This window comes from Balaenoptera ricei, chromosome 11 (assembly GCF_028023285.1).
Source record: "Balaenoptera ricei isolate mBalRic1 chromosome 11, mBalRic1.hap2, whole genome shotgun sequence".
Taxonomy (NCBI): domain Eukaryota; kingdom Metazoa; phylum Chordata; class Mammalia; order Artiodactyla; family Balaenopteridae; genus Balaenoptera; species Balaenoptera ricei.
The window spans coordinates 1,165,553-2,318,985 of record NC_082649.1 but is presented as its reverse complement, the minus strand read 5'-3'; the positions used below and the strand labels follow the sequence as shown (position 1 = coordinate 2,318,985).

Sequence of the window (1,153,433 nt, the reverse complement as noted above, 5' to 3'; positions counted from 1 at the left end):
TGGGGGGCACATCGGGGCTCTGGGAGGGTGTGTGCCCGGGGCGGGCACGGCGGCTCCACGCCTCACCCCCACCCCAACCCTTGTCCTGTGCAGCTCTTCCATTTGGCTGGCCCTGAGTTGCATCCTTGACAACAAACCAGCAGTAGTAAGCAGAGCGCCTTCCTGGGGTCTGTGGGCCGTCCTGGAGAATCATGGACGCTGAGGAGGGGGCGAGCCTGTAGCCCGTCGGCCGGGAGCACAGGTGGTCCCTGGGGCTTGCGGCTGGTGTCGCAGCGAGGGCACCTCGCAGGGCTGAGCCCCAGCCTGCGGGCCCGCGCTCACCCCGGGAGCTGGTGTCAGACGAGCCGAGCGCAGGACCCCCGCTTGGTGCTGGAAGCTAACAGGTGACAAGGTGCCTTCCCGGCCGAGGACGCTCCCCTCGCACAGATGAGCTGTGGGTTCGAGAAGCTTTGAAATGACATCTTCCCGGGCGCGATGGGAAGTAAGGCAATGAAAGAAGGGGTTCCTGCGAAGGAGCTGTCGGAAGGGGGTGGGGAGCGCTGGGGTTGGGTTCCAGCCCATGCCACCCCATCGGGCCCCCACCCAGGAGCCAGGGGCTCGCTGCTCCGGGGGGTGAGTGCCCGTCCTCACTTGCGCGGAATGGACGGGATCCGCGGTTGTGATTCCTGGGACGCGCGCTCTCACTAGGGTTACATTTTCTGTCGCCACACCCTAAACACGCCTGCTATTTGTCCTAAGTCTCAACGACAACATCCAGTTCTTGTGCTTGTATCGCACTATCTGTTGGGCACTGCTCCAGCCCTTCCGGGCCTTATCTATATTGATTCCAGCATTCAGGGACGTTTCATTGAATCCACCCCAGACCTTAGGAGGCTGCCGTTATCATCCTCAGTTTATAGCTGATGCAGCTGGGACCCTGAGGGTGTGCAACCTTTGCCTCAAGGACAAACAGGCAGCGCTGGGCTCAGACTCAGGTACCACGGGGGCTCCCTTACGAGCTGTCATACTGAGTCGCCTTCGTCGTCCTGATGGTTTCCTCCCTGCCCGTTTCGGAGTCTTACTCTCTTTGAATTAAGCCAGTCCTGTTCCTTCCAGCATCCCTTGCAGAGCACCACCCTCGTCCCCTCTGAGTATCTGTGGCACGCACAGCTAGATAGATGAGGCCAGAGCACGGGGCGGTGACGCTCCCCCTCGCCGAATGTGGACCGCCTGCTTCTATTAATACTAAGACCTTTGTAACCATCTTGGTGAATATTGAGTTCGTGGTCACTTAAAATTTCACGACTTTTTTTCATGTGGACTGCTACTCAAACAGGCCCCTCGCCTCTGGTGTCTGCAAAACTGATTTCTTAACATCTAAACTGAAAATGTCTATATTCTCTTCATGACATTCTTCATGTTGGTTTGAGATGACATCTCAGCCAGTGGAGCTCTTTTGAATCTCAGTTCTGTCACCCCCTGCAACAGAGTTGTGCTTTTTGCACATTTACTGTCCGTGTCCTTCTATGCCTCCATTGAAGTGGTTTGTGGCAGGGTGAAACAGGACCACGCCAAGGGCACAGCCCTGTGGCACAGCTCAAGTGAGCCACACGTTGGGTCATTTCTACAACCAGCTAACAATTCTTTACTATCATCCTGCCCTCTGAGTAATAATGAGAGGCTTTGGTAAATGCCTTTCTCGGTTCTGAGTTCCCAGGGCAGACTCTGTACCATGTTCTGTTGTGTATCATTTTCTCTCTTATGTTATGTGTGTACTGGGACTTGAACTTGTCCTCTTTGGGCTCCACTTCTATTTTGTAATTACTTCTTCGTTTTTTTTTTTTTTTGTAATTACTTCTTTTAAAATTTATTTATTTTTTAGTGAAGTATAGTTGACTTACAATGTTGTGTTAGTTTCAGGTGTATAGCAAAGTGATTCAGTTATATATATATATAAATTATTATATAAATTATAATTTATATTTATATAATTATAAATATAAATTATAATTATAAATTATAATTTATATTTATATATTTTATAATTATAATTATAATTTATATATATATAAATTTTCAGATTCTTTTCCCTTATAGGTTATTACAAAATATTGAGTATAGTTCCCTGTGCTATGCAGTAGGTCCTTGTTGTTTATCCATTTTATATATAGTAGTGTGTATATTTCAATCCCAAATTCCTAATTTATCCCACCCCGCCTTTCCCCTTTAGTAACCATAAGTTTGTTTTCTGTGTCTGTGACTCTATTTCTGTTTCATAAGAAACAGAAATAAGTTCATTTGTATCATTTTTTTAGATTCCACGTATAAGTGATATCATATGATATTTGTCTTTCTCTGTCTGACTTGGGTCACTTAGTATGATCATCTCTAGGTCCATGCATGTTGCTGCAAAGCCTCCCCTTCCACGTAAATTAGCGTCGGTCTATCCTTTCCATTTGGAAAGCCTTCTCTCCCACTTACCATTCATCGAGAAATTTTACCAATCAACATCCCATCATCTGTCCACACAGCTTGATTCGCCCTGGGCTACAACCTTCATTCACTTATTTGTGCATCTACCCAACGATATTTATGGAACATCTACTCTCTGTCAGGTGCTATTCTGGACCCTGGGGTCCAGCAGCCAACAACTGGGTCGAAGCCCTGTTCCCGTGATGTGACATTCTGCTCCTCAATAGGATAATTTCTGATGGCGACAGATGCTGGAAGCAAAAGAATGTAACTTGGGATGAGGGGAGAGGCCAGGGACCACCTCCGGAAGAGGTGGCGAGAAGAGACCAGAATTAGGATGCATTGGTCACTCCAGGAAGGGGCCATAGCAGGACGAAGAAGTGGAGAAAGAGGCCTTCTAACCTGAGACCAAGAAGGGAGGGAGGTCTACGAAATGAGGAGGTGAGGTCACAGGAAAACCCCGACTGAGTTACTTCACAGGTATGGAAATTTCAGCTACCCTAGTAGCAGGAACTGAGCTTGCTTGAACGAGAAAAACTATTTGTGTGATCCTGGTGTTTAGACATCTCAGCAAAGTCAGCGGTGCGTGTCATGATGAAATTACGCCCTCTAGAGGATAAAGCTATGTTACACAGCTGAAAGTTTACTGCTAGGTTTGCTTTGTTCCATTATTTGATAGAAAATAAAAAGACTACAAGAAACTCTGAGAGGTTATTTTATCTCTTTCTGTGGCCTCAGTCACTTAAGCTGATAAAGACATGAGAATGTAGCTGATTTAGAATTTCCTAGGAGGGTCCAGTCACCTGCAACTACAGCCCAGGGACCAAAGTTATTCATTGTCATGAAATTACTATGTCTCACCTAAAATTCTCAGACTATTTATAGGAAAACATTAGTATTTGTAAAGTGATTTTGACTCATTTTTCTTACTGTTTTAACAAATTAAAATTAAATTATTACAAACATGTCAAACAATTATTTAAGTACATGTCAAGTTATTTTCACATTTCTCTTTTTTTTTAACATCTTTATTGGAGTATAATTGCTTTACAATTTTGTGTTAGTTTCTGCTGTATAACAAACTGAATCAACTATATATATACATATATCCCCATATCTCCTCCCTCTTGCGTCTCCCTCCCACCCTCCCTATCCCACCCCTCTAGGTGGTCACAAAGCACAGAGCTGATCTCCCTGTGCTATGCAGCTGCTTACCATTAGCTATCTATTTTACGTTTGGTAGTGTACATATGTTCATGCCACTCTCTCACTTCGTCCCAGCTTACCCTTCCCCCTCCCTGTGTCCTCAAGTCCATTCTCTATGTCTGCATCTTTATTCCTGTCCTGCCCCTAGGTTCTTCATGACCATTTTTTTTTTTAAGATTCCATATATATGCGTTAGCATACGGCATTTGTTTTTCTCTTTCTGACTTACTTCACTCTGTATGACAGACTCTAGATCCATCCACCTCACTACAAATCACTCAATTTCGTTTCTTTTTATGGCTGAGTAATATTCCATTGTATTTATGTGCCACATCTTCTTTATCCATTCATCTGTCGATGGACACTTAGGTTGCTTCCATGTCCTGACTATGGTAAATAGAGCTGCAATGAACATTGTGGTACATGACTCTTTTTGAATTATAGTTTTCTCTGGGTATATGCCCAATAGTGGGATTGCTGGGTCGTATTGTAGTTCTATTTTTAGTTTTTTAAGGAAACTCCATACTGTTCTGCATAGTGGCTGTATCAATTTACATTCCCGCCAACAGTGCAAGAGGGTTCCCTTTTCTCCACACCTTCTCCAGCATTTATTGTTTGTAGATTTTTTGATGATGGCCATTCTGAGTGGTGTGAGGTGATACCTCATTGTAGTTTTGATTTGCATTTCTCTAATGAGTAGTGATGTTGAGCATCCTTTCATGTGTTTGTTGGCCATCTGTATACCTTCTTTGGAGAAATGTCTATTTAGGTCTTCTGCCCATTTTTAGATTGGGTTGTTTGTTTTTTTGATATTGAGCTGCATGAGCTGCTTGTATATTTTGGAGATTAATCCTTTGTCAGTTGCTTTGTTTGCAAATATTTTCTCCCATTCTGAGGGTTGTCTTTTCGTGTTGTTTAGCCATCTGGTCCTGGACTTTTGTTTGTTGGAAGATTTTTAAATACAGTCTCAATTTCAGTGCTTGTGATTGGTCTGTTTATATTTTCTATTTCTTCCTGGTCCAGTCTCGGAAGGTTGTGCTTTTTTAAGAATTTTTCCATTTCTTCCAGGTTGTCCATTTTATTGGCATAGAGTCACTTGTGGTAATCTCTCATGATCCTTTGTATTTCTGCAGTGTCAGTTGTTACTTCTCCTTTTTCATTTCTAATTCTGTTGATTTGAGTCTTCTCCCTTTTTTTCTTGATGAGTCTGGCTAATGGTTTATCTATTTTGTTTATCTTCTCAAAGAACCAGCTTGTAGTTTTATTGATCTTTGCTATTGTTTCCTTCATTTCTTTTTCATTTATTTCTGATCTGATCTTTATGATTTCTTTCCTTCTGCTAACTTTGGGTTTTTTTTGTTCTTCTTTCTCTAATTGCCTTAGGTGGAAGGTTAGGTTGTTTATTTGAGATGTTTCTTGTTTCTTGAGGTAGGATTGTATTGCTATAAACTTCCCTTTTAGAACTGCTTTTGCTGCATCTCACAGGTTTTGGGTTGTCGTGTTTTCATTGTCATTTGTTTCTAGGTATTTTGTGATTTCCTCTGATTTCTTCAGTGATCTCTTGGTTAGTTAGTAGCATATTGTGTAGCCTCCATGTGTTTGTATTTTTTACAGATTTTTTTCCTATAGTTGATATCTAGTCTCATAGCGCTATGGCCAGAAAAGATACTTGATACGATTTTAATTTTCTTAAATTTACCAAGGCTTGATTTGTGACCCAAGATATGGTCTATCCTGGAGAATGTTCCATGAGTACTTGAGAAGCAAGTGTAATCTGCTGTTTTTGGATGCAATGTCCTATAAATATCAGTTAACTCCATCTTGTTTAATGTATCATTTAAAGCTTGTGTTTCCTTATTTATTTTCATTTTGGATGAAAGTGGAGTGTTAAAGTCCACTGGTGAAAGTGGGGTGTTAAAGTCCCCTACTATTATTGTGTTACTGTTGATTTCCCCTTTTATGGCTGTTACCATTTGCCTTATGTATTGAGGTGCTCCTATGTTGGGTGCATAAACATTTACAATTGTTATATCTTCTTGGATTGATCCCTTGATCATTATGTAGTGTCCTTCTCTGTCTCTTGAAATAGTCTTTATTTTAAAGTCTGTTTTGTCTGATATGTGAATTGCTACTCCAGCTTTCTTTTGATTTCCATTTGCATGGAATATCTTTTTCCATCCCCTCACTTTCAGTCTGTATGTGTCCCTAGGCCTGAAGTGGGTCTCTTGTAGACAGCATATATGCAGGTCTTGTTTTTGTATCCATTCAGCCAGTCTATGTCTTTTGGTTGAAGCATTTAATCCGTTTACATTTAAGGTAGTTACCGATATGTATGTTCCTATTACCATTTTCTTAATTGTTTTGGGCTTGTTATTGTAAGTATTTTCTTTTGCTTGTGTTTCCTGCCTAGACAAGTTCCTTTAGCATTTGTTGTAAAGCTGGTTTGGTGGTGCTGAAGTCTCTTAGCTTTTGCTTGTCTGTCAAGGTTTTAATTTCTCCGTCACATCTGAATGAGATCCTTGCTGGGTAGAGTAATCTTGGTTGTAGGTTTTTCCCTTTCATCACTTTAAATATGTCCTGCCACTTCCTTCTGGCTTGCAGAGTTTCTGCTGAAAGATCAGCTGTTAACCTTATGGGGATTCCCTTGTATGTTAATTGTTGCTTTTCCCTTGCTGCTTTTAATATTTTTTCTTTGTATTAAAATTTTTTTTATAAATTTATTTATTTATTTTTGGCTGCATTGGGTCATTGTTGCTGTGTGCGGGCTTTCTCTAGTTGAGGTGAGCGGGGGCTACTCTTCGTTGTGGTGCGCGGGCTTCTCATTGTGGTGGCTTCTCTTGCTGCGGAGCACGTGCTCTAGGCACGCGGGCTCAGTAGTTGTTGCCCATGGGCATAGTTGCTCCGCGGCATGTGGGATCTTCCCAGACCAGGGCTTGAACCCGTGTCCCCTGAATTGGCAGGCGGATTCTTAACCACTGCACCACCAGGGAAGTGCCCACATTTCTCTTTTAACTATAGTAAATACAGCGCTTGGTATACAAAAATTACTTTTTAAGTTTAAAATGTTTCCATGCTCATGGACTATTATAAATTTTGTTTATGTTTAGAGATTGAATATCTAAAATAAAATAGCTTGTTATCTAGAGTGCACTCCAACATGGAGATAATGTGCTCATAATAATCCCATTTAACGTATTTACAAAACACCACTGTGAGACCTCTAACCCCGCCAAGCTTCAAGTTGATCAAAAGTATAATAATTCACTTATTTAATTTCTTAAACTGAATCGGAAAACAAGCGAATTCAAAATTACTTTTGAAGAGAGGAAAAAAAAAAATCAAGATTTTTGTGGATGTTCTGGATGTCCAGTAATCAGCGATTTGAAGGTGGGGACAAGTCTGAGAGGAGCTCATTTCCACTTTCAGGCTGTGTGAGCAGCAGGGATAATTCAGGCAGGAGGAAACCCTGTAGAGGACTGACAGTCCCCTTATTCTTGTAGGACAAGCCGGCCAGGAGGACTTGGAGGGAAGCAGTGTTGGTGGCATCCACACATTCCCCTGAGGGGCGGGGGTGAAGAGGTGGTGCCTCTAGGACCTCAGGTTGGAAGAAAGGGGCGCACACTGTGTGTTCACGGGGTGACGCTCTCCTTTTGGCCCAAGACTGGTCCGCTGATGAGGGACGGGATAGGAGTGCTCACTCTCTTGTGTGTCCTATTTAGAATCAGATTCACGTTCAATGACTATGTCCTTGTAACACCTTCTATCATTAATTCACCTTGTTTTGAGCGTCTGACTTTATAGAGGTTTTGCATATATTTTATTAGCTATATTTCCAGGTACTTGATTTTTTTGATGTTATTTTAAGTGGTATTTTTCTTTTAATTTCATTTTCTGTTTGTTGATAGAAATACTGGTATTTAGTCATTATCTTGCTAAACATGCGTAGTGAATCTAAGTACAGAGTTGGATAAAATGATTAGTGCACTCATCCTAATGGTCATATAGAGAACACTGCCCCTAATGGATTTAGGATGTATCTGAATACAAGGGGTATTTACAAAAATTGACCATATACTGGGTCATTAAGCAAGTGTCAAAACACTTCTCACGATTGAAGTAATATAGAGACCATGTTCCCTAACCACAGTACAATTAACCTTGAGGTCAGTAACATAAGGACGATTAGTTCTCAAACATCTATTGGTGCCTGTTTGGGATTTTTCTCCTTACCATGGATTTTACGAACCTAGCTGTGGATCTTGGAAAAATTTATACGGCACCTTTTTCATTTGGCACCTTGAACCAAGGACTGACATGTCCCCACATGAGAGTAGACAGGACACTTCTTACCTGGATTTGGGGATTTGTGTGTGGCTGGGTGTAGGAGAACAGGAAGGGCAGGGGGTCACTAGCTCCTCTGAGTCCCTCGGACACACCCAGCACAGTTAGGGGAGTGGAGATGCTGGGTGGCAAAGGGCCCCGACCAGCTTCAAGCTGACTAATCCTGGTCGGAGGGTAAGGGTGGGAGGGGGAGAGACAGGAAACAATTACCTATGTTCAGTGTGTTTTGTTGCTACTTTGTACTGATTTCTGTTAAAGTATAACATACATGCAGCAAAGCACACAATTTATGTGTACAACTCAGTGCATTATCACAAAATCAATACACCTGTGTAACCACCCATGTCAAGACATGGCAGGTAAGCAGCACCCCAGAAGCCCTCCCCTGCCCAAGCCGCTCCCACTCACAACCCTTGTGTTAAAAATGAACTGGGGATTTGCTCTAATCCGGCCTCCCAAGGCAGCTGACATGGATGTGAGTGTCACGAAGGAGGTTTATAGGCACAGATCCCCGGGGATAGGAGGCACACGATGATACGCCACATCGCGTGGGACCTGGGAAGCACCCAGGTGGGCCAGGAAGCAGAGGAGGAGAGAGCAGAGGTGGTGGGGCCTTTATTGGGGCCTTTATTTGGGCTCTTGCAGGAAGGAACAGGCAAGACACGGTCGGTGCACTGGGTAAGCTTGGGACTGGACTGGATCGTTTGGATCATTTTGGTGGGCTCGGGCTATGCGGGTGGGCTCTAGCTGCCTGGTGCTGGGGCGGTTCAGGGCCGGTGGGGCTTTTTTTTTTTTTTTTTTTTTTTAAATTTTTATTTATTTATTTATTTATTTTTGGCTGTGTTGGGTCTTCGTTTCTGTGCGAGGGCTTTCTCTAGTTGCGGCGAGCGGGGGCCACTCTTCATCGCGGTGCGCGGGCCTCTCACCATCGTGGCCTCTCTTGTTGCGGAGCACAGGCTCCAGACGCGCAGGCTCAGTAATTGTGGCGCACGGGCTTAGTTGCTCCGCGGCATGTGGGATCTTCCCAGACCAGGGCTCGAACCCGTGTCCCCTGCATTAGCAGGCAGATTCTCAACCACTGCGCCACCAGGGAAGCCCCGGTGGGGCTTTGATAAAGGAGAGAGTTGAGAGTGAGGTCACTGAGCTGGTTGGTCTGTATGTCAAGGTGCGCTTGCTGCGGAGTCGTTCCCCATCTCTGGGAACCCGCCTGCTCTGGGCTCGCAGTCTCTCCAGGATCAAGAGCATGATGCCAGAGCATCAAGGAAACAGAACATAGGAAAATGTAGTCAGTGCAATCTTCCTTCCTCCCCAAGGGTCCCCTTCTCTCCTGACCTCTAACCCCACGGGTTGGTTCTGCGTTTCTGAACTCTGTGTAACCAGAAGCACACAGCTCACACCGCTGCGTGCGCGTTCTCCTTTCGCGGTGCGCTTGGAGATGCAGCCGAGTCGCTGTGCGTTGCCGCGGTTTGTTCATTTCCGCTGCTGTACGCTGTTCTGCTGTATGATTTCTCCATTCTTCTGCTTGGACCTGACTCAAGTCCCGCTGTTATGAACATGCTTGCGCATGTCTCTGGGCGCCCGCCCTCACACGCATTCTGTTGGGTCTGTCCCAGGGGTCGAAATCGCTGATCTAGCCAGGGTACCACACCTTAGAGCTGAGCAGATAAGCCCAACACTGCACAGCACGGGACGTGCCATCCTGCGTGTCCGAGAATCTCTGTGTGACCTTGGTCAGGGGCCGTTTACACTCTGAAGCCGCAAGAGCGCACAGAGTGGTCACTCTTCCTCGACCTTGCACAGCACGCGGATTGATGGATGATTGGTGTATAAAGTCCCTTCTGTCCGAACCTTATACAGTAAATGTATTGATTTAGGAAGTGGTTTCATTTCATATTTGACTCAGATTACTAACTCCAGGTGAGTACAAATACAAAATGTTAGGAGAAAAAAAGAAAATTCAGAACCCGTTTTTCCTTGGTTTACGTGTCTGGGATTTTAATTTAACAGCTTTACAGCGTAGCCTCTTTCTCTCGGCTTCCTCACACCGACCTCTTGCTAGAAGCTGATGAGGCGTCTCTAGCTCTCTGAGAGATGGTGGAGACGTTACCGGTTTTATCAAACCACTCAGCTTAACTATGACTGGCTTTCAATAAATGTTGGTTTCTTTATTCCAATCAGCTGTAAAACACTCTACAATCTTAGTTATTAAAGTCTTACTACTTTTTAAAAAAAATATAGAGAGTATTTTTATCTCTCATTACTGGGTCTTCTCTGCCCCTTATAAACAAATTCTCAGAGTCAAAAAGATCTACAAACCTATTTACACTGTATTATCCATACTAATTTAAAAATAGGATTTTTCCTTTGTCCCCTTTTCATGTTGAGATTTGCAAAAAAGCACGGGAGAAGTTTCAAGAATGCAGAATTATTACATACCCTCAAGTACTATCAATTTTGGTGAAATTACATACCCAGGCATTTAAAGGGGGGGGGGGAAGACCTCACAGAAAGAGTTACTGCTTTTATTCTTCAACGATAGTCATTCTACTTTAACGTTACATATAGGGGAAAAACTGATCAGTTTACATTTTAGTATAATGGGTGAGAAATACTTTATTCACACGGATGGGCGTTCTCATGGTGTGCGTCGGGTATGTGAGTTGACCCAGCCTGGTGGGGTCATCACTTGCCAGGGGGGTCTTGGGGCTGAACTCATGGGTTCCTGAGGGACAGTGAATCAAGGATGCTGTTTGGAACTGATGCTGCTTTATCTCACCCTAGAGACCCCTCCTCACACTCCCCCCAGCCCCCAGCAACCCGGAGTTCAGAGTGTTTGGATAAGATTCCAAAGAGGCTGCTTTGCCCTCTAAGAGGTGGCACCTTGTCATCTCAGTCATTCACATCTTAGTAGGAAATAGTCCATCAGCTCCTTTACGGAGAGCTGAGTTTGCCTGGAACTCAGAGAGGTGCTGGGCCCCCGCGAGCGCGCCGCGTGGAGCCCCGCTCGCCCGCCCTGTGCCCCGCCCAGCCGCAGCCCCGACTCCTAGGAAGTAAATCATCCCGGGGCAGGGCCGCCCTGCCCACCCGCGCCGCCCCCGCCTGCCGGCGACACTCCCTTCCGCCGCTATAAGGGCCGCGCTCGGCGTTCTCCCCCGACCTCGCAGGCAGCCGAGCAGCGGGTAAGGCCGGGCAGGCATCTGGGCCGGGCGGGGGAGGCTCCGATCCGCGAGCACCCCGCGGGGTCCCGCGTCCGGTGGTCACCCCGCCCCGCCGTGCGCCCCGCGGGGTCCCCGTGTCTGGTGGTCATCCCGCCCCGCCGTGCGCCCCGCGGGGTCCCCGTGTCTGGTGGTCACCCCGCCCCGCCGTGCGCCCCGCGGGGTCCCCGAGTCCGGTGGTTACCGCCACCTGCCCTGCGCCCCACCCGGGGTCCCCGGCGCCGCGTCCCCGGAGCTAGGCCGGGCGGCCTGCGGCCGACAGAGGTCGCTCCCTGGGGCCTGAAGGCGGAAGCCGAAGCCGAAGCGAGTCCGGAATGTTTCTCTGTCTGTGACGGTTTCCAGGCAGCCCCGGCGGAGCGGCTTCTCCTTCCTGCGGCTGGAGGCAGGGAAGGGAGGCCAGTGCGATCCTGGAGATTATTTATCAGCAACAACAGTAATAATTCAACTTAGGACTTACACGCCGGGCAGCTAGCACGACTGTTCCTCTTCCCCGGCTGTATGTGCGCTGAGAGTCGAGGTCAGGTGGGGAGAGTGCTTGGCTGAGCTGAGCGAAAGGCCAGGCGCTTCACCTGCAGACCCTCCCTGCCCGCAGGAGTGACAGAGGATACTTGTCACCTTCTCCTTGTCCGGCTGCCCGGCCTGACCCCGGGGCCTGTGTTGGGTTCCCACTCTCATATCCTTCACCAGCTGTGAGACTGGGGACCTCTCTAAACACCAGCAAGTGAATCTCAAGAATGAGGATACTTCTGTCTCTTTTGCTGGAATTTGCTTTTTTTTTTTTTTTAAAGAGCTCCTGACTTTTATTTATTTATTTAATTTTTTGGGCTGTGTTGGGTCTTCGTTTCTATGCGAGGGCTTTCTCTAGTTGTGGCAAGCGGGGGCCACTCTTCATCGCGGTGCGCGGGCCTTTCACTGTCGCGGCCTCTCTTGTTGCGGAGCACAGGCTCCAGACGCTCAGGCTTCAGTAGTTGTGGCACACGGGCTTCAGTAGTTGTGGCTCGCGGGCTCTAGAGCGCAGGCTCAGTAGTTGTGGCTCACGGGCCTAGTTGCTCTGCAGCATATGGGATCTTCCCAGACCAGGGCTCGAACCCGTGTCCCCTGCGTTGGCAGGCAGATTCTCAACCACTGCGCCACCAGGGAAGCCCCTGGAATTTGCTTTAATGAGTAGCAGGTAGCTATGATTTTCTAATAGAAACATTCTTTTTCAGGTAAAAGTGGGCAGTGGATTCATGGCTCAAATGAATCAGAGACTTGAACCCTCCAGAGGGTGGGAAGTGTGCGCTCCCACGTGTGGTGGGGAAGGGCCCAGATGCACCTGTCTGCACGGCCAGGGCCCTTTAGGACATAGAGTCCTGATCCCCTGTCACTGCTGAATCCTTGGCCAGTCGCCCCAAGCTCCCACATTTGCGCACGTGGAGTGTTCTTGCCCTCCGCGAGAGAGAGACAGAGAGAGAGAGACAGAGAGGGAGAGAGAAAGTACAGGTTCGTTTCAGGGTATTTCAGAGTGGCTGGCCTGAGTTGAGGAGGAGATAGGGAAGTGGCATTGCTCGTTGGCTGGTGTGGCAGCGGGCAGCTCGGGGCTCTGCTCTGTGTTGCAGCCTCACCATGGAGCAGCTGAGCACAGCAAACACCCGCTTCGCCTTGGACCTGTTCCGCACCCTGAACAAGAGCGATCCTGCCGGCAACATCTTCATCTCCCCCTTCAGCATTTCATCAGCGCTGGCCATGACCTTTCTGGGCGCCAGAGGCAATACCGCAGCGCAGGTGTCCAAGGTCAGCAGAAACTAGCTTTCCCAGCTGGTGCCTACCACAGACCGTACCAGAAAGTTGTGCCTTTGAGCTCTTGCAGCGCATTTGTAGAAAACTGTATTTCGGTGTTCAGCATTGTGTGTTATATTATATATTATACTTCATGAAGTCAGACTTTCAGAAAAAGCCCCAGGAAAAATCCACTGGGATGCAGGCTGTCATTCATGATCCAGTCTTTACCGAGCACCTGTGATGTGCCAGGCTCTGTTTTTTGTGGGACTGAGGCCGGAGCAGGAAGAAAGCTGACAGCTCCTCCGCTGTGCGCTGCTTCTGTTCCAGCAACGCCACGTCCTCCCCCGCCCAGGCCTGTCCAGTTTCTGCTTTGCCTGTGGTGCTCAGCTACTCACATAATGTCGGCTGTGTCTTGATACTTTTGAGCATAATGACACCTAGTCGAGAAGTCAAGGGGACACGAGAGCCTGTGCCTCTGTGTTCCTACCCCTGGGCCTGGCACCAGGTGTGCCCTGGTGGGCTGTGACCCCCGTTCCTGTGTGAGCAGGAGGGCCCTGCAGGGAGAGGGGGCGGGGATGCTGAGGGCCCTGCCTCTCCTTGGTGGGTGTGGAGGGCACCTGTGTGCGGGGCGTGCTTTATGCTGAGCGGGGAACTCTGGCTTTCCTTGAAAAGAGGGGTGAAAGTGAAGGTCTTTCTAACACACGGGTCACAGATTACGCTGCACTTAGAGCCAGGGAAGGTCCAGCCCGGATTCACGTTCATGGGCCTGTTCCAGCTGCAAAGCTTCTATTTCTGTACTTTAGGAAAAACCAACCTTTTTCATCACTGCAGATACAAAAGCATTTGAAAGTTTTCAAAAATCCACTTTAAAAAAAAACCCCGGTACTAATCACTGTTAGTCGTCCCCTGCAAGGTAATCTGAGCTTCTGTTTTGAGGCTTTCCAGGAACTTTATAAGCTCAGTAAAGAACAGCCTTAAGTTTTTACCCCCATTTCCACTAAAGAGATCCGTCACAGCACCCCCACACACATTCCATATCTCAGTGAGTAACTGGACTTTGTACAGGGTGGAGGTTCGTTTCTTGTCCTTAAAAGCAAGGAACCAGCCCGGGCCTCATAAAACCATAAAGGGACTCTAGATGTAACTGATGTATGGGAATTAAACTTTGCGCCATGCTAAGTTTAAAGAAATTATTGTTAAGTAAGTGAGTTACTGATGCCAGTAGTGCAATTAAAAAAAATAAAAACCTCTCAATCTGTACTATCTTTGTGTACTTACATAGCTGATGATTCTTATTTTTACTGTTTATTTCTGAGAACTTTCAGTAAGATTATATTTGTATAGAATATACATATGAACATACCACTTATGATTTTTTGGGAAAAAAGCAGACTTGTATAAATATTTAGCTTGTTAACCACTCCTATTTGTGGAACTATAATTATAACAAAAAAGTGATGGGAAAACAGTTTCCAATATACTTATTATGTTTCACCAAGCTATACATTTTGGATTTTCTATTATTACTTGTTCTCCAACGAAAAGTGACTAATGATGTTCTCCAATAAAAAATGAAAAATGATGATGGCTGGGGATCATCAATAATTAGTAATATTAATTTAATTTGATGGCAGCAAATGCCAAGGTACCAGCTTATAATTTCAAAATAAATGGTTATAGAAATAATGTTTTCTTTCTTTTAGGCTCTCTATTTCAAAGGGGTTGAGGAGATTCATTCAAGATTTCAGAGTTTGAATGCTGATATCAACAAACATGGAGCTCCCTATATTCTGAAACTTGCTAATAGGTTATTTGGAGAGAAAAGCTATGATTTCCTCCCTGTAAGTACTTTGCTCTTCATGTTCCAAAACTGACTAGACAAGGCAGACTTTTTTCCAGCACAATCAAGTCACAGAAGTCAGCTTTAATTTTTATAAACATTCAGAAAAATGATCTAGAATGAAAACACGACAGACAGTATTCCCATAAATGGATGTGATTTCATTTTCTAGTCTCCACAGTGAAAAGATTGACCCTGGCTGTTTTGCTAAAGCAAGAGTGAATTCCATAATTCACTTTCAAGTACAATCAGTATTTGCTTGTTTATGAAAATGTTAGTCAAGGGGTAGAAAAGAATTGGTAAATTTTGTTTTATTTTATTTGGGCTGTGCCGCGTGGCATGTGGGATCTTAGTTCCCTGACCAGGGATTGAACCCCTGCCCCCCGCAGTGGAAGCACAGAGTCTTAACCACTGGAGCACCAGGGAAGTCCTCAGGAATGGGTAAATTTTATACAACACTGAAACTACTGAACTGTACACTTAAAAGTGCTTAAGATCGTCAATTGAAGGCTATGTGTTTTTCACTATACTAAAAAAAGTAGAAGGGTTAGAATTTTTTTTGTTACAATGAAGTATGCCTTTTGGGACAATTTCCGTTGCTTTTAAGGATTTTAGAAAATCATTTCTGTATGGAGTAGGAGTTACTCACATTTCCTTTTTTTTTTTTTCTTAAACAGGAGTTCTTAGCTTCAACTCAGAAAATGTACGGTGCTGAACTGGCCAGTGTGGATTTTCTGCAGGCCACCGAAGACGCAAGGAAGGCCATAAACGAGTGGGTCAAAGGGCAGACGGAAGGTGAGCGAGGGCAGCCCTGGTCGTACACACTGATGCTTCCTTCCTCCTCCCGCCTCCCCCCGCCTCCCCCTTGCAGGTGACCCCCTCTCCCCTTCCCTAGCCCCTCAGCCTGACCCTGGGGGGGGTCCACCTTGCACTGCCCAGGGCCAGACAGCTTGCCTTCTTTCTCTCTTTCTTTCTTTTTCTTTCTTTCTTTCCTTCCTTCCTTTTTAAATACATTTATTTATTTTATTTATTTATTTTTGGCTGTGTTGGGTCTTCATTGCTGCGCGCAGGCTTTCTCTAGTTGAGGCAAGCGGGGGCTACTCTTCGTTGCGGTGCGCGGGCTTCTCATTGCGGTGGCTTCTCTTGTTGCAGAGCACAGGCTCTAGGCGCACGGGCTTCAGTAGTTGTAGCACGCAGGCTCAGTAGTTGTGGCTCACAGGCTCTAGAGCGCAGGCTCAGTAGTTGTGGCGCACGGGCTTAGTTGCTCCGCGGCATGTGGGATCTTCCTGGACCAGGGCTCGAACCCTTAGTCTCCTGCATTGGCAGGCGGATTCTTAACCACTGCGCCACGGGGGGATGTCCGCAGACAGCTTTCAAATGTAGGAATTCCTCAAAGTGGAAATGTAAACATGATTCAACTGAAGACGCTAAATGTTTTCTACCCATAAGTTCCCCAAACTACATTTTAAAATGAAAACTAACATTGAATGTAGACTAAAAGAGATGAAAATCTTGTGAATCAATATTTACAAGCTGCTGTGGTCATAAATACTTTTTGCCAACATCTTGTCTAAGAAACCAGGGTCGGGAGGTGGGGCTGAGTCTCCTCAGGCCGTTTTTCTGGTTTGTGTTTCTGTCGTAGTCACGGAACGGTTGAAGCACCCACAGGACACCTGTGTTCCTTCCATAAGGGACTGTCACGGCCATGCCCCATCATGAGTGGGTCCTGTGTTTCAGGGTTAGGCATCTAACTTGGAAGATTTGAAGAAGGGATTTATTTATTAGTGACTAAAAACATTTTGGTTAAGAAATTTTTCTTTTCCTGAAAGAGAATGGCCAGTCACAAAATGAGGCCCACTGTTTATCACACATTCCAGAAAAGAAGAATTTTCCTGCTTTTAGTCTTTAAACAATTGACTTGTTTTGAAGCATCGGCCCTTTGGGGGCAGTTTGTGTCACCCTGATCTGCCCCTCGAGTTGGTTTATTTAAAGTAGAAGCACCCCAGGGGGCTTGGCTAACTTAGTACCATGTTAAAGGAAATTAAATAGAAGGAAGCATTTGAGTTGCATTTCATTGCTAATCAAAGGTCAGTTCAAATTTGGAATTCTGACAGGTGGATTTTTAAAAAGCTAACTTTGTCTTTTTAGGGAAAATTCCAGAGCTGTTGGCCTCAGGTACGGTTGATAGCATGACTAAGCTGGTGCTGGTGAATGCCATCTATTTCAAAGGAAACTGGCGGGAGAAATTCATGATGGAGGCCACAAAAGATGCACCTTTCAGACTGAATAAGGTGAGGGGAGGTGACCGTCTAGATGACTGTGTGCTCTAAAGCCACGCTGACAACAATGTTAGTGATCTGTGTTTTAAATGTTCAGAAAGACACAAAAACAGTGAAAATGATGTATCAGAAGAAGAAATTTCCGTTTGGCTACATCAAGGACCTTAAGTGCCGGGTGCTGGAACTGCCCTACCAGGGTGAGGACCTCAGCATGGTCATCCTGCTGCCGGATGACATCCAGGACGAGTCCACGGGTCTGAAGAAGGTGCGGCACCCCCCCCCCCTCCCCAAGTGATGCGCGGACCCTGTTTGTGTGTGTGTGTGTGTGTGTGTGTGTGTGTGTGTGTGTGTGTGTGTCGGGTATAGGTGCTTGTTCTTTGTTTTGTGAGGTGACCCGGTGTTCCTTCCCAGTTTCCTGTCACTCCTTTGTAAAGTAGCCCATCCGCATGTACCACTGCGAAGCTCCACATGTATTTATTTATTTATTTATGTTTATAGAGGCTGTTATTATTGAGGTATAATGACATGTAACATTATGTTAGTTTCAGGAGTACAACATAATGATTCTATAAATGCATATATTATGAAATGATTACCATAATAAGTCAACATCCATCACCGCACATAGTTATAATTTTTTTTCTTGTGATGAGAACTTTTTTTTTTCCTGCGCATATAATTTTATTTATTTTTTTATTGTACTTTAAAAAATATCTTTATTGGAGTATAATTGCTTCACATTGTTGTGTTAGTTGCTGCTGTATAACAAAGTGAATCAGCTATGCGTATACATATATCCCCATATCCCCTCCCTCTTCCGTCTCCCTCCCTCCCTCCCTATCCCACCCCTCTAGGTGGTCACAAAGCACCAAGCTGATCTCCCTGTGCTATGCGGCTGCTTCCCACTAGCTACCTATTTTACGTTTGGTAGTGTATATATGTCCATGCCACTCTCTCACTTCGTCCCAGTTTCCCCTTCCCCCTCCCTGTGTCCTCAAGTCCGTTCTCTATGTCTGCGTCTTTATTCCTGCCCTGCCCCTAGGTTCATCAGTACCGCTTTTTTAGATTCCATACATATGCCTTAGCATACTGTATTTGTTTTTGTCTCTCTGACTTACTTCACTCTGTATGACAGACTCTAGGTCCATCCACCTCACTACAGATAACTCAGTTTCGTTCATTTTCATGGAAGCCCCACATTTAAATGTTCACCTACTATCAGTGTACAACATGGTGGGAACATCTAAGGTACAGACCAAGTGTAACGCTGGCCAGTGGCAGCTCGTGGAGACTCCCTTAGATGAACTTTAGAGGAACGTGCCATAAATGAGGACTGTTTCATTAAAACACTTTTTAAAATTAAAAACCCTCAAACACTATAGTATATAGTTTCACCATGTGCTATAAAATCTGCTCATTCTCACCCCAATCCACGTAGATTGTGCATTAAATGCCCAATTGCTACATGACAGAAAAAGATCCATGTGACCTGTTAGTCTGAGAGATAAGCCCACTTCCTAACCTGAACTTTGCCTGCGGTTTCTGTTATTTGTCATTTAAAGGCAATGGTATCTCTTGCCAGGACCAGGAAGAGGCAAAACTGTGAAGAGTGAGGTTTTTCTTCAGTGTCTCTGGCCTGTTGTGTGCTTTTCCCCTCCCCATCCCTGACCAAACTTGCTACTGGAAGGCGTTTAATATTAGCCATTTGCAGCTCTAGAGCATAAGTTAAAACCAGTGTGTTCCTTCTTTCTATTGTATTTCCATATTTGTCCGTTCCTGAATATAAAAAAGGAAGTCTGGAATTACCAGCATCAGTAGAAAAGTGGAACGTGCTTCTGTTCCAGTGCAGTAGCAGCAATAATAGTAACGACAGTAGCTGACGTTACGCAGCGCTTGTATAGCGTGACTCATTCAGCACTTATGGTGCTCCAAGTACGTACTACTGTGATCCCATTTTAGATGAGGAACTAGGCCCATTTCTGTTTTTACCAATGAGCTAAATCTATTAGAGATAACTTCAGCTGTGTGAGGTTCACAGATCACCACAGTGATCACTGGGGTTCAGAATAAACAGAATAAAATAAATGGAAGAAAGCTTTAAAATATCCTCTTGCATCAGTCGACCAATTAGGGTAATTTTAGCCGGGATGGCCAGTGATCCAGCGTGGCAGGGGCTTGGTGAGTCCTGGGTGGATGGGCCCTTGGTGGCTTGGAACGCAGCTCGGTTCATTATCACCAATAGCCAGAAAGAAATGAAATCCTCCAAATGGAATCTGTTTTGGTACAAAACATGAAGGAAACTAGTGAGCAGCTGATATGATGGGCCCATTCATTCAAACAATGCTTCATTAACTTACTTACATCACATGATTTCAGCTCTTCTTTTTGCCCACTCTGAATCCAGATCGAGCAACAGCTGACTTTGGAAAAGCTGCGTGAGTGGACCAGACCCGAGAATCTGGATCTCCTTGAGGTCAACGTCCAGTTGCCCAGGTTTAGGCTGGAGGAGAGCTACGAGCTCAGCGCTCCGCTGGCCTGCCTGGGTGTGCAGGAGCTCTTCAGTAGCAAGGCTGACCTGTCCGGCATGTCGGGAGCCAGAGGCCTCTTCATATCGAAGGTGGTCCACCAGTCCTTCGTGGAAGTGAACGAGGAGGGCACGGAGGCGGCGGCTGCCACTGCGAACGTGGCCACCTTCGCCATGCTGATGCCAGAGGAGGATTTCACTGCCGACCATCCGTTCATTTTCTTCATTCGGCACAATCCCTCCGCTAACATCCTGTTCCTCGGCAGACTTTCTTCCCCATAGAGACTAGAAATACAAGGTCAAGCTTGGAGCGTTTTACCTGCCCTTTCAATGGTGACCATTTTCATAGATCTTTACCAGTAAAACTACTATCCAAAAATGAATCTTTAATCTCCTTTGTAAGCTCAGTTCTGTTGGCTGGTTACACCCATTAACTTGGCATGGGTATCTGTTCTTCTTTTTTTATGCTAAAAAAATCCAGTGATTTCTTTTGAATGCATCAAGTTAAAAAAAGAAAGAAAAAAATCAGACGATTCTTGACAACATAGAAATCTATGAAGTTGCTATACTTTCCTGAGAGCCGGGGGGAACACGGTCACTCTGTCATCTGTTTTACAGATAGACTTTTGGAAGCCGTAATATAGAGACACCCTGATTGTTGAAGGGAGGCTTAAAAACAGATATTCAATTGAAATACCGCAGAGCGCCCCAATTAAGGGTCTGCGTTATGAAGACAGACTTGCCTTGGCAATGTCTCTGACCCTGTGTTCTGCAGGATTTGTATCCCATTACAGCCCTCCAGGTTTCAAACTATCAAAGAGCCACCTGGTGATAACCTAACCCCTCCCATTTTTTGTTCTCCCTTTTCCCTCCTGATATGAGTTGGTGTGGGATCACAAGGAATCAAGCAGTAGGTGTCTTACCATGAAAGATGCCAAGGAATGACAAAAAGAAAAACGTCGTAGGAGATACTATTAAGCAAAGAAGTGGCGCAGAGATCTCACTGTTTACCGGCTTCTGCCGTGTTTTCTGATAAAGGCTCTTGACGTCCATAATACGGTACAGGTTTTTATGGTAATGGGATGGCTTTGTGCACCGCTGTGGTGGGAGATGGGGTGAGGATGTACTCTGATTAATATAACCCTTTGTCAATGCACTCCTTGGAAGGGGGCGTGAAATGCTGCATCTCTGTGCTCCCCAAAGCTGGTGGGCTGGTTAATAAAGTTTCCTAAGATTCTGCAAACCAGACTGACCTCAGTCCTCTTCTTGTTTCTCCCTGATCTCAGACAAGCCAAGACTGCAAAAGGGGGTCCTTGGCCTGACCAGTGATCATGTCTGTGCTGATAGGGAGTGACTCTACAGCACAAAACAACATTTCAGCAAATCTCACGTTGGCAGCGTTTCTTCCTTCTTGTTTTCTTAAGATACTTACTAGCACCTGCCATATCCCAGGTGCTTTTAGCTACGGGGACAACAAGAAAAGCCACGGTCACTGCCTTCTGCTACGCCTCCCTTTGCCTCCTCGCCCTAAAAGCTACTCAGTGATTTAGACTAAATCGTGTTAATCAAGTTACATGGGCTCCAAGCCAATCTGCTCAAATCCTCTGTTTTGTATTTGAGGGAACAGGCCCGCGGACTACCAGTCAGTTGTTGAAATCAGAAAAACTAGTAAATTCAAGAGCAGAGACTAGATCCAATTCTTTCTTTCTTTCTTTTTTTCTTTTGGCCTCCCTGCATGCGGCACGTGGAATCTTGGCTCCCCAGCCAGGGATTGAACCTGGGCCCTCAGCAGTGAAAGCGTGGAGGCCAAACCACTGGACCACCAGGGAAGTCCCCCAGTTCATATTTTATGTGGAAAACGTCTACTTCTCATAATGGTGAACTAGGTAACTCAAACCTCCTAAGACCAACTGAAAAACCAACCAAACAAAATAAGCATCAGCCCATAGGAGGAAGGTTGACATGATCATGACGAATTACTGGGCCAAGATCCAGGAGAAACTGGCGCAGTTGGAAATCACTTTTGCCCCATACGCATTTCCCAATCCAAAAGAGAGAAATGAGGTGTGAAGCGGGGATTTTGGCAATGTTCTAGGCTAGGTAGGCTGAGTTTGGACCTGTCAAGGGCGGGGGCCCCATTATACCTCCCGTGCTTTTGTTTGACACCCTACAGGTATGAGTGAACCGTCTCGGAATGCAGCCCTGCTATAAGTCGTCGGACAGCCTGGAAAATTCCAGCCCATAGAATTGGATTACATTCATCCTGGTTTGCTAAAACCCAGAGGCATATGGCAGAAGCAAACAAAAATCATCTCTGGGGAAAGATTACCCACAAACCTCAAATTATTTTTTTTAATCAGCTTTTCTTATACAACACCCAGCATACAATCAAAGATAACTGAATGGGTGAAGAGCCATGACAACGTATATTAAAACCAGCAAAAAAAACAGTCCCACCTCCCCAAAAAAACCCCCAGACAATAGAAACAGAAGTACTGGGGGCCCCAAATATTAGAATCATCACACACAAATTATAAAACAACACGGTTTTCTATGATCAAGATGACAAAAGACAAGGTTAAACATTTCAGCAGAAAACTGGAAACCTAAAAGAGACACTGCATCTTTGAATAAAAATGAAATAGAAATTCCAGAGCTCAAATATATAGTAATGAATGAAGAACTAAATAGATAAGATTTATTAGCAAATTAGATATAGCAAAAGAGAGAAACTGAATTGTCATGGTCAGGAGAAATCATAATTTCTTCCAGAAAGAAAAATGTAATAAATAAAATCCAGAAAGACGAAAGGATGGAAAAATACAAAAGGGAAGATAAAAAACTCAAATGAGTCAGTAAGAAGACACTCCACAGGAAAAGAGAAAAAAAGAGACAGCGTGGGGCAGAATAATGGTTAAAGAGCTAACAATCAACATGAGGGTTCCAAACTGATATGACATCAATTCACAGATTCTCCAAGTCCCGCTCAAGCCCCAAGCAGGATACTACAGAGAAACACATCTCTAGATGCATCCAGTGAAACAGCAGAAATCCAAAGACTAAGAGATGATCAGAAGACAGATAAAACAACCAAAGGAAAAGGACAAAGTACCATCACAGGAGCAGTGGTTAGAAAGATAACACATGTATCAACAGAAATGATGAAAGCCAGAAGATCACAGAATGATTCTTTTAATATGTTGGGGAAAATAGCAACAGAAAACCCTGCCAACCTAGAATTATTCCACACCCAGTAAAAATATCCCTCAAGATTTTTTCAGACAAACAAAAACTGAGAGTTCACCACCAGCAGACTCAAAAAAAATTCTAGAGGATATTCTTTATGGAGAAGGAATGTCAGAGTTATAGGAAAGAATAAAGAGGAAGAAAAAAACTGTAAATATGGTAAATTTAAACAAATATTGACAATATTAAACAACAGTAATAATGTCTATAGACCTTCAAATATATACAGAATTAAAATATATAGCATAGCAGTTGGGGAAGAAAATGGATGTAAAAGTTCAAATGTCCTTGCATAGTCTGGGAAGAGAATAAAAGTATAAGTACAATTACATTAGATTTTGATAAGTCAAGGATGCATGTTGTGCTGTCTAAGGTAACCACTAGAAGAAGAGCAAACAGGTTTATAATTTCCCAAATAAACCAGAGAGGAAAAAGGAATAACAATAAATACACAATCAATCCAGAAGGAGGAAAGAAAAAAGAGAAAGAGATACACAGAACAGGCATGACAAATAGCAAGATGGTATATTAAACTCCAAATAATTACTTAAAAATGTAAATTGACTAAATGTTCTAGTTAAAAGACAAAGATGGTTAGGCAGGGTTGAAAAATTACTAGATGGTGTCTGCAGGAAATATATCTATAACATAAAAATAGAGAGGATTTGAAAGGAAAAGAACGGAAAAGATATCATGCAAATGCTAACCATAAAAGTAGAGGTAGCTAAAAATATTAGGCAAAGTAGTTTCTCTTATTCCAGAGATAAAGACAGACATTTCATAATGGTAAAAAGATTCAGCTCATTAGGGGAACATAACAATTCTAAATTTGTATGCACCCAACACCACGCCCTCAAAATGAAACTAGCAAAAATAGAAAGAAATAAAGGAGAAACTGGCCTGCAATTTGAGAAGAATGTATGTTGCCACCATTTATACAATAATTTAATGAAGATCCTCGCTGATACAGTAACTCGAGAAAAATAAATAAAATATATAATGATTTGAAAGGAAGAAAAGAGTATTTTAGATTTTTTTTTTTAACATCTTTATTGGAGTATAATTGCTTTACAATGGTGTGTTAGTTTCTGCTTTATAACAAAGTGAATCAGCTATACATATACATATGTTCCCATATCTCTTCCCTCTTGCATCTCCCTCCCTCCCACCCTCCCTATCCCACCCCTCTAGGTGGTCACAAAGCACCGAGCTGATCTCCCTGTGCTATGCGGCTGCTTCCCACTAGCTATCTATTTTATGTTTGGTAGCGTATATCTGTCCATGCCACTCTCACTTTGTCACAGCTTACCCTTCCCCCTCCCCATGTCCTCAATAGATTTTTTTTTTAACTTATTATTTATTTATTTATTTTTTGGCCGCGCCTCGTGGTTTATGGGATTTTAGTTCCCCAAACAGGGATCGAACCTGCGCCCTTGGCAGTGAAAGTGCGGGGTCCTAACCACTGGACCGCTAGGGAATTCCCTATTTTAGATTATTATTTTCATAAAAAGTCTAAATTATTAGAATTTAAAAGTGAGTTAAGTAAGATGTTGCTGGTTACAAGTGCAATTTAAAGTTGATTTGTATTTCTATGTAACATCAACAGTTTAAAAAAATTTTTTTAACAGCATTTACAAAAATGTCAAAAAATGTTCAAGTGCCTGGTAATAAAACCAACAAAAGATGTTCAGGACCTCTATAGTACAGAAAGCTATCAACATTATTGAGAGAAAATAAAGAAGATCTAAATAAATGGAGAGCTATACCATGGTCATGATTCATTATTTCAAAAGTGTTGACTGATCTACAAAATCAATGCAAGCCCAATAAAAATCCCCAGCTTTTGTTTTGTTTTGCTTTTGGTGAAACATGACAGTTGGTTCTAATATTTACACAGCAATGTAAAGGGCCAAGAATAACAAAGACAATCTTGAAGAAGAACCAGAAAGGCAGACATACTTAATCGAATCAAGACTTAACCTAAAGCTGCAGAAATAACATAGGGCGGGTTTTGGTGCAAAGATGGTCAGAAATAGAACAGAACAGAGAGCCCAGAAACAGCTTCACTCAACATGAGCCCTGCTTTATGAGGTGTGACCCTCGTCCCAGCTCAAAACAGCGTGTGTCCGACTCTATTGGAACTATTAGCAATGCCCTTTTTACTCTCAAAATCGTGGCACAAATCCAGCACCCTGTCCCCCTCCAGGGTCACTGCCAAGAGCCGAGATCTTGGCACAAAACTGTACATCGGTTGGGGATAAGAAATATACTGGAGGATGAATCTGGCATTTAAAAAACCACTCAGGACTAAGGAAGGATCTGTTGTACTTCGACCTTGGAGAGGTCGACGGCTCGTAGACATGTACAGGTTACAAAGTGTAAAAGCATTTCTTGCAGGGTTCTAATCATATGTACAGAACTGCGACACCAGATCCTTTCTACCTGAATAAATAGTCAGTAGCTGGTGTGACAGGAGCCCAGCCTACAGGGTATGGACAGAGCGTGCGGAGTGAGTGAATCTGTCAAATTACTCTGCCAAAAAGGATAATTTGTAGTGTGAAATCCCACAAGTGTCATGGAACACAGGTGATTTTCTAGCACACAGGAGAGAGAATTTAAAAAACCAGCCTGCATAGCCAGAGGAAGTTACTGAAAGAGGTTTTTCCGGAAGTTCTGACGACAACCCTTCCTTTATTTTGTAAATCTGTTAACAATAAATTCTGGTAGTAAGATCTTTTGCTTCAGCAGATACCTAAGGGCTTCCTGTCAGTTAGAAATGTAAATGTTTTATTATTGCACAATATTTTAAAAAGTCATTTTTCAAAGAATAAATGCATCGCAAATTTTAGTCTTCTGTGAAAATCTGATACATTAGCTGAAATATTTAGGAAACTGCATAAAAATTTTCCCATTTTTTAGTAAACCCAGATGTTTTCTATAAAGGCAAAACAGTAGGTACTTAAAATTTTCGATTGCTTTCATATGACCTAAATATATTAAAAGGTAAGGACTTATGTGCCTTTTAAACTTATTAATTTCTTACTATATTTTATGTCCTATACTACTTGCTGTTGTTGTCTGCTGAATTAATTTTCAAAAATTGATGATTTTTTCATCATTGTGGGTTTTTTTTTAACATACATTAACTCCAGAAATACTGTTAATCTAGAACAAGATTCACAATCTTCCACTGAACCACAACAATAGCATGAAGCACCTCTTAAGATTGTTCAAATGAATTCTCTTTGTTCTGATTTCAAAGTCATTCACTGGTTTAATTTGCGTTCTCTTAGCGTATATTACGCGCTAAGCTCCGAACCAGGCCCTAAGGATGCAACAATGAACCAAACAAGATCCCCGCTCTAGGGTAGCTTACGTCCAGTTCATACCTCTGGTAAACTGACCCAGTGGTAGCTGCGGTACCAATCTTTTAATGTCACTATGGATTACTTTTGTTTGTTCTAGAATTTTATATACATGGAATCATAAAATATGTGCTTTTTTGTGTTTGACTCTTTTCACTTAGCATGCTTTTGAGGTTCATCCATGTGGTCCTATGATTCCACAGGACCCAACGGAAAGCGCACCCAACCATTCGTCAGGTGGAAAATGAGAACCCGGTGTGTGCCTCTCCTTGTCCTGATTGCTGAAGACAGAGGATAAACAAGGCGGAGTGATTCTCTTGGAGGTGGCCATCCACTTGGGGAGACAATTACCACAAGGAAGTCAGCACCACAAAGCATGAGAGCTGAGGACAGAGGCACAAAGCATGAGAGCTGAGGACAGAGGCACAAAGCATGAGAGCTGAGGACAGAGGCACAAAGCATGAGAGCTGAGGACAGAGGCAGAGGCACAGCATTGTCAGAGGGAGAGGTGATCAGTGATGCTCCCTGGGGTGGGGGTCAGGTAATCCTGGAACGGGGTGACTAGCCACACAGTATCATCCATTCTCTTCATTGCTTTTGGATAATGTTTGTTCTGTTTAATCATTGCAACCGTCTATTTTCCTAACTAGGGATCACCTTTATTTGACTTTAGAAAGCTTATTAAGCTTTTGAAAAATGTCTGTATTTTGATAAATGCCATTTGCTAGGAATTAACCAGTGTTTTATGTGGTACCTTCAATATCTTTAAGTAGGACAGCTCAAAAATGTTTCACGAAGTGAACTCACCCATGTATTCAGCACCCAGAACAAGAAGTAGAATTCTCCCAGCCCCCTGGATGTCACAGCCCTGCCAAGGTACCCTCTCCTCTACTTTCTAAAGACCTAGAGGAGTTCTGTCTGTATACTCTCTGAGTTTCCTTAATTTTACATTTTGTGGATATATAGGTATCGTGTGTGGAGCCTGTGATAAATCTGTTTTGAATGACAACTTGCCTTGTGGAGAAAGCACCACCCTTGAGGAATGAAGCTCTGTATTGGCTTTGTGTGCACGTGTGATGATAAAATATTCCCCAAATAAACAACAAGGTCCTAGCACAGGGAACTATATCCAATATCCTGTGATAAACCATACTGGAGAAGAATATGAAAAATAATATATATACGTATAACTGAGTCACTCTGCTGTACAGCAGAGATTAACACATTGTAAACCAACTATACTTCAATAAAATTTTAAAAATATATTCATCAAATAAAGTATTTGGCTTTTCTATCCCTAGCTGGCTCTTCTCTGTTGGGTGTTAAGAAAGCCTGTAATTTTGAGCAAGGCTGTGACCAGTTACACAGGAAACCGCTGTCTTTCTGAGCGGTTCCACCACAGTTCTGTTACAACAATGAATAAAACTCTTGGTAAGGCTTCTTTGCGTGCTGCTTTTTAGAAGAAATAAAAGTAAATCAAAATCAGCATTGACATGGAAAATCCCAGTGAGGGAAAGCCAAATGATGGCTTAATTTATTGCTAAGAACCACCAACCCAGCAATCAAGCGTTTCACGTGGGAAAACCCCAAAAAAGAGGGACGGGGCCTGTCTTCCTCCACCACGTCCCCACGCACCCACCCTGCCCACTGGCACAGTCCTGCCGAGTTCCGACCTGTAACCTGGGGAGATTCTGCTTTGATGTGATTCCCGCATAGGTCAAACTGTAAAAGGAAGGTAGTGTCTCACTTCACAGGGTCAGAGTGCTCATGGGACGGGAACTTCTCCAAACTTGCTATGAGTTTGTTTAATCTCCTAGACAATCTGCTGAGTTGGATATAACCGGTATCCTCATTTTACAGACGACAAAACCGAGAGACAGAGACATTAGGCAAGTCAAGGGTCACAAAGAGCCAGGGTTCAGCCTGGAGTCTGGCCTGCAGAGCCCTTAGCCCCTGTACCGCACTCAGGATAACGCAGGGATGGGATGAGCTGACTGTGACTTACTGCTTGTCTTGAAGGTCACTGGTCAGGCGGAGGTATTAGTGCTCCTGTGTAGCGACGTGTGAATGTACTGTGCCGGCGGCCGGGGACCAGGAAGGAGCATGGCAGAGTCCTTGCTGTCAAGGAGCCCTTTTACGGAGGAAAATGGGAGGACGAGGTCAGCTGCAGAGGACTCAGAGCCCAGAGGGCAGGTTCTACTAGGAAGGGCAGACCCAGAGAGCAAAAGGAGGTGGGCGCATCATGGGGGCCACATCCCTCACCTGGAAAAGTGATGAATGAGGCCCACGTTCCGTAAGTTTCCCCCAAACCCTAACATCCTGCCATCTTCACGCCTGGTCACCGTCCTGCTCAGGAATGGGCCCCACTGGCCACATGCTGGTGATCAAGTCAGCGAGACTGTGCCAGGCTTGCAAAGCAAGATACTGGGGACAATTGGGTGCGTCCTGTGACTGCAGTTCACTGTGCTGAGTAAAAATTTAATGTACAGCCAGGGCTATGACCATGAGAAAAACAAAAGCCACCAAATGTTCCAGGTAGCAGGGACACTACCCTCCTCAGATGTGCAGACCCCTGGGGCCTGTGTTTACGGCATGGTCCACATTTATGGAACGGAACGAGGGAGCCAGATGCTTTCGTTCTCTGGAAGAGTATTTGCTGTCACCCACTCCTGACGTCGACGCTTTCTAGCTCAGAGCTTTATGGGCTGTTATCCAAGATTGCTTGTGGGCTATTATTGAAGACCGCTCTGTCGCTCTGACAACCAAGCGTGTTGCCTGGCAACTATTTTCTTGTTGATTTCATATCGCCTCTTATCATGGTTTCTATATCTTCAGCAAATCTACCCCTCTTCTGCTCCCTCTTGCTCAGGATGAAGTCTCTTTACATTCCTGAATTACCAGGCACAGAAACAGAGTGACGGATTCACCAGGCTTAATCCTAAGAGGCTGAGTGAGTTTCACTGCTATGACTGCGTCTCAACTTTGAGTTTGAAGCATTGCGGGAAAAATCCCTGCTGACTTTTAAAATGTGACCTGTGAGGCTGGTGGCGGAGCGCACAGCTGTTCTGGGGGAGACATAGGTGAAGTTCGTTCGCGTTCGGGCTCAGGGTCACGCGCTGTAAGGAATTTGGTCAGAACTGGATTTTCTTGGGGAGCCGGAGGAATGTGGTGCTTTGAGTTTTCAACACAAAGCAACCAGGCATGTTTCCTTTTTCTAGTGGTAAAAACGTTGGCAGATTCTTAAGCAGTTGTCATTCAAACTTGGTGGGCGCTGAGCACTTACTGTACCTGAACGAGGGCCGGTCTGAGCCAAGGAGACGCGCTGAACATCTGCAGCTGTTCCTGGAGGGTTCCATGTCCTCTGCCCGCACAGACCCTCTGACTAATGCCTGAGATTCTACGGCTAAGCTATATCCTGTTGCCGTAAAGAATCAGGCGTGCTTTAACATAAAAATGCTTGCTACAGGAATAACTGTCTTCAGGCACCACTGATGTCCTAGTGAAGATCAGTCATCACATCTCTGTAGGGCTGAGGATCGGAGAACAAGCTTGATGGGCGCGAGACCATGAGAACACCGGGCTCTGGGGAAAATGACAAAATAATGGGCCCTGGTGGGCCTCTGTCTGCAAGGACTGTGACAGTCTGGGGGCGACATCGCCCTCCTCTGTCGTGGTTTGAGATCTCACTCAGAATCAGCCAGGGTCGTCAGCTGCTTCTCTCCTGCGTCTGTCCTCAGTGATGTAGACACACGTCCTCATATACCTGCCTCTCCGTGTCTGTATATGTTCTCCATCAGGGGTCTTGACCGAGGCGGTCTTGCCCCCAGCCCCAGGGGCGTGTGGCAACATCTGGAGACATCTTCTCGGGGGAGGTGCCAGGGCATCTGGCGGGGAGGTGGGAACGGCCTACAGTGCACAGGACGGCCCCTCGCAGAGAATGACCTGACCCCAAATGTCAACAGTGCCGCACGCGGTTGAGAAACCCTTCTCTACATGGAAGCAGAGCTGTCTGTGCCCTTTCCTCGTTCCAGAATGTTGGTTTCTACACCCGTAACTATGGAAATACTACTCAACCTTCAAGTCCCCTGTCAACACGCCTCCTCCTCCCGAATCTTCTCCTGATACACCGATGTTCTCACCCGCACCAGATACTTCTCTGAATTATCACTGGTGACCCTGGCTTAAAGCTGCTAGTAGATTGTAAGCTCCTTGAAGGTAAAGACCCATTTCTTTCTTATTTTTGTTCCTTCTTCAGATCCTAATAATACAACTACAATACAAACCAGACCATGAACAGTACTATAATACCGAAGATGCTGTATGAGCCCTGCTGGAGTGTGAAGGAGAGAAAGATGGATTCTGATGTAGGAGATGGCACCGAACCAAGCCTGCCTATTACTAGCAGATTTACTCTCTGACATAAAGTGCCAACTCTTTCCCAGTTACATGTAGAAGTATTTTAATTATGAGTACATTTGGCCTGCCATAAACTTAGCTTGGAAGTTCTCTCACTGATTTTGATATTCCCAGAACTTACACATTCAATCTTTTAATGAATAAATGAGTGAATACAACTAGGTAACCAGGTCCAGTGATCACAAGGGGTTTAAGTCGAGACGTGGTGCCGCGAGGTCTCTGAAGGGCAGGCTGGTCCCCACTTCTTCCTTCTCCACTCTGTTCAAAGGAGGCCTTTCTGGACCTTTCTCCAGCAAACTCGGAACGCCTGTAGAAACTCGGATGGAACTAACTGGTGTTGTAGGAATTTGATTCAGTGCACAGTCAGGAGAGGGGGTAACTTTGTTAATCACACACTTACTGAGCGGAGGCCGGTCTCAGGCTAAACTCTCCATGACCATAACCTACTGTTATTTATTTTAATGCGTTTTTTTGTTTGTTTGTTCCAGGCAGCAGTATTATCAGGATGACTGAATTAGGAAATGGTGTTTGTTAGGCGTATTGATGGAGACAGTTATGATAGAACAAATGATCTATCAGAATAACTGACTTTGCTCTGTTCTTTCCCCACCACAGTTGAGCCTCTGTCACGCAGGCAGAGTGACAGTTGGTGATGCACGATTACTGCAGGAAGTGGATTAAATAACTCAGAAGGACTTCCCTCGTGGCGCAATGGTTAAGGATCTGCCTGCCAGTGCAGGGGACACGGGTTTGAGCCCTAGTCTGGGAAGATCCCACATGCCATGGAGCAACTAAGCCCGTGCACCACAACTACTGAGCCCGCGAGCCACAGCTACTGAGCCCGCGCGCCTAGAGCCTGTGCTCCGCAACGAGAGGCCACCGCAATGAGAAGCCCGCGCACTGCAACGAAGAGTAGCCCCCACTCACTGCAACTAGAGAAAGCCCGTGCACATCAACAAAGACCCAATGCAGCCAAAAATAAATACATAAATAAATAAACTTATTAAAAAAACAAAAAACAAAAAAACTCAGAAATTCCTTTCCTGTCCTACGATGCCTGTGAGATAGCACTGATTATCTACAAGTGATCTGATCTTAGGGCTGAAATAGACTGTCACCCAGCTCTACGTATTTATTTATGTTTTAACCACACAAGGAAAAGGGTCCCCAGCACTAAGTCATAAGAAGGAATGTCTGGCACACCTGGCTTCCCAGGTGGAAGCAAAAATCGCACCTGGACTGGTCCCAGAAAACAAACGACACTGGCCACTTCTGAAAATAGGCAGGATCAGAAGGAAAAATCTTTACTTTCAGTAGAAAGGGGTATTACATAGGGATCTTTCGAGAGCTATAACAAAACACCTTCCATGTGCCAGGCGTTTTAGAGTCACTATTCTCACTCCTCTCTGCCCTCTAAGTGGGAGCCCCCAGCTCAGCTTTACTGGTGAAGAGACCAAGGTGCAGAGTGTACACCTAGGGCACCTGAGTCCACACCCCAAGCTCCCCTCACCGTCCCTCTGCACCTCTGGGTGAGCGATTGGGGTGTCAGGGCTCGGGGCAGGGTTGGGCGGACAGGCCCTGGGGGAACAGGGACCGAGGCCAGAGGGGTGCGTCAGCGAACCCTGGTTGCTTCTGACTGAGATCTCGAAAAATGCCAGAGAAAGGTGTTCCCAGCAGATGTTATAGTTCTTGGAGACAAAGACCCTCTTTCTGGCTCCCATTTCAAAATAAATTTGAGCTTTTTCAATAGGAAACTGGAAATCCCAAGTTACCAAGTGAAGGATGGGTGTGAGGTCTCGAGAGCCGCCATGTCCCCTGCCCTTTGCCCCCTGCACCCTGAAGGCTTGAGTCAGGCCCGAGCCTCCATCCTGCCCACATCCCACCCGCCCGGCTCCCGGCCCTCTTTAGCCCTCCTGGCCATCGTCAGAACTCTTGCTGCAGGTTGTTGAAACCCAGCTTCACCTGGTTAAGAGGAAAGAAGGGGGCTGTCTACTGGCAGCTTGAAGAGATGGCCGGGGTGTGTCCGGGGACGCAGCTGGACCAGGAAACACCTGCGCTGCGGCCCGGAACGCGCCCAGGCTGCTGTCCTCGGGGTCAGCCATTTCCTCACCCTGCTTTCCACACTGGCACACCTGGGCGTCACGACCAGAGGGGCGCCCAGGCCTGTTCTCTCTGGGCCCAGGAGGAGCCGGGCCTGGAGGAGGGGCACCCGGCAGGCCACCGGACGGAGTCTGGCTCCCAGAAACCCTGCCATCACACGCTTAGAGCTGAGGCAGCAGGACGTTCCCACAGGGAGGGGTGGTCGGGTCGAGCACACAGAATTCTAGGTGCCCACCCAGCGTCACGACACCAGAGCGTCCCCGAATAACTCAGAACGTCGTTTCTCCATACGCAATGGGTGCAGAAACCCCGAGAGACCTTGTTACAGCCCAGATTCCTGGGCGCAGCCCTCAGAGATGCTGCTTCACTGGGCTGGATCCTTTGCTTCCTGCGCGTCTCACGGGCCCCGGGGAGGCTGTGCTGGCCCGGAGGCTCACCTGAGCGGCCCTGACGTGGAAGGCAGAGCTGGGTCTGCAGAAGCCCGGATGATGCGCCGTCCACCCCGGGGTGAGACGCCGCCTCCGGGCAGGCCTGGCTTGGGAGAAGGGCTGCAGAGTCCTGAGCCCTGTGCTGGGACGGTCTCTCCCCGGCTCTGCCTTCGCGTGGCCGTGACAGTTACCTGGCAGAGGGGCTGGAGGAGGCCCCGGGTAGGAACCGGCCTCTGGCCTTCCGCGGTTTCAACACGCTCGCAGCGTCCTATCCCAGGAGTGGGGAGGTGTGGGCAGACGGGCGAGGAGAGATCTGGCTGTGGCTGCTAAGAGGGCAGGTGACAACCAACAGCAGACCCCCATCCAGCCTGTGCCCTCAGGGCTGTCCTCCCTCCAGAAGGAAGCAGCCCGGTCTGCAGGGAGAAAGAGGCTAAGAACCGGAGGACGGTTTACCAGCTGGGGTTCCGTCCATTCCTGTGTGAATGTCCAGCAAGCGAACGAAAAACGTCTGTCTTCCAATCGTCAGGCCTCTGAAAACCTGCCGATGCTCGCTGACCCTTTCCTATATAAATGGCAAGAAGGGCCATAGTCCCTCACTTTTAGACAGCACCTACGTCACCTTACCTGATTTTCATAAGAAACTTCCAAAGTAAAAGAGGGCCCAGCGGCCTCTCTTATCCTCACTTTCAAGCTGAGAGAATTGAGGCCCAAGGGAGTGAAGTGACCTGCCACCGGCTGGACAATGGCTTTGTCTCAAAGTCTAGTTTTCCCATCATGGACGGAGGCTGGAATTGAATGGCTCACCAGCAAAATGCGGAGTTTCCTTTAGGCGGCTTTGTGGTGTGAACACAAGCCACACATCCTCAAACTGCACGTGTTTTTAGAGGTTATTGTAACCCACCCTCCTGCAAGGGATGAGGAGCCTGAGGCTTGGAGAGACTAAATGATACGCTGAGATTCCAGAAGTCGTCCAACTCTGTCTCACGATTATGACCTTGAGCATGTTCATTATATCCTTTTTATTTCACTTCATTAGAACGTGGACGGGTAAGGAAACATTGACTTTGCAATCAGTTTATTGCTTCAATAAAGATACTGCAAAAGGGACCTGGGTGGTTCTGCTTTTAGTGCAGAAGTACAAAATTCGTACCATATCCTACACGGTCATTCCCAGCCGTTCCCCAGCTCAGCGAGGCGGCCGGGAGAACGCCCCCGACACGGTGCATCCACTCCCTGAACCAGGGACACTTCGCACCTGCCCGGCTGAGACAGAACCCCGTCTCCCAAATGTCACCGTCTTCTCCAGCAAGAAAATCAGTAAACAAGCGCTTGCTGAAAACCTCCAAGGAGCCAGGCGTCGTGAGGTTACCACGATCATTCCTATGGTTGCCCTCAGGAGGCTTATTATCATCCGAAGCTGAAAGGCCAGAATCACAGGCAGCACCAGCCGCCAGGCGCGATGTCAGCGCGGGGCGGGGGCACTCTGTTCTAACTGGATGGTTCAGTGAAGCCTTCACATTTTTGCTGGGTCTTGAGGCAGGATTTCAAAAAATTGATAATGGAAGAAATGTAGGACTCCAACTCAAATACTTTCTGCTCCAGGAAACGGTTGAACAGTTGCCGGTTATGTAACTTCCCTCAGCAACGAATTACCAGCCGGGACCCTGCAGCTGCTCAAGCAGAGGCTGCCCGGACCCGGGCGCCCCAGGCACAACCCCTGGGCAGCAGCCGGGCACCTCCCTCCACGCACTAGGACTCGGGCTTCCGATGCCCATGGGCAAGCGTGCAGTCTGCCAAGCCCTCGGCCCAAGAAGAGACTTCCTGTTTTCACAATACTGGTTTCCACGGGGTGTGACAGCGAGGAAGTGGCAGGGCAGGCAGGAACTGCGGGCTGCAGGCTCCTATTCCTCCGTGAGAAGCCAAGTGAATCAAACCCGTGTTCTACAACGGGAGTGAAAATTAATCAAAGTCGGCAAGAAGCACAGAAATCGAGTTGCTTGAAAATCTCTGTCTTCCCTCGGGCCCAGCTGGCCGCTGTGGAGCCTCCGAGAGCAGCAGAAAGACGCCCTTTCCTCTGGCGTCAGCCGACCCTCCCCTGCCTGGGGAGGCCTGGCCAGCACAACACACGCGAGACCATTTCAAGGTGGATGATTTAAACCAGCCCCGCTGGGGAAAACCAGCAACCGCGGTTTGAAGGGCCCGACAGAAGGGAGGTGGGCAGGCCCAGGTGACACGGGGACTTGTCCTCCCGAGTCACCGAACGTGGTTGGAACCAGAAAGGAAAGATAAATGAGTGTCCAGGTAGGAGGCAGGAGGGGGGCAAAGGCAACTGTGCAGTTCTACCCACATCTAGAGGAGCCCGCTGGCTACTGGAAACTTCTTCCTGGGCACTGATGGCGGGTGGCACGGGGGCTCTCCAAGTGTGGTCTGCACGCATCGGCAGCACCAGCCTCACGGGGAACCTACTAGAAACACGTCCTCAGCCCCACCGCAGACAGACTGAACCAGCATTCTGGGTTCTGATGCGCACGGGAGTCCGAGAACCAGGGGCAAGGTGGCTAAGCGCCCAGGCTGCCTGGGTTTCAAGCCCGCTCTGTGGCCCCGGGACAGTCACTCAGCCTCTCTGAGTCCCACGTCCTCTTCTAGATACAACATAGACGAGGCTCAGCTGGTCATTTGGGAAACTGCGATGATAAACGTAAAACACTTCCAACAGTGCCTGACGTACAGCAGGCAGCACACACGTCAAGTGTCCCTGGAAGACTGCAACCCTCCCTATCCCCGGGCTGGCCTGCTGGGCTCAGCCCGGCCCCTCAGGGAAGCAGACGAAAGGAGCTGCAGGCCGGGCGCTGGCCTCGTACCCTGCGCGGTCCAGAGGGAGAGCAGTCAACATCCACAAGGGCACCAGCGCCCCCTGAGCTCTGAGCACGAGGGCACAGGCTGTGCGAGCACATCCGGGTGGGTGAGCAACTGGGGTGGGGCCTGACCTGGCCTGAGGGGTCACAGGCCTCCCTAAGGAAGTGATGTTTGAGGTGAGATCAGGAGAACGAGAAACGCTCATAACTCACCCTTCCTGAGCAGTCACGACGCACAGCCATCGTGCATGGTCCTCAGCAGGTCATTCCCGCTGCGATTAGGTAATATTTTGATCCCCATCCTACAGATGAGGAGAGTGAAAACAAAGATGATGACCCTGACCGAGGTCACCCAGGGGAGACGTGGCACAGACAGGACTCGCACCCAAGGAGACAGATCTGAGCGCTGGCCCTTCACCACCTGGGGGCAGGGGCTGGGGGCAGGGGCTGAGGGCAGGGAGGGAGGGAGCGAGGTGGGAACGCTGCTGCACGGGTGGTGGGGCCGGATGGGTGGGAGCGGGTGGGCGGATGCGGTCTTGTGGACTAAAGCACGGACTCCGTCTTCATACTGAGGGTGTGGGGAGGTCAGGCGGGGGGGCGGGGAAGGGTTGGTGGCATGCGACCAGACCCCTCCCCGGGTGGGCTTGAGGGCAGGGGGAGGGGCCAGGTAAGGGACGAGGCGGTGCAGTCCAGGCGCTGGAGAAAGTGGCCCGAGGTCCAGACCACAGCTTCCTGGTTCTTAGGAGCCCGCCGTCACAGCCCGTGCTCTGCGTCACACAGAACGCGTGGCCCCTGGGGGCTCTGTACGCAGCCACTGAAAGTCACCCACTGAGGCCAATTCCAGGACGTGACAAATCACAGGGTGAGGCGAGAAAAAGTAAGCAGGCTAGGAAACGGGTGATGTTGCTTCCAATTCTCTCACACACATTGGAAAAAATACCCCAAAGACGTATACTAAAAAGCTAGCGGTGGTTACTGTTGAGAAGAAAAATTAAAGTTGACTTTTATTATTGTTTTTCTGTGTGGTTTCTTCTGTTTTTGGCTGCACCTCCTCTCGTACCTTTTTGGCAACGGTCACGTTACTTTTGTAACCTGACAGGTAAATAGTAAGCTTTTTAAAAACCTGGTGATTGGCCCATGAGGTTAGCTACAAACGCTGAACCAGTCTTGGCTGAGTGGGGTCACGGGCACCAGGCGGCCGCTGTGCTGAGACCGGCTGTCGCGGCGGAGCCCGCCTTCTGGTGGACACACACGTCGAGCGAGGGCAGGCCTCCCCTGTCAGACACCGACATAAATGTCTCAGTGACAGTTTATTCACTCATTTTGTCAGTCAACAAATACACACTGACCACCTTTTAAGGGCCAAGCATGGTGGGGATATAAAACCAAATTTAAATACTGTTTATACTAATGACGTTTATAATAAAATGTTGAGGAATACGGCTTCTGCCTGCTTTTGTTCGAGGTTTTTGTCTCCACCTTGGTCCTATTCCTCGGAGACTAGTACGTTTCCCTCCACGCTGTTACTGAGAAGGGCGGATTTTTCTTGGTACATTTCCTGATTACAATTATAGGCCAGAAGCTACTGATTTTCATATACTGTTTACATCTGACCATTTTCCTGGTCCTATTATTAGTTTTCTCAAGGTCCACAATCAGGCGGAACCTTGTTTCGTCTAAGATGTGGTCGCTACACGCCTGGGCTCAGAGATCCGTCCGCTCTAGGCGTGCCCGCCCCGCCGGCCCTCCGGACCCGCGCTCCACCCCTTCCGTCCTGCTCTTCAACCAGGGGGCACCTGGCAGGTGCTGCAACGGGGGCACCAGCGGGGCACGGGGTAGGAGCGGGGGTCAGGCACTCACCTCCTTCTCCCACCCTTCCCCCACTCCTGCCAGGACGTGCAGCGGAGGCTGAGTCCCCCCTGACCCCACGCCGTCTACATAAGGCCTCCCCACTCTGGTCAAAGGCCAGGCCTTGAGTCCCTACGGTTGTGAGCTGCAAACCTTAATTATCCTGAATCCTAGTCAAGGCGATGGACTGAACCCGTGTCTCACTGCATGTCTTCCCAAGCGCCCGCCAACCGTGCAGTGAAGGGATCGTACGCCGGAGACACAGCAGCACGGCGCTGAGCCGGGGGAGAGGATGGGCGCCTGGCAACGCACTTGGCAGGTCCCAGCGGAGACAGCAAGAACCCGCCTCGTTCATGCGGCAGGCGTCTCCAGGGCTCCAACGGCAGTGGTCATCCTCTCCCACTCCAGGAGGATCTCCGAACTGGACCCCAGATAGAGCTGGGGGCCTGGGTCCCACTTCACTCGCAGAGATCAAGGGGACATACACACACACACACACAACACACACACACACACACACTGCTCGCTGGGAGACGCCTGCCCACGTGGCACCTAGAACGCAGGGAGCAGACTTTTCTCCACTTGGCGAGAGAACAGAAGAGGTTCTCTGGGGCTCTAACCAGCCCAAGAGGAAAAGCCCTGAAGACCCTGGCTTCCAGGGTTTCCAACAAATGGCTCCTTGAGGATCAAAGTCACACCCCGTGCCCCGTCCCCGCCCCATGCTCTGAGCTTCCAATCTGCTCTTGAGCTGAACGGGAGCACCTAACCCGGGGTTGCTGGACATCTGAGGAAGAGGCCAAAACGAACAGAAAAAACAACCGTGGAAGGAAAGAGAACATACAGGGAGAAAATTAAAAACAAATTTAATATCCTCAGGGAGATAAGATAAGTAATCACCAAACACACACAGGCTACAACAAAAAAAAGGACATTACCAAAAAAGTGAGCTCTCGGAAATTTATAACATGATGATGGCAAACAGGAAAAATAAAGTTGAGGAACTCTCTCAGGGAGTAGAGCAAAAAGACAAAGGATGGAAAATAAGGAGGAAAGAAACATATACAACCTCCAGAGGGCCAAGCTCCAGAGGCTATTCCAGAAAGACGGACCAGAGAAAGTGCAGGTGAGAAGAATCCACAGGTGAGAGCGGGCCTCTGCATCCGAGGCCCCCCCTTTATGAGCTGGGTGGTCCAGGGCAAGTTACCCAACCTTTCTGTGCCCCAGCCTCCTTATCCCGAAAATGTGAATAATGGTACTTAGTTTACTGGGTTATTACGAGGATTCAAATAAGTAGTCCCTGCAAAGTGCTAAGAACCAAGCTGGTACATATCATGACCTCAGTAAGCGAAAGCCATGGCCACCTCCTCTTTCACACATACACGCCACACACGACCTGTCACCAAATTTTATTGGCTCGTCCTTCAAGCGCCCTCATGACCAGACCAGCCAGCCTTACCATCTCCGCCACCACCGCTCGCGCACCAGCACCTCCCAGGCTTCGCAGATGCCGCCTGGCCCTTGGCCGCCCCTCCTCCCTTCCGTCCTGTCTCCGGGCCACAGCACAGGTGACCCTCAAGACACCTAAGTCCCACCACGTCACTCCTTTGCTAGATACCCCGAGTAAAAGCCAAGTCTCCCACGACCAAGAAGGCTCCACACCATCATCTCCTGACGACGCTCACTACCTCTGCTCCTCCACGTGCCGGATGGCCTCACCGGACACACTCCCCCTCTCGTTCTCGCGGAGGTCTGCTTGGCCACCCGAACATCTGGACCACACCCCCTCTTGTCTACATCCATCCCGGGGCAGTACTTCTTCCTTAGCACTTATCCCGTTGCCATATTGAAATGCTCTTTTCCACGCCGTTTCACGAGCACAGGATTGTTGTCTGTTGTTGTTGTTGTTTGTTCACTTATGTTCCCAACGAGAGCCCAGTGTGAGGCAGGCACTCAGTGTTTATTGAATGAAAAGAATAGAAACTTTCCCAGAACTCAAAGACCTGAGCTTCCAGATTGAAAGACTCCACCAAATGCCCAGGAAAATCATCGCAAACTTTCCGACCCCGGGAACAGAGAGAGAAGATTCGCTCAGCCTGCAGAGGTCAAACTTCTCGACAGCAACGTGGGCAAGAGGAAGGCAACTGGCAAACGCTGCCCAACCTAGAACTTATTCCCAAACCATCAGGCAAGTCTGAAGGTAGAGTAAGAGCACTTCCAGGCTCTCAAGGTCTAAAATCATCTTGCCTTCCAGGCGTCCACGCTCCTTAAAGCGACTGCAGGATCTGCACCACCGGAGCAGGGAGAGCACAGGATCCCGAGGTCAGATGTGACACCCGGATGGAGCAAAGGTGCCCAGGAGGGGTCATATTGCGGGGTAGACCACCGACAGACGAGTAGATGGTAGTGTCCTCGGGGAAATGGGTGCCAAATGGCTAGGAAGAAGTTGGAGAAGAATCAGTGAAACGGGGCAGGACCCTAGGGTCCTTCCCCCCTTGTCCTCAGCCTGCCTTTTGTCTGTGGAAAAACTTTAGGCAAAGAATAAGTTTAATCAGAGAAGTGAGAAAACGCAGAAACAGAGAAAAGCGGTCAAACAGGACAAGACAATAGTTTAGTCATTAAGCATACTCAAGGCCCTTTAGTTCCTCAAGGGCCACAGATCGTATTCTGAGCCACATCCTGGGAGCCGTCTTGTAGATACTGAAACCCCACCAGGTGGAAGGAGTGAACTGCATGACGACCAGGCTGTAGCCATGACACAAGCTGCCACAGTTCTGAGAACCGGCCTCAAGGAAACGGGAACCAACCGACCCTGGAACTGAAGACTAACTGCACTTAATCAAGACGACGCTGGTCAGAGCACCGCATGGCCGACATCAGGATGCCTGTCAGAGCTGCCTGTGCTGTTTCTGCGTGTAGCCGCCTCCCTCCACCTATAGAAGCCCTTGCCCCCTGTCAGGGGTGCGTCGGCCTCTGGACACGAGTTCACCCTCCCCCCACCCCGGCTGCCGGCATCCAAAATAAAGCAAACTTTCCTTTCCACCAACCCGGCCTCTTTACTGGCTTTTGCACAGCAGGCAGCTGGACCCCACTTCTGGTTACATCAGCAGTAGATACAAAGGAAGCGAAGCTCTGGATGTGTGTGTGTGATGTGTGTGTGTGTGTGTGCGCATGCGGGGGCATATTCAGCTTTAGCAAACACAGAGGCAAAACCGGATGTATCATTTAGAAACACGGGGCTTCAAGAGTCTGGAGAAGTGGGGAGGCCCGGGACGGGAGCTGCTGATTCTTTCAGAAGCCATTTACAATCCTTCAAAATGGTTAAAAGTTAATTTTCGGAAGATACACGGACTTCCAAACTTTCCAACGTCACCTATGAAAATTTTTCTTTCACAGTGCTTACCTATCAAAATGTGATGGTGACAGATGTTGGTACCTTGGATCCCAGGTGGAAAAACAGGCAAGAATTGAAGTACTTTGAAATAGTTTTATTGGCTTATAAGACCTTTGCATATAAAAAAAATACCCAAAACACTATGCAGTATTAAATCACAATTACATTTTTTTACCAATTGAAACTACCCAGAATATCCATTTTTTAAAGGAAAAAAACCCTACAGAACTGAATTCTGAAATGACATTATGACTTAAATACTATGACAAAATAGGTCATCCCTCGTAACGTTAATTCATTGCACAAAGCTGCCAGACCGTTTCATGAGCATAACGTCGCACAGAGTGCAAACGAACACAATTTCGACGCCACACATTCGGCTGAAGGAACCGCGCCCCCCCGCAGGAACGCTTACACCGCTGGCACGGAAGGTCGGCCTGCTGTGACTCCCGCCAGGCCGCCCACCCGGCGATCCAGGGCCTCCCCCGGCCCGGCCCAGCCTCCGAGTCAGCACCGCCGCTGCTTAAAGAAATCCACGCCCCTCAGTTCTTCGGGCAGGTAGTCCTGGTCCACGGGCTCGCTGTGCACGGGGTTGTACTTGTAGCCCTGGCCGTAGCCTAGGTCCTTCATGAGCCTGGTGGGCGCGTTGCGCAGGTGCAGGGGGACGGGGGGCAGGGGCCCCTGGTGGCTCCGCAGGCAGGCCTTGACGTTGCTGTAGGCGCTGTACACCTCGACAGACTTCGGGGCTCGGGCCAAGTAGACGACGCACTGGGCCAGGAGCACCTGGGCGAGAGGGCACCACGGTCACGGAGGCGCCGCCTCTGGTTAGTTCTGAGAAGAGCCCCCCGCCCCCATCCCCGCCCCCAGGCTTTTACTCCCCCGCTTTGCCCACAGTCTGGATCACCTAGGACAGAAAGAAGACATTCCTGCTTGAGGCGAGAGGCTGAACCAGACCACTGGTTTTCTTTTCTTTTCTTTTTTTTTTAAACTGAAAGAACTTTTTATTATATGAAATTTTTCCTGAAACCCGAATATATAAAGCTAATAAGCAGGAGCTGCTCTGTTTGTGGGTGAACTTGCAGAGATTTCCTGTTTGGCTCCTCTGACACTTCCGTCCCCAGGAAACCCTGGGCACCTCCTCGGCACTCAGGACTCCCCCAGTTTGAACACATGACCCTGCTGACACCCGAGGTCCCCTCTCTAGAGTCTTAAGCTTCTAAGATGCGAGTGAGAAAGCCAAGCAGCTTCTTCATTGGCCCAGGCACCCATGGTGAGGGACCACAAAGGGACACAGCGTGAGAGCAAGGGACCGATTTGCAAAGAACGGAGCGGGTTCCCTTACCTCGCACTCGGGCATGCCTATAAAGTGACAGCCTTGGTAGGCAGCAACTGCTTGTGTTAATGCAGATGGGTCGGCCAGACCTGCCACACACACAGAGACAAAGGCACGTGTAAGTCATAACGCACACCCCCATCCTGACCCATCACTGCCTGCAGACTTTGACCAAAAAATCCACTCAGCAAAATCTGATCTCGTTACCTTACTGGAGATATCTACTGAGTGGTTACTGCGCAGTGTCAAGAACTGTCTCCTCATGGATAAAAACTCTGCATCTGGTAGGAAAAACAGGAGACTACGTACAACCCACGTAAGGAGCAGAGGCCACGGAGACAGTCACAAGGATGGACACGTTAAAAGCAGAACATCTACCAACACTATAAAGAAAGGTAAATCTTTCTGGTCGTTTTCTTTAAATAGTGTCCAGAATCTTCCATCTCTTTCTCAGGAGCTGCCTGATGGAACCAGAACACCTGACTGCAAAGCAAATTTAAAATGTTTCTTTTATTTCAACACAGGCACCTCAGAGATATTGTGGGTTTGGTTCTAGACCACTGCAATAAAGCGAATACGGCAATAAAGCAAGTCGCATGAAATCTTTGGTTTCCCAGTGCGTACAAAGGTTATGTTTACACTCTACCGTCACCAACAGCATTATGTCTAAAAATACTTTATTGCTAAAAAAATGCTAACCATCATCTGAGCCTTCAGTGAGCCAATCTTTCTGTAGTAGTGGCATCAAAGATGACTCATCACTATCTCCATAACAAAAATATAACGGAGACGAAGAAGTGTGAAATATCATGAGAATTACCGAAGTGCGACAGAGACACCATGGGAGCAGCTGCTGTGGGAAAAAGGGTGCTGCCAGACCCGCTTGACACAGGGTTGCCGCAAACCTTCGCTTCGTAAAAAACGCACTGTCTGTGACATGCAGCAAAGTGCAGATGATATGAGGGGGCCTGTCCTCCTGCGTGGTCCCCACCGCGGAGGAAGCAGGAAACGGTGACTCTGGGAGACCAACACCCCGAGCACACCCCCCCCCCCCCACCCCAGGAACAAGCGGCTGTGCTCACCCTGACCCTCTTCCTCCTCCTCACCTGCCCCGCACGGAGCCAGGAGGTTCCCAGGCCGGAAGGCAGCAGCACCCCTGGGCCCCGGCCCCCCCGTCACTCACCCACGTCCTCGCTGGCAAACCTCACGAGCCGCCGGGCCACGTACAGCGGGTCCTCGCCCCCCTCCAGCATGCGCCCCAGCCAGTAGAGGGAGGCGCTCGGGTCCGAGCCCCGCATGGACTTGTGCAGCGCGGAGATGCAGTTGTAATGCTCCTCTCCTGGACACCAAAGGGCACCGCTCAGCCTCGGCGGGACGCGGGACCCGCCGCTCACACGCCATCCGGGCCGCGCGCTGCTCTCCCCCGGCCGACTTCAAGGAAGCCTGCACTAGTGAGGGGCCCAGGAAGGCCTGAGGAGAGCGAGGTTTGACAGCCGCCCTCCAGCTGCCCGGCGACCGGTGTGGGCCGCCGAGCCTGGATGTGGGCAGGGGGGCCGGCAGCGCAGGCTCGGCCAACCCGCGGACACGGAGGGCGCAGGAGAGCTCCCCTCCGCTCGCCTCGTCAACTGTGAGCGACGAGACGGCCCTGAGCCTCCCCCGCTGCAAAGGTCCTTGGCTCTCACGCGTTTACTAGGTCCACGATGAAGGTAACACGGTCGAGGCCACGGGCTCTGGAGCCAGGCGGCCTGGGTTTAAATGCCAAGCGCACCGGCCACGTGACCGTGGGCAAGTCTGACCGCGTCTGTGTCTTGGTCCCTCATCTGTAAAATGGGTGCAAGACCAGCTAGCTCACGGGGCTGACTAATAACGTTCGCCAGGCACAGAGCAAGCCCTGTAGGAATGTGCATGGTTAGATATTCTATGCTAGCTTCTATTTTTGCTTTTATCATACACCACTTTATAGCCTAGAATTCCACACTATTTGTGTAGAACCTCCACCTCAATGCAGGGCAGAGAACTTTTCTCATTTGGAAACCTCCTCACTCTGACACAGAAATATCTGAGCTATCTACTAAATCCCACAGGTGGGTTACTATATGCTAGATGACATGAAAAGAAATAATTAAAATCCTGGGGGTGGCGGTCTTTGTCTCAGCAGAGTTATAAAAAAGGCCAAGAGTACCAGCGAGCAGGTTCCCAGGGCGAGGCCTCTATCCTCCGTATTTATGGAACAAAGCCTGTGAGAGGACGATTCTCTGGGATCTGAAGTGCATTTGTGTCCGCCGACCCACTGTGGGTGGGGATGTGACAGCGGGGGCGGCACAAAGGGGAAGGCTCCTAGAACGTGCGGGTTCTCAAGGCCTGGCCCAGGCGGGCAGCACACAGCTGCGGAGAACAGGGGTCCCCGTCATGTGTGGCTCCCCCTGATGGAACGTGACCCCGAGAGGCCGGAACCAGCATGTGTGTGTGTGTGTGTGTGCGTGTGTGTGCGCGCGCACACATACGTGCTGCAGGGATGAGGCTGGTGACCGCGGGGTGGGCTGGCGTGCAGGCAGCACCAACACGGGGGAAGGTCCTGTCCTCGGAATCCGTCAGACTTGGATTTGAGGATGAGTTTTAGCACTTGCTTTGTGAACTTAGGCTTTGCCATCTGTAAAGTGGGGTAACATTAATAGTTACCTACCGCCTAAGGTTGTTTTGAAAATTACAAAACAAACTTCCACGTTAGCTACCATTATGTTAGATGGCAGCTCTCTGATTTTTAGCTGACGGTCTGATGACACGTGAGAGCAGTTCCAGTGGGTCCCGTCAGAATGAAGCATCACCTTAGGACAACCACAAGGGAGAAACACCAGAGCCCCCCGAAACAACGGGAGTCCAGCACGTGGGCGTTATTTCTACCTCTGGAAATTTTACATTTCGTTCACATCTCCAATCCTTGCACTTGGCCAAAGCGAAGCAATGCTCTACACCCAGAATGTTTCACTGTTCAGATTTTCTGAGCATTCATACAACTTCGGGGCACAAAGTGCTGGGGGCTGAGATGCCTGGGCTGCGTCGGGACGTGGACAGGAGCGGCCGTGACGGGCTTCCAGCATGTCCTTAGTGCCCCCAGTCGGCTGAGGCGCTTCCCAGGGGTCACACGGCCCGCTCGGTGCCCTCATCAGGAGGCCATGCCCGGAACCAGTCATTGCCAAGCTTCCCCCACGCCCCGCCCCGGCCAGTAGGAGGAGCTTCCATCACCAAGAAGCATCTGGAAACACTGCAGACACGGCACGCAGAGTGACAGCTCGAGCCATCAGCTTCCTTTCAAAGGTGTAGAAATCTACTCCAGCTCCTGCCGTGTGACTGCCGAGAATCACACAGACCCAAGTCTACCCTACAGCCTCATCTGCAGCAGACTCTCTTCAGCACCCGCGTCTTTTATAAAAAGACACAAACGTGCTGTGCTTACAACATTTAATATCGCCAGGTCAGGAATTTAATAAAAGCTGGTATCATATTTGGTACCTGTAAATACGGTTCTATGAAAACAGATACATACACACGTCAACTTTAATTTTTTAAAAAACTACTATGAAATAAAAGCACCAAGTTCGATGTAAACTTAATTTTTCGCAGAGACTCTAAGAATTAAGGATTCTACCTCTCACTGAGCTACTGAAATCAGAGGCGCACCCAACTTCCCGCAGTCTCACACCCGCTCTCATCAGGGCCGTCCTGCTCTGCACCCGAGCAATCGGGAAGCAGGCCTGCGACACGGGGCTCTGGGCGGTCACTCACCTGCTCGGTCGTACAGGATGTGAGAGCGCTGGAGGCCTTCCTTCACGTCGCTCTCGGTGACCAGCACGCGGCTGGGAGGGTAGCTCTGCCCGCTCTTCTTCCCGAACGCCTTCCTGGCGCTCAGCCTGGCCAGCACCGCCAGCTGCAGCCCGTTCAGTCCGGCCCGCGCGTCCCCGTCGCTCAGGCGGGCCAGCGTGTCCACCGCCTTGTCCTCTATGAGCACGCAGGGCCTGCAACACCACCGGGAGCGCGTCACACTCGGGGGACACGCTCACCCCGCAGCGCTCTGTGACCTTCTGTCCCCGCAAGGCCACTAACGAGCCACCCGAGGTTCCAGCCTCTGCCCTGGATCCCAAACCACTGTGTTAAAGCGGGTCCACGGTGTCACGCGGGTTGGCATCAAGACTGGGAACTGCCTCGCCCTGGAGTCGCGAGGTGATTTCACTGGACGCTCTGCCCTCTGCATCTGTGGGTTCCGCATCCACGGATTCAACCGGCCTCGGATGGAAAACGTCAGGGGGAAAGATTCCAGATAGTTCCAAAAGGCACAGCTTGAATCTGCTGCACACCAACAACTATTTACAAAGCACTCACAACATATTTACAACGATCTACGTGTCATTTACATTGTGTTAGGTATTATAAGTCCTCTAGAGATGATCTGAAGTGTACGGATGTGCTCGGGTCCTATGCAAACACTGCGCCATTTTACGGAAGGGACCTGAGCGTCCACCACCCTCGGATTTTGGTATCTGTTGGGGCAGGGGCCCTGGAACCATTCCCCCGCAGATACTGAGTGACAACTGCATAAGCACACACATGTCCCTTATTTTACAAACAACCCACCAGGTCCCCAGTCCCTCTGGGCACAGCAGGACCCAGAAGCAGGGCTCTGGGGTTTAGGCCTGGGGCACGCTGCCACGGGGGTACTAAGCCCATGCGGACCTTCGTAAAGGAGGTCTAACTGTGACTTCTGTTCGAGTCTAACTGAACTACTTTTCCTATTCCCAGTCTAGTTACACGAGATATGTGACACGTTTAGTTACATAGAGGGGTCTTATTCCTTCCGGCTAGGTGCCAGCTGCACATGTGCAAAGCAAAAAATAATCGTCCAAAGTTACGGCTCACCCATGTCATCGTCAACCTTCATCAGCTGCTTGGGAAACAACTCCTAGGCATCCACTGGGCTGGGCCAAGGCGGGGAGTGGGAGGCGGCCACAAAAGGGGCCCAGCTTGTCTACGGAGGTCCACGCAGAGTTCCTGACCACACACCCACCCCCCACCTCGCTTTGGGGAACAGCCTGAACGACCCCAATCTGCACCTCACTCCCTGACGATCCCAAACCACTGCTCTCACTCACCTCCCTGCTCCCTCACCGAAGCCAGCCAAGCCTTCCGGGGACCGCCTCCCACCCCAGGGATTAGCTGCGCTGTGAACGACTCTTCCAGGACTCCTGACAGCCGCCTGGGCCCCAGAGCTGTGGGAAGAGCCTACAGGCCCACCCTCTTCCCTTCCTGATCAGACACCACACACACCGAGGCCGCCTCACTGGCTCTTCGTAAAGCTGACGGCCCGTTTCTGAAGCAGATTTTTGATGACTTGGAAAAAACTAGACAACCCACACTAAAGAGAACGTGTTGCACGGGCCCCCATCAGAGGGGGTGTGGCAGCCCAGGTATGCCTAAGAGGAGGGCAGTCGGGGCTCGGTGACGGCACATCATCTGCGTGTGCGCGCGTGTGTGTATGCGTGTGCGCGCGTGTGCATGCGTGAACACGCGTATGTGTGTACTTGTATACATGTATGTGTACGTGTGTGTGTACACGTGTGTGTGTATAGACGTGTGTGTGTGTTTGGGGGGGGGCAGAGAGACCCAAACGGCCTGAACATCTCATCTCAGAACTACTAAAAGCAACGCTTTCCATCCCCTTGGAAGGCTTCCTAGCAACAAAGAGCCCGCAGGGCCATCTGCAGGAGGAAAGCGATGGAGCCGGAACCCTGGGTGAGCGTCACCTGGAGCGGGCCATTTGGTGGTGACACGCCGTCTCTCCATCCCCCCGCCACTGCCGGGGCCGCGAGGATTGGAATTACGTTTCATTCTTCACGCCCAGTGCCTGGCGGACGTCAGGCACTCCACATCTGCACAACGAATGGACTAACTTCAATTTCCCCACAATCTCAGAGTGAAACATGTATTTTTAAACATGGTGACATATGGAAAGTACAAAAAAAACAAAAACATAAAAACCCCTTATCTGCACCACCTAGAGAACAACAGCTGCCAGGTCATGTGCTGAATTTCCTCTATGGGCCATCCACCCACGTCACTATCAACCTCACTGAACCTGGGTGGTGTGACCTGGGGTTCCGGACATACTGGGTGGCAGGTAGAACCTTCTGAACATCTCGTGAATTTCTATCCTATAAATATCCAGTCTAGTTTTTAAAACAAAATTGGGGTCATACCATATAGCGTTTGCAACCTTACTAACAAAAAATATAATTTTGAAATACAAGCAAGTTACTCAGAACTCTGAATATTACTTTTTCACCAAATGGGATTAGAAAAAATGCAAACACTAGCGACAAAGGGGTGACGTCACCTGTTGCTCTGCCACCTGCAGGTCAGGGCTCTGGTGCACGTACCTCCCTCCTGTGTGACGGTCCACCGGAGGCACCGAGAGGCGTGAAGTGCTTGGGGGCAGAGAACAGACAGGTGGGTGCTCTCCCAGCCCAGTCCTCCCGCGCTGCCACGCCTCCTCACGGGCCTCGCTCGTGATGAGAGAAGCCGACGAGCAGACTGTGATTAGCCTTTAAAACTGGGGATGGGTTCTGCGTGGTGGAAAAGGAAATCCTTCCTTCGCTGTTTAGACTCTTAACCAAAGTCCACCCCGTTCCACTGTCATCCCGTCCGTCAGGCCTGGAGTCGGGGGGACGGGAGGGCGCCCACCCCGGCCCCCAGTGCTCCACACCCCCTGCCATGCGAGCCACACTCCAATTTCAGCCCCGTCCAAAATGAATCTCTTTAAACACAAACAAATCTGTCAGCACCTGGGCTCCACTAGCCAAGGTGCCACTCGGGACGGTCACGCGCTAAGTCTCTGTTGGGAACTTGCCGCCAGGATTGCTGCACAGGACGCGGCCGGAGGTCCCGGCCCCCGCCAGCCCATCCCGACCCCCGCTGCCACCAGCCAGCTTCCGAAGAGGAATAAACTGCGCCAAAACACCTTGAGATCTCAGGAGAGGGAACGGAGGAGGGTCACGCGAGAACAGAGGCAGGGACGCGGGCACCGCCCCTGGCAAAACTCCGCAACAAACAGCCTCTGCTGCACAGATCACGTGGACAGTACTCCGGCTCCAGAGAGTTTAAGGCTATTGTAAAACGGAAGCGTCCACTTTTACAATGTTTCTCATTTGCAAGTAACTTTCCAAAGTCATCAAAGAATTAACTGAGGCGCAAGCTACCTTGGGGATAGAGTGCCTGAAATTGCACAGCATCCCACAGAGAAATAAGCAGTAGACAGTAAATTATATCGTTATACCGTGATTTAAAAAACTGTCCCATAATAAGGGAAAAAATGGTTTAAGTGCACTGGGAAAGATCACATTCCAAAGTAATGAGACCCAGAGAGGGAGGAAGTGACAGCCTCGTCCTCTAGCTGGAGAGCAGCATGTGGTCTGAGCCGGAACCTGGGCGCGTGCAGCAAGGCCAGCTCCCTCCTTCCCTCTTTCCTTCCAAGGCCTGCATCTTTCTGCACCTTGTTTTCCTGCTATCTAGAGGATTCTACGGCTGGATGTCTAAGCTGCAGGAGGAGTGAAGTAAGTGAAAACACGCCTGTTATTTCATGCAGAACAGAAGCACATACGTGGCTCGGTTAACCGCTCCCTGAATGACAAAACAACGCTCTGTGACTCTCTCTAAGGAAAAGGAACACTCCACGGTCAGGGTAACAAGAGCGACGTGTGTCACGTTACAGAGAACTTTCCCAAAATCCAGGTGTGTGGCTCTCAGCACAGATTTACCGACTCCACAGCCTCCAGGGCCTGACCCCGGGCACGTGCCTTTTCAAACTGTATCCCTGGTAAGTGTGACACGCAGATCTGGTCAAAAGACACAGCTGCTAAATTACGGATGGAAGCCTTTGGTTCCTAATCCTTTACAAATTAATACAGTCTGCCTGGACACGAAGAAGCACAGAGAAAGGTTAGAATGTTAGTACTCACCAGTAGCACCTTCACTCAGTACCAAGGAGGTACTAAGTAACTCCTTGAACTTCAGCCTCCTTCTTCCAACTGGGTTAGAAGCACGCTTTCAAAATCCAGCTCCATCATTCAAACTGTGTGATCTGGGGCACATGACTCGGCCTTTTTGTGTCTCAGCCTCCTGAGCAAATGACCTGTGACGTCTCCCAACTTAACTTCTCGTCAGAACTGCTAACAAGCAGACCCACGAATTAAGCCTGATACTCTTCCCTCTGCCTGCTGCTCTGGTCCTCATTCCACTTAAACTACGGCACGGCAGTGATGGGGCGAGGGAACAACCTGACAGTCATCCCACGAAATACTGATGTGAATAAAATAAATAAATTACCCTAGATAAACAAAAACGTGGGATAGAAAGTTGTAGACGTATAACGACAACCAGTACATGCACGAAAAACACACACGCAAAAGTCAGGATTTTTCTCCCTCTCAATTTCCCTTGATCACGCGCTTCCGTGAGTCCGCAGTGGACGTGCTGCTTGGCGGAAAGCCGGAGTGGGCGCGCAGAGAGGGCAGCAGCCCTGCAGACCCCGGCGCACGCCCCGCACGTGGAGGCCCCTCCTGGAGCTCCCACCGCGGGTGGCGGTCCCGCCTCAGCTCTACCCTAAAGCCACACGACCTGGGGCCGATAGGGTCCTCGGCCGTGTCCAGGGCTCTCACGAGGCACCACATAGCTCCTCCTGCGTCCAAGACAGGAGTGAGCGGCGGAGGCCGGACACACGGGGAGGGGCAGCTGAAACCTAAGCCCTGAGCCTAAAATTTGGTCTGTGCTTTAATCCTCACAGAAGAGCGGCTCCAGAGCAGTGGGGGTGAGGGTGGAGGCACCAGCCTCCCAGCGGATGGGCCTCGGCCTCCGGCGTTACGGCTGCTGATGCGGGACCCTGGGGCAGCTGAGGAATACGCCCTAATACAAATACGGGAAAACCTCTGACCCAAGTAACCCAGCCAATCATCCACGATACACAGCCCGTGCATCACGCAGCTCTCACGATACAGAAAGAGATCGCCAAGAGGAAAGGGATGGCCTTTAATGCATCATTTTCAGTTAAAATTTCTTTACTTTCACGGAACTGAGTTTGACTTCTAGAGTGCTCAAAAATCATCCTAAAAAGACTAAAGGAGTTCCATGGTAATGTTTATATTAATTCTTAGTGTCTTAAAAAGAAAAAAACCTGCAGGAACAGGAAATTAGAATCTGAGCATAAACTTCAAAAGATTCGTAAGGTAAGTCTATCCTGTGAAGAAAATAATCAATAAGCCTTCTCATGGTCGGTCTTCCACGCTTCGAAAAAGAAGTGTGCTAGGAAAAGACCCACATCTGTCAGCACAAAAGCAAACACCCAAGTACTAAAGTAAGGGGCTAAGCAGTTAAAGCTGGAAGAACTACAGATAAGCCCACGATGGGCTCTAACTCGCATGTGAAAAGCCAGGAACCGGCTGCAGAGACAGAGCCAGCCTGTCTGCCTGTCTGTAACCCAGCACTTCCCTCCTCCGTCCCCGTCTCTCCTAGAAGGACCCCGTCTCTCCTAGAAGGACGTTTCTCCATCCCGCCCCTCCAGCCCCAGCCGGGGATTCTCCGGGAGGTGCTGCCCCAGGGCCCTGCCAGAGTCGGAGTCACTTACTCAGAACCGCTGTTGCTGCCGTGGCTCAGAGGGTCGGCGGGGCGGCTGGAGTCCAGGACGTGGATCCCCAGGGAGTTGATCGCCCGCATCAAGACAGTCACCACAGCCTCCACTGGAAGCTTCTCGAGAACGATAACCCGGCAGCGGCTCAGAAGAGCAGCGTTGACCTGGAAGGAGGGGTTCTCCGTGGTCGCCCCAATCAGCGTGATGGTTCCACACTCCACGTGAGGAAGGAACGTGTCCTGATCGTGGAGGAAAACAAAAGAAATTGACCCCAGTCGACAACCTGCAGGATCCTGGGTAAGTCGGCTGTTCCTTCCTTCTCCTAATTCCGAGTTCAGGATTAGGTTAGGAACTTAGACTGCTCACTGTGAGTCCTGATGTTTAAACATTTATGAAAATTGGAAGCTTGACCCAAAGTGGTTTTTCTGATATGTATGGCTCAGAGATACAGCAACAATTTCATTTAGCAGATAGAGGAAGCATTTTCTGGTCAGCAAAAAAAAAACGCTAAGAAAAAGTGAGCACACAGGCATAAAGGAGAAGGGCTGAGGGTCTAGGTTTCTGCAGACGCAGAGCTATCATCATCCCCAGCCCCGGGCATTATGCAGCGACCTCACGGGCTTTACACTCACGTCAGCGTTCACAAGGACCAAAAGAAAGTAGAAAGAAGTGCACGTACCTGCTGAGACTTATTGAACCGATGAATCTCGTCAATAAAAAGGATGGTTTTCCTCTTGAAAAAGCGCTTCTCGTTCTGAGCTTGTTTGATGGCGTCGCGCACGTCGGTTGTCTTGGCGCTGGTGGCCGACAGCGTCACGAACCTCACGCTGTGTTTCTTGCTGTTGTTAGCTATGATGTGGGCCAGCGTGGTCTGCGACAGAGGGCAGAGCGTGGAAGCGGATGAGATGGAGAGACGCGCGCCCAGGCTGGCAGAGCAGCTGCGGCGGCGGCTCCGCGCAGCCTGAACGCAGAGGCGCGCTCGGCAGCAGACACGATCGGAGACGGCGCAGCGCGCTTCCAAACGTGCGGAAGAGTGTTACGAAGGAAACGGGAAAGCAGCTGAAAGTTCGGCCGATCCTGATCTCCTCTCCTTCGTGTCTAACCCCATCCGATGCCTTCCTGGGCACGCTAAGATCTCTAGAATCCCCGGAAAGAGCGGCCACCTTGCGGCAGCAGAGCCTGGCGACAGCCGTGACCTCTCCCAGCCAAGAAAACAGCACCACCGACGGGTGAGGCGCAGACCCACGGGGCTGGCTGGGCCACTTCTGGAAGCTCCGCAGGGCAGCTCGGAAGAGGAGAGCCAGCGCTTGAACTGAGAGACCAAGGACGACCCCCACCCCGTGGGACTGTCCACTGGGGACAGAGATGGAACAGCAGCACCGCGACCTGTCAGCGCTTCCCGGGAAGCGACGGAGAGACGCAGGGAAAGCGGTGCTCAGCGCCTGGCGCTTAACGGATGCTTGATAAACACACACACGCTATTATTAACTTTATTATTACTGCCAGCAGTGAAGTATAGCAGTTACGGATGGAGGTAAAGACAAACGGAAGACTGTGTCACGAGAGAGGCAAACCTGCTCCTGAATGAGTGGGCTGGGGGCGTTTGACTTTCTGAGAGTCACACAGCACCGTCAGGTACCGCGGCTGCCCCTCAGCGATCCCAGCCTACAGGCCACATCTGCTTGGCTCGTGGCCGCTGACCACCCACCACCCTGAGCAGCTCGGCCCACTGGCTCTCTTGCCAGGCATCTGCTGTGAGCTCCCCGCCACAGGGGCGTTTTTCTTGCCATCTGCCCCTACGTCCTCCACCTGATTAGCTGTCCTGACCGTCTTAAGAGCTCTAGGGAATCGCTAAGAACGCTACCGCGCGGTGCCATGCTTCCTGAGTCAACTCTGATTGTTCCTGGCTGAAGAAAAGCTCCAGTGCAAACAAGAAGGCACACCACGAGCAGGACACACGCTAGGAACTGGAATAAACGGAGATGCGATTAAGCTGTGGGAGACGAAGCTGGAAAGAAAAACTGGAGAAAAATCGTAAAAGCCCTTGTGCGCTGACGAGTCTGAACCCCACAGCTCTGAGCCCCTTCGCACCGCACCCTGGGCTTTGCTTTTCGCTCACTGGCGCTCCTTCTCCCCCCTTTCCCTGAAGATAAAAAAATATGTATTTCAGCACCTCCTCGCTTTCTCTTTTATCCGTCCTAGCTCCTGTCTCCTTAGGGCTCCTTCCCAGTCTCCCCAGCGCTCTTCCAGTGACGCCAACATCCTAAGTGCCCTCCTCTGGGCTTGTGCCAGCCCCTAAGAAAGCACTGGCCACCGAGATGCACCGATGTTGCTTCTTTAAAGGACAAGCCATCCTAAGGACAGTTATGGAAACGGTGGATGAAGGCGGCTCGCCGGGGGAAGGAGTTCTCCCGTCAGTCCTGTTAAGCGAGCGCAGTCTCAAGTTTTGAGGAAGACCCGTCTGTTGAAAAAACCACCGGCTACAAGGAGTCGGAAGCAGCACAACAGAAATTCTACAATTCCTGACTGCAGGCTGCACACCTGACTCCACCCGCCCCCGGAACAGGACGGACCACGGCCCTGGGCGGCCCGCCGCGGGGGTCCCCCGATTCCCGCGCACCCCCCGCATTCAGACACCTTCACCCTGGAAACGCCCGGAGAACGCGCCTGCGGCCCGGGGGGCGCTGCGGGGCGAGCGGACGCGCTCACCTTGCCGCAGCCCGGCGGCCCCCACAGGATGATCGAGGGCACCTCGTTGGCCTCGAGCAGCGAGCGCAGCAGCGTCTCGGGCCCCACGGCGCGGCCCTGCCCCACGAAGTCCTGCAGCGCGTCGGGCCGCATCGTGTCGGCCAGCGGCTTCCCCTCCAGCAGCTGCCGCACCTCCTCGGCCGCGGGGGCCCGGGCGTGCGGGCGGCCCCCCGGGGCCTCAAAGGCGGCGGCGGCGTCCGCGTCCCAGCGGCCCGCGTCGTCCTCGCCGTCCGCGTCGCCCGCCGCCTCCTCCTCCTCCGGCGCCTCCGCCTCGTCCCAGCTCCGCGGGGACGCGCTGCCCGCCGCCGCCGCCGGCCGCTGCCCCGCGCCCTTCCCGCCGGGGCTACCGGGCCGCGCCACCGGGAAGTCGGGGATGAGCCGCGCGCCGCTGGGTGTGGGCGGCGCGTCGTAGCTCTCTCGGCTCTCGGTCTCGCCGCCGTCGTCCGGCTCCTCGGCCTCGCCCTCGCTGCTCTCGGCCGCCGTCGGCGTGGCCGGCTGCTTGAGCGCCGAGCTCTCGGACGGCCGGCGCCGCTTGGGGCGGGGCGGCGCGGGCTCCGCGTGGCCCGCCGGGTGCAGCAGCAGACAGCGGTCCAGGTGCGAGTTGATGTGCGCGGCGGGCATGGTCTGCTGGCACACAGGGCACTGCACCCGGTGCAGCTGCGCCAGGAACGGGTCGTCCTCGGGCCCGCTCACCTCCATGGCGGCCGCCGCGCTAGGCCCCGCGCCGCGCGACCCTCGCTCGGGGAGGCGGCAGGACGCGAGCGGGCCGGCGGAGGGCGCCGCTCATGCCTCACGTCCGGGCTGCCCGCATCGGCCCGCCCTCGGCCGGCGGCCCCGGCGCCTCGCGCGGCGCGCCGGGAAGCGGAGTCCGCGGCCCCTCGCCCGGCAGCCGCTGGCAACGGCCCGCGCGGCCTGACGGGAAACGTAGTCCGCGGCCGCTCGCAACGGTTCGCGCGGCCTGTCGGGAAATGTAGTCCACGGAGGTTCGCCTGGCCGCCGTGGGCAACGGCTCGCGCGGCCTGTCGGGAAGTGTAGTCCGTGGACGTTCTCCCGGCTGCAGTGCGTTCCCTTCCGGCCGGGCTCGCGAGAGGCCAGCGGGTTGCGCGTGCGCAGGCCTATCCTCCGTGGACGGGGCGCCGGCGGAGCCGTGGAAACGCGCCGCGGCTGCGCGAGGGGAGTGGCTTTCCGCGCGTGGCGGAGGGCAGGGGGCGGAGGGCAGGGGGCGGAGGGCAGGGGGCGAAGGGCAGGGGGCGGAGAAATGGGAGAGACGCGGGACGCGCTGGCGGGGAGCTGGGTGGGGACGGAGCAAAGGGAAGACGAAGATCCTTCCGAGTGGGAGTGTTCGCCTGGGCGGCGGCGGCGGCGGCCAGAAATACGGAAAGAGAACCGCCCGTCCCAGATTGTTGGCCTTTTACCCCAAACGCGCGGTCACACACGTGGCGTCTCACGGCCGTTTTGTAGTTAAACGTTAGAAATGCGCGGGCATCTCGAGGCGGCGTTAGGCTCTGCCGCGCGCGCCGCCCCCGGGCCGAGGGACGTCGGGTTGAGACTCGCGAGGGGTCTGGCCTGGGGCGACGGGATGACCGTCTCTGGCACGCGTTCCTGCTTTTCTCTAAACTTCTTCAGAAATGTGACACAAACCTGCATTTTTGGTATTTAGAAGAAGAAAATAGAAGGGGAATGAAAACGAAAGTGAGACAATTTTAGAAAAGAAGGGACTTTCCTAAATGTTGACGAAACTGGGATGTTTATTTAATCTGCACAAGAACATCTCCTTGGAACTTACCCAAACGCAAACCCCTAAGGGTTAAATGAGCCTCTTCATATGAGATGATTTTACAAAAAGGAATGCCTCACAAAGAACTAGAATTAGGTAAAAGATGGTATAAAAGGAAAGGGCAAAGGAAGTGTTTTTGCAGTTGATACTGGTTGTGAAGCATGTGTCCCAACCTGCTGGCAAGTGTTGAGAGGACTGAAATCTGACTTTCTGATAGTTTTTCCAACTACGTATGTTAGGCTCAAAAGTAGCATTAGTAGAAAAGGTAAGTAAGAATGAGTTATGGAGTCTTTTATTGTTTGGCCATCATACAATTTGAAATGTAGGATCATGAGCTTTTATATAGCCTTTTACTTATCGCCCAGAGCATCCAGCCCCCGAACTTCACAAAAGCAAGTACTTTTGAGAAGAGGTTTGCGGGCGGGGAAAGAAATCTTCTCTCCTTGTCTTAGGGTTATTAGCTCGGGCCCTGTGAATTTACCTGACAAAAGACAGATTAAAAAGAAAAACAGACTGTTAACATTTGCAGCGCCCCTACACACGGAGTACCTGGTGATGGGCGGGGTTACGTAGCAATTTATCAAAAGAACAAAACATTTGTAGAGAAGCGACAAGACAAAGGAAAAGGACCTTGAGTTTTTAGGGCGGCAAATTGGGGGAAGGCAAATATATGGGAAACTGATGGGAGACAAGAACTAGTTAGTAAAGTTGGTTATGCAGATTCCTTCAGTGCCACCTCTGGGCTGATGAGGGTCTAGAGTTTTCTCCAGTGATTAACTTCTGCCCTTCCTGGTAGATGGGAGGGGGGGACACACCTTTGCAAATTTATGTCCTGCTCTTAGGAAGTAGGGAGAGAGCAGAGAGCTTTTCTTGTATCAGCTTAATTGCCTTCAGCTCAGTATAATCCTCAGGCCAAACTGGCACGGTTTGGTGCAGCGTATTCTGCTGCCCGTCAGGTTCTAGGGCCGTCCTCAAAATGAGTTGTGAAGGAAAGTACTAAATATGGAAATATAATACACTACGTTAATTTTAAACACGTATAGAAATAGATGGACATGTGGTCTCCTCTAACACAAGCAAAATATTTTAAAATAATGACAACAAACTGGGCAACAACTCTGAAGCTTCCTGAGTCTTTTAATAAATGTAAAGCTTAAAACTTATTTTTTTTTAAGAAATAATATATGCTTATTATGGAAAATCTACTCAGAGATTCTCATTGTTGATATTTCAGCACCCTATTCCAGTCTTTTAAAATGCATTTCAAAAAGAAAAATATATCTTAAGACTACACTGTGTATTTGCATATAAATGTAATTCTATATCTGTCTTTATTGTTACCTAATATATATTTTCAAAAGTTTTTACTGTAATGGGAAAATATTCATTGCGTAATATGGAGTAAAAGAAGATACAAAACTATATAGTATAGTCCCATTTTATTTTTATGCAAGTGTTCTGCTCGTATATATAATATATAAAAGAAAAAATAAGAAAAAGGAAACATCATACGAAAAGACAAAACTCTCCATATACGTATATGTACTTTACTCCTATGGTCTCATACATGAATAAAATCGCACCATTTGGATGGCCTGTGAGGTGAAAGTGCACTGGACCTGCCCTAGAATCTGGGCTTGAGTTGGACATGGTGTGGCCTTGGGTGAGCTCCTTCCCCTCCCAGACTCAGCTTCCAAATCTAAGAGGGGAACAGTAATGCCTCCCTCTCAATCTGTTGTAAGAATTAAGTGATCTTATGAATGTAAAGGTGTTTAGTACCGTGCTGAGCACAGAGTAAGCCCTCTATTACTCTGTTTTCCTGAACCCCAGCTCATTCTGCCTGAAGTTCAAAGTTTTCTCCGCTAGATGGTGATGGTAGAAAAATAAAATGAGTAAACCATACCAGCCTCTAACCAGATTTAAACTTTCTTTTTAAATCAGCATAAATACAAGTAAGTGTAAACTCTATCATAAGGTTGCAGTCAATGAGCTCAACGTAAAGCAGTAAAACCCTCGGCTTGAATGTCCTCCGTTAATCCCTCACTGCTTTCTTGTCTTCAGCCGGACTTGGCGTTCACTCTGAGCAGCGTAGCCGTCTCTGTCCTCCGCCCCAGAGTCACAGTGGGGATGACGGAGTCCGTGTGTGGCTCAGCTCTCAGATCAGCCATCTATTCAGTGGCCACAAGGCAAGTCTCAGCCTGGTGCAGGTCCCGAGTGCTGCCGCATAATAAGCCTCCTAGTATTATCGGACCTCAGGCGTCATCTTGCCCCTCGTAATCATACCCAAGGTATGTTGGACATTTTGAGTTCAGTTAATCCCACCATGACGCACATCCCTGCCATCTTTAGTCACCATCCCAAAAGTCAGCCCCACGGTCGTCTGTTCCCCTTCCTGCTTTGGGAGTCCTCTTGCCTAACCCAACCTCATATGCCTTTCTTTTCCTGACTTTCCCTTGTGTCCCCTGGAATCTATGCCACGTTTCTTATTAACTTTAGTAAATTGTATACATTTTCTTGCTACTGTAATAAGACCGCCGGATTGTTCTATTTTATTACTGGTCTTACTGGTATAAAAGAAGTGCTTTGACTTTTATAATTTATTTCATATTTGGCTTTTTTGGGGGAAACTCTTCTATTAGTTTTAAGTGATTTTCAATTGATACTTGTAGTACAAAAAGAATGCATCTGAACTTTGTCATCAGTTCTTGGCACCCAGCTTCAAAAATCCTTGGAATTTCCTGAGTGACAGGAGGGCCAATGAGGCGACTCCTGGTGGGTCCCCAGAGAGCTTCAGGATGGGAACTGGTCACCAGAAACACCAACCACACAATTAGAGGTTGGAACTTCAGGCCAGCCATCGCTGGGGAGGGGAGGGATGTTGGAGATTGCCTTCAAGCACACGACCGGTGATTTAATCAGTCGTGCCTACATAGTAGAACCCCAATAAAACCTCCGGACACCAGCGCTGGTGGAGCTTCCAGGTTGGTGAATATAGCGATGGGGGTGGGATGAGCCCTGTCGCCATGCAGAGGGCGTGGAAGCTGCGTCCGGGATCCTCCAGACCTCGTGTTATGTGCATCCTTTGTTAAAAAACTGAAATTTTTTTCAGTGAGTTCTGTGATTTGTTCCAGGGAATTATCAGACCTGAGGGCGGGGGTTGTGGGACCCCCATGTTTGTAGCTGGTTGGTAGGAGTGCTGGTCCCTGAGCCTTGAGGCTGGAGTCTGAAATGGGTCATTATTGTGAGGACTCTGCCCTGATCCATGGGTTCTGATACTAACTCTGGTGGGTGGGCGTCAGAGCAGAATTGAATTGCAGGACACCCAATTGGTGTCGGAGAGTTGGTATCAGAACAATACTTTTCCTCTTTCCAACACATTTATCTATTATTTTGTTTTCTTTCTGAATTGCATTGGCCAGTACTAGTTATCATTACATTGTTGGAGAAAGCAGGTCTCTTTACCTTATAAAGTGAACAGTGAAGTGACAGAGCCAAAATCCTACTTCAATCCCTGATTTTAAAAAACTTCTAGTAAAATAGAGAAAGATACCTCCTTAACATGATGGTTTTTGTTTTGTTTTGTTTTTCCTCAAACTGGCAGCCACCATTATGTTTAATGATGAAAACACTAAAGATATTCGTCGTTTCTTCCCACACTTCTCGCCCTGGAGACCTTTCCAGTCCTTTGCTGCGTCTGGGTTACTACTTACTCTTCGGTTTAGAGAAGTCCTGTTAATTGTCCCTGACCCTCCAGGCTGGTTTGGTCCCTTTGCTTATTCGACGCCTTGTCTGTCCCTTATGACAGATGCCTCAGTATTATAACTGCCCATTTGCATGTCTGTTTCCACTCCTGCCCAACTTCCATTATAGGACAGTGCAGGCCCCATGCCTGACACATAGGGAGCGCTGGGCTGTGCTTGAATGGGACCAGTAAGTGAAAGCCGTCAGGCAGGCGTCAAGTGCAGGCTTGGCCCTTTCCCCTGAGGTTCACAGCAGGAACATTCTGTTTCTTCCAGAAAGACCACCTGAGTGGGGCTTTTAGTTATGGAAAGATTAGATGAAGACTTTCTGCCGACATGGAGATATTCAGAGAACCCTTCCATAAAGAGAAAGGGCACTTTTTGGGAGGTGAGACTAAGATGGTCTCCTAGGAACAGTGCAGAATTGCCACTGGGAGGAAAGACTGGGTTGCTTTGGGGAGGGACGGATTTTTCACGGAAGGAAGAAGAGCAAGTGAAGGGTGAGCCATGACACCCGTTTCCTTCTTGTCCATCAAACTGAATTTGAAAGCCTACGGCGAGAGGGCTGAAGACCAGAAGACGAGCTGACGTCTGGGCAGGGATCTAGATCTGGAGGACCCAGCAGCGCTGCGCTGGAGGGGAGGCGACATCCCCTAGCTCTGCCCTGCCCCGCTCAGACCCTGGTGCTCACACCGAGGCCCCATCAGCAGGGCCGACGCCCAGGCTTCTTCCAGGAGGGTCTTGACCATGGTCTTCGCCTGGCAGGGCAGGAGGACCCTGCAGACACACGTGAGGACTGCAGCCCACAGAACAGCTTGCAGCACATTTCAGCAACTCTTCGAGGAGTTTCCAGCAATGAGTAGGGGATACACTGGGAGCTGCTAAGCGACTGGTTGGTAGAATGAGGCGAGGGTAAAGAGGATCTCAGAGATGTTGTTAAAGAAGCGTATTAAAAGTTAACGTGGAGTTCAACAGGTGATCCCGTCCGACCTGAGTAAGTGAAAGAGAAAAAGTGAACCTTGGTTTCTACCTTGCACCACAGGCAAAAATTAATTCAAGATGGCTCATAGGCCTTGATGTAAAAGCTAAAAGTATGAAGCTTCTACAGGGAAACGTGGAAGAATATCTTCACGGCTTTGGGGTACATGAAGATTTCTTAGTGAGGGCATAAACAGCACTGGTCATTAAAAATACACACATGAATATATATATATATATATATATATATATATATATATATATATATATATATATCAATTGAACTTAATTAAAGTTTAAAAAACATCTGCTCTTCAGGAGACATCTGTGGGAATGGAATATTACTCAGCCATAAAAAGAAACGAAACTGAGTTATTTGTAGTGAGGTGGATGGACCTAGGGTCTGTCATACAGAGTGAAGTAAGTCAGAAAGAGAAAAACAAGTACTGTATGCTTACACATATACATGGAATCTAAAAAAAAAAAAAGGTTATGAAGAACTTAGGGGCAGGACAGGAATAAGGATGCCGACGTAGAGAATAGACTTGAGGACACGGGGAGGGGGAAGGGTAAGCTGGGAGGAAGTGAGAGAGTGGCATGGACATATATACACTACCAAACGTAAAATAGATAGCTAGTGGGAAGCAGCTGCATAGCACAGGGAGATCAGCTTGGTGCTTTGTGTCCACCTAGAGGGGTGGGATAGGGAGGGTGGGATGGAGACGCCAGAGGGAAGAGATATGGGGATATATGTATGTGTATAACTGATACACTTTGTTATACAGCAGAAACTAACACAACATTGTAAAGCAATTATACTCCAATAAAGATGTTAAAAAAAAAAAAAAGACATCTGTGGGAAAATGAAAACACAAGCCATAGCCTGAGAGAAAATATTTGTAATACATATATCCTCACTGGACTTATTTCCAGAGTATATAAAGAATTATTGCAACTCAATAAGAAGACAAAATACCTCCATTTTAAATCTTTTTTTTTAAACATCTTTATTGGAGTATAATTGCTTTACAATGGTGTGTTTGTTTCTGCTTTATAACAAAGTGAATCAGCTATACATATACATATATCCCCATATCCCCTCCCTTTTGCGTCTCCCTCCCACCCTCCCTATCCCACCCCTCTAGGTGGACACAAAGCACCGAGCTGATCTCCCTGTGCTATGCAGCTGCTTCCCACTAGCTATCTATTTTACGTTTGGTAGTGTATATATGTCCATGCCACTCTCTCACTTCCTCCCAGCTTACCCTTCCCCCTCCCAACACCTCCATTTTTAAGTGGGCAAAAGGTATAAAAGAATACTTCACAAAAGAAGATACATGGATAGAAAAACACATGAAACAGGTACAGTGAAATGCACATTAAAACCACAGTGAGATGCCACTACGCTCCCTCTGGAATGACTGAAAATAAAAAGACTGACAACATTACATGTTGGCAAAGACAAGGCACAGTTGGAAGTCAAAGCATTGCTTGTGAGAACATAAAATGGTAAAATCATTTTGGAAAATCATTTGGCAGTTTTCTTAAAAAGGGAAACACACCCTTGCCATGTCATCCAGTAATTCTGTTCCCAGAGAATTTACCCAGGAGAGATGAAAACATGTTCAAAGTGTGTCCACAAAACGGGTTGTACGCAAATGGTTAGCGCAGCCTCATTCATAATAACCCCAGACTGGAAACACTGCAAACGCCCATCAACAGTGGAATGGAAAAACAAAGTTTGGTTTACTCATGCAATGGAATTCTACTTGGTAAAAAAATAAACTGCCAACACACAGCAATGATAAATCTTAGAAACACTGTGCTGAATAAAAGAAGTCAGACACAAAACAGTATATATATTGTATGATTCCAATTACGTGAAATTCTAGACCAGGCAAAACTAATCTGTAGTGTAGAAATTATATCAGTGGGTGAAGGGATGGGGATTATTGGTGGCCAGGGCATGAGGGATTTTTTGGCTAGTGATAGAAATATGGTATATATTAATTGAGATGGTTACACCATCATATGCATTTATCAAAACTCATCAAACTGTACCTTTAAAATGGGTGCAGTTTATTTACATAAGTTATATCTCAATAAGGTTGATTTTAAAAACCACAGCAAGATCCTATTTCCTGCCCATAAGGATGACCAAAATTCACATGACTGTCAATACCAAATGTTAACGAGGATACAGAGCGGCTGGAACGCTCACACATTGCTGGTGCGTTGCTGGTGCATTGCTGGTGCATTGCTGGTGCAAGCCTAAAATGGGCTCTTTGAAAAACTTGTTGATTTCTTATAAAATTAAACATACACCTGCCCTATGACCCATCAATTGTACTCTGAGGTATTTACCCGAAAGAGATGAGAACATATGTATAAAAAGTCTTGTAGAAGAATGTTTATAGAAGCTTTATTTGTAATAGCAAAACAAACAAACAAAAAAACCCCCTGGAAACAATGTAAATCTGCAGGTGATGTATAAACAGATTGTGGTGTGTGAAATGCTACGTTGAATTAGAAGAGGATGAACTGGTGATACATGCAAAACCGCACGTGATTCTCATAAATATTATGTTGAGTGAATGAAACCAGACACAAAGGGCACAGATGGTGAGTCCGTTGGAAGGAAGTTCAAGAACAGGCGCGTCTAAGGAAGCTGGAGTGTTAGAAATCGGTGTTGCTGAGACAAGGGCATTGACTGAAAGGGGGCAAAACGGAAATGTTCTGTATCCTGGTTGGGATATTGGTTAATTAGGAACACACATTTCTCAAAACCCATCGAACTGTAGATCCAAGCTCTGTGCATTTCACTGTTAGCAAATTTCACCTCAATTAAAGAAAAAAATTAATTCAAGGGGTTTCCATTTCCAATAATGGCAGCTAGGAACTTCAGATCAACACAAGTAACTGCTGAAAACAAGTAAAAATGCTGAATCAAATGGTTTAGAAATCTTCTTAAAAGTATCAAAAACCTGATAAAATAGGAACTACCTGGCAAAAATCCAAGGGAATCCAAATCCAAACAGACCAGAGGGACCTGAGCACAAGAGTTCCTTTTGCCCCGAGGGCTTTTGCTAATTCTGCCCACCGTGGGCCTGGCCTTGGGTGGCCTCTGCAGGCGAGGGTGACGGTCATGAGCCCAGGGTCTACCTGAGCCAGGGGTCTAACCTCAAGCGGAGGGGCCTAATAGACGTCCCTTCGTGAAGCTGGCCCCCGGAGGGCGGCGCCTCCTGGCAAGTCTACCCAGAAGTAAATCTACCCCAACAACTACTTCCCCGAACCGCCACACTCATTTTGTTCTGACATTGTTAAGTATTCTTCTGCACACGACTTAATGGAAGCATAATGTTCTTTCTTATGGGAGAACCACAACTATTCAGTCAACTTGTACTTAGGTTTTATTTCAATGTTTTAAATGTAGTAAATAATGTCATCGTGTATTGCTTCAAAGATAATATTTTACAATTCTATTTCTTTGGGGCAAAAATCTTACGAATGCAAATGGGGTCAAAGAGAATGGCCAAATTGCCCTCCCTAAAGATGAGGGCAGTTTACATTCCAACCAAAAGTGTTAGGAGCGTGCCACGCTGTGCCCTCCCAGGCTTCATTTATGCTGAAAGTGTTTCCCATGTAAGAGCTGGGACTTACAATGCCCTTTTACCATTTTACCAGCTGCCATGGTCCTTTTGCACCAAGAAACGTCAATACTTTTGAATATGTAGGATAAAACCTAAAAACCTATTATGAACCATTACATAATAGCCAAATTTATCTTCTACCTGAAGATACAACTTTTACCTTTAATAAGAAATAACCCAAACCTGAGAGTATGCGGAGTTTTCACCCACCTCCCCTTCAGCCACTATTACCCTCTCTGCTGTAGCATTTCCCCATGGAAAATTTCTCTACTGAACCTTACCAAGCTCTTGGGAAAAGCAGGCCAACATTTGGTCAGAAGAGCATGTCTTGGGCTTTGCACTTCTGTAATTTCATGCCTTGTTCCTGTCATAAGCTTCTTCCAGCTCCTAAAATTCACTTCCAGTTTAGAAGGTAGAAAAGCATTCTCAAGAATGGAAACATAAATATACCCTTCTTCAAATTCCAACTGGAAAAAAAAATGATGATTCATGCTGTAGAATGGAATTTTTAAAATTTGGGCATGAATACTCTCACTTTTCCCAATTGTTTAGAATAATCTCAACAGAAGCATGAATTTTACCTTACAGCAGGCATTTTATTTTGTTCTTTCATTTTCAGGCTTAATGAATTAATGGGAGGGAGGTACATTTGTGTAATGGGGGAAGGATCAGAGAGAATCCTGTGGTGCTGGGTTGGAATTAGAAAACTATAAGAATGAACTCAGGATTTAAAAAAAATTATATTTCCAGCTCTGTCCACTGAAAGGACTAGAAGCAATGACACCCCAGTAGCAAAGAGCACCCCCATTGCCCTGGTCTTGGTTTCTAAATACCCTTCTTCCCTGAAAGGAGCCAGGGCTTCTCTGGGAGATGGCAGATTCTAGAAACAGGGCAGGAAAATGACATGGTGAGCTTTGAACATCTCATTACGCCAGAAAGTAAGGAAGTGCCCCCCAAAACAGTAGTGATATGTCAGAAGTACAGAGGTGCTCCCATTGACCAAATCTGGGACAATTTGAGCATCAACATGACTAACACAGGGAATGTGTATCATGTTTAGAAATGACACTAAATAGGGACGGGGATCAGGCTGGGGATGGAGGACTCTTCTTAGTAGAAGAACAACCAAGTAATAAATGCAGAAAATCATAGAATTAGAAAATCACCGCTTAACAATCACTGTGGTAACAACTGATTCATGCAAGAATGGATACTAAAGTCATGGAGTGATAGATTGTTGTGGAAGAGGATACCCATAAAAATCTCATAAGTTACTTATTAATTACAAAAGAAATAAGGGTAACTTTACTGTGGAGAAATCTGGCAGACACCACCTGAATCAGGATACCAAATTATATGAATCATGACACAAGCTACATCACGTACCACCTATTGAGACATTCCTAGAAAGATGCACCATCACTGATGTGGTTTTCATGATCAGAGGTTTGCCTGGTTCCAAATGTGAAGAAACAATCAGGCAATTCAAATTGAGCGATATTTTCTGAAGAAATTGGTCTGAAGTCTTCAAAAATATCAATGTCATGAAAGGTTAAAGAAAAAAAGAAAGACTGGGTTATTGTTCCTTGAATAGATAAAAAGAGACTAAAAAGACATCTCAACTAAATGTGCTGTGTGATTTTTGGTTGGATCCTGTCTTTGTTCTCAAGGAGACATATGCCAATGTATTTAGGGATAGAGTTTCACAAGGTCTGTAACTTACTCTCAGAAAAGAGAGAGAGACAGCAAATACCGAAAACATAACCATTTGGTGAGTCCACGTGCAGGGTGTATCGATATTCACTCTACTGTTCATGCAAATTCTCTGCAGGTTTTAAGTTCTAAAAAAAATAATTCAGAGTAAAGGAAACATGTCTAACAAAAATTATGTAAAAGTCGTATGAGCTTTGGAAATGTATTTATGAATTTATGAATAGGATTGCACCGTGTACTCTGTTCCTGTTGAATATCACACATGTTTTCTAGGCAGTATATTAACTCAGTGACATGTATTTATATTTTACAAGAAAGTAAAAAAGGCTATAATTAGATGAACAAATTGTGCAACCATTATAGAAGTAATGAACAGAAAACACTGTTTAGTACTTCCGAGGAGACTAATTTTTAAATGGCCCCAGCTATATTTTTATCTAATTGTTTTCAATCCTCCCATCTTATTTTCATTTTTTATGACACAAAATTTAGCTACTTACTCACTGTCACTTGGACATTTTAAGGGTCTAATATCAACTGGGTTGTAAACAAGTCTGAATGTTCCATAACATGACTGTCCTCCTGCCTCGGAGTTTCCTGTCTCCAAGTAGAAAGTGAGATAGAAATGAGTTTTAAATTTCTGTTCATTTTCTACTAATTACAAAATCATACACTATGTGGTATTCCTACCCGGAGAAGAGAAGAGTGAGAGTCTTAACTCTTTCCCACTCACCGTTTCCTCTTCCTTTTCTCTGGCCCCAGGTGACCCGGCAAGCGTCGGGTATGATTTATGACTCCTTGGATCCAACCTGGGTCACCTGAAACAGCCAGCCACAAACTATTCACTGGTGCTTTTCTTTCTTCTTTTAACAAGTTTACCTTTCATTATTCATATTATTGGGTTTTCTGCTTTCTTAATTACTTTATTGAAGTGTAATTTACGTATCATAAAATTCACCCATTGTAAGTGTACGATTCAACTACGTGTTTGGAAACTTAATGAGTTGTTCAAAATGTTTTTGAACCTTTCCATCACCCCAATATGATTCTGTTTACAGTTAATCCCTGTTCCTGCTCTCAGCCTCAGGCAACCTAAATCTACTTCCTGTGTCTATAGATGTGCCTTTTCTGGACATTGCATGCAAATGGAACTTTACAGTATACAGTCTTTGTTTCTGGCTTTTTTCTCTTAGCACAATGTTTTTGTTTATCCAGCTTGTAGCAGGGATTAGTGCTTCATTCCTTTTCATTGTTGAGTAGTATTGCATTTGAATGGATGTATCAGTTACCTTCCTCCATTCACTGAATCCATCGCTGGACACTCGGGTTGTTTCCAGTTTTGGGCTGTTGTGAATAATGCGGCTGTGAACGTTTGCATGCGAGGCTTTGTGTGTTCAAATGTTTTCATTTCTCTTGGGAAGATACCTGGGAGAAGAATTGTTAGGTCATATGGGGAATAACCTTTTAAGGAACTAACTATTTCCCAAGGCACCTGCACCGTTTTACACTCCCTCCGACATGTGTGCTGAGGGTTCCCGTGACGCCACATCCTTACCAACATTTGCCTTCTTCTGTCTTTTTATTATAGCTCTTCCGGCGGGTGTGAAATGTTATTTCATTGTGATTTTAACTTTCATCTCTCTAATGACAGATTTCGGAGCATTTTTTATGTGCATATTAACTATTCTTTTATCTATCTTCTTTGGTAAGATAGCCTTCAAATCTCTTGTCCATTTTAAAAATTGGGTTGTCATCATATTGTTGATTTGTAAGAGTTTGTTTCAGGATATGAGTCGTTTATCAAATATCAAATATCAAAGTCGTTTATCAAAATGATTCCACAGTATTTTCTCTGAGTCTGTAGCTTGTCTTTCCATTTTCCTATGGTGTCTTGTGAAGAGCAGATTTTGAATTTTGGTGAAGTGCAGCGTATCAGTTTTTGCTCTTACCAATCATACTCAGTGGTGCTTGTTGAAAGGAAGAAAATTCAGTAGCTATGTGCATAACAGGGATGCCTTTCACCTGCATTTTGGTGTTTGTGAAGATTGCTCCACTTGTGTGTGTAGACGTTTAAGAGCCCTTGTTCTGAGACATTCCGAACGCTGTGCACACGCAGAAACCATTAGCATTGTCCAGGCTGCTTTGGACGCCGACCAGCACACAGAGTCACTGGCAGTGCCTGTCTCGCCCGCTCCTATGACAGCACGGTCTCTTGCTGGCCAATGTCCCTTGAAAGCAGCACAATTTCTATGGCTCTGTGGAATGCTGTTTTCCTAAGGTTAGTATTTTTAAAAAAGGTTTGCAACTCCAAAATATGAGGGCAATCCAGCAAAAGTACCACTGGGGCTGCTTCTAGCCTCACTGTGAATTTTTCCACGCCTTAGAGCAGGGGTCCCTGTTAGGAACGGGGCCGCACAGCAGGAGGTGAGCGGTGGGCAAGCGATTGAAGCTTCATCTGCCGCTCCCCATCGCTCCCCATTGCTCCCCATCGCTCGCATTTCTGCCTGAACCATCCCCCCCACCCCGTCCCTGGAAAAATTGTCTTCCACGAAACCCATCCCTGGTGCCAAAAAAGGTTGGGGACCGCTGCCTTAGAGCATCTTTAAAGACGTTCCAGTGATTTTATGGGTATGGACTTAGGGTGCTGAGGCTAGGTGGGTAGACCACAGTGGGTATGCATGCATTACCTGTTTTTCTTGGTGGTCAGTATTGTACCAGGCTGCTTGTCCTCTGTGCTGCCAGCAGCTAGAAATAGTGCGACACAGCAGAACTGCACTACTGTCGTTTAATTTTAGAAGACAAATAGCATGGGTTCTTTTAATTGACTTTTCCTTTAGGACAGATAGACATAATTAAAAACCTTCTCTCTAGTAATCAATTGACAGATGCTTATTGAATACATATTGTGCATGAAACTTATCTGCGTGTGACGACTTCCAAATTTATATCTCCAACCTGGACCTCTCCCCTGAAGCCTAGATTTCTATATCACAACCTGTTCAACTCAGATGTCTAATAGACCTGTCAAACACTGAGGGCCTGACTTTTTCCCCCAGAGTTACTCCTCCCATGACCTTCTCCATCCCAGTCAATGTCAACTCTCTCCTTCACGTGCTCAGGAAAAAATATAGAAAGTCATCCTTGCCTACCATCTTTCCTTCACTCCCTGTATCCAATCCATCATAAATCCTAGAGTTTCTAAATGGAATATGAAATCCTGGATGAGATTCCAACATAGAAAAGGGGCATTAGGGAAGAACTCATTAAGTCTGAATAAAGTATGGAGTTTAGTTCATAATAATGTATCAGCACTGATTCATTCATTGTGACAAGTGTACTATACCCATGTAAGCGGTTAAAAGTCCGGGAAATTGGGTGCAGAGCATAGGGGGACTCTCTGCTACCCTTTCACTTTTTACATTTTCTGTAGATCTTAAACTACTAATATGAAAAAAAAATATTAAGGAAATATGCAAAGGAGCAGTTTCTGCTGACCTCTGGCTGATTAGAGCCTGCGGCTGGTTTGCTGGAGCTGAGGGGACAGAAAGTCTGCTTCCACTGATTGGATGGTCTGGGTAGAGGGTACTGTCAAATTAGCCGAAGGCCATACACATGGTTTTCACTGGGTGTGGGGATTGGTCACCTTATCAGTACTTTTTCACAGTTTAATTACTCCAAGGAAAATTGATAACATCAAATCAGTTCAGTCTTTTCATAACAGTTGTGTCACATAATTTATCTTTCACAATACATAATATTGTTTGGGTATTCTTGCTGAAGAGCAAACTTCTCTAATCCTAGAAAAATACCCAACGTTTGGCTTTTTAAAGATCTTGCTATAATTCTTTATATGCTACTCAAAATGAAAACGTATTTTTATTTTATATGGAATACATTGATCTGAATTAAAAATAAGAAACTTTTTTTTGGAAAAGCAGGAGGGCACTAGAGACTGGTGTTGGGTTGGGGAGTGGAGGGGTTGGCAAAGGCTCTGAAGAGGCGAAAGTTAAAGAATTGCAGGATCGTCTGCATTATTAGTTTGATTTTCTGGGGAATCAAGGCTTTATGCAACTTCAGTAAATCTAGGCATCCACTGCTGTTGGGATCAGGCAGGTGGTTTGCCGGCACTGGATTCTCTTTTCTTGGCCTGTGATGGAAGGCAGGGGAAGGCAGAGTGTCGCTTGTAGGGAGAGTTTATTACTGTTCTTGTAACTCCCCTTCATGCCTGTGCCTTTGAACTTTCCCTGCAGCTGTAAACAGCTGGAGATGTTGCAAATAATTTTAAGGACTTGCGGAGTGCTTTGGCCATCAGAAGCTCACTCCTACTGTAGTTGGATGTGTTCAAAGTGTAAGGTGGGCAAAAAAGGTGGCTGTGTGGTTCCCACAGCTAAACCCTCTGGCTGGAAGCGTGCCCTAAATGCCGAGTCTGAAACGGGCAGGAGAGCGGAGCGTCTGATGGCAAAAGACAAACGCAGCGCTGTAGTCCTGAGAGTGTTGGCACCCTGACGGGACAAGAAGGTGAAGGTGATACTTCATCCACTGTTACGGTCTGTCCTCTCCTTACCTGACCTCTGAAATGGAGCCATCGGCTTTGAAAAGCCTAGTGTCTAAAATTAATATTCTTCCCTGTCTGACTAAGAAGGCAACAGCTGAGCAACATGAGATCAAGGACCATCTGAGTTTAAACAGGGGCTCAAAGTGGCATTTGAGAGAGCGGATACTTCCTCTCAGAGTGGACACTTGTCTTTTCAGAAGACTTGCTCTGACAGTGAGTCAAGACTTTTACCAGGGAATTGCGTAGTTGTTTTGAACTCTGCAAACTCCCTTTTATCTGCTGGAACTTATACTCTGCACTTGGAATGGTCTGGACCCCAGCATGTCCTCCTATAAATGGTAATTACTCTTATTTTCTGTCTTTCTACATCACCTTAAACAACAAGTTGTACCAAACTCCAGGTAGAGCTTAGCATTTATTATTTTCTCTGCAAAATTTTTATATCTTGGACCCAAGCTTTTGTTTTAATATGTTAATTTTTATGTGGCTTCCTGAGCCAACTTGAGTACCATCTACAATTACATATTAGATTTTAGTTGTAGTTTGTCTTAGACGTAGCCATGAAATCCTTATTTTAATAATAATTGTTTTCAGGGCAACTTGTAAGAACACTGATGTTGGTCTATAGTATATTTTACAGAGCTCTGGTTGATCCTGCTTACAGTTTAGTGTGTTTAAATGTAAGGTCTTTGTGTGGTTCAGTAGAATTTTGTAGAGCATTGGATTTTAAATAATTTGTAACTCAAGGTATTATTTTTACTAGTTGAGTGGAGAAAATGAAAGATGACATTTTGTGGAGCTAATTACAGATGATTTCAAACTGAGCAAAAGCTGGAAGAAGCAATTTCCAGAAAACCTCCAGCAGGGGGCCTCAGGAGGGAACCGGCCACAAGTTCTCATCAGTCTCCCCTAATGATCAGGAGATGCATAGGCACATACATACGCGTGGATCTTCAGTATCAGAGCAGTAGAACGTGTATTACTTACATTTGTAAGGGAAGTATTTCAAGGAAAGCACAAGGATGTGAAATCTTTGGTACTTAGCTGCTGCTGAGGATGCAAAAAGAAAGGTCTCTGGGAATCTTAATCTATGTGAGAGGATTGTTAGGAGACAAAGTTCTTTTTAAAGTAAACACCAAACCTTTTAAGACGTAGGCAGAGAGGGGCTCTGGAAATGGCTCCTCTGGTGGCGAGCACTCCTCCGAGGGTACAGAATTCCCATGGGGGAGCGCTAGAGAGCCCCTTCCTTACGCAGCAAGCCCTTCCCATCGGGGCCAGGAGGGGCAAAACCAGCAATCCACTTAAACCCAGAGAAACTGTGTCTCCCATACTTATACCAGCCACTTGACGTAAACTTAACGTAAACACTTATTTTAGGTAATGAGGGAAAATTTTAGTTGCCCAGTGACACTTAAGGTGGCTTCTGACTGTTTGCGTTTGTAGAAGAAAGTGGGGAAGAAACCTTCTTCCTTCCAGAGTTCCAGCGTTGGAAACTCAGTATTGATACTTGCATTTCTCTTCCTAATTGTGGGTCCCTTCTGTTCGAATAGAAGCGACTTCTAAATTCCCAGTGGTCATTTTCCCACAGAGTCCAATGTGCGAGTCGGTGATGAGGACTCTTGTTTCTCCTCCTCGCGGTCAAGAGGGGGGCAGACTCAGAAGCCACGCCTGCGCCCTGATTTACAAGTCAGAGACAGAGGGGGACGAAAACCACACACCAGACAGGAACTTAGTCGGACTCACCACCACGATGCTAAAAGTGAAGAGGCTGGAAGAAATCAACACGTGTTACCACGGTGACCAGCTGGAGAAAATGGCCTTTTTTCAGTGCATGGAAGAGGTGGAGGAAGTGAAGTGTATTCTGGAAGAAAGTTCTAGTGAGCAGGATTCGAGATCTGGGAAGAGTGAGGTAACTGTGCTAATTTAGTCTCCTGAAAAGTGTCAGTTCTACTTTATCTTTTCTCACACAAAGCAATACCTGTCGCCATTTATACGGCCGTTTTCCGAGTCTGTTTGGTCACTTGTGTAGAGTTAAGGAAACTTCATGAACAGGCAAACTTCCATTCTGTTTCACGGAGGTGTACATACAGGTGGGTGCAGTGTCATTAGGGAGCCTTTGAACGTGCACCTCTCCCCTGCAGGCAGCTCCTCAGCCTGGTGGCTGGTTTACAGGTTACGAGGGTGAACGTATGGAAACACACATTTCTTAGGAAGGATGGTTTAAAAGGATGGGTTTGGGCATGAAATCCAGAGAAGCACTGCGAGGGCCACAATTGCCCTGCAGAAGTTTCTAACTTCCTCAAGACCCTGAGGTCCTCGCTGTTGACAGTGGCGGTCAGAGTCAGGGACAAGCCCTTGCTGATGGCACACCTCGTGCAGAGCCCCATTCTGGCCACTAGCTCTTTGGCCGTTACTAAACCAACCCGGGGGCTGCCTGTCTGAATAGTGGGGCCGTAGCTGTTGGAACATTGAATGTATGTAAAGCACTCAGCACAGGCTCTGTCACCAGGGTAGGCGTTTAGTGGGTGTCGGCCAGCCGCACCCTGTCCCCTGTCTGAGCTCGCTGGGTCTCCCTCACCATCCACGGAGCTCCCTTCCTGCCCGCCCGGTGTGGGCCTCGCTCTAGCACCTGCAATTGTTTGGAACTTGTTTGTCACCCTTCTCTGGATGCCCTCCTGAACGTCAGGACTTCACATCACTCCACCTTGCATTCTTGGCTGCTTTCCTGGTCACGGCACTGAATAGGCACCAAGAATGTTTGCGGAACAAACAGGTCTATTTAAGTGAGTCCTGCATTCTGGTTGAGGGCTGGGGATCATTATTTTTAATAATCAGAGCAAGTGATTCTTAGGTAGGTTTGGGATACATCCCTCTTTGTCTGGCTACTGTTCTGAGAACCCCTGTCCAGGTAGGAAGGGCATTTCTAACGATGCAATAGACAATGAACTAAAGCTGTTAGATGTAAAGGGCGGAGGAGTCTTTTCATCGTGAGTGTGTAAAATGTACTGGATAGAAGAAACGAGTCAGGTTGAAACGTGGGTGTTTTGAGACCTCCACTTTCCTGATGAGCTAACGTCTTGTTCAGCAAACACCAAGAAGAAACTTCCACGGGCAAAATTTAAGTCAGATACGAGGGCTTCCTCATTAGAGCTGCTTTACAGTACAAATGAATGAACAGAAGAGTTTCCTCTTCTGTTCACTAATTTCTGTAGAACAGAGGAGACACAATATTCCTACAGGACGACTGTGAAATAACCAACTATTTGCAATAGTTTCTATGAATTTGATTATGTTTCCAGGACTGTTTTTCTCCAGGTTCTGTGATATAATTTTTGTAAGTAGGCCATATCTTTAAAGAGCGAAATGGTGCTAAGCAGAAACATGAACATTTTTAGGACGAATTGTTTTTGTGGTGAACCGTTCCAGAATATTAGAAATCAAATGACTGGGAAGTTAAATGTTTTAGGATATTTTTGAGGGAAGCACTGAGAATGTTGTTCCTGAGACCCTAGAAGAACGTCCTTTGCGATTGGTCTGATGTCCCCTGTGTCACCTGGGCCCTGGCGTGGGCCCTGTGGTCACTGCTGTGTGGAAGGTGGGGAGGAATGGCCATGTGTCCCATTCAGTTTCTTCTTGGTAAATGGCTCAGGGCCCAGAGATGTCAGCAGTCTCCCCGGCTCTCTGTCTCGCCTTGTGGAGGACGGACGGGCACACGGTCGGGAGGCGTGGAGCTCTTCTCTCTGTGTCTGCCAAGGCCCCGGCCCCGGGGGCCCTCGCTCACCCAGTGGGTGGGTGCACGGGCGGCCAGCAGGACTGGCAGGGGTGGGCGAGGAGGGCCTTCCAGCGGCTCGGATGTCCTCCGGAATGCAGACGGAGCTGGACTGACTTGGCTCAGCCTCCTGCCGGGCCACGGGAGATCCTCACCACCCCACACCCTCCTCTCCAGGAACCATAAAAATGCTCGCATCGTTTTCCCACCTGGCTCCCTCTCTCTTTACCCCTCCTCTCCTTGAGAAGCTTAGCTCAGCTAACCGTAGTCGAGACCCTCCCTGCAGTACACCAACAAGAGTTTACACTGAACTTCAGACACTCAAGTGACACGCAAACTGTTCTGAAGGCTTGAGGCTCAATTTCTTTCTAGAAGAGTCTTTCCTCTCCTAAGAGGAAAAAATTATCTATGCATTCAACAACTTATGTTTGTTAACATAGTTTGGTGAAGCTCAGATTCTTCTTCTTTTCCTGCTCTTAACCAGGTTTTTCTATTTCACTCATTTTTCCTCCTCTGGATTTATTTTGAACTCTCTTCCTTCTTTTCCTCCGCTTTATTTTTTGTTGAATTGATTAAATTCCACACACTCTACTTTTCTACTATGTTTTGTTCCTTTTGTTTTCCAACTTTCCTTTTAATTCTGTTTTCAGATGACTTTTCTCATTCTTTTATATTCCAAAGGCTGTTCAAAATCACCTAAATAGTATAGCATTTTAAAGGCTTTTAGCAGATACACTATAATAAACTAGATCTAAAGCCACATAATATGGTGTTGAATAAAGTAAAACTTAAATAACTAATGTGGCACATATGAGTGATGAGTTTAATAGCTACTGTATATGTACCATTAACTTGTAAATGATAACGGCTCTCATAACTGTAATTAGTATTACTTTTACACAATCAAATCCAGGTTTTCCTCTTTTGTTCATTCTCTATTACCTATCTAAATAAGCCCTGTGCTGCATTTCCCTCAGATCTAATTTGCTGTTTTGATACACACACACAAACACACACACACTTTCTGTTTGCTTAATGGAAGACCAAGGAGCTTCCGTTCTCAGACAACCGGAGGCCAAATCCCCGCGGTTGCGTCCGCCTTCCTCGGCCCGCCCCCATTTGCTGTATGCATCCCTGCTTTTTGTGCCCGGCTTTCGTTATCTGTGCTCATCTCCTGTCCTCTGGTTTCCCCCGCCTTCCTGAGACCCCTAGCCTCCTACCCTCCACCCCCAGGCGTGGTCCCCAGGGGAGGAAGGGAAGCTATCGGGCAGAAGTGAGGACGGCCCCAAGGGGGTGGGATCACAGCCCCTGGAATGTTTAACCGCTCCAAATGCTCCAGAGACCAAACAGGACAAGACAGTCAGTCATCAACAGGATGGGAACAGGCTAGAGTGGGTTGGGGCAAAGCGTGGTGGCAGTTGGCACATTGAATAGCAGGTGGCCTTTCCTGCCTAACCGCCATGAAATTGGACCATCAGCGGCAGTCACAGTGACTCTAACTTAGATCTCAAAATAGCGGAGCTGCGGGTGGAGGGGTTGTGATGTTTAGGGCTGCGTGTCCCCACCCCGTCTCTGTGCTCCTCGCCGGACCGCGCGGGCAGGAGGAAGCTCCCTGGCGGCGGCCCAGTTTCCGTGGTGCTAATTGTCCTTGAACTGGAGACGAGCGCATTCTCGGGGGTGTCACTTGTCGCCAGCCCGTCTCCCTCTGCCGCCGCACCTGTTTCAGATCTGTCACACGGGCCATCCTATTTTCTCCTTTTAAAGAGGCAGATTACTCGCTGATGGTGTAACTGGAAGCGTCTCCCTTGGGGTCCTGCAGAGCCCTGCGGGCTGGGCAACGCTCCTGCTCAGAGCAGAGTTTTGCTTGGGAAGGTGCTCGCGCTGGGCCAGGGGAGGGAAGGCGGGGATGGACTTGTCACTTAGAAGAAAAGGCGTCTGGATCGTAGGCAGCGTGTGCCTTTTCTCGTCTCCCATCCTCTGGCGTGTGCTCCGGTCCGTGATGACACGGGGAGGCCGCAGACAGGCGCCTGCCCTTGAGGACACGCAGGTAGTAACTTCGTCACTTTGAACTGTGGCGGATCTGTGTTACTGTCCTATTTGAGTGTTTCCAGCCAGGGAGTGGGCTTGCCCTGCAGAGGGGAGGCATGTCCCGTCTCAATCCTCGCCCAGGACGGCCGCCTTGGGGGTTGGGACCAGGAGAGGCAGGTGGCACACTTCATATGTCAACCTCTCCACCAACTTTCGGGGAATCTGGAGACAGCCATTCCTGACATGCACTATTTTTGTCGGTGAGAGCTAAGAATAATGTCAGCCTCTCTTCTTCTCTTACCTCTTACATGACTTAGGAAAACAAAATGGCACAAAAGCAAAGCATCCTTTCCACTTATAGAGAAGTCTCTGCAAAAGCAGTGTCTGAAGAGTGATCACCTCTTCTGACAAAGCTACCGAGCACGGCCTTCCGTGCTTTTTCCTTTGAACCGTTGCCCCATGATGCCTTTCCTGTGATGCCGTAGCTGTTCTAGGAGTGGAATTCTGTCAGGAAAACAGTGGAATTCTGTAAGAAGAGAAAGAATTCAGATTCTAAGGATTTTAGCTCTTCCCAACAGAGGGTATTCATATCTGGGAAATCAGTTCTTTCCACATTTTTAATTCTTTTATCAATTAGCATAGATGAATTATTTTTAAGACAATATAAGGCAGTTTAGCAAACACTACAGGGAGCGTTTTGGATCCTTGTTCCCACAGGAAGTGGATTGACAACGGTACTCCGCATCTTTCTCATCACCATCTCCCCATCCCAGGGACCCCTCCCATGAAACCTTAATACCACAGACGCACTGTATTCATGTTCATGTATTATAGGTGTATCTGTGCTTTGCACATAAAAAGAGTAAGATTTTTTCACCCCTCCTAAGGAGTTAATTTTTACCTCCTTGGATATTGCCTGTGTTGAAAATGCGTTAATTTGTGGTTAAAAAATTTCTGCAGGGGAGTTGGGTGATATATCCCTATACCTGCATATAAACGCCTGATTTGTATCTTATTCAACAAGAAACCACCATGGGGACTTCCCTGGCGGTCCAGTGGTTAAGCCTTCGTGCTTCCAACGCAGGGGGCCCAGGTTCGATCCCTGGTCAGGGAACTAGGATGCCACATGCCACGTGGCATGGCCAAAAACAAAACAAAACAAAACAAAAACAAACTACCAGCTGTTCGTCCTGGTGGTGCTCAGAGGACCCAGAACTCAAGGAGTTAGGCTTTCGTGGTAGCCCTGCTCCTGTCCATGCACCTGACACAATAACTGTCGCTGTTGCCCGAGCATCAATCATTTTTGGCTGTTGAGCACACCTCCAGTGGGAAACACTGTGCGCTTTCATCTTGCACAGGGAAAAGAATGGGTTACTCCCCTGGCTATGAGACATGGCCTCCAAGTGTTTCCCAGAGGAGAGGCTGACAGATAGCTGGGCTAATTAGGAGTGCTTTGGGTGTGTTTTTTTAAAAAAATAAATTTATTTATTTATTTATTTATTTTTGGCGGCATTGGGTCTTCGTTGCTCTGCGCAGGCTTTCTCTAGTTGCGGCGAGCGGGGGCTACTCTTCGTTGCGGTGCGCAGGCTTCTCATTGTGGTGGCTTCTCTTGTTGCGGAGCATGGACTCTAGGCGCGTGGGCTTCAGTAGTTGTGGCATGCGGGCTCAGTAGTTGTGGCACACGGGCTCAGTAGTTGTGGCTCACGGGCTCTAGAGCACAGGCTCAGTAGTTGTGGTGCACGGGCTTCGTTGCTCCGTGGCATGTGGGATCTTCGCAGACCAGGGCTCAAACCCGTGTCCCCTGCATTGGCAGGTGGATTCCCAACCACTGAACCACCAGGGAAGTCCCCTAAAAAAAGTTTTTGTAACTTTTTTTTTTTTTTTTTTTTAAAGAAATTCATGTTCTTTTATTTATTTATTTATTTATTTTTGGTTGTGTTGGGTCTTCGTTTCTGCGCGAGGGCTTTCTCTAGTTGTGGCAAGTGGGGACCACTCTTCATCGCGGTGCGCGGGCCTCTCACCATCGCGGCCTCTCTTGTTGCGGAGCACACGCTCCAGACACGCAGGCTCAGTAATTGTGGCTCACGGGCCCAGTTGCTCCGTGGCATGTGGGATCTTCCCAGACCAGGGCTCGAACCCGTGTCCCCTGCATTGGCAGGCAGATTCTCAACCACTGCGCCACCAGGGAAGCCCCTGTAACTTTTTAACTGTAAAGAAAATGTCTCTTAAATCAGGTTGTACAACACATCCTCTTGTTTTTTTCCATTGCTAATGATTATTTAGAAATGTGTGCAACCTCTTGTCTTAGAAGTTTCTACAAGTGCGTAGTTTTAGGAGCTGCCTTTTCAGGGCATCAGAGAATCCTATCTGGATGTCGGTCTCCATTCAGGACATAGAACAATTGAAAGGCTTCCCAATATCCTGGGGGCAGCTCCCTGCCCGTGTGAGATTCTGGGAGTCCCAGTTTATGTTTGTGTCATTTCAGGTTCTCAGAATAATTAAAGTTGTGATAGTTTCATATCATTTGGTGTACTATGAAAAAAATATCTTATTTTCTCTCTCTAAAAGTTAAAGCAGGGTAGCAAAATATATAAATATTGCAAATCAAGTCTGTGTTCCTAAGTAAGAAAATGATTAGCATATTGATAATGAAATTCCTAAATACAGTTGACCAAACTGTGTCCTGATCCACTTACCCAAGACATTATGGTTGTAAAAAGCACATTTATCTATCAGTGTTTCCCGGACTTCAGTTTTTCTCACACCCCTTTCATGATTTTTGCTACATCTACATACTACTTTTACTCTTATTAGTTAATATTTTCACAAACCAAGTCATTAAAAATTTTTAGCAAAAGCAAGAATAGAGTGGAATCATGTTTTTTTAAAAAATAAATTTATTTATTTATTTATTTATTTATTTTGGCTGCATTTGGGTCTTTGTTGCTGTGCGGGCTTTCTCTAGTTGCAGCGAGCGGGGGCTACTCTTCGTTGTGGTGCATGGGCTTTTCATTGTGGTGGCTTCTCTTGTTGCGGAGCACGGGCTCTAGGCATGCAGGCTTCAGTAGTTGCGGCACGTGGGCTCAGTAGTTGTGGCTCGCGGGCTCTAGAGCACAGGCTCAGTAGTTGTGGCTCACGGGCTTTGTTGCTCCGTGGCATGTGGGATCTTCCCGGCCCAGGGCTCAAACCCGTGTCCCCTGCATTGGCAGGAGGATTCTTAACCACTGCGCCACCAGGGAAGTCCCTGGAATCATGTTTTAGATGTGCTTATTCTAGATTTTCAAATACACAATAACACACATATAAATTTTAAAAATGGTTTATTAGTTCACAACCGAAAGTCACCCCAAACCCCTAGTAAGGAGGTGATGCCACGTCAGCCGCTGGACACTGGTCTCGGGGCGCTGTGTCCAGGGCTTTGTCCTGGGCCACTGGGCACTTTGGGCTTTATTTCTGACTTTCCGCCCCAAACATAGAGATGATAACAAAGATGGGCGGGGGTGATAAGCAGACAGCAGTGGAGAGAAGAGAGGCCCAAAGTCTCCGCTCTGGACACAGACACATAGAAAACCCCTAACAGGTCAAATTCAGCCAGTGCCCCTCGCATGCTGGCCCCGGTTCTCCCTGCCATCGCTCCTGAGGTCCCAGCAGAAAGCGGCGCCGAGTCGGGAGCTCGAGTGCAGATGCTGGGATTGTCCTGGGAATCGACTTCAGGGAGTGGGAGTGGGAGCGGGAGTGGGGTCCGGGGGTGTGAAACAAGGGAGCCCCGAAGGCCGCATCGCCCCCTGCCATTCCAAGGGCCGTCCGCAGGGTGACAAACCCCCAGCATTTTCAGTTGCGTGTGGGTGAACCGCACCCGTCATTTACAACTTTTGATCAGGGAAAGACGTCTGATTGGCTAGTCCATTGACTGTGTGCAAACGACAGGCTGGCAGCCCAGACCTGCGGTGTGAGAGTGGCTCCTGGCTTCGTGTACCCGGGATCCCAAGGAGCGCAGGCCACTGTGGCGTTTCCGCGATGGATGGGATGTTAAAGGAGGTCGGGGGCCTGGGAAGCATAGCTCCCGAGAGACCTTGGAGGTCAGCTGACCCAGGTCCTTCTCTGAGGGAACTCAAAGCCCAGGAGAGGTAAAGGGGGCCTGTCCCAGGGTCGCTGCATCGAGGGACTGTCCTTTCCCCATGTCCAGCCACGTCCAGATCAGAGGCCGCCTTCTTCACAGGGGGCTGGGCCACCCTAGGTGAGGCCGCTGTCACGTTCCTGCTGGCCGTTCCCACGCGGACCCGGCACGGCAGCCGTGGGGCAGCCCCTGGATCAGCGGGCACAGGCCCTGCGGGCCCCTCGCAGGGTGGCCGAGCGTCAGGCGGGCCTGGCCTCGGCCTTGGTGCCACCTCTTCCTGACTCCCCTGCTCGCCGGCTGCTGCCCTGGGAACAACACCCCAGGCCTCAAGCTGGGAGCTGGGCTCTGTGTGACAAGGAGCCCGTTAGAGGGCTCAGGTCGTGACGGGGCAGACTGATGCCCGGTCCGCGGTCAGGAGTCAGGAGGTTCTGAAAAGAGGCAGAGACCAGGCTGGAAGTGAGGGGGTGTGAGCCCAACCTGGTTTGTCTAGTGGACCTTCAGCTTGTAGGGTTTGCACTCCAAATGTGAGCAGTGAACACGGATGCCACCTTTCCTTTCCTGATGTTTTTTATACCGTTCAGGGCTTATCCAAACTAAATTAGGATAGGAGTAAGTGTAGAAATGAATTATAAAGACAAGATTTTAATTCATAAATGTTTTTTTTTCTGTGTCCCAAAGAAAGGTCTCTACCTTCTGTACAACGTAGACGCTTTATGATGGTGCATCCCCTTCCAGCCATACGATTCTGAGTTGAGTTGTGCTCTGTTTGGGGTATGGCAGGGCACAGGCGGAGCCCTGGGATATTGACTGCGGAGATCTGACAGGCAGACTGTCCACCCCTGGCAGGTGCTGCTCTACCCTGGGCCTGTCCCAGGGCACCTGTCAGTTCCGGGGCCCACGTCCAGCTTGGGTGTCTTGGAGTCCAGTGTATATATGGTTTGCAGGATGGCTCCCCAACCTGAAAGGGGTCTGAGCTCCCTCGGATGCCAGGGGGCAGGAGGGGAGGTGGCAGGACGTGAAGAGTTTACGTGGAGCTTCCAAGCCTCCCAGCATCTGCCGAAGGCCCTGGCCCTCCCCTGAATCTCTCAGGCCTCTACAGTTCTCGGGAGAGAGCTTCAGAAAGCACCACGGTGTGGCCTCAGAAGACGCTTATCACGCTGTCCAGCCTGAACCCTAAGGAGGGTCCCAACAGCCCCGGGGGTTTTCACAAATGGTCCAGAGAAGGAGAGGCTGGACCAGCCAAGGGGAACACGTGATGACTCTACGCTGTCCAGCTCTGTCTTTCCCTGGGACCAGCAGTTCTCAAAGTGAGGTCCCTGAACCCACCAGGGGACCCTAAGACTCTTTTAGAGGTCTGCACGGTCAAAACTCTTTTCTGTTCTATTCTAATATTTTTGCTTTTTTTCACTGCCTTGACATCTGCGCTAGTGACAAAAAGGCAGTGGTGGGTAAAACTGTTGACACCTCCACACAAAATCAGGCCGTGGCACCAGAGTGTACTAGTAACCACAGCACTTTTCACCGCCAGACACTCAAAGCTTTAGTTTTCGTTTTTTAAAGAGCCAGGTTTCCTTAAGAATGTACTCGGGGAAGCAGGAATATAAATGCATTTAATCAGCCTGTATCGGAGTCTAAGAATTCACGTAAATCTTTGTGCCTAGATTCTATATTAATTTACTCAGTGAAGAATCACTGAGCTCCCACTGAATGAAGAATTTCCAGTAATCGTTGCCGAATGCATCTCCATTTGGAGGGCAGACACTTGAGACCCAAGGACCAGAGCAGTTTCCCTTACTGGTGGTCACTGATGATCTGAAAAAGAGGCAGAATCTGATGAAACGAGATCATTTATTTAAAGGGTACACATGGTCTGCAGCTCAACACGCCTACACAGAGATGTTTATGTTAGGGTCTTCCTTTAGACTACTTGGCGATCTCTACTTATTTCGAAATTTAAAAATGGATGACGACGAGCGTAAGGTCTCATTTCTTCCTAACCTTCCGGAATGAGCATGCTTAATTGATAGGATAATATAGGTAAGTTTCTATATTCTTAAGGCTTTGTTTGCATTTTACCTACTTAGGATTTATGCTTCAAACTAGGGTCTATGTATTTACCTGTTTTATTTAACAAACATGTAAATGGCCCTCACTGTGTGCCAGATCCTGTTTTAGGCACTTTACGGATATGAACTCATGTAAACCTTGTGGGCACTACTTTGATCAGCTCTAAGGATGATAGTGAGGGTCACTAGCCCTTATGTTGTGTTTGTCACGCTCCCGGCGCTGCCCTGGGCACTTCTCATCCCCGTTAATCCTCACAATGATCCCATGAATTTGGTATAATTATCATCTCTGTTTTGCAGATGAGTAAACTGAGGTCAGGAACTTGCCCAAAGTTATGCAACTATATACCACGATACCTCTTTTTGAATGGATTAGTTAGCCCAACACATGAAGCAGAGAACTAGGGTTATTTGTAGACCATTTAACTGGAATTTATTTTTCAGAAATTAAACATTAAGTATTTGAAAACCACCTCTGATGAATTTTCTAAGGACAGTTTGTATTATCTTCACATTATCTGAAATACATTTCACCTTTGGTGATTGTTTTGTTTGGTTGTTCTGTTCCGTAAGGCAGGGGTCCCCAACCCCCGGGCCACGGCCCAGTACCAGTCAGTGGCCTGTTAGGAACCGGGCCGCACAGGAGGAGGTGGGGGGAGGGGCGGGCGAGCGAAGCTCCATCTGTATTTACAGCCGCTCCTCATCGCTCGCGTTGCCGCCTGAGCTCCACCTCCTGTCAGCATTATGGTGAGTTGTATAATTATTTCATTATATATTACAATGCAATAGCAATAGAAATAAAGTGCACAGTAAATGTAATGCGCTTGAATCATCCCAAAACCATCCCCCCTCCCCGCCCCCTCGTCTGTGGAAAAATTGTCTTCCACGAAACTGGTCCCTGGTGCCAAGGAGGTTGGAGACCACTGCCTTAATGCCAACGCAGCCAGACTGGGTAGATAGATAAACACGGGCTAGTTTCTTTTTCTCAGCAAATTGAGTCTCTTCTCTGGAACCAATGTAACAGTGACCTCCAGTGGGAAGAAGTTACAAAAGTTACTGCAGCCCTGCCATGAGGCCAGAGCAGCTCTGGGTAACCCAGTTGGTTTTTAAAAATTGTTTAAGTAATTATTTAATTGAAGTATAGTTTGATTTACAATATTAACTTCAGATGTACAACATAGTGATTCAATGTTTTTATAGACTATACTCCATTTAAAGTTATTACAAAATAGTGGCTATATTTCTCTGTGCTGTACAATATATCCTTGTTGCTTATCTGTTTTATCCATAGTAGTTTGTTAATTCCATACCCCTTATTTGCCCCTCCCCCTTCTCCCTCCCCTTTCATAACCACTAGTTTGTTTTCTATGTCTGAGAGTCTGTTTCTGTTTTGCATATCCATTCATTTGTATTATTTTTTTAGATTCCACATATAAGTGATATCATACAGCATTTGTCATTCTCTGACTTATTTCACTAAGCATAATACCCTCTAGGTCCATCCACGTTGTTTCAAATGGCATTATTTCATTCTTTTTTAAAGCTGAGTGATACTCCATTGCATATATATACTACATCCTCTTTACCCATTCATCTCTTAAGGGACACTTGGGTTGCTTCCATATCTTGGCTATTGTAAAAATAATGCAATTATGAACATTGGGGTGCATGTATCTTTTCGAATTAGTGTTTTTGTTTTCTTTGGCTATATACCCAGGAGTGGGATTACAGGATCATATGGTAGCTATATTTTTAGCTTTTTGAGGAATCTCCATACTGTTTCCCACAGTGACTGCACCAGTTTACATTCTCACCCTTCCAATTGTTGAAACCAATGTCTTGAGGCTGCCATCAGCCTGTTCTCAGCCTGTGATTCCTGGACAGAGGAGAAGCCAGGAAACAAAACATTGGAACTAATGATTTTCTCAAACATATAATAAGGCTGCAAAATTATAAACTAAATGCTGTTTGTCAGCATGCCATAAGATACTTAATTTGTTTGTTATACAATACACGACAGTTTCTATATTCTCTGTACTTTATTAATCATAGTTGAGTCCTGCCTATTGATTGGAATTGAGTTTCCACTAAAGATAGTGGACGATGGATCAGGAAGGTGGATAATCCAGGACTATCTTGTTCAGCTTTTACAGTAGAATTGATACGTGGTATTTTTGCAGGTGCTTGTACTTAATAGTGAGGAGCTACAAGGTGAGCCGTTTTTACTGTGCACATAGTTTAGTGTAAGACCACAAGCTTGGATTTCATTTCTGCCTTTTGCTGCCTTTATGACACCGAGCATATTATTCGGCCTCTCTCACCTACTTCCTCATCTGGGGTTAACCATACCGACCCCACAGGGTTGTTGTGTGAAGTAGTTAATGCGGTGCTTGGCATAGAGAGAGGGCACCACAGACAAAGCAGTAAACGTTTATTCTTAGCAGCAGCTGAGCCTTTACGCAGCAGTGGCGTCTCTTCTGTGGCCTGACCTCTTTTCTACTGAGAGCCCCGCACTCCAGTTCCCGAGGGACATTTCCCCTCTCCTGTCTTTCCACCCAGAATTTCCTTCCAGGTTTCCTGGTGACTGGGTTGGAAACCTCAGTGATCTTGACCTCACTGTCTTGTACTATTGACCCTTCCTTCCACTGTCACATCCTGTCAAACACCAAATTCTGGATGTGACTTCTTGAAAGGTTTCTGACATCTGGGATGATGGCAAAATGGGTTAGTATTTCTCTCACTGTCATCCAAGGATGTGTACAGATAAGATGCGTGATCTTCAGAGATCCCAAGGCAGAGAACAGCACTCCATCCAGGCCGCACGAATCCCCTCTCAAGAGGCCCAGCTATTCACAGGACCGTAATGGGAACATGACTTGGAAAATCACCAAATGCTTAATGGTGGGGTTGTGTTATTTGAAAAACACAGAAAGATTTAGCAACGTGGGCTTAATAGAACATGAGAGAAAGCAGGACTATTTATTTTATTGAACATGGTTTCCACCATGACATGGGAGCGGGGCAGTGCACAGTAGTTCAAGCCTGACGTAGTTAGAGTTTACAAAGATTTACAAACCCTCAGATTAGAACAGTTATGGTCACCGGTGTGATAAAAGGGCAGGAGGGGTTCCACTGGTGTCCCGTCAGGAACCTTCGTCTCTCTTTTTTTTTTTTTTTTAACAGTTTATTTAAGACGGAAGCAAGGCAGAAATACACGGAGAGAAAGGATATGGGTGTCCTCTCTAATGAGGAGTACCGTGAAAGGGTGATTTAAATCACATGTAGGACGGGTCTTCCGGGTCTTTGTTTACCTTTAGCCAATTATCTTGTTTCTTTTTTCACAGCTGACCAGTCCTAGACCCTCCCCAAGATGCGAGTGCAGCTTTTTTTTTTTTTTTTTTTAGAAATTCACGTTCTTTTATTTATTTATTTATTTATTTATGACTGTGTTCAGTCTTCATTTCTGTGTGAGGGCTTTCTCTAGTTGCGGCAAGTGGGGACCACTCTTCATCGCGGTGCGCGGGCCTCTCACCATCGCGGCCTCTCTTGTTGCGGAGCACAGGCTCCAGACGCGCAGGCTCAGTAATTGTGGCTCACGGGCCCAGTTGCTCCGTGGCATGTGGGATCTTCCCATACCAGGGCTCGAACCCGTGTCCCCTGCATTGGCAGGCAGATTCTCAACCACTGCGCCACCAGGGAAGCCCAACCTTCGTCTCTTGATATTTCAAATGGTGATTGACCAGACCCCACTGAGCCAGCTGTTGAACACCCTGCGGGAAGCTGCATTCTCCACCTCCCCACCCTCTGTCCCTGGTCCCAAGCTCAGTGGGCCACACAGAGTTTATTACAGAGCTGTGTATTCTGATGCAGTTATCTGGGGATTAAAGGGAAGAGGGGACAGTCACCTGTCATGATGTCTGAAGCGTCAGCTTGTCTCAGCAGATGATGACCTAAGCTGAAGCCCATCAGCCCATTTCCCGTTATTCTATTTTAATATTATGTGTTTGCACAATCAACATCATCTTACGTGGGATTATTAATATTATTCCCCAACACATAATATTGGAAATTCTCAATGCACGTTAGAACATTAAAGGCTCTGAGAGGTTCCGCTGCTAAAACAACAACAACAAAGCCGTTTTTAACCAGGCACATGGGAAGCATTCAATAAATGTTAACTCATATCTGAAATGTTATTAGTATTATTTATCCTAAGAGCTTTCAGAGTTTATTTGACCACTGAAGTCTCTGTTTCCTGACTCATATCCATATCGCAGGGTGCCGCCAGGTGCACCTGCGGGAAGGCTGGTTTAGAGAAAACCGATTATTGACTTGGGTATCAGAGACCCAGATTCAAGTTCCCGTGGGAGCCCTTACCAGCTGTGTGACCTGAGTCTCCATCCGTGGTTCACCAAAGTGGTGTAATGATGCCAACCTCGCAGGAGAAGTTTAGGATGAAATGAGCTAATCCACCTGTTAGCAAGTGGTTTGGTGCCTGGTGCAGAGATGTGACCCAAATGTAACTTCTGTTCCCACTTTTTTACATTTCACCACACCTTTCCTCATTCTCTCTCCTCTCCTGTGCCTTTTGGGATCCTTCTGTCCTTCAAGGTCAGATTCAAATCCCAGCACAGTTGATTCTAATCCGACTTCCCCAGTTTGCACTGACTACGTCATCCTTTAAGTACACTGTTTAAATACCCTGTGCCATGTGTGTGGGTAGTTTTGATGCCCTTTCTGGTAGTTACTCAGGTTTGGCCTCTGCTCCTAAAAAGCTGGGGCTCCTTCCCCATGGGGATCGTTCCCTGTATTTCTTTGTATCCTTCACAGCACCTATATTACGCGTGTCCATTTTCATTTGTGTTCTAGTTATTACCAGCACAGTTTAGGGACAGTTTCGTATTTTAAGCCTTTGAAGTGAGGATAATTATTAGTATACTTATTTCAAATATTCAAACAAAGTAATGAGTAGGGCGAAGCTCCAAATAGCAGAATATTTGGAATAATATTGGTGTTGGAATTTTCCCCACGAGTTCCAAGAGGATGTGCTTGAATGAAATTTTCATCATTTCTAGACTGTCGGAGTCGACTTTGAGAGGTCAGTGTGATCTGATATACCCGGGCTTTCTTCATTTACCCAGGGATCAGAGTGTCCGTAGTAACAGGACACCTGTAGCTCTGGCTGCCTTCTGCCTCTTTCTCTCAAGTCAAAATTTGTCTATCAGCTTGTTCTCTGAAATGGCTCTCATAAAATTGAGTGAAACGTGTTTACAATTATGGCCAAGAGGCATTGTATAGATTCTGCAGTCCATTCTGAGATTATCCAAGAAAGAGTAAGTTAATCTGAACATAGTTTTCATTTGTTTGTTTCTTTTATGTATTCTAATCTTTGACAGTTGCTGTTTTACGTGTGATGAAGATGGTCATTCACCACAAACTGGACTTTTTTTTTACTCAAAGAGTGGTCCATGGCTCTCCAGCATCACCTGGGAGCTGGTTAGAGATGCAGACTATCAGGTCCCACCCAGACCTGCTGGGTAGGAATCTGCATCTGAACAAGGTTCCTGCTTATGTGCGCATTAAAGCGTAAGAAACAGTAGAATGTTTGTTATCTTCTGCAATTGAAAAATGAAGGGTTAATTAAAGTTTAGTGTAAAAAAATGCTGAAAGAAAAACATTTACTACCACAGTTGTGAATAATGCTTACATATTATATACATACAAACATATCCAGAATGCCAGTGTACATGTGTGTATATATGTGTGTGTGTGTGTGTGTGTGTATAGTGTATATATTCTTCCAGGAGTCTGTCAGGCTGTTTCTTGGGAACCAGGCAAAATCCTTTCTTGAACATTTTAAGAGCATATTTTCCTTGATAAAATAAATATGTCTAATAATAGTTCTTTCCATTAGATTTCCCAGCAGACAAAATACAAAACTTGTACTGTGGCCAGTTAGATAAGCTGGGGTGAGGGACGTGTGAGGTGCTGGGCGTGGCCTGTCTCCCTGTGAAGGTCACTGGGCCTCTCAGATGGGTCTGGACCCCGAGCTCCTCGCCCATTTGAAAGGTGGGGGCCCGTGATGAGCCACTGCGTCATGGAAAGTCCTTGGTCTGCCCTTGTCTGTGAAGCAGCAGGTGGTCTAATTGAAAGTGTGCTGAGTAAAGGGGTAATCCGTGAGATTCATCTTGTGACTGAGTCCCTCTTGCAGGCTTTCTAGTGTGTAGACATGAGCACGTGTGTGCGGAGCGGCTGGATCCATTGCGTCTACTTAGGACGGCACTGCTTGCGAAGCTCCCGGGGTCAAGAGGAAAGGTCACTGTGTCTGGAGCTCGTGGGTCCATCCGGGCTGGGCTCCTCACTTTGGATGAGTGACCTTGACTTTGAGCGAGCTGGGTGGCCCTCTGATATTTGTTTATCCAGGACAGCATCTCTCAAACTCTCCTGCGGGTGAGCACCAGCTGGATGCTTGGCAAACGCAGATCCCAGGTCCCTAAAGCCACTGCAGTGGAGTCCCCATGAGGGAATGTGTGCTTCTAACGGCCGTCCCGGGGATTCTTGGGAGAAGTGCGGTCGGCTGGGCCCCTTCTAGGGACTCCATCTGACTCCTGCCCGGCTCACTCTCCTCTCTCGGAACTTGTTATAACTGGCAACTAAAAAGATGATAATGTGTCTTTGCTGGGGGTTGGTTAGGCCATAAAAAATATATTAAACTTGAAATATTTGATCTCTCTGTGCGATGAGTACTCATCACCCACCTCTTCTAACTAAGTTAGTCTTGTGACCACTCGGGTTTCCTCATCTGTGGAATAAGGCTGATCACAACACACGTGTTAGAAGGTTCTCGGTTCTGAGAGTTACATGAATGTTGGCTGATGTCACCGAGTTTCTTGCCCCTCCAGTGCTCGTTTGGTCTCTGGGGATTATGAATTCATGGGAAACTGTGGCAACGCTAGTTTAGGTATATATTTCCGTTCCCACCATAACTCTTTTATCTTTGCGTCAGTTGTATCAATAAATGTTTTGTGGGATTAGTTGGGGTAGCAAAAGAGGTTTCACGAGGGTAAAACCAACAGATTAAAAATCATCTTAACAGAAGGAAGATGTTACACAAGGTTTGAAGAAGAAATGACAGTCCTGTTGCCATGCGTCCCAGCAGGAAGGGCCCGTTTCTGTGAAGAATTGCAATAAAGTGGACCTTCCTTGAATCGACTTGAGAACCTGAATGAAATCCAACCCGAGAGTTCTTACTAAACGAGTCCACAAATAGATGGAGAGAGCACATGGGGACAGGGTTGGTCAAGGGAGGGTGTGAGTGAAGGAATGTTTGGGAGGAACAGCCAAGCGTAGATGGAGAGAAGGCCAAGCTTTCTGCAGCCCGAGGTCACTTTGAGCAGCAATGAAGCACCAGTGCAGTCCCTTTGGCCATTCTTGCAAAACCCGCTCAATTTCCAGTTTTAGGGCCTTAGCTAGCAGCAGAGTCAGTTCCCCTCCCAGAATGCTGGCCCACACCTGCCCTAGGTGCTGGTGGCCTAGGGGTTCCCTCAGCACGGCTGGCACAGAACAGCAGTCCTAGGGCGCTTTGGAGCTGGCAGCAAACTCTGTCAAGGCCAGGGCCCAGCTCAGATGGTTGCTCAGAATGTGGGACCCAGGTGGGAACATCTGTGACCAGAAATGCAAGGACTTGTACCGTGCTGCTCAGGCGAAGTGGAAGAATTTACTAAATGCCTCCCGAGTGCCCAGATACCCCCTAGGATCCACAGAGGAGGACAAAGAAACGCCCGTCATGTTAGCTGTCGGACCTACAGCGATTGCCGCGGCTTGCTGAGCGGGTGGCACGGGGGTTAGTGACGTGGCTCTCCTGAGGGCTGCTGGGCAGATACACCCAGACTGTGTAGAAAACGCTTAGCGCTGTGCCCGGTACACAGCGAGTGCTCAGCAAACGGCGATGTCACTCCTGTTCCTATCACTCTAGAAGCTCATCATCTAGTTGAGGGTGAAATGTTGGCTTGTATGAATCTGGAAGAAAACAAGATGGGCAGTTCAAGCGTGGTTCTTGCGGACAGTAATTCTCCAAGAATGGGAATTCTGGCTGACTTCCTGGGACAGTCCTGCAGATGGGCCCATTTAGGGCTTTCTCTGCTGTCACTTAGGTGAGCAGAGTGGGTCACTCCAGGCTGTCAGGTGGGTGCCTGCTGACCCCTCACTGCTGTAGGAGGGTCATATCACGGCCAGCTATCTCGATGGTCACCCTGTCTTTGCTGCCACTTTTCTTGGCCGATCCCCTTAAAAGGCTAACTTCAGAGCCGCATCTCCAGGTCCTTTTGGAATAAAAGATAAAATAGGTACATAGAACTGAACTCACAGAGTCTGGCATTCATCCATCTCACTGATATTCCCTGAGCACCCAGTGGGTGTGTGTGTGGGGGGGGCGGTGAGGCCGGACACCGTGGTGAGAAGCACGGGGCTCCCCTCTCCCCCGCAGTCTTACAGAGAAGCCAGGCAATGGAAGGGGTGCCGAGGGCTGAGAGCAGGGCAGATGCAGGGGGTTTCCCTAATCTGTGGGAGTAGGGAAGGCCTCTTAAGCTCACACCTGAAGCGTGGGCAGGAACAGAGCCAGGGCAGCATACAGGAGGAGCCCAATAAAGGCTCAGAGTGAAGGAGGGAGGAAGGCAGTGGGAGATGGAAAAGATGCCCTTGCAGACTGACCGGCCAGAGCCGAGACAGGGGTACCTCTGGGCTGGCTGCAGAGCCGATACCAAGGGGGGCCCGTTTCCACCCCTTGGTCAGGCCCACTTCCTGCTAATACCCCTGCCATTATTTTATCACCCCCGAAAGCTAATTCTGGTAGTTCTCGGCCTCGTTCCTAGGACTTCTTAGAAATGAGATTATACTTGGTGCCATTTCCCTTCCTTCTGAAGTTACTATTGCTATATTTTTAGCATGTTTTAGGGGAGTAAAAAGAATTACTTACCTCTAGTTTTCCATATAACCACTTCTGATGACTACCCCTTAAATACTCTTTTTCCAGGCTGTCCAGACTGAATTAGCTTTTCTGTGAGAAAAGGTCTTTCGTGGTTTATAAATTTTAATGCAGGACGCTAACTGCCAGGATATTTTTGGACCACGACCAGGGCTTTAACCAACCTCCCTTAACGATGAAACGAGTCAGGCCTGCGCGGCACCTGGACACAGTGGCTCTTTCATCATCCACGTTCAAAGTCATGACACCTCCTGGCTTAACCTCAGGATGTCAAGAATTTTCTTTTAAAACCTGTTTCCTGGAAATAGGTCTTTGCTGTGCCAATGGATAATTTTTCACTTCATATTTTTTTAAGGTGCATAAATTCTATTTTTTTCCCCTTGCAAAAAAAAAAAACCAAAACCAAAAAAAAAAGCAGCGTATGTGGGGGGCACAGTAAGAGTCTCCTTTGTATGAAATAGTACAGGCCATCCCTGTCCTGGATTTTTAAATATTTCATTAGCAGCTAGGGACTCTTACACTGCCCCATTCATTCCCTGCTCCTCCTCAGACACTGGACTGATTATTTTGATTAAAAGTGCTGAGTAAGAGAATGTGGCCTGAGAATTAGCCTCTTAAGTAAATGCCAGAGCCTTTAACCACGGAGGGACCTGCTTCTGTGGCTATTTAGAGTTCTTTAGTCGATGTGCAGTTAAGGAAAGCTGGGTGTTTGAGACTTGACCCCTTCCTCTGTTTTCTCGCCCTTTCTCCGCCTGTCCTCCTGGGCTAGAGGGTCACACCAGGCTGGCAAAGTCCTGTGGTACAAAGTTTTCCAAACTGCTCCCCCCAGGGCAGTAGATTTGTGGGGACATCCTTCCATGTGCCCGGTGGCCTGACATCCTGGCCAGCCGACGACGCTTACGGGAGAAGAAGTCCCTTTCGTGGGCTCAGCCCCGAGGTGGAGAGCTCAACCACAACTGGCTCTCAGCCCACCTTCCTCCTCCCCCAACCCCGGCAGCTTTGCTCAGCGTGTGAAGCACACACCGTGGATGTCTCGCTGGCACGACGAGCTTTGTTCTTAGCCAGCTGACCACTCATTCCTGTTGAACTGCTGAGAGTTTATTCCTAAGACTCCAAATAAAATAACGCATTTGCGAAAGACTGTGGTGGGTTTCCTGGGAAGGCGGTGCTCGAGAGGGGAGGAGAGGAGGCATCTGAAGGTTGCCGACCGTGTCCCCACCTGGACACCTGGACGAGGTAAAGCTGCTTGGCCCGGAGCTCCTGCTGGGAGCAGTTGCTCCAGTGACCCTTCTCGGTTACGTCAATGAAAAATCACAGAGACCACTGCCCCGGGGTAGGTTTTAATAGGCTCCTTTGTAGTTTGTCAAAAACTGCTTTCCCAGGGGTCTTGGTACTAAACGCTCAAAAATGCCCCGGAGGAGGGAACAAAATGAGGCCTTCAGCGTCTGCCCAGGAGGTTCAGAGTCACTAAGACACATCCGATGAACTGAGCCCACAGTCCAGACAGGGTCCCAAGAGGCCTAACGAGGGCGTCTGGCCCAGGGCTGCAGGCAGGGGCTCGGGCAGGGCTGCCAAATAAAGTTCAGGACCTCAGTGAAATTTGAATTTCAGAGAAATAATGCATCATTTTTAGCGTAAGTATGTCCATGTAATATTTGGGACATACTTATACTCAGAAGTTACTCGTTGCTTCTCTGAAATCCACATTTCACGGGCCTCCTGTCTTTTCAGTTACATTGTAGCAGTGCACAGCCTGTGAACAGGCTGCCCACGAGGTGCTTTGTGACGGTGGCCGTGAGCTGACCCTGGAACCCGGGAGCCGGGTGTGGGCCCAGCTGGTGGGCTGGAAACGGAGGGAGTGGAGGCGCCCGTGCCCACTGCTGGGGCACCGGTGTCCTTACAGATCTGGGTGCTGTCACAGCCCAGCAGAAGGCAGGGACAGAGGCGGAGCTCAGACACCGGGGGCCTGCGGGCACCATGGGTGGTCTCTCGCCTGGGTTGCGGGGTTGCAGAGAGTGGCTGACTGGGAGGCGGGGGCTTGACAGATTGATTTGAAAGTCAAGAAGAAGGAGATGTGACTGTCCTGGGTTTCCACGCTGGTGAAGAGAAGCCGGCCGTGTACAGAGGACTTTTGGTCACCGTGATAACCAGAATGGAAGAGAAATGCATTGGAGGGCCCCCCGCTTGGTTCTGGAGTCCCCCCCGCTTGGTTCTGGAGTCCCAGCCTAACCTGGTGGGAAAGTCACAGGTAGAAGAAGGGGCCCAGCAGGCTGGGTAAGACGGGAGGTGGCAGGAGGTGAGGATGGAAAGGCAGGCGGGCTCAAGGCCCCGAGGTCCTGATAAAGGGCTTAAATCTCCTCAAGGCTGCGATTGCCAAACTTTCTTATTTTTAAGCTCTTTCTTCAAACAATACAGGATGAGTTAAATTAAAGAGATACAAGTGGCCCCTCCAGACTGGTGGGGTGCAAACCTCCCTTCTGCAGAGAGCAGTAAGGTTTCACTGACTCCCCACGCCCTACGTACGAAGACCGCCTTCCCACAGCCTAGGACCACTGCCTGGTGTCCGATGCCCCTTGTGGGGACCTTGTTGTTCAAACTGCGGTACCTGGTTACCTTTAGAAGCAGAGATCTGGGCTCTGCTACTCACTACCCAAGTGACATTGGAGTCACCGCAGAACCTTTCTGAGCCTCAGTTTACCTGTGTAGAAGGGAGGGGACATGAGCACTTAGCGGACTAAACAAGGGCAGCCAGGCCGTGGTGAGTCCTCAGAAAGTGGTTGCTATTAATGATAATAACGATGAGATGCGACCCAATCACTCCAGACCTATGAAATCAAATTTCTAATAGTCCTGCTTAAGTGATTCTTAGGATTCTAACATTTTGGGAACACAGACTTTGTTTTCAGTGAAAGAATGCCTGACCTCTGGAGGTTTCCTGCCCACCGGTGCGGAGGGCTGTGCTCTGAGGCTCTGGGGGAGAAGGGGGAGCTCTCCAGTGGCCCCGCCCCCCGACCTTGGGCAGCCCCTTTCCTGGCATGTCCCCCTTCTTAGTTTCCATTTTTACCCCAAAATCCTTGTAGGGTTTCCAGTGTCTTGCTTCTTCCTTGGGGCCAGAATCGTAGGGAAACAGAATCCAAACGCCTGTGTTTGAGGTTGTGTTGGACCCATTTCGTTTTAAAGGGCAGCGGCCTTTGACTTTGAGTTAGTTAATGGAGCCAGTTCTTCAAGATTGATGAAGGTCGACCAGAAAGAGCAAATTCTCCAAGCTCTGGGGCTGCCACCCATCTGCCCACATCTATGTTCTCTGAAGCCCCACAGGGACTCTACAAGGACCCCATTTCAGAGGACAACAGCCTGTGACATGTTTACAACTCAAAGTATCATGAAAGTGGTCTCTCCTGCCACAAGGTAAAAATATCCAGTTTTAAGATGTGTACATAGAAGTCTGTTTTAGCCTGAATTACCATTTGGTTAATTACATAGTAATTACATGGTAAGGTCTGAGTCTCTTCTGAGCCTCTCCTGCATTTCACTGTGTCTCCTGTAGTCACCTAACAACCCCAGGCATGGCGTTTGTCTCCTCTGAGTTGGTGTGAACGGCCACAGGGAGAGCACATCAAGGATGGAATTTACTTAAGCGGAACCCCTAACTCTGAGACCTGGTTTCACACAAAGCACTTAAACCATTTCCTGGCAAATGGCTACGGCTTTGTGTGCCCGGACCCCCTTCCTCTTTCTCACCTACTACATCTGCTCTGCTTTTTATTACATCTGTCTGTAACCTGAAACATTTTACTTTTTTTTTTTGCAATTCTGCAGCTACAGTGTCTCAGTACCATTTTTGGACTTTCACAAGCGGTGTACGTTTCCTAAGTACATTGGAGATGCTGATTTCTTCCTAGCCTTTTCAGAAATGTCCCAGTGCCCTTAACTCCGGGTTAATGTGTGCAGCTGACAGTGAGAGAAGCCCTACTTGCTCCTGGGTGGATCCTTGAGGCCGGTGTCTTGAAGATAAGACACCAGGAGTTCTGACCTTGGTGGACAAGAAGGGCCTTCCAAATCCTGAGGTCCTGCCCTCCCAGAACAGGCTGGGGAAGTCGTGGGCTTGAAGCTGGAACCATGTGTCAGGATGTTGTAAAAGGAGCTTGGATGAGACACACTTAATGCCACTCCCAGCCGTAGGAGTCTTTTATTTTGTTTTAATACTGAATCCTGATGTATGTGGAGTTCTGATGTATATTCCCTCAGTACACATGAGGTTAGCAACTGACCATAGAGGTCTAAAGGATGAGTTTCTGTAGTGTGATTTTTTTTATACTTGCCACCCCCCCCGCCCCCCAAAACGCTATCTTCTTTCCTCCACGATTTCTCAGAAGGCTCTCACTGACCCTTTGCATTTTTGTTCCTCAGCCAGGGTCTCTAAATGCCGTTCTGCTTGAGGTAGGGATTTGTTTCTCCTCAGCTGGATCAAAGTCGAAGCACCTTTTTCAGAGCCCCTTTGGATGTGAATGCTCTGGGATTCCTGTTGTTTTTCCTTAATATGCCCCTGCCCAGAGCAAGCCCCTGCTGGACCCTGAGGAGCAGGAACGCCAGGATCCATGGCTTTGGTGGTGGTGACTAGGAAGTCGCCGCAATGGCCCTTGTGAGTCTAGCCCATTGGCACAGGTGCTGGGCGAGGAGTAGAAATGCCGTTCTTGGCTGCAGGGCACTGAAGGAGGGCAAGGCCGTCTTCAAAGTGATCCACCAGAGAGCCAGGGTGACGGGTATGGAAACAGACAAAATCCCTTTGTGGAGAAGAGCCCAGAAATAGCAAAGCTCCTACGAGTGCTAGCAGCCTCATGAAGGGCATCTGTCTAGCCCGGGATGGCTGGAGCCAGAGGCACCCACAGCCCGACCACTTCCACCTGAGCTCTTACTGAAGATGTGAAAAGCCAAAACCCTAACTTTATGAGGTGCTTTGGATGGGCCACGCTGAAGAGGAAATATGGAAAATTGATTCTAAATGAAAGAGCAAACGCAGCCCCTGGGGTGCCAGTGAGGGCAGGAGAACCTCAGGAGCGCCCAGGCCGAGGGCGCCCCCCAGCGTTTCTGAGCATCTTCTGTGCCCCCCAGCGTTTGCGTGTGGGATTGCTTGAGCACATCTGCTCCAACTTCAAGCTTTAAAATAGACTCTTTCCGATGCTCTGCAGGGGTGGGCCCTACCTGATCAGCTTGATAATTATCAGAGCTCGCATAACTTTCCTTTTTTTAAAAAAATTTATTTATTTATTTATTTATTTTTGGCTGTGTTGGGTCTTCGTTTCTGTGCGAGGGCTTTCTCTAGTTGCGGCGAGCGGGGGCCACTCTTCATCGCGGTGCGCGGGCCTCTCACCATCGCGGCCTCTCTTGTTGCGGAGCACAGGCTCCAGACGCGCAGGCTCAGTAGTTGTGGCTCACGGGCCCAGTTGCTCCACGGCATGTGGGATCTTCCCAGACCAGGGCTCGAACCCGTGTCCCCTGCATTGGCAGGCAGATTCTCAACCACTGCGCCACCAGGGAAGCCCCAACTTTCCGTTTTTTAATTAAAGAAGTGAAAATATGAGAGGTTGGTGTATCATTGAAAAAAATGTGAATTATTCAGTGTAAAAACAAATTATTAAGGTGATATAATAGGATTTCAATTGTCATGCTAAAAATTGGGACAGCCCACTCATAAGTAAACATTTTTTATATAAAATACATAAAAATATTTTTACATAAAAATCTTTAGATTTTTCATATAATTTTTTTGGTATTCATTATACATTCACTTACTCTAAAGATCCATAAAGTTCCTCAAAGCTGGGCTTCCCTGGTGGCGCAGTGGTTGAGAATCTGCCTGCTGATGTGCTCTGCAACAAGAGAGGCTGCGATAATGAGAGGCCCGCGCACCGCGATGAAGAGTGGCCCCCGCTTGCCACAACTAGAGAAAGCCCTCGCACAGAGACGAAGACCCAACACAGCCATAAATAAATAAATAAATAAACACAAAGTTTAAAAAAAAAAAAAAAAAGAAAGAGCAACCATTTGAGAAGATAACATACCCAGATTTAGGGGTTTGGAACACAAGATTTAAAAAAAAAAAAAAAAAAGTTCCTCAAAGCTTTTCATGAGACATAGTATTTCTACTACTTTTGTCCCTATGTTCCCCCTCACCAGAGGTAAATATTTTCATTTGTTTTAGCTAATTCTTTCAATTATCTCCATATATCTAAATAATGTGTATGTTCTTTTTCCTTTTCATATTTAAGCTTTTCAAATCAAATGGTATTGAGAGAAAGGTAAGGATTGGGTCTCTTTCATCTCTACCTTCACCCCCCTCACACACACCTTTTATGTTTTGCTCCTTTTCCCCATTCTCCCAACATAGTTATATTATAATTTTTGGTTAAATAAAAATTCAGTGTTTCAGTTATTGTGAGAGCAATGACTGAGAGCAATGTAGAGCATTATTATGAATTTTCATTTTTTGCTCAGCCCTTTCTTTTCCCTGGAGTTATTGGTCGCCTTGATTTTTAAAATTTGCTTAGCTTTTAAAAGTACGTATCATGAATTCAAAACCAAACCATCTATTAATTGTCCAAATCTTTTCTACATACCTTCAGATACATTAGGTATCCTATCAAATTTATCTTCTTGAAGAAATTCCTCCCAGAGACTTCTGACCAATCTGAATTTTATTCTACTGTACAGTGGTTGCCCTCTAAGCCTGAAGCACAGCTGATGTCCTAGCATTTCTACTGGAGAAACCCTGTCTCCTATCCTCTGTTGGATAGGGCATCCTCTGTTGTGTATCCTTTGCTTCTCTTTCTTGTTTTACTCCTTTGTTTAGATGGAATACACCTTCCAGTAGTTTCCTAATGTGATATTTTTGAGATCTTACACGTCTGAAAATGTCTTTAGTTTACACATGCACTTGGATAATAGTTTATCTGGCTGGGTTCAAAATAGTTTCTTTTCAGAATTTGGTAGGCATTGTACCGTCATTTTCTAGCTTCCATGTTGCTGTTGAGAAGTCCAAATGAGTTCAGAATCCTGACCCTTTGTAAGTGGCAGATATTCTTCTCTCTAGCAGCTTGTGACACCCTCTATTTGTCCCTGATATTGTGAAATTTCACAATGACAGACCTTGTATGGGTGTTTTGTCCACTGTGCAGGATGTTTACTGGGCTCTCACATCCTTCCATCTGGGAAACTCTTGGTCAATTTCATGTTCTCTTGTTTTTGTTCTGGAACTCCTAGTATTTGAGTGTTGGATCTCCTCACCTGGTCTCGAAATTTCTTATCCCTTCACTTCTATTTTCCTCCTCTGCTCTGCTTTAAGGGAGATTTCTTTATTGTGGAAGCTCCTTTAAGTTCTCTTGTCAACTATCAGAGTCAATTCCAGGAACTCTTTCCTATTCTCTGAGTGTTTCTTTTATGGGAATCCTGTTCTTGTAACAGAGATTTAATATGTTTTATGAGGATATTGATGAGTTTTTAAAAAAGTTTTTTTTTTTTCTGCATCACCTCTGCTTCCTCCAGCTTGCTTTGCTTCATTAGTTTTAGCCTCTGTTTTTCATATTAGGGCAGAAGTCCCAAAATTTGTCTGCATATTACAATCACGTAGGAAATCTTTAAAAATGCCAACATCCAGACCACATGGCAGACCAATTAAATTGTAATCTCAGGGACTAAGATAAAGGGATTAGTATTTTTTGAAGTTTCCAGTGTTTTGCGGGACAATTCAAGTTGCTTTTCAGTGTTCCTCCTCTGCTGTCTTAAGATTCAGCTTTCCTGGCTGTACCCAGTTGATGACCACTTACCCATCTGCCTCCAGTTTCCAAAATTCTATTACTGCCATGTCTTCTCTTGTTATTTTTTGACCTTGTGTGTGTGTGTGTGTGTGTGTGTGTGTGCGTGTGTGTGTGTTTGCCGTTTCACAGGTCCCTTTACTGCTATTTTAATAGGGTCTGAAGAAGGAGCAGAGCATAGAGTAAGATAGGGAGGAAAGGACACTTTGCGGAGGTCAGTTTTAAACCGGAGGGGGCCTTCTAGTTCAGTTCTAGTGTATATTGACATTTGTACAAATATATCAGCAGTAATTTTAATTTCACTTCATTTATTCAGAAGGGGCTACTACCTTAAAATCAACCCAAATTTTCTTTAAATATGAGAGCACTGGTACCACAGTCAGCTGTATAGTTAAAACCTCACGTGGTCAAACTTGACTAATTTATAATTAGTGATGATGGACTCGGCTGAAGTTTGCCTTTCTCCATTTTTTTTTAATTAAAAAAATTAGTGTAAACGACACTGCAGATTGGTAAACTGGTTAAGAGAAAAAATATTCAAGGATATTATTAGAACTTATATGCAGAAAGACAAAAAGTTCCTCTGATTACAAATGCTGCTACTGATGTGAATCTGATTTGCTATGCCCTGAACTGCACTTTATTAGCTATTAATCTGTATTACTGAATTAACAGAACTGAAATAAAATTCTTGCTTCTCTTTAAGCAAATTTCATAAATTTTTCTTTTTACAGACTTTTCATCTACCTGAACTTGGAATTGTGGAGGGTTTACTCTAATGAAAATAACAGAAAGGCAAACTGAACTGTAACATGTCATCTACAATTAATAAACCGCTAAACACAGGCAAGGAATTCAAGGGCTATAAAATGCCATGCATTTTCACAGTCAATGAATACAAAATTATTTGGCACATTCAATTCTGTCGCTAGATGGGAAGTTACTGTATTTAATGGCTTTCAAACTCACAAACGTACCTGTGAGACAGTGGCCCTCTCTTCGTGCTCTCAGGGGGAAATGGTGCCTCAGCCTTCCGGTCTCCGGAAATGCCATTGGTTTGTCTCTTTTTACTATGGCCCATTGCTCTGTCCTCCCTCCCACCCTCCCTCCCTCTTTCCTTCTTTCCTTCCATCCTTCCTTCCTTCCTTCCTCACTGATAAACATCCAATGTGCTGGTCTTTATGCCTGGAGCGGACTGGAGTGCTTTCTCCCATGCGTGGGTGGATGCGACTCAAGGATGTAAGCCCAGATTTAGCTGCACATCCTGCCCTTTGAAGAACGTGTGTGTGTGTGTGTGTGTGTGTGTAGAGTCCTGGCTTTCCCTTAGAAGCCCCGGGACTCTGCTCACGCCTTGCTGGCCTGTCTACAACAGCAGTCCTAAGTGATGTCAGTGGAGTAAAAGAGAATGCAGAGAACTGGCCTTCAAAAGTCACTTTAAGGCTCCAATGAGACTAGTGACATTCAGCCTTATGAATGTAAAATTTGAAAATTCACAGACTCCCTAATAATAGCAGCTATACCTCTGTTATTTTCTGTTGAGAAAATACATGACTAAAAGCTATTTTTATTCACTGATTCTTTCAAACAGGTTTGACTTTTACTAACCACACCAGTGTAAACAAACATTTGAACAATGGTAAGAGTTAGTACGTGCCCATGTTTAGTCAGTGTATCACTCAGGAATTGTATGTGACTTCTAGAAACAGAATTCTAATTCTGGTGAATTAAATACCTGAAGGTTTAGACCCTGACAGTCAAGAGGTCCAGGGGTGTTGGTTTACAGCCAAGGTCTCTGAAATCCTCTGGCCTTTTCTTCATGGTCTCAAGGAGGTTGCTGGAGCTCCTGCCACACACGACAAATGCTTTTGTTGCAACTTGAGGACTGAAGGGCAAAAAGTTTTCCTTTGAAAGCCTTTTGCTCTTTCATGCTTATGTCTCAGTGGTCACCCCCTCTGCAATGGAGGCTGAAGAATGTAGTTTTTCAGCCGAGCACATTATCCAGGGGTCTCTTAGAAGGGAAGATGGGAGAAGGACATTGGATAGGCCGCTAGCAACCTATGACATGGTCAGTCCAGACACAAGGCTGAGAGTGAGTCTGGAACCATGGGCAGCGAGGGGCTTCTCAGTGTGTGGACTGGAGACCACAGGTCAGACGTCCCTAACACTCTATTCTACGGGTATGGCATCTTGGTGTGCTGGGTTTAAGCATTTCTCAGAGGAGGCAACTCGTAGCAGTCAAAAGAGCACTGAATGTGGAGGCAGAAGAGGTGGACACAGTCCTGAGCTATGGGTCAGGAACTTGGACAAATGGCTTTACTTCTCAGAAGTGCAGCTTTCCCTCTACAAGGAGGAAATAGTAATATCTGCTTCTGGGAAGGGGATGGAGATGAGGTCTGTGAAAGCTTCTCGGCGTGGAGACTCCCACACAGAGGTACTTACTCAACGTGGCTTTAAACTGAGGAGCCCAGGGTCACAGGCCAGCCTCGGACTTGGGGACAAGCAGGCAGATGTGAGGTGCTGGACCTTCATCTGGAGTCCCACGTGGTGGATGCTGGGGTGAACGTTTCCAGTGCCAAACGGCATCTTGTAAACTGCTCGACCCCAGAAGCAGGTGCAAATTGGATTTCGAAAAGTACAAGTTCACTCCCCGCTGCACATCCGCTCTGGAGGTCTGCGTGCGTGTCTGCTTTGTATTTCAGGATTTTCATTTTTTATACTGGCTCATTTACAGATGTTTGATCAGGTGTGAACTTCTACCAAGAAAACTATAAAAAAGCAATTTAACAAGTGAGTCTGAAATGCCATACCAAGGGTGAGACTTTACACAAATTACGTACTGGACTTTAAAAATGAACAAAGTTGCTCTTTCTTTTTTATTTCCTTGAGAAGCTCCTGGAAGGAAAGTTCAGGAGTTCACTTTGCCTGTTTGGGGCGGCTGTCCAGACGCCCACATCGCCCTGCGTTTCCTCAGACTGTTCTCTTTCCCTGAGATGGCCTTTCCCTCCTATTCACCTGGCAAAAACCTATTTATCTTTTCAGGCCCGGCTCAAGCAGCAACTCTACTTCAAAGCCTTGATAACCCAGGACCCAGGCAGGAGGAATCCCTCTTTCCCCTGTGCTGGTGTAATTCCTGTCTGTATCTTCACTGTAATAGCATCAGGCGTTTGTTGAGAGCTTACTGTGTGCCAGGCACTGGTCTAAGTGCTTTATATATGTTCTCTTAATGCTCATGAAAACTCTGTAAGGTAAGAACTGTTATTATCCTCATTTTACAGATGAAGATTACAGATGAAAGGTTAAGTGGCTTGCCCAAGATCATACAGCTAGGAAACGGCCAAGTCAGGATGTGAATCCAGTTTCTTAAGCAACTATAACACATACATGATAATTATTTTAATAATGTACTTATCAGTTTTTCTCACTAGATTATAAGAATTTTCTGTCAGGGGCTCTGTCTTATTCCTCCGAGCATACCCAGCATTCTATCCTGAATGAATGAATGAATGAATGAATGAATATGTATACACACACCATGGGGTAACAAATTTGAACTGTACAGGAAACTCTAAAATGATGAGAAATTACTCTATGGCCCCAATTCAAGTTTCTTTTCACAGTGAACACTGTTAATCATTTCCTGTGATTTCTTTTAGAAATACCAGCATATATGTATGTGATTTAAAGAATTTATCCAAAAGGATCACTCTTAAACATTCTGCTCATTGCTTAGTACATACAGGGCTATTTTCAACTTATCAAAAATGAAAAGTGATTATGATATTTTGATTAACTGTGATACCTTGAAAATTCTGTCAATTTTGTGTCCATAAAAATTGTTGATCATTTAAAAGTATTGATCATAGCCCCAAGTCCAATTTTTAAAATGTTCTAACCACATAGTAGTAACCTCAACTACTTTGGGGAACAGAGGAAGAAATGAGATAATTATGTCTCTTAGCCAGTGTGCTCTCAGCAGTGCTCACTCAGCATCCTTTCATTTCTGTTATTCTTCTACATTTACAAAGAAGCATTCACTGGAGTGTTTTTCTAAAGGAGCAGAGGACGGGTGGTGATGGGAGGGCGTGGGGGGCTTCGAGCAGAGCACAAAGGCTCTAAAGCCCATGGCGGCCTCGGTCTTGGGAGCCTGGGAGGTGGGTGTAACAAACCATGGACCCCGGGCTAGCACAGAAGAGGGTCCATAAATCTTGGACTTTCCAAGGGACTTGAGTGTGCTGAGTTCTTCTACTGTGTGGACATTTCATCTCCTCCTCGGGCAGGGAAAATGCCTTTATTTTCTATATGGTACAAAGATGTACCTCTTTCCGAAGCAGAGTTGAACCTGAGCAGAACATGTTTGTTTGTGATTTCAATCCTACAGGCTGGACACTGGAAGCAGGCCTAGTTCACTCTTGGAAGTCAGCAGAAACCCTTGATTCAGATGCCTTTGAGGATATGCTCTTTCCCCTTGGTCAATACAAGCTCCTGTGCTCAGACCTTTGATGCTGCAGGAAAACCGTAACCCGGTACTTTTCTCAGCCCACAATTGTCTGGATCAGCCTACTTTCTCCTAAGAAAGTTCTCTAACAGTGAAACATATGAAATTAGCTTATATTACTTTTTTAAAAATCGCAGTAAAATATACATGACATAAAACATAAAAATATACATAACATAAAAAAAGAGGCTCCAGGTTTCAGCCTGTATCAGAATTTCCTTCCTTTCTAAGGCTGAACAATACTCCATTGTATGGATGGACCACATCAACAGACACTTGGGTTGCTTCCACATCTTGGCCATTGTGCATAATGCTGCTATGAACATGGGTGTGCAAATATCTCTTTGAATCCTTGCTTTTAATTCTTTTGGGTGTATACCCAGAAGAGGGATTGCTGGGTCATATGGCAACTCCACGTTAAAGTTTTGGAGAAACTGCCACACTATCTTCCCCAGTGGCTGCGCCATTTTACGTTTCCGCCAGCAGAGCGCAGGGTTCCAATTTCTCCACATCCTCACCGACACTTACTTGTTGTTTTTTTGCTAGGCTCCGTGGTGCGATGGGTGTGGGGTGGTGTCTCGCTGTGGTTTTGGCTTATGTTACTTTTCACTCAAGAAAAAGCATTCTTCATTCTGGGTTTGGTGGGAGTGTTTCGAGGAGGAACCATGAAAGCAAAGTTCTCCACCAAATGGTAGCTCAGGGTACATTCATCCACCTACGCCTGGGCCCAAATACGGGATCCGACCTTTAGAAGGAGCTGGCTGGGAAACCCTGCATCGCCCGCCTGTGGTGATCCCCAGAGACCTCTCCAGGGATTCTTGACCATTAAATCATGCCCTGACTCTGGGGTGGGAACGGCCCTCTCTAACGTAATACTGGTGACAGCTTTGTGCTAGCCCTTATGCAAATGGGAGAGTGCTCTTCCAAGTGTCAGGGTCAGGCACGGACACTCCTCCTATTTCAGCGTTGGAGGTGGACTTGACCGAGGCAGCGGAGGAGTCGGAGCAGACACCGTTTGTGCAGACAGCTGAACAGGCTTGTTCCAGGGAGACCACACCAACTTAGTGTCTGTGTTGCTTTTCATTTTCCAAAAACACTTGCACATTTGTCACTGTATCTTAGCCTCTCAATAATCTTTGGAACTAGCGGAGATAAGCCCATTTGACTGAGAGAACCATAGTCTTTGAGATATGAAGTGGCTTCTGCAGGGGACGCAGTTGGTTAACAGAAACGTTACTAGAACCCCGCATCCTGGCTGTGGACCAGTGGTCCATTTGACAGAGATGATCCCCGCTGAGAGTTAAGATTTCATGCATCTGAATAGCCTGCTTTCTTCAGGACTTTGTATGGCTTGAAGCAAAGTATTCTGTGGAGCAGCGGCAGAGGTGTAGCTTGCGTCCGGCCCCTTCTCCATCAATCCTGGTGGTAAAGCCCAGCTCCATGAAGACGGGCACGCCGCCCCTGCCCCCGGGCCTCCCTAACCTCGGTGGGTACCACCAGTGCTCCTCACGAGACTTTGAGACTCAGGCTGGTTAACTCTGCTTGGCTTAAGCTTAGGCACCACTGCCGATGGCTCTCATGATCATTAAAGCCAACTTCTCAAAACATGAACGTCGTAGACTAAAGAATTTCCTGGGTCTCTTGTTGTTGTCCTGCTTGGCTCAAGTCAGAGATCATGTGAAGTTCTATGTCACTGGCAATGGTCTTTGAGTGACTGGTGCTTTCCTGCTGGATTTTAAGTGGCCTGAAGTAGACACACAGGTCTGGGCAGCCCTCACCAGGCTATTTGCAAATATGCAAGCCCACGCATAAATGGTCCATCTTCTGGAATTACTAGCTGGAGACCTGAGTGGCCAAGAACACAGGGGCTCTCGGACACAGCATGTGGACGCCACTGATAGACAAAGGCAACCAGCTGACTTTTGTGGCTTCTCTCCACGGAGGTCATTCCTCAACTCAGGTGGCCTCTGCCGAGCATGTGCCCCAGAGCATGACGAAGCTGTTGTTACAGGGACAGCAGGATCAGCGCCTGAGGGTTTTAGGTTGCGGTGAGCATTAGTGGGAACATGGAGATGGTTTCCTTAAATAAACCAGTGAACAGCAGGCCCTTTTCTGCTTTAAAACAAAAGATGAGAAAAACCTACCTCACGTGCCAACTCTGATATGTATTCTATTGTATATTTACCTGCAAAATGTATAACTTTGATTTATTATTTATATCTTTACAGAAGCACCTTTTGTCAAGGATGCCATGACTGGAGGAAAGAGCTTTTGTTATCATGAAAAACAATCACCAGTCTTATGTTGCTCTTTGGAACGAAATCCTCAGAGCCTACTTTAAAATTATAGACCTTAAAAGTTGCCTATGTCTTTTAAACCAAAGATACCCAACGTTAGCATTACTTAAAAATAGTTTTTAACTAGTGGATAATGTTACGTGTGAGATGCCCTTCCAAAGCATCTTTGCACTTTACAGCTTCTCAGATGATACCACCCTGTTAAAGCTTGTTCGTGAACCAGGGCTGACACCCCACAGAAAAGCTCATGCAGGATAGCCAGAAATTTCCTTCCCGTGTCATACTCAAACAAAGTTTGAAAGTAAAAAGTCTTTCCCTCATTTCATTCCATCTCTACTGAGCCATAGGTAAGAGAATTTAATGAGAAAATTTGGAAGTAACTGGTGGCTAAGAGTATTTAGGATATGGACCATCTGGGGGTAAAGATAGGGGCTGCTATTGCCAAAAATTTTGTAACTTGCATTCATCAAGGAAATGTCGTGCTAAATTCATCTTATTCCTTTTTCTCCTGGGTTACTAAACTGGCTGATGTGAGAGTGCCATGATTTAGATTAATTTCTGCAATTAAGTTTCTTACCATGTCTTGTGGGAAATTCAGAGGCATGTAAACTGGATAACAGAAGAGCCGGGTGAAGTTGTGGTTAATTAGAGAACCATCCTCAATACACGTTAATTGTGGATTGATATGAACCTGGAGCCATGGTCCTCAGTTGCTTTCTGTTGTGGCACATGTGGAGGATGGCTGTTCCCCTCCTGGACTTGTGTCCACGGTTGTGTGCGGGGTACGTACAGTCCAGCAGACTGGCCACAGGTCCACGCTGTCCCTCCCACTCAAGAAAACGCACCTGGAAACTGGTCAGTGCAAGAGACATTATTCTGAGAATAAACTTACCACTCTGATCTGGAAAATGAAAGGCTGGCAGATTTCAGTACCTGGGACGTTATTAGTAACAAAGTATTTGTGCTACTATGAGATATTGTAAGACAGTCTGTGCTATGACTTGGCCCCTTGTCCCTTGCGTCATCCTGTTCAACATTTCAAACTCCATCTTTAAAGAACACTAAAAGGTGTGCTTCGAATCTCCTAAGGAACCCCAGGGCTTGGGAGCTTCCACCTCCACAGCTGAGAGCAGCCTGCAGGAGTGAGGCATCCTCCGAACCTGGAGGTGGCTTTCGGTGCCAGAAAACCTATAGACGGCAGAAGCTTTAAATCAGTATTTCAAAGTGGTTAATTTTTAAGAATGAAGTTTTGATATTCCATCTAAAAGGTTTTATTTCTGCAAGTCTTGCTCCAAATAGACTTCTCTCATAAACAGAGATGTCAACATGATCAGTTACTAATTGGGTAAATATTTTAAAGAAATTATTTCTTATTTTAATAGGAAATAATGTATTATTTTATTTCACCTCTGGACGGCTAGTCCCTGGAGGACAGCGACACTGTCTTGCTTACGTCCCTGCTGTCGACCCTGGCTGTCTCCTGCACACACCATTGAAGTCTGTTGAATTAAACCCTAGTTCATAAACCTCGCAGGAGAGTCTCGGCTGTGACAGAACTCACTTTCCACGTAAGACAAACTTTGCAAATTAGAGGGCTAAGACCTTGGCAGGCTAACCCCAGGGCAGCTGTCCCCAAGCCTTGACTGTACATTACTCACATGAGTTGCCCCAGAAAATATACAGGGCACCACTTAAAATGGAATTTCAGATAAACAATGAATGATTTTTTTAGTAAGGGACATAACGTATATTAAAAAATTATTTGTTGTTCATCTGAATTTGAATTTAACTGGGCATCCTATGTTTTCATTTGCTAAGTCTGACAAGTCTAAGCCTTTAGAAAATGTTGAAGTGAGGGTCCCACTCCAGAGACTTGGGTACAGTTGGCCTGGAATGGGACACCAGGGCTGGTATTTTTCAGAGGCTCTCCAGGTGATTCTATGGTGCAGCTGGGGTCGCAGGTCGCTGCCCTGTAATGTGCATTTCGACCTTGAACCTGTTCTCAGGACCTTCAGTTGTAAGCATCCGCCTCCTTTCCAAGGTGTCCTGGCCCTCAGCTCCCCACAGGCTGGCCTCAGGGATCAGTGGACCCACAGGCTTGGGGCGAGGCAGGAAACGCTAAGCAGCCTTGACCTCTCTGCCCTTCCTTAGACAGAGGAGCTTTAGTCTAGGAGATTCTCCCTAGCAGAATTCTTGGGAAATGAAGTGTCTCTGCCCAGCCCCTGGGCTCCTTTCTGTACATCAGGCCATTGCGTGAAGCTGATCCTGACCTCTCCATGGCTCTCAGATGTGTAGCTCCCCCGTGGGCACCCTGAGTTCTCATGTGAGCCTCCTAGACCCAAGTCCCCAGGCTAGAGCGCCCCGTCTCCCAAGGAGACCCCAGACATTAGGACCAGGCTTCGCTGGTCCCCATTTCAAGTTTTGCTGTGTGTGTCAGAGCCGAGTCTAGATCTTGACCTTGTTGGGCTCCTCCCTAGAGACTATTGCTGCACCCTGGGACCCAGGCTTAGCATCGGGGCCCTATTCACCACGAGCAGACCTTTCAGGGTTTGTTCTCCCATTTGGAACTCACAGCAGTGTTCCTCTGGATTCCCATTTGTTTTTCTGTGCTCACTTGTTGGAGTCCTGGTACTAGTCGCATGCCTACACGGTGGAGCTTGCCATGGCCTTGGGTCTAAGGTCGGTGAGCCTCCTCTGAGGGCTGTACCGGTGGGAGGATGGGGGACTTTAGTGCAAGGCTCAGGCCTGGCCCTGGCTTGTTTTCAGCCGGACCCTGGGGCTCCCTGGCAGATCTACACTTAAGATCGTCACAGCGCTGTTGACAGAGCCTGGAATCACCGAAGGCAAGCCGATGCAGGCATAAGATGTTGGGTTTTATTTTAGATTTGTACCGTTTGAAAGCCTTATAGCATGGCAAAATGTTGAGATCTAGCAATCATTGGGATTATGGGATTAAAGACAGAATTCTGAGATCATTTGTATAGAGTTTAGCTGAAAGTGTCGGTGAGTTCTCCAAGGAGAATAAACCAGGGCTCAATGCTCATAGATGTCAAATACACTAGTGGACGGAGAAGCCTGGTAGATGAAGGCCAAAGCAGGAAGAAATGCCAAACAGCTCTCAGTTCCTGATCACGCGTAAATCATGAGGACCACTAATGGGATGAGGTGAAAGCATCGTCTAAGAGAATGGGCATCATCTGAAACCTGAGAGGCACATGGCTTACAAAGGGAGGTTTTAGATTTTAACTTTTAGATATTTTTACAAGTGCCCTACCAGAGGTGCTCATTTAGAAAGAAACCAGATAGTGTTTTCAAGGATGTGAGCTGTGTAGGGAAAATACTGAGGTGTCGCAGCCAGAAGACAAACCCGGTCTTAATAAAGACTTCTGCACTGAGGGAGCCGGGTGGGGAGGAGACCAGAACTTTTCACTGGAGTTGGAGTACAAAGTAAGAAGCCAAAATATTAAGTGGAAGGAACATATAGTCCTGGATATAAACAAGACACAGCCCTGTGAGAAGCTGAGAGCTGGCAGAATCCCTGAGCATCTTAGTACCTAATTAACTCCTGGGCTACCTGAGGCTAATGAGACTGATGGCTTAGGTCACAGCACATCTGAGAGTGGACAACTCCTTCTGTGCTGTCACTGGAGGGAATGGGAAGGTGAGATGTGATTTTTTTTCCTTTTTTCACAGCCAAAAGTCATGGTGACAAAGGCTACATTGTATGGCAAATCTGTGATGTTAAACTTTGATTAAGAAAAGATCAACTCTTTGGTAACCTCTGAAAAAATGATTTGAAAAACTATTGAAAGAGAAGGTAACAAAATGTAATGCTTGAAGGCAAATTTAAAAAACAGAGTTGTCATCAAAGAATATCACTCCTAAGAACACATTTCTATTATTTCTAAGCACAAGTATGTTTATAGATTCAGTCAACTTTCCCAAGTTTTTTTTTAGTTTGGAGCTGGTGTTCTTTGATTAGTACTTGAATTTAGTAAGGAAACTTATTTTAACATTATTAATTATTAAAATAAAACATTGTTTAGAGGAAGTATATTTACATATAGGGTTAGGATAATTCTATCAAAATTCTTATTTTTAAATTTTAATAATGATATTAGATCATCTAGGGGGAAAAGGTTATGTACACTTTGCAGACGTAAATTTGGTTAAATCAGTATTGATGGGACCAAGATTTAATAAAAATATGGATGATTATGAAATGCATATAAATGGTATGCTATTCCATTAAAAATTATATATCCGTATTATAATATAAACTAGTCTTAGTTATTTAATCACTTGAAAAAACCCCTAGATTTTAGGATTTTGAGTTGAGGATTTTTTTGCAGCTGGAGTCCTCGTTTTATAGAATGTGGATTTTTATAGGAGTTGTAATCCTCATCTGGTTCATTTTCTTTAAAATTAAAAAGAAAAAAACCCTGCATTTGACTTTGACATTAATTGTCATAACTTTTAGTAGAGAAGAAATTTTGAGGTGATACTAACTAAGACTAGAAGTCATAAAAAGTACTTAATATTTTTTTATAACATCTACCTGGAAACTGAACTTATTTATTTTTAAATAATGCTACTTCTCTATTGAATAGGCAAAGTTGGTGCCAATATGAGTAATTCTGTGGGAGTGAATAGAAAATGAACAACAGCAAAGTAATAGCATGTAAAGAAACGAAACTTTCATGTTCAGATTTGACTGATGTTGCTATTGTAAGTTATATACTTGTGTAAATGTACTCCACCAATAATGAGGTCAGTTTGAAAAATATATTGCTTATAACTGAATTAAATCAAAATGAAAAATTTTACAGTGATTGTTAAATGCCAAATTGAACTGGTCTCGTTAAATGTGAAATTCAAGTATATTTAGACTATTGCCTAAATTCTAATACATGAAAATAATGAGATGTGACCAGAAGAGTTGGAAAAAGTTACTTCTATTTTTTTTTTTTTTCTTTTAGCAGCTTCTCATTTCACAGTTTAGATGTATTTTCTGGAATTTGACGAGATAGCCTAGCCTGTGAGCATGAAGCACGCCGTGCCTCTCAGTTAACAGAGGAAAAGAGCAAACAGGTATCGGCCCCCGTGGTTTTATATGAGCATTTTGCTCGTGACTTTTACCTAAGGGGGTTACCTTTGTGTGTCAGTCAGGATCACAGAGAAGAAAGAGTTCATTAGTCACGTTGAGGGGGGCACAGCTGAATGGAGGGAATGTAGATGGAGTACGGTTTTATACGAGGTCCGTAACTGAAAACGGACTGCAGTCCTGCTCTTGGAATACCCACGACTGCACCTTGCAGCCGTGATTGTGCAGTGCTGCGGCCGAGGCCGCCCGTCACCCCATCGGAGGCACTTAGTTATTGACTGCTGTTCTGGGCGTAGTCTAGCAAACGGTCTCCAGGAAGGTGGGCGAGCACGTGTGCGCCGTTTGTGCTTCCTATGGCAGTACACGACACAGGATTTTGCTCTCCTGAAACCCACAGGGAATTCCAGGCGGGGCCCCAACAAGCCAAGGAAAGCAGACCAGCCCCTCCTCGTCCTCAGGCCCTGTCCAGTGCAAGCCTAGAGACTCTCTTTAGATACCTCCTGCAGGTGCTAATCGAGTTTCCTTAATCCTGTCCATTATCGTGTCTTATTTGAGAGGCTTTTCCTCCAAACAAAAATAGGCACTTTAAAGTTTACTTGACCTATGCCCTTCTCACTCTGGCAAACCGATACCATAACACAGGTTAATGCTTATGCTTATACCAATTCCTAACATAAATTCATCTATAGTTGCCTATTCTTCTAAAAGTCACAGAAAACTACTGTGTAATAACAAATGGGATATTGAGAACTGTGTGTACATTTGGAATATGTACTGTGGTGGGTAGATGTTTAGTGAGAGAAAACGAGGACAGAGTCTGTACTCCATGAGGCCCTGTTAACACTTTTAAGGATGAAGGTGTTGTAGGAAGAACCACCAGTATTATCCAGAGCCACCCCTTTTAGCAGAAACGTTTCAAATATTATTAAAATCTCCTATAATTGGGTGGAATTGGGAAGAATCTCGTTTTTCTCATTTTCGGTTGAGCTGATTGGGCTACATGCCCTTGAAAGTCTCTTCAAATTCTAAATAGATTTTATGATTTAGTAAGTTTTCTATTTCTTTGTCTTATTTTGAACTGTTAAAATACTGGGTTCTTTTGTGGTAAATTGTGTGGTTGGGAATACAAAACAGTTATGTATCTAACCCACCTGACTGTGCAGAAAACTACTTCCATTATCTTAATTTCTTTTTAAAATCTAATTTAAACCTGTGATGTTTCGTCTAAGCTGATTTTTCCTATTTCTCCTGGTTCTGCCTTCAGCTATTGTAGAAGATAAAGAGCTGATTTCCATAATGAAAAATGCTACCTTTTCGCTTGTATTGGTTTTGTTCATTGACGCAGCAGTCTCTCACCTTGGCAAACAAGAGACTGTTATTCTTATTTGAATCAGTGAATGAAGCTCCCTGTTTAAAGAAGGAGGACAGGCTCATTGCCAAGGCTGCCCGAGACTACAAATTTGCAAAGGAGCTGACGTGCGCGTCATACAAGCCTATCCCCACGTCACTGCCTCTGAGCGATGCTGGGGAAGAAACAGGACTAACCCACCACACTCCCTTCCCCTCGGAGAGGGGGAAACGGGCCTCCGTTGATAAAGTTCCCAAGAGACCGCCCCCTCCCCGTGTCGACAGGGCCTAATGCAGTGGGGAGAAGCCAACACCATTGAAGCAACGCCCCGCCAGCTGAGAAATGGAAAATTAATATCACGCAGCCAAACAAACAAGCACACTACTTTCTACGATCTGCCCTAAAGACATTTCCACGCAGGCATCTGGTTACTACTAAACCATCATCGCAACAGGAGATAGATTCCAAGGGTGAAGGTACTTGAAAAAGCCCCCAAGAAGTGGTTTCGTGCCAGCAGACAAAGATTTGGAGTGTGCCCTTTAACTCTACCAAGTTGTAGTCTAGATCCTGTGGCATCGTAGACTTGGAGAGCTGAAGGAGCATTAGAATAACGTATAGGCTGGCTCCTTAATCCCAGGGCAAACACAGTGAAGGACTTCAGTGGCAAAGGCAAAGGCATTGACTTAGCACCTATTCCAGTGTTGAGCTAGGTGATGTACAAAGAACTTTAATCAGACATTTCAAAGGAAATAGCTGCTGCTCACTCTTGCCTTCAGGCAAAACTGTTTCATAATCCTAATGAAGTAAAACGTAGCAGTGCTGATACTCTAACCTCTTCTCCTTTCCATCATCGGAAGTGTTCATTAAGTGTCTCTGAAGCATGTTAAGGGAGTTACGGTCAATACAGAGGTATGAATAATAGATCTGAAATATATACATTAAGCAAATGATTTTTATTAGGTATGAGACATTTGTTGAGAAAGTGGTAAAATGATACATAACTGGTGACACAACGATCTGAGCAGAGCATGGGCTTTCTCTCAGAGTTACAGACCCACAAAGCCCACTATGTGAGCGTGGGGACTTCTAGGTGGCCCAGGAGCCTGGGAGCTGGACGTCTAGCCTCATACTGAGGAGGATGTAATAAAGGATATAATAAATAGGTCATCCCTCAAGATAACATTTTATACAGGTGACTGAGGTGCTCAGCAAATACCGTCTGGCATCAGCATCCCCCCGCTTACTAATCGATCGATTGATCAATTAATCAATTGATCAAGCACAGAGTTAGACGCTAAGGATACCGAGGTGTCTAGGCAGGGTCGCTATGATAAATGCATGATAGATGCACAGCCAACACACATGGAAGAAGGACTGATTCCTCTTTCAGTATAAGGCTAAGGGAAGGAGTGTTTCAAGGGAGAATTCACAACGGGAAACCTTCTTGGGTACGGTGTTGAATAACGAGTAGGAATCCCCTATGGTTCCTCAAAGTGTGGCCCCTGGACCACTTACATCAGAATCACAGAGTTCGTGAAAAGTGTTCTCGGGCTCCAACCCAGAGCTACTAGTTAAGGCTCTCTGGGGCAGGAGCTTAGTAAACTGCAGAACCACTGCCCCAAGGCCTAAGGCAGCAAAGGGGGTGCTGGCAGAAACACCCGCGTCCTCTTCACTCATGGCCCACGGCTCTCCCCTTGACTGTCAAGGCACACTTTCCAATTTCCCACTAATGATAACTCGTAGGGGTAGCAAAAATAAAATTACAAGCCTTTATTCAAATATTGAAAATTGTGTAGCCAGGAGTCTGCTCTTGTGGCCAGGAGCACTCATATTTTATCCCTGTTCCCTGTACAGGACTGAGTTGAAAAACTGGGAGTTCAGTCACTCGCCCATCGGAGCAGGGACTCAGAGGTTCCCGCCCCGCCAGGTACGGACTCCCGAGTTGTTGGGTCTTAGGAAGGTCCAGAGGCTGGCAGGGCAGCTGGGTCAGGAGCTGGGGGGGACCCCTGGAGGTCGCAAGACATCCACTATTTACCAACCAGTATTGAAGCATTTCCCTATTTTAATAACTGGTATAAGTGCCCGCTGAATAGTTTCCCATACGTCCACAATAAGACAAAAGACAGTGAGATAAAAACACCAAGAGTTCAGTAAGGTATTTATGTTCTCCGTAAATTGAGGGTTTAAGGCTACCTTAGGAGTAAAAGCACAGGCGGCTAGACCGTATCAGAGGCCATGTACTGTCTGTGTACTTCTAAACTTTTGTTTCATAAGAACTGGGCTAAATAAAATTACTTTTGTTCCTTTTAAAGTTGATAGCTTGCTATAACCAAGTTATAGCACTTGTGTTAATAATCCTAACCGTGTTCTTTGCAGGTTGGAGCTGATCAGAACATATCCCTAATTCTCTAGAGTTTCCACTGTGACAGTTTTCATTGTCCCTGTCTTAGCTGGGGTGGCTGTAACAAAATGCCGTGGCCTGGACGGCCTGAACAACTGACGTTTGTCTCTCACAGTTCTGGAAGCTGAAGGCCTGAGGTTGGGGGCCAGCACGGTCGGGCTCCGATGAGGGCCCTCTCTCGGGCTGCAGACGGCCGCCTTCTCCCTGTGTCCCCACGGGGCAGAGGGACAGAGGAAGACCCTGATACCTTCCTCTTCTTATAAAAACACTAATCTCATTGTCCGATCCCACCCGCAGGACCTCATCTAAACCTGATCACTTCCCAAAGCCCCTGCCTCCTAATACATTCATCCTGGGAGTTAGGGCTTCAGTATATGAATTTTGTAGGGACGCAGACGTTCAGTCTGTAGCAGGACCTTCACACCTCAATGCTGCTTTTCTCTGTGGCCAGAACTCCCGCCATCAGTGGAGACCCCAGAGGTGAGTGGACTGTTCTCGGCACGTGGTATCAAGGCTGGCATTCTCTTCTGAGTCCCTGTGAGGACCCCTGGGTCGGTGTCAAGATTCTGGACATTCTGCAAAGGTCACTAGTATTCAGCACGGTGCTGGATTCCCCCGCCTACGCCCCTCAAGGCCACTGGTTTCCAGACCAGCCGAGCTGTGTCTTGGCTCCGCCGCTTTCCCTCCTGCCCCCCTCTGAGCTTCCGCAAGTGTGACATTCGCTCTTCGTGGATGGAGGCAAGATTCAAATCAATGCAAGAGGCCGTGATGAATATTCTGTGAGAAGTCTCTCTACACCAGGTCGTTACGTGTGTTGCCTAGGCCATCTCTACACCAGGTCGTTACGTGTGTTGCCTAGGCCATCTCTACACCAGGTCGTTACGTGTGTTGCCTAGGCCATCTCTACACCAGGTCGTTACGTGTGTTGCCTAGGCCATCTCTACACCAGGTCGTTACGTGTGTTGCCTAGGCCATCTCTACACCAGGTCGTTACGTGTGTTGCCTAGGCCATCTCTACACCAGGTCGTTATGTGTGTTGCCTAGGCCATTGCTTGGCCAGCGCTTCTCAATGTTAGCATTCACGGGAGCCTTGCGGGCTTGGTGAAAGCACAGATTCTGAGCCGGTGGGTGTGGTGGGGCTGACAGTCTGCATTTCTAACAAGCTCCCTGGTGGTGCTGGCCACGGACCTACTTTGAGTAGAAGGGACCAGGCAACTAAATGTTTGGGGATAGTCATAACAGATGGGTTTATATCTACAGAGTTTGTATTACATTCCACATTCAGAGACTTTCTAAGAGCTTTGCAGCTTCTCACTGTTTTTCAGAGATAGCCTTTGAAAGCCACTTTGCTTTGTAACGTGCTTTCAAAATTTGCTGCCCTGGGGAAGCTGTGGAAAGGCGAAACGTGAGGTTAAATATTTCGTTTAGTGAATCTAAGTTCAGACCTCTGAACTTCCCTTACCACCAAGGGACCACACAGCCCCTCCCTTGGGGAACACTGGGCCCCCGGGAGGTGCCCGCCTCCAAGAAGGCCCATGCGGGGTGGGGGGCTTGGGCTGAACCGCCCACCGCTTACTCGGAGCAGGAGACAGGGGACGGAGTGATAAAAGCGAACCTAAAATAAAAATTAAAAAACAGACTGAGAACACCGTGTGAAACGAATCCTTACAAAACTGTCTGCAGCGGGGAGAAATCAAAGAGTTTTATTAGGTGATGATAAAACGTAGTAAACTTCATGTGAAAACATTCCAAGGTCGGGTCTTGTGTGGTATAAGAGAGGAATTTTACGAAGTAAGGCTCATTTTAATCAAATGCACCTCAAGGAGCTCTAATCCCATTTATACCTGCGTTTGAAACTGGTTACACACACACGCACACCCGCCGCCGTTCCTCAGTGACTTTGCCGCCCGGTCTGAAGTGCCAGGTTCTATTCTGGGGACAGAATCCCAAGAAGGCAGAGGCCTGCAATGATTCGGGGTGTCAGACACACTTCTGTGTGGAGTGTGTAAATACTTCTGTGCCCTGGAAGGTAGTGTTCTTCCACTTCAGCCTGAGTCTCCCCTCCTCTGCTCACCTCCATTTTGGTGGAGGAATTAAATCACTGGCCATGACTACATTTTGACCAGCAGGCCGGGCGGAGGGTCCCGGGCGGAGGGTCCAGGCGGAAGATCCGGGCGGAGGGTCCGGGCGGAGGTTCCAGGCGGAGGGTCCCGAGGGGTGCTTGGCAGCGCGGGCTTTTTCTTGGCTCCCCCCACCCCGATGCCCCCCGAGGTCAGCCCGGGGGCTGTGGTCTTCGGGGCTGTGCCCCAGACCCATTTCCACACGTGCCCCTGGGAGGCAGTGGTCTGCTGGGTAATCGTGCACCCTGGGGAGGGTCAGACCCTTGAAGGTGGGTGGGAGGCTGCAGGGATAAAGGGAAACACGAGAAACCGGCCTCCCCGGGGTCTTCCTGGCCTCCACACTCTGGTGGGGCCGCCCGGGCCGGGAGGGACCAAAGCGCCTCCAAAGCCAGAGGGGCGGGGCTGGCGAGCCGCGGCCCCCAAACCCGGCAGAGCCTGACGGTCCGTGCGGGCCCCACAGCCTCCGTGTCCAGGCTCCACCAGGGCAGGGTCGTGAGACTCCCCGGTGGGCCCCGGGCGCTGGTCGCTGCCGGCCGTCCCGCCACCCCGGGTGGCTGGGAAGCACCAGGTCAGAGCGCGGGGGAGTCTGGGCAGGTGGGGAAGGGGGGTGGCACGGGGCTGCCAGGCAGAGTCTCGTGGGCAGCTTGTGGGAAAAGAGCAGGTACGAGTCGGAGGGCTGAGCATTCCCTGTTCGGGGCAGACAGAAGAGATGGCGGTGGGTAGGAAATCAGAAAATACGAATCTGGTATGAGATGTCTCAGGTGAGCTCATCCATCAGCAGTGAGACGAGGGAAAATAAAACCCTTATGATCCAAGTACCCAACGTGACTGGATCTTTAGGAGAAGACTTTTCCTTTGCTCCAGGTTAAATCTAACCAGTCCTTTCGAATCGACAAAGCCAGGCTGGAGAGGAGAGCGGAGGAGGCCTATGTTGCCAGTAGCCTGCGGCTCTGGTCCACAGCCTGGCCCCCGAGGGGGCAGGGCAGACCAAGGGCCGGCCTCTCCCGTAACCCTGGGTCTGCACAGCCCCGCTCAGCACCCACCTATGGCCACGGGGCCTCGGCCGCAGCAGGGCTTGTGGAGATAAGAAGACTCAAAAGTGTGTTCACATTAAGTGAAATCTGTGGCCAGGGGGGAGTAACCTGCCAGGACCTCTGAGCGGTGCTGGTCCCCATCCATCTTCTCTGGCTGGAGGCGCTCCCCCCTGTGCAGTGTGCTGCCTTTTTATGGAACTGTCCACGCAGCTTATGATCCAATGAAAGCAAAACTGCCCGCGTCTCTTCCCTTGACAGAGCCTCCGATTAGACTTTCCTGAACCAATGCCTTTGAGTCCGGGCCCTTTCTTGACATACACCCGTGAGGAGTCCTATTTCCTTGGTTTCTGGATGAAGCCTGTCCCTGGAATTGTGGACACACCAAGAGGCTTTAGTCTTCCATCTGATTATCCCCGATGTTTTCCGCAGCCTGGGGAGGGTGCACCCGCTGGGCTCTGAGGTCAGGGTCAGCACTTGCCTTCCTGCCTCCGTCAGATCCTGTCCTACCAGGCCCTGCACATCACAAAGGGGGTTGTATCAGCCAGGGACTTTAGGGAGCTTTCTCCTTAATGCCCAGGGAATCTGAGTGTGCCCTGAGGATGAAGAGAAATAGATTTCTCTCACAAGTGATCTCTACAGTCATCTTCTATGCTCAGGCGAGGAAACACGGTTTTAATGTTTCTTCTGAAAATTCCTCTCTTTGTCTTCTTTTAGCCTCTGTTTTTCTCTCTTCCCCACGAGGATTCTAATCAGAGTTTAACAAGGTCATTACAGTTGTTATAATTTTGCTTTTGTATTTCTAAGGCATAATGTTAAAATTACCAAACGTGTTCATCTTGGCATCTCCATAAGCAGTAATATACCCTCAGCTCAGGATTTATGCGGTTAGTTTAGTCGTGTCCCATTGTGATGTTAAGAAAACAGTTTTCTGAAGCAACTGTAGTCCCCAAATGCAGGGCTGTGGATGTCACTTAACATCAGCTAAGTGACGCAAAGAATGTGAATTAGTGGCAGGGTGCGCGTCAGGTGGTGCCTGGGGCCGTCCGGCTTTTCAGAGATGCAGCCTGACACACGGATGTTCTCGCCATGAGACCACCAGTCCGGAAAGCACTTCTTCCTTCGTGCACACGGGTTCACCAGGCACTTCTAGAACCCTGACCCTTCGTGTGGTGCTGGGGAAGAAGAGGTGCAGGGAAAGGTCTGTACCCCTGGGCTGGGGACAGTGCCATAACCCAGGAAAGGACCGTCCAGAGAAGGTAGCAACCATCTCAGTCTTTCTGTTATTTCAAAGCCATTTCAGGCTTGCTTCTTAAAATAGATTTTTATTGAATGGGCATGAAAGAGGGATTGGGCAAAGTTGTTCAATCGAATTAATTTCGCTTTTGGTTATCTCACCACTCAGGAAAAGTAGGGTTTTAGTGTTGGGCTGGTGGTACACGGCACACACCTGTGCACCCGTGTTGCTTCCTCTAAGGGTCTCGATTCCACGGCAACAAGCGAAACTACAACAGAGACAGGAGTATGAAGTGCATGCAGTTGGTTTACTCTGTCACAAAGGTCATCTGAAGAACAAATCCTGACCTCTTAAAAGCAGTACTTTGTAGGAGGTGGGGAAGAGTTTGCAAGAATTGAGCTGACAGCTCTAATTAGGTACTTGCCCTTGAACCTGCTAATTAGAATGATTCTTCTCTAAAGCACATATTTCAGAAAAGCAGAATGTGAGAAATAGTGTTATCTAGAGGAATGGTCTCCGAAGTATTTTGATTGTTCACTGCTATTGGCAAAATATTTTAAAGCATATGGCAATATTTTACTGTATTTATAAATGATATAAATGGATAAGCAATACATGTATACATACTTTTATAAACATTTCATATATTACAGACATAAATTATATGTGCTCAATATTACTAATACATATTTTCAAACATAAGTAAAATATACATTTGAAAAGAACGGAGAAAGAATAGAAATTAGTTCTGACATTTCCTCCATGCCCCTCAGAGACTAGCTGGACAAGCTTGGGAGCACAGGCCCACTCAGGACACCAGCCCGGAAACGGGACAGAGTAGAGAGGGCAGAACTGTGTTTTGAATACTTGGGTATTTGGGCCAAATCCCCTTTCTTCCCCGAGTCATTCTAAATCCACTGATATTATAAAAGGAATGGGGAAATGGTTACAAAAGGAATCCATGTGCAAATATATGAGTAATGATTAAGTGAACAAATTAATGAGTGACTGTGAGTGAAATGTGGCCTTCGTGCTCGTCTGGTCCATCAGCGTGAATTCAGCAAAGGACACGGTGTCTGACCTGATTTTTTTATCCCTTAGCAGACCGTGATCATAATCCTTCCAGGAGCTTCATGCTTCCAGCACTGACCAGTCCTCTTTAATCAGTACAGAATACGTTTCTTTTTGGAAAACAAACAAGATGTGCTTACACACCTGTACTTCCTATTTTAGCAACTTCTACATATAACTTGGAAACACTAAGAACGAACTTCGTACTGAAGTCGCTGTCCAGAAACAGAAAAGGAGAAATACGTCTTCTGTTTTTCGGGAACTCTTCAGTTCAAAGTTCCTCTAGATGTCAGTATGACCTAGGGAAATGAAAATATGATAGCCTGTGGCAATGAATAAAGACCTTCTTACGTTATCTAAATGGTGAATCATATCTGATATATAATTAAAGGAAAAAATGGTCTGGTTTGGAAGCTTGTTTCTTACCTTCCTCAGAACTGATAGTTCTCCTGTTGGTCAAATCAGAACACTGCACCCAGAGAGCGTCAGCACATCCTGTGGGCACCCACCATGGACACTGAGACGTCCCTGGAGGCAAACGCCTGGAGGCTTACAGCCAAATTCTCAATTTTACATATTTTGATAGACTGAAATTAACTGACACACCAGTTTTTGTTACTAAGCCCACCTTTGCTTTTACCATCACATTCACGCCACCCAGAATAAACCCAGGAGAAAAATGCCTGTCCACCAGGGGTTTTCACTGCAAAAGAGAAGCATTGAAAGACAAAGTTATAAAATATCTTTAAAAATTTGTTAAATTATCTTATCTGACTCATTTTCAAAATTGGAGTGAAATTCTCTTCCTCTCCTCTCTTCCATGTTTATTCTAATCTTTTGACCAATAAATATTTATTTCTTTACTAATTTGTTTCTATTTTATGCCGTTCTCTTTTAATCTTTTTTCTTGTCTCCTGTGTTGCTGGCTGTATGGTAGATATCCAATCAATATTAAAGATATACCTTGCCTATAAGCTTCTATTTCTTTTTTCAGAGTGACAGTACAGCTGTAGTTCAGAGTTAGGATCCTGGTTGTACCATTTCTGAATTATATAACCCTGTGAAATTACCCAACTTTATTATAAAATGGGGCTAATAGTATCTATCCCAAAAGGTTGCTATAAGGAACAAGCAATTAATAATGTAATGTGCTTAGAAATGTGCCTGGTATGTAATCAGTACTTAGTATATATTAGCCATCATCATTGTCATCACCATCATCACCATCACCATCATCACCCCCATCACCATCACCGTCACCATCATCACCAACACCACCATCACCACCATCACCATCATCACCACCATCACCATCATCACCAACACCACCATCACCACCATCACCATTATCACCAACACCATCATCACCACCATCACCATCATCACCCCCCATCACCATCACCATCACCATCATCACCACCATCACCATCATCACCAACACCATCATCACCACCATCACCATCACTGTCACCATCATCACCACCATCACCGTCATCACCAACACCATCATCACCACCATCACCATCATCACTCCCATCACCATCACCGTCACCATCATCACCACCATCACCATCATCACCAACACCATCATCACCACCATCACCACCATCACCATCATCACCAACACCATCATCACCACCATCACCATCATCACCAACACCATCATCACCTCCACCATCATTATATCCCTGGGCTAAGTGCCAAGGATTCAAAGATGAATCAGTCTTTTTGCCCACTTGAGGCCTATAATCTAGTGGGAAATTGATGAGAAAAAATGTTTAAGAAAATGTTGCAGTCTATACTGGGGTGGGAGTATGTGCTGATTGCTGTGCAAGTATAGAGGAGGGAAACTAAAGGACATTTTCCTGCCCTTTCACTTAAAAGAGAAAGTTCCAAACTCCTGGGCTCTAATCTATAATTTTGCTTTTCTGCAGATTTACTAAACATGCCTCTGTGTTTGAAGGTCCTTATCTGAAAAATGGAAATGCTCTGAACCTATGGGACTGCCCTTTGGATTGTTTAAAAGCACATTTATAATTTGTCTTGATATCTATGACCTGCACTTACATGGTGTTTCATGCTTGCAAGTCACCCTCAGGCAAATTTTACTCTCTTTCCAAAGAAAAAAAGACTGATTCTTTGGACATCCAAACAATTTCATTAACTTATAACGTATAACTTCAGAACTTGTGATAATTTGGGTGGATTGGGCTAATGTTTACCTTTTATGTGGTATTTTAAAAGGGTTTGCTTAGCTAATTCAGAGAGACCAGGACTGTGAGAAGAACGTTTATCTCCTTAGAAAGGGGCCATCTGTTCTCAGCAATGTAGAAGCCCCTTTTATAAAAGCTTACTTTACTCTCCTACTTCCTGGTTTACAAAACCCACTCACATATAGCCTCTCATTTTTATTTGATTTATATGTGAACTATATCAAGACAATACAAACAGAGGTCAAGGGTGACAAACACGTTACAATATCCTTTATCTATCCATGAAGATGGGCCTTCTTCTACAAACAATGCCAGAGTTTTACAAAATTTCTTTTAAAATAGTGAGGTCATTTGCTTTCAAATACTATAGTCTGTACAGGCCTTCATTAATTCAGGCTGTTCTGCCCTCTAAATTACTATTTATTTTGGTATTTTTTTCTGTGTTTGAATTGTGTAATATAATGGTTCTCAATATGGGGTGAGTTTGCCCACCGGAGACATTTAGCAATTTCTGGAGGCTTTTTTTTTGGCTATTACACCTGGGTGGGGGAGAGTACTGTGGGCTTCGGGTGGGCAGAGGCCAGAGATGTTGCTAAACGTCTTATAATCCTCGTGACATTCCCCATAACAAAGAATTCTCCAGCCCCAAGTGTCAGAAGTGCTGAGGTCGAGAGAGCCTGATGTGATGTGTAAGTCACATTACTCATTACTCAATCGTGTGCCCACAGGCTAAGGAGCAGTTGTGCTCACACCCCGGCCAGAAGGAAACAGCACCAGCCAAAGGCAAAAGGACAGCGCCTCCCACAGGTAACCTTTTTATAAGACTAGATATTTGTGGGTCAAGCTCTGTTATACAAGTCGCGAGGTTGTTCTTGTTCAGAGGAAGTTACATGTTCGTGATGCCCTGTGTCGGGTGAAGTGCTGTTTGAATACCTTTGTTTGATTGGCTTTGGGTCCTACTAGTTACAAACTAGAAATTCTTTGGGGGCCCAGCTGTCAGTCCATTGGTCACTTTTTCTCCTACTTTGCTTCCCCAAAGCTTTTATCTGCCGATAAAGAGAAGCCTGTATAGAGATGCCATTCTGTGAAGCCAAAATTACACCGATCACATGCGTCCTCCGTTAAAACATTGTGTCCTATGGTGGCTTTTAGAGAGATCTTCCCAGAAGAACAATCTGAGAAAGAAACGTTTAATAAAGCTCAACATGAAACAGGCTTAGAAGACCCCTGCCTCTAGTTCAGAGAAGTTTCGCCGCATTTCATACAGAAAGACCACAGGATGAAATAGAAGATTTTGCTCTAAGAAATTCCACAGAGCCAAGAGAAAGCGAAGACGGGAGAGGCATTTCATGCCCAGAGAGACTGAGCCGACAAGAAAATAATAGCTCTGGGGATGATAAGCAAGGCTCTGCAGATAAAAATGAATGGCCAGTGTTCAAAGAAGAGAAAAATGGGCTTCATTCTCAGGAAAAGCCTGGTGACCGAGAAGCTAAGGAAAAAGGAGAATCTGAAATTCCAGATGAAACAGTGCTGGACAAGAGTTCAAATAAAGAGCAGTGTGTTTATAGAACTGACAGTGGTCAATCCTATGAAAGGTAGGGTTTAAAGCATGTGCTTCCACAGCTGACGTTTTCTGCAGATCTATGCGCCGTTGCAATTTAAGTCCATATCGGAGGGTAACTGAAGTGACTCTTTAAAGCAGTGGTGTAGAAGCCACTTTCCCAGCTGTGTGGATTTTTCTTGGCCACGTTTTCTTGCCGTTATTTTTTCTTCTTGCCTGTGACATTTTCAGGCATTTTATTGTTTTCTAAGTCTTCTACCAAATGGTAGATGGATATAATGATTAGTAGTAATCACATCCAGTATTTTTTAAATATCAAGTAAAAGTTTCTTATTTTTAGCAGTATAGAGCACATCCTTCCTAAGATCGATAACTGAAAACTGATCACATTGATCAGATGTATAAATTGGCTGCTTCCCAAATATTGTGAGGATTGAGTACACAGTAGGTTATTGAATGATTCTTCATCAACCGTGAAGTTTCACATATAAATTCAGGCAATTATATAGCCAGCTAAAATGAATTAATCTACGTTATGAAGAGCCACAGAATCTGTTTGGAACAAAGAGCATCCCAATTCAAACGTCTGTGGTATTTTTTAGGGATTTAAGACATAATTCTTCTTTCTTTTTTTTTTTTTTTTGGCCTCCCCGCGCAGCTTGTGGAATTTTAGTTCCCTGACCAGGGATTGAACCCAGGTCCTCAGCAGTGAGAGCGTGGAGTCCTAACCACTGGAGCGCCAGGGAATTCCCCTTATTTCATTCTTAACTAATGTATTTTGGAAACTAATTGTAGAGAAGTCTAATTTTCCAAGAATTAAATGTAAACACTAATGTTTACTAAGAAAGTCCATCACTGCAGAGATGTTTTTAGTAAGGTCTGGAGCTATTGGGAAACTTAAATTAGGTCAATTCTTTCACCAGTAAAGGCTGACTCTCACTGCTGTTATTATTCAGAGACCATTGCTCCTTTGATTTTGCTTTAACGTGGTCACTTCTATCTTCTTTAAGGAAAGGAAGTGAAAAATGAATTTCAAATTAGTTAGGGAGTCATAAAATGACTGCCTTTGTAAAGGGTCAGTGGACCTACTTGGGGTCACTGCGAGGCTGTTAGGGAGGGTCTCCGGGACGCTGGTCATCTCCGCCTGTAACCGTGCTGCTTGCGATGATGGGGACACATCCTGCTTCATCTCACCCCAAACACTGACATCGCCAACTCCCCATCACGAAGCCTACGTCCCTGCAGCAAAGCATCGTCTTGAGGAAGCTTTAGTGCTCAGAAATTTGGCCATCTGAAAGTTTTCTCCCGGAAACTTTGAGAGCTGTGGCTGGATTTTATTTTCCAGGTGTATCAGCAGCATAAAAGCTATTTTCACATCCCAAACCACAGGAAAGTCAGCGACAGGACCTGTTTTGCAGAACTCTGATCCAACAGAGCCCTTGGGTGTCAGTAAGCAGAGAGGGGCGGAGGTGAGCTTGGTCCAGGAGAACAAGAAGAGCAGAATAGATGCGGCAGGTGCAGGTGACAGATGCACATGGAGGACACAGGAAGCCGGAGGCGCCGGGGGGACCAACAAGACAAAGTCCTGGGGTTCCCTGGAGCAAAGACCCCCCAGGCAGCAAGATCTGGTGACCCCCCTGGGTAGGAAACGGCTTTTGTTCCAGCCGTTTAAAGCTCCCTAACCTTTCCAGCAAACATTTCCGACTAAATTTCACTTAGCCTAACAGCCTGAAGGAGACATCATGCCACATTGATGCCATTTGTGTTCATAACTCAATCACTTTTGGGGTTTTTTTTGGTCTGAAGAGACGAATGCCACCAAGAGAATTCTTTCCTACCTTCTTCACTTTTCAGCATGTTTATGGTGTGAAGGGAGAATGCCCCCATCAAATCAATTGCCCAGAGATTTATATTATCTGAATCTTAAAAAATATGAACACTTGGCAAAGTACCTAGCTCAAGATAAGTGCTCAAGAATTACATTTTGAATAAATGTAAATTTTTGAAAGCAAAGTTATTATCTACTCACTTCCCTTTGTACCCTTTGTACCCTTTGTACACATGTAAGAAGCTGCACGCAGTAGATGTTTAAGTAATGAATAAATGGGGAAATGAATAGGTTCACGGCAAGCAAATTTTAACAGCAGTAACCATGGAAAAGTAAAAAGGATACTGGAAGAATATTAGTGAGTAACTATGTATTTTAGAACTGAGCCGGACTGGAGGTTAGATGCTTAGGCTGGAAGGTGGAAAGCGGGAGAAATTTGAGAGCTGTACAATATATACTTCGCCAGTTTTACTGGGTGTTTTATTTCAGCCAGGAAAAATGCATCTGTGTGCCTTAAAGGTGTCTTGAATACTGGCTAAAATATTTTGGAAAGTCATATATAGTAATATCAAAACTGTCAATGACATGAAGAAATTTTTCATCTTTTTCTCTGTGCCTTAAAGAAAATAATGGAGTTTATCAGTGGTGCTTTTAAAAAAATGGGTCAAACAGTTTCTGGGGTTTGTGTTCAAATGTCTCCAGTTTGGAAGTATTACCTGTTTGGACTGTACAGGGCTTGGAGATTTTCAGTTGTTTGACGTTTCTGAAAGCTGCCCTGAGGGAGATAGATGCCACAGTTCAGAGGCCCTGACACCCTTTCTCAAAGGTGTTGCGCGTCACCTTCATGAGCCATAAATCCTAACATGAAATGAAAACTTACATTCCCTGGATCATTAGAAATAAAACAGGTGGCCCATTGTGTTTTATTATTAAATGAGCACATTTGCACTCAGGCCCAGGCTTGGCCCTCGGGCCGCTTCTCACGCGGCCCTTCTCTCACCTCCAGACGAGGCCTGGGCACCGCCTGCGCCGTTTGATCACCGCATCGTGACAGCCAAGCAGGCCACCGTCAACAGCTTCTACACCGTGAGCAGAACAGAAGTCTTGGGAGGGTGAGTAGTGCTCAGCTTCAATACTCTCTCGACGAAAGAAGAAAGAAGAGTGCTTTCTAAGAGACAGGTCTTTTTTTGTTGTTTCAATTCTTATAAGTGTTTTTATTTTTATTATTTTAGTTTTTGTACTGTTTTTTCATGTTTTAAATTTTTATTTTATATTGGAGTATAGTTAATTTATAATGTTGTGTTAGTTTCAGGTGTACAGCACAGTGATTCAGTTATACATATACATATATCTATTCTTTTTCAGATTCTTTTCCATTATAGGTTATTACAGAATATTGAGTAGAGTTCCCTGTACTATTCAGTGGGTTCTTGTTGCTTATCTATTTTATATATAGTAGTGTGTACATGTTAATCCCAAACTCCTAATTTATCCTCCCCCCACTGCCCCGCCTTTCCCCTTTGGTAACCATAAGTTTGTTTTCTATGTCTGTGGGTCTGTTTCTGTTTTGTAAATAAGTTCGTTTGTATCATTTTTTTAGATTCCACCTATAAATGATATCCTATGATAATTTGTCTTTGTCTGACTTACTGCACTTAGTACAACAATCTCTAGGTCCACCCATGTTGCCGCAAATGACATTATTTCATTCTTTTTTATGGCTGAGTAGTATTCCATTGTGTATATGTACCACATCTTCCTCATTCATCTGTCGATGGACACTTAGGTTGCTTCCATGTCTTGGCTATTGTAAATAGTGCCGCTATGAACAAAGAGACGGATCTTGAGAATTTCATAAGTGTTTGCCAGTCTCAACCAGAGAACCGGACACATCATAAGCAAACATTTTAAGAGATGTTAACCATTTCTGAAAATCGTCACTGATGCCGGAGAGGTTGATGTGGTGACTACCCTCCACATTTAACATCTACTTCACTTCCTGTGCTGTCGTGTCTGGAGTGAGTCCCCAGAAGGTTTAGAAGCTTGAAAACCGAGGAACAGAATGTAGAAATGAGCGAACACTGTATTTCTCATGGCACGTGTTTGTCATTGTTGGTTTCCGTTTGTGCTGTTACCGTATGAGTTACTATTATTACTGTATTTCAGTCGGTTACTTGCCTCTCAGAAGGACTTATTGGCAGGACATCCACATCTCCCTGAAGAAGGAAGAGTCAAGTCTATCGGGGGCAGGTCCATCACTGGGGGAAGTTCCTTCTTCAGTCACAATCACCCTGCGAGATCTTGGAACTTAAGGCTTAAATTATTCAGTTGACTCCCATCAGCATATCCATGTAAAATAGGAAGAGGAAAACAGAACATTTATACAAATATATAGATATTTACTTACCAACACAGGGAAAACCCGCGTGGCTACTACAGAGCGCGTTCCTGCCTGTGGTCCTTGGGGGTGAGGTTGATTTTGCAAAGCCCCTCCCCCCTCTTCCCATCCCATTTACCTTTTGCCCTTTGTCGCGCGGATGCACCTGAACTTCCTCCTCCTCGGCCGGCCGGCTGATCCATTGTGGCGAAGGCCCCTCAGCCTGTGAGGATGGGCTGAGGGGGAAAGGGATACTTGGGTGGCAAGCCAGCGACTGTTTCTCTAAAGGAGAGAAGTTATTTGCAGAAGCGGCTTTGAAACAACCGCCAGGGTTTGCGCGTGCTTCTGGTCGAGGTTTGTCAGTGACTCTTAGAGTTTCCTTCCTGCCCCTTTGGGCAGCGTTCGCTCTTCTTTGTCATCCTGCAGGCAGGACCAGCTGCCCATCACCCCCTGTTCTGGGCTCAGTAAGTAAGTTAGGGGAACACAGTCAGATGTGTACGTTTGCCTCAAAACGCAAAGAGGTCATCAGCAGGTGGACCTCCTTCTCAGTAGTAGGAGAGTCAAGATGCAGCAAATCATCCTGCACTTTGGGCAGAGCTATTGCACCATGGCAAGGATCCCTGGACCCTGCATGCGGTGTCAGGCCCCTGAATTTTCCTGGGGTTCATCTCCCCCTTGGCCTGTAGGGGGATTAGAGTCCCTGCTCACCCCGTTCAGTTAGCATGAGGTTATCAGCCTGGTGGACCAGCAGGGACCCTGTGAGGTCACCTCATCACTCAAGGCTTTGCAGAATAAACCAGGCCAGAGAGACGGACGGGGTAGTCCTAAAGCAAAACAGTGATGTGGCACCACTGCTGGGCCAGGCTGTCCTGGGGGCCGTTGCTAATTAAGAAACAAGCCCTTTCGTAATGAACAGCCACATCTGAAGCGCCTGGGGCTGTAGGTTCATGAGCTCCAGGAAAGAGACCACGCCTGGGCCGCTGGGTGGGATTGAAGTCACACTTGGCTGTGCTTACGGACCCATCTGCTTCTGTTCAGGGAGCGTGGCTGAGTCGGGTGGATGCGGTGCCCTCACCCCGACTCCCACCCCTTCACCGTTGCAGCAGCCCTCCCTCTGCTGTGGGCTTCTGGCCACGACGCTGGGGAGCTCTCCTTCCGCTCCTGCGTGCGGCCAGCGCGACACAGGCAAGCACGTGGGTTCCAGTTATTTCACTAAATCGGGCATCACAGCAAGCAAGTCAAATCTGAAGATTGTTCTTGAGTGTGCATTTCGGTATGTGAGGATATTTGAAAGAAGCTGTCTTAAGAAGTATATTTAGAACTTCCCTGGTGATGCAGTGGTTAAGAATCCACCTGCCAATGCAGGGGACACGGGTTCGAGCCCTGGTCTGGGAAGATCCCACATGCCGTGGAGCAACGAAGCCCGTGCGCCACAACTACCGAGCCTGCGCTCTAGAGCCCGCGAGCCACAACTACCGAGCCCAAGTGCCACAGCTACTGAAGCCCACGCGCCTAGATCCCGTGCTCCGCAACAAGAGAAGCCACCGCAGTGAGAAGCCTGCTCGCCACAACTAGAGAAAGCCCACACGCAGCAACGAAGACCCAACAGATCCAAAAATAAATAAAATAAAAATAAATAAATTTATTAAAAAAGAAGAAGTATATTTAAATTTATATCCACGCTAAACTGTCACAAAATCTCACAGGTGATTATGTAATACGTATTTTGATTAAATGTGTCTATATGCAATTTTGTTATTACTTCTTACTTATTTATATGCAGTTTCCAAAAGTAATCTGATATGCCTGACCTACAGCCTGTATCACTCATATGCTTACGAAGCCTAGCTTGTTACATTCATATGTATTCATAAAGACTCTATTTTTTCTATGACGGAAGTTCTCAAATTTTAGGGTGCATATGAACCACCCAAGGGGCGTAGTGAAAGTGCAGCTTCTGGGGCCTCCCCCGGCCTTCCTGCATCAGTAGGGCTGGAGTAGGGCTGGGACATTGCCCCCCAGGGAATTCTGATGCCAGTGGCCTGTATCAGAACTTGACGTGTTCTAGGAGATTTTTTTTTAATTAATTAATTAATTAATTAATTAATTTTTCGCTGTGTTGGGTCTTCGTTGCTGTGCACAGGCTTTCTCTAGTTGCAGTGAGCGGGGCTTCTCATTGCAGTGGCTTCACTTGTTGTGGAGCATGAGCTCTAGGTGCTCAGGCTTCAGTAGTTGTGGCTCGCGGCCTCTAGAGCGCAGGCTCAGTAGTCATGGCGCATGCGCTTATTGCTCCACGGCATGTGGGATCCTCCCGGACCAGGGCTCGAACCCGTGTCCGCTGCATTGGCAGGTGGATTCTTAACCACTGTGCGACCAGGGAAGTCCCTGTTCTAGGAGATATTGGCTACAGCACGTGCATAACAGGCTTGCTCATTCAAAGTCAAAAAGAGGGGTGCCGGCCAGCTGTATTGTCCACTGGGCAGTGACTGGAGCAGGGCCCTGGTGGGGACAGACCCTCATGCTGGGCCTCGTCCTCTTCTCCGGCAGGGGGCGCTTCGGCCAGGTTCACAAGTGTGAGGAGAAAGCCACAGGTCTGAAGCTGGCGGCCAAGATCATCAAGACCAGAGGCATGAAGGACAAGGTAAGGGCTGTGCAGTGTGGACCCCACCTGGATGTTGTCCTCACGGCGCTAAACCTGCCCTTCCCTCTTCCCAGGATGAAGTGAAGAATGAGATCAACGTCATGAACCAGCTGGACCACGTGAACCTCATCCAGCTCTACGACGCCTTCGAGTCTAAGAACGACATCGTCCTGGTCATGGAGTAGTATGTCCCCCGCCACTGCCCCAAACCTACACACACAACCAGGGCCCCTTTATACGCGGCTGCAGCTCTGTCCTGCCTCGGAGCTGCTGGACCATGCTGGGGCGCCCTGATTCTGACTTGCATGTGTCAGAATCTCATCCACTTCGGGAAGGAAATTACTCAGGAATTGACGTCTCCATGTGAGATTTTGTTGATAAGTAGCAGGACGACAACAGAGATTTAGCTTTATTTCCAAGCTGCACTGTCAAAACCCCAGCTTAACTCTTGTTCTGGGTAACCTGGAGGAAAGTGAATCTTGAACTGCATCTCACCTTTGACCTAATTGCTAATACAAAGTTCATGTCAAACTCTTATAAGTAGGGCTAAGAAGCTTCTGTTTCAAATTACTTTTATAAAAACGTAGTAAGTGTTTAGTTAGAAAGTGAGTCATTCTGACACTGAATTTGTGAATTTGTGATTCACATCATTTCCCCACCCCTAGCCCCCCTTTTGGGTTTTGTTTATCACTGTGCAATGGGGATTTTGGATGATAAAATATCCAGCATCAGCCACATAGAAGCATTTTACCACTGAAATCAGTCTAACCTTCCCATGGTATTTGGAATCCCTCTCCCTGCCTTCTTAGCACCCTCTTCATCCTCCATATGCGTTAGGAGACGGCAGAGATGGACCCATCCCAGAGCTGTAGCCACTGGATGAGAGGGCTTTGAGACTTTCCATCTGTGAAAGTGATGGTGGCTCAAATAAGGGCCTTCCAACGTAAGAGGCATCTAACTGAGAAGGTAGAGACATAGCTGCCCACACACCTGTTGGAAGGGTCAGAGAGGCTCAGACATGAGAAAGACGTGCTCATCAGGAGGTCGTGACTCAGGACGCCCCCCTCTTTCCCTGCAGTGTGGACGGAGGGGAGCTCTTCGACCGCATCATTGATGACAACTACAATCTGACCGAGCTTGATACCATCCTGTTCACCAGGCAGATATGTGAGGGGATAAGACACATGCATCAGATGTACATCCTACACTTAGACCTGAAGGTAGCGTGTGTTTTGCATCATCTGAAATGTAAACCCTTCCCAAACCCTCCCCTCAGTGAGTGGACTTGGATCAGGGGGTGCTGTTGGGTACTGTACACCAGCTCGGGAGATTGATCCTGTCACTAGGTACATATTCAGGAATTTGAAAATCTGGATTCTTAGCCTCATCTCCCCATTCTCAACTTCTCTCACCTCCTAATATGTGCATGTCTCCATCTGTAGGGAACAGCTATTCAGATTCTTGTAACTTGCCTTTGTTAAAGGAATTCACATGGGAGACGGTTTCCACCACCACCACCCCCATCATCGCCACCACCAACACCATCATCACCACCACCATTACCACCACCATCACCACCATCATGACCATCACCATCATGGCCACCATCACCACCACCACCACCATCACCATCATCGCCACCATCACCACCACCGTCACCATCATCACCATCATTGCCACCACCACCACCATCACCATCATTACCACCATCATGACCATCACCACCACCATCACCACCACTACCACCACCATCAACACCACCATCACCACCACTGCCACCATCATGACCATCACCACCACCATCACCATCATCACCACCACCATGACTACCATCGCCATCATCACCACCATCATGACCATCACCAGCACCACCACCATCACCATCATCACCACCACCATCACCACCATCATGATCATCACCATCATCGCCACCATCACCACCACCACCACCACCACCATCATCACCACCACCACGACCACCATCACCATCATCACCACCATCATGACCACCACCACCACCATCACCATCATCACCACCACCACCACCACCATCACCACCACCACCACCATCACCACCACCACCATCACCATCATCACCACCACCACCACCATCACCATCATCACCACCACTACCATCACCATCACCACCACCACCATCACCATCATCACCACCCCTACCACCATCACCACCATCACCACCACCACCACCACCATCACCATCATCACCACCACCATCATCACCACCACCACCACCACCATCACCACCACCACCATCACCATCATCACCACCACCACCATCACCATCATCACCACCACTACCATCACCACCACCACCACCGCCATCACCACCCCTATCACCATCACCACCATCACCACCACCACCACCACCATCACCATCATCACCACCACCATCATCACCACCACCACCACCACCATCACCACCACCACCATCACCATCATCACCAACACCACCACCACCACCATCACCACCACCACCACCATCACCACCACCACCATCACCATCATCACCACCACCACCATCACCATCACCACCACCACCACCACCACCACCATCACCATCATCACCACCACTACCATCACCACCACCACCACCGCCATCACCACCCCTATCACCATCACCACCATCACCACCACCACCACCACCATCACCATCATCACCACCACCATCATCACCACCACCACCACCACCATCACCACCACCACCATCACCATCATCACCAACACCACCACCACCACCATCACCATCATCACCACCACTACCATCACCACCACCACCACCGCCATCACCACCCCTATCACCATCACCACCATCACCACCACCACCACCACCATCACCATCATCACCACCACCATCATCACCACCACCACCACCACCATCACCACCACCACCATCACCATCATCACCAACACCACCACCACCACCATCACCACCACCACCACCATCACCACCACCACCATCACCATCATCACCACCACCATCACCATCACCACCACCATCACCACCACCACCACCACCACCACCATCACCATCGTCACCACCACCACACCACCATCAGCACCACCACCACCATCACCACCACCATCACCGCCACCACCACCACCACCACCATCATCACCATCATCACCACCACCATAATAACCACCACCATCACCATCACCACCACTACCACCACCATCATCATCATCACCACCACCACCACCACCACCATCACCACCATTATCACCATCAGCACCATCATCACCATCACCAACACCATCACAGCATCCGTGTTGCATCCTCTCATTATTAGGATGAGTAGGTGGGAGAATTTTAGATAACTCAGAATTTCCTGGTTGTAGCCAAACTTTCCAGCTCTCCAAGAATTCCCCACACTCTCCTAAAACCTTTTAGGAAACTGAGGACTTTAGGGATTGTTTTTCTACAGGCATACTAGAGCACAGAGGAGAAACCTATGGCAGAATGGGATACAGGGCAGCCAGAGGGAGGTGCTAAAAGGGCGAGGGGCAGAAGGGTGGCGGGGTGGGGCTGGGCAGCACCCTGGGAACAGTGGAAAGCCTGTGGCAACAGCGGGGAGCCAAGCCTTCTTTCTCCTCTTACTTAATGAGCCTTTCCTTTTGCTCTCTCTCCCATTATGAAGTCCCTAGAATTGGACTGTGCATAGTTACAACCAGTGAAAGACCAATAACTCCGACCAGCTCTAATTTCATAAAGTTCATCTTCTTGTGTGGCTCAGTCATTTTCTCATTTCCCTGTTTGCACAGCATGACAGTGAGATAAAATATATATTCTGTGTAACATACCATCTACTGCAAGTCATCAGGGATTGCAGAGCTGAATAAATTTAACTTCCTTAAATAGGTTTCCATGGGCCGCTGCTCCTCTAACTTGGCTTCCCTTACTCTCTTGATTTATGTCCTTTGCCTCTCCCACTCACAGGGCAGGAGGAAGCGATATATAAAATGACAAAGTCAGAGGTTAAAAATCATTTGCGAAGCCCGTGGCTATGAACTGGTTTGATAATGCATATTTTCACGGAGCATTTTCATTGAGTGTAGATATTCTACAAATATCCCTAAAGGGGTTTGATTGGCAATTGAAATGAGGACCTGACCTGTCATAAGTCAAACAACTCCATATGTGGCTTCATAATGTTGATTGAGGACTTGCAACGGGCAATTTTAGCTGTGGCTTGTATGTAAAGATCATAATAAAAGCAACAGCTGGATGAATCATTAAGGGTCAGGCATCCCTTTCAGAAAGCTCCTTGGAAGGAAAGGGGCCCAAAATATTGAATGCTTGTCACTATGTAGGGGAGATTATAGGTGGCTTAAGAATGGTCTCCTTTATATATATTTTGTGTTTTGCAAAACTTATTCAATGAATATGCTTTAATTTCATAATTAGGAAAAAAATTTAACTTTTTAAAGTGCCCCCAGAGCTGTTTCTTTACATTCTGCATGCAAATATTTTATGTCACGGTGCTCTTTGGCAATTGGACAGCTTTATACATGATCGATCAGTTATTTAAGCATGAGGCCAAATCTTCTTGTATAGCACCGACTTCTCCATAAGTCGCCTTTTCTTATAGACATCTGTTTTAGAGATATTTTAGAAAAAGGCTTCCAAAGACATTATGCCCAACCAAATGGACTGTTGCTTATCGGCAAGGTGACACTAGGTCATTTCGTAAAGTGTTTCTGAGTTTCTGATCTCATTCTAACCTCTTCTCTACCTAGACAGGCAGGGGAGGAGCAGCCATGATCCCACCTGAAGGACGGGACACGAATCCTGGGGATTTGGCAACTTGGCTAACCCCCCCTTCCCCCCAGCACTTAGGGAAGGGTTGGGGTTAATTAGAGCTTGGAAGTTTCAGGCAATTCTTTGAAAATTTTATTTCTCTTTTATGGATGACCTTGACTTTAAAACAAATCCCTTATTTTTCCCAGACCTCGGTTTTTCTGTCTTAACAAAGGTAGGCACACTTGTAAGACATTCTGTAAACACTGAGTTGTAGTGCTACCTACCTTTCTCCTCCTCACCCTGAGACTGTCCGGTTGGCGGGGCAAAGTCTTTCCAGACTCAAACTCCAAGGGAACACTTAGTCAAGGGTTTTAGGCACTGAGACCAAACTCAGCAAAACTCTGGAATTGCTGAGAAGGAAGAGCGAGCGGGGGTGAGGGAGCCCTCCTTTTACATGTGACTTTCCCACAGATTGAGCACAAGGGGAGTCTGGAGGTCAGGGCCGTTCTCATTACAGTGCATATTCAGTGTGGCTGGTGGAATGAATCAGGCCATTTCTCCTGGAACTCATAAATCCTCAGGAAAAATATTCCTCCAAGAAGGGGAAATTCATACTTAATAATTTTAGGGGGCAGATGTCAAGGCTGAGATGGCCCCCACCAGTCCGTTTGGAAAGTCCTGAGGCAGTAGGCCTCGGCCTGAACTCAGGCGTGATCGTCGGCGGCAGAGCTGGGGGAGGGATGGGCAGGGCCAGGCGAGCTAGGCAGGGGACCTCCAGCCTTGTCCACCACATAATTAAAGGAGAAAATACCCACGCAGACAAGCCAGCCCCAGAGGGAAAGGCCTGATATGTTTTTCCCGAGCATCGTTGTATTTTTAGTTGTGGTTCAGGGACAATTTGAGTGAAGGATGGTTGTTTTCATTGCTAATGTGTCTCTTTCTCCTGGCAGCCTGAGAACATCCTGTGTGTGAATCGGGATACTAAACAAATAAAAATTATTGACTTTGGATTGGCCAGAAGGTATGTCAATTTGGACATAGGTGTATGAACTGAGTTAGGGAGCATGATGGGTGCTCTTTCTTTGCAAAGAAAAATCTGATCTACCCCTTGGTTTCATATCCCCATTTAGAATTAACCAGAGTTATGTTTCAGCTTTACCTTGCTGGCTTCAGAATTTGAACGTTTAGGAGTTTCCACAGTGCACGCAAGAATAATACGGAATATTAAAACCTAATATAGTGCAGTTATTAAACTTGAAGACATTAATTCAGGATTTGTAAGAGTTTGTCTTAGTCTTTTATATTTGTTCCATGTGTAAAGAGAATATTTACTTAAAAAAATCAATAGTGTGAGCAAGATTGCAAAGGGTTCTGGCACAGATAAGCTTCTTAAGGGAGCAAAGACTTTGCATGGACCTCAGCGCATTAGTGAAAATATTAAATGGTGGTAAATTACCGCATCTTCTTTATTCATTAAAACAGGCTCGTTCAAGCCATCAACACGTCACAGTCTGTATCACTGCTCCTTTTGTCGTGTTCCATAATTTGTGCTCGAAATTATTCCAAGTGGCTTTTCTCACAATAATTTCAGATTATTAAGGCTTTCTAGTGGGAAGCTTCTTTACAAGTTTTGGACACCAGCTCTTCAATATGTGATTTCCTTTAGCGTCTCTTTATTTTAAATTTGCTGTGTGGCTGCAGTTCTTTTGCTTGTAGACTGCATCCTTTGCATTTCCGTGCTTTTTGACTTTTGATTGACCCTCTTCATTCCTCTGCATTGTCTCCTAAATTTCAGATACAAACCCAGAGAGAAGCTGAAGGTGAACTTCGGAACTCCAGAATTCCTCGCCCCTGAAGTTGTGAACTATGATTTTGTTTCCTTTTCCACGGACATGTGGAGCGTGGGAGTCATCACTTACATGCTGTAAGTGGACCCCCAGCCCCTCTGACGCTTGTTCTCAATCGCCCCGCATATTCTATTTGCTATTTTGAATAAAAACCCTAATTTAGGTCTTTCGAAAATAAATAACTCTGTTCCATAGTCAGATACTTCCTAGGTTCTGTTGACTCCCGTGGGTGAAAGGAGTCAACTCTTTCCCTGTACATCCCCTGGAAAAGTAAAAGGATGTCTTCTTCATTCATCACCCTAACCCTAGGACAACACCTAGTGCCCCCAAAGAAGTTAGAAAAAAACAACCGCCCCCAAACTTGTGTCCTGACCCCTGAAACGACTGAGTAGCCGTACTCTTCAGAAGTGGCGTTCCTGGCAGTTGCCGTCTGCAGATGTGACAGCACTTTGCTAGCTGTAAAGTGCTTTAAAAAGGCAGTTTTACTGTTCTCTGAGATTCATATCTGAGGGTAGCTGCCGCCTTCATTGTGACCTTGTTTAAGTTAGGAGTTGGGTGGGAGACATAGCATTTTCTCGATTGCAAAAACATATTATAAAATTATGCTTAATTCTTGGTGATTTGCCTTCTTTCAGTTTTAAAGGACAGAACCAAGAAGGCAACTTATCTGTACAAGGTTTGAAGGTGTTTAAAGACTACTCACCCCGGACGCCGTGTCTTACAGACTCAGCGGTTTGTCCCCCTTCCTGGGAGATAACGACGCCGAGACCCTGAACAACATCCTGGCCTGCAGGTGGGATCTGGAGGATGAAGGATTTCAGGACATCTCGGAGGAGGCCCGGGGGTTCATCTCCAAGCTTCTGATCAAGGAGAAGAGGTGATCACATCCACTCTGTGCTCAGGAAGAAGTAGGGGTAACAGAGAGGCACGCTCCACCAGGGTTGTGAGAACTCACGTCAGAGAACTACCACCCCCTCAGTGACATCTCTGATGCACCTGCAGAGTCGTAGTTAGAATGAGTTTGATGCTCTTGACCCAGTTTCCTGAGATCTGGGACTGCCATGGTCACGAGGCTTGAATGGGGCTGCAAAAACCCATCCTTCTGCCTTTTCCATCAAGGCAGTTAGGGTCTCTTGCTGGACCTCTGTGCACTCACCCTCAAAATGAAGGGTTTGGGACAAGTTATTCCCATGATCCCTTTCCCATCTACGAGGCACATGTGGCTCCATGTAGGTGAACACTTGACGATCATTTCATTTGAGAGCCTGCTATGGACAAGACTGTGCCAACTGCCTTACAGACATTATCTCTTTAACCCCACCCAGCTCCATGGGTGGAAGTTATCAATAATATTCTATGCATGAGACTCCAAGATCATACGGCTAGTTAAGTGGCAGAACCGATAATCAACGCAAGGCCGTGCACTTAACTGTTATGTATTACATGGACTTCTATTTTTCTGCCCTGCTAAACTCACATAATTCAAAATTCAGTGGATGAAGAGTAGTGATAATGAAATATAGGGGCTTGCATTTTAGAACCATGGGGGTGATGGGGGTCAGGGAACGGCAGGGGTAACGGGTCTGGTGCAGAGCCTGACATAGTCCTTCATGTGGCACTTCACTGACTATCTCCAAGCTGCCAGGAAATATGTCTGGGGCTTTGAGAACAGATGTATAAAGCCCAGTCCCTGCCTTTAATTAAGTCACGAGCTAATAGAAGACACGGGTATATTTTAAAAGAGGCAGTGAAATGTGGTTAACATTTATTAAAGATGGAGTGTATTGACACGGGCCAGAACTGAGCCTGAAAGGTGAGGAGGGCTTAGCTCGGCTGGAGTGTCAATCGGAGAGCTCTTTAGAGCCAAGAAAGATAAGGAAAGACAGCATCACTGTCTGTATATTGTACCAGCATCGCTGATGATGTAACCAGCATCGCTGTCTGTACATTGCTGAATGCCAGCAGAGAACAGATGCAAAATGTCATCTCCGTCAAATCTTTGGAGGCTGAGAAATCCACACTTACTGCGAACCTATGTTACACACGTGCTCTTATGTGTCAGCTGGTTTAATCCTCCAGCTGATCCTGTGGCATGTGGATGCTGTCACAGTTACTTTCCAGATGAGGGAGCTGAGGCTCAGAGCAGGGAAGCAGCTGCCCAGCTGGCTCAGGGGCTCCAGCACCCTGGCTCTGCCCACCCTCAGTCTGAGGGCTTCGTTCTTTACCTAAAGAGCAACAATTGCGTGTTTGGGCAGAAAAACAACTGGCTAAGCATTCAAGTCAGTGCATGAATGAAACCAAGGCCAATGCCAACCATGACTATCATAGAATAAATTTCTGGGCTACAAAAGTAAACTTGGAATTGTATTAAATATTTAATTATTAGTACAATGTTATAGTTAACTTTTTAATAGTCAACTCTTAAAAGTTTGACACTGGAGTGCAGGAATAAGTTTTTAGCACGGTCAGCTGTTGCAATGCTTCTGGGGTCCAACACGGAAAACTTATGGTAGTCAACAGAATAACTCTTCCAACTGAAGTTGATGGAGGTCCAGAGTTTTTTTTTTTTAATTATATCTATTCATTTAGGGTCCTACTGGTGATGTTGTCACCAAGTTATCCTTCATTGACTAAAGTAAAGACTTCTCATCTTCTTTTTAGTTGAAGTGTAGTTAATTTAAAATGCTGTGTTAGTTTCAAGTGTACAGAAAAGTGATTCAGTTATACATATATATTCTTTTTCAGATTCTTTTCCATTACATCCTCTTCTTATACTTAAATATTTGGTGTCTAATGAAGCAATTTTATTGAAGCAATTCTAGAGACTGAACTTCATGACTGCTTGAAACTACTTTCTTGATACTGTTTCAGAAGCAGACTTCAGATTATTGCACTCACTCATAATTTTTTACTTTGAAAGGTTATTTTGTTTAATGTGATAAACATTAGCACACAAGACAGGTTTACAAAGCTTAAAATTATGATATATAATCTTTATGATTCTTCCTCATATATTTTTTAATTGTATAAACCTTTGTTGGCTCAAGAATTTCTAATATACTCTCTCTCAATACTGACATTGACGTTCCATCTATTTCTTCATTTATTTGACTCTCAATACTTCTTAATTCAAACATTAGCAGTACATATTATTCAAAAGTTTTGACACATAAATTGCTTTTGCAATCATCAAGAATCATAGTAGAATTTTGTCTTATATTAATAAATATATGTTTATTCTTCAACTGACTGATAGAAGTTCAATTTATGAAGCTCAGACATTCCATCAAGAATGGTTACTTCTATTTGAAGATAAATGTTCAGTTATTAACAAGAATTCTGAATTATTTGCCTTGCTTGTCTTCGACATTCGGCCATCTGGTCTCCCAAAGGCAGTGGTCAGAGCCGAGGTCTCTTTTGCCGTGTTTGGAGCCTGGAACCAGGCCAGCCCTAGACTATTATGTGAGAGAGAGATACATTTCTATCTCGTTTAGAGCCTTGGGTGGAAGGGGAGGATCCAAATGCAGGGGATACAATAACCCCCTGCATTTCCCTTTAGTTGGAGAATAAGTGCAAGTGAAGCCCTCAAGCACCCTTGGCTGTCGGATCACAAGCTCCACTCCAGGCTCAGCGCACAGGTAACCGTGGCTTCTGGTTTTCCCTCTTTTCTAGTCGGCTTCAATCTTCTGATGATCAGATGCTAGAGGCACCTTAGCCTTGAGTGAAGTTCTTTCTAATTAATTTCTCTTGGGCTTCAAATCTTGTGCTAAAGTGTTAAATTGCTTCAAAAGCGTTTATTGAGCAATTTATGTTTTTAATGAATGCTAATTACATTGTCTAGTAGAGACTTATTTTCAGCGGAACTATTTATTACATTTATTATTTAACTACTGTATCCATTACAAAGTGAATTGTATCCCTGTAACTGTGCCCACGCACACATATAGCCTAGGGTATATAAACATGTAAAGCTTTGGAGAACACATGTTAATGTACATTCAAGGTAAATATTCTCCTTAAAACACAACTCAGAATTCTAACTTCTGTGCTTACCTGGTTTAGTCTGCTTTGGTGCCAAAATCCTATAATATTCAGCTTGGTCAAGAAATTAATACAAGTACGTGTGAAGGAGACTCTTACCAAAAACTAAATGAAGGTTCCTGGAGTGTACGTTCAGAGAAACTGAGCTGTGCCCTGTGGGCACTTCTTGAATGGAGACCCCGTTGGCTCTCTTTGCCTTAATTACTGTTGACACCCCAACTTCCTCGTCTGCCTCTTCAGCACAGATTCCCTTCCTAAGCTTCAGATCCCAACAGCCACCTGTGCGCGGGGCATTTCCACGTGGATGTTCTCAGCCCTAAACGGAACTCACCCTGCCCCACCCCGCCCCGACCTCACCTCATTCTCAACCATCCTCCCAGAGTGGCACCTACCCCGAATGGCCTCAGCTGGACCCCAGAGCATCTCTTTGCTTCCTTCCTCTCATTCAATCCCCTCATCTCATCTGTAGTTTATCTCCAAGTTTCTATACATGATTTTCCCCAATTATTTCTGGAATCTGTACAATCCTCTCCATCCGAGTGGTTATCTTGCCCGGGACGCCTGTCACCTGAATTACTAGCACAGCTCCCTTCAGGCCATCTCCATCCAAATACTGTGGAATACACCAATAACACAGAAGCAGATGTGTAACGTTTAAGTAACTTTGCTGAATATGCAGGGTGGTCAATGGGGCAAGAACACAGAGAGGCAATGAGCACCCTTTGCCGTCAGGCCTCTCTGGGGATGCAGGCCTGGCGCGAGTAGCAGTTGGGACGGCTGCTGTCGCGTCCTGGTGCCGGAGGTGTGTGATACGCTCTCCTTTCCTCCACCTCTGCTCCTGCACCTCCTGGCACTTTGGAATGGAGCTTTTCCACTGACCAAAACCTTGGGATGACTATACCCCTGGTACTCATTTTTTCCACATCCAGTTTTTATTGAAATTAACTTCACTTCTAAATTCAGCATCAGTAGTAAGTTTTATTTGTGTCTGAATATACCTTTCCTTGATAATTGGTACTGATGTCAAGTAAAAATAGGCTTATTCCCTAGTAGGTACCTCACCCAGACTGCATAAACTGCTTATTAGGGTTACCAACCTATTCTGGGCCAATTTTCCACCGATGTATTTTTATCCAAGCTTATTGGTGTCCAAATACACTTTGACGTGGTCGACAATATGGAAACCGCGACAGATAATTAATGACATTATACAGTTTAAAAGTGTTTAAAAATATTTTTTAAACCATATAATGACAACAACAACAAAAATCACCTTTTTGTTATTCTATCCAACTGCTGGTACCTAAGGTGAATAGATATTTCAAGAACAGTGAGGATTTTTAAAAAAATTCCATTGTATAAATCCAGTTAGTTTCCATGGAAGTTATAATTATACAGTGCTGTGCCAGGCACCGTTCTAACTGCTTTACGAAAATTAGCTCATTTGGCCCTCAGGCCAAGCCTCCGAAACGGGCGCTGTTGACATCCCCGCTATGTGGATGAGGCCGCTGAAGACCGGGTAATGGACCCATCCAGCATCCTGTGGCCGGCAGCAGGCTCAGGAGTCAGACGAGGGTCCCCACTCCGCCATCCTGCTGTGACGATTCCGGAACCATCCTTGTAGGACATCGTTGGTGTTACTGAAGGCCAACACTCAAGCTTAATATAGTTTATTTTTCAGTGAAATATTGAGACTAATTTTTCCCAGAAGATTCATTTCTGGAATAATCTTGGTTCTATGTTCTACAGAATCAGAATTCAACTCTAAGTTGAAAACTTAACTCTTACCCAAACTATTTAAATCTAAATTCTATTTTTAAAAGTTTTCTTAATAAACTTTTATCTCGTTTAATTACTTCGTGCTTAAAAGCACTTCCTGTTTCTGAACCGCTGAGTGTGACTGTGGTCAATGAATTTAGGAAGGATTTTCCTTCTTAGACGCTGAGGCCCTGAAGTTCTCTGCCTTCTCTGTTACGCTTACAAGGCTGAGGTTCTCACCTTTCCCCTGTGTCACCATCCACATGTGACCCATCTTCCATCAGAAACAGCTCTCACCTGGGAAGGAGCAGAGCCTCACTGCAAATCTGTGAGAACTTAGCAAGCACCTCCTGTATTCCATGCTTTGTGGCCAGAGGAAGGAAAACTGAACAAAGGCGACATGACTCTTTCCTCCCAGAGCTAATGACCTTCCACCTTTCCTTCCCGCCCCCGTGCACCTGCCTCAGCTCACGCCCTTCTTCCCATTTAGTGAGCTAATAAGATAATGTTCGAGCTGATATTCAACCTCCGCCCACTCTCTTCTCTAATTCACCAAATCATCATTTCATTAATTACAGTTCTGATTATATGATTCCCTGATCAAAAAAATCTTCCAGTCTTTCCCCTCGTGCACCATGAACACCCACACCCAGCAGTTAGGGCCCCAATGCATCCCGATGTCATGTTCCCAGCCCTATCCCCACGGCTCCTTCCAGATCAGCCCAAATCCCAGCCAGTTTCTGAGGCCCACTTTCACTGCCACCTCCTCCAGGAAGGCCTTCTCAAGCCCCAAACTGGGGACATTCTCTCCATCCTCTCGAGACTCTGCCCCGGCACTTAAATCTTTTCAGCTGGATTTGAGAACGTCTGGAAAAAGCAGTGTCTGTGTCTGACTCATGCTTTGGTCAGTCTGTCTTGACTCTTGTGCTTTGTCGAAGTGAGCAGTTGTTGACATGAGTTTTGACAAAACACACACGTGTAAAAGTCAAGTGTCATGTGGTACAAAGCTCTTTGTCCGTGACTCTGAGGGGAAGGGTGGTGATGATGGAGCTTTAGGGGAGAGTGGGGACGCCCTCGAGCTGGACTCTGGGGCCGGTTGGTGCGTCTGTAAGAGGCCGTCAGCTGTTCAGCCTCCAGGGACGTCTCTGCAAGGGCAGGACATGCCCGGTGACAAGTCACTGCCTCTTCAAGTGTTGTCAGATCTCAAGTCAGGAGCTGATGAAAGGTTCTAATCCTTCTCGAAACTCTCTTCTTGGTTTTCCTAGAAGAGGAAGAATTGCTGCTCTGATGCCCAGGACCTGGTGGCCAAATAGTCCCCGGAGGGCGCCCTCTTGAAAGGTTGGTCTCGGGCCTTTTCCTGAAGAGGCGTTTGAGCCTAGAGAGGGGAGGGGAGAGAAGGGCCATCTGACTGTGTGGGAAGCGGGGCAGCGTTTCCTCTGGGGGGGCCCTGAAACCGGGCTGCTGTGTTTGCACCCCGTCTGCCATTTTCTAGTGCAGAAACCTCCGGTTCCAGATTTGTGGTCCAGAAATAGTCTCACTTCCTATGCTTGTTGAGCGGCTCCAATGAGATCATCCAAGCAAAGCCCGGAGACCAGGGCCTGGCACACAGTAGGTGCTCAGGAAGTAACACCTGCACAGAAACGGTCCTTGGGAGTCTTTGCAACAGCTGTGTGAGATCAGGGGAAATAATACCTTCTTTGTAGAGATGGGAAAACCTAGGATTAACCCCCCAAGACCACGCCCCTAGTCAATGGTAGAGCGAGATCCTACCCTAAAGCTCACGCTTCTTTACCCCCATGAGCTGCCTCTGGGTCTGGACCCACTCTGGGACCCCAAGGAACGACCTATTCATACAAAGCCTCTGCCCTGCTTAGAATTTTGTCAGAATTATTCAGAGAGAGAGTTTTACATGTGCATATCTTCTGTTACATCAATAAATGGCCTGATTTATGGCCTATAGGAGAGGCCTAGGGAAGTGTACTTATTACAGAGGACTTTTAGAAATCCCAGCATTTGCATCCGGTGCGGGGGACATTCACCCCCCAGCCAGCCAGCTCCCTCGTCTCGGGCAGCAGGTCCACGGCCGGCTGTGCAGCTCGGCTTCACCACCTCTGCTGGACTCGTGGCTCGTGAGGCTGCCTTCTTGCTGCCCACTCACCTTAATCTCTTATTCTGATTCATATTTACTCTGGTCCTGAGGGGTTTTTTTGTCTGTTTGACTGTATATACTCTTGTAAGCTGCCTTGAATCTGTTGTAGAATAAGATCGGGTAGCACAGCAATAATTCAGTAAATCATCATCAAAGTCACGGACCAGCATTAGGCGAGCATTCAGCCTTTGGTACGAGGGTCACTTACTGAGGATTCTGTCACTTATTTGGAGATTGATGAGCAGTGAACAGGGAGGCTTTGCTTTCTACGTACAAAGGCCGTTCTTGTCTGTCCAAAATAGCAAGGACTCAGAGTTTGGGGACAGGAGGAAGTAGTTTTGTGTCTGGAGACAGTGTGGAGGGCGCTCCGTGCCCCGGGGCCTGGGACGTGGTACAGCCCGGCCTCGCCGGGAGCCGGGAGCCCTGGCGTCCGCAGACAGCTGGGCCTGGTCGGTCCTTCTCTCTCCCCCCACCCCATCCCTCCCAGAGGCAGCTTCGTCCCCAGTGACCACAAACCCCAAGGGTTGACCACAAACCAGCTTCCCACCATAAGCACTGGGGTGACTCTGGAGGCCTGGAGGGAAGGAATTCAGTGGGGGACAGCGAGGCAGGCCTGTTGCCAGGGTCTGGGGGGGCAGGATGAGGGGAAAAGGTGGCGGGAGATGGCTGAGTCCTTCCAAGGAGGTTGGCCCTTAAGCCCAAGGCGATGGAGGGTGGCAGTGGCCAGGCACTGCCAGGCATGCGGAGGACAAAGACAGAAGCATTGGTCTGGTCACCCTGGCACAGAGAGACGGCATCTTTGCTGGAGATGCTCAGGGAGACCTCGCCAAACTTGGCCGTGTCCGCCTGGCGCCAGCCGCTCGGGCTGGCCGCCTTCCTTTCCCGGGCCCCCCAATCCCTCCAGGGGCCACACAAGCCCACCCGTTACCACTGCATGTCCGCGCCACGTGGGTGCTTCCTGGCTGACTTTCTCACTGTTTTTTCTTTTTCAAATGAAAATGTAAGCTTCAGATATTTACTCTGGGAGCAGACTCCTTTGACAAGAGCGCTGTGCTAGAAAAGTAGATCATTCTCCACACTCCTTCCTGCCAGGCTAAGACAGGGCTTTCGGCAAGACACCATACGAGTAAAACCAATTCTGAGATAATATTGATTTCTAAAATCTAGTGGTTGAAGATGATTCCTGCGGAAAAAGAACGGCTCCCAGGCCTTATGGTAAGGCCTAATCTGCAATGTAAATTGAGGCATAGGAATCTCCTGCAGTTGGTTAGAGGTTTTTGGATGGGTTGAGGAAACGCTCTAAAAATCAACCAGGTGGCGTTTTCGTTTCTCATTTCCATGGCTCTTTGCCAGGCCGTGAGACATGCCCTGGGGACACGCCCTCAGATCTATAGGAATGACGTATCGATAGATGCGGCCCTGGGTCACATGTGGTCGTAAAGCACGTGGGAAGATTCCCACGCGCATCCCAGCCTCACTTTGAAGCGGGTCAAGCTGGCAGCAGCTTTGGAGCTGGCTGTGCTTCAGGTGAAACAAAGAGGTCTTGTCCTTCGACATGGCAAATAGTATTAAAATAGCTTGCATAAACTAAAACAACAACAACAGAGAAAAACCACCCAGCTCTGGTAAGCAGTGGGATCCTTCAAGGGGTTTCTTTTTTTCCTCACAGACACACACATTATAAAAAGTCATCTGTGGTTTTCCTAAGGGGCGCAACCAACTAATTACAATTTTAAAAGCCCTGCTGAATTAACAAGAGTCATATTTTGTTTGCTTTGCAGGAAAACTGCTGCGGTTGCTGCTGCTTGGAGAAGATTTTTGGAAAAATCAGCAGTTCTGATGCCTTGACCCCTAAGGAGACTGGTGGCTCTGGGGGAGGGGAAGCCGCCACACTCAGAGAACTCTGAGTACCTCTGCCAGGCTCGCGGGGCCGGGGGCACCCAGAGCTGCGGCCCAGGGGGCAGGCAAGCCTGCACCCCGCCTCACAGCCCACTCCCTGCAGCAGTGCACACCCCAGAAGACGTTTCCCTGCCATCCTGAGCTTTAGAACTTTCGATCTCAGTCACTGGGGCACGGGGTGCATTATTTCTGCAATTTCTCAGATCCCTAGAGCAATCATACTGGAGATTTAGTTGAGATTTTAAAACATGTTGGATGCAGAGGTTAACTATTATATATAGAATGAATAAACAGCAAGGTCCTACTGTAGAGCACAGGGAACTACATTCAATAACCTGTGATAAACCATAACAGAAAAGAATAAGAAAAAGAATGTATGTATATGTAAAAAAAAAACCACGTTGGATATATTTAGAGGGAGAATTGCCTTTCAAAGCGGTGAGTACGGTGCCAGAAAAAATTCTAAGTCTGGTGCGCCCTTGACCGCTTAGCTTCTCAGACTCTATTACTTGGCTTTGGTCTGAAATCAGGTGAATCCAACTGATAAGTAATTTGCCTTCTGGAACATAAGCTTCCTTTGAATTCTGAGGCAAGAAGCATCAGACATTCTATCTTCATTTATTCTGAAATCCCCCCCAGGAGCAGCAGTGTCTTCTAAGCAGCAGATCTACTTCCAAGCGAGGCACGTGTGTTGTCGCCCTGCACCCCGCGCTCTTCCGAGGGAAACTTCATCCACATGGAGCACACTGGCTTTGAGAGATGGTGTATGGTTAGTCTTTACAATCAGGACCTTTGGAATAATGTTAACAGTCCCGAGAGCGTCCCTCAACGTGCCTGCAACAAGAAGAGGTGGGTCTGGTGGGTCCTGAGGGGGACAGTGCCGTGTTTCCTGTCAAAGTGACCCAGATAAATGCCAGCCCGTGTGAGGACCAGTGACCTCACCCACGTGGCGTCTCTGTGGCTCAGCCCCGTGCAGGGAGCCTTGGACACTGAAGGCCAGGGGCACCTCCGCTCACTTTGGGGATGTGACAGTGATTTCCAGTTGGAAGCGTCTTCTTGTTCCCGAGCTCGTGTGCCATTTTGTCACAGACATTTAACAGGGGACGTGAGCCCTGCTGCAGGAATGGGCGTTGTTTCTTTACAAAGCAGAAGCGATGCAGAGGGATTACACGCCCAGCACCACGCCCGCCACTAGCATCTTAAGCCTCCCTCACATTTTCCACTTCCAAGTACCTGTTGTCTTGAGATCAGCTATAATAATGTCTTTATTTTTAGCTTAAATCGTTCTAGCCTGCAGTTGTCTCAACAGCGACAAAACAAAATAAGAGCAGCTCGGGGCTGCCTGGGCCAGGGCGGACCTGACGTGCATTGGCTTTTCCCAGCATCCCACCGGTGAATCCTCATCGCCTGCCCACGGATAACTACGCTTGCAACATCCTTTTTCTTGTGTTTCAGGTACGGGGGAAGCAGAGGCAGAAGACGAGGTGTCATTAGTTCAGGCCACACGCCAATTTATTGGTCGTGCTGGCTGTGGAAGGTCCTCCTTTCCGGCCTCTGCTCTTGCATTACGATGCATCTCTTTCTTTCTTCCTTGGGCCTATGCATTTATCCAAGGTTGGCTTCTCCTGTTCCTGTTCTGTGACTATGTTTCAAATGTTTAATTTAGTTTCCTTAAAATACACACACACACACACACACACACACACACACAGCCCTGTGATTGAAGTGTTATGTTACCGCGCTATCTTTAGCTGCTGGTATTCATCGAGTCTGGAAACATACAAGCTGGTGCAGGCTTAATACTCAGCCCGCAGAGAGCTGGCATCCACTCAAATGCTGAACAGGACACGGGGGTCTGGTGTGTTCCCCTCCGGCCCGAGCAGGGGGCCTTTGCAGGGCGTGCAGATCGCATCCACCCCGGCTCACTTTCCCCAGGCCCTGCTGCACACACAGGAAGGGGATGGCTTCGGCCAAATGAAGCAGTGATTTCTTTGCCAAATTCATCCACTGATGACCCCACGGTCAGTGGGTGTGATTTCTTTTTAGGGGTTTAGAAAGGAGACTCTACTTTGGAAATGGCTCTCCTTAGGATTTGTAGCTATATTTCCACCTCGGATGGGGAACGTGTCCCCATGCCAGCAGGGGGCCTTTTATATGGGAGCGGGGGAGAGTCTGCACTGCAGAGCTGATTATTACAGTCTGCGGTTACGGTGAAATGGGAGAGTTTCGGTCTCCTGCTCGGCCGGTCCCCTCCCTCCACGCCTTGCAGCACGTGGCCGCTCTGATGGGAAGCGGGCTTTGCACATCGGAAGAATCAAACCAGATGCGAGCGTGGACCCGAGGAGCGGAGTCTGGCTGCACTGGGGTTATTGTGATCAACTTTTCCAAGAAGTCACGAGGCCTGGAGGCCGCATTGCTTCTCCACCCTCTTAATGGACGTGACAATCTTGCTCACTCCCTTTAGGCCGCTGCCGTTTCTCCAGTAAGTGCAGGAAATTAAGCACCAGTGGGGCACTTCCTGCTGCCTGGAGAGAAGTAAACTTCACAAGCTATTAAGGAAAAAGCACATCACATTCGTAATTCGTCAGATACCAACGGTTACCCAGAATCTGTTGCTGTTTAAAAATCAGGGAGAAAAGAGCTCATGCCCAATTTGTGACATAAAACCCTCTGGAATGGATTCTCACCTGAATTAACTTGGGGAAACTCTTTCTGGGTTGAAGTTGGGTAACTCACATCTGTTGAGTACCGTAGGTTTGCTTGTAGTTGCTTTCTGTCTGACTTGATATTATTTTGCTTTCTTTCCTCAAAAATGTAAACTGGCCTGGTGCACTGTCACGCTGCCACAGACGCTGATGTGATGTGGTCTGAAGATGTGTGAACACCAACGTTTTCACCGTTTTTATGGAAATTAGTGCAGCAAAATTTTTTTCTTGTTTTAGAATCAAAGTATGGATTTTGTATTAGGGAAACGAGCAAGGCTCTCGTTTTATTCCTTTTTTGTCCTTCCGCTCCCACTACCCTGACCCGCCCCCCACCCCCCGGGTTGGGGTAGGGGGGCAGTATCAGACGTGAGCTTCTTCAGTCTGAAATGTAGGCCAGTCGAGGGGACCTCATTTGGAAACTGATTTGTGACCTGGTAACGAGGGCAGGGCGGGGACCTCAGCGGCCGAGGGCGGGGGCTCAGCTCAGCTCTGTCCCCTGGCGACTCCATAGTGGGTTCAGGGCGCTCCTCCATGGCCGCGCCCTTCTCAGCGGCCACGATGCCACCCACTTGGCTTCTGCTCCATCCTTTTATTTTTTTACTTCTTTCTCTTTTTCTTAAGTTAGAATCAGAGTGCATCTTCTTATCCACCACCGTGCTCCTCTAGAGCCTCTGTGAGATGAAAAGTATGTTTCCAAAAGTCAAGTTGCTTTCTGTCCTAAAGGAAACGTGATGCTGCACTTACTGGATGTGACTTCCCGGATTAGGGTGACTTCCGTGCGTTGCATGAAATCTACAGCTTCTCGCCTTAGAAGGTCTGAGTGTTTCTCCCAGCTTCTGACGCAGTCAGGTGTGTTTTCCCTAAGTGGTCTTTGTATGGGCAGTTTCACCTTCCGTGAAGGCTTCTAACTCACCCCCTACTGCCCACTCAAAGGGGCAGAAGATGCCCTACACCCGCCTGGGCCTATGTTGAGTCCTGTGTGCTCTGTAGTTGTTCTGGCTGATAGACGCCAGCGAGCCCTTTGGATGAGGTTTCTCAGTGGAGATAAGAAATAAAAACGGAGCCATAATGTGGTGGTTGCATATATTGTGTGTATTTTCTATTTCTGAACGTAGTTTCATTCAGCTGTACGCCTTTGCCTTATAAAGATGTGTAACAGTCATATATATGTATTATATTGAAGAATAAACTTGGACCTGCTTATCGTTTGGTAAATGAGCTAATTTATGCAATGACGTGGACATTGCAGATGCCATCCAAACGCTCTCCTTCGGACGAGGCTGACATATTATGTCCTGTGATATCAAGAACCCAAGCTACACTTGCAGGGGCCCCAGGACCATCCGCAGGAGCCCTGGGGAAAACCGCCCCCCACTTGAAAACATAGTGTGTACGATGAACCAACACAAGGCTCAGGGTTTTTCCCCTAATTTTAACACAAATATATTGACAGAGATATATATATGAAGTGTCTAGTGCCAGAACAGTGTGTGACAAATTATAGCGGCAATTAGCAGCAGCTCACTCTTTAAAGTGACTTGGGGCAGATTCTTCACACCCAGAAAGATGTCTGCCTCAGAAGACCTACCACTGAAAGACTCAGGACGAAACGGCCCCCCAGCAGGGGGCCGCCAGGTCGCCTTCTGGGCCAGCATCCCGGCTGGAACGCTGCCGTGACTGGTCAGCTCTGAGCCGTGTGTCTGAGGATGACCTGGGGCCTCGCCGGTGTCCCCACTTTATCCCAGCAGGGACGGGGCCCTCCACCCGCACCTGGCTGAGACGGACCTGCTGAGTTTTCTGGTGTCTCCATTGGAAGCAGAAGTGGGCCCTGTGTTCACACAAAGCCTTCCTTCCCTCTCGTTCGAGCCTCAGTCTTTCCTACCCAGCGTCCAGGCGAGGCCTTCTGACTTCCTCCCCAGGGAGAAAACCTCACGGGCCCTCTTAGATGATGTTGTGACATAAGCACAACTGTGTCTTTGCTTCTGGTCCCCAGTTCCTGGCACAGAGCTCCTAGAACCCTCAGAATTTCCTGAGCAAGCACACCTGAGCTACTGCCCCTCAGGTGACTCTCAGAGGATGAGGCCGGTGGTCAGTGACCCAACCACGTGATCAGAGAACCCCACCCCTGCTGCCCCCCACCTCCAGGGAGGGGAAAGAAGCCAGGGATTGAGCTAGTCACCAATGGCCCATGAGTCGATCCATCACGCCTGTGTATTGAAACCTCTATTAAAAACCCTAAATGAAGGGGTCTGCAGGGTGACGCACCCCAGCTCCATGGGGACAGAAGCTCCTGTGCCCCGGACCCTCCTAGACCTCGCCCTGCGCACCTCTACATCAGGCTGTTCATCTGTGTCCTTTACTGTATCCTTCCTAATAGACTGCGAATAGTAAGGAAGTTATTCCCTGGGTTCTGTTAACCAGTTATAATTCAAATTATTGAAGCTTAGGAGGGAGTCTTGGGAAGCCTTGGTGTGTAGTCCAGTCGGACAGAAGCGTGTCTGGGTTGGGGGGAGTCTGGGGGCCTGGAAGCCGGGGGTCTGCGCTGACTCCAAGCAGTGAGTGTCAGGACCGTTCCTGCGAGAAAAACCCTGCACGTTTGCTGTCAGAAATGCTCCGAGCAGAGAAGCACTTTTCCTTCAGCCTCTGGTATCGGCACAAGGCGGGTCCCGGAGTCCAGCTCCACCCTTGCCAGGAAGAGTCTCACGGCTGGGGCCTGGGGCTCGGGGGCAAGAACTGGTCACTGCCCTCCCGGCCCCTCTCCTCGCCTTCTCCCGGGGTGAGGGGACGGGGTGGTGTCCCTCACCTTCTCCCCAAGGGAGACACTAAACCCACGTCGTCACTTCGCCGACCCCTCCCTGCTCTGAATGGCGACCACCACCCACCGTGGGATCCGGACCCATCAGGGGGATGAGGGGCTCCTGAAGCCCCCCCTTCAGTAACTTACTTCTGCTGCCCCTAACACAGGGTTTCCCGGGAGCTTGTGATCTGTGTCCCCGGACATCGCTGTGGGTACAAATAGGTTCTCGGGAAAGATACCTGTGCTTAGGTGGCTCGTGGCCTCCCCTGCAGAGCTCAGCCCCCTCACAGCTCACGCAGCTGTTACTAGAGAATTCTAAAATACCCGTACACAAGCTTAGGCGCCAGCGTGCCAGGGAGAGGCGTTCACCTGCAGCTCTGGTCCACCCGACACCTGCTGCCCTGCCGAGGGCGCTGCCTCCTGGCAGCCCTCCAGGTACGTGATGTGGGGTTTCCCGGGGCCCCCGTCACTCTCAGGCTGCGCGCCCAGCCAGGCAGCCAGGGGGAAGCGTGGAGAAGGCTCACCGCCTGTCCGCCTCAGTCTTTGTGCTCAGACCTGAGCCACCACACCTGCTAGGCTCTCGGGAGCTACTACCAGCAGCCAGTAGGTAGAGCTGAGTGAACCTCCCCCAGAACCCGGCTGCTGGGTGGTATTTGGTCCAGTGACAGCAAGGTTCAGGCTGAATTCTGCCTTTCCTACGAATGATGGCAGCAGGAACAGCCAAAGTTATATAAACTGCTGTGTGAGCCCAGTGAAGCTTCAGCTCGCTGGCCTCTTAGGTCTCGTGACAGTGTCTTGTATGCAAGGGTCGCTCAAGACAGATGTGAAAAAATTCTAATCCCAAGATCCAAGTTACTATTTAGTGACATCAGATGACAGCATCCTTGATAAAGGTCTGACATCAGCCTCAACAAAATTCTAATGCCTGGGGGCCTCTCCCAAGCGTATAGGCTCCTGAGCTTGTTGGATTCTTATCACAAAAGGATTATGACATTATTATTATTATTCTAATATTATATTATATTCTTATTCTTCACTTAAGAGTGGAAGTGTCTGTACAACATTTCTAGCCAATCCATACTCTAAACACTACTTATTTCACCAATCAGAAAAAAATCATTTTCTAGTATCCATTATGTCAATTTCAAACTCCTCTGGTGTTGAATGGATATGAGGATAGAAGAAGAGATTGTACAAACCAGGCTTCTTATGTTGACTTTAAATGCTACTTACTAAGTCCTGGAGTGTAAATTCTTGATTAGGGTAACATCCTTCAAATGTTAACTAACTTCTATGTCACAGACTTTTCCAATAAATCACAGACAAAATCATACAGGTTGGCTATAGCATTTCACACAATTCTTCCTTAAAAAAGCCCTCCAGCTTCTGCGTTTGGCCCATCACTGAGCTGGTTGAGGAACGTACAGCCCCCTTCCTCTCCCTTCTTTCTCATGAAGATCTGTCCTGCTCCAAAATGCACCTCTCATAAAACCCCCTGGCTCCCTGTTTGTTACCTTTAGTGACATCTCTGCCATACAGAATCAGCTAATGCTTATGGATGATTACAGGACCATCAAACACAAGCGCTTTCTGTCCCTCTTAACAGTCTAACAATGCATGTCCCTAACGTAGATGTGAAGCCCAAGGAAGAATCCTGCTGCTCTAGGAGACTCGAGGGCCACACTCATCACAACCAGGGGGATGGCCCCTCTGAGCCCACGTTCCTCTTAAAACTAAGATCCTGCAATTTTCTGTGGAGAGTTGGACTTGTGATGAGCACCTGCCCCTCTCAGGTCACCTCCTGCTTCTTCCCTCTCCATCCCTCACCTGGCGGCACCTGCCAATACACACCCCGTACTTCATAGCCCTCCCGGATTTCACAGTTACTCTCCTGGACTCAAGTCTCTTGCTCCTCCAATCCTCCATGTTGTTAATTTTATTTCAAAAACACAAATCTAATTATTTATATCACTTTAAAGTTTAGAACTTTAGTCTAAAAAAAAAAAAAATTAAACTCCCTAATGTCAGCTTTGAGACCCTCACATGCTAGTGGGATCGACCTTACTTTTCAGCATCATTTGCTGCATTCCACCACTCCCACCCTAAAGACACAGGAATTATTTCCTAGGCTTTCAGCGGGGTCATAATATGGTGTCTCTGACCAGGTTAGGGCTTTAGATGTGGGTCTTTTGGGACACCACGGTTGCTAAAAGTTTGAAAGTAATGCCTTTAGACCATTCAGGCACCAATAAAGGGTTCACACTATGTGTGTGCTATTTCTCTCTATCACAGACAACTCGTGCTAGAAAAGACCACGACTAGAGGAGAATCTGTTTCCCAGGCGGCTGGATTGCAGAGTTCGCAAATTGATGCTGGTTTTTGGCAGGAGACCACAGCTCCTTGCCAGGTGAACCTCTCCATGGCGCAGCTCCTGTGACGCTGGCTTCTCAGAGCGAGGAATCAAAGAGAGAGAAAGATGGAAATCTCGATCTCTTTTATGACCTACTCCCTCATGTCCCCACATGGGGAGGGATGACACAAGGCAAGAATCATGAGGTGAGAATCATGAGGGGCCATTCTGAAGGCTAGTGACCATTGTCTCCCCTATGGCTCCTCAGTGACACACATCCCTCCCACATATGCAAAACACCTCACCCACCCCAAAGGCCCCTCAAGGTCTCATCCTGCTACGACAGCAGCTCAGAATCAGGAATCTCACCATCTACATTGAGTCTGGTTGTGAATGAGTCTTCCTTAGCGAAGCTCCTTAGTGAAGTTCCTTGGTCCAAAGACACGTGAACGAAAGAGAAAAGCCACCCCTCCCTCACCACACACACACCTAACCCGCAATGGTGCACAGGCATAGGACAGCCACTAATATTCCTATTCAAAATGAGGGCAAAGGGACAGCGTGCGAGAGTGACTGGTCCATAGCAGTTGTAAAATTCAGCGGGCTCATGTTGGGAGCTCCTTGTTCAGGACTCAGCCTCACTCCTCCCAGGAATGACTCACCGTTTACTCTCGGCTCTGCCCTCTGGGATCTCAGCTTCACCCTCTGAGTCCTCCTTCCTTGTCCCCGAAAGCTAGTCTGTGTGCAGCTGTGTAAATTTCTCGGCCTTCTTCCTGCCAGGAGAAGTTGGCGGATACAAAGGTCTCTTTCCTCTTTGTGTTCTCTCTGCCCATTTCACTCCAAGCGGGCAGTGCACCTGGCAATAGAAATCTTTTAAAAGCGTTAGAGGTCATCTGCGTGTTTTATTGGGGTTGACTCCGGTAGAAAAAGGCCACACCCACAGACCTCTGCCTCCTACAGGGCAACGCCCTCAAACTTCCCAGAAACCCTATTGTTTGGCTGAATGATTCTCTGATGTACTGCCTTGGATATTTCTGAGGTCTTAACAAAGATTTTAAATTCTTGGCTTCATGATCAGACCATGTTTTCTTCAGAGTGCCCTGGATTTGATCTTTACTTGGAAGCCATTTCTTAACTGTAGTATCGTTTGTTGTCTGGAGAGGCTGAGTTTTAAAATTTCTTTTTATTTAAAAGTCTTTCCTGTAGTGTAGCTGTCTTTTCTCACATTTTATTACAAGCAGCAATTACAAGAAGAAACCAAGAAGGACTTTCAACAGTCCCTGGAAGTCTCCTTAGCTAGACCACACAGCTCATTTGGTAAGTTTTCCACCTCCCCCATTTAAAAAAATTTTTTTTTAAGTCTTTATTGAATTTGTTACAATACTGCTTCTGTCTTATTTTTATGTTTCTTTTTGTTTTTGTTTTTTAGGCCATGAGGCACATGGGATCCTAGCTCCCTGATCAGGGAGGGATTGAACCCACACCCCCTGCATTGGAAGACGAAGTCTCAACCACTGGACCACTCAGGGAAGTCCCCTCCACCTCCCCCATTACTGCAGGTAACAGTGTTGCTAAACTCTCTGCCTCTCAATACCGAAGATCCTTTTCTTCCAGTTTCAAATAACATTTTCTTTGCTTTCCTTCAAGCCCTCACTCTCAGCCTCTTCCAAGGGCATCAGGACTTCATGAAACACTCTTCAAGCCTCTTCACGCTTCCAAGGTCACTCTCCCCAGAGTCTTTCCAGGTTCTTCCCACTGCCTGTTCCCAAAGCCTCTCCCATCCTTTGGGTTTTCGTTATGGTGATGCTCTACATGCTGACGGCGCCAGTACAAGACACCTGCTTATGATTCTGAAGCTTCATACGTCCTCATCTCTCTGTGTGAAATGTTTTCCACTGGTCTCTCTACCTGATAAGCCCCCAACTCCCACCGTGTCTCCCAATCCAGGGCAAAGCCCTTATGTCCTTGTCATACCCTCTATATATTTCTCGTAGCAGTTGTCACATTACTTTCTAGCTTCTGCTTTTTGGGTCTGGTTTCCCTCCTCCTGTAAGTTCCTTGAGTGTAGGATGTGGGGTCTTATTTGGGGCATAATTATCCTTTTCTCTCCACATTTCAAGAGAGCTAAGTTTTGAGTACATGAATCCTTATTTTGCTGGATTTGGAATGAGACCATTTCAACACTATTAGCCATACTTATTGAATGAATTTCCAAAAGTATTTAGAATCATATTTTTCTTTTGGTTTAAGACCCTTTTTTGTTTTCCTTCTACAGCCCATTAAGTGATCGATGGCAAAAGTACAGAATATTATGCATAAGTAAGATTTTATTTTCCATGTGTACTCATAATTCTAAAAATATTTCCTCTCTGCATATGCTTAAAAATATGTCAACTTGAGAGAGAACGACCTAACAAGGTTATTCATAATTCTTGCTCATTAATGTCTGAACTTCTTCTCCCCTCAATTACTTCACACACCTGTTCACTGTAAATTTCCTTAGCAATTTTCATACCATATTAATGTTGTCCAGAACTTGGACCCACACCTGAGTTTTTTCTGAATTTTAATTGTTTTCAAATTAATTTTAATATTCTGAGTAATTTCAAACTTACCCATATGTTTATAAAATTGAACTTTATATTTCAAAATATTATGAAGTTTTCCTAAGGTTTCAAAAGACAATGTATGGTCTGCTTTTATAAATGCTTTTAAAATCATTTTTAAAAACCTCTTTCACTGAAAATCTACCTATTTGTCCCAAATCTTATCATTCCATAATTCACTTAGCAGCTTTTCTTGTGTGCAGTAGCTCACAGCTCTCCAAGGGGATATATGGTTTTCACTACTCTCTCAAGCCTACCTTCTGTTAACTCCTAGTAAGTCGGATGCCACAGTTTTGGTCGGTTTTCCTGCAACAGCTTTCACTTTGCCTCTGTCTCACTCAGGAGTTCTTTTGGTCCCGGGTGTGCTAGCTTACAAATTCGGCTAACATCCAGCTGTTTCTTAAAACATAAACTGTTTGGTTAGGGTACTTTGCCACATAAGGACATTAGTAATAACACAAAAAGGAACAAACTGGATAATGATGGTCCCTGTTGTGACAATCTACTGGGACCTGTAATTTCAAAATAATGCTCTTTAAAGTAGAGGGTAAGAGAGACTTTGTCCATATCAGCAAAGTAAGGGCTCCATTTTGTCACAGTAAACAGGGTTTACTGTTTAGCCTTTAAACAGGAGTTTTACGGCATAGCAACTTAATAGCCACTTTTATTAGTTATTGGTAATTATTATGTGGTAACATTACAGAGGCAGCTGGGGACAAAAAATCAGGCTTAGATGGGTGTATGCGGCAATGGACTTTCTGACCTTAAAAACAGTCTTTTCTGAATGTTCACGTATGCACGTACACACACATCCCTAGACTTGTGAACAGACTATCTATTGTCAAGGCAATGGAAAGAAATTAAGAGTAAATAAAAACTCATTTAATCAATATATACTTGACCTAAAAGATCAAACTCCTAGGCCAATTCTATTCACCATTTCCAGTTTTCCTTTATTGCGACAGAGGCAGATATAATGATAACCACCTGGAAACAATGGAATACATAAAGTAATTAATGAGATGTTGAGGGTACTGACTTTAGAAATATACCTAAAACGTATACACTTGAATGACTGTTGTCCTCAAAATAGTCATCCTCTGTAGCTATTCATTTATTGCGATCACGTTTTCTTTACTTCGCGCGTGTTTAGAATTCCTATTCAGGAACAGCTCACTGCCCTGTTTTATAAAGTGTACACTTTAAGTTTTGACATGTGTACGTACCTGTGAAACTATCTTCACAATCAAGATGATGAACATAGCCATCGCCCTCCAAAATTTCTGTGTGCTTCTTGGTGAGACTTCTTCCTATCCCTCGAAGCTCACTCCTACCTTCCGATACAAACATTGATCTGTTTTCTAACTGATTAGATACTTATCAGTTTGCATTTTCTAGAATTTCATAGAAACAGACTCATATAGTGTGTACTTATTTTTCGTCTGGCTCTTCTCATGCAACCCACTTATCTTGAGATCCATCCATGTTATATCAGTAGATCCATCCATGTGATATCAATAGTTCCTTTACTTATATTGCTGAGTATTAACCCATTTTATGCATCCATCTGTTGATGGTCATTTGGGTTTTGTACAAATTTGGGCTATCGCAAGTAAAGCTGCTATGAACACGCACATACACATTTGTATGGACATATGTGTTTTTGTTTGTTTGTTTTCTTTAAATACCTGAGAGTGGAATGGCTGAATCATATGGTAGATGAATATTTTAACTTCTTAAGGAACTGCCAAACTGTTTTCCACATTAGCTGTGCCATTTGACATCCTCACCTGTTCTTCCACCTCTTTGCCAGCACTTGGTGTAGTCAGCACTTTTCATTTTAGCCATTCTAAGAAATGGGTAGTGGTATCTCATTGTGGTTTTAGTTTCAATTTCCTAATGGCCCTTTAATCTGAGTATCTTTTTGTGAATTTAAGTTCCATCTGTATATCTTCTTTGGTGAAGTAACTGTTCAGATTTTCCCCCCTTTTATTGGTTGTTTGTTTTCTTATTATTGAGTTTTGAGAGTTATCGATATATTTTGGAGGCAGGTCTTTTATTAGATATACAATTTGCAAATATTTTATCCCTGTCCATCCTGGCTTATCTTTTTATTCTCTTGACAATGTCTTTCAAATGGCAGATTCTTAACCACTGCGCCACCAGGGAAGCCCCAGAACCTTTTTTTTTTTTTTAGATTCCATATATATGTGTTAGCATACGGTATTTGTTTTTCTCTTTCTGACTTACTTCACTCTGTATGACAGATTCTAGGTCCATCCACCTCGCTACAAATAACTCAATTTCATTTCTTTTTATGGCTGAGTAATATTCCATTGTATATATGTGCCACATCTTCTTTATCCATTCATCTGTCGATGGACACTTAGGTTGCTTCCCTGTCCTGACTATTGTAAATAGTGCTGCAATGAACATTGTGGTACATGACTCTTTTTGAATTATGGTTTTCTCAGGGTGTATGCCCAGTAGTGGGGTTGCTGGGTCGTATGGTAGTTCTATTTTTAGTTTTTTAAGGAACCTCCATACTGTTCTCCATAGTGGCTGTATCAATTTACATTCCCACCAACAGTGCAAGAGGGTTCCCTTTTCTCCACACCCTCTCTAGCATTTATTGTATGTAGACCTTTTTGATGATAGCCATTCTGACTGGTGTGAGGTGATACCTCATTGTAGTTTTGATTTGCATTTCTCTAATGATTAGTGATGTTAAGCATCCTTTCATGTGTTTGTTGGCAATCTGTATATCTTCTTTGGAGAAATATCTATTTAGGTCTTCTGCCCATTTTTGGATCGGGTTGTTTATTTTTTTGATATTGAGCTGCATGAGCTGCTTGTAAATTTTGGAGATTAATCCTTTGTCAGTTGCTTCATTTGCAAGTATTTTCTCCCATTCTGAGGGTTGTCTTTTCGTCTTGTTTATGGTTTCCTTTGCTGTGCAAAAGGTTTTTAAGTTTCATTAGGTCCCATTTGTTTATTTTTGTTTTTATTTCTATTTCTCTAGGAGGTGGGTCAAAAGGATCTTGCTGTGATTTATGTCATAGAGTGTTCTGCCTATGTTTTCCTCTAAGAGTTTCATAGTGTCTGGCCTTACATTTAGGTCTATAATCCTCAAATGGCAGAAGTTTTTAATTTTGAAGTTCAATTCATCAACTTATTTTTTTATGGATCATGCTTTTGATGTCATATCTAAGATATCTTTGTTTAACCAAAAGTCACAAAAATTTTCTCTTCTGTTTTCCTCTGGAACTTTTCATTTAGATTCATAATACTTTTGGAGTTAATTTTTCTTGTGCTACAAGGTGTGGGTAAATGTTTGTTTATTTGCTTGCCTATGGATATCCAATTGTTTAAGTACTATTTGTTAAAAAAAATTCTTTTTGCATTGCACTGACTTTATGTCTTTATCTAAAATCAGTTGAACATATTTGTGCAGTGTGGACTCTGCTTAGTTTCATTGATCTATTTGTCTGTCTTGATGCTTAGACCACACTCTCTCGATTACTAGAGTTTTATAATGTCTAAAAATTATGTATTATTTGTCCTCTAACATTTTTATTATTCAAATTGTTTTGGCTATTCTATATTCTTTACATTTCCATATGAATTTTTGAATGAGTTTGTTAATTTCTTCAAAGGAAGTCTGCTTGAAGTTTGACTGGGATTTCATTGAACCTATAAATTAATGTGAGGAGAACTGACGTCTTAAAAATACTGAGTCTTCTGACACATAAACACAGTTTATTCATATATTTAATTAGACCTTCTTTAATTACTCTCATCAGTGTTTTATTGTTTTCAGTATTCAGGTCTCTCACTCTTTCTGTCAGATTTTATCACTGAGTATTTCATGTTCCTTGATGCTATGGTAAATGTATTTTTAAAGTTTTAGTTTTTGATTGTTTATTGGCTATTATAAAAATAAAGTTGATTTTTTTCAGATTGATCTTATATCCTTTGACTTTACTGAGCTCAATAATATTCATAGATTTTTGTGTATTCCATTGAATTTTCTGCATATATGTTTACGTCATCTGCAAATAAAGACAATTTTAATTTTTTCCTTTCCAATCTGGATGGCTTTTATTTCTTTTCTTATCTTATTGCACTGGCAATAAGTACAATATTGAAAGACATGGTGAGAGCAGACAACCTTGTCTTGCTCCTGATCTTAGGGAACAAAGCATTCAACCCTTCAACACTAAGTATAATGTTAGCTCTACGGTCTTCATAGATGGCTTTTATCAGGTTAAGGGACTTTCCTCCTATTCCTAGTTTTCTGAGAGTTTTCATCAGAAATGGATATTGGGTTTTCTTTTAAAAATACTTTAAAAGGGCTTCCCTGGTAGCGCAGCGGTTAAGAATCCACCTGCCAACGCAGGGGACACGTGTTCGAGACCTGGTCCAGGAAGATCCCGCATGCTGCGGAGCAACTAAGCCCATGCGCCACAACTACTGAGCCCGCATGCCACAACTACTGAAGCCCGCGTGCCTAGAGCCCGTGCTCTGCAACAAGAGAAGCCACCACAATGAGGAGCCCAGGCACCGCAACGAAGAGTAGCCCCCACTCGCCGCAACTAGAGAAAGCCCACCTCTTGGGAGCAGTTCCCCAGAGATCTCTGAGATGCTGCCTCCTGGGCTATAGTCCTCATTTTACCCCAAATAAAACTTAACTCACAACTCTCACATTGTGCATTTTTTTCAGTCGACATAAATGTTGGTGCTTATGTGCATGAAAAGCCATCTGGTGTACCATGTCCATAGTTATCACCATTAATTAAGCAGATAATTTGTGCGTGATACTGTGCTAAGAGATTTACCCTCATTCTCTAGCTTCCTCTCTGTAGGAATCTGGGCTGTAATGCCACTCTCCACACAAGGGAGCCGATTCTTCTACAGCGAGGTAACTGTGAGGTCACTTGCTTTGAATGTGGACAGGTCGGGGTTTACCCTAAGGCCCTTCTACATCCGAAAAGCCACAGTGAGACACGCTCCCCCTCTACTGTCTCCACTGTCTGTTTACAGGCTGCGCGCTGGTCCGGTGAGGATGGTCCCAGATCAAGGGGCAGGGGAGAAACAAGGCAAAAGAGCCCATTCAAGAGACTCTGAAATTCTCTCCATTGTGAAAAATGCATCTTCTCCTGAGGGTTTACCGAGGAGAAGCTCCTTTGACACACGTGATGGCCCAATGGCACCAATGGCACCGTAAAGAAACTCTCTTTATGCCCATGTTCACTGGTATTGTTTTCTATTCTGCGTGAAGCTACACACACACACACACGCACACACACACACACACACACACACACACAGGGTTTCACCTTCAAGGAAACCTTTAACAAAGGTTAAGCCAAACGATCATGAATTCATATGTCAAACATCAGAGTAAATTTAGGTTAAGGATGGAAAACTGTTTAAACACACACACACACACACACACAGACACACACACACAGACACAGGTGGGGTATGTGCTGCCTTGTAACACCTGCCCTGAAGGGCCACAAATCTAAGTTGAAGACATAGATGTTCCTGGGGGCTCACCTGATACCCCAGCCTTCTCCTCAGCCAGGTCAGTGTTTACCAGGTAATTGTTCACTGGAAACGTGCCTCTGAGCTTGACTTGTTAGGTGCACTTATCTGTCATCTCTGTGTTACGATCTATCTGTTCATTCAAAAGGAAAATGCTCTGTTACGTTTTCACTCTTCCTTCTACTATACAGCTTCTTTCATATTGGTCAGCCATTCTGGAACTGTTTAAACTAGTGCAGGTTTTTTTTGTTAAGTGTCAAATGTGCTCTGGGAATAGGCTGGCCTCGCAGTTACCCAGAGTGTGCAGCCAGGTCCTGGGAAGTCGTGATGCAGGGAAACACCACTGTTAATAAAACGTGTTTGTTACTAAGAGCTTATCTGGACTCTGCCTCTTGCCTCTGATTCCCCCTCTGTGAGTTGCTCGGGGGCTTTGGCTCTCCTCCTTCAAGAGGACAAGCGTTTTGTTCCAGGATGTGAGCTTCTTGGAGAATCAGAGACATTTCCTCAGAGCCCCAGGGTGGAGTGGCCTCCGCAGAGCAGGCCGGGTGCATTCAGCTGATATTTCAAAAATGGCAGAAACCTGCTGGTCATCCCCCGTCTCCAAAGAAAAGTTCAAAAAGCCCAGATGATACGTCAGGCCTTTGGCAAGCGTCTGGCCGCCCGGAGCTCTTATTACCCACGTGTACACTCCATCCACTGGCCCCAGGAGTGAGGCTGGGGTGTCAGATTCTCCCCAGTGCACCTTGTGTTCCATTTAGATGTGGGGCCTTCACTGCAGGTGCAGGGCCCAGGGCAGGAAGTGTGACCCCGGCTTCCTTGGGAGGAATTGGACACCAATAAAGTGAAACAGTTAAACCTCCTCCCTGTGTTTGTCTGTGCGATGGTTTAGCCTAAGTCTCGTCTGTGCGATGGTTTAGCCTAAGTCTTGTCTGTGCAATGGTTAGCCTAAGTCTTAGGATGAGAGGCACGTGACCACAATCTCACACCTCTGATTCTTCCGGAGTCAGGGAGACCCACACCGTGACAGGGACACAGGACCGGAGGGCCAGTGGTGACTTGGGAAGCCTTCCTGCCTTGGAGCAGCACGGAGGGACACCCAAAGTGCCCCACGGGATGAACCCTCCGCCCCTGTAGCGTCTCAGAGGGTGCTGGGTTTGGGTTCTCTTTGGCCAGAAAGATTGTTGCTGCCCGTGCCCTTCTTTGAACTCTGACCTGTAGCTGGTGCCACACGCCTGGGCTCGGGGCAGCTGCAGGGGCGGGTCCCAGGCCTCACCTGGCTTTCCAGGTGCAGGACCTCTTCCTGAGCCACAGAAAGTGACCTCGTCCGCAGCCCTGGAGGAAAACCCCAGGGGACCCCCAACCCATGGGAACTGGATCAGAGAGAAATGCCCAAAGCCCGCCAGGGAGAGGGGGGCTGAGGTACATCCTACCCCATCCTCAGAGTCCCCAGGGGAGCGCAGCCCGTTCCCAATGACACGGCCTCCACAGACCCCGCTGCCCCTAGGTCCTCCTCTCTCCTCCCCTCACTCCTTCGTGGGACGGCTTTCCCCGTAAACCACTGCGTCCAAAGTCACGTCTCAGGCTCTGCTTTCAAACTCACTCAAACTAAAACAGACACCCTCCCCACGTCCTGAGGCAAAACGACCACTGCCCAGGTCATTTCCGCCACTCCACCAAGTGCAAGCGAAGGTCAATTGATTTGAATCAACCATCCACCTGCCACGTGAATGAACAGGCGGCCTTGTGTTTATTTTTGAGGCAACGGGAGCACGACGGCTCCTTCCCGCGATGGTTTCCCCGCTGCACGTTCCCGCACTGGATTTGCGACCTGCCCCTTTGCTCAGCCCGCACCATCCCTCCCTGCAGGGCCCCGCCACCCCACGGAGGGCCCCCTGAGACAGCAAGGGGACCTGAGAGCCGCTCTGCCACCAGCCTCTGTCCCAAAGGAAAACAGTTATCACCTGAGAAACCACAGGGACTGAGCCCTAAACTCGCCACCTGTCCCGTGAGTGTGCGATGCGGGCCGTGAGTGGGAACCAGCAGGTACCCCGCCTAGCCCGCCCCCAGGATAACGTCGCAACGACGGTACTGGAAAGGATGTCGGTGGGGGATTTAATTTTTTCTAGCCTTATTGAGGCATTATTTACACATAATAAAATTCAGGTATCTGAAATGCACACACTGTGCACCTCACACACACTGCAGGGTACGGTGTGATGAATTCTGCTAGCTTTCTCCACAGCCATTGCCACGCTCACCCTAAACATGTCCCTGACCTCTCTGCAGTCCATGGCCTCTCCTGACCCTAACCCTGGCCACTACTGATTACCTTTATGTCATTATAGACCCGCCGTTTCTGGACTTTCATATAGATGGGATCAAGCAAGATGCAGTTTTCTGTGAAGGAAGTCAGTTTCCTTCGCTTAGCACAATGTTTCATTCTGCTGTTGCTTGTGCTAATCTTTTGTTCCTTTCTATCACTGAGTAGGATCATTCATCCCATGGGTATTCCAGACTCTGTTCATTCATTTAGCAGCCAAAGGGCATTCGAGGTGTTTCCAGTTCTGAGTGTCGGCGTTTGAGTCTCCTCGTGGACTTATGATTTCTTTCCCTTGGGTAAATACCCAAGCGTGGGATGCCGGGACGTAGGTAAGCACAAGTTTACCATCCGGCCACATGGTTTTCCAAAGTGGTTGTACCGTTGTGTGTTCCCCCCATAGGAGACGAATCCCAGCTGCTCCCCGTCCTCGGGATCGTGGGTCCAGCCAACCCTGATTACTTGAGGAGACTGGTGCTATCTGAGTGTGGCTTAAGTCTGCGTCTCTCTGACGAGTAACAATGTTGAGCACCTTTTCAGGTGTTGATTGTGCAGATATGATTGCTGGTGAGCAATGTCCTAAAATATTCTTAGGGGAAGCATTGACCTAGGTAGATGTTACCACCGCTAATTTACCCGTGAAGATCTGAAGCCCTAGCAGCTAAATCACTGAGTCGAGCTGCTTCTGGCAGAGCTGGGGCGAGCCTTCCAATCACTGAGTCGAGCTGCTTCTGGCAGAGCTGGGGCAAGCCTTCCAAGAACGTGGATGCTTCAGCAGGCCACGTGCTCCCGAGAGCTTGGAACACCTGCTCTGAAAGACACGTTAGCAACCTGAAATTTTCACAGGCTGGTGGCACGTTTTGACATTAGTGTTTTGTCGTATTTTGACATTACTCATCGGTTATTCAACATTGCCCCATATTTTGTTCTTTTAAGCTGATGAGCCTCTAACCATCTCTACCAGATTTAATAACTGGCTAAACTAGCAAGGGCTGGAAGTTACTGTGCGGTCAAGTTTCTCCCTCCACCAACTCGGCCCACTTGGAGTCTGCAGGAAGGAAGCCTTCCCTGTATCCCCCATGTTCAGGGAGCAGGCAGCAAAGACCCCACGTCACTCGATTCTCCCTCCCCCATTTGTCTCTGCCCTGGTAGGGTTGGTCTTTGAAGTTAAGGCTCAGAGCCCTCAGCAAGGTGCTGAGAAAGGGACCTTGTGACACTGGACTTACGGTGAGTGCCAGGGGCATTGCCAGAGGTGTGGGTTTCACCCTCAGGCATAAACAGCCCTGAGGCACTCTAGCTTCCTGGGAAACACAGCCAGAAGCCAGAGCCTGGAGACTGTTTCCAAATATCTTAGAAAAGGCAATTAGCAGTGTTGGAGCCATGGTTCCAGAATTTTCTATATTCTTATCTCCTGTGCTTGCTATTTCTATGACCTGGTCTATTTCTCTGTATTTTTTAAAAACGAGATTCTCTAAAATCAAAAGAACTTGTAGATTTATTTTTTAGAAGTGTCGAAGGGCCCTGGGAAATAGCGACTCCCAGGGAAAGAGGAGGAGGTTTTTGAAAGGCAAGAAGAAAGCTAATCTAAGGCTGGAAAGGGAGATGAAGATTCATACTGTGGCGATTAGCGCGTGTGTCTGTGAGAGTGCGTGCATGTGTCTGGGTACCTGTGTGCACACATGTATACACGTGTGTGCACTGCGTGGGTGCATGTGCATGTGCGTGCTGGGGTCACGGGGGGAGGGATCGAGGTCGAGAGCCCCAGGGCATCACTCCGGTTCTCTGTGGTCATTTACTCTGTGGAGCGAATTAGTGAAAGTCACACCTAGAGAGCATTTTTAGTGAGGCTGGAGGAGGAAAGTCTTTGGGTGAAAAGGGGTTCACAAGACTCCACTCTCAGTTTTGGTTTCGCACGTGTGTTGATGTGTTTTGTGCTTTGCTTTACTTTTGAATTGCCTAAAAAGCCACGCTTCTCTCCGAGGCCACCTGAGCCGACGAATCTTCGATGCATCCTTTCTTGGGAAGCATCCTGCTGCTGCGTTTCCCCCCGCAGCTCAGGTGTCGCGTGCGCTCCCTCTGCGTGCGGTGGTCTCCAGCCCGGCCTGCACCTGCCAGTGGGCTGGGGACCCTTCACACCTGCTGCCCGGCCCTACGCTGGCCACTGCCATCCCTCCCTCTGGGCAGCCTGGGCCCTGAGCTCGTCAAGACCTCCCCGGCGGTCCTCACGTGTATCAAGGTCAGGGACCACTCACTGCGGAAGGAACGGGGGTAAAAGCAGAAGCTGCAGGACCGTGAAACCCGGGGAATGACTCTAACGGTAGGAAAGATGGCAACTTGGGTTTTTTACTGAGTAACATGACTCTGTTTATTTCTCAGGTGTGTTTCCCTGAGTCCACTCTTGCGGTCTTCACTTGGGGAAGCTCTAACCGCATACAGAATTCCATTCCGTCCCTAAGAAGAAAGTCCCCATGACTGTGGGATGCTTGGTCCCCCAGTGCCGCCACTTACCGCCCTTTGAAATGGGTCCATAACTGAGGTTTGTCTATATTTGCGACAATTTGCAGAGTTAATGTAGACTTTTCAGTAGGAAACTGAGGAAGTAAAGGTGAGTGCTGAGAAGTGAAAAAAGAGATGATCCCTTCCAATTATTTTTATCTTGTTTTAAATATTCAAACACCAAAACAGGCAGATAGATTAAGCTTTCATGGGAAGCTGTGCATATCTCCTAACCACAGCAATAGTCTGGGGTTATAATTCTCTGCTCCCTACAATAAAATCAAGTGCAAATAAAAGGCCAGTGATAAAAATGGCCAGTTGAGAACAGCTGGGCCACAATCGCCACCTCACATACAAATGGTGCCTGAGGAGGCCAGCGCTGGCCGTAAACAGGCTCTTTGGGATGACTTTCCATCCCACTCACTCCCAGACCTGGTTGGGGCCACAGCAGCTTCCCAGGGGTCATTTCTGTCTATCAGGGTCTTGTTCCCTTATAATCTGGGGTCCCTCCTCATTCCCAGGTTCCCTTGGGACCCATATCAGCACAGGCCCCTGACCAGGTGGCCACTGGGCCCTGGACCTCGAGGCTGATACGTTTGGGGTGCTGGGGCTTTGTGAGGTGGTGGGAGGCCCAGCCTGGTGGCTGCTGCCCCCTGGGTGCCACCCAGGCACTGGGCCACATGGGCTCCAGGGTCCCCAAGTCCTGGAGGTCCTCCCTCCACCAGCTCCCAAGGTCCTTTGTGGGGGGAGGGCTGGAGAAGTTGGGGGGGTGGGGCAGAAGGAAGAGGGTCATCACAAGTCCATGGCTAGTAAGCTCGACTCACCACTTTCTCTCCTGAGATACTATGAAAAGAAATCACCTTCTGTAAAACCCCCGGGCAGGGGGTGTGAGCGTCTCACTAACCAGAGGGCGGCAGCTCTGTCACCTGAAACCCACCCGGAGCCTCCATCTAAGAAACAGAAAACCGGTGTATTGGAGCCCTCGTGCACTGTTGGTGGGAATGTAAAAGGTGTAGCTGTTATGGAAAACAGTACAGTTATTTCCTAAAAAATTAAACATAGAGTTACTATATGATCTAGCAATTTCATTCTTCTGAATATACACGCAAAAGAATTAAAAGCAAGGACTCAGAAATGTGCCATGTTCACAGCAGCAGTATCCACAGTAGCCAAAAGGTGGAAGCACCCTAACTGTTACTGGATGATGGATAAACAGGATGTGGTCCATCCACACAATGGAATATTATGTGGCCTTAAAAAGGAAGGAAATTCTGACACAGGCTACAACATGGATGAACCTTGAAAACATGCTTAGTGAAATTAGCCAGTCACAAAATGACAGATACTAGATGATTCCACTTGTACGAGGTCCCTGGAGTAGTCAAGTTCATAGAGACAGAAAGTAGGAGGGTGGTTTCCAGGGGCTGGCGGGACGGGGAGGGGGGTCAGCGTTTAATGGGGACGGAGTCTCAGTTTTGCAAGAAGAAAAGAGCTCCGGAGGTGGATGGTGGTGATGGCCTTGGCGCCCCTGACCTGTACACTTTAAGTGGTTAAGATGGTAGATTTTCCTTTGGTGCATTTTACCACAATTAAAAAAAGAAGAAAGCAGCACTGAAACCAGGGAAAGAAGAGCTCTCGACGGGGAGATGGTTTCCCACCTCACTGCAGGGGTGGCGCCCAGCTGCAGCCACAGTAGCTGCTCTTTCTCTGCACAAGGAGCCCTCCGGTCAGTTCCCCTCCCCCATCTGAGGAGGGAAAGCCCCCAGTTCACACACTTAGGGCCTTTGTATATTTCTCTGTGTTTGTTTGGGTTTTACTTTTTCTAACTGTGATACTTCTAGCTCCGTTGGAAAACATCACTTCTTCCAGACCAATATATCTATTCATCAGGTGTGTAAGCACCATAAAGTAAATGCACAACGCCACTTGCATGCTTCCCTGAGGTTGATAGCCGTTTCTTTTAAGGCAGATTTGATCCATAATGTTTAGAGCGCTTCTTCTTTGGGAGCACATACCTAAATATCGGTCGCGTTTCTCCTCCCTGACTGAAGTTACTTTCATGAAGCTGTTCCCTTGAAAGAAGCTCAAAGTGCTTTATAAAAATCCATCGTATTAATCTTTCTCACACAATAATGGGGTGGAACGGGAAACAGGATTCTTCCAGTTATGAAGAAATAGTCGAGAGAGTGGAAAATACCAGAAGGAGTATGCCTTCTTGGACTACGAAACTCCACCCCGATTTCCAGATATGCTTCAGCTTTTTCCTCAGTCTAGACTGGAGATGTTTACAGCCAGTGGTTGAAACTTTAATGAAATGCTCTGTTAGAGGGCAGACTTCTTCAAGCTTGGCTTACACATCCAATGTCACGCATGCCGTTCTCACGGGCGTGTGGATGGGAGCAGAGGCCAGGTTTCTGGCTAAGAACCTAAACTCAGAGTTTAGATGTGAAGTTCCCAGTCTGAATAATTAAACTTAAAACCCTGCATTTTTACGTAATGCAAAGGAAGCACAGACTTTCATTCCTTTTAGAGTTTCACAAGCATTTCTGGTCACTCTTATTAACAGAGATAGCAATGTCTTAAATATTTTGTTTATGAAAAGCAGCATTATAAAATGCCCTAAAAAGTCTAGGCTTCTTTAGTGAGCTCTGAACTACTCAGAAATTCGGCTCATTATTGGGGGACCAAAAAAAATTCAGAGTCTTAAAAAAATGGGAGTTTTCGCCTATGCTTCTTCCCAGCTTGAACGCTTCCTGGGGAATTCTTCTGATTGCTCCGCTTTGGTTTCTATGGGATTTTAGTGGTGACACGGGTCCGCGTGCACCCTCGGCGCTAGCTCGGCTTGGCCACCAGGGGGCAGTGTGGTCATTCGCTAGCGCCCCGCGGCTCCCGCGCCGGCGGGGATGCCAAGGCACGTCCAGCCTCCAGCGCGTAGCCTGCGCTCCGTTATTATTTTTTGATTTACAAAGCGCCATTCCTCCGCAGATTCCCCGCCCCCAGCTGCTTCAGAGAAAGCCCGCGGAAGCTTCACCCAGCGAGGGGAGCAACCCCGGCACCGCGTCAGGTGGTCTGATGGACGCACGCAGGTGGACGTCTGGAAAGAAATCTGCTGACACAAGGGCCCTGGCGGCCAAGGCAGCGGCCAGGGTGGGGAGGGGTCAGCAGCAGGGCCACCCGTGTGCCAGCCAGCAGGGAAAGCGGCTCTAGCCAGCGGGGCGCACGCATGACTGTTCCCACAGAAGACAGAGGCAGGACCAGCTCTGGACGTGAGCAGTCCGAACACTCCGGCGGGACCTGCTGGGCCCGGCTCAGCCCCGTCCTCAGTCCAGGGCTGGGACCGGCTCGGGAAGGCCCTGCTCGGCTCCGGGGAAGGTCGAACGCGCTCCTGGTGGTTTAGGGAACTGAGGCAAAGGGGGCCCTGAGCAGGGGCAGGGGGTGCCCGGGGCAGCGCTCTGAGCAGCGTGGAGGTTGCGGATGGAGCCTTTTGAACGGCAGCTGAAAAATTATAAATCCGGCTCCGGGACGTTGGAAAGGGGGCGAGCCCGAGGGCAGCGCGTGGATGGGATAAAAACAAAAATAAAACCACAGACTGGAGCAAGCGCCCACCTCCAGCTCAGCGGTGCCTGCGCCCACGTGCTCTGCGTCCCCCGTCCGGCCCATCAGACGTGCCTCATCTACCTACTTTATTCTAAGCGGTTCTCCCAGCGATCTAGCCAAGCAGCGTTGTCTTCACAGAGGAGGAAGCTGAAGGCCAGATGGTCAAGGTTACATGGCCAACGAGATACATCTGAGAGCTGGAACGAAGCCCCTGGGCTCTCAGACACCAGGTCCCTCAGCTGCACTTTGCTACTTCCTGAGAAAACTGGAGCCGTGGGCGTGCGTGTCTACACAGGGCATAAGGATGTCGCCTTTATCCCACAGGCCTTCCCACCGGCGGAGAGGAGAAGGCGTCCAGAGCTCGGCGGCCTGTCTGCCTTCCTTCCATTGCTCCAGTCTGGAGCGGGGCTGGCCCAGGGCTGCTGTGAAGACCGGGCCCAGAGGGTCTCCTGCAGCCCACCCTTCACCGGTGCGTAGGAGGGAGGGAGGGGACCCTGCTGGACGCACCTGGGAACCTGTCCGACAAGCCATGGAGGGAGGCCCAGGCAGCGTCACCGAGGCCACGGCCTGTGCACATTTGGTTAAGGAAAAGGGGCAAACTGTGCCCAGGAAAATCACTTCTCTCAGTGTGAGTGCCGTGGGCTGAACACCTTTAGAATACCTTATCCTTTTAGCCTACTGCTTGCTACCTTTAAAAACAAGACCATTGTTCTGCTTTAGGTAGGAAATCCCTCTCTGCTACAAAACTGCAAGCCCTGGGAAAGCCCCAAGAATGGCAATGTCACGGTAAAGCAACTGAGTGTTCCTGCAGTGATGAAATGGTCAGCGGAGGCGTAAAACAGGGAGGGAAAGCTTGGGGCCCCGGGAGGAGGGAGATGGGAAGACAGGGAGGCTGGAGCCCCGGGGCCGCCAGGTCGTAATCCAGTGAGGGGAGGAAGGAGGGGAGGAGGAGGACGTGGAAGGATTTGCTGATGACGTTATTGATGAGCCGAGTGTGGATTCCTGGCCCGCCCGAGAAATCTAAACTGAAGATGGGAAGACAGAGGAGCTGGCAGGGGGATTCACCTCCAGCTAACCTGCCAGCTTCTGGAAAGAGATGGATGGCAGCAAGCAGGAAACAGAGGACAAATATAGAGGGCGCCCGCGGTGAGACGCACGGCACCCCCGCCCCAAGTCTTCCCCCAACAAGGAGCCCCACAGAGAAGAGCCCGGACGCCAGTTTACAGTGGAGATGGGCTTGAGCCACTGCCCCTCTGGGTGAGGGCTTCGGGGTGGGACGGCCAGGGCTGGGGGTGGGGGGCGCATGGACGGGGGCTGCACAGTTGCTGTGGCTTCAGACACCTTCTCTGGGCTGAATGTCAGTTTGGCTGTGAGAGCCGCAATCTGATGGGAGATATGACATCATCCTTCGGCTTCCACAGCTGAGACTTCCCCGTCCCCTTCTCCCGCGAGCCCCCTACCCCAAGCCAGGGTTTTGGAGGCCTTGGGAGGCGAGGGAGAACATGGCCCTTCTCAGACTTTGCTGGGGGTGGTCCCATTGTCCCATAAAGTAAATACCTTCTGGTCCCCGGCAGGTTGTTTTGGAGTATTAAAATTTTTAAAAATCTGTACTGCTTTCCGAGCCCTATTCTAGCTGTTTTGTGTGCCATAAGTTATGCAGTTTAAGCTTCAGATAACCTAGGAGGTAAATACTATTATCTCCATTCTGAGATGTGGAAATGAGGCCCTCAGAGAGGATGGGACTCTCTCAGGGTCACAGCTGGTGGTGGCAGAGCCGGGATTTGAAGTCAGGTCTCTGACTCAGAACTTGGGGTACTTCCTCCTTATTTCCATTGTTTTTTCTTATTTTTCTTATGAAAATGACTTTATTGCTTTTGTAAAATAAAGTATGAAAAATCACCTGAAATACCGTCATGCAGGGATAACCAGGAACATTGTAATGAATAGCCTTCAGGACTTCTCTCTTCTGCATTAATTTCAAGACGAACTTGTCAGTACCCAGGTTTTTCCTGCTTGAAAATTGGTCATAACACATCTGATCGAGCTGAAGCGGGTGGCTGTTTGGTCTTCAGATTTGCCCAACAGAGTGGGCCTGGAATTTCCATGAAGGGAATTGCCTTCCTGGCTGCAGGGTGTCCTCACCCGGCCCCGTGTCTGCTCCCCTCCTCGGGCAGGGCTGCTGCTAACATCTGCTCTTCCCAACCTGGTCTCCCATCAGCTTCCAAGATATTTCAGCTTCTGCCCCTGGGAGGCAGGATTCTACAGACGTGGTCGCGGAGATGCCAACCACATCCATCCTCTTTCTTTTTTGATTTGTGGGCAATAGACCTTCGGGGATTTCTGTCCGGCCATTCGACTACGATAAGAGCTCAAGACTAGCCAGGCCCTCTGTGAAGCACTTTCAGTACTCATGACAAATACCACGAGGCGACACGATTGCCCATCTTCCATTCGAGGAAATGGAATCACTCAGGAGATAACACAAGCACACGCAGCCGAGAGGGGCCGGGCTTGGAACCCAGGTCCCTCCAACTTCAAGGCTGTGCCCTGCGTCACCTCGCTGCTTCCCTAAAAGCCATGTCTCCATCACACGGGAGCTGCTTTGTGTGAGAGAAGTCTACAGAAAAGGGCAGTTTGGGGCCAGGAGGGATCAGACTCCACAGAGACACACACGTGCGCACACACCTTGCACCAGCACCGGGCTGACCCCCGCTTTCTGAAGAGTGCATGCATAAGCAGACCTGTGCTGGTCCAACCACGTTTGGGATCCAGCACCAGCTGTGAACGCGGCTTTGTTTTCATTATGGTGCAGATGGTGTTCTAAGTACAATATGCTTTTCTGAGTTAGATGAGAGAGGTGAACTGTTGGCTACAAAACGGTATCTGTGAAATCCAAGTGGCAGAGACTATAAATGGATTTTAATGCGTGTTTGCTAATGGCTGAATAATCCTAAGGAGAACGGACTGAACCGAGTCATTCGGAGAATTTCGATGGCAGGTCTGTGGATGCTGACGCTCCGGGGGGCCAGAGGAGTAAAGAATGAGACAACTGCTGCAGGGCCTGTATTAGTCAGGAAAAACGGGCCATGCTGCAGAAACAAAGAAGCCCCTGGGTCTCGTAACGCAACGAAAGTTGACCTCTGTTATCCAAGGGCAGGCCGGCCACCTTGCAGGGCGGCTCTTCTCTCAAAGGTGAGCAGGAGTCCGGACCATTTCCCCCGTGGCTCTGCCAGGGAGCATGTGTCCTCCACGGCTGCCACGGCAAGGAAGAGAGGACCGAGGGCAGGCGGGATGCTTTTAAGACCATATTCTGATGCCAAAACCAGAGGTCTGGAACCACCTCAAGAAGGACAAGATCTAACCTTCACGTTTTTGCATGGTGCCTTCATTCTTTCTCCAGTGTATGAACATATTTGAAGCAGAATTGAAGTCCATGATGGGAAGGGCTTGTCTTTGGATTTGGGACCGACTTGAATCCAAGGTGATCTCACCCCAAACCCCCCACTCAATTACATCTGCACAGACTCTCTTTTCAAATAACATCACCTTCTCAGGTTCCTTTTGGATGGATTTTGAGAGGGACCAGAATTCAACCCATGACAACCACCATCTACAAAGAGCAAACGCTGACATCTTGTCCTTCATGCCTCAGGCATTTTTTATGAAACAACCACATATTACTCAGGACACTGAGGTCCTTCTTTGGGCTCCTTCTTGGCCCCATTTCTTCTCCTCATCCATCCCCTCCTTCCTCAGAGGCCACAGCTCTGATTCCCTTGATGTGTTTCCTTCCAGTCCTAGCGTTTGTAGTTGTATTACACTTCTACTTTCCATAATAAAGGCATAGTATTGTTTTATGTTGTTTTTAGTTTACATAAGCGTCATCCTGTTGTGTACATCGTTTAGGACCATTTTGTATATTCAACATTTTGTTTTCAAAAGCTGATCCAGACGTAAACTTACTTGTTCATTTTAATGAATATTTTGTATTCCTTTATATGAATATATTGGCTCCTAATGTTGGAAATTTAAACTGTCTTCAAAGTTTTTTCTTACAAACCAGTTAGTGATATGACAGGGTTCTCCAGAGAAACAGAGCCAATAGCGTGTGTGTATGTGTGTGTGTGTGTGCGTGTGTGTGTGTAAATTATCTATCCATGTCTCTCTATATGTAGATACAGCACCCTCTCTCTCTCCGTATAGATATAAATAAAATGGTTGTAATATACACAATTACAACAGTTCTCAGAACGCTCAGATCAGCTAAACCTTGCAGCCTCAACTTCTTAACAGGATCATTTACATCTTCTAAGATCTAGTCCCCCCCAAACCAATAGTTCTCTAGCTTCAGAAATCCACTCTCAGGAACTCCTTCCGCCCACAAACACTTGTAGTCACCGGGTTCCTCTCTGTCCCCTCCCTGCAGCATCCGTCTCTTCTGTTATCCTCAGGACCGCTCAGCCATGGCTTTCCGCAACTTAGCGCTGTTGACATGAGGACTGAAGAGTCCATGCTGGGTGGGGGACAGCAGGGGCTCCTGTTCTTTGGAGGCTGTTCGACAGCCTCCCTGGCCTCTACCCTCTCGATACCCCTCCCCAGCTGTGAAAATAACAGTTGCCTCCAGACCTTGCCAAATGTCCCATGGGGGCAAAATCACCCCCAGTTGAGAACCACTGACTTAATTAAAACAGCAAAATGAAGTACCCGTAGCAGATGGTCTCAGAGAAAATCCTCACCCACCCAGTCTGCCCAGCAGATACTGAGCAGAAAGGAGGGAGGTACTTGCAGACACGGTCTCCTCATGTGTTTCACCCTCTCCAAGGTGGCCTCAACGTCTAGGTTCTGAGTTTATTTCTCTGCCGGCTACATTTAGGAGGAATAATCTCATGAGCAAAGATGATACGGTCAAGACAAATTGAGAGCAAATAGAGAAAGAATCTGTCTTTTATTTCTATGGCAGGAAATGATAGGAGTCTGAAAGGGAGTTTGCTTAAATTTTTGTCTCCTTAATTGAATTTTCTCCGTTGCTTTCACAGTGGGGACCAGGCCTCCAGATGGTACTGCTGCCTTTTGCCTTTTGATGTCAAGGGAGCTTCAGGCAACCAAGAGTCACAAGGATAAGAGTCTTCCCTTATTTACAGGTCAGATGTATGTCAATCACTACAATCCAAGACACAGTGAAGAATCTGAAAGAAGCAGAAATGTTTTCCAAAGCTCGAAAATGCACATCGTGAGGCCCGGTCACAGGCTATTTTGACCCTTACTCACGGGAAAGCTTTCTCGGCGGCTGGGCTCTTCGTTCAGCACATTTCGGCAAGTTTGATCACTGGCTTTCCCTGCAGGAGATTCAGATAGAGTGGGTGTCACACGAAAGTGTCCTGAAAGCAGAGATAAATGGTTGTTACACCCTGATGGGAGAAGACAGAGAACAACAGAAACAGGAGCAATAGAAACCATATCACGACCCCAAAACATGAGGGGCCTGAGGTTACCTAATATACGGGATAAACTGCACAAACACTTCATTTGTCCCCATCGTGAGTAATATTACAACACACACAGCGCTGAGGTTTATAATGGTGACGCTGAGTCGTCAAAGCAAGGTTCATTTATGTTAAAAATAATCAGTTGCTACGGATGGTGGTGACGGTTGCACAACAGTGTGAATGTATTTAACACCACTGAACTGTACACTTAACAGTGATTAGAATCGTAAGCTTTACGTTATGTATATGTTACTGTAATTTTTTAAAAATCAGGTATTATGATGGCTGAGAAGTCTGTAATATATTTTGGAAAAAAATGTAACCGCAATGGATACGATTCATATAAAACTGTGCTGCTTAAAAGGATAAGCAAGAACTATCTTCGTGATTCACTTGTGAATAGTGTCTCCTTTATCAAAGAAGCTTGCTGTTTACGATGTCACTGGAATTCGTTCAAAAATAGCAAGCAATCTCACCCTAATAGAAAGAATCGGACGTCGTGATTTGGGGACTGACTTTTATTTTTAACTCTGACAATGAAATATGACTACAAACCTTGTGGTTTGATAATGAAACTTAAAAAAAAAAAACCCACATTGGACGGCTGGGCTCATTCTGTGGCCGGAGCCCAGCCTGGCTCCTCTGATGAGTGTTGGCTTAGGGCTCCCACCACCGAGCAGCGGGGTTGATGGATGAATACATTTACTGTCTGCCTTGATAACGGCAAGCAGATTCCTGGTGGCCAGCACTGAACACAGCAACCCTTGCAGGCCCCTGGGAGCAACTGCTTCTATTCAGAGACTCGACCACTCAGAGTTAATTGTAGCCTTAATGGCTGTGGCATTAAAGACTCACTCACACTAACCCACACTGTTTGTCAAGTTGCCAAGACCACGCCAGGTACTTTCTAAGGAGCTTTGTCATGTCAAACGAGAAGGGTGGATTGGACACTGCCTGCTTCCTGCTGCCTGGTCCTTAGCAGTATATTTTGCTTGACATTTCTGCTTTCCCACATTAAAATGGGAGGAATCCTGAAAGGACACAGATTATTGCCCAAGATGGAGCTGTTTTGGGGAACTTAGTTGATTTGTACTGACCACTGGTTCTCCTCGTAACTGTCTTAAAGGCAAGGAGCTTCAAGCCTTTTTTGAGAAAATGAGATGGGGAGTTTGGATTGGAATTTGGGTTTTTTTTTTTTTTTTTTTTTTTTTGCATAGTGAGAAGCTTAAGGTTCTGTAAATGACTCTTAAATAGGTATTATCTGATGAGGGCAAGTAGATTCATTCAAAACTGTTCATTTCCATCACATGCAAATCTCAAAGTCTGGTTCTCAATTAGGACCAGGAGTTACAAGCACAGCTGCAGGCATCCTCTACTCAACGGATAAATAGAATTAGAACAAAAGTTTGAAAATATCAGCCATCAGTCCACTTGGGAGCTTTGGGAGGCCAACTGGGATGGAATTCTCTGAGGAAAGAAAGGATTTTTCTGAATCATTTCCTCGGGAGGGAAATAACCACACCAATTTTAGCCTCAAACTTTCTAAGTTATTTCTCCAAATCTTTGGAGGCTTTTCAAACCAGTTCTGAAGGTTTTTTATAAAGTCGAAATGGCTCTGAAATCTCCTGTCCAAGTGCCGAGACCCTGGCTGAATGGATGGGGTGTGATGCGGTTTTCTGAGAGCTTGTTTGGATTTCAGGAAGTGAACGAGATAAGCTGAATGGCCTCTTCCTGCTCTGACTCTTAAAAAAAAAAAAAAAAAAGTCTCGCCCAGAAATGCTTGAAAGAAACCACTGACATTTCCTAACTTCAAAAGAACAGAAATCTAACGGGGGAGGAAAGAAAATCACAATTAGAGGCCCAGGATGTAGGAAAGACATATCAAGTGGTAATGCCAATCGAGACGAATTTAGAATAAACACACAACGCTTAAGGTTGTAATTTTATTTGCATTTTGTTTTGTTTTTGTATGAACTTCCCTACTAAAAGGATGACAGAGAAGCGCACCTGTACAGTCTGAAATGTTTCCCCGTTCCCTCTCCTCTTTGCTTCTTTGCTTTGCGTTTCACCATCAGGAAAAGAGACGATCTTGGTGGTGAGGGGTGTGCTGTTCTCGAGACTATTTCAGATAAGTTCTGTGTTGGTGAAGTAGGTGGTTTAGAGCTGAAATTCGTTTTTGCTGTTTTTGTATCAAACAAAAAGGCAGCCACATTCACTGCATTACATACTTCAACATGGGCAGAATTTCCAGGGAGAGCGCACCACGGCCGCTCCCTGAGCAGCTCCGGGAGTGAGTTTTCACGCTGAGAAAATGTGGGTACGTCATACTCACCTTGTCGGAGGCACCTAATGTTATAGCCCCCTTCGGACCCGCACCCCTGCCCTGAGTCATTCGGCAAGACCAGGGGAGCAGCACCCAGCCTCTCTTTTGAGGTCAGGAAAAAAGAGTCGGCCTCTGCCAGGCCTTGGACGAGACCCAGGGCATCCCAGGTCCCTCATCCAACAAGCCCCGCCATGGCCGCACGAGGTGTCAGGTGATCCTGCACCATTCCCTGCCGTGGAAACACGCCATCGGGACACCAGCTGAAGTCTCGCTACTGGGGGAAAGTTCCTAGCCTCTGGATCTCATTTTACATGTGCATCAAAGGTGGTACTGTGGCCCCTGTACCTCCTGTATCACTCTAAGAGCATGGAGGAAGCATGGTGGGCGGCAGAGGGGGACACATCCCCACCTGTGGGACTGGATCGCGCAGAGACACCTGTGCTGCACAAGGTGGGGTCCGGGGTGCATGGACCACCACGGGCTTCTGGGGTCTTCACTTTCTTCCAAGGCAGGGCCAGTTGGATTCGAATCCCGAGAATCCCAGAATGACCATTTCTGGGAAAATAACAATAAAGCCCAACTGTCCCTTTAACTTTATCCCACCCAGGCTAGCAAAATGCAGAGCATAAAACAGCCCATTTCTCAAAAGGAAGCCTTAGACCACTGGGGACAAACCCACAGTCTGACTTGGCTCATTCACAGCACTCTTGCCCCTTCGACGCCCACCCCATGCGCCACCCTCAGCTCCGCGAAATCCATCTCCGGGGCCGGCGGACACAGTGAGAAGGGCAGGGGCTGGCTGACCTGGAAGAGGCCTAAACTCTCGAGAGCTTGTTTCCTCATCAGTGAAATTGAGAGACGAATTCCCCCCCGCGCAGCAGGTGTGAAGGCCAGTGTAAAGGGCCTACGTGAAGATGCTGGGCACAGGGATCTGGCCCCAAAGCACTCTCCAGTCTATCTCTTCCTTTTCTATAGGGCAGTTGCTTCTGAGGAACTGCTCACAACTCTAGCGGAGGGTGTGGCTCTTGTTCTCCCAGTGTCAAGATTCATAAAACTTATGAAGAGATGCAGAACTTCCGGCCTTTGCTTTCAGAGACCCTTGAAAACTCAAGGAGGCTCCGCTCTAAGAGCTAAGAGCTGTTTCCAGGAGATCAACAATAAAAACCATCTATATTCCTTTTTCAAAGTGGCGTATTCATAACAGGAGAATAAACATAAGAAAGCAGCAAGTGCTTCATTCCTGTGAGCCCATGGGTTTCCTTGATCTGTTCAGGAACCTTCTCTTCTCTCCTGGGAGCAGGAGGGAGGGGTGCCTTTTATCTCATGAGCAGGAAAGAGCACTTGATGGCTTCTCACCACCTGGACCGGAGCCAGGTGGCTCTCGGGAGTGGACGTGCCCGGAAGAGCCTTCAGGCTGCTCTCGCTCCCGGCCCCGACCACTGTGTTTCTCCTCCGTCATCTCCCCACACAGTTGCTGTCAGACTTGGAGCGCTTCCCCCTCACCCACAGATCCCACCCCCTCAGAAACCAACACTGGCCAAGTCACTCCTTGACATCTGAGAAGCCTGGAGACCCTCTTCCATCAGAGAGATGTCAGAAATGGCATCTTCTGACATCCTCCCTGGACCCAGCTCAAAGGAATGACGTCTTTCCTTCCCGGTCCCTGCGATGAGCTCTGGGGTCCCTTGGAGATGCTGGTCCCAGTGAATCACAGGCCGTCAGGCTCGGGCTGCCTCCTGGGGCTGCTCCCCACCCAGAGCCCTGTTTAAAGGAGGGGACCAGCATCTGCAGCCCCTCCATCCCCACGTCACAGTGCCCCATGGCTGGGGAGGGGGCTGGAAAGGGACAGGACTCTGCCTTTCCCGTCACAAAGTAATTCTCTCACCCCTGGAAGTACTTTTCTGCTGAAATTCAGAACGAAGTTATTTTGAAGCCACGCCAGGAAAAGCTCTGGAAACAGTGATGGGAGGTTGTGCTGGAAGCTGAGGACACGTGCTCCAGGCTGACTCTCCCATCCTTATTTATTTGCATGATCTGGACTAATTTCTCAGCTGTAATCTACACCACCCACCACCTATGAACTTCCCAGAAATGTCCGGCAGGGGAGGGGCTGGGCGAGCAGGAATACCCGAGAGGCTGCCAGGCTCCCTGTCCAATCTGTCATGGCCGACTTAATAATTCACTTAGACGATCTCCTCAAAGGAAGCGAAAACATTGGCAGCAAATGGTCAAAGCAAATGTCCCAATTTTATTACAAGGCAGAGTCTGTTACGTGATCAGATTGCGGAGTGAGTTAAAAGTGTGAAGATGTTTTAGGGGCCGCTAATACCGATCCAGCCTGTATATTTTGATATTTTGTTCATCCTGGATTTTTTTGCATTAATTTTGATCTTTAAAAAATATTGCATTAGGAAACTTAAAGGCATATCACGAAGTGAAGAAGCCAATCTGCAAAGGCTGCACACTGTAGGATTCCAACTCCACGACATCCTAGAAAAGGCAAAACTATGGACACAGTGAAAAGATCAGTGGTTGCCCAGGGCTGGGGGGAGGGAGGGAGGGATGTGCAGGTGGAGCACAGAGGATTTGGGGGGCAGTGGAACTACTCTATACGACACCGTTATGATGAATACATGTCATTACGCATTTGTCCAAAGCGATGGAATGTATGCCACCAGGAGTGAACCCTAATGTAAACAGCAGACTCTGGTGATGACGATGGGTCAGTGCAGGGTCATCGATCAGAACAACTGTGTCACCGTTGGGGTTCTGATAATGCGGGGAGCTGTGCATGTGGCAGGTGGCGCAGGGGAGAGGCGGGAAATTTCTGCACCTTCCTATCAGTTTTGCTGTGAACCTAACACTGCTCTAAGAAATAAACTTAAATAAAAAGTATTGCATTCAGATGTTATTTATCTGGGAAGTTGCTGTATGAAAGGGGCAGAGTTTCAGTTTCGAAAGATGAAAAGAGTTCTGGGGAGGGAGGGTGGTGCCAGGGCACAGCAGTGTGAATGTACTTGACGCCACTGAACCTAAAAATGGTTAAAAGGTAAATTTCATGTTATGTGCGTTTGATCACAATTTTGAAATGCTCTTTATCTTAATGACTGAGTTTTTTACCTCCCCACCCCCACCTTGAATTTTGTGCCTTTCTCATCTCACCATCGTTCTGGACCCGCTCTCCCACCTCTGAGAATCCGAGGGCTGCAGGTGTTGTGGTGTAGGATGCAGAGGGGGGCTGTACATGTCTTCCACTGCAGAATAAAGAATTATCACAGACTGAGTGGTTTAAAGCTACAATTTGTTATCTCAATATTATTAATGTTTCTGTAGATCAGAAGTCCAGCACTGCCTGGCTGGGTTCTTGTCTGTCTGGAGGTTCTGTAGAAAAACATCTGTTTCCAAGCCCATGCTCACTGCTGGCAGAATTCAGTGCCCTGTGGTTGTAGGACTGAGGTCCCCCTTTCCCTGCTGGTGTCAGTGGAGACCTGCTCTCCGTCACAGCGGTCACCTGCATTCCTTGCCATGTGGCCCGTTCCTCTCCAAGTCAGCAAGGCTGTGTCAAATCCCTCTCCTGCTCTGAATCTCTGAGCCCAACATCAGAGTGAAAGACCTCGTGTGATCAGGTCAGGCCCACTGGATCACCTCCCCATCTTAAGGTCAGTTGACTTGGGACCTCACTTACATCTGTAAAGCCCTACACAGCAGTGCTCAGGTTAGCCTTTAACTGAACAACGGGGAGGTGTGTGCGCACCACGGATGGAAATCTTGGCTGCATCTTAGAATTCTGCCCATGGCAGCCGTCTTCTAAGTGCGCTGGGCTTTGAGATGAACGGCTTTTGGTCTTTCAAGTCCTGTGCTGGCTTCAGCCTCATGGACAGTGTGCATTTCACCCTTCATTAACCACGGAGAGCCCTGGAACTAGGATAGCCAGGCCTCCAAGAACAAGAATGAGAGAAGTGATTCTTTCTTTGTTCCAGGTCAGTTTGAACCTGGGCCAAGACCACCCGCATAGGTGATAATTGTGACAATTTTTGTGGAGATCAGATTACTGGCTGACCCCATCCCCTCCTGTCATACTAGGCCCCCAAACCTACATCAGATGGAAATGATTTTCAGAACTTGAGTAACTGTGCTCTAGAGGCAAAGCCTTTGCTAGCTAGTTACAAACACACTTTGGCATCCACTCCCTCGTGTTCTCAGAGCACACAGCGTATCTTAGTGACATGTGTGATTATTGCTGGATAATACAGGTCATGGGTGCATATCTTTCTAAGGGAAGTGGTACAAAGAGAAAGAAAACCATGTAGATTACCAAGTTTGCAATATGGGCTGGGAGCATTAACTAAAGTTTATTTTCGTTCTCTCCAAGGAGAAAGGCTATGTTAATAGTGCAACTGTGGTAGAATATTCTGCCTACTTAAGGCCATAAAATACTCTAAACAACTGAAAATCATTTCTAGGTAGTTCATGCATGAATTATAAACTTTGGCTTGTTAAATAGAGCTCCCGTACCCCCTAGCTGTGCAGGTACCGAGAAGATAGCGTGTCCCGCCTAACCCCTGATGCTCACTTTGGATAAAATTGGCTGCTGTCATCCAGCAAAAGGATGAGAAAAGCTTTCCCTTCCAAAAGCACGGCCTCGGGTGGGATTTGCGGTCCTTCCCCTCCTCTCCTCACTCCCGGAGACTCGCGCCACCCTATGCGTGCATGTCGCAAAGGTGGGACCCCTGCAGGTGCCCGTCCCGCTGACGCTGTGAGCCACCCAGCTCTGCTGAGTGGCACCTGGTCCCACGTTGCCCGCGCAGCCCAGGTGAGCTCAGCTCTGCTGCTCTCCTCCCAGGGGACCGTTCCTGTTGCCCAGCCCCTCAAGTCCCAGCCCTTTCTTTGTGCTTCTCTCTGCACCCCTGGCCTTATAACCCCAGGGAAAAGAGGGTCTTTTTGGCCTGGGCTTTACTTCAACCTGGCTTATGTCAAAATATTTGCCAGAATTCCTCCAGCTGGGCTTCCCTGGTGGTGCAGTGGTTAAGAATCCGCCTGCCAATGCAGGGGACATGGGTTCTGAGCCCTGGTCCGGGAAGATCCCACATGCCGCGGAGCAACTGAGCTCGCGTGCCACAACTACTGAAACCTGTGCTCCGCAACAAGAGAAGCCACCACAATGAAGAGCCCGCACACAGCAACGAAGACCCAATGCAGCCAAAAATAAATAAATGAATTTATTTTTAAAAAAAGAAAAAAAAAAGAATTCCTCCAGCTGCTCCCCATGGAATCTGGCTCTCCTGCCACCGCTTTCTTCCTCTTTCGCCTGTCTCTTCTCTTCCTTTCCCTTCCCCCCCCCCTCCCTCAGCCCCCTCGTCCCCCCTCTCCCCCCCCTCCTCCCCTAGGGAGTCCCTCAACTCATCTGTCCATCCTGAAATGAGCCCCATTTTGATTAGCACACTCTGCTTCTCCCCCAGCCCTGTGATTTCGTTATTTTTCCAGTCCGCGGATTTTTCTCAGCCCCAGTTCATCTTTTGGCTTGCCTTCCTTCTATGACACTGACATCTGTCCAAGTCTCTTCAGACTCGCTGGAGGTAGGTGCCAGGCCAGAAAGAAAAATGGTCTAGGAACGCCTCTGGCTTTTGTGCACCCCACGTGTAAGTCACTAGAGGAGAAAAGATTTAGGACGCAGGCAAACGTGCTAGCCAGTAGCAGGAGGGCAAGGCTGGAGGAGAGAGTCCCTGAGGCAGCGGCACAGCGGGGGGGAGCCATCGGGGAGGCGGCAGGACCACAAGTCTCCGAGACACTGCCTCCACCCAAGACTCCTGGGGCCCAGTCGTGGAGGGAAGAACTGAACCTACTCATCCGTCCCGAAGGCCCCGGGAGGAACCCACCCATCCCTCCCAGTGGCTTTGGTGGGATGGATGTCTGCTGCACTATTTAAGAGCTTAGCAAGAAATACAGTTAGCCTGTGTCTAATGGTGCTGGTGCTTGAAAGTAATAATATTGCCTTTTTTATGACTATAACTGAGAATTTTCATGAATTTAAACCACCCCTCCTGTTAATTATTTGCAAACAATGCCACTGTGCTCCAGTTTTCCAGCAACATGTTATACTTTCTATGGGTTTTGACAAATCTGCGATGTCACACGACTACCATTACAGTATCATACAGAAAAATTTCACTGCCCTAAAAATCTCCTGTGCTCTACGATTTATCCCTCCCTCCTTCACCCTCCAACCCCGACAATCACTGATCTTTTCGTTGTGGTCTTTTTACGTGGCTCTGCCTTTTCCAGAATGTCATATCGTTGGGCTCATACAGCAGGCAGCCTTTTCAGATTGGCTTCTTTCTCTTAGCAATATGCATTTAAAGGGTAGTATTTTTATGCAGCAACAGAGGACCAAACCACTTGACGTATCAGGAAAGTTATCATGTGAGTCACTTAGGTGACCAAATGGAATTTACACACACGATTCCATTAACTGAAGCAAATTAACTGCAACCTATAAGAAGAGGATTATCTCCCTGACATCCCAGTAGCATGGGTTATAAGATGACATACGAGGTATGGTGCGTTTATCTGGAGACAGTTCAAGCCAGCAACTTGTTCCGAAGTAGAAAAGTTCAATTGAAGGACCATCACCAGCTTTGAACATGTCGATTGCTTTCTATATGCCAGGCACCCTGCTTAGTGTCTCCCCTGCGTTTTCTCAATGTTCACAACAACCACTGCTTCAAAGAGGGAAAAATGGAGGGTTAGAGCCCTTGCATATCAAAGGTCACACATTCAGCAGGTGTCCAGGCTGGGACTGAACCCAGGCTGGTCCACCTCCAGAGCCCATGTGCTCCACCACTGAGCCTCTTACTGAATACGTACAGAAAATATTACTTCATGCGCCCACGAGGAGAGCTGAGCAATTCCCTGAGCCTGGGTAGATGGTCAGTATGTAGTTATTCTGGAACCCTTTGCTCTCTTGTCCTGGAGCTCTAACGCGAGTTTCCACCCCTTGATGGCCCAGTGTGCTCCAGGGCTCCCTATCTGGGGCGTTTCTGCTGCAGGAATACACAGTGATGTGTAAGAGCCAGAAAGAACAAAGCATGAGAAAGTCCCCACACAGCCCACTTCCTCAGGATGTGTTTCCATTCAGAAATGCAGACTCCCCGAACGTTCATGCTCCCGGGAGTCAAGCACAGCGTGATGCTCGGAAAAGCCACGCTGGAAAGGGTTAGCCGTGCCCTTTGGAAGGACTGCTTGTTCAACTAAGACGGGTTTTTTCACCACTTCCTGCCTCAAGCTAAATTCAGAGACTTATGTACTCATTTATCCGTCAAATAAGCCTTGAGCTCCTGTATGTGTCAGACCCTGAAGGACGTACAAGTAAACAAAATAACCGTGAAGAGGGCACAGGGGCTATAGTGGTCAACAAGGGCCCGACAGTGGCACCAAAGGGGGTCCAGGAGATGCCGCCCAGGAGGTGATGCTTGAGATGAAGTCCGCACGGGCTGCAGGGACGCCTCACCGCACAGGGGCGGGGCAGGCATCTCACCGCCGCGGGTGGGGCCCGTGCAAGGGCGCGGGGGCTGAGCCAGGTGGCCGGTTCTGTGCACGCTGCTCTGTCAGGCGTGTCTGGAGCCTGTGATCTGGGGGGAGAACAGGGGGTTGGGATTGGAGAAGCAGTGGCCAGGGAGCAGGGTCCTGGGCGAGGTGGCCCCTGTGTTGAGACTGAGGCAGAGGCACGGAGCTTTCGGAGGGGCGGAGGGACACACTGCATTTTTAGAGAGACTGTTTCAGGAGGAGGGCTGGAGGGGGGCCGGGCGGGGGTGTAAGCAATTAGGCAACGGGGGCGATGACGACCCCTCCTGGGTCTGCAGGCGGCAGTGAGGAGGAGGGGTGGGGCTCATGTGTATTCACGACGTGAACTGAGGAAGCGCAGTATTTGCAGATTTAAATCTTTACTTACATCCAGACTTCTTTTCAAAGCTAATAAGAAGGATCTTCTTCTTGACTCCTCATCCTTGATGCCATCATTTCACTATTAAATGGCATGTGGTTTTACTACCACTTTTTCTTGGCTACACACACACACACACACACACACACGCACACACAGTGCTATTTTCCCTACAGATGCAGGAAGTCCAGTAGTTTTGAGACAGAAAGATTTAACTTTTAAAACAAAGAATTTCCCCCCTGAGTCAGAACCCAGGAAGGTTGGATGTGAGTCACTGGTCCCAGGCCCGCCCTGGCTCTGCCGCTCGCTGGGGGGCGGCCTTGGTCCACCAGCGGCCTCTCTGCGTCCCACCTACCCCATCCAGCAAACAATGAAGTTAGGGCAGACGACCAAAACGATCTCTTCCAGTTCCTGAACCGAATGGCAATTTCAGCAAACTTACTGACCTACATACTAAAAACCCATGAGAATCAGTTGTTTTCCTGATTTGTGGAGACAGTTTTCTATGTTACAGCCTTTTACCTACCTCAGCTGGGGTCTATCAGAGTAAAGCCAGCTCCGCTGGCAAGGGGGGTCCCAGCTTCCAAATGGGAAGCACGGTGTGGTTAAATCTCCCAAGTGCTCCACGAAGGCCGGGCTCATGTAAAGCTGTACACTGACTTCTTTTCTCTTTTCTGTCTTTCTTTTTAATCGGATGTATTGTGTTTTTAGAGAGGAATCTAAGTGTTTCATAAAAAGCTCAGTTTCCCCAAATCTTAACATGGTCTGACAAGGTTCAGCACCACTGGCCTTTCCAACGGCCTCTGTAAACCATTTCATCTCTTATTTCTAAGCTTTCTCAGCTGGAGATGGGGTCATAAGTTAACCTCATTAAATCAGGGACTATCTGTAGGCAGAAGAATGACCCCCAAAGAGGTCCATGTCCTAATTCCCCCAGCCTTTGAAGATTTTTACCTTACATGGCAAAGGGGACTTTGCAGGCACACTTCAGATAAGGTCCTTGAGATGGGGGTCATCCGGGATCATCTGGGTGAGCCCAGAGCAATCACAAGGGGAAAAAAAAGATGTGATGGGAGCAGAGGTCGGAACAGTGGACATGAGAAGGACTCAACCGTCATTGTTGGCATTGAAGATGGAGCAAGGGCCAAAGAAAGCAGGAGCCTTTAGATGCTGGACGATAAGGCAATGGATTTTCCCCGGAGTCTCCAGAGGTGTGCCACCCTCCTGACACCTTGATTTTAGCCAATGAGACCCATTTGGGACTTCTGACCCACACAGCTTAACATAACAAACTCACGCTACCACGTTTATGGTAATTTGTCATGGCAGCAACTGGAAACTAATACACCAGCACCCTCAGTGTGAGGCTAGTGCCTGACATATAATACAGCTCAATGTTATCAACGGAAAACGTGACCCCAAATAAAAGTAACGTCCAACATCTATGGAGCACATAGCAGGAACGTACGTAAATTACAATGTCATTCCATTCTGACCCGTCCCCTTGTGATAGGTATTATCACCCTCATTTAAAGATGAGAGGACAAAGATAAAAGAAGTCAGCTGACTGACCCACGTTCACACAGCAAGTTGGGGTTGGAAGCCAGGGTGGGTAGCAGAGCAGGTGTGAGTGTGGGGTCTGGAACCCGATGACGAGGGTCTGTTCCTGGACAGGCAAGGTGTGCCTTGGTTTTCTCATCTGTAAAATGGGGTAAGAACAGTACCTGCCAGCGATCATTATAAGGGGTAAATGAATACAAATGACTATAAATGTTAGCTATGATCGTTGTAGCCAGTCTGACACAAAAGACGAAGTTTGTAAAGAAAAGTGTCACAAACACAAGATGGGGAGACACCTGAAAGTGTTGGTTGCGACACTTTCCAGCCGAAAAGGCATTTATGCTTCTTAGCGAGGAGGAGAGAGCAGATCTCCAGGTAACCAGTGAGCTTTGTTTGAAGGATTTGGGGTTTTGATGGATTCCCATTACTTCCAACACCTAAGAAACAAGGTGACAACAGGGATAGAACCCAGCGTCCCCAGTCTCCATGGCCACTTGGCTGGTCCATGTGAGGTCAGCTGAACTGAGAACAGAGTAGCACGGACCATTTTCAGAATATCAGCAGGAAGTTAAGATGTGAATACCCTGACGGTGCTCATTCACTTGGTGGCCAGGGGATTTGTTGTCACCCGAACCGTTGCCACGTCAAGCTTCCTGAGAGAAAATCACTGGCCTCGTTTGTTCAGAACATGCGCTGTGATCTTTTTCAAACATTTGCAATGCTGTAAGTGAAAAGACTGTACCTTTGTAATCTCATATCCAGCATCTGTTTGGTGGAATCTCTGGGGAAGGAAGCACAAGAGGATGATAGTTTTGGAGAAAATGTAAGGAACCCAAAGAACTTTGACTTGGGTGAGGAAAGGCAGATGCCATGCTTTAAAAGGTAATTTAACAGTTAAGTACGACATTTATTTTTAAATCTCAGACTTAAAACTAAAACTTCTATCTCCAAGCTTTTTTTGTTGTTTTTTTTTTTATTGGAGTGTAATTACTTTACAATGTTGTGTTAGTTTCTGCTATACAACAAACTGAATCAGCTATATGTATACCTATATCCCCTCCCTCTTGGACCTCCCTCCCAGCCCCCCATCCCACTCATCTAGGTTGTCACAGAGCACCAAGCTGAGCTCCCTGTGCTATACAGCAGGTTCCCACTAGCTATCTGTTTTACACGTGGTAGTGTATTTTTGTCAATCCAGATCTCCCAATTCATCCCACCCTCCCCTTCCCACCCTGTGTCCACACGTCCGTTCTCTACGTCTGCATCTCTATTCCTGCCCTGGAAATATGCTCATCTGTACTATTTTTCTAGATTCCACACATATGTGTTAATATATGATATTTGTTTTTCTCTTTCTGACTTACTTCACTCTGTAGAGATGTAGCTGTTTTTTTAAAACATATCCCAGTAACTGTATTTGCTTTGTGCAAAGCAGCGTATGAGGTTTGGAAACAAGAAATCATTGTTAGCAGCTATGGTGTGTAGAGGACATTTAAACCACACCACTGTTATTCTAATATTTGTAATGTCACTGTTTTCTTTCAGTCCTTGGAAGTGTTCTGATCATATTAGGATTTAGACATAGCAGATCTCCTGGGGCCATGGCAGAAGGGTGGGCAGTAAAATGTGGTGAACTTCCAGGATTGAAACCATCTTTCTCAAGAACGATTCCAGCAGCTCAAGCTGGGACTTTCGGAATCATCCTACCTGCGCTTCCCCAAAACGTAATGAACTTTTTGTAGATGTTTCCAACCCACAGAGTTATAAAGTGAGTGAGGGCTGAGGCTCTAATGTGTAACGTGGTGACTACAGTTGCTAACACCATATAGTATAGCTGACACTTGCTAAGAGAGCAGAACTTAAGTGTTCTCACCAAAAAAAAAAAAAAAAAAGCTAACATGTGACATGAGGTGACGGGTGTGTTAATGAATTCCTCCCTAGATGGGGGGATCCTTTCATAATGTATATTTCCATAAATCATTGCATTGTATACTGTAAATATCTTACAATTTTATTTGTCAATTGTACTTCGATAAAACTGAAAAAAAAAGCATCCATGGACTATTTTGCCTCCCAGATAAGGAATATTCTTCTTTTTGCTTCATTCCCTATGGAGCCTGATGACACAGATTCCCTCTGAGGTCAAATGCGGGTGTTTCATGCTTCCCCACGCTCTCCGTGGGTGTAACATCACCCTCATCTCCACTGTCTTTCCCACCCCAACCCCTCCGCCACTTCTGTGCCTCAAAGACTTTGCTCTGTCCAGGGGCCCCTCATCCACACTCTGGGATCTCACCACATTCTCCTTCTCAGTTTTATGGATAATCTGTTTATTCTTCCTTCAAAAATACTAGTGTAGAAAAATCTACACTTGACCCCATTGTTCCTTCCAATGATGTCTCACATCTCCAGTTCTCGCTTTTTTAAAAATAAAACTTTTCTAAAATAGTCTATTCCTGTGCCATGTCAAGGAAAGCATCCTTGATAAACTGTGTCCTATAGCACACCTGACATGCTTTGGTTTATAATTACTCCGTACTTGCTTTTCTCTCTCCTCTTGTGTGAGTTTGGGGGTGCCTCTTGCCTGCTCGGATGACTATTGGAGCTTCCTGAGGACAGGAATTAGAGGGTCTCTGTCGTTGCCCCACATTCTAATGCTATGTGCAAATAAACAAGCCAAACCCGAGGTTGACGATGCATGCGGGGGGCACGCGGCCTGCTCCATTCGCAGCCGTGCAGCCCTCACGCAGCACGGTGGGCGCCCCTGGCCCCCACGTGGTCAAAAAGTGAGTTCCTAGCACTGGTCCCTCGTTACCATGTGAACACACACAGAGACTGTGGGGTGCAGTTGTGTGGTGAGCTTTGGGTTTTAAGCTGATCTGCTCACAATGCCAAAACAATCATTCTATTTAATAAAAAGATTCAGCTAAGTAAATAAAGTAGCACTGAATTTAATAAATATCCATGAGCCTATACTGATATAAACAAATGATTGAATAAATAAATAAATGGGTATAAAAGAGACAAATCTTCTCTGTAGAAAATTCCATATAATTTATGGATACATTCTGTCCTCAAGGAGGCTGAGCAGGACCCCTCACCCCTAAGCGTGTGATGTGCACAGTGGTTTCCTTGCAATGAGGACCGTGTGGAAAGCAGGTGGAACAGAGTGACTTTGAAGCAGAGAAGCCTGGCAGACACGACCCCAGCCAGGGGTCAAGGTCAATGTCGACAGTGACAAGTCACCCTGCCAGTGTGTGCCCTTGATAGGAAGTGATGAGAATGGCATTTTGCCTGTGGTCTTCCTCCCCAAAACCATGATCCAAGCTAATCATGAGGAAAAAAACCCAGACAATTCCCGACTGAGAGACATTCTACAAAATTCCTGCCCAGCCCTCCTCAAAGCCATCCAAGTCATCCAAAACCAGGAAAGTCTGAGAAATAGTCACAGCCCAGAGGAGCCTAAGTTATCCCATGATAACTCAGTGTGATGAGGTGCCCTGGATGGGATCCTGGGACAGAAGGAGGACATTAGGTAAAAAGTAAGAAAGTCTGAATAAAGTATCAAGTTTAGTTAATAACAATGTTATCATATTGGTTCATTAATTGTAACAAATGTACCAAACTGGTGTAAGGTTAAAAATAGGGGAAAATGGGGGCTTCCCTGGTGGCGCAGTGGTTGAGAATCTGCCTGCCAATGCAGGGGACACGGGTTCGAGCCCTGGTCTGGGAAGATCCCACATGCCGCGGAGCAACTGGGCCCGTGAGCCACAACTACTGAGCCTGCGCATCTGGAGCCTGTGCTCCGCAACAAGAGAGGTTGTGATAGTGAGAGGCCCGTGCACCGCGATGAAGAGTGGCCCCCGTTCGCTGCAACTAGAGAAAGCCCTTGCACAGAAACGAAGACCCAACACAGCCATAAATAAATAAATAAATAATTTTTTAAAAATAGGGGAAAATGGATGTGGGACAAACAGGAACACTCTGTACTATCTTTATAATTTTTAAATAAATCTAAAACATCCTTTTAAAAAGTACTTTCTTTTAAAAAAAAATTCAGTTGACCATCTAATGTCAATAGCTGGTTTTGTTTGACTTTATTGAGTTGATCAGACATTTCAATGTCTTGGTTGCACTGAGATCACAACAACTTTTTCGATTTCAGAGCTAATATCAAATATAAATATGACCCAGTCCCAGTTTGCAAGAAGCCACAGTCTAACTCTAGAAGCGGAGAAGGAGCCCAGGAGTCAGTGGCGCCAGCACTGCACTTGTGGGGCTGATCTGTTGTCACTGCTAGTTGTGGACAGACGGTGGCTGAAAGCCCTCCAGACCAGATCTCCTAATAGCTCCAGTCGCTTCAATGGGCTCAGGCAGACTCTCTTGCTCATCAAATGACTTCACCTTCTTTCTTTTTTTTAAAAAAAAAAGTGTGGTATGAAGGCAAGATGGAAAAAGAGCCACTCTATCCGTAGCTGAGTCTCAGCTCGGGGCGGGCGTTCAGGGACAGCGGCACAGAGGGCGGAGTCCCGCATCCCCTCGGCTTCTGCTGGTTTAGTTCTTTCATTTTCACACTGTTCGCCTAAGTGCGGCTGACTCCATTGAAACGAATTCCCCAGATATCTTGTGAAATTCTGTATGGTTTTAGAAATGACACCAGAGCCGTGGGATAAGAAAACCTACTTTATATTTCTTCTTACTTTTGGCCAAAAAATTTTCAATCTACTTATTTATTTCTTTGAACAGATACTACATTCACACGGTTCAAAACTCAAAAATTACAGAGGGTGTGCATTCGTTTCCTGGGGCTGCTGTAACAAAGCACCTCCAGCTGGGTGGCTTAGAGCAACAGAGATTCCTTGTCTCACAGCCTGGAGGCGGGAGCTGAAATCGAGGTGATGGCTGGGTTCCTCCTTCTCAGGTCTGGGAGGAGGCTCTGTTCCAGGCCCCCCTCCTGGCTTCGGGGGGTTTGCTGGCAATCTTTGGGGTTCCTTGGCTTGTAGACACGTCCTCCCAATGTCTACCTTCATTTTGTCTCGACTGTCTCCCTGTGTGTATGTGTGTGTGTGTGTGTGTGTGTCTGTCTGTCTTTTTCCTTCTAATAAGGACAACAGTCACATTGGATTAGAGCCACCCAATCCAGTATGATTTCGTTTGAGCTTGATTACATCTTCAGTGTAAGACCCTATTTCCAAAAAAGGTCCCATTCATAGGATAAAAGTTCAACATATCTTTGGGGGACACAGTTTAACCAATAATAGTGTATATGACGAAAATTCTTCCAACTGAGTTCTCCAGTACACCTAATCCTTGTGCAGGCACATAAATGTTTCTTATATATCCTTCCAGAGCTATTTTATATTGTTGCAAACAAACACAAACCCAGTAGGCGCCAGACACTGGTTATCTCTGCCTTTATTCCTTGCCGCTATCATCTACATTTATCTCCTATTATTAGCAAGTCATAATGTATTACAGACACTACTCTTTTTCCACTTAATAATATGTAGTGGGGATTGTTTAATAGAGATTCCTCATTTTTTACAGCTGTATAATATTCCATCACAGGGTTATAACAAAATTATTTAACCAGACCCTTATTGATGAAATTTGGGTTGTTTCTAATCTTCTGCTATTGCAGCCAGTGCCAATGAACAACCTTGTGTATATTTTATTTCTCCCCTGGATGGATATTTTTATAGGATAAATTCTTAGAAAAATAACTTTGGGTCAAAGAGCATTTGCATTTATAATTTTAATATCTGTTGCCAGATTCCCCATAGAAGTTGAAAACAGCATGTGTTCCCATCAGCTTTTCGTGAGCGACCTTTTCCCTCCGTTGGCAACCATACCATGCTACTCATTTTGTTCAAACAAACAAACTGGGGGTTGGATAATGAAATCTCAGTCTAGCTTAATTTGCATTTTACTCATTGCGAGTGAGGTTGAGCACCTTCTCATACATTTAAATGTCTGTGATCGTGTCTGTAAAGTGTCCTTTTCCCCATTTTCTACTGGATCTTGGTCTTTTTCTCATGGACTTGTGAGAGCTATTTAGGTATTAGTTATAGCCCCTTTTTGTGTATGAATTGCAACTATTTTTCCCATTCGTTGTCTTATGAAGGCTACTTTAACATGAAACTTGAATTTATTGTCAATTGATTGTCTTGGATCCATGTAAGTACTTTATTTCTCAAGTTAAAAGTAGTTGGAAAAAAAAAAGATATAAAGTCTCACATAAACCCAACATTATACAAAAAAAAAAAAGTAGTTGGTTGTTTGTACTGTTTTGTCTCCTGGAATGGAATTGGGGGACAACAGTATATTAAGATAGAAATGTAAATATGATTTCTATTTTTTTGGTAACAAAAAAGTAGGGTTTTTTTTTCCATTTTGTAGAAACTGTGTAGAGCACCCATAATCATATCTATCAATTATAAAAATAGAGCAACAGTGATAAATCTAAATATTTGCCCTACATAAACCTATTTTTCTTACTCTAACAAGATCTAAAGTTTACTAAATAGCCTTGGTAAAAACAACAAATTATATATACTTCATAAATATAGTTTTCAGAGACTATTTTGGTCCAAAGGGCAAAAAAATGATCTTTTTATATTTATCATCTTTTAATTTTAGTAAGATTTAATAAAATTATACTAATATATATGTATACACACACAAATACATATATATATATTGCCCTTTCTGAGATTAAAGAAGCACCTGGCAGCTGGCTGTTCATTTCAAGGGACATTTCAAGGTCATCGCCAACCGCACTGTTCTCTGATGTTAATAGGTGTCAGCCTGAGCCTTCACCCAGAGCTTTGCGAATGTATCATTCAAGGATCTCAGCCAGAGCCGAAGGGCTTGAGTGGCTGGAAAGGGAAAGTCATGGAGGGGCTATTTGGCCACATCGGACGTCTCACCTGCCCGCCCACCTTCTCCCTGGAATTCTGGGCTTCCGAGGAGCCCACATGACCTTCGCTTGGAGCCTTGGTGGGTCGGCACCCTGGCCCCTCAGGGAAGAGGCTGCAGAGTTAACATTTTGAAAGCGATTTTCTGCCGCTAAAAAAACGTGTGGTTTATCACAACCTTAAGAAACATCGAGTGATGGGGATTATCCCCTTTCTCCTTTCCTGTGTGCCTTCAATTAGCCGAATGAAAGCAAACCCAGGACTTTAGAACCAAAAATAGCTGGAGAAAAGTGACGCAGATTCCACCAAGATGAAAGAGTGGAGCCCAGAAGCCTAATTAAAAGCAACTGAGAAACCAGCATTCGATACAGAGTTTACTCACCTGAACAAATAAACCGAGAGCTGCGGCAGGGCTCTAGGGGAGGGCTGTGGGAAAGGGGCCGCGGGGTCCCCGGCGGGTCACAGGAAGGCCCTGCCCGCGAGGACACAGGGCCTCACTCTTCTCCCCTCCCTGAGTCAGGGGGAGGTCAGCCAGCGAGGGGACCGGGGAGGGCTCGCGGGCCGCGGGGCAAGGACCACCTTCATCCTTCCCCAAACTGGGCTTTCTTTACCATCTTGAAACGTGCATAATTAGCTAAGCATCCTTTCTCCTAGATCTTCCGGCCTCTTTTTCTTCTCGCATCTCCTTCCCTCCCTGCTACTCCCCACGACACCTTCCTGAAAGTCAGAGCGTTCCTGTTTCTGTGCATTCAGCATATGGATTGTTTTTGATGGCAGGGAGCTTTCAAGGACTTACTGAAAGAATTAGCCCTCCTTCACCAAGAGGAAAATTCTCTCGGTTTTGAGATAAATCAAGGCCCAAGGTCAGTCAAGAAATAAATGATTCCCGCTTTCGTACACTGCATACTTTTAACCTACAAATCAGTTCTCCGAGCAGAACGCTGGCAAATCAAAACAGCTTTGGTGAGCCCTCTCGAGGCCACTGCCATCTTGTCCAAGATTTTATTTGGAGGCAAGAGTAAAAACGTAGCCTACTTTTCTTGGCCCTTGACCGCTGGGGGAGATGTCCTGCATTCTTTCCTTTCCAAGCTGGATATTCATTACCTTGGGGAGCGGGGGGCGGAAAGATGTATTTGGTGTTTCCTAACAAATGCAGTGGCTTTGTTACTGCAAATAACTGAAATGACAGACAGTTTCTGGAACAGTCCGTGGATGAGGCAGAGCCCAGATGCTCGCTCCTCTGGGGGTCCCGGCCAGCGTTTCTTCATGTCACGCTGTGTCGGAGAGGACCCACGACTCCGTGAGAACATCGACGCCAGGCATCAGCGACCGTTTCACAGCCCCACACGGACTGCACAGTGAATGTCCCAGGAAGAGCACTCGACAGCGACGTCCCTGCTGCCGCCCCTCAAAGACTTGGGGACACCACTCAGCCTTGGCTGGCCATTTGAGAGAGTCTTCTATTAAGTACTGAAGATATGGCCCTTATCGCTAAGGGGTCACCCCCCCTCAGGGCACGTGTTTATATAAACACAGGCGCGTCCCTCACTGTCCTCGGGGCTGTGCTTTCTGCTTGCTTTCTGCCTTGTTTTCCTCTCTGCCTCTGTCTTTCCTGCCCGTTTTCCTGCCTGAGGCTCAGGGGCAGCACTGAAAGGTCATCACCCTCTATCCAGTACAACATCGAGGTGACTTGCTTTGTCAAATGACATTTTGCTTTTGTTGTTTATTCTGGGGACCTCAGGGACAGAAATGTAATCAACCTTATTTCTCAGGACAGGCTGTGCAAGGCTCCTCTCTTGCTTTGGTTTTTCCCTTTATCCCTGACTTCCCAGCTAGCCCCCCACGCCTGCCCCCAGGCCCCGTACAGGGTGTTTTGTACAGATCCCTAAATAATCATGCACCTCTTTATACACTATATTGAGTAGTTTTGTATGCATGTGCTTCGACTTCCATAAACGGCGCTGCGTATACATTGTGTTCTTTTTACTACTTTCCCCCAACGGCCCTAGGCTTTCAGTCTCTCCATGTTGCTATACGTTCATCTCATTCCTTCCGGTTGCTTACAGGATGCCACAGAGGTCACGCTGGTCTCCACCACCATTCATCTGTGTGCACCCAGATAGAGAAGGTGAAGAAAACAGAACTGTCCCAATAGGACAGTCACATAACATAGCAGATAACACAAGGGCAATCGCGGTCCTTGAATAAGTTTCTGACCATGATGGGAGGTGGGCTAAGGAGCTTTGGCCCCCTGGTCATGTTCCCACATGTCTCCCTGGGCTCTTCTTCGCAGCTCAAGCCACAGTCATGTTGATGCGTTTATGCGTGATTACGGGTGAGCATCTGGAGCTCCTGGTCCATGGGACTAGGTCTCCTCGTTCGCTGCTACATCCCCAGTACCTGGCCCAGCACCTGGGGAATGAGAAAAGCTTGGTGAGTATTTGGTGGGTGAGTGTAGGCATAAATGGGCAAATTAATAATAACAGTTGTATAATAATTAAAGTCACGGGGTTGGAAGGCAGACAAACTTAGGCCTCCTTCTTGGCTGCACCTTTTTGCACAGTGGAGTAAACCTCTAGGTCTATCATGTCTTCCGGCTAACGGGACACCAGAGTTGTCAGGGTGATTATACACAACAAGGACATAGTAACCTGGAGGCTTTTTTGCGCTTAGTAGGATCTCAATCAAAGGAGCTACGATTCAATCCAACACTGCGAGGGCTAAGTGTTATGCTAGGGTGATGGCAGCCTTTATGAGCAGCAGGGGTTATAGGCAATGGGAGGGTGTTGCAGGGATTAGAATGGCTCCCTCCTTGCCTGTGCGCATTTAATGCAAACAGTAGCTAAAAGCAGGGGGTAAAAATGCTCTTAATAATTGGCCACAAAGAGAATCCAGCTCAGGACACTGCCTTGCAAAATTAGTCCCTGGGCCCCATCTCTTCATGCAGCACCAGCCGCTTCAGATAGACTGGGAAATGCAAAATAGACATTTAAAGACAACCATAAGTACCCACCCTGGGAACAGGAATCCAGAGGAAGGGGTGTATTCAGATTCGCCCGGTACCAAGTTGTTCAAACCCCAAATTTCTCCTTTTTGGTTGTTGGTGGGCTGGTTATATTACAGAAGTTACATGAAACTTGGAAGAAGTAAGAAAAAGAGATGGAATAAGTGGAAAAACAGAATGTGAGGTCCAGGAGTTTTGACTGGAACAGAGGTCAGCAAACCATGGCCTGGGGGCCAAGTCCAGCCATATCCTGTCAATAAAGTTTTATTTGAACACAGCTACGCCCATGTGTCTGGGGATTGTCGGTGGCTACTTTCAAACGGCAGAGTTGAGCGGTTGTGACAGAGGCCATCTGACCCCACAGAGCCTAGAAAAATCACACCCTGGCTCTTTAAGAAAATGTCTGCCTGGCCCAGAAGGAGGGGCACCAAACAGCAGAACATCCACGTTTCTGTGATTTACCGGGAACCGCCAGCTCAGTGGTCAGGTGCAACAGTCAGAGAGGAAATAAAGGGCAGGGGACGCAAAATCTACCTCCCACGTCTGTGATCTTAAGTCTGGAGGAGAAGGTTTTTTTCAATCTTTTAATAACTCAGTCCACGGGCTCAGACCAGGTAACTGAATCCTGACCAACATTGGTTCCCAAAGGCTCTGCTGAGACCCTTGAGGTCCTCAAAGCCTGACTTTCCACCTCCTGGTAAAAACAGACAAACAAAAAGGAACTGACTTTTAAAGAACTGGAGAGGCCTCTGTGTACCTCCAAATCACCTCTTACGTTACTGGTCTCTGTTCACAACTCGCTGGCAGGACCTGTAACTTATGAAGGGAAATTTATGCAGAGAAGCCGGGAGAAACCCGACCCTGGCACACAGAGCTCCTTCTCAGCCTCCAGACCTCTCGGATACTTTCTGGAAACTGTCAGCGGACACAGTCCGGAGGCCGTGACACTGGGAAACGCTTCCACGAGTGCCTGTCCCTCCCAAGCCTGGTTTGCAGGTTGCCACATCGACCGCTGCCGCAGAAAGACCTCTTACCCTGGTCCTGGGAGAAAGCAAGGAGCAGAAAGAGCAGCAAAGGCGCCAAGAAGGAAGCCAGACCCGAACAGCAGGGAACTTAACGCAGGAGACCGGGGTTAGATCTGCTCCCCCTTTACGAGAATGAAAGCTTGGGTAACACTCTTTCTCAGCTTTACGCTCCTGAACTTGAAAAGAGGGTGATGCAAACGCTAACCAGGGTCGGGGGGTGGTGTGGGGGACGATTCTCAGTCTCCCTGGCTCTGCTCCCTGAGTGCTACAGTTTTTTATTGGGCCGCCAGAGTGGGGCCTTTGTTTTCAGATCTGAGCACTCCCCCTGGTATGGTACCCCTTTACTGGATGCCCTCTTTAGCTCTCCAGACCCCCTTCCTCCAGGAACTGGCAATGCATGCTGTGTCGCCCCCATAAGCATCCCTCCCGGTGACCCTCGGCTGCGTCCCTCTCTCCTAAGTGGGAGGAGTCCCTGGCCACCTAACTCCACGGGACTTCAATGGGCAAGTACTGCCATGATCACTTCTAGACTTGTTTCCGTAGGATGAATTTCAGGAAATGGAATTGGTAGACAGAGAATTTGTCTTTCACATACTGACTCTCAAGAGCTCTTTATATATAAAGGATCTTGGTACTTTATCTGGAATATATATGGCAAATATTGTCCTGCTCTGTGAAGTGACGTTTAATTTTGCTTATGGGGTTTATGGGATTTATGGAATTTATTGTATGTAGTCAGATCTGTTGATGATTTATTTTATAATCTCTGCCTTTGGTGTTATTTTTATTCCTTTTTTAATTTTATTGAAGTCTAGTTGATTTACAATGTTGTGTCAATTTCTGCTGTACAGCAAAGTGACTCAGTTATACATATACATATACTTTTTCATATTCTTTTCCACGATGGTTTATCACAGGATATTGATACAGTTCCCTGTGCTCTACAGTAGGACCTTGTTGTTTATCCATCCTATATATACTGGTTTTCATCTGCTCACCCCAAACTCCACCTCCAGCCCTCCCCCACCTTGGCAACCACAAGTCTGTTCTCTATGTCTGTGAGTCTGGTGGTGTTTTTAGAAAGGGCTTTTCATGAAAATTATATAATTATCTAAATTTCTTTTATTACTCGTAAGGCCTACTTCAAGCTTACTCGAATTTCTTCCAGCTAGGTCAGTAGTTTTCCCAGTACATTTGATAATCTACCCTTTCACTATGTATATGAAATACTATATTTCTCTTGTACTAAATAATTGTATACACTTTGCAAAATGGGAAAACTGACGTCTGCCCCTGTGGTCGTGGAGGGCAGGTGGGCTTGACTGAAGGGTGGACAAAGGAAGAGGCAAGACGTCGCGCAGGCCCCGCCCAACAGGGGCGTGGCTACCTGTGAAGGTCTGGCGTCTCGGGAAAACCTGTGTCACAGCGCAGTCGCAGTCGGGTGGAGTCTGAATTCTCCGCAGTGTGTGTGGCCGAGTGGTGGGCGCTGACCTGAGGTTACCTCGTCCTGAGTAAACGTGGTGCTTGTGTTTCCAGAAGAGCTAGCTCAAAGTCCCCTCATCATACTCATGCAATCCAAAATGACAGATTAACATTTTTTTTCATTATTCAGGCAAAGAACAGAAAGCTGAAATGACTTTCTCAGACCTGGAGTGTGGGGGATGGAACTGAGGTCTCCTTGCTGTCAGTGCAGAATTAAACCCGTTTCTGAACCCGACATATGACTGGCCCTGTGGTGGACTTTTTGATCCCCTCTAATTCCCTAATGTGTTTCTCAGAATATTTTGGATTTTGGTTTATTTTCTTAAGCCAGTGAAGGACCTTCTTATGTTTCCATTCACTTTATTTTAACAACATTTTTTTCTTTTAATGATTTTTTTTTTCTGGAGCCATTTCTCTGTGAAGGAAGTGTGTGGTGTGGCATTTGGAGGAACCCATGTGTCTGTGGCCCATTTTCTCTGACTTGGAGATGGTTTCGAATAAGACCCGCTGCTGGCCAGCTGTCAGGTGAGCAGTTCACAGTGTGGTGAGGAGTCGGAGTGAGGGCCATGGTTCTCAAATCCCTGAAGTCTCTGTCCCTGCAAACCCTGCCCCCGGAACCCCGCACACACGGCCCGCCGGCCCAGAGGGTCTTACAGAGAGTCCCTTGTAAGTTTGCATAGGGACCAGCCTGCATTTCTCCAACATAACACTTCTCACAGCTGCAATAAAATAATTCACTGTAATTGACACATTAATTGTCTCCATGGCTAGAAGCTAGTGTCATGAGAACAGGCTGTGCAGGGCCTGCTTCAGGGGCGGACCATCCACGTCCGGTGTGGTTTCCTGCTCCGCAGCTGCTGCCTTGAAATTCTTACTTTTTGAACGAGGGACCTAGGTCTTGGCCTTTGATGTCACCGAAGCCCAGCCGCTGATCGATGGCAAACGCACGATAACTGTTGAACATTGTCACGGAGTAAATTCATGAAGAGACGCTCCTCCTGAGCCTGGTGGGCCGTGTGTCCTGGGGGAACTTTCCAGAAGAAGGTGGCAGCACAGCTGCGGCCCTGCAGGCGACAACAGCTGCCCTCCTTCTAGATTCTCGCACCCTCAGCGAGCGCCTCGTCCGGCCTCGGTGCTGACCTGCCGGCTCCACCCTCAGCACCAGCCCTGGGCCTGGCTGTTGTGCCTCGGCATCCGCTTCTGGCTCACAAGGGTCCCGTGCCGCGCTGACCCTCTGAACAAGTCTCAGCACGGACCCCCTTCACCAGCTGGCCATGGGGGGCCACCTGCCCCACGGCTCACCTGGGCCCTCTGGCCTCGCTCAGGCCTGACCCCTGAAGGGCCACGGCCACTGTACGTGTGACGATGGCTTGCTGGGCTCACCCCTGACGGCTTGCTGGAGCTGATGGAACTCAGCCCGTGCTGGGCACTTCTGGCTTCGTGGTCACTTGGTGACACGGTGCCGGCACTCTGGCCCTGCTGGGGTCTAGGAGCTCACCAGTGTGTATCCGTTTTCCGCCGGTGTGTCATTCTCCACTCCTGCCGGCACGGCCCTGACCCGGGACCCCCAGCACTCAACCAAGTAGCCACCCTCGGATATTTGGGCACCCCCATTTTCCCAGTGGTCGGTGGCCACAGGTCCCTTAGGTCTTCATCGGTGACCGGGCCCTCCTTTAGGCAATGGGCTACCGGGACGCTCGGGTCTGGAAACTGGGTACAAGGATCCAGCCTCTTTCCTGGGACCGCGGCCCTTCACCTCCCGCTCGTCCCTCCGCGGTGTCTCCGGTCATGGGGACTGGGCTTGTGCAGCTCCTGTCCACTGCCCATCGCTCTGCCGCAGTGTCACCACAGTCACCTGTCATCCCCGTGGCCCGAAGCACAGACCTCTGGCTGCCCCTCCAATCCTGACACGCGTGTGATCGTCACCATCGCTGAGGGGGAAGCACTGTCACCTGGCCTCTCGTCACCTTGCTGCCTGCGCTTCACGCGCCCCTTGGGGTCAGCCCTGCCTGCAGAGGAGAGTGGCTCCCAAGCTTCTCAGGGCCGCCGTGCCCCCTCAGTGCTGTCGTGGACAGAGGCCCCTGAAGTCCCTCCTACAGACTGCGGTCATCGATGCAATTTCTGGCATCGCCTGGCAGAGGCGCTCTGGCAGACCCACCTCCTGGGCCTTCCGTCCTCTCTGCCACCGTGTGCTCTTGCAGATCGAGCCTTCTTACTTTACTCAGTGTGAACCGTCACTTCTTCCAACGTCCAACAGCATGTCAGTGGCACCTCGAGGGGCCTCACCAGGTGTCAAATCTTACATCCTGGCAGGTTCCTCCACCTCCCTCACGTCTCCTTATCCGACTTTACACTCAGCTCCCTGGACAGCCAGCCCTGTGTGTGCTCTCCCGACGTCAGCCCCTGCCTTTAGCCAGCTTCACCCAGCGCCCCCAGCAGGTTGTGCTGTGACTCAGCCCTGCTTATGGTCAGGGCTGGCCAGAGGGTAGGCAAGGGCAGCTCCGGAGAGGGGCTTGTGTCGTCTTACAAGGAAGAGGCCCCTTCGCTGTTTTCAAGGGGAAGGTGCAGTGGCCTCCAAGCAGGAGGGGTCACCTCTGGCAGCCCGGGGGTTCAAAAGAATCTGGGGTTTAAGATTCCCAAGTGCATCCCTGAAACGTCCTCACCTTGCGACTGAGGATGGCGTCCTTTCCCTAGCAGGTCCCTGCTCCCGGCTTAGCAGGCTGCCCCAGTGAGAGCCCAGCTTCCTCTGGTTCGTCTCTGTTCAATCCCGAGCCAGGCACTCACCGCCCCTGCTCCTCAGCTGCAGGACACCAGAGTCTCTTTACATTTTGCCAACAATCACTTTAGGGTCTTGTACCCAGCCTTTAACTGCTGAGTGATCCCTTTCAGTCTTTCCAAAGACTCTACGGCGTGTAGCGATGGCCTGATTGCATTGTCATTATACTTTATTTCTCCCAAGTTTATCAAACACTTGACATACTGAGCCTTCCTTCTACCCCTGTGACATCCAGTCACCGCCAGCGTAAGAGTCACCGCCACCAGCCTGTCCCGGACACCGTCAGCGCTCCACCACGACGGCCAGTGGCTGGGGGCAGGCAGCACTGCACCCACCGAGCACGCGGTCAGGCAGACACCTGCCGGGACCAAAGGCTGCTGATTAACCTCCCCAGGAAGCAGACTCTGAGGTGAAGATCAGCATGAAGTGCTCTCAGGAGTCACAGCCGAAGGGAGAGGAGGCAGCATGGGGCCGAGGGAGATGGTCCCAGCCTGCCCCACACGGAGCCCCACGTCTTACACAGCGGGCCCAAGTTGGGGTCAGGGGCCAAGCCTCCATACTGCACATCACCCAGTTATTTGGATGCAGTCCGTCCCCAGGAAGAGGGCAGGAAACGGTGAGGTAGCCGGCTTCGGCCAAGAGCAGTTCCTGGAGGGGGGCTGGGAGCTGAGCTGTCAGCCAGGGGTGCCAACAGTCAGCATCTGGATAGAGCAGCCCGGCATCTACCATTGCAGCGTGCATCAGTTTTCACAAATGCAGAGGAACCGAGTATTTATAGACTATTCTTATATTAACATATTACTCTTACCTTATAGTAGAGTTAATATAATTAGCTATACCTATAGTTAATATAATTAACATTAATTAGTAATAGACTATTAATATAGAGCTAATATAATATCCTTATATTAATATATACTATTCTTGGATTATTGTGATAAATATATCATGATATGGTATATCACATTGGTTTTTATTAATATGCATTTAATGATTAAGAACCAGACATCTCCGGGGACTTCCCTGGCGGTCTAGTGGTGAAGATTCCATGCTTCCACTAAAGGGAGCACGGGTTTGATCCCTGGTCAGGGAACTAAGATCCCACATGCTGTGTGGCCCGGCCAGAAAAAAAAAAAAGAAAGAAAGAAGAAGAACCAGATGCCTCCAAGATCTTAGGATCACGGACATACTTGAATTGGAGGTAGAGTGATTGCAGCTGCATTGAACCTTGGCAGAGTCAGAAGGAGCATCAGAAATGATCCCCAGTTTCCATGAAGTTGGGGACTGGCTTCTGGCAGGAGAACGTCTGGTTCTCTTCCCTCAGGCTAGGCCTGGGCCAAGCAGTCAGCGAGAACTCACTTTTGCACATTTTCAGACGCCCTTGTTGGCTCCGACCTTGGCAGCACAGGGCTGAACTGTGGCAATAAATGTCTGAAAAGTTACCAAGCACATATCCTGAGACCCAGGGAAAGGCAGCCCTTCCTGGTCACAGCAACGACCGGAGACCAGTTCTGACCCAGTTGTTTCTCAGCGTGGGGGGTAGTGAAGCAGAGCATCTGAAAGGCACCGCTATTTGCCTCTCCAAGGTGCTGTCTGTGTGTGGAGGGGACTAGAGTCTTGCTTTGAGTTGGTCTAATTTTGGGTTTTTTGCAGATTTGCCATCTCAGTTACGCGTTGCTTAGATGAATTGTAAGGTTGGGCTCTGTTCCCTTGCTCTCTGGCTGAAAGATGGACAGAGGGGCCCAAAGCTAGCCCCAAAGTAATGTTAGATAAAGAGCAGATAATAGGCCTTCTGATAACCAAGACTTGGCTCTTTAGTTTCTGGGCTTTGTTCTCCAGGACAAGGGAAAGACTGTTTTATTTTAGTCCCACAGATGTCCCTACGTCTCAAACCCATCTAATATAAGTAGAACGTTTGAAACGTTTAACACTGGGACACATTCTCAGATTATTTAAAGCATCAGCAATGGCACACTTTCCCCCCAGTGTGGCTACAGCACATTTCTCCCTCTGATGTTTGTTTTTGCCCAGTGGATGAGGCAGTGGCCCCAGCCATGACCGAGTTCTCATTGTAGTGACAGCAAACGTGACTTTGAAATGTGGCATCTGTAAAGGCAGGCCTACCCTGGGACAACCATTTCTATTTCTTCCTTATATCTTTGGTTAACTGACTCAGTTTACCTGGGAATTTGCACAAATCGCACAGGCCAGGATGCAAACATCCCACCTCCATCTCCCACCAACCCCGATCTATGTAGTACTGAAAACAAAACAGAGTTTAGCTAAGAAACAGACTGCTACAATATTGAGAGGCTAATTATTCCAGCGTTCTTGATTTTGTTTTGTTTTGTGGTTGTTTCCGTTTTAGTGGAAGGCCCTCTCCCTTGAAGGGTCCTTTTCTTCTGCTGGTCTGGTCAAAGCCAAAATAGCACTGGTCTTTATACCCCAAATGTGCCTTTCTATTTTTCACCCCCCTGTGGTGCTAAGGATGTTGCCTGATGACAAGGGCTCAGGTGTGCTGATGGTCCCAAGTGGGAGAGTAGGAGGGAGGGGCCATGATTAGTGCAGACACTGCTGAGAATTGGGTAATTTTGCAGCCATGCCCAGATTCTATACAAAGGTGCATTTTTAGAGATAGGAAAACAAATGAATAAACCTGAAGAGATAAGATCAGTGCCCTGGGGCTGGATTGAAGCAACAATGGGATGGGTAGGAAGTCTGCCTCTGGGGGGCCCCAGGCCTGGAAACTAGGGAGGGATCGGAGGGCTGGGGCCTGTCTCTTCATTCTGTTTTGAGGCACGATGTGATAAAGGCCTCTTTCATTATTTTGGTTCACTTTGCCTGTCCTCAATTGCCTTCTATCTGATTCTCCTTCAATTTTACCTTGAGTTCAGTTTTGTTTGACAAGAAATAGTGCTAGAATTAAAACTCTGACATGGAAGAGTTGTCTCTCTTTTGTTCCTGGATCGGATAAAACCATGACACGGCCATCACCAGGGGCTACGGTTTGGGACCTTTTCTGCCTCTTTCCTTTCTTCACCTTCTCCTCACACGTTGCCTGAAATCCTGAATCCAGAAGCTGTCATGTCCTTATCAGTTGTTCTTTGCCTATTTTATAAATTCCCCAAAGTCAGAGCACGTTATCCTAGCCTTCCTTTGGGTGACATTGGATTAAATAACTGTGCTCGTTGGAAGCTCCCTCACTGCCTCTCCTGGTTGGCAGCCTGGCCTCTTTACTCGAGGCCCATGTTTCATCACTACAGATGATGGGGGCCCCAGGCCTCCACCCACCCTGCACACTGACAGACAGGAATTTTGTCCATCCACCATCTACTCAGCCCCCGGCACGACTCCAACAACGTCATGTGTGTGTGCGCGTGTGTGTGCGTGTGTGTGTGCGCGCGCGTGTGTGTGTGCGTGCGTGTGTGTGAGCACCACGGGGCAGAACATAATACAAAGATAACGTTGTCTTTGCCCTTCGAGAACTTACAAGTTAGTAGGGGTCGACAAGATGGCCACATGAAAACAAACGAGCAAACGGGAAAGCGGAAATGAGAGAGTAGGAAGAAGGATAGCAGTGACAACAAGAATTGTTGACTGATTATTAATTAATTGCCAGACATTGTACTAAGCACACTGAGTGCAATATCCTTTTAATTCTCCCCTCACCCTTGTAAGTTAGGTACAGTTATCAGTCGCATCTTACAGAAAGGACAGCAAAGGCTCTGAAATGTTAAGCAACTCAGCCGGAATTGCATGGCTCCCACTTATAGGTGTCGTGTGGCTCTGGGGCCCGAGCTGGGAGCCGCTGCTCCGTTGTCCTTGCTGTGGGTCCAGTAGAACCCCAGGGCAGGGACGGGTCAGGAAGCCCCACAGGCAGAGGCTGCATGGCTGAGCTGGGCTCTGACAGTTACTGTGAGTTCAGAAGGCAAAGGAAGGACGTCTCGTAGGGCAGGTGGGAGGAGGGGTGAGCGCCTTAGGAACAGGGACAGCAAATCCAGGAAAGGTCGGGTCGGGGGCCTGGGCCCAGGGGGAGGTGCGGGACGTGGGCTCCACGTGGGCTGGGTGGGCTCCGAGCCCAAGGCCTGGGGCAGGTGTCCTGGCTGGGCCGGAGCCTGTGGGATGAAGCAGTGGGAAATACCCCGGTTTACTCCGATGTTTGGTTTAGTTCTCCTTTTGGAGATTCCTCTTCTTACGTGGTCACTTTAGTTTTGTTCATTTTTGTGAACAATGACTTTGAAATCCTGACTCAGAGCAAGAGACAGCCAGAGACGGCCGTGAAGAAGGGAAAATCAGAGGTTTCCCCCGAGGCCCCGCTCTGGTGTCTGAAGGGTGGCTTTACTGACAGAATGGGAAGAGGAGCCAGGGTGAGGGAGGGTGACCTCAGTTTTGGACCCTTTGGATCTGAGATGGCATCAGGAAAGTCCAGCAGAGTTGCCCAGCCGGCCGCCGGGGTACAAGGTCACGGCTGAGGAGACGGACGTGTTATTTTCTTTCTCCTCATTTCCAAGAAGTTCCACGCTCTCACTCCCACACCTTGGTTTGTTTTTTTTTTTTTCCTGTTAAAAATGGCTACCAGATTTTCCCAGAACCATCCAGGTCCTTCCAGAATCCCAGCCCCCTTCTAGCTCTGCCTATGCAGGCCTGTCTCCTCCGAGAGCTGGTAACCCTGTCCTCCGGGGAAAACACCACTGGGCCCTGCCAAAACGTCTCTCCTTGGCGGCCACAGACGGCGGCACTGTTGGCCCGGAGGGAACCTGACTCAGCCAGGCCTGTAGGGATGCACCGTCCCTCCCGTGGCTGCCAAAATCCCAGCAGACATAGACGGTGACGGTTTCTGCCCACAGATAACCTTGTGTGTGGCTGGCAGCTGGTCGGGCCGTGGGTCCCGTCAGGCCCGCTGAACTCACTCCGAAAGCACGGCCTCTGTGAGCTGGCCCGAGCCTGGGCGTGTCCCCGAGGCTGTGGGAGCCATGGTCACACTGTCGCAGACACCCCGTCCCCTCAGCAAGACTGCCAAGGCCTGGAGGACTCTGTGAAAGGCCTCAGCCCTTGCTCAGAGCCCTCTTCTGAGCAGGGGCTAGAGGAGCATGCGGTTTACGGGGCGACCTGGAGGTGGAGATGAGGGAGACTCCCCGCAAACCAGGCTGGGAGGGGCCGCTGGGGGCCCAGAGGTGGCCGCCCGGCCTGTGGGTTCCTCAAGACACAGGGACAACGGGCACCCGGGCTGAGGCACCCAAGAGGCTGGCTCCCCCCGTCTTCTCGTTTCAAAGGTAAAACTCCGAAGCCCAGGTAGGTCTGGTAACTTGTTCAAGTGGGAGGACAAGTGAGGATTTTGGCCCAAGTCTCTGGAAGCCCCTGGCAAATTCTTTTCCAAAGATTCAGGAAGTGCGGTGGATGCTGTCAGATGCTGGGGCTGCTTCCTGAGAATGGAGCTCCAGTGCTGGTGGGCTCAGAGGAGCCTCAGACCCCTCCCGGCCAGGTGTTTGCAAACCCTGAGCAGGCCCCATTTCTCTAAACTGCTGAAGGGCAGGATGTCAGGCTCCAGGCAGTGGCTGCGGCTCCCCCGAAAAGAAGTGCCTCATCCACAGGCTGCTCCCTGGGTACTTTCGTCTCATCTACGATGTGAAAGGACCCGAATTTATAGGGTAAAAAAAGAGAGCAATTCAAATGTCAGCAGATTTCTCATCAGAAACCATGGAGGCCAGAAAGAAGTGGCACAACATGTTTTAAGTGATTAATTTAAAACTGTTAGCCCAGAATTGTACATCAAGTGAAAATATCCTTCAAGTACTAAGGGGAAATTAAGATATTCACAGATGAAGGAAAATGAAGATAATTTTCCAGCACCAGACTTACTCTAAAAGAATAGCTAAAGGAGGTTCTCTAAAAAGTAAGAAAATAGAAAAGGACTCTTGAAACATCAGGAAGGAAGAAAGAGCAAGAGGAAGAGTGAAATATGGATAAATACATTTTCCTTGTCCTCTTGAATTTTCTAAATTATGTTTGATGATTGATGTGATTTTAAAATTGCCACTAAGATCAAGAACAAGGCAAGAATGTCTTCTCTCTCAACTCTCAGAAAACACAGTGCTGGAACTTCTAGTGAGAGCAATACGGCAAGAAGATGAAAAAAAAAAAGGCACACAGATCAAAGAAGAAAAAATAAAACTGTCTTTATTTGTAGATAATACGATGCTCTATGTTGCAAATCCCAAGGAACCTTCAAAAACTCCTAAACTAATAATACTAATAAGCTAACAAACTAATAAGAAAGTTCAGCAACGTCACAGCATATAAAACCAACATACAATAATCAGCTGTATTTCTCTATACTAGCAATGAACATGTGGGCACCAAAATTAAAGATAAAATTCCATTTTTAATTGCTAAATTAAGAAGTTCTTCAGTGTAAATATAACAAAAACATGTATAGGACTTGTATGCTGAAAACTACAAAATGATAACTAAAGAAATCAAAAAAGAGCTAATAATTGGAGAGACATACCATGTTCATGAAGTAGAAGATCCAACAAAGTAAAGAAGTCAGTTCTCCTCAAATTGATGTACAAATTGTAGTAGACTGAATGAAGTTCTCAAAGATCTAGTTCTTCATTCTTGGACCTGTGAATGTTACCTAATATACAAAAGGGAATTTTGCAAATGTGATTTAACTGAGGATATTGAGATTGGGAGATTATCCTGGATTATTCTGTGGGCCTTAAATATCATCACAAGTGTCCTTATAAGACATAACCAGAGTGATACTTGACACAGGTGGGGAAGTAGGAGATATGATGATGGAAACAAGAAGTGGGATGATGTGCTCTGAGGAGGGAGAAGGGCATCACAGCCGCCAGAAGCTGAAACAGGCAAGGAGCAGATGCTCCCTCTATAGCTGCCAAAAGAAACCAGCCCTGTCAACATCTTGACTTCAGCCTCATGACACTGATTTCAGACTCTGTCCACCAGAACTTTTAGAGAATAAATTCATGTTGCTTTTGCTTTAAGCCACTAAGTTTATGGTGGCTTGTTACAGCAGCAAGAGAAAACTAATACACAGATTTAATGAAATTCCTACCAAAATCCCAGCAAGATTTCTTTTAGATATAGATGAGCTTATTCTAAGTTTATATGAAAAGGCAAAGAAAATAGAATAGGTAAAAACAATTTTAAAAAGAAAAATAAAGTGGAAGAAATTAATCTACTTGATTTCAAGATTCCTTATATAAGCTACAGTAATCAAGACTGTGTGATATTAGGGGATTGACAGGCATATAAATCAATGTAACTGAATAGAGAACATAGAAATTGATCTGCACAATTGATCCAAACAAATATACCCAACTGATTTTTAAAAAAGGTGCAAAGGCAATTCAGTGGAAGGACAGCCTTACAAGAAATAGTGCTGGAGCGAGAGGACAACCATAGGCAAAGAAAAAGTGAACCCTGACCTAACCCTCACACCTTATACAAAGTTAACTCAAAATAGATCATGGACTTAAACGTAAAATTATAAAACTTTTAGAAAAAAACATAGGAGAAAATCTTGAGGAACTAGGGCTAGGCAGAGTTCTTAGGCTTGTTGCCAAAAGCACGATCCATAAAGGAAAAAAATGATAAACTGGACTTCATCAGAACTAAAAACTTTTACTATGTGGAAAGAATGAAAAGACAAGCTATAGCCTGGGAGAAAACATTTGAAAACCACGTATCTGACAAAGAACTCGTACCTATAAAAGACTCTCAAAACTCAACAGTAACCAAAATACACAATCCAATTAGAAAGTGGACAAAGGTCGCAAACAAACATTTCATTGAAAAGTATATAGATGGCAAATAAGCTCATGAAAAGAAATGTAATATCATTAGCCATTAGAGAAATGCTAATTAAAACCACAATGAGACATCAACACTCATCTATCAGAATAACTAAAATAAAAAATTATGCTACCACTAAATGTTGGTGAGAATGCTGAGAAGCTGGATCACTGATACAATACTGGTGGGAATATAAAATGGTACGGACACTCTGGAAAACACCTTGGCAATTCTTAAAAAAAACTAAACATGCAACTACCATACAACCCAGCAATGGCACTCCTGGGCATTTATCCCGGAGAAATGAAAACTTATATTTACACACACAAAAAAACCTGTACGTGAAATGTTCACATCGTTTTATTTATAATAACCCCCAAAGTGAAAACAACCTCCATGTCCTTGAATGGGTAAATGGTTAAATAAATTGTGGTGCGTCCATGCCATGAAACACTACTTAGCAATTTAAAAAAAACAACACAACTATAAATACGTGCAATAACCTGAATGAATCTCCAGAAAATTATAGTGAGTAAAAAAAGTCCAATCTCAAAATGTTAATACTATATGATTGTATTTATATAAAATTCTGGCAATGACAAAGATACAGAAATGGAGAACAGATTAGCAGTTGCCAGGAGGCAAGAAGGGTGGGGGAAGAGAAGTGGGTGTGGCTATAAAAGGGCAATACAAAGGATCCTTGTGGTGACAGAGATGTTCTATATCTGACACTATTGATATCAACATGCTGGTTGTGATAAAACTTCCAGAAAAAAAGTAGGAGAAAATCTATGTGACATGAAACTGTGAGCTTTCAGATACAAAACTAAAGTGTGGTCTGTGAAGGAAAGAAATTGGTAAGTTTGACTTTATTAAAATTTAAATCTTCTTCTCTGTAAGAGGCACTCTTGAGAATAAAAAGACAAGCCACTACCAGGGAGAAGATATATGCAAAACATACATCTGATAAAGGACTTGTATCCAAAATATACAAAGAACTGTTAAAACTCAACAATATAAAACAAGCAACTCAATTTAAAATGGGCAAAAGATCTGAAGAGACACTTTACCAAAGATGATACGAAGATGGCAAATAAGCATATGACTATATGCTCAACACCATTTGTCATTAGGGAAGTACAAATTAAAACAACAATGAGGGACTTCCCTGTTTGTCCAGTGGTTGAAAATCTGTCTTGCAATGCAGGGTACGCGGGTTTGATCCCTGGTCAGGGAACTAAGATCCCACGTGCTGTGGGGCAACTAAGCCCACGGGCTGCAACTAGAGAGAAGCCCACACACTGCAACAAAGAACCTGTGCGCTGCAACTAAGACCTGACACAGCCAAAAAATAAATAAATAAATATATCAAAAAAAGAAATACTATTAAAACAAAACAAAAAAACAACGAGATACCACTTTGTACTATAGGAGTGACTAAAATCTAAAAATTAACCATAGTAACTGCTGGTGAGGGTGCAGAGCAAAAGAAATTATCATTCATTGCTGGGAGGAATGGAAAATGGTACAGGTACTTTGGAAGACAGTTTGGTAGTTTCTTACAACAGTCTTACCATATGATCCAGTAGTTCTACTCCTAGGTATTTATCCAATTGATTTGAAAACTTATGCCCACACTGAAACCTGAACATGAATGATTATAGGAGTTTTATTCACAAGTGTCCCAAACTGGAAAGAACCAAGATGTCCTTCAGCAGTTTAATGGATATAAAAATACCTACGGTGTATCCATACAATGAAATACTCTTCAGTGATAAAAATGAATGAGCTATCAAGCAAAAAAAGACATGGAAGAACCATAAATGCATATTTCTAAGCAAAAGAAGCCAGTCATAAGAGGCAATATACTGTATGATTCTATTAAATGACATTCTGGAAAAGATAAACTATAGAGATAATAAGCAGATTAGTGGTTTGGGGTGGGGAGAGGTTGAGTAAGTGAGACGGGGAGTTTTTTAGAGTGGAGAAACTATTCTGGTAGATAATGACTATGCCTTTGTCCAAAGTTAAAGAATTTTACAGCCGAAAGAGTGAACCCTAATGTATGTAAATTTTAAAAAACATTTAATAGGTTAGGGAGTAGGATGGAATGCAGACTTTGGCAAGAGCATCTAACTGTATTACGAAGTTATGAAACACCTCACAGAGGGAGATGGGGGAAGGTTCTGACCTAAGCAACTTTGAAAATGAATGGAGTACTCAAGACTAAAGGCAGAAGGACCTGCAGTTAGCACCGTCCTCTAGTTGAGGAAGTTGTTTCCAATGAAGTTACAGGTGAACAATTCTGAAACCTCCATATATGTGTCTGGAATTGAACAAATAAGAAAATGGATGAGAGGTGGTAGGAGCCAGGTTTCTTACTACTGGAGCGGGAAGTTGTGGACACGCAAGGGGAAGAGGCTAGAATGACCCATGCAGTGATAGATTAGAGCTGGATACGTCAGTATGAACCCGCATTTTGCTTAACATAAATACAGATGGATGTATGTATACAGAAATATTTAAAGATACCTATAAATACATAGGTTAGTACACACATATATTTCCATGCTCTGATAGCTGAGAGGGCTTGGAAGCAACGACACCCCAGAAGAAATGAGCACACTTAGTATCCAGGCCTTGGTTTCTAAGATCTTCATTAGAAGATCTTCTTCAACAAAATGAACCAGGGCTCCTTGGAGAAACGGCTGATTCTAGGACTGGGACAGGAAACATAAAAGATGACCCTGGAGCATCTTGTAGGGCCAGAAAGTAACAAAGTGCCCAAAAATAAAATCCCCAGTGATGGGAATATGTCAAAGGGACATAGGAGCCAAGTGAAAGGATTCCCAATGGCCAAATCTGGAACAATCTGAGCAAAAAAATAAACGAAGTAGTACTGAATTAGAACCTAAAGTGCAAGATAAATATCCATGAGTCCGTACTGATATAGATACATGATTGAATAAATAAATAAATGGAGGAGAAGAGACTAATCTCTCATGCAGAGGAATTCCAAATAATAGATACTCTGATCTCAAGGAGGTGAGCGTAGCCCCTCACGCCCTAAGCAGGCTGTGCATAGCGACTGCCTTCCAAAGAGTACTGGTTGAAAGGGGAAAAAATAGAACAACTTTGCAGGAGAGAAACCTGAAAAGCACTACAAGTCAACATCACCGTGATAGGTCATGTTGATGATATGCACCCTGGACACAGTATGTAAGAATGGCACTTTCCTTCCATGGTCTTCCTCCCCCAAACACTGGAATTACCCCAGTCTAACCAGGAGAAGAATGTCAGACAGATTCCAACCCAAAGGACTGTCTTGAAAATATAAAGAAAACACCTGGCCAGTACTCCTCTGAACAGTCAAGGTCATCCAAAACAAGGAAAGTTGAGACACTGTCACCGTCAAGAAGGGGTTTCAGAGACATTATGACTCAATGTAATGTGTTATCTGGATGAGATCCTGGAACAGAAAAGGGGCATTAGGTAAAAGCTCAGGAAATCCAACTAAACTATGGGCTTCAATGAACAATAATGTATCAATGTTGGTTTATTAATTGTGACAAATGTACCATAGGAATGTGAGCTCTTAATATAGGGGAAACTGGAGGTCGACTTATGGGAACCCTCTGGACTTATGGGGAGACCCGTGAAAACATCCAAACAGAAAGAAAAGAAAATAAAGGGAGGTGAGAATTTCGATAGTCCACTCTCCCTCACCCACAAGGCCTAAGGACAGAGCAGGGCCGGCTCTCCTGTAGCTGCGGCAGGACCCCCGCTGGAGAAGGGATTCAGTAACTGCAGCCTTTAAGTGTCCGCCCGCCCTGTGTGAAACTAACACTCATTCAGCCAACTCTCCCTCAGAACTTTTCTGTCCATCTACATCTATTCCATAATAAAAATTTATTTAAAAATTAAAAGAAAAAAGTTAGTAAGCTATCCTTTCTGAAAAGGCTAATACTTATTTATACTAAAGTTGAGCCAATAAGATAGCTTTTAATGACAGATAATTATAAAGTTAATACTAAAGACATATCTTTTTATGCAAGTTAACAAATTACCTATCTGTATATCTATCTTTTTTTTTTTTAACTTCTAATTTGAACCTGACCCCAAGTTCAGGCACTATGGATACAAAAGTGAGTAAGAAATTATCCCCACCCTCAAGAAATGCAGATTTCCTTCACCTTGTGCCTGAATTTCTACAACTCTGGTTGTCCAGGTAAGGTGAAAATGATGCATGCTCTTCTTCTTTGCAAGGCCAGAGGCACACAGTATTCTGAGCCTGAAGTTTTGTGGACTTTTTGTTTTGCTTTTAAAATATTGGTTAGAATTCCAAAATTTTTCAACCTGTGTGGCAAGAGAGCAGAAACCTCAGTGACGTCATGGCATCACATATAACTTGGCCTTCAGCTCTCTGATAGACATCCTGAATCACATAAGGCTGTAGACAGTTTTCCATGGTTTCTAAAGAGACTTTTATTAACCTAGTGTGATTTTTACATTTCTATCAGTGTTCTATTTTTTCTATGTCATTGTGACCCTCCAGATTCAGTGTAGCAAGCCAGGCCCATGCCTATCACATTTTCACATCATGTAGTAGAAGGGTTTTAAAACCCTCTCCTGTGTCAGAACTCCTCAGGGGCCAAGGGAAAGGCTTAAATTTACTGGTCACTGGAGTCAGAATTTGTTTGAACAGTGCCTCTAGTTTTTCAGGAAAGGAAGGGAAGGGAAGGAGGGAAGGGAAGTGGGGAAGGGAAGGGAAAGGAAGGATGGAAGGGAAAGGAAGGGAAGGAGGGAAGAAGGGAAGGGAAGGAGGGAAGGGAAGGGAAGTGGGGAAGGGAAGGGAAAGGAAGGAGGGAAGGGAAAGGAAGGGAAGGAGGGAAGGAGGGAAGGGAAGTGGGGAAGGGAAGGGAAAGGAAGGAGGGAAGGGAAAGGAAGGGAAGGAGGGAAGAAGGAAAAGGAAGGGAAGGAGGGAAGGGAAGGAGGGAAGGGAAGGGAAAGGAAGGAGGGAAGGGAAGGGAAGGGAAGGAGGGAAGGGAAGGGAAGGAGGGAAGGGAAGGGAAGGGAAGGGAAGGAACCAGCATGGCTCTTAGAGTCCGTGTGGCATCTCTCCCAACTCTGCCTTCAGTGATGTCATGTGGTAGCTGGAAATCGACCAGGTGGGAGCTTTCCACCATGGAAACTGGCAAGTTCTGCTAACTGGGGTCTCCACCCCCCCGCACTGCCCCCCAGCCCCCAAGAGCCAGCTGTTAGACATTTGCAGCACCCTGCTGCTGAGGGACCACAGCCAGCTCTCCTTGAGGAAAAGATTTCTGAACTTCACATGGTAATGGTCTCCATATCCTAAGGAGAATGAACTTTTTGAGGGGAAATAAGACTCTGTCATTTACTTGCTTAAGGCACTTTTCTTTGCTCTTAGGATAGAGACCTTAACATGACCTTTAAGGCCCTGAAGGGTTTGGCCCCATCTGTCTCTCTCATTGGATCTCATCTAGGGTGGGGTGCTTTTCCCAGGAACCTTGGTCTCCTTTCCATTCCTTAAAAGCGCCATGCTCCGGGCTTCCCTGGTGGCGCAGTGGTTGAGAATCTGCCTGCCAATGCAGGGACACGGGTTCGAGCCCTGGTCTGGGAAGATCCCACATGCCGCAGAGCAACTGGGCCCATGAGGCACAACTACTGAGCCTGCGCATCTGGAGCCTGTGCTCCGCAACAAGAGAGGCCGCGAGAGTGAGAGGCCCGCGCACCATGATGAAGAGTGGCCCCCGCTCGCCGCAAGTAGAGAAAGCTCTCTCACGGAAACGAAGACCCAACACAGCCATAAATAAATAAATAAATAAATAAAAATTAAAATGGATATTTCTAAAAAAAAAGCGCCATGCTCCCCTCTGTAATGGGGTCTGTGCACACCCCATATCCTTACGTGTAGTTTTGCCAGGGATGGTCCCAGTTTAGCACTGACAATCCCGCATCCTGGGACCTCATCAAGACGCAGGTGAACACTGCTCATGTGGAAAGGTTCTTCCTTCCGTTCATCTCGTTACTCTTGGGCAAAGCGGAGAGGCTTTCCCTGACTCCCTTGCCTAACCCATCCCCTCGCCCAGACAAGGCTAACCCCCCCGTTATGCTTTGCTAGCCCCAGTTAATAGTACAGCACTTACTGTGGATTTAATTGTAAACTCATTCCTGTGACTCTTTGATTCATACCTGTCTCCCCCACTACACAGTGATTTGCTTAGTGTTACAGCCCTAATTCGTGGCCCAGAGCTCAGCATCCAATAGGTACCCAAATATTTATTGAATAAATCAATGAATAAAAGAACTCCCCACCCAACGATCTTTCCATGGTGTGACAACACCCCTGTGGATTCGAACACAGAACAGCTTAAAGGTGGGAGAGGGGAGGACAGAACCAATGGCTCTCATTGGATAAAAAGGCAGAGGAACAGAGTTTTAAAGTGTTTTTTAAAGGTACGCAAGAGAGCTGGGAAAGCGTCAAAACCACATTTCTGTCCTCTTTACAATTTGTGCCTGTAGCAAGCCCTGAACCTGGCAGGTACAGCCTGTGTAGTTCAAGGTGTCAACATCTGACCATTGCATCTGGACACTCACACATATGCTTTCGTTTGGGGTAAGGCTACACTCCTATTTGAGGCTTATTTTGTAATGTTTGATCCACCGCAATATAATTGAAGTAGAAAAGCATCTCATTTTAGAACCGCAAGCCCATACTGAAGCACAACATCCTTTACACAGAAGGCCTGTGTGAGCAAGGGTCCCAGCTGGTTGCAACTGCGCTCCCAGCACCGCTCGAAGCCCCAGACACACGTCCACCCCCGGACGTCCAGGCAAGGACTCTGGGAGGTGTAACCCCATGCACCTGATCAGTTCACTGACAACAGTGATTAATTAGCGCTGAAGTGGGAGCAGTAAACTCTCTCCGTTTGAGGCTTGTTCCTTCATTCATTTTCCATGTCCCCCAGTTAGGCAATGCCCATGGGTGAGAAGTGCTTTTGCTTTAAGGAATCAGTTAAAAATCAAAAGGCTCATTTTGTATGCGAGGAAGAGCGCTCCTCCCCACCCTAACAGTTGCCTCATCCCCCCTATCACCGCGCGCCTGCTGGAGTCACAGGACATGGTGCCAACTGGCAAGCGTGGGGGTGCGTTTTTAACTCACGGGGGAGTGGAGCGAGGAAAACATTTTTGTAAGGCTGTTTCAAAGTTATTTGCAAGGGAAACAATTAAAAAAATGTGTGGCCGTTCTCTTGATGTTGAAGAAATGCTATATCCAGCATCCAACTCCAGTGGGCCAATTCTCTCCTGCAGGATTTATGGGACCAATACTGCCCAGCAGACAGAAATCTACATGGAAACATGTTTCACGATAACAGAACTGTAATAAGAATAATACCCAAAATACCCAGACAGTTTTATAGCGCTCTGGTCATGGAATTCCACTTTCTCTTTGGAGCCCTCGGGGTGATAAATATGTCTGTGTACATCACCGCCAGAAGCTGCCTGGTGACCAGCTGTCAGGATGGCCCAGGCTGGGCCTTCAATCTTCTAAAATTAGCTGGGAATACCGTGTCTCCACAAGCACACATGTGTCACATCTCTAGATGGATACTTAGGTTTCTACTCAGAAATCCCTACTTCTTGTTCAGTGAATCTGAAGTTCACGAATAGTCCCCCCACCTATACCCACTGACAGGCCACAGGGTGAGTTCAGTCTTAAAGCACTGTCGCAGGAAGGTTTTATTCTGATTGTTCTTTGGGGTGGAGACCCTTTATAAACTCGGAGGGGGGTCTAGATGGACATCAATATTCTGACGTGTTGCTGTCTCTGACTTTTCTTCTTCGCGTTCTTATATTTCAGGAACCAGCATGGGACTCACTGTGCTCACAAATCAGTGCCAGAAGAATCCTTGTCACAAAGAGATTCTCTGCAGTTCACAGCGGGGGCTGAGGAAGTACATGTCAAGCTATGTCTTAACCCTGAGTTGGTTCATCCGTGGGCCGTACCTGCTTCAGGACTGGCGTATCTGCACCACTCTCCACACAAGGCCTCCAGGACAACCAGCCAATCGCAGCACCATTCCTCTTGAGACTAAATACAACTTCAGAATCTTTCTCAACCCAGTGCCCCAGAGAGCAACCACCAATCCATTAAATGAGCTCAACATTGAAAACTACTTGCCACTCCGTGGTCTATACATTTAGACTCTTAAACAAAACAGAACAAACTACTTCCTAAGATGACTGGCTTTTGGGGGAAAGAACTTTGTGTGATCCATTATTTAAAAATAACCCATTATTCACTTCTGATGCATTCCCACCATGTCTGTGTGTTCCCGCTATACTTAACTGGGGCCGTTAGTGTTACTTATACCGTCGTATGAAAGAGTGTCTGCCTTTTCTGCCAGGCGAGTCCCTTGAATTCGAGGGTACCAGGCTCCCTCCCTTACTCCCAACGTATGATGGGAATATTATTGATGCTGAGTAGACGCTCAGTGACTTGAAATGAAAGCATTGAGATGATTTACCCAACCATAGCCCTGCGTTTCTGGAAGGGAAGGAAGCTAAACGCTTTTGGGATTCCAGGCAGCACTTATGTCAGGGGACAAAACCAGGGATGGCAGAGTGCGAGGGCAGGGGCTAGGGCTTGCAAGCACTTTAGCTGCAATTAGAACCAAAACCAGTGCCTCAAAGCGCAGCTGCTAATTCAAGGTTTATCCAAACCCAGGGAATGCTTTGGTCAGCAAAACTGGACCCAAAATCATCTCCTGAGAACAAGCCGTCTCATAAGATTTCCGTTACCTGCTGCTTCCAGGCGGACTGAAAATACCTCCGGGCCGCCTTTCCAGCGGTGGTTTTGGCACTTCTTCTTCCAGATGGAGCCCACAAGGGCAGGAGTGCACAGAACTCAAATGTCCTGGGAGGAGAGTTGATTAAATGTTTTCAAACCTCAAAAAAGGAAAAAAAAAGAAAAAAATCAGTTCAGGTAGAGTTCAAGTTTGGGGGTCAAGCTTCAGGGACCCCTGGGACTCTTTTGTAGGGAGGCCATTAACGTACTTCTTGAAATGGTACCCTGGAGGGCTTATCGGGGCAGCCGTCAGCTCGCAGCACCGCCCTCCTTTGTTTTGTGTGGTCCGCCTGTCACAAAGTGACCCAGAATCACGCTGCCCTCTTTCTGCTGCAGGAAAACGCGAGCCAAGTCACAGAGAGCGTCGCCTTCATCCAGAGGCAGAGGCCGACTCTCTCTTCCACTCCCCTCTGCTTTCCTCTTGAAATCAGAGCTTCAGATGGCTGACCCTGGCACGGATCTGCTTTTCCTGTGGAGATAGGATCGTTTCAAGCTGCTTTTCCACATGAAAACCTTGAGAGGCCCTTGATGACACTACCACCACCCGCCCGATGCTGACAGATGAAGCTGGAAAAAACAATCCAGTGTGTGTTTGAAAACCAAGACATTCCAAGGTTTTTACCTCGTTTTGAGCCCTTTCCAGCTGTTATCCAGTGTGGCCAGCTTCTGCCATGGATGCTATTTTTCTGAATAGGAAAGCAGGCTTCATTTTCCCTTGAGTGCCAGAATAATGCGTGGAGAGGCGGCTGGGGACAGGTGAAGTGCCATGCCAGCGGGGCCCCTCCCTTTGGCCCCCGCCCCTTCTCTTTGCTTTTTGCTGTCCCCTTCTTTTTGCTTCTCTTCTGCGTTTTACTCTCTGCAAAGGGGCTACGGATTTTGATTACTTCTTCCAAAAGAAGTCTAACAACTTTACCGCCTGAGATGATGACATGATAACAACTGAAAAACACCAGGAGGACAACGCCCAAGCCAGTGCCCGGGTCCTGATGGGGAGGACGTCTTCCAGGCAGAGCCGGGGGAGAGGGGGCCCGACAGAGATGCTCCAAGGCCTCTTCACACCCCGGCGTCTTGCTCACTCACGATCCATTCACCCGAGGCTCCTGGAATTACGTGCACTTTGTGAGAAATACAGAGAGGAGTGTAGGTTCCTCCCCCGCCCCATCCAGTAGAACCCCTGTCCCGAATAAAGGAAAATAATAATAGTAAAGAGCTTGTGTCCCTGTCAGAAAATATATCTGCATCTTGCTTTACAAGGACTAACTTAACCAAACAGGAAAGCAGATGTCAAATCTTGCAAACAGAGGTCTGGTTTCTTGTCCCAGGAGCTCTGCGTGAGCTCAGAATGGGAGAGAGAGCTCTGTCCTTAAGCTGGGGTGAACAGATGGTAGCTTAGGAAGGCACATCTCATTCATTTCTACATTTTGAATATATGTATATATATATATACACACACACACACACACACACATAAAACATATATACATGAAACACACACACATAGGCATATGTATGTGTGTATCATTTTTTTCTACCTGAATTCCTTAAAATATAATTCTAGAAAGAAGGAGAAAGGGCTGTATAGCAGATGACTTTTAAAATGTTCTATTTGAGTAAACTCCTTGCTGTAACACCGTGCGGTGAGGCAGTGGCGGAACGCAACTCAGGTGTCCACTAATTCCCACCCCCTCTCTCACATTCCGGCCACGGTAGAGCTTTGCTTGCCGTGTCGGGTTAATTTAGCCTTTGCGGCTGCAAACTAAAGCTTCGTTCTGAAAAGAGAGAGATGGTGGATGAGGTGGAGAGAAGGAATAGGGGTTTTAGCAACATCGACATTGACTTGGCCATCCATGGCTGCCACACCAGCCCGTGCCGGGAAGGCACCCACGTCCGTGGTTCTTTCCGTGGCTGGTGCTCCAGGCAGGACCCGGCGTGTTGTCACATGAAGGCGACAGGACTGTACTCGGAGCAGCCCAGGACCTGTGGAACAGGCGTCCCACAGAGACAGAAAATGAAGCTCCAGAACAGCCAAGAAGTTGTCAAGGAGATTATCCATGATATGAGGTCTCTTTTATCGTTGACGTCCTAGAGCACCTAGGAATCTCTGAGGTTAAAGGGGGGCATTTTTCACAGAGAGGAGACAGTGGAGGTGTAAGTTGATCCCCAAACTCCCCACAGAGCCCATTAAATGGCTGTGCGGCCACCGGGCCCTCAGGTGGCCTCCTATCGCCTGGGTCAGTTTGGAGAGCAGCATCCTTGAAAGGAACACAGAAGCACCACATTTTAGAGCAGGGTTGGCACGCTTTTTCTGTATAGAATGAGAGGGTAAACACTTTCGGCTTTGCAGTCAGTGTCACAACTACTTGACTCTGTGCTTGAGAAAGCAGCCGAGGACAGCACGTGGCTAGTGGCGTGTGTGTGCGTGTGTGTGCACACGTGTGTGTGTGCGCGTGTGGTGGGGGGGGGGACCAGTAAAACGTTCTAGGTGGAAACAGGCTGCGGGCTGGCTTTGGCCCACCAGCCGGAGTTTGTCGGTCCCTGTGTTAGAGGATGCAACTTCTCTTCGTTCCGTTTACTTGTGGTGTTTCATCAGGGGAAGTCACTGTTACGACGAAGAGCAGCGCCCCAGGGTGCCCGGGCGGCCCCTGGACACAGGGACACCCCTCCGGGTAGGAACGTTCTCGGCAGGCGTGCCCCCTCGCCCAGGCATCCCACCAAGACGCTCCGCCGCCTCCTCGCCCAGCCCGACGGCCTGAGGGCTCTTTGACCTCTGAAACGAGGGGGCAAAAGTCTAAACGTTTCTCCTCTGAAGTCCTGCTACCTGATGCAGCAGCCTCAAGGGACAGTTTAATTTTAATGGCTCAGACTCAGACATGTCCCCCCTTTAGATACAAAGCTGCCTTCTCCCCCAATCCTGTTCAGCTGGGATAGAGAGCCCCGTTACGTGTCCAGAACTACCCAGTCCGAGACGGGTCCAGGGACCCAGTCCTGCCCTCCCAGGACCCAGAACCACGGTCCCCGCCGGGAACAGAAGTGCCAGGAGGTCAACGAGAGGTCGCCACCCTGTCCTCTCTGGTTCAAGCGCGTGCAGACACTGTCTGAGTGTGCTGGCCCCTCTCGTTAGACTAACACGGGCTCATTCAGCCCAACAGGTGAAACTGATTGATGCCAGGCTCCCGGGGCTGGGGGGCTGCACGGGCAGAACGGGCTTTGTGTGAGAAGACGGGGATCCTTCTGGTTTGAAATTTGTGAGAAATTCAATTTAAGCGCGCACCCTTTTCACCTCTGAGGCAAGCCTGAGGCCACCTGAATCAAAACCAGATGGACTGTCAGGCCTAAAGACAACAAAGAGTGGTGGGATATCCTGCCTGCGGAGGACCGCCGGAGCAAGGGCTGAAACACAGCCGGCTTGTCTCTAGACCTCGGCCGGGATTCTCCCCGGATCTGCAGCGGGGCCCCGGCCCTCTGTCCGCCCACAACGCCCAGGGCATCGCCTCGTCGTAGCCCGGTTACTTGAGCTGGTTTAAGTGCGACCCTGAGCTCCCCGGGCCTCAGCCCCTTCCTTTGCACTGAACCCCTAGCAGGGCTGATTTGTTTTGGCCAGGCCGGCAGGTGCCCTCCCAGCGCTGAGATCTGAGCTCCCACAGTGGTGTCAGCGGTGACCTGAAGTCTTGGGTGGCCGCCTTCACGCTCTCGCTTTCCCCGTCAGCTGATACATGTACCACCCACGTGCTGGAAGTTTCCGGCGAGCTCCGAGATTCCTGACGGAGGGGGCGCTGACCTCCTCCGCCCCCCGCCCCCACCAGCCGGCGGGCCCTCCAGAGGAGCCAGGGCACACTCGGAAAGCTCGGGCTCTGCCTCTCATAAACAGTGAGGGAGTGAGCATTTACACATGTGGCCTGTGAAACACGAGCCTCCAACTGACAACTGAAATCGGCCGTAAACAAACGCTGCCTGAGTCCAGAAGCTTCTCCTAAATCGCCTTTGAAAAGAGGAGAGGGATCAACAGGTTACTTTTCAGATACTGGGTCTGTCTGGGGACTCCAATCACGCGGGCGTCACCAGAGCGGACCTTTCCCTCGTCCCCGCCTTCTGAATTCCCGTGCATCGTACCGGAGGCCAGCAGGTCCCTGAGTGGCCTCGGCAGCCATCAGGCAGCGTCTCCACTGCCACCAGGGTGCCCAGGGCTGTGCTGGCCTTGGTGTCCATCTCTCTCTCCAGGCACGAGACATCCAATCAGATTATGGAAGAAGGCCCCCCCGCCCCCAGGGGACTTACGTCTATTCCCATCATGCTGCCCAAGCCCGACGCTGGTCCCAGCTGTGAAGACAGCACAAAGCCCTGCGGGCTGGGAGGGAGTCCAGGCCTCCCTCGGCCCAGACATCCTACCATGGGCCTGCCCACCTGCCATCCGGGGGGCGTCCAGAACACTTGATAAGCCCCCCAGGCCAGGTTTGGGTGTGGTGCCCCATCCGAGCGGGAGTTGGACGACACTGGAGTCTTGTGGAATCTTTCCCTTGCACACATTTAAAATCATTTCAGGAATTAGGCTACGGCATCCTCACTACATCCCCGACCGGTGGGAGGGGGACACGGGGGATGGGGCGAGGGGCACGTGGTAAATCCTATTGAGTTGCTTACGCAAGAGAAACCCAGGCACAGCAATATCGCAGACGGCAGAGCTCCCCAGCACTGAGAGCGTGGACGCCGGGGGCAGACACGCGTGCACACGCACATGCACACGCGTGCCCGCTGGCCGCCCTGACAGCCTGCGGGATCAGTAAGGAAGAGAGGAAGTGCCTGCTGCCCAGACCGAGGTCTTCTCCCTGTTCCTCCTCCTTCTCCCATCACACCTCGAACCCGGGGCTGCGGGGGGCCGTTGAGGGTGGAACAAGTGCCCTGAGAGGCCACATTTGTGCAAGAGCGGCTGGATTTAACATCACAGCGAAGGGGGGAGCGGGGCAGTGCTGGCAGGGCGGCCGGGCTGGTCCCCGAGGGAGCGTGGGTGACGTCCGCAGCTTCCGACGGGCCCAGACACCGCCTCACCAGCCTGTGGGGTCCCCGAGGCCTCCGCGGGTTCTGGGGAGAGAACGGAGAGAGGCAACAGCGCTGGTGCCACCAGGCCCGACGGTGCAGCGGGAGCCTGTGTGGCCGGGTCAGCACGGAAGTCCACGCGCTGGGAAGTGGGGAGGTTGGTCAACCCGAAGGGCCCCCGAGCTCAAAGGTGAGGATCTCACCACGGGAGTGGGCCCGGCTGGGTTCTTGTGACTCGTCCTCTTTGGTCTTGGGGTACAGAAAGGGTGAAAATATGGGGGGAGGGAATCGAAGGTAAGACACAGCCAGTGGTTCTTAACCTCAGCCACTCCCCTCAACACTGGGGGAAAACACTGAAGAATGCGGGGTCCAGACCACATCGGAATCCCTCCTCCTGGGGCCCAGGCATCAGGCGAGTTTTAAGGCGTCCACCCCGCAATGATCCCATTGTGTCGCCGGGTGGAGGCCCGCTGGGTGGACGGCTCAGGAGTTGGTGGGTCCTGATGGCCGTTTGCAGGCAGGAAGGGACCAGGCCAAATCTCAGCACCGGGATGAAGGAGAGGCTTGATTCCAGTGAGTCTCAGAGCTTATTCAGAAAATCTGACGGGGGAACCAGAGCAGACCTATTGAGTGTGTGTGTGTGTGTGTGTGTGTGTGTGTGTGTGTGTGTGTATGTGTATGCATGTGTAAATATTCTCCAAACATTATGTAATACATATATACGCATGCATACGCACGTGTGTGTGTACATATGTTGTTTGGGGGATATTTAGTTCTTTTATTGTATACATATGTATATGCACATGATAGTGTATAGTTTATTTTTATTGTGTATATACACATTATAGTGTGTATATATACACACACACACACACACACACACACACACATATATACGTTTGTTTGGGGGACATTTAGTTCTCTTTATTGACTAAAATTCGAATGTTCCCCTGTTTAAAATTGGGGAACCGCCCCACCTGAGCTACAGAGGGCACCAGCGATCTTACAGCAAGCAGCAAGGACAGAATGATCACTCAGAGCTGCTATTTTTTACTTTTGAAAGAAAGAAAAGAAAGGAAAAAAAAAAAGAAAGGGAGGGAGAGAGAAAGAATCCCCTTCTGGAAATTGAAACCAAGACATAGCTGGAAAGCTACAATGTGAAAATGCAGCTCCAGCGTTGGGGGCATGACTTTGAAGTCACCTGTCCAGAAAGCCTTTAGGAAACCAGCTTGGAGTCACGCTCTCAGCCCAGCAGGATTCGGGGCCATCAGGATCCATCAGGATCCACCAGGACCGAGCAGGGAAGGGCCCCTGGCTGTCCCTCGAGGCTGAAGTGATAGGGGTGGGGAGGCGGGCCTGTCCCTGACTTGACGGCTGCGGAGCCAACTGTGCCCTGACATTATTTGGGGCTTACACATCAGGTGTTGCTGGGAGGGGTAACATCTGTCAGAAAGGTGCTATGTTCATTTTTTTTAAATCTGTACTTTGCAAGATCACAGTTGCCAAACTCACTCTGCAGTGGCTGAGTCAGAGGACGAACCGGCAATTTGCAGACCTCATCTGTGTTCTCATCACGAAGCATTTACATCGCACTTTATATTTGCAGGGTATTTCACATTGTATTGATTTTCTCCAAGGATTACTATTTTAAAAGATTTTGCTGGGTAAAATTGCAGAGGTGATTTAACAAAGCAGCCTCCTATAAACTGTCTAAAACTGTCTACCTTCTGAATAACAACCCATAAAATACGTTTGCTTCTTGGTTACAGATGATGAAACTGAGGTCCAGGAAAATTAAAGCTTTCGGGGGTGTCCCTGCAGATGACTTTCTGAGGTGGACTTTGGAAACTTTGGCCCCTGGGTTTGTATTCTATGGCTTATATTTTTATCCATAGGACCACTCCTCCTCGATTTCCCAGGTCCAGCCAGGGTCTTTTTTCTTTTGTAACCTACTTATTTCACACTCTTATCAATGCAGAGCGCAGCTGCATTTTCTGAACTACATTGATTTTTGAAATTTCATTGATGAGAAGGAAAATTCTCATTTTGATAGCACTCCAGACTCTGAACGTGCAGTGTGTAATAAATAGTACAGATTCTGTAATTTTTAATTTTTAAACCTTTTTTGCTGTTGTCTTTTTCAGTGAAATTATTATTGCCCCTAATGTGGGTATCAACCACCTCAAATCCTTTCTGAAAATAGGAAGGGCGCGTGTGTGTGTGTGTTCAGCGTTCAGACTAATTCACTTGTCTTCGTAATTTCTCTACAAGCGGTGGGGAGAGAGTCACCTTCGTGTTCTGCAAGATGAAACTGAAACCAAGATTGATTAAGCAGTTACCACATCCACAAAGGGTCTTAGGGAATCTGAGTAGCCGTAGGGATCGGGGTGTTGGGGACGGTGGCATCTAGTCACCAGTGAACCAGGTAGGTGACCGTGGACGACGTAGTGAACCTAAAGCTTCATTATTCTCACCAGCAAAAGTGAAGCAGCATGTAACATGCCCAAGGTTCTGTTATTATGAATCGCAAAAGGAATCCTGGCTGAAAAATGTTTTGTGGACTGCAAATAACTACATACTTGTGTATGTAATTATGCATTACTGTACATGGACACCTGTGTGTGTATTATATCATATACATACATCCATATATAAGTAACGCATTATTACTAAAATCGATTGAAGTAATTTCATTTCAAAAGGACGATGCGTTTTCTAAATTGGGTAAAAGCCAGCTTTTGCTCTATATCCCTTGACACAGGATAACTGACTTTTACAGTAATTTTATAACGAGATTCTCATTTAAGTAAGAACTATTTATAAAAACAAACCTAAAATACCTCCAACAAAAGGTCATTGTAAGGGAAAGGCACACTTTATTAACTTGAATGGACTTCGGATTAACACTAGTCCTTCAAAGATGTGAGGGATGAGATCACATTGCTGGAAAATATATTACTTTCTCTTTCAAGGAATAATATACTTTTCTCCCCCTTTTCCCTTAGCTAAAGGAGTGAATATTGGAGAACTTCTCTCTCCTTTAGAAGCCAGGATATTTAAGAAACTCTTCAAGAGAAACTCAGCAATCTGATGGGCCTGAGTGCAGGCCCCCAGGTCCCCTTGAGGCCCGGCCTGGTGGACGTGTGCCCCTCAAATGTGGCCTGAAATGGTCCCAACCACTGCTTTTCTCCAGCTTCACCCAAAGTCATGAGTGAGCTGCTGTCCTTTTGAAAGCCGTTTCTACTTTCTAGGAAACTGCCCCGAGAAAATAATCAGAAATGGGACAAGACTTGCAGGTATAGTTAACCCGGTGTTGTTTAGAGCAGCAACATGAGGGAACTTTTAAATATATTTTGTTTATGCTCATGTGCCATCATCGATGTGATATTTTCCAAGAATGTTTATTAATATTGGAAAATACTTCATGCTATGATGTTAGATCAAAGGGGTACAACATAAAATCAGTAATGAAATGATTCTGATTTTATAAATGTGTTTTGCATGGAAAAAAGATTAAAAGAAATTATATCCAAATAATAACCATGGCCATCTCCCAGAGATGGGTATGAGGAAATTCAGTCTCCTCTTAGGCTTTGCTGTATTTTATACATTTTCTACAATAATCATATATTATAATTTTTTAAGTTTATTTTTTTTTAATCAAGAAAGTCTTTTCCAAGGATGTGAGTTCTGTTCTGAGTAATAAATTTGTGTAGAATAACAATTTACTTTTTCAGCTTCTGGCTACCTCTGTATCACCCTTCTTTCGAGAAGATGATCTGGTCCCGGTTGTAACTTCGGCCAGACATCACCTGCATCTGCGACCACCCAGCGGCCTGACGTCCTGCTATAGCCAGCGGACTCCACTTCTCAAGGCGGGCAAGTGAAGGGATTTGAAAAGATAAGTTCACTTGCTCACCGGTTCAACAGATACTCACGGGCTTGCTGCTCTGCCAGGAAGATTTTTAGGCATTTTATCTTCAGGGGGTCAGTGTGAGGAGCCTGGAAGGAGAGATCTAGGGCCACGGTTTGAAGCTCCTTTGCTTTTGGAGGCTGTGTCCAGCTAAATGTTTCTAAGATGTGTCAGTTCTTCTCTGGACAGATTAGCAAAACTCTCTGAAATATGACTTTGAGTTATTAAAATTTAAAAGTATTTAGTGAGCACGTTCTGTGTGTCAAACACTAGGCTAAGAGCCTTGGATACGGAAGAGAAGTGGATGAGAGCCCCGCCTTCCCGCAAGAGGGTTACACTGCCCGACGGGACCGACGTGCATCCTTTTTTTAAATTCATTTTTTAATTGAAGTATAGTTGATTTACAATGTTGTGTTAATTTCTGCTGTACAGCAAGGTGACTCAGTTATACACATATATACATTCTTTTTCTATATTCTTTTCCATTATGGTTTATCCCAGGGTATTGAATATAGTTCCCTGTGCTATACAGTAGGACCTTGTTGTTTATCCATTCTATGTGTAATAGTTGGCATCTACTAACCCCAAATTCCCCGTCCATCCCCCCCTCCCCACACCGGGCAACCATATGATCCAGGAGTCCCACTCCTGCGTGTGTAACTGTCGTGCATCTTTACTGTGTGTTGTGTACACGTGCTGAGGCAAAGTCATTTGCTTCCCTCCCTGGATGCTTCAAATTCTGTGATTATGAATTTCCACTCTGTCAGTTACTTGATATTCACATACCCATCTTCCAATTCCTTTGGTAAATTTTAAATGCACCATGACAAACCAAAACAATGGCTCCCCCCTTCTAGTTATAAGTCTTGCGAGGTCTACATGAACAGCAGACTTTCCCAATCTCGTATTCCTGCTGCTGTAAATAAAGCTGCATTCGTTTAGTGCATATTATTATTGTGAATGTAGATTAGTAATTCCTAGATTACCTAGGAATTAAGGTATTTGTCTCAAATGTGCAAAAAGAGTCCACAATAGTCCACAATTTCCCCTAATGCTCCCTCTTCTTGATACTCCCTGAGGCCCTGTCACTGATTCTGGGCTTTAGAATCCATGCCCTTTATAATATTAGGGGTGGTGACCATCAATAACAAAACCCTCTCCCCAACTTACTGCAAGGGATAAAAGCCTCTAGAATATTAGTATTCAGTAAGCTGGCAAACTACCAACAAAATCTATGGGATGAATACTTATAAATACTGCATTTATCCACAAAATCTAAAAATTAAGAATTTCCATGTATACTAAACATTTATCACTTATATAGAACCATCATGCTTCTCAAGCTGTAACGTGCACACAAGTCCCCTGGGATGTGGTTAAAATGCAGATCCTGAATCAGCAGGTCTGGGCTGGGGCCTGGGAGTCTGCATTTTCACAAGACCCCAGGTGATGGTGACACTGATGGTCCATGGACCACACTTTGAGTAGCAAGGATCTTTACATGTATCTCATGGAGAGGAATATGAGCATTGGAGGGAAATTCTGAGCTATCAGAAAGAAAGAAAACTTCTTTTACCGCAAGATAATAGGCTTCAGGAAATGCCCTGAGGTTGAGGGCCTTGGGACATTGTCCCTGGAAGGCCCTGTGTGGTAGGGTCACTGCACATCCAGGGCCTCGGGTGGAGCTTCAGGGAAGGGAGGGCTCGGCCGTCCCCCCCGCCACCTGCAGGTGGGCACGGAAGCAGCCTGTCTTCAGACACAGGCCGAGTAAGACCGCAAGTGTGGAAATGCTTTGCAAAGTACAATCTGTGTCAGGAGATATTATCACACAGCTCACTGGGTCGTGAGACACAGTCTTAGTGGGTGTGGAAAATAAAGAAACTCAACTCCTGTTCCAGAAAGCATTGGGTGGCACTGAAGATCTTTCCCGAAAGTTTCCTGAGGTGAAGGCTTGGACCTCGGGGTGGGGATGTGAGCTCGTGCTGACTCTCCCTCTTTGTGTCACCTCATTTCGCCCTTTGCTCGGCCTCTGCCTGCATCGTCCCCCCTACCCATGCCCCCCAATCTTGTCCCAGCAGGAGGGGAGTTTGCCAAAGGGGCTGGAGTGACCTGTTTAACTCCCACTCACTCAGACTCTCTCTACTGCATCCACCCAACCTCACCCAGAGGCTCTCACTTGCTACCATCTTGAAGCACATGGATTTGCAAATTTGCTCATCTCATCTTGAGCCTCAGAAAGTTAAAACAGGCTGCCTTCCCCCAATCTGTTTTACATTTTCCATCCATCTGTCTCTCTATCCAGCTGTCCTTCTATCCACCCATCATCCATCTATGTATCTATGTACACATGTATGCGTATGTGTGTATCATCTCCATTTACATCTTTCATGAAGTTGTAATTTCTCAGTCCTGTTGCTGCATGAGGTTCGTGATGTTATTCTATTTTATATGTACATGTGCTTTTATTTGTATTGTGGGCTGATCTTGGACGGTTGGCAGTAATTTGCTTCTTCGCTTGTTGGTGTATGCTGACCCCGCCATGCTCTTGTTGACCTACTATCAGTTCAAGCAGTGTTTGCTCAGGAGTGGGAACTGTTTGTTTTTTTAATTTGTTTAATTCTCTGATGGAAACTAATTGAAGGATGGACTGACTTTGCTCTTGACAGCTCCCTGGTCATATATATTCCAGCTTGATCTGATGTGGTGTATTTGGGGGAACTGGGGAGAAGTAATTGGCCTTCCAAGTCCAGGTTGCAATCAGCACACTCTCAATTAGAATCAGAAATGATGGGAAATTCCTGACCAAATATTTACAGCAGTTGACCCTAAGAGGTGCACACTTCTGGGCCCTGCTCCTCATTTAACATTTATTCAACAGCTATTATTGACCACCCGCTCTGAGCAAGGATCTTGGTTACAGCGGAGACCTAGACATGGTATTGACCCTGAAGGTGCTCACAGCCTGTGCGTATGCATGTGCTGGCCACGTGTGCATCTAAGTGGACACATCTATCTGTCCCAGTGTATGCGTGTGTCTGGGTGTAATCATCTAAGAGTGTGTGTGTGTATGTGTGTGTGTGTGAGCAGGGAGGGTAGGCACGGGGAGGACAGATAAAAAGACTTCTTCAAAATCAGTCTGTCAAGGAACAGTAGAGGTAAGCACAGACCACTGAGGGCTGAGACTATTTTGGCCCGAATGTAGCTTGGAGTGCGGGGCAGGGGCTCGTAAGAGTCTAGGTGGAGGAGGTGAGCAGAGACCAAATCACACCCCCCGCGTCCACGTGTGAGACAGAAACAACACACCACATTCCCCCACTCACCCTCTGCTAGAATCAGAATCCCTGGAATATTCCTCTGTGCTTTGTCCACTGGTAAAACCTGAAAATCCTTGACCCTGGTCTCCACCCTATTTCTTCATGCCCCAGAGGGTCATCGTGCAATACATAAACAGACCTGACTGCGGTTGGTGTAGGAGAGAAGGGGGAAAGCTTGGCCTCTCTCTCTCCTGAAGCCACAGCTCTTTGTGAAGATGGAGCGTTCCTACCTCTTACTTAGAAAACATTAACGCACAGGGAGGTGCATTGACAAGCGTTTTAATAAACACCCCGCCTGGACTTCCCTGGTGGCGCAGTGGTTAGGAATCTGCCTGCCAGTGCAGGGGACACGGGTTCGAACCCTGGTCCGGGAAGATACCACATGCTGCGGAGCAACTAAGCCCGTGCACCACAGCTACTGAGCCTGCGCTCTAGAGCCCGCGAGCCACAACTACTGAGCCCGCGTGCCTAGAGCCCATGCTCTGCAACAAGAGAAGCCACCGCAATGAGAAGCCCGCGCACCACAGCGAAGAGTAGCCCCCGCTCGCCGCAACTAGAGAAAGCCCGCACGCAGCAACGCGGACCCAAAGCAGCCAAAAAAAAAAAAAAGATGACTTTTTAAAAAAGAAAAAAAAAAACACCCCACCCCTCTCTCCTGTGTTAAGGCAGGAGCATGAAGGCCTGCTTCCTGCAGCCAACGGTTTAGATTCCAGACTCAGGCGAGTTGATGTGAAAGGTCTGATGGGCCTGCCTGGATGGATAGCCAAATAAGCAATTTCTTACAAACGTGGAACCCAGTGATGGCGAGACCCACAAGGCGATGAAAGAAGCCCGAGATAGCATCAGAGATGACCTAATAGAGGCGGAGCTGGGGCAGAGGTGATTGGCATCCCAGCTTTTGCTAAATTTAACGTGACTAGCCAAGTAAGAGAAGTCATTATTGAGAAAACGTGGAAGTCCAGCCAAGATTTTGGGTGATGGAAAATTAACTATAGTTGAGACATAAAATTTTACAATGTAGGGATTGTAGAATGATTGGATGTCTTTCATATTTTAAGAATGCAGCTCAATGGACCATCTCTTAGCACCATCCTGAAAGCTTACACTTTTGAGTAAAACCTTAAAATCTATCTTAGAGATCCAGGAAAGAGTGTGCATACCTTAAACCCAAACATTCTACCACCTGGACAACTAGCTTTCTCATTTTTCCTTCTATCTTTAATTTCATTAAAGGGGTTGTGGCCGAGCTAGAATTCTTGTACGTGAATTTTGTGTAGAAAATTCAAATAAGTTAGAGATTTTAAAAGATTATTTAAGATTTTACACATAGGGTTATTTTCAGGGAATACAAGATCAGACCCAAACGTAGCTACTGTGCTTGGGAAAACGACTGATGCAATGCCTTGGGTGCTGCCTACCTGGAGAGGCTGGAGGCTGACTTGGGACAGACCCCAGCACAGCCCAGGGGGACAGTCCTGTGACCCATCATGTGCTCACTGGGAGGAGCGTGGAGACCAAGGAGGGGGGAGGTGAGCTGCAGGCAGGCAGACGTGAGTCCTGGCCGTGCTCCTCTCCAGATGTCGCTCTGTTCCTTTCCACCTTGTCTGCTTCACTTACATCCACTTTCCGAACTCAGCCAGAATCTCAAGTGCTCATGTAATTGCACTGGGCTGGATGATGAGAGAGCCCTGAGGTTTGGAATTACTCACGCCAAGACCTGTCACACCAGGGAGCATTGTGTACCATGAACAAGAAACCCAGAGGAATACAAAAGTAATAAAATAAGTGTGGTTATGAGGTGTGTAGCAAATACAAATTTCCATGATATGCTAAATAATAAAAATGTTTCTCAAGAAATATCTACCCTAATGGAAAGGAATCACATGGTCTTAAATCAGTTGAGTTCAATTCATTCGGCATTTATTGAGATCCACTTATATCTGAGGCACTGTGAAAACCAAAGGGAATGAAAAGTTGAACCACATATGATCACACTGGCGACGATTCTGTCCAGCTGCCCCCTTGCCCCACAACTTGTTCAATAAATCTAAGGAAAGAGCAAACATCAATTGACTACCTGCTCTGAGCCAGGCACTGTGCTAGACTCTGAGGCTATCAAGTTGGTTAAACACACAGTTCTTATCCTTAGGAACTCATAGGCCGTGTGGCCATTGCCTTTTTTCTGCTGCTTTTGCAAAGAACAGAAATTCTTGCCATCTGAAGTCATCATCAGTATAGCAATAAAACTCTGAAAGATGCTAAAACTTGGCCCAGATCAAGAGGAGAAAACCATGCAGAAAAGATGGAGTTTCTAGCAAAGAGACACAAAGAGACAAGAAAAAGGAAAAACTCTCAGTCACTTCCTTAGCATTGAACTCTTAAGTCAGGACATATATATTCTGGTTCAGCACACTTTCATCTTCTGTGGCTGTTTTATTCCCATGTATTTGAAATAGGGCTGTAAGATGTAGCAAGTAAAAAATACAGGAAATGCAGTTAATTTTCAGATTAGATTGAATTTCTTTATGTGAAGTTCAAATTTAACTGAGTGTCCTGGATTGTATGGGTAAAGTCATTAGAAATTAGCTCCGTATTTACAGAGATCTGTGTACCCAGCTCTGGTGGGGAGCACCCATTGTGGAACCCGGGCAAGCTCTCTGGATACCTGAACTAACTCAGCTTCGCTGTTCAAAGCTTGTTTTGTTTTCATCAATCTTTGATTTAAGCCCACAATCTTTGCCTGTTTCTTTGAAGAATTTTATTAGCTTTTTAGAGTTTTTACCTGCGTAGGTGTCTCTCATTCCTTATAAATTTTTATCCGGTCTCTATCAGAGTAATAATTCCATTCCTGGTCTTACTTCCTAGAAACTATTGGACCATGCAATCCATATCAAGGTGCCAGTTGGGCAATTAGTGAATTTTAATCAGACAATGCAGTGCCTAGTAAGCCCTGGAAAGTTCTCATCATTGACCCAACAAGGAGAAGAATAGCAGAGTTTGTCCTGCTGAGTATGTGAAACCAGTCAGAGCAATATTCTTCGTATAGGACACTTGGTTTGAAATACACAAGCTCCTTGGTCAAATTCAATTAGTCCAATTCATTTATTCATCCACAGACACCTGAAAGGGAAGGTGGCAGAGAGACTTGGGGAGCTGGTCATCCATAGCTGTGTATCCAACACAGTGGTGGCCGACCTTATGTGGTTACTTGAATTTAAATTTAAATGAATACAAATCCCACATGGCACTAGCCACATTCCAGAACTCAGTAGCCACAAGTAGCTAGTGGTGACTGTATGAAGCAGTGCAGATTACAGAACATTTCCGACAGTGTCACAAGTTCTATTAGACAGTGCAGATCTAGGGGAAAACAGATACGGCACAGTTAATTTCACAATTTGTTATTTATAGCAATTGTAATTATGTTGTGACATGAAGTAGAAGTTCAAGGAGGCATATGATCACATAACCTTCTGAGGAAGGGACATTTGGGTGGAAGCTGGCACACACGGAGTCGAGGGGCAAAGGGGACTGTCTGGGTGAGGGGCCAGGTGTGCAACACTCCTGAGGAGGAGGGACACGCAGCACTTAGAGAAAGACACATGGCACGAAGGAGGGGGGAGGCCAAGGGGAAGCTGGAGGTGCAGGCAGGAGCCTGGAGGCCAGGCAAGGACTCGGATCCTCCTCCGAGGCCCCGGCAGGGAGGCTGGTCCTCCTTTGAAAAACCACTGAACCGCCCGTTCACCCGTCTGTCTAGCCCACAGGGTGGCCAGTTCACAGACCTATGGGCAGAGGCCACACCGGCAGCAACACTGACATGTCTCCACGTAAGTCAGAAAATTCCAGTAACATTGTCTGAAGTCGACGCCTTATCGCGATAAAGTGTCAACAAGTTGACTCCATGAATAATGCCGAAGGAAAAAAATGATCTGAAAGTCATGAAAACTTTTTCAAACTGAAAATGTGAAGAGCTCAGAAAAGTCATCAAAGTCTAAAATTTAAAGAAAAAGAATTAAGGAGTGTGCCTGTGTGTATGTGTGTGTGAAACAATTCAGAGAATGAATTAAATCTGAGAACGGCTAACACTGAAAACGTTCTCCGAGGCGGCCGGCCCAGCACATCACCTGCCTCCTGTCGCCCCACCCTTATGGCAGCCCCAGAAGGGAGTCCTTGTCTCCATGACAAATGAGGAAGCTGAGTCATAATTTGGCCATTTAAAAAATCCATTAAAAAATTAACAAAAACTCTACCCAAGGAGGACTGCCCTTAAGCCTTCGGTTGCTGTGGAAACCAGCAGCGTTCCCTCCCAGGCATCCGAGGCCGCGGTTTCTCCCTGGGTGTCCTGGGTGTTCAAAGGGCAAGACTCAGGAGTCCAGAGAATTTGAAATCAAGAGTTAAGCCGCACCAACACACAACAGCCGCCGTCACAGCATGGGGCGTGGGGGTCAGGCCCACCTTCTCCAAGCTCAGGGGACACGGGTTCCAGAAGGTCTCGGCTTTGCCTCAGCCCCAGCTGGGCTGCTCTCCTCAGAGGCCAGCAGCCACTGTCCTCAGGGGGCCCCCTAAAGGGCTGGGGATCCTTGCACAGGAAATGAGGAAATCCTCCCCACACCCCGAGTTAGCAATAGAGGAATCAGGAGTGCAGAAAGGTGGGCAATTCAGGTGGTTTCTAGCCTAATTTCTTCTCCAGCAGAGTACTTTAAACACCATCCCAGGAATTCCCTGGCGGTCCAGTGGTTAGGACTCCACGCTCTCACTGCTGAGGGTCCAGGTTCAATCCCTGGTCGGGGAACTAAGATCCCATAAGCCACAGTACGGCCAAAAACAAAACAAAAAACACCACCATCCGCAAGCTCTAACATTAGTTTTACAAGCCTCAGACGTGGTAAGCTAATTTGGGGAGAAAAAAACATAAAACAGGAAAAGCGTAAGAATAATACACATTTAATTCCGATATTTAGAACGCATTTGGGGGACCTAAGTTTTGAAGTGAAATAACGAATAGACTAACTTGAAGTGTTTTCCTACATTTCAGAAGAGCCTGGTGAGTCTGACCACTGCCTGCAGACCTCGTGCTGTAGCCGAACCAGAGGTTCGACCCGAACCGAACCCGACCCGAACCTCGGGGTCCAAACTGGAAGAGACAGGAGAAATCTCAATTCATGTCAACTATTGTGGTAATCACTACTTTTTCTTTTAAAAACCCTACATTTTAAAAAATATTTGATGATTTTTCAATAAGGCCAGAATATAAGACATTTAATGTCATTTGTCTCCACACGTATTTCTATACCAACTGAAGCAATCAATAAGAGCTTAAATTAATGATCCTACAATCCCTCTCCTTGGGCATATATCCAGAGAAAACCATAATTTGAAAAGATACATGCACCCTGATGTTCACTGCATCACTATTTACAATAGCCAAGATGGAAACAACCTGAATGTCCATCGACAGTTGAATGGATAAAGAAGATGTGGTACATATATACAGTACTACTACTCAGCCGTAACAAATACTACTCAGCCATAACAAATAATGAAACAGTGCCATTTGCAGTGACATGGATGGACCTAGAGATGATCATACTAAGTGAAGTAAGTCAGAGAAAGACAAATATCATATGATATCACTTATATGTGGAATCTAAAAAAATGATACAAATTAACTAATTTACAAAACAGAAATAGACCCACAGACATACAAAACAAACTTACGGTTACCAAAGAGGAAAGGTGGGGAAGGGATAAATTAGGAGGTTAGGATTAGCAGATACAAACTACTGTATATAAAATAGATACACAACAAGGAGCTACTGTATAGCACAGGGAACTCTACTCAATATTCTGTAATAACCTATAAGGGAAAAAAAATCTAAAGGAGAATAGACATATATGTAATGTATAACTGAACCACTTTGCTGTGCACCTGAAACTAACACAACATTGTAAATCAACTATATTTCAATGACATTAGCATACTATATATATGCATATAAATGCATATATATGTATAGTAAGTTATATATATGTGTGTATATATATATATGTATATTTTATATGTGTTCCAAAATGCTAGCAGTGATGGGGATTACGGTGTTGATACTGGCTATTGTGAATGATCTTGGATTTCCTCTATGTGCTATTGTTATAGTTAGAAAAAACACAGTTTTAAAATGAGGTCTTTTTATAAAGACAAAAAAATAGCATAATTTATTAAGCACTAACTCTGTCAGGCATTGTCCTGAGAATTTTATGCATATCAACGCATGTCCTCTCCATACAAACTCTATAGAATAAGCATTACTGTTATACATTGTGCCAGTTACTAAATGATTATAAATATCAACTATGAAAAGATCAGGAACCTTGGAAACATGATGCTAAATGAAAGGCGTTAGTCATAAAAGACCACATATTGTATGATTTCACTTATATGAAATATAAACTTTCAGAATAGGCAAGTCTGTAGGGACAGAAAGTAGATTACTGGTTGCCAGGGACTGGGGCGGGGGGGCGGTGAGTGGAAAGGGGAGTAACTGTCCAGGGTTTGGTTTGGGGGTGATTAAAATGTTTGCGGTGATGGTTCCACAACTCTGCAAACATACCAAAAAACATTGAATTGTACACTTTAAATAGATGGATTTTATGATATGTAAATTATATATCAACAAAGATACTTAAAAATATACCAACTATGGTCTCATGATCAGTTACAGAGACAGGAATGAAAGCAGTTATACATATATATTTTCATACGTGTTCTACATATTATTTATTTATTTGATATGTGTGTTCTATATGTTATATAGTTATACATTTGTACATATAATTTGTATGTTATAAATTATATATACATAATTTTTTCTTCTTGTCCTCCTGCCCCTTATTATTTTATACAAATTTTGATGTAAGGAAACTTTAAGTGACAGAACACTGAGATGGGCTCGTTGCTGAATTCGAGGCCTAATGCCATAGCCTAGCGACGGACAGCACACCTGCCTCTCTGAAGTGGGTACAGCGACGGCTGCTTCCCTCATCTTGAGTAGAGGGTGAGAATCTCTTTGTTCCAAGAATGGTTGCACCTTGTCAGGTGGAAGCACCGTTCTTTGGGGCTTAGTGTGGGAATCCAAATAGTAGCAGGTGCGTCTGGATGTTGAGTGGACAGATACCGATGACCTGTCTCAGCTCAGGTCCTCCAAGAAGCAGGACAGTCTCAGCCAGGCTGGCGAGTCTTTGAGTGAAGGATCCGCGTCTGCAGGAAGGGGCCAGCTTTACCTCCGACGTGCGCAGTCGTTGGCTGGGTGTAGGCTGGGGAACACAGCCGTGGCATGACGGCCATGGTGGCTCCACAGGGACCGTGGCCTGAGGCTGCTAGTCAGCTGTACTCCGCGCAGCAGGTTTGCTGGAAGGAGCCCTAAGGGATCCACCACCATGGCTACCACACGGAGGCCTGCCCGGTGGGGGAGACCTGCCCAGTGGGGCAGTGGTCCTTCCATGGTACCTGTGGGCTGCTCCTGAGAGGAGATTTACAAGAGGGAGGTCGTGGGGTGAACGACACCCCACCATTGCAGGCACTTATTGGGCCAAGATTGAAACTTTTCATCCTGTCTCCTGGACCCATCCTAAGTTCCTCTCACTCTCGGCCGTCCCGTTGGCTGTGGGCCTTGGTGCCCTGCAGGTGGAATTAGCATGGCCTGCCTCCAGGACCCCAGAGAAGACATTCAGACTCCTCTATGGGGGTTTAACACAAATCCACGCAGCGTCCAGCCCCACGGGCACCGCTGACACTGCAGGGTCTGCCATATTGTATGGCCCCAGGGGCAGGGCTGAGGCAGCATGACCCGCCGCAGAGCCTTTCCCTGCTCTATCCTCCGTGTCATCCAACACACAGGCCTGAGCACCTCCCAGGCATGTAAAGCGGCCTGCAGAGGTCAAAGAGGCAGCCTGGGCAACGTGTGCTAGGGATACAAGATACAGCACTTTATGTGTTACTCTGGAGGGGACATCTGGTCACCCCGGACCCCTAAAACCTTAACTCACTGGCAGCACCCTGCATTCCTGTATGGTTTGCCCCCCACCTTTTGAAGCGCACGTGTCTTACCAAGACTCCGACAGGCTCACCACCGCTCGCTTGGCTTGTCCAGTCAGCAGGATGCCATCAATGTAATGAATTAACGTGAGGTTTTGCTGGATGTCCAGTGGTCCGTCTTTCCTTGGACTGATACAGAGGGCAGGAAAGCTAACAGAGTCCTGGGACAGAATTATAAACAAATGTTACTGTCTGTTCTACACGAATACAAACTGGTTTTGATCCTTTTTTCTGATGGGAATGGAAAAGAGCACATCCACCAAACCAACAGACTCTGCTGTCGTGACAATACCACATCTGGTCTCCAGCTCCAAATGTGCAAATGGAGCTCCTACTTGGTTGACCTTGGGTAGTCCACACGGATGCAGAAAAGGTAGGAAACTTGTGCAAGTTCATACAGAAAATTGTGCGGCCAGAAAGGGACATGGAATCCTACACTACAACGTTCTTCTCACCGGTATGTGAAATGTTGCAAGATTAGCAATTGTTTGGTAGGAAAAGCAGGCATAGATAGAGACCTGTAGACGGAAATGCTTTCACTGTCCCTCTCTTCCATCCTTGGTCTGGGGACTTTCTTTGCATCCTATGGAGGGGATTTCTCCATCAGGACTTCCTACTCGACAGCTACTGACCCGTTTCCTCTTTGCCTTTTTAATGGGAACACCCACCACGTGTATGTCCAGTCACAAAGTTGCCTCGATAAGTACCGTATGAAAATATCAGAAAGTCAAGGGGCAGTATGGTTGCATAGAACATGCTTTGTTTAAAACTATGTTTTTAACATTTAAAAAAATCTATTCCTGAAGGTTACTCTTAACACAGGCTACTTGATCCAACTCCATTCTTTGTGATAGCGCTAAGCCAATAAAGCCAGGATCCTGAGTTGTCATTTGGTATCAATCACAACTTTCAAAAGAAGAAAGGGGACAAACTTAGACCAGGTGATTTCTGGGGTCAGGACCCGGAAGCGGTTTGGAGTCAGGGAGCCTCGACATTTGCAGAAAGGGTCCGTAGCCTCTATCTCCCGGCAGCCTTGACTGAACAGAAGCCACGAGAGACGCCAGAACCGTCTTAAATTCTCATCCTCCTTTTTCTATCACGTTTCACAGATGACTTCCTGTCACCCAAATGCCTCCTTCTTTCCTTCTGCCAAGAGGAAAATTGTTAGGTGCCGGCATATTCAATAGATGGTTAATCAGTCGCACTTGAAAATGTTCATTTACTGTAACAGGCTCATTATTCTAGGAATGTAATTGGAACCCAGACTGTTATGACCTCAGGAAATAGAATGTAACAAAACTATGCAGAAATATTAACATTGCCCCCCAAACAGGGCAGCCCTTTCCTCAGGGAAAGTGGAGAATCCATCACCCCACCTTTCTCTCCTCTCACAAACTCAGCGATGGTTGGATCTTTGGGAACGTTAGAAGACTTCTAATCAAAAATCCTTAATGGACCCATGGAGAAACTGAAGCCTATCAACTTAAAAAAATAGAACTTTTACTGTCCTAGAGCGTTTTCTCCAGTGACCCTTCAAATTTGGAATAGCCACGAACTAAACAAGAAAGACCTTGTGTGTGCTAAGGTGTGTAGGGCATCAGGCAGCATGGAAGTTGGGTGGACTTACCTACAACCAGGTGTTCTGATAAGAACTGAAAGCATATCGAAAGGTGAAGGAAAATTAAGAGGGGGCATGAAAATCAAAGGCCCTATTAATAGCCTATGTAAAATGAGGGGGTTAGACAAGATGACAAGCTCTGACATTCTATTTCATGTCTATTATGCTTTTTAAAATTATTAATAAAATGGAGTTCAGTATAAATATAATGCCCTGTACACCATCCAAACAGCCGATGCAGGAATCTGGTTTGCTATTAATGATTTAGACTGGAATCTGTTCAACAAATGAGATTAAAATAATTAGAAGTGTAATTAGAAATGTTATCCCCTTCAGTGGGAGCAATGCTTAGGTTAATCTGAGACCTTATTTCTAAGCCTCGGCATAGCTGTGTTCCAGAGACCTCACTTGAGTTTGGTCTCCCTTTTTGGAGTAAAGTGTTATGGCCTCATGTGACTTTATAAAAAGGCCATCATTATATGCACAAACACACACACACACACACACACACACACACACACACACACACACACACAAACCATGTTTGAAATTTCAAATTTCAGCCTCTGGGGCTTCCCTGGTGGCGCAGTGGTTGAGAATCTGCCTGCCAATGCAGGGCATACGGGTTCGAGCCCTGGTCTGGGAAGATCCCACATGCCGCAGAGCAACTAGGCCCGTGAGCCACAGTTACTGAGCCTGCGCGTCTGGAGCCTGTGCTCTGCAACAAGAGAGGCCGTGGTAATGAGAGGCCCGCGCACCGCGATGAAGAGTGGCCCCCACTTGCCGCAACTAGAGAAAGCCCTCGCACAGAAACGAAGATCCAACACAGCCATAAAAAAATAAATAAAATAAATTAAAAAAAAAAAAGAATGAATGAAGAAAATATTAAAAAAAAAAAAAAATTTCAGCCTCTGAACAAAGAAACTATTTTGTAGTATAATAAGACATACTGGGCTTCCCGGGTGGCACAGTGGTTGAGAATTTGCCTGCCAATGCAGGGGATACGGGTTCGAGCCCTGGTCTGGGAAGATCCCACATGCCGCGGAGCAACTGGGCCCGTGAGCCACAACTACTGAGCCTGCGCGTCTGGAGCCTGTGCTCCACAACAAGAGAGGCCGCGATGGTGAGAGGCCCGCGCACCGCGATGAAGAGTGGCCCCCGCTTGCCACAACTAGAGAAAGCCCTCGCACGGAAACGAAGACCCAACACAGCCATAAATAAATAAATAAATAAATAAATTTAAAATACTATTTAAAAAAAAAAAGAAAAAGAAAAAGACATACTTACTAGTATTAAAATAGCAGGCTTATTGTAAGTGTTACAACATTAAAAATGTGATGGCATTTTTTAGACCCAAAATAATTTATAGCGCCTAACATTTCTCAGTTGACTTAAAAACACAAAGCCCAGACCAACAATCTAACAGATAAATGGGCAAAGGATAGGAACAGAGAATAATTTTATCTTAAAAATATGAAATATGAAAAATAGGAAAAGATACTCACTGCACTTAGTATAAGAAAAATGCAAATTAAAACTATACCAAGATGTCATTTTTCATCAATCACCTTGGCAAAACTCCAAAAGTTGTTAGTACTTTTCACTGGTGAGGCTTTGAGGAAACAGGCCCCCTCATACCTTGCAGTGGTAGTGTAGATTCCTTCTGGTCCAGCGATGCTCTGTTTGGCAATAGCCGTCAGAATTATCATGCATATTACCCTTTAACCCATTATTTCCCTTCTGTAACTTTATCCTACAGGTAGACTTGCACACGTGCAAAGTGACATATAAACAAGGCTTTCCATTGCAGCATTGTTTATAATAACAAAAGACTGGAAACACCCCAAATTTCCATTATTTTAGAAACTATTTAAATTATGGAACATGCAGTTATTTGAAAAAATGAGGAGTCTTTCTATATATTGATATGGAAAAATCTCCAGATCAATAATTTTGTGATAATCAATTTTCACTGCAAAGTAAAGGAGCTGCTACAGTGGAGGATTACTGGACTGAATGTCAATATTATGACATAGTATGGGTGTGTTTCATGTTTGGTAATTGCAATCATTGTTGCTTTTGTTGTGGTCATCCATGTACAATGCTTGATGTCAGTCTATTTATCTCTGGTAAAAATAAAATACAGTGTGTGTGTGTGTGTGTGTGTGTGTGTGAAAAAAAAAGAATTAATTCTACCAAGGAATAAAAAGACAACTTGAATAAAAAAAATAAAAAATTAAAAAATTTTTAAAAATAATAATAATTTTGTGAAAAAAGCAAGGTGCAAAACCTGAGAGTATCGTATATTCCTTTTGAGTAACAATGAAAGGAGAGATAAAAAATATATAGTTGTGTTTGCTAGTATTTATATTTAAAAACTCTGGAAAGATGCACAAGAAACAAACAAAAGTTTTACGGGAATGAGATGGATAGCAGGTAGAGGTAGAAGGAGGGCTTCCTACTGCATATTTTTCATTTATTTTTCTTCCAGCTTTATTGAGATATAATTGACATATAACATTATGTAAATGTAAGGTGTGCAACGTGGTGATATAAAGTATGTATATATTGTAAAATGATCACCACAATAAGGTTAGTTAACACATCCATCACCTCACATATTTACAATTTCTTTTGTTGTATGTGTGGTGAAAACTTTTAAAATTTACGCTCTTAGCAACTTTCAAATATGCAGTAGAGTGTTGTTAATTATAGTCACCATACTGTACACTACACTCCTAGGACTTATTCATTTTTCAAACTCTGGCAGCCACCAATCTGTTTTCTGTTTATATGAGTTTTGTTTTTTAAGATTCCACATGTAAATGAGATCAGACAGTATTCGTCTTTCTCTGTCTGACTGGGAATAATGCAAACTGCCCTCAAGCTTCCTCCATGTGGTCACAAATGTGGTGCACATATATACCACATTTCTTTATCCTTTCATCCATCAGTGGGCACTTAGATGGTTTCCATGTCTTGACTACTGTAAATAATGCTTCAGTGAACATGGGGTTGCAGCTATCTCCTCAAGATAGTGATTTCATTTCCTTCAGATACATACCCAGGAGTGGAATTGCTGGATCACATAGTAGTTTTATTTTTAGTTTTTTGAGGAAACTCTGTACTGTTTTCCGTAGTGGCTACACCAAGTTACATTCCACCAGCAGTGCACAAGGGTTCCCTTTTCTCCACACCCTTGCCAATTCTTCTTGTTTCTTGTCTTTTTGTTAATAGTCACCATAAAGAGGTGTGAGGTGATATCTCTTTGTAGTTTTAATTTGCATTTCCCTGACAGCGATGTTGAGCATCTTTCCATGTACCAGTTAGCCATCTGTATATCTTCTTTGAAAAAATGTCTATTCAGGTCCTTTCTCCATTTTTAAATTGGATTACTGGTTTTTTGCTATTGAGTTGTATGAGTTCCTTATATATTTTGGATATTAACTCCTTATCATATGTGTGGTTTGCAAATATTTTCTCCCATTCTGTACGTTGCCTTTTCATGTTGTTGATGGTTTCTTTTTTTAAAAAAATTTTTATTGGAATGTAGTTGATTTACAAATGCTGTGTTAGTTTCAGATGTACAGCAAAGTGATTCGGTTATACATGTTTCTTTTTTGTATGAAGTTTTTTGGTTTGATGTAATCCACTTGTTTATTTTTGCTTTTGTTGCTATATCTTTTCAACTACTAGAAAAATCAGCATGTATTTCATGGTGACTGATTTTTAAAATGTTCTTTAAAAAATACTTTGCTTCTTATTTAGACCTAGAGTTAGCCATGATAAAGTTAACCAAGATATCATGAGAGTCCCAGTTAGATTCCTTTATTACATAAAGGTTTAACGACATGTTTAGATTATTATTTTACTATTATTGCAACAGCCTCCTAGCGGGCTTCCCCCCCACCTGCCATCAGTCCATCTTCAAGCCAGCAACCAGAATCATCCTGCTGAGAGCATGAATGAGATCGTGTCAGTCGTCTGCTCAAAACACTCTAAAGGCATCCTGTCTTGCTCTTCGTAAAAGCCCTTTAATGGTGTATGAGTTCCAATGAAAGCAGCCCCCAGCACCTCCTGTGCCAGGTGTCACTGTGGCTTCTTAGCTACAAATGCATCCTTCTTTGCCTGCCTTCTGATGCTGGAGCAGGTCCTGGGATATTCTCCTGGTGCAAGGCCCAGCTTTGTCAGCAGAGGGCACTGCAGGGGAAGGTGACGGTGTTTGACTTTTCTCTTATAGCTCAGCTGCCAGAGATCCAAAGATGCCCACTCCCAGATTACCCAGGGGATCATGTTGTACCCTCTCCAATGAGTCTGAATATGTTGGGATGGGAGAGGACCGTCCAGCTTCACCTTCCTCAGGTGCTCTGACTCAGCCCTCAGTGGCTCTCCCTACATCTGCTATTTCCATTTCCTTTAGGGTTCTCACTATCTCTTAGTAGGTCATCCTTCTTTTACTAGTTAATAATTTTTGTATTAAGTTTCCCTATTCAAAAAATTAGTATGACAAAAATGGGTTACGTGTCTACACACTAACAGAGAACATTTTGAAAAGGAAACCAAGAAAACAATCCTTTTCACAACATCGTCAAAAAGAATAAAATACTCAGTAATAAACTTAACCAAGGAGGTGAAAGATTTGTACACTGAAAGCTGAAAATATTGCTGAAAGAAATTAAAGAAGAGAAAAATAAATGGAAAGCATTCCATGTTCATGGATTGGAAGATTTAAAATACTAAAATTAGACTTCAGACTTAAATTGGTAAGATGCCCCCATTACAATGTCCCCAAAGCAATCTACAGAGTCAGTGCAATCCCTATCAGAATGCCAATGGCATTTTTTGCAGAAACAGAAAAAAAAATCCTAAAATTCATATGGAATCTTAAGGGACCCCAAATAGCCAACACAATCTTAAAAAAGAACAAAGTTGGAAGCGTCATAGTTCCTGATTTCATAACATATTACAAAGCTACAGTGATCAAAAGAGTATGGTACTGACATAAAGACAGACAAATACTGTATGATTCCTCTATGAAGGATCTAACTAACCAAATTCATAGAGATGGAAAGTAGAAGGGTGGTTGCCAGAGGCTGGGGGGAGGGGGACTGAGGAGTTGTTCAAGGGGTATTGAGTCAGTTTTACAAGATGAAAAAGTTGTAGAGATCTGTTACACAGCAACGTGAATACACTAAACAGTACTGAGTAGTACACTTAAAAAAATGGTTAAATGTAAGAATGATTAAAAAAAAAAAGGTAAAAAATAATATGATTAAACTCTGATGTCAACGTATGATTAGGACATCTGATTTTTTGGGAAATGGAATGAGATTCTAAACAAAATACTACAAAATTTCTCAATCATAAACATCTTGCAGCATTAAAAAAAAAAAAAAACAAGAAAAAACTATACTTTTGTCCTTGACTAGACCCAGACTAACCCTGATCTCACCTGTCATTTATTCTGACTTCCTTTCTGCTCCTCAAATTAGTAGACATATTCCGACCTCAGGATGCTTACAATTGCTGTTCCCTTGGCCTGAATTGCTCCTTCAAGTCTTTGCTAAAATATCACTTTCCCAGTGAGGACTTTCCTTGATGCTCTAATATAAAAACGCTGTTCCTTGTAATTGCCCTCTTTCCCAGCTTCATTCTTAGTCTAGTGCCAATTACAGTCTGACAGCCATATATTTTATGCAGTTTTTTATCGCCAATGATATAAGTAAGCTTCATGATATAAGTTTCAAGAGGACAGGAATTAATTCATTCATTCATTTATAGTATTCTGTTTGCTATTGGTTCCCCCAAACCTACAAATGTATGGAGCACATATTAGGAGCTCAATAATACTTGTTGAAATGGTAAATTAATTCATGAATGAAACAATAACCTTCTGAGGCCACGACAGAGCACGAGTGGTTCGGAATCCAGGTCATCTGATTCCAGAACCTGCACTTTTATTCTCTTTGCCCTGCTGCTTCCCTATCACAGGAGGCCGTTAGTGGGTTAGGCTGTCTCTTCTAGTTGACGAAAACATTACCAATAGTATTTAGGTGAAATAGTTAACAAGATTTGGAATGATCTCTCCTTCCTCACTCAGCTTGGGCCTCGGCAGCCATCAGAAGAGAGATTTCGATGTTTTGTGGCCATTCACTCTGTTCCCATCTGTAAGTTCTTCATCACAACCCCAATGAAAAGAAGTGGTGGGCTTTGCCCTTTCCATGGGTGATCTCTGCTGGCAGATGTTAACTCAGTGATCTGATCTAGAATGTTGCTGGGGATTGGTTTCAAGCTTACAGGTTCATAATTTCCAAAGCTCAGCCATTACACTTAAACAAGGAAACTAACAGGACCTTGACCTTCTCCCTTCCTCTGGCACCACTGCAATGATTCTCCACGAGTTAACATAACAAAATAACTCTGAAATTACACTTCCAAGTTTGTTTTTTTTAAATAATCTGTACGTTCATACATTCTAATTAAAAACTCGCTAAAATATCTGAAATAACAATTCCAACATGTAATATCCCATAATAGAATATTAAAACATCTATAATCTTCAATTACTTATGGCTTAAAAAATTCTCCTATTTTCCTTATAGGTGCATTTGTAACCAAGTAATCATAAACTCCAAGATACTAATTTTGCTCAGAATCTATGGCAACCTGGCCTGATCTAGGGCAACCCATTCATGCTCTGGCTCTTATAATATTTACGTGCCTTGATTTATGTGCCCTGATGCTCTAATATTTACATGCCTTGATGAGTGCTCCCATCTTTTAGAAAACGGGAAGGCGAAAATAAGAGTACAAGCAGACAGTGGCACCTGGTCCTTCCTGGCCACTGTGCAGGTAAGTGTTCTGAGGCCCCGTGTTGATACATGCCTGCCATATAAGAAAGTTCAACCACTGGGTCCCAAGCCAAAGCTGTGCTAATCTAAGTTATATTGACTGTTATGACACATCACTCTTTCCAAATTTCCCCTGTTTGTGCTTTCAAAGGCTGGCCTTGTGCCTCTGCATAACATGTCAGGGCCAAGACACTGCTCTGAGCTCATCTGATCTGGAGAGATAGGACGACCTGTCAGACGTGGATTTTGTTGCCTTTGCAAAATTCATGTATGGGAAAGAGTGGCACGTGGTGAAAGTAAAAACAAAAAATTAAATAAGTGAAAAACTCTTAAGGGTGAAAAGTTGAATGTGTGTAGTCACACACACACACACACACACACACACACACACACACACAAACAGAAAACCTAAACAACATATGAGGTAATTGCTATATATCACACTCTATATCCTAAAATCAGAGAATAACTCTTTTTTCCAAATGACCTATTAATAGTCACAAAAATTGACTCTAGTCAGCCAGAAAGAAGACCTCCATACATATTTTAAATTAAAAAAGTAAAAATAACATTTTCTGATCATAATGCAATAAAATGAGAAATTAATAATAAAAGTAGACACTAGAAAACAAACCTACCATCTAGAAATATTTTTAAAACTTTAAATTCTTCTGTCACTGAAAAATCAAAATCAAAACAGCAGAATATTTAGAAAACAACATATATCAAAACCCATGAGGCGCAATTAAAGGAGTGCTCGGAGGGAAAGGGTCGCTTTAGATACTGACGTTGCTAAAAAGGAAATATGGAAGATGAGCAAAGTAAGCACACAGTTTAAGAACTTGGAAAGAAAACAACAGAATGAACTTAAGGAAAACAGAAAGAAGGAATTTCTACAACTAAAAGCAGAAATGAAAAAATTGAAAAATAGGAAAACAGTAATACCAATCAATAGATACAAGCATTGATTTTAGTAAAACTCACATAAAAAACCACTGGAAGATCCTACTGTATAGCACAGGGAAATATAGTCAATGTCCTGGGATAAACCATAATGGAAAAGAATATAAAAAAGAATCAATATATGTGTAGAAATGAGTCACTTTGCTGTACAGCAGTAATTAACACAACACTGTAAATCAACTATACTAACCCTAAATCAACTATATTTCAATCTTTAAAAAGCTATTGGAATGATGAGGGGAGAAATACCAATATGGAAGACACCAGAGGGCTCATACGTGGTGGTGAAAATGTGAAAAAATAGACACAAATTAGCATTAGTAGCCCCAACTCCAGTCTCTGAGCTCCTGGAGGGTCCATTTTCTCCCCTCCTTCCCACCATGGGTGCCGCAGGCCCTCATCCTGGTCCTTGAAGGCTCCGTCCTGGAAGCAGGGTCCCAGCTTTCCTCTCTCCCTACAGCCCCACTCCACTGCTCAGATGAGCCAAAATCTCTCCAGGGCCTGAGGCCGCCATGTCACAGCAGAGAGTGACACAGCAAACCCGGCTCCTCAGCCCACTCTAAGGAGAGATGATTGAGGCTCCTTCACTGTGATGTGGGCAAAGTCAAAGAAAATGTCTACGGTTGTGACCCAAAGAGGAAGTTTTTAGCAGGAGAATTTCTGAAGCTATGGCTCTGACTTGGGGCCCCCAACTCACCAGTTCCCAGGGTCCTGCAGTCAGACCTCATAGAGGGCTTGGTCAGCCAGGTCTACATAGGAAGCAGATGGCTCACCTGGAAAACTTTTAATGAAAAGATCATTACAGACGTTTGGGCAGGTTCGGGGGTCAGTAGCAACAGGGAAAACGATTACCGCCCCCCCCCCAAAAGGTAAGGCAAGCAGGTGCTCCCCGCGGGGGACATGGGCACTGCTGACCCAGGACAGGTGGAGGAGCTTCCAACATCTTTCTGCCCCACCCTCTGATATCCCACAGGTGCTGTCCACTGGTCAAACCCAACTGGATACCAGCCTCCCTGGGCACAGAGCAGGCTGAGAAGGACCGAGAATAAATCTGGGCTCTGTGATCAATACGGAACAGCCGGCTCGGCGACCATCTGCACCTGAGGCTCACCTGACCCCCATGGATGGCATCTTTTTCCTTCAGAGATGACCCCACTGACAGTGGATTGTCCAGACTTCACGCCGACGTCTTGTTCATGAAGACTGATGGAATTTGCTCTCTTCCCAGATGTGAACTAAAGTCCCCAAGAAGCTGAAATGTGTTCTAGAGAACTGACACATTATCGTGTCCAAAAATCACCTAAAACATCTCCAGAAGTAATTAAAGTTTAAACAACAAAAACCAGGAAGGCACTTTCTATAGGGGTAATTATTTTGACACCACTGAAAATCAGTGTTTGTATGATGTGCTCACAAAAGCCAAAATGCACTCTGGGATAAACCCCACCATCTGTAACACAGGCTCATTGCATATTCCCTTCCGACGTCACAGGCACACAGACAAAACGAGCAGTGTTTGTGAAGGTATTTGTCCAGCTGTAAGGAACTAGGCAAATATAAGTTTATAGTATTATATTTATATAATACAATCTGTTATTATTATATTATAATGTTATATAATATTATAATACGTATTAATAAACATGCATTATATTTATGACATACATTCAGAAGAAATTCTTTAGTTTACTCTTTTATTAAGCAAGTATTTATTAAGTATGATGGGCCAAGCCTCTAGAATATACAAACATGAAAAGTCCAGCCCTCAGAATTTATACTCTAGAAAGTGCAGGGTTCAACAAACTACGGTGGGTGGGTCCAATCGCCTGCTGTCTATTTACAGCCTGTGAGCTAAAAGTTGTTTTCACAGTTTTAAATGGTTTTTTAAAATAAGAAAAATAATATTTCATGTCAAAATCAGATGAAATACAAATTTTAATGTCCATGAATAAAGTTTTATTGGAACATGGCCACACCACTTGTTTACATATGGTTACGGTCGCTTTGCGCCATCACCGCAGAGTTGAGCAGTTGAGACAGAGACCGTGTAGCCCACAAGGTCTAAAGTAGTTATTCTCTGGCCTTTACAGAACAACGTGGCTGAGCCCTGATCTAGCAGAAGACAGATCTGTAAACAAACAACTGCAGCAAGTTCAGCATAAGGGTGCAGTCAGGGCAGAGCACAGGACAAGATCACATCCGCCGTAGGAGGCGCAGGTGGAGCTGGGGAGCCAGAGGCTTTAGGAGGAGGTGGGCTTGGCCATTTAGGAGCAAACTGGTACCATCCACGCAATATTGCTAAATGTACCCATCAGCAGAACTTCCTCCAGGGACCGTTTTTGTAATGCTGACGGTGAGTTTATCCAGACCACACCAAATGTTTGTCCTTTTGCCCAGGTGACTGATGCCACGCCCATGCTAGATTAATAGATGGCTGAGTGCTTTGGAGACAATCTCTCTAGCCAAGGCATAACTCACTCGCTCAGAAATTGAAGCTGTGCCAACCTATAGCCTGATTGCCACTGGGTTTCCATCAGCTACCAACTAGCCACAGAGAGAAATGGGAAATTTGTGGTTGGAAAGGATTCAAAATGAAAAATAACAGAAAGAGTTGGGTTGAAAGCAAGGGCCCACGAGCGGAGGGACACTCCATGAGAAACCACAGCACTAGCAGAAGGACGGAGACAAGAAGAAAAGAAACCATCAAAGGCACCGAGAACAAGAGGCCCAGTGAGCCCGCTGCAAAGGAGCTGGGGCGTGCGGAAATCAACACAGCAGAGCGCTGAGCCGCGTGTGGTAGTGGGATAGGAAATTCATCTCCTCTCCCCAGTTCCAACGATGAAATGAAACGCTGCTCTCTGAAAGGAGCAAGAAGGCCATGGCCCGGGCTTATTTGAAATGGACTGATAGCTCCCACAAGCCAGTTATTTGCCGTGAGTGTAAGACACTGGTTGGGCATCCCTCCTCCTTCCCTCCCCCACGCACTGGCCGTGGTCCCTGGCTCTCTCCGCACCATGGTCACTGGTGCTGTGTAGAGGGGCACATCCCCTGCTGGCATCTGGGGAGGATTCCCAGTGGAGAACCAAAGGAAAGGGAAGACGTGTGCAGGGAGGATTTGCAGTCCTAGGAGGGGTGAATGGCAGCGCCGGGTCTCCCGAAGATTCTAGGAAGCCTCCCGTCTCCCCTCGAGCTCTGCACGGCCAGCCTTTGCCGTCTGCTTCCCCGGCATCAAGCCCACCAGCAGTAAAGCAGCCCCGCCGCGGTCCCCACACCCATTATCCCCTGTAATAGCATAGAGCTAAAGAGACCTTTGCATAGATCTCACTTCACTTCTGTTTCCTTGAAGGTATGTTCACACTCATCCTAGCACTTTCCTCGGGATCCTAGAGCCGCCTTGCTCAGGTGTGATCCTCGCCGAGAAGGAGACGGCTGTCTGGTAGCGGAGATAACTCTTCTGTATTTTACAGATTTAAAATGCTTGCGTCTTATAGAGCCTCACGATAATGCTGTAGGCGGATCATTTTATTCCCACTTTGCAGGTGAGATCACTGAGCCACAGAGAGGCAATCCACCTTGTCCAAGATGCTTTCACTGAAACGTGCCGGAGCCAGGGCAGGACCTGGGTCTGCAGAGGCCAGTTCCTCCACGTTCCATTGGCTGAAGCTGCCTGGATATACACTGTGTTTACATCACTGACGGACCCAATGCCTTCCAAAAGAGTTAGCATTAGTATTTGCTTTAGCCTACCACAAAAGAGCAAGATTCTTCCTTAGGGAGTAAGGACCAGAGAGAAGGTAAATAAATTAAATATAATGCTGCTCATTTTGAAAGTGTGTGTGCATGTGTGTCTGCATATAGGACTTGGATGTGGGATGTATGTGGATTTCTCTGTGGGGCGTGTACGTGTGTTTTAGGTGCCTGTGTGTGTGTAAGTACACAAGTGCAGAAAGCTTCTTGCCAGGAAAATGGGGGAGGTGGAAGGAAAACACAGGTTACGCCAACCACAGAACTCAGTGCTGCTGCCCTGGACTTCAGAGCAGGTAGGTCGGGGGAACTTTCCAGAGAAGGAGAATCTTGAGTCTTGAGGCTGGGGGCCCTCAGAGTGGTGCCCAGCTCCATTTCTCCATCCATGGCAGGAAGGCCAATCCCTCACCTCATGCCAGTTTTCCGTGTGTGTTCACTTCAATCATGAGGACTTTTTTAGAAGAAGCTGAAGAAGCGGGCATTTATAAATGGAGGCCTGAGATGAGGGCACCGTAGGTTATGGCGGGCGAGTTATTTACAATTTCCCTGGGACAGTCTTAATCCTATTGGCTTCCTTACATTACTCTTTAGAGAATTTGTATTCGTGAAAAACAGCAAATTGTTCATCTCTGAAACACTAGATAGTTATGTGACTCTGAGAGTATTTTGAAAATTATAAATGATAAGGAAACTCTGGGCCAGATTTTTTATATGACTCTCCAAGAATTATGTAGGATGGGAATCTGACCCTTTGAGAGTTAACAATGTTTCTGGAGACGGGGAAGACTTCACGCACCAGAACGAAAGCGCCTTAAATCATATCGGTGGTGCAATTATCTCTCAGCAAAGATCCTCAGAGTTGAAGTTCAAGCTGTGGGTCAGAAGGATGGTTGGGGGTAACAGGGTCCCCCTTGTTAAAATAAAGCAATTAGTTTAATATAGACTATCAGGGAAGGAGAGCAGGGGAGGGAAATTCCCCTTGTCAAACATTGAACATTCAGAGAATCACTTAGAGCAAAAGTAATAAGGAGCTCTTCGTGAAAAAGTTGGCCCTATACCATGTCTAAATGCAAACATGTGTGTTCTTTCTTTTTTTAATTCATTTAAACTTCTGTTAACTGGGAATATTTTTATGTGCATTCTGTCGTTCCCTTTCTCACTTGAACAAAAATGTGTCAGGGGACAAGAATGGCGCCCAGGGTTGCAAGCGCGTTTAGACACCATAAAATACTTAACAGCTCTTTCCGGTATGGTTAAACCCCACCGAACGGCTAAACAAACTTTAACTTACAATTCACGGGCTGAAGCACTCAAAGGGCCATAAGATTTTGCTGCTGCTAATTTATATCTCTTAGAGACATGAAATAAAAAATGAGTCATTTAGAAGTTCCCAAACCCACATTCCTTCTTGTGAAATAAAGATTTTTATTTCCAGGAGTTTACGTTCTTTGCCACAGAGAAGAGCAGCATTGCTCTGATAGCTTTAAAGTTCTTTGCTCCCTATAGAGATTTTAAAAAATAAGCCTCGAAAATAGGTGATTTGGACCCAACCGGGATGCAGAGTTTGCTTGGTTCTTATAAAATGAGTGAAATAAATTAGCTTTTGCAATGATACACCTGGGTGATTCTCAAAAATATTATCCTGAGTTTCTTACTCAAAGAATATCTACTGTGGGACTCCATTAATCCGAAGCCCCCAAACAGGCTAAGTCATCTATGTTGATAAAGTCCAAACAGCAGCTGTCTGATTGTGAAGGGGGAATAAGGGAACTTTTCTGTTTTATATCTTGATGGGGGTTTTGGTGGATGGAGAGCTATATGATAAGACACCCGTAGGAAACTGTTAACAGTAGGATCTAGGTCATGGATATGCAGGTATTCCCATAAAACCCCTCCAGCTTTTTCATAGTAACAATTTGGGAGAAAGGTGAAAGGAGGTACTACCTGCATCAGGCCAGGGACACTGGCTAAGCTGCAGCTTCTCAGACCAGCTCACACAGAGGGTCACCTGCACATAGGTAATCCCAACTCTTTAATTTAAACCCTGCTCAGGTCTACTTACATGTTGGAACCGAGATGTTTATTTGCTATGGATTATCTTAAACGGTATTAAAGTCCTCACAAAGCTGCTCAAGAGTCATACAGTCCCTTCCTCTAATACGGAAGCTACAGAATTTGTGCAGCAAAGGGTAGATACGAGAGCCACTTCTGGGCTATGAGATGTAAGTAGACGTCTTCGGACAGTGTCCCAGAAAGCTTTTTAAAGAGGAAAAACCCAGTAGGTCTGTCCATTTCAGCCTTTTGCTCTTTTTCCTTCATTCATCTCCTTTCTTCCTGCCTGGAATACAGTGCCTGGAGGTGCAGCAGCCATCTTGCCACCATGAGGATGAAGACACACACACCGAGGATGGCAGAGCAGGAAGGTCGATGGAGCCTGGGCATTAGCCCTGTTTTGGCCACACTAAGATTTCTTGTTACCTGACACAAATAAATTCCTTATTTTGTAAACATCTTCAGGTTTTCTACTACATTCAGTCAAACACATGCTTAACTAATATTTAGGTATCTTAGATCAGCTCTCAAAATGATTTTAATTTACATTGACTTCAGCAAGGAAGGTAGCATGTTGAACACTTTGACTAGGAAGGAGAAAGGGTGAAATGCCATGCAACCAACACGGATGGAGACACGGATGGAGAGGGTCATGAGGGCCTGGGGAGCAGGGGTGGAGGGCATTAAAGCCAATCAGTATGTCTTCCTTTTCCTCCTCCACCCTTGTTAACATTTTTGTACTGAATCTGGTTAAAAAAAAAAAAAAAGTACAAAGTGCAGGCTTGAAATGAAGAGGGGCTGCCCCAGAGAGCACGATGCAGCAGCCTGGGAGACGTCATGGAAGGAACAGGGGAAACAGTTGCCAAACAGACAGCCCTGGGGTTGCACAGATTGATTGTGTGTCTTATTACATCTGAGGACCCCAGGAAACACCTTATCCCACTTCTGCCACCCTCTCTCCATTCCCATCAGAGGCTCCACCTCACAGCCAAAGCCACAGGGGCTTCCAAATGCCAGGGGCCTGGGGGCAACGTCCATGAAGGGCCAGCCCAGAACATCTTGGTGATGGTGGTTGGGAGCCAAGTTGAGGGCTGGGAGTCACCAGGATACAGTCAACCGGGATGACTGAGTCATTCTACAGATGCTGTGGCTACTTGCCAACCCAGGTTTCCAGACCAGGTTCAAATAGAATAATTTGAGCAGAGTGAATTCGCACTACATGAAAACATAAAGAAGATACAGATCTGTACCTTTCTTACGTTTCCAGAAATGGCTGGCTTCCTGCCCACGGCAAATGTAAAATTTTAATCTGCTAAACTTTGAGAAAGGATGATTTGACTTAGCGTTGGTACGTAGAATGCTGTAGATAACGTCTCTCAACATCTTCTAGTTCGGCATCACCATGTCATTTTGATATTATTTAAGCCTCTATCTTCAACTGAGGCAGCAACCCTGGGCTGGAAATGCAGGCGGCTGACTCTGGAAACACAAGCAGAAAACTGTCAGGCCATCCCGTTCCTGCTGTCCACATGGTGAATTTCACTGGACACTTGCTTATTACAAAACTCGAAAAATATTGTAAACATCTTTCAAAGCCAAACCTCGCCCCAGTTCAACAACTAACGCGATGTGAGTGGCCTGTGAGTTTATAAACCTGGAAGTCACATTCAATCACTAGCAGGGAAGGGAGTTTACTTTCGTGGCCAAATGTGTTTTCTGCTTATGACAGGATTTTTTTAATTGCTAGTGAAAGTCGCTATGGCACAGATGGAAAATTACCAGGCAAATGCTGACCATTTCACTTTGTGGTGATGGCTTTGCTCTCTTTTGTTTTTGAAAATAGCGGCACTTTTCAAAAAACAGAAAAGTGTGTTTTCTAGTGTTAAAGTCCTTGCCCTGCCTTGGTTACACAAAGGTTGAAAACAAGCCATTTTACTTCAAAGAGTGTACTGATTCAAAGCAGGCACAAGCGCCTATGATGATATTTATGTCCCTGGTTTACTCCAGCTATTACTGGAGGCCCTGACTCTTGTGGTCTGAGGGCATCGCAGTGGGACACTGGGATGTCTCCACATCCAACACACCAGACTCGTGTGGAGAAACTCAGCACAGCAGAGAGCAAACATCTGGGCCTTTGGGTCTCTGATGTAGCTATCGCCCAGCAGCCTGCAGGCAGGGCTTCAGTTACATATGTCCCCCACATAAACCGGACACCCTGTCACCCATTCCCGGCAAGGTGTTGAATGCAAAGAAATACTGTCTGACATCCAAGGTTTTAATTAGAAAAGCAATTAAAATATATTTTACCAGGGTCTCTGTAAAATGCCAAAGGGGATTCTATGAATTAAAAACAAATAAACAAACAAAAGCACATAAAGGACCCCAGAAAGTCTTCTTTCCAAATGTTCGTTTTCTTTTCATGTCTCCGTTACATGTCGACTTCTCCTAAAACCTCTCTCCTTCTCTCCACACTTGTCAAAAAGACCCCTTCAAGTCAGTCTCAGCTGAAGCACACCTTTCTCCGTGCCCACCTGCCCCTTTCCCTCCAGGAACTTTCTGGAAATCCATCAACTCTTCCTGGATCCTCTGCCTTTGCCACGCTCTCACTGCTGTAACCCAACAGAGGCTCGGGAGTGGAGGAGGTGAAGACGAATTCCCCTCATTGGCTAGGAGTCGGGGGCAGGGTATTGATAGGGATAGCGATTCCACAGTTTAGGAGAATATAGAAACACTCAAAATGCCTCTTTAGCTAAACTCCAACTTCTTTTCTAGGTAATCAGAACCAACAGTAAGTCCCAAGATTGAGAGATTCGAGTCCATTCCTTCATCTGGCCTCTTCTGGTGACTCGGCATAACAGGGGCTATGGCTGAGGAAAAGTCAGTGGGAAAAGTCCCCACCGCCTCTAGATCTAACATGGAGCTTTGCACAGCTGCCCTCAACAGCCAAGGGCAAACAAGAGCCACCATCACCAAGGCCTGGGCACAATGGTCTTCAGGACCATTCACACGTGTCTTAACTCTGCCTCCTTGTTAAACTGTCTCAGCTGAACTAAAATAGCATATTTATAGCTCTATAGATAACTCAGAAAAGCAAGGAATTTCCCTGGAGGTTTTCTACAGCCTGCAGAAAACCCACAATGGGCTGTATAGGGTCTTCTCGGCGTGTGTGTGTGTTTGCGCATGTATTTGCCAGTGGAGTATAGGGGACCCACCCGATAGGGTGCCCCCAGCAAATACCCTGGGCAGTCACTTGTTTCCTTTACGCCTCCATTTACTCCGAAGCCTGGAACAGCGCAGACGCACAATGAGAAAAAAGACACTGAATTAGAAATATACTCAGATCATCATATTTTCAGTTTCTTACGGCAGAGACAAGTCACTGCTCCGCGGGTGGGAAGCAAGGGTATGCAGAGGTGGGCGCAGGGTACCAGGCCACTCCTCGTAGGGACCCGCGTGGGCTAACTGCCCTTAGCCGACCCCCGAGCTTCGCCTCATTATGTGCTTTTGGGCAGCCAGCAGATCTCTGCTCTCCTAATCTTTCTGTCATTAGTGATTGGCCTTCCTTCTGGCAGCTTTTTGGCTTGAAACTGAACACTTTTGACAAGTTCTACAGAGACGAGAATTTAGCCAAGGGGCTCTTTTGTCAATTAAGACCTTTCATCCCACAATTGCCATCAGGGGCTCATGGGGTTCCCAGTGCTGTCTGGGTTTCAAGAATGAAGAGGAAAAATGTTAGACCTTCTGAAGTCATTCCCTCCACTCAGGAAAGGCAAATTCTTACCATCACGCATTTAAACACCTGCCCAGAAAGGAGACGTACATGCTCGGAGGGCCTCACCCCATTTTCTCCACCAGTGGTCGTCCGCTGACTTGGAATCACCCAGACAGCCAAAACAAATACATCAGACCCAAGACATCACTGTGGCGTCCAAATTGTCCAAATTGACTGTCTCACCAAGCTGCTAATTCGGAATGATTCTAATTCACAAGAAAGTTGTCAAAACTTCTGCTTCAGCTGTTGAAAGCTGGCCTCAAGTTTCTTGATATTGCATTATGTGGAAAATGCACAGACATGTTTCTTATTATTCATAAGCATAATATACTTATGAATACATGGTGATGAGAATGTGACTTAAGTCCAACAGAAGCTGAAATAGTTCTCTGGGCTTCTTGCAGCCAAATTCACAATTAATTGTCCAGTTTAAGACACCAGGCTTGGGGCTCCCCTGGTGGCGCAGTGGTTGAGAATCCGCCTGCCAACGCAGGGGACACGGGTTTGAGCCCTGTTCTGGGAAGATCCCACATGCCGCGGAGCAACTAAGCCTGTGTGCCACAGCTACTGAGCCTGCGCTCTAGAGCCCGCGAGCCACAGCTACTGAGCCTGCAAGCCACAACTACTGAAGCCCGCACGTCTAGAGCCCGTGCTCCACAACAGGAGAAGCCACCGCAATGAGAAGCCCGTGCACCACAACGAAGAGTAGCCCCCGCTCGCCACAACTAGAGAAAGCCCGCACGGAGCAACTAAGACCCAACGCAGCCAAAAATAAAATAAATAAATTTATTTAAAAAAAAAAAAAGACAGCAGGCTTTGTTCTGATGGCCATTAAAAAAAAAATTACTTGTTTTACTCGGGTCATATTTCCCTTTTTGAGATGATTTAAGAACATTAATAAACTGTAATCCGAAAACTCCCAGGACGTTCTTCCTGCTCTTCTGGGAAGAAGACACAGAGATGAACCCAAGACTGAGACTGAATTATGTTCCGAAAATCCAAAGGCCAAGAGGTCCGGTCGGCCCTCAGAGCAAGAGCGGCTGATTTACAATATCGCCGAAATCCCCACGGAGGTGCGATGACTTCTTGTTTCCACTGCCTTTGTAAATTTTGTGTAATTTAAGAATGTTAATGCAGATAGGGTATGAAGCGCCAGCAAATGCTCACAAATCAAGGAGCTTTACCCCAAACTCAAACTTCCGCTTGCTAAACGCCTCTGGACCGAGATTAACTTTCATCTCTAGCAAGCTGGGAAAACTAAAGGCTTGCTGACCTGTTGGTTCAACTTACTAAATTTCTTCACAAACCTTCAGTTGTGTAACGTGAAACGCTTTGGTGGAAACCAACAGAAGTCATGAAGGACCATCAGATCGATGGACGTGATGCTGAGCTGAACCACCTTGGATCCCAAGATATTCCAAAGTTCTCCTCAGACCTGGTATCCTCCAAACTTGTGGGGGTGTTTCACCTCAGAGAGGCCCCAAGTAAGACCTACTTGTGCAGAGATAGCCACCCAAAATTAGGATCATAGAAGAAGTAAGAAAGGAGACAGATCACTAGAAAATTAGGAAATTAACATACGCAGAATGCACTCTGTCTTTTCCTTACAATGAAGAAAAGGGGCAAAGTAAGAGGTCTGGTGAAATGTTTTCAAAGTTAATCTCCGCAGAATCAAATCTTATTAATGATGTTCCAGATTCACTTGCCAGAGGCTGTTTAGCGTAATCTTTAAGGTGTGCGCTTCTCGGGATGTCCTCGGCACAGCCATTTCCCTGCTCCTTATCTCGCTTAAATCAGAGCAAACGGCACAGGGGGAGCAGCCACGATGTGGTTCCGCCCGGGCGGAGCCATCAGGCCTCCCGCACACATGGCAGCCACACAAAGCCATTAGCCATTTCCTGCTCGGTTGGGATTCACTTATTTATTCTCTCCATCCCCAAATCAAAAGGGTAAAACCAGAAACTGTCCCTGCCTGTGTTGGGGGCGGAGACAGTCATTCAATGATCATGTGAGTACCTGTTACTTTACAGCGTGTAACAAAAGCTTCGAAAGGGAGCTCTGAGGTCTTCCTACAGGGGGCTTGACCCACTGGGGACGTGGGGAAGGGACTCCTGGGAGAAGCAGGGCCGGGCTGCACTACCGGGGAGCCACTGGGCGTTCCTTAGGCAAAGCTAGAAGGCAATGACGCGCAGGCAGAGGGAGCAATACAGAACAGGGCCGTGCCCGTGGGCCGGGCCGGGCCGCCGGGGGGCTTGAGGAGCTGCTGTGGGGCTGGGGCACAGGGTGCAAGGGAAAGAGGCCTGGATGAGGTGAAGTGAGCTGGCCCGGCCCCGCCGGGGTCCTGGGTGCCGCACGGGGAGCGTCCTCCCCTAAGGCAGAGGGAGCCACTGATGTGGCTTTCGTCTCATCCGGAACAAGACTGTTGTCTCTGCAGGGTGGGGCCTCAACCCAAATGGGCAACAGAGGACGTAGGAGGAATGGGCTACCGCGATGGCCCAAGGGAAGGACTCTGGGGCCTGGACGGGGAGGTGGGGCCGGGGATGGAGACGCAGTGGGTGTTGGGGGAAGCGAGGGAAGCGCCGGGGTGTCTCCGAGGTGCTCGCGTGCACCTGGGAGGCTGGTTCACCAACCTCCATTGTCGGGATGAGGAGCTGAGCAAGCACCAGGCTTCCAAGGGAGAAACCTGACTTTGGTTCTGGACACGTCAGAACTGAGCTGCTCTGGGATATCTCAGAGGAAACGTCAAGCGGGCAGTGGGATGCACGGACCTGGGTCTCAGAGGGAGGTCCAGGCCAGAGGCAGACATGATGAGTTACACAACAGGTTAAAGGTTAAGCACGAGCATAACTGGCATTACTAATCTATTTGCAAACACAATCCTGGGAGCGAAATTTAAAGCAATAAAAACATCTGGACACTTCTAACTGTTATCAATCACTCCTAACACGCCCTGCCCTCCTCCCCGCCCCCCCAGCCTTGACACTTCATTACAGCTCCTCCAGGCCCTTCAGCTGACACTGGGACTCTTCTAGGAAACCTACTCGACTCTGGGCTTCACATACTAGAATCACTGTCTTGGTTCCCAGCTGGGACATTTGGAGATCTTGTTCAGCAAAAGTTCCAGGATGGTGATCCCTTCCACAGCCTATCGCTAAGTTCCCCCAAGAACTTGAGCTGCACTCCATCCAGAGAATTCCTCCTATACCCCTTAGAGGACTGGGCACCCACTGAACAAAGAAACACAGCATCCATTGGACAGCATGAAACTGAGTCATGTTCCTTTTCCAATAAAATGACAGTTTTCTAGGCTCTTGCCTAATTCTTCCAACTTTCTTAACCATTCTCCCCGTCCCTGGTGGTCAATAGCTTAAATCTGTGCTATGTGTTATATATTTAAGACCAAAAAAATTATTCAGACCATCTGATACCCACACAGACTTTATTCTGGAAAGAGCTTGGCATTTAAAAATCTGAGTACACCAAGTAATAACTTAGATATTTTTTAATTTAAAAAAATTTTTAAGATTTTTAGACAAACAAAACTATAATTTACCTACTGATGGTTACGTTTTTTTATCCGTTTGAATTTAAAATACATCATCCTGATCTACTCAAAAGCAGTGGTTGTTACAGAAAGAAAACTGCAAAAGACATGGTGGCTCTACCTCAGTGTCTCCCTCTGTTAAATAGGAATATTAGTACCTGACTTCAAAGATGGTTTTAAAAAACTACTTATCTATGTAAAACTCTTAGATTTACATATTAAATCTATCATTTTATTATTATATGAATGTAAAATATTATTGCTAAAACTTTCCAAAAAACTTTTCCTGTAACTTCCCTAATGTCTATTTCTTCTTGAAGTGATCTATCTAAAATCCTTTTACAATCAGTACTCTGTGATTTATGCATTAACTTGGCTGGGCCATGGAGTACCTAAATATTTGGTCAAACATTTTTCTGGGTGTGCCTGTGAGGGTGTTTTGGGATGAGATTCACATTTGAATCAGTTGACTGACACAGCAGATGGCTCTCCCCATGCGGGTGGACCTCATCCAATCAGCTGAAGGCCCAAACAGAACAAAAAGTCTGAATAAGAGATAATCCACTCTCTCTGCCTGGAGCGTTGGTCTTTTCCTGTCTTCAGCCTTGAACCAGAATTTACTGCGTCAGCTCTCCTCGTTCTCAGACCTTCTGACTTGGACCTTGGGTCCACCATCAGCTCCCCTGGGTCTCCCATCCACCCCCTGTCAACTCAGATCTTGGCTGGTCAGCCTGCATAACTGTGTGAGCCAATTCCTTATAGTAAATCCCTCTCTCATAGATATAGATAGATGATAGATGGATAGATAGATAGATGAAAGATAGAGATGATAGATAGGTAATAGATGACAGATAAATAGATAGATGATAGATAGGTAATAGATATATGATAGATAGATACATAGATACATAGATAGATAGATGACAGATAGGTAATAGATATATGATGGATAGATGATAGATAGATAGATAGATAGATAGATATCCATCCTCTTGGCTCCGATTCTCAGGAGAACCCTGACTAGTACACACTCTTTCTCCTAGATGGGCGCAGTCAGAGGGCCTGAACTGTCTTGGCAACAGCGCGAGGTTTGAAGACCGTGATCTGTGGAGTCAAGGAGGTGGGACTGGACACTCAAGCCGCGTGTCTGTGAACGAGCTGCCTCAGCTCTCGGAGCCTGACCTCTCCAGGCCTTAACGAGAGGGCGAGGTGGCCGGCACGCAGCAGACTTGCCACGAATGTGGCTCCCGTTCCTCTCTGCTTCTTTCTTCCCAGACTCTCTTCCCACCAGGCCAGCGTCCACCCCGTGGGGACAGCTGTTTCCCAACGCTGGTGGCCGTGGGCACGCCGTGTGTCAGCATTCTGACCGCGAGCCGCAATGTCTGCACGTGGCCTTCGCGCCTCCCCGGGGGAGTTCACTGACCCTGCAGGCTCCCGAGGCAACTCTAGATTGTAAAAACAGGAAACGTTAGAGTTATGTTTCAGAAAATAATTCCTAAATGTTTTTAAGTCCCCAGAAATAATCCACCCTCCCTGCACGCCCCCCTCCTCCCTCGAGAAGCCAGGGGACCCGCGGAAGCTGGGCTGTCGTCGGAGCCCCCGGTACCAGGCCCAGGCAGCTCGGCCACGGAGCCAAGGCCGCTGGCACAGCCCTCCCCGCCGCGTCCCGGCCACGGCCCCGTCACTTGTTCCCTCTCTCCTCCCTGGGAGGCTCCATCCTCCCTCCTGCAGGCCTTTCCCAGACAGCAGAACAAGACGCCTCAGCCATGAAGGGCCCTCTCGACAGTGCTGCTGGGTAAATCCCGGCTCCTCGTGGCTCTGGCCGAATGGGAATACCTATGACCCAGCGGGCAGATGGATTGTTTTTGGAAGGGCACTGCTGTCTACTTTGGAGAAAACTCACCACACTAGGAGTGACAAATACTTTTCCCTTTGCTCAAAGATAATTTTTGGGGGGCACTTTGGCAATAGCCGCATCTGTAGATGATTTTTTTAAGCACCAGCCTTGGGCCATAAATGAGAACTTGTTAGTATATTCCTGCTCTCCCGAGGGGGATGGAGAAGTGGGTCAGCTTGGAGGAAAGGAACGGAAGTTGTCGGCAACACTGGGGACACTGAGTCGTCCTCCTCCACATCGTTACTGCAGGAAGTGCCGAATCCCAGGGGACAAGACGGCGCGGGCCCTCCAGACGTGGGCGCGTGGCCTGAGTACCTGTCCTCTGCTACCCGGGCCCCACCCAGCTGCCGGGAGGGCTGACCTTCCCATGAGACACAGCTCCAAATGTTTCCCCCCGGGGGGACTGTCCATGGGTTTCCATGGGTCGCTATGATGACATCTCAACCTTCTACCAGCCTTTCAGTAACAGTGAAAGATACTTCAAGGAGACAGAGTTTCAGTTTGGGAAAAGATGAAACGTTCTGGAGGCGGATGGTGGTGATGGTTGCACAACAGTGTAAAGTCATTTAATGTCCCTGCATCGTACACAGAAAAATGGTGAAAGCAGTAACTTTTTGTTATATGTATTTCACCATAGAAGGAAGGAGGGAAGGAAGGAAGGAAAGAAAGAAAGAAAAAGAAAGAGAGAGAGAGAAAGAAAGAGAGAGAGAGAGGGAGGGAGGGAGAAAGGAAGGAAGAAAGCAAGAAAGAAAGAAAGGAAGGAAGGAAGGAAAGAAGAAAGGAAGGAAGGAAGAAGAAAGGAAGAAAGCAAGAAAGAAGGAAAAAGAAAGAAGAAACATACATTTTCAGAGCTGTCAAATTATGGTTCGTCTCTACACCTTTAGTGTTGAACTCAGAACATTTTAGTGTCAGAAAACAATTCTAATTAACAGCCTCTCAGACCCCACTGACAAATCTCTGCCACATCTCACTGGGCTCTGTTCTGACGTGATGGAAGGTGCTTTCTCCACCACATCTGCATCCATGAAGTCAATCTGTCTGTGGATATGTGGAACCTTATCTTGTTCTTGCGTGTGAAAACACCCACACAACTACAGTGGACACTGGAAATAAGAACAAGACCCAGCCACGCAGATGAGAGAAGTAAGGGGCTGACCGCTCACACGAAGGCCTGGGCCAGCGTGTTTCCCGACATATGTAAGTAACTCGGCTCAACATAAACGCTCTGCTCCGTTGATGGGCACACAGCGCTCTCAGGTGCTTTAGTGCTTGTGCGTCATTCACGCTTCTCAGGAGGCTGCTGAAACTTACTCTTTGCTGCTCAAAATCCTGCAGAAACCATTAGCTTATATTAAATGTAAGGCCACTAAATTCTTTCCTAATGACAGAGTCATTCAAAGTAGCTAGTTTGAAAGCCATACAGCTAACTTTCCACCAGGGAGGTTTTATAGAGAAACTAGACCTGGGCGGTGCCTTCTTGAAGGGCCCCCTCAATCACCCCAACAGAAGTTGTCTTGGGGCCACTGGGAAAGAAAATGACACCCGTGATAGGCTACACTTCTCACCTTCCCTCAGCTCCAGGGCCCTTAACAGCTGCCCAGCACTGGCTGTCTCGCTTTTGAATTGTGGCAGCTTAAGACTGTCAATCACCACAGACGACAGTGGTCATATATTATATTTATAACTACCTTCATCTCCCAAACGCTGCGCAGTCACAGGGAAATTATGTCAACCACTTTTCCTGCATGTGGCTTGAGACATCCCTGAAGAAATCATTGTTTCTAACAGAATAGGACCAGGCAGGAGATGAGTGCAGGTATCATTTTTACCTATGGCCTGGGCCACACTTCTACAGGGGATTCTGTTTAGACATTCCCATCTGAACTGCACAAATAATAAGAGCAGAGCACATTATCCCTATTTGTGAGATGAAACAACTGAGGATCCCCTGAAGGACAAGGAAGACAACCCAAATTGCCCCCTCTTAACTCGATGTTTGTCCAGATACAGGCATTGACAGGTGCCCTGGAGACTTTATTGGCCTCAAACTTCTCAGGGACGTTTGGAGTCTTCCTGGGCAACCGGTATTCATCCTCTTACACAAGAACCACCTGACATCTGGCTGCTACTATTGCATCCAGTGATGGGGGAGCAGCGGAAGGAGAGGCTTTGCTCCTGGATCCAGACACAGAAGTCAGTGCCACTCGCCCCTCTGAGTGGGAAGCTAAAGGGGACGTTGAGACCCACTAGCAACCGGTCCCCAGTGAGCGCCTGGCACGCGCCCAGCACCATCCCAACGCGCTCCACCTGCGCTCGCTCTTTCCAGCCCGAGACCGTCCTCTGATGGATGTTATCAGGTGGACACTCTCGGAAACAGAAACCAGGAGCCCCGGGGAGGCCAGGGGCTCACACAGCTCCAACATGCAGAGCCCGACTTTGGACGGAGACGGCCTGTCTGGAGAATGCATCCTAACCGCGTCTGCACCCACGGCACCATCCAGACGGCTGCTCCCCACCCCGCCAGGATCCCCCTCGTGTAACTGTCAGAGCACCTCCAACTCATCCTGCCCACCCTGTCCTCGTTCTTTGTTCCACTAGGAGACGGGATAAGTGTCGCACACGCACACACACACACTCATACACACATGCACACACGCGCACGTGCGCGCGCACACACACACACCCAGAGCTTCCTGCATCCAGGAGGATGAGAAAAGAGTGCTTTGTGTTCTAATGTGTGTGTGTCCGTGTGTGTCTGCATGCGTGTGGGTCTCTCTGAGAGTTAAAAGTGTGAAGACCCGTATCTGCACCATTTTGCAGATTATTCCGCTTCCTGGGACGTCTGGGCTCTGATTGGTCGCAGCAGAGATGGAGACAAGCGGAGCTGAGGGGACCCTCGGGCGCTTGTGACTCATCAACCCGGCGTCCACGCCCGTTCCTTCCTGGCCTGGCGAACTCCAACTCACCCTCTGGGTCCCAACTCAACCGCCCCTTCCTCTAAATGAGTGTCCAGACTCCTGAGGGCAGCAGGATGGCAGACTGTTCACAATAAAGAGCGGGGGGGAAGCGCCTCAGAAAGTCCAGATAAGCAGGTAGCTGGTCTAATGCGAGAAGTCCCTCCACAGAGGAGGCCAGAGCCCACCGTCCTCACGCTCCTGGGGCCCGGCAGCCTCCAGCATCACCAGTACGAGGTGGGACGAATGCACGGGGGGATGTGATGGGGCTGCCAGGCGCCGTCACGCTCTGCAGTGGCTGCATCTACAGGGACATTGAGACCCTGGGCTTCTTAGTCCTTTGTGTCAACTTTTTGGCCAGAAGAGTGAAGGGCGGAGATTGTGTAATTTAGGGGTCAGCTGGGCCCACCGGGTCCTCTAGGAGTCGGACAGAATTGGCTATGCCTCCGGCCCACATCCTGTGGGAAGGCCGGGCCTCCGCAGGATTCCTGTAAGTGCCCTGAGGCTAACATTTCCTTGGTCACCTCAGGTTCCAACTTCCTGTCCCGCTGACCTTGAGATGTCACTCCCCGCTCACCTCCGGGGACCGCCCTCTGTCACCACACCTGGCAGCAACCCCTTCCCCTGACTCACGAGTCTGCACTCCCACACGCGGGGGCCTTTAGGAGGACGGGGCCAGGGTGCCCACAGCCCAGCAGGTTATCCCAGGCGAGAGGCTGGGCCCCCCTGTACCTGCCCCGGACGTCTCAGCGCCCATCCCCCCTCGTGTCCCCGCAGTCCCTCAACCAGCCTCTTGCTCTTGTCCTTGTTGTTATTTCCACCCTCACGTCCCCGATCTTTTCTAAGACCGTGAAGTGTCTCTGGGTCCTTGCTGGCCAGGCCCTCATCTCCAGAAACAAACTCGCCCCTTCAGCGACACTCCTGAGAGGAATTATGCAGGCAGTTCTTCACGTTATCATTTCCCCCAGGTTTCCCAGCAGGAGTGGTAATGACGCTGGTACCCAGAGGGCGGAGGATGAGTAAGCAGGAAACATGGGGTGATGTGTGCTGGCACCTCAGGCTGAGCCCCGACAAGCAGCCCAGACGGTAGACGGTGAGGCCAGCCACCTTCCCACTGGTTCACGGAGCACCATCAAGCACTTAGCGTGTGATGATCACGGGCAAGCCCGGGGCCTAAACACTCAGGGATTCAGTCGCCCCACACTGCTCCCCGCCCTGAGGAAGCCATGCAGGGAGCACGGTCTGCAGCCCTGAGACCTGCGAGGCACCAGTGAGACCAGCGTCCTCACCTGATCGTCGGCGAGGAAGGGCTGGGAAGATGCGGGGCCCTCGGAGCCAAGGCTTCTTCCCTGTGCGCTGGCCTCCTCCGTGCGTCCTGGGAGATCTCAGGAGTCCAGCCTCGACGTGCTCACTTGCGTCTCCTTTCTGTCCCCACCCCACGTGCAATCAGTCCACATTCAACCGGCCTCTCAACAGACTGGACACCGTTGGTCGCCAAACCCGCATCCCAGGCCCCCCTTTAACTCCTGCATTTGTTCAGGCATCTTCTCCTCTGGCAGTGACTTTCCCTCCTGCCCAGGTAGACCCTGAGTCATCTTACCCAGTCACGACTGGCCCATTTTTCCAGCGAGGGAAGCCAACAGAGGGGGCATCTCTGAGTTGTCCCCTTCTCCTCAGTGGTACCCGTGTCTGGACAGGGGCCCGGACTGTGCAGCCATCCTGCACTGGCCGTAGGGGGTCAGGACGGGCAGGAGGAAGAGCCAGGGTCCCCACGTCCCTGCTGCTCTGCGGTGATGTTCTCTCGGGCTGCTCATTGTGAGCTGGGCCTTAGGTTCGTTAGGACTGAGAGCAACTTCACTACTTCACCCAGAGCACAAGAACTGCTTCTGCAAAACGTGTATCAGATGACACCAGAGCTCTCCCAGGAGCAGCGCGCACTTGGGGACCGTGACAGTAGTTGGCGGGGAGCTCTCTGAGCGTCTGCAGGGTGGGGCTGGGATGTTAGACGCCCTGCGATGCGTGGGGCTCCCGACATGATCTCGCGTTCCCAGAGGCTGTCGAATGTTCTGCTGCACAGCTGTGACACATCCTCAGTCCGTCTGCCTACGAACTCCAAGTATTTTGCGCAGGCTAAGTATGCAGCTATCACGAAAATCTGGGGACCCTTCGTTGTTTGCAACTGTAACAAGACTCTGGCACTATTTTTGAAAAACATCTCACAGGTCACTAAGCTGTTCGTTGTGTTTGATGCTCCTGTTTGTTCGCCTTTACACAGCGTCGTTCCTGACGATCCACTACATAAACCTCACGGTCAGACCTCCTCACTAGGCGCTCTGATGCAGAACTACATTAGCAACTGACCTTTGTACTGATTTTAAAAACACATTTGTAGGTGGGTTACATTATCTATGAATTTTCTTCCAGTAAAGAATAATTTACCTTTAAAAGGAGATGATGGGGGGCTTCCCTGGTGGCGCAGTGGTTAAGAATCTGCCTGCCAATGCAGGGGACACGGGTTCGAGCCATGGACTTGGAAGATCCCACATGCCGTGGAGCAACTAAGCCCGTGCGCCACAACTACTGAGCCTACGCTCCAGAGCCCGCGAGCCACAACTACTGAAGCCTGGGCGCCTAGAGCCCGTGCTCTGCAACAAGAGAAGCCACTGCAATGAGAAGCCTGCACACCGCAACGAAGAGTAGCCCCTGCTCGCCACAACTAGAGAAAGCCCGCGCACAGCAACGAAGACCCAACACAGCCAAAAATAAATAAATTAAATAAATAATTTTTTTTAAAAAAGGAGATGATGGGGGTGATGGCTTCATGGGTAGACGAAACTGGTCACATTGTGCACCTAAACCACAGACCGCCTGTGCACTTCTGCCCCAGATAGGGCTGGAGAATGGAGAGGAAGCAACTCGATTAGATAACCTGTGAGGTCTTTTCCAGGCCTAAAATCTCACAGAACCGCTTTGCTCTTGCGTGGAGACCTCTGGGGCACAAACCAGAAGCCTGCAAGCCCCTTCCCAGGGTCTGCAACCCCTCAGTGCGCTCCTTACCGACGAACCCTCGCGAGGAGACACAGCGGCTTCGCCTCAGCAGAGTGTATCTGATGCCACCAGACCGGCCTCTTACCTTGCCAAAGGTGATTTGGGGGAAATCTGAATGCGCAAATCACTTTCAGGCCCTCCCCCTCCACACGCCCAAATCTGATCCCACACACTCCATAAAGTCCGCTACTGTCCTGTCTGACTGGCGCTCAGAGCCGTCGCTGACCCGGAACCAGGGATGTGCTGCGCTGGCTCCCGCTGGCTGGGGAGACACGTAACATGTACTTTTCTTCCCAACCCTGCAGCCGGTGCCCTGACATCAGTAGCTTGGAATCAGCCGTGGGGGGAGCAGCTGCTCCAGACAGGGCCTCCTCTGCACTCCTGGAGGGCAGGTCCTGGACATTCAGCAGCCCGGCCCTGCCCAGAGTGAGAGCAGACACCCTCTTCACAAGATGTGCCCAGACTCGGTGGGCTGAGGCATCCAGCGGAGCAGATTCTTGTTCCTAAAACCACATCTACTGTAGCTTTGTTGGGAATATTAGAGTCTGCTCCTCTGTTATCAGAAAACAGAACATATCCTAGGATCTTGACCTTTGCTAGGAGTAGGTGAAAGGTCTCTGGATGGTTGATGAGAAGGTGGGTGGCAGGGAAGTAAAGATGCTACCGTGTGCACATGTGTGTATACATGTGCGTTGTGTGCATGTGTATGTGTATGAGAGCATTGCATGTGTGTACATCTGTGTACATGTGTGCATGTGTGTATGTGTGCGTGTGTGCATGCGTATATACGTGTGTGTACACGTGTGCGTGCATGTGTGCCTGTGTGCGTGTGCACGTGTGCGTGTGCGTGTGTGCATCGTGCGTGTGTGTGCCTGCGTGCGTATGAGAACTGGCTTGGAGTCAAAGCTAACAAGCCTTGGCTCCCGCTAGCAGACCTGACATAAACGGCGCGTCTGCTGGAGTTGATTAGCGTCCTCGCTGAGCTGGGCTGGCAGGGGCTGCCTTTCCGCTGGCATTGGGGAGTGAAGGGAGAAACAGCCAAGGAGCTCTGAGCCAAGCAGACTGTCATCAGCGCGCGGCACCTGAACTTGCTGCCCACAGGGCCATTCCAGTTGACGCCTGGGAGTGTCCAGTGCTCGGTGGGAAGCAGATGAAAAGAGTCAGAGCTGAGCGGAGCTCACACACAGCCGCAGACTGCAGCCCTGGAGATGAAGCCCACGCTCTGTAACGGGACGGCGGCCTCTTCCCCACCGGGGGCACACATCACACTCAGACACTACGCACGCTTCACATCCTCCCATCCCGGGGGACGGCACGAGGCCCTGGCAGACATCTGGGCTGTGGCCCAGGCCCGGGGACATCTGCCCTGGCGGCCCCCCAGTGCCCCGCACTCTTCTCTCCCCTCACTGCCCCCAGGCACAGGTGTCTCCTGCCAAGCCCAAGACGCCTCCCGCCCTCTCCAAACTCCCCCACTCCCAGAAAAGGATCTAATGTCTTCCTCTCACCTCGGCCCGGTCATGTCCACTCAGAGGGGACGTCCCTCTCATTTCCGCGGTGCCGCGGGGACCCTGACTCTGGTGCGTGTCACCTCCTGGGAGCGTCCGAGGTACTGGGCCTCAGCCTGGTTGAGCTTTGCTTCTTCTGCCTAGCAGTGGAGTTGACACACAGTGAGGAACTTTCTGGTTACTTTGTGGATACAATCATTTGGCTCCAGACAAAACCAAGCACTCATCTGAGTCCAATTTCAGTAAATTATGAGTTTGTTGTCTTTTTTCTGAGTGGTCAGGGTTAGCAGCAAGGGGGGCAGGGATGGCTGTTGGGGGGTGTTTGACTAGAAAGATATCGGGGGTATAACAAGAGAAAACCAGAGAGGATTTGGACTATTTCTGCTCAGAAAAACTCATGGCTGATTGGAAATCAGAAAGAGCCGTTACTTTACATGTCATGCTCGAGGGGGGCATTGGACAGAGACTCGGAGACACAGTGAGTGGACCTGTGTTTGCCGTTTGCCCAAAACAGTGACGGAGGGTGACGACCAGATGGTTCTGAGCAGGAGGACCTGTTTGCCAGGTGACAAGGTTGGGGCATCTCCACAAGCCCCACTCCCACACCTGTCCGCTCAGGCGCCCTGTAGGGACACCTCTTCACCCACACAGCCCTTGAGATGGAAGTTGTTTTATCCTGATTGTAAGAAAAAATTTGCAGGAGCACATAATCTTACTTGCCCTGGATCTTAGAGGTTAATGCCATGTCATGACAGAAAAATCATAACCCCCGAACTGGCCATTTATTAGGCAAAAATAAAATCTCAATAAATTCCAAAAGTAGAAATCACACAGGTAAGGTTTTCTCTCATATAATTATACAATAAAATTTTTAAAAGGTAAAATCTTCATGACTAGTGGGTAAATATAAAATGAGCACATCAGGGCTTCCCTGGTGGCGCAGTGGTTAAGAATCCGCCTGCCAATGCAGGGGACACGGGTTCGAGCCCTGGTCCGGGAAGATCCCACATGCCGCGGAGCAACTAAGCCCATGCACCACAACTACTGAGCCTGCGAGCCACAACTACTGCAGCCCGCGTGCCTACAGCCCGTGCTCCACAACAAGAGAAGCCACCGCAGTGAGAAGCCCGTGCACCGCAACGAAGAGTAGCCCCTGCTCACCGCAAGTAGAGAAAGTCCGCACGCAGCAACGAAGACACAAGGCAGCCAAAAAAAAATGAATAAATAAAATAAATTTTTTAAAATATTAAAAAAAATAAAATAAGCACATCAGAGATTTTACTTACATTATTAACCAATGAGGAAACCAGTAAGATGTTTATTACTACACGTTCAAAATGCAGTCACACACACACACACACACACACACACACACACAGAGGTAATTAGAAATGTTGAAATGAAGTGATAGATAGATCAAAATTGGTCAGTATCCACAGGGCAATAATTAATTGAATCTCCACCAGACACAATATATTTACATTTCTATAGTCAAGAATCATTTGCATTACGATGTAACTTCTTCAATTTACAGGTTCTAAAACAGCTCAAAAACAATGAAACTCAGAGATGACCCAGAACGGTATGCTACAAAGGACACCCAGTAATCGCTGCCCATTTCAAACCTCCCCCAAATTTTCGTGTGTGTGTGTGTGTAATTTTTAATTGGATTTATGGGCTACTTATTGTTAGAATAAGACACAAGTCAGCAATAATTATTTTTACTAATTTTTGTTTTATACATGTAAATATAAAGACGCCCTGTTCACATAAATAAGTAAATAGTAAGTAAAGGATTTGTCGAGGCAATGTCACTCAATTCTTTGAACTTCTGAGTTATATCCCCAAAATCACATAATGCTCGCTCATCAAAATTATTTTTAATGATCCACCAGCTGATAAAGTTTTCCTTTAACTGTACTGAAAGCAAAGAATTAGAATTAACCTGACTTGTTACCATCATTACAGTCATTACTCTCTCAACACAGATATTTTGAACTCTTCCTTTGTTGCCCCAAGGACGTGTACATCCTGGAGCAACGCACCAGGACATCTGAGTTAGAGTTTGCCCTTGTAGAGTGGGGAAGGGTGGTGGGGAGGCTGCAGGTGACAGAGAACTGCATCACTCACGGTGCTACATTCCTCTTGGCACTTCTTTTTTTTTTTTTAAGAGATTTTTTTTTTTTTTTTAATTTTTGGCTGCGTTGGGTCTTCGTTGCTGCGCGCGGGCTTTCTCTAGTTGCGGCGAGTGGGGGCCACTCTTCATTGCGGTGCGTGGGCTTCTCATTGCGGTGGCTTCTCTTGTTGTGGAGCACGGGCTCTAGGCACGTGGGCTTCAGTAGTTGTGGCTCGCGGGCTCTAGAGCGCAGGCTCAGTAGTTGTGGCACATGGGCTTAGTTGCTCCGCGGCACGTGGGATCTTCCCGGACCAGGGCTCGAACCCATGTCCCCTGCATTGGCAGGCGGATTCTTAACCACTGCGCCACCAGGGAAGCCCCATCTCTTGACACTTCTTGATGTCTGGCACAGAGTATAAATTTTTTTAAGCAACAACAACAAAATCATGAATGAATGAATAGATGTTGAAGGCAGATTTACTGTAAAACTAACAAAGCTGGAGCTTCAGGGCCCTTCATTGTATGAGCTCCTTCTGGGGGCCTGAGTGGATACCTTAGGAGACTGTCCACATGAGCATGAGAGGCCCTCACAATGTGCTCGTGTGCTTGTACACAATCAAATTTGCGAAACTAAGGTACTTTGACAACAATGAGCTAAAGTCTTCTTCCATTTGTATTTCCTGTCAACCACACTTTCCCTCTAGAGGGTGAGTTGGAGAGGCTGTAGGGCCCCTGGGCTCCAGTGGAGGGTTAGTGGGGTTGGGGACATAATGGGATAGATTTCTGTGACTTCCAGGCACTCTCCTGTACCAAGTTACTGCTAATCATCCTGACGGAGGATGGCTTCTGGGAGCATCTCTACTGCACACTGTGTCTACCGGTCCAGCACCAAGACTTGAAGATGCAGGGCCAGAGATAAGAGTAAGTCCTACGGCACCAGCTGTGGGTATCGGAGGAGAAACAAATCTCTATATCCATAGATTCAGAAGCTGGTCTGCAGGAAATTCCTCCAATCATCACTATGAAAATTGTATGCATAGGGTCTTCAATACCTGTCAAGACAAAAATTCATTCTTCTTTCTTTTTGGATGGGAGTGGACAAAAAGGAAACACATGTTTTACTGCATTTAGAAAGATGAAACATTTTAATAAAACAAATGAGAAATTACAGAGCCTTGATCTGGATGTATATGAATGTGTTTGGCTGTATATCTTCCTTTGGCAAGCTTAAATTTATTAAAGAATTAAGAGAAAAATTCATATTAAATTCAATAGAATACAAACAAAAGTGAAAAGATGTGCAATGGAATCCCTAAGAAACATTCTGATATAGAGTGCTAAATTTTAGCCAAAAGAATGTTCAGATCACTTCAAAAACAGTAATTCATCAATAGGAAGAGATAAATTCTGAGTAGAAATCATGAGTAGGGTTGAATTATAGGAAAATCTAATCAATGAAGATGCCAGAATCGTCTGAACACATCGGGAAAAGATTTCAATGTCTTCTTGATCTGTGACAAATAATTGCATCAGTGAAGATAGCATAAAACTCACAAGTTGTCCTAACTAGCCTTTGATGAAACTTGTCAATGCACATGATCAATTCAAAGAGTATTGATGATTAGTCACTGTGAAAGAGAATCTGAAATCTACACTTCATAAAAAGCTTTCCCAAATTTTAACAACAATCCTAAACTTTAGGTATTATGACCAAATATGAGTTGAAAAGTAAAATTTTGTAAACCCCCAATAATAAAAATTAAAGTTTAATCAACTACGCTAGAAGGAAGTGTGAATTATCTTTCTCTTCTCTCTATAGAAAATGGTACAGTGTATTGCAAAACTGCTATTTAGGAAGAGGTGATCAGAGAGGGTGCAGCCAAAACAGGTAGGAAAAAAGTGTTTCAGAGACGTGTTGGGAAGTTTATAAATAATATTATTTTCCTAAATTTTGTGAAGTTTAAGGTATGTTTCAGATTTTTTACATTTATGATTTATTTGGAAAGTTCTTAATCATATGCCTTCCAAAATTTCGCTTGTATGTTCTCTCTCTCTCTCTCTCCTGCTGATGTTAAACTTTAATACTGTATCTTCTGTCCCTTGTCAGCTCTTTTGTATTTTTCCATCCTTTGTCTACTGTGCTTTATTCTGAGCACCTTCTTTGGACCTAACTTCCAGCTTCCTGAATGTCTCCTCATTTGTGACTAATGTGCTGTTAAATCCACCCATAAGTTCTGAATTATGGTCACTGAATTTTTCAGCTTTGGAATTTGCTTTTCTTTTTTGTTGGCATAGTCCTTTTTCTGCCCAAATTCTTAGGTTGTCTTTTATCCCCTTGAACATAACAAGAATAGTTATATTCAGCCGTGTATTTCTACTACATTTTCTAACTAATTTCTACTAGTTAGAGGCTGGCTTTGCAGCTCTCAGCCCAACACCATCCAAGAGTAGGAAATGGTTCCCCTGAAGGAAATAGGGGAGAGAGGTATTTGGACAGAGTTTTCTTGTGCTGTGCATTTTCTTTCCCCAAACCCAGAAGTTTACAGTTGTTATTTTTGCATTGAAGTAGATCTTTTAATTATGAAATTTAAACTGTTTGAGGACTAGAAGTGACCAGAGGGGGTTTTTTTCCCTAATGTAGTGTGATTAGAAAAATCACAGGATTTATCCCAGATTTTATCCAGAGAAAAGAGAAGCCAGCACAGCTGGTTTCCAGGGACTGTCATGAAAAAGAATAAAATTATTGTATGGTTGCCATTAAGTTCCAGTCTTTTAACTTGGTGCTTTAATGATTCTAGATACAGAAATGTTATGTAAACTATACAGTGCTTTATAAATTGTAACTGCAATTACATTTGAAGATATAAAGGTCATCAAATCAATGGACTCCTTAGATTTCATAGATAATAAAATTTAGAAACATTTTGAGAAATTGATACTGCCAAATCTGTATTTTGCCAAGTTAAAATCAATTTTTAAAATCCCATCGTCTAAAATCACTAATATTTCATAAGAGGAAGAAAAGTTCTATACCAAAAAAGTATGAAAATATAATAATGATGTATTATCAGAATAAAACAGAAGACCTGAAATTTAATAAATTTAACTTTATGAATATTTACACCATAATTGTTTTTCCCACAGGTAAGTAAAGATTTTGTTCCAGACCTGAGTTTAGGAGCTGCGAATTGATGCTTATGAAGCCATTGCTCTGATAGTGGTGTTTCAGAAACCAGAAAAGAACGTGACAGTCATTTCAGTATTTCAAACCTACTTAAATTGATGTGACCCACAAACTGAGGCACAGATCTAGTCAAATTCTGATTTTCTCACGTAATAAATCAAAACATGAAATTCCAACATTGCTCTCCTAAGGGCCCCCTTCCCAGAATCGTCCATGAACCCAAGGATTGAGGGTCCAAGGTGGAGACAACGCAGCTAGAGAGGAACCGGCCGATCACCCGGGACAGGGCGATGTTGCCCCTGGGCCAGCACGACCTGGGCGGCGGCGGGGCAGGGGTGGGGCTGCCAGTTCCTGGGGTCTTCCAGGGAGGACAGGCCCCTTCCAGTACTGCTTGCCACCAAAACGCCCAAGTACTTGAGCCCCAAAGGTGCAGCTTTTAAGGATGTGCTCTTTCAGTAGAGAGGTGTATATGTATGTGTGTGTGTGTGTGTGTGTGTGTGTGTGTGTGTGTGTATACATGCATATAAAACTGAATCACTGTGCTGTACGCCTGAAACTAACACATCGTAAATCAACTATACTTCAATTTTTTTAAAAAAGGTATGCACTTTCATGTCACACAAAGAGGCACTTTCCAGAACACCAGCCCACCTGGCCCGGTTCTCGGCCCAGCAGCTCACGGGTGCAGATCTGTCTCCCCTCTTCCATGGGGGCCACAGCAGAAGGGTGTGCAGACTTTCCTCTAAAGCCCTCCGAACAGACGTGCACTGCGTTCCCTCCCCAGACTTCGGCTCTCTGTGTTGAAGACCCTCTGGGGGCCCTGGGTCCCCTCACCCCCCGTCGCACAGAGGGCCACCTCCATCCTCTGCCGAGGCCTCTGCTGCCGTCGGGTGGCATCTCTCTGGCTACGGAGAGAACACCGAGTCAGTCTATACGAGCCTCCACGGACGCAGAGGGGCAGGGATGCCGGACCAGCTGCACGCACCTCCGAGGCGGGGATGCAGCAGGGCAGCGACACTGAAGCAGTGACGGAGCTGGCCACGCTGCCTCCCCGCTGCTCGGGACCAGCTGGAAGAGTCCCTGGCCTCGTGGCCCCGAGGGGCAGGCCGCCGCCTCTGATTCGGCAACAGCCTGTCTTCCCTTCCCCTCCCTCCCGCCCCACAAAGGGGGCGCTGTGGGCAGACCGCCCCGTAAGCCCCCGGCCCGCACCAACCTCAGGGCCTGCTTCCCAGGACTCCACGCCTGGGCTCCCGGGGGCCACAGCACGCAGCCTGCGGAGCCGGTGGCGTTAGTGACGCAGAGGGACGGACGGGACAGGCGGCTGCGGTGCCTTTATCTGCTTACTGATCATGGGAACTCCAGGAGGTGCTTAATATTCCTCCCAGTCACAAGACGAATTGACTAAAGGTCAGAGGCTGAAGGACGTTCCTGAGGCCCCACGACCTTCGTGGGAGAGCAAAGCGATATAACCAACTCTGCGCCCGTGAGAAACAGCTGCAAAGTGATGTGAAGGCGGGAAAACGAGGAGAGGTGCCCCAGGTAGAGGGAAGCCCCCAAACGCGGCCAGCCGGGACCACACGCGGGTCACTTCTCTGTGACCTTCTTTTTACAAAATTAATTTTTCCTTTTTAAGACAAGCTCACTCAGTGCTCACTCGGGAAGATGCCTGGAGGTGTTTCCTCCCACGGAGATAACTTCTTGGGTGAAATCTCTAACCATCGCCGTCCACCGGGCCTGAGCAGGCCTTCCTACCGCGTCCTCAGCGACAGGCTCTCAGCTGGCCTGCTCCCGCCTCCTACGCCAGCCCTGTCCCCATGGTCACTCTCGGTCGGTCCCGACTCCCGCCTGGACCAAGGTCGAGCTGAGCTCCGGACACAGCAGAGGTGAGGGTGGTCTCCGCAGGCAGTGTCCGTGGAATGTCATCTCAGATTATTTTAAAATTGCCCAAAGACTCCCTTACCCTGGAGGATTTTTAAATGAACATGTGGTCCAGTATGGGAACCTCCAGGAACAGCTGATGAGGAAACCAAGCTGGGACCCTTGGCAAACGTCTCCTTAAGTCTAGCGTCAGACACAGAAACAGGACTTGACGGTCGACCTCGGGTGACGCAGGCTCACGACCCCTGCTCCCCTAGCCGAGGCCAGCAGCAGGGATCCTGTCTGACACTGAACCAGCTGAACGTCACCCAGCGCGTGCCCATCCTCTCTGCTCTCTGTCCTGTCTCTCAAACTCGACAATCTGCTGTTCGATTTACCTCCGACTCAGGGAGGCTTCTGCGTTAAGGCTGGGCTTCCCCTGCTCATGCTTCTCCCGTTGGGCATCAGGCGGATTTGTCGATTCTGAGGAGCCCCAAGGTCTCAAATGATGGAAACTGGGGCTCCTGACCCCGGAGCGGGGCCCGTGGAGACATGCTCCCACCACGTGCACTGTCCTGCTGTGAACAGCGGGGGAAGCACTTCCTCGGAGGAGGGGGCCAGCTCAGCCCTCTCGGCCTGGCCGCCCCCGACCCACCCCATCGTCACCGCTGACTCAACCCCACCAGACCTGCTCACAGATTTCCTTCGAAGTTTGTCCAGAAGGTTGTGAGTAAAATCTCTGCCTCAACATTTTCCTCCCGGCTCAGGAGGGAGAAGGAGACGGATGGAGGGCACTGGCCCCCTGGCCGCACCGGCCCCAGCGGGCGTCCCGCTGGCTGGCAGATGATGATGGACGGCGCCCCTTCCCGCGTGTGCGTGTGCGGGGGCGCCTTGGCCTGACTCCGTCCAGTGAGCAAAGCAGGGGGCACTGCCAAGACAAATAGCCGAGGTATGAATGCTAACAGCCCGCGATCACCGTGGTGTGACACGGCCCGGGAAACCAGACAGCAAGGATGCTGCTCGAAATAGCTCGGATGTCGAACATTCTTTCCCAGAGGCGGATGGACGGCGCACAGAGCCGTGGGGGGCAGGCACGCGCGTCCCGGGGACCCAGGAGGGGGACCCTCTTCTGATGTGTCACATGTGGGTGTCGAGGGGGCGGCACTCGCTCCTCACACCCCCCGCACGCGGGGGCAACGTTCCCCTGCCTCCCCGCTCCGCCCGAAAACAGCCTGGTTAGGAATAGGTCATATCAAAAGAGCCCTTGTAGTTTATAATCATTTTCATCTGGTTTAGGGAAAAGCAGCCATAAAATGTCTGTTGGGCGACGGCTCGGGCCAGCCGGGCGGGTTTACAGAGCTGGTACTCGGGCCATGGGAGCAGCTGACAGGCAGGCCGAGCGTGCTTTACGGCCTCTAATGCCTGTGCTGACACGGAGGATTGGGGCAAGATTTATTCTCGGCTCAGGCCATCACCCAGCACTGAAAACCGGTCATTACAAGCCAGATGACAACTGGAATGCAGTAATCACTTGAAAGAATATTTATTTGGTTTTTAAGGTTTTGGATGAATCTGGTTTTCAGAAAGCGAGGGCCCCCTAGGAAGTCAGACCATGCCATTATTACCTACGACCCATTATGCAGTTGCTGGCCAATTATGTAATCCTATATGGCAAACACAACCCGAAAGTGGGGCAGGCCCCAAGACGCGAGGGCTGGTTATTACAGGCCTCAACCCCATAGCTCCACTGTGGTTACAACACCCCTCAAAGTTACTAATGGACCCAGAGAATCCAGCACTTGTGAAGTCTGGCTGGTCCCATCAAGTCCGCAGCCCACGGTGACAGTGAATTTGATGGAGTGGTGACGTACATGAAAGCACTTTCCTTCTGACTCATTCTACGGAATTCCAGGGATAAACAAAGTAGCACAAATAGAGCTGGACATTTTTATTAAGCCCAGTGTCAGCCTGAAGCTTTTGATTAAGCTTCTATAAACACGTCTTCTTTTTACACTAAAATCATCCCAAATGTTAACATTTCTGCTCTCAAGCAAGTCAGGGCTTGGAATTAACGACGTTCACTCGTGACTTTCTTGGATGGTTCTCACATCCTCCAGATAAGTAAAAGGACCTTGGACACAAATGACTGATACGCCACCGTTTCTGTAACATACAGCCCAGCACTTCCTGTATCATCTTCAATTCATCCCGTCCCACTTAACTATCTTGTTTTTCTTTCCTTTCCAGAACTCCAAGCAAGCATTTTTCTCTGGTAATTCTTCTCCTCCGGAAAATCCATCACTTTCCAAGGAGACCAGAAACAAGAAGGCTGGTCTGATTTCCAGCCGGCTCGCCCTCGTGTAGGTGCCCTCCCGCACCTCACCCGTCACGCAGCCTGACTCGTCCGCCAAGGGTCCGCGAGCCTGACGCCCCGGCGGGCGGTGGCCACGGTGAGGAAATCCTCTGAGGTATTCGCTCCCGTGGGCACGTCTCTAAGTGTCCATCACACTCCAGCAGGGTCATGCACGGTTCACACAGACATAAGCCGTGACCCTCCACGCGCTCTTCCCGCCTCTTCCACGTGAGATGAGGGAAAAGCCCATAGGCGACAAGTCCTCCAACGTGGCTGTGATGCTGGAGCTTCGGGGTGGACCGTGCTGTGACCGACAGAAGGCAGAGAGCAGGGTTCAGGCAGGAGATGGGTACTGGACCCCAGGCTCCTCGCCTGCGCGCTGTGTCCCGCCCCATGTCCGCCCGCAGCCCCAGATCACTCGGCTTCCACCTCGCAGGTCTCAGGCCGTGTCACATTTGTGCAGGACAGACTTCAAGACGAGAAGTTTCGGGAAAACGAAACAAAACACCCCCTCATCGCTGTGTTTTTCCTCCAGGATGATCTACAGAGGAACTCATTCCATCTCCTAACTTACTGTAAGCCTCCGTTCCTGGCCATGTCAGTCATCAAAGCATTTCCAAGACGGCGTTTACAGCTAATGAATTAGGCAACGGCAAGCCCACTTTGTTCTCCCGCCGGGCCGCTGGCTTCCAGAGCCGGCTCTCGGGCGATGGGCAGCCCCGGCCCCTGCCCGCCCAGGCTCCTCTGTGTGGCCCCCAGACCCTGCCTGCGGCCTTCGCCACGCTGCTCCGCGCTGGGGGACTGACCGGTACCGACCTCAGTGGAGAGCGAGCGTTTTCTCCTGCAGCATCTCCTGAGCGTCGTTGCGGACCGGCTGCCCCCGGAACCGAGGGCACAGCCCTCCTTGAGGTGGCGGTCCCCGCAGGACGCTCCACCCTCTAGCCGCCTGGCCCTTGACACTGAGGGCAGGGTGACAGCCCTGCACCGGATACTGCGTGTCCTTTCCACGTACCCTGATTTCAACTTTGTAAACAGTCTCCTCGTTAAGTCCTCCTTAAAATAGTGTAACTTGAAGCCGCCACGTGTTTCCGGCAGAGGCCCTGACTTCTGAAGGGAAGCTGTGGTCACGCAAGAATGGAGCCGCCCTGCGTAGGAGGTTGTCCGGAGCTGTTTGTGGTACAGAAAGGACCGACCGGAGCAGCCCTGTCTCCGGGCAGCCGTCAGGGTCTGCACACCTGAGCGGCCCCCCCAGGAAGCTCGGTCGGGGCTCTGGTGGTCGGCCTCACCGTTCCTGGTGGCCCACCCTCTGATGACCGCGGGTCCCGACTGGAGGACAGGGAGAGGGGGCTGGCTCGCGAGTCCCATACGAATATCGTTGAATACGACCCCTCACGGGTGAGCTGCCCGGTGGATTTTCACCAAGGGGCCACACCTATAACCACAGCCCCCAGATCCAGAGGCAGACGTCACCGGCACCCTTGGGACTCCCTGCTCCTGTCACGCCTCTGATGGTAGCTGTTACGCTTCCTTTTAGCGCTGTCGTTCCGTTTTTCCTGTTTTTGAACTTCATGCAGATAGACCCGCACGGCAGGAACTCTATGTGCCTTTGTTTCTGCTTTGCCCTGTGTTTGCGAGACCCACCTGTGCGGTTGCCTAGGTTCATCCTCACTGCTGGACGGTTGCCCAGTTCGTGAACACATCACGATGTGTGCATCCCTTCTTATTCTGGGAGGACATCTGGGTTGTTTCCGCTTCGGGGCCTGTTAGAAATCGCGCCGCTGTGAACACGACACACACGGCACCTGCTGGACACGTTGCCTGCCTTTGTGTTCAGAGACTGGGGGCTTCCAACGCACGTCCCCTCCTAATTAGCACTGTTTGGGGCAGACAGAAAATGAGGTCTGGGACGAAAGAGGGAAACCAGCATGCACCAAGGCTGTGCCCAAGACCCCACCCAGGGAACGTGAGCTCCATCGAGGACACGAGACGGGGGTCACCCAGACCTTATGGCGTCCTGCTCTGCCGCCCACGTGCAGAGCTCACGTGCTGGCTGGTGGGGGGGAGGGTTCCCGTATCACGTGACCCAGGAGAAAATGCCTCTTACTGTGCATCATCTGACACAAAGGAGAGTAAAGGCCCAGGCGTCTCACTGAGATGGGTGGGGAGGGAGACCCTGACAGTCTCACCCAACGAGGAGCGACACGTGGGAAATACCTGCAACATTCCCATCTGTACCGAGCTAAGATGCATTAAATGCCACTGATAACCCCTCTAACTTGGTGTTTTACCTCTGTTTTCTCATTCTATAGTGTAGAGCTATTAACGACATATTCATGGTTCTAACTAGCTCGCTACATTCGTTCCCTAGGGCTGCCATGACAAGTTTCCTCAAAGCAAGTGGCTTAAACAACACGGATTTACTCTCGCCCAGTTCTGTAGGCTAGAAGTCTGAAGTCCAGGTGTCGGCAGACGTGGTTCCTCCTCAAGGCTCTGCGGGGGGATCTATTCCTGGCCCCCGTGGTTGCTGGCGACCCTCGCGTCCCTCAGCTTGTAGACGCGTCACTCTAATCTCTGCCCACCTCCGTGTGGCCTTCTGCCCGAGCATGTCTGTGTCCAATTTCCCCTTTTTCTAAGGACACCAGTCATATTGGATTTAGGGCCCGCCCTGCTCAGCATGACCTCATCTTAACTGCATCACATCCGCAAAGACCCTGTTTCCAAATGAGGTCACGTCCACGGGTTCCAAATGGACATGAATTGGGGGAACGCTTTTCGGCCCAGTTCACCCCGACGTGGTTTTTCCCCACGACCTTGCGGTGGAGTGTCCCTTCTCCTCCCTTAGGGGCTCCTGCTGCCGAGGCTGCAGGACGCAGGCAGGGACGCACGTGCATGTAACCGGCCTTGAGCTGGGGCAAGATGGGGGGTGGGAATGGACCTGCTCAGAACTTGGAAGAAACGGGGTTCCCTCCACTTTAGGGGTTACTCGATGCCCGCCAGTGGCCTAGACGCCCAGGGCTGCCGGCTTCCAGGAGAGCAGGGCCTCTGTGAGGCGTCACAGACACGTGTATCAGAAGCTCTGTACAGCTTTTGGCTCTAACTGGTGATGCACGGTTTATGTCTGTCCCGCATTTCCCCTGTAAACCACGGCCTCCCAGGTGACGGCAAGGCCGCCAGTGGGGGAAGTGGAGGGAGGCCGTCCTGCCCGTGGACCAGTGTCCCCGCCCCGTGGTGCTGTGCAGGCACAGGCCGGGCCAGGGCACAGCTGGAAACGCCCGGAGGGCTGGGGAGGGGGAGGCCCAGCTCACCTGAGGACCCAGCACAGCACCGCCCCCCCCAGCGTGACCTTGTGCAACGGAACTGGCAAGGCCTGGGGACACAAGTGTGACATGAGGCAAAGGGACTTTCGGTTTCAGGTGACCCGAATAATAACCAAAACAGAGAAAATTGGAGCGTCTCATACCATCATGTACATTTTTATTCCATAAAAAGACAACTCAGACCATTCAGCCCCAAAGAAATGCATTATCATGTGTGGTCAGAAATGCCCAAATTCACTCTCTAATTCTGAATGATCTATTTTTAACATTTAGTGCATAACTAAATAAATTTCGAAGGCAGTTAGCTCTATTTGAAATTCACGGCCAAGCTCAATTCAGTGCAGGGCATATTTTCATAAAACAGTTCTTTTAAAGGCAGAAACCAAAAAACGGTGGTCAGGTGAGGTCTAATGCTCGAGGAGAACGCGGCTGCCCCTTCAAAATTCTTTAAAGGCAGAGGCTGAGGCAGGGGTTTCCACGCGAGCCACACGTGTAACAGAGCTGCCCTGACCACACGAAGACTCATCAGCCCTGTGGATTTTGTTTTGAGTTTTTCACACACTAACGTCTTCACCTTGGGATTCCTCGGCGGGAGACGGGCTCGGTGCAGGTGGAAGTTCAGAAAAGGGTCTCAGAAACATCACAGAAGTAGATGTGAGAAGGAAACTGACCAGGAGCCTCACACTGTGCTGAAAATACCCTCCGTGTGCCATCTGTTTGTGGTGGAGCTGCATCTTCCCTGCTGTCAGCTGCTGAAATCAGTGCAGAAGAGAAACAGGGGGATCGCCTTGAACAACCTCAGAAAGGCCCACGTTGTTGGAAATGTTGGCTGTTTTTTTGTTTGAACACCACGAAATGCTCCTGTAAGTGCAGAGGCTGCTTCTCTTCAAGCCCGAGGATCGGGATCAGCTGACGGGACGCTTACACTGTGAGAGGCGCAAGTGGTCTTACACAACTGAAGGCACCAAGCACTCAGAACCAGACACCTCGGTGCCCTCCAAGGTCTAATATGTTCACAAATGGGTGTGGCCGACCAGTGTTTAATATCTGTTTATTTTTGCTGAACTCACAGAGTCAGATTCATAGATGTGAAATGTAATCTTGATACAACTCTAGTCTATTTCAAACCGACACTCACTTCGAAGTGGTGATGCAGAAAGGTACATGCTACCTGCACGCACGTGTGCTGGGTCTGTGGGTTTCATTGAAAATGAATGAACAGATCCATTTATGGCTATTGATTTAATAACCTACTTATACCAGAAACACATCTAGAATTAAAACTAATGAACTTAAATAAATTATTGGTTTTGTGAGGCTTTAAATCCACAGGCTGTAAACTGTAAACTTTTAAACATATGTTTTATGAAAGGTTATGTTACTGCAAGTTGGAGACAAGCAAGAACTAAATAAATGTCATTGGCCTAAAATAATGGAACTAATCAAGTGTTGTAAAGAGAGAGAGAGATAAATAGGTAGGTAGATAGATAGGCAGATAGATGATGATGATGATAGACGGATAGATCGATGATAGATAGATAACAGATAGATAGATATAGATAGACGATAGATAATATATAGAGAGATATAGATAGACGATGATGATAGATAGATAGATAGATAGATGATAGATGTAGATATTGATTTTTGCTACGGGATACTGGGCTATAAAATAAACTCAAATATAATTTATTTTTAACAAAGATTATTTTCATACACCAAGTAGGTAATAATAAACTATGATCCATGGAGAAAGTTCAGCAAAGGTTTCTAGCAAATATAAATTAAAATTAGAAGAATAAAAGGCACAGTGATAACTACGGAGTCATTTATTTTAAAATATTGCATCTTAAAGCAAAACATTATTAAATTATGTATGATATGATTTTTAAACAAATTCGTCGCGGAAACAGGTGGAAAGCTTTGGCAAGCCTCATGATCTTTACAGAATCCTCTGCCCCCAAATAGCCATGGGAGAACCAAACGCTCGAGTGGACATTTCTGTACCCAGTTCTAACAACCCTCACTTCCTTTCTCCAGCCCAACTCGCCCTCACCCCTTCCCTCCTGGAGTCAACAGCAATGCCATCTCATCGGAATCAACAGGGTTGTCCCAAAAGCCAGTCAGGAAAACCTGTGAGAGCCCGTGGATCCATATGGAGAGAAAAAAACCCAAATGATTGACAACGCTTCCTTGAATCCATAATACTGGAGTTCTGTTCTGGAGAAAGAGAAGAATGAGCTTCACATTGTAGGGAAATAACAAGTAAACGGGGCTCTGTCCTCACCCGCCCAGGGCAGCTCCCGCCCTGCCGCCCCCTCGGAACCAGCTGCCTCATCTGGGGGCTGGTCCAGCGCGGCCAGAACAGGAGTCGGGTCTGGGCACTTGGGCAGGGGACACGAAGGGCTGTGTTTACTGGATCGTTTGTTTAAAGACAAGGACATGAAACGTATCTCCCCAGGAACAGATCATTTGGGAGCAGATCTGCTGTCACAGAAAGACAGAGGCAAGGCCTCGGCTTGTCAGAGGCACGCGAGCAGCTGGGCCCGGTCGTGGAGCCCACGCCCCCGCGCCCCAACCCTGGCCCAGCGCGCGCGCACGGTTACGCACGCTCACCGCCACACCGCGGGCTCCCGGGCGGCCCTGTCTCCTGCCAGTGGGTGCACGAGGCGCTGCACTGCAGCTCCCGCAGCCCTGGCCGCACTCCCGCCCACGCGTGGTCCGTGTGGTCAAGGCGTGGCACGTGCGGTCAGGGAGCCGACACAAAGTGCTCACCACGCCGCAGGACGGCTTCCAGCTGACGGCAAACGCGATGAAGGCAAGGCTCCTGACGGCATCTCCCCCCACTCCTGCTCTGCGACCCTCCTGGGACGGCCGCCAACACGACAGCAGGCTGCGTGTGTATCGGGGTCACGTGGACAGATGCCCACGAGAGTCTGGGTCGAGACCACAGCCTTTTCCCCTCCGAACCAAGCCAGAGTTTGAATCCAGGTCTCAGGGGAGAGAGCTTGCCAGGCCATCCCCTGTAATAACAAGTACCACGTCCACTGGAGACAGAAGTTCTGGGAACAGGAAAACTTGGAGAAGAGAACTGGCCCTCAACCTTCCCCGCAGCCCAGGCCGCCTGGCCCTGAGACTCGGATGGGTCCCTCAACGGACACTGGTTTCCTCGTTTGTTTGCATCCTCTGGTTCTCTACTTTTACTCCAAACCAGAGAGAGTGACAAAGATGCTAAAAGCAATGGTGCATTCTTGCCATTTTTCTCATCCATTCAGAGCTGGGAAGCATCAGAAATCTTGTGGGAAAGCCACTTCTCAGGAGATTTCTAACCCGATTTCTCAACTGCAGTGGTCTGGAGTTTTTGCCTAAATTTTAGATAAGGTCCTAATTCCTGGTTACTTGGCTGCTTGAATTTCAAATTCTTCTCAGGTTCACATCAATCATTCCAAGAGACAAGCAAAACATTTTACGTACAAAATTTGTTGGTTTTTTGACATACCTTTGGTCTGAATTTATAAGACTTCTATGTCTTTGAGGAAAAACACATTATCTCCTGACAGAGGCTTCTCTCTCAATCCCTTTCCCTCTCTCTCTCTCTCTCGCTCTCTCGCTCTCTCCATGTCTCTTTCTCTCTCTCTCTTGTAATCTGAAGCCTGCTCTCACCACCAAAATGTATCAGGAAACCACAGAAATGAAGACAATTAGAGTAAATAAGATCCAGTGATCAAATATAGCTAATTTGTATCCATAATATTTGGGAGTTACACAGTCTGCTTCAATTTGAAAGATATCTTCCAGACCACACTGTTTTTTTCCCAAGGGGACTGCCTTTTGCTTTTAATTATTGAACTTTAAGAATTCTTGCTATAATTTGGGGTTAGCTTGTAATTCTTCGAGAAGAAAAAAAAATCCAGCCCATAAATCCTTCTGTATCCCATCACTTCCAATAACAGGCTTCTGTGGCCCAATTCTCCATCAATTCACTGCGTTTTTCAGCGGGAGCGGGTGGAGGCGAGAGGGAACCGCGGAGCGGGGGCTGGATTGAGGAAACCCAGCTCAGGGCGAGTGTGCCCGCAAATAGCAGAGGGTGAATGGACACTCCTTGGCAAACAGCCGTGGCTAGACAGGATGTATAACAAATCTCTCAAAAATAGCGTACGGCGTAGTGAGAAAAGGCGACTGTAACTGACGAGACTCCGCCCTCCTCTTTTAAGAGACGTTGAGCGTTCTGACGGGGCCGGGAGTTGACATCGTCCACGTTTTGGGAGAGGGCTCTGAGGCTCCACCTTCCTGTCGCTAATGGTCCTTGCGGGGGGAGGGGCTTGCCCTTGGTCCCACCCAGGGGTGCAGTGGTGCACAGGGGGCACCCACAACGAGCTGGCATTCACTGTGCCGCCTGGGCCTGAGTGGTGGCGGCCGCTGGCCTCCCTCCCTGGACGGTAAGGAGGGGTCACAGCCTCAGCCGCCCCACCCGACTCCAGAGTGTCTTAACACCACGGGCTCTCTCAACACACACCATCCATGAACCAGCGGCAGGGGGATGAACCACGCCCTTTAACGTCTGTATCTGACATGTCGACGTCTTGGGGCCTTGATGACCCTGGAGGTGCTGCCCCTCCCAGGACCAGCCAGCTCCTAGAGATGGTAAAGGACGCACCTGCAAGGTTTATATGCAAACCAACCACCCAGAGCCCACACCACTACCGCTCTCTTTATGAGGCTCTCACCCTCTGGGCACTGTCCCCCTGCCCTCGTCACCCCAGGGCCGGGTACCAGTCAACCAGGACAGCCCTGTGCCCCACTGCGATGTTCCAACCTGGCCAATCCTGAGCCCACTTACCCGCCTCACCTATTCCTCCACCAGAAACAATAACAAAGGCTCTGCGCATATCTCCCTGGCCTCCTGACCAGCGCTGGTGCTTCCCTGTGTGGTCCTGAGCGGCACGATGGGCCCCCTCTTGGGAACTGAGACTAACAAACTATTTTCTCAGTGGCAGTTGTATCTTGCTGGCCTCACCATACTTGAATAATAACAAAACCTATATTTTAAAATAGGCATTTCCAGCCAGAGACATCAAAGACACAGGAATTCCTTCTTAGAAGAACAGGTTCATTTTTTAGAAAAGCAGCCATGGGGGAAAAAGTTAACAAGGAACAGTGGCATTCCAGATTCTTAAAAATAAAATATTTTCCATCAAATTGGCAATTTAAAATATACATATTGGCAAGAGCGTGTTGTAGGAAAATGGGCACCCTCATAGACTATTGTGGGATTGGTGGTAAGAATAGCTCTTCGCTAAAGTTATTTGGCAAAAGTATTTTAAAGCCTTAGAAAGGTACATACCTTTTGACCTGGAAATTCTACTTTGAGGACTATATCCTAGGGAAAAACACTAAAGATTTAATAAAATGATTTTCCCAGGAGTATTGTTTGTGATTGCAAAGGGGGTGGGGTCAGGTAACAACTCAATATCCAGCAACAGATGACTGGCTACCTATTGATAAAAGACCCATACACACGCAACACGGGGTGCCATTCTGCCACTTAAAATCAGGTCATGGGTTATTTATGTATTTACATAGAAAAACATTCACGACATGATTTTAAGTAAAGAAAAAGATATTACAGAGCAGCGTATATAATAAACTCATAAAGACTTAATAACTATATTTAAATACAGAGTATCGCAATTAAAGATATGAAGAATTTATCACCATAAGTTCTGACAAGTAGAAAAAACAGAGATTAACCAATATCTGCTCTGAATATCTTAAAATCACAAATTCCCCATGTCCAACACCCACGTGCTGTGGAGAGAAAAGTCAATGCCGAGGTTTCCGCTGAAAGGTTTTCGGAACCGGCAGCAAACTCATCAGAGGACCGAAGGGTGTGCGCAAGGTATCTTTGGATGATGAAATCATGATGCTTTTAAATTCTCTTCATTTTGTTTATTTGTGTATGATCTGTTTCTACAATGAACACATCTCTTTTGTATGAAGAGAAAATACATTTTTAAGACACTTTTATAACAGGTTTCCTAAGGTGTGGATAGAAGGATCAGCTCAAAGAGGCATTGACATTCGTCTCCCAACAGAATAGACTGTCCCAGGACCTCCCTGGCGATCCAGCCAGTCAAGACTTCACGCATCCACTGCAGGGGGCGCCGGTTCGATCCCTGGTCAGGGAACTAAGATCCCGTGTGCCGCCCGGCCAAAAGGTTTTTTAAAAATTAGAACAGACTGTCCCATTTTTAGGACTATCAGGAGTCCTCTGGGTCCTTGGGTATAGTTCAGACCACAAGGGCTGACAGTCTGATTGCTGAGGGACTGTATTTTCCAGCCCAGAGAACAGGGCAAATGTGCCTACCTTTTGGAAATAAGACCGTCCGTCCCAGAGCAGGGCGATCACGCAGTTGCTGAATTAGTCTAGTCTCTGAAAACAGCAGAGACCCCACAAGCTCAAAACAGCCATGGGCCAGACTCCACTGACCAGCTGCATAAGTTAACTACCCTAAACCTCAGTTTCCCCACCTGCAAAATGGGGATAATAATAAACGCTTTATACAGATGCTGTGAAAACCACACCCACAAGGCAGCCAGGTCGGCGCCCTGTTCCCAGTCCTGTGAGCCATTCCATATGCCCCAAACAACTGGCGAGTGCCCTTGGAACGGCCCAATCCCCTCCTGAACACATCGCATCTTCACCGTGTATCTCAGAATCATTACTTCCACCAACAACAGTTCCCAGGGCGCCTAGTGAATGCCGAGCATCAGTACCCAGACAGAGTTCCCACAGTCTTCACCTGCTAACCCAAACATCCTCCGAGCTACGCCTGCAGTGCTTTCATAGAGTGGAACTGCTTGAGCCATTGGAGAGGAAATTTTGCGGCAGGCTTTCAAATCAAAGCTATGGGTGATCAGCAGAACCACTCTGTACCAACTCTTTTCTTCCCTGATGTCAGGCCATGCTCATCACTTTCTACCACGTCTCCTTGCACACACGGCTAAGAAGCTTTTCATCGTCTTGCAGACCTGATTCATCTTACAGCTCTGTAGACACTGGCCGATTGTTTAAATTACTGGCCAGGAGTCGGAAACAACAGATATTGTAAACTCATCGGAGTTCAAATTTCCAAACTTTGGGGGCAGGCATGTGAGTTTCTTCCCTGTGTCTGCTGGCACTGACCCAAAGAGCGAGGCTGACTGTTAGTCCTGGTTTCAGGGAAGCAGGTGCTGAGACAGGATGCAGCGTGCAAGGCTCTTACAGGGGAAACACCTGTAAGAACGGGGAGAGCTGTGCGGCTGGAGCGCATCAGACGGTGAGGCACGTCTGAGCCTGAGCGGCCGGGAGGAGCCCAGGTGGGCGGCAGCATCCTGACGGCTGTGCGATCAGGGCTTTCCTGCCGCGCCCCAGGGAGTCCTCCGGCCAACGCTGCCCATCAGGGGAGCCCTGGGTCTCCCAGAGAGAGGCTGGCTCTGTATCCCTCCGCTCAGAGGGAAGGAGGAAGCCCAGCGATGCTCCCAGAGCCAGCAGCTGGCCCAGCGTCATCCTTCACACCCCTGGAGCTGGAGCCTGTGGGCACCTGCACTGGGCGAGACTCATCGTTCTCCAAGGGCTCACATGGAGCGCCCCCCAGACCCACGAAATCTAGTATTTCCTTCCCACAGCACTCCATCCTTTCCAACACCTGCCCTTGTTTTCTCCTCAACTAAATTCAGCACCTGCTTGCGCTGGCCCAGGGTGGATGGACGTGGTGTCCGTCCCAGAGCAGGTCTGGCCCAGCACAGAGGCGCCCACGGCCATCCAGGAGGGCAGACAGGCTGGGAGGAGAGAGACGGAGAAGGAGAAACCAAGAGTCTCCAGGGTGCAGGCAGAATTAAAGTCGGGTCTGTTCATGGAAGACAAAAGGAAAGGGGATCCACATGGCAGGTGGACGGGAAGGGCCTGAGAAGCTTTAGTCGTAGCATCGTAGGCGGGAAGGACCCCGTGTCTCCACGGATGACAAGGTTTGGAGACCTGGAGGGTCTCTGCCCGAGTGCACGTGGGGTCAGCACGGGACTCGGTCCCGGGCTCCCTTTGTGGCGCTTTGGCGGAAGCCGTCCCGGTTGCACTCCTCGCCCTTCATCCTCCACGCTTCGCTGCCATCTCCGCCGCAACCCTGCCGCCTCCTGAGGTCTCCCTGCGTCTCCTTTCCTCAGGTTCCTCCCGAAGTAGAGGAGCTACAACGCTCCACGCAGCTGAGCAGTCGGATTCCGTGCCAGGCGGCTCCCTTCCTGCTCAGCAAGGTCCCATCTGAGTGTCCACGGGTCACGCACTGGGTTCAGGAAAAACCCCAGAAGTCACACAGTGTGAGCAAAGGAACAGGCTTTGTTAGAAAACATTATTTGGTCAGGGCTCAACAAGAGAAGAGAAGGCGCAGTCCCCCCAACCTTCCCGACGTCCCGCAGAGAGGGGACCCAGCCCCGGGCTCAGCGCGACCTGCGCAGGGACCCATCCACCACCTGGGTCTCCCTTCGCGTGGAGCCATCGTGGCAGGGCGTCCCTGTCGATGGGGCACGAACAGGCCGCCCGGCGCCAGACGGTCTGGGTTTGTGGTGTCGGCTCTTCACAGGATTAAACACTGTCACAGAATACCAGCCACCCTGAACCTGGGCGCTGGGCGGGCCTGTGCGAAGCGGCAGCCTCCCTGTAAAGGGAGGGATCAAGCCCCAGTCCCAAGGCAAGCGAACTGGGGGCAGCTCCTCCTGCTCACAAAATAGGGCCCCCCGGTACCAGAGGGTTTAGGCCACAGAGCCGGGCTCCAGGAGCACTTTCAGACACACCTGCTCGTTGCTCCGCAGAGAAGCCAAAATAACTGAGCGACACAAGTGACCGGTGGCATTAAAGTAGGTGCAGGGCAGATGTGAGGGCTGTTCAAACAGTGGAAAGAGACCTTCAGCGAGTGAGATCACGAGGCCAAGCTTCGTACAAGGGAGAGAATCTGATCAGGGCCTCAAGAGTGGTGGACAAAGGCAACTGAGATGTAAACAACCAAGGCACGGAGAACAGAGCCGAGAGTCGGGGCACACGTCCATCAGGGCCCAGATGGCTGTCGACACCTGCACACCCCACAACTGGATCTCACTTAACTAAAGTACCCGGAACCGTTTCCTCTTAAAACTTCAGAAGGGAATTCAAGGATTCCATTCTGATCAGGCAGTTATACCCTGGGATTCAGACTCAGTGAGTGCTTGCTGGCGTTTGCATTGCTTTTCTCATAGTTGGTCTTTTGTTCCGTTAGAATCCAACAAAATTTTTTGGCTTTTTATTATTCTAGACCTCAAATTTTGCTACTTAGCATAGAAATCCCCCAGTGGAATTCTTTCTTCTTTCCAAATATGCTATTCTCTTCAGCTCAGTGCATATGTTGAAATTCGGAATGTTTCTTGATATTTTGGGGGCAAGCCTGGTTTGGAGATATCTCAGGATAAAGAACTTCGGGAACAAAACAACAGTTTTTAAATCCTGGCAAGGACCGTCTAACAAGAGTACTTTTTGCACGAGGGGTAGGGGGCTGGAGGCCTGAGCCGAGGAGGCGGGCGCCACTTCCCCGTCCTCACCCCAACGCTCTGCTGCCGCCTTGGCCGTTCGAGCTGTGACGCAAGTATTTCCAAATGACCCCAAAATGTTTTTCTCTGCTTTATATTGTTTGTCTTGAGGTAGATTGGGTGTTAAAGATAAGCCAGGTTTGGAACCGGGGTTGGAACCAAGTGTGACTAACCACCGGCCACTCGTGCAAGAAATACCTTCCCTCCCATTTGCCACTGCACACACCCCATTCTCTACAGCTTGGGTCATGTCCTGCTCTCCCTCCCCCATCCACCTCCACGAAAGGGCCTCCAGGGGACAGGAAATTCAATGCGAGCCAGACACCCCTCTGCAAGAGCACGATCGCCGTTGCACAGCCAGGGCCACGTGTGTGTGTCTCTCCGCTGCTTGCTCCGGTTCGCAGGTGAAAAATCAGCTCCTGCTCCGAGCTCTGCAACTAGCTCACGCTGGGACTTTTCTGTAAGTCAGTGGATTCTGGGCGTCTGATTCCTTATCCTCAGCGAAAGGAAGTCAGCAAATAAGAGGCATCGCCACCCTTGCCCATCGCTCATTAGTCATGGCACTGAGCTCCCACGTGAATTCAGAGTTCTCCTCAACTCCGGGCTCCAGGCAACCACTACCAACCAACCAGCACTGGCTTTCAAAATAAAAATGATACGCCATCCTGGGACCAAGCTCTCTTCCAGGTCTATTCCTGCATTAAATGAATGTAACAGCAATAAGGCGTTAAGAACAGGGGGATGGACCAACGGATTCTAGTGCAAATCCATCTTTTTGTAGTTAACGTTAATTAAAGGTTGATCTCTTTTTTTTATTAAACCAGGATATACCTTCATTTGAAGTAAAATCCCTCTAAATTCAATGATGAAATTTGATGCTCTTTGGGTAGGACAAGAGAATTTGTTTGGTATACTTTGAACCTGTTCCTGAATAAGGTCTAACATAGCTCAGATGACTGATATCCAGCTATATCATCTGAGGTGTTTTCTTTTTCCCAACTGTATATTTTACAAAATTGAGAGCAATCAGATGAGGACAAATAGCTAATGACAAATCTTTCTTCAGTGAACTCACATATAAGACAGGAGAACAAAATCCTAGGTGTCAGAACTATCAAGCCTAACGATGGGAACTTAAACCTGAGATCTCGGAGCCTTAGGGAGAGAATGCCCTGGTCTCCGTCAGCTTACGTACATCTCCCTCTGCGTCCTGTAAGCTCCCCAAGGACACAGACGCTGCTGTATTCATCTCTAAATCCCAGAAGCCTGGGATGTCAAGCAGCCAACTGTGGATAAATGGTTCTGGGCGGATCTCTCCATTGCTCAGGCCTTCAAGAAGCAGACTTGAAAATGCACGGGGTCACAGAAGGCAGCCCACACTCTGCCCACACACAGACCCATCCCTGTTAGGCAGTGGAAGGGTCCCAAGAATGCCTTCTTTCTCGTAACACTTCCTGGAAAAGTGAGCAGGAACATTGCTTCCAGGCTCGACTACAGTTTCGATCAGGCTGATCCAGTTTGCGGCCTCTCCAGCTGGCACTCAACATCCAGAGGTGAGGAGGGGGCTTCTTTGAAGAATCACTGGCAGATGCTGGGAACGTCCCAATCTTTGGCCGCAGGGCAAATCGCAGGAACTTGAAATGACAAACCCCCCAAGAAAGTTCATGAGAACATCTGGGATGTTCTTATCAGGGATTTATCAAGCTTTCCAGAGTTGATCCAAGCCCCGTTTTAATAAAAATCGCCTGCCCATGAACAATGTATGCCAAGAATTTTTCCTTTTCTTCTCCTCCTTCCCCTTCTGCTTCTCTTTCTTCTACTCTCCCCCCTTCTCTGGCTTTTATTGCTGTAAAAGTGGATCCTGAGACAATGAACGAGCCTCGTGTTTCCAGGCCTGCTACGTACACTGCGGTTATCAAACACTTGAGCTTGGGTTAACCACTCCATGTCAAAATAAAATGAGTGCAGTGGACGTCCACCATCACAGCTTGAACTGGGGAATTACATGAGGTTGAATTACCCTCTACTTTTGCAACTGGGTCCTTGGCCAAGACAAAGTCCTGATTTGTATGAATAAGAAAGATCTTCAAATGTTTTACTGATTTTTAAACTGGTAATTTTATACCAGTCACATATTTCAATTAACTAATTGTTATTCCTCTGTACTTGTGCCTTGAGATGACTTAACTTAAGAAGTTACAATCATAAAATTAAAATAAATACCCATATCCCAGTAGAGCCCTGCCCATCTATATACATCAACAACCTTCATTCCTAGCCATGGGGAAAATAACGTTCTTTGAACAATCAAAACGTTAAAACCATAAAGTCCTCCTTCATTTCTGGGCTCTGCCCTGATTTAGTTGCTATGTTTTCTTTTCTGATTCCTTCATTTACATGAATAAATTAACTGAGCACAGCAGCCAATGAGACAAGGAAAGGGTGCAGCTGAAGGCAGAGTAAGGGTGACAACGACCTCAGGACCTAGAAGCTCCCCAGGGTCTGAAGATGGGACTCGAGGGCCCCAGGAAGACACAAAAGAGGCCGGGGCTGGACAGAGAACTAAAACCCAAGGGCCTGAAAAGCCAGCTGATTAGGAAATAAACGTGTCCCCTGAACTGAGAAGATGAGAGTTGGGGCTCGATGGACACCCAGGTCTTACAAAGGCCTTGAGGTGGGAAGGAAACACCCACTGAAGAGAGGGGTGAGCTTCGAGCTAACCCACCTCCCAGCCTGTGATGGCTTCAGAGCTCAAGGACACAGGTAGGTGGGATCAACAGACATACACGGGTACGTTTTGGTTTTGTTTTCAATTGTATTTGCAAAATTATGAAGTGTCATTTTAATACTTTGAAAAAATGTTAAACATCACAGGACTTCCCACTTTTAACTTCTGGCTGAGCACCACGCACGCTTGATTCAAAGAAAGGCTTGCGACGCTCCTCAAGTACAGCCGTGCGACCGGAGCCTCACTTAAAGCTTGAGCACCTGGTGCCCTGGAAGGTGGCCTGGCGCCTCGGCAGTTCTCAGGCAGCGCGGCCCTGATGCCCACGCCCTGGGCGGCTGCTGGCAGAGGGCGCCACGGCGCTGCGTCCTCACAACGGCGGACTGCGCGGCCCCTGTGCCCACGAGGACGCGCCCACCGGCCTCCCGCCTGACGGACTCACCTGAGAAGTGCAGCGTCTAACCCGGAGCGGGACACCTGTCGGGGCTTCTCCCCGCTCGCTCTGCCGGCATCACTCGAGCTGCACCCGCCGCTGCCACGCGGGTCCCCGTCCCCCGAGGCCTCTGCTGCGCCTGCGGCTGGTGCCCGACCCCGTGAGGCCGGGCGCGGCGCCGGCCCTAAGGAGCCACACGGTAGGCGGTGTGGGGTGGTGGCCGGGGCAGGCACCTGAAGACTTGGTTTCTCCTTTGAGTCCCCGGGCAGGGGAGGGATCGCTAGTCAGCTGAATGAAGTATGAAAGCGCCCTTAGAGGGACATGTTTGTCCCTGGCTCCGCAGGTCTTCCCGACGAAACTTCCTGGGATGGAGTCTCCACCACAGTCCTCTGGAGGGAAAAGCTTCCCTGCACCCACTCTCTTCTCCCTGGAGAACGGGGATACCTGTATGAACTGGTTCCCCCGGGAGAAGGGAATACAGGTGAACGCACCTCCGCCGCCCGGGGTCCCCGCCTTCGGGCCAGGCTGCTGGCGTCCTGCTCTGTTCTCTCCCTCCAGGGAGCTGGCAGGGAAGTTTGGCCATTTCAAGGTTATTTTTTAAAAAGTCGTGTCACTAAAGGTCAAGCTGCGCCTCCCAACAGAGCCGGTGGTCCCTCGGCCCCCAGAAGTGCCGTGTGCCGTGTCACCCCTGCATCTGCTCGCCTGTGAGCTACGGGGCCGGGACCCCGGAAAGCACAGCAGGTGGGGCAGAGGGTTACCACGACGTTCAGGGAGCCGTGTGCCCACAGGTCTGGCGAGAGGGGCTTCGTGCCCGAGGACGGGGCCCCTCCCGCGTGTCTCTAGCTGGAGGGAGAAGCGGGGGCTGATGGGGAGCCGGCGGGAGTCCTGTCCCCTGTCGGAATCCCCGGCTCTTCTCACGCATCTCACACCTCTGCCGCCAACCCACGTGTTGAGCACGCGTGCCAAACCGATTCACTCTCTTCATTTTCTCCCCTTCGTTATTTTAAAGCTCATTTTTGTATTTCACAAATAATGTATAAATATATCCTCATAAAAATTTCAAATACTACAAAGTGAATGTCCTCCTGAATCCCGCCCCCCATCCCAACCTCCTTCCCCAGGACCGCCCCACACGTTTCCTGGGACCAGCGCCAGGGGCCTCGGCTACAGTGAGGACCACCTCTCAGCAACCTGCTCCCGGCCGCCCTCTCCGGAACCAGACTTGGTTTATTGAAAACCCCGTGTAGCTACACCTCAGGGTTTATATAGACTTTGTACTTAACACCATCAGCACTGGCTGATTCAACCACCAATTGAGCAGAGAAATAGGTTAACCATTGTGACGCAGTTAAGACTGAGGTTATGGGAAACTCCACAGGACAAACAGCCCAGTTTCTCCAACACATACGTCTATGGGGTGAAAAAGGAGATGGGGTGAGGGGTCTACAGATTAAAAGAAACATACTGACCACATGCAATGCATGAACCTTCTTGGGATCCATGATGGAAACAAACCGATCTTAGAATAATTAAAAAGACGTTGATGAGACATTTAGAAATGTGAGTGAAGAGGCTGTCAGATGATATGGAACCACTGTTAATACTGCTGATGTGTGATCATGGATTTATATCTTTATACCTACGAGTTCATGTCTTTTAGCGATATGATCTGAAAGCTTCATGAATGAAATTATATGAGGCTTGGGATTTGCTTCAAAATGGTACTGGGCAAGGGAGAGTGGGCGGGGTAAAACTGAAACAAGATCGGCCACGCTTTGAAAATTGTTGACGCTGGGTGGTGAGTTCCTGGAGGCTTCCTTTGCCAGATGCTTAGAATTTTTCAAAATGAAAGTTAAAAAATAAAAGCACAAAGCTTTGGCTGAGTTTCCCTGGCACAGTCCTGGGGGAAGGGATCTCTCTTTGCCGCCCTCTGGACCTATCGAGCTGGGCGCGGCCAGTGGAGGGGGCTGGCGGCAGGTGTGGGCACAGAGCAGGCTGAGAAGGGGCCTGGGAGCTGGGGTGGCCCGACCCTGTTCATGGAACTTGACCAATCTCTGCAGAAGGCCAAGTCCAGTTTGGACTCAGATGGAAAACGTGAACGGCCTCTTTTGCAATGACCCCAGCTTTGAGGTTCCTGTCATTTTATCACAGGACTAGGTTCCCACACCCTGACTTAATTGGAAACACTCTCACACATCCCGAGGACAGGAGACACAAAGGCTTGGCGAGCCGCGACGGCCCAGGGGGAGGCGGCAGCCGGACACGTGGGGCGCTGGACACAGACACAGCCAAGCAGCGCTAGGACTTTGCTCAGGAGTGAGGAGATGACTGGGATACTTACTTTGAAAGTGGGAAATGATTAATTCACCATGAGGAATTTTCTCTCCTACAGGGTGACGCCCTCAGGAAAGAAAGCCCCTGTTTGAGAAAACCAGACCGAGAAGGTCTCCGTCTGCCCCTTCCTCTCCCACCCTCACTGGACCACCTGCCGTCCTGGAGCAAAGGGGCAGCACAGAGACACGGGTGAGAAGGAGGAATAAAACCCCTTTTACCATCTTTGAAAGAGCTGTAAATCATCAAAGGATATAACCAAGAAAGTGAAGACAACCTACAGAATGGGAGAAAACATTGGGAAATCGTGTATCTGATAAGGGTTTAATATCCAGAACATATAAAGAGAGTGGGTGGGGTAAAGTTGAAACAAGATTGGCCATGCTTTGATAATTGTTGAAGCTGAGTGATGGTTATATACAACTTAACAACAACTTAACAACCAAAAGACAAATAATTCAACTTAAAAACGGGCAAAGGCTTGAATAGACATTTCTCGAAAGAATATTTACAAATGGCCAACAAGCACATGAGAAGATGCTTGACATCATTAGACGCTAGAGAAATGCAATCAAAACCACGGTAGAAACCATTTCACACCCACTAGGCTGGCTGTAACAATATTTTTAATGGAAAATAAGTATCAAGGATGTGGAGAAATTAGAACCCTCTTACATTGCTGGTGGGAATAGAAAATAGTTTTGGAAAACAGTTTGGTGTTTCCCCCAAAACCATAAATCACCGTATGACCCAGCAGTTCCACCCAAAAGAATTGAAAGCAGGGACTGGAACAAATCCTCATACACCCATGTTCACATCAGCGTTATTCACAATAGGCAAAAGATGGAAGCAACCCAAATAATTGTCCCTCGAGAGGTGAAGGATGAACACAGTGTGGTCTCTCCATACAGTGTCATATTATTCAGTCACAAAAAGAGAGGAAATTCTGACACAGGCCACAACATGGATGAAGCTTGAAGGCAGTATGGTAAGTGAAATAAGCCAGACACAAAAGGACGAATCATGTATGATTCAACTTACGTGACATATCTAAAACAGGCAAATTCATACATACAGAAAGGTCAGAGGTTACAGAGGTCGGGGGAAAGGGGAATGTCAAGTAAATGCTTAATAACTTCAGCAGAAGTTTCTGGTTTTAGGCAGTTTCTGTTTGGGGTGAGGATAAAGTTTTGGCAATAGACGTGGTGATGGCTGCACAACACTGTGAATGTAATTAATGCTATTGAATCACACACTTAAAAATTATTAAAATGACAAAAAATTATGTTGTACAGACTTTACCAGGATTTTTTAAAGTTAATAATGTAACATACCGAAAACCGGTGCACACTGTAAATGGGTGAATTGTATGTCATGTGAATTCTATCTCAGTAAAACTGCAAAAAATACAGGCAGACCTTAGAGATACTGCGGATTTGATGCCAGACAGTTGCAGTAAAGCAAGTCACACGAATTTTTTGGTTTCCCAGTGCATATGTTGTGTTTACGCTATACTGTGGATTATTAAGTGTGCAACAGCATTATGTCTAAAAACAGTGTACATTACCTTAGTTAAAAAATACTGTATTGCTAAAAAATGCTACCCAACATCTGAGCCTTTAGCACGTTGTAGTTGTAACATCAACGATCACAGACACTCACAAATATAGTCATGATGAAAAAGTCTGAAATATTGCAAGAATTACCAAAATGGGACAGAGACATGAAGTGAGCCAGTGCTGCTGGGAAAATGGCGCCAACAGACTTACTCAATGCAAGGTTGCCATAAACCTTCAATTCGTAAAAAACTCCGTTATCTGTGAAGCCCAAAAGTACAATAAAACAAAGCCTGCCTGGAAATAGGTAACACACACACGCACACGCACACCCACACACACACACGCACACACCCCAAAAAAAGATTTGCAACTCCCAACCGGGCTGATGCCCACCGAAGATGTGGCCGCTGGAGGGGACAGACCCGCCCAAGCCCGGCGCTAAGTGCCGTGACCTCTGCCCCAGGGACGCCGCCCACCGTCTGCATCGGCCTCAGCCGACCTGTGCCCCATCCTGCTGGAGCGACAGAGCCTGCAATGGGCATGGCTGGTGTCTTCTCCGCGTCCAGCCTTCAAGGGAAAGGCTTGAGCAGCGCCCACCCATCCTCTGTGAGGACACAGACCAGCACAAGCCCAGCTTGTGACCCTCCGGGGGAACTTGCACAACTAAGGTATTCACTTGTCCTTAAACAAGATTCAGCAGCGGGGGGGACAGATGACACTTCCAGCAAGTGGTGACTCTGGAGAAGGGCGGCGAGGCCCTGGTCATCCTCAGGCAGCCAGGCTGAGGGGGAAAAGCAGAAGCCCCCGGCCACCTCCCCGGGCCAGGCAGGGAGGGGCCGCATTCAGCCATGCAGCCCAGGCTCCGGCCACACACCCGCTGCCAGGAGGGGTCGGCAGCCTCCAGCCTGGGCCTCCGCCACCTCCTCCTCGCTGCCTGGCCCGCTTCGTGTCCAGCTCTCAGTCCACTGCTGCCTTGTCTTTGACCTTCAGCCCCTCAGGTCCGAGGCAGTCTGCCTTCCTCTGAGCAGGGACCTGCCGGAGGCCGGGCTCCTGCTCAGCTCTGCGTCCTCACAGCTGGGACACTGGCCGGCGCCCACAAGCTCTCCCGTGTTTGCTGAATGAGCGAGGGAGCGAGCGGCTACAGGATTGGGCCACCCCACGCCCTGGCTGTGCAGAGGGCCCCCCCCTGCCTCGGGGTGTGTGTTGGAGGCCAGGGGCAGGGGGCCGAGGGAGAGAGCTCCTGCTTCCCTTCCTTCCATTATCACTCCAGCCTCTGCAAATTGCCTCCTTTGTGATTTCAGGCAAAACCCACAAAGATAAACTATATTTTCTAATTTTCTGTTTTCTCTGTGGAAAGCAACATCAGTTTTTGTGTTCCCATTTTTCCCTGAAATATCTAGATGTCATTTTAATAGCACATGGAGTACATATCACAGATCCCCCAAAGCCACGAAGCGTAACTGTGGTGGGTTGTCACACTGATCCCTACTGCATATTTCTATTCAAACCCACATTTTCCCCAAGATTTCCAAGCGCATCTCAGAGCCTTCGGCCGATTCTAATTTGTGCCCCTTTGTGCGAATATGGAAATTACAATCAACTGAACATTTATTGTTTTCTTTTTAGTAAATGAGTATGTGTTGGAGATTTTTTTACTGCATAATAAAACCAGCATAAAATGAATCTGCACCAGTGCTTCCTCACGCTTTAGGACTACCAAGCCTGCTCTGGTCCTGCTCTTTTGTTGGCACCCTGCCCGGACCCTAACTAGGTTGTCAGCTGGCTGATGGCAGGCAGCCTCGAGCCTCAGAGCCTTGGCTGAGCCTGGGGTCCCACTGTCTGCCCACTCGGGGGTCCCACGGTCCAGGCGGATACTGTGATCAGTTTGCACCCCCCTGGGGGGGCGTGGGCACTGTGGATGTTGCTTTTATAGACTCTGGTTGTTTCTGACCCTGTGTTTTTTATTACATTCCTTTGCACTTCTAGCAGCTGTTTTTGTCAAGAGTCTTAATAAAGTTTGAACTGCTAAACGAACTTTATGGAAATTGGTCACAGAAAACCAGAGGCGAAATGGCCAACAGCTGCCTTTCACAGGGACAGTAGTGACCAAATAAACCCAACAACATGGGTGAAGGAGGATGGTTTGCAACTAATTCCTAATGAGATTTCCAGACTAGATTTCTGAGAGAATACCCTCCACACATAATTCGTTTCTATCGCTCTATTTACCACAATTTATTTAAAAAGTCTGGCAGCCTGGCCCAAACTATGAAGATGCTTTAAGGACCATTACCTTTTAGGACAGTCAACCCGAGTCTGGTTTTTTTGGTTTTTGGATTTTTGTTTTCAGGTTCTTCAATTTTATAAACCTCAGACTCAGAAGAATTAAACACACTCAGAGTTCTTTGGCCTATGAAAGAAAACTAAAGTATCTGAGATGTTACGAGTTTATCTGCCTTGTTTAGTTTTACTAAAAGATCGCTCCATTTTGTTAAGCATTTTAATTTGGCCATGAGGTTAACTTGGTCTACCTGCGCCCGTAAAGAACAGCACCCTTGCTCTAGACCCGCCTTGAGTGTAAGGCTTTACCCTCGACTTCACATACCGGGGCCGCGGAAGAATAACTCACCAGCAGACCAAGACTAACCCTTCATCTGTTTGGGGGTGTGACTTCATACACTTCCGTGAACCAAACAGACTCTAAAAGCAATAACAGCCAGTATCTGAGCAGGTTTGGCCAGGCACCTGGGTAACCACCTCCCAAGTTCTTCTACGACAATCCATCCTCTGTGTAACCTCTCTTTGAAGATCAATTTTGCCACCAAAACCGAGAAGTTTAAAAACAGAATAAGCTACGAGGTCATTTGCAACACCGCAGCCGGTGGAAATAAAATATCCGGACAGAGATGATACTGTGACTTTAGACCAGTCACCTGGGGCTTACAGTGTGAGACCAGAGGCTGGACCAGGTGGTCCTGACCCGCTGCCCACCCCTGACACTGAGACGTCCGAAAGGAGAGGGGAGGTGGGCCACGGCGCTGGCCGGACGGACGAAGGCCTGCTGACATCGCAGGGGCTCTCAGCGCAGAGCAAGTGGACGCCTGCCGCCCTCCGGGGGCTGCAGCCACAGCACCTGACACCCAGGCGCCTGCAGCCCCCGAGCAAACTGAAACCCTGCCTGCGCTTACAGGCTGCCTCTCCCTCTCTTGAGAACTGCGCCCGATTTTAACTTTCTTTGTCTGCGAGCATCTCTCCCAACGCAAAGGAGAGGGGAAAGCCTCAGAGGCTGTGCAACGACGTCATACTGAAATACTCACTTTCAGACGATTCAGAGTTTCGTTCTTATTTACCGTCTAGAGTCATGGACACGTCTTTATGTCGTCTTTGCTATTCTTCCTCAAAATGGCCAGATTCCAACCACCCACTTATGTTCGATCCCCCATCGCCTGTGCTTGGACCAGCAAAGGAATCTGCCGGGGGCGGGCGGCCGACCTCCTCCCGGCTGCTTCCCACAGGTGCGCACTCCCTCTGCCGGCCAGCCGGGGGCGCTGTGGGACTTGACGTGTTTCCGCAGCAAGCTGGCGCTCCGGGAAGCTCCCCTTCGGCGGGGAGGGCTCTTTCCCGTCCTAATGGGAACGTGATGTCCGATAACGAAAACAATAACTACATCAACGTATTTTCCCCAGGAGTCGGGGATGTTTTTTCAGAGTGTAAATGCAGGGCTCTTAGCTATAAGATAAATGAGTGGATTTCAGAAAAGGGGGGAAGGTATTGAAAAAAACTTTCAGGATGAACATAGGCTTCCCAGATCTTGTAATCTGCCGATTTTGACTACTGTGTATTAGGAGCTTCATTACATGTCACTGTTCTGCAGTAAAAAGATAATATAACAGCAATAAAATAGAGTAAACAGCGAGATTAACATCTGGCCGCAATCAGCCTGGTGTCATAGAATATACTCCCTGCCTGACTTTCACAGGGTGTGAGCCTGGCAAGAATGATAGAAAGACACAGTTTTAAACCGAGTTGTGACAGCTGAATATTATTTTCAACCACTACACATCAGATCTCTGCGAGGCACTTCCCCTCCCTGAAGCCTGAACTCCAAAGACCCAGAGTCATACTTGCCTTTTTCTTTCCCACAGTAGACTGCCGCTTCTACACGAAAATACCTTTTGCTGTAGTTCCTCACTGCCAGAGTCTCTCCCCGTGTCACCTAAGCAAACTGATAGATCATTCTGGGAAGCGTAGGCCTGTCATAGCGTGCCCAAAAGACCCCAGAACTACACGCAAATAGTAATCCAGGCCCATTTCATGAACCCCTAGGAAGGCTGCGAGATAAAATACAGGACACGCACTTAAACTTGAATTTCAGATAAACAACAAGTCATATTTTAGTGTATGTCCCATGCAATACTTGGGATATACTTACACTAAAGAATTATTTGTTGTTTATCTGAAATTCAAGTTTCACTGTACTTCCTGTAGTTTTATTTGCTAAACCTGACAGCCGTTCTCCCTAGACACCAGGGGCATGACCTAAGCTGAGAACGACCCTGCTAAGCAGTCTCTCTGGAACTTCAGATCTAAAATCCCATTTGTCTGTGTTGCATGAAAATGTAAAGAGAAGTCTATGGATTTATAAAGAGCGACACACTCGCCAGCTCCTCAGCTTTGGGAGAAGTAGGAGGCAGGTTTTCTTCCCTCTCCCAACCTCTTCTGCTGTCAAAAGCCAGGTGGAGATGACTTAGCTAATCTAACATCCTGCTCGATGGAAAACTCAGCGTTGCTGTGAAGACAGGCTGACAGCTGACAGCAGGATTCAGCCCCAGACACACCGAAGCCAGGTGTAAACCTGAGGGTCCGCACGCCCAGCCGCTCGGTGTGTTCCTCGACTGGGCATCTGTGCCTCGTTAACTCTGCTCCATCCTGGTCACCTGAGCAGAATACCCAGCTCTAGCGGCTTCCTGGTTTTTTCCAGGATCAAAGCTAAGCAGGTGGTGTGGGACGCTCAGCAAGTAGGGTCCCTGCCCTGGAAAGGGACAGAGCCTGGCTGGCCCCAGCGGCCACGACAGCGGGAGCCAGGCACTGGGGATGCTCCGTACAGCTTCAGACAGCGGGGAGCAAACGACGGCCATCCCCAAGGCACCACGCCCGCCGCGCTGCTGGGGTCAGCACTCGCTCAGAAACTACATACGCGCCCAACTATATCCAGAGATCAAGCGGCTGCTCAGCAGACAAGTGGAGCATAAACTGAAGAGATCAGAACCACCATGTAACGATGACTGCTGAATCCCCTGAAAGACCACCAGTCTCGTCACTGTTAATTAAGCAAAAGTAAGCGCGTTTGAGCTCCCTGCAGTAGGACAGGCCACCTCAACCAGTCTTGGCCGGGTCTCAGATGGCGAAGTCAGGGGACACTTGAGAGGGCTTTAGGCCTGGACTCAAGTCCCTGAAGGCCGGTCCTCAGGGCAAGGAACTGAAGAGAACACGTGTGACTCTTGGATACGGTTGAGAAGTGTGAAGCTTGATTCTACCTAGAATCTTTTCTTCCTGTCTGATGCCCCTCGATCCCCGCCCGAGAGAAGTTCACAGTCTGATCTATCACTTGAACGTGCTAGTGTCTACCTGTCAGGTGAGGCCCTGGCCCCTAGAAACCCAGCACCTGGGACCAGCCTCGTGCTCAGGTTTCCTCTCCCCGGCGTGGACTTCGCGGGAGACATACGAAACCACGGCGTCGTTTTCCGGAGGAATTAAATTGGCCGCGCACTGTGGCAACTCTCCTTTCCCAGGATAATCCATCAAAACACGGCCTAAATCAGGATAACACTGATCCCAAATTCTCAAAGTAGGACACGAAATTATATCTCAGTGACTTCCTTGACCCGAAAGAAAAAAGGCAAAGCTGGCCTCCCTTGATTCGTCTTCGTGTTAATTGGTGGAAGGGCATGTTGCAAACGCTGCGCAGAATAAGGCCCTTTTCAAGCTTTTCCTCACCATGTTAGAGGTCTCTTGAGCTACAGTATTTTATAAATCATCAACTCCAGTGACCTTCCTCTCTGTATTTATTATGCTTTGGGTGAAATAATACTGTAGGAGTTCCTATTTTTTAAATTCCGCGCTACTATAAAATACACACTGAATCTATCACTATTTTACCAATCCATTTATGACTTTAAAATCATAAATGGATTAGCTTTCAAATCTCTTTCTGAGAAAAATAAGATAAGCTCTTTCTCATTTACCTTGGAAAGTGCTAGTTTCTCTGTTTTAAATATACAGCTCAGATTCATTTTTTTCTTTTTAAAAGAATTTTCTGTTTTCCTTTTGCCTCGCCTGGACCATCCTCCCTCAAAAACAACTGCTTTTGGACAAACGCTGATACCACAGATTAAAGGCGGGTGTGTAACTCTGCAAACATGAAAGGGAAGATTTTCCTTAGCTCTTAACAGTAACAGCAGCAATACAACCATCTTTATAAGAAAGATAACTTCATTTTTAACCCATCACAAATTATATATGTATTATTGAGTTAAGCCAAACACTGCGTACAATAAGCGGGGTAAGATTTGCCGTTCTTTCTTTTCAAAAGGATTACGTTGATTTTATTCATTTCCATGGGGGTACACTTTGCCCACGTAGCTGATGGACCAATGTGAACACAGGTATGCGATGTATTTGCAAACCATCAGCAACACGGAAGCTGGTTGAAATAAAAATAGTTATATCTTGCCCATTAAGACTGGCAAATAATTAGAATACCTGATATATCTATTATTTCTACCCTCTGCAGCCTAGAGGATCTCTTTATGACTAAATGGAGTCCCAGATCTTGAAACTACGATCAGTGTTACAAATAGAAGTTATCAAAAACGTGACGCTGAGAACAGTGTCTCCGACTGGACAAGGCAGCCCCACAAGCTCTATCTCAGGAGTTAAAGGCGCAAAGGAAGAGGAAAAATGCTGGAACTTATTTGTCCCTCTGATGAGACCACAAATTTTAGAAGTAGTTAAAAAAAGTAAATAAATCTACATATTCCAAAATACCCAGCATGTCTAAAGGAAGGAAGTGTATTACTATTTATAGAAAAGAGACCCGACGCTGACTCTGATGAATTGCACCGTGTGTGCAGACAATCCCACCCTCTTGAACAAGCCAGCAGAAAGCAAACCAACCACCTGATGCTGGTAATCCGCAAGTGTGTTAACAAATCTTCCTTAACGCCAATTTGTCAAAGTCTAAATTACGACTTTAAAGTGCCCACAAAAGGAGTGGAGAGATGGTGTCTTGTGGTGTCGGCTTCTGCTCTGAATTTGATTATTCCAACCAGTCTAAGTTTAAATATTGGTTCCCAAAGAGGGATAGGCAGGTTTTCAGGTTTTCAAACTCTTCCCCGCCAGCCCCTCACGCCCCAGGCCCCAACTGCTCTCACAATCCGCACGCCGGGCCACGGCGAGGGGGCCCACACCCCTGGACAGCAGCTTGCTCTAGCACGTCATCTGTCGCTGAAACGCCGGCAACATCGAAAGACGCTCCCACTCCACCAGGGGCAACATTTTTCTTCAGGAAAATTGCCAACACGGGTGAAACAGCTGTGTGCAAATGAAGAGAAATTAGCTATCGAGTCAAATTCCTGTAGTTCCGGATGATATTCATGGACATAAACATATTCTAAAGTAATAAAAAGTAGCGTTTCCCAAACAAGACCCAGGGATGCCGACGAAAGCCTGTGATGGATTGTCCATCCAAGAACCAAGGGGGGAAATCACATCATCTCGGACTTTTGGCTCTTTCCACTCCTGTTAATGAGGGTTTCGGGTGGGAGGAAGGTCAACACAGAGATCTGAGGACAGATCATCTGGCCACCAGGAAGGGAACTGCTGTCTGAAACTCTCTCAGAGGTTTGCCTTGCCAAGCTTACGAGATGGTCTCCATCTTGTCTGTGATTTAGTAGCTGCAAAGCATATGGATACTGTGAGAGACAGTTTTGAGGTTCTCTCTTAAATCTGGGAAAAAGCAATGGGAGAAAATTGTTACTGGTTAAGTCCAAATTTTAAACTTGGCTGCTGTCTGTGAAGAAAACAGTAACGAGGGCTTGCTTTGTGCCAAGAGATGAGTTACAGAGGAGCGTGTAGAAAGAAGACACAGAAAAGATTAAAGGCCTGGGGCTGGGGTGGATGGAAGGGTTTAGGTGGCTGCAGAGCCAGAGAGAGATGAGAACGCAGCCGGGGGAGCGTGGGGTTAGAGCGTTGTGGGGTGAGTTGTTCGTTTGGGTCAGCATTTCCCAAAGTACGTCCATTCCCCGGACACAAGTCAACTCTACTTAGAAATGCACGTTCAGCCCCCACTTGGTGTTTCACAGTGTCTGTCTCTATATTAAATTCTCTAGCAAGTCCTACAGTGCAGGATATTTTACTGTTCACTGACACAGACTGTTCACGGTAGACAGTTGTGTTGTGAGCTGCCTTGTATCGGCTCACAAGAGCTGACTGTTAAATTTTCAGGAGTTTGCAAACATTAACAAGAGTCATTGTTTAAAAAACTAAATTATATACACTTATAATTAATACATTATCTTAGGAACAAATTATATTATCTTAATAAGCCCATCCAGTGAGTTTTTTATTTCAGCTATTTCACTTTCCAGTTCTTTCTATTTCTTTGAACTGTGTTCACAATTGTTTTTTGGAACATTTTCATAATAGTTTCTCTAATATATTTGTCATACGATTCCAACATCTGTGTCACCTTATTGGTGTCTGTTGACTGCCTTTTGCCACGCCAGTTGATATTTTTCTAATTCTTTCTATGCCAAGTAATTCTGGGTCACATTTTGACTATTACGTTATGAGACTCTGGGTCTGGTTAAAATATACAGAAAATATTGATACTGTTGTTTTAGCAGACAGTCAACCTGGGTTGGTTCAGGCTGCAAGTTCCCACCCATTGTCTTTGTGGTCTTCAGGTCAGGTCACTTTTCAAAGCCTTTGTAGTGTTATTTGGATCTGCCCCATACATTTGGTGCCCAGTGACTGGTCTGGGACCTGCATGGTCTACCTATTAAATCCGTTCTCAAAGTCCTTTATGTGCTGATTAGAATGCAATTCATTCCGGTGCAGCTCGGGGGTGAGCCCAGGATTTCATCAACAGCGTTACAAGGTTGCTTTCCCAAACTCCCCTCTCTGTGCCCTGTGAGTACCTCCCAGCTTCCTGGGGCCCCTTTTGTCCTCCATCTAGAAAGCTGTGACCCTAGCTACTTCTGTTTCCTTTCATGATCCTATAAATGATCACTTCCAGTCTCCTTTCCATCCTACTCACTTGCTTCTGTATTTTCCCAGTGCTTTAATACCTTTCTTAGAGTGTGGCACCCTGATAGGGAACTATTACCTCCCTCAATCTGGATGCTATAAATGCATTCATGCAATTTGAAGAGTGTTGGCTTTTTCAGTAACTGCATTTCACCGTGGCTCAGACTAGATCCTCTGAGATCCCAGGCCTTTTGTATGTGTCTAATGTCAGGTCTCTGCTACACAACTGCCATTGGTCCTTCTCACCCAAATGCAGGACGTAGAACCATTAATATTATAGTTTACCTTGTTGCCTCTAGTTCATGATTCTTGCCTACTGAAGCAATTTGGAATTCTGATACCATTATCTACCTATGATTTTATTAGTTATCCATCCTACCCTTATAGAGAGAGAATAAAAGTAAGTTTTGTTGTGTTCTGAGGAGCCTGGTAAAGTGGAAAGACTTTCAGAGGTTCAAGTCCATCTCTGCCTCCCGGCCTCAGTGGGTGACGCCCTCACCCAGACGTCCCATGAGCTTTTTCTGAACGTATCCAATCCCCAATTGTGGACAGAGTTCGAACTCTTCCCTTTGGAGTTCCTCTGCCCCCGTGTCTAACAGGGGTTGTATCAAGATGCCTGTTCCAATGTGTTACAAGTTTAAGTAGGTGCTTTAGACAGATGCCCTACGGCGGCTGAGAGCTCGCCCACCTGCTCTAGAGGAGTCTGGATTTGAGAAATAGCCACAGGACAGCCTTCCACTCACAATCTCTTCAGAAAGAGCTCCAAAAATCCCATCGTCAGAGCCGGTCAACTGGGCGAAGTGGTGTCCTTTCCAGAATAAACATTTGGGGTCTCAAGGAGGGAAACATGGATTGACAACCCAGAGTCCAGTAAAAGAGAAACGTGAAGACTGGTGAGAATTGAGGAAAACTTTTTTATGGAAAATTTCAAGCACGTTCCAAAGAGAATAATGTCATAAACCTCCGTGTGCCCCACATGCAGCTTCAACGGTGATCAGCTCACGACCAAGCTGGTTTCACCTGCACCCTCACCCGCATCCCCTCCTTCGCTCACACCCCTGCATTGTTTGGGAGCAAATCCCGGGCCCCATACCATTTCCTTCCTGATACTTGAATATGCAGGGAGAAGGCATTTAAACTAGGACGAACTCTTCGCAGAGAAGGTGCATATAAAATCCAAGAGAAAGTGAAACTTGAAAATAAACAAAAGTAAAGCCACCAAAGAAAAATTTGAAGGATCAAGTGGAGAAGGGAGAAAAGGAATTCATTCCCAGGAATTATTCTCAGATTTTGATAATGTTTTATTTTTTAAATAAGACGTAAGATTCCATCACTACTCCTTTTTTTTTTCTAATCAAACACTACAGCAGAAATCAGACAGTTAATTGAGAAACAAGACTGATATTAGGGGGGGAAATCTGTGCACCCCCATGCAGTTAAACATGAAAGAAACATATTTGAGCTGCGTTGGCCCATGGTGACAACGCTTTTTAAAATATATGGGCCATGACCTTATTTTTAAACTTTATATTTATTTTGCTTCGTTCCACGAGATGTAAACTGGGATATTCAGTTATAAAAGAGCATTTTATTGCTTCTGGGTAATTCCCCAAGAGAGGAAAATAAAGTTTATTTCCCGCCCAAAAAGTGATAAATGTTTAATGAAACATCTAGCCCTTTCCCCTTAAAGGTTAGGCATGACTTTTTAGAATATTTTTATAAGCATCTGATTTCTTCCACCTGAATTTAGCTGATGAATCAGAACCCAGGTGTGAGTGTGGAAAAAAGGGAAGAAATACCTAAGGCTCTAAAAGCAGGATTTACTCTTCCGCGCAGGGAGTTGTACTGAAAAGTGAGAGTTCTGTCCTCAGGAATCGTCGGGGAAAAAACACCCACTTGGAAACCATGGATAAAGGTTCAGAACATCAGCTTTTGCTCAGCTTGCTAGTTCCCTGAAAGAAAAAGTATGAATATCCTGTATTTCCCACACAGAGACACCTTTACATGCACACACCATAAAGGGCTTTTCAGGCATCAAGTACTTTTTTAACCCAACTAGTTCCAGGAAAATATAAAACAAACCAGAAACAAATGTATGAAATGTTTCTTAGAATAAAGATTTCCAAGCAAAAGAGGAAAACTCTTGACAAAGCCCGTTTGGGATTTTACCAAAGGCCACGTCTTTCTCAGGATTTCTAGACCCGGTGACCCTCCAGAGACAGCTCTGCAACCCCCATCGGGCGCCAGAGGCCACATCAGCTGCGTGCAGGGGGCTGATAAAGACTGCGCCCCATTCAAATGCACCCTTTTCTCCCCCTCCCACCCCTTTTATTTCCTGCTATGGTGTTACTTGCTGCCTAGTTTTTATACCTCTGGTTTCCATTAAACAAAAGTCAGGAGTAGAAGACTGTAAATCTCTCACGTTCAACGCGCTGCAGGGCCCCATCCCCTACCTGAGGACCTCCTCTGCGGAAGCCCCCATCCCCACGCCACCCCGGAGACTGGGAAGGGACGGGGCCCAGCAGGAGGGGAGGGAGGGAGCCTTCCAGCCCGGGGCCGCTAACCCGAGTGCACCCAAGTTCTCTTTCTCAGGTTTGTTTGCTCAGCTGGTGGCACGCGCTACTCCAGCCCTGCCAGGTCTGGTGGAAAGCGGCTTCCTCCAAAGTCTAAGGGTCCATCTTAAAGAAGTGGTTTGCAGCCGAGAAGAAGGCAGCCCCGCTGAGCTCCGTGCCCAGCTCGCTCTGTGTTCTTAATACAAGGAAATGAGAGCTGTGTAAACAGTTCATGTTTCACACTCCACCTATAGCGAGCCCGCCAGCGCACACAAGGCAGGCTCTTTAGACCTTTCTCCACCCCGATTATTGGTCTTCCCATCGCTCTCTTTATTCCAAACACACACACAGCCCCCGCTGCCCATACCCTGGGGGAAGGTATGTCGTCTCCCCAAACACCCATCCTCCCAGCGCCCGTGACTCAGGACCCACACCCTCGGCTCGGCTCCCGTAGTGGTCAAAATGCTTGTCACCATTGGCACTCAGGCGACCGACCGTTCACCCCACCCTTTTTCTTTCTGACCAAACATCAGTGAAAGCTGGATTTGGAGAGCCTCACCAGCAGCTTCCAGCTGGCAGCAAAGAGGGCAGAGCCTTGAGGGGCAACCGACTCCTTCCTAGGCTGCCCTACAGCTGGGCCCTGTCCTCCCTCTCAGCCTGAAGGTGGTCCCTGTGCCCTGTCCCTAACGGGCCCATGCCCGTCACACAGGACACGATTAGGGGATGATGAGGGATGACACGCCAGCACTTGCAAAGCCCCTCACTGCGAACGGGACAGAGCCAGTCCGCCTGCCTCAAGGCCGTAACTTACTCCCATCAGAGGTAGGAGCTCGGTGGCCTTGAGGGGTGTCCAGTGCCGAGACCAGACCTGCCCAGCGACCAGCAGCCCGGGCCTCAGGTGGCGCCCAGAGGACAGGCAGAAGGTGTCAGCAATGCCAAGTCCCTCACAGGCGGCCACTCCCTGCCAGGGAGACAGAAGGGAGGGGGCAGTTTCTTTGCACCTTGTGTTCTCAAGGGTCAGGGAAACATCACAAGGAAAGAGTGAGAAGAAGAGAGAGAGAGAGAAAGAGAGAGAGAGAGATGGGCCAGCTTCCCAGGGACGGTCGGGCTGGTCTCCCGTGAAGCCCGAACACCAGCTTCTAATTTCACATCGTCAAGATTCATCTTCCAGAAAAGTCAGAGCCGAAAAGAACGTGTAATCTTCTTGAAAGAGATCCCACAGCTTCTCCAGATGTTTTGGTTTATTCTGCGGGGAGGGGAAAAGGCCTCGCTGGAGAGAAGCAAATATGTTCATTCCCTGAAAGGAGGAAGGTCACCGAGTGGGAACAGTTTATTCGCCTTTGGAAGGATCGCGTTTCAGCAGAAGCAGCCAGGAATAAGATATCATTTGTTAACTTTGCTGATCCAGTAAGTGTACGCTGGACAGCTGAGCCATTATTTGGGGCTTTCTGTTACGTGCCCTGTAACAAGGAAACAATGTCCCGCTGAGTTTAGGTGTGGTGTGTGCTAAGACCACATAAAACTTTCAGCGGCTTTGTACCAAGCTGATTTTATTTTAGGGAACGGCACACATTGAACCAGTAGAACAGAAAGAAACCACGGCCTTCCCTCCCCTCATCAGGAAATGCATTACTAGTAAGTTACTGGAGAGTTTCAATGGTGTATGGTGATTTTTATCAAATCAACTCCAGGATATAGGATTGTATTGTTGCGTGTGTGGTGGTTTTTCTCCCCAAGTGAAACACCCCAGAATCAGAGAAACTTTTTGAGTTAAAAGGACTGTTTGTGTCCCTGCTTCTCGTTCTACTGACGGAAGGTCGAGGCCCACGGCGGGGTCGGCGCAGGTGTGAGCGCACGCGGAACCTCAGGGGCGGAGCCAGGACTGGGACCTGGACGATGTCCCAGCAGACCAGGAGGCCACAGAGGCGCACATGCGGGGGCGGGGGCCCGGCCCCCAGAGCTCCGTGCACTGTCCTGACTCATCTTGGCGTCAGCTGTAGGGCGGCAGCTCTTTCTCTTCCCCAGACACGCTTGCCGCTCCCGGTCTGAAGGGGCGCAGGGGCGGGGGCCGGAGCCTGGGCCGGGCGCCGTGCGGAGGAAGGAGCCCCCCCGCCCCCAGAAGCATCGCTCTGCGCACTGACCAATGGTTCCCAGCGACCCGCCCGGCCCAGCCCGGCCCGGCCCGGCCCGGCCGGCGGCTGCATCTCCCTTCCTCGCTCCCGAGACAGGGGACAGGGCAGGGGGCGTAAGGGCAGAGGGCGAACTGCAAGTACAGGCTGACAGGGTCCCTCTCTTCGATTGCTGTGTCCCTGACAACGACCCGTCCTAGGAACCGCGTGGCTGAGGGAGCGGCAGTGATGGGTGGGGTGACGCGGAGGGGGAACTGCCGCCCGGGAGGGAGGCCGGTGAGGCTCGGCTCACGGCGCTGCCGCCAATGCAGCGCTGTGGCCAGCCCCTCCCGGCAGCGGACTTGGTGGGGGGCCGTCAACGCTCCTTCCCTCCTCTGACAGCAGCTCCGCGGCAGCTCCCAAGGTGGGCGTGGGCACTGGTCTGGACCCTGGAGCCTCCATGCCCTGTTCAGCGGTCAGCCCAGGGGAGCTCATGGGCCAAGCAAGGCCAGAGAGACTCTCTGGGAGGTGTGGTGGAGAGGCATGGAGAGGAGTACCAACCACAGAGTCATGGAGCGTCAGAGCCTTCCGTGGCCCCCTGAGAGTGAGGCCAGCAGGCAGGAGAGCAGGTCTGAGGGCCCGAGCACACTGGAGGGCAGAGACCTAGTCAAAGCCCCTGGACTCAGTTACGCCAAGGTCAAATCCAGCTCTTTCAGTGCATCCTCCTTTTGCTCAAGTCAGTAACTGCGGTTCTGACACTTGACGGAAGGAACACAGGACCCAGGATACCCACGATCAGACAGCGCTGGGGGGAGGCAGGAAGGCTGTGGAGCAAGGGTAAATCCGGTCAGAAAACACAGCATGGTAGGCCTAATCAGGCTCCACCAAGCATTAACCCAGGTGGGCTTCCTGGAGGCGGGTGCACAGCAGCTTTGATTGAGCGTGAACCGTGTGTGCCAGGGAGACGGACGTGCAGACAGAGATCCTCTAACCGAGCCTGGGAGAAAAGGCAAGGATGCACCCAGCGGCCATTTCCTGGATGAGGGAAAACAGAAAGAGGGGCGACTGGGAGGAGAGGCAGAGCAAGAGCGCGGTTTGGGGATGTTACATGTGAGCTTCTGCAGGACACCCGGCGGGCGGTGTCCAGCTGGCACGTCCGTACACAGCTCTGAAGGTGGGGATGAAAATGTGGGCTGGAGACACCAAATTAGGAGTCAGCGACACGGGGGGAGGGCAGCTAAAACCGTGGGCCCGGATGGACGAGGTTGCCCGGAGACCAGGGTGAGAGAGAGACAGCCACAGACAGACCCTTCAGGGCGACAAGACCCGGGGAAGGAGCTGGAAAGGAAAAGAACCAGAACAGCGAGAGGGAGGAGGGGATCCGTGGGGAGTGTCGCCATGAGGCTACGTGAGGAAGAGGGTGTTCCTGACAATGAGTGCAGCTGGCAAAGCCGAATGCCACAGAGAGGTCAAAAAGTAGACGAGCCGGGAAATATTCTCTGGATCTGGCGATCTGGAGAGCAGTGTCAGGGTGATAGTGATGCCTCCTGTGTCCTTTTGCTGCTCCTCCTACAAACCTCTAGGGCAGCTCCCGGCACAAGGCAGGGAATGATTCCCTTCCACGTTCTTCTCTCTTACTAGACTATTAGCTCCTTGAGGTCAGGGACTTTGTATTGTCCATCTTTTCCTTTTAAGCTATTTAATTGCGGTATAATTTCCATGTAGAAAATGCACCCATCTTACCGTATGGCTCAGCCTGTGTTTATACACGTGCACCCACTGTATAACCCCAGCAGATCAAGATGGACACATTTCTAGGACCGCAGACGCCCACCCCCGCCCTTCCCAGCCAATACCCCAGAGGTCAGCGCTCTTCTGCCCTCTGTCACCATAGATGGGTTATGCCTGTTCTGAACTTAATATAAGTGGAGCCGTAGAGCGTGTGCTCTTGGGAGATGCCCACTTTCGCTTCAACACAGGTCCCCAGGTGGTGCCATGAAGCTGTGACCAGTCCCACCACATTGCTGTAGGTTGAAAGGCTGCACCACACTCTTCTGTCACCAGATGTTTGACATCTGGAACCCAGGTGGTGGCTTGAAGAGCAATGCTGCCATGGGCATTCTTGCACACATCTTTGGTGGACATAGTACTCATTTTGGAGGTGTATGCCCAGGAGTGGAAGTCTGGTTATGTCCTTGGATCTTTTATTCTCAGCACTTTGTCCTATATCAGGCCAACAGGATAGACATCTAATAAGTACAAATTGCCCTTGAAACCTTAAACAACTTTTCAACAAATCTCTTGTAAAAAGTTAAATTTAATGCTATTTACTAGGGTCTTTATGGTATTATCTACAAATTTTTAAAATCAATTTCCAAGTAAGTATATCAAAATCTAAAAAACAGGCCAAAATCTCAATTAGCAGAGGACATAAGCCCCTCTCTTTAAAGAACTCATATACAAGCTCAAATTGTTTTTTAAAAAACTATGCAATTTCAGTAAATAAAGTAAACAGTCTTTGAAATGAATGAGCCAGAATCTGGAGGACTGGTCGCAAGGAGGCTCCAGAAGAGGACCTGCAGGCTTGCCGAGGGAAGGGATGAGACACACATTCTGGAAGCAGGTCTGGGTCAGGGCAACCATTTTTGCACAAGAAACACATCTGGGCAAGAACAGGGCTTCAGCAGGTGCCTCGACAAATGCCCTGGGAATAACATGATGAGAAGGAACCTCACCAATCAAGGTACCAAATTTGTGCTTTTCTTTTGAATACCGGCTTCGGTTTTCACCGGTTAGAAGAAATTGAGTGCTAGGCGAAAGCCAAGGAGGCGTGAGAAAGGGGCTTTCCTGGTGGGAGCTGGACCTGCCTGCCACCTCCTTCTCATCCTAGCTCCCTTGATGGGCAGAACCTGACCACAAGTTTGGCCTGAGTTTGCATGAAAAGAAGTGAAGTCTTGCCTCAAAGAAAAGATAAAAGGAACAGCCAGATACGTGATTTCAGATCTGGACCCAGGCCTTGGTCTACATTCCATCTCACCCCATCCCCCCGGCCCCCGCCCAACCCACCGCCCTGAAGTGTGACCCAAGTCCAAAGATGAAGTCAAAGAATTTTTTGGTGTTTTTCTAGGTCTCCTCCCATCCCCTTGGAAATCCTTCCGGGGGAGGGGGGGAGGGGGGCGGGGAATAGTCCCTCGCCTATCCAGCATAAACTATCAATACAAATGGTTAGATAAATAATTTAGGCAGAGAGTGACGATGAGGGTGAACTCCAGGCCACTAATCCTCATGGCTGGCAGACACTGATAAGAAACACAGGACAAGTTGAAAAAGGAATGAACACAAAGAGAGGGACGGCCTTTTCCGGCGGGTCAACCCCGGACGGAACAAACGAACTTGTCTCCTCTGACGGCCAGCTCTCCCATCCCGATGCTGGGTCAAACACAAGGCCGCGTTCATCTGCTCTGTGGTCTCATACGTTAATGACACAGGAGGGTCTGAGCAGAAAACAGCCTGAAACACACAACGTCACGGGAGACAGCGCCATTGCCCTCACCTGGGGCCCAGAGGTCTGCTCGCCGCACAGGGGATGCGAGCTTCCTGTGGTGCCCGCCCGCCGGTTCAGAAGTTCCCTCGGGTGTGTCTCACGAGGCACAGGGCCGCTGCGGTCACGACTCCAGCACACCACTTACGCTGGGTGTCCTTGGGGGACAGGATGGGAATGAACGTGTTGAACATTGGTCACATGTCCTGAAATACCCAGAACACTTGAATTTTAAATTGGACACCTCATTGCCTTGGCAAGTTTACTTGAAATGTCAGGGTCACAGGTCCTGTGCTTTGGGGGATAAACACACACACGCGTACACACTCACAAGGTGTGAGCACAGCAGGTGGAGGGGAAGGTGGCTGCAGAAGTGTGAGAAGCAGCCCCGTGAAGCATCACCGCTCACCCGACGCCGCTGCCCGCCCTCCCCGTCCTCGCTCTCTGTACACAGGGGTTCTAACAGGCAGAGCACTCTGGCTCAGTTCTTGACTCGCAAGGCTTAGAAAACGCGGCGGCTCCAAATAAACCAGAAGTGTCCCCCGCCAAAGGCGGGCACACAACAGGGCACAAAGGAGATGATCAACAAGTAATTTTTTATTTGACTTGACTGTGCTTCCCCTTCCTTTTATTTTCCTCGGCTGCATATGCTGAAGGTCTCCTTCCTGAAGAATTAATCTATTCTTAAGGAAAATACAGTTCCTAACAGCATTAAAAACTTCTACCTCTCACCATCTTCTCTTTCTCTCTCAGCCCCTCTAACGGGCAGCTGCAAGCACGCTTCCCTCTCCAGGTGCGTCCAGTCATACACTCGGCCTCTCAGGTGAGGCCCTCCCTTTAAACCTGTTCAGCCGAAACTCAGCGATGAGTCACTTCTGCACATATACCCTCAACTCCTTTGCTTCTTTCTGGTGCGGTCATGCTTCCTTAACAAAAACACAGTCTCACTCTCAAGAAACTTAATTCTACTGAACCTACCTCATACTCTTCCCGTACCATCCACCAACCATGATCCTTGGTATTTACCCAAAGAAGCTGAAAACTTATGTCCACACAAAAACTTGCACACGGAAGTTTATAGCAGCTTTACTCATAATTGCAAAAATTTGCCAACAATCAAGATGCCCTTCAGCAGGTGACTGGATAAATAAACTGTGGTTCATCCAGACAATGGAATATTATTCAGCACTAAAAAGTAGTGAGCTATCAAGCCATGAAAAGACATGGAAAAACCTCGAACGCGTATTACTAAGTGAAAGAAGCCAATCTGAAAAGGCTACATACCGTATTTTCCAGCTATGTGACATTCTGGAAAAGGCAGAACTATGGAGACTGTTTCAGAAAAGACGTCTTCCCTCCTTTTTAAGATAATTCTCTTCATGGCCCTTACCCTTCTCCTCAGGAATGTCCCACTGTTGTAGCTTCGATCTCTGTCTCTCCACTCTTCCTACCTTTCAGCCTGAAAAAAAAAAAACACACAAAAAGAAAACACATACACAAAACACCCTCTTGACTGTGGGCTCCCTCAAGCTCCTTCCCATCTCCTCTGCCTGCGGACTCTCCAAGCTCTACGGAGACACCCCAAGTGGCTGGCACTACGTCCTCACCTCCCACGTACTCCTCAACCAGCGTCAACTAACGCTTGCCCTTTGCCCTCTCAAGTCAATGTTTTCTCAAAAATGAGAAATTTGACTTCCTCACTTAATCCCCAAGCCAGTCCAATGCCCCTCACATAGTGGGTTCAATAAATATTTGTTACAAAAACATCCCGAGTGATTTCCTGATTTCCTAATTTCCAGCGAAGACCGCCTTTTGTCACTAGGCCTTGCGGACTACTGAAGCCCCGCCGCCCCTGCCCTGTAGATAGACGGAGTCTCCTCTCCATCCTCAGCCTGAGAGGGCCTTTCAGAGCACATGTCAGGTGCGGTGGGCGGACTTCGCTGTGGCTTCCTGGACCGCCACCTCCTGACACCCACGTTCACGGTCGCCCTGTCCAAGCGGGGCGGGGCCGTGGAGTGACTCCGCCACGGTGTGTCGCCTCCGCCTGTCTGCTCTGCAGTCCTGCTCCCGGTGCTGACTCGGGGGGCGCGCGGGGCCTGGAGTCCCACAGGCCCAGGAGGTGATCCCGCCAGCAGCCCGAGGCGTCCGCAGCCTCCAGGTGAGAGCCCAGCCCAGCGGTACCCTGACGGCGTCCTGGGAGGCCCCGTGCCCAGACCCCTCCCCACGGAAACCGTGACGTGATGAACGTGCGTTGTTTCCCGCTGCTGAGTCTGTGGTCATTCGATACGCGGCGTAGACCACTTAAGAGGCCAGGTCACAGCGCTCCCTGCTCACACCCTCAGGGGCCTCCGTCTCATTCAGAATGAACCCCAAGGTCCTGTCTGTGGCCGGGAGCTCTCGCAGCCTGGCTCTTGCACCTGTAAGATCCGCCTCCGCCCCCTTCCGCTTGCTCGTCCCGCCACAGCCGTGCGGGTCTTCCTGCTGTTCCATTCCTGCCTTCACCCTCTGTTTCCCCTGCCTGGAACGTTCCACCTCCAGATCTTCCCGTGATTCGCTCCTCCCCTTCATTCAGAACTGCCCTCAAACACAACTCCTCAAGGGAGCCTCCCCAGGCCCCAGGCCCTACTCCAGCCCTTATCAGTACCTGAAATTATATACCATACGTAGATTCAGATATGGGTAGCTGGCAGATATTACCCTGCAACAAAAGCAGTGGCCCTGTCACTACAAGGCAAACAGCTGTCAGTCTTGTTGGCAATGATACAAATTTGAGCTACCTAGTAAAAATCAGGCTTTAGGAAATCTTGTATCTACCCCCATGAGCAGCTTACCAATGCCTTAAGACTTTTTGATGAGTTTGGTGGTGATACTGATACTTTGATATTGTAAGTGAAACATGTCAACATTTGGAAAATGTAAAAAACTCCATGAACCATAATTTTCAAAGTGATCAATAAATGATATTACAAAATCATGAATGGATAACATAAAGACAGACATATAGACCAATGTAATAGAATAGAGAGCCCAGAAATAAACCCTCACATACATGGTCAACTGACCTTCCACAAGGGTACCAAGACCATTCAACTGGGGAAAGGATAGTCTTTTCAACAAATAGTGCTGGGAAAACTGGACATCCACGTGCAAAAGTTGGACCCTTACCTTATACATATACAAAAATTAACTCAAAATCCATCAAAAACCTAAATGTAGGACCTAAAGCTATAAAACTCTTAGAAGAAACCATAGGGGAAGAGTTTCATGACATTGGTTTGGCAAGGACTTCCTGAACACGATACCAAAACCACAGGCAAAAAAGTAAAAATAGACAAATTGGACTATATAAAAAATAAAAACTTGTGTGCATCAAAAGACACCATCAACCGAGCGAAAAGGAAGCCTATCAGATGAGAGAAAATATTTACAAATCATATAAATGAGAAGGGGTTAATATGAAGATAAAAACTCCTGCAGCTCAACAACAAAAAACCAAATAACTTGATTTTAAAATGGGCAAAGAAGAAGATATAGAAACAGCCAAAAAGTACGTGAAAAGATGTTCAACATTACTAATCATTAGAGCAACGAAAATCAAAACCACAATATTACTTCACACCCATTAAGATGGTTACTATTTTTTAAAAAAAGGAAAAGCAGCGTTGGCAAGGAGGTAGAGAAATTGGAACCCCCGTGCTCTCTTGGTGGTGGGGTTGTAAAATGGTGCAGCCCCTGTGAAAAACAGTAAGGCATTACATTAAGTTAAAAATAGAATTAACCTATGATCCAGTAATTCCACTTCCGGGTATCCATCCAGAAGAATTGAGAGCAGGGTCTCCAACAGATATGTGCACACCCATGTGCATTGCAACACTATTCTCAACTGTCAGGAGGGAGAAGCAACCAAAGTGTCCACTGATGGATAATAGATAAACAAAATGTGGTCTATATATACAATGGAATATTGTTCAGCCTTAAAAAGTCAGGGAACTATGACACCTGCTACAACATGGAGGAACCTTGAGGACATGATGCTCAGTGAAATAAGCCAGTCACAAAAGGACAAATACTGCATGATTCCACCCATAAGAGCTATCAAATTCAGAGGCAGATGGTAGAATGGCGGCTGCCATGGGTTATGGGAGGAGCAAATGGGAAACTGGTTTTTAATGGGTACAGAGTTTCAGTTCTGCAAGGTGAAAAGTTCAGGAAATTGGTTGCACAACAATGTGATTATACTTAATGTTACTGAACTGTATGTACACTTAAAAATGGTTAAGATGGTAAATTTCATGTTATACTTTTCTTAATCACAGAAAAAATTTTTAGTTAAAAATTTCTGTGCGTCAAAGGACACAAGCAACGGAGTGAAAAGGCAGCCCCCAGAATGGGAGAGAATATTTGTGAAGCATCTATCTCACAAGAGGTTAACATCCAGAATATACAAAGACTTCTACAACTCAACAACAAAAAGCAAATGACCCGATTTAAAAATGAGGAAAGGATTCGAATAGACATTTCTTAAAGAAGATAAACAAAAGGCCAATAAGCACATGAAAAGATGGTCCACTAGTCGTTAGGGAAACGCACGTCTACACCGCAGTGAGCTATCACCTCACACTCACTAGGATGGCTACTGAGATGACAGTTTTATGTGTCAGCTAGAATGGTCCAGGGGGTGCCCAGACATTTGGTCAAACATTATTCTGGGTGTGTCTGTGAGGGTGTTTCTGGTGAGATTAACATATGAATAGAAGACTGAGTCAAAGGATTGTCCTCCCTAATGTGAGTGGAACTCATCCAATGAGTTGACAGCCCAAATAGACCAAAAAGGCTGAGGAAGAGGGAGCTCCTCCTCCTGCCTGACGGCCTTGAGCTGAGACAGAGTCTCTCCCTAACTTCTGACTCAAACTTTAACATCAGCTCTTCCTGGGTCTGGATCCTGCTGGCCTTAGGACTGGGGTTAAACCATCGCTTCTCCTGGAGTTCAGTCTTGCTGACTGAAGACCTGGGGATTTGGCAAACTGCGTGATCATGTGAGCAAATTCCTTACAATAAATAAGAATAAGTATATATAAATTTAAACATAAACATAAATAAATATTTATGTTTGTACGTACACACACACACACACACACATCCTATTGGTTTTCTTTCTCTGGAGAATGGAGAGCCCTGACTAATACGGTTATCAAAAACAAAAGCTAACAAGTGTTGGTGAGGATGTAGAGAAATTGGAACCCTTGTACACGCTTGGTAAGAATGTAAGACGGTACAGCTGCTATGGAAAACAGTTCCTCAAAAAATTAAAGATAGAATTACCATACAATCCAGCAATTCCACTTTTGATAATATGACCAAAAGAATTGAAAGCAGAGTCTCAAAAGGTATTTGTCCACTCATGTTCACAGCAGTTTTCATAATAACCAAAAGGTGCAAACAATCCAAGCATTCACTGGCAGATTATTAAATAGATAAGCAAAACGTGGTCCATCCATACAATGGAATATTATTCAGCCTTAAAAAGGAAGGTAATGCTAGTATCTGTACAACATGGATGGACCTTGAGGACATGATGCTCAGTGAAATAAGCCACAGAAGGACAAATACTGGATGATTCACTTACATAAGGTACCTAAAGTAATCAAATGTTTAGAAATAGAAAGTAGGACGGTGGTTGTCCTGGGCTGGGGGGCAGGGGAACGGGGAATTATTGTTTAATGGGGACAGAGTTTCAGGTTTGCAAGATGAAAAGAACCCTGGAGATGGATGGTGTGATGATTGCACAACAAAGTGAATGTACTTAAAACTACTGAACTGTACATTTAAAAATGGTTAAGATGGTAAATTTTATGTTATGTATATTTTACCACAATTTAAAATAAACAAATAAATAAAAGTCTTTCATGGGTGAAAAAGATCCATTCAAAGTACAAAATATACCAATGGATTTTACAGGAACATGGTTCCAAAAGTTCACTGATATCTTTTCAGATTCTACATTACAACTAACTTTTAAAAATTATCATTTAATTTTTATGAAGACTCAAAGAAGAATAATTACAATTATCCAAAAGTCTGAAAATATTCCTCCTTTTGCAACTACATGTATGTGAGCCCAGATTCTCTCCATACATTTCAATCAAAACACCATATTGCAACAGACTGAATGCAAGGCAAGTAAGAGAATCCAATAGTCTTCTAGCTACCAAGCCAGAAAGGAAGTTTTCCAAAAATGTAATACAATGCCACTCTACTCACTAATTGTTTTGTTTTGGAAAATATAGCCATTTCCACAAAATTATGGTTTTTATGTCAACATGTAACAGGTTTACCATTTTTATTTTTATATGAATTAGTAAGTATTTTCAATTTGCTCAGTTTTAATTTCTAATGTACATATATGTAGATAAACTATACATAATGATAAGCTCTTTAGGGTCTTCAATAACTTTTAAGAGTGAAAACGAGTACTACGTCAAAATGTATGCAAGTACTGGTTCAGACTAATGCAATACAGAGGATAAGACACTAAATCCTCCTTTTCTCACTCCTCTGCCCTTGAATGATTACAGCTCTAATTAACAGAATTTAGGTAATCACCTCCGGGAGCCAGAAGTCTGAACCTAGTATTGTTGGGTTGAAATCAAAATGTCATCAGGGCTGTACTCCATCCTCCCCCAACCCCAGGCTTTAGGGGAGAGTCTGTTTCTTGCCTCTTGAAGCCTCTGGGGGCTGCCAGCCTCCCCTCGCTGCGGCCACGCCACTCCAGGCTCACCCCCACCTTCACAGGGTCCCCGCTTCTGTCAGTTTGGAAACTCCCATGCCTCTCAGTTACAAGGACCCATGATTAGATCGAACACCATTTGTTGTACTTTATAGGTCAAGCAATCCCATCATAATTATATTCATTTAATCTTCTATGAAGTCCAAACAGTGTCAATAAAAAAACATTTAATTTGTTCACATTGTACTTCTGGTTGTTTTTCTAGTCCTTTCTTAATCCACAATAAAGGGATACTAACAAGGGGACAGGTTCTGGCGCCCAAGGACCTGGGTGTGAGTCTCAGCTCCGTCATTTCTCAGCTGCGCCATCAGGAAAGCTAGTCCTTCCTTTGTGCTTCAGTTTCCTCATCTGTAAAACGGGATGATGGCAACACTGCCCACCACGGGGGACTGTTGTCGAGGCTGGATGAGTCGGTCCTTGTCCAGAGAAGTCCTAGCCCAGTGCCCAGAGGATAGTAAGCATCTCCAAATGCTAGTTGTTATTATTATTATTATCTGAATAAGGTTTATAGGAAGAAGTTGCGTATGGCTTAGAAATTAGCTCATGGGAATTGGGATGATGTCACTCACCCAGGCTGAAAAAGTATCTGTCCAACAAGTCACAGGACCCCGGCCCCTGGGGACCCCTCCAAGCATCGCTTTGCATTTCTGCACTAGAAACCATACCTACTTCTCAGAGGTTTCCCTGGCCCTGCAGCCGTGTCCCACACACCCCAAGGGCACCCGCACATCACTGGGAGCAGCTCTCGACAGTGTCCCAAAGCCGGGGAGGCCGTGAGGGTTCTTCTTCAGCTTTAGGCATAGCCTGTTTCTGAAAATGAATAGTATATATTTACAGAGGAGAAATGACAGCATGTTTTTTGTGAATAGCTACATCACTTTTATTCCACTTCTTGTTTCCACCATTTGGAGTATTTATGAAGTTTTCCATTTGATCCTTTTTTGGGGACAGACGGCTTGTTTCGAAGAAATGGACAGACAACAACTAAGTAAAATGGATCCCGGGCTCCAACCCTACAAAGAACATCCTGCGGGGGGCAGGCCCACCTGCCCAAGGGTGGAAGGAGGCCCCCCCAGCTAGGACTCGGGGTACGAGGATGGGGCCCGGGGCCCGCGTGGAGCAGATGACCAGCCTACTGCCTCTGCGCCCGGCTGGAACGTGTTTCAGTCGTGACGAGCGTGACGCGCAAAGGCAGCTGGCCGGACAACAGGACGGAAGACGAGGGTCAGCACAGGCCGTGAGGACCGGCCCCGCTGTGTCTCTCCCGCAGGGATCTGGGAACGGGAGGCTCCTTGGAGCTGTCCCCAGGTCATCTCGAAAGGGAACCGGTGAGCAGAAACCGAGCCCCGAGCGTGAGCGGTGAAGGACGGGCCGGGAGCGGACGCCCGGGACGAGGCGAGACCTGCGGCCACCGGGCGGCGACCCCGAGGGCGCGGGCCTCAGGCCCTGCGAGCTGCCGGCCTCTCAGGGCACAGCGGCTTTCCAAGCGGAGAACGAATGCTTCCTGCTTCTCCCAGGACGATTCTTCAAGCTGGCTTCCTCGCTGGTTTGGAGACCCAACCTGCCCATTTATAACACGCTGGCTTCAGGGCAGAGTGAAAGGCACCCAGCCTTGGCGCCCAGCAGCAAACTAGAGCCGCCGCCCCGGGGTCTCGGCGCGCGTCCCCCTCAGAGCCCCTCCGGCTGAAAGGCAGCCCTGCACCGCAGCCCCTCAAAGGTGGGTGCCCATTCTGCCCAAGTGCCCGCGTGTCGCATCACAGATGCTCGCCAGGGACACGGCGCAGCCCTTTCTTTGTTGCTTACTTTTAACGTGTCTGATCTTTAAGGAGAAAGCTACCTCTAGACTTGGCTCCCGCCCGTTTCCGCAGAAGGCAGCGGGGGGAGCTTGTGGCCACAAATCTCCTCCCAAACACCACCTCCTCGTCTGGCAGCCAGAGACGCGACCTCTCCAGCCAGCTGGGCCAAGGGGGTGAGTCCTTGTTAAGGTCGGGCTCATGTGGGGCTAGAATCAGAACCGGAGGGACAGGGGAGCATCTGCCCTGACCAGCTCCCCACAACGACCAGGGAACGTCCCCAGAATCGCCATCAGGATACAGGGCTGGCCAGGATGGCAAACAGGTGCTTCGCCCGTGCTCAGGGGATCTACCAGAAAGCACATTCAAAGCACACAAGTGCTCTTCTTTGTGAGATTCTATTCAAAATCAAGTGAGTATTATAAAAGTCATAGCAAAGTGTTTAGCTCTATTTAGTAACTGGACTATCTATCATGGTAAAGGAAAGGGAATTGGGGGCTAACATACTTCTAAGCATTTCATTCAAGGGAGAAAGATTAGGGAAAACACGTAATATATCTTAGGAACGGGAATGTCCTGTTATTGTTAGAAACTGCTGGGACCTCATTAGAGCCTATGAAAACATCATCTGTAAGTACTGAAAGGCAATATATCTTCAACAGCCCGAAGAGAAGGTGGGTAAAGCCGGAAGGGAAGAGAAAGAGGGGGAAAGAGGGAAATAGCAGAATTACCATCCCTCTGGTGGTTTTTCTCATCAAACCTCGAGCCAGCTTGGGCCACCAACTGGCTTCCCAGAAGGATTGTGTGAATGCAGCTTCCTGATACAGGTTGATACAGTAGGAGACTGTATTAAATACTCTAAAGTAATTATCGACAGTTAATAAAATCAGTTTAGGATAGATTTTTTTTTTCCTTTTCGGTTTTCATACCGTAACCTCTCAGCAGTCTTGGTTCTTCCGTGGACATGGAAATTCCTTTTCATAAGCTTCATCCTAGTACTGAATGTTGAGCCAATTCTGAAGAGCTGAGCAGAAATTAAGCAGTAAAAGTTAAAGTTGCTCACTTTGGACTAACTAAACATTGTCCCTGGAGCCACTGTTACTGGCACACAGCCAAGGAGCATCTTCCAGGCCAAATGCCTTTACAAGATTACAGAGACTGTGCAGTTCATCTATTCTCTTGTGGAATTGAAAAATGGTCACAGATAATAAGTAATAGTGCTCTTTTGGAAAAAAAAAAAAAAAGAATTACAGCTTCAGCAGTGAGCTATGTGAAAAACAGGCAGGGAGAACCTGCAGACTAATCACATCAACAAAAATTTGTCAATTGAGAAAGGAATCTCTTGATAAATACAGACCGTAGGATACTCTATATCCAATAAATAATACCCTTTTCTCTATAAAAGAGATTAGTTGTCTCTTCAACTGGCCAATCTGTTTTATGATAAAAATTCTTCAATATCTGAGAAGCTTTTATATATGGAGAGGAAAAGAAGCTCACCATCATTTGTACTTTGTTGCCCACTGACTCTTTTTTAAACACTTAACACTTCTCTAAATATTTTACACCCTCTTGTCATATACCTGTTAAATAAAAAGCTATATTATTAAATAACTATTAAATATAAAGTTATGAAGTTAACAAATTTGACTCAACATTTAAACCAAATGATTGGTAACAAAAATTAATCAGACTCTTCCAAAGATTTAATAGGTATAAGTCTTTCTGATGCTCTAAGCACGTCAAGGGGACACCATATTACAATGAATATAAAACAGATGAGTGCACTTACACCCAAGCTAGTTTACTAAAGATTTAACTCTATGGATTTAAATTTGCTTTTCTATTTTTAGTCTTACTTGTATTCTAATTTCTTTCTGGAGTACAATTATCACTCATCTTAAAAAAAAAAAAAAAAAGCTAGGGTCACCTTCTCAGACTAGCTGTGACTGCAGACGTGAGTTTTGAGAACAGACGAGGTTTAGGCAGCTTCCAAGGAAACTGCAGCCAAGTCACTCACCCAGGTCCCTTGCTACAGTTGTGCTGGTCCATTACTTCAGAAATTCTCCTGGTCATTGGTTTTGGAAATTTTGGTGTGTTTTCATTTTTATGACCTTCATATTTTATCATCAATATCAAAATGGTGCTTATTCGGTATGTCTTATCTGTATTGTGTATCCGGTACAAGTTCATTTTTTTGGCTCTTGCTCTAAGTAAGATTCGGTCTTACTTATATCTAAAGCCTTTGGTTGATCTGGGTCCCTGAAACGTTGTAACACTTCTTTCTCATCAACCATTAAAATCCGTAATATTGACATGGAGACACCAGCAGAAACCCCTTAGCCATTCTTCATCTTCCTTTGTGTACAGGAGGCTGGGAAGGCACAGTTCTGATGGCATTTTCCTCACCTTTAGGGTCCAAGATCCCCTCACCTCCTCTGCCTTCATGTGTAGACGATTAAATATGTACAACATGGAAACGAGTGAGCAGACTGTGCCTCAAAGAAATCGAGGAGCCCAAAAAAGTGGCTTCCTTTGGACAGAGTTCACTTTAAGCTTGACTTTGAGTTCACTGCTGAACGGTGAGCGCTGCCTGCTGACCACTGTGAAGCTCTGTGACCACCTGTCTCATCACATCAGCACGGCAGTCCTCTAAGTGTGGTCCCTGGGAAGTCGGGAGAAATTCACATTCCCTGGCTCTGTCCCAGACCAACTGAACAAGAAACTCGAGAGCACGGCCCCATATCTGTGTTCTCACAAGTCCACTTGAGTCCTAGGTAATCAATGCCCACGAACGTTTGATGACTACTATAGCATCACCAGAGAGTGCTTTACTCAGTCTTTTATTTCCTTGCACCTGCTATAGTGAGATGTGCCCCGAATGTTAAGACTGCTAATCTTTGAGGATGGAATCAGCAGGAATGATCGCTTCCTGGAACAGTTTTGTCCTGCTCGGAAATAACCAACTCTGAGAAGCGTCCCGTAGATGTAGTAAGATGAAAACAGAGACACGCTCAATCAGGTCAGAGGGCTGGGAGGCAGCTGAGAAAACAACCATCAAAACTTAAATCAAGGAGAGTGAGTCTTAAAACGGGGAGACTGTGTAGAGGGAGGGAAGGCAGGATGAGAAACAAGAGAAAATACAGACTGGTCTCTGCCCATCCCCCAGATCCTGACACAGAGCTCCTAAATCCCTTGGCACTTCCTGGGTGACAGGAACATCACTTGTTCTAAGGAGGCCAATCCTGGTGGCTCCCGGATGGCTGCAGGGTGGGGCTGGTCTCCAGAAAGACCCAACCGTGATTAGATGCTTGAACTTTCAGTCCCACCCCCAGGCTCCAGGGAGGGGAGGGGGCTGGAGGCTGCCGGATCATCCTACGTCTACTTAAACATGACTCCAGACATCTGTGTCCGTCAGCGTGGAGGACTAGAAGCCCTACGTGACTCAGCCCCCTTTCAAAAAAAGAAAAATAAAGGAAGTCTGGATAAATATGAACCAAAAGAAAGTAACAATTTTATGAATCAGCATTTGGCAATAAAGTGAGAAGTCTGTCTCTCTTTGACGCCCGGAACCAAGAGTTTCCAGTTTCAAAGTGAAACACTGGAAAGGAAGCAAGACCCAAACCAGCCTTCACCCTGAATCTACGCACTGAACTCTGTGACCTTCCATTTCCACTGGAGAGCTCCATGGTGGCAGGAAAACAGGAAATGAAGGCTTCAGCCCACCCAAGGCAGGAAAACACTACATACAGGTGGGGTCCAGAATGTCCACAGCCTCAGAATCAGGGTCATTGGGAACAGGCCCAGCTCAGAAACGGGGAGTGAGGAGCGAGCCTGTCTGGAGAATCCATGACCACATTCCCGCTGACAGGGGCTTGCAGATGACACATGCTACGTCTGTGGTTTGAAAAAACACAGACACTTTAACTCACACTCGTCCCAAGTCGGTCGTACTCCCAGGCAACTGATAGCAGAAATCTCTTATATCCTCAAAAGAAGCCCAATCTCAATACATCTCACAGAATTCCAACAGATAGTGACAGGAGCATAAACATGGAAGAAAACAGGGTGCCGTGAGTAAGCAGCAGCAGAACACACAAACCCACATCCACACACACTCACACACACGGCTACACACTTGCACACACACACATCCACACTCACACTCACACACCCGCACACATTGTAGATTGGGTTGTTTTGAAAGCAGCCGCCAGGCCAGAACTTGGAATACAGATGTTCTTAGGATCAGTAACTGTGAAGGGGATGGAAAAAAGGCATGACTGAGCAGAAGGAAAGTTGAACTCAGTGTACCTCTGACACAACCCTGTCAACCCAGCAGAAAGCACTAGTGAGAATACTGTCCATCAGAGTCATCCTGTGCCAGGCTTGACACCCTCACGCAGCTTCCAGATCCAGGCTGCTACGGGCGGGGCATGGCACAGGCGAGGAGGCGGCACTTTGCAGACAGAGGCTGCCTGCTGACCTCATGCCTCCACACGGCTGGGCATCAACTCTTCCCTTGAAGAAGAATATGGTGGCATATCTCTGTGTCGTAGAGATAGATAGGTAGATAGATGGATAGATAGATAATAGGTGGATAGATAGATAGATAGGTAGACATATACCCACCCAGAATAGGCCAGGTAAAGATTTTAAACATACAAATTATCAAAAAATATAAAATAAGTATTTTAATCTTTTAATAACTTTTTAAATCTTTTAGAGCTTTTAAAATGACCAAGCATGTTTATAAACAGAATCAAATTTAAAGTAGAACTTCTAGAAATGAAAATTATAATAATTAACTTTCAAAAGTCATTAGACAAGTTAAACAGCAGATTAAGCACAACCAAACAAAAAATTATGAAACCAGAAGGTAGATATGAAGAAATTATTCAAAATGCAACCCAGAGACACAAAGAGATGGAAGAGAGGATGAAAAGTTGTAATTTATGTTTAATTAGAGTTTAGTAGGACATAAGGGATATAAATGGAGAAGAAGCAATATTCAAAAGAGACCTAAACAGACATTTCTCCAAGGAAGACATACAGATGGCCAAGAGGCACATGAAAAGATGTTCAACATCACTAATTATTAGAGAAATGCAAATCAAAACTACAATGAGGTGTCACCTCACACCAGTCAGAATGGCCATCATCAAAAAAATCTACAAACAATAAATGCTGGAGAGGGTGTGGACAAAAGTGAACCCTCTTGCACTGTTGGTGGGAATGTAAATTGATACAGCCACTATGGAGAAGAGTATGGAGGTTCCTTAAAAAACTAAAAATAGAACCACCATATGACCCAGCAATCCCACTACTGGGCACAGACCCTGAGAAAACCATAATTCAAAAGGACACATGTACCCCAATGGTCATTGCAGCACTATTTACAATAGCCAGGACATGGAAACAACCTAAGTGTCCATCACCAGATGAACGGATAAAGAAGATGTGGTACATACACACAATGGAATATTACTCAGCCATAAAAATGAACGAAATAGTGCCATTTGCAGAGACGTGGATGGACCTAGAGACTGTCATACAGAGTGAAGACAGAAAGAGAAAAACAAATATCGTATATTAACGCTTATATGTGGAATCTAGAAAAATAGTACAGATGAACATATTTCCAGGGCAGGAATAGAGATGCAGACGTAGAGAACAGATGTGTGGACATGGGGGGGGAAGGGGAGGGTGGGATGAATTGGGAGATTAGGTTTGACATAAATACACTACCATGTGTAAAATAGACAGCTAGTGGGAACCTGCTATATAGCACAGGGAGCTCAGCTCGGTGCTCTGTGATGACCTAGATGGGTGGGATGGGGAGGGTGAGAGGGAGGTCCAAGAGGGAGGGGATATATGTATTCATATAGCTGATTCACTTCGCTGTACAGCAGAAACTAATGCAACACTGTAAAGCAATTATAGTCCAATTAAAAAACAAGAGAGAGAGAATGAATGAGAAATTTCCAGACTTGTTGAAAGACTCAAACCCTCAGATTAAGGAAGCCCAGTCAATTCCCTGCAGGATAAATAAGAAAATCCAAAGGTAGATACATCATAACAAAACTGAAGAACATCAGAAACAAAGATTTTAAATACGAGTCAGAAAAAAAGACAGAAACCTTCAAAAGGAAGGAATTATGTTGAAGGCTGACTTCTTACCAGCAATGATGAAAGCCACAAAAGAGTGGACATTTTTTTTCAATATGCTGAAAGGAAATTATGATCCTCCTGAAATTCTATACCTAGTCAAATTAATTTTCCAAGAATGAAGAGAAAATTATTTACCTTTTTAGAAGAACAAAACCTGACAGAGTTTAGCTCAACAGGCCCTTACAAGCAGAAATTCTAAAGAATACAAAAAGCACTAGAAATTAAAAGAAAAAACACTTGATAACCTTAAATTTTGAAATTTATTTTCATTAAAAGACATCTTTAAAAGAGAAAACAAGGCAAAGAATGGAAGAAGATACTAGCAATACATGTAACTCACAAACTTTGGTATCCATCATATGTAAAGTGTTCTTACTAATAATTAATAAGAATAAGACAACCCAATAGAAAAATGGGCTACCAACTTGAACAGGCATTGCACACAACAGAAAATTTAAATGGGGGATAAACATTTTAAATGCCCAAATTTATTAGTAACCCATGAAATGCAAACTAAAATCACAATGAGGGCTTCCCTGGTGGCGCAGTGGTTGAGAATCTGCCTGCCAATGCAGGGAACACGGGTGTGAGCCCTGGTCTGGGAAGATCCCACATTCCGCGGAGCGACTAGGCCCGTGAGCCACAATTGCTGAGCCTGCGCGTCTGGAGCCTGTGCTCCGCAACAAGAGAGGCCGCGATAGTGGGAGGCCCGCGCACCGCGATGAAGAGTGGCCCCCGCTTGCAGCAACTGGAGAAAGCCCTTGCACAGAAACGAAGACCCAACACAGCCATAAATAAATAAATAAATAAAATTTTAAAAAAAAGTCTAAATACATGAGATAGGATATGAAACATTTGATTAAAAAAAAAAATCACAATGAGATGCCACTATACCAGGTTGTCAGAAATTTTGAAGTTTGATAATACCAAGTGTTGGCTTGGATATGAGGCAACTAGGACTTTCCTACACTGCTGATGGGAGAGCTAACCAAGAGCAGGACGTTGTGGAAGATAAAAGCAGAGGGAGGTTTGAGACGACCTTTTAGCTGAGACTGAAGAATGGGCAGTTGGTCAGACCAAGTAACTCCAGGCAGAGAGAACACTTTGTACAAAGATCTGAATCGGAAAACGACTCGGCGTGTTTGAGGACCTGAAGGACACGCAGCATGGCCAGGGCAGGAGCAAGGGGCACAGGACCAGAGCAGCACGGGATTAAGGCTGAAGGGGCAGCAGGAGACCCATGTCCCTTCAGGCCACCCTAAGGATTCTGATTATTATCCTGAGCCATCGGAGGTCATCAAAGGCTTTAAGCAAAGGAATAATGTTCTCAGATTTGCATTTTTTCAGGGCTCTCTCTCTCTCAATACTAGGAAATGGGTTGAGTGTATGTGTGGGCACGAGTGGATACAGGAAAACCACTTGGCCTTTTGCAATAATGCAGGCAATCAACAGTGATGACAGGGGCTGGGGGAGGTAATCAGATTGTGAATATTTAGGAAGTGAAATTAGCAGGCCTTGGTGATGGCTTGGATGTGGTGGTGAGGAAGGAGGAAGACGTAAAGGGTGACTTGTGATGTCTGGGGTCTGACTTGCATGTGGTGCTGTGCACGCACTCAGAGAGGAAACCCTGGCAGAGAGCCAGCTGGGTGTGGGGCAGAGAGGTCATTAGTCCAGTTCTGCACATGCTGATTTTGAGATGCTCGTTTTGCCTCGAGGTAAAGGTGTAAAGGGTGCATCTGACATGTAAATCTGGACCCAGTGGTGTCCTGGAGCGGGCTCACACGTGCTCTGCATCTCTTACCAACTCTGCAATCACTGATATTGTGTCAGTACCTTGATCTTGGCCGTGGTGAGAATACTTACACCATGGAAATTGGCAAATGCTACAATTCCGGGTTTTTCCCCTCTGGAGAATCGGCTGTTAACCATTTACCTGCACCCACTCTTTGCACCAGAGCAGAAGCCTGGTCTGAAATATAAAACTTACAGGGAGGCCTCGGGGGCTCTCAGCTGGGCTTCATTAGCAGCAGCTCATTTTCCGCACGGAGCCCAGAGTCCAAGCAGGGAATGTGCTCCCGCCATCCCCGTAAAACTGCCTGCTGTTGACACACGAATGGCTTCCAGACAATTCGGACAGGTTGGGGATAGTTTTATAAGAAAAGGAGTGAAAAAGAAATATTTGTCCATGAAACCCAACTCCCCTCCTGGTTTTGGCCTGGTAGTGTGGCAGGCATGTGAAAACAGTGTTATGGGTTTCCATGCACGTTCCCCTTACCGCCTTTGGGACCGACCATCTGGGCCTGCTTCCTTAGGAGCCTCTGTGGCCTGATGCCAGCCCTGTGGGCACCAGCACCAGGCCTCGTGCACACCCAGCCCACCTGATCGCCCACCCAGGCCAGCAGCCCGTCTCCAACCACACAGCCTGCCCGCCAGGCAGCGGCACGGGGAAACACGGCCGCCGAGCCTCTGCCACCTGGGGCGAGACGTGTAGCTCAGAGAAGGACTCCCAGGGCTGCAGGGCAGCCGTCGGGCATGGCTGGGGTGGCAGCCCCGCCTGCGGGAAGTCCCAGGGCACCTCCAGAGATGCAGCCCTAAGACGTGCCCGCAGCCGGCACCTGCCTCCGGGCTGGGACTCGCCGGCTTCCCCAGCATGGTCGCATGCAGTCTCTCATCTCTGTTTTCTACGACAGCTCTGTAGAGTTGAAAGCACAGGGTCACTGTCCTCCTCTGTTTTACTAATGAGGTAACTAAGGTTCAAAAAGTGTGGCTTTCCAGCTCCTTCAAATTAAAGTGGACCACCTGACGACGCGTGCTAAGACGGGGTAAAATTCACTCCAAGCGTTTGCCATTTCTCTGCTATCCAACGTCTCGTGGTTGGCATCTGTGGTTTCTTGACCTCCCTGTCTTCCTCTGATTTGGATTCCAGGTAATGGAATGCATTTGTACTTAAAATGGAATATATAATTCTACATATAACTGTGTCTATTAGTAACAGTATATAGTTTGCCTTCTGAAACATCTAAACAGACTGCTTTCTATGAGGTCCCAAGAATTCCAAGCTGTGGTCATCATATAGGTGTTAACACGTATACATAAAAAATGGTTTTAACAATAAACTTTCTTCTAAGTATAAAAGTAACGCGGGGCTTCCCTAGTGGCGCAGTGGTTGAGAATCTGCCTGCCAATGCAGGGGACACGGGTTCGAGCCCTGGTCTGGGAAGATCCCACATGCCGCGGAGCAACTAGGCCTGTGAGCCACAACTACTGAGCCTGCGTGTCTGGAGCCTGTGCTCCGCAACAAGAGAGGCCGCAATAGTGAGAGGCCCGCGCACCGCGATGAAGAGTGGCCCCCGCTCACCGCAACTAGAGAAAGCCCTCGCACAGAAACGAAGACCCAACACAGCCATAAATAAATAAATAAATAAATAAATAAATAAATAAATAAATAAATAATAAAGGAGTTCCTTAAAAAAAAAAAAGTAACGTATGCGTTCATACTATAAAATTTAGAAAATTAGGGATAGTCATCCATAATTAACATTCAAAAGGAAAGTATTTGGTGTAATGGAAACATTAAGATAAATATCAGGATAAATACATAGTCCACCAAGATGGTGACTATCTTAAAAGTACACTCATTTGAGTAAGTGAACAATGGCATTTACAACATAATGAATACTCACGTGTGTGCGTGCTCCCCCGTGTGCATTTCCCACGTCTCCTCCCACAGTCTCCTCCCCAATACCCACCTGAGACGGACTGCGAGACACACGCTGAGGCTGATGGTCTGGGAGGTCCCCAGGGATGCCCGCCTGCTGCTGTTCACCAGCGCGGCCCCTGCCACACGGAGCAGGATACTCCAGAAGGGACAGGTCGTGATTCCGCAGGCTGGATGACAAGGACACCACGGCTTCCTCCTTGCTCCCTGGGGTCACGCCCTCCGAGGCCATCAGCCACCACGCTGTGAGGACCTCACGGAGAGGGACTGAGGCTCCCTGCCAACAGCCGTGGCAGGTGCCACTGGAGGCAGACCCTCCACCCCCTGCCCAGCATCCAGATGCTGCCGGCCCAGCGACACCTGGACCCCAACCTCACGAGACCCTGCGCCAGAACCGCCTGCTCGGATGCTCCTGCTGAACTCCTGATTTGCAGAAACTGTGGACTAATAACCCTTTATTGTTGGTTTAAGCTGGCAAGTTTGCAGCAGTAGATAACTAATACACTGGACTTAAACCAGGCAACCTAACGAAATCCGGACTCAGTCACTTCCTAGGTAAGTGGCCTTGGGAAACTCACTTCATCTCTTGTTTACAAATTCTTTAAAACTGAGGGAACATTCCCCTCAAAGCACTGCTTTAAAGAGTAGATGCGGCCACACAGCACAGAGGCCTTGGCACAAGGCGACATTCTCAGGGTGACTAATTCACACCGGTTTACCCAGAGCTCCCTCGGTTTAGCCAACAGTCTGGCACCAAGACGCCTCACCCCAAGCAGACTGAGAGAGTTGGTCACTCTAGCATTCATTGAAAACTGGTTGAGGGTGAAAGGCGTCCATGGTATACAGTTAAGCAAGGAAGTCTAGAAGCTTCAGGTAGACTAGCCCACACACTACTTACCCACACAGAGATTCCAGATGTAGGATTTCATCACCGTATCTGTGAGACCTGGGTTCCAGGCTGCATTTCTTAGAAGTTCTGCAGCGACCCCAGCAATGCCTAGTCTGCTGGGAGCTCTGCTGTCTCCGTCACTCTGGTCTCACGGGGAGATTCTGCGTCTGCCCTGGACCATTCTTTCTGAAGGACGGGACAGGGCCTGCTCCACACCATCAACACGACTATCTAGAACGTGTCACTTCCTCACACACTGCTGAAGTTGGAGGGTATGGAGAAAAATGCAACCTCATAGATGCTAGAAATGGCTGCTCCAGAGCCCAGAACTCAGACCTGACCTCAGAGGCCCTCACCAGGCAGGGTCCCTGGCCAGCCCTGAGTCGGCCTCCACCAAGGTCCCAAGCATCCCCCAGACTCCTCCTGGTCCACCACCCTGGAGGGCCCACCTACCTCTGTCCTGCCTGGAGTTCTCACCTGCAGACCTCCTTGTACTAGACATTGCTGCCCACCCACCCCATGAAGGACCGGCTCCCTTTCACGCTTCAGGTCTAAGCTGAGGCACTGCTCCCTCTTGGAAAGCTTCTCCACCTCCCAAGGAGTGTCTTATGGGCCCAGCATTCACCCTGACAAACAAGACAAGTGATATCACAGTTGCCTCTTTGTCTGCCTGTCCTGCCTGCCCTCCACCCCCACCTCAATCTGCTGTTGCCCATCACATAACAGATGCTCAATGAAGAATCATTGATTAAATGCACAAACACATGAATAAATGCCTTTCATTCCCCTTGGTTCCACTTTCCAAAGAGCAACATCTGGGAAGCAGAGTAAAATGCTCCTTCCCCCAGGAGCACAGTCTGCCGTAGCGAAGGAGCCAAGGAAGGGAGGGGTAGGCAAAGACTGAAGGGCCCACCGCTGGCCAGGATGCTGAGGTGGGCGCAGACTGAGAGCTCCTCACCGTCAGGGGAAGCCCGTCCCCAGGCAGGCCAGGTCTGCTGATAACTCTTGAAGAACGACCTGCTTTCTGTCCACAGTGATCATTTCAGAAGTCAAGAATAAAGGTAAGGAGTCTTGAATGAGTTTTCTTTCTTTTCAAAACAAAATGACACAGACCTGGGCTGGACCATTTGACAAACTCCAGTGCTTCGTGGATTCCCTGTAATCGGGAGCTTCTGTCTTCAGCTACTGAATTACCCACAGCAGACGCACCAGGGGAACCGGGTAGGCTGGGTAACACACAGGAGTGATTAGCAGACAGACCCCGATGCAGCTGGCCCTGTGGACAGAGGTGGGAAGCTCGGGGCCCAGACGTGAGTGAGCACGTGTGTGTGACAGAGGCTGGGCTTCCTGCCAGTGGCGCCTACTTCACGCGTCACGTCTCATCGGAGAGAAGAAGAATGTCCTCCAGAAATCCAGGCACCCCGACATCTGGCTTAGTGCTCTTTCCAGCAGCCTGAATAAAGTGACTTGCTGCTTTCAAAATCAGGTCAAAGTAAATAAAGGGGAAGGAAGTTTTAACAAACAGGCTTCATTCCATCTGGTAAACAAGAGAAAAAGGAAAAACGTCCAGGCCAAGCCTTGTAAAGAGAAGCAGTAGTGAGTGGGCAGCCTGCAGGACACAGGGTGAGTGAAAACACTGAAATTCAGGCTCCAAGACAGCTTGTCTGCTAGGATGCTACACCAGGCGGGGGAGCGACAGCATCTCCCAAGCTTGTTTTCCTAGGAATTTGCTATCGTGGGGCGGAGATTTAGAAGCAAAGCATCACGCCCTCCGTGGTTCTCCAAGACAGCATGAAGCACCAAGGCCCCTAAAGAGTCAAGACGGACCTGTGCCAGCTGCCCCGGGTGACGGATGGGAAGGGAGCGACGTTGATTGAACATCCTCGAACTTTCACATGTATTCATAATGCCAACCTTGCAACAAAGGACAGTGTTCATCACCCCAGCTTTATGAATCACATCAAGTGGCTTGAGGGCACGCGCCTAAGAAGCGGCAGCTCCCAGGGCACACTGCTGCCATTGTTCTAGAGTGAACAGCCACCTCCAGGCTGCAACCACGGCATTGCCCATCCGAGACCACCTCCCACACCAGGGGCAGAGTCACTGTTTTCTAGTTCAGTGCAGGTTTCCCTGGACCCACAGTCAATCGTAGCTGGCCACTCATCACAGCTTCGCAGCAAGCATGAGCCTCGAGGCACAGCAGTTTCACTTCTGCAATCCTGCCTTCCGACACTGGGACTTAGGATACTTTCTACAAGATGGAGGGAGTATCAAGGTAACCACATAAAACTCACACTCACTTCTGCTTTTTTTTTTTTTTTTCAAATTTGAAAATTCAAATTCCCCATCTGCTCACAGATCCTTGTCTGGAATTAAGCAGACGGAGTGATATCCTTACATTATAGAGTGGGTGCAGAGTCAAGGAAGTGGATTGAAGTTACAGCAGTTACCCTTTTTTGCCAAGAAACTCATCCAACTGGGGTTGGAAAACCAACCCTCAAATGTTGGGTATTAACTGGACCCTTGGCCAAGGCAATCACTCTATCAGCCAATTAAGGCCCACGGAGCAAGAGAGGACTGTCATCCAAAGCCAACACACACGGCTCACGCCTGGCCACACACCATTTCCTCCCTCTGCCCCTTCATCTCCAGCGACTGGAGTTTCCCTTCTTCAGTCTGCTGGCAAAATCAGGGGACTTTGAAAGCTCTCCAGGACCCAGCTACCCATGAGTATTAAAAAAAAAGCCACAACTAGTTATTGAAACTTGTGGAAAGTTTGTGAATGTTCAATGTGGGTCCAGGAGGAGTTTGTGTTCTTCTGGAAAGAGACGATGAGAAGCAGGGAACCCAGAGGAGTGGGAGTTCTGGGGGCCAGTGGGCGGGTCGAATCAGCGTGGAAGACAGTTTCCCACCATCTTTCTTTCCAATGTGGAAAGGAATCCGTATTCAGGACCTGCACTCTTTCTGTTGTGAGTGTTTCTAGTTCAATATGTACTAGTAACAAACGTGTTCTCCATCTCTTATTGGTAAGACACACAAACCAGAAGCTCTAGCATCACTGGACTTCAACTGGAATCCAGACTGTGTCACTTTCTAGTCAAGAAACCCTGGGCGGGAACTTAAAACTCTCAAATGTCCGTGCTGTCGACCTCGGTTGCCAAATGGTTTAAGTGAAAACTGCTTCACACACTTAACACACAGTATATACTCAGTAACTTAACCACTGGCACTATTGCTCCCCAATGACCATTTCCCCAAATCCTCCCTAACTCAGTAGGCGATTCCCCTCCATAAAAACAAGTATGAGACTGGATGTGAATTCAAGCCCCAAATCTGGATGATTGTTTGCTAATGGAGGCTGTGGCGTTCCTATGTGCAAGTATATACGTGTAGTCCCGGTTAAGCCCTGGGAGACTTTCTGGTGGACTGCGGAGTGTGGGTACGCAGCCCCATGTGTAAGAAGCGGCAAGACTCTTTTGATATCTGACCAGAGGGACAGAGAACTGAGGCAACTGCAATACAATTTTGGCCACAGAGAGCAGGTTCACTTGAAATATTCCAATCAGTAAGGGAAAAGTGAAGGGTTTGTACGGATGGAATTATCTGGGAAGTTGCTTCAGGCTCCCAGAGCGTCAGCATCCAGGGACGTGGCTTCCCTCCAGCGCACGAGCCGTGTGGCCGCCCACAGATGCAGTGATAACCGGTTATGATGGGCTGAGCTGGGGAGAAGGTAGGGGACATTCCCCGGTTGACAGTCATTAGCTCATGGGTCTCGATGGCAAAAGAAGTTGTCACTTGACTGAGTGGCGGCTCCATGGGGCAGTGTCAGCAAGGTCTACAGCTGGAAGAAAGCCAACATGATGTTCAGAAGTACAGAAAGATTGTATTTTGACCTTTCTGGCGTTATTGCTGACAGTTATCCAAGATTTGGGACAGTCGGTTTTTTCCAAGAAAAATTTAGTGGCTACCATAATAATTCATGGAGTATCCTTAGAGTTCTTTGCTTCCAAGCCAAACACGAAGAGCGTTAGGGAAAAAATCACCCAGTGCATTCTCCTGCGCTCCTCGACTTCCCCTTCCTTCATTAAACCTTGTCATCTTCACATTTCTTGATATGCTTCCCTTTCCCACATCTGCGCTGACTGTTAAAGCAATAATGATGGCCCATCCACCATGTATTTTTATTGAGTTCCCTCAATATAAGCGAAATAAGTGGGCAGGAGGGGACTGGGTTAGGACTGCACATCGGGAAAATGCCTGTGTACTGTAAGTGTCACATTGCTCAGTGACAAAGCAATCCATCCACCATGAGGGTCAAGTCATGTGCCAAAGACTCTGAAGATTTTAACAGAGAAGATGGAAAATTCTCTTCCAGGCAGAGACCCATCAAAACAGACTCTGCAGACTATAAAATGAGCCACAGGGGATTCAGAGATGAGCCAAAGGCGTGTCCTGGGCGGATGGCGCTCCGCCTTCCCCACCATGTGCAGCCTCTCCCACGGCACCAGACCACAGCACCAGACCACGGTGTTTCCAATCCCTGCCTTGCCCCAGGGGGCACGTTTCTCCACCCACCACTAGACACAGTCTGTGCGGCATCCACGGCCTAATTCCCAGATACCGAGGGCAGGAGGGACTGGCTCTTCCTCCAGAGGACACTGGTTCTAGGGGCCTACAGCTTACAACTTAACCTTTAAAAACTGCAATTTTAAAATACGTTGCATTTGTAAATTGGAAACTCATGAATTCTTTCAACTGCAGAGAAATGACCACATTAATAAAAGCCCTAATGAAATAATAAAAGCAGGGTGCTGTTCAGGGGTCCCACTGCCATCTCAACACCCACGGATAAGGCAGGTGAAAGCCAAGATGAGTGAGAGGGCCGACAGTTGCTCCCTGTCCTGAGCACCGGAAAGTCAGGCTAGAGCTCTCACCTCCCTCCTGCTAAGAGCACGGGCCTGGGTCCCAGGTGCCAGGAGGGTGAAGGAGGGCAAGGGCTGACTACCATCTCCACGGCCCCAGTGACCCAGAGCTTTCTGTCTGTTCCACCACAGGATCCCATCCACATGCTACAGAATAGGTACTTCTCTGCACATTTTACAAACGAGGATTCCAAGACACAGAGACTCGGAGTAACTCGCCCCGGTTACACAGTTAATACGTTGCAGGACTTGTGATCAGAATCAGAGCCACGACTGTTGGGCACGCGGTATTTGGCGCAGACTTACCCATCTTAACCGCTGTGTCAACGCGCCTCAAACTTGACCATGCATTCCAGCCACCCAGGGAATCTCGTCAAGATGCAGATTCGGATTCTATTGGTCTGGTGGGGCCTGTGACTCTGCATTTCTGACCAGCTCCCAGGTAGTGTGGGTGCTGCAGGTCTTTGAGGAGTGAGGTGCTACATAATGCTCCCTCCTCTACATCTAAAGGGGGCACCCACAAGTGGGAGAGGGAGGGGTGCCGAGGGGGGAGAAGCTGGAAGGGAGCAAGCTTTCCTTCCACAAAATGTCCCGTCCCCTAATGTGCATGTGACAGTTAAGAAACTCAAAAGTCCAAAACTTTCTTCGATGAACTCTCTTAACTCGGGACCGAATTCAGGCCCCGTGTGTCCATCTCATATATGCGATGTCTTTTCTGGAACACCTGGGCCTCAGCAGATCGGCCCAGTTTTGCATCATAAGAAATCAGCCTTCAGGAGGAAGACTCTCCCCCAGGATGAAACCTCAGGACAGGGTAACGGTCACAACTGAATGAGTCCCGCCACACACTCTGTGGGCAAGCGCAAGCTGCTTCCCCCTGGGGACACCCCAAAGTCAGCGAGGTCATCCAGGACTGGCCTCTGCCTGGGAGTGGTATCTACTGCTCAGTGGCACTTCCTTCTTCGTGGAGTTTTTGGGGACACTTCACGGAAGATGTGTTTTATTTTCACTAAGAGCATCAGGGGTGACCCTTGAGAGTGAGGTTAGGACACGGAGGGACATTTCAGAGACATGTGCAGGCCTCTGAGACTCCGGCCCAACATGCAGGACAGGAAGTAACTCAGGGGCTGGGCCTGGGCCTGAGCAGGGCAAGCGTTGCCCCCGCTGGCTTCTTGTGTCACCCTTGGTTACTGCTCACTCGGGGGCATCCTCTGTCTTCCCCACACGCGTATCCTCTCATAGTTCTGGAGGCCGGAAGTCTGAGATCAAGGTTTCAGCAGGACCACGCTCCCTCCAGAGACTCTCAGGGAGAATCCGTCCTCTGTCTCTTCCAGCTTCTGGTGGCTCCCAGTGTACCTTTGCTTTGGCTGCATCACTGCAGCCTCTGCCTCTGTGTTCCCACGGCCTCTCCTCTTCTCCCTGGGTCTCTCCCCTGTATGTCTCCTATGAGGACACCTGTCATTTGAGTTAGGGCCACCCAGATAATCCAAGATGGCCTCATCTCCAGATCCTTCACTTGATCACATCTGCAAAGACCCTTTTTCCAAAAAGGTCACATTCACAGGTTCTGGGAATTAAGACATGGACATATCTTTTGGAGGGGCCGTCATTTCAGCCCCCACTATGTAGATAGATATTATTGAGGGCTTCCATTAATAAGCTCCATTTTATTAAATTCCTCCAGTGTTCAATCTTATTTATTCTCTTCTCCTAGTTGCATAACTATTGCAACTTAAACAACCGTGAGTCTCCAGCATCAGTTTTACCATATCATTTTGGGCCACAAGCTCACAAAAGACTACATTTTTAAAAGGATGATTGTCAAACCAGACGCCAGGAGTTCTCATGAGACACTCTATAATTCAAACCACAGGCTCCCAGGTTCTGTTTTAAGAAGGACAGTCCTGTAATAAAAATACCGTGTGTACTCCCCCTTGGCCTTCCACAGGCTGAGTTGCACAAAAGCCTGTCACCTGTGAGCAGGCGAGCTTCTGGAACCTGATGGGTGGGTGCAGAGAAAGTACTTGCTTGAAATCTGTCTTTCAGCCCCAAGACCGGGGTTCCAGGGACGCAGCTGTCGTAGAAGGAATGTCTATGGAGAAAAGGTTTATTAAGAGTATCCCATTTCTTTAATCTTCCATTCCTCACTGCTGAAAGAACTAAAAAAAAATGTAATTTGTTAGGGCCAGTGGAAGCGGAAGACTGGGGTTTATTTCTGCTTAACTTCCAAAATGCAAACAAGCAAAAGAAAACTTTAGATTTTCTCTGCATCCCAGATTGGTCAGGGTGGGAATTTGCCGCGTGGCTGTCAATGAAAGTGGACTGAAGTGTGATCGGATGGGTGTAAGGCAGCGTGCCCAGAAGAAAGGGGGAAATGTAAAACGGACTGGAAAAGCTAAAGGAAAGAAAAACAAGTCTTTATCAGGAAAAGATTTAAATACACAGCAGCTGGGTATAATAAATATATTTGTTCATTTTAATTGATCAAACATCTCTCTTAATTTATAACTTTCGTTTTTCTTCATGTCAGTGAAAATTCTCTGACTCAGCGTATAAAATAGCTAACAGAGTTTTTTTTATTGCCACAACCTAGCCATATTTCCATCAATGTGCCAAAATAAAACATAGAGAAACTCTGGTTATTGTTTTTAAAAGACTTAATTCCAGCCGTCGTATAACCTCTCTCTGGCGACATGAGAGCGACACTCAGCCCAGTTAGGAACGCAAACCCTCAGCAGCACTTCTGGTTTCTAGACACCGTCTAACGTCTGGCTCACTTCTGTTCCATGTTATCTTTCATTTTATGCAAATACTTTTTCGTTTTTCCAATGTATTCTTGGATATATACATATATTTACACGCCAAATTACATGAAGAATTAAGAAAATGCTCCAAGTGAAAACCACCTTTATGTCTCTGTTTTGTTCTGGGTATTTCAGGCAAAGAAAATTTAATCCATATAAGTATTCATATAAGTAGCTCCAACAATCCATATACGTATCTCAACATTTATCTTCCTTTTTTCTTTGTGTTTCTGTTGGAAGCTTCTTTACTTAAAAAAAAAAAAAAATCTTGCAATACAGCACTCCTTTGAATAGAAATTCCGTTAATAGGCCAGGATTATGTAGGAAATAAAGTGAACTAGGACCAGTATTATTCACTTATACTTACAGTTTAATACCATATTATTAAATTTTCAGTTCCTATTATTAAAATGACATTTATATCCTGTTCAACTGCCTGGATAAAAAAAAAAAAAAAACCAGCTCTTGAGAAGCATGGTGTCCAAATGCAGAATAAACTATAATGCTTAGAATTAACTGCTTCTATTACTCAGAAAAATAAAAAGCATAATGTAAATGCTAAAGGTTGCAGAGAACAGCTGGAAAATATTGCCCTCTTGATAGAAGTTACCTTAATTGTGAAATAATTCCCAAGCCAGAATATCATTATTTAAATTTGCTTTTCTATCCCCTGGGCAATATTTTATTATTCTATGTCTAACTAATAAAGTTTCCCTCAGTTGTTTATCTGCAGTTATTGCTGTCAGTTGCCAAGCCAATAAAATACATAAACTCTATTATTTATCACAAGAAATATGTGTGTTTTATAGACATTTATAATAAATTTTCTGTGCATTTTACAGGTTCTGTAACCAATACTGAGTCTCTAAACATCCAAGACAGCTTCTGCCCTGAGGGCAGCATTTCCCAGCTGCTACATTAAACATTAGTCACTACCTATTTTGTAAGATTTTTAAATACATGTTATGACTCCACATTTAATTAGTACTCCATTCATCCAACTGAGCACCTACTGGGTGCCAGGTGCTGTGTCAGGCCTGGGGGATGAATAGCATCTCACCAGTGATGGAGAGCTCAGTGTTTCCTCATCATATAGACAGTGTACACCTTGGGAAGGGATAATGAGGATACACCTTCCAGCTTTTACTTTAATATAATTTAAACAGAGCTTCTTTACTGGGGAATTCACAAGCCAATTGCCAAAACTAAAAGAAAATAATGATGATGATGATGATGATAATAATTATAGTAAGAAGAATATTTGAAGAACATCGAGGATAACATATCAACCTAGAGAACAGGATCAGGGGACAGTGGACCGAGGACACAGGAGGCGGGAGTAGCTGGACAGCCTCAGCCTAACTGATAACCGGGCACCACAGCTGACGTCCTGGGCCAGCTCTCGGTCCCCAGTGCTAGTTAGATGCACATGAGGTATATTTATACACAAACACAGTTGACTCTCCTTATTTGCAGTGCACTGATTCAGCGACACTGACCAGGGCTCCTGGGGAAACACAGGGTTAGGTTCCCATGAGCCTCTGGTCACAACATTTTTGTTAACTGACCAACACAGAACCATGTTTTATGGGAGCTTCTGTTCAGAGACACCTGATCTAAGATCTACTGTTGACTCATTAACGCTGAGCTCACGGCCCACAGCACGTGACTCAGGCCTGGGTGAGGTTCATCCAGCACAGGCATTGTCCCCTTGAGGGGCGTCACAGCCTTCTTGCCTTTAGGAGGACCAGACGGCTTCATCACTCTCTCGGGGGCCACCATAAACACCAAAAAAGGACAAAAGTGCAAAAACTGGGCCCTAAATTGACCCATGGAAGGACACTTGTTTACAGTCTGAGAGGTGAACCAAAGACGTGGAGCGTCAGCCTGGCCTGGACCACATCAGGCAGCTCCAACTCTTTGCTGCTCTGGGAATGACCACGAAAGCCCTGTTGAGTGCTGATTTGGGGGTTACGAATATAATGAGTAGTGAGTAGTTAGTGAGCAGGTGAATTCACAAATACTGAGGGTCAGTTTTAGACTTTTTATTGTGAAAATGCTCAAACATACAGAAAAGTAGAGAGACTGTTGTCAACCGAAGACACAACCTAAAAGTTGAGAATTATGTTTTATTCGGGGACATTACTGAGGACTATAGCCCGGGAGACAGCCTCTCAGATCGCCCTGAGGAACTGCTCCAAAGAGGAAAGGGAGGATCCAGGATACACAGGAGTTTTTACTGGAAAAAAAGCAAAAACAAAAACAACAACAACAAAAACACATGTAGTCAAACATCAAAAGATTACTGCTAATCACAAAAAACATGCATTTCAAGTTAATGATTTTAGTGTTTTTCTATCTATGGGAAGATGCAAGAGTCTGGGCTCACTGAAATTATTCCTTAGATACGTATCTTAACTATCTATGGCCAGAATCCTGTTTTTCTCCATCCTAAGTTCCCTCAGGATACACTGTCAGGTCAGCTACAGAGGGTGATGGCTTGATGGTTTCAACAACCTTTGTTTACTGATATGGCAGGAGACATTCTTTGTCTACTTATTAATGTTTTTTTTTCTATCTGAATCTCTTTTCAAAATTACCTCTATGGAGGGGTGGAGTCAAGATGGCGGCACGGGAAGACGCAGAGTTTGCGTCTCCCCAGAACTAGGGCACCTGCCGGACGCTGGTGGGGGGCCTCGACGCCCAAGGAGGTGGGAGGAACCCCCGAGCAACCAGGTAGGACATAGGGGGAAGTGAGGGGGGAGGAGAAGTGGAGGCCGGACAAGACCGGCACCCCTGAGGGGTAGCTGGGAGCAGGGAGAGGTTCCCATGGCTGGAGGGACCCTCGGGGGCTCGGAGGATCAGGGGGAAGCATGCCTAGCATCTCCCCTGCCCAATCGGGCCCCGGGAAGCCTGCTGGGCTCCTGGGCCAGGCCCTCCGCCCTCCGAGGGCCCCTCCAGGCCTCGTGGGTCTTAGGGGCATAGGAGGGAGGCGGGGGGAGAAGAGGAGAGGCGGACAGGGAGGGGCCCTCTGGGATCGGAGGATCAGAGGAGGCAAGGAGGGCGTTTCCCCCTCCCACTCGGGCCCAGTGAGCCTGCTGAGGTCCTGGACCTGGTCCTCCGCCCTCCAAGGCCAGAGGCACTCCTGGGCCCCTCCTGATGTGTTGAGTCTAAGCCCCGCCCCCCACACACCCAGGGCCTTTTCCAGCCCTGTGGATCCCAAGCATAGGCCCTGCCTACCACCTAAACCCTGCCCCTGCCTAAGCCCTGCACCCCACAGCCAAGGCCTTTTATGGCTTTTTTTTTTTTCCTCCTCTATTTTTACTATTGTGGTTCTGTTTTACCTTCTGGTTGTTGTTTCATCTACATTTTTATTTTTTTATTCCTTCTAACATATCTGTTAGTTTTCTAATCTTATTTTATTTTTTACTCTTTGTCATTGTTCTGCTTTTTTTTTTTTTTTTTGCTGTCCCACATGGCTTGTGGGATCTGGGTTCACGAGCCAGGAGTCAGGCTGAAGCTCCAGGAGCTCTGAGTCTGAACCACTGGACTAACAGAGAACCTCAGACCCCAGGGAATATTCATCGAAGTGAGGTTTCCTGGAGGTCCTCATCTCAGCACCAAGACCCAGCTCTACCCAACAGCCTACCAAACTCCAGTGCTGGAAGCCTCAGGCCAAATAACCAGTAACAGAGAAACACAATCCCACCCATCAAAAAAAAAATAAAAAATGAGATGACAAACAAATATGTCAGATGAAGGAACAAGGTAAAAACCTACAAAACCAAATAAATGCAGAGGAAATAGGCAACCTACCTGAAAAAGGATTCAGAGGAATGATAGTAAAGATAATCCAGAATCTTGGAAATAGAATGGAGGCATGGATTGAGAAAATGCAAGAAATGTTTAACAAAGATCTAGAAGAATTAAAGAACAAACAGAGATGAACAACACAATAACTGAAATGAAAAATACACTAGAAGGAATCAGTAACAGAATAACTGAGGCAGAAGAACGAATAAGTGAGCTGGAAGACAGAAAGGTAAAAATAACTGCCAAGGAACAGAATAAAGAAAAAAGAATGAAAAGAATTGAAGACAATCTCAGAGACCTCTGGGACAACACTAAACTCACCGACATCCAAATTATAGGGGTTCCCAGAAGAAGAAGACAAAAAGAAAGGGTCTGAGAAAATATTTGAAGAGATTATACTGGAAAACTTCCTAACATGGAAAAGGAAATAGTCACCCAAGTCCAGGAAGCATAGAGAGTCGCATATAGGATAAACCCTAGGAGAAACACACCAAGACACATATTAATCAAACAAAAATTAAATTCAAAGAAAAAATATTAAAAGCAGCAAGGGAAAAGCAAAAAATAACATACAAACGAATCCCCGTAAGGTTATCAGCTGATTTTTCAGCAGAAACTCTGCAGGCCAGAAGGGAGTGGCAGGATACACTTAAAGTGATGAAAGAGAAAAACCTACAACCAAGATTACTCTACCTAGCAAGGATCTCATTCAGACTCGACAGAGAAATCAAAAGCTTTACAGACAAGCAAAGCTAAGAGAATTCAGCAACACCAAACCAGCTTTACAACAAATGCTGAAGAAACTTCTTTAGGCGGGAAACACAAGAGAAGAAAAAGACCCACAAAAACAAACCCAAAACAATTAAGAAAATGGTAATAGGAACATACATATTGATAATAACCTTGAATGTAAATGGATTAAATGCTCCAACCAAAAGACACAGACTGGCTGAATGGATACAGAAACAAGACCCATATATATGCTGTCTACAAGAGACCCACTTCAGACGTAGGGACACATACAGACTGAAAGTGAAGGGATGGAAAAAGATATTCCATGCAAATGGAAATCAATGAGTAGCAATACTCATATCAGAAAAAACAGACTTTAAAATAAAGACTGTTACAAGAGATAAGGAAGGACACTACATAATGGTCAAGGGATCAATCCAAGAAGAAGATATAACAATTATAAATATTCATGCCCCCAACATAGGAGCTCCTCAATACATAAGGCAAATGCTAACAACCGTAAAAGGGGAAATCGACAGTAACACAATAATAGTAGGGGACTTTAACACCCCACTTACACTAATGGACAGATCATCCAAACAGAAACCAAATAAGGAAACACAAGTTTTAAATAACACAATAGACCAGATAGATTTAACTGATATTTATAGGACATTCCACCCAAAAGTGGCAGAATACACTTTCTTCTCAAGTGCCCATGGAACATTCTCCAGGAGAGGTCACATCTTGGGTCACAAATCAAGCCTCAGAAAATTTAAGAAAACTGAAATCATATCAAGCATATTTTCTGACCACAATGCTATGAGACTGGAAATCAATTACAGGAAAAAAACTGTAAAAAACACAAATACATGGAGGCTAAACAATGCACAACTAAATAACCAAGAGATCACTGAAGAAATGAAAGAAGAAATAAAAAAATATATAGAAACGAATGACAACAAAAATATGACGACCCAAAACCTATGGGATGCTGCAAAAGCAGTTCTAAGAGGGAAGTTTATAGCAATTCAATCTCACCTCAAGAAACAAGAAAAATCTCAAATAAACAATGTAACATTATACCTAAACCAACTAGAGAAAGAAGAACAAAGAAAACCCAAAGTCAGTAGAAGGAAAGAAATCATAAAGATCAGAGCAGAAATAATTGAAATAGAAATGAAGAAAACAATAGCAAAGATCAATAAAACTAAAAGTTGGTTCTTTTTTTTTTTTTTTTAAATCTTTTTTTATTAATTAATTAATTAATTTATTTTTGGCTGTGTTGGGTCTTCGTTTCTGTGCGAGGGCTTTCTCTAGTTGCGGCAAGCGGGGGCCACTCTTCATCGCGGTGCGCGGGCCTCTCACTATCGTGACCTCTCTTGTTGCGGAGCATAGGCTCCAGACGCGCAGGCTCGGTAGTTGTGGCTCACAGGCCCAGTTGCTCCGCGGCATGTGGGATCTTCCCAGACCAGGGCTCGAACCCGTGTCCCCTGCATTAGCAGGCAGATTCTCAACCACTGCGCCACCAGAGAAGCCCCTAAAAGTTGGTTCTTTGAGAAGATAAACAAAATTGATAAACCTTTAGCCAGACTCATCAAGAAAAAAAGGGAGAGGATGCAAATCGATAAAACTAGAAGTGAAAAAGGAGAAATCACAACTGACACCACAGAAATACAAAGGATTATAAGAGACTACTACAAACAACTATATGCCAATAAAATGGACAACCACGAAGAAATGGACAAATTCTTGGAAAGGTGCAATTTTCCAAGACTGAACCAGGAAGAATTAGAAATACAAACAGACCTATCACAAGTAATGAAATTGAAACTGTAGTTAAAAATCTTCCAACAAACAAAAGTCCAGGACCAGATTACTTCACAGGTGAATTCTATCAAACATTTAGAGAAGAGCTAACACCCATCCTTCTCAAACTCTTGCAAAAAATTGCAGAAGGAGGAACACTCCCAAATTCGTTCTACAAGGCCATCATCACCCTGATACCAAAACCAGACAAAGATATCACAAAACAAGGAAATTACAGACCAATATCACTGATGAACATAGATGCAAAAATCCTCAACAAAATACTAGCAAACAGAATCCAACAACACATTAAAAGGATCATACACCATGATCAAGTGGGATTTATCCCAGGACTTCAAGGATTCTTCAATATACGCAAATCAATCAATGTGATACACCATATAAACAAATTAAGGAATAAAAAACGTATGATCTTCTCAATAGATGCAGAAAAGGCTTTTGACAAAATTCAATGCCCATTTATGATAAAAACTCTCCAGAAAATGGGCACAGAGGGAATCTACCTCAACATAATAAAGGCCATATATGACAAACCCACAGCAAACATCATACTCAATGGTGAAAAACTGAAAGCACTTCCACTAAGATCAGGAACAAGACAAGGATGTTCCACTCTCACCATTCTTACTCAGCATAGTTCTGGAAGTCCTAGCCACAGCAATCAGAGAAGAAAAAGAAATAAAAGGAATACAAATTGGAAAAGAAGAAGTAAAACTGTCACTGTCTGCAAATGACATGATACTATATATAGAAAATCCTAAAGATGCCACCAGAAAACTACTAGAACTAATCAATGGATTTGGTAAGGTTGCAGGATACAAAATTAATGCACAGAAATCTCCGGCATTCCTATACATTAACAACAAAAAATCAGAAAGAGAGATTAACAAACAATCCCATTTACCATCACAACAAAAAGAATAAAATACCTAGGAATAAACCTATTCAAGGAAGCAAAAGACTTGTACTCAGAAAACTAAAACACTGATGAAAGAAATCAAAGATGACATAAACAGATGAAGAAATATACCATGTTCTTAGATTGGAAGAATCAATATTGTGAAAATAACTATACTACCCAAAGCAGTCTACAGATTCAGTACAACCCCTATCAAACTACCAATGGCATTCTTCACAGAATTAGAACAAAAAATTTTACAATTCATCTGGAAACACAAAAGACCCCGAATAGCCAAAGCAATCTTGAGAAAGAAAAATGAAGCTGGAGGAATCAGGTTCCCCAACTTCAAATTATACTACAAAGCTACAGTAATCAAGATAGTAAGGTATTGGCACAAAAGCAGAAATATAGATCAATGGTACAGGATAGAAAGCCCAGAGATAAATCCATGCACATATGGTCACCTAATTTATGATGAAGGGGGCAAGAACATATAATGGAGAAAAGGCAGCCTCTTCAATAAGTGGTGCTGGGAAAACTGGACAGCTACATGTAAAAGAATGAAATTAGAACACTACTTAACACCATATACAAAAATAAACTCAAAATGGATTAAAGACCTAAATGTAAGACTGGACACTATAAAACTCTTAGAGGAAAACATAGGAAAACCACTCTTTGATAGAAACTACAGCAAGATCTTTTCTGACCCATCTCCTAGAGTAATGAAAATAAAAACAAAAATAAACAAACGGGACCTAATTATACTTAAAAGCTTTTGCACAGCAAAGTAAACCACAAACAAGATGAAAAGACAACCCTCAGAATGGGAGAAAATATTTGCTAATGAAGCGACAAAGGATTAATCTCCAAAATATACAAACAGCTCACGCAGCTCAGTATCAAAAAAACAAACAGCCCAATTAAAAAATGGGCGGAAGACCAAAAGAGACACTTCACCAAAGATGACACACAGATGGCCAAGAGGCACATGAAAAGATGCTCAACATCACTAATTACTGGAGAAATGCTAATCAAAACTACAATGAGGTTATCACCTCACACCAGTCAGAATGGTCATCATCAAAAAATCTACAAACAATAAATGCTGGAGAGGGTGTGGAGAAAAGGGAACCCTCTTGCACTGTTGGTGGGAATGTAAATTGATACAGCCACTATGGAGAAGAGTATGGAGGTTCCTTAAAAAACTAAAAATAGAAATACCATAAGACCCAGCAATCCCACTACTGGGCATATACCCTGAGAAAACCATAATTCAAAAAGACACATGCACCCCAATGTTCACTGCAGCACTACTCACAATAGCCAGGACATGGAAACAACCTAAATGTCCAACGACAGATGAATGGATAAAGAAGATGTGGTACATATATACAATGGAATATTACTCAGCCATAAAAAGGAACGAAATTGGGTCACTTGTAGAGATGTGGAGGACCTAGAGACTGTCATACAGAGTGAAGTAAGCCAGAAAGAGAAAATCAAATATATATTAACGCATGTATGTGGAATCTAGAAAAATGGTACAGATGAACCTATTTGTAGGGCAGGAATAGAGAGGTAGATGTAGAAAACGGACATGTGGACACAGCAGGGGAAGGGGAGGATGGGATGTATTGGGAGATTAGGTTTGACATAAATACACTACCATGTGTAAAATAGATAGCTAGTGGGAACCTGCTGTATATAGCACAGGGAGCTCAGCTCGGTGCTCTGTGATGACCTAGGTGGGTTGGGGGGTGGGGTGGGAGGGAGGTCCAAGAGGGAGGGGATATGTGTATATCTATAGCTGATTCACTTCATTGTACAGCAGAAACTAACACAACATTGTAAAGCAATTTTACTCCAATAAAAACAAAACAGAATTACCTCTATGACCTACATGTTTCAGAAAGTGGAATTTGTGCTTGCCCTTTGCAGATAATAGCAGATGAGGACACGGTCCGTCTGGCTGATGGGTGCTTCCTCAGCTGAGTTCTTTGAGAATCAGTCATGAACAGAAACCATACTGAATCTGTCATAACCCACAAATAGGAATGATATAAACACATGTAATAAAAAGCCTTTTATTTTAAAAAAAAAAACAGGGATTAATGGGCGAAAAGAGAATGTATCCATTGAGAAATGTGTAAATCACACTTCCTGTCAGTCAGAGCCCTGCAGGAGGCTGAAGCTGACAGTGTCTTGCAGCCAGGGATGAAGCAGCGATTACCCGTGTTTGCAGAGCATTTCGGTGGATTCTAACCAACCTAATGTACTGTAGAAAACTGACCCCGAAAAGCTGGCCCAAGTAAGTGTCCTGGTGGGAAAACTCAGATGTGAACCCAAGTGTGGGCTACATGGGTGTGAAATTACTGCTCTGAGGAATTTTTAAAAATTTTAAACAGAAACCTCTTTACCCAGAGTTTACAATGCCAACTGTCAAAACTAAAAGAAAATTCTAACCAAATTGGTTAAAAAGAAAGGAAAAGAAATCCTTCTTTTTGGGCAAAGAAGTTAAGGATTCCTTTTCTCTAAGTTTCACATTCATCTTTTTTTAAAAATTTCTTCCCATAAAATGTCACAGCATAGTAAGCACTCGTACCATAAAATCTCAAGGATAATTTCTAAGCAGTTTTGTTTTCACTCACATTCCTGAAATGAATACAGAAATTGAAACGTCCGCCCCTCGCCTGTGAATTTCAGATCCTAAACACATACCTTAGCAGACTTTCAGAGACTAACACATTCTTAACCAAAGACCATTTGGATTACCTTCCCCTCTTCTGTTCATGCCATTCTCCATAGCAGGAAAATGTATCATGTATCATATCATTTGCCCCAAACCAATTTTTCCGAGTTTCATGGTCATCATCTCCCTCTTCCTGGAACAGAAAGTCTTGCAAACTTTGCCAACAATAATTCAGACTTTACTGCTGGTCACTTCCTAGGCAAGGCTGTCTTGACAACCAATACTTGGCTTTCCGACGTGCCAGTCTATGCAATGAGATGTTGCTGCCCTGTCGTGTGGATAAATGTTTGAGTGGGATGCAAGGGAGAAAGGTTTACACGCAGCCTCAATTACCTACCCCTGACTAGTCAGGCAAGACAGAAGTAATTGGGATAATGGTTTTTGTTGCGGGGGGGACAAAATTCAGGAAGCCAGGAACTTAAATAGGACACTGGCCACATGTTAAATTATGTCTCTCTGAGGCACCAGGATGGGGGAAGGGTTAGGGAGAAGTAAGCCAACACCAAATTAGGGTGGCTGGCTTTGCCCTTCATCAGCCCAGTGCTGGCTCACTTCCTGGACCATTCAATCTATCTTCATTTTTCTGGCAGTTGACATTTGCCTGCAACAAGGCATTCCTAAAACGATACGTTCCAAGAATGTCTTTTATTTACATTATAATATTCAACACAGCCCTTATTTCTTAATTCATATAAGTAAAGACATCTTAAACTTCTCATTTTAGCATAAAGCAATAGTCTGTGCTCTGATCACATACAGTAACTCTCGGGTTCTTTTTGCCTGGTTAATTTCAATACAATGTAGTCCTTCTCAGAATAAATAGTTTTATTTCTAAAAGAAAGAACAATAGGGAAGAGCAGGCAGTGAGCCTATGATTTCAGTAAGGAGTCGACTGTCAAATTTCAAATAATTATCTAAAGATTAAATGTCCCTTTTGAAAGGATCAGTAATAATTAGATGGTGATTACTTACCTATCCAACTGGGTTACTTTCCTTAGTAACATTCTTATCTCGGTTTTGGAAATCGTAGAGTGTCCAAAGAATGAATTCGTAACTGAAAAAATTTTGGGACTTCCCTGGTGGCGCAGTGGTTAAGAACCCACCTGCCAATGCAGGGGACACGGGTTCAAGCCCTGGTCCGGGAAGATCCCACACGCCGCGGAGCAACCAAGCCCGTGCGCCACAACCACTGAGCCTGCGCCACAACTACTGAAGCCCATGTGCCTAAAGCCCATGCTCTGCAACAAAGAGAACCCACCACAATGAGAAGCCCTCACACTGCAACAAAGAGTAGCCCTCTGCTCGCCGCAACTAGAGAAAGCCCGTGCACAGCAACAAAGAACCAATGCAGCCAAAAATAAAATTAATTAATTAATTTCTAAAAGTTTAATATCAACTTCTGCTTCAATTTGGGGAAAGTTTTTCTACCAAAATTAAACAGACATATCTATTTGTATAATTACTTGGTATTGTTGATGTTGAAAAATTTAATGAAATCAGGATTTTTTTTTTACTTGAAGAGAAACATCATCATGATATTCCTCCCCTAACTCATCTCCTTCACATTCCATATTCATTATTTCCTGAATCAAACACAATGTGTACATCATACATTAATCACACACCTGGGAGATTCAGTCACCACTTTTTTGACGTGTGTGTGTGTGTTTGTGTGTGTGTGTTAGAAGCTTATTTACTCCATCAGCCATGTCCTTATTGATTCCTTAACGCACTCAACCTTTCACCTCTGTAGACATACACATGTATTTTTGCCATGTAGACAAAATCTGAGCTTTATCTATTTGATTTGCTTGGGCTGAAGGTTCACTGGCCACAGGCTGGGTTCTGTTGCTCAGTCTTTCCACTGACTAAAGCTATTGGGAAAGCCATTCATACTGGCTCTGTGTTTGCAGAGGGGAACAAGATACTATAATTTGAGTTTAACAGAGCATGGCCAGAACGTATGTACATTACCCAGAGTGCAGGAAGGGCACTTGGCCAGGAGAAGCAGATGCATAGAGACAGGGGGTTCTTTCTACTTGCCTGGGCACTTGTCTGGGCCTCCCCTTCCTCCCTTTGGCCATAGCTAGCTCTTTCCTGGCGAACCCTGCCTGCCTTACTCCAGCACAACTAGTTAAGAAGCATGAAAGACAGCTTCAAGATGGCAGTGTAGGAAGATCCTGCACTCACCTCCTCCCCTGACACAACAAATCTACAACTACGTGCAAAATAATTTCCTCGGAAAGGAACGTGAAAACTAGATGAACTGAATCCACAACAAAGGGTAAAGGACAGCATGGGGATGGGTAGGAGAGGCAGAGAGAGGGTCTCACCAAGGAAAACCCCACACCCCACCCATGGCAATCCACAATTGGGAGGGATCACAAAGGTAAGAATTTTTTCCCTGAGGAGACAGGGATTTGAGCTTCACATCAGGCACCCCACCTCCTGGATCCTGCACATGAGAGACAAACCCCCAAACACCTGGCTTTGAAAACCAGCAGGAAGACTATAAGGCTGCAGGCAACAGAAAATCCACTCCTAAAGGGTCCACATGCAGACTGACTCAACCTAAAAACCATCACAAAACACCAGACTGAAAAGCACATGGACCATAAGTGAAGGGGACCCACTTACTACTCTTGCATCAGCCAGAGAGGTTGCAACCAGTTGGGATGCTCCCCAGGGACTGAGTCATTGCTGGATTCATATCTGTGATCTCAGTCTACCTTGCTAGCACCAGTGCTATGAGTGCCACTTTGAAATTCTCCCTCTAATCTGTTAGCTCCTGTGGGTGTGCCCTACTGAGAGCCCTGCCCACTCCTGCACCTCAGCCTCACGGCCAGCCAAGCACCAACCCTACCCCCCCCCCCCAGGGTGTACAGTGGTTGAGGGCAGTCTTCACAGCCATCAAAGCAACAGCCCCACCAACCAGTGCCCTGCAGGAGCAGCTGTGGTCCTGCCACAACATGAAGGAACATGCAGCCCAGGTAGGGGACACCTTCACAAAAACGTGGAGGTTAAACAACATGCTCTTGAACAACCCATGGGTCATCATAGGAGAAATCATAAATACCTAGAGACAAATAAAAACAGAAATACAACATACCAAAATCTATGGGATGCAGCAAAACTGGTTCTAAGAGAGAAGTTCATAGCATTACAGGCCTACCTCAAGAAACAAGAAAAATCCCAAATAAACAATCTAACTTTATACCTAAAGGAATTAGAAAACGAAGAAAGAATGAATACTAAAATTAGTAGAAGGAAGGAAATAATAAAGATCAGAGCAGAAATAAATGAAATAGAAACTAAAAAAACAACAGAAAAATCAAAAAAATAACAGCTGTTCTTTGAATATATAAACAAAATAGACAAACCCTTAGCTAGAGTAACTAAGAAAAAGAAAGGACTCAAATAACTTCAGAAATGAATGAGAAGTTTCAACTGATACCACAGAAATATAAAGGATCGTAAGAGACTACTTTGAACAATTATACACTAAGAAATTAGACAACGTAGAAGAAATGGATAAATTCCTAGAAATATACAATCTTCCGAGACTGAATTATAAAGAAATAGAAAATCTGAATAAACAAATAACTAGGAAGGAGATTGAATCAGTAATCTCAAACATCTCCCAACAAACTAAATCCCAGGATAAGACGGCTTCACGTGTGAATACTACCAAACATTTAAAGAAAGGTTAACACTCATGCTTCTCAAACTCTTCAAAAAAACTGAAGAGGAGAGAAGTCTTCCAAACACATTTTATGAAGCCAGCATCACGCTGATACCAAAACTAGACAAGGATGCCACACACAAAAAAAAAATTAAGGCCAATATCCTTGACGAACATAGATGCCAAATTCCTCAACAAAATATTAGCAAACTGGGACTTCCCTGGTGGTTTGGTGGGTAAGATTTTGTGCTCCCAATGCAGGGGGCCTGGGTTCGATTTCTGGATGGGGAACTAGATCCCACATGCATGTCGCAACTAAGAAGCCCACATGCCGCAACGAAAAAAGATCCTGCATGCCACAACTAACCTGGCGCAGCCAAAATAAATAAATAAATATTTTTTAAAAACAGCAAACTAATGCAACAATACATACAAAAATACATTGAAAGAATCATATACCACAATCAGGACTTCCCAGGTGGCACATTAAGAATCCACCTGCCAATGCAGGGGACACAGGTTCTATACCTGGTCCGGGAAGATCCCACATGCCATGAAGCAACTAAGCCCGTGTGCCACAACTACTGAGTCTGCACTTTAGAGCCCACAAGCCACAACTACTGAGCCTGCGCACCACAACTACTGAAGCCTGTGTGCCCTAGAGCCCGTGCTCCGCAACAAGAGAAGTCACCGCAATGAGAAGCCCATGCACCACAATGAAGAGCAGCCTAGCCCCCACTCGCCACAATGAGAGAAAGCCTGCAGGCAGCAACGAAGACCCAACTCAGCCAAAAAAATAAATAAAATTTTTTTAAAGATAAATAAATTTATTTAAAAAAAGAAAAAGAATCATATACCACAATCAACTGATATTTATTCCAGAGATGCAAGGGTGGTCTAACATCTGCAAATCAATCAGTATGATACATCACATTAACAAAATGAAGGCTAAAAATCACATGATCATCTCAATGGATGCAGGAAAGCATTTGACAAAATTCAACATCCATTTATGATAAAATGAAACAAAAACTCAACAAAGTGTGCATGAAAGGAACGTGCCTCAACATAATAAAGGCCATATATGACCAGCCCAGAGCTAACGTCACTCTCAGTTGAAAAACTAAAAGCTTTTCCTCTAAGATCAGGAACAAGACAAAGATGACCACTCTACTAGTTTTATTCAACATAGTATTGGAAGTCCTAGCCACAGCAATTAGGCAAGAAAAAGAAATAAAAGGCATTCAAATTGGAAAGGAAAAAGTAAAACTGTTACTATTTGCAGATGACATGATACTATATACAGCAAACCCTAAAGACTCCACCAAAAAACCATTAGAACTACTAAATGAATTCAGTAAAGTCACAAGGGATCTTCCCACTATAGTAGTCACCTCTCTACCTGATTTGCACATTGGATTTTAGTAAAGTGGCTAATTTTTGCATAAGTTAACCATTGAATGACAATCATTCATTCTTCTTCCCTTGTTTTTAATGAGGTTGAGCAAGAAAAGACTGCAGAATAAACATTAAGTTGTAAACATTTAAATACAAATTTATTTTTCACATCAGCTCACCTAGGGGAAGAGGCGGGGAATAGACACCTCATTTCCTCCATGGACATACCTTCTCATATCTCTAATGTACAAGCGAATTTACATCAATCCATTTGCCCCACAACTCATAAGAATTACAACTCAGTTGCCTGAAGCAGCTTTCTGTTTGTTGCAGGGATCTCTGTGGGACTTGTGACTGAGTCCCCGTGACACCTTCCTGCTTTGACTCCTAATTTCCATGCCCAACACATGTCCTGGGGCAGAAAGTCAGATTGAGATGGAACATGATTATCTCAAATAAACCAGTCAAATTAATGTGAGTGCCATGATGCATGCCAACAAAGAAATTAAATGGTCTTGGACACCTTGTACCCATGAGGTTTCATTTAGGTACACATCAGACGTCAACAGACAGGGTCTGGCATTGAAAAAATGTAGCAGGGAAAGCTGTAAGTCTCCTACACACACAAACTGTGTACGCTGATTTTCCAATGCATCTATCACTTACCCCGAGTTCTGTCCTGAGTGGTTCTCATTGTAAATAACTTTGTGACAGGCCACTTGTCAAATGAGCTCACCACCTGTCCTACCACAAAGTGTGGCTGGGGAAATAAAATTATGTATTTACCAAGTCTTTTTATCATCAACACCATCAACTTATCATAACAGGCAATGATACTCTCAGGACTGATCATTTAAAGCGTTTTACATGAACCTTTGCATGTCGTGGTGATACCAACCGGTTTTAGGTGGACAAGGCTTTCTAGTTTTTGCTGGTTAGTTCGCATGTGATTACAAAATTCCACTAACATCTAGGAATGCCCTTATATTTTTTTTTTATAACTTTGCCCACTCTTCAGCACCTCCACACACCCAGTAACTTTATTAAGTTATATCTTCCCCAAATCTCTTAGCATATAGTAAATGTTCAATAAACATTGTAAGAAGGAACAGGCAATCTTACATGAGTGCCTCGTGTGCCTACTGCTGTGAAGGAAAATATTTAAGGAACCAGATGCCTCAAAGGTGTTAAGAACCCCTAGGATTACGTGCACTTAAAAGAGAAAGGTACCTCATGAGGGCACTGTTTAAAGCTCTCAGGGACAACTCCAGTACAGGGTCGACAAGACCAGCTCTGGAAACAGTGGGTCTGAGGTCAGGTTTGGGAAACATGTGATGCTGGCCTCCTCTGAGCAACAGTTCCCACTCTGAGAAGTCCCACAGAAGGAGCCCTGCTCAACAGTCCTTAAACCTTCCCTTTTCCCCCTCCCTTCCTCCCCCGTCCTTTTTCCTTCCTTCTTTCCTTCCCTCCCTCCCACACCCTTTTCTTCTTTCCTCACTTTCTTTCTGTTTTCCGAGCCCCTCACAAGACTAGCCAAGGCGCACTCTTTATAGAAGGATTCTAGTCTCCCAGGATGACTTGTGCACAAAGAACAGAGCCTCCATCATGTGGACAAAGACCTCCATTCTCTCAGAAAGATTCTTCTCCGTGAAACAGGAGAGTACTTACCTCCCGGCGGACGAGGAGTCACTGAGTTAGTACACGTGTGACGCTTAGAGCAGCAGTACACACCATCAATACTGCACAACTGGGAGCTATTGTTCTTATATTATTATTATTATTATTAATTGCTGAGGTTAATCATCGGGCTAGGCCTGAGTGAACCTTCTTTGAAGTGTTAACTGGGGTATATGTTCAGAACACCCTTCTTGGTGGCAAACATTTCTGAATCAACAAATGAACTGGCTGCTCCAGGACTTGCTATTTTTAACATTTTTTAAATGGCCTCGCTTACTGTGCCATGGTGGGCAGGCAGCTGTTTGCAATTACAGCCGTATATGTGGTCCACAGGTAGGCCAGGGCTGGGGAATCTGGCCTTTTGTGAAATGTTTTCAAGTAACCTGCTGCCACATTGCACTTGGCAGCCAGATCACACCCAGTGGAAATGTGCTAAAAGAGATGGGCAGAGCAAGGCTCCCTAAAAACAGAAAAGTGACTCATGCTCGTAAACTGTCATTGCCATGGCAATTCTTCAAACACACTGCCCAGTCTGGGCCCGGTGGCGGGCAGGCACCTCCATGAACTGTTCACTGGCCTGTTGTTGAGAGTGTCGGTTTCTCACTTGGGCTTCTTCGGTCCTTACTGGTGTGGCCAGGAGAGAAGTTGCTGCTGAGAAGAAAGGCCTCCTCAGCCGGGTGGGGAGAAACGTCCCCTTCCCGGATGGCCGCAAACCCTGGAACACGTGTGTCCAACTGCACCCCCGCCACCATCAACGAGAGTGTGTCTGGACTGGGGGGGGGGGGGGGGCGGTGCCTTGTTTTAAAATCATGAGATACTGAAACCAAGCAAACAGTTAAATAAAAGATTTCTGGCAAACATGCCCTCTTTTCATCACTGTGAAAGCATCATTTCATCAAGCTTTAGAATGTGGAAAAGGCAGTCTGGGAAACTCTTCATTAGCAAAGAGCCTTCACTCATTAGATCCGCGTCCATTCAGGCTGCCCCGTTCCTGGCTGTGTCTCTCTGGACGGGCCTGATTTCCCCATCCAGCTGGGGGTGTGCTCACACAAGCGAGTGCGCATGTAGGCGGTATATGTGTGCACACGTGTAGAGGATGTGTGTGGCATGTGTGTTGGGTTGTGGGTGTGACCATGTGTGTGCACGTGTGTGGTGTGTGTGTGTCTAACAAGGGACAGATGCTCCTGGCACAAGCAGGAAGGATTCCTACTCCAAACAAAAGTCAGTAACTCGGTTTTACGCCATGCCCTGCGGTCACGGCCAGGGCCGAGCTGCGCACTCACTGCACAACCAGGGGGAAGATGACCGGGCACACGCTCGGGAGAGGGAGAAAGTGCTCCGATCGGCTGAAAGCTGTCACCTGGTTTCCCTGCATTTTCCCCTGCATTTCCCTATGCTGGCTCTGTCAATGACTGTCAAATGTTTAAACAGGACATCAGTTGTTATTACGTCTCTCTAATTTGCCCATGTTTACTGCCCTGGAACAGAAGGGGAAGCAGTGGGGAAGAAAGGAGGGTAGGGAGGGAAGGAGAGAAGACGGAAAGGGGAAAAGAGAAGTGCTTTAGACACAAGCCCAGGAGAGGGCCAAGGAGGGGGACCCACGCCAGCCACCCTGCCCCCGGAGCAACAGCCTTTGCGTGTCTGGGGACAGGTGAATTCACGCCCCCGCACTGTGATCACCCTCACCCGAGCATTCTCACCCGGGCTGTGCCAGTCGGCCTGGGTGTGCAGGTCCAAAGCTGGCTTTGTGTGTCCAGTCCCTTGGGAAATGTATTGAATTTTTCCCCAATGCACACTTTCATATAATTGTCCATGTTCTTGTTCTTAATGAGAATAACATGGTACTCACGTAGAGAAGCCAGGTGTTCTGAAACAGTCATCTTTCAGATAAAAGCTTGTGGGGGGACAACCATGGGGTGTCATCTGTCATCCCCCAAATTCACAGCCGTCCCTCAATCCCAGTTTTCCCTCAAATAAAACCGAATCAAAGTATGATCATGACCAACAGCTGATGGGCATAAATGACAGCAGCAAGCCATGCAGAGCCTTTGTGATCAGTCTGGTTTCCCCATAAAATGCTGACTAAACAAACTTCCAACCTCCGTGTCCATCTGTCTAGGGATTTTAAACATGTTCAACAGACTCATTCACAGAACATTACAGCCAGAAGGGAGTTAGAGGTCATCTGTGCAAACGTCTCATTTTTTGGATGAGAAACTGAGGCCTAACTGTACAAAACGACCTGCCTGAGAGGCCTCGGCAGGTTGCAGGGCGCCAGGCCAGGCCCTGAAGGACGTGGCCCGTGATGCAGAGCAAGCGGCTCAGGACCGTTTTACCAAGTGGGTAAGCGGGCCGTTACCACCGGCTTCATTCAGAGAGGTGCTTTTCAGTGAACCTGGTTGCAAATACCACTCTAAAGAGAGGGGTGTATGGTTGGTGGTAAGGACGTACACAGCCGTTCAGTAAGGTCCGCCCAGACAGATCTCTCCCACGATACATTCCCTCCCAATTAACCTTCTGCAGAACAAGATACCCTTCCACTCCCTCTGAGAGCATCTGTATCTAATCGGCCTGGATGAGGAGGGACGAGAAAGTATCACCAAGGAGCATTCTTGAACTTGAAATTAGGCACTCAAACTCCCATGAAATATGTGTCTGTGCATTTGTCTCGCTCAGAAAGAAATATGAGAGCAAAGTTTCCTTCTTTGGGGGAAGGAGAAATAGGCCAATATATTACAAGCTCAGTGCATAAGAGACTTTGGCAAACACAAACTGGTCTGTCTGCTTTATTACTTCTGAGATTATGTGGAAACTAGGTGGGTGGCAAAGTGTAACTTCCTCCTGAAAAAAGGGTAGAATTGACTGTCGATCCACCTCGAGCTGTGAACTATCTCTGGGACAGGCCTGGACATCTTGACGTGGACCCCAGGCCAAGCAAGGGGAGGCTGAGAGGCAGAGTTTGCAATACCTCGGGGATACACGATCCACATGTCTGCAAACGTCTTCATTTTTTCATTCCTCAAATTTTCCACTAACATACCTGGGCTCAGGCTCTATGCTGCAATTTTCCTACAGTTCTCCAAGCCTCTCTCACACACACGCATACTCAAGGCCTCAGCTGAACCCCACGTCCCCTGCTGCAGGGTCCCGTGGTGCTCGGGTGTCCCTGCCAGGCTGGGAGTTACCGATGGTGAAGCACACCTGTCCATGCACACCTGTCTCCCCACGCCCGGCAGAGTGCTTGGCACACGGAGAGCCCCCAGCAAGAACTTATCGGCTGGAGGCATGGATACACACCCTCTCTGCTTTCGGAGGCTGTGTTCCAAGTACCTCTTTTAAAACTACAAAAGGAAAAGCCCTTGTTTTTCTCCAGTCTTGTTTTCTTGACCACTTTCCTCCAACGAAGTACTTTTAAGTGGAGCACGGATTGCGGAAGATCAGGAGAACTCACTGCCATTTGCATTGGCTGATGATTTAAGACTCCCACAAAATGGTTCAGACGTGGGGGGTTAGGGACACCTTGAATATGAATCCTGTCTTGAAATAAAGCAGACCCTAAATTCCATCTCCACACAACTTTGAGCCAACAAGTGTATCTCGTTCATTTCTGGGTTCCTAGTAGGTTTTCAATAAAATTTTATGGAATAATGTCCATTTTTCTCCTACACCAAGAAAATACTGTAACATAACATTAATATGCAAATTAGATAAATTAGCAATGAGTTTGCCTTAGCCGATAAATTGCTCGCTCTAACTGATCATCAGTGCTACAGACCTAGCATCTGGCGGCATGAAGCGGTCTAAGTCACTCCAGAAACAGCAATCTGAACACATTCTGAATTATTTGGCTGCCTGCCCCCCAACAACTGGGAGCTGCCTCAATACAACGTCCACTTCTGCACTGGGCTTCACGAGACTGTGAGTGCCAAAACATATCGCCTTAATTTCAGTGTGCTACTAAAACAACAGGTTTATCATATAAATCAGGGGTGGGCATGCTTTTTCTGTAAAGGGCCAGAGAGTAAATATTCCAGGCTTCTCAGGCCCTTTGGATTTTGTCGCATTTCCTCAGCTTGGTGAGTGTGTGGAGCAGCCGGAGACAATACCTAAGTAAACGGTGTGTCTGGGTCCCGATATGGTGTTATCTACAAAGCCGGGCTTGGGCTGGGTTTGCCCACCCTGATCTCAATGATGCTTTGAGGCAAACAAAAGCAAAAGACATAGCAGAGAGCTAAAGGAAAACCTCCTAATGGTTTGAGTAGAGAGAAATGATGGGAGAATAGAACCATTTTGTGGAAGAGGATAAAATGATGATACCAAATTAAAAATAGAAAAAAACTAAACCTTAATTGTCAACACCATATTCACATTGAAAGCAGTGATTTGGTAGAGAGTCCCTTAGAGCACTGATTAATAGATATATCATTATAAATATAAGTGTACACTTACAATATAAAATTCTGTAAGGTACCTATACAATTTATAAGTAAAGGGAGTTTACACATAGTTTTATGCCTGTATATAATTATTAAAACAAAGATAATTTATTTAAACACTGAGGGATTCTGTGAGAATTTTTTCTTTAAAAGAGGTTTGTCTGGCCATTTCTCAAGGCTGAGAACCACTGGCCTAGATGGAATTGATGTTCTGTCCGCCCTCTTCAACGACCGGGAAGCTCCAGGAACAAAGCAGCACCGAGGAGCCAAAGGCCAGACTCCAGGCAGGACCCGCTCGAAGGCCCCACGTGTACCATCCCAGCAGCTCCTCAGCAGGAAGGCGTCTTGGGTGGATGTCAGGTTTCATTTTGGCCCGTTTGGTTTTGTTCCTTTAGTTTCAACCTTTCAGTGTTTCAATCAACACGGAAGTGAGAAAACGCTCAGGTGTGGGTCTCTTTGGAGAGAGTGTAACAAAGTCTCTGAAGCTGACACACGTGTGCACGCACACGCACACACACGTCGAGCAAACAAGCTTCTGTGGGCATCCGAAGTCTGGTTGGTTAGGCCCTCAGCTTCCCCACAGTTGTCAGCTCCACTGCTGAGTGGGGCTTTTTGTGAATATTTTTTATCCAGTTAGGGAGGTTTCTCCCTATTCCTAATTTGCTGGGAGTTTTTATCATGAAGGAGTGTTGAATTTTATTCAGTTTTTTTTCTTCATCGATCAACACAGTCATATGATCTCCCCTTTTTTCTCTAGTAATCTGATGAATTACATTCATTGAGTCCCAAATGTTAAACCACCCTAAATTCCTGGAATAAAGCACACTTGGCACAATGTATTGATATTATCCTTTTTACACATCACTGGATTTCGTTTGCTAATAATTTTGTTAGGAAATTTAGCATCTTGTAATTTTCCTTTCTTGTAATGTCTTTTTCAGATTTTGATATTCAAGGTAGACTGGCCTCATAAGAAGAGAAAGTATTCCCTTTTTCCTATGTTCTGGAAAAGTCTGTGTAACATTATTACCATTTCATTCTTAAATGTTTGGAAGAAATGACAAGTGAAACCATCTGGACCTTATTTTCCCTCATATAAAGGATCCTAGAAATCCTACTTCACTTTTTCATAATAGGACAAAAGTCAACACAGACATCAGATTATGGACTGGAGCCGCCCACCTCCAAGCACCTCCCACTCTTCTCTCATCCCCAGGATGTACAGGAACGGGGGCCCCTGGACCACAGCCTCCTCAGCAGAAACCCTCCAGCACATCTCAGCCGCACAACAAGTAACCGCAGGCCGGTGGAATGGGTACCAAAATTGACCATTTGACACGCTTCCCTTGCTCTCTAGGGATCCAAATCTTGTAAGACTCAAGTTCCGAGGGCCCTAGATGGGTCAGAATGAACCACATTCTGCTAGGGTAACAAACAAGCCTGGACCCTCAGGGCCTCCTCCGTCAGAGATAATTCAGTTGCTTGCAGTGTGTCCGTTCCGGTCCATCCAGCGGTCTCGCTGTGCCCTGCGGCCCTCTGGGCCCAGCTGATGGAGCAGTGCCTGCCTGGAGCATCCCTGCCACCGGCTCGGAGGGAAGGGAGCACAAGGAATCGGGTGCCCAAAGTGGCAGGTATCACCCGCACTCACATCCCACCAACCCCAGCGGGACAACCCAAAGGAGCCCAGCAGGGCAGGGAAACGTTCGAGCTACATGCTCTCAGCAGATGACAGCAAGGACCTCAGTGTCCCGCCGCCCACCCCCAATCCCTCGGCCACCGTCCCTGCGCTGCTGTATCCTGGACAAGTGACCTAACCTCTCTAGGCCTCAGCTGCTTCATCCCCTGAGGGAGGCTAGTGACAATGTGCACCAGGTACATAGTGAGCACTCAACAGTGGTAGTTATTATTATTATTATTTCTCACTGTGCACAAGAATTCTTAGTGGGGGTGGGTAGGGCAGAAAAAGGAGAGAGAGAGCAGATCGGGAACCATTTTTCTAAATCTTTCTGGTTTCAGGTAAGAGCACTTCCCACCATCACCCCCTAACACACGGGGGTGTACAGACACACCCCCACACCCACACACACACACCCACACAGATACACACACAGGGATGCACATAAACACACACACAGGCGCTGACCTCAGCTTCTGCACCCAGGTCAGAGCTCGCAAGGTAAGGGCTCCGTGAAAACGTGTCGGCCCATCAGCACTGCAGCAGGCATGGGCCGATTCCCAGGTGCCACCACGCTGATTACAGTACGTCCATTTCAGGGTCATCCCAGGATATCATTTGGGTCATCTGGATGAGGTTTTGTACCACTAAATCGTGTTATCTCTAACAAGTGTTATGAGGTTTACAAATGTAGATCCATTTAAAGTCCATTTTAAAGGGCATAAGCCCCAGCTGGTGCCAGGTTACTCTTCCAGACACACACACATCTTCCAGGAGAGCTGGGAGGGGACCAGGACAGCACCTTCAGGGAAGAGGAGACACAAATGCCTCCAGGGTCCCCCGGCACCCAGTGCGTGCTGCCAGCCAGGCCACCAGTGAGAGGTGGCTGCGGTTCCTCTGTGGAGGCTGGAAGAGTATCGTAACTAGAAAGACCTTTCCCACTCCAAGATTATTTTAAAATCTTCTCCATGCTCTCTTTAATATCTTCATTGTTTCATTTGTTTTACGTTTAAAGCTTTGTTAGATCTAGAATTTATATGGAGCTAATATTTGAGACAGGGATCCAGTTTTATTTAGATGTTTGAATCTTCATGGATTCCCTTTATCAAATACTGAATCTTTGCACGTATTAGGGTCAGTGCCTCCCACAATTTATCTGGTATAGCTAAACCCATGATTTATTTCTCTTATCTAACTGCATTGGCTAGTAGCACCAGAACAATGCTAAATAATAATGGTAAATGTGGAAATCCTTGTCTTGCTCCTAACTTTAATGAGAATATTTCTATTTCCCCATGAAGCATGATGCTGGTTTGAGGTTGAAACAAGTACCTTTTATTTTAAGGACGTATCCAACTATTGCTAGTTTTAACTCCAAAATCTCAGTGGCTTAAACAAATAAAAGTGTTTTGTTTTTTTTTTAAATCAAATCACAGCCTGCCATGGGTCACGGGGCAATGAGGGCTCTGCTCTCTGCAGCCTCTCAGGGACCCATCCCGGTTCTACCACTACCCAGGGCCTCAGGGGCCTCCCTGGACTCTCGGTGTCTGGATGGCAGAAAAGAGAAAACATGGGGGGGAATTGTATGGGAGATGTTCCATGGACCAGGCCTAGAAACAGCTAATATCACTTCTTCCTACATTTCATTGGAAAGAACTCTCACCTGCAAGAGAAGCTGACCAATGCAGCCTATCTCTGTGCCCAGGAAGGAAAGGAAACAGAGTTTGGTGAGTGCATTGCTGTGTCCATTATTCCTATAATGCACACCTGTATGCATATTCATCCATGTATGCACCTTTATGTGTCTAAATATGTAGTTTACTGTATCAGTCAGGACTAGCTTGGTTATGCTGCAGTAACAGACAACCAAAATGTCTCAGCTTATTTCTTACTGAAGACCCACCCACCTACCCAACGCAGGTCAGAGGAGTGACTCTGCTCATCCCGGTTACTCAGGGACCCAACCTGACAATGCTTCCATGACAGCTGTGGCAGGAGAAGAAAAGGCTGGAAAACCAGGCACCAACCACATCCTGTTAACCAAGGCCGGTCACGTGGCCGTGGCTAACTGCCAGGATAAGGAGGTGCCATACCCCCAGGTGCCTGGACGCAGAGGTGGGCAACGTAGAGTGAACTGTGGAAGGAGCTGCCCCACCCGTGCATATAAAACTATGAATGTGCGTTCAAAAGCCCATCGCACGTCTAATCTGGTAATATTTTCATGTCCACAGACGTGCATTACTATCACCGGAAAATATGCACAGAAATGCACCTCCCTCCGAGGACAGGATCACGTTCTCAAGGACGGTTGAGACCTTGGTCTGCTTGGTACCAGAGCAAACTCAACAGAGCCTGTCCTGGAAGTGTGTCTGCATTTGTTTGTTGTAAAGCTGATAAACTGACCTTAACGGGTTGGACTAAACCATTCCACAAGTCTCCATTCCAGGGACTAACATTTATTGTGGCTAAAGATTATATTTCAGTTGGAATCTGTCAAATACCACAGAGAAGCCAAAACTGAACTCTCTGTTAGCAAAGGTCAAGATTTGTGGAAATTAAATACGAAAAAAAAAAAATCTCTTTGGCATTTACATTTTCAATAGTCTTCTTCAATTTTAGAAAAAAAATGACCCCTCTTTTCTTTGTGGATGGTCAGGTACAAAGCATTACAATAAAGTGTATCTATTCCAGGGAAATAAATCAGTCAACATGAATTAAATTCCTACTAGGTGCAGCAGCTCTTGGAATGTGGGTAATTTGTTTTTTCATTTCCAACCATTATTCAAGTTTCTAACCAGAACTTTCTTGGTTGTTGGATGGGTCAGAATAGGTCAGCATGAAACCTGAGTTAAAACTGCAATTTGGGATGGATGGCCTTCCAAGGTTTGTCCAAAGTAAGCATGGTGGGCGAGTTATAGGATAACATCACCTGTCAATCAATACCTGCCCCGCATTTTGTTCCCTCAGGCCGCATGTTTAGAAGCAGCGACTCTACCCTCACCTGGTGTTTGAGCAGACGGTCTGGCTAAGGTGGAAGCCCTCCTGTTAAAGAGACAGAGAAGGGGGTCTTCAGGGAGCCCCTCAGCGTCTGGGGCTCCACCTGCACCCCTGCCTTTCTCTGGCCTCAACAAGGTCCACCTGACTCTGCAGCCCCAACTGTCCCCAGATTCGCCCCTTTTGCTCACACTTGCTGAGAAGAGCTGTGTCCCAGATTCTGCACCAAATCACGGAGACACAGAGCAGAATAAATGTTGGGCTCTGCTTTTGAGAAAGTTGCAATCCACTAAGAGAGTGGGTATGTGGGGAAGGCAGCAAGCGGCCCCGCTGACCACCTCGAGCGTGTGCTGACTTCATCAGAGCTGGGATCCCACCCCCAGAATGGCAGGACTTCCACGATCGTGACGTGCACTTTCCTCGATCATCTGGGGACCATGGAAGGCTTTCCCACAATCTCCTTCTGAGGAAGGGGAAGCCCTCCATCAGCAGCCTCGCCCGGCCCTCGCCGCCCCCCACACTGCTCCAGCGCTGGCCCCTCGCCTGCCGCTCCTGCCGACTGCTGAGCCAGGGGGTCCTCAAGACCCTGCAGCCTCGACACTCCCCCTGTGTGAACCCACTCGGTCCCCATCACCCAACACGCCAGGCAGTGGCTCTCAGGGCTCAGTCCTCCCAGACCCCTTCCTGCACCCTCTCCTGAGGTCTCCCTCCCCAAGGACACTCAGCTTTAGACCTTCACGGGTCAACGACAAGCTGATTCACTGGTGGTGTGACTGCTTTCCTTCTAATCCTGGCAACACGCTGGCTTCATTTCTTCTCTTTCAGGCACTGGTGCTGGGACAGGCCTGGGTCTCTGGACGCCTGGCAGGCGAGGGGCCCTCTTCCCGGACAGTCCGGCTGCTCATTCTGTGGTCTGGAATCAGGGCACGGCCCACAGTTGTGCAAGCAGCACATTGCACAACTTCAGGAGGGGACTGCTGGGTCAGAGGACAAACACACACTCAGCCTCACACAGAAACCAACCGCTCTGCAGAATGACTGCCCAGTGTGCATGCCTGTGAGCTACACCCTGTCTCCCCACATTCCTGTCAACGCCTGAGTCATCCAGTCCTCTAACTGCGGCCATTCTGATGGGTCTGAAGTGGTTTCCATCACTACTGTTTCTAGAGCTGGACCATCGATGACCCTGGGCTCCTGTCGTCCAGAGCCGGCCTTGGTCACGAACCCGCGTCTAGTGGGTAATCTGGAAATGTGCTTCGTCTGTACGGCATGCTTCAAAGATGACACATAATTGACAGCCAATCCCCCCAAATGTTAACTGTAAATGCACCACCTCCTTGGGTCCTCACAGCTACCCGGGGTCCAGTGCGGCTAACTCAGCGCCTTGCCGAGGCAGTGCGGGACCAGACGTCCCACAGTGGAGGGGCGGGGCCGGGGGGAACATGGTCGTAAGCTTGCCACCAAGTGCTGGAAGTTGATAGTGGTGATGGTTCCACAGTAACGTGAATGTACTTCATGCTGCTCAACTGTCCACTTAGACATGATGAAATCATCCATCTTATGTCTTTTTTACCACAGTTTTTAAAGCCACTCCTTGATTTGTGGAGAACTGGCTGGGAAGGCAGGAGTGGAAGAAGCAGAAATACCAGGTAGAAGCGACCACGGCAGCCAAGGCAGGAGTAGGGGCTTAGACAGGAACAGCGGCAGTGCAGGTGCAGACAGGGAGGATTTGGGAATCCCAGAATTGCCCTCCTAACATCAGTAATTAGCACCTGAAAATCACGTTATGTGCGAAAGCACTAAGAGCCTGTTTGCCATTGTTTGTAAATGAAAAAGAGTCATACTGCACTGCACGACGACCGATTTCCCAAAACATAACTACAACAGTGAAATACATGCATAGTATCTAATGGTAGGAGGTACAATGTTTAAATCATTTCCTGATCTTCAAATAAGTAATGTGACTGCTAAACGCCACATGTTCATTTGGTTGTAGGCAGTAACGTGTGCAGCTTGTTATGCTCTAACATAAACACCACATTTGCAGTGGGCCATGGCAAGTAACCCAGCCATGAATTCATCTGCTTAAAAAATGCAGACTAACATTTACAATTAAAAAAATAAGGCTCTTTCCTGTAATGAACTGTCACTCGCATTATTCCCAGGTTCCAGGGATTGGGGCGTGGGTGTGTGTATTATTCTGTGTCCCATGAGCTGGAGATCCCAGCAGGGACGGATGGAACCTGAGCTTTTCACGGTGATGCTGAGCTGACGACAATGGACTCTCTCACCCCTGACTTCCTACTTTGTGAAACAATAGATTTCTAAATTGTTTAAGAAAAAAGCATTTATATTAGTTTACTTTGTGGTTTTCCAACTGATATTAGCAACATCTTCATATTATATGATTTTATCCTGTTGATACTTCTCATACTAAATTTACACTCGTGAACACCAAAGTAGACTAAACAAAGTAGACTAGACTGCAGACTAAAACTGCAGGTGAGTTAAAGATCCCAGATAAACAAGGAAAAAAAAAACTTCTCTATAGATAATCTGCCAAATTATGATCCCTAATTGGAGGATTTAAAATTAATGTTTATTATTAAAGTATATTTTTGAGAAGGAAGAAAGACTTGCTGTCTTATCCTAAAAGGACTGAGGTAAAAATGCAGCCAGTCATACAGGGACTAATCCATATTAATTTAATATAAAAATATAGTATGCCAGCTTTCTGTAAATTTGCTTTTCTAAATATGCATCTAAACTAGATGTCTCAGGAGTCCTTATTAATACAACATGATGCTGCTTCTGAGCAGGAGGAGCCCTGGGGAACGGTGCTGGAAAGAAGGAAAAGGCAAGGAAACTTCAGAGTCTGGTCTGCTTGGAGAAGGATTAAAAATACCCACAAGAAGAAAAACAAGATTTAGAAAAAATACAAGCACACTTTTTTTTAATCTCTCCTCTTTTCTCCTTCCATATATGATTTAACAGAAGTGCTGCTTTAATAGGCTCTCAATAAACACAGCAGATACTGAATGAATGCATGAATGAGTGAATGAGTGAGTGAATGAGTGAGTGAATGAATGAGTGAACGAATGAATGAGTGAACGAACAAATGAGTGAATGAATGAGTGAACGAGTTAACAAATGAGTGAACGAATGAATGAGTGAACGAATGAACGCGTGAGTGAACGCGTGAGTGAGTGACCAGGAGGCTCACCGCCTAGGACCCCGCCTAGGCAGGGCGGTGCAGAGAGCAGGAGGACGTAAGAGTCTGCGTAAGTTACCGTCCCTCCCTGCTCCCTGCCGCCACGCACCTCCCCTCTGTAAGCAGGTCTAAGGCTGCTCGGAGTCCTAAAGTCTACTGGTGACCTCATCCTCCTAATGTAAGACCCTAATTGTGAAATCACATGGACTCTACCGGGTGTTTTTGCTTTTTTAAAAATAGTTAGTTAGTTAGTTAGTTGCACGGGATCTTAGTTGCAGCACGCGGGCTCCTTAGTTATGGTATGCAAACTCTTAGTTGCAGCATGTGGGATCTAGTTCCCTGACCAGGGATTGAACCTGGGCCCCCTGCACTGGGAGCGCAGAGTCTTAACCACTATGCCACCAGGGAAGTCCCCCTACTGGGTTTTTATGTTGTGCATTTCATGCATCAACACACAATACGAATAAGAAATAAAGGCCCCAAAGACTTTTAAAGTATGATGGAAACAAAGTGGGCCAATTAATGTGTGAACAAGAGTCCAAAAGAATGGCTTAGTTATGCTACGCAACTTCACCCATTCAAGCAGGAAGTAGAGTCCAAACACCCACTGCTTATTCAAACCTACATCCCAGTCCCGACTCAGAAACACGTTTTGGGAATTCCCTGGTGGTCCAGTGGTTAAGACTCTGAGCTTTCACTGCCGAGGGCCCGGGTTCAATCCCTGGTCAGGGAACTAAGATCCTACAAGTCACACGGCGCGGCCGAAAGAATAAGAAATATGTTTTAATAGTGCAGACAACCTAATCTAGCCATTCAGGACCTCCGTTTCCCCCCAAAAAGGGTTGGATCAGGTGGTTGCTGTGGAATCTCTCAGTTCAAAGACTCATACTGTCCTTTTAGTGAGCAGTAGTTTGAACTGATGTCTAAGAAGTACACATGCCAAGCTCTCTGACTAGGCTCTAACCACTAAGTAAGAAACCTGGGCTAGTCTCCAACAATCTTAAAACTTACTTAGAATTTTAAGTTGCCTCATGGATACAGAACAAATCTGTTTTTAACCAAAATATTTGATTGGTGTGCTCATACAGACATACTTTAATTATCTATTCCCAACTTCCAATATTACAAAAGTTATTTTAAAGTCTAAATCAATAATTAATAGGCTTTTTTGTGTGTGGAAGGAGGTTGTCGGTTTTTAGCTAGCATTCTAAAATCCTGCCTAGGAATAGACTTCCCTGTCTTCAAGTTACGTATGTTGGAAAATTTAAGTGTAGTATTATCATTTTGTGCAGATTTAGATATTTTAGCTGATCTAAAATCATAAAATACACAAAATTTATGCATTTATGGAGATTTCCCTAAATCAACCCGTCCCTTCACCCCCACTTTTAAATAATTTGGCCCATTATAGCTGCACAAATTCTGCTTATATGTGTTTCTTCCATGCAGCGTCTATGTTTTAAAGTGTTTGCACACTAACATCCTGTTCAAAACTAATACACAAGTAATGTCAAAAGCAGCCATATTACAGAGGTAGTAGCAAAAACGTTTCACTAAATTAATTTCTAAAATCAAATGTGCAGTTCCCAGCACATTTATTGAGAAGTGACGGTTTGCAGCAAAAGGGTATATACAGATATAAACTTCAAGGCCTTAATGATCAAATCAAAGTAACTCCATTAAAATTATAGTGTTCTATATCAACGAAGAATGGATTTAAAGTACAATGAGTCAGTAACCACAGACCCTCACTGTAACCAATAATTTTAAACTTTCCTCCCACAAAACATTAAATGAATGAGATACAACTAGCTAAGGTAAGTTTCACCTTCTTTTCCTTAATTCGTCTTCACTCTAGGTACATTTTTTAAATGAAAAGACAAAAAAAAAGCTGAAACCAGAAGTATTTACAAGAGGAATTATTAGCACCACAAAGATTTATAACTCCCGAAACTTCCATAAGAATATCAAAAATGGTTTGTAGCTATATGTGATGCCAATATACATCAGCTCATACAAAAAAAAATCACACATAAAGGTACATTTCTGTGAAATCCACTGGCAAGGGGAAGGAAGGACAGACTCTTTCCTTCGTAAATAATATTATTTGTAAATAACAGGGCTTTCCATTTACCCCAGTTTCTGTAAGTGCTGACACAAACAGCCTTCCTAGATTAGGCCAGCAGGTGGCGGTATTGACCGTTTGCCAGAACAGCCTGAACCTGGCTGGAATTCCTCATTGTTTCAAAAGAGTAATTCCCAAGAAATACAAATGAGTTAATCTTATCTCTGTTTTGAAACTTTCAAAGATATTATTCCATCCTATCAGAGACTACTGTGAACTCCCTTTGTAAAGCCTGATGATCCATCTATTTCTCTTGGCTCGGGCATAGAGCATTCAAGAGACGGGGCGTCTTTCATTTCCAAGTCTTAGTAGCCGATGGGATACTTTATCTGTTTCACAGCCAGACAAGCACCACTGTTTACCTTGCCCAGGACAGAGCTTTGGAACAACAGGGGAATTTTCCTATCAACATACTGAGCAACATACCCATGAGACAAAAACAAGTTTGTATTTGGAGTTACAAACATTACAAGAGTGCAGCCTGCTGATTAGTTTATAAACCCACTATCAGGTCAGGATCTTCTGACAGACTTCTCTTTTACTGTATTTTTATTTGATATCACTTATCTGTGGGTGGAGCAATCTCTGACAGGAGGACTTTGAATCACATCAACAAGATAAAACGAAACTGGTCATATCGTCAAAGACACATTTATAAACATACGTACTGGTGCATCATCTAAATAAAATTTTCTCACTCTTTTTTTTATTACCAGACTTTACACATTCCTTTCAGTAGGCACTGCTGAAACCACAGATGAGTTATTTATCCCTTTCAAGTAGGGCAGGGGTTGGCAAACTTTTCTTAAAGGGTCAGACAGAAAATGCTTTAGGCTTTGAGAACCAAGAGGCAAAATTGAGGATATCATGTGCGTACTTATACAACCATTTAAAAATATAAAAACCATTCTTAACTCAAGAGCAGTACAATACCCAGCAGCAGGCCAGGCTGGGCCTACAGCCCGCAGTTTGCCAACATGTTTCTAGAGAATAAACTCTATTGTGGGGTTTAATAGCCAAGTACATAAAGACTCTGAGAGAGACTTTAGCCTTGTATATTGTTTTAAATTTTTTCCTGTTTAAAGCGATACAGTAGAATTTTATACTCATATTTCATATTTTAAAATATATATTGTATTATTATCATTAAGAAATAAAATCCTGGACCTGAGATCAGAAAATCTGGTCCAAAAGACACTCGTGATGCTGTCCAGTGGGCTGGATTTGGTGAGGGACCATGGTGGGGTGGACTAGGGGCAGGCCGGAGAGAAAACAGCCACAAATAAACAACCATAATGCTGTGTACAGCATGCAAATCACAGCACATGCTTTTCAGTAAAGGCCTTAGTTAGAAAGCACTCAGTGTTAGTGAGTTTTAATTTAAATTTAAAATTTACACTTGTTAGAAATCATTAGCACTGTAGGCTTTTAAAGATTCCCCTTCTTGCCAACTTTGCATGCGAGCTCTCCTGCAGCTGGTGTACATGTCTGTTCTCCGTGGAGATCTAAGGGACTAATGAACGAATCTGTAGAACTAACTTAGAATGAAATGTGAGTTTTGGGTTCACAATTTCTTTTTCTCCCCTTTCACCAGATCACAGGATATTTCGCAAAGTAGATTAGCTAGTAGGAAAGGAATGGCATAAAATAACAGACTCACTCAATAATTATTTTATCTTTGACTTTACAGTATAGTCAGAAACATTCTCAGAAGCTTGCTTTTTAGAAATGAGTAAGAGAAACCTGACTGGGTATGCTGTGTGCTGGGCCCTGACTGGAGCTGGGACGGACCTTCAATAGGGCGCAGTCCAACCCCTTGTTCTGCATATGAGTAAACTGTGGTCCAGAGCACAGGCATGACTTACCCAAAGTCACACAGCCAGAGACTGGCTGGGCTTTTGCCTAGGCCTCTTAAAACCAACTTTATAGTTCCAAGCGTGGAGCTAAAAGCAAGTTATCTTTCTTTCATTGAATGGGTCTTCACTTAGACTCACAAGATAAGCATGAAATACAAGCTAATTTGAATGCCTACTAGCCTTGCCCGATCCAGTAAAAATGGGGATTAAGGGTACACGTCTCCCCACTCCAGGCTGGTTCTGGTGCAAACCGCAGAGAGCTGTGGGGCAGTTAATTTGCTCGGGGAGCCCGCAGATGCCCAGGGACCTGGATCCTGCCTCCTCTGGGTGGGGACCGGCCATGCTGTGTCTGAGGCCCCCCGATCGTGGCACAGACCAGCAGCACGTCTGCCTCAGACCGCCGCAGGCAGAGAGTCGCTGGGCCCTACCTTCGGGGGAGTCAAAGGGAGCCTCACAGGAGCCCCGGCATCCCAAAGCTGGGCTCTCTATCACAAACAACAGACCAACCCCTTAAACATGTAAAATCAACAAAAGCCTCTCACACCTTTACCTTTACATATAAACACATCAAACTGCTTCCTTATAATCAACTCACATCAGCAAGTTTTGTTTTTAGATTTAAAGCTTCTACTTTACGGGACACACTGTGACCCATAAAATACATTTTTATCACAAAGTGGCATTTGCTCAGGGGGTTCCCGGCTGCCCAGGTGGATTGCCCGCGGGCCCCACTGAGACAGTCTGCAAATCTTGATTCCAGGCGGCCAGGACAGGTTTTGTTCTACTGAGTCATGGCACCTTCTAACCCAGAGCCTCACCACCACTCAGCCTCCCCACTCATCTGCCCATCTTCTCCAGAAAGAAACAGGATTTTACCATACTCTCTAAGACTTTTTCCAATATGAAAGCAGACACATGGCAACATAATGCCAAACGCAATGTGCAAACTGGTTTGTAGACGGCAAAACGGAGCCATCCCGACCCCGGCCCCAGAGGGTGGCCCTCTTCTCCTCCACAGGGAAGAGGATCCTTGCAGGGCCTGCACTACCCTGGGTGCCCTGCCTAACTCGCCCCTCTTCTCGGAAATGTGATTTCCAAGCACATGGCCCAGAGGGGCTGTCATCACAGTGACCCCAAAGTGCCCCCAGACATTGGCCGGGCCAATCAAAGCCCATCCCAGGATTGTTTCTAGCTGTAGGTGGCTTGGAAGAGCTTTTTCTTCTTTGGTTGTAAGGTCTTAAAGAAGTGAGCCTGAATCTCCCAGGCCCCCGCCCCTGGTTCTGCGACAGATCCCGTGTGGAGTAGGAGAGACAGAGAGAGACAGAGACAGAGAGGGAGGGAGAAAGAAAGGAGGGCATAGAGCAAGGGCACGAGACAGGACTGGCACATGGACACAAGGGTATCGACGCAGCACCAACTCACCGGATACAACATGAGAGCAAAGGTGCCCCACCTGCAACAGGGCACTGGAGGAAAAGTGCCCCGGGAAGGTTTCCATGGTCTCCAAAAGCCTTAAAAGAAGCCTAGAAAGTGCCCTGGCCCGTGCACAGGGCAACACGCCACGGCTGTGGGCTGGGTACCGCCCACCTGCATTTTGTTTTCCTTGCACAACACTGGTCGATTTTTCAGTGAATCAGTTGCCACCATTTACAAACCAACCTTTTCTGTGTAAACCTGGATCCCGGTGTGTCAGTGACAGTATGTGGAGGGCACAGCACTATGTCCATCCTCTTCCGAAGCAGCCATCAGTGGGCTGGCGAGTGGGTACTGGGCCCCCAGGCCAGGCAGGCCCAGTGCCTTACCCGAGTGCCTCTTTAAGTGCTGGATGTGGCATCATGCCCACAGCACACAGGACAGGAGAATACCAGCCTTGCTGTAAGCAGCCCTGGTGAGGTTGTTCCCATAACTATCGTCTAATGGAAATACCAGTCTCTCAAAATGCAAGGTTATGACATTTTCTCAACTGACTACTAGGCTCCCAAAGTTTTTCCTTTTAAACTAAATGTAATGATGTCAAATATTTAGGAGTATTTTTATTGGGATGCTATACGTATACTATACTAGCTATTACGGAGAATAATGTTATACCTATCACCTTTTACCAAACAGTTCAAAGTTCTATTAAATCCTACAGCAAATTTACCCCACGCTGACAGTACCTGTGATCCTTACCTGTTGTCTGCTTCAGATATACTGGACGGAGCACCCAGCGTGATTAAAACAGAAAAGTCCTCTGGGACCTCAAGAAACAGTCCCTCTGCAGTGCATTTAACACCACAATTCCATTTGCAGAGTAAGTCTCTCTCTTTTAAATTTGCAGGGTTGGGATCACAGGGCAGAAAGGACTGTTTTTCAGTGAAGCGCCCAAGGGTTCTATTTAAGAGCTGGGAGACTGGGAAAACAGTCGGTTATTTGAAATTCCTGCCAGCTGTGTGGTCTGTTTTCTCCCAGGAAGAGGCTGACTAAAGGAGGCTTGATGTAGAAAGAGCATCTACCAGCAATCGACCAGCATGACCATCTATACTTATGGCAGGATATTGGGCCCTTTTCCTTCTTCACAGCACCCTCAATGAGGGATTTATCTTTGCCTTCCCTTTTTTTGTTTGTTTGTGTGTTGGTGTCTATAAGATGGGACGATCTTTTTTCCAGCTTAGGAGATCTGCAAGCACCGTTGTCAGTAGGTGGTTGGTTGGGACCAACTGGTTGTTTGCTCCGCCGAACTGTGACTTTGCTTTGGACTCTGTCTCATTTTTGTTCTAAAGCCCTTTTCAAAATGTTCTGCCAGATTTGCAGTAGAGCTGAAGGGGCTAGTTCCCATTCTAACTTCTCTTTTCAAATTAGGTCTCCAATTTCAGCCTCAACTCCATTGACAAAATGAGATGAAAGCACTGCTTTTACTCCCAAATGTTGTCCAAAGGGATATTCTAATCTAGACTGAATATCTCCTGTAGTTTCGTTTTCGATTTTTGTTGTTGGTGTTGTTATTGAGACATAATTGACGTAGCACATTGTATTAGTTTCAGGTGTACATCGTAATGATCGGATACTTGTATACACTGCAAAATGACCACCAAAACGTCTCATTAACATGTGTCATAAAACAGTTACAAAAAAATTTTTGTGATGAGAACTTTCAAGATCTGCTCTCTTCGCAACTTTCAAATATGTGACACAGTATTTTATTATTCGCTACGATCAGCATGCTGTACATTGCACGCCATGATTGATTTATTTCATAACTGGAATTTGTAACTTTTGACCCCCTTCACCCATTTCACCCACCTCAACCCGTCTCTGGCAACTACCAATCCGTTCTCTGTACCTATGAACGTGGTTGGGGTTTTTTATGGGTTTTTTGGTTTCAGATCCCACATATAAATGAAATCATACAGTGTTTGTCTTTCTCCATCTGACTTATTTCACTTAGCATAATGCCCTCAAGATCCACCCATGTTGTTGCAAATGGCACGATTTCATTCTTTTTAATGGCTGAGTAATATTCCACTGTGTGTGTGTGTGTGTGTGTGTGTGTGTGTGCGCGTGCGCGCGCGTGTGTGTAAGAAGGAAGTAAGGAAGGGATAAAATAATTTCTTTATCCATTCATCCATCAATGGACACTTAGGTTATTTCCATGTCTTGGCTATTGTAAATAATGCTGCAATGAACACAAGAGTGCATATATCTTTTTGAGTTAATGTTTTCATTTTCTTCAGATATATACCCCAGGAGTGGAATTGCTGGGTCATACGGTTGTTCTACTTTTAATTTCTCGAGGAACCTCCAGACTGTTCTCCACAGTGGCTGCACCACTGTACATTCCCACCAGCAGTGCACAAGGGCTCCCTTTTCTCCACACTCTCACCAACACTTGCTATTTCTTGTATTTATGATAATAGCCAATCTGGCAGGTGTGAGGTTACATCTCATTGTGTGTTTGATTTGCGTTTCCCTGATGATTAAGGCACAAGGATTAGGGTTGAAGACAGTACATATAAGAAGAGGATTTAGACTTAGACAACCCCACGAGAGCTGGCAACAGTCAGTGGGAAGATAATGCTTGTGAACCCCATGTCTCAGGCCCCCAGACAGTCAGCCAAATGTAGACCCCACAACCTGTGCCCCCAGAAGGCAGTAAAACAGCAAGAACACTCTCCCTCTCAAAGCTAAGCTCTCAGGACATAAAATCAAGAGAGAAAGGGAACCTCATCGGTTTTACTGATGACCCACAGCAATGTTCGTCCAAGCGGATGCAGGTCTGGTGAGAGCAGCAAATGCACAAATCTGTGAGGTCAGCTCAACAACAGGCTTCTGGAGCCTGTGTCCTACCCTGCAATTCTCCTTCTTAGGACAGCACAATGCAAAACAACAGTAAAGCAAAAAGCAGCAAAAAGGGATGAAAAAGAATAGCCTGACTACACCAAGGATGCCAAAATATTGGGAACCAATAATAAAATCTGGGTTTCAGACTGAGAATACACAGCCAAGGACCTCAATGCAGAGAGAGTGGAGTTTAGACCTGATGCTGAGCCATCAGCCCACACTATGAGCAGGTGCAAGAGGCCCGGGGTCTACACCTGGCTGCAGCCTGGGGTCCATGACAACAGGCAGTGCAGACCATAGCTCGGTGGGACCTTCACTACAATTGTGGAAATGAACAAAGACCAACCAAATGAGAAAAGCAAAGCCATCTGTTCAGAGCTCACTTTAGCAGGGGACTCAATCCCATAATTAAGTGTGGCAGAGACTCTAAGCCAGGAGGAGAAGCGGGAAAGCTTTACAGTGGAAAAAGGGAAGCTTCGGGTGTGCCCTGACTGGAGGTTGTTGACGTGGGGAAGATGTCGGCAGGCGAACTAGAAGAGGGGTGTCCAAGTGATTGGTTAGGGGTGCGTATTCGGATTTCTCTGGTTGGTCCTACGCTGGAAACGGGAGAAAGGTAGGGGAGCTGTCAGTTGTTAATCAAGTCCTGGCCATTTCTGGCCGACTGTCACAGAGGCTGCTGTTTGGCTTCCTGGACTGGATACCACAGGCAGTGACTTGGCTTGCGGAACTGGTTACCGAGGTAATGACTTGCTTCCTAGGCTGACGGCTGCAGACTGCGGGTCAGGGCTCTGGTCGCTGTCCGCTGGTGTGTTCAGTCTCTCAGCCCAGAGCCTTCAACTCGGCAATGTCGCTCCTGGGAATCTGTCTTAGGTGGATGAAATGGGCTGTGTACAAGGCTACACACTGCAACGTTGTTTTGAGAGAAAAAAGGAAAGACTAAAAACAACCACAACGTCTCTCCACAGGGCACAGGATACAGGAGTGAGGGTGCAGCCCTGTAACCCAATACTGAGTCAGCGTCCCCTTTTCTGTGTTCCCAAGCCCCTCGCACGGCACTCACGTGGCACCCCTTTACCTGTCAGACTTTTCTAATGTGTGTTTCAGGACTTGAAGCAAAATTCAACGTTGTTAATCATTGTGTCCTCTTGATAAATATCTGTCAGTTGAGAGTGGAAATGCAGGGCAGCGGATCCTCTCCAACCAGAGGATAGGCAGTCATGAAAAGCAGTGCCAAGTTTAAATTTCACCTTCAGAAAAACACAAGTCCATAAATCAAAGCATTGTTTTTGAGGAACAAGTTTATTTTACCATGAATTTGGATGTTAGAACACATTTACAGAAGCAGTGTGGCTGTTTAATTCAAATTAACTAGGTTCTTGGAACATTATCTAAAAGACGTCACCAGCAGACTTCTCCAAAGGCCCACAGAGTAAATATTTCAGGCTTTGAGGATCATATTGTACCTGTCACCTACTCTTCTTTGTTGTTCGTTTGTTTGTTTTTAACAACCCTTTAAAAATGTAAACCATTGGACTTCCCTGGTGGCGCAGTGGTTAAGAATCTGCCTGCCAATGCAGGGGACACGGGTTGGAGCCCTGGTCCGGGAAGATCCCACATGCCACGGAGCAACTAAGCCCATGCACCACAGCTACTGAGCCTGTGCTCTAGAGCCCACGAGCCACAACTACTGAGCCCGCATGCTACAACTACTGAAGCCCGCGCGCCTAGAGCCCGTGCTCTGCAACAAGAGAACCCACTGCAATGAGAAGCCCACGCACCGCAACAAAGAGCAACCCCCGCTCGCCGCAACTAGAGAAAAGCCCACGCGCAGCAAAGAGGGCCCAACGCAGCCAAAGATTAATTAATTAATTAATTTTTTAAAAATGTAAAACCTTCCTCATTTCTAGGGCTGTATAAAGACAAATCACAAGCTGGATTTGGGGTTCACAGACCCCTGCCTAAATGCCAAAGTTCTCTGACTTCTTTCTTAAGAGAAGAAGAGAGGATATTGGAGAAATGTCTAAGTCTGAATATCTAAATATCATGCACTCTTTCCTTTGCTGCATCAAGACTCTTCTCACGACTAAAACAATGCTCTGAAGCATGAATTCCTGTCTTAGCTTGTATCAGGCCCTTCGCAGGTGTCACACTGAAACTCTAGTCTCACTGCACTCCGGGGACAAAGGGAGGAAAATGTTGTCCAGCCGGTAGCACCCGAGGAGCAGCCCTGAAACAAGAACACAGCCAGAACCCAGGAGCGTGGCCCCTTTGGAAATGGACCTCTGTGCCACCTCCCTGAGGCGGGGCCAGTGCCGAGGGCTGCTGGCCCACCGTGAACCAGAATGGACCCGCGGACAGCCTGAGTGCCTAGTTCAGCCAATCTTCAAGGGCCTGAGGCTCCAAGACAGGATGGGTTTGATCCTTTTTTTTTTTTTCCATTTTACACGCATTTATTTTATTCTATTCACATTGTACAATTGTTATACAGCCTATAAAAAGTACCAAAGCCTAATGCATTTTCCAATGCCAGGTCAGAGCTAAGCTGTGAAAAAAGGAAAAGAGTGCAGGAAGGTCCAGGAAGAGCTGCGTGTGGGTAGGAGGCCGGCCGGATGGCACCTGACGGCTCACATAGCCTCTGCGGCCACCACACCGTTCCTGCCACAAGGCTTCCTTCGGTCAAGGTGTCTTTTCTTTTGAGGACGGGACCAGGAGACTCTGAATGGGTCTGACCTGGGTTGCCTCTGCTCCACCTGGGTTAAAATTCATTTGGCATTTGCAACAGAGTTGTCTGAAAGAAACCTTATTTGCTCCAGAAACGCCTCATGGATGCACCGTCCCATGTGATCTGACAATATTTACACTGAAGATAGCCCTGCTTCGGATCCCACACTGGTAGCTGGGCTTCCTGAGCGGCCCTGCGGCATCTCCCAGGGCTCACGGGCTCCTCCTTTCCCCAGGGCTCCCGGCACCCTCCTGCCTGTCACCGCAGCCTGAGACCCTGGTGGTGCGGCTGCCGCCGCCCACCCCACCCCCCACCCCACCCCCGAGCCGCAAGCTGGTCTTCCCCCTCCTTCCGCACATGTCAAGCCCTGGGCCCATCCTGGCTGGCAGGGGGGCCCTACGGCCAGTGCTGCCCCAGGGGAGCAGCCGTGCACAGTCCCAGGCCCCCGTGAGCTCGGTGTGGACCTGCCCACCTCCTGGGTGTCGGCCTCACGCAGCCTCACGCGCAGGCTGGGTTCACCCGAGAGACGGTGGCTCTAGGCTGCGCCCTCCTGTAGGGGTCCCTGCAGTCATCGGGGGGCCTTTTCAGGCACCAGCCACGCCGCCTGGCCGGGAAAGCTGGGGGACCTGTGCTGTGCCTCCATTCAGACTGTCTGTGCTGAGTCCAGGCTGGGCCAAAGGCGGGTGTCCCTCGGCCCCAGCAAGAGCCTGGGGGACAGGCTGCCGCGGCAGCCCCTCGCCCAGGCGCCGGATCGGGTTGGTTCTCAGCCTCGCCTGGCGAATTCAGGAGTCCCCGTCAGTGCGGTTTGTCAGCCTTCCTAAGGGCTGTTCGCCTGCACCAACTCTGTCCTTGTCCTGACCACACCATATAAATATTTCCTGGGACCAAACACCAGCCTATTTGCTGAGTTAACGTACGTGAAGCACTTAGAGCTGTACCTGGCCTGTAAGCTGTGCTGCACGTGCCCCAGGTCCCAGCACACGCTGTTCCTACCGGCAACACCTACAGGCTTGGCTTTTAGTAGGAGCTTAGTAAACATTTTTTAAATAAATGAATAAACAAACAACATGACTCATCATTATGAGACCACCCCCTTCCCCAAGGTTCTTGCAGTTGACCCACTGTCCTTGGAAATATTAACAAACTTGGGAAAATCCAGACCCCCGCCCCCAAGGCCTGAAGCCTCGGTCAGACCCCAGGGTTCGAACAGAGCGAATGTGTCCCGTGAATAGAGACAGGGAAGTGGCTGTTTAAGGAAAGGATCTCCCTTTAGGGTTTGCCTGAAGGCACAGAGGCACAGGCGTGGGGAAACCATGGGTTTGTTTTACTTCCCTGGACTGAGGGTAGCAGTTCCAGTTTAAACAGCCTGGAGAAGAGGAGGTGGGAGTGGGTAGAAGGAGGAAGCAAGTAACTGTTTAAAAAGCATACTGAGCAGCCAGGAGAATGACAACTTCAGTTACTTCCAGAAAGAGAAATGCAGAGGGAGCTGGCGGCAGGATGTGTCTGCTCAGGGAGAATGTCCTAAAAAGCAGAGGAGCCCTCATCACTTATAGGGAAGAGAAAAGAGGGTTAGGAAACTGATGGGTACACCACCCCCCGAGAATGCCTGTCACCAGCCATGTGCAAATTCTGACACTCGAATACACCAAAGTCTTCGTGGTTTCCTGATACATCCACCCAATCTGGCTGAAAGGAATGGGGCTCGCCAACAGAAGACAAACTTTCAAAACACTGGGACCCAGTTTTAAACTAAGCAAAGGCTTATTTTAAGGGATTTAGTTTCTAGCTTTTAACTAACATTTTCTTGTTAATTAAAAGAAAATAATGTCTATGTCCAAGAGCATTGTAAGGAACTACAAAAGTACAGATACAATTCCTACTTTCAAAAAGCTGATGCAAATTTTGTTTCCTCAGGAATCCACATACACCAAATGAGTGTGTATACAGGTGGCACATTCAATCAAAACTAGGCTCCTTTTAGCACCAGCACTGCAGGAGGACAGCCTTCTAGCCTATGTTCCCTCTCCAGGTGCGCAGACAATGATCTAATCCATAGGATGGATCCATCTGGACCAGGTACCACTCTTTAAAGGACTGACTGAAACAAACTGAAACCAATGATGGCATAAACTACATATAAGTCAGTGAACTGTGGACTCAAGCGAATAATGTGTTTGGAGAATATACAAATAATGTGTTGGCACAACTGCCACAATTTTTAAATAACTATCGAGTTTTCCTTGTATAGTATTGGTAAAACTCTGCCAAGAACCAGGAAAAATACAGGCCTTTAACAGGTCCTTTTTTTCTGACATCACAGTAGTTCTGCAGCACTCAATGATCTGCCCATTCATTCATCAAACTTGAGGAATATTTTTTTTTGCCTCATTTTCTCTCTCCTCCTTTTGGGACTCCAGTTACATAACCTCTTAGTGTTGTACCAAATATCCATGAGATTATTCATTATATTTTCAATCCTTTTTTCTCCATGTTATTCAGATCGGAAAATTTTCTCTTGATCTGTCTTTGAGACAGAATTTCTGTCTGGTTCTTATTTACAGTTTCTAGGTCCCTTCTGAGATTTCCTATCTTTTCATTATGCCCATATTTTCTTTTACGTGAGTGTGGTTAATGTATGTGTTAAAATCCTTGCCTGTTGTTTCCAACAATTTGGTCATCTTTAATGATGCATCCATCTCCAGTGATTGTCTTTCTCTTGAAAATGGGTCACATTTTACTGTTTCTTCACCTGTCTAATAATTTTGTACATTGTGAATGTTATGTTGTGGAGACTCTGGATTTGATTATATTCTTCCTGAAGTTTGTCTGTTTGGTTGTTTGTTTTAGCAGGCAGTTAATGTCACTGAATTCAAACTGCAAACCCAGTCTTTGGGAAAGCAGTTGGGGTGACCACACACCCCAGTTTGCTTGGAACTGACAGGGGTTCCTGGAAATGGGAGGGTCCTGGGCAGCCTGGAGCATACTGGTCACCTTGGCAGCAGCTGAAATCTCAGTCCAGCTCTTTTAGTCTTTGCTGCTGGAGTTGTTTGGAGTCTGTCCCACATATACATGATGTACATACAAGATTCAGGGATCAGCCAGAGACATGGGCAGAGTTTAAAACACAGAATCTCTGCAAGCAAGATCTTAACCACATCCAGTGTTCTCCAAGAACAGAGCTATAGCTTACACTGATGGCTTCTTCCTCCAAGGAGATTCATTTGACAGACTCATTCAGGACATACAAGTACTCACAAAGGAGCTCACAAGAAGGGCATGACCACTGCCCCCCACACAGTACAAGGCCCATCATCTTGGTTAAATTCTGAAAATTACTTGGTAAGTCGAGGGTCACTCCATCCCTGACACTGTCAGAAACAACTACTGACTCTCTTGGCACACATTTTAAAAAGCTCAACGTCATTCAGGTCTTTTTAGATTCTGGAGGCAACATGTTCTTCATTTACAACTTTACCTAAGCCCATTTATGCTGTTACTCACAAATCAGCCCGACTCAAGTGAGACTTTCTGCACAGAAGTCTCTGCAATCGGTCCAAACGGCAATACAACAAGCACTCCCATTAGCGCCACACCCACCCCAAGCATCCCTGCCTTCGGAGGCCTTAGCAGCTCCTCTGGGGCCCCTGCTCACAATGCCTGTAAGGCCCGCAGGGGCTGCCATCACGAGAGACTGATTCCCTCACCAACCCCACACCGTCAGAGACCGACTGCTGCCTCATACTGGGCTTCCGCGGAAGTACAGGTCCTCACGGCCAGAGCCCACGGCCCTCCGTACCCAGCCTCCCACTGTGCCTTGAGACATGAAAACAGCATGGCCACCAAGCCCTTCCTGATACAATAGAAACTGTACCTACAGGATGGAGTCAAACCTGGACCCTCTTGCATATCCCACCCGAGGGAAGGGGTGAACTTCCCTGTCCAAAGTACCTTGCCAGGAAATTCGTGCACTTCTCAAGTGGGCGTGCCACCATCGCAAATGACAGAGCCCATGGGAAGGCTGCTGAATGTTTATTCTATGTGTATATGGGGGGCCTCAGAGAAATGAAGTGAAAATCCCAAAAGGTGATCAGACCCAGAGGTTTATATACTATTTTAACAAAGGGTGATAAATTGCACAGAAATGGTAAGACAAAGGAAAAGGTTTGGGCTTTTAGGGGCAGTACATTTGAGAAGGTAAATGTATGGGAGAAGCCAATGGAAAATAAGGGTTATTCAGCAAGGTTTGTCTGTGAAGACGCATCTCGGTGTGGCCTCCACCTCCTGTGATAAAGACTGTTTTCCCCCCCCTGGTATGCGGGGAGGCACCTCCACAAGGGAAATTTATGCCCTGCTTTTTAAGCAGACAGGGAGAGGGCAGAAAGCTTTCCCGGGGTCTGCTATTTCTCAACTGTTTTCAGTTCAAAATAATCCTTATACCTAAGTGGGATATTTGGGGGTGGCCTGTTCTGATCCCCTTCAATGTCTCCCTCAAGGTTAAGAGCCACCTGGCCTTTCCCCCTCACGTCGTCCTGGGCTGGGCTGGCATCTCCATTACCGTCAGGAGCCAGACTCCTCCCACCTTGTTGCTCTACAGTCCCCAGCACAGGGCTTCCTCCTTGTCACTCACACTGGCTGCTCGACCTCTAGCCATGATGTCCATGTTCTAGTCGGGAGGGAGAGGGAAGGACGAAGAACAGTGTGCCTCTCTTGACATGACAGTAACTAGCTACAGACAGTAACTCTGCACTAGGTACAGAGTCCTAACTACCTATCACCTATCTCAGTGGAGCCAAGAGGCCTGATACACTGGACTCCTCTTGCAAAGTGGGAGGTTTCTCACATTTCCACCTTACAGCTAATATTTTCTGGTAGCAATAAAATAAGATTTCACACCTTTTTTTCCCAATCATCTTTGTCAGTGTTTGAGCAGAAACACACTCTGGTATTCAAATAAAGTGACTTCTGGTATGGAAAATGGCAAGCCTTATGCCATAAAACTTCAAACCAATCTAAAATTGGTAGGAGAACTCCTAAACAGCCCTATCATTAAAAACTGAGTGAAGATATTAAAATTGAATTTTCAAAGACCAAAGATACATGGTATTTTTGCATAGATGTCAGTAAGATGTTTCAGTGATACCATCTTGAGACAAATAAAACAGGACTGATGTTTGTACATATACTTGTGTGCTTTTTTCCTGGATTCTCATCATCTTTAATTTTCTTGTTCCTGGAAGATGCTTACTCAACCCTGAGGCTTTTTTCATAATAAGACCTTTCCAAAGGTCTCTGGTTCAGTGGCACTCAATAAATCTTTTAAAGTAGTAAAATTGAAAGCAACATATTTTAAATGTCTCAGGACAATATGCCGTCTCATAAACACTAGGATTAGTCCTCAAGGAAGAGAATTTTTTGTAAAACACTGATAGAGCTCAGTGCCGCAAACTTTACAACTGTCTGGAGGAGATCTCCAAGAGCTCGCTCCCTGGTGAGTAAAGCCAAAACTTTGAAACAGGATGATGATTAGATTATTAAGGAAAATCTGGTCCCTGATCTAGTAGTGATTCTCCACCATCAACAACTGGATGATGGGTCAGCTACAAGGAATCATATAAAAGACTTTCCAACGCCTTCTATGATGCATACCCTATCATTCCAGGCAGAGATGAGATATCCAGCTGTTAAATGTTTTTATCTGAATTTCAAAAGAGTAATAAAATGTATGCTTATAAAGAATGGAGTATTATACCTATTTGTGGAAAAGATATCCTATTTTACATTTTAGAGAGACATTAAATAAAATCATTTTGTTTCCTTATTAAAAACTCAAATTGGGGGCTTCCCTGGTGGTGCAGTGGTTGAGAGTCTGCCTGCCAATGCGGGGGACGCGGGTTCGGGCCCTGGTCTGGGAAGATCTCACATGCCGCGGAGCAACTAGGCCCGTGAGCCACAACTACTGAGCCTGCGCATCTGGAGCCGGTGCTCCGCAACAAGAGAGGTCGCGATAGTGAGAGGCCCGCGCACCGCGATGAAGAGTGGCCCCCACTTGCCGCAACTAGAGAAAGCCCTCGCACAGAAACGAAGACCCAACACAGCCATAAATAAATAAACAAATAAATTAAAAAAAAAAAAACACTCAAATTGGTAGGTCCTGAGATGTGACTAAGCCATACTTACTACTGTGGGGACCCACTGGACACCCATAGTTTGCATAAAGATTATTTTAAAATGAAAATATTTGGACTTGATGGGGCTCAGGGCAGGCCACCCCAAAATAAGCCACTTTGGTATATTGATTTTTTTTTTTAATATATATATATTTTTTTAAAGGCAGAGACGTTTTTCTAATTAATTAATTTATTTATTTTTGGCTGTGTTGGGTCTTCGTTTCTGTGCGAGGGCTTTCTCTAGTTGGGGCGAGCGGGGGCCACTCTTCATCGCGGTGCGCAGGCTTCTCACTATCGCGGCCTCTCTTGTTGCAGAGCACAGGCTCCAGACGCGCAGGCTCAGTAGTTGTGGCTCATGGGCCCAGTTGCTCCGCGGAATGTGGGATCTTCCCAGACCAGGGCTCGAACCCGTGTCCCCCGCATTAGCAGGCAGATTCTCAACCACTGTGCCACCAGGGAAGCTCTGATTATTTTTAATTAAAGTTACTTTAGAAACAGCCAAAGCATGAAGGACACTCTTACCCTCCTTGGTCCCCTGAAAGTATGAAATAAATCTCCCTTGTGAAATGTACCCTCTCTGTACCAGGAGGTAGTGAGACATCCTTATCGCCAGAGACAGAGAATTCAGAGTCGAGAAGGCTGTATTAAAAAAACTTGTTACTTCTTCACTAATTTACTACCCAAAGCCCAAACTTGTCTTGTCAATTCTTCACAAAGTTATTGTTTCTTTGTCTAAAAGGTATGAAAGCAGCCTGCTTTCAATCTGCTTTGACTTCTTTGAGTCTCATATTTCTATGAGCTCCCGTATGTAGGAATTACATTTGTTTTCCTCCTGCCAATCTATCTTACATCAATTTAATTATTAGACCAGCCAAGGAACCTAGAAGAGAAGGAAGGAAAAGTCATCCTCCTCTTCAGTTTTGGCAAGAAAGCCAGGAGACTCCAGTGGCTGGACACTGCTTGCCCCAGGGCTGCTGCAGCTGAGGGATCCAGGGACCTCAGACAAGCACTGGCAGAAGAGAATTCTTACCACATCAGTCTCCCAGATCTCTGCATGCAGGGTCAGTCTGTTAATATTGTGAGTGGTGAGAGCCCTTTTCTTTGTCCGAATTTAGATCAGCAGGAGAAAATATTTGTGTAAATTAGTTCCTTGGGTATAGTGACTCTGGTAAAGATGTGCTTTGAGTATCTTATTTTCTACTGACTCTGTTCCTCTCAAAGACGGTAACTGTTTTCTTTTGTCTTTTGTGCCATTTGTCATAAGGAGGAAAACCATGGAGTAGAACACAGGCGTAGGTCCTATGAGGCTGTTGTTCAAGCTGGCCTCACACACTGATGAGGTCGTGGTTCTCCCCAGACTGGTGTCTGTTTAGACAAACTTTGCTGTGGGTCCCCTACGTAAAAACGGGATGAGGTTTTCCGTTTGCGTCATTCTATGTCCTGAGAGCTTGGCTTTGTGACCAGTGAGAATATTCAATCTGGCCTCTGCCATTCCAGAAAGTGCACATACTGTGATGCATCTGGTGGTCATTCAAACAGACTGGGATTCCAAGACACAAAGTCACAAGCAGCCTTCTTTGTCCAGCTGTGCCAGCTCTCAGGGGAGTTTGTTGTAAGGGGTCCATAAATGGCTTCTGTCATCCCAACTTTCATTGTTTTGCTAGCGCTGGAAAAGTCCCATTTGAGTAGCACCTGCCCACTGTCACAGATTAGAGGGGGATGACTGGAGGCCTCTCATGTTCCCATGAGAGACCAGAGACACCATTTTCACTACACCGTTCTTACAGCCATGATAACGAAGGCTTTGCTTTCTTAGGCTAACTCTGGGAGCAGACTCTCTAGATCTTGTGGGGACTGTGTCTTTTGTACTCTCTTGTGAGATGCCTCTTTCATTCTTGGTTAAGCCATAAAAAGGCTTATTGGTTTGAGTCACTATTGAGATGAATAAATCCTATTTGTCAACGGCCAGGTGATGGGTCTTTGAATTGGAAAAACTTCTATATTTGAAAAAAAAAACTTACAGAGCTTTCATCCTAAACAACTGTCTTATTGGCACCTATGGAAAGACCAAAATAAAAAGTAGATACAAGGTAGTATAATGCAAGCTTTAGGGACTCCCTTAACAAGATGAAAAAACAGAAATAAGACTTAAAATAAAATTCCAACATAAATTCTTCTTCTTTAAAACTGCCCCGTCTCCCCAGCAAATTCCCAGGCCCTCCTACAAATAATAAGGAAATGGATCAGCCAGCTAGAGGCCAATATTCAGGGGCTCTGTCTTTGTCTTGTAAACCTACAAATACTTTCAGAAATATAAAAACTTAACCTTAGGGACTTCCCTGGTGGCGCAGTGGATAAGAATCCGCCTGCCAATGCAGGGGACGCTGGTTCGAGCCCTGTTCTGGGAAGATCCCACATGCCGCGGAGCAACTAGGCCCGTGAGCCACAACTACTGAGCCTGCACTCTAGAGCCCGCGAGCCACAACTACTGAGCCCACGCACCTAGAGCCCGTGCTCCACAACAAGAGAAGCCACCACAATGAGAAGCCTGCGCACCGCAACGAAGAGTAGCCCCTGCTCGCCACAACTAGAGAAAGCCCACACACAGCAACAAAGACCCAACGCAGCCAAAAAAATAAAAATTAAATTAAAAAAACAAAAAACAAAAAAAACAACTTAACCCTAATCATCTTTGGTAAATAAAAGCTAGTTTAAAATAAATAAATAAATAAATAAAAGCTAGTTTAAGTTTGTTGGTTTAATTAAACATGTCTTCAAAGTTATCAGCATTCAATATAATGCAGATAAACAACTTACAGTCTTAACCTGGGTTTGTCGGGCAAATAAGTTCACGTTATTTCTGTTGCAAAAATTTGTCTGCAGGAAAAATAGCTTAGGATGATGGCTGACTCTGTCTAATGTCTCATGAAGTTTTCATGAGTAGTTTAAAGATAACCGCTGGGAGCAAATAATTTAGATAAATGTAAGTGGGATAAGAGTTTTTAGGTGAAGTTTTTAATAGTAATTAGGTTTTACAGTATGTGTACTTAAAAATAGTTTTCCAAATCTCTTTGGTAATTTGAAACCTTAGAATTTTTGCTAATTTAGATTAAATGATGAATAGTAATTAAATATCTAGATCATTTCCAAATAAGATAAAATAATGAAGCATTAATTACCTACTCTTGTCTTATTACAGAGAAACTAAAGATATATGGGTTTATTAGTAAACATATCTTGTGCTACACTGAAAGCCCACAGCATGAAAAAGCATATGTTTCTAGAAATTATGAAATATATTTATAAATTTGTCAATCTAAAGAATGCTGGTATAACAGACAGTACACAATTACTTACTTCTTAGTTTTCACTAGAAATTAAGGTTTCTAAGGGTTAAAAATTCTAATTAATATACGTAATCAAAACTACTAGAGGGCTTCCCTGGTGGCGCAGTGGTTGGGAATCTGCCTGCCAATGCAGGGGACACGGGTTCGAGCCCTGGTCTGGGAAGATCCCACATGCCGCGGAGCAACTGGGCCCATGAGTCACAACTACTGAGCCTGCGCGTCTGGAGCCTGTGCTCCACAACAACAGAGGCCGCGATAGTGAGAGGTCCGTGCACCGCAATGAAGAGTGGCCCCCGCTCGCCCCAACTAGAGAAAGCCCTCGCACAGAAACGAAGACCCAACACAGCCAAAAATAAATAAATTAATTAAAAAAAAAAACTACTAGAAATAATAAGGGAAATATCTCTGTATGCAAGAAAAGTAGGGTACGTGTTTTTGGCAAGAAAATGTACAAGGAATGGAGATGTATTTTTGTTGAGGAAATAAAAGTGATTTTGTCCTAAAAGCCAGTTATTTCAGAATGAGAAGGAAGAAAATGAAGAACAAACTAAAATAGACATAGAAAATTACAGAAGGCTTATTTTTTGAAATCTTGGGATAGGAATTTTATGTGTGGTCAAGCTGGCTAAGATTGGAATTAATGTATTTAAGTTAAAAAATGAGTTTAGGGGCTTCCCTGGTGGCGCAGTGGTTGAGAATCTGCCTGCCAATGCAGGGGACACGGGTTCGAGCCCTGGTCTGGGAAGATCCCACATGCCGCGGAGCAACTAGGCCCGTGAGCCACAATTACTGAGCCTGCACGTCTGGAGCCCGTGCTCCGCAACAGGAGAGGCCGCGATAGTGAGAGGCCCGCGCACCGCGATGAAGAGTGGCCCCCGCTTGCCGCAACTAGAGAAAGCCCTCGCACAGAAACGAAGACCCAACACAGCCATAAATAAATAAATAAATAAATAAGTAATTTTAAAAAAAAAATGAGTTTAATATCAAAAGTAAGGTGGTACAAAATTAAAATTAGTTTCTCTCTCTGTAAAAGGACAAAGTTTTTTTAGATTATTGGTCTGATCCTGATAAGAGATTATTAAAAGTTTTTCTTTACCTCTTAAGTGATCTGCCTAGAAAGCAAAGATTTTGTGTCTTATCAAAATTATTTTCTGTGCTTTATTAGGTATTTGATTGGTTTTGCTCATAATTATGTAACCTTCTGCATTTGCCTTTGAAATCTTTTATTGTCAGTTTGGTTAAATGGATAATTATTGTTTCATAATACTCTGTGATCCTATTTAGTCAAGTGTGCAAACCTTTTTGATATTTTTGATAAAATTCCCCAAATTCAAATTCTAAATGAAGTCTTTTTGCCCTTGAACTAATTTGAGATTTCCAGAAGGCCCTTGGAACATCTTAAAGGATTTATTCTCCCTCCTTATTTAAAAAAAAAAAAAAAAAAAAGGAGGAGTGAGGAGAAGAGATGTTAAACTAGCTTACTTGGTATATTGAATTACATGGGAAATATTGTGAAATAAATAATGATAAACCTTCTTAGGTCATAGTATAAGGGCGAATTTTTTTAATATAAATTTTCTAGAAACTATCAAATTCCTGAAATTCTGATGTCCTCGTATAATGTTATCAGTCATAATTCTACTTATTATCTTAAAATGTTATATGTCACAGGAATAACCAAATTTCCTTATCAATTGAATTGTAATGAACTCTAATCAGACCTTTAACCATGCCATTTTTAAGTCTTTTATCACTTATGTACGCTTACTGTTTGATGCTTTTTTGCAAAAGTGTTTCTGCAAAAGGGCGTCATCAGAGAGATTCATGGAAAGGACTCTGACAAGTACTACAGAATACAGGTTTCTAATAACTTCAAGATCATCAAACTGAACTGGGTAAGATTTCCGGAACATTATAGAAAAGAATTTCCAGAACGTAATAGAGAAACTGGATTCAAGCAGAACCAGAATTAATTACATGGAACTGAATGAACTGATGAAGATGATTATCATTTTTATGACTTATTTGTATTGAAATATTGCTGGTTCTTTAATCTTTTATTTTCCAGATATAAGGAAATTGTTCTTCTTAAGCTAACTATGACTTACAGCAGTTTGGTAATTTATAGCTTTGTAAGCAGAATTAAAACTTTTATCTTTTTCTCCCTACCTGATTTCTCCAGAATTTGGAAACTCTTAGTGAGATTATTATTTTCATGTCAATATAGTTACTTGCATATGTCAATAAGAATCTGTTCTCCTTGTAACAGGACCCAGTTGGAAACACTGGTTCTATTACCAAGGTTTTGACTGGTATGTCATATTTGAGAGAGACATGCATAGACCCAGAAATGACCAGACAGCTTTAAGGAACTAAGGTTGATTTTATGGAACTAATAAAGCCCCTTGGAAACATCAACCTGGTGCCTTGCTTACAGGGTTCCTGGCAGCCTTACCAGGTAAGTAAGGAAGGTCACTTCCTGGCAGGCCTAGGAGAACTGCAAAATGGGGCAGAAGGCAAGAACCTCTCATAGGGTAAAGAATAAAGATCAAAGAAGAAACAAACAGAAAACAGCTGATTGGCTGGGGCCACACAGTATCCCTGTTTGGGGTGAGAAGGCCCAGAGGCGGCTTGGCATTTGGGGACTGGCTGACTAGATACCCTGGTTTCTGGTTAAGAGGAAGGAACACAAAAGTTAACTATGTTTCAGATGGTTGACGGGGCACCCAAGGCAGAAGCGGCTCCATCTTCTGCCTAGAAATTTATTTCAACAGCTTCCTGAGCCAGCTTTGCCCTCAGCTTCCATTTGGACGTCTTATTACATTGCCTGTTTTTCCCCTATTGATTTTATGAATCTTAATATCTCTAACTGGTTACAAGTCCTTTGCCAGGTACATACTCTGCAAATATCTACCTTAAGTCTGTGGCTGGCCTTTCACTCTTATAGTGGTATCTTTTGCAGAACTGCAGCCCTTAATTTTAATAATTCCAATGTATCAATTTATCACATTTTCCCACTATGGTTAGTGCTTTTTATGAAGTCTTTGCCAAATTCAGGGTCATGAAGATATTCCCTTATGCTTTCTTCTACAAGCTTTGTTAGAAAACAAAAACACTAACTCGAGAAGATATCTGCACCCCCATGTTCATAGCAGCATATTTACAATAACCAAGACATGGAAACAACCTCAGTGTCCATCGATGGAGGAATGGATAAAGAAGCTGTGGAAATACTTGCAATGCAATATTATTCAGCCATTAAAAAAAAACAAGGAAACCCTGCCATTTGTGACAACATGGATGGACCTTGAGGCATTATGGTAAGTGAAATTAAGTCAGACAAAGACATAACACTGTATGATCTCACTTTTATGTGGAATCTTAAAAAAACAAACAAACAAAACAAAACTCACAGAAAAAGAGATCAGATTTGTGGTAACCCTGGGGTGGGGGCAGAGAAGGAATCTGAGTAAGGTGGTCAAAGGTACAAACTCATAGTTATAAGAGAGATATGGGGACTTCCCTGCTGGCGCAGTGGTTAAGAATCCTCCTGCCAATGCAGGGGACACAGGTTCGATCCCTGGTCTGGGAAGATCCCACATGCCGTGGAGCAACTAAGCCCATGCACCACTACTGAGCCTGCACTCTAGAGCCCATGTGCCACAACTACTGAAGCCCGCACACCTAGAGCCCGTGCTCCACAACAAGAGAAGTCACCACAATGAGAAGCCCGCGTACCGCAGCAAAGAGTAGCCCCTGCTCGCCTCAACTAGAAAAAGCCCGTGTGCAGCAACAAAGACCCAACAGAGCCAAAAATAAATAAATTAATTAATTAATTAATTTTAAAAAAGATAGATGTGTACTAGGGATGTAATGTACAACAGGATGACTACAGTTAACACTGCTGTACATTACATATGAAAATTAAGAAAATAAATCCTAAGAGTTCTCAATACAAGAACAATTTTTTTTCTTTTTCTTTTCCATTTCTTCTTATTGTGTCTACCTGAGATGATGGATGTTAGCTAAGCTTATTGTGGAAATCATTTCATGATGTGTGTAAGTCACCTTTATGTGTAAACCTTTATGCTTTACACCGGAAACTCATAGTGATGTATGTCAATTAGATCTCCATAAAATATGGCGGGGGGAAGCTTTGTTACCTTAATTTTTTACATTTAGACCTACAGTCTTTCCTGAATTGATTTTTGTGTAGGACATGAAGAAGGGTTCCAGACACATTTATTTTACTTGTGGGTATCTAGTCCATAGAGCAGCATTTATGAAAAGACCATCCCCACCCCATTATACCGTAGTATCATCTTTATAATAAGTCAGGGTAGTCTGTTTCCGGACTTTCTATTCTGTTCTATCGGTCCATTTGTCTATCCTTGTACCAATACTGTCTTAATTACTATCACTTTAAGTCTTAATATGTAGCAATAATATTCACCAACTGTGTTCTTAAAGAACACCTTTGCTATACTGGCCCACTCATTTTCACGTATATATTAGAACTGGGTGGACTATTTCTGTATAAGCTGATTGGATTTTTTAAAGTAACTGTAAACCATCATCTTTTAAATTACATTTTTCTTTTAGTTTGTTGCTAATATTAAAAATACATTTTTGTATGTTGACCTCATTTAATGAACTTGTTAAATTTACTTATGAATTCTAATAGTTTTTCTGTGAAGTCTTTCACATTTTATAAGTACAACATCTTGTTGAATATTTCTTTCACCTTTTCTTTGTTAATGTGGCAATTTTATGTTGACTGATTTTTCAAGTGGTAAACTAACCTTGCATCCTGAAATCAACCCCACTTGTTTATGTTGTATTAGTCTATTTGCAAGTTTTTTAAGAATTTTTTTCTAGAATTTGGCTTATAATTTTCCTTTCTTGTATGTTCTGGAATTAAGATTATACTGGCCTTACAGAAGAGTTGAGAAGTTTTCCCTCTGAGGCAATTTGTAGAAGATTGCTGTTGTTTCCTCATTAAATGATTAGAAGAATTCACCAGTGAAACCACTGAGTCTGGTGGGATTTTTTTGTGGAAGTTTTTAATTAAAGATTCAGATTTTAGAATAGATATATGAATTTTTATTTCTCCTTGTGTCCATTTTTGTAAGCTATGTTTTCCTATGGATTTCTGAACTTTGCCAAAACTTTAAATAGCATCTAATTATTCACTATAGTCCCTATTATCTTTTCAATATCTGTAGCACTTCAGGGTTGTCCCATTTTTTTCCCCTTCATATTGGCAATCTGTGCCTTTGCCTTCTTTTCATGAAGGCTCTATCAATTTTATTATTCTTTTCAAACAAGACACTTTTTGTTTTGCTTATTTTCTCTATTGAACATTTGGTTTTTGTTTTATAAATCTCTGCTCTTTATTTATTTCAGTCCTTTTAATTGTGCATACATTTTAATCCTCATAAGACACTAAATTATTGCTTTATATGGTCAATACTTATATTTTCCCTCATATTATCCTTTTTCATTTTCTTTAATTACTGTCCTGTGCGTCCATGCTTCTGTATGGGACCATTTTTCTTCTTTCTGCAGAATTTCCTTTAGTATTTCTTTTACTGCATGTCTTTTAGTGATGAATATTTTCAGTTTTGTCTGAAAATGCCTTAAATTTGCCTTCATTTTTGAAAAATATTTTTGTTTAGTGTAGAGCTCCAGGCTGGCAATTATTTTCCTTCAGCACTTTTAAAATGTTATTCCACGAGCCTTTCGGCGTGCATCATTTCCATTGAGAAGTCAGTTATTAGTCTTCTGTTGCCCTTGCAGGTGTAGTGCCTTTTTTATTTAGTTGCTTTTAAAGATCTTTCACTTGGTCTTTGGGTTTAATAGTTTGACTATAATGTGGTTAGTTGTATTTTAAAAAAAATTCGTCCTGCTTTGGGTTTTTAGGCTTGAATCTAAGGTTTCTTGGTTGTCTTTTATTATTTTCAGATAATTTGCAGCCATTATTTATTAAAATATTGTTTCTGACCCAATCTTGTACTTTTCTCTTTTGGATACTTCAGTTTCAAGAATACATAATACGGTTGACCCTTGAACAACATGGGTCTGTACTGTGCGGGTCCACTTACATGCAAATTTTTTCAATAAATACTACAGTACCACATGATCCAGAGTTGGCTGAATCCACAAATCAGGAATCACAGACATGGAGGACCAACTATAAAGTTATACACAGACTTTCAACTGTGCGGGAGGTGGCATCGCTAACCCCCATGTTGTTCAAGGGTCAATGTACACTCTTTTCTCTATTATCCACCCTTTTTACTCCCTACACTTCAGTCTGCATATTTTACATTGATATTTCGTCTAGTTTACTAATATTTTGGTCTTGTGTAGCTAATCTTCTTTTAATCCCATTTATTGAATTCTTAATTGCAGTTATTGTATTTTTCAGGTGTAGTATTTTCATTTGCTTCTTTTTTATGAATTCAAATTTTCTGGTCAAATCCTCCATTTTTTCTCTAGTGTCTTGATATATTAATCATAACTATCTTAAATTCCTTTTCCAATAATTCTAATATCTGGGTTTCCTTGGGACTGTTTTTATTGTCCTTTTTTTCTTCTCTTGTTTTTCAATCATAAGATATGCCATGCCTAGTAATTTTTTACTGACTGTTGGACATCATTTATAAAAATATTTAGAGGTTCTAGATGTTATCTTCCTTCAAGGAAGATTTACTCTTTCCTTCGCCGGTCGATAAAGTGGGTAATTAATACTCAGTTCCAAATAGGAACTGAGATCACTATAGGCTCAGTCTACTTCTAGGTCAACCCTCACTCTAGTCATAGCCTCCAGGTGTTCCAACTGAGGGACCGTAGGGGCCTGAACTCTAATACTTCTCTTCTCAGCCCTGAGAAATGGTCTCCAACTCTACATTAATTACTTCAGTTTCCTCATCATCCAGTATTTCCTCCTCCACTGAAATGTGGCAATTGCCCTCACTGCTTTATAGAAACAACACTCTTGAAACCTCTAATAATTTCCTTCTCATTACATAACTTGTTTTAAAATAATTTGTATACAAGATATAAAAGCGGCAAACAGGTACATGAAAAGATGCTTACTATCACTAATCAGGGAAATGCAAATCAAAACCACACTGAGATATCACCTCACACCTATTATCAAAAATACAAGAAATAACAAGTGTTGGTGAGAATGTGGAGAAAAGGGAACCCTTGTGCACCACTGGTGGGAATGTAAACTGGTACAGCCACTGTGGAAAACATTAGGGAGGTTCCCCAAAAAATTAAAAACAGAACTACCATATGATTTGCACTTCTGGGTATTTATCCAAAAGAAACAAAATCACTAACTCAAAAAGATATCTGCACCCCCATATTCACTGCAGCATTATTCACAACACATGAAAACAACCTGTGTTCATCAACAGATGAATGGATAAAAAAATGTGGAACACACACACACACACACACCATGAAATGTTATTTAGCCATAAAAAAAAACAAGGAAATCCTGCAATTTGTGACAACATAGATGGACCTTGAGGGCATTATGCTGAGATTAAATCAGACAGAGAAAGACAAATACTGAATAATCTCACTTATATGTGAAATCTTTTTAAAAACTGAACCCAAGAGGGGGCAGGGCAGGGTCCAGCAGCCTTGGAGGGTGCAAACTGGTACAGACTATGTAAAACAGTATGGAGATTCCTCCAAAAACTAAAAATATAACTACCACATGATCAAGAAATTCCACTTCTGGGTGTATATCCAGAATAAATGAAAACACTAATTCGAAAAGATACATGCACCCCAATGTTCATAACAACACTATTTACAATAGCCAAGATATGGAAGCAACCCAAGTGCCCATCAACAGATGAATGGATAAAGAAGACGTGGTACATATGCAATGAAATATTACTCAGCCATTAAAAAAAGGAATGAAATTCTGCCATTTGCAGCAACATGGATGGACCTAGAGAATATTATGCTTAATGAAATAAGTCAGACAGAGACAACTCCTGTGTGATATCACTTACACGTGGGATCTAAAAAATAATACCAATGAATGTATACGCAAAACAGAAACAGACTCACAGACAGAGAAAACAAACTAGTGGTTTCGCAAAAGAGAGAGAAGGGGGAGGGGCAAATTAGGGATATGGGACTGAGAGATACAAACTACTATCTATAAACTAGATAAGCAACAAGGATATGTTGTACAGCACAGGGGAATACAGACATTGTTTTGTATGAATTTTTAATGGAGTATAATCCGTAAAAATCCTGAATCACAATGCTGTATACCTGAAACTAATATAATATTATAAATCAACAATACTTCAACTTTTAGGGAAGAGATATGGGAACATATGTATATGTATAACTGATTCACTTTGTTATAAAGCAGAAACTAACACACCATTGTAAAGCAATATACTCCAATAAAGATGTTTAAAAAAAAAAAATTGAGCTCAAGGATATGGAGAACAGATTGATGGCTGCTGGAGGTGGGGCTGGGGATGGGCAAAATGAGAGAAGGGGGGTCAAAAGGTACAAACTTCCAGTTCTAAGTAAGTGCTGGGGATGTGATGCACAGCGTGGTGACTGTAGTTAATGATACTGTAGTGTCTCTTTGAAAGTTGCCAAGAGTGTAAATATGTTCAGTTTTCATCACAAGAAAAATGTAACTATGTGTGGTGGAAAATGCTAACTGCACTTACTGTGAAGATCATCTGGCAATACATACACCAAATCATTAGACTGTAGGCCTAAAACTAATACCATGCGATATGTCAATCATGCCTCAATTAAAATTAATTAATGTAAAATTTCATTTGTATATAATTTGTTTCTCTGATAGACTGTTAAAAATTGATAGTAGAAAATCTGTGGACATTGAAATCAGAAGGTCTTACACTTAGTAAGTCAGACAGCAAATGAAGGCCGTCTTCCAAGGTCTTACCTTAGTTCTATCCCTTTACTTCTCCTCTGAATCAGCTCAGCCTGCTGATCACCATCTTCAAATCTCATTCCTCAGCTCGTGACAATACTCCACTTCTTCCAGACACTAAATCGTGTGGGACTGAAACAGAATTCAAGAGGACAATGGTCAAAATACAATTGCCTGTGACCAGCTGAACGATAAGCAGCGTCATTGCAACTTGACCACGACACTGCAGCTGTGGTGGCACCGTGACCGGATCACGCAGGTATGCCGGCAGCCCAGGCACGGTCACAGAGTCATGAAGAGGGGCTGACGACGTGACTCCCCCGGGTTACTAAGTGAAGATCCCTGGCGTCCACTTGGCAGTCCTAACAGGTGGAACCCAAATTACTGGGAAATGGAGCTAGAGAAGAAAAAAGAATCAAAAGAATGAGGGGACACTGCGCTGAGTGACAAATCACAGCCTGAACCGCAGGCAGGTCACAACGCCCAGGGGTGAGTCAGGAGGGACGGGGGCACAAAGCGCCACCCGGAGCCCCCGGCCCCACGGGATCCGTCCCCGCGCTCGGATGGGGCGGGGGGCTCCCCCCGTCCTCCCCGCCGGCCCCGGGCATCCTCCTTCCCCCGCCCCTCCTCACAGGTCACTCGCCCCCCTGCTCTCGACTCTGCGGCAGGAGGCCTTGAGTCTGCGCCACCGCCCAACCCACATCTCCAGCCTCTCCCGCACCAAGAGCCACAGACGTCCAGCTTCCTCCTAGACAGTTCTGTCGCCAGCAAAGCCCATTAACAACTCCCCGGAAATAAAAATAGAGTGTGGGTAATAAAGTCTAAGCTTTTTCCTTTTCCTCTGTGCTCAGGGCAGCTTCGCTGGCTCACAGGGGTCCGGTGCAGAGGCCTCGCCCCCCCCCCCCCCCCCCGTCAGGCCCGGGCTGCTGGTGGAAAAGGGCGCAGCGCACACCTCAGTTCAAGCCGGGGCCGGAAGTGCCGCCGGAGACGCCGCGATTCAAGATGGCGGCGGCGGCGGGCCGTGTGCAGAGACCTCCCCCCGCCCCGCGAGAGCCCCGCGAGAGCCCCGCCCCCTGCCGAGACTCTGTAAAGCAGCCCCGCCCCGCCTCGGCAGACCACGTGCTCTAGAGCGGAGCCCACACCTGCAGGTCGGTTCTCTGATGAGAGAACAGCTCTTCGCTTTGTTCTGAACCGAACCGCATCTCTTGTCTCTCGTTTTACTGGCTCAAGTGACACAGGGCAGGAGGAACTTGTTGGGACCCGACTGGAAAGGGTTGGTGACAGAACCACCTTAATGTCCTTCCTTCCTCTCAGACGTGTCATCTTCCTCCTCCAACTTCTCCTGGCTTCCCTGTTCCTTTGGCTGCTGACCAGTCTGAGCTTTTGTCTTCTCACCTGTAAATGAAGGTGAATTCTTTTCCACGTGAGTTGTTGTGAGGATGAGAAACACACTATGGGAAACACACTATGTAAAACACTTACCACGAATCTGGGCACTTGGTTGGGCTCAGGAAGTGCTTCCTGTAAGTCGTGCGTTTACCCGCCTGGTGTCCTGACTAAGCTCGTGGGACGTCAAGTTTATCACGTCAAATTCTAAAGTACCGCTGGCCCCCGTTCCCTGCTTCAGACGCTTTTTTCTCCCACATTTTATTATGAAAAATGTTAAACAGATAGCAAAGTTGAAAGAATTTTATAGCAAACATCCATACCCACCATCTAGGTTCTCCTGTGAACGTGTTACTGTACACTTGCTTTATTACATACCTTTCCATCCATCAATCCATCTTATTTTTTGAGACATTTCAAAATAAATTACAGACATTAGCACACTTCCTCTAAATAGTGTGTGTGTCATTAACTACACTTCTCTATTTGTTGACAGTTTTTCTTGTGCGATAATCTAACATGTACATTCACTGATTTTTAGAAATGAGTATACCCTTTTAACCCAATCCCTATCAATATGTAAAATATTACCACCACCCTCAAAAGTTTCCTCATACCCTTTCCAGTCATTCCCCAGTTTTCCCCCAAAAGCAACCACAGTTCTGATTTTCCTGCACCATAGATGAGTTTTGTCAGGCCATTATTAATTCATGTCAACCTGGACTATCAAGTAGTCTTCTAATTAGTATCCCTGCCTCAACTAGAATTACTTTTTTCCTGTCACAATTCACTGCTCATCCAGAAGCTAAAATAATCTCCTGAAGTGCCACTTTGTCGTCAGGCCACCACACCACCCACCCCATTTCATAATTTCCCCATGGCCTGTGAAGAGCAAGCTCCCAACACAGACCCTCCGCCATGCGGCCCCAGCCTGTTTTGGGCTTCACTCCATCACTCCTAAAATAGAAAACTTTTGAACCTCACTCAAGCCATCACACACTGCCGTGAGTTTAGCTAGTTGTAGAAAGCTGGACCAAAAGCACCCTTGAAGACCACAGAAGTGTCCCAAGGATCTTTTTTATCCCACACTAGATGAGAATACTTCCTTGCACATAATTTGATATTCGTGGAATAAACTGATAACAAATTTGAAAAGGGGAATGAGTGAAATTGGAAAAGGGAATGAATGAATTGAAAAAGGGAATGTCTTTACCCGTCTTACACTGCCCTGGCATTAACTTGGGTTAGTTATACTCCTTGTGTCTGTCTCAGAAGACTACGCCTGCAAGGTAAGGGAGGCATGCAAAAATCCCCTACAAGATTTAGAGACAAGAAAAAGACACAGTCAGGACTTCCCTGGTGGCGCAGTGGTTAAGAATCCTCCTGCCAATGCAGGGGACATGGGTTCGAGCCCTGGTCCGGGAAGATCCCACATGCTGGAGAGCAACTAAGCCCATGTGTCACAACTACTGAGCCTGCACTCTAGAGCCCACGAGCTGCAACTACTGAAGCTTGTGCACCTAGAGCCCGTGTTCTGCAACAAGAGAAGCCACCGCAATGAGAAGCCCGCGCACTGCAGCGAAGAGTAACCCCCGCTCGCCGCAACTAGAGAAAGCCCGCACGCAGCAATGGAGACCCAACGCAGCCAAAAAATAAATATTAATTAAGTAATTAATTTTTTTAAAAAAGACACGGTGCTCAAGAAGGGGAATCGCTGAACATTTTTGACGAGGATTCTAAAGTGTAATCTTACGCCACTGATATGGAGATTGAAATTTAGATCTTTCTAAGTTAGTTCTTGTCAACTAAAGACTAATTTTCCAGTTTCAAATGTAGAGCTAAGAGCAGGGGATCTCAACCTTGGCTGCAAACTAGAAACACCAGGAGAGCTGTTAAAATCTCCCCTTGCCCCGACTCCACCCTCAGCGATTCCAATCCCATTTGTCTGGGGTTTGGCCCAGGAATTGGTAAGTTTTTAAAGCTCTCCAGGTGATCCTAATGTGTAGTCATCCTGCCAGATGAACGGTTCTTTACACAGAGCTCAGCCTTGCAACTGGTGATAAATACACAAGCAAATTCATTGCCACCTCCCCTCCCTTCAGAGACCCAGTGGGAAAGGAAAGAGAAAATTCCTAGCCAAAGAGGAGAATTAGGGGAATTAGTTTTTTATCACTCCTGGCACCATGTAAGGGCATGTGTGCACCATGGAAGAGAGGAGTTAATTTTCCCAACAGCTACAGGTTCTCGGAAACCCAGGCCCTTGCTTTCAGGGCTGGAAGAAGAGCAGGTCAGCAGCTGCCAGGCAGGGATCACATCCACAGTGAGGTTCACACAAAACCCCATTGCTTCAGGCTGTCCCAGGGAGGGGCCCTGGGGTGAGGCAGCTCGGTCACATGGGAAGTGACCAGGAGGGCAGGGGTAGAGGGTCTGCAGGCAAAAATAACCATCAACCCTTGAAAAACACATGACCGGAAGACATGCACATGTTGCATCTCCAGCGTAGAGTTGGGGCCTGCCTTATGGAAGGGTTGGGAGCAGAATGCGTCCGTCAAGTCTCTATCTACCAACCAAAGGAAATCTGTGCTCCTCAGCCCTTTCACGTCCCGGTCGGTGGTCGTGGAAAGTAGCATAGTCATCTACACACGGGTCACCTGCAGGGGAGGAGGAGATGGCATCAGGATGGACTTGATGAAAACACCACTGTATTTTCTCTGCATTGGATGATTAAAAGAAAAATAAAATGATAAGTATTCAGGAAAATGTTAAATATGGAATCTGTTTAAAATTCCCAAATAAAATCTGATTAAAAATTTTAAAGAGAAAATTGAACTTGGCTTGAAACCAAGCAGGACACTGAGGGGCCTTCCTGGGTACAAATGCCCCTCTGTGTCCCCCTGTTTCTTGCTTGTAGAAGAAAGGCTTTCATATCCTAGCGTTCCCCAGTTCCAAAGAGCAGACTCCAGGAGTGAATGGAACAGTAGAGTCACAGGACCCCTAGTGCCTCCTGAAGGGATAGAGATAATAATCTGACGCAGATCGTTGAGTTGTTCTTTAGAAACTAAGACCCTCCCACCATTCCCACCTGGTGGAGGATGGTGACCACATGCTGACCACGAGCATCTAGACCCCAGACTGGTTGGAACCAGAAGGTTGATGACTGAGATTCCTGAGACATCACCCTGTTACCCCTCCACCAGCCAATCAGAAGAAGGTCCACAAGCTGATTGGGCCCCCTGCGGCCTTCATCCCTAACACTGTCACTAAAACCCTAACCTGAATGCCCCAGAGATGAACTGTCCCTCCCAAAATGTCAGTAACCGTCTGACTCCTTATAGGGGCGAATAAGACCCATCTCTGCCTATTTTCAGCTTTCTTCTCCAATCTTATTTCAAACTTGCCTTGTTAGGTTCAATCCCTTGTTTTACCTTTGGATGCCATTTTGCTTGTTTGCTTTTAGATCCTAATTCTCTCATTCCAGATTAAATTCAGAGTAGCAAAAAGGATAAGGAACCATTTACACCTACCTAGTATAACTCCTAGATTCATTCCTGAGAATGGTCCTCCAGGTCTGCCCTGGTGGTCCACATGGCGGCTCTGAAAGAGTCTAAACATCTATAGATCCTTAGGGAAGCCAGTGGGTCTAGAAATGTCTTTCATCCAGACTTTCAGTGTTGCTTAAGAATGCAACGCACTTGATCTAGTTTTGTACATCATGGGTTTTCAAGTGGCAGAAAAATTTCACCATTTGGTTCATTATGATTTTGGAGTAACTGTAATAGCTGATTCACTGAACCGAATTATGTTATTCACTAATGCTTAGTTTCATTTCACTTAATTTCATTACTGGAAGTTTAGGTAACAGAGCAGTGCCCAAGGCTTGTTTCACCCTATCAGACAGTGATCTGTTAACACCGCCTAAGTCAGAATGTCTGAGATTTTTCCCTCTTGGTTTATGATAAACATGGAGTGAGAGCTAGAGTGATAGAGACACCTTGAGTTTTACCTACTTCCATGTGCTATTTTCCAGTTAGCCGCCCAAAGATAGAGAGCTATCTTGCTGCTGCAGATCAAAGATCTGTAATGATTCACATTATACTACTTCCCAGATAACCGAGTGTGAACAATTAGTTGTCACATTGCCTGGTATGCAGTCGGCACTTAGAAATATTTTCTGATGAAGGTTGAATAAGTAAAATGTTCAATCTGATTTTCACTTTAGGTCCCCTTTGTCTTTCTTGGACCTTAGAAAGAAAACTGCTCAGTATTTTTCTCAAAGCCCTTTATTGGACTTGAAGAGAACACTAAAGTCTTTTCTCTTGAGGAAATGACTTTTTAAAACTTTTAATAGGAGCACTTTGTAATTTTGCAATTTTGTTTGTAATTTTTTATGATAATTCGGATAACCAGTCTCTGTATTTTAGGGAAGAACAGTGAATACAATAAGCTGAGAAGGCATCACAAATCGAGTGAGGAAGAGGAAGGAGAATATTCTTGACCTTAATGTCACCATCTACATGGATTAATTTTTAAGCTAGTCCCATAAAAAAGAACTAATAGTTCGAGGAACGGCGTCATCTGCTTCTCATGAAGATTTCAATTCAGCTAGCATTTATTGAATATCTTTCCAGTGTGTTCTGGGCAGGTTGAAAGAAATAAAATACACAGTCCTGCTTTTGAGGAGCTGGTAACTCCAGAGGTGCTGCGCTCTCTCAATAGTTTCTTAATTCATTAAGAACTCTGTTCTGATTTTATATACTCTGAGAAGGCTTTTGCAGGAAACACTAATTTCTAGTGTTTACATGCCTTAGAGCTTTCAATCAGGAGGCAGAGAAAGAGTTGGGGTGTGTGTGTGAAATTTTTTAGTTGGCCAAGAGTTTCCATTCCCTTTGAATCTTTGAATCCTCTCTTTCCTTTTTGCTATTTCATGGTGTTTTCTTCTTCTTTTTTCTAAATACAATCAAAGGTTTTTGCTCTATCCCAAAGAAGTTCATATAAACTTTGCATATATAAATGGAATTCCCAGCATAGCAGAGTGGAATGCGTGTTATTGTGAGTAAATGCTTTATAACTTTTCCTTCTATTTATTCTCAATGCCCTTTACAACTCTGTGAATTAGCCCTTTATGGGAAATTTTTTTCCAGGGATTTTTAAAAAGACAGGCAACAGCTTTTTACAAGTTGCATTAACCATTCTTAGATAACACATTATAAGGTTTTGGACCCAGTTCCAATGTGTGTTTGTGGGGGGAAGTTCCCACACCACCAAGGAGCAGCTGGGTGTCCTACAATTCAGCTCAACTCTGACACTATCCACCTGGGGACGGCATCAGATCCCACAGGTCAGGGGCTCAGACCCACGAGACTGCCCTCCACTTCAGATACCAAGCAGAAGCCCAGGATTTTACCTGTGCTTCTGACTGACTGGCTACAGATTGGACACTGACGATTCTCTCTGGGGGTTTGACTAATTTGCTAGAGCAGCTCCCAGAGCTCAGGGAACCCACTTACTCACTGGATTAGGAACTGATGGCAGCTTCATACCATGGATGACCAGGTAGCCATTCCAGGGGTCAAACGTCCTTCGTCCCTCACCCTTTATCCTTTCTCTTAACAAACCACATGTTTGTGTGAGCCAGGGCCACTCTAGCAAATCCCTTTTCTCTGATACCGATTAAGGGTTCTGGTCACCGTGTCCAACATGTGGAGGGCGTCCCCATACCACCAGGCAACTCTCAGACACCAGCTAACCTTGGCATGAATCAAAATGAAAAGTGCTTGAGCTATGTGACCAAAAAACTATAAACTTTAAAGTCCTAAATTAAAGGGTGGAAAACAATTCTATAAAAACATAAATTTTTTTTAATGCTTATTTATTTATTTGGTTGTGTCGGGTTCTTAATTGCGGCAGGTGGGCTCCTCAGTTGCGGCTTGCGGGCTCCTTAGTTGTGGCATGCAAACTCTTAGTTGTGGCATGCATGTGGGATCTAGTTCCCGTACCAGGGATCAAGACAGAGCCCCCTGCATTGGGAGCGTGGAGTCTTAACCACTGCGCCACCAGGGAAGTCCCATAAATATTTTATATTAACCTGTGCATTTATTGTTATTCCCCCCTAAAAATCCCAGTGGAAAGAATTTGACAAGATGATTCTGATATTTTTCAAGAAGAGAAAAATACAGAAGTAGAAAAGAAATTCTGAAAAAGAAGACATAAAAAGGAAAATGATATAACAAAAATGTTTTTAATAAAGCTATTATATTAAAAGAGTTTGGTATTGAAAAAGGAATAGATAATTAAATCAATTGAAACAAATGAGATTCTAGTATGATTCATATGTAAACTGTAATTAAAGATACAAAGAAGACAAGTAGAGTAATCAGTAGATGGCTTTGAGATAATGGCTATCATTTGAGAAAAAAACATATTTTATTACATTTTACATAAAAATACAAATACAGAAAAAATAGGTAACAGTTCTACAATCTTGCTGTGGGGAATATCATTCTAAGTAAGTACTAGAAAGAAAGGGAAATGAAAAGCAACTTAAAGGGAGTAATATTTGTAACATAAAATAACAGTGTTACTATCCATCATGTTGGATACCTACTGGATACATACAATACATAAAAAGCTTCAGCAAATGTGTAAGAAGACAAACACTCCGACAGAAAAGGGTCAAAATGCATGACACAGTGGTTTAGAGAAAAATAAATTAAAATGGTAAAATAACCATTTGAAGAGATGATCAACTTCACTAATAATCAAAAACATGTAAATTAAAACAAGACACCACTTATACCATCAGATTTTGAAGAATTCTAGTTTGAATACACAGTTTGGTGAATGGGCTAGACAATCAGGTACTTTTAAGCACTGTTAGTGGAAATGTAAACAATGATTACCTTTGTGGAAGGCAGTGTGGACCCTCTGGTCCGGTACGTGGCATATGGTAGGCATGTGATAATTATCTGTTGACTTAATGCAAGATTACTTTTGTGAATGGAAAGAGCATGGACTTTGCTATCAGAGTTGAATTTTATTCCTGGCCCCGCCATTTATTTACTAAGTAAACTTTAAGCAATTTACTTCTTCACGCTCCAACTTCCTTTTCTAGAAAATGGAGCTACTTCCTTTTAGAATTGTGACAAATAATGAAACAACGTATGCAGGGTTTCATCTTATGGCTGTCAGGTTTATGTGCTGGAAAAATGGAAGACACTATTCTCTCCCAAAGATTTCCCTGGCTACCCAAGAGAATTCCATATCCTCAGAAAAGTTTACCCAGCCTCCTTTCACACTCTCCTTCCTGGTCATCCAAGCACCTCGCTGTTTAAATCCAGCCATCCTAAATCTGCCCTTTGACTCTTCTCTTTCACGCTGCCAAGAGTTCATTCAAATCTTCCAATTAAGGATGATTTTCCACTAACACATCAGCCTTTTAATAGACTCACCAACATTGCCTTTTGTGGGTTGAATTGTGTCTCCCCAAAAGATATGTTCAAGTCCTAACCCCTGCCTCCTGGGAATGTCACCTTATTTGGAAATAAGGTCTTTGCAGATGTAATCAAGTTAAGACAAGGTCAAGATGGAGTAAAGTGGGCCCTAACCCAATGTGACTCGGTGTCCTTATAAAAAGAGGAAATTCGGATGCAGGTGCACGCTGGGAGAGCGCAACATGATGATGGAGGCCAAGGGTGGAGGGAGGCGCCTCCAAGCCAAGGGATCCGAAGGATGGCTGGTAACCGCCACGAGCCAGGAAGAGGCAAGGAAGTAGCCTCTCCTAGAGCTCTCAGAGGGAACACAGGCCTGCTGACACCTTTGTCCCAGACTTCCAGGCTCCAGAACTGTGAGAGATTAAATTCCTTCTACTGAGCCTGTGGTACTTTGGTGAGACAGCCCTACGAGACTAACACACTGCCCCCAAAAGGTCATTTGACTCCGATTTTTGGCTTAGTAATAATCTGTGGATCAGATGCAGGTGGCACCAGGTTTTGATAATTCTGGATAAATCCGCTAAAATATAATCTTGGTTTTTCAACATGAAGCCAGGCTTAGAAAAGGGGAGAATATTTAAGGATGAGACGGGTTAAAAAAAAAATTCTAAGGAAACAAAGCAACAGACTAGTTCTCTCAGGCTGCCTGGCCTCAGGAAAGATGGTTTCAGGGGTAGATTCCCGACCAGGGAGCCCCAAAGCCCCACATTTCCCTGGCAGCGTGCCAGAGGGTGGTATGTTCTTAGTGTCCGTTCAGGTGCTTCTGGGGCTGCCAGGTTCTTTTCTGCGATGCTGCCTAGTGGGGAGGATGTCTCCCACGGGGGGCCGGGACACGACAGCAGGACAACTTCACCATCATGTCTCATGGCACAGGGTCGCATCCCAGGTACGTGTCAGTCTTGCCCTGACAAGGGGAACGGAATTATCATGATGAGTTCAGACTAACCGACACTCACACGGGTGCTGCTTTCCTTGAACACTTGCTACCGGTCTTCGTGTTGGGACTCAAGCCTCAGGGTCTGTCTGCTGCCAGTCGTGGTGCCGGCACCGCCGCTGCCTCTGATTAGGCCCCAGCTCTCTGTGCTGCTCCCTGGCAGCTGAAGCTTCTGTCCCCACCATCCTCACTGCCCTTCAGTGAGGCTCCTGCAGGGGCAGCTTGCTTTCTCGGGGCTTTACTGTTAGCTTTAAGCACTTGGGATGAATTACGGCAGAGCTGCACCTGAGGATTATCTGGTGGCTCCACCCACCGTCACACCAAAAGTGAATCTTCTTATGAATGATTAGGACACAATCAAGGACAGAGCCCAGGTACACTTCAGCCCTCCTTCTGTGACCGACCAGGGTTCTTGGCCTTCCCCAATCAATAGAAATTGACTAGAGGCCAGACAAGAAATTCAGGCAAGGCTTTAGTGCGGCCCCTGCTACAGCAGAGGGGAGCCAGAACAAGTAAGGGATTCCTTCACTCACTCCTGGAGGGCAGGCGAGCTGGTTCCGTATATGGGGAGGGTAGGGGTGTGTCCAGGGGTTTGGCTTAGGTGGTGTGCCCACCCCTTTGGTGCTGTTGAGTGCAGGGGGCGTGTGCAGTACCCTGTTTTTGCTTCAGCTCTTCAGAAGTGGCAGCTGGGTTTTTTTGGTCTTTTTGTAGCTTTTTGTCCGTAATCTGCCCCCACTGCACATGCGTGCAGTGATTTTTAGGCCCATGTAGTTTCGTTGTATTTTGTTGCTCCAGGAGACGTCTGTCCAGGTGCGAGCTCTGCAGCCCTGCAGCAAAGGGGCCCAGGTCCCAGCCTACCCCATTTCTAGTCCTAGAGAAGATTCCTTAAGGCGTGCCTCCCAGAGGTCAAAGGAAGCTCTCTCGGTGGGAAAGAAGGGGCCATTAAAAAAATTCATTAGCATCAAAATTCTTACCATGTCTCCCAGCAGGTCTAGCAAATTCTCTAATGCATAGGCTTTGTGGTGCGTGTCTTTATAATCCTAATGTTCCTCTGTTACCTACACACATTGGGCCCCTAGCCCAGACCTTCCTGGGCACACAGGTATTGGAGAGAAGATTGGAAGCCAAAGTGGACTCAGCCTGGAGAAACTGGAAATTTATGACAGCATCCTGAATATGTTCAACATGTTAGTACAGAAGGGTAAAGTTTTCTGGAATTAGAATTCTTACAATTAAAAATGACACCTATATCTTAACCTTGAGGCAATTTTGACATATTATAAGGGTCAGAGTAGTAGCCAGGAACTGGAAGGTTTCCCTAGGCGGTCAAGGGTGTTTTATTACCTCATCTAATTTAAAGAATGATGTATTACCCCTACTCTAGTGTTTTGCGTTATGGGAGATTCACTTTTTATTGGTCACAGCTTTAGGAAATATCACAAAGGGGGATTGAGCACGTATGTGTCCCAAAGTCCAGAGAGGAGAATGCTGAAAATCAGAGCCAAGGGTCACTTAAAGCTTCACATGCTTTCCCCCTGAGTCTGATGCCAGTAACGGAAAAACAGCATTGTGTGCCTTGAGTGGAGATTCTAATGAGACGGTACAGCAGTGACCCCGAGGCTCTTCTCCCTGGGATTTTTGTGAATTAAGAAACTAAGATTACCAGAGGGGAAAACTTTCCCAGTGGAGCTCTTCTAGCTTGAAAACTATTAGTCCAACTAAAAACTGAAATTTTAAAAACAGAGGAGGTAGGGGCAAGATGACATCAGGCACACATGCTCCACTAGAGATAGAGTGTGTATAACAGGGCCCAGAAAGCACCCTTCTAATACACGTTTGCCTGAAGACAGAGAGCTATCTGATGGGAAATTGTATGAGTGAGGATGTGAGAAGTACATGTCTTTGATTGTTTTGGATACATTTTCCCTTTTCTAAAATCATGGTCTAAAAAACTTGCCATATTGTGATTTCATTTGTCAAGTGGGAAACCCAAAGTGGAGGTGACGGATTTCAGGAAGTCCTCACAAACCTTCCGATTCTGTTTCTAAAACTCTGCTGCTTCTGCCACAAATCCTAAGACAGGAGACTCACACAAGTTAATTTTATTGTGAAGAGAAACACAGTGGAAGACAGAGGTCTGAGTTGTCTCATCTCCAGTGGAGTTGGAGCTGATAAGATTTTACTTAAAAATTCGCTACTTCTATCCTGCTTTATTTACTGGAAAACTGGTATAAATCCTGAAATAGAGGGAAAATAAAAAGGAAATGGTCTCTTCTTTCCCCCTGGATGTTTTCCCTGCTACAGCCCTTCTCTCTCAGTTACACACACACACACACACACACACACACACACACACACACACACACACATAACCATTTTGTTGGCCTTTCAATGGAAGTTAAGGGAACCTGTCTGGAGTTTCTGTCTCGTCTGTACTGCTGTGTCCATCAGAGTTTAAAGTGGGACACAGAAACCACCGAAGGCAATTCACGTAGAAAGGGATTTAGGGCAAGATATTCTGTTAACACACTCTGCGAGAAAACAATTTGGAAGTTTAAAACAAAACAAACAAACAAAAAACCTCAACTAAACATGCAATTACTATATGGCCCAGCAATTACACTCTTGGGCTAAGCAAAAACTATAGTCACACAAAAACCTGTACATGAATGTTCATAGCAGCTTTATCTGTAGCAGCCCCAGACTAGAAGCAGCCCAAATATCCTTCAATGGGTGAATGGCTGCACAAACCTGGGGCATCCACACCATGGATTGCTACTCAACAATAAAAAGGGATGGGCTGCTGATACACACGGCTGGGATGGACCCCCAGGAAACTTAGGCTCAGTGAAAAAAGCCAGTTCCCAAAGACTGCAAGCTGTATGAGTCCATTTATAATACTTTTTGAAGTGACAAAACTTGAGAAGTAAAGGGCAGATTAGTGGTTTCCAGGGATGAGAGATGGGGCTGTGAAAGGGCAGCAGGAGGCCTCCTTGTGTTGCCAGATATTCTGTATTTTGATCTTGGTGGTAGATAAACGAACCTATACATGTGATAAAATGGCATAAAGCTAAACACATGTATGTACAAATGAGTACAGGTAAAACTGGGGAAATCTGCATAATAGCAGCAAATTGTATCAATGTCAATATCTTGCTTGTGACGTTGCACTGTAGTTTTTGAGCATGTGACCGTGGGGGAAATTGGTTAAAGGGTACATGGCATGTCACTGCATTATTTCTTACAAATACATTTTAATCTACAATGATTTCAATAAAAACCGTGGTTTAGAAAAAAAAAAAAACTTTGTAAGGAGTGGAGGAAGAGAAGCTAGAGGGTTATCACTGGGCTGCTGATGTCAAGGGCACACCCCCAGAACTCCAAGCCAGAATTTAGGAAGCTGCTGCCGCCGCCACCCTGACCGGCTCCGGTACTCATGCAACTTGTGACAGACCTAAACTTGGAACCTAGCTGCCGAAAACTTTTCTACTATGTGACCAGCAGGAGAAAGATGGTGCCTGTTTCCTTTCCACCTGTCACAGTCTGACTGGTGGAACTCAATTTCCAAAACTCTGGATGCAACATAACCTGGGAAATGTGGGCTTTAGCGCTTCAGTTTTCCCAATAGAATATGGAATGGAGTTGGAAGAGCCGATCATGATTTTTACCATAACCAGCTACTAGCTATGTGACCTTGGCAACAGCTTTTTACCAACTGCAATCACCATTCTCAGATGACATGTTATAAGGTTCTGGACACAATTCCAATGTGTTTCGGGGAGGGTTTCCCATACCACCAAGGAGCAACCCTCCGACATCAGCTGGGTGTGTCCTAACAACGCAACTCAATTTTTTTCTTTTTGGCCAGGGATTGACCCCACGCCCCCTGCAGTGGAAGCGTGGTGTCTTAACCACTGGACCGCCAGGAAAGTCCCAGCGTAACTCAATTCTGACACGTGTTACCCGGAGGTAGCTGCCTCTAAGCCAAGGAGAGAGGCTGCAGAAGGAACCAACCCTGCTAACACCTGATCTTGGACTTCCAGCCTCCAGAACCGTGAGGAAACAAAATTCTGTTGTTTAAGCTCTCAATCTGTGGCAGCCTCAGCAAACCAATATACTGCTCTACCACTGTTCTCGGGCCCTCTCCAGATTCTGGGACAGCAAGACCATAGAAATGAGTGTCGCTCCCACAAGACTCCTAGGCGAGCAAAGCTTTTTATTGGAAGGAGAGCTGGTGCACCAGGGAGAAGGTATGAAAGAATGCCAGCTCCCCGAGGGCTTTCAGGGAAGGGGTTTTAAAGGCCACGTGAGGGAGGGGATGCAGGAGCCTGATGAGCTTGTGCCCAGGTCTCCGATTCGCTGGCGTCAAGGTGAAGTTTCGAGCATCATCAACCATCTGGTTTCAATAGGTCTGGGGTCCACATGCTTGTAGTCAGCAGTTTTCGTCTGCTTCCTGCAAAAACAACTTAGGAATGTGTGTCAGGCCTTTATCTATATCTTTCAGGGAACTGGCAGTTCGGTGGTTCTGCTAGGTGTCGGTTTTACAGTCCTGCTTTTGTTCTTTGGAAACTATGTACGTTCATCAGTGGAACAGAGATAATCTTCTACTCCTGTGGGTCTCTGGTTATTGTCTCAGAAGGCCAGGCCTTTAGGTGCTTTGTTTTACTGGGCCTGTCAAGCCCACTAACTCAAGGCCATTCCCCGGTCCTTTTCCAAAACGGCTGTACTCCTGTCTTCCTGTCTCATCACCTTTCTTCAGAGAATTTTTCTAGAGAAATATCCTTCTTTTTAAACCTCCCACTGTATCTCTGAACTACCATTTCCCTCAATATTTTGTAATTATTTTATTTGCAGGCCCTAAAATATAATTGATTTTCTTTCCATGGGTCTTCCACTGTCATGCTTCTTACCAGGACAGGCCAGCAGTGTGATCGGAGGTCTCGGCTGCCAGATGAACTTGGCACGTCCTCCCTAAGGATCCATTTTTTCAGCAATTTGGGGGAATGTTAAATAATTTATCTGCAAATTAATTCAAAGCATATTTATATTAAAACAAACATAAGTTTTTAATAGAATCTAGTAGATTTCAAAGACATTTCTTGGTTATAGCGAGTTCCCCTAGTGAGAGGGTTTCCTCTCCTCTGCCTCAGGGCCTCTCTGTTCACCACTGATGCAGCCCTCTGCTGGGGCTAGTAACAGACCTTCCTTTAGTCATTCTCTGAATGGAACAGACAGGGGAGAGGCAAGTGAATCCAGAAACAAGTCTATCCATAAAGCTAAGGCATATTGCTGACATGCTTAGGGGACAGAGAGATTTTTAAAGAAATCCTGAGCTTTTCTATTTTGGGATTTGAAGGCTGTAAGGGTCTTCCCCCCCCCCCCCCCCCATTTTTTGTACGGGCCCTGCCCGCATGCGGGATCCTAGTTCCCCCACCAGGGATCGAACCCGCGTCCCCGCCTGCAGTGGAACAGCGGAGTCTTGACCACTGGACCGCCAGGGAAGTCCCAAGTCTGTAAGGGTCTTGCAGGTTAGGTTGGGCACCTCCTAGTCACTCAGTTTGTGATTTCAAGCGCTCGTCTGTGCTGATCCGTTGGGGAGAGGAATATGTACAGGGCAGAGAAGCAGAGCAGTGGGGACAAGGAAGTTCCTCTCTCCTCCCTGGTTCCGGCCAATGCTTAGGTACACACACCTGCTACCCTGCCAGCGTCTGAGTCAGCTCCTCATCTCTCCCTGCCCTACGTGGAGCTGCCACACGGAAGCCAAATTCGACAGACATCAAGCTAGGACGCCACCTTGCATCTGAATTACTTTTTGAAATTCGGCATGTCCAGGTTTACTGACCTGTGCAGTCTTTTCAACATTTCCTTCTGCTGCACATGGGTGGGACCAGAGACTTTCGTCTTGCTCTGCCAGTCCTCTGACTACAGCATTTTGAATCGAGTTACTTGGAATCTCCTGCCTGGTTCCAAGCCTCAGAAAAACGCGAGAAGAGTCAGAATGCAGGTTAGGCGTGAGGCCGGTCATTTCCCCTATCCGTGACCCCATTCAGGGGCCTTGTGACGCTAGTGCCCTTCAGGAAACAGAGAACCAGACTCCTCAAAGGGCATTGCAGCAGGTTTCCAGGAATTACTTATCAAAGCCGATGACCCAGGGTCCGTGACCCCTAGATTCGGACGGGATTCAGGGCTTTCTCCTAAGGGAAAGGTCTGCCCTTACTTCTTCCCAGCATCCTCGGATAGTGTGACGATTCCTGGGAGATTCGGGAGGGTGGAGGGGAAGACGTGCAGCGTGAGATGGTGAAGTCAGGCCGCCGACGGCCCGCCCCGTCCACTGCCAGCCCTTGCAAGGAGCATGCCTGGCGCAAAGACTTGGCATCCCAGCCTCTCCTGAGGATCTGGACAAGCCCGCGCAGGCCCGCCCGACGCCCCGCCCTTCACGCGCAGGCGCCGCCTACAAGCCCCGCCCCGCCCGGCTCGCGCGCCGCCGGCAGTGGGCGGGGCCTGCTCTGGTTGTGAGGCCGCCGGCGGGGAGGGCGGGGCCTGCCGCCGGCGCGGCGGTGCGTCGCGCGGTGATGCGGCTGACGCTGCGCCCGCCAGGCCGCAGGCCGGCCGCCCCGCCCACGGCCCGCCCCGCCGGCCTCCCAGGCGGCCCTGTCAGAGTGCGGCGGCGGGTGGCGCGGGGCTGGTCCTTGCAGCCGGCGAGGAGGCTCGCGCGGCACACCCCCGTCGGTCGGCGCCTCTCTTCAGCGCGCGCGGACATGGCCCAGGCAGCGGCGGGCTGCCCCAGCGCCCGCGGCTCCGGGGACGGCGAGACGGGCAAGCCCAGGAAGGTGGCGCTCATCACGGGCATCACGGGCCAGGTGAGCGGGGGCTGGGGCCGCGGGCACGTGTGCTCTCGGGGCGTCGCGGGGGGGCTGCCGCGGGGGCGCCGGGGGCGCGGGCCGCGGGAAGGCCGGTGCCCGCGCGCGGGGGCTCCCTTGCTGCCCGGTCCCCTCGCCCGGGTCCCAGGTCGCGGAGGAAGTAAGAGGGAGCGGTGCTGTGCAGTCACAGACCAGGAAATGTTTTCCTGTTTTGTGTTTTCTTACACGTTAAAAGCCCACCTCGCAGGAACTTCCGAGACCGCGGCCGCACCTGGACGTGGGGCAGGCTGGTCCGGGCTCGGGCCGGGTCCCCTCCCTGCCCGAGACCCTCAGGAGTGTCCGGAGCCCGGCCCGCGAGCGGCGGGCGGCGCCGGGGCCGGGCCTCTCGGGTCCCCCCGGGCGGTGGCGGTGCCGTCACCCGGTGCTCAGGAAGTGATGGGGTGAATAAAGGTGATAATCCTAATGCGCACGCAGGCTGTGCTTATTACGCGCAGTCACTTGGCTGATAGGACCTCATTTAGTTTTCCCAGCTGCTCTTTGAGGCGGTGCTTTTATGATCTCCTCTGCACAGATGGGGAAACCGAGGCCCGCGGTCAAAGCGCTAGGAAGTGTCCAGTTGGGATTCACACTGCTCTCAGACTCTGTGGCAGGAGAAAAGAGGTTAGAAACTGTCTGGACGTACAGTCAAAGGGCGTTAGACAGCTGTAACTGCTGGATACCTGATTACTTCCTAGTTACTCATGCATCGTGCTGTGTTTAAGGTAATTACAATAAACGCGGGTTTGAAAACTGGTGGGAGGGGTGGGTGGGAGGGACAGAGATCTGAGGCTGAGTAAGAGACCCTCAAATTCAGTCAAGTGCCTGCATACTTTCAATATTATGGAGAAGTTAGTTAAACTGTTCGTGTAACTCTGTTGGTGTGGCTTATGCCTACTGAAGTGCCAGCAGCGTGAATCCATGCAGGTTAGAAGGGAAACCTTATTTCGGGCCGGGAGTGCAGTGGTCGGGTTGGTGCTGAATGGCCTCCTCCAGGCTGTCTTCCTAAGCTACTCCCTGGCCAGACAGTTTTGGCTCCCCACTTCATTTCCACCTTAAAACCCCTGCTTGAGGGTCAGGCTCCTTCTAACCTCTGCACCAGTATCTCCCACTTCCCTACAACCCCACCCAGTGCATTGTCCCCTCACTTGCTGGGTGTTGTGCTGGCTTCTGCAGCCCCTGGCACAGTGCTGAACTCTGGTTGCCACGTAAATCCCTGCTGGTGGAGTTTACTGCTCTGCTTCACATTTATCTCCCAGCACAGTGGCTCCCGCCGTGGGTATCGAGGGTCTCGGAGTGCTGTGAGGTTAATGCAAAGGGTCTGGAGAGCCATACCTGCCGTCCAGTTTCTTAGTCGTGTTGGGTGAGAGCTTGTTGAGCTACTCACTCCGCTGAACATTTTATATATTCCTATGTAAGAGGCAAGTACAGTTTTTGTCCCCATTTTACACCTGGCTTAGTAAGTAAGGTTAAGTATGTTCCCTGAGGGCGCACACCTCCTGAGTGTCAGGGCTGAGATCTGAACCCAAGAGTTGCTCTAAGCCATTTTGTTATACTGCCTCTGGTAAGCCACCCACATTAAGTTACAGCTCTGTGTGTGTGTGCGTGTGTGTGCGTGTGTGTGAGAGAGAGAGAGAGGGAGAGAGGGAGAGAGAGGGAGAGAGGGAGAGAGGGAGAGAGGCAGGGGGAGTAGGGGAGAGAGAGGGATTGTTTCACTCTAAGAAGAGGTCTCAGATTCAAGGTGAGGTTGAAACCGCTGCTCTGGCCCTTAGGGCTGTCGTGGCCTTTGTGCTGAGATGGGCTCTTGCATGGGTTGTCCCCCGCTGGCCCTTGAGAATGCGTGCAGGTAGCCAGGGTGCCTGTGTGCTGTGCATCTCTAGTGCTCACTGTCAGCGGTCACTCCAGCTTTCTTGCTCCTGTCTCTTCCTGACAGTAGTTGTGAATCATTTCACAACTACTGTGAAATGTGCTCTGCATTGCCGCTGCAGGGCCCTCCGCCAGCCATCCCCAGGGCTCACCTCATGGTCTAATTGGGCTTGCTCTTTGCTACACCCGGGGAAATGTTCTTGCTGGTCCCTGAGTATTGCTGCCTTGTGCCTCCGTGGGGTCATTATTTTGCGCCTGAATGCCCTCACAAGTCTTAACTCCTTTTAACTCAGCTAAGAGCCTCAGCCAAATGCAACCATTCCAGGCTTTGTATTTTCAATTCTCTGTATTTACAGATGTGCAATCCATGTTGGCTACATAGGTAGTTTACATAGCTTAGTTCTTTGGTTTGTTAACTCCTTTAGGGTAGAAACCTTCTTTTGAGCTTACTACCTCCCATGTGGCTTCACCTAGTGGGCTTCCAAAGTGTTGACTTACTCTTCCCATGAACAGAACTTGTCTCTACTGTGTGTCTGCAGGGTGCAAGGCTTGCATTGAGGCTGCTGGGAGCAAGAGCCTACGTAAGCTGTACTCTTCTGCCCTCCAGGATCTCACAGTTTTTGAGGGACTTAATGCACATGTCAAAATCCGTATTTTACATATATGTTAGGGGCCACATGCCTGGTTCATCCAACCTCACTGAATGCTGGCAGTAGCAAGGACTGTGTTTGGGGAGAACAGCGTGTACAGGAGTGCAGAGAGGGGAGAGTTTGGGGGGCCATGAGGACCAAACACAGTAATAATGGGAGGAAAGAGAATTTATTACATTTTGTACCCCTAGCTTATTTCCAAAAAGATTCTGAGGTGGCTTCAATAAAAAAACACAGCGTTGGACCATCCTAAGAAGAATGAAAAAAATAGGAGTCTGCAGTGAAGGCTGTAGAAAGATGGAGGTAGTGTCCCCAGCACTGAGGACGGCTGCCAGGTGGGCATGAAATTCAGCTTTGAGCTTCCTGACCGTCGAGGCAGAGTGGGTGGGCACGTGGAGCTTTGTTAGTACTAAACTCTCAGGGGGACACAGAACAGCGTGACGCACAATGAGCTCGATCGAGTCATCTCCTCAGGACGCTCTCGTTACCCCGACGGACTGTGGGAGCACACTTTTCGGTAGGTGGAGACTTTAGAGAACTGAATGGTCAGCGTTCGTGGATTTTTCCCTTTCTGATATCTGTTACATCAAGCTCGTCTCTGCCAGGAGCGTAGGCAAGTTGGAACTGTAGATTACCTTGTCAGGTGTCCTTGGTACGAAATTAATATTGGTGCTTTAAATATGGAAGAACTGACATGTTGGAAGTCCTCCACACCTGCAAGTAGCCTAGGTTTTCCTTAGGAAGCGCTTTAGCTGTGGTCAGACATCTAAGCAAGCACCAAGTCCAGAGTTCTGCACCGTGACACATGGAAGGCAAAGCGTTTATCTTTAAATGGTTGGCAAGTTAGTCCTGGTCAAGAAGAGTTAATTTGTCTGCTGTTGGAAGACAACGCATTTTTACCAAGTCTTGCGTAGAGGAAAGAGATGGACCCTTTGAGCTGTCAGGCAGATTATTTAAGCCGTAATATTTTGTTTCAGAATTTTATTTTTATGGCCTTATTTTTTATTTTCACTAATTTATTTTCTTTTGAGCATGTTCTAGCTGCCATCAGACAACCATAGCCTTTAAAGAGAGCATGTTTAAGACAGATACCCAGATTCCCTAGACTCAGGTGGCTCTCACAGGCTTTATCGTCTTCATTTAAGAATTAATTTAAGATGCTGGAAAATGGTAATTGAGAATTGGCAGGAAGTACCATTCTTTCCACAGTTTTCCTTAACCCTTTTAAATAATGCTTCAGTGGGATCATAATAGATGACGGGGATATTACATCTTCTGGTTTTACTTTCTAATCCATATTTGGTGTCCTGCAAATTTCTGCATTCCAGTATCGGCATCAGAATCATCACTTGTGTAGATGGAGATTTAGTGAAATGTGATGAAGTCTATTAAAATAAGCCTGTTTGATTGGTAATGGCTACATGGAATCACGGAGCCAAAGCTGTGTGCAGTTCAAGGGAGAGGCGCGTGATAGATTAGTGATGTCTGCCTGGGAGAGGGATGGGAGTGATGGCACAGTGCTATGTCTTTACAGGACTGTGACTCCTTGGGTTTAGGAAAAAAGTGTCTTAATCACTTATCCCCTATGTCTAGCATAGCTGGTAAAGGTTAGGTACTCAAAATACTTCATAATTAAGTCTTTACTTACTGAAGTTTATTATCTTGCAGAAAAACTTGCCTGAAAGTTGTAGAAGTCTGTAGAAATGAGAACAGAATGCAGTTGTTGGTTGGGTAGAAGCAAGGCATTTCAGGGTACTGTCGGGGAATTGGACAGTATATACCCAACATAGTTGCAATTTAGGAGATAAAATGATTGGTTGTAACTTCAGATTTAAAGGATTTAGAAAATACCCATTTCAGGGAAAAAAAGTAACGTATCCAGTTTTGTATGATAGATTTCCTACTGTTTTTGTACTCATGTTAACCATTGAATTAAAAAAAAAATATTCCGTTGGCGTGCGCGTTGAGATCTTAGTACTGGAGTTAAATAACCATCATTGTGTGGAGGAGGAAGGGTGACTGAGAAGGTGTGATTTCCCAGGTCACACAGCCGGTTAGCACTGGAGCTAGGACTGATCAACACTGTCCTTCACTGGCAACAGCAAAGGGGCTGCTTTGAGCCAGAAAAATTGGGGTAAAGGAGTCTATGGTAGTGAAATGTGTAGCATGGTGTTCTGTAAAATTGAATAATAATAAATTACACCTGAAAAGCAATCAAATCTATTTCAGTATTTAAGGAAAAGGTGACTTTATGTTAACTTTTATAACATTTAACATCTTATTTTGACAAAATATTTGCAGTTTGAAAAGATTGAGAGGCAATTAAATAGGAGTCTTCAGTATTTAACTTACAAAGGAAAATTAATAAAATACAGGGACTAGAGAAGGGGGTTCACGTTAGGCCATTCCTTAGAGAACTCGGACGCTCGCTTCGTTGGAGGCGTATGCTGTCCCGAGCTAGAGTTGCCTCCGGAGCCTGCAGACTTCTGAGCACGGCCTGTCTCCCCGTTGCGCGCGAAAGCCCAGTGCTTCTGTCTCCATGTGGGGCTTCGGGACTCCAGGGCTGAAGTCGAGGGGAGTTTTATTAGTTACCACCTGACCGCTGAGATGAACTAGAAGAGCTGCTAATTGTCCTTGTGATCTTGAACGGCTTTCTTTGAGGTGTGGAGTTCTCAACTTGCCTGTCCTTTGAAGCAGCCTTTCCTCAACTTTTGTTAGAGGTTTCCACTAAACTGGAATTATTTGGCTATGATTCCATGTAAAGAATCAGGCTTAAGGAGTGAGGCAAAATGTTTGCCTTTAACCAGGATTCTGGACACTTGGTAGATAATTATTGGGGGCAGGGCACAGAAAAAATTCACTGACATTGATAGAATGATTGCTGCGTGCCAGGCAGTGTGCCCAGCATTTTATATAAATTATCTCGTTTAACTGCGGGTGGTAGGTATTTTCACTGTCCTCCCTATACTGAGCAAGGAAACTGAGATTTGGAGAACTTCAGACTTGCCTGAGAACCTCCTGCACTAGTCTTTTCTCAGGACCTTCTCTCCTGTGTCAAGTCGGACTAGCTCTGTTGGCCAGATTGTTGGCAAACTGCACAAGTTCACTGCTCTTGAGAAGCAGGTTGTTTTTAAAGGCTGCTTTTTGATTAGTGCTTTACCATGCTGGTTAGGTGATATTAACATCACTGTGTTAATAGGAGTGTGTCGTAGGAGAAGTCTGGGGTGAGGGTGGGGAAGGGGGGCAGAGGGCTGCTCTCTGAAGCCTGCTGAAGACCCCTGGTGGCTCCTTTGCCCAGCGTTCTTCCCAGTTCTCTGAGGGTTTTACGGTAAGGAATGGACATGGGGGAGCAGAGTGGCTTCCCTGCCCGCAGACCTCCCGGTGGAGGGTCAGGAGCCAGCAGCCACTTCTTGGGCCCTCAGAAGCGGGCCGGGGCTGCAGCTTGGGTGGGGGCGGTCTGGTTGGAGCCTGTGGCTGCAGAGCTTGCCCGCGGCCCAGGGTGCACAGGGACAGCAAGGTCTCCGGGTGGTGGAGAGAGGCGGGCGGGGGCCCCGGGGGCCCTTCTCCACCTGCATGTGGACCGGAGTTACAGCTCCGGGATCACTTGCTGTGCTTCTTTCCTCTCTGCAGAGTGGGGTTCGTCCTTGCTGTCGAGGCCCAGATTCCTGAGGAGACTAAGAAGTCTCCTGTTCTAAACTCTTGTACCCCGTCATGTAAGCTGGAAAATCTTTTGGCCTGCAAAGTGCTCTTAACGGATACTTTGCACTTGCCTTTTCTCCGGGTGGTAGTTTAGTCTGAAGAGATGCTTCCTTGACTTGAGAGGAGCCTCCTCTCTTCTCTCCTCCAGGAAGCCTTGCATTCGGGCTGAGAGCGGTTCTCTATTTCATATCCCCCAAATTTCCAGTAGCAATTTGGTGAGGTTTTTTTTGTTTTTGTTTTTTGCTTAGTCAATCTTTTCTCTTGGAGGCAATTACATTTGGGGGCAGATCATCCTGTACTTAGTAATAGAAGTACTAGTGCTCATGATTAATTCGGTCGATGGATGTTTGAGTGCCAACGATGTGTCAGGCACTGGGGATACGACAGTGAACAGAACAGACAAAAATGAGCCTCCTGTGACACTCATGTTCTGGGTGGTGACAATGGCGGTGATGGTGGGTGGATGACAGTAATTAAGGTGTGCTGAGCATTCACTCTGAGCCAGGCACCGCTTAGCGGGCTTTACGCCTGTTTCCTTTCTGGAGCAAGGGAGCCCTCCTCTGAGGCGGCTTTCTTGTCACCCCTGAGGAACGAAGAGGTTAAACAGATTGCCCAAAGGTCACTCCCGTCCTTGTTTGCAAAGGCAGAGGTGAAACATAAATCCCAGTAATTTTATTTTCTATCAAGTTTATAACTAGAATTAAATTCTAAGGAGAGGTAAATAGATTGTGTGTCAAATTTGAAAAATAAAGCATATTCAAGAGTTTTTTTTGTTTGTTTTTGCAATTGTGGAAAGATATGGATTATAGTAGTAAAATAAGCCTGTATTAATCGCTACGTTATATGCCCCTCATTTTATTTTCTTTGCTGTCATTTAGGTCATACCGTTAATTAATTCGTTGATGACTTATCTTGCGAACTCCCTGGATGCTGGGACTCTGTGTTGGGACAAGTGGAATGAGAGTTGGATTTCTTGGCCAGCGTGGGTTTGAGTTACTGCTTAGCTACTTAGGAGCTGCATTGATTTGGGCAGGGTATTTACCTTTGCTGCCAGGTTGGAAGAGTTATTCCTACGGAATAGAAAAGAAGTCTGGCATGGAATAGGGCGTTTGCCCCATGACTAGAATGGACCTCTCTTCACAGTGCTAACTAGATAAGTGAGAGTACTCCAATATGGGGAAAGGACATTGAATGTGGAAGGCACCAAAGTCAGCCTCGCTCCGTGGGGGTAATCTGTTGCCTAGGACGGAAAGTTCCCTGGGATTTGGAATCAGCCACAGGCTATAAACAGATTTGAAGTCTGGTGTGTCTTACAGCGCAAAGCAGATCTGGGGGCCGGGCTTACCTTCCCGTGTGAGAGGATTGTGGGCCGTGGACTGGACTCTAATCCTCCTTACGGTGATTTGTGGTCCCGGAGGAAAGGTTTGGCATAACTGGGAATGAGAAAGACATCTTCAGTCCTGTCCTGCTTTGGTCAAAGACTGTTACGCGGTGAAACGTTTTTCCTTATGTCTTAACATTACACATAATTAATCGATTAACTGAGGAAAGAGCGTGGACCTGAGAATCAGAGGCTGGGTTTTAACACCAATTAATTGTATAGCCTTAATTTTTTCTTAATCTATAATATGAAGGGATCACCTGGCGAAGTCTGTTCGGAGTGGAGCGTGCTATAACTTTAGGATTGAACACTAATTATAGTTTATTGTGTGCAAAAAAGTCTTGTATTTAAGCAGTGCAGTCATTTAATATCAGTTTCAAAGCTAAGGCCAATAGGAGAATTAAAAAAAAATAAAACCAGTGACTGTTAACTGTAGTGAATTTATAATTAAGTGTGTAAACTGGGAAGAAACTCACATATGAGTTGTATTTTGCTAGAATTTGTAAGGTTAAAGTGGAAATTCTGAGCTGTCTGCCCTGGTAGGTTTTACCAAATGAAGTGTTTTTTTGGTGAGGAAAGATTTAAAATTCCTGTTATTTATTTTTTGGATTGAAATATTAAAAAATATAAGAATCTGTATTTTGAGCTTAGTGTTTAAGAGTGGAGGATCTATTCGTTCAGTAAATATCTGCTGAGATTTATTCTGTGTTGAGTTAGGTGCTAGGCATATAGCCACCAGCAAGATGGATATGATATTGTTCTCAAGGAACTGATAGTCTAGGGGGGACAAGTAATTTGACAGGTAATTTTACAGCATGTTAATTGCTATGATAATAATAAACGAGTCACTGAATCACGAGGAGATCTTCCCTTAAATAAAAATGATCCATAGTATGATTAATTCAACAGATGTATTGAGCATCACTTAGCTTGGAAGTTTCTGGTTATGAATGCCATGGTATTAAAAGGGTTAGTTGTGAGGCCTCTTTGTAGGAAGCTGAGCTGCTGAAGGATCCCCTATATGCTCCTTTTTTCTTCTTTTTGATGTAGAAATCTTCATAGTCTAGTATTTCGTGAAGGATCTTCCTATTTTCATTATCACTTTTCTATCTCAAAAGCTGTATTTCCAGCCTTTCACATTTATTCCATTTGGAGACCTTGCCAATTATTTGATCAGATATATTTATGTATGCACCAGGGAATCATAGACCAAGTGACGAAGCATTTATGAACTGTCATTGTGTGATGACATAACCTAGGGGGCAGGTCAAATTTTTCTTCTTGGCTGATCAAATTTGAGTTTAACAGAATACTCCCAACATAGTTCCTAATGGTGAGTTAGTGTCAGCCAGATGATGGATATTTGTTTTAGGGTTTGATAACTAATTTTTGAGCCAGTATTATAGACAGAGACATAAGAGGTTAAAATCAGATGATTTTGTTTTGTACTAGAATATTAGGTGTACGATTATTTGAACCAGCATATACTTTTAAATATTTTGTTCCCTGTAGTATCCCCAGCGTGTAAAGTGCAGAGTGTAAGACATGGTACAGGACCCGGAGTAGGTAGGGAAGGAAGCAGACGTGTGGGTGCCGAGGTGAGGGTGTGCCTGTGTCCGTCAGTGTAAGGAGGAGTGGCTTTGCAGATGGTAGCAGGGAAAGGAGGGCGGTGGGGACTAGTGCAATCGGGAGGGCTCCGTGGGCTGGCCTCAGAGGATGGTCAGATTGGGAGAGGGGGGCGGCGAGGGACTGAGCTCCGCGGAGAGGGCGGCGTGTGGATGGAGTATGGCAAATAGTATATTGGAAGTCCAGACGTGCAGGTCCCGGGAGGCCTGGAAGAGCAGGTTGAGGGGTGTGGGTTTGATTAAATAAGCGGAGGCATGAGTGGAGCTCCGCCTCGGGTGAGTCTGCAACCTGGGCCCAAATCCTGCTTTCAAAAACGTCCTTCCGGGAGTTACTTAATAATCTTGAACCCTAATTCCCTTTTCTTTAAAATGCAGTTAATTATACCCACATCACTAGGTGATGTGCAGATCAGATAGGATGATCTTAATAATGCCTAGTGTAGTGCCTGACACACACCGCTTATGAAATTCTGGTGCTTATATTTATCACGTATAATACATGACTTATGTGTGGTACGTTCCCAGCATGGGGGAGAGTGAGAGGAGAGGGCAGCATGGTGTAGACGCACAGAGTGAATTTGAGTAGGAGAGCCAGGAAGACCTGCTAGATTATAAGGATGTAGATGCAAACGACGTTGCTTGTGGAGAAGGAAAGAGAATCAAAGGGACAACGGGACTCTGTGATTAGTTAGGTACGGGGGCGGGTGGTGAGGAAGGGGAGAGTTGGAGATCTCGAGGTTGTTTTGTTTTTGGAGGCTGGCTGGCTGGTATCACCATGGCCAGAAATGCTGTCCCTGGGAAGGAACAGCAGTGCTCTGGGGAAGAGAGTGAATTCAGTTCTGTTCCTCTTGAGTGTGAGGTGAGAGCATGACGTTCAAGTTCTAATAACCTGTAAGCCATTTAAAATGCCAGCTTGGAGCGCGGGTGAGAGATCCCGGCCACACAGTGTCCCGTCCTGGCCTGGACGCAGCTGTGGACGGGGAAGCCCTGTATTCTGCTCTGCTTGCCTGTCGCCCGGAATGTGCTGTGGTACCTGCCTCCTGGTATTAAAACTAACATTTTCCCCTTTAGTTTCATGATTGAAGTTAACCAGGTTACTTCAGTTATACTTCAATTCTCCCCCCTTTCTTTCTTTCTTTATATTTATTATCTTAGATTTTTATGAGTTTTGATGTTATTGCAAGAATATATTCTAGCAACGTGAATATTTTGTTAAGCAGAGTCTGATTTTTGCACTTAAGGAATGCTTTTTTCTACGTAAGTCAAGCCTCAGGATTCTGCTCAACAAGATCAAAGGGCTTTTGGGATGAAGCAGTGTGGTTTACGATCCCACACTGCTGATGTGTGACTTTGCTTCACTGTGATATTAGCCATAATATCTTACATTTGTATATTAATTTGTAGTTCTCAAAGCATGTAAAAACCATTTCCGTTGTTCTACATGGTATTCTGGGATGCAGGCAGGGCAGGGATTGCTTCACTTTAGAGATGACCAACACCCAGAGTGATAAAGTGACCTGAGCCTCGGCGCCGGCGACTGTCAGCACAGGGATGCCGAGCTTTCGTTCCTTCTTCCGGATCTCACCGTCTGCTAGGGTTGCTTTAATTTAGCTTCCTTCTGCATTCCCTCACCAGTGTTTTACTCCAGGCTGGTGTTTTTCTTTACTGTTGCATAAACAGACTATGATGGGCAGAGTAATGCTCCCACCCCACCCCAGGGTGTCCATGTCCTCGTCCCTGGAACCTGTGAATGTGTTACCTCTCGTGGCAAAAGGGACTTTGCAGATGTGGTTAAAATCAGGATCTTGAGATGAGAGATGATCCTGGCTTATCTGTGGGGTCTGGCATCGTGGGGGTCCTTCAGTGGGGAGGAGGGAGACAGAGGTGTCAGAAAAGACGGCCTTGTGAGGAAGGTTCAGCCGGCCAGGGCTGGCTTTGCAGACAGGAGAAGGGGCCAGAGCCAAGCGGCACGGGCAGTTTCCCCAAGCTGGGAGAGGCCACGGGATCCTCCCTGGAGCCTCCAGAAAGCAACAGAGGCTGGCTGACAAGGCAGATTTCAGACTTCCGATCTGCTGAATTGTGAGGTAGTGAATGAGGGCTGTTTTAAGCCACTGTGGTTTATGGTCATTTGTTACATTTATGGAAATTTGTTACAGCAGCAAAGAGAGACTGGTAGGCAGATGATATGCTTGTTCCCACTTTGCACTTACTGGGAATTCTCTCTTGCTTTGGCCTGTTCACATGTATTTGTCTTCAGATTCTAGCTTCCTTCACATTCCAGCCCTCATTCATTTCCTTCATCTTGGAATTCTTTGCACATTTTAAGTTATCCCACAAATATTTTTGCATGCCTTCTGCTGGTAAGCAAGATATTCCTTCCTTTGGTATTATGCAGAACACCCGTTGTCCCTGTTTTCAAGGAACCTCATCTAATGAGGAGCATTAATGGATCATTTCAACAAATATTTATTTAGCACTGAGCTCTGTGGTAGGCACTTTAATAGCCACTGGAATTTATGCCAGTTTGTTCCTAATAAAAAAGCTGTTCTATCATCACCATCATTATTGTTATATAAATACAGAGTTCTCCTGTTTTAATTGTTTGTTTGCTTGTTTTTTAGATTCCACATGTAAGTGAAAACAGCAGAGACAGACTCACGGATACAGAGAACAGATTAGTGGTGATCAGAGGGGAGAGGGGTGGGGAGAGGGGTGGTGGGAGGGGCAGAATAGGTGAAGGAGGTTAAGAGGTACAGACTACTAGGTATAAAATTAATAAGTTACAAGGATGTAATGTACAGCACAGGGAATATAGCCAGTACGTTATAATAACTTTGTCTGGAGTATAATCTGTAAAAATATCAAATTACTATGTTGGACACCTGAGACTAATATAATATTGCAAGTCAACACCAAAAATACCAACAAAATAAAAACTCCACAGACTCCTCCTTTGCTGGCTTTGAGGAAGCAAGTGGCCTTGTTGGCAGGGAGCTGTGGATGACACCTAGGAACTAGGGTGGTCTCTGGGTGACAGCCAGCAGGAAGGCAAGGCCTTTGGTCCTAGAGCCACCGTGATTGAATTCTGTTGATGAATGGGGTGAACCCTTAGATCCACTCAGGCTTTGGATGAGACTTGACACCTGGCTTGTAACCTAGAGATGACCTGGCTAAGCACGCCAGGCTCCAGGTCCATAGATAATGCGTGCTAGTCAGCGTGGGGAGATTGAAGCTGCCGAGTTTGTGGTAACAGGGTTCTGCAGCAGTGGATGACGGATCTGAGCCCTGACCTTGCACAGCACGTGCAGAAACGGCTCAGAGACTGTCCAAGCCGCTTGAGCAGTGTAAATGCATGCTGCGGTCATCCACATGAGAGTGCACGTGAGCAGGACAGTCAGTGGGGCTGTTGTGATTCGTTTCACGTGGTGTAAGTGCCTTTCACAGTGAGAAGTGCTGAGCAGCAGTGTTGCGGTTTGATGTTTGGGAAGTCCGCTGGGAATGAGGAGAAGATGCTCTTGCCGGGCCCTGTTTTGGGTCGAGGGGGATGAGCGAGGAGGAGTCCTGAATATCAGCAGGCCCCAAATTTCACAGACTGTTAAAAGCTTGAGAATGGTATACGGTGGCCAAGTTTTTATCTTTAAAGGGAGAACCTTCAGAATAGCAAATTCCTACCTGCTACCAGTACCACTAAAATGTGACAAGGATGTGTTGTCAGAATAAAGAGCAGTCACCAGATTGCACACTCTTGGCTGTGTGACCTACGTATGTTCATTTTCCTCATTTTGTAAAGGAACGGGTTACAAATGTGTCATGGATTGGCCTTGGTCTATTGACTGTGTGTGGGCCACCATTGAAAATTGTTTTATTAAAAATAAGTTATTCACTTGTCTGATTCTCAGGACTCAAATATAAGTCTTCTGGCCTGCGGTGACCATGTTTTCTGGACCCCAGGGTAAGATACATCCCATGACTGTATGCCCCAGAGCGGGCTGAACACTGGAAACCAGGGCCGTCGGAAGGAGTGTGGAGTTGCTGTCTATAGAATACTGTGCCCACCAAATACTGAGCACCATGAAAGGTGCCTGGTGAGCATTAGTGAGCTGGTGGTTTGAGATTTCATTTTTTGCCATGTTCTTTGGTGCTCTGGGCAGACTCCCACCTCCCAGAGAAGACCAGCAGCAGCCGGTAGAGCCTGGATCCCAGTTCATCCTGACAGCTCTGGTCCTGGGGCTGTCCTTTGAGTGTGCTTGGAAGGAATATGCAAATTACTGCTGTGTTGTTTCAAGTTTAACTCGGGAACCTGAAACTGAAATCAAGTTTGGGGAGCTTCTGAGTGGTTTTGACCTGGTTTTGTGAGGTTGGTCAACCCCCCGGGTATGTGGGCGGTGGGTATTAAGTGAATTTCTCAAGGGTGAATAGGAAGATTTTTGGGGGGGGTTGTTTTTGAGGAGAGGTGATAAAGATAATGGATTTTTCAGAGAGTTTTGCTTTTCTGTATTTAAATATAAACCTTGGAAAGGAGACATAGAAGTTAGAACAAATACTGAACTGTTTCTATTGTTGTTGGTTTTTTTTCTTTCAGCTGTTCTGTGGGCTGTAGTGGTTTTTCATTTCACCCCCTCGTCCATTTTGCTATTTTGACTAATTTAGGAAGTTTTGAATTATTTCAGCTTATACAGTATTTTCTTTCCATTGAGTTGTCTTTTAATCTTTACTAATGTTTGAGCATATAGATTTTAAGCTATTTAAGCATAACGAAAAGTTTATACTATTGCCAGACTGTTATTATGGGAATTTTGGGTTTAATTCCTAAAAACAAGGGTGTGTTTTAGAAGGAATTGTTTCGTGGAGACAAGGCCATTGATTGGGAGCCCAGCTGGAGGTCTTAGAAGACCCTCTGTATGGGGCACTGCGCTTAGTAGAGGCTTAGGGTCGGGTCCAGGAAACCTGACATTCCTGCTGGGCTTTTTGAACCACACAGATCACTTCTCCTGTATGGGCTGATTTTCTTCTCTTTAAATATGCTTTCCGGAACAGGGGTGAATACGCGTATGGAATGAAGATTTGGACGTCTCCCCTCGCTTTCCTAGCTTGGAGTTTCCAGCTGGTATAATGGAAACTGGACTTGAGGAGGATGTTGACCACTGTGGATGACGTCCACCGTCGCTTGGGCTTGGGAAGGACTTGGGGAATTCGCCACTGGCCAGGCTCTTCAGAGGAGGCTCCAGGTGGCCTGGGCCCCGAGTTGGGGAGCAGAGGGGCTCGTGGGCTGGTGCCTGGCTTTCCCTGTAGGACAGATGGCGTGGGCACCAGAACTGAGCAGGTGGGAACAGGTGTGCGAGCCTGCGCTTGGGGAGCTGCAGGTGATCTCTGGGCAGCTGTGCATGTGGCTGAGCCCCGAGGGATCTGGCCCCGCCTTGTCCTCACTTGCTGGCGTGGCCACTGAGATCCAGGCACCCCTGCGACCCGAGGTGCACCTGTGCAGAACTGCCCTTTATTCTAGAATCCCAAGGAAACAGCCCTGGCCTGTCCACCCAGCCCTTCAGCTCCGCTGGGCTTCACCTGCCACCTCACTCACTGCATGCATCTCGGCAGTTCCTGTTGAGGTTTCTTTTCGCCTGCTCGCTCTAGGAATTACTGACATTCTCACTGGAATCAGTAATTTCTCTAGATTTGGGGCTCATTCCAAAAGAATACTCTGTTTTTCTTTGTGGTGTTTTGACCTTTGATTTCAGTCTTCTCCAAAGACATTCGCCTTTTGCAGCTGAAGTAGGAACTGTCTATAAAGCGTGAACAGCTTTCAACGTTGGTGGCACGTAGAGTCACGTGTGGAGCTTGAAAAAGTCTTGGCTCTTCCGTATTCAGTTTGCTGGGCTTAGGGTGGGATTTACATTTGGCTGTTTGTAGAAATGATCCCAGTGATTCAAGAGCGAGCTTGAGCAGAGAACCACCCATTAAAGCAGATTGTGATAGTGACTTGAAGATGAAGCTGTTCTTTTCCTTAACACTTTCCCAATTTTTAAAAATAGTGATACACGCTTACTATAGAAAAATTAGAAAGTTTAAGAAGGTATAAAGTATCAGGGGAAAAAAACCACCACCATAATTATACCAGTCAGAACCGATCACCGGCAGCATTATTATTGTTATTATTTTTTACTGTTTTGTCTGTTTCTAATTCGCTTCACTGCCTTTCAGCAAATGTTACTGCCTAGGGTAGGGTAGGCTCTTACGGTGGCTCTGGAATTGTTCTGGAAGCTTCTGAATGTAGGAGTTAGCAAGGACGGATTGAGTGTGAGGGCCTGTAGGAGGCCGTGGAGCATACCTTGGATCTCAGGAGTGAGGAAACCCCATCTTCAAGATTCCTCCTCACATGACCCACGCGGCACCTCCTTGGCCTCTGTTACAGTCGTCACAGACGTCTGCTTGTATATTTTGGTTCACATGTTAGTTGTTTGTATTGGTTTTCTATTTTGAGTGAGATTATGTAATTTAGGGGAATACATGCAAATAGGATCAGAGTTCATTAATTTTGACATGTTAAATGCAAACACTTTAAAGAAAAATTCCTGTAACGTTTGTTGAAGACTGCAATTTCAGGTACTCATATTCCATCAGTGCTCATCCTGTAGGGAGGTGTTGATACCTTTGTTCTTGGGACTGTTGCTCTTGGTCTGTTTTTCAGTTAACTTTTGTTGATGGTATACTCTACGAAAGCACTTCATTACCTTGATTTATTAATATTTCAGTTTAATTATAACACACAGCAATGCCAGGATTTGGTTGCACTTTTATTCTTAAGCACAATTATTGTATGTAAATCTAACGCTTAGATCTGGCTGGTGGTGGCCCTGATCTCTCTGGTGTGCTGCAGCTCTGACGTATACTTGCAGAGTTTGTGGACTGCGCCCTGGGCCCCTCTGTAGAGGAGGCTCTCACTTCACAGGTTTTCTGTTATTTCTACCCGAGAAGCAGGATTCTGCACCCAAAGCCAGTCCCGAGAAAAGACAAGCATGTGGTTGGTGAGTGTGCAGAACAGGGCGAGCCCTGGGATGGCTCCTCGTCCTGGGAGGATGACGGTGGAGGGTCCCACCTGGCTGAGGGCAGGGCTCTCTGGGTTTCTCAGTGGAGACCAGTGGAAGCTTGGTCTCATGGAGACGTGGTGAAGTGTTGGAAAGTCAGACGAGCACAGGGTGGAGATCTTGGCTGCTAGTCTGGCCGGGTGTCATCTTTTAGAAATGGTCCCTTGCATGATTATTTTCTCTCTCCCTCCTCGTAGTTTTCTCCTCCCCCCCATTTCTTTCTTTTTACAGTCGTCTACCCCCTCCCCCCTGCACACACGCACTTTTTCCCCAGTTCTTCAGGTGAGGCCTTAGGGCTTGGGGTGGGAGCAGCTTATCATGGGGACAGAGTTCACCTGCCCGAATGGCAGAGCTGTAGGGGCAGGACTTTTGTGGGTGGTAATTGTGCCTTAGGAGAGTTGAGAAAGCAAACAGTGGATTCTTATTTAATTAGCCCTGGAAGGGGCATTAAGGATGTTTGCAGGTCTTGGTCCAGATGGAAGCTGGCACTGGCCTGAATCCACCCCTCTCCTTTCACCCTTTAAGCATTTCCTTATTCTACCCTGTTATTGCTTTGCAATCGTTCCCTTGGGATCCCTAGCTTAGTGTGTAATTACAGGTGCTTTTCTGCTTCCTTTTTGCTGCGATATTGATCATCAGTGTTGGTCTATAGCAAACACACTGATCCGGATGCAAACCAGAAAGTCTGAGGGCTAGTGATGATTCACCACTCCCCCAGAGCAGCCTGACCGGCCAGGACGGGCTGCACGAGCGAGAGCTGGCTAGGGGCAGGGCCTTCACCCGGCTTAGAGGGGCCCCTGGGAGGCTCTGGGTCCGGTTTTGGGACTTCGCGACCCGCAACAAACTTTACCCTCTGGGGACCTCGGTTTCTTAATCTATAGAATGAGGATAAGTAACCCTTAATTGCAGGGTTGTTGGCCCATAAAATAGTTTATAGTAAATGGTATGGCAGTTATAATCTGAAACACTATAAAATGTACACACATTAAAATATATAAAGTATCCAAAACTACAGACGTACATATTTAAGATTATTGAAGCATTATCAGATGGGAAGGATAAAAATTAAGGTAATATTAATGTCCTGTGCTCTCTGAGGTGGATAAAGTAAGCACCTGCTTTCCATTCTGGGATGTGAAAGTATGTTGCAAAAATGAATCCCTTAATTTCTGGCAGAGGCAGGCTCTTAATCCAAGAAACAGTGTATAAACGCAGATGTTTAGTAATTCCCGAGATCTGATCTAACTGCTTTGGCTTTGTCTTGCGCTTCTTGGGGGCGGAGATGTTTCCATTCTTTGGTTTTCCTCTGTATCTGGGAGGAGAGGGGACTTGGGCTGGTTTGTGGCACAGAAGGATGGCGTTCGTTTTGTTTTTTATCACTTTCCTCTGACCTCCCAATTTCCAGAGGGTGGGTTCTGGGCATCTTGGTATTCAGATGAATTTTTTGTAACCCTTCAGCTTTCTTTTCCTCTTGTTTCCTGAGATTTTCGTTACAACTCTGCAGATGTTTTTAAAAAAGGGGTGAGTGAGAAAATGACTTATCAGGCTTGGGATGGGGTGATTGCTGTGCCAGCGAGAAGGGCGCTGCTGTGGGGTAAGGTGTGACCTCAGGGCACACCCATGGGCCACACGTTATGTAATGCTGGCTGTTAGCAGTGCCAGCCCTCTCTCACCAGCTTTGCAACCAGAGAGCATCTGTTTTCAGTCAGTTTGTCTTTCAGACACAGCTGGAATACTTCCAGAGCCTAAATGAACTTGATTAAAATGTTGCCTGGCTTTTTTTTATTATCTGGAGCAAAGCCCATCTTGTCTTTCCTTCTTTCAAAGAAGGGCTGTTGTTTCTTGATGGACTTCGGCTCGGGTTCATCCCGCAAGTGTCCTCCCCCCCCCCCGCCCCCCGCAGGAAGTGTTCCCCCCGCAGGCTGTGTTCCTCCCACCGGCTGTGTAGGGTCCTGGTGGGGCTGGGAAGGTCAGAGAAGAGGAAGAGCCACCTTGCCCGCAAGGAGCTCACTTATTTGTATCAAAATGCCCTGAACTCAGCTGCTCACATCAAGAGATATTTTACTTATAATCTAGGTAGTACTAGGATTATGAACAGCAGCAAAAACATGTCCAGGGCTTACATGTGCCAAGCCCTGTGTGCCAAGATCTTTGCATCTTTAATCCTCGCAAGGGTACCATCGCTTCATGAGTCATTTACAAAATGATTATAAGCATAGTTTGATGTTTACTGTTTAAACATAGGGTATAACAAAGCGTTGGGGGACCTTTTTCCCATCTTATACCCCAGTAAAAGACTTAGTTCAAAAGCAAATCGGTGAAATTATATATCTCCTTTAAAATTAAACAACAAACCACAAATATAAACCTTCTCCTAATAGTAAAATACTGTATTATATACCATGCGCTATTACGTTTTATTATATAAATATTGTATTGTAGCAACATTGCAGTATATTAAAAATATACTGCAGGCCTGTATTACAGGAAAACTCGTGTAACAACTCCCCGGCTCTCCTTACTCAGGAGAGTAAGGGGCGGAGTGAGGACTCCAGCGAGAAGAGGAAGCCCGGGGGGGGAAGGGCAGTCTTCCTAGCGATGGGGTTAGGGTGGTTGGCGGGAACGGAAGGGAGGTGGGAAGGAGGCAGAGGGCGGGGGCGGCGGGGCGCAGAGAGGCGCAGGAGGTCTTAAGCGGATTCCGAGGTGTCACAGCCCGGGCTTAGAGAAACGGGCCCTCCCTCCCGCTGAGCTGCCCCCCAAGTACCGCTGAGGCCTGGGAGCGGCAGCCGCAACCCACCTCCCTGGGCTGGCCCTGGGCCCCCGTCGGGGTGCGCGGGGCAGGGCGCCCCATGGGCCCCTGCGCACAGTGACAGGTGGTAAATGCTGGGCTTGGGCCCAGGGACGCGGTGGCAGGAGGCCCCCAGCGGGGGAGGGCCGAGTTCAGGTTCTTCGAGGAGGACCGAGTGGGTGGGGTCCCGCCAGGCCGGGGCAACTGCTGGCGGGAGGTCGAGGTGTGCCCTGCGAGCGCGTGTGCAGTGTCCTGTGGAGGGGCGTGCCTGGCCTCAGTGACCCCGTTCGTCCTCGGAAACAACGCTCCCACGTAGGAGGACAGACAGTAGCGCGTCTAAGTGAGGCAGGGTTCTTTGGGGTTTTCTTTTTTTTAACTCTTCTTGGATTACGGACCGTTTTGACTAAAGCCTGGATCTTTCTCCGCAGAAAAGCATGAGTGCAGTAAGTGCGTGCACATGTATACTTACACGCTCACACACGCGCACGCACACACAGCCCTGCGGGCCTCACAGAGGCGTGCGGGCCTCCTGGAGCACATGCGTCTTCCTCTAAGTCACAGTTGGTTTTGTATGAACTTGAGCCAGTGGAGAGCAAGCTTCTCTAAAAATGTTCGCATTTAATTTATCATAAATCTAGGAAGTACGAAATGAGATTGGCTCTTATTCACTTCACAGAGTTTAACATTAGGCGTGTATTTCCGAACCTTAAATACTATAAAATTAGAAATTAAAATTATTTCATGATATGAGTTCTTTAAAGTGGTATATATTTTTCTCTTTAAAAAAACATTTTAATCCCCGATATTTAACGTTTTCATTTATATTCTGCCTTATCCTGAAAATGATTTAAGGCAATTTTATTTGTTAGTTTAAACTTTTCATTAAGGAAATTTTCAAGGATATACTAGAGTAGAAATCATAGCAGAATGGGCCTCTACATACCTGCCGCTTAGATACAACAATTATTAGCTTGCAGCAAAATTTATTTCAGGTGTAGCCCTATATTTTTCCATGACCCCCCCCTCCCAAATTTTTAACAGTAAATTCTGGGTACATTATTGCAGCCGTATTTAGTATAGTGTTTATCTGTAAATGATCCTCTTACAAAATAACTAATTTGACATTATTGTATTTAATAACTTAATGATAATTAATATAATCAGATATCTGTCAGTATTCAAATGTCCCCAGTTGTCTCATAATTGTTTTTAGTAACTTGTTTGTTTGCCCCAGGGTCCTAATAAAGTCCGTGCTGATGTCTCTTAACTCTTAGAATCTCCTCCTTAAACCACTTCCCTCCTTTCCTCCCTTCTCTCCCTTCTTGCCTCCTTGTTGCTTTTCCCCCCATCCTTCTCTCCCTTCTCCCCTCTGTCTCTGTCTCTCTCTCTCAATGTCTCCGTCTCTGCCTCTGTGTCTGTCTTTCACTGTCTGTGTCTCTCTCTGTCTCTCTGTCACATCTCTTGGTTGAAGATACCGGGCTGTTTTCTGCGTCCTGTTTCCATAGTTTGACTTCGGCTGGTGCATTCCGTGGTGCTCTTTCTTTCATTCCTGGCATTTCCTATGATTTGGTATTTAGGGTTAAAGCCTCGATCAAATTCAGTCTTGGTTTGGGGGTGGGTGAGGGCAAGAGTAGCTCACACCTGGCCTTGTGTACTCCTGTCAGGAGGCGTGTACTGTCTTGTTTTTCTTCTTGTCGTGTCAGCAGCCATTGAGGGTCATCATCAAGATCCATTATTTTATTAGCGGTTGCAAAGTGGTGATAATTGAATTCTGTAATTCCTTCTTCACTGATTAGCTGAAATACTTCTAAAAAGAGAAGCTTGCAAGTATTTGGTTACCCTGAGATATAGGAAAGGCAAAACAAATAATCAGTTCTTTTTCTTTGTCAGTTTTTAATGCGTTCTTCCATACCATCCTCTAATGACCAACTTTTTTTGGATCTTTATGAACTCACGGAATTGAACATTTTCCGTGTACTCCAGTCCCTGTGTCTTGTTGATGCTCCGTGGCCTCATCTGTGGCCTGGGGAGCCTTTGCATTCGGCCTCGCAGCCCTCTGCTGCAGCCTTGGTGGTCTCGGCTTCCGTTGCTGTCCAGGGGGACAGGACAATCCACGTGTTTTTCTGCTCCGAATCTGGAATCAGTTATTTTTCCAAGGAGCTCAAGGGCAGGTTTATTTTAATTTTGAAAGTCTTTAAGTAAAAAATGAACAGTCTTTACTGTGTTTATTCTGCTGCTGCTGCTGCTGCTAAAGCACTGATTTTGGTTGAACGTCCGCAGCGTCCGGAGCGTCCTGGCACCCCTTGGTCGGGCAGCTGGTGCAGTGCTGTGCACGTGATAGGGGCCGAATACATGTTTGCCACGTTGTTGTACCGAATGTTTTATTCGACCAGAAGCCCCTGAGTAGTGGTGGCTCTGTCCTTCTCCGCCTTCGAGGGTGGGTCCCGCTGCCCTCATCGGTGGCTCGGTGGCGGCGCGTGTGCCTCATTCTGCGAGCCGGGCCTGCAGCTCCCACGTCCAGCGGCTCCGCCTCCATCTCCCCGAGCCGGCCTGTCACCCCTTCCTCTGGCCGCCTCCGCAACCCCTCGCTGGCTGTCCTCCCGCGTCCCCGCGGGACGGGTCTGCTCCTGCGGGTCTGGGCGCGCTGGGACGCAGCCCCTGGCTGGTGGCCTCCTTGGTGGCACTGCGACCAGCCACGCCCTAGGCCTGCTCGTTCGGTGGTGCTTCTGCCCTTCCAGGCCTGCGTGGTGTCATGTGTTGTTTACCTGTGCCCCCCACCCCCCAATAATAGAATTATTTCCTGCACCTTTATGACAAAATAAATTTGTATCTTATCCGCTCTCTTTTCAAAGTGAGTTCACATCAAACTCTCGTTTAATTCCCAAAGCTGCTTTTCCAGACCGGTGGGTCTGTATTATTCTCGTTTTACGAATGAAGTAAATGGAAAGCAGAAAGCTTCCTGGGCCTCGGGTCCCATGTTAGTACCTGACAGACTGAGGAGCCGCGGGAATCAGGACTCAGCGCTGCAGAGGTTGCCTCGGGCCTCTCCGACGGCCGCAAATCAGGGGGCTGCTCCGTGCGAAAGAGTGGAGCCACTCCTGAGTCACGGTGGTCTAAAGTGGCTTTCCTGAGAGACATTTGCTCCCTGATGTTGAACTTTTCCTTTGCATCAGGGTTTTATGATTTCTAATATGTACTGTGAACAGATATTTGCAGGGAGAGCCTGTGCTCCCTTTAGTGAGTTAAAAAATACTGGGAAATGAGGTACAGTGGGGAGTATTTTTTTTTACCTCTGTGACCCTGAGGTTCTTATGTCACCTGGAGAGGGAGTAACCTAGAGAAGAGAAATGAAAAGGACAAAAGCACACAGAAGAAATGATAGGAAAAGATGGTGCTTTTCTTTTTAAAATTTTAAAGTGATTTTTTTTTTAAAAAAACAGAACTACCTATTCAGAAAATAACTGCTCTTTTTACTTTTTAGGAAGATAACAATGTGCCCTACAGTCTGAGGTCAGAGTCTGTGTCGGGCTACACACAAGTGTAAGATTATCTTAAGGTCACTCTCAAGTAGTAAACTCAGTGTTTCTAATTTTTCAAAAAGTCAATGTAACTTTTGTATACTGAAAAAGATAACTAAAAGAAAAAGAGTAAGCAGGCCCTTTCTAATGCACAGGCTACCTAGGATGTTTTCTCCAGCAGCTACACTCTTTATAGGAATTTTATAGAAACCTGAGTTCGGGATTGTGCAATTTTCAGAGAATTTGTGTGTTTAAGTTTTAACTATAAGGAGTATCCTGTAACTAAGATTATGTTCTAAAAATTGTAATATTCTTGAAATTTTGTGCCTTTGATTTTTTTCGTTTCTTTTCCTGTCATACATATTCTTCGAAACCGTAGTCCTGCAAATGCTCTTGCTGAAGTAATGTTTTGTCTAAGTTTGGGAAAATTCTAAATCATTAACATGTTCGTGTGCTTGCCTCTTTAAGTCATTGAGAAAGACCTTCTTGAACTCTAACTTTCCCAAGTAGAAAATAACATTCAGGCCACTTAAGGAGTTAGTTGAGGTATTGCTATTTTATAATTAAATCCAGATGTTAAAAAAAGTTCATGTCAAAGGTAGTGTAACTTTTCTTTATCACATCACAAAATATCACATCTAGTTGACTTTTTAATCAATTGAATTACAGAGAAATTTAACACAGTTTCTAAATGAAAAACAAGTAGGTACTATGAAATTCTCCACAGAATTCTGCTATATTTATTTAATTGAATGAACTATAATTCAGAAGGGATGGGTTAAATTATCAGTTGTTGAAAGTTTAATTAAATTTTAGGTGACTGAACTGGGAAAAGCGGTGGGAAAGTTGCTGATGTATTATGTCTTACAAGAGTACTTAATTTTAATTCCCATTTTGGCTTACCTGACAGATTAGAAGTCTTGTTTCCAAGTGGAATAAATATTTATGGGAATTTAGAATTCTGTAGTAGTTTTCTGGACTCATTTTCACTAATGTTTTCTGATCCTGTAGCATAGAAGATTTTAATAATACTAACATGAAAAAAATTATTGTTTTTTTGCCTTACAGGTCCTTTGGGAGTTAAAAAAAATTGCCTACTGCTTTTTTGAGGGAGGAATTTCACTAAAAAGGAGCATCTTTGGGTTTTTTTTTTAATGTTTATTTTATTTTTTTATTTACTTGGTTGCGCCGGGTCTTGGTTATGGCAGATGGGCTCCTTAGTTGTGGCAGGTGTGCTCCTTAGTTGCGTCTCACCGGCTCCTTTGTTGTGGCATGCAAACTCTTAGTTGCGGCACGCATGTGGGATCTAGTTCCCTGACCAGGAATCGAACCTGGGCCCCCTGCATTGGGAGCGCAGAGTCTTACCCGCTGCGCCACCAGGGAAGTCCCCAAAAAGGAACATCTTTGGACGTAAGCCCTACTTAAACATGTAGGACAGATAGCACTACTGTCCTGGTCTTATCTAAAGTTTAAAAGGCAAATTTGGGGATTATAGGAGAAAGAATCATTGAAAATGCTATCAGGACGCGTTGAAAATAATCATACGTTATTTGAAAAACAGATACTTGTCAAATATTCTCCCCGGGAAGAAGGTAATTACTTCTTCAACAAGTGCTGGGTGGGCGTCCTCCGGGCTCTGGCCCAGGGCTAAGAACAGGGGTAGCAGCCAGAGGGAGGCTCGGCCTCAGTGGTTAAGAACCCACGTAAGGGACCTTACACAGGCACCCCCCGAACAGCTTTCCTCTGCTTCTGGGATCGCGGCGGGAGGGCAGACGTTATAGACAAGTAAACAGATAAGGCTGCTGTTAGGAAGTCATCACACGCTTCAAAAGTGATGAGCCACGTGTGATTGGAGAGGGTGCAGGGTGGCTGAAGCACCTCCAGGTACCGTGTCCAGAGGCCAAGGCTTAGGAGGAGACTCCCTGCCCTGCCGCTTTCTGTCTGACTCTCTCTCTCTTCGGAGTAAGAAATCCACTGCCGGGAGGAAGCCCCCAGCTGACGTCCTCTTTTGTCTCGGGGTCAGTGCTGAGCCTCATGTGCACTTCTGACCCACGCTCGGCTCCCTCCCAGGGCTGACTTGCACTGGGAGGGATGGATAAACACGTTCGGGGTTTCGTTAGGACCCTGGGTGGTGAGCAGACCCCGGCCAGGGCCGTTTTGTGTGGCGACAGCTAAAGTGTGTTGTGCATCTCGCGTGTGCAGGCCAGGTGCTCTTGGTACCGTATGCGCATATTTTACTCACGCCTTCTCCCAGCGGCGGCGCTGGGCTGGCCCCGACCTCGCGTTCCCGCAGTGCCACCTGTGGAAGATGGGTGTGTTTCTGAGCTATTCTAGACACACTTGTTAACTAGAATAAAAAATCTAAACTGGGCAACCTTCAGTAGCCAGAGAACTCCATGTATGTGACGCTCCTTGTTTCTCTGGAGCGTGGGATGAACAGTTAGTGTCTCTTTCTCGTGTGCTGCCCACAGCACTGTGTCCCTCTACGCGTGCCCAGGCTGCCTTGTTCAGACGTAACCAGCTCGGTTCTCGGTCGTGCTGAGCCGGGCACTCGTTCACGGAGCCCCGGTTTCATTGAAGCAGCTTGAGAATCAGTCTTAAACCTCGTGTTAACCACTGTGATAAGTCATGTGCTGAAACCTCCAAGATAGATTTTCCCCTTAGTTTAAGAATTAATGTATCCTACTTTGTCCTTTTTTAGGACTACTTACCCGATTTTCAGAGGTTTTAGTAAATGTACATGTTTGATAATGCTACATATAAGGAGTATAGGCAGTAGAAGTTCTTCTCGGATTCATTTCTTCAGCTGTGTGTGTGTGTTCAAGCTGGTTCATACTTCAGGATTTGAGCGTGGTTTTTATTTTTTTCACTCGGCGCTCGCGAAGTCCCAGACGGCAGGTGTTGGGGCCTGCCTGTTGGAGAGGAGGCCTTGGCCGAGGACATGTGCGTGTTGTGCGGGGACTGCGCCCCTAGAGGGGAGGCTCTCAGAAGCCAGCCTGACTGAGGGACCCGCTGGAAGGGAGTCTTCAGCAGCGTCTACCCTCCAAGATGTGTTAATTCTGGGTCCCGTACGGGGCTACCAGTGCTTTTATTTTGTCTCCTAGGGATATTTAAAATAACACAAACAAACACAAACCCTGTCATATACTAATACTGAGTATTGCCGTCATTTACAATAAAGGGTAGTTAACACCAGAGTAGTTAGGGAGTAACCTCAAGAGTAGAGGTTTTGTAAGAGGTCTGGGTGTTGAGCTTTGGGCTTCTCTGACCTTATCTTAAATCCTTCTTTCTTTGCAATGGCCCGGTGAACACTGACTCAGGGGCCCACACTGCTGGGGGCAGGACCCTCATTAACAGGTACGGTGATGGAGAGCCCAAAGAGGTGGCGATCTCGGCGTGATGGAGGGGGTGTCTAGAGCTGAGCTTGGGGTCTGTTCAGTCATGTCCCTGCTCTGTGCTTGGACAGAGCTGCAGGTCAGGTGAGCGTCTGTGCTGCTGAGAAGGTTAGAGCACCTGAACCCAAGGCATCCTTATTTTTCCTTAAATAAAGATGGTGATAGTGAGCAGTGCTGAGATGGAGGTTTCACGGCTTTCTTAGCATAGTCCACTCTGCAGGCCTCAGAATTCAGTTATTTAACAAAAATGTGCAAGTTTTACTTGAAGAAAATGGTAAAAAATGGTCTTTCAAAAATGTGGGCTCTCAAATTACCACATGTTGGGCATGTTATTTTCCAAAGTGCTTTCACTTCCCTTTGGGAATTTCAGTGGCACTGAGCTCGTCCACAGTCTGAGTGTTTTGAACAACCACGTGGACAGTTCCCTGCGAGCATTTAAGATGCGTGGGCTGAGCAGGACCTCTTTGAGGCCCTGCAAAGTGGTGAGGGAAGGATAAGGAGATATATATCTATCTCTCTCTATATATAGATAGATATATATATGCGCTTAACTTCTTGGTTCCCGAGGTGCTATTTTAGAGAAATGATCTCAGTTTTTCCGACCCAGAGGAATTCACTTGTGTAACCCCTTAGTCCTTAAGAAAATTGCTCTGGCAGTGTTCATATTCCCAGTTTTCCCAGGATAACCTTCCAATGGGAAGGCCTTCCATGGCGGAAGAGAAGGAGGGGTCTAATAGGAGAACCATGTTTATTTTTATTTAATGGTGGTGTGTAAGTTGCTCTCATGGATGGTGTTCATTCCTTCAACAAATATTTGTTGAGCATCTTCTAGGAACAAAAGACTTCTAGAAGCAATGTAGATAAATAAGCTAATGGGCAATTTGATACAAATTTTCTAAGTTTGATTACAATTCCAAACTTTGTATAACCTCAATATTTTGTTTTCACTGTGGCATAGACAGCCAGTTAGTTGATTACTATTCTTCTCTTCTTCCTTATAAACACATTTCCTGTGTTATTTGGATCAGCTCTGTGCTTAGTTAAAAGATGGCATTTTCCAGCTTCCTTAGAGTCACTCTGACTCTGTACTGAATTCTGGCCAAGGAATGTAAGTGGAAATGCTTTGTGGGACTTGGAAGGGCTGCTTAAAAGGAGTTGGGAGAAGTGCCCCCTAGCCTTCACCTTCCTCTTTCCTGCTACCTGGTTTGTGGATGTGATGTCTGGAGCTCCGACAGTAGAAAGGTAGAAGGAGCCTAGCTCCCCAATTATTGTTGACCTAGTAATCCACAGCCACACCATCCCTGGACTGACTACTGCCAGACTTTTTTTATGTGACATGTGTTAGCTTTTAACTTACATGCAGCTGCAACTAATTTTGAGTAACTTAGGTTTTCATGGTCATCCTCAACTTCAGTGGCATTATTGTGAACATCACACTGAGCGGATTTCTGGGGGTTCACCAATGTGCTTATCCTATCTTCATGGCCCCTGGAAGCAGCCATCCCAGATTGCAAGTAAGGAAATCCTCAGATTAAGGAATATTAATTGCACTGTTCCTGAACAAATATGCCTGGAAAATCTTTACACGGAGGTTCTCAAAGTATGCTCCCCAGATTAGCAGCAGTGGCATCAACTGGGAATTTGTTTGTAATCTCCAGGCCACATGCTAGACCTTCTGAATGGAACTCTGGAGGGAGGGGTCCAGCAATCTGTGTTTTAATGAGTGATTCAGATACAGATGAAAGTTTGAGAACCATTGCTTTATGATCTGCATCTTGTCACTCAGACAAAGTAGCATATGCATATGAGGTTGGGTGGGCGACAGTGGGCTGGTTGGGTCTGAAGTTGATGTAATGGCCATTTGGATTCTGCTCAAGTTGTTTTCCCTTGTTTACTATGGAATTGACAAAGGAGCCCTTAAAGAGATGCATGAGTTCATGCAAGAGATAAGTATAGCCAAGCTTCTGGTGCCTTCCGGTGCTCCCCAGGGGCACCCCTGGGGTTTGCCATCCAGTGCAGCCACCTGCTGTAAGACCCCAGAGCCACCCAGGGGCAGAGGAAACAGCACTTTGAATGGGACGTCTGATTTCAGATTTGAATATCTGTGCTTTTTGTTATGTTCTCTGTTCTACTATCAAAGTATTTCAATGAAAAATGGACAAATTGCTTGGAAAAAACTATCTGTGAAAACTGACACATGATGAAACAAAGCACATCATGGTAGTATATCTATTAAGGAAATCGATGGTATTATCAACACCTTTCTCTCTCTCACACACATGCAGAAGCCCTGCAAAACAAACAAAAGGCCCTCAGGGCTTGGACACAGCAGTGAAAAGGAGTCAGCCATGTAGCGATCTGGGGGAGCAGATCGCAGGAGGCGCTAGCGTCAGGTGCTCAGGCTCTGGTGTCAGAGCTCCCTGGCAAGGCCTCTGATGTGTCCAGAGATCACGTCGTTCAGGACCTATTAGAACTTGGCAGAGTGTTTGGGTTTTATCCTCATGAAACTGGAAACAAACAGAGGGTGTCAACCAGAAGAGTGTCATGGTCTGATTTGAGAGTCGACAAGCCTCTTTCTGGCTGCTGCGTGGAGGGTGGACGGTAGAGGGCAGCAGCGGGAGAAGGGAGATCAGCTGGATGCCCTTAGGATGGTTTGGACACAAGGAGATTGTGACTCGGGTGGGAAGGCATGGTGAGAAGAGGTCAGATTTGGAATGTATTTTGGAGGCAGAACGTGTGGGGTTTTCTGCAGGATTGGACTTGAGGAGATGGCCTTTTCAGTGAGGAAGTTTTATATGCAACTAATGGTGTCTTGAGCAGAGGATGAGGAGTCTTGCGTCTTAGACCACAGACCGTGCTGCTTGGTGTTGGGTGCGTCAGCTCTGCCACTTCTTGTCAGCGTGACTCTGGCCAGCTTATGCTGGATCTTCAACTTCCTCATTTGCAAAGTGGAGATCTGTCTACCTTGGAGATTGCTTGGAGAATTAAGTGAGAAAATGTATGTTCAAGTGTTGAGAATAATGCCTGTCAGATAGTAAATGGTCAGTACATATCAGTCGTTACTATTTTCCTTTGTAAAACTTTTCACATAAAAAATGTCAGTGTTAGGAAAAACTTTGTCAAGACACACATACTGTAGATTGATTTTTGTTATGGAAACAATGCTTATCTTAGCCTTTGGCCTTGAAGTAAGTGTAGGAGAGAGCCGACAGACTGCTCCTGATGCACGAGGGGCGGGGCTGAGGAGGAGTGCTGTGGCCAAGCGGTGGACCCAAGTGCTTTGCCACGTGTTCTCAGTGACGTAACGACAGATGATGTGATGATCCCTGGTTTTCTCACTGAGTCCCACACCGGCAGCACAGACACTACCCCTCCTGCATCAGGCCAACAAAGGTGATGGGGTAATGGCCCCTGTAATAGTTAGACACTAGTTAACGTCCGTGGCCTGGTGACAGGAACTTCATACGTGATGTATACTTGGCACCACTGAAGCAAAGACAACCCGAGGCACTGGTCTTGTCACTGCCCAAAACAGCTTTCTTTAGGGATGCGTGTCACCGAAGTAAGGACGTTTGAAAGTCAGGTTGTTCAGAGATACCTCAGCCTCACCTCAGGCGAAACCAAACCCTTGCCCCACCTCCCTTCTTACGAAAAATGTTAAATGCTGATATATTTTGGTCCATGCTGATATTATCTTACTGGTAATTTTTATTCAAAATGCATTAGTTTTCCTAAAAAATTATGTGACCATTTCTTGTACTGCTGTGAAGGTGTTTCCCCCACCTTACCCCCCCACCTTCCATCCTCCACCTAAAAGGTCCACTGAAAGTCGTCTGTCAAAATGTACCATCGAGGAAGAAAACATTGGGATCTACCTTAACTACATACATTACTTTGGTATACCAGTTAGACACTATGTAAAAAACACAGAGAATTCATTTTAGAGTCAACCACTTTCTCTAAACCATTACAGGAAATAGTGGAGGGACGTTTTAAAAGTCATTTAAAAAAATATTGACACATGAAACAAAAATTGCAGCCTAAGTGTCACAGCGGTACACACACAAGGCTTCCACGGTGGGACTACTGGACTGTGTCTAAGAAACTTGGCATTGTGTCTACGAGTAGGTCAATAACAGGAACTCCATCATAAATGCCCTGGTTTCCTGCTGGTGTCGGCCTCCCCACGGCCGCCTTGCGCTGGCAGGAGCACACGTTTGAATAACAGCTGGCAGCAAAGCCTGACAGGGAAGCCTGTATTATTTTTAAATTGGGGAATTGTTTTTCAGAAATCTCTTTTCTTACATATTCTTTTCCAATTTTACCATCATTTTTCATTTCAAAATTGAGTAAATGTCCTCAAAGTGACAGGAAAGACTGCATTGAATCAATAAATGGAACTCCCTCCAGCCCCCCGGCGGCCTCAAATAACTTGAGCACATAAGCATCGGCCTTTTATTAATTGGACAGGGCTTCAAAAATGAGGAAAAGTAATTTATGTTGGCAATTTGATTAACAGGCTTCCTATGAACACACATTCCTATAAAACTAACAAGTATGAACCATTCAAGACACACCAAGAAAAGTTCTTAGAAACCTTTCAGATGAAAAGGCAGCAGAATAATCCAGGCAGAGGGGGTGCACAGCCCCCATCCAGGGCCTTTGCTAATGACTCAGGCTGACTTTCTGTAGAACCTGTCAAGTAGAGAGGACTGGGACTGCTTCTCCAGGCCTGTGCCCACGATCTGGGACCTTCTGTATTTCCTCCTCTGCTTCAGGCACTGTCCACTGTGGTCCAGAGCCAAGGGCCCAGCTCATCTTTATTGGAGTGAGAGGAATTTCAGGTCAGAAGCAGTGTATTCTGTCGAGATAAACCACAACACACTTGGTGCCATGTTAAATTCAGTCACTCCTCTGGGCCTCCCTTCCTTTGCCAGGATGCAGGTCACAGTCTAGTCTCTGAGCCTGTGGGCCGTCAGGACTGTTCCCCCTTACCTGGTTTTCATGAGTCAACTCCATTCCCCAACGTGCATCCGGCCCCCTGCTCCCAGTTAAAGGGTACAGAGAGAAGTACGACATCGTCAAAAGAACATTTGAGTTGAAATCAGACATTCAGGCACACCAATGTTAGAGAAAATTTTATCTGTCAAAGGCAGAGAGAGAGTTAAAAACACAAAGTAAATTAGGCTAAATATTTATACCATTATGACAAATAAAAAATGAACACTATAGGATTATAAAGTCTTTTGTATGATGAAATAGGAAATTGCATTTTAAAATTACATTTTTGAATATGTCCAAAATTGAAATTGCATTTCAAATGAATAGATTGTTAGAAATTAGAGACTCAGCTTTATGAATAAGGACACTGTGTTCTCTCTCTGGGGTAGCAGGGGCAGGTGTTTGCCTCACCTGAATTGTTGACGTCTGTTTCTTGCCATCCTGATGAAGAGTGGTCTTAGGGGTGGGCTCGGGGCACCTCGTGAACTAGTGGGACTCTGCTGGTTAGGCCCCGTGATCTCTGCTGCGTGTATTCCAGACACCAGGACGTGCACAGTGCTTGCTTCTTCTCGAACTTGGTGAGAAATCTGATGTGGTGTTGAAGTTTCCACACTTCTCACCTCTTCCAGTTTCACAGTCATAACTTTCTGATCCTGTAAAATACCTTATCTCAGGAAAATAAAAATCCCCTTTCTCATTTCTGTCTGCAGCTCTACTTTTCTTTATTGCTCGATTCCCTCATTCTCTGTTTCTAATCCAGTGATCTCTGGGGCATGATTAAAAATTATTGATATAACCTTGGACCTCCCAGTCATTGAAGAGTCCTAGCGTGCTTTCACATTGTGGAAAAGGAAAATAAACAGATTGAAAGCTGTGTCACTGAAGGAGAAACAAAGTACATCAGTTTAGAGCAGGGCCCGCAAAGCCTCTCAGTATTTTGGACACATTTCACTTCCTAACAAGTACTTTTTCCTGCTATGAGGCGCGGGCAGTGAGGGGACAGCTGTTGACAAGGTAGCCCCTCCTTGAGGAGACGTGGAGTCCTGGGGGTCGCGTGGATTTGTACACGCGTGTGCGTGTGTCCACGTGCCCGATTGCCGGTCGTGGTCAAGGCAGATGGCCGTCCGGCGCCCGGTCGAGGCTGCCTCCTCTGCCCCTTCCGCCAGCAGGCTCACCTCACCCTCCTCCCCACCTGCCCTGGGCGTCGTGCACTGCTTCCTTGCCCCATGTGGGCCGGGAAGGACCGAGCTGGGATCTGAACCCAGGCCTTCTGACTGATGCTCCCATCCTCCCACTGATACCCTTGTCGTGTCCTAGTGGTGATTTCTTAAAGAGTGACGGAAGGGCTGGCACTCGAATCTCCCCTTCGGCCCTGCAGACTGGGAGAGGCTCAGGAGGGCTGGCCTCTTCGCGAGTGTTTCCCTGGTCGCCCCGCCTTGCTGCGGCCTCCTGGGGACGCAGGGCCCGTGTTCCTCGCAGTGCGGTTTATTTCACGGCAGCCTGGACTTGGGAAGCTTTGAAAATGGAAGCCATCTTATCTTGTTAGAGCCTTCCAAGGAAGTGAGGCCCTTTGATTTGCGCCGAGGAAGACGTCCTGTGACAGTGTCCTGAGCCTCCCTTGTTGATGTGTTCACGGCGAGGCCAGACCTCTCCAGCCGCGGGCGCCCCTGTGAAGGCGGACGGTGCAGGACCAGGCAGGCCTTTGACGGGAAGTGTGGTCACTTTTATAGACCTGACCATTGACGTGGTCGAGGTTAGCAGCTTACTCAGGACCACACAAGGAGCTGGAGAAACAGCCGGCAAAGGAGCCTCCGCCTTCCAGCCAAGTTCTTTTCCCAAAACTATCCACCTTCCTCAGGAAGCTAGTCTTTTTATAGCAGCCTAGCCTCCACCAAGAACCTGGGCAGGAGGGTGAACCAGAGGCGTCCTCAGAGAGCTTCTGTCCCTTCCATGTTTCCACTGGGCGAGCTGTGGCCTTCAACCATGGGGATGAGGCAGGAGTGCGGGGCGCTCTGACAGGGGGTGCCTAGTGCCCCTGCCAGTGGAATCAGCCGTGGCAGCAGCGGCTGGGATGCCCTTTAGCTCCTAGGCTTTTCTGTTTTAAGATGGACGTGTTGCTTTTATAAAAATTTGAGCACCTTAAGGATCTCTTTGGGAATTCTTTTGGTGGACGTAATTTAATGTCAGGCAGGGACATAAAGATTGACATTCTGCAACTTTCCTCTTATTGACAGATTCTACCTCTTTAACTTTTTTCTGGGTTTCTTTATCCTTGTCTCTGAGCACCTCTTGCCGCCTTGCTGGCAGTTAAGACTGTCCTGTTAGGAGTACGTTTGCTCTGTTCTGAGCTGCCCAGACCCAGGCAAGAGGTCAGTAAACCACAGGCAGGCCTCTGTGTGATCCGCAGTGACTTTGAATTTGTTTTGGATTCAACACGCAGTGTAGGCATCACTGCTGAAAAGACATGAAAACAGTGACAGAGACCTGCCATGGTGGGTTTTCAGCAGTGGGCTCCGTGCCTGGCGACAGTTCCTTGTATGAAGTGCTTCTTGGTGGAGTGACGACCGAGAGCGCTCCTGACTAATGGTGAGTGTAGGTTCTCTTTGGTCTTGGCACCCGCAGTGAGACAGAACGCGAGTGCAGTTCGAGGGCGTGTGCGTGGCACCAGGCGCCTCCCGGTGCAGTGAGGGCGGCGAGCCACCGGGCGCCTCCCGGTGCAGTGAGGGCGGCGAGCCACCAGGTGGCTCAAGTCTGGTAGCGTCTGCATTTTCAGTCCGTGAGGATTACTCTGTTTCGCAGCTGTTTTCACTTCAGAGAGACCAGTTCATAAAAACCATTCTGAGAATTGATTTTTTTTTTAACACAATCTTAGAATGTTAAGGCAGAAGATTGCCTTTTTAAATGTGTCACTGACTAGTATTTACAAGTTTTTGGACCTGTATACTGTGTTTTGTTTAGATTTATATAAAAGCATGAACATTATTTACCTTTTTGGCTGAAGTTAAGTCCCCCCAAATTGTCATTTTAGAATGTTATGATAATTTATAGGTTTATTTTGACATACTTTCCATAGTTACAAATAAAATTAATAGATATAGAGATTTATACTGTCAGCATGGTTCATATTGTTTTGTTTTATGCTTCTGTTCTTTGGAAAATGAAGAGACACACAGTACCTAAAAAATCAACACGTAATTTTTGTGGACTTATTATTTCCCAAGAAGAATTTAAAAAGCTACTTTATTCCATGAGAAGGAATTTACTCTGTAGCTTCCCACTAACATTAGACAAAAAGCATTAAAATGCCAAAATATTTGCTTTATTTTGGAATATATGTGCAATAAAGTTCAAGTAAAATTAACCCTTGGGATACTTGCTTTTTTTTTTTTTTTTTTTTTTTTTAGCAGATCACGACATAGCATCTTAATTTTGGTTCTTTTTGTTTTTCAATCACAGATTTCCTGGAATTAGGATTCTTTTTCTGATAAGCTTAAGGTATATTAGAAAATAAAACACCTATTCAAAAATTTAAATGTCCAGTTTCCTATTTATGTGGGTCCTTTTCTTTTTGCTTCAGCATTTTTGGGCAGAGTCGTTAGAGTCATTTTGGGACGGAGTCACTTCTGTTACATAGTAGGAAAAGGGAAAAGAAGGTGAAGTTCAAATCAGGTTTTTTTCCTTTCTGCTAATTCCGGTTAAAACTTTTGCCGGAGAAAAGATGAAATAAATTTTTATAAACATGTTTTAAAATTACCATGGTTTTATTTACTCTTGTTAAAACTTCGTGCGAGTATAATTACCTCAGAAAGGAAACCAAAGTCTTAATTGAGATGATTAAACATAATGTTTTCTTGTCCTTTTTTGTGAAGCAGAGGCTCTGTCAGCAGTTTGGATGGTGTGCCAGAGGTGAGGGCTCATGACCCAGTGATCAATTCCAAAGACTAAAGTTTAAGGAGTGGTTGTGACTAACAGAATAGCCTTTATTGAACATGGCTCTGCTGTGCTGGGTCAGAAGCAGTGTTACTGTGTCGGATGGTCTTGATATATGTTCCATCGACTGCTGATTTTCCACTTCTGTACGCGGGTAGCCATGTGGTAGCCAGGAGTCTTCAACAGTGGGTCTTTGTTGAGGTATTAATTTCTGTCCAGGAAATTGACGTGACTTTTAAAAACTATTGCTGTGTGTGAAGAGTGTAGACAAAGTTGCATGGGTGTTGCCCCTCCCCCATGATTAGGAAAATAAAACAACAAAAAAAGTATGTGTGGGTAGCACTTTTTAATTCTACTTATCTTTCATTTATTTTGGTGGCTTGGTATGAAAATGGAATCTCTTTTGTCATGATGATAAATGGAATCTTTCGTTGTAATGATAAAGTAAGGAAGTGAAAATTGGTAGAAAGTGCTTAAAGCTATAATTTAGTGTTATAATACTTTTAGATGCAATGTTTATTTATTGGGTTTAAACAACTTTATATGTATGTGTGTGTTTAAAAAATATTCCGTAAGGAATTGACCTTTAAAAATTGTGAAGCACATTTTCCCCAACTTTATTTTTCATATTTCCTTATAAAGTTTAAAAAAAATTTTGCACTGTGAGTATTTTAATGCCATTTCCTCCTACTTTAAAATTGTTTTAAATTAGTTTTATTTTGTACGTTGCTTCAGAAATGACAGTGAATTTAAGAATTAAGCTCTGGTGTGTGTAGAATACAAAAGTGCATTGATCACTGGGTACCTCACCTCATGCACACCGTCCAAACTGCTGACAGAGCTGAGATTAAGTTAGGACTTCCTGAGGTGTGGGAACTACCTGGCTTGACTTGCATCACACTGAATTGAGAAAGACAGGTAATATTTATATGCCTTTTTTAATAACACTTTCACTAAGCTTCCACTATTTCAGGGGTCCGTGTGGCCATTTCATGTATATTTGACGCCTTTACAATCTTAAAATGAAATTCGTGGCTAAGATAACGTATCTTAACGACACACATTATGTTTTTTTAAGTCCGTACGATGTTTTTGGTATAACCAAGAGAGAAAAAGGGAAGTGAGTAGTTTGTCAGGAGACTCTGTGTTTCCGCGTATAAACGTGAGACGCGGCTGCGTGGGAACACACGAGGTGCTCCGCCGCCTGCCCCTACCGTGGAGTCCGGATGTGACGGCCGCAGGTGCAGACTGTGACATCTGCGGGGGGTGGTGGCAGCTCAGCAAGCACTAGCGGCCATGTTGGCGTCACCATCTTTTTAAAACGGTCTAATTTGGTTAAATTTGGCGTAAAGTCGTAGTTTTCCTTAACATGCTTTGTAGCACATACTTTGTGCGTACGCGAAAACCCAGTTAGGTTCTGCATTCAGATAATTGTGAACAAGTTTTGTTTTTCCGCACAGGAACACCCAGCAGGACTTCTGAACGTTGTGAGGGACACAGGACCGCCCTCAGCCATGCGGGCTGTCCCGGGCGCTGCAGTGCTTCTAGCGTCCTGGTCTCCACCCCCGAAGTGCCAGCGGCACCCCAGTGATTGTGTCAGCCGGAATGCCTCTGTTCATTTGCAGAGCCCCCTTTAGGCCGTGGGCACGTGGGCCACGAGAGCCCGTGGAAAAGCCCTAGCAAACTGCTTGGCCATGTTCCTTCACAACACTGTTAACAGCCATCTTTGTGGCAGGCAGTGATGGGTGCTGCGTCAGGCGTGAGTGACACTTGTCTCTTTCCTGAGGGAGCCCGGTCTCTGCAGGAAAACACAAATAGATGTCATGTAAGGGAAAGTGAGGGAACTTGGGCATAGGTGGGATCCAAGATAAGCTGGTTTCCTCCCATCTTTACGTTCTCTCCTGGATTGTGGCATGCCCTTAGGACCGTGGCCAAGGACCCTGCCCTGAGGAAGCTCTGGGCGGGAATTCCAGCTCTGCCCCGTACAGGAAGTGAGACCTGGAACCAAAACTTAACTTGTCCAAGGGTTGGCTTCCTCATTTGTAGGAATGAGGATAATGAGATTAGCTGCATAGTAAGATAAGATAACTGTAAGAATTAAGACAGAAGTGTTGTATAAAGAGAGTGCAGTGAGTGTGTCAAAGATTGTCTTTTACTAAATTTTTTTTGTTTTTTTTAACAAGAGAAAACTGGCAGTAGATGGGGCTAAGGCTACTCTAATACTAAGTGTGTTTGCTCTTTTACTACAAACATTAAAAAAAAAAAATTCCCATGGTTTGTAATATCAGGTTTTCATCCCACACTTGCTCTTTTTTCCCTTCCTGATTATTTTCTTTAGAAATAAAATATAAAATAAAAGAAAAAGCCTTTTGTGCTTTTCATAAAAGTTGCAAGTTGAATGTTTTTGAAACCACACACCTCAGATGGAACTAGAACCCAGTTGCACCTCAGATGGGACGTGAACCCAGCCAAAACCCAGACTGGGACTCGAACCCACTGTCTTTTAGTTAAAATCACTCACCTGGTGTCAAGACTTACTGAAGCCCAGGTTCTTTATGTCTCAGCGCAGAAGGATTTCTGTGAGAGGCAAAGTGGTAGGCAAGAAGTAGATTTATTACTATAGGACGCTTGTGTGGGATACAAGCAGGTAGGCAAGGGACCCTGCCCCAGGAGCTAAGTGGGAAAGCAGGTTTATTTTGGGAGATACACACTCCATGGGTAGAGCGTGGGCCATCTCAGAAAGCGAGAGCAGCCCTGAAATATGGAGTGGTTAGGGATTTTAGGCTGGGTAATTTCATAGGCTAATGAGTGGGAAGATTATTCGAACTGTTTTGGAGAAGGGGTGGGGATTTCCACGAACTGGACCACTGCCCACTTTTTGGTGTTTGATGGTCAGCCTCAGAACTGACATGGCACCTGTGGGTGTGTCATTTAGCTGATGTATTACAGTGAGCATATAATGAGGCTCAAGGTTTAGTGGAAGCTGAATCTTCTGCCATCTTGGACCTAATCAGTTCTCACCAGTTTCTGTCGTGTCCTCAACGGCTACATCATTCTTTAAGGGTTGTGCCCTGCCCCCTTCCCTCCTGTCTCATGTTCCGTTGGCTGAGGGGTCTTCTTGACTTAATGACGTCACCTCTGTCTTGAAACTGAGGCGAAAAGGAGAAGAGGTAGGAGTGGGAGGGTTTGAAGTAGAAAGACGTTTATTGAAATATACATCAAAGTTAGTGAAGTTTGTGAAAGGTTTATGTTGATCGTGCAGGTCATCCCGTAATACAACCGAACTCCATCGCGGAGAAAGAGGACGGCTTGCCATACGTTGTCATCAGCCTAGTAGTCGTGGAGTCGCGAGGTATCTTGGTCACAGAACGTTTGAGCAGAATTGACCTTTGAGTTGCAGGGATTGGTACTCGTAGTCCTAAACCATCAGTCTGTGGTGGAACAGCGAAGCCCATCCCCATGACGAGTACAGTACAGACCGAGAAATAACGGCTTCAGATGTGGAAGTGTGTTTCCAGCCCTTGGAGAGGTGGGCGAGCTTCTCATTCTGCACATGCCATCGAAGTGAGTACGTTCTGGAAGTATCCTCAGAACCACGGAGACAGGAGGTGATGAACTGCAGAGTGAACAAGGGCCCCATTCTTGGCTTCTGAGTAATACAGGTCCCTGGGCCTTGTCTAGACCTCATTCGTCAGGGCTTCTCAGGGTGGGGTCTGGGGTCTTTGCTTCCCGCCCCTGCACCCCGCGCCCGGCCGTACCACGCTGCTTATGGGATCTCAGCTCCCCGACCAGGGATTGAACCTGGGACCATGGCAGTGAAAGCCCAGAATCCTAACCACTAGGCCACCAGGGAGCTCCCAAGGGTCTTTGCTTGGAATAGGCTCCCCAGTTGATTCTGACAATAGAGTCATGTAGTTTTGGGAGTCACCATTATGGATTGGAAAATTGATGCTCCAGAGATCACATTAGCCTGAGTTAATGGTTGTTCTTTTGACATCTCTACCGGCTCTTCTCCCTAAACCTTGAAGTCAGCACGGGTAAGAAGAAACATCTACACTCCCGACCGCCCCTCCTCCCCCCCAGCTCCTAGTTCTGTTATTAGCTTGATTTGTCTTCCTATTACTCAAGCTCAAAACATCTGTTCCCTTTGAATGGTTTTCTGTTCCCTTTTCCCAGACCAGTTTATTACCATATGTTCTGTCCCTTTCATTTTTCTGATCTGTCCTTGTCCCTTCTCAGCACCACTGTTCCTGTCTGTTTTCATTAACCCTAACCGGGGATTTGCCATGCCATTCGTTTTCCCGGGGTCACTCTCCCCCAGGTCACAGAAGTCTGAGGTCTGTTTTCTTCAGAGTGTTGTTGCTGATACTGTGAGTTGAGTCACAGGCCTGGCATTCTAGCCCTTCCACAAGGTCATCACAGGTTTGGCCACAGTGGATAGTGGGCTGTTCTTTCACCCTCCCTCACCGTCCTCACCGCCCACATTGTTGCTGGTGGGGTATCTTCCCGGCGGGGGCCTCTCCCTGTTGCTCTCCCTATTGTTATCCGTCCTGACGGAGCTCGAGTGTCAGGTACTTGAGGACAGCTTCCTGGTCCCTCCTTTCCCAGATGTGCCCTCGTCTGCCTCTGACCCTCCGCAGTGTGCTAGAGTTAAGGGGTTATCAGCTTACCCTTATTTTGCACATTAAGCTCCTTGAGAACCGAGACTTGCTCACCTTGATACCCCTGCAGCATTTGGTAAAGAATCTTAAACATTGTAGGAGAGGCAATAACTATTTGTTGGATTCTTTAAAGTTGAAATTACCTGGGAAGTAGTCCACTGCTGCAAAGAATAAGAATGGAAACCTCTTACTACCTTTTCCTACTTCAGTAGTGACCCTGGTCCGTATCAAAGGAGAACATTTGGGGAGCTCAAGGAGGAGGTTGATTATGTGACTGCTCAGTTCAGACAGTTCAGTGAGGCAGCTGCAGAGACTAAAAGAAAGCTCTTGATACTATTTTTGTAGGCAGCTTTACCTTTGGTTTTGGAAGTAAAGTATTAAATATGGAAAAGCTAAAATTACTTCTGTTTGACCACTGATGAGTTTTAGCTAAATTGAACTTTGTGTCTGAGGAGAGAATTCTGAGCATTTGGGTAAAATAGTCAGATCCATAGTCCCGTTTTGTGCAGGAGCCCCTGTGCCCCCATCACTCCCTGACTCTAAACCCTCCCTCCTCGGTGGTAACCGGCATCTTGCTGCCAAGAGTGGGGCCTCCTGGCCGCCTGAGTTGTCGGTAGTTAATTTGCCCGCTGTCGAGGGGCCTGGGTGAGTGCTGCTGGTGTCCTTACGGAGCTGACAGCTCTGCGGGAGCCTGGAGCCTCGACTTCTGTGCTTCTGGGGAGATGACCTGTGGGTGTTATCTTCTAGTGGCTTAGAGGCAAGAATTGAATTCATTGATGCTGAAACAGGAGTGCTGGTTTAAATTAGTAATTTTCTGCTCTTTAGTAATTGACTATATTGAAAACATTTAAAAATAACCATCCCTTTAAATAAAGCAGTTTCCACTTGAAAACCATCGCTGTTCCCTTGTAATGTGGATGCCATTTTATATGATCTCTTACAGTGAAAGAAAGTCAGGTGAAGCCACAGCCTAGGGTATGCATCTTTACTGTTTTATTACTTGGCACGTCATCTGAGGCAGAGCTTCGCTAATTTCATGTTACACCTCAGTATTCTCTTGCAAAAAATGGGAATAGTGTTGGTACCTGCCTCGTGGGCTTGTGGGGGGGTAAAATGAGGTGAGTTGATGGATGGCAAGCACTTAACAGTGTATCTCTCCTGATATGAGTGTTTTCTCCATGGAACACTGCAAGGCATTTTTGTGCTTCCATTTTGTATTTCATCTAAGAGCTTGGTACCTTTCCAAGGAGTGGCTCAGGTCTCCTGGGACGAGAGTCAGGCCTGTGACTGCGACTGATGGGGCCACAGGTGGATCAAATCCAGAGAACTGGGAATGCTTGTCAGGCGATGAATCAAAGAACGGAACTTCTTTCCCAAGCGTGTTGTAGATCCGGCTGGGCGCTGTGACTTCGTTCCAGACCAGCAGGGTGGCGCTGGAGCGGGATCTGAAGAGGTGTACAGTTCCCTCCGCCCGAGTCGGCTGACCAGCTGGAGGCACGTCCTCTCCTGCGCCAGCACAGAAAGGGCCGGCTCAACCCAACTTACTCATCCATTTATTTTATGAACTTGGCTTGGAATGAAGAATATCTTGGGCCCTAAATGATTCCATTGCAAAATCAGTAAAGCAGACCTGATATAAAGAAAGATATAAAGAGTGGTAAAACCAAAGAGGAGGAATTGTGTAGGATATTTTAATGATCTGGCAACGTTTTTGAAGTATTTATTGTTTCTAAACATAGAGTATCATTGATGTTTAACAGTAGACTTCACTTTTACTTGAAAGTTTCTAATTTACCGTACACATAACATTATATATAAATAAATATCCTTGTACATATATTTATTTCTGAAATGTGGCAAATACTCAAGTAGAGACTTCTTTTCGGTGCCCATTTGGGTTAAAACACCAGCAACTAGAGAGTCTCAGTGTGTATCGGCCAGTAGTTTCAGTCCTGCACCTTGATTACTCAGATCTTGATAAGTGAATCTGTGTAGGTGGTTGTGCGGTTTTCAGTCCTTGCTTGACAGAATGGATTTTTGTTTTCTTTTAATTAGTAAACACAACTAGACAGTGGTCTTCAGTGTGTATTAGACCAAATGCTTGAAGGTACCTGGAGGGGACACCAGATACAGAGTTGAAGTTCTTCTAGCAAGTTTAATTTATTCGAGGAAGACCAGCTAACACTTGTTTCTGCAGAAGTAGCTGTAGGGGCTTGTTGCAGACCCCCTCCATCTCGCTTGTTTCACACACTCGGATGCTGTAGTGGAAATCTGTAAACAGTGCCCTGGGCCTTGTTTTGGCGATCAGCTAAGCTAAGTAGGTGGATTTATGCCAGGTTCCATTAGTTGGTACCTTTGCTATTTTTAAGGGATAGGCCCAGGCCTCCATTGCAATAACATAAACGAGTGATTTTTGAATTGACGTACAAGTAATATTTTAATAACATCGTATAGTAGAACATCACAGCAGTCCCAGCAAATCTTAAAAATGAGCAGGTTTCGTTTTCCTACTTTCCCTGCATGTTTTTGTCTATATGCACACTTGGTTTTTACACGGTGAAGGTTATTGATTCCCGGGGCCAGTTTGGCGGCTTCAGTAATGGCAGCTTTGGTGATTTGAAGCCAAGTTTGAGAATCATTGCTAAGGATATAATCCTGTGTTTAACAGAATAAAATTTTAACAAATGTATGTTAATTGATTCATTTTTTGACAGATATTTACTAAATATCTCTAGTTCTCCACTTCCTCATCTGTAAAATGGGAATGGTAACAATGTGAGGTGCTTGAGGGAGGTGGGGAGTTGGTTGAACAGGAGAGGAAAGGATGTGAGCACGCATGCAATCCCCCTGGACCTCAGGATGCAGGCCCAGACCTGCCAGTTAGAGCCAGGTGGGCCAGTGTGCCCACACCTGAGTGGGACTTAATTTTTAATCACAAGCTGATGAGATTTGAGGGAACTGAGTTATATGTTTAATAGCTATAACATCATCTTGGCCCCAGTTCTCTAAAAATGGCCCTAGGGCAGCTGGAGTTTTCTGCTGAGGCATTGATTCTGTCTTGGGAGAAATTCTGAGTGTCTTTATTACTGATCTGGGAAATAGGTGAAGGAACTTGCATGTAGGGTGGGTAGACTGATTCTAGCAGGAGAGACGTAGTACAAATCTTGGCAGTTTAGTTGTGGAAATGAATAAAACAGCTGTTAGAGTATCATTATTGTTGGCTCCAGACAGCGGTCGAAGGTATAGTTTAATTCTTCCACGTTGTTGGATCCCCCAAGTTGATATCTGAATGGACACACATTTAGAAGTAGTGATTTTGATCAAAATGTTTGACTATTGTCTGATATAAAGAATATGCGATTACAAGAGTGCAGTATTTTCAGGAACAAATGGGGATGTGTGTGGACATGAGAGCACCGTGCTGATACAGATCTGTGCAGTCTGCTGCCCTGGCAGCGATCATGTTTTGCAGGAGGATATTGTTATTCTTGACATCAACTTAAAACACTTAAGGCTGCTCTGTAACGTGGCTCGACGTTCATTCTTTCCTCCCTCGCTGGGATGTATCCTCGTACACTTCACTGGGGAGCTAACTGATGAGCCCTTTTCAGAACCTGGGAGAAGCCTTGGAGTCGCACCGGAATGCAAATCCTGGTTTTGCCTTGTGCTCTTGACCAACGTACTTGACCAAGACAGTGGTGTGATCGCCTTCATAGCTGAAGAAGATCACTTGTGCCACGTGGATATGAGGGTTCAAGAGTGGGAAAGAAGGTGCCAGTTAGGTTGGTGGGGTGGTCCAGGCAGGAGGAGATGGTGGAGTGGACAGGAGTCTTGGCTGGGAGGTGGAGAGACTGATGTGTGTGATGTTTTGAAGTTGGATTGGTAGGGTTTGCTGATGGATTGGATGTGGGGGGTGAAGAGCAGGGAGGCAGGGATGAGCCCTGAGTGTGTGTTTGATCATTTGGATGAATGCAGATGACATTTAGGGACGGGAGAGACATAGTTTGAAGAGAGGGGTGGGTGGGAATTGAGAATTGAGAAGTGTTATCTTCCTTGCTCCTATGAACCTTTTGATAAATCCTTTTAAAAGTGGAATTTCATAGATCTGACTTACGTAATATTGCTACAGATGACTTGGAGAGGGAATACCTCATGAAGGAGGCTTCTGGGAGTCTCCAGTTGGTTCTCATGCCTTCGGAACATCGGAGAAAGAAATCTTTTTGTTTATGAAATATTTTGGAAACGCTCAGAAAAACTCTTTGGAATGACTGGGGGGCTTTGTCCACGTGAGCTGTGATTTATTCCAGAGTGGCATCCTGCTCTGTATTTTAATCGGCATGTGCTGTGTCTCAACTTGTCCTACAAAGGGACAAGTTCCTCAAGTGGTGAAGTGTAGTGTGTGGGCAGCCCTCCAGCTGGATCTCACAGTGTCCTCTCCTAAGGCAATGAGAAAAAGGAAAGGAAAAACGCAACCTTCATATTAGCTTTTAGCTCCTAAACTTTATTTTCCAAACCATTTGTGTTTGCTTATACCCCCTTTTTTTTCCTTAGTAAATTCAAATGATGAAAAAGATCAAGATTCATTATGAAATTTGTGATTACCACTCTGGCCGTATCCCCGGTCCAGAGGACAACTGAGAAAACCGATTAGTTCTGGTGTGTACGTCTCTCTGCAGCCTTAGAGTCTCTGCGGAAGGACCCAGGTGTCTTTGATTTGGGCTCTGTAAGGTGAGATCCTGACCCTCTTTTTCTTTTCTTTCCTCCAGAAAGAGAGGGCCTTTGATATTTTGAAATATGCCTTGATGCTGCCTAGCCTCTGGCATCTCTGCCTGTGCTGGTGGCCAGCTTTGACCATTCTCTGGCCATCGATGGTTCAGGCCTGTACCCCTGAGCGGGCCTCACATGCCCAGGTGCTGCCATTCAGACCACAGACTGAGAATTACTTAGTTAATGTACCTGCAGAGAACTTGTATTTCATGATTGGCCCTTGTCAAGAAATTGTGCCACTCCTGTGTAGGATTTTTTTCATCTTTAGTGTAATCGGATGGGTGTACTATCTGAAATTTCATTTCTATTTTTAAGTGAGAATTTAACTGATCTTACTGACTTTGGCAGTCAATCCAAATTTCAAAATGGAGAACCTTAGAATGATTTTTTTTTTCATAACCCTTTTGTACTCCTGTGGGTTGATACTACAACTTCTTGAAATCAAGTTTTAAAGATACTTTTAAATTTTTTATTATGAAGACCGATTGCCTTTTTTAAATAAAGGAGTTGTCTTACAGTTAAGTTGGAATTGCTCTATGATATGTCTGTGTGTTTTGCTGTCGTGATGCTTTTCTGTGTGCAGTGTGGTGGTTTGCGTTTATTCTCGCCTCTTGGGCTAACTGGCAGTGCTCCTGAAGACAAGCAACATTGTTACTCATTGTTACGCCCACAAAGAGAGCAGAGCTTCCCCCGCACAAGGCGGCTACTCAATGAAAGGACGCCGAGAGACTTCAAGTTGCTCTCTTCTGACAATCGCGTCCCTCTTCTTCTGTGCCTAGTCATGGCGTGGATTATCTTGTATCCTTGCAGTGTGTTTCCAAGGGTGTGTTTTGGCATCAGAACATCCTTGTTCGTGGGGAAGAGTCAGCATATGGACGTTCAGACATTGGAAGGGGAATCACAGGGAAATTCTATTAAATCCGGACTTAGGGCGCCAGCTGTGCTTCTGTCATTGTCCAGTTGTTTTAGTCTTCATAGCCACCACTCCAGATCTGTCGTGCTCTCCTCATCTTTCCGGGTTTCACACAGGCCCGTCCCTTTTAGCAAAATGTCCTTTTCCTGCCTTACTGAGATCAAGCCCGTCCCACACCTCCATCCCTTCACAGTCTCACTGTGCTTGGACGGTTCCTCCCCTCTTTAGTCTCCGAGGAGGAAAACGTGCCTCTTCCTACCACAGCTGCCCTTCTGGGTCCAGCTCCGTTTATTTTGTACCCTTTCCTGTTGTTCTTTCCGCCACTTGCCCACAAACTTTCTGAAATCAGGGATCTCTTCCTTTGGCCCTCCAGCTGCTTAGGTTGCTTTCCTACTCCTCTGAGTGCCTCGATGGCCACAGCTTTTCAGAGCGTCCCCTCCATGCCTGGCCTTTGGCCTGATGCCCACTCCTGGCCTGTGTGCTGAGCTGTGTGGAGCCTGGTGGGAGGGGCTTCAGCCATCACTTCTAGACGAATCCCCCGCTTCATTCCCTGGGCTTGCAGGGGTGGGCTTCTGAGGAGGGCGGTGAGAGAAGGATCTCTCCTTAGATTGTCATATTGTTCCCCCCGCCCCCCGGTCTCCTGAATCCGTTGGGGCTCTTATGGTCCCCTCTCCCCACCCGGAACTGGCAGATCTGGGCTGTCTCTGGCAGATCTGGGCTGTCTCTGCACCTGGTCCCGAGGTGACCCATTGCCCTTTGGTTTCTGCAGACATCCTCTGCTTCTTCCCTGGTCTGTTCCCCGCCCACCATCGTCCCCTCCAGACTAGCTTGTTCACCAGCTGCTGTTAGGAACTTCGTGCCCTACTTCATGAAGACGTGTACCCACTTCACAGATGAGGGGCAGAAATGAAGTGATGTAGCTGAAGTCACACAGCTGGTAAAAGCCCAAGCCTTTGACCTCAAAATCTGTGTTTTTAAAACATTGTTACATTGCCCTATTGTAGCTTCCTAGCACTTAAAATTCTTTGAACAGTGAGATAAAATTTTTAGACAAAAAATTTGGATAACATGTTTAAGAACACTGCTAATATGTAATTCATCAGCAGATACAGTGAAGCAGAATCTGTTCTGATACTGTTTTTTAATTAGCAGAAATGGACTTGGTATCCTGGGTGGCTGATGTGGGGAGGCCGTCAGCTCTGGGTGTAGATGGGGAAGCCTGGGACCTCAGGGTCAAATGTTGCCAGGGTCACCTTTTGCCTGGAGGCCACGTCTGATGTCATCAGCTGCGTGAGGACAAATCGGAGCATCTTTACTCTGAGGAACTTCTATGTGATGCGGTTATGTCCACGGGCGGCTTGGTGGGAACATTGCTGTTGTTGCCTCTGTTTCCTCATCTGTAAGGTGGGAGTAGAAACAGCACTGCCGTATCAGGTGGAGACGATACAGCTTGTGCACGTGGCCTCCGAGTTAATGAGTATACAGTGCTTAGAGCATGTTTGAAGGACCGTGTAAGTGTTGGATGTAAAATAATCATTACTGTTATTGTTAATAGAGACCCAATGGATACTCGATTTATGGCAGATTGAGAGGGCGTGTGCCTGTTCTTGTGTGTGTGTTGAAACACAACAGGTTCATTTCTCAGCAGCTCTGCTCCTCGAGGCTTGGGTGTCACGGTGGGAGTGTGATGGGGGGTCGAGTTTGATGCAGTGATGTAGCTGCTGTCGCTGTGTTTTGTGGAGACTGAGGGTGGCGGGCTGCCCTCCTTTTCTACCCACCTTGGTTCCCTCAGGAAGATCTGCAGGGCCATGGAACTGACGGACCTTCCTCAAGGCCAAGGTGGCGGACCTTCTTGGCAGTGAATTTCCTCGTGGAGTTCTATAATACTCCGGTTTAGTTCTGTCAAGCCCAGGAACCATGTTTTTGTTATTCTTAAACTGCTTAAATTGGCTGAGTCTTCTTAAAGGCTAATGATATTTTAGTCACCTTAAACTTGCCATTCCTTTACTAGCTCTTTGGCTGTATTCCATCTTTGCTTGTATATTTCTTTTATTCAGTTTATTGTCCATTTCTATTTCATTGAGTAACGTATAATACAGACTGTGCCTAGTTTGCTCCCTAGCTTGCACACATTTGGTTGAGCCATTTTTATATTTTGTTATGGAATTGATTTTAACTTTTTTTTTTTTAACTCAGAAGAAATTCGTAATAAAATTTAGTATTTAAAGGTATTGCCATTCTTACACTGCTGAGGATGTGTTGTTCTCTTTTTGAATTAGTGCTTTTTTAAGCTAACTAATGTTAATAACTAAAACATCTTTTTCAAGAAACAAAAATGTGATGATTTATTAGGTTTCCAAATCTGGCCAACCATGAGAATCCTGAGCGGTGGGGAGGGAGGCTTTGAAATGACTGTATTCTGCTGTGGTTCCCCTTGCCAGTCCCCAGGTGACTGTGACCACGAATCGGATTCTCCGGCTGGTGTGGTTGGGTGGGCAGAGACTCTCCCCTGTTCTGCAAGGAAGGGCGGGCGGGATGCACACAGGCTTCTTGCTCCCCGGCTGCAGGTCTTTTCTGTTTCCTGTATTTTGAATATGTTGTGGAGCCTTTAAAAAGTGGGTGCCTTTCAATTCTTTTCCCATTTGTTATACTGTTCTTTGACCATCTGAACAGTATTTGAGATGAAAATGAAATAAAAAAAAATTAGGACGATCATACCCTTAAAACAGAAGAAGCTTCATCTAGAAAAATGTGAAATATTCTGCAGGCATAGTTTTAAAAAAATGAAATGGGTGGATTTGAACATGGATTTCTACGTTTTTCTATGTAAGACCTGAAAATACCCTAACAGGAAGGAATGGGAGAAAGTGCTTTGTCCTTTTTTAAAAGTATGTTTGCAAGCATTTACTCATTTAATCCCCTAAACTTTTTGAAGTGGGTAGTACATTTGTTCACATTTTTGGAGATTTGAGAACTCTGAGCTTCCAGCATCTAAGCACAGAACCTTCAACAACACAGAAGATGCTCAACAAGTATTTATTGAACGAGGGAGAGTGTCCAAGGTCCATGACTAGTTAGTGTTTGCAAGAAGGCTGTAATTCTGTAGAACCTGCTACGAAGCCTCATAGTTCTACTTAATAGTCAGGATGTATCGACATCTGGGGTTGGAATCCGACTTGCGCCCTTGCTAGTTATGTGGCCTTTGGCCACTGGTGGAGCTCACTTTGCCCCTGGGGAATCTGGCGATGCCCACCCGCCCCTTCCGGTCCTTAGGATGAGGGGGGTTACCCAGTTCCTGACACACGCAGCTAGCTTGAGGTATGCTAGCTGTTCCTAACACTGATCGAACTGCGGTGTCAGCCGAATACTCGGTGGGTATGGAAGTGTCCATTTTGTAATCTCAGAAACAGGGTTTATATCCCTTACGGAAACTGCTACTGCAGCGGTTCCAAACCTAGAAACTTCCTTTTGCTCTCGATCATCAGAACTACCAGCGGCCACAGCCTGCACAGGCCTTCAGGTGACTTCATGTTCCCTGCGTAACTGACGTGAAACAGACCTTCCTGTTTGCACTGCCTGCCTGTGTGGCTTCAGCTTGTGCCCCCTCTGTTAGGATTAGAGTGCTTAACACTGAGGAAAATGAATCCATATTAAGCTCCCTGCTCTGTCCTCAGCCTCTGCTTGAACCCTTCTAAACTTGGGGCTCCATGCGTTCCTACCCTCTTTACCTCACGCCCTGTAACAACATGGCAGCATCTGGGGTTACTTTTATCAATCCAGCCTAAAACTGGTTCATTCTGACGTGTGTCATCTTAAACTATAGACTTGTGCTTTAGCTTGTTTCATTTCTTAGTGTAAATGAATAATACCCCCCACCCCCTTTTCTGGGAAGAAACTGTAGGTATCAGCAAGTGGACAGGAAGATTTTTGTTTTGTTTGTTTAATAATAAGAGGCTATAGGGCCATACATTTTCTTTGGAGTATATCTGATTATATTTCCTAAGTGTTGATAAGTAGTACTTTGTTTTTTAAAAAATAACCTGGAATTGCATGTTTGGTTTTCTTTTTATTCCATGAATTACTTAGTGTAGTATTTTAAAAATTCTAATATTTTAAATTTAAGATTGGTTACTAATTTTATTGCTTTGGTAATTGAGACTGTGGCTTTGTGCTATTTATATTTGTTAGGAACTTTCTGAGGTTTTCTTTGTGTCTTGGTATATCATCAGTTTCTATAAATGTTCCATTAATGCTTAAAAGGAAGATATATATGAGGTCTGATACAAAGCCATTAACTTGATCAATTAGATAATTCCAATCTTCCGTGCTTTTACAACTTTTCCTGCAGAGTACACCAGACGGAGAGGTGTGTGCTCTTCTAGCGCTTTTAGGTTTTGTGGGACTATTTTCCATGCACGTCTCATAACTTTTGCCTACTTTGTCTTATATTAATATTGCTACTCCCTCTTTCTTTTATTTTTATCTGTTGGATATATACCAGACCGGGTTATTTTGAGAGGTGGTATCTTATTTTTTTCCCTTAATCTGAGAGACTTTATCTTTAGTAGGGGGGAGTTAAATTCATTTGTAATGGCCAGCATAGCAGGTGAGTTTGGATATACTTCTGCCTTCTTAGTTTTTATTTTTAATGTATCCTTGCCTCACGTGGGGCTTAGGCGGTTTGTGTTTTGTCACGTAGACCGTCTTGTCTTTGGTGTCTCTACAGCGTTGGGAAGATATCTGTTTTTAATTCTACAGTCTGAGAAAACAACTCAAATTTGTCTGCCATTTGAGTTGTTTTTCTGCCCTTTCTTGTGTCGTTTTTGCGCTTCGCTGCTTTTCTCACAGTTCTGGAGGCTAGAAGTCTGAGATTGGGGTTGGCAGGGTTGACTTCATTCCCAGGAATCTCTCACCCACTCATCTCGCCGTGGATGGCTGTCTTCTCCCTTTGCCTTCACGTGGTTTTCCCTTGGTCTGTGTTGTCTGTACCCTAATGCCTTCTTATAAGGACACCAATCATATTGGATTAAGGCCACCTTCGTGACCTCATTTTACTTCAACTACCTCCTTCAAGGCCCTGTTTTCAAATCCAGCCACATTCTGAGGTACTGGGGGTTAGGACTTCAACATATGAGTTTTGGGAGGACACAGTTTATCTCATAACACCTAACGTCCTGTTAAGGTGGAATTTTAAAAAGTACAATATCATGGACACATTTCGTGTGTTTCCATCCATCGCAGTGATCACCAACGATGTGCAATTTGGCCTCTTGGGAGTCTATTTAGGTTACTCCAGAGTCCTTCAGGTACAGCTCCAGTACTCTTGGATACTTTCTTGTTTTCTCCACCCTTCTGGAACAATCTGCTGCCCAGATCTACCGTCAGATATTTCTTCCAGGAGTCCTTTTTTTTTTAGTGGGAGGTAGTGCCGGATGATCCGAGGTGCCCTGATCTTCGGAAACTTCGTGGCTGGGCCCTTGATCACCATAGTTTGGGAGGCCCTGCAGCGCAGTGGGTGAGGGGTGGGCCCTGAGGGGCCCTACTGCCCAGGGCATCCTCGCTCCACCACCCACAGGCATTGCTCACTTGACCCCGGCGAGGGCCCTAAGTTCTCTGTGCCTGATGTCATCGTCATTGGTGGTCTGTGCTCCAGGAAGTTAAGGACTTCCTCAAGAGTTTTCCACAACTCTATTTTGAGCACCTAGAACAGGGCCTGGCACATAACTGGCACTTGATAAATATTTGTTCAGTGAATATATCTATGAATAGAAGTGATGGGAGTACTCTCTTATATGGTAATGGGATGCTTAGGAGATCATGTTTCTAAAATGTTCATTGCTCTCCAGCACCGTGAAGGGTCTGAGATTTCACCTCCTTACGAGCTGACACGTTAGTTGGCCGGTTTCCTGGGAGCTGGCAGAAGACTTAAGACTCGCAGGTCAGAGACAAAAGGCTTTATTACCCACAGCAATAGCAGTCACCAAGGTGTCACATTTTCCTGCTCTCCTTGCCTGAGCCCCTATTTTTGCGGGGGACATGAAGACGGAGGGCGAGGTCCATGTGTGCAGTGGGCTACTTACAGGAAAGGAGCCCCGAGCTTAGGGAACCTGGGTCTTTTATGATGGACAGCAAGCAAGCTTATTCTGGAGGGGATACTTTATCTTCTAAAGCTGTTCACTGTACAGACATCCTTGAAAAGACAGTTTGGGACAACAGGACATGCAGTGCTTCTGCTTGTAAGATGTGTAAAAACACGAGAGACCCATGGAGAATTGTTGCCCAGCAAATAGCACTGAAAGATGTAGTCAGGAAGTACTGGTCATGATGATGATTACCTTTGGTCATTTCCCAGCCTGAACATAAAAATATTTCTTCTTGTTGCCTTAATCTCATCCTTATTTAATCCTTGTCGTCCCATCTTTTGTTCCAAGGTGCCTGGATGTGTATTTTGTGGTTTCTGGCACTTTCATCATAATTTTACTTGTTAATTTTGATTGCTTATTAATTTTAAGCTGTGTTTGTGCGTGTGTGTTAAATCATAACCCTTTACTCTGCAATAATCCTCTCTGTGCTGTGTTTTTGGTCTTTGTGGCGTGTAGTAAGCATGCCCACTTCTCCCTTCCTCCCTTCCTCCCCCGTCTTCCTTCCTTCCTTCCTTCCTTTCCCTCTCTCTCTTTCTTTCTCTCTCTCTCTCCCTCCCACCATTCCTTTGTCTTCTCTTCCCTTCCCTTCCTCCCCCTTCCCCCCCTTCCCCGTCCCCTTTTCTTTAGAGTGTTGCATAAGTCATTTTGTTTTGCCAAAGGGGCTCCATGTTGAACAAATTAAATTTTTTCTTCATCCCCTCTTCCTCTTCTGTTGTTACACTTATTGTCATTTGAATGTGGGTAAGAGCTCATCGTTCTGTTATTTATTAAGCTCATGAGACCCTTGAAACTTGTGTGACAGTTTCATACTTTACTCCTCAGATTAAGAACACAGACTCCTGAACTCAGGTTCATGAGTTCCTGAATTCCCTTACCATTGTGGATTTGTAACTTGTAATGCTATCATTTTGATTGATAGATACTTACAAGTAGTAATTTCTGTTAGTCTGATGTGTATTGGTTTTTAGAGTTTTAAGTCTTCCAAAAAAGGTAACTGGACAAATGGGTGAGTCTTCAATGTAATTATGCTTAAAAAAATTTTCTTTTGGTTAGTTTAGAATATGCAGTAACAAGGATAAAGGACTTAGAGCAATCTGGAAGTAACGCGGTTTTCTTACAGTTACACCGAGAGGATGGGGTCCACTAGCCTCTGTTATACCACTGTATAGCACATTCTGTCCAGGCAGTGAGCGGGAGTCCAGAATTGCCGTCTTCAACGTGACTGAGCTCTCTCTGTGCCTGTCTCCCTCTGAGTCTGTATCTGGGGGTGCTCTTCTGTGCTGCAGCAGGGGTGTGAGTTAAAGATCCCAGGTCCTGGCAACTATTTCATGGAACTAAGCGGAAAAGTAAGTTACTCTCAATGGCCTCATCGAGTTGCAGTTGTGATCATAAACTTCTTGGTGCCTCTGTTTTTCCGGCAGATTTAAAACTATATTGCCTTTTTTTGGGGTGTGCGGGAGTTGCTTTAAACTGTTAGGTTTACTATTGTTGAGCGAGCTGTTTCTTGTGAGGATTTTTAAGCCGCTTTTCTATCAGCTGGACCTTGGCTGGAACCACCTTTATAGGAATGTGGTTTACTCTTCAGTTCCTCAGAGTGCCTTGCAGTTGCTCACTTGTCCCCGATTTATGTCTGGTGACTGTAACACTGCCTGTGTTTGAAGTTATCCCAGATATTAAGAAGGTGAATGATTTTCAATTTTTCCCCTATAAAGTTGATGGTGGAATCTAAAATGAAATCCACAAATTCTCTTTGACTCTCAGTGTCTTTTTCAAACACTCTATCTACTACTTAAACTCTCAGTATTCACATGATATAGTTCCTAATCTCTACATTGTGTCTTGTCAGTTGAATATATTCAGATGGAATTTATAATATAAAGTATTATTTGTGTTCTGTTGTTGACTATGAAGACTTAGAAATCCATGGAAATTGAGAGTACATTTTTTTTCTCTAAATATTCAGAAGGGGAGTTCCTTTAATAATTTTGATCTTGCCTACAGTGGTTGTGTTAAATTTATATTTAGAAACAGAGTTCTTATTTGGCATCTACTTTGCCCCATTTTGAGAGTTTATTTTAAAAGAAGCAGTTGATGTGTTCTGGCTAGTATTTGAAGAAAGTAACTGATTCATTCAACTTCAGGAAGTATAGCAAAGAGAAGAGAAAGCATCGTAGAGGTCTCAGTTTGTGGTACATGAACTGAAAGCACAGCTGGGGCTTTCTCTACAGAGAATCCTCTCTCTGAACAGTGAACAAATACCGGTGCTGGCTCTTTCACATTTACAGCGATGAGCCCTTAGGCCCCGCGTGCCGAGGCTCGCGTTCTGTTAGCAGCGAGTGACCCTCTGCTTCCCTTTACTTCTTCTGCTCGCAGACCTCAGGGCTTGATGTGTTCAGGTGCCACTCTCGGGCGTGGAGGTAGTTTGGGCCTGCGGGCCTCCTGTGGCGGGCAGAACCGATCGTCCTCTTCCCTCCCTGCTGTTTGCACGGGCTCCGAGGGCTGAAGAGGGGACATGGGAAGAGCTGCAGCGTCAGGACTGCCGCTACACCTGCTCTTCTGAGGACGGATGGGAGGAGGAGAGGAGGAGAGCACAGAAAGAACAAAGATGGGAGAGGCACCCTAGAAAAGGGCCGCGGCCCGAGACAGTGCCCAGGGAGGGGAGCTGTCTGTTGTTGTGGACCCTTCCTGCCCAGCCTTGGCTGCCACTGTGTGAGCAGAAATGTTCTAGGTCAAATGACAGAAGCCTGACCTGAATCCTAAAAACAGCGTCACATCCCTCAATCAGGTCGCAGACTGGAGCCAGTTTATGGACCCAGAGCCCTCCAACGAAGGGGAGGCCAGCTCCTCTCGAGGAGGGACCCCAGCACTCTGCCCGAAATTGATGCCATTAGTCTTTCCCCCAGCCTTCGCCAGAGGGACCTGCGGCCTTTCACTAGGGTAACTGTGTATTGGGGAAAAGGAAGTAGTTGGATTTTTCAGGCTCTAAATTGATCCTAATTCCAGGAGACCCTGGCCCTGAAGTGACACTAACTCCAGAAGACCCAGAATGCCACTGGTCAGAGTGGGGCCTGCGGAGGTCCAACGACCACGGCATTCTACCTGAGGTCCCCTCCCGGCGGGCCCAGTGGATGCCTGAGCCCATCTTGGGGTTACTTCCCCCGTTTTGGAATGCCTGATGGAATAGACATAGCAGCTGAGACAATCCCCACTTCGGTTCCCTGACCTGCAGAGTGAGGGCTGCGATGGTGGGAAAGGCCAAGTGGAAACTACTAGAACCACCTCTCCTGAGGAAAATGGTGACCCAAGAGGACACTGCCTCCCTGGGGGGACCGTGGAAGTTCACGCCTCTACCAGAGGAGGTGACTCCGGTCAGTCCCCGTTCACCGCGCCCGCCCAGCCTGCGCGGAGAGCCGCTGGGTCCTGGGGGCGCCAGGGCGTTACAGTGAGCTCAGCCGAGCGGGGCCGGTCGCGGCTGCTGCGCCAGGTGTGAGCACATCGGCGCCTTCCCTGCCATTCAGCCCGGACCCTGGCAGGTGCTTTTCCTTTACACCTGTCGGTGGGGGCCGCCAGAAGCGGCGTGCTGCAGGGCCAAGGCCCGTGGTCCCCTGCCGCGGTCCCGCTGCGGGGGACTGTCAGCTCTCCAGCCCTGGGGCGGAACTCAGTGGGCTGGGATCTGGATCCCCGTTCCCTTCACGAGACACCACGCTGGTCTGTTACATGGATGAGAGGCTGCTGGGCCCGTGCAGTGCTCTGGACTTCAGTGGAGAGACGTCTGCACGTCACAGGGAGGCAGAGAATTCTGACTGCGGTTTGGAAGCCTTCTACCTCCGTGAGGTCCCTGGGGCCCCGCGGCACGGTCACGTCGGGATACCCTCCTGAGGGGAAGGACAGGCTGTCGCGACTGGCCCCTCTTACAGTCACAGCAGAGACACAGCACCTGCCAGCCCCTTTGGACTTGGCAGGTCATGTATTCTTCATCTGCGTGTGTCACTCTGGCCCATTTACTGAGCGATGGGAAAGTTGCTGGTTTTGAGCGGGGCCCAGCACAGGAGAAGGCTCTGCAGAGGGTCCAGCCTTCCACGCACGCTCCTCTGCCAGCCGGGCCGTATGATCCAGCAGATGCCACGTCCCTGAAACGTCAGGGATGGGCAGCGATGCAGTTTGGAGCTGTTGGACGCTGCAGGTGCGTCGCAGCACAAGCGCCGACAAGCAGAGCCTCGCCACGCCCGACAGAAAATGCCTCTCCTCTTGAGAAGCATGCGAAGCAGCTCTTGGTCTGCTCCTGGCCCGCAGTCGAGGCTGAGCACTTCACCACAGCCCACCAGGTCACCGTGCAGCCCGAGCCGGGTGCCACCTGCGCCATCGGCCGTGAGGCTGGTGTGCACGGCAGCACCCCGTCTTCAGGTGGAGCTGGGCTATGCAGGTGGGCTCGAGCAGGCCTGGGGGGCACAGAGGGGTCACGAGAAGAAGGAGCCCGAGTCCCCACGGTCCACTTCCTTACGCTGCCCCGCTCACCGTCTTCCGTCTGTGGCCTCAGGAGGAGCTCCCGATGGTAGTTGATGGAAGAGGAGAAGACTTGGGCCTGTAAGTCCACCAGATGGCGGGTTGAGCGGCACTGTGGCCCTTTCTGGGAGGGGCAGTGACGAAAGGCATCCCTCCTGGTGGGCAGAACTTTGAGCTGTGCGCCTGGCGGTTCCCTGTGCTTGGAAGGAAGAATGGCCAGGTGTGCAGTTATGTGCTGACCTACCTCTGTGGCCAGTGGTTTGGCCTGACGGTCAGGGATGTGGAAGGAACGTGATTGGAAAGTTGGTGACAAGGCAATGTGAGGAAGAGGTATGTGGACGGACCTCTCTGAATGGGCAAAACCGGGAAGATATTGTGTCCATTTGAGTGCCCACCAAAGGGAGATCTCAGCAGAGGAGGATTTTCATGATCTAGCGGACAGGTGATCCGTCCTGTGGCTCCTGGGCGGCCTCTTTCCCAGTCACCCTGTCCTCGCCCGACGGGCTCATGAGTGGAGTGGCCGTGGTGAGGGATGGGGGAGATGTGTGGGCCTGGCGACGTGGGTCTGTGCTCACCAAGGCTGAGAGCCCGGTCTGCCAGCAGCAGGGACCATACTGGGCCCCTGATACAGCACCGTCCCCCGGATGACCAGGCAGCTCCCTGGCGGCACTGTGATTGCTCTGGACCACTGCCCTCACGGAAGGGCAGCGTTTACTGCACTAGACGCCTGCTCGGGATACGGATTTGCCTTCCCTCCGAGCCCAAACCGCTGTCCACGGACGTACAGAGTTCCCCTCTACTGTCACGGCTTTCCCCGCGGCATCGCTTCTGCTCAGGGCACCCCCTTCACAGCGCGTGAGGTGCCGCAGTGGCCAGGCTCGTGGAAGCCACTGGTCTCACCATGTTCCCCACCCTCCTGAGCAGCCGACTTGACAGAACAGTGGAATGGCCTGTCCAAGGCTTGGTCACAGAGCCGGCTGTCCGCTGCGGAGCTGGGGCTCGGTTCCCCAGGAGGCCCTGTCTGCTCTGAATCGGCTGCACCTTGTGGTGCTGTTTATTCCACGGTGAGGATTCATGGGTCCAGGAGCCAAGGGCTCGAAATGGCAGTGGTACCCCTCACTGTTACCCCTGGTGAGCCATCAGCAAAATTGTTTTTTCTTTTCCTGTGACCTTATGCTTTGCAGCCTAGAGGTCTCAGTTCCAGAGAGAGGGATGCTTCCAGCAGGAGACACAGCAGTGACCCCACTGAACTGAAGTTCAGACTCACCGGCCACTTTGGGCTCCTCAGGCCTGCGAGTCAACAGGCCAAGAAGGGAGTTACGGGGTTGGCGGAGTGATTGATCCTGGCCACGGGGCTGGACAGCTGCTCTGCAGTGGAAGAGTGGAAAACATTGGAAAACCACAGCAAAGCCACGCAGGCAGGACTACTCATGTCCCAGACCCTTCAGGAGTGAAGGTTTGGGTCACCCCACCAGGTAAAGAACCACGACAGGCTGAGGTGCTTGTTGAAGACAAAGAAATACGGACGGGCAGTGAGAGAAGATAGTTATAAGTAGCAGCTGCAACCCTGTGACCAGTCACAGAACAAGGGCTGTAACTGTCCTGAGCATTTCCTCCTTACTATCTATCTGTCTATCTTTTCTTCCCTTTCTGATCCCCTTATCTTGTAGCTTAAGGTGTACTGACTTGATATCATAGTAGTTAAGTGTTATTAATTTTTTATCATAGTATTTAGCTTATGGGACATCAAGCAGGAGAACGCCACTCTAGTACTTTACCTCCTCTCCCGGGGAAAGGCTAGATCATTTTCAGTGTACATAGGATAGTTGTGTCATGTTAGGCTGGATTATGACTTTATTATTACCTGTGTTAGGAGATTAATTCTGGTTTAGGGAGAGGTGAAGCCTATGGGCACCATCTTGACAAAGGCTGCACTTGTGAGGGTGAATCCCATGTGTCAGCTTGACCGGACCACGGGTGCTCAGACATTTGGTCGAACGTGCTTCTGGGTGTTTCTGGATGAGGTGAACGTTGACCGTGTAGACTGAGGAAAGCAGGTGACCCTCCCCAATGTGGTGGGTCCCGTCCCATCAGTGGAAGGACTGAGTAGAACAAAAAGGCTGGCCCTCCCGCAAGTCAGAGGGAACCCCTCCTGTCAGGTGGCCTTGAGCTGGGACAGCAGTCTTTTCCTAACTTCAGACTCAGCCTGAAGCATGGGCTCTTCCTGGGTCTCAAGCCTAGTGGCTTTTGGACTGGAAGTAACCATCGGCCCTCCTGGGCCTCCAGCTTTCAGGCTGCCCGCCGTGGAACTTCTCAACCTCCTTTAATTACGTGAGCTGTTTCCTTGTAATAAATCTCTCCATTCACGCACACACACACACACACACACACACACTCACACACCCCTCCAGCTGGTTCCGTTTCTCTGGAGCGCTCTGGCTGATACAGGCTGTCTAGTTCTTGCCTCTCCTATGCTTGAGAATCCCGTCTGACGTGACTCGGTTTGGGCCTCTGGCTTTTCATTGGTGATTCTTTTCCTCCCTGAAATGTCAGGCGTCAGATGTTTTCTCAGGTATCATCTGAGAAGGCAGATACATGACTTTACACCCTTCCGCTGGCGTCTTTCTAGTCCCTGTTCATTGTTGGGATAGTTTCTTATTGTCCTGTGCGCCACACGCTCACCGTCATTCAGTATCACCAACCGAGCCTCCAAGGCACGACAGCAGTCTTGACTGGACATCTTAAGAGCTTTCCCAAACTCTCCTTATGACAGCTTCACATCAGCGCTGTAGTGCTGGAGAAAAGTGAGAAAGAGCGTTTTCTCAGTCGACGGGCTGTTGCTCATCTAATCTTTATTCTTAGGTGGTCACAGAGCAGGTAGGGTGGTAGAGAAGGTGGCCGTGGGCACACGGAGTGGCAGGGATGGAGTGAGACTGCAGTGGCCCCAGAACCCAGAGACCAGGGCAGAGTTCCGTGCTCCTGGGAAGTGGTGGGAGCGAGGGGGGCGTGTGCATCACCTCCTCAGCCCAGGACCACGTTTTAGACGTAACTGATCCAGTGGGTCTCAAATCTGGCCACGTCGCAAAGCACCAGGAAGGGCTCTGTGTGTGTGTGTGTGTGTTTGTGTAACATGAAAACCTAGTACCTTTGATTCTGTCAGTTATACCAGGAATAACTTTACTAGCAATACATGTGAATGTTTTAAGTATGAAGTTTAGAACTCTAACACAGAAACACAAAAGCAAATTTACTCTTTTCTGTGAAGCAGTCAGTTTATGCTTGCTCATGGAAGACACATAGTTTTAAGCCCCAGAGGTATAAGAAAAAAAATTATGGGAAAGAACTTTGTGAACAGATGTCTATTATTTGATTTTGGCTGCAGAAAACCACAGTCTTAATTTGTGGAACACTGGTGTTCCACGGGAGGAGAATTTGAGAACCACTAAAAACTTGTCTGATCGGGTTCCTTCTCACCAGAGCAAAACTTGGCCTCTGTACACCGTGTCTTACTCAAGATTTCAAGGTCACGTAGCTGCAGGCAGAACCATGACTAGAGCTCAGATGCCCACACTGTCAGGTGTGCTTTCCATCTTTGGAAAATGGGCTTCTTTTCTTTTTTCTTTTTTAAATCAGCACTAGAATATATATCCTGATGTGGCTCTGGGGCCAGTATAGTCTCGAGAGGTTTTGCCTCTGAAAGCAGTGACCTTATCAGGCATAGACAATTTCCTGTGTCATTAAGATGTTCCTTGGCAGTATATTATTTTTCTTGGTGAATATATTGTGGTGTAAAACACGCACACAGAGCCAGCTCTCTGTTTTCCTGAGTGAATTAGCTGTATTGTAGCTTATCTGTGGCAGATCTCGCTTTTAAGTTTATTGACAGTGACTCCTGTCATTAGTGACTTGCTTGGTTGAGGTCTTGGCTTTCTTTTTATTCTGCCTTTTTTTGCAGCCTGAGTCACAGCCAGGAAGTCCTTTGAAACCAAACCCTTATTTGTGTTTCAGGGAGAGTTCGGGAAATGGTAACTCTGCTTAAAAGGGTGCTTTGGTTTCTCCGTCGAGGTCCTTCATTTTTTCACTCGCCTGATGTGAGATCTTGTTCTGTCCAAGAGAAGTTGTCCACAGGGCATGGGGGGGACCCAGGGTCTCCCCAGCCTCCTCTGGGTCAGCACTTCACGGCACAGCTTTGTTATGATGTTGAAAATGAATTTCCAGACCCTCAAGTCCACCTAAATGGAAACAAAATCCTCAAAGAAACATGTGGAAGCTCCCTGCAGCTTTCCTGGATCCTGTCCTCTGCCCGGTTGGTAAATCCTGTCCCAGTGCTGGAAACGTTCAGGCTGGTGGCCACAGTAGGTGCTCTGTGAACACCTGCTGTCACTCATGTTGTTCATCGCTGTGTAAATAGCTTGCTTCAGTCGATGAGTGAAACTCATACATAGAATTAGAGACTATACTCTAAAATTATCTTAGCATAATGTTTTGGACAAAGTTTATTAAAAATGTCTCAAAGAGGTGTAGAGTGTGTTTTGCAAGAATCACAGTAGAGATTTAGGGAAGTGACATTTATTAGAATATTTGTCATCTGTGTTGGCTTAGTAAACTGAGTTGTCTTTACAGAATTAATTTAAAAATACACATCTAAATCAGTTAATTTGGAGTTGGGCTCCTTCTATCTGAGATGGTTTCTGTGTAAATCAAGTGGGGTCATCATGGTGGTCACCCTCAGGGCTTCCTGAAGGTTCAGGAGGGAACCTGTGGTGACACACGAGCAGCAGCTGGACGCTGGCCGTCAGTTCTCCTCCTGCTGAAGAGTCACCGTCCAAAAGTCACCCTTCTCATAGTTCAGGTGTTGTATGTGGCGTAAGTGGCAGTTTATAAAGATAAAAACTACTGTAAAAATCTTTCAGAAAATACAGTACTACCTGTTTTTTAATAGGTAGAGAGATTTACATTTGTCTTTTAAAATTTATTTTAAAATATGTTAATTTTAGGCTTAAATAGATCATAGTTGCCTCCTATTAACTTTAAAAGGATTGAATTATATTTGTGGTTAAATCATTTTTTGTTGGCTTCCTTGTTCATTTACACTCCTGTGTGTGGTGCTAATATACTGTGACTGTAAAACTGCATGTTTGTACATACTACTTACAAAGACTTTTAAAAAATAAATAAATACTAGGGGCAGAGAAATCACTCTGCCCCTAGTATTTAAGTTATTTAAAAAATAACTTTTTGGCCTACATTTAATATCCTCAAAGTTGGGCTTTGTTTAACTTAACAGATGGTAGAGAGATTTTGGTTGTATTTTGTAAAGTGTCAAAATTCTAAAATATTGAGGGAAAGTGCAATCAGTTTTTTTTAGTATGGCCAAGTACCTTTGTTTGTGATTGCTTATCCAGAATCCAGAGCATTTAATTATTGATCCTCTCTCTGTCCCTACTCTTGTTTTCGATGACTTCTTTTCCTGTAGAGTTAACTTAGAAGATTCTTGATATAAGTGGCTGGGTTTGTCACAAATCACTAAGGACTTGGGAAGGACCACCTCACTCCCTGGGCAGTCTAGGGAACTGATTAAGGTGGACTCACTGAGGGAAAGACGCATCCATTTGTGCCAGTTGGAGAGGGAAGAGCCACAGTGACCGTATCTGGATGTACTGGTTTGAGGGAAGGTTAGGGAGTCATCGGAAGGGATCCTGCTAAGCTCCCAGCCCCGCCGTTTTCCCCTCCCAGTGAAGGAAAGGCAGGGCAATGGTCTTAGTACAGTCAAGTGGTCAGCAGGTGGCCAATGGGGATTTTTGCTGAAGAGTAACCAGCTGTGATCTGTGATTTTTCCCGAGGCTGCAGTTTCCTACGTTGAGGCCCTCTGAGGCATTATCACATGGGGAGCACCATTTTATTTTGGCATCAAGGTGGTATGGATTTGAGGTTGATTGGAAATTTTGCTTCATATTTCTTCTTCATTTTTCAGGGGAAGAAAAAACCCAAGCAATTGTCACTAGGACATTTGTGCTTTACTTTTGTGTTCTGTTCTCACCAGACCCTGGAAAATGTTTTCTTCGTATAAATTAAGGCTCCCTCTCAGAGGAGTTATTTGAATGTGAACTGAGACGGCCTTTTGGTTTCTGTTTCCATCTAAGTCATGTATGTTTTTTGTTTGTTTTTTTAACATTCCTAGTACTATGAAGGGAAAAAAAAAAGGATTTGGAACCAGCAAGATGATGAAGAGGCCACTGTGGGAGCTGAACTTGAAAGAAGGTGCTTTCGGGAGGAGGGAGGCCTGGATGTGGTTTGGGGGCTGAGGTTCATTTTCGTTTCAGTGATCGTTTTAGAGACAATAGTGAATCAGAACTGTATCAGGCAGGCAGGTTTCAATGTGCATTTCCAAACAGAGATGTCTCTCCTAGATACACAGGGCCAGGCCAACACAGACGGTCTGTTTGTTCTGCTTCTCATTTTACCCTTGCCGAACGAAGGAATCCTGCTGACCGGTGCCAGCATCGGTTTAGGCTGAAACACATAATTGTATTGGGTAATAGAGGAATTTAAAAATTCCTTTTTTTTTTTTCCCCCCCCTGTGGCTCTCTTTCACAAAGCAGGCTAGTGGTGAAATACTTTTGCAAGCGTTCCCATTCATCTCTGACTGAAGCAAGATGCATAGTGGCTTGTGGTTTCCTAATTACTGAAGCCGTAATTTCTTTGGCAAGTCTGTCCTCTGTCTGTAGATTTCCTTTTGGCAGCAAAAATATTTGCTCACATGACAAGATGAGCACGGACACCTTCGGTCAAGCCAGCATTTGTGTGCTGAGATTCACCGTGGGACGGGTGATCTTTTGTATCCAGGGCACCGGATCAGCTGTCCTCGGTCAGTGGGCTGAGACGTGGAGTTTGACCACGTGCTTGTTTCTTGGCTCACTTGAAACGAACCTGAGACTGACAGCTCCCATTCCACCACAGAAATGACCGTACCATAGTGTCCTTGTTCAGAAAGAAGGCAAAGAATGTAAACATGCTTGCACCCCTGAGCACTTTGTCTTAGGGGAGTTCTCTCCAGAACCTTGCTGCCCGAAGCCTGGTTCACAGCTGTGCAGAGTCTCAGCCCCGCCCAGCCCCGTGGGATCAGAACCGGCTTTTGAACAAGATGTCATATTATTTGGATGCACAGTAAAGTTTGAGAAGCTCTGCTCTGGTACGTCTTGAGGCTCTGAAGACAACCTGTGCTCTACTGCTATTACAGATAGAGTTGTTAGTGGTTCATCACTCATTTCTGCACTTTACACAACAGCAAAATCCCTCTGAAATACAAAGGAATAAAGGGTTATTGTGTGCATAGGTAGGGAAAAAAAATCTGAATTAGTTCTGTGTTTTTCTTTAATAATAACAATTTGGGGATAGTTTTATGTTCTCTTTGGCAAGTTTAGCAACGTGGGCAAAGCTCTGGCATTTGGCTCTTATTTAGAACTCTGAGTGCTTTTTGCTTTCTTCTCATTTTAATAGGACATTGAAGAAAGTATGGATTGCTATTTGGTGTGTGAAAGGAAAACAGAAGCATATTCGGTGTAGAAATTAGAAAGCTCACATGCAGAGAGACAAAATAATATCTACTCCTAAATCTATCTTTTTTTTTTTAACAGTGATGTTTTGAATCATATTCTCTGTTCCTTACCTGACTTTAGGATAAGAAGAAGGTAATTTATTTTGCTGGTCACATTATGAAACTTAAAATTTTTTGATTAAGAAAAAACCAAAGTATCAATACAGTCTTATTTTAATAGTTATCAAAGACATGTTCTAAGAGTATGTTTTAAAAAACCAAAGACTTTTTATTTTATTGTGAAAATCAGTTTTGGTTGTGTGCCTAATTCTTATTAGTTCATATGTTTATTTCATCGTTTATTTATTGGGCATATGCCATGGGATAACGCTGCGAGGCATGGCCCTCTCTCTTCTAGGACTTAGAAGTCTTCATTACAGTTTCTTAATAAAAAAAGATCAATACCATTTTATTAGTAAGAGCATTTTTTTAGGTTGCAGTAATAGGAACATACATATAAATAAATTACCTCAATTCATTTTGAGTGATTTCTCTGCCCCTAGTATTTATCTTTCACACTTTGCCTTGAAACTGTGAGTTGTAAGTTGTAACACAACTATATGTTGTGTTATGGGGGAAGCAGTTTTTAAGGTACTGAACCATATATTTGATTTTCTAAGCCCTCTGGCAGAAAGTAGTAGCAACTGAGAAGATTTAAAGAAAAAACACTATACCATCTACTTAGCTTTTTCTTAACATTTAGCAACAACTTGTAAGTATCTTACCTTCCTTGAATCTTAAAAAAAAAGTAATCCTAATACTCACTTCTAATAAATGCCAAAAAACTTTAAATTTTCTTTTGTGATTGGTTTATTCTTTATAGCTCTTTGATTTTGTAAGTAGGTTGGTCTGTTGTATTTGGTTTCACATACCTCAGTTTCAACTCACATTTGTAAAATCTTCACAAAAACACCTTTCAGCAGAAACAAGGATCCTCACCCTCCGCTATGGGAGAGAGCAGTTGGATGGAGCTGTCGCTTAGGAGGAAACTGGCATCAGGGTTCTTCCTCACACTTCATTTTTCTTAAGGATATGGTTTTCCCAAGTGCTCCATTAATAGCAACTCCTGTGCACATGGTGCCTGAATTTGAAAAATTTAAAGCAATTATGTTCTTCTTATCTTCTGCTTGGGACACACTAGTCTTCTCCTGTCGGTCAGATGCAATTAGGCTGAAATGCTGAGTTGTCATCTGTTGGTGGTAAGGAAGTGAAATGCTTCCTTTTACGTGAGAGATGTCCAGAATCAATTTGGGGCATTTGGTCACAAGGTTTGGCCACAAAAGATATATACCCAGAGGGTAATTACCTTTCAAGTCAGTCTATGAATCTACTTAATTTTTGGAAACTGTCCAAGTTTTTGATCTCTCAATTGTCAAAAGTAAGAGAAAAAAAAAACGTTGTGTTTTTTGTACTTTCTCATCTCCTTTTGTGTTTTGTCTGTTAAGTATAATTATTAAGAAATAGTAGAGATAAACCTGGTTATATATAAACTTTTAATGGGTGATAACATACCCCTATGATTTGAATCATCCACATTATATCATGTTGGGCACATAAAGCCTCATTTAAAGAAGTTTGTTTCTTTGTCAGCATTTATGGAGCACTTCTGCCAGTATTGTGGGAGGACCAGAGAATGAGCATCTCTTGAGGAAGAGCCTCACCTCTGGTTTGGGAAAGTATTTAAAAAATGAAGTATGGTTACATACATTATGAGTTGAAAAAAATTAAAGAAATGTTATGAGAATCGATTAAAGTAATCAGTCTCTTTAAGGTTTACTCTGAGGTCGAGCCACATGAAATAGGTAAAAAACTGTAGGTAAACTGTTGAATACATTTCATATGGTTCAACCTATTACAGTGCTCTTTGGAATTGCCTGGTTTGGTCAAAGCTAAACTTTAAAAAGAATTAAAAAAAATTTTTTTTTTGCATCTCCTCAATAAGAGGCTTTTATTGAACTTGCCTTTAGCCAGATAAAATGCAACTCAGGGTTGGGTATGGCCAGAAGTTCAGGTCCTTAGTGATAAATAGTTTGAAAAATTCAGTTTTTACCCTCTTCATTCATGTAATTACATGTTAATGCATGCATTTATTGATATGCTATTTGTCAAATACTATAAACTTAGAATTAGTTGAAAGAACAAGTTGTAAGTGGCATGGCTGTTGAGTGGCCTAAGTTTAGGTGGAAAAATCTTTTACTGAATTTGAGTTGGAAAAGAGTTGGTACATGCTTGTGGTCCTTGACTTTCTTTCCTATTTTATGTGCCAAAATCAGAATTATAGATCCTAACCACTTCCTAGTATCTTAATTTAATTTTGAGTATAAGAGTGCTTTTCAAGCCTTGTTTTTGTGTGTTAGTTAATGAAAATCATTAACAGAAATCTGAACAGAACAGAAAATTTATTTAATATGCCATTTTGATATTGAATAGAATTTCTGAAATAGAAGTAAAAGATTTCCCAAATAGGATCATTGTATGTATTCACAACCATTTCCCTTTTAAGTCCAGAAACATGTGGACTGGGCCAACATCTCACGAGGAAAGACTAAATATCCTGTATGTTTTAATTTCCACTTTTGTGCCTAAAATCTACCATGAAATATCAAATCTTTTTATTTGAATTTTTAGTAAATGTGATTATGACTTGGATTTGTATGTATCATTGGGAAGAACAGAGAACACTTACATATGAGAACATAAAAGCAGCCTTAATAAATACTTTTCTTACCTTTTATACAGAAGTATTATATGGATGAGGCAGAAGTCAAGCTGTAGAAAGCCTCTGTCATCACATCCATCCCCAGTGCACTCTCCTCCCCTCAGAACTCAGGGTTTGGCGCATCTTTGCAGAAATATATTGATGCATATACCAGTACGCAGCCTTTAAAATGTGCATAAATGTTATATTCTACATAGAAATCTGCCCCTTGCTGGACTAAACATTCTTGTTCATATACACGTATAAAACTGGGTAAAAAGTATGATGTTGATATCTCGTTTTGATTTATATTTATTTCATTTTGAGTAGGGGTCAATATCTTTGCATATGTATTTATTATCTATTTATGTTTTCTGTTAACTACCTGTTCATAGCTATGTCTTTTTTCCTACTGAACTATTTGTTTTTCTCCTTAGACATGCTTTTTCTATATGTGGACTTTAGCTCTTTGTATCATATTGAAGATAATTTTTCCCCTCCATTTTCTCATTTGCTTTTTAACTATTTGGTATTTTTTGGCCCTAAAGAAATTTTTAATTTTTCTGTAGTCAGTCATCAGTCTTTTCCTTTATGATCTGGATATTGTGTCCTGCTTAACATGTTCCTTGCTCTAGGGTTATAAATACATTTATCCATTCTAGTATTTTTATGATTTCGTTTTTAAGCTTTGTTGTGCCTGGAATATAGTTCAGTGTTAAGGACTGGGGTAGAGCTGTAGCTTTGTTTTTTTCCTAAAATACTATTTCCCAGCATCATTTGTTTAATAATCCGTCTTTTCTCCATTGGTTGAAATATGCTACCTATATCTTATACTACATTCTTCTGTGCGTTTGGGACTGAATCTAGGTTTTGATTGCATCATTGACAGCTGTCAACCTTTATTATGTTTTCATAATACATAATTTTCATGACTAACAGGAGTCTAGCCCTCCTACTAATCTTTTTCAGGATTTCCAGGTTATTCTTGCATGTTTATTTGACTCTAGCATATAATTTTGCCACTTTATGTCCCAAACCCTATAATCTGGCATTGAATCAAATTTAAGGTTAATTGGAGTGCAGTGTATATCTTTGTAATGTTGAATCTTCTAATCCAAGAACAAAGATTGTCCTTGAATATTTTAAAATACCTCTATTTATACATCTTTGAAGAGTTTAAAGTTTTCTTTATATGATTCCTGTTAATATCTTGTTAACTCCATTTTTAGGTATTCAAATTTTCTTGCTAGTATAAGTAGGATATTTTCCTCCAGTATAACTTTATTGTTTATAAATTGGAAGATTCTTGATTTTGAATAATTTTGTAACCAGCTAATTTAATAGATTCTTGTTTTTTAGGTATACAATTGCATCATCTGCAAAATGATAATTTTTAAGTTCTTTCTCATCTAATTGCAGTCACTAGTAGCAGGAAGAAATTCTTATTCTTTTAAATACTTTCCAAATTGACCAATAAAATACTTGGAGTGAATTTAGTTAGCTTATTAATAGCCTTTTAAGGAAGGTAATCTTGAATTTAGTTTTCTGTTTAATAAAGGAAATTTAAATACTATTTATAAAGAAATAAAGCCAAATTATAAGGAGATAAAAATATGGACTTAGGTATTTGTTTACAACATTAATATTTTCATATTAGAGAAATGTCTGTGTTTCTGACGTAGACCTGTCAGCTTGTGTATGGCCTATAAGTTTGGTGGACTTTCTACCAGAAGATTCAAACTTTAATTTGGAAACCAGCACAGATGAGCAAATGCCAGTTTAAAAGATCAGTGTTTCTGAAAACTGTTGGTAAGATAACATGAAATATTTTAAGGAGTACATTTTAAATTAATAATCAGATAATTATTTTATCTTAGGAAAAAAGTATTTACTCCATTTGTAACGTGTGTTTTCACGGTTGACATTTGCTTAGAATGAGGTTAAAGACAAAGCAAAATGATCTAGAGAAAAAGTAAAATAGTACATAAATGTCAAAAAGCTCTTAAAGGGTGAGAGAGGTTGAAATTTGGAAAATTGAATTTTAGATTAATAATATTGTACATACCTTTTTAGAGATCAAGAGCAGTTTTCTATGCATTTTGTTGGTAGCAATGCTTAATAAATAATAATAATAAAGGTAATAATACTGAATATTATTGTGAGCCAGAGATTACACTAAGAGCTTTTATACATTATCATATACTGATTATAAGAATTCATCTTCTTAGTTTTATATAGTCTCAAGGAAATGATGCAGCTTACTTGCACAAGATTATATAGCTAGCAAATGGCTGTCTTGCACATTTGTTGTAAACTTTACTGAATTCACTCTGACTCATTCATATTTATGTGACAATTATTTTTGAAAATTATACTTCCCTTTGGGGTATCTTCAATTTTAATTTAAGAATCTTCATTTACTCTAAAAAATAAGATTAAATATTTTTAAGCGAATTTACCTTGTAGACAAAAAACATAAAAATACATTTTGTGGTACATCCTAGTATATCACTAATAATTCAGGCATCTCTAAGGGAAATTTGCAAGTGTAAAAGCAGTTCAATCAGCAGTATTCAAAATTGCTAAATATTCAAACTAGTTGGAAACTGTGAACTTTAACTGTGGTCTGTATAATTTTTTGTGGAATGGAAAGAGGTAACTTATATTTGGTATCACATAACAAAAAGTATTGATACACTTTGAAATATTAGCTAACCATAATACTTTTAAATTTATTGAGTGATTAGAAGTCAATATATGGCCAGTATCAAAGTTTGCAGAAACATTCAGTCTGTTGAATGTTATTTTGTTTGAATTATTGTGCATTATTAATCTGAAACAATTGCTTCTTATAGGTAGAAATAATTTCAGAGATTATTTTAGAGTTCAAGTTCTAATTTATAGATGAGAAAACTAAAGCCAAAAGTAGTGATTTTCCCACAGGACCACATAATAAATGACAAAGCCGGTTGGATGTTGGAATCCATGCCCTAGAATTCCAGGGAGATAGTTTTGTGTTAGTGGGAGAAGCAGGCTTTAGAGCCAGACGGGTCCCACTCAGTGAGGTCAGGAATTTATTTCACCTCTGTAGGAAGTTTTGATTTTGTTGTCATTGTAGTCAGTTCCTAATACTGTTAACCTCTATACATCTATCTCTAAAAGAAAATCATTGACAAGTGTTGATTCTTCCCCAGTAATATGTCCTAGGTGGAATGAGCATTTTCTAGCAGAAATAATAAAGTACAAACTGTAACCAAGAATCCTGTATCATGGCAGTATTAGCCTTGAGACTGTGTTGTTATTGATGAAAAATAAATTTCAGGGCCAACCTACATAGCAAACTGACATGGAGGGTCTTCTAAGTATTTTTTCTTGTTTCCAGGATATATAAGGTACTTTTAAGACACTTTAAAAAAAAAAAAAAAAAAAAGAAGGGAAAAAAAGAAAAAGAAAACTCCTAAACCGAAGAGCCTGGGGCTCAGTGAATGCACACAGCTTGGGTTGGGATGTGCTTGAGCTCAGTCTGCCCACAGCTTGTGAAGTCAGTTAAATATAGCCACAGCTGGGTTCTGGGGAACAGCAAATAGGAAAAGAAGGGAAAGCTGGAGGCGTGTTGGGGAAAAAAACACTTCAAAGTAATTTATTTTGATGCTTCTTAAAGGCTTCTTTGTCAAGGCACTTTTAAATAGTAGTTCTGTTTCCTTGAATCCACGCAAGACCATAAAACAGACTGGATTCAGGGGAACTGGCGTGGGAATGTTTTCAGCTCTGGGGCTGCTTGTGTTGGGACAGCTGCTCTACTCTGCTCTGCACATTTTTTATTTTTTTTAATGGACCTGCACTCAAGTGCCTGAAAAGCCAACCTGTGATACACACCTTGTATGATCCTTACGTGCACGTTCATCGAATATGCCTGTTTGTCAGCGTTTTATGTTGTCCACCTGTTAGGTTTCCAAAGAGAAGGAAACACATAAATGACCCCGTATCGGTAGCAGTCTGGTTAATGAATCAGGAGGTAACCCATCTTGTTATCCTTACATCCCTTTTAATGGCGTCCACTGAACGGATTGTCTCTTCAGACCCGACCACTGGCTCTTCAATGATCTTTCCCAATTAATAAAAAAATCATTGTCTGCCTTTTCCCTGTTAGTTAATTACTCTAAGATAAAACCTGTAACCTCCTTAAGCTGTCTCAGGCAACCTTGGGCAAGCAAAAAGACAGTTTCTGTTTTTTTTTAATCTTTCTGTATTTTTTATTGTCAAGGTCTTGGTTTCCTCCCTGGTGGATTTAATTGACCTCTGAGGCCCTCTCCAAGTCTAATTTGTGATTGATAACTGTTTCGGTGGTGCTTTGGGAGCCCAGCAAGCCAGCAGTACCTTTGGGTTGCATCTGCGGGCTTCCAGTAGAATCCACAGGAGCAGTTTCTTCTCTTCTCTGCTTCCTGGTTTCCATGCCTCTGCCTCGGGCTTTTCATGAGGCCTCGCCCCCTCGACTCCACCGCTTTCACAGAACTGATAGGACACAGCACAGGGTGACAGCAGGTCTCTGAGAATCCCTGCTCTCCACTGCCAATGCTTTAGATGTGGGCAGGCGCCCAGGCTGGTGTTTACGCTCGGCTGTCCAGTTTATGACTCCCAAGTGCGTGTTGAGTCCCTGAATAGATCTATTAACTGGAGGTTTTCACACTATGCATCAGAACTGACCACACTCGGCTGAGTCACACCAGCATTTAATTTATTTTGGATCAGCCCCTTTAGCAGGGAACTTAAGGTTTTACTGCCCTAAAAATGCTTTTGAAATGTTATTTACCCTGTTGCTCACTCAGCGTCTGACAAAATGTGAAAGTGATTCCAGGAATAGTAAAAATGTGTTTCAAAACACTGGACTGAAACAGGGGGCTTATTAGTTCTAGGGTGTGGGTGCCCCACTTTGAGAATGTCTAATACGCCACCTTTAGAGAGGCTTTTACACAGGAGTCTTTTAAATAGGGATACTCCTAACATATTTTAAATGTGAGTCAATATATAAATATTTTGTTAAGACATCTTGTCAGCAACATCTATTTCGTTATGCATAAAATCTAACTACTTTTAGTTTCTAAGCTGCTGAATTATCTAGTATGTTCAGGGGAATTTCTCTGAAGCATTTTTCTAGGCTTGGAGACATCTTTATATTTTTTTGAGAATCTTAGAGAAAGTCCTGATTTGTAGCATGATCTGCTTTGTAAGCATCTCATTAAGAACTGAATCTCTGTGAACAGTGCGAGACTGTTGCTATTCTCCATGGTAGGTGGTGGCGGCACGCGTAGATGTGGCCAGGGCTGGGCTACGTTGGTAAAGGTGGGACACCAGAGCGAGGACCCAGAATGATGCAGAGGTTTCCAGTGTCCTAATGCCAGATGAGAGATATTTCATTCCAGGGCTTCAAAGTTATAGCAATCTGAGTCTAGGTCTTTCCTCCCCCTTTGGAATATTATCAAAATATCCTACGCTCTTGGAGTAAGTTGCTGGAAAGTTTAGGTTCAGAATCTCATGCATGCATCTCAGCTAACAGCCCATGTCACATAGCACTGAAATGAAGGGCTTTGAACGTGTGTGTGAGGTTGGTTTTCAAGTCTCAGCAGAGTCTGCTGGGCCAGAAGTTAAGGATTTCTGTCTCGATTATCCTCATGATTTGTTTCAGAGCATCACTTTTGCAATTTGCCCAACTTGTAACTTTTTTTAGGTTTCATCGAAACTGAATAGTTTTCTGAATGTTTTATTTTTCTTTTCGCTCCAAAATACTGTCTTTGACTAACATCAAAAGAATGTAGGCATTCTAAATTTAAGAATGAACTGGATAAGCGTCAGTCAAAATGGAACCCTATTTGCTTTTGCCTTTTGGTCCTGCATCTTTGGTTCCCTTGTAGGAACCTACTGTCTAGTTGAAGAAGCAAGAAAAAAAAATTGGACATCCACATTATAAAGACAGTTTTTTCTCCTCTTGCGGGGGGTGGTGGTTAAAAAGCAGGTTTGAGTGCACAAGAATGCCAGAGCGAGAGAAGAAGTTACTTACAGTCGAATACCTGAAGGAGCCATGAAGCCTGGCTTTTTCTGATACTGTCATAGAATCCTAGCTCTTTAAGAGCTACAAGGACTATTAGAGATTATATAATTTAATTAAATTCCAGTCTTATATAACCATAGGTTGCCTGCTGGATGTGTCCATTTGAATATTTTGTTATTGCCTGAAACTCAAAATGCCTAAAACGAAATCATCTTTTCCCACCGAACCACCCCACCCAATATGTACCGTTCTCCCAGTCAACTTGACTCTTCCTTTCTTCTGCCCTGTAACCGCTGACTTTTTTTTTTTTTAATGTCTGAAACATTTATATTAACATATTTCCATACATATTTCCATACAAATACAAATATAAGATTTTTAGAAATTTCATGTAAAGTCTGAAACATTTATATTAACATATTTCCATACAAATAACCCAATGAAAGTTTAGTATTAGTTGTTTTGTTTGTTTGTTTTTTTATACTGCAGGTTCTTATTAGGCATCACTTTTATACACATCAGTGTATACATGTCAATCCCAATCGCCCAATTCAGCACACCACCATCCCCACCCCACCGCAGTTTTCCCCCCTTGGTGTCCATATGTCCATTCTCTACCTCTGTGTCTCAACTTCTGCCCTGCAAACCGGCTCATCTGTACCATTTTTCTAGGTTCCACATACATGCATTAATATACGATATTTGTTTTTCTCTTTCTGACTTACTTCACTCTGTATGACAGTCTCTAGATCCATCCACTTCTCAACAAATGACTCAATTTCGTTCCTTTTTATGGCTGAGTAATATTCCATTGTATATATGTACCACATCTTCTTTATCCATTTGTCTGTTGATGGGCATTTAGGTTGCTTCCATGACCTGGCTATTGTAAATAGTGCTGCAATGAACATTCGGGTGCATGTGTCTTTTTGAATTATGGTTTTCTCTGGGTATATGCCCAGTAGTGGGATTGCTGGGTCATATGGTAATTCTATTTTTAGTTTTTTAAGGAACCTCCATATTGTTCTCCATAGTGGCTGTATCAATTTACATTCCCACCAACAGTGCAAGAGGGTTCCCTTTTCTCCACACCCTCTCCAGCATTTGTTGTTTGTAGATTTTCTGATGATGCCCATTCTAACAGGAGTGAGGTGATACCTCATTGTAGTTTTGATTTGCATTTCTCTAATAATTAGTGATGTTGAGCATTTTTTCATTTGCTTCTTGGCCGTCTGTATGTCTTCTTTGGAGAAATGTCTATTTAGGTCTTCTGCCCATTTTTGGATGGGGTGTTTGTTTCTTTAATATTGAGCTGAATGAGCTGTTTATATATTTTGGAGATTAATCCTTTGTCCGTTGATTCGTTTGCAAATATTTTCTCCCATTCCGAGGGTTGTCTTTTCGTCTTGTTTATGGTTTCCTTTGCTGTGCAAAAGCTTTGAAGTTTCATTAGGTCCCATTTGTTTATTTTTGTTTTTATTTCCATTACTCTAGGAGGTGGATCAAAAAAGATCTTGCTGTGATTTATGTCAAAGAGTGTTCTTCCTATGTTTTCCTCTAAGAGTTTTATAGTGTCCAGTCTTATATTTAGGTCTCTAATCCATTTTGAGTTTATTTTTGTGTATGGTGTTAGGGAGTATTCTAATTTCATTCTTTTACATGTAGCTGTCCAGTTTTCCCAGCACCACTTATTGAAGAGACTGTCTTTTCTCCATTGTATATCTTTGCCTCCTTTGTCATAGATTAGTTGACCATAGGTGCATGGGTTAATCTCTGGGCTTTCTATCCTGTTCCATTGATCTGTGTTTCTGTTTTTGTGCCAGTACCATATTGTCTTGATTACTGTAGCTTTGTAGTATAGTCTGAAGTCAGGGAGTCTGATTCCTCCAGCACCATTTTTTTCCCTCAAGACTGCTTTGGCTATTCGGGGTCTTTTGTGTCTCCATACAAATTTTAAGATGATTTGTTCTAGCTCCGTAAAAAATGCCATTGGTAATTTGATAGGGATTGCATTGAATCTGTAGATTGCTTTGGGTAGTATACTCATTTTCACAATGTTGATTCTTCCAATCCAAGAACATGGTATATCTCTCCATCTGTTGGTATCATCTTTAATTTCTTTCATCAGTGTCTTTATAGTTTTCTGCATACAGGTCTTTTGTCTCCCTAGGTAGGTTTATTCCTAGGTATTTTATTCTTTTTGTTGCAATGGTAAATGGGAGTGTTTCCATAATTTCTCTTTCAGATTTTTCATCATTAGTGTATAGGAATGCAAGAGATTTCTGTGCATTCATTTTGTATCCTGCAACTTTACCATATTCATTAATTAGCTCTAGCAGTTTTCTGGTGGCAGTTTTAGGATTCTCTATGTATAGTATCATGTCATCCGCAAACAGTGACAGTTTTACTTCTTCTTTTCCAATTTGTATTCCTTTTATTTCTTTTTCTTCTCTGATTGCCGTGGCTAGGACTTCCAGAACTATGTTGAATAATAGTGGTGAGAGTGGACATCCTTGTCTCGTTCCTGATCTTAGAGGAAATGCTTTCAGTTTTTCACCATTGAGAATGATGTTTGCTGTGGGTTTGTCATATATGGCCTTTATTATGTTGAGGTAGGTTCCCTCTATGCCCACTTTCTGGAGAGTTTTTATCATAAATGGGTGTTGAATTTTATCAAAAGCTTTTTCTGCATCTATTGAGATGATCATATGGTTTTTATTCTTCAATTTGTTAATATGGAGTATCACATTGATTGATTTGCGTATATTGAAGAATCCTTGCATCCCTGGGATAAATCCCACTTGATCGTGGTGTATGATCCTTTTAATGTGTTGTTGGATTCTGTTTGCTAGTATTTTGTTGAGGATTTTTGCATCTATATTCATCAGTGATATTGGTCTGTAATTTTCTTTTTTTGTAGTGTCTTTGTCTGGTTTTGGTATCAGGGTGATGGTGGCCTCATAGAATGAGTTTGGGAGTGTTCCTTCCTCTGCAATGTTTTGGAAGAGTTTGAGAAGGATAGGTGTTAGCTCTTCTCTAAATGTTTGATAGAATTCACCTGTGAAGCCATCTGGTCCTGGACTTTTGTTTGTTGGAAGATTTTTAATCACAGTTTCAATTTCATTACTTGGGATTGGTCTGTTCATATTTTCTGTTTCTTCCTGGTTCAGTCTTGGAAGGTTATACCTTTCTAAAAATTTGTCCATTTCTTCCAGGTTGTCCATTTTATTGGCATAAAGTTGCTTGTAGTAGTCTCTTAGGATGCTTTGTATTTCTGCGGTGTCTGTTGTAACTTCTCCTTTTTCATTTCTGATTTTATTGATTTGAGTCCTCTCCCTCTTTTTCTTGATGAGTCTGGCTAATGGCTTATCAATTTTGTTTATCTTCTCAAAGAACCAACTTTTAGTTTTATTGATCTTTGCTATTGTTTTCTTTGTTTCTATTTCATTTATTTCTGTTCTGATCTTTATGATTTCTTTCCTTCTGCTAACTTTGGGTTTTGTTTGTTCTTCTTTCTCTAGTTTCTTTAGGTGTAAGGTTAGATTGTTTACTTGAGATTTTTCTTGTTTCTTGAGGTAGGCTTGTATAGCTATAAACTTCCCTCTTAGAACTGTTTTCGCTGCATCCCATAGGTTTTGGGTCGTCGTGTTTTCATTGTCATTTGTCTCTAGGTATTTTTTTATTTCCTCTTTGATTTCTTCAGTGATCTCTTGGTTATTTAGTAACGTATTGTTTAGCCTCCATGTGTTTGTCTTTTTTATGTTTTTTTCCCTGTAATTCATTTCTAATCTCATAGCGTTGTGGTCAGAAAAGATGCTTGATATGATTTCAGTTTTCTTAAATTTACTGAGGCTTGATTTGTGACCCAAGATGTGATCTATCCTGGAGAATGTTCCGTGCGCACTTGAGAAGAACGTGTAATCTGCTGTTTTTGGATGGAATGTCCTATATATATCAATTAAATCTATCTGGTCTATTGTGTCATTTAAAGCTTCTGTTTCCTTATTTATTTTCATTTTGGATGATCTGTCCATTGGTGTGAGTGAGGTGTTAAAGTCCCCCACTATGATTGTGTTACTGTCGATTTCCTCTTTTATAGCTGTTAGCAGTTGCCTTATGTATTGAGGTGCTCCTATGTTGGGTGCATATATATTTATAATTGTTATATCTTCTTCTTGGATTGATCCCTTGATCATTATGTAGTGTCCTTCCTTGTCTCTTGTAACATTCTTTATTTTAAAGTCTATTTTATCTGATATGAGTATAGCTACTCCAGCTTTCTTTTGATTTCCATTTGCATGGAATATCTTTTTCCATCCCCTCACTTTCAGTCTGTATGTGTCCCTAGGTCTAAAGTGGGTCTCTTGTAGACAGCATATATATGGGTCTTGTTTTTGTATCCATTCAGCCAGTCTATGTCTTTTGGTTGGGGCATTTAATCCATTCACGTTTAAGGTGATTATCGATATGTATGTTCCTATGACCATTTTCTTAATTGTTTTGGGTTTGTTTTTGTAGGTCCTTTTCTTCTCTTGTGTTTCCCACTTAGAGAAGTTCCTTTAGCATTTGTTGTAGAGCTGGTTTGGTGGTGCTGAATTCTCTTAGCTTTTGCTTGTCTCTAAAGCTTTTGATTTCTCCATCAAATCTAAATGAGATCCTTGCCGGGTAGAGTAATCTTGGTTGTAGGTTCTTCCCTTTCATCACTTTAAGTATATCATGCCACTCCCTTCTGGCTTGCAGAGTTTCTGCTGAGAAATCAGCTGTTAACCTTATGGGAGTTCCCTTGTATGTTATTTGTCGTTTTTCCCTTGCTGCTTTCAATAATTTTTCTTTGTCTTTAATTTTTGCCACTTTGATTACTATGTGTCTCGGCGTGTTTCTCCTTGGGTTTATCCTGGATGGGACTCTCTGCGCTTCCTGGACTTGGGTGGCTATTTCCTTTCCCATGTTAGGGAAGTTTTCGACTATAATCTCTTCAAATATTTTCTCTGGTCCTTTCTCTCTCTCTTCTCCTTCTGGGACCCCTATAATGTGAATGTTGTTGTGTTTAATGTTGTCCCAGAGGTCTCTTAGGCTGTCTTCATTTCTTTTCATTCTTTTATCTTTATTCTGTTCCTCAGCAGTGAATTCCACCATTCTGTCTTCCAGGTCACTTATCCGTTCTTCCGCCTCAGTTATTCTGCTATTGATTCCTTCTAGTGTAGTTTTCATTTCAGTTATTGTATTGGTCATCTCTGTTTGTTTGTTCTTTAATTCTTCTAGGTCTTTGTTAATCATTCCTTGCATCTTCTCAATCTTTGCCTCCATTCTTATTCTGAGGTCCTGGATCATCTTTACTATCATTATTCTGAATTCTTTCTCTGGAAGGTTGCCTATCTCCACTTCATTTAGTTGTTTTTCTGGGGTTTTTTCTTGTTCCTTCATCTGGTACATAGCCCTCTGCCTTTTCATCTTGTCTATCTTTCTGTAACTGTGGTTTTTGGTCCACAGGCTGCAGGATTGTAGTTTTTCTTGCTTCTGCTGTCTGCCCTCTGGTGTAACCGCTGACTTTGCCCGTCTTTTACATGTTCATTATCACCACCCTTATTTGGGAACTCACGCTCCCCCCACCTTTTCTGGACTCTCTAGGGAGTTTGCTGCTTTGTCTCCCTCCTTTTCTGCTCCTCTGGCTTCCGGTCGGTCCTGCTCACCACTGCAGACGCTGAAGCACTGCTTTTCCACAGCTGTAAAATTTACTGATTTAACAATTTTATGCAATGTACAGACCATGACTGGGTCTTGGACTAGAAAATAAGCAGTTATTAAAACACTTTGAGGGAAGTTGGGAAACTTAAAGATTGACTATATTAATGGTACTGAGGTCACAGGAGAATTTCCAGATCCTGAGAAACTGCCTGCTAAGGAAGCGTCATTAAGGGTGAAGTATCATCATGTCTGTAGCTTACTTGCACATGGTTCTCCAGCCAACCACAATAACAACAACAGCAAAAGTGAGTGCAGGTGTGTGTAAACATGGAGAGAGACGAGGCAAACGTGAAAGACTCTTAACCGGTGAATCTAGGTGAAAGATTAATGGTGTTTCATCAACTATCACGTAGATCTAAAACTTTTCAGGGTTAAAAGTTGGGGGAATATCTTAGTGATTGCTGCAGGGACTAAAGGCCAGTTTCAGGTCAGGTGACAGCACCTGTGGATTGGCGGTGACCACCGAGAGCTTTGTGGAGAGAGGCTGTGTGCCCAGAGGGCACCTCCGCATGGTGGGAGGTGGCACGGTGATGTGTGTGCAGATGCTGGCACCTCCAGCCTAGTCACTGGGGACCCTTCTTCCTTGCCCGTGGACAGCCTGGGCACCCTGGACTCATCTGCACTGTTTCCTCCTGTACCTGTTCTCGAGGTTCGTAAGTGGCTGAGCCTCCACGTTCTCCGTTTTCTCCTTGGTCACCATCCTGTCTGGGCTCCATTCTGCCCTCCCCAGGTCTGCATCCAATGGCCAAGGACTTGAATTATTCTTGGAATAGAACTCTCAGCTCCTTGGTCCTGGTCTTTCTTTTTTACCTCTCTGCAAACTCCCAACCCTAAATCAGTCTTGGAGTATTCTTTTTTTTTTCTTTTTCTTCTTCTTTTTTTTAACCTGTGCTTGTGCCGAAATGAAAAAAATAACCCAAATACATGTATGGTCCCCTTTTTACTCATAGTTTCCAGTCTCTTTTGGGTTCTCAGTGGTCACCTTATGTGATGGGTCTTCTTCCACTTTCCTGTCGGTAAATATTCTAAGTCAGCCTCTTTCCTCAAGCTCCCCAGCCAGTCTGGTCCTGAGCAAATAATCTTGTGTTTCAGTTCTTGAAACATACCCCCTCCTCTCTTCCCACTGCCAAGTTGTCTCCATCTACACCCGTCCTTCTCCCGGCTTTGGGGAGACCTGGTCCATCCTGCTCAGACCAGGCCTTTTCCCTTTTCTGTTGAGCCCGTTCCCTTCCCGGTCACGGCAGCTACTCTTCCTTTCTGTCTGTCCATCCACCTCTCTCCTCGGCTCCCCTCCCCAGCCTGTTGACATGCTCTAATCCCTTCCGCTTTAAGGAATAATTTTCACCATTTATTAAGGGCCTGTTTCATGCCATGTACTTTATTTTTATTTAGAAAATATTTGATTTATGAACATTAATATGTAATATCTATGTAATTTATGGAGCATAATGATAAAATGAAAACTTGGGTTAAGCTACCCCCAACTTAAAAAAATTGTAGAATCATGGCGAAAGCTCTCTGAGTGTTCTACCTGCCGAAGTCCAGAGGTGACCGGCATCGTGACATTTGCGTGTTCTCTTGCTTTTCTGTATAGTGTCATCATACACGAGTGGTTACTAAACACTATGCTGTGTAGTTTTTTGTGTTTTTTAGTTTATAAAAACTATATCGTAGTGTGTATTGTGTCTGCACCTAACAGACTGTGAGATAAAAGATTACAAAACATCTGATTTTTTTCCAGTTTTATTGAGATATAATTGACACACGGCACTGTGTAAGTTTAAGGTGTGCAGCAGAATGGCTTGACTCACGTATGTTGTGAAATGATTGCCACGGTAAGTTTAGTGAACATCCATCATTTCATATACATACAAAAAATTTTTTTTTTCCTCTGTGGTAAGAACTCTTAGGTTCTGTTCTCTTTAACAACTATCCTATATATCAAGAGCAGTGTTTACTACAGTCACCATGCTGTGCCTCACATCCCTAGGATTTGTCTTATAACTGGAAGTTTGTAGCTTTTGACCCCTTTCCTCCAGGCCCCTTCCCCCTCCCCCTCTGCCTCTGGTGACCCACAATCCACAAGTCTGATCTCTTTTTCTGGGGTTTTTTTTAGATTCCATATATAAGTGAGATCACACAGTATCTGTCTCTGTCTGACTTATCTCCCTCAGCATAATGCCCTCCAGGTCCATCCATGTTGTTGAAAATGGCAGGATCTCCTACTTTTTTATAGCTGAGTAATATCCCATGGTGTGTGTGTACCACCGCTCGTTTGTCCATCATCTGTCAGCAGACACAGGTTGTTTCCACGTTGCGGCTGCTGGAAATAGCGCTGCGCTCAGCAGTCAGGACGTCTGATTCTGAAACTGTTTGCCTCTGTGGCCGGGACCTGACCTCACCTCCTCAGGACTCTGTGTCTAACCCTTAAAACTGGGGTAACAATCGACCCCACCTGTAGGGCTGTTCACGAGGCTAATGCTCAGACAATACTTCTACCAGCTCTGCCCGCGGTAAATATCTCCCGTTATCTTTCGTACATGTATTGACTGACACAGCTGTCATCAAAGGCAAGGCTTGTCTCTGACACACTCCATCTGGAACATCGACAGATATTTGTCATACGAATGGCTGAGTGAAAACACACCCACGGCGGGGCACATTGGACTCAGAATAAGGAATGTGTGCATTGAAATGTTCATTTTTATTTGGTTAGGCTGTTGGGAATGGAGCTGATAGTTAATTGAGAGCTTTGACTTCTTCACGAGAAAGTTGAGGTTTCACCAGACGGGCTGGTGGTTTCTAAAGTGTGGACTGAAGAGCCCCTGGTTGCCTGGAGGTGCCTCACGTTTGGCTGCGGGGCTGGCGATGGGGCTGTGACACTGATGCCGGGGGAAGCCGAGTGCGTGGAGGGACCCTCCCTTTTCCATGTCTCCTGTGGCTCCCCTGCCTTGGAACCGGAGCCATCTGCTTAAGTTTCCCTGAGCTTGGTGGCAGGAGTAGTCCAGCCGTTTCCGCCGTGTGCTGGGCGTTTGGTGGCGGGGCTGCTTGAGGCCCAGTGAGGCAGACGAGGGGGTGGCGCTGTCGGGACAGGCAGGCAGTGGGGGCCTGAGAGCCCTTTGGGTGTTGTGTGTTAGGGCAGGGAGGCCAGACGGCCCGTCAGACAGCTTTGATGCATATGGTGCGGACAGGGCACTGCGTGTCTGCTGGTGAATAGGACCTGGGAGATGAGGAACCCGCGGACATGGAGTTTTACTTTACTGAGCAAATGTGAGTAGCGCTCGGAGTGCCCGACAGACAGCGTGCTGGGTCCCAGAGCCTCCGCGTCATGGTCCCATCCTCCCGGGTCCTGCCGTCCAGTGGGCGGCCCGCGGGCCATCCACACTGCCACACGGGGTAGGTGACAGCAGCTGCGAAGGAAAGAGCTGTGTGCTGACGGGGCAGGGCTCTGACTCAGCCGGGGTGGAGAGAGCTGGGAAGGACTTTGTGAAGAAATGGTGGACGCGTGGGGACCCGGGTGTCAGGAGGGTCAGGGAGGAGGGGCCCTCGGGGAGGGAGGAGCTCTGGGCCAGAGCAGGTCTGCGGGGCCCGAAGGTGGGGCCCCGAGGGCAGGAATGGCAGGCTCGGGCCTCTGCTTCCCGACGCCGACTCCAGGTGCAGGTGCAGGTGCGGGTGCAGGCGGAGGTACAGGCGGAGGTACAGGCGGAGGTGGGGTTTGGGTGCAGAGAACCGGAGCTCTCCCTGCTGAACCCCCAGCCCTGCCTGGCTCTTCCTTGGCCGCGCCTCATTTTCGAGTCCTGTATTAGTGTCCTGGGGCTGCCGTAACACAGCATCACAGACCAGGGGGCTTAAAGAACAGGATTTATTTTCTCCCGGCTCCGGAAGCCCGGGATCGAGGTGTCTGCAGGGTTGGCTCCTTCTCCAGCCTCGAGGGAGCTTCCGTTCCGGTCTCTCCCCTCCGCGTGGCGTGCTGGCAGCATCTGGTACCTTTGGCTTCTGTAAGCATTGCTTCAGTCTCTGGCTCCATCTTCACATGCTGTCTCCCCATGTGCGTCTGCGTCCAAATGTCCCCTCTTTGTCAGGACACTGGGCATGTCAGAATAGGGTCCGCCTTATTCTAGCGTGACCTCAGCTTAACGGATTTCATCCGTAATGACCCTATTTCCAAATAAGGTCACAGTCTGAGGGCCTGGGAGTTAGGACTTCAATATATGAATTTTCAGGGGAACACCATTTAACCCATAACAGGCCCTATTTTTAGCCTGATGTTGTTTTTAGAAAATAGCCCCTTCAAATGTGTATATGAACTTTCTCTCCCCTTTGTTTAAGGCCTAGAGACAAAAACATAAAATTGAAACTGGCTTGTAGTAAACGTGCTGTAAAAATTACATAATGAGGTCTCTGCTCAAGCGCCATAATTTACCTGCGCCTTATAAGAAAATACACGTGCCCATTATTGGGCACTGACCTGTCAGACGGTTGCTGCCAGGTGGGTACTGTCAGCCTGAAACCAGTGGGACCCGCATTTATGCTCTAGGAGGGCGGGGAGAGCGGGAGAGGGAGAGGAGACGGAGACGGAGACGGAGACAGGGACGCAACCAGAGCTAAACCCAGACTTCCTGGCCTGTAATTAGCATTTGCAGAAGGTGCCCAGCGGACACGTGGAGGCTGTGGTGCCCGGTGTGTGGCCGCCGGGCCCTGAGTGTAGCTGCCAGCAGGCTCTGGTCAGGTGGCCAGTGCATGGAGAGCGGCTCTCAGCCTACCTGCGCGTCCTTCCTTTCCGTCCTGTGGTTTCCCAAGCCTGGGGTCCTGTTGTCAGTTCAAAGGAATAGTGTTTAAGTGGTGTTAGTTTTTTCCTCCTCCCTCTTTTCCTGCCTTTTCTGAATTCATTTTCAGCTGTGGGTCACGTCAACAGTTTTATGAAGGCGAATTCATGGGTGGGTTCCCACCTGTGGACACGTGAACTGGCAACCATTCTAGTGGGTTAGTGCCTGTGCTGCACAGCTCGTTAAATACTTTGAATTTTACCCCTCGTTGAGCGCAGTAGTTTTCATTCACTGATTACTGCAGCTGTGCATGTGGCTATGACAGACAGGCCTGTGACCAGGTCGGGCGCGGGGTCTTAGAGTTGGAGAAAGCTGGTGGGTTTGTGGGCCCACTTCCTCCCCAGTGTGGATCTTCTCCTCCTGCGAGGTCGTCCGTTCCCGAGGGAGTCTCTGAGTGGCCCAGGCTTCTTCCTGCAGGGACCCTGGGGGGCATTCTGTGGGCCTGGCTCCACCCCCTGGGGTATTTCATTGCTGGCTTTTATGGAATCCTTCAGAGTGCGCTTTTTCTGTTTTATTTTAGTCCTTCAGTTACTTGCAGGCTCTGCTATTTAGTTCCCCGTTGCATATTTTCTTGAGAAGAATGCTTCTTCCCTTCTTTCATGCCGTTTCTCATTTGTCACCCTCCAAAGCCACTTCAGCCTGTCAGTGCCCCTCAGGAGACTGAGATCACTTCCTGGAGGCGGTGGTCTTATCAGGAGGCTGCAGTACAGGACGCTGTGTTGTCACATGTTGCATTTCCCAAAGCAGTGTTTTCTGCCACGGTGATGTCACCGGGGTCCAGGTGTATGTCGTCCTAGGTCTCCTCACCCAAGTGGTGAACTTCTCGCAGCCTTTCTCAGAAACCTTCTGTGTTGTTTGTTTGAATACAGTTCAGACTTCTCTGCCTGAATTACATGCCTTCCAGGATGTGCCTTGGGTCGGGATTTCCAGGCTTTGCTAGGGACCCACGAGGGCTGCCCAGTGTTCACAGGTGCTCTGTCACCGCCAGCCCTCCCGCTCCAAGGGCCTGGGCATTCTGTCATTAGATACACTGGGAAACCCTGCTTCCTAGATGCTCCGTGCTCATGTATGAGGTACGTTTGCATCCTGAATTTTCTGAGTGGTCCTGTAGTAACCGTATGGGTTTCCTCAGGCTGCTGTAACCAAGTGTTACAAACTGGGGACTTAGAAGACAGGTACATCCTCTCACAGTTGCGAAGGCCAAGTGTGGGATGGCGGCACTCCCGTTGGAGGCTGGGGGAGAGTCGATTCCGGCTCTTCCAGCCTCCCGTGGCCACCAGCATCCCTTGGCTTGTGACCCCACCACTACAGTCTCTGTTTCCGTGGCCATGTGGTCTCCTCCTGCTCTACCTGCCTGAGATGCCTCCGTGCCTCCCCCTTACAAGGACACCTGTGGTTGGATTCAGGGCCCACCCGGATAATCCAGGATGGTCTCTCCAGCTCAAGATCCTTAACTGAATCACATCTGCAGAACTGTTTTCTGGTGGGAGATGACATTCCTGTGTCTTTGGGGGCCATTCTCTGGTCTGCACGGTAACTGGTCAGTGGGTCATCTTTCCTCCTCCAGGACCGAGTAGCCTTGGCTCGCACTCTCCATCCCCTCCTCCTCACCCTGATCGCTTTCCCTTTTCATCCCCCGTGTGTGTCTTTAAGCTCCATCTTTCTCCTCCTTAATGATGCCTTCCTGTCAGTCTTGGCTCCCTACTTCTGGTCGCAAGGCAGCTTGGTTTATATTTGTAAGGCACCTGGCACCTCTTGTGTCCTCTCTCAGCTCGGTGCCCTTGTCGATCTGAGGACAGTGCGGGGGCGGGGACGAGTCTGGAGTCAGACTCTCTGGGTCTAAATCCCAGGCTCCCCGGTTAGCAGCTGTGTGACTTTGGGTAAGTCACTTACTTGCTTCTGCCTAAGTTTCACTGTCTGTAATAGGGTGGCAGTTAGGGTAAATACTTTAAACAGCTGTGAGAATCAGTAAGTTAACAAACGCAAACTGCTGAGGACACAGCCCGTCACCACACTGCCCAGAATTGGAGACATAAGCCATATGCTGCTGCTGAACAATTAAGATGTGCCTGCCATGGCTTGAGGAATGGGGTCTTTACAATGGAAGCAACGTAAACTATATTTCTGTTAAACACACTTTCTTGTTTTGTTAGGACATTCACTTTAACTGATTCTTTCCCACAGATCTTGTTGGTGTCAGCTAATTTATTCACTTCAGATTTTTTTTCTGTTTTCTATCTGACATTGTAATGCATTTATTTGAGTATTTTATACAGACAGCATGACTTGCAGTGATACATGCACAACAGCGTTGGTAGATAAATTGAGATGTTTATAATTTTAAGATAAAACTACACCATTTTTCTAGTTAAATTAAGTATAGACCAATTTTGAAATTTAAACCAAAGGCTCACCTGCAGCTGCAGAATTGAGTGCAGATGCAGAAGGCGGCATCATGATCAGAGCTGTGAGGACAAGAAGAGACAGGGAGACTCCACGGCGAATGGCGTTTGCAGTTTCCTGTGCCAGAGTGAGACAGAAAAGCTGCTTGTTGTGTAAAAAAAATTTTAACGACAATAGGGTGGGAAATATTATGGGATATTTTCAACAAATCTGTAGTGGATTTGATTAGAAGTTGCCTCTCAAAGCTCAGAAAAGAAATTAATGCACTTACTTGCCTGAAATCTGAATTAAATATCTAACAAATTAAAAAAATTTTAACAGGACATGAACTTATAACTTTGTCCACCTATAAAATGGTTTGGATTAATGCACAAAAGAGGAAACCATTTTTAGATGGAGAGTTGGCAAAGGCATTATTTCAGTTATTGAAGTTTTAGTAGAAAATTAGGAGAAAAGACAAAAAGATATTTTACAAAAACTTAAAGATATTTAGTTAGATCATCAAACAATTTCCTGTAGAATACAAGGTCTCCCTAACAATGTCAAAGATCAATTGACTTAAAATTTCAAGTACTTTTTTTTTTAACCTTAACACAAGCTGTACTGCGACATACAAATCACTGCCTGGTAGTATGTTGTTTACCCTTTATCTCAAAGGATTTAAAGATTTACAAAGAAATGTTGTAAATTTTTGGCTAGAAATAACAAATTTCTGAATGTTTTACATATGTCAAAGGAGAATTTCAGATGGATGTGAAAAAGTTAATTTCCATCATGACACTACTCTAGCTATGTCACGTCAAATCTTTTCATTAGAATTTTAAAACAAGAGGCTAACCTTGTTTAGCCTCTTGTGGAATGAGCTTATTGCTCATACCACTATATTCAGAAGCAAGCTCTGTCAGGAGTGTCATAGATGCCATATAAAAATTGTTCCACCCATACATGAAAAGCTGTGAATCACCGCCAGTTTATAGACCCGTGGAAGGAAGTAGAGGACCGAGAAGGCAGTGATCTTGGGTCTTTGCTGACTCTCAGCAGTAGAGTCGGGGTGAGGGTTACAGAATTTCTGTAATATTTGCTCCAGTATAAGGTTTTCTTTTCTGTCTTGAAACAAAAGGAAGAAAACATGATGGTGTGACTTAGGTTTTCTCACTCATGTCACACTGCTCTTGAATGAGCTAAATTTGAAGCTCTAAGGGAAGGACAGCTTGTTTGTGATCAACTAGGGACGTCTGAGAATTTATGTAGAAATTAAAGGTTTTCACAATACAAATCAATAGTAACGATTTTACACATCTTTCTAACATGAATCAATATACATTATTAGTTGCAGTTATTAATAGCATTACGTAAACTGGCTGTAAAGACTCGAGAAGGAACTGGGAGCAGGTGCTGGAGGTGCTTCCAGTTGTGCAGACTCCTTGGAGTCGTCGTTCGCTCTTGGCCCAGAGCTAGTGAGTGAGCTGGGGCAGACACGGAGTTTAAACTGATGTGCTCCCCAAAGTCAAGTCAGGGTTTCTTAAAAAAAAAAAGAGAGTACACCAGTTTTGCCAGTGTGTATATGAATATTAAAGGGAAATGAGTTTTTGGTATTTAGTTCAGTTTTTGGAAAAATTTTAAGTATATGTATTTGATAAAACCTAGGTATGTGAATTTACTTTTTCAACTGTCAAGTTTATGAAGTCTAAATACAGATATTATGAAATCTAAATATAGATCTCTGAAAAAGTATTTCTGAAGAAAATTTAGATCTGACTTGAGATGTACTGTAAGTGCAAAATAACAGATTTCAAAGACTAATGCAAAAAAGAATGTAAAATATCTCATTAATAATTTTTCATTAACATATTGGTATGATAACGTTCTGGATAGATTGAGTTAAATAAACATATTATTAAAATTAACTTTTACTTTTTTTTCTTTTTACCTTTTTAAAATTGGCTACCAGAAAATTTTGAATGACACGTGTGCTCACAGTATTTCTATTGGCCAGCACCAGCCTAATGCATCACAAGGACACAGTGAATGAATGTTGGCACTGATGTGACAGCTGGTGAGATGGGGATGATGGTGATGTGTTGATTCCTCGTCCTCTCACTAGATTATAAATTCCTAAAGGGTAGGAAACGCAACTTATCCTTTTTTTTATTTGCCGTATCACATTGCATTATCCTCTAGACATTAATAGATGTTTATCCATTCATTGATTATTGCAGGGTCTGCTTTTATCGTTCAGAGTACAGACCTACTTTCTTTTATCTTCGGGATAATGGCAATAATCAGTAATCCCTTTGAGTGAGCACACACACACACACACACACACACACACACACACACACGCACGAGCATTTTGTTCTGTACGTTTGAAGGGAGTTTATTTTAAGCAATCATTCTTAATGGATTATTGCAGAAGTGATGATATTTAAAAAAATTTTTTTACTAAACTTTATATGAGTTTTTATATACATTTATTAGTTAATTGAAAAGCTTTAAAAAACTTCTGTGGCATCTTGTTTTGATTGAAACATTTTTATTATGATTGAAGGAGAAGTAATATGGAAATAACACGTAGTTAGGACTAGACAAATTGATTTCATCTTCTGCCAAGTTCTCTCACTAGCTCTATGACCTTGAGTAAAGGATTTAAGCTTTCTAATCTGTGATCTGATCTGGAAAAATGGGGATAATATCAGCTATCTCACCGGGATGTTGTGCGATATAAATGGGAGAAATATCTTAGAGAACTTAGCAACCATAAAGAATTAGAGAAATGTAAGATGTTATTAATTTGATAGAAATAGTAAATACTTTGAGGAACATATGTGGAATAAGTAAGATCGCGTTAGCTATATCTCCTGAAAGGTGTAGTGTAAGGTGATAGCTTACCTGAATTTTAAGCCTGGTGTTTTGATAGAAAAAAAAATACTCGGTTTTTCTAAATGGATGATCCAGATCTACCAAACGTAGTCAAGTATCCTGAATAAGTCATACGTATTAGGGGCGGGAATAGCTGAGAAGCAGACCACTGTGTGGTATGTCAGTATTACAAGCCTAGACCACAGGTGGATGGATCTTGTTGGACGGAATTAGGGACACCAGGCTTTCAGTCTGAGCCCCTGGCAAGGTTGGGAATTTGCAGCTGGGTGCTCCTGAGACCAGGATGGGGAGTCGTATACAGTCCCTGTTGGCGTGGACATTATTTCTCACCTGAAGGACCACGCCACCCTCAACACCCTTACAAAACTCTGGTCTTCAGTAGAGTCGAGTCTGGATCCTGTTTTCCTGCTGTCCTATTAAGTCGAGATTTAAGAAGTACATGGTTGACATGTCCTTATACTGGATACACATTAAAAAATACACCTTTGAAGCTCCTTGAAAACAAAAGGTCATGGTTGAGTAGGAGCTAAGCCCCATTGCTGTTGGTGAAAGAGGGCACAATGACAAGATGAAAACAACCAAAAGGGTGAGCCTGCAGAAGTTCCACTGTCATAGGCGCTGTGTTGTGCTAAGCTGGGGGAAACGTGCCCAGGCTGTACGGCCTGTGAGGCAGGGACTGGAGAGACCGCTGCCAGCAAGGTGGAGGCCCATGCTCTTCGATGTGGGATTTTCCCCCAAAGTGTTTTTCGATACCTTCTCTGAGTGGCAGAACCTTCGTGCATAATACAGCACAACCCAACAATAAACGCGGAGATTCCCTGGTCCCCAGAATCGTGTTTTACGGGTGAACCTGCCTGCAGACACTCCGTTCTTTACCTGTCCTCTGCTCTGAGCATCAGCGTTATTAGTTTGATGATACGCAGCTTTCTGGGTAGATGCTTACAGACTTCTCCACGGACACCTGTGAGCATATGCTTGAATTTCATCTGTCTTTCAGTGACTTTAACTTATACAAATCACAGCTCTCAGTTTGTATCTTTCTTCTGTGATTTACAATGTCTCCAGCTTGGTGGGGACGCCATCGTTGCAGATCAGGTCTGAAATGGCTCAGGGTGCCCATAACTGACATTTCTGTCATGGCGTGTGCCTGTGATAGGAATGGTCTTAACTGTTTATATCCCCGAAAGAAATTGGGTTAAAAAGAGCAAGAATATTTGCAAATAGTTAGGCTCTACTTGTCACCAACAGTGACATTGAAGTAACAACCGAATGTACAGTAGAATGCAGAAAGATATAGTCATCAATATCTGTGTGTCTTTTTGTTATTCTTAGGACTTTTTTAAAGTCGGTCAACAAAAGAGCATTTGCTTTGTCTTTCTCCATTAGCCAGGGCACAAACGCTACAAAGAAAGGCACAAGGAAATGCTAATAAATCAGGTAAATACTAAAATTTAATATTTCTTCTCTTTTCAGTACTGCATTTTTTTCTTCCAAGTTTAAAGCTTTTCATTAAGCGTGGCCTTGAACCCTGGACAAAGTGCAGCTCTGTTTTAGAGTACCTGCAAAAAATCATTTCCTCTATACATCATTTGGGCGATTAGAACTATGCAAGTATGTACTTTGCAAAGAAACAGCCTTTAATTAATTGTAGGGACTGTCACTTTGAGAGATAATGAGAAAGGGAAAAAGAAAGAGAAGCTCTATTTTCCATTTCTGGACAGTTTTAATTCATGTATATATTTACTACAAAGAGATTATTTTAAGCATGAAGTTTACTGGTAATTTATTATTAACTTCTCTCTAGATCTGAACAAGTCTTTATCAATGTATTTGGAGCCCTGAGTTATACAAACTTTCAGTGAGTATATTGTTCTAAACTTGAAAGGAGTCATTCACAGCAGCGCTGGACTGGTCAGTTAGCAGATCTTTAAAAGGGTTTTGACAGGGATATGCTTCTTGTATTTCCTCTGTTTTTCCCACCTTGATTTCATGCTCGAGGGTGGTGATTGATTTCCCCAGGGCACCGTGCCATCCAGTACGGACGAGGTCGTGATTTCCCCAGGGCACCGTGCCATCCAGTACGGACGAGGTCGGTGGGGAAGTAGTTCATAGCGTTCCTTTTCCCCGCCGGCCCTGCCTCTGTCCGTGACTCCCGCATCTGCTGGTGGGTGCTCCCTGAGAGCAGAACACTTTGCTTAGCTGCGCGGGTCACCTGGCTGCTCTTCTCATCCTGTCCGCATGTGGGGATGCTGATCTGTGTGAAACCAGCGTTGAAGTCTAATCCTATCTCGGCCAGGAAGTGCCTGGCTTCCCAGATACCCTCAGAGCAAGAGCGCAGGGGCTAAATCTCTTCCTTCCTTTCTGCCCTCTATTCCCTGACACCTATGGCCAAGGGAATGTTTGAAACTCACTAATCTGTGACACTTTGCTTTGTTAATAAATTCTGTAGAGACCAAATTTTATGTTAAAACATCTGTAGGCCCATCATTATGGAGTGATTGATCCTATTAGTGGAGCAGATTGCCACGTAAATCATTCATTAGAAATATATATGTGGTGCAGATCCTTGCTCTGTTTACTAGCTGGGATATCGGGCAGGTTACTTGGTCTCAGTTCACTTCAGCTTGCTCATTTGTGAAACAGAGATAATAATAGTGCTAACTACACAGGGTTACTGTGAAGATTGAAAAGTTAATGACCGTAAAGCATTGGGAGCGTGGCTGACATAGCCTAAGCACTAAATAAGTGCTTACTCTTGTTGTTAATACTATTATCATCATCATTTGTAGTAATTCCAGGTCACGTGAGGACTTTTGTTTCTCTCTGAAGGGTAGAAATTTTAGCATGAGTGTCAAGAAAGGGAGATTGGGAGAGAGAAAAAGCACAGGGGTTCACACTGAAGGAGCTTACATTTTAAAGAGGCGAGAACGTGGGCAGGAGGCCGTTCTCTGTGGGCACTTATACTCGTGTGGAGATGGACAGGCTAGCTCACGCTTGATGCAGCTGCATTACGTACACCCAGCACACGTGTATGCACTTGATGAATGCCTTAGGATTTACTTTTGAGGGTTTTTAAACACCTCTGGGACGGTGTTGGAATGTGTGTGTTGTCCTTCTTCTAAGAGTGTAATTAGACATTATCTTTCTATACCTTACTAGCAGCTCTTCCCTCTAATCCCACTTTTCTTACAGCGCTCGCCTAAATCACAGAAATGTGTTTCGCTGTGATGAGGTCGGTGGTGCTACAAGCGCTGGGTTGTGCAGATGCCCCTGGAGTTCAGGTTTCGGTGTCTTCGTTCTTCTTTGCTCATTAAACTAAGAGTTTACAATAATCATTTGCCGTTTGAAAGGAACGTGGATTTTAAGCCAGGTTATCTTGGGAGTTCTACCACTAAAAATCTGCTCACCAGTTTCCAAATATTTTTTGAGTGGCTTTTAGGAGATAAAAATGAGCCAATTTTATATACGTTCTAGATGCTTAGAAGAAAAAACCAATTGGAGAAATACAGCCTACTAGAAAAATGTATAAGAAATATAAAAGATAAGAATAAGTAATTCCCAGAAGAAATAGTACACACAGTCATAAACACAAAAACCTTTTCAGTCTTTATACTAATCAAAAAATGAAAAGAAAAACATAGCAATTTTTAACCTAGCAAACTGAAAAAATATTTTCTGAAATTAACCTTTTAGGTCATTTCTTCCCTCTATGATATTTTATTTTTAGTTTACCGTTGGCCATGAGACTTAACATTAGAATCTTTTGAAATTGAATGTTAATTTGAAATTAACATTAGAAACATTTTGAAAATACTTGGGGGAAAGATATCAGGGCAGTGGTAGAGCAATGTGTAGTCTGATGGGGGGTATCCAGCCTCTTTCTAAAATGTTGCCTTTAAGCTTCAGCTCATCACAATTTCCTGGGACGTCCTGGTTTGCAGCAGAGCCACTGTCACTTATCCATGTGCCGTGTGCGCATGTGAGGTGCGTGTGAGGTGTGTGTGCAGCCGCTGAGCACCCCCTAGGGGGCTCTTTCCCCAGCAGGGGGTCTGCAGGAAGGGGTGGTTAGAAAGGAGTATCCATCAGTCTTTGCTCTGCAGGGGTTGTTGATCACTCCTTCTACTGGGAGGTAGATCAAAGGGAGTGAAAGGCAGTTCTTGGGGGTGGGGGGCGACCTCAACTTTTATGGGGAAATAATCTTCAGCTTTCAAGACTACAGGAGCCAAGGTTATTTATATGTTTTGCATATGATGGTGTCCTCGTGGCCAGTCAGGTACTGCTCACTCTGCTGACACTTGTTGGCTCTGTTCTTGTTCTTCCCTCTGGTTCTCAACTGTACACATTAGTCCAGTCTATTCATTGTAGCTCTTTTCACAGTAGTTTTTAGTTAAAAATTCTGAGGTCTGAGAGATCTGTTTTTACTTTTCTTACTTTCTTTCCTTTTTTATTTTTCATGTTCTACTACTTCCTAACTGTGTGACTGGACACTAAACATTTAATGTTTTCAGTCTCAGTTTCCTGAGCTGCAAAATGAGACAGTGGGATTAATAATCCCTATGGTCTTTTGAGTTGTGTGAGTGTGACAGAGATTTTATCCAATGCTTTGTGCTGCAAGCATGAGCCAGGTGAAAATACTTTTCCCTCGCATTCTGCCTCTGGAATCTTGGCACTGCAGTGGCTAATCTTCCCATCTGAAGTCTTCATTCTAATTCAAAGCGGCATCTTCTGTTAATCTTTGAGGTGTCTGTACTTCTCTCATTGGAGGTACAGATTACTTTGATATTGTACTTGCAATTAGCTGAAAATGCTTATTTTAGAGTAATTAAGGCACAGAGACTTAAAGCACGTGGCAGGCAGTGTGCAAGTGCTTTCTCTCCTTACAGGAGGGGTATTTTACTTCCCAGTGCTTGAGGTGATCTAAACAAGGGAATTCATTTTATTAGAGGCCTGGTTTCTTCAGCCCAGCACTGCTCATTATCTTACCCTCTTCAAAGAAGCTGCCCAACGGTGCTTCGGCAGAAACATAGTCTGATTTAGGCGCAGCTCAGAGGGCCCGCGTTCTCAAGTTGCATCTGAGAAGCTGTCCTTCTCACTTGTCCTGTGGGCTAGAAGTGAATCCATGTTTGGAGAGAGAAGAGGAATGCTCTCTCCTCTCTGCAGGAAGGTAGGTGGCCATACGTTTGAGGACATGGGTGGGTATGAGGCCATACGTGTGTGGACATGGGTGGGTATGAGGCTTGGTCAGGGCTATTTCAGCCTTCTGTGGCCTTTGGGAGAAGGGGGAAACTTTCTGCGCTCCCTTCAGCTTTTTATAGATGTGAAATTTTAGGTAATTTTTTTTAAAATTTTTATTTAATTTATGGCTGTGTTGGGTCTTCGTTTCTGAGCGAGGGCTTTCTCTAGTTGCGGCAAGCGGGGGCCACTCTTCATCGCGGTGCGCGGGCCTCTCACTATCGCGGCCTCTCCTGTTGCGGAGCACAGGCTCCAGACGCGCAGGCTCAGTAATTGTGGCTCACGGGCCCAGCTGCTCCGCGGCACGTGGGATCTTCCCAGACCAGGGCTCGAACCCGTGTCCCCTGCATTAGCAGGCAGATTCTCAACCACTGCGCCACCAGGGAAGCCCCGGTAATTTTTATCTTATAGTCAAGATAGGATTCAATTTTTGGAATTCCTGTGAATTGTATAGGTGTGTATCTGGAACATTCCATGAAAGGTGAAGCACAAGGACGGGGGCTGCAGGCACCAGGCACACCGGAATCCTCCCGTTTTGGACCCTCGGCAGTGGCCCTGCCGCCTGGCTCGACAGCCTGAAACGTACATCCCAAGTCCACCTCCAGACACTGCTTCCAAGAGGCAGCGGTGCCCACATGAGGCTGGAGAAGGCCCCGGCCCTGTGTCCTGCCTCCCCCTGAGCTCTGGGCTGTCCTAAAGTTACAGGACCTTCTGCGTTTGGGTCACCTGGTTAAAACTAGAAGGACTGTTTAATCCGTAAGATACCCTGTCATGCAAAGTGACTGAATCCATTTGGTTTAAAAATGAGTCTGTTATGGTCTTTTTATTGCTTTGTTGGGCTCTGGCACGCGCTGGTGGGCCCTGGGTGGAGGAGGTGGTTTCCCAGGGCACAGTCGTGGGAGCCCCGGCTTCTAGTCCTGGCTTCCCCTCTTGTGGGCACCACCAGGCAGGCCCCTAACCTCCACGGGCCTCCCTAACGCCCGTGCCAAGGGGCTGCCTGCCTTCCCCGTGAGTTCCTGCGAGCATAAGACAGAACATATTTCTGTGTCTTGAAAATGTTAAAGCCGTGGTGCTTACTTCCAGCTGTGCAACATTTAATGTGAAATGGAGACTGTCTTCATAACCATGTGCAAAACCGAACTGAACAGAGTCCCGGTTGGGGTGCTGGCTCGCCAGTGAAAGCGTCTCTGGCGCGCGGCGTGAGCCCGGCTGGGGTCTGTCCCAGATGAGTTGTGTTCGCCGTGAGCCCGGCTGGAGTCTGTCCCAGATGAGTTGTGTTCGCCGTGAGCCCGGCTGGAGTCTGTCCCAGATGAGTTGTGTTCGCCGTGAGCCCGGCTGGAGTCTGTCCCAGATGAGTTGTGTTCGCCGTGAGCCGGACATGTAGTCCGTCAGCTCCTCGGCCTCCAGGAGTCGAGAGTCAGATGTCGTGTTGGCCGTGGCTCTCAGTTGCCGTGACGTTGTGGTTTTCCGTCTGGGGGAGGTGCTGTGCGAACGGCCCGTCCTCCTAGAGGGGCTTCGGTGCAGGGGTCTGGGGGCCGGGGGAGGGGGGTCCAGGGGCCTCGCGCTGCCGCGGTTCCCACATTGTGCGGCCGGCCCTATCACTTGGGAGACCTGGCAAGGAAGTGAGGAGGAAGCGGGTGCCACTGCTGGGGCAGAATGTTCCAGCCCGGCTGGAAAGTTTGAGGAGGGCCTGGGTGAGAAGAGCAAGACCTATTGACAGGGCTCAGCCCTGGGCAGGCCTGTTTCACATCAGCCTCTGAATAGTCACAGCCCCTCCCCACGGTCTCACCTCTGCCTTTTTGTTTTTAAACATTCTCGGCAACCGTGGTGGAGCACAGAGCATTTTAACTTTTTATTCCGAAAGAAAGTAAAAATGTGCAAAGTACGGTGTTGCCTGCTTCAAAATGACACCACCACCACCAAGAGCAAAACAAAATGTACTTTCTAGGGCTGTCCGACCTACTGTAAAATTATTATTGTTGTAAATGCTTTTTCTGTTAAGCTGTTTTCAGAATTAATTATAAGACTATTGATTATCCTTAAGTTTCTGATGGTCCTGTAGATCGACCTGGCTTGTCGGGGTGTGAATTGTTCAGCTCTCTTATCTGGTTTACTTTGCATGTTGGGTGTGTAAAACCACACAATTGTGCATATATCGTAAGATTGAGAGGAAAAGGAATGTGCCAGACCATTTCTCTTCTCCACATGAGTCTGTAAACCAGAATATTTATGTCAGCAAGTCAGAAGAAAACTTGATGGGGGTTTTAATGAACCACAAAATGTGTCCCTTGTCCCCCTCGCCTTGTCATCCTGCCTGAATTCACGCGTGACTTCTGCATTAATGCAGTAAGTACCCTCGCAGCAGCCCTCTCATTTTCAGGACCCATAGGGTGTCTCCGGTTCCAGCTCTAAGTCAAGCAATGATAGGAATAAAACCTGCTTTATATTTCTTTTTCCTGGAATATCTGGTAGGAACTTCTGAAGCTCAAAGGGATATTTTAAGCTTTTACAAACTGAGGAAACCAAAGAAAATCCAGATATTCCCAACCAGTTTTGAGCACACAGATTTCCAGTAGTTGGAGCCTCTCATTTTTATGTTAAGTCTGGATGGGACAGAGGGGACCTGCCCAGGCTGAAAGCAGAAGGGCAGTTACAGGATTGATTGTGAACTATCCACCCAGCTCATTTTCTGAGCAGGGCTGGTGATGTTCCCCGTATTTCTAGAACCCTGATTTTGTGCCTTGTGGCCTCTTAACGGTTTAATCAGATGGCTCTCATACTTTCTTTCCCTAAAAGTGGCTCATGAGGTATTTTACCTAGAACCTCCATCCTCACCTAGACATTTTTAAAGAATTTAAAAAAACGAGCTGAGAATCTCTGTGTTTAGTCAGACACCGTCATCTTAACGTAGAGATTAACTGCATGATTTAAGATGCATACAAATGAAGTTCCCATTATTTCATAAAAAGTAAGCACCTCGCTTTTACTGAACTCCGTGTGCGCGTGCGCCTGCACGTGTATTCAGGGCTAACACCAACGCCATCCTGTCTACGGCCCGCCCCCACCCCACCTTCAAACCCCACACCCTTTCTGGGGTGACTTTCCAGACCCTTGGGCTCGAAGCCAAGGCCACCAGTGCCTGGAGGGCCTCCCCGGAGGGCCCACACCTCCCCCTCTCCCTGTGGCAGCTCTTTCCAGTGGTGTCAACACCGCTGTGCTCTCAGCCTCCTCCCCACACTCTCCCTGCCCTCTCCCCAGGCCCCGCAGCTCCTGTCTCATCCCTGCTCCAGCATCTCCTTCTCTACAGCACCCCCGGAAATAGTCAGATTCCTGTTTTGTGTCCCAGGAGCACCAGGGCCGTCTGCTTGGCCGCACACGTGTTGCGTATTTCACAGGGCTAGTAAGCGGCAAAACCTAAAGCAGATCCATCAGCTTTTGAAGCTTCATGTTCTCCCTGTTGCCCCCACGTGTCCCTGGATTTCGGTTTCTTTCCCTGTGCACGTGGTGATGCCAGCGCCTTCCCACGCTCCCGTGGGCACAGACGAGCGCCCGTCTATGGGAGGCTTAGTGGACAGCAGAGCACCACTCGGTGTTCACGTCGGATGTTGTCTGTGTTATTTTCATGTCGGTTGCCGTGAGCCTTATTTAAGTTCCTAGAGCCTCTGAAATGCTGTTCTCAAAACCCTTGGTCTTGGCCACGATGGGTCTGACGGTTGTTGATGTTCCTTGTCTTCCAGGACGGCTCCTACTTGGCCGAGTTCCTGCTGGAGAAGGGCTACGAGGTGAGTCCCCTATGAGCCGGCACAGGCCGACGGGATACCGTGGACACCGTGGCCTCCCGCTTCCTCTCTGCTGTCCTTCTGTGTGTGTTTCCACGGAAGCTCTGATAACAAGTCCAAATCAGGGGAAGAATGTGCCTCTTGGCTGGTCACAGCGCCAGCTCATTGTGCTGTTTATCTGCTGGCGCGCTGGCAGCCCCCCGCCCCCTGTTCTTGCTGTTTCCCTGCTTTGCACGCTTCCCGCATTCTCAGCTAAACCAGCAACCGGGTGAGCTGAACGCTGTACCGTCCTTAGGGTTAATTTATGATGTCATGTGTTACATAAAAAAGTCCCACTCACAGCGAAGTCACTTAATTCGCAAATTGCACAGAGCAGTAAAAACTAAGCTGATCCCTGGCAAGCCTGAATGCAAAGTTGACACTTAGAGATGCTTGCTTTCCAGTCGGCAGCCAGTATTTCGTGGAAGCTGGAGCTTCTGCATTTGCTGCTCTTGCCCTTGTCTTCCTTCTCTCCTTCTCCTCCTCCTCCTTACACGTTTTCTGCTTTCCTTGAAAGAAACAAGGGTTTTACATATTAAATGGATGTATCTTAGCGTGTACATCTTACACTTTTTAAGAACAGTTTTCAGATATGCACATCTCTAGAAATCTCTGTGCTCTGCAGAGGACAGAAGCCTACGCAGTGGCACATGTTCTCTGGCCTGATGTGGGGGGTGTTTACCTTAATAATTTTGGATGCCATGTTTTTTCCAGTCGCAGGTACATTGTTTGAAAAATGCGCACCGTGGACAAATGCAAAAACAATAGCAAGGAATTTGGCATTTAAGCACCAACAGGATTTGAAGAAAAGGAACCTAGTTTTCTTAGTGTAACGCATAATCTTTTCTGTGAACTTTGACTTTTAGACTTTGGTTAATAGCAGATATGATTAGACCTTCTGTGCCTTTATCTAATAATGGCTACTTCTACATCTTGTAATGATATCAAAAAAAGGCAAATGTAACTATGGAAATAGGCATGTACACATATGTTCATATACATAGATTCCTATAATAATTGAGCGATCAATTCATATTCTGCAGAGCAGAGGATTTTAGAGTGATATGTAGAATAGAAGTATTGGTTTTAGGTGAAGACTGAGATTTATTCAGGCTGGACTAACTTGGCGCTTTAATAATTCTAAAAGGAAAGGTTTGCGAGAGAGACGTACTTATCTTGTTTCAGAGGTTGGGACAGGCGAAGAGTCGTTCGGTGGCTGGAGCCGGGTGAGTGATTCAGCTGTGTACCGGGTGAGCCAAGAGAAGGAGCTACCTGAGTAATGGTGATGGGTCAGGGCACCTTACCCCCAAACATGGCCCCTTGGCATGTGAATATTTTAAGCTGACGGAGTTTGAAAAAACAGCAGAAGTTTCTCCTGTTTATTTGTCTTTGTCAGTTTAGTGTAGAGGAGGAGAACATTTTCCTCGACCCTCTTAAGGGTCCCTGGCTGGGTCTGAAAATTAAACTGAAAGCATACAGATGTATTTAATGTAAGTTTTCTGTGACTTGGGAGCCTTCCTGAGAAAATGAGGGTCCGAAGAGGCGGGTAGGCCTGAGTACTTGTGTGTTAGGTTAGGTGAGCAGGGGCAGTGGTGGAGAAATGAGGTCCAGGGGTCTGCAGTCAGTGTAGGACTGGCGGTGGCTCAGCCAGGTCTGTTGGGTGGGATTCTTCCCGGCCTCCCCTTGTCTTGGGACGTAAAGATGCTCCTTTCCTCCAGGTGTGGGGAGGGCACCTCCCACCTGGCTGCTTCGGGGGAGAAGGGCGGGGGGAAAGTCAGGGTGACCTTCCCGCTTCTGTGATTTTCTCAGGCTCCTTCAGCTTAAAATGTGCAGTGCGCCGAGACACCACGCCCTGCTGGTGTGCCCTGAGCCCCTCACGGTCCCTGCAGCTTTGGAGAAGAGGTGGTGTGTCAGCAGGAGTGCTCGAGCTGTGTGGGTCCCGAGATGCACTTCCGAGGTGGATGCGGGGCCCTGAGGCATCAGACACGGATGTGGCCGGCCCCAAGGGAGAGGGAGCTGGCGAGGCGGTGTGAGGCGCCGGGGAGGAGTGGGGGCGGGGGTCTGTCCGGACGCGGTAGGCGGTCAGCTTCCTCGGGCAGCAGGATGGCGATGTCAGTGTTACTGGGAAGGGCCCGGAGGAGGGCGTGCCCAGGAGGCGGAGCTCCATGTAGGCGGCCTGTTCGGGAACTGCCAGACCCCTGAAAACAGGTCGTCATGCTCCTAAGTGGACCAGAGACTCAGGAATACATGAGAATCTAGGCCAGCCAGGTGCGCTTCGGGTGTTTCCTTCCGTTGGCGTCTGAAACTGTAAGAGCAGGTTGGATTCTGATAAAGAAAGACCATAGAAGGCCCACTCGGCAAATCACAGTTCGTGGGAGGGCTGAGTCATTGAAACAGTGATTGGCAGGAGAGGAGAGGGCAGAAGGCGATACCCCTGCGGTCCAGGTGGAAGGCTCGGGGCTGCACGGCATGACCGGAAGGGCTTCCTCCTTGGCGCACAGGGGACTGTGAGTTTCGTAGGAATGGGGGCCGTGAGAGGGTGTTTATCTGTCCTGTCTTCAGTTTTCCTAGGCTGCTGTCTTCACTTTTAAGAGATTGATGTAATTGGAGGGTAGGCTTATTAACTGGGATGTGATGATAGCACAGGCTTTATCTTTTGGTGTTTAGGTCAAAGTATATGTGAGAGTGATTTTTCGAAGAGGCTGCATTGGACAATTTCCAGAATTACCACCAGCAGCCCCTGGTTGCTCCAGAACACGAGCAAAATAAGTAACAGGGTTAGAAAATTGCCTCCCGTGAGATGAGAGGGGACACCCCTATCCACACCTGAATCCAGAGGGCCAACATCAGCAATTTTGGACGAGCACCTCCTTCTAAGTCAGAGGGTTCCCAGCGTTTAGCCTCAGAGCCACCTGGGCCCCACCGAAGACGAGGCGGATGAGTCCGGGGCCTTAGACCTGCCTTTCTAACAGCCCCCAGCTGTCACGGTGGCTGCTTTCCTGGGTCCTATGGTGTGAGAACCACTGCAACTAGAGGTTCAAATGAGCTCTTTTAATTCCAAGGTGAAGATGAACAGCATTTCTTAAGGTATCTTAATTTGGGGTACCTTGGTTCCCTGAGCTCTCATATTATTTTGAATCTAGTCTTTGTGGAAGGAATATCACAAGGCCCAGAAATAACTGGAAACAATATACTTTGGGGTAGCAAAGTGTCGCTGGGAACAAATGAACACTAGGAGGAGGAGCTGCGGATTCTGAGCAGGCTTGATCCCGAGGCTGAGATCTTCCTGCATAAGAAAGGGGCAGGCTTCCCTGGCCGGCAGGGGTGAGGTCAGCCTTCATGATGAGCATGGGGAGGCGTGGACCCGATGGATGCTCAGCTGGAGGGAAGCAGGTTGAGGGGCAGAGCCAGGTGGGCTGGGGAGGGAAGATGGGGCAGCGAAGGCGGATACAAGCCTGTGCGCGGAGGTGACGTAGCGCAGTTAGTCAAAGGAGCAAAGTAAAGGTATAAAAAGCCTGGCTAACCTTGAAGCAGAGAGAGATGTTTGTGTATGCCTTGAAAGGGAATCTCATATGTTACAGATTAACTAGTTATGGTTAAGTACCTCGTCTGACCACACACCTTAGATTTCTGAAGCTGCGGGGCCTGGTCACCTAACCTGTCCTCTGAAATCCGTGCATCTGATCATGTTCTTTTTTGTTTTGTTTTTTTTTTCAATTCACAATATATTACAAACGTCATTCCACATCAAGGCATAGGACTACTTCATTTTTTGGCCGTGCCATGCGGCTTGTGGGATCTTAGCTCCCTGACCAGGGATTGAACCCTTGCCCCCTGCATGGGGAGCACGGAACCTTAACCACTGGACCGCCAGGGAGGTCCCATCTGATCATGTTCTGAACGAACAATGTAACGTGAAAAAGATGGATTGCTTCATCCCGGGTCCACTCCTCACTGAGAAGGGACCCTTTAAAGGTTTAAAGTTTTTAATGCTGCTGGTTTCTTGAATTTTGCTCCAGATTAAACATTTTGCAAGGGGGGCATAAAGATAAAGAGAATGGATCTAACACGTGTTCATTATTTATAGAATGTCTGTAGGTATCATCTCATGATAAGGAGAGCCAAGAATTCTCAGCGTTTATAGAAAATCATCCTTTAAAGCTTTATGGATTTAATTCTACACACTGTTGAAGTGCAGAGGGTAATTCTCCTTTGTACCATGTCAGGCAGCTCAGAGCAGGGAGGTGAAGCGAGGCCATCCAGCTCGCGGTGGCGAGGCAGCCCCTGAGCTGGGTGCTGGACCGCGTCCTCATCCTTTCCCGCCACTTGCTGGCTCCGCGGCCTCTCGGAGACTTAGATGATGAGTGCACGTGTCCCCAAGGTCGCCACCAAGGTCAGGTGAGACGCACGTGGACGGCAGTCCAGAGGAGCTCTGTGGGCCTGTGGAGCTTAGTCTTACAGGACAGGCGGGTGGCACAGTGTTTGGTGATGACCGGCCGAGGGACGCAGATTCTGTAGGAGGCCCTTGGTCCGGTCTGTTACTTCGCGTCAGGGAAGGGCGGGTGTGTGACGTTGCCCGGGTCCCAGCTCTGCGTGCTCCTTCTCGTCACCAGGGAAAGAGGAAAACCACAGGAGTGAAGCTTCCTGTGAAGGTACCTCTGGTTTCAGGTGCCTTCCTAGCGTCATTGTTAGCAGATAAGCCAGCAATATACTTTTGTACTTACTTTGTGCAAAATACAAAGAGAAACCAGAAAGATGAAAGACAAAGTCAAACCCTTTAAAAGCTAGAATGTATCTGGGAATATGTGAGAAATCTATATTAATTAACTTGGTAACCATGACAACACAGCGAATCAGAATGTAAAATTAGAGAACAGGTAGATCGTGGGTTTCCCTTCCAGGAGAGGAACTGTAGCCAGGGGGCCTCAGGAGAGCGGAAGAGAAATGGGGCGGAAGGGCTGTGCAGTCATCCCTGGGAGACCTTTGTTGGAACTGGAGTTCCGGTGCTTCCGTTCTTGATCTGTGGATCCTTTTTTCTGAGTTGTTGGTAATCCTATTGATAGAAGCCTTGGTGCAAAAAAGTCAAAGCTTTTTGTGGCTTTCGCTCTGAAACCATACTGAGTGTTGGCACAATGGGCCACGTCCACCTTTAACAGAACCACGTGCTGGTGGCGTGGTCTCAGGCAGCGTCCCCACCTGTAAGATGGGAGTCACGATACGAAGGTGGTTGTGAAGGTTCAGTGATTTAATGTCCACAGAGAACAGTGTCTGTGCACGGTCACTGCCGTGTGTGCTGATGTGACCGACGTCATCTAGACTTTCCAGAAGCAGGTTGCATTAAACATCCCTGGGAGGCATCCTTGCCTCCAAGAGAAATCTAGACACTGAAGAATTTAAAATCCAATGGTAATAATTTTCTATTTTCTTGACTGTAATCAATCAATCAATCAATCAGTCAGCATTTCTGTGCATTTATACTGCCTAATCTGACTCTCGGTCTTGCAGTCAAACCAACTTTGTTCTGACATCGTGAGAACTTGAAATTTTCCTTTTCATCACTTAGTTAAATGAGACTTGAAATTTTTTTGTCAAAAATGCTCACTTCGGGCTTCCCTGGTGGCGCAGTGGTTGAGAATCTGCCTGCTAATGCAGGGGACACGGGTTCGAGCCCTGGTCTGGGAAGATCCCACATGCCGCGGAGCAACTAGGCCCGTGAGCCACAACTGCTGAGCCTGCGCGTCTGGAGCCTGTGCTCCGCAACAAGAAAGGCCACGATAGTGAGAGGCCCGCGCACCGCGATGAAGAGTGGCCCCCGCTTGCCGCAACTAGAGAAAGCCCTAGCACAGAAACGAAGACCCAACATAGCAATCAATCAATCAATCAATCAATCAATCTTTAAAAAAAAAAAAAAATGCTCACTTCTGTTTAACACCTCAGTTTTTCAGAAATTTTGTTTTTGAACTGCTGTAATTTAATAACGATTTTAATTAATTTTATCGGGAATCAAATTTAGCTCATTTATCTTTTCAGTTTGGTTTCCTAACTCGTTTCTTTTTCTCCAAAAATCCTTATAAAAACAAACAAAAAATCCTGCCTACCTCCCTTCTGTAAAGAAAAAGCCGCTAATCTCAAATTCTTAACTAGATTATCCAGTTTGCACACATTTTGGCTTGTCTTAAAGTTTGTATTTCACCTGTCTCAGAAGTAGACAGACTCAGCTTTCATTAGTTCTTAGAATAATACTTGCTGTCATGGATTAAGTATTTGGCAGGTCTTTCTTTCCCTGTATACACATACCAAAAGTTGGGAGTGAGGGGAAATTAAAACACAGCTTTTTTTTTTTTTTTTTTGTATTAAAAAAAGACCCAAAACTAGTGCTTAATGTGTTTGGTTATAAGTGTGACAGTAAAGTCCTATATTATTTATTTGCTGTGACTTTGGGTAATTGTCTGATTTTCATACTGCATCCATCAATGTCATTGAATATTTTTATCAGTCCTTTATGTAGATATAAAATGTGTATGTATATAGCATTTCTCTTTGTTTTGGGCTGTTGGGATATGTGACTTATCCAGAAACCAGCAATCAAGAGAAAAAAATAGACTAAATCATATTATTATTTTTTTCATTGTCAAAGCTAAATTATCTGTTTTTTAGAACATATGAATTCCTCTCTATCCAATGAAATCAAGCTCAGCTTACATCTGAGATCTATGTATTTCAGAAATAACTTTGGTGGTAAACACCAGTTTTGATATATATAGGTGTATATGTGAACTTGGTTTTTATTAAACAAAGTTTATTAAGTTTACAGAGTAGTTGAACTTTATAATTAACAACTTGAAAAACTGGAGACCATGAAGTTGAATTAATTCTAAGCTTAATGTAAGTATTATTCTCTCTACTTTTAAATTACGTAATGGATACGTAAACCCAAATTGCAATTTAATGTTTCCTAGATTTTACTGTTAGCCTCCCAAAATGTCAACCAAGTTTGTGATGTTCCTGTCTTAAAATATTTTCATGTTTACAAAATTTTCTTGGGTTTAGTTCTTTTGGAAAATAATGTGGTTTTAGCTCTTTGGCTAAAGCATCTAACCAACAGAATTATTAATTGTGGGTGTGTTGTATCCTTTGCAGAAGTCAGTTTCTCATGTATGCCATGTAAAGTGACGATGACATTTCTTTCTATTTGAAAGAAAGTCTTATGTGCTTATAATTTCCCCCCTGCCCTTGGAATATTTGAGTCTTGCCAAGGATTAATTTTTGTTCAAAATAGACAGAAAACGATTGAGTTAAAATATAGAAGTGTATTCAGCTGCAAATGAAACTACCCAGCATTAGAAGGAGCGCTTCTAAAATAAGAGAAAGACTAAAACTGCCACCAGCAGCGCTGGGACACAGGCAGCCGGTGACATAAGCTGCTATTAGCGCTGGCAGCACAAAGGAGGGAGTGAGACCAGGTCCTGAACAATGTCTCCAATGTATCAGACACAAATAGTCTTTTCTTCGGCATCGGACAGGTATGTGTTCTGGTTCCAGTGACTTTTTCCCCTCACACTTGTCATGGTTAAGTCAAAGATAAAAATTAAAAAAAAAAAAATCCTCCCTTCATTTGAGTTTCCTTCATGCCTTAAATCTCATAGGACGTAAGTCTTGTCCCTAACCTATGCTATTTAGCTTTCTTAGCTTTTCCACACAGCTGCATAAAAGCAGCGGCTCCCTGATTCTCTTGTGGACCCAGATACGTATTTATTTAAAGAATCAGTGCCAGGTGCAAAGCTCGGAGGGCACCGGGCAGGGCTGGAGGCACCAGAGCCCTCTCCTCCTGCTCTGGGTTGAAGAGCGGTCCAGGCTGTGTGACCGATACAGCCTCGCATGGTCTGTCTTCGGTTTCAAATTGAAGAGATATTTTTGTCAGCAGTAGGACCGTAAGTGTGTGTGTGTTTGGAAAAGGAGACATTTGAGTATCTACAACTAAGCACTCGCTGTGAAGTCACATCATTATCTAATTACTTTCGTCGAGATTGGCAGTAGAAACACTGGAGAGGGATGGAGGGAGCTGCCTGTGGGCGGGGGCGGGGTGGGGGGAGAGTGAGCCGCAGAACTCCTTCTGCTAATTTAAAATAAGGTCTTTAAATGACAGTTATATGTTTTTTCACGAAACGAAACATTAGCGGAATAACGTTGCTTACGAATCCTCATTGCATATTTATAACTTATTCTTATCCTTCCACACGATAAAAATGCAGGTCCATGGAATTGTACGGCGATCCAGTTCATTCAATACTGGTCGAATTGAACATCTGTATAAGAACCCCCAGGCTCATATTGAAGGAAGTAAGTCATTTTCTTTTTCTAAACTCTCTTTCTGTGTAACTTCCTATATTATGATAAGGTATTTTCAAATGTCATTTTTCTCAAAGCCCATCAAATCGCAGTTATTTACCCATGAGTTACCTGCATTGAATGCTATCTGCACGCTTTGAAAACCCTTCACTGCCTGCTGCCCTGGGCCATGGTGTCACCGCGGTTAGGCCGTTACGAGGGTACCATCAGGTGATGCTGCTCGAGAGGCCAGAGCAGACAAGCCTTTGATCACCCGTCTCCAGGTGTCCCTGTGCCCTCGAGTCAGATCAGCTCCACACTCAGAGCCCTCCTCTACTTTTCACGTTTGGTCTAATTTAATCAACTCAAGCAGTCTTTGTACATTTATTTAATTTTAGAAATAATTGGTGAAGACAGGTCCAAAAGCAGATGGCAGTCAAAAATGTATTTAAATTGCTTTACAGGCGGTTGTCAGTATTGGCAGTCGTTCGTTATTTTTGGTAACACAATTGCAGGGAGTACATCACACAGTTGCGGTGTTTTCTCATTTGACCTTGACAGCAGTTCCTGAGGTTGTGAATGAGACCATTTTACAGATGGAAGCAGAGAGAGGGTGTGACTTTATCAAGCCTCCATAGCACACGAAAGACAGAGCTGGGACGAGGACACAGGGTGTTTCCCGCCAGCAGGGCTGATCCAGGTGGCTTGTATTCACCTCAGGGCCCTGAACATTGGAAGGTTTGGGTTAGTTGTACAGGTAGTGATGTCATCAGGAAGATGACCTACTAGTACACTTTCCACCTTAATATTTAGGTTATTCAGTGAATCCTCCTTGAAAATCATCATCATTTTGTGCAAAGTGTAGAATGGTACTGCCATTGGACCTAGATGTAGATCAATATTATGTAAAATTAATGAGAGTATCCAGTTAGCAGGTTGCCCATCTGCCTGTGTCACCTTCTTACACTAGGGAAATCAGTGTGAGGATCTGCTTAGATCTGGGGTCAGAACAAGCTAGTTGCCCTCTAATCAGTTATGCATACGTCAGGCACGTCATGGATGGTTTAAGGACTGATGTTTACGAAGGACTGAAAAATCGCTAGATAAAAGTATCTGAATAGAGCTATCTTCACTACTATCAATGTGTTACATATTTCGTTCGAGGGTATACGCATTATTTCCAGATTTTCTTTGTCTGAATCTCATTCTCATGTGACATGTCTTACAGCCACCGGGGCGCCATAAGATACGCTGATTGTGTAACATCTGTCATGATATTATGTTTTTTTAAAAAGCTCATCTGAGTTTTTACAAATCCTTTATAGACATAGCAACAAATGGGAATCTCTTTCTACTATGTAGTTTCTTTACAGGTGACAGTTACAGACTGCTACTCGAGAACCAATCTGGCTTTCAGAATTTCAGAATATACATTTCAGTTTTGCTATGTTAAAAAATTGGGCCTACGTTGTTTCCTTCTATCTAATGGTATGCGTTTCAATCCTAAAGACATGAAACTGCACTATGGTGACCTCACCGACAGTACCTGCCTCGTAAAGATCATCAATGAAGTGAAGCCGACCGAGATCTACAACCTCGGAGCCCAGAGCCACGTCAAGGTGAGCCGTTTTCCTTATCATGATTTCTCTGGCTGTGTTCCTGAGTTCTGTATTTTACTTTTGTCCGTTGCTTCTTAACACAATACGACAACCACTAATCCTAGTCCTCAAGTTTGATTCTTGGTATTAGTTTGGGTATTAATGAGTCCTTACAGAAATGCTAATACATTTTTTTAAAAGTGTGTCTTCTGTTATTGGACAATGTAATAAAATGTTACTGCCGACAGAGTAAAAGTATTTATTTATTCGGGGCTGATCTTACAGCCACAAACCTCACTTGGATGTATTTTCTGCCATTTCAACTCACATTGTGAACGAAGTGTTTGGTTCAAATGTTGGAAAATTAAGTCAATAAAACTTCTATTTTAATATTAATTTTTGGTAGTGATGATATTACTGGCTGAGAAAGTAGTATTTTTGAGTGCCAGTATGTCAAAATTAATGGACTTAACTTTTTCTTGTGAGTAGTAAAAATTATTGGAAGAAAAACTCTTCTTAGCCTCTTGCCTCCTCAGTATGACACAGCTCATGTTGATTTCTTTCCCTTTATTCAGACAGATTCTCTGGTGGTCTATCTACCTCTCCTTAGTTTTTCTTTCTAGAACAAATTGCAGTAAACCTGAGAAGCCAATCCCCAGGGTTCTGGCAATCTGCTTAATTCAAGTTTTTGTTGCTGTATTATAGTGCTAACTTAGTGAGTGAACTGAAGCCAGGGATGGTATGAGTTCTATTTAGATACTTATTCAATCAGGATAGTTAGTGGAGCATAGAAATAAAAGCAAATGACTCTAAGTTAAAACAGCACCTGCCCCCCGCCACCAAAAAAAAGGAACAGAAAATCTAGCAGCATTTTTTGCTGTTTAATGAGTGAATTCAGCACTCTTACTGCAGAAAGTATTTGGGGTGATTGGCTATTTCTCCACATCTCCAACTTCGAGTGGAATGGAAGCGATATGCCTGCTTTATATCTCTGCTAGTTTAAGGGAGAAATTATAAACTAGATCAAATGAAACCAAAGGTAGAACATAGTAAGAGAAGCAAGTGGAAAGCTCAGTCTTATAATTGATACCAAATTTCAAATTTGAGCGTAAACCCTCACAGTACATTTTTCTCTAAGATGGTAACCTTGGAGGATGACGACAGATCAGCCAATAATGATACTTCTTATCTGTCTCTGCTGTCTCGGAAGGTAATTTTTTCCTTTCTTAATCTCCGATGATTCTGTTCTGTATCCAAGCTTAAGCTTTGGGCTGCGGAAGGCGTCAGGGGCTTTAGGTTAGAAAAATAGGGCTATTTTTCTAAGTGATTCTAAATGTATTTTCCATCTGAAAGGGTATTTCCTGCGTGCCATGCCTTGAGCAGCTGTCCCCCCTTTCATATAGCGAAGCAATAACTGTCACTCCAGGCGTGAAGACTTTATCCTGGGCTGAGGCAGTTAGCCCATCTTCCACGTTCTAATTTATCTAGCTGCTTCTTGGTATCTCCAGGCAAAACAGAATGTTTTGGAATGAGTGCTCTGTTACTCAGTTTCCTTTAGATTAAGACGTTTCCTTTGTGATGGTCGATAGTTTATCGCCTCTAGAAGTCCTATACCGGCATGGTGGGAAGACGCAGGAAATTTTATAAAGATTTATGTATAGAAGGCCTTCCCCTGTCATGGTAGCATTAAATGAGTCAGTCTTCTCCTTTTTCCAAAACGTTTTGTAGTTCGAAAAGTCTGATATGCTTTCTGTACACGAAGTGGTGCTGAGTGTGTCTGGTTGTTACCCTAGGGTGGCTGTACCGTGAGTACGGAAAGCACAGGAGGTTGAGCCGATTCCTCCTAAGTGGCTCTGTATGTGAAGTTTACCTGGTTTTATTGTGTTTTGCCTGCTTTGCCTAAAGACCTGTTAATTGGCAGAAATGGTGCTTAATCGAAGATGAATTTTGGCTCGTAAGATAGTTTAGCCCTTCAACGATATTTGCGTGCATGGTGGAGTGGAGGACCCAGGGATGCGTGAAACCCACCTCTGTCATGGAGGGACTCCTTTCCCAGGGGTGACAGAGGCTGGCGCTGATGTCTGTGGGTCTTTAGAGATGGGGTGAGAGAACTTCACTCCCACGAGATCGTGCATGGTGTTAAGGAGTAGGTTCGGGGTGGAAGTTTACAGACGTCATTAGTGGTAACGGGTAGTTGAAATTGAGGTGACAATACAAGGCTGAGAGTCAGAAGAGAGAAGACTTGGGATGTGTTTGCAACATGATGAGCGTCCTAGGTTGCTTAGGTCTTGCTTATTAGGTCCTAAGCAAGAAGTCTGGTGGGAGAAATGGGAGGTGGGCACGTAGGGAGGTGGGCTGTGTTTGGGCAGTCTCTACGTGTTTCTTTTTTAATTAGCCATTTTTTAAATTGAAGTAGTTAATTTACAATGTTGTGTTAGTTTCAGGTGTACAGCAAAGTGATTCAATTGTATATATATTCTTTTTCAGATTCTTTTCCATTATAGGTTACTGTAAGACATATGGTTCCCTGTGCTATACAGCAGTTTCTTGCTGTTTATCTATTTTATATATAGTAGTGTGTGTATGTTAATCCCTAACTCCTAATTTATCTTTCCCCCTGCTGCCCTGCTATCCCCTTTGGTAGCCATAAATTTGTTTTCTGTGTCTGTGAGTCTATTTTTTTGTAAATAAGTATATTTGTATCATTTTTTTAGATTCCACATATAAATGATATCATACGATATTTGTCTTTGTCTGGCCATCTTCACTTAATATGATAATCCCTAGGACCATCCATGTTGCTGCAGATGGCATTATTTCTCTCTTTTTTATGGCTAAGTAATATTCCATTATATATATGTACCACATCTTCGTTATCCATTTATCTGTCGATGGACACTTAGGTTGATTCCATGTCTTGACTATTGTAAATAGTGCTGCAACGAACATCGGGGTGCATGTATCTTTTCAAATTAGAGTTTTTGTCTTTTCCGGATATATGCCCAGGAGTGGGATTGCTGGATCACGTGATAACCCTCTTTTTAGTTTTTAAGGAACCTCCATACTGTCCTCCATAGTGGCTGCACCAGTTTACATTCCCATGACAGTGTACGAGGGTTCCTTTTTCTCCACACCCTCTCCAGCATTTATTATTTGTAGACTTTTTGATGATGGCCATTCTGACTAGTGTTTGCATCTCTAATAATTAGTGATGTTTAGCATCTTTTGCTCAATGGGATTCTTCCAGCTCTGTTCTTCTTTCTCAAGATTGCTGTGGCTATTCGGGGTCTTTTGTGTTTCCATACAAATTAAAAAAAATATTTTCCAGTTCTGTGAAAAATGCCATTGGTAATTTAATAGGGATTGCATTGAATGTGTAGATTGCCTTGGGTAGTATAGCCATTTTGACAATATTGATTCTTCCAATCCAAGAACATGGTATATCTTTCCATTTGTTTGTGTCATCTTCGGTTTCTTTCATCACTATCATATAGTTTTCAGAGTACAGGTCTTTTGCCTCCTTAGGTAGGTTCATTCCTAGGTATTTTTTTGGTGTGATAGTAAATGGGATTATTTCCTTAATTTCTCTTTCTGATCTTTCATTGTTAGTGTATAGAAATGCAACAGATTTCTGTGTATTAATTTTGTATCCAGCAACTTCACTGAATTCATTGACAAGCTCTAGTAGTTTTCTGGTATCATCTTTAGGATTTTCTATGTATAGCATCATGACATCTGCAGACAGTGATAGTTTTACTTGTTCCTTTCCAATTTGGATTCCTTTTATTTCTTTTTCTTCTTTGACTGCTGTGGCTTATGGGACTTACGCTGAATGAAAGTGGTGAGAGTGGGCATCCTGGTCTTGTTTTTGAACAGGAGACAAATAGATTCAGAGGTGAGTCTACAGGTGGGGGCTTCAGAAGAGTAGGAAGTTGTTGGGTGAAGGTGGTGGCAGTCGAAGTGGGCATGAGGAGGATGGAACAGGAGGCCTGTAGGGCTGACCCTCTGCCGACAAGATACGGGGCTGGGGAGGAAGGGAAGCGCTGCTCCAGGGCACTGGGGCCAGATGACTGATGGTCCCGGTGCTAGAAGCAGGCGTCCGAGGAGGGACTGCTGAGTTGGGGGGTGCGTGAGAGGCTCCCTCTTGGACTCGTCCTACCAGCGGTACTTGAAGGACATTCAGGTAATGCAGGTCAAAGGCAATTTAAAGTATGCTGTGAGGTTTGAGAGAGATTTGGAGCTCAGTCCTGGGAGTTCTTGAGAGGCCGAAGCCAAGGCAGCAGATGGAAACAGAGGAGTGGATGAAGATGGAGCCTTGGGGCCTGGGAGCATTTGTGGGGGGAGTCATGGGTGGCAGGGAGGTAGGGTCAAAGAGGCAGGAGGGTGGAATTGTGTGAGGGAGCCAACAGACCAGGCGGTTCAGGCAGGAGGTGGTGTCTCCCGCGCTAGGGCTTCAGATGAGTGTGCAGGAGTGAGGAGCAAGCAGACGTCGTGGCCTTTGCGGTTAGGGTAGGGATGATTTGGGGCTTTTAGGAAGAGCATTTTAGTGATGCGTTAGAGGAATTATCCGGAAGGTGGGGGGGGGGCGTAGAAGTCAAGGGTTATGAAGGGTTGTAAATTGAGTGGGTTCTTTTCTAGAAAAGTCCTGCCTTGCCCAGCAACCTGTCTGATTTGTGAGGTCTTCCTTTTCCAGGATGTGTCCAGGTGATGCTGACCCTGATCTGGGGGCTTCAGTTTGAGAACCGCTGTGCTAATGTTTCTGGTTTCTTGGTTTATCTGTGTGTAATATGCGCCTTAAATGCATTCTTCCTTCAATGCATCAGCTTATGAATTTGGTATAAATTCCTTGCCAGCTAATGACTATGTGAGCTTGTAAAGCTGAGAGTGGAAAGAATCTAAGAAGAATCTGATACATGTTTATACCAAAATTCTCCACATTCAGAAATCTTTTTCCGAGCAGCGTGTAGTCAGTGAGAACGTGTACTTCCCGGGTACTCCTAGTGCTTTGGAGGAACAGTATGAGTGCAAGCCACTGTCAGAATGTCTTTGGAAAGCCCGTGTTCCATGCCCCTCTTCCTTGTGTGATCTAATGTCAGATGGATTCTCAGTGGTGGAAAGGGTGGGTGGGGGGAGGGGCTGGCTGGGAAGGACAGGGGGTGACAACAGACTGCGGCTGGCTGGGGGGACGTTGCTGTGCCCCCGCCCACCCCTCCACAGCTCTGTGTGTTGGCCTTCAGCTGCCTACCTGTTCTCCTAGCAGCTTGTTAGGGGGTTAGGATGGAAAACACGTATTTTGTTCCTTATAATTAATTTCTCTGTATTAATCAGCTTTGTAGGATTTATTGTATTCATAGACAGTAGTTTTTAAACAAAAGTTCTTTCTGACAGTGGAATGTTTGTAAGAAGTTAATTAAAATATGTTTCTTCTTATTTGGTTTGGAGCTCTTTTGAAAGAAAGCTCTAATATTAGCACACGTTGCATTTCATTTTGAATCCGTGACTTCTAGACCGGGCATTGTTTGTGTTGGCCTCTCTTTGTGCAGAATAGAGTCTTCTATCACTCTCACTTCCAGTTAATTTGATGTGGGCTATGGTATGCTAAAAGTAAGGAAAATAAAATAATAGGAAGTTGGTCTGGTTTCCTGTAGGAAACCAATGAAGATGAAATTGGTTCTTGGAATAAACCCACAGCAGTCTGGGAAAAACTGACTGAAGACATTTTTCTGAATCATAAACAGAAAAATTATGACTCATGAAGTGTAGGTCATTGAGAGGCTGATTTGATCTTATGTAGGAGAAAGTGAGAGACGACTGAAATGTACTAGTTATTAAAAGTAGTTAAACCTAGCGTGGTGATATCACCCAAGTAGGAACAAATTATCCAATATACATAGTCCTGCCCATTTTGATGAGGAAATGTTTTAGGAGCCTGCTTTATTGTTCTTTTAAAATTTTTACTGTGTAAATAATATTTTTCATTAATTTCTGTCCTAAATTTCTTATCTGTTCAACATTCATTACTGTCATGACTTTGGAGTTTTCCACCATTCCTCACAGCTTCTTTGATAATCATACTTCATTCTTGAAGTCATACTGTTGGACGAGATCTGTCTACAGGAAATCTAGCCCAGTATGACCCTTTGGTCTCACAATGTCATGTTGGAATTGCCTTTATTATTTTTTTAAAATGAAAATGATGCAATCATGAAATATTAGAGCTAAAAGGAACTTTAGAAATAATTTAATATGATTTTCATTTTATAAGTGAAGTTACCTGCTGCTCAAAGTCACACATTTGGTTACTGGCCAATCCAGGATCAAAACTCAGATCTTGGTATTCGATAACTTATTTTAAAGACCATCAAAGAAAATGATGATCTCCATTAGTAATAATTCTAATGTAAAATAGTCCTCACCTTAAGAGCTTTCCCCACATACCTAAGTTTCTTCTTAAGCTTTTTTTTTCCTGTGTCTTCTGTGGAGACAGAAAGTCATTTGCTCTTCTTTGTTTAGTTTTGAGAACTATTTTCAAATCCCTTCTCAGTGTTCAAGACTGTTATTAAGTCTTTCTTTGACTTTCTCTTATTCAAACTGAATAACTCCCTCCGTGTCATTTGTTTTCTGACTCTTGAATTATCTTTATTATCTCCCTTTCGACTCTCTGTCGGTCATTTGTTTGATTTTGTCTCATGACAGCCAGGAGGCCTACGTGCCCAGAAGGTACCTGGGGCAGGCGGCGTGCGGGGCAGGATTTCCTTGTCCAGCTGTGCGGGACTGGCCAGCAGATCTGAGTATGGGAGCGAAGGGGCCGAGTCTGATTGTCTTCCTGGTGGGACTTCCAGCCCGGGAAGCAGGGCAGGAAGCGGAGCTGGTTGTGAGCCAAGAGGCTGGCGGGGCGGCCCGGCCGCGCCTCAGCATCCGGGAGACAGAGAAGCCCGTGCAGGGAGTGAAGCTGGGAAAGAAACGGGGCCCCGGCGAGGGCACCGCGCAGTTTCATCTCCTGAGAGACAGAAGTGCCCTCTCCAGTGGCTTTTTCCTGGCTGCTCCTAGCCCCCCCGCCATTTGTCTCCTATTTATGGGGAGGAAGCCCACACCTCCTGGGGCTGCTCTAACCCAGGGGGTGACGGGGTGCCCTGGGAGGACTGCGTTACGGGGCAGGGCAGGTGCCTGGTGGGACGTGCGCTTCGCGCCTGACTCACCCAGTTCTGGAACAGAGCAGGAGCACCAGTGTGGCCTTCGCTGTGCAGGTGCAGGAGGGTCGGGGCCCACAGACAGCACGGAGGACTGTTCTCCTGGGCCTCGCTCCCCCGTGTATTCATTGCGGAGCCTGGCGAGCCGGCAGGGAGCGTGAGGAGAGCAGGGCAGTGAGGAGGGGCCAGGGGCATCGTTCTCGCCGTCGGGGAGGGGCTGTCAGGGCGACCTTAGGCTGGGTCAGGCCCAGCCCGTCCCGCCTGGCTGCACCGGAGCCCGTCGTGCCCCGTGCACTCCATGCGGCGGCTCACGCGTGCAAACTGCTGTGTGGAGAGCTTCCGAGCGGAAGCCTGTGTCCTGGGGCCAGAGGGAAGGAGGTGTCCGTGGGCACTGGAGCGCAGGCAGGACTTCCCACGTCAGGATGCCCAGGACGCAGGCCCAGGCCCAGCCCAGAGCCCAGGCCCCGTGCTGCTGGCTGCAGATCTCGTCACCTGCAGGCCCCATTCGTCACCTGTGAAACGGGCGGGCACCTTGTCTTGCGGGTCCCAGGACACGCTGCTCCCTATGGGCCTCTGCACTTGCTTCCGTGCTGCTGCTCTGCCCTCGATATTCATGGCCTTGGTCCCTAACTGCTCCCTGCCTGTGCTCAGGTGTCAGCCCCTCGGGAAGGCCCTCCCGCCGTCCTGTGCGCAGGAGCCACCCTCCTGGGGAGGGGCCGGTGCAGCCCGAGGGCGGCGGTGCTGCGGGGGGGTCGGGGGGGGCGCACGCGGGCTGCTCTGCCCTCTGATCCGGGTGCTCTCCGCTCCTCGCTGAGGCTGACGGAGGCCACGGTGGCAGCGGGCGGCTGCAGGGCACCGTCGCTGCTGCCCGTGGGCGCCTGCCCTTTGCCACCCTGCTGCTGGGAACTCTGTGCAAGAAGGTCTTCCCCATTCAGATGTCTGTAGTTCCTGCCGCTGAAATGTTCACCTGTCATGACACATCATGAAGAGAAAAGCGATGTTTCAGACCCTTGTTTTTTACTAAACGGGCCACAGAATTCTGAGGTGGAAGAGGTCCGTGAACCTGCCCAGCCCCTGTTTCACAAAGGGCCGCCCGGAACCTGCATTTGGTGACGAGGGAGGCCAGACGGGACCTTGTCAGACGCTGCCTTGTGCTTGTCAGAGGGCTGCTCCGAGGAGACCAGGGCGGGGCGGGGCGGGCAGCGCAGGACCCCGGTGGGCCCAGGCTCACCTCTCTTGTCACTCCCGCCGCTGACCACACTGCAGGAGGTCTGAGTTAAGAGCTTTGTGTTTTCTTTCCGGCGGGACCCGGTTAAGACGAACCCAGAGGAGCAGTGTTTGTGTAGCTAGAAGGTCCCCGAATCCAACCCCGCAGGGTGTGATGGTAGCCTGTCAGTGACGCTAAAACAAAATCCACAGGACTAACTCCTCCGGGATAACCACAGTCTTTTTGGTTACGATAGTTCAATTCAATACACAGTTCTGATATCGAGTGCTGTGCTGGTGTGTACGTTTCCCTAAAGGCTATGGGAGACTAAGGACATTTGCTCCTATGGAGTCAGAAGAACCAATAGCTTGATAACTAGAAAGAGTCATTTGTTCTTATTAGTATACTAAAACAAACAAACAAAAAATTGCCAAATCAGTTTACTGTCAATTAACCTATTTTCTAAGATTGAAAAATAAATACTTGTTTTAATACTGCAAATACGTTTTTGTCCACATTTTAGCATATGCAAATTATAACTCCATGTTGGGTCTCTGAAGATAACTTATTTTGCTTGGTAGATGTGTAAATTGATACAGCCTTATGTATTTTATGAGGTCTAAAATTAATTTTTATATATTCATATATAATTCTCACATGTGCTTAGAGCAACATAAAATCACTCTAGTGTGTTACCAAATTGTTAACATTGAAGTTGTGAAGGTACCTCCTGGGCAGGAGGGCTTTACTTGGTAAAGAGCAGTGAGTGCGGCTCTTAGAACCCGAGGATGGTTAAGGTGTGTTTGCATGTAGGCCTGACGTCCCCGTGGACTGCATACAGGGTGTCTGTTTCTGGAAAGGTGAGCTCCTTGACAGGGGTAGAGGGTTAGGTGAACAGAGCGGTGGCCTGGGCGATGACGGACCCCTGTGCTCCAGTGAAGTTGTGTTTTTCTGCTTTCGTTCTCCAGTCTTCGTTTCTTTCTGATGGATCCTGTTGTCCGTCACCTGTGCGGCTCAGTCCCTGTGATATTTAATACATTTGCAAACCTCTTTGGTTTGTTACAAGGTGAAGTTGCAGCACACAGAAAAAGCCTTTTTCACTTTACGATTTAATGTTTGCACTGGTAGTGCACCAACCCCACTAATGTGAATTTGGCTGATGGGTTCCTGTGGTTCTTAGGAAGACACTGAGCATCTTTATCTTCTATTCGTGAGGGTCGAGTGGGACTGCGCACTGCGGGCGGGTCCCTGTGTGTCGTCGTTCAGATTCTCCTTGGAAGCCTGTTACAGATTTGAGCAATCGAATTCAAATTTAAAGCCACTTAAAAGTCCTTCCTACTCCATTAAGAATTTATATGAGAGAGAACACTGTGAAAGCTCTCCTCTCCTGTTCAAACAGATTGTTCTGTTTTATTAGCTCTAGGTGGTATTGTGATTTTAATAACAGCTAGTAGTGTTTGGAATTTTTCTTATAATTAGTGGACCACACAAAGGTATATTTGTTGGGTTTGGTACTCTTAATTCACTTACAATAGTGACTTGTTTACTAAATAAAATCCAAAGTATTATTTTAGCTTTGCACAATTAAGCCAAAATTAATGCAAATAGCTAAATATACATGTTTATATTAATATTAATTTCTAGACGTATCTATAAACACAAATAGTAAACCGGTAGTAAGTCAGTGATGGTACTATGAGTGAAACATTTTGTTTTGGACTTTTAATGATGAATGGAGAACTGTTTTTGGATTCCCAATTAGATTAGAATACTTAATTTGCATAAATTAAGAGGTAGACATAAATAATACCTAGTTTAATACCATAGATAATGTATCTGTCCCCCTCCCCCCAAAAAGAAGAGTATGTAAATTTAAGAATTTAAACTTATCTGTTCCTTTAAAACATCACATAGAGCTTGGTATCAAACAAGATTTCTACTTTATCCTTTTAGTACAGATGGAATTTTTAGAATTCTCTTTGTTAAAGTTGGATCCTTGAAGTTGGTACGTATAGTAAGATAAAGTGGAACCTTTTCTATTTCAAAGAAATTTAATGTGTAATATCTTTTTTATATATTTCTACTGTAAATCATTAATTGGATACCTTACCAGTGCCAGCAAATAATAAATTGTATGAGGATTTATTTAGTTTAGATTTCCAGTTTTGAAAAATGTCTAGCATCAAAGATTAGTAGGTTTCATTATGATAGCCTTCTAGTAATATTCACATGAAGTATATGTTGTTTAGGGATGTTAATTAAAAAATCATTCATGATGAATTTAAATTTGCTCTCTTTATAAATAAATATGCATAAAGCTTGGTTTGGCTTGTTAAACTATGTTAAGTTTGTCATTAGAATCACTTGGACTGACAGTTCCTTAGAAAATGTTGAATTTTCAATGATGAGCCGAACTTGTATACGGTCATAGTGTCGATGATTAAAATAGGGTGTTTACTGGGTGGCAAGCGTTGCACTGATAGCAGTCGTGAACTTTCTGTGAATGGCAGGTCGGTGGAGGGGAGCACCCAGGGTGCACGCTTCATTTTGTTTGCTGTATCAGGGTACAGCCTCTCCCGAGTCCTTTCCCCTCCCACCCCCGTACATCTCATTGGTGCCAGTTATTTTAACAGTAAAAAGTCTTTTAGAAATTAGTAGTGTTGACAAAATAAACCTTTAAGGAGTGTTCTCTAGGACTGTTGACACACCTGATTAGTCCAGATTGGAAATATCAATCTCTGCCTTTACCAAGTAGATTAATGATTAATTATTGTTCAGCGGTTTTAGCAGAGGAAAGAGGAAAGGTTTTCTGTGGTTTTTTTTTGGTTTGTTTTGCTTAAGGTTCCTATATGGCTCACCCCGGAGTGTTTTTCTTGTTTGTGTGCTTTTTTGACACTGACATTTGTCGGCACAGTTCAGCGTAATCCACACCACAGGGAAGGCTGAGGGCTCCAGGGTTCTGACTCGTTTCTCTGTCTTCCCTAGAAGGGCAGCATTTGGGCGTTTGACAGAGACTAGGTGATTATCAAACCACAGTATTTGAGTTTTTGGTAGTTTAAATAATGTGAGTAGATATATTTTTTTAATCTGGTTTCTTTACATTTACTTTATATTAAATATTATGAAAGTGATCATTTGATCATATCATTTGGCAAGATATTTAGATTGCAGTTTTGCAAAATTATTTTTATTGTAATTATTTAAGTGACTTAAAACTTTAACTTCTTGTTGCCTCTTCTTTTTCAATCATAACTCTGTAGAAGTGGCCATATTCGCTAAAATTTATCAACAGCAATAATGGACTGTTGGTTTTGGTTTATGTTAAATAATGCATCTTCAGTACTTTTCCGAAAGTTGCTTCACAGAGAAATAAATAGAAATTCCTTCTAAGCTTCCAGGGAAGCTTTTTTGTGGGGAAGCAAATTACTCCAGAAGCTTCCCTTGTCATCTGTCCGGATTAGAGACAGGATTCTTTTTGGAACAGGGGGAGTTTCGGGGGGTGGAAGAGCGTTGTGCCCTTTTCTACGTATAGATGGCAGCAGAGCGTTACAGACGGCGGAAGTCAGCCTGGCAGTTAGAACAGAGATGGGTGACAGTGTAAACCGACTTCTATCAGCGTGGCCGCCTGTGTCCTGTAGTTAAACATAAAATAGGAAAGAAAGCCACTGTTGATAACACACGAGTGTAGGAGAATGAAGAAGGCTGTGAGAAGCTGTAATACACTGAATTTCTGGACAAATCCCTGGTGGGAAAGCTTAATCTTTGAAGGTATGTCACCCAGTCCCGTAAGATGATAGAAATCAGCTAAGATAATATGCGTGTCAAAATCCAGAGGCGGCAGAGGGCCGGGGGGCGGAGGGGCAAGGGGGAAGCAAAAGAGAAACCGGACACAGTTGCGGCGGCGAGTGATGGCCCGCTGCCTGCAGGCTGTGGGGCTTGGCCTGGACGCCGCCTTCTCACTTAAGCCAGTTACCAGGAGGAAATGTCAGTCCACGAAGCAGGCAAACATTCCATGGGAACATTTGCTCAAATGTCAGCATTTTAGAAAATAGAACTGCGGTCTATTATGGTCTGGTCCCCACGCTGGATTTGCTGTTCAACGTACAAGGACAAAGAGATTCCTTCAGAATGCGTTTGCAATTAACAAGTCATTTAATGTCTTAATTAGCATTCCTAAATAATGACATCATCGCCATAAAAGGTGGCAGTCATCATTATAATTAATACTTAATACGCGTCTGCTTATGAGGGCCCGTCTGTGGCTGCCCACAGATATCCAAGGGAGTTTTCAGGTTTCAGGTTTGAATTTGGTGAGAGCACAGGCATGAGGATCTAATAAAGTAAAATCGTGCTTATTAGAAACGTGAGGTATGGAAGCAGGTTATAGAAGAGCAGTTTGTAGCGTGTCCTGAACTGGAGGATCAGCTCAGCATCTCCTCCCTGGGAGCCTCGTAAGGCTTCTTACTTCCTCGAAGTGATGGTGAGGTTGTTCCGGAAGACGCTCCCCTGCTCCTCGGCTTTTTCCGATCTGCTCTCATGCGCTTTAGTACCGCAGACCAACCTCTGTGTCACAAAACTGATTCCAAAGGTGTGTCTAACCGCTTGCTCAAATGCAGCGCCTGGCAAGTCTCTCTCGTGACAGCAACTTATTTCTCACATAATTATTTTCTTAGTAAATTTGATATCTTAACAGCCCCTTACCTCATTTCTGGGTTCAAAAAATAACACCGAATATAATTTATTTCTCAGACTTCACAAAGGCTTACTTGACTGTAGCTGCTGCACCGCGGGAAGGGCCGGGGCTGCCAGGGCCAGTCCCACCGCTGCACGCCGCCCTGGGCCTCGGTGTCGTTTAACGAGGCGGAAGATATATCCCTGCTGCCGTGGGTTACTTGTTAGTGATGGAGTGGGTCTGCCCTGTCACAGATCAGTAGAAAAGAAGATACATACTTACACGTGTGCTGTTTTTCTGGTTGAAGTCAGCTATTGTGTTAACTTCAGTTTGTCTGCACAGCTAGGTCTGTGTTACTCTCATTTTTTTAGTAGTGTGGGCTGTGTAAGTACAAGAACTAAGAAAGGTTTGAAATAATCCAAATTTGACTTTGATCCTAAACATGTAATTATTTTATAATTTTGTGAGCTTTCAATTTAATTAATTAAACGGCATTTTATAAGACGAACTTTCACCATCATATAGTTCTTAAAATCAAAGCCTATGTTGTTTGAATTAGTGACAGTTATATATAAATTTCTTCATAAAGCATTATCAAAATATCAATTATATGTGTTTTAGATTTAGAATGAAATATATATCATTTGTTTTAGGTTGACATGTGCTGTTTGAAAACAACTTTTAGCCAGAACATAGTATGTTTTGCAGGTGCCTGTATACTTTTTCTTTTATACTTTTTGTCCCTCTTTGGTCATCATTAGATTTAGACCATGCGCTTTTTCTTAGTGGAAGAGTACCTTGCAGATTATTTATGTGTCCTTTTTCAAAAAAGAGGACAATATTGCAACACCACTTCCTCCAACTGCTTGATTTGAAAGAATCATGTCTAGAGTAGGCAAATTTCACAGAAGGACATTGTTTTCAAACTAATATACTGATTTTCTTCATGTTACATCAGCACATCAGTTTTCCGTGATAAAATGTTGTGACTATTTTACATAAGTAATTAAATGTAGAATAATTTAAAAATTTTCAGTTTGCTTACAAACTTTTAAATGGATTTTAGGAAGGATGCACTTTATAAATAATTTTTAATGCACTTTAAAACTGAGAAACAGATTTTATGTGAGTTATAGAGGTCTTTCAAGATTTTACTGGCATCTTATAACTAATTGTGATTTGTGATGGCTTTACATTTGTAAAATGAATCTTACAAAATCTTAGATATTTGAAAATTTGTACTATAATATAATGATAGCTTATGTAATGCTTCTCTTGAGTATTTCTTTTTTTTAATTGTGTTACCTTCCGTATAATTAATTAGGTAGCATACTAGTTGATCAGTAAAATACAGTATACTCTATTATTTAGGATTATACTGTCAAAATGTTTGTTCTTTTAATTCTTAGCTTTTCATTCTAACTATGCCCAAATTGTGCTTTAAAAAAATTTGATAAAAATATTTTAAAATATTTAAATATTCTAAAATTATTTGTGTGTTAGACAGGAGAGACTATGATCCCAAAGCCTACTTTCTCATGTGACCATTGTTTTTCGTGAAGTATTAATAATCAGTGGAAAATTTAGTTAATTTAATATAAATGCCTGAAGTCCAACTTTGGCCCCAAATTTATCCTTTTTAAAATTCCTTTTTTCTTTTTTACAGGTTGCATCTTTATTTTTGGATTGAACACTTACGTTCATAATTGTATTGCCCATCGTTTGTATTCTTTGGGGAATGATTCCACATGGATTTGATGTCTCTAGTTCTCTGTCTCTCTCTGCCTGCTTCATTCTCTCGGTTCCCTCTTGAGGATTCTACTTCTCAAGCTGAACATCTTTTATGGTGATGAGTCTTGGTGGTGCAGCTTTATTGGCACAGGGTCCAGAGACTAATCCATAAAACACAGTTTAAAAAGTCTCTAAAGTGTGAAATATTAGCTTGTCATTTTTTCTCAAGTTTTCTCTTTTGACAAGCTTTGTTGAATTTTCTTTTTCTCTTTTTCATATGTGTTCTGCCATCCTAATTCTGAAAGAATTTATAGATATATCATTTGGGAAAAGATGTATTTTAACTGACAACATAAATATCCTGGTTTCGCAGTTATCTGGTCAAAGATTTTAAATCGCAAACCGTGAAAATTCGTTCCTTACAATATAGCATAAATTACATTTAGTGCTTTCAGTAAAAACATTTCAGTAAAATTTTGACACGAACAGTGTCACATTAAAAAAAAAAAGAAATCTCAATGTCAGCTCATATGCTCATGAAATATTTAATAGAAACATTGCAGGTTAATTTTATCTTCTTTAATAATAAAATATAAGTTTACAAAGAGTTTTGACTCAGCTTACTCATTGTCTTGAAATTACTAATACAAATGAGAATTTTTAGTGAGATAAGAATTACATTTCTCCGTGTAAAACAACAGCAACGAAGTGCAGAGATTTAATGCTCACCTTTACTTTCAGGGGCACCTCATTTTCTCCACTGCAGTAGATCTTAATTCCAGATGTTAGCACACGACATTTGTGTAGTGTTCCAATCACATGTTTGTTTGTTTAATATTAGCTCTGTGACCTGACGCTCTCTGTAGTATCATGATTTCTCAGTTATGCAGATTTTGTTGCTGTTATTGACTTCTTATTTGCAGTCTTCCATCTGTGTTAAACTAAAGACATATGTTTTGTTGTCACCTGTCAAATCCCTTATGAATAATCTGTACTTTACTTAAATTGTATTGTGACTTTAGACCTTTATCAACAGAGCTTCATAAAATTAAGTAAGATAGTTTGTTGCGTATACAGATATGTTCATGAAACATCACTATAATGATGGAAATATTGATGGTTGGAACAATTAAGACATTAAGAAAACACATATTTAAATGTGGCTAATGTCTGAAAATTTGTAAGTTGTTTATCTCTTAGAAATTTGTGATAAATCTAAAAGATAAGGATTTCACTATATTGAAAAATTTATAGATATGTATTTATTTAAACCAGTTTTAATTATATAATTATTCTGTGATTTAAGCCTCATTGATCTTATGTGTGTGATCAATATATTGAAATGTAAAGCATTCGAAATACTAGCACAGGGTATTTTTTCTTCATGAGAAGAAATAGAAGGAATTAGACTAGCCAGAGCATTTTTAGTCTTGAAAAGCAAAACTCATGAACCAAAAGTGCAACTTCTCTGGGCCTCAGTTTCCACATCTGTAAAATGGGGGGTGAGGCTTTGGGAAGGAAGGGTTAGGTCAGATGCTCTCTGAGATCTCTTCCACCCTAAAATTCAATGATGATATGATTTGTTTTTGCAGTAGTGTTATGCTTATCAATGTAAATTGTATGTCTTGTCTAATGTAAACATAAGTGTAATGAAAGCTAAGGATGAAAAGTTCAAACAATCTCTTTTCAAAACCATACTTTTGGGGAAGAATCAGTGGACAGATTTTAGTATAAATGGTTTTCTCAAGAAATATTTGAAATTCTAATCTAGAGTAGACTTTTACCTTTTAAAAAATGTAATGCAGAAGAGTGGAAACTAGATGTTTGAATTGTGGGATAATGAGTTTGTCACATCCGTATTGGCAACTCTACTAAATATACGCTAAGTGGGAGTTTATAATGAGAAATGTAGTGGTTAAATATAGACAATGATTTTAGAAAACAAAAAGTGAAAGTTTAAAAAATATATCTTTAAAAGCCAACATTATAATTTTACTAGCACAGCCTGAATTCATCATCTGGCAGAAAAAAAATAATTAAAAGTTTTAATTTCCAAGATTTTTTTGTTGTTCAATTTTTATTTGGAAAGGAACTGTCATTTATTCCTAGGGTTTATAAACGTCAGAGAAAGATACCTCATACTAATAAAAACACGTCTTTTCCTCTTAGCTGTGATTGTATTTATTGTATTCCCAAGTGAAAGATTCCAACATTATAACTAGCAGAGGTTCAGTTATTTTGAAGTCATCCAGATTCGTTTTCCATTTAGTGACGTTTCATGTGTTCGAGGTGGCAAACTTGTTTTTAGGTTGGTTTTTGAAGCTTACTATCTGTCTTATTAATAATTTAACCCCAATTAGGGCATTCCTAAAATAATTACTCTGAGCTTTTTATAAGTTTCCTTATATGACTTGTGGAAATCTTAAAAGTTTTGTGCAGGGATTGCTGTAAGTGTAACTCAAATAATCATGTAAATACTTTTCCCCACCTTTCTTCTGTGCAATTACTATAAGTATTTAAGAATTTGTTTCTAGTTGAAGTTATAAATTACATACAAATTCTTAGATTGTTCCTTGTCTTTTGCTAGCTGCAATAAAGGCTTTAAAATTTTTAAATAGATTAGTTTCTTTGTGACTAAATTTTCATTATTTGAAGAGCAATTATTAAAATAACTTATGTGTAATTTAAAAAATATCATCCTAGCTTATTTGGTTTTACTAACATAAGAAAATATTTAATCAGCTTTATACAGTGTTTTCTCATCTTTTGGTAGCTTGTTGAAGGTTTTCTTTCTTTTCAAGTTGTGGCACTAATTAGAAAATACTTGAAAATTAATTATGGAGTATAATTATTGGCAACATTGTATCTATTTGACAGTTCTTTTGTTGTCGCCACCCTAGCCATCTAGACCGCTGGCTACCTTCTTATATAACTGGAGGATCTAATTCCTTCATTTTACGTACCGGATAACTGAATCTCAAAGAAATTCAGCTCCTTGCCTTGGGTCCCCCCGCTAGGTTTTGAGGGGCAGAACCAGGGCTAGAGTTAAGGCTTTCTTACTCCTTCTCCAGAGCTATATCTTCTCTACCCATTGCCTTTCACTTGCTTTGTCAAAGTACGACATGGATGGATTACTTGGAATTCTTTCAAAGCCTTTCCTGTGTAATAATGATGGCAGAGATTTCAAGCATTTGTCAGGGGCCACTAATACATGTTGTGACAGCAGTTTAAGGGGGGAGAAGGTGGATTTATTACTAATAAAACATTAAAACTCTGATATTTAAAGCCAAACATAATTTACATTCCATCCACCCCTCACTGCTCTACCTGTCCGTTTTGATTTAAACCCCGCTTCCCTCCCCAGCTGCATCCATCTCCCTCCGGCCACCCCCGTGCCACCACCCTCAGCAGATAGCGGGTGAGGCGGGGGCTAGGGAAGGGCTTTGACTAGAACCATCTGTTTTGCTCGCCCTCAGAAACAATAGGCCAGACGTTATTCTCTGGAGAGTTGTGTGTACACTTACCTATAATAATAAAGTAGGAAGACACAAAATTTTCAGATTCCGAAAATCCCATGGTCTGGAACAGCCTCTTTTGGACTTCCGGATATTCTTGTAATTCTTTTTGCTCATTTATTACCTTCAACTTGCAAACTTGCATAGTTTATTTTTCCTTTTCCTTTCAAATAGCATTATTTTCTGTGTATTGTGCACAACGTGGTAACATTAAGATGAAACCTGTAAAGTAGATTCATATTGCCCGTCAGTATACGCACAATGTATATCTTTCTTCAGAAACTGTCTTTTTAAAAAAAGACAAAAAACTTATTCTTTGACTCTTAAATATATGGACATTTTAAAATATGAAACCTACAATCACTAACTAAAGTGGTCTCTAGATGTGTGTATACACACAACTAAAGTATACGCGGATGTTGGCTTTTTTGGCAGAATCATGTGACTTGCTTGGGATTTTCATGACATAACTGTACTTCAGAACTGATATCCGTCTGTTTGAATTGGGAACCTCCTTGTTTGACGCAGGTCGAAGATGTTTTTACTGTTCCCAGGCTGGTGAGAATTATTTTTCGCCCTTTCTTTTGCTTAGTCCTGGAAGCAGTGAGCAATACGCGACCTTCATAGCCTGAGAGCCTACTGAAATATTTTCTAGAACTAACCATATGTTGTCCTTAGTGATTTGAATTGCATTTGACCTAGTAATACCTGTCACCCAACTTGTCATTTTCCTTAAAATGGCAAACCATTGATGTAGTGATTTGCACTGCATCAGTTAACGTTAAGATTTTTATTTCTGAGACAGACACAGTGAATATTTCCCCTACTGGGTTGTGCTTAAACTGTGCTCAAGTTTACAAGATTGTTGTGTTTTCTAAAACATAAGGAAATTCTAGTAATCAAAGAAATGAGATATATATGTATATTTATTTGGAAATCATAAAATATACTTTATTTCTCTGTAAAGGTATTACGCTGCTTCAAAACAAGCTGAAGTGTATAAACCTTAATTTAGAAAACAAATAGGATTACCACTTTAAACTATAAAATGAAAATTTACTTTATAAAATGATTCATGTGGGGTTCTTTTTAATAGACTTTCTGTGCCACTTCACTAAATACTAAAATCTATATTTTTATCTTGTAAATTAGAGGACAGTTATATAATGTCATAGCTGTATCTCTGATTGATAACAGGGATGAACTCTTTTTATGTAGCCATTAGACATTCTGGTGTTCCTTTCTGTGAAATGCCTTTTCCTATTCTTTGTCCATTTGGTTCTTCTACCATTTTTTTTGCTGATTTATAGGAATTCCTATAAATCTTTTATCAGTTAAATATGTTGCAAATACATTATTCCAGTTTGTCATTTCTGTGCTAACTTTGTGGCGTCCTTCACTGAACATAAATCTTAATTTTCTTAGGTCAGACCTTTTTTTGGGGGTGCTTTATGTGATTTGCTTGAGAAATCCTCTTGTGGATTGCATGCTTTCTCTGATAGGTTCCACAATTGATGGGAATCTTTCAGCTTCTTTGGAAGTTGTCATCCACTATATATTGTTGAAAGGATTCACATACTAGATTGAGTTAGACCAAGTGACCGCCAAGGTTCCTTCCAACTCCACAATTCTAGAATTCCATTCTGTTACAGACAGAGTAAAAATAAAGGGCCATGTAGTCTAAAATACACACCAAATTTGCAAGAAACACGTTGTATTTCATTGAATCCAAGACACCACTGACTTTCAGAGGCATTATTATTTATTTTATAACTACTTTATTTATTTATTTATTTATTTTTTGGCTGTGTTGGGTCCTCGGTTCGTGCGAGGGCCCTCTCCAGTTGCGGCAAGCGGGGGCCACTCCTCATCGCGGTGCGGGGACCGCTCTTCATCGCGGTGCGCGGGCCTTTCACTACCGCGGCCCCTCCCGCTGCGGGGCACAGGCTCCAGACGCGCAGGCTCAGCAGCTGTGGCTCACGGGCCCAGCCACTCCGCGGCACGCGGGATCCCCCCAGACCAGGGCCCGAACCCGTGTCCCCTGCATTAGCAGGCAGATTCTCAACCACTGCGCCACCAGGGAAGCCCCATTATTATTTATTTTATGTACCATTGGGAAAGGCTAAGCTTTTCTAACTAAAAACTATGACACAACTCTTTCCTACCACTTAAAATTCTTTTATTTTTTACTTATTGAAAAGTTCATTTAGATGTATTGAGGCATAGGTTCGTGTCGTATTTTACTCTTGTGCACATATCAAAATCTAAGTGAAATAAAATACGGAATTGTAGACGTTCTTCCTGTGACAGTATCTGCTGAGGTTGATGCCAAATTTGTGGCCCGCTGGGTACTTGAGTTCTTTCCTTTGTACAATGACTTTTGTTTTCACGCTGGGTGAACGTGTGATGCCCGGTGCGGTACACACTGTCTGACGGAGGGTGGTAGCGTGGCCAGGACCAGGTGTGCTTGCGTCAGGGGGCTGACACCGCGGCTGTGCGATGCGGCCCCTGAAAGGTGCAGCCTGGGGTGAAGGGACCTCGGGGTGAAGTGTACTCTGTGCGACGTGTGGCCGTCTGTGCTGCCTTGTAAAGCTGGATGCCGGAGTACAGTGCTTGAGGGAGCGTGCCAGCTGGTCCACGGCTTCAGAATTCCAAACCAGGGGAAATGACCAATTGTCTTATTTTTAATGAGAAAATTCCATGCAGAAATCTGTCTTCAGTGTTGGCATAGTTGTGCCTGTACTGTACGTTAGTTGGCTTAACGGATCATGGGATTTTACAGATAGTCCTTCTTGTCTCGTGTGTGGTGCAGGGATCTTTGCTGTCGCCTCCCAGCATGAGCGACTGGGCATGAGCTCCTCCATGCTTCTGTTGGGACACTCAGCCTTGAGCTGACTGACTGTCTTCACCAGGCTTGTCAGAAACGTCGCTGTCTTAAACCCAGATCTGCTTCTTTCGTCCTCGGTGCCTTCGGTGCTAGCTGTCCCCAGACCTCCAAACTCCACCGAGGTGTCTGCCCCTCTTCTTGCATGACTTACGCTTAAAATGTTGAATATAGCCTTGAATCTGCCCCGTTTTCTCTGAGTGCTTATTTCATTAAAGTCCCTTGTAAAATGTGGGTTTAGTAAAGCAGATGGCACCCCAGGGCCACCATCTTCTCTTCTGTGCAGACTAAACTCTTACTTGCTTTATTGGCCGTTGTACTGTGCTATTGAGTGACAATTCAGATGCCTAAGTTTCTCTCAGATGTTTGGCCCATTAACTGTGTCTCCCTCTGCCCTACTTTTATAATTTAATATTTGGACCTCTTGGAGGGCTTCAGATTTAAGTTGCCATCTTATAGATCTAAGTTAAATTTTTCCAGTCTGTAGTGATTAAACAAATTGAAAGCTTTATTCAGTGTTCAGTATAGCTGCAATCTCTAGCTTTATCACTTTCTAATGCACTCAGTGTGTTTTCCAAGCCTGTGTCCACTTCCCTGACGTGTATGTTGAACAGAACAGACTTGAGCAGAGCCCTTGGTGCATCCAGCAGGAGGTTCCCCAGAGATGAGTGTCAGTGTTGGCCTTTAGCCCCCTTGGGAGGGTCAGTTAAACAACTTAGAATCTCCCTGTTTTCTCAAAGGGCCTGCCTTTGATTATCCTGTTGACAAGGTATCATGAAGAACTTTATCTAGGCCAGAAGATCGTTGGGAATTAGCACAGGATTGTTTCTTGAGAAATGTCTTCTCCCTTAAGCACTTTTTTTCCCATTATACCAGGTCTTTTAAATTTTTTTAAATAAAATCTTGTTTTTAAGTTACAAAAGCAACAACATCAGAGAAAGTTTGGAAAATCAAAAAAAAAAATTATTTAAAATCTTAACACTGGAACCTAGGTTTTACTGCGTTTTTTAAATGTTTTTCTTTCTAGTCTGTTGAATTCCATGGACTCATAATATGCATTCAATTTTGTGTCATTTTTAGAATTAAAATGTTATAAAATAATTCTTTTTAAAATAATAAGCAGCATTTCAATGACTATAATCTTACGTGTCTTTCAATTTGAAGAATCATGCAGAATGACTTTGTGACTTTACATTTATATTGGACATTATAATTAAAGTGCTCTCTCATGCATTTTTCTTATTTGTTTGGATCTTTTCCCTGACTATCTCTAATAGGTACTATTATAGTCGTTAACTACTCCCTCTTGTTAGGGGACTAGTTGAATCTGTCCTGACCAGATGAAACACCTTTGACGTTACGTTTTAAGACAAGTCTACGATTTTGTTTTCTCATCATTTTTTTCTTTCTTATTTTATAAAAACTAGAGTACATAATGCAAAAAACAGGTTTTTGGTCTGTTTATTTGTACTTTTTCAAGTTTTTTTTTTGTCTTTTAAATACAAAAAAATGTTTTGTGGTCTTGTAGACCGATTTTCTTTTTAAATTAGAGATTTCTAAATGCCCGACAGGACTAGCAGAGGCTAAATATGCTTGAACTTAATTCTCAGTCCATTTGGTTACATCTGGAAAGACTGGTAACATTGGAAACAGAGTTGGTGGTGAGACTATAGATTTCCTGCTTTGCCCTACTTTCATAGTTTTGGCATGTGTCAATGGGCAAGTTCAAAATACAGCCCAGAAAGTGGAATAATAAATAATTTCTTTTCTATAAATTTGTATAATCATAAGGATTGGCTTAATACACATACCTCTCTGTATTTCCTGACAGCCTTCCAGTATCTTTCCTTATCCATCAAACATTCTGCTTCATTTAGAATATCATTTATATTGCCATTAAAAGTTGTTCTTTTTTCTGGAATGTCTAAAATTCCCAACTTCTACCTACGGAGTTCTTGGTGACCTTTTTGTTTTTACTCTCCAGAGGAATGCACCAGGTTCTGAGTTCTATTTCATTTTAAGGGAACGTTTGTAGAATCTCCTTCTTCCATGCTCACCGATAGGGGTATCAGTGGTAGAACATCTTCTGTGTTCACTGGGAAGAGGCTGTAACCAAGTCTCTACATTTCCTACAACTATAGACTCTCAGCGTCCTAAAAAAAAGTCATCTAGCCTGAGTCTGCGTCTGGTATTTGACTCTTCTCTGCATTTCAAAACACATCTATTGCCGACAACATGACAGGCGCTAAAACTGTGCCAGGCCCTGCCCAGGTGCCCCCCCTGAAAAAGATGATGGTGTAGCCCCTCTCTCCTGCCCCCACACTTCAGTGTGAGTGATCCCTTTGTAGAAGGACACGGAAAGTGTGTGTGATCTTGGATGAGGGACGATTAATTCTAAAGATGACGGCTGTTTGGAAGAAAGGGCGGTGTCAGGGGAAACTGCAGAAGGGGGGCCGCGTTTGAGCTAGAAAGACTGAAGCCATATTCCGCCAGGTGGTCATAGAAGGGCACTGGTTCTGAGAGAGCAGCACAAGCCGAGGCTGACGGCACGGGGTGCCCAGGTGACTCGGTGAGAAGCACGCACGTACCCTGAGAGGGTCGTTTCATCCATTTCGTCCTCAGACAGTTCTATTTGAGACTCTCTCTCCCTGTAGCTGGTGTTATATCCGTTGTTTCTAGTTTCTTCCTTAGGAATCATGCAAAACAAATCCAATTATTTTGTCACATTTCTCCTCTCTTAACTTGGAAAGGATGATTATTCCCGTGGGAACACCCCTCCCCCAGCTGGGTCCAGCCTACCCTCCTGGGGGCCACAACCCACTTCCTGAAGCCACTCTTCCTGTCAGGGTCAAGGTCCCAGGACTGTCCTGATTCTCATCTGCCCAGCATCTACCATTTGTCTTTATCCCTCCTAAAGTATAATGCTTGGAATTAAATATTCTATGCTAGGTTTGGCCTGGCTGGTGTGGAAAGAAATAAGTCTACGATTTTCTTTGCTCTAGTGACTAAACTTCCAGTTTTCAGACCAAGATTGTGAAGCCTATTTTGCTAACGATATCCAACTGTCCCATTGTCCAGTCATATTAAATGTATTTAAACTGTACTTGTAGCTCATTATGACTTGACATTCATGGAGATCCTGAAAGGGGGGAAAAAAAGCGAAAAGGGAAAACTGAATAGAATTTGAATACCTAGCAATGGAAAAATGTAAGAATTAAGTTCAGTTCCCCTGAAGATGTTTTAATGTGTTTTGGTCAGCTGAACTTGTTAAATGTATGAGGATGTATTATACAGTTAGTGGTATTTGGGGGTCACCTTTTGATATGTGTTGGTTTCCCATCCACCCAGACATCTGGTGAGGATATTTCAGAACACATTGGGCTCTCTATCAGCATACTTTAAAAGTAAGCAATTCCAGCTAAACATGATGAAGTCTCCTATACTATAAACCTAGAAGCAATTTAGTTGGCAACTCAGAAGTGGAGAGTACAGTGAGAACGAAATGAGATAAATCCCCCTGAGGCAGTTCACATTGTACACCCTAAAGGGATGAATGCTGATATTGTACATAAAGGGTGCTTTTATAAAAGCTTGGAATTTCCAAATATTTATCATGGCAGTGCTTTATACTTAAATCATGTAATGAACCTAGTGTCATTTTTCCTTTTAGTTCTGTTAGGCTGATAGTTTGAACTAATAAGTGATGAGACCTTGAAACTTCAGCTAAATCCTTCTTTGATACTCTAAAGTATATATTCCACTTTGGTTGTGGAGGAGTTGTTCAAATTATTTTATGCCATTATAAACATTATAGTAAGAGTTCAAATATTTTAAAATATTTGTTTTAATTTGAACTAGTATCAGTATAAATCAAAATGCTATTCCAAAAACTTTTGGGTTTTATGCCACTATAATTAAGATAGAGAAACAAGGATTTTTGATTTTGTTGTTCTAGCTTGTGATTGAAATCCTAGAAAGCAATGTAAAACAGGTCATTTTATAAACTTACGAGTTTTTAAGATCTATTGTTTATTCAGGTTGAATGCTGCATTGAAAATTTAAGAGATGTGTTGATATTTGGGATGTACATTGTCAGGAGTATTTTCTCTTTATTTGCTGGTCGCTGGCCTAATAAAATAATTTGTTTTTTAGTGGTAAATAATTTTGTTTATAACTATCAAGTGACTATGTTAATCTCAGTTTTGTAAATACTTATTTTTTTTCTGAGTGTAGGAATTTATTATATTTGTTTCCTTCTTATTTCCAGGAGATTTTGGACCAGATATTTTCTTAGTTTACTGCAGTACTTTCTGTATATAGAGATTTGAATTCATTGTTTTGTTCTATATCCAGTGATATGGTAGGCTAGATTATTTGGATTAAATTTTCTATTGAAAACAACTAAAAATACAGGATAAAGAATATCTTAAATTTCCTTAAAATAATTGAAGAGTGAACAAGATTGTAAGCAGTTATCAGAAAAGTAGGAGAGGTAAGCCACATGTTCAGGCTGTTTTAATCCTGAGAGCATTTGCCTGTTTGGCCAGCTGGAACTTCAGTTTGACAGTCTTATGTGATGAGACAGAAATCAAAGGGCCTATCGCTAGGCTTAGGATGAATTAGATGGAAACCCTAGTTCCACCTCCAGAGGGTTCCACAGGAAAATTGCTTTGGTCTCAGCAGAGCTGAGTGGAGGGAAATTCCTGAGAAGGTGTAACCCCAAGGAGGCCCTCGAGTATATTGTCATCCAAAAATCACATCACCTGGGTCGTCCAGAAAACTGTAAGCCCAGGATTTAGTTTTAGGCATTCACAAGTTTTTAGAACCCTTAGGTTTATGACGGAAGCTAGCAAAATTCCTCTCTGGAGGAAGGTCACACAAGTCAGCCTCACCAATGACTTTACAGAGGCAGGGAGCAGCACAGAGTGGAAAATAACCAGGCACTCAGGGGCAAGTAGTTTCTACGGAGACCTTCCTCCTGTATCTTCTCTTCTCTCTGTGCTTTGGACACGCTTCTCCTTTTCCCCTTCCTCTTCTCTCTTCCTTGCTGCCCACTCTCCCTGCCTCGTTGCTGTCCTGGCTCAGAGTGTTCTCACTGGATTCCACCCTCTGAGCGTCAGCTCTTTGCTCCTGGCGCTGTTGCTCTGGGCAGGTTCGTCCTTACCATCTCACAAACAATCTGTTGTTCGAGCCTTCTACTTGACTTTCATTTCATTGTTTATTCCCAAATTCAATAGTAAACCAGGTTCAGGCTAATTAAGTCCCTTTTTGCAATCCTTCAGTAGTTTCTGGATGAAAATTCCATCTGAGTTCCCTGTGGTCTGGCCACAGCTAGACCTTCCTTCCTTTTGTATAAAGGCGGCTGAGGTCTTGGGAACTGCGGCCTGGTTGAGAGAGCGCTTTTTTCCCATGGTTCATTGCATCCTAGGCTACTATTCCTCAGACTAACCTAGAAGCTCTTTGTTTTTGTTTTTTTCTTTTTAATGTTTATTTATTTATTTACTTATTTGGTTGCACCAGGTCTTAGTTGCGGTAGGTGGGCTCCTTAGTTGCAGCACGCGAACTCTTAGTTGTGGCATGCATGTGGGATCTAATTCCCTGACCAGCGATCGAACCCGGGCCCCCAGCACTGGGAGCGCGGAGTCTTATCCACTGCGCCACCAGGGAAGTCCCCTAAAAGCTCTTTGAAGAGAGAGTTCTTTTGTTTTGTTTTACCATTGGCCCTGGCTCCTCACGTAGTGATTTATGCATACAGTCATCCAATGAACGTTCAACGAGTGAATCGGTGGCTAAGAGAAAGCAGATAACAGCTTTGCTGTTAGAAGGCGTGAGCTGTTAGGCAGGGGCAGGTTGATGGGGGGAACACTACCCCAACTGGTGTCCTTTGGTTTGCAGGACATTTCCATGTATTATCTGTCCCCCTTTATGCAGATCTTATGGTGCAGGCAGGCAGATTCCTATTGTTGCCATTTTTACAGAAAAGTTAACTTCTAGCCAGACTTTCTTTTTGCAAATGAGTCACTTAGTTCACTTCTAGAAGCGTTAACTAAACACTTAACGTATCCTCCACATTCTGCTCTTGACTGCAGGGTGTTTTAACTCTTGACCCCGCTACTATCACTGATTTAGCCTTGTAACCTTGGCAAGACACTTGGCCTTTCTCTTCCATAACATTTTCATCTGTAAAATTAATACTCCGTGTCACAGCATTTTATTATAGCTTCTATTTCTCCTTTTGACCTTTTTAACCCCCTCTCTTTTCTCCATTCCGGTGTATGAATGGATTATATTACTTTGCAGACAAGTGAAGCAGATAAACATTGAACTAAGTGTTATGTCCAAAGTTCCTTTTTCAGCTCTCATGGGGTTAGGAAAAACAAAGACCTTACTTGTATAAACAACATATGTCAACAGAGTATATACAGAAATGCCAACAAGAATCTTAGGACACAAAACTTGGGCAACATAGATAATCTACCTTGATTATAGAGACTTCACTCAATCTAAAATTTTGGCAAAAATCACAGCTTCTTTGATGTTGATAATATTTTAGAACAAAGAGTCGAACTGTGATAGGTCTTGGGATCATTAAAAGTTCAAGACACGGAGCTTGTTTTCTGCTCCAGAGGAGAGGCGGTGCCGCTCAGGGGGCACGTGGTTCATTGCTGCTGCACAGCAGGTACTGAGCACCTGCACTTTCCGGGTGCTGAGGATCAGTAATCTGTCCTTAAATCTGAAAGATGAAACCCTGGGTCTGAGTGCAAGTTAACGTCTTCTGTAGGAGACTTTCTTAGTGAGAAGATTTCCACTAAAGTTAAGTTTGAAGAGAACTCACGGCTACCGAAAGATGATTTATTTCACCAGTGTTGCACTAGCCTCCTCTCCTGTAGGTAATTATTACTTCTGGTCACTTGTTATAGTTGCAAGGCCAAAATCCTTCGACCGGAGGAAATCAATCTACAGTTAGGATGATGGAAAGAAGGAAAAAGTGCCTCTATTTTTCATACAGAAGAAAGAAAGAATTTTAATTTCTACGGATAAAATTGTAAGGGCTGGCTCTTGGTTATTAGATGTGCTTTTGTTCGGGGTGGAATCACAGGGTGCCCCTCCCCTGTCATCCTGATCTGTTCTGTCCGAGCATCCGGGGACCCCGAGACCAGTTCTCTGGGGCTGGCAGGTCTGTGTTGTGTGGGGAACCGTCCCAGACGTGGCCTCGCAGGGGTGGAAAAGCCTTTGTGAGGCTGGGGCCCTCAGATCCTCATAAATTACATCTGCGGTCATAATTCTTTAGTATTTTAGCTCAACATTTCAACAGGTTTTTTATGTTAATATTTTATTTGGAGCAATATTGTAATTTTCCAAGTGATTTCTCTTATGGAAACTCCTGAGTCCATGAAGGACACAGACAAATATTTCAGAGCTTTTTTATTGCTCCAGACAGCAGCAAACACATGGCAACAATAATGTCCTAAAAGGAGAACTATTACAGTCAGCCCGAGCGTTCTTCGTCAAAGCCCTTCTTTCATAATCTCGACCACGAAGGGCCTGGAAGTCCCGCCGCTGCCTCTTCATCGTGTGATTCTCGGCCAGCGTGCGGCCCGGAGGGAGATAAAGCACACTGAACTGATGTGTGCAGGCAGAACACAGTCTATCAACAGCTTTCTCTAAAATGTCTAGTATAGGAAGTGAGAAGTATGCCAGTGCTGGGAGGTGGCCCTCCTCACGGGCTCCTGGAAGGAGTTTCCCAGCCCCTGAGGGCTGCGGAGAGCAGCTTTGGGGAGGACCAGCAGCCCCCCGTCTCTGGGTTGGTTATTTCTGGAGAGCTCAGTGGAGACGCTGCCCTGCCCGTGTGCTTTGGAAGGTCTGCATCTTAGTCAAGTGTCTCTGTTGTGTCAGAATGACGGGAACCGAGTTACGTGGGGCATGATTTTCTTTGTGCGAGGCTAGGTGCTTCTTTGAACTGTGTTGCTTCTAGTAGAGGGATGAAAAGAGCAAAGGGAAGCCAGGTTGCTTTTTATAGATTCTGCCCCCCAGGCAGGAAGGCCAGTGCTCAGACAGAAAGAGTTACCGCCTCAAGACACAGACTTGCTGGGTGAACCGTCTGACCCCGGTGGTTCTAGGCTCTGTCAGCGGGGTGGCCTCCGGCTGTCAACTCTGCAAGAAGAGAAGCCTGCCTTTGGGACAGGATGTGTTTTCAGCCGGTGCATCTACCACACCCCGCTAGGTAGGGTAGATCCTGGATTTGAGTGTTTCTGTAAATGTCTAAAGTTCATGGTAGACTTTGTTCCTCGGATGAGGCTGACGTGTGAAAAGTGAGAGAAGTTGGAAGTAAGGGCACACGACCGCTGAGGATGTAGGCGCGGAGGCTTCATCACTTCACCTTGAGTTATAGGGACACCATCCTTCAGTTATTTACTTGATTTGGTGAGAAAACAGGCTTGATTGATTCGTGAGGCTAAAGAGCTATAGTGAAAGAAAAAAAAAGTGAGAGAAAAATGAAAATAGTGTGACCCCTGTTACAGGTATCTGGGGGGATGGGTAGAAGGGAAAGAGGGGAAGATGCGGATATGGGAGTGGGACTGCAGTTGTCTAAGGCAAGAAAAACAGATTTTGCTTTCTTTAAGGAAGAGACAACACGTTCATAAGTCTAAGGATCCCCTGACAGTGGTTAAACATTGTAGAAGAGGCAAACTTTTCTAAGTGTGAACATGTTAGTTTGGGATATTTCCTAGGCTTTCTTTGCTTGCCTGGGAAAACTGGTAAAACCTTGAAAAATGATAGGGCCGCTGGATTTTGTACTGACTGCTGAATTTGGTTATGGTTTTATGTGACTAATTGCAAGGCTGGTTCTCTCACTTTAGTCGCATTAGAAAGTCTCTCATGAAGGGGCTAGCCACTCTGGTTTGCTCAATCTGTATGTAAACCAACACTCTTACTCCTGGAAAGTTGAATTCAAGAATTTTACTTGGATTATTTTATTATAGCTACTTGCTGTGAAATGAAGGGTAATTGACTAATCTAGGATCTGGTAGCAATTTTAGAGATTGGAAAATTGGGTCTCCATCTGCCGCTTGAACAAATAAGCAGCTTCTCCAGTGTTCGACCACCAGTTCATTCCCAACAGTGTATGTACAGGGCTGCCCCTGGTTCACTGGTTTATTATGGTCTATGTGATTTAGGAAGTCCTTTCCCTCCCTCAAACCTTCCAGACCCAGAAATGCAGGGACCTCTGTGTCACCAGTAGAGGTACTTGGAAATACGTAGGTTTGTGTGGAAAGTACCCACAAGGATGAAGGGAGAGGTTGAGGTTATGTGATCGAGAGTAACTTTTATCATCTGGCCTGAGACTTTAGTCAGGAAAAGTAGGTTGCCTGCATTTACCTAAAATATAGAGTCTAGCACAGTATTTCACATCTAGAGGGCATTTGATAAAATATTTCTTAATTTGGTTTTCTCTACCCAGAACTGTCCTCGAGACATATAATTTTGAGTGACTGACTTATGATTTATTGACTCTTGAGTACTGTTTATTTTAGCATTAGTTGTTTCTCTCTCTTCAAGTTGAAATAATTTCTGTTAATGTGGGACATTAGAATGCCTGCCCCCCAAGTAACTGGAATGTTTTGGTAAAAATAGACCTCCACGAGGGTATATCTGTCAGGAATCACTAGCAGATGATAAATACATGATAATTTTAAAATTACTTGATGATGGGCTTGCCCAATAGACTATAGTCACGTTTAAGAATACTCAGAGAGCTCGAAGTCGGATGAGAAAGTGGAGACCTTGTTGTCAGTCAAGGCAAACCTGCTTTCTGAGGGTCGATGTGACCTTCAGCCCCGGCTCTCTCGAAGTAACCACAGTGTCGGAGAAGTAGCCGGGTCATCCTGTGAAGTGACATTGCAGATTGAGTATTTCTGATTTGCTCTTACTTCCTAAACAGTTGTTATGCCCGTTTCATTTAATTTTATAACCCATTAGAGTAACTCAAGATGTCCTATGGTTTTCGTGTTTTCTTAGGGCTGTCACAAATACTTAGAGATTATCTAATAATGCTTTAATTGTTATTAATAATTATTTAATGAGAATACGGCTTTGGGGCGGTTAGCTTAGCTGTCCTGGGAGATTTTCTGTTGTCTTGGTGATCTGGCCCCCTCTACGCTCAGGCTGTGTGATGGGAAAGTAAAGAGGTGTGACCGAGGAGGACGTTAGCTCTCATCAAGTGCCTGGCATTGTGAGGGATCTGCCTGGGTTAAATGTGTCTCATCTCGTATGGATTAAAAACCAGTGTCTGGTTTCTAACCTCTGTGTGATTTTACCCTTAGAGCCCAGATTTGCCAAGTCATTTGGAAAAATTGTTTCAATGGTTTTTGCTCAGTTCTCTGAAAAATTTGTGAATGCCTGCATTTTGTGTTTTAGATGAATGCTGGTTTTTTATGAGGCTTGAAGAATTACAGAAAATGGAGATGTGTTTTTTAAAAAAGACATCTTGGGACTTCCCTGGTGGTATAGTGGTTAAGATTCTGCGCTCCCAATGCAGGGGGCCTGGGTTCGATCCCTGGTCGGAGAACTAGATCCCACATGCATGCCGCAACTAAGAGTTCGTATGTCACAACTAAAGAGCCGGCGAGCTGCAACTAAGGAGCACACCTGCTGCAACTAAGACCCGGTGCAACCAAATAAATAAATTAATTAATTTAAAAAAATAAAGTAAAATAAAAAAGACATCTTATGCAGAACAGTTAGGGTTGAGTACTTGCCAGTAATGGACTGTGTAATTGTGGGTAAGTCTTTTAAACATTTGGGGCTCAATTTTATTATCTGCCAAATAAGGCTATTAGGTTAGATCAATGTTTTCAAACTTTTTGCCCACTGGAACCCACAGTAAGAAATACGTTTGTAAAGAATTCTACTGCACACGTGTTGAGTGTGCACGCGTATGTGTGTTGAAAACAGAAGTGACGCAGAGCGACACACGTCCTCACGAGGTGCAGTGCGTCCTTCTCAGTGTGTTTTAAATTGACTTCATGACCCTCCACCGTCACTTCCAGTTTGGAAAACACTGGATGAGATGCTCTTAGCCCTACCAATTTCACGGTTGAAAACTGAACTTTAGGAATCAATTTTACAACTTTTGACCAAAAATGTGAGTGGGTTTTTGGCACTGACAAGCGGTGACCTCGCCACAGCGTGTGGGGGACGGACGTGGTAGGGACTCGTGCCCTGGACTGTGTGAGCAGCTCTGGTCCTCGTCGGGCCGGGTGGCCAGGCACCCACCGCGCCTGCCGCAGCGCCCTCTGCTGGCGCTGCCACCGGCCCATCGCCGTCAGAACTCGGGACTCCAGATTCCAGTAGCAGATGGGCCAGACAAGAGGAGAGGCCTGTGGCCTCGCCTCTCGCGCTGCCTCGCTTTCCCGGATGGTGGGGCGCATCGGGGGAGGGGCGGGTGACGGAAACTGCCGGCAAATGCTTTGGGTTTGAGCAGTGGGTCCTTGGAAAGCGTGCGTCCGTGTGTGATGGGTGCGCGCCATGCAGCGAACGCGGATTGCATTGTGTGTCTTTGGATCTTACTTCTCGTCTCCCTTTTGAATGTTATACTGTGCGTGTCATTATTTTCATAGGTGGGGTGAACAGCAGAGATAGTTGTCAATCGTGTTAGAAAGTGAGGTGGATTCCCCGTGTGGCTAAACCCCCTGAAATTTGTGGCACTGGGGAGGGGGGGCTGGACGTGGGCTCGTACTTGCTCCGTGTTCTGCTTGCCTGTCCTCCTGGGCGCCAGGCACTCTGGGGCTGGGCTATGTCTCGGGGCCCACCTTGCGAATATCCCCCTCCTGCAGGGGAGGGACACGTCCAGCCTGGCCTTCCAGAGCCCCGTGAGGGCAGATGGGAATGCGGGCACCGCCCTGCCCTGCGTGTCTGTGGCGGATACCCTAGAGAAGACAAGAGGCTCCAGTGCAAACCTGCGCCCTTCCGAGACCCACGTGAGCCAGTGGGGGGTGGGGCATCACGGCTGCGTGGAGCCGGGGGCGCCTCTGGACTTTGCTTCGTCTTATCCATAAAGGGCAGATGCTAGTGTTTTGTCCCTCGAGGGCTGCCAGGGTCGGAGGAGTGAGCCCAGAACTGGTTGGTAGATCCAAAGGCTTAGGTGAGGAGAGGACTGAAGTCTGGGACAGCCCAGGGCAGGGGGACGTGGGCAGACAGGCCTGAGGTGGCCTGGTGCCTGCGGCGGCTCTTCGTGTGGCCCTTCGCCGGGTCTGGGCATCCCGGGAAGGGGCAGGGCCGTTCTCCCGAGCCGCACGGGAGGGCACCTTGCAGCCACTCTGCGTGTTGCCAGGCTGAGGCACACAGCTCTGTCCTGAGTTGTGTTTTGTTGTTCTTTGCGCAAAGCCGTGGCTTTACCATGATCATTTTTTCTTGCTTCAGAAGTTTAAAAAATAAAACACGGGTTTCTCACTGAGAATCTGACACCCAACATTTACTAATATACTTTACAAACAAAGCTTTAGTAAAAACATTGAAATAGCTTTTTGTGAGACTACTGGATGCACTTCTACACTGTAGGCGATATTATCTCAGTTTTACTGAAACTTGAGGCGCCTGTTAGTTGTGTAGTTCAGTCATATGAAATTGCCATTTTGTAGCCCCCAAATAGTTGAATGATCAGCAGTATGAGATTGTTCAACCTTGTAACCTACCAGAGATTAAATACCCAGCAAGTGGCATTCTAATTCAGCTCTGATGACCCCAAAGCCCATCTTCATTTTTTCTTACTATTCTGTGTGGAATTTACCACATTTTAAAAACTCACTAAACGAATGGCATAAAAGCCAAAAGATGTTGTCCCATCGTGATGAAAAAGCCCGAAGCACGTTCTAGGTTGGCATCAGGAGGCGAGACCGGGAAGGTCAGAAGGAACATCTTGTCCACTGTTGTCTTGAGTCAGTTACTATTAAGGGTTTCGGAGGGTAGGGCACTTGCAGGGTCCCCAGGGTCATTATTTCTACGATCCTCTATTTCCTGAAGGGGAGCGTGTTGGGCTGTTGGGTTGGAGTCTGAGGCAGAAGGCCGTCTCTGCAGGACTGACTGTGCTCCTTTCCCTTGTGTCTGCTGAGCGACTTCTCCCCGCCCTGGAGCTGGGCCCCCTGCCCCCACTCGCCCAGGGTGCAGGATGACGGAGAGCAACCAGATATGGTTAGGAAAGGTGCCCCCCCTGCCCGGAGCTGCTCCCAAGATGTCCTGGCGCAGTCAGCGCGGGGGTGGCCTGTGCACACGTTCACAGGAGTCGTGGCAGGTGGGGGCTGTATTCGTTTTCCCTGTGCGCGGGCTGTCTAATCTAAACATTCCAATGTTGAAAACAAAACCGGGAGTTGATATTTCCAGGGAAGGGTCACTGAGCCTCAGATGGATACAAAGAATATACGCAAAAAGAAAACAGTATGTTAATGCAGAATATCTGAACCCCAGATAGCGAAAGGTCACCCACTCATCTAATTTAAGGGGATAGAAATTCACAGATGTGTTTGTGATTTTACCAGCTATAGAGATTTCAAATATTGAAATGGCATTTGGAACAGGAAGATAGGGTTCAGATTAGGGCCCAGTGAATAACAAAGTGAAAATGTTGTTATTCTAGCAGCTCACAGATCCTTCATTGTGTTTGCCTCTGCTGAGTCCTGATGAGTTGATCTTGAAAGAGTGATGCCTGTTGTTCTTGGCTTTTCCTGATTTTGTTCCGTGCAGTGTGAAGGCTCTGCTGCTTGTCCTGAAATAATGAAATTGAGAGGAGATTGATTTTGGATGACTTCCAGTATCTTCCCTTAAACTTGAGTTTGCAGAAATTGGTCACTCAGAAACAAAGCCCAACTCCCACAGTCCACTCCCTACTGCTGTGAGCCCCAAATCTACAGTTCATATGCCTAAAAGCTTTGAGACAATTGGAAATTCCAGCCTATTTTGGAGCAAAAATACTTCCACGTTCGACCAGTTCTATTAAAAAAAAAAAAAAGCGTGGACATCCCAAAGCCTTCTAGATGTCCTACTTTTCTTCACGTGTGTCATGAAGAGCGGCCCTTGGAACTTTGGGGAGTCATGGTGTTGAGTGTTGGGGACAGGGGGCCTACCCCTCCTTTCAGATGTTAAACATTTTAGGGCATCTAAATTGTAGAAACAAAATAAGCTGTTTTTTAAATACATTAATACCAGCTTTGTCGTCCTATGGCATGTGTTTCCTCTTGTGTAAAGGGAAAGTGAAACGTGCAAGATATATTCATGGCCAAACATACCTCCTCCCCGCCCTGCCCCCCTCCCCGCCCCCCCAGCCTGGCATGAGCCCTCTGGCTCACGTGTGGATTTCTGCGTTAATTAAGAGGCGTTCTACAGATTGACAGAAGCCTTTCCCATTGTTTTTACTCATTTTTCCTCTGAGGCCTGAATGGTAGTGTTTGCATTTAGAGGCTAAGAACTTGAGGCCTGGGTGTGTGGTGTGACCCGCTCGGGGTCACATTAAAAGTCAGAACATGGGCACAAGCAGCCTAACGGGACCGTGTCGGGGCTGGTGTTCTGTCTTTACCGTATTGCTTGCCATTCTGCTGTCTTGGAAATTTTGAACATGGCAGCGTAGGTGGCTGGATGGGGGTTTGGGGTTTGAGGGTTTAGAATTTTAGTTCCTTCTCTCTTTTTTTTAAGTAAAGTATCCCATCTGTTTTTCACACTTTTTTAGTCTTCAGTTTTGTTGTAAAGGAATATGGAATGCTTATTCTTGCTTGGAGATCCAGCCTCTAGGCCATCTTTAGTCTCCTATATTTACTTTGTTGTTTTTTTGCTCATTCAACGTTTATTGAGCTCCTTTTATAAAGTATGAAGCAGCTGTGTGGGGTGTATAAAAGAACACAGGCTTGCTTTTGTCCTCGGGAAATTCATTATCAGGGCAGATGGGTTCAGGGAAAGGAATCATGAGGGGCCTTGCTTGGGCCTGACCCCTTGCTCTTGTGCTAAAGGAATGAGGTTTCTTGGTTAAGTTTGACTCACCAGGGTAAGAAAGAGATGCAGGAACAAAAGAGCTCATAGGCTCTGAGCACGCTTTCTCAGAAGTTTCTAATTTGGCTATTGTAGGCGCTAGAATGGGGATTTAGCGTTTGCTTTTTTAGTCCTGGTTTTGGCCCAGTTAACACCTGGGATGTGGGGATATTGGGGTACACTTGCAGGAAAAGCAGATGCTGAAGAGCAGCTGTGTCTGTGGACCGGGGCAGAGGAAGGCGCTAGAGGAGAGACAGTGAGCTTGGCCTCTGCTGGGCGGGCATCTGTTATCTTAGGGGAAGGTGGTGCTTGGCTTAGCGCTGGAGGGCCGGTCCCGAGGCTGCCGAGCCGTGTCCGCGCGGCGCGGGTCTGTGACGCGTGCTCTGCACGTGGGGTGTCAGAAGTGGGAAGGGGAGTGAGTGGAGGGAGCAGAGGAGAGGACGTGCAGTGGGTGGGGGCCCGGGGCCCGGTCAGGAGAGCTGGGACCGACGGACGCCTCTGGGCTGGGGGCCACGGGCGCACTTGGAGCGGCTTCTGAGGTCGTCTGACTTGTCGTGGCGTTTCCTTCCCTTTGTTAGCCTCTTTTAAAGGGTCCTCAGGATGAGTAATGCCTATAAGCATATAGAAAGATGTAGTTTTGGTTAGTATATTTTATTACCTTTCCAGCCTCAGTGCTAGTGTCTTCCTTCATCAAATTGCTAGGTCCTAATAAATAAAGGGCATATATTACCATATCATATATAACTTGTTTCCTTTGTAATTTTACATATTTTACTTTGTATCCTTAAACGCATTATTCTGAGAAAGCGTCCATCGGCTTCCTAGGTGGCCAGAGATTCGCGGTGTAAAAACGGTACCCGGCTGGGGTACCCAGGAGTGCAGGACCTGTGGTCTGTTCCCACGGCAGCGACTTCATGCTGGCCCTGGGTGGGTGTCTGGGGACGAGGATGGGACAGTGGACCAGCCTCCTCCCCCCCGGGGTCTCAGCATCAGTCCCAGCCCTGTCCCGGGACCCAACTGGTGGTCCGCGTGGCCGGCTCTTCTCATCCGTGGAGCCATTGTAGGGCTAGGGGGGGGCACCTTCCCACGTGAGTGTGCAGACACGGTCGTTAACGTTTGGACTTACGTTTTCTGTAAAATAGGATGATAAACTTGTAGACACATTACAATGAGGGTACATGCTTGTGCAAAAATGACTAGAAATAAACTAAAGATGCTTGGAGGGGTAAGAATATGTATTAATACTTTTTCTTTACTTGCCATTTCTCTATAAAATCTCTTAGTTTTATGACATTAAAACCTATTGTCAGGTATAAAAGACTGCCCCTGGTTGTATTGTTGGTAATAGAGTGAAAACCGTAACTTTCATGATTAACTGGCTAAGACTTGATCCTATTTTGAAGAAGCGTGAGGTGGTGGCCTGGGGACACTTGCCTGCCGCCTGTTGACTGTGAATGTGCTTCACTCTCACCATAATCTCCTCTTCAGAGGTGATGTGGTGGAAAAGGACCTTCTGCAGCATCTCGGGCACCTGGCTCCAGCTACATCCTAACACACCAGCGCCCTATATGAGTCTTGCTTTGAGTACCTGTAACACGTTGTTTATACCATGAGTGTAGCAATTAAAATGTCATATTGTGATGGTTATAAATTACGTATTTAAAAAAATAGAACTTCTTGAGCTTCTTGTTATAGGTGAATTGAGTAGATAAATTTCTATCCTCAAAGATTCTTCAGTGCCTAGAATATGGTGGACGTTGGTAAGTTTTGAGTATTTTTATCTACAATGTGATAGACTTTTCCACTTACAGGCTTTCGACTGGGTGAGCAGCCTTTGATATTGTGAGTTACTTCTTATTTTGGAGAATTTTTGCATGTATTAAGTTGAGACATGCATGAGACACTTATAAGTCTTAATTCTGGAGAGACAGAGAAGAACTTTTCTCCTTTTAACTTAAGTCTTTCTTCCTTTCTCGTGTGGACAGATCCCCTTCCCTCATCTGGTCGCCGCTGTGTCCCAGGATCTCCTTCCCCGCTGGCTCCCCAGACTTCTCTGGGTGACCCCATTGTTCTGCTCAGGCAGGATGGGTTCTGAGGACCCAGCCTTGCAAACGCCTCCCCTAATCCAGCAAGTATTCCTCTACTTGTGTGGCCTGACCTCCTTTTAGCTTTTCAGATTTTTACACCACCCTGAAAAGAGCTAAGTTCTCTGGTCTTTAACACGTTAACGGCTTAACTGCTATCAAATCATGCCTCTCCTCTCCTAGATATGGACATGTGTATCATTGTGAATGTCAGATGTTACATTTTTTCTTCCTTATTTTGATCCAAAAGCTATGTAAAATTGTTTGTCTGGTTGGTTGGTTTCCTGGCTGCTCCGAAACCCAGAGAGCTGAGGGCACCACAGCCATCTTCTCTCCAAGAGCCTGGATTTTTCATGAATTTATAATTTTATTATTTTGACTTGGTTTGCTTTCCTGTCATCTGTTTGTTATGAGATTTACACTGTAGGGAAGGCAGAACGTTACCTCTACCCCCTTAGGGTCTCTGGCTGGGCTTGAGAATTAAATTGACAGAAGACAGATGAGCAGGAGAAAAGCGTACAGATTTTTACCTGTCCTGGGAGCCCCCGTAGGACAACGAAGACCCAGAGAAGTGCGAGGCCTCGGTGTTCATACACCAGGTTGAACCGAGAGGCGCAGTTGGGAAAAGGAGCCGAAGTGCGCGGAGAGACGCGGACGCTGAGGGCTGTGTTCCCAGGCTCCTTGGCCTCCGCCCTGGTCTCCCGATGAGAGCTTCCAGGCGTCGGGAGGGCGTGTTTCACATGGGAGTTTCTCTCCTGCTTTCAGAAAGGAAAGGAGAGGTCAGGACACCCTCCCTACTCCCGCTCTTTCTCTGGTACCTTTGGCTCAAAATAACCCTTAAGCCAAAGTGGCGTATTTTGGGGTGGCGTGTCCTGCCCCCCTTCAGTGTCAGTCTGTAATTAAATCAATATCGTAAGACTTTTAATAGAAAATGGTTTACACCACAGTTTCGTTTTTTGGTCTTTCTTGCTTGGTTTGCCGTTTATGTGCTCCGAATAGGATTTCAGAGAGGCGGGATTCAGGGCAGCAGCGTAGAGGGGCTCGGAGGGCGGGCTCTGAAGCTCGGGGCCTGGGCCCTGCCTCTGCCACTTTCTGGCCTTTGTGATTTTGGACAGGTCATTTAATCTTTCTCTGCCTGTTTCCTTATCTATAACAGAGAGATAATAACAGGACTGACTTCATAGGGCTACTGTGAAGTTTATAGGAATATAAGTGCAGTGCTTAGAAGGACTCCCCCCTCCAAAAAAAAAAAAAAAAAAAAAATAGCACTCTGTAAGTGGCATATTGTGGAATTCTTAGAGAATTACCCGAAGTGAAGTCAGCCTGCCCTTTCCGGAAGCTGGGGAGGCAAGGCCACCTTCTTCCCACACGAGCCGCACTGCCCATCCCGGAACCCTGTGCCCCCGCAGTGCAGGCGGCAGGGCCGGACCACCAGAGTCCCCTAGCGGGGAGGGGTGAGGCGGCCAGGAGAAGTGTTTGGGGGGCGTGGGAATAGGCGCCTTGGGACCCCAGGAAAGAGGAAAACAGACTTAGCATGCGGACAGACACCTCTGTCAGCCTCTCCTCCCCTCCCTCAAGTTTCTTTTAAACCTTTTCTTGACGTTGGTGTTTTTTCTCCTCCTTTCCAAAATACTTTGACTCAACTTTGACGGACTGAAAAAATACAGTAATTACATTTATACAACTGTGATTATTAACTAAAAACAGTTTGACTTTTAAAAATGTAGAATACTAAAGTTGTTCCCTGAGCTTGAGTTACCTTTTAACATCAGTTTGATGTGTGAAAACATAATTTATGACAAGGTCTACTTTTCAGGTGATGGAAAATGTGAGATCTACTCTTTGTATTTTGAAAACCATTTCATTAGGTGCCATTTGTTAATGTTCTAAATTTGTGAGATAGCTTTTCCACATGGTCCGTCATTAATTATTCATTCTTGATATCTTTATTTGTAGGTCACCTATTTATATAACTCAATTTGTCTATCACCTGGGCATGTAGCTCAACTAGTAACGTCTGTCAATTCATGGCTATTTTTGACCAGTAACGTTAGGGGCCTGAACAAGTTTTATTTATTGCTGTGCTTTTCAAACCACTCAGAGTACTTCCAACCTTCAAACAGCTTCCCCGACTGCAACAAAAGTGACTTTTGTCTCGTTATGGAAGTGGGCCAAACTGTTTGACCTAACGACAGGTGGGGTATTATTCAGGGCTGCTGAAACGCTGTGCTCCACATGCTTTGTTCCCTTGGGATTGTGTTCGGCTCGCATGTTCCTGGCAGCCATTGTGGCATCAGGCTCCTTTACTGAATTTGGAACATGACTGCCAGAGCCAGCCCTATGAAGGTTTTAGCTGTAGGATCATCATTTTCTCAAACAGTTTATGTATTAGTAGTTTTTATAGTTTGGTTTTATTTGTAGTACTAGAATCATACGTAGCACTTATTATGGTTTGTTTTTGTTTGTTTTTACATAGTTTCCAGCCCCTTGTGTTTATGGTTGTGAATACTTGTGCTTTTTGGCCTTTGAAGTTTCAAGTATGGATATGTATTTATTTGCAAATTGAAAAAATTTACGAGAAATGTCTACCACTTTGGACAAATGAATTCTTTAAGAAATTAAAGATCTTCCTTATTGGTTATCTTTACGGTCAGAACTGCCAGAGTCTATTATTAGAGCAGGAATTGATGCAAAAGTTAAGGCTGGTCCCAACTTTGAGGTTTATTCAAATACTCTTCCTTTTTTCCTTCTAATCAAAAGAGATACATATTCAGTATTTTAAGTTCCATGCACTGTGCTCTGTGTGGGGAAGGTAGCAGTGATCGGACAGAATCTCTGTCCTCCTGACGCTTTGGTCCTGGGCTTGTGTGTAGCAGCGTGTGCCCGTGGCTCATGGGGGCACACACTGTGTTTGTAGGACCTGACCGAAAACAGACCCTGAAGGGACTTCCCTGGCGGTCCAGTGGTTAAGACTCTGTGCTTCCACTGCAGAGGGCGCGAGATCCATCCCTGGTCGGGGAACTGAGATCCTGCATGCCGCATGGTGAGGCCAAAGTAAATAAATAAATAAAATATTAACAAAACAAACACACCAAAAAACAGAAACAGACCCTAAAGCAAACTGGTGGTAATAAGTACGATGTGTTGGCTGGCGGAGGCTTTGTGTGATATCTCTACCCTACAAGCGAGGAGCAGCGAGTCATGTCTTCATGTTATAGGTAAGAAAACGAAGGCTCAGAAAGCTTGTTGATTTGCTCCAGGACATCGGTGTTGGGAATTTAAACTGCTGTCTGTTTGTTCCCAGCTGATCCTTCCCTTCAGGACTCGTCTCTCAATACAGGTTTTAGACTCATCCTCTGAACTTGTTCTGAAGATGACATTCATGCGTTACAGTTTAAAACTTGGTGCTTTGGCTCAGTAACAAAGAAAATGGTTATTTTTGTACTTTGATTTTTAGTTTTTAGATGCATGAAGGAAGAGTGTTTGGCCTTAAAATGTTACCAGGCGCGTAGTTTTGAACGTGGTTTAGGTATGTATTCAGTAAAGCAAAGGCATATTTTTTCTTATTTTAATGCAGACTCATGATATGGCTCACACAGTTCTTCTTGGGATCTCTGTGCATCTCCACGTCGGTCCCAGGATCCTAAGCTGGGAATCCTTCTTCCTCAGTTTGCCATAAGCAGCAAATGTTCGAGCCCAACAAAGCAAAGCAGTGACAACATAGTCAATAGTGGTTTTTTCGAATTGGACCTACTCGAATAGTTCTATGAGATTTCCTAATATATAGATTATATTTATTGAAGGCAGAAAATCACCCGAAGAATGACTATTGTCCATGACCGTTCAGGCTCTCAGGGTGTCCCCCCGCCCCGCCCCGCCCCGCCCCGATGCTCCTGCCCTCTCAGTGCACGAGGCAGAGGCTTCTTTTGGGCTCTCTGGACTCTTCTGCGAGCAGCCCTGTGCCTAAGGCGACTGCAGCCGTGAGAACGCCTCAGGCGGCTGCAGGGGCTGCTGCCGGCTGTGTTGTCACTGGTTTCTCGTGCTGATCCAGGCGTAACTGTGATCGAGGAAATACCGAGTGAAAGATCCTCACTGAGTGCTCAGTTTCATTCAGCCGCCGGTCTCTTAGCCTTGCACTGGCCGAGGGTCCCCGGTGTGAAAGTCAGAATTCCTAGCGATAGCCGCGCTGGAAGCTTCTGGCGTGCCGTGAAGGTCCCGGACGGCGAATGAGCTGGCACGTCCGTCAGCACGCGTCCCTCCTCTGTCCTCCTGTCTCCTGCCGCTGCACTGGGCTGTGAAGAGCGTCCTCCGGAGATGGCTCAGTGGTGTGGGCTGGCTCTCTCAAGGCCTGGAGTCCTGACCCCTGTAGGACATCGTTTTCACTCCTCAGAGTCGCAGCTCCAGACACCGAAGATGGACTCGGGGAGACTGCCACAACCACAGGAACAAGTTGCCCTGTCTCCAGCGCGCCATAACCGTGTCTTACGTGCTGGCCTGTCGGCCCAGGGGTAGATGCTGCGCGCTGAGTGCCGTGAGCGGGTGGGGGGCCGTGTCCAAGCAGCACGTGGCTCCCCCGCGGCCCTGCGGGGCCTGCTGCGGCCCTTCCCGCTCGCTCCCCCGTCCCGCCTGCAGCCGCCCTGGCGGCCGTGCCCCTCCGGCCGCTCCTCCTTCAGCTGCCCTCACGGCTTGCCTCCTTCCTTGGGGTCTTTCTCAGGTGTCCCCTCCTCAGCGAGGTGTCCCCTGCACTAGCTCCCTTCTCTGCTTTTGTTTCTCTCCACAGCACTTACCATTAGCAAACATACTCTGTGTATAAGCTCCACGAAGGCAGAGATTTTGTCCCTGTGGCACCTTCTAGGACGGCTTGTACCAGGATGAAGCCTTGGGTGGTGGTGGCCCATTGTAGCTGCCCGATCAGTACTTTCTGGATGAATTGATGAAGATGCTTTAAATAATCACAGAACTCAGAAACTCGCTTCATTTTGTTTTGCTGTTCGTTTTTCACCTGTGTTTATCAAGAACCTGAAAATAAGATAAAAATATTTAAGACGTGCTTCCTGTTGGGAATTTAAGGGAAGGCCGATCCTCGTGGAACCCTCCTGCCCAGCGTTTGTGGAGGGTGACACGTGAGGCGGTCGTGATGGGCAGCCAAGGGGCAGGGAGGGCGGGATCTGGGGGCGGGAGGCCCAAGGGCCACCCTTGTTCCGGGGGTGATTCTGTGACCTCAGTTGATTTTTCATCTGTGAAATGAGGGTGTTTATGTCACTAAAATCACTTCTATGGCTGATGGAATAGAGAGAGCAATTTAGAGAACTGAGAACGAAGTCTAGTGAGAAACTGAGAGGCTCGTGTTTGCTGATGTGATCTTTGGCTCTTTTATTTTGAAAACGTGGTTGTATTATTTATTGTCAGTTCAGCTATAAAGCTTATTTTATAAATTTAAAAAATTCGAAAGACAGACTCTAATGTTAGTGCTGAAAATGGAGCAATTCTATTTCCATTTTTTAAAAAATTCATATTTTTTATTCTATATAATTTTCAGGTCAGTGCTTCTGAGCTTTGTTCTCTCAGAATTATTTATTATATATTTTGGGTTGATAAACTTAAAAAGTATTCAAGGATAAAATACAGTTTTTCCCCCCAGAGGATTTGAACAGTAGTGCATTTTTAAGCTTTCACAAATAAATGAATGATTTTCTAGAAAGGGAATGATAATGAACTTACAAATAAAACTATGATATATTTAATAATATTTATTATATTAATGATCAGCTTTTCAACCTCTCTCAAATTCAGAGAAAGTAATAGTTCTAATAATTATGCATTTTCACATGTAGCTCTCTGTCAGTCTTGTAAAGAAACAGGGGCAGGAGGGCGTGTGTAATGGGGTCACTGCCAGCAGGGAGATGAAGAACCTTTAAAGCCAGTTTAAAACCAGTGACGGCCACTCTTCTCATGGATAGAACAGGTCAAGGGTTGGAATGTCCAGGTGTACCTTTGACTCATATGACAGTGTTAGGAAAATACCAGACCCCTTCCTTTTGAGAACGTTGGTCTCTCCCTGGACGTGTGAGCCTGGACTCTGATACCACCCCTCCCCCATTCCTTTCTGGTGACACTGGGTGTGGCGTTGAGATGCTCCTGAATATCTCTGGTGGTTGCCTTTCAAGATACTCCTTCTACCTCCAGACAGCTCCGTTTGAAAGCTCTTCCTGTGCTCATCATAAATCTGCCCGCCCTTAACTTTTATCTCAGGAATAAGAAAAAATTAAATTTCTCTTCTACTTGACTGTTTCTCCAGACATATTGTGGTCTATCTTTATTCCCAGTTAATTACTCATGGTCTTTTTTTTTTTTTTTTTTTTTTTATAAATAATGTTTTTTTTTTATTTTTATTTATTTATTTATTTATTATTTTTGGCTGTGTTGGGTCTTCATTTCTACGCGAGGGCTTTCTCCAGTTGCGGCAAGCGGGGGCCACTCTTCATCGCGGTGCGCGGGCCTCTCACTATCGCGGCCTTTCCCGTTGCGGAGCACAGGCTCCAGACGCGCAGGCTCAGTAATTGTGGCTCAGGGGCCTAGTTGCTCCGCGGCATGTGGGATCTTCCCAGACCAGGGCTCGAACCCGTGTCCCCTGCATTGGCAGGCAGATTCTCAACCACTGTGCCACCAGGGAAGCCCCATGGTCTTTTTTACAGCTTTCCCCAGGTGTGGTTCGGAGCCGGCCAATGCCCTCCTGGTCCTTCTCCGTAAAACCTGCTCCAGTTGGGGCCAGCCCTGCTTTTGGTATGGACCCCGACTTAATCCTTAACCCAGATGCAGCTCTCCAGCCTTTTGAGGGGGGAGGGGCCATCCCCCCTCATTCTGAAACTGCTTCTGCCTATGTATAGCTATGATGACATAAGCTTCTTTGAGAAGTCAGTGTCATACTGTTGACGTGGTGAGTTTCAGTTAATTAAAATCTCTTTTGTTTTCTTTTTCCTGCTTGTATACCAGAAAATCTACCATCATCATCCCATCCTCATGAGCTTCTTGTTTTTGTCTCTCTGGTTTTGGTTTGGTGTCCTAGTTGCCTAGTACTTACTTTCATCAAACGCGCTGGATATAGATCCTGGTACCGGTGCTTAAGTGTCTTTATTTTAGGGGTATTATTTCTGCTGGCTTATTAACCTCTCTTTCCACCTTCTGTCACTGACATACTCGATCTCAGGGCTTAATATAAAGACGGTCTAGGACGGGACTGAAGGAAACGCCGGTGCTGGGGTACCGAGGTGCACCACTGGGCCTGCACTGCCCAACGTGGTGTCTGTGACGACGGCTTCCATTTAAATTGTAATTAATTAAAACTAATGAAATTAAACATTTAGTTCCCATGCACTGGCCCACGTACGGCTGTTGGACACAGTGATACAGAGTATTTCTATCATCACAGAAAGGGTCGCTGGACGGTGTTTCTCGACACCGATGTTGATCCCCTAGCGCGTGAAACAGAAAAGAAGGTGGGGAATTATTTTCCCATATTTCCCCACACCGATGCCTTTAATTTTACTATAGCGGGTTACTATGGTGACATTTTATTTGAGGGGAACAGGCAGGTTTTAATGGAAAAGATGTAATTTAATTTGTGATTTGAAGGATAACTGTGGTTTTGAGAGTAGATATTAGTGGAATTGTCAGTTTCTTGGGAAAACTGGGTAATACAGATACAGTTCAACACTTGGGGGCTCCGTCACGGGGCCCTGCCCTGGAGGGGCTCCCAGGTCAGTGGGGACACGCAGACGGAGCAGGTGGCGGCCGGTGCCGCGTGCTGTGCCTGGGACACGGGCGATGTCCTCGGGAGGGAGGCCGCTGGCCGGGCAAGGCGTCGCCCAGTCTCGGGGGGGCTTGGCCAGGACCCCGGGGCTGCTGCGTGCGCCTCATCTGAGCACGTGCGTGTCCTGCGGCGATGCTGCCTTCACGCAGAGACCGGCCTGTCCTCAGCACCCCCGCAGGCACGTGGAAGACGCTTTTAATTTTAAAAATCTTGTGAGGTTAAATTAAATCAGAACGCTTTAGGCTGGCCTGCGGTCAGCGCTTTCTTACCTGGGCACAGGTGACTGGTGGTGAGAGTCACGGAGGGTGCTGGTGGGAAATGAAATCTCCCGCGGTAAGGTGGGGTGTCCTCGCGGTCCGTGTGTGCGGCTTTGACAGAAGTGCAGGTCCCCGGACCTGAGCCCTGGGGAGTCTGGCCTGGTTAGTCTGGGCTTACTTCCTGGCATCCTGGTTTTGTAAGCACCTGAAGTGACTCCAGAGGGCAGCCGGCGTTGGAAACCACTGGTCTCCACTGGTCTCCCACGTGTGAGTTTGTAATAATAGATGCCACCTTGTGTCTTCCTGTCGCGTGGAGCCTCTTGTACGCCAGTCAGAGCCTGGCATTCTGCCTGTGCAGATTTGAGCCCTGTCATATTGTTCAGCGTTTAAAGGCAACCCCACTCCTAGGCGTATATTTGGAGAAAACTCTAATTCGAAAAGATACATGCACCCCTATGTTCATAGCAGCACTATTTACAATAGCCAAGACGTGGAAGCAACCTAAGTGTCCGTCGACAGATGAATGGACAAAGAAGATGTGGTGTATATACATATATACGCACATACATAATACATGTGCCTTACTTCATTGACCTTAAGATGTACCTGTTACCACCTCTGAAATCAATCAGGAGGTGACATACAAGCAGTTGAATGCTCTGGTTCCCTTGGGAAGATTATTTCTTTCTGTGTGCAACTTAAAATAGAGTGATCTTACAATTTATGGTGTCTTAGATTCATTTATGTTATGAAATGCAAATAGTAAGTTGCAATAATTTTTGTTTTATTTATTTATTTTTTGTGTTTTTTTAGCATTTTATTTTTTAATGCTTTTTTATTTATTTATCTTTATTGAAGTATAGTTGATTTACTATGTTGTGTAGTGTGAATTTCTGCTGTGCAGCAAAATGACTCAGTTATACACATACGTACATCCTTTTTCATATACTTTTCTGTTATGGTTTATCTCAAGATACTGAATATAGCTCCCTGTGCTTTACAGTAGGACCTTGTTGTTTATTCATTCTATTCGTAATAGTTTGCATCTACCAACCCCAGACTCCCAGTGCATCCCTCCCCCACCCTCCTCCCCCTTGGCAACCACAAGTCTGTTCTCTGTGCCTGTGAGTCTGTTTCTGTTTTGTAAATAGGTTCATTTGTGGATTATTTTAGATTCCTGTTTTGTTTTAATAAAGTGGAATACTTTGGTTTTTTGTTTAAACTTCATTGTGACAATTGTTATTGTTTCAAACAATTACTGGGCACTTTGTATGTGCGAGATGGAGCTAAGCGTTTAATCTTCATCACGGTGTAATAATAGTAAGGTTTTTTTAGATGATGATTTTGAGGCAGCTAGAAAATCATAAAATTAAGAACAAACACGTTTTACCGCAAAGCCCAACCTATTAACTTAATCCCTGTGCTAAAGTGACTGTCCTCATGTTTAATCCACAGATCTGTGTGTCATGCTCAGAGTTGGTTAGTTCTTTTCAGGTGATGTGGTGAGAAGCACATGAACTGAGGGAAATCCAAGTTCATGTTCCCACTCCTTCACCAGCTTAGCCCTGCATGAGGCTGAGGGACAAGATGGTCGAGGAAGAGAGAACATACTCTGACATTCTTGAGGCAAGACTCTGGGCAGTGCAAATACCAGAGTGGTCGTACCCAGACGTGCCAGCAGCAGGAGGACTGTGCGTGTCCCAAACCGTGAGCCAGTTGACAGTCAGGCACGTCTCTCTTTTCACTAGTTTTCGGTAGTTACACTGTCCACCTCAGTGTGCTTTTCTTCTTATTTATCCTGCTTGGTGTTTGCTGAACTTTATGAATCTGTAAATTAATGACTTTTACCCTAATGGGGAAATTTATTTGTTCTGGACTCTTTTTTTTTTTCTTTCTCTCCGGGAGCCCAGTAACAGGGCTGTTGTAACATTGTCCTACAGGTCCTTACGTTCTTCTCATTTTGTTCAGTAACTTCACTCCTCAGAGTCGATAGTTGCTTTTGCTACATCTTCAACTTAGCCCACTCTTTCCTTTGTCATCACCCATCTGGTGCTAAGCCCATTTCATTTCATTTCAGTAGGATGTTTCTTAGTTCTAGAATTTTTTTCTTTTTTTTCATAAGTTCTGTCTCTCTGATGAGATTCCTCTTCATTCGTCCTGAGTGTGTTTTCCTAACTGTCCTTGATCAGGGTTACAGTAGCTATTAATGCCAACATCTAGGACCATCTCGGCATCAACCTTCCTTGATTATCTTACCTTTTGAAATGCATCAGTTTCTCCTTTCTGGCTTCTGGTACATTCCTCCTAATGATGTTGGGTTTTTGTTGTTTGTTTTTGTTTTTGCAAAAAAATTGATTTGGATGACTCAAGCTGCAGACGGTGGTTTGAGTTTGGGCAGTAGCTCAGATCACAGTTCAGTTAGTCTTATCCTGGTTTACAGGTCAGCCAGAGATGTGGGCGGGGTTTACACACAGAATTGTGCATCGTCTTCTCTGTCTCTGTCTTTACTGGGGTTACCCATCCCTGCCAACCTCATTTCCAGTAGCTGTCATTGCCCCAAACTCTGTCCTTTGGTTCTTCGAGCCAGTAAAACAGTGGGTTTTCTGTAGGTTTTGCTGCCTCTGCTTGGTACGAATGGGAGCCTGCCTTCAGGCTGAAATTCATGAAAAACAGGAAAGTCACTTGGAGTCATTCCTTTATTTAAGGGTCAACTCCCCTCCAGAATCTGTGCTTGGATGCGCTGGAATATCTTGGCTGTTGTGTTGTGTTGTGTTGATGTTGTCCAAGGTTTATAGCTATTATCTGCAGACAGTTCAAAAATTAGGCTTTTTTTCTTCCTTTGTAAGAGGATTCTTCTGGACTGCTTACTTTTTAATGTTTGCAAATGTTTCTTGTGATGGAGACGTGTAACGTTACATTCTGCATTGGAGGAACAATGACATTTCTGCTTTTCAACAGGTCAGAATGGAGGTTTGCAGCTCTTGTTTCATTTTCCATGAGAACTGAATGTACTCTTTTGACCCTTTGGTTTCTTTCATGAGTATAATTTATTCTGAATTCTGAATGAGCAGGTTTGATGTGTTTCTTGTAGAAATTAAAATTTTCTTAATATATGGAAACATTTGATTTGCTAATAAATAAGAAGATACTGGTCTTTACAGATCAAGTGTAAAAGCTTTGATTGTTGAAGTAATTCCATGGATGGAGGGCATAAATATAAGTAATTCACTCTTGTGTAAATTGCATGTATAATTATAGAAAAAATGAACTCTGATTATTTTGCTTTGGTAGTTGGCAATGTACATTCATCAATAGAAATATTTTAATTTGAGTTATTCTGTGGTTATAATACAAAAATCAAGATTTTTTTTTGCTTGATCATGTTGAAGCTGAAAATTAATTTTCTCAGTGTATTTAACCTCTTATTTCTTAAAATTGTGTGCTCTGAAATTTTAGTCTGTTGAGTAAGTATGTTATTGGATTAGAAATGTGTGCCTCTCTCTTCTATAGTTTTCTCAAATTTGAACTATTTTGATACAAGTATTTGATCTGGCAGCTATAAAAGGTTAATAGGTATAAGTGAGGATGTGAAAAATTGTCATGAAAAATTAAAAAATTTAAATTTGTTTTTGTATCAATATTTCCTAATTTGTTGAAAATCACAGAAAAGTCCAGTAGAGCCCAAACTCTTATGAAATGTCTCATGCTAGCCTGCATCTGTGTGTGAATGTGTGTGTGTGTTCCTGGAATTTAATTATATTCTTTTTATGTATTATTTCTTAATTCTTTGTATTTTCACTTTATCATGACCAGACCTGGAAACTTTATTTTCAAAAAGAATCCCTAAGACCATTAATTTTTAAGGATTATAGAATGGTAATATTTTTTATGATAATGTTTTAAAAATTAAATTTATGAATATTTTAGACTATCATGGAATATATATGTATATCAGTGTTTTGGGGAAAAGAAAACAAAATATTCTCTTACAAAGGTATTCAATTTTGAAATTAACTATTTTTCAGCAATCTTGTATCACTTAAAACTGGGGATAAAAATATCAAGAGGTGATATAACAGGATGCTTTAGCTCCAAGGAGCAGAAAACCCAACTGAAAGTCCCCTAAACAATGAAAAGTTTTAAAACTTGCATAACAGGAAGTCTGGGCACAGGGCCAGGTCAGTAGTGTCAACGTGGACAGAAGCTCCTTCCATCTTTTTGGCCTGACAGCCTTATCGTATTAGCTTGGTTCTAGGGCTAGTCCCCTCATTGTCACAAAAGGGTTGCTATAGCTCCAGACATCCACGTTTCCTTCCATGAATGTGTTATTAGAGGGGAAAACCTTTTCCTGGTGTTTCCTCATATCTCCTTGGTCAGGGAAATAGAATTATCATAATTGGTTTGCAGCAATCATGATTTACCTTCTGAGGCCAGACCATGTGTTTCCTGACCACACAGCAGAGTGAATTATACAGCAGAACAAAATTAGGACTTCGACAGCCAGCAAGGAAGGGGTGTAGGGCAGAGACTGTTGTTCTTACAAACAGATTTTAGATAACCAAAGATTTCAAGTTCCTTGAAAGAGCTGTATTTTCTCTTGCTTCTAGGACCTTCTCATTGCTGTCTGGAATTTTTTTTTCCCCTCTACCTAATAGATTTCTTCTCATCTTTTTAACTCCCAGCTTAGATATAACTTCTTTGGGGAAGTCTTTCTAAATACAAGAGAAAAAGACTTTAAGGCAAAAGCACTGTTATAGATATATTACCTTTATAATGATAAAGTTTCAGTTCCCAAGAAGAGATAACAATGGTAAATTTGTCTGTACTTAGCCATCTAAGGCAACCTATATAAAGCAGAAGCTGACCAAATAAACGGGAAAGTAGACAAGTTGTAACCATAGTAGGAGAGTTTAGCCTACTTTCCTTATAACTGCTAAAAGCAGACATATATATATACACACAAATACAGAAGAATTGAACAACATGATGAACTCCCTTGAGCTGAGTGATATATCATGTGGCTCGATATACACTTAGGTCAAGTCACACGGCATCAGTCTCTTCCAGGCAACTTAAAAAGAGCAATCCTCCCCAATTCATTTTAGGAAGTAGTATAATTTTGATAGTATAAGTTAACAAGAATATAAAGAGAAAGGAGCATTACAGAGCAATCTCACTTATGAACTTTCATACAACAATTTGTAAACAAAATAATTGCAAACTAAAGCCAGCAATGTATAATAGGGATAATGCATTGTTAGCCAGTTGAGATTCATTCCAGGAATCCAAGTATTTAACATTTTAATGTCAATCTCTATTTTATCACATTACTTAAATAAAGGAGAAAAATTATGTATTTTCTTACCAGAAGCAGAAGATTATTGGGTAATAATGGAACTTTTAAAATGTGCTGTAGTGTATGTATTAGTTTCCTAGTGCTGCTGTCACAAATTATCACAAAATAATATTAATAGTAATAATAATAGTAAATGTATTATCTTATAGTTCTGGAGGTCAGAAGTCCACAACGGGTCATCAGAGCTATGTTTCTTCTGGAGGCGCTAGGGGAGGATTTGTCTTCTAGTCTTCCAGCTTCCAGAGACGTCCGTGTTCCTGGGCTTGTGGCCCTGCCTCACTCCACCCTCTGCTCTGTCATCACATCTCCTCCGACTCTGATCCCTGCCTCTTCTTTCCCTGAAAAGGGCCCTTGGTGCTTATATTGGGCCCACCTGGCTAATCCAGGACCGTCTTCCCATTTCAGGATCTTGAACTTAATCACACGTGCAAAAACCTTTTGCTCCAGCATATAACATAGTCACAGGTTCCTAGTCTTAGGGCATGGACATCTTTTGGAGGGGGGGGGGGCATTAGTCTGCCTTGCCAGTGTAGCTAAAAAAAAAAAAAATGTACCAAGAATGTTATGCTTAGTTATGCAAATCCTTCTAGTATTGGGCGTGAGAAGGCTGCCCTCAACACCGTCTGTCTGACGTCCTAACGGAGGGCAGATCCCGTGCAGTGAGGCAGGTGAGTGACTCAAAAACCAGACAATGAGAATAGAGGTTTGGGAAGGAGGAAATCTCCCTTGTTGTTTGCAGATGATTATGATTGTGGGCAGAGGAAAATCCAACAGAATCTAGAGAAAAATTAGAATTAATAACTAATTTTAGGAGTTGACTTAACTCAGCCTCTCACAACAAAATACCATAGTCTGGGTGGCTTAAACAACAGAAATTTATTTTCTCAAAGTTCTGAAGGCTGGAAATCCAAGATCAAGGTGCCAGCATGTTTGGTTTTGGGTGCGAGCTCTCGTTCTGCTTGTAGACGGCTGACGTTTCTCTGCGTCCTCCCGAGGTGGTACACGCGCCGCGGGCTCAGGCAGGGAGGAACGTGAGGACCCGCAGGCTTTGTGAGATGTGTCCTCTGAGGCCGCACATCCCATCGTGAGGACCCAGGTGGAACAGTCTTTACAGGGTGACAGTGCCCTTTTAAAACATTCACTATGTGTAATCTTACTTTATGTGATTTTATCCTTAAAAATTTTGTGAATGACTTGGATATAATTCAGTTAAAAAATAATCGTGCCAGACAACTTGCTCCTTTGGAGGAATTCTGTGCTGAATTTGCTTTCCAAAGGCAAAGATCCCTCTGGGACTCCAGCAGTCATGGCCTCTCCCCCATTCCTCCAGTTCATTGTGTTGTGACGTTAGATTGGTGGTTTATGTTTGCAAGGAGCTTTGTGCTCAAATTTTAATGCAACTCAAACTATGCAAGATCCTCTAAAGAGAATTGCCAGAAGATTTGTGTTCTAGTGGATTATATCAGATGTCCATTACAATGAGACTATAATCTAGTGTGTGAATTGGGTATTGGTTTTAGTATATATTCAGGCTGCTTCTGATTTTTTAGTGCCTGGAATTTATCCAAGCATAACTAAAAAGTGAAATTTGTACTCAACGTAGAGTTTCTAGCAGTTCCTGCATGTGTACGAGCGCGCTTCTGTGCCGCATGCGGCCCTGAGTACGCACACTAGAAAAATATTTTTGCTTGCGTGTGAAACTGACTCCTCAGACTACCATTAGTATAAGGAGTACGATGGATTTGGGGGATACTTTTGGTATTGTAATCACTGCCCAGATTTCCTTATCTCCCTCCCCTGACAAGTATGAAAAAAGTGTCAGAAAAAGAGTTGGCTAGTGCTGCTTTATTCAACGGCTTTATCTCATTATTTCTCTTTTTTTTTCACCTTTTCTGGAAGGCTTTGCAGTTGAGAAATTCCGTTTGTATAGGCACACACGTGTATGCGCTTTTTGGATCTAAATTATGTGCATTGTACGTAGTACGATACTCTTTTGAGCATTTGTTACTTCCCACCTTAGAGCCCGGATTCTGCAAGTAAACATGCTTCTGTCACCTTTGGTTCCACCTCACGGTGTCCTCTGCAGCTCTTAAAGCTGATATGTTTTACTTTACAAATAAATAACGACTACGGGATAACATTGCTAACGTGTTTGCTGTGAAGTGCTGTCCTTTGTGATGCAGGTAAGTCCAAGAGATCGTGTCACGGTTTCCTAATACGCATGCTTTGAATAGTAACTGGTCTCTGTTCACACACTCAGCGTTGACTCTGTCTCTAAACACCATGCTTATAAAATTATACTTACTTCAGAAGGATTTCAGCCAAATGGACAGTATCCCATGACTTGATTCTAATTAACGTTGATAAATGCTCACCCGGGACCAGCATCACTACGGAGCCTTTGATTACATCCTTCTTGTGACCTGGCGGCCAGGCCCCGCCCTCATCTGTATTTTTTCTCCTTCTGTGGAGAGAGAGAGAAGTGTGATCAGTGAGTCCTCTGACTCCGGTAGAAGGAGCCATTTGACACAGAGGAAGTATGCGCGCGGGATTCCAGTCGGCACCCTTAGGTGAGGGCCACGCTCGCGTCTCAGAGGAAAGTGTTCTCTGAGCTCAGCCTGGTGTCCAGGCTTCCTGGCTCTCTGTGTTTAGGTGGCACCTCCATGACCGGAGGTGCTTAGTAGCTGAGACTCTAAGTTAGTCACACTATTTAACTTCACATTTCATTTTGTTAATAAAAGTTGGAGAAAATTTTATGTCCCTGTGTCTCTGAGCAGCCATTGATGGGATGAGTGCATTTCTGGGAGAGTGTTTGCTTTGATGCTGTGCTTCTAGGAGGGGTTTGAATTAGGATAACACTTTGGAGAAAAAGCGACGTGAAGAGGTGTTTCCTTGCAGGGTTTTTATTCTTTATGTCTGTTTTCCCCGTGCGAACAGGATATTGCTCTGACATATCAAAGACTAGGCCTTGCTGCCAGCGGGGAGGACAGGGGGGTCGGGGCCAGGGGTGGATGCTGAGTTCGGGAAGCGTCGAGGGTCCAGCAGACAGGCCTGCGTTCACCCCGGGGGCCGCGCTGGCCGGCCTTCCAGCATCTGCCTTCGTAGCTTGCTTATCAAAGCACTTTATCGCTGGGGAGGGGATGTGGGTTAACCACTTCACTTAGCTCTGGCTTCCAGGCTCCCAGTCTGTCAGCAACAGCTGCTTTTCAACAAGCGCGCCCGTGCTGCCCGCCAGTGCCGGGCTGGGGACAAAACCCGCTTTGTGTCCCGTCCGGAGGGGCGGGGAGGGGCAGGCTTCGGGGAGAGTGGCCGAGCTCCGCGCAGGCTCTGCTTCCTAAGGGCTTCTTTGGTGAGCAGGTCTTTCCCCTTCTTTGTTTCAGGGTTCAAGGTTAACTGTGAAAGCACGGGGGCCGAGGCAGGTAGACTGTAGGTAGGTTGTGGCAGAGAGCGGGTAGGACGTGGGCTTTTGTGACCGCTTTGCACTGCTGTGCCACCGTCTTCTCTGCCCCCTTCCTGCTTGTCCCCCTGCCCCCCGCTCGCCTGTCTTCATTCACTCGTTATCTTTCTGTCTTCATTTCAGGCTACTTGAGAAATGATGTGCAGGTTAGCAACTTGCAGATCTTGGTGGTCAGGAAGTTTGTAAACACTAGGGAGCAGCAGAGCCAAATCCCGAGACGGCAGATTCTCCTGCTCAGGACCCCAGGCGCTCCCTGTCGCAGCCTCATCTGTAGAAATGGCTTTAACATGTAGCTGGACAGCGAGGCCGTCACAGACGTTCGGTGTTCTCCTTCTGGACGCAGGATGCAGCCTCTCGCCCATTTGGTCTCTGACTTTAATAGTCAGTTTCCCTTGCTGCCCCTCCCCCAACCCCGTTCTGGAAACACTGCCAGGATGCAGCCCCTTTGTTCCTGGGCGTCCAGGATGAGCAGACCCCCCGCGACGCGTGGGCCCTTTAGGGGCCTGGGATGCAGGAGCATGTTTCAGTGGGAATGTTTACTTGAAGGCTCTTGTTACTGCAGGGTGATCTAACTCCTTGATTCCACGGACTGGGAATCAGTCTGCTTTGCCTTCCTTTTGGACCATTTGTAAAACTCTGCTAGGATTTTTGTCTCCCCTCCCCTCCCCCCTCCCCTCCCCTCCCCCCTCCCCTCTTCTCTCCTCTTCTTTTCTTTTCACAAAAACCAGCACTCAGAAGGCGTGTGCCAGGCACAGGGGTGCTGTGAGAGCTCCAGGCCTACGAAGTGTTGTCACCAGACGGTGTGATTGCACCGTTTCCCACTAAGTGCTCTGTAGGCGGAGGTGCCTCGTATTAGAGAAATGATGTCCATGCTCCTGATGCTACTGAGGGTTCCTTTATCTCCTGAGTTCAAGTTTTTACCTCCTTCCTGCCTCCAGAAAATAATTCCAGGTAGAACATAAGTAGAGACCGAGGAATGTAGTGAGTCTTTATTTTAAACCTGACTGCTGAGAGTGTGTTGTGGCTCAAGGTGCCACGGGATGGTCCGTGTCGACATTATTTGGGGGAACTCTGCTTAGCAAGTTTCGTACGATATGGCAGCATCCCCAAGGCTCTGAAGTCTTTCCACAAAGCGGGTTTTTCGACAGTTTATTTTTCCCATAGAATACTCTTCATGGGGAAAACTACTAACCCTCAGTATAGCCTATATTTACTTCCTAACGTTTATAGGAAGAAAATTATCATTAATCAGCATATATGATTCTATTGTTTAAAACTCTCTTGGCATTTTGCCTGGAGCCCTGCTTGTTTGGAATAGACAAATACTATGCTGGGTAACGCCAGGAATGTCTGTGTGCATAGTGTGGATGGCAAAGCCTAGGATAGTAGAAGTGCTGAGGGATCCCTGAGACAGACCTGCCCGCACTGGACATCGTTTGGATTTCTCGGTACCAATAGCTAGCCAACCTGGCGTTCTGCAGTAGGGCACTGAAAAGCAATGATTTTGTTTCCATTTAGCAAACATATTAAGGAATCAATAAGCTGGTTTATTCATGTAATGTGTGTTTATAAAAGACAACTTCATCATCTGTGTCACTGGTGTATTTAGATCTTTATCCAGCCAGAGCCTAATTTATCAACACCTTGTTATCTTAAATGCTTTACACAGAAGGGTCATAAATCCCCTTTAAAAGGGCTTTATTTCACCCTCTAATTAAGTCTCCCTGATTTCCTTCATTGACCTTAAAAGGAGTTAAGGGTTTGTTGATTTTCATTAGGTAACAAGTACACATATTAAGCTGAGTTGGTTGGAAGGAAAGCACCGCCTTTTCCCTGTTAGTAGTGGGATAAATTGGAGCCTGAGGCCCCCCCGGACCCCACGGGCCGAAGACATGGGGTCACCTGTGGAAGGGGGTTTCGAGTACTCCTGCGCTATCCTCTGGTGTTTTCTGTCTCCTTAAGAACTTGATTGTGGCCAGTAGTATTGATATAACTGACAAGTTGAGCTTTTATTCAGTGCAAAGTCCTGTGATAAGTATGTGGCGTGCGGGACAGACATGAGTAAGAAAGTCGAGTGCAATGAGTAGACGGTAAAAGGGAAAGTGTTGAGTGCCTTTGGAGGCACAGAGTGGGGAGGAAAGAATAGTGGGTGATCCCTGGGGAAATACAGGAAGACGCATGTTGAAGGGTGACTCATTCGTGGGGTTGGCCTTGAAGGATGGAGGGGCTTTGAACTTCAGAAGATGCGGAGAAGGGACACTCAGATCAAAGCCCGGGTTCAGAAGCACAAGAGGGGGAACAGCGGACCTGACCTCTGCTGTCCCACAGCGAGGCCTGCCCTCCATGGCCAATGACCTGGTGAGGCCAGCCGGGTCCAGACCGTGTTCTGGGTGTGAACTCGGGACGATGGGACACTGAGCTCGTAAAGAATTTTGTTCAGCTGCAAGGTACAGAATCCTGGAAAACCGCTTACATAAGTGTACTTTTCTCATGTGGCAGGAGGTTTGGAAAAGCCAGACCAGTGATGCTGTAGCCGTTCCCAGCGCTGCTGCGGGTGGGCGGCTCCTCTGTTCCCCCCTCGGCCGCCCTCGCCCTGCACCCCGCTCCTCGTGGTCTCAGGGTGGTTGCCTCGCTCGGGCGGGGGCCCCCAGGCGGCGCTTTGAGAGCTGCCGCTCTAGGTACGTGTTGCAGGCTGTAACCTAGGGGTCAGGTGCAGCGCCAAGATGGGAGCAACTGTTAACGTTTCCTCTAAGAGCTTCAGTGAGAGAATTCGCTTCCTGTGCATTTACCCGTTTCAAGCGCACGTTCAGTGGTTTCAGTACCTTCACAGAGTTGCGGGGCCCTCACCACCATCGGTTTTAGAATGTGGTCGTCACCCCAGAAGGAACCCCCATACCTGTTAGGGTCACTCTCCGTTTTCCCCAAGCCTCTCAAACCCCTGGCAACTCCCAGCGTCTCTTCTGTCTCTCTAGATTTGCCTGCTCTGGACATTTCAAAGAAACGGATCATATTGTACAGTATGCAGTCTTTTGTAGCTGGCAGTCCGTGCATTTTTAAAAGGTTGTAAAAGAAGAACACAAAGAATATACGGTAGAGATTGTCTGTGGCCCACGAAGTTCAGAATGTTTACTGTCTGACCTTTGACAGGAAAGCCTGCTGACTCCTGTTACAGACCAGTGCACATTTTTGATCAGAAAGATATTTTTGAATATGAATCCCCTATATACACACATACATGCATTTGCACAGATACATATGTTTATAAATTGTATATGCTTAATCCTGTACCATATATTTGTATATTATAAATCATTCAACTCAAAAATTGAAAGAGATAAAAATAGATATAAAACTGTAAATGTTTTTTCATATCTCTGCAAACCATTATATATGCCTCTCAAGGGGTACATACTCTGCTCAGGATTGGTGATGCCAAAATATTTATTTATAAATAGACTGCATTAGGAACATGCTGGCATTTATCAAAAATACAATAGCTAAGCCTCAACCTCAGAGCTACTGAAACAAACTCTTTAGAAGTTGAACTCAGGAACCTGCGTTTTGATACGAGCCCCCAGTGATTCTGATGGGCAGCCTGGGTCAGGCACTACTGCTCTGTGCCTTTAGGCTCTAAGGCAGCGGTCCCCAACCTTTTTGGCACCAGGGACCGGTTTCCTGGAAGACAGTTCTTCCATGGATGGAGGGTAGGGGGTGGTTCAGGCAGTAATGCGAGCGACGGGGAGCGATGGGGAGCGATGGAGAGCAATGGGGAGCCATTGGGGAGCGACAGGTGAAGCTTCGCTCGCTCGCCCTCCGCTCACCTCCTGCTGTGCGGCCCGATTCCTAACAGGACACACACCGGTCCTGGTCCGCAGCCCGGGGGTTGGGGACCCCTGCTCTAAGGCACCAGGTACAGGCACGTTGCAGGGAAAATGGTGCAGCAAAAGGCCATGGCATGGAACCTTGGAAATTTAACTCCTTTAGAAAGTAAATTTCCAGAAGGCTTTTATATCATGAGAGCATCCTTTTAAGAAATAAATTTCTTCTTAGGAATCAAACATTGCCACTTTCTCCTTGTGATGTACTCTAAAGGAGGCTTAAGAAGAGAGAACAACATTTGGGCCAGTGATAAAATGAAGGATTTGTCCCACACTTGACCTGTTTCAATGTCCATCTTTTCCAGAATGTCTGTAAAGGTTTCCTTGGACAAAAATAATGGAGACCCTCCCTCCCACCTCCCACCAAACGATATGATAATTTTTGAGGAAAATAAATATTGTTCTAGTTTATCAATTCAAGAGCAGAATAACATGATGCTTTGGGAACTTTTCACGGAGCTCTTCACTATTAACTGCATGGTGGGGTTTATGGTTTCTGTCAGCAGTGGTTATTCATTGATTAATGAATCAGTGATTCAGTGATTATGCAATTATTATTCCACTGGTCATATGGTTTGGCTCAAATTACAAATGAAGAAAATATCAATTTAAAATAATCCAGGAAAGGAAATGACCGGAATTCCAAGGACCTCAGTCTTTCTCTTCCTGTGTGATTATTCATTCAGCTGATTGCAAGATTTAATATATTCTTTCCTTTGAGTAAATACCAGTAACTTGGTTTAACCACATGTTACATGGGTTTTATTTATTTTGCTTTCATTTTTGTGACTTTTAAAAATGTTTTAAATGAGATTTGGAAAATCCCAAATTGTTCTTAAAATTTTTCTTTGCGCTCTCTTCTTGGGAGTCAGTGAGTTATATAGCAGATCACGAAGAGGAACTATTTTGTGTCTGTCAAGATGAGTTATATTCCACATGTTGGCAGTGTTTTGACTGACCTTGTGGAAGGCATTTCAACTAGCAGTGAATTAGCAGCTTTACAATAATGAGTGGAGATCTTACTACTAATTATGTTGTTGATTAAATCAGACTCCTTGTGAGCAAGTTACTTTTTGTCTTGTGTATATATATATATATATATATATATATATATATATATATATATATATATATATAACTTTTGTAAGCTCCCTAAGGGCAGGGATCTTTGTTCTCTGGTGTATGCCGAGCATCTAATAGTATCTATCAGTAAATATTTAATGAACGAATGGACTCCAGAACTTAGTTTGAAAAGGGTTTCAGGAGTGTTGGCAAGTGTGAGGATACATACAATACGCCAGGAGAAAATAAGCTCAATGTTACTAAGGGAGCAACTAGACAGTGGGAAAGTACAGGCAGCAAAGGAAGACAGTACCAAGAATGAGATCAGTATCCAGACTGCAGACATGACATTCTGTAGACGTCCCAGAGAAGCCTGTGCACCTGACACTGAGATTCCCAGCTGCACAGGATTCTGTATCAGGAGGATAAAAGGCAAATTAGATTTACTGTCTCTGCAGGCATCCTTGAGCTGACCACCCTCCCTTCAGATGCTTGACCAATGTCAAGACCGGTGGATAGATGCGTTTGTCCGGGGTAGGCCCGGCACCGCGACCAGAAACGCGGTTCACAGCGTGTATATATCTTCCCGCTGACGGACGAGAGGCAGCAGATTCCTAGATGAAGGCCAACAGAGTGTTCTCTTCTGTTGGGATTTTATTCCACCCTTTGATCACTGAGAGACTCCCACATCTGCCCTTGTTCCTTGTGGATCTCCGTGTGTGTGCATTTTCAAAAACTTCTGATCGTAAGATTATACACTTTCAATACAGCTGAAGGAGAAAGGAGAAAGGAGGCCCTGAGAAAAATGGCTGATTATTTTTTTCATAAAGCATTTTACTAAAATGTTAATTGTATTTGCAAAGTCTTACCACTATAGAGGCCAGAAAGTGATGGCCAGGAGCCTAATACTTCCTAAATATATAACTAGACTTTTCACATTTAAAATCAGAAGAGAAGCTTTAGGGTTTAAGATGCCTGTCTTTCCCGGGTCTCTGCCTCTCAGCCACCTGGAGCCCATGCGGGCCCAGGTTAACAGACCCTGGACACTCAGCTCAGTTTTCACAGCTAGACTTTGCTCGTTCCCCAGAGATCCTCAGAACTTCTCCTGCATCTTCTTCAAGGGTCTCACATGTCCTGCTCTCAATGAGACCATCCCTGGTCACCCTGTCTAGAACTGCACACACACACACACGTGCACACACACTCGACCCCTCTTTCACGCTTTTTTTCCGCAGCACTTGCCGCTGGCTTGTCCGTTGCACTCGTCTGTCTTGTCGGGCGTCTGTCCTGACACATCCTTGCCTGTCTGCTCACTGCTGTACCTTCCATGCCTGGAACACCTGGAACACAGGCGAGGCTGGCGTACTTGTTGAACGGATGGGTTTCCGGCTTCTTTGCAGAAATCCCTTAGCACTGAGCCTGGTTGCATTTCTGTGTGGAGACTGTCATCCGAGGCAAAGGAGCAGGAAGGGCAAAGAGGTCTCCAGGCCATTGCTTCTCAAGGAGCTTGTTAGAAATGGGGAGTCTTGGGCGCCAGCCCAGAACCCCTGCACTTAACCAAGGTGACTCCTTTAGGCCCGTGCGAGTCTGAGAAACACTGCACAAGGTCACTGCAGCCGCACCTGGCCTGCCTCGTTTACTGACGTGACGTGCTCGCCCCGTGGGCCTTTGTGACCCCGGTGGAGAGTAATATGATCATTTTTACGTGTGAGAGATTTGATACGGTAGTAATTGATTTTGTTTATAATAAAGGAATTGGAGAGAAGCCTTGCTGTTGTATTGGTATTGAGTCCCGAGGATAACACACATTTCACATTTTCGTGAAACATGGGCTACACACATCACGGTTTCCAAGCGATGTGTGTTGGCCTGCAGTGTGCCCACATTTAGTGAAGCACTTTACAGCCGTTTTACCGTTTGTCCAATGCACACGGCCTTGTTCGGAGCCGATACATATTTTGGCAAGGGCGCTACTTTTTAAAAATATCTATCACTTTCCCCACCAGAAAGTAATAGTTCCAAGGGAACTGTTACAGTGAGTCTTAAAAATTCTTCTCTGTACACATGTCCTTGACCCCTGGAGAGTACTAGAGCCTTTCAGACTTGCTGTGGTCAAGTCTGTTGTACAAACTCCGCTTGCTGCAAACCCTTGGGGAAATTTTAGATAAGAAAGCATTTTATATGCATTTTATATATGGAACCAGGTCCATGTAAAATAGAAAGTGAGGCAACATTTGAAGTTGTGTTTCCTCTCCCTGCAAATTCTCAGATGCTGAAATAAAAAGAGCAAAAAATATCCTTCAGGTGCTTTACAAACACCGAATTAAAGTTTGTCTTCGTCCTCTTTTCCCTGGCTTTACAGCTTCACGGATTTGATGCAGGCAGTCACATGCACCATCCCTGGAAGTACCCTCAGAAAATGTGGGCACGCGTGTATTCTTGGTCACTTTCTATTTGGAAATCACCTTTTAAAAGGTCCAGACAGAAGGCTCCGGCTCTTGTGGAGGAAAGAGACGGCGACCAGCAGTGACCGGGAGCCGGGGCCTGCCGTGGGGAGTCGCCGTGTGGGCCCCCCTCCCTCCTCCTCCGCCCTGTCCGCTGTCTGGACTGTCCCTGAGGTGCTCGTCTCGGGGGGGGGAAACAGCTCAACAGACGAAATGCATGTCGTCTCTTTTACAGCAGAGGTTTGCTCAGGACCACATTGAAATCCTGAAGGAACCCAGAGCATGGAAAATAGTATTTCATGCTGCCTTTTCCACACTCCGACATGTAACTCAAGACGACACAAAATTTATATTCATGCTTAAAGTAGCTTCTTTGAAATATTTCTTTGAAATGTTTTGATGTCAAAATTCCAGTTAACCTTATTGCAGATAAACTTTTTCTCTTTTGGGGTGCCGCGTGGAACCCCACGCGTATACACTTATTCAGCCTGTTGTGTGATCCAGCAGGGGGTCAGCCCCGATCCTGCCAGAAGACAAGCAGGAATAGTTCATAGTAGAACTGGTGGTTGACACAGTCCTGTAGAACGAGCACATGCTTCCTGGCACTGTGAAATCCGCCACTGCCCTTGTGTGCAGACGTTGGGCTGGACCATAGGTGCAGTTTGTAACCTGGTCTTCCTTCGTCATCGGGGCAATTTTTGGAAGCCCCAGGGCCCTGGACAAATTGTAATGGGTTTTTGCTGGGTCAGTAATTTATCTGCTTTTGCACACCCAATGGTGAGAAGGAAGATGAGGGGTCAGAGGCAGGGCAAGTCGACAATTGGACCGTCATCAGCTGAGTCATTAAATAAGGTTGTAAATTATTTTATTGTAGTTGAGAAACATCTGATTAGGGTGTGTGTGTGAGACAAAGGGCAGAGGGGAGACAGACGGAGAGAGATGGAAGAAGCCAAAAAGTGATGGCCAAACTTAAATTTAAATTAATATTTGTTAGGATGTTGCTTGGATTTATTTTCTGTCTTGAAGGAGATCAAACTTTAACATAATGCTTTACATTCCTTAAACATATACAATACAATATAACATTTTTTTTAAGTTATGGTAAAGGTTTTAAGAAACCTCCGCCTCCTCATTCCCCCGGTTTAAAAAAAAAGTCACATAGCAAAGCCATCTATCTTGTATGATTATCCTCATAAACCTCTAAAGTATGCTTCTCTCCCCAAACATTATTGGTGTTGATCCTGGCATACAATCATCACACCAGTAATTACAGGTCTTAAAAGGAATATAGTCGTCAGTATTTACTGGCCTTTATTATGAACACATAAATCATTTAATAAAGTGGCTAGTGGACACTTTACTTGTCGTTCTGTTTACGTTAGGCGTTCTCTGCAGGCGTTCTACATGAAAGTTAAAGTAGTCTGAGCTCTTTTTGTAGACTGTCCTTATCATTAATAGAAAGCAGCCTGTGTGCATCCTGCAAACCCATTTCCTTATTTAAAGTGGGCATCCTTCCTTTACTGAGATGTGCTTCCTCTTTTATTACAGGACTGAAGACCAAGCCTTTGTAAACCCTTAAAGGCACATCCCTTCCAAATGACCTTTTGTCCTGAGCAGCTAAGATGTATTGTTTAGTCCACTCAGAATTACATGGGGTGTCCTAGGAATCTTTGTTTTGGTTAATTAAATTTGGAAATGTGTCATTTTTTCCTATTATAAAGCAGAAATGAAAGTCCAGTCAAATTGATTTTGGAGTTCTGGGGGATGAGATAATTGCAGAGGGTAAATGATTTAGGATTTAAAAATATGTGTACCTTTTCTCCACTGAGAGAAACTTGAAACATATTTAACTTCAATTAAATTATCTTCTTGTCTGCGTTTCTTTCCACTCATAAGGGTGTTGATATGCATGTCACGCTGAGCGAGCTTACCCTTACTGGTCACACTAAACAGAACGAGACGCTGCTTGAGTGGAAGTATTCTTTTTACACTAAAAGATATTTGTTAAGGGGAGCTAAAATAGAGATCCACAGCAGAGCTTATTAAATAGGTAAGAGGCCTTTTTATACGTAAGACCTCATTAGACCCTTTTATAGTTGCTATCTTTAAGGCTGTTCTTTTGCCAAGGATTTTTTGTTTTCCTTTAACTATTCTAAAGTTTTTTTAAACCTTTGTTAAAAGAACTATAGACGCTAGAATTTTTTCTAGTCTAACAGTGCAGAAGAAAAGGACCATGATGTGGTAATAAATGTATCAATTGTATCGAAAGTATAGAACACCAATTTGATGATGCAATAAGTTCATAAAGTTTTCACTTTTCATTTATGATGTTTTTAATAAAAGAACTTTTCATAAACTTTATGAAACATAAATTTATGACTTCTTGTTAAGCCTGTATTATGACATGCCATTTACCTTTTCGTCCAGTAACTATAATGTAGTCTGCTGTCCTCTGATTTCCTTACGTTTGTTTCTGGAAGAATCCTGTCTCTTATTTGCTATGCAGACTTCAGTGAATTCTGTTGTTGGGTCTTACTAATACACGAAATATACTTAACCACTATGTTGATCACTCCTGTTCTTATTCCAGACCCTAACACTTTTCTCCTGCACTTATTTTTCTTATAAGAATTCCCCCCTCTATGTCTGCATATCTGATACATTCAAATAAAAATCACCTTTCTCAATCTCCCACCTTAAGGAAAATCACCGAAACCCCCTTTTAAGCAAACCGGAAATCAAAGGAAAGGGAACAGGGGGTGGCCCTTGGTGTCAGAGACGTCTGCCTGCTCCGCTCCTCGTGTTGGCCGCCTTTGTGTCCTCCCAGACGGTCCCGGGTGGCCTTTCCCACCACACTTGCCACCCGTGCCTCAGCCATGCCCGTGGCCGTGCTCTTCTCTGGGTCAGGTCAGAACACCCAGCTTCAAAAGGACCGACAGGGACTGCGTCTTCCTGAAGCCATTTTAGACTAAATGCTCTTGTTTGATACCGTCATTCTCTGGTTTCAGCTCCTAGTTTACCATAATATTTTTGCTTATGTGCATATTAATATGTATTTCATAGTTTCTGGGGTTTTTATTTTAATTTTTGTTCTGTTTTTCTTTGACCTTATTATTGTCTTATTTCTTATATGATCCATATCCTTCTTTGGAAAAACATTTTTGACTCATTTCCTGTTTCTTGATAACATCTCAGAATTAGTGCAGAGCTCTTCCATAGGCAACGTTCGGTAAACCGACGAAGCCGTAGCATTCGTTTGGGAGAGTAGTTACTTCAGACTTGGTCACTGCACACCAGCACCCCCGTGACTCTGGTGGCCCGCTGTGCACGCCTCACCCGCCCGCAGCGGGCTCCATCGGCATCTTCAAAACCGGCCCTGGGGAAGAATTCCTAGGAAATCCTGAGAGCGGTTTCGAGCAGTTTAGGAAACGTTAATGCCGAGATTAAACGTCCTGCTGAGAACGTGCGCAGATCATACAAAGGACAAAACTGACTTTCTCAGCAAGGTTGCACCTGTAGCCAGTGATGTAGAAAATAAAAATGACAACCCCAGATGGTTTTGACGCTGGTTTTGAAGAGCATTTTCTCATTTGCGAAGAAAAATGATTGTGTACTGATATTAAATCTTTTTATGTTTCATGTATAAATTGCAAAGGTCTTTTCGCATGCCTTTGTGTTTGGAAAGTCCGTATTGTCCTGTGTGCCACTTCCTTAAACCCACGATGCATACAGAAGATGTTTGCCTCAGGCTGGACAGGCCACGCCCGCGATCAGCAGGGTGACAAATGGGGCCAGTGACCGCGGAGTGAAGGCGTGTGCATGGGGGGCCCGGGCGGAGCCTCCTGACTTCGACTTGAGAGAAGCTGGGAGGTTTTCTGCACCCTGACATAAGGACAGCCACATGGCCAGAGAGCCCAGGGGATCTGCGTCCCAGGACCAGGTGGTGGCCCTTTGACCGCCCTCTGCCTGTGGAGCACTGTTTTTATTTGGCAGCCAAGTGGTGCTACTTGAACTAAAGTGATTGTTCTGAGGGTTAAACTTTTACATTAAAAATATAATAGTAAAACTTGTGCATGTGAGCAAAATGTGCTAAGCAATCTTAAAATTAATTTAAAAAGTTGTTTTTGTCGTGTCAAGAACTCTAAGGGCCATCTAGCAAAAAACTTTTTTTTTTCTTTTAAACGATAACATCTCCGAGTGAGGGAGACTTGATAAGTTACCATGTGACTAGTGAATCTTCTTTATGGAGTTGATTATTCAGTCAAGCAAGCATTATTTCCTACGTAGGTTAGTTAGCATTGAGAAAGAACTTGCCCATTATTTTTTCATCTTTCACTTTCCAAATACTGACTTCAGCTTGAAACGTGTTCACGTTGCCCAGGAACATGTTGACCTGGCAACTAGCTACATGAAGAGCATCCTCATTCATTCTGAATGGTCATTCGTTCACTTATAGACCCGAAGATTAAGCTACAATGTAGAAAGTACTTTCTTTTGAGCTGGCATAGTCTTTATTCATGCAGCATGTGAGTTGAATTTACTTGGCTAATAACAGCATGTATGAAGTCAATAAATGCTTGATTTGAAGTTTTTTTCAAGTTCAAAAGGAAAGACATTTTCATTTGTGTGTGTGTGTGTGTGCACATGCCCACATTAAGAATTCTAAATATTTATATCAATAGGCTCTAAGCTCACTAAATGGCCATTTTTATCCTGGCCATTTAGTAGGTACTCATTAAATATTTATCACACACACACACACACACACACACACACCCACACACCCTCATCAGATTTTAGCCAATAGTTTAAGTTTTGAATTCTTTCAGCATCTTTTTATGTTGGACCTTAGTTTATAGGTTTAGCAACATGTGGATACAAATGGAAATAAATGAGGTTTCTTTTCAAAATAGAAACAAAAAATTCAATTTTAGTATTGTCTGCTTTCTTTGGGTACTTTGTTCTGTTTTTTCTTCCGTTGAATGTTAAGCTTATTTATTTTAGTCTTTTTTTTTTTTCTGAACGATTGCATTGAAGATGCAATCCCACAAAGTATCAATATTAAAATCTGTCACTATCATTGTGGATTTATCTGTTTTTCCTTGTTTATGATTATCACATCTTTTGGGGGGATGGTTTTACCAATATGTAGTATGCCTCATTATTCTTGTTAATGCTATGATTTAAAGCAAAAAAAGCATTCATGTTACTGAATCAACTTTCTTTTTGTAAGTACTTGCCTGGGATTTCTTTTTCTATTCCTTATATTTTCAACCATTCATTGTCCTTTTTGCTTTAGTATATACTTATAAAAGAGAATTAGGCATTCCTTTTTTGTAACTTCAGTTATATTTATCACTTTTATAGAGAATTTAAAGTGTTTACATTTATTCTTACAGCTGATATATAGGTGCTTATTTCTATCTGATTAGTGTGTGTTTTCTACTTTTTCTGTCTCCTTTTTTTCTTCTTTCTTGCCTTTGGTTACTTTGATTTTTTTAAAATTTCTTTTTCCTCAGCTACTGCTTCAGAATTTATACTTTCAATTTGTATTCTTTTTGCTGTTATGCTTAATTTTAACACACATACTTTATAAACTCTAAATCCAAATCATAATTCTCACTGCCTACTCAGGACACTAATTGATCTGCTGCTTCTCAGGGCCACGTACTGCTGTCCAGTAATTTAATTCTACCCTGTTTGCATATCTTTCCAATTAGTCATTTTTATTATTCTGTTCTTTTTCAATATAGCCTGTAATTGTTTGGCCTTACCTGTGTGTTTACCAGTTAATTTTCTGACTCTTACTCCTGCCACCCCGCTCCTGCTCTTTGAGTCTAAATTCCTTCCTGTTCAGGTAAGTCCCTTAGCGGTGTTTCAGTGAAGGTGTGTGAGTTATAAATGCTCTACCTTGGTCTGAAAATATCTTAATTTTGCCTGTATTCTTGAGTGGTAGTTCGGCTAGTTTTTGAACAGTTTCGTGTACTATTCAGCCTATCCATTGATGCCTGTTGTTATTATTTAGCCAACTGTATGGAACTTCTGTTTAGCGCTTTCTTCAAATCCACCTCTTCTTACTTTGTGGCTATGCTTCTTTTACCTCTTTGAGTATTTCGGATACACTTGTTTTAGAGAGCCTTTCACGTTCTCGTATTTTTCATTATTGGGGTGAAGCCTGCTGGCTGCTGCATCCTTGCTTTCTGGAGAGGGTCTGGGGGACCCGGGCCGTGGAAGGCTCCCTGGGGAGGGGCTTCACCTCTGCGTGGCCCGCTCCTCAGGTTTCCCAGTTGCAACCAAGTTGTTTTTTTTTTTTAAATATTTTATTTATTTATTTATTTATTTATTCCCCCCTTTTTTTTTTTTTGGCTGTGTTGGGCCTTCGTTGTGGCACACGGGATCCTTGTCGAGGCATGCAGGATCTTTTCATTACGGCGCGTGGTCTGCTCGGGCTTCTCTCTAGTTGTGGCGCATGGGTTCTAGAGCGCGTGGGCTCTGCAGTTTGCGGTACACGGGCTCTCTCATTGAGGCGCGCGAGCTCAGTAGTTGTGGCGCACAGGCTTAGTTGCCCCACGGCCTGTGGGACCTTAGTTCCCTGACAAGTGATCGAACCCGCATTCCCTGCATTGTAAGGTGGATTCTTTACCACTGGACCACCAGGGAAGTCCCCCAACCAAGTTTTTATGTTTTGAATTCTGAAAATTGTAGCACAGAACAGTTTGTTCATCCAACAGATAATTATTATGAGGAAGCGACATATGTCCTGTCCTTTTGTAGCTTGTAACCTTCCTAATTAATGACACATTTAAAAGTGTTTCAAGTGCACGTAAATACGGCAGGAGAAGCTTTATGCTAAAGTCTAGATAAAAATGAGTTTAACTTGACAGCATAAATACATATTGAGGTAGTTGCCACTATTTTAAATGTTAATGTAATTTACATGAGTATAGTTTTCAAAATAATTTAAAATGAAATTCAAGTTGGCTATTTGAAAATTGCCTGAAACGCCTCTGGGAATACAGTTTGCCAGTCATTCACCTAGATTCTAGGACCTACCTCAATATTGCCTGACATGGCTTGCTAAGTAGGCCCAGGATCTGTGTATTTAAGGAAATAAATTATAGAAGTCAATTATAAATAATTAAAAAAATTCTTAATTATGTGTTGAGAACACCCAGTTTCTTAAAAGACAAGTAACTGAACAGTTTTATTATTCTTCAGAAGGAAAGCTGATTAGAGCTTTAGGGGTGTTTTCTTAGTGTGTTCTAAAGCTTCAAAATTGTTTGCCTGGAATGTTCTAATTGACTGATTTCCAAATTACTTACATATATGTAAAGCAAAACCTTATCTTTTTTAGGAATGCTGTTCTCATGTATAGTCAAATAGACAGTGAAATTCAAAGATACACATTGCAGTCTAAAGTGTTTTGTGCACCTGTGGTATATACATAATAACACATATTGTGTTTCTAAGAAGCTCAGCATCATACTGTGTTACATGTGGTGGTGATTTTCATTTTTGTAATCTGCATAATTACTAGAAGATTTAACAATTGATTTCATTTGTGATTTTCCCCCTCCTTTTAAAGTTTAACTTTTAAAAATGATGGCATCTCTGTGATATTTTGAATAATGTGTAGCATCACCATACTTCTTTTTACCTTATGAACCTCACAGATGTAAAGAGATACCAGAAGAATGCTACAAAATCATCCCTTGGTTTTCAGAACATGAGTTGCTGCCAGTTAGGGATCAGGAGCTGCTCTTTCTATGCACGTGTCAAACATCCACTCATTTACATTTCATACTCATTTACATTTCACACCTTTCTTACCTTTCATACTCCAGCTCATCTTTTGGTTCTGTTCTTCTTCAGACCCCCGCCTCGCCCCAAGAAATTAAAAAAGTTTTTTGCTCCACTCTGGTTTCTTTAGACCCTGTCCCCCATCTCTTTGGCACTACATCTTGCTGGTTTTGGTGTAACTCACATGTGTCGTCTGTGCTGTTCCATGCTCCGTTGCCTTGCTAGGTGTAGGGAGCCTGTCGGTCATAAAATAGATACAAAATTCAGGTTTCAGTGGAAGGCATTCCCTGGTCCTCAAGTCCAGCTTTTCTCATCCTTTGGCTTCATAGGATAACACCAAGGCCATTTGACGGCTGGCCTGCTGCGTTAGCATTTTAATGATGTTGAGAGACAGTTGGCTGAGTGTTAATGAGACTCTGCCCTTTTGTAGTAACCTCGGAATCAAAGCGGTACAGCTGAGGAAGCCCGGCTCCTTGCCACCCTCCCCGCTGGGGGCACATGCCTCCTTAGTGTCACCTTGCAGGCTGGCTGCAGCTGGGGAGAGCGGGCTGTGCGTGGCCTGGTGGGGAGCTGTCGCCGTGCATGTGTGGGATGGGAGCTCGTTTGGAACTTGGTCGTCAGTGGATGGGACCGCTACGTCCCGCCACTCCAAGATGCTAGTACCTGTGATATCCTACACCTGGACGAGAGCTTTAGGAATCCGTTCAGACAAGATCTGGAGACCGAGTCATAAATATTTTGCTTATTATATTAATTTTTGGCTCTTTTTCTCTTTTTATGTCTTTAATTCTGTATTTACTGTTTCTAGAGACTGAATCCTTGAGTTTCTGTGCTCAGCCTTTAAGTACTCATTTTATCTCTCTTGGTTGTTAGAAGAGGGCACCTTGGTCTCTTAGTGTGCTAATTTAATATTAATGGTCCTAAGACCTCTACAACAAGTACCTCAGCTTTGATCACGACTGTTATTTCAATGTTAGGCGGTTTATCCGTTCTTCTTCCTAAATTTTAGGTTTAGTAGGTAAAGAGGGTCAGCATTGGGCTCCTTGGAGTGTCTGGTTATAAATAGACCGGAAAATAGCAACAAGGGGGGCTACTGCTTCACTGATGCCCTTTTCAAATACTTAAAAGCAAATGATTCATCAAATAGAGTCACTAAAAGCAGAACCCGCCAGTTTGTAGAATTTGACCCTCCTCATCAGAGAGAGGCAGCGGGGTGTGGAGTTCCTGCCCGGCACCTGATTAAAGCCAAACGCACCAGCGACGGCAGGCCAGAGAGGAAGCACAAGACCGACCGTCTCAACTGGGGGCACAGGAGCTGAAGACATTCAGAGGAAAATGATTTTTAAGAACCTTCTACATTTGTTTTATTTTTCCAGATATGCATCGTAGATAAGCACAGTTTCAGGCTTTACATTTTTTAAAGTAACATTCCGTCTCTGATTTAAGGAAAACGAATCTATGTGTGGTTCAAGCAAATGCCTTCCTATGCAAGTAGATGTGTTATTTTCAGATAATTCTGTCATCCTCCTAATTTTACAAATTTTCTTTTTAGGCATTTATTGTAGCTATTAAAACAGTCGCTCTTCTTCACTTACATTAAGTACTAGTGATTCCCCCCATTGAATTTCAGTTTTTTTGAGTGTTTCCCGTTATGGGGTTCTATGATGATTTTGATTTTTAAAAAAATGTATACATCTGTGTTCATTGTAGTCTTTTCTCATGATTATTAAGGCATTGCAAAATGTTATCTATAGTTATTTTAATATTTTTATGAAGTTAAGCTAAAACTCTGCCTCCCTAAAAATAAATTTTAAAAAATTGGAAGCATTCCAGCAAACCTAATTTAAAGAGTAGAACTGAGAAATTATTAAAAATTAAGATTTCTCTATTAGTTTAGTTTCTAAGTCTTGCTGCTTAGTACTCTGTATTTTATCTCTGATATTACTACACCACCAGCAGTGAATGAGAATTCCAGTCACTTCACATCTTCACCAGCATTTGGCGTTGTCACTGTTGTAGTCTGGGTCCTTCTATAGGCCTGTGGTGGTGTCTCCTTGTTGTAATTTGCATTTCCTTGGTAACACGTGGAGCATCTTTTCATATGCTTATTTGCCATCTGTATATCTTTATGGTGAGGTGTGAGTGCTATAGTTTAATCTTTTGTTTTTTATTTGTCACGTGTTCTTGGCCTTATCTTTTTTTGCTTTATTTGGGTTGAATTGGGTATTTTAAAACATTTAAACAATCAACTTTCCATCCTATTTGTCTGTACTGTACATCTTTGTTTAAATTTTTTAGTGACTGCTCTAGCGCTTTTTTCTTATCATTCGCTACCTGTACTTTTAGGTGGTATTAGACCACTTCCCATGTAATGTAAGAAGCTGACAACAGTATACTTCCATTTTCTCATCCTGGTTTTTGTGCTATAGTTATTTTCATAGATTTTCTTTTCACATATCTTTTTAACCTTACAATATATTGTTATTTTTGGTTTAAACAACTTTAAAGAAATTTTTAAAAGAGTAAAAAAGTCTTATTTACCTGTATCTTTATTATTTTTGACATTCTTCAGTTCTTTGCAGAGATGCAAATTTCCATTTGATGTAGTTTTTGTTCAACTTGAAGAACTTCCAGTTACATTTTATGAAGTACCTGTCTGCTCTCAATAAATTTTCTCAGCTACTGTTTTTTCTGAAACAAATGCTTTATTCCACCTTCTTTTTTGACAGTTACTTTTTATTGGGCATAGAATTCCAGTAACTTTCAGCACTTTTAAAATCTTCCTTCCTTTGTACTCTGTTTTATATCATCTGACAAGTAATCTCCAGTCATTTTTGTCTTTGTTTCCTGGTAGATCTTTTTTCTTCTGCTTTTAACATTTTCTCTATATCACTAGTTTACAGTAATTTCATTATAGTGTGTCCTAAGCTTTGTAGTTTTGTAAGTGTTTATCCTTCTTGGGGTTCATCAGGTTTCTTGGATCTGAAGGATTCAAATTATGGTTCTTCATTAAATTATGATGATTTCAGCTATGGTATCTAGAGATGTTTGCCTGTATTTTAATTACATGTATATTAGACCATTTAATATTTTTCCTTTAGCCATTGAGGCTGTGTTCATCTTAAATGATGTCTTTTGATGAGTAGCATAACATATTTTTTGATTCTTTGTGGAATTTTGCTGATTAAGGTATGAAGACAGCTTTCTTCATTTTCCATTCCTAATTGAGATTAGTAACTTTGATCATATTTTAATATTTATTTTCCCTTTCCATTTGTAGTATCTTTTCTTCACCAATTTTCATCTTTTTCATCTCTGATTTTTTGGTACAGATTGAATTTTCACTGCTAGATTTATCCTTCTCCTAGACCTGCTTTATCCCCCCTTGACCTGTGTCCGCTGCTTTGAATGTGTCAGTGCCTTTTACAAGAACTTCAGTGTCCTTTGAATAAAATCCAAGACTTTCAGGCTTAATTTACGGTTCTTTTAAAATCCCTTTTATTATATTTTTGTTTTTTCCCTCTTCTCCTACCTTTCTTCTCTCCACTGCTTTCTTTCTTTCTTTCTTTAGGGTCCCTTTACTTGGTTCAGAGTTGACACTTCTACTAAAAGAGAAGAGGCTTTGGGTAGAGTTTCTTTTTCTTCTGCCTTTCAAGCCCCATTATGGGGCCTATTTCCTTCATTGATCATTCTTTTTTCAAGAAGACAAAAATTCAAAATCCTTTTGGAAAATTAGAGCCAAAAATTCCCCTGAACCTTCCATAGTTGTGAGTTATGTCTCCTTTTCTTGAAATATGAAAGATAGAAAAATAACTTTTGTCATGTTATTTCAAGAGACAAAACTTCCCATACTCAGTGGCAGACACCCCTCTTTCTATTTGATGTCTGTGTGATGTCACTTACTTGGATGTGGGCCAGTAATTATTCCGATTTGAAATGTCCTGGTCATGATTTTCTTCTACTGCAGGCCCTGATTAATGCATATATTTACCTTCACCTCATCTCTTAATAGAATGAATATACCTTCAGTATGTTTCTTAAAATCATTCAGGACGTTTTGAAAACCCCACTGAGGTGACACAGACTTTTTTTCTGTATCTTATTTGTCCTTGGAGTCTGTTGATTACCTTCTTGTGTTAAATTGTGATGTTCTGTGTTTATATGCACCCATGATTATCTATCCATCTATCTATCTATATCTATATATATATCTGTATTATCTATGATATATATATATATCTCCATGATGTATTTTCTAGACCTGCTGGTTTTTGTAGCAGAGATGATGTTAAAGTCACTATGGAAAGCAGAACGAAATAGTTTTTTAAAAACAAATTCTATAAAAAAAGTTAAAGGTGGAAAAGCAGACACTTGAGGGGGGAAAAATGCCATCTATTATTCAACTTGTATGTTTACCCAGACCCCAGCTTTTAGGTGATTAATGAGCTCTCTTAGCTATCAACATAACAGGCTCTGGGAATTCTGTTTAAAACGAATGATACAGACATGGCTGAAAGGTTTCCCCGGGCTCAGACCTAATGTGTTTGTGGAACAGGTTCCCTGCCTTTTAAAAACCTTGTCTCTGTGGCCTTGTGGAAAGTGCCCAGGGCTTCAAGTTGGGAGTCTTGGATCCTATTCTGGCTTTGCCAGCAGTTAGCTATGGGTCCTAAGATCTCTGAAGTACAGTCTTCCAAACCACTGGTTCCTAAATCTCATTGCACATCTAAAGGTAATGCTCCCCACCCTTCAAGTTGCTACTTTCACGGGTCTAGTGTAGGACGTGGGAGGCGTATACACATGAAGCCACCTAAGGAGCACTTTTTCCCTGCGGAGAGGTGGGCCGGCCGCTTCTCACTAATGGTTTCATTGCCTGAGTGTCAGCAGATACAGAGTGGAGAGCCTTCAGCGTATTTGAACGTCCACGTGGGGAATTAGTCTGGGAACAGAAGACCCAAAATGTGTTCTCAAGTGTGACAGGGTCCATCAAGAAGCGGAACTAGATACAAACTTATTCATTAAATTAGAAAATAATACCCATTTCTTTGGATTGTTATAAAGGTTAAATGAAATACTGAATATAAGATAAGAATAGTAAGCCAACACTTCTGGGGCTTCCCTGGTGGCACAGTGGTTAAGAATTCGCCTGCCAATGCAGGGGACACGGGTTCGAGCCCTGGTCCGGGAAGATCCCACATGCCGCAGAGCAACTAAGCCCGTGCGCCACAACTACTGAGCCTGCGCTCTAGAGCCCGTGAGCCACAACTACTGAGCCCGCATGCCGCAACTACTGAAGCCCACGCGCCTAGAGCCCGTGCTCTGCAACAAGAGAAGCCACCGCAATGAGAAGCCCACGCACCGCAACGAAGAGTAGCCCCCGCTCGCCGCAACTAGAGAAGCCCGCACGCGGCAACGAAGACCCAACACAGACAAAAACAAATTAAATAAATAAATTTTTAAAAAATTAAAAAAAAAATAGTAAGCCAGCACTTTCACCTCGCTTCCTGTTTTCATTTTTATAAACTCAGTTACCAATCCAGCAACTTGTTTTTCTGGTGAAGCAGATGAGATAGAAAGCAGGAGCTGACACACAAACCAGAAAATGAGTGGCCTGTGAGGGTGTCTGCCAAGCTAAGCTGAGCGCCGTGGACGGAGAGACTCGGTGTGTCTGCCTTGGAGCACATCCCGAGACCATTTTGGGAGCAGGAGGACTTTGGCAGGGTTCATGGGAAGAGCAGGAAACACTAGTTGGTCTAAGACTTATTCAAGATCTAAAATATTTTAGCCTTTTTTCTAATATCATGACCTACAGATGTACCTTGAGGAAAAAGTAAGCTAAGTTTCTTAATTTTTAGTCCAGTGTCTGTAAGATATGCTTCTCTTTTTGCCCAGCAGTGTAGAATATGAGCGTGTCGTTCACTTATCCGCAAGCTCAGAAGTGAACTGTTAGTTACAGAGCTCTTGTCAGGAGTAGATGAGCTGAGCATTGTTTGACAGATGTGGCCGGGAGGAGCGTTTTTGAGTCCATCCCATAACATATCGACCCCACAAGCGTTGAAGAAGGACCGTGTCATAAGTAAGTGTGAGAAGTATGGGTGTAAATAGTTACAAAGCAAACTGTACTTTAATTTTTAATGAAGAATGAATAGAAAAAGCAATAAGAATCTTCTGTATTCAGTAAAAATAATGTTGACAATAGTCTTCCTCTGAGATTTAGTGCCAGGAAAATGTTTCTGCCTGATGAAGAGCTGATTTACATCCTCTTAATCAAACAATGAGGAAGGATGATGTGGTTTCTATTTAGTTATTACCTTTTATTTCTAAAGCATTTTTAAATGTAAATAGGGTGTGAATTCCAAATGTTGGAGTTTGTATTTCAGAAGTAAATGGGGTAGAAATTATAATTTTTAAAATATTCTGAAATTAAACAAAATAATAAAATGAAGCCACAGTATACTTTCTTTATCAAATATGGTAAGAAGCATTTAAGTTTTGATATTTCATTTACAGATGAACCAGAAAAGATTTTTGTAACCAGGTACACAAGAAATGAGAATATACCCATTTGCACAGCTGAATTAACTGCTTTCCTGAGAATCCTACAGTTATTTGAACAATTTTTTCCTCTAAAATGTCATCAATTTAACTTTGAAGACCTAGAGGATGTTTTCAACAGTGCAGATGGCTTTAAACTTCAAACACCAAGAAATGAAAAGTTTAGGTCCTTTTATGAGAAAACCGAGTAAATTTGAGAACATAATGACTAAACAGAGTACTAAGCTATATAATCTCACATTCAAGAGAATGTGAATGAAAAGATGAGAAGTAGCAAGAGAACATTAATTAACCTAAAGGGTAAATTTCTCATAGAATTTTTCATTATAAATAACCAGGAAGATAATGTTCTCTGGAGGTGCATATGCTTAGAATTGTAAAAGAATATCATTTTTTTTTTTTAAATTAGGGGAAAGCTCATGGTGCATTATATAATGGTATCATTTGCTTTTGGTCCGGTGTTCCTTCAGTGAGCTGCATGCTTTTTATTTGCCACAAAAAATAAAAAGAAACCTTGAGGGTGTGGTTTCCTGGGATGAGTGCTCCGACGAGGGAATCGGAGACACCGAATTTCATACCTTGAAGCTGTCGAAGGATGAGGCTTTCACACAGTGATTCCACCCCATCAAAACTTGCTCACATCAGTCTAGGTGTTTTTAAAGTAATTCGTTATTTTCTATTATATTTTAAAGAGTACAAAGACTACTCTATATGAAACTCTCTTTCTGGTCACTTTGTATCTACCTCTAGGAAAAATTATAAGACAAGAAATTACATTACAGCAGATTGGTGTTCTCCTCTTACTTAGAGCTTACACTAAGTATATTACTCAAAACACTTCTACATTTGAGGGCAAAATATTTGCAATATGCCTTGGAAATTGCTCCCCTAACTGCTTTGAACACTGTGATTGAAAACTTTATGCACTTTGGATTCATGTAAATGAATTTAAAGGTCAAATTGATGTAAAGTAATTTTGTGATGATTGATTTATTTGGGGGGAAAGTTAAATACTTTGCTAGCTTTTTGGTTACAGAATGGAAAAGGTGGTGAAAAATTATTGGTGGGCAGACTTAGTAGAATGATGTTGAAAAGTGTGTTTTTAGTTAATATAGAGAATATACATAAGACAGAACAAAAACAATATGTAAAATATTCATTTTTAGGTTTACCTATTAATAAATAAAAACCTATTTTGAGGCAGTTGTTAAAAACGAACTGCTGTGAACAAAGATTCAGAACCCAGTTCTTCTCCTTCACCCCGAAACCAAAAGATTGGATGATTTCTGCATTTCTGCCGGTGCAACTGGGCGAGGGTGCTGGGGAGGGGGGGTGGTGTCCAGGCAAAGCTGTCCTAGCGGCAGCTGGACGTGCTTTTCTGGAGCTCAGAAGGTCGAGTTAGAGATGAGGATTTAGAGGTGATTAGTGTTTCGGTCTGATGGAGTGAGTTCTATGGGGATTAAAGCTGGTCTTTGGGAACGCTGAGAGTCAAGGGTGTCCTGGGTGACAAGGGCCTGGTGAAGAGTGATGAGAGAAGTAGAAGAATTAGGAGTTGATAGTGTTTGGAAACCAAGGAAAGGAGTGTATTTTAAGGCACACGGAACAGTGTCATTGAGGGATACGCATTCCAAAGGCTTGCTGAGTGGTAGGGATCCCGTGAGTTTGGAAGCCGTATGTGGGCCGATCGGTCTGTCTCTGTGATTTTTTCCGTGAGTTTGAACACTCTGGGTTTGGAATGGAGAAGACAGATGGTTGGGTTTTAAATGCATTAATGGAAGATCAAGAAGGTGAGGCGTTGGTCCTGATAGACTGAGTTGAGGAATGGGCTGTGGGATTGAGGCTTCCTCAGTCTCCCCGCATTTTCTGATGGGGAATAAGCTGACAGAAGTGAAAACTGTTACACTTGAGTTCACATGTTAAGATGCCAGCTGATTTAGGGTGTGAACCCCGTGTCTGTCCACTCCAAGCCACGTGATTCCTTTCCAGAGTTGAAATCATAGAGGGCAGTTGTTTTCTCTGGGGTAAATTATCCCTGGAGGACTGACAGTTTTCTTGCTCTGAAGGTGGACCATACGGTTGAACCTCCGGAACCCTGGTGATACTTAACATCTTGCACACGGCCTTGTGTTCTGAGGTAATTTAAAACCTTATTAATCCAGGCCCCATTGAGTTAGGATTTGAGCAATTCCAGACACAGCCTTATTAAAACGCACCGTAACAGTCTCTGAAAAAAGGTTCCACTAAGCAAACTAATAGTGCAAACAAGATTTTAGCAAGAATGTTCAAACTACTTAAAGCAGGACTTTGTTTATAAGTGCCCGTAAGTACTTCTTAAGTCCTTTAGAGGCTCTCACTTATAAACTATCTATACTCATTTCAAATCACCCTTATCTAGTGATTAAATCTATGGATTGATACTGGGTAAGATTTTATTAGTTTAATTCTAGTTGCTGTGTTTTATAGACAGTTTTCAGCAGCTAATGTCAAACATTAGCTCAAATAATTTTCTAAAGAGCAGTATTAAATCCAAACACCAGAAACCCATTTAAAACTTGCTGAAAATCAGGGTCTGTCTTTGTATTCCTTGGTATTTTATCCCACAGCCCTTATTTCCATTAGTCCTAACCTCTCCCCGTACAATTGTAAGAAATGTAAGTGGATGGAGTGTTCAGGAGTTCTTTTCCTGCATCCTGACTCACGGTACCAGAAGTCTAGAGCTTCAGTAGCAGCTGTGAGGCCCAGTGATAGTTCAGAAAGCCTCAGTCAATGACAATATCCGACCAACCCCAGAGGGTGGGGTCTTTGTATCAAGTCGTCTGTGTCTAGCAGCTCATAGGCTGTCAGAACTCCCCAGCATATCTTTTTCATTTGGAAGAACTTAAGATGAAAAAAAACTTTAATTTTTAAAATTAGTTAATATTATAGTAAGTTGCTAAATGACAAGTTTTGAGTTGTTCTGAAGTTGTAACCAAGGGAGAATGAAAAGTGGCTTCTCCATGACCTCCCTTGCTCCTGCTTCCTGCTGAGCCCTGTACCCAGAAAAAGTGCTTTGAGAATTTTGCTGCTTTACATGTACCTCTGCCCCTTTTGGCAGTAGGTGTGGTACGACTAATAAATCCTTTTTAAATTGTTGTTCTCTAAAGGTTGCCCTGTAGCCTTTTGGCATCGTTCTCTAAAAAGGGCTAATAAATAGTTTAAAATGTAGAGATATACACCCAGGTGAATGTTTATTTCAGTGACTTCTGAATGCTTTGCGCTCTTTAGAGAAGGGCCTTTTTGTCCCCAGCTGACTTGTAACCACAGGAGATTTAATTCCATGGTATATAGTACAGGGCATCCCGTGAATGTATCATCAGGTCTTAATTTCACATGTGCTATAGATGTCTCATTGTCAAAATGTAAATACCTACATTAGATCTTTACCAGAAATTTAGGGCAAAATAATCTTGGGCAAACGTAGCATTGGAAAGGGAGTCATAGTAAACAGGATTTGGGTGCAGTTGCAGCTTAAAATAATGGCTCTGGCCCTAATCCGGGGCTGTGTTTTCTCTTACCTTCGCAAGGCGTCAGTTTAGTCCTGAGATGATTTTATCCCTTCGTATTGCAAGGCAGGTTTCAAAATTCAAGAACGTGCTAAATGCTATTGTATTCCAATTTGACTGTACTATTATAATTGAGGAAAATGTTAGTTCCTGTTGTAGCTCCTCATTCCTGGCCGGTCTTACTCTAAGAAGTGCCCTTGGAATTTGCTGCTGTTGCCACTTGGAAATTTTTGTTTTGCTTTTTGTTGCAGATTCTTTGGAGAACAGGCGGGGTATAAGTGACAAGTGCATTCTAAATTTATGGCTTGGTGAGCAGAATCCTTGCTGGTCATTTAGCTTGACAGTGCTTGGGCTCCCTGGAATTTTAAGTAAAGTATTTTATTTATATTTTCCCAATTTGCAGAATTGAAATAATATGTGTTCTCTCCGTACCTCAAAGAGCTGTAAGGGATATTAATAAGATAACACCTAAAACCTCTGTGGGGTCCTGATGCAGCCACAGAAATAAATGGTATCATCATCACCATCTGAGAGCAACAACATTAGCATCGTGGCTTTCTCTTTGCAGAGATGAATTATGGCTAAGCGGTCAGTCATCCCATGGATGGGCTCTGATTTTCATTCTGATACTCCTTTACAAGTATGTTAGCTTAGGAAGCATGCACTTTATTATCAAACTATTGTAGAAGATGGTCTTACGTTGGCCAAGATTCTACATATTCCGACAGAGACCCTGCATGTTAGATGTATTCTTATTTTTTTCGTGACTTTTTTTAGTTAGAAAGCATGTTCCAAAAAAATTCCATCTTTTCAAAATAACCTGCACATCAAGAGCTTTTCCATAACCAGGCAAGATTAATAGATTTTTCTGGCATTATTTCAAAATATCATCTAATCTGTGAAGACAGGAATACTCCATTGAGTTTGGATTCCTTTTTAGGGACAGTGCTTTGAAGGTGCCAGGCACTCACCACGTAGCTGTTGAATCCAGGTGCGTTCTTTACGTGTCATACTTGGGATTTCTGCTAGAGCATTTAAAAATTTTCCTCGTGTAGACATTGGGGTCATAAGTCTCTTATGTCTGTTTCTGAGGTTCTTTGAACCTATTATGAAACAGAGCTGTATGGCTTCAAACTGTCTTCAACATTTAAGTCCCTCATCTTAGTTCTACTAAGGGTAGGATTTCATAACAAGATATTTTCAGTTTAAGGAATAAATAATAGTGACATTGAAAGAACTGTTAATCTTCAGACTAATGCTTTTTCATTTTATTCAGCATTAGCTCCAAAAGAACCCTCTGAGGTGAAAGAAAGAAAGATTATGAAAAACATTGAAGTGGGAACAACTTTTTGACAGTATGTTTCCATTTAAAATTCAATCTCTAAGTATATCCCTCATCCATCCTGCCTTATCTCCATGATGTTTGTCACCAACTGATACCTAACTTTTGTTTATAGTTTATAAATCCAGTTTTCCCTTTAAGATTATTTTTTAGACAGACTTTTAAAAACAAATTTTAAACAGAAGATGGGTTATATAGCACCTAGGCACTCCTTGGAAAACCATTTGAGAATACAGTTTGACCAAAAAATTGATGAATCAAAAAAGAATATTGGAATGGTGAAACCATAGTAAAATAAGTTGGTGGTAAAGAATGAATCAATTTAACTATAAAACTAAGGCTACTACATTTAGATCTTTGATCCATTTTGACTTGTTTTGTATGTGGTGTGAGATAAGAGTCCGATTTCATTCTTGTGCATGTGGTTATCTAGTTGTCTCAGCATCATTTGTTGAAAAGACTGTTCTTTCCCCTTTGAACGGTCTTGGCATCCCTGTTGAAAGTTAGTTGAACATAGACCCCTGCGTTTATTTCTGGACTCTAGATTTCATTCCATTTATTTATATGTCTATCCTTATGCCAATACAGCATTTTCTTGGTTACTGTTGCTTGTAAATTTAGAATTTGGGGAGTGTGAATGCTCCAACTTTGTTCTTTTTCAAGATTGTTTTAACTTTTCTCGATCCTTTGTAACTTCATATAAATTTTAGAATCAGCTTGTCAATGTCAAATACCTAAATGTAAAAGTGAAAACTATAAAACTCTTAGAAGAAAACATAGGAGTAAACCTTCATAACCTTGAATTTGTCAATGGATATTTAGGTCTGACACCAAAAGCACAAGTAGCGAAAGAAAAAATAGATAAATTGGACTTCATCAGAATTAAAAATTTTGTGCTTCAAAGGATGCCTTCAAGAAAGTGAACAGAAACTCACATAATTGGAGGAAATATTTGCAGATCATGTATCTGATATGGAATATATATCTAGAAAACATAAAAACTCTTAGAACTCAATAATAAAAACACAGATAACCCAATTAAAAAATGGGCAAAGGATCTGAATAGATATTTCTCCAAAAAAGATACACAAATGGCCAATAAGCACATGAGAAGACGCTCCGCATCATTAGTCATCAGGGAAATGAAAATCAAAACCACAGTGAGATAACACTGTATGCGCGTTAGGATGTCTGCAATCCAGGAGCCCGATAACGATGAGTGTTGGTGCAGAAGTTGGAAGCTGGAGCCCTCATACAGCACAGATGGGATGTAAAATGGTGTGGCCACGTTGGAAAGAGTCTGCAACTCCTCCAGTGGGTAAGCCTACTGTTACCATACCCTCCAGCAGTTCCACTCCTACGTGTCAACGCAAGAGAAATGAAAACATATGTCCACACAAAACCTTGTGCAAGAATGTTGATAGCAGCATCAGTTACAGTTGCCAAAAGGTGGAATCAATCCAAATATTTCCAGCTGGTGAATGGATAAACAAAATGTGATATACGCATACAGTGGAATATTATTTGGCCATAAGATGGGATGATGAAGTACTGACAGTTCTGTAACGTGGATGAACCTTGTAAACATTACGCTAAGTAAAGGAAGCAAATCACAAAAGACCACATTTACATGAAATATCCAAAATAGACAACAGTGAGGTAAAATGGATTAGTGGTTGTTTAAGGTGGGGAGAGTGGTTTTAGGGAGGGGACTGATAGTGGGTACGGTTTCTTTTGAGATCGCTAAAATGTTCTAAAATTGACGGTGGCAATAGTCGCCCATATCTGAGAATATACTAAAAGCCATGGAATCATACATTTAAAATGCAGAATTGTGAATTATATCTCAAATTATGAATGCGGATTTTATTTTAATAAAGCTGCTGGTTTAAAAAAAAGTAAGTCTGACCAGCTGTGTGAATTATGGCTACAGAACAGAATGTCAGTGTAAACTATGTCACGTGGTAGTGTTATCTAGCAAAATTGGGAGGGGCGACCTTCTTCTGTGACCGCGCTGGCCCCTGCCGCATGCACCTGGTTTCCATCAGGCCCCTCCGTGTTCACTCGTCTACGTTAACTTCTCCGCTGCGACCGCGACTCGCCAAAGCCTTGGTGCTTCTGTCCCCTCCAGGCGAAGCGTTCTTTCCCCAGATCTTCGTGTGGCCCGTTTTCTCATGGCTTTGAGGTCTCCGTTCCAGGGATGCCACCTTGCAGGCCTCCCTGGCCACTGTGTCCTCCTGGCCTTGCAGGGTCAGGGTTGTGCTGTGCAGGGCACAGTCTCGGAGCCACAGCGCCTGAGCTTGACCCCCGGCTCTGCTGTTCATCAGCGTGCTGGGACGTGGGGCAAATAGCTCAACCTCTCTGTGCCAGTTGCCTTGTATGTAACTTAGGGCTGTAACTGCCACCTTCATAGAGTCTTCACAGGGAGCAGCTGAGTTCACACAGCAAAGCTTCTAGAATGATGCCTGGCTGTGGTCAGCGTGCTGTTCTGTGAAGCATCGTCTGTTACTGTGACCACCGGACACACTGAATGTGCTCTGTCCACCCCCTCACCTGAATCTAAGCTCCACGAGGGCCAGGGCTTCATACGTTCCGTTCACGGCAGGGTCCCCACGCCTGGAGCAGTGACGGGAACGGAGGAGACTCAGGATAAAACCTGTTAAACACATGGATTTTGTTTCATCGCCTTATCGTTGAACTCTTACTTCATTGAATTCACGTTCTTAGTATGAAACATTGTTGATGAAAAAATGAATTCCAACCCTTGTTACAATGGTAGGGAACACTATTCAAGACCAGCAATGGGAAATTGCAATTGGAGAGAAGCTCCAAGTCCAAGAAGGACAGTGGGAAGTAGAGTCAAGGAGCAGAGGGGTCAGTGGATGGAAAATTACCCAGAGGAACCGTCAAGCGGAGGGGGGTTCTTACTGAAGGCAGGCCAGGTGATTCCTCCCTCCTTTTCTGTTTCTGGTACTTTCTGACCGAACGACTTTGTTGAACATCAGCTCTACCTCTCCTATGTGTAATTTCACTGTTGTGGATTTCTGGGTTCCACAAAAGCACGTGGTGGGGTGCGATTTAAGTTTGAATCCTGGCACACCAGCTTATTGATGCTGCGGTCTCGGGGTGAGTCCTTCAATTCTCTGACCCGCGGGAGCCTCCTGGATGAAAGGTGCTGTGGACTTGACTGTTGTGCTGGGTCAGCGAGAGGTGTGTGTGGTCCCAGCAGGTACCGGGCTCTCACCTGCTGCTCTGTGTTAGGAGCTGATGACTGCAGCCCCAGCTTTGAGCTGTAGCTCCTTATACAGCTGTTCCTGTGATGGGAGTTATGACTAATACAGACTGGAGAGGAGACGCTGCTTTAAGGGAGAAAAAGACTGACAGTCTTCTGGTGTGTGGGCCATAAAAGGGGTCTGTAGTGATGGTCATGGGCATACGCAGGCACGGTGGCAGGAAATAGGTGGAAAAGTCAAGTCGGAGACTGAGGACGGAAGGCTTTGAGAAGTTCCTTGAAGTGCATTCAGCAGCTCTGGGGAGCCTTTGAGGGATCTTGAGTGAGTGAGGCTGGGGGCAAGCAGAGATGAGGGGCAGGTGGACCTCAGAGAGAGACACACATTATAGGATTTAATAACAGGTTTAAACACTTACGAATACATTGTCCTGCTCATAAAATATCTATACCAAAATATTAAATTGTTAATGCCATCGGAAAGCATTTCATTTCCACGTGTATAGACAAAAAGCACCACTGGTTTTCCCTCCTAACCCTGTTGTGTCCTTTCACTAGAACCCTGTGCCTTCGCGGTGGCCTGGCGGGGCTTTAAGACGAGTGACACGCGTGCTCCTGGCGCTGCTGGCTCAGCAGCCGTCTCTGCTCCCGCCCCACGGCCGCGGTTCCTGGAGGCCTGGAGAGTCCTCTGTTGCTGTGCAAGCAGAGGCAGAGCCGGGCACTGCCCCTTCCGGGAGTCCCCTGGTCCCCTCCCTCTGCGCCCGCTCCCCGTGCACCTAGGGAGTCCCGTGCGCCCAGCACAGACCTCTGCGCCTCCCCTCTGCTAGGAGAGACCCGCCCCGCCGCTCCTGACCGCTCCTGACCGCTCCTGACCGCTCCTGACCGCCGGGCTGTTTCATCTGGTCCCTGCCAGCCTCCCAAGCCCCCCGCCTCTCATCCACCCCAGGGCGCTGCGCTCTCCATCTGCCCAGTGACACCCTGTGTCCTGTCCTGATCGCCTGCCTCTCCCACGTCTCCACTCCCTCCTCCCTCTCTCCCTCCCTCCCCAGCTCCCTTCATTTATTTATTTTTGACTACTTCATCTTTCAAATTCTCAGACATATAGAAATCCCCCAAATATGATTGTATTGTCTAATTCTGTTGCATTCCTAATTATTTTCACTTTATATATTTGGAAACTAGTATGTTGCTTTGTGTTGACGATGTTTTCTCTTTTTATAGCCTACTTTTAAAAACCGTATAAAATATCCTTCTCCTGATTCATGCTATTTTCTGGAATTACACTTTATTTGATGTTAGTATTACCACTTTTACTTTATTTTTGTTAGCATTTGTTTATCCCTAGTTTTCAGTCTTTCTGCTTCATGTTTTGAGTAGGTGTCTTGAAAATAGTATCTAATTTTTTTTAAATGCTCAAAGAACTTTTGAGTATCAATAGGAAGATTCAAGGCATTCATGTCTATTTTGATTATTGATTTATTTGTCGTAATTTGTCCCAATCCCTGCCATTGTATTGTATGTTTTCGGTTTTTTTTTTTTTTTTAAACTTGTTATGCTTTCTCTTTCTTTTCTTCTGTTTCTGATGTGTCTTATTTATTTAATTTTATTTCAGCCATAGTCCACCCCCAGCTGTTTTGGAGTTCTGCATTCCAACTATACTCGGCTGGTTGTTTCTCATAAGAATATTTGAAACTATGAATTCCAAGAATTTAATAGTATCTGCATCTGACTGCATCCTTGCCAAGGATAAAAGGAAATCTTGTGCATGCTTTTTGCTTATCTCCTCTTTCCTACTTGAATCCTAGGTTTTTAGAAGTAATCTATATTTTAAATACTAGGTCAGATTCTTTTACTATATCTTTTTTTAATTTTACTGTCTTTCTGAACAATTACAGTTAATCCCACAACTGCATTATTAAACAGGGTTTGGGCTAATTAAGATTTATTATCTTCATAGTTTGCTGCCCATTGCTTGAATTATTTACTATGATTATTTTTGAAGTACTTCCTCAAATAATATTTTACCCGAGAAGAATGCGTTGGGGTGCTTTCCAAGTCTTTTCATTAAAAAAAATGGTTTTCTTTTGTCTTCACATTTAATATTACATCTTGTTTCAGCTCTGGGGTCATAATCCTTTCCCTCGGGTTTGTACCCTTATTGCTCTACTGCTGTTAGCATTTAGAATTGTCTTTCCCTCCCTGCCCCCCTTGGATTTTCTCCTTCCCTTCCCTCCCTTACTCTTACTGGGGGGCTCGTGGCGACTTTCTCTTTGTTTTCACGTTTAGGAACCCCCCGGGGTCTGGGTGTCTGCGGTCGGCACTCAGGGCCTTGATCCTCAGGGACGTTTCCATGGACCTGATTCCTGCTCTTTCCTTCTCAGCCTCGTGACTGTAGGAGCCCTTGGCCGTCACGGTTATGCTTCTCCTGTGTTCTCATCATCTTTCCGTACATTCGGGAGGATTACTGAGTTGGTGTTCGAATCAGCAATTTGGTTTTCTCTCCACTGAGCATCTTAGCTGAGCAGCTGTGTTTTTAATTTCCTGTGCTCTTTCTTGGTCCTTAGTTGTTCTCTATTTTTTCATAGAGATCTTCTCCTGCTTCTGAGGTGGCGCATCTTCAGATCTCCCTGAACGTACCGATGAAGGGCCTTTCCCTGGCCTCGCCCAGCTTGCTCCCCTCCCTCCGGGTTTGGATTCTGACCCTCCTGCCGTGTCTGTGACGCTCCATCACCCGTTCTTTTTATGGAGGCAGGTGTGAACCAATCAGCGTTGGTGGCTGGAGAGCCCCCCTCAGCGGCTGTGGGCCTCTTTGCTCTCGCAGGGGGCCTCTGACCACCAAATGGTCAGTGGGGATAAACTCTGGGGGGTCTCAGGCCAAAAGGGGGCCTTCCCCTCCAGGTGTGCTGCCTGGGAACAGACCAGAAGGCCACAGCCCCTAATAGGAAGACCCCCCCCCCCCCCGCCCAGGAAGCTGAGGGGGTCATGTTCTCTTTCTGCACGACGGGTGGTTTGTGCCTGAAGCAGAGATCCTGGTGCGACACAGCCTCCCCTTCTTAGAGAGTCAACGGCTTCTCCCCGTTCCTTCCTCAGGGCTTAGGAAGCAGCCTCAGGACCAGCTTTGCTCTCTCCCAGCACTTCTTCCCTCCACCCCTTAACTGCCTCTCCCCAGCCTTCAACGCAGGCGGAGCAGGAAGAGGGGAGAGCATCGGGTGTGAGCGCCAGCTTCCTGGGGTCCGCGACTGTCTCTCCTCCTTCCTGGCTCGGGGGGAGGGGCGTCACGGGAGTTGCCGGGAAACTTGGTGGAGCTCCAAGGAAGCCTGGCACCTCGTTCCTTGGCCGGAAATCTGCCTGGGGGCTATGGCAGAGAAGCTTGGTTCTCATCCAGTTTCTGTTCTCTCCTTGGGGCTAGACTTCTGAATTTTTATCTGAGTACATGGCCTTCTATAATAATTACATTTCCAGCTCCCTCTGTAGCTAGGTGTGGGCACGTGACTGCATTCTGTGAAATTACTTTCAAGTAGAAATGATACGTACTACAGGCAGCTGAGCAGGCCCGGGAGGAGGTGGTCCTGCCCCAGGCCGGGCTCTGTTCTCCAGGCAGAGGAGCTGGGTTGGGGGAGGGTTAGAGCGGAGCGTGGCCTCCGCGCCCTGCGCCCTGTGCCATGGCCCGGCTGCTCGGAGCAGCAGTGAGGACATGGGAGTGGTGGTGTCACAAGTCGCCGGCGAGTCCCAGGACCCGCCCTGTGTGTCCGAGAGCTCTGCTGCGCAGGGAGCGGCGCCCGCCGTGGCACAGTCGGGGCAGTGGCGGGAGAACAGTGACGCGCCCCCGTTTGCGTCTCCCCAGGTGCACAGTCCTCCATAAAGCAGGTGTGGAGGTCCCTGTGGGGATGCTGGTGGGGGTGGGAGTTGCCTTTTTTCCCGTCCTCCCCCGGACGGGGCAGCGGTGAATGCTTTGGCCGCTCTGTGTTTGGGGGTCCTGCTGGAGTCCCTCGTCCCAGCTTCCCCCTCTGCTCACCCTGTCGGTGGGATCCGGGGCTGGGGTGGCCCGCCTTGTCCCTGAGCATCTCGGCGAGGCGGGGCTTCCGCGTCTCCCACTCTGAGCTGTCCGTGGCCCCCCCATTGCAGAGTGGGTTGTCCTCTCCAGGAGAAGCGTGGGGGCATCACCGTGGCAGCTTCTGTGGCCCGTTTCCCCCGGACCGTGTCTTACAGCCAGGTGGCTGCTCTTACGGGCTTACAGGTCCCTCGGGGCTGTGAGGGACTTCGTCTAAGGCTTTGGCTTCTGTCTGTGTCGTTACTAGTAACTCAGCGCTGATTATTTTTGCCTGATCAATCTGGTCATACGTGCTTCATGGCGCTCAAAAATTCTTGCGTTTTCTGTTGTCAGATTAACACTTCTCTGTGTTCTAGGACTGCAGTGAATATTTTTCTTAATTTTACGTTGCTTTGGTGATTTCTTCTTTCAGGGGAAGTCCTCCTGTGCCTTTGAGCCTTGGTCTCCCCTCTGTGCCCTCCCCATCTGTCCAGCGGGGACCGGCCCTCTGCCCTGGCTCATCCGGGCTCCTCGGGCCTGTTTATTCGCTCCCTCCCTCTTGCATGCTGGCACCGCCTGCCGAAGCTCTGACTGGCATTAAAGATGTCCTTGCGTGTATGTGTCCTGAGATACTGTGGGCTCCTTGATAACAGAGATTGTGCTTCATTCATCTTTCTGTTCCCAGACTCTGCACCGTGCCAGGGCCTGGTAATGTGCTCTCCATGCTTGTTGAAGAGTTATTTTTGGTTTGCCTTCTTGATGCTTTGTGAAAATTATAAGCTACAAGTTATGGAATATAGTGTATCATTTCCCTCATGGGAAGACCGAAACACTAAGTAAGAATTACTCCCTCCTTTTTAAAATTGAATTTGTGTATTATTTAGCTGCATTCTGAATCAGATAGGCTTGTGTGAAAACTAAGTCGCTGTTTACCATAGTGCATCTATGGGAAAATATATTCTGGATTATGGAAAACGACCTAAAAATATACTATCATAGGCAACCCGATTTAAATCACAGCCAGCCTGTATTTGGAAAAAATGAAGCATCATCCTGGTATTAAATTGCACAGAAAAATCAGGTCGCCGGCTCTGTGTCTAGCTTGTGGGTGTAGAGAATACTGATGTAAAGGAGCGCGTGGTGAGGTGTATTGGTGGTGGTTTGGTTGCTCCCCGTGTATTATTACTTTTTCCCTGGTGTTAAGCCCATCTCTACTACTTACCGACTGTGACCTAGGCAGGCTCCTTAACTGCGCTGAGCCTCATTTTTTCCAGATGTAAAAAAGATATAATAGTAGTTCCTGACTCATAGACTTGTCATGGTGCTTAAATGACCGAGTACTGGAACGGCACTGGGCGGGTGCCCGGCCCACGGCTGGTCCCGGACGCTTGCTATTCCTGAGAGTCTCGCGCAGCTGAGCTTCTGTGGCTGCTCTCTTTCTGTTCCTGTGTTTACTCCTTTGCTCAGGGAAGCCTCGCCGACGTTCCCCATCTCCACTCCCTGCTCTTTTTCCCTCCATACCGCTCATCTCATTGGACTTACCCTAGATTTTCCTTCTTTACATTGTCCTCTTCTCCCATCGCTAGAAGGTAAGCCCCACGAGGGCAGGGATCTTTGCTTGGTGCCTAGAACATGCCAGGGTCTTGAAGTTGCTCTGTAAATGTTTATTGAATAAAAAACTAAGAGTACTTAAGGTCGATCAAATGCCAGTTTTGCAAATATTACGACTCAGTGTATCTGAAGCAAAAAGTGAAAGTAAAATAAAATGAGAGACACTTGCGTGTCAAAGAGACACTACAAGTTTCGGTGGGTTTTAAACTTTGAGTGTATTTTACATGGATGTATATAAATAGAAAAGAACAGAAAACAGTTGAAAAAGGTTTGAACACTTCCCTTCCCACATTCAGTCTCAGCCTTCTTTCCCCTTGACACGAATGAGGGAGTTGGATGGGCTGTCTTCTCATGCCTTCCCACGCGGGCTCCCTGGCCATTTCCCAAGCCCCTTTCCTGCCTCTCGAGTAGCATGAGGCTTCTGGCGCAGCCGGGTCTGGGCGGTGTAGGCAGCCGCCCAGGGCCCTGCGTGTCTCTCACCGCGGAGGGCGGGCGTTGTTTCCCACGGCAGGACTGTTTCGGGCTCCGCTGTTGGCTTGCGGTGTTTCTACCACGTGAAGCAGAGAGAGTGGTGCTTTCAACGTGGCCACTGAAAAAGCGTGGCCTGTTGCTTCTTTGCTTATTCTCACCTTCCATCACCACCCAGGCCCTCACTCTCAAATTCCATGTCGTTTAAAGCTGAACATTTTCGGAGAGTGGTTTGGAGATTATCCTGAAAGATAAATTGCTTTTACCGAATATCCCTGACAGCTCCCCAGATCACTAAATTAATAGCAGTGAACGGAGAGATAAGTAAAACTAATGCTAGATTCAAGTTTCGTGCCGGGGGTTAGAATCGTTGTGCTTCTCAGGGTCTCAGGAGACCACTCCTTCACCCCTCGTGTCGTTTTCATTTTGCAGTTTTCCTTTATGTAAATTCTACCTTCGTGTAGAAGAAGTCTGCAGATAAGCTGTTAATAAACCTTTGTGATCGTGCGGCACCTCATCCTTATGAACTTGATGCAACTTTCTCTGTTATTTAAGTCTTAATATGTTTTCTGCTCTCTTTAAGGTGGTGAAAGACTAGGTTTCGTGGGGGAGACTGTTGGAGCTTTTCACAGATGGACGCTCGGGACAGCTGAGGGTGGGCAGCGTAGAAGCGTCCCGCACCTCTGCTCACGTTAGACCTGCCCAGACGGCACCTGCGCTTCTCGGGTAGTTAATCTCCAGAGCAGCCATAATAATTTCAGGGAGGTCGAGCAGGTACCAACATCTCATTTCACTTTAGAGAACTCCCAGGGAAGGTTACTTTCTCAGACGTTTTTTTTTTTTTTTAACAATCAGGACAGTGGTGATGCAATAGAAAGAGGAGAGGAAGGGAAGGCTGTTTTTTTTTTTTTTTTTTTAATTTATTGATTTATTTATTTATTTTTGGCCGTGTTCGTTTCCGTGCGAGGGCTTTCTCCAGTTGCGGCGAGCGGGGGCCACTCTTCATCGCGGTGCGCGGGCCTCTCACTGTCGCGGCCTCTCCTGTTGCGGAGCACAGGCTCCAGACGCGCAGGCTCAGTAATTGTGGCTCACAGGCTTAGTCGCTCCGCGGCATGTGGGATCCTCCCAGACCAGGGCTCGAACCCGTGTCCCCTGCATTGGCAGGCAAACTCTCAACCACTGCGCCACCAGGGAAGCCCTCTCAGACGTTTTTAAGAACACAAAGAACATCATTTACAGATTACCTCTGATTTAAGACCTTGTCTTACTGTAATAAATCTTAAAGGAAAGTGATGTTCTTTTGAATAACAGAAATGCTGAAACTTGAAATTATTGGCACTCACTAGTTTTCTAGGTCGTCCACTTTGCCAACCATCGTAAATATGCCTAAGCTTTGTGCATCCAGAAACAAAGTGGTCCTGCTCAGAATAAAGACCCGCACCCGCAACACCAGGCAGCCCCGAGCCGCGTGCACACGCTGACCCGCCCTGCTTCCTCCAAGGCAGGTTCAAGACTGGCAAACTTGTGCCACCTTTCGGCTCTTGAAGACCCTGGTTTTGTAGTCCAGCTCTTCCTTGTTTCCTTGCCCATCACCCTTCCCTGCCTCTCTCCTTCTTTTCACTGAATCTGTGTGTTTTCCGGCTCCATTCCTGACACTGTGCTAGATGCTGAGGATTGAAGAAAGACCCAAGTCTGCACAAAATGTACCCATTCTTTTGGCATCTACTCTGGCTGTGATGTTTCTAGGTGTATTTTCTAAAGACTTGGGCCTGTCTTCAATCTTCATAGTTTGGATTTCACTGACTGTTTTATTTGCAGAATTTTGAGTTTTTTCCAACTCTGTTCTTGTTTCATTTTGCCTTTTTGCAAAAATTATTTCTTGTTTTTAGCTGATGTTATTTTTTTCTTGGTCTCTTTGAGATATATTTTAAAGTCAACTTTAAAGAGATATTAAAGGGGGAAGTATTTTAAGGTCATTTTCAGAATGTGGTATTATTTTCATTTCCTCTGGAGTAAATTCTTTCCTGAATTGTAGATCTCATTGGTTCTCTCTTTAACATTAATGTTCTTTTTCAAAAATTTGATTTGCAGGCTCCTATTAAATAGGAACCTCCCCTCCCCTTCTGTCTTACCCCTTGCTAATGACTTTGTGGTTGCCACCACCCAGCCTCTAAAATATTCTAGTCCAGAACCATATTGTGGCTCAGAGTTTCCATCTAGCTCTGATGCCGGAAATCAAATTGGTCCAGTCAGTGGCAAACCTATCTGGCAGATCCTCCTATGAAGATGTGTCTGCTGCTGTGTGCCTCTCATTTTAGACAACTTAGCCTTCTATTAAAACAAACAAAAATTCATAGTTTCAGGCTGGCAGAAGCAGCTTTTTTCATCTTCCTTTCATGGGCTGCATAATTATGCCGCAGTCCTTGGTCTTAAACAGCAACTATGGCTCCGTCGGTGCTGTTAGCCCTGTTGCTCACGAGAGCTGAAATCCACCCCTGCCTGGTTCCAGCCTTGATCTCCAGCAGGTCCTCAGCTGAGCCTCACCTACGGCTTTGTGTTTCAGTAGCTTCCGCGTTGAGTTAGGACTACGCAGCTATGTATTTGAAATTTTCTTCCTTTAAATTTCCTCGTTGCTCTGCTTAGAGTGGCATGGATGGGGGTTGTGGCCTTAAAACATGGTCACGCATTTTACTGTGTTGAAGGCACATGACAGGTATTCAGTGGTGTTTCTTGAAGGAATGAGTAAATAATTGTTTTTGTATTATTTAAGCTAAGATGTTTGAACTTCATCTGAAAGCTGTGGGGAGCCATTATACTTTTAGAAGAATGTGACCTGATTAGATATTAAGTTTTGGGAAGATAGTTCTGGTAGGATGGAGGGTGGAGTTTAGAAAGGCCAGATAGGAGGCTAGGAGACCTGTTTGGAGAATATTGCCTCTGTGTAAAGGTCATGAGAGACCCAGTGTTGAGGGGGGTAGATTCACAGAGGACCCCGGGGTCACCAGGAGCAGTTTCAGTGTACTGGGCAGGGTGGCCAGCGATGCCTGGATGTCCTTCACCTTCAAGGCCAGCCCTCTTTCCTGACTGCACCTCTGGTTACGTTACTCACTGGCTCTTTGGAATAGAAGATTGAGCCTTTGTTTCGCTTGTTTCCACTGATCCTCAAATCAGTCATATGGATGTTTGTTAGATACATGTGTGGTACCCTCAAACGCACAGAAGAGTAAGGGCTGGAAGGGACTTTATTTAGGAGAAGGAAACTGAGGCTTAGAGAGACACATTTGTTGGTTACTGACAAAATAAGGAGTAGAGCCCTAGCATTTTAATTATTATCAGTAACTTCCTGTGTCACTTTCTTCTTGTTTCTCATTTATCTATCACACATCCATAAGCATCTTTTCCTTACCCAAGGGAATTTCTGTCATAGCAAGTTAGTATTTTTCTACTTCTGAGGACTCACAAGTTCTAGTTCTTTTTTTTCCCCACTAAACTCTGACTTGGATTCTGATTATTTTCCCCTTTTACTCTGAAATCAGTTTCCTCTTGGTTTCATGTGTCTGTTTCCCTGACATGCAGTACGCAGGTGCAGCCATTGTCCCCCCCTCTCCTCCCATCCTCGTGTACCTACTTGCTCACATCAGCTCCCAGACCTCAGGGGAACAGATGTTGACCTGCAGTACAGCAGGTATCAAATTGGACAATATTCAAAAGAAAATAAGACATATATCCTGTCCAACGTGACCTTTGTTTTCCTGTAAAATCTAAAATTTGTACGACACAGCAGTTTCAATGTGGAAAAAAACCATGAAAACACAGCATTTTCTTCACATTTTGAAACTATGTGGCTAATATCTTCTTATACACTTTTTTATTATAGAAGAATACTACTTTAAAAATAATATTTAATACCACTAAACACATACTAAAAACACTAATAACAGTAATGCTATTGTTAATGATGTTTTCCTGTTAGAGACTACTTTAGTACATCTTGCTGAATTGCCTTAATCTTACATCAGGTTTTTACATCATTTTGTTGTTATGGGAATGGTTCCTGTGTAGGACTAACACATGGGATTTAGGAAAAAGCACCTGGAGGGGAAGGAGCGGTTTCGAAGTCACCATCCTTTCTGAGGAGATGTGCTATGTTTGGTGATACTGAAATACTTTGCTCTTTTTTATTTGTTCCCTCAAGAAATAGCACCGTGTGCCAGGCACCGGGCCAGGCACACGGTGGAGAACAGGATGGGGGTTAGTCCCTGCCTCTAAAATTCATGGTTTCTTTTATGCATAATCTGCTTCTCAAGAGCATGAAATGCTCCAGAGGGAGCATATTAAGCAAATTGCTTTTCAGACACCACTCAGTTGAAGACAGACTTCTGTTTTGTTAATTTAGTGCTTAATCAGACTTCAGCGAAGGGTGTGCCTCATTCAGGTCTTCTGGACTCCTAATGATCTGGTTTATGATCTTTCTTTTCATATCCTTTATTATTTCACAAAGCCTGAGTCACTGTACCCATTTCCTGGCTTAGAGTTCACAACCGAAGAAATCTCACTCTTTTTAACCCTCTCTGCATGCGATAGCTGCTCTGTTTCCTTGAGCACCTTCCTTGTGCTCTAGGCTCTCTTTAGGTGCTCTAGGCTCTCTTTAGATTCTCTAGAACTCTCTGCATTCCAGAGGACGTTCTTAAAGCATGATGACCAGGACTTCACGGGCCCCCCCCATGCATGGGCGGTGGGACACTGCTTTCTGTTCTGTTTCTCTGCTCTTTTGGGGGAGACTCCACGTTTTCTTGGTTTCTCAGCATCAAACCAACGCCCGAGATCTTCGGAAAATACTTGGAACTCTGAGGATGTGGCTACTGCCACTCTATGTCTTTTTCTCTCCTGTCTTAAATGCACCATCTCCCTGATCCACCTTGAAGGGTCTTGCCACTTTTCCAGCCTTTTCGGCAGCTCCGTGAGATCTTACAATTAACTATTTCTAATGTGACTTTCACTTTTTGGAAAAACAATGAAAGTTGGGAGATTTTCGTAGTCTACCTCCTCTCCCAGATTGTTTTCAAAACATTAAATAAAGACAGCCCCTAAACCAGCCACGGACAGCATCTGCTTTTTGTGTTTGCTCTCTCAGCTTATATGTTTTGTTCCTGCTTTGGTTTTCCGTCTGTAAGTCCTCAATCTGCTGGGGTGGGGCTGAGGGGAAGGGACGGGGCGCCCCTGTCGGCAGATGAGATGGAATTTTTCTACCACCGGCGGAGTTATTGTAATTACTTTGTTAAAGGCATGTGTCAAGGCCTTTGACAATCTCGGTGAATCATATCCACGATTTGATTTCCTCCTTACTCTTCCTTGCCCGTGTGCTTACTTAGCTCTTAAAGAACTCTGCAAAAGGAACGAGGCAATATCAACTCTCGCAAGGCCAGCTTTATTTTCTGCTCTGACCCATCTTCAACCGCTCGTTGGTTCTGCTCATTACTGCACACTTTGCTAGATTTTTCACCGTGAAAGTGACAACCCCCGTTTGAGTTCCCCTCCAGCGGGACTGTCAGTTACCTTTTTATGAATCTGCTGGCATTTCCATCAGAGTGAGTAGACTTTTACAGTATCGTGCATGCCCGTCAGTCTCCGTGACTTGTCTGCAGTTTAGTTTTTCTCTGAGACAGAGGGCAGCTTGGTATTTACCGCTGTTCCACCCACCTGCTTCCAACAGCAGTTTGGGAATGGAATGTCCTTGTCCTCCCCAGCAAGCAGAGGGCAGACTCCCACTGCCTCCTTCCCAGGCCCCTGCCCCCTGCCCATTGGTTCCCCAGCAGCCTTGTCTAAACCCCGCTGCACTTCTCATTGACTTTAGATCCTTGTCCTTGGACCCCACTTTATTCTTTCTTGGACATGATTTCAAATTATTCTAGTTTAATGAATGCACCTTTCCCCCTGTTTTCCCTATTTTGGTTGCCAGTTTGCTACACAGTTCTTGTTTGTCTTGAGCTTCTGGGTCTTCTTTCCAGGGCTTTCAACAAAATATTTTCAACAGAACATCTAGGTCTCTTGTCAGATGTTTCTGTTACCGAACTCAGGTTCGGCTGCTCGCTGCTCAAAAGCCAATAATTCCAGAGGCAAGTGTCAGTAGAAAGGAAAGGTGCTTTCATCAGGAAAACCGGCCGAGAAGGAGAAGAGAGGTGGACTCAGGTCCCAAGACCAACTCTGAAGATTCTTCTCAGCCTTGGCAGTTTTTAAAGGGAAGAATCTCAGTGAATCGTCGAGGCAGGAGGTTGGGTTCTGCATCCTTCTCCATGGTGTGCAGACCCTGACTCTCTTCAGATGTTATCTTGCCGGAGTGATCTGCCTGCAGAGTTGCTAAGGGGACTTCTGGGGTAGAGAGCTCGTCATTCTTCAACTGCTTAATTCTTTGTTCTTCTTTTAATCTAGAAAAAGAATCAACAGGCCACTTAGGTTCTTTCAGGGTTAGAGGGAAACAGAAATGGGCAAACAGGAAAGGGACAAAAGAGCTGCTTTCATTTCCCCACTGTCAGACATCATTCCATTTCTACATGATTAGGGGCGAAGTGCGTCTTCTGTACCTTCTTCCTGCTGATATAGGCGCCGTGTTCTCAGAGGGGAAGATGACGACATGGGTCTGTAGCATCTCTTTGCTGACAATTTTAGTTGCCCGCTTACATATACGGGCAGAGCAAGCTACAATTATTTTGATGCCCACAAAGATATAGACTATTATGAGCAAGAGTATTAATCCCATTCTCTCGAGGCCAGTTCTTGGAATTGTGCCGGCCATGGACTCAGTTCTGCTCAAGACAGAGCAGTTATGTCATGACTACAGTCCGGTCATCATGCACTTAGCTTTTCCCTCTGGTGGCAGTTACAGTATCTGTCAAACAGCTCAGGACTGTGCATCAGAGTGAGTCTGTCGTCCTCATCATTAACAGCTTGGTTTCATAGCTGGGGGCCCTGCAGGGTTCTGCTTGGTTCCATTACTTAGTGAAACAAACAAGCCTTTTGTACATTTCGCCCCCCCCCCCCCTTAGATAGTTTTTCTGTATTATTCCTTCTAAAATTGATACACTATATGCTATTTTGGGAAGAAAAAGGTCAAGAGAAATGGAGGCAAAAAGGACAGAAAACAGTTTGTCCCACGTGACAGGCTGTTGTTGTGGCCACTCTTAAGCTGTGATGACTGACAGACACTTGGACACGACTGTCGCCGTGGGGCTCCAGCTCCCTGAGCTGCTTCCCTGCCAGAAATTCTCTCTCTGCTTCTTCTTAACGAGATTCTCTTCCCGTGGAAAACGGCGACCTGCATTACTGCACCTGCGCACGTTGTAGCTTCCCAGACCCTCTGAACCATTTCAGGGCGTTCTCATTGTTTTGTTGTGATTGCTGTTCTGATGGTCTGTGGACTAAAGAATGATTAGCTATTTAGAGGCAAAGGTTAAGTGCTGAATTCCTACTTCAGTGTTATAGTAGTGGCCGCTCCAACTGTAGTGACAGTAGTCGGAAGACAGCAGTGATGCTTTGTAATAATAGTGGACACGGTTTCGGTCCTCCTGTGCGCAACCTGAATAACTGCTCAGGTTTTGTCTGTGCTCAGGGCTCCCCAGATCCCCATCACCTGAGTGGTAGTGTGCAACGAAAATTAAATCCTGTAGTCATCTCTGGATTATCCTTAACAAATAGTTTTAATCCCTTAGTTAAATGTTTTAAGGCTGTTGGCTAAGTCCCCCTGATTTAGATAATCCCTCTATCCACTCCTGTGCCCTTGCCAGCGTGGGCTTCAGGGCAGTTAGATCATTTCCTGTATGTGTGATCAAAATAATTCGGAAGATTAAAGTTGTAAACGTTATAAACTAGGGCTCAAAGCTAGTTTGATTATTCACTTTTTGATTATGTGTCCAACTCCGGTGTCATATGAATGCTTTAGTGTACTTATGTGGTTTTGGTACTTAGTCTTGGAGGTCAGGAATCTATCGATGACTCAGACCATAGAATAATCGAAGCTGTAACTGTGTGCCTTGAGGATATGTGCATCAGACCCCAACATGGCGAAGGGAGCTTGTTAATGGGGGAGGTGGGTTCTGAGCGAGACTGGGGGCTTTTCTTCTCGAAGCACATTCTAAAATACTGGACTCTGTCACCGCCACCAATAGAGACACCCTTGCCCTTTCTTAGGCTGTCGACTTCCGCAATCTGACGAAGCCTGTGGATATTCTCAGGATAAGTGCGTTACAAGTATTGTAACACAAAGCATAACACTGAGGATTACAGAAGAAACTGACTCGATTCATATGTTAACATCACAGTATTTAAAAGCCAGGCTTGTGATCCAGCGATGTGACAACGTAGCACAGTGTACAGCAGAGCCTGAGGTGGGTCCGATAACCCCTGAGCCTCCAAAGCAGCGGCGGGCAGAGTGACACTGCGCGGCCCCCACCAACCCTGCCCCCATGGCAGACAGCGGGCGTGCCACCTGGTGCTGTTACTGTGGGGTCGTTGCCTGCACTCAAACCTGAAGGAAGTTCTCAACCTCGGGTAGACTTTAGTGAAAATGAAGATGTCTGGTTTCTCACCCCAACCCCCTTGCCCCCTTCAATTCTATCCGGGGACCCTGTGGACCCTTGGCCAACTGTCCCAGTGTGATTAATTTCACAGGTAGGCTTGCTTCTTACTTCTGCTTGCCTATAAGGAATCTCTAGAAAAACTAGATCGTTACTCTCAGTGCCCTTGTCCCATGTGAAAATCATGGCAGGTTTTTGTTTTTCACCAGCTGATAAGCCTCTATAAAGTGGGCAGGAAAAGATGTCTGACGTGGCTCATTTGTGATAGGTGGAGTCACAGTATTTGTAAGTTACGATTTTCTGTGAAACCAGGAGTTTAATTGTTATCTTTGTTCTTGAGTTATAGCCTGTCTTCACTGAGAAAGCAAGAATGGGATCAGAGGTTCTTGGAGGTTACAGCAAATGGCGAGGAACTGGATCACTGAAGTGGGGGGAGAACCCAACATTGGCAGCAGTGAAGATTCTCAAACTGAAGGACTGTCCTTGAGACCGTCCTTTCCCTGTCAGTGGACGGAGGAGCTGGCAGGTTTGGGAAGCAATACAGCGTGGGCCTCAGGGCAGAATCCTGCTCTTAAAGAAAGCTGCGCTTTAGGCAACCCTGAGACTAGGGAGGTGGATTATCCAACGTTTCAGTTTGTCTTAATGGATAAGCAGTAAACTTGTGAAGAAACGTGCCCTTCGTCTGTTCCACAAAAGTCTCACGTCCTGCCGTGTGCTGAGCAGTCGGGTGAGAGTGGAAGCCCTGGCCCCGCGTGGGCCGTGGACGGATGGCTCTCGCCAGGTCAGAGTCCTCAGGAGCCTGGGGTGGTGTCTTGTCCAGACATGGTGAACGTTCTGATTCCCCGTGGGAGTTGTTAGTCACCTTGAAGTATTTCAAAAACTTACGAAACTACGTATGAATTTACGTTGGGCATAGGAAGGCTCACACAGATGTCTCCTTTGTTTAGTCTGGCTAGAATTCACCACTCCGGTGGACTAATAACCTTACGATTATTAGATGTTTCAAATTATCATTATAAATGTTTTTGAACAAAAAATACAATTGCGGTAAAATAAGGAAGAATCATATAAAGTTGGGCTTACGAATGTCGGGAGTGAAAGGTTCTGCGCTGGGCCTGGGTGTGAGTCCCCGGGGAGGAGGCCGGTTGAAGTGAGGCCCTTCCTCTCTTCCGGAACCACCGCCTGCTGAACAGGCTGCAGACAGCATCCAAGGCCTCCTCCAGAACGGCCTCTCCTGATGTTTACTAGTCAGTTCCTTCTGTTTCCGTCCCTTTTCTCCATCTGAACTGGAGACTCCTTACCTCCCAGCATGGGCAGGGCATTTGTCTGTCCTTTGGCTCATGCTGCCCCCCATGAGGACGCCCCCCATCTCCACCTGCTCATGTGGGCCGTCTCCTCCCCGAGCCCTTCTTTCCTCTGTCCTGATCTCGTCTTCTCTAGGTTTCCGTCCCCCGCCCCAGACTTTGTAGCCACTCGGCCACGCCCCCTCAATCCCTGTGGTGTCGCCTTGTGGCCCCTTCACTCCCCTTTCTGACCTGTTCCCGGCAGGCAGGTGAGCAGGACTTCACCTGTGCACTTCTCGTCCTCAGGACATGGTGCCCTGCTTCTCCGGGTAGCTGCCCCTTAGCCGGGGGTGCGCCCTCCCCAGACCCCTCGGGGGAGCCCTCGGGGTCCCTCGGGCCGCGCCCGCCTTGCTCTGATTGCCCTTCCGCTAACACAGTTTTGTGTCTCGGCCCAGCTGCTAAGGAACCGGCGGCTCTGGAGGGCGGCTGCTCGCCGAGACCCTGATTCACTTGGAAAGGGATGTTTTACTGTTGTTCTCCTTGATTAATAACTTTCACTTGCAGATTCCAAGTCGCGGGGAGCCGCGACCGGCGCGGCTGCCTGTGTGGTCCCAGCACCTCCAGCTCCCGTGTCTCTGGGAGTCAGATGCTGCAGGGGCGCCCTGGCCTCGGGGCGTGTCTTTTCCCACATAACAGCTCTTCTGCAGCAACGATCTTCTCTTCTTCTGAGGCGACGTCTCTAGTCAGGAAACCGTGGCTCCTTCGTTGGGGTTTTAAAACTCAAATTTGCTGCCTGTGTGAACTTCACTGCGTTATTAACTGTATGATAGGGCCATTGAGAAATTACGTGTCCACACTTCAGGCTTCAGGCCATCGCGTTCGTTCAGGTTCTGTTTCTGGAGCACCTTCTGTGAGACGGGCAGGCTTCTCCCTGGTAGGAGAACAGAAGAGACAGACACACACACAAACAAGCAAGGCTCCTGTGCTGGGGGGCTTCCGGGCAGTTGACGACGTGAGGGTCACAAGGCGACTGCCCCGGGGAGAGCCCTCGGGGGGGGTGAAGCGGGCCGTCTGCTCCGGACGGTGGAATCATCATTGTTCTTTGCTTGCTTTGGTGTGAGGCGTCGCGCTCTGAGCCAGGCCTGCCGGGACCGCAGCCTGCTACGGTGAAAACACTTCCAGAATTTACGTCCCAGTCTGCAGGCTGTGCGGAAGTGCAGGGCAGACCTTCAGTTCCTGCATCTGGGTCCCCACCGCCCTCGGGGGACCGTGCCTAAATCGTCGTTGTCGTTGTTTCAGGAAAGGCTGTGATTTACCACCTCTCTCTGTAAATGAGGGTAATTCTGGGGATATCTGTGTGTATCTTTGAATGTCGATAAGGGCAATCTGCTTCATATTTGAACTGAAATTTACTGTTTTCCCGTGGCTTCAGATGCCCTGCTTCCTGGAGGCTCTGTGACTACCCTGACAGCGCCTGGCGGGCGAACGTGTCGGCGACCAGGTCGTTGGTTATTTCACCAACCTGCTTCCTCCACACCCGGTTCCCAGCTGTGGCCTAAGATGGTCTCCTTTGCTCTGAATTGTACATCGCCATGTGGTGGAACCGTTAAGCCTTCGTCATATTTGTTATGCTAAAGTTTTGAAAGTTTACATAGAGTTTCAACCTCGCTCCTTGAAATTTTACCTATTTCAGTACGATTAAATTATCAACCTTCTTCTGTCATTCTGATAGCCCATTTTTTTCCACTAGTTTTTGTAGTTTTATTTTGATATTTGTATGTTTGACATTTAAATCTCAGTAGTTACCATGCTGTCTTCATTCATCCGACAAATACTGGACAAGCGGTGTTTCAGGCACGGGGGCTCCCGTAGCACGAGACGGCATCCCTGCTCTCGGGAGCTTTGTTTTAGTGGAGGAGACGGTGAGTAAGTAATCAGATCAGCGTGAAGGCTGGATAAACAGAGATGAGGGGCTTTGGGCTTTTTAGGTAGACAGGAAGGCAGGGCAGGCCCGTGTGAAGGGGGGCGTTTGCACAGAGATGGGGGGGGGGGGAGACGGACCAGCACTGCACACGGAGGGGACGCGAGTCCAAGGCTGAGGCCGCAGTCGTGCGGGAGGGGCCGCAGCTGAACTTGCTAGGGCTCCTGGGGTGCTTCCTGTGAAAGGTGGCCGGGCAGGGAAGTGGGCAGACACGCTTAGGGTCCGTGAACCCTGAGGGCGGAGGAGTCGTGCAGGCTCCCTAGGGTTCCGTTGGGAGCGTCAGGGGAGTAGGTGCCATTTCAGCAGAGGGAGAGGGGACAAGTGAAGAAGCGCTTTGGTGGCAGCGTCAAGAATTCCGTTCGGGGCAGGTGAGTGTGAGATGATGTCCTCAGATGGGAAGAGACATGAGGGCTCTGCTCAGGGCCGGGCGGGCCTGCAGACGGGAGTTTGATTCGGGACAGCTGGTGGGGGAGGGGAGAAGCAGCAGTGCTGAGCCCGGGGCTGGAGAGGGGGTGGCCGGGTGGCACAAGAGCCCGGGAAGCTGCCCCCCACGAGTGGGGGGAGAGCTGGGAGGATGCGGGGTTCCAGAAGCCACGCCAGAAGATGTTTCTACAAGGGGAGGGCAGGACGGTTCTTGTAGACTTGGGTGTTCTGATCCGTCCGTTTTTTGTTCTCCCTGCTGGCTGACATCAGCGCCTGCTCTTGTCCGAGTCCTCAGGCCTCTGAAGCGGTGGCCTGTGTCGGGTTGGAAACACACTCCAGAGCCATCCTGTAGTTTTGAGAAAACGTGGAAAATAATGATAACGATTTTGAAAACTACTCAGTCTTGGCTCGGAATGTAACTGTGGTTCAGTTCAGGGGTCAGAAAGCTTTTTCTGTAAAGGGCCAGATAGTAAATATTTTCACTGCTGTTACAGTGTGAAAGCAGTCATAGAAAACACATCAACCAATGAGTGTGTCTGTATTCCTAGACGCCTTTAGGACAAAAACAGGACAGAGCCAGGTTTGGCCCATGGGCTGTACGTGACTTTCCAGACCCCTGATGCCGTGGTGTATTTCAGAATGACACTTGTAACTGTTAGGGGTTTATCAAGCTGAAAGTAGTACTATTCTCATGTTTTTCTTTTAAAGGAAGCCACTTAATTTGTTACTCTGTATTGTAAAATACTTTGTGGACAGTTGGATTTAATCAGCCAATCCTATTCCCCAGCATTTTAAATATCAAACACACGCTTAAGGTTTTTTTTTTTTTTTTTTTTTTGAAATTCACGTTCTTTTATTTATTTATTTATTTATTTATTTATGACTGTGCTGAGTCTTCGTTTCTGTGCGAGGGCCTTCCCCAGTTGCGGCAAGTGAGGACCACTCTTCATCGCGGTGCGCGGGCCTCTCACCATCGCGGCCTCTCCCGTTGCGGGGCACAGGCTCCAGACGCGCAGGCTCAGCAATTGTGGCTCACGGGCCCAGCCGCTCCGCGGCATGTGGGATCTTCCCAGACCAGGGCTTGAACCCGTGTCCCCTGCATTGGCAGGCAGACTCCCAACCACTGCGCCACCAGGGAAGCCCCACGCTTCAGTTTTGATGGAGTCACCTAAAATCTGTGTACGTGGAGCCACACCCCACGCCATTCCCCTACCTCAGTTACTTTTTTCAGCCTAAGTGCTTTTAATTCTTTTCCATGGTTTATGTTCTCTGAGGAAGGGCCTGCTAATTATCTAAACTGGATTCCCTAGCATATGTAAAAGCTTTTAAGTTGTGCAGAGGCTTCTTAATCTGTGTTCCAGTGATTGAGGTTCAGCGTGAACATAACATGGGATCTACACAGCGTATGTACCACTAGCCATTCTCTTCATGTAGCTGTTTAGTGTGTATACCAATGAAAAAATAGCCAAAGAAAGAAAAAAAACAATGTTTCTTTGCTGTTCAAACTTGGGTGATCCCAGCCAAAGGATGAAAAATATTACTGGGTATGAATTTATATGTAAAAATATTTAGATCCTGGCTTGACAGGTTCCTGGTGTTAGAAAGGAGCTCCTGGTGCGGGGGTCTTCACCTGCAGTCCGTGAGCCCCTGGAAGCTGTCGGCCACACTGCGTGTGTGTGTGCGTGTGTGTGCGCGTGGGTGCACGCTTGCACACATGTGCGTTTCTATGTCTTGTCCGAGTGCCCGAGGTTGTCATGAGACCCTCGCAGAGTCCGCCCCTCGGGACGGCTGTGCCGTGCTTTCTCAGCGAGCACCTTGCCTGTGTTCACCCCAGCTCTGCTGCTCCTGACGTGACTCTAGGTATAGATCCAAGAGAAATGAAAATATGACGTGTGAAAGAAGCCAGTCGCTAAAGGCCACATATTAGATGTGACTCCCTTTAGATGAAATGTCCAGAATAGGTAAATGCATAGAGACAGAAAGTAGGTCAGTAGCTGTCAGGCTGGGGATGGACGGATGGGAAATGAGCGCCGATCGGTACAGGGTTTCTTTTGGGGATGAGGAAGATGTTCTGGAATTAGATGGTGGTGATGATTGTAGAATGCTGTGAATATACTAAAAACCACTGAGTTGTAAACTTTAAAAGGGTGAATTTATGGTATGTAAATTGTATTGCAATAAACTGTTATGTAAAAAGAATAAAATAGCCCCAAATCTTGCTTTCTTGGCTTTGAAAGATTGTGGGTGAAACATACTTTTTTCTGTTTGTCTCATGGCTGCCTGTGAGCTTTACTGACCTAGAGAACAGGGGTGAGTTCTGTGACCTGAGTCAGGTCCCTGACGGGCAGGCCCGGAAGTTCCCTGAATGCCCTGAGCCAAGGACAAGGCGACAGAAGGAATCGGGGGACACTCGGCTCAGAGAGGGGCTCCTAGAGGAAGCTGAGGCCTCAGCAGACGATGGGGAGTGTGGCTGGGTGTCCAGCTGTATTTGGCCTGTGAATAAACCAGAGACAGAGATTTTCAGCCTTATTAGTTTAGGAGATTTGAATATTAGGTTAATCTGTTTATTGTGCTTAGAAATGATTTAAGAAAAAAGCACACCAGTCACATTTATTTTTAAAGAAAACATTCGAGAACTGCAAAACACTGGATTATTCCTTAACACCCTCTTCTTAAAAGTCAATCAACTCAATATGCATTAGCATCTTTCTGTATTCAGTGTGTTTTATAATTAAAAGATATATTATGTATATAGTATACTAAAAAGTCAATCTTGTAGCTTAATTAAAAATAGAAAATAAAACAATTCTTTTTAAAATCAACTGTGTTCTGATCACATGTTCTCAAACTTACCTGTGCATAAAAGTCAACTGGGACTCATTAAAAATGTGGGTTTCCTAGGCCCCCCAAGAGGTTGGTTCCATCTGAATTTTTCAGGGACACCCAGGTGATTCTGAGGAGCAGAGGTTGCATCTTGAAAAGCACGGCCCTGGGGACTTCAGCCTAGAATCAGGAGGTGATGGATGCGGCTAAATTGTTCCTCATGTTACCGTAGGTAATTAATACCAATTTCTTAAGGTATTTTGCAGCCACTTGATGTTAGAAACAGATGACATCCATATTCTGATTCTGCTGCGAGAGAATGATATTTCCTCACAAGCATGATGTTTCAAAGTAGGAGAAGTTGCAGTCTGTTGCCCCTGAGGCGTCTCTGTGGCTGGTGCCCGTTCATGTGGTCCCGTCTTCACCTGCTCTTTCCAGATTTCTTTTGACCTGGCTGAATACACTGCGGACGTCGATGGGGTCGGCACCTTACGGCTTCTGGATGCAGTGAAGACCTGTGGCCTTATCAACTCTGTGAAGTTCTACCAAGCCTCAACGAGCGAGCTTTACGGGAAAGTGCAGGAAATACCGCAGAAGGAGACCACGCCTTTCTACCCGCGCTCGCCGTACGGTGAGGATGCGCACGGGCTGGGTTCTCTGTGCTCCTGGGCTGCTTCCGCCTGGGCTCGGCTCCTGGTTCCTGGCTCGTGGCTGAGGTCACGTGCTGTGAGAGCGCCGCTGACGCAGCCTTAAAGGGGCCGGGCTTGCCGGTCACACAGCTTTGCGTTGTGCTCACCGCAGGGTTTTTTAAAAAATATTAATTAATTAATTAATTAATTAATTAATTTAGGGCTGTGTTGGGTCTTTTTTTTTTCTCTTTTTAACATCTTTATTGGAGTGTAATTGCTTTACAATGGTGTGTTTCCGCTTTATAACATCACCGCAGGTTCTTGCTGCGGTCTCCTCCAGGGTGAAACCTGCTGCACCGATTTAAAAGGAAAATTAGGTCCAGCAAGATTCTTTTTGCTGAACTGTTGAGGTTGTGCTGAAGTGATAACGGCCTGGTGTTTTTGATTCCATTTCCCTGATGAAATTCTCCCTGAGCTCAAACCCTTAAACAGACAAACAAACATATATGACAAAATTTGAAAGCCGCTAGAATATTAAGCTCCCGTATTTTTCACTTCCTAATTCTTTAAAACTAAGAAAAAGGGGATAAGACCTAAGAAAGGTCAGTTTGATATACTGCACACACTACAGTTGAGTGAATTGGATTGTGAAGGAACGAACTGTGATTATTACAGAAGGACGAAATTCTTAAGTATTTCCTTGTCGCGTGATTAACTGGCAAAGAAACCTTTATTTTGTCTTTGGCTTTTGATTCATTTTTTTCCCTATCTTGATACATTACATATTGTAAATATTGCACGTTGTTACTTGTTTAAGTGAAAATGGCTGTCTTGTATAATAAGACACTGTCTTTTATAACAATCGCTGTCTTTTATTTGCTTTTAAAAAATTATTCCAACAGGGGCAGCAAAGCTCTATGCCTATTGGATTGTGGTGAACTTCCGGGAGGCGTATAATCTGTTTGCAGTGAATGGCATCCTCTTCAATCATGAGAGCCCCAGGAGAGGTTGGTATAGGTACTGATGGGAAGAGAGTGTCACGCTCCACAGCAGGAACGTCGTGTGTGTGTGTGTGTGTGTGTGTGTGTGTGTGTGTGTTCTGCACGTGTGCTGTACAGAACGGGAATGTTTCACATCTGTTTTTAACTATGTGAATGTCAGAAGTGGTAAATGAGGAAATGTAAATCCAGCCTTAATTACCTATTAACTTTGTTAGAGTTTTTATTCAACGTGATGCTGAGCAGTGTCCCAATTTTACCATTTCCTGTGGTAGGTTGCATCAAGTGAGTTTTAACCTGAGTGTCAGGAAGTGTCCTTGGAATGCAAGGAGCTGAGCAGGAACCAGGGCTTGTTCCCCAAGTCACTGTCACTCATGAAGGCTCTACCTGTGGCGTCTTTCTGTTTTTACTTTCAATCAGTTGGCTATTCAGTATTCTTATTTTACATTCCATTTAAACAGACATCCCGAAGTTTCTGTGCTTCTAGAGTATGTCTTAAGATACATTTGAAATCACTTCTTATATTTAGAATCATTATTGGTATTTTTTTTTTTTTTTTCGGAAAATCGTATTTGTTTGCATTGGCTTGTTTCCTTTTCGTGGTTGCCATTGAGACTATTAGCAACATGCCAGCTCTCCTGTTGCAGATGTTAGGTTTTAAGTAAGAAAATGTGTACTCCTTTCATTACTTCTGACTTATACTGAAGCATGAGAAATCTTTACCAAACATGTGCACTCTACAAAGTAAAAGTTATCTGTATAATCTAATTCTAAGAAGTTTTATTAAATTTCACTATCATTTAGCCTTTTAGCTTGAGAATGAATGAGAAATCCAACGTCGTAAGTAGTTTCATGCCCAACAATTAGTAATGCTTATAACTTCGTCAATGAAATTTTATGTGACTGTGTAGCCACGTAATTAAACCAGCAAGTCATGAGGAAAGATTAAAGTGACATTTATACAGGTGTGTTTAGTGGCAATACATTTTTATTTTATAATTGCGTAAGTTAAAAATTCCCACGATGGGCTGTGGAAGCTGTTGTTGGAAAAGAAAGTGAGTGACCGGGCAGCCAGGAATGTTTCTTTCACTCAGCTCCATGGTTCTGGGTGTCCTGACTAGAGGGCAGGAGAAGGAAGGCTTCAGCTGTCCTTGCCTCCGGACTGGGCAGCGGTGCTGGGGATCGACCGTCAGGCCTCCTCAGTCGCAGACGTGTTGGTGCATTTTGTCTGGGTTTCTGTGCTTCCCCCCTCAACTTTTCCACTGGCAAAAAAGAAATACAGCTCAATTGTTTCGGGTTAGGTTAGGATAGGGAAAAACATTTAGTTGTAGAAGAAGAAGATAAATTTAAATGTAACCCCCCATCCTCTATTTGCATACCTCCTAATGAGAACTGTTTTTTCTCTTTGTTGATGTTAATCACTTTTTAAAAAAATTTATTTTAAAAGTAATATTTCTTTTTAAAAATTAATGTTTTTATTGAAGTATGGTTGATTCAGATGTTAGTTTCAGGTGTACAGCAAAGTGATTCAGATATAGATATGTATAATATTTTCAGATTCCTTTCCCATATAGGTTATTACAAAATATTGAGTACAATTCCCTGTGCTGTACAGTAGGTCCTTGTTGTTTATCCATTTTATGTATAGTAGTGTGTATGTCAATCCCAAATTCCTAATTTATCCCTCCTCTCCCACCTTTCCCCTTTGGTAACCATAAGTTTGTTTTCTGTGTCTGTAAGTCTGTTTCTGTTCTGTAAATACATTCATATGTATCATTTTTTTAGATTCCACATATAACTGATATCATATGATATTTGTCTTTGTCTGACTTACTGCACTTCGTATGATAATCTCTAGGTCCATCCATGTTGCTGCAAATGGCATTATTTCGTTCTTTTTTATGGCCGAGTAATATTCCATTGTATATATAGGTACCACATCTTCTTTATCCATTCATCTGTCAACGGACATTTAGGTTGCTTCCATGTCTTGGCTATTGTAAATAGTGCTGCCATGAACATTGGGACGCATGTATCTTTTTGAATCATAGTTTTGTCTGGATATATGCCCAAGAGTGGGATTCTAGGATCATATGGTAGTTCTACTTTTAGTTTTTTAAAGAACCTCCATACTGTTCTCCATAGTGGCTGCACCAATTTACATTCCCACCAACAGTGTAGGAGGGTTCCCTTTTCTCCACACTCTCTCCAGCATTTATTATTTGTAGGCTTTTTGATGGTAGCCATTCTGACTGGTGTGAGGTGATACCAAATGGGACCTAATTAAACTTAAAAGTTTTTGTACAGCAAAGGAAACCATAAACAAAATGAAAAGACAAGGTACAGGATGGGAGAAAATATTTGCAAATGATGCAGCTGACAAGGGATTAATCTCCAAAATATACAAACAGCTCATACAGCTCAATATCAAAAAACAAACAACCCAATCAAAAAATGGGCAGAAAATCTAAATAGACATTTTTCCAAAGAAGACATACAGATGGCCAACAGGCACATGAAAAGATGCTCAACATTGTTAATTATTAGAGGAATGCAAATCAAAACTGAAAGTAATGCTTCTTTTTTTATTTTAAAGAAAAGTAAACAGTACAGGAGGGTATAAGGAGAAAAGAGTTCCCTCCCTCACACCGACTCCCAGCCCCATCCTCAGGCCCACTGTTGACTTTCCTTCAGAAGTAGTGCAAGCGTCTCCACCTCAAATGTAACAGTAGGTCTCCACCTACATAACAGTAGGTAGTTCCATACATAATGTTCTGCATCTAGGGCTAAATGTTTCTTAAAAACTTGACCTGTAGCACACACCACATTGTTTTGTTTTATTATATATCTAGAACCAATGATATCTCATTTATATAATCGAATAATGGAAAATAATTAAAATAGAGTATATGTGAAACTGATGCGATACTTATCTGATATCTAATAGTTAACACTTACAGCATTTCTTGAAACTTGAAAATTAATTTTCATATTAAATTAATCTGATAATAGTATTGTTGTTTTGTCACAGTTAATTGTTATTTTTTAAGGAGATTCTTTGCCAGACTGAGAATTTCTTCATGGTAGGGACTATATTATGTTCTTAAGTCAGCAGCATCTAAAACAGTGCCTACCTGCTAATAAGCATTCAATAAATGTTATATAAGTTTCAGGTGTACAACATAGTGATTCACAGTTTTTAAAGGTAATACTCCATTGTAGTTATTATAAAATATTGGCTATATTCCCTGTGCTGTGCAATATATTCTTCTAGCTTATTTATTTTATACATAGTAGTTGGTAGCAAACTGTTTTGAAGTAAAGATTCTGTCTGATATACTTTAGTAAATACCCAGAATTCACTTTTTAAATTTATTTATTTTTATTTATTTATGGCTGTGTTGGGTCTTCGTTTCTGTGCGAGGGCTTTCTCTAGTTGCGGCGAGCGGGGGCCACTCTTCATCGCGGTGCGGGGGCCTCTCACTATCGCGGCCTCTCCTGTTGTGGAGCACAGGCTCCAGACGCGCAGGCTCAGTAATTGTGGCTCACGGGCCCAGTTGCTCCGCGGCATGTGGGATCTTCCCAGACCAGGGCTCGAACCCGTGTCCCCTGCATTGGCAGGCAGAGTCTCAACCAGTGCGCCACCAGGGAAGCCCCCAGAATTCACTTGTAATTGCCGCTAGCTTGTACGCCTATGATTGCTCTAGTACTTTGAGTGAGTTTATTTTCTTAAGTAGGTTGAGCATTTGTCTGCACCTCAGCCCTTTCACCCTGTTATCTCGGGGAGCACTGTTTTTCTGGTTGGTGCAGTGGTAAACCTCAGCCTCGTCTAAGGTACATCATCACAAACGCCCGATTAAGTAGAGCCCAAACGGATGCTACTTTTTTGGGACATGTACTTTTTCTCTAACAAAAAACAATTGACAAGGCCCCTTTTGACTGCATGAGTAACATTTCATGAGAACTGGTGACTTTAAAAGGTACGGAAGAAGTATGTTTTTAATACAAAGATATTCTAGACCAGAGCTTGGCAAGCTATGGCTGGTGGACCCACTCCAGCCCACCTGGTTATTTTGTAAGTGCAGCGTCCTTGGAGACCGGTCACGTCCAGCTGTTACACGGTACCCATGGCTGCTTCCACAGTGGGGGCCTGGGGCCTGCAAAGCCTCAAATGTTGACTGTCTGCCCTCTAAGAAAACGTCTGCTGCCCCCCTGCCCCCAGGGGGATGGTTAGATCCTCAACAGCAAGAAGCGGTTCACTTGGGTTTAGTATGGGTTTCTCCCGAGGCCGCAAGACAGTCTGATAGAAAGATTTCCAATCAACATTAAAGTCACATTGAGTCAGAAGTTAACCCGCCCATAGCAGAACTCCTGAAGTGTGTTGTCAGTTGGGGGTTCCCCTGTGCTTTGCCGAGGTACCGAGGGGGCACCCAGGTGACCTGGCAGCTGAGCGGGGCCCAGCCGTCCTCCCTTCAGGACGCGCTGTCACCAGGCTTCGCCCGCAGTGTGTGTCTTCTCTCCGTTGCAGTCCTCGGTGGTTCTCTTTAAGGATGCTTACTTTGTTATATGATGAGAAGTTCACAGTAGCTCTGAAGGTAGTCGGGGTCACCTGTGGTTGGCACAGAACTGGCAGTTGGGAATCACTGATCTAGTGAAGAAAGCCGTAATCCGGGGACGGGGCCCATTTCCCTCCGCCATCTCTGCTCATTCTTTCAGTGACGGCTGGTTGGCTCATGTGCTCATGCTTTAGGTTTGCTTTTTAGAAAGTGTAGTCACTTGAGTAACATTTACTGCAAATTAGCCATGAATGATAGTTTAAATTCTAGAATTACATGTCCATAAAGGCATGGAAATGTCTGTATCATCATATGTTCTGTGAATAACTACCACTATGTATGATATAATGATATTCACAGATATTAACATGGTGCTTTTATTCATAAGCACTCAACTTTTCAAAATAAAAAAATGTACTGTTCTTTTTAAATTAAAAGAATAGTTGCTTTATTTCATGGATAAATTGTACAAAACTGGACACGTATCTGAAAAACTTTTTCTTCTCCTTTTGTTTCTCCAAACTCGAACTTCTTTATCTGTTTAATTTATGTATTTCTATATCTACATGTACATAAATACATGTAGCATCCTGTTTGCCACAAATGTGGCAGTGGTGCCACCTTTCTGCTGAAAATACAGATTTATATATTCTCTATTTAGAAAATAAAGGCTGTGTTTATTGTCTAGAACTGTTACATTTCTGTGAGGAAAATGTCACATGCAAAAATCTTTTTGCTTTTATGGCTGTTTCTTTGAAAAGCTAATCAGTTAATAAGACTGATGTCACAAAGTTGTTAACTATATAAATTAAACTATGTAAAATATACTGAGAAATTTTAAAATTACTTGAAAGTAGCTCATGAAAAGAAAGTAGCTTCTTTTCAAATACATTGCTTATCATAATAAAATCTGAGATTATTCTACAAATCGGAACATTAAAAGCAAGCCTATTAGGAAAGTTATTGTACCCATGAGCTGCTTTGTTGCATTTTTAATACTCTAAAGGTACTTCTAGAAATATTTTGACAAACTTGTATAACTTACACATTTCTTTATGTGTATATGGAAATTCACACATACTTCTAGTTTTAAAAATTTTTAAATTTAAAGATATATATTAGCCCATGAGATGATACCCTTCCTTTGAAAGAGCTTTTAGGGGACAAACAGTGGACATCCACCTGTATGTGTTCTCCCCAAATACCCTCAGAATTTATGAGATAGAAAGGAATTTAGAGATCTTTCCATTCCATTTGTCTCATCAATGAAGAAGCTGAAGCAGCATGAGAAGGAGTTGCCCAAGGTACAGCACTAACAGCTGTCAACACTGAGGCTAGAGATAATCATGGGGATGGGAGGAATGACATAAACATTGCTCGTGTCTGTAGAAAAAGCACATGTACACGTTTTGGAGTTGGCGCTGGAGCAGAGCTGGGGCTTCGCTATGGAATGAAGCGACGGCTCGTGTCTTTGGTAAAAGACATGAATTCATCTGGCTAAATGCAATATGCCTTTCAGATGTTTAGCAGAAATAATCACAGTACAACATTAGTTTTATGAGATTAAAATACAAATGTGATATGAAGCAAAAAACTGATCTTGAGTATCACCAAGAGTTGGCCAGGAGAAAAAACAGAGCTAATACACAATACATTAAAACCATGTGGCAGTGAGAAGTGATAAAGTACTTTAAATATACCCGTAATTAACTGTTTAAGACTCCCGCAAATGGATGGTGTACTGCTACTGTTTAGGTATCAAGCCATTTTTAGATGCTGTAGCACATGCCTCTAAATATGGGCTTCATAAGAAATCATATCTATCAGTCTAAACACAGTATTCACCTGACGGGGAGAATCTGGCATTTTAAGGTTCATGAACTTGTGGTTTTAAGTTTTAGACTTGAGCTTTTTTTTTTTTTTTTTAAACTGCCAAGTATTTTGCTTCTTAAAATGTCTAACTATATTTATTATCATAAGTTAATCTTCAGATTTTTTAAAACTATAATTCCTGTAAAAATTAACTACTTAAGTCATAATAAAATTTTGGGTAATTTTCACCTTTATTTTTCTAAAGATTGTGCCTTATTCATGCTGTAAAGATAAGATTAATACTCCAGGTTAGAGGTTCTCAGCTGGGGGTGGGGTGAGGTGGGGAGAATATGACCTGCCCCCAGAGGACATGTGATAATATCTGAAGACTTTTTTGGTTGTCACCAGCATCTTGGGGGAGCAGGAATGCTCCTAAACATCCCACAGCCCGAGTGTCAGTCGTGCTGAAGGTGACAAGCCCTACTCGCCCCAGATGTTACCACCAAATCTAGACGAATGTCATCTCTAAGACCAGGATCTTCTTTTTCTTCATGTATCACTTTTACTTTGCAGTAAATCCTTCCTAGACTTTAGCAAACACTTAACCTAAACACAGGAGAAAGGAAATCTGATTTAAATAGCTTCATGTGAAACCATTTAGGCCTTAGGTCTTCTGGTAACTGCAGGTCAGACCCAAGTCAGGGAAGCCCAGAGAACAGAGTTGTTTTTTCAGGGCTCTTCTAACCATCTGGGGCTGAATTCTCACTTTATAGTGACCCACTGGTCCACAGACCCACATCAAGTTGGGTCCATGACCCTCCCTCCACCTCCAAAATAAATGAGCGTTTTTATCTTCTGTTATAAATTATGACAGGAACAAAGCTTTCCTTTGGGAATAAACCCTAGATTCCATGTCCTGGCTATGGTATAAGATGACCATTAAAGTGGATTCGAGATCATCTCTCAGTGCATACATAGGATTATGGTAGTGTTACTGTGAGAGGTTCACTGTATATGAGAATTTTCCTTTAAAATTATTCAAATTCACAGGTATTTTAGGGCTTTAGGGGACAATAGAATGCATGATACAAATTAAATAGCTGGAACATGCTTTTATTTAATCCTATGGGCAGAAAGCACTCCTCTTTCTGTATGTGTATGTCTGTTTGTAAATAAAATAATCTTTTAAAACATGACTAAGTATTTGTCGGTCTGGCTAGCAAATTTAAATCGTGGTGCTATAGAAATATCAAGAAACATGCAAACCAGTATCAAACAGCCCGATGTTTTATTTGTGTTTCTGTCTATTAAAGGTGCTTTGTGGTTTTTAGGTGAGCATTATAGCCTTAATTTATTGGAAACAATTTAGCCGCCCATTGTGAAATCAGGGCATAAGTAATCTCACGTGAGAGCTCAGCAGAGCACTGCAGGCTTGACGCAGAACCATTCTGTATGAGTTTCACGGTTAGGTCACTGGCCACTCACCTTGGACCCACCAAGGTCGAGGTGGCCTCTGGTTGGCACGAAGTGACATCATCTGGTTCACTGTCACCTTTGTGGACTCTGACACTTGGAGATGGCAGAGCTGTCGGCCTCTGTTATTCTCTGCAGAGACGAGGTGTAATTGCTTAAACATGAAAGACTTGAAGCAATATTGGGTCTAACCGAGGCGGGTTTACCACTAAATAAAGTCAAGTCCTTTCCCACCGGCTGAGATGAGGCTTCTGGGACTGTTATATTGATTTTTTTTAATGTTTTGCAATTTCTGTGGCATTTGCATTTGAAACTAAGCAGGCAGCTGTCTGGTGTCACGTAGCGGGACCCCCACGTGTAGGCAGGCGGCGTCCGCGGGGGCTGAGCGCCTCAGGCTTCGCAGAGCCGGGCCTGGGCCGCGGCAGCTTGGCCACGGGACTTCGGCAGCCCTCGGTCCTCTTCTGTGTTGATGACGACGTCTGCCTCACGGGAGTGTCGAGAGGACCAGTGAGACAGCAGTGTACGCTGCTTACCTGTGGGGTCCTTGTGAAGCAGAAGCAGGGAGCAGGTGTGAAAAAGATGAGCACAGTTCCTGGTGGGCTGAGAACATTCGTGGTTCTTTGTCCCTCCTCTCTGCTTCCCTCCTCCTGTAGGGCAGGGCTGAGTCCTAGAGGCTGGTTTCTGGACCCTCCGCGTCTGAGGGGCCGGGCTCTGCCGGAGCAGCCCTCCGTGCGGGATTCTGGCGGCTGGGGCCTGAGACGTGCACCCACGGGGCCTGCCCGCTAGAGGTGGGCTTGAACCAAACACTGAGGATGTCAGGATGTTTGCTTAGAGTAGTCACCGAGACACCCCTGAATTGCAGGAAGGGGAGATGTAAGTGCTGCTGGAGAACTGCTGGAACCACGGGAAAAGCCAGTTGCAAGTGAGGTTCTGGCAGTTAAGCCAGCGAACGTTTGAATTAGTGAAGCCAGAAAAAGATGATGATGAATATGGAAGGATTATGGATAAACACCAAAGGCCTGTGAGAGACCCTTGAGAAAATTAATGAAACCTTCAAGTATTTTTAAAAATGATTCACATATTTTTATTAATGGTCCTGTGAAGTGCAAAATGTTTTGTCAAAGAAATTACAAACCAGAAAAGAAACTTTTACTTTTTGGCGATACTAAGAAAAAACCCACAAGTACAATTATCATTTAAATTTTATTAATTGTAAGATAAATTACAAGTTTTTTCAAAATGGCATTTTCCCCAAAATTTAGTTTGAGCCAAAGCTTTCTTTTCCCTGTTTATCACGGGGTTTTGTTCGCACTTTCAGTTGGCTGTGGTTCAGGTGAGGACTCGGGAGTCTGGATGAGGAGCCAGGCGCCTGCACTCACTAAGCGAGTGACTTTGGTAAGTTTCTTCATCTCTCTGAGCCTTGGGTTGGTTTTCTCATTTGTGAAATGGGGTGATAACGGTCTTCACTTAGGGGGCTGTGAGCATTAAAGGAAATAATGTACGCAGGGTAATTAGTACATCCTACTGTCACCACCACTGCTGAGGTTGCATCTGGAGAAAGGGGGTCCACCTGTGGCCACCTCACAACTTAAATGTGACCATAGGGACTTCCCTGGTGGCGCAGTGGTTAAGACTCCTCGCTCCCGGGTTCGATCCCTGGTCAGGGAACTAGATCCCACACGCAAGCCGCAACTGAGGAGCCCGCCTGCCGCAACTAAGACCCAGTGCAACCAAATGAATAAATAAAAATAAAAAAATATTTAAAAGATAATAAAATGTGATAATCATGACAGGAATGATAAAGGGGAAAATTCATAAAGGGACAGGTGACTTGTCTTTCCTGAACAAGTTGAAGAAGTTAAGCTTTCAGACCTTGGTAACTGGTGACTCAGGAAGACAAGATGGGGCAAAGTAATCCCCTGAGCGCCAGGCACCAGGTGTTGGTAAGAACGGTGTTCTGCACTTGCTGACTGTGTTTAATTCCCAGAGTTCAGTTAGAGATTAAACTCTGAGCAGAAAAGATTCTTCTGGAGAAAGGATTTAAACCCATGTTAGTCTTCTGGGGTCATCCTTTGTAGAAGAAAACTTTTTCTGTAGAAAATACTGGCTGTAAAGAAGGAAAAGGAAGATGGGAAAAGAGCCACGATAAGCTCAGTGGAGGATCCAGAGCCTTGCTTACAATCCAGCTGCTTCTGGCCAGGGCACAGGCAGGTCCTAAAGCATCGTGACAAGCTGGGGACAGAGCCAGCCAGGCGGACGCGCCTGCCAGGGGCGCGGCAGAGAGAGTCTGCTGGGGCAGCTCAGCTCCTTAGGTTGCGGTCGTGGTGTGCTGGGGTGAGGGACACTGGAGGTTTTGCCGGAACCGCTGAGCGTCCTTTCTAGTTGGTTAGACACTTGCACACACATGTATGTGCGTGTAAGCTTAGCCTGAGCCCAGATCCAGAGTGGGATTGGCAGCTCTTGTAGCTGAGACACAACTGGTCTGATAGAGGAGGGGTGAGGCCAAGTGAGGACAGCACTGGCTTCGTTTTCTTAAAAAATTAAGAAATTTGTGAGACTCAGGACCTAAGGACGCAAGGAGCAGTCCTTTGGGTATCAGATTACGTACTGAGACCATGAATTGGGAAGGGGGCCTCTCTCCCACGTGTGTGGGGAGCACAGCCCAGGGGGAGGACGCATTGCCCCTGGAGCCTCAGGACCGTGGACTCTTGGGTCAGGGGCCCCATGGCCAGCCGAGCTCTCGTGCAGGGGGCCGTGACTGTGGTTCCTCCTTCGAGTAGTTTAATGCCAGGAGGGTGAGAACTTCAGACAGGTGGTTTTGAGAATATTCAGCATTTCCCACTGGGTCAGCAGAATTTGGCCTTGAATGCTTCTCTGACCTTGGTAGTACCGGCTGATGGACCCCTGGGGCATTCAGTCCTCTGCGTACCTTCAGTAAGTTAGAGTTTGGGCTCAGCCTCTCAACAGACCCTTTGCCATCTTCCTACATCCCTGGTTGAATGGACACTTCCAGGTGTTGTTACACAGACATTCCTGGTCTGGATGGACCCTAGCGATGGGTCACTTAAACACTCCCGGAGTGAGCAGAGTTGTTGATGTTAAAGAAGGCTTATTTCTGCCAGAATAGGTATATCATTACAATACAACTTTTTAAATGTCTAGTAAGTTTCAGGTTTCTTAAAAGGCACCAAAGCAGGATGTACGTGAGGATAAGTAGCCCATAATGGGATGCAATTAAGGAAGTGAAAATACAGTCTGATCGCAAAGAAACACTTCCTGGCCGTGAGGAAGGTAGGTGTTCAGCATAATTTTATCGGTGGAATAGGGGAAACCCCAGTGCCCACAAGACGCTGAAGAGGCCACAGTGAAGTTCACAGGAAACGTCTCGGCCTGGCCCCAGGTGCCTCTTAAAATCCCAACAATGAATCTGTACAGAAGCAGCAAACCTCTTTGTAAGGAAGAGGAAGGAGATTCTCAGAAGCCCACTGAGGAATCCTGTTGGAGGAAGACCAAGTGAGCCCGGCTCGGAGCCTCAGTGCTGGTCTGTGCGCCTGGGGGCAGCCTCAGGCCAGTGCTCTCAGAAGATGGTGATGGGCGTTTCATCTGACGTGCTAAACACTGAGGAGTGTTTCCTAACCTGCAAACAACGGGTTTCCTTATCGGAAATAAATATAAGGCAGGGACTGAAAATCCTTTTAAAAATGAATATCATCTACTGTGCCCAGCACTGTCATGAGCCACTACACCGCATGTGAAAGAGTGACACGTATTCGCCCCTCTAACAGGTAGACAGGAGACCTTGGTAGACACCGCTGAATGCTGCTGAGTAATCAAGATGGATGCTTATGAACGTGAAATTGCTTTTAGGAGAGGAGGGACCCACGCCCTCAGGTGCGGGTGGAGCCTCCATCAGGGCTGGTCGCCCTCCGCTTTGCAGCCTCGCCTGCAGTGGGAAGATACCGTTGCGCTCCTCTGTTTCTCGGGTGGCGCGTTCGCTTACTTTTCTGTGACAGGAGAGAGTAACGGGAGCCGCGTCAGGAGAGCAAGCGAGCTGACTGTGGAAGGAGACGCGGCTGCCGCCTTTCGTAGACCTTTGTCTTGTCCCCATTTTCTATCAGATGAAGAATTTGAAGCAAGGCCTTTGGAAGATTTTCTTACCTTGCAGGCTTTCCACTGGAATGGCTATAAGCCGATACTGTTTTTTTAAAGTTACTTTGAACATGGAATTTCTGTGAAGTGGCCCTGCTCTGCTTCTCAGGTATCAGGACTGTTGTGAGTAGAGATGGAGGCTGAAGAAGGAACTGAATCCACATCCGTCCGCGCGTCGTCAGGGAGAAGCACTGCCATTTCTGACGCAGCGCCGTGTCTCAGTTCTGAGGTGCGGCCCAAACGTGACCCAGAACGATGTAGGATAAGTCGTTTTTTAATGTTAATAAATCATTTCTACAAAAAAGAGTTGATTTCAAAGGATGATATACACGTGTCTGTGTTGTTCCCAGGTGTGCTCTGTCCTGTGTGAGTGCGGTGTGTTCTCGGGGGACGGAAAGTCTGGCCCTCCTGCACCGTGTCCCTCATCTCTCCATCTCGTTGCTCTGTAGATTTCAGAGCAGATCAGAGGGAAGAGAGACCCAGAGCGCGCAGAGCATCCGGCGGCCGTGGCGGTCACGCCCCCCGGAGGAATCCATCCCTGAACTGGGACCTGTGTGTCTGTGGGAATCCGGGTTTAGAAACGGCAAAACTCCCACTAACCTTCGGCAAAACTAAAACGGTCGGTGCGTGGTACCCACGCGTGGGAACGGCCAGGGCGTGTGTGGCCAGGGCCGCTGCAGCTGAGACTCTGACCCTGCAGGTGCCTCCCTCTGTCTTTTTGTCTTGAATTTACCTTTTCAAACCCCTTTCTTCTCTGCAGCCGGAACTGAGGACACATCAGCCTCGGTCTCACTGCGCCCCCCTCGTGAGGGTCTGGGGAAGGCACTCCCTGTCACCTCGCTGAGGCCCTGCGGCTAGGGCACCAGAGCCTCGGGGGTGCCCGCTGGGGGTGCCAGCGCATTAGGTTGCCCCCAGGCATGGGCTGCCAGAGGCTCGACTGGGTCGGGGTGGGGAGTGGCCATTTAGCAAAGTCAGGGAAGCGGAATCGTGGGACCTGAGCCATCGGCTGGAGGGTGAATGAGGAAGGGCTGCCAGTGGGTGGCGAGCTGGTCGCCAAGTGGTGACACCCAGAAGTCAGGTCAGCAGAGGTGCAGGGAGCAGCAGTGAGGTCAGGGTGTGTCCCCTGGGGTGACCCGAGGCCCGATGGGGACCTGCAGGTCCAGGGCCGGGGCCAGCATGCACCAGTGGGGCTGCGGGCAGTGAGGGCGTCCAGGGCCTGAGGGACCAGCCCCCGGGCCTGGAGGGCAGGGGACGTGGGGCGTGGGGGGCCGTCCCGTGTCCCTGGTCCCTTCTGCTGCGGAGCTGCTGCTGCTTCTCTGGCTCGCCTCCTTCTCTCCCTCAGCCACATCCCTGCTGGTCTCAGGGCCTCCCGGCCTCCCCACCTCGCAGCCTCCCCGCCTCCTGGCCTTCCTGCTGCTTCAGCCCCGCCGCTCTCTCCTTTTCCGTCACTGCCGCTTCCTCCTCCTCCCCGGCCCCTCTACATGCAGTCAGTAGGTTTGGTTCTTGGACATTTCTGTTCTCTTGCCCACCCCCCTCTCTGGGTCTCATCCAGCCTTGGCCCCGGGACTTGAAATGTCATAAGTGGGTCCCAAATGTGTGCTCTCCCCTCGGCCCTCCCAAGGCCGGACCTGGCGTCCCCTCGGTCCTGTCTCATCCGGAGCTCAGTGTTTTGTTCCTTCCTTCCCTGATGGTTTGCTCAGCACGTCACGTGAATAGAGAGACAGGATCACAGTGTTTCTGTGGCAAGGTCAGCGCTACACAGAAACCTGTTGTAATTTGGTGGGAGTTTGTCTCTGTCAGGCTTGGTTTGAGTGAGGCGGAGGCTCTCAGTGGGGACACTTTGTGTTCTCCTGGGGAAGTTGTGGAGCCTGCGGACACGTTTGGGTGTCGCAGTGGGTTGGGGGAGCTCCTGGCCCCGGGCCGTAGAAGCTGCACCCAGGACAGGAGGGCATCCTGCAGCCCAGTGCCGAGTGCCGAGCCAGGACCAGCCCTGGAGTGAGGATGTAGGAACCGGAATGATCCAGCTCCCCCGGGAAAGGCAATGAGCATTTGATGCAAGCAGCGAAGGAGCTTGAACCTCTCTCTTTAAACCCGTATTTATGGCTAGTTGCCGGGAAGTGGTAGCTCGCGTCATGAATGGGCCTCTTGTCAGCCTGGGGTCTCTGCAGGCGCTCCTGGTGGGGCCTGAGTACCTGCAGTTAAACGCTGTTGCTTTTGGCAGGGCTTGGCGGCAGGCGAGGTGCAGGTCCTCTGATCTCCGCGGCCTGCGCCGTCAGCCGTGACCTTCCCCGGGTCTCTTCTTTCCCCACCCCGTCTGCACCAAGCCCCGGCCCAGGCACTGCCCGGCGGGGCGGCCGAGATCGCTGCGGGGTGGGACCCGGGGCCCCAGGCGGAGGTCGTGCGGGGTTCAGGGTACATTGGAACGATTTCTGTTTGCCAGTGAAGATCATCCAAACTGTCTTTGTACTTTATCTAATTCCAAAAAATCTTTAAATCAAAAGCTTTTGGATGAAGTGCTGGGCAGTGGAATAGAAGTTTTATTAGAGGAATTGCGATCACTTCACATGCTGTCTGCTGCTGAAGGGATAGTGTTACACACGTTTGCGTGTGTGTTCACACACAGCCGCGTGCACGCATGGGCACACGTCCCGACTAAAGTCGCCCCACACTCAGCGCTTCTTTGCATCTTAGAAGTTGGACAGTGTGACTGCAGGGCCAGCGTGAAACACACGTCTGAAAAGAAGTCACTTTGTCTAACGGGACGAGCAGAAGAGGTGTCCCCGGGGGGCTCACTGGGTCTCCCTCGGCGTTTCTGCCCTTGGTGCCACTGTCCAGTGTTGAATTTTGTATTAAAAAAAAAAAAAAAAAAGGCTGTTAAAGTGATAACATTGTGGCAGAGATTGTGTTTTAACAGATGATCTAATTCTTTAATTTTAGTAAGTGTGCTACTATTCACATCTTAAAGTTTAATGCTGGTAATTTAAGGTATATGTTTTGTAAAATTTGTCAGTTCTCCTTTTCCTTCAATTTTTGTTTTAGAAGATATTTGACTTAGGGAAATTATGTGGGTGTTTTGTGATATTAGAGTAGAAAGTTTAACAGAAAAGGAACATGTGTATATATACACATGCACACAATGAGGATTAGACTTGGGAGCAAAGCCAGGGTATTAGGGTCTGGCTCTGGCGCCTCTGAGCCCGTGTGTCCCGCTGCCTGCCTTCTCAGTGGGTCCCGGTCATCGGACCTCAGGGGAGGTGAGGCCCAGGGGGAAGGTCCGCAAAAGCAGGGTGATCTTGTGGGTCAGAATTTCATAAGTATAGTTTGCCTGCTGTGTGAAAAAAATCATTACAAATAGTTGTATTTCAGTAGAGAAATAGTGTGAGCAAAACAGTGAGACAAATTTCAGGTTTTTACGTATATTTTTATATACATGCATTCACTGTACAGACGTACTCCCTAGAAAAGAAGAGGTAAAAATCAAATTTTTCTGAATGTCTAACATGAAAAGAAAAATAAATATGTCCAGGGTGGCACAGTTGTTCACATTATATCCAGATGTGCAGAGTAAACAAGTTTCTTTATTTCTTTAGGTCTGTCTTTGTCTTCCTGGCAGCCCTGCCCACTGGTAGGCGGGGACCACTAGGGACACCACAGCGCCGCACAGTTCTGGTGGCCTAGTGGGAAGCGGTGACTTGAATAGGCCTCTTGGCCGCCCAGCCTCTCTAGTTGGAAGGTTCAGCTTGGGGCCTTGGTGTGGAAGTGGGGAGCAGAACGTGTTACCCTGGGGCTGTAGTAGGTGGCAGTGTCTCTGTGTCCCCACCAGAAACAAGCCAGACCCTCTCGGGAGGAGACCGTCCTTCTCAGACGTGTCCCTTGGTTTCCAGCAGACTGAGATGACTAACCTCGAACTCGCAGTGTCACCATCACTCAAAGTCAGCAGATAAAACAAGAAATCAGTCCCCTAAGAACTTTAAGTATTAGAATTATCAGGTTAGAAGATAAAATTACCAGGATATGTTTAAATAAATAAAATGAAAAATCATAAAAAAGAAATAAGCAACAACAGAATATAAAAAATAGGCAGATCTGAAAGAGAAGCAGAGAGAACTTTACATATGAAAAATTGAAATAAAGAATTCTATGCATGACTTAAATATTAGGCTGCTAAGAGAAAATTAGATGGATCTAAGGAAGGTGTATTGCAGAGAAGACAAAGAGAGGGAAATTATAAAAAAAAAAGAAATTAACAGACTGGCAGGTAAAGTGAGAAGGTCTAACGTTCTTTCCCAGGAGGAAATAGAAAGAAGAAAATAGAGCGAAGAAGAGGCGGTATGTGAAGAGGTACATGTATTGCACAGATACAGGAACACGTGTACACCAAGCAGAAAACCACATCTAGACACATGGACCTGAAACTCCAGGATGCAAAAGACAAAGAAGCGTCTTTAATCTCACGAGAGGAAAAAAGGTGAATGACAGTTACCCTGGCCACACTCTTATCCAGAGCAAAAAAATGGAACCCAGAAGGTAGTGTATTAGTACCTTCAGATGCTAAGAGAAAATAATTTTCAACCTGGCATTGTATAGTTATCAAAACTGTCTTTCAAAATCGAGCCAATTTCTCTGCTTTAAAGGAACTTCTAAAGAATGCATTTTAAGAAGAAAGGAAATTATGTCAGAAGAAAGATTCAAGAAAGTAGGATGAGAAAGGAAATTGGTAAATATGGGAATATGCACAGCATTTCCAATCCAAAATTATAAATAAATGTGTATTCTCTGAAAAAAAAGAGATCGGGGAGCTATTCAAAGTAACCGAAGTGAACTAGCACAGCTAAAACTGAGAGGAAACTTATTTTATCACCTTTAATCTATTACAGCTGGAGACTCTGTTTGACAATTTTGCTCATGAAAGATATATAATTACCCTTAAGATGACATTAAAATAATCTGGGACTTCCCTGGTGGCTCAGTGGTTAAGAATCCGCCTGCCAATGCAGGGGACACGGGTTCGAGCCCTGGTCCGGGAAGATCCCACGTGCCGTGGAGCAACTAAGCCCGTGCGCCACAACTACTGAGCCTGCGCTCTAGAGCCCACGAGCCACAACTACTGAAGCCTGCGTGCCACAACTACTGAAGCCCATGCACCTAGAGCCCGTGCTCTGCAACAAGAGAAGCCACTGCAGTGAGAAGCCTGCGCACTGCAATGAGAAGCCCGCACACTGCAACGAAGAGTAGCCCGTGCTCGCCACAACTAGAGAAAGCCCGCGCACAGGAACAAAGACCCAATGCAGCCAAAAATAAATAAATAAAAATAAATTTATATTAAAAAAATCTAACGATGCCTGATTCACGTTTCATCATATATTTTCAAATGTTCTAATCCTTGATTCTTACAACAGGTGGAGTGGTGGCCCCAAAAAGATATGCCCACATCCTAATTTCCTAATTCCCAGAACTTGGGAATGTGACCTTATTTGGAAAAAGGTCTTTGCAGATGTGATCAAGTGAGGGATCTGGAGACAGAGATCATCCTGGATTGCACGGGTGGATCCTAAATCCAGAGACTGTCACCGAACGAAGTTCCTGTGCCCGACACACAGTGAGGCCAAACACACCGAAACGTCGGAGTCTGGAGCAGGGAAAGGTTTATTGCAGGGCCGAGCGAGGAGAGCAAGTGGCTTGTGCCCAGAAAACTCCGAACTCCCCGAGGGCTCCAGCATGCTTAAAGGACGGGTGAGGGAGGGGCGTCCTGCGTGTGTGATCAGCTCGTGCACGATTCTCTGATTGGTTGATGGTCATCAACCCTTAGGAGCCTCCGGGTCCGGGCTCTGTGCTCAGGATCAACAAGTAGTTAATTTCCTCCACTTGGTGGTGGTTTTAGCATCTGAAAACCTCAGGAAATATGCGTGAGATACTATGATCTGGGTACTTCAGAGAGGAGCTGCAGCAGAGCATGTGCGGGGGGCGTGTGTCCCGCAGGGCCCCATGGGGTCCCGCTCGGTTACATGACAGGTGTCCTCATAAGAAACAGAAGAGGCGACGACACAGACCCTGCAGGAGGCGGTGGTGTGCAGACCCAGGGATGCAGCCATGGCCCAGGGGGACCAGGAGCCCCGACACAGAAGGCAGAGAAAGGCTTCCTCCCTGGATTGCCCAGGGGGAACGTGACCCCGCGGAATCGCAGGCTTACGGCCTGCAGACGGTGAGAAGTTACGGAAGCCACCTGGGTTTTGTAATTGGTTATGGCAGCCAGAGGAAGTTAATGCAGTTACCGTTAAATGTACACTTTCTGTAATTCTCTGTTTACCCTAGTGTGACTCCGAAGCCAGGTTTTCGGGCCTGCCGTCCTCCCCTGGGTCTCTGGGAGGTGGTGTCCAGCGTGTGGGACGTGGATGTGGCCGATTGGACCTCGTGTTGGCAGGGGCCCCTGGTGTCCTCAGGCCCAGGTGCAGCTCTCTGCCCGCAGGCCTGCTGGTCTCAGCTGCGCCCTCGCCTGGTGGCCGAGCAGGTGGCGTGGGCTCCGCCGGGCCCTTCCTGTGTCTGCGCCCATCAGCCCAGGGCCTTCTCTTTCCTGGGCTCCTGGCTCTGCCCGTGTCTGGCTCCATGGACGGTAGACCCACTGCCCCGTCTGACCCGTGGTCCCCTCCGGGTGGTCTTACCCGGCTCACCGGTGAGGGCGGAGGGCCTCCACCCCTGCTCATCTCATTAGTGTCCCTGGTGCAGCCGCCCCAGGCTGGTCAGGCCCGGGTGGCCTACTCGGGGGGCTCCCCGGACGCCACAGGCGTCTCCTCGGCCGTGCCCTCAGTCCGCTCTGCTTGGTATCGCAGCCCAGAGGCTACATTCACCTGGAGGCTCTCCTGCCTCTGCTGTCCTTCCCCACGAGCCCTGGAGCCGCCCCTCCCGTCCTTCCCGCCTGGACACGGGCCTGGCCCTGCCCCCCAGAGCCTGAGGGCGTCACCCATGGGAGGGACTTTGGGCTACGACCACGCTGGTTTCTGCTGCACTGACGTTATCTAGAAAATTACTTTCCCATGAAGACTTGCTTTCACACTTGCTGTCTTGTTCCAGCATCCTATTTTGAATGATAGGGATGAGTATTACCTGGGTCCTTCTGACCGTCTGGTGTAGCTCTTCTCACCTTTCCCCAGCCTTGGGTTAATAGCGGAGAATGTCACATAAAGAGAGACGCGTGAGAAAAAAAGCTTTACTATTTTAAAAGATCTATCACAGTAAAAATATCCAAGACAATAAACCTTTATGACTGATAGATACAGTATTCTACAGCCTTTTAATTTAGCATCTCATTTGATCCTTAGTATCGATTATTATCCCATTTTATAGATAAGACAACTGAGACGTTAAGACATTTAAGGCCATAGCACTGATACAAGTAACAGAATTAAAAATAACTCACAGGGCGTGTAACCCTACTTCCAGAATCTACCTGAAAGCCCTCACCCTTTGCCTCAGATTGGAAATGAAAGATGAAGCTGTTTCCAGGTCCTCAGATGGCATTCCCGCCCTGCTACCAGCCCTGACCCCGCTGGGCCCACCATGACTTGGGCAGTCTTGGAGACTCAGCTTTGAATTTGAATAAATAATAATAGTATTTTATCCAGCGTAGTTTGGTGTTTTTTAATGTGGCAGTTTTTCTTGTTTGCTGTATTGCCAAAACAAAAGCTCTGTATTTTTCATTCTGTCAACGCTAGCAAAACTCATGATCTCAATCTTAGAGCCAGTATTTGGACTGAAACCCGTTTTAACTGGTCTCTTTCTTTTTTTATATATATTTACTTTATTTTATTTATTTTTGGCTGCATTGGGTCTTCGTTGCTGTGCACAGGCTTTCTCTAGTTGCGGCGAGCGGGGGCTACTCTTCGTTGCGGTGCGAGGGCTTCTCATTGAGGTGGCTTCTCCTGTTGCAGAGCACAGGCTCTAGGCGCAAGGGCTTCAGTAGTTGTGGCACGTGGGCTCAGTAGTTGTGGCTCGTGGGCTCTAGAGTGCAGGCTTAGTAGTTGTGGCGCACGGGCTTAGTTGCTCCGCGGCATGTGGGATCTTCCCAGGCCAGGGCTCGAACCTGTGTCCCCTGCATTGGCAGGCAGATTTTTAACCACTGTGCCACCAGGGAAGCCCAGGTCTCTTTCTTATTAGTATACATTTATATGGATATTCTATTTTCCTTGGTTAATGAGTTTACCTTGAAAAAGTAACCTACTATGAGGTTAGAAATGTTTATTAGTGCTTTGGGTGTGTAAGTAAGTCCACACGCCTGCCTCTGGCTGTTTATTCAGACGTTCAGAATCAGAGAATTAAGAGACTTAGTCATAAAAGAACTAAGAAATCTGAACTTTTCATTGAGGCTTAATTACAGGTACCATTAACATTGTAATGTAATAATTGTAATAATAGGTAACATTTATTGAGAACTTGCTAATCACATTACCTAGATTTTCTCAGTTAAACATCAAACCTACATGGTAAGTACTGTTATTATCCTTGTTTTACAAACAAGGACGTGATGATATTAATTCCGTCTGTGTCTGTAGTGATTCGTGGTCCGCAGCGCCCTGTCCTCTGCTTGGGTGTCCCTGTGACTTGGCCTGGCAGGTGTTCCTGTCCTGTGGTGTGCGGGGACTGTTACATGGTTTGTGTAGCAGAGCCAGTGACCAGCAGCCTTTGGTCAGTTCACTGGGCTGACTTTCCATTTCTCGGTCTTCTTCCTAGCTATGGTCTTGTAGTGCAAGGCTCTTAGAGATCAAGTATCTATGTACATAATTATGGGAGTTCCATAATTGGAGTGTGCTGTAATAGCAAAACCACTCAGGTGATCTAGTCTGGGGAGGGACGCGTCCTGCATTGCGGGTGGGTTGGTGACAGCAGCACAGGCGGGAAAGTGAGGGACACGGCTTGGGTCAGGCCGCTGGCTGGACAAAGTGACTGCTAAGGCCTCAGCCCTCATGTGTCATGATTTGATTATAGTTCTCTCCAAAAAACAGCAGTCTTGTGTGATAAGGAGTGAAAATGAAGAGAACAAATGGAGAAAAAAATCATTTTAAGCCTCTCCCAGGAATGAACGAAGCATATGGTGGCAGTAATAATGTTTAAAATGAATCTGAAAATGAAATTAAGGAAAGTTACAGTTATAATAACATCAGAGGGAATAAAGTCCTTAGGAACAAATTTAACAAAAGCAGTGCAAAACGTATTGTCTAGAAACTACTGAGCACTGCTGAAAGCAGTTTGCGAAGACACAGAGCAATGGAAAGAGCCCGTGTGCTGATGAGCTGGAAGGCGAAGTGTTGCTGAGGTGGGCAGCGCTCCCCACACTGACCTACAGATTCAACACCATCCCTGCAAAATCCCGGGCTGCTTTTTTGCAGAAATTAACAAGCTGATGCTAAACTTCGTATGGAAATTCAAGAGACTGAGGATAGCTAAAACAGTCTGAAGAAAGAACACAGTTGGAAGACTCACACTTCTTGATTTGAACCCTTACCAGAGACCTATAGTAATCAAGAAGGTGTGGTACTGTCCTAAACATAGGTGTTTCGGTCATTGGAATAGGACTGAAAGTCAGAAATAAACCCACGCGTCTATGGTTAATTGCTTTTCGACAAAAGGTATAAGGCAACTCAAATAGGAGAAAGAATAACCTTTTCAGCAAACACATAGTGCCAGGACAGCCCTATATCCACATGCAAGTGAATGAAGTTGGGCCCTTTCATCTTAACCACACACACAAATTAACTAAAATTGGGTCAAATACCTACAGGTAAGAACAAAATCGATACAATTCATTAAAAAATATAGGAGAAACTCTTCAAGACCTTCCTTGGGCTAGGCGAAGCCCTTTTGGGTATGACACCAAAAGCTCATACAACCAAAAAAAAAAAAGAATAGGCAAATTGAACTTCATAATAACTAAAAAAAACTTTTGTGTGTCAAAGGACACCATCAAGAAAATGAAAATATAACCTATACAATGAGAGAAAATGTTTGTAAATCATATATCTGATAAAGGACTTGGATCCAGAATGTATGAAGAACTCTTACAGTTCAGTATTAAGAAGACAAGTAACACACTTTAAAAACTGGACAAAGAATCCAAATAGACATCTCTCCAAAGAAGATATGCCAGTGACCCATAAGTACATGAGGACGTAGAGGGTTAAAGTCATTAGTCATCAGAGAAATGCAAATCAGAACCACAATGAGATACCACTTGGTACCCGTCAGGATGACTGTCATCAAAAAGATGGAACCCTAGCGACTGTTGGGAAGGGTGTGGGCACGTGAGAGCCCAGTGCCCTGCTGGCGGGGCTGTCACCTGCTGCATCTGCTGTGAAGCACAGTCTGGCAGTTCCTTAACAGGTTAATTGTAGAGCTGCCCTGTGACCCAGTGATTCCATCTGTGGGTGTCTACCCAAGAGAAATTAAAACATAATCCCCACACAGAAGCTTGTGCATCTGTGTTCACTGCAGCAATATTCACAATAGCCAAAAATGGAAACAACCCAAATGTCCATTTACTGATGAACGGATAAATGAAATGTGCTCTGTCCGCATAATGGGATAGTATTCAACCATAAAGAAGGAAGGAGGGATTGATTCATGTAACATAGATGAACCTGGAAAATGTTAGGCTAAGTGAAAGAGGCCAGTCACAAAAGACCACATATTATATGATTCCATGTATGTGAAGTGTTCAGAATAGGCAAATCTCTAGTGACGAAAAAATGAATGAGTGGTTGCCCAGGGCCAGGGGGCTGGGGGAAGATGGGGCGGGATGGCTAAAGGGCGCAGGTTTCTTTTGGGGGGGGTGAGAATGTCTAAAATTGATTGTTGGGCTGGCTGCACAGTCTGTGAATGTACTAGAAGCCATGGAATTGTACACTTTAAATGGATGAATTGTATGGTATGTGAATTACATCTCAAGCCACTATAAATAAAAAATTAAAATTAAGTTCTAAGAACTAGAAATTTCAAGTAACTGACTAGGTATGCAAGATCATTTTGGATCCCGAGAAGGAAGGCTCCGTACCCACTAGCATGCCATTCCAAGTGCTGGCAGGTGAGAGCCTGGGCTTTGCAGCCACACAGACCGAATCGGACAGCTGGCTTAGAAGGGCCAGTTTGCACAGCTTCTCTGAATCTCAGCTTCGTCATCTACAAAATGCGGGTAATAATTCTTAGCTCGTGGGTTGCTCATCAGAGGGGCGGAGTTGTGGTCGCTGCGGCATCGTGTACAGGGCCCTGACTCGTCTCGTCCCTGCAGACCTGCCATCTCACTTCTGGCAGCAGGGATTGCTTTGTCCATCTCCCCCTCTCTGGGCTACTTTAGCAGGGGGGCCTCCTCTTCACTCCCTGCTGTCCCTGCTCAGGGCTTGCTGCTTGGTGCTCACTCAGTGCTCGTTGAGGGAATAAACAGCAGGCCGGAGTAGAATGTTGGAACAACGTCAGTGCTTCCACTGCACCCCTAAGCATTACTTTACTGGTAGATAGAATAATCTGAGCTATTTGGTGTTGGGAGCTTCATCTGATGATTTGGCATCACACATTTATCTAGTAAATTTTGGCATGATGGTATAGTCCTGACATTAAAACACAAAGATAGGCATCAAGTCTAAATTTAATTATAAATTTAAATTATTAGAAAATAAAAAGTTGCTAGTTGGTAATAGATTGAGAAGGATCGTGCCTGATAAATACTTCATTTTCAAAGGCTCTTTTTTGAAGGAGCGCTTGTGTTTTATAAGCTGCCCTGCAAATTTGAAACTGGATTTCTTCAAGTACTCTATCAACTGCTAAGAGAAACTGAAAATTTGGATTTCCATGGAAGTCTTATCGTCATTTTTAATGATAGGGCATTGAAATGTGTCTACTGAGTTTGTGTAGTAAGTGAGTCTAGTACGTGTTTGAACTTGTACGGGGCTATCTTCTTGCCAAAACTGAGAAAACCTATTTAGAAAAATTCCCCTTATCTCTGTGCCAGTTTCTCTAGAAGCCCAAGCTTTCTCATAACATTCACCTCCCTGTTTCTTATGCAAAAGAACAAAGCTAAAGTTATTGCTGTGTGATAAATTATGATGGTAATGGGTCTAAACTGTTTGAAGCCATTATTGACTAGCTCATGTGCCTGTTAATTACCTTGAGATTTTGGCATTACCTGGTGCTTTGTGATAACCTTACCTAGATACAGGGGTATAGATAAACTTATCTCAGAAGTGCCTTTTAATTTTGTCCTTCTTTGTGATCTTTTAAAAGTGGACAGAAGCTTTCATTAAAGACCAGAGAACTTTAAAACAATTTCACTCCTTTAGTTTACGACACCTTTCATCCAATCATATCAAAATATTTATACAGAATTCAGGAATCCTATCCTGCAGCTGACACTTGGATGAAATTAGAAGGTGACACTGTAGTGAGTACAGATAGTCTAGAAACTTATGACTTAGCACCGGTTGGCTGTGCAGGTTTCTAAATAAGGGTGATCACCATTTATGCATTTCTTCTTCGTTTTCTTTAGTTACACCCTGGGAGCTAAGTTGCTCTCCTCTCTCTCTCCCCGTGAACCCCAAAGTAGTTTTATTAATAGGAATATATGATGTTTATGTTCTTGAAAAAATCAGGGTGGTCTGATTCTGGCATTTCCCTTCGTCCAACCCTGTTGAATTTTCTGTTTAAAAACTGGCATTCCGAGAGCTTTTCTCTGGCTGGGTGCCTGGATCGCATGTTACAGCAGCAAATGAGGAATGCCAAGACGTCCCCCAAAGACAAATGTTTGTTATGGCAGTGGAGCTGATGTGACACTCAGAGCGAGAGCTCCTTAGCTCGTCTGAATGACAGTTAATGGTCTTTTTCATTTTCTTTTCTTTTATTATTATTTTAAAGGGGGGAAGAGAATGAAAGAAATGCCCAGAGGCTGAGATTGTGTTTGGTTCACCAAACTGTTAAATGTCAAATGCACTTGACTGATAATGCATCTTTTGTCTCTTTTAGGAGCTAATTTTGTTACTCGAAAAATTAGCCGGTCAGTAGCTAAGATTTACCTTGGACAACTGGAATGTTTCAGCTTGGGGAATCTGGACGCCAAACGAGATTGGGGCCACGCCAAGGACTACGTGGAGGTAGGAACCCTCGCGTTTTGGTCTTTAAGTACCTGTATCCGCTGGCATCCGGATGCCAGGCCTCGGGGAGAGCTCTCCTGGAGGTGGCGGCAGGTGGCAGGGACGCTGGTGCTCATGCAGATGTGTTGAAGCTCACACTGTGCCCCCTCCCGGCTGGATGGTCAGCGGTGTGTCCCGCACCCCCCTGGAAGGGGGAAACCTCTCACAACCCGTCTTTTAATCATTCAAAGTGAAGGTGCCGGTCAGTGGTCTGGATGATGGATAAAAAGTAAATGGTGTTCTTTCCTTCCTGAAGCGTCTTCCTTGTGCCACTCCCTCATCCCTGCCCAAGACACGCGTAACTAACTGTGAGAGCATCTTGTTATAACAGAACTAGTTCTCAGACCTGCAAGAAATACTGCCTGATTTCAATTTGTATAATCTGAGACCTTCAGGTTTACATTATTGTACTAATCACTCCCAGAGTGCTGTTCTTACAGAGCGATTGGTTCAGACTCTGCTTATTACCTGTGTGCTTGGTAGCCTGTGACTCACACCCGTGATTGTGCCCATTAAATAAAGAGCAAAGAGAGAGATGCTAGTAATAACGCTATTGCAGAACAACGGGTGTAGTTAAAGGGAAATTCAAACTTTCAGTCTTGGGATTTATGTGCATATTAAGTTTTGGTTTGGGTTACATATGTTACATATATAAGTAGTATGATTTTTCTTTAAACAAATTATTACCTCTTACCTTTCCGGCATTAGTATGCTTTTAGATATCCGTGGTGATTCTGTGGCCAGACGTGAAGGAGCATGTTGGTGACATTGTGTTTGTCCCGGAGTCTGCTGGTCCTTGTTTAGGTGCTTACAGATTTCCTGTGCTTGGGAGACTATTTCTGTCCTCAATGATGCCTCTCTGGGAAACCGGATCTGGTTTCCTAAGCAAACAAGCAGTTCACTTGCTAACCCAGAGGTCAGCTTCAGAGTGTTATTATTTTTGTGTGTAACAATTAAAAATGTTGCATACTTAAACACCTAATTCTGATTTATATTACAGACAAAAAGATTTCTGATTTAAAATTTTGAACAACCTAACATTTAGATCATTTAAATGTGTTCTTCTAAACTGTAAATACAATGAAGCATTTTATGATAGTCGCCCTTGGATATATTTTAAGAACATTACGTTAAAAATATGTAAGACCATACTTTCAGAAGTAATAAGAAAGTGGGAGAAAGGAGATGTTTGACAAGAGAAGCTGAAACTTTCTTTTGTCTAACCTGTATGGTCTTACCTTCTTAAAAATATGAGGCAAGTTTTGTAAAAATAAGTGCATTATTTTTTCAATAATATCATTTTGGTGTATAACCCTTTAGCTTCTGCATTTACTTAGAGCTACACAGAAGGCTCTGTAGGTATCCATCTTTATCCAAAGTCTTGTTCTTCAGTTTCGGGAACCAAATCGATCAAATTTCATTCTATTTTATTTTATATTTTTGCACTGGGGTACAAAAGAAGTTTGTTATTGGAACTCAGAAATAGATTTTGATAGTGTGAGAAACAGTATATCAAAATGTTAGTAATACTTATTTTTGGTTATGTTTATTTTCTTCTGTATACTTCGGTATTTTCCATATATTGTAATGAGTATGTATAAACTTTTTCAATCAGGGAAAAAGATAAATGACATTTTGAAAACAGGCCAGAAAAATTCAACAAAAAGGCATGAGACTGTTACATAAACACATAAGTAACAAGAAAACTTTTCGTGAGCTCAGTGGGTCTGCGGGAAGGACCGTGCTGTCACCTCATCCCCAAATGCCGAGGGTAGCACTGCTCCTGGGTGTCGTGCAACCCTGGCACAAAGGGCCCACATTTGTATTTGTTTAACGGGAAAGTGTTTCAGAAACACTGTGGCTCAAAGACTTCAAAAAGGTCTTCCCAAATGATGTCATTTTCAAGATTCCTTGCCGAGATGTGTCAGTACAGCAACCGCAGGAGCCAAGCTATCCGGGAGAGTAAGACGTGAGGGTTAAGAGGTTCTGGCTTTTCAGTAAGAGTGTCACATTTTCAGATTTCACAAACACACATACAAAGTTAAGTCATTCTCGTTGGCGTTCAACACCTGATTTGTTCCATAATACAGGTGGGTTTTGCATATTGAGGATTCCCTTGGCTCCGACAGTAACACATGTTGATGCTCTAAAAAGCATTTGCTCATTTATGGGTTCTGAAAGAAGTCAACATTTCATGATTTCTAAAAAGGTGTCATCATTAAATAAGAATCCATAGTTCGTTATCTCCATTTTAAGAAATACTACCATCCTTTGCATTTCTAAATATATTAAAATGAGGTTACTTCACAGACTTATGAGTAGAAGTAGGTGTGGCCAAAATTAAAATCAACAAGGCTAAGAATGAAAAATGAGAAGCATTGTTTGTTTAAAACACATCTGCATCCTGGCGCTATAATCAGCTTTAGAGTAAAGAAGCCTTGGCCAGCACAGATCAAACAAGTCATAATAACATCTCATTTACATACGCTTTAATTATATAATCCCTCTCATTTATACGTAAACATGTTGTATTCATAAATCTTTAGATTAAGTGACTTATACGTTCTTATTTATGGATGAATTTTAATGATGAAGAGTAGAGAGCATTTGCCAGACTGGGTGTAGGTGATCCCAGCTGGATCAGTGAGCCTCAGTCTTAACAAGGTTTTATACATCAATTTATCCATCTGTGAAAAGGACATAATAGCCATCCTGTTAAAAATCAGCATTAATGTGCTATACATCCCTGATGAGAATCTATCTCTTCCTTGTAAACATTTTTCCAGCAATTTATACAAAGCCATTTCCTGTTGCTGATTCAGATTCACTAACTTCTGTTCTTAGTCTTGTTTCCTAGATCAAAATGCTTTAAAAATTATTTGAGTGGGTAAGAGGTATTTCAACTTGAAATGAAGAATATAAAAACTATATTAAATTATATGGTACTTTAGAATAAACAAGTCATGTGCAGTTACATCTTTTATATTATTTTATTAGAAACATTGTTAAAGATGCAGAATTGTTGCATGAATTTTACAGTGAACAGCCATATACCTACCACCCAGCTGCTGTAATTAACATCTGCAGTTATTGTTGTGTTTTGAGAAAAAAATGACCATTTAAAAATTGCTGTAGCGCTAATGGCGCGGGGCTATAAATACACAATTTAACAAACACAGGTTTTCAAAAATATGCATTTCTTATGGGATAAGGTCAGTTGACAATTCAAACTTCTAAAATACCTTCATCTTCTTAAATATTTCTGTGCCCCAACCGCAACCTGTTCTCACGCCTGACTCCCGTCATGAACTCGGCATGAACTCGGAGCGTCGGCTCGTGTTCACGAGAGCACGCGGTGCTGTGTGCCACGTCCGGGTGAGCTCAGGCAGCCGGTATTGCAGCAGCACTGCAGCAGCATTGCACCGGCAGTGTACCAGCAGTGCAGCGGCAGTGCAGCGGCATTGCACCGGCAGTGTACCGGCAGTGCAGCAGCAGTGCAGCGGCATTGCACCAGCATTGCACCGGCAGTGTACCAGCAGTGCAGCGGCAGTGCAGCAGCATTGCACCAGCATTGCACCGGCAGTGCAGCGGCAGTGTACCGGCAGTGCAGCGGCAGTGCAGCAGCACTGCAGCAGCATTGCACCGGCAGTGTACCAGCAGTGCAGCGGCAGTGCAGCAGCATTGCACCAGCATTGCACCGGCAGTGTACCAGCAGTGCAGCGGCAGTGCAGCAGCATTGCACCAGCATTGCACTGGCAGTGCAGCGGCAGTGCAGCAGCAGTGCACCAGCATTGCACCGGCAGTGCAGCAGCAGTGCCTGGAACATTATTCCTTCAGCACCTCTATGGACTGTCTCCCATGGCCGTGGTTCTAGTTGCTACAAATGACCCTGCCCAAAGCCAAACCCTCCTGACAAGACAATGCTATATTGCATAAAGGTCAGCAGATTTCTTTACTATAAGACCACCTTCTCAGAACTTAGCATATGTGAGCCTGCACTAGGCCTGCTGGGAGTAGTAGAGGGTTTTCCAAACACATCTTACCTTGCCCCCTTTCTAGTGAAAAGTGGGCATTAACGTCTAGCAGTGCGGAGTTGGGAAATGGTGCCCTGAGCTTAAATAAAATGAACAGTAGCCGTTTGGCTAACGAGGTCCCACTGTGGTTGCACCTTGATAGAATTAGCCAGAAAAGATTGAGAGATAAGTTATTGTTAAGGGCTAGGCCACAAGAGTCTTTAAGCTTTTCCACCTACAGGATGGTCCTTTGCTGTTGGGATACGCAGGTAATCAAGAGACCCGAGTCTGAGCTCTTTCCAGGACTCTGCAAAGAGCCATTTAAACATATCGTGAGGTTCTACTGACCGCGGCTGACAGGACAGATGCTCCTGAAGGGAAACCTGGCCTACAGGCAATCCGGGGACTTTCACATTATTAGGGGAGAAGTTTTGAGATTCATCTGAATTTTAATATATTCCTTTAATTTTTTCTTTTTGGTCAGGGAGCCCAGATTAGTAATAAAAAGCTACTTTCAGAAATAAAAATAAGAAAAATTGCCAAATGTTAGGCACGTATTACATGCCAGAAACTTCATATCCATCGTTTTCTATAATGTGCACAACCCTCCAGACAGGGTGAGTCCGTCCTCCTCTTACAGACGAGGGATCTGAGGGGACGTGATTGCTCAAAGCCGAGGTGACCACGGAGGTGAAGGCCGCCTGGTCCCCAGCCCAGGCCTGATGCTTGAGCCACACCCCTGCCTTAGGCTGAAGTGAGGGCAACAGTGGGATCCGGGTGACTTTCCGTTTCCCAGAGAGACAGAAAATTACCTTCTGTCCTTTTCTCTTTCTGCCACTTGTGGTCCCAGGGGAGGAAGAGTATCTGGCAGTTAAGCGCCGCTGAGCTGGCTGTCGGGTCTCCCTGAACCCCTCCCAGCGGCTGGATGAGGCCCGGATGCACCGGGTGTGTTTGGGGAAATGAGCTGGGAACCGCCCACCCTCCCTGTTCCTTGGCCGCCAAGTGAGTTGACCTTCAGGACAGCTTTGGTCTCAGCAGGTGACAGAGACCTGGGGGGAGCAGGGAGCCTGGTGACGGAGCTGGGGAGGTGACTGCTGTGTCTCAGGCCCCCTCTCCTCTTTGTCCAGGCTGCTGCCGGCATTTTGCACCTGGCGCTAATTCACACAGATCTGGAAGGAAAGGATGCATTTAAACTTCCTGAGATTTCACTTAAGGGAAAGCTTGCTTGTTGGGACATCACTTCTTCACACTCAGGAGAGGAGTTTGATTTCCTGCTGGGTTTGCGTCTCTAAGAGTCAACGGTACCTGACCCCGTTCTCCAGTCAGACCGCACCCAGCAGACGTGCAGGAAGTCGTAGTTGCCATATTTCCATGGCCAGGTCTTCACGGGTTGGGGATGACACCACAGGAGCGGCCATGGCCCACACCCTAGAAACTGCAGGCCCTGTTTACTTCGTTGTGTTAACGAATGAAGCTTCTAGGATGGATATTCCTCACGTTTTCATCCACAGATAAGTTAGAAACATGGAGGTGGGTACCTTGTGAGATCAGATTTTCAGTTGTGTTTTAAAAAGGTAGAATTGAGCATCTGACTTTAAATTAGAAAAGTGGTTCTTGGCAATGTGTGTGTGTGTGTCTGTGTGGAGAGAGGAAGAAGCGAGCGTAGGGTGGTGGGCTGCCCTCTCCGAAGATGCAGCGTCTGGTGTGTAGACGCCACTCACCTTTTCAGGGGCAGCAGTTAGCCGCACTGAGCAGCAGCCTGGCCCCCCCCCCCGGTCACCCCCCCTCCCCGATGCTGTGTCTGCATACCCTGCGGGCCACCAAACCACTCACACCCAAGAAAGTCATGGGTCAGTTCCTGAACATAACCGTGTAAATGGTGGGACTCATTCACTCTTGTCTCAAGTGTCTGGCAAGGGTCCCTCGGCTGCCGTCCCCTCCTTGCTGGCCGGCCCTGTCCTTTCTCTGCCCCTCCACCCTCCCTCCTGTCCCTGCTGGCGCCCGCTTCCTGTCTGCTTCCTCCCACAATGAAAACTGGCTCTTTAATTGCAGTGACAAGACTCCTCATGTGATATGGATGTAATTGCCTCTCAGAAAGTATGACGTCACCTACGCTTAGTGATGATTTGCAGAAGGCAATGCTCTGGGCTCTTGTTTGGAATAGATATTGTGCAGGAATGAAGTGTTTGACACCTTGACTTGCTAGTTAAGTAGCTTCAAAACAGGGTATTGACTTTGTTCCATGTTCTTGATGCCTTATTGTAAAGAATCTTCAAAAGCCACCATCTCTTGGGACCAAATTTCCAAAGGGTTTTCCCACGTAGCCTTTCGAGTCGTTCTAGAGGCCGTGGTTGTATTCTGCCTGCAATCTCAATATGCCCGAGTGGATGAACCTGGGGGACTGTTGCGTGAAGATCCCCTCTCATTTTAGAAAAGAAGATCATGGATGGGGCTTCCATGAAGCCCAAATAATTCACAAGTGAGGTTTTACAGAAGCAGAATTATCTGAAGGCAAAACTGAGAAACCATCTGTGAAACGGTCTGAGCTGTTGACTGAAGCCTCATTTGGAAATTATTAGTAAAGATCATTTGGAAATTATTAGTAAAGATCCTAAAGAAAGAGACGAAATTACTCTGCAGTCCCCCGCTATCTGTGAGTTACGTAAAATATTTGAGATCACTTTTGCTATATTTTCTCGTATTCTAAAGAAAATGGTCGAGCTTAAATCATTGTTCATTACTTCCTGTAGAATCTAAGATCTGAAATCTCGGAGAATAAAATCACTCCTCCACAAACATAGGAAAGGATGTGGTTGGTTATCTTGTGTCTGTCCCTCTCAGCTGCTTGAAGGCACGGACTGGATTTTGTTTCTCTTTTAATTGTGCCTCGCAACCTGCCTGGTACAGAACAGATGCCCCATAAATACTTGAAATGAATGGAATCTCCCTATCTGATCAGCTCTTTATAAAATTTATAAAAACGAATTTATAGAAAATATGAGATGTGTTTTATTCCCCTTACTATTAACATATTGTTTCCTATACTTAGCATAAGACATTTTCCACTCTTGAGCAAATGTGAATATGCTCTTACCACATTTAGGTTTTAGTTATGATGAATTTATACTTGATTCCAGCAAAATGTGTTCAAGCAGTTTTCTCTCTTGTTGCATGCTGCCGTGAAGGAACACTGAGCAGTGCTCATACGTTCTCATTCTGTGGTAAGTTTCCTGATGATCTCTAGATTCTACTATTATTAGACTTTATTCCTATTTTTATTTTTATTTATTTTTATTCCTGTTTTTAAAAGAAGGATATCTGAGCAGATGGAAAACATAGAAAGAAAGAATGATACATTGGCCCTGATTGACAAGACGAAATTTAGAAATCGCAGAAGTAGCATTAGTTTACAAGGTCAAGTGCCCTTTGTGTGACTGATAATGTTGACATCTGCTCCTTCAGAAACCTCTTTATTTGTGAGACCCTCACTGTGTTTCCTCTCAGTTTTCAAGAGTGTCATTTGATGCAGGATTCTTCTTGATAGAGCAAGATATCCATCACAGATTCCCTTGTTTTGGAAACTTTCTCTCTCCATTCCTTCCCCTCCCCCGACCCCCAGACACACACACACACGCACACACACACACACACACACACACACTCATAGCAGCTCACTTTCTAACGATCCATCTTTGTTTTTAAATACGTGTAAAAGTTGACTTAAAGATTCGTAGGCAGAGTTTTTTGATAGTAGCTGTGGGAGATCTCTGTGAAGGAAGGAGGATGGTCCTGCAGGATCTTTATGTTCTCCGAGTGCCACGTCCTTTCCTCCCCATGTTCAGAGCACGGATGCAGGTGTCCGGGTCTGCCCTCGTCTGCTGGCTCACCTGTGGGTGGAGGTTGGCAGCCCCGCTGCCGGGTGAGGGTTGCCTGGGCGGAGCCTGGGAGGCAGGTTGCATTCCTGGCAGGCCCACGCAGTCCCCACGCTCCCCCCGGGCGTGGCAGCGGCACCTCCGTCCTGCTCACCTGCGCAGGGGCAGAGATCAGAATCCCGGGCTTCATGGTTTCATATGCTTTTTCTTATAGTGCCTCCTTTGGGTCCAGAATTACTTGCTGATTTTCACTGGATCTTAAATTTCAAGTTTGAAAACAAAATACAAAGCGCTTTCACTGGACCTTTTTTTTTTTTAAAGCCCTGAAGGTTATCCTCTTGTGTTTGTGTAGTGCTTTATCATTTACATCTTTGGATTTGATTCTCCTGACAGATGTCAGACCACGGTTAGGAGGGCAGGAGTTATTATTTGCATTTTTTACAGGAAAAAGGCTGGCTTTGAAGGGAGGTGCCCTGGACTGCAGGCCTGGCCTTCCAACGGCAGGTTCCAGCCGGGCCCCTGACTGTGATCCGCACTGCGTTTCAGGGTTGGTTCTTGGTACATTTAGTCCTTCTTGTGAGATGTGACGGCTATTGTTTTCACTGGCCTCCAGCGTTGACCCTCACCAGGAATTAGGGATAAACCAGCATTTGTGCCGCTGGCTTTAGGGCCTCCCCTGCCCTGTGAGATGGAGCCCAGGCCCGAGGAACTGGGTTGGGAAGAAGCTGCAACATGTGAGGAGCCAGAGCTAAAAGGCTAGCTCCACGTTCTGAGCACAGACTTCCGCTGCAGTGAGTATTAGTTTAATAGTTGTACAATCATGTAATTTGGAGAAGGTATCAACTCTGTACAGGAAATACAGGTTTAACAGAAATCATTTCATTTGATCCCTATCTTCAAAAAACCTGAAGTGAGAAGTTGGAAGAAAGGACCTAGGTGGCTTGAATTCCACCGCCTGCTGTCAGCGGCGGCTGAAAGCCTCATTGTCGTGAACTGTCTGCCTGAGGCTCTGGGAAACCAAAGCATCAGCGAATGGCTGAGCCAAGTGAGTCACCTGCTAAAATGAGCCCTAACGAGGTCCCGGTGTGGGACCTCGGGAGGCTCGTGGGCTCGAACAGGCTGCGGAGGCTTAGGTGACATTCCCGTGGGGTCTTTCCTGGCTTGCAGGGCGCTGGCCCTCCCCTCCTTCCCTCCCTCCTCCCCTGGGCCCCACCCCTCCCTCTCTCTCAGGTGGGGGGATCTAAACCCCCGCCGAGAGCGTCTCTGATGGGTCACCAGCATCCGGAGTGGGAAGCCCTGGCTCTGCGCCCCAAGGCCTCTTGCAGCAGCGGGAGCCTCCAGGGTCCCGGCCCGCGCTTGACCGCGCTGGGCACGCGTGAACCGCCTTCTCCCGCCAAGAGGTGGCTGCCGGCCTCCCCTCCTTCCTGCAGGAGCTAAAGCCTCCTGATCTGATCGGGAAGGGCTGCCGTCTGCGGAAACCATGATAATCACGTGAGCTCGCGTTCAGCAGGTGAAAGGACGGTGTCTGCAGCTCATTTCCCATCTCCGTAGTGGGTTGGAGGAGCGGCCAGCCTATGTGGGAATAACTGGGAAACCATAATCTCCAGGACGGCCCTTTATTTTTAACCTGCTCTATGTGTCAGTTGTTGTTGTTTTAAAGAAAAGACCTTTCTCTGAATCTGAAACGCCATTCATTCAAATATACATTTAGCCTTTATTTCCAAGTTTAAGACCTTACTGAGTACTGAATGTATAAACTACTTGACACTTTTTACAAGCTGACTTTCACAGCAGTCTCGTGAGATAGATGCTATTATCCTTCTTCCTCCAAAATAAGACTTGGAGAGAGAATAGCTCAGTTTGTCCCTGACCAGCACCCGAGGGCTGAGAGCCTGCCTTGTGCCGGCGCGTGGACGGGCTCCCACCGCGGCTCTGCTGCCGGCCGGCCGCCTCTGAAACGCAGAGACCATCGTCCTTCTCCTTACGGCCAGCAGCAGCGTCTGCACTGCGGAGCCAAGGCTGGTGACCGGAGGGTGGCACTCGAGGTCCTGTCCCGCCTGAGGCGGCCGCGCCCGCTCCCGTCGGGTCGGGGGCTGAACCTCCCCCGGCCCCCGCAGGGGCCTTCCCCGCGCTGGCTGGGCCGCCTTCACGCGCGCATGCGCACGCACACGCACGTACACGCACGCGCGCACGCACGCACGCACCCTCCACGTCTGGCGTGCATGCTCACCCTTGCTTGCAGCCCGCGGAGCCTTCAGAGCGCCTGAAACAGGGGCACCGACAAGGGGTGGACTCGGACCGGAGCAGCCTCGTTGGTCCATTTAGTTTAAACAGAAGGAACTGTTGCAGCCCCTTCGTGTGGCAGGTGAAGCCCTTCGTTCCTCAGAGACGCTCACTGGCTTGAGACGAAACAGTCCAGTCTCAGCACGGCTCCAGGCCCGCGCGGTCTCTCCGCTGTGGCTTCCAGCGGGTCACGTAGCCGACGAGCGTGCTGCGTGACGCCTCAGCCGGCCACGCGGAGACGGTCACCCGGTGCTTGCCCGTCACTTAGGAGCCACACTCAGCCGCAAGTGACGGGCGCCCGCGGGGGCTCCTCTCGCCTCACGGCCGGGAGTCCACGCTGCGGCCCTTGCGTCTCCCGTGACCCACGGCGGCGGCAGCAGTGAGCGCCCCCGTGGCCTGGGCCCTCGCTGGGGAGAAGAGAAGGCCGCGGACCTCTGGTAAGCCCGCCCTGCGGCCGCTCTGCTCTGCACGGGAGGGGGCTCGGAGGGCCAGGGTTTCCCTCCCAGAGACTCTCTGGTCGAAGATGGGAAGGGACGCGGCAGGAGGTATCTGCCCGCCCCACGTGGCGTCGCAGGGGGCCTGGCTCTGCCCTGGCCCCGGGCACGAGGCTCTCGGCTCGCGCGGCCCCTGGCCCGCGTCCGGCGCGGTCTGACCCCCTCCCAGGACCCGTGGCCGGTGCCGCCCCACGTGGGCTTCGTGTGGTCGTGACCGTGGTGTAAAGTGCACAGCGAGCAGCCGGGGTGCAGAGCGTGTGTAGCCCCTTCAGCCTGGGCTTTACAGGCTCCCCGTTGCGTGTCATGGTAACTCGTGGGCGCTGCGATTGGCTTCTCGCCCTGTAGCCCTGCCTGTGAAGGGCTGCTGGCGGCTCGCGGCCGTCAGGCGACCGTGCGGCTCTCGGTCTGCGCCTCCTGTGTCGTTTCCCCCTCTCGTGCTCCCTGCCACCCCGTGTTGGTGTCGCTGGGACACCATGCGGAGCCGTGCTTGTCGTACTCACGTGAATCTCCTGTGGGCTCTCCGTCGTGCCGTACCTGCACTTCTGTGCTCGCCCGTCCCTGCTTCTCCGGTTTTTATAAAGAAGCGGGGCGTCCGTCAGCGGAACCACCTGGCCGGGGCTCCTGTCCCCGAGCAGCCGCGTGCGCGCTGTAGCCCGCCGGCCCTGCGGTTTCTGAGCGCTGCTGCTACCCCGGTGGCCTCAGAACTCCGCTGGGGCGATGGGGAAGTTGCACTAGAGGCTGCTCTCAAGTCGAAAGTTTCCAAGGTGAAAAAAGGCGTATTATTGTCAGTTTTGACATAGTAGTAGTATTTTTTTCTGCAACTGAAATATAGTCTTTTAAAAAGAATTACACCATTTTGTTCTTTGAGGAGGAAAACTTGCTTCTAAAATTTCTTGTAGGTAGTGGGCCACCAAGTTTGCATGCCAGCCACCTGAGGTGACTGTGAATGGAATCGACATGTTTACAGCAATACAAGTTTTCTTAAATTAGGGTCAGCTAACAATAGTTATTTTTTCATTGAGATCTAGTTGGTGTATAACGTTACTTTAGTTTCAGGTGTACAGCGTAATGACTTGATATTTGTATATACTGCAGAATGATCACCACGATAAGTCTAGGTAACACCTGTCACCTTGTATAGTTACAATTTTTTTTCTTATGATGAGAACTTTTAAGCTCTACTCTTAACAGCTTTCAAGTATGCAACACAATGCCGTTAACTGTAGTCACCCTGCGGTGCGTCACATCCCCGGGACTCCTGTGTCTTAGAACTGGACGGTTGTACCTTTGACCCCCTTCACCCCCTTGGCTCGCCTTTTACTCCCACTCCTCCCCGACGCCGGCAACCGCCAACCTGTGCTCTGTATTGGTGAGCTCCGTTTTCTGCCTGCTGTATTTCTTAGGTTTCTCACATGAGAGTGAGGTCAGACAGTATTTGTCTTTCTTTGTCTGATTTATTCACTTAGGATAATGCCCTCCAAGTCCATCCACGTCGCTGCAAATGGAAAGATTTCCTTCCTTTTGTGGCTGAAAAATATTCCGTTTTTTGTTCATACCTATATATGAACTAGAGTATATATATTAACCAGTTTTCTAAAAGGATCGTATAGCAACAATAATCAAATTAACGATAAATAATAACAGTAAGTTTTATAACTGAAGGAGTCTCTCTACTCAGTTCCTATTTTGTGTGACAGGAGAGAAGGTAAATCTGCTTCTAAAAGGTGATTTCTTTCAGTGCAGGCAGAGATCACCTGGCATCGAATATATTTCCACAGGTGAATGTGCATATGGAGGTGAAATTCTGTATTTTTTTTGTTGTAGCATTCCTATATTTTGAAAATGTTCTGACCAAATGTGCACTTACTTTTCATTTTCTGAAAGGCTACTTTTTAATATAACATCATTGTTTTTAGAAACAAATCAAAAGGTTTTGTTCATCCCTCCCTCTGCCCCCCTCCCACCCCGGCCAGTATCACAGTGCAGCTCAGATACACAAGCTGTGGAGAGAGGAAGACCCTCAGGGCATCTTTTTCTCTTTCTCTGTAGGTATCATGTTTATTAACCGGTGGGCACTACTTTTCACAAATTTTACTGCATAAGATAAATTTAAAGTGCTTAACATAACGCCCAGCATGTGGAAAGGACTCAACTTTACTTTACTTCTTTTTAGTGGTTAGGAATGATAAACACTAGAAGAATAGGACTATGCAATCTCTGATCCTTCCCCTCAGTTTAAACCATGTAGCCTCAGACTTCGGACTTTTTAGGAAGGGTTTGGAGACGTTCAAGGAAACTCTGCCCAGGGTGTTCGTTGTTTGTGGTGTTTGCCCCAGACCTCGCTGAGCCTGAATGCGGCCGCATGAAGGGGCACACAGGTGGAGGGAATGCTCATTTTTACTTTCAAGAGGAGGAGAAAAGTTAAAAATTGAGGCCGATAGAAGTTAATGAGGAACAGTTAAATCTTTTAATGGGTCACTTTATGTTGCGAGTCACAGTGGTTACTGCTGCTACTGTACACGTGCGGCATCGTCCTTTCTCTGCGGCAACTCTGTTCCCTGGAGAATGAGCCAGTGCGATGGGGAAGGCGTGTCCCTCTCCTGACCGTGGCTTGTTCTTTTGACGAGCTCCACGGTTTTTTTTTAAATGGCGGCAAGAACAGGCACAAGGAAATGAAAATATAAAGGTTTGGGTTTTTTTTTTTTTTTTTTTTTTGCCATTTTCCCTTATTTGACAGATGACTGAATAAAACAGTTAGCAGCAGGAGAGAGCATTTCTGTCTCTTTGTGCTTAAAATTTTATTTGGGGATGGGAAACATGCCCCAAACCCAGAGGGTACACTTAACATGCCAGTTTTCATTTGAGAAGAATGACTTTTCCACGGCCGGTGTTTGGGGATGCAGCCTCACTCCACATACAGTGTTAATGGTCCAGAGACAGAGCAGCTGAACTTTCTGATGGGCCTTCCTTGGGAGACATTAGCATGCCCCTGGAGACGGCTTCCCAGCTCTGGTTAGACGAATCTGTATGTAGGGAAAGCTTATGACTTTTAGAAACGTTACTCTTGGATGGCCCGTCTATTACCCAGATCAAATATGTGATGTGCACTGCTGTTTTCTCTGTGTTAGACATGAACTAGACCTTCACTGTACCCGCCTGCAGAGCCCAGGCTCTGGGAACACATCGTGCACTGGGCCACCTTGAAGGAGGTGCTTCTGTCACTGGGATGAGTAAATAAGGCAGAGCGTCTTCACACAGGGATCAGGCACCATGACGGTCATAAATGTGGAACAATTCTAGGTACTGGTTCATGTAGTGAGCTTTTTTGTGGTGAAATTAATCAGTTGCCCTTTCTCCGGAGTTATCAGTAGTTTTTCTTAAAAGCACAGTACCAATTTTTCCATAGCAATTTTTTTAAAGCTAAAACTCAGTTATTCAGAGAAATAGTCTATCATATTTCCTAGAGGGCACTAACCTCATGAGCTGTTTTATTAAAGTAAAATAGGTGCGTGTGGAACTTATCTCTAAATGGAGCGTGGAATCTTGTGGGTCTCTACCTAGCGTTTTCTCGGCCTGTGTGGCCTGACTCAGAAGGGTCGTGTGCTGTCGAGAGCGACCCCGCCGCCCGGTCTTGGGTCCTCAGCCTGTGCTGCTACCTCGAACTGTGGAGCCTGAAACACTCACTCTGTCGCTCCGAGTCTCGCCTTTCTATCTTCACAGTGAGGGGCTAGAGCCGTATGCGCCGTAAGATTCAGAATCCGAGAATAAGATTCCAGCTTGATAAACACTTTTTCCATAAAAGTCTAATTACCATCTAGTATAAAATTTATATTGTTTTTAATGGTGCAGAGTATGCTTTGGTGTTTTGACATTGTGAACTCCCTAAATGAAACAAATAATTTATACAGCCCAATGTCATCTTTTTTTTTTTTTTCAATTTTCATGAGTTATTCTAGACTAATTTAAGCTAACATTTATTTCTTTTTCCTTACCAGGATAAGAGATGATATAGAACATGACCATCCAATAGAAATAATTGGATAATAATAATAATTCAAGCCACACATGCAAACCATTTAATTTTATATAATTTAAAATTTTCTTGTAGCCACATTTGAGAAAGTAAAAAGAAACAGGTGAAATTAATTTTAATATTTTATCTAACCCATTATATCCAAAATACCATTTAAGTGTGTTAAAAATACACAGTGTTATCAAGACATTTTACACTGTTTATTTTCTTCTGTACTGAGTCTTCACAACCCGGTATATATTTTACACTTTACGGATTGGCCACATTCAGGTCACACCTCGAGCTAACCCCGCCGTAGTGAGCGCTGCACCGGGACTCTGTAGATTTGTGGATTTAGATTCTGCCTTCTCACGCACAGAGCTTCATATTTTAACACCAGCTCTTACGTGTATGGAATCCTGAAGAAGGGCATCCATGAAAAAAGAAAACCTGGGTGCTCGTATAAGGCCGTCGTTTGGGGTGAGCAGTTTGTACTTTTTCTCTGTAGTAATCGTGTGACTTGACAGTCGGTGGCCTGTCCTTGTCCCACCGAGGAGCAGATGGGGCCACGGCCAGGCTGTCCCTGCTGCTAAAGGGGGCAGGCACAGGACTCTCTTCCCAGGCTTTTCCCAGCACCGGCAAGGCCACAGGTGCACGACTTCAACCTTCTTGGGGACAGCAGCCACACAAGAATTGCCGTGACACCGAGGGCACCAGTAACAAGGAAGGCAGCTCAAGCCTTAGAGCAGATCCTTTTGCAATCCAGAGAATCCCGGAGTTTTTTACCTAACGGACCTGAGAAAGAATGTAGTTGTTGACACAGGATTAACTGTAAGAATATCTTTGGGTCTTTGATTTAGGCCAGACAGATACATTGTGACTCTGTTCTTTCAGACAGGTAATTCAGAGAGAGGCGGAATCCCAGTTGTCAAGTGGAATTCTGGGCTAACTTAATTTACTTTACAAGTGCTTTAACTTCAGAGTAAGAATCCATTTAATGTTGGAGAACGTTTTAGCTGCACCTTTCTGTATGGTTTTGAAGACTGCCAAGCTTTGCTAGTTACAAGCTCCAAACGTCTGTTTAAAGGGAACGTCGTAAGCTCATGGTGTGCTCTCTTTCTTCTTAGGGGCAGCAGTACACATAAATTAAGCACTTGTAACTTTACTGGTGTGACTGACATCCTAGGTTCTCAGTGACTCCATGTCATTCTTTCCATGTACACAACATCTTTTTTGGTAAGGATCTCAAACCATTTTTTGGAAGAAGTTGGTACAGTTTTGTGGATGTTTTAATTCCCCTGGGGCGAAAATGGCTTGCCTTTAGGGTCAGCCAGGAGTCTGGGGGCAAATCTGGGATTTTAACCCAGGACTCCAGATTCTTGGATTTCCGCTCTCAATTTTAGTTATTTAAAAATATGAAGAGACAGGATACTGCAGCTCATTCCAATACACGCCCAACCATGTGTGAGCAAATAGCCACCGCAAAGCCCCCCTTCTCCATCCCCCGCCTGCAGCCTCAGAACCGAGGGGCAGACACGTCATGCTTTGCCAGGTGCTTATGGGAGGGTCAGAGTGATGACCAGGAGCAGCGAGTCAGAAAGCAGGAGATGCGGCTGAACCGAAGGTTTACCTTCCAGCACCCTTGCTGCTTTCTGGGTAGTTGTGTCAGCTGGGTGATGACATCAGAATGACACAATCTTTACTGAAGTTTATGTCATAACTCAAATTATATGTATCTCACAGAAAACTTTTCATTCCAATAAATATTTTTTACCAAAAGAAAATCAGAACAACTACTTGGCAAAGAGAAACCTTAGATGAAACTTGTAAGTGAAAAATATAAGAAAAGGAATGTATAAAAAACGGTATTGTCCTCTTATTGATGGGTGGTGCCTCTAATATCCAGGCATACAACATATTATTTATAACTCCATGTTGATATAAAATTTTGTTTGTGTTTTTGTAAGTGTACACCCCCCCGAGGCCACGCTGGCTCACAGGGGAGGGTGGCTTTCACGTTCGTCCTGTGACTGCCCTGCTTTGTACACGGGAGCAAGTCGTGGACGTTTGCTCTATGAGATGACTGGCCTGTTCATCTGGGAAAATAGAGACTCCACGTCCCATAAGAAAAGTGTTCTCCTAGTTTAGTTGAAAGTCCCCTTTAAGGTAGACCATTCCTAGGAGAGTTTGTTTTACTTCCTTTATTTCACACTGTATGGCCCAAAGTATGTATTCAGTCTTTGATTTCTTTTTTTTTAATTTACTTTATTGAAGTATAGTTGATTTACAATGTTGTGTGAATTTCTGCTGTACAGCAAAGTGACTCAGTTATATATGTGTATATTCTTTTTCATATTCTCTTCTGTTATGGTTTATCACAGGATATCGAATATAGTTCCCTGTGCTATACAGTAGGACCTTGTTGTTTATCCACAGTTTTTGGTTTCTTAAACAAAACTTTAAAAATATTTTTAGAAAGTTCTGTCTATTCATAGGTCACAATATATCGCTTTTGCCAGATTTGTTTCTTTGTTAAATTCTCCTAAAATTCGGCTTTGGAAACTGGTACGTGGGACCGTGTGGCCCTTGGCTTGCCATCTCCCCACACCCCTCAACCATATGGAGCTTTAGGTCGTCTGGGTGCTTGGGGGGCAGTTAAAGTTAATGCAGTCACGTGCAGCATCTTCCCCAGAAGCCCATGGTCAAACCCGGGAGAAACCACGTGCACACCAGGAGATGCTGCTGGGTGGGCTCGTGGCCCAGACCCGTGGATGGAGCAACCCAGCCTCATCTTCCTGCTCACAAGTGACAGGGGCAGGGATGGCTCCTGACAGCTTTTCTGTGCGTCCAAGCCCCCACGTCTGGGTCAGGCCGAGGGTCGCTGCGCCCCTCCCTGCCTGCTCCCCCAGGCGTGGCTGCAGTGCGTGTGCGCGGGCCCCACCTCAGGTGCTTGCCGGTCCCTGCCCGCGTGGGGCTGGGCACACGGGTGACGAGTGACAGGGGCCTTGTGGCCACACTTCAGGGAGCCTTGGACCCCCGGAGCCCACGGGCCTGCTGAGATTAGGAGGAGGTTGTGTGCACCCAGAGGGCCGAGTCCCCTGCTCCCCAGCACCTGTGGGGGAGGGGGGTAGAGGGCAGGAGCCCTGGGACGTACGCACCTGGGACGTGCACACCCGGGACGTGTATACCCGGGTCATGTACACCCAGGACGTGTACACCCGGGTCGTGTACACCTGGGACGTGTATACCCAGGTAATGTACACCCGGGTTGTGCACATCTGGGACGTGTATACCCAGAATGTGTACACCCGGGTCGTGTGCACCTGGGATGTGTGTACCCGGGTCATGTACACCTGGGACGTGTATACCCGGGTCGTGTACACCCGGGTTGTACACATCTGGGACGTGTATACCCAGAATGTGTACACCCGGGCCGTGTATATCCGTGTCGTGTACACCTGGGTCGTGTACACCCGGGTCGTGTGCACCTGGGACGTGTATACCCGGGTCGTGTACACCCGGGTTGTGCGCACCCGGGACGTGTATACCTGGGATGTGTATACCCGGGTCGTGTACACCTGGGACGTGTACACCTGGCTCGTGCGCACCTGGGATGTGTGCACCTGGGACGTGTATACCCAGGTCGTGTACACCCGGGACATGTACACCTGGGACGTGCTCACGTGGGTGGTGTACACGCGGGACATGTATACCCGGGGTGTGTATAGCCAGGACGTGTATACCTGGGTCGTGTACACCCGGGTTGTGCGCACCCGGGACGTGTATACCCGGGACGTGTACACCCGGGGCGTGTATACCCGGGTCGTGTACAGCCGGGATGTGTACACCTGGCTCGTGCGCACCTGGGACGTGTATACCCGGGACGTGTACACCTGGGACGTGTATACCTGGGTCGTGTACACCCGGGACGTGTACACCTGGCTCGTGCGCACCTGGGACGTGTGCACCTGGGACGTGTATACCCGGCTCGTGTACACCCGGGACGTGTACACCTGGGACGTGCTCACGTGGGTGGTGTACACGCGGGACATGTATACCCAGGGTGTGTATAGCCAGGACGTGTGCACCCGGGTTGTGTGCACCCGGGATGCGCGCACCCCCGGCGGCCGCAGCTCGTGGGCCTGGAGGATGTGCAGCCGTTGCTCAGCTGGGCTCCGCAATCCCCGGCTTCCTCAGAATCTCCGAGAAACTGGAATGTCACAGAGATGCGAAAGCTTAGATTCCAAGAGCAGTGAACAGATGTATTCAGATAACTTTGACTTCAGATTTTCTTTTTTTAAAGTCATAAAAATTAGAATAGGCTTCAATGACAAAACAAAGTCATCTCTGACTGTTTAACTGACAGCAGTTTGGGTTCTGGTTTGGCCTAAGTCGTACCTAGGATTCTGAGGGATTCGCGGACTTCCCAGCGCCCGGGCGCCCAGAGGACCCCCCTCCCACACGTGCTGCTCGCCGCACAGCGCTGTCCGTCAGCTTCACCCCGAGTCCAGCCCCCGCGCTGTGGCCGTGCGCACCCGTTGTCGCAGTGTCAGTCACCATGGGTTCCGGGTGAAGAGCGCTGTGTCTCTGGGAACAGCATCTCCAGGCGTGCGGTGAGGACAAGGCGATGCGTGCTTTCCGTGCCCGGTGAGGGTGGCGGAGGCGCACGCGCAGCCGCAGGGTTCCCGCTCCTGCACGCGGGCGCCCAGACACCCCGGAGGGCCCTTCCCACCACCCACACCCGGAGCCGTGTGCCGGTTCGTGGGCAGGTGCGTGGGTGAGCGCCCGTCCTCCTGCGTCCCGTGTCCGGCAGCGTCTTCAGCACCAGGACGCCCAGCTGCGACGTGGGGAGAGCTGGACCGCAGCCCTGCAGAATAAGCGTCTCATCCCCGTCTGGCCGATGAAGAAGCGGTGCGCAGTTTGGCCAAGCAACTTGCCCGGAGCGCGTGGAGACCCCGCTCCGGACACTGAGGGCGGGGCATGTGCAGGTGGCTAACCTCTCGTGCCCTTGTCCCCTTTCCTCTGCTTCCAACCCGGTTTCCTACCATCGTCCCCCTTGGGGAGCGTAACTTTACCTCTGATGGGTTTCTGACACTTTTCCTTTGTCAGCCGCGCGTTCCCTGTGACATCGGCCAGGACGAGCTCCGGGGCTGTCGCCCTCCAGGGAGGGATCAGGGCCCCCAGCAGTCAGAGGCTCCGCCCGGTGCTGGGGCCGTGGCTGGCATCTGCACACCCTTATTTGGCACTTGGGTCACCGTCCTGATGTGTGGGCAGTGCCCACAGCAGAGTGTCGAGGCCTCAGCCAGGAGAGGCCTTCCCAGGGCAGATACAAATTTATTTGTTAAACTTGCTGACTCCTTTGTCTTTGTTTCATCAAATGACTACGCCTTCTTTGACTTACTCTGTCTGCCCGAAAAAAATCAGCGCGGGAAATCTGCCCTTCCTTCATCAGCCAAAAGCTGACCAGGGATGTCATCCCGGGGCTTCTCCCGCAGGTGGGAGCGAGGGAGGGCCAGGCCGGCCGGCTCCCCAGCCAAGGCACCCCGCGGGGGGTCCCCCTTTTCCCAGAGATAAGGCCTGGGCTCCCTAGGCTGCTGCCACCAGCCAGCTATTTCAGGAGCCCTTTCCTCTCACCCAAGATTGTTCCGTTTTGTACAACTTCACGTTATTTGAATCAGATTTTTTGAAAATGGCTTTCTCAGAGGCCGTTCTCTTCTGCACCGTTTGTCCTGCGGCCCTCGGAAGTCTGGAGGTCCTGTCCTCATGTCACGTGTTCTACACTCAACAGCGCTTTTCTGTTCTGAGCTTGCCCTCCTCCCCAAAGCTGAAATAAATCAAAGTTGGTGGAGACTCAGTCGCAATAAATCAAGGCCTGTCCAGAACTGGAGCCTGCCCAGTCAAAATGTCATAGCTTGGCTTTCACTGAGGATTAATTAAAGGCCTGATATAAAGCCCAGATGTGCTTCAGGAGAGCAGTGAGCCGGCTGGTGGCTGCGTCTCCCCAGGTCTCTGCCCACCCAAGAACACGCGGGAGGAGGACGGGAAAGGCATCCGAGGTTGGGGGGGCACGGTGGGGGAGGCGCCCATCAGCACATCTGAGCGGACTTTATCTGGTTTGGAGGAAACAGAACAAGTTTTCCAACAAGGAGCACATTCTCTCCGTGTCAGGCTCTGTGTGTACAGGCTTTGAATGAAAGGGAAATGCAATAGCTCAGAAGCTGTATTTTAATTGAGGAAGACAAAAGAAAATGAAACGAGTAAAGGTGCTCTCAATGTTAAAAAAAAAAAATTGTCGTGACATTAGTGCCTGGTTCGCACTGCCCTTGTAAGTGTTTTAGACCAAAGAAACTGTGGGATAACCACGTCCGAGGTGTTTGTGCTCACAGAGAGCTGGACTCGACGGAAGTAGCTTTTGGATTAGAAGTTGCTCCCGGTCCTCCCTTCAGTCCTGCGCAACTAACTCCATGGAACCGTGCAAAAAAGGGTGCTGGATTAAATCCCCACTGAGCAAATCTGCATGAGAGGGAACGTGTAGCATGGACCAGTTCTCCATGTGTACAAACAAAACACTGCATTGGAAACAGAAAACAGGAAGTAGCTTGTAAGGTAAAACCATGCATCATGGCCATGTTTTTGTATGACTTTAAACTCAATGTTAACCACTGTAGAAATTTGATTCTGAAGTTGGAAAAAAAGACACCATCAAAGACTAATAATAATTAACCATCGTTTCCTGTGGTAATGTGTTCACTTTCCTTACTGAATATCTGAAAATTAGCTATTTAGAAACTTCATAAACAAAACAGTGAATCTCCCGATTGCCGTACAGTCTATAATAAATACTTTCATAGGAAGAAATGAGGCTCTTTGTGATGAGGAGAGCTTGCTGTTTTTATAGCATATCTTTAAGTTTTTGTCAATGGAAAGTTCAGCTTTTCCCAGAATGCTGGATTTTCTCACATTGCTCTATTGATGTTTACTTTCTGGACTGAACATCTTGTTTTCTGTGAACTTAAATAATGAAATGGCATATATGTTAAACAAATTCCAGAGAAACATTGTGATTGCAACTGAAATGATCTGCATGTTTTTATATCTGTTATTTGACCCAGGTATTTAAATATACAACCATATCCAATTGTAAAGGTATTTTTTAATCTAATGAATTTTTAATAGATACATTATAAGTGGTCATATATGGCTTCTTAGTATTTTTATGCTATAATCTGATTATTGTGGCTGAAGTAGCAATTTAAATAGACTTTTTTTAAGCATACCTGTGCAATTTCTCAGAAATAACAATTTCAACTATTTTCCAGATGATCAAGCTCTGAATTTCTGTTGAGATGATTGGGGACTGGTAGGTCATTTGGGGTTATTATGTCTCTAGTCGCATGGTACTTGGTTTTCTAAGACTTTCCTCAAGGACCCTTGGCTTATTTTAGTCAGTTATCTGGGAAAAAATAGTTTACTGCAAACTTACATTTCCGTTGGTCCATATAGTTGACATTTTCGGAAGGACTGCCATTTCATGCTTTCTTGCTTATTAGTCTGTTAGTAACTTTCATGTTTACCATCGCTTCTGGTCCTGCATGTAAATTTCACTAGCTCTGCGCAAGGTTGAAAGGCCCCGGACAGTGCCTCTAGAGTGAAAACTGGGTTTTAAGAGTCAGGAAATTTAGAGAAATAAACCTTCCCTTTTGGCCATCTTAAATACTCTCACATCCTCAACACTCAGCATGCAGACTAATTGCACGCTTCTGGAACTTTGAGTCAATTGGCAATTGTATATGACACAGCACATGACATTGTAAAGGAACTTCCCTCCAGATCTTCCAGCCCATTAGGCTATTCTTTTATGTTTCAATTTGGAGTATTTTCACCTTTGTATAAAACTGTATGTACCCTTTTACCTTTGGGCGGTAGTCTTCCTACCCACAGTAGGCCTTCTCCCCTGTCTAAGCCTCTGTGGCAGTGATTTGTTACTTAGTTGTTTGTGTGTCTGTCCATCTAGGCAGATTCGAATTCCTGCTGGTAAGAATGGTGTGTTTCCTTTGGTTTCTGCAGTGTCTAAGTGACAAGCACGCGGTATGTGGTGATGATGGACTAGAAGGGGGTGGGCATGTGCCTTTCCAGGGACACTTGATATGTGGTTGCCACACGTCCCAGAGGCCACAGCACATTTCTTGACAGCCCTTCAAAAACTACTATCTGAAAATGCCCCACCCTGAGGGGAAGAGCACAGATTCTCCTGGTACACAAAGTATTTGGGGAAGATGCAGCCGTGCTTTCTGTTTGGATGACTTAGTTTTTGGAAACAGTTATCTATGATCTTCAACTGATCTGAAAGAGTTACTGCAATTCCCCAAATGAGGTAGCCTGGCTCCTAGAATAATCTCATTCATTCTGTATTTTTCCGTCTGTATTTCTAATTGTATTGAGGCAAACAGCTAATGTGACAAACCCTGTGTGGTTTTGATAGGTGAGAGCACGTGCACCGTTAGTCACACCACCAGTGCCAGCAAGGACGTCTCATTACCGAGCCCAAGTGTTAACACTGTTCAAATTCAGAATAGACGCACTAAGAACTTGCCGTGGTCAAAAATCAGAATTACGTTCCACAGTTGAGGCAGGAAGTGTACCTTATTTAACACGGGCCGTCTGCAGCCCAGGTGCTGGGCGGTGGGTGGACTCCAGGCCTGCCCGCCCCCTGGGCCTGGGGCTGGAGCCCAGGGGCCTCCAGCTCACCTGGAAACTGTGTCGGCTCCCAGGGCCTGCTTGCCCTCGGCCTCGCTCTGATTTTGATTCCTTGCTAGTTAAATGTGTTGGGGAAATGGCCGAGGCAGGAAGAAAAAGCCACAGTGTGGCCCGTCCCCCTCGGATAGGAGTGTGTTACTAGTACAGCAGCTTGGCGTGAGCGAGGTGTCTGAAACACTCTGGAAGTGATGGCAACCAGAAGCACTGTTTGGAAGTTAGGCAGCCTCTGTTTTCAGTGTATAACATTTTAGACTCGAAGGTTCACTTAGAAATTGTCTGCTTTGATTAGACGTGGAAATGAAAACCAGAAGAAGTCAGCGACGTATCCCGTGTCCTCCGGCCAGAGCTATTAGCCCCCTTGGCTACAGTTTTTTGTTTCCACTGTTGTCTCATATTGTCACGTTATTTTAAAGCTTGGTAGAAGATGATCATAAAACTTCGTGATTAGTTTCTGAAAACACATTTATCCATGTGCTTATAACATGTGTCCTTTTTATCTGTATATTATACTTAAGCATAAATTATCTTTAAGTCTGATATCATACTTACCAGCATGGATTCCTTCTGAACGTATTTTTAACGACAGTAAATGCTTAGCTCTTAAATTCAAGGGCCTAGTTATAAAAAGGTGGGCGGGGGGGTCTCTGCTGTGTGGCGTCTAAGGTGGCCGGCAGTGCTGCTTGTAAAGCCACGTGTGGCGCAGGCATCGGATGGCTCGGGTGAGTGGGTACCCCCCGCATGTGCTTGGGAACCGCCTGCCCGGGGGCGGGCCTCCCCCGTCTCAGGCCCTAAGGGGGTCCGCCTCTCCCGCAGCCCCTCCTCTGGCACCGGTGGGGCCCCCTGCCCCTCACCGCCCCCCTTCCCGTGTGGAAAGCAAGTGGCTCACATCTTAAACGTTAGCGCAGACGGTGTGGGAGCCTGTGCGGGCATCCTGTCACAGGTGACGGTGTTCTCTTCGGCCAGCGTCTTTGCTGCCAGAGCCCAGCCAATGTGTCTTCTATTAAGATTAGGTCATGTTTACAGAACAGTCTGAGCTGAGGTTCTTCAGCAGCCTTAGGAGGTTGTTCTTTGGCTTTGAAATTTAATATTTTTTTATAGTAAACTTACTAAAACTTCTGCTTTTTTCCTTCATTTCCTGGAATGGCCCAAGGGGTTTTCCTCTTGGTTCCTTGCAGCCTTCGTACGGGGCTTTCTTAGTGAAGGTCTTCTCTCTCTGGCGGAGCCAGTTCTATACAGACCTCTCAGGTCACGTTTACCCCTCTTTGCCGCATGGAGAATTGCAGCCACTGCTCCCTTTCTCTCTCTCCACGTAACCCGGATTCACGGGAACCATGGTTTTAAATTTCCTCTTAGTAACGAAGTTAGATATTGTTAAATATACTAGTTTGTAAATATTAGATCAAAGCATTCAGAAAAGCAATAGCACCGGTAACATTTGAATCCGACACTGTACGTGTTCTTTCCAGTAGACGTCTCACCAGCTCCACAGGCTGGATGGATGGGGCGGGCGGCAAAGGAAGCCTCCTGATTTCTTCCCCCACCTCCGCTTCAGTCTTCTCAGCAGAGACCGGCATGGATGAAGGTCGCGATAGCTGACAAGGCACCTTGACGGCCGTCATCTCCGTTCTGTCCCTTCCTTCGTGGCGTCTGTCTCGGCTGCGGTCCGCTAGCTCTGTGATCTGTGCTCTGAGGCCCCGCTCACTCCTAAACCCCCAGCCCCGGTCCACCTCCTGGCCCATCACGGGCATTGTGAGTTATTCAGAGGGCGGCTGACGCGATGCGACGCTTCCGGCACCCTCACCTTCCACGCGGCTCCACGAGGCTGCTCCGATCTCTGGTCTGAGAACCCGTCTGCAGGCTGCCTTGTGTCCTGTTCTTCATTTACCTTGAGTAGGGGGTGCCGTCTTTCCTGCAGGCTCGTGCGTGATTGTCACTGGTCCCTCGGGCCTGGCGTGGCACCGGCGCGTGTTTACGCCTGGTCCACGTTTACTGAAGGGACAGACAAGCCAGCACCCTCCGGGTGAGGAGGGAGGGCACTGCTGTTCTGCCCCACGCACAGGACAGGGGGTTGGGCCTCAGAGTGGACGGGCAGTGGGGGAGGTGGGGGCGGGGTGGCCGGCCCGGGCCCCAGCTTCACGCCCTGTCCCTCCAGCCCAGCTCCCGGGGTGCGGCCCGCCTCCTGGCTGCTCTCTGGACCAGGCCCTCCCCAGATGGGTGGTGAAGAAGAGAGAATGGGGCCCACGCAGGACAAAGACCTGCTGATGTGCGAGCTGCCCGTCCGTCTCAACGGGGCGTGCGCCGTATGCTTAGCTGACCTAACGTGGTCATGCTCTAAACGAAGTTCCACTGAGGGACGAAGGGTGCATTCACGGCCTTGGCCTGCGTGTGCGTTGTCACTGAGAGGAAAATGCAGCTTCTGGTGATGGTATCGTTCCGGATCCCCGGAGCTCCCAGGCGGCACGCTGCTCCAGGCTGTCCCCGAGGAGCACCCGACCTTGGGACCCGCAGGGGCCCCCGCGCGCAGCGGCCCCAGGAGGTGGAGGGCAGCCGCCCTGCTCTCCCTGGGTGAGGCCGTCCGCTCCCTCCTTCCCTCCCTGACGCTGACCGTGGCTGAGCCCCTTGGGGAGGGAGGTGATGGCGTCTGCACAGAGACTGAACTGGGTCGTTTCTAAACCATCTCGTGCCTTGAATTTTTTTAAAACACGAGCAGTTTAATTCAGAAGGTTTCTTTCCTTTCGTAAGTCTTCTTGTGCCCGGAAGCAAGAGGGCAGGCCCCGAGGCTCTCCTCGTGGGGCAGGGCTGGCTGTGAGCCCCAAGCAGGAAGGCAGACGGAGGGCCACCGCCTGGGTAGGGTCCGCCCTGCGCACAGTGTCAGATGTGCTCAGGTATGAAGGGGCTGCTTTCCGGAGAAAGGCCGTCTGGGCCTCACTGAGCATTAGATGGAGACCAGCTGTCCTGCCCGTGGTCCCCGTCCAGCTCTGGTAGCAGTGAGCTTGGGCCCCACTAGTTCGCCAGCCCTTTTTCATCAAGAAGCTGGAGGTTGGCAGTTGACAGCACTGTCCATTCACATTTGAATGAAAACTTCAAAAAAAAAAATCTTTCCTTTTAGGCTATGTGAATTATTTGTATAGACTTAAAACTGTGTCTTGGGTGAGAGTGAAGAAAAATCACAGCAACGTAATTTATAAAAATGAGGACATCGAAAGCATCGGGAGTCAAAGTTCATTTCACAGAAGGCCACCCCACAGGGTGCTTTGAAATCGTGAGCTCTCCCAGTGCAGTAAAAGCATAAAGCAATACCTTTTTGATTTATACACATTTTGCAAGCACACATCCTTTGCCTCGTATGATGTGTCAGAATTTCACGAAATTGAGAGCACCCCATTCTGATGTAAACACATCTCATTGCCTAAGAAAAGAAAGCATCATGGCATAGGAATTGCCTGGCAGTGTGGTAGCTGGCAGAAGGCATCCCTCTTCGGAAAGGAGGGGCTCGCCGCCCTGACGAGACTCCAGCGGACCTGCCACAGACACTCACCTGTGCGCACCACACCAGCCCCCGCGCTGCAGGCTTCGCGCCTGTGGATGGTGGTGGCCGGACCTGCCACAGACACTCACCTGTGCGCACCACACCAGCCCCCGTGCTGCAGGCTTCGCGCCTGTGGATGGTGGTGGCCGCAGCCCTGCTCCTGGAGCGGTGCAGATGCTCTCTGCTTCTTCGCTGGCGCTGGGGCGTTAAAGCTGGAGCTGGAACTCAGCTGACCTCCTGAACCCTTGTCTCCTGCAGTCACGCCATCTACTAGCAATCTGCCTTTTGTTTAGTTTTTCGTAACATGTGCCATTTTTGTCCCGCAGAAAAAAATGCAGCTAAATTCTCACTCTACAATCACATGATGGGGAAGGCAGCCTCATTCTAGCAACCTTAAGGCACCTCCCAATGAATTCCTGAAAATTTACGTTTCTTTAATGCTCATCAGAAGATAAGCATTAAAGATGCAAAATTGGGACCATAAAGGAGGTTTGGTTATATATAATTTTTTTTAGATGAGTGATTTTGATAAGTCACGCTAGTTAAAAATTAGAAGTCCCCACATACATAGTCACTTCCTTTATAAAAAGTCATTTAGCCAGTAATACAGGTACATGGTACATGATTCAAGCAGCTTTCCATCTATGTTGGGAGTGTTTAGAAATTGGTTTTTTCTAAGATTTCCACTTTTAATGCTGATACTGGTTTTACTTTTTTTTTTTTTAAACAAGTAGAGCACATTCCCTCATCGTATTCTGAGTACAATTCCCCTTTGAGCCTGGATAGGCTGTGATTTTCAACGTGGATCAGGAAGGCTGAAGTCAAGTGCCTTCAAGTCAGATGCCGTTTTAAAGTGAATGTGTTATATGTAATGCATACAATTTTTGTGAAAATTCTAAACGTAAAGCAGGCACGTCAAAGAGAAAGATTTCTTCGCTAAATCACCTTTCTTCTATACGTGCTGTTTTCAAAAAGTCAACTACTGTCAACACTTTGCGCGTTTGTGTTAATTCCTTCCTTTAAGGTAGACTAGATATAGCGTAAATATTTCGTCTAGAGCCCAACCCCCTCTATGCTAAGTGACAGAGTTCTCAAAAAGGCAAAACGGCGCAGTGACTGGAGAGACCGCTCCTCCTGAGGCCGGAGCTCTGTGCGCAGATGGAAGGCGGGCTTGGCCAGGCACCGCCCTCCGACGCCACTCCGCACTCGCAGCCCCTGGGCTGAAACCCCCAGAGACCGCTGTACGGGCCCTGGGGCCTCCCTGGCCTTAGAGCATCTTCGCAGCGTGCCACCTGCAAGTGAATTCTAGAAGACGCCAAATCTGTTTCTCAATTATGGAGACTGATGGAGAGAAAACAGTGTCTTTTGTTTGGAAGATACTGAGGGGATGTGATTTTTTAAATGTGATTGTTAATAAGTAAAATCCCATAGCCCTCCCAGCACATATATTTCAAATACCTATTGCTACAACCCCAGTATCAGTGGGCACTGGGAGCGTATTTGGGAAGAGGGTAAGACATCATCCCCAAACCCCGTGGAGCTCAAAATCTTTCGCATAAAAACGTGATTTTTATTTTTTATTTTTTTATTTTTAAATTTATTTATTTCATTTATTTTTAGTTGCGTTGGGTCTTTGTTGCTGCTCGCAGGCTTTTCTCTAGTTGCGGTGAGCGGGGGCCACTCTTCGTTGCGGTGCGCGGGCTTCTCATTGCGGTGGCTTCTCTTGTTGCAGAGCACGGGCTCTAGGAGCGTGGGCTTCAGTAGTTGTGGCACGTGGGCTCAGTAGTTGTGGCTCGTGGGCTCTAGAGCTCAGGCTCAGTAGCTGTGGCACACAGGCTTAGTTGCTCCGCGGCACGTGGGATCTTCCCGGACCAGGGCTCGAACCCGTGTCCCCTGCATTGGCAGGCGGAGTCTTAATCACTGCGCCACCAGGGAAGCCCCTAAAAACGTGACTTTTAAAAACGTGATTTTTTTCATTCCCATACTCTTTCTCTCTAAAGCTTTCGGCAAAGTAGCCTGTAGTATCTGGTATATGTTTATTCCTTTACTAGATAGGAACAATTTTACTAGATTGTTTTGTGGAAACAAAACAGTAGATGTAACATCTTACTTTCTATACAATAAGAAAGATGTAGGTGAAAATGAGATAAATGTGTGTTTTCACTTTGAAACTGTAAAGAAAGCACTAAGCAGTATTTAAGAAACGTAATATATTCCCTTCTATTAATGTTTTAATATTATTAAATGTTTTGATATTAAAATTAGATGATTATTTAAGGAAGGGCCAGTTTTTCACAGCAGGCGATTTTCACAGGACAGGAGTAAACGTCTGTAAAACCCTTGGCTTGTGACTGAGGTCGTTCTTCCCGGGGAGTCCCCATGGCTTTTCTCGGAGGGACAGGAAGATCAGATTAGAAGTGTGAGCAAAATATTATTGCAGTCAATTAAAGCATTAGGCTCAAAAATCGATCAATAAGTTTTCAAGAACATGATAGGTCCTGATTTCATTTCATTGAAGAAAACCGTGATAGCTAAGGTGAAAAGCCATGTTTCTTTTTGTGTCAGGTATTCCATGATGGGTTAATGAATGGTTTTCATCGCTGGGCTGACCCCTCATCTCCTGCTGCAGGTTGGCTTTCACGACCCCCCTGCACCCTCTGACTCTCCGCAGCCCCCCAGGCTCGGGAGCCCCTTCCTTGCCCAGGGCTCCCCGCCCAGCTTCCCCGCTCGAGACCCAGAGGTCTCAGGTTTGTACGAGGTTCACAGCAGGTCACATATTCTCCAGTATGTTTCCTAAAGGGCTGCTTGAGCTAATTTAATTTCTTATATTCATCAATTCCTCTCCGTCCACGTCCACCCCCTCCGCATAAACGGCCCTTCACATGAATCCAATTTCGCCTCAATGCACCTTATTCACAGGCCAGCTGTCCGGCTGCCCGGCTGCCTCAGGTTTCCCGATATAGCTCTGGAAATGATTTCAGCATGGCAAAAACGTTTCTCCAGCCAATTTGGAAAACAGGGTTCAATTTGTGAGGAGGGCCCAAAATGGCAACTGAACTGGGAAGCGGGGCTGGGACCGGCGGGAGGGGTGATGAAGGGCCTCTGCCACACTCGCCCCGACGCTCTGGCCTCTCCAGGAGCACCTCCCAGGCCGGGTCCACCTTCTTACACTGGGGTAGGATGGGGGGTGGTGAAAGTCAGGGTCTGGCCTTGTGCTCGTGTCTCTCTCCCCGGCCTTCTCTCTTTGGCTCGGGTCTAAGTGCAGCTCTGGTGTAAACAAGGCGGAGGGGCCTGGCAGCGGTGCCAGCAGGAGGCTCAGCGCGGGGCACAGTCACGTGTGTCGCCCGGACGTGGCCTGTGGTGGGGACGCCGTGCAGCTGCGAGCGAGCCCCAGGTCTCAGCAGAGCGGGCCGAGGCGTGCGGTGGACGCCCACGTTTACACGCGCGGTGCAAGAGTAACACTGCCCTGTCCCAAACGCCGTTGAACTTAAGCCACCTGCTAACTGTGGCTCTGTCTGTTAGATCCAAAAGTTATTTGTAAGTAATTCACACGGGGTGTTAAAAGGTTAATTAAAAGTGGATTTACTGTGGGCTTTGGTAAAAGATGTGTGATCGAAATGCACACAGGCAGATTCTAGGTTCGGAAGGCTGGCTGCCCTCAGAGGCCGGGGAGGACCACTTCTAGGTAACAGTGTGTGTGTCGTTGCTTTTCTCTGTGGGTGTAAACTTCAGTCTCTCCCAAAAGAAAAGAAATATCGCATTTAAATATGAGCGTAGCTTAATAGTAGGTGCTGCTTAAGCTCTACTGTATTGCTTCTGCTATGTGGAATTTGTGAGGTCAGAATAAGCAAGTTTATTATTCATAGTTTTTCCTGCAGAGAACACTGGATTTTGAATAATTTCAAAAGCCTAATACCTTCAGAAGTTAAACATTGCCCGTGACAATCTATATATTTAGCTGTATCACTTAGACGTAACTATTGCATGTTGATAGTCGGTTGACTCTGGAGCTCTGTGGTTTCACGGGCCGTTTCAGCATCTAGACGAGATACTGGCGCCATCGTGTAACCTCTGACACCTGTACTGTTTCCCAGGTTCAGGCTCCTCCTCTCTGCTATCCTTGCTCAAAGGTTCTCAGCCTTCTGGCTGCAGTAGGATGGCTTGGAAGTTGTCGTTAAAGCACAGACTTGGGGACCCTGCCCCCCCGAGTCTCTCACACAGCAAGTCTGAATGGGTCCCAAGAATGTGCATTTTTAAACAACTTCCCAGGTGATCCGGCCGCCGCGCGTGGTACCACTTCTGTACCAGCCACTCACCCACGTCGTGACCCAGCAGTGAAGGAGTGGTAACCCAGTTTTAAGAATCAGCAGTTCTGGAGACCTAATGAAAAGTGTGGTGACCATCGTTAATACTGTACCATGTACGTGAAACTTGCAAAGAGGGTAGATCTTCAGTGATGTCACGATGAAAGAAGAAAGAGAAAGGTTACCTGTGAGGTGATGGAAATGTTAATTAGCTTGGTTTTGGGGGTCATTTCAGGGTATTTACATACATCAAAATATCAAGTGTGTGCCTTAACTATATATAACTTTTGTCAGTTATACCCCCAACAAAGTGGAAAAAAATTAGCCTGTCTGGCTAAATTAGGAGCTCAAATATTTCTGCGAAGTTGACCATTTCTTTAAAATAATCAGAAGTTTTCTAATCATCCAGGACTACCCCTGACATTTTTCCAAATTAGCATAATCTTTTCTGGACGTTGAGAGACAGACCAAGGATATGAGTGGATGACACAGCCATTCACAGGCCCCGTTTGTTCCATGCCCCATACGTTGGATGCCTCGCTTTGACCTTCAGAGGGATGGTCGCTTGGACTTGGAAAGGTCAGGCTGCCGGGTTGGAGACGACACCACTCAGCTGTCCTGAGGCCCACGGTAGTGAGCATTTGCCTTGGGACAGTGTCACTGATGGTGTGGAGGAAGGACAAGTGAAAAGGATTTGTAGAAGTGGCACAACTTGGTAAACCTCCCCAAGTATGTGGTCCCTGCTCCAAAATGGTAATAATGTCTACTTGCAAGGTTTCCGTTAGGATTATTTTTAAAGTATTATTGAAGATATAGCTGCTAAATAATTGGTAAAGAATAAAGCCCTAGAATAGACTGTCATGGGTTCCAATTTAGGGCAAGTTCCTTGCCCTCTCTGTGCCTCTGTTTTCTCATCTGTGGGATGGGTATAACAGAGTTACTAATCTCATGTGCTTGTTATGATGAATAAATGCGAAAATGGGTGTCTGTGCAGAGCCTGGCACGGCGGAAGTGGTCAATAATTTAAAGTGGCGGCAGCGGCCACTGCTAACACCACCACTCAGAGTAAAAATCTAAGAACAAACAGAAGAAAATAAGAAACATTTTCTCCAGTTGTTAATGAGGGCTAACCAATAAGAAGGACCTCTGCTGGTTTAATCGTTTATGCAAATTACAGCCTGAAGCTGCTGGGGTAAGTTTACCATCTGCTAAGAGTCAGATCTAATCTCTTATTACAGTAACCAAACAGTGCCCCCTCGGATGTGCAAACATCAGTCGTTTTCACCCTCAGTCGTTGGTGTAGATGAATGTAATAAAATAATTATTGTTTTTGTTCTTGATTTTTAAAAAGTATAATTAATTGAAGTGAAGTAGATAAAACACGATGTCAGGTAGCCATTGTTCACTGCAAAACCCCCGGGTCAGAGGAAGGTGCCCTCGCAGGTCACCCTAACGGGCGTTCTCTCATCTAGGAGGCTGTTAACCAAGGCGCTGTCGGGTCTGCAGGCTGCCGTAGATGCAGTGTCCTAATAGTGTGAAGCCCACTTGTGTCCACACAACAGGGCCTGTAATTATGTTCCCCTTTCCTTCTCTGAGGTGTGGTGAAGTTATTTGATTTATCGCAGAATAAAATCTGTGCCATTTCTGGTCATTATCCTTTTCCCATTGATATTTTAGTGCTTGTTACAGTAAAATTCCAACAGAATTACACAACTGAGAAAGAAGGGTTTGATAGGTCCTAAAAGTATATACCCTAATGGATTTCTGATGGAGATTGAACTTGATGGCAGTATGTTAAGTTCTTGAAGTTGGAAATTAATGTTATATTTTTAGAGGACATTCTTGGCATTGCTTTTACCTTTTGGGAGGAGGGGAGGAGAAATATCATAACTGTTCTTCTTTTCTCAGACAAATGACCAAGCAGGAAGTTATTTGTAAGTTACAGAAACTTTCACTTTGCAGAGCGTGCTGTGATTCCCGGCTCAGTCCCTTTGGTCCCCCGTCCTCGGCATTTCTGCAGACAGCAGCCCTCAGAGCGGCCTGAGGACCACGCGCACCCTGATTCGTCAGGGCGGCCAGTGAGTTCAGAAGTCTTCTCTGTTTTGGGGTGTAGCACATGAGGAAAGGGCAAAGCTGGCCTCTGCCTGAGGCTAGATGGCCGTGCCGCGCCCCAGGCTGGCCCGCCAGGCAACTGGTGTGAAGAAAGTCTGCAGGCTTCTTCCTCCAGACCGAAGGGCCGTGTCCTGTGGGGATGGCAGGTGGGCAGTAACACAGGAGGTGGAAAGGATGGAAACGCTGGAGGGAGGTGGGCGGCCCGCAGACTGGGCAGCCCGCGGAGATGGACCCTGTCTGCCCTTTGACACCTAGGGCACCTCAGCGGCCAAGAAACAACCATGATGTCACTTCGTGCCTTTCCACAGCAATTTTTGTAAACCAAAAATATGGGGCGTTTTCAGCACCCTGAAAACACTGCTGTGTCCCTGTGCCTTTGTAGTCTCCACCCAGTGTCAGGTTAGACATATTCCCCCACTTCTCCTGCTTTTCCTTGGTCTGAGAAAGTGACATGAAGTTCAGATTAAACACTTGACTTCTTTACTTGGATCGCAGACACATTAATTTGATATATGATGAAGATAAACACACAGAAAGAGGATGAGTGGGGGAATCCACTTATTCTCAGATAGCTTTTCTTTTTTAACTTCAAAATGAGAAATAATTATATTTATCTCTGTAGCATGGAGATAACGAGGCTGTAAATTAATTTCCGTGCAGGCTTTTCTAATAAATTACAGAGTTTTGCTCTTTTCCAGAATCAGAAGTCCAATAGGACGTTTCTGGGTCAAGTGCCCCTGAAATGTCCGGGCTTTCTGCCCCTGTTTCTTTATAACAAGGGCGTTATCCCCTTAAATCCATAAATTATTTGAAGCATCCTTTTAACTTCTCAGGAGAGAGGTGCCAGATTGCTTAAATACTTCCTGTTTTATCAGAGTTCTATATTCCTTTTCACTTGTTTCAGCGTAATTTCCTCCTATAATTAAAACAGCGTTTCAAAATTTAACATCGAGCAGGGAGCTTACAGATAAATGATAGAACTCTGTGGCTTAAATAGATAAATCTTGGGCCCCTGCCAGTAGGTAAATAACTCACTTCTATTCAAGCCATTTAGGAGCGATCAGCTGCAAGGTCGAGGGGCTCAGGGCACGAGCTTAATGCACTTTTTAATGAGTAAATCATTGCTAACTGGTGCTCTCATAATTTAACTCCCTTTTTAATACACTGCCCGTGAGTTATGCCCCTAAAAAGCAAGTGAGGTACCCTTAGGGCCGGAGGGGACTGGGAACATTTACAAACGAGCATGACACTGATGTGAACCAATGGATTATTTGAATTCCACCGCCTCACTTATCACTTAGTGGCTGCAGGCTCCGATGGCAAGCCTGTGGACTGCATTATGTTAGCCTCAAAAATAAATGCTAATATCTGCGGTGTTTTCACATTCCCCACCATATTTGGTCAGTCGTACTAGCTGAGCCCTTAAGGGCTGCCAAGAGTCTCGTTGGCAAAAAATGCCACTTTGGTGAAGACATAACTGACCATCAGTCTTGTTTGTAGGCTTTCTGTAGTTGGACCTGCATCCTTTCCTCCCCAGGACTCTGGGATTTGTGCTTTTTATTAAATGGGATGATTCGAGTTATATGTAAATCGCCCTTCTAGCTTGTGTTTTCCTTCATCGGCAGTGTTTTGATCTTTTGATAATTCTCATAAAGTCCTTAAATGTATAAGTTTAACGAATGGTTGAATGGATCTGTTTTTCACATGGATGTCTGACTGGGTGCTTAGGACCAGTGGGTGAGAAAAGTGAGATAACAAGGGGTCGAAGGACAATGACCCCTTGTCAGGTCATTGTCCCCGCGTGTAGGTCGATTGTGCCCTTTTCCTTAAATTCAGGCTCTTGCTCTAATTATAATTCCATTATAGCAAAGTCTTGGCCAGTTGAAAATTATATGCTAAATATTACTTAGGTGGCTGTGTTCCACCCATCAATTCTAAATGAACTAGAACTAGGTAATAAATTTTGTAATAATTAAAGAATACTTAGATTTGATTAAATAAACATGTAACAGTATATTTGTGTATATTCTTTTAATAAGGAAACATAAAACACGAGTTCCTTTTTGGTATATTTTATATTTAAATTAAGTTAACATTAAAATTTTAATGTTAATATTTTAATAATGAAACTTTTAAATCACTCGGCTTAATATACAGAATAATTAGTAGATATTTAGGTAGAAGGAAGGTATCTCGGTACCAGGGGTGCTGACTTTAGTCCCATGTCTGCTCTTTAATCTGTGTGTATCTCTGTAAGTCATAGATGCACATAAATTTTTTTCAGCAATACAGGGTTTTAGAATAGAGAGATGTTATATCTGAGGGCCCTTCTAAATATCAAAATCTGTTTTGTAATACATGTGGAAAGATCTTTTTAAAAATAGTCTTTAACATATTTAATTTGTGTTTAATTTTCATTTTTATTAGTAACTTTTAATATCCATTGATCGGTACATAAAAAAATAGGTCAGTGGATAGTTGTGATTAATGCTATAAAATTATTTTTTAAGAAATAAAGTCTAAAGTTTGTATTTATTTTTCATGCCACACATCAGGTGAGTGGTCCTTTTCTCTAGGCAGCCCCATTTCCGGAGCTGCTCTGACCAGGGTAAACGACACACCCTCTTGCTCTCATCCTCACGAAATACGCACGATAGGCCTTAATAGCTCTGTTTTACAGGTGGAAAAACTGGAGCTGAGCCCAAGGGTTTGTAACTAGAGAGCCGGGAATTCTCTTCTATTACGTCATGTGGCCGCACCCTTGTAAGTCCATGCTTGGACATCATCACATAATGAGTTCAAGAGCCAGAGAACTGGAAGGTCCCACCTATAGCCATGCTGGTGCTTGTAAGAATCAGCAACAAAAAGTGTTAGGAGTTTCTTGGTCACTGACTTTCTATGACTATAGGTCACGTGCTGGCTATTGCTGATGGTGTTAAGATTAATTTTAGAGGGTTTTTTCCCCCTCCTAAGTCTGTGTGTAGAGTTTCTTCATTATTTCTCTCTCTTCTTTTTGAGTGATCCTAAGTTAATTGCAAAATAGGGAATTTTTTGGTCCACTTGTCCTCCTATCCTAAGAGCAGCACTTCAGATCACAGGCTGGTGTATTTCATTCCAGCCTGTCGTGTGTCTTGGGTGCATGTGTGTGTGCTCGTGTGCACACATATGCACACGTACATCCTTACGCGTGCTTAGCTAAATGGTGATTTTAACTATAACCAATATTTCTATTTCTAAGTAATATTTTATCTTCATTTGAAAAACCAATTAAATAGCCCTTTGGTCAGCCCCACTGAGAGCCCTGGGCATGAATTTTCTCTGTCTCCAGTTCTGCGGGACCAAGGGCTGCAAAGAATTCTCAGAGCCCTACTGCCTGGTAAAGATGCTTAATTTAGACAGCAGTAAACTGGATGTTCCAGTTTGGAAATGCCACACCATGTTTTTAAGCCAGTGCCTTCCTTGGTTGACTTAGAAAAGAAGTTCTAAAGGTAAAATACTTACCACAAATAAACCTACTTCTATGTGCGTTCAGAAGTAATCATTTTGACTATCTTTTGTGGACGAAGGGTCCTTGACATAGGACCTTATCTGGCAAAAGACTTTGTTAACTTTTTCTGTAGCTGCACGATTTGGCATCCCTGCTCTCTCTGTGCTCCTCCGAAGTTGTGTTGGCTCCTTCCTCTTGTGACTCTGCCTGAGCTCCTCTGACGGCTGCTCCGTGCACCGGATCTTGAGTGATGTCTCCTGCTTCCTCCCGTTGCGCATCTTGCAGGAAAGCAGATGCTCTTCATCATTTGAGTAATCTGAATCCCGTTATTTCCAGTAAACTCAGTAGGATTTCTGGGATGAGAGTTGGAGGCAGTCCTGCTAAAACACTGAGGTGAGAGATGGGTGGTTTAGTGAAAAACAGAGCAGGCGTTTTGGGGTAGATAAATTTGTCTCATTTATGCGGCTCTTTTTTTAATCGCATCTTTGCAGTTTTAAGAGCATGTTATTTCTTCAGATCCGCTTCTTGTGACTTCATCAGTATTGCCCTGGTAAGGCTGCCTGGGAAAGATTGATGATGGTGTACTACAAAATCACTTTCCTTAAACCTGTATTCAGCCTTCTCTTTTCCTAGAAAGTAAGCCAACGTCATTTCTAATCTCAGTTGTTTGGTTTTTTTTAAATTGCTTAATGATTTTTAAAAAACTTTGGTCTTACAAGTTTGATCGTCAAGCCCAAGGGCTTGGCTGCAAATTGGTTACAGTGTTGAGTGGGGTATTTTATATATATACAATATATATAATATATAAAAATAAATATATAATATATATAACGTAGCTTTCCTTCATTGTTTCATCTCCTTATTCATATCCTCCATGTTTTGGATGTACGTCCAGGTTGATCACCTGTGTCGCGGGTTCCATTTCTGCGGGAAAAACCTTCTTTTCCACCCTCTTTGGTCGCTTTGATCCTCTATGCCTTCTTTTTCTCCTGCCTGTTTTCTGTTTAATAGGTGGCTGTCTTCTTTACGGAGAACAGAAGAATATTCTTTTCTAAAATTTCTTCTTTTTCCATCTAGAGGATATACCTCAGGAATTACTTTACCTTTGGTTCGTCTAAAAGTGTCAAGGTAACAGGATGTTCTTTTTTTCGTTTCTTTATCCTTGATTTCTACTATCATATCTCATCAACACGTATCCTTATTTCTAGTTTAATTTTTCTACTAAATACCTAATGCTGTCTAGTCAGGGTGTAGATTTAGCTGCTGATTTCAGTGTTCACCAGAAGACAGGCAGAGGCCTACCCGTGGGTGGGCAGTGATTGAGATTTACAGCTGGGTGTGGGGCGTCGTTTCTGCTGCTGGAAGTTATCTTTGCTTCTGATGATCATCTGAATATATTGATGGAATTTGGTTGGAATTGGGAAAATGTTGAACCAACCGTATTGCTTCTACCTTTGCGTTGAAAGATGCTGCGTAAGTGCACACTTTCTATCCTGGCAGAGACAGCAGCTCTAGCAGCCGCTTGCACGTTCACGGAATGGCTAGGATCCAAACGGCGCATTTACAGGGCTGGGTAGAGCGAGGGTAGTAAGTCGCACTTCAGCCCGGTACCGTTCTGAAGGCCTTCTTACAATGGTAAAATACTTGTGCAAGTTTTCCTTCCCTCCCCTCTCGCTGTCTCGCTCTGCCTTCCTGCCTGGGACCACCTCCACTTAGAACACAGCATCACTCACCACTCTTCACATAACGAGCAAATAACACACCGGTTGCTTGCTGAAGAGTAAAAGCAATCCACGGTCTCTCTCCTCCTGTTCACCAGGGTGCTCTGTACACCACAGATGGGGAACAAGGTCATCTGTTCTTGAAGCAAAATGAGCAGTGCCCCCGAGCCCCTCCAGTCCAGAGCCACGGTCGACAGGGTTGTCACCTGGAAAGGCTGAGCTGCCCAGGCCGGGAGGGACCAGCTGCCCCTCGGAACCCTCTCCGGTCTCCTGCACTGTGTCCAGATCAGAACTCACTTACCTGAAGGTGGTGAGATGTCTTTTAAGAGATGTCTTAGAACCACAGCGCATTTCCAGACCAACCCACAGAAGCGTCTGTCCTGCCGGTGACCTGGCAGTTAGTGGATCATCTGTCAGGATGTTTACCTTCCAGTACTAGATTTTCTGCTGCTTAAACACAGAGAAGTAAAAAGGACAGAAAACCTATAGTGAAAAGAACTTGCCTGTTACTATCTCAATATAAAAACCGGGGTGACGTGCTAAGAAATAAGAATATATTTCTCTCTTCAGGAATAGTCTTTTATTTAACATAAGAATGCCTGTATCAGCTCATAATTCTGAGGTCACCTTGCGTTTACTCACCTGGCCAGCTGGCTTCCTTAGCAGGTCAACACCCACACCATCCAGAGCTGCACCTCGAAGACTTCTGAGGACTCTGAGCGGCTCTGCCACCTGCCTGGGTGGACTTTCGAGATTGTTCCTCTTGCAGCCAAGTTGTCCTTCTCACCTAAATCTAAGTATTTTTCTATGTTTTGCACCCACTACCTGTTTAAATAGAAAATCTCAAGTAAATTATTTTCTTTTCCATGTTCATAACTAAATTTTAGAAATAATCCTTGAATTCTTTGGCTCGCTCTTTATTTATTCACAATTTTTAATAATTTATATAGGGAATATTTTTCAAATACTAGCATTTATTGCGACTTAACCAGTTTTGCACTGGGGACCGATGATGCAGTGAATACGACACAGCCTCTGACTTCAGCGGGTCCACCTGTACCAGAGCAGCAAGCTCACTGAAGTCAGTCCCCATACCTGATGGGGAGCAGGATGATGGCTCTGGCCCAGGAAAATGTAGGAAAGTGAGGGCTGCCTCAAACCCTACTTTCTACCATTTGCTCTCTTGCGTGCATTTCTATTGGGAAAATACCCTTTTATTGGAGTCTTTTAAGTTTTATTTTTAAGTGTTATTTTCCAAATATCTAATCATTGACCTGGTTCTCCACTAGATTCCGCAGAAAGTACACTGGGTTCATTTATACTTCAGTTCCTATTTCTAGGGATTAAATAATACCTGTCCAGAGCATTAACATGTACATCGATGGGTATTGTTCGTTCCACGCTTGTCACCCTTCTGTAAACGTGACCAGTGGCAATGTTAGAGCCTAGACCCATGGGACTGCAAGTCCGCCGTCTATGTGGACACGCTCCGGAGCGCACCTGTAGAGCCAGGGGCTCCCCAAGGGTCGCGGGCTGCAATTTTGAGGGTAAACACATTGCATCATCCCTTAGAACACCTATGGTTGTAACAGTGGAAGGATGTCCCTGAGGTATTAACTAATGCAGATTGGTTTGCATAGCTGACTGGAGGACTTTCTCAAGAGATGGTATTTCTCTGTGCAGTTACGCATCACCGCTGGACCAGGACATAGCCAGTCAAGTGCTCAGGTGAGCTGGAGAATGCAGACAGGTGTGGCTGACCTCTACATCCTGGGCACTTGCCTCAAAGAGCATTTTGCTTCTAGATCTTGTAAGTTGTATAAATTCACTCCCCAAAGGAAGCATCCCTCAAACAATGTGACATTCCTCTACCCCTTCCTCCTGAGATGCACACGGTACAAGGCTGCCGGGCCAGGTGGCCAAGGAAACAGTGCACCTTCCAGGTTGGTCTTTAAACCTCTCCCGGTGTTTGTCAGTGACCGCGTTGGCCGTGTCTGGCTTGCTCTTATGTAGAGTGTCCCAGGTCTGAAGAGGGTGCGACCGCTTGGTGAGAGCGTGCGCCTCCCATCCCTTCCCCGTTGGGGCCCCTTAACTTTTTCCGTCAGTGGTTCCGCTGACCATCTGGTAATCCGCAGCAAACTGAGACCACTCTCCTGTGGGTCTGACCCTGAGACTTCAGGAACGTTCTGTGACCTTGGGGGTTGGAAGTGACAGTTCCAGCAGCGCGGCATCTCTGAGGTGGCTCTGCGGGGACTGCTGCCCATCAACCTGTGAGAAAGTCTCTTCTGTTGTCCCCAGAAGGACGGGGGCTCTGATTCCGAGTCGTGGCAGGAAGTGGTTTTACTCGGGCAGTTTAGTCACAGCTGTTACCCGAGGTAGTTTTTCCTGCAAGGTCGCTCCTCCTGGCTTGCCTGCCAAGGGAAGAGGGAAAGGTGATCAGAGAACACTGTACATAGGAGAATTAGTTATCTTATTTTTCACTATAAATCAGGACGGAAGGGGAGAGTTGTATTTCATGGTATATTCTAGGTAAAAGTTCATTGCAGAAATGAACAGAAATGTCCGTATTAATACCTAACGTTTGTGTCATGTGTCAGCGTTTTCAGAAAACGTCACCTCATTTAATCAGTGCTCACGATGGCACTGGGTAGTATGGTTGTCCCCTGTTAGGTGAGGGAGTGTCACATCACAGAAGTTCAGGAATTGCCTGAAAGCCCCCCATGAACCTGGGTCTTCTGCTCCCAGCCCTTCCACCTTCTCCAGCTTCACCCCACAGCCTCCCAGTAACCTGGGCAGAGCTTTGTTTCCTTAACGAATCTTCACATTTATCTTCGGAGTCTGTTTATTGCATCATGAGGATTACATCCTTTGCTTAAAGATGAAAGATTATATATAAATCAATAAATGATCTCTTTACGTTTCACTTCAAAGCCTTTTCTCTTCTTATCACCTTCAGCTCCTCAGCGTAACCCCAAACGCAGGTCGTATTTCTAGTGTTACCAACATTGAATTATCTTTTTGTTTAATGAAGATGCAATCCAGGACGGCATAAGATAATTTTTCCTGCATATTTTAAAACATGAGATTAACAATCTTAATTCTTATTCTGAGCACATTTTACTTTGTCAGGTTTACTTTGGCATAATATTTGGCAAATAGAAATTGTGAAAATATTTGGCAATACTCCAAGATAAAAAAAACCCATTGAGAACGTCTTGATATACAATACTTTAGTGACTTTAGTTATCAAGATTCCACAGTCTTAAAATCTCTTTAGATTTCTAATCTACCTGTGTAATTCTGGTGTTTAACCGTTTTGAGATGATAATAGAGTGCCATGGGTTTTATTTTGTGTGCATGTGTGTGTTAATTAAATGACTAAAATATTTTTATAATGTATCTTTTAGCATTTATATACTTAAAAAAATCTTGTTAATCCTAACAGAGATTGTGTTGGCACATACCTTTCCAGTCTTTGTGTGTGTGTTATGTAGTATGTAAATGGAAAAAAGATTGAAAATAAAATATATTTGGTTAAATAAAGGTTATTCAAATATTGTCTATAAAATCTGAATCATAAACATCAAGATTGATGTTCTTTTACATTAGTTCAAATTCATTCATTTGAAAGAGTTTTTTTGGAATAGAACTCTTTTGGATATTCTTACAGTACTTTACAGTTTTGTATTCTTTTTATTTTGAATTATACATGCCCAGGAATAGGTAACCTCAAATATGAGGCCGTCCCATATTTTCCAAAGGGAAGAAACAAAAAATACTCTGAGCCAACCGAATATTTCAACTGTAAGGAATGTGGACAAAATGGTTAAGTGACTAAATAAATATTTAATTTGCTAAATTAAGTACATATTCATATTTTAAATAACATTAGGATACTTAGAAATATTGGAATTTTTCTTCTTGCGTTTTATAAAACGATTTTATCTAATATCCTCAAACGAGTCTTTGGCATCTTTTCGAGTTGTCGTTTTCCCCGAGTCCCTCGCTCCGCCCAGGGCTCTGAATCCACTGCTGGTCCCACTAGGGGACATCCATCCCAAGGGACCTTGGCCCCTGGTGGGAGAACGTGCTTCTGCTTCCTTCGTGGCGTGGGTAGGCCGTCGTGCTTCCCACCCAAAAGTCCGGCTTTCTAAAGGGATAGAATTCTATGTCTACGTTGACATCGAACACTTAGAATTGTGAGGTCATGCTCACAATAATTACAGCTCATTTTTTACCTCTTTTTTAAACAGATTCTTTCACGTGGCCCCTTGAATCGTGGAAACTGGGACTGATTGATGTTATTTCAAATGAGTGTGTCTTCCCTCTCGCCCTGCCACCCCGCCATGGTACTTAGTTGTTCAAAACAGTATAATTGAGAGGCTGCCCGTGGTCCCCAGTCCTCTATCAGGACTTGGATTGAAGGTGCACTGGGAGGGAGGGTCAGCGTTTAAAACACACTGTGGAAGAAACGTCCACGTCCTTCTGTGTCGCCTCTCACATTTCACGTTTCTTCCATCAGCTTTTGCATGTAAGCAAGGTAATAAATTTGAAATTCCATCAGGCCAGAGTGAAACACTCGAGTCAGGAACAGAATGACTGCTGGCACTGGCGGCCCGGAGGCTGGGCGGCAGTGCTGTCCCCGGGGGGGTGTGGGTACCCGAGCCCCGTGATAGACGGCAGTCCCCTCCTGGGCTGCCGCCTCTCACAAGCTGTGCTGCTGTGGCCCTGGGGGACCCGGAAGCGCAGCCGCTGGTGGTTTCATGCAGGAGGTGAGGGGTGGGCAGGGGTGGGCCCCCCGTGTGGCTGGACGCTCGCCTCTCCCTCCCAGCGAGGGGCCTGGGCAGGGGGCGGTTGGCTGCTGTCACCGGCTCCTCCCACCCACCCAGCTGGCCTTGCCGAGGCAGCCGACACCCCTGATTAAGAGCTGGGATCGTGATCACTTACAAACACGCAAGCGCTCGGGTTCGGGCCTCTCAGCTGCCAGGCAGGCATCTCAGGCCGGGTCTCTCCCTCCTTCTGCCCCGGTGCCGCCCGGATGCCAAGGGTCGAAACCCATGTGTGCCCGTCTCCAGAGACACCATGGCCCTGCTGTCAGAGCCGTTGCCCCAGATTCCCTTCTCCCCCTGAGCAGTGGGGCCCTGGCCTCGAGCTGTTCCCAAAGCGGGGCGGCTGTGCCCCCGGCCCGAGTGACAGCCACCTGAAGGGCAAGTGCTGGGAGGAGGTGGAAGTGCACGACGCCGAGTGGCACGCACGCTCGCGTGGCATCCCTGGGGCTCACCTCGAGACCCTCCTCGTCCCCACGGCACCCCCCTTGCCCTCCCGACAGCCTGGAAGGTGGGTTCTCACTGTCACATAGCCTCTATAAAGTACAGGGACAGAGCGGGAAGGACCGCTCGTCGGACGTCCCCGCGCTGCCCCTGGCTGTCTGAGTTTTCTGTCTTTCCTCGCCTGTGGAATAACTCGCCCAGACCCAGAAAAGTGTGGGGTTCCAGCGGCTCCCAGAACCCGGGTCTGTGGCACCAGCACCAAGATGCTGACGCAGCCCAGCCCCCGCTGAAGACACGTAAACAGCCGGGGAGGGGCAGCCGCGGAGGCCAGGGTAACAGAATCGGCCGCCAGCTTCTCGGCTGCCATATGTGCTGTGTAATGCTTGTCATCTCCAGTGAGTCATTAAAAGGTTCCCCTTAATGGGGCTTTGAAGTGCCGGGCCGCTTGAGCGCTTCCATAAATTCCACAAACAGCCCTCTGACTGCGCTAGCTAATTGCTTGCTCTTTGACTTATTAGGATCAACTGAGTTAAATAATTTGTCACATGTGTGGCTCGTAATAAATAATGTGACCAGCCGGTTTGTGAGCTGTTTGGGTGATATATTGTACCCCTTTTGGATGTTGTCACACGTAGCTAGCAAATGGGGGCTGTTTCATCCAAAGGGCTATCTTTTCCCTGCAAAGAGAGTAAGTTCTGACAGAGCAGTTGGGGAAAAGAATTTAGAAGAGTCTAGTTACAAACAAATGTGTTCATTTCTACTTCAGCCTTTCCGTGAAGCATTAATCATCATTTTTCTTGGTTATTAGGCATATATATCACACATCATGCAAGTCATAGGCAAAAGAATAGAAATAGTAAGTACTGAATTGTTATCGTTAATGTGGATCGAGTTATTACAGTTAAAATATCATCTGACCCCCTTGTGGGAAGGAAGCTGCTGGCAGCCTGGTGGGCGTCCTCTGTCCCCTCAGCACTGCATTCGGGCCACGTTGCTGCTGTGGGCGTGGAAGTCTGTCCACGGGTAAAGACAGAGGACAGTAAGGGCAGGAGATCGTGCATGGGCCAGGGAGAGATTCATTTGTAAAAAGGGATCTGGGAACCTAACTGTCCAGTCGTAGGAGGGAGCGTGCTTTGCTCGCACTTAGAGTTCATACTTCATTTGCCCAGGAAACAGTCTGGAGCCCAGAGATGATCCCACGTCACCAGAAGCACAATGTGCCAGCACCTCTGGGCTCCTTGGCTTTGAGATCAATACCGTGTATTTGTTCACATTCAGAAAAAAAAAAAGAAAAAAGGGCAAGTTTCTTGCCATGATGTTAATCTTTTTTTTTCCTTAAATTTTAAAAATTTATTTATATTTTATTTTTGGCTGTGTTGGGTCTTTGTCGCTGCACACGGGCTTTCTCTAGTTGTAGCGAGCGGGGGCTTCTCTTGTTGCAGAGCATGGGCTCTAGGCGCACGGGCTTCAGTAGTTGTGGCTCGCAGACTCTAGAGCACAGGCTCAGTAGTTGTGGCTCATGGGCTTAATTGCTCCGCGGCATGTGGGATCTTCCCGGACCATGTCCCCTGCATTGGCAGGCGGATTCTTAACCACTGCGCCACCAGGGAAGTCCCATGATGTTAATCTTAGTCTGCACTATGTTCATGCAGAAAGTATTATGTGACTAATAAGGAAAGAATTGAGCTGTTTGTAACTTTTTAAAAAATCCTTACAAGAATACATCATAATTGTCTCTCCTTATTATTAGCAATGGCAGCTTCATACAGCAATTTTGTTGTATTAGCGTGGAACAGATAAATCTGAAGTGAAGGTAGTTATGCTTTTCTTTTGTAGATTAGTGCTTTCACAATTTCACGAAGTATTTCCGGAACAAAAAGGGACAGGAGAAGTCCAGCTCACCAGGGCTTGCTTTCAGCTTTTCATTTCATGGAATGTCATTTATAATTTATTTATTTGTCTGTGCTCCCCGAAGCACTCAACTGAAATAATAATGGCCTTAACTAACACTTTTATGGCAATTTAAAAAATTAAATTACTGCATTCTCTGTACGTGCTACTTCAGAATTAATGTTCTCGTGCTGTTTTCTCGAATGACCTATTCTTTCTCTCTCTTTGAATATATTTACTTAGGGTTTTAATATATCTCTATGCTTGCACATTATCACTGAGACAACAGGCGATAAAAATGCCAGAAAGTCTCAAACAGTGAGGCCAAGAAGTCACGAGCAGGCCCCAGCTGGAGGGTTTCCCGCCTGTGCCCCGGCCGGCCCTTTCTCAGCCCACGGCACTCGGGCCTCTCGTCTGGATGTTCACAGCGTAGTTAGATAACGATAAGGTCTAAGCGTGCAGGGGGTGGGCGGCGGTGGGCGGTAGGGATGGGGCGCGGATGGCTGTGTCCCGTTTGGAGGGCACGAGGGGAAGCCACCCAGGCCTGGATGTGTTTCGTCTGTGGCTGGGGGATGCCGTGCCCCCAGCACCTGGGGCAGGTGGCACTCAACCCCGTGGCCCGTGCGCATTTGTTTGCTTACAGAAATCAGTTACTCGGTCAAATTTATCATGTCTGCCGTCTATGAGAAGTGATATCAAGAAAAATAAAGCTAATCATATGGCTTCATTTAACTACTGGTGTGCTTTGTGTACTACTCCTAAATGACTTTTTAAGCTTCATAGGTGCGTCTTGGGTGTAGCGACAGTAAGGGTTCTTTGAAGAGGAGCATGTGGACGGAAGAGTGTTTAAAGGTGTTTATCTCCCGGGCGGCCAGCACTGTAGCGCACTTCCTCCTCTGAAGAGACCAAATGTGCGGGGGTGGGGCGCACCCGGCCCATCCGAGGCTTCCACCTCGTGGGCAGGAGCCTCGGTGATGGTTTGGCCTGGAGCATTGCAGCCGTGCTCTGGGCACGCGTGGGGGGCTGTTTGGGGGAGGGGAGAGAGAGTGGAGTTGCGGATTGATGGGCACGTGTTCTGCTTCTGCGAGTCAAGGGCATGATGGGCCTGAAAGTCCGAGCTGGACGATGTGCCCTTCTTTGAGCTTCCCGATCGGGGGCAGTGGGAGGCGTGTCCTGGCTTCCTCATGGTCCAGCGACACAGCAGGGACCACAAAGCACACTTCTTCCTAAAGCCGGTCACAGCAGTCCCACGGTTGTCACCCAGCACCAGAGCAGGAGCGACTGGGAGAAACCAGCACCGATTTCTCCACTTACGCTCTCGAGCTGGAGACGTCAGCACAGGTGCCTGAGCGGCCCTTGGGCAGAAGCCGCCTGTCACGGCCTTGTCCCCGCTCTGCCCAGGGCACAGGCACCGTGTGACCTGCTCCTCCTACAGTGAGAGGGCGGCCCCTCCCTCGGGGGCGGCAGGCATGGTCAGAGACCCCCTCCGCCTGCAGCCCCCCGCCCTGTTAGGGTCACCTCCTCCAGGGACACAGGCCGCCTCCCCTTTCTGGGGTCGGGGGGAACGTCCTGAGGAGCCAGCCCACCGAGCTTATGACAGTCGCCCCCAGGAGGAGGGCCGGGCGGTGTTTGGGGGTGACCACTCCTGTCCTTACCAGGCGTCCTCCAGAGTGACGGGGAGAGAGCCCACCCAATGACCCAGGACAGAATTGCCTCTTTCCTGAACGGTGCTCCAGATTGTGGGTTCTGTGGGATCTTCCTGCGGACCCTCAGTGCTTTCTTTTCTGCCTGTAAACATTTCCATCCACTTTCTTCCCCTGCTAGTAAGATGGTCCTGGGATTTTCAGTTCCTAACAATGTCAGAGACGTTCCTGGGTAAACACCTAATGGCTGTGGCCGGGCCCGGATGGCCGGTTCAGGACACCCACGTACCCCACCTGCGAGATCTGCGCAGCCCTCCAGCCTCTGCCAAGAGCAGAGAGAGTCTGAAATCATTGCTGCGAAAAGAAAGACCCCTGCTCGGCTCTTCTTTGCAGCCTCGGGTTAGCTGGCCAAGGAGGCACGCACCTGAACCACGTGTGCCTCTGCTGGGCTGATCTCTGTGGGCCTTTGCCTTCTCTTAGGGTGCCCTTAAAACACAAAGGACAGAAACCAAAGGAACACCTGAGCATCTACAGAGGCACCTTTGCAAACATTCCCGGTTGTGCCCGTGCCAGAGCAGAGCATCCTGAGAACCGTGCCGCCCGGGCCCCTCCTGCGTCAGCTGCCCATCTGCTGGGGACCGAGTGGGGCCCAATGTCCATCCCACTGTCACGACGTGGTGTCGGATCCGTTTCTCAATATCTCCTTCTCATGTTATCATTTCAGTTGTGGGTATTCACATTACAAGATGTCCTTAAATCACTTTTAGAAGGAAAGTGCGTGTGAATTATGAGTAATTAATTTTAAACGAACATTTTAGATTTAAAATAGTCATACGGAATCTACTCTTGATTCCTCTTTTTCCCCAGTTTTATTGAGATGTCCTTGACACACAGCCCTGTGTAAGTTTAAAGCGTGCAGTGCGATGACTTGATCACATCCATTGTGAGATGATCACCACAGAAAGTTAGCATCCGTCATTTCACATAGATACCAGGAAAAGGTTTTCTCTCCCTGTGGTGAAAACTTCTGGGATCCACTCTCTCAGCAGCGTTCAGGTGTGCCACACCGCCCTGTTGCCTGTAGTCAATACCTCCCATCCCAGTGCGTGTTTATCTTGCAACTCGAGGTTTGTACCTTTGTACTCCTGATTTCCAGTAACACAGTTACTGCTTTCTAAGATTCTGGTTACAGAGCTACTTTCCTGGATATCAAGTATCTGGATACACAGTCTATGTCATATATTCCTGTACATTCTACAGCTACTCAACATCTACTTACAACCTGTGTAGCGGAGGGTCTGGAAAGAGCCCTCAACTAAAGTCAGAGATTTAGGAATGACCCCCAGCACTGTCCCGTGTGACACCTCTGAGATAAATTTCATCATCTGTAAGATTCTTTAACTCAAAGGGCCTTTCAAACTATTAAATGAAGGAAGGGATGTAAAAATGCCCACCTCGGTGCTCTGCAAAGCCATGTTCTCAATTTCCTTCCATCGTTCTTGTCCCCTTGGGTTGAGGCGATCTAGTGATGGGAATGCACTCAGTTTATGACACTAAGTGCTTTCAGCCCAGATCCCCACTTGCCCCCCTGCTCATCTGTATACTCACCCCATCAACACAGGAAAGTGTTTCCCAGTGTTACCTGGTTACCCGCCTAGCATAGACTGGTGAGTACATTTATGGGTGAACAGCTCCTGATTGCAGAACAGCTGTTGGGAGACAAGGTGAACTTTCAGGACCCTGCACTCCTACAGCGGCCTCACTGGGGAGAAAACACCTATAAGAACAGGATGTTTCTTCCACCTCCAGACATTCTGCCTTCCCTTGTCAGGGCTCCTGAATGTGGGTTTTCTTTTAGTTTCACCTCTCAGCCAATTTTAACTTTTACTCTGGTTTGTTTTCTCAGAATTTTCTCTTGACTTACTGACTTATTTTTATTAAACATCTTTACGTCATACTTATGAATAATTCAAAGTTACTCAAGCAATAAAGGGAAATTTCCTCTTATACCTTTATCTGTATCTAAGATGCGTGTCCGCTTGTTTCTAAGGATCTTTGTGGTGGAGACCTTCTCGTGTAATAATTAGGGAAGGCTTTGAGGTTTCCGTTTTTAGGCTGAGTGGGCCTTAGGATGTGAAGTGTTCTGGTGGTCTGAGTGCACAGAGTTGTGTTGTAAAATCCAGCTGGATGGATTCTAGATTTGTCAAAATTATTTCTGCCTGTATTTGCCCACAAACCCTATCAAATCTGTCAGACGTAACCTTACTGTTACCTCTTAAGACTCGTGCCTAATTGCTTGTATTACCCTATAATAGTATAAATAAGATATGTCTTCATTAACACTTCAGAGAGGAAAAAAACTTTTCTTTGTAGAAAACCTGTAAGGCTTATTTTATGATGCTGATTTAACCACTGTTTTAAAGTCTCCCTTATTTTGACTGTATTAGCATGCCCTTTAAAAATGCAATGTGTGGATATTTCAACTTTAAAAATTGTTACAATTTATGCTTTTGAGTTCAAAGTCATTTTTCCATGTATTAAAGAATTCACCAGAATTAAAATCATCAGAAGGAAACACATAGACTCTGTAAAATTATTGTAAGTAAATTGAGAAACCTGGCTGAATATATCCATGCGACTTGTCTGAAGCAGAGTTTTGCAGAAACTGAAGGACAACACTGATGGTTTGTTAACTATTTTTTTGGGGGGTGGTGCTACTTCAAAAGTTACCAAAACTATTAATGTATAAACCAAAAAACTGCATTTCTGTTATCATCCTGTGAGCTTGCTGTGCTGGGTGGTTTTTCTTCCTGGAAAGGACCCGAGCAGGCCGTCCTGCCAGGGCAGCAGAGCGGCCGCCCGAGTCCCCAGCCTGCGGCCCCAGCTCCCAACCAGACACCTCCCAGCTCTGCCTTTTCCAAAGTTTGGAATAAAACCCGTATATTATAGAGAACGATTTTAAAAAGCTCTCAGATGTGTTCCTCGCTGTGATCTCGGCAGGTTTTATTGTTGAACTTCAAGAGGCCAGTCCGAGTGGCCGTGGACTTGCTTTTCTGGTGGCTGAGGCCTGCCCTTCACTGAAAACTGGGTCCTGCTCGCGCCCGGCGACCTGCCTTCTGCGTGGCCCGCGGTAGCTCCAAGCACTTAACATTTTTAAGCCTCTTTTCCAGTGTGTAATGTAAACTCTGTGAAGCTCCAGCTTTCTTAAAGCGTGTCCCCTGCACTGATTCAGCTCGCACAATAAACCCTTTGTTCCCGGCCACGTTGCCCATTCATACGTGTATACCCACACTTGCGCTGTCTAACGTTTGTCTGGTCTGGAGTGAGCATTCATCGTTAATTACTGCGCAGACACTGTGAGCGGGTGCGGGAGCCCTGCACTCCCCCAGGGGCGGTGCCCTTCTCCCGGCTGCCAGGCAGCACCGGCTGAGGCACGAGCTGGAGGTGCGGGCGGGGGGGCGGGGGGCAGCGGGCAGAGAAAGGCCCAATCCCACATGAATCGGAAACTTCCAGGTGTACGCTATGCGCCACCGTAACATCCTTTACCGCAGTCTGCGTGCCAGGAGTGGAGCTCGGGTAGTTTCTAGCAGAAAGGTGTGTTTCTCTGTGTGAGTGGGGATGGCGGGGAGGGGGGAGGGGCTGTGTGTAACCCCGCATTTTTCTCCGTCCCGGGGCTTGCGCACCCTCGGCCGCCTTTCTTGGGGCTGTGGTGTGAGCAGATATAGAGCAGCATTTTTCTCACTGCCTCTGGAAACAATGGGGGCTCTGTTAGCAGGAGCCGGGCCTCTGCAGACGGCCTCGCCGGCTACAGGGCTGGTGGAGCCCAGGTTCAAAGCCGTCGGCCTCCGAGTGCTTTAATTCAGCATTATTTTTGCTGCTCTAACCTTGTTTTTTTTTCTTTTTACATAAACCTTCTGAGGCCTCCTTGTTTGGTTGGGAACCGAGCAGTGACTTTTTCTAATTAGATTAAAGTTAATCAAATGAAGACTTGGATATTTTTTAATGTCATTTAACCTCCTTCTCCTCCTCTTCCCCCATGGATTTTATCACCTTAGCTCAATTTGTTGCAAAATTTCACCTCGTTTTTGCCTAGTTTCAGGTTTTTGAGTTTGGAAAAAATAGAGGACAACAGGCATTTTCGGGCATCTCTGTTTTTCTTGGAAATAAACACAAATCAATTGTGCATGTGCTACATTTTACAGAATTGTTGCCCTCTGCTACTACTCTTTCCACTATTGCAAATCTACCAGGTTGAAGAAGTGAGAGAGGAGATATAAAATAAAAGTTTCTATAATCAAGGACAAAACAGGGAAGAAACTTAGTTGAGAAATATTTCTTACAGAAAGCAATTGATGTCTGAGGTGAGGGCCGATGAAGTTAGGATACTTCGGTCGGTTTAGATGATAATGCTATGAAGAGGGACCCAGTGAACACAGATGGTGGAGTTTCTATGCTCCAGCAATAAAAATGTAAACATTCTTTCTTGTTGAGTCCAGATTTATAACCTCTGTGGTATGTTTTGCAAATGAACTTTGAAAACAAGGCAAAAATAGTTCTTACGTCGGACATTGTTGTAAACTCTAGAATCCACATGAAATTGGACTTTATTTAGAAGAATCTCTCTGTCTTCTGGTGGCGGGGGAGAGGCAGCAGAGTGGGGGACGCCGCGGGGTTGCCGCTTAGCTGGAGTTTGACAAGCATCCTTTCTGCTCGGACGAGGGGTCAGGTTTCCAGTGTGTCGAGCTGAAGGCCGTGGGGTGGTGTACGGAGGGGCCTGGTTCTGATTTTTAAGTGGTGTTAAGAAGGTCAAGGTTCACATTTTTTCCATTTTATCCTGAGTTCATCACCAGCAAACCTACCTTTGCCACATGTAGTAAACACTCCTAAGTGGATGAAGACTGGGAATGGGGATCGTAGGGTTGTTTCCACCCACCGCTACACGCTCATGTCCACTGTGTAAAAAGAAAAATCCGTGTCGCCATAGACTGACCCACTGCTTCATAGCTTTGCCCAGTTGTCTGATCATTAAAATCTTCTTATTTATAGTAAAAATAAATAATGTACTATTTCTAATCTTAGAAAATAAGAGTGGAATGCTGTTTTATTAATTCATCGTTTTTCCTTTGTCACGGTTCTTTAAATTTATACTTCTGTTTTTAAAAATGCTGTTAGGAACTACATTATGTAGATACATTGTATTGAAATTCCCTATCTTTTTTTTCTAATACAGAGGTTAACTATAGCTTCCCAAATCCCTGCTTTGAAAGATTAATCAAAGTGCCATTCCTATGCAGTAAGACCAATGAATAAGAAAAGTTTTATAAATAACTCTTTCATATCTACATGTTTTATCTTCTTCGGATTGTTTTTGAACTGATAATAAACTAGGGAACATATTTCTTATTTTTGTAAAAGGTGACTTAAAAATTTTTTTATAAATAAAATGTTATGACCTGCCTCTCTTAGATGATTTAATCTTATCAGTTGAAAATGACCACTTTTTTCCTGTTGGTTTATTGGCTAATTTGTTTGAAATTGGTTAATGTCTTTTTAAGGCTACACACTAGAAAATATGTTACCCAACTTGTTTTTTATTTTATCGTAACTTTAAAGGTTGGTGATTTGTGAAGTTCTCACAAGACACAGATATGAAGGGAGTCACATGCATGTGACATGTTTGCATTTTATTGATACGTGTGTACTTTACAATAATGCCAAAGGTAGAGGGATTTGTACACTGTCCACCTTCTGTGCTGTTTAGACGTACACGTGCAGGTGTTCTCACTGCATGAGCTGAAGCAAAGGTGAGCACGTCTAAATCTTTACTTAGGAGGGATTTTAATGTATACGATGTTTTAAAAGCTTCTAGGAGGTGTCAGAATCTTTAAATCACTAGTATAAAATAGCCCATTCTCATGCTATGTAGAAGTTCTTTTAAAAAAAAAAACTACCCAGATACTTCATGTAAATTTAGAGGTGTTGAATAAAATCACCAGGAGACTTCCCGTCCCGCCCCTATTATATTGGAAAGACACACGCACACGCACACGTTTTCCTGTGTTTGGAAGTGCGATACGAGGAATTACTACATGGACACATTACATAACACTTCAGGGTTTACAGCCAAGCGTTTGCGGGTGCTGTTTCCAGGCCACTCATCCTACACACAAAAATGTACTAAAACAAATAGGAAAAATATACCCTCTAGGGTGAAATCCTAAAACATTTTCTTTTGGACTTGCTAGAGTTTTTCCTGTGGCGAGTTTTCCTCAGTGTGTTCAGAGAAACTAGCGGTTGTGAGTGTGACCCCCGGTTGCAGCTCGTTGATAAATCCCCCTCCCTCCTCCAGTCACAGGTGACAAAGGCCATTGAGGCAACAGACAAAGGCAGATGCTTTTGAATTTAATGTCTAAAGTCACATTCCCTGAGAAATTTTTCTTCCTATTCTGTGGAGTGAAAATATAGGCATCCTTCCTTACATGTTAAAAAGTAGAATAACGTACTTAGTTTAGCTTCTAAGCAGTTGCTACTTCTAATAAATTATGTATAACTTCAGTATTTAACTTCTCTAATTTAGGGATGTTTGCTCAGCGTTTGGTGTAAGCTGATGCGGATTTTATATTTGGAAGAGAGAATGCTGCTTGGAAAGACTTTTCTTAACAATGTTATAATCATTGTGTGCATAGACATTATTTCTCTTCTCCACCAACTTTTCAATTATGCTCATTATTTTAACCTAAAGAAAAATATCACTCAATAGCACCAAATAATAAATCCACAATTTTTTACCAAGGAAAATACTACATGAATAAGACGTTAGATGTTTTCAAGTTAATCTGAGGCTTGCTGGGTGCAACTGGGGAAGATTCTTTGGCAAAGACAGATCAGTACGAGCTATAGCAAGATGTGGGGATGTATAAATCATAGGCTCTTTTTATGAAAGATTTTAATATTTGTTGACCTTATTCTAGCTAATGCAAAGAACTTTTCTGAGCTACACATTTGAAATATTCAGCCAGGTCTTTTCAGTAGCTTGCTGTGCTGTCCCAGCACCTGATGCACTGGTGAGTGTTGTTGACAGGCTCTGGCGATGCTGTTCCCTGGCCGCCCGATGCTGTGCCAGCAGGAGCCCTTGTCTTTTCGCATCTCTCCTGTCCAAGGTATGTTCATGTAAAGGGAGAACCGCTCTTTCAGTTTGAAATATTAAACAAAATAGTTTTTATTTCTCTTTCAATACCGAGGGATCACCCACAGCCTCTAAAATAAATAAATGAGCTTAACTCATCAAACAAAACATTATTTTTATTGGTCTGGTTTGTGAAGAATGAGGAGTTCTAGTGCAGAAATATCTGTTCTTTCATCATCATCTCCCTTCCTGTTCGAGTTATTTTCTGTAAATCCTAGTCAAATACTCCAAGGTTTAAAGTAACTAAAACTTCGATGGTTGGGAAAGGGGTTGAAGCAAATGTCCTCTCTGAGGCTCTTTTATTATTTTAAGGTTTGTGGAATGTCTCTGTTCTTAAACGTAGTCAATAATATCTGCTCTTCAGTTTGAATTTTAACTAAATTTCGGTCTAAGAGATAAAATATATTTTGTCTTTGTAATCTACACGAACTTTCTCAGAAGAAAAGTTGAATGGGACCAAGCGTGTTCATAAGCCCCTGGACTCGCTGTGGTCGGGGAAGGAAGTGCATCTGCCGTAAGACAGGGCTGGGACAGCAGGCCAGCCAGTTGGCCAGCTTCTCTGTGACCTGTGGGTGCCTCTTGGTCTTTCGCTTTTGGAGGGGAGAGATTGCAGAGATGACCTTTAGCCACTGACATTTCTGCTTCACGCCCTGAGATCAGGGGAATTGGGCCAGGCTGTGCAGCGCTGGCATCCAGCCCCGGAGGCTGCTCTTTTCACAGGAGCCAGGCTCTCCTGATTTCCCTCTGGAAGGCGGGACCGAGCTGCTCACCCCACTGGCTCGGGGGTAAGACTAACCCCTGGCTGTGCCCCAGGTATCCGAAGCTGGAGTGCCCCCGCCCGGCCCCCCCACCCCTTACCATTGCCTGGTGTAACATTCAGAGCCTTCTGGCATCTGCTTTTTGAGATTATATGACCTTTCAGCTCCTAGGGCTTCTGAGTGACCCAGGGCTGACTTGCTGGCCACCAGAGAATGGTGGACAGAGAATGACACTTCTGGTGACTGCGGTCGAGGAATTAGCATCATTTAGCTGGCAATTGTAAATATTTCTTAGAAACTACTTCAGTATATGCTTTGGCCTAAAGTGGAAACTTGGAAGCTTCGTTTTCACACTTGAGAGGCTGTTATTTAGTAGAGGGAGTAGAAATCATCTATATTGTTCCAAAGGTCAAAATAACATTTTACAAGAAAGAGTTTGACTTCACGTAAGACAGACCGTTAATGACCAGAGTTGTTAACATTGGCAACGGCTGACTCAGGTGCAGGGCAGACAGCAGCCTCACGCTAACCTCCTCGTTCTAGAACCCTTGGGTACCCCGTGCTGTTAGTTCATCGTGCAGACCGTGGTCTTTAACCGCGTCCCATCGTCTTCCCCACTTTGACTGCACACCTGTCCATCTGGAATGAACATTGTCAGCCCAGGACTTGGGAGCTGTTGGTCCAGCTTTCTGTCCTTCGCATCCTAGGAGCCCTCTGTCCTGTGAGCATCGTGCCTGCAGGTGACCCGTCAGGCTTTTCTCCGGGCACCTGGCTCAAAAGCAGGGCACTAACTAACTGGAAGGCAGAGGAAAGACAGAGCTGGTTTCTGTAAATTACGCTCTTGAATGGAGAGGGCTGGTGTCTCCTGCCCCGACGGGAGGGTGAGCTCTGGCCCAGATGCTGCCCGCTGGCCAGAAGCTGGTGGAGCAGATGTGGATGGCACCAGGGGAGACGGCTGGTTGACCCTGGGAGGAGCGGGAACGCTGGGATTCTTACCTCCCTCGCATCAGCATTTGGTCGCATGTGACTCAGTGAGGTGGAGAACTTGACTTATTGAAGCTTCGAAACGCAGGCCTTTACCTTCCGAACCAAGTTCCTAAAAACCCAAACCTGTGGACCAGGCTCCCTTTCGTGGCTGGCAACACACGATCTTAAGACTCTTTTCGTCTGTTTTCGGTCACTCTCCATATATTAGTGAAAAATATCAGCTGCTTGGTTTTGAGTCAGGTTTACTGAGGTGTAACTTGTACACAGTGAAGTTCATCCTTTTTGGTCTGTGGTTCTGCGGGTTTTGTAACTGCGTGTAGTCCTGCAGCCTCCGCCATAGTCAAGATTTAGGGCAGCCCATCCCTCAGCAGATCGCCCCTACCCCGTACCTCTGTAGTCAGCTCCCTCTTCTCCTCCCGTGTCTCACCCCGTGGAATCACGGCGTGTTCTACCCCATAGTTCCCCCTTTTACAGAGTAACATGTAAATGTAATTCTACAGCAGTAGCATTTGAAGGTCTGGCTTCTTTCACTTAGCATATGCATTTGAGATTTACCCCTGTTGTTGTGTATGTTTTTTTATTGTTGAGTAGTAGCCCATTATATGGAGCGACTTCTTTTAACTGAAAAAAAATTACAGAATTTATTATAGTGTTTTAACTGAATATCTAATTTGTGTACTCCCAGTATCTAAAAATATGTATTATTAAAGTCAGGTCAGTGATTTATTTTGAATTTCTCTCTTCCTTTTTTTTCCTCATTGATTATCTTTTTTAAAAAATTGAAGTATAGTTAATTTACAGTGTTGTGTTTCAGGTGTACAGAAAAGCGATTCAGTTATGCATATATATATTGTATATATATCTATATATATACTTTTTCAGATTCTTTTCCATTATAGGTTATTACAGGATATCATCTCTTCCTTTTTTTAAAAAACAAATTATGATGTAGCTGTTTTGTGGGGTTTTAAATGGTTGTTTACTTAGTCTCTCTTCCCCACTAGAAGCTGAGGTCTGGAAGACCAGTGAGGAGCAGGACAGTCTTGTGGTCAGTGCAGGCCAGTCTGCATTGCCGGCTTCTATTCCAGTCCCATCGTTAAGCAAGATTCTCTAGTTTCGTAAAGTTTGGACTTAGTACTGTTTTCTTAAAACAAGGATGAAAATATTTGAAGGCATTTAATAAGTAAATTATGATATTGTTCTTTGGATGCAGTCAAGTGTCACGATTTACGATTTGAATGTGACTGTCACAAGGGCTGTGGCGTCGTCTGTGCGGCCCCCGACTGTGCACAGGGCACCTCGGAGGGCGCTGGGCTCACGAGCCGTCCGTGCCATCGAGGGCGGGGCTGCCCGAGCCCAGACACTCCAGCTGCCCGTCCACGGCCTGTGGTCTCTGGACAGATCGCTCAGAAGCAAGGGCTTTGGTGTCGTTTTTCCTGACTTATAAAGCAAAAGCAGAAGCCAGATGGGAAGTTCAGCCCTGTGAGGAGGGGCAGCGGTTGGACTCCAGTCTCAGCAGGAGGGGACTCGTCAAGGCAGTTACACTTGTCTCACCGCGCTCTTGGGTGGCCGGTACCGCGAAAACTCCGCAGCTTTATACCAAATGGAGCTGACTTTGTGTTGAAGTCTCACCCAGGGCGCTGCAGTTTAGCCTGGTCTCACCTTCTGCCTGAAGAAGTTTTTGTTCTTGTCTCTCTCATGAGAACCATCTCAGTGACGACTTTGTCGACGGCCTCGCTGTGAGGAAAGCACTTGTGTCAGCGGAGCAGACCCAGCGCGAGGGTCCTAGTGGGACTTCTGCAGCGTCCACTGTTTGTCTCCTGGGTAGGTGCTGTGGTTGGATGTCAAAAAGAAATCACGCGACAATACACTGGTCAGTTAACAGCTGTGAGGGCCTCGGCTGAATCGTCGTTTTGTGCAGGTCTGAGTACAAAGTTCATAAAGTGTAAACAGTAGGACAGAGGACAGGGTGTGTCCCCTCAGACCTGAGAAGCCGACCTCAGGGCCTCTGCTTCCATCTTAGTCCTATGAAAAAACAAAGGCCCAGAAATGTGGCTGACGGTTCTCCTTTAATGGAGCCTCTGCCGGCGCTCGGAAATGATCGAAAGCCATTAAAATTCCCTTTCAGAAGCTGAGTAGAGTTTAGCCTCCCACGTAGACAGTAAGAAAAAGAGACTAAACGTCATCATCTTTGTTGAATTCTCATAAGATCGACTGACCGTCCTTAATATTACTGATGCTGAGGAAGGCCTACAGAAGCGTTAAAAACGCCTCTTGAAACTGGTCAGGGAGAATGATTTTGAGAGTTAAGAAAGCGTTGACTCTGGGCATCAGAAACAAACATCTGAATTTACTCACCTCTGTTCGTGACACTTCTTTGCCTGTTTTTATTCCTGTTCGGTAATACATAATGCACTCCTCAGTGAAAAGTAATTGGAATAAGTAAAATCTAAACCAAATAGTAGTGTGAAATAGTAGAAAAAAAGAAATGGAAATCTAGTGACAAGCAAAGCATTGTTATTGAAAGGTTTTGGAAAAAAAGCCTCTTTCACGTTGCTGGCCTGGTTGGGAAGTTTGGTCCCTGGTACAAAGCCATACAGCTGCACACAATATAAAGGAAGGTTAATAGCATATTTGGTGCGTTTATAACTTCCCTGGGGCATTTTAACAGTAAAAATAGTCATTGTTAACCCGCTCCATCTGAACTTAAATATGAGCTTACTTTGCAAGAAATGAGGGGTAACGTCTAAGCAGTTTTCTCCAGGCTTCATTCTTGTTTGAAGATTTAACATTACGGATCCTTTTAGTCTGATTTTATATGTTTTATTCAATGTGCTGAGATGTTTGGAGTCACAGACTAATGAGATGTAAGGCTCCCAGCTCTCAGCTCTGTGACTTTTCTCGTACGTCTAGGGCGTAGATCTTCATGAACGTAATACACACGGGGCTCTGATATGGTGAGACACGTGTTCATACATGTAACACAGGCTGGGGGTGGACATGGCAGAATTTATCCTAAAATCAATCTGGTGAATTTTCCAGGATGCCGACCTCGGTGTCCTTTGCTTATAATCACGGAAATGCAATTTCTAACAGTGGCAACCTCTAGACTGTCAGAATATTTCAACTTAATTCGTAAACAAAACCAAGTCTGCACACGGTCCGTGGATCAGTCCTGCTACAAAATGTAAAGAATAATACAGATGCATTTCATTATATTCCTGATGATGCCAGAAAGACAGGGCCGTCCCTCTTTCAGGCTTCGGGCATCTGCATTCTGCTGTTGGTTCTCAGACCCACAAGCGGGAGGCCAGTATATTCCATTTTAAGAGGCCATTCCTGATAAAAGGAAGTTTAGGAACACTTTCCAAATGAGCCCTACGGTGACCCTACGTCAACCAGCCATTAGCTGGAGCCGAGCTGCAGTTTCCAAAGTGTAAGGAGCTGAGATCGTGGACCGGACATCCCTCTCCAGCCCGGGTCCAGCGTGAGCTGACCCAGACCTGCGGCCCCCATGTGTCCACAGGCCGTATCTCCTGAGAGGAACTCCAGGAAGCCCGTGCTCCTGACGGCTGGCCATCTCCTGAGAGGGGTGAGCAGCAAGGCCCAGCCCGGTTCCCTGCAGTGAATGTCCTGGTGTGGTTCCCTCCATCCGTCTAAGGCCTGGTCCTCCTCTGGCTTCGTCACTTGGTAGTGGTAATTTTCTAATCAGAAGCCTCGGGCGTGTCTGCAGAGGTTGGATTCGCCCGCTGGGTGCTGGTGTTGCCCTGTGGATGGGCCTGTCCGTTCCCTTAGCATGTGGCACAGCTGTCTGCGTCCTGGGGCCGGTTTCATTTGATTTCTTAGACTATGCATGTGATTAAAAACTCATGAGTGGTCTTTAATATTTTTGCGCTCTCTCTCCATCGCATTGAAGAACTGCTGTCCTTCAGCTCAAGACAGACTTAGGGAATGAGCGGTCACTTCCCCAAGGCCCTGTTGGCAGTAAAGTGGTTGGTCCCGGGGCGAGGTATCAAAAGCACACAGCAGAACGAGGGGCCCCTCTGAGTCTGGCTCTTGAAGCTGCACGTCGCAGCCCAGGTGGAGCGGCCCTGCGTGTTGAACCCTGTTGGGGGTGAGGGGCTCACTCTGCTCTCTTGCGTTTTGTCCAGATGGGCAGCTGCTAGTGTCACCTGTCCTGAGCAAAGCTGGGCACCCCCGTCCCAGCGGGGGAGTCTGTGCAGCCGCGGACTGTGAAATGCAAAGAGTGCAAACGCGTTAGCTCCCAGCCGCGGGGAGAGCTCCTGTCTAACCGGTGGGGAAGTCTGGCACCATACGGTAGCCAGGGATGTTTTTAGGGCCAGGAGGACTTCTCTGACTTACGGAAGTAAAGGGAGAGAGTGTAGGTCCCGAGTTGTAACTAGGAATGGATACGGCCCGTCCCCGCAGGTGGGTTAGAGTGCAGCTTTCTGTGAGGAAGCGCCAGGGCCAGGCGAATTACAGAGAAGGTCCTCATGTTCAGTGACTTTATTCACCAGAATCAGGAGATGAAAACTGTTGAGGCATTTTAAACACACGGACACCATTGTTATCAGTCACCTCCAACAGCTAACACGTTTGCCCTCGCTGGCCACACCCCGAAGGGCAGGACCTGCCCCTCGAGGCTGCCTATGCGCCCTTAGCGAGGTTTACCTCTCCCCCGCCTGCACCTTGGTGAGTGTTCATTGTGCGGCCCTTCAGATTCCGGAGGATGTGGGACTCTTGTGGGAGGTTTTGGGGTTGAGAGATGGATACACAGACACACAGTGTATATGAATGTTTATAAATCCAACCTCACAACGCCAGAATCTCCCCAGGATGTGCATACATGCCTCGTTACCCATTGTGTGTGTGTGTGTGTGCATGTGTTATAGCAGTAACAGTAGTAGCAGTGGAGAGAAAGAATATGATACGATGCCTAAACTTTGTTGGCAAAGTAAATTTAAATTCCATTTTAAATGTTTCAGATCCTGGAAGGCTGAGCTTGTGTACACTTTTCCCCGTCACGCTGCTAGTCGGCCATGCTGTACTTTGGTAACAAAAGTAAGACTTTTATTGCTTCATCCAGTTGACTACTTTGCTTAACATGTTATCCTTCCGTTCTTTCTCCTCTGCTGTTCGACATTATTTGCCTCGCCCTTGTGACAGCTACCAAGATAACCGATGAGGGAGGTCACACCCTCTCCGGGCAGTGCCATTTTGCGGGGTGCTGTCGGCTGTCCCCGAACTTGGGGCGACCACACTCTCCAGGGCTGTGTCTCTCCTCTAGATGGGACTCTACCTTCCGCCTCTTGCCCTCGTTCTCTCTTTTTTTTTTTTAATATTTATTTATTTATTTATTTATGACTGTGTTGGGTCTTCGTTTCTGTGCGAGGGCTTTCTGTAGTTGCAGCAAGCGGGGGCCACTCTTCATCGCGGTGCACGGGCCTCTCATTATCGCGGCCTCTCTTGTTGCGGAGCACAGGCTCCAGATGCGCAGGCTCAGTAGTTGTGGCTCACGGGCCTAGTTGCTCCGCGGCATGTGGGATCCTCCCAGACCGGGGCTTGAACCCGTGTCCCCTGCATTGGCAGGCAGATTCTCAACCACTGCGCCACCAGGGAAGCCCCCGTCATTCTCTTTCTTTAATAAGTACGTCTTCCCCTCGATGGGAGAAATAAGGAAGAAAAGGACTTGACATTTGAATTACCAGAATACGTTACTTTGATGGTTTTAGCAAACAGGTGGCACCTGGAGAAGATGCTTACGCTCGTGCTGAGGTCGGGCCTGAGACCTTCTTCTTTGAGTCTCGTCTGTGCCTTCCTCGCCCGTTTCCCATCGTGGGTCATCAGGGCACACACAGCCCCTCGTGTCTTCCCTGACCCGCGGTGTGGAGATGACTGATGGATAGTAGATAAAAAGCGGACGTTGGCGATGCGTTCGTCATGGATGAACAAGGCGAGCGGAAGGATTTTGGTGCCCGTGAGCCCAGACTACACGCTCTGGCCCCCCAGCGCGGCCGCCTCCCCCTAATGAAAACAGAAAGTAGGCATCGGGGCCTCGCACAGGGCCACTTATTTCTCATCTTCCTTTTCTTTCTTTTTTCTGGTTGTCTCTGTGCTTTAGAAAAAGTCACCCTTAGCAGGAAAGTACGACCAAGGGAAGAGGCCGCGTAGTGGATGTGGGATGTCGACGTGCCTCCTTTCCAGTAGATGCATAAAGAAAACACAGGCGAACCTTACAGGCCCCAGGGAGAGGGTCTGTGCGCAAGGCCTGCCTCCTGCGAGTCTCCCCCGGGGTGGGGTGGCCTGCGGGGCTCCGGGCAACTAACCAGCAGTCCCGACCTCGCCACCCCTGCCGTCCGGAACCCTGGGAGCAGCCCCCCGGCTTCGGCCCCGGTAGCGCAACCCCAGCTGGGGTGTCAACCACAGGCGTCCCAGACGTGGCCACGGCCCCCTGGGGGAGAACCCCCCCAGCGGGTGAGAACCACTGTTGTATAAGGATGGATGGTGTCAGAGGAGAGAAGGTGGTCATGAGTCTTACTGTCTTTTGGTTTTGACAACGACAAAATCTGAGTTTTGAAAACTGAAATCCCAATTCAGCATGGGGTCTCTTTGCCCTTGATTTCGGTAAAATGAAGCCACCGAGGTGCCTGCCATCGCCCGAGGCCGTGCTCCCCACCACAGACGGGGACTCCCCTTTCCCCGAGGCCTCTTGCCCCACGTCTGTGTAGGAGAAATTGGTGTGCGTTCAAAGTATGACTTTTTGAATGCATACATTTTCCCGTTTTACAGAACGAAATAGTTTCTGCTAACCAGTTTTACCTGGGTATGAATTTTTACAACTGAGATATCAGTCCTTGAGAAGAGATTTTTATAATGGAAATGCTGACACAGCCTCAGCTGCCCTGCCCCCCAGGGCATCATGATGTTATTCCACTCTTGACCGTGTCTGTGTTCTAGAAACAGTGGTGGCATTGTCTGCCTCTGAACGGTGCTAGAGGTGGGGGTGGGGCGGGGGAGTGGGGGGATTTGGCACTGGTATCGGAGTGGAGGAAATAAAACACAAAATACACCTTACGTGCATGACTCATTCATTCGACTCAGGGGATTTCTAAAATGAATAACTCGGTCTGATCCAGGTAGGATTTGCGTGTTTCACCACCCACGGTAAATGGTTACCTCTCCCAGGCCATCTTAACCGAGCCTTGAACTGCTGGAATGATTGCCCAATTATGAGCGTTCTCTTTAGTTAACTCATCGCATCACATGTTGATGTCCTGGCAGCCTCCTGCTCTGTGGCAGATCTGGACAGCTTGTCCAGCCCCACGTCCATGGCGTCTGCATGTGCACACACGCGCCCTGTTATCTCCTACGTAACCTTGAGACAACCTTTTACAGAAAGACCCGATGCTTTGTGCTCCGTGTGGCAGTGTTGCATGTCTCGGGCTGTTTTCAGAAGTTTCCTGTGTGCACTTGGTGAGGAGGAAAGAAAGGAAATGGAAGAAACTCTGGCACGGCCCCCTTGCATTTCCCCTCTTCCGACAAGGACAGAAGTGAGGACACTCTCTAAGTGGTGAGCAGACCGCAAGGCAGGCGGCCCCTTCCTGCCTCCTCCTCCCGCCCCCAGGAACAGAAAAGTAGTCGAGGGTTGTTAGCAATGGAAGTCCAGAGGAAAAAGTGAGAATGAGAAAGATCGAGTGCAAAATCATCAAAGCGTGAATTACGAGGAAAAGCATCCTTTCAGGAAGGGTCAGGCTTGTGGAAGATAAGTAGTAAAACTGCTGTGCAGCACGAAGCAGCAGAGGTATCTCTGCGTCTAGAACGGACGTCTTGACTTCATTTCTGAGTCAACTCATTAGGCAAAATCTTTCCTCGTTATAGAAAATGTACTTGGGAGATTTGACCCAAAGGAAGCACCAGCAAATCGAACCTGTTGTTTGACTTTCAGTTCTGGGCACACCCCCTGCGCGTGTGGTCCCTGCCTTCATCCCAGGGCGAGCAGATGCCCTGAGTCTTCATCAGCTGCTGCCACTGCGACCCAGTGGTTGGAGGGACAGTCATGGGAGAGCATCGGTCACTGGGGCCACGGAAGAGCAGTGGTCCCAGGGGCCCCGTGTGGTACAGGCAGGGGCCCTGCACTGCCTCCTTCCTGTCCGCTGCCCGCGGGGCCAGGACCCAGCGTGGTGGTCAGTTTCAGACATACACGGGCGCACACATGTGTGGCCACTGCTCGGCGGTGTCTGCCAGAGGCCTGCCACTTTCTTCTCATTTGAAAGAGTGCATCTCTGCAAATAAAAGGTGCTTGTTCTGAATAAGAAACAGAAGAGGGGTGTGAGGTTGGGAGATGCTCGCATTACAGAGATGACAGTCCAGTCACCTCGGATTTTCATTAGAGCATTTATTTCATGTTCTGTGGGTAGTTCTCCAGTCCAGCTTTTCTTGTTTTTCATTATTATTTTTTTAAATGTGGTGTTTAGTGGTATAAACACCAGGTGAGGGAAAGCTCCCGGTGGTTTAGTGTTGGTGATCACTTCCTTACTGGTCTGCCGGGATCACCGCCCCAAAAAAGCCTTCCCCATTAGGTGCCCGTGTCCTGCCTCACAGCTGTGTGTTTTCAAACAGTTGAGGTTGCACAGGCAAGAAGCGCATTCCTGCCCTGAAGCTCCTAACTTTAACAAAGTCTGTTATTTCCAATAAACCCCTTTAATGTGAGTATAGTATTATATCATTGCTCACCAAAAGCACTTAAATGTTTAAGTGACATCAGCAAACACCTAGAACTGATTTCCTTTTGCAATAAAATATATACATTTTCTCAGTCTTGTAAGTCTCCACATTAATAATAATTAAAAGGTTAGAAGACAGTCTTAATGACAGCTGATCCCTCAGCTCTCCCCTCCTGTTTGGAACAAACACATGCGTTCTAAATATCTTAACTAAGCTGTCTGAAGTTCCATCCTTCTTCTCCTTCTTTTTAAATCCAGTGTGTAAGAAAGAGCGTTTGATTGATGGGCGTCCCTTCCCACAGCCCTTCGGTAAATCTCCGAGCCCTTAACCGCATACCGCCGGCCTGATAGAGCGTTTGCTGTTGTCTACGGTCTGTTATCCTTGGGGTTGGCTTTCCGTGTAATAAAGCACTAAAAATCTCATTGAGCAGGATCAACTTGGGTGTTCTGCAGTTTGCATGGCAGCTGCTCTGCCTGATTCCCACAGCAGAGGAGGGAATTAGGGGGAGCAGCACAGAGAACAAAAGTTAGGGGGCTGCCAGCTGAGTAAGCCCCCCTCCCGTGAACAGGTCGGGGTGCTAGCAATATTTCTGAAAGGCGGGCGGTGGCACTTAAGTGAGGTTGGCCTTAGGAAGCAGTCACAGGTCTGGATCCAATAATCTCTCATTGGCCGCGTCTGGAATAGATCTCGGGGTAAATTAAGTGAACTCTTACCCTGCTGTGTGCTCTGTACTTATTAGCCTCCCAGCCCCTAGTTTGACCCTGTTCCCTTTTTAAATTAATGCATCTCCAATTCCCTAATCTAGACATTTTTTTTTAATCTCATGTTTCTTTGTTTCCACCCAATTTGAGGAAATAGCTGAGGAGTTTTCAACTGTTTACCCAGAGGCAAAATTAACAGGTGCATTCGGGCTTATTGGGAGCCTGGCCCACCCCGTGGAGGCCAGCCCGGTTAGTTCCGATAAACAGGCCGGCGTTGTCAGTTCACTGAAAACTGACCAGACGACAGGCATAGCTCAGGGACCTGGATGAGGCTTCCCTGCGTCCCCGTGGAGGGGCCTCCACGCCCGTGTCCACAGCAAGGGCTTTCTCGGGAACAGAACTTGGGTGACAGAAACCGAATCGCAACCAGAAAGGGCCCCGTTTTTAACACAGTCTGGGAATGTATTTACATCCGAGAGCAGCCTGGCACGAGGAAGAAACTGTGCGGAGGTTTGCCATCTGTTTGCTGCCAGTTTGTGCCTTTATTTGCAGCAGAAGGCCCAGGAGCCTGCGTGTGTCTGAATGGGGAGAATTAGGAAGAAGTAGGATGTGTCTGGTGTCCTCCATGGGAACATAAGGACCGTTTACAGGGAGACAAATGGAATTTTACGTACATGTGTCTTCAGGTACAAAAGCTGTTTAAGGCCTAACTTCCTTACTGTGAAAAGTAAACTTCATATTTTGCAAAGAACACCTACTTTTTCTGAGCCATTCTGGCTCCACGAAAAGGATTTTGAAAAGTTCTTTGGTAGAGAGAAGGGATTGCAAAACTCTGTCATCGTAGTTCCGACCGTGTTGCCGTTTCAGGTGCCACAGTGAGGAGCGTCCGTCTGAAGTGCTGGCTTTGGGCGTAACAGGGTTCTTCTTACCATTTAGTCTTTTTAGAGTGAGGAGGTCATAACAAGGATTTAAGAAAGTCAAATTCCGGGAAAAGCCGCAGCCACAGCAATTCCAGGATTTGTTTTTTCAATGACAAAACTATCTCACTGCACGGCAGCTGAGGACATTTACTGTGTGTTCACAAGTTACAAATCAGAAGGCTTCACGTTTCGCTCTTATTCACAGGTCAACAAGCGCTTCTGCATCTGGCAAGGAAAGGAGACAACAGCATCATGTGCGTCTTCACCTGCGTTGTCTGCTTCAGGGAAGGTGGTCAGACACGTCAGGCCCCTCGCCGTGCATGTAGCCTGTGGGTGCCTGAATGCGGAGCCTTTGATCTATATGCTTCCAGTGTTCATGTGTCTTTATGAACACCTGTTACCAGATTTCCCCCTGAAATGTAGCATTTTTCCAGATATTCTGTAAAGAGGTATTCAGTATGTGGCACAGCCTCCAGTGCTGGCATGAGTGCCTTATACGTCATAGCCGCTCACCGAGTGCTTACTTTACATTTAATTTAATCAGCAAGTGTCTAAATCACGGGAAGAGAGAACATACTTGGGACCTGCGCTCACAGGTCCCGAGGCCAGTGGCTCTCGGGCGGTGGTGACTGTGCCCCCCGCAGGGGACATGTCACAGTGTCTGGGCACAGTCTGGATTGTTGTGGCTGGGGGCAGTACTCCCAGCACCTGGGGGTAGAGCACCATGGTGCTCAGGACAGCCCCCCACAGGGGACTCTCCGGCCCCCCGGAGGGTTGATGCTCTGCCAGCCCCGCCCGCCTGCCCGGGGACTCCTCGGCTCCCAGCCCCGCGGCCGCGTGCCCTCTCAGTCCACGTTTTTGTCTCCGGTGCAGCCCTCTCCCTGCTCCTGGCCCGCTACAGCCTGCCCTGTAGACATCCCCTCCCTGGTGTCTCAGAGGCTGGCCCAAGCACAGCCTCCCAAAGGGAACTCACTGTCTTTCCTGCTCTGGTAGGCACACGCCTGGCACTTGGGAAAGAAAGCGTGTTAAGTGACCCAAGGCAGAAAGTAGCAAGTGTCAAGTGCTTCTGCTTTGAGGGCAGGGAGGACCTGGACTCAGGTGGGTGGCTCAGGGGCCCCCGGGTGTTTCACGGGGAAGGTGCCACTGGCGCTGGGCACCGAAAGCTTCGTCGCATCTGGAGGCCTGGGATTCCGGGTGGAGGCAGGCACGGGTCCGGAGGCTGGGAGCAGGACCGTGACCGGGGGAAGCGCGCTGGGATGCCTGCTTCAGGGAGGATGGATTGGTGCCGGACCGCGGAGGATCCAGAGGCAAAGCCAAGGGGTCTGCGCTTCGCTCCGTAGGCAGCGGGGAGCCGGGCGGATGGGAAAGGCTGGAATTCGAGATGGATTTCAGGCAGAGGATGTAACCGCAGTGCCGGCACCTCCTGCCGCCTTCACTTCGCATCCTCCGAGTGTCCGTTTCAATGTCCCTTCCCCAGAATCCTCCCCCGCTGCCAACGCCTGGCTCGATGCCCTGGCCGTGGACCCCCCAGTACCCTGAACTTCGCTGCCCTGTATCTCCTGCACTTCCCTCTGCCTACAGGGCTTAGCTCCCCTTCGGCTGTAAACTCTCAAGTCAGGGGCCACGTCTGTCTTGCTGTCTGTGAAGGCTCAGACCAGCACAGATCAGAACTTCAGCCTCGGCTGGCAGAGATGCTGCCCGGGCAGACGTGTACAGTCTACCAGCTGATTAACATCGGGGCAGAGGGGAGGAGTGAATCCAGCCGACTCCAGGGCTGTAAGCCCTCCCTCCGGGGCGTGTGATGCTGTAATGGGGCAGAAACATGGGCTGACGCACATCCAGCAGAGTGAAAGCTGGGATCAGAGCGCCGGTTAGTTTAGGGCGGGGAGATTGCTCAGGCCTGGGAGATGGGGCAGAGAACCAGGGGTGCGTCTGGACCTAGATGCGAGAGCCATGTGCACGCGTGGGACTTCAACCCCAAGACGGCCTGGACAGGCATCTCTGTTTCAGTCTCTCGCACTGGCTGAGGGGGAGTGTCCTGCTGCCGCTGTCATCCTTCTAGCCATCTTCTAGACTTCTTCGGAACATTTGCCCCTCTCCAATAAAAGGCACCCGGGTGATGCTTATTAAACACATCTGAAGAGTCAGGAATGATGTCAGCTGCTTTTTTTCCCCAAGAGTCTTTTCCGTAATCATTTCTTTTGCCAGACTTTCTGCCTTCTTGGATCACAGCAAGGTCTGCTACCTCCTAAAAAATAGAGGTTGTAAATACTGCATTTAGAGAGCTGTCCAGACGCTCCGCTGGGCTGTGCTCCACAGCTGGGCCACCTCGCCTCTGGTCACCTCTGCAGCTTTCACCTCCTGCTCTGCCTGGCCCGAGTTCTCCAGAATACAGATTACAAGTTTAAGAATTCAGTGGAGGAAATCGCGGTTTGTAATTCAGGATGTCCAGAGGTGTGAGACCGTCCTCTTGCTCTGTGTCCCGTGCCTTCCAGACTCTGTTTCTCCTCCCAGACTCAGTTTTCCCATCTTTCCTGCTCTCTCTCTCGAGAAACTCAATTATTATTATTTTTTTTAATTTATTTATTTATTTTCGGCTGTGTTGGGTCTTCGTTGCTGTGCGAGGGCTTTCTCTAGTTGCGGCAAGTGGGGGCCGCTCTTCATCGCGGTGCGCGGGCCTCTCACTGTCGCGGCCTCTCCCGTTGCGGAGCACAGGCTCCAGACGCGCAGGCTCAGTAGTTGTGGCTCACGGGCCCAGTTGCTCCGCGGCATGTGGGATCTTCCCAGACCAGGGCTCGAACCCGTGTCCCCTGCATTGGCAGGCAGACTCTCAACCACTGCGCCACCAGGGAAGCCCAATTATTTTTTTTTTTTAAATTATGGTTCACTTTATGTTGGAGTAGTTGTGTTTCCTTTTCTTGGTTTAGAGAATTTGAGAGATAAAAAGCCATTAGAAGGCGTGGTTTCTAGGTCCCTCCTTCCCCTCCCCTCTTCATATTATCAAGGGGGCCTGGCAAGCGCCTTTCCGGGCTCACCCGGCAGGCCTGGGCTTCACACATGCCCGCTGTGCGTCCTGCACGAATATCCTGTGAGGACTTAGAAGGGCGCCCTGTGAACAGACTAGCGTCGTCAAGAGCCACTGGAGAAGGTCTCACTTAGAATATCCACTCAGTACTTGTGAGCAGTGAAGTGGCTGGCTAATAAATAAGGTTATGGGCTGGTGTATCATTCTGCTGTAATCAGTGTGCCTTTTCTATGGAAGCTGTGTTTATATGTGTACATGTGCTATGTGTGTATGTGTGTGCATCTGTGTTCGTCATCAAGAAGTGCTGCAGAGAGATTCTTGACATACTTTTCTTCCACTAAAAACATAAATACAGTCTTGAATGTGGGATAGTAAACTGTGAATATGAAATTTATCATGCTTTCTGCCATTAACTCAGTCTGTGACCTTATATAAGCCACTTACTTTATTTTTAATACAGGCGCACCTCGGAGATATTGCAAGCTCGGTTCCAGACCTCTGCAATAAAGCAAACATCGCAATAAAGCAAGTCACACGACTATTTTGGTTTCCCAGGACGTGTAAAGTTTACACTACACTGTAGTCTAGTACATGTGCATTGGCATTACATCCAAAAAATGTACATACCTTAATTAGAGCATACTTTATTGCTAAAAAATGCTAACCATCATCTGACAATGCAGGGTTGCCACGGACCTTCAATTTGTAAAAAACACAGTATCTGTGAACTGCAGTAAAGCCAGGCATGGCGGAACAACGTCTCTCTGTGAGGTACAGCGAGGTCATCAGAGTCAGATGGTGGCACTGACAGATGACCCCATCTCAGATGTAAAATGCCGTGCGATGTGAAAACTATTTGTCTGCCGTCATTTCAAGTGTTCCCACTTTTCATGGATAACCAGAGTCACATTTCATACTCAGTTGGAACCTGAGGAAGATACTAGGAAAACGTGATTTAAGCGCGTTGAGGTTTAGCTGCATTTACTGACTAGGACAATGCAGCCCAAAGTTCTCTTCTTAGGCCCACTTTCCGTTTTGTTTAAATAGGCCACTTAATTTAATCATCATCAGTTCACATTAAGAAATGTTACCTTAAGATTACAAATACAATTCTGTTATTAATTTCTTCTACTTGCATGAAATTATCTAAGAGAGAAGTTAGCCTACTTATAAAAAAAAAGTATGTGTTTGGTCTTCAGCCAGAAGTTATTTTGAAATGTACTTTCATGTAGTAATGCTACTAAAATTTGCTGGATAGATACAGTTGGGGCAGCTTGTACATTCATTGTCTTTGCCATAATTGCCAACCAAAATATTCCAAACAAAACAAACAAACAAAAAAACGCTGCTGAAATCTGATTTTTTCAGTTCCTTCCAGGAAAAAAAATAAAATAAAAGAAGGTGTAGGTCGTTCTATTTCTCAGTGCAAAGTTTTGAAAGATTTCCTCTGATAATGAAGATTATCTGTCAGTGATTTGGGGAAATTTCAAACTAAACATTAAAAAAATATGCCAAGTATTTTTGAGTTTAAAATTCAAGGTAAATGCAAAAAGTATGGTATGGCAAGAATTTTATGTTGAATCCTGAAGTGGGCAGAAACCATTTGGGGCGGTCTGCTGTAGCGTGAAGTGTCTTAAGGCCTACGGTGGAGCGCTCACCAAATGCACCGTCCGGCCTTCAGCACCGCCGCCTCGGCCTCTGGCCAGAGAACAACTCGTTCTGCTGGGAGTTGGTGGTGGGTTTTTTTGTTTCGACCATTTATTTTGGCCACACACCACACGTGGAGAAATATAAGGTTTAGAGAGGAACTTGCATGCGGACCCCAGCTCTGGGCCCACCAGCGGTGGCCTCGCTGCCCAGCCGCGGTGGGTGTCCCTGCAGCCTCGGTCACTGCTGAGATCGCCTTGACGGTGAGGGTAGGACGCTGCTGCATGAGCGAGTCTGGACAGGAAGCTGGCATCGCCGCCAGCCAGCGCCTCAGACGGCTGTGACCCTGGCGCTCCGTCCCACCCACTGTCTTCGGGGGGCCCGCGGGAGGCCCATGCTTGCTGGCTTCACAGCCTGGTCCTGCGACGGAGTGTCCTGGTCATTGCGATTTTCAGCGTACATTGATGTGGGCTCTTTCCTTCTAACCCAGGAGTCGGGAGACCCAGGAGGGCCGGTGTTCGTCTCCTCTGCCCCATGGGGCCACGGCCTGCCCAGGGCGTGAAGGGACCTGCCTGCCCGAGGCCACAGCCCCTGCCGCTCAGAGGGCCACCCACTTGGGTGTGGGCAGTGGTGCTGTCACATTGGCATGTGGCTCATAATCTACGCCGCCCACGGCTACCACCCAGGCAGAGCCCAGCCGTGCAGAGAGCCTGGTACTTTCTTACGACAAATACACAATCTGAGCCTCTGTCTCAAGGCAGCCTTGGAAGGCAAGGACCATCAGGCAGCTTATCTCCTCCCTCCCTCCCCCCGTCCCCAAATTAGGATATTTTTATCTTCAAGTAACAGAAAACTTGAATCAAAATGGCCTTAACTATTAAAGAATATGTTGTCGCAGATGACCTGACGTCCAGAGGTGGGCGGGCTTCACCCGGCTGCTCCAGCGGCGTCCAGGGCCCAGCTGTCCCCATGTCCACGCACCACCCCCAGGCCAGTCCCCGAGAGGCTGTAGACCAGCTGCCAAGAGCAGTCAGGCTGCTTCTCCTCCATCAGGAGAAAAGCAGTGACGCCCACAGCTTTCCTGGAGGTCCCACGGGTAGAGCCACGGGCCGACCCCTCCTGGACCCCTTGCTGGTCTGGAGAGGGGACAGCTCTGACTGTCCCAGACGAGTGCTGTGGTCGGTCAGCCTCCCTGAGGCTCAAGGGTGCGGTGACCACTCAGTGTGTACTGGGCTTCGCTCAGGAGGAGAGCAGGTAGGAAATCACACCATGGAAGACTTCCTGGAGGAGGGGACCTTTGTGCTGAGTCCTGAAAAAAAAAAAGTAGAGTTAGAAGTTACAGAGGAGATTTTAAGTAGAGGGAATGGCCTGTACAGAAAGTTCTGAAGTCTGAAATAGCAGGATCTCGTGGAGGGAACCCGACGTGCCTGAGCGCAGAGAATGAGAGTAATGGGGTGGCCCCAGGAGGAGGGCGTAGTGTCACGGCCACTCGGAACTTCAGGGGTGTCCCGACCAGACACGAGGAAGGCTCTGGACCAGGACCATGTGGGGAGGACGGGGAGGAAGTGACCTTAGAGGATCCTTCAGAGGTAGGGCTGCAGGGCTTCCTGGACCGTGGGGAATGAGGAGAGAGCAGACGGGGCAAGTTCTGGGCCCTCCAGCCTCTGGACCCTGTGTCAGCGTCGCTCCTCACAGTGTGCGTCTCTCACACACACACACACACAATTTCTGTGGCAGTGACATTGCAACGAAAATAGTGACGTGTGTGCAAAATACTAAGTTTTCATTTGTTCTCTTCCTCATTCTAATATTAACAGCTTCCCCCTTCCCAATTTTCCAAAATACTTTAAATGAACAATTTTACTTGTTTGAGGATGCAAAAAAGTGACTTTTAAAAAAGATTTGGTGACTTCTAATAAGCCGTGACATGGGTCTTTAGAAGGAATCATTCATTTCAAAAGCCTCAGTTATGTGAGTATCAGCTCCTTGTGAATTGTTGGGTTCCATGTACATTTCATTTTGCAGCGAGTGTTTGGAAGGAAACATCCGATTTTCCAGTGTCCTGTTTCTTACCAATGACTGAAATATGCTTGGTCAGCCTCCTCCCTGCATGAAGTTCACCTTTGAACTAAGAGCAGACTGAAGACAAGGAGTGCCCTGAGGGGTGCGGGGTGTTCTGAAGCCTGGGCTGGCGGAGAGGGGCCCGCTCTCTAGTGCTCCCTGAGATGGACGAGTGCTCCCTGAGATGGACGAGTGCTCAAGACTTGCCGGCCTTCTTCTTTTCCTACTTGGGATCTTCTTGCATCGCTGAAACATTAGTTAACAAAGCTTGGGAAAAATTCCAGAGAATTGAAATGTAGAGCTTGTTCAGTGTCTGACGCCTGGAGCGCTGTCTGCCGTCGTCCGCGTGTGGCCTCGGGGAGATGGGGAGCCGCGTGACGCTGAAATCTCAGGCCCCGTGTGTATGTTAGTTTGGGCGATGAGTCCGGTGGGGCTTGATCCCGCAGCAGTGAGCCCCCCCACAGAGGTGGCTGCCCGGCCCATGGGCACCAGCGTGTCACCGAGGCATCCCCCCGCCCCGATGACCGCATGCTAGGGCTGTCACATGCCTGGTCCGCTCCCAGCCGGCCATGGGCTGGACGCTGCAGCACCGGTGGTCTCCACGCAGAGCTCTCTGTGGAAGTGGCGCAGACGTTGGTTTCTTAAAGTGGCCAGAACCCAGCGTCCTGCCCTAACTTAGACTCAGCACGCGGGGCCCCCTGAGCTGTGCCCACTCCTTTCGCTTGGGTGGGCGTGGGGTTGGGGGCTCCCACCTCGTGCCCCTGTTTTTCCGGCTCTGACTCTCGCTCCCAGCAACATTCTTTCTATTGAATACTTGCACAAGCCTGGCTGGCGTCTCTGGTCGGCGTGCTCGCCTGCATGAAGCTGCTGTTGTGTATTTACTGCCCAATCAGGAGAGAATTGAGAACCTACTGTGAGCTGGGCTCGGCCGGGGCAGGGAGGGCCGGCGACCTCGTCCTTCCTGCGGGGCCTGCCTGGCGGCGAGGTCTTGAGATGTCACAGTAGAAGAGCGTCCGTCTGTCTTCTAACACTTGGTGTTGCCCGCTGAGGGCTCTTCCTTTCCCGGTCTTTGGGATTAACCTGTGTTTCTAAAATCCTAGCATCTGAAGCGCGCTTGTTTTGTGTATGGGATGCTGCGGGCGTCCCACACACAGGAGGGCAGGAAAAGCGCGGGGCCCCTGCCGCACAGGGCTTCCGTCCAGGCGGCTGCTGCCCCGGAAACTTGGGAGGGTTTAAAACACACACTTCCCACATCATGCCTCCGTAATGTTGATTTCAAACAAGCGAACAAACGAAAGCAGTTCCCAGAGTGTTCCCTTCCTGACTGTGCGCTAAAGGCGAACGGTTCTCGGACATCCTCACACAGGCTCGGGGCCCAGGGCAGCCCCCGGCCCCTCAGCCTGCCGCCCTCCGGTCCCAGTTGTGGTGGGACTGGTAGTGGGAGCCCATCCGCTCTTCCGCGGGAAGCTCTAGCAGGAGTGCTTTCCGCCGTGCCTGGCAGGGCTCGTGGTGGAGCAGCGGGGTTTTGTTTCCAGTTTCAGGGTGAGGTCACAGCATCGTTCGGAGCAGCACATCCGACTCGGAATTGACTGCAGTGGGCAGGATGATGGATCTGAGATATACTTGAAGGGATAATTGTACACAACCAGTTTAAAAGCTGGTAAATATTTAAGGGTCAGGGGTTAAATGTCAAAGCCACAGCGCTTGGGCTCAGCTCCATAAAGTATCAAGAATGACTGCTAATTAAATCCAGGGTGTATTTCACCAAAGGGAAATAAATTTGACAGCTAACAACCAATACTGGATTACCACCTTACAGAGGTTAGGGATCATGCTAGTAATTGCAGATGGTTTACAGTTTTCAACCCAGTAGTCATTGGAGGATGATCGCTTACAGTTACAGATGACCACCCGAAACAGTCTTGTGAGTCAGAAGTGTTACCAAAAGGCATATCCCTCTGGGTCCCCGACTCACTTTTTGTTTAAAAACGAATGCCCTGTGACTGCTGCAGAGCAAATGCCTAAAACAAATGTAGTCAGAGAACATGCTCGCTGTTTTTTCCTGAGCTGAAATTTTTTTCCTGCGATTAATAGTTACCAGCGAGTGTCATGGCCAACTATGAAATGAGATGACTTTGATTTACAAACCAGGACAGCAAATTGAAAGCAGAAAGATGTCAGCTAGGGTGTAATCGTCCCTCTCCTAGTCACGCACTTGTGGTACTTAGATGATACGATATGTTGCCTAAGTTCAGCATTCTTCGATGGGCAGGTAATTTGGACGCTATTTTAGATGCCTCACCTCAGGAAAAAGCTGTTTACCTTGAGATGAGATAGGCCATGTGAGCACTAAGCAAACAGAGTGATTGTAATATTTTAATAGCTTTGTTTACATGCAGATCTTGAGATTATTTCTGCTGTAGGTGATTTATAGGCTATATTAAGTAAATCACACTTGGAATGCTACTCCAAGGGGTGATGAGTCACAGAATGTGGCCATTTCCCTTTCCCCTTTCAAAAGGGAGCTCAAAGGGGAAGAAAAGGAATCCCTCCACCCCCCCCACACGCATCTTAATGCTACTCAAGAAATCATTCCATTTAGCTGTTTTCGATATTGACTGACATTCATATGTCTGTTTAAAGTAAAATTGTCTAACCCAAAATTTCACAGAGATAAATTTATGTAGAAAAAAAATAGCCAAAACCATTATAGAAAACCTCATTAGTCTTAACACTCCAGCTTCTGCAGGCTGAACGAATTACTGCCTAATCTTTATGTGAGGTATTGGTTAAATCAATTAAGTCGTTAGGAGTAATTTCAGTAATGCTAGTGTTTGAGAGAACTACATGGCAAACAGGATTCGCCTTAATTAGGCTTTTAAATTCAGAGCCCTATCTCAGTCTGGAGCCAAGTTCTCTATTTTGACTCTCTCTGTGTTCACTTAGTTGTAAAGGGAAATTTTTTAATATGTCTGGCTCGAAGTAATTAGTTTGCAAATCTGTAATGTGAGACGTTGTGGGAGCTGAGTTCGGGAAGGAAAGCAGAGCCCCTCCCTTTTCATTTTATTAGCTTTTCCTGTATCTGGAGGCTTCCTGCAAGGATGGAGCATTCCTGTGAGTTCAGCTCCTGGGAGGTTTGCCCCAATAGCATCAAATGCCTCCAGACAGGTACCTGCTGCTGACCTTCGGGTACCTTCGCCCTTTAAAAAACAGCAGTGCTTTTCTTTGTGGGGTCTCTCCTCCTCCCTTCTCCTCCGCCCTGGGGGCTGGTCCCCGGGCGCCCTCCCCACACGGCTTCCTCTCAGCGCTGGACCCGGGCAGGAGATCCTGTCCAGACCTGTGGGAAAGCGCCCAGAGCCCGCTCTTCCCACCGTCCCTCCCACCCGCTGGGGAAGGAACTCCCGGCAGGCAGGAAGGTCTCATTAGCCTAAAAGAACATCCCGCCTTCCTTCCCCTCTTGGGCTCCTGCAGCAGTAAATTCAGGAGGGTAGTGCTCACACTTCAGATACGAAGCTCTTTCTTTGGAGAGTCATAATCGCTCTGCTCCCACAGAATTTTCCTGCTAACTTCCTTTACCAGGCGAGGGGTCATCCTAATGCATTCCTGCTCATAGAAAGTTCCGGCTTTAGGAGCCGGGTGACCAGCACACCGGTCAGCACTCCTAATAACAGATCAGGAAGCCAGATCGTGTTGGAATTTGAATCCTCAATATAATGCAGTTGGCTTAGGTTTTAACATTCTTCAGAGATTGCATTTGTCAAATTTTATGGTAACTTACTGTATGTTATGAAGAAATGGCTGCGTCCCCCCCCCCCGCCCCCCATTGGGAAAGAGCAATCCCTCTTCACCCACCCCCCTGCCCCTGTGTAAGTGCAGAAAAATCAGCACAATCCTGACGGACAACTGTAGTAAACATTTAACAATCTGTGCTTTCTCAGGTTTATCTTATCATCTGAACATGTGGTGAGCCCAGATAGGTTAAGTGTCTTTTCCCTAAGGTGCGGTATTCTACACTTTTGGATGCAATTTAAATTTTATTTGTAAAGCCTTGGGTGACGCATTTGAACATTCTGAAAATTAAACCTTGTATGAACATAACTGCAAGGGTTAGGGGAAATTGAGCAAGCGAAATATAAAGACTTGCACTTCCTGTAGATGAAGTTTTAGCCTTTTCCCAAACTTTCTCTATTGTAAACTTAAAACAAAGTCTTATCAGCAAGCAACATAGAGTAGCAGCTGGATATCATTAAATCCCTCCGTCTAAGCTATTCTTCTTCATTACCTTTTTCCTGACAAGCCTAGCTCTGCACAGAAATGTAACTTTGTCATGAGATTTATGTAATTCAGGTGTCCTCTCTGCTGAATGAGCCCTTGGCTGCAGAAGAAAGGGATTTGCAAGCATCCATAGAATTTTATAAGAAGAGGCAGAACTTGACAAAATTCTCAAGGAGACACAGGTTAACGTGACCTCTGTACTGACCACTTTTACCAATCTCCCTTTTATAGGTTCTTTTCATATTAAGAGTATTTTCCTGAAAACTGAAATAGTAAGTTTTATTTTACTAACGCAGGCCATTAGCTACTTCATCATAAAATACCCAGCAGCGCTCTTCAAATGCTTTCAGATTCAGTGAAACAAACTGTCTTTACTCAGTAGCATCATAGAAAATACTGACAGACATCTAAGGATAAATGCAAATTGGAAGTAGCAATGCAGATGCCCCTCTGAGTTCAGTGAAACAGTGTAACCGTTGTTAAGTTCGTGGAGTTGTGGTTACTTACACTCACCAATCTGTGAGCCTTCAGTCTGGTCTCTGCTGGATTTCATATGTCAAAATCTGAGCCCAGGGTTAGGCATTTTTCTTTCAGTGATACAACAGAACCACTGGGAAAAGAGACGTGTATCTGTTAGAGGTGATAAGACACTAGGGAATCAAGAAATATGTACAAAAAAATAAAGCAAATGAAAAAAAATCCTTAGTGACCCTCTGGAGCATTAAATTGAGAGTTATCTTTTACTCTTATCAAATTGGTATCTTTAAGAATTGTTGTGTCTTCCCCGGCAGTCCAGTGGTTAAGACTCGGTGCTTCCAGTACAGGGGGCACGGGTTTGATCCCTGGTCAGGGAACTAAGATCCCACATGCCATGCGGCGTGGCCAAAAAAAAGAAAAAAAAAAGAAAAAGGGAATTGTAATCAGAAAGCACCTGCTACGTGTAATTTTATTCATGGCTTAGTACAATTAATGATTCAGTTAATATTTCTGCCCATTTACCTGCACTTACTATTTGAATTAGAAATACAGAAAGTCTAAGAACTTATCAAATAGTTGATTCATCAAACCTAAAAGGACATAAATGTAATTTAGTGATTTAAATGTGAACACTACTCAGCTGATGATTATTTCATAGGAACATATCTCCTTTGATTTCACCTTTGTTTCACGTAATTTTCTGTAAAGCAGGGTAAAGATTCCCAGAATTTGGCATAAGAACCCCGCACCGCCTTCCCCAGAGAACGCAACCGTAACTCCCCTCCGCGGTTTCCCTCCGCCGCTGCTCTGGACTCGGACCGGCCTGTCCCCGCGTGCTGTCCACCAGGCTGGCTCCAGGCGTCCTGTCCCCAAGGAGACCTTCCCTGCCAGTCCCCCCGACCCGGCACCAGTTCTGGGCTCCGCCTGCTCACCCCCGGATCACCTCCTTCTCTCTCCTTCTGGGCAGTAGGCCGTCCTTCTGCCAGAGGCCAGGAGGGCTCTGTCCTCCCCCCGCCCCGCCCGGGGCATCATCTCTGGGGCGCTGACGTGTGTGGTCTCGTTCACCCTTGTTAGCCGTCCCGTGAAGCAAGAGGAAGACCTCTCCGTGTACGCAAAGAAACAGGCTCGGAGCAGCTGCCCCAGGCCATGCAGGCAGTCAGTGACAGAGTCTACATGTGAACGCAGATATTTCTGGCTAAAACACCTGCGATCTTAAATAATTTAAAAAGTTTTTTTTACTGGCTTACCTAGAAACATCTAAACTCACGCAACGGCTATTTTGACACCGGGGCATATGCTGATCTGTGCCCTTTCTGAGCTGTCTCTGGCTTGTCTCATTAACGGTACTATAAGCCCCTAAGGCGCACTGGTGATGCTTTAAAATCGCCTCCTCCCACCCTCACCCCCCTCCACTTGGTACCTAGTGGATACTGAGGGCTAGACGTACAGTAGTAGATGTTCAGTAAATGCGTGCTGAAAGTATAAAAATTAAAAATAGAATACAGTATTGTTGACAATAGATAGACGACAGGTGTTGATTTTGGCTCAAACTCAAGGACCAAAAGATGACTCAAGTGATCTGCTATACCTAGTTAGAGCCGTGGAAAAGAATCAAGACAAGATTTTAAAATCCAAAAACAATTGTCTTTTAAGGAGCGGGCGTGCGGGGAAGCCTAGGCCCATCCGTAGAGAACTAATTGGTACCTAACTTAAAACAGTTAAACGAATGACGATAAATCTACAATGTGGTTGGCTTGCAGCTGTAGCAGAGAGCAGGAACGTTCTCCATGAAGTGGAAACACCTCTTAAGATGTGTTCAGACGAAACAGCAAGATCAGAGCAGCGTGCACAGTGCAGTCTTGACCAGGCAGGTGAGGGCAGGAGAATGTCCCCATGGCTGCCCGCTTGGGGGAGGTGGGGACGGGTTGGGGGGGGTCAGGACTGGGGGAGGGCAGCTCAGGATACGCCTCGTTAAGCCTGAGATCCTCACCGTAGGAATGCAGTATCTGCCAAAAATAAATGAGTCATTCTGGGATTACTGCGGGTGAGACAGCTTAACAGGAAGTTGCCTTTCAGTCATTCTCTGTAGGGGTAGTGGAATCTTGTATTCAAATCACAAGCGAATTAAAAACCGAATGCAGGCCAGTGTTTAAACCAAATCTCCCAAAAGCCCTGTGCATAAAGTGTTTGTTGTGTTTTAGTGTTTAACGACAGAGGGACTCACTGACTGTCCACACAGACGTCACGCGCCAGGAAGAGATGGGTTCCAACTGGGCCACGGGCAGGGGACAGATGGTGGTGCCCTGGACACCCACCGCTCGGGGCAGTGCAGCACCCTGGGTCCTGGCCCTTCTGCTGATGGAAATTAGTATCTTGAAATCACCCAACTTTCTTCCACGGCCGCAAACATTTTAAATGGACTCTCTTTTAGGTTTTTAAACCTTTTAAACCTTAGGTTTAAATGTTTTTAAACCTTCAGTGGACCCCTAATGAAACCTTATACAGTATCTTTCATTTTCTTGCTACTTGATGAAATTAGGTAGCAGCTGGTTTCATTTCAAAGCATGCCAAACATTTTAACCTGCAAATCAGTAACTTTTCCCTTTTCAACTTTAACTACTAGATTTTAAAATATTAACCCTTAATAATGTCTTTAAATTTGTAATAAATTTTCTCTGGAACCTAAGCCCGGCCTGATGCTCCCATCGTGCGTGTATGCACAGGTCTCTGTTTTCTGACCAGCAGGATTACTGGGATTCTGCAGGAATGGACACAGAATGATTTGAAGGAGAGCGTATTTCCCACATAGACGTTGACTAGGAATACAGAAAAGCTAACCAACTACTTCTTAATTCACTTTGTTTATTTAATGAGCAACTTGGGCTCGTGCTAACTTCTGCCTCCATAAATGACCTTACTCCTGAATAATGAAGAGTCTTCAGCCCACTGCCCTTCCATCTGAAAACTGTAAACAACCTTGGTTACAGTTTTCTCCTTTTGCTGCCAGAACGAGGTCATCCAAAATATGTGTGGGGTGTGAAGTTTGTTTTTGGCCCAGATTTGTCATGAGCCTAAACATTTCTCTCTCAAGTAATTTACTGTTTAATTACATTGTGTTATGTTCCCTCAGCAAGGGGAGGAGAGGGAGAGGAAGAAACCTCAAAAAACAAGTGGTTTCAGTGTGGCCTTCAGGATGCAGGTTTCGCCTTATAAAGTCCCTATGATGGCATCCCCCTTTCACTGTGCCGTGAAGCGGGGTTCTCTGGTGCTCGTCGTGTTTTATCCTGACACCCCCGAGATGAGCTTTCCCTGCGAAGGCGGAGGAGGCCTGATGCCTGCAGTGAGATCCGGGGTCTCCCCTTCTCTGGGGTCGCTGACACGTGCAGTTTGGGCCGGGAAGCCCAGAGGGAGGCGACCCTGGGCCGACTGCCCTGCTGATTAATGTACCCAAAGATCCCTGCCACCCCTGCCCCTCAGGGCGCCAGCTGCAGAGAAGGGGGCCTCCGCGGGCTGCGCTGCGGCCGAGCTGGACAGGGGGCCAGCGGGCCGGCAATTTTCCATCCTTTGTGTGGGTGATCAGAGGCCCAGGGCCGACGGTGCTTCACTCGGGGCTGCTGGTCTTCAGGAGCCCAAGACTGCCTTCCTCGAGTGGCCGAGCACCCTGCGGGTGAACGTGGGGCTTGGAAGTGGCCGCAGGGGCCCCGCTCAGCAAGGGGTACCGCGGGCTTCACACGGCCACGCCTGCTTCGACCCGCATTCGAGGAAATGCAGCTGAAAGGGAGAAATGAAAAGTGAACGTTGCCTTAGAGGGGTTTGTAAGTGCCCTTTCTCAGTGCAAAGACCCTTTGTTAGTCTTTTTCTTACGGGATGTTCACAGTCAAGCTGACGTCCGCGTGGCCAGCTGGCTTTAAGGGCAGAGGGTCTTCGGCCCCCTCACCTGCCTCACTTTCCCACCCCCGACGTCTCCATCCCCTGCAGCCAGTGAGTCCTGGCAGGTGGTGCTGGTCTTCTGTGCGGACAGGCGTGGTAGCATTTGCATGTCCTTCAGGACAAAAAGGTCATCGCTTCAACCCTGGGGGCAAAATGCTGCACATAAAAAGTACCCTCTAGGGAGTTTCTCTCTTATGCACCCAGTCTTCACTCAGCTCCAGCAAAACCATGTAACACGTTAGTTTTCACACATTTATTACATTTCTGAAAGTGGAGTGAACACATGGGCTTGTTTCTACCACCAGCTTAGGCCCCATTAGAAAGATAGTAAAAGGAGGAAAGATTTACATACTTGTAACAGCAAAAGGAAGGGCAGATGAGGGGTTTTACCTGCTTTCGGAATACAGAGCAGACCGAGAACCAAGTGGAATAGAAGAGATTGTGGTTTAAACAGCGCTTCTGGACTCTGACCTGCGTGTGAATCCTCTGAGCTCTGTCCTGCACCTGCTGCTCTCAGGTGGGGCTGAGAGCCTGCATTTCTGACAAGGTTCACAGGTGACACAGGCGCTGCTGATCTGAGGACCACGGGTTGAAGATCAAGGGCCTCGAAGAACATGGGGAGAGCCTGTCTACGCAGCCAGCCGGGAGAATCTCTGCGGTCGAGTTGACACGTGTCTCAGACGCTGACGGGCCTGGGGATTAACTAAGGGTCCGTATATGCAACGCCTGGACGTGCCCGCTTGTACCCTGTGAAATCAGAACACTTTTCTCTACAGGACCTGAACAAGCTCCCTGGGTAGAACCAGCATAGCTGAGGTAGTCTGGGTTCCCTAAACCTTATATCTGGTCTTTGGGGACCCTCAGTATAATAGTTGACTCCCCTCGAAGCAAAGCTCACCAGTCAGTAGGCCCAGCTTCATATACAGACCTAACTTTTGGCTTTCCCCTTTCTTCATTTCTACTTAGTATCCACAGAGACTCAGGAAGGCACCACCTTCGCAAAATGAGACTTGAATCTACAAAAGAAGCAACAATCAGAGGACAAGAGAGAGTGTTTGGATATTAAAAATACAATTGCTAAAATAATTTTTTCAATAAAAGGTGGGTAGAGAAAACTAAAACTATTCCAGGGTATAATACAAAAAGATGAAGAAACAGAAAGTACGGGAAAACAAACAAAAGGCCTAAGGGATAATTCTGGGAGGTCCAACTTCCAACTAAAAGTCAATAGAGAAAAATTCCCGGAACTTTAAGAGAGGCTTTGGGTTGAGAGGCCCATGGAAGGATGATCAGGAAGAAGGACTGCCATACACACTCATGGTTGTCAAGTTCCAGAAGACCAAGAATAAAGAGAAGATCTAAGACGCTTCTAGAGAAATAAATACAGGACACCCACAACCTAACGAGAATCAGACTCACATTGGATGTCACATCAGCAACAGTGGGCATTGAAGCAGAGATGAGCAAGACCATCAAAACTCTGAGGACAATTCTTCCTAATCAAGGTTTTCTTATTCAGACACGGTGTCAATCATTAGTAAGACGAAGGTCCATTCTGAGACATCCCTCTCCTGCAACTCCCGCGAGATGAGAGCGAGCCCCGGAGAGAAACTGTGATTCAGTAAGCGGTAGACCCAGCACAGGCGTCCAGTGGAGAGAGGCCTGGCCTTAGCCGTGACCAGTACAGATGAGAACAGACTCAGTGGGTTGTAAGAAGAGTCCTTCAAACAACAGATAAAAGGACTAAGACGATGGAGGATATAGGGTTATCACTTTCTAAATAAAACCTGTTGGAAAAACAGAAAGCTGAGATAGCCGTGGTCCAAATATGTACCAGACTAAAAGCGAATTCACTTTTTAAAACTTTTCATCTGAGACAATTTTAAACATATAACATTAGGCAGTATGACATAAGTACCCCTCAGCCAGCTGCCACCGTTTATCAAGTTGGGCTCCATCTTGTTTAATCTATACTCTGACCCACTGCTCTCAGCCTGTCTTATTCTTAAGCAAACCCCAGGCATGATACTCCCTTTGGCTTTAATGCTAGCAGGGTTCTTGTCTTGAGAGGCTCAGGCCTCATGTGCCGCCCTGGAGACTTAGCGGAGCAAGTGTACTCAGGGCACATCCCTGGCTTTGCACAGAGCACCGCTGTGCGCACGGCTGTTGTGATGCAAGCTGGATGTTTGGCTGCCAGTGTTTAGGGTGACGCTGTGACAAACCACGGGTGACTCATTTGTGAGGGTGGAACGGGCACAGATGTTCCTGCCTTGATGGTGAGAAATCGCAGGTGCGAGTGGACAGAAGGAGAGCGTGGCGTCTCTTGTTAGATGTGCTGAAAGCAGTGCTCACCTGCACTGGAGGTTTTGGTCCCCGTCTCTCCTACCAGGGACCTTGGTGTTTGGTACTCATCTGGAAAAAAGAAAAAAAGCTTAGTTATTTGTATCATTACGTTGGTTTCACTAAAATGTTTTTAATTTTGCTACAGATCCCTGACTCACTTGCAGCTCTTTTCATTATACTGGAGGCTGTCAGTCATTTGGCCCCTTTATTCGCCTGGTCGGTGTGATGTGGGGTCCTGTGTAGATCTCTAAAGGCATCTCAGGAAGGGCACCCCTACAGGCAAGGTTAGGGGGCATCTGCTTCCTCCTGGGCTCAAGGGACTGTATCCAGGTGCGCAGATGGCCCCGAATATGTTCAGGTTTGGGTTTTTAATCATTTGTAAACTTCAGTGGTATTAATGGTAACCAATTTCTTGTGGGTCGTCTAAGAACTAATTGCGTCCCACTGGAGGTACGTAACTCCTCGGTCGAACGTGGTCCTTCTGAGGGGTACCTCATCATTACACAGCTGTGCCAAAGGCTGGGCCAAGGAGGTGAATTAATACTTTATCTTCTTTTAAGATATACATTCAAGTGGTACATGGAGGTTCCTGGGCTACTACCATGAGGTCCACATAACTAAAAATTGATGTGTCATTACTAATTAGAACATGAGAATATCTTCCACTCCTGAAATACTGCTATTTGTAGATGGAGCGGAAAATGGCCGGGGGCCCACATCATCCTCCTTTATATATAAAGACAGTGGGGGGACAGGACCATAGATATTACAGATGTCAGAAATGCAAGTTCAGGCAGAACAATGTCAGTTCACGTAAAGTGTATGTTCTCATCAGTCACCCAGATTCTTTATGGAAGGTTCGTTTACTCAAGTGTTTTACTTATATTAGATCATTTGTTCCTCACTCTGACTCTGAAAACAGTCAGGGCACGTGGTATTAGCCCTAATTGAAACTAAGATTCCAAGAGGTTAAGTGGCCAGCCTAGGGCTACATGGTTAGTAAATGGCAGAACTGAAACCAAATCCTCACCTTTTCCCTTCTCATTGCCTTTTGTGTACATTCTACAGACACTTTCTTTGTAGTTACCATGTGGATTACACTTAACATCCTAAAATTACAATAATCTGATTGAATGTATACCAACTTAACTTCACTACAGCTCTTGCTGTTATTGATGTCACGGATTACATCTTTATACTTTGTGTGCCCAGTACCATAGATTACTAAGTAGTTTTTCATACACTTGCCTTTTAAATAATGTAGAAAATCAAAGGCAGAGTTACCAAGCAAAATTACGATAACACTAGCTTTATAACGTCTCTGTGGCCACCTTTACTGGGGATCTTCATGTCTTCATATGGCTTTGAGTTACTGTCTAGCCTCCTTTAGCTTTCTTAGCTTTTATCTGGGGAGTCTTAATTTCTTCTTCATTTTTTGAAGGACAGTTTTGCTGGATATAGAATTCTCATTTGACAGTGTTTTTCTTTCAGCACTTTGAATATATCAACCAGTGGCTCTTCTGGCCTCTAAGATTTCTGTTGAGAAATTGGCTGACATCTTTTTTGAGGACCCCTTGTGTCTGATGAGATTCTTCTCTCTGGCTGCTTTCAAGACTCTCTCTCTCTCTTTTTAATGATTTGAAAGCTGACAGATTTTAGTAATTTGCAATTGTATTGCTATTTTCATCTGTTCAATTTTTTAAATTGAAGTATAGTTAATTTACAATGTTGTGTTAGTTTCAAGTATACAGCAAAGTGATATGTGTGTATATATATATATATACACACACACACACATATATGTATGTGTGTGTGCATATATGTGTAAATATAAAATCACACACACATATATACACTCTTTTTCAGATTCTTTTCCATTACAGGTTATTACAAGGCACTGAATATGGTTCCTTGTGCTGTACAGCAGGTACTGTTGTTTACCTGTTTTATATATAGTAGTGTGTATATATTAATCCTAAACTCCTAATTTATCTCTCAGAGATTCTCTCTTTGTCTTAATTGTTTGACAGTTTGATTACATGGTCTTAGTGTAGATCTCTTTGAGTTTTTCCCACTTGTTTGTCTAGCTGCTTTGATTGGTAGAGTCCTGTCTTTTATCAGATTTGAACGTTGTCAGCCATCAGTTCTTCAGGCACTCTCTCTGCCCTTTCCTCTCTCTGCTCCTCCTGGGACCCCCACAGTGTGTATGTTGATCTGCTTAATGGTGTCCCACTTGTCCCTTAGGTCCTGTTCACTTTTCTTCATTTTGTTCCTTTCTGTTCCTTAGACTCAATAATTTCACATTTCTTATCTTCAAGTTTGCTGATTCTTCTGCTTGCCCAAATCTGCTTTTGAACCCTTCTATTGTATTTTTCATTTTATTTACTTCTCAGCTCCAGAATTTCTTTGTAGTTCCTTCTTATAATTTCTGTCTCTTTATCGATCCTCTGTCATTTTCCTGACTTTGCTGTGTAGCCCTTTGAGCATGTTTTTTGTACAGTTGTTTAGTAAGTCCAAAGTCTAAGCCTCCTCAGGTATGTTTTCCCTTGATTTATTTCATTCCTTTGAGCAGGTCATACTTTCCTATTTCTTCTTTGTGGTCGAAAACTTGACATTCGAGTTAGATAAAAGTTAACTCTGGAAATCAGATTCTCCTGCTTCCCAGGGTTTGCTTTTGTTTTGTTTTGTTTTGTTTTTATTGTTGTCGGGTGCATCTGTGCCAGGGATCATCCTAAGGTGAAAAAGATTAAGGTCTTCTCAGGTCTTTCCTGAGGCGGTGTCTTAGCCTGAGCAAGCACAGTGGCTTTCTCAATTCCTGAACATGTGGTTGTCTCTGAATATCAGAAAATACAGAGGCAGTTCCTTTGGATCCCCTGGAAGCCATTTCAGCCAGTGGGGGTTGAAGCAATGGAACAAATCCTTATCTTTTAATAAAACTGATTTACAGATTGTTAAAGTCAGAGATTCTGCCTTAGGACTCTTTTCTAAACATATGATGTAGTGCCTTGAAGTTAATGTGTATTCAGTAGATATTTGTTAAATTATAAGAAATAATCACCGTACGAATTCTTCATTTTATACATGCAATTGACCCTTGAACAACACGGCCACTTATTATAAGGATTTCTTAGTAAATACTACAGTGCTACCCCATCCAAGGGTGATTGAATCCGCAGATGAGGAACCGCCTGTACAAAGTACCTGTGGGTACAGAGGGCCAACTGTAAAGTTATACGTGCATTTCTGACTGCACAGCGCCCCTAACTCCAGCACTGTTCAAGGGTTACTAATGTGAAATAATTTCAGATAGCAGTTTGAAGCTTATAAGGGGGCTTAGGTCTTTCTTGATAAGATTTCAGAATTGAAAAGTAACCAGGTATGTTTAATTAAAGTCAGGCTATTTTAACTTGCCTCATTAATTTGGATTCATAACTGTACCTTTATAATACCTGTAGAAAGGATTTGCTTAGCATATTAACAGTTTAAGCAAAGTGAAAATGATGCTACGTACACCAAACTTTTAAGCATTTAACATAATTTTAGGAGCCTCTACTTGTACAAAAACAATTTGCTGATTCAAATGTTGTATCTATATATACATTAGACCCCTTAGGCTTTCTACTGAGGAATACTCCACGGTCCTCTGACTACAGATATTTGAACTAGTTCTTCAAACTAGACTGGCTGTACTTATTCAAATAGCTTAATTAAGCCAACTTTTAATTTATTTGTCTGCTATTTTGCGAACCTTAAGTTTTATAATACATTTGGTCTAATACATTTTTTAAAGTTATGTTTTGTGACATGTTTAGGTTGCTGTGTCTGCTATAGATATATTCTCTCCGAGTCTGATATCTTGAAGGACACTCTGTACGTTAAACTTCGTCGGGAATGTTCTCAGCTGTGGGTCTTGCAACCTCAGGTGCTGTGCCCCAGTGCAGCCTGAATGAGACTGACTCCTACAGGGGATTGATTTCTTTGCAAGCCCAGTACGTCCCCTACATACGAACCTTCCAGTTGCGAACTTTCAAAGATGTGAACGTGTGTACCAGCCCCTGGACGCCAGCTGTTGTACTGTACTAGTGTACTTTTCAAGGTGCTGTACTGTAAGATTAAAAATGCTTTTTAAATTTTTTGTATTTGTTTTTTATATACATATTATTTGTGTGAAAAGTATTGTAAGCCTATTATGTAGTACGGTACCATATAGCCAATTGTGTTAGTTGGGCACCTAGGCTAACTTTGTCGGACTTACGAACAAATTGGACTTACGAACGTGCTCTCGGAATGGAACTTGTTCATATGTAGGGGACTTACTGTAAAGGATTTAGAATGTTTAAAACAAGTTTAAAAAAACCCTGTGTGGTTTCCCTCCCTCCTTCCTCCTCCACCTCTGTAATTTCTGGCCCAAGAAAAAGTGACTTCAGAAAGACAAAGTATTTAGTAAACACCTAGGGTATGTGAGGCACTGTGCTGGGTGCCGGAGGTGATCTAATGCAGTAATGACTGCCCCCTCCTTCTGAAATCTCGCTTAGGAGGTGAGAAGGCAGCAAACGCGCAGCCCCAGAGTCCAAGGCAGAAGGTGGAGAAGAACGAAAGCACTGCATCAGTGTGAGCATGTTCACATAATAGCTGCAAAGACCGAGCATTCCAGTGTACCAGGCGCGTGACATACATTATTCCATTTAATCCTCACATCCTGGCTGTTGAACTCATCCCCACTTGAGAACGAGGCTGTCAGGTGGCGCGTTCAGGTACTGAACACGGGTACCTGGGAGCCCGTGCTGGGCTGGGCCTGACAGGAGCAGGGGTGACTCGGGAAGATGACGCGGGCGCCGCACAGGCGGGTACCTGGGTCGTCTCGGCCGCGGGCGCAGCCCCGGGGCCTCCTGCATGTTGCTGCCTTTGAGTGGAAGAGGACGGGGCCGCAGCCCCCGGGCTCGAGCGACAGGCCGTCTTGGATGGGCAGCTAATTGACGCCGTTGGAAGGAGGGGGTCCCAGAGGCGCGGGGTTCGGTAGCATCGTCAGCGCGTGAGGCACGTAGGGGAAGCAGCTTTCCAGGAGACGACAGGTGGCCAGGTGGGCGTGCGTTTGAGGCGCTGGTGATGCTGCTGGCCACGGCTGCGCTGGCGTGGAAGCGGCGCTTGGGTCTGCCTCACCGTGGACTCGCCGTATCGTACGTCCTGACCTGATCGCGGAGGCCAACGCACCCGCCATGGCCATCCACGCACCTGAGGTAGAGAGCCCTACGCTAAAACAGGGCTGTCTGAAGCCGTACCTGTGATGAGTTTACTGAAGAGCAGTACGGAAAAGGAAAGGAGGGAAGATCCGGTCATAACTTCAGGAGACGCCAAATCCGGGGGCGAGGGGGGAGGGGAATCCCCAGGGGTGGAGCAGACGGGAGGCGAGGCCGTGCGACGACTTAGGGACCCTGAAGACCAGGCGGCGTCAGCTATGCTTAAGATGATACAGTTAGGAAGGCTTATCCAGAAACTTCAAGGTTTGATGGATCGACAGACAGCTATTGTATACAGTTTAATATTATGATTCCCGTTTACAAAAAAGAACTGTGAAACGAGGGTTGATTTTAAACTGAAGTGTGGGTGGTGAGAAAATAGGGATAGTATAGAATTTTATTAACCACATCAAAATGTATAATGGGTGTTTTCCCCAGTAATTTCTGACCCAAGAAAAATAATAAAACATCTAGTGCGTACCTGTCATTCTACGTAGAGTTCTAGAGGGCATTTAAATATAAAAATCAGGTAATTTTATATATATTTTACAAATAAGTAAATTTTATATATAAGTGAGTTTTGCCAAATATTTTACATACTTCTGGTACGCCATGCAAATCTTTTTAATGAGCTCTAAATTTAAAGTCACTGAAATTGAGAGGATGTTTAGAAAAAAGGAAATCCTGTGGTGTAAGTGACCCAAACACACAGTATTTTCATGTTGGTTGAGGTATTTTTTATAACATTTTGTGTTTGAGGGAAAAGCTGTTTATGTCTTCTCTCAGACGTCGCTTTATCAGGAAAGTATTTAACTGTAGTAAAACACATACACCCAAAAATACTTGTTACATTATAGCTCTTTTTAAAATCACATTTCATTGTATTATTTTTTTTAATTAATAATATTTAAGTAGTTAAAATATTAAAGAGGTATTTTGCTGAAGCAAAACTAGATCATTGTAATCTAACTTACCCATTATAAGAAAAAACAAATCTCTGAGGGTGTAAATAAATCTCAGACATGCTTCTGCTTTTGGCTTATTTCTGCCTTCATCACAAAGTCTTAAACATAACCAAGAATTCTCTTTCTCTTTTTTTCCTGTCTCCCATGTATGTGAACATTAACTATTAAGCCTAAAAGCATATTGATATTTTTCTTGAATTATCTCATGACTGCCTGTTTTGTCTCTATGATTCATTTCTGCTCTTTGAATTTGTCAAATTATTACTGGCGTGGAGTTCTGATGTGAATGTTTCCCCCTCTTTTTTGTCTTAAGGAACTCACTTCCTATGAAAATAATCAGAGCACTGTCAAGCCTACCAGTAATCTGTGACCTAGAACTCACCCCAATACTTCTCAGAATGATGAGTTTCTTAATATGTTTGGGCTTTGCCAAACCATCACATATTTTAAAATATAGTTCTGGTTTTGAATTTCCAAATGCATTCACTTTGAATAATTTCATAACACTAATACTTTTAAATGGGAAAATGTGAATTGGGTTGGAAGGCTTACTTTTTGCAAGCGTCCTTCAGCTCAGGTAACCTGTCACGGGGTTTCATAACGCATAAGGCAGCAAACAAGAAGTCACTTGTCAGAGCCGTCTGTTTCCTGGTAGTTTACACACCAGAAACTGAAATCTGAGAACAGCCCTTGAAGGAAAACAAAGAGCTTTACAGTATTTTTTTTTTCTTTTCAGGAAAACACACAGAAGCTAATTTTAGCTTCTTGATCAGATTGACCCAGCCTTTAACCCTGGCAGACGTTACCCCACACACTTCCAATGGACAATAGTTTGCATACCAGCCTCGCGCTGGAAACAGATGTGTGCAGGGAGCGGCCCCTCCCTCCGGACTGAGCCCGCGCTGTCCTGGGCGCTGAAACAGACAAGGTCCTTCCTAATTGGGGTAAAAACTGGGGCTTCCTTCACATTTCAGACTACAAGCTTTCCTGACTTCTTAAAAATTTATTATGTCACAGTTCTGTTTTGACCCGAGTTTCAAAATATCATTCACTAGAGAAACATCTCTTGGCTTCAGCATGAGTTCTATCCTGGGGAAAAAAAAAAAAAAGAAGAAATTGTTAGCAGCTGCGCTACTCATGAGTGATGGTTACACAGTTTATATATTAAAACGTTTGGAATGCGAACAATTACCTCTTTTACTTTCCCACCAAGTCTCCTATAGTTTATATAAATTGCAGTTTTATTACCAAAGAAACGGCAGTCTTCCCCACCCCCCGCCCCCCGTTCGCCCCCGCCCGTCCTGCCCTTGCCAGGCACGCTCCGGGAAGGGCCCGCCCCCGGCCACTGGCCCGTCCCCCGGCAGCGGCTCCTGGCAGCCCCGCTAAGAAGGAGCCCCGAGGGCTGCCAGCTCAGCAGGATTTAACGTAGCCTTCTCCACACCTCTGGGGAGACCCACTAACTGCTGAAACGCTAGAGAGTTTTCCCATGTTTGCTGGGAGACAAGGAACAATTTCTGTTTCCTTGAGCGATGAAAGAGAATGTTTCCTGTCTCGTTTACTGTAGTAATTGCCTCTCTCTAGACTCCCCCTCACTCTGGGATGCTGTAATTGGGTGTAATATGTGTGTCCATGTGCAGAGCCCACGTACGGAAGACACAGGAGGACCATTTTGCCAGGACTTTCCATGACTGTTTTGGTAAATTCCTATTTGGAACCTATGGCTCTGGGACTTCACTGAAATCACAAAGCAACTTAATGACCGTGGGGTCTGAGCTAGGATCCCAGGGCCAGGTCCCCAGCTGAGGCCCTCACCCACGTGTGCCGAGCAACTTAGTGACCAGCCAGAGTGTTCTTCAGGCTTACAGGCATGAAATCCTCCTTGATACTTTGAATCTGTAAAAGATGAATTTAGGGGAATGCGTGATAGTTTTTGAAAGCTGAGACTTTATGTTACAGAGCATCGTGTAAATTACAGTGCTTATCAGAATTTTAGAAACTAAATGAACATATTCTTCAGTGTATACGTGTTTTCTGCTTCTTTAAAACATTCTTCTCTCTTAAAAATAATTACGAGCACCTCTTATCCCTCTAGGTGAACGGTTTACATTAAAATTTAAATATGCAGAATTCTAGGAGATTGTAATACATCTGAATAGAATTATGTACAGTAAATAGATGTTGGACTGTTATGATAATAATTGCATATTAAATATATTTAATGCAAAAAAAATTCTAAACTTTATAGGGCACATAAGCAATTATTGGTCAGATATCTATAACAAAATATTATCTCTTATATTAGCAAGTTAATAACCAATAGCTACATTTGAACTTTGTGAAGGGAGTTTAAACTATTTTCCTGGAATTTTTGTTTGACTGCCAAAGGGGGAAAATTTTCATTGGATTTTGATTGTGAAATCCAGTACTTTTTATGTGTACGTTTTTATTACCAAGGGATTCTTTATCCACCTTTTATTTTTTCATAATAAAGTTCATACATCTTTCAGTAATGCATGAATAGCAAATATCACCCTGAGTTCTTCCTCCCCACTTAAAATTTATGCTAAATATGTTTTCAAGCATGTGAATCTCATTTCATTACTGCTGAGTCAAGATAGATAGCTTATAAACGATAACAACAGATTAGGAAATACACAGTTTCGTTAAATAATGGTTATATCGTCAGAGGGCTTTTATATTAGTATCAGACGGAAGTTTTTGTCTGATGTACGTAGTTATTGTTGTGCAGGTCGCCAAAGGAAACACTCTAAATTGCAGGAGTAGTTTCTGCTTAGCATGAAGGTTGCCTGCATGCACGATATTACTTTATTGTATGTTCTCATGATCACAAGGGAGCAGTGAGGTGAGCATGACCCCCGCAGCTTCTGCCTGTCATCTTCTTGTCTTGGTGGAGAAACCTGACCCCACATGCAGATTTTTAAACGGCTAGAAAGAAGTATCCTTCAAGGAACAGACCTCTTCCATGAAGCTTTCCTGATGTGACAAGTTACAGCCAGTAGTTTCCACACGAAATGCTGAAGCCCATTGAGTTAACTCTCTCTTGAGTTTACTAGCATAAGCACCTGCTACGGACGAGGTAGGACACCTGGGCCTTGCCTGTGTTAACTTTTTATGTCTCTCAGTAACCCTGTAGGTAAGTGGTGCTCTCCTTAGTCTGAGGCAAAGGAGGGTGAAATGGCTTACCCAGGATCACAAGGGGGGCAAATAGTAGATCTGGGATTTAAACCCAGGCTCCCCACCGAAATCCAAAATGCAGAGTGCACTGATTTTTATAATCTAGTGTTTATGTATATGTGTGTGCTACATACATGATGTGAATGTGTGTGTATATATACGTGTACGGGCATATGTGTGTATATACACCTGTGTATTACATGTATATATACACAATACGTGTGTACATATATGTGTGTGTGTATATATGCATGTGTATACATTTGTATATATGCATGTGTATATGTGTGTGCATGTGTGTATATGTGTGTGTGTGTATATATATACGTGTGTATATGTGTGTGTATAGAGTGTGGGTATGCATGTGTTTATATATGGGGGTATATATGTGTGTATATGTGTGTGTGTATCTGTGCGTCTATGGGTATGTGTGTTTGTATATATGTATGTGTATACATTTGTATATATGTGTGTGTATATGCATGTGCATGTGTGTATATCTATGTGTGTCCATGTATGTGTATATGTGTGTATAGAGTGTGTGTGCATGTGTTTATATATGTGGGTATATATGTGTGTGTACATGTGTGTATATGTGTGTATATGCGTGTATATCTATGTATGTATGCATGTGTGTGTATAGAGTGTGTGTATGCATGTGTTTATATATGTGGGTATATCTATGTGTGTATGTGTGTGTGTGTGTATCTGTGTGTGTCTATGGGTATATGTGTGTGCATGTGTGTACAGAGTGTGTGCATGTGTTTATATATGTAGGTATATGCGTGTGTATCTATGTGTGTGTGTATATGTGTGTGCATGTGTGTATGTGTGTGTATAGAGTGTGTGTATGCATGTGTTTATATATGTGGGTATATCTGTGTGTGTATCTATGTGTGTCTATGGGTATGTGTGTGTGTATATATGTATGTGTATATGTGTGTGCATGTGTGTATCTATGTGTGTCTGGGTATATGTGTGTGTGTATATATGTATGTGTATATGTGTGTGCATGTATGTGTGTGTGTCTGTGTGTGTGTGTGTGTGTATATGTATGTGTATATGTGTGTGCATGTGTGTGTGTGTGTATCTGTGTGTGTCTATGGGTATATGTGTGTGTGTGTTTGAGTGTGTGTGCTTGTACTAGTTCCCCCCCCACCACCACCGCCCAGGTGGCATTTCTTCTCTCACTTGGGAGAAAACTTTCACTTAGAGAAACCCTAACTTTGAGTCATTTCAAAGTTGAGTCATTACAATAATCTGTCCTTGATATTCTAGTTTTTAAAATTCATTAGCTCTGCTTTCTCTTGGCTAATACATTTTCATATACTCAGTTAAGTTTCCCAGCAATGTAACAGATCCAGAAGATTTTGGGTAATATTGTTATCCATTGTCATATTTATACCGTGAATTTGCATTAATGTGCATTCAGATGGGGATTTTACGTTTTCCCATCTTGTGTAGTTTTCTGTTGGGCTGGTGACTAGGAGGCATATTTTAAGACCAACTATATATTTCAGGAAACTTAATAAAGTGATTTCACTTTTTCCCCTTTTTCTTAGCTCTTTACAGCATTATAATTTTTCTTTCTTTTGCATTCTCCTTAAAAAAAAAAAAAAAAAGGAAGAAACTCATGACTTCATTTTATTATAACCTCCTTTAGGATCCACCAGGCCTTTCCCCTCCCCCTTCTCTTCGCCCAGCGAGTGGCCTGCGGGCTGTGAGCTCCCCAGAGAGCCGAGCGGTGCTCCCAAGGCAGCCTCACTGGGAGCTGTTTGCCCTCACAAGGACAGAAGCAGTTAATGTGCTTGGTTCTGCTACAAAGTAAATGGCCTGCTGAGAACTTGTTTGTATTTGTATATGTTTTTATGGTTGATGTTTTCAGTGGCCCATGTTATAAAGTAAGCCATAACTACTTCTGTAAACACGTTACAGTAGTAAAGCAAAACTGTATATTCCTAGATATTTATATCACTTCACTCAAAGCCTTGGAGTGAAACGTGAAAAATTAAAAAAAAAGATTTCTTCCCAAACATTTCAGTTAGAAACTCCATTTCAGATCCTTGGCAGTCTCATGTATAGGCTTTCTCGCATGATTGTTGAATAACATGTTATTATACGCGGGGAAGAATAGTTCTTTTGTTGGCTGCATTACATTTTGTGGTGAAATTGGAGAAAACAAATCATTAAGGAAGTCTATTTTGGTTCAAGACATTACACACTTATGACGAGTCTGGTTTTTAACCTTGCCAAGTTGAAAGAAAATGCAGACCCATTGGTGCTGGAACGGGAAGGCATGTTGCAGATCGCAGGCCGTCAGCAGCATCGTGTGTGTGTGTGTGAGTGTGTGTGCAGGGCAGCGGCGGATGACATAGGTGTGTGTGGACACCAGCGTGTATATAGCCCTGCTGCTATTCTTAAGTGCGGCCATGGCTAATTCACCAGTGACTGGCTTTCTAGATCCTGCTCCAGAAGGAAGCAGAAGGATGTTTTCTTAATGACATGGTAACTCTGATAATCTTACCAGACCTGCTTTCCTCGGGCAGTTTCCCTGGTCTCCCGAAACCCTATTGCCACTCCTCCATTGAAACTCCCATGGAAGCGGTGTCCTGTGGTCAAAAGACAAAAAGAAAAGCTTCCGCAACTTAAAAAAAAAAAAAACGTGTCTGTGTGTATCTATTTGCTGCAGTTAGCATGAGCAGAGAAAACGGTATGAAAAGAAAAATGCCAAACTTTGTACTTGGTCAATGGGTTGAATTCAACTTTGTTTGAAAGAGGTGGAGAAAGTCTTTATATACTTTTGTGTTCTTTGATTTGTTACAATGAGAATGTATTACTTTTCTATTAAAGTTATAAAAAAAATAGAAAACACAGCCAAATGTTTTGAATTACCAATAGCAGTCTGACATCTTTCCTCTCTGGATACCTGTATTTTTTGGGGGGGAGTCTTTTATTTTTTTTAATTATTTAATTATTTATTTCTGGCTGTGTTGGGTCTTTGTTGCTGCGCACAGGCTTTCTCTAGTTGAGGCGAGCGGGGGCTACTCTTCATTGCGGTGCGCGGGCTTCTCATTGCGGTGGCTTCTCTTGTTGTGGAGCACGGGCTCTAGGCACGCGGGCTCAGAGTTGTGGCACGTGGGCTCAGTAGTTGTGGCTCATGGGCTTAGTTGCTCCGCGGCATGCGGGATCTTCCCGGACCAGGGCTTGAACCCGTGTCCCCTGCATTGGCTGGCGGATTCTTAACCACTGCACCACCAGAGAAGTCCCGGATACCTGTATTGTAGAAGAGGGTTAATGCACCTGAATAAATCTAACAGTGGTACTTTGTGGAATCCCTGTAATATTGCCATCAGGAGTTCCTGAGCTTTGAAATGAGACAGAACTGGGATGCAGCCCTAGCCTGGTCCTTAGTTGATGTGATTTAGGACAGCTAAATAAGCTCTTTGGACCTCACTTTCCTCACCTAGAAGGACGTCATAAAAATACCATTTCTGTTAAGATGGTAGAGATGAGTGGAGATGATTAAAGCTGCTAACGTGTGGCAGAATTCCCGTAAATGCCGCCGAGAGCATAGCTGAGCACACAGTAGGTGCTCAGAGCTATGGGATGGGTTAGGGTCAGGGAGTAAGTGATTACTTTTCTGCCATTGCTGGCCCTGCCCGGCCACCTCACCGGTCATGACGGTCAGGGTCAGGGTCAGATGGAGGCCAGGCCTCCGCTCAGCTCAGCGCCCATACTCGTGGAACAGCGGGCCCTCTGCTCAGCGACTTCTCCTTTGCAGACAGCGGTGTTACTAGCAGACACCATGTATCAGAGCTGGGAAATGTATTGTGTCATGCACAGACTGCTTTTACCAGTTGAAGTGCTTCCTTTTTCTCTCTGCTTTGCAATATTCTACCAGTCTGGGTTTTCTCGTGAGCGAACTTTGCAAGAGTAAAAGCGAGAGAGGACATCAGAATAAGGGGCCGTCCAAAGAGCTGAAGGATTAAATAGGAAGTTATCTGCACACTCATCCTGGCCTTCTACTGCTCCTGTTCTTTTTCATTAGAAAGAAAAAAGGAAAGGAAAAAAGAAAGAAAAAAGAGAGAGAGAGAAAGAAGGAAGGGAGGAAAGAAAGAAAGAAGAAAAGAAAAGAAAGGGGGAAGAAGGAAAGAAAAAGAAAGGGAGGAAGGAAGGAGGAAAGAAAGAAGAAAGAAAGAAAAAAAGAAAAGAAAGAAAGGGAAGAAAGAAAGGAGGAAAGAAAGAAAGAAAGGAATCGAAAGGCTTGTTCCTTACCTTGCATGAATGGGAGTGGGTTTATTTTTTTAAATCTCACTTGAGCAACTTACTGACTCTTTTTAATAAAGCTTGGTTCAAAGCATATGTGAGTCATCACAAAGGAGAAAAACTAACAAAAATTCAGACTAATTTTCTCCTAGTTTTCCAAGAAATGGATTATTCCATGGTGTTACTCACCAAGTGGAGTGAATGTCCCCTTTCGAGCCCCTGGGCAGGGCTGCCACCTCTGTCCAGGTACCTTTTCATGTGTGATCAGTAAGTCCAGACCACAGGAGCCTCTTTTGAGAATTTCATAGCAAAAACAAAGGCACTGAGATTTTCTACCGTAACTTTTTTTTCCAAAAATAGTTATCTAATGTTTACTTTGTGAAAATATCACTTTTTCTGTATACATTTGCACATGATCACTTGGTGGGTTAAACGTATTACTTATGGGGTGACTGACACTCTAAACTTGCCTCAAACCTGAGGTGAATTGTGGAAATTTTTAACTAGATGAATTGCTTTTTTACTGCAGGCAGTATATGCACTGGGGAAAAATGTCTTAAATGATCCTAAAGCATTTCAAGATAGAGCAAGTCCCAGCCTTTTATGCTGAAAGAGATGTAGTACGCACTTGGGGGGGTCTAACCCACAGCAGAATTCATTTCCTTTTACAGACGGGTATTTCGTAGCACGATCACGTATGTTTTGTCTTAGAATTTATGATGTTTTATTGCATGTGTCCTGTTGTCCCCAAATGTGACTCGTTTTTTCACATTTGATTTAAAATAAACATCTTTCTTTTTCTTAGTACAAGTCAACTAAACACAGAACTGTTCATCCTATCATTTTTCATTGGAAACTGAAATATCCAGAAACTGAAATGTCAAGAAATTTTACAAAATCATAAAATAAATACCAGTTGTTTAATTGGTTCTGTATAATGAAATTTAGAATTATAATTCTAATTATAAAGCAGAACTGTTTCAATATGTGAGCTTTGAAATACACACACACACACACACACACACACACGCACACACACACAGACACAGATTTTTTGGTAAAAACATTAAATACCTTCAAATTAAATCTGCTCATCTTCCACTTGAGAGTTCTTTAAAACTATAGACATAAAGTAGCTTTTATATTGTTGAGCCTTACACCATTTAAGTCTTCACAATAGCCCTGTGGCACATGGACAGACTTTGAGAGAGCAGCCTGGGTGGGCCCTGAATGTTCCAAAGGCAGCTGCACTTTTTTTTCCCAGGTACCCTTATCTTGGGTCTTAACGTTGAAAACATTGCAAGACTTGCCATAAAGTTCTGATAGTCTTTCTGGTCCCAAAAGTTACCCTTCTTTTAGAAGGAAGAAAAAGCCCTTCTAGCCATGGTCCTTTGGGAGTGGGTGCTTATCCTTTGTGAGAAGATTCCCGTCTCTGTGAGGAAGGGAATGAAACCTCCGGGCCTGGGGAGCTGGAAACCCTTGGTAGCCAAGGTAGATTTAGTCAGACTCTTACCCCAGAACTGATATTCTGATTGGGTTTACAATTCTGTGGTCAGTATTACTTCTTATCAACAGGTGAGATCTGCTGACGTGAAAATGGAAACACAAAAAGGGGGACAGGCTTCAGGTCGCCCCGGAGCCAGGGGCTGCACCAATGCACCATGTTTGTGATGCCAGATTTTCAAAATGTGCTCGCAAGAAGCAAGTATGATTTATAATCCAGTCCCTACCTTTCTTTATATGAAACCAAGTATTACTAGTTGTATTAAACAATGAATGGAGTTTATTCTGTGACTTTCCCCCAATATTTCAGTTTCCAGCTAGAGAACAATAGGATGGGACAATTCTGTGTTTAGTTGACTGTGCTAAGAAATATTTTTTACAAGTTTTTGCTTTAAATCATATTTGAAGAGCATAAGTTAGTGGAGACTTCTTTTCTAAAGGAAGGCCAGTGAATTGCTTTTTCTCTTACACTTGAAGCTCTTAAGGGTCTCGTGGGGATGTTGTAATCCTTGGAAAGATGCTCTTATTAAAAGCTCTGGAGCTTTCTCTGTTTTCTCAACCATCCATTATTAGCTATCTAGAACTAATTACTCCCAAGGCACCTCTTTAGGGATTTTATGATTCTCTCTGTCTCCTGGGACATCATGTAAAGTTTTCAGATGAAAAAGGAAGCCCATAAGAATTCCTTCTTTTTCGTAAATCAGATGAAAATAGGAATGACTTAGGAATAGTCGTTCCTAAAATAATTTCACTCCCCCTTCCTCTTCCCTCCCCTTCACCTCCCTCCCCCCTCCCTCCCCCTCCCCCTCCCTCCCTCCCTCCCCTCCCTTCCTTCCCCTCTGTGTCCTCCCCTCGCTCCTCATCCTCCTTTCCCTCTCCCCCTTCCCTTCCCTTTCTTCTTCGCCTCCCTCACATCCTCCTCCTGAATTTCCTGGAAGATTCTACAGCTGCTCCACTGGGAACCTCTGGTTCTCTCTGCATCTCTACCAAAAGTCTGAAGTCGTCAGTAAGATTCACCCGGTCCCCGTTTGCTGCCTTCAGCCTCCCTTTCATGAGCTCCTCACATGAGTGGCCGGGAGAGCCAGGCGTCCCGCAGCCCACCCTGCGCGGCCAGGCCCGTGACCCTGCCCTTCCCGTCACCTGGCCCAGGCTACACGGCCTCTCTTGGGCTGTGAGCTCCCTGCATCCTACTAGGTCCTCAGCTGAGATCTGACCTCTGTAAGCGTTGCTCCAGCCCAGCTTTCATCCCATTCAGCACAGCACCTCCCTCCACTGTGCTCCTGTGGCATTGTATACAGAGCTGTATTTTAGCATTTCCCATATCTTAACCCTAATTCTCTTCTCCTCCTTGACTGTGATTTCCATGTCGTTATTTTTATATATCCAGCGCTGTACCAGGAGCATAGTAGGTGCTCAGTAAACATTAGTTAGATGAATAAGATGAATGAACACCAGAGCTTCTAATTCTAAAATTATGGACGCAAAACATTTTAAAATTAGGTACTGGATTTGTGTTAGGTATTGAAAGAGGATTATGTGAACACAGTCCTTTCTTTAAAGGACCATCAAGCTTCTTTCCACGCCAGTCAGGCAGGGATCCATACGGTGTTGTTCTGGATTCGCATCGTAACTTACAGGGAAGCTCTCACAATGTCCGGAGCCCTCGATGTCCTGCAAATGAAGGGGGAGGATGTCCTCAAATTCCTTGCAGCAGGAACCCACTTAGGTGGCACCAACCTTGACTTCCAAATGGAACAGCACGTCTACAAAAGGAAAAGTGATGGCATCTACATCATAAATCTGAAGAGAACCTGGGAGAAGCTTCTGTTGGCAGCTCGTGCCATTGTTGCCATTGAAAACCCAGCTGGTGTCAGTGTCGTATCCTCCAGGAATACTGGCCAGCGAGCTGGGCTGAAGTTTGCTGCTGTCACTGGAGCCACTTCTGTCGCTGGCCGCTTCACTCCTGGGACCTTCACTAACCAGACCCAGGCAGCCCTCCGGGAGCCAGGACTTCCGGTGGTTACTGATCCAGGGCTGACCACCTGCCTCTCCCAGAGGCCTCTTACGCTAACCTGCCTACCGCTGCTCTGTGTGACACAGGCTCTCCTCTGTGGTATGTGGACATTGCCATCCCGTGCGACAACAAGGGAGCTCACTCGGGGGGTCTGCTGTGGTGGGTGCTTGCCCGGGAAGTTCTGCGCGTGCGCGGCCCCATCTCCCGTGAACACCCCGGGAGGTCATGCCTGACCTCCACTTCTACAGAGACCCTGACGAGATTGGAAAGGACGAGCAGGCAGCAGCTGAGAAGGCTGTGGCCAAGGAGGGATTTCAGGGTGAATGGACCGCTCCAGCTCCTGAGTTCCCTGCTGCTCAGCCGGAGGTGGCGGACTGGTCCGAAGGCGTGCAGGTGACCCCGTGCCTGTTCCGCAGTTCCCCACTGAAGACCCCACTGCTCAGGCCGTTGAGTGGGTAGGAACGACCACTGAGTGGTCTTAAACTGTTCTTCTGCAACCTCTTAAAATGGAAATAGGTGGACGGAAAATAAACAGTTTCTAAAAAAAAAAAAAAAAAAGGACCATCCAACTTATTCGGAGAACGGTGGAGAGCAAAACGGGACTGCAGACCAGCAGTCGCTGTTATCACAGGTGGAGTTCTCCTGTCCACGGGCGACGGGCAGCACCGCAGCCTTCAGCAAGGCCCAGAGGTCACGCCTGTGGACGCTCCCACGCAAGAGGCCAGATACCTCCTTTGCCGCTAAGTCCCCCAAAGCATCATGGAGGTCTCTAGTTTAAAAAAACTCGTGTACGATCAAAATACTGGTAGTGATCATACATATAAAATTTTATATGTTGAAGATACAGTAAAATGTAATAGTCTACTAAAAATTAAAAGCAGCACGCATTTCTTTCATTTATACAAGATGTATTTAATCACCTACCAAGTGCAGAATACCAGTGGGGGGTGTGGGGGACATAAAGATGAATGAAACTTAGCTGATAGTAAACTTGCATCACTTGTTGGTCCACATGTCTGTTCAGAGCAGTTCAAACTTCATAGCTGCATAGCGAATACCAGAAAAACCTCAGGACTCTGTTCTTGGTTGACTCCTATGAAACAGGACGTATTTCCACGGACAAGGTACAAGTTTTTAAAGAATTATTTCATCCTCTCAGCCTCAGTGGGCCTGAGAATTGACCCAGCACAGCAGTCCCTCTAAGTCATAAGAGACTAAAAGAAGCTTTTAGACTCTGTCCTCGTAGCATGGGACAAACTAATCAACAAGATTCTACTTCACATTATCAGAACCGTCCTAAACCATTGCCAGTTGTCCTGAGAACAACAAGGAGAAAGAGCCCCACGAAGAAAGGAGGGGCCGGCGAGCCCGGTACAAGGCAGCCCATCTCAGCGCCCGCCCGAGTCACCCTGCTGCGGCCGCCACCTCCGATTCCCAGGAAAAGCACCGGGCTCTCACGTGTTCAGTGCATGTAAAAAGAAGACAACCAAGTCTGTTCTAGTTTTCATAATTAACTGCCACCAAGATAACTTTTTAGTTTCCAAGATTGTTCTGTTTAAAAACGCTTGACTTCGATCCATCAGTGTCCTGATGCACTGAGCCACGGCGCTGAAGGAGAGTAACCTTCCCAAAGCCGATCTGACCTTGTCCTCACCCCCTTGGGCAGAGGAGACCCCTGCGATGGCCCCCCTTCCCTCCCCGTCATCTCCCTGTCTGTTCCCTGGACAGACCAGGCTCTCCAGGCCGCCTTTATTCACTCTGGTCCATCTGCCTGAAAACTGTCTCCATCCTGCCTCCCCGCTGTCCTCCCACTGGTCGTGCCCAGCACAGCTGCTCCTGAGCTGGCCTTCCCACCCCGGCCGAGTTAGGTTAGGAGCCTTCAGTCTGCACCATCCCAGGCCGGGGCCGCCCCGCGTCCCAGCCTCCAGGACGGCAGGGCTGCGCCTGACTGATGTCCGTGCCCCGGCCCCTGGCCTCAGGGTGGGCAGACAGCACCTGCTCAGTATCTGTTCTTTGAATAAATGGAAGAACTATTAATCAACTGAATCAGTTTGAAAATTGATATTAGTTAAAAAAAATAACCATCCTGGGTTTATCTCTGTGGCACCTGTTAGATCTCAGTATCCCCCCTGAGACTGTGAACATAAACTATATTCCAAGGATAACTGAGTTTTGTTCTTTGAGGCCATGGTCCGACCATTTTCATAGCTCGCCCCTAGCGGTCGCGTAAACGCTCCGGGAGTGGTTTGTGCATCACTTTCCTTCCACTCCCTCCTCTCTTTTCGTAGCTAACCCTGATCTATCCCTAGATTGCAGAATTCTTTCACTAGCCCTCGTCTTTGTCACCGGCTCTTTAATTTACACACTTGGTTGGCTGGTTCCTGTTACTTGGCCAACAAATCTGTCCTGTGTCGTCTCCTCTGAGTAATTTATAACCTCCATAAAATGCCACGTAGAGGCACTTTTTTACATTTTTGAGTAATGGTGAGAAAGAATTGCCCTGGGAATCAAAAATCCAATGAGTCATAGATTATTTTGTTATTTACGACCAGAGAGTGGTCATTGACAATATTTGGCAATTTTACAGCTATGAACCTAGGCTATTGTGCTTTAGAATGTAATTTATTAAGCAAATAAAACTCTTACTGGTAATGGGTCCTGTTAAATCTGGGGGACCACATGGGCTCCAGGCCGGTACAGCTGTGGAAGTTTCATAGTAGCGGCATACATCTTGGATGTCTGGACACTAATATTTTACACTTACTTCATGGTTTTATTTATTCAGTTGCCTTTATATTCTTGATTGGATTCTGACCAACCATTTTGGTTTAAGAAGTCATCAGCTTTGAGTAGAGAAGGAGGAGCCTGGAGAAAATAAAATGGATTTATGTTGAAAAAGCACAAATCCTTCTTTCATTACATATGGCATTTAGTAAATTCAGGCTTTAAAGAAACACCAGATGTGTTCATGGAAAATAACTGATGTAAAATCATCTTTGAAAAAGAAAAAGACAGGGACCTTCAACTTAATTACATATACCCGAGGGAGAGATACAGAAGTGGACACAGAGGTAGGTAGGTCAGTATATGCATGCACACCACACACACAGACACAGACCCACACACACAGCATACGCTGGTGCAGGAGGTGTCAGTGAGAGCTTACAGAGATGGGCAAGTGAGACCCAAGTGTGTATGTGGAAGGGGCACTAATGCAAATAAGACTGGAAGGAGATGAAACCAGGTTGTGACCTTGAGGGCTGCCCTTGTGCTCAGCCACGCCCCCTCGAGGCTCTCACTGCACCGTCTCGCGCTCCGTTATAATTTCCCACTTACTTTTCTGCCTCCCTGGTTAAACTGGAAGCCTCTTGCCATTTCCTTTACCAACTGTGCGCCACTCCTATGGGGGCCAGGTAGCAGGGCTGCTTGGATGAGCCCAGGCTTCCTCCCTGCTGGCTGCTCTGACTCTACTGCCCTGGACAAATGATGGTGCTCAGTCTGAAAATTCTCGGGCTCCTGGCTTTCCTGCGTTAATTTGTCGGAGTCCTTTATATTGTGTAGAATCAAGTCCTCTGTCAGCCGTGTGCAATGGGAGTATTTTCTCCTGGTCTCTGGTTGCCTTTTCGCTTTCTTCGTGGTTTCCTCTGATGTGCAGTCTTTGATCGTCGTCAAGTTTGGTTTATCATTTTCCCTTCAAGGTTAGTGTTATTGTGTCTTTCTCCAGAATCTGCTTGTCTCCGTGGTCATGTTTCTTCAGGGAGCTTTGTAGTGTTAGCTTTCATCTCAAGATCTGTGATCCACCTACAACTGCTTTTGTACATGGTGTGAGGTAGGGGTGGAGATTCATTCTTTTCTGTACGATATCCAGTTGTTCTAGAGCTTTATTGAAAACACCTTCCTTTTCCCCCACTGAATTGTTTTGGTATCTTTGTTAAAAATTAGAACAATATTTCAGTTTTTGAAATTCATTCTTTCATCCATAATTCTTCCAGTGAATTTTAACTGGGTTCACATTATGGTCATTGCCAAACAGCATGAAACACACACATGTTCCTGCTCTTGTGGGGTTTACAGTCCATGGTTCTACCCTTCGGTTTAGATTGAAGCAAGGAAGGGATTTTATAAGAGAGTAAAAATCTGTCATTGTAAGTACAAGATCGCTGTCAATAAATCTCACTTTCTCTAATCTGTTCTTTGAATTATAAAATAAATATTATAACTAAAAAAAAAAAAAACACACACACAACTAAAATACTGAACATGCTTTTCCAAAGCACACAGACTACCTCTGCCCCCAACCCCCAATATTGAGATTCTTGGGTCTAAATGAAGACCATGTATGCAGATGACATTTGTCATTAGGACTGGGCATGTCAGCACTTGATGAGGCCTGATGGCGGCACAATGACAGACACATAGAGTGAACTGTGGCTTTCAACTCTGAGGGAACCATTAGCTGATTTGTGAATTTGAGTGGTATCTATTATGCTTCTATTTTTGAAAGATAACTATTGCTTAAATAAAATCTTAGGTTTCGATTATAGGTATTAGTGTGTGAAAATATCAACAGAGCCTTCTTCCTGTTTTGAAATGTAAGAATCCTAAATTCTAACCTGGGCAAATTCAAATCCATTATACGTCACTGGCACATACTAATGGCTGTAATAACAGAAGGCTTTTGAACCAAAATCCAAAATGGATCAAGTTGAAATGGTGTTTCCACAGCCCTATTTAAGTTACAAATGGGCCCACAGACCAGGGTCTCTGACGACCGTGGTGCCCGCACGGTTTCCTTTGACAATGGATGGGGCACCCGTGCCCAAATTCAGAGACTTTTAATGACTTGAATTGCTTTGACAATATAAGCCCTGATCCAAAGGAATCTGCTTCTTGAATCCAAAACTAAGATCTCAATTTATAAGAACAGAGTTTTAAATTTATAAGAACTTTTAGTGTAGTATTCAATATTTTAAGTAGCCCAAATAAGCAAATACTAAGACCTATTTTACTAGTGGGGATAACTCTCTTCCAGGCTCTAAGGTTGATTTTTGAATGGCTAAATACTTCTTCCAAAGTAAGGGATTAATTTGGACTTGGAACAAAGTTGGTTATCTAGATACATTTTTACACACAGATCACAATTACAAATATCCACATTTTCATATAAACTGAAACCGTGCGATAGAGGAGCCCCAAACTGGAAACCGCCTAAGTGCCGTGGACCAGAGTTTTGTGAACTGTTTTCATCTCAGAGCCCCATCCCCTCCCCTTAACACCCTCTTAAAAATTGTTGAGGATCTCAAGCAACTTTTGCTTTTGTGGCTTGTATCTACCAATATTTACCATATTAGAAAATAAAATGGTGATATTTAAGAGATATTTATTAATTCTTTAAAAAAAGTAACATGGTAGAAATATTTTATGAAGAATAACTGTTTTTAAAAACAAAATATTTGTAAGAAGAGTAGCATTGTTTCACATTTGAAAAAAATCTCTTTAATGTCTGGATGAATAGAAGACAGTTGGATTCTCTAATCTGCTCTGACAGTCTTGCAGTGTCCCAACTCAGGTGGCCTCTGGAGGACCCCTGCACACTCATGAGAGAAGGATAATGGCAAAGGCACAACATCCTCGTGTTATTAGAAAAATAATTTTGCCCTGGAGACCGAATTACAGAGTCTCAGGCAGGGACCTCCAGGGTCCCCGGATCACACTTTGAGAACTGCGGCTCTGGAATGCTTATGGGCTGCATCAGAGCCATACAGCACAACACCATACAGCCTTACAAAATGGCATGGATGTGTACCCTTTCAATACACAGGAACATATGTTTAATAATACATGCTCCCCCTACTTAGAAAACAAACAGTGTGTCTTAGAATACTTCAGTGCATATAGAACACAACAGAAAAAAGAAAGATAAAGCATACATTTCAGACCACTTCCTATATCAGTACTTCATAAAATCAAACAGCATGACATTGAACCATCTCAAAGGGCTAAACCAATAAGCTACCTTATGGAAATCTAAGAATGTAAAGATGGAGCTATAAGTTCTATGTGACAGGAAAGGGACCCATCAGTTCCTACAATGAGATAAAAAAGGAGGAAAGTTGATACTCTAATACAGACAGTAAGATGTTTGTCTTAATTTCTCTTTGATATAGAAAGCCACTCAACTTCTTTAGAAGGTTGGCTACAGGATACTTGGCGACTTTTTTTTTTTTTCCCCACAAACAAAAGTTTTAATTTTGTTGAAGCACTTGGAAAAATATTCCACTGAGGTCCTGGGGTTCTCTGCCTTTGAATTTGCAGAGATGACCTTAGCCTAGAAAACATCAAGAGCAATGCATTTCAGCTGCCAGTGGAAGTGAGCATCTGATAGTAAAGAGCTTGGGGGAAGCACAAAGTAGAATAAACACATTTCTGTCATGTAAAAATGTCTATTGATAAGGCTTAGAAGTGAATCTCTAGTAAGTTTTTAGAATTTTCTGTTTATTGGCTTTGTGTTTTACTTTAGCACATTTTGACTTTCTGTAATTTCAAGTGGAAGTGTATACAATTCATGATAAATAAGAGATCTATGTGTCCTCTGGTAGTGGGGGAGCTAGTGACTCGGGGTGGTGTGATCAGCTGAGGGGACAGCTGGCCCTGAAGTTCTGATTCACTGGCAGTGTTAGCACAGAGCAGCGCTTTTCACCCCAAATCCCTGAAGTAACGGAGAGAAAAGCAGAATGGCCCCAGAAATGTAGGTGGCCAAGGCATGGTTGCTGGTTAGGGGACCAGCCTCTGGGATGGTTGAGGGGGTCTGGGTGCAGCCCCAGAGGGGCTGGGGGAAGGACGCGGGGTTGGAAAGGCCTCCATTAGAGCCAAGTTCATGCGCGAAAGCAAACCCTCCAGGTAGCCAGCTTGCTCTGTGAGCTGAATAAAAGACTCTAATTGTTCCTGCTTCCTCAGAGAAAATGAGCTGATTAATCCACTGGCCATAAAGCAGTTACAGAACGAAGACAGTAAAGGAAACCAAGTACTGGTGACCGTTCCATCTCACCCTTGAGTCCTGGCTTTACCTTGTCCTCGGCTTTGTTCTCCTGGTGAATGGTCAAGTCAGTATCCTTTTCTTTCCTGGGGGCCCTGGCATTGCAGCAACTCTCTCAAGATACGCACGCAAAATCAGACACCTCTGAGCTTCAAGCAGCAAAAACCAACTCCTGACCGTGTGCACCCTGGCCTTACAGTGGAGTTCCCACCGCGTTGCCTGCACCTCGGGGTGCAGAGCTGGCTCTCTCCCGAGAACCTCGCCCCCTCTCTCCCCGCCTCGTTTCCCCTCAGTGTAACCCAACACTTCGGCAACTGGAGGCCCAAATAGTCTTGTTAACTTAAAAGTTTTCCTTCAGATTTATTGACCCAGCAGAGTTGGACAGGGTGAGCGTTGACCCACGCCTCGCAGGTATTTCTTTAATTACTGGGCTGGCGTCTCTAGGGCCTCATAAAAATGTGCAGTGTGAGTCGGTCATAACGGCACTGCGTGTTTATTTATGTATTTATGTATGTATGTATGTATGTATTCGGGGGGTGGGGGAATCGGGGGTTTTCTAAGGGGAGCCTCTGCCTTCTGCCATAAATTGTAGCTGTGGCCTTGATAATACTGTGGTTGAACAATAAGGGCTCCAGGACTGCTCCCTGAAAGAGATTAAACTGTAATTAAACTCCACTATGAGTAAGGAGGGACGGAAAAAAGAAGAAAAAAAAATGTGGTTTCCTAAGGCAGAAAAGAAATACATTGACTGGTGTTTACAGCCCAGAGACGTTTTTTGCCATCTCGACTACAAAACAGTCTTATTTTTAGCCAGCCAAGGTTTTGCAAGAAGGCCGTATCAGTCCCACAGTGGTGTTCTTTGAAATAATTGCACCAAGCTGGTCCCAAGTCAGCAGCACTGACGGGGAGGCAGGAGGAAGCATTTCTCAAGCCCGCAGTGCTGGTGACATTTGCTTTAACACTGAATTATGTCGGCTGCCTGCGTGAAGTTCCACCTAATGGGAAAAAGAATTTAACTGGGTCGTAATTGAACATACAGCTACATAATATCCTTTTGTTTAGGCTCAAAAATGGATTTTTTTAAACCTACTTATCAGCGCAGCTATTAAATATTGTGGCTCTCAGGCTATCAGTCTGTGATCAGCACGGTTAGTGCATTTTACCTTCCAAGGAAGTGCACTTGAGCCAGCTGGAGCGCGAGAGACGGAGGAGCCGGGAAAGTCGTAATTGAAACAGGCGACTGCTTCAGCACAGACAGGAAATAAAAGGAACACTGGCCCTCCAACGGATTAAATTAGATGTTTCAAATTCAGACAGTATCAGGAAAAAGAAGACTTACGGGAGGGGAAAAGGGTAACCGTAAGTTCATTCAGCCGACTCCCCTGCTCCCCTCCTAACACGAGCTTCTGCTGGACCCTCACTGTGTGCCGGCCCCTACAAGGGTCGCCCCCAGCCCACCTCCTGCCCTCCCGCTCGTGTCACACCATCCGTCCCTCCTGCCTGTCCTCACCCTCCCAGGGTCCTTTGGTTTTCCATTTCCATAAATTAGGCGTGAAATTACGTTGGGCTGAGGATACAGGATTTCAGCTGTTTTATAGCTGGAAAGGAAAATCTTTCAGACCTAAAGCAAAAACATTTTTTTAAATACGCTTCCTGCCTATTAGTTTGAGATATGCCTATTTTAGAAAAGGCTTGCTTTGTAGAAACCTTCTTTCTTCTTTTTAATCTCATGGGATTCTGTCTCATCCTCCAGTTCAAGTCAAGTAACAGGGATTGAGTACCGACTGTATACAAGGCCCCCAGGCTAACTGGAGACTCTGGCATGTGTATGTTCACTAAGATGATCTTAACATATGTATAATTCAAATTCTCAGTGAGGACTTGTGCTACTTTGTTAAAATATTTTAGGTAGTAGATTTTGTTTTACATTGAAATAATCAACTGAAACTGTTGCAGCATTTTTGTTTTCACTTTCCTTATGTGCTACTGCATCTCAGTTTTTCTATTTAAGCGAATATGGGTCTTTGTTTAACAGAGTTTGCTTAAATATCCAAATTCAAAGTTTGTTATTAGCAGTGACTGCGACATTGCTCTTTAAGGTCAGTGCCTGTTTCAGCCCGGATAGCATCCAGTGTCGTTTATTTGTGGGGATGGGTAGCGTCGTTGGGTGAGGTATTTTCTCCGAGATATATATAAACACACTGAAAACGTCAACGAGCTAAAAATATGATCGCTCTGCCCTGTCCCCTCTTGAAAGCTGGTGACGGTCAGTGTTAGTGTCGCAGACGGATAGAATCCCAACTTTAAAGGTCTCTCTGAGGCTCCCTGGGTCCCTAAACCATCGTTCTGGGGGAGTGTGGGCCGCCCCATCCGCTCGGGCGGGCGCACTGGTTCAGCTTCTTGAATTGAGCCCTGGGAAAATTCTCGTGCAAACATCTGTTTCGTTCTCCCTGCCTCTGCCACGGGAGCAAGGTGGGGTGGGGAGTAAATACATCATGGGTGTGGGTTTGCATGGAAAATGTTGCGGGTTGCTTCCACTCCAGCTGGACAGCTTTATGTAGCTATAAACCTTTACTGCTGTATTAAGGTTCTATTCAAAGGGTATGAATCTCTGATATTCGTGGTCCAACAAAACTGTTACTAATTACTTATCTACTGAATAGCTACCAGGGCTGGCAGCTTGAACAGCAATAATCCAGGAATGTAGTATTCTCCAACAAGGGAACATTCTTGTTCGTATAAATAGCGTGGCTTGCATTTTTCAAACTCGAAGGAGCAAACTAGAAATGCATACCTACGTCCCCCATCAAGGCCACTGGGCTCAGCTTCCTCCCAGAAAGTATATTTCTCCCTTCCTGAAAGGTCATTCCAACGTGGTCTCCAAGAATGGGGGCATTATACAGAGAACTCTGGCCTCAGGCAGGCTGTGCTGATTGCTGGGTCCCAGGTCCAGGGTTGAGCGTCCCAAAGAGTGCCTGGAAGTGGGCTGGCCTCCGAGCAAGGGTCAGGTGGCTGCCCGTGGCCACGATCTGTGGCACCCACAGCCCTGAAGTGGCCAGCCCCTTTCAGGAGTTCCGGACCTCTGTCCTGCAGAAGTTCTCCCTGGAGCTTTGCTCTGGTGCATCCACATCTTCTGGGTGACTGTTCTTGGAGGCTCAAGCCGCCCCTGTGCATTCAGATGCAGAAGCGCATGCCTGGCTGCAGCCGCGTGTCCCAGGGCCGATGCCTGCCGGGCGGTGCTGTGAGGTGGCGGGTGCTAGCAGGCCCGTCAGCGCACTGGCTCGCCGTCGTGGCGTCACCTACTTGAGGCCTCACAGCAGCCCTCCTGAGACGGGCTGTGTTATCATCCGCTGTTACAGATGGGTGCACAGAAGCTCAGAGCCCGTGAGGAATTCACCAGCATCAGTACGCCCGGTGTGTGGAGCTGCTGGGATTCGCACGCAGGGCTCTGGGAATCTGAAGGCTTTTTAGTCCCCTGTATCACATATACGTGAGCTGCACCTTCTTTACTTTGAAAACCTGGCACGTTCAGCGTGAATGGTTCTCAGACGGCGGCCCCGTGTGGGCGGCGCCCAGCAGCCCGGTCAGGGTGGGTGGAGGGCAGGCAGGGAGAGGCGGCCACAGGGAGAGGTCCAGGCTGGCCCTGAGCAGGTGATGCGTCCCCACCTCCTGCTCTCCTTCCCAAACACAAGCCCTGAATAGTAGTGATTTTAATTATTAAAGAAAAAGGGACACCAAGGTGTGAATGACCCACTAGCTTTAACCCTTGGAGAGTTCGTTAAATCATTCTTTCTCTGACGTAAGCATGTGGGAGGTGTGTGCAGCAGGGGGTGAGTTGTCTTGTCTGTTCAGTGAGGGAGCCCCCAGATGGTTTGTCTAGTTTAGTGGGATGTCACGCTGAAGTCAGCCGTTTCAGATCTGTTGTGCATTAATGACACTAACAGCATTAAATGAAGAGCACACACACACACATATTCGAGACTTGCCTTTTCCAGTCTCCCACCCCCCCATTTCTCTTGACCCCCTTTGCGTCCTTTTCCTCTCCATGTGAGGCTCCGTGACACCTCTCTGCTCTAGAACGTGACCAAGGAAGGAAGGAGAACCAGGGTCTTCTTTTCCTGCCTTCCTTCGCCTCCTTGGACAATAATGAAGACCTTCAGACTTAAAATAAGGGTATATGTTGATTATTGTTTTCCTGTTTAAAAATGCACCCATCAGAGTTCTCAGATTTGAAAATGAAAACGGGAGGGAAGGAGTTTAGTATAAGCACCTTGGAGTCACGCGTCAAGGCCCATCCTGGGTGAAGACCCTGCCCGGCTGGAGCCCAGGGTCTGGTCAGCATGTGCAGTCTGACCCGAATAACAAGGCCATCACTGGGGATTAAATCCTGGGAAACTCAGCACTTTAAAGGGAACCTCTGTTTTGTTATCTGAACATTGAGGGCAAGAAGGAAGGGACTTGACTCTCCTGCCAGGAGGCTCTGGGCCTGGCTGGACCTGGCGAGGGGTACCCCTCCCTCCCCCCTCCCTGATTCCTACTCCGTCTCCCCCTCCTCCCCCTTCCTTCCCTCCCCCCTTCCCCCTCCACTCCCTCCCCCTTCCCCCTCCCCTCCCCCTCCCCTCCCCCTCGTCCTCTGGCTCCAGGTTCCTTCCCTTGCTCATCTTTGAACTAAACGATGTCCTAGGAATTGTTGGGAGTAAAGGTTTTGAAAGTTCATATTTAAAAATAAGCCGTGGTGATTGAAATGCCTCTTTACTGGCTTGGGAAGTGCTCGCTAGGCCCAGCACACCATCCATGGGACAGAAGTCAGATCGGGGCTTTCTGAGCTGTTTACGTCCGGCTGCTGCCTCGCTGGATTCCTGAGGCTGCTTCCCACGAGCCAGGAGCCTGTCTTCAAGCCAGCAGGTCTGTGTCGCGGCCTGCAGCTCACACCCCATTGTGGGTGTCAGCAGGGCCGGCTCTCACTCTCCCAGCCGTGCGGGCCCGACCAGAAGGGGGACCTGATGGCAAGGCGGGCGCTGGGGCTCAGAGTGCTGGCTCTGTTTGGCATCTCGGGGACCGGCGCTTGGACGGCTCCCAGACACATACCCCGCCAGGAGGGATGCTTGCTCCTGGAGAGTCAGTGGGCTGATTGGCTGCGAGGAGAGCCTGGAGCCCTTCTGATCAGAACGAGAGTCCCGCTCCCCCAGCCCCGCTCCTCCCGCACAGATCAGCTTCCAGAAAGCTGGGGTTGTTCCAGAGCCTCCCACATGGGCTTGCACAAGGCCCAGTGGTTCTACAGGTTCTGCCCTTTCCTGAGAAGAACTGAGTACAGGAAAGTTGACTCAATACATCCTTAAAAATCTGGTTTCTTTCAGAGTTGCCCGTTACGGTCACTTATTTGAAAATGATAACACAGTGGTGTGGGGTTGCATTTTTCAATAATAGCTTCTAAAACCTTAAAAATTTTCTCTTAAGGTGTGTGTGTGTGTGTGTGTGTGTGTGTGTGTGCGTGTGTGCCTGATGGCTGTATAATTAGAAGTAAACTCAAATCAGAATTTGGGCATGATTGGCCCCTTCCATATACAGCCACAGTTGAACTTTCTAGAATTACAGGATGAGTGTTCTTCTGAAGCTGGTACAAATGGATTGAAACCAAAACTGGGCAAGTGTGAAGACCTCCTGTCCTTTGACTGCTTTGTAAAAGAATTGCAAGAGGGCGTTTTCCAGGAGTGCTGCTGAGTGTGTGTAAAGCCAGGAAATAACTCTGTGACATTCATAGCGTTAGTACCGCACAATGAGTCAGAGACAGAGTTGGAACAAAGCTCGAGTGCCCTGCCTGTCATCAAAGAGCAGGGGTCTGACATGTGGCCAAGCCTGTCCTCGCCCCACGGAGGGGCACAGCTTTCCTTGTGGTCCGCGGGAGCCACGTCCGTGATGCACACGTGGTGCCGGGGCATCAGCACAGGAGCCGGACCCCTGGGTTCAGATCCTGGCCCTGCCACTTCCTGGGACCGTCTCTTCACTCCTTTGTGCTTCAGTACCTCCAGCTGTAAAATGGACGTCATACTAGTACTTACCTCATAGGACTCCAGCGGGGGATTAAACACAGTGTACCTACAGTCCTCCAGACTGCGAATATGTTTAGATGTTGGCAACTCTGATGCTGATGGTGGTGGTGATGGTGTTGACAGGTACTTGCCAGCATGCTTTGCGTGATCACCCACATCAGAACCTCGCAAAATAATCCGATAGAACGTCGCATAGGTAGAAACAAGTCTATTACGACATCCATTACCTAAACTAAAGAGAGATGTGAGAGGATTCTTTTTACCAGGTCCACCTGTACTTTTATCCTGCCGGCTCTAAGATTTAAAATCTCCTTTATCACAGCAGAATTACGAGTTAGTGACCATTTGATGTGGGTATAGTGACACCATTCTTCCTGCTTTCTTGAGCCTTTTGAATAAACATTTCTCATCGAAAGTGAAATAACATTTCCCCGACTTCTTATTAGTGAATGGGAAAAGGACCCCTACAAACATATCAAATGAGTGAAAATCACTATGGTTTGAGGAAGGAGAGTTTTACTAAGTGCCAGGGAAGGGAAAGCCTTATTCTCTGCTTCCTCGGGTTTTTTGCTACTAAAACAAAGTAAGTGTTCGGATGGAAAATGCAGCAAATTAATATTTTGTGTTTGTTATTTTTAATTGAAATGAAGAAGCAAATCAGTAGATTTTTATGTTGCTGAAAGAGCAAATAGACATAGTTCAGTCTTCCAAATTTACATGAAATTTGAATGTTATGATTTGAGAAGTTAGTATCCCAAAGAAACTCTCCAAAATAGCATCAAATCTGAAATCCTAAACATGGCTTGATCGTTAAGAGCACTCAGGGAGCTTTATAAAATTAGAAGCTCCCAGGCCCCTCACCAACTTACCTAATTGCAGTCTGCAGAAGTCAGGCTTGAGAATTTGTATTTTTATAAAGCACCCCAAGTGATTGAAAATACACATGGTAAAAAAAAAAAAGTATAGTTTATAACCTGGACCATCCTCATTTTTTCGTCCTCTTTTTTGGAGCACTATCTTAATGAAAAATAACAAATGTTATACTTGAGATAAAATGACCAGGGACCCCAGTTCTCTGTAAACCTCAGGGAGAAGTTTTGAGGCTGGGTGGACTTCCTGCCCGCATGTGGCAGGGGTCCACCGTGCACGGCTGCTGAGCCCTCTCTGGGAGACGTGTGCACACACCCTGTACTTACACTGGAAGAAGAACACCTCCCACCTGAGGTCACAGCACTGGTTACGCTTTCTCTTCGCCTATAGACCTCCTGCTAACTTCTGGTGGAAAGAAGGGAACTGGCCAGGCCCTGACTTCCTCCTGTCCTGGCTTCACTGGCCACCGTAAATGCACATGATGTACTTATGATGAATTATCAACACTCATCTGAGTGTTTCTTTAGGGTCACATTGCAAATGTTTCCTACATAGCTTTAGAGCAAAGAGCTGTTTAAATTGGGTGTAATACAATGTGAATGACTATTAACATGGATGAACATCTATTTACAGGATCCTTACATTGCAAAGCTCATTCTACTCTTGAAGGATTTCATGTGGACTTCATGTCTACATGTAATCATCTTCAGCTTTTATTTGAATTCAAGGCTTGGTTCCTACTAATTTTCCCATTTGTTACTTCATGGTTATTATTTTTAAGGCTGAAAGTTTTCTGCAGTTTTTAATTGTTCTCCAGTGAGGAAATACAGATCCTCTTTCTAATAGCTGATTTAAAAGATAAATACAGGAAAAAGCGATTGGGCCATTTGGAAGGTTAGATTCCACACGGTCATGAAAGCAGTGAGACCAACATTGTGTGCATTTGTGTAATTTTGATGCCCCATGGGTTTTCGGTGTAACTGAGAGTTCCCTAAAAAACAAAGTCACTACCTCGGAGTCTTTGGTAGCATATAAAAATGCATTCATTTAGAACATTTAGGATATTATTAACAACTAACTACATTTAGTCTGGAATAGGACATGTCTATCTCCTTTTCAAAGGTTCCAAGTGAATTTTATGTCCTTGGGGTAAGAATGACAAGTATGTCCAGTATCTACACAATACGAGGGTCCTTTCACTACATACATGTAGCTTTTGATCAATCTATAAAGTGCTTTGGGGACCACTATCAGTATTCAGAGTCGATAGACTTTGGAAGGCGATATCACTCATTCCATCATCTTCAGGCAGCGTATCGACCCTGTTCTTTCTGAGGTCAGGCCGAGGCCACACTGTGCCAGGGCTGCCGTGCTCCCAGCAGCTGACTCTGCTTCTGCCCTCGGCACCACAGCTGCCCCCCAGGCTTTCAACCAGCAAACTCCGAGCGCTCGCGTCGCACAACATGCCTCCACAAAACACCACGATTCCCTCTCCGTGAGTTTTGCGATAGATGGGTGTCTGTTCACCCCAATGTTTGCATGACCTCAGCAGTTTATACGGTGTTGCACTTTTCCAAGTTTTGTCTCAATGAACGGATTTTTTAGAGAATATCTTAGGTTGAGAAGTGTTCAAAGTAGAGTTGAAATAAATATGAAGAAAAAGGATTTGGAATGTAATTATTGAACTGTGGGAATCCCCATGGGTTTATTGTAAAAGAAGAAAGAACTCACTAGGTGTTGGTTATGGTATTGAAAACGTGGCTTGTAAATTCACTTCAAAAGGTGTGGATAAATTCCTTGTAAAGATCTAAATGCCGTATTTTGTTGGTTTTATTGTTTTCTTTCATTTTCCTTCCCATTAAAACGTGTCCACATGGGATAACCGCTCACTTCCCCACCCTTTATTTCGAAGGGTCCATTTGAAACGAAGTCACTCCCACATAAGCAGTCAAGCACTTTCCATCATTTCACTTCCTGCTGTCCTTGGGGATCCCTAGTCCTGCCAGACCCGAGCATGTTATACCTCATGCTGGGTACAGACATTTCTTCATCTGTGGCCCTGAACTGTCACATTTTCTGTTCTTTTAAGTCTGGAGCATCTGGGAGAAGCTCTGAGACTTGAGACGGAGAGTTTGTGCGCATTTAGGGTACTAAGCCGAGTGGGAGACCCGGAGTTCCAGGTGACCGTGTAACTGCAGAGCAGGGAGGGGAAGGATAGTAATTATCCCCCAGGGGTCTTTGAACTCCCTTTGGCGTTTTAAAGTAAGAAGATGAGCTGCCTTCACAGTGTTCTCCGTCTGTCACCTGTGCATGTGAGACATCCCCAGCCTTCACCCAGGTCAGCTCAGGAGCATGCAGGTCTCCTGGACTTGCCTGCACTCACTTATTAACACAGGAGCAGACTCCAAGTCCTTGGACATCTTAAGGGCATACATCCAGCTTTCATTTCATGAACTTCTGGAAAGAGGTCGTTCATAATTTCCCATGCTGATTCAGACCTGCTTTAAAGGAGCATTTCCTGTAACTGTTCTGAAGGCAGCTGGAACTCTTAGGCTCTCCTTAACCCATATCTGTACACCTAGAACAGCCTCATAAATTCCTAAAACCGTTCTAGAGTAGAGAAGGGCATCACAAATGCATGGTCATGTTATCATGGGTTCTGAGACTACCATTGAACATGGGACGTCAGGGAATTTAAAATGACCCTGGAAAATGTGCCCCCCCGAGGAAACCTTAGGAAGTCATTTGTTGAGTCTGGAAAAGATCACTGTTGGTGGGTAAGTGTAGACAGAGAAATTGGATCAAGAACTTAGCCCTGGAGCCACATGAAGATGAAATATATGAGAACTAGAGAAGGCACTGAGAAGTGAAACCATCTAATAAGAATTTCATCATGGGAGTAGAGGGAAATTATCAAAGGACTATTTGAAGAAAATTTCCCAGAACTGAAGCACAGGAATCTTGAGATTGCAAAAGCTTTATGAGTGTCCAGCTCAGTGAATGAACAAAGACCCACACCAAAGACCATTACTGTGAAATTTCAACATTGGGATTAAAGAGAAGATCCTAAAATTTCTAGGAGTACAAGCAGGTTTCTTACAAATGATCCAGAGTAAAAGCAGGAGTAAAAGTGCCATTGTATTATGTTCCAACACAGAAATGAGAAGCCAAATGAGCAAAGCCTTCTAAATTTTGGAAATGATTTTTAATCTGGGATTCTAAACCTATACAGAATATTATAGACATTTTCAAACATGCATCATTTTAAAAGAAATTATCTTCCATGCACTGCTCTGAGAAAGCTACTGGAGAACATTCTCCACCAAAACAAGGGGATAAGCCAAGAAAGATGAAGGCATAGGATTCAGGAGGTAGGGGATGCAACACAAAGAGAGGAGAAGGACATTCTCAGGGTGACAGCAGAGGAAGGTCGAGAGCAAACAGTCAGTGATTGAAGGTGGAGGTTTCAGGAGGTGTGTCTCCAGGTGGAAAATGAAAAGGAACCAGTAAGTACTCTGACAGGTTTGAGGGTGTGGAGAATTACATTTTTACAGAGAGTTGAAGGGTGTGAGAGAACTCAGATATATAAGCAAAACTAATCAAATGAAAAAAACCCAACAGTTATTAAGTATGGTAGAGAGAGGGAAGGGATTTTTAAGAAACTGAAATCGTGATCCACTAGTTGATTCAGGAGTGAAAATATTTATTTAGAAATTAATAGTGGCTACTATGAGTATAGATTTAACCAAAAATTGAGAAGTAATTATAGATGGAAATTAGGGTAAACAAGTGTGTAAATGTACTAAATATCCCCTATTGCTATACTAGGTAATAGTTAAGGCCTAAAATGGATTCATCCGGCGATAAAAGAATAAAACACATCATTTACCAAATGGTTACAAGTGTTGAAAAGGGCCCTAGAGCCTGACAAGTTGGGAGGAGCAGGGAACGAGGGAACTGTTTTTTATTAAAAGTCTTTTAGCACTTTTTAATTTCTTATATTATCTACATGTAATATTTTGGTTAGTTTAAAAACTAATTTTAAAATAAATATAATTTGATTATATGACGTACACAGCATTAAAATTAAAAAACATACTCAGTTTTCATCTTTACTAACTGTACCCACTGCACCCTACATTCCAGAAACAGGAAGTAAGACTTTAGTTGTTCTTGGTTTTTTTTTTTTTTTTAATTAATTAATTAATTAATTTTTTGGGCTGTGTTGGGTCTTAGTTTCTGTGCGAGGGCTTTCTCTAGTTGCGGCAAGCGGGAGCCACTCTTCATCGCGGTGCGCGGGCCTCTCACTATCGTGGCCTCTCTTGTTGCGGAGCACAGGCTCCAGTAATCATGGCTCAGTAATCATGGCTCACGGGCCCAGCCGCTCCGCGGCATGTGGGATCTTCCCAGACCACGGCTCGAACCCGTGTCCCCTGCATTGGCAGGCAGATTCGCAACCACTGTACCACCAGGGAAGCCCTGTTCTTGTTTTTAATTGCGATATAATCGACACATAGCATTGTATTCGTTTCAGGTGTACAACATAATGATTTGATATTTGCATATATTTTGCAGAATGATTACGCTAAGTCTAGTTAGCGACCATCATGACACACAGTTACAATTTTTTTCTTGTGATGAGAATTTTTAAGATCTCTCTTAACTTCAGATAGACAATACAGTATTATTAACTGTAGTTAGTATAGTAAGATATTAGTATCATTTATCAGGGAAAGAAGTATACTAGTTTCTTGCAGCTGTTGATACAAATCACCAGACTTCATGGCTCAGAACGGCACTGCTGTGGACGGGACTGTGACCCACCCCCCCGCACCCCCCCCAGCCAGCGAAGTGACATTTAGAGGTGGCGCCTTTGGGAGATAATTGGATTTAGAGAAGCTCATGAGGTGGGCCCTCGTGATGGGGGGTTAGTATAAGAAGTGAGAAGGCGGCTGTCTGCGGGCCAGGAGCTGAACGTGCTCTGACCGCAGACTTCCAGCCTCTGGACCTGTACGAAAAAATCACTGTCTGTTGTTGAACACCGAGTCTGCGGTATTTTGTTGTGGCAGCCCAAGCAGACTAAGACAAACACCAACTTACCTGATAGTTCAGGTCAAGAGTCTGGATGGGTCGCAAGGGCTGAAATCAAGGAGCCGGCCGAGCGGTGTTCCTCCTGGGGGCTCTGGGAGGCGCTGTGCCCTGCCTTTCCAGCTCCTGGAGGCACCTGCATTCCTCAGCTTGTGCCCCTTCGCCACGTCACCTCACAGCACTCCGTCCTGTGCCTTCTCTCATCCCGCTGCTTCCCTTACGAGGACCTCGCGCTCACACTGGTCGCCCCGGTAACCAGCACAGCCTCCCCTCCTCGGGACCCTTACGCACATCTGCATCACTTGAGCTGTGTCAGGTCGCATGCTCACAGGTTAGGGGATCGGGGCGTGGACATCTTTGGGGACGTTATTCAGCGACCACTAGAGGTGAGGGAGCCAGCGGGTGTGAGCAAACAGCCTTCCGCACGCTTAATCCCCAAGCATCAGGACGGTTGTCAGCGAATTGACATTTGTTTAAAACCACGTACGTGTTCCTGGTTATATTCAGATATAGAAGAAAACTCAAATTTAATTTCAGTTCTAACTATAACTACTGAAAACCTTGATATTTTGAAAAACTTGGAAATTTCATGGATAACTTGCCTTGTCTCCATTAAAACAGGTAAATAAGTCAATGGCAGTTAAGAGTTGGATGCTTGTGTCAAACAACTGAGTTTAAAACCCACTTCCACCTTTTTCCTCATGAGTTTGGACCAGTCACTGAATCTCTCTAAATCTCGATTTCCTCGTTTGTGCAACAGAGAAAACCGGAGTCTCTACCCCATTGGGTTGTTGCCAGGCTGTGCCTGACACACTGAGGACACTCCGTGAGTGTGGGCTTTTACTGTTATTATTAATTGATGGTTCATCTTCTTGACGAAGGGGCTTGTCTGACATCCCCTAAACCCTGAGAGATTATTCCTGAGCTGTTGTGCTGGAGTGATGCTGTTTATGTCTGGATTTGTCAGCAAGTAATAGGATTGGTAAGGTTGTTCATGGAAAGAGTGAGGGGGGAACATTTCATGAAAAATAATAAGAACTTCAACAGCAATAAATGCAATGTCATGTACTTAGGGACAAAAAAAATGTATATGGACACAAGAAGGGGAAAAATAATAAAAGATATCAGAGTGAATCAAAAATCATTTTAATTGTAGGAGCTAATAAATGTATGTTATTATTTAAACAGGAGTGAGATAATATGCCACTCTTAAATGCAAGCACAGTTTAGCTGTGTAACCGACAGCAAGTTGTATTAAGGACATTTTGTTATCCAGTTATATTTGACTTGTATAATAGAGAATTTGACTGGCCTTTCTCCCTCACTGCTGGGACCGAGGCTCTAAACCCTTGGAATTTCCTAAGTGCAGGGGCATCTTGGTTATTCGTGGTGGGCTACTAGCTAGTAGGATGGGGCTGGCCACCCGCCGGGTTGGAGAGCTGGAGCTCTGAGCCACACAAGGGCAGCCCACCTCCTGGCCTCTGAGGAGGAGGGGGCTAGAGATCAAGTTCAGCCGCATTGCCAGGAATTCAGTTAATCAAGTGCGTAATGAGCCCCTAGTCATCACTCTGGGTACCAAGGCTCAGTGGAGCTGCCTGGCTGGTGACTGTACACGTGTGTGGGAGGGTTTTGTGTCCTGAGGACACGGAAGCTTCAAGTTGGAATCCTCCCGGGGTCCCCGATGTGTCCCTCCCCCTGCCTGGTCCTGGTCTGTGTCCTTCACATACTGCGGTGCTTTCCTGAGTTTTGTGAGTCATCCTAATGAATTATCAAATCTGAGGGGGGTCATGGGAACCCCTGAATTTGTAGCTGGTTGGTCAGGATTACAGTGGCCGAGGGATCCCACACTGTGGCTGGCGTTGAGGGGAGCGCAGCCATGTCGGGGCCGTGCCCTTGAATCCGGGTGGGCGGCGTCAGGATGACGTCACAATGTGGCACTAACAGACGGGGGAGGGGGACAAAGAAAGTGCAGGGATCTGGCAGTGAATTAAATCAAGCATACGGTTTTTGAACGTGATTTGACCTAAAATACAGATGCTGAGTTGAATCAGGAGCCTTGGAGCCAGGTGGGGCTTCCAGACTCCTGACGTGTGGCCCGAGAGGAGGGCTCTGTGGAATCCTCCTCCCTGAAGGAGTGGTACCGTCCCCTGCAGCCCTCGCCGCCGCCCTCGCCATTGCTGATGGAGTGTCAGAAACAGCCTACCGTGTCCATCAGATTTTCTAGGCGTTTCTGCTGACCCCATGTCTGTGAATGAACTGACCCACACCTCTCAGGAACCCACAAAAAAGCCCCAGGAAGGAACCCATTTCTGTGCTCCCGCCCCTGCCCTGCTTTTTGGTTGTGAAGACCTTGAAGGGCCGGAGGTGTCCACAGTGACACACGCTGCACCTGTGTGCCTCCCCTCCCCCCGACCGTGGCCCTGGTGGCCAGCTGGTCCCCGCCTCGTGACTCAGGGTTCCTCTGTGCCTGCGTTGGGCCGGCTGGCCCAGCCTTCTCTTGTTGCCCGTTCTAACCTCTGGGCATTAATATTCCAATTTGACATCTGGGCAGCTGAGCCTGGGAGGGTGTAAGGACCTGCCAAGGTCGCAGGCGAGCGTTGCAGGCTGGGCTCCCCGGGGGCCCTGGGCACACGTCGCTTTTACAGCAGTGCATCAGCACAGCAATCTCAGCCACCAGGTCTACAGAAGTGCGTGTCCTACAAAAAATAGTCCAAACTTGTGAACTTGACTTATGCTTTATTGCTACCTTAGAGTCGAAGTTCTCTCTTTGGTAACTCAGGAAAATCTTTCTACCTGCTCCACATTAAAAGTGTTTCAGGGCTTCCCTGGTGGCGCAGTGGTTGAGAACCTGCCTGCCAATGCAGGAGACACGGGTTCGAGCCCTGGGCTGGGAAGATCCCACATGTCGCGGAGCGGCTAGGCCCGTGAGCCACAACTACTGAGCCTGCGCGTCTGGAGCCTGTGCCCCGCAACAAGAGAGGCCGCGATAGTGAGAGGCCCGTGCACCGCGATGAAGAGTGGCCCCCGCTTGCCGCAACTAGAGAAAGCCCTCGCACAGAAACGAAGACCCAACACAGCCATAAATAAATAAATAAATTAATTAATTAAAAAAAAAAAAAAAAAAAGTGTTTCAGGCATCTGGGGCTTCCTCTCCTGCCTTTTTTATATATTTGGGCCCAGAGACTTTACGTGTTAATTTTGTTGTACGAGACAGAGTTAAGCCAATTAATGTTTAGATTAAAAAAAAACAAACAAGCCATAAATCCAAAAGAACGTCTGGAGATCTGTTTTCCCGTATTGGAAGCGAAATTCCCATTAGTGGCAGCCAGGCCTGAGCACGGCGGAGAATGGGGCCCCTGCTTGCAGAGGCGGACTTAGCACATGGCTAGCTAGCAGTTGGGGGTTCTGTGGGGACTCATGCAGTAAACCAGCAGCGGCAGCCTCCTCCTGCTGGAACACACCTGGAGGTACAGTGCCTGAGTTTTCCGAATTCTGGCTAGGCTTTTGTACTTTGTTTTATGTCTCTCTCATTTTTCTGACTGTTCTTGACATTTTCTGACCTCACAGTACTTTTATTATTATTTTTATTGCTACTGTAACAATGATAACTTAAGGGCCTGATTTATATGATGGCAAGTTAGCCAAGGGGGAGATTAAGGCATACCCAAAAAAACATGCCGTAAATGTTTGAGTCTGTCAGCCTTTCATTTTATTAAGTGGGAAACTTTTGTTTTGACACAAATGAGTTTGGAGAGTCCTGAGTGACTGCAGGATTGTGTTTGCTGGGGCACACGGCCGTGGGTCCCTGAGCTGGTGACATCTCAGGGCATCTGTAGTTGGTCATCCTACGCAACACTCAGTTTACTCGATTTCTTTCTTCTTTTTTTTTTCTTTTTTTTTGAGTAATTGGTAGTCATTCTTTTGTCCTTTCTTTCTGAAGTAATTATGATTTTCAGAATGATGAAAATGCCACAAATTACAGACAGATTTCCTTAATTGTGTCATGTCATTTGCAGCTGTCTTGTTGGGGAGGTGCCACACCTGCTGCACTCACAGCAAAAGCCAGTCCCCTGGGAGGGTGGGTGGCACTGCCCTGAGGGCTCTCGGCCCCCGGGCTCAGGCTGTGGGCAGCACCTGGGCCCTCGTGCGCCCACCTGCCGGCGAGGGCTGGGCTCGGTTTGTAGCCTGAAGCCCGGCGCGTGGACCCCGAGCCCGGGGTGCCCCGAAGCCTCGGCCCCTGGGCTCTGCTGTCCTGAGAGTCTGGCCCAGAGCCCAGCCCTGGTCCCCCTCCCCCAGCCGACGCCCCTCCCACAGGCCGGACCCTCACCCCGTTTCTCGGCCAAGTGCATCGCCGCGTCCCTCTTTCTGAATCGCACTTACCAACCTCACTGAGGGCTCTGACCTAACGAACTTTGGTGAACTGAGTTGAACTGTCCTGATGCTTCACTATTTTACCATTTCTGTGGAGTTATTAAAATACCATCCTGTGTGGGGTACGGAGTGCGACCTTGAACATCCTTAGACCGACCTCTGGGACACACTGTAACGTCACGCTGAAATTGTGGCTCGTTTGGGTGCATTTGCCCCTTAACCACTGTCGTGTTAACATCTCCCTCTTTATCTGATATTTCAGCGTCCTGGCTGAGAACCGTCTCTGCTGGGCCCCTTCACCGCCTTCATCGGCACCCTTCCGGGCTTCATTGCTAGGAATGTGTTTTACAAAAGGGAGTTGTTACCTCTTGGTGGGAGTGACTGGGTCTTGAGCAGACAGCAGCCCTTCTGGAGCTCAGGGTGCTGAGCAGGTCACCCGTGTGGCAGGTCACGGCTGTGCTTGCCGCCCCAGACCCTCGCCAGCCGGGTGGGCTTCGTGAGAGCTCGGTGAGCAGAGTGGCCGAGACAGAACACAGGTCCCAGCTGACCTGCTTGCCCCCAGGGTCCAGCTGTCCAGCCCCAGCCTGGGCGTCGTCGGGCGCAGGCCCCAGACAGCAGCTCTGTCTGCATGGCTGACCCAGAGAACTCATGAGCGATAAGAGGTGGCGGGTTTAGGCCACTAAGATTTGGGGGCCCGTGTTACTCAGCCAGAGTGACCATACATCCACCGGCGGCCTAGGTCAGACACAGCGGCCGCGTGGAGCTCAGCTGGGGTTCACACCTCGCTCGGGACACTTCCAGGTCCATCAGGCTGGGAGCCTGCGGCCGCCCACCAGCAGGGAAGGTGCTGGCCTTGCAGCCACTCATGCCCGGCCGCTGACCCCAGTCCAAGGCGGGCTTTGTCTCCTCCTCTCTGGTGACCCCAGTCAGTGCTGGAATGTTGGGAACACGGGGTTTGCTTTGCTCGTGAGAAAACAATGCGGGTGGAGACCCTGCCAGCTTTCTGCAGATCTGAGGTCCTCCCTTGAGTTGTTGCCCGGAGGCGGCTGCTTGGGCCGAACCGACGTCTCTGGCTGCCCTGTGCGTCCAGGAGGCCAGAGCCTGTTTCAGAGCAGAATGACCCGTCACGTCCGGGCTTTCCTGTCTACCAACTGGAAGCAAAGGTCTCTGAGCCCCTTGGGATGGAAGGATCCGCGGGGTGGAAGGATCTTGGTCCCTGAATCAATGCAGGGATGAGAGGGGATTCGTTTGTGCTGGACTTTGCCGTCCAGGACTGCGGCCACCCGCCACCCGAGGCTGCTGAGCTCCTGGAGCAGGACTGGTCTGACCTGAGGTTGTTGTAGATGTAAACTGGACGCGAGATTTCCAGGAGCACAAAACAGAACGTGAAATATCTCAACAGTTGTTTATATAAATTACAAGTCAAGATAATAACACTTTGGATATATTAGATTAAGTAATATATGGTTAAAATTCATTTCACCTATTTCTTTTTTCACTGCGGCTACTAGAAGCTTTTGGAGACCTCTGTTGTGACAGTGCTTCTCTGGCGCACAGGGCTGTCCTGGGACATCGCGACCGCACGTTTGTCTGTAGTAGATCCCCTGAGCCCGGGCCCTGGAGCCATCACGGGGCACCGTGGCCTGGTCTTCCAGACGCATCGCGGGCCCTTTCCCTACAGTAATACTCTGCCATTCTCTGCGAAATTGATGTCTCCAGAATGCGGTGTTATCCTCATTGTTAAAACTTCAAATGAAGCGTTTCTGAGTATAGTATAGTTTTTCCGTGCTGTCCTTCAGGAATAAGAAAGGTCTACCAAATACCACCGTGGCATTCAGTTGCCATGGTCATGGTTAAATTACTCTGTTCCAGGAAATGAGGCCTAATGATGCAACCTGTTAACAGTTGTATACTGTATAACATCATGACTTTCATCGGATAAAACTGTTTTTCTTGCTACTTGTTAGAATTTTTCTTAACCCACCTTCTATATATAGCTCCATTTTTATTCTATACTTCATGCTGAAGATTTATTAGTGCAAATAAAAACATGTTTCTAATCCTATTTTTCAACTATAAACCATCTGGATTTGTTATGGCCAAAGAACTTCGTGAATTACATTCCTAATCCTGTTTGGCTAATATAAGTCTCTGCTAGAAGATAATGGGTCAGCTTCTTAGGACTTTGGGGTGCTCTTGGGGCACATTTTTATTTTGATCCTTGCCTTGTTACACTAAAAAGTCATTGTTTATGCTTTATTAGAAAAACAATTTATGCTGTAACACAGATTACGTCTATAGAAAAACTACTCTGGAAAACTGTCTTTTTCTTTCTGCATGTTTTCTGAGTAGTGATGTTTAAAATAGAGTTGCACCATTTTAATCTGTGTGTTGCCGCGATCTGTTTTTCAGATCTGAAAGGCATATCTGTGATGGACCAGAGAATGAAATCAGTTTGTTTTGCGTGTAATGTGGAGGAAACTAGGCTGCCCTATGGTCAGTTACATCCAAAAGAAGTAAAAATCCAACCCCACAGAAGCACTGAAAAGTTGCTTTATTCTTTTCTGCAGCCTCTAGAAGAGGTGGCAGAGGGTACCAGTCACATGACGCAAAGCCGTGCGTCCAGAAGTGCCTCGTACGCCTCTGCCCAGAGGCCTCCAACGTCTCCGTCCTCTTGGCCCCAGACTCTGCTCTAAACTTCCACCACCTCTGGCCCCCAACCTTTCCTTCTGTCCCAACCTCTCCATCTCCTGTAGCCAGTATTCCTTCCAGGACCAGACAGCCCTGAAGTCAAACAGATGCTGGCCATCCTCAGGCCCGGGAGGGGGAGGAGGCAGGCCTATGAAAACTTACAAATGAACTTTTCTGGTCTCTGTTTCGTATCATTATGCTTAGAATTTTTTTTAATTGGCAGTCATAAATAGCCCACCTGTAACATGCAAGATGTAACTTTTATCACAGCAGATTGAACCTCTGAATATTTTACTGGTGTCAGGGCCCTGACTAAAGTTGAGAAGTTTTTTTGGTTTTTGTTTTTTAAAGACTGGCCCATCCAGCCTGACCAGCTACCTGATTATCACAAATCCAGGGCTGGCCAGAGACCCAGGGGGAAGGGGCAGGACTTTGTAAGTCACCCAAGCTAACCTTAACATGTTAACATCTTTTCTACCACTAAGTACCAAGAGCCTGGTGTCCTTTTAGTGTGTGTGTTTGAAGCTCAGTAATATGAATGAGTGAGCTGCGCTGTCACGTCACTTGTACTGATGTTTTCACATCTGTGTCTTTCGCGTATTGTCAGTAGTAATACAATTGCTACCTCTTAAGATGCCAAAGTTGTGCATTTTCCAGCAGGATTGCCATCACCAGTGTGAAGCATCATGGTGCTTCGTAAGGAAAAAGGACACGTTAGCTTTATGCAACGTGCATCTTGTTCCATTTCACACCTGGCTTCGGATTCTGTATTACGAAGAGTTGGGGGACCGTGCCCTCCTCTCGGGTCATTTCAGACGCGTGGTTCCTGACCTCAGCATGTAGTGTCTGCTGACGTCTGTCGAGTCAAGCCCAGAGGTGCGTGGGGAGAGAGGCACCCTTCGCCCTCGGGACGCACATGGGCCCCACTTAAGACGTCAGGGTCCGGTGAGGCTGCGGCTGTCCGGCCTCAGGGGCCAGCCTCCCAGCAGGAGGGGCTGTCGGGGAGACTGAGCCGCGTGGCCCAGCCTCGTCACCTCTCTGACCTCGGCTTTCTGAGGGGCAGGCCACAGGGTTCTGGGAATCAGGCAAGCGGGGGGGTGTCCGTGGCGCCTGGCACGGTGTAAGCATTTAGTGACATTGTTTTGTAAATATTTTATTTCATTTTGATCGACAGTGCAATTTTGCCCATATTCATGACTTCCTAGCAATTCCTAATATTTCTCTTCACCAAGATTGAGTTAAAATCAGCGAGCTGTGAGAATCAGGCATTTGGCCACGAGGCACTTCCTTCTGTGGGTGGTACCGTCGTGGTGTTTCATGACAGTCCCGTTTGCTCTAGATTCAGATTTTTATTGGTCCTAACAAAGACTTTGAAAGAGATCATTAGAAGATTAAGGCTTGGGAGCATTTTGTGGCCTCTGGTGAGACAAAGAAATTATCTCATCGACCTTACTCAAGATAATGAAGCTTCAGTTGAAGATGATTAAGTTTGGTTCTGTGCATCGAGAAACAGTGACCCTTAGAACATACTTAGGTTTGGGTGTTTTGTTTTTCCTTCTTGCTTTTTGAACACATGTAACTAGGTCTGTTGCTAGAAATTTCTTTGGGGCTAGACTGGAGTAAGGAAATAAATGAGAGAGTTGGACCAAATTCTGTGAGTCTGGACTACACCAGGCCAAACTCCCTTCCCTCCCATGCAGTTTCAATAGAATTCCATTGAATTAATTTTGCTTGTAATAAAATCGGCTGCATTTCAGGCCTCCAGCTCAGGGGCCTTTTGATCCAAGTACAACAGCCTGTGCTGTGCAGCCTGTTGACCTTGGCGGCAAGGGGTGGGGACGGGATCGTGTTTGAAGTTGGCCCCTTATACCCTGCTCATCAGTATTTCAGGACAGCTGGGATTCTCTGAAAATCAACTTTTGCCAAAAAAAAAAAAAAAAAAATTGCTGGTTTGAGAGGATCATGCTACTCCTAAATTATTATTCCTACAATACTATAAAATTGTAAAAGGCTCCATAAACCATTAAGAGTATTGGAAGCCAGTGACTCATCTTTCAGGGCTAAGTTGAAAGGAGAGGCAGTTACGGCCAGCAGGGTCCGTTCCAGAGGACGTCCACAGCACGCCGTGTTCCCCAAACCGACGGTGTAGCCGGGTCTCACACAGAGTGACCTGGGCTGGGATGAGGGTGACGGCCAGGGCCACTAGCAGCAGGGGCAGAGCTGGCTCGGACGCCCGCGGAGGGACCTGGCAGGCGGGCTCCTTTGTGAGGGGGGTCCCCTAAGCACAGCCAAGAGCCTACTCCGACCAGCAAGGTGTCCTGTGCCACCTCCACGAAGCGGGGGCCTCCCGCTCTGGGTCCGTGCTTACAGACGCAGGGATCTGACAGCACAGGGCAGGTTTGTCCAAGTGCAGCACAGAGAAAAACTCACTTCCCGCAGGTAATTCTTCAGACTCCAATTGTGTGTATAATGAGATCTGAAAGAAGAAGAAGAAGAATCTGGTTTAGTTTTTAAAATTTAAAGCTTGGTTGCTTCATAGCATGGTATTAAATTTATACATGAGAACAAAAAAGGTGCTGCATCATCACGTCCGTACCACGTCCGACCTCTGTGTGGACTTGGACTCGTAAATCTCGGGGTGCAATCCAGCCGCCCCAGTTAAAAGGAAGGTCCCCTTGGTGTAGAATAAGGCAGAAGGAAAAGGCAGGTCCTTCTCTGAGACTGCCATCCCTCAGACACTGGAGCTGCTGTAACACACGTGCGACGTGTGGTCTGGAGAGGTGGTGAGCCGTGCTGATCCTCGCGGAAGAGGAAGCGGGCGGAGCTTCCTGGGGTGGGAGGCTGCCCTCTCCCTGGGCCTGGCGTCCAGCATTGCCCCCTCTTGCCAAGCAGGCGGTGGAGAGGCCCCCGGCCCACAGGCTGGGGAGCCGGAAGGCAGGCAGGATGGTCTGTGTGGCGGCTCAGGCTCCCGGTGCCTGGTGGAGGCGGGTGGGCTGAGTGTCACGGGAGCTCGGAGGCAGAGGGGCACAGGCCTTTGTGCACCGCGCGCCCGGCCGGTGCCGACCACCCCCAGGGAGCCGCGGGGCCACCTTTCCCGCCTTGGAAGCTATTCGACTAGCGGCAAGTGTTGCCACACGTGGGATCTAGTCTCTGCGTCCCACCAGGCTTAGTAATGACATTGAATCCTGATGAGACCCCTGGGCTACCCCATGTCTCATCCTCATTTTACAGACGAGGAAACTGGGCCTCAGAGAAGGAAGGGATTCGCCCAGTGTCACACATTCCCAGAGGGTCGGAAATGACTGCTTAGAAAACAAAGCTTTATATCCTCAGGTGCAGTTCCCAGAATGTCTCTCTTCACGCGTGTCAGCGATCGGCTACAAGTGGGGGGGTGTGCTCAGTGTGCCCCCCCTCAGAGCCCATCGCCAGCTGTCCCGCAGGGCGGGGGTCTGTGTGTGGCTAGAGGGGCCCTTCGGTGGGAAGGGTCCTCAGGAGACCGAACTCAGCCGGAGCAGCAGTCGCGACGGAGGCTCCGTCAGCCTGATTCACCTGCGACGCTCAGTAACGTATTTTCCCTCTATCGATTCGAGGGACGGGCCGGCACACGGGATGGAACCGCGCTTGTGCTGATACTGACACAGGACTCTTCCATGGGGGCTGGGGGAGCATCTCCAGGACACCTGCTGTCACAGGACACTCTTCACAAGACGGTGCACATCATCGCACGGTGTCCCCATAGCGAGCGTCAAGTGCACCGTCTCTCCTGGAAAGTTGTGGCCTGGGTCACCAAGTTTCCTTCCAAGTCATAATCTTCTCAAGTCGCTCATGGCTCTTTGGTCAGTTTTGGAGGGATTTGGAGGAAGAAGGTCTGGGGAGAGTCCCAGGCCCTAGCCCACCAGACACGTGGATTCACCTAGAGGTAGCTGTCCAGCTGCGGAGCAGGGGTCCATCGGTCAGGAGACCGTCCCCGGGGCTGAGGAGTGGGGCCCTGGGTCGGAGGGGAGCCCTGGACAGGAGACACCCATCCTGAAGGTTCCCGTCGGGTGGCATCGTGGGCCCAGGGCAGAAAGGCAGTGGCCGCCAGGGAGACCGGCCAGAGGAGGGCTGGCCCGGCCTGTGAACGGCGTGGCCAGGCCTGGTCCACGGAGCAGCCTGGGCGGCCTCAGCAACCCCTCGAGAAGGAAGGGGCAGGCGCGGCAATAGGCAACCTGAACCGGGAGGGCAGGGGCTGTCGGGCTTGGAAAACATTTCCAGCCATTTTTCTGCCTTAGAGGAAAAAAAAAATAAAGAAAACCTACGGGGCCAAGTCCTGTCGGAGGAGCTGGTGCAGGCCTGGCCCACAGCGGTCAGGCCGCGGTCCGCGCGCTGAGGTCTGAACTGCGGACGTCAGCAGGCTTTTTCCTGGCTGGCAGGAAGGGAAAGTTCCCTCCAGTGACAGACAAAAATAATGGATCTGGGGCAGGTCTCGGCCTGCAGAGGTTACGGTGAAAATTAATGGAGGGCCACGTTAACTAATGTTACTCTAATCCTGCAGTTTGGGACGTTGGGCTGAGTTTCTGTTTTATGGCATGTTTTACAAACTAACCTATTTGAGATGCTGGAACAGTCAGGCTGGAGTGAGTTCCAGGTCAGGAAACGTGCCCCTCCCTGCGGAATCCAGAGTCCGGCCACTGGGCACTGCGCTGCCCGGCCCCTCGCCTCTGCCCCCCTGCACCTCACGCCAGACCATTTATCTTTCAGGTGTTATATAATCTGGGCCTCAGTCACTGCTCCATCACCCTAAACAGGCAATTATCTGCGTTGTCACTTCTGCCTCTGCTCTTCTGACCCGGGGGTCACAGAGGCCCGGGTGTAACTGAATCCAGCAAAATTATTCCCTTACCTGTCATATAAATAGTCATCCCAGCAAAATGAGACCCAAGGGGGCTTTTCGAGAGGTGTTGAGAAGGCCAGTCTAACTCAAGCCTTTATTCGCTCTTTAAGGAATGCAGTACTGTGTTGGCACTCTATCAAAATAAAACAAAGTTCCATTTTTCAGCTTCTTTTTTTAAAGCGTGCACCCCTGAGCTTACAAATGCTTCTTTGTGGCCTTCTTTATTGAAATTTCCATTCAGCTCTTCCATCTGTTAGCTGTGTTTACCACTATTTCCAGGGAAAGAATTCAGCATTTCACCTTTATTTGGGGTGTAAGGTCATAAAACTGTCTGGATTATTTCAGCTATATTTATACCAAACTTAATATTGCTTCTTTAACAGGTTTAAAGCTTTTAATTCCCTGGCTCGTTATTCACGGTGAGCTGCCTGAAGAGACCAGTTTGTGTTTTAAATGAGGAAGGCATCTTATACCTTCTTGCTGTCCGTGCCATCCTCCCCTGCCCCCCCCCAGAGAGAGAGTGCGCTACACTGTGACCTTCGCCCAGGGAGCGCCTCATTCAGCTCCAGTCCTGTCCCGTCCGCAGGGCTGCTGGAGCTCCCACTGCACTGAGGGAGCACATACTTGCTGTACGTGCCCCTTTCCTAGATATATTCATGTTACTGCGATCTTAGGAAATCCCTAAGACTGATGGTGTAACACCTGCTGTTGAAGTAAGGTCTCCCGCGTGGAGTTGCTACTATGTGTATTTGTGCGTGTGCATATGTGTGTGTGCGCACGTGTGCGTGTGTGTGTATGTAGATGTGTGTGTGTGTGTGTGTGTATTTAAAGTTCCCCAAACAAGGCGACCTCAGCCTTCAGCAATAAGTTTGGAACGACGTCAAAAAGAAATACAGAAATAATATAAAACAGAAAAGCGCGCAGATTATTTTTCTTCCTGGAATTGCCGCATCAGAATGTTTCTGAAGCTTCACCATGTCCCTAGCAGCCTGCGCCGTAGGAAGCAGTGTGGAGTGGTGGGCGGACGGCGGGCAGATGCGCAGCTCCTCAGGAGCCGTGCGGTGCTTAGTACAGGGGCGCGTCCAGCCTCGCTCCTGCCGGCAGAAAGGAGTGCAGCAGCCTGTGTGGACGCGCCGTGCGGGCCGGGACGGCTGTGGACCGCACGGGGCCTGGCACCTGCTGGGGGCTCACCAGTGATGGGCTCTGCTGTCGTCAGGCCGTCCTGGGTGAGGGGTGACCAGATCCTGTGTCTCAGCCGCTGTTTTCACACTGGTGGTTGTCTGGCACCTGCCAGGTGGCCACCTGCCCATGCTCGGTGTTGCTGCTTCCTCGGCTGATGAGCTCGAGCCGCGACCCCCGAGCCTGGGAGCCCTTGACGCAGGAGAGCCTGTCTTCACCCTCTCCTGGATGGTCTCCCGTCATGACGGGCTCCAGGGTGGCGGATGGGGGGAGGTGGGCGTTGAGTGCCCAGGTAGAAAAGAGCTAGAGCAGCGCTCTGGGGATTTGCATGCAGCCTGTGATCGTGGGTCTGAGCTGGAGCCTGAGAGCCAGGTGACTCCCAGGTGATGCCGTGGCCACAGGTCACACGTGAGCGTCAGGATCTGAGACTGCTCAGCGCCTTGTAGGCCCCCGTACCTGCAGGAGCACCTCAGATTTCAATGGGAATTTACCTGTTTTAACAAAATTGGCTTCAAGAAGGGCAGTGGCTGCCCCGTGACTTTAAAACTCAGAGGAAGTAGAGAAATGGTGCTTCTTCACTGCCCTCCCGTGACTGTATCTTCTTGATCGTGCTGTGTCGTCAGGTCCAGATTGTACCTGGTTGTCAGTTCACAGACTGATGGAGGTTCTGGCCTCTGAGTCCAGCCGTTTGCTTCCCTGGCTGCCCCTGTTGTTCCAGGACGGTGGCAGCGCAAAGGCCTGGACACGCCTGGCAAGGGAGGTGGCGAAACACATGCTGCATCGTGCAGGAAAACCGCTGTAAACCCCCCTCCAGTCTCCCAGGTCCCCTCTTCTATTTTACTGTAAAGACAGGAAAGAGTAAACATCCACTTTAGAAAACTGAGAAAATTTGAAGAAAAAATACCCGACAGTTAGAAACAAACATCTGTCTTTGAAAATTGTATCAGAGCATGTCTGTATCCTGGAGAAGAGCGACACACGTTTCTACAGAAAGGAGACCTGGGCCACAGGGAGACTCCTGACCAGGCCCCCCTCCCCCTGTCCCTGGGTTCCCAGCAGGGCGTTGGGCTGGCCCGTGAATGGCTCTGTAGGTGCAGGCTTCAAAGAAGGGTGTGTCTGGGGCCTGCGGGCCAGGAGACGGAGGAGGCTTTGGAGCGTGGTGGGTTTGAGTCCCTCCCATCCAGCGTGGGTGCCGCGCTCGTAGATGCTTTGATTCGCGTAGGTGTTAGGATGGTATCTAGCGGTGGCAGGAGAGGGCCGGGTCGTGTTGTCACTCTCGTGTTGTGTTGTCAACACTTACGCAGTCTCGGCCCTCCCAAGGTCTCCAGAGGTGAACTTGGGTGGGCAGGAGGCCCTTGTGTGACAGAAGAAGATGCAGACGCCAACATGGCCCTGGGGTCCTCCCAAGGCCGCCCGCACACCGCCCTCCCCCCGCCCCCCGCCTGCGAGCAGACTCTCCACCTCGTCTCTTGAAGGCTTGGGTCCCTGAGTTATCTTATTTATTTTCATAATCACATTAGGTGTTATGGGTTTTAATTAAGTAGTTGTATCCACAAGACGTGTCCTGGGGAAGAAGCCAAAGGCAAGAGGCCACTGAGTGGACGTCCCCGGGGCCCTGCCCCCGCCTCCAGGGATGCGCAGGCACCTGCCGGCTTCCGGAAATCCCTCCTTAGTAAGTCCTGACTTTGCCTCTGACTCGCGGCTCTAACTTCAACTCTGAAACTTGGTTCCCTTTCCGTCGTTGAAGGTCATCGAGGGTCTCGTGCGGCTCTAAAATTCTGTACGTCTGTGATTCAGTCAGAGTGGCTGGTAAAGGTAACTACAATAATTAAATAGGGAAATGTGCTTCTTTATAAGCACAAAGGAAAACTTTGGAAGCTTTTCCTTTTTTAGTTTGGGTCAAGTGGTTTCAAGTGGTAACCCTGACATGAGTTACCAGGCTTTTCTGAACTGTAGCTTGCTGCACATGTGTTTTCAATGTGAGCCGTAGTTTGAGACATCTTTCCTAGATTTTTGGTGAGACAGAAGGACAGAGTGTGTGTTTTTATGCCCGTGTTTTTCTGTGTCTGCACATTTACACACAGTCATCATGTGGGGATGCTGATGGGCCCTAATCCACTTTAATAGCCTAGTGAGAGATTGCATCATGTTTTGTTTTACAAAATCTGAAAACTCTCTGCAGCTGTGAAGGAATCGGCCTCATAATTCATCTGCGAGCCTGCCTGTCTGGCGTGTGGGATCTACCCCGTATCTCACATCAACTCATTACTCTGTATCTTCCTCGTACCCAGAAAGCCCTCGTGATAGATGCTGTACAGCAAGGATGCGATTTGCCCGAGACGGGGAGGTTCACCCTGTGACACCGGAGTGATGAGGCACAAGCCGTTTAGGAGACGGTCTATCTCTCCTCACCAGATGATATACTGTCCTGTATTCTGCAGCCGTATCTGTATTCACAGTGCAGCTCAGAGAGAGAGAGGGAAGCGGAATTCTTATGGTTTTGATTCATACATTTATAAGGCCTTGCCTCCGATATAGCCAGTGCCCTTTGGGAATTTTGCAAGAAACAGCAATGGCCATGACTTTCTTCTTTCAAGATTTCCTTTCATTAATTTTTACGCTATTCTGATGTTGATTTTTGAATAGTGGTAGGCATTTCTGTGCTTTAAATTGAAGCTACTATTCAAAGACTCAGCTTAGTTCCTATTTTTCAAACACGCGTCATGTAGTAGAGTGGTTTGAACTTTTGACCTAATCATAAATATTTGAACTGTAAGAAACAAACTATTAATGGATTTGATATTTCATAAGAACAAGCTGCACCCTTACATGTTAAAATCTTCTAAATCCATTCCAAGGAGACTAAAATCTTGACATTTTTGGAACAACCTGTGACTACCTCAATGGAGTTTCTTTCCCACACTCTCTCAAGAGGAATTGGCCACTTAGAACTCACACATCAGACACCAGGAGCTGAGACCTGGGCCAGCCCCCAGCAGCGTCACCTGCTGGCCGCAAGTTCCCAGTCTACGGCTGGCCCCCCCTGAGTGCAGCGCTCGCTCTCCTGCCCGTGAAGCTGTGAAGCTGTCGCAGCAGGTAACTCAGACTTGCCTCTGCGGTCACACACTCAGCCGAGCGGTGGCCCCGTCTTCACCTGTGTGATCCTGAGGCACCCAGAGCCCTTTTGTGAGATGGTTTAACGCCAACTGGTATTTGACGTCCCACGTCTGACTCAGCGGAGCCCTAACCACTCTGAGCCACGGACAGGCCCGTCTTCATCATCTCGTTAAAAGCACAGAGTTCCATCTGAGGAATTATTACTTCAGTAGATGCTAATACTTTCCAAGGACCACCGTAGCTGTTGAGAAAGTGCTTGGTTAACCCAAATAACTTACAGATTTTCTCTCAAATAGTATACTTATCTTGAAGCTGAAATAGTGGACCCTCAGTGTTTTCTAACTGCCCTGACTGTATGTAAACTATCAAGTCCATGCTCTGTTTTTCCCCTTGAACTTCCCCTGCATTTCTCCATCACCCAGAGAGACAGCGGAAATCCTCTCGGCCATGTGCTTTAACCCCGCCCATGAGCCTCATGCTTGCAGATAGGGGCTTGCAGTCACTGCCATTCACCAAGAAGCCCCAGGTGGTGGTGATCAAAGCGTCCCTGTGTGATCTCTTTACCTTATATTTTGCTCTGAAACATACATCCCAGCTTAAACAGGAGGAATATCCAACAGAACATAGGGGTAATGTTTCCAGTAAAGCCTCCTTCCAGAAACCAGTTGCTAACAAGCTGCCACCTGCAGAGAAGTTGAGAAGAAATAAAGAATATTTGCGTCTTTTCATTTTCAGTTTTCTCTCTGGTAGCGTAATAATCCCTGGCCGATTCCTCCCCATCAGTCTCTTCCCACAGTCACCACCCTATTTTCAAAGTTGCTGTAAACAACTCCCAGTGATGGACGGTCCTTCGGGAAGTCAGTCTGGGCGACCGTGCACATGCTGGCAGGTTCTGCTGCGCCCAGGGAGGTCTCTGCTCGAGCTGCTTTCATTTAAGAGCTAAATGTGATCTGTAAAGTGTTTGCCTCTGAGGATGCAGTCCCAGTACTCGTGCACTGAAATTCTTCGAAGACCTCTTCATATTGGAAAGGCGTCTTCTCTTATTGACACGCAGATTCAGAAGTTCAACTTGGAGGCCTTGTTTTCTTGCTGGAGGTGGAACGAAAGGACTGGGGCAGTTGTGTCCACCAGAACTGCTCTACATACACTAAGTGCTTCCCACTTGTGAAGAACAGATTTCACTCTTTCCTTAGCTTAGTCCTTCCTTGCCCCACCCTCAGGAGTAAAAAAAAAAAAAAGAGCATGGGTTTTGGTTGTGGTCTTCGGTTTGTTGTCATTTCCCACTGTATTTTCTTTGTAGCAGTAACTGAAAATAGCTGAGATGCTGGAGATTACCAAGGGCTGCGTGTCCTTGACACACTGTCGTGCTATTTTCACAGACGTCACTCTTAGGGTCTGTGTGACCCACCCTCAGGAGGGCCACAGGCTTTACCCTATCACCCGTTTCTTTCCTCCGCTCTCCAGTTTCTCTTGAGACTGGTTGCCTCCTGATTATATGTTCACCCCCCCCCCAGATAACGCTTCTCTTTTTCCTTTCTTGAATATCTACAGTGTTAATAGCTTGTGCTGGACCAGTGGATGCTGGTGACACAGGATGCCCTGCTGGCTGGACACACCAGGTGCTGTAGGACGGACAGTCTCCACTGGGCCACTTCGTGTCTGCCGCTGTATGACTTTGGCAAATCAGTTAACATCTTTCATCCGTTGTGCTCTCGTGGGTGAAAGGGAAACCATAGTGCACGCTGATTAACTCCAAGTTTATTGTGAGGATCGGATGACAGATTGTGAGTGTGTTTTACAAAGCATGTAGTGCTGTAGCTGGGGCACATTTGCACCTCATTTACTTAGTGAATGGCATCATTAGTGCGAATTAATGGCAGCTACCATTTTATTGACCTACTCCTATGTGCCAACCATTGTTATAGGCACTTTATACTCATTTTCTCATTTATTTGTTTAAAGCCTACAAAAGAGGCCTTGTTACCCTCATTTTACAGTTGAAGTGACTTGCCCATCATCCCAGGCATTAGGTAGCAGAGCTGGGATTCTAGCCCGGGTCTGTCCAATGTCCAGGCTCTCCTTACGGTCTCTCCATCCTAAGTTGGGAGAAAGAGGCGCCGTCCTCCGTGGGATATGGGGTCTCACTGTCTTGCAGCTGACGGGCTCTAGAGTAATCGTATTTTCAAGCTTAGATATCTTAGCTCCAAAAGAATAGATTGTTTGAGTCCCAGGGAAGGGCAGGTGTTTTAGCACGTAAGGGTAAGAAATCAGTGAGTTTCAGAAGTAACTGTCTTATAAACCTTTTATTTATTATATTTATTTAATTTCAGTATATTTTATTTATGTATCTTGTGAACCAATAAAGAATGCATTGGGCTTCCCTGGTGGTGCAGTGGTTGAGAATCTGCCTGCTAATGCAGGAGACACGGGTTCGAGCCCTGGTCTGGGAAAATCCCACATGCCGCGGAGCAACTGGGCCTGTGGGCCACAACTACTGAGCCTGCGCGTCTGGAGCCTGTGCTCCGCAACAAGAGAGGCCGCGATAGTGAGAGGCCCGCACACCGCGATGAAGAGTGGCCCCCACTCGCCGCAACTGGAGAAAGCCCTCGCACAGAAACGAAGACTCAACACAGCCAATAAATAAATTAATTAATTAAAAAAAAAAAAGAATGCATTAAGTAAGTCAAAGCCCTATGCTACAAGCTCTAGCCAGCACTTCTTCCTTTATTGCCTTGGCAGCTTTATTTTTTAAAGGATCATCATTTAAAAAACTTTTCAAAACCGTTGATTGGATGCTTTTGGTTAAATGATCTTCTCCCCTCATTAAGAAGACCATTATGGACACTTCTTGTGATTAATTCTCCTCCTCTTCACTTTGACTTCCCTGGTATAATTTTTGCTTTCCTGCCCACTGGCTGCCTCTCAAAACAGGAAGGCAAGTTTGACTTCATAAAACCGACAGCTAGGGCTTCCCTGGTGGCGCAGTGGTTGAGAGTCTGCCTGCTAATGCGGGGGACACGGGTTCGAGCCCTGGCCTGGGAGGATCCCACATGCCGCGGAGCAGCTGGGCCCGTGAGCCACAGCTACTGAGCCTGCGCGTCTGGAGCCTGTGCCCCGCGACGGGAGGGGCCGCGATAGTGAAAGGCCCGCGCACCGCGATGAAGAGCGGTCCCTGCACCGCGATGAAGAGTGGCCCCCACTTGCCTCAACTAGAGAAAGCCCTCGCATGAACCGAAGACCCAACACAGCCAAAAATAAAATAAAATAAATAAATAAAGTAGCTATAAAAAAAAAAAAAAGAAAAGTGCTTTAAAAAAAAAAAAAAAAAAAAAAAAAAAAAAAAGAACAGCCTAATTTATTAAAAAAAAAAAAAAAAAAAAAAAAAAAAAAAAAACCGACAGCTAACATTTGTACAGTGTTTGCCATTTACAAAGAAAGCACTGTCCACTCCATTGTCTCGGTCCCAGAACTGGGGTCACCGTCCGAGGGCCCGAGTCCCAGACAAGGAAGCTGCGGTCCTGGGAGAGCTGTGGGTGGCCGTGCGGACAGTGGGGCAGTCTCAGCTGGGTCTGCTTCGCTTTGCACCAGCGCCTCCGCTGCAGGGACTGCACCCTATCTTTCCTGGCGTCCCACTCAGCTTTTAGCACCGGCCTTAACCTGGCCTTCCGCAGACGTGGCCTGCACAGAAGCGCGAGCGAGTGGAAGATGAGTGAAGATTTCAGTGTTATCTCTGTGAATCAAAAATGTCTAACCCAGTGTCCAAAGACAGCCAGCCTTTCCAGGACGTCTGTGAATCCCTTAAAACCTTGGGCAAAAACGTGCCATGTGCAGGCTCACGTGTGTGTGCTTTTCAGGGAAGAAGGCACCCTCCTCATTTTTCAGCAGATCCTCAGTGGGGTTCATGACCCCAATAAAGTTAATAATCACTGCCTTCAAAAATTAAACAGCCCCAAATCTTAAGATTTTATTTAGCCTTCATAGCAAAAGATAGAAATCGTTAGAAAGTTAGGCTTAAACTCTGTGTTACCTAAAGGATATCAACATTTCATGTCTGAACTAATCAAATTTGGTTTGTTAGAGCTTAAAAGTAATGAGGTTGACACTTGGGTTTCAGTATTCCAATTGGCTAAATCACGGCTCAGTCCTGGGGCCGCGAATTTCACTGAGCCCCACCAGGCATCTGAAAAGGCCCACGATGGGTGAAAAGCCGCAGGGAATTACCGCGTCCGTTGGTCCGTCACTGCTTTCCCTGTGCCGTCTGTTCACACTTCAGTCTGAATACAGCTCCCCCTTCACAGGTTAAAATATTTTGTTTCCTCCAGCTCGGAGAGAGTTTCTCAACCCAGCTGTTACATCCAGGAGTGTTATTTCCTCACACATGACACCCCCGTCTGCTGCCACACTGGCTGCTTCGTCTCTGCCTCTGTAACTGTTGTGTGTGTCCTGTTAGCGTCCGTCGTTGTGAAGTCATCGGGGGCAGGTTACCGAGAATCACAGCGTCAAAACAGGACTCTCCTAGGACGTATTCACACCAGTACATAAGCTAAAGTATAATGTTCTAGCAAATAATTTGTATCACTGAGTACTTTGCCGTAACGTGTAGTAGAATCAGACAAAGTAAGCCACTGTCCCTCATCCAGGGCTTATCCTTGTACACCTTTCATCTTTTACAATAAAGTCAAGGAATGTCAGAAGGAGTGCAAAGTGAAAAGTGTCTAAAAGTGCACAAAAATGTTTAAAAGTGCACAGCATAACTTTTAGTCTGCAAAATGTCAATAGATGAATGATAGTTTATAATAAAGTGCCAATTTTCACAAATTATGACTATTTGAAAGAAACAGAAGTGTTTTTAAATCAAAGCGAATACTTTACATGATGGTATAGTAGCTAATGAGAAACATTTATTCCTCAAAGAATTAGTAAGCATAGCCCTTCCTTGGCTGAAGTAGAAGGGCTCCAAGATAAGCATCCAAGTTTGAATTTTTTAATACATTTTTGGTCATATATTACTGACACGATACACTGAGACTTTCTTTAGAGCTATCCTTCCGATTAAATTTTCTAGAAGCAGATGATGAAATGTCATCCTTGCGCTTTTTGCACATATCTCATTCATTATACTATCATTCTAAATATTTACAATGTGTTCTTTCAAATATTTGTAGGTATAATAGAAAGCACTCTCTGACATTATACGCCTTACTAAATTGACACTAGATATTCCCATGTTTACACACTTACATACGGTTAATGACTCACGTTACCTATTAAAGTTTCCTGTTTCCTGATTTAAAAGATACTGAAAGGTTGAAGTACTGAAATGTTTATTTTTGACCTCGGGATCTTACTGCTTCGTAGAGTCACACATAAATAGGCTGAGTACTTATTTTAACACCCCAAACCCACTTTTTAGCTTCGTTGTGAAACTAAGGTTCCATCAGCCGAGGTCACGTTGGCCACTTGGCGTGGCCGGCATGGTTGCCGATGACCTCTGTCCCAGGAGGAGCGTGGAACGTAAACACCGGTTTCTACAGCAGCTTAGAGCTGGGATTAACTTGGATCACGTCGTCTTCTGCTTTTAATGAAATTCCGTCCCTTGTATTTTCATGTTTGGAAGAGAGTCCAAGTTATCTCATGCTAATTTAGTCCGGCCGTGCCCTCGGGGGTGTCACAGGCTTCCCTGACCTCTCCGAGAGGGACGAGGGGCATGAAGCATTCCTGAGAAACTGGAGTGCGGCAGCCCCCAGAGAGTTTGCAGCGAAACTTGCTCCAGACTCGCCGCCAGATGCTCGAGTCCCCTTTCAGCACTTGCCTGACGTCTCTGTCAGCCCGTCTGGCTGCACGGGAAGGTCAGTCGGGGGGCCAGGAGAGGTGGCCGTCCGGAGCCGGGGGAGGTCCAGGACAGGACTGTCCGTCTTTGTCGTTTGCTGTCTGAAGTACGTTCACAAAGGCGGGAAGAACCTGGGGAAGCAGGGCCGGATTTTGCTTGTCTTTTTTCTTAACCGCCAATTTAAATTAGATGCATTGGTATTTTTAGTCCCCAAATAATGAATTCCCTGATTTCCGGTGACTGAAATTGAAGAGTGGTGGGTGGTGGGTTTTTTATAGGACCTCTGCGACTAATTACTTTGTAATGATATTAGCTATGGTACAAAGGATGTTTTCTCTTGTGCATTTAATGAAATTTGGGGCAAGGGGGTGTTGGAAAATATCTTTCTGGTTTTAAAATTATATCCTCTTTGTGGTTGACATTTCCTATATGAAGGATTTCAGAAGAAGTGGGAAAGAAGAGTATTCTATACTGTAAACAAACCGAGAAGCCACATTTCCTGTCTCGTCCCTTGTTTTCCTGTGAAGTGAGTGAGGTTCAGCGTGCCTGGTAGGGGCCACGTGAGCAGAGTCTGAAGGGTCCTGCTTGACCTGACACCCAAGTGGGATCCTCAAGAACAGATCCTCCTATTGGGGTCCTTACCGCCTGCATCGGAGCTGGGCCATGGCTATGCTTTGTTTAGTCCAGGCGATATTTAAAATTTTCTTTTCTTTTTTAGCTAACAGTTAAAATTTGAGAGTTTTTTTTTTTTTAAACAAAACTCTCAGCTTTCAGCATTTCAGATGTACAACTTCTCTGATATAACCAGAAGACCTGGCGAGGCTCCTTCCACACCCCCGTACGGGGACCGTCTTCTGCCCGCAGGTGCTCACAGCCGCTTCTGCAAGGGAATGTCCTCTGCAGGCCACCAGGGGTGAACCCAGCCGCGGCCCCTGAAGGCACTGCAGTTGTGAAGCTGTCTTGGCCTCTCCAGTGCTGTGTTAAAAAAGAGAAACCACTTTTCAAAGTAAAGTACCTTGCTCACCGGAAAGTCCTTCCTGCTTTTTGTGTAAGAGCAGATACTTAAATATTACACTCATTTCTTCACTGACCTACATTGTGATTCTCAGGGCCCTTTGCCTCCTACGTGGCGACCTGGAGAGGCGGCTGGCCTGGAAGATGGACGTGGGCCCCAGCACCAGGCCCGTCTCTCGCCATCTGGAATGTCTCGATGGAGCCCAGTTTCCTTATCTCCAAAACCTGTAACAAATTTCCCAACTCTCGAAAGTTCTGTGATCTTTGCTACTTTTCAGTTTCCAATGATTCAAGACATAGTAGCTTAGGTTTCCTAACTTAACCTAGTGTCTCTGTCAAACAGAATTAATCATGGAATCAAACATGTTGCTGCCCTCAGAGGGGCTGTGTGTCACAAACCCTCAGGTTCTGTGTAGAGGTTACCTTTGTAAAGGCAAGGATCCTTCAGATAATCACCCCGCCCCCATCTCCATCATCTTCATAAAGCGCAGCGAGTCTGTGGGCCGGTCTGACCCCTGTGACGGAGGACGTGTGCACTGGACGTCCGGAGAGAGTCGTTAATAGGGAGACCCCGGGAGCATCTCGGAGGACCCCTTGACATTCAGGCTGGAAACTGGGAAAGGAAGAGGGTCCCACGTTGAGCCTGGGACGTGCCTGCGCGAGCCCCTCACGTCCTGGCTGTGTTCTAGGCCGGCGTGTGCCTGGGGGGTGCAGGGCCTGCGCCTCCCCACCCCAGGGGTGTCATGGGTGCTGGAGAGGCTGGCACAGGGGGTGTCTTCAGGCAGCCGCTTATCAAACCTGAGCTCCTGCCGTTGCATCCAGACGGGGTGGACCGGGTGGAAACCGGCCCCAGGGTCAGGAAACCTGCCTTCTGTTCCTCGTTCTGTAGTCGTGACCTTTGGAAGGTCATTCCCCAGCCCTTCTCAGTTTCTCCATCTGTAAAATAAGACGGTGAAATTAATGAGAAACGTTAGGGAAATCCTTCTGATTATTTCCATGAAAACAATGGCCAATGAACATTTCTTGGGGCTCCACCTTGATCCCCTCTCTGGCACACTGTCTAGGGCCGTCGTCTCTGGTTGGAGGGGTTTCTCAGAGCCCTGCCTTCATGCTGCCTGTTCATGGGTTCTGTTCCCACCCAACCTCCCTGGTGACACCTCCGCCCCCCAGGAGGAGAGGTGGTGGAGGTGGGCGCTCTTTACGCCAAAATAAACAGTAAAGTGTGGAGACATTTAGACCAAACTAATTAGGACAATGCTGTTGAATGAAGGATGGCATTAGACTTCTTGTTATACTGAAGTTAGAATCCGGTCCCAAAAAGCACGCTCTCCAGTTAACTGATTTGTTTTAAAAGGTTTGTTTGTTTCAAGATTTCATTAGTTGAAATCTTCCGATCATGCCTCAGTTCAGGCTCTATTTATGGGCTTTTCTACTTCCTTGAGAAATGTTGGAAGAACATCTGTTTTTCTATCAACAACTGTTGACTATTTGGGAACAGTATAACACCAAGGAACACGAACAATAATGAATGAAGCTAACTATCTAGAAGAAATGAGTTCAAGCTCCCCTGAAATATCCACCTGTATAGCACAGATTTATTTTCCTGAAATAGCAGAAACCCCCATAGAAGACAAATATATAAATTACCAGGATTTTAAAAAATGTTTTATTTTATTTATTTATTTTAGGCTGCGTTGGGTCTTCGTAGCACATGGGCTTTCTCTAGTTGCAGTGAGCGGGGGCTACTCCTCATTGTGGTGCACGGGCTTCTCGTTGGGGTGGCTTCTCTTGTTGCGGAGCACGGGCTCTAGAGCGCAGGCTCAGTAGTTGTGGCGCACAGGCTCAGTAGTTGTGGCTCGTGGGCTCTAGAGTGCAGGCTCAGTAGTTGTGGCGCACGGGCTTAGTTGCTCCGCGGCATGTGGGATCTTCCTGGACCAGGGCTCGAACCCGTGTCCCCTGCATTGGCAGGTGGATTCTTAACTACTGTGCCACCAGGGAAATCCCTACCAGGATTTTTATACTCTTTCAAAACTTGCATATAACCGACCTGCTTTGGGCAAGGAATCAGAAATTCTTAAGGATGGAAATGTTGAAATTGCAGATTTCTGTTCTAAAACACATTTTTTTTCAAGAATTAGTGCTCTGAAAAATGCTGTGTTTTCGTGTTAAGAGTGATAACAGGCTGTGGAATTATCACGTTGTATCTTGGTGATCGTTACGGATCACTGATCTCTTCAGCATTAGCCAGGCATTTTCTCTAATAATATTATCCCTTGTAATAGCAGTAACGTTTTGTAGATCACAAAGCACTTTCAAGAGATGCTCTAATAGGATCCCTAAACCCTGTGACGTGCGAGAAAACCAGGCGTGAAGTGAGTGACTTGCCTGGCGTGATAGGCCCAGAGTCTTAGGGCTTCTGTCCGCGTTCTTTTCACTACATAACCTTGAGACTGTCCTTGATGGCCCGTTTTCCTGTAAAACACTTCACTTGGGAAGACGCATCACCGTGTGAGGCCTTCTGGTCCTGCCTTCTGGGGGCGGTGGGTGTGTGGGTCTCACACCACAGGCTCAGCTCATGGAGTTGCCCCACCTTGTAAAAAGGTGACGGCTGATCACAGAAAGGTTCCTCGCCTGCCAGCGCCCGCTACTGCTGGGAGCAAGGTCGGTGTTTTCACTCTTTTTCCTTTGTTCCTTCATCCTCGCCCTCCACTTCTAGCAGCAGGAGGAGTTGGCATCAGCTGGGTGCTGGCCCTGCTCCCCCTGGACCCTCCGGACGGGCCGCCAAGAGGGGCATCTCCGCTAAAGCAGGTCAGGGGCCCAGCGGGTGATGCGGTTTCCCCAACTGGGGGACACCGTTTGCTCTTAGAGGCAAACGCCCCAAACTCATCCCTTTTCTCAGAGGTCCTAACCTAACACGGAGTCAGAGACAAAGGTGACTCGTGGGACTGAGCTGCCCGTTCTGGTCGCCTGGTAGGTGGCCCTGCGCCATCCCGGCTGGGATGCCACGCTGTCCCCAGCCCAGAGCTTCCATGAGAGGCATGAGCTTGCTTCTCTTTCCGCCCTTTGTGTCCTGGAGTCAGTCATGCAGAGGCACACGTGCCGGGGGCAGGGGCAGTGGGGCAGCTGCCATCGGAGCCCCCCAACCGCGGGCTCAGCCCCTGCCCGCCAGTCCTGTGGGGCTACCCGTGGGGAGACACGGGATTTCTCTCCCTGTCCGGGGAGAGCTGACTTCCTTGGAGACTTAGTTCACTGATGCTTCAGCCCACTTGTGTGATCCTTTCACTGGACTCTGAACTGAATTTGTTCTTCTTCATTTTTCTTACGAGGCTTCGCTCTGGCCGACGGTGGAGGGCCGGGTGGGAAGGGCTCCTTATCTGCTGTCCAGTCTGGGGTCGGCCCGGTGGCTCTGGTCCAGCAGCACCTCCCTGTGTGTCCCCTTGCCACTTTATCTGTCCCTCTGTGATTTTAGAAGGAATTTCGTAGAAATGGGAACTGGAGATTCGGTGTGGATTGAACAGAAAGTGTGATCGTCACACTGGCTTATTTGCAAGAGCAGTAAAAGGACCCTAAATATTCTGCCTGCACACATATTCCTGCCTGAAAATTACTAGCCTCTTAAATTAATTTATGATTTTTGGAGCAAATGTTCAATAACTGTTCTTAAATCAACAACATGGATTTAAAAACAAAATTATCAGCATTACCTAGTGTCTCACAGAAAAGAAGAAAAACCTAGCCGATCACTTCAGATTTAGCTTTGAGATGTTATCAGCTGTCAGCTTTCTAAGCACCCTTTCCCCTTGGTAAGTGCAGTGCAGTGAAAATGCTAGCACGTCCATGAATGTCGAGCAGGCGCAGTTCATCCCGGAGACCCGGCACGTTGCACACCTTCCCAGGAAGGTTCGCATCAATCACTGAGTAACATCTGTCTTCCGTAAACACCACCCCAAGCGCCCTTCTTCTCGGAAAGTTGGGCCAAGGGAACCAGCGCAGATCCCCTCCCTGCCAAGTCTTGCGTCACGAGCCTTCGTGATCAATAAGAACATTGTGGCGGTTGTTTCAGAGCTGATGAAGTTACTTGTCTGCAAGCCGACACTTGACTCGAAAGGCTGGTCTGGTTTCTGTGGTGCAAGTGTGGCCTTCGCTGGGCCTGTCCTGGCACCGAGCTGCAGGACTGCTCTGCCCGGACAGCAGCTGGGCCCAACCCTCAGCTTCCTAGTGTGTAACCCATCAGCCGGACCAGCGCCTCTGTGACAGGACATGGTGTCTTTTCCGTCAGAACCACCATGGCCCGATAGTTAGTAGGAAGGAGGGAAAGAACAGAATGGAAAACCCATCAGATGCCTGGCTGTGGGCTCTTCAACTCTGGAGAGACAGAAAATGTGATGGCCCTGTTTTTCTTAATAACTGGGATAAATGCAGATAGTTGTAGGCCATTGAGCATCTAAGGATGAGATGATGCAGAAATGCATGACTTAGAAAAAGTTTCTCCGTTCATAGTTGAAATGCACAGTGTTTCTTGGCTTTTCTGTAATCGGTTGATATGGTTTGTATATTCATGTCAGGCTCTTAGAATTTCCTCTTGGAGTTTCTGTCTTCCTCCTTGAAAACTTTCTGTTTCATTTTCAGGGAAATGGAATCCTTTGGGTCTTACTTGTTGAAGTATAGTTTTGTTGTGTCCGATACTACTTTTAATTTCACCAATTGCGGGGTAAATAAACCATTGTGCAGTTGGAAAAAAAAAAATTGGCAGAAAGGCAGAATATGTTAAAGACTCTTGCTTTTCATTACTAGGGAGATTTCCCAACTGGAGTGTCTCTGTTTTATTTTGCCTCTGGCTAACATCTAAAGATCAGTCATAAAGCTCCATGCAAATACTTTCATGTATTAGAAGAACAATATTTTGACACTCATTGACACAGCAAAAAAATACAACCCTAAATTAGTGTTCAGGAGGACAGTGAAGACATTGTTCATTCTTGTGAGATGCATGTGAAGATGTTGTGTTGTGTTAACAGAAAAGACGCCCCTCAGCCCTTGACCGTCAGCATTTGCCAGGAGAACCGCTTCTGGTTTTTCACAGGACTAGACAGCTTTTTATTCTTAATCGTGGGACTTGAGCAGTCATTGGTACTTGTCAGACTACAGAAAATTTTAGTCACCAAAAAATAAAGGTTTATTCTCCAGAGTCTAGCAATTTGAGTTAAGCTTCTCTAAAGTTTTTGTTTGGTTGTTTTTTTCTTTTTTTTGGTTGGGGGGGGCATTGTAGAATATTTAAAGACTTGATATGTTAACTATTTTGAAAATATTAATTCAATTTATCAAAGGCCTGATTTTCTAAATTTCATCTAAAGTTATAAAGACTCAAAAAGAAAAATCTCCTGTCACTATCTATGTGTTTTTAAAATAATCAAACTTTTAGGAGTTCTCTTGATTTTTTTTTTTTAATTTGGAGAACATAAAGGAGCTTTTTGTTTAATTTTCAGCAGTGTGGAGGGGATGTAGTCTGTAAATTACTGGTTTTTTTATATGTAGTGGAATTTCTCTCCTCCCGTGTCACTAGGCTCAAATATTACTGCTACAAGAAATGTTTTCTTAAATAGAACTAGCTTCCCTTCCCATCTCTCTCAATCAAGGACACTACTGAGTCAGCATCTAGGAAATAATTATGATAACAGAAACTTTACACTCATGGGCAAGACCAGGTTAAAAAGAGCAACTTAACCTCCCAGAAGATCAAAGCTTATGTAGTGTTTATGTTGGGGTGTTCTTGTATTTAGCAACCAGAAATTAAAGGCAGAATGATTAAATCTAAATCTATTCAAGCGTAGTTTTGAGAGTATGGAGGGGAGAGTGACTTTTAAATTGAAATCCTGACTTTTGTGAATCAGGATGCTGTGGTGAAACACGTTTGAAATGAGTTTCAGTGAATGCGTTGAATGGGCACCAGTTCCCTGGTTGCAGGGATGCGGCGTGTGCCGGGCCGAGGTCCTCAGGGATGCTGGACGGGCAGGCACCGCGCTCGTGGGTTAAGGGGCAGACGGGTGAGGATCCTCAGAGCCCCCCCGCCGCGAGGTGTGCCCGCCGTCTCCCCGCTCCGGCCAGCGGTCAGCGGTCGCCCCTTGGTCCCGGCTGGCTCGGGGACGTGGCGTTCCTCCCTCCTCCCTGAGGATTCTGGGGCCCGGGTGCTGCCTCACCCCTTGGACCTGCCTTCTCGGCGTTGATGCATGGCTGCACCCCCCCGCCCCAGGCAGGGACTGGTCCCCAGCTGTCTTCCTCCGAGCTTGTGGCACAGGGAGCAGAAACCAGCTCGAAGAAATGCAGGTGGAAAAGGAGTCATCCCAGGGGGCGGTGGGGCACTTCCCAGGCCGGGGCGGTGGAGTCGCTTGCCGTGCTCCGGGCGCCTGCCCCTCGCTCCCCCCAGGCCTGGGGTCCCGCCCTCCCCACCTCTCGCCCAGCAGGTGTCCTGCCCTGGGCTCTGCGGTGCTCCTTCTGCCTCAGGCCTCCCCGCGGCCTCAGCAGGGCGCTGACCACCCCCCAGGACAGTCAGGCATCTCCGGTGCCCAGTGCCATCCTGCGCATTCAGTCTCTGGGCCTCTGATCACAGGCTTTTTTGAGACCCCGATTGGCCCAGAATATGTCTGTGTCCATCCTTGATATGGGACTGGGGGAGGGGAGGCACTGGGATGGGCCCCTGGCTGAGTGTAGCCCTGGCCGCACGCCTGCAGCTCAAGCTGGGGGTGGGTGGGCCTGCTTGGGACGGAGGTTGTAGGAAGCTCCCACGCCTGATGTCTCCTGGAGGCTCCCTGGAGTTTATGTCTCAGAAGTTCCTCCTTACGTCAAATGCTGGACTGTTAGAGCCTTTTTCCTGTGTAAAAGGTGGGTGTCCCTAAGCCAGGTGCAGCACCTCCCGTGTCTGCCCCCACCTGCCATCCTCCCAGTGCCTGGCACTTCGTGGGCTTCCATAAATACTTGCTGACCGACAGGTCAGGTCCCCGGGCTGGTCCGCAGAAGTCCACGCAGCTGTTCCTAACGACCATTTATAATAGCAGTATTTCCACAGGAAGATGCATGGGAGTGTAATGCAGAGAAAAGAAAACGAAACGGGATTGAGGCTCTCGTCCCACCTCCGGCCAAACTAGCTGTGTGACTTCAGCCAGATCACATAACCTCTCTGTTTTCAGCTGCTTCCCCGCCTTTTTATGAGTTGAATTGAATGACAGCATCTCTGAGGTCCCTTCCAACTATGAAAGTCTGTGGCTCTGACTTACAGAATGGGGATTAAATTCACTCCACCCTTTCACTCTGCGTGCCATGTATGGACGCAGGACTTTGGTCCTGGAGATGAACTAGGTTCTCCCAGGTGCCAGGAACCCTCTCCAGCTACGTAATCACCGTCATCATCATCATGATAAATAATAGTCCTTGAGCGCTTACTCTGTCCCAGGCAGTGTTCCAGGCACTTTTCATATATTAGCGAATTTAATCCTAAAAACGACCCTATGAAGTTGGTGCCATTATTCTCATTTTTCTGAGGCCCTGGAAGATTAAGGAACTTTCCAGAAGTTACCCAGTGACTCCTGGAGCCGGGGTTTAAGCCGGGTGGTCTGACTCCAGGTCTGAGGCCCACAGCACGCGCTGGTTCTCGGTGTGGTCCCCAGACCAGCAGCATCAGCTTTGCCCTGGAACCTGCTAGAAGTGCAGATTTTCAGGCCTCACCCAGGCCTACTGAGTCGGCCTCGCTGGGGCTGGAGGAGGCCCGCGATCTGTGTGTTAACCTCCCAGGAGACTCTGAAGCACAGACTCCAGCGCCCCTGCCTGCTCCCTGAGCCCTGCTGTCATCGTGCCCGTAAGTGCCTCTCTGGGTCTTTGCGCCCCGCTGTTCCCACTGGGAGGCAGGGGTGTGGTGTCACTGCCCACTTGTACACGAATGAGACAGGCGTTCAGAAGTCAGACGGTCATGAACTGGGAGCTGGTTAGACCACTTTTCGAGGTCTGTCTTCTAGTTGGCGTCACCGGTGCAGTCACTGCAGGAGAAGTCGGGTGGTGGAGACAGCGAGGACGGAGGGAGGGGAGGGGAAGATCCCGCCAGCTGTGTCCCGGGGTGAGCAGGCCGTCTCCACGGAGCCCTGCAGGTTGAGCGGCGGGACGAGAGGCGGCCCTTCTCCCTCCGCAGGCCGGCTCCGTGGCCCGGCTGCCCCATGAGTGCCCGCCAGCCTCCTGTGTTCGTGGGCACGCAAGGGGCGCCCTGGTGAGCTGAGATGTGCTGTGAGCACAGGACGTGCACGGGGCTTCCAAGGCTCAGTGCATAGGAAAACAGTGTAAAATACCTTGATGATATTCTCTATTGAAACGACAGTGTTACTGCATATACTGGCTTATAAAGCATTAAAGTTAGCTCTACCTCTTCCTTTTCCGGTTTTAATGTGGCTAATAGAGAATGTTAAGTTATATGTGTGGCTTGCCTTGCATTTCTGTGGGGCAGTTCCGTTTTAGGGAACCTTAGCTTGCAAAGTCCCGCCTGCGTTTCCCTTAATGCCCATAGCGTGATGTGTTTATCGGGGTTAGTCACCGGTACCGATGGTTGTCAGCACTGGAACCCGGAGGTCCGTGGCGAGGCTCAGACCTGGCACTCAGGGGAGCCCAGGACCAGCCCAGAAGCTGGATCCCTGAGGTCAGAGTCACACGAGAGGCAGAACCGGGGGGTCAGGACGGCTGTGAGGGGAAGGTCACAGTGAAGTCAGAGCTGTTTCCCCAGGGTGAGTTGAGGCGGCCCTGGGCCGGGAGCCACGAGCCGGGAGCGGCGGGCAGGTGGCCGGCCGTGGGCGTGGAGTCACTTCTGCTGTGCAGCCGGAGCTCGTCCCCGGCCCCCGCTGAGCCAGGAGCGAAGTCTGGGTGGCTGGCCGGGCATGCGAGTGGGAGCAGGTATTGGAAGCGCCTGGAAGGGGTAGGCGGCTGGGATCCAGGAAGCAGCACTTCTGGGAAGCGCGTTGTGACAGTCATGGTGTCGCGGCCCGTGTGCCAGGTGTGCGTCCCCGAGCTCGTGTCAGCCTGGCCGTCACTGCACGGTGCGCGGTAGGCAGAGGTGTGCGGGGACACTACAGCACAGGCAACAGTGCGTCTATGGAAGGCAAACGTAGGGATTTCATTGCAGTATTGAAACAGTCATCACAGGACTGCCCGCCCATCCTAAATGCCCTGTCACGGTGCGACTTTACTGCTTTTCTCATGGGGGGGGGCTGCCCTTTGTCTGGATTTGGGCTGTGCCTGCCACAGTAGTCCACGGAGGGGCACGGCGGGGCCTCCCGCGGCTTTAGGAGGCCTTGCAGCTTCTGTTTCCTAAGGAAGCTGGGCCAGACTGGGTGAGAGGCTGCGGGGACGGGGCACAGGGAGGAGGGCTGGGGGGCGGCCCAGCACGGAGGACCCAGCCTGTGCGGGAGGCCATCTCGGCCAGCAGCCCGGGAAGCAGGGGGAGCCGTCCTCCCGGGTTCTGAACTCAGGGCCCTGAGCAGTGAAAAGGTTTAAGCCAGAGCTTCGGGATGGCCGATGAAGCGGCATCCTTTGTTGGTGTGTGCGTTTTCCCTTCCGGTTCTTCCCTGTATTGTTTACGTGGTCACATAACCTTGGGTACATCCCATCTTCACGTGCTCACTCAGAGCATGTTGTGCTGGGCACACGTGTCTGGCGGTAGAATTTGCTCAGATTAACTTCCAGTCCTAGAAGTCCCACAAAATGACGTTCCATAGGGCTGGACGATGTCTTTATCGATGCCCACCCTTTCCTGCAGGACGGCAGGAGGGACCCCGGTTTCACTGTCGGGGCCTGGCCTCCTGGCTGAGGGGCAGTGCAGGCTGATCGGGCTCGGGCTGCTTGGGGGCCACAGTCACCAGCCCAGTGCCGGGAAATGAGGGCAGCCGGGTCCCGGGGCAGAGAGGGTCATGGTTTTGGAGAGGGGGTTTTGGGAGGACTTTGAAATGGAGCTGCAGGCCCGCCCTGCACTTTCCTGCTCCTCTTCATACCGTTCCACAGCAAATATGCAGCCTCATTCAGACAGGAATAATAATGGGAAAGGTGAGTGGGCCTGGGGAGAGGGCTGCAAGGGGGGGACAAGGACCCAAACGAGACAGACCAACAGCACATACGGGTCATAAGGAGTAGCAGCAAAGGGAAGTACCACGGATTCAAAGAAGCTTACAGGCAGCGCAGTTTGGTTCCATTTGCCAGAAGCCGAGGTGGGCAGATTAGAGTCCGTGGGCCAGTCGCTGGTTTTGTAAACAGCACAGCTGCACCCACCTCTTGCTGTGTTGTCTGTGGCCGCTTTGTGCTCCAGCGGCAGAGCTGAGGGGCTGTGTTACAGCCTAAAGTATTCGAAAGCCTAAAGTATTTACTCTCTGGCCCTTTAAGAAAACGTTTGCAGACCCTGGACTTAAAGGAAATAAATGAAGGAGTTAAGCTAGAAGTAGTCAGTAAAGACATGGACAAGAGAGAGAAAATCATTCCAGAGGTTGAAGTCACATTAGCAAGAAAAATTTTAATAAGTGTTATTAGAAACAATCAGGTGAACAAGCAGGAGGAAATCACATAAAATAATATGGAAGAGAACAAGGATAAATATGATGAGGCAGCAAGTAACAGACCTGAACGCAGAAGAAGAGAGATACAACACACGCATAACTGGCATGCCTGGAAGAGAAGAGGAGCGCGTGGAAGCGTGGAAGAGAGAAAATGTACGCAGAGATCAATAAATAACTACGTTACCTGACTCTGCATACGGAGACAGCAGATGGTGTTCCAGAAAACTGGGTCAGAGGGACTCCCAGAGGACTAGAGCTTTCAGGCTGTATGTTGTTACCCCCAGCCTCGGACTTCGTAGCTTGGTGGACCTGGCTGGAACAAAAGGGCAGGGCAGGGCAGGGCAAGTGTAGGTCTGGCCTCTTTCAGTGCATTGGTATCAATGTTGAATGATATGTTAATAGCAAGAGCTAGATAGCCTGCTAAATTTGTTTTATTATTTTTGGTGTTTTTTAAAATGTATCGTCTAACGATTTTTTTCCTGTCCAGTAACTTTGTACTTTTAAAATGTCTAAAAGACCCTTAATCAAAGGAATTGACAAACAACAGTATTTTTACCCATGAAGAAATTAATAGATTGAGGTTTTGATTTTATGCTAGATGATTTTCTCAATACAGTCGTGTTTGTTAGTCATTTAGGACCTGTTTCCCAACTATGTCAGAGTAAGGGGTACTCCCCCGGGTTAACCCGCCCGAACTATGTGCGTCCCACAAAGCATAAGGCCCAGCCTAGCCCAGGACTCCTTGAAGTCCTGATTCAAACTGAAAACACCAGGCTATCATGATGAAAACAGCTACTGAACAACAGAGCTTAAAGAAAATGTATGTGAACAGTTCCACACTTAGAATCCTTTATGGGGAATTTTAATCTCCATTTGTTCAAATGCCTCTGATTTTTATTAGAATTATCTCATAGAATTTCTCCCCTATTTTTATACATATATATGTGTATATATTTATGTACGTGTATATGTTTAGATTATTTTTATGACAGTAGCCCGTAAAGCACAAAAGCACAGGGCTGAAAAGGCAGCAGTCAAATAAACATAGTTAAACATAACCTTGATTAACAAATCTCGTTATTCATGGATGACAGCTCAGTTAATAAGTGTCCGTGGCTTGGATACTGAGCCGGAGGTTAATGGCAAGGTGGAAGCAATCGTCGAATCCAGGTTTTCAAGACAAACACACATCACAGCCCGAAAGGCACGCGTGGAATCAAGGCTAGCTAGTCGGCTGTGGTGATGCACTTTGGCTGTTCTCCACCACTGGTCCAGCTGGGAGCCACTGCAAGCTCCCGAATCCAGGAGAGAGGAGGCCCCTCCACTGTGACTGTGGCGTTCGTGATCTGTACGGCCGAAGAGCAGGTGTGGGAGGGGAATATTTTTGGGGGGGGTGGGGAATTTTTTAAATGAAAGTTTTATTTTGGCTTCTCTAAATGAGATTTGTAAAACAGATAGATTCACTGTATAGTTACAAGAGAGCACATGTCCAAATGGAGCGGATACTTACAACCACCTAGACTTGGCCTTCAAGCGTCAGCGACATGGAGTCGGGTTCCGCCTGGACTTTATATGCCTTAAAAGCAAGGTGAACATGGGACATGGTTGGAGAGCTGCGCTGTCCATTTGCCGTCAAGGGACATTTTGATGTTGAAGAATCCCAAGCCTTGGTACATTCCTTAACTGCTTGTCTTTCCTCCCTGTGGGATGGATTAAAAAATAAAAAGCAGGCGATGTTTTCGTTTGCACTGGTGATCAGGTCAGGGCAGAGGTAAATAAGTGTGTGAGGAGGTGGGTAAGTCAGTCGTATCCTTATGGGGCCCCTCATTCCAGGAGTGACGGGCCCAGAGTGCAGACGCCTGAAACCTGTCACCTCGGGAGCGTTTCTGCACCGGAAGCCGGAGCTGGGTGGGGACTTGAGCACAGGGGTGGCCGGCCGAGTCACGGGTCACATGTCCCGCATGTGAACAGGAAGGTGAGGGGAGGTGAACCTTTGCCTCGGCCGTGCCATCCATCAGGGAAGAAATGGACCAGATCAGCGTGTGCAGCTGTGTGAGGAGGTGCAGGCCTGGGCGCTTCCCACACAGGGGCCTTTGTGCTGGACACGACGGAGCATCGCGATGGGCTGCCCGGCCCCGGCTCGGTGGCAAATTACTAACCCACGATCACCGCAGAGCACAGACTTGTTCATCTTCTGATCTGGAGTGTCACCGGTCTTCATTTACCAGTCAGAGACGATTCATTGTGCTCAGTGGAAATTCAAACAAAGCCTTTCCCTCTGCGTTTTAAAACCAGTAAACTATTCAGTAATAACAAATAAATCTGGAGCTGTATATCCTTTCCCTCCCATTCCCAGGCTGGAGTCTGGGACAGTATGAACTTTAAAGGAAATGCCTAGAAATCGGTAGGTCAAAGGCCGCGGATGGTCGGTTGGAAAAGAAAAGGGCAGATTCTTGGCACTCACTGTGGTGAAAGCGAGGGCCTCCTGCGTGCCCAGATTCCCGGCGGGGATGGACCGAGCGCCAGGGAGCTGGTGCCGGTGTCTCAGGCCATCCACCCGCAACCAGTCATCGTGTTTTCTCCTTTTATTTTTAGCAGCCCTTGCTTTCTTTCACATGATTAAAAATATGATTTTTTCAAAACCGTTCCAGCCCAACATAGTGTTTAAAAGAAATAAAATAAGCTGAGCAGTCCTGAAAGACCTATTTGAAATGTTATTTTTAGAATGGAAATTCAAGTAAAACACCCTTAAGTACATACACTAATCCCTCAGAAAAACGTTCAGATAGAAATTCTAGCCAGAAGCATAATTTAATTTTTCCTAAAAACTTTGGAAGCATTTTGAAGAAAGCCAAAACGTGTGTGTGTGTGTGTGTGTGTGTGTGTGCGTGTGTGTGCACGCAGCCCGTGAGAGGGTCAGCTTAGTTGGGGAGGTGCCCAAAGGGCAGCTCGGGCCAGTATAGCCAGTGTGCTGTGCCATCGTCCCAGGGAAACCCGGAGAGACACAGGCCATGCCAGGGCCCAGGCTGGAGGGTTCCCAGGCAGAGGAGGAGGGTATTCCAGGCTGGGTGGATACCTGCAAGACGCGGACACCAAGAGGGGCCTCTCGCCTCTGCTGGTGCCCACGACCAGGGCACCTTTGAGGAGCTGAACAGCCAAGGGCGCTGGCCCAGGGTCTGACACTTGGGGCCGCACGCACCATCCCGATGAAGAGGACAGCTTGCATTTTGTGCCTTTTGAGAACTGATCAAGCTTTATTATTAATATAATTCATGTAAAAATTTTCAAGTGTTATAAATAAATTCATCAACTATAATCTCTTAATGCAAAACAAAACTGCAGATCTTTCATGAATGTGAACAAACCCCTCTCCTGCCAGGACGCTTTCGTCCGATGCGTCTCAGCATGTCCCTGACCTGGGTCTGCTTCCAGCGTCCCACCCGTGGGCCGCATCTCCAAGGCCTGTGAAATCGCCGAAAGCCTTGTCTTCTGTAGGACAAAAATACAATTTAAAACAATCTGGAAATAGACCAAAATACAAAATATTCACAAGAAAAAACTTCGAGTACAGGAGAAATGTGCGCGTTTTTATTTTTTAGAAGGCTGCCATAAATTGAAATGAATAAAGAAGAATTAAACTTTGCTGATTGTGTTTTCTAAAAGAAAATAAGCTGCTCCATTGATCTCAGAAACCTATGTTTCAGCTTATCCAACAGCAGCTAGGGAGACACCAACCAATAGTTTTCTATAAATGTTAGAACAAGAGTTCAATGCACATAATATTGGGGATTGTGTTCTAATGAGGTGACTGTTGCTTTCACCTATTTTATTTTGAAAAGTGGGTGTGAGTGATGAAAAAAATTGATTTTTAGAAGAATTTTTATTGAAGTATATAGTTGATTTATAATGTGTTAGTTTTAGATGTACAGCAAAGTGATTCAGTTATACATATATATGTGTATATACATATGTATATTCTTTTTCAGATTCCTTTTCATTATAGGTTATTACATTGAGTTGTGGGTTTTTTTTTCTTTGTCTTAGATTTTTTTCCTAAAGAGACTGCTGTCAGATACCAGCTATACTTAATTTTGTAAAATCTTCATCTTCTGTCTGTATAAACAAAATCTTTAAAATCAGTGTGTGGCTCCAAGCTATAGAAACTCTAGGCCTGGCTGCTACGGTGAGAGCCATCTGAGCTGAGTTTTGGGGCCGTGTTTTGGGTCTTTTACATGCAGCTAGGCTTCCGGCCCTCCTTGAAAAAGCCCATCTGCGAGACGCACCCACCGAGCCCCTGACCTTCAAACACAGCTACTGAAACCTTAACTCTGCGCAGATGTCTTCACTGCCAGATAACTTTTTAAAAGTGCCGTTCGTTATATGATTGTTTTTCCATTAAGGATTGTTGAATATTTTGCTTTACCATGTCCCCGCAGTGGTAAATTTCCAACTTTACTGTTAAGAAATTTGGTCCTGCTTTGGAGGATAGACACCTGTCCTTAAATGATATTTTCTTGCCTTCCTTCCATGATTCTTAAATATCCTATGAAAAGGTTATTCGGTGCAGACGCTCTTCAACATCTCATACCTGTGAGCTGTAGTCCAAGGTCCTGCTGCGTGCGTCTCACCTGGGCTGCTGCAGACAGAGGTGCTGCAACAGCTGCCCAGCTTGTGCACCTGGGCTGTACCCAGAGGTCCCCAGATGATTCTGCCGCACTTTAGAGTTTGAGAACCACGACTGCCGTGGTTAGGATAGTGGACCAGATTCGTCGTCACTGTCTGGCTACACAGGTTAAAGCATCTAAACAAGGAGGCCGTTAGCCCTTGGTAGCCAGAGTCACCGCACCAGAATCCGAGGAAGTGAAACTTCACCAGCAGCTCACCCGGCTTCCCAGATAATAAGATAATTGCTTTGCTCTGTTTCGCTTCGCTTCTCCTCTGTAAAAGCCTTGCCCCCCCGTCCCTGCGTGGGGAGCCTCCTGAACACCTTTGGAATCAACGTGTGCTCAGATAAGCTCCTGAGAGTTTTTGTGTGCCTCGGTTTACCTGTTAGCCCTGTCCCTGTCCGGCGGTGTGCGTTGGTGACATGATAGTTCCCGAGGGGCAGCTGGGCGCAGCTTTCACGTGGCTCTGCCTCTCTTTCTAGGCCATGTGGCTGATGCTGCAGAACGATGAACCCGAGGACTTTGTCATAGCCACGGGGGAGGTCCACAGCGTCCGGGAATTCGTGGAGAAGTCGTTTCTGCACATCGGAAAAACCATCGTGTGAGTATGACTGACGGACGTTTGTCAGACATTTGCTCGCTCCTCTGCCTGCATTTTGTCTTTTTCCCCCTTTGCGCTTGTAAAGCGTGAAGCAGGGGCTTGGTCCCACTTATAGTGAAAGTCAAATGTTTGTCACCGTCTAACTCAGTTTTTTAAAAATTTCTTAATTTTTAAATACGTTTTTAAGGTTTTTACTTTTTAACTTTAAATTTTGTATCATGGTTTATACTCAGTTTACTAGGACTTTACTGTTGCTAATTGCTCTTAACAGATCAATGTGATAACGTTACACAAACTTTTTTCAATACTTTCACTTTATATTTTAAACTTTTGAAACCATAGAAACTTACAGAAAAGTTTCAAATACATGACCAGCATAATTCTTTTCTCTGAACCATTGAGAGTAGGCCCCATCCCCCTGGACTTTTGTGTGTATTTCCTATAAACAGAGACGTTGTCGAACATGAACGCAATGCAGCCGTCCAAGTCAGGAAATCGCACTGATAAGTGAGTACTGTCTAATCTGCAGATCTCACTTGAGTCTTGCAGTTGGGCCAGCGCTCCCCTTTATACCAAAATGATCCACACACTACATCTACTTGTTGCATTACACAAATTTTGAAGTCAGATTTTTATTGGAATATTTGAAAGATTTGGGGGAAATCCTTCACTACAGATGGAAGATCCTCTTTTGGTGATTGTTTTATTGAGATAAAATATATATAACATAAAATTTACCATTTTAATAATTTTTAGACATGCAGTTCAGTGGCATTAAGTAATTAAGTATATTCACAGTGTTGGGCAACCATCACCACCATCCATCCACAGAACTCTTTCTTCTCCCCCAACTGAAACTCTGTTTCCATTAAATGCTGACTCCCCTCCCCCTCCCCCACCCCCTGGCAGCCACCATTCTACTTTCTGTCTCTGAATTTGATGACTCCAGGGACCTCATATCAATGGAATCACACAATATCTGTCCCTCTGTGACTGGCTTATTTCGCTGAGCCTGATGTCCTCAGGTTCCATCCCTGTTATATCCTGTGTCAGCATTTTACTCCTTTTTAAGGCTGAGTAATATTCCATTGTGTGGATGGACCACGTGTAGCTTATCCATCATCCGTTAACACCTGGGTGGCCCCCACCTTTTGGCTGTTGTGAATGAAGCTGCTGTGAACACGCGTATACAAATATGTGTTTCAGTCCCTCCCTGCTTTCAGTTCTTTGGGTTATAAACTTAGGAGTGGAATTTCTGGGTCATATGGTAATTCTGTGTTGAACTTTTTGAAGATCTTTCAGACATTTTTCCAAGATTCACTTTTAAAATATAAGAAAGGACTTCCATTTCTAGCTATGATGGAATAATAGAAATCAGATTAAACCTTCTATCTTGAAAAACCAGGAAACTATATGAAATATATAAAACCCTGTTTGGGCAATGGGCAGTGCAGGACCGTGATCCCTGGTAGAAAAGGAACAAGTGAGGTGAGCCCTGCAATCACCTGGCTTTCCTGGAGACATGGTCTCCACCAGGGAGCGTGGAAGAGGAACTTCAACAGAGAACAACCGTTTGCTGAAAGCTGAGGAGGTAGAGGTCAGAATTCAGAGAGTCTGAGGCACCTGGATGTTGTGGAGCCGAGTTCTAGAAAGGTGTGATGATCTGCAAAGAAAAAGAGTTCCCAAAACGTGCATAAGGATCCCACTGAGTCCTTATTGAATATTAAGAAGACATTCCACAGGCTTGGATGAGGAACTGCCCGGGAGGTGGAATTGAAGGTTTCTTAGAGCGTTCCCAAGCTTGGGAGGCACATGAGCTTCAGCCATAATGGAGAGACCTCGTTCTCACTCAGTGACCATCCTCACTCAGAGGATGAAGTAAGATTCCAGAAGGGCTATGCTTCAGTGATGGGACTGATCCCCAGAGTAAAGGCTGCTCTAGACCCAGGCTAACAAAGCTTAAACACAAATTTCAAAGGGATCAAACTGGATACAAATAACTTAGCCTTTGACCATTGCAAAGCCCAGTGTTCTTCAAAGGAATACAGTAAAATCTAGACTCAAAAGCATAAAGTTTTTTTTTCTTTTGATTTTTATTGGCGTGTAAGTTGCTTTACAATGTTGTGTTAGTTTCTACTGTACGGCAAAGTGAGTCAGCCATACGTATACATAGGTCCCCTTTTCTGGATTTCCTTCTCATTTAGGTCACCACAGAGCACTGAGTAGAGTACCCTGTGCTATACAGTAGGTGCTCATTAGTTATCTCTTTTATACAGAGTATCAATAGTGTATATATGTCCATCCCAATCTCCCAGTTCATCCCACCCCCTGCCCTTCCCCATTGGTATCCATACATTTGTCCTCTACGTCTGTGTCTCTATTTCTTTTTTTTTTAAATAATATTGTTTTTATTTTATTATTTTTTTATTTTTATTGTTTTAATTAATTAATTTATTTATTTATTTTTGGCCGTGTTGGGTCTTCGTTTCTGTGCGAGGGCTTTTTCTAGTTGCAGCAAGCGGGGCCACTCTTCAACACAGTGTGCGGGCCTCTCGCTATCGCGGACTCTCTTGTTGCGGAGCACAGGCTCCAGACGCGCAGGCTCAGTAGTTGAGGCTCACAGGCCTAGTTGCTCCGCAGCATGTGGGATCTTCCCGGACCAGGGCTTGAACCCGTGTCCCCTGCATTGGCAGGCAGGTTCTTAACCACTGTGCCACCAGGGAAGTCATGTTTGTGGATTTTTTTGATGATGGCCACTCTGACTGGTGTGAGGTGATACCTCATTGTAGTTTTGATTTGCATTTCTCTAATAATTAGTGATGTTGAGTCTTTTCATCTGTTTGTTGGCCATCTGTATGTCTTCTTTGGAGAAATGTCTGTTTAGGTCTTCTGCCCATGTTTTGATTGCGTGGTTGGTTTTTTTGATATTGAGCTGTGTGAGCTGTTTGTATATTTTGGAGATTAATCCTTTGTCTGTTGCTTCGTTTGCAAATATTTTCTCCTATTCTGAGGGTTGTCTTTTCTTCTTGTTTATGGTTTACTTTGCTGTGCAAAAGCCTTTTAAGTTTAATTAGCTCCCATTGTTTATTTTTGTTTTTATTCTCATTACTCTAGTCGGTGGGTCAAAAAAGGCCTTGCTGTGATTTATGTCAAGGAGTGTTCTGCCTACGTTTTCCTCTAAGAGTTTTATAGTGACTGGCCTTACATTTAGGTCTTTAATCCATTTTGAGTTTATTTTTGTATATGGTGTTACGGAGTGTTCTAATTTCATTCTTTTACATGTAGCTGTCCAGTTTTACCAGCACCACTTATTGAAGAGGCTGTCTTTTCTCCATTGTATATTCTTGCCTCCTCTGTCAGGGATAAGGTGACCATATGTGCATGGGTTTATCTCTGGGCTTTATATCCCGTTCCATTGATCTGTATTTCTCTTTTGGTGTCAGTACCACACTGTCTTGATTACTGTAGCTTTGTAGTATAGTTTGAAGTCAGGGAGCCTGATTCCTCCAGCTCCGTTTTTCTTTTCAAGATTGCTTTTGCTATTCAAGGTCTTTTGTGTTTCCATACAAATTGTAAAATTTTTTGTTCCAGTTCTGTGAAGAATGCCATTGGTAATTTGATAGATTACATTGAATCTGTAGATTGCTTTGGGTAGTTTTGTCATTTTCACAATATTGATTCTTCCAGTCCAAGAACATGGTATATCTCTCCATCTGTTTGTGTCATCTTTGATTTCTTTCATCACTTTCTTATAGTTTTCTGCATACAGGTCTTTTACCTCCTTAGGTAGGTTTATTCCTAGGTATTTTTTTCTTTTTGTTGCAATGGTAAATGGGATTGTTTCCTTAGTTCTTAATGTTCAGCATTCGACCAAAAATTAGTAGGACTGTCATAAAGGAGGAAAATGTGACCAAAAACCAAGGGGAAAATCCATCAATAAAAACAGACTGAGGAATAAAAAAGATGATGGTATGAGTGCATAAAGAAGGTAAAATAGCTATTATAACTATGTCAAGTATTTTAAGAAAATCATGAGTATAGTGAGGAGAGATAAGGAAATATATTTATTTTTTAAAGAGCCAAATGGAACTTTTAGAGGTGAAAAATTAAGTATCTGAAATGAAAAGCTCACTGTTGACACTGAGAATAGATTAGATACTGCAGAAAAAAAACTAGTAAACTTATAGACATAATACTAGAAATGACCCAAGATGAAGCACAGGAAGAAAAAGACTGTAGGAAAAAAAAAAAAAAAAAAGAACAGAGTTTGATTTGATTAACCTGTGAGACAAAATCAGACAATCTAATATATGTGTAATCAGAGTATTGGGGGAAAAGCGGGGAGGGCACAGGAAAAGAATTAAATAACAGCCAAAAATTTCCCAAATTACTGAAAATAAATGCTAAAGAGAAAAAAATTAAAGCAGCCAGAGAAAAAATAGAATTATTTGCAGAGGAACAAATATAGGAAAGTTTTGTTATCAGAAACTATGCAAGGCAAGAAGACCTTGGAGCAACATCTTTAAACTGCAGGAAGCAACCTAAACCTCGAGTTCTGTACCCGAGGAAACCATCTCAGAAATGGAGGCGAATTAAAGACTTTCCAGACAAACAAAGGCTGAGATGGTCCATCGCCAGCAGTCATTTAGACGGAAGGAAAATGATACTAGTTTGAAGCTTGGATCTGTACGGAAGAATGAAGAGCAAGAGAAATAGCCAAAATGTGGGAAAATATAAAAGTTTTCCCCTCGTTTCAAAATTTCTTTGAAAGGTAATTGACTGTTGAAAGTAAAAATAATGACAATACATTATGAGGTTTCTAATACGTATGTAAATAAATTGTATAACAACAGTAGCACAAAGAGTGGGGACAGGATGGAAGCAGTGCATCATTACTGGAAGATTCTTACACCAGCTGGGAATTGGTATGATATTATTTGAAGACAGACTGCAATTAGTTAAAGTATGTACTGCACACTCTAGAGAAACTACTAAAACAAAACACAATGAAAAATAGCCATAAGCCAATAGTGGAGTCAAAACGCAATCCTAAAAAATACTCACCTAAAAGAAAGCAGGAGAAGAGGGAGTGTGAACAAATAACAGATGGGACGGATAGAAAACAAATAATAACTATATTGATAATTACATCCATTGTAAATGCTCTAAATACTCTAATTAAAAGGGTGATATAGTTGGACTTGATAAAAAAAAAAGCAATATGCTGTCTACAAGAGACACACTTTATATATAAACACATAGATAGTTTAAAAGTAAAAAGATGAAAAAATAAAACGTCCAAACACTAACCGTAAGGAAACTGGAGTGGCTATATTTATATGAGACAAAATAGACTTCATTTAATTAGAAGGAATAAAGAGTCATTTCACAATTTTAAAGGGTTGATTCTTCATGAACACATAATACTTTTAAATGTAATACTTTTTAACGTATCTACACCCAGTTATAGATACTTCAAAATACTGACAGAACTGATAGGAAAAAAAGACAAATGAACTTTATGCTCGTGTACTTCGACACTCCTTTCTTCGTAACTGACAGAACGAGTAGACAGAAAATATCTGAGGATACAGAAGACCTGAACAACATAGTAAACTTACTTGACCTAATTGACATTTCTAGAGCTTACCACCCAACACACTTCTAAATAACTCACAGGTTTAAAAAGAAATCACAAGGGAAATGAGAATATATTTTGAATTAAATGAAAATGAAAACAGCATATCAAAATGTGTGGGATACTGCCAAAGCAGTGCTTGAAGAGAAATTTGTGGCTTTGAATACTAACGTTAAAAAAGAAGAAAGAGCCCAAACCAGTTATCCAAGCTTCCGTCTTAAGAAGCTAGACAAAGAAGAACAAATTAAACCCAATGCGAACAGAAAGAAGGAAATAATAAAGATAAAAACAGAGATCAATGAAGTAGAAAACAGGAAAACAATGGAGAGAATCAGTGCAACCAAAACCTGGATAAACCTCTATCCAGGAAAAAAAGAGAAGACAGAAATTATATGTAGTAGAAATAAAAGAGGGAACATCACTACTGATCCTCCAGACATGAACAGAATAGTAAGAAAATATTATGAACAGCTTTTTGCCGATGACTTTTTCAAGTTAGAGGAAATGGGCAAATTTCATGAAAGACACAAATTGCCAAAACTGACTTCAAGATATGTATAAATCTTAGTAGTTCTATGTCTGTTAAAGAAACTGAATTTTATACATTTAAGAAAGAAAATAATACCCTTTCTATACTCACTCAGAAGAGAGAACACTTCCGAACTCATTTGATGAGGCCAGCATTACCCTGATGCTAAAAATAAAAATGTTACATGAAAAGAAAGATACTGACTAGTATTCCACAAGAACAAAGAAACATAAAAGTACTAACAAAATATTAGCAAATTGAATCTATCAATATATAAAAAGTTGGTACACCATGACCAAGTGGGATGTATTCTAGAAATGCAAGGTTGGTTTAACATTTGAAAATCGATGTAATTCACCATATTAAGAAAACAAAAGAGAAGCCATATGATTTTTTTCAACAGAGGCAGAAAAAGGCATTTGGCGAAATTTAACAACTATTATTAAAAAATAAAATAAAAGAAAATAAAACTTTCAACACACTAGGAATAGAAGGAAATTTCCTCAAGCTGATAAATGACCTCTGAGAAAAACCAACAGTTAACATTATACTTAATGTTGAGAGACTGAATAATTTTCTCCTAAAAATGAGGCTCAGGGCAAGGATGTCTGCTTTTATCAAACCTTTTCAACATTGTCCTGGATCCTAGCCAAAAGAAAAAAACAAAAAGAAATGAAAGGAAGATGCATATCTGTCTTATTCACAGATAGCATGATGTAGTACATAGAAAACCTAAGTAATCTACCCAAAAAGCTACTAAAACTAACAAGTGCGTTTAGCAACATCACATGATACAAGGTCTATATATAGAAGTCAATTGTATTTCTATGTACTGCCATTGAACAACTGGAAATTGAAATTTTTAAAAAAGCACATTACCACTTACACTAGAATCAGAAAAATGAAATAGAGTGAACTTAATAAAATACACAAAAGATCTGTACACCAAAATCTAAAAGACATGGATGAGAGAAATCAAAAAAGCCCTAAATAAATGGAGAGATACACCATGTTCTTGGATTGGAGGACTTGATAAGATGCCAGTTCTCTTCAAATTAATCTGTAGATTCAGTACATTCCTGAACAAAATCACAAGCTTTTTTTTTTTTTTTTTTTTTGGTAGAAATTGGCAGGCTGATTCTAAAATTTATGTGGAAATGCAAAGGATCTAGAATCATTTTGAAAAAGAAGATCAAAGCTGGAGAACATTTACTGTCTGATTTTCAGATTTCTTTTAATTCTTAATCTGCATGATGTTGATGTAAGGACAGATTTACAGATCGAGGGAACAGAATATAAAGCCCAGAAATAGACACACACTTATATAGACAATTGAATTTTTACAAACTTGTCAACGTAATTAATTGGAGAAGGATAGTCTTTACAACAAATGGTGCTGGAATCAGGAATAGCCATATGGGGTAAAAAAGTGAATCTCAACCCGAGTGTCATACCGCACACAAAACTAGTTGAAATGGAGCAGAGGTATAAATGCAAGAGTGGAAATCGAAAACTGTTAGATGAAGACATGGGAGAAAAGCTTTGCAACTTTGGGGCAGGGAAAAACGTCTGAGGTTGTTTTCTGTTCCTGAGTTACGAGAGTTTTTATGTTTTGCAGATATACTCTCTCAGCCCATGACTTGCCTTTTCAGTTTCTTAACAGTGCCTTGCAAATACCAAAGTTTTACATTTTCGTGTAGTTCAATTTATCATTCTCTATGGCTTTTTGTTTTGTGTGTGTTTGCCTTAAATGTTTAGATCAATTGGGGGCAAAGGCAAGGATTTCTTAGGACACCAAAAGCAAGAACCATAAAAGAAAAAAATGACAAAATGAATGTCATGATTAAAAGCCTTTATTCTTTGAAAGTGACTACTAAGAAAAGGAAAAGGCAAACACTGGTCTGGGAGAAAATGAATGTAATATTTGCATCTGACAAAGGACTTACATCTAGAACATACAAAGATCTCCCGTAACTCAAAAGAAAGAAGACAAATAATTCAATTTAAAAAATGGGCCAGATGTCTGAACAGACACTTCACACAAGGAATTCCACAAATGGCCACTTAGCACATGAAAAGATGCTCAGTGAGATCATCATCTAGGAAATGCACGTTCAAACGACAGTGTGGTACCACTGCACTCCCTTTGGAATGGCAAAATGGAAAAACTCAACAGAGCCAAGTATTACTGAGGATGCTGGGACAACCGGAACGCTCATGCATTACTAATGGAAGTATGAATAGTTCAGAAAACACTTTGGCTTTCTTATAAAACCAAGTCTATATTTACTACGTGACCAGTGATTTTCCTAGACATTTACCAAAGAAAAATGAAGATGTATGTCCACATAGAGACTTATCCATGAATATGCATAACAACTTTAGTCCTCATAAAGCGTTAGCTCCACCAGTGTTTAATCAGCTGTCAGATGATGTGTCCGCACGAGGAATACTGCTCACTCGTGAAAAGGAGTGGACACCTGGCACACTTGGAGGAAGAGCATGGACTGTGTAATTCCGCGCATGCGATGCTCTAGGAAAGGGTGACTGGTGCTGATAGGAATCTGAGCGTGATGGGAGAGCGACTGGGAGAAGGAGAGGGCATCTGTGGCGGGGGGGGGGGGGGGGGGAGGGGGGGAATGTCTGATATCTGGATTGCAGTGGTGTCTGCATGAGTGCACGCATCTTTCAAAACTCATCAAATTATACACTTGTGACACATTTTGTTTGTAAATTATACCTCAATATAGTTGATTTTTCAATAAAAGGAATCAAAAAAGAACTTAGGTGCCCATCATCAAGGATATTCAAGTGAGTTTGATCAACTGTTATCATACAGCTATTAAAAATAATGCTGAGGAGAAACTTGAATAACATGAAATATGATTATGACAATATTAAGTGAAAAACAACAGGATCTGTTGGCTGATCTACAGTCCCTAAAAATATGCATACAAAAGATTAGAAGAAAACACACAAAAATTTTTAAATGGCAATTTCTACATGGCAGAATTATGTGTGACCTTCAGTGTTCTACTGAATACATTTCTCTATATCCAAATGTTCTATAATGAACTTACATGCTTTTGTAGTAAGACGTCAACTTACACACAATTTTTTGAAGTTAGGGGTAGTCTTACAAATGAATCCCCAAACAAGACTCTCTTTTGATAAGTGTATGAAACTTGGTCATTCTCCCACTCTGGAGACGATGTGTTGTTTTCAGTCACCAGGTCATCCTTCTGTCCTTCTGTCCGTAGGTAGTCCCATGGGCAAATACCTTTTTTTTTTTTTTTTAATACCTAGCACAGTCTTTCACAAACTAAGAATTCTTTAAAAAGGAAATGTCTTAGAAAGGCATTCCATGTCTAGTTCATTTGGAGACTATTGAATATTTTAACCCCTCTTAGAGAATCACCAGTAAGGAATCTGTTTAACTTTGTTTAACCCAGCACTTTCCAAGCTTACTGTATATTAGAATCCTACACAAACAACAGAGTTGTGTGGATTACCCGCTGGGAGTGTTGTTCTGTCCTTCAAAGCTGAGTAGCAGCTTCCTGGCGGGTCTGAGCCCGCCCCTCTTCCCACTTCTCCATCCGAAGGGAAGGCACAGTAAAGCCCTGGAGTCAGTTTCACTAAAATCTACTGCAAGTTTCAGGCAGTGACCTTCATTTTGTTTCAAATGACAAACTAAACCACAAGTCAAACTTTTAGTGGCATATTAAACATTGCCTTTGAGTGCTATATAAAATTTTGGTGAAATTGAGCCCTTTTCCTGAATTCTTCCAAAAAGAGACACGGGCGTGAGGTGCTGAGGTCCCAGATGAACTAAAGGTCTTGCTTTGCCCCTCTTGTCTGAGTCTTCTGTCGGTGGCAGCTCCCACCTGCGTGCCCCGTACCTGCATCGCTGGGCTTGTGGGAACAGAATGCGTACATCGCACGTTCCTCACAGTGTGTCTGAAAATGCAGAATTCCTTCTCAGGGCCAGATAATGAAATCATGATGGCTTTATGAATGCTGTCTGCAAGTCATGTTCCGTTGTTTGTTTTTTTTCCAATTTCCTTCCCCTGGATCTTCTCTCGGCCCCATGAGCCGCATACCGATCTCAGCTGGAGGACAAGCAGGGTAGTCACGGCTGCTCCCGGGTCCCGTCCCCGCCGTCCCCGTTGCAGCTGTGGCTTTTGACAGGGCCGGCGAGTCCTTCTTGGGAACAGTTTCTGCACAGTCAGACACCAGGCAGAAACGAGCAAAGAAAACACACTGAGATGGAGCAAAGCCTGGAAGGCCAAGGATAGTATTGAGCCTCTAGGCCTTCGGGGCACGCACCTCTTTCCCCAAGGATGCTGGTTTAATTTCTCTCCTTCATGACTCGGTCATGTCCTTCTCTGCACACAGTGTGGCATAATATCGTGTGAGGTATAAAAGCACAGCCGCAGTGCCACATTCCCTGGGTTTGAATCCCAGCTCTGCAGCTTTCCCGGGGAGTTAGTTACCCTCAGCGCCTCCATTTTCTCATCTGTAAAAGGGGGATAATAAGGGTCCCTGCCACACAGGGTCGGGTTGAAGGTTAAATGTGTTAACATTTGTGAAGCACCTAAAGCAGGGCCTGGTGCATCGTAAGCTCTGTGTGTTTGCTATTAATGATGAAATGGGTAATTGATGGAAAATGACATTTGTCAACAGTGAATACAAGCGACAAATAAAATGTGAAAACAGTAAGATTGGGCAACTGATGATATGTTTGGGGACCCAGAAAAGTAAAGTCACACCAGCATCTCGTGCTTATGTGACCAGAAGGAACGTAAGGGAGACGCTTAGCAGAGAGGCAGTTGAGGGAGGAACGGCCCAGGTGCCCTGCTCTGGTTGCGTAGAGACCTCTCCTCCTCTCTGGGAAGTAATCCGCAGTTTTGTCAGAATTACGACACCTTTTGGCTGCATCTGTCTCCTGTTGAGCAGAAGTTCTCAAACGCTAAGGTGCTGTGAATCACTTGGGGATCTTGTTAAAATGCAGATTTGGAATCAGTAGGTCTGGGCGGGGCCTGAGGTTCTGAATTTCTAACAGGATACCCAGTGGTGCAGGGGCTGCTGGTGCCTGGACCACACTCTGAGTAGCAAAGCCTGGGACAGTCGTAGGACCTCAAGTTCGAAATGAGCCTGACAGTCACCATGTCCAAGCCCTTCCCCCTTTGGACCTTGATCGAAGTCACCTGTGACTTTGCCTTCCGTGGTGGACTGGACAGTTCTCTCCTTAAGGCAGAATCTGCTTTGGGTCCTTTCTGAACCTTGCATTCTGCCCAGCACAGTGGCAGACGTTTGCTAAATGAATCAACGTTTACATGAATCAATAATGCAAAAAGAATTTTTAGATGTTGAGAGTTTGATTTTAGGGTTTGTGTGTGTGTGTGTGTGTGTGTGTGTGTGTGTGTGGCATGCAGGATGGGAGTAGGGGCGATTGCTGGAAAATGAAAAAACCTAAGATTTCCAGGTTTTCCCATGAGAACTGTCATCCAGTGAGCACCTGCAGCTGATTTAGTTCCTTCCCTCCTCTTTCCTTCTGCCCTCACGCCTCCAGGGATCGCTTAAATGCTAGTTGAATTTAATAGGAATTGGACCTAATTTATCATCTGATAAACTGAGATAAAAAGAGTTCTCTGGACGCCCCACTCCTGCCATCAGTGACTTTGGGAATGCTCTTGGGGAGATGTAGAGGTCTGAAAAGCTGGAGGAGTACCTCCCGTTCTTCTTCCCTACGGTCTGAAAGAGATCGACCAGGAGACGATGGGGATCTCCAAGGTGCACAGCTAGGGTGTCTGGAGCCCTGGTCTCTGATATGAGATGAGAGCCCAGGCTTTGATGATGTTGGTCCCCTCTGAGCCCGAGGAGCACGTGGGTCATCCCAGAATCGATGGCGACTCAGTCCCCCCAGTTCTGCAGGAGTCAAGTTCTTCCAACAACTTAATTTATACAGTAGTTTGTTTACTTCAAAAATTATAATAGCAGTCTGTCAAAAATAGCATTGGAAATAGGAGAAGGTTCAAGAGCTCATCTTTTGGGAAACATTTCACATGCTTTCCTGTAACACGTGGCATTTTAAAACATTTGATGCTTAAGTCCCAAGAGAAGGTGGAAGTCTGTAAACCCAAGACCAATATCCTTGTTTGTAGTAGCCTTTAGGTGATTTTGCTTCCAAATTGTAGCATGAAGAGCAAAATTTCAGTTAGAATCACCTTCTATGTCATTTTTCATTCACCTGCATTTTCTTCCTTACTTAACTACCTGACTTATAAATTTGTTTTGCATAAAAACATTGTGAAGGAGACTAATTATATTCATTAGAGATGATAAAGAATAGGAAGGCAAACACGTAGGCATTTTCATTTTAAATGCAATGCTGGGAGTTGGCGCATTAAGTAAAATCAAAAAGCAGGAGGATATAAAATAATCTTTGCAAGGCAATTTAGTCATCTAGAATATCTCTATGCCCTCTTTCATTTTTAAAGAAGATATTTCATGTTTCAAGAAAATTATTCATATTCTTTTGTGGATTTACAAATGTATTGTGGATCGCTTGTGTCGGGATTGAGTTCTTTTTTAGTATCTTTTTTATATAGATAAGTATCTTTTTATATAGAATTTATGTTGCTTTTTAAGTAATCCCCCAACATTTTTATTAGAATGAAGACTACAGGGGAAGGGGAAATGAATACCCTTCACTCTATAGTAGAGGCAATTTCACATCTTATTTTCTAAAAATAAGTACACTTTTTGTTCGTGTTTTCTTAAGGGATAAAGCATGACATTTTGTTATTCTCTTAAGCTCCAAAAGTTGTGAGGGATGATATATATAAATTCTTATTTTTTTTAATGCGTGAGGTATCCATGCTAATAAAACAAAGCCGTGTAAGCATAATCAAAGTGTCTATATTAGGAAGGGGAGAGAAGTGAATGAGCATTTCTAGTAGTCAGAGTTCTTTTGTCTTTAAGGGATTACAGCTGACCTTGGCGTAGCCAGGGGGACACGAAGGACCCTGGCCGGTTCGGCTGGGCCCGTGACCACCTGCAGACCAGGCACTGAGGCCGGAGTGTGGCCAGGCTTCTCCTGGGCCTGGGCCTGTTGTCGGGGGAATTTGAGCTGGGGTGGGGGGTGGACGGGTCCTCCACCCACTCGGGATGTTACTTCTAGAAGAAAGGCGAGAGGTGGGCTAGGCCAACGGAAGCATGTTCACGTAGCACGAATGATCGTTTAGCGCGAGCCCAGAAGGCTGCCGAGGCCGCGCCCCCTTCAGCTTCACCCCAGCACTGGAGGCACCGTGACGCACGTCCCCCTGTACCCTCGACGGCCGCCCGCTGATGAGGGGGGTCCGGGTCTAGGCTTCATACCGCATTTTCCATCCTGTTCGCGTGTATCCTTTCTTCGTGACATGAGGGTTGTGTGTCAGAAGCACACAACTTACCGAACTGGGCTGAGGCCTGCGAGCCCGTGGAAGGAAGCCCGACCAGAACACAGAGACAGGAGAAGCCAAGGCCCGGCTCGTGAGCGTTCGAGAGCCCAGGTTGTGATGAAACAGCGAGATGGGAGGATCCTTCCAGGATAATTCTCCTTCCGTGCAGTTCGGGCCTCCGCTCTGTCTCTGGAAGCAAATCCCCCCCCGTCCTTCGGGGTCTGCAGCCTGGGGTCCTCAGTCCTGGTCACTGAGACCCGGTGGGTGTCCACAGCCAGCCTGTCTGCTGAGTCCTGCCCGGAAGGCCCCTGGTCGCCCCAAGTACCCCATGTCGGGGTAGTAGGGACCATGCTCCCAGGGTGGTGACAGCTGAAGGGGCACCACTCTTCCTACCCCAGGAAGCCGGAGAGGCCTGGGGAGGGCTGCATGTCCACGGGGTCGGCGACCGCAGTGCTGTCATTTAAGACAGGAGGCCCTCTGCCCTCTCGGAGTTCCTGCCTGCTCTGCTTTGTGAGCTCAAAGGAAGGTTGTAGGTATTTTCTCTGAGTTCCTGGATTTTCTCTGTAACCTCCTATCATATGGCTTTCCTGTCATACGGCACACCAGTCAGTATCTGTAAGAGTCTCACTTTAGCTGTTTACTATCTGCTGTCACTTTCCATTTCTTCTACTGTTTTTGAAAATATCTGTTGAAATTTTCACTGAAAAGACTTGAAAAATGGGTTGCCATCTATACATTTAGAATTGGCACAAATGTCTGCTCTTAAGTCTTTGACATCACTGAGTGATTTTTTGCTTTGAATTTGTTGGAAAACAGCACATGCATGTGACTTTGGGTCAGTAGAAGATACTCAGGGGAGCAGGTCAGTACCACATGCAGTCCTGATAAAATTTAAGGTCACGTTTGGCAATGAAGTTCCCATTTGGTTGTTTACATTGAGAAGGCACCCTTGTGACAACAAATATTTTCTTCCCAGAACATCCCGGTGTGTGTGTGTCTGTGTGTGTATCTTTGTGTGTGTGTGTGTATCTATGTGTACGTGTGTGTATGTGTATATGTGTGTGTATGTGTATCTGTGTGTACGTGTGTGTATGTGTATCTGTGTGTGTATGTGTGTATGTGTATCTGTGTATGTGTGCATGTGTATCTAGGTGTACGTGTGTGTATGTGTGTCTGTGTGTATGTGTATGTATGTGTATGTGTGTGTAGGTGTACGTGTGTGTGTGTGTATGTGTCTATGTGTGTATGTGTATCTGTGTATGTGTGTATGTAGGTGTACGTGTGTGTGTATGTGTATGTATGTGTGTGTGTGTGTGTGCGCGCACGTGTGTTTTTGGAGGAGTTTGTGTTGTCAGGGTTGTTGTCAGTGTTAGGCTTTGCATTTCACTTTCCCATCAACTGATCACTAAGTAATGTGAAAAGGAAGTGCTTTTCTCCTATAGCTGAAGTGATGCATAAACGAAACAGGCCAATACTTGTCTTGACTAATTTTCTGTCATTAATCTTGTTAAATTTTGAGAAGAGAGTTGTAGAAATAGCCTGCAACCATGTGAGAACCACCGTCTGCTGCTGGGGAGATGTTTAGCCATTGGAAATATTTATCATAGTTTGTGGTATCGTATCTACATTTTCAGTCAAAACAACAAGGGCAAACGTTATTATACGTTGAAAAAGAAACTCATTTCTAAACGCCTCCTGGCTGAGATAATAAGCATTTTGTGTTTGTGCACGTTCTTCCCCTAATTGGGGACTGTTTCCTGGTGGGTGGGATTTCTGGCCCTTGGGCCTGGAGGCTGCCCGGAGGGCACCTAAGGGGGGGGGGTGTCTACGCCCTGGGCGTGAGCCCGTGTCCCGAGGCTGGGCGTCTACGCCCTGGGCTTGAGCCCGTGTCCTGTGGCTGGGTGTCTACGCCCTGGGCGTGAGCCCGTGTCCCTAGGCTGGGTGTCTACGCCCTGGGCGTGAGCCTGTGTCCCGAGGCTGGGTGTCTAGGCTCCAAGTGTGAGCCCGTGTCCCCTGGCTGGGTGTCGAGGCCCCGGGTGTGAGCCCGTGTCCCACGGCTGGCGTGTCTGCTGTGAGGCGATCCTGGAGAACGTCCTGAGCCTTGACTGTGTCCAGTTGCTTTTGGAGAAAAGCACATCCTTCTGGTCAGTCGTTTTTGACGAACAGAGTTTCTCCAGGACGTACTTTGCAGCTCTGCTTGGGCTGGGCGGGAGTCGGGAGAAGGGAAGTCCCTGTGGCTCTGCGTGTTTTCCTCCGGAAAGTTCCGTACATTTACACGTGTTTAGGTGTGCCATCCTCGGCCACGTCCCTTCAGACTCTCCCCCTCTGAGCCCCCGGAGCTGCAGCCTCACCTGACAGCTTGCTTACTACTTGTCTGATGCCCATACCGTCTAAGCAAGTTGAGTGGAACCTCTGACACGGAGGGGTAGAAATATCATCACTTGCATCTTCCGTGGAGCTGGGAGAATCAGTCCTCTTGAGAAGCTGGGTGTCAGCACCGTGAGAACTTGGTGGAGACGCTCTGACCAGACCCAGGCCTTCAGAAATGTCTGCGTAGAGACTAGACTCTCCCTACCAGCTTCCACTCACTGCTGAGACAGAATCTCTCCCGCCACTGGGAAGTCTAAGCCCTACTATCATTTTTTAAAAATAAATTTATTTATTTATTTGTTTGTTTATTTATTTACTTTTGGCTGTGTTGGGTCCTCGTTGCTGTGTGCGGGCTTTCCCTAGTTGCAGTGAGCGGGGGCTACTCTTCGTTGCGGTGCACGTGCCTCTCATTGCGGTGGCTTCTCTTGCTGCAGAGCACGGGCTCTAGGCGCGCGGGCTCAGTAGTTGTGGCTCGCGGGCTCTAGAGCACAGGCTCAGTAGTTGTGGCTCACGGGCTTAGTTGCTCCGCGGCATGTGGGATCTTCCTGGACCAGGGCTCGAACCCGTGTCCCCTGCATTGGCAGGCGGATTCTCAACCACTGCGCCACCAGGGAAGTCCCCCTACTATCATTTTATATTTATGAACTTCTAAGATACTTGGGGTTTTAACCCATTAAAAAACCCCAAAGTATAACAGCCTGAAGGGATGTGAACTTTAATTCAAGCGACAGGTTTTTGTGTTAGCAGCGTGTGTAGGTCTGACGTGAGCCCTGATGCTATTTGTGTCTTGGAGGCTGGGGCAACCCTTGTTCCATTTCATGTACGGTTGATGCAATTCACTGGGTAGCAGGTCAGTTAAGTTCTTTAACTAAGGATCCATTAGATCCTCAGAATAACTGCTGCCTCTGTAAGTTACCTAATGGAACGGGGGGCGTTGTACTGAAGACAGAGCGGACGCTCCATAAACGTGCTCTCTGCACATTTTCTTTTTTTTCTCACAGCCAAAATCATCTAAGAGAACCAAGACACTTCCTTGCCCTTGAGAAGTGTAGGTTCTAGTTAGGTGATAATAAGAACTCATTATGTACAAATATATACAAATAGATGATGGTATTGTGCAAATTTATCACATCAGTTCTGAAAGAACAGCCCCGTGATGGAGGTTTGGAGTGATGTCGTCAGGAAGGCAGAGTTAAGCGGGCCTTTGGCCAAAGTGGGAGCCGTGGCTGGGAGTTCAGGGGAGGGAGAGCCTTCCAAGTGGGTGGAACGGCATGAGAACAGGCGCAGAGGAGCGTTAGTAACCTGGCTGTGGGCAGCGGGCAGGCTGAAAACTGGGCTGGAACAGCCTGGCCACCTCGGGTGCAGCGAGAGACACGCACACCTGCCGCCCGCTCACCCGCCGGGTCTCAGCTTAGAGGCCTCCCTGAGGCCACCACCCTGCCCCGGCCATCCTGCCAGGTGCCCGCCTGGCCCTCTGACAGCCCCCGTCTGCCTTCTACTGCCATGCACATGCCTCCTGTGTGGCCGCCAGGCCTCGAGCCCTTTAAGGACAGAGGCCCACGTCCTCAGCACCCGGCTCGGCTCAGCGCCTGGCACTTCTAGGCGCTAGCTGAGGATTTGTGGGAGGTGGGAGGAGGGAGATGGGGGATGAGGCGGGGCCAGAGAGGAGGTGCAGGGGGCAGACAGCCCTGAACTGTGATGGGGCTCAGACAGAGTGGGGCTCTGCTCCCGAAATCGCCACCTCCCCAACGCGGGCCCCTGGTCAGGCCACCGTACAGTTCGCTTCATGCTGTAAAGCAGGAGAAACTTCACCCACATTCTTTGGGGGTGGATAGGACACCCCACCTGAGTTAAAATAAATACAAATAAAGCAGGCAGATAAGAGCCGCGTAAAGGCAGTGCAGGAACGCGGAGGCTGTCTTAGAAGCCGCTGTCACCGCACAGCTGAGGACCGTGGTCTCTGGTCTTTCATTTCATCTCTTGAGCCAGTCTCATTAGGCCTCATTAGGCTTGACGCCACAAGGCTCTGTCCAGTGAGTTAATCACACCCGTCGGATTTCCTACAGATAAAGTGTGAGAGAGGACAGTTTGAAAGGAGAGCTTCTCTGTTTAGTAGTTTCCAGTGATACTGGTGAAAAAGAAGAAAGCAGAGGAAATACTGACCAACGGACAACTCTTACTGAAAGCCGCGTTTGGGGGGGGCCCCATAGGATGCAGCGCCCTTGTCGGAGGACACGGTCTGCTCTCTCCTGCCGCGTGGGGGGGGAGCCCTTCCCGTGCGGCCTTCTGCCACCCGCTCAGCCCCCAGACCGCTTCCCCATGAAGGCGCAGACTGTGCCGCATCGGTGGGCTGCGCGAGGAGGGGGTCCTGGTGTGGAAGCCTGCCCTCCAGCGAGTCACGGGAACAGCCTTCTTCTGGAACCGCGGGAACAGGGATTTAAATTTCACCCTTTTTATTGTAATTGGTTATTCATTCATTCAGCGTAACAGCTGGAGCCGCTTATTTAGTAACAATGATTCTTATTAAGGGAAGCGAAGTGGGACACTGAGCGCCTGGAGACCTACGGTCTGCGTTTCAAACCTGAAGAAGAAGGAAGAAACTTCCTTCTTCCTTTCTGAACAGGTGTCCCTTGCTTACCATAGACCTCACAATTGTCTTTGCTTCGTTCTCCGTGCATTTGTCACTCGCTTCCCCTCCGTCTTCCCTGAAGGTGCTCGGGCCGGTGGGTTACCCGCGGGCACGTCGCCTGCAGCAGCCCCTCTAGATCCTTCCGGCCTGATCCCACCTGGACCGGGTGCATGGTTGTCATCCCCGATTTTCTGACATCTTTTTAAAATTCTGTGGTTTGGTGAAGCCAAACCTTAATTAGTTTCCTGAGAATGGTGCATGGGAAGCAAATATTTTTTGACCAAGCATATCTGAAAATATCTCTATCCTGCCCTCAATTAACAAGGTGGCCAATGTACATTTCTTGGTTGGAAATAACTTTCCTTCAGAACTTTGAAGACGTTGCTCCATTGCCTTTACTTTGAGTGTTGCTGTGGCAGCCCAGGGGCCACTCTGGGCCACTCCCATCCCCTTGAGCTCCCGGGGACCTCCTCCCCGTCCCCGTGTTCTGAAACTCCGTGAGATGGTATCTGCGTGCTCTGTGGGACCCTTTCAGTCTGGAAATGCATGTTCATCTGCTCTGATCAATTTTCTTCATATATTTTAAGATAATTATTTTCTTTACTCTTTTTCTGGAAATCCTATTATACTGACCTCTTGAGGCCATCTTCTGATTTATCTTATCTTCCTTTTTCATATCTACATCTTTTTGCTCTACTTTTTGGGAGATTTCCTCATTTCTGTCTTCAAAATCTTCTCTTGAATTCTTAATTTCTGAATTTTTTCAATTTCTAAATCTTTTTTTTCAAATTGTCCTTTTTTATTCAGTATCTTATTTTTGTTTCTTTGATATCTTCCCTTGTCTTTCTGAAGATATTAGCAGTGATGTGTGTGAGTTTTTGGTTGTTTTGTTCTGTTTTTAATTATCTTCCCTGTTTGTGTCCTCCAAGTTGCTGTTTTTCATCTTGTCTGCTGTGATTTCTGTCTTCGTATGTGTGTCTGGTAATCCTCGGTTTTCTGATCATGTTTACAAGCGGGGGCCTAAAGAGCTGTTTGGGGTTTTTGAGGACATAGAGCTTGGGGGCTCTTGGGTGCTCTGGGAGCTCTGGAGGCCGTTTAGTTGGAGAATCTGAACCCAGAGGAGAGTCCCCAGCCTCCTCCCTGGAACGGGACCAGCCTGACCCCAGCACCCCCTCAGGACAGAGGAGGCTGGGCGTTCAGCGTACAATCCACTTACCTTTCCTCTTCTCCGTGTGGTGGCCGCACGCTCGCAGGGCCCAGTGGCCTTCAATCCTGCCGCCTTCTTCAGGACGGAGGGTGAGGCCACTGCCCAGTGATGCCAACCCTGGGAGGGGATTGGACATCGGGCTGCTTCCGGGGGAGTTTAATCAACCCCCTGTCCCGAGTATCTGGGCTTCCCCGGGGGCCAAGTGGACCCATGCTCAGCCTCCCCACTGCCAGCTTGCAGGTCTGTTTTCTGGGGCCTCTGCCCAGTCCTTTAACACTCGTCAGTCTCCTCTCCGGCTCCCAGAACTTGGGTCTTCTCGTCTCTCCTGTCGTTCAGCCCTTGTCAGCGTGTTCGTTTTTGCAGGGGGTCCGAGGAAGGAACAGAAGTGTGTGCCAGCACCGTCCTCGCCCAGGGCCTGCTGACACTCCCAGGGCGCCCCGTGCCCATCACGAGCACATTGTAGCCGCTGCTGACCTCCCGTCTCCGTGTGTGGACCCTCGTCAAGTAGTGCTCCTTAAAATAATCCCTGCGCTCTTTAAAAAAAATAAAATAAAATAAAAATAAATTAAGTAAAATAAAAAAAATTTAAAAAAAATACAATTAAATTAAATAAAAATAATAATAATAAAATAAAAAATAGAATATAAAATAAAATATAAAAATAATCCCTGGGGCTTCCCTGGTGGCGCAGTGGTTGAGAATCTGCCTGCCGGTGCAGGGGACACGGGTTCGAGCCCTGGTCTGGGAAGATCCCACATGCCGCGGAGCAACTGGGCCCGTGAGCCACAATTACTGAGCCTGCGCGTCTGGAGCCCGTGCTCCGCAACAAGAGAGGCCGCGATGGTGAGAGGCCCGCGCACCGCGATGAAGAGTGGCCCCCGCTTGCCGCAGCTGGAGAAAGCCCTCGCACAGAAACGAAGACTCAACACAGTCATAAATAAATAAATAAATAAATAAAAAAGAACGTGAATTTCTAAAAAAAAAAAAAATAATCCCTGCGTGCGTCTGTGACGTCCCCGACTTGCCTTCGGCTGCTCACTTGGCTTTGCTTGCTCCTTAGAGGGATTCCTGGTTGGGGAGAGTTTAATAGCGCCTCATCTTGACTTACTGTGCTAGATTCTTCAGTGCTTTCTATTGCTATTTAATGCTTATTAGGAGCCAACAATTTATTTTCAAATTTGGATTATACTGGATCCCTGCTCAGTGAGCTGTTGAGCTGAATTAGCGGGTAGTAACTCCTGTTAATTAGCTGAATCCCCTACCTCCTGTCAGGCCACTGTCATTTCGTGAACATTGCAGCTCTGCTTTGAGTCATAACACTACCTGTTAGGACAAGTTAGCTCTTACCTTTTACTGGTTAACACAAGTGTCCTGTGTATTGTTGTAACAATGCTTTCCGGCCCTTGGCCGACACTCTTGCTTATTGCCCTCTTGCAGACCTAGTGCAAATTAGAAAGCGGTTTCTGCCGCCGCTGTCCTGCTCTGAGCCCTTCCCTTGGGGACAGTTGGCTGTTCAGCGCAGCCATAGTCATCGCAGGGCAGCGCCGTGCCCTGAGAGACGGCCGTGGCCGTGGCCGCGCCTGCAGGCCGCCTGGCAGCATCGGGCAGAGGCAGAGCGGCCTGCAGGTGCCTGCACGGCGTCAGCTCACTTCTAGTGCAGGCTCTGGCCCGTCTCCTCCCGCTTCAGCTGCTGTTACAGGTGCCAGTGTTGGCCCAAGGCTGCAGGGCAGCCCAAGAGAGTCCACAGCAGCCGGGGAAGGTCCCGCCGAGCCGGCCGTCAGCCTGCTGGTGTGGACCGGAACCGGATGCTTTCCTGGGGTCAAGGGTGAGGATGTGTCAGTAACTCATCGCCTAAAGCAGGGGGGCAACTGCGGTCTGCAGGCCAGACCCCAGCCAAGGTTTGTTTTTTACTGTCCTCTAAGGATGTTTTTACTGTTTTAAAGGGTAGTTAAAAATTTTTTTAAAAAGATGACAATGAGGAAGAGAAGGAGGAGGCAGCGAATGAGGAAGAATACTTAGCAGAGCCTCGCGTGATGGCAAAGCTGAGCTCGTCAGTGTCTGGCGCTTTACAGAAACAGTCCGCCAGCCCCTGGTCTGGAGACGTGACCAGCTTTGCCACGTTCCCTGTGCCACACGTGACCCAGGTCAGGGGACGCCTTTCCCGAGGCCTCGTCGACTTATATATGTATGTGGCTACGTGTGTGGTTTCAGAAAGATTCATTGTAAATACGTGGGTCTGAATCACCATTCCTCCAGCTTGTGGCCTCCGTTCAGACTCACCACCACGACGGGCGGTGTCACGTGTGTCCGTGTCCCCACGTCAGCCTGACCCATCGCAGATTACATGCCGAGCCGCAGCTGGAAGAAACAGCAAAACGTGCTTCTGGACCCTCTGGCTCCGTGCAGATGCCATCAGGAAGGCGTGTGCGGAGCTTGTTTCTCTTCGCGAGCGTGAAATGTGAACAAAAATAAAACTAAAACGCGCTCCTGAGAAACAGATATCCTTTACTGTTGATGAAAGCGTCACCAGAGAGAGGTTCCACTAAAACAACCAACTTTAGAATTAGATAGGCAATTTTTAAAAATCATGACTTTACCAAATATTCTCCCTTACTGTGGATATTGGCCAAGGTTTGGTCTTCATCCATCAGAGATGACAGGGCTCACCAGCCCCTCAGCCTTTCCCGTTTTACAGCACTTTTAGTCGGCATACTCTAAAACATCCACCCACCATATCCAGGTGAATGCTCCAAAAACTTAGCTCTGATCCTGCCAAATAAGTCTAGGCAAGGGTAAGAAATTAAACCAAATAAGTAAATTACCAAACACCCTTTTTTGAGTCATTAATATAAAAGTCATGGAAAATGCCAGTTGTACATTTTTTGTTGTTGTTCAACATATTATGCTGTAATTCTCTCTGTGTTGTGGGATGTTTTTCATATTTGCCTTTATTACGTTGGCAAATCCAGCGTGCTCATAAACGGATTACTCCTCCAACAATGAAATATTATCCTTATGCTATCAAAAAGTGAATTGAGGATAGAACATTTGAGGGGTTGATCAGAAATAAAGCTTGTGAGACCAGTTTAAGTCTCTGATACCCAACCTATGTCCAAAATACAACCACGATCAACATTTAATGTCCATCTTCAATGGCACCTGTAATTCACACAGTCAAGTAACCAACTTAATGCTCTATTCTTTCCTTTGATCTCCACTGTGACAGAATTGTCCTGTCACAGGATTCCTCACCAGCTGGTAAAGCAAACTAGGCCTGAGGATAAGCATTGAAGTCAGACATTACTTGGTAACTTCTTTTCTTTCTTTGCCGAAAAGTTCCATTTGTAGAAATAATTCAAATTATATAGTATTTTTTGTTGTTTGGATATTAGTTTGTAGAAATCCAGAGGTCAGCTTTAAGCCAGTGGCTTCATTTCTGTAAAAGTGAGAACATAAAATGGAACTCCAGCAAGAAGCTGGCCTTGAAACTTGTGAACTTGCCCCTCAGCTTATGAGAAGAGGGGGCTGCTATTGGGATCCTGAACTGTTGTCGACTGTGGATGTTTAAGGAAGAAGACTTGTCCAAATAGCATCGTAGCTGAATCAGAGAAAGAAGAGATGCTGAAAGACCATCTCTTAGCAGGAAATCAACCGATTCATTATGCACTTTTTGGAGGTTTAATCATTTGGGGTTTATCAATGGGACCAACTGCTGCCTGGGTACAGCAAGGGCACTTGTATGGAATACGGGGATGAAATGAATGGTTAATTAGGGTATGAAACTTATTCTAAAATGGAATGCATTCAATTTACCATAAATACTCCTAAAACTACAAAAATAAAAAAAAAAAATAAGGAAGGGAGAGACAGGAGAGATTAATTCATAATAATTGACTTTATCAGGAGTAGTCTAAAGAGGTGCAGAATCTTTGAGATCCCTGAAAGTTGCCCAATTCCTTATTCTGGCTAATCTGTTCATTTCTGAGGTCTCACTTCTGAACATACCATGATTTTTTCCTTAAAGGGGAAGGAAAAGGCCTGCCCTTTTGACATAGATCTGGAAAGGCTTCAGAACCGCTGTTGCCCTCATAACACGGGTAAGCACCGGCCGGTGTTTCCTGAGTTAATGAGCTTCTGGCTCCTGCAGGGAGGAGCCGCGCTGCCCGGCAGCCTGGCCCGATGCTCCCAGGCAGGCTGGGACTGATCAGCTCTTTGTCTCCTTTCCAGGTGGGAAGGAGAGAATGAAAACGAGGTGGGCAGGTGCAAGGAGACCGGCAAAGTTCACGTGACCGTGGATCTCAAGTACTACCGGCCAACGGAAGTGGTAAGAGCCTCGGCCCTGGCGGCAGGGCCACCCCCGGCCGCCGGCGGGGAAAACACTAACTGGACATTGCAGCCAGGCTTCCCAGCTCTGCCCCGGGCTCTCTGTCGTCCCTCAGTGCGCGTTCCCCAAACCAGAGCCCGGGGAATTGAATTTGGGGTGTTATTCTCGCCACAAAATGCATTGCTGTATAAAGGAAAACAGGGTAACACACACCCAGGGAAAGAGCTGGTTTCAGAAATGGAGGCTCACATCAAAGGCAGATCCCATCAAGGTAGTGGCCTGATTGATGGCTGAGCCCCGGTACCTGCAGGACGTCTGCCTTCCAAGGCCCCCCATGACCCGCAGGGTCTGGAGATCCCGGTGCACACGCTCACGTACACACACACACACACACACGCACTCACACATGCACACACATGCACTCACATACACACGCAAAAACCTGAGCGGTGTTAAGCCCTGCACACTTTTTAAGCCTCAGCTCAAGTACTGTCCTGGTTGTGAATCCTTTTCTGGCCGACATACTACCACCACTGAACTTTCTACTTTTTCCTTTGTATCTGTTGATACATTATATGCTATACAGAACTATATTATAACACTTATTATAATTTACTATACTCATCTGTTTACGTGTTTTTCTCCAAAGAGTTTCTCCGAACTCTTTGAGGAGAAGGACCTTTTTTACTATCTTAGATGATAAACTCAGTGCTTAATGATTGTTGGTGGATGGGTGGATAAACACATAAATTTCTAAATACAGAAGTTCCTGTATATATTCAGACTTTTATTGAATGACTGAACACGCATTATCTATTAATTTGAGGGGTGAAAGAATCCCCCTTGTTGACATAGGCATTTCTCTGACCCCTGCCCCTCACCCCGCAGTTTGCCGTTTGCCTTTCAATTTCATCGATGCTCCTTTCTCCACCTGATATTTACTTTAGTATTTTTAAAAACACGACTAGCCACTAATTACTAATGTTTCTTACCGTCCCAATCTGTAATAATACTTAATCAAATACTAAATCTTAAAATACAAAAAAATGAAAAGAAGTTCCTGTATAAAGAAATGACCTACAGGTTGTTTGAGCATAACGTGCTCCTTTCCTAGATTTATAAGAACTTGTAGCTTGGTGTTGTCACTTAAATGTGGGCCACGTTCACTGTGGAGACAAAACTCAACGTTTTAAAGGTACCTAAAGGTGATAGAAAGCAGCAGCTTCAGAGAGAAATGTTCAAACGTGGTGGTGGTTCCCGAACGAAATGTATATTAACCCTGAAAATAGAATCCTGGAACCTGTTTTACCTGTGTTTGAACCGAATTCCTATCTGTTGTACAACTTTCTGAGATCAGAAAAGCCACGGTGAAGAAAGATCGAAAGTGAACCTGTCACCGGTAATCACCCTTCAAACTGTCTTGTTTCAAACAAAAGAAAACACTTCATTTCATGCGCTCTTACTCACAGGAGCGAATAAAAAGGAAAGGAAATCAGCAGTGCTTGGCGACTGGGGCTGTGGAGGCTGCATTGTCCTGGCCCGGGCGGGGCCGGTCTTTGACACACAGTGAACAATGGTGCTGATGGGGGTGGGTGTGGCCAGCAGAGGATGTGCTGGTCCCAGGGAGGGGACACCAGCACGCTCCTGCTGACACAGCAAGGAGACCCGGCTGTGGAGCCTCCCTCCGGGCCCACAGATGGGCCACGGGCTCTCGTTTTCCTGGGACATAAACAGGCAGCTTTTTTTCTGTGCTCGCAAATGAAAACTGTCATCTCAGAGTGGAAAACGGACGGAGCCAACCGTCAACCCCTGTAACAACTTCACCGTGGCCCTTCTCGTTTCCAAAGCTAGGAGGTCGTTAAGAGCAGCTTGTCTGTCAGCCATCCTTGGGCACCGTGTGGGGTTGATAAGGACCCTTGGGCTCACGAGACGGTTCTTGAAGTCCCTGTGGACCCTCTTTCCTGGCGAGGCTCCGTCCTTTTGTTCTGGCCAGTGTCCCTGTCGTACCTCTTCTGCAACTCTGTTTGCACAAAAGGTGTTTGAACGTGAGGGTGCCCTCCTCTTTCCTAGGCTCTTCTCTCACCCATCGAGCTCTCCCCACCACCCGGATCCCCTTTACTGCCTCTGGTCTTGGATTTTGAAGCCTGCGGTAATTTTGTCCACTCCACTCAGCACAGGGCTCTGTCGGGCAAGCCTTCTTGTGTGGTGAGCCTAAACTTTTCACCTCATTCCTCAGAACAGCAGTTTTCCCAGAACTTGGATCGGCTTGACAGCCTTACCTGGAGTTGCCTCGGGGGTGATGGTGTTCCTCCAGGTGAAAGGGGATGAGACCTGGAGCCCGCCCGCGAGCTTGCACTTGGGTCTGTGCCGTAAACAACACACCCAGGGGGTCGCTGGCATGAGGTCTGAGAAGCACTCGATGTGGGGAGACGTGTAATTCTCCGTGTCCAGCTGTGTCCTTCCCTTTTCTGTGGTCAAGTCCATCTTCCAAGTACCACAGCCTCCTTCTCATCCTTCCTCGCTTTCTAGAAAAGCTTGTTCTCCTGATCAGCTCTCATCCTGTGTCTTCAGCACCTAGGACACCCCAGAGACAAACACATAAACTAGATCTTCTTAGAGTCCAGTGGGTCCAGAATGATGGAAAGAAAAAAAATGCCGTAAAGAAAATTTGGGGAGAAAAAGCAGGTCATAGAACACCGGTATTCTAAAGCAAGACTAAAGGGAGATAAAGATTTACATTGTTTTCTGAATGAGATTCAGACCAAGGCAGGCTGTTTACGCAGCACAGGCCAGCGCTGACCCCAAAGAGGCCGCCAGTGATTCTGTACAGAGCAGACCTCCCAGCCGAAAGCCTTTCCCTCGTTGATTTTGTCGCCACAAAATCTTTGGTCCTGCTTCTGCTCCAGAGTGGAAAGTCCTGAAAGTTGTTGTTCTGAGCCTAGGACTCTGGCGTGCGGTTGAGCTGAGCGGAGTCCCATGTTCTAGTTCCCTCTCTGGACACCTCTGGGCTTCCCTTGAATGTCTAGGAGTTTTACTGCTGTGGGGGGCTTCATCCTGGAAATTGGACTTTACATTTCCCACTGCCCCTGAATCCCAGCATTGGTGATGGCAACACGAATACTTGGGTCCTGTACCTCTGTCCCCTCTGGCGTTTTCTCTGCCTGTACATGTACGCAGAGCCCTGGCATCGTGCATTTGTGTGCAGGGAAGAAGCGGGGTTGGGCTTAAGGCCAGACGGCCTGAGTTACCAGATGTGTGATCTCAGGCGTGTTACTTCTCAGTGCCTCTGTTTGGCTGTCTTTAAAGATGGGATTAATAGTCAAACTTCTTTCAAAGAATTGCTGGAGAATTAAGAGAGTCACTTACACAAAGCGCTCATTAGAGCAGTGTCTGGCACGTGGTAAAATACCAGTATTGATGCTGTTATTGTTAGTTATTCATTCATTCAGCAAATGTTTACCAAATCCTGTGTTAGACCCTAAGAATTCAGCGTGGACGAGACAGACACATGCGGCCCTCGTGGAGAGTGTGGAGAGGAATAGGTCAGTTACTCAAGTCGAGTGCCTTTTGAAAAGTAGAAGGACATCACTGGTGAAGTGTATGTATTAACCACTAAAAAGTCAATAACATGGTATAATCAGGGCTTCTAGCAAACACTAATAGGTACTCTGATTTTTTTATTCTTGTTTTATCTTGATTTTTATCCTTTCTGACCCTCTTTCTGAAGATTCAGTAGCTATTCAGTGGTATGGAATTGTCAAGTAAATAGGAGAAAATTAACATTGACCTATTACTTAATTTAAAATAACGAAGATGTCTTCTTTTTTGTTTGAGAATTTTTAACTTGGAAAATTCACAAAGGTTGGATTAGGAAGTATTCATCCTAATGTACCAAATTTAATGACGCCAAATGTTCAGTTCACTTAAAAAAAAAAAAAAAAGCTAAGATTTTTTTTTTTTTTTCAGTGAAACAAACAAAAAAATTGCCTTTTTTCTGCAGAGCATTTTAGGAAGTGGCATGGGAAACACATTAACAGACCGAAATTGAAATCACCTATTTTCCATGAAAAAATGTCTTGATTTAAACTCTACTGGGTGATGGAGCTAAGTTTTTCCTTGCTGTATTATTTGTCTTTAACATTCGATTTTCTTGCCATTGTATTTCTAATGTCCTCTGCTGTGATTGGTTTTTGCTTTCTTTGCTTAGATACTTAATGTTTATTCGCATTCTTTATAGATATTAGAAAAAATTCCTGAGTTAAAATCTAGAGCTGGGAAAGCAGTAACTTCAAAGAAGGCCAACAGGCTAGTTAAAGCAACACCTTCCTTCAGTAAAAACATGTGGCCTGTTTCTAATCAAATTACCATATGCTCGTTGAGTTGTCCCCTCTGCAAACTTTTCCTAATATTTTTCTGTAAATGATGTTAAGTTAAATGGCCCATAATTGCTTGTTCTATCTCATAGCCCTGTTTAGAATAATGCTGGGTAACACTTTCCAGACCTCAGGAATCTGATCTGTCAGCAGAGGACTTGTATAAATACCAGTTAGAGCTTCGCCCAGCGCCATCCCTGGACACTGGGGGTCTTGAAACGGTCCCTTCTTCCCCCGTAGCTGTTCTCACCCCCTCGCACACGTCCCTGCCCTTAGCAGGAAACTGGACCCTCCCTTCCCCGCGGATCCGTCTCCTCCAGCTCTGCCAGAAGCGCCCATCTCTCCCGGTCCGGATCCTTCTGACCTCCAGGGCTCTAATCCCACCCCTACGCCCCTGCTTTCCTTTGTTCCTCGTCTGGATGGTGGGGCCCAGGCGGAGGGGGTGCAGACACAGCAGTGAAGGGCGAGCCCCTCTCTCTGCTCCGGGACCTGGAAGAGGAGAGGCCGGGCTCCTTATTCTGTAAGCGTCAACTTGCAGGCCCAGCGTTCTCTGCTTTTATAACTGCCCGAGCACAACGGCGTGGAATGCTGTCACAATGCTTCCTCTTTTGTAATTATTCTCTGAACTTCTCACTGCTTGTATTTTATAAATAGTTTATATCTCGAAATCACTGTTTATGTATTGTAAGCCTCCCTCTTCGGCTCCTCGTACTAATCTTTCTATCCCTCCTTAATCGCGCTGGCCTTTCCTGCCCTTTTCCTTCCTTGAACTTAACCGAGAGAGCTGTAGTTTCAGTCTCTCCAGTTGAGTCTCAGCTGTTCCACAGTGCGGCCTCCGTGCTTCACAAGACCCCGTACGGAACCCCCAGGGTGGGTGACATTCCTCCTAAAGCCTGGGCTCTTCCCTCGGCTCCTGTCCCCTCAAGAGCGTTTACGTCTAATGAAATAATAATTGTGTCCCGACCGTAATGCCCCCGACTTCCTCCTGTTTTTCCTTGAAGGGTTTATGATTAGATCCAGATTAGAATGATGCCGTTAAAGACTTAAATACCTCGGTGAACATACATAACTATATACCTTCCCTTATATTAAAAAAAAATTTTTTTTGTTTGCATCCAAAAATCTCCCCGGTAGCCTTAATGTAGATGCTTTCATTCCTTGTACCAATAGGGAATTCCTATAAAATCTGTACCTTTGTTCCAAAAAAGCTGAGCAGGTAATGACTATCCTCATTTGTAATCATAGTAATGACCTCTTGACATCTACAACATAAATTCCAACATCTTGGAAATGTGTTGTAGCCTCTGCAGCTCCTTTCTTTAGGAAGAGCAATCTGTCCCCGAGCTCAGCCGCTACCTGCAGGGGCTCTGGTCACTCACAGGAGAGAATTCCTCCCGGAGATGCGACCAGCCACTCTCTCTTCCCTCTCATCTCCGGCCGCTGACATCTGTATTCCAGAATTTTAGGAATCCCTATTTGCTGTTTGTTTCTTAAATCAGCAGTGCTGTTCCCGTTCTATCAAGCCATAATTATCTTCTGAAATAACTGTAATTCAGAAGGCTTTTCATGGAGATTTCATAGATAACACTATCTGTGTTTCCTTCTTCCACCTGTTCTGCTCTATGCGTCCGACAAGGCTCATAATTCCTTAGCAAGTTTGATTGTCTTTCGTAGCACAGTGTTCACTTGTGGACACTAGCTACTCTGGGCCCCCCAGAGCTCCGTCCCTGTCTGTCTGCAGCGGCCTGTCTCTTCCCTCGAGGCCTCCTGTGGCTTCGCTTCCACACCCCTGGCTCAGGGCAGGCTGGTCTCTTCACTCACCGGCACATCTGCTGGCACGGTTGAGCGCTCACTTGGCTGCCGCGGCCGGAGGGCTCCGAGCTGCCCCCACGGCTGACGCTCTTGCTTCCGAGCTCGGCAGCCCGGCTGGACCTCCCGCACAGTCACGCCTGATGTGCCCGGCCCGCTGCCGAACGCCCGGCTCCGCTCAGCCGCTGTTCCAAGCAGGCGCTGTACCTAACAGCCAGGTCCGCTTTGTGCCTTTTGTAGTGCAGCCCTAAACTAAGAGACGGGCCAGTGCCCAGGTACTAAGAGATTCTGCAGTTTTTAGGATTCGTTGCAGGAATCCTTTAGTGCATTCATCACATACATTTAAAATAGAATTCTTATTTACCTTCAGCTTCTCGGAAGGTATATCAGCACATATAGAGTATCCCTATAGGGTTGAGGCCTTAGAGATTTAATTCAGCAGGAGTGTTTATTGAATTCCTGCTGTGGAAGTGAGTCCTTGTAGCAGGTGGGTGAGGGAAGGCCCTCAGCCGGCAGCGAGTCTCCCCCAGGGGAGGGTCGGCTCGGCAGCTGCAGGCCGGGCCAGGGCAGGAGCAGTGGGGCGCTCACTGGACCAGGCGGTGGCGGCCAGAAGAACAGTGACAGGCGCCATGACGCTGCAGAGATGGAGGGCACAGGGTCAGGGACCAGATCGGGTGGTGACGCGCAGGTGGTGGGAACTGGGGTGCCGTCTCCCCGTCGGGGACCCGGGGACAGGACTCCCTTCGCGGGGCAGGGGCCTCAGGGCCTCGGGGCGCCGGTGGCCTGGTGTAGAGGAAGGCAGTCGGGTTTGGGGCTACGTGTCCGTGAGGCGAGTTGAGGCCCTGAGAGGGGCATTTGGGGCGGGGGGTCGTGAGCCGGAGCTGGTCCCCGGCCAGGCAGCTTTGGATGCAGGAGGTCAGTCTCAGAAACTCGGTCTGAGGAGATTGGTTAAGAATTCATATATTAAGCATTCGTGTCCGAGAGCCGCGGGGCCAGACCAACTTGTTCCCCACCCTCCATCGCGAGCGCCTGCCTTCGAGGTTCCTCAGGGGCTTAAAGGGCTGATGCCAGAGAGTTGACATGAACTGGAAGGCGATTCCTGCCTCAGCTCAGGCAAACTGCGTTTCAGGGATAAGCAGAGACCTAGTTCCAAAATGACGTGCCCTGGAAGGCGGGAGGCGAAGCATCTTGGTTCGTAAGGGTGGAAGGCTCGTCTGAGTGTAAGGTGCTTTCTTTACTGTCATCATTGTAATTATCGCCGTCAGCAGCATCGTACAGGCCTGTGAAGCCATTAGTTATCAGAAGACATCTGAAAGCCTTCCTCGAGCTCTTCAGCTCCTGATGTTTTCGTGTTTTTCAACATGTCTTTAGTTTTGGCCCCGAAATCTTCGGGCAGAAAAGGCCATTTGCTGCTTAGTGCGGCCACCTCTGCTTCTTGATCCTATGGTGGAGCCGACGGTCCTGGTGAAAGGTGAGGAGGTGGTTTTCCCCTCAGATTCTGCGAAAGTCTGTTCCCAGAGGCTGTTCCAGGCCCCGGGATCCAGCACGTTCCAGGGCGACCCCAGGAACTTCAGTATCACTGACGGGCTAGAGACCAGCCGCCATCTGTCACTTCCCTGCCCCCTCATCCTCTTCCTCCCGCAGAAATCTTCCCGCGAAAACCCGTCTCTGTGCTTGCTTCTCAGAGGCAGCTGGACATCACTTTTACAGCCGAAAATCTATGTTGGTTTCCTATTGCTGCTGCAACAAACGATCACAGAGCAGCTGAAAACTGCACAAACGCATTATCTTACGGTAACAGAGGTCAGAAGCTGAACTGAGTTTCACGGGACTAAAATCAAGGCATTGACAGAGCTGGGCTCCTTCTGGAGAGGGCTCTACTGGGAGAAAATACTGAATTAATCACTTTGACCAGTTGCTGGACCACAGTGTCTCCTGCTGTGTGGAAAACACATTATTAATCACCTTGAGGAGGAGGAAGAGTTGGATGATTCTAGTTAACTGTCAGTTTAAAGTTTCAGACACACCCTCAAAAGACACAGGGAACGTGCACCTGGGCCACCGCAGACAAGGTCCAACCACACATACGTCTGAGGGAGCGCCAGGTGAGGGCACGAGAACAGTAGGATCTGGGGGAGATTTGTGGCTTAAAAAGAGACCCAGAGAGCGTTCCGGGTTGGGGATGAAGCAGTGGCACTGCGGAGACGTGGTGCAGGGACCACGAGGTCTCCCGTGGAGACGCCGGCCCCGTGGGGATGCTGGCGCCGGGGTCCCTTCCAGGCTCCCCCGCGGTGCACCCTCCGCTGTCTGGGCAGCGCTCGGCCCTCCTCCCCTCTCTTCTCACCCTCTTCTTCTTCCTGCATTTTGACCTCTTTTCCTTCCTTCCTGCTCTTGCTGTTGTGAGTCTCACAACCATCCAGGAGTCATCCTTAAGCCCTACAGAGTCCCTCTGCCTCTGAGATCACCCACCTGTCCTTTGACAGGTGTCTTCTGACCACTGACCAGTCACACTCTGAGGCGTCCCCTTAACCAGTTCCGTTAAGTTAGTTAAACAAGGTTCTTGGTGGAGACTGACTCTTAAACAGTTCGCAGCTGTTGTGATTCACGGGCAATGTCGGGAACAGGGAGGACCCTTCTCTCCTAAGACAGGGATTTGTTAATCTCATAAACATGGGTCCTTAACAGTCGTTCCAAGAAGATCAATCTAAATACGCTTTTATTCATTTTTTTACATATTCTTCGACTTTATAATGAAATGTCTCCCTATCTTTCAGGGATTTTTGTTGAGAATGAAATTAATTCTATGCAGAGTGATATTAGAAAGGCACGGTACATTTTAAATTCAGATTGTTTCTATTATTTTTGGAAAATAGGTCAGCAGAGGAAATGGGGCAACTGTGATCCTCTAAAACCACAGTTGAACTTGGGGGAATATGTCGAGTTTTCTCTAAGGCATGTTAAGATGTTGAACAGAAATATTCGATTTAGTTTTAGTTTTGGAAGGTTAGGCTTGCAGTGTCTTCCTCTTTGTGCACCTATTTTGGTAAAACTTTCAGTCAAATGTATTGAAGTAGGCTTTGGATATGCTGTCCAAAACAGGTATCCAAAATACAGTTTTTATTACTGTTACATTTCCCAGATGAAGAGGAGTGACCTGATTGAGGATGGCTCTCTTGCTAAAAATGTTAACTTACAGTGACAGTGTGAAGAAATCAGAATTCTAACGGCTTGTGGATCAGATCAATAGGAAAAACAAAAGAGAGAGAATGTGGGTCAGAACAGTTATGATTTTCCTCTGAGGTCCTTGTGCCGAGTGCCACCTGCTGAGGTGAGAGAGGAGCCGTTCTCACAGCCTGGCTCATCCGTGGACGTGGCCTGCATGCCCGTGGACGCGGAGCCTGTTCTGGGCCCGTGGACGTGGCCTGCATGCCCGTGGATGTGGTCTGTCCTCGGGTTGGTGAACATGACATGCTCTCTTCGTGAACCAGCCCCTCGCAGCTGCCCTACAGGTCGGGTGGCTGCCGCTCCCTTGGCATCGTCTCCTCCCCCGGCACTCAGGGAGGCCGAGCAGCCAGGGGTGGGGACAGGGACAAACAGCCCTGGGGTGGGCGGCGAGAGCCTGGCCCGGTCACTGCGTGGTGCTGGGCGACCACACCCCCGCCCCGAGGGCGTGAGGGCAGCTCAGCCCCCACTGCAGCGAAGCCAGGACGGCTTGTCCCATCAGGACAGCGGTGGCCAAGGCCACGGGGCTAACTGTTGGTTTCTTTAACATATTTACCAAAAGGCCGGCACTTCCCTCCTGACATCGGGTTTGTCTGGCTAAACGTGAAACAAAGCCTTTGCCTGTCCAGTGGGAGTGTCCACCGAGGTCACGTTTCTTCCCGTCCAGCTGCCTCACATCCGAGTCTGGATCCTACATAGTCTTGTGTTCACAGCTTCATTGCTCTGGGGCAAACACAGACCCCACGGCCGTGGCTTTCGGCTTTCGTCAGCAGGAACACCTTTGCACACACGCTTAGGTTGACGTCAGTCTTCCTGACTCAGGTGCCCCGCTCCTCGGCTGCCCTCCCCGACCCTGGCTAAATAACGTTTAGGTTGTTCTGTCCCCGGCCTCTGCTGAAATCCAAACCAAACCATCCACTGCCTACTAGAAATACTCTCCTTTCCTTGTCTGCATTTTTCATGACGTTGCTCTATTTTTTTAAGTAATTCAACCTCTTTTCTGTCTTCCTTCCTCATCTTTATAATTTTTCCAGGCAGCTGGACTTTATTTCTGATACCCTTATACTTTATGGTCTGTATCCCAGGCTCAAAAGTAAAGTGTATATTTATTTTAAACGTGAGTCGACGATGTCATTATTTCTCCTGCATCTTCTGTCTGTGTGACATTTTGTGCCCTGACCATCACGTAGACAGTAGGTCAGGGTGTGGTTTTTGCAGGTATTGTTCATGTAAACCACTGGCAGTGGTTTTAGTTTATTCATCAAAAGGAAACAGCGAGGGGAAACACTGGGGTCAGATACATAGGGGTTAAGATAGAAGGCGGCGTTTGAAAGTGGCGCCTTTGGCTTCATCTTCACGTTCCCCTGACTCAGCATCCGTTTCCCCATCTTCTGAATGAAGGATGACCGTGCTAAACTACACAAAAGTACTGGGAAGGGAGCTTAGCGTGTGTGAACCAGCTTGAGATCTCACCAAAGATACCATATTAGTGTAAACTGCTGCAATTGTTATCAAAGGAAACCCCTCAGAGCGGACTCTGGATTCACCTGCCTGCGTTAGTCAGCACCCGCTGCGTCCGCCGGGAGCCCCGAGCCTCTCCCCTCTTGGAGGTGCCTGTCTCGGTCCTAGAGTCCGTTTCTGGGTGTCGGAGAGAATCAGAGTCGGTCCCGGCCCTGGAAGTTAAAACAGAGGACACGTGTCAGGTGTCCGCCGGCACTCAGGTGGGGGAGGGACGGGCGCAGGTTTGCAGGGCACCTGCTGTGGGTGACTCGCCAGCGGATGCCTGCCGGCTGGCACATCCTGTCACCCTGGACGCTCAGGATGGCGTTTGTGAAGCCCTGTTAGCACCCCTCCACCCAGCTGGTCCTGTGCGGCCGGCACACTGCACGGAGTCCCACCGAAGAACTTTCCAACTTTCCCAAGGCACCTAAGGGGTGGAACCCAGGGTGCGTCGGTGGCCGAAGTCTCGGGTGAAGACAGACCCAACGCACAGAGATAAGTGAGGTGGACTGAATGTGTGAAAATGGCGAGGAATACCCCAAATGTGCAGGCTGTGTATGGGGCGGGTTCAGTGCAAACAGTGGCCGAATGGTTTTCTCCACGTGCTTCCCAGCGATGCTCTCCTTCCGGGATAAAGGTCAGCGCCGTCGTGGTGTGCGAGTGTCCGTGTGTCCTTAGAGAAGTGACCGGAGACCACGTAACAGTCAGGTCTGTGCCCAGGTAGGAGTGGCAGACGTGCGCGGCTGGGGGCCGCCTGGCCTGCAGGGCTCAGGCCGGGTGCCCTGTGGTCTCCAGAAGGCTGCCCAGAAGTTACCGGTCTGCGAGGGCTCATCTCAGAGCAGCTGCGAGTGGTCTGGGGGCTCCGGACCTGCAGGGACGGGACAGCCGCGTGCCGGGGCTGCACTCAGAGGCTGTGTCCCCCATGCCCGCTTTTGGTTTCAGCCTCGTGGAGAAGCACGTGGAAGCTGATTCTCCCCAGGGGAAAAGTGCTCGAATACAACAATTTTTTATGTAATTTTAGGGAAGCATCGATCCTTCCCAGTCTTCACGCTGAGAAAGTCAAACTGAACGGCCCAGTCTGCCCTTTCCTCTCTGGTCCCAAGTTTTCGCTTGGCTCCAGTATTCTTTATAGGGTTTTATTTTCTAAATGCCCATTTTGAGTGATTAGAACTTTGTAGAAACTGATGATGTGTAGCCGTCCCCTCACGCATCTGTAGCTAAGCCCCCCACAAATTCAGTGGGCGCTGTGGAAAAGCGAGACGGCTTTCCCTACCCCACAGACCATGGAGAGCTCTCACCCCCCAGGGAGGAGATTCATAGGACCCACACACTGACCTTGGCAACTTCAAAAGATCATTTACCGATTAAAGTTAAATTGACAGTGGAAGTTTGAAAGTCAAGATTCCGTGCCCAGATAGCGTTGGTCTTCTGACCCATCTTCGGGAAGCTCCGGGTCAACGTGGGCCGTGTCTACGCAGTCGTACGTTTTGGGTGCCTTGTGGTGGATGCTCAGTTCTCTGGTGGCTGAAGGTCTGTGGGACCACGACCCGTTGATTCCGTGCAGGGTACAGAGCGCGTGGCCATTGAGTGTCTGATGACTGCGCAAGGGAACCCCACAGATAGATGCAGAGGAGGGATTCGAGCATCAGCTCGCCGTGTCGGGGGTTGGATCCATCAGTTTGATGGATTGCCTCTCCCAGGTTGGTGATGTATCTGCTGTGGTCTCAGCCGTGATGCGGATCAGCTTGTCAGGCCTGTGCACGCAGATGTCTCTCCCTGTCTTGCGGGAGGGGCGGGGTATCAGCAGGGTTTAGAGATAAAGTCGACTTGAAGGCGAGGAGGTGAGAGCCCAGCCGCTGCGGGGACGCGTTGACAGGCGGTGAGTCCCGGGTTACCTGCCGCTGAGCACGGGCTCAGACTCTGGGGACTCGGGCGACGTAAAAACGATCTTTTAAGATCAGAAGTCATTTACCTTGTGAGCTTGTTTGGGTTTTGTGTTATCGTCTTATATACGCAGGTAAGTTTACTGACTGTTTCCAGGGATAATTCCACGGTGGAGCCAGAAGCTGTGGTGTGACGTGCCATCTCCTCACTCTGGAGGGCCTGGGCCCCGTCGAGCTGGGCAGGTTTCAGCGAAAGACCACTTCCGCTGAGAGGAGCGACTTTTTCCTTCCCCCAGACTCCAAACCCTCCGTCCCAGCTCTAAAGCCTGGTTACAGCACAGACTGCTGATCAGTCCCTCCTTCTCCCTTTTCCTCTGATGGAAGCAGCATCTCAAGCCTGTGCGAGGGCAGCTTATGGGGGCGGTTGGGGGGGGAATCAGAGGACACAGACCCGACCATCCGCCGCAGGGCTGAGCCTGTGAGCCGCGTACGGGCCGCCCAGGGGTCACAGCGGCCCTGCTGGAGCGCGTCGCACACCCTGTCACCTGTCCTTTCTGGGAGGGGCTGGCCCACGTTGTACTTACCTTGTAGATGAGTCTTTCTGAGCAGAGCTGCTGGTCCTCCCAGCTGTGAGATGCAACCCAGGAGGAGGTGAGCGCCGTGGCCTCTTGCTTCCTCGGGTACCCGGGCTCTTCCCTGGGCTCCCGGGATGTCCTCACGGCCCCACGGGCCCACCTGGCCGTCCGGTCCTTCTTCAACGTGCCCTCGGGATTCCTAGAGTAGTTACTAGATTTAACTGAAAAGGAGTATTCTAGCGGAGTTTACAGCAGGCATAGTTTGAGGGAAAACCAAGCCTGCTTTTCCCACAGTCGGAGCCACTTTATCGCCCTTATCTGATGCCATGGGGCTTCCTCCCCATGGAGAACGGTCTTTACACCTAAACTGCCTCGCTGTTAATGTCACACTTCACTTCAGCTCTGCCCACCCTGCGCCCTGTTGTGTGTGGACCACAGGGGCCCCCACTGCGGGCCCCCTCCTCAGACTCCCCCTCTTACCTGCCTTTCCTTCTCTGAGCAGCCTGGATGGTCACTGGGAGCGCCCGGCATCTGCAGTTACAGGCTTCCCGGCCCCGAGGCTCGCGAGATGCCACCTCTGTTCCCATGCGTCCAGGCCTGGTGGGCCAGTGGCTCGTGGCCGTGGCCTCCAGGCCTGACGGGTGAGCACCGGGCCTTCCCCCTCAGTGCTTCTGGACAGTTCCTCACTGTGCCATTAAAAGTGGATGAGAATGGATTTGTTTATTCTCACTTCAATTGCTTATACATTTCCTGATTCTAGGAAATGTTTAAGAAGTTTATTTACCTGTGTGCGTAGGGAGGGTGCGGCGCATCTTATGATGTCCTTAGTGCAGTAACGGATTTTCCTCCCAGAAAGCATGTTTTAAGTGATATGGGGAACCAGCCCTGACCAACCAAAGCCTGTTTTCCCAGTAACACGTCTAAAATGCGAATCAAAATACTTTAGGCACACCTCGTGACTGCAGGTAGTGTTGTTTCTCGGTGGAGGTGCACGTTCTGAGTCCCAGTTCCGGGCGCTTCGAGTGGGCAGTGGGGAAGGACAGAGGCCGCCTTGCGTGGCCGGCGTGCGGTGCCTCCTGTGAGGCCAGGAAGAGAGGCCACAGGAAGCAGTCCGCTCCTGACTCCTCTCGGCTACGTGTCCTCGAGCATCTTCCCCCGTTTCTGAGACCCAGAATCCTTGACGCAGCAGGTGGGCAGGAAGACAGGTGCTTTTTAAGATCACAGTCTGTTCAGCCCGTGTTTTGACCTCGAAACCTTGTGACTGGGCTTTGCTTTCTTCAAGTCACGTAAAAGCATGGTTAGCAGAGATGTGGTTCTGGCGGCACATGGGGATGTACTTTTAATTCCTCCTCTTCCCAACCAATAATAATATTGAAATTTTGGGTAAACAACATTTGAGAGGTACTGAAACTTGAGATTCACTTAACTGCTAAAATACTACTCTCTTATCCACAAACCACCAGTTATAAATGTTTCCATGCCCAGTTCTGTTGACAGCAGGAGACTTTGGAAAGTTATAAGCCAGGAACTAGTAAGAGATGCCAAATGCCTCCTCGCCCTCCCTGAGCTACGGACCTGAACGTTTGCCCCTAACGTTACGTTCTCGGGGTTCAGAGACTGTGGACCCTGGTGTCCAATCATGCAGGATAATTGTGCACAAAGCTTCAAGTGGACACAGTGCAATGGAGCCGTTGAAGGCTGCCTTCATTCAGACCGTGGAATAACCAAGGAAAAAGTTTGAGCTGAGATGCTGAGTGAAAAAAGCAGTACTGAAACATGTACAAGCAGGACGATTGCAGCCGCACAGGTGAGAGAGCAGCGGGTGGAAGTCCCAGGCTCGTGCAGCCCAGAGGTTGACCTTGGCTGTGCTCTGATGGTCGGCCTGCAGGGGGGCTTCCCCCAGTGTTCACTGGTGGGCATTCTTCACCTGAGAGTGGGAAAAAAGGAGCATGATTGCCACAGGCCTCAGAGGAGAGAGGCCAGCGTTCCCACAGGGCCTCCAGTGAGAACGAGGGGTGGGAAGCCTGGGTGTCAGAGCTGAACTTGTTCCCTTGGCAGATGTGTCCCTTTGTTAGGGTCGAGAGCTGTGTCTGGTCTGGCGGTCGTGTCTGCCGAATCCTGTCATCGTGGCAGACGAATGACAGGTGATCAGCGCGGTCGACGGGGCCTTAGGAAGTCAGGCGCAGCGACATCCAGAAACCCATCTCTTGTGTGGGATGACCGTGGGCTTGAACGCATTTGTACAAGAAGCCTGTGTCAAAGGTGAAGAAAAGAAGAGGACTGTGATACTTCGAGTCCTTAACGTGGATCTGAAAACCAAGTTCTGGAGCAGACCCGACCCAACAGCACTGCCCGTGGGGAAGCCCACGCGCTCGGCTGTCTGACAGAGTCAGGCCGGGCTCCTCTAGTGGACGGGATCTGGGCTTGTGTCGGCACGGCCACTGCTGAGAAACGGCTGTGACCACGCGGACCGCGGCAGCTTTCTCCAGAATCTCCCCGGTCCCATGTGGGGTCCGGTTCCCGTGACGCCCAGAGAGCCATGTCCAGGAAGAAGGGCCTGTCACGCCCCATCTCAGCATCTGGACATCTGAGGTCTCATAACATCACATCCCACGAAGAGGCAAACTCCTATGTTGGGTGGGAATCAGCTTTTAGCCACTTTGGAAGAACTGTTTCTCTTTGAATCGGAACACGTTTTGCCGCAAATACAGTTATTTGTCATGCCCGTCATCAGCAAGCAAAAATAATTCACTTTAAGGAATTTACTTTAAGCTTGCAGAAAAGGAAGAAACATTTATAGAGATATGGAAAGGAAGACACTTATTTACCAATAACTTTATTCGTTACTTATAATTAGTATTTATATATAATTTTAAAATGAGAAGACTTCTGCCCAGCCCCTTAGCTCTGATGGCCTAATGTAAGAAAATAGAATGGAATAAATTATTCTATTTTTAGTTTTGTCATCACAAAGAACGTATGAGAAAATGACATATGATTCATTTCTCCTAAATTTGAACATTTATCCTGAAATGGCACAGGCCTGTCTTTAGGTTTGGAACTCGCCTCGGTGCTGGGGGACCTGCAGCCGGCAGTGCTGTTTGGGCCTGCGAGGGTGGAGGACGGGACTGCCCTCCCGTGTACGTCATCCTCCGTGGGACGAAAACGCCGAGACGTTCAAAACGAAAGGAGGGTCACCTGCGCTTTTGAATAATAGACACAATTTATGTGAAGAATTGGGTCCGTTGGGTAGTTCTAACCCGGAGCGTGGCATAGTTCGCCCTTTTGGATAGAGCGATGGACCCGCTGTCCAGGATGGGGAGGGGGGGATTGGGGGGGACACGGAAGGGGGCAGTGAGTGTGGGGAGGGGCTTCACAGTTGCTGCACCGTCGGTCCCGTGGAGCTTCCCGAAGCAGACACCCCTGGGCCCCTCCCGCGTGCGCCCTACCTGTACAGGGCCGCGGCCAGTTTTCCTGGCGGTGTACTTGGCTATTCTGACTTCTGGACAGGAGAAGATGAGGCCGACCTCTCTCCTTGCCTCCTGTCACTGTGTCTCAGTCATCTTTTCAAGTACAGAAATGGTCTCAGATTTCAGACAGGGCTGGGATGGAGTTTTGTGTCCAGGACACGTAGGTGCCTGGAGTCCAGTGACCACAGGGGGACAGGACAGGCCCCGGCGAGTTTCCCGCCAGCACCTCTGCCTGCCGTGCCAGATGTCCGTCACGCAGAGGAGCTCAGATCTGCAGAGCAGCGAACACAGATGTTGCTGTCCTGTGATGTTGCAGTGTTCCTTCTCAGATCAGCATCCCTGATACAGGGTGTCTTTAACTCAGCCTTTCTAGCCACACGTGAGAATCAGAAATGTGCTGCAGGGTCCTTCCTGTGCAGCTTCTGACCCTGTTCAGAGTGCGTAGGAGCCGAACGATTGTAGATCTGCTCCCCACTCCAAGGGACAAACTAATAATTTGTCGTTTATGACGCTTACTCCAGACTCCCCCCCTGCACGCCCCCCTGCCCCCCGCCAACCCTGGAGCTGCTAGTGAAACAGGGAGCTCCGTTTGCTCTGAACATCCAATTTTTAGTTTTCAATTTTCTTCTGGTGACTTTTCTGAATATATGAAAAAGAAATGAAAGGGTTGCTGATTTTTTCCAGCAAACACAGCAATTAAATTCAGAATAAAAATAAAACCTTTCAAGAGTAGTTGAGAATAAAAGTGAGAAGTTTTCTTACATAATGAAAGAAATATCATATTCAGATAAATCAGTAGGAGCATGAAGACATTTCCTTAAAGAAATACTCTCTTTCCGGCACTTCTGTACATGGTAAAACTTGTGCCACATTGTTAAATACAAAGTATTTCAAATTAAACGCTAGCTTCCCAAGGAGAGTCTTGAAGAGATGGACAAAACAGATAAACCAGGAGATCCAGTTTCGGGGGAAGTTTATGCATTTGATGGCCTCCCTTGTAGGAAAGCACGCAGAAGGATCTAACTTTGGGTCAGTTTTCCATCAGCAGAGGACCCTGTGCTGAAGCTGCGTCGCCCCCAGTCTGTGCAGCAGACAGAATGGGGTCTCTTGAACACGTGTCTGTACCAGTCCTGGGACCTGTGGCGGCAAAGGCACTTTGAAGGTGATCGAGTTCAGGGTCGTGAGACAGGAGGTGCCCCTGGACCTCCGGGTGGGCCCCAACTGTCATCACGAGGGACCTGAAGAGGGAGGCGGCGGGTCCCCGTGATGTGAGGAAGGGCCAGCAGGCTGGGAACGCGGGCGGCTCCAGAAGCTGGAAAAGGCGGGGACGCCGTCTGAGGCCTCCGGGAGCAGCCAGCCCCGCGCCCCGGAGCCGTGAGAAGGGCCGCGGACTGCGTGGAGCCCGGCATCTGGGGGGTTTGTTCTGCGGCCCCTCCAGCCCACCTCCCAGCTCCAGCCCTTCCCGGAGACCCTCCCGGCTGCCCCGGGCCCTCCCTGGGTCCTTTCACCCCATGCCTGTGGTGTCCTGTCCTTTCCCCTGCTCCCATTTCCTTTATTTTTCTTTCCATTCTTAAAACATAAACTCCCAAGCTCGTTTTTCCAGCCTGATACACCGTCTCCTGTTCGTTTCTTCCCCGGCTGATTCCTCGATGGCGGTGTCCATCCTTCTCTCACCAGCACAGCCTGGGTGTGTGCTTTTTAGTAACACCTGGAGATTAAGTTAGAGTCGGTGAAGCCTGTGGAGCACATGGGATTAATGGTTTTAAAGGCCCTGCCGCTGAGCTGCACACGCGGTTCTGTGTGAAAACGGAGGTTGGGGGTCGTCACCCTTCGTGTCCACAGCTGTGGTGGGTGTGTGCCCGCGATTCCCAGTGGCTCTTGGAATTTCCCTTTGGCCAGGTGACAAGACAGCTTTCACCATCCTGAGGAGTAACCCCTCCAGCTCTTCCTGAGGAAATAGGCACCCCTGCAGCGGAGGAAACCGGGGCCCCTCCCCGCGTCCCCAGGCCGCGCCCTCGTGCCCCGGGCCTGGAGTGCAGCCCCTTCCCTTCCCCCGCCGGACGTGCCCGCTGGTGGCACCTCCTCGTCCATCTTGACCCATCCGCTGGCCTCAGAGCAGCAGTTCTGAGTCTGCTCACCTCCTGACCATCAGGAGGTCAGTGATTTTGTGCACTTTTCTAATAAGCCAGGTCCCCAGAGATAAAAGAAGCCACCACAAAATACTCAGCTCTTTCTGGAAACCACAGAGAGCCTCTGCTGAACTTGCTTGCAGGGAGGGGGCCCCTCCTGACGCACGCACGGGCGGGGGGCATCTTGGGGAAGCGAGTTTGCACCGAGGTGATCTGAGTTCTGACTCTCCAGGGGTTTCCCACCCGCTCCAGTGACACTGCACACGCGTGTCCGGGGCAGACCCTGCAGTGCCCGTACGTGCGTGCGTGCGCGTGCAGACGCAGAGCTGCAGGACGCGGTTTCCTAGGTCCAGGCGCCGGCCAGGGCTCTCAGGTCCCGGGAGGCTGCCGTGACTGGAGCCATGCCCGGAGCACCAGCCGGGGAGAGGGAGCTGGGCTCTGGTGCAGTGGGCCCAGGAGGAGCCTCTCGCCTGCACCCTTTCCTTTTTCGAGCGTAAATAGGATTCACATGTGGCCGTGGAAGGTGTGACACGTGTGAACTGCCCCTGAAGACGCCCTTCTTCTCAGTGTGTTACTTTTTGGAGACGTAGGGTCGCAGTGTTTTCCCAGGTCACCTTGAGTCATCAGAAGTGGACGTAAGTGGTAACTTAGGAGAGAAGAGCTCTCTCTCGTGAGCTTTCCCGTTTTCGTCTTACTTGGCATCTCATCTGCCGCCTACTTACTGTCTAGACCAGAGGTCCTCAAACTTGCTGGCACATCAGAAGCACACAGAGGGCTTCTTAACACCCAGATTCCTGGGCCTCGTCCCCAAAGTGTGACGCACCAGCTCTGGCCTGGGGTCTCCACCCTTGTTTCTCTAACATGTTCGTAGGTGCTACTGGTGCTGTTTGTCTGGGGACCACACTTTGAGAACCACTGGCTTAGAACGCAGGGCTGCAGAGGTCCCGGTTGTTGCACTGTTTTGTGTTTAGGAATAACTTATAAGAAGTCGGTTTTAGGTTTTCTGTTTTATTCCTAGTTGAGTCTGATTGATAGGGTGACCAGCCAGCCTAGTTGGTGCAGAACTGAGGGGGTTCTTGTAATGCTGAAACAGGGGACATTCTGGGTAGACTGGGGGTACCTAGCCGCCTCGGACATTGACTCGGCTTCCCAGACGCGTCCACAGTGGCTCCGGTACGTCCTTCCACAGGAAGGGCTGTGCACGTGCTACCCTGTGTTTCTGGGCCGCCTGGGAGAAGCAGGGGCTCCTGGGACTTGAGTGATACCTGCCTGCAAAGCTCAGCCTCTTATTCTTCTGAAATCGGGAACGTAATTGAGACGTTCGTATTAAAAACATCCCACTGCTGGGCCGGGATTTTAGCAGTCTCTGCATTAACACATCTGTGATTTGGGGGAGAATATTAATGATGTGAGGTCCCAAAGGGAGTTATGTTCTGTGCTATTTCAGAGCCTTCATGGGTTGAGCGTTTTTGCAGGAGGCACAGAGATCCGTTGGTGTCTGAGGTAACTCCCTGTGGAAGTTGTAGCCCGTAGCAGAAGCGAGGCTGCCACACAGCGGCCCACCTTCCTGCTCTTCTCCCACGGACTGGCGGTCTCTGGAGGCTTTGCGGTCGCTACCCTTGTCCTTCACAGTGAGTGGCCAAGCCCTCACTTGTACCTTCAGGAAAGTTTGGGTTTTTCGGGTTTTTAAAATAAATTTATTTAGTTATTTATTTATTTATGGCTGCATTGGGTCTTCGTTGCTGCACGCGGGCTTTCTCTAGTTGCGGCGAGCGGGGGCTACTCTTCGTTGCGGTGCACGGGCTTCTCATTGCGGTGGCTTCTCTTGTTGTGGAGCACGGGCTTTAGGTGTGCGGGCTTCAGTAGTTGTGGCACGTGGGCTCAGTAGTTGTGGCTCGCGGGCTCTAGAGCACAGACTCAATAGTTGTGGCGCACGGGCTTAGTTGCTCCGTGGCATGTGGGATCTTCCCGGACCAGGGCTCGAACCCGTGTCCCCTGCATTGGCAGGTGGATTCTTAACCACTGCGCCACCAGGGAAGTCCAGTTTGGGGTTTTTTAATTTATTCATAGAAAGAAGTGTGAATCTTTCTATGGACAGAAGTAACAAGGGAACCAAAGGAAGTGGTGCCCCCGAGTGGATCCTCCCTGCGGGGTGGTTGGAGGGGCGTCCTCTAATCCAGCAGCTTCGACACTTGTGCTCACCAAGCAGAGCTTGTGTGTCTTTAACACACTCAAACTAAGTAGGAATCTACAGAGGCAATAGATGTTTTTCATTTGAACAGATGTATGTTCTAATTTAAAAGCTGGTTTACTGCCACAGTAAATAATCTTCAGGCTTTTTCTGAGTGTATGTAATATCTGTGGCATAGTTGCTCACTCACTGGGTTGTGGGCGGATGAGACATTTCACCCTGCCCACGCTCACTGACCCTGTCTCCACTGCTGTCCGTCTCTACACCTGGCTCCCTCCCTCGGCCCCCTGGCGACACCTGTGTGCCGACACACCCATGCACACGTACACAGGGCTGACGTGCCAGCAGGAAAACACATAATGTAGTAAGATGGATTTATTTCAAACAAGCATATCAGGTAGAAATAACAAAACCCGGCACCACCGTTTACCAGCTGTGTGACCTTGGACGTGCCACTGACCTCTCTGAGCCTCAGTTTCCCCGCAGTGCAGACTGTGAGGCCGCCCTCTTAGTGTTGTTGGGTCAATGCAGCAATGGCAGGTAGTAGGTACCAGTAACTGACACTGCACTAATTAAGTGATTTTAGCATGCATTTTGTAAAACTTTAACAACTCTAATATTGAGATCCAGATGACTGTATATGACCCTAAAGAACATTAAATCTGAGTCTTTCAGTTTTACTTAAATTTTTTTTTGTTAAAATTTTAATTTTAACAATCTTAAAATGATTTTTTTAACATTTAAAATTTAATTTGAAGATTTAAAACACTATGTCATAATTTAATGGGCAGGGTTTTTCTTTCTTGGGGATGTAATGGTGCCCCTTTCAGCCAGCGACCCCTTAGAATCAGTGAAACAGGGTAATTGTTGTCATTCTGCATTTTCAAGCCATCACGCACACTTACGTGTTTTCATGATCCCGTCCTTGTTCCCGGACATTTCTGGTGGCCCGTGGCCTTCTTGTTAGTACATTTGGGAGAGCAATGAGTAGAGCACAGGCTTGGGCTTCAGAGGAGCTGGCTTTCAGCTCTCCCCCACCGCTAACCAGCTACATTGCCTCGGGCAAGTCTCGGTTTCTTTATACTTAGAAGGGGAACCATAGTATTTACTGTGTAAAGTTGTTACAAAGATTAAAATGAGATCGTGGGCATAAACACAGCCCACTTGTGGAGCATGTAGTACTTGCTCAGTTAACGATGAACAGGAAGCCAACCCGTGGCTGTGCTTGCTGCTGACAGAACTTTATCCACCGCAATTTTGTGTAATTTTCTCTGAAGCAGTCAAAAGCCATCCAGAGCCACCCTCGTCCAGCTGATGGCCATGCCAAGTGATAATAAAACTAGGCATGGGGGGTGCCCACATCCGGACCAGACGGAGCAACAGGGACCAGACTTTCCCTCCTGTCCAGAACAAGCAAAACAAAAACACAAAACATGGGAAAATGGCTCTCGGTGCACCGGGCGTCAGGCAGCAAGGACCCTGATCCTGAGGAACGGGAAACAAGTGAAGTCAGCCCCTTACGTGCCCGGCTCACTGCCCTGCGAGGGTTTCCAAGGCACAGCAAGGGGACAGGGTCGGTAGAGGCCGGCAGACTCCCTGGGTCTCGAGGACAGAGATGAGAGCTCAGGGAGGCCGGCCGGCAGGAGGACTGAGGACAGAGCTGCTCAGGCGGCCCCCGGCGTGTGCAGGGGAGAACTGACCAGCACACGCGTGTGAGGAAACGACCCGAGGCTGGGAAGAACCACCCAAAAGGGTTGGAGCACCAGACGTGCGCACCAGGCCAGGCACAGCCTGCTCCCTCCAGCCGGGCTGGAAAAGGGCACTGTCCACAGGCGTTGGCTGGAGTGTCCGAGGGTCTTGCCTCTGTAGTGGGGATTTATTGGCCCTGCCTTGGGCGCTGCTCCAGACCTGCCTAACAGATCTTAAAAGGAAGATCCAAAAGGACCACCCTGTTTCCAGGTAAGTTAACTGTGTCCCAGAATAAAGTTCAAGAGTATTTGTAACAACGTAGAAATATTAACCGCCTCAGCAAGGTGAATTTCACAATGGATGGAATCCAACCCAAAATCACCAGGTTTGCAAAGAAGCAAGAAAATGTGTCCCATAATGAAGAGGAAAAGAATCTATCAAAACCAACCTAGAACTGACCCAGATGTTGAAATTAGTGGCAGGGGGCATTAAGCCCATTTTTAGAACCCTGCTCCATATGTTAAAAAAGTTAGAGGGAAGATATAAAGAAGACGGTTGGACTCGTAAAGATGAAATCTGCCGTGTCCAACGCGAAAATGACATCGGATGGAATAAAGGGTCGACTGCACTGCGAAGGAAGAGCTCAGTGGAGACCATGTGAGATGAGACACAAAAAAAGAATTTTCCAGAAAATGAACAGAGTGTCAGTTCTGTGGGACAACTTCAAGTGCCCAAATGTACACATAATCGGAGACCCCGCAAAGAGGGGAGAACAGAAGAGGTGTGTGAAGAGATGATGGATAAAATTTTTCCAAATTTCATGAAAACTATAAACACACAGATCCGAAAAGCTCAGCAAACCCCAAGCGCAAGAAACAGGGAGAAAGCAGCACAGAGGGGCCTCATAATCAAATAGCACAAACCAGGGATAAGGAGAACGTGTTATAGGACATGTGACACACATGGGACAGAGATAAGGACGCAGGTCTTTGTACGTGTGAATTATGAGCCTTAGAAAGTTGTTAAAGCAAAAGCACGTAGATCGGGTTCCCTGACCTGCCCTGTAGACGCTCCAGGAATATTTTGAACCAAGGCCGGCGTACGCAACAGGAGGCTTCAAGGTGATTCCTTTAGAAGAAACGTTTGTATATGTAAGTGTGCAACTGTTTCACTTTGCTTAACAAAAGCCGTCTTCTTACTGGTCTTGTTCTGTTCATTCCTGCCCATTTTCCCTCTGCCCTCTGTGCAGTTTGAAGCCTTGAGTATTCATTCATTAGGCCAGGTAGGGTCCACCTGACTTAAGGAGATCCTGGCTCTAATTTAACTGTATTAGTTTTTCAGAGGGCGTTTAGGAAGCCCCTAGCGGCAGGACACTGGAGCGTACGGATCCCGAGTTCCGGTAGCTTGTAGGCAGTGGAAAGGCACAAGGGACAGAAACCCTGGGAATGAAATAGAAGAGGAAAAGGAAGGAGATTTGCATGTCGGCGGTGCTGGGCTGGATGCGGGACTTACAAGTTCACCTGCCCAGGTTGCCAGAAACATGTTTACTCCCAATACCCAGTGTCTGTATCACAAGATGCTAATAACGTCTCTGATTCAGAGTGGTGGGTGTAGTTTTTCAGTCATACTTCCCTTCCGTTCCATGCCAACTGTGACTCAGGGGGCACGTCCCTGATTGCTCCACTGCTGGATGATGTTAGTCAAGAGACAGTTCATTCAGACAGTAGAAATCACTTTCTCATCACCAGTGAAAGCTTTCAAGAGCTCATCGCAGAGTCGTGTCAGAGGCCTGCACTTAGGTGATCTTTCGGGCTCTCGCTCATGTGTGCAGTGGCTGGGCGTAGGGCAGAGCCCCGTGAGAGGGGGACGTGGAGGGCACACCTGTCCGTGTTTGCAGCCAGCCCAGCCCGGGTGACACGCGGGCCCACGCCAGCCGTTCCTCCTGGGTGTCCTCAGTGGTTCCAGACACGTATCTGGCGTGAGCTGCTCAGCCTGTGACGGCCCCTGGTGCTGATGAGGGAGCTTCATTTCTCCACGCAGCCCTCAGAGCAAGACCGTTTTATACGAAAGTCAACTAACAGCAGCAACCGTAAAAATACGGGTTCTCCAGCGTTGGCTGTAGGTGATCTCCAGGGCAAGTGACAATTTGTCAGAGTCCTATCATGACGTCCCGTCATGTGTGTATATGGAGAGCTGAGTTTTTAAAAATAAATTCATGTTTCTTGGGTGGATACCCGAAGTTGGAAAAAACACTACCCCCCAAATCTGTGTACACCTCCGACGTGCGGTGTAGTACGGCTGACACGTGGTGGTGGTTTGTGCTGAAGCCTCTCTTGCTCTCACACCTGCTTCTCCTCCATCAGCAAAGGCTGTTTACTCTGCTTTACGTGGAAACGTGTACCCAGAACCCGGCCCCGCCACCTCCTCCCGCCGAGCCGCGTGCTCTCTGCCGGGAACCCCTGCGGCATCCTCAGGCACTCCACTCCTGCCTCTCCGGCTCGGTCTCAGGACAACAGCCAGAGCGACACCTGATGCAAAGCGAGATCACGTGACTGCTCCCTTGAGCCCTCCCCGGGGCTCCACCTCCTCCACCTACTCAGAATGGAACCCCAAGTCCGCCCATAGCCCCCAAGGCTCCCCGTGATCTGCCCTCGCCCGCCTCACTGAGCTAGGCCCCTGGCCCTCCCAGCCCTTCACCTCCTGACCCTTCAGGCTCCCCAGGGACACACAGACCAGGCCACCAGGGAGCTGGAGAGCAGGACTGGCTCCCTCCCGCCCTTGGTCCCCGTGTCCGTGTCGCTCTGTCCCAGGAACCTCGACTAAGCAGCAGCCCACGCTGCGGCCCCGTCCACTGCCTCTGTCTCCCGAGCGCCTGGCCCGCACCTGACCCAGTTGCCCCCGGGCTGCCTGGTGGACGGATGAGCTGATTCCAGCCCCTGCTCACCATGGAGGGACAGGCCTGCAGTGCAATGCAAGGAGGTGTGGGCTGAAATTCAGAACACCTGGGGCCTGAATTCCGGTCGTGACCTTGATACTCACCGCCTGTCTGACCTTGGGCAAGGTCCAGACCTGGAGCCCGGGCCCTGTCCCCTTTCCTGCAGGGTGGGCGCCTGGGCCCCTCCATCCCTGACACCCAGTCGTCCTGAGAAGCAAGAGACCCTGTCTGCGTGTTCCCGCCGTCCCCAGCCGAGCAGGCCTGCGGGCGAGGCCTGAGCACGTGATTCTCCGTGGTGGGAGGGACTGTGTCCTCAGGCAGGCGGGGAGGGTGCTGGTGAGGTGAGGACTTTCCACACAGCCTTTTCCTCTCGTCTCGGAAGTAATCGTAGCTGTGATTTTGCCTGAAACTGGGGACTAAATGGACTAAACCCCATAAACTTCCATTTCTGCCCTTGATCCCAAACATTTTCCTCTTTCTTTACTTAAAGTAGCTATTCCTTGGGACGGAGGAAATGGAGTTTTGCAGTGTTTCAACAGATGGCGCTGCTGGTAGCTATTATCTGACTATAAAAAAATAAGTTTCAGCTTTACTAACTTAAAAAAAAAACTCATTAAAAATACTGTCTTGGGCTTCCCTGGTGGCGCAGTGGTTGAGAATCTGCCTGCCAATGCAGGGGACACGGGTTCGAGCCCTGGTCTGGGAAGATCCCACATGCCGCGGAGCAACTAAGCCCGTGCGCCACAATTACTGAGCCTGCGCGTCTGGAGCCTGTGCTCCGCAACAAGAGAGGCCGCGACAGTGAGAGGCCCGCGCACCGCGATGAAGAGTGACCCCCGCTCGCCGCAACTAGAGAAAGCCCTCGCACAGAAACGAAGACCCAACACAGCCATAAATAAATTAATTAATTAATTTTTAAAAAAAAACTGTCTTGCACCCTGGGATGGTCCATTAGTGTGTTCAGTCCTTGTCTTACTGATTCCTCAGATGGTGAGTGGTTTGAACCCTTCTGGATAGTGACGCCAGCCCTGAAACGCAGAGGAGCCCAGCCCCAAGGTCGACTCCGATCATACCTCCCAGCGTTCACCCAGTGCTGCCTTAGCAAACACGGCAAAGTGCTTTACTCAGAGGAAGAGAGACGGCCATTCGCAGATCAGTGCAGTCCCTTTTGGCTCTTGACATAAATACAAATGAATCAGGACCTATCTACCTAGCTGCTTTGAAGAGATGCAAATATTGTCTGCAATGACCACCGTCACAGAGAAGAATACAGTGATTATTCAGAGAGGGTAGAGAGAGGTGCACGTCTACTGCAGCCTAAGGAGAAAACGTCTCGCAGAGAACGCAGGCCCAGGCTCTCCAGCTTCCTCCCCTGCACCGACGTTTCCATCTGGCCTTCGAGCAGGAGCGCTTTCATTCTGCAGCCATGCACTGGCTTCTGGGTGTGGCTTCCCTGACTGCATACAGCAGCATAGATTACAAATATTTGGCAGGATTCCTCCTCCTCTGGGAACCAGACAAGTCAGAACACCCACCGAACGCTCCACACTGCCGTGCAGGGAAGAAGGGCATCATCTCAGGTTTCAGAGCGCGGGGCCCGAGGTCGGTCGCCGGGCTCTGCGCCCCCCTCGGGCCATGGCCCCAGCCAGAACAGGCTTGGGATTAGAGTGACGGGCCCCCATTCTGCCACCAGCCCCCCTCCCCCCACCACTGACCAGCCCACCGTCATCAAGAGCCAGCCCGCATTCCCAGGGTGCAGCCAGCGCTTTGTCTCAGAGCCTGACTCTGCCCTCTGCCTTACGGCTCCATCACCCAGAACGGGAAAGAGAAATTAGGCTTCGGGTGTGTGCCAAAGAAGGCGCCGGCATGTGATGTTACAAAACATTATTAATTAGTAACCCCAAGAAATGTTGAGTGAAACAACCATAGCTTTTCTTCACCCTGAGCCTAAGATCCCCACTTCTGTGCCCTCTCCTCCCTTTCACCTTCTTTGGTTGGTTCCTCCTGTTGGACGCGGGTGCCCCGCACCTGCCCCACTCCAGGCAGTGGGGAGAGTCCCATGGCAGGGCGGAGGGCAGCGGCCCTGGGGAGGGAGCCTGTCTCCTGAGCGTGGAAGCGTGAGCTTCAGTGCGCTCTGGGAACATAAGGAGAGAGGAGGAATATAGCCTCACTGGCCTTTTAACTACTTTCTAAGATTAAATAGGTTTCTGGCGGGTTTTTTTACTTTATTACTAGTCACTTAGCAAACAAAGAACTGTACTATCCGTATACAGTTGACCCTTGAACAACACTGGGGCTAAGGGCGCCGAGCCCCTGTGCAGTCGGAAATCGAGCATAACTTAGAGTCCGTCCCCATCTCCGCGGTTCCCGTACCCGCGGTTCTGCATCCGCGATTGAACCTCGGCGGGCCATGGGTGCTCCAGTAGCGCCGTGGTACTAGTTGGAAACAAGAGTAATACACTTGGCACTCCTGCGTACTATTTAAAATCTCACTGCCTTGTGGCGAGGGGGAGGTAAGTAGTAAAAAAGGGGCAATCTTGTGTCAGAAGGACTTGAAGCGGAAAAGCAGCACTTAAGCCTGAGGTCAGGTCAGCGTGGCTTGGGTGAAAGGCAGCATTAACACAGCTAGGACAGCGTTGTAATTCTAAGTGACAACTAAAGGGGGAGACATAACAGTTTGCTTGGGGCCAGGTACCACACTTGCCCTCCTCCCAGCTTTAATGAGGTGCACTTTATTAGAAGTAAAAAATCACTCACTCGCAGTTCCAATTTGACGAGTTTTGGCGACAGACATAGCTGTGTGACCGTCACCAAGAACGTTTCTGTCACCCCGGAGAGCTAGTTCTCTCCTGCCCCTTTGCAGAGTCCCTCTGCCACCTTTTTTGGCCACTTTAGCCTTTTCTTTTCTGAATGTCATAGAAAGGGAGTCTTTCATTTGGAGTCTTGTGTTTGGCTTCTTTCACATGACAGCGGCCGAGATCCACCACGTTCTCCGTGTCTGTGGTCCGTGTGTCACTGGGTCGCACCCCGTCCTGTGGGTACACCAGCAGCTGAAGGCCACCAGGATGTTTCCTTTGGGACAGATGTGAATGTTGCTGCTACAAACGTTCACGTACAAGGTCTGTGTGGACACGTGTTTATTTCTGTCAGGTAAATAGTTGTGAATGGGGTTGCTGGCTCACATGGGAAGTGTATTTTTAACTTTTTAAGACACTGCTGAACTGTTTTCCAAGGATGCTCTGCCCTTTTGCCTTCCCGGCAGGGGTGTCCGAGAGTTCCGGTTGCTCCACATCCTGGTGTTCATATGTTGTTTCAGTCACTCCTCAGCGACACTATAAATAAGGTGTTATGGTTACTATTCTCATGTTACAAATGAGGAAACTGAGGCGTGACGAGATCGCGTGCCTCGTGTGAGGCATGTAGCTAAGAGATGGTGGACTCCATTTACACGGAACCAGGTCTGTTGAAGCTGTTCTTAAATATACCGTTCCTAAAGCTAGAAGAACTTGTGTTGCTAATCTAGGGGATTTTAGGACAGGTGAAATATGACCAGTTACGCTTCAAAAGCCAAGAGCCTAGGACTTCATCTAGTGGGTTGTGAATACAAAGTTGGACTATGCAAAGGAACTTTTTAGTTAAATGAAAACGAATTTAGGGAAAGCACAGGTGAGATGAAAACACCTCTCGTGTCTAAAGCTTTTATTCGCCAAAGCCAGCCTATCATGACATTTTCATACGCTTCCCCCGTCCTTGAGGGCAGAGGAGGAGACCTTGCTGGGCCCTGAAACAGTGCTGGGGTTTTCCTAAGTGGGTGACGTTACAAAGTGCGCCAAGATCTTTCTGGACATCGACTGCTTTTTCTCTTTTCTTTGTATTTGTCTTAGAATAAATTAGCAAATACATAAATGAATCCCATCAAATTTCTCGCAACTGTGCGTGCTTGGGAAGGTGAATTGTCGGTGTTTAGAAAGCATCGCAGTTTTAGAAGAGAACATTTCATAAGCCCAGAGCTGTCATAAGCCCATACCAAACAGTGAAGGCTGGGCCCTTGTAAGTGAGGGTCCAGGATGTGGGGCCGGCTCTCCCAAGTTTAAATCCCACAATCCTTCCATTAAAATCAGAAGACGACATTTCCACGTGAATATGCTAAATGGATTCTTGAAAATCAGATTCATAGCATTCTTCACTCAGCTTCAGCCCTTTATTGAGATGTCCAGGAAGACCAAGACGGCGGGTGGGCCTGACTGGTCCCTGAGCCTGCAGGAAGCCCTGCCGGCCGGGCGGGGCACCTCCCGCCATCCTCAGAGCCATGGCCTTGGTCCTGAGTGGGGACCCGGGAGCCTTGATTCCGCACGCACAGGGCTGATTTCTCCCAGCCCCATCAGAGCCCTGCGTGCTCCAACACAACCGCCTGCAGACTGAGGGATTCTTCCAACAATGTGACAGACCCTGCAGTGTGCCGTCATGCGCGTCTGTCAAGCAGAAGCCTTGTCACTTTGCGACAAGTGCTGGCCTGTCCGGGTGGCAGGACACGGCCATGAGGCAAGCGCGCACACATTCCTGCCTGCGTTGACACACGCCCTGTGCCCATCACCTCCCCAGGGTGCGTGTGTGCATGTGTGTCTGCGTGTGTGCATGTCTGTGTGTGCGTGTCTGTGTGTGCATGTGTGTGTCTGTGTGTGTTTTGCTTCTCTCCTTTTCAACCCCTGGCCCCCTCAGGAGGCAGCACTGAGTGTGAACTGTCAGACAGAACAGACCAAGCGTTAAATGGCGTCCAGCCCACTTGTGGGACTTTTCTCCAGGAAGCCTCACCCAGGGCGATCGTCATGAGAAGCAGCCTTTCAGGTCGCTTGTATCAGTGTCAGGGTGACGAGCACGCCTGGGCTCCCCGCAGCAGATGTCCTTGCAGACCGAGTCCCATAGTTTGGGGCCAGGAGCTCTCGGAGCAAGGCCGGTTGTGGGCGACTGTTTGGTGCTTCTGACGGCTCCGGCGTTGCCCCTGGAATTCACTGTGCCTTTAATGTGACGACCTCAGCGGACCATATCGAGGTGACATTTCGTTCTGGCTCAGCTCCTGGGGGGCGGGGGACGTAGGGGCAGAAGACAGCCGCCGTTCCCAACGGAAGAAACAGAGCCACAGTCAGAATCAGAGCTGGTATCTTCCCAGCCTCGGGCTATACAGCACCTTGGAAGACAGAAGGTTTAAGAAGACAGTGCCTATCGCAGACCGAGAGACTCCAGTATCTGGGGTTGGGATCCCCAACATTTCAGTCCTGATATGGGCCAGGCCCCCGTGTGGTCACTGCAGCTCAGTGCCTTTCTGTCCTGCCCACACAGCTGGCCGCCCAGAGCCACGTCTTGTCACTTTGGAGTCTTCGGGAAGAAGTCAGGGTGGCGAAGGGCCCACAAGTTGGGAATTCGCCACAGAGAAATGCTTCATGAGTAAAGGTCACCTCTGGTGACCTGGTGACGGTGACAATGGTCTGATGAACAGCCTGTGGTGAGGGACACTAGGGTCTCATAGGCAGGGGGACCTCTGCTCTGCAACCCGCCGAAGGTGTAATCTGTAAAGTGAGTCTGATTTCAGTCCACGGCACCGGCCTCATGCGTGCAGTTACAGACTAGCTGAAATGAATGATCAATTCAACAGGTATTTGTGCATCACGACTACGGTTTATCCATACCACACATCCAAGAACAATATATTCCATTGTCAATCTTTTATTTTGTTTTCTTTCCTTTTTTTTCCCCTTGTCTCCAGGAGACCAGTTAATTGTTCAAAGATAATATATAGAGGAGATTTCAAGAGCATTTACTTTGGCACCATCTCTGCCCCTTTGCGGTCTGGCTAACAATAAAGCTAAAATTTGTTTTGTAGTGATGGTTCCAGTTGGACTGGAATCCCTTTGAAGTTCCTGCCGTTTGCTGTTGTGAGAGCTCAAGATATTATTTGACTGCAATAAAACACTCTGTACATTACCAAGCGATGGGACACAGTGAACTGTAGCAACAGGCAGTGGCCAGACTCACCCCCAGAGGTGACCTGCAGGCCTGGAGATCACGGCACATGCAGGCGAGGGTCCATCCATAGGGCCCGTCATTACCCCAAGGGCCATTCATGGGCCTGAAACTCCCTGTAGGGCCCATATCAGCAAGTCTGGGGAGCAAAGAGCAGACCTGAACAGACCAGCAGCCATGCCGAGGGCACCCTGGCCTGACCTGGTGACCATCGGGGTCAAGGTTCAGCCTCTCGGCTCTGGCATCAGCTGACCTAAATTATTTCATGCTATTGTCACCTCTAAGGTAATATAGTCATTGTCTGGGGCTCTATTTATACTTTAAAGTTCTTTCCCACCCACCCATGGCTGGGAGTGGTCCGTGAGCTTCAGTGGAGGAGGGTGTCCCAGGCTCTCGCCTGCGGGTTTGGACCCAGTGCAAAGGGGTGCTTCACTCAGGCGCTGCTCCTCTGAGATGCATGTGTCCAGGCGTCAGGACAGAGGCCCGGCTGCTCCGGACGTGAGAGCCCCAGCCAGTGTGCAGTGAGTGTGTGCGTGTGTGTGCATGCACACCTTGGGGCTGTGTACATCTTTTGGAAAGCAGCTTTGTCTAGGGTGGTAAACAGATCTCACTGAGAGAATGTGTTACTTGGCCGCCATGTTCCAGGTGTTAGACAGTGCTGCGGTGGATTCTTGTTTTAAACAAATAATGAAGCCCTCGTAGTGTTTAGTGACACGGCAACTGGGCTGTATCCCATTGCTTGTGTAAATGAAAATATTTTAAGTGATTTTTTATGATAAGTTTAAATAACCAAAAGAAATGCCTGGAACTATATTTTGGAACAGGGAAATCCCTCCTTACAGGAATTTATAAATATGTCATGTGGAAAAATAATTATAAAATCTATTTTAATCTTCTCACCTCTGAAGGAGTCTTCAGTTAAAATGTTCTACCTATCTGGTTTTTACCACTGTCCCTGCCTTATGTGTTACCATCCCGTGTTTGATCTGAGTTGCATTTAGTTGGGGAGAAAAATGAAAGTCCATGGAACTCACTTCTGGTTTCCCTCCGACGTGTACACATGTCCTCACAAGAAGGAAATGAGCTGCACCAGCTGAAAGTCCCCAGCTCTTCTTAGACCCATCGGAGCACTGAGGGCAAAACGCTGCCCCCAGATCAGAGAGAGAGGTGAATGCAGAGCTAGCGTGAGTAGAACCTCCCACTGGGCTGGCCTCACGCACAGAGGGTGATTGGCTGGTTGCTAGAGGCTGAGCATGGACTCTTGAGAGGTCAAAACTCTTAGGGCCCAGCATTCAGGGCCCCGCATCCATGACTTTTATCTCCAGGAGCGCTGCTGGTTCCCGGGGTGAAGGAGGAGAGAAGTCACTTCACGCCTTTGCCGGGGGATGAGGAAAGTAACCAGTCTGGAATGTGTCCAGAGCCCTCTGGTCCCTTCCCTCCAGGGAAGCTCTGTCCCAGGCCTGACCGATGTGGGGGAAGCAAACCTCCACCCCCTCGAGCCCCCTCATCTCCCTGAAGATGGAGCAGTAAACTGAGAAGCAGCTGTGAAGGTCACAGCCAGGGACACAAACCCAGTAACAGAATGAGACGTCATCGTAGGATTATGCAGTATTTCCCTTCTCTCACACTTACACCACATCAGCAGCCTCCTGTGTAATTACACAAGAAACTGCAAGGTTCAGACCCTATTTAAGAAGGAGTCTCTAGGGAAACCCAAAGGGAAACAGGGAAACAAAAACAAAAGGACCCTGGAGGAAATTTTGGCCTCTGGCACCTACAGCTACATCAGACGATAAACACAGCCTACCTCCTAGCCAGGTAAACACAAGACCTCGCACTGAAGACCCTTTTACCTTAGTTCCTTTTATCCAATATATCAAGCCCAGCTTTCAGCTACAAGACATGCTAGAAGGTGAAAAACACAGTCTGAAGAGACAAAGCAAGCATCAGACCAGTCTCAGATATGGAAGAGATTTGGGAATTATCAGACTTTAAATTAAAATAGCTATGATTAACATGCCAAGGGCTGTAACGGAAAAAGCGGACACCATGCAAAAACAGATGGGTAATGCAAGCAGAGAGATGGGAACTCTAAGAAAGGATTAAAAGGAAATGCTAGAAATCAAAAACTCTGTAACAGAAATGAAGAATGCCTTTGATGGGCTCATCAGTAGACTAGACATGCCTGAGGAAAGAGTCAGTGAGCCTGAAGATACGTCAAAAGAAACTTCCAAAACTTAAAAGAACGATAAAGAAGAATGCAAAAAACTGGAACAGAATATCTAAGAATTGTGGGACAATTACAAAAGGTATCACATACACATAATGGAAATACCAGGATGAGAAGGAAGAGAGAAAAGAATAGAAGAAATATTTGAAGTAAAAATGGCTGAGAAGTTTCCACAATTAATGATAGACACCAAACCACTGATTCAGGAAGCTCAGAGAACTCCAAGCAAAGTAAATACCAAAACATTTATGGTTGGGTATGTCATATTCAAAGTACAGAAAGTAAAAGACAACGAAAAAATCTTGAAAGAAGCCAGAGGGAAAAGACCCACCATATCTATAGAGGAACAAGGGTAAGAATTATATCAGACTTCTCTTTAGCAACCATGCAAGCAATAAGAGAGTGAAGTGAAATTTTTAAAGGATTGAAAGAAAAAAAAAAAAAAAAAAACCCAGAATTTTGTGTGTAGTGAAATTATCCTTCAAAAGCAAAGGAGAAATACTTTCTCAAACAAATAGAAATTAATGAAATTTATCACCAGTAGACTTAACCTTGTAAAAAAATGAAGTTAGAACAAGTTCTTCCTAAAGAAGGAAAATATTGTAGGATATATTTGTGGATGTTGACAAAGTGATTCTAAAGTTTATATGGAAAGGCAAACCCCCCAGAAAAGCTACCACGACACCGAAGAAGAACAAAGTCAGAGAGCTGTCACTACTTCAGTGATCAAGACAGCGTGATGTCAGCAAAAGAACAGACAAATAGACCCATGGAACAGACCCTCCCAAACACGGTCAGATAGCCTTTGACAAAGGAGCAAAGGCGTTTCAGTGGAGAAAGGACAGTCTTTTCAGCAAATGGTATGGAAACAACTGTATGTCCACATGCAAAAAAAAAAAAAAAAAAAAAAGAATCTAGACACAGACCTTACACCCTTCACAAAAATTAGGTCAAAATGGATCATAGACCTAAATGGAAAATGGAAAACTAAGAAACTTTTGGAAGATAATATAGGAGAAAGTCTAGATTATCTAGTGACTTTGGAGTTTTTAGTTAAAACACCAAAAGCACAGCCCATGGAAAAAACAGTTCATAAGTGAGACATCATTAGGATTAAAAACTTCTGCTTTGTGAAAGACACTGTTGAGGAAAAAAAAAGCCACAAGCTTTGAGAAAAATGTTTGCAAAACTCATATCTGATAAAGGACTGGTATCCAAAATATACAAAGAACTCTGAAAATTCAACAATAAGAAAATGAACAACCCAATTTAAAAATGGGCAAAAGGTCTAAACACACACCTTACCAAAGAAGATACACGGATGGCCAATAAGCACATGAAAAGATGCTCCACGTCTTATGTCATTAGGGAAGTTAAAACCATAATGAGGCACCACTGCACACCTGTTAGAATATTGAAAATCCAGAACACCAAAGGCTGACAAGGATGTGGAGCAACAGGGTCCCTCTTTCATTGCTGCTGGGAAAACAAAATGGTGCAGCCACTTTGGAGGAATGTTTGCAGTTTCTTAAAAAGCTAAACATAATCTTAGCATAGAATCCAGCAGTCCCACTGCTAGGTATTTACCTGACTTTTGTCCACATAAAAGCTGCATGTGACTGTTTATAGCAAATGTATTAATCATCATCAAAAACTGGAAGCAAGACGTCTCCAGTAGGTGAATGGATAAATCATGGTCCACCCAGACAACGGAATATTATTCAGCGCCAAGAAGAAATGAGCTCTCAAGCCACAAGTCACCATTAAGGAGGAACCTTAAATGCATAACATGCCGTGAAAGAAGCCAATCTGAAAAGGCTACGCACTGTACCATTCCAACTATATGACATCCTAGAAAAGGCAAAACTACAGAGACGGTGAAAAGATCAGTGGTTCCCAGGGATTAAAGGGGAGAGAGGGGGGGGTATAATAGGTGGAGTACAGGTTGTTTTCAAGGCAGCAGAACTATTCTGTACAGTCCTGTGATGGTGCATATGTGACATTGTACGTTTGTCAGAACCCAGAAGATGGTACAACAGAGCGGAGCCCCGTGTCAAGTACGGACTTGAGTCAGTGTATCGATTCGGTCCATTAGTTGCCGCAAGGATGCTGTTCTGAGCTTGTGTTAGCAGGGTGGGTTGCACAGGGCCTGGGGAGGGGCTCGCTGGGGCTCCCTGTACCTCCTGTGTCATTTTCCTGTGAAGATAAAACTGCTCTAAAAAGAGAAAGCCTACTTTAAGAAAGGCCCTTGGACACGCAGCTGAAGAGAAGTCAAAGGAAGAAACGTGGATCTTTATCGAACTGAGAAGGTGGTGGGGCGGGGAGAGGGGACCGGCGCGGCCCTGGCACCCGCCCTGCCGTCTCGGGAGCTGTGGAGCTGTGCGCCCCCCGAGGGGAGCAGCCCAAACGCCTGGGACGGTGTCGACGCCAGGATGCTGGCCATGGCCGGAAACCGGAGAGGCCCTCCGAATCCCAAACCTCATCTGTTTTGCCAGAGCTCACGCCACGGTGGGCCTGCTTGATCCTCTGCCAGCTACTGTGGGCTGATCAACGGTTTGTTTCATGCTGTGTTTAAAACTGGGGAATTAGGGACGGGGTGGTGCGTTCCGAATCCCGCTGAGGTGTCCGGCCGGGCGTGGGGGGCTGCAGAGCCAGCACCTTCTGTCTTCCCGACACGCCCAGGAGGGATGCCAGCCTGAGACCCCTGGCTGCCCACCGGCAGGATGGGAGGTGGGGCCGAAGAACGTGCGTGAGACGCGTGGAGACCGTGAAAAAATCCAGCCGCCGTTCCGTGCCCGGTGAGGGGCCTGGTCCCTCTGGGAGACGCTCAGTCTGGTGGCCAGATAGGTCCTCTCTCTGCTCCCAGGTGCAGCCTTTGCGTCTGCTGTTTCCCGGGACCCTCGAGACCAATCTCTGAATTCTCTCTCCCCATCTGATTTTGCTGACTAAGGAGACCAGTCACTGGGAAATGTCTCTAATTTTACATTAATCTTAAAGACTGAAATAGTGACAGAGAGCGCTAGACATGAAACTGGCCATTTCAGAGAGACTTTCATTGCTGAGAGTTATCTCCCTACTGAAAGAATCCCGCAAAACTCTAGGTCTCTTTATGTCTGTGCTTGTGCATACGCATGGGCCCACACAGGCACACAGACGCGCATACACACCCAGGCCCCCATCGGTGCTCTGGGACCGCTCCATCACCACCCCTCCATCCTCCCCCCACCGCCCCCAGGCCTGTCCACCCCCTGCCCTTCCCATCTGCTGTCCCATCCGTTCAGTGTGACGTGGGCACCACATGGCTTTATCACGTCGGAAAACGTAACACAGCAATGGCTTCAGAGGGCCAGCACCTCTGACACCCGTCGTTCCTGAAGCCAGACCCAGGTGTGATTGTACTGGGTGGGACTGGGCGTTGGCTAACCCAGGACAGAACACTCTTTTGGAGAAATACAAAGAGGGGGGCTTCCCTGGTGGTGCAGTGGTTAAGAATCCGCCTGCCAATGCAGGGGACACAGGTTTGAGCCCTGGTCTGGGAAGATCCCACGGGCCGCAGAGCAACTAAGCCCACGCGCCACAACTACTGAGCCTGCACTCTAGAGCCTATGAGCCCACGAGCCACAACTACTGAAGCCCTCGCGCCTAGAGCCCGTGCTCCGCGACAAGAGGAGCCACTGCAGTGAGAAGCCCGCGTGCAGCAACGAAGACCCAACGCAGCCAAAAATAAATAAATTTATTTAAAAAAAGAAATACAAAGAGGAAGTGTGTGCTGGTGTTGGATGTGTGATTTTGCCTATTTTTAATCTGTACGTATTTGGGAAAGCATGACATGCTCGCCTCTTAAATCATCAGGACGATGCCATTCATCCCAAGTTTCCATTTACCTTCTCAGTGGCTTACATCCGTAACTGTGAGCCCAGCACCCGCAGCCGCCTTCCGGGGAGCTTGGGCTGTTGGTGATCTCGGCCTGATCCCTCCTGGTCACCCTGTTGCTTCACGGAAGAGCCGTGGGCGGGAAAGCTGCCTTCGGCTGGTGCTTCCTCTGAACGGGGCGCGGAGGCTGGGGTAGCCTCCCCCAAGGCACTGGCGTGGCCACGTCTCCTGCAGGACTTGGGGAGCCCCCGCCAGGCCTGGCCTCCCCACAGGGCCTGGGGGGCTGGGGAGGGGTCAGTTCAGGGCTCTGGTGACAGCACCGCCTGTGGTTTGCAGGATGCGGCCATCAGATCTTTGCCCCGTCTGTGCACTCCAGCCTCCTGGAGGCCCGCGCTTGCTGGGAGGTGAGCAGCATGGAAATGAGCTTCATTGTCTAGAATTTCGAAAAGCCCTGCAGCTACACGGTGACAGGAAAACTGAGCAAAGTGTGCCGCCCGGCCGCCCCGCACCGGAGGAGGAGGGAAGGTGGAGGGCTTGTAAGAGGCGTGGCTCCTTGAATCCAGCCTCAGAGCAAGAGTTTTCTGTTTCAGAACGAAGATGCATTTTGTTAAGAAGTGTGAGGTACTCACCCCGGGCCATGGTTTGACCTGCAGATGACTTCGGCTTTTGGAACCATGGAATGCAGAGTGAAAACTAAAAATACAGCTGAAGACAGAAGACGTCAGGAGATGATTATCTCTGCACTACTACTGAGCTGTTGTTACCTTGGGAAGATTATGTTTCCAGAATCTGTGTCTACTTAGTTTTCCTCGTTGTAAATGTCCTTTTAATTATGAAACCAACTCGGAGAATATTCCGGCTTTTCATATTGAGGTACTTTTTCTCTGTCTTGTCCCTGTCTGGATAAACCAGTTCCATTTAGATGACTGACCTGCTCATTAATTAAGGGAAACACCGCATCAGTTACCAGCCGTGATGTCTCAGAAACTGACAAATCCCACCTTCCAGCGCGTGTTACGTGAAGTGGGAAAGGTTCCTGTGACTACCAGCAAGTTTCCCAAAGCCCCAGTTCGGGTGGGAAGAGCCCACAGAAAGAAGCCCTTCTTTCTGAAATAGCGTTGTCAAATCGAAGCGAGAAAAGTGTGGTCCTGGGAGTTGAGCGCAGAGCCTGCTTCTTGCCTCTGGGCCTCACGTCAACCTTGCACTCCCTCTCCCGGCCCCCCAGCCCCGATGGGTGGACGTGTGATCCTCCAGGGGCTTGATGGGCCTAAAGAGGCTTTGTAGTGCTGGGCGGGCACTCCTGAGGAGCCCCCAGGCCTCTCGGGGGCCAGCCTCCTGGCGGCCACCTGCCGTCACTGGACGGGCTCTGACGGCCCTTGGCGGAGCTTCTATGTGGAGGCTTCCTGAGCTCATTGAGGTCATTTAAACAGCAAAACACACAACGCACGTTGTTTCTTTTTACTTAAGGGACAGAAGGTGGTTAGTACTCACAAAGTCGTTTTTCTCTCGAAACAAATACTGATCGGAAAGATGGGAAGAGCCTTAAAGATGATAGACTCTGTGTCCCAGAGAGAGCCTGCACCTGGGGAGCACAGGGCCAGACCCCTGGAGCCTGCAGGGCCTGGGCCGCCATCTCCGAGGTGACGCGAAGGTGACACTGAGATGAGCGGGCCGCCCTGAAGAGGCTCGGGCAGCTGCCAGCCCACCCTCCACGCCGGACGTTTCCTTAGGCCTCGGCGTTGGGTTTTCAGGTGGAGAGTCTCCTTCACAGAGTTAGACACGCGTGTGCTCCGTCACTAATCCCGGTGGACGTGAAGTTCAGCATGAGAATCCCTGTTACCTCTCTGGCTTTGTTGTCCTGAGAGACACCCCAGTGCTTGTGATTTGGCAAAACTCAGATGATGTGTTGTGAAAAGCAACGTATATTCCAAAACACCTATTTCTAAGTCGACGGTATTTTTTTACCTTCAGTGGAAAATGTTCTGATTTGATGTTTGTGCTTCCTTTTCTTCCCTCTATGTCTCTGAAGATATTCGCGTTTTCTGCCTATTTTTTTTTTCCAATTTACGATTTAAAGATGTTGTTAAATCTTTTTGATAACACATTTTTCAAAGTACTCTATTAGGGTTTAGAAATCTTATAATCATACATTTATTTGCTTACCAACATACTATTTTAGTATTTTAACAAAAAGTGACAGTATCCTCCTTATTTGGAAGTTAAGCCAAAAAGTGACTAAGTACTGTTTTTATACAAAGTGAAAAAGAAATTAGACAGCTATTTCCAAGGTTGGTCTTCCCTTTTGAAATAACTTTACATGGAAGCATATTTACTTACAAATCGTAAATATATTCTTGCATCGTACAGAAATCCAAGTTTCGTCCATTTGTAATGTTAGTAAATAAATGACAGGGTCGTGGTCACTGCCTCGTTTGTCTGGGGCTCACGTAGGGACCCGGCTTCCCTAGAACATCAGCCTCGAGCGGAGTTGGGGAGATTTGGGAACATTGCCTCGGGGTCTGAACGGGGAAAGGACCCCACGCTTCATCAGGAGAAACCTAAGCAGTACAATGACCATGTTCGATCCACTTAAACTGTCCAAGTTACTGGTCAGAGGGACGCATTTTTTCATTTTTCATTGAAATGGCCACCTTAGAGTAAACATCTGAGAAAGAAGAAAAACGTAATACAAGTGTGTCACTTGAAAAACTACAAAAGCGTGTCAGACCAACTCTGCTACCCAGTCACACCCACCGGTCTTCAGAAAGGACTGTCACCATCAATTTTTCGTCTTTAAAGGGTTTTAATTCTTTCAGCATGTTCATATGGTTTTATAAAGCCCCAGATACCCGGCAAATCCCCTCGGTGTTGTAGGACAAGTTTGCTGTTAAAAAATGTTTAGGCTCTGTCAGCTGCTCCTCACCGCCGGCTTCACGAGGGGCCCTGGGAAGCGGTGTTTACACTGAAGCCTGAATTGATGGGGCCAGTGTAATGCAGTCGGGTCAGAGGGGCAGCTGCTTAGCTGGGCTCATCAAGCGCTCAGGTTTCACGGCGGTTTATAAAGGAAGGTCTGTAGTGATAACATCTGGCTCTTGAGCGTGACTGCATTTTGCCTCTTATGATTGAATGGAATTTAATGGTGGGAGGAGAAAACCCAGGGCAATCTCATTCTTGAATTATGGTTCCAGATAGATTAGGCAGAGTGGCAGGCCGAGCGCCCTGGGTCGGGCCACCTAGCAGTTCGTGGAGCGGACTGGCGTCCTCCGCTCTGCCTCCACATGCCGCCGACCCCCCCACACGGCCAGCATCCTTGCCGAGCCAACGGCAGGGCCCGTTTGGGCACAGCTGCGCCCGGGCTCCGGTGCGTCCCCGTCCGGCTGGGCTCTGACCTGCTGGACCCCGCGGGTGACGGGCTCAGCTGAAGCCCTTCCCCACCGGGTGCTCCCTGAACGGCTGTGCACCGGCCAGGCTCGTGGTGTCAGAGGTGAGCTTAGTTCCTGATTCCGCCGTCATCCAGTGAGCTCACTTCGTGCCAAGGTACCAGGACACTGTGACCTCGGGGAGCTGTAGACGCTACGGGGTGACCCCCCCACCGCTCCCCCGGCGAGGGTCCAACTCAGATGGGACCCCAGCCCCAGGGTCCTGGCATTCTGTGACTACTCAGCGGTCCCAGCCCCACATGAAAAGCTGGTGGTGTGGGGATAAACTCGTGCCGCTCGGGGTCTTTTAAAGTCCTCTTCACTTAGCCTTTGGGTCTCTGAGTGTCTGTATAACTTCTTAAATTTGCAGGAACCTCTTTTCAACCTCGACAGGTGGGTAGACCACCCTCAGGTAAGTGATGGCGGAGGGTCCCCTCCCAGTGCAGTCAGGCCGAAGAGCGGGAGAAGGGGCGGGTCTCTGACGCTTCACTTTTGCCCTGTTTCTCCACAATCGTGGACGGTGTTCTTGGTCTTGGTGCAGCTTCAGGACCAACTGGAGGGGAGCCCAGCAGATGCACAGCTCAAAACACAGGGGCTGCGGGAGGAGAGGCAGGCGTGGAGGCTCCCAGTTCCAGGAGCTCACAGCTGCCTGGCCTTCGGGGGCTCCCAGAGCCTTTGTTTCTTCAGCCATAATATGGGACAGGTGCCGACCCACTTACCTGCCACATCCTCACCCCCACATCCTACGAGGTCAGAAGGGATCCACGTGGACGCAAGCCCACCTGAATGGAAGGGTTGCTGTCACCCCTGTCTGTGGTCCATTTGGCTGACACCTGTTAATGTGATGGGGTCAAGTTTAGATCCTCTAGGTCACTGAAATTTGAAACAAGCTCCCCAGAAGGAAATATTCTACCCATTATCTAACTCAACTTGATATAACAAACCCAAACATACCAAACAGCTAGATAAGGATGGTTTTTATGAGCTTATTCTAGCTCAGTGGGATCTTTTTCAGACAGCACACTTCCTCATTACACTTAAGACATGATTAAATGTGCAAAAGTTCTGTTTTTCTCAGGTGGCAGCCGTCAGGTGGGGCAGACACAGGTACAAACTCCGCCCCCTTCATCACCTGTCGCTTCCCTCTGCCCCATCTCAACCCAGTGACCATCCGTAAAGCCCAGGAGAGGACAGGAGGCCCTCTGCTCTGGTCCCAGGGAAAGAGGAAGACCAGGCAGGACCCCAGAACAGCAGCAAAACTGTCCCGTACCATCCGTATCAGGGACTCATTCTGACCCGAGAAGAAAAATGGGAGAAAGAGTGTATAAAGTGAGCCTAAGATAAGCCTTTCTCCTCTTGCCCTAACAAGCCCAGGGGCCGCGTCCCTTTCCCTTTTATATCAATTGTCATTACCATCCTCAGTTCCTAGGCTGGCCCATTACTTCTGCTGCACATGGAATTGAAACCCTTTAAAGTAGTCGTGACTATACGCTGTGCGTCCTTAAAAGCATAAGCCACCTTTGAACACCGTGGGAAAAGATAAAGTCCCAACTACAGACTCTGTGAGTTACAGACGTGGAACGCCAGCTGTCCGTGGACAGACATACGTATTTATGCAGCACACGTGTCGTGTGTAAGCAATTCTGGTGAACCCCACTGGAGTGAAACGTCAATGCTAAAGTTAGGACTATTTTAACTTCTATTTCAAAGTGTTTTTACTGCCCTATACCTTCCATATCAGTGAGGTAAAGACGTCTCTACCCGTACGTGCAGCCTTTTTACTGCTACACTCGGATTTTTCAAATTAAATGTCATGCTCACACATTAAACATTAGCAATGTTCTAACGGTTAGGTCGGGCCTGCAGCTGACCGGGGAGTAGCTACGTGCGGCTCAGACCTCCAGCACAGCACCGGCCGAGCCACACGTCACATCCCCTCCGGTCCTCCTGCTCAGACTCAAGAGAGGATCACTGTCGACCACTGATGGTCCGGGTTGTGAATGCAGAGGTTGGGTCAGACACGGTGGAGGGAGCCTCCTAGGGGGAAGGGGACACTTGCTCATCTAAGGCTCTTCTCAGGGGAGGTGACCCCTTTCCAGTGGGGAGAAGACCCCAGGCTCTGTGTGAGTGGGGGGTGGCAGGGGGAGCTTGGGGGTTGCCTGGGAAGAAAGGAGGTGCACGCAGGACTCAGAAATCTCTGTGGCCAACAGGCCGGCCCAGCCTCTCTTGGTTTTGACCAAAGGTTGAGAGAAGGTTCAAGTAGCGAAGAGCAGATTCTGGATCTTAAAAACAAATGGTTAAGGATCCAGAGTGGGTTTTTTGGAGTAAGAACAGGTAACATTTCAGAGTTAATTTGATAGAAAGAATCACCAAAGTAAAAACTGTACTGGGTTCCTTTTTTTTTTTTGTAAGCAGCATTTAGCCTTATTATTGTCAAAGAAGCTATAACAGGCGGTACGTGCGGATACGGAGCGTTTATCCCCCAAATTCTCTCTGGGTGCTGGCAGTGTGCGCAGCTCTGCTCCAGGCCCAGGGGCACTTGCGTCCTGATGGGCGACACAGCCCGTGACGGAGGACAGGCCGGGGACACGTGTGCTGTGAAGGATAAAGCAGGAGATTCGGCCGGGAGGCCTCTGCAGTAGTGAGGGTCTGCGCGGGCCGTGCCGGAAGTGACCTTCGGAGGAAGGACGTCCGAGGGGCCCAGGCCCTGAGGCAGGTGTGTGCTTGGCCAGCTGAGGGAGCAGCCGGGGGCTGGCGGCCTGGCGCAGGGAGAGTGGGGACAAGGCCACGGCAGTCCCCTCAGGCCCTGCAGCCCGTTGTCGGAGCCGAGGGGTCCCGGTGGTTCCCAGCAACCACCGCGCCCAGAAACATCGTCTGGCTGCCGGACGGACTCTGCGGGGCCGTGCAGCTGCAGGGAGAGCAGCTTGGCTTCCTGCTGCCCCAGGGAGCTCTGAGGGCTTCAGATACAGCAAAACAAGACGGGGCGCTGTGAGGGGTCCCCAGTTTAGACCGGGCTGGGTTCCTAAAGGGCCGCCTTTTCTGGGCCGACCCCCTGCTTCCCCGTGCCCCACCTGCACGCCTCCACACCCGAGCCCCTCGCTCCCCAGGCTTCCCAGCAGATTCCAGAGGCGCCCACGTGGGCTTCCCTCGCTCTCCTCCGCCAGGGCACGCTCCAGAAAAGCTACCATATGGCCTTAAAAACCATCTCTGAGCAGGGAGTTCTGTGGCATAAAAAATGCTACTTTAGGTTTTACACCTCCCCAAAGGATATCCTAGAAGGAAACGTCATATGAAGGGACACGGTCGTATCTCTTACGATGTCGTAAAATAAACAGATGCAAATCTACACCCTCATTCTGTCCATCCCCTCCCGAGGATTCGTAAGCTCTGAAAGGTGTGCTTCTGAATCCTCGTTACCAGTCAGTGGTTCAACAAGCGTCGTTCCTCCCGGCTGGCTGCCCTCCTCATCTTGCCAGCTCAGGGCACAAAACGCTCCTTGGGAGTAATCCGTAAACTTGCGTTGTCATCAGTCAACGGGGGAAGTATTGGCATGATTTCTTTCATTTCCTCCTTCTTTTTTTCTGCTGCACCGAGAGGCTTGCAGGATCTTCGTTCCCAACCAGGGATTGAACCCGGGGCCCGCAGTAACAGCGCCGAGTCCCAGCCACTGGACCGCCAGGGAACTCCCTTTTTTTTTTTTTTTTTTTTCCCAATTCATCTTTTTTTTCTTAAATCGAGGCATTTGCCTGGGTTTCATGACAGCACCTAAGTTAACATCAGCTGTGGAGGTGACATTTGTTATCCACGTGAATGTTTATCTTCCAGTACTCCCGCGAGCGGCCTGAGAACGTGCCACCAACATCCCCGAGGGCCGGGCCCTCCCTCTCCCGGCCCGGCCCCTCTTCCCCGGGACCGAGGCCGCTCCTGGGCCTCCCGGGGGTGACGGGCTCAGCTGAAGCCCTTCCCCGCCGGGTGCTCCCTGAACGGCTGCGGACCGGCTCTGCTCTCCTTCCTCAGCCCCCAGGCCCAGGCCTCTCCCGCGCCCCCCGTACCCCGAGCTCCCGCGTGTCGCTGGGTTTTAGATTTGCCGTCATCTTCTGTGATGTCGTGTTGCCTGCATCTCACAGACCCAGCCAACAGGCGGGTGGAACTCAGGTAGCCGGTGGCCAAGAACCGGCACAGGAGGAGTCCACGGCCAGCCTCTGCACGCCCCCCGCCGGCAACTCTCACCTAGGGGTGATTCCCACTGGTCTCTCTCACCCCCCTTTCTTCTGCCAGATGCGCCCCTCGTCACCACCGCGTCCTCTGCTTTTCTGGAGAAACACACACTGTCCGCGGTGTGTTCAGGGTCCCCGAGGCTGCGGCGGCCCTTCCTCTTCTGGGCAGTGGGGGACGATTTCATTTTCCTGGGTGTTGGGTGCCGTAAGCCTAACACTCCATGAGCCCCACCCTTTCCAGTTTCGTATGAAGATTTTCAAACTCCTGTAGCTCAAGTCCTAGGCTTTACCGTAAAAAAGTCATTCCAGTCCCGTCAGGCCCCTTGAGCCTGTCAGCACGCGGGTGGGTGGCTTTGCGTGTCCTCCGAGGTGCTAGTTAAGACCTGCGTCAGGGGCACGGCGGGTCCCTGGGGTGGGGACAGCGCCACCCACCCGCGTGGCGGCCTGGGGCCCAGTGCACAGCACCCTCTCAGCTTATCCGGGCTTGCCACGTGCAGCCCGGGTTTAGGGAGGACTGAGCCCATGCTAAACTATAGGGAAACGAGGTGGCTTTAAAATTGATGTTACTGTTTTTAAAAAATGGACATTCCAGTTACAATCATTTTTTTTGCTTCGGTTTCCTGCGTCACAATGCAATTTTCAAGTGCCTGCGCACTCCCCAAGGCTGGCCCAAGTTCACCATGGCAAACGGGAAGCCTGACACGGGGTTGAGGAGGACCAGTGATGCCGGAAGTCCGCACAGGCTGGGACAGCTGTCACACGCTCCATGGCGGGGGAGGCCATGCAAGCCTGTCCACCTTTACATGATGACAGCTGCCATTGGATGAAAGAATGAATTCTGCATTTCGAAACATTCAGTCTCCCGCAGTCCCATGGTGGGTGACCCGAGGCTCTCATAGATCGAAGATGCTCACACCCACCGAAACCAGACCCTTCTCTGTGATGGGCCTGGTGCAGGACGTCAGTGTGGCTTCAGGGAGGCACGTGCTGTGCCCCCTCACATGGTCCCTCCACGGCACCCCCATGCCCGTTTCTCCTGAGGAGCCTCAGCACAGACTCCAAACCGCCCTGGTGGCTGTGATCGTGATTGGACAGATTGCTCCCTCGCCAGGGAACCCGTGGCTGGACATGAAGATGTGACCCTGGCTCCAAAATTGTAGTTCACCGAGAGCTCATACGCATGGCCAGATAGAAAGCTCTCGGGCCATATAAACGGACATCATTTTACTCTTCTTTCTAGTTTTGTATTTAAAATGTTAAGGGCTTTCAACCTTAAAAAAAAAAGAAAGTAAATATTTTACTTAAATGGGAAAATTCTTCACTTAAAAAGGATACCTATATATGTCAGTTGAACATGAAATAGTTGGCTGAGTTAGCTTTAGAAATGTGACAGAATAACCGGAATCCTTACATTCATCCCTGCTCCTTTTTCTAGATTCGGTGTGTTGAGTCTCGGGGTGTAAACAGCACTGTACTGGGTGCGAAGCACACAAACATTACGGCTCAGGTGCCACCTGGAGGCACAGGTACCACCTGGAGAACTGGCTGTGGCGTGACGCCTTTCCAAAGACAAGGCAGAGTTAGTGGTTCAGTACAGAAGCGATGCATTTATTTTCAAGTTGAGTGCTCATGGAGTTTTTTATTGTGGTAAAATGTACATTAAATTTGCCACGTTAACCATTTTCAGGGGTACAGGTCAGTGGCATTAACTACATTCACAGTGTTGTACAACCATCACCACCATCCTCTCCAGAACTCTTTACTCTCTCAAAACCGAAACCCTGTCTCCATTAAACAATAATTCCTCACTCCCTCCCCCAGTCCCTGGGCCCACCCTCCTACTTTCTGTCTCTATGAATCTGATTCCCTGAGGGACCTCATGTGGGTGGAATCGTGTACTGTTTTTCCTTTTGTGTCTGGCTTATTTCACCGAGCACAATGTCCTCAGAGTCCATCCATGTTGTATAGCCTGTGTCAGGATTTCCTTCCTGTTTAAGACTGAATAATGTTCCATTGTGTGTATGGACCATGTTTTGTTCATCCATCATCTGTCGATGGACACTTGGGTTGCTTCCACCTTTTGCCTATTGTGAATAATGCTGCTGTGAACATGGGTGTCCAAATGTCTGTTCAAGACCTTGCTTTCAATTCTTTTGGATAGGTACCCAGAAGTCGAATTGCTGGATCATATATTAATTCTGTGTTTTTTGAGGAGTCTCCATAGTGACTGTATCATTTTACATTGCCACCAACAGGGTGCAGTTCTTCTGGATAGGTACCCAGAAGTAGAATTGCTGGATGATATATTAATTCTGTGTTTTTCGAGGAGTCTCCATACTGTTCTCCATGGTGACTGCACCATTTTACGTTGCCACCAACAGGGTGCAAGGGTTCTAGTTTCCCCACATCCTCGCCAACTCTTGTTGTTTATTTTTTTTAAAGTAACCATCCGAATGGGTGTGAAGTGGTATCTTGTTGTGGTTTTGATCTGTGTTTCCATATTTGTTAGCAATGTTGAACATCTTTTCATTTGCTTATTGCCTATTTTTATGTCTTCTTTGAAGAAATGTCTATTCAAGTCATTTGTCCATTTTTCAATCAGGATGTTTGTTTTATTGTTATTAAGTTTTGGGAGTTCTTTATTCTGGATATTAATCCCTTATCAGATACATCGTTTTCACATATTTTCTCCCATTCAGTAGGTTGTATTTTCACCCTGTTCATTGTGTCCTTTGATATACAGAAGTTTTAGTTTTTGATGTAGTCCAGTTTATCTATTATTAATTTTATTGCTTGTGTTTCTGGTGACATATCAAGAAATAATTGCCAGATCCAATGTCATAAAACTTTTCCCTCATGTTTTCTTCTAGCAGTTTTATCTTTTGACCATGTATACAAGGGTTTATTTCTGGGATCTGTGTTCTATCCTATTGGTTTATTCATCTGTCTTTATGCCAGAAACACACAGCTTTGACTATCATAGCTTTAGTAATAGGTTTTGAAATCAGGAAGTGATTTCAAACTTTTTCCAACTTTTTCTTTTTTAAGATTCTGTCGTCTATTCCCAGGCCCTTGAGATTTCATATGAATTTTAGGATGGATTCTTACTTCTGCAAAGGAAAAAAAAATCTACTGGAGTTTTAATAGGGGTTGCACTGGATGTGTAGATGACTTTGAGTAGCATTGTCCTCTTAGCACATTAACTCTTCTAATCCATGAACATGAGATGTCTTTCCATATACGTGTATCTTTTGCACTTGTTTTTTTTTAAATATATTTAAAACATTTATTTATTTATTTTTTTGGCTGCGTTGGGTCTTTGTTGCTGTGTGCGGGCTTTCTCTAGTTGTGGCCAGTGGGGGCTACTCTTCGTTGCGGTGCGCGGGCTTCTCATTGCGGTGGCTTCTCTTGTTGAGGAGCACAGGCTCTAGGCACACGGGCTTCAGTGTTGTGGCTCGCGGGCTCAGTAGTTGTGGCTCGTGAGCTCTAGAGCTCAGGCTCAGTAGTTGTGGCGCACGGACTTAGTTGCTCCACGGCATGTGGGGTCTTCCCGGACCAGGGCTTGAACCCATGTCCCCTGCATTGGCAGGTGGATTCTTTTTTTTTTTTTTTTTTTTTAGGGCAGGTGGATTCTTAACCACTGTGCCACCAGGGAATCCCTGCACTTGTTTTTGAAGTCCCATTGTAAGCACAGCACCATCTTTGTTCATGGAGAAAAGGAAAAATTAATCTTTTTTCCTAGAGTGGACTACAGTCCAAGCTGAATGATAAGCAAATTATATGAATGAGTCAGAACAGAGATGAGAACTGACACCAGTTGAGGGCATCGGGGTGATGCCTTGAGGGTCAGAGGAGTAAACCGTATCTGACTAGCACCAGGACCCCCAGGAGACCCACCTGAAGGCACAGGAGAGGCAGGGGAGCCGAGAATGCAGTGGGTCTGTGAGCTGGGTGACCGGAGGTGAACTGGAAGGCTATAGAGTAAGACACACAAACCCGAGAGACGGAGCGGATGCTTAGCCAGAGCCAGTGACCTGGCCAAGTGTGGGGAGAAGGCCAGGGCAGCACGTGCGTGCACGTGCGTGTGTGCGCCTGTGCACATCCAACACGCAGGGCAAGGACAAGCCGTGGAATGTGGACAGAAGGAGGCCCTCGATGGTGTCTGAGCTGACAGACGTTTCTGGGCTCTGGGACGCTGTCAGCAAGGAGAACGTGATAAGTCCCATGCAGAGGGCAGCAGGTGAGTGTGAGGTGGTACAGCCCAGGGTTTTGCTGATGTGCGCTTGGGAGAAAGGGCATTTGTGCAGTGACGTGTGTAGGACGGGGAGAAGGATGGACACTGTCGTTACCAGGTGGCCAGGTCTGCAGACTTCCTGACACCGTATCTCACTCAGTTCCCCCCCGCCGCCCCGGCTGCGTGAGGCAGAGCAGGGCTGCCCGCTAAAGACCAGTCAGTAGACCTTGAAGGGTCACCCCGGAAATGGGGATGCTGACAGTCACGCCCATGTGACCCTGACTAAAGGCCCACGTCTGTGTCCGTGCTCTGCAAGGTCAGAGATGGGGGATGGGTGACCTCGGGTGAGACCCCAGTGTGCTGTAGTCTGCGGCCCCCGGCGCCCAGGTCGGTCCTTGCACTTAAAGCAGTTGTGCACACGGCATAGTTAGAGCCTTGGTGACCCAGGAACCAGGAATTGAGCTCCCGGAGCATCTCAGGAGAACGTCTCTTTCCCTTTTCAGTCCCTCAACTGCAAGGACTGGAAATGCCACCCGGGGCCGCGTGGGTGTGAGGGTGGTGAGGACAGCGGTGCTCAGGGGCCTCCGTCAGCCCGGCCTCCTGAACCTGTCGCTGAGCGCCCTAACCTGCAGGACAGGTGTGAGCTCAGACGTGGCGGGAACAGGACAGGGGTGAGTGTGGGCCGCTGCCTACGTGCTGGGGCAGGCTCCCTGCCTGACCAGATCTAGGGGCGTGAGCGCTGTGAAAGGTGGTGGAACCCAGCACGGCCAGAACTATTCAGACGCCGCTCTGAGGGGACCCTGCCCTGCCAGGCCAGGCCTGGATTGCATCCGCGAGGGGCGCAGGCACGTGGCTCCCAGTCCCCCCTGCTGACCTGGCCCTGCCCAGGTGCTGCAGCTGGGCCTGCCCCTGAGGGCACGGCACAGCCGTGGGGCATTTTTCTGTTCCGTTCGTGTGTTCCTTTTTTTTTTTTCCAGTATAACAAGACTCTCGCAGTTCTTTAAAACATTTAGTCAAGAGACAATGAGTTAAGAGGGCTTTTCCTCTCTGGATGTACATTTTATCCTACTTGGTAATTAAAATGCAACAAAAAGTGGCCAGAGTCTCCTGAGTATTCCTGGCTCTGCCTGGTCACGATGCCGGGGGCATGTCGCCCATGTCCTGGGTGCCACTGGAACAGGCCGTCTGGGCAGACACTCGGAAGGGCCAGCGCCTCAAGGAGCCTCTTCCATTTAAAGAAAGAGACTGGGCTTCCCTGGTGGCGCAGTGGTTGAGAATCTGCCTGCCAATGCAGGGGGTGCGGGTTCGAGCCCTGGTCTGGGAAGATCCCACATGCCGCGGAGCGGCTGGGCCCGTGAGCCACAATTACTGAGCCTGCGCGTCTGGAGCCTGTGCTCTGCAACAAGAGAGGCCGCAATGGTGAGAGGCCCGCGCACCGCGATGAAGAGTGGCCCCCGCTTGCCACAACTGGAGAAAGCCCTCGCGCAGAAACAAAGACCCAACAAAGCCATAAATAAAATAAATAAATAAAATTTAAAAAAAAAAGAAAAAAGAAAATGCTCCCTATTAAAAAAAAAAAAGAAAGAGACTAATGTGTGTCGCTGGTGGTGTCCTCGGCACAGGCGGGACCCTTGAGTGCCACAGAGGAGAGCTGAGGAGCCAGAGTGGGGTCCGGCCTTCACACCTATGCTGGGCGAGGGGCCACGGCCACGGTTAGTGCCCTCGGTGCTGCGAGTGTGGTCCTGATGTGGGTGACACCAGTGTCCGCAGAGTGAGCCGCGGGGTGGGGCAGAGGCTACGGCCTCAGAGCCGCCTTGCAGCCCCGCGGACGCTGGGGCCACGGGAGCCGTTGCTGGGCAGGGGGTGGGGAAGGGTCCAGACAGCAGGGCCCTTTCCATAAGGTGAGAGTCAGGGTCATGGGCCAGGAGACAGGCCGGAAAGGCCATTCTGTGCTTTAGGGCTCTCTGAAAGATGAGCTTGGAAAACTCTTATGAAACCAGGAACTGGTCACCTGTGCAAAGAAACAAGACATGTTAGAACAATTTTCTTAAAGAGCCGTTAGGACCATGGTATCTAAGGGGTATCTTTGAAACAACATGAAAATGTCTTTATAGAGAAGGATGCAATAAACTTTTCAAGAAGAGGTGGTTGGGGAGAATCAACCTGGGTAAGTGGCCTTTGTCTGAGACCGGGTGGGGATGAGCCCAAAGGAAGAGATGCCCTTTGGCCGCGCACCAGGGAAATGTGGTCACTGAGGCAGGAACATTTGGGTTGGTTGCATCTGCACCTTGTGCAACACGCTTTTCGTGTTACAAGATGCAGTGACAGGATTTCATTCCTCTGGGAATCGTAGCTGAAGGGCTGTGTTATTAGGAAAACTGAACAGTGTTATTGACCATGTTCCATGGGAGGCTGCGTGCACGGCGTCCCACCGGGCTCCATGTTGGGGGCGTAGTTGTTAAATTTAGAGACTGAGAATTATCAGCTATTCTGACCCCTGAATTGACCTCTGAGACTGAGTTCTCCCGTCTGTTAAGAAGCCAACGATGCATCCTCGGGACCTGGGCTGAGATGAGTCATAACGACAGTACACGCCCCACGGAGCGGCAGGCTCCTCTCCCCTACACCTGCTCCTGAGGGGCCGTCACAGGCCCGCTGCGGGTCAGGACCCCGAGGGTTGAAGGGTGCACACCTCCCACCCCGGGAGGCCCAGCCCTGTGGCGAAACCTGAAACCAGGCATATGAATGGTATTTCGTAGACAGTATTATAAGTCAACACTTGAAGCAAAATAAGAATTGTATTTACATTTCTGCATTTTTAAAAGGATGCCTTAAAATTAAGCGCATGACCTCTTTATTTCTGATTTTGTAGAGTGTTGCCTTTACAGCCCTTTTAGCTGGAAATTTAGAGCAATAAATTCAGAGAAGAGCTCTGAGAAGACTATTCATATTTTAGGTCCTTTATCAGCAAGGCCTCCATCAGGGCCGGCAGGAAAATTCAACACACAGGCAGCAGCCAGCGATTTCCACAGCATGTCTACACGTAGACCTGTAAAATGCAGCTATTTTACGAAAACGCTTTCATGTAAAATTGTTAATGGTTTCGATGTTTCATCATTTGGGAGTGGTGATTAGCTCGACTACCCATGAATTAAGGTATTGCGAAACTAAAAGACCTTATGATTCTCCATGCAAAACAAGTCTGCCTTTTCATTGAGGAGGCAATAAAGGAAGAGAGGAGAATTCAATTGGAAACTCTTAGCATGTGTTCGAAGCTGTTCTTCGCTGTAATAGCAAGGAATACGGGTTTAGCCAAACAGATGCTTGTTCTAGGCTTTTCCCGTATAAAATCAGTAACACTGTGTTGCTGGCTGTGAACTGAAGCCGTACATCATGGAGCAGCCCTCAACAGTGACATAAAATAACCCACGGAACCTCCCACGTTGCTGAATGCCACTCCGCAGGCAGCTTGAAATATGTAAGCGACTCAGAAGCACCGCATTGCAGAGAAAGGTTTTCTTGCGGTCGGGGTGGACGCTGAAATGTGCAGACACGTCAGAGACGTGAAATTCCACCTAAAACAGCTCCCTCTGGTCCTCTTCTCCCCGGAATAACCACGCTGCTTATGTTGTCACTGCTAACGAACAACCCAGGGAAATCCCGAAAAGAGAGGCGACGCTAAAGCACCGCCCCCACTACAGAGCTCCAGGCCCGTCCTCAGCAAATGCGGGGAGAGAGCTTAAGACACGGAGCACAGTCACCCTTCCAGCACCTCTCTCTTGCGCAGTCGCTGTGAGCAGCACCCGTACCAGGCTGTGATCAGGGCGGAAGAGACTCGACAGAGTTCCTTTCCCTGGGGGGCGCGACAGGTGCCCAACCCCTGTGCTCCCAGGATGGGGCGCTCTGGGAGGGTGCGTGTCCTTGGGGGACGGGTGGGAGGGGGTAGGTCCACATGGAGAGCCGGCCTTCTAGGAAGGAATGGCTTGGCAAACAATGGAGATTTCTGTCTGGGGGAAGGAACAGCACCCCAGGGAGAGGGGGGCCCTGGAGCGGGGCCGGGCGGGTCTGTGGAGGACTGTCGTCACACAAGTGCGCGTGGCCTGAGGGCTGAGAAAAGAGGACCCCAGCCGAAGTTCTGGGAGAGGTTTGGGGAAAAAACATGTGGGCGGAAGAGGCAGTCACAGTCGCCATGACTTTAAACTGGGGCGGCAGGGGTGATGGTGTCAACGCAGCGGGAAGGGGGGCAGGTGTGTTTCTTGGGGGAAATGGGGGAAAGTACTGACCTTGGCTGTAAACATTCCTGATCCACGAAACAGATCCTTGCTGAGCGCCTGCTGTGTGCTGGCCTTCCCAGGCGCTCACCCCTGGGGGCGGACGGTAGAGTCCTTACAGACTCCGGGTCGGCTGCAGGGACCCCGACGGGGAAAAGCAGGGCCACGCAGGAGACCTCGGGGTGGGGAGGCCCGTGTCCGGGAAGCCCCAGCCATGCACTGCGTGGTCCCGCCCGTGGCCGAGATCCAGTTCCTGCCCACGTGGGGCTTTCACTCGATTTAGGGTTGCGGTCAAGGGTTGGGGAGCAAAGCAGCCAGAGTCTGAAGCTCGCCCCCGCCCCCTACTCAGTAACTTTGTGACCAAGCCTCGGTTTCCTGGTCTGCGGAACGTGACTCTGCAGCCTCGGCTGAGCCCGAGAGGTTGTGCTGTGGTGGATGGAGGCTCCGGGGCGGGGGGGCGCGGGGGCTCTGGGGTAAGTGCCCACGTGTGGCCGCAGCGGCCGGGCGCGACGCAATCCGCGAACACCCGCGCTGCGGTCGGGGCAGCTGGCGCCGGGCCGAGCCAGCCGTGCTGGACGGGCTCTCCGGTGTCCAGGGTGCTCTCCTGGGGACCGTCTGGAGCCCGGTTCCCGCGCCAGCACGGTCAGCCCGCGCGCGTGCGGCCCCTGCGTGGAGCTCGCCGGGCCGGGGGCCAGGCCGCTGCCCCCCGCGCCACGTCCCCTGCCCCTCGTGCGGCTCCACTCCGGGGCAGAGCTCGGGGCTCCGCCGAGGCCGCCGTTCACGGGGAGGGCTGCAGCGAGGAGGTGCAGGGTGGCCCGTAGTACCGGGCGGGCGCCGGCCGTCCTTGGGGCGTGAGCAGGGGCTCGGGCGGGACCTTGACACTGCTGTCCCACCGCCGCCTCCTTCACGGAGCGGGGCTCCGGTCCCAGAGCCGGGCACAGGGCCAGCTTTGTCTGGCCTTCCTCTGCCCCGTCCACGTCCACGGCATCCCCGTTCGCCGCAGGCCCTGGGGGCTCGGGCCGGGGTGGGCGGCCGTCGGGGCGGGGCGGCCCCAGGTGCCCGCAGGCCCCTCTGCAGGCTGACGGGTTGGGGCTGGGCTGAGCACCTCCCGCCCAGGGCCTCTCCCCTTCGCGGGGCCGCACGGAGCCCCAGCCTTTCAGGAAGCTTCTCTGGGCATCTGCTCGGTGCACCTGTGATCCTGCAAAGAGTCCGCGCTGCACACCTGAGGGGAAGCAGCAAAACCAAGTGAAAGTCGCTCTGACGAGTCCAGGGCTGCGTTCCTGCCCAGCTTCCGCCCCAGACTGGCCCTGTCGGTTCCCCCTCACCCCAGAGCCCCAGGGCCTTCGGAGTTGGCGTCTCCTGGCCGAGGCGGGCCCCTGTTGGTGCCAGCGGGCTGTGTGGAATTGCTGTGGCCGGAGCCCTGGAACCACCGGAGGCTCCCGTCGGCCTCTGCCCCCTTTCCGGTTTGTCTGCAGACGCATCATGCCTGTCAGAGAAGCCGCGCTCCTGCTCCGTGGTTTTATCCAATTATCGAGCGCGAGGAACCGCTCGGAGGCGCGGACGTCCCTGGGACCAACTCCTGGGGGCAGGAGGCGGCCAGCCCTGCATTTCCTGGGGTGCTTCCGGTGTCTCCTCTGCGTCGTCTCTTGGCCCCTGGGTTGTTAAGGATGGTGACGCATCGTAGACGGGCACACACTCTGGAAACATGACACGGAACGAAGGGCAGCGTCCTGGGAAGGAGCAGGTGGGGGTCACGTGACGCGGGGGTCACGTGACGCGGGGTGGCGCCTGCATTTCTGTGACCAGTAACTCCTCATGTCTGCGTACAGCTGTCACTTCCAGAAGACTTTCACACGCACTGGACTGTTATCTCAGCTGAGCTGGCAGAGTGTGACCCAAGCTCTTGTATCTGTGGACACGAAAGCCACGCTCGGTCATGGGCAGCGCACAGCTCGGACCCCAGCCTCGATGGCGTCGGCCGCCCTGGCCACACGCGCAGCACCTGCCAAGGGTTGCTGGGCGGCCTATCGCACTTGGAGTCCCCTCCAAAGCTTCCATCAAGTCAGCCTGATTATTTTCCACTGCATTTTCCTGAAAGGATGTTATGATTTTCTAGTTGTTGGGTGGCTGGTGATAAATCAGGCTTTTATGATGTCATGTGAAAGGCCCCCTCGTGCTTTGTTGTGCAGCAGCCGCAGGCTGAAGGGGACGTGTCGGCAGGACGCCGTGGACGCAGCTGGCTTAACCCGTTCCCTGCTCGGTCAGGCACGGCCAGGCTGCCCGCTGGGGGGGCATGGATGGAGCTGAGGGGCCTCCCTCCCACACGGGGTTCACCAGACTTCCTCCGCTGAGAGGTTTGGCATCAAATCAAGATTCAAAACAAGACAGTGTGTCCACGGAATGACAGAGGAGACCGCAGGTAATTCTACAGAAGGAATCCTTTGGAAGGGTCTCTGTCTCATAATCATGAAAACAAGAGGTTTCCCTGAAAAGAGGACAACATCTAACGGCCGAGGGGTCGTGATAAAATGTGACTCTCGTACTTTGCTGGCAGCGCTCAGTTCCCACGAGTCTCTGAACGCCGCGAAGAGGTTCTCACTGGGGCCGCAGCCCCGGTGTCCTCCGTGAATGCTCTCCCACCCCTCTGTCGCCCGGCCAGTCCTCTGCCTGCTCCTCCAAAGTGGGCCCCGCTTCACCCGCTTCCTGCGTCACCGCTACGCCTGGTCCTGGCCGCCACCGTCCCCCGCCACCTGCGTGGCCACCGTCCCCTGGCCTCCCCTGGTCTCCAGCCGCTCTCACCCCGCTCAGCGGCCACGGTGAGGTCGGAGACACCCAGCCAAGCCTGTGCTCAAAGCCGCCCCAGACTCCAAGCAAAGCCAGACTCTGGACTCAGTCGGAGGCTGATAAGGTGCACAAACCTTAAAAGTAAAGCAGGTTCTTTCTCTGCAGATGTGTGGACCTTTACGTAACACACACACACACACACACACACACACACACACACACAGAGGATTTCGTAAAAAAAAAAAAAAAATTAAACTCAAGCAGGTTTGGGTGCTGTGTCCCATCCTCTCGAGACCTTATGGGGCAGAAGAGGGGCCGTGGCCGCAGGGGAGCTCAAGCTGCGCCCAACACCGGCAGGGACCCACTCTTGCCGGAGGAGACGAAGGGCAGGCAGCCCTCAGGAGGTCCGCGGTGTCCTTGCTGGACCAGAAGAGGGTCAGCCCTTCCTTGCACACACAGCAGGCGCTGCCCTCTGCCCCGGGAGGCCCCGTGGGCACTGTGTCCTGCAGGCCCGCTGGGCACGGTCCTGCCTCTCAAGGGCAGGTGCCCAGACCTCATCCCTTCAAGAGCGGCCCGATGTTTCCAGGCTGAGTGACCCAAGCACAACAAAGAGTGGCAGATCTTTAGGAGGGAAGGGGGTTGTGTGTGAGAGTTGGAGCATTCTGGGCAAAAATAACTCACCCACCCTTGTAAAACATGGAGCTAGAAGTCAATCCCACACTTACTTTCAAAAATTGCATTGGCATCAGAAAATCAGACTTTCAGACTACATCAGGCTGAGGTGGCCAGTTTATAGCTGTGGCCCACGGGCTGCAGGTGCTCTAAGGGACCATCAGTGACTACAGGATAAAGTTGTGTGACAACATGGCTCTGCTGCGAAGGTCCTGGGTCCCGTGATGGGAATTACCCCGGGGGCCAGTGTGATCGCCAGGCTCCTCTGGGCTCCAACCACCTCGTCACCCTGTCCAGACTCAGTGGCCTTCCCTCCATCCCCGAAGGACCCTGCTACCCCAAAGCTTCACGTGACGCTTTTTCTCATCAGTCAAGTCTCTGATAAACGTCACCGCTTCAAGAAGGGCCTGCCACTGGTTTTCAAGCTCCCCTCCCCTTCAGCCTTCTGCCCTGAACTCCCTGTGGCTGAGACGGGCTTATTCACGTCTGCTGTCCTCTGGACTGTCCCTCCTGCTGAAACAGAAGCTCATGACAGGCCTTGTCTAGTCCAATGCTGCTTCCCCAGCGTCTAAGGCCGTAAAGGTTTGGCAATAGTCAAGAGCATGTGAAATGATTACAGTAATTGCGGAAAAACAGAATACCAAGTCCGTTAGCATTATTCAAAACATGATGATCTAGAAACAGAAGTTAGGTTAGGGTGCAAGGTAAAAGCGACATAACTATAAAAGAAAAATTATAAGACAGCCCACTTTAGAAGATTACATTTTCATCCTTGATGTTACTACAAGATATGAAAAGAATTGCTTTCCCTCCACCTTGGTGATAAAAGCAACACTAGCCAGCCTGCTGTCATGATGAACTAGAAATGGTGCCAGCTGCTTTCCACGTGTAACCGTGAATCCTCACAGCAACCTTGCCTGGTGGGCCGTGTTTCCCCATTTCACAGATTTAAAACCTGAGGCTCAGAAGCACTGAGAATTCCCCAAGGCAGCACAGCTCAGTGGTTGAGCCACAGATGAAGCCAGGTCTCCCCAGTGGTGTCTGTGCTGTCAGCGTCTAAGGAGCTTCTGTTATTGAGATAAAATGTGTGTGCGGTGAAACGCGCGGATCTGAACCCGCTTTGACAAATGCACACCCTCATGTACCGGACACACCCTCGGTGTAAGGCCTCCCCCCCCCACCCCACCGCAGGGTCCTGCAGCACCTTCCCTGTCGACCCCTTTCCCTTGTAACCAACAGTCTCATTTCCACCACCTTCAGTTAGCTTGCGGGGTCCAGAAGCCTCACGCACGCTGGACCATAAGTGTTCCTCTGCTCTGGCCGTCTTGTCACCCAGCACTGGAACGCGTTGATGTCTCCACTTGGTTTAGTCTTCATTCTTCAGAGGCCTCTTGGCCACTCAAATGAGCGTCCACAAAGCATGTTGTTTGCAGTGCTTTCTGGGGAAGGCTTGTCCTACTGGGTGTTGTGAGTGCTGGCTTCTGGCCCAGCGCGCGGCCACTAGATGGGTTTGTGATGTTCGTCAAGTTGTTTGGTTTAAGTATCTCTATAGCCGTGTTCGGGAATGGGATTCTGTCTCTCTTACAGAGATAGAAAAGAAAATACACCCGGTAACCGGGTAGCGTAGCTACGCCACAGCCTGGTAAACCCACTATTGACAGGAAACCAAATGAATGGACAGATAGAATCGTAGAAAACCTAAAGATTCGTCTTCATACTCATCTTTCCCCATGTCTCTCAAAAACCGTACTAACAAACGTCATAGCAGTCGTCTTAATTTTTCCTCAAATATGAAACTCCCCAGAGAAGCAACCAAAAAGCAAGAATTTGGATGCTGTCAGTGGCCTGGTTAGCCTTAGCATGCCTTAAGAAGTTACTGAGGGAATGTATGTTTGAATGACCGTCATGTCATTTCTGTTTTGGTTGGGGGAAAGGAAGGGAGGGAGGGAGGGAGGGAGGAAGGAAGGATGGATGGATGGATTATTGAAGTGAGGTTTCTTGAGTTTGAGTGACCTGATGTACTATACAAGCTGAGAAAAACCCCAAAGGAAAAAATATGCCATCCGTGTCACAGAAGCATCCATATTACTTACAATACTCTTTAGTACTAATGTTCAAAGGCAGGGGTGAGGGTGCGGGCAGATTTCTAAGGGACCGAGTAATCTAACAACTAGAAAGGAAATTGCCTTCCCCTTGTGCGTGTGGCGGTCACGGGTGGCCTGAGTCGGCCCCCCTGGGTGAGGGGGCATCAGGCTATAGGTGAGTGAACACGGAGCCGTGCCTTCGCCCCACAGGTGCCTTGCAGGTGCTTTGCAGGTCTTTCATCCCTAGGAAAGAGGCCACCTGAAGCAGATACAAGATCTCTTGAGTTGCATTTTGATTGTCTGGAGGTTTCATGAGCTGGTGTATGTGCAGTGCTTGGAGGGTAGAAAGTACTAAGTGTCAAAGGAAGAGCGGCCCGGCCTCGTGCTCCAGAGGGCCACCAGCCAACTGTGTGACAACCCTCTTTAATCGGTCCACTTAAAGGAGCTTTATCTCCTTTCCGCGGGGTTTGTGTCACCTCCTACTAGCCTGGGTAATATTTACACCCTAGATCCAGTTATTAACAGTAACCAGTAATTTCCGACAAAGACGGTGCTGGCTTTGAAGCCGGGATGCTGAGGTCACCAACAACCTTATCTCCCTTTCATTAACCAGCCCTGCGTTGCCACTGCAAGTCAGCCCCGCGTCAGCTGCTCAGAGTGACCATCAGGGAAGGAATCAGAATCCAGAGGCCCCAGTTACAGGACTTAGTCGAGCTTCCCCTGGGCTGACGCTCCCATGAGCACCGCAGACCAAGGAGTAAAGCTAACAGAGAAGTGAGCGCTGCGGTTCAGTTACAGATGCAGGCCAGGCGCAGGAAGGTGGCCCCTCGGAAGTATGTGTGCTGCCAGGCTGCACCCCCAAACCTTATTGGCTTATTTTATTTAGAGCAACCCATGACACACCCACCTGTGCCTCCACAGCCCCCAAACCTCCTGGGGCAGCTTCGAGAAACACTCTCCTCTGCCCAGCCTACGCAGGCTGAGCCTGGGTGAGCCGGACAGGCCCCGGAGGCCCAGGGCCCGGCCGGTGCAGAAGGCTGGGGCGTCCCCGGGGCCTGCTTCTCTGTCCCGGGAACGGGGACGGGAGCCTGGGGCTGACGGCCAGGACAGAAGCCGGCCTGGGTGTGGGGCACGTACCCGCTCCACGCGGGAAGGCACCTGTCCTCGTCTCCGCTCCTCCCGAGCACGTCTGCCTGAAAGGACTTTCCCCAGGATATTTTTAAAGCTCTATTTAAAAGGAAATTGGTGTGTTTCGTCCTGTATTTCCCTGTATAATTGTGTGTCTGTATTTCTTCCCTTTTCCCTAACTACATTTGTCTTTTTCTGCTAATCATATTTTCAAAATACAAATGAAAAAGGATTCATCTCTATGTAGGCTGCACTATAAATGCCGTTAATCGGGTTCTCCCTTTATAAAGTGAATGCTTTTTTTTCCCCCCCCCCACCGTAGGCTTTATTTACAGATTTACAAGTGGACACCTAGGGAAGACAGTGCTCTCATTCACTTTTTCAGAAAGCTCTGCTGTGCCAGATAGACTTCATCCGAGTCTGGGGTACGCTCGGAGGCGGATGTATTTCTCCCCCCTTGGTTTGGTAGCTCTTAGTAGCTGCTGGTTCCAAATGACAAATTCTACCAATTGGAAGTGAGTGGTCCCCAGCCCAGAAACATGGGATCAGCGGCGGGGGTGGGGGGGGCGGGGAAGCATCCTGGAGATCCCCTCGGGCACCTCCCGCCCCCCTGGGGTCCCGACAGCACGTCCCGAGGCTCACTTGCGAGGCCACTGGCAGGGGTGCCAGCATCCAGGGCACAGTGCGCCTGTCCTGCCCGCGTCCCGGCCGCCCGAGACGGGCTGCTCACTCGGCTTCCTCTGCCACTTTGTCTCCACGGTCAGTGGCCGGTGGAGCCGGTACTGACGGACTGCACTTCCCCGGGGGAGAGCCCAGTATTGTTCTCCCCGACGGCAGCCCCGCTGACAGACAGCCCCTCTGAGGCCGCTTCCTGAGCAGACCAGACGGCCGTTTTCTTCTCCTCTCTTATCGCCGCTGTCATTAGAGGAGAGGCCGGGCTTCAGCTTCCCTGGTGCTGACGTGCAGCAGGCGAAGGGGGGGGGGGGGGGCGCGCCGGGCACCCTCACTCAGGCTGCCGCGGTGCGAACTGCTCTGGGCTCGCTGCCTCTTTGGGAAGGTTTCAATCAAAGGACATAAATGTGAACATGAAGAGTTTAACCTGCCCGACAGAGACAGACTCAACTGCAGACTTTCTGGGGGAACATCCAGACTTTGTTGTTTGTTTTTTCCCGTTCTCACCGACTGTCAGCTGCGCATCTCCACCCGTGACTGGGACGGTCCGTGCAGCTTTACAGGTTTTCCCATTGACTGTGTCGTTGTTAGCAGTTCTGTCTTTCGAAAAAGGAGCATTTCCCCCAAGAGGAAGGCATTAGCATCAAGTGACATCAAGAACCAAATTCACTGGCATTCTTTTATTCCCTTGGAACCTCAGCTATTCCTCAATTTTGCTTTTTTAAGAAAAGTGGAAGGAAAGCGATGACTACGGAGCAGCGCTCACAATCCGAGTCTTAAATCCTTGAAGATGTTTAAGCAGGGCTTCTGTCGTCCTGGTCGTCTGTGCCCTTCTCCTTATTTATGTCACTCGAGTCCAGATCTTTCAGTATGCACTTTAGAAATTTGACAGCATCCTGCCAAAAGAGCTCACACTCTCAGAATGTTTCTCCACCTAAACAGATGCCCTTTGCAAAACTTACAGGCAGGCCTGTTGAGGAAATACATCACTTGAAATTAATATTAATGTTAATATTAGTATTAACATTTTCCTGGGAATTCTCTGGCGGTCTAGTGGTTAGGACTCCGTGCTTTCATTGCTGAGGGTGAGGGTTCGATCCCTGGTCAGGGAACTAAGATTCTGTAAGCTGTGCAGCGTGGCAAAAAAAAAAAAAAAAAAATTAAACTTTTCCTAATGTAACCGCAGTGAAAGAGTGAGAAAAAGAAATGAGACTATGAAAAAAAAAAAAAAAAAGAAATGAGACTATGAACTTTGAAAAGAAATGTGATAGAATCTGCTTAACAGCTTTCACCACAGTGATTTTCAGGGAAGTGGCTGAGTATCAAAGGGATTTAATGTGCTAAATAATGACCAAAGGAAAGTAAGATTGGGGGAAGGGAAGAAATCTAACCGGTGTATTAAAGGTGTGTTGTTATCTTGATGAGGATGAAATGGTGCCCAGAAGACTGTAGTGAGAGTGTAAGACAATGACACAGCATGGGCCCTGCTTTCCTGGGTTTTGCGTTAACTACTGTGGGCTTAGGAACTGGCCTAATGACTTTTCCAGGATCTGGTCTGGCCCTTTATCACTTCACTATAACAAGAACAGAAGCCAGGAAAGCCGGAAAAATTACTGCAGCAAAACACGCCTTCCTAACTGCTGGGGTTTGCCACTCTGACCACCGGCACCCGGGCTTCAGGGTTGCTGGCTGGACAAGCCCTGAAGGCCACCCGAGTCATCAGGCGCCCTGGAGCCCTCGGACCATGAAGGGGCAGGGCGTCTGGACACACACGTCTTCCCTGCTCGTGCTGCTTTGCTGCTGTAAAATGCTCAGCTAACCCTAATTGAATCTGACAAGAATAAATCACAGGCTGAAACTCACCTAAGGAACACCTGTGGAAACGGGGAGGACACCAGGAGCCAGAGTTCGGGAAACGTCATCTTCACGTGGAAGTGCTTCATATTTTCCCCAGAGCTTTATCGTCTCTCTTTTAAAGGAAAGGTCCAGACCACCCAGCGCACGACGTGCGCTTGGGAAACTGTACATAAAATCATCACTTTCATTCAGCTTTGGCCCCTGTTGTCATACCGAGGCTTTAAGCCTATAAATAAAGAAGGAACTGAACGGTCAGAAGAGAAGAAAAGAACAGAACAGATGAACGTCTTCCTCGCCCGTCCTTGGAGCTGACCACACCCTAGTGGAGAGGGTTTGTGAGAAGTGGCAGGGAGTACTGGGAGTGGCCCTGGGAGAGCACAGCTCCCAGCCTCCTTCCCCCGCAGGCCGGCCACGTGCACCTCCACTGCTGCGCCCCAAACCGGTTCCCTAAAGGACACACTGGGGAGAAGTACGAAAGCCCTTCGGGAGGGGCTAAGGGTAAAACAAGCTGGGACGTCCGTCCTTCATCTTTCCCTACACGTGGATTGGGGCGCAAGCCCAGGGGCTGGGCTAGATGTCAGCTTGGAGCAGCTGGCGTCCAGAGCCACCGTTTCGTTTTAATGGAACCTCTTCCTTTTCCTTCACAAGATCTCTCGGTCTAATCAGATTGGAGGGAGACAGAGCCTCGGTAGAAGGTGAAAGGTAGCTGCTCAGCTGGAATGTAGGAGTTGGGCTCAGAACTACACTGGGAAGTTTCACTGGTGCATCTCTGGTTTCAATGAAATCCTTGCACAGTAGCAACGTCTGTTTCTGAGCTTTTGAAAGCCATTTTTCTTCTTCCTTAATTATAGTTCCCTACTTGTTTTTAGATTAAGAGCTGCTTGTAGAAAAATACAGGAAACCAAGTTACAATGCAAAGCACCCTTTCCAAGCCTACTGAGGCCATTTGAAATGGCACCGGTTCTTCGGGTTCTGCTAACCAGGAGTTTAGAGCCCGGCTCACACCCTCTGCAGAACCGGTGACCTCACGGCAGGTGTGGGAAGGGAACAGCGGCCCTGCCCCTTCAAGCCGTGACCGTGACCGTGACCGCTGTGGAACTGAGGGGCCCTGTTGCTTCCTCATGCCACGTTTCACAGCTCCCTCTGGGGAAAAAGAATGCATATCTTTGTGTGACTCTCAGAGTTGAACAGAGGTATCGCTGAAGTCTACACAAGTTTATTTAGGGAAAGGAGAGAAAAATAAATTCACTTGTTTTTCCACTTGTATTTCCAGCTCCATGTAGCACTGTGTTAAACTGCTAATTAGTAATATTTGCGTCTTACTTTTCCTGAAGACTCTGCCTATGGACTTTTAAGGCCAGCAGAAATAACTTGTTTGACTATTATTAATGCTGGAGAGGAAGTCAGCCCTTCAGCGAAACGCAGTGCCTTTGGGAACTTGATTTATTCCAGCCTAAAATGTGAGGCTGGGTGGTGGAGGAGGAGAGCAGCTGGATGGGCCGTGTTGGAGCAGATTTCAGGCAAACGGTGCAGAAGTGGATCCAGACGCCTTAGCGGACGTGAGCCGGGGGCTGGGCCAGGGCCGGGTGGGCAGAGCGGGTCCTGCCCGCCCCTGCGCCTTCGCCATCTCCATCCACCTTCCGGGAGCCTGGGGAGGACGTGGGGCAGAAGCCTTCAGTTACAGCTTGAGCATGTTACTTTCCTTGTTGCCATGGTTTTTAGGCTGTTCTTCAGTATTCCGTGTGGCTAAGAGATAGTGTCTTCCTGGGGTATGTGTGGTGTGCAGAGTCCCGCCTGTGTCCAGGCAGCCTTCCCTGGCCTCCGTTTGAGGGCTCCTGTCTCGTGTACCGTTGGAGGAACACGTTTGCATCTGGAGGGGCCAACTGTTCATCTTACCCCCAGCTTGGTCTATTTCAAAGTCTTTTTCTTTCCTTTCTCTTCTTTCTTTCCTTCCTCCTTCTCGTCTCCCTTTCCTTTTGGAATCATCTTGAAATTCTCATCCCTCTTGCTGGCATCCATGCGTCCTCAGGACCTGTTCAAGCGGCAGGGCTGGGATGCGGCAATACTTGACGCTCTTCTGGTTTCCTTCCCAGGAAGTCTCTTCAATGGAGGGAAACCGGGAGGCCTTGGCGGTTTGCAGCTCCCTCCCTGCGCAGGGAGGCCTAGCGGCTACTACTTGAGTCATCTCGTCCTTTTTTATGTGTTTTTATATTTTGATAAGGTCGTGTCAGCTGGGATGAGAAACTCACGAGTGAGCACATGGGCCGCCGTTGGAGCCGGGCGGCGGGGAAGGGGCTGCGGGGGTAGAGGAGCCCCGAGTGCGAGTGCGGGGGCCGCTCCTTCGCGGGGGGTGGGGTGAGGGGGTCCAGATCAGCATTTCTGAGGAAGGGAGAGAACGGACGGAGCAGGCAGCCGAGGGCTGGCAGCGCCTGGTCAGCAAGGAGGGGCCCCTCGGAGAGACGCGCCTCTTCCCGCGCGCGTGGGTGTGCAGGGCGCGGGGCTGCGCGGGAGCGGGGCGCCCGGGAGGGGAGGGGGGGAGAGACGGGGTGGGGGGGAGGATGGGAGCGGTGGGGGGGGGAGGGGGGAGGGCGCGCACAGCAGGGGAGGGGCGGAGGGCGCATCCCCCTCTCCGCTCCGTGAGAGGAGCGCGAGTCCGACACGGCTCTCGGGGCGGCGTCCCTGACAACACGAGGCAGAAAAGAAGGTCACTGAGGCCGGCGGGACGCGGTGGCGGTGGCGGCGGCGGGCAGGGACCCCGGGCCCGCGGGGGGGACCCGGGAGATGAACTACATCAGGTTAATTAGAAATCCGGTTTCATTGAGAGCAGCATTTGGGGGCCTGGCTTTAACCGCGTGTGCTCCCGGGGACCCCGGGTCCCACGGGGGACCCGGGAGCCTGTTGGCCGCCGCCGACCGCCCGCCCGTGTGCTCCGTCCCCGCCCCGCAGGACTTTCTGCAGGGAGACTGCACCAAAGCCAAGCAGAAGCTCAGCTGGAAGCCCCGGGTCGCCTTCGATGTGAGTGCGTCTCCCGGCCGCTCCGGTCCGGGCCCGGGGAGGGGACGCGGTGGCTAGGCGCCCCGGGCGGGAGGGCGAGGAGGGCCGGGGAGGGGGCGCCGGCCGCTGCAAGCGCCGCGGTGGAGGTGGAGGGGGCGCCCCGGGAGGGGGCCAGACGCTCCCGTCTCACCAGCGCTCGCGTCCTCCCCGCAGGAGCTGGTGAGGGAGATGGTGGACGCCGACGTGGAGCTCATGAGTACCAACCCCAACGCCTGAGCGCCCAGCGGTGCCTGCGCCCCGCGCCCGGACCCGCGCCCGCGCCCGCGCCCGGCCGCCGAGGTTTGCAGCAGCCGGGATGGGCTCCGGCGGCGCCCACTCTACTTTTGGCCAGGCCTCCTCTGATCGGTTTTGGTAATCAAGATGTTTTAATCACATATTCACTTTCCTTGAAATTATGTCGCTAGACTACTGAAATTGTGGGGCTTTCAAATGGTTTTTCTCTTTTCTTATTAAAAATATCCTTTCTCTTAACCTGCATTAACACAGTCCCTGTGGATATTGTCTCCAAGTTACAAAAGCAGCTATATAAGGACCCCAGAACAAAAATACCCAAATCCATGCCTTGGGGTGAAATAGCTTCCTTCTGAGAGAGCTGCGGCCTGGCCTGAGCCCGGCCTGGCCGGAGCGTCCTCCCGAGTCTCTGCCCCGGACCTCGCTTTCCCCACCTGGTCACGGTAAGCCGCTCTATGCAGCCGATCTGGAAGCCCAGGTCCTGCAGAAAGGCGGCATTCACACCAGCTCTGGTCTCTGCGACTATAATTAGAACCCAGAGGGCTCCCACCATCTCAAAAGAAGCCTTGAGAAATGGGGGGAGGTGGTTAGAAGAAGAAACTTGAAGGAGGGTAAATATTGCTGGAACATTCCATGCCAGGCCCCTGGGTTACCCAGAGGTCTCTGAGCCCATGCCTTTGCTTGTGGTCTAGAATCTTACACACACTACTTATTTCCAACCTCTTCTCAGTACTAGATCACTTTTTAAATCTAATTTTGATTTAGTCATTCAACCAGTTTATATTAAGTGCCTAATATATGCTAGATAGCGTGCACATGAACTACATCAGGTTAATTAGAAATCCGGTTTCATTGAGAGCAGCATCTGGGGGCCTGGCTTTAACCGCGTGTGCTCCCGAGCCGTGTAGGGCATATCTGTGCAGGTTCAGGCAGGTGGACACGCGCGTGTGGAATCCACCAGCATTAAGCCAGGGTTTGCGTACAGGTGGAAACCTCTGCGTGAAATACCATGTTTCGCCCCAGAACAAATTAGGTCAGGACTCCTCTCCCCCTCACTCCCCCTCCAAGGAAAATAAAATAGAACTTCACAGCAAATGGAATTCCAGCCTTTGCACATGCCTGTGTGAGTGCAGCTGAACTATTTCTGAATGTCTTCATGGGCAGGTTTATGATCTGGGGCGGGGGGACCCAGGCTCCAGCAGCCGGTGGCAGGAAAGAGGGCTCTTTGTGTGGCTGCCCCAGTTGCTGTGAAAGCATGCTGGCTGGGGCGGCCTGGGCTCCGATGGAGCAGAACTGGGGGCCTGAGCTGGCCCACCCGGGGCTCGGGAGCTGCCCCAGGACAGGCCTTCTCCCAATCGTGATGCTGCTAATTGGAAACAGATGGTCCCTGGAAGGCGGGGCCTGCAGGGCTAGGGGGCTGGTGGGCACACACACACTCACATACGCACAGTCACACACAGATTCACATACATGCAAGCACAAATACACACCTACAAGCATGCCATCTTACACAACGTCACTCACAGACACTTGGAGACACAACGCAAACCCGCCGTCACAAACACACTCTCACAAGGCTCACAAACACATTCACACACATTCCCCTTAGCCTTGACCCGATGGAAGGCACCCCTCCTCCTCTTCCTCTGACCCCCTGAGCCCCCAACTTCATCCCACACCCGGGCTCCGGTGCTCCGTGGCTTGTCACCCAAAGGCTCCTCAGTGAGGACTGGAGAGGGTCCAGGCAGGGGGTTAATGGGGCTCCAGTGGTGCCTTGGTGTTAAATTATTCTCCAGATGGCCTGGAGCAGCGGGTCTGAAGGACACAAGAAGTATTTTTGGTTGCAACCTTCTCTCTATTCCTGCACCTTCGATGGTGGGGTGAGGGGTAATTGGGCTTCCTGGCCTCCCTGTGTGTGTGCTTAAAAGGAGGAAAAGAGAACAGATTTGCTTGAGTATTTCTGTGCTTTCTTTCTGGGCTGTGAATTTCATTTGGACATCCTTGAAGACAATTCTTACTAAAGTGTTTCTTCTACCTTAAATCTCACTTCAGTTTCAGCAAACTTATTTTCCCCTTTTTCCCTGCTCTGCCAGCTTTGACTGTTCATTTTAGATGTGATAAAATATCTTCCACCTTGATTTTTTTAAGTAAAAGCTAAGAAAGTGAAACTTTACACTCAAATATGAGAGCAAAGCAGTGAGGCCCCACACTCGTGCCCTACGTGAGCAGCACGGCGCGTGGGTACCTGGGCAGCGGGGGCCTCAGCTTGCGTCACACCTGCCTGCCAAGCGGCGGTGGGCTGTGTGCTGCCTCTGTTGGAGGAGAGACTGGGGCCCAGCCCTGAAAACCTGACACACCTCTACAGCTTGTAGGGGCGAACGTGGGCAGCACAGGCTGCCGACCTTTGAGGGAAGGGCTGAAGTGCTTTGAGGTTAAACTCCACGCGAGACGGCTCCTTCGGAAACTGGATTCCAGGTCTGTGATTGCGCCAGGAAACCAGTACAGACACTGCTGCAGGCTCCTCTCAGTCTCCCTTAATCGCCTGTACCAACACCAACCCCCAAAATGCACAGGAACCCCGGTTGGTTGGTCGGTCGGCTGCTGGGGAATGAGACCTTCGTTATTAAAGCTCATTGCAGGAGACAACACCTCAAAATTTCGTTTCAAAATAACCATAGATACACTGTTTACAAATAACTTTTGAAGCCCCAAGAAAAAGCCTCAAAGCACCCCAGGCACCTTATGTGTACTGGGAATCCCAGCCGGGTACTCTCAGTTTTAAGATGTGTGCCAGTAAGTCCAAGTTCACAAGTCATCTGTTTTTCACAACCCGCAGCCGGGCGGGTCCATGGATGGCGTTGGGGGGGTGGGGTGGAAGAGCCGGAGATTTACCAAATTTTTGGAGATTTACCAAAAAGTCGTGTGTGTGTGTGTGTGTGTGTGTGTGTGTGTGTGTGTGCACGGCTCTTTCAAACATCTCCACGCCCTAACATTGCCACCCCGGACCTCTCCAAAGATGGCGAGCTTTAATTTTTCTCGCACGGCAGCGACAGCCGGGCCGCAGAGCCGCTCTGGGTCCTGCCCCACCGTCCAGTGGCCCCTTCCCCAGGGTCTGGCGCCGCTGCCCCGCTGTCCCGAGGCCAGGCCGCCCGCGCACACCCGGGGGCTGTGCCACCGCGATTAGCCCGCGACTGCCTCTCCAGCCATTTTGCCTCTCCAGCCTCTAGCGAGGCCACCGCTGCCCCCTCACTCCGCGAGACCCGCGACGGGTCGTCCCACCGGCCGCAGGAGGCCATCCGCAGGCCCCGTCCCGAGCACCACCCACCCTCACCCTTTTCCTCCTTTGGAGCGTCCCAGCTGGGAGGCCGACGACCGCGGCCTGACCCCAGACCCCGGTTCCCGCCCTGCCTCCAGGGTCAGGGGTCGCACGCAGCGGACGCCCCCTTTGATCTCTGGATTCGGGGACTGGGGCTCCCGGCGCGGAAGCCACTGCGCGGAGGAGCTCCGACGAGGATGCGGGGCCCCGGGCTCCGCCACCCACCGCCTCCGAGCCGCGGCCGCACCGAGGGGCCCGGATCCCAGGACAAGGACCGCAGAGGGACCAAGCGCGCGCATGCGCCGGCCGCGCGCCCCTCCCCCAGCCCTGGCGGCGGGACCCCGCGCACGTGTCCCAGCGCCCTGAGCCCCAGCGCGGGCTAAGACGCGACAGAGAGCTGCAGTTAAGAAGCAGAAAGTCCCACGCGGCTCAGCCCCAGCCTCGCCGAGGCGCCGGTGCGCCCAGGGCGCGCGAGGAGACAGCGCTCAGAAGGCCTGACTCCCAACAGCAGGGTGGGTGAACCGGGGGAGGCGGCTGCAGCCGGGGTTCTGGCGTTGGCCGCTCCGACGGGAGGCGCTGGGCCCGGGCCGGCTGTGAGGCCCGCCTGGAGCTGGAGCGGCGGCCCGGGCGCGGAAGTGTCTATTTGGAAGGGGGCAGGACCTCGGCTGGAGTTTGGCTTTTAATGGCGAGGAAGCCTCCAGGCAAGGGCCAAACGGCGAGGCCTTCCCGTCGCGCCGCTTCTCCCCGACGGCGCCCCGCGGCCCCGGCTCCACCGACCCACCCGGGGACCGGCCCGCAAAGCCGAACTGCGTTGGGTTGGTTCTCGGTCACCAAACACTGGAAACCACTGCCGGCACTAACCGAGGCTCCGCGCAGGAAGCCCCCGCGGGGCCCCGGGGCCGAGGTCCCTCCGGGAATGTCTGGCACCCAGTCAGCCCGGGCCGTGGGAGCCGCGGTGGGGCCTCCCGTCTTCTCCCCGACGGCCCCTCCGCCTCCTCTCGCCGGGACCTGATCGGCCAGCTGCGAGGCCCGGCCGCTGTCCCCGTGTGTCCTGCGGGGTGACAATGATAAAAATCCTCTTCGGGACCGCACGGAAGGCTCCGGGGCGGCTCCGACCGGGCCTGAACCCAGGCGCTGCGCACAGGGTGCACCGGGGTCGGGTCTGGCCTCGGCGGGTCTCAGGGACCCGGTGCGCCGCGGGGGACGCCGAGCTCGCTCAACTCAGAGGACAGAGTTCTCGTTTTTCCTCCACTCGCAGATTTTTAAGAATCCGATCGCTGCCGCCTAAGCACATGGTCCCCTCTCCTGTCTGGTTTGCACATCTGTAGCCATTAAGGAGACCCAGCACAGCCTCCGGGCCCAATGACCTGCTTTTATACTGAAGGAAATGCAGAGGCCTTAAGAGTTAATGGCGCTAAATGTGTTGGTTTTCCCGCCTTTTCCCTGGGGTAGGTAATGGAGGAGGGAAGGTGTCTGTCTCCTCTCTCTCTCCCTCTCTCATCTCTGATCTAAATCGTCCCCAAAGCCCTACAACAAACCCCGTCATTCCCCAACCGCCAGTACCGAGTCCTGGTGGAGCCCCTGGAGAGGTCCTCCTCTGCTCCCTAGGCCACGGGGTCCCACCACCCGGCTTTGGCCGCCTGCCCACTGCTCACTCCCTGGGTTCGCAAACTGCACTCCCAGGGCCACCCAAGTAGCACCAAGCTGTGTTGACTTCGGGGGCAAAGGAGCAGCCCACCCAGTGTCCTTCCTGGGAGTGACGTGAGGGACGGCTAGGGGAAGGGGACAGGCAGTGGCTTGGAGGAACCCAAAGGCAGACCAGAGAGAGAAGATGCTCTTTGGTAGAAGAGAGGGAGGTGCCACGTGGAAAAGTGGAAAAGCGAGAGGCCTGGGGAAGCACCCCTGAATCCTGCAGGGTCACCGGCCGACCACTCTGAGCAGGAATGAACGCCAGGCCCTCTCTCAGGACCGGGTGGACCGGCCTCCCCTGTCCTGTGTCTCCTCTGGGAGCTCCACCCTTCTCTCCTGTCTGAAGACGCCTGGGCCTCAAGGCAAGGAAATCCCAGATCGTACGGTATCCCCTATAATACGCTCAATATGCTGCAAATTTGAAATCAGTGAGGGGAAAAAGTCAACAACAACAAAATAATGTAAAGCAGAGGGCTTCTTTGGAGCCAGGGTAAGATAGGAAAGGGCACAGCAAAGGTCCTAGGTTGCCCTTATGCTCCCTACACCATATTTTGGTTTCCAGTAAGGCAGACGTGGTCCATTTTGCTCAATTTTCCACTCCTAATCCCGTGGAGAACGTCGTGGAGAAGCGGCTTTCGTTCTCCTGAATGGGTTTTGGAGCTGGAATTCCTTGGATGAAGGATGCCCCCTTCGCACCCGGACTCGGACCTGAAACCTGCCAGCCCTTCTCTGTGTGGCCCGCTCTGTCCTGGTCTGTCTGGGGCCTGAGTGCGCGCTCCGGCTGCCGCATCTGGCCCGGACCCCGTGCACGGTAGGTACGCGCCCCCCGGGGAGGCGGTGCAGGCTGGCGCGGGGACGTCCTAGAGGGGCTTCGGGCCCCAAGGCCTTCTGTGGGGGCCTGGGAGGAAGAGGGTAGGAGAAGGAGAGGACAGAAAGGGGGGAGGGGGGTAGAGACATCTAGAACTTAGTGCTGATGATGGATTCACACTCAAAAACGGGGACGTGGAGCAAAAGGGCAGCAGGCCACCAAGTTCCAGCTACCGATACAGGGCCCAAACAGCAAAGGAAGACTGTGTTTAGGTGCCACCAAAGTGCCATTAATAAAAAGCTCTTTCCCAGGAACCTCTGGGCCTCCTTCTAAATTGAAATAGGAGCTTTCAGAAGAGTGGGGGGTTTTGAAACGTGTTTAGGCCCCTGGCACACGTCAGCGGGCTTTTTCGCGGTGGCCACTGCCTGAATCAGTCAGGCTGTGCTGCCGGGAGCCTCGCGGCCCTCTGCTTTCCTGCTCCCCACAACTCCTGGGGTGAACACTCTGACAGTCTCTTGGTTCCTTTTCTCCCCGACTCCCCCCAGAGCTCCCTGCCCGGCTGAAGAACCGCTCACACAGAATCAGATTCTGTCCCGCCTGGCCAGCTTTATTACATGGCCACCATCAATCTTGCCCCTAAAGCGACATTTGTTTACGACCGGGTGGGAAGGGCTAATGGCTCTACAAAATGAGTCAACAGGAGTCCAAAGAGATGGCATCGAGACACCAGGGCCGACCCCGCGGTGGGAACTGGGCTCAGAAGCAAATGGGGCCCCTCTCCAGAAGCTCCAAGATGTGGGGTGGGGTAGAAACTGTCACTCCAACTGCCACCAACAGCAGGGGACAACCCTGCTAAGGGAGTCAGGGCCTGGATCCGCCAGGGATGCCTCCTGTCCCTCCTGGGCAGCCCCACCAGGCAGCCCGGACCAGCACAGGGTTCAGGCCTCTCTGGGGTTTTACACCGTTAACAACAAAACTAACGGCTCTCCACCTTAAAAAACCAAGACCCCTCCAAAGGGAACAGGGCTGAAGAGAAAAGGTCCTATGTCTCTCTTCCACCTATCAAAGTTCGGGGGAGCCATAGGGCTGTAAGGCACTCTTATTTCCTGACCCTGTTTCTGACCCCGCAGGAAACAGCCAAGGGCTTACGGGCCACCAGCACAATTGAGCCTTATTCCCCTGAAAATGTCGATTATTAATGACACAAACTGCACGGCATGATAAATTGTAAAGTGTGTGCTTGTTTGCATGCATCTGGTGCAGAGGGGCTGCCAACACATAACCCTGAGAACAGTGCCCGCCACGCGTACAATACCCCAAATGCAAGCTTGTGTATGGCGTGTGGCGCGCTGACGTTTACCTGCTCATGGTAAAAACTGCTAAGGAGTGCCCACTGTCACACGCAGGGCAAAAGTCCTTATTCCCCTAAAACTCTCTACAGAGGCTGACACTCCCAAATTAGCCAAGTTGCCCGCTGGGTCCCTCCTGGTGTCCCAGGCTAATTTCAAACTGTGCTACTGGTTAAAGTATCAGGGAGTTTTTCTTAGAATATTTTACAGCAAAATTATCCTTGTTGCGAAAAAGGTACGAATCAAAGCACGAAAGTACAAGGAGTGCTCACTTCCGAATAAGGAGGCCCCAGCTTCCCAGGGCTTAGGTGGCAGGAGTTGGTGTAAGAAGCCAAAAGCAAATGTACTGAGAGTAGAAAACATCACATAAGTGGTCCTAAGAATCAGCTTAAGGAGCAGACTTGTGCCCTCCTGCTCAAACAGCTTCTGAACGACGTGGGCAACTCGCGTAGAAATAACTTTCTCTGCATACGTATAACTCAAACGCCTTCCTCGACGCATTTCTTAAAGGCCTAACTTTCAAACATTGGGAATGAAGAAGGCAGAAATGATTGCTAAGAGGCTCCCAAGGCGAGCGCAGAAACACTCCCCGGCTGCGGCCAGGGCTTCTCGCCGGCCTTTCCTAGGAATCGAGCGCCGCGCGCCCGGCTCCCTCTCCAGCCGCCGGACTCGAGGCCCAGAAAGGACGAGCCCGGGTCGGAAGCGCCGCCCGGCCCAGCCGGCCCTCTCCCACCCTCGCCGCGGCGCCCGCGCTCCGAAGGCCGGGCCTGGGCCGGCAGCCGAGGCCGCGGGGACGCAGGGGGTCGCGGGCCCCGCCGCCCACCCGCGCGGCCGCTCCAGGTGCCCCGAGGCCTCCGCAAACCGGCCGCGCACGCCGCGCGAGGACGCAGCGCGCGGGGAGGCCGCCCGGGCCCAGCGCCGCCGGGCAGGTCGTCCGGGCCGGGGCCGTCAGACCGGCGAGGGGAGGGCGCGCGGGCGCCGGGAGCGGGACCCGCCCGTGGCCCCGCCGCCCGCCGCGCTCCGAACGAACACACGTGCGTCCTCCAAACAAAGGCGGCGAGCGCGGCGCGGAGCCAGAGCCCCGCGCCCGGCTGAGACGCGCGGTGAGTCCCTCGGGCCCTCCGCCCCGGGCTCCGGATACCTTCCCCTCGGCGCGGCCGCCCCGACCCTCCCGGTCCGGGAGGACGGGGCGCGGGCGTGGGCGGCGAGCGGCCGGACGCGTCGTTACCCTAATTAGACGAGCAGCGTCCGGTCCCAGAGGCCGGCGTCGGGGCCGCGGAGACGCACCCCGGCCGGAAACCCCGGGCGGGTCCGGGTCCACACCGCTGTCCCCGACTCGGAGAAGTGGGACAGCCAAGCCGGAAAGGTCAGGCTCCCGGCGCCCGCGCTGCCCGCCTCGGGGGGTGGGGCGGGGAGCGGTGCCCGTCTGAGGGGACAGGGCCGCCGGTCACCTGCGTCCGCTTCCCTTCCGCGCCCGGACAGCCCCGCTCCGACCACGGTCCTTTTGTCCGCCCGCCCCGCTCCACGCTCGGCTCCCACGAAAGGGCCGACGCGGGAACGACGAGATTTGTCTGCAGATTTTTCCCCTTCACCACCCAAAGGGGTGGGGGTGGGGGCCCTGGGAAGCGCGAGGCCGCCCAGGCCCAGGGCTGCGAATCGGAGCGGGTCGCGCGGCGGGAAGGCCGGTCCCGGCCGCCTACCCCGGGGGACGCCGCGCCCTGCGCGCCCAGCCCGGCCGCTGGGCTGCGACTCTGAGCCAGGGACCCAGCAAATCAGAGGCCACGTAAAGCAGTTTTTGACTGGAAGTAGAGTGTATTTATTTGCAGCAATCCTTTAACAATGATCAAATTTTGACAACAAGCAACAGCAATTACTGCTAAGTGTTGCCTCTAGATCGGAGCGGCAGATAGCAGGAAACTGTATTATCTCGAAAACAAACGGAAAGGCCCTGAATGACTGTAATCAAACCGCCATCTCCCCAAAGTCTGATTGACAGGGCAGATCCCCCTAAGATAATGAATTTATTACATTTCCTGGGTTATTTACAAAGGGGGAGGGCCGATCCGAACTGCCCCCTAGGTTTAACTGTAAATTAACAAGAAAAGTGGGATTGAAAAGAAACCACCTGGACTAAAATGCCCTGCTCTTTGCTCCTTCCTTCTTGTTATTGTTTTAAATCTTTTTCAAAAAATAACTGTTCAACAAACATATCTTCTAAAATAGTTTCCCAAAGATTAAATATCCCTTTCCAACCCGCCGTACATGTTTTGTTTTTAAATCAATCCTTCTGCGTTAGACATGAAGGACTGTAGATGTGGATGAGTTATATACATACATTTAAAAGCTGGGTTTTTTCGCTCTTAAAAAGAAGTGAAATTAATAGGAAGAAAATCATCCAGCATTTGGCTCTCAGGGATGTCTAATACACATCGCAGTTTTTCGATGTGATACACAAGCCAGATCTTCATGTGTGTACCTGGAGGCACAGCCACCTCTCTCCACACACAGGTATCACTGCGGTAAGACCGCTGCTGATTCATGGGCTTAAAATTTCCAAATCATGTGCAGTCATTACTGAGGAAATGAATTTGTGTATATGCCAACTCAGATCTGTTTAGGAAAATCTCTTTTTACTAGCCACAAAGCAAGCTGACTGACTATACAGTACGTTTTGCAGAAGATGCTGCAGGGAAAAAAAAAATCTAAACAAAAAGAGACTTTTATGTGAAATTTGACAAGGAATAGAGGGTGTCTCCATTTTTTTCAGAGATTTAGAAGGAGAATTGATAATTTCTAGTGTCTTAATCTCTGAAATCTTTTTTTTCTTATAATATTTAAAGCTGTATGAAAGTATCCAGACATACAGGTCTCATTCAAACTGAATGGTAATTTATTAATAAACAGTGAATATGTTCAACAAAAAGAAAGAAAAGATGATAGAATAAGATTAATACAGTTTCCCTTTTTATAATGAAAAAAAGCACAATTTAAAGTTTCAGGCAATTTAACGTCAGGTTTTGGAAACTCTTTCTGGCGTTTGGTCCACGACATCCAACTACAAATTAAAAATAAATTACTATGTTGCAATTTACATTTTAAAACAAGTCCATGGATAAAAAAGAAAGCGATTTTCATATACGGGGACTTCCTACCTCCTTTCAACAGAGGATAAAATAGTATTTTACAGGTGAGACGTGAAGGCAGGAGGCGGCAGGGGAAGGGACAGGACAGAAGGAGGAAAGCGTGCTCTCTGAAGAGAAGAAGAAACTTACGTGTTATCTGGAGTAACACTGTCCTTTAACAAACCATGACTCTGCTGTCTCTGTACGAAACAATTTACGGTTTTGTTTATTTAGTTAAGGCAAAGTGGAGGTGGCTCCGAATCCGTCTTTTAAGAAAATACTCTTCTTCGTGCTGGTGAGTTGAAAGTTTGGAGGGATTCTGTTCGCTGGTTTGGTGAACGTTTCACAAATTGGGTTTTTGGTTTCGGTTTTGCATCGAGGGTTCTTTTGGCTGCTCCTGCTCTGGGGCCCGGTTTAGTTCGGCTGGGAGGCGGGCAGGGCGGAGGGGTCAGAACTTGCTGCAGTCGTAGACGAAGGCCCCTGACGTGCGGTACAGGGACTGACCGGAGGGGAAGGCCATCTGACAGCTGCTGTTCCCGTTCACCGGCGAGTTGCTCAGGCCGATCCGCTGCGACTCAAACATCCCCCGCACCGAGTGGAAGTTCTGCTGCTGGCCCGGGTAGCCCGCGGCCGCCGCCGCCGCGCTCGCCAGGTGGCCCAGGTCCCCGCCCGCCTGGTTCAGGTACCACGAGGCCAGGCGGCCTTGGTGGGCCGCAGGGTGATGGCCGGCCTCCTGGCCGCCGCCGCCGCCGTGGCCCAGTGACGAGGAGCTGCTGCTGGTGGCCGGGGGCAGGGAGTATTCGGGCAGGGGGTCGTCCACCGAGGAGCCGCCGGCGCCCGCGGGCGCGCCCTGCACGTGGCCGCCGCGCTCCCCGGCCGCGTACAGGCTCATGGCCTGCAGGTTGCAGTGGTAGGTCCCGGCGCCCCCGGCCCCGCCGCCCCCGCCCGAGCCGCCCGCGCCGGGGCTCTGGCTGCAGGGGGAGCCGTACAGGGAGCTCTGGCCCGGCGAGTAGGCGCCCAGCGCCAGCGGGGGCGCCAGGCCCGCGCGCGAGGACGCGGCGGCCGGGGCCAGGAGGCCAGAGCCCAGCTCGGCGGCTGCGCCCTGCGGCGACCCCCGCAGCGACGTCATGATGTTGTCCACGCTGAAGCCCTGGCTGTGCGGCGGCGCGGGCGCGGGCGGCTGGCCGGGCTCCGCGCCGTCCAGGCTCAGCGGCCGCGCCGCCGGCAGGCCGCCCGGGGGGCTGCCCCCGCTGGACAGGCTGCTGCTGCTGCTGTCGGGGCTTTCGATTTTGGGCACCGCGGCGGCGCCGGCGCTGCCGCTGCCCAGGGCGGCGGCCGGGGACAGGGGCTGGGGCGGCGAGGGGCACGTACCGTTCTCGGTCTTGATGTCCTGGATGCGCACGGGCGGCGGCTGCGCTCCGGGCGCCGCGCCGTCTGCCTGCTCGGGCGGCGCGGGCGCGGGCTGGCGGCCGGTCTGCGGCGGGGGCGGGGGCGGCGGCGGCTCCTTGAGGTGCAGCCGGTCCTTCTCCTCCTTGTCCTTCACGGCGTCCTTCTTCTTGAAGCGCCGCCGCCGCCGCAGGAAGCTGCCGTTCTCGAACATGTTGTAGGAGTCCGGGTCCAGCGTCCAGTAGCTGCCCTTGCCCGGCTTCTTGTCGTCGCGCGGCACCTTGACGAAGCACTCGTTGAGCGAGAGGTTGTGGCGGATACTGTTCTGCCAGCCCTGCTTGTTGTCTCGGTAGAAAGGGAAGCGGTCCATGATGAACTGGTAGATGCCGTTCAGGGTGATCTTCTTGTCCGGCGCGTTCTGGATGGCCATGGTGATGAGCGCGATGTAGCTGTAGGGCGGCTTCACCATGTCCTTGGGCTGCGGCTGCGGCGTGTAGGGCCCGTAGGCGCGGGCCATGCCGCCCGGGTACTGCTCGGCGTGCGCCGGGTGCGAGTACACGCTCATAGGGGCCGGCATGGCGGTGTAGCCGCCCCCGGCCGCCGCCGCCGCGCGGTAGTAGCTCTGCTCGCCGCCGAGGTAGGGCACCACTCCCAGGGAGTTGGGGCTGGAAACGGAGTAGCGCGCCTGCATGGCCCCGCTCGCCGCCGCCGCCGCCGCCGCCGCCCCCCGCCCTCGCTGGGCCGGCCGCCCAGTCCGAGTCCGGGCCTGCGGGCTGGTGCCGGGCCGCCGCCTCCCCTGCGCTCGCCCGGCTCCGGGGCGCCTCCGGCCGCCGAGGAGGCTCGGGGCGGCGGAGAGGGCCGAACGCGGACTCGGCCGACGGCCTAGAACGCGCGCGGCAGCTTCCAGGCGGGAACGGGAAAAAGGAGCCCGAACTAGAAAACAAGCAAACGTCCGGCTCGCCGCGCCGCCTGCGCTTCCAGGAGGCTCTGCCCCAGCCGCCGGCGAAGGCGGCCAGATAACCAGGGCGGGGGGCAGCGCGCCGGCTGCCTGCCCGGGTCCGCGTCACCTTTTTTTCAGTCTCTCGCGCGCCGGCCGCTTAAGGAAGCATTGGGAAAACTTCTGAACTTTTGAGCATCCGTCACCCAGGCGAGGACTTTTTTACGCAGTTACATTTTTTCCGGGCAGCGGAGCCCCGCCCCATCACGGCGGCGGCAGCCAATGGGAGGCGGGAACGCCTCCGAAGGAGCCGGAGGCCGAGCCGCGCCGGCCCGCGCCCCGCCGCGGAGGACCGCGGGGCTGACCACACGCGCGCCGGCCCGCCCGTCCTGCTCCCGCGCCCGGCCCGCGCCCCTGCCTGCGCCCCCGCCGGCGCCCCTCCCGCGCCCGCAGCCGTGCGCCCCCGCGCCCCGCCGCCCGCGCCAGGCCCTGTCCCCCACCCTGGGCCCTCCGCTGGACGTCCATTGTTCCCGCAGACTTGCTGGGTCCTCCGGCCCTCCCGCAGACCCTTCCTCCGTCCGCCGCTCCCAGATGTCACCGCGTCCTCGAGCCCCAACTCGCGCTGGCTCTCTCCCATTCCTTGGCCGGCCTGGCCGACTCCAGCGCCGGGATTTCCCGGGCCTCCCCTCCCCTCCCCTCCCCTCCCCTCCCCGGCCACTCCTCCCCTCCCCTCCCCGGTCACCCCACCCCACCCCTGCCCTGCCCTCCCCTCCCCTGCCCTGCCCTGCCCTGCCCTCCCCTCCCCTCCCCTCCCCTCCCCTCCCCTGCCCTGCCCTGCCCTCCCCTGCCCTCCCCTCCCCTCCCCTGCCCTGCCCTCCCCTGCCCTCCCCTGCCCTCCCCTCCCCTCCCCTCCCCTGCCCGATCGCCAGGCTCCCGGGCTCCCGGGCTCCCAGAGGTCTCCAGTTTTCCCCACCTGGAAGTTCTCCAGTCTTGAGCTGGGTTACAAAGGGCACGGTTTTAAGGGCTCAGTCACAGCCGAGCTCCGTTCCCGGTGGGGGCGGAGTTGTTGCCCCCACCTCACCGTCCCCGCGACCTCTCCCCAGTAGAAATAAGGGAGGGGGATATGGGGCCTTGCCAGGAGTCTTGAGGCCGTGGTTGGCGGCGGGGGTGTCTTCGGCGCGCGCTGCTGGAGCCTGGAGGCTACCCCGAATTCCTCTTAGGGATTCGCCGCGACCGCCCTCTCTTGTCGAGTCCAGCACCTTTCGGCTCAGAGCAGGGGTCAGCCTTCGGGCTCAGTGACAATAGCAGGTGTGATGGCAAGAAGCAAGTCAATACGTCCCACCTTCCTCTCCGCACGCGCGTGTCTGCTGGCTCGCAGAGATAACGGGTGTGATTGGGGGAACGTTCAGAATCGCACCTGCAGGGCGGTTCGAGGGTCCTGGGGATGAGCACAGAGGCTAATCCCTGTGCCAGCGCCTGAGACTTGCAGTTTCCGGGGGACTGGGATGGAGTGGGAAGAGGAAGAAGGAAAAGGAGAGAAACCGCGGGCAGGAAGGAGATGGGCCTCCTCTTCTGCAGCGCGCTTCTGCACTTGGGCAAATCTGGAACAGCCCCTCCGGCCCTTTCCTGCAAGCTGGAGGAACTGGCGCGTCTAGGGGGCTGTGAAGATGAGCAGCGTGGCGCATCTCACACCTCCACCCTCCAATTCCTGACAATCTTTAACTGCGAGGACGTGTTGGGAACCCTTTTGGCTTCCCGGCTTGAATCCGGCTTCCTCCTCTGCACAATTTGAGCTGCAGCTGCAGTTTAGGAGTTAGGGCGCGGGCCTGTGCAGTTTTAAAATGTTGCATTTCGGAGTGGACCCTGACATGGAGAGACGCGAGGACCTGCTCTTTCTGAACCAGCCGGGTGCCCGGAAACCTGGCTCCCAGCCACTGCCTGGCCTGCTCCGCGCCTGGGCCGCTCCAGCCTCCTTTCCTGGGCGTCCGCAAGGCCCTGTCTCCACGGCTGGAGGAAAACACTGATTTATCGGCAGGAGACTCCTCAACACTTGTGGGGGAAGGGAGGGGGGGAGAAGCCCCGCGACACGAAAAGTGCATTCGTGTCCAGCCCCCGCCCCACACCCGGACGGATTCTGCCCCTTTGGTCGAGGCCTTGTGGGCGCCCCGGCTTCAGCCTGGAGGCTAAGGAAGTCGGTGGTCGCCCCGAACGCCTCGGCATTTGGCGACTTCGGCCTTTGAACCGCGTCTCCACCGCGCGCGGTGCGCGGGCACCTACGCGGCGATGGCGACTCGGCCGTTTTTCCAGCACGGGCCGCGCCCGGCTCGTGCGCGAGACGTGGTGCCGCGCTACCCCGGTCCCCGCGCGTCCTCCCTGCTCCCGGCTCCGCGGCCCGAGAGGTGGAAAGATCTCCTTAGTAAACTGCAAATCCGACAGCCGGCTGTGCTGGGCCCCGCTTCGGGTATAAAACTGGCCGTTGTGAAATGAGTGTCTGGCGCGCGGGAAAAAGGCGGGGTGCAGTTTACGAAGATCACCTTTCTCCTGCTCGAGCTCTGGATATTCGCCAGGAAAAGATCTTTGCGTTTGTGTTTTATAAGCTTCCTCGGAAGCAAACCTCCACTAAAGGGCTTGATTGTATTTCAAGTACTCGACTTATTATTGTTGTCGGTGGCGGTATTTGAACATGAAGGCGCAGAAATGAAGTCTTTGGGGAGCAGGTTACGGTTTTTGTTTTCAGGTTGGAGTTTCTGATGCCCCCTTCTGCTGCTCCGCGGGTGGTTCAACCACTGTCTCCCCGAAACCCTTAACTCAATGGGCAGAAATGCCCCCGCAGGAAGCCTTCGGCTGCTTTCCTGACACCTCGCGGCTGCGGCCTGAAGGTCCCGCAGGCGACAGCGGTAATGGATGTTTGGTGGGACTGTCGCTGGCCCTCTCCGCCCCATCCCCTCCCTGACCCGCCAGCCGGGGTCACAATTCCCGGGGCCCCCGAGGGGTCTCAGCTCTGGGGAGGGGCGTGACGTCACAGCGATACGCAAAACAGGCCTCAGGGGCCTTAGCTGGAAAAGCACCAGGAAGGGAGAGGTGGCGAGCACTCCAGGAAATGCCCGATTCGCGGCATGGTGACACCGCAGGAAGAGGGGGAGGGGTGGTGTCTTAACGCTGGCCACCAGGAGCGGGAGGAGCTCTTTTTCTTCTCAATTCAAGAAAAACGGAATAGGGGTTGGGGAGGGGACCCCGCGAGTCCAGAAAAGGATTCCGGAGGGGCGGTGAGCCCAGCCCAAGGTGCAAGGATTGTCCTCCTGTCAGAGACCCCTCGGGAACTTTCCAGCGTCCCCCCAGCCCTGGCCAGCGACTCTCCCCGGACACGCGCAGGCCCTCACCGCCCGCTGTCCGGGCTTATCCGCGCCCCGGCTCTAGGCTCGGGAAGCTGGCCCGTCGGGGGGTTAGGGCCGGTCTGACCGGGAGCTTCGGGAGTCAAGAAAGGCGGGCCGCCCCTTTAGATGGGGCAGCCGGGGGGGGGGGGCGGGGGGGTCTCTGCACGAGCGCAGCCTTCCCACCCCCTCGCCCTTCGCTGTCGGGAGAGGCATGGTATCTGAGAGTGCGACCTGAAGGCTCCCCGCTAGACTGAAGTCGCAAGCATTTGTAGCCACGTCTGTTTCGAGGTGTCTTTGAGCTATTTAGGTTTTTGTCGAAGTTCTCCATGTGGCCTCGTTTACGAAGACCTGAAGCCCCAGGGTGGGAGGCGATACGCGGGTGTCAGTGGCCGTTTTTCGTTATCAAACCCTCCGCCGGGCAGGAAGTGCTGGTCATCTGCAGAGGGAGGGACAGGGACCCCACGTCTGAGTGGCCAAGACTCGGGGCAGATCGACTTCTCTCTTAGCTGGGAGGTTTCTGAGTACAGGTTCTGTTAATGCAGTCTTCCTGATTCAGTCCCCTCCTTAGTAGAAAAATAATTCCTACGATAAATGAAAAGAGCGTTTGTTTTTTGATTGTTTTAAAGACAAAGTGATGTCCATGATTGAACGAATAGTACAGCTGCCCTCCTAAGGGCAGCCTCCACAGGAGGTTTATAGGATGGGGTCATTTAATGCCCCCCAAGTCCCCACGACGGGCCGTCCCACTAATTACTCTCACGGGAGGGAGTGTGCCAGCACCTGCTCGGGGTTCCCCCGGCTCGGACCACCTGTCGCCCTTCTGCAGGAAAGCCCGGTCTCCCAGAGCGTTTCTGGGACCCAGCACGAGCTGAGTACCAAGAAAGGGCCACAGGACTCGCGGGAAGCTTTACCCTCGGTGCCCGGCTACGCATGACTGGGGCTTTGTCCAGGAAGAGCTAGATGCAGATGCGAACTGTCCCCTGTCGTTAACCATCAAGGACAAAAATAAAATTTGTTAAGGGTGGATGAACATACAGGACTAGTTGCGCGCCTCGGTTTCTTCCCATCCGGGTCCCCATTAGACTGGGGCGCAGCCTGGCCTGGAAGGGGAGAGGCCCCGCCACTCCAGCTTCCGCCACTGGGTCTCATCCCGGGCGCGGCCGACGACCCGCGGGGCCCCGGGGTGCGCGGTGCGGGCATCACCGGATGCTGCGCGAGGGCGCCTTCTGCATCCACGCGTGGGCTCCGGGTGTCGGAGGAAAGGCCTTGGTGCGCGGACAGACCCGCAGACAGGCCGGCCCCACGGGCGGGGAAGGGCCGGGCGCACCTTGCGGCGGCGGGGCCTGGTCCCGCGGGCGGCGGGCTTCCGGCTCTCTAGCCCAGCACGGGGGCCCCATGCGCGGGGCTGCGCCCCCTCCCGCCCGGAAGCGGCCTGAGGAGCCTGAGTTCGGACGCCCCGGGCCCTGGGACGCGCCGCCCGCCCAGTCCGTGCGCGTGGGGCGCGGCTGCCCTTCCCCCCAGGCCCTGGGGCGGCCGCGGGGCCCTCGGCCGGGGCCGCCGGCACCTGGCTCCGTCCCGCCTGCCTCCCGGGTCCTCGCGTGCCTCTGCACCTGGGAGCGCGGCCCGGTGGCCCCCGCAGGCTTCCCGCCTCGCCCCCGTGAGCGCCGGGAGGGGAAGCAGGGGAGCCGCAGGGCCACCCCCGAGGCTGGAACTCCGGGCTCCGGGGCGCAGGTCCCCGGCCAACCCGAGCGCCGCGGTGGGCTCCGACCCCCGCCGGCCCTGCACGCGCCCCGAGCGCCCCCTGCCGTCTGCGGCCGCCTGTGGGCGACCCGACGCCCCACCTCCCGCCGGCTCAGCCCCTCCGAGCGGCCCCCGGGAGGGGGCTCTGAGGAAGGGGATGGGGGGGGGGGGAGACCTCGCCGGCGGAGGGCCCCGCCTGGCTCCTGGCTTTCGCACCCTGCAACCTAGCCAGCTCCCCGGCGGGAAGAGTCCGGTCGGGAGGCCCCTTGGAGGGACCGGTTCGGACACCCAGGCACAGGCCTGGGCGCTTTTGTTCCCGGGACCCTAGGTGACCTGGTAGGACGCTTGCAGCCACCGGCCACATTCCTTCCTAGCGGCCCCTTTAATTGATGTGCACATTACAGAAAAAGCAGGGCCTCCTCATCAAGTAAATTACATTCTGGGAGATGTCAAGGAATGTATTTACTGGCAGCCAGGTTTGCCAATAAAAGCTGCAAATTAAGACCGCTGGTTTCCAGGAAAAAGTACTTCTGTTTTTTAACCGCTTCTTAGTCTTAATTATGAAAAACTGAACCTTCAAAGAACCGGTTTGGAGAACAGGGCGGGGGAGGCGGAGCTGGCGGCTGCGGATCGGTCCTCATCCCCACCGCGTTTCCATTCCAAGTCCCGCACGACGCGCGACGCACCGGACTGACCGCGGCGGAGCATCGCCGGCAGCAGCGCGAGCCGCTGGCGCGGGAGAGGGGTGTGCTCGGGTCAGCGCTATTTAGTTTGGAAACGAAGATATAAGAAAAGATAAACTATGGCGAATAGGGAGGCAAATTTCCACAGAATAAGTAGGAATAGATGTATGAAAGGAAAGGGGCCACGTGCGTAGTGTTCACTGTGGTCGCTCCCGTATTTTTTAAGGCCAATAGTGGAGTTGGGTTAAACTCTAAATTAAGGGCGAGAAACAAACAAACCCGGAGCTTACTTTTACCGAGGTCCCCTTTGGTTGGGGTCACAGAGACCCCAGCCGAATGAGAGCATCTCTCCACGCCCCAAAGCCGGCCTCTTCGCGCGGACCCGTGCTCGGGGCAGCGCGTGGATCCTGGTGAAGGTGAACTTGTTGATGGGACAGCTCTCCGGTCTTCACCGCGGGCCCTCAGACGGCAGTGACTTCACTGGTCGTCCTGCCCAGCGTTGAGAGTAATCCTTTCATTTAACCCTGGTGTGGACGCTGTTATCAGCATCTTACACAGGAGGAAACTGGGCTTAGAGAGAGTGAGGGACTTGCCCGAGGTCACACACCGTCCCTCATGAATTTACTCTGCTGTGTCCTTGGCCCTAAGATGCCCTTTATGATAAGGTACATCGCTTATGTGCCACCAAGAGAAGAAAACGTTAAACTATTAAACCTTGTCGGTGGTAAGTCCGATCTCAATTTCATGTTAAAATGTTCATTTCAGATCGATGGTACGTGGACTAATCCACTTAATCGACACATATATGGCGGTTTCCTTGTTCAGCGTTATCCCAGCAGCAGGATGCGTCGCCCCGGGCCGGACACCTTTGTGGAGGTAAATACTGGTAACTACGGGGAGAACGTCCATCCTCCTCAATGCCCGAGTCTACTGTGTGTGCAAATACACTTGTGCTGGGCTGGCGGAGCCACACACGTGTTCTAGAGGTGCTCTACTAGAGGCCCCTGCTGGTGCGTTTGCTCCTGGTCCTGAGTGTGATCTGGGCTCCTCTCCTGGATTTCCCTTCCATCTGGTTGCCCCCAGGACGATTCTCCTGGAAACAAGCAAAGGAAGGATGACCTGATCTTTAACGCCCACCCACCTTCATGGCCTGTCCTTATACGCTCAGGGGGACCAGCCAGGCAGGGCCTTGCAGGCCAGGAGAGCTCAGGACCCTGCTGGAAACACCAACACTTAGCTCTGCCCTCACGAGACCTGGCTGGGGGGGGGGGGGAGGAGGGGGGAGAGACAGGGCAGCGGATGTCAGGTTTCAAGCCTGGCTGACCTCCAGGAGCCCGTGGGGGGACTGCCTGGCTGTCAGGCCACAGAGAGGGACACGGAGGCTCAGACCACCTACTGCTGAAAGTGGACGAGACCCAGCTCCCACCCAGCGCGTCACCCTGGCTCCTCGGCCGCAGTCCCACCCGGCCCCGGTGTCCAAGGCAAGGAGGCCGTTGGTCGAATCGGGTTGGGGTGGGGAAGGCAAGAGGTGGGTGGGAGCGAGGATGAACAGAGGGGCAGGGCCTTTTCCCTTTGCGGGAAAGAGTCCTTCCTCTGCCTGCCTGGGACTCCGTCTGGGCCTGGAAGATGGACCCAAAGGCTAGTAGTGCAGTAGGAAGAGCCAGGGGCGGAGCCAGAGGAGGCACGCCCACTTCAGCCAGGCCTGCGGGGGCGGAGGGGGGACCCTTTCCAGAGCAGGGGCTCTGCTCTCCCGGGGAACAGGGCAGCGAGGTGTGCTGGACCCCACCCAGGGGCCCCCCAGGCCAGGAATTCCTCTCTCTTCCCAGAAAGAGCCTGGAGTTGGCCCTGGCGGGTGCGTCCCCCCTGCTGGCGGCCACAGTAGGCGGTGGGCACCTTGGGCCAGACTCCCCGGGGACCCCGGCCCCCGCCGGCCCGCTGTGGCGACAGCCTGGGACTGTCCTGCTTCTCTTCAAGAGCAGCCAGCGTGGGCGTCTGGCCTCCCTGCCTGTCCCCGCTGCGTACGGAGGAAGGTCCTTTTAGAGGCCGGGCTGTGGTGTCCACACAGGCACACGCGAAATCCCGCACCGGGGCCTGTGTTTAGTCTGTCTTGCTGACGTCCTTCCTGAACAGATGGGAAGAGGAAACGCTTCTCTCGGCCATTTTTGCTTCGCCGTACCCGACTCATCCATCATTTTCTCACCTACCGTCCCGGGCGACCCAGTCTGCACCGACGGCCTCGCAGTGGCGGCGGCCGCGTCCCAGGAGAGGCTGCCACTGCCCACCCGCTGGCCTGGGCCTCTCCTGCTCCCTTTCGCACAAAGGTTTACATTATTGGTCATCCCTATGATGAAACAGGCTCCAGATTAGATAAGGTTAAATTACACTTTTATAAGGTGCCAGTATCGTCTTAGGAGACATTCTCTTTTTATTGGAGTGTGCGCTTGTAATAATAGTTTGTTTTTATACTTATCTGTCCTCTAAAGCAGACAACATATATACACACTGTGACTTATTAGGGAGAGGACCCCTCACTGCCCCAAGGGGGGACATCAGTCACTTGCCAAGAAAGACCCGTTTGCTCCAAGTTGCTGCCTCCTGGGGGCCGGCCCAGTTAGCCAGGGGGAGCTGCCCTGCTCTGTGTGGTGATTCTGCATGGTGCCTGGTGCCTTCTTAAGAAACACCCCCTAGTAGTTTTCATTGTTTGCCGTTATGTGTCCTTGCTATCAAAGATGATTTGGTTGGTGTATTTGTTTTAGTAAGGAACCCGTCCAAAGGCAGGCAGACATGTTACTGGGAAAATGTTTTGGCAGGAGTCTGGCAGGGGTTTTACATAATAGGAAAACAAACGGGCCCACCTTCCTCACATCAAGGCAAATACAGCCACACATTTTGTGTAATATCGGTCACAGCGTCCACTGTCTGCGGGAAGTAGGTTAGTTTTCTAGTAAACATCACTGTCATTAGCGTCACCTGTTCTTTCTCGAATGGGCTCAGACTTACCCAGATTGTGATGCTTGGTCCATGTTAGCGTGTCTTTGGATATTTTAAAAGAGAGGGCTAGTGCGTTGCAATCACATTTCCTTTTACTTTTAAATGAATTTCGAAAAATCTGTGTTTCATATTTCTCCTTAGTTTGGCAGAGTTTGAATTTTCCTCGATTATGCATTAAATGAAGTAAACAAGTTTTTCTTACTCTCTTTTTCCTCCTCTCACTGTTGGTACGTCACCTTTCCTGAGGATATCTCTATACCTTTGCTGGTTTCAGGGAGGTTCAATTATCAGATGGTGTTGATAGCCTGTTGTGGATCTCATGAAAGAGTTGTGTTACTTTCCAGCAGTGCCAAACATTTTCCAAGTAGGTAACCAGAAAGCATCCCCTAGCAGGTCACAGTAATATTAAATACAGGTCAAGTGCTGGATTCGAAGTTCTTGATCATGTCGCTTGAAAAACAAATTTCTCTGATGTGTCTGGATCTGCTTTTCCAATATCAGTGTAACTTTCAGTTTTATCCACCAGACAAACAACTATTGCAAGTGTCTACATTAGGCAGAGAAAAAAGGGGATGGGTACACGATTTGTTCTTTGTCTTAGGAAAAGTTTGAATTGTGAACAGTTCACTCGAATATATGTCTTGATAGATTCAATTCATCCTCCTCCACTGTGCCCCACTTCTGACCATTTTATATTATATTTAAAATTGAAGATTAGCTGGGGTGGGGGAATGGCAGGAGAGAATGGAGGTGAGCTCAGAAAAGAAATCAAACGGGGGACCAAAATTTTGAAGAAGAGGTTTGATGGGTCTTTCGTGGAGACCACCTTCTGTTAAAAAGCAGAATGCCTGTGGTTATGTGACTCAGTCTGAGCCCCACTGGGGGCCAGGCTGTGCCGGAGACGCAGGGTGGGCCCTCTGTGCGCTGGGTGGACTTTTTTTCTTTGGGGGAGGGGGTAGGGTATTTTTGTTCAAGGATGCCTCCTCTGTTTTCTTTTTTAAAAGATACATGAACTCTAACACTTCGGTGCAAATTGCTTCTATAGCATCCATTTTCCTCTGTGCCCTGGGGAGGGGCAGGGATCTGGGGGGCAGTGGTGATGGAAGGGCTCCGCCTCGCCCCCTCCTACGGCAGGTCCAGTCTGGGGCAGCAAGATCAGCACCCTGGCATCTGACACCCTGGAACTGAGTGTCTGGGGAGCTGAGTGCAGCAAGAACCCAGGCTCTTGTCGGGAGACTCTGAGGGAAATGAGGGCTCCCCACCCAGTCACCCAGCCACCCAGCCACACACAGGCTCAGAGCAAATACTTACGCCTGGCAGAAGGTGGTGTTTGTACCAAAGTCAGGAACCTTCTGGGGCCTTCCTGCCGGGTGAAAGGCCGTGCCATCTGCTGGGGGGCAGGGGCCTGCAGCCCACCTGGCGGACGGCGTCCACCTAGAGCAGGCACTGGGCAGGGGTCACCCCCAGGCGCTGTGTCTGCGGGGCCCGCACCCTCTCCTGCATCGAGTGTGGGTGTTCTCTGCGAATAGTTTCCATCTCAGTGTGGAGTTAAACGTCTGCCTGGTCCAATTTCTGCCCACATTCGGTGTACACCATGAAAGGCCATTTTTCTTTTTGAAGCAGATCCAAAATAATACACATGATGAAGTGCAGGCAGGATGCCTGTGGAAAAAAGGAACTTCTCTCAATTATTTCAGTGGAACGAATGGCTGAGCCCTGCAAGCAGCATCTGATGGAGGAGTGAACCTTCCCCTCTTCAAGCTGAGGCATCAGCCGCAGAGGGGAGCCCAGGGGACCCTGACGGCGGGGCCACCAGATCACCGGCCACGTGCCTCGAGCCGCAGCAGCTCCAGGCAGGCAGGCAGGTGGCCAGCACCAGTGCTGAGCTGTGCCTCGGTTTACTTTGTTTTCAAAGGAGAGAATAATGTGTCTCTTTTAACTTAAAAGAGATGTTTATAAAATGATCTCAATGGAGAACCTTTGAGAAAGTCAACTGTAAATATAGGACATGAAAGAACGGTGATTATAAATAGGAAATGAAAGAGCAGGTTGGGTCTCTGAGCTTCCAGTTAAGGCCACTGGACTTTCAGGTTTCTGCTCCGACCAGCACACGCTGACGGGAGTTGTGTGTTCAAGTGTGATTCTGCAAATGAAGAGCCCGACTGGCCGCCTCTCAGAGGACCGTCACAGCGGAGGGGCCTGCACGTCAGTGCTGGTGATGGAGTGTGTATGAGCCATCTCACTGAGCTTTAGAGGAAACAGAGAGAGCTACGGAATCTAGGGGAAAAGCCCTTTGTATATTGCAGTAGATATTAGAGTGTAGATATCCACAAATGACACAGTCCACTGCAATGTGAGTTGGGTTTAAACACAAGTGAGGTTTTTAACAATGCAAACTCTGAAGCAAAACCTTTGGAAGGAAACTAGATGCCCGTGGATGAGAACATCAACTTAATAGGGTCACGAAAAATCATCATTAGGAGCACCGTGCAGATATGAAATGGTGATGGTTCCTTTGAACAAAGAATGTCAAAGAAAATGCAAAATGGAAATGGTGGTTAGGGTAGTGGGGTGATGCTTTCTTCCATCTAAACCTTTCTTTGATGTCTGATGATACAGGTTTTAAATTATGAAGTGGGAAAATGGAATCTAGAAAAGCATTGTTTGCGATTTCAGATCAATCTAATCACATCAAGAGGAGCTTCTCCGGAAGCTGCTGGCGGCGGGCCTGGAAATTCCCCAGGAACAAGTATGGGGCAGGCAGAGGGCCTCCTGGGAGGTATGGGAAGAGGGGGAAGTGGGTGTCGTGAGAGGTGTAAATGGCCCGAAGTAATTTGGTGAGAGGAAGAGATAAACAAGGGGCCCAACGCCCTGGGAAGGCGGGAAAGAGCCCCAGCTGCTCCCACCACCAGGGCATTGAGTTTCAGTAAAGCCCTTTATCTCCCTCTGCTCTGATGTTATCTCACCTTTAAAATGGTAAATCGTTTATATAACGTTTGCTGATTCCTGAAATGAAGGGGCTGCAAGTTAACGTGAAGACAAGTGGGGGCAGTGGGGAAAAGTTTGAGGGTATTGATTTCCCTCTGGTTCTGCCTGAATCTAATCTCCGAGCTTGTGGGGGGCCTGTGGGAAAGGGGGATGTGAGGGGAGGGCTGACTGCTCCTGGGCTGTTCTTCTGGTTTTCCTGGGCTGGGGTGTGTGTGTGTGTGTGTGTGTGTGTGTGTGTGTGTGTGTGTCCCTGCCTGGGAGGCTCCAGGGCAAATGGCTCTGGCTTCCCAGGGAGAGCAGGTTTTGGGGGGTGGGGGGTGGGGGACGCCTGGCTCCGGGCAGATGGGCTGTTGGGCATCCCCCAGAGCTGTTTCCCGGGTAGAAGGGCCCAGGCTCTTGTGTGATGTCAGCCTGAGACAGAAGAGAGGTTCTGAGGACAGCAGAGGCGGAGGACCTGGAAGTTTGCCGCAAGACAGCCAGTACAGTTCTGCTGCCCTTCCAGCATTCAGGGAAGAGGGGTCGTTAAAAAGTCCAGGACCAGCTTGTTTTAGACACGCCCAGTGCAATAACTGATGCTAGAGCTGGGGTTAAGCATTAAAGGTCGGTTCCATATTTTGTGTTTATTTTTTGCAAATTTAGTTGTTACGGGTTTTTGTGTATTGATGCCAAGTGTTCTCTCGTAGCTCCATAAACTCAGTTTGGAAGCTGGGAACCCACGGGTCTTAACCCGTTCCTGGCTGCAGAGGGACGCGTTCCCGGCGGAGCTTCCGACGTTCCTGGCGCGGCCGCGGGGCCGGGTGGAGCTCTGGCGCCATCGCGCGGCAGGCGGGGAGACTGCAGGCAGGACTCACCGCCCGGCTGAGTCTGGGTTTAAGGCTGAATATTTGCGGGTCAAGGGCCTCCCCAAGGGAGGCGGAAGGCGGTAGTCCCCTCGTTAGGGAGAAGGAGCCACTGAATTTCAAGTCACACTGGGGCCTGTTTTGGTGGGTCTGTTTCCGTAATGTGGGCAGAAAAGCCGTAAGTGAGCTGGAATCCCCTTGCTTTCTACTTTGCTCCTTCCACGTGCAAATCCAAGAGTACCTGCGGGAGGCAGCCAAGGCCGGACAGGCTCCAAGTGTGTGCTGTGCCACCCAGCGCTGCCTCCTGCGCCCCTTCTCCGGCGCCGGCTCCGAAAACACGGCCGCCCCTCCTTAGAGCCGCCCCTAGAGCAGGCCGTTCCTGTGTGGGTCGGTGGGAGCCTGCGGGCAGGTCCAGGCAGACTTGTGTTAGAGGCGGCGTGAGCGCGCTCCCCAAACCCCTCCGTCCCCAGGCACCGCTGCCAGGTCCTTGCCTGGGGGCCGGCGCTCACCGCAGCGGGCTGTCCGGGGGCATCCGAGGGGCACCCGAGGGGCACATCCTCCTCTCACCCGACGCAGCACTGCTTTCTGAATTCAGGGCGGACCTGGGGCACCAGTGAATGACCCAGTGGGGGCCCTTTACCCGGGCGGGGGTTGCTCCCTGGGGATCCCCCCGATCCAGCCAGCTGGGCAGCTGAGGACTCGGACGTGTCACCTACCTACAAATCCAGCCCTTGGGAAACCTCAACTACGAGGGGCCATGGGTGGCCAGGTTAGTTAATTCAAATAATGATTTTAATATGATGATTAATATTTGATGATAATTACGAGTATTGCTATAGTAACATGAGTAACAGTGACGTTAAGTAACACAGGTGTTCATAGCTGTCTGGAAGGATGCCTGGACGCCGGGAGGCTGTCCCTCGCCGCTGCGTCCACGAGTCCGTCTTTCTTGGACCTGGTTCGGAGCACCCTCGGTGATGCGTCTCAGGTCGTCGCCCTCCTCCGCCGGCCCTTCCTTGCCTCGTCCACTTTGCCCAGTGCAGGGGCTCCGCCGGGGGACTGTCTGCCTCGTGGGGCGGCCGCGCTGTTGGTGGGGAGCACGGCCGCCTGGACCGAGAGGAGGATGGAGTCGGTAATTTGACGTCTCCCGAGAGAAGGGGGGCTTCTGCCGAAGATTTTCAGGGCGCACATTCTGAATTTTCACTTCTAAGTCCCAGGCCGTGCTTTGGTATCAGAGGTGGCGAGGACGTGGGTGTGGTGGCCTAGATGATCGTGACTGCGGAAGCACGCGCGGGTCATGACCATTCAGGAAGCATCTCCTGGGTCCCTGGCCCGCTCGGGCCGCCCTCACCGTGTCCCAGGCGTGGGGGTGCCCGGCCATCTGTCCTTCCCTCCGCCCACGGCCCCGATGCGCCCCCCGCGGGCGCGAAGGCTGGATGCACAGCGGGGACAAGCCTGGTGGCCCCGGCAGGTGGAGACGCCCCTGGGTGCCGGGAGCTGGGTGAACGGGCTCCGAGGGCATCTGGCGCCCCGGGGACGCGGTTACCTCCCGGCAGGCGCGCCCTGCCCGGGCACTGCCCGAGCGAGGTTGCGTAAAAAGCCTTTATGAGCCGGGGAAAGTGTGCAATTTGTTCTGGAAGAACGTAAAGCTCATTGTTTTCCCTCGGCTGCCGGTTGCTCTCAGCCCCGTCCGTCTCCTGGGAACGCTCGCTCCTGCCCTCACTTCCACGGGCTTCGGGAGGAAGCTTCCAGACCACGGAACTCTCGTCCTTCAGAAACGAAAGGGAAAATAGGGCTTTCCCTCTTTCCTGTGATTTTCAAAAAGGGGTTTCATGAAGGACGAACTCCTGACAAGTTTCCTTGGCATGGCGGCCCGTATAGAATTCGTAACACGCGTAGAGTTTACTCAGAAGCCTCGGGTGCCGTTCAGGCGGAGCCCTCAGTGCAGGCCCCCCGCGTCTCCATCCTCGTGGGCTCACGGACCTCGTGGCCGCCGAGCCGGGGGCGCGGGCAGCGGCCTCCCGCCGGCGCGGCTTCCCCGCAGGCTCTCCTCGTGGGCGGGGGGCTCGGGCCGCAGGTCGGGCAGCTGCGAGAAAGCTCCTAGCTGGGTGACCTGCCCCGCAGCGCTGTCCTCCTTGGCCTGACCGCCATTTCTGGTGCCTTCATGTGGCTTTTTGCTTTCTTCGAAGACAGCAAAACAGAAACATTAAAAAACTCGTATCACACACACACACACACACACACACCCCTGGATTCGCCTGTGGCAGCCACACGTACTTCGCGGCCCTCAGTTACCAAGCAGGTTCAGGGCGCAGCAAGACGAAGGCCTGTCAAGTCAGGAGATGCCTCTTCCTACCACGGGGTCCCAGGACCCGGGGAACCTGCCTCTGTTGAAGCTGCAAAGGAAGCAAGCAAGCCCTCCGCTGCCCCCTCACCGCTTCTTCCCCCGAGCAAAGTCTTTTTATTTTCTCTGTCACGTCTCCCCCTTCGCCTCCGGAGAAGCAGCAGCGTGTGCGGCCGGTGGGACCGCCAGGCTGGTGAAGGGACCTACCTACCGGGGGCTTCCTCCCCAGGAAGCAGGACGCAGGGCCCGCTCCTCGGGACGAACGTGCCCACAGAGCCTGGGCGTCGCTTGGCTTGGGACCGAGGTGCACGCTGACATGGAGGTGGCCACAGGTGCCTTGGGTACTGTTCATGGGGTTGCAGCAGCCTCGCTGGGCTTCCAGAAAATTCGTCCGAGGTGGAAAAGCTCCTCCTGAGGCTGATGAGGCTGAGGAAGCGGACCTGGGCCTGTTTCTCTCGAGCTCCCTGTGTGTTCGACAAGCCGAGCAGAAGCCCTCCTGAATCTCTTCGCTCCTCACAAACACTGAGCCCCGCTCTCAAAATCGCCCAAGGATCTTTCCATTAGTTCAGAGGAAAAATGTGCCATTTCAGACTCAGAACGTATCTCTTTATAGCTGTAGAATCATCGTGTCATGGAAGAAGCAGGCGGTACCTGGGGGCTGGGGGTGCCTGACTGTAAAGGGCTTTTCTGGGTAGTGATTTTCCACTGAACGTACTTTAAATCAGCCTTCTTTGACTATAAATTTCTATTCGTGGGCTGAGTCTAGAAGCATGTAGGTTTTAAAAGACTGAGCAAAATTAATCTTGCTGAGGGTTGTGTGTGTGTGTGTTGTGCATGTGTGTTGGTGTGTATGTTGGTGTGCGTGTTGGCATGTGTGTGCTGGTGTGTGTGTGTGCTGGTGTGTGTATGTTGGTGTGTGCGTGTGTTGGTGTGCGTGTGTGTGTTGGTGTGTGTGCGTGTGTGTTGGTGTGTGTGCATGTGTGTTGGTGTGTGTGTGTGTTGGTGTGTGTGCATGTGTGTTGGTGTGAGTGTTGTGTGTGTTGGTGTGTGTGCGTGTGTGTCGGTGTGAGTGTTGGTGTGTGTGCGTGTTGTTATGCATATGTTGGTGTGAGTGTTGGTGTGTGTGTTGTTGGTGTGTGTGCGTGTGTTGGTGTGTGTTGGTGTGTGTGTGTGTTGGTGTGTGTGTGTGTTGGTGTGTGTGCATGTGTTGGTGTGCGTGTGTTGGTGTGTGTGCGTGTGTGTGTCGGTGTGAGTGTTGGTGTGTGTGCGTGTGCATGTGTTGGTGTGTGTTGGTGTGTGTGTTGGTGTGTGTGCATGTGTGTTGGTGTGTGTGCATGTGTTGGTGTGTGTGCATGTGTGTTGGTGTGAGTGTTGGTGTGTGTTGGTGTGTGTGCGTGTGTTGGTGTGTGTGTGTTGGTGTGTGTGCATGTGTGTTGGTGTGTGTGTTGGTGTGAGTGTTGGTGTGTGTTGGTGTGTGCGTGTTGGTGTGTGTGCATGTGTGTTGGTGTGTGTGTTGGTGTGAGTGTTGGTGTGTGTTGGTGTGTGCGCGTGTGTTGGTGTGTGTGTGTTGGTGTGTGTGCGTGTGTTGGTGTGCGTGTGTTGGTGTGTGTGCGTGTGTGTGTCGGTGTGAGTGTTGGTGTGTGTGCGTGTGCATGTGTTGGTGTGTGTTGGTGTGTGTGTTGGTGTGTGTGCATGTGTGTTGGTGTGTGTGCATGTGTTGGTGTGTGTGCATGTGTGTTGGTGTGAGTGTTGGTGTGTGTTGGTGTGTGTGCGTGTGTTGGTGTGTGTGTGTTGGTGTGTGTGCATGTGTGTTGGTGTGTGTGTTGGTGTGAGTGTTGGTGTGTGTTGGTGTGTGCGCGTGTGTTGGTGTGTGTGTGTGTTGGTGTGTGTGCGTGTGTTGGTGTGCGTGTGTTGGTGTGTGTGCGTGTGTGTGTCGGTGTGAGTGTTGGTGTGTGTGCGTGTGCATGTGTTGGTGTGTGTTGGTGTGTGTGTTGGTGTGTGTGCATGTGTGTTGGTGTGTGTGCATGTGTTGGTGTGTGTGCATGTGTGTTGGTGTGAGTGTTGGTGTGTGTTGGTGTGTGTGCGTGTGTTGGTGTGTGTGTGTTGGTGTGTGTGCATGTGTGTTGGTGTGTGTGTTGGTGTGAGTGTTGGTGTGTGTTGGTGTGTGCGCGTGTGTTGGTGTGTGTGTGTGTTGGTGTGTGTGCCTGTGTTGGTGTGCGTGTGTTGGTGTGTGTGCGTGTGTGTGTCGGTGTGAGTGTTGGTGTGTGTGCGTGTGCATGTGTTGGTGTGTGTTGGTGTGTGTGTTGGTGTGTGTGCATGTGTGTTGGTGTGTGTGCATGTGTTGGTGTGTGTGCATGTGTGTTGGTGTGAGTGTTGGTGTGTGTTGGTGTGTGTGCGTGTGTTGGTGTGTGTGTGTTGGTGTGTGTGCATGTGTGTTGGTGTGTGTGTTGGTGTGAGTGTTGGTGTGTGTTGGTGTGTGCGCGTGTGTTGGTGTGTGTGTGTGTTGGTGTGTGTGCGTGTGTTGGTGTGCGTGTGTTGGTGTGTGTGCCTGTGTTGGTGTGTGTGCGTGTGTGTGTCGGTGTGGGTGTTGGTGTGTGTGTGTGTTGGTGTGTGTGGGGAGAGAGGGCACTGGGGCTAAGGAAGCAGGAGTAGAGACTTGAACTTTTCTTCCTTCAGAACCACGCCTGGGCCACGTGGCGGCCTCGAGGTCGGCTGCTCTGACCTTGAGCTTCTCCCCGGGACCGAATGGCTCCTCCCGGTCAGCAGGCGCGCGGTGCGGTCAAGGCAGCCACGCCGGCTGCAGGCATAGTAACACGGCCCCGTCAAGCGACGGCCTCCTGGATTCTCCTTTAGAGAAAAGGGCGAGGTTACAAGGTCTGAAAACCAGTCTGATGACATCATCAGATCTTTTAAGGCTGTTTGAAGTCACAGTTGCCCTTGATCATCATGATGTTACAAATCCAGTAGATCGCAACTTAAAATGAGCCCAGACAAGAGCAACAGTTCAGAGCAGCAGACCTGAGACGTGAATGAAGTTCTGCCTTTTAGGGCTTCCGCCAGGAATCAAGAGAAAACTCTGAAGGTACGAGAGAGTCTCGCTTGGGGCTGAGTCAGCAGGCTGGCCACGGACGGCACTCAGTGCGTTGCCCTGCGTCCTCTGCCGGCAAGGACCGGAGGGCACCCGGCTGCTGACCCAGGGGCTCTGGCTTCATCCAGGGCTCACCAGCAGGTTGGAGGTGGGCTCCTGGCAGCTTGCTCACCTTCGGAAGTAATCCTGCTCAATCTCTGAGACCTTTTCTTGAAGGAAACTTTTCTTCCTGCTTTTCTCCCAAATATATCAGGGTCCATTCTCATCACTGGTGATATTCAGCTCTGGAACGTTGCCGCCACGGACTCTGAATTAGAGACACTGACCAGGGCTCCTGGGGAAACACAGGGTCAGGTTTCTGTGAGCCTCTGGTCACAACATTTTCATCAACTGATTAACAGAGGACCTTGTTTTACGTGAGCTTCTGTTCAGAGACACCTTATTTAATACTTATTGTTGATTCTTTAACGCTGAGCTCACGGCCCACAGCACCGTGACTCAGACCTGGATGAAGTTCGTCCAATACACGCAGTTGAGGAACGTCACGGCCTTCTTGCCCTTAGGAGGACGAGACGGCATTCATCACCCTGCTTGGGGGCCACTGTAAGCAGCACAGAAAAGTGGAAATGGGCCACTGAAGAGGCCACGAAAAGACAACTCAAGTTCTTTACTGCCCTGTGCATGTCCATGAATGGCAGTGGAAACACTGAGAGTATTGATTTGGGGTCACAAATAAATTTCAGTGAGTAGGAGAATTCGCAAATACAGGCTCTGTGAATAATGAGGATCGACTGTAAATCGGTGAAACCAACGGGCATTTTTAAGATCTGTTGATTCTGGGTGATGATTATGATCTAGTCATTTAATTGTTGGTCTTATCAAAGCAAAGATAATTCACATTTTAAGAATTATCTGCATTTATATAATGTTTTCTTAATAAAGACGCCAGACTTTGAAAACAGCTCTTTTCCCTTCTCTCCCTTGAAGCAGCAATCTCTCTTCTGTCTCGCCTTCGTACCGCTGTCGGGAAAGTTGCTTGTCAAGCCCCCCACGTTTCTGGCTACGACTGGCACTGGTGTCAGCCTCATCTGCTGTCACCAGTGGCAGTGTGTTGGCGTGTCCCAGAGAACGAAGGTTGTCAGCGTTCAGCTGTGGAACATGAGGGTCTTCAGTGTCCTAGAAGCAGTGAATTATTTCACTGGGAGGTGGTGTTTTTGGCCTTTGGAGCCGTGTTGGGAGAAAACACTTCAAGTAAAGGATCCCTTTCTGGTGTCCTTTTTATATTTTCATGACAAGGACGGCTTGTCCTGTCACTTCTCCAGAGTGAGATGATGAAACTGTTCCCCTTGGGCACCATCCCTAAAGTGAGTGCCACAGATCACTAGTCATCTGGATCGTGCGGTTGGGAAATTCTGTGCAGAGTCAAGCTTGTTTCTCCTCCGCAGGCCTTCTCAGAACCTTTAGCTGCTAAAGCACATTTTGAAATCCCATGAAGTGCGTGTGTGCCCCACACAGGTTGACCGTGGAATTATCTCCCAGACCACTGTTCTCTGGGTTCCCTCTTGGGAAACACTTCTGTGGAGGCTGGACCGGGCCCAGACTACACGGGGTGCGTCTAGGGTGGATACGGGGCAGCTGGTGCGTGGGCTCTGGTGCTGCTTCCACGTGGAAAGAGGCCGCCCACAATGGGACCAGAGCCCTCTTTCCTGTCGTCTGTCTATTCTGTTGGGGGATGGTTTCCTGGTGTTTAGGTGCCGAGATGGATGTGCTGTGCCCTGTGATTTTGCAAGAGGCGTTTGTCAAGCCCTGACTGTGAACGGGCACTGAGAGTGGGCGATGCGGAGAAGAATGGGGCTGAGAGTTGCCAGAAGACGAGAGAAACTCTGGGGACTCCTTTGATCTTGCTTTGCACCCGGCATTGATAATCATCTCAACCTCAGTTACCAAACACAGGTATTTCAGGCTCTGTGAACCCCGCTGAGCACAGTGGAATTGGGGCCGTCTGTTAATTACTGTGGTTGAAATACTGTGGCTTTTCTCTCCCCTGTGCATTTCTCATGAGCCAGTGTCACCTGCACAGGTGGATAACGACGGTGACTCTAAAACAGTGCCCCAAAGTGGGCTTTCGAGGGAGGGGTGGCCCCTCTTGGACTTGGTGTGACTCAAGGCTTGGTACAGGCCTTCTCCACACAGAAGGAAAGCACGAAAACGTTATTATTCGACAAGTAGCCTGTGCCAGGTGCTGTGCCAGCCACAAGGCAACAGCATAAGTGTGATGAGCTTCTGTCCCTATTGAGAGAGGCTCCTGCACTTATGAGGAAATGGTGATAGTTCAGCCCCCAGGTCTCAAATGTGCCCTCGGAGCCCAGGTTCGCCCTGACCAGCGGCTGGGATTGCTGGCAATGTTTGGGACAGAGGGGTTCCGAATGGAGTTGACTGTAATTCAACTGTAATTCAGTTGTTGGGAATTACATGAAAGTGGTGATAAAGCACGTGGGACAGTGTCTGGCTTGTGGCAGGAGCGTAGGACAAGTGGCCTCTGTCACCCATTGTCATTGTCACAGGGCAGGTTCGGCCTCGCGGTTGCCTGTCTCCTCAGAGCCTGGCCGTGAAGAAGTGACAGGTGACTGTTCGGCAAGCAGTAGGCAGCTCACATTTGTACGCTTAGTTTTTGGAAGAATTTTTGTTTTCGATCATTCCGGGAACTAATGACACATGCAGAGTGAGGTGGTGAATTCCGTCTGTTCGTCAGCTTCATTGAGTGGCACGTGTGTCTGCGCTTTATCCAGATGATTCGGGCACGCGTACTTTGGGGGCACATGTCTGGAAAGGGCCTCAATTCTCCATTTCACGTTTTGTATTGGCAGGTGCTCTGGAACATTACACACCTGTCCTCTGAACTTAATGACAGAACACGCTCTGTGTGTCAGTATCTCACAGGAAGGATTATCAGGGTGTTCTGAGCACAGAAGGTTCTCTGCAGAGGAGGTAGCTCTGGGGTATGTGTGTGGATTTTTCTGTGAAGTCTACAGCACATGCTGTTTCTGCAAAGGTGGCTTTACACTAGCTCGCAGATCCCTTCCTGGGACGTAACCCAGTGGCCAGGTGAGCCGAGCCCTGTCGCCCGGGACGCAGAGACCGTGTCCGGCGAGGCTGCAGATGCAGCCTCCAGCGCCCACGGGAGCAGAGGCTGGCCACCACGAGGGCCAGGCGACGGTCTCGGCCACTTGACTCCCTTGCTTCTGACTTCCTGCCAGATTCTTTGGGGCTGAAACCTCTTGTCTGGTGCTGGACCATGTCTGCCCAAGGGTGAAAATTTGGAGGAGTTTCTGCCAGAGCTATTCAGCCTTTCTTGAGTCAATGAAAAAGGCAATTCTTCATTTGAATTGTTTGGCTTCAGTTCACCAGTGATTTAAAATGTGACCCAGCCACCCAAGAGATGCTCTGTCTCCATCTCTGACCCCCGCACACGCACACCCACACACCACCCACGTGCTCACCCCCCGCTCGGCACTCACACTCACACACACCCACCGACACACGCGGCATGCACACCCTCACCCTCAGTCTGGCTGATGCAAACCCCGAACCAGGGCGTCACCAGATACCCTCCCGCTTTATGTGTCAGGAAAGGAAGGGAAACTGAGGGGCAGACGTGTCGGGACTCGGTAGTTCTGAAGCACAGACTCGCGTGGCTGCTACCTCATTTTAGGAATATGAACTGTGAATCAGAGGGGCCTCTGAGGGCACTGCTGCCACAGCAGGAGGGAGCGTGAGCCCCTCCATTGTGATGGGGAGACGTGCACACCCCTGGGTCCCCAAGGTTTGCTCTTTTATCAAGAACGCTCTGAGTGGGGTCTCTCCCTGGTCCTGGCCTTGTCATCCCTCTCTGGTCCCGAAGAGCTGTGTTTACATGTCCTGGGAGAACGCGGTTGCTCCGGGACACCCGGGGAGGCGCAGGCGCTGTGGCCCGAGCCGAGGCCCGGGGCTGAGCTCACCACCCGCCTGATTCCGTGGGTTTGGTGCTGCCGGTCACTGGCTAGAGCCAGCAGCACTGTTCTCTCCAATTTTCCGGAAAAAAAATCCAGGGCCTTGATGGGTTAGGTGAGCATTGGTCAGGAGGGCGCTGGGCTGGGAGGCCCCCTACAGCCTGCCGTTCTCTCCAGAGGGGCTCTGAGTGATGAGATGACAGACGTTACCCTACTTGGGAAAGCCCCAAATCTCTAATCTTCTGTATTTCAATATCGTATTGCCCTGTATAATTTTATTGCGTAAAACGAAAACAGAAAGAGCTAAAGTTGTCGGGGGTGGAGAAAGGCCGAGGATTGAGGAAGATAAATCGGGGTGGCTTTGTCCCTGGGGGCGCCAGGCTGTGACGGTGGCTGTCACCCCCAGCTGGCCTGGCCCTGGGTAGGTGAGTAGCGCGCTGGGGCCACAGGGCACTCATCGGGCGCTGGGCCTGTCCTGCTGGCCTGAGCAGCGGCCCAGGTCGACTGTCGGGGAGACCCGTGAGCTCTCCTGGCGGCTCTAAGCCCCGGGCCGTGCCCCTGCAGGTGGCCCACGAAATGCACCTCCTCCCTCGCCCGGACCTCCGGGCTGCGCGGCTTCTCAGCGAGCGCTTTTCTCTTCCGAGCTGACTTCGCCCGCAGAGGAGCCACTGCGGGGTGTCAGGCTGGGGGTGCTGCCTGAGCCTCTGTCCCCCATCGCCTCCCGGGCAGCCCAGGACGTCCTCCCGACAGGCAGCTGCGCTCTGCAAAATATTCTGTCTTCACCCTGAGCAGGGGGCTTCTGGGAGAGGGTTAGGCTTTCCGGTGGGCCCGCGCTCCACGCGCGTAGCGCAGGCCCTTCACACTCTCTGGCTTTTCTCCCTTATGAAGAGGCTGGAATGGACAGAATCAGCGCGTGCGGCCTCCTGGCATCTGGGTGGCTCGGTGGGGTGGTGACGTGTTTTGCGTTGGTGTCTTGGCCAAGACCACAAGGAGCGGCGCTTCTCCCCACCCTCCCGGATCGCCACCAATGCTCTTGCCCTTCGATTGTCTCACCTCCATATTTGTCTAGGAAGGATCTGGAAAGGACCCGAGGCCCCTGGGAGAAGCCGGGCTGTGTCTATACGAGCAGAGCCTGGGGGAGAGCTGATGGAGAGTTTAGAGCAAATGCCACGCTTCTGGTCACCGAAGGAAGGGGTTTTTTGCTCTGGATTGTTGAGGTTAGTTCTCCACAGGGACCCGACTCACCAGGTGAGCGGCGGGCTCCTTATTTGGCACAATTTAAAGGAGGTGACCGAGGTCACAGAGGCGGCCAGGAATCAAGGTGTTGGCCCGATGACTCAGAGAAGAATCTTCAGATTGTCTCACCAACAGTTAGGAAATCCTTATCTAGAAATCAGAAGTTCTTGAGGATGTTTTTCTTTTTCTTTTGAATTTTATTGTTGGAATAGGTGATCCATGCACATGGTTTACGTAGAAAAAAGATGTAAAAAGGCAGACGTTGAGATGTCTTCCTCCCACCTGGGTCACTGGCCTCCCGTTCCCAAACCCCAGCTGCAGGGCCGCTCCTTTGATGAGTTTTGTGTGTGTATCTGGGGAGGATGTGTGTGCTGTGTCCTTCTGGTATTTCACTGTGGAAATATAAACAAATAAAAATATGTTCTTCTTTTTCTTCCTTTTCAACCCCCAAACACCTCAGTTTCCCCCTAATATTGCATCCTGCGGACCTCGGCTTCGCGCCCAGGGAGCTTCTTTTCCAGAGGCACCTGCTGCTCTGCGGGTGGACGTGCTGAGGTCATCTGACCCCGCATGGAGGGATGCTTGTGGTGCTGTCGGCCTTTTACTGGAACAAACAATGATTCAGTGGATCGACTTGGAATCTGTCGTGTGTGTGAGGAGCATCCACAGGCTAAATTCCCAGACGTCAGGTAGTCAGGCCAAAAGTAGGCACCTCTGTAATTTTGATGGGTGTGGAATCCCCACCCCTGCCATCCCAGCCTCCGTGTTGTCGATCTTGGGGGTTTTGAGGAAGACGAACCCTTGTCTATGATATGAGTTACGAATAGTTTTTCTTTCCCAGTTTGTCATTTGTCTTTTGACTTTGTTTATGGTGTACCTTTTTTCAACTTTTTATTATGAATAAATAAATCACCTATTTATTTACTCATGATCACCTATGTATCCACCCTCTAAATTCAACAATTGACAGCAGTTACCACCTTTGCCCTAGCTGTGTGTGTGTGTGTGTGTGTGTGTGTGTGTGTGTGTGTGAGCACAGATGTGTGTGAGCCTGTGCACGCACACAGAAGGTGCAGACGGCATGTCAGCGCGCCCCTCCCGAAAGGAGGACGTTTTCTTGCATAATTCACATCGTTACCACATCCAAGAAAATTAATAATAATTCCCTCATTTTTCTTCTCAGAATTTTCTTGGTTCTCTTTCCTTTTTTTCATATAGACTTTAGAATTGCTTGTCTAGTTCCAGAAAAATGCCCTTTAAAAAATTGAGATGGTATTCATATTTAATAAAATGAATGTAGAGAGAGTTGGTATCTTTTGATGTTGAGTCTTCCTGTCAAGAACAAGGTATGTCCTTCCATTTAAAAATTCTACCTTTGTGTTCTTCAGGAGCATTTTGAAGTTTTATTCTGAAGGTTTACACATTTCTTGTTAAGTTTTTCTTAGATGTTTTGTCTCTTACTGATCTTGTAAATGGTGTTGCCTTCCCCATCTTTTGAAGGAGAGTTGTTTGTTTGTGTGAAGCTGTTGATTTCTACATGTTAATTTTCTATCTTACTACTGAGAGTGTGCATTTGTGTACCTGTGTCATTGCACAAGGCCTCCAGCTGAGGGGGGCATGGGGCTGGAACTCAGCTTGCCCTTTCCTGGCCAGGCAGCGTGCTCATGGGGCTATGACCCCATGACCAGGAAGAGGTGCCTTTTCTACCGGGATGGGACACATTTTCCTAAGTTGAACAAAGGCGTGGTAGAGTCTAATGTTGACCTTGTTTCTACCTTCCTCAAGTCTTGTTTATAGTAGTAGTTTTGGTTAATTCTCGTATGGTTTCCTGGTTGTAGTAATACCATGAATCAACAGTAATAGGTTCACCTCCTCTCAATTTTTATACATCTAATTTCTTGGTCATATCTGTTTTGGCTAGCGTCACCAGTACTGTGTTAATGGTTGTGATGATGGTGGACATCCTACTGATGTTAGCAAGAATACCTCTGGGGTTTCCCCAGGTTCACTTTTTAAAAACCTATCTTAACCCTTTTAAAATTGCAGTTAAACTACACATAACATAAAATGTACCACTTTAACAATTTTTAAGTGTACAGTTCAGTAACATTAAGCATATCCACACTGTTGTGCAACCATCACCACCATCCATCCTAGAACATTTTCATGTTGCAAAACTGAAATCCGTACTCATTACATGCTTACCTCTCATATTTTCCCTCCCCCAGCCCCTGGCACCCATCATTCTACTCTCCGTCTCTATGAATTTGGCTACTCTGGGTGCCTCATGTAAGTGGAATCCTACCCGATTTGTCCTTTTGTGACTGGCTTACTTCACTGAGCATCACGCCCTCAAGGTTCAGCCATGTTGTAGCAGGTGTCAGCATTTCCTTCCTTTTCAAGACTGAATAATATTCCACTGTATGGACAGAACACATTCTGTTTATCCATTCATCCATTCATGCTCTGCCATGGTCTTCGGCCTGGGGTCTCTGGGACCCCGGCCCCATGAGCTGCCTGAGCTTTGCCTCCTCGGGGCCCTCTGGGTCCTGGGCCCTTCGTCACCTCTCCACTGTCTCGTAGGACATTGGCCTTCATCCGCCTGGGCCTGAATTCCTCCAGTGGCCCCTCCAGCTTTGCCCAGCTGCTCCTGTGACACCAGGTGAGCAGGAGACCCTGTGGAACCTCACACCGCAGCTCCAGAGCCTGCAAGACGGGGGCTCAGGTGGCAGGAGGAGGCCTGGACTCTGGGGGTCTTGGGGAAGCTGCAGAACAGATGGAAGGAAGCAAAGAAGTAGGGGCAGCTCTGACCCCAAGTCAGCGCTGAATTCTGGCCGCACTGCTTGCCTTTCTGTCCACCCGTCCACACTCCATGTCTGGGGGTCAGCAGACATTCTGTCCTGTGTCCTTACATCCCAGACAACCGCCGGTCACAGGATCACAGGTGGACCCGGAACCCTGACCAAATCTGAACTACAGGATGGTTGTCACGTTTATGAGGTTTCTTTCTGAGGAAGAAGAGTGGACACGGGTTAGGAAGACCCTGGTAGAACCTTAGCTTCCCAGGTGTAAGGGGCCTGTAATGGCAAAGCTTCCAGGGCTGCCCCCCAGGCCAGGTGGAGCCACACACCTCTCCCTCCAGGTGGGCTGGCTAACGGCGTTCTCCATGCTGGTTTCCTTGCTTGTTCTCAGTCAACACAGGATTGTTAAAAAAAGGAAAGAAAAGACTCGGGAGAGCTTCTCCTGAAGCATGAGTAATTCATCTGTAAACTGCCCCAGGTAATGGCCACGTTAGTGCACCTAAAAGCCATGTGTTCTCGGATCACTGATTTCAAACACAGAAGATGAAGTAACTCTCCCACATCTTCCTGCCTCTGGGTTTTTTAAAAAATTAAATTTAGGGTAAGAGGTTGTGCATTTGAGGGAAAGACAGGTTCAGGCTGCTTAAGTGGAAGAGGACAGACTCAGGATTCCGGAAGACTGCATCCTTGACCTCTGACCCACACTGCTGTCCGAGATGCAGGCTGGGCGGCAGGTGGGCAGGACCGAGGCAGTGCAGTGGCCTCCTTGGTCTCTCCCGTGACCCTGGCGGTCTGCTGGCTGCGCGTCTTTGCAGACCCTGTGGTCTTGGAGGCTGGTCTGCAGGGTCACTGAGGCCTCAAGGGTGGTCTGTTGTAACATCTCATTACTCCCCGGACTGAAGCAGCGAATGAAACGGGAGGCCAGGAGCGGGCATCACTGTGGCGGCGGGAGGGGGAAGGGAGGGAAGGAGAGCGAGGGGAAGGGCTGGGTGGGAGGAGGGGACAGAGGCGAGAGCACCAGTGCGTGCCTTGCACTGACCCGGACGCCACTCTGCCTGGCTGGTCACCCTCCGTGGGACCGTGTCTCTGGCAGCCGACAGCTAACCCCCGTCCCTCAGGCCAGCAGCCGCGGCTCCTGGATCTGCAGGTTATAAATATGTTGTTGGCTCTTTGGCCGAGAGCCCAGGTGTGGTCTGCAGCTGCCCCGCCCCAGTTCTGGGGAGAAGGGAAACCTTCACGGGGGTCCTGGTGATTATTTGCAGGTTGTGCTGGCGCTGGTGGGCTCACAGCTGCTGCGCTTACCTGGGGCTCCGTTCTGCCGACCCTCCCCTGTCGCGCTGCCCTTTGCAGCCTGTAACTCACTTGGCGGCGCTTTCCTGGAAGCCTTCCACTGTCCCAATGTTCCTCTGAACTTGGGGTGCTCCAGACCGTCTGCGGTCTCCTTACAGGCTGAAGGAAGGGTTGGGATCCACGGAATAAAGACAGCCTTGTTAGGCACGCAGTGTTTGGCTTCTTTGTGTACACCCAGTGTAGCGTAAGGTTTTTTAAAAACCCCTTTGTGACTATATGACATCATTTATTTATAAGTACTTCACTGTTCAGTGATACACCTGGACCTTTCCTGGAACCTTTGCTTTCCCCACGTCATCTTCCCATTGTTTCTCTGTACCTGTCACAAGAGCATAAATTAACTAACAATAATGTGGCCTCTCTCCCCTCCTCTCCCCTTGAATGCGGTGATAAGGTGCCCTCCTCCCAGGTGAAGACGTGCCTAACACGGGGCTCTTTGCAGCTGGGGCGATGACGCACTTCAGGCCAAGTTCTCTTTGCCCGTCGGGGCTGCCAGGCTCAGGCTGCAGCGTCTCTCTGGGAACTAGAAAGGCTGAGCTCTGATCTCAGAGCAAAGAGGGTTGCCGCTTCCCTTGGGCTACGGCAGACAGAGCGGCTGCCATGACCCCCGGCAACAATTTCTCTTCCAACTCCTCTGCCCATTTCTTCCAAGATATTATCTGATCTTTTTTCCCTGCCTCCTGCAAATTAAAGACAAAATCATGGAGTCTTAGGGCAGGAAGCCTACAGGGCCTAATTTTGGGGACCAGGCATCTGAGCCCCGGAAGGGCAGTGGCTCAGCTACAGCCGCGGGCGGTTGCTGGTACGCTGGACCAGAGCCAAGGAAGGATGAGCTTTCCCAGCCATTCGTCCAAAGAGCTAATACACGACCCGGGAATCTGGGGGTGAGTGAGAACTCGCTGGCATCCTCCGCACGTCTCATCCTCAATTTATGAAGAGGGAATTTGTAGGATTTTCCTGTGCAGGCCTCTAGGCTTAAATTCATCGTAGCTCACCTCGCCTTTGTGGAAAGAAATGTGGTCAAAATCTGACTAATTCATCAATGGATTTATGGTCTGTTCAAAGCCCACATAAGAAATGGAAAGAACCGTGCCTGTTCAGTGACAACAGCAGGATTTATTTGGTACGAGATGTTTACCATAGAGGGACCCTTTATAGATGGATATGAGGTTTTGGAAACGGTGGACTTTTGGACATGTGGCCATGTTGTTTTTGGAGAGACGGCAGAATGCCCCACTCAATTATCTGTTGTGCTTGGATGAGTAATAAATTCCAGCAAAGAAATGCAGAAAACAGTGGTAGGTTTTCTTCTTGAAAACATAGGATTTTCAATCCAACGCTCCTCACAGCTCACCCATTTCCTCTTGTGGTTCCCTCTATGAGCTGCCAGAACCAGGAATTTCTGCATAAAATAATAAAACATAAATGAAAACATAAGTCCCACTGATGGCTTTTAAAGTCGGGTTGCTCTGTGCCACGTGCCGCCTTCACTTCTAAAGGTCACTGTCACTGTCAAATGTGGGCATCCAGACCCCCGGGCCCAAGTCTCCCTGTGCTAATTCCTGCTTTTGCCCTTAGGACTCACTGCTTGTTCTTCCAGGGACATCTTGACACAGACGGTACCGAGGCCTCTCTGTCCTTCCCTGGGTCCTTCTGACACTTTTCGGACAACACCTTAAGGACCACAACTTGGAAAAATAATGTCAGGCTTGGGGGCCTTTCCAAGTGTTTTGACGGCAAAACTCAACGTCACAACCATTTATTCCTTTTCCTTTGGTGCCCGTTTTCAGATATTCTTCCTTATTTGGGACTTGGGACCCGTCCTTGGATCCTGCAAACACTGCACAGGGAGGAACGTTCTGGACTCCAGGAGGGGTGACTGTGCACGGCTGCTCCGGGCGGGGCCGGGGGCTGGTGGCCCCCGGCTGTCACCCCCAGAGGCGGCTCGGTAGCCTGTGATTGCCGGCAGCGACCAGCCAGGGAACTCACCTTTCCTTCCAGGGCACAGATTCCACGCCACAGATCTTCCCCAAAGTTGGCTCTCGGTGGGCTGGGCTCCTGCTGCCCAGGAGTGGACGGATGGGCCCTCTGAGATCACACACTGTCCCCATTCAGGGCCCTGGCCGCAGGCCTGGGGGTCGTGGGAGGCGGGTGTCCTGGAAGGAGGACCAGTGCCCTTCGTCCCTCAGGACCTGTTGAGTGGCCCCAAGTCTGCAGAAGCAGGCAGGGCGGCCGGCCCGGAGCAGCGGCAGAGGGGGGCCTGGGCTGCAAGGGCGACACAGAAGCCCCTCTGAGTGTGGCCCGGCCAGCCGGTGCAGCCCTCCCGTGGGGCCACATTTGCTATTTGCCTAATTTATTTGTTAAGCGTAGCTACGAGTGTGTTGTAAAAAACTTTTCTAATGGGATCTAAAGCACATTTAAAATTTTGCATCTTAATTGCTCTGGGGCAGGTGTGGAGAGTGTCCTCCAGCACAGGAGTGTGAGACCCAGGAGCTTGGGACGTGACAGGCAGAGCCACGCAGCTGACCTGGGGCGGTCACTCACAGCCCCACGGGCGGGCAGCCCGCCGTACCACGTGATCTGGCCGCGCAGAAGGGCAGCGGGGAACCGAGATTTGTAAGAGTGATGTCTTGACTTGTGTATGTTGGCAACTAATTCAACTCTTCTTTTTCTCCTTTTTTACAACAAAATATACATAATATAAAAATTACCACCTTAACTATTTTTAACTGTTCAGTAGTGTTAAGTCTACGTTGTTCTACAAGAGGTCTCCAGAGCGCCTCGTCTTGTAAGACTGCAACTCTGTCCCCATTAAACACTAAGCCCCCTCCCCATCCCTGCAGCCCTGGGAACCCCCGTTCTGCTTCCTGTCTCTATGAACCTGATGACTCAACTTTAAAGAAAAGAAAAGCACTGAGCATCAAACAAGACCCTCTGGGAGCTGGTAGCTTTCCTGCGGTCGCCAGTTTTCCTCTGGAATCCCTCAGTGGTGCCAGTGAGAGACACGAGCTGGTCGTTCTTGAAGAGCTTTGCTTTCTTAAGTTACTGGTGGTTAAGTTATCCGCTGAGCACTGATTGATTCTGAGTCTGGCTGTCTCTCTCTCCAACTTCCCCTCTTTCGATTATTGCCAGGTCTGGTTGGTCTACACATCATTTCAAAAACTGGCCTCAAAGAAATACAATCAAAGCCCCAGGCTTACTCCTCAAATGATAGCGTGAGGAAAGCTGAGAGATGAGGGTCCATCAAGTCCCAGTGGGAAAGCCCTGTAGAAATCATTAGGTAACCTGCAGACTGAAGTATTGATATAAACTCACAACTCAGGAGATGTGAACAGGGTTGTCCTAACTGTACGATGTCACTGTCGCATAGAATAATATATCACCGTCCCAGATTGTGCCTTTGGGCTTGTGTCCTGGAAGGAATCGTAGGCTGGCAGACCAGCCTTGAACATAGCATGTCAGGTCTTTTTCATGGCTTGGTTTTCTAAACCCCAGGCTGTAACCCTTCAGCACGTGGGCCATAACTGAAAATTAAAAATGAAGTTTCAATGTCCTTTCCCACTGGGGCCAGAAGTTCAGGGAAAACAAGACTGGCGGAGGGCTTCCTGGCAGCCTCCTTCTCTGACCCCGCCCAGAAACGCCTTCTCGGAGCCCGTGGAAACGCACACGTGCCTCATCAACACCTTCGCTCCTTCCGCAGGGGGGGAGCGCAGCCCGCCTCCCGCCAGAGCCCGGCTGGCACCCACCAGCCCGCGCTGGATGGGGAAGGCTGAGCTCCGGGTGTGAAGAAAGTTTGCGGAATAAGGCATCTGGGCTTTTGCTGTTTCTGGAAAGACAACTCTTTGTGTGCCTGGAATCCCTTCCTTTCTGCACGTGAGCACATGCGGATTGAAGCTCTGAGACCCTGGCCTCCCGGGCCTGTGGGGGAGTCAGTGTTACAGCAGGGCGGCTCCCGGGGTCGGGATGCTTTGGGGCTTTGGCTCGCTTCCCGATGGGACAGAAGCGCTGCCCACCCCCCAGTTGCCCAGGTAGAAATGCTGTCCCCTGTGAGAGCATCGGTCAGGGGCTCCTTCCCTCCGCTGAGCTGCCCGCGGCCCCCGACTGGCGTGGTGGGGGGCTGTCAGCTTCTTGTGTTTTCTAGAACCCCGACTTGCACTTTTAAGCCTCTGCCCTGGGAGCGCTGGGCCGCGTCTGCACGAGCTGTGAAGTGACACAGCGCGGCGGCTGACACAGGGCCCGGGAGCTCGGAGGCTGGGAGCCTTATGGTCCCAGCTCTGCTCTGTCACTAAAGCCCTGCTCTGTTAGGGGCCTCGCTTCCCACACCCACGGCGGGGGGCCTCTCGGGGGAGGGGCCGGGCGGGAGCCGGAGCCCCGAGGCGGGGTGGCCCCAGGCCCCTCCTGTTGGTGATGGGGGGTCATCACGCCGACACCACAGGGCAAGCCGAGGGCACCCACGCGCTCCGCCCTGTGACTGGCGGTGTTGGTGCCGAGGTGAATCTGGTGCTGGGGGATCGGGGGGGAGGAATCCCGCTCCTTGACTTCCTAGCCAGGGACAGTGAGGGACACTTCCAGGTGCTGCGGGAGGCCTGGGCTCAAAGGGGAAGTCGCCCTCCCTGAGTGTCCAGCTGCCAGGAGCCCCGGGGAGGCCTTGCTGTGTCTTCCTGTGGACGGGGCACCTGGCCAGGAGGACTGTGGTGCCGGGATGTGGGGCAGGTTGGCCAGGGCGGCCAGGGTCAGTCAGGTCCTAGGCCCTGCTTCCTCTGCCACGGGGACTCAGTTCTACGTCCAGTGAGGAGACTTCTGAACCAAAATGCAACATGATCTGACGACTGTCCGTCTGACGAAGGACCCCGTCATTCATAATGAAATGCTCCAGACTTTGAGGCTGTGGTCATCAGCTCATCAGGAGAGAAGGAGGGGGCCTGGGCCACCCTCCAGGGCTACGGGTTGTGCTGCTGGACCCACCGCGTGTGAGGCCTGTTGTGTATCTACTGGGAGTGGGTGGCTTGCGCCGTGGTGGGTGCAGGGGAAACAGTCCGGTGAGGGTTATGCGAAGTCTCCCTCACTGTTCCAGGCCGTCGCGTCAGGCCCAGGCTTGAGGTGGGCAGGAATCGGGACCAGGGCTTAGTTAGTGCAAGCTTGCTTTACTCTGCTTCACTCTTGCAGGGGGGAATAAGCCATGAAAAGAATAGGAACTTGACGGAGGCAGACGGCGGCGGCTCTGCTGGCCCCTGCGGGTCACCTGGTGAGTTCCTGGCCTGGACAGACTCTGGCGTGGGTTGTCCGCCAGCTTGGAGGAACGATCACCTGGGTGCTCACACCGTCTCTGTTTCCAGCTCATCAACACCGGGAACGGCAGACAGGACCATAGAAGGTGACGGGTCAGCTCCTCAGGGAGCATATCCCCCACGCCTGGGACGAGGGGCGCTGGGGTGCCCCATGGGGTGCCGGGCCCAGCAGCCCACTCCGTCTGCGAGGGGCTTCCTAGAGCAGGCCTGGCCGTGGCCACACGCCGTAAGGACAACTGCCTTGTCACCCAGAGGTTGCAACCTGTCACCGCAGCTCAGATGCATTCTGCAGGCATGTTTTGTTGGATTCACATGCTCTTTCCCAACATGCTAAGTCATTCTTTTGAAAAATCAGGAATTTAAAAATTAAAACTTGGATTTCTGGCTTTTCCTCCAAAGAGGTAGAAGATGTGGTACTGCACCTGCATTCTGCTTGACAGGCGGGGTGGGGAGCCCCTCTCACCCGAGGGAAGGTAGCAACACAGAAGTCAGAAGGGGGCAGTCCTTGGCGGTGCCTGGAAGTGCCCGTTCCGCTCAGGTCGCCTTTGCCTCCGTGTGGAGCCGGGTCCGCCAGCCTGTTCAAATCTAATCCCCATGAAATACCACTTGTTGACCCTTCGGTCACCAGACAGCTCCTGATCACCCTCCAGCTTCCACACCACACTACCTAGAGCAAGGGTGGCCGTGGTGCTCTCACTGTACTTCTGTCCGAAAACTGCCTGTAAAGAGATTGAATTAGTAATTAAAAAAATTCCCACAAACGGAACTTCCCTGATGGAGCAGTAGATAAGACTCCAAGTTCCCAATGCAGGGGGCCTGGGTTCGATCCCTGGTCAGGGAACTAGATCCCACATGCATGCCGCAACTAAGAGTCACGTGCCACAACTAAGAAGCCATTGAGCCACAACTAAGGAGCCCACAGGCTGCAACTAAGACCCGGCACAACCAAATAAATAAATATAAAAAAAAATTTCCGACAAAGAAAAGCCCAGGTCCAGAAGGCTTTACTTTTGAACTCTCCAAAAATAGATTTAAAACAAATTTAAAAAAAAAATAAAAAAAAGAAGGCACAGTTAACAACTCATTCTATGAGGTCAGTATTATCCTGATACCAAAACCAAACAAAGACATCACAAGAAAACTACAATCCAGTATTTCCTATGAATATAGATGCAAAAATCCTTACAAACTGAATCCAGCAACATATAAAGGAGGATTGTACACCATAGCTAAGTGGGATTTATCCCAGAATTTTTGGTTTAACATAAAAAAATATTAATGTAGCACAGTGTATCCATGGAATGAAGGACAAAGGCCACATCATCATCTCAGTCAATTCAGAAAAAGTATTTGACAAAAGTCAATACCCTTTCGTGATAGAAACACTCAAAAATTAGGAATTGAAGGGAATTTTCTCAATCTGATAAAGGACATCTGTGAAGAACACACAGCTAAGTACACCATACTTAATGTAAAAGACTGAGTGCTTTCCACCTAAGATCAGAAATAAGGCAAAGATATTTGCTGTTGCCAGTTCTATTTGACCTTATACTGGGAACTTAGCCAGGGAAGTTAAGCAAGAAAAAAGATCAAAGGCATCCATATTGAAAATGAAGAATGAAACTATGTCTGTTTGTAGATGGCATGATTTTATATATAGAAAATCCTAGGGACTCCACTAAAAACCTATTAGAACTAATAAGCAAGTTCAGCTAAGTTGCAGAACACAAGATCAATATACAAAGTTAACTGCATTTCTATATGCTAGAAGCAATCAAAATGAAATTCAGAGAACAATTCCATTTACAGTAGCCTCAAAAAGAATAAATACTTACAACTAAATATAACAAAAGAAGTGAAAAACTTATGCAGTATGCTGAAACTACAAAACATTGTTGAAATAAGTTTTAAAAGAACTGAATAAATGGAAGAACATCCCATGTTTATGAATTGGAAGACATTGTTAAAATGACAATATCCACCAAACTGACATATAGACTCAAAACAGTTTGTATCATAATCCCAGCTGCATTGTTTCAAGAAATTGGCAACCTGATCTCAAATTCATATGAAAATTTGAAGGACCCAGAATAACCAAAGCAATCCTGGAAAAGAACAGTGTTACAGGGCTCACACTTCAGAACTCACCACAGCGCTACAGTAATCAAGACAGCGAGTAGCTGTCACCATTTCCCGTGTTCTTTATTCTCTACTGCAGTTTCACGTTTCCATCTATGATAAATTTCCTTCAACCCAAAGAACTTCCTTTAGTATTTCTTATAGTGCCAGTATGCTGGTGATTAATTCCCTCAGCCTTTGTCTGTCAAGTGTCTTTATTTTAACTTTCAAAGAACAGTTTTACTGAGCATAAAATTCTAGGTTGGTTTTCAGCACTTTGAAGACATCATTCTATTGTGTTCTGGTTTCCATAGTTTCTGTTGAAAAGTTAGCCATCAGTTTTATTGTTGCTTCTTTGGAGATAACCTGTCTTTTTTACTGTGGCTATTTATCTGATTTTCACTTTTCTCAGGTTTTTCAGTACTTTGACTATGATATGCCTAGGTATGGTTTTCTTTGATTTACCCTGGTTGGGGTTCCTGAGATTTTCAAATCTGTGGTTTGATGTCTTTTCACCAATTTTGGAACTTTCTTGGCTGTTATTTCTTCTGCTTCATGTATTGCTTCTGCTTCAATCTCTCTTTCCTCTCCTTCTAGGACTTTGATCACATTATATTATGTTTTTTGATTATGTACCCCATGTGTCTCTTTATAGTATTATTTTTCCTCTCTATGTTTCAGTTAATATATTTTTCTATTTACTTGTCTTCAATTTCACGTCTCTTGTTTCCAGCTTACCATTATCCCCACCCAGTGGGTTCTTAATTTTAGGTACTGTGTGTTTTAGTTTTAGAATGTCCCTTTGATTATTTTGTATATATTCTAATTCTAATGGTTGAATTAACCATTTTTCATTGATTTTTATCTATCTTTTCCACTGATTTCTTTAATATTTTAATTATTTTAATATTCTTCTCTGCTATCTCCAAAATCTGGATATTCTGTCATCTGCTTTTATTGTTTATATTCTCTTGGTCACATCTTCCTGGCTCTTTGTTGTGTGCCTGAACGTTTATAAAAGAACCTCAGTCACTCTGAATAATACCTTTCATCAGCAAAGGTCTTTATTTTCTTCCATGTAGCATGTAGAATAAAGGGATGATTACTTCAATGAAAGCAGAGATTGAGCTGGGTTGAGGCTGGGTTGGTTTCCAAGGTTTCTGGAAAACTTGGTTCAGCTCTGGTTTATCCTTGTCCTTTGAGTGTGGCCTTTCTCAGCTTTGAATTCTAACTGTTTTGCCATTTAGAGGTTGTATCTTAGTTCTTCCCCCCCTGTTGCTACCTGCAGCTTCAAAATCTGACAAATGTCTTGAGCTGGAGACCTGTTTGTTTTAGACTCCTTCTTTCTAGTGGGGCTTTATCCTCAGAGCACTCTGAGACTGTTGGAGACTTTGCTCTGCTCTTCTGGCCAAGCCCCTCAGCCTTCTACACCATCCCATCACTCAGCCAATGACTAGTGGGGAAAGCCGGCCTATATTATATATTCAAATGGCTTTTGTTTTTTAATTGCAACACTCTTGGTTTTTTCTGTGCATTGCTTGAGTATGAGAAGGAACTTGAAGATGAAGCCTGCACATCACTCAGAGTGCCTAGATTTGGAGCAGGAGTGAGTATATTTCATGTAGGCATGAGCATCTTAAATCAGGACAAGAGGCGTGCATAGGGATATGGGCAAGTTAAAGGGGTGGACTGTTGCTGACACTGTTGGTTATCTACCCAAGATCTATTTCCTCCTTCTTTCCTTGTAACCAGGACTTTAAATTCATTCAGGCGTCCACCTTCCCATGTGCAGCCTGTGCCTCAGGGAAGGTTTATTTCGTCTTCAGCTCCAGGGAATGGATCTAAGTGGTCTAAGGATCATCTCATCTTCGCTGCCAAACATTTGGTTAAGGAAGATATAGGTGGTTTCGTAATTTGGGCTGGATGGATCCTTGGTATTGCCTTTGCATGTGGGAGGCTCATAGCTGGGAAAGTTGGAAAATGACAAAGTTGAGAGGTTTTCAAATTTAGTTTCCTAAGCAGTATCAGAAGCTGATAGCGTATTTTTTCCCTCAAATAGCATCAATTATTAGGTTTTTAAAGTAGTTTTGTGATCTTGATGTTGGCTTCTAACATGTGGCATAATGTGTCCCAATAGCCACTTAGGGGCAAAGTGTTTTTGTTTATGCTTTTACCCAGTTTTGATCATTCCCATGAAAATGAATAAGACCTCATGATGATGTGGGGTATTAGACCCCTTGGCAACTCATGGCCATAAATCAGAGCTCTGTGGTTGACTTGGCCTTCAGTTTCATCCATGGTAACAATTGACAGTCTGTCCTCAAAACTGAACTAGATACACAGCTGAAGTCAACCTGGAGAATGGTGGCTTTTCTCTGGCATTATGTTTTCATTTCCCCTGTAATTCATCTGAACAGGAATTTCTGTGGCTCCAGCCAAGAAATATCAGTCTATTCATATTTATAAATGCTCCTGGAGAACTTTGTGTCTTTAATAATTGGGCCCCAGTGATGTTTTGGTTTTATGCCCATCAGCATTTCATGCTTGGATGAATGAAAAATTTCATATTTTTATGTCTTCCTTCACTAAAAACCGATTGAGCACTTAATATTTCAGGCACTGTGCTATAGGATTTGGTATATGGAGATAGGACGCCCCCCGTCCCAACAACCCCCCCCCCGCCAGAAATGCTAACATGTGAACAGATGTCCCCAGCTGGCTGTTGGAGCACAGTTTGTAGTAACAAAAGGTGGGAGCCAACCCAGCTGCCCCTCAGTAGGGAAATGGCTAAGTGGATTTTAATTCATTTGTACAATGGAATACTACACAGCAATTAAAGTGAATGAGAAGAGGTACGTATTACACCATGGACAAATCTCAAAAGCATAAAAATTAGTAAAAAAAGGCAAATAGCAAAAGAATACATACAGCCTGATATTATGTATGTAAACCTTAAAGACCCAATATGTGCAATGGTATTTCTTGACTAGGAATTCGTATATATGAAATAAAAGTACAAAAATATGCTTTAAGGTGGACATTTCCTCTGGGAAGGAGCAAATGGATGAAGTATAAGGGTAGGCTTTATCTGGGTCAGTAATATTATATTTTTTTAAAAGAGAGAAGGATGAAGCCAATTAGATAAAATATTAATACTTGCCTAATTTTGGTAGAGGGTAAATAAGTAACAGTTTATATATATATAAACTGTTTATATATATATATATATGTATAATATTTCCTGCATTTTAATGTGTGAAATGTTTTATAATTAAAACAACTTTAAATAAAGACACAGAGGCATTATCTGTAGGTAGCTCACATTTTAGTTGTTTGATAAATGCTGATCACTCAAGAGACAGTGGGTACACAGAGGAGCTACTGGTAATTCAGCCTGGGGGTTTGGGAGCACCTCCTGGGAAGGCAGTGGGTGACTGGAGCTTGGGAAGGGATGTAGGTCAGCAGACAGAGTGGTAAAGAGCCAGGCAGAGGGCAGTGCCATGCTTGAGAGCTCCAGAGTACTAGAGCAATAACACCCGTGATTAGAAACTTAGGGTGTGCTTGATGCTTTATATGTGTCACTCTTTCTAATCTTTACAACAGCTTTTTAAGGAAGGTATTATTGTTCCAAATGAAATAACCAAGGTGTAACTATCGGGCTCAAGGTCACATAACTCGTAGGGGGTGGCTCTTCCACGAGGTCTGTTGGGCTCTAAGGTTTGTACGTGCTCTTTCCTTTAGACCTTGTGAGGACCTTACGTATCCTCCCCACCAAAGAATTTCCCAGAAAAAATCCTCATCCACAGTAGCTGTACACTGTATATAGTATTGAGGTCATGGTATAGATTTGTTCTTTTTGGAAGGAAGGAAAAATCATACAGCTGACCAATCTCAGAAGAGGCAAAGCTGAATCTCAGAAAGGATCTAAAATGAACTACCAATTACACAGAGTTCAGGGGACATTTAAATGACACCGCAGTATGCAATCAGCAAACTCAGAACACGGACAGTGCTGTAAGTCAAATGACCTGGTTTCTTCAACAAATACGTTTCAAGGAAAAAGAGAGGGAAGCTATAGATGAAAAAGGACCTGAGAGACATATCAGCCGGGTACAATGTGTGGACTTCAGACCCTACTGAACAGACCATGAAAAGAAATCATGAAATGATTAGAGAAATGTGAACACTGACTGGATATCGGATGATGCCAGAGAATTACTGTCATATTGTTTTAGTTGTGATAATTATAGTGCAGTTATTTTTTTCCCCCCCAAAAGAGTAGTTATATTTTAGAAATGCCTATGGAAATATTTTTAGGTGAAATGATATACCTTGTATTTACTTCAAAGTAATTGAAGGAACTGAGTATTGGGTGGGTTTTATATAAATATTTATATAAATAAGATATGTATTGACAATTGTTGAACTGAGTGAGGATACTTTTTGTGTATATTTAATATATTTCCAATAAAAATCAGAAAAAATAGGGAGGCAATAGAGATGACCTTGTCTGATTTTCTTGCTGATGCTTGAAGCCTCTTCCTGTGTAATGTCAGCTACAAAAAAAAATGTGAATTCATCCATTTTTTTTTTTTTTAATTTTTTATTTATTTATTTATTTATTTTTAAGGCTGTGTTGGGTCTTCGTTTCTGTGCGAGGGCTTTCTCTAGTTGCGGCAAGTGGGGTCCACTCTTCATCGCGGTGCGCGGGCCTCTCATTATCGCGGCCTCTCTTGTTGCGGAGCACAGGCTCCAGACGCACAGGCTCAGTAATTGTGGCTCACGGGCTTAGTTGCTCCACGGCATGTGGGATCTTCCCAGACCAGGGCTCGAACCCGTGTCCCCTGCATTGGCAGGCAGATTCTCAACCAGTGCACCACCAGGGAAGCCCCTCATCCATTCTTTTTAACCTATTTTTTCTTCAGTGTTCAGTGCTTTTTTTTTTTTTTTTTTTTTTGTAAGTACTTATGATGAAGAAGGGAAAGTTTAATTTTCTTGGTGGTCCTGTCTTGGCCTGGGAAATCTTTTTAATATACGGCATTGTAAAGCTCAAATCTTTCAAGGGTAAAATTAAGTAGCTCCATTTTTTTTTTTTTTTATTTACAGGGGAAGCTTAAATATTTTATGACACGTTTAGACTTAACTTGACCTGAAGTAAATGCTGAGATGTGTTTGATTATGAGTCAAGTTGATATACAGTCTTAATTTATAAGTAAATTGTATAGGTCTTTAGAGGAAATGCACTGCAGAAAAGTCTCAAGTGTGAGCTGAGTGTCTGGAACTCTTATTTTGCACGTTGGTGTCATTTGGCTTTGTAATCATCATTCTGATTTCGCGTTTCAGAGTGCCGACTGCGTTAGGCCTGATGAAAGGGAAATGTGGCCGATTAATTAAGCAGAGGCAGGCATTAAAGGCAGCAATGTGATGGCTGAGCACAGGGGGCCGGCACCGGAGACGTGGGCTGGTGCTGGGCTGCTTTACCTTGGGCAGGTTAACTGTCCCTGAGCCTCAGTGTGGTCAGCGGGACACGGGGGTGATGACTGGCCCTGCTTCCCAGGGACAGTGTGAGAGGCCCACGTGATAACGCAGGACTGGCACGCAGGGCGAGCCCTGCAGCTACCAGCTCTTGTGGTTAATTCCTGGGATCACACTGTGGAGAGAAAAGGTCACGTAGGCACCGGGCACGGGGAGGGGGACGATCGTCACCCTGGTTTGTCACCTGGTTGAAGAGGAGTGATTACTGCACGTGCTGCTGTGTCTTGTCTCCTGAGCGGAGAGTGAGAAACTCAAGTCCATGCGTTCTCAGCACCCAACAGCGACCCCAAGCCTGAAAGCCCATCAGAGGAGACTTTTGTTTACAATGATATTCCACATGTTTCACAGCAGGAAATTAAACGTTTGTCTAAATGATGAAAAGAAGGGATTCCAAACATGTATGTGCTTGCACATTTTCCGAAGCAATTACGACACTTTTAGTAACACGTTTGTGTTTGTTACCAAATTTTATTTTTAATAATGTGGTCTACAGTTTTTAAAAAAGAGGATGCAAAAAAAAAGGATCTTTGCCTTTAAGTAAACATAACTGGGAGCAGCTCCAAATGATTGCATGTGACATTTGCACAAAGTTGAACATACCGTTTAAAGCTTTTTCAGAAATTGCCTTTTTTAATTTTTTTTAAAAATTAAAAAAATTTTCTTTTGGCTGCGTTGCGCGGCTTGCAGGATCTTAGTTCCCCGACCAGGGATTGAACCCGGGCCCTTGGCAGTGAAAGTGCCGAGTCCTAACCACTGGACTGTGGAACACCCTGCCCCTTTTTTTTAAAGATGAAGTTGCAGAAGGAGTGGAAGCTAGGAGTTTTCTAGATGCCCACCCACCCTTTGTTTCTACCACGTCTTGAAAGAGCAGATTCCTGCGATATGCCAAGTTTATGAGGCTCATCGGCTTGTCCTTGTCGTGGGGACTTTCCTTGGGAATTATCAAGCCAAGAGGCTTGAGCGCCTTTCTACTTCTCAGTGATGATCACATTACAGGTGGAAAATAATAAAAGTGCTTAGAATGCTCAAAAATGCATTTTTATAATTTTTGGAAATGTTTAAATTTTTTTAGCATCTGGTTGATCCTGGTGAGACAAGCATTTCATACACCTGTGAACAAAAAGGCAGGTACTACAGTCCACTCATCGAAGGAAAGAATAATTAAAGTAGTTACAGATTGGTGTCCTGAGCAAGGGAGACAACCTTCCAGTTAGGGAATCTCTACAAATGAAGTTTTAGTTCCAAATCCCAGATGTTGGTTCAGTGACACTTCACACCATAACTTCTTGAGTTAGAGAACGTGTTGGTTTTATTATTTAAAGAACATTGAGCTTTGGAAACGACCCATAAACACATAGGATTAAGGAACCAGCTCGCTTTGCATTTTTCTTCAGTGCTGTAAAACATATCGAAATGTAGATGATTGTTAATTGCCAGTTATCACCTCTTTTAATTTTCAAAATTGCTGGTGCTGCTACCAAACCCTGACGATGTGGTTATTCGAGGGGTCATGGCACCACTCTGAGTGAGGCAACTACAGGTTAAAAGAAGAAAAGCAGAGACTTTGGGAATCACAGTTAAAGAGAAATACAATTTATGCATTTTAAATTGTTTCTCACAAATTTGTTGGAATGACCTCTCCTCGTTTAGTTTTCCTTTGCAAGTTTCTCTTTACAGCTGTTGGCGAGTTTGCTTCTGCGTCCGTATCTGCCCCTGCTCTGGGCCAGATGGAAAGTCTGCAGCTGAGAAATGGACAGAGACCCCCTGGGAAAGCAGAGGGCAGGGCTGTGGCTGGTGTGTGCCGGCCGGGAGCCGCCTGCCCCCCTCAGCACCCAGCACGTGCAGCTCAGAGAGGTCGCAGGCACACTGGAGGTGGCTCTGGGCTCCAGGGCCTCCTGAAAGGTGGAAATGCTTTGCTGACAGATTTGGACATTTTTTTTGGAAGGAGTGCCGTCATTGGTATGATTAACTTGCATCTAGTTTTGCTGCCAATTGCCCAGTGTTGTGGGAAGGAGAGAGATAAGGAAACGGAAAGAGGAATAGCTTGAAAGACTAGAGGAGTGAGTTTTCACATCTTTCACCATCCCAGCCTTCAACGCTAGCTTTTCTTTTAAGTCTTCATCTGCTCTGCTAAGGTCAAAGTACTTTTTACTTCATGTGAAAAATGCTTCCCAGGGGAAGTATTCTGACTCTGGTTCTGAAACTGATTAATGTTCTTGGAGTCCCCAAAGAGCCGTTACTAAGTGTCTAAGTTACAGTTTCAGAGGAAATGGGATGTGTTTCTGAACTCATCTAAAACGGCTTCATGGAGGGTAAATCTCAAGTTGCATTTTTAAAAAGGGAAGCCTGTGGTTTGGCCAAGGAGAATGAATAATATATTCTAGATCCACGTGTAGTGACTTGGTTTAGTGACAAAAAGGATATGCAGGGAAAGGAACAGCCAAGGGCTACATGGTGTATTGCCTGGATCCACTTGAAGACAACAGGATTCAATCTAGTTAAAGTAGAAAGGGATTCATTCCAGGATATTACATGGTGTACAGACTCTTTGGGGAGACTGAAGAAACAGATTCCAGATTGATCTTTTAAGATCACTGCCCAAAGCCACCCGGAAGAACTAAAGAAGTGACTGCCTCTTCTCTGATTCAGCAGACCTCAACCATGCAGGGAGACGGCGGCCACAGCTGCAGGCTCCAGAGCCGTACCACCTGCCATGATCGGGAGCTACCCTGACAGGGAGTTGGCACCATCAGGAAACCCCCCTGGGTGGGTCCTGCTCGTGCTGCTGGATCCAGAACCATGCTGTGCCTGGTGCAATCTACACGGGCTAAATACTTGCCCTGGGCGGTGCTTTTCAAGGTCCCACAAGCCAGTAAATGGACACTGCTTGCACAGAGAGGTGACACCTCCGCAATGGTGCTGTCAGCAGAAATATTAGAAACAGACTTTCCAAACTTGCATTAATGTTTCTAAATAGTGGGACCTAAAGTGCTATTGAACCCTAGATGCAGAAGAACTGGGGAAATGCAGTGAAAACTCTAGTTTTCCAGCTCCTGAGATACAGGGCAGCACATAGGAAGGGTGTCAGCGGGGATGCTGGGTGACTCAGTTCACGTGCACAGCACGGTCCTCCGCTGTGGTCACTCACCTCTCATCATGCCCTTCTTCCCACATTTAAGCTTTTGAACATCAACAATTCATCGTGCAGTAAAAAATAGAACTCGTTTTGGGTTCTCTTCCAAGATGGCGACAGAGGAGGCTTCTAAGATCTCCTCCCCCTGTGGACATACTGCACAGCTATCCACAGAGCAATTCCATCTCTGTGGGTGGAAGAAGTTCAAAAACCAGCTGAGTGACTCCTACACATTGGGCGAATGAGGAAATACCCACCTTGAACTGGTAGGAAAGGCAAAGACACACTCTCGCCATAAACCTCACTCCTGGCACATCTCTGTCCAGTAGGGAGGAGTAAAGAATTTGGACCCCATGGCAAGCACACCAACTTTTAAGACTCTCAAATGAGGGACAAGCCCCCCAAACATCCAGCTCTGGAAGCCAATGGGATTTGTGTCCATGAAACCCACAAGACTATATATAGCAAACAAAGAAACACTTTTTAACAGTCTCTAGAGAGAGCACTTTGTGGCTTTCTGCCAGGGGCCCAAGGAACAGACAAAAAGCCCTACATCCCAGTTTTTCCCTGAAAAGGGTCTATTTGCATACACTATAAGCCTGAGGCCCAGGCTTCTACTGTAGCACACATCCAGAGGCTAGAGGCTGCCTACTGTCCTCCCCCAAGACTAGGGAATCAGTGGATGCCTCCTCAGTATCCTTCTAACCCACCCCAAATTGTCAGTATCTCCCTCAAAGGAGTGCGTACATACATCTGCACCCCAACGTTAGCAGCTGTCACCTGAGGGATGGGTCCCTGCATCTCCCGGCTCTGATAGCCCACAGGGCTTGCATTCATGAGTCCTGCAGGATTGTAGCAAACACAGAAACAGTTCTTAATATGTGCAGGAGCACCCCCCACTGCTGTAGACCCAGACCAAGTACAGAGAGCAGGCAAAAATGCTCATCTCCCAGTTTTTCCCTAGAAGTGCCCTAACTATATATTTTCCTAGCTACTGTCTGACAGTCCAGCTTCCAATCAACCTGCATCTAGGTGCTGACTGTAATGCTCCCCTTTGAGACACTGATGGGCCTTGGCACCCCCTCTACTACTGGGAAGCACCAGGAACAAAGAAGATGGCTTGGACAGTTACAAAGGTTTGAGAGACAAACAAGACCTCAGGCTGGGCTGACTGATGAGGTTCTCCTACGTGAGACCATTCCATCCAGACTGGAAGAGGTAGCATTTTATCAAATGTGCAGAAACCAACACAGAGAACCAAGAAAAATGAAGAAACAAGAATATATTCCAAAGAACAAGATAAAACTCTAGAAACAGACCTTAATAAAATGGAAATAACTAACTTACCTGATAGAGAGTTCAAAATAACAGTCATGAAGATGCTCACTGAGGTCAGGAGAACGATGATGAACAAAATGAGAATTTCAACAAGGAGATAGAAAATATTAAAAAGCACCAAACAGAAATCACTGAGCTGGACAATGTAATAACTCCACTGAAAAATACAATAGAGTAATTCAACAGCAGACTAGGTCAGGTGTAGGAAAGAAACAGTGAACTCAAGGACAGGGCAGTGGAATTCGCTCAATAAGAGGAGCAAAAATTCAAAAAAAAATAACAAAAAAGAGTGAAGACAGCTTAAGGGACTTATGAGACACCATCAAACAGACCATTACATGCACAATAGGGGTCTCAAAAGGAGGACAGAGAGAGGGGGGCAGAAAGCTTATTCAAAGAAATAATGGCTGAACACTTCCCTAACCTGGGGAAAGAAAGAGGCATCCAGATCCAGGGATCCTAGGGAGTTCCAAACAAGATGAATCCAAAGAGACCCACACTGAGGCACATTATACATAAACGGTCAAAAGTTAAAGACAAAGAGAGAATCTTAAAAGCAGCAAGAGAAAAGCAACTTGATACATACAAGGGAAACCCCATAAGACTACTAGCAGATTTTCTAGCAGAAACTTTGCAGGCCAGAAGTGAGTCTCATGATATATTCAAAGTGCTGAAAGGAAAACAATAACCTGTCAATAGAGAGTATTCTACATGGCAAAGTTGTCCTTCAGAATTGAAGGAGAGGTAAAGAGTTTTCCACATAAGGAAAAGCTGAAGGAGTTATCACCACTAGAGCAGCCTTACAAGAAATGTTACAGGGAGTTCTTCATGGTGAAATGAAAAGATGCTAATTAGTAACAGTAAAACATATCAAAGAATAAAACTCACTGGTAAAGGTAAATATAGAGTTAAATTCAGAAAGCTCTGATGTTTTAATGGTGGTATGTATATCACTTATATTTGTAGTATAAAGATAAAAAATATAAAATATTAAAATAACTATAACTATAATAATTTGTTAATGGATACACAATGTAAAAAGATGTAGATTGTGACACCAAAAATGTAAAACGCATGGGAAGGAAAGTGTATACATACAGAGCTTCTGTATATGTTTGAAGTTAAGTTGTTAGCAGCTAAAAATTGTTACAAATGAAAGAGGTTTTATAAAAGCCCCATGGTAACTACAAACAAAAACCTATAGTAGACACACAAAAGAGAAAAAGAAAGAAATCTAAGGATACCACTACAGAAAATTATCAAATCACAAAGAGAATGAGAGAGGAAGAAAGGAATCACAAAACAACCAGAAAACTATTGACAAATAGACAATTGTAAGTCCACACCTATCAATACTTACTTTAAATGTAAGTGGACTAAATTCTCAAATCAAAAGACATAGTGTGGCTGAATGAAAGAAAAGACCCATTTATGTGATGCCTACAAGAGACTCATTTCAGCTTTAAGGACACAAGCATACTGAAAGTGAAGGAATGGAAAAAGATATTGCATGCCTATGGAAACCAAAAGAAAGCAGTAGCTATACTTATATGAGACAAAATGGACTTTAAGCCAAAGACTGTAACAAGAGACAAAGAAGGTCATTATATATGATAAAGGGGTTAACTCATTAAGAGGATATAACATCTGTAAATATTTATGCACCCGACATAGAAGCACCTAAATATATAATATAAGTATTAACAAGTATTAACACACCTGAAGGGAGAAATAAACAGCAATACAGTAATGGTCGGGGACTTCAATGCCCCACTTACAATAATGGGTAGATCATCCAAACAGAAAATCAATAAGGAAACAGGACATTAAACTACACATTAGACCAGATAGACCTAATAGATATTTACATAACATCCAAGAGCAGCAGAATACACATTCTTCACAAGCACACACGAAACATTCTCCAGGATAGATTATATGTTAGGCCATAAAACAAGTCAATAAACTTAAGAAGATTGAAATCAAGCGAAGCATCTTTGCTGACTATAATGATATGAAACTAGAAATCAATTACAAGAAGAAACATGGAAATTTCAGAAATATGTGGAGATTAAACTATATGTTCCTGACCACCCAATGGGTCAGAAAAGAAGTCAAGAGAGAAATTTGAAAATATCTGAGACAAATGAAAATGAAAATACAACACACCAAAACTTATGGGATGTAGAAAAAGCAGTTCTAAGAGGGAATATTATAGCGATAAGTGCCTACGTTAAGAAAAAAGGAAGATCTCATATGAACAACCTAACTTTATACCTCATGGAATGAGAAAAAGAACAAACTAAGCTCAAAAGTAGCAGAAGGAAAAAATAACAAAGGTCAGAGAAGAAATAAATGAAATAGAGACTAAAAAGATAATAGAAAAAATCAATGAAACTAAGAGCTGTTTTTTTTTTTAAGATAAACAAAATGGACAAACCTTTAGCTAGACTTACTAAGAAAAAAAGAGGACTCAAGTAAATGAAATTAGAATGAAAGAGGAGAAATTACAACTGATACCACACAAATACAAAGGATCATAAGAGACTATTATGAATAATTATATGCCAACAAATTGGACAACCTAGAAAAAATGGATAAATTCCTAAAACATATACCCTACCAAGACTAAATCATAAAGAAATAGAAAATAGGAGCAGACCAATGACTAGTAAGGCAATTGAATCAGTGATCAAAAACCTCCCAACAAATAAAAGTCCAGGACCAGATGGCTTCACTGGTGAATTCTACCAAACATACAAGATGAATTAATAATCCTTCTCAAACTCTTCCAAAAAAATAAAAGGATGGAAGACTTCCAAACTAATTTTATGAGGCCAGCATTACTCTGATAGCAAAACCAGACAAGGCCAATTCAAGAAAAGAAAATTATAGGCCAATATCCCTGATGAATGTAGATGCAAAAATCTTCAACAAAATATTAGCAAGCTGAAATCAATGGCACAATGAAAGGACATACACTGTGATCAAGCAGGATTTGTTCCAGGGATGTAAGGATGGTTCATCATCAGCAATCAATCAACATGATATGCCACATTAACAAAATGAAGGCTAAAGATCATAGTAGCTTCTCAACAGATGCAGATAAACATTTGACAAAATGCAACATACGTTTATGATAAAAATCTCAACAAATTGTGTATAGAGGAAACAGACCTCAACATAATAAAGACTAAATATGACAAACCCACAGCTAACGTCATACTCAGCAGTGAAAACCTGAAAGCTTTTTCTCTAATATTGGGAACAAGACAAGGATGCCCACTCTTGCCACTTTTATTCAACATAGTACTGGAAGTCAGAGCAATTAGGCAAGAAAAATAAATAAAAGGCATCCAAGTCAGAAAGGAAGACGCGAAATTATCTCTATTTGCAGATGACTTGATATTATATATACAAACCCTAAAAAGACTTCACCAAAAAACTGTTAGAACTAATCAATGAATTCAGTAAAGTTGCAGGTTACAAAATGTATATGCAAACATCAGTTGCATTTCTCTACACTAACAATGAACTGTCAGAAAGAGCAATTAAGAAAACAATCATATACAATAGCACCAAAAAAAAAAAAAAAAAGCGCCTAAGAGTAAATTTAACCAAAAAGGTGAAAGATTTGTATGCTAAAAAGAGACTGCTGAAAGAAATTGAAGAAGACACAAATAAATGGAAAGATATGTTTTTGCTCATGGACTGGAAGAATTAATATTAAAATGTCTATACTATCCAAAGTGATGTACAGATTAAATGTAATTCTGTCAAAATTCCAATGGCATTTTTCGCAGAAATAGAAAAAACAATCCTAAAGTTAGTATGGAACCACAGAAGACCCCAGATAGCCAAAGCAATCTTAAAAGAGAAGAAGGAGGCATTCCCCCTGTCTGATTTCAAACTAAACTAAAAGCTACAGTAATCAGAAGAGTATGGTATTGGAATAAACACAGACATATAGATCAGTGGAACAGAATAGAGAGACCAGAAATGAACCCATGTATATATGGTCAATTAAGTTATGACAAAGGAGCCAAGAATACACAAGGGGGAAAGGACAGTTTCTTCAATAAACGGTGTTCGGAAAACTTTATAGCCACATGCAAAAGAATGAAACTGGCCCCTCTATTACACCATACATAAAAATCAACATGAAATGGATGAAAGACTTGAACATAAGACTTGAAACTGTAGAACTCCTAGTAGAAAAGAGGGGGTAGGTTCCTTGATATCAGTCTTGGCAATGATTTTTTGTTTGTTTGTTTGTTTTGGATTTGACACCAAAAGCAAAAATAAACAAATGGAACTATATCAAATTAAAAAGATTCTGTACATCAAAGGAAATGATCAACAGAGTTAAAGGGCAACCTATGGAATGAGAAAAATATTTGCAAATCATATATCTAATAAGGGGTTACTATCCAGAATAATATAAAGAACTCCTACAGTTCAACAACAAAATAATGAGCAAAGGAGTTGAATAGATATTTCTTCAAAGAAGATGTACAAATGGCTAAATGAGCATATGAAAAGGTGCTCGACATTGCTAATTATCAGAGAAATGCAAGTCAAAACCACAATGAAGTATCACCTCAGACCCATTAGGATGGCCACTATCAAAAAAATCCAGAAAATAACAAGTGCTGGTGAGGGTGTGGAGAAATTGGAACTCTTGTGCACCGTTGGTGGGAATATAAAATGGTGCAGCCATTATGGACAACGGTATAGAAGCTCCTCAAAAAATTAAAAATAAAACTACCATTTGATCTAGTGATTCCACTTCTGGGCATATATCCAAAGGAAATGAAAACAGGATCTCAAAGAGATTCTGCACTCCCACATTTTTTGCAGCATTATTCACAATAGCCAAGATATGGAAACAACTTAAGTGTTCATCAATGGATGAATGGATCAAAAGGATGTGGTGAATATGTATAAAATGGAACATTATTCAGCCATGAGCAAGAAGGACATCCTGCTGTTTGTGACAACATGGTTGGACCTTGAGGGCATTATGCTAAGTGAAATAAATCAGACAGAGAAAGACAAATACTGTATGATATCAATTATATATGGAATCTAAAAAGGCTGAACTCAAGGAAGCAGACTGGAATGGTGGTAACCAGGGGCTAGGGGGTAGAAGCAAAGGGGAGATGTTGGTCAAAGATTACAATCTTCCAGTTAGAAGCTGAATAAGTTCCTGGGATCTAAGGTACAGTGTGGTGATTGTAGTTAACGACAGTGTATTATATACTTGAATTGCTAGGAGGGTACCTGTTAAATGTTCTCAACACAAAAAAGAAATGGATTATGTGATGCAGGTGTTAGCTAATGCTATGGTTGGAATCATTTTGCAATATATAAGCGTATCTAATCAACATTGTACACCTTAACCTTATACAGTGTTATATGTCAATTTTATCTCAATAAAGCTAGAAAAGTAAAAGAACTCATTTTCCTCCCCAAAGGGGAAACCTAAGTCCCATCAGCCACTGTATTCGTTTCTCATGGAAGGTCTACATTCTCCTCTATGTACTAGTCTAGTTCAGTCGTAATCCTTTCTTGATATCTCATAACCCATAGAACAAATTATAAAACATATCCTGTATAAAATATTAGGGGCTAGGAGGAGGAAGAAAATAACTTGGATGTAATAGAGAAAAGAAGGGAAAATGTTATGACAGTCCTCATTTTTGCAAGACTTTTGGGTCTGAAGTTGGACTCTTTAACAGCCTTCCTTTATCCTGATTACACGTTTTTCTCTCCGCCTCATCCTTTGCCTCTGCTGGATGGAGCTCTTTGTCTGTTGGGGAGATCGAAGTCCTTATTCCAGAGAGCTCCTATTTCTGGGTGGTCTTTCTTCTACTGAAATGCTGTCGTCTCCATGACGCTAACTTCCATGACGGGACGCCCAGCCTCAGCCATGATCTCCTGGGCACCGTTAGTATCCTGATCTGCAGAGACACTTCACAGAGACACTATCAGACCTGTCACAGCCCCAAGTGGTAGAGCTTCTTGCACGTGGCCCGAGGGACTTGCCCTGGCTTCCTCTCAAAGCTGGGAGGCTAATGGGTGATTCGGGAAACGGGGCAGGCTGTGGCTCACGTGTAGTTCATATTAGTTTCTAAACACAGAGTCCTGTCAAGTGCCGTGGCTCTTTGGTGGCAGCAGGGGTGCACGTGCTCTCTTGCCTCTGGCTTTGCGCAGGGAGAGATGCCCATCGCTCCCCGGCCCTGGACACAGAAGTTCTGCTGAGGGAGCAGGTTGATTCTTGGGGGGCGACATCCACCCTCTGGCACACATCCAGGTGTCAGATGTATTTGTTTCTTCTCAGCAGGCTTGGGAAGAATGAGAGCACCAAGGTGGTGGGCCTGCATCATGTCCTTGGGACGGGGAAGTGAACATGGTCCACTGCAGGTGGGATCAAGAGAGAAGATGGGGCCTGGCACAGGGTCGGACTGAAGCTGCACTGCTGTTCCTAGCAGGTAAAATAAGATTGCTTCTGGTGGTTTTATTGGGAAACAGAAGAAAGCATTTCCCAAATTGATAGCTGCCTATCGGGTGCCCGGGGCTGTGCTGAGTCGTTCTAGTAGTGAAACTACAGTAGAACAACAGGTGCACGTGGGGTCATCAGATGATGGAATTAACAGTGAACCTGTCACCCCCGGGACCCTCTGTAGTCCACGCTGGTCCAGCAGGGGAGTTAATTGGGAGTCACGGAGCATCCTTACATCTTCAGCTCTTTGGCAGTTCACCCAGGGGCATGACATCGCTTTTGATGGACTCTTCTGGTGGGGAGAAGCGGCCCAGGGTCTTCAGCTTGGTCCTTTTCACCCTAACAGTCCTGCCTCCTTAGGTGAGGAGGGGCGTGGGGTTCCGTGTTGAGGGTCCTCTATTCCAACTCTGTGTTCAGCAGCTGGAAAAATAACCAGAGGGTAAGTTTATAGATCCGTAAGGTTCGCAGTGAGAAGGACTTGAGCCCAAGCTCCATTTATCCCTTGGCCCCCGTGACCCCTACTGTATGACCATCCTGCCACTTTGGCCACAGGGTGTCAGTGGCCTGTCTTCTGATGCTAGTGGGATCTTTCCTGCTTAAAACTCAACTACATCAGATAACTTAGTGGTCTGCATGCGTTTTCCTCAGAGACTCCCCAAAGGAATTTTGAAAAACAGTTTACATCTCACACATTTAACTTCACAGCTCACACTTTTCTGATAGGTGTAGATAAAACGGATCACAGACCACTATAAATTTTAAAATGCTGCATGATAACATCCAAGAAAGGTGAGATTTTTGTTGACATATGTTCAAAGAGTTAAAAGAAAAACCAAAATTTTCAAATGTCAAAGAAGAGGCATTTGAAAATTTTTTTTTAATTTATTTATTTATTTTATTTTTGGCTGTGTTGGGTCTTTGTTTCTGTGCGAGGGCTTTCTCTAGTTGCGGCAAGCGGGGGCCACTCTTCATCGCGGTGCGCGGGCCTCTCACTATCGCGGCCTCTCTTGTTGCGGAGCACAGGCTCCAGACGCGCAGGCTCAGTAGTTGTGGCTCACGGGTCCAGTTGCTCCGCGGCATGTGGGATCTTCCCAGACCAAGGCTCGAACCCGTGTCCCCTGCATTGGCAGGCAGATTCTCAACCACTGCGCCACCAGGGAAGCCCCTGAAAATATTTTTAAAGTGAATACCATGTCGGCCACACCCCAGGAGCAAGAACACACGCACGTTAAGACACTGGGATCTTAGGATGTGTTGTCACCGCAGGAGAACCTGGCTTGTTCTGACTGATGCGCTTGGTCCACTGGCTTTAATCCCCTGAGTCTCAGTTTGATCAGCTGTGAAATGGTGATAATAACATCTTCCAGACGGCCTCGCGGGGACAGCTAGAGGAGACGACATTCCTTGCAGGCCTCACATTCTCCGCGGAACATCTAGCTGACAGCACGGCGCGCTCCAGAAACAGAGTTTTCTTCGTGGCCACAGCATTAAGGGTTTAAGATCGTAAAGTCTCAGATCTAAAGATAAAGAGGCAGAGCTAGAGATGCCAAGAGCTCCTTGGGACTTGGGGCTGTGATTTCCCAAGGCTCCATCGGAGGTGAATTCTGTGTCATCTTGAGAAAGGTTTGGCAGGTGCATCTTCCTTTGCCCCCCAGCCCCCCTCTTTGTAATACCTGGCGAAGCGCGTGTGGACGTTCCCCGGAGCAAGAGGCAGCAACGCAGGCTGCTTCCCCGCGGAGGCGTGAAGAGTGCTGGAAGGCCCGCGTGCGTCCTTCCTGGCGGCTGTGAACTCGGGGATGCGCTGAGATGCTGGGACCCAAGGCGGTGGCTGGTGCCCGATGGCCGCGGCGAGCGGGAGGCCCTCCCGTGGACCAGCTGTGGGCGTGGTGGGAGCCAGAGGCCAGCCTTTGTTGTCGGGAGCCTGGAGACCTGGGGCTGCTTCCCTGCGGCGTGACTTAGTGTAACCTGGCCACTTCCACTGGGAGTGAAGCAGGGCGGCCACGATAGGCACTGGGCGTCAGGACCCCAGGTTTTAGGTGTTACTGGGAAACCGGGGCTGGTTTTCTCTGGGCCTTAATTTCCTCATCAGTAAATGAAAGAAATTGAACTAGACTTTCTCTCAGTCGTTTTATGAGTCCATTAGTGTCTCTCTCTGTGTGTGTCTCTCTGTCTCTCTTTTATCTCCTACCTGTCTATCATTTATCCATCTATTATCTATCTACTTATCTATAACTGTCCATCCTTAGTCTAGAGACTAAGGTGAATGACTAAGTAAACCGTATTATTTTTGCCATGGTCTGAATGTTTATGTCCACCAAAATTCATATGTTGGAAACTTCATTTCCAGTGTGATGGTGGTAGGAAGTGAGGCCTTTGGGGGTGATTAGGTCCGAGGATGGAGCCCTCATGAAAGGGATTAGTGCTCTTACCAAAGAGGCCCCACAGAGCTCCCTCACCCCTTCCGCCTTGTGAGGACCCAGGGAGAAGCCACCCGTCTGCATCTCAGATGCGGCCCTCACCCGACCGTGCTGGCACCCTGCACTCGGCCTTCCAGCCTCCAGAACCATGAGGAAGAAACATCTGTTGCTTCTAAGCTGCTTAGTCTGTGGCATTTTGTTAGAGCATCTCAAAAGGACTAAGACAGTTTTCACAAAATTCAAATCTTAAATTCCACTTACCATTCTGTGTAAAAGCAAGCTTAAAAGAAGGAAGCAAACCTTGTCACGGACTTTCCCTTAGATGCCATTATTTCTGAGATGAAGAAGAGTTATGCATTTTCACTTTGAACAAGACTTTTGTTTCTTGGGAGGGCCTTGCAGACAGAGAGAATTCAAAAAGGAGCTCTTGAATTTCACAGCTGGAAAAGGCATCTAAGCAAACACACCCTAATCAAAATAGCTTTGCCCCTCTTCTTACATCAATTCACTGAATCAAAAAGAAACTTCCTCTTACTGGAAGCTCAATTCCTGACAGATGGAGAAAAAGGGGTGGGCACCTGAAGAAAATATCACAACGAAGTGACGTGGCAACCTTGTGGTGAGAGGCCCCATGCAAAAGGGAGACGCCTGCAAGAAAATGAGCATAAGATTCACAGGAGAAATCTACCTTGAGAAAGCAACGCTCGCTGAAAAGTCCTGTTGTGTGATTCTGTAAGGGATCTGGCAAGGGAAACATGACTCCCATCCTGAAGAAAGGAGAAAGGTCCACAGGCTAAGATTCTGGGGTGAGGGGGAACCCTGAGGTGCAAAGGGAATTTTGCCATATTGGTTATCAGGTAAACTCCTGCACCAGAAGCATCAATAAACTCTCCCAAGTAGTTTCTCTCTTTTCTTTGGTTAAGATTTGGTTCCACTGCATGTGAAGGAAAACCTCAAATAGCAGTGACTTCCACATATAGGAGTTTACTCTGTGATGGAAAGCAGGTCCATGTCTAGGCATCCCTGGGTGATGTAGCAGCATCACAGTGTCAGCAGGGACCCAGGCCTCTTCCAACTCTCTGTTCCCAGGTGCATTTTCAGGGAAACCTCATGGTCCAAAATAATCAATGGGCCTCCTGCCATCACATCTGTATTCCAGAGCTGCACCCGCAGGACCCGAGGCTGGAGGCTGGGAGACCATCCCGGGCATTTGCTTTAAAGCGTTGCACCAACAAAGGGAACCTCGGCTAGGAAATTAGTTGCCGCCGTCTGCTGAGGTCTTGCTGCGAGCTGCCCTCTGCCCTCAGGGGACTGAGGCCGCAGGTGAGGCCAGGCCAGCAGTGAGGACAGGCAGGCAGGACATCGAGGTGAGGGTGGGCACGAGGGGCACTCTGCACGCTCTCCACCTCCGCCCTTGCTTTCCCGCTGCTCTTTGTCTGTTTATTGCTTTTGCAAATCAAAGGAATTGCTAAGGTCTATTATTTATCTATTTTTGGTTTAAAAATGATTCTTCTCGATTGCTGAGTAGACACAAAGAAAGGAGTTCCCCAAAGCCAGGACCGCTGAGCATAAAGTAAAAAACAAAAACCAAAAAACAACACAAAAGCAGACTTGACAGAGATCAGCCAATTATTTGGATCCATTAGACGACAAATAGGTTTTATCCAAATGAACAGTCTCGCAACTACAGACTAATCAAGCAAAACAGATAAATGCCAAAACTATTCTGTGCTTTTGCAGACAGTGGGAAAATTTGTTACTTCTGCTATAAAATGGATCCAAAAATACTTACTTGCTTTATATTAAAACTCCATGAGCTTCTTCAGAGGATACTTGAATTCCCCAAGAACGTGGCCTCGTTTGAATGCAAGCTCTGTCACCTTGTGACCCCTAATAATGTTCCCGAATGGGATCCCCTTGGGCGAAGTACCTCCTCCCACAGTTTCCCTAGGGTCATGTTCCTCCCCTCACGGGATGCTGACCGGCCAGGTGCCTGGGGTCCTGCCTCTGCGGCCAGGGGAACGGACCCTGGAGGGTTTTGAGGGCTCTGTGCTTTTACAAATGGCACCGTTGTCACTGAGAGCAGAGCCAGATCATCTTATTCCTTCCTCTCTTTGGGCAAACCTTCATTCCCTTTGGACCACTGAAAGCCGTTCTTTAAAAGAGGGTTATTTATTTGCCAGTATCTGTTATATCGTGGTTTGTTTATTTTTAATTGGTGTGTAAGTGGCTCCTGTAGGCCAACCTCCCCTACCTGGAAGGTCTGGGCTCTCTTTAGATCATAAGGTGGCTCTGGAATTTGATCTTGACATCACTGTGCTTGAAACAATAGAGGACGGGATGGATTCAAGGTGTCCTTGGGGAGCCGGGGCTGGGCCAGGTAATAAGCACACCTGCAGGAAGGAAGCCTGCGAGCCCCTCCTTACGGTTGGTTTGTCCCAGGGTGGTTGAGGGTGGGAAGATGCTTCTCTGGAAGCATCTGAGAACTCAGGTGCTCCTCCGACAGCTACTACGACGGTTGTGACTGCATTTGGCCGACCCGCTTCACAGCTTTCAGGGCAGCATTCGGGGCGTGTGCCGGTTTCTGGCGCGTGTCAACCGCGTCGGCGCTGGAGCATCTCGGAAACGCGGGGCGGCGGTAGAAACGAGAGGTGTGAGGGCTGACGGGGCCCCTGGTCCCAGCCGCTCTCAAGTTTCCTGAGTAGTTTTGTTTTTTTTATTTTTAAAGGAGTCTTAGATCACAGGGTGAGCAGTGAGAAGGATGAAAACAGAAAATACTGGCCGTGTGGGGAAAGGTCTGAGTCCGATACCGAGTAAGGCTTTAAAAATAACAGGGCAGGGTGATCTCACACTTTTTACCTGTGTGCATCTATTAATCGCCAACCGATTGTGTTTCTGGAATAATTAAACAGGACAAAATTCCAATAGAATAGGATTCGTCGAAGTCCTGCAACTGCCTATGGGATGCCACGATGTCGTTTATTTTAAATGATAGTTTTAAAAAATTAAGACATGTTTATTGACAAATATTTGCAAAAAACAAACAAAAAAATCACCCATAATCGACCATCCAGGTATAACTACTGTTAATGTTTTTGTGTTTTTCCTTTCTAGTCTTTTCTTTTTTCATATATTTATACATATGCATTACAAAGTCCATTAGGAGAACAAGGGACCCTGACTGAGGGGCTTTTTGTCCAGGATGGCAGGGTTGGCTCACTAATTAGATATTGATGATATAAAATATACTGACAGAACACAAGAGAAAAATAATCCAGTCATTCCACAGTGTCTAGAAAGGTATTTATAAAAAGGCACCATTCGTTTTTTTAAGCTTTGTTTAAAAAAGAAAATGCAAGAGTAGACAGAATGGTCTAATGAACCCCATGTCCCCACCACACAGCTTCACCTATGAGTGCTGTTTTCTTTTTTTCAAGTTTTATTGAGGTATAATTGAGAAAATCGTATATATTTAACGTGTACCAACTATGACTACTCTTGTTACACCTGTGCCCCAAGCACTTCCCTCTCTCTTATGTTATTTTGAACCAAACCCCAGACATGATATATCATTTCATCCGTTCGTATTTAGTACTTATCCCTTAAAGGTGAGGATTCAAAAACAACCCTAATGCCATTATCACACCAAAAAAATGAGCGATACTTCCTCAGTGCCATCAAATATCCAGTAAGTGTTGCAATTTCTCGTCGTCTCATGAATGTCATAATCTTTTGGTAGCTGTTGGTTTGGATCAGGATCCAGGTGCGTCCCACACATTGGAACTGGCTGATGTCTTTTAAGCCTTTTTTCACCTAGAAGCAGCTCCCTCCCCCTCAACCTTTCTCTTTTCCCCCCTTGGAAGTCCCCGATGGCCTGTGCTCAGGCACCAGTGTCCCCATCGGCTCCAGATGGAGCTTCCTGCAGGAGCTATGACGGGAATCACAGGCAATACACAACTGCATCAAATTATCATGTTGTGCACCTTAAACTTACACAGTGTCTCATGTCATCTATATCTCAGTAAAGCTGGAAAAAAGAAAGACTGCAAGCCTGAAGGACTCCTGGAGAGGAGCCGGAACGTGTGTGCCAGAGCATGGCCTTTGAGGACAAAACAGCTGTGTAGGGTGAGCTTACATTTGGGGGCAGGTGCTGAGGAAAGGGGGTGATGCTGGCGGGACCGTGAGAGCCCGCAGGAGGATCCGGCCCCGGGGAGGGAGCAGGTGTCAGCACAGAAACCCCCATCACCCAGGAAAGGGAGGGAGATGCTGACCGACCTTTTCTCTCCCTGGAGATGACTTCTTTGCTCCCAGCTCAATCTCCGGAGAGATGGAAGTGTGTGACTTGCACTGGAAAGTCAGTTTACAGGCCATTCACATGATCTCAGCTCCCTTTTCCCCCCTCGGGCCTTGTTTGCATTCTTTGCTTTGAAGCAGAATCTAGAGAAAGTGGATGAAGGTGTAGCCGTGGGCTGTTTTAAAAATGCATGAAGTTTAAGGGAAACAAAAACTTTACTAATCATCAAAGAAATGGAAATTAAAATAACATTTTGAGTTTATCTTTTTTTTTTTTTTTTTTTAGCTACTAAGTCAGCAAAAACTAATTTAATTCCTGGCAAGGTTGCAGTAAAAAAAAAAAAAAAAAAAATGCTCACTTTAGTTGTTATAAGTTGTTAAAAGCTTTTCCGAAAGCAAGTTGGAAAATGGTTATACCAGTGGGCAGGCTCGCGTCACTCATGGAAATTCATCTCAAGGAAATAATTCCGTGGAAGAAACAAGCTGCGTTTGAGTGTCCAGTGATGGGAATGAACCCCATGCACCCTCTGAATGGGACGGGGGCCGAGCAGGAAGGTCATGATGGTGCGGACTCTGTCACCAGTGGAGGTGGCTTTGAACAATATATTAGGTGAAAATACTGGCTGCCCCTTGAAACATTCATATAGTCAGGATTGGAAAATATCAACACACGAAGATCACGGGGTTGACAAAGCCGTATTGTGAGTTACACACGATGCTAAATTGTTTTACAGTGAAAACGAAGATTGTAAAGCTGTGTTTTAGGAAATACAGCCCATGGTGTCCTGGAGAAGCTAAGGGACTGGCCCGTCGACCAGAGGCCTGTGTCCAGCATCAGGTCACGTGGTGAGAACTGATCCGTCTCCTCCTGGGCTCCTGGCGGGTGCTTTCTCCAGCAGAGAGAACGTGGCCGTGTCCTCTCCTCACTGGGTCCCCAAATCGGAGTGGTCATCAGACAAGAGACCTGGGGGGAAGAAATGGCCTTTCTTCAAAGCTGAGGAGATGGGTGGGGAGGGAGTGCAGAGAGCTGGGACTCCTGGACTTGACTGGCAGTCTGAACGATGGCTTTGCAGGCGAGACCAGCAGTCTCTGATCATAAATATGGGGGTGCTGACAAACGGGCTGCACCCTGGGACTCGGGGTCACAGTTCAGGGGTCACGTGGGCCGCCTGGGCCGCAGGGCTGGGCGCCCGAGCTGAGCGCGGGCTTCTGAGGACGCGGGGCTGGCCCGCCTTCCGGGAAAGGCCCCGTTTGCTCAGGTTTCCCTGGAGGAGGTGCCTGGGGAGGGGCCGGGGGAAAGAATGGTCCCTTTCAACGCGGCAGATGCCGTCTGGCCCAGAGCCAGCGGTGTGCAAACCCCAAGGGGCCCACTACATTGAAAAATCTGCACACATTCAAAGTGTGCAGATTTTACATATGCACAAGGGCGCACCATAAACGTGAGGGTTTTTCCATCCTGTGACCGTGGAGGGCCTGCACCCCCTGAGCCCGGGCCGCGGGCACAGATTAACACGTGTGCACGCCCCGGGCACAGGTCCACGCATGCGTGTGCGCGTGCTGTCGGGGCGCACGGTTCCGGGGGTGGTGAGCCTGTGGGCCCGGGCTTGGCGGCGGCTGGAGGTGGCCCTTGGAACGGCTGCCCAGACCGGTCCTGACCAGGCGACAGGCTTGCGTCCTGAGAAGAGGAAATGCGCTCTCCTCCCGGGGGTGGATGGGCACGGCCCCGTGGCTAAGCTCAGGCCCAGCCCCCCGGGTCCTGAGGCCTTTACCGCCGTCGTCCCGCTCGCCGGCTCCCAGCGTCCACGTGCTTGTCACCGATGGGGAAAATGCCCTGGGCTGGCCCCAGGGACAGGGATGGCCTGGAGGGCCCGGAGGAGGGCCGGCCCGCACGTGCCCCGTCCCGTGGCCCAGAAGGTGGCCGAGTGCGGGGCTGGGAGGAGCTCGGGGGCCAAAGGCCTGGAGGGCAGTGGAGCCCCCAAGAGCCCCGCACCCCACCTGCGCCCACGTGTTCCCCTGCGGTCGGGCAGGGACGTTCGGAATTAGCCCCTTCACGTTTCTCAGCCGTGGCAGGTACGGCACCGTTTGCCATCGTAGCCATTTTTCACGCCAGCTCGGTGGTCTGAGCGCGTTCACGTGCCGCGCAGCCGTAGCTCCGCCCAGCTCGGTGGTCTGAGCGCGTTCACGTGCCGCGCAGCCGTAGCTCCGCCCAGCTCAGAGCGCCTTTCGTCCTCCCAAGCCGAAACTCTGTCCCCTAAACGCGAGCCCCACCCTCCCCGTAACGTCTGCTCTACTTTCTGTCTGTGAATTGGGCGACCGGGGACCCTCCTGTGAGTGGAGTCACCGGCATCTGTCCTTCTGTGACCGGCTGATGTCACTGAGTGCCATGACTTGAAGGCCCACCCCTGATGCAGCCGGGGCCCCATTCGAGGGTGAGCGGCGCACGTGCTGACGGCCTTCTCTTTTCTCCGCCGCGCCCAGGCTCAGTTCTCACAGCAGCAGGGGGCTTGCTGGGCCAGGGTCTCTGCGTGGGGCGGCTGCGGTGACCCCGGTGCTGGGCTCCTGGGGTCTTTGTTCTGGGGGAGGGAGTCGGCCCTATGCCTGCCCTCGGCTTTCCTGCTTTACTGGATTCACACAGGAAGGAGACCTTGGAATCGGGGCCAGTGAAGGGAGCACGCTCCAGGGTGGGGATTTTCACACCTTCTTGTACGATTCAGAGAGCTGGTGCGGCTTTCAGCCTATTTTCTGGGTTTTTCATGACTTAACATTACGTCTTTTAGAGAAAATAGTTTTATGCTCACTTAGTGGCAGGCCTGACAGGGCATGTCTGCTGGACTTTCCCGTGGCCCCCGGCACTGTTCCAGCCCAGCACAGAGACGGCATCCACGAAGGGGCTGCAGGCGACCCCCCGTGTGCGCCGTCTGTGCTGTCCGCCTGCTCTGTAATGACGAGAATGGGGGCGACCACAGCTGCTGTGGACGCCATGGGCAGAAGAGGTGGCGGTGCCCTCAGCCTGGGTCTGACCCCTGCAAACCGGGGCACCCGCTTGGAACCATTATGTGAGAGAGCGGGAAACTCCTCTGTTCTTTAAGCTCCTGGATTTTGTCCCTCTCTCTGTTCCAGCAGTTTACTCTGCTTGTCTCTATTACTATGTTTTGAATGTTTGGAGAAGTTAAGATACTCAAGGTCACAGAGCTGGGATCTAAATACTGTTTATCTAATTCCAAGACCTTGACCCATTCATTGCCTCGGACCAATAAAGACTGAGAAGGAGACTGTGGCTTGGGGACATACGGTCCGCGGTTCAAAGCCAGCCTGGTAGTCAGCGAGCACAGTGACCAGGGAATCTGCCACTTGGCAGAGGTCATTGAAGAGTGCGAGGTCTGTACACCCACATCCCAGAGGAGCTGCAGGTCTTGCTGGTCACGGGGGCGGGGGCAGGGTGGGGTGGTGCCCTCTAAGGGCCGCGACACCGAGCTCTCTCACCTTCCGTCTGAGCGGTGTCTTAAAATCCACGTTCAGAAACGTTCCCCAAAGCCAGACGTGGGTGCTGGGAGTGAGCGGCCCTCTTCAGCAGGTTGCATCACGTATCGCTGACTCTCTCCGCTTATCCAGCTGACGGAGGGCTGGAGTTCATGGCACTCTGAGACAGGTGACTGACGCTGGTCCTCTTGTTCTTGAAACCAAACTTAATGATCACACCCCCGTTGGCCCATCTTGTCCCCAGAAGACAGTGGAAGTAAAATCCCACTGTTCCTGGTTTTCCTGATGAAGGCGGCTTCCGCCTTCGGAACCCCGCTACCTGCTGCCTTCCATCACCGGGCCGTCCCCAGCCGTGCCGTCCCCCGTCTTTCCTTGCGCGTGTCTCCTGCTGGAAGCGCTGGTGTCGCCGTGGAGCAGTGACCCCGGCTGGAGCTCAGTAAATCCCGGGCCCTCAAGCTGGCCCTGGGGGAATTGCTGTCCCCCCGGTAAAACTCCTACTTAATTCAGGGATGGCGCAGTGCGATCGGGGGCCTCTGCCTTGGCCAAAGCACCAGACCTGAGCACTTAAACGTGGTTCTGTTGCTCCTGTGCAGGAGGCTGCGGGGAGCGGGGTCCTGGCCGAGCAGAGGGGCCCACCCTGGGGTCATGCTCGGTGGGCAGAGCCGCTCCTTTCTGTCAATCCCAGAAGGCCGAGGGGCTCAGGCGGGGGCAGGGCGTGGGATGCTGGCCCACACGTGCCACGCGACTGTTTCTGATTGTTGCTCCCTTAGTCTGGCTGTGATATTTACAGTCTTGATTCTTGTTTGGTCTGTCTTAGAAAAGTCATACTCTTCTGATTTGAATTGTAGCTGATATTTAGTGAATGATGATCATGTCGGCACTTACGCTATGCTGTCTCATTTAATCCCTGGAGTAGTCTTATGAGGAAAGTCCTATTACCGTCTTTATTTTGTAGATAGAAAACTGATGTTTTGGGAGATTGTCACTCATTCAGGGACCTTAGTTAGTAAGAGGCAGAGACAGTTCTAGAATGACACGTTTCTCTGACGAAGAATCAGTACTCTTGATACCTTACAACCCCTAAGAAATAATGACACAGACACAGTAAATATAGAATATATTTATTTTTTAGAAACTAAATCATATTAGAAATGGCCTGAGATGCATGTGAACATACGTGAGAGGCACCCAGTGTAGTTAAAGCACAGTTGTGTAGATAAATAGAGCCTGAATCAACTTTTCAGAAATAAGCTCAAGGGAGAATTGTCAAAGTAACTTCATGCCATCAAAAACAAAAACAAAAACAAAAACAAAACCCAACAAAAATCAGTCAAACAAAAAAGACATGCCCAGCTGTTACAGCCCCTCCTGCTCAGCCAGAACTCAGCCCTCAGGAGCCTCCGAGGGGCTCGTTTTCGGCAAATCATGTTGAAATAATTTAAAAATAGAGAACAAAAAATCCATCCTTGATGGGGAACGGCCAGGTCAATGGTCATTTAACAATGGACTATTTAACATGTCCTCTGCTTCAGCGGAGCTTCGAGCAAAGGGGAATCTGACGTTTACATCCTAATCATCTGAGTGAAAAAGAATAGCTTCTAACTTTTCTAGTGGTAGTTTAATTAGTGATAGTACTACTAGTGATAGCATTACTAGCGATAGTATTTCTAGTGTAGTATTGATATTACTAGTATAGTATTACTAGTGATAGCATCGCTAGTGATAGCATTACTAGTGATAGTACTTCTAGTGATAGTATTGATATTGCTAGTATAGTGTTACTAGTAATAGGATTACTAGCGATAACATTACTAGTGACAGTACTACTAGTGATCGCCTTACTAGTGATAGTATTTCTAGTGATAGGATTGATATTACCAGTGATAGCATTACCAGTGATAGCATTACCAGTGATAGTATTACTCGTGATAGTATAACTAGCGATATTATTAAACGATAACAATGCATGTCAACAGCTTCGGATGAGTACTGTTGAGCATCCGTCGTAAGGAGATCCTAAGTGATTACAGTTTGTAAAGGAAGAAACCCATGAGGTAAGTACAGGGACACGTGGCGATCAGAGGTGGGTGTGGGGCTGCGAGAGGGACCAGCCACACGCTGCTCAGTCCAGTGACAAGGATCTCTGTATCGCCTCGGAACACACGATGGGTCACGTTTCCAGTCAACACAATAAAGCCGTGATCCAGTTTAAATTAAGAGTTTATACGATCTGATGCACAAAGACAAGGGCTTCTCCTGGATGACCCGTCGGGTCCTTCCCGGCTGTGAGGACCTTCAGGACATTTTAAGTTGCCTTCTTCTTACTGGAAGATGCAGCCTATATAGCAGAAAGAACACGGGCTTCGGCGTCACATGTGCCTGGATTCTGAGCCTGGGTCTCCGCTCGTTGGTCACGTGACACTGAAATTGCTCCCCTGAGCCTCATCTCCTCACCTTGCGAATGGGCGGGTGTTCCGTACCTTCGGGATGACTGTGAGCCTTAGGTGAGCTCACACACAAGGCACACTTCTGCGGTTCAGCTGATGCCTGTGACACGGAATGTATTTCCCAACGACTCTTTTAAAGATACGATGGACATGTTCATACCTCACCACCCCCATCTCCTGGGACAGAGGCCGAACAGCTCTCACCCACCTCCCCCCTCTGACAGGGGGACACCCAGGTCAGAGCGACAGAGGGCAGGAGCATCTCCGTCAAGGAGTAGCCCTGCCGTTTGGGGGAGACACGTGGCCGCAGCTCTGGCGCTCCATCCGGCTTGCCAGGTGGTTGGGTGGGGTCCAGGGTGACCCCGAGGAAGCCAGGTTAAAGGATGCAAGCAAGGAAACCATCTGAGGGATGTCAGAGGCTGCACGGGCGTGGAGACAAGCTTCACAGCCAAGTCACTCACCAAGCGAACAAGCTGCTCAATTCACAAGAAAATCGAGCCCCCGAATGGGGGTCAATGTCCAGAGTTACTACACTACACTGTGCAAATCCAGTTTTCAACAGAATATCCTGAGCCATGCAGAGAAACAGGAAAGCGTGGCCAATACACAGGGAAAAACAGGCCGTAGAAACGACCTTGGGGGCCCAGACGTCGGGTCAGGAAGGTGCACACTTCAAAGCAGGTTTTACTGTGTGTCCAAAGAACTAAGGCAACCACGCCTAAAGAATTACAAGAGGGTACGATGGAATGACTCGTGAATACAGAACATCACTAAAGAGATAGAAACTATAAAACAAGACCCAAAGGGGTGTTCTGGCGTCGAAAAGCACAAAAACAAAAGTGAAAAGTTCACTAATGGGTCAACAGCAGGTGTGAGTTGGCAGCAGAAAGAACCAGCAAACTCTGAAGGCAGATGGAAACTATGCGACCAGAGGAGCAGAAAGAAAAGGAATAAAGAGAGGCGAAGGGCACCTCAGAGCAGGTCTGGACACGTGAGCAGCACGCATGTGGCGCGGCCCAGAGGTGGTCTCTGGGGAAGACCTTTCTCTGCAGAACTGTTAAAACAGGGTCATTTTAGCCACTCTGGGCGTGTTATCTGTGACAGGTGTTTCAAGGTTTCTCGACTGGGAACTGTGTGATAAGCAGCACGTCTTACAACGCTGTGGTAACTGAGCACGTAAGTGCGCACGTGCGCTAGAAACAAGTTTCATGAGGTAATACTTATCCTTATGGGATACTATCCCACTATCCCAGCATAATACTATCCCACTTTTAGTGGGTCTGTCTCTCCTTCAGCAGGTGGCAGGCTGTCCACCAACGTATGCCAACATCGCCCCCTGCTATCCAGTGCTGCCCAGACCTGCGCCCCAGGTCTGATCGTAGGGGCCCAAGGAACGTCCCTTCTTCCCGTGCAGCAGGGGGGACGTCTGGGGGGATGAGATGAAGTTAGTGCCCCATTTTCCCATTTCTGACAGTCCATTCCGTTGGTGTTATTTTTGACCAACGCCATGCGCTTGTCCTCTGAAGGGACTGTCCTTCTACAGCTAGCAGAACTGAATGAGTCCTTCCAGGGGTGCAAATATGGGTGACTGGTTTAAGAGCGTCTCCACAACACGCTTCAACACCGTCACCTTTCAGTGGGTGACACCACCTTCCTCGGTGCTTTTCCCCAGCGACCGCGGGCACTTTGCCTGCACGTGGAGGAGCGCGTGGTGAAAGGGGCTCTGGCTCAGAGCGACGCTCTCTTTTGAGGCTCAGTGACACACCCAGCAGGGACACTTCTGCAGAGTAGAAAGCTGAGGGTTCAGCGGTGGAAAGGCTGGTAAAGGAGACCCTGTGTCAGAACTCTGGCAGGCCGTCCTTGTGTCTGGCGTGGCCACGCTACCGTGTCAAGGCCACATCTATCAGCAGGACGGGGGGGACGGCGTGGGCTCCCAGCATCGTCCCGGCCCTGCGCTCTTGTGGTCCCATACAGGGGTCTCCTCTCTGCTTCCCTGTGTTTGGGTTGGAGCAGCTCTTTATTGGTGGATACTTTGAGCAAATCGTCCTTTAGCAGATGGCTTGGCGCGCATTCAGTGAGATCATTCTTGTTGAATCAAGGGCACTCCGAATAACCCTTTCCGTGTGGACTTCCTCTGTCCGTATCTCAGCGAGATGCTGACGTGCATTATGCGTCAACGACCTGCCTTTACATGAAGAGGGACGAGATGAAAGGTCTTTCCTGCTGGGGGGCCCCAGACACAGGCTTCACACAGGGCCTCTGTGGTCAGCATCCGTGTCCTGAGCTGGGAAAGAGACATAAGCAGCCCGCCAGAAAAGATGTCCAGAGCCAAAGAGCCAGGCTTTTTTTTTAAAGCTGACTTTGCTGATTTTGGCAAACTCTTCCACTAGTAACACTTAGTGCATTTACAAATAATAGAATGAATTGGGACAGGAGGGCAAGTGTTTCCTGATGATACAGTCAGATTTCATTGTTGAAGACATCACAGTAAGAGACCATCCAATGTTTTGCACACCGTGCTTTGTTTCAACATGTTTTTGCCGAGTGAATCAGTAGCACCTGGGGGTGGGTGCTACATGGGGGTGGGTCTGTGCTTTATAAATGCTTCATCAATTGACATGGGCTGCAGACTAAACTGGACCGTTTGAAAATGGTTAGAAAGAAAGTGGTGAAGGGCCGAGAATACTTTGACGTAGATATTAAATATCAAGTATACAAAATTATTTTATTGGAGTAATAGAAAGTAAATTTAAAATAATAAAATAAAAAGGTAGACCCATGTGGTTTTGGAGCCACTGAAGCTATTCTGCTTGCTGTTACACACTTATGTGTGGAGTGCAGCCTCCTTCTAGAGAGGCAGATCTAAATGGGGTGATTTGCTATGTTTAGGTGCAGAAGAACTTGCAGAAGCAAAGTGTCAAAATATTCTGAAGACTTACACTGATATGGAAGTGATGTTACCTCATCTAAGCTTATCACATGAACCAAAACAAAGAAAACCCATTAGAAAATAGTTAACGAGCAATTCGGACTCTGAAACCTGCTTTGAGGACTCAGAGAGTCTTAATTAACTAGAGTTTTATTTAGTGGTTCTTTGCATTTGAACAGGAACTGCTCATTTTGAAATAATTTTAGACTTAGAGAAAAGTTGAAAAAAGAAAAGTAGAGAGAATGCCTGTGTACCATTCCTCCAGCTTCCACTAATGTTCCCATCAGATGCATCTGCATTTTAATGCTCAAAAGCAGGGAATTGACCTCGGTCCAGTACTCTTAACTAAAGTACAGACCTTATTTGTTTTTCCATTAATGTCCTTTTTCCTTTTCGTTCTGGAATGCAACTGTGGTCCCATATTGCTGTTTTCATTTCTCCTTCAGTGATCACAGCGAACATCAATAACAACGGCAGAGATGATCTTCACATTCCCAGGGTGCTTCACAATCCTTCATCCCAGGGAGGTGGGACTCCATCATGTCAGAAGCCAAAGCTCTGGCATGAAGCTCTTTGATAATTTCCCCTCATTAGTGAGACTTGCTGATAATCTGGAGGGAGTGGGATTTCTCCAATTTGTGAGGTTATTTAGTATCATAAAAGCACTAAATGCATAATTCTGTATGCATCTTCATACAGAGATTAGAGAATAAATCAACACATCAACAAGTAGCTCCTGCCGTTGACTAGGAATGCCAGGAAACATGCATCTGCTTTATTTTTCAGTTTCCTCTTTTTTTTCAAATGCTACTGTCTTTTCTGTTTGGTCTTTTCTGGATAGCCCTGTCCAGTTTCTAATCTCTGAAACAAAGATAATTCGGGAGGGTGACAGGTTAACTTTTTGCAGCTGTGGTTTCTGGCCCTGGCCTTGGACATCACTGTTACAATGATGATGGTGGAAGCTGGTACTTTGCTTCCTGGAACTCACAGGTTCCCATGTCTCTTCCCGTGTTCATTCTAAGAGTGACCCCTGGGAGTCACAAAGCTGAGCCCTGCTGCCCAGCAGGGGATGACTTTGTCATCCCAGGTGGATTTGCGCCGACTCTGACCCTACACGCCCCCCTCTTTGCAACTGTTTTGCTTCTCCGCTCTTTAGGGCAGAAGAAGTTAATTTGTCTCTGTCTTGGTCTGTTCTGCCAGCGCCTCCTCTTGTATTTCAGTCTTAAGCCCATTTCACTCTATCTAAAACTCTGCCCCTTTGCAAGTGTATCCACTCCTGCGACTTATGTTTTCATTTAAAGGGCAGTTGCTCCAAGTTCCAAGGGGGCAGTGATCATGTCTGTTCACTAATGTGTGTCTAGGATGTAATGTACAGCGCCTGGTACATGGGAGGAGGGTGGGAACTATCTGCCCAACGAGCGAATCACTCAGGCTCATTTCCAGTCCCAACCTCCCTCCTGAGCCCCGGACCCATGTCTTGCGCAGCTCACTCAACATCTCCGAGTGGACATCTTGCAGAAACTTCAACTTGACGTCCCTCACAGGGGCCTCTCGTTCCCCAGGCCAACGTCCTTCCTCTGCTGATGCCCTCTTGTAGAAAATGGTCCCACTATACAGGCCATTCTTCGGCCGGCATCCTGGAAGGCAGACGGGACTCGTCCCATCACCTCACTTTGCACATTTAATCATGGTTTCTCTTCCCTGAATACTTCTCAGGTTTGTCTCCATCCCTGCCGGTACCGCCCAGGCCCAAGGCAACCTGACGTCTCTCCCGGCCCCATGCTCAGTCCTCACCAGCCACTTTCTTCTCTGCAACCAGGAGGAACTCTGAAATGTAATCTGGTCCTGTCATTGTGACTGAAAGGCCTTCAGTGGTTTCCCAGTATACAGACGATGAGCGCTCTTTCCCACGTTTTTTGACTACGATGAGCACTAAGAAGTACTTCTTACGTCTAGACTGATAACCACACACACTCATGCGTGCGTGCGTGTAGACACACACGTGCACACACACATGCACACACACACACACGCGTTAATGGATTATCATGCTAAGATGGAGAATGAAGATAAATGGGCTAAAGCTAAGTAAGGTGGCGAACAAAGCTCCACATCTGTACGTGGCTCGCGAGGCCCCAGGATCTGGCTCCTGGCCCGCCTCCCCGCCTGCATGCATCTCTTCGCATCTCTTGTGCCCCTCACCCACGCTGGCCTCAGCTACTGCAGGTCTGCAGGCTTTTCAGGTCCTTGAATCTGGTGTGCAGTTGCATGACGTGCGCATGGTTGCCTCTGCCTGGGCCAGCACCCGCGCCCCCTGCCCACCCCTTTCCTCCTGCCCAACCTTGAGGCTCAGCCTAAGCGTCCCTTCTCCAGGGCGGCCTTGCCCGGCACGCCTTCTCCCCAGGCCTCAGCCTGGGCTGCTCTGCACCCCAGCAAGCTTCAGAGTCTGTGCCACTAATGTAATGAAACGTGACTTCTTCACTCTGTGAGCGCAGGGGCCATATTTGTCTTTCTCACTGCTGTATTCAGAGTGCCCGGCAAAAAACAGTAATAAGTATTTGTTAAACTACCAGATTGATTAGCCAGACCTGTTTTGTATAGTGGTCAGGCTTGTTAACTTAAATCGGTGAAGATAAAATCATTGCTTCTTGATTGGGAAATAAGGATGAAACGAGGCTTGACTTTCTCAGCTCGGCTACCAGAACTATGTCATGTGCAGCTCAAGAAGATGTTTATAGGGTTATAAGTTCATGTGCACTTAACGTTCACTACTTAAACAGTCTCACGGTAACTTCAGTTCATCATAAGTGTCTGTGTTAAACAGCCCTTGGGTTCCTAAGATAGAAAACGGTAAATGAGATTTTACGATCAAATTAAAAATTAAATATAGAACTATACAATATATACATGCTGGCAGTACTATTTTTACCTTAGCTGAAAGTGTATTTTGCTCATATGGGTAAATGCACCTAGAGTCCCAACATGACTGTGTTTTTAGCGCTATTATTGATACATTGCTTTTAGCCAGATAGATATTCCATACCAAAACATTAAAAACTGGTGAGAAACTTGTTTACAATGACATTATTAGTTACAACCATGTTAGAATGACATGAAGACCCAGGTTTTCATTCAGAGAAACCTAATGTTCTTATTTAGCTTCTTATTGTTTTATCTTTGCAAAGCTCTGCTCTCCATTCTGTTTGTTAAAATCGCTCAAAAATCCTGAGAAATCCTCTCCGTTTTCCCCAGCACCCGCTGAGACTCCTGCCCAGGGGACTGTCCAGCCTGGCCCCCTCGCTCAGGCCAGCCTCAGGCCACCGGAAGCAGAGCATGTCCATCCGAGCAGCTGGAAGGACTAGAATGTTCTTACATAGGTTGAGTTGGAACCTGCCCCCCTCCTGCCCAGAGCTTTTGTCTGTTTATCTCTGTCTGATTTCTGAGTCCAGCCGAGCAGGTCCAAGCCCATCTCCATGGCCAGTGCATCAGGGACTCAAAGGCAGCAGGTCACACTGGCAACACTTCCTTCCCTGCCCTTGATTCTACACAACTGTCCCTTATGTGGCATGATTTCTACATCGTCAGCTGGCTTGGTCTCCCTCCTCTGGGTCTAGAAAGCCAATGCTGTTTTTCCGGGGAAAATGATAGCCGCTTGGGCAATGTATCAGCGAGGATCCAATCAGGAGGCAGAAACCACGGAGTAAATTGAAGGGGGAAAGCTTAATGTAGAGAATTCTTAACTAAGAGGGGTTGGAGTCTTGACGGGTCGGCTGGTTAGAAGTGAAGTGAACTTTAAAGAGTGGCCACTCCTGGCTGAGACACAGAGCCCCAGAAAGGGGTCCTGGTCCCTGACCTGGCGGCCGGCCTTGCTGGGAAGGTCGCAGACAGGGCTCCCTGAATGTGAGAGCGACGCACCTAGAACGGCCAGAGAAAGCTCCTCCCAGGAGGCGTCGCACCAGGGTTGCTCTGCTGAGGGGCTGGAAGGGCTGCGCCACCTGCTGCTGTAGAAATGCCAAGTGTGCCGGAGGCTGACGGGAGAGCCCGCTGGGGCAGGAAGGAGCCCTTCCTTCCGGAATGTCTCTGCAGGGCCCTCTCCTGACAAAGCCTGACACTGTGCTGCTGGCGGAGGAAACGTATGTGGCAGCTTCCTCGTGACGGCTGGCTCACGGGGGAGAGCGTGGAGCCCTGGAGGCGTTGCCAAGGGGCCCAGGTGACTCGCAGGTGCCTAGGTGTCCTGCCCTGCTTTCTGCTGAGGCTGTGTCACGGAGGGGGAGGGCTGTGAGCGCCGCGCCGGCCACCCCACGTCCAGTTCAGTGACCTTGCAGGAGCCAAACACTTGATTCCGGAAACTGAGGAGCGCTTCTGTCCTGCCAAGTCCCAGGGACCCGTCGGGTCAAGGGAGAGCGCGAGGAGGCGGGTGCGAGTGCAGCGCGGCCGGCGGGTCGTCACCACCCCCAGGGTGAGCCAGAACGTGCCTGCTGCGGCCAGCTCCCGGGGGCACGGCCCGGGCACAGGAGCGCCCCTCAGGCGGGTGCTGCCCAGCTGGGAGGGGCGGCCCTGGCGCCCGATCCTCGTGGCGGCCGAGACTCCAGGCCCCGCGGGGGGACCAGCGCCGGAGGACCCGAGGCCCGGACACGGCACGGAGCTGAGGGCGGGGCCGGCGAGCGCACCGCCAGTCGCAGGGGTGCGGCGTGCAGGGCGGCCCGTCCCGCGTGAGCGGCCCCTCCCACGAAGGGGGCCCCGCTGGGCGGGCGGCTGGGGGGCAGCCGGGAGGGCCCAGGCAGCGGAGCTGAGCTGAGGCTGCGGCTGCGGTTCTGCCGCGGGGAGCCACGCCTCCCCCGGGGAGGCCCCCCGACGCCCCGGCCCCGGGCCACGTCCTGCAGCCCAGCAGCTGCCTCCTGCGCACACCCGGACGCGGGCTCCGGGTGCAGGCGCCCCTCTGCCTGCATGCGAGCCCAGGCCCTGGAGGGGTGGGGGGCTGGGGGCCGGCCTGTGCCCGCCCACCTGCGCGGCACCTGCACACGTCGGGGCGCGGACGGGGGCCCTACGTCCAGTCCCGGGGACGGCCCAGCGGGACCCTTGGTGTCGGTGCCCGAAAAGCCGGTGGGCCCGGCTCTCCCCACGACGAAGGCAGCCGCGGAGGAGCCTGGGGTCACCGAGGACCCGAGCCTACTGGGCCCCGAGGCTTCTCTGGTCTCACCCTCACGTCCCGGGAGGCACGCCCTGCTTTCCCCCGTGCACGAAACGTCCCGAGGGAGTGGGGGGCAGAACGTGCTTTGTGCTTGTGGTTGAAAGAGGGACAGGAACGGGATTCCAGGCAGGCTCCGCCGTCTGGTCCCCTCTGGCCCTGGAGGCCCCACGTGCACAAGAGGACAACCCGTCCCTGCCACCGCCAGAATGTCTGGGTGCTGGACACAGCAGGGGGGGCAGAGTGAGGCCCAGAACAAGTGGTCGGGGTGACCCAGTGCCCCTTAGGCTGGGAGATGCTGAGGGGTGGCGGTGGCCTCTGAGTAAGGACGGGGGTGACGATTCATCTCCCTGGGTGGTGTTGACGAATTCGTCCTCCTTAGAACAATCACTGAGCCCCTGGGGGGCCCTCAGTTGGGCCCAGCAACTCCGGCAGGAGCTCTGTACACCTGGGGAAGCTCTGACGTGGAGCGACAGAGCTGCTGGAGCCCCGCGCTGGGTGGACCCTGGGCCCTGGTGTTGCCAGCTGGTCCCTTGACTTCAGGCCCTTTCTCACTCCGAGAGTCCATGAATCTGTAGTTCCAAGCCTTAGATACCCTCCTCCTAAAGTAAGCCTTTGGATCCAAGACTTTACGTGGGCACCACAGGCCCTGCCTGCAGTTCCTTCTAAAAGGTCCTGGAGCAAGTGCTTACTTTTCCCTTGACAAGAGGCCAATTTAGTCCTAAGTGTGGTTCCTTTGCCTTCAAATAGCAAACGCCAGACTTGCAAGGGTCTGGGATTTTCACTCAGAAACTTGTTCTTTGCAATGAGATAAAGTAAGCGCATCCCAGAGGGTTTTGCAAAGACAGCAGTAGCCACTGCCCTGGCCTGGGGACCTTGCCCTGCTTCATCTGGGGTGAACCCACGGCAGGTCAGCCATCCCCACGGAGCCGTGGGCCTGTCAGGCCCCTGTGCCACGTGCACACCAGAAATACGTCTGACACTCCCAGCCAGCACTCCCCCACGTACGTAACTAAACAAAGGTCTCACAAAATAATACTTACTTTTACTTCCTACTCTGATATTCCCAATCACGTTTTCTGTTATGTTCATTCATGTTCTACCTCTGTTTTGTTATAAAACAATGCTGGTCACAGCCCACTAAAAGGATTTCATGACCCACGAATGGGGTGAGACCCTTAGTTTGAAAAACCCCATTCTTGTAGGTTGAATTCTGGAGTCAATCCTAACTTTCAGGCATGTTTTATCCTCATTTTATAAGAAAATTCAGGCTTTGATGTGTAATAGCTACCAGGGTTGTCAACATTGCTTAGAGAAATGAGTTCCAAGAAGCCGAGGCTTATGTACACGTGTATGTATTCCTTCCTTCCTTCCTTCACCAGACATTGGATGCACCGTTACCGTGGTGACGAGGGACAAGGCACTGCCAGGCGCTGAGGGCACGAATGTCAGTAACCCCAGTCTCTCCCGAAGGAGCGCGCAGGCTGGGGGATGAGAACCAGTTCAAGACTGAACTGCCTGGGGCTTCCCTGAGCATTACTTTGGGAAACAGACCTTCATTTGTAGGACAGGGAGGATGGTCTCTGACAGGTTAATATCCTGTTGCTTTGTCTGGGTTTTTACGGGGAAAGGACCTCCAATTCTGGGGCCACCACGTTGAGAGCCCCAGCTGTCCGCCCTGGGATGCGAGCTGTGCCGAGGTCCTTCTCCTTCTCCTGTGGGCACCTGGGATTTCCTGAGATGCCCTGGGAAGGAAACCCGAGCCTCTGGGCCTCCGTGGTGAGGGGTGGCCAGCAGGGTGCCCACAGGGGCCATTCGGGGAGCCACAGGCAGACGATGCTCTTCCCCAGTGGGCGAATCCGTGAGGAGTTGAACCTGCAGCCTCGGAAAGGACAGTAGTGGGAACAGCGGGCCAGGCTCTTTCAGTGCTTTACAAAACCCACGCGACCAGGCCGCGGGGAAGGGGCTGAGCCCACCTTATAGATGGGGCGGATATAGTGTGTGCTGCCAAGATCCCGCAGCCAGTAACCGGCAGAGAGGGGAGGGGTTTGGTCACCTGTGGGCAGGGGCTGATTCCCCAGGAAGGGAGGAGCACGCGGGGAAGTGGTCCCCGCGGGAAGGCTCTGGAGGGGGGAGGCCTGAGGATCCCCCCCAGTCTCTGCCCTGCACCCCTCTCTCCGCCGCCCTCTGTCCTCTCCAGGCCAAGGCCGGACAGTGGCACCCAGCGCTGCTCTCCTGCAGGCAAAAGGTGCTTACTCAGTCTTGGCGCTTGGCCTGAGCCGCTTTCTGTCCCTTCCCCAAGGTCCCGTCTTAATTCACGGAAATGCATCAGTGGGGACCCCGAGGAGGCTCAGGCCTGCGGTTCACAGGGAAGACATCCTTCCTGTTTCCCGGAGGGTCTGCCTCGGCGTCTGTGCTCGTAGACGCCCAGCTACGGAGTCCTGTCTGTGTGGCACATTGCTGCCAGGCACCTCTGCCTCTGGCTGATCTGCCCACTTGTGCTGGTCCCCTTCTCCCTGACCCGTACGGCATCACGGCCTGGGAACACCTGGGCAGATGTCCCCTGTGAAATGTCCACGCGAAAGCATCAATGGTTTCGAGGTTCTCTCGTATTTCCACATCAAAGTGTGCGTAAAAACAACCCCTGCTCCTCGGGGAGACCACAGATGCTGGGCCCGGGCCCCTTCCATCCCCCGCAGATCACTGGCTTCGCCAGGGGCTTGCTTAGGAAAATGGGTCATTTTGGATTCTTGAGCCTGCACTCTTTGGCCCTGTAGCAAACTAAAAGTTTAATGTGAGAATCGAACCGTCATTGTGGGGCAAGAAAAACTGTCTAGGTGCCCGACAAAGCCATATAGAATTTCACAGACCAGAGCCAGCATTATTCAGAGTTGCACACCCCCATCCCTAATTCAGTTTATTTATTCAGCCGGGGACTTGGGGAATATACAATTTAAGCTGCAAAACAAGACTATAAAGGGTGTTGGATATCAATCTGGTACCAAAAGAGGAGGCTGCAGCCCAGCTTCTTCTTGACACCATGTGGCTTTCTCCAGAGGTCCGTGTGTAAATGCAGAAGGCTCTGTGCTGACACAGCCTTTGATAAGATCAGCCTTCGAACTGCGGGCATTTCACTGGGAAAACTAGAAAGAGTTTAGTTTTGAATATGCCATGAGTTTTGAAGAGGCCCCTCCATTGTGCAAAAGTCTGGGGAACAAGATTAGGAGCTTGAACTTGAGAGACTGAGCTGGCATGAGCTTTGATGGGGCGGGATCTGTCTTACGTGCAGGGACAGACTTTCTGGGTCCTGGATGAGCTGCCTTTCCCTTTGTGTTCTGGGCTGGACTGTCCCTACCCCCAGCTGCCATATGATGAAGTCCCAACACTCAGGGCCTCATATGTGACTCTATTTGGCACAGGGTCTTTACAGAGGTGATTAATCTAAAGTGAGGTCTTTAGGGTGGATCCTAATCCAATACGACTGGTGTCCTTATAAGAAGAAGAGATTCGGAAACAGACACACACACAGGGAGAAGACGGCTGTCTGCAAGCCAAGGAGAGAGGCCTCAGTAGAAACCAACCAGTAGAAATTAATACAATGTAATGAGTGAAAAAGATACCCTTCCTCTCTCCCTGCCTCTCACCCTGCCCTGCCCCATCCCTGCGGAGGAGCGATGAGAGTGGTTCAGACAAGGGGGGAGGGCCCTGGGTGGAGAGGGACAAGATCAGGAACGTCTGTTGGCAGCTTTGTTTTTGTAACAAGTGTGAATCCAACAATACAAACACAGATAGGAAAGGAATGTCACTTTTCTGTATCCTTTCAAATCAAATCAAACATGACCCAATGCTTTCAGTCCATCCTATTAGAATAAAAATAAAATTAAAACAAAATCCTGCTTCTTTTGTGAAACCTCTGCTTCCTACGTTGGGCAGCTGCAGGCCACCTGCCTCTCTGGCCAAGTTCTGCAGACTCTGCCGACTGGACGCCCCTCACCTCTGTCCCCTCCTTTCTGACCTGCCCACTGGGAGGGTTTCCTCAGTAACTTCTGTTCCTGCACCTCTTCCACACGACCACCAGTGAGATGGTTCTCAAATGTCCCTGCAGCACGACACTCTTGTGCCCGTAGGGTGAAGTCTTTATTTTGCCTTCATTTTTGAAAATGTTTTCATGGGACAGAGACATTTACAATTTATATTTTTCTTTCATCACTTTAAAGATGTCACTTCACTTTGTTTTGGCCTCCAATATTTCTGATGAGAAGGCAGCAGTATTAATGTGTCCTTTTTTCTCTGGTTATTTTATGATTTTTCTCTTTCTCATGAGTTTTTAACAACTTGAGGACGAGGTGCTCAGGTGTGGTTTTATTTGTATTTATCCCTCTTAGGACGTAATCATCTTAAATGTCTGGGGATTGTTTTTAATCAAATTAGGAAGAATTTTGGCCAACATTTTTTCAAATCTTTTTTCTGTCCCATTTTCTCTTTTCTTTCCTGCTAGGGCTCCAACTACACATAGGTTAGATTGCTTGACACTATCTCACATGTGACTTTGGCGCTATGCATTGTTTTTTGAATAATTTTTTCCAGGTCTTCGGTTTGGATAATTTCTATTGAAATTATCTGTCTTCGAGGTCATCGATCTTGAAATATTCGGCATTGTGCAGGTTTCTTTAAAATTTCAGATATTTAGTATTTAATTCTAGGAGATTTATTTATTTAGAATTTCTGTTTCTCTCCTAAAATCCTCTAACTCTTTATCTGTGTATCTTTTCTTGCAAACTTTTTAAACGTATCTGTTATTTAGTAATTTGGGGTCATCTGTGAATCTGCCCTGTTGACTGCTTTTTCTCTCGACTCTGGGTCATAGTTTCCTGCTTCTTTTCATGTAATTGTCGTATATTGGGCACTGTGGGTGACATGCTGTAGAAATTCTAGATTGGCTTACTTACATTCCTATGAAAAATGTCGGCATGGAATATGCTAGCAGGAAATTAAGCCCTCTGTGATTCCGTTCTTTCTGGGATTCTTTCCTCCTCTTCTAGCCACTGTGGTGGCCCCAATCTCTGGCCTCTGCCATCTGAGCCCCCAGTGACTACTGCTTTTGCTTGGTCTCGAGCCCCCTGGGGCCTGTGAAGAAGTGCCCGAGGAGGACAAATTGGGTAAATGGGGATCTTCACTCTGTCTGCATCTTATCTTTCAAGAGTTGAATCTTCTCCAATTTCTGCCTCTGTTCTTTGCTCTCTAGTACCTCAGAATAGCTGTATCCTATCTTTCGTTCAAAGTTTATAATTGATGCTGGCAGGAAGGTTAGTCTGGTATAAACTGCTTTGCCATTTCTAGAAGCTGGAAATCTCCAAGACTCTAAATACGCCATCTCATTTAATCTTTACCACATCTCTAAGGGGGTCAGGATGGTTTTGCAGAAGACACTGAAGCTCAGGGAGATTGAGTAACACCAACCGTCACCAGCGCGTCAGTGATGGGAAGGACTCCAGCTGGACAACCGATTCCACAACCAGTACCACAGTCATTATATGCATCTGTCCATGCATGTGTGAAAACCTGTGTGCCTTCAAAGCAGTGAGCCTGGAGGGGGCCGGGAATAAGAGCCACGAGCACCTGGGGTGGGAGGCACATCGGTCCTGTGGGGACGTGGCGAGGTGTCATCCTCAACAAGGCAGTGTTCTTCATGAGGGTCCTCACTGCAGGGCGATGACAAGGCACCTCTTTGGGCTACAAAGGCATTGACAGTGGGGAGGCATCAGATCAGGACCTGAGTGGATGAGCAAGAGGGTGGTGTTGGGGAGTCTATTTTCTGGAAATTCCCAAGAAGATACGCTGGGGGAGAGTTTAGAGAGAACGTATTAGAGCTGTAACGTGATGCAGGTGTGCAGATGGGACCCTGCGCTGGACAGACTATTGACATGAATGGGCTCGTGGGTTTCCAAGATCTGACCAGGTGTAACTGGGAACCCAACAGCTATGTTCAATGTTTCCTCGAGAAAACGTGTTTGGGCAACTGCCAGACGATGGACTCAAAATAACCTTAGGATAGCAGTAATAGGTAACATCTAATTGGGGCGTGTTCTCTTCCCAGGCTGTGATGAATTTCTTATCTGCATTATCTCATTTAATCCTCACAGTAACTCTGTGATAGGTACTGTTATTGAACCTATTTTATTTTTTATTTTTATATTTTTTAACATCTTTATTGGAGTATAATTGCTTCACAATGGTGTGTTAGTTTCTGCTTTATAACAAAGTGTAACAGTTATACATATACATATATCCCCATATCTCTTCCCTCTTGCATCTCCCTCCCTCCCACCCTCCCTATCCCACCCCTCTAGGTGGTCACAAAACACCGAGCTGATCTCCCTGTGCTATGCGGCTGCTTCCCACTAGCTATCTATTTTACATTTGGTAGTGTACATATGTCCGTGCCACTCTCTCACTTTGTCACAGCTTACCCTTCCCCCTCCCCGTGTCCTCAAGTCCATTCTCTAGTAGGTCTGCGTCTTTATTCCCATCTTGCCCCTAGGTTCTTCATGACAATTTTTTTTTTTTTTTTTTAGATTCCATATAGATGTGTTAGCATACGGTATTTGTTTTTCTCTTTCTGACTTACTTCACTCTGTATGACAGACTCTAGGTCCATCCACCTCACTACAAATTACTCAATTTCGTTTTTTCTTATGGCTGAGTAATATTCCATTGTATATATGTGCCACATCTTCTTTATCCATTCATCTGTCGATGGACACTTAGGTTGCTTCTGTGTCCTAGCTATTGTAAATAGAGCTGCAATGAACATTGTGGTACATGACCCTTTTTGAATTATGGTTTTCTCAGGGTATATGCCCAGTAGTGGGATTGCTGGGTCGTATGGTAGTTCTGTTTTTAGTTTTTGAAGGAACCTCCATACTGTTCTCCATAGTGGCTGTATCAATTTACATTCCCACCAACAGTGCAAGAGGGTTCCCTTTTCTCCACACCCTCTCCAGCATTTATTGTTTGTAGATTTTTTGATGGTGGCCATTCTGACTGGTGTGAGATGACAGAACCTATTTTATAGACAAAGAAAAAGAGAGCCAGAGGCCAGTGACGAGGTCCTACAACTAGTCAGCGCTACAACCACTCCGTGATACAGCCTGTGGGGTCCAGGACATGGCGCCCTAGGAGGTCTGTCTATTTATATTTAACTTCATAGCTGAACTGTATCAATAAGATGTTCTCTCCTAGGACTTTGGAATTAAAATTGGAGTCACTAAACAGTCTCGGTTAGAACTTGAACTGGGAGGACATAAAACCTTGGGAACAGAGGAGCAGCCATCTTTGCCCCATTGTTGAGAAACAGAGAAAGAGGGCAGAGAGACAGACAGACAGACAGACAGAGAAGTGAAGAGAAGCACAAACGGAGAAATGGAGGTGGCAGAAGAGCTGCCCTGCCATGGTTTCACATGATTTCCATTTCCCGGTTCTTGTCCCTCTTGGGGCTTGACTGTACTTCTCATCCTTGCGTTCGACGAGGTTCCCTCTATGTCCGTAACCCATTTTTTCACAGTCGACTTTTTTTTTTTAAAGATTTTTTTTGATGTGGACCATTTTAAAAGTCTTCATTGAATTTGTTACAATATTGTTTCTGTTTCATGTTTTGGTTTTTTGGCTGCGAGGCACGTGGGATCTTAGCTCCCCAACCAGGGATCGAACCGGCCCGCCCTGCATTGGAAGGAGAGGTCCTAACCACTGGACCGCCGGGGAAGTCCCTCACAGTCGACTTTTAATGCATTTCTGTTACTTGCAAGGCAAAGGAGGAGGGGCGTATTTAGGAGGTGATGATTTCAGCTGTAAACAGGCTGAGGTCGTGGTACCAGGTGGAGCCTCAGGCAGACGAGAGCCTTAGTGACATGTGGGACCACGAAGAAAAGGCCATCTCCGTCCTGAGCACCCAGCCCATGGCTGGAACATAGTAACCATCCAACATGATACATTAAATAAAGAATGAAGGCTGATTTGCTGCACGGCAGCAGACTTCTGTTTCATGGTTGAAGATTCTGTGATACCCCAGTGACCCTAGTTCTGAGCAGCAGCTCCCTTTTAAAGCCCTGTTAATGGAACGGCAGATTGAGTTTATCATGTATGGCTTCTAGAAAAATTCCATGGGAAGGTATTGCCTTTTTTTATTGCTAATTCCCCTCACAAAATCACCAACGTTAGCTAATTTATTCTGATATTTGGGGTCTCTCCTAAAAGTAGAGAGGGAAAAGCAGCTGTAGTTCAAAGTTTCTCTTATGCATTTGACAGGTAAACCTCTAAGAGCCTGAGCTCTGGACTGTTGGAGTCTACTTTTTTGAGAATTAGCATCAGCTAATAAAAACCTCAGCTCAGGAATGAAGCTCATTTGAATTATTTTTAAAGCTGCTCAATGAATTTCTACGCCTGTTTTCCAGGTGTTTTCTCTTTGGGCCTAAGGGTCTAAAATGTAATTTAAAAAACAAATTGGGAGACATGTACTTGCCAACAGACTTAGTTTGGACCAGAGATTTGAAACCCTACAACTACCCTGAAGGGAAAGCCAAGGAGGAAGATTAAAGAGACCAAAGTATGGACGTAACTGATTTGAAAACAACTCACAAGGAAGATGGGGAATCCTAGCGGTTGTACCAGGGATTAGGAAATGTGAGTGATTTGGGCCATTTTACTTGCTCTGAAAACCACACAAAATCGTTTTTCCATTTTACTTAGGGCTTGGAACCTCTTCATTCACAATAAATCCAAACAGATGTGTTTGATTCCAAATGTTCTCCCAAAAGACCACGTCTGCACCTCCACAGGGCAAAGTGACACGCGGTGCAGTGGAAAGCGGGGCCGTTGTGTGATCGCACGTTTATCTTATTTCGCTCCAGGTGGAGAAAGGGGCAAACCCAAGTCACGGTGGTTGCAACTGGCTTTTGAAAGCACATGCTGGGTTCCATAAAAAGTGAAATGCAAAATTAAACTTGGAGAACCACAGATTTCACTGAGCTCCAAGGAAGAAGAAAGTGCGAGAGGTAGGGAAAGAATAAAACATTTGAGGGGGGAAAATCTACTTGAAAATCTCTGAATTTTGTCTATTTAACTTGATGTTTTACTTTTGTAGTTGCCTATAGGAGTCCCTTGTGATGGGGGTTGGGCATGTCCTTTTTCTTACTCTGAGGTGCTGATTATAACTAATACGCACACCAAACACATGCACCCTACCACACCACCCTCAGTGTTTGAAGGCAGACACCCCAGGCTAAAAGCAAGGATAAAGCGTTAGTATGCAGAGGTCAGCCTACCCTGGATTTATATTTACTGAGTCTGCTTAAGAGGATTAAAGTCCTAATTTAACAGCCATCTGTTACAAAACTTCTCTAAATCAGCCCTTCTCCTATGTCAGATGTTATCTGGCATTTTTTTCCACAATTCAGCCAAACCCTTACTTAAGTTATTTAACGTATTTCAGGTCTACATCTCATTGAAGTTCCTAGCAATTTTACCTAACTCTGTTCTTTGTATTTACTTTGGCTGGTGCATCATTGCATAGTTAGACGAAAGGAAATAGCTCTGTGTCTTCTAAGTTGCTAACGCTAAGGGGAGCACTTAATCTTTTGAGGAGAAATTCAACTTCATGACACGTGACAGCAAACACATGGGCTGCTTGTGCTGAAGTTCTCAGGGAGCGTGACTAATGTCCAGGGCAGCGCACACTTGATGACGAGAAATCACATCAGAGTTAGTTGGGTTGTTTCAGCACTTGAAAAAATTCAGCATCTGCGGCTATTTTCAGAGATCCTTGTGCCATTTGAGAAGTGTGCTTCCTTTTTGCTCTCGGTTACTATGGTAATAAGGATACTATTTAAGTGCAGAGTTTATCGATTGTTTTCTTGACATAGGTATTCTGCCAGGCCATGTAAGATTCATAAGTTCATTTAATTGTTCAAGAAAGTTGTGAGGTAGGCAAGTGCTTTGCACAGTACCTGACACACAGAGAGTGTTGAAAATATATGAACTACTGGTTTTAACTGTTAGAATGCTCTGGCCCAGAGAAGTTAAATCACATGCTCCTGGTCCCACAGCTAGTGGGTGCGAAGGCAGCTAGTGAGAACTCAAGTGCAGTGACTCTGAAGCCCATTCTGCTCACCTGGCATATCCCCTGAGATAGTAGATCCCATACCCACACTGAGGGTTATCAAAGGACCAGTATTGACCCCCATGTATTCCATTCCCTTATCCCAGGCCCCTTGGGAACCAGTGGGGCGAGAGGACGTTCCATGGTTTTGGAACTAAGTTAAGGTAGCCCCAAGGGACTGAACTTGGAACCTTGGACCAGTGCAAGTAACACCACTGTCTACCTGGAGCCAATTCTGGGAAAATAGGTAACTGGTAACTCTGTTCTCAGCCACTCCTCCCCCATAACCCCTACACATGTGCACACACATGCACACATGCCTGCACACACCCGCACACGTGTGCACACACTTACCACGTGTGTGCACACGCATGCACACACAGCACGCACGTGTGCACACATGCACACACACTTACCCAGCCACGTGCCCACACACACATCTCAAGGTCTTCCCCTCCTCTCTCCCGGCCTCCCGAGGCCCATTCTCCACGACTCCTGCCAGCAGTAGGATTAGGGGGTAGAAGGTAGCCACTCCAGTGGGAGGACTTTGGACCAGCTCAGGGGGCGTTGCTGGCCTGCAGCTTCAGCAGGAGTTGATGGAGGGCCGGCCGCGAGGAGTCCTGGAGGTCATGTCGCTCCTTCATGAGATAGTCCTTGACTCAGAGGAGCTGGGTATACGTTATAGATTCTTGATTATCTAGCAATTAGAGTCTAGATTTTTTTTTTGTTGTTTGTTTGTTTGTTTGTTTATGGCTGTGTTGGGTCTTCGTTTCTATGCGAGGGCTTTCTCTAGTTGTGGCAAGTGGGGGCCACTCTTCATCGCGGTGCGCGGGCCTCTCACTATCGCGGCCTCTCTTGTTGCGGAGCACAGGCTCCAGACGCGCAGGCTCAGTAGTTGTGGCTCACGGGCCCAGCTGCTCCGCGGCATGTGGGATCTTCCCAGACCAGGTCTCGAACCCACGTCCCCTGCATTGGCAGGCAGATTCTCAACCACTGCGCCACCAGGGACGCCCCAAGAATCTAGATTTTTTTCAGAAAATAATTTAACTTTTTACATTGAAATAATTATAGACCCACAAGAAATGGCAAAAATCATACAGAGTCCTGATACCCTTCTCCCATCCTCCCCTGACAGGAACCTGTTACATCACTGTAGTGTGTCAAAGCCAGGACACCAACATCACACTGTGAACTAGACTTCAGGCCTTAAGCAGGTGGCACCAGCTTTTACCTGGACTCATCTGTGTGTGTGTGTGTGTGTGTGTGTGTGTGTGTGTGTGTGTAATTCTATGCCGTTTTATCCCATGTGCAGATTCATGTAACCAGCACAAGCGAATTCTGAACTGTCCTGTCCCCACAAAGTGACCTGCTCGTCCTATCTCTTCAGAGTCACCTCACCTCCCCATCCCTGTTCCCTAGAAACCACTGGTTTTTCTCCATCTCTATAATCCTGCCATTTCCTTAGTATTGTGTAAATGAAATTATGTAGCACGCAATGTAATCTCCCAAGGCTGGCTTTTTTCTTTTAGCGTACAGCCGTGTGATCTGATCATGTACGTGCACGCATCAATGTCCAATCCTTTTTACTGCTGAGGACGATTCCTTTGTGTGGACGTCCCACAGCTTAGCGATCCACCCTTCGAAGGATGCTCAGGTTGTTTCCAGGTCCTGGTGATTACGAGCAAAACTGCTGTGAACACCTGCGTGCAGGTTTCGGCGTGGACTGGCCCTTGCTTCTCTGGGATAAAGGCTGAGGAGGGCAAGTCCTGCACTCCATGGTGCGTGTATGTTTCATGTTGTAGGAAACTGTTTCTCAGACCGGCTGCACCGTTTCCCTTCCCACCAGAAGTGTCTGAGGGACCTGGTGTCAGGTCTGGACCCAGGATCTGTCTGGGTGGACCGGTAGGGGCTGGGCAGCTGGTGAGAGATGGCATGGGTGGGGGGGGGGGGTTGTCACTGAGAGGGGGCCTGGAGGCTGGACCCGGAGGCCGGTGTTTATTTATTGGAAAATGGTGGTAAAATTTACGTGACCTAAAATTCACCATGTAACTGTTTTCAAGCGAGTGGTTCCGTGGCGTTAGGTACATTCCTGATGTTGTGCAGCTGTCACCACCGTCTGTCTCCAGAACTTTCTCATCCTCCCAACTGAGCCTCTGTCCCCATTAAGTACTAACTCTCCCCACCCCACCCAAGTCCCTGGCAAGAGAGCGTTAGCTGTGAGTGACACTTTGGGATGAGCTCTCTTTCGGGGGTTGGGAGGCCTGGTGTCTTCAAACCCGGGGGCTTTGCGGGCAGGGGACACCAGGAGTGGGAGGCCCTCGGCGGGCCCCTGGATGGAGCATCATGGGGGTGGGGGCATCTGCACGCCTTCGGGGGCCTCTCCAGGGTGTGTCCCGTCCCCTAACATCTCTCTGTGCAGGGTCTGGAATCGGCAGAGACGGCGTGGTTGAGGGGAGATGGGGCAGCGGGAAGGAGGACCACCTGGGGGGGGCGGCCTGGGGGCCCGAGGGCAGGTGAGCCTAGCGGAGGGAAAGGGCGTGAGCAGCCATCAGAGAGATTCCTTGTCCAGCTGTGTTTGAAAGAACCTGGCCACCATGTGACCCGGGGGAAGAGGAGGCCTGTGGTGGGGACAGGTGACAAAGGGCGGCTGAGTCCAGAGACACGGCAGGAGACAGAGATCGAGGGGTGAGGGACCCACGGAGAGGGCAGCGTGGCGGGAGGGCAGTGCGGAGGGAGGGCTGTGACCTGGGGTCTCCCGTGTGATCTGCCGACAGTGACTGTCCCCTTGAAAGCCCGGCTGTGGACTAACCTCCAGTGTCCCCACCACCGCTCTCTTAAGCCAGGGACCCCGGGTGGAGGACGGATCCCAGTTGGGTCCCTGGTGCTCCCATGATAGCAGGACCTTTGGAAGCCGTGGCATCCTCTGAATCTCAATGTCCTCATTTGTAAAATGGGACCTATAACAGGACCTGTCCAGGCTGTGCCAGATGCTTAGCAAACGTCAGGGTGTCGTTAGGTACCATCGGGGCGTTAGATCAGCATTTCCGAGCCTGTCAGCCCCTCTGTCCCCACAGAGTCCCAAGGCGGCTCCCGCCCTGGGGGTGCCCCCAGAGAGTCCCTTCCCTTGAGTGCGGGCGGGACTGTCTGTGTGGCAGGATTTCACTCCTGTGATTAGGTCACTACCGTTGACTTTGAGTTAATCAAAGGGGAGATTATTCTGGGTGGGTGCAAGGAACATTCTTGTCATTGTGAATTTCTCTGGGTTTTCTTGGGGGGTCGTTCACGATCACGAGCCCGTTCAGACTGTGCCCCCTCCTGCGCTCACGGCTCTGCTGTCACCCCTACCCCTCCTCAAGGGCCTGGTTTGTGAGGGATTTGAGCCCTCCCAGAGTCCCCCAGGCACTTTCAGAATCACCGTTCCAGATGCTTTTTGGAACCCAATAATTCTGTTACAATTCAGTAATGGAAATATTTGGGATCAGAGGAGGAAAAATGATTTTTACTTGGGAAGCTTAGAAACTGGGAAACTTGAAGACATTCAAAGGAGAAAGGAAGGAAAGCAGGGGCGGTTGGGATACAGCACAGATGCTGGGAGCATACAGTCCAGGTGGGCACCACACTTACAGCATCCGAGGGAGTCCTGGGTGGGGGAGTGCTAAGTCCTGAGGTGCGGGAAGGTCCTCGTTGCTGGATGGAATCTCCACCTTATTTGTTCAGTGAATGCGCATGCATATGCACGTGTATTGCATAACTTGCAGTAACTAACTTCCTAAAGACAATTCAGCAGCTTTGTTCCCTTTGGCAAGGATGTATACAAAGTAAATCCCCGTCAGCAGAGAGAAGGTTCAATAGATGGTGATGGTGGTGCATCCCCAACATGAAGGATTGTGCAACCTCTAGAAAACGGAAGAATGATTCCTCCCCCGAGCTGGGAGTGATTTCCGTGGGGAGTGAAGTGTGAATGCTAAGACCCCCTATTTGTACGCAATGAATCTAGTGCATAAAAACAAACACCACATCTCTCTATATTTATACAGATATTTGCGTCTGTTTATAAGAAGGAGAAAGTGTGGACACACCTTTGTCAGGTTTTTAGGAAGAGTGCCTCTGTTTCCTTACTACACCTTCGTCCTCTGCCACAGACCAGAAGCCTTTTGAGGCACGTGGAAAAGTTTTGCTCACTATCCGACCATCTGCCCTGAAAGAAGCCACTGCATGAGATCCTGAGGCCTGAAGGTAAAACAGCCCTCGGAGTTCTTTAAAGGCTCCTGTGGGGACAGGTGATCGTTTGTTCTGATGGATGCCCCTCTCTTGCCAAGATCGTTCCGTGTTATGGTTCACAGGTGATTGTGAAGTTCACGGCCCAGGCAGGAATATCTAATGACCCGAGTTCAGGATGAACTGATGGTTAGGAAGCCCGTCTCGGCCGCTGAAACGTGTCCTGATGATTTTGCTGAGACTTGTTCTCCATGAATTAGCTGTCGGCTCGAATAGAAGCTTATGTGTATTTGAGCCCCATCAGCTGGCATTTAAGCTGCGGTTCATCAGGGCTGATCCTGGCTCCAGCTAGAGTTTCACAGACATCTGGAAAGTCAGCACTCTGGGAGGACTGACATTTTTGTGGGGTTGAATGTAAGGATTGGGATTACGGCAGGTATTTGGGACACTCTTCCCTGGCCCCTGTGTGATCCTCAGCACCTCCACTCCCCCAGGTCTCTCTTAGCTACACTGTTTACTCTTTAGATGATGACAGTGAGGACAGTAATGATTGTCTCCAGGTGTTACTAAAATTCTGAAGGTAGATTCTACATTAAGCACTGCTGCAAAGCACTGGGAACCTGTGTCTGGTCTTCATCACGATACAAAGTAGAGAAATGTAGCAGTGAGCTGACTTACTTTCGTGTTTGTCCTGTGAGAATCTCTGGGGCTTTTAATTCGCTGCTCTGGACAATCTGAGTATGATGGTTTGGGGCAATTAGGAGAAAGCGCCCCCGAGGCAAGGACCCCTGCCAGGCAGAGCTGGCTCACTAGCCCCCGCAACCCTGCTCCCCATGCCTGGTGGGTGTGGGTGCTTCCTAGCCAGCTTGCCTTGGGTGGGCCGTGTCATCGACTTTGGCCGTGACTTTGTGATCTGATGTGATTCAGAATGTGTCCTGGGCTGAATGGTGTCCTCCCAAATTCATATGTTGAAGTCCTAATGCCCAGGACCTCAGAATGCGACTGTGTTTGGAAAGAGTCTTTAGAGAGGTGATTAAGGTAAGATGAGGACATGTGGGTGGGCCCTAACCTAACAGGACTGGTGTCCTTATCAGAAGGGGAATTAGGACACAGACATGCGCAGGGGGAAGGTTATACGAGGACACGGGGAGAAGACGGCCATCTACACACCAAGGAGAGAGACCTCAGAGGAAACCAGCCCTGCCAACACCTTGATCTTGGACTTCCAGCCTCCAGAACCATAAGAAAATCCATTTCTGTTGTTTAAGCTGCCCGTCTGTGGTGCTTAGATATGGCCACCCAAACAGACTGGTAGAGTCAGTGCGCTTTCTCTGCTTTCTTTCTTCCCATCTTTGTGGGTGGGACGCAGGTGCCGACGGCGCACCTGGAAGCATTGTTGACGATGGTGGACCCTCCGTTGTCCTGTCTCTGAATACCTCTGTGGATTGGAGCTGGCTACTCGCAACATTCGAGATTTTAAGTGAATGAGAGATAAAGTTGTGTCGTGCGAGGGCATGAGATTGTGAGGCCTGTCCATTACCACGGTAGCAATACCCTCCCCACATGGAGAAATCTTCAGAGTCACTGAAGGGCACAGATGTGCCACCTGGGAAAGAGCCTCCGTCCTGAGAGGAGGCCTGGCCCTCCTCAGCAGAGCAGTTGGGGATTATCTGCAAGAGGTGGGTTCAAGCAGCCCGGACTCCTCATCCATCACCAGACGGTCCTGGGGCTGGGAGGGAGCTTGTGCTGAAGCCACGTGCAGCCGTGAAAGATGCCGTGATCTGGGACCAGAAACCTGTGGTGAGGATTCCCATTCAGAAAAACGATAGGTCCCGGCAGTACACAACAGCTGTGGGAGAAAATACGGACCTTTCATGTTTGTGTGGCTTCCCCATCGGGGCCGTTCACGCTGAGAGTGCTGTGCGAACTGTTTGGGGACTAAGCAATTTAACAAGTCCCCGGGGCACTGAGTGACTGCGAGGTGGCGCCCCGGGACAACCAGGGACCAGTGGGTTTTCTGGGGCCCTCACAGTTCCTGCTGCTGGAATGAGCTCCAAGTTCACAGGGTTCACTCGGCACTAAGCCCCAAACTGCTCTTGGCCACAAGTGAGCTAACGGTCTGCCATCCAAACCTGGGATCCCTGGCACCGTGTGCAGGCTGGGGCGGGAGCCCAGGTCCGGAGCCGTCGCGGCCGCCAAGCCGGGCCCCTGCCTGCGAGGACTGTCGTGTGCGCCGAGGCCGGCTCGAGCCCCCCGAGGCATCTTCCACCTGTGGGCCCTCTTGCCCTTCCGAGTGCAGAGGACACTGAGCTTTCCCGCCCCCTTGAAGCCTGGCTGGTCAGACATGCTAGGATGGGAAGCCCCTTCCAAGCGGAAGCCTTGGGGAGCAGCCCCTGCTCCTCTGCTGTCCCTTCCCTGGTGCTGTGACGGTGCAGCACGAGTTGGGGTACATGGCGCAGCCCGGGAGGACGAGCTGCCCCAGGGACGCTGTGTCTGAGGATGTGCCCAAACCTGCTCCACACTCACCAGATCGCGCCTCTCGTCCAGTTAGTGGCGGGGACTCGGGGGGTTTAGTCACCGCGTGACCTTGGCCATCCTGATGAAATCCCTGGAAACGTCTCCTAACGCTGACGGGGGCGGAGGCTGCTCCCCTCTAGATCTGTTCCCATCTTCTTTCTCAGATGGATGGGGAGCGCTGAGCTGGGCACATAGATGCTTAAATAAGCGTGACGTTACCCGACCTGCGCACAGCTGGGGTCTGGCCTCGGAACGGAGTCCCACTGTGGTGGGCTGCCGTGTAACCCCGCTTTCTGTCTGTCTTATTCATTGTCTTGTCTGAGCGAAAGCAAAGCTGAATCTGGGAAGCTGGGTTGTCCCCATCTGCGCTCTGCCTCGGGCTGGAAGAGACAGGAAGCCTCGCTTCCAAGATCAGGCGCTGGAAGACCGTGTCTTCCGCCTTGGGGGCCCTGTTGCCGTCCCGCCCACTTGCTCTGAGGGAAGCAGCTGCCCTCTGGAGGGCCTGTGTGGGAAGGAACAGCCCACAGGGACCCGGTCCTGCCCGCAGCCGTGAGAGCGAGCGGGAGGAAGGTGCTGCCCCAGTCAGAGCTTCAGATGAGGCCGCGGTCCCGGCTGCCAGCAGCATCAGGAGAGACCTGGGGGCGGAGGCGCCCAGGCCCCTGACCCGCAGAGACTGTGAAATGATAAACGTTCATTGTTTTAAGCCACTATGTCTTGGGGCGGTTTGCTATGCAACAACAGGTAACTGACACACGGGTCAGAGGGCCGTGCATGGGAGGGGCAGGTCCAGTCTCTGATTCTTGCTGTTAAAGGGAGGGGGCCTGGCCTCTCCGTCCGCTTCCCTGTCTCCTAACGGCTGGAACGTCATTGTGGTCAAGGGCCAGGCACAGGTGGGGCACATCCGAAGCGTGACGGATGGAGCAGGAAGGCAGGAGCCTGGCCCCGCCCCCCTACCACCAAGTTCATGGAGCTGAAGTGTCCAGCCAGCTCTGACTTTTATGTAAAGAGAAATAAGCTTCTTTCTGTTTAAGCCATTGAGATTTGGGGTCTCTTATAAGGACACTGAGCCTCTATCGTGACGAAAACACCTACTTGAATTCTGCAGGATGGGAAGGTTCCGGGGAGCAAAGTGAATTGGGACCGAGCTCCTTCACAGAAGCTGAGAACACTCGCGTTATTGAGAGTTTATTGAGAGATGTGAAGTCAGATGCACACGAGCTATTTTCTTCCTTTAAAACCGTAGATGATAGAAATGTGTTTCTCGAAAATGGAACGAAGGCTACATTTGGGAACACCAGATCTGGGGATGGCATTGATCACTGTGATCAGTTGATCACTAAGAGGGAGAGAGTTCAGGTACTTGGCAGGCAGGCTCATGAATTGCATCCGTATTCACAAGAATTCTTTTGTACATCAGGCTAAATTTGCTCCTTTCAAGAGAAAAAGAATCGTGTGGGATTATGTTTAGACTAAAACTAAGAGAGTGGCATTCTTCACGTGTCACAAATGTGTCCCGTGTAGGAGCCTCTGCGGGCCGCAGTGGCCACGTGGGTTCCTCTGGAAGCCTTGGGAAAGGTCAGCTCTCCCTCGGGTGGAGCGTGAACTGAGAGCGTTTTCATTCGCCGGGAGAGTTATGGGCTGTAGGAAGAGATGGGGCCTTCACTCTGCCTGTGGCTGTTTGCTTTTCTAACCCTCAGATTTAATGCTGCAGGTTTTACAAATAGCTGAAATAGGACAGATGTAAAAACCAGCATTGTCTTGGTCCAGCCTCCAGCCTTTCCAGGTCGGGACTGAAGCAGAGCCCTGCCAAGAAGTGTCCTGTGTCCTGTTTTCATTTCTGATTTTACCCCTGACTCTGGTCCTGCTGAATGTGAAAACAGACTAAATACAAATATCTGAAAAAAAAAAAAAAAAAAAAACCCGAGCCACCAGACACAAGTGAAGATCTTACTAAAGGGAAAGATTTGTCTTTTCTTGGATTGGAAGACAGTAGCACAAAGGGTCATTTTTCCTAAATTATTGTCTTTAATTCAATATCATTTCAGGTAAACACCTCAACAGAATTTGGGGAGAACGTGACAAAATTATTCTAAAGTTAATCTGGCAATAAATATTTGAAAATAACTGAGAATATTTTGAAAAGAATAATAAAGGAAGATTTGTCTTACATGAATGAAATGCATTCTTACAGTAGTAAAACTGTTATAGTAATAAAACCATGTGGTCCTGGCCTGGGAACAGACAGGTAGATTAATGAACTGGAACAGGGGATCCAGAAAGAGACTCACACAGATATGAAATGCAGCAAGTAAGTCAGTTGCCATGTCAACTCAAAAATAAGAAAACAAACAACCTAGTAAAAATTGGGCCCAAGGTTGGAACGGGCATTTCACCCAAGAAGATACACAGATGGCAAATAAACACATGATTAACCACTAGAGCCGTTAAAACTGCAGTGAGTTACCATTATGCACCTATTAGAATGGATTAAAAACCAAAATTAAGAACGCAAAGTGCTGATGAGAATTCAGGACACCTGGAACACCCGTCCTGCTGGTGGGAATGCAAAGCTGTGCAGCCCCTTTGGAAGACACAGCAAGGCAGCCTCGTATCAAGTAGGAAACACCTACCACGTGACCCAGTGCCTCCCGTCCTGGTTGTTTATCCAAGAGAAATGAAATGTGTGTTTTCACAGAAACCTGTGGACAACTCTTTTAGTCCATCTGGGCTGCTGTCACAGAAACCACAGGCTGGGGGCTCGTACCACAGACATTCACTTCTCACAGTCTGGAGGCCGGACGTCCAAGGTCACGGTGCCAGCAGGTCCAGTGTCTGCTGAGGGCCTGCTTCCTCAGAGACGGCTGTTTTCTCTCTCTGTCCTCACATGGCAGAAGGGAGCTCTCAGGGCTCTCTTCTTTAAGGGCACTGATCCCATCCTGGGGGCTCCAGCCTCCCTCCCTGATCACCTCCTGATTCCATTACATTGGAGGTTAGGATCGATTTGCAGGGGGCGGGGGGAGGCACAAACATTCAGTCCATAATAACAACATTATTCATAATCACTGGAAGCCCAGAACATTCCACATGCCCTTCAGCTGCAAACGGATAAACAAGATGTGTAGAACCCTGCTCAGCAATAGAAACAGTGAACTACTGACACACCCAGGACGAGCTGACGCAGAAGGAGCTGCAGTCAGAGCCACACCGTCTTCCTATCCCCATGACGTTATGGGAGAGGCCACGCGCTGGGGACTGGGAAGGTCAGTGGGCTGCCGTGGGTTAGGGACGGGGTGCGGCTTGACTCCAAAGGGGCGGTGAGAAGGAATCTGGGGGGTGTTGGGACTGCTCTGTATCTTGCTTGTGGTGCTGTTTACACAACTCTCTACATTTCTCAAAACGCATGCAGCTATACACCAAAAGTGAGTGATGCTGGATATCAAATATAAAATAAATTTTAAAGAACATCATGTCATCTTAGAGTAAAAAAATTAATTATCTGGGGACTTCCCTGGTGGCGCAGTGGTTAAGAATCCACCTACCAATGCAGGGTACACGGGTTCGAGCCCTGGTCCGGGAAGATCCCACATGCCACGGAGCAACTAAGCCCGTGTGCCACAACTACTGAGCCTGCGCTCTAGAGCCCGTGAGCCACAACTACTGAGCCCACGTGCCACAGCTACTGAAGCCCACGCACCTAGAGCCTGTGCTCCTCAACAAGAGAGGCCCCGGCAATGAGAAGCCCGCACAACCGCAATGAAGAGCAGCCCCCCGCTCGCCACAACTAGAGAAAGTCCGCATGCAGCAACGAAGACCCAACACAGCCAAACATAAAAAAAAAAAAAAAAAATTAATTATCTGATACATGGGATGTGATTCCAGGCTAGTGATTTAGACAAACGTAGAGGTAGACGCTTCCCTCAGTCCCCACGTGAAAATAAAGTCCAGATGGATTGAGGCTTTAATTGAAATACAGAAATTATAAAATGTTACAAGAAAACAGGGGTGAACAGTTTTATAATCTTGGTTGGGGGACGTCTTTCAAATAAGCATGTCAGAAATCCCCAAACCCATGTATGTGATGGTGTACTAATTTAAAACTACTGGGTAGCAAAATGAAATAAAATAGGCATGTTGAAAACTAAATTGGTGAAATCATTTGCAAGTCACATGGTAACAGATTAATTTTCTTGTGAGGCAAAGAACTCAAAAAAGAAAAAAAATATAAAAGAAACCCAAATAAAAATTTGGAAAGAACATGAACAAGCAGTTTACAAATTAACCAATGAACACAAGAAAAGATGTTCAACCTCCATAGTGATCAAAGGAAGAAGTAAAAACAATAGTTAGTTTTGTTTGTGTATCAGGTCAACAAAGGGCAAAGGGATTGATAAAATCTGCTAGTGGCAGCATTTGGAAAATGGGAAATCTTTGTGGGCATGTAAACGCCCATAGCCTTTGGGTAGGGCAATGTGAATGCCTTGTTCCCCTAAGGAAATAATAACACAACTGAAAAACATCTAATTCAGGATATTTCTTGCAGCACTGTTTATAACGTCAACGTTTTTTGCTGCCGCGGTTTTGTGAGCCTTTAAAATACTAATGTTCTCTGTGACCCTCAGGTGGGGAATATAATATACATAAGGTTCTCAAAATTATTTGACCAGAGGAAACCCCTGCCCTTTCTTTCCCCCAGTGGGTCACCCTCAGGTCATAAGGAGGCGACTGGAAGAAGGGTCCTTAAAATGTTAGCAGAGGTCCCATCCGACACGGTGAGATTTTACTGACTTCCTAGTACTCTTCTGTCTTGCTTGAATTCTTTAAACAATGAACATTTATCATTCTGATAAAAAAAAGAATAATGAGCTGTTTTCAAAAGGAAGAAAAAGGATCCGGTGATGACAAAAGAAGAGTAACTTAAAACTTCACTGTAAAGCAAACCTCTTTGTAAAGAAGATTGACGTAAAGACAGGAGCCCTGTACGTAAGGGGCGCTGGCGTGTTCACGTGCGCCTACGTCCTCAAGGCCCCGAGTCCAAGGAGGACGGTCCAGGCCTTGCCGTGGCACCTGCTTGTAGCCCTGGGCAGGGCACCCAACCCCCTAAGCCTTCGCTTCCTCACCTGTAAAACTGGAGTCATGCTGTCTGCCTTGCCTCACTCACAAGGTGCTTGTTAAAATGAGACGATTATTGCAAAACGACTCAGCTTTGAAATGATCGTAAGTGAAATCATTGATCCTTGAAGTCATTGTAGGAAAAGTTACCAGTACTTGAAGAATTTGAGGCTCTGAGAGATTCCCTTTCTCCTGAATCACCCGGTCACTAAATAATGAAACAACATACGAACTGGAGACAGAACTAACCCTCAGGGCTAAGCCCCCTGCCCGCAGGTGCATTTTAGAACCTTGTTACTCAAAGTGTGGTCTGCGGACCAGCAGCGGCATCGGGGCTGCCCAAGAAATGCCTTGTCTGGGCCTGAACTAATGGAACCAAGACGAACTCCCCCACCAAGGGATCCACTGCATATCAATGCTTGAGAAGCATTATTTTGGGGACAGAGTCTAATCTACAGAACAGACAGACCTCGTTTTATTGCACTTCGCAAATATTGTGTTTTTTACAAATTGAAAGTTTGTGGCAAACCTGCTGTGAGCAAGCCTATAGATGCCGTTTTTCTAGGAACATTATTATTTTTTTTTCCAGATATCTTCAGGTATCTTTATTCATTTTATAAACAATGTTTCTATTTGAGTCACAGATAGAAAAAAATATCACATTCCCCCAGTTTTCATCATGGGATTATTCACTCTTCTGTCCTCACCATTAACAGTTAACGCTTCTTAAAGAGCATTTTACCCTCTTTTATTTTTTCATTTAAAATCCTTCCTCTAGACTGTCTAACACACAGTCACTCCTCATACAATTCAAAAAATTGACATATATACACTAATATGTATAAAATAGATAACTAATAAGAACCTGCTGTATAAAAAATAAAATAAAATTCAAAAATTCAAAAAAAAATTATATTCATAAAATTATATCTTTAACCCAGAGCTCTCTTCTCACCACCAGTTTAATGAATACAACTGCTTACTTGGTAACCTTACTTGGATATCTCCAAGATACCTGAAATTCAAAAAGCTCATTATTGAAATCATGAACCCCACCAAAAAGGTGGTATTTTCCATATTCCTCATTTCAGTGAATGACATCACATCACTATGACCCCAACTACATATGCCAGAAACCAAGTCACCCTACCTCTTCCCTCTCCTTCATCTTCATATCTAAGCCATAACCAAAAGGAACATTATTTTTTAAATTAAAGTTAAGTATGTTGTTTCTTTAGACGCGATGCCTTTGCACACCTAATAGACTACAATCTAGGGTAAACATAACTTTCATAAGTTTCTGGGAAACCAGAAAATCCGTGTGATTTGCTCCATAGTGGTGGTTTGGACCCCACCCCAGAGCATCCCTGAGGTCTGGCTGTATGTTTACATCTGTGTGGTGATAAATAGAGCTTTTCTACTGGCAGGAAGATAACTAAATAGGAGTTTCTGATCTAAACTGTTGCTACAAGTTGTGGTTCAGAAGAGGAAGTTATCTAACGTTGTTTAACTCAAAGTTTCCTAAACCACTGCTTCTTCACACGGCCAGTTAACAGGAATGAACTCTGGGAGCACCCCGCAAGGCAGCCCCGTGCAAAATGAAAACGTAGGCCCCCGTGTACAGAACTTGGAAGAATTTTCCAGTGTCGACAGCAGAGGCCCTTGTAAGCCCGGGGCCCTGAGTGATGGCGTGGGGGTCACCCCTGGAGGCTGGCCGGCCCTGCTGGGGAATGTTCAAGATTATAAAGAGCTGTGATGAATGGAGTGAAGCCACACCAGCAGACCCTCGGGGTCCAGCCCGGCGTGTCACCCCAGAGCCTCATGAAACCTGATGCCCTCAGCCTCTCGCTGTTGGTTAGAGCCTCGGACCCTGCGGCCCCGATCTCAAAAGCGTGGTCACCAAGTCCTACCTGTGGGTGTTGTTAAGGGGGCCGAGGGGAGCCAGCTCCAGCCTGTGGGCAGGTGGGCCCGGGGCAGGGATGCCCAGGGGTGGGGTAGGGCACCTGGAGGGGTGGAGGCTCCGAGTCCCTCGTCGGGGAGTCCCCTGGTCCCGCCTCCGCGGGGCTTCCTCGGAGACCTTCCAATCCCATCGAACAACCAGCTGACACATTTTACCTTAAATCTACGGGGGGTCTCCTCTCCTCTCCTCCCCTCCCCCCTCCAGCCTCCATCGCTGGTCCGCTCCTCCCCTAACACATCCCCTGGGGGGCGGGGCGACAGGCAATCTGCGGAGCGTGTCTGGGCTTCGGGGCTCTGACCTCGGAGAGGCGTGGGCTCCGGAGGGACGGCCGCCCTGCGCTGATTTCTCTGGGAAATGCTGGAGGGAAGAGGGGCGTGGAGGCTGACGTCCGCACGGCACCAGGAAGGGCATCGATCCCAGAGCAGCCCTGCCCGAGGACCTGCGGGGGACGTGTCCGCGGGCTTTCTTAGAACCTTGGGAAAGCAGTGCTTTCGCGCAATTAGTGTGGTTTTATCTCGTGAGCCTAGAACAAACGGCCTGTTTCCTTCTCTGCTGAGGTCAGAGAGGTGACGTCGGGGGAGGTCTCACGTCGGACCTTGTAGGCAGAGCAGGGACTCGAGATTTGCGGGCTTTGGTGGGGAGGTGACGAGACCCGACTGCGGTGCTGAGAATCGAAGGAGGGCACCCAGGGGGAGGAGGGTCCCGGTGAAAAGCCAGGTGAGAGACCTCAGGGGCCAGGTGGGGATGGGGGAAAGCGGTTGGGTTTGGATCTATTTTGCAGACACAGTCAAAAGAATTTTCTGATAGACGAGATGTGGCGGGTGAGAGAGAGACGAGGACGTGGACGCGACGCTGTCAGGCTGGCGAGCAGAGAGCCTGGGGGCAGCTCCGGGGCAGCAGGCTCTGGGGAGTGTGGCTGGGGTCCTCCGGTGGGTGGGACTTGGGTTGAGGACAGCAGCGGGTGGGGGGGGGGGGTTATTAGCATACAGACTGTGCTTACAGCCCTGGGCCGGTGAGGGGGGCGGAAGCCCGCATGCTCTCTGGTACTGGTGTTAGGAAGACAAGAATCCACAAAGGAGACCCCAGGGTGGAGTCCTGGGGGCCACGAGGAAGGGGTTCAGAGAGGGGGAGACTGGGGTCCGTCAGGGGCTGCCGAGGACGGACTGGAGCGGGGGGTGGGCGCCACTGGACTGAGTCCGGAGAGCAAGGGGGCAGAGGCGACAAAGCTCAGCTGAGGATTCTGCCCCAGAGGTGAGCTGAGGATTGGGACGGGAGACGAGGAAAATGGGGTCGAGAGAGACCCGCCTTTTTTTTTAATGAGAGAAGAGACAGCATGTTTGTACATTGATGGGACGATCCCCAAAGCGGGAGCCTGATGATCCCAGAGGGAGCCTGATGGAGACCCCCAGCCTCTGCTGGTTCAGCCCCCGCAGTGGCAGGAGCGACAAAATTCTTTCCGACCTGTACTCGCTCTCTAAGCCCAAAAAAGCCACGAAGTGAAGGACTGGACACAGAATCAGCAAGAATACGGGAAACACTGAAGAAATTCCAGGATTTGAGTCATCCTCCAGGAGCTCAGAGAATTCTGCCCCGTCCACCGGGAGCCCACACTTCCGAGGTCCTGCAAGACCAGTCAGGACACGATGTTTCCGCCTGGGCTATTGTCGTTGTGTCCCTAGAAGCTTCCTTGTGGCTGGTACAGAGCAGGGACTCAAGAATCTTTGTCAAATGAATGCTGAGAGTCACTATGAAAACCTACTTTCCCCAGCACAAATCAAAACCACAGTGAGGTATCACCTCATACCTGTCAGAATGGCTGTCATCAAAAACCACAAATAACAAGGGTTGACAAGGATGTGGAGAAAAGGGAGCCCTCAAGAACTGTTGGTATCTGAAGGAAATGAAATCACTATCTTGAGGAGACATCTGTATCCCTATGTTCATTGCAGCATGATGTACAAGGCATGCACACAACCTAGGTGTCCATCCATGGATGGATGAATAAAGAAAATGTGATATATCTATATCTATACCTATATCTATATCTATGCCTATATCTATAGCTATATCTATATCTATGCCTATATCTATATCTATACCTATATCTATATCTATGCCTATATCTATAGCTGTAGCTATATCTATGCCTATATCTATATCTATACCTATATCTATATCTATGCCTATATCTATAGCTATAGCTATATCTGTATCTATGCCTATATCTATAGCTATATCTATATCTATGCCTATATCTATATCTATACCTATATCTATATCTATGCCTATATCTATAGCTATATCTATATCTATGCCTATATCTATATCTATACCTATATCTATATCTATGCCTATATCTATAGCTGTAGCTATATCTATGCCTATATCTATATCTATACCTATATCTATATCTATGCCTATATCTATAGCTATAGCTATATCTGTATCTATGCCTATATCTATATCTATACCTATATCTATATCTGTGCCTATATCTATAGCTATAGCTATATCTGTATCTATGCCTATATCTATATCTATACCTATATCTATATCTATGCCTATATCTATAGCTGTAGCTATATCTATGCCTATATCTATATCTATACCTATATCTATATCTATATCTATACCTATACCTATACCTATACCTATATCTATACCTATATCTATACCTATATCTATATCTATACCTATACCTATATCTATACCTATATCTGTGTCTATATATTTTTTTTTTAAAAGAGGGAAATCCTGTGATTTGCAACAACATAGATGAACCTGGAAGACATTATGAAGTAAAATGAGCCAGACACAGACAAATACTGCACGATCTAACTTACCCGTGGAATCGGAAATAGTCAACTCACAGAAGCAGAAAGTAGGAGCCAGGGACGGGGAGGAGGAGGGGAAATGGGGTCAAAGGGCACAACGTTGCCGTCTGTTGGATGACTGAGTAGAGACCCAATGTGCGTGCAGGGTGACGACTGAACTTAATAACACGGCACTGATCACAAATACTAGGAGCGAGTGGATGTCGGTAGCTCTCTTCTCACACACACACTCACGCACACGGCAACTCTGTGAGGAGAGGGATAGTCAGCTTGACTGTAGTAAGCACTTCACTATGTACATGGATATCAAATCATTATGTTGTACACCTTAAATATAAACAATGTTTATTAAAAAATACTTCCCCATTTAAGCCTTGACAAACACATCCAAGATATCCCACACGTCCAGAATAAATTTTCACACATTTATTTAAAAATACAGCACAGAAAAGCAACAGCAGAGATTATGGGACACGTCCTAATAAAATTTAAAATTGGGGAATGAGAGAGCTCAGATCTGACGTGTAAGGGTGATGAGGATGGAAGGGGTATTTTTCTTTGCAGAGTTTCATCCTGACGGCTATGGTAAGGTTTCCTTTGCTTTTCCCAATGAGCAGGATTGCACGTTTTTGTGGTGTGTTCTTCTGTGAGGGTTTTCAGTGGGAAATTAAGCTAGCGATCAGACTCTCATCTCAAATTCAAGTGCCAAAAAGACTTTTAAATCTTAAGAGCAAAGTGGAGGCAACGTGAGATTCTGATTTGTGCCCCACCTATTTGAACTGTAAAAATAGCATCTCTGCCCGCCCTGAGAGTCCAGCTGTCTGGGCGGCGGCTTTTAGGAAACCTTGTGTCATATGAGCTTCGTCCATGAGATGGCGCTGTTGTGCCACAAAAGGAAACCTCTTGCTCTGAAAACCCCAAGAACAATTTTTAAAAAGGGAGATCCCAGTCATAAGATGAATCATTTCTAGGGCTCTAACGTACAGCATGGTGATTATAGTTAATCGTATTGTATCACATACTTGAACGTTGCTAACAGAGTAGATGATAAATGTTCTCGCCACAGAAAAGAAATGGCAATTATGTGACAACCTGCATTTCACAACACGCAAATGTATCGGGTCAACACACCTGTGCCCCCACACTCACACGCTGTTACCTGTCAACTGCGTCTCCCCCGCCCAAGCTTGTCGGTGAAACCGGGAGGCTGCGTGCTCCATCCTCCAGCCCCGGTTTCCAGCAGGCAGATGGCTTTCTTCCCGTGTTTACACTGCACACATTCTTGAATCCAGTTGTTTGCAGAGTGTGTGTTCCTACCATTTTCTCAGTGTCTTATCTGTTTTGTTTCTGAGGCTAATCTTGTCTGTCTGCCCTCCTGGAAGTAATCCCAGAGTGATGGGGAGGGGAAGGAGGCTTTGCCCTGGTGTTGAGAGCTGCACCCCGTCCCCCATGGCTGAGGGCCGCCCCCCCTGACAGCGCAGAGGGTCGTCCTCAGGGCCAAGCAGGAGCCGAGAACTGTAGGACCAAGAAGGGGGCCATTCCCTCTCCTGCAGTACGGATCAGCTTTTCTCCCCCCTTTTTTTATTGTGGTAAAACATAAAATTGAACACCTGAACCACTTTCGAGTCTGCAGTGCTGTGGCACTCGGTGCGTTCACAGTGCGGTGGTACCCTCCTCTCCCCCGCCTCCAGAACCTCCTTCTCCCCAGACTGAAGCTCTGTCCCCACTGAGCTCTAGGCCCCCCGCCAGCCTCCTCTCCACACTCTGTCTCTATGAACTTGACCACTCATATGAGTGGAATCATACAGTGTATGGTTTTTGTGTCTGGCTTATTTCACTGGGCGTAATGCCTTCAAGGTTTATCCATATTGTAGCCTGTGTCAGAATTTCCTTCTTTTTAAGGCTGAATAATATTCCACTGTGTGGAGAGACCAGCTTTTGTTTATCTGTCATCTGTGGATGGATGTTTGGTTGTTTCCACCTTTTGGCTGTTGTGAATAATGCTGCCGTGAACATGGGTGTGCAAATATCTTTGAGATTCTGCTTTCAATTCTTTTGGATAGATACCCAGAAGTGGAATTCCTGGATCATATGGTAATTCTACTTTTAGTTTTTTGAGGAACCACTATGCAGTTCTCCACAGCAGCTGCACAATTTTACATTCCCACAGGCAACACACAAGGACTCCCATTTCTCCACATTCTCCCTAACGCTTGTTCAGGTCATTTTTAAAGCACTGCTGGGCACGCACACCTAACCTAACGTAAAGAGTTAATTTCCTAACAGCGCCTTGCTCAGAACTACTGATGGGTGTTTCTATCAGGAGACCCGCCTTCTATTTTCCAGACAGTTTGCAGATTATTTCTTTTAGTCAATTTGCCTTCTACTTCCCTCTTTCCGAGATGGTCATTTAAGATAGAACTACACTAAGTTTTTCTTGTTGGGAAAACATTGCAGAGTTGTTTAGGATAATCCTTGAAAGCAGAGGAGGTGTGTGAAAGGAATAGCTTCAGGATGTTGTCTTCTTGCTTCTCTAGCCAGATGGTGCATGAAGATCCAGGTCTTTGGATGAGGAGGAGAGAGGCCAGCGGGTTAGGGCAGGTGGTCTCAGACCTGCAGGCAGCAAAGCGGGGCTCGATTGCAGTAGGCAACTCCCAGGCCCCCTCCACTGTCCACGGTGTATGATGCAGAGGTTTATCCCAAATGTCCGTTTCTTAAATTTTACTAAGTACCAAATGTGAGTCACGGCAGATTGATATAGATGGTGGTTCGTCTATATTATCAAAAAAGCCATGTTCTGAATTTTTACTTAAGTTCTATCTTCTTCCCCCTCTACAATAATTCTGTGGGGAGAAATAGCATTTCTGGAATGATAGATGTTTCTGGAATGATCCCAGCTGCTCTCCTTGGGATTCAGGAAGCCCCTCACGGGGCGGACGGCGTGTCCGGAGGGAGAGTCTCTGCAGAGTACCTGGCAGGGCCCTTCCTCGGACATCGCCCTTGCTCTCAGCGGACTCTATCTCGGCGTCTGATTCTTCGTATATGAGCACCCAGAGAAGACATCAAGCAACACATGATTATTTAAAATAAAATTTAAATTATGTAAAATAACATTATGATGGGTCATTAAAATAGGCATGCTGGCATAAACTCTGCTGGCTTTGTCCATAAGGATAGTGGGAAGTCGGGGTATAATAGTGCCCTTTTAAAGTTCCAAGTTCAAATCTGTCATTTTAAAGGATGTCTTCTCCTACCTGTGCAGCATATAGAACAGGTGATTCCGTGAGCTGTGTGTGACCACACACAGGTGAGCAGGAATGTTTTACTTGGATACGCAGCCCTGGCCTCGGTTTCTCGGGATTTCTCTCCTGAAGGGGGGGTCTGAGCCCGTGACACCGGGCTCCGGTGGAGACGGGCGGAGAGAGCGCCATCCAGCGGGAGCCGGGCAGCTGCCTATGTTCTTGAAGACGCTGGAGGGAGGAGGAGCGTCTTCCCACAACAGGCCGTCCCTTTACCCGCAGGGGATTCTGAGCCACTTCTTCCCAAAGTTTCCTAAACGCTCCAAGGCCTTGGAGTCCTGGCCCTTCCTCTCACCCATTGTGCAGCCTTAGACTTGCCAAAACTCTGCGCTTTCAGCGGAAAGAGGTGAGGTGGAGATGACCTGAAGTCGCATGTGCGGAACCTTGGTGACAGAACGTAGGTAACATTCCATTGGTACCCCCAGAGCGCAGGGCATGGTTGTCCCCGAGCACCAGGTGGGGCTGCATTGGGGGACACAGTCATCAATTCCCAAAGTCCTGAAGTGAATGACTCTGGCGGGAGACAAAGGCACAGGTCCTCCGGTCTCCACAGTTTCCGGAACGTTCGTCACTAGAGTGGTCAGGGCTGTCTCTTGGCGGGTTCTGAGAGGAAGGGCTATGTGGGGACAGGTCGGGGCCAGAGGCATGCTGCCCGCTGTCCCAGGAGCGGAGAATCCTTTTGGGGCGGGTTCCATGCAAAGAACCACGGCCACTCTTACGTTCTGCAGTTGATGCAAGCAAGGGCAGTGGGTCTTGGTCACGTGGGCAGAGAAAAGCTCCCCATCGTGGCCCCCCTGCCCCCCGAGGACGCCTGTGCACAGGAGTGGGTGATTCCAGCCAGTTTTCCACAGATCTGTTCCGTAGCTGTTTAAAAGGCAGAGACACGTTGGACAATTAAGTCAGAGACAGCAGGACTTCAGATGAACGTGCTCTGAAGAGCGGACCTGGCTGGAAGAAACACAGTGGGTTTATCTTATTCCCACACGAAAGACCTCTATTTTGCTTTAACTGTAGTAGAACCAGTGTTTTGGCCCAAAAGAGAAAAGCTGATCTTATATCTACAGCCATTTGAAGAAACATAGTCCTAAAAATAACAACAACGACTTGTGTACAATTAAAACTATGTGAGTTTTCTTGTTTGCTTCCTTATAAAAAGGAGTGGAGCAGGTAATGAGGGTGCGGAATGAGGTGGGTTGACACAGGTCAACTCGTTTAGCTTTGAAGCTTTGGGATCGCACACCACCTGCTCTTCCCTGGGCACACAAGGTCAGTGGCTATAGGGTCCCTAACAGTGTGACACACGCGTGTGTCCCCTACACTTGACAAATGCGGCAGCTCGCACACGGCCATCCTGTAGGGAAGGGAAGACGCCTGGGAAACGGGCATTTCAACTGGGATCCGCCTTCGTCATTTCTTTTGTCTCCTCGTCACTAATGGCGATGATGGTCGTAAGAGGGTTTTGAAGACTAAACATACAAACGTGGCTCACCGTCGTCCTGTGTGATTCCACTCTCTTTGTTCTGCGCCTTGTCGCCCCAGATGCGGTGGGCTGGGTCCAGCGATTACCGCCCAGGTGCCTTCCCTGTGCCCCTCACCCCGACCCACCATCTCCGAGTGTGGCTGCCAAGCTTAGGGTCTGACCGAGAAGCTCGTTTGCCCTTTTAGGACTGTTCACGGTCACGGCCGGCACGGTGTAGCCGTGTGCACGCGTGTTCCGACGCTTTACCTCGTATTGCGTCATTAACCTGTGCTAGAAGCTCGTTTGCCCTTTTAGGACTGTTCACGGTCACGGCCGGCACGGTGTAGCCGTGTGCACGCGTGTTCCGACGCTTTACCTCGTATTGCGTCATTAACCTGTGCTAGAAGCTCGTTTGCCCTTTTAGGACTGTTCACGGTCACGGCCGGCACGGTGTAGCCGTGTGCACGCGTGTTCCGATGCTTTACCTCGTATTGCGTCATTAACCTGTGCTAGAAGCTCGTTTGCCCTTTTAGGACTGTTCACAGTCACGGCCGGCACGGTGTAGCCGTGTGCACGCGTGTTCCAATGCTTTACCTCGTACTGCGTCATTAACCTGTGCAGACACCCACGAAGCAGGTGCTGTTACACACCCACCTCACAGGCGAGAACACGGAGGCCCAGCGAGGTTCAGCTCTGTCCTCAGGTCACGCGGCGGTGGTGGTGTCAGAACCGGGACTCGAGCCCGGCGGTCAGACTCGAGCCTACATCCTCAACCACTAATTTAGAGCCTAATTTCCGTCTCTAAATTAAAATTCTAGCCCTGACCTCCGTATTCTAATTTGGAATCTACTGATTAAATGTAATCCCACTGCCTGCGGGCACTAGCGCTGGACGGTGGTCAGGACCAGGCCAGGTCTCAGTGCAGAACCTTCCAGAAATCACTTGTCCCTGATGCCCGCCTGCAGTGAGGAACTTTCCACGCTTCAGCCCAAACATTCAGAATCACTCGATGGCACTGCCCAGGTCACCAGGCTCGGGGGAAAAGAGCAGAACGCAAGATGTCACAACCTCAAACGGAAAGACTGGGTTTAGGAAAACGCTGGTTCTTCAAGGAGCCCTGGCCACGGCGTGCCTCCTTGATCCGGGAAAGGCTGAAAAGAAGTCCCCGGCGGGAACTGCAGTAGAAGGTACGCATCATTATTGGTCTCGAGGTGAAGAGGTGGGCGGACCTGCATCTGCTCTCTCTGCTTTCAGGAGCAGTGGTCCCATCGGCCTCCTCTGATGCCCGACACACCTCTTGCAAAGACGCATCTCCCCATCCCCATCTGCGCTCCGGCCGGCCCCGGGGTTTGCTGTGATGATGGATGGATTGCAGCACAAGTGATGCTGTTCAGAGTTGAAAACGAGGCCTCCGGGACCCACCCCGACTGCTCCTGCCACCCCGGAAGGAAGCCTTGGCTTAGACAGACCCGTCACGAGAGCTGGCGAGGAGGGGGCCCAGCACAGGGCACCAGGCCTGGGAGCGGCCTTAGACCCGCCTGGCCGGCCACCTGCCAAGCACAGCCCTGGGAGCCAGAGCTGGGCCATCTCCAGGGCTGTGGGAAACACTGCACAGCTGCCGTCCTTTCGCTGTGGTCCATCACCCAGCGAGATGGCCAGTCCGTCTCCCTAGTGGGGAGCCCTGTGTGAGAAGGTAGACTTCCCTCCTGCCCCATGTGGCCCTTGGCCGCACTCCCTCACACCTTCGCCCTGGCCCGGCTGTTCCCTGTCCCACCTCCGCACCCAGGACACCTCAGACCCCGCCCCATGGCACCCCGTCCCTGCTCAAGGGCTTTGCACCGACTGTCCCTTCCTCTGGAAGGTCCTGCTCTGGGCTGGCTCCCTCGCCCTTTCCAGGTCCCTACGGCTACGTCCCTTCCCCTGGGAAGTCCAACCTGCCCCACCTGAGATGTCTCCCCCTCTCCCCATGCTTTACTCTTCTTCACCGCATTTGTCACCACTGGACATCTTTGTTGCTCTATTTCTTTGTCTGTTTCCCTTCCTGCGCACCCCTCCCTGCCATTAAAATATAAGCTCCGTGAGTGCAGGAATGTTGTCTTTGTTCACTTTTGAGTCTAGTGTCTGGGCGTAATAAAAATACGAGCTAAGACCTGCGAAGGCAGACACCGTCTAGGGCCTTCGTTTACCCCTCACAAAGATCTTACCGTTATTCCAGGGGCTATTCCCCACATTTTATAGGAGGGGAGCTGAGCCATGGGCAGGTCAGTCCTGCCCAGTGGCAGACCCGGCATTTAAACCCAGGCAGACTGGCTCATAGAAGGTCCTCAGTAAATACCTGTTTAATGAATAAACAAGCAAACACATTTCCTAATTCTTCTGCGGCAGCAGGGCTGCCTCGGTGCAGGAATCTGATTTCTCCCAGTAGCACTTCTGTCTTCGATAAAAAACAGAGTTGCCCCTCAGCCTCCTGGTATCATAGCCTACTTTCCTTTGGCCTTTTTTTCAGTTGAAATTCAAGCAAGATTGCAGGGTACAAGAGCAATATGCAAAATCAATTATATTTCTATGCACTAGAAATTAACAATCTGAAAATGAGATTAATAAAACAATTTCATTTACAAGAATCCAAATTTTCATATCCAAAAGAATTTAGGAATAAATTTAACAAAAGAATGTAAGACTTATCCTCTGAAAACCACAAAACGTGGGTAAAAGAGATTGAAGAAGACCTAAATCAATGGAAAGACATCCATGTATATGGGTTGGAAGATTTAATATTGATAAGATGGCAATACTACCCAAATTGATCTGCAGATTAAATGCAATCCCTAACAAAATTGCAGCTGGCTTTGTTACAGAAATTGACAAGCTGATTGTAAAACTCATATGGAAATTCAAGGACTGACTCAGGGTGGTCAAATATTCTTGAAAAAGAAGAACAAAGTTGGAGAATTCATACTTCCTGATTTCAAATTGACTACAAAGTTATAATTATCAGGCAGTGTGGTGCTGGCATAAGGACAAACGTATAGGCCAGTGGAACAGGGTTCAAGATCCATAAATCAGACCAACATTTATGGTCAGTTGATTGTTGACAAGAGTGCCAAGGCAATTCAATGAGGGAAAGAGTGGTCTTTTTATCAAATTGTGCAAAAGAATGAAGGCTGGACCCCTTCGTACTTCACACCACATAAAAAATGAACTAAAAATGAACCAAAGACCTAAATATAAGACTAAAACTATAAAACCTTTAGAAGAAAATGTAGGTGTAAATCTTGTGATTTTGGAGTTAGGCAAACCCTTCTTAGATATAACACACATAGCACAAGTGAGAAGAGATAAAATTGATGAGTTGGATTTCATTAAAATTAAAAACATTTGTGCTGCAAATGATACCTCTAAGAAAGTGAAAAGGCAACCCACGGAATAGGAGAAAATATTTTGAAACCGTGTATCTGATAAGGATCTTATAGCCAATATAAAGAACAAGTTAATAATAAAAAGATAACTCAATTAAAAATGGACAAAGGATCAGAAAGGACAGTTCTCAAAGAAGATGTACAAACGAACAATAAGCACATGAGAAGATGCTCAACATCATTAGCCATCAGAAAAGCACAATGAGGTACCACCTCGCATCCAGAAGGATGGCTATACATGAAAAGACAAACAATGACAAGTGTTGACAGGGATGGGGAGAAATTGCAACCCTTATATATCGCTGGTGAGAATGTAAAGTGGAGCGGCCTCTTTTGAGAACCTTTTGGTGGTTCCTCAAAAGCTTAAACGTAGAGTGACCATATGTTGCAGACATTCCACTCCTAGGTATGTACACAAAAGAAAGGAAAATATATGTCCACACAAAATCTTATACGTAAATATTCACAGCAGCATTGTTCATAATAGCCAATAAATGGGAATGACCCAAATACCCAACAAGTGATGAATGGATAAATACTATATAGTGTATTCATAAAATGAAATGATTCAACAATAAAACAAATGCACTGAGACAACATGGATGAATCTTGAAAACACAATGCTGAGTGAAAGAAGACATATATTGTACGATCCCATTTTCAGGAAATGGTCCGGACTAGACAAACCCAGAGATAGGAAGTGGATTAGCGGTTGCCTCGGGCTGGGGTAGGGGTGCTGGGACAGAATGGGAGTGAGGGCTGAGGGGTACAGAGGTTCTATTTGGGGTGATGACAAATGCTCTAAAGTCTATTGTGGTGATGGTTGCACAACTCTATGAATATCCTAAAAGCCACTGGGTTGTGCACTTCGAGTGGTAGGTGAATGATCTCAATAATGCTCTTAATGAACGCCTTTTCAGTGGGCGTGTATTTCACGCCAGCTGCCTGGCTCTGCGATGGATGTTTTCACGTGAATTATATAATACACACAAACACCCCCCCAAGGAGCGATGATCGTGCCAATTTTGAAGATGAGGAAACTGAGGCTCAGTGTGACCTGCCGGGTCATGAAGCTGGTGGGCATGGGGAAGAGCTCAGACCCTCTTCCGAAAGCAAACCCTTCAAATGGCCCTACGGCCGCTGGTCCCCAAATCCTATCTGCTGCTGCGTGCCTGGCTTCATGGGAATTTCAGAGAAGCTCAGGGCCACGCGTGGGCACATCTTTGCTTTTGGACGGTCCTTTCCATGGCTGAGCTTGTCCTAGGTTTATATCTATTCGCCAGCCGGGTGGGGCCCCCTGTCATGGCCTGGAAGCCCGATTCCGCAGTCACGTGCTCTGTGGCCATGGTCAAGTCAGGGACCCCTGAGCCTCACCCAGCTCACCCGTGAAAACCAGCTGTTGACACTGCCGCTGGGTGGAAGCAGGGTCTGCTACACACACAGCCCGTGTTCCGTGCGTCCTGAGGTGTCGGCGGCAGAGTGCACGGCGACCCGGGCCGGGGGGTGAGGCAGGGTGATGCGGGGCTCGAGGGGGGATGGGCAGGGAAGCAGGTTTTGAGGGAGGAGGACGAGGCCCGGTGGGGGGCGGGCGGGTGGGTGTCCCCAGAGTGCCGCGGGCAGGTGGCCCCCAGACCGCCTCTCCCCGCTCCCGTGGCGGCGTGGCTGATGCTCGGGCCATGGGGGTTTGGAAAGCCTTTCACGGTGGAGTCTTTCTCGTCGTGGAGCGCCCGGTCCGCCTCGGTGCTGGGAGGCCTGATCCTGACCGGGCTTCTCCCGGGTGGTCCATCCTCCAGGGCTCGGGGCTCCTTTCGCGTTGCGGGTGGACGACACTGGCAGGCTTGTCTTTCCAGCCGTGAGCAGCCGCGGGGGGAAGGAATTTGCGACGTGGCTGTCCCCCCTGTGCGGCCAGCATCCTCGGCCTCTCTGTTTCCCGCTGAGGGCGATGACCCCCTGGAGGGCCTCGCGTCCCAGCGGAGCCCTGCCGCCGCTCCGTGACCTGCTCTGAGCAGACCACTGCCCCCAGTGTCCCCCCTCCCTGCACCTGCTGCCTGGGGGCGCCAGTGGCTGTGGTCGAGGAGCCGCTGTTTCATGCACGTCAGTGAAAGTCCCTCCTGGGAAAACATTTAACAAGTGTCTGGGGCATGAGATGGGAAGAGAAAGGGGCTTTTGCAGCCCCAGAGACTTGGGCGTAATTCCAGCCATACCACTGAGCGTGGAGGTCATAGCCCTGTGTCCTCGGGCGAGTTGCTTGCCCACTCTGAGCCTTGTTTCCTATCAATACAAGTCTACCTGAAGAGTTATTGGGAAGATTAAAGAAAATGTTATACAGCATCGGCTATGGTATTTAGCACATACAGGTGTTTGACAGTGGTAACTACTACAAAGATGAAAACTGTTACCTACACAAATGTGACAACTTAGGAGTTACTCACTTTTCATCCTGTTGAGTGTAGGACTGGGGGTGCTTCCTGTCAGCTGCATTGGCCAAGGTACTTATGACCCCACACCAGCCTCGGGGTTGCACCAGATCTTGGCATCAAACGAGGCCGGTGGAGCCACACTCCCTATTTTGTCCTGGAAATTGAGATCTTTACGTGGGCCCTATAACCTCAGAAGAGGTTTCTGTCTGAAAGCCCTTGAGACAGGCTCTTGTCCCCTAGTTCTAGAGGTTTAGAGCCAGGAAGACATTCAGAGACCGCCTGGCCCCCTCCCTTAGCTTTTGATGAGGAAAGGCCAGAAAAGTTCAGGACTTGCCAGCCAACGGGGAGCAGGGAATTATGACCCGGGCACAGCTTAATGAGCATATACTGTGTGCCTGGAACTGTTTGCACCACTCGACCTGAATCCCCTTATTTAATCTGCACAACAACCTGTTTCATATCCTCATACTGACGAGGATTAAGAGCATCAAGTCTGTCGTCTTTAAGTCCATGTTTCCCACCTCCCGACACCTCTATGGCCTCGTGGAGGGACTTGCTGGCCGTCAGGGTCGACAGGCTCGGCCTGGGCTTTCCCGCGACTGCAGTGGTTGGACCGCGGATCTTGAGAAGAAACTCTAAGAAGCACTAACCTGCATATTTTCTGGCACCTTTGCTAGAACCATATTGTGATTGGCAATGGAACGGCCTAGGGAGGGAACAGAGCCAGAGTCCTGTTTCCCGATCGGAGCTGACGTGAACATCACACAGCCTGACTCTCACCTCCGTCCGTAAAGCAGGCAGAGGGGGATCCAGAGAGGACCCCGCGCCTGGAGCCGGCCTGAGGGCGCTCTGCCGGCTTCACACTCTCTAGCACTTCATCCCTTCCTCAAGCCTGCACAGCAGGAAACAAAACAAATCTTTATTCAGCTCCTGTTTTACAGTCAAGGGTTGGTTGTCTGTCTCAATAGCAAGTCATTTTTGGTGACGGTAGATCGTAAGCTCAGGATGGAAGGCAGGTACCTCATAAGTCGTCTGGGAGTGGACGGAGGCTTCCTCATCCTGGGGGTGGGGGACGGTCTCCAGGGTCAATTACAAAATCCCGTCCAGCTTGGGTTTACCATGGTGAGGGTGGCCCCAAGTGCAAGGTCATTGCTGTAAAAAATGATCTTCCTTGATGTGATCTGTTTGGGGCATCCTAACTCTGTCTCGGGTATAATTGCTTTTAATGACATCTCAATAGTCACATGATACTTCCACCTTCAGCTTTCAGGTTTTCCCCTGAAGGACCTTTATGCCTTAACAGTCTCAGCCAAGAGTCCTGGGCTGCGAATTGGGTGCCAATCACAGCCCCTGTGGTTGATTGTCTGGGTTTTTCCCATTTATTTTCAGGCAGGACCCACGGCATTTCCATGGGCTGCCCAATGCCTGTGCGGCACTCATCATCACTTTTTTTACAATTAGGTAGGTGTTTGGATACTGGGTTTATTTCACAGCTTCCATCAGGCCACGTGCTCTATGGGAGTGAGGCCCACAGCAATTCTGCTGTCTCCATATGCCCAGGGTCTAAGATGCCACGGAGTCAGGAACGGATAAACTCCAGCACCTGAGTGAGCTCGACTTGTGAATAAACTAACCCCCGGCTCCAGGTCACGGCAACACCCGCCGCTGTCTGTGCTCGGCACGGCCACCTCCTCCCCTCACTGTCAAGACGGATATCTCTTGCCCACACTGCACGGTGACATTCACTTATGACACGAGCTACAGCTTACTTCCTTCAGCTGCAGCATTGAAAAGGGACTTTTTTCCTTATAACTGACTACTCCTTCAAAGCTGTTCTTCCAGTTGTGTGGGCCCCAGGAGTCCTGGCCTATGTTGTCATCGTGACTTCACTGTTTGTCCAAGAATGGTCTCCATTTCATCCTCCATCGATGTGCACTTATGCTGCAAGTAGACGTCTCATGGTAAAGATGAGTTCTAAATTATATGCATGAGACAATGGTGTTTTCCTGGTAGAAATGTATGATGAGGAGGTTCACCCCATCTTTTCTTTAGATACATCATTATTTCAATGTCCTCTTAATAAGTTCGGAGGTCTAAGACCCGTTCATATTATGGAGAATATTTCTTCAAATATGTTCTGATTATTAAAATTGCAAAAATATGTAGGCTCCCCGATTTCTTCTCTTCACGCTTTGTGTGGATGCAAAATTATATACCAAAGCTGGTATATAATTTAGAGGGCTCAGTGTTTAAAAAAATACTATGAGCCAATATTTAAAAAGTGGGAGATTTTACATAATAGTTTGGATTTGTTGCCCATCTACCACTGGCTGCTGGGGGCAGGGCTCCTGCTGAGTCACTCCTGCCCTTCTTGTTCCTTCTGCGCCCGTTGTTTAAATTGCTGAAAGTGTGGGTTCTAGGTGATTTGTTTTCTTTTTTTCAAACTTTAATTAATGCTTAAAAAAATTTTGTAACGATGAGTGAAAACATTAGCTTTTGAGGAGCTTAAGTTATGGGCTTAAGAATTCGTCTGTGTGTACCCCTCTTAGTCACATGGGACTCCCAGAGCAGTGAACCTTTGAGGTCGGAAAAGTGAGGAGAAGAGAAAGGAGGTGACGGAGTTTAAGCCACACGGCGTCCCGGCTGCTTTGTCAGCTAGCTGAGTTCCTCCTCGGCCTTGTGGCTCTGGCCTTGCAGACGCAGCGATGCCCTGGGGGGCGGCGGTGGCAGCAGCCCCGTGGCAAACATCTCCCTTTTCAACGGGGAGGGTGAGCCGGCACTGAGTGGGATGACGATAACCTGGTTGCCATGGAGACGGGATGCTCAAGTCCGTGGCCAGCGGGGACTCGGGGGATCGTTTCATCAGGAGTCCGCGAGGTCGCCGTCATCCGAGGTTTTGGCGGGTTCAGGCTCGGATGCTTGCTGCGCCCGGAGCGCCGGCTGCCTGGGGGAGTGGGCGTCGGGGGTGGGGCAGCTCGTCCTCTCCTTCCTCGTCCCGCTGGTGCAGACCCTGCCCCTGGCATCTGTGTCCATGTGAAGCTTCGCCCTCTTACTGCGTAAATCCTAGCTTCCCTCAGGCAGCATCCTCCCCGCGGCCCCCAGATCCTAGCGGGCCGAGGGGGACAGGCCGCAGCCGGGGTGCCCTCCTCTGGCCGGGCTCTCAGGGCGGGCTCTCTGGGACCCAGCTCCCCGCAGCGGGCTCCCCGGCTGCCGCGCTCTTTCTGGACGTTGAATCTGAGCTGCCTGGTAACCGTTCAGGCGGAAAAGGTGCAGTCTCCTTCCGCACACTAGGAAAGCGATTTTGTGGGCAGATGTGTGCTTTTAAGGAAACTCACAGCTCTTTTCAGCAAGACCTCTAAGGTCTTATCGGCAAGTGCACGAGAATGAGAAGGAAATAACCAGCTGCGAAGCTGGAGAAAACTTTATTTAGTTTTGGTGCACACCAAAATGATAAAAATTCATTCACACCTTTATGCTTATACGTGTTCAGGTTGGCCCTGCGACCGCCTGCTGGGGGTGAGGGTCGGGCAGGGCCGGAGGGGCTTAGTTGTCACTCTCTGTACCAGCGGACCCCCTGCCCGTCCGGGATGTGTGTGCGTCCATGAAGAACTGGAGTACTATTTAAAGCATACGATAATGAGTCAAAAAGCTAAAAATTAAAACAGAAGCATTCCAAGATAAGGAGAAAAAACAAAGAAAGAAAGGTTGGGGCCGCTTGCAGAGATGAATTTAACAGGAGAGAGGAAGTTGGGGGAGGGAGGGCGCTAGGGCCTGTGAACTGCAGACCAAGTGGGGCTGGCGGCCGGAGCGGGGCAGCTCGGGAATCTTCCTGTGGCCGGAGCTAGATGTGCCCACCGCTCGTGTGATCCCGAGTCCACGGGTTAGAAGCAAAGCAGTGCTGGCGGGCTGCCCGGTGGAGGGGGACGCGTCCTGTCCTTACCAACCACCCCCGTCCGCCGAGCGCGTCGTCCCCGCAGCGTCCCGCGGCCCGGGCACCACTCAGCGCGGCGACTCCACACGTGTGGACGCGTCTTTCCCAGGCCCTCAGCTCCCGGGTGGACTGGCGTCGGGGGGGGGGGTGGAACGTGGGCCAGATGAGCTGCACATCTTGGAAATCTCTCCTGAATGTCGCTTCGTAGAGAGGGCTTCTGCTAAGACTTCAGCAGCGAGATTAAGGTTACAGCCTCTGGCACGAACCTCGGTGCAGAGACTCTGCATGGGCCATGGGGGCGAAGCCAGGGGCTTGGCGATCAGCCACGGCCTGGGTGGCCCCTCCGCCTGGAGAAACGGGAAATGATGGGATGCCCCCCACCTGGAGAGGCACAGAGTGAAGAGCCCTTAACGCGACAAAGGCAGAACATGGGGAAACCATGCTTCGCCTTCCCCCAAAGTCAGGGCCGCTCCTGAGGCAGGCGGGGGGTGGTGACCCGAGAGTGTCTGCAGTCAGGCCTCCTTTACCACCAGCCTTTGCCTCGGTCACTATTTCACTCCATCTCAGTTAATCAGCCTCAGATCCTGCGCTCCCACCTCCCTCTGTCTGTCTAGCCAGACGGGGCTCGGACGGGGGCCTTCGTGTCAATCTCAGAGCCGGGAGGGGCGTGCCCTGGGCTGCAATCGGCCTGGCCGTGGCCTGGGACGTGGTGACGGTCACCGAGGCCTTAGAACCTGTGGCTTCCCGTGGCGTGCAGGGCACTCACGTGCCAAGGGGAAGCCGGAGAACTGAATCAGTCTCCGTAGCCATTTACTGCTTCATATGTTACAAAGCAGGAGAGATTATGTCTTAATTACACGCTTTTCGTTCTCAAAGGTTCTGTTCATCTGCAGTGGCCACTAGCATTTAAAATCTATGGAAAACATGTGTCTCACCACGGAGCTTAATGCCGTGCGGGTGATTTCTCCAGGAGCCGAGAAGGTTTCTGTAATCATGAACGATCGCGACGTTGGCTTAAGAAGAGTGACGAGCCGGGTCAGCTGCCTGCAGAGAGGTCGTGGGCGGCGTCTGGGAGGGCTGCAGTGTCCCTGGGTGCCGAGGGTGGGTGCAGGCGGAGGGGCTGGGCAGGCTACGACCAGAGGGCAGGGCTCTCCCCCAGGCCCTGGCTCTTCCCCTCTCAGAGGAAATGCAGCAGACATTTAAATATTTCCAAACCAAACAAGACACCCTGAAGGATTCTCCTGTGGCCCCATCATCTGCCTCAGGCCGGATCTGAAAATATCAAACAACGCAGTGACAGAGGCGGCCTGCGGAAGAGGGCGGCAGGAAGGCAGGACAACAAAGCCGGCCGCCGCCCCGTGCTGGGCTTCTGCCGGAGAGTCAGGGGCTGCTGTTAAAAACTGCCAGAACCGGGTGGTCTTCAAGGCACGGCTCCACAAGGGTCCCGGTCTCCCATCCTCCCTCCAGGGCCCAGGTAGCCAGCCCGGCGGCCTGGAGGGCTTCGTTTCCACCTTGAGCTCTTTCCCACCAGGACCCACTTGCTTTCAGGCTCTCAGTGCCTGAGAGCATCCCTGTACCCTCATTTGTTCTAAAAAGCCTGTCCTGCCCACAACAGTTAAATCAGATTTGACTTTTTCATCTGTGCTTTGATGGTAAAGGGAACAAAGTCCCCGAACAAACCTTCCGCGTTTCCCTGCCATTACCTCTCCTTCCTTTGGAAACTCTGAAAAGCCTCCTCTGATGCCAGCACTGAATTTGGGGAAGAAAAATGAAAGTTGTAACTTTGACCTTGTTCTGCATGTGATTGTTAATAAAATTGCGGTTTCTTTCTTGCTTTTGTGATCTTGTTTTCCAAATTAAAGCCCTCAATGACTCAGCCTCCGCTCTGGTCCTGGAAGGGCGGCAGGGAGGCTGGTGGAGCTGCCGCTGGGCTTCGGCGGAGGACGGGCAGGAGGAAGGCTCATTCCCCGGGGGGCATCGGCTGGGCCCCCTCCCAGGGGTCCCTCCAAGGGCAGGTCTTGTCCCTGAGCCTGTGGGGACATTGCAGCTCGCAGAGGAAACGTGCGGAGCAGAGTCTGAGTCCTTGCGAGTCTGGGCCAGACCTCTGGATGTGGCGGCCGGTTCTCCTCTCCCCGGGAGCAGCTTTCAGATGGGCCGGTTCCCACCTCCCCTCCCACCAGGCCTGGGAGTCCTGCCGATACCCTGGCGCTGGGTGAGAAGCTGGCTTGAGGGTGGGGCAGAACCCTCTCAGCTCAGATCCCAGAGAGCCGTCTCGCCGACAGTGGGACGTCGGGGGCTGACGTGTGCTGGTTCTCACGGGAGCTTGGGTCGGGTGCGGGGGGCCCTGGAGGCCCTCTCGGGGTCCATTCCTTCTTGTGTGATGAGAACACGGGTCTGCACGGTCTAGGCTGTGCCCTGGAGGTTCCTGGACACACGCCCTGACGTACCATGGGCACCTCGTGGATTGCCAGATGCCCTGGCACGCTGGGCCTGCCTGCCCTCCAGTGAGCCCCCGCCCCCGTGGCTTCCCCCTCCCCCATTCTTTGCCGACCCCCCAAGTCAGATGTGTGGAGCCGGGTGGATCCAGGTTGGGAGTTCAGCCCTCCCAGTTACTGGTATAAATGGTGAGCAAGTTTGTCATCTAGGAAACGGGTTTAGTAACTTGAACCTCAAAGACTATCTTGAGGACCACAGCTCATGCGTCTGGGGCCCGCCAGCTGCTTTTCCTAACGCGCCATCTTCATGACACTGTGCTAATGACACTAGCTCTTCCCCAGATCAGAAGGGAAAGAACCTTTTCCCCAGCCTTTCTCTGTTGGGAGTGTGATCCTGGATGCGGGGCCGCGTCTGACGCAGCTTCAGGGCTAGCACACCTCCAGGGAATGGTGGGGTCGTATCTTGGAGGCTCTGCCCAAAGAATGCAGGCTGGCTGGCGGGCGGGGGGGGGGGGGACTCTGCTCCCCAAAGGAAACAAAACCTAGCTTCTGGCCACGCAGGGCGTAGATGGAGGGGAAGGCCACGCTTGGATGGCCCGGCTCCCCTCAGCAGCCTTCGGAGAGCTGGCTCAGCCTGGAGCTGCCTGGACAGTGGAGGTGCGGGGAACCGTAAGGAACCAAGTGTGTGTCTGTTCAGCTCTGAGCTTGGTTTACAGCTGTTACGGGATGAATTGTGTCCCCAAAGTCACGTTGGAGTCCTAATCCCCTGGTGGCTTTATTGGGAGATGGAGTCTCTACAGAGGTAATCAAGTCACAGTAAGGTCATGTAGGTGGGCCCTGATCCAATATGACTGGGGTCCTTATAACATGAGGACATCTGGACACAGAGACAGACACGCACAGAAGGAAGACGACACGAAGACACAGGGAGAAGGCGGCGTCTACAAGCCAAGGGGAGGCTTCAGAGGAACCAGCCCCTCGAAACGTCTTGGTTTTGGATTTCTGGCCCAGGACTGTGAGAAAATAAATTCCTGTTGTTTAAACCACCTGATTCGCGGCACTTTGTTACGGCAGCCCCAGCAAACTAAGACGATAGCCTTATAACCCGCCCTGCGCAGGCACTGGACACTGCCATCCTTCTGTCCCTGCTCAGGACCATCCCCAGGGAGAAGGCTGGGCCTTCTGCAGCTGTACCAGGCCCTGCTTCTTTGCACCGTGTGCCAGGACCTAGCTGCTCTGTAGCCCCTGTAATCATCCCACCAACACTGGAGACGGGTACCAGTACCCTGTTGCCCAGGTTAGGCAACGGAGGCCCAGACAGTGTAAGCGATGCCACAGCGGCAAGGCTAGGGTCCAGTGAGCTCTGTCTGTCTGTCTGTCCCTGTGCAAGGAGTCAGGCTGCTGCTCGGGGGGGGGCGGGGGACACTCACGGACGCCAGTGGGACAGGCCGTCTGAAGACCTCTGGGGGTATTTTCCTTAGTGTGTGAACTTTCTCCAGGAGCGAGTTCCAGGGCAGGCAAAGGAACAGGGTTTCGCCCCACTGTCGGGAGGGCACTGTCTGTGGGCTTTAGTTTGTCTGCAGGCCAGCTGCCTCTACCAGGGAACCCCCAAGGCTGGGGCAGCATCTTTAGCTGGTGTCAGAAGTTCACTGGTCGATTCATACCTAGACGGAGGTCCCCCTGCCCGCCACCTGCCTGTTTCCTCTCGGGGCTTGGGGCCTGCTGTGAAGGAGGGTCATCCAAAAGAAAGAGGTCTTCCCCCGCCCCCCAGACCTGTTCTCGTCACCACAGGGGACACCCAGGGCTCACAGGAGGACGGTGCAGAGACCACGTGGACCTCGCCCCTTCGAGGAGCGGCCAGGGCCCCTCCAAGTGCCATTCGTGTCTTAAACAACTTTGCCCTGCGCCGTGGTTCCAGCCCGTGGACTTGCCTTTGGCAGGGGGCTCGGCTTAGCCTTTGAAAACAAAAGCAACAATTGAAAAGAGGCTGTTTTTATGCTTCTAGAACTAGAGGAGGGGGAAATTCCTGCCTTTAGAAAAGGAAACCTCAGAAGGTGATTATTAAACTGTTGTGGTCAATTTGGAGATTTGGAAAGATGGCAGGTGTAATCAAATAGCATCTCAGTACTTGGGGTTGGGACCCCAACTGAACAGAAGACTGTGTAGGTGTCTCTATGTCTCCATGTGTGTCTATGGGTGCGTCTGTCTATGTGTGGCCATGTGCGTCTGTACGTCTACATGTATATGTGTGTGTGTGCCCGTCTGCCCATGTGTGCTCTTTAAGCATTGGATCTGATGCTCCTGGCCCGGGCACCAGGCAGCCTTTGTTTGGCTCTCCCAGTCAGTGGGGGGATCCCCTGCTTGGCCCCTATTGCTGGAGTATTGCTGCTGCACAGGGGCTGGGGACCCTGCGTCCTTACTGGTGCCGTGCGTCGGCACAGCCTGGTTCCGCCAGCCCAGGCAGCCCAGGGGAGGGCGAGGGCCTCAGTCCCTCCTGGCTGGTCCTTCCCCCGTCACCCCCCGCCCGTCCTCCCCTCCTCCCGTCTGTGCCTCTCCCACCCCGACTCAGGAAGAACTGGCGTAACTGATTACTGTGAAGTTACACCTGGCGGCCGCGGAGAGCGGGGGCCAGAGCCGCCCCATCCACCCCTCGGAGATTCTGCGTGACCACGCGGGGGGCTGGGCACAGATCTGCCGAAGCTGCCCAGGTGGCAGGCGGTGTGCCAGGGTGGGGGACCCTTGCTTTACAGACAGGGCACTGGTGTGGACCCCAGCTAAACACAGCTGGGCAGCCTTTTCTCTTCTGCAAGCCCGTGACGATAAGGCCTTCCTTAAAGGATTTCTGTGAAACATAAACAAGATAGCGTTCATTAGCGGTTGTCAATCCCGCCCGAGCAGCCGAGGCAGCTGGGGGCCTTCTGGGCACCGCCGAGGCCGGGCCCCCGGGGGAGCCAACTTTGCTGGCTGGGGGTGACTTGGGTGGTTTTTAAAGCTCCCCAGGTCCCCCCTGCCAGGCTCTGGGGCTGTGACCCACCGCTGTGTGTACAAATCACCGAGTAACAGCCACTGACTTGCTCCTTCCGGACCAAAGACCAGCCTGGTCACCTGGAATTTCAACCCAGTAAAGTGATTCTTTCCTGATGGAGGTTCTTTTCCTTCTGGAAGAAGAGCCATTAGCAGGGGTCGTCCTGCGGTTCAGCCACTCACCCCACACGACTTACTGCTGCGTCTGCCTGTTCGTTGCTGGGGTGGACGGAGTGAGGGAAACACGTGACAGGGGTCACGCAGGGGAGGGGAGACCCCAGTGAGGGGACACCGCCTTGTGGACAAAGTGGTCCTGGACAGAGTCCCAGTGATGTAGCCGAGGGCTGCCTTTGGGGATCGAAGATGAGATGGAAAACAGAGGCCCCTAGACTCACCAAAACGGGAGCGGCTTGTGATTCCGGGGAGCTCCGCCCATTCTGGGTGGCGCGGTGCCGTCGGGGGACAGAGTCCCTGCCTGGCCGTGGCCAAGGCTGCCCTCCATGTCTCTTCGTCTGTGAGACAGCAGCTCCTGGGCTGGGGGGGTAGCAGGGGGCCCTTCCACAGGGAATGCCTGGAGGGCACCAGCCTCCCTGCTGCCCCCGGGCCCCTTCTTCTCTCCTGCACACTCAGGCTGCGAGGACTGGCTGTCCAGCCCTGGGCCCCTCGCATCCCCCGGGGACCCGAGAGACAACTGCTGCAGACCCAGGGCGCTCTGAACTCCTAAAGAACTTCCAGCACTTTCATTTTTTCCCAACTGAGCTTGACGTCCGTGAGCTGTGGTCTTCCCTGGCCCAGTGTCTGCATCTGGGGTGTCTGTCCTTGCTCAGATAGAGTTTCATGGAGACAGGTTTGGTAAAATGTATTTCCGTTCTGATCAAATATATTAAAATATATTTCCATGCTAAATAAGCCGGTGCCTGTTTTGAATTAATCACCATGATGCACAGTAATTAGGTATATAGGAATCTACAAAGGGGTTTTTCTTTTGGGAAGGAGGCGCTAATTCCATCTAATACCTGAAGATTTCCCCCAGAAATCAGACTTCCACTTTCTAAAATGTAAGTCGAGATGATTCTCCCCAAATGCTCTGGACGCTGCTGCAGCAGTTCAGAAAATTTGAGCACGCACAACTAGAGAATTCACTTACTTCCCCAGAATCCAGGCAGAAGCCAAGGAAAACAGAAGTACGTGGGCTTTACAACCAATGCCTTGGCCCTGGAGGCCTGGGGAGATGGCGGTGGCCTCACAGGATGGCAGCCCAGCTTCAAAGGCTTCTCTGCTCACGTCGGGACGGGAACTCCTGAGATATTTTCAGACACTCCTCTGCAGATCTCTCCTCTCTCTCTTTCCGTCTCTCCCTCTCCCCGCCCCCCCCCCCGGGGTCCTGCCTGACCCATCTGTATCTGGGGGTCACTGAGGTCGCAGCTCCCCTTTGCTTTCTCTCTGTTCCACCCTCTAAAGATTTTATCACCAATAAAGGAATTCCTTTTCCTGCCTGCTCCAATCACCACCTCCCTCCATCTGGAGAACTGTGACATCACTGCTGTGTACATACCCAGACTCACAGTACTGAGGTCGATAGACTTTAGTGATTCCACCTGACTTTTCTTTGCAAAGTTTACTAGAATAAAACAAGACATATCATTGCTTTGAATAAAAATGGGGAGTTTCTACTTCTTGGTGCAGGGCTCAAAATTAGGCCTTATGTTTCCCAGGGGCCAGTAATCCATCACAGAGTAATCCATCATAGTTTTTCTGTGGACAAACTATTTTTGAAAAACCTTTTCAGATCTTTGCTTAACTAATGAACGCACAAGCCTTAATACCCACCCATCTGAACCTGTAAAATATCCATAATTCAAACTGCCCTCCTGGACCCGTGGTTTTCAAAGTGTGGTTCCTAGACCAACACTGTCAGAATCAACTGGGAGCTTACTGGGAATGCAGGCTCTGGGGCCCCGCCCCAGATGGACTGATGAGAAACGGGGTGGGGTGGACCCAGCAGCCTGTGCTCCACTAGCCCTCCAAGTGATTCTGATACACTGGGGCCACCGCACCTGTGTCTGCCACTCCAGATGCAAAGGTCTTGTATGTGACGTTGGGGAGCACGTGTGAAAGGAACCAGAATCAGGGACCATGGCTTGGACCCTTGAAGCCAGGACCTAGTGCAGGCACACCTCTTCTTATTGGGCTTCACTTTAGTGGGCTTCCCAGAGAGTGAGCGTTTTTTACAAAGTGAAGATTTGTGGCGACCCTGCAATAGAGCCATGCAAAAGGTGTCATTGTTTCCAATTGCATTTGCTCACTCTGTGTCTCTGTGTCACATTTTGGTAATTCTTGCAATATTTCAAACTTTATTATTATTATATTTATTATGGTGATCTGTGATGAGTGATCTTTGATATTACTACTGTGACTCGCTGAAGTCTCAGATGAAGTTTAGCATTTTTTTAGCAGTAAAGTATTTTAAAATTAAGGTCTGCACATTGTTTTTTAGACATAATGCTATTGCACACTTAACAGACTCCAGCATAGTGTATCCATAACTTTTATATGCCTGGGGAAACCAAAAATTTGTGTGACCCACTTTATTGTAGTATTTATTGTGGTGGTCTCAAACCAAGCCCACAGTATCTCCGAGGTCCGCCTGTGCGGATCTGTAAAGAGGACCGGCGTCCCCACGTCGGAGGAGTAGGGAAAAGCACCACAAAACAGGTCATTTGGGGAAAGTTCCTGCATAGGATAAAGGACCCTGCATCTCCATGCGCGGGGCCTCCTCGCACCACTAGGGGGCGCGCTGGGCTCGCCGAGGCCCGGCGGCCACAGCCTTCCCTCCCAGGTCCTGTCATTCTCTGTATAAACAAGTTACGTGCAAGTGTTTAGGATATAAATTACGACCATGCCGGCTGCCTCGGAAGGAATGTAAACACAGCACTGTGGTCAGAGCAAACTCTGAGACTGACTTCATAATTTATAGCAGCCCCCAAGTAGCCCCGAATAAAAGAAAAAAAAATCCCTATTTAACTGCAAATGTGATAATGGGACACAACAAATGTTTAAATCCCTGCTTAATTTTGGAAAATATAGAAAGGAAGCCTAAAGATTAGGCAGATGGTTAGGACTTTTCAAAACAAGATGTTTTACTGAGACTGTCTTTGGACTGAAACTCACTCAGAATACAAAATCCCTCTGTGGGAGACGCCCACCCAGTGGTATCCGTTCCTGGTGACTGACTGAGAGACAGTGCTTGCAGGGAATGAGAATCAAAGGCGAGTTCTCAAAAGCAAAAGCAAGACCTGGAGAACCTCTCTGCTCGCTCTTGGGTCCATAGTTGCCAGCGCTGCCCGTGAGTCTGCGGGGCTGGTCAGAGCAGGCGGGGCTGATACCCATCGGCCTGTTTCCTTTCTTTTTTGTCCAGAGCTTCAGCAGCTCTGCCTGTAGCATCTGTGATTGGGAAGCCTCAGGAAACCAAGCGAGAAAGGAAAGGGCTCGGAGGGAATCCCGAGGGAAAGTATCACTCCCTTGCGAGGGAGAGGAGGGAGCAGAGTGACTAACAGGGAGACAAGTGGGGGCCGGCGCTGTCCCTGAACCGGAGGGGGGACAGACATCTCGTCCTGCTTCTGTCCCTGATGCTCGGGGACTGCCCACGCCCTCCACGGGCTTCCCCCTCTGGACGAGGGGATCTGACGGCCACCCAAGGAGCCGGGGCCCTTGCACTGGGCACCTACCCCTTGCTTGGAGCCCGGCTGGGCCGAGGGCAGCCCCGGGTGATGTTCTGCCCCATCACTCCACCCTGCGCTGGTGGCGAGAGGAAAGAGCAAAGGGCAGAACTCGCCGTGCGCACAAGAAAGACAACAAAGGGGGCACGAAACTTGGTTTCCTCAAGCCTTTATCCTGCCTGGTTTTCTTTTAAGCTCCTTTCACCTTCTGTTTTTTGTTTAGCCAGAAAGAGCGAGGGTGAAGGAAAGAAATAATAGAAAACGTTTCTTATTCTCTTTCTCTCCTGAGAAGACCCACAATCAGAACCCGGCCTGTGCTGCTCAAGGCACAGACCCCACACCACGTCAATTACATGACTTAGAAAAAAAAGCCCGCCCAGTGTAGAGTTGCACTGCCCGCTGGTGAGGAGACCTGGCGATCGGATGCCCGGGGAGGAAAGAGATCCCCCAGCAACTATTTGTTATATACATTTTATTGAAAAAATTTTACACCAAAATAGTTTGGCAAACTGTAAAAGTATACGTAAGTGCAAATATATCCTCCTTTTAAAATACAAGCAAAGTGTGAGTATACACGAAGGTCATAAAAATATCTTTAAACTATGGTGGTAGAAAACAACCTTGTAAAAAACGTTGTATTGTCACAATACTGAAGACCACTTTCTTAAACTAGACACATTGTTGCTAAATACTTCCTTGATCATGTTCTTTGGCACCTGCATCCAAAGGTAGTGCTTGGCAAAGCCCAGCTCTCCCCCTGAGCCAGGCAACAAGATGAGGCTTTCTTGCAATCTTGTGCTCGGCACTGCCTTTCAGAAAAGCACACGCATTTTCCATAGACAAAGAAACACACACACACAGCCCCTCTGCGTGTTTCAGACCCTGATTACTGAAGGCAAGGGAACCCCCAGAGTTCCATGCCTGTGTTTTCCGCGTGGTGAGTTCTCACCACCTCGGCTAAGGAGCGGAGTTCTCCCTTCTCTGGGAGCCTGCACGAATTCGGGGCGTTACCTTGGGGCTGTCCTTCTGCCAACGGCAGACAAACCTCAGCGCAGGATGCTTGCCTGGCCTGGGGACTCTGGCTGAGCGACTCGTGTGCTACTGGCAGCCACGCTGCTGCAGGAGTCCGCCTCAGCCTCGCCCCGGGGGCGAGAGGGCCTGGCCCGGCCCCTCCCTCCGCTCACATGACACAGGGCTTAATGTCCTGGCAGACGCTCTGGTGGTGGTGGTGGTGGTAGTAGGGGCCGCTGGCCGAGGGGTGGAAGGAGGATATGCTGTTAAAGTTGAGGACGAAGTCTTTCCTGTCGCACACCGGCGCGGAGTGGTGCTGGTATCGGGGGAGCCCCACTGCGAGGAGGGAGAAAAGAAACCTTTTCAGAAACGTTTCTTCCGCTGAGGACGGGGCACATAATTTTTGAAAACTTAATTCAACTTTTGACTCCCAGGGGGCTGGCCTTTTTGTCTATTGCGGTAAAACTGCGAGAGGAAACCCAGTGCCAGAAGCTTCTCAAAGTTTCAAACTGTAGGCCACAGGACGACTCAGGAATCCCGGCTTGGGGTCTCCTTTGGTTTACACGGGGCCGCGGAGCACGGTCCCCGCCAAGCCAGGCTCTCCGTGCCCGGGTGTCCGTTACTCCCAGAGGCTGGGCGGGGCTCTAACAGCCCCTGGGCCCGGTCCCTGCCCGCAGGGCTCCAGCCGGTGCTGCCGAGGCCCAGCCCCTGCCCCCGAAACACCACGGTCTCCCCCGTTTCTGGTTTCGAGCCCCCCCTGCCTTATTTCCCAACCAACTAGCCGGCTCCGAGGAGCAGGCCCTGCGCGCCAGGGGGGTGACAGAAAACAATCCCACGGCCAGAGAAGGGCCGAGAACAAACGCGCGCATCTCTGTGGGTCGTGCCTCGAGGGAAGCGGGACCCCCGGGGAGCAGCGCCTGCCCTTGGGTGAGAGCTCGGCTGCGGCCCCTCTGCCGCGCGGGGAGCCTTTGGGAGAGCCGGGCCGGCCCGCAGCCTCTCCCCGGGCCTGAGCCAGGCCTCCGGGCGCCGACTTTTGCTTTTGCTTTCTCGGCGCCTCCGGCCCGGGGGCGCAGTTGGCCGGGCTTCCGGCTCGCTGGGCCCCGCGCTTCTCCCGGCCCGGGCCTCTCTCGGGGCCGGGCTGGGCTGGGCCCTTTTCCCCGAGGCCTTTCTAGTCTCGCGTGCGCGGCGGGGACCGCCCGCCCACGCGGGTGCAGGGCCGGGTCGTTCTGCGCGCGCGAAGACCTTACCCGGCGGCCCGCGGCGCCTCGCCCGGCCGCATCCAGCGCTCGCTGAGCCACCGGGCGGCCCCGCCATCAGCGCCCGGCAACACCGACTGTGGCCAAACGCGCGCCCCGACGTGAGCCGTCGCTGCCGCGCAGGTGCGCTTGCCCCCGCGTTAAAGCACCTCGCGGTGCCGGTTCCCGCATCTCTAGCCGGCGGGCCCGGCGCTTTGATGGGACCGAAGGACCTAAGAGCCCGGCTCCTTCTTGAAAGGTTCTCGGGAGGCAGAGAGGCCGCGGGGCCTCCCCGAGCAAGCGGGCCTGGGCCGCCCGGGGGTCGTGCTGGGAGCGCGCGCTCGGGGCACCTCCTCGGCCTCCCCACTCCTCGAGGGGCCCTGGGCTCTCGGTCGGCCGAGGCCCGGCCTGGGAGACGCCAGCTAGCCCCGCGGGGAAGAGCGTTCGAGGGGGCGGGAGCCAGAGCACGGCTGGGGGGTGGGGAGAAGCAGAGCGTCCCGGCCGGGCCATGGCCTCCTCGGGGCTCCCAGACTCGGCCCGGAGGGCGCGCGAGCTCCCGGGGGGCTGGCAAGGCAGTGTCCCTTCTCCTCTAGACTGAGTCGTGCTCCCGGGTGCCCGCGCTTCTGGGACCCGTGCGTGCGCGCGGTGTGTGGCGTGGGGCGAGGGCGGCCTCACAAAATGGTCAGAAGGCAATTTCTGCGCGATTTTGAACGTTGAGGGAAGTGTTTCACGGCAGCCGCGGAAGTTTCAAGGACCCGCCTCGGAGTCCGGGTTGCGGCTGAGCAGGGCGGCGGGGAGCGGGGAGCGGGGAGCCGGCAGGGGCGCGGGTGGGCGGGAGAGCGCAGAGCGCGCCGCCAGGGCTCAGAGGTGATTGACAGCCCGTCCCAGGGGGATTAAAAAAAAATAAGAGGGGAGGGTCATCTGTGTTGGTTACTTGTTGAAATTCCCATAAAACTGAACAAGACTCCGCTCTCAGTGGGTTAAGTCAGGCTAAAATCCTCTCCGGTGTGGTCCTGCCCAGACTGTCTTTGTTTAGTTAACCTCTGAGACCCGCATTTAAAAGGCCTATTTGGGAAATTTCACCGTCCAGGGAACCAACATCTTTAGCCCATTTCTGGGCTTCCTTTCTCCCCGACGCTCTGCCCCACACCGATGCACGGACATGAAATGTAGGTGTCGTCGTCCTGCGAACCCTCTTCTAATCGGGGCGGGTGAGTGTCAGCTAGAGCCCCCGCCTGCCGGGCAGACCAGCCTGCCTCCGAGGGGTTAACGTAAGGGTTTATCTCCACTGTCCCCATAAACCTGGCTAAATATTCAAATTCCCTCCTCCACCCCCATCTGTCCCCTCCCACCTTTCACCGCCTTGGGCGAGTCAATAAATTTTCATAATCTGCAACCAACACAATTTACACCGTCAACACGACAAGGGGCGCCCAACGGGCAGGCGTTTCTCAGGGGAGCCTCGCTGCGGGCCCCAGGTCTTGCTGGCCTAGGCCGGACCCATGTGTCATCAACTTGGGTCCACCGTGGGGGGAGGCAGGCGACTCCTCCACCGCTTGGCGCCTCTCCTCCCTGGCAACATTTCCCTTTTGTGCAGGGTCCTGGAACCCCTCTGCTTTCCTGGCGCCCCTCCCTCCTTTCCCCTCCTCTCAACCCTTGCCCAGCGGAGCCCCTCCCCACGCACACGGCAGGTACCGAGCATCTCCCTTCTGGACATTTACTTTTGGGTGAAAGCACAGCAAAACCAATTTGAAAAAAAGACAAAAGAAAGCAGCCACAGTGCCTTGGCCAAGGTCCCCTAAGGCCACAAGGCTTCTCCCTAAGCTAAGTCAGGCCTGAGATTTGAGCCCTGCAGTCCGTGGGGACACTCGGAGAGCCCGAGGACGCAGGCACTTGACTCCATCCTCCTAGGGGTGAAAATTCTGGAGGCCCCGTAGGGGCAAAGCCTGTCCGGGAAGGCCCGGTGACCCCGACCCCACCCCCCATAGAGTGCCAGCTTCCCCCTGGGCCTCGGCCACCCAGAGCGGGGAGGCCTAGAGGCGACGCCCCGGGGGCCAGGCCCCGTGTTACCTGGGAGGTCCTCGCGGGCGTTCTGGTGCAGGTAGCTCTGCTCCAGCGAGTAGGTGGACATGCTGGTGTGCAGGCCGGCCGGGGCCGCGGGGGTGCCGCCCGGCGTCAGGGCGGGCGGCTGCTTGAGGTAAGGCGAGGCGCCGGGCGAGCTCCAGTGCGCCGCGGGGCTGGTGTAGGGCGAGTGGCACTCGATGGCGCTCGCCACGGCCGGGGACGAGGGCACGGGGCTGCTGCTGCTGTCCGGGCCGTAGTCCCCGCCGCCGCCGCCGCCGCCGCCGCCCCCGGCCGCGCCGACGCCCCCGGGCCCGGCGGGCACCGGGCAGCTGGCCATGTAGGTGGAGCCCGGGTTGGGCGACATGTGCGGGACGTGGTGGTGGTGGTGGTGGTGGTGCGGGTGCGCGTGGCCCGGGGCGCCGGCGCCCGCGTCGTAGCCCGCGGGCATCATGTCGAGGCCGCCGTAGCCGCCCTGCCCGTGGCAGCCGAGCGGCGCCGATGGGGGCGCCTGGAAGTCGAAGCCCTGCGGCAGCAGCGAGGCCCCGAAGCCCAGGCCGCTCACCACGCGGTGGTACATGGGCTTGAGCGCCTGGCACTTCCGCCTGAAGCCGCGCGGCCGGCGGCGGAACGAGCCCTCCTCGAACATGAACTCGCTGGCCGGGTCGATGGTCCAGTAGTGGCCCTTGCCCGGCCGCCCGAGGCCCTTGGGCAGCTTGATGAAGCACTCATTGAGCGAGAGGTTGTGGCGCACGGAGTTCTTCCAGCCCTGGTAGGCGCCGCGGAAGAAGGGGAAGCGCGCCTGCAGGAACTGGTAGATCTCGCTGAGCGTCAGGCGCTTGGCGGGCGAGCTCTGGATGGCCATGACGATGAGCGCGATGTACGAGTAGGGCGGCTTCTCGGGCCGCCGCAGCCCCGAGCTCGCCTTCTTGGCGCCCGCGCCGCCGCCGCCCGCGCCCCCGCCGCCGCCCGCGCTCTTGCAGGCGTTCGGGGCCGCGCCGGCCGCGCCGGAGGAGGAGGCGGACGACGACGAAGACGAGGCGGCCTCCAGGGCGGCGGCGGCGGCGGCGGCGGGCGGCGGGCTCATCAGGGCGGCCTGGAGCGCGCCGGGGCCCGGGCTGCGGGCGCGGCGGAGCGGGGCCGGCGGCGGCCCGCCCTCGGAGGTCATCGGGGGCCCGGGAGCGGGGCCCGGCGGCGGGGGCGCGCCCGGGGCCGGGCGCGAAGGCGCGGGAGCGCGGTCGACCCAGAGGCCCGGCGGGCGCCCTAGCCCGCCGCCCGGGCTGCAGCCGCGGCCGCTCCGAGCCAGCGCTCCGCCGTCGCCTCCCTCAGCTCCGCCGGGGCTTCTGGCGGCGGCCGCGGGCCGGAGGCGACGCCCCGCGCATCCCTCCCTGGGCCTCGGGCCCGGCCTGCGCGGCGGCCTCCGGGACGCGGAGCCGGAGCGGCCAGGCGCCGGGCGGCTGCGCGAGCGAGCGGGGACCGCGGCCGGGACCCCGGGGACGAGCCCGACGTCTCCCCTCAGGAGCGCGGCTCGCTCTGTCTCTCGGACTTCCTCCCTCCCGCGCCCTCCCCCGCCGCCCCCCTCCCCCCCCCCCCCCGCCCTGCCCCCTCCTCCGCCGCCGCCCTGGGGAGGGCGCGCTGGGCCGGCGCTCACTCCTCCCCCCCGGCCGGCCGCCCGCTCCCTCGCTTATCTCTCTCCTCGCTCTCCGGGGTCCCCCTCGGCCTTTTAATTCCTCTCTCGGATGCTCCCCGTCTCCCCCACCACCCCCTTTCAATCCGCGGGATCGCAGGCCGACTCACATTGTGCCGGGAAGATGCCCCACCCCGCCCCGCAACACTCGACCCCCGAGACTTTAGGAAATCGTCTTTCTCTTAGTCCCGGACAGCGCCCCTGCCCCCCATCCCAAAGCCAGCCGCCCCTGGCGGAGCGGACCCACCCCTTCTCCTCCCCCTTCCCCCTCCTCCCCCCCTCCCCCCTCCTCCCCCCTCCTCCCCCCTCCTCCCCCCTCCCCCTCCTCCTCGCGGCCGGTCCTGGGCCGGCCGAGTGGTGCTGCCGCGGGTGCCGCCGCCAGACCTCCTTAGCCGCTGCCCCTGCGCCCGCACTGACACCGTCTGTCAGCTCATTTAGACATTGCCGCCTCCGCCACACGCCGGGGTGCCCGCGACGCCCAAAGGTAACGTGCCAACCCTCCTGTGACGGGCCTGCGGGCTCCCACCGCTGTTAGCAGAGGGCAGAGGCCAGGCTCCTTAAAGACTCTCCTTTTTAGAGACCCTGGAAACGTGGTCGAATAGGACTCCCGTTTGCATTTGTTTCCACTTCCTTTCCGTTTGCCATTTGATGTTTTGTGCGAAATGCAGAAAGAAGGCCGCGCCGAGTGACAGGAGTGAGATAGCTGTATTTGTACCCAGTCCTGAAGGGGTGTGCAGCTGTCACGGGATTTACACCCCCAGGCCCCACGCCGCCCACCCAAGCGTGCCTGCCATCTCGAGGCTGGCTTCCGTGGGACGACACCCCACCCAGTGTGGCTGGGTCCTCTCCGTATAAATAAGAGGCTGGGAGAGAGGATGTGCCCTCGGAGGAATCACTCCCAGTGAGACCGGACAGTTAGTTATTGGATTACACGTGCAAGGAAACGTCGTCTGACCAGGGACGGGGCTGGAAGTGGGAGGAGAACAGGAGGCCTGGGAGCCTCCGGGGCCGCACGGGGCTGATGGGGGGAGGCCCCCAGGGGAGGTGCTGCGGACCGCGGACCGCAGGGGCGGCGGGGCCAGGCGCCCCTCTGCGGCTGCTCAGAAAGGACCGGGGTGCAAGCACGCGCTCTGGGCAGGCTGGGGAGTCGGGGCGGGGGCGGGGAGAAAGGGAGAGGGCGCCAGGTCTGGAGAAGGGGGGCAGCCAGAGCCCCTGGGTGGAACAGGCCCGGGGCAGGCCCTGGGGCTGCACCCGCTCTCCGTGCCCAGGAGCGCTGGGGTTGCTTCTGGCCGAGTGTGCCGGTGGGGCAGAAGAGGGAGGAGAGGGAGGGGTGCGAGGGGTGCGAGGGGGAGGCGGGGGGCTGGGTTGGGCTGGCCCCAGACAGTGACCTGAAGTTGAGTGGAAGCAGGCTTTTTCCATCAAACCCTGCCTGGATACCACACACAGAGACCGAGTGTCAGTTTACTGCCCTGAGCCCGGCTCCTTTTCCCTAAGCTCCACTGTAATTAGACAAAGAAAACCTAAATTAGCTGAACAGGCGTCGACAGCTTCCTCCAGAGCACCCCTGGTACCTACATGGGAATGTGTCCCAAAATGGCTTGATTGTAGCTGCGAGTCAGCTAAGAAAACACGGCCCAAATGAACTCAGTTTACTGCTCATTTCCAATAGAAAAAAGAAACAAGCCGCTCTTTTCCGGATGGGATGTTTTGGTTGAGTTGGGGAAGGGGGTTTGCAGTTGTTTCCACTTCTAAGAATTCCTTTCTGAGTGACTGGTGAGCTTTTTTTTTTCTTTTTGATAGGGCCCCATTAATTTCATGGTATTTTTTTCTCTTGCCCCTTTTGTCATTTTACAGGGAATAACTTAATTATAAGTGAAGTGGAAGTATTCAATAAATAGAGTGTGTTCACTAAATCAATGCTTTAAATGTCTAAAAAACAATGAAATACAATAGAAACTGGAGTGAGGAGAACAGAATATCTGAAAGCAGCTCCCCTGACACGGCCTTCTCTCTCTCTCTCTCTCTCTCTGTGTGTGTGTGTGTGTGTGTGTGTGTGTGTGTGTGTGTGCGTGCAAGCAGTGGGAAGAGAACTGGCCCAGCTGAGAAGCAGAGGGACCAGGAAGGCAATCATCTCATTTGGAGATAGGGGTGGTGGGCACTGGATCTGGGAAAAATCCAGCAAGTGGACATATCGCTGGCACTGGACCCTCTCTGATTTTCTGCACCTGGGAATTCTAGGGCCTGGCTCTCAGGCCCTAAAAGGTTTTAGGACCCAGAGATTGAAGAATAAAAAGCACTGACCCTAAAATCCAGGCAGGGCTAGTAATAACCTTACACACCAGTAGTTCCCAGTTTTGGGGTCTTTTTGAGAATATGATGGAAACTATGGAGACTTCCTCCAGAAAAAAATATTCTCAGTTTGCCTGGGATTTTAGGGGGTCCACAGATACTCATTAAGAACCAAAAACTCTATACATTTTTAGTTTCTACCAGTTTGTCTGGTTCAATGATCAAGGATTTAAAAAATCTCCCTTCCCATCCAAGTGACAGTGGTATCCATTTTACCTAAACAAACCCTCTGAATTTGCAAGAAATGCCCACTTATAGTTTGGGCAGTCTTCCAGAAGGCCAGGCAGGTCCTGGAAAGGCAGTAGGCTTTGGAGAGCAGGTCTGCAGAGCTGGAGCCCCTCTCCACAGGGGTCTTAGTGCTGCCCTGTACTCCAGGACTGTCCGGAGGTTGGTGCCCTTCTTAGTTATCTGAGCAGGAAGTGGCCCTTCTTCAGACCTCTTTCTTGGAGACTCCCCTTCTGCCTGTGAAAACTGTTCCCCTGGCAGAGACCCCCCAAGTCTAGAAATGTGTTCCATGTAGATTTCACAGGCATAAGCCTTTACATTCATATCATGTGACCGCCACGTGGTCTCAGTACCTCCCCCTTTAGGGATAAGGAAACTGAGGCTCAGAAAGGTCAGACGATTTGCCAAAAGTCACATGTGGGCAAGTGACAGAGCTGGCCTGTAGCTCAGGTCTGGGGTCTCCATCCAGTGTTGCTTCCACTATGGGGCAGCAAAACAAAGTCTCAGAAGTTTGTTTTAATTACTGATTTATACAGATCCCCTGGGTGAAAATGCATGCAATAACCAGTTATGTCCAACTCTCTGTCCCTGGCAGGAATACCTGAATTTCTGCGTGGGAGACGGTTGAAAAGGAAAGTTGTGCTTGTCTCTGAAATAGCTTTGCTCAGGAGGCTGCCCTGTCTCGGAGCTCTTCCTGATTGACTTTCACTGTCTTATAAACAACAAAAGTCTTGACTTCTTTCTTATGGGAAGGAAAGGTATGGTTCCTTAAAATGATTGCAGATTTGGCCAGGCGCTCCTCAGTTAACCAGAAATACCAGGGGTGCCCCTGTATTTCTCAGAAATACCCTGAGCTGACCCCTCGGGTAGACTGTCTCCATCTGGGCCGCGGATTCCTTTCTGCTGCAAACCCCAACGTCCCGCCCCTGCTCCAGCGCAGGGAAATGTAAACTTCGGGAAGCCTGGGTTTCTCTGATTTTGTCCTGTAATCGGCGTTTTATTCTAGGAAATCTCCTCATTATTGTGGTTTACGTTTTATGTTCTTAGCGTGCTTCCCCTGCCGCGTGGGTTTTACATGAAGTGGCTTAGACTAAACCAGCTGCCCACCGGAGAGACCCACCCTGTTGGCGGCCCTCTGAAACCTCCCCTCACGGGCACCTCTGGCCCCGCGGCCGCCCTTCCTTCCCCAGCCCAGCAGAACTCCGATGCAAAGCGACCACCCTTCCAGCCTGTGCTTTGGTACAAAGTTAACGTGTGTGTCGAGAGGCCTTTCCAGACAGCGGTGGGCGCTGCATGCTGAGGCCTAGGGGGTGAGCCTGTGTGGGGAGGCGCCCCAGAGGCCAAGCTAGAAACGCTTATTTAGAATAGAAAATGTGGCCACGGCCGCGAGGCCAGGAGGAGGCGCCAGGGCGGGCTTGGAGAGGGCACCTGGGCCAGAGCGGTAACAGCGGGAATTTTACACCCTTGTGGACGTCTGCTCGCCTTCCTCGGTCCAGAGCCCCCAGACCTCCGGGTTTGAAAGCGGCCACCCAATTCCAAATGTTTATTTAGATAGATTCTTCCGCTCTCCAACGCCTGTGTTCCGGGCAGGTCTCTTTTTATAGCCACCTTCCTGAGAGATCCGCGGATGGGCCCCAGATCCCCTGCGCCTGGCGGTGGGCAGACTGGATCACCCTCTTGGCGGGAATCGACGGTGCCTGGGGAGGCGGAAGGGGGTCCAGCCTGCCAGAGCCCCTGCGGAGGCCACACCTCTTCCCACCTCTGCGCTGCCCGGGCTTCAAGGCCCAGCTTCCTACCCTGGGAGACGCGTTTTTGGGGTGGTCCCGGGAGCCGGCCCGTCTGCCCGGTTCGGCTCTGCAGTGGAGCGGCCTTGGGCCTCGCGGACAGCCCGCTGCGTTTATGTGGGGAAGGCCCGGGGCTTGCGAGGAGGCTTTCCATGGCCGGGACGGCCACTCCTAACAGGCAGCTTCCAGCGGCGAAGGAAAATGAAGGAAGCCTGTCCCACCCGTTCCCAGTCTTGGGAGAAAAAAAGCGGAACAAGTGTGGGTGGGGTGCCCCTCCGCAGGACCACCATGAGGCGGCTTGGGGTGCTGGAAGGGAACCCCCACTGATGACACAGAAACCGTGGGGCCAGGCTGTGTCTTAGTGAGCCCCAAGTCCCTTCCCCTGCGCCCAGCCTGCTGGGCCCCTGCTCCGCAGCCCCCCCTTAGGAGGCCCCGTGCCCCGCTTCTGCTTCCCCAGGCTCGGGAGGAAGGTGGGTGGCATGCTGGGCAGGGCCGGCTGGCGGGCGCAGAAGGAAGGAGGGTGCGTGCCCAGGGCTGCGGAGGCACCGACCAAACGCTCGCGCTCGGAGGTCGCGAGGCCGCGCCTCGGACGCACTCCGCCACGACGGAGAGGCCAGACCGGCCCGCTGCGGGTCCGCGGGCCTGGAGGCGCCCTGGAGGTCCCAACCCGGCCGCGGCCGGCTTTCTTCTCGCGTCTGGCTGGCCTCCTCTCCTCCTGCCCTACCCCCCCCCCCAATAAATAAATATCCCCCGGGGCAGCGAACCCCGCGGGGCCCGAGCCGCGATGGATGAACTTCCTGGAGCATCAAAACTCCCCTCCTGTCTCCCCGCTGCGCTCAGGATATGGGGCGCACTCGCTTCTCTTCAGAAAAGGAAACGTAGCTCTTCCAAAAATATAAATCAGCTCTGACGTCCAAATATTTCTTTTGTCCTCCAGCATCCTCTGCAGGGATAAATAAAACGTGCTCGGCGCCCAGAGCCCGACTCGGGACCTCGGGGCGCCCAGACGCCGCCTTGGAGGAGCTGCCTTTCGGAAGCCTTCCCTCCGACCCATCCCCCATTCCCCCCCCCCACCCTGCCCCCCCGTGCCTGGTGGTCGGTCCTTTCCGGAGGCGGCCTGACCCTCTGTCGCCCGGGAAGCCCGCAGGAGGGGGAGGGAGTGCTCGCTGGTGCTGGGACTGAGAGGCCGGGAAAGCACCCGAGGCCGCGCCTAGACAGGCCCCAAGGCCGCCTCCCCAGGCCCACCTTGCTGTCGAGGTTCGCGTCTTCCCAAGGAGGGAGCGGCCGCAGGTTCCCCGTAGCAACCCCAGGGCAGTCTTCTCTGCCCGGCGGGCGCAGAGGGCGCTGAGACGGACATCTCTGAGGGCTGCAGCTCCACAGGAGGGAAGAGGCTGCGGCCTGGTCCCAGGGGTTCCCAGCCCATCCAGCCTCGAATGGTTTGACCCGAGTCATCTTTACGCGCCCGCCCCATTTCCCTCCTCCAATTTGGGAAAGGTGGACGGACAGGTTTTGGGTTGGGGTTCGAAAAGAAATCTATACCAAGGGAAGGCACATGTAGCAGGGCGCCTGAGGAGCTGGCATTGGAGCCCCAAGGAGTCGAAGTAGAGCATCCCAGGGTCCGCTTTTCACCCTGTGCCCTGACACACTGGTGTTGGGAGCCCACCAGCCTTTTTGCCGTCACCCCCCCGCCCCCAATAAATCACCCTGCAGCGCCCCCGCCGTGCAACCTGAAGGGCTTCGGTGGCGGCCGGTCCAGGCGAGGCGTCTCCACCTGCCCGGGACCCCCCTCCCCGCCTCCCCCTTGGCCAGGAGGTTCTGGTCCAGGCCTAGGGCTCCAGGCTGCGTGGTGGGGGGCTGGAGAACAGCCCCCCCTCTCTCCAGGGGGGTCTTTATGGATGAGCTGCCTCCAAACCCCCGCCCCAAACGCCCCAGAAGGGTTTAGACGATCCATCACCCGCCACTTCAAGAATGCTTCCTTCCTTTCAAACAATCCTCGCACACCAGACGGGCTGCGATGGGGAGGGGCGCGCACTTGAAACGGGAACGCTATATAATCAACGTCCAAGCCATCCCGCAACCTTTCGGAAACAGGGACTCAGGCCAAAAATCCCTCCAGATGATTTACGCGGCCTGGTCGTCCCTCCCTCCACGTGGACTCTGCCCTGTGCCGGCAGAGCAAGGCCAGCGCACACCCGGCTCCGAGGCGCGTCCACCAGAGCGTGTCTCTGTGGGTGGTTCGCATTTTAGGGGAAAGCGCTTTTCATCTCGGGGTTCAGGGCAAAAGGAGTCTCGGCCTGGCGGGTAGCGGTGTCCTTGCTGGTGAGAGGGGTGAGCCGGGAAGGCCAGGCATGGTTTCCTGGAGCCGTCAATGAGTGTCACCCTCCAGCCGTCCGAGAAAGTCCCTGGTGTCTCGGTCCCTGGCTGGCCTCCCCTCCTCCTGGGCGCCCGCGTGGAAAGAGCGTGAGTTCCTCTCGCTTCCGCTGGGTGGCGCCAGGCCCTCGGGAATCGCCGTCCCCGCGGGTCCCTAACCCGCCTCGCGCGCCCAGCCCCGCAGCCCGGCCCCAGGCGGACTGAGTCCTGTAGATATACTCGCTCACCTCGGACTCGGTTGGCCACCTTAGGACACACCCTGCTTTCCCGACCCCTCCAGCCCTTAAAATAGAAGGTCAGTCGCATGCTTGGGACCCCTCCACGGAAATGCGCCCTCCTTTGCAAACATGCTTGGGTCTTGCTGAAGAAAGTCTGGCTTTGGTTTGGCCCTTCTGGTTTCCCACAGCCAGCAAGGGGCCGGGGCGGCGTCTTCGTTTGCAGCCCGCCTGGAGTTCTGGGAGCCGAGGTCTAGCAGAAAACAGACGACAGACAGACGGCCGGGCACCCGGACAAGCCAGTCTCTTGGTTCGGGGAAGCGCTTTCCGCTCTGGACTACCGCGAAGAGGCTGCAAGACCACCTCTTGTCTTCTGGGTCTACAGTGACAGAAAGACAACGTTTTGCCTTTATTATTTCTCATTCCTTTTAACTAAGGAAAGCACCCTACACTTGTCCTGGCGAAAGTCTGCAACATAGAAGGGAACTTTGGGGGTCCTTTGGGGCAGGCTGCATACCCAGGCAGGGTAACAGGCAGGGTAGTGGTGGGCTTGGGAGTGGAAAGGCCAGGTCTGCTGGATTTGGAACCGGAGACCAAGATGTCCCCTACTGGCCTTTCCTCTGCGACACCGAGTCAGGAGCTGCACTTTATCTTTTAGGAGATAAGAAGGCATTCTCCATGTAGTCTGACTTTCATTTAAAAAATCCTAAAAATTAACGGTATTCAGGTATACCTTACATACAATAAAATGAAGAGGTTGAGTTTTTATTGTTCTTTTTATATTTTTTCGTACTAAAAGTTTCATAGCGCACAGAAGTGGAGGGCTGTATACCCATCACCTGGATTTAACAGTTACCAAGATTTTGCCACACTTGCTTCATTTATCTCTTGTCTGTCTCTCTATTTTCATTTCTTGCTGAAATATTTCAGGGCAAATACAGATGTCGTGTTTTTAAAAGGCACCTTATTACTCTTCCCCATGCCCTCTGGCTCTGGCTCTCTCATACCTAAAATTACATTTTAGTGCAGACAAGCACAGTTCCTTAGGGAAGCTGGAAATAGGGCAGGGACATTGTTTCTGGATGTGTATTTTATAAGCAGAACTCTTTATCCTGCTGCCCACTCCCCCCAAGTGACTTCCAGCCCCAAGTTTCTTGGCTTTTCCCTGCTCGCTGGAGCTGCCAGGAGGTGACAGACGTTCCCTCCATCACTGGGGCTGGGTGTGTGCTTTGGCAGCAAGCTGTGGAAGGGGCGCTCGTCTGTGCAGTCACCAGAGTCACCCCCATGCTGCCTCCACACGTCCACCAGCTCCTACGTACAGAATTCATTTTATTGCAAGGTCACACGTGTCCTTTGAATGTATCGCTACGTAGGTGTGTGATGTATGTGTGTGTGTGTTTATCCTTGTGGACCATACAGTACTTTCCAGTCATTTACCCAGACAGTGGCCAGCCTGGAAAGACTTTTTCATATGGTTTTAAAGTGCCTGTGGAGGATTTTGAACTAGGCTGGGGTGTGAAGGGATCCAGGGGTGGGGGGGCATAGTGAACCAGGAGGCCCTGGTTGGCCCCTATCCCCAACGCCCAGTCGGTACCAGGACTCTGTACAAATATTTCATAAATATTTGTTAGTTAATTTGTCTGATTTTTCCTGCTCCCCCAAACCATACACGTTACCTTTGTTCTTAGCAACCCCCAGTGTAGCCGGAGCAGCGATGTGGTGTCATAGGTGGCCCTAGATTTTGTTTGACAATTGCACCTGCTCCAGGTGACCTTGGGTAAGTCTGTGAGTTTCAATTTCTTCCTTTCTTCCTTCCTTTCTTCCTTTCCCCCTTCCTTCTTTCTTCTTCCTTCCTTCCTTCCTCTTTCTCTTCTTTTCTTCCTTGCTTTCTCTTTCTTTCTTCCTTCCTTCCTTCCTTCCTTTCTTTCTTTCTTTCTTTCTTTCTTTCTTTCCTTCCTTCCTTCCTTCCTTCCTTCCTTCCTAAAATGGGAATACTAAAAATAAATTTTAAAGGGCCTCCTCCCACAGTGACCATAAAGATGAAATAAAAATTGTGAAAAATTTTTTTAACAATTTGAAATATACACATTTATACTGTTATTTTTGGCCCCATCCAACAAAAGCGCTGTGTAAAGGTACTTTGTAAGCCTCACGCGTCCTTGGGATCTTTCCTTCCCTGAGCGATCTCTTACGTGCACGTTTGCTTGGGTCCTTAATAAGGAAAAGGTGGGTCTTTGTCTACCAGTTTAAGCCCGCCTCTGCGGGCTGGGGTCTCTGCTCTCCGGCGTGTTCCAGCTGTGGCTGGGGCTCCGTGTCTTCACCGCCGAGGGCGAATTCTCCCCGGGTTGGGGGATGTTTCCCGGGTACCAGATCACGCGGCTCCTGGAGGGATCCTACACTTTCGCAGCACCCGGGCCGGCGCGCGCCCCCTCGCAGCACGGTGGGTGAGTGCCTGGGGGCTGGCGCGGGGCACTGAGGAGACCAGGGCGCGGGGTGTGTGTGTCTGTGTGTTTGAGCTCTGGCAGAGGAGCTCACTCGATCGAGGAGGGTAGAGCGTCGTTTGTCCCGAGGGAAGTGTGCCTCGCAGAAACGCAAAGCGCCCGAGTAATAACGCCAGGCGCGCGGCGGCCCGGGTGTGTGGGACCTGGACTCGCTCACCGGGGGTCGGCGGAACCTCAGACGGCTGATCTGCACTCCCTCGGGTTCGAGAGCCCAAGGAGAAGCGGAGAAGCGCGGAAAGAAAACTAACCGGCGCGCGGCTGCACGGGCGGCAAGGGTTCCTCGCCGGCCAGGGTCTACCGCAAACAGCCGCCCACGTTTGCTGTTTTACACGGAAATTTTCTCCATTCCGCCGCATTTCCCGCTTGCAACAGGCGCAGGCTCTGGCCAGTCCTTTGGGAGGCGGCGAGGCGGGCGAAGAACCCTCTCCGTCCAGCCTAACCAAGCGCCCCGGCGGCGGGTGTGAGGGGTCTCTCGCCCCGGTTACTCCGCGCTACCCCGTTAGGCTCTCGCAGCTCTGACTCGGAAAATGTAACCTGCAGTTTGAAAAACTAATATTAAATATATACTAAGGTCACAAATGCTATTTTGCCCATTTAATTTTACCTGTGTATCGCTCCCCCCCATACACCTTGCACTTACTAGTTATGCGACCTTGAGCAAGTTACTTTTTCTTATGCACTTCAGTTTCGTCAGTTCCAGAACTGGGATGGAATAACAGCTGCCCCACAGGGCTTCGGGGGAGGATTAAACGAGTTCAGACAGTCGAGCGCCTAGAGAACAGCGCGCCGCACGCGGAGGGCGCGCAGCAGACCTCGGGCCTGGGATGCGCGGCGCAGACCCCTGACCTTGGCCCCGCGGCTTTCCCGGCGACCTCCCGTCGCGGCCCGCGGAGCCGAGGGACGATGGGGCCCCTGCGCCTGTCCCAGCACCACCCCAACTCCGGCGCTTCGTTTTAGCTTTCGAGGTAGCGTCAGAATGAAGAGTTGGAAACGGAGCCAGGAGAAGAGGGACGAAGAGGCCCGCGCGCGACCCGCGGGCGCGAGGCCGGAGCCCGGAGCCCGGGGCACGGAGCAGGTGCGGCGGGCCCAGCTCCACAATCGATCCGGGGCCGCGGTCGCGTCGGGCTCCAGGGGCATCGCCTGTCCCCGCCTCGGCCGCGACACCCGCCGCTCAGGGCGGCCCGAGCGCTCGGCGGGGCGCCGCTGCGGCGCAGAGGGGAGGGAGCCTCGTCGGGTGGGAGCGGCACAGCATCGCGGGGCACGGAGGGCGACAAGTGTAGCAGCCCAGCCGGGCACGGGGAGCGGAGACAGCGTTTTCGTTTTCGCGCCTTCGAAGTGTCCCCGTCGGATGCTCGGCCGCGCCTTCTCCGTGTCGGACCGTCTCCAGATACTGCCTGGAAAAGGCGGACGGGACAGGGCCGCTCTTTGGCTGTCGGCCTGTGCTCGGGACCGGCGTGGCCTCTCCCGGGGGCGCAGCGGCCCGCAGGGCGGCCGGTCCGAGCGCAAAACCTCCGCCTGTCGGCGCTGAGGGTGGCCCGGACGTGGCTGCTCCAGTGACCGAGCAGGAGAGGGGAGGGGAAGTGACCTCTTGAACCTCATCAAATGCAAATTCTGTAAGAATTTTTTTAAGGGAAGAAAAGCGGAAGGACAGGGAAATGGAGAAACGCGGGGTCCACCTGTGGCTTGAATGGCCTTTTTAGAATCCCTGGCCCCTGGGGTGTGCAGGCTTCTCTGCGGTAGACCGACGGCTGGTAATGAACTTTGGGTTTTCCCTCTCGAGGGTGAAACTACCAGCTGACTTCTTCCAATATGCATATTTTACATATATAAACACCTTCGCAGCTTAATAGCCATTGAAATAAACCATGCAGGTAAACTCTTACTCTTAAAACGATCTGGCACAAAATAGCTTTTCTTTCTCGGGGGGTCGTTTTCTTCCTTCTTTTCATTACTGGCTTTCACAGCTAAAGTTTCATCTCCAGGTTGGTGGCTTTTCAGTCTTTTCACACATCACTCTGCTGTCTATTGTAAGGCTCACATGACTTTCCTCATCAATGCAGGCCCAGGATAGATTCAGAACTTTATTTTCCATTGGAGGGATAGTATATTTTTGGAAAAAGCAAATGCCCCTTTTGTTTGGTTTTATCTAGTGAGTGAGAATGGGGTGGGGTGTTGGCAGCGCGGCAGAAAGAGACCCAGCTGCGCGCAGTTCTGGGCTTTGAACGAGACGACCCACTTGATGGGTCCGAGTCACTTATTCCATCCTCAAGTCTCTGGAGTTAAAATATGCTAAGAATCTGAAAAACAGTGAGTTGTTTGCATTTGTCAACTTTTCATTCAGCAAAAGGAGCTCTAAACGCCCACCCCTCCCTCCACGGAAAGGAAACGCTGTTTGGGACGTGGAAATATAAACCCAACTCCAGAACCCAGGTCTTGGGACGAAATGGTTGTGGGCAGCTAAGCAGGCCCGCTGGGAAGACAGGATTTGGGGTGGAGGCTGGGGGTGACGGGGCCTCTGTGAGCCCATCTGTGTCGGGGGACAGAATGCACTGGGGGTCTGGGCTAGTGTCGGGGAGGGGTGCAGTGGAGGGGGCAGGGCTGGCAGATCTCTGTGGGGAGCACTTTTCAGGGAGGCAGGGTCAAGCCTCACTGGTCCCGGTCAGTTGCTGGTCAGGTGGAGGGTGTGTGTTGGCATCGGGCAGAGGGAGTGGGCCCTGCTGAACCCAGTGAGGACCGAATGTAATAAACATCTTTTCCTTTTGTGGTTTCTACCTGTGGAAAACGGCTGTGGATGGAAGGCTCTTAGAAGAGGGCTGAGCCTGAAGACATTTCCATTTGTAAGTCAGTTACAAAAAAAGCTTTGTTGTGTGTTTTATGGATGTAGGGATTTAACAGAAAGGAAAAGGAAAGAATGTAGATGCATCTAGCAGGTAAGTATGACTGGAAAGTAAGGTGTTTCTTTTTTTAGGGGGGGAGGGGCTTTTGTTTTCCAACAGCAGCAAATATGTCTGTAGTAATGTGAAAATTATAGGTAATTTGGGGTATCTTGAATTCATTATAATGTATTCCCGACCCCGTTCTAACTAGGAAATTGTTTCGAGGCCACAGTTTGATTGATGTCTGGAGTTTGGGTGTCACTACAGCGGAAAGATAAGAGCTGGGCAATGTAGGTAACACCCCTTAGAAATACTTTTCCTGGCCTATGTTATTTGCAGTTTTCTAGTTTGCATTCATGTTTCTGATGAAAGGACATAGGGCACCTTACTTTCACATCTTGAGTTAAAAGTGGAATTTCAGTTGATATGTAATTTCTGCTACTTCTGATTGTGAGAAGCTCATTTGCATCATTAAAGTCATCTTCATGTAAACTGCTTCCTAAAGCTTTAAGTACTACTTTAAGAAAAGGTTTAAATTTTGAAAATTTACATGATTTTAAAAGATTCTAAATTTCCCTTTTGCATTGTATTTCCTTGCTATTCACTTTGTCTTTTCTAGAGAAGGTGAACAACTTAGGTTAATGTCTATTAACCTCCCATTAATCCTTTAGAGTGGGAGAGAGGTAAACACATCTTCGCCCTTTGAAACTAGGAAAATGGAGTCATTGGAAGATGAAAAGTAAACCCTGAGGTCACACAGGTTGACACTTTCATTAATAACTGGGAGTTTCAAAAGACAGCAGTACGTTGGAGAATGGGAGAAAAATGTGTTTTAAAACCTTTGCGTTATCTAGAGAATTTTCTAGATTTGTTCTCTGTTTGCCAGGCGTCTTGTCCCCCCTTCTACCTACCAGTGACAGCATCTCCATATCCCTGAGGCATCCTGCTCCTCCCACTTGGTGCTGGCCCGGGGCCGCCACGCAGCTGGGACCCCCAGGCCCAGGCCTGTCTGTATCACTTGTCCCCTGTGGTTGGCCCCGTGCAGGCATGGGGTCAGCCTCGGGCACCTGGAGCCCTTCCCTGGGGTGCTTAGTAAAGATGATAAATAAGGGTGCCTGCTTGGAACTCCTGTGACCATCTCGTGACTTCCCCGGCTCATTGTCAGAAGCGCACTCCCAATAGAAGAGGACGACCCGGAGGAGAGCAGAGGAGGGGGTGGGGCCGGCCAGGCCCTAGAGCTCTCATTTCATTCCTTGGTTCCAAAATCATTTTTGAGTGCTACGCTGGGCAAGGCACTGTCTTAGGTGCTGGGAGGGGAGGACAGTCAAGGGCTCTGCTTTCAAAGCTTAAGTTCGGGGAGACAGACAACACACAAATGGACCAAACAACTTTTCAGATAGAGAAGAGTGGTTGAAGACAGACCACAAGCAAATTAATATAAGGGAACATTTCTGGTGGTAATGAGGGAGAGGAGAAATGATTTTCCCTCTACCTTTCTACGTTCTGCGGCTGAATCCCCCCTGCGATAAAAGACAAATTAACCAGAGAAAAACAAGCACAAGTTTAACAATGTGTCTACATCCTGTCCTGTATACACAGGAGAGACCCAGGAAAATGGAGTCGCTCCCTGAAACGGCCAAGCCTCCACTTTAACACCATCTTCAGGTAAAAACAGAAGACAGATGTTGAGGTTGGAGGAGTCAGTTACGGTGGGTCATCAGGAGAAGTGGGCGAACGCGTATGAGCTTGTTATGGAGGTTGAAGTTCCTGCCCTCTTGGGTGATTAGAGTCTCTGTAATGCTGAGTCCTCGGCGGCTCCCTGGTACAGAGAGGGAGACACTGACAAACGGAGATTCCCTAATAAATGCAAAGCCCTTCCTGAGGGCGACCTCTGCCAGGTTTTCAGAGCTTCTCCTGTGTCTGCCTTTTCTTAAAGGTACTCAGATCCAAATAATCCTTTTGCCACAAGGGCCTTCCGCCCCCTTCGGTATCGGAGGTGATAATGCAACAGGATGATGCAGCTGAGACATGGACGTCGGGTAGGTGGTTGGCCATGGAGGACCTGGGGGTATCATTGATCTGGGATCTGATGACCCAGAGGAGCCGGCTGTGGGAAGACCGGGCGGACGGAGCAGCAGAGACAAAGGCCCTAAGGAGTGATCTCGGGATGTCGAGGGTACCGAGGACCAGGGCGCTCCACTCCAGGGGCAGCTGTTTGTGATGAGAGGTGCAGCACTAACAGACGGACGGTCATCAAGTCTGCTTTCTGGGCTCTTCTCCTTTTAGGCTGTCACCCCCATAAATAGCCACTGTCCTGTTACGGTCACATGACATCGCCAGATTTTTTACAATATAGCCCAGTAGGTTACAAAGCTTTTGGCTGTCATCTTTCCCCATTTCTCCATGAGGCGCTCACATTTTAGTGGCGTACGTTTGCAGATATGCTGATTTTTTTCTCATTTTGGTCACAGAGGCACATTATTCCTAAACGCTGTAGGCACTCAAGTCTGGCTGTGGGATTGGTACGGGTAGGTGACCGATTGGAGGAGGTTCTTAGCAAGTGCAGCACTCTTCCGACTGTGGTAGAGGCAACACGTGCAGGTCTGGAGCTCAGGAGGCTGGGGGAGGAGTGGAGGGGCGTCACTCTGATTAAAGGGATGAAGGTGACAGTCATGATGCAAAGATGAGAGTCGAGTGCAGGGTTTCGAGAAAGCTGAAGGGGGAGTTTACTTGTGGTCGTTAAGTAGATGAAAGATTCATACTTTGAAAATCAAAAGTGGTTTGTTGAGTTTCTAACCTATGGTGAATACAAACCATCCAAAGAAACAGCACATTAGTCTGAATTCTTACTGAGAAGCAACAGCACCCACTCTGGCTGCTTTCAGTAGAAAATGCATTTATTAAAGGACACTTAAAGGCTCTCTGGTTTGGGAGTGCTGAAGAGTCCGTTTTGGAGGCTGCGTCACCAGAATGACATTGAACTCCACCCCAAAACAGGTGTGGAAGGACCCCCTGTAGTTGCTGCCGCTGCCGGCACCACTAACACTGACCGCTGGACATCAGGGTCTCCTTGACTAGTTCATGCCCCTGAAGTCACCTGGCCAGAAGGGAGTTTCTCCATTCCAGGCCTGCTGCCTGTTTCCTTGCACTGGTCTGTCTCAGAGCGGGTCTCACATGGGAGGGTCTGACTGGCAGAGTCTAAATCTCAGGTGTGAACCCAGTACAGGGAGGCTGGGAAGGCGAGTTTCTGGCTGCCACCTGGGGAGACAGAACTCATTATGGAGGAAATTCAAAAGACATAGGGTCGGCGGGTACATGGCAAATACCTTCTGCATTCAAGAAGGAAGGGAATCATAAGGATCATGGCAGATATCAATAAAATGGATAACCTACCTCTGCAATATTGAGATAATTTACAGACCAAAGATGTTTCTTGGAAAAGAATAATAAGATAGACACACCTCTGATGACACTTAGAAAAACATTGATGTTACACATGCACAGTCTTACACATGCACACAGTCACACACATGCACACACACGCACACATATGCACACATCAGGAAATACCTAAGGTAGAGTATTTACAATTTATAAACGAATAATTCTTCATCAGCTCGAGATTCAAAGTCCTGAGAGAGGTGATCATTGGACAAGTCGGACTCAGATGCCTGCCCTGGGCGTGTGGGGAGAAGAGAGGTTCAGGCCCCCGATTTCTGGGTTGGCAGGTACTTCCTCCCAACAGGATTATGCACAATAGGAAACACCCCAGAGGGGCAGCCAACAAATGACAAATGTGTAGCCCCTGTACTGTGAGTTATTTCATTAGTTCCCTATTGATGGACATTGATAATCTTTACGAAATTTTATTACTATAAAAAAGCTTCAACAAACATCTTTGTCATAATTTTTATCCTAGAAGTGAAATTACTAAATCAAAAGATATGAATAATTTTATGGCTTTTGATTAAACTGTCAAATTACTGTCTCTAACAGTTGCAACAATTTACAGCCTCACCAGCCGTGATAAAAGAGGATGCACCTCACTGCATCTTTCCTAGTTTATTTATTTATTTATTTATTTATTTATTTATGGCTGTGTTGGGTCTTCGTTTCTGTGCGAGGGCTTTCTCTAGTTGTGGCAAGGGAGGGCCACTCTTCATTGCGGTGCGTGGGCCTCTCACTATCGCGGCCTCTCTTACTGCGGAGCACAGGTTCCAGACGCGCAGGCTCAGTAATTGTGGCTCACGGGCCCAGTTGCTCCGCGGCATGTGGGATCTTCCGAGACCAGGGCTCGAACCTGTGTCCCCTGCATTGGCAGGCAGATTCTCAACCACTGCGCCACCAGGGAAGCCCTTTCCTAGTTTTGATTATTTCATAACGGAGGTGATATCTCATGGATGTTTTAATTGGAATTTTTAATTATACCTGAGGGTAGGCAACTTTACATGCATTATACGTCTAATATGTACAATATTTTGTAAGAGAGATGTCATGATCTTTGTTTTACAGATGAGAAAACTGAAGGTCAAAGAAGATGAAAGAACATCCGCTCAGTCCCTCAGTCAGTCCAGGATGTGGGATTTAAACCTAAGGTTTTCTACTCTAAAGCCCTTATTCTTAACTACTGTTTTAGTTCAGAGAAATGGATATATTTGACTAAATATACAAATTAAAGTATCTGAGGACTAGAAACAAATGTAGTCAGAGTTTCCCAAAGGGTGTTCCGAGGAACACAAGACTTCTCAGAGGGAAAAAACAATTCAATATTTAAAACTTTGGGAAATGCTGGATAATGTGTCCCTTCTTGGAGACTCATAGCAAATGTCAGGATTTTTAAGGCATTGAGAAGTCTTGCACCAAAGAAACTGTTTAACATTTCAGGGAAGTAGTGTTCCAAGGAACATGTTTGGGAAATGCTGCCAAACATGGTACCTCGTATTTCTGTGTCATGTTTTATTGCATTGGCTACAACATCTAGACAATGGTAAATGATATAGGAGGGAGTGGCTATTTTATTCCCTGTTGCCCCCCCCCCCCCGACCCCACTGATTTAATGAGAATGTTTCTAGAATTTCATCACTAAGTATTATGTTGGCCATGAGTTTAGGAGAGATATAGTCTTTATTACCTTCTCTTCCGGCGTATAGAACCAGAAATGGATGTTGAATATGAATGAATCAGCTTCTCATACAAAGGGGGGAAATTCAGTGTGTATTCATCAAGTGGACAATGTGTTTGATGGACAGGGGACCCTTCCCCGTGTTCCTGAGTAACGCAGCTCCTGCCCTGGGCTGGGGGAAGGCACATACATTTTCTCCCAGAGGCAGCATGTGGCTTTCTCACCTTTACCGTGGGCTGGAGAAGGGGGAGCGCACCTAACTTGCTCAGTCGGCAGATGTTTTCTGAGTACCTCCTGTGGGTCAGGCACAGTTGGCTCTGTGTCTCTAAGCGCAGCATTTAGCCTGTGCGGGGAGGGGGCGCATAAATACAGTCCATGTAAGGTGAGGTGTGAAGAGTTGGCTTTGATGTCGGCTGTCTGCACCCCACGCCAACGGGACCTAAGATGTGGGGGGTTTCTTCTCAGGCCCCCTCCCCCTCTTCCCCTCCTCTCCCCCTGCCTTGTCACCTTGGCTGCAGGCAGTGGGACACGGACAAGCATCTTTTCCCTAGAGATACACAGGCTGACCCAGTCCTGGCTCAGATGTGGCATAAATATTGAGGATGGAATCAGGGCAGGAAGCTTTCGACCACTTAGGACACAGGACTTTGCTTTTGGCTGGAGAGGACTTGGAGATGGACTTGGAGTCCTTGGGGCGCTGGCGAGTGAGTGATTGCATTTCGGTTTGGGAACCATTTTTTTCACCCATAATCTCCCCATCTTCCAGCTTATGGGGTAGTAAATAGCCCCTGTGTGCAAAATGAATGCTGACATCATAGGTCTGGGCACTTAAAACAGCGGTTCACCAGCACTTTTATTAGCAACGTGCCCTGAGGCTGCACAGCCAGCCCTTCCCAGCCCCCTTGTTCTGTTATGAACCGCACTGTCTCAATGAGGCCACTTTTTCAGGGTCCAAGTCATTTCCTGCATCCTCCCGCCGCCAGGACTGTTGGGATGAGATGCAGTCCGGTTACACAGTACCTGATGCAGACACACGTCTTCCATCTCGGCTGTGGGTACAAAGCGGTTGTCAAGAAATGCCGTGTAATCCCGACCTAAGAGGGTGACAGTTCATCAGGTCTGTGACAAAGCGAGGTGACTTCCATCTTCCCTCCTGCTATTTGTCCCCAACGTGGGACCTGTGAAATTCTGGAGATTTAGAGTGAGCGAAGAGAATGTAAGTTGAAAGCTAGGTGAAGGAGGAAGGGCTGGGAGTTAGGGAAGAAGTATTAATTCTTAGTCTTCATGGGTCTTTTTTTTTTGGTGAGGTCAAAATGTTTTCGAAGAGACTAGGACTGAAAACTAAGAATTTTCCTGGGTGTGGAGGAACCCTCGTTTCAGAACTGATGGTAGTGAAAGCGCAGAGGGCGTTGAAGTGATCAGATTTTCTGCCATCAGCTTGGCTTTCCCGTCCCTGGACGCTCGGTGCACGATGAAGAGTTGGAATGATGGGTTGGAGTTTATAACAGTGAGTCTTATTAGTATCTATGAAGTATTGATCACACAACGTCCAACGAGTGTATAGAAACCACTTAGGATATCAGTATAGTTGGTTTACTGCAGAGTCAGTAAACCTAGACTCCTTTCTTCTCCTTCCTGATGGGTAGCTCTTCTCATGTAAAATGTTATAAATTCTCCTTTCTTCTCCTTCCTGATGGGTAGCTCTTCTCATTTAAAATGTTACCTGTAAAGTCTCTGCTTTGCAATTCCTAGATTATAAAATGGTCTGTTGTCTTCCTTTTAAGATAGAAAATGTATGCTCAAGGGTCCATCCTTAAGGAGGCTGTCAGACAATGCCTTTGTGATGTGTGGATGCGGGGAGGCTGGTTCAAGACCCCTTCCCCAGAGTCTGGGGGGGACGATGGCCCCTGAGCTCCCGGCGCCCCCCCCCCCCCGCGCTGGGCTGCCGAGCGGGGTCGTGGCCGCCAAGTCATTCCTCCAGAGGCAGACCCCTGGTGAGGGGTGGAGGGTCACGCGCAAGGGACAGCGGGGCAGGAGCTCTCCAGCTTTGTCCTGCCTTGTTTGACTGCTGAAGACACAGCCAGTGATGGTTCGTCCAGCGCCCTCTCTGTTCTCTCGACCTCATTTTTACTTCAAATTCTTCTTGTGCAAAAAACTTCTCTTCAACATTCTTGTGCTTTCCCATTTTGATTTTGAGAGAACACCGATTCTTCAAGGCTGTTATTCCAAGGCCCAGAGCTGCCCTCCTCACTTTGTTTTTAATACCTTGATGAAAGTTTGCTAAATTCCTTATTTTTAAAAGAATTTCCTTTGTCCCGGGGACAAAGAGGAAAAAAAATCCAAACAAACAAAAAAATCAAAGGTTTCCTGCTTTTCTAGGTTTATCACCATTTGAACGTGAAAATAAGGTTTTCAAATCCTTTTTGCTTTGAATGAAATTCAGATGCATGGTCCCCTGGCCGCCGGCCTGTCCCTGAAGCAGGGGGAGGGCTGGAGGAGAACTCCATAGGCTTTGAATTGCCTTCCCCCCTTTTGCCTGCCTCTGAGTCTCCGGGTGGCTTGGTGGCTCCTATGGAGTTGCGCTGTCCTCTTTAAGAATGTGTCTCGGGCTTCCCTGGTGGCGCAGTGGTTGAGAATCTGCCTGCCAATGCAGGGGACACGGGTTCGAGCCCTGGTCTGGGAAGATCCCACATGCCACGGAGCAACTAAGCCCGTGAGCCACAATTACTGAGCCTGCGCGTCTGGAGCCTGTGCTCCGCAACAAGAGAGGCCACGATAGTGAGAGGTCTGCGCACCGTGATGAAGAGTGACCCCCACTTGCCACAACTAGAGAAAGCCCTCGCACAGAAACGAAGACCCAGCACAGCCAAAAATAAATATAAATAAAAATAAATTTAAAAAAAAAACAAGAAAGCATTTAAAAAAAAAAAAAAAAAAAAAAAAAAGAATGTGTCTCAGGTTTCCTGGTGTCATTTCTCACGAGGGCCACTTAGCAGACGATCACGATGGGGCCTCCGAGGTGAAATTGAACTCCTGCTCCCCGCGTGCTGGGGCCGGGGGTGCTCCCTGAGCCCTGGGAAAACCCCCTCAACACGGCTTCGGACCCAGGGCAGACCCACGAAGGCAGGGACCCGAAATCTCCGAGAATTCATTGACTTGGCTCCTGAAATGGGGAAGTATTTTATTTTTACAAGTTTCTTTTCCCTTGTCCTTGTTTCAAGTGAAATCTTTTTTCGGGTTTCATTGTTGTGCACTAGGTTATCTGCAGGTCAGTGGGACCCCAGGTTGATTGCATTTCCTAAAATTGTGCTTTTCGCTGAATGTGGCACACGAGATTGTTTGCGGGCGGCTCTGTGAAACAGGACGGCCCATGGAAGCAGTCACGAAGCTGGTCTTTCTGTTTCTGCTGCTCCCAGGGGGGGCATTTTAGGGATCTCTGGTGCTTGAGGGGCCTAAAGTCAGCAGAGAAAAATCCTGGACTTCTGAAGCTTCCGGCCAATTTTGTGGAGTTCAGAACAACTTTGTTTTTCAAGACCTTTTTTCCATGACTTTCGAGAAGCTGGCTGCATTTTGCGGCACTTTTCCTTCGGATGAATCATTTTCCAGATCCAGTGTGCGATGACTTGCAGCCAGAGACGCAGACTCCTAACTCCAGATGCAGGTCCAGATGTCTGCAAGTTCATGGAAGGGAAGATGTAAATGTCCTGGCTTTGCCATGTGCCCTGAGAAGCATCCATTTTTTTCTCTTTAGACAGAGGGAGAGAGGGAAAAACCCACCAGATTTGCTTCATTTCCTGCTTTAAACACTTATGCTCTAGAGTTCATTTACATATGAAATTGAATCATGTCATAGTATATGTGGGGAAATTTTGCCTGAAACCCATTTTCCTCTAATCTGCAGACGCTGTGGATCGTGAAAATGCTGTCACTTATCAGGGTGGCAGGCTTTCCTGGAAGGCACGGCGTAAAATGCACTCTACTCAGTGAGCAGCTTTATAAATGGGTCCTAAACCTCTTTCTGAAAAGGATACTATAGAAGTTTATTTAGTTCCCTTATCTTTAAAATAGTGTAAAGACACTAAGTAAATCCATAGAATTATTTTGGCATCACCGAGAGTCCTTTGGGGTACTTTGTATGGGAATAAATGATCATTTGTTAATATGAAATTATAGAATTGAGCCACTTCAAAATAGGATTTTCGTTTGTTTTATTACTTTTCATCTTTGTGTTGCTGGTGTATCTACCTGTGACTATTTGTAAAACTTTCATATTTTCAGCAAATACATATTTAACCCTTGTCCCGGGCTGGGAACCTTTCTAAGCACTATAGAGTCAGAGGTGGATGAGGTGGACCTCGCTGCCTGACACACATGGGAAATTAAGGGAGCGCAAGGAGGTAACGGGAGAAACAGTGTTCTGGCCTGAATCATGTTCCCCCAAATCATGTTTGGGCCCTAACCCCCAGAACTGGATGACTGTATTTGGAGGTGGGGACCTTTACCGTGGTGATTAAGTTAAAATGAGGTCACTAGGATGGGCCCTAATTCCACAGGACCGATGTCCTTATAAGAAGAGGAGATGAGGACACAGACACACACAGAGGGACAGCCACGTGAGGACACGGGGAGAAGGTGGCATCTCCAAGCCAAGTAGGGGGGCCTCGGGAGAAACCAACCCTGCCCACACCTTGATCTTGGACGTCCAGCCTCCAAACTGTGAGGGACTAAATGTCTGCGGTTTAAGCACAGCCCCAGCAGAGCAACACAGACAGAAAACTCGCTCAGGAAATAGAAAGGCAGACGGCGCGTCAGGACCGCGGGCCGCATGTCGGCTCCTCTCGTGTGGGCCGACGCACTGCTGTGCCCCAAGCCTGAGTGAAGAAGGCCTCATCCTGCCCGCGGGGCCGGGGTGATGCGGGGACGCGTGCTGAGCGCGTGGCCTCACCAGCGCCCGCCTGGCGGTGCTCCTTGCGGCGCGTCTGGGGCCCTGGAGCTGCGCCCGGCGCGAGCTTCCTCGCCTCCACGCCAGCGGGCAGCTCGGAGGAAAATCACGCTCAGCGCCGAGGGGTCTCTTCTGAGCCGGGGAGGCGACGAGCCCCGTAGGCCGGACCCCGTTCGCACGGCTCCGTTATCGGGAAGACGCCGAGGTCCTGTTCTCAATCTCATGTTTGTCTCTGGTAAGTGGATAAATGTGGTTTGCGTCACTCGGAGCCTTGGGAATGTCTCCCGGGATATTTCTGGAATGGGCAAAGTTCAGCACAGTCTGGAGCCAAAACGTCCCCGTTACTGAGTCAGTGTAGTCCGAATGTTTACGGCCGTCTCCAGAATGGTCTGCATACGTGCGAAGCTGACGGTGCACTTAGTCACATCCCTGGGAAGCGAGGAGAAGCTGCAGGAAAGCAGGAACGGCGCGCGGGCTGCCCGCCGGTGTCTTTTCTCCTTTGGAGCGTGCAGCTGCGGGAGAAGGCCAGCCGCACGTGAGTGTGTATGAGGCTCTTCCTCTCAAAGGATCGAGCCTCCTAAGCCTGGCTGGAAGCCCCACAGGCCGTAGGAAAGCCCAGGTGACCTGCGTCATGACCTTCTTTCTTCTTTGCCCTGGACTCCACCTTCAGGACCAGCTCAGTCCAGCATCTCTGAGGTTTTGACGGGAGTCACCTACAACAGGGCTCTCAAAACGTGGTCTGTGGGCCCAGGGTCTCCGGGACCCTTTCGGAGGTCTTCGAGGTGAAAACCACTTTCCTAATAATACTAAATACTCTTCTCCCCTCCCTCTCCCACAAGCGTGCAGTAGGGTTTTCCAGAGGCTGTGGAATGTGAGCTCACTATTCTCGTGTTCTCTAGCATGTTCTAAATAAGTAGGGTTAAGTTGTACGTATGTGCATTTTCGGAGATTAACAGCTTTCAATACTTCTCTGTTCTTACTAGTTACCTTCCTTTATACCTACTATAATTTCCATACATGGTTTTTTTGAAAATCTCAAATTCCCTTAGCTATCATTAAAATTACTTATGTTGAGAAATACTAAGAATATCTCCCCTAGAATCAGGAAGTAGAGATATCTTTTGTAATTTCTAGTATTTAGCATTTTACAAGATATACTAATGAAAAAGAAAGAATTATTTTTTTACAAATGAAATGCTTTTGTGCATAGAAAATCCAAGAGAATTTTTTTTACAAATGAAATGCTTCTGTACATAGAAAATCCAAGAGACTCAATACCAAGCCAGTTAACAGGACTTTTTGTATAAAAATAAGGTGAAAATTTTATTCACAGCAACAAACATCATAATACACCAAAGGATAAGCAAAATCAAAATAACCTATATTTTAAAAAAATCATAATATTTTATCAAAGAACAGAATGTAAAACCTGATTAATAAGGCAATAATAAATAAATACATGAATAAAGAAAACTATAATTCTTCCCAAATTAATACATAAATTTAATGCAATTTTAAACAAAATCCCATTAGCTTTTTTCAGCTAGACAAAATGTATCTAACATTTGTATGGAAAAGTAAAGGCATGAGGTCTGAGAAGACATTTGTGATAATGAAGATTAGTGACCAGGGGTATATACTTATATATCATTAGAATTTACCCGTAAAGCTACAGAGAGGTATGCGCACCGGATGGACAAATATGTTAGTAGAACAAATTCAAACGTTGAGAAAGTATGAAAGAACTTCATTTATGATAAAGTTGGCATGTTATTTCATTGGTGGAGAAAGAATTATTCAATAAATAGTGCTGCAAAAATTGTCTATCCATGTGGAAGAAAAAAAACATACATAACACCATAAATAATCGCCAACTTCAGACAGTTTAAATATATAAATGTAAAAGTAAAATAAAATACTAGAAGAAAATATTAGAGAATAGTTTTGTAATATTGTGATAAAGATGGCCATCCAAACTATGTAGGAAATGCATAGATATAAAGGATAAAACGCACAGATTCGACTATATAAATATTAAAAAGCTTCATTTTTAAAGGGAAAAAAAACCCAAAGTCAAAGATAATATTAATTATAATGGGGAAAATTCTATGTTATTAAGAAAAAGGTAACCTAGTTTTTTAAATGAACAAATTATATAAATAAGGAGATCACTGAAGAGAAAATATGAAAAACTATATATAAAAAAATGTTCAATGTCACTATAGTCAGGGAACAAGAATAAAACATTTGGGAAAATAAGAAAGAAAAGTAATTTCAAGTTTCTTATGCAGAAATACAACAAAAAGTAACTATACCTTTTCATCTGGTTTTTGTTAATATTTCAATTTTATGGAAAAAAATTTCTAAATTTTATAATTGTGTCTGAAACTATTACTATTTTAGAATTTAATATCTTATTCTAAAATAAAATGAAATTTATTTATAATATATTTTGTTGGGCTTCCCTGGTGGTGCAGTGGTTAAGAATCCACCTGCCAATGCAAAGGACACGTGTTCAATCCCTGGTCCGGGAAGATCCCACATGCCGTGGAGCAACTAAACCCGTGCGCCGCAACTACTGAGCCTGCGCTCTAGAGCCCGTGAGCCACAACTACAGAAGCCTGTGCACCTAGAGCCCGTGCTCTGCAGCAAGAGAAGCCACCGCAATGAGAAGCCTGCGCACCACAACGAAAAGTAGCCCCCCGCTCGCCGCAACCAGAGAAAGCCCGCACGCAGCAAGAGAAGACCCAACGCGGCCAAAAATAAATAAAAAATAATAAATTAAAAAAATATATATATATTTTGTTATATTTAAGGATGACTCATTGGCTTTAAAATGGGAGATTAGAAGGCTTGCTTTCTCAGTGCACAGCTGCACTGTCTGTGTAGAAAGATGCTGCAAAGGATAAATGCATGCATCAGGGCCTTCTCTTAAGAAAGAAGTCTAATTCAAAGAAACTGGTTGAAACTGCAAGTAAGAAATGGAAATATGATGAAAGCTATTTCCCCCTCAGCTCTATAGATTAAGAATGTACCTTGTGTTTAATGCAACAGAAAAAATTCAAATTATATTAAGGTGCCAGTTAAACTGTGACATCATTTTTGGACCTATCATTCAGAGTTTAAAGGAAAAGAAATAGAACATTTTTAACATAGACAGGATGAGTTCTTTTAAAAACCAAAAATTGCTTGTTAAAACTTGTCAAATGAGAAATGAAAAAGCCACAGAAGCACCTTATGGAGTAGGTGATGGTCTTGCTGGAGACTGGCACACAACAGCACAGAGAAGAGGCAAGCCAGGCGCTGACTTTGCTGGATGTCTGCTGGCTGACAAGTCAGGTCAGGAGTCGTGGCACGGCTGCTTTCTGACACCACTGTCACCTGTCATGTTGAAGCTGTATCTGCAAACAGGAAGACCTTGTCTGCAAACGTGTACTTTCAGCTTAAAAAGGATGCTTGACTTACCGTTTTGCTTGTCTTCATCTGGGATTCTATCAATGATCATGGAAGGAGGCTTCCTTCAAATGAGTGCTGGGTAACAACCACACATGGGGTGAAATATTCCAAGTGATGAACACCTTTTCTGAACCTTGTGGTTTGTTCTGGAACAACCGTGCTGACGTTCGCACTGCTGGCGTCTCACCACAAGTGAAGACAGGGGCAAGGAGCTGTCCCCCACCAGAGTCACCAGGTCTCTAGTGCCACACTCACGGGGAAAAACGCCACCTTTCCTTAAGAATGTCCAGAAGAAGTAAAATTGCTTGGTAAGATTCTAGGGGTCTTGGAGGCACTGTTCATTTTTCTCCATTGTTTTTTCTTTCTGTTTCTCATAGTTGATAACATCTATTCATCTGTCTTACAAAGTTCAGACTTTATTTCTTCTACCTGCTCAGATCTTATGTTGAGCTCATCTAGTGAATTTTCATTTCAGTTTTTGTATTTTTTTTCTAGATTTGCCATTTGGTCTTTTAAAAAATGATTCCTTTGTATTGATATTCTATATTTGGTGAAACACAATCCTCATACTTTCCTTTAGTTGTTTAGATATGGTTTCCTTTATTTCTTTGGACATATTTAAAATTACTGATGTAAAGCCTTTGTCTAACCTGTGTGTGGGCCATAATTTCTTGTTTTTTGCATGTCTTGTAATTTTTTTGGAAAACTGCACGTTTTAAATAATATAATGTGGCAACTCTATAAATCAAATTCTCCCTCCCACCCAGGGTTTGTTGTTGTTACTGTTTGTTGTTGCTTTTGTTGTTGTTTGTTTGTTTAGTGGCTTTTTTTTAAAAAAACAGAACTAATTCTGTAAAGTCTGTATTCTTTGTCATGTGTGGTCACCAAAGTCTCTGCTCAGTTAGCTCAGTGGTCAGCTCATGACTGGACAATTTCCTCAAGTGTCTGGAACCAGTAAATCTTCCAGTTTTTGCCAAGGTCTTTTAGTGTGTGTTGGGCCATGCCTCAGCCCCCGGCAGGGCAGATGGCGTCTCTGCCTTAGCCATCGCTTGCTCTGCACAGAGCCTCAAGGTCAGCCAGAGGTGAGAGATTAGAACCCTCTCAGGTCTTTCCTGGGATGTGAGAGCCATGCACATGCCTGTGGCCTCGTAGAATCCCAGGAATATGTCAGAGGTTTTCAAGGCCCTCTCTGGACATCTCATTCCTCAGCTTTTCCTTTTAAGCTTTTTGGTTAGCCTAATTTTTGCCACTGTTTCAGGCAGTCATGATGTTACACAATTGCTACTGATTTGTTTTTCACAAACACCCCTGGGGGAAACGTTGTTTGCACTTTATTTGAGTCAGGTCATTTGATAAAGTGGGGTCTTTCATAGAACCACCTAGAAGCCATATAATGAGAATTCTCTGGGGAAGGGGCCTTGAAGAAGTTCCAACTCATCCTTCCCCTTTGGTGGCTGCCAGGCTCCTGGTTTTCAGTGGGATTTCAGGCTGTGGGTTTTCAAGGCTCCAAGGAGAGAGGGAGGAGGAGATGGCAATAGGGGAGTTAAAAGGCCACAAAGCCCTCTCTGTTCTGAGATTCAGCTGTTTTACCTGAATAAAAGATCCCCGGGTTATCGCAAGCCTTGGTTAATTTGCAGAGGTCAAAGAAAGTTGATGATGACCATTTTTGCCAGTGCTTTTGTTGCTTTTATGGAGGGGAGGATTTCTGGAGGCCATTCCTCTGCCATTCACAGTGATGTCTACACTGTTTTAACAGCAAAAACCTGAAAACAACTTGACGGTCCATCACCAAGAGAGTTTACTATGCCCTGGAACGTCTGTATCATGGGATATTGTAAAACGACTCAAAAGAATGAGTTATGTCTCTTGAGCTGGAGGGGTGTCATGATGTTTTAAATTAGAAAAGTTGGAGAGAGAGAGAATGAGTTCATGTGTGTGTGCACGTATGTAAGGATAATAGTGGGATGTCAAGATTGACTGTGGGGAGATTTGGGGAGTAAATGGAAGGGTGTGTGTGATAGTTTATCAGCTGTTTGTTATCTTTGCATTCTTTCAGAGATTGTTATGAGCAAGTGTTACATGTGTCATTTCTGAAGATAACATTATCTCAAGAAATATTTATGAGGACAAAACTATGCGTTATTGTACGATCCTGAAGGGTTTTACGGGTACAGTTTTCTTTTTTTTCTCCGCTTTCTATATCCATCAATACATTTCCAGAGTCATAGCATAGATAAGCCTGTGTTATTCTTGTTCATGCACACCAAAAGACCACACAGCTCAAACAATTAAGTACTGCACCGACTCCCCATGTTCGGTTTCTAGACTTGATTCGTGAGCAGTTCAGCTGATGCCAGAATTCCCAGCTGCGCCTCCGGTGAAGCAGAGTTACCCTCCGAAGACAGCTGGCAGGGCCCCTGCAGCCCCCCGCCGCCGGCCAGCCACTTAGTGTGCTCAGGATGAAGGGGGAGGGAGCTGTCCCGGCAGGCGTGGCCCGTCTTACGGAGGAGGTCTCCTTGGAGTCTCACAGTACATCTTGTTATCCTGTGTTCTCGGTCCTCAAGCGACCGCTCCAGAATCTTTAGTCACCAAGACCTCTGAGAGCTGCCCTTGAGTCTTGAGAGGAGGTCGCAGGGGATGCCCACTGTCCTCCACTGCCCCGCCCCCCCACGGGGCCCCTGCCACCGGCTGACGCCAGGTCACAGGAGCCCTGGGAGGGAGGGGGCTGGGGGCTGGAGACCCTCCACTCTCCCGACACACGCGACGGTCAGCAGAGCAGGGCCTCCCCGGCTTGGCTGGGGTCCGCGGCATCTCCTCCACCCGCTTGTTGCCCCGCAGGGACCTGGGCACGAGCCCAGCAGCGCTCGCCCTCCAGGCGCCACCGCAGCCTCCGCGGCCCTGTCCACGCGTCACTCTCTAATGCTGCTTCTCTTGCCACTTTCTCCTGTCTCTTTTCCCTCCACGTCACACATCTCCCTTCTTGTGGTCACAGCAGATTTACTGTGTAAACGGTGCTACATTCGGACCGTGACGCGGTCTCGTGTTGCCCAGAACTCGCACCTCATTGCAACGCCGTTGTGACCCTGTGGAGGTCAGGGGCAGCCGTGGGCTGGGGGTGGGCGGCCGCCACCCTGCTGAGCGCAGGATGACGCAAAGACCCCACTCCCACCAGCGCTGCTCTGGAGAAGCCCAGGACGGCGTCGCAGACGTGGGGTCCGCAGTGGAGATGCCGGTGGTCCAGGACGCCCACTCCCCTGGAGGGCCCAGAGCACGACACACCTGCCCACTGGCCATGTCCAGATCTGGCAGGGCGCTGGGGTCTCGGCCAGACAGGGCAGCGTCTGAGCCCCCCTGAGTGGGTTTTCCTTGTGAGGTGTGCCCCCCACGGCAGCGATCCCGTTCTGTACGGTGTCAGGGGGCACCCAGGTACACAGTCCTTGTGAGCACGGCTGCCCCTGGGGTTAATAATAGTGTAAAAATTGATTCTAAGCTTGGGGCTTAAACAAATGGGTGGTTCCCTCCGGTGCCCCTGATGCGTTTGTCACGTTCGATTTCCTGTTGGGGATTTTGTTCTAAAGTCGTTAAAGGGCCGTGTAGGGCGTGGGTCGGTGGAGGGGTGGTCAGAGTGAGCTCAGGGCCGGGATTCAGCTCCCCTGTCTCAGGACGCAGTGGATGGGTCTAGGGTGTTGGTGCAGCCTCCGCGTTCCCTGAAGGTCCCACTTTGGAGCTTCCCACGGGGCCAGGACGAACCCTTGCAGACACTCGCGTTACTTTTTCAAACACGCTAAGCCCACAGCATTTGCTGAAATCTTGAGCATCTCCTTCACGGAGCCTCTTGGCTTCATGTGAGGGTTGGTGGTTAGTGATTCCTCCTTGGTGTTGCTGGTGATAAGAGAATCCTTTAAAGGTAGCGTCTGGGTGGTGCAGGTCTCAGCAGAGCCAGGACGTGCTGCTGGTGGGACGGGGAGCTGGGACTGGACAGCAGGTCGGCTGCCCTTCTACCACCACCTGCTCCCCAGGGTCCTGTCTGCTCATCAGCCGTCACAGGGGTTTGCAGACTCAGTGACGTGGGAGCTTGCCCACTTACTTGCACTCTCGGGGGACTAGCTCTGGCTCCTGGGGGGGAGCGTGCCCGCAGCGTAGTGTCCCGGGGCTTCACAGCCACAGGCTGCACTCCAGGCCTGCACTGAAGGGCCGTCCCAGGCAGCATGGGGTGATGGTAACACACAGGCTTTGGGACCATAGGGCAAAGTTGGTGCAAACTCGGTCTCTAAGGCAGCAAGCAAGGCCTTGGAAAGGTTATCTAGCCGTCCTATGTACAGTCCCCTTATATGTAAAAGGGAGAGAAGGGTAGTGGTGAGTCTAAGGTTATCAGGCTATTAAATGACATAATACATGTGAGAACTCAGGCCTGTGCTGACACACAATGCACCCCGGATCATACCGGGCAGGGCTGTTAGTGGACACAAGCGCAAGACAGGGTGGAGATGAATTCTCAGAAACCCACCACTGCTTTTAAAACAACACAAGCAATACCATCGATTGACATGTTTTGTTCTCTTAGGTACCAAAGACTGCAAATTTGGGCTCCTGCGAATAAACGGCTTCCCAGATTTTTCAGAAAGGTTCACTCATGGAGCTGCAAGTACTGAGATAATGGAGCCGCAAATGTAAAGTCTCCGTTTAAAAACTGACAACTGTATGTGGGGAAGAAACCCCAAACCCACTCTCTAGTTCCAAACCACCTGCTTCCGTAGAAAGGGATGTAGGATTGTCGGCCAGACTTCTTCTCTTAAACTGAAAAGTTAAGAAATGTACATGGTAAGAAAATGCTAGAAGTTCAAAATGTGTGGAGAACCTTCCTGGTTCAGTCGCCTGACCCTTCTGCCTTGAAGTAACTACGTTGTCAGTTTTTGCATTTTCCCTCTAGGAATAATCTGCGTGTGAGCAAATTTAGGCCAGATATTTACTTATCTCTTCATTATCTTTGATTTTTAATTGTGGTAAGATACACATAGGATAAAATTTACCATCTTAATCATTTTTATGTACACAGGCTAGTAGTGCTAAGTGTATTTTCATTGTTGAGCACCCAATCTCCAGAATTTTTTTGTCTTGCAAAACGGGAACTCTGTCCCCATTAAACAATAATGTCCCGTTCCCCCCTCCCCCAGCCCCTGGCACCCACCCTCCTAATTTCTGTTTCTGTGAATTTGATGACTCCAGAGACCTCATATAAGTGGAATCATACAGCATCTGTCTTTTGTGACTGGCTTATGTCACTGAGCATCATGTCCTCAAGGTTTCTCCACGTTGTGGCAGGTGTGAGAATGTCCTTCCTGTTTAAGGCTGAATAACGTTCCACTATTTGGATGGACCACGTTGTGTTTATCCATCCTGCATCGATGGACACTTGGGCTGCCTTCACCTTTTGGCTGTTGTGAATAGGGCTGCTGTGAACATGGGTGTGCACATATCTCTGTGAGTCCTTGCTTTTAGTTCTTTGCCCATATATTCCTAGAAATAGAATTGCTTGATCATATGTTAATTCCATTTTTAATTTTTAAAGGACTCGTTATTTTTTAATGGACTTTATTTTTTGAGCAGTTTTAGGTTTACAGAAAACTAAGTGGAAAGTACAGAGTGTTCCCAGTTACCCCTCCCTCCCTCCCACGGTTTCTTCTATTATTAACTGTTTGCATTAGTGTGGTGCATTTGTTACAGCTGATGAAGCAATATTGGTACATTATTATTTACAAAGTCCACAGTTTACCACAGTATGATTTCACTGCCTTAAAATCCCCTGCTCTCCTCCTCACAAACCCCTGGGACCCACTGGTCTGTTCACTGTCTCCATAGTGTTGCCTTCTCCAGGATGTCCTAGAGTTGGAATCACACAGTGTGGAGGCTTCTCAGATTGGCTTCTTTCACTTAGTGATACATGTTTAAGGCTCCTCCATGGCCTTTGGTGGCTTGATAGCTGGGAGCATGTGGTGTGTGCAGCTGCCGTGGGTGTGAAGTGCGAGGGGTGGGGGGCTTCCCTTTTCTGGGGGGGAGGATGCATCTTCAATTTAATTATAGCTTTTGGAAAGAAAGGAAACACTACACGATAAATATGTACTTCCGCTGTAAGACATCCCAATTTTAGAACATTAAAATTCGTATGGGAAGAAAAAGTGATTCTCGTGCAGGAAGCAGTTCAGTAGGTGGAGAAGATGAGCTTGAACAGCCTCAGTTGGGCTCGACAGCGAGGCTGTACGTCATCCTGATGGGACGTCTGCCTGCGGCTCCCCAAGTTCTGTAAGCTGGTGATTTGACCTCTCCCAGAGGTCAGCACTTTCCATAGCTCAGTCTCACACACATTGATTCTTTCTGAAATGAATCAGAAAGACTTGTACATTTCTTTCTTGGACTGATCTGACTTCCAGAGTGGGGGCTTTTTGGCCACGGGGGTACAGATCCTGTAGGATGCTGGCCAGCTAGCATCCTAGTTAGTTGGACCTCTGGGAGCCAAGGCAACCCGAGGCCAGTGTGCCTCTCACCGTGACTGCAACGCAGGAACCAAGCCCACCCGGCTCCAAGCTGCACAATGCTGGTGTGCACGCTTTGCTTCTGGCTCGAGATCTTGACGGAGTGAGGGCCGCAGGCTGCCCATCGCTGCAGAGAAGGAAGATGGGGTGAGCCTGGTGCCTGGCTGAAGGAGATGCCGTCGGTTCCGGGAGGAGGAGATGGGCCGCAGGAGCTGACAGCGCCAGGAGCGGTTCCCCCGACATCAGTCCTGCTCGGTGCCTCGGTGCTTTCCTCGTGCTGGCAGGTGAAGGAGGGGTCATGCTGAGACTTTGTGACCTTGAATTTGGGAAGAATCCCTGGGTGACTTTGAGGTTAACCTTGCCTGTTGTGTATCCTTGGAGGAGAACACGCAGCTGAAGCAGGGATTGCATCCGCTGGGCTGAACACTTAGATGGTGACAACTAAAAATGACCACCAGCCGGTGTCCTGACCTGAGCAGTGCGACCAACAAGAGCCAATCACGCCCACCTACGGACGCCCCTGCGGGAAGCGGGAAGCGGGAAGCGGGAAGCAGAGTCACCGGGCAAAGTCATCAGCCACCGGTGTCAGCTCAGCCCTGGGCACCTCGGAGCTAATCAGGGAGGACCCTGCAGAATCCAGAGCTCGTGAGCGTGTGCCGGTGAGCCTTTCAGGGGGCACCCAAGGCCACTGGGATGCAGGGGCTCCGTGGCCCCCGGGACAAGGGCTGGAGAAGGGAGGCTGGCGGGAGAGGGGGGCAGCCCTTCTCGGGGTGTGGGTGAGGTGAGGAAGCTGGGTGAAATTCCTTCTCTAAAACAACACTTCTCAAAAGTTAAGGTGTGTGGAAATCATTTGGGAATCTTATGAAAATGCAGACTGTGTTGCAGTGGGTCTGGGATCAGGCCGGCTACTCTGCATTTCTAATGAGCACTCAGATGATGCCCAAGCAAATGGTCAAAGATCACCCGAGTCACAAGGCTTTACTGAAAGCTAAACAAAAATTGGCTTTTATTTTCTTTTTTCTTAGATCTCCTCCACTTACCTACCTGCCTGTGATACTGCTCCAAATAAGTACATTAAGAGTTTTCATTAAGGGCTTCCCTGGTGGCGCAGTGGTTAAGAATCCGTGTTTCATGTTTGGTAATTGCAATCATTGTTGCTTTTGTTGTGGTCATCCATGTACAATGCTTGGTGTCAGTCGATTTATCTCTTGTAAAAATAAAATACAGGGTGTGTGTGTGTGAAAAAAAAAAAAAAAAAAAAAAAAAAAAAAAAAAAAGAAATTGCATTCCTGAAAAAAAAAAAATAAATAAAAATAAGATCATTGAAATTTAAAATTAAAAAAAAAAAAAAAAAAAGAATCCGCCTGCCAATGCAGGGGACACGGGTTCGAGCCCTGGTCAAGGAAGATCCCACATGCCGCGGAGCAACTAAGCCCGTGCGCCACAGCTACTGAGTCTGCGCTCTAGAGCCCCTGAGCCACAACTACTGAGCCCGCGTGCCACAACTACTGAAGCCCGTGTGCCTAGAGCCCGTGCTTCACAACAACAGAAGCCACCGCAATGAGAAGCCCGCGCACCACAACGAAGAGTAGCCCCTGCTCGCTGCAACTAGAGAAAGCCCGTGCGCAGCAATGAAGACCCAATGCAGCCAAAAATAAATAAATTTATTAAAAAAAAAAAAAGAGTCTTCATTAAAAGACTGTTTTGTATCCATGGCACGTCAGTTCCTATTGGTGGACATTTAGGTGGTTTCTCATCTTTGTTCCCTTTTAAAAAAAAAAAATCTTAATTTTACTGGTGTATAGTTGATTTACAACGTTGTGTTAGTTCAGGTGTACAGCAAAGTGATTCAGTTACGCACATACACATATTCATTCTTTTTTAGAGTCTTTCTCATCTTTGTTCTTACAAGGCAGACTGCAAGGAACAGCCTTGCTCACGTGAATATTTCACGTTTGTATGAAAAGATGTGAGTTCAAATGAAGGAAAACGTATGGAGACACTTGTACACTGAAAACTATGATTATTCTAATTAGTGGGGACACAAGGGGTTAGGCTTTCTGACAGTCTGGTGTCATTCTGACTCAGGTCGAGCTGGCCGTCTTCCGAGATGCTGTCCGTTTTGCATGTGCTGCTGTTCAGCCCCATTATCTTTCCCATCTTGTGCTTGTGCAACTGTTCCCTGAAGTCTAAGTGTGGGATTGCTTTCTACAGCCTGCTAAATTCCACTTGCTAGCTTTAGACTGTCGTTCTCACCTGCCGAGATGATTGTGGTTGTTGACTTTGTCATCTAACATTTACCCTCGCTCTCCTGGGTTATTTCATCTTCACATTTGATATCTCCATCCATCTGTCCGTCCGTCTGTCCATCCATCCATCTACCCAGTGACTGTCTCCAGAGCTCCCCACGCTATGCAAGCTTTGTGCTAAGCTCTGGGGTGTGCACCGTGGTGAACGAAACAGAAAGGAATCTGTGTTCTCCTGGACTTTCATTCCAGTAGGGAGGACAGACAGTAAACAAAGATAAATAAGTTCCATGGATGGTATGCTGATGGCAGGTGCCCAGGAGGAAAAGAAAACAAGGACGAGAGACGGGCAGGGTGGCCAGAGGAGACCTCACACAAACGTGACATCTGAGCAGAGGTCTGAAGATGTTTCTATCCAGTTCATTGGCCGATATGGTGAAAAAGAATTCTTTGATCTGTCACTAGAGGCCTCCCTATAGGTGGACGTTAATCCATGAACTGGCGCCTTTGGGGTGCAGCCGATGGACCCACTTACATGCCCTGTGATTAAGTATCCAGCCTGCGTTCCTCTACGTTGGCCTTACGTGTGAAAACCTGGGTTCTTAGCACCCATGGCTCTTCCCTGATCCCGGCTGGTCAAACTCTCACCTCAGGGACGTGAGTTTAACGTGAAGGACAGTTTTCCCCCTGTCACCTGACTGAGTGGCAGCAGCCCTTGTGGGCAGAGGGAGGGGAGGGGCGACGCTGGCCGTCCTCCATCCTCGTGGGCCTCGCTTATAAACCACAGGTGGAAAGACCAAGTTTTCTTGGCAAAATCAGGGGAGATTCAAGGTTTTTCCTCGGGAAACTTTGGCCCTGCCCCTGTGCTGTCAGGAGGCTCCGTGCAGGTGACCAGGTGTTATCTTCAAACTAACCTGCAGGCTGCAGTGTTGCCATGACTATCTCGTCACCCACACGCAGGGCTGGGCTCTCCAGGTGAACAGACAGGCGGGGGGGGGGGAGGTTTCGGGCAGGCACTGAAGTCACGTGGGAGACAGAGAGCACGTGAGGTCACGGTGCACCCTGAGCATCAAGGCAACGCAGGGCCTGCGTCAGGGCCCAGCTGTGGGTAAAGTCAGCTCTCCTCGGCTCCTCTGGCCTCGGTTTTTCCATCTGTAAAATCAGGGGACTAGACCGGATTATTTCTAAAGACACTTCTCTACCCCTGAAATTCAGGTTCTGTGTATTCGTTTTATTAGAAGCAACCCGGGCAGCAACGCTTTAGAACCTGATTTCACACATACTGATTCTGATGGAGGAAGACCCATGTGGCCGGGGCACAGCCTCGTGCAGGCCAGGAGGAGCCAGGACAGGCCAGGCCGGGACATGGGAGGCTCGGAGGCCCGACGGGAGGTGTGACCCCAGTCGGTGAGCAAGGCCAAGGGGCTGGGACGGAGCATCTTGACCTGGTGGGAGATTAAACAGCGGCAACAGCAGCAAGAAGCCGTCGGCAGGACCAGAAGATGCCCAGGGAGTCCGCAGGCAGCAGACACTCTGACCCTCCTCCTCCCGAACCCTGGGGACCCCCTTCCGGGTAGAAGGTGCCAGCACTGTCTCTTTTCCGGAGAGCGGATCCATGCAGCGTCAGTGCCGCCCTGGTCAGAATGGCCCTTTGTTCTGCGTCTTCATGACTAATGATGGTGCTATGCAAAGGCTTATGCAACCTGGCAGAGCCGGGCCCTCGTGCCCGACCCGGGAGCCTGTGATCTGGGAGCCGGGCCTACAGTTGCGCAAGAAGCAATTAGGGGTCCAGCCGAGGCTTGCTGGCTCCCCATCAGGCCGGCTCCCAGCCCCGGCTCCTTGACAGGCTCGTTAATGTTGAACCCTCCGAGTGCAGGAGAGTATTTTGCCAGCTCTGGGCACGGCCGTGGAGTTCGGTGTGGGGCTGGGCTGTAGGAGATGGGCCCATGGCTCTTCCTGCAGGGTTTGTCCTTCTGCAGGGTTGGCCCCGTGGCAGGGCTGACCTCTCCTCCTTTTCCATAAAAGTCATTTTTAAAGCCCTCTGAAAATCTCTCAATTTTTACAGAGTTCTTAAAAAATAATCCTCTACACCAACCCATTATCTTCTAAAATAGACCTCAAATATGATTTTAACTTTGAGAAATAAGTGAAAAAAATCAATCTAGCTTCCCGTCAGCTACCAGAATCTAAAAGGGGAAGAGACAAAGCTACTGTATTTGGTAAAACCTCAAGTGCACTAGCGGCAGAGGCCGTCACCGCCACCGGGAAGCCCTCCCCCTGCCTCCAGGACGGCCCAGGCCTGAGAAAGCAAGCCAGCCTCCTGACCTCGCCTGTCTCATCTCTGCAGAACCAGGAGAGCTCCCTGCGTTGTGCTCCATGGCGCCGGTCGCTGGGCGGCCCAGAACATCAGGCAAAACACAAGTTTGTGTGTCACGGGAGGAGGGCGCGTCTGCCTTCCCGGTGTCGTAAGGACTTTATCCCAGCGTGGTTTGCAGGGACCAGGGAAAATGGGCAGACCCAGCAGCCTGGCACTTCCTTGTTTCATGTATAGAAGAAGTTAGAGGGTATCGTGCTTGTGAAGTTTGGTAAAATTGCTAAAGCTTCAGATGTGCTGGTGTCTGTCTGCATCCAAAGAGGCAAAGGGCTCATCTAATCCAAAGAATGAGAAAGTTTCTGCCCCAGCTTACCTGCCACCCTCCCTCTTCTTCCTTCCCCCTCCCCTCCTTGGTTTTTGTTCCCTTTTAGTGAAATAGGCTTCTTTAAATTGTAGAGTAATGAACAATAATGGTAAAAAGTAGTTCTTCCAACCGGAATAAAAGCATCCAAGGTGAAAGAGAAGCTACTTTCAGCACACCCCCGTCCCTGCAGCCCCATCAGCTACCCAGAGGTGACTGTACAATGTAAGTATTTGGTACAATCTTTCTGAACATTTCCTGGACCAGCACATTTGTGGGTGGAGACACAAGCTGAGCTCTGTGTTGAGAATGGGGCCTCTGTCAGAATGCAAAACACACATCATTCCATAACACTGACGGCCTAATTGCTGAGCGGTCCACTGTGAGGCTGTAACCCAGTTAATTGAAACTTGATCCATAAATGGTGTATAAAAGTTTTCCCCGGTTTTGGGGGTTGACAAACAGTGCTGCCCTACACACCCTTACACGTGCACTTGTGCACAGTCGAGAGTGTGCCCTTGTGATAAATTCCTAGCAGTGGAATTGCTGGGTCAAAGGTTATGTGCATTTCACATTTTAATAGGCGTTGCCCAATTGCCCTGCAAAAAGTTTGCGCCAATTTATAGCCCCATTAACATTGTATGAACAGCCAATTTCTTCAGAACTTCACCAAATGCACATTCTATCAAACTTATAAGTCTTTGCCAATAGACGAAAAAGGGCAAGTCATTATTTTCTTAAATTTGCATTTGTATTATGAAGAGTGTTTATGGAGTATTTGCCTTTATTGGATGGAAACATGCTGGTCTTGACTACTGTTCATTTCCATTAGGTTTTTAGTAGTTTTAAAAATTGATCTATAAAAGCTTTTATTTATCATTAGCCTTTATTTGTCAGCTAGGTCACAAATACATGCCCTATTTGCCTATTATTTAAGCACATAGCAGTTTACCATATTTATGGAATACAATTTATCTGCTTTCCCTGGAGAGCATTTAGGGTTTCCACTAGGCTCACGTGAGCCCTGCCTATGTAGAGAAGACTTAACCTCTCCTTGCTTTCCTCTTGTACTGCCAAGGGTTTGCTTCCACACGTGCGTCTTTGTGACTTCAGATCTGCGTTTTGGTGCGTGGGGTGACATAGGGATTCAGCTGCAGGAGGTTCTGTTGTAGTCTTGGTCATCAGCCTATTGGCTCTACTGACGCGCTGCCAGAGCAGGGCTTTCTGCTCCTTTGGAAATAGAAGGATTCAGACAGGCTTTTGGAGGATCCATGCAGGAACTTGCCTCATTCCCTTCTTCTTGGATCAAAGATTCGGCCCTTTTCCCAGTCGGGGGGACCCTGGGCTGTATTTTGAAGGAGGCCTCAAGGAGTAAATGCAACAGGAAGATTGAGAGAAAAATGGAAAACAGGCTTCTGATGGGAAGAGCAAAACACCAATTTAAAATGACAAAATCACTTATGTGCATAAGCCACAGAGCTAAGAGGCCCCATTTCCACTTAAACAGCATGAACAACAAACACAATCCCTGGGCTGAGAGAACAGCTGAGCAGATGAATTCTGTTTACCTTTTGTTTGTTCAACTCTGCTCAAGAAAGAGAGAAGGAATATACAATTTATTTGTTACTCTCATTTTAACAGTATCTCCGCAGTGAGTTTTCCTGGTTGAACAGATAAAACTTCTTATGGAAAGTTCAAGAGGTCACATTGTGGCCCAGGTTTTCAGTATTCCTCCCATAGTTCATAAGCAGGTGGGATATTTTTCCTTTAAAGACCAGATAAGTTAACTGCACAATCAGTAGCATCAGCGATTTCTATTTCTTGGCGTGAGTGATGTGATAGGCCTGTTGGCAAAGACCTACAAACTCTGATTTGCAACATAAATCATATAATCCTGTAGGTCAAATCCCAGGTAATTTAGTTGAAAGGTACAGAAGAAGTCTTCCCCCACCCCCCACAAGTGTCTACCTTGTGGTAAACTGTGTAACTTGTATAATAATTATAAGGTGATCGATGAGGATATGACGTCATCATTAAGGACTAAGGCGTGTCACTACTATTAGTACCGATCACCACTCGTGCTTCCGTGCTCCACGCGTAGATGCGAGTGTGTGCTCTGACTTCATCCCGCTGCCCCGTGAGCCCTACAGGACCTGTTCTGTGATGCCCGCTCTACGGACGCAGGTTCAGAGGCTCGGGTGACTGAGATCACACAGCCCCCGATGCAGAGCTGGGACCTGCAGGACCATGTGACCCCAGGCTCTGTGTTCTGCCCGTGACTTCTTACTGTCCCTTCCCCTGCAGACAGGGCCCCGGGAGAGGCAGGACCCTTTCCAGGGGTAGGTTAACTCCACATCACCTTAAGGATCAGGGTCAATCACACTCTCCCCCTCCATCCCTTCTGCCATTTACCGAGGAAGTCTTTCCTCAAAGGGCCCAAAGAGCACCCACCCCTGCCCCTGGCCAGCGTTCCAACTCTCCCAAGATGGTCCACAGGGAGCCCTGGGGGCAGGCCTTGCGGCTGAGGAAGGGCTGGACCAGGACCCGGGACGGCCTCCGCCCGCTGGACCAGGACCCGCCACGATGGCCCATGTCCGGGCCTGGCGCCCGGTGGTGACGGCCCCCAGCGCCGCTCTGCAGTCATCAACCCCACCGTCCGTGACAGCCCTGCTGCCGTTGGCTCCCGGGCCCCCTGCCCCCCACAAATGTGGCTCTTCTAGTCTTCGTGATTCGCTCTCTCCTCCTCCCTCCTCTTCCGGCTCCTTCACACGAGTCTCCCTGTATGTCTCACGTCCTGGCACCCCATCCTTCCCTCTGCTCAGGCCACTCACCCCCATTTTTGACACAACCTTAATTTGCTGTTTTTGTGTATTTCTGTCAACTGATTTCCACCGAAGCCCGGTACACACTGCCCTGGGTGACGCCGTCATGTCCTCGGTGGTGGACACTCTCCACGCTTGGACGGTGCCCAATCACACCTCCTGCCCCTGTCCTTCCCGAGCTGCAGACACTGGGGTGCCTACAGGGAACCAAACTCAGTCACCTACAGAGTCTGCCCCACGCACTCAGGGCCATGCTCAGATGGTGCCTTTGAGCACATTAGAAAAGAGTACTTTCCTCAAGACACTTTAGTGCCATTGGGCAAAAGTCGTTGTACTTGACACATGGAATTATTATGACTGTGATGTGAACGGCACCCCTTTATTTGTATTAAAGGGGGAACAACTACACACTCACACCAGCCTCTTGTCCTGCATTTCAGAGACTCCGTTGCTGTCAGGGTTCGGGGCTCGCCGTGGGCCAGCCCCCCGCCGCGGCCCTGGGGGTGAGGGTGCATCACTGCCCGCCCACCCGCCCGCTGCCCAGGGAGTGTCCACCTCTCCAGGGAGGACCTGCAGAGTCTAAGTGAATTTCTCTCAGTGGAAGGAGTGACATGGGCTTGTTGTCATCCTTCTGGCGCAAGCAGAGAGGCGCTCCCACCGAGCCCAGCTTGGATGCCGCCTGGGTCTCCATCCAGGAGGACAACGTGAGCTTGGCTGGAGGAGTCCACCAATTCGCCAGTGTGCCGGGGCCACAGCAGCGGGCAGCATATGTGGGCCGTGTGGGAAGGGGTCTCTCTGAACGGGTCTGTCCCCGGGTCTGGCGGGCGGCTGTGTGTGGTTACGTGACCCCGCGTGTGCATCCTTCAGGCAGCTTCTGCTTCAGGGCCAGGGCCTGCCTCTGCTACGGGCGTGCTCAGCGCCAGCAACACGGCTTCATTCTCCACAAGGAGGGGACGCGCAGGCAGGCGTCGGGGAGCCAGGGCCTGGGAGCAGCGTCCGGACCGAGAGCCAGCTGCAGGGGCGGGCAGGGCTGTGGCCCCGTGCCGGCTCGCCGTCCTCATGCCCCTTTGTGCCCCGTCACTCCGTCTCCCCGGAGCCTGATGCTGAATGTGGGTTGTGGGCTTTGTTAAGTCCTGCATTTGCCTTCTAACTTGGATACTCAGTAGTCGAAGGGATTCAAAAGCAGATTTATTCCAGCGCACTTGAACAATGCACTTGAATGTATGACTCACATCCTTGGACAAAGGAAAAGGGACCCCCAGGAGGGAAAGCTGCTTGTGGCCTGCGGGCAGCAGAACGTCTTCACTGTATGGGCTGTACTCTCTGCCGGTCCCCTGGACTCACTGCTGGTTCCCTGAACCCACTGCTGGTCACCAGAGGTGTTTCCTTCATACCTAACGTCTCCACTAGTGAAGTATGGCAGGCAGAAGCTTAAGATTGGCAGCAGGAATGTTTCTGAAGACTCTGCCGTTGGTGTCGGTCTGTGGATGGGTGTGTTTGTATGTGGACGGTGAGTACTCAGAGGCCAGCAAGCCTGTCCACGGGCCCTGCGGTTACAGCACGAGGACGGGAGTTGTGTTTGCGATGGAACATGATTGCCTTGGTCTCCCTGTGCCTGTTTTCTCTTTTCTCCTTTTGGAGAATTTATGCCCCGTGTTCACTATATACCTTGACAGAGTGACTCGAGACATTTGAGACAGCAGGGGGACGGGGTGGGCAGAGGGGAGTGGGGGACACGTCCCCAGCAGGGCCCTGCGGGTCCCTTTGCGAATCACTCTGCAAGCAGCCGCTGCTGCCCAGATGTGGCCTGATGCTGTGGAAACAACTGTGACTGAAAACTGGGCTGGTTTTTATCTCCTGCGATTCGATAAGAAAGCCCCACTGGGCAAGCTGTTCCCAAGGCCCTCTGACGGCTGGAGGGCATGGCTTGAAGGGGTGCCTGGGGCCACCAGACATCTTTTTTCTGTCACAAGTCATTCTGGGGTTATGAACTGGAAATTTGGGCTCAGATTTATCTTTACTGGATCCATGTTGGCAGACGGCGCCTGCCGACGTTGTTGGAAGCAGAGGTGGAGGGGTGCACGAGGGGACAGGGGCCCAGCTCTCACCTTTCCCGCATCCGGGCAGATGTACTGCACGGCCCGAGGACTTGCTTCAGCCAGAATCCAGAGAGAGCCTCATCACTGCACGACACAATGATGCGGCCTTTTATTGCGTTTACAAATGTCCCCAGAGGCTATTAGTCAAAAGGGGTTCAGCTAATAAACACAGAACTAATAATTATCTCGGTTCAGAGCGCTGACTTGTGTAACTGCTGTCCGGGTCAAGAATGTCCTGTTTGCGCAACTTCCCAGAACCCCGACACTTGTGGGTACAGAACCAGGGTGCAGGCCGGGGTCAGGGATCAGGGAGCAGGGATCTCTTTGCCACGGGGTCTGAGCGTGGTGGAAAGGCTGGGGCTGTGTCACCTGGTCCTGGTGGCTCCATCTGGGGCCCCTCTCTTGGTGACCTTTCCTTGCAGGGGTGCTGGACCCTGATGCGGGCCCTAGACTGGCAGCAGCCCGCGGAGCTGCTCTGGGAACTAATCCGGGCGTCAGGTGGGACCACAGCAAGGCTGCTTCTCTCCCTCTTGGGCGCTCGGTCCCTTGGTCTGTTCTCAGCCAACTGGTCAGCCAGAGGGAACAGTGTTTCTGAATGTAGGAGGAACACGTGGGTATATGCTGGAGGGGTCCGGTTTGCAGGGTGGTCTGGAGACACTTCCTGCGTGGAGTGCCATGGGTGCCCGGGCTGGGGGCTGCCGGGCTCAGAGTGAGGAGGGGGCAGCTGACCCCTGCGTATGATTTCAGAGGTATCGGGACGCTTATCTTTCCTTCGAAAATACTCCCCTGCCGACCTCCAGTTATAGCCAGACTTCCATAAGTAAAGCTTTATTTCCTTCAGCTTCAGCTGGGATTGGGAAACATCCTGGTTTGGGCAGTACAGTATGTCTTAGGGCTCATTCTCTGTAAGAGTGAGTGTTTGTCAGATGCGGGTGACTGAAGTTAATCTACAAACAGCAGCACGTGCATTTCGGTGCACAGTCCTGAGTTTGGGCCAACGTACACGGTCCTGAAACCACTCTCGCCATCAAGATGAAGACTGTTTCCATCACCCAAAAGTCCCCTTGTGCCCCTGAGAGCCCCATCTCAGCCCCTGGCAAGGATCTCATTTCCGTCCCTTTCGCCTGTCTCAGTGCCACGCACGTGGCCTCACCCGGAGGGAAGCTTCTTCCTTTGTGCGAGGCCCCCTGTACTTGCTGTCGTCCCCCGGGGGGGCGGGGGACAGAGCCGCTGCCTGCACTGCCGGCCCGACCCCCGCTGCCCACAGCCCAGCTTCCTCGTCTCCACGTCCTCCCGTGGGCACTGTGGGTGTCCTCCGAGGGCCAGCAGGAGGAGGAAGGTCACACAGCAAAGGCCTGGCTGGCACTGCGCCTGGGCTGACCCCGCAGGGTGGCGCTGAGGGCGCTGGTGGCAGAAACGTGGACGAACAAGTGTGAGTGAAGCAGGGCCGGTTGGGAGGATTTTCCCCAAAAGGAGAGGAGCCAGGGCTCCCACAGCTGAGCCTGACGGACCACTTCCCTGGGGTCCCAGGGACAAGTCAGCCCCGCTCCGTTTGGGCTTGAGTCCCGCTGCCCCAGGTCCAGAGCCCTGGGGAGAGAGGCCGCTGTCCGGCCCCAGGCGGGGACCCGCAGAGCAGCCCACCGTGTGAGCAGGGCCTGAGGGAGTCGGGGGGCAGAACAGATGTTTGCTCCCCATCAAAGAGGGTTGGTCTCTGCAGGCGTCGTGTGGCCCTTGTCACTCCTCTTTCCCCGGGCCTGAGGATGTGTCTGCAGTTCACTTTAGTAAATAATACCTGTTACTGTAGGAGTTGGTATTTCCAGGGCTTTTCTCTAGTTTCCAGGTTTGCCCTCCTTCTGACGGCCCACACTGACTTGATTTCAGTGTTTAGTATTAGTATCTCCGTGCTCCGTCTGTGCACACACAGACACACGTCTGTTTCCAGCCCTGAGTCCTGGGTGCTAGTGCGTATTCAGGTTGTATCGACTCTTTTACCCAGAGAAGCGCCGTTGGCATATTTGGACTTTGTTCCTCAATAAACAAACGAAGGGCTGGTCTGATCCCCTCATCCCAGGGTCTGAGCACGGGCCTGGAGCTGTCGCTGGAGCGGGAACCAGCCCTGGATGCCTTGCTTATCATGAAACCTCAGGAAAATAGCCCAGCCTCTCGAAGCCTTGGTTTCCTGTCTGTGAAATAAGCATGTTGGTGTTTTACACCTAATTCTGAAAGCTGGGATTCTGTGCAAAATTTAAGTTGTTGAGAACACACTGGGGGCAAATGTTATTGGAGCTACATGTTATGATCCACTAGAATGGCAAGCTATATATGTCTGTTGAGCCCTGGTGGTCTCCAATATGTTTTGCTGTGTCTATGAGAACTTTAATTATGTTGAATAATGCTCTAAGGAAGCTTGTCCCTGAAATACACATTTGCTCCCAAGTTGATTGAGTTTAAGGGAAAGAAAAAGCATCTGTCAGCATGACATCTGTGACATCCCATGAGCTGAGAGAGGTGCTGGCTCAATCCTCTTGTCCTGCTGAGGCTGGCGGGAGGCCCCTCCCCTGAGGTCACCCAGCTTCGAGAGACTTGGCCAGAGTTCAGGCTTGTCTTCGAGTTCCCATTCTGAGCTCTCCCTTGACTGGACCACTTCTGTGGTTTTGAGCGTTACCAGACATCTAGCTGCCGTGAGCCTAGCCAGCCACAGGTTGCCAAACTTTTCTACCTTTTCCCTTAACAGTTAGAACTTGGTGATCAGAAACAACAAATCCATGTCAAGGCCGTTGAATATGTATGTTATTTTGGGCTCCAAACAGATGTGATAGAAAGGATCAGTTATGGCAAATCTTCTAAGGTAAACTTTTCCTGAAAGGAGTGGCAAAGAAGCTCCAGGAGTGGTAAGGGAAGTGTGGTATTATGTTAATATTTATGTTGGGCTGTAGTTCACCAAAAAGGAGGGTGTAAGTCCTGTGTGTAAGCTGGCGAATGACAGGAACAGCATTTGCTTCTAGTCACCCATCTGTCTGAATGCCGAGCAGAGAGGTCCACGCAACAGCACCGTGTGATGTCGGAGCCTCTGCGAATTTGAAAGAGGACCTGGAATCGGGGGCAGTTACAGTTTTATGTTTTTGATCACGAAATTAGAAGACGCTTATTAGGGCCACTTGTTGACAGCATTAAGAATTAACAAATTATGTTGTTAAAGCATGACAAAAGTTTAATGGTTTCATTAGAGAACTATAAAGTCTGTTACTTAAGAGAGAACTATTGTGGTTTTAGAAAGCAGGAAATATTTACTGGACTCTCTGGGGTCTAATTTCTAGAACCCAGGCAAAGCTTAGCTATTATGATGTAAAGAATTAAAAAAACAGTAAAACAGAGGAGCAGTACCTTTGTACGTGTGATGCCAACAAAGTCCCTTACCACCTAAGAAAGTTGTCAGTCACGTGAGTCCACTGCGTTGGCATTTTTTTTAGAAGGTAGAATTGCAAGGCAGGTTATTGTAAGAAGTTCCTTCTTTCCAGGGTGGGGAAGGGGCCGTTTTTGTTGTTTGGGGAAAGTAGGAAAGGCGTGTGGGGAGAGTGCCCACCGGCTTGTGGCACCAGAGACCAGGGCCCGTGGAGGGGGCCCTGAGACCCTCTCAGCACAGAATCCTGGCTGCCCCCCCGCAGGGGTGGGGCTGGCGCTCGGCAGAGTGACAGAAAGGGCGCCAGGAGCACCGCTTAACAGTGACGCTTGAGGGTCTGTGACCCCCGCGCCTGGCCTCCCAGGCAGAGGAGGGGACAGTTGTGTGAGGTGAGGGTACAGCTCTCAGTAACGAAAGAAACCATTTTCCAGTTTGGGAAGCTTGCCTACCATTTAATAAAAGTGAACCGAGACGATTACCTGAGTAGTTCAGCTAAGTTCAGGCCACAGTATGTTTTGGTCTGAATTATGCTGATAATTGCGTTATGGTGGAGAGAATTCTGAACTGGAGTTGGGTCTTGGTTTCCAGCTGGGTCTGTCAGGAAGGAGTGTTTAAGCTACTCGCTGGGCCCCGTTTCCTCGTCTGTAAGATTAGGCTCTATCCGAGAGAGTCAGTGAGCCATCTGTGTGCTTGTGTGTGCACACCATTCCCCGAGAAAGGAGAGTGGCACGTCTGTGACGCTGTGAGGCAGTGCAACAGGGTGGCCTGCGGCTGCTGCCCCCCGCCGGCCTGGGGAGCCCCCCCCACCCCCGGCACCATGAGCCCGTCCTCCCAGGCCAGGGGGAGACTCTCTCCGTTTCTCTTCTTTTCTGCAGAGTCCACGTGGGACCGAGAACCTGGAGGGAGCCCGCGTGAGGCTGTGAGCAGGAACCCAGGGCCTGGCGTGGCCGTCTCACTGCAGGGGTGGCAGGGCCAGGGCCGCCGCCAGGGCACAGTGCCCCGCTTCCCGTATTTGGGACACTCCTCTTCTCTCTTAGGAAGCGGTTTGCTGCTCAGGTTTTCAGCCCCCAAAGGCCGCAGACCGGCTCCTGGTCGCTTGGGGCCTGGGGGGGGGGGGCACTGGGGCAGGTCTGGGCCCTGCAGGCCGAGGCTCCAGGAAGCGGCGTGGGCGTGCGTTTCTCTCTCAGGCCACCTCGAGCGTCCTTCCGGGGGTCGGGGGTCAGGAAAGGGGACTGCAAAGCACCCGGGGGGGGCTGGGGGGCTCTTTGAAAACTGACCCAGGGCACCCTGGCCCACGGCCCAGACTCCCAGGTATCAAAGGGCGTTGCCCAAACCAAACAGACCCGCCCTCACCCCGCGGTCCCGAGCCCCCTCCTCGGCCTAGGGTCAGCTGCCCGCGGCAGCCTGGTGTTTGCACAGGTGGGCCTTGGCCCCCGTGGCCTGGAGGCTGGGGAGAGGGGTGAGGCAGGTTAGGGGATGGGGTGGGCGGCGGGAAGGGGATGGGCTGGACGAGAGGGGAGGGGGATGGGCTGGGGGCCGGAGGAGGATGGGCTGGGGCCGGGGGAGGGCTGGGGGAGGGTCATGGGCGGGGAAGGGGGAGGGGAATGGGCTGGGGGCCGGAGGAGGAGGATGGGCTGGGGCCGGGGGAGGGGCAGACCTTGCTCTTTGCCCACCAGAGCGCGGAGGAGGAACCGGATTTTCTGGGCGGATGCAGGAAGGGAGGACCTCGGCGGGGTCTCGCAGGGAACCTGCCGCAAGGAGGCCGAAGCTCCCAGGGCTGGGGCTGTGGAGCAGCGGCGGGACCCCGACCCTCCATCGCCCCCCGCCCGGGCCCACCGGGAATGATGGCCACTCGGTCGTGCGAGCGGGAGCTCGGCAGCGGTCGTGGCGCCGGACCGGGGCGCAAAGGTCCCGTGACCCTGGCCTTTCTCTAGAAAACCTGGTGTTCCCCGGTGACACGGCGAAGGGGACCCCTCACTCACCTGAAGTCCGGAGTGTTCATTAGGAAGGAAGGACGTTTGAGGGGAGGGGAGAACTGTGACTGAGAAATCCTTTTTTACGTTGCTGTTTCTGTCCATTTGCAGAACTGTCCCGGTGTATCGATGTAGAAATGCAAACAGTGGCGTTGCAAACCCGACGTGGAGGCAGGCGGCAGCCGGCCTCTGGAGCGGGCAGAGTCGGAGGGGAGGGGTCGGTCCGCCGGAGTCAGTGATGGGGGCGGGGGCTCCCCAGGCGCTGGGTGCGGCTTCAGGAGCGCAGAGACCTGAGCGGACGGATCCTCGCCATTTCAACCCGTTGAGCCTGGACCACCCCTCCGCTCCCCGCGCCCCCCGTTTCAGTTTTATTTTCTGTTCTGATTATTGGTCGTGTGGGTGCAAACCTCTGCTTAAATGGGTGCTTTTTGTCATAATTCAACCCTGTTATTATCCCTCTTCATGACTACTAAGTAGATATAACCAGATCAGTCAAGACTTGTTTCTTGTTAACTACACTTAGGGATGGGCTTTTTTTTCTCCAACTCTTGCCAAAACACAGCATCCTGAAATGAACTCCACTCTCTTTCCCCACTTCACCATACGTAGACCCCAAACCATCCTCTTGTCTTGGATAAGATGACATCTGCCCAGCGGCAGGAACAACAATGGGGCCGGCACTTAGAACCTCTGAATTTTTCCGTCTTTGTATTCCTTTTCGAAGACTGCAATCCATGAATTGGTAGCGCTCTACTGCCTTTGAATTTATTGAGAAACTGATGTGCACACTGTTTTCTGGTCCTTCTGCTGATGGAAACCTTCCGGTTTTAATATGGGTAATCATCTCTGCCCCATCGGAGGTGGCCTCTCTCCTCAGATCACAACTGAAATAGGCCTGGCAGCCCCACCTCTACAAACCTTACCCTCCTACAAAAGGAGAGAGTGACAAATTACTACTGATGGGTTCACACCCAGGTGCACTGGGCATTCCTAAAAAGGTGGAGGGTTTTGTTTTGACAAAAAAAGCTGACTTTCGAATCGCTCTTAACACTGCCCTGAAGAAATTGTGTGTTAAGAAAGCCCCTTGCCAAGATGGTTTCCAGTTTTTTGAGCATGATCAGAACCACTTCACCTGGCAATGTCTGCTCGACGCCAAGATTGTTAATAGCTGAACTTGTCCACTAAAGGATTCTTGGGGAAGAGGGGCCCACACCTTATCTTGCTCTGGTAACTACTAAGTGAATTCTTGGAGAGGTCACTGGTTTGATGTTTAAGAAATCCCACCGATGGACGTTCCACCCCGGAGACTTGTACAGCAATTTGTCAGGTAAGGAAACCTGCAGCCTCTACCTTTACTGAATTATTCAGGAAAATATTTGGAACTCCACAGAGAGTTTCTTAAGAGTCAAACCTGAACCCATTTGGAGGTGGGGGGCAGGGGGGTGTAAAAAGCTCTCCATCTCCAAGCCATCACCACAAAGTGCTGAAGTCGATTGTGAGTTTTATTAAAAAATAAGCACTATGCCTGGGTTTCATAACATTCATACATGAACATGTACACAGACACAAATAAAATAATATTAAAAATAAAAATCACACTTGCTTTCACGTGGCAGTGGTCCTGGCACCCCACATGCATAATGTTAACTTGTCCTTGGAAGAAACCGTTTGGCCCAAGGAGACCACAGTTATGAGAGAACCCAACCGCGAATAAAGCCGTAACCGTTGCCTGCAACATTTTCAATTTGGGTTTCAAAAATATATAAATAATTTAACTACAAACCCCAACAATATATATATTTTTCATTTTTGGCACAGTGAAACGTGGGTCAAGAGCAGAGGGATGTCTGGCAGTCCTCCGGCCCCTCCCGCCCTCAGCCACACCTGTAGATGCCACACGCGTGCAAGGAGCGGGGCCGGTACCCCCGCAGTAGTCGTATCATGGATCCCATGGAATGGTTCCCTGACGTGCTTTTTTGTTTTTGTTTTGCTTTTTAAGGGACAAATCACTGGACGGTGCAACGAAAACAGGAGGAACAAGGCGGAGCCTGGACACTAGGAAGGGAGAAGTCTCCGTGGAGGGGGCAGGGACAGGCTTGGTCAAGAAACGAGACCGTTGTGAAGCGCTGCTTTGCTCCGCTGTGACGTTAGTTATAAAGGACGAAGGGAAATGTCCGGGACCGAGTTGGGACACTGGCATCAGAAGGCGTTAGCTCTAAGGCACGTTTGGTGGAGGTGTTTTCTTTGACAGTCTCCGTCTTCTGGGTGGAAAGCTCACCCCCACCCCCTCCCGGAGCCCGCGTTCCCGGCCGGCTCCGTCGCGCTCAGGCCAGGAGCGTCTCCGGCGGGCCGGGCAGGTGCGGGCCCGGCGCGCGGGCCGAGGCCGCGTGCAGGGCGTCGGGCAGCCGCACGGGGCAGTACAGGTGCGCGCAGGCGGCCGGGCCCCGGAGCGGCTTGGCGGGGGCCGGGGCCGGGGCGGCCAGGGGCGCGAGCAGGAGGGGCGGCGCCTCGGCCCCGCGCGCGCCCAGCCCCGGCGGCTCGGCCGCGCCGAACGCGCCGAGCGGCAGCAGGGCCCCGGCGGGCGCGCCCGGAAGCAGCGCGGGATAGGCGGGCGGCAGCGGGCAGGGCGCCGCGCCCCACGGCGGGCGCATCCCGGGGCCCGCGTCCCCGGAGCAGCGGCTGCGGAAGGGCTTGCTGAGGATGCTATCGATGGCGAAGGGGCCGGAGAACCTGCCCGCCGGACTGGCGCGCCCCTCGGGCCGAGCGGGCGACCGCGCGCGGGGCGTGGCCGGCGCCGGGGCGGCGGGCGCGGGCGGCGGAGGCGCGGCGTCCGGGGGCCGCGGCCCGGGGCCCGGGGCCGTCGCCCGGTGGCTGAGGCGCTTACGGCGGCGGCGGAAGACCCCGTCGGCGAAGGTGTACTCGCTGCTGGGGTTAAGCATCCAGTAGTTGTCCTTGCCCCAGGGCCGCGAAGGGTCGCGCAGCACCTTGACGAAGCAGTCGTTGAGCGAGAGGTTGTGACGCACGGAGTTGCGCCAGCCAGTGTAGCTGCCGCGGAAGAACGGGAACTTGCCCATGAGGTACTCGTTGATCTCGGCTAGCGTCAGGCGCCCGCCCGCCGAGTCGCGGATGGCCATGGCGATGAGCGCGATGTACGAGTACGGGGGCTTGGGCCGCCGCGTGTACGGCTTGCCGCGCGCGCCCGCACCGCCGCCCGCGCCCCCCGCCGCCGCCGCTGCTGCGCCCGCCTCCTCCGCGCCCGGCCCTCCGCCCGCGCTCCGCTCGCCGCCACCCGCCAGCGCTACGGCGCCGCCGCCCGCCGCCGGGCTGTTGGCCGCGCAGTCCCCGTCCGAACCCAGGGAGTCGTCGCCCGCGGCCGACAGCGGAGACGGCGCGTCGCGGCCGCCCGCCTCCTCCAGGTCACTCCCCGGCTTGTCCCCGAGGCCCTCGCGGGGCCCGAACACCTCCAGCTTCATGCCCGCGCCCGTCCCCGCCCGGCGCGTACCCTTTTCCTCCGCGCGGTCCTGGGCAGCGGGCGCCGGGGGCGGGGTGGCGATCCGGGGCCGGGGTCCTGGCCTCTCTCTCCCAGAGCTCGCCTTCCTTTTGGAGAGACAGTCGCTTTCCGGACAGGAGTCCCCTTCCGCTGGAATTCTTCTTTGGAGGGGTTGTGCTTATTGGGTGAACCGAGAGGGGCGGAGAGGCAGCAGTTGGGGGGGGGGCGTGTTGCCTTCAGGTCAAGGAGTGGAGACTTCGGGGGAGGCGTGCAGGGCCGCGGTTCCAGCCTCGGGTGCCCGAGCGCGCGGGGCTTCGAGTTCCTGCTGGAGGAGGAAGCGTGCACATCTGCTTTCCGTTCCCGAGATGGGGGTTTCTTTTCTGCAAGTCCCCGGCCCCGGGCAGGCGTCCTCGCGGGCCGAGACCGTGGCGGCTGCTGTGCGTGCCACCCACGCCGGGGGGGAGGGTCCGGCCTTCAGGTTCTGTCGCCCACGGAGCAGAGTCCTCGAGGCCGTGGCGCCCGCAGTCGCCTTCCCGCCCCCGGTCTCCGGAGCAGCATCTCCACGCCGGCCAGCCGCGGCTCCGTCTCGCCTCCACCTTCGGCCCGGCCCAATATAACCCCGCGGCGCCCCGCGGGGGCGGGGCCTGGGCGCAAACCGAGAGGGGTGGGGAGCGAGGTGGCCCAGGTGGCCGCAGCTCCGGAGCGGGCGCGCACCAGGCGGGGGCCACGCGGCGGCGCGGCAGCAGGTTGTTTGTTTTGGGTCCGCCCGGCCCCGCCCACCGCCTCCCGCCAATGGGAAGCGTGCGCGCGGCAGCGGTGCGCGCGTGTGCGCGCGAGTGTGCGTGTCCGCGAGTCCGCCCGCCCGGGAGGGGCCCCGCGCCCTGGAGCTCACGGAAGCGAATTGGGCAAGTGGGCACGGCCGGGGGGCACCTGTAGGGACACCTGGCGGGGTTGGGGCCCGCGGCCTCCCTCAGCTACACGCGGTGTGTTGGCTTCTCTGGGGGTTAAAACGATGCTGCTTCCCAATGCCAACCCCTCTCGTCGCGGCCGGCGCGGGGGGCGAACAGCGGAGAACGCTCAGGACACACTCTGCAGTGACCGCCCACCGGAGCCGCATGGTGTGTCCTTCTTGGGACTTCATTTTGAGGACCGTCTCTGTCTTGTTTCCTTCTTTAATGAATAAACTAGTGGACTTGAAATTGGTTACGCTTTCTGAGATGACCTTGACTTGCTCCCATGTTGGCCTCAGATTTTCTTTTGTCTTCCTTTGCCTCTTCCTTTACGTGGCTGGTGGCCCCTGCGAGGAGCGGCGGGTCCCCTGCGCCCGCGCCGTGCGGTTCTGCCTGCGCGGCTCCCACCCCCGGGAGGGCGGTTCCGGAGGGCGAGGGCGGGCGCAGGCCTCCTCCGGGACGTTCGCTGTGGTTTCTGTGGCAGCGGCGACTGACGGTGGGGAGACAGGGCCATCTCTCCGCGGCGGGACGTCGGGGCCTGACGCCCAGGTGGCGTAGATGCTCCCGGGAGGGGCGCCCGCCCTTCGAGGGCGCATTTCTAACCCGCTGCCCTTCCACGCCGAGGTTTCGTCCTTTTCCGGCCTTTGTTGCAAATAGCGACGGAGCTGCGAGTAGGCGGGACCCCCGCCCCCGATGTTTATTTTATTACTTTCCACCATTTGTGCAGAAAACGTACACAACCCTGTCTTATCTTCATTCAGGCAGTTTTAAAGGCATTCAGCATGGGGCCCGAAAAATGACGGGCCCATCGAGGGCTCTGTTGTTTTTGGTGTTGGAGGAGAAGCTCTCCTTTGCAGAGTTCAGACTGACTTTCTTGCGTGCCTGCGCGAGTGGGGAGCGGGCGGGGAACGGCTTTCTTCCGGAGCCAGCCGCCCCAGAGGGCTCAGCTCCGGGCCGGGGAGTTCGTGGTCCCCAGGACCTGGGGCGGGCAGTGGGCCGGGACAAGAAAGCCGCCAGGTAAAGAGCCGGGGTAAAAGCCGTTCGGAGTGAGTGCTGTCCTGGTCTGACCTCTGGGGGCGGGCGGACGAAGGCCTGTTTTATGCGGGAGATAGGCCGGCAGGTTGAGGTGTGGGCCAGGTCGGCCGCTGAGACACTCCAGGGCCTGGGTGGCACGGGGACAGTTCCATCTTAGAGACGCCTACGTGAGCAGCCCTGCAGGCCCGGCTACCCGGCCGCCACACCGCTGCCCCCAAGCAACCGAGCGCCTCTGCTTTGCACCGGCACTCACCTGGCGGGCAGCTCGCCTCCCCGCCTCCTTCCCCATTCGCCTCCCCGCCTCCTTCCCCATCCGCAGCCCCACCTATCTCGGGATTGCCCTCCAGGCCACGCAGCCGTGCTCAGGGCCCTCGGGTTAGTCTGGGAAGTGCCAGTGAGCTGGGCGTGTTGACGGGGATTTTGTTCAGAGAAGAGAGAAGAGGATCGCTCTCCCCGGGCCCCGTTGCCACTCACATGTGACTGTGTGACCCTGGGGCTGCATTCCTCCCTCCTCCGCCTGTAAAATGACGCCCATGAGGAGGGACTCCTGCGCCAGATAGGTTTTTGGCACCGCTCCTTTCTCGGGGTGAATTACAGCAGCTGCATTTCCACCGCTGGGGACTTGGAGGGGTCTTTGGGTGAATTTTCAGCGCCCCGAGAGAGTCCTGCCCCTCCCCTTGGCTCTGCTCCAGGCTGCTCGAGCCTGGCCTGGTGGGAGGGGTGCACTGATGTGCGGTTGCTCTCCCCGCCTCTCCCCTCCTGCGGAGTCCCCGCCAGGGAAGTAGACCCCCTCTGCCTGCAGCAGCAAGCTCTCCTTCCCCCATCCCAGCATCCTGGTGGGGAAAGGACCAGAAAGTCACTCCTGGGGGGCGGGCCTTCCCTTGCCTGGGGCTGGGCCACTAGTGGGCCGCCGGCTGCAGGTTTCGGGGGAAGAGGGTGGCGTGGAGGTGGGAAAATTCTCGCCAAGAAAACCTTTTCTATTTTCAGAGTGACTTAGAACTTTGGGAGGTGGGGAGTGGGCTTTGGAAAGGAAGACCCCACTGAGAATGGGGGGCAGTGGGCCACCTGGAAGGTTAAAAAGACCCCCAGGCGCTAAAATGCAGGCCCCCAGTAGGCCAGGAGTTCTGTCTCTTTTCGTCACTGCTGTGTCCCCAATCCTTGCCTTGAGAAGGACACGTCATGAACGCTGTGCCATTCGCTGAGGAAATGCATTTGTGTTCAGTTTCCCTTGTGATTGACTTTGCTCCGTTACCTTTAACTGTTCTTTTACACCCAGGAAGTCCTTCCCCTGCTGCAGATATAAGAAAACAGAAATGGATGGAGAAGGGCATCCCTCCTCTGCATCTGTGTCCACGATGCCCTCAACGCCAGTGCAGGTTACGAGCTCAGACACTGCAGACGTTTCACGTGCGGTATTTTGTTAGTCCACAGATTCCCTAGAAACGCTTGGAGATTTCTGCTCCCTAATTCTCTGTCCTTCGGCGATCTGCCGTTGATGGGTTAATGATAAATGCCTGTAGGTGGAGCCTGACCAAACACCTGCAGGGATGGAAGACTCTTTCCTTCATTTATTCCCTTGCCCTTTAATTTCTGTGGCGATGAGGGAATAAACTCTGGCACAGGATGAGCTCACATTTCAGTGATCTGCTGGGCTCCCTGAAGTGGTTTTAGGCAAAGGAAGATAATGCATCCATCTCCAGACACCAAGAACTAACTTAATTGGAAACTCTCTGCAGATTTGGAACTTGCTGTAATTGGATGGTGCTTCACCGCCCCAGTGCCTAAACCTTGACGTGTAATTCCTAAAATGCCTGCGGGAACTTGGTCGACTGGGACCTGACTCCCAGTGGAAACATGGTTGGCTGGCCCCGGGGGGTTAGGAGCGCACAGAGCCTCCGGGCACCAAGGGAACCAGGGAATCACCTCCCTCACGCTCTCCCACCCCAACGCCCCCTGACACCTGGAACCAGCTGTGAGCTTCTTGCCAGGTTACCCTCTGCCAGGAGCCACCGTTGGCCCCTGGGTCTGGAGAGAAGGTGGACTTAAAATTGCCTTCCCTGGGGACCTGGGTCTCTGGAGAAGTCTACACTATAATGCCGTGAGAGCAGCTCTTGTTGTGAGCCGCAGGCCACGGACATGGCTTTGATCCAAGCTCCGTCGCTTGGGAAGCAGAGGGGGCTGAAGGTCAGGGGGCCTGAGGTCCTCTCCAGAGCTCCAGCCCAGCTTCCTGTACACCCCGTTCTCATAGTGAAAAAATGGGGGGGGGGAGCACTTCACACTTGGTTCCAGCCGAGGCCGCCTCGGTCTGTCTACTCCTGTAGATGTGGAGCCCTTGGGAAGAACCTGCGGGGATGTGGGGGAGGGGGGCGCAGATCCAACCCGGGTGTGTTTGTGCATCGTGTCATAGACCTGGCCTTGCTGGTTTGCACTCTGTCACTTCTGTTCCCAAAGTTCCTCTTGGTCCTCAGCTGGGAACACGGATTAGGCAAGGAACCCAGCATCTGTCCGGGCGTGGTCCACAAGGGGCAAACCCAAGGGCTGCGCTTGAAGATTCTTTGGAGAATCCAGGGGTCACAACCAGAAGAAACCCCCCGTGGGCTCCACTGAGCTGTGGGAGCTCCCTCTAGGCGGTGGGTCCTGGGAGTGGGGAGGGGCGGGGGGTCGGCACAGTGATGGTGGAGAGGAGAGGAAGGATCCAGAGACAGGGATGGGAAGGGCAGAGGGGAGGGGGCGTGAGGATATGGGGGCTCAGCCCCAGTGCGCGTTGGGGGGTTAGAGGTCAGGGAGAAAGCTGCCTGATCTGAAGTTCACAACAAACCCTGCACCGTGTAGGGAATATTATCACAGAATGAAAGCAAGCCCCGGGCAATTTATCACAGTAAGATGAGAGCTTTGATGCTGGGGTCATGGAGCCGTCCTCAGAGCTGACCACGTCCAAGGAACCCTCCTGGTCCAGCTTTAGTCCAGTTTCCCTTTTACCTGAAGTTCTTTAGTTTGGAAGTTTTAAAAGCAGGGCAAGAAAAACTCAGCCTCCCTTTGCAGTGAATTATCCAGTCCTGTCTTTTAAACGTTGACGCTGTCGCGTCCTATAGTAAATTAAAGATCAGACTCTCCCCGATGTTTGTCAAAGGAGGAGACTGTCTGTCCTTCCACGAGGAGAATTGCGGTGGGCGGGCTCTGACGCCCAGGCCCCTGGCTCCGCTCCTTCGTCCTGCTGTCACAAGGATCTGGTGAGAGAGGGGCAGGTGGCAGACGGGACCTGCTGTGTCCTTGGAAGAAGACGACGGTGCCTGCAGGGCCCACTCAGCCCTCCCCACGGGCAGGGAAGGGTCTGTGCCACCCCTGCCTTGGCTGGCAGCCCCAGCTCTTGGACCACAGGCCAGGCTTCTGCGTGGCGAGTGCGGGCAGGAGGGGCGAACTCCCCATCACCCCGGAGAAGGTGTGGCCACTTTGGACCCCGATGGAGACCTTGGAGATGGATGACCTTGGGTTTATGTCTCTGCTCTATCAGGCAAATCCCCAGACCTCACTTTTGTCTTTTTAACCTAGAACAAGAAGTGCTGTCAGAGTTGAAACAAACATCCTGATCAATGTTTATCAACTTACGGCCCCTCTTGTTTCATCTGTATCTCCCCCACCCTGACTTCCCATCTTCCACTAGCTTTTTATGAAGCAAATCCAAGACATCATATTTTTTCTTCCATAATTACGTCAATATCTTTTAAAAATATGGACTTCTTTTTTAAAAAATAAAAATGTAACCCCATCACCATTGTCAAACATTGAAAAATTGCCAGTATTTCCATAATGTTACCAAATATCATCATAATTAAATTTTCCCAATGCTTTCATTTTTTAATAAATAGTTTAATTAATCCAGGGTTCAAATAAGGTCCTCTTGCGTTTGATTGATAAGTCTTCTAAGTTTCTTGAATCTATAGATCTTTCTTCCCTGTTTTTAATTTAATTGTTAAATAAGCAGGTTGTCTGTCCTGTAGAAATTTCCTGTAATTTGGATTTTGCTGATTATGTCCTGTCCGTTAACACAGTCTTCTGCCTGCTGTGTTTCCGGTGAATTGACAGATCTAGAGGCTTGACCATACTCACTTCTGATGTTTTTTTCAAGAATTCTGATGATGTTGTGGATTTCTGTCAGGAGGCTCATTATGACAGGGTGTTGCTCTTCTTGTGACTTAAGGCTAATCAGTGAATTCAAATGTGAGCTTGACTCATCCACTTCAAAGCTCCCCATCAGCTTCTCGCCTCCTGGTCTTTGCAGCCGTCGCTGACAAGTGCCCTGACAAGTGCCCTGACAAGTGCCCGTCACCATCAGGGGTGGCAAGATGGCGACATTCTCTCGTTTATTTACAAGCTCTAAACGTATTTGAAGAAAAACAGTTCCTCATCAGCTCTTTGTCTCTTGGAAATACCGTCTGTGCAGGAAAGAAGGTTAAATGCCTGATTCCTTTTATTTACTTCTTTTCAAATAATTTGATAGTTCTTCTAGAATCCATCAAAAGATACACACATCTCTATAAATACCATAGTTAACAAATAAGTCTTTCACATATATGGCTTGTTTAAATCCATTCATAGCTTCCTAGACTTCTACTATGACAAGATATTCCAGACTCATTTTCTATTTCCTGCCTCATACCTGGAGTTATCTATTTATCCAAAGTATCCCTGGTTCTTTATAGATAGAAATAGTACTGAGGGACCAAAGTCTGAGTTCTAGACCTGTTCATTGCTCCTGGGTTGGTCATTGTTTCTAGGACTTTACAATGGACAATACTAGGGAAAAAACTTTCTTAAAATATATGCTATTTCCAATTCCACTATGGGATTACAAGGTTTTCACTTAGGTTTTTTAAAATTTTGTGTCTATATCTATTTTCCCTTATGCTGAATATCACATCAACATAGCTACTCATTTGCTTTATCATTCCTGTGTGTGTGTCTCTCTACCTATTCCTGTTTCAGAATGTCACTTTCAATTTTTATTATTAACATTGTAATTGCTGAAAACAATTTGAGTTTTACTTGCTGTTTTTTTTCTCTACGGGGATATAGCTCACTAGCTACACAGTCACATTACTGAGTTTTAAAGTTACTTGAGATAATTGGACCCTTGATATCAGGTTAACATCATTTGGTGCATTTTGCTTTTTGTTTCCTTCATTGTTTTAGTTTTTTCATAATTATGTAATACTTATCTGGCTTCAAAATCAAAGCTGTAACCTGAGTTGTATTCAGGAAAATTTAATTTTCATCCCTGCTTTTTCCACCTTGCCTTCTTCTCTACTCTGTAGGTAACCATTTGATAAAAGTTTAAAAATTACCCTTTGCATTAGTTTGCTAGGGCTGCCATAACAGGATAACACAGACTGGATGGCTTAAACAACAAAAATATATTTCTCATGGTTCTGGAGGCTGGACATTGCAGATCAAGGTGTCAGCAGGGCTGGTTTCTTCTGAGGCATCTCCTTGGTTTGCAGACAACATCACAGCACCATGGACTTGGCCAGTGAGAATGGAAGGTACATAATTGGTGGCATGTGTTGCATGATGTGTAGAGGGTCCATGTAAGATGAGGGGCTCGGTTGTTTGTCAGAACATGCTGTGGTTTTAGGTGGTCTGACCATATATTCACTGCCCAGAACAGTCCCATTTTCTGCTTGTTGTCCCCATGTTATTATTATAGGGTCCCCCTTCCTGTTAAAAGTGTTGCAGTTTTGGACAGTAAATTCTACGGGCACCCTAGTTTGGGAGGTCCAATAAATAATAATAAAACTGATGGTCTCTGTGTTAAAAATGTTAGGGCTATCATTTTCTAGTCCTGGCTTGAAGTCTGAGCTCTACATTATTCCCAGTTAGTTTCTTGGCAGATCCTGGTGCTAAGCCAGACTCAGCCTGTTCTAAGGTCTCCTCCATTCTTTTCGTAAATGATCCCATGAGCCTTGGACTTTGGGGTTCAGCTTTAGCTGGGAGGAGCCTTGTCCTGGTCTTTCCCAGCCTAGGCTGGTCCATTCAAGAAGCGGTCAGCTGCTTTCTAATTAATTCCTCCTCCCAGGATGGAGTCTGTGTTGTTACCTGAAGTAGGCTGCATGCCAGTCTGTTGGCATACGCCGCCCACCTGGAAAGGGCGGGCAGGATTGTGTAAGGCTGCATCACAACATGTTGTGCAGAATGTGAACACTGGGTATAATGTTCAGAAAGCATGCTGGCAAATGCAGACTGAATCAGACTGAATCAGCATATTTGCTTTTGCAAAAATGCAAATAACGTGTCCTGTGTAGTGCTGATGGTGATCTGCCCGAATTCTCCCTTTTGCGTTTGGAGGATTCCTACAACTTCTCTACCAAGTTCTTCCCAAGTTGTAGAAAGAGAGCCATCTCTCCATATTACTGCTGTTTTCATGTACCTCGAGTTATGTTCTTCACTTTCAGAGTCTTCCGTGTCAGCTGGTTTGCACACTGCCTTCAAGTTCACTTACAGTCTATGGGGCCGACTTTGTTCTCAGGCCAGACTGGAATCAAGCTATTCTCTGTTGAATTTATAGTGCCTAGTGCCCTAGGAATAGTTCCCAAGCTATTCTGTGTTGAATTTATAGTGCCCTACATTGTAGCCGACATATAATTTCTCCATTTTAAATTCCCCATCAGGGAGTTTAGATTATTTCTCTTCCCCCTTCCTTCTCATTTAAGCTCTTTATCTGTGAATTAGAAATTATCCTGATGGTGGTCAATAGCCAGCAGCCTAGTGCTGGTGCTACCATATTAAAGAGAAGCATGTACAAGTTATGATGGGCAGTTGCACCGAATGGAGACTACGGACGTCTTTAGGAGTGTTGAAAAGTTCCCTTCAAAATTCCACCAGACCCCCATCTAACTCCTTAATCTTGGCTAAATTAAACTGAGTGTTGACTATGGAGCAATAAGAAATATTATGACAATATTATTCTACTAGTTTTATGCCCCAGAGTATCTGCCACTCAAAATAGTTGATCAGTTTATATTTTTAAATGAATAAACACATGACATCATTCATGTGTTTAAAGCACTTCAAAAAGCTTTTTGTTATGGAAAGTTCCAAACACTTATTTTAAAAGGTGGAGAAAATAGTATAATGAACGCCCATGTACCCAATATCCCACTTCAACAACTACCAGCTGGTGGCCAATATTGTTTTATCCTTACTTCTTCCATTCCCCTGCCACCTACATTTTTTAAAAGACATATCTCAGATATCATATAATTTCATCTGTATTTCACTATGTACTTCTAAAGATAAGAACTCATTTAAAAATATAACAGTACCATTATCATACCTACAAAATTAACAGTAATTTTTAATATCATTAAATACTCAATAAGCGTTAAATTTTCAATTATCTTAAAGATGTCATATTACTTTAAAGTCATTTTTATTGAGGCGCATTTTTCATGTAATAAAACGTACCTATATTAAGGGTGCAGTTAAATGAGTCTTGACAAATGTACACACTCCTGTAACCACAATCATAGTCAAGTTATAGAACCACCAATTTCACCACCACAGGAAGTTCTTTCATGCCCCCTGCAGTCAATTTCACCTCCTCTTCCCATCCTCAGCCCCAGGCAACAGCTAATCTGCTTTCTTTCACATTTATATGGGCATAGAAATATAGGAATATAGATATATATCTATCTTTTTCTGGCCACTTAAAGCATTTACTGCTAACAATTGGTTCTCAGCAAGTTGATTATGATGTTCCTCGCTATGGTTTGTGTTTATCCATCTTGTGTATCATTGAGCTTCTTAGACCTATGGATTTGTTGTTTGCATCAGAGATGGAAAATTTCCAATCGTTATTCTGCAAATAATTTGTTTTTGCCACCTACTCTGTCTTCTTCTTCCTGGACTCCAGTTACATGTGTATTTGACTACTTGATATTGTCCCACAGGTTGCTGAGTTTGTGTGTGTGTGTGTGTGTGTGTTTTGTCTTTTTTCCCTTCTATTTATTATTTGAATATTTTCCATTTCAACGTCTTCCTGTTCACTGACCTTTCTTTTGTAGCATCTGATCTGATGTTACAATTGTCCAATTAAATTTTCCCAACAAATAATGTATTTTTCTTCTCTAAAAGTTCCATTTGATTCTTTTTAAAAATATTTTTCTTCTGTCTCTTCATTATGTGCATGTTTTCCTTTGAGATTTTAAGTATACGTATAAGAGCTTTTTAGAAGTCCTTGTCTGCTGTTTCTAACATCTCTGTCATTTATGGATCTGTTTCTTTTGACTGATTTTCCTTCTTGTTATGGGTCATAATTTGCTGCTTTTTTGCATGTCTAGTAATTTTTGATTGGATGTGGGACGTTATGGGGTTTAGGTCGTTGAGTGTTTGGATTTTGTCTTCTTAAAATGTTTTGGAATTTGTTTTGCTAGAAAATTAAGTTACATATTTCTGATTAATCCTTGCCAGGTTTGTATTTAAGCCCTTTTTAGGGCAGTTCTAGACTAGTCTGTACTTTAGGGCTAAGTTAACCCTATTACTAAGGTGTGCCACTTCTGGCATCTCTACATATTGCTCTGGGTGTTCAAGCAGGAGTGTCCACTATGGCTGGTTAGAATCTGCATCCCTCCCAGCCCTGTGAAAGCTCTGGGAACTGTTCTGATTATACTTCTTCTTCAGTTCTTTGTCCAGCCTTGTAGAAATTTCCCCTATGAATGCACAGGTTTGGATTCAGCCAAAGGCTCAAGGGGCCCCCGTGCAGATTTCTGGAACCCTTCTTTGCACAGTTCAATTCTCTCTGGTACGGCCTCCCTGAACTCTGATCTGTTTCCCTCAGTTCAGATGTGGAGCTCCTCTTGGATGCTCCTGGCCCTTTGCTGTTGTTTTAAATTTGCTTTCAGGCAGAAATCCAGGAGATTGTAAAACTCAGTTTCTTTGTTTCTTTTTCTCCAGGATCAGAGTCATATTGTTTGATATCTTATGTCTAAAAACGTTTTTATTTATGTTTTGTACAATTTTCTATTTGTTTGGGGGAGAAAAATAATCTGTAGTGGTTTCTCCTTCATGGCCAGGAATTTAAGTTGTAATTTTAAAAAACAGTTTGTATACTTGAATTGGGATTCAAATAAAATTCACGCAATTTGATTGGCTGGTGTGTCTTTTTACCTTTTTAAATAATTAAGTCCATCCTTCACCTTCCTCGCTCTCTCTTTTTTCTTCCCTTTTCTTTTGTTGAAAAACTGGCCAAGTTTGTATGTTGAGTTTCACACATCATTCTGGATTTCACTGACTGTGTTCCCATGGTGTCGTTTAACTTATTCCTCCATACACGTTCCCTGGTAACTGGTGATTGAATTGAGAGACTCGATCAGATTCAGATTAGCTTTTTTTTCAAGATGACTTTAAAGGTGTTGGTTGCTTTTCCATCAAGCGGCACATGCCTTTTTGTCGTGTTAGCAGCAACTGATGCTCAGTAACTAGAACATTTCATTTAATTTGCTGATTTATCATAGAGACTGGGCCTCAGCAAGGATGAATTTCTAGACTGAGCAAATGGGACTATTATTTCTAGCCGTGTACTTGTTTTCAAAATATCAATTACAGTGACAAATTGGAGCTCCAATAAAGAGTGGAATGTTTTTAAACTTGCTCAAAGAAAAGTTGACCCATTTTTACAAAGTGGAAGGAGGCCAGCCTGAATTATATCAATCCATACATGTGACTTTCAAAGTTGTGCTCTAATTAAAGCTGGGCTCAAGCAGTGCTGCCAGGGGGAAGACACCCTTTCTCTGCAGTGTGAGGCAAGAATGACTTTTCGGCTCGGTCATAAGACACGGATGCTTCTGTGGTGCTTAAGGGCATGTTAAAGCTTTTTCAAGTGTAAATTTGTTTAAATATGTCCTTTCCTGGTAGTTTGTGGGGATGACATATTAGCTATGAACGTAGGATTTTCTAGGTGAAGTTGAATATCTGTCCTAGCTCAAATACTAGTTGACATGATACTGTTTATTTTTACAAAGCACTTTCCACTAGGCTCTTTCTTTTCTTCTTCCTCAAGATTTTTGTCAATATTAGCAACCTAATTTTGTAAGACATGGAAACTGGGGCACAGAAGACCCGGGACTGGGAGAAGCTCGTTCAGCTCCTGGCCTCCGCTGTGGCTGACACCCTCCCCCCTGCCCCACCCCATGCCCTGGAACACAGCCAGAAGGTTCTCCAGTCTCCCCACTCAGCACTCCTGTGCAGAAGAACCAAGGCCGGCATTTCCCTTTAGCTTTTGGGATAGTGATCGCAGGTCAGGTGTGCTTGTGGTGTCTTGCTTTGAACTTCCTTTCTCCGTGGTGTCTCGGACTCTCTGGAGCATCTTTCCAGGTGTTGGTTGATCGTCACTGGTAAGCTCGACAAGCAGAGCGTGTAGGTGCTCCCAGAGTGGTCCAAGCCACACAGGCAGTCCGTCTGCAGCCAACCCCTGTCCTTCTGGAGTGCTCCCAGGATGATTTGTATATTTGGTGAAGCACAATATTGGTTTCCCAGGCTCCATGTGTTTATTTTGGGAGCATTGCCATGTTAGTGTCCTTCACCCATCACACTCCAGATACCCCTCAGAGGGTAACCTCCTCCTCTCTAAAATATTTGTTTAGTGTGGGATGTTTGGTTTCGACTTTCTGGAAAGTACATTTTAAAGGATGCTTCAGCCGTTTCAGCTCAGGTGTGGTGACAGCCGCTTAGCGTTGATGTGACCGACGTTTTCTTCCTGCCACACTGGACCTGATATTCTTGGCCTCTTTGTCTCTCAGGCTCCTCAGGGAAGTAAAGTTAAACTTTATCTTCACTGTTCTTGTAGAGCTGCAGCCACCAGACATCCCAGATTTGGGCAAAAGCCCTATTTCAACTCTTCTGACTAATGGTCCACACAAATTGTTGAGATGCTGTTCGGAATTCTGTATATTTCAATGTTGAATCCGTGTCTCCCGGGCTGCCTCCTTGAAAGTAGAAATGGACAGAAACATCTTTTGTAAGGTCTCATCTCCTGTTGATTTGAAAACTATTGTCGTTGGATCTTACCGCAGGGAATTATTTTTCTCGTCTGGGTTACCCTGAGACAGAGGCTGGGAGAGAGGCTTGTAGGCAGGTGGTTGATTTGGGAAATCATGCTGGGGAGCAGGAAAAGGGAGGAAAGGCAGGGAAGGTCCTACAAGCTGCCTTATGGCGGGAGACCGGCCCCCAGAGGCCTCCCCGCGTGCCTGGAGAAACGCGTCTTGGAAATGTCTGCCTTTACCCACAAAGGGAGGAGCCTTCCCCGCGGCTCTGTCTCCCGCTGGTCGGCGGTGGCGGGGTCACTTCCTGTGTTGGTGCCCAGAGGTCCCAGCAGGCACCCGAGAGACCTGGCCAAGCTGCCTGCTCAGAGCTGGTGGCAGCAGTGGCTGCAAGGGGAGGTGGGCCGGGGGGCTCCAGCGGTGCCCGCCAGTGGGGTTGGATGTTTTACTGGAGCAGAGGGAAACAGACGCCCCATAGGTACCTTTACATGAAAGTACCTTCTTCACTTTTTACCAGATCTCCATTCATGTCGAGACGTGGGTCACGGTGAGAGAGAGCGTCTGCCCTTACAGAGCTGCTCACGGCCCCTCCCGAGGAGTCCATCTGCGTCCCGTTTCCAGTGTCCCCCTGCCCTGGAGGGGGCACAGTGGCTCACTGCGAAGAAGGTACATTTATTTATTTATTTATTATTATTATTATTTATTTTTATTTTTATTTTTTTTAGAAGGTGCATTTAAACCAGCACAGTTCTGAGGGCCTGTCGGTTTACCAGACCCAGGTCAGTTCAAGCAAATCATGCGTCCTTTTCAGTATTCTCTTCATCTTGTATTATCTTAAAGGGCATCGAAGGATTGGGCACCGGAATTGTGCGGAGGGACTCCTGCGGATGGGAATGTGTTCGGCTGGTTGGACCCACGAGCTTGTAGCAGTGAGGCCTCAGGGCATCCTGACTCGCGGAGGACAATTCACTTTGCCATGGAGACCGGGCGGCTGTCATCCAGACAGGAGCGGGCGCGGGGCTGGGTCGGGGGGGGCGCTGCCCTGTCTGCTCGGAGCCCCGTGCGGGGCTGGAGGCCGGGGCCGCTCCCTCCTCTGTCTGCTTAGACGTGCCGGCCAGTGCGGGACGCTGTCTGTCTGCTTAGACGTGCCGGCCAGTGCGGGACGCTGTCTGTCTGCTTAGACGTGCCGGCCAGTGCGGGACGCTGTCTGTCTGCTTGAACACAGTGGGTGCTCATGACGGTCTGTGAGGATGGGGCCGGCGGGGGGCCCTGGGGTGTGGTTCTGGCCGAGGCCCCCATCCTTTCTGGCCCCGTAATCCTGTCCAGTTGCCTCCTCTCTCGGCAGCTGTTTCCTCACTGGGGGAGTAAGTCGTGGGGAGGATTAAACACGAGCCTGCTTGGAGACAGTCAGCTCAGCACGATTGCTCGGTGAGTGACGAGAGTGCGGCGGGTCAGCAGGCAGTGCCGCCCAGGCCCTGGCCGGTTCCTGTGTTCTTCCCCGAGGAGGCTGCGAGTCAGGGAGCTTGACCTGCCCACCCCCGAGGCCTTGCGCGAGCTTAGGCCGCTGCCAGGACGTTTACAGGGAGCTTGGCGATGCTTTCTGGGCCAAGGGGCTACCCAGACTGTCCTCGTGAGCCAAGGACGTGTGCGAGCCCAGGGCCTTTGGATGCTGACCCTGGCCGGCGTGTGGCGCTCCCGCCTCGCGGCCCCGGGGTGTCCGAGTGGGTTCTGAGGCCAGGCCGTCAGGGACGTGTCCGCCTCTCTCCTCGGGTGCACTGTGGTCCTGCGCGCCCTAGGCCCCCGCGAGGCTGGGGGTCAGAGGCGTGAGGAGGGGCAGGCTTCTGACCTTCCCCCCCACCCCCGGCTGGACTGAGTCCTTGGGAAACAGCGACTTCACAGACGCTCTCAGGAGCTCACCACACGCTTGGCCAGGGTGGAAGGAAAGCTCTCCTGTGCCAGGTCTGGGCGCCTCCCGGGTCAAGTTCTCAGCTGACGTGGGGCCACCGTTGCCCTCCGGGCGCTGTGATCTAGTGGGGACGTGCAGACCCAGAGGACGTGGCTTGAGAATGCTCGGACGGCAGCACGTGGAGGACAGCAGCATAGAGGCCGGGCGCCCGGCGTCCACCGGGAAAGGACCTCTCGATCGGGTGAGTTTCGAGAGGGTTTGGGGAAACTTTGCTACCACCCTCACCCGCGGGGGCAACTGCAGACCTGGAGTTTTGGAAAAGAACGGGCAGGACGGCGCTTTTCTCCACCGCGGGCGGTGACCAACCCGGTGCCTTTCTGTCTGTTTGGCTGTTTTGGGCCGGGAGGCAGCAGCCAATGTGCAGCATCTCACTCGCTCTGGCGACACCCCCGTGGGCCCGGACTCAGCGCGTGAGGATGGCCAGCTGCCCAACGTCAAGGGCGGGGTGGGGGGTCTTGGACCCGGGCTGACCACAGAGACCCCAAGCTTTACACCAACGTCTCCTGCCCGCACCCATCGGGACGCGGCCGGGTCTCTGCACCAGGCGCCAGCATGGGCCCCTCCTGAGCATTTTTACCCATGGTCACTTCACAGCTCCATGCTGCCGCTGGCCTGCGTGTCGGCCGATTGTCAGGTGCAAACTCAAAGCTGAAAGTAAATCAGACCTCCCCCAGCGCACAGGGTCCCCTCTGAGAGCTTCCTGGTCAGCGTGTCACTGGGGCGACGTTCCTGCCTGAGGAGGAGAGGCACGGATGTGTGTGTGCAGGTGTGTGCACGTGTGCATGTGAGTGTACAAGCACATGTGTGTGTGTATGTGCGTATGAGCACATGTGCCATAGATGCGTGTGCACATGAGTGTATGCATGTGTGTACGTGTGTGTATGCACGTAGGTGTGTGAGTGTGTTCATGCATGCATGTTTACCCATGTGCATGCGTGTGTGTAGGCATGCATGCGGGTGAGTGTCTGTACGTGAAAGAGGATTGGAGGGAAGTCCAAGTGCCTGGAAGCATGCGTGAGGCGTTATTGGAGGCGCCTGACTTCCGGCCACTTTCCTGCCATTGACCAGCTGACCCAATCCCTTAACTAACCTATTTGGAGGTTAGTTCCGTCAACGGTTAAACACAGGGATTGGACTGGATTATCCCAAAGAAGCCTTCGCGATTCCTGGTGGAGAGCAGCTCAGAGCAGCCTCGAGCCGGCCTTGCCTGTGGCTTCTCTCGCGGACGAGCCTTCCTTGGCATCTGTGCCCTTGAACTTGGGGTGTGTGTGGTTCGCATGCCAGCCCTTCTCGTAGGTTTGTTCTAATCCTCCATCTGGGCAATGCTGGTTTTGGCTGCATTTCCCAGCTTCCTCCTAAGAGCTGTGATGGGTTTTACCTCCTATCGTGTGGCCCCGAGGGCTGTGGTGTCACCCGGTTCACAGGTGAGCTGAGCTATGGGACAGCCCCGGGGACAGGCTGGAGGGCGGGGGGCAGCACCCGCTTGCTGATGCCAACGTGACCGCCCTGGGGAGGACCGTGGGCGCCCAGAGCCTGGGCCTCCAGGCCGCCCAGCGAGCGCTCAGCCCTGACTTCGAGCTGCCGAGCTGGGACGCTTGTGTCTTCCTGACCGAGGGCTTCTGGGCGGGGGCGCTGGCGGGAGGCTGCCTGCGGAGTGTGAGCTGATGCCTGGCTCCCGTCAGGAAATGGGGACCAGGAGCTGTGCTGCTTGGAGGGTCTGGGGGAGACCAAGGACATGACGAGTGCAGAAGGGCTTGGCAACTGTGCGGCCAAGGGCACGGTGGCCAGGCTCTGGCCAGAAGCACCTGGGCCGCATTGCACTTCGGTCAACTGTGCGTTTCCTCCTTTGCAAGGAATCGGGCTCCAGGCGTGGTGGGAACACCCCTTCCAGTCTGAAGCGCTTTGGGCGCAAGAGCAGAACTAGGGTCAGCCGAGCCGAGGCCAGAGGAGGGGTGAGGGCGAGCTAGGAGGGGTGGCTGGGAATTAACCGGTATTGAGGGATCGGGTATCAGCTGGCGAGGGGATTGTTTTGGTCCCGATAGTGAATTAAGCGGATCACCTTTCTCATCTGTCTTCCAAGGAGTTCTGATGTATTTGGGATCTTGTTTGTAAACTTTAACTCTGCCACCCTGTATAATAAAAGGCAAAGGCAGAGGCTCCTAGGGCTGCGGGATGGCTCTGGACCAGCCCCTGGGGCCTGCAGCTGTGGGCGGCAGACAGAGGCAGCCTGCAGCCCTCCCGCTGGGTCGTTGAGCTCGGCCGCTGTCCCGCGGGGCGATTTTGGAGACACACAAGCTGACGTTCTAGGTTCCGAGCAGGGCAGCCAGGTCGCGGCAGCTTCACCCTCCTACGGGCGCCCACGAGGCCTCCTCTCTGCTCCGTCTCTAAGGGCCCCGGGGGGAGGGTGGGTGGGCAGCGGGCCATCGGCTGAGACTCGGGTCCCATGAGGCAGAACGCTTGATGAGCGTTTCCAAGCCACCGTGTGACGTTGTCATCGTTTCCCCATCTTGCTGACGAGGACCCTGAGGCCAAGAGCCTGGAGCAACTTGCCAGACGCCCGGGTGGCGCCCCGAGGCCTGGCCTCTGACCGCCCCCACCCCACCCTTGGCGTGTGACCTGCTTTCTGGAGGACGGTCTGTCAACAAATCTTAGTCTCTGCTTCAATAAAGGGAGATTTAAGTTTGGGAATGAGAAGAAGAGGGTTAGCTCCGTTGGAACCATCCCCAGTGACAAAAGCCACTTCTTCGGGGGGTGGGATGGGGTGGGGTATGGCAGAAGGGGCAGCAAAAGTCCTGGAGGGGCAACTCAGCAAGAGACCCAACAGAGCAGGAACCGCTGCTTCAGCTGACTCAGTCCGTCTCTTTCTTCCTCCCTCCTCCTCCTCCTCACGGCCAAGCCCCTGGCTCGGTGACTGAGTCACCAGCTAAATGTGACATCAACTCAGCCCGCCTGCTCGTGACCCTCTGTGCGTTAGGGGTCCTACATCAGGCTCTTTCCAGCCCTCGCTCAAACCCCTACACTGAGTATAAACAGAAGTGAAAGTTGTAAATTGGCTGTAAATACATTCCACAGAGAAAAAGTAGCCAAAAATGACAAAGAGTTTATTATTCTTAATATACGAAGAGTTATTGCTAATTAAGAAGAAAAAGATGAACACTCCAATTGTCAAATGGGCGAAGGGCATAAACACATAACACCCCCAGCTAGAATCATCCCTAGAAGAAACACAGAATCAGCCCACTGGCATCTGGAGGTAAGTGGAAGCACAGCCCCGCTCGAGGACATGGCTGTGGAGGCAGGTCTACCTGGACTGAGTTCTGGGGTCGCTGTTTACCGGCTCCTTGACCTTCGGCAAGTGAAGCTCGCTCAGCCTCTGTTCTTCTCTGTGAAACAGGGGCGGCGGTACCTGCCTGCAGGGTTATCGTGAGCGTGAAAGAGAGAATTCCGTGAGGAGCTCAGCGCAGGGCTCAGTACACAGCACGCTTTCATCATCACTGCTAGCGGTACAGGTGCGTTGACAACGAGCCATATTCGTAAGTTCACACCTCACTGAAATCAGAGACGGGCGATGAAAACAGCAGTGGAATATTATTTGTTACCTATCAGGTTGGGAACAAGGTGGAAGGATTGGTGACAGCCCCTGTTGGTGAGGTGCTGAGGCAGTGGGACCCGGCACCCACCCTCCATGGAGCGATTTGGTGGTTTGCACTAACGCTGGAACCGCAGACAGGTTTTGGCTCTTTCTTCTGCTAGAAATGAACCCCGCGGAGGTAATGGGACCAGTGCACAGTGATGAATGTGTAAGGATATTTATCCTGCCATTGTTTGTATGAGCAACAATTCAGAAGCAACTATAAATGGATCAAAGTAACATTTTTTTAATAGTAATCTTTTATTTATTTATTTATTTTTATATTTATTTATGGCTGTATTGGGTCTTCGTTTCTGTGCGAGGGCTTTCTCTAGTTGCGGCAACTGGGGACCACTCTTCATCGTGGTGCACGGGCCTCTCACTATCGTGGCCTCTCTTGTTGCGGAGCACAGGCTCCAGACGCGCAGGCTCAGTAGTTGTGGCTCCCGGGCCTAGTCGCTCCGTGGCATATGGGATCTTCCCAGACCAGGGCTCGAACCCGTGTCCCCTGCATTAGCAGGCAGATTCTCAACCACTGCGCCACCAGGGAAGCCCCAATTAACATGTTTTATACCTTAGATTTACACAATGTTATGTGTCAACTGTATCTCAAAAAAAAAAAAAAAAATTCAGAAGCAACTTAAACGTCCCTTAGTGAGGTTGATTAATAAATTGCGCTTCCTCCGTACGAGGGAATCCTACACGACCTCTAACAGCATAATGAAGTGTCCTAGCCCTCCACTGGCCATCATGGGTGAAGCTCTCTGACACTGATGGATAAACAAAGTGGGTTGTAAAGTAACATCTTCCTGTGTCTCCATTTGTGTCCATCCACCTGTTAGTTCAGAAACAAGTTTGGAAGGATGCACCCACTTTAAGATGCCGACATTCCTTTCTTCTTGGGAACTAATTTTATGATTTGATTTTTGTGTGTCTATTATCTTTCAATTAGAAAAGAAGAAAGGAATGGATTTTTTTTTTTTTTTGTCCTTTAACAGCTTGCTCTATAAACAGAGATCTGCATGTTGATTTTGCTCATGTAAACTGACTAGGAGTTGTGGTCCAAGAACACATCATCCTAGCTTTCTTCCTTTTCTTTTTTCCTTGTTTGTCATTCAGAAGCGTTTCTTCATTCTTTAGTCTATGACTCATGCAGGAAGGCATGAGAACCAGTGTTTGGCAAGATCTTTCCATGCAATGGAGAGAACCTCAGCCTTGGCGCCAGTAAAAGGCAGGCACGTGGGCTTGCCTCTCCACCCTGATAGTGATGCAGTTCTGCAGGGGTGGGGTGAGCTGGAATGATCCGGCATCAGACATTCGGCTGCTATCACACACAATAGCCCTGGGGCCAATGGCAGCAACAAGACAAACTTAAAACCTCCTTTGCTTGTGCTGCTGAGAATCACTGCAGCAGAAGGATCCCTGAGGCGTCCGCCGCACTGTTACCCGGCCAGACACTGAGGGGACTCGGAGGGTGCACCGCGATGGCTCCCATCAATCCTCTCACCCATCTCTTCCCCTCCTGGCTTGAACTTCCCACCGTAAACCGGACGTTCACGGGGCCCCAGTCAGCCTTGTTCTGTGCCGTGTGCAATGTTTAGCAACCGTTGCTCCATTTGAGCTGCCCAGAGCCCTGGGGGCAGGCAGGGCAGGAATCGCCATCATCATGTTGCAAATGAGGAAGGAGCTCAAAGAGATCTGGGGCTTGGCTGGGGACACACAGCACGGCCAGAACTGACTCTGGGTCCTCTGTCCCCACTGGTTTTGTTTTCTTCCCTGTGACTTCACAGCTCTTCAGAAAGCCATTGCCATCATGCTCTGTGGACCACCCGAGATCTGCCCTTCGGTTTCCTGAGTGAGACACACAGTTTTAAACTGTGATCCTGCACGTGCGCGCGCGCGCACACACGTACACAGAAACAGAAGTTTCAAGAAGCAAAGCTTAACCTTTCTACCCCGTGTACTCCATGGCTCAGCTGTTTTCTAGTCTTTTCATTCCGTTCCATCCTATTCTTTTTCCAAATAGGAAAAAGACCAGTAACTTGATTTCGTGACCCCTGGGGACGGTCCTCTGGCTGCCCAGCGAGGCAGATTTGGGATTCCTGTGAGCAGCTCCGGAGGGTGGGCTCCCGGGCCGGGGTCGGTGGAGCCAGAGGGGAAGGGCTGAGCTCGCCGTCTCTGCAGGACGGAAAGGGGGGCTGGGCAGGGTGGGCGCAGACGGAGGCGGGCAGGTGTGCACGGTGCACCTCTAGGGCTGAAAGGTCTGCTTCATTTTCCTGCCCCCTGTCTTACTTTGCATGAGGATTTTCCCGGTTGCCTGGAGACCTCTCGGCCCTGCCTCCTTCCCAGCTTTGGGACAGGCAGCCTCGCTGGGGAGGACCGGGCAGGACACGCAGCCTTCCCGCCCCCCCCCCACCCCCCCGCCTGGTCAGGGCGTCACGGCCACGCCACCAGCTGCTGAGTGTTCTCACTGTGGCCGCGCCCCCGGGTGACCAGACCAGGGTCTCCCTGGAGTCGCCGTGGGCCTTCAGCAGACTCCGGGCCAGGGTGCCCTTGAGCTGCACCCCGACAGAGACCCCACCCAGCCCCGGGATGGGGAAGCCTGCAGCCGGGCTCTTCATCTTTTCTGGTCGGAGATCGTTCTGAGCTCTGACGGACCTCATGAACCTTACAAAACACACAAACGCACGTGCATGAGAAAACTGGGGGGAAAATGTCTCGTGTTTCACGGATGCAGAAGTCAGTACCTGTCCAAAGCCAGGAAAGGGCTGTGGACCCAGAGGATCCTAAAGGCTGAAATTCAGCGAAGGTGGTGCTAGAAAGTGAATTCACAAGGAAAATTCTTCCTTGCCAGCTCAATTTTATCTAGATTATCTGATGAATCTGTCTGTTGGCTTTGGGCTTCACAGAATCAGCCCTCTTCTTTTCCATACTCTTCCCTAAATTTCTAACAAGTTTTCCTCGTACGTTAGGCTGTGTATGATTTATGCTGGCACCCGATTATCCCCCATCCATGCTGCAGGAAGAGCTGCCTCCAGGAAGGCTGCCTGGAGCTGGCCAGGCCCTGTCTTGGTCCAAGGGCTCCAGCTTCTTCTTCCTCTTTTGCTACATGTCACCCCCACAGGCTCTCGATCTGGATCTGGATCTGTCAAACGGGGTAAGAATACCCTCCCAGAAAGTTCCTGTAGGGATGAAATGAAATTGTTCATATAAAGTATTCAGCACAATGTGTAGCACACAGGAAGTGCTCAATAAATGCAGACTGTTATCATTATCACTGGCCACTGCCTGCACTTTGGGACTCTGCGTGAGCTGGGTTACTTCGTCCGCATCAGTGTCGGGCTTTCCCCTTCCTTCAGGTTTCTGGTGTGTGTGGTTAAGCGTTGAGGGCGCGTGTTTGTGCTTCTAACCACAGCATTAGACTTGGACTCCAGCGCTGTGGTCCCCCCGTGCTGGGAACCGGCTGGCGTCTCTCCCGTGTGGCCCCAGGTCAGGCTCAGAGTGGCACCAGAGGTAGGGCTGCTGCCCTGGGACCGCGAGGAGGATGCTGGCGACCGCCGCGCTGCCGGCGTCTCGTGTCCGAGCTGGCGCCCCTCCTGCTGTATTGCTGGGCTGCCTTCGGCTCTGCTTTCAGAAGAAGGGCCACTTGATCTAAAATTTATGGTTTTACATGCGTCTTTCTGAGCACTCGCAGTAAATCTGAGCTGCTTCAACCTCATTGTTAAATTGGTCCCTTGTAGCCTTATTTTTTGTTGCAATGAGTGAAAAAGCTCCTTTGATGGGCGAGGACAGTTGTAGACTCTTATTATTGTTACATTATAATTTACACTTACACAGATTTATCACTTCTGATTCTGGTTTCTGGTTTAAGACACCGCAAAAATCCATGTTTTCATTTAAAAATTATGTGCTTTTCATAGACTCATAAGAAAACGTGCGTGGCTGTTGTCTGGGAGCTTGAGAGCAGAAATCACCATGTCTGCCTTCTGTGTCTCCTTAGATCCCAGGGCAGTTTAGACGCAGAGGAGACAATAAATGCCTAAGGCACTTAGAAAAGGACCAACTCCCAGTTTGTATGAAGTGGTGGCCAAGGGATGAACGCCTGGATTTAAAAGGCAGAGCAGCCAGGTCAAGGGGGCCGAAGCCTCAGGACTTGCCGGGGGCTGGTCCCTGTCCACAGAGGGCCTCCCCAGAATACGGCCTCTCTTCTTGTCTAAAAGATGTGCCTTGGGAAGAGTCAGCAGGAAGGAGAAAGCTAACCACTACAGTCAGTGCTTTGGTGGAGGAAGGTTCTAGATCACGACAGGTGTCTGTCACAGGGGTGAAGTGTCTGAGGCGTGAGCTGTATGGCTGGTCAAGGGCTCCTGGCTTCCCTCCGGTCAGAAGATTGGTGGGTTTTGGTCAGTATTTAATGACAAAGAACAAAAGTCACAGACAGGCCATGAGGAATCAGAGCATGAGTGATTGGGTTGCAGAAGGTGCTGTTTTCTATTCTGGTCGTTCTCCGCGCCCCCTCCCCCCGCCCCCCGCCCCCCTCCTCCCTCCCGCCATCACAGAGCAAAATGCAGGAGGGAGAGGAATATACATGTCCCCAAAAGCATAGGCAGCCTTTTCTGCTTTAAGAGTCAGCATGAGTCACTCAGCAGGTGACAAAAGTTTAATTTAGAGAAAACAGGGGAAATAGCAATCATTTGCCCACAATTTTGTTGCCCGTATCCATTAGGAATAAGATGAGTTATCAGTGCTACAAAACTCAAATTAACAGTGAATCAAACCCAAAATGCTTGATGTGCCCCTAAAACATTGGAAGATGGGCAGTCCGGGGCTAGCATAGCTATTCCACCAGGTCCTCAGAGGCCCGGGTTCCTTCCTGCCTTCTGTTCTGTCACTCCCTAGGCTTCATCATCCACCGTGGATGCTTGTGCTCCTGCCATCACACTCACATTCCAGCCAGCAGGAAGGAGAAAGGGGCAAGGAAGGGCGCCTCTCTTCTTTGTATGCAGGATTTCCCAGGAGGTGCATACAACACTCTGCTTGAACCCCATTGACCAGAATGCACTCACATGGCCACACATAGACACAGGAGGCTGGGAAATGTAGTCCTTACTCAGGGCAGCAGGGGCAAAGAACAGGGAGTCCTAGCATTTAAGGAACGGGGAGAAGAACCTCTACAGGGGTCTGGCGTCAGCTTCTGCCACGCTGCTGCAGGGACTTGATGGCTTAGGCAGAGGGGGGCTTGGAGGGTCCCACGTGAAGCCCTGGATGGTAGATTTCAGTAACCTGGCTTCTGTGTTGCAGAGCTGAAAACCTGGGTGACTGGCTGGTGGGCTGGGCCACTGCACTGGAATCGATCTGGAAGACGGGGAGAGGGAGGGACAGGACTCCAGGGAGATGGCGTCTGGGGAAGCCGTCTTCAGTGGTGAAGCAAAGGTTCTGGAGTCACTCTAAACTTGGACTCACATCCCAGAGCTGCTGTGTGATCTTGGGAAGTCGCTGATCTCTGGAAGCTTCCATGTCCTCATCAGCCCTGTGGGGGGCCTGATATGCACCCCAGGGCTGTGAGTGGGGCTGAGGGGTATAACGTGGGGTGAGGTGGATGTAGGTGTTCAGGAAACAGTGTCCGTTTTTACAGCTGGCCGCCCGGGAGCAAAGGTGGGCCTGACACCTGGAAGGGTCGCCCATCAGCCTGGGCCGAGCTGAGCTGTGGGCAGCGGGGAAGGAAGGGCCGGGAGCGGGATCCCGCCGTCTGGCCTCAGCTCCTGGGCGGGTCCCCTGCCGTAGGAGGCCGTTGGCTCATGGTTTTCAGGGTCCCTGCAAGCCCCAAACTCCTTGGACTCCTCATTCAGTGCCGGTCAGCCTAGCGCAGCTGCACCAGGCAGTGTTTTTGATGCTGACACAATTCAGTTATTTTAAAAACAGTTTCCATAAACAGAGAGAAAACAAATTGTTTTTTACTTGCGTTTCAGGCTTCAGTAGATACTGACAAGTGCACGCAGGTAAGTTTCCGTGATGGAATCTATCACCTGTTCAGACTGCACATCGCGGACACACAATGGACTCGGGCTGGACGCGACACAGCGAGCGACACGGGACACCCGGAGGTGAGAGGTGGGGCGCCTCAGGACAGGGAGGGGCTGTGCCCGGCTTCCCTTGGACGCCAGGACTTTCAGGAGACAGTTGCTGTGGAAACGTCAACAACGTGTTTCTTTCTTTCTTTTTTTTTAATCTATTCTTTTCTTTTCTTTAATTTTTATTTATTATTTATTTTTGGCTGTGTTGGATCTTCGTTTCTGTGCGAGGGCTTTCTCTAGTTGCGGCAAGTGGGGGCCACTCTTCATCGCGGTGCGTGGGCCTCTCACTATCGCGGCCTCTCTTGTTGCGGAGCACAGGCTCCAGATGCGCAGGCTCAGTAGTTGTGGCTCACGGGCCTAGTTGCTCCACGGCATGTGGGATCTTCCCAGACCAGAGCCCGAACCCGTGTCCCTTGCATTGGCAGGCAGATTCTCAACCACTGCGCCACCAGGGAAGCCCAACAATGTGTTTCTAAGAGCAATTTAATCATCATCCCCAGCACCAGTTTTGTATTAATTTCCCTGACTGAGGGTTTGTATCCAGCTGGGAGAAAGGAGTTCTGACGCTTCGCTCACCGTTAGGAACCTGTGCCTTTGGGGAAGGCGGGAGGGAAGAGGAGAATCTCGTTCTCAGTCCAGCGCACTCACTGGAGTCCCGGGGGCTCTGCCAGTTGTCGACATGGGGGACCCACCTCCAGGCTTCTGTGCCGGTGGGTCTGGGAGGGGGCCTGGCCCTCACCGAAGGGTTTCCACGCGTCACCAGGCTTGGGGACCACGAGGTGAAACCATCGAGTCATCACACCCCTCCCCTGGCGCTGCTGAGGGTCATTGTTGAGCACACCCACCCCGGTGCCCCCACTTCCTGCCAGGGAAGGTCTGGGTCCTCAGGTTTCCTGGGTCCCCTGCACAAGGGTGCTGCTCCCAGGGTTTCTCAAGCAGAGTCTTCTTTGTCCCCAGAAAAGGACACCTGGGAACTCGTTGTGATGAAGTTATAAGCCTGCTGGGACGCAAGGAAGTCTGAGTGCTCCTCGCTGGGTGGAGAACAGCCCAGAGCAGCTTCCCGTCCTCTCCCTCCAGGCCCGTCTAGGCACGGAACGTTCCAGAATTGTGCTGCCCTGTAAGCAGCTGCAAGCCTTGGGTGGTTCCTGGGCGCGTGAAGTGCAGCCGGTGTGGCTGAGAGCGTCTGTCTTCATTTCACATCACTTCCAACGTGCATCTAAACAGCCCATGGGGCTGGTCCTGACCGCACGGGGCAGAGCAGGTTAGGACAAAGGTCGGTCGTGGGGTCTTTCAGTGCCAGGCTGCCGGGATCTGGACTTTGTTTTGCACGGAAAGGGGAGGAAGCTGCAGCTTCTGGACTGAGTGCAGGGAGCTGGGGGTGGTGACCGGGAGGAAGGCTGGAGGTGGTGGCAGTGACCAGGTGAGTGACGAGGGGAGGGACACGGGGCGGGGGCATTCAGGGGTGACGCGATCGGGCTTAGCGCCGGGAGGTCCACACTGGTTGGGCAGCTGGGCCAATTGCGGGCATGTTGAGTCAGGAGAGAAAACCTCAGGATGCGAAGTGATTTCGTGGGAAAATACATCAAGCTGCTTTTGGATGGCAACCTCGTCGTTTGCCGGCAGATATTTTACTTTCAAGGCAGAGATAATGCAGGCGGCGTCAGGGGCCTCCCGGGACGTGAGGTCCGTCCTCACTCTGTCCACCCACATGGGGGTGGGCTTCCCCTCTGCTGGGCGGCCTGCGGGTGGTCCCGCACCCTCATCAGACCCCCTCCCCTCCCGGCCCGAGGCCCGAGACCTCATCCCCAGAGCTGAGCGCCCACAACAGAGCCTCCCCGGGCAGGACCCTTGATGCTTCCCCCCCCCCCACCCCGGGCACCACTGAGCACACCTGGGTCCCGGGGCAGGTCCAGAAGCCGAGGCTGGGGAGGACCCGTTCCCGCCCTGGGCAAGTTCATCTTCTGATGCGAGACAGGCGCGGGGCCTGGCCCAGGGCGGGGATCGTGCGTGGGGCAGTTTTGCCCTCCAGGGCCCGCGTGCCCGGGGGGTGTTGAGGGAGGCTCCTTGGGGGGCTGCCAGTGGGCTCGATCGGGGGCCGTGTTCCGAGTGAGGGGCAGGGAGCCGGCATCGAGGACACTGCACACGGGGCACAGCGCAGGGCGGGGGGCAGAGGCCGGGGTGCGTCCGGGGAGGTGGGGTGAGGCGTGGGAGATGGACGGGGCCCCTGAGGAAAGGCCTGTGTCTGGTGGACACTGGGGGCGGGCCCTGGTTTTAAACTCAGGAGCGACACGTGCTGCTTGCCTGTTTGAGGTGGTGCAGCTTCTCCCCCATCACAGCCGGAGAGACTTTGCCCTGGCCGGCCCCTCTACCGACTCTCCATCCTGAAATGGGTGTGGTGTGCGAGATTCCTGGGGAGAACGAAGCCTTATAAACTCCTTGGAAAACTATAAGTGCTGTCTAAAGATAATCACTGCTCTCAGTTAAGGAATTACGGCGGCAATTACCTTATTGCAAGCAGGCTGGCTCCTGGCCCCCCAGTTAGCTAAGTAGCTGGCAGGAACGCTTTACACCCAGGTGCAAATTTTCCAAAAGCGCAAAACAGAATGTGTGGAAAAGTGAGGCCGAGTTGAGTTTCCTTAGAGTTGGTCCTAAACACCTGAGCACGCCCCGCCTGGGGCGTGTTCTTTCCCTCCCATCGTTTATGTACGACTTGCTCGAGATGTTCTCCTGCTAATTCCACAAACTCGGGGGCATCTCACCGTCGGGAAGTTCTCAAACTGTGAGCGAACGGCAGGAGGAGGGGGTACCCGAGATTAGAGGTTGCCGTTATCTTCCCGTTTTGCAGAGAAAACTGAGGCGGGGGCGTCCAGGGGACTCGGCAGCCGCGTGGTGCCCGGGACCGGCTCAGGCTGCTGCCCACCCGCCCTGCGCCCGGCTCCTCTCAGCTCCGCCCTCCGTCCCGGCCCCTCCTCTCGGCTCGAGCCGGCCCAGGACCCCGGTCTGCCTCGGCGTCGCTGCCTGCGCCGTCATCCGCCCCTCCGGTCGCTTTAGAAATGTGTCCGTAGAGAGCACCTCGTCATCCAAGGGCCTCCTTTCCGGCCACCGTCGAAGCCCCCCTGGGGAGGCTAGCGCGGCTCGGCTCACTCTTCATTCCGCATTCCCACGGCGCCTCCCCAGGTCGGGTGGAGCCGGAAGGCGGGGCCTCCGCAAGCTCTGGATGGATGGGGTCTGCGCCCAGCATCTCCAGACCCGGCCGCCCAGCGGCCCCTCCTTCACGGAACTCCCCTCCCGGTGGAGCGAGCAACCGACCAGCACCCACTGGGCCAAGGGACCAGCACCGCGGGGGGCGGGGCCTCGGTGCCGAGGGGAGGGGGCTCCGGGCAGGACCCACTGAGAAGCTCGCCCCGACCGGACCAGCCGTCTTGCAGGGGTTCGCCCCCGGAAGGGGCACTGCACCTGTGCGCATGGGGCCCTGGCGCCTGGCCTGCCCAGTGGGCTCACCGCGAACCGCATCTCACCCCGAACGACTGTTTCCTTTACCTCACGTGTGCTGAAGTGTGGGGTCCGAGGACCCGAGTGCAGGGCTAGCGGTGACGTGGGGAAGGCACGGGGGCGGCCCCCGGGGCTGGGGTGACCTTGGCTCCTCCCTGAAGGGGCGGCGGGGGCTGGGAGCCCCCTGCTGAGCCAGGCCCAGCCTTGTCTCCGGGGGTCCTGAGTCCCTCCCCTCTCGTCCACTTACCTGTGCGGGTGTGCGGGGGTCAGTGCTCCCCTTTCCCACGTGCTCCCGCAGCCCTTCTGTCCCCGGAAGGGCCCGGCCGAGGAGCTAGAGGTCCTGGCCCAGCGTCCGCGCCGGGGCCAATGCTGGGGCGGACGTGTCCTGGTTCTGGGACGCCAAGTCAGAGCCCCCGGTGGTGCGTTCCTCTGTCACGTCCACTTCTGGGGGTATTTCAGGGTGATGCCATCATTACATAGTAAGCCATCGAGAAAAACCAGGGTGACATTGAAGCTGTCTGGTAGCTTATTCTTTACAGTCATACATCTTTCCCTCCAGACACATATGCAAGAAATGAATTTCACTCCACTCATAGGGATTCCATGTGCGCTTGACTGGGTCTTGTAAGATTTCTGCATTCAAGAATGAAGACGCTTAGCTCTGGGAGAGCAGACAGGTTCCTGGGAAAGTGCAAGCTGGTTGGATGTGTAGATGCTGCCATGGGGCTGAGCGGGGCGAGAGCCGTGTCTGGACCTGAAGGCCCAGGGCCATCGTGGTCCCTCGCAGCCTGCCCGGGGGGGGGCAGGCGGGGGTGGGCTGGGGCCTGTACTCACCGACGCTGGGCCTGCCTGAGAGTAAGGGTGCGTGTGTGTGTGTGAGTGTACGTGTATATAAGCGTGAGTGAGTGTGAGTATGTATGTGAGTATATGTGTATATGTTCATGTGAACGTGTGTGTATGTGTGTGAGTGTATGTATGTTTGAGTGCACGTGTGTATAAGTGTGATTGTGTGTATGTGAGTGTATATTTTTGAGTGAATGTGTGGCTATGTACGTGTGTGTCTGTGTCTGTGGGTGCCTGAGTGCACATGTGTGTACATGTGTGTGAGTGTATGTGTATATGTGCGAGTGAATGTGTGTATATGAGTGTATGAGTGTGTGGAGTGTTGGTGTCCACGCCTGTTTCTCCCGAGCCCCCCCCCGGGACCTTTCTCACCGAATCCCACTCTGCTTTGGGAAGCTGGACTCTCTCCATTTTATTTATGAGGCAAAGAGCCGTGAACAAAGGGTGTCGGGCTGGGCGTGGACCTCTGTCAGCACCCTGTGCAAGTGCAGACCCCGTCGCTGACCCTCGCCGTGGGCTCAGTGGGGACCCCCTGCCCCTGGGGCGGGAAGGCCGGCGGCCTGGGCAGGAGGTGGTGGCTCAGGCTGGATCCCCCGCGGGTGCCATCCTTTCCCGGCCGGGCCTACCCTGGCCCTGCGCTCACGCGGGGCGTCGTGATGGCCCCCCAAGTTTCCAAGCCGTCGGTGCCTGGGCAGGCCCGGGGAAACCCTCTTTGCTATCTCACCGGAATGACTTCCAGACAACTCTGCTCTTATCCCTCAAAGTTCCCTTTGGTGGCGCTCGCCGCGGAGGCTTACTGCCCACCGCGCCCACGGTGCAGCCCCTGCAGAGGCCCATATTCCAGAGGCACCGCGCTGCAGGCCGACCTCCTGGCCAGACAATGACTAAGGAGCAAATTACATAAAGGCCCGCCTGGGCCTGCGCTGCTCCAGGCCCGCGACTCGCAGCCAGTGTGCTTGTGCTGCATCCATAGGCAGAGACGCTCTAAGGAAACACGTGGGAGAGCAAGAATTGTGCAAGATGCCAGCCACAGAAGCCTCTGTCAAGAGGTGATGACTTCCCGGCTCGAGACGAGGCTTCCACCCCTGTGGCCTCCGCGCAGCCCCCAGGACCCCTCACCGGGGCCCCCGCCTCTCACCAGCGCCGGCAGGTACAGTGTCAGGAGGCCAGGATGATGGTGCCCACGATCTCTTTGCAGGAAGTTTCTTGTCTTTAATAATAGCTGATGCTATTTAAAACAATTATGGTAAAATACACATGACATAAAATTTATCATCTCCACCGTTTTTAGGTTCACAGTTCAGTCATGGTACGTGCATTCACAGTGTTGTGCGAATCAGATTCTCTGTGAATCTGATTCCTCCAGGCACCTCCCATAAGTGGAACCACCCGGTATTTGTCTTTTCCTGCCTGCTTTATTTCACTGAGCATCGTGTCCTCAAGGTTTCATCCATGGTGTGGCCTGTGTCAGGATCTCCTTCCTTTTTAAGGGTGAGTCGTACTTTGCTGTATGGGTGGACCACATTGTGTTTACCCATCATCTGTGGATACGCGCTGGGGTTGTCTGGGGGACATCTGTATTCCTGTTTTTCTTAACTTTAATGCCGCTCCTGGAACCAGACATGTCATGTGTGTCAGGCGTGTCAGGCGGGCAAGATGTAGCAGCAGGCCATGTGTGTCATGCACGTCATGGGTGTCAGGCGGGGGCCGGCAGAGTGAGACGTGCTCCCGACACCTCACTGCGGAGCTCAGCCCTCTGTGGACGGCGCTGCCTGTAGGAATCCTGCCCGTGCATTACGTCAAGCCTGTTCCACCCGGGCTGCGTCGTGGCTTCAGGACAACTGAGCTGTGGTCTTTGCTGGCGACGCTGGTCCCCGCACGACGTCAGTGCTGTGGACTGAACGTTTATGTCCCCCAGATCTACATGCTGAAGCCCTCACTCCAGGGTGGCTGATTCAGAAGCAGGGTCCGTGAGGAGATGGTAAAGGTAAACACGGTCCTGAGGACAGAGCCCTCGTCTGGCAGGGCTACAGCTCCTACAAGAAGAGGAAGAGACGCCCTGGCTTTCTCTCCACCACGTGCGGACACGGTGGCGGGACGGCTGTCACCAGGGATGGAATCAGCCGGCACCTTCCTCCTGGACGTCCAGCCTCCGGGACTGGGAGAATTACATTTCTGTTGTTTAAGCTGCCCGGTCTGGAATATTTAGCTCTGGTGGCCCTAGCAGACCGGGACAGTTAGTGACCTGGGAGAGAGGCTGGAGGTGGGAGGCCGCTGCGTGTCCTTCAGTCATGTATGCGGCCTCGACCAGGAGGCTCACAGCTGTGTCCCGAGGACCCACACGCCTGGGCCTGTCACCCCCCCATCACTGCCGAGAGCTGGGTCCCACTGACCAAGACTGCTGTGCGAATACAGTGACTTCACTTGGAATGTCTTTGTGATTGTCGACATGCACAATCCTTTTCTCACTCTTAGGGAGAAATTTAAATAGTGTTATAGGCTGACTGTTGGCAGTCGGGACTCAGTTAATTCATTAACGCCTGTGGGGGAAATCTCTTATTTCCTCTTGGAATACACTGCAGATTTGCATTGTTCTAACCTTCTTATTATTTTTCCTCATAGACCAGCAGTGAGATTAACATTTTCTGAGTGAATTGGGGGGTGGAGAAAGGCCGTGAGCCACATCCTTGGACATCTAGGCTGTTTATAAAACCGGCCACGGCTGGAGCGGAGGCCGCGCTGGGTCCTCCGTCACCACCTCCCAGTAGCAGGGCCCCCCAGCGGGAGGGGCCGGGGATGCACTCGCCCCTCTGGAATGGCAGCTCCCAGGTATTTGGAGGGAAATGGACGCTGACACAAGTTTGGAAATGCCGGGTCCTGCAGAGTTAAAGGGGCTTCTCTCCATCTTTCACCCACTCGTGCATTTTCCACTTTCACTGGACGGTCCCCGTGTGCCAGGCCTTGTGTCAGGCCCTGGGAAGGGAGACGGGGTGGGCCAGGTCCCCAGACACACTTACCGAGGAGACCCTCTTCCGGTACCTGTGCTGGCTCGCGGGTTTGTAGGTGCCCCTTGGAAAACACAGCCGCCGCCGAGGAAGATCGAGGTGAGCAGGAGCCCGGGGGTCACGGTAGCAGCTGGACCTGCCCCGCAGGTCACACGTGCCGTCTCCATCCTCACCACCGTCCAGAGCCAGAAATGCTCCCATTTTCCAGGTGGGAGGATGGGGGCCCAGAGCCCTTCGTGACGAGCCCCAAGCCCGGCTGGCAAGAAGGAGCTGGGAGTGGAGTCCAGTCTGTTTGGGCCCAAGTCCACGGTTCTGCCACCTCGTGTTGCTGTGGGTCCTTGTCCCGACCTTGCTGTTCACCAGCCTGTCTGTCCTGACCAAGGCCTGCAGGTTCCCGGAGGCCACGTCTGTAGACGGCTAGGAGGAGTTAGCGTCCGCGCTCGCCGCGTGCCGAGCGGGGTATGGTCTGCCTCGCGAGGAGGGACGGCACCGTGTGCACAGCGCTATCTGTGTCCCGAGCGTCACGTGTGAGTTGGTGGGAAGGGCAGGAAGTTGGTGGTGCTGGGTCAGCTCCACTCCACACACGGCCGTGATGCTTTGGCGCCTTGAGAGCACGTCCTGGACCCCAAGCCGGGGCTCCTCTGCAGAGGACCCTCCCTACCCACTGCCTCTGTAGACAGCTTCCTCCTCACGACGCTTGTTGAAGGAGTTCCCAAGAGCCGTAACACCTAGAGGCCTGTTCCTCACCATCCCTGCTCACCGGAGATCCACTACACATGAAGAACGAGGGCAAAAATACTGTTTATGCAGGAAACCACTGAAAAAAACGAGAAAGGAGCACCTCTGTGGCGGAGACATGCAGTCCTGAGCCGCCTGTGACGGTCCTCAAGGGCGTCCGGACCAGGAAGGCCTGTGGCTTCACAAGCACAGAGGGTTCTGACCTCGCCATCATCGGGGAGAAGCATTTTCCTCTGGGATCCAGCCCGACAAGAGGCATATTTCTCGGTGTGAGGCAGGACCACAGGCTCCAGAAATGCTTATCTTTAGCTTGATTGGGATGCTTTGCTCTGTTACCGGGATGGGATCCTCTTGCAACGTGAATCCATAAACCCATCCAGACAGACCCGAGAGCGTCAGGGGAGGTGGGACGGGCCTGTAGGCGGCAGGGGCTACACCCAAGGCAGCGCCTGGCCCGTTGCAGGGGACCCAGGAAGGCGTTCTGAGGAGGGGACAGTCTGAGGGCCCTTGCCTGGAGCAGGGGCCTGCCCGGCCTCCCGGACCAGGAGTGGGCAGCAGCCCTGGACCTCCCTTCCCGCCCTCTGTCCCCCCAAGAGCCCTTGAGGGAAGGGGCACACGGCTCCCTGGACCCATGCCCAGCCGGGCTCTGGGGTGGGCATAGCCCCAAGACCTCTGCAGTTCCCAGCGCCTCCGCGGACGAGCCCCCCTTTACCCTGGCCAAGTGTCCTGCACACTTTCCCAGGGCAGGGCTGACTCTCGGGGCCTGGGCAGATGCTCAAGTCCAGGGTCGCGGGGCCATCGACTCGGGGTCAAGGAAGTGTGGCTACTGCAGGGCGGTTGGCAGGTGGCAGAGTCTCTCCTGATGGTGTCCTTGCACAAGACGAAGAGCCCATTAGGACGGGCAGACAGGAGACATCTGGCTGTGTATGTGCGTGTGTGTGTGTGCCTGTGCACATGTGTGCATGTGTGTGCGTGTGCCTGTGTATGTGTACATGTGTGTGAGCACACGTGTGCCTGTGTGTATGTGCACACACATGTGCATTGTGCACATGTGTGCCCGTGTGTGCCTGTGTGTTGCACATGTGTGCATGTGTGTGCCTGTGTGTATGTGCCCATGTGTGCCTCTGTGTATTGCACATGTGTGCATGTGTGCACACGTGTGCATGTGTGCATGTGCATGTGTGTGTGTTGGGAGTGGTGCTCCTGTGTGGCTTTGTGTGAGCCCACGTGCTCCTTGGCTGGGCTGTGTCCGCGTGGGACGCTGGGCCAGGTCTGACCCTGCGGGTGAGGGTTCAGCTGGTGAGACGCTGTGTGAATGAGGTTGGAGACGCACATGTCAGCCGTGCACGGCCCCGTCTTCAGAACACCAGCCGCATGGGAACCGGGAGTGAACAGCATTTACTGGGCACCTGTTATGTGCTGACACCCCTCCCATCTCCTAAAGAAAAGCCGTCTTAGAAGGAAGTCCACGGCCTTGGCTCTGACTTGACCCGGCCGGATCCAGATGCGGGGAGGGTGGTTCCCAGTGAGTCAGTCGGCGGGCGAGCAGTGAGAGCTCCTGGCTCCTCCGCATGGGCTCCTGCAGCCTCACCTCAGTGCCCGCGGAGACGAGTATTTGACAAGTATGTTAATGTCCTGGGGCCGCCATAACAAAGTACCATAGGCTGAAACAGACATGTATTTTCTCATGATCTGGGGGCTAGAAGTCCAAGATCAAGGTGTGGGCAGGGCTGGTTTCTCCCGAGGCCTCCCTACTTGGCTTGGAGATGCCACCTTCTCCCCGTGTCCTCACGTGGTCATCCCTTTGTGTGTGTCTGTGTCCTCATCTCCTCTTCTTATAAGGACACTGGTCCTGTGGGATCAGGGCCCACCTTAATGACCTCATATTACCTTAACCACCTCTTTAAAGACCTCTACCCCCAAGTAAGTTCACATTCCGAGGTGCTGGGGGCTGAGACTGTACCATATGAATTGGGGTCAGGCCCAGTGCAGCCTGTCACAATAAGCAAAAATCCCAGCTAGGAATCTGGTATTTGTTAATGCAGAGTGCTTATCTGACCTGTCTTGAAGGCCCCCCGACCCCATCTCCTCTGTCCCTCGGCATCCCCATGCCAGGTCGGCTCTGGCTATGGCACTGGGCAGGGGCCACGCAGAGAGAGACAACCAGGGTGAGGGAATGCAGGGGTGACCTGATCCGTGAGTCTAGGGTGGGGCGGGGGGTAGAGAAACATCAAACAGCCTGGGTCTCGATGGGAGGAGAGCAGAGCCATTCTGCAGGCTGCAGGAATCCCCCCAAGGAAGGATGTGGCCCCATAACCAGCAAGGGCTTTGTGCTGCGTTACGGCACCTGTCACCCTGGCCTCAGAGTCCATTCCTTCTGTGCGGGGTGTTTTCTTCTGGCCTAAAACATTTCTTTTAAGGGCTGTTGGGACACTGAGGTGAACAAGATGCTTTTAGCAGGAAGGGCCTTTGGGGGGAAGAGCTGTATAGCTCCCAGACCTGGAGGGAAGTTTCCAGCCTGCAGCACAGAATGGTCTCAGCCAACACCAGAAAGTGGGATGTGTGCTGAGATAATGAAGAGTGTTCTGGAGATGTGTATGAACAGATATATATATTTGAACCTCAACTGGACATACTCTTGAACATTAAAGGGTTAAATAAAAGGCAAGCAAAAAGCAAACTGAGGTTGATGAAAATGCGAATGACCACAGATCCATGTTTTTACACGTGGCCTTGGGGACTGCCCTGTGGAGCTGCCCTTTTTACAGGTGAGAAAACTCAAGTGCAGACGCTTCGAGGCCAAAGCGGCCCCTTGAGTTGGTGGAGAATTGGAAACGGAACTAGAGCTTCCACTGCGGGCCCAACACTTGTCTGAAACCCTGTGGACCAGAATTTCATCATCCGGGGGAATTTCATCCTTCCTAGCAGCCTGTCTTGACAAAGCTGGGTTTTCTCATTCTCCTTGGGTCTATAAACCATGTACTTCTCACTCAGAAATTGGGCAGCTTCAGAATCTCAATTACTCATTCTGCCACGAGGTTAATTTTCAGTAAAGTAAAGCTTTAGGGTATTTCTTCCTGGTATATAATTTGAGGGTGCTCTCATTTTTTCTACTGAGTGTTTTTTAATTCTTATTTTATTCTTCATCCATGAATACAAACAAACAAAGAGGCCTTTTCCTCCGTGCCATGGTGAGCATTCTAGAGAATGTACATTAAAAAGTCTAGGACCAACTAACAGTACAATTTCAAATTTTTTGAAGTGCTGTTTCTTTTCTCTTCATTTTCCTTTTAGTGACATACCTAACAAGTTTGCCCCAGAACACCTGACCCCACTGACACATTTTTTATTTTAAAAATGTGTATTTTTAAAATAAAATTTATTTTCCTTTTTATTCTTGTACTCAGTTTCCCTTAGCATATTTTGCTTTCTAAACTAAGAAAGGAAACAGAAAAAAAGGAAAAATTACCTTAATCTAACTGCTCTAACACCACTTTGCAGTTCTTTTTAAGACCAGCAAACCTGCAAAACACAAAAACCAGAAACTGCAAAGTCTAGGCAACATTAAACACGCTCTTGCCAACCAGTGAAAATACGATTCTGTGAACAGATCGTCTACGGAGCCAGAATTTCCAGTTTGTTCGCGGGACTTTCCAGGGCGCCGGGCTCTGCCTCTTGCACTGAATAAATAGCAGATGATAAAGAATAGAAACAGTTCCTCTTTCCTGGTTGAGCAACCAAGCAACACAGAAGAAATCATTTTTTTTGTTTGGAAAGAAAATAAAAGAAAGTGCTGTTTTATGGACGAGGGGTGACGTCACCCCGCGCTGAGGCTCCTCTGGGCCCCGCGTTCACTCTGGGGCCTCCGCCTTCAGGTCACGCGTCGTCCAGGCCGGAGGTTTGGCATCCACACCACGGAGAGCATCGGCCAGAGGCCGGGTCCGGGGGCCCCCCCAGAGCCTGGAGCTGGAGGTTCCAGGAGGCAGGGGGCTGCAGCCCTAGCGCCCGTGCACCCTGCGCCGTGTCACTAAGCAGTTGCCACCGGCTCAAACGCAGGGTGTCGGTTATGGTTTTGACCTTCCTCGCCTGTGCCCACTGTGTTGTTCCAGACCGACATCTACAGAAACAACCCTTCCAGCCCTCAGCTCGCCTTCCCCGCCCGGAGCCCGGGGCTCCGCAGACGTGCCTGCGGTCACTTTGGGTCAGGGGACGGCGCGGGCCTGCCCCGTGACATGACCAGGTGGTGCCCGACCCGGTCAGCACGGGTGGGCTGGGAGGCAGGCATCTCCTGGACCAGCGAAGAGGGGCGAGGGATGAATCCCAAGACCCTTGCGTCTGAGAGTCGGGTCTCTCCTTCTCCTGTGACTCTGTCTGGTTCTGATGCTGTCTGCTGGTTTATGTAAAGTCTCAGACTTCGGTCTTGGGTTGGCTGAGCGCTCGCCATCGTCTCGGGGGCTGCAGTTCTATCCCACTTAGAAGGCAGAGCAGGTGGTGCTCGGAGCGCTGACTGCAGGCTGGACGCTGGCATTCACATCCCAGCACCGACACCCAGACGCTGTGTGACCTGTCCAAGGTTCTTAACCTCTCTGGGCCTCACGGTGAGATTTGTTTCAATTCGGGGGAAACCTGGCACCTAAAGTTTCAGAAGTTTCCTCCCTTGAAGTGCATCTGAGCGCTGCCCACTGAGCTCTGAGAACCTTGGTGGGGTCTGCAGGTGTCTGTGGGTATTTATTACAACTGTCATCACCTGTTGACGTTCTTGCTGTAGGGAAAGGCCACAGGGCAGGGTGTTTCGTGGTGGGCGTGCGACCTGGGCCTTTGAAGCCAGCCCTGCTGGCCACGTGGAGGAAGCTTCCTTCCCAGGCTGTCCCCCTTGTGACCCTGTCCAGGGTGACGAGACCCCACGATATGTCTTGTGCAATTACAAGAGTAGCTAATATCTCGGAGGAGAGAGAGAGAGACCCGGATTCCCGGGGGCTTGAGGCTCTGACAAGTCAGGGAGGCTCTTTAAGGAAAGCATGAGAAGCTGGTGTGCTGAACGGCCTCCGAGTTTTTGGATGAGGGACTGTAGCCTGCACAAGGTCACACGTTAGCGCTGGGTGTGAGGTCCGACCCCCGAGCCTGGCACCCAGATCTGCGCTCTACCCCACTGAGCTGCCTTTCCCGAGTTTGCTACCAGCAGGCTCTGCCTGACTCACCCAGTTTGGTTTACTGGTCTAACCTTACACTGTTCCCCTCTGCTCCCTGGAACCACCGGCCCCCCAGATCTGCTTACGCAGCCCTTCCCCTCCCGCCTGGAGAGCCACTTTCCAGCTACGTGATCTCAGGCTCCTCCGTGAAATCGAGACCATATTCAGCCTTGTTCATCTCACAGCAATGCTATGTCAAGAGGAAACGTCTGAAGGCACTTAGAAGACTGTAAAGTGCTGTGCCGTGTATGTGAGCTAGGTCGTTAGCTCCCGTCCACACCGAGCTTTCCTGTCTTACGCACTCTGAATCTGTCTCACAGGTCAACGTTTCAGTGTCACCTGCTTGTTTTCTATGTGTTTGTTTTATTTCTGTTACCAAATCATACATTCTTTGCAAAGAAATCAGACTTTTTGCCTCTGCATCCTGTCCTAACTAGCACACTTAGAAGTCTCTTCAACATATTTCTTATAAAATTTTAAAATTTGTTAACTTACTCAGATTTGTGATAACTTAAAGTTTTGTTGGTTGCCTCAGATATTCATGATTTTATCTCAACCGTTTCCTAATCATATTTGAACTTTAAGGTATAAATTCCGTGGGCTCTCGTGTATCTCCTAGCTATAAATTACAGGTCAAATAGGCAACTTGTCTCCTGATGAACAGAGCGCTTGAAAGGCCTCTACGAGTTTCACGGGGCCTGAGCTCGCCGGCTATGTGGGCTGTCCAGCTGGCCAGGTGCACAGCGTCAGGCCTTCCCGGCCGTTGTTCTGGTTAGAACTCTGTGGGCAGAAGAAAGAAGAAACCAAACCCTGTATGAGAGTTTGACACTAAAGAAATGTAGTTGTTAGGAACTCATAGCCTTGGAGAAATTTTGTCCCAGCACGTTTCACAGTGAGGACTGGGGTCTCCACCAGAGTCCACCTCCGTGGCCGAGCAAGCTCGCCACACCTGCCTTACGTTTGCCTACCTGTTCCTGCATCCGGCTGCCAACGCATCTTATTTTTAAGTACATTTCAAGAATGTCCTCCTCTCCATAAATACTTAGCCTTGAGTGAGTTTGATATTTACTCATAGTTTTTCTCTTTTGAGGTAAACTTGACTCAAAGAGGAATGCAAATCTTAAGCGTCCTATCCTCTGGGTTTTGACAGCGGTGTTTGTGTAACCCAAACCCATATCAAGATGTTGAACGTGACCATCAACCCAGTTCCACGATGCCTATCAAGCTCCGTCCCCACCATCCTCAGATTAACTTTTCTTGTAGAATTTGATACAGATAGACTCACATGACATGTACCCTTTGTGTAAAGCCTTCTTTCACTTAGAAAAATGCTCTTAGGATTCATGTGTGTCGTTGTGCATATGAGCAGCTCACTGCGTTTCATTGCTAAACTGTAGCTCATTGGTGGAGTACACTTCAGGTAACTTACCCATTCTCCAGCGGACGGACTCCTGGGCTGTTTCCACCTTTTGGCTATTGTAAATAAAGCCATTACAAACATTCTTATGCAGATCTTTTGCAGCAATACACTTTCGTGTCTCTTGGGCAAATACCTACTAGTAATTGCTAGATCATAGGGTAGATATATGTTTAGTTTTTAAGAAACTACAAGATCTTTTCCCAAAGTAATTGTACCATTTTATACCTCCACCTGATTGCTTTAAATCCTCACCAATATTAAGTCTTGTCAATCTTTCTTCATTTTAGGGAATTCCCTGGCGGTCCAGTGCTTAGGACTCCGCACTTTCACTGCTGAGGGCCCTGGTTCAATCCCTGGTTGGGGAACTGAAATCCCACAAGCTGCACAGCGCGGCCAAAAAAAAAAAAAGCCTTCTTCATTTTAGATCCTCTATTTGGTGCCTAGTGGTACCTCATTGTAGTTTTAATTTGCAATTCCCTAATCACTGGTGATGTTGAACATTTTTCACGTGCATCCCTTCTTTTGTAAAGTGTTGAAATCTCTTGCTTGCTTTTATTTTTATTGAGTTTTAGGAGTCCTTTCTATAATGTGAATATTTCTTTTGCAAATAATTTCTTCCAGTCTGTGTCTTGCCTAATCATTTTCTTAATGGTGTTTGTTAATGACCAGCAGTTTAAAATTTTGATAAAGGCTAATTGTTTTTACTTTATGATTACTGTTCTCCATATTTTGCCTGAAAAAACCTGTGCTTATCCAAAGTCACAAAGATATTCCTATGCTCTCCTTTAAAAGCTTCATGGTTTTAGCTTTTACATTTTAGTCTATGAACCATCTCAAATTAATTCTGGTGGATGGTGTAAAATAAGGATCAGAGTGTATTTTTCCCACACCGATGTACCATTTGTTTGATCTGTTTTTTTACAGGGTCTGAAGAGCAAGGCCATCTTTTTTCAAGTCCACTTGTCCCTCTCAAAGGCCCACAGGCTCCCTTTCTCGTTTCTGAACAGCATTATGATGAAGATTTTCCTTATGTAATAGATCAAGGTCTAGAACACAGCATGCCAAACTTGTTTGAAAACCATTTCAGTAACTCAAATCGCAGACCACCACCCCACAGTTAAATCAGTTATGGCACACCTACATATTCTAGTTTCTGCCTACTTATTTTTCTTAACTCATCTCCAATATTTTTAACTAGTATCTTTACTATTAGTATTTAGAGCACTTTGTTTCATTACTCAGTTATTGGATTTTATAGTCTAAACCAGAAATAAAGTTTTATTTCATGACTCATTTTATGTAAGTAAACAAATCATTTTGTTGAGCAAGGGTGTTTCATCTCATGATGATGGCAAAGAATTTGAGGATTAACTAAATGATGGATGTTGAATTTAATAGGTCATGACAGATCTGAGGCATAATCTTTTAAATCCTTATGAATATGTTTATATATTGCATTTTACTTAAATACTAAATAGTCAGTATCTTTGGACTCATAAAATTCCCATATATGTCAAAGCTTAAGAATTCATAATATGCATAAACTGTTCGTTCATTTTGGTTCTTTGATTTGTTTTTGATAATAGCCCATAGTATAAATTCTTCGGAAGAATCTCTTCAACCAACAGACAATGCACCAAACATCCATTACCCTTACCCTGCTTAGCAGACTTTCCACAGCTTATAAAATTGGGAATCTCCTTTCATTCTATTAGGAGAGTCTAATGAGGGCTTTTCTCTTTAGCAGGGCAGATACTTTTATTTCTATTTGTCTTTCCTTGATACAAACATGGAGACCAAGAGGGTCTCTTTTCTTCGACCTAGAATATACCCTTTGGTGTATGATGAAATTTGATGTGAGGTGAGTATGTCTTGGGCTCCAGGGACTCAAGTATCTTGGCTGAAGAACTAAAGGACATCAGGAAGGGATGTTCCCCCTGTGTGGACGACTTGAGGGCAGGACTCCAGGATGCCATAGAATTATCTGGTTGAAATCGTGTGCCAAGGACTTGTAATGAATGTGTGTGTGCACGTGTGTGGGTGATTGTATCAATTAGGTAATGTATTAACTACCTAATGCTGAGTAACAGATTACCCCAAACTTAGCACCCTAAGACAACAAGCAGTTATTATATCACAGTTTCTGTGGGCGGGGCATCGGGGAGCACTCAGCCAGGTGGTTCCAGCTCAGGTCCCATCGTCGGCCAGCGCTGTGGTCATCCAGAGGCTCAGCGGAGGGCGCGTCCACTTCACGTGTTTGTGAGTGGACCTCTGTTCTCGGTGCCTGTTGGCTGGGATCTCAGTTCTTTGCCCCAAGGTTGCCTGAGTATCCCCAGGATGGCAGCTGCTTCCCCCAGAGCTGGTGATTCAGGGTAGAGAAGAGACACAGTGTTTCACCATCACTGGCGCCGTGTTCCAGTCTGTTATACAGACTAACTCTGGTGCAGCCTGGGAGGCGGTATCACAGGTGAGTTCCTACTGTAGAACTGGGCACATTGGTGATGTACCTAATATACAGATGTTTCTCTATTTCATTAGAGAAATCATTATAGGTAGTATCACAAGGCCTTATTATTTTCTGGAAAACAATCTTTTCTGTGTAACTCCTCACTCTGAGAAGATAAGAGAGACAACCGTAAAACAGATCTTCGAAGCACCAGGCAGAACATGGCAGCAGTTGTTACTGGTACTCCTTTGAAGAACAAGAGATGCTGCAAGAGTGACTGGCCTGAATGTCCCGTGCGTGGGAGGGAGGGAGCCATTTTACAGGTGAGCAGGTAGAGGCTGAGTAAGGTACCCGGGTCATCGCGTTGGGAGGTCACAAGTGGAGCTGAGGCTCAGCCCAGGACTTCAGGCTCGAGCCCATCACCTTCCCGCCACCCCTGCTCTCCCGGACAGAGCCCTGGACGCCGCAGGCCTCAGGGGGGGCCCAGTCTGGGATCAGTGTTAGGTCTTCATGATGTGACGAGGTCAGGCGTGTGCAGCACGGATTAGTGCTTCATGTCTGACCTCTGTCTCAGGACAACCAGGGCCCTCGTCCCCACTGGACTCCCTGACCCTTTGGGGCTCCTACACTGGGCTGGCACTTGGACCTTAGGACATTGGGGTTTTGCAGGGAAAGGAGCGGTGTGTGAGCTGAGAACTGGAGAATGCCTGGAAGACCCTGGACCCCTGTCCTTCCCGACTCACCCTCAGCCCCCATCCCGCCTGGCGCCCTGGGCTAAAGGACACGTGACGGTCAAACAGGTGTTTGAGCTGTGAGGTAGGAAGCTGTGACCTCCCCTGCATTAGCATCCGTCACAGACTCATCCTGGGCTCCCACACCTGAGGTCACCTGGGAGAAGCCGTCCTGGGGCCACTTTCCGAGGCTCCATCCACCCCCTCCAGTCAAAGTTCTCAGCTGCAGCAGAAACCAACTTGGGCCAATTTTGGAAGAAAAAGAATGTGTTAAAAATAAAGTGTGCTGACCCTCCGGGAGGCCTGGACAATCTGTCTAATCCATCTTCCCATCTTGCAGAGCCAGGAAATTCCTATGATTACATCACAGACTGGGAGCCAGTTCCCGCGACCAGACCACTGGTGCCTGTGACGCTGACATCACTGAGGCCACCCTCCGAGGGGACACTGGTTGCCACCTCTGCCGACCGGAGGGAGCTACTGCCAGAAGGGGGTCCATGCATCACCCCTGCTTTGCATCCCTGGCTCCTGAGCCTACGTCCCCGGCCTGTGTGCCAGCTGCAAGAGAGGCCGGGGAGACAAGGTCGGCTTCCACGGAGGGGGCGGCCTGTCCCCCCATCACGACCTGCAGAACACCCCTAAGCTGAGAAAAGAAATGAAGGTGGAAGGTGGCCCAACAAGAATGACAGATGTCCATCACGGCTCTGCCTGAAGTTCTTCTCTGCACTCTTTCTAGTGAGAACATCCTTTCGGGAAGCCTCACGCCACCCGGTTACTATTTTAGCCCCGTCCAGTTAGTTTCCCCTCAAAATGAGCGAGTCTGTAGTCACCCATCTAATTGGACAGGGTTTGGAGGAGAAGGAACTTTGGGTGGAAAGAAGCAAAAAAGAGAAGTCGGGGGTGGAGGGGGTCCAAAGAAAATGCCACAAGTTTTTACTGGAGTTGACCTGTCTGCCTTTTTTTGTGTTAAAGACTCGTGTAATTTTCACTCTGTACTTGTTGATTCTAGGGCTAGATCCACCCGATTCAATGCAGTCACCACTGTGGGCTGCTCCAGTTTTTGCCTGTCCCAGTAGGCGGCCCATGGAGATTCTTTGGAAAGTGGCCTAAGTTATTCCTCCTTTTGCTCACCCTTTCCCCGAAGCTCTCCCAGACTTCTCTGGCCTCCATTGTGTCAAGATCAGCAGAGACCTCACTGTTTTCTAGTTATTTACCAGCTGGTTCCTTATTCTCTGCTCTAAAACACAAGCATCCAGCACGTGCATGGAGGAAGGAGGCCCAGGACTCAAGGGGAGCAGAAAGGAGGCTGTCTGACCTCGACTAGGTCTTCAGCAACGACTTCTCAGAGGAGCTGACATCTAAGGTACATCAGTCTGTCTGACCTTCATAAGTGTTTACCCCTCACCCCCAAGAAAAAAGGGCTTTGTTACACACACGAGGAGCTCAGTCAAAAATTCCTGAGTCAACGCCGCTTACTTCAAATGCAATGGACACTTTGAAAACAAATATGTTTGTTTTGTGTGTGTGTCCAGGGCAGTATTTTAAAGCAAGCGTCTATCAAGCCTGCGGCAACTTCAGCCTCAGGACATTGTTGAACAGAAGAGCTTCGTAAGATTTTAGAAAGGATTAGCCATGCATGTGAATAGGACCAGGTTCTGTAATTATTCCTGAAACCCTTTCTCAATGGGCAATTAGGGGATTAACCATACAATTTGATCAAATGTTCAGGCCTTTTACATACTGTATGGTACTTACCAGGCCTAGGAATAAATCCGTTTGTTCTAACATAAGTCATCCTTAAAAGAATCGCTCAGCTAAGAGATTTACCACCGATACTTAAACTGAAAGCACTACCACTCAGTCTAACACAGCAAAACTTAATGATTTTTTTTGTCTCGAACATCACAGAGAATTTCAGCTCTTAGAATTTCACAACGGCACATCATCGGTCCTGTGTGGACGGTGCTCCAGATCAAAGGCCCTGCGTCTACACACGAGTTTCACATTCAGTCTAAGTAATTCTTATGTAAGAAAATGGTATGACTAAAGGTTAATTGTAGAACTACAAGGGATAATACCATGCATTTTATGAAGTCAGTGGGCAATGAATAGATGTTCTCTGAAGAACAAGCTTCCAGCATCTTAAGGAGTGAATTACTCACAGTAGGGTCACAGCCTTCTTTAAATGTGTATTCAAATTTTCCATCAAGATTCCAGCGTAGAGCTTGCCATTTGCTGTTCCCTTTACATGAGACGTTCACTTTGAAAATAAGGGGACTCTTGACAATGATTTAAAAAATTTTTTAAACTTTGTTGAGTTTAACGCACCTATATCCATTTTTTCGGAGAAAAAGAGGCCAGGGTCTCGATCCTTCAGGAATCTGGCTGTGCTTCTCTCTCGGGCTCCCTGGCCATCTCTCGTCTGTGCCCCACGTGTGCTGCCTGTTTCTTGCCTTCTGCCTTTTGTGCACTGTTTCTTGCCTGGGCTGCATGTCCCACCCCTGGTCTTTCTTGTCACCCATTGGAAGCCTACTTTCTTAGCAGGGCCCCGTTCCAGCATCACCCCCTTGGGGGTGATCACTCCCAGGCAAAGATGCTTAGACTTGCTTTCGTGCAACAACCTTAGTTTTATGTAACTCTACTGCTAAATTTTTTATATTCTATTGCAAATATTTGTCTATGTCCTCAACAGTGGGGATGTGGTGGGCTGGTGGCAGCGATTTTGTTCTCCAGAAAACATTTGTCAATGTCTGGAGACGTTCTTGGTTGTCACGACTTGGGGTCCGGGGGTAGAGGTCAGGGTGCTGCAAAACATCTTACAACACAGGACAGACCCACAACTAAGGACCGTCTGGGCCCGAAGGCCAGCAGCGCTGAGGCTAAGAAGCCTGGTAGAGGCCTTTCCTCTTAGACGGAGCTCTCGTCAGCAGGGCCCGACACACAGGAGGCGCCCGAATCTTTTCAGACGAATGAATGTCGTCCATTTCTTTTATCTCTTCTCCCAAACCCACAGCCGGAGCTGGGTCCATAGTGGTGCCAGGAACCGGTGCTGATAAACTGTTTAACTGAAGAGGTGAGTGAAAGAAATGCCCTTGCTCTTCGCCGCGTGACAAGCATCCCCAGGAGCCCCGTCACCTTCTCCGGTCTCCTGCCCAGTTCACTTCCTTCGGGACAGGCCCAGTTTCAGATGCAAAGTTCCTTTTTTTGGCCCAGGATTGTTTTGCCCAGAAAACATCTCCTTTTCAGCCCCGTGGTTCCCACGTGGGGGAAGAAGGTAAGAAAGGACGGGGTGCTGGGCTGCCGAGTGGAGAGAAGCAGCGGGGCCTCCTCCCTCCGGCCGCGGGGAGTGAGGTGTCTGGATAAGCATCGCTCTGGGCTCATCTGGAAAGTATGCGTCTTGAAAGGGAGATGAGGCAAAAAATCCTGCTTGGTCCCCAGAACTGTTGCCTGGAGGCTCGGCGCCCCCTGAGAAAACTGGGCGACTCCAGGCTGGGAAAGTTCAGAAACCCATTAGGCGGCTGCTGGGGGTGTGGGCAGTGTCGAGGCCTAGCTCCGCGAAGGCCACAGGTCATCGCAGGGCGGCTTCAGCCGGATGTCTCCGCCCACGCGCCCCTTATGAAGGGAGGTTCATTAACCTCTGGTCTCACTGAGCCCAGACCTCCTCTCACCTGACCTTTGAAAGAGCCGGCTCCGTTGGCCGTCCACCAGGACAGCAGACAGAGGTGCGAGATGGGGTTGGGGGTGCAGCCGGGACGCTCTGGCTGAGTGTCTAAGTCTGCATGATTATGGCCTTTGTGGACACGATCCCCCGCGTCCACACTGCGATCACAGATGAAACCTGACGGCGGGGAGGACCCTGGCGCCGGGAAGGGCGGGAGCAGGTTTCCCCATAAAGGAGGTCACCCCTGCGAGTTCCCGTCTCCTTGAGCAGGGCCCGGGGTGCTACCTCCCAGGCGACTCCTCGACGGGTTTCCATTCTTGGCTTTGAGTGTTGATCCTGGGTAGGAAGAGGTCACCTGGCCCATCAATGGTTAACCGTGGCCAAGTGAGCTTCCCAAAAGAGACTGTTTGCTTTAGATGTTGCCCTTCTGCTTACTTCAAGGAAGTGGCGTGTGATTATGTTTGTATGTGTGTGGCTTCTCCTTTCTAAACACATAGATTACAGGGTGATTGCACTCTTATTTAGAAATCGGTGAGTCTGGATGGGGCTAGCGCACCCGCAGGAGGAGGGCCGGGCACACAGTGACGGTACCACCGGGCTCTCCGCCAGCCCGTGCCCGATGGGGGCTGTTTGCAGAGATCCGCGTGCCCGTCCTCCCGTCGCTGCGGGGTGGCGGTGAGCACGCTGCCCCACACAGAATCTGGGAGCAACTGGGGGGCGGTGAGGCTAGTCCTTTCTGGGAGCCCCCGTGGCGGGTTTTCATGTGACCTTGTGGAGACCTGGATGTCAATTTCTGTGGCTTATGTTTTGCCTCCTGGGAGTTTTAGCTGTAAGTACCAAATACGCTCGCGAGATACACTGTAAGATAATTCTGCCCAAGGGCCAGCGGAAAACGTGGGACAATAGTGGTTTCTTTAGGTTGTTTCTGAAACAGGGATCACACTGGCCCCGGGGGAGCGCAGTGTATGTTCTTGGAAGCAGCTGGT

At 47.7% G+C, this 1,153,433-nt stretch overlaps 7 protein-coding genes, 5 long non-coding RNA genes and 1 pseudogene across 37 annotated transcripts; 6 read left to right on the top strand and 7 right to left on the bottom strand.

The window, feature by feature from the left end:
- The first annotated feature begins 11,068 nt into the window (after positions 1–11,068).
- SERPINB1 (serpin family B member 1) lies at positions 11,069–20,860 on the top strand. 2 transcript variants are annotated; one of them, XM_059937793.1, is made up of 7 exons: positions 11,069–11,177; positions 12,812–12,986; positions 14,678–14,815; positions 15,492–15,609; positions 16,963–17,105; positions 17,191–17,358; positions 19,498–20,860. In XM_059937793.1, the coding sequence occupies exons 2-7, from the start codon at positions 12,819–12,821 to the stop codon at positions 19,897–19,899; spliced, it is 1,137 nt and encodes a 378-aa protein (XP_059793776.1). In that variant the 5' UTR covers positions 11,069–11,177; positions 12,812–12,818; the 3' UTR covers positions 19,900–20,860. The 2 variants fall into 2 exon arrangements, with proteins under 2 accessions (XP_059793776.1, XP_059793778.1); XM_059937795.1 differs by lacking the exon at positions 11,069–11,177 and adding an exon at positions 12,435–12,695.
- Positions 20,861–41,345: 20,485 nt separating this feature from the next.
- Positions 41,346–55,870, bottom strand: WRNIP1 (WRN helicase interacting protein 1). Of its 5 annotated transcripts, none has more exons than XR_009505617.1 (8): positions 54,979–55,870; positions 52,949–53,140; positions 52,267–52,508; positions 46,383–46,612; positions 43,783–43,938; positions 43,420–43,529; positions 42,609–42,688; positions 41,960–42,049 (listed from the first exon to the last, which is right to left on the bottom strand). XR_009505617.1 is itself a non-coding variant. In XM_059937791.1 (7 exons), exons 1-7 carry the CDS (start codon positions 55,714–55,716, stop codon positions 41,774–41,776), a joined length of 1,914 nt encoding a protein of 637 aa, XP_059793774.1. In that variant the 5' UTR covers positions 55,717–55,865; the 3' UTR covers positions 41,346–41,773. The 5 variants fall into 5 exon arrangements, 2 of the variants coding, with proteins under 2 accessions (XP_059793774.1, XP_059793775.1); XR_009505619.1 differs by lacking the exon at positions 43,420–43,529 and adding an exon at positions 42,807–42,880 and having other exon boundaries at positions 54,979–55,869; XR_009505618.1 differs by lacking the exon at positions 41,960–42,049 and adding an exon at positions 42,807–42,880.
- Positions 55,871–58,888: 3,018 nt separating this feature from the next.
- On the top strand, positions 58,889–152,279 carry MYLK4 (myosin light chain kinase family member 4). 16 transcript variants are annotated; one of them, XM_059937787.1, is made up of 15 exons: positions 77,163–77,246; positions 111,976–112,087; positions 113,365–114,357; positions 124,250–124,328; positions 124,561–125,116; positions 127,917–128,022; positions 131,835–131,928; positions 132,003–132,112; positions 133,007–133,148; positions 137,641–137,711; positions 138,486–138,614; positions 139,262–139,414; positions 142,097–142,175; positions 145,602–145,674; positions 148,267–148,353. In XM_059937787.1, the coding sequence occupies exons 5-14, from the start codon at positions 124,915–124,917 to the stop codon at positions 145,647–145,649; spliced, it is 1,134 nt and encodes a 377-aa protein (XP_059793770.1). In that variant the 5' UTR covers positions 77,163–77,246; positions 111,976–112,087; positions 113,365–114,357; positions 124,250–124,328; positions 124,561–124,914; the 3' UTR covers positions 145,650–145,674; positions 148,267–148,353. The 16 variants fall into 16 exon arrangements, with proteins under 16 accessions (XP_059793757.1, XP_059793756.1, XP_059793758.1 ...); XM_059937788.1 differs by lacking the exon at positions 124,561–125,116 and adding an exon at positions 115,303–115,375; XM_059937779.1 differs by lacking the exon at positions 124,561–125,116 and adding an exon at positions 108,379–108,564 and having other exon boundaries at positions 77,186–77,246; positions 113,365–115,375.
- Positions 152,280–157,449: 5,170 nt separating this feature from the next.
- LOC132374264 (uncharacterized) lies at positions 157,450–158,052 on the top strand. Its single transcript, XR_009505616.1, has 3 exons — positions 157,450–157,553; positions 157,666–157,795; positions 157,884–158,052. It is a non-coding gene; the product is annotated as an uncharacterized LOC132374264 (long non-coding RNA).
- Positions 158,053–264,912: 106,860 nt separating this feature from the next.
- Positions 264,913–307,285, bottom strand: LOC132375373 (uncharacterized). The gene is made up of 3 exons (XR_009505989.1): positions 307,083–307,285; positions 274,303–274,442; positions 264,913–266,343 (listed from the first exon to the last, which is right to left on the bottom strand). It is a non-coding gene; the product is annotated as an uncharacterized LOC132375373 (long non-coding RNA).
- Positions 307,286–420,959: 113,674 nt separating this feature from the next.
- Positions 420,960–423,136, bottom strand: LOC132375372 (uncharacterized). Of its 2 annotated transcripts, none has more exons than XR_009505988.1 (3): positions 422,606–423,136; positions 421,674–421,782; positions 420,960–421,228 (listed from the first exon to the last, which is right to left on the bottom strand). It is a non-coding gene; the product is annotated as an uncharacterized LOC132375372 (long non-coding RNA). The 2 variants fall into 2 exon arrangements; XR_009505987.1 differs by having other exon boundaries at positions 420,960–421,216.
- A 250-nt stretch (positions 423,137–423,386) lies between these two features.
- Positions 423,387–914,219, top strand: GMDS (GDP-mannose 4,6-dehydratase). Of its 2 annotated transcripts, XM_059937771.1 has the most exons (11): positions 423,387–423,623; positions 520,746–520,790; positions 529,079–529,166; positions 530,664–530,773; positions 637,407–637,599; positions 638,500–638,604; positions 663,585–663,712; positions 823,192–823,310; positions 847,353–847,449; positions 913,631–913,699; positions 913,892–914,219. In XM_059937771.1, the coding sequence occupies exons 1-11, from the start codon at positions 423,522–423,524 to the stop codon at positions 913,952–913,954; spliced, it is 1,119 nt and encodes a 372-aa protein (XP_059793754.1). In that variant the 5' UTR covers positions 423,387–423,521; the 3' UTR covers positions 913,955–914,219. The 2 variants fall into 2 exon arrangements, with proteins under 2 accessions (XP_059793754.1, XP_059793755.1); XM_059937772.1 differs by lacking the exons at positions 529,079–529,166; positions 530,664–530,773.
- On the bottom strand, positions 573,945–611,372 carry LOC132375371 (uncharacterized). 2 transcript variants are annotated; one of them, XR_009505986.1, is made up of 4 exons: positions 611,221–611,372; positions 601,145–601,350; positions 584,779–584,937; positions 573,945–574,069 (listed from the first exon to the last, which is right to left on the bottom strand). It is a non-coding gene; the product is annotated as an uncharacterized LOC132375371 (long non-coding RNA). The 2 variants fall into 2 exon arrangements; XR_009505985.1 differs by lacking the exon at positions 573,945–574,069 and adding an exon at positions 583,075–583,250.
- Positions 764,989–765,834, top strand: LOC132375367 (small ribosomal subunit protein uS2-like; annotated as a pseudogene).
- An 8,704-nt stretch (positions 914,220–922,923) lies between the features above and the next one.
- On the bottom strand, positions 922,924–926,410 carry FOXC1 (forkhead box C1). The gene has a single exon (XM_059937768.1). It carries the CDS (start codon positions 926,328–926,330, stop codon positions 924,702–924,704), a length of 1,629 nt encoding a protein of 542 aa, XP_059793751.1. The 5' UTR covers positions 926,331–926,410; the 3' UTR covers positions 922,924–924,701.
- Positions 926,411–1,050,347: 123,937 nt separating this feature from the next.
- On the bottom strand, positions 1,050,348–1,054,642 carry FOXF2 (forkhead box F2). The gene is made up of 2 exons (XM_059940623.1): positions 1,053,484–1,054,642; positions 1,050,348–1,050,514 (listed from the first exon to the last, which is right to left on the bottom strand). The coding sequence occupies exons 1-2, from the start codon at positions 1,054,640–1,054,642 to the stop codon at positions 1,050,348–1,050,350; spliced, it is 1,326 nt and encodes a 441-aa protein (XP_059796606.1).
- A 49,588-nt stretch (positions 1,054,643–1,104,230) lies between these two features.
- Positions 1,104,231–1,106,833, bottom strand: FOXQ1 (forkhead box Q1). The gene has a single exon (XM_059937766.1). The coding sequence runs from the start codon at positions 1,106,217–1,106,219 to the stop codon at positions 1,105,071–1,105,073; it is 1,149 nt and encodes a 382-aa protein (XP_059793749.1). The 5' UTR covers positions 1,106,220–1,106,833; the 3' UTR covers positions 1,104,231–1,105,070.
- A 14,137-nt stretch (positions 1,106,834–1,120,970) lies between these two features.
- Positions 1,120,971–1,131,042, top strand: LOC132374257 (uncharacterized). 3 transcript variants are annotated; one of them, XR_009505613.1, is made up of 3 exons: positions 1,120,971–1,121,401; positions 1,124,615–1,124,729; positions 1,130,818–1,131,042. It is a non-coding gene; the product is annotated as an uncharacterized LOC132374257 (long non-coding RNA). The 3 variants fall into 3 exon arrangements; XR_009505615.1 differs by lacking the exon at positions 1,130,818–1,131,042 and adding an exon at positions 1,124,827–1,125,091; XR_009505614.1 differs by lacking the exon at positions 1,120,971–1,121,401 and adding an exon at positions 1,124,030–1,124,473.
- The last annotated feature ends 22,391 nt before the right edge of the window (positions 1,131,043–1,153,433 follow it).

Coding starts and splice junctions, on each gene's coding strand:
- MYLK4 (XM_059937773.1), top strand. Junction 132,113..133,006: donor ATCGTCCTGGTCATGGAGTA/GTATGTCCCCCG, acceptor CTTTCCCTGCAG/TGTGGACGGAGGGGAGCTCT. Junction 137,712..138,485: donor GACTTTGGATTGGCCAGAAG/GTATGTCAATTT, acceptor CCTAAATTTCAG/ATACAAACCCAGAGAGAAGC.
- WRNIP1 (XM_059937791.1), bottom strand. CDS start 55,716: ATGGAGGTGAGCGGGCCCGAGGACGACCCGTTCCTGGCGCAGCTGCAC. Junction 42,689..43,782: donor GTTTGCCAGCGAGGACGTGG/GTGAGTGACGGG, acceptor TGTGTGTGGCAG/GTCTGGCCGACCCATCTGCA. Junction 42,050..42,608: donor TAGGCATGCCCGAGTGCGAG/GTAAGGGAACCC, acceptor CCTCTCGCCCAG/GTGCTCCTGGCCCAGTGCGT.
- FOXQ1 (XM_059937766.1), bottom strand. CDS start 1,106,219: ATGAAGCTGGAGGTGTTCGGGCCCCGCGAGGGCCTCGGGGACAAGCCG.
- FOXC1 (XM_059937768.1), bottom strand. CDS start 926,330: ATGCAGGCGCGCTACTCCGTTTCCAGCCCCAACTCCCTGGGAGTGGTG.
- SERPINB1 (XM_059937793.1), top strand. CDS start 12,819: ATGGAGCAGCTGAGCACAGCAAACACCCGCTTCGCCTTGGACCTGTTC. Junction 17,106..17,190: donor CACCTTTCAGACTGAATAAG/GTGAGGGGAGGT, acceptor TTAAATGTTCAG/AAAGACACAAAAACAGTGAA. Junction 17,359..19,497: donor AGTCCACGGGTCTGAAGAAG/GTGCGGCACCCC, acceptor CTCTGAATCCAG/ATCGAGCAACAGCTGACTTT.
- GMDS (XM_059937771.1), top strand. CDS start 423,522: ATGGCCCAGGCAGCGGCGGGCTGCCCCAGCGCCCGCGGCTCCGGGGAC. Junction 423,624..520,745: donor TCACGGGCATCACGGGCCAG/GTGAGCGGGGGC, acceptor CTTGTCTTCCAG/GACGGCTCCTACTTGGCCGA. Junction 847,450..913,630: donor ACTACCGGCCAACGGAAGTG/GTAAGAGCCTCG, acceptor CCCGCCCCGCAG/GACTTTCTGCAGGGAGACTG.
- FOXF2 (XM_059940623.1), bottom strand. CDS start 1,054,642: ATGACCTCCGAGGGCGGGCCGCCGCCGGCCCCGCTCCGCCGCGCCCGC. Junction 1,050,515..1,053,483: donor CGCCCGCGAGGACCTCCCAG/GTAACACGGGGC, acceptor CCCTCCTCGCAG/TGGGGCTCCCCCGATACCAG.